This window comes from Sugiyamaella lignohabitans, chromosome A (genome assembly GCF_001640025.1).
Source record: "Sugiyamaella lignohabitans strain CBS 10342 chromosome A, complete sequence".
In the NCBI taxonomy this organism is placed as follows: Eukaryota; Fungi; Ascomycota; class Dipodascomycetes; order Dipodascales; family Trichomonascaceae; genus Sugiyamaella; species Sugiyamaella lignohabitans.
The window spans coordinates 624,778-1,651,031 of record NC_031672.1 but is presented as its reverse complement, the minus strand read 5'-3'; the positions used below and the strand labels follow the sequence as shown (position 1 = coordinate 1,651,031).

Below are 1,026,254 nucleotides of genomic sequence, written 5' to 3'. Positions count from 1 at the left end.
TGGCTGTAGCCAATTGAGCTACTTCTTCCTTCTTTCTCTCTTTCTCTTTTTCCTCCCGGTTCTGCTTTCTGATTTCCGGAATATTGCTTACTACAATACCAACCAGTACAACCGCAAGGATACCAATTTCTATCTTGCCTTTAATTTTGGCCAGTCTTCGCTTCATCTTCGAGGGTTCGGGAGGAGGTGTCCAAGTCTCAGTGGTTTGAACCGGCCAATTGAAGTTCTTCATAACAGGCTCTTCCTTTGGCTCCTCCTTAGCTGGAACCGGCTTCTCATGTTTACCAAAGAGAAACGACATGAAGTAAGAACACCAAACAACAATAGTAAGTACGAGCAAGTCGCCCAAAGGCTTGATCGTGTTCCAGTAACGTTGAAACATAATAAAAACACCGTTAATAATAAGAATCAACAAAGTCAATTCAGATTTAACAGAAAAAACAGATTCTACTTGGAAAAACATTGTAAAATCAATCAGAAAATTGGCGTTTGGTTAGTCTTAAACAATTGTGGTCAGCAGTGAGAAATTTAGAGCAGTGATGTGTAAGAAGAAGAGAGGATGCGGGCCAAGCGACCCATATATATATTGTTGTGTCAAAGATTATGCGGAAGTAAACAAGATTATGCTTAAAATAGGGTTGGGAAACAAGCGCAGGGACAGGACACAGACGCGTGCATTATCGCTCCAGGCACGTGATGACGGGTCTACCGATGGTTATGGAGGATATCAAAGTTGATAGTTATATCATTCTCATATTTATTTTCTCTGATCGGAAGATGTGAATAGATAAATTTGAAATCTATTATCGTCTCGATCTAGTAGACAGGGATTAAAGTTGGCGATCAGCGATCGGCGATCAGCGATGAGGGCCGATCCTGATAGCGATTTCTGACATGCAGACTGCCGATAAGACATGTGAGGAATATAGCCTACAGAATCACGGACTCCGTACCACATCGCAGGTTCTCCTCATTTCAACGAAAATTAGCCAGCATAGTTCAATGAAATCAATTCCTATGGATAATTGAATTTGGTTGAATTTGGAATTTCCAATGCTGGGTTCACGCCCGGGCGTTGATCTAGAAGAACGGGAAACGAAACGAGTTCTTTTCTATTCAGTAGCTACACTGCATTTTTGAGAAACCAATCACTGTAAGTAATAAAACTTAGTTGATAGCCCGACGAATGTTATTTCAAAATCTGCACGATGGATGAAAGTTTTGCAAACAATTCTGGCCATTATCACAGTCTATAGTTTTAGTATGTACATGTGGAGCAGTCAGTCGAAGACGGTTGTAAAATAAAAAGGAAATTTCGAACTTGGAATCAAACTAAAGGTATTTTATATGAACACTTGATAGAGAAGGGTATTCTGGCTAAGAATGAATCTCAGATATATTGATGCGAGAGCTGAGGAAACCAGTATTATCCACTGTTTAGAAGCCGCTATAGGCAGATTCTGGGCAGTTCCTTTGCTTTTAGTTCCCCATTAGAAATAGTTATCGAAGTTCATGTCAGGTCCTTCAATGCGACTTCTGTTTCCAGTATTACCCAGCTTTCAGCTACTGATTTATACTCCGGGTAACCCCTCAATTTAAGATTTGGCAAATTTTTATTATTTTATTCAAATTTATTTTAATTTTCCTTTCTCAAAAAAATTCAGCGATTTGTTAAGAAATATCGAGAGTCTGATACCAAAGGAAATACTGATTGAATTCGACCATCGGGAGATATTAGTCGGGCAAGCCCATGTCGAGTCAACTACAGCCATGCCAGATTATCTGCACGATCAGATATTAGTCGGGTAAGTCCATGTCGAGTCATATACATCCATGCCAGATTCTCTGCACGATCAGCTGGAGATAGCAGTCAGGATACTCGTCCTGAATCCATACCTTCAGCTGGAAATGCCGGTATTAAGGCGTGAACTGGGGGTCGTCACGGGCACCCTGCCAGCAGGAACTGGGTGGTCACCTGCTCCCCGGTTAGAAACCACGATTCCGCGAATGTTCGCCGCTGAGCTGCTACTCTCTGATTTCTACTAATTCCTTTTTGCCCAGGCTATATTAAGTGCCGTACTACCAATCCGACTTCTGTTTTCAGTATTACCCAGCTTTCAACTACTATAATTACGAACTACAATTTTGTCTCATATATTTTTCAAACCAAAAGTGTTACCCGGCGTTGAATTTTATAACCTGAAACGTGCAGAACAGGAGATGTATATAGTTTTTTGGGTTACCCGGATTCTAAAGTTAGAGCTTGGCGGGAAGTGGCAATTGGTGACATTTTTACGCAGTGTCTTCAAAATATAGGTGTGTGGTCGTTAAAAAAAGAACTGATAATTTCATATCATTGCTTAGTTTATGTTTCTAGCCCACGATATCGAATATCACGCTTTGGGTCATGAAGTTTAAGGAAACGACCCACCTCTGCTGGCATTTGCTATATACCGTTTCTGAAGGTCGGGTAACAGGTGATCCTACTGAACAGCATTGGCTAGCTCATGGGTGAACCGTCCAACATGATCTCCCAAAGTGATATGTCCAGCAGATAGAATTCAATTAGTATCTACAATTACTGTTATTTAGGGATATTAATTTCACCCATCAAATCTCTAGCATCTCTCTCACCCCTCGGCTAAGGCTCGAATGCCAGATTTTTTTAACCTAACTCAATTGACCATAGTATTAATTTTCTTTTACTAATGCTGGCAGATTTTCGTCGATATGAGGAGAACGTCTGCTTCAATGTGTACACAGACTCCTTGGTTCTCTATGTGATAGTCCCCGCATGCCTTATCAGTAATATGCATATCCGATATCGCTATCAGGATCACCCCTCATCGCTGATCTCTAACTCTAATCCCTGATGATTAATTAGATCTTTGAGTTTATTTATTGATTCAAATTCCCTGATCAGAGATATATGGATATATCACCCAGATTTGATAACCTCCATAATAATTCTGGGTAGGTTATCACGTGCCTGGGCGATAATGCACGCATCTGCCTCCCGTCCCTGCGCTTATTACCCAGCCCTATTTTAAGCATAATCTTGCTTACTTCTGCATAATCTTTGAGCAACGATATGTATATATATATCTGGGTGGCTTTGCCCGCATTCTCTCTTCTTCTTACTTATCATCTATACAATTTCTCGCTGCTTACCACAATTGTTAAAGACTGACGAAACGCTAATTTCCTGATTTTTTGTTATTGATTTTACAATTTTCTTCCAAGTAGAATCTTTTTTCTTGGCTAGATCCGAATTGATCCTGTTAATTTTACTAATCAGGGATTTTTCACTATGCTTCATTGTAATTGGAACAGGATCAAGTCTTTGGGCAATTTGCTCCTTCCTACTACTTATGTCTCGTTTCTCTTTGGTAAACATGATGAGAAACCGGTTCCAAAGGGGAAGCCTATGGAGCAGCCAAAGAAGGAACGTTTTATGAACGACTACAGATGGTGCTTTCAAACCACTGAGACTTGGACACCCCCTCCTCCACCTCCCTCAAAGATGAAACGGAGACTGGCCAATATCAAAGGGAAGATAGAAATTGCTATGCTCGTGGTCGTACTGTTTGGCATCATAATATGCCCTATTCGAGAAAACAGAAAGGAAACCATGGAGAATGAGAGAGAGAAAAAAGCAGCCCAATTCGCTGCCACCAAAAGATATGTCGGAGACAAGAAGTCAACCGAAACACCATCAACCTCATCCAGGTCCTTCAAACTGAAGGGATCCACCGAATCATTCAATTTGTCTGGAGTTTCAAAAACAACTACCGAGACTCCTACTACTGAGTCACCATACACTCTGGACACAGTAAAGAAAGAAAAGAAACGAGCCACAGTCAAGAAGATGTTCAAGAAACTTTGGGGAAAGAAGACGAAATCCCAGCCTGTCATCGATACACACCCAGTATCTACCAAACCAATTCCGAGTAGTCCCTCACCATCTAAAGAGGATCGGTTCAAAGTACCAAGAAAACCAGTTGGAAGTCCACCATGTCACCCCTCACGGTATCACCTGATTGTCTAGTGAAGCCCCTCATTCAGCTGGATTAAACACTCTTTCCTTCCCACACGGTTAGAGTCATGAGCATTGGCTAGTATCTCTTGCATCTCAGATCTAGGGTAGTCGGTAGCTGCATTTCTTGCGCTTGACATCCTTAACATGAGAAGCTCTAGTATTGGCATCCCGAGTCATACTGGGATATCTAGTCTTGTTCTCTTCTGTCCAATACCACTCACAGACGCATTCCTCCTGGACTCTACTACTACTCCAAATCATTCAGGATTTTTCTTTCTTCTTTTTTTATTATATTATTGCAGCGAGGGAAGCTGCCGGAGCGAGCACAAACTTGCATCGTGCCCTCCAAATTAGCATCATTATTTCAATGGCTCATGGACCAAGGCTGCTGGAGCGAACACAACTTGCATCGTGTCCTCCCCTATTCGCTCCCAGAGGATCTTCCATCAACGAGAGTCTGCATCATCCACTATTCTGCAATATCTCTCAACATCTGTTTGATCCTCTGGTAAGAATTTGTCATTATCGCAGCCACTTTCCGAGCCTTTTTTTTATTAATTGTCTCTAATGTACACTCTAATCTTGTTCTAATATTATCCTAGTTCTATTCTATTAGCTTATACTTCACTGGATCCTCCAGTGTAAGCAAAGAGTCCTTCTTGCTAGACAGAAAGATCTGACTAGGGCCCTGTCTATATACAAGAGCAAAGAAGTCATTCCCCTTGCGCTCATGAATAAGTGGCACATGATTTTTATATTGTACAAGAATAATAGTGAGGATAGGTAAATTGAGTAGGTTGGTTCACAGATGCGTCAAAACTTAAGTAAAAATGGGGGTGTATGGCCAGTAGAGAGCTGGCAGTTTGTGACATTATTTTTTGAGACGGTAGGTGCGGTTGTGTTCACAAACAATCTAAATAGCCGAACGAGTCTCCAGCCTCTACAAGATCAACTCTCTTTCCCAACGGAGAAGCTTAGTTTTGCCCGTAATCTTAGGTATTCGCTAATACATGAGTATATATTTGGCCGCTAATTAACATCACCTAACATCTACTGGAAAACAATCCCAGTCAGAAGAATGATCAAAATAAAAAATAACAAAGCTCCTCTGCTAGTATGACACAAGAGTTGAGCTCTGATCTTGCCTTCCAATACTATTTCTAATAATAATAATGTTACCCCGTCTGTCTTTCATTCTCCTAGTATCTCACTGCCAAAATCATCGGCATACTTATCAGCCTTCTCACTGTTACCACTGGAATATCTATTTTCTCAGCAGTCGGCAGCGGTTCTCTGGTTCTCTGCCCACCAGATACTAGAGAACAACACAAGAAGCAATAAACCACCCAGTAATCCGCATCAGCACAGCTCCTGTGTGGACGGGCTTCGGGGACTTGCCTCCGGCGGCTGGGGCTCCGCCCCAGACCCCGCTGCTCCTCTCGCTACGCTCGAGTCGTTACGTCTACGGACCCGTCAAATAATTTTAATTTTTTGGCTCGACTTCGAGGTTCAACGCTGTAGCTGGTGATGCAGGGTCCACGTCCAGGGGCCCGCAAATCCTGTAATGCATGCACGTCAAACACCCCCCGAAAAAAGAGTAAACGAAGCTCTTGCCCATCCACCACCCGACTCACAGCGACTGGAAGCAAAACACATTCCACAAGAACCAGTCGGGTCTGCTAACAGTTCACGGGCTATGACAGCACAGCAGAAGAGACCCAGACAGCGACAGAACCGAATCCACAGCGCCCAGCAGTTGGGCCCACAACCAAAACGCTCGCGAAGCGAGCACAACGGGGTCTGGGGCAGCGCGCCGGAGGCAAAGGCCCACCACCACGGTACATCGCCGACAAGTTCGGACTTAAATCCGTTATCGCCATCACAATCGTGCATGACTCTTGGAGCGGCTCTAGCCCAGTTGACATGGAGATGGGATCTGGGGAGAAACAGGCCGACAGCCGAGATAGGACATGATCTGATTGACTCATAGGGCAGAGATGCGACGGGCCGATGAAAAAAATGGGGTATATATATAGCAGTGAGCCAGAGGATGTAGAGTCTACAGGTAAATTAAATTTTATCAAAGGAAGAGCAGTACTAAATCTGTTCGAAAATATTATCAACGAATAAAAATCAACCACTGTCAATTTCACAGTATCTCTAGTACTATCTTCACTGTTCATTCTGGATATCACTACTATCTCGAATACTTTGGCCATCAGAACAGGATAAATAACCCCATTTAACCACCCAATCCTGTTAACTGCACTCCAGTACTCCAGTACTCCAGTTTACGCGACTTCTCCCGGTATATACACTAAACCAGTATCTCTCAGCGCTACGTGCACTACACACCCCGCTCCGGTAGACGCAGCATCCTCAGCGTTTTCGGCGATTGGCATTCTCCAAACCGTAAGTATTATGACTATTTGACAGTCCAGACAGTGGTGGCTGGTGGTTATTAGCACGGCTACAGATGCTGTGGCTCAAGGGTCCAATTGCATGAGGCCGATAATAATAAGCTCTGGTGGCATTCGGCGGGCACCGGCCACACAAGGGTACTCAATTTGTTCACAGTCGTTCAAAATTGGTTCCAGAAACAGAACTGAAAGATAAAGAAGGAGCTGTCAGTCTGTTAGCTAAGAGCTGGCAAATCAAGAAAAAAAATCCAGTTGAATTCTTTCAACTGAGAGAGTGATAAAATCGAGATCAGCCACTGAGAGGGGTCCACGTGACGCGCAGCGGCAAGGGTAAACCCACTCTGCTACCGATACCGGAGACATTGAGCCGAAAAACGGTGAAGTGAAAAAAAAGCCTCTGCAGAAAAAGTGTGACTGATATACATTGCGTCTGCGTCTAAATCAACCTCCTGTGGTCCATGATACTTTGGTCTGCAGCGAAATCGGACCTTTGAATTTCTAGCTGGCTAACTCTGTCGTAGTCTTGACTTTCTCTTGTACTTGTATTCTGAACCTATTTTCAGTATTTCTTTGCTTGTATTAACACACTTGCAATAGCACTGATCTGATTTGAAACTTTTCACAACCCGGAGGAAAGATCTGAAACCGAGCTGTTGGTCGTATTTTTGTCGAGTTCATTCATTCTACCGGTATACAACTTTGTAAACCTGTAGCAGTTGACCTGAATACTAACACCCAGACTCGTTACTAGCATCTTTTGAAACACACAAAAAGGAAATATTCCAAGTTCTCTCTTCTGAAGAACCGAATCCCAACTTCCCCAACTGATCCACAGGTGCGATCTAATCCCAGATCACACACTTTTTTCCCCATTTCACGGACAAAAACTTCTTCACAGCAGTCGAACTAGTCAACCTCACCACTCGTCGACACTTTCCAACCACTCCGTCCACTCAACTCACCCACACAACCGTCGCACGATGCTGAGAACCGCCCTTTCCAAACCAGCATCGCGACTCACCACCGCCTCTGCGCGGTACCTGAAACGAGCCCTGCCCTCGCAACTCGCCACAGCCACCACCCAAACCCGGGCTGTCCACTCCACAAAAGACGCCAGTACCGCTGTCGCCACGAAACTGAATGTGTAAGTGCTTACGCTGGATGCCCATGTGCCTCCGGCGGCTGGGGCTCCGCCCCAGACCCTGGTTGCTCCTGCTTCGCAGGAGATTTTGCTTTTCTTTTGCTCAGACCGTCGACGAAACCGACTCGAGCGAAGCGAGAGGAGCCACGGGGTCTGGGGCGGAGCCCCAGCCGCCGGAGGCACACCCCTGAACGTGAACTAACAGTTGTAGAACCCGGCCCACTCCAGCCCCGTCGTTTAATCCTAATGGTCCAGAGACTGGATATAACAGTAACGGCAGCAAGGCCCTGATGGACGATTCGTTTATTGGCCTGTCGGGAGGCCAAATTTTCCACGAGATGATGCTGAGACACAATGTCGAGGCCATTTTTGGCTACTCGGGAGGTGCCATTCTGCCGGTGTTTGACGGTATTTTCAACTCTCCTCATTTCCAGTTTATTATGCCTCGTCATGAACAGGGCGCTGGTCATATGGCCGAGGGTTATGCTCGTGCTACTGGTAAACCAGGTGTTGTTGTTGTAACTTCCGGTCCTGGTGCTACTAATGTCGTTACTCCTATGCAGGACGCTCTTTCTGATGGTACTCCTATGGTCGTTTTCACTGGTCAAGTGCCTACTTCATCTATTGGTACTGATGCTTTCCAAGAGGCTGATGTCGTCGGTATCACCAGAAGTTGCACTAAATGGAACGTTATGGTCAAGTCCATTGAAGAGCTTCCTCGTCGTATCAACGAGGCATTTGAAATCGCTACTTCAGGCCGTCCTGGTCCTGTTCTCGTCGATTTGCCTAAAGATGTCACTGCCGGTATCCTCAGAAACCCCATTCCTACTGAGTCGACTATCCCATCTCGTTCGCTTGCTAATCTCGCTTCTGTTGCTGTTAATGAAATGCAAGAAGCTACCATTCGCCGAGCTGCTGAACTCGTCAACAAGGCCAAGAAACCTCTTATTTATGCCGGTAACGGTATTCTGAACTCTGAAGAGGGTCCTAAACTCCTTAAAGAGCTCGCTGATAAGGCCGATATCCCTGTAGCTACTACTTTACATGCTCTTGGTGCGTTTGATGAGACTGATGACAAGGCCATGCACATGCTGGGTATGCACGGATCCGTGTATGCTAACCATGCTATTCAAAATGCTGATTTGATCATTGCTCTGGGTGCTCGTTTTGATGAGCGTGTTACTGGTACTATCTCCAAATTTGCACCTGCTGCTCGTCTGGCCGCTTTAGAGAAGCGTGGTGGTATCATTCATTTCGAAATCCTGCCCAAAAACATCAACAAGGTTGTCGAGGCTACTGAGGCTATTGAAGGAGATGTGGCTAAAAACCTCGGTCGTTTCCTGCCTTTTGTTCACGAGGCTAAACATCCTGAATGGAGAGCTCAATGTGCTCAATGGAAGGATAAGAACCCCTTCAGGTATGAAGAGGATGTTATTGGCGAGCCCATTCGTCCTCAAACCGTTGTCACTACTCTTTCCAAGGTTTGTGAGCCTATTAAGGACAAAGTTATCATTTCTACCGGAGTTGGCCAGCACCAGATGTGGGCTGCTCAGTTCTTCCGATTCAAGCATCCCCGTACTCTTATCACTTCCGGTGGTTTAGGAACCATGGGATACGGACTTCCAGCTGCTATTGGCGCCAAAGTCGGTCGTCCCGATGCTGTTGTCATTGATATTGACGGAGATGCCTCGTTCAACATGACCCTGACCGAGCTGACGACCGCTGCCCAATTCGGCATCGACGTCAAGATCATTGTGTTCAACAACGAAGAACAAGGTATGGTCACCCAATGGCAATCTCTCTTCTACGAAGACCGGTTCGCCCACACACACCAATGGAACCCAGACTTTATGAAACTCGCCGAAGCCATGGGTGTCAACGGTATCCGCATTTCTAAATTAGAGGACCTCGAGGCCGGTCTGCAACAGATGCTCGACACTAAGGGTCCTACTCTTGTCGAGGTCATTGTCGACCAGAAAGTACCTGTACTGCCACTCGTTCCCGCCGGCAAGGGTCTTGACGAGGGAATTGCATACGATGCCACTGTCGAGGCCGAACGGAAACGTCTCCGAGCCGAAAGACTCGAGAAAATCGCCGCCAAAAACGCCGCTGCCGCTGCTCTTGCTGCTGCCAAAAAGAACTAGTTTCACATAAAATTTTCCTTTCATTCCTGTTAATATACTCGCTTTTTTTTACTTCTCGGGGGGCGTGTGACAGCCTCCGGCGGCTGGGGCTCCGCCCCAGACCCCGCTGCTCCTCTCGCTCCGCTCGAGTCGGTTTCGTCGAAGGTCCGAGCAAAATCTCCTGCGAAGCAGGAGCAACCAGGGTCTGGGGCGGAGCCCCAGCCGCCGGAGGCAGTGGCACACCCGGTTAATTGGTAGATGCACTTTGTTTCATTTATTTTTTACAAACAAGAATTTCATTAGGAAAGGGTCTAGTGGTGCTCCTCGGCGTGCTCGCCAACGACGAACCAGTCCTCCTCGACAGGAGCAGCCTGGCCCTCAACAGGAGCGGCGTGGGTGCTGACCTCAACGGGTTGGCTCTCGTACTCAGCAACTTGGGCAACATCGCCTTCGGTGGAAGGAGCAGCAGGAGCGTGGGGAACAGCCCATGGCTTGACTTGTCCCTCGGCGTCCTTGGCAGTCAAGGGAGTGGGCTTGTAGGACTTGACCTCCTTGAGGTAGAGCTCTTGAACCAAGTCGACTGCGGGTGTGTTAGTATGACATCGATAGAAGAGACATGGAGAACGGGAGATGTGAGGTACAGAGACAGAGAGGTTTTAGAGTGAAATTCGGTAGCTGGAATGAAATATGGTGAAAATGTTGAATGATTAGCAGACTGACTTGTGGACATGTTGGACTCAGTACTCAGTGCTGAATCATTATCGGGTTCATGTAGATTGATTTGGCACTTGGTTTGCCATTTGTCGGTGAAAAATTGTCAAATAGCTGCTCTGTATCAAGTACTTTGTTGTTTTTCTTCTGTTTATTGAATTTGGGTTTGTTCACTGGTCGTCTTATTATGGTAGTCGTGTCGTTGAACATGGAGCCAAGTATTGATGCTGAAATTGTGAGGTAGATATTGCATTTATCGTTTTGTCGTGTTAATATGGCCATGTGCCTGTTGGATCTCGCTATTTATTGCTGCCGTTATTGATACTGATACTACCGATAGTAGTCGTGATATGGACTTGGTGTAATTCTGCAGTCTGGTTGACTGTCTCATTGGTGAATTTATGAAACCTGCTACTGCTGAAAAGTACATAGTCTTCGTATTTTCCTACTCCAATTTAGCCTAGTATTGTATCAAATTGATAATAAAAATTTCGGTTGTCAATAAACTCGTCGGTTCTCTGTCTTCAATACCTCATGCCTCTATTATTGCCATCTCCTAGAATATCCGAATAAAGCTTACCTCTCTTAACAGCAGTGGATTGGAAACCACGAGTAGAAGTTCTGGCCATCAATGGAAGACGACGCTACAACCCAGTTAGTATTTTTGTATATTCGAATTTTGCAATTTCACGACTCCTTGGGCGTTCGGACCGAGACTGATAATTCCATTCAGTCCGAATGATATAATCCAAATGTAGCTGATATTTCAATCAAAAGTCTTGACAATTGTTTTCCTTTCAGCACTTACCGACACAAGACGAGCAATCATTTTTATCTATTTTATTTTTGGAGTGTTGGACTTGTCAATGTAAGCAGGATTCAACCGGTATCAAGCGCACGAATTCCTAAACTGTCAAAGTTCGCGGTGTGAATTTTAAGCCAATCATCGTCTGTATGTGAAAATTGAAATATCCAGCGTCCTAACCCTGAACCAAACAGCGCCTCACACGCCTCACACGCCTCACACGCCGCACACATATTAAGGTGAGAGTTTAGGGAGAGTGAGAGTATCCTATTAAAATGAATTTGTCGTTTATTAAACCTGATATTTTATTTTTGGAAGTTGGCCGCAAGCTTGTACTGACGAATATAACTGGAATATAACTGGCCATGTCGTGTAAAACTGAGATTCAATGCACAAAATCAACTTGAGATAGAGTAGTGGTTGCAGTAGGATAACCGTGAGATGCAAAGCCTATCGGGAGATTATTGTGCCCGAAACAAATCCAAGACCCGGAATAGTTCATAATTCGATATATGATTACGTTTGGATGACGCAAGCCCGGGGTAACAAGTTATATCCATCTTATGGAACAATCTACCAGTTTCGAACAATACAGCACTGTGCCTTATACCCGCGGTGATTAGCTGCAGGAGGATCTGATACGGAGCACCTCGTCGATACTATTGCTACAAAAACAAATCCAATTTGTTTCAGGCAATCGGTTATTCCCGCTGCAAAGCTTTCATGTGTTAAATTTATCATCGGGGTCCCTATTTTGAGCTCTTACGTAATTATCAACAAATAATCGATCTCCGTCAAAGGGACCACTGTAAGCAAGTCGACATCGGCCCTCCAGAACGCACACGCCATCATCTAGAGAACTATATAACTCAGTATATTCCACTTCAAATAAATAAAAAAATAACTACTGTTTTCTCATTTTCTTGGAATTATCTAGCTATATTTCTTCTTTTAAACAGTTATTGTGGTTTCTACTTCTCTCAACATGTCGGATAAGGTTTATTTTGTTTCTGGAGGTTCACGTGGTATCGGTTTTGAGCTTGTCACTCAATTAAGTGCTAGACCGGGCATCAAGGTAATTACTACAGCCACAAACCCTGATAAATCTGCTGACCTTCAAAATCTTGCTAAAGAGCGTGGAAATATTCACATTCTCAAGTACGAGGCAACATCCGAGGCCGATGCCATTGCTGTTGGCGAGCAAGTCGGTAAGTTGGTTGATGGTATCGACGTTTTCATTGCCAATGCTGCTATTGGTGGTGCTAGTGGTACCCTTGTCAAGGTTTCTGCCAAGCTCCTCAGAGATTTATACGAGGTCAACGTCGTCGGTACCATTCTTTTGACCCAGTCTTTGTATCCACACCTGCTTAAAAAGAAAACTCGTACTATCTTGTATGTTTCGAGTATAGCCGGATCCATGGGTCAATTTCTTCCCCTTACTGTCCCTGGATATGGTCAGTCCAAAGCAGCCATCAACTACACGGTTAAAGAGTTGAGCTTCGAACTTTCTTCTGAGAATTTCATTGTCACTGCTATTCATCCCGGAGGTGTCGCCACAGATATGGCCAAGAAATTCTTGTCAGATATTCAACAGAGAAATCCCGAACTTTACGAGAAGATCAAGGACGGCTCTATCGCCCCTGCAGAAAGCGCTTCCAAAGTTCTCGAAGTTCTCGACAGTCTCAAGGCCGAAGACAACGGTACTTTCCGCAACTACACAGGCGAGACCATCCCCTGGTAACCACCCACCAGACAATTTATACACATGTAGTTTCCAGAACAATTCTTATACACTATATATTCTAGCACTTCATTGCACACGAAGATCACCGCAAGATAAGCATAGACCCTGCGTCCCAATCTGCCAACAGATGCATTAGCCTGCCACGAATCCCGCATTCTGCATGCAGCCATCTGCCCCCTCCAGTCTAACCACAGGCTGGCATAATCAAAACCCCGATCTCCGTCCATAACCGACTCGAGCAGAGCGAGAGGAGCCACGGGGTCTGGGGCGGAGCCCCAGCCGCCGGAGGCAAACCCGTCCGGGCCACCCTGCCTCCGGCGGCTGGGGCTCCGCCCCAGACCCCGTGGCTCCTCTCGCTCCGCTCGAGTCGGTTGTACGGTCCCTGTTAATCCATGCTGCTGGGGTGGAAGGGGCCTAGAGCAGGGTGGCCGTTGGGAGGAACACGTTTGCCCCCACATGTGATACGAAAAACCGTTGAGAATTTAGATAGGTTGCCCAGTTGGGAACCGAGAATACGCCGGTCAGATGTTCCATCGGAGCTGGTACGGGGAGCTCCTTATTGTTAGTTCTGAGAAAAAGGTTGTCTGTCTGGTGGTGGTGGCCATTCCAGTGTTATCTTTCTTATCGTCGCCGTATGCTCTGCCAATGCCGGAGTTGCCGTGGCCACTACCCGCTTCTGGCATCTTCGTGTTTAAGCGCTCCGTCATTTAACCGACGTAGATAAGATGGCACGGCTGAATCGACTAATTAGGTAAAGTTAGGCACCAAGTCGATGCGCGCAGTGGGGTAATAGTGGCATGAATAAATACCGGGGTATATGGCACATCAACTGTCTACTTTTTTTTATATAGATTTTTGAACAAAGTGTCTGGATTTTTATTAGACACTTGGATTAACAGTTGAAGAAGCGATAGGATTTATCTTCTATCGGTCGTTGAGGTTGTCAATCATCAAAAAAAAAAAGAATATTCAAATGTCTACTCTAATCCGAGCTGGCAGATTGGCGAACCCTGCTCGCAGGGGTCCCCTGTCAAAAATTACTACCACGTCCAGTGTTAGAATCATTTCGACGCGATTTTCTTCGTCATTCCAGGTCGCTAGAAATCATGACAAAATCCAAAATCCTGGAACTACCAAATTCTATGTCAATAATGAGTTTGTCGAGAGTAAGACATCAAAATGGATTGATGTTCATGATCCTGCAACTAATAATCTGGTTACTCGGGTCCCTCAATCTACCCCTGAGGAATTGACTGCTGCTGTTGATGCTGCTGAAAAAGCTTTCAAGACTTTTAAAAATACCACCATTCTGTCTCGTCAGCAAATTGCTTTTAATTATGTCCGTTTGATTCGTGAACATTGGGATGAGTTGGCCAGCTTAATCACTTTAGAGCAGGGAAAGACATTTGCTGATGCCAAGGGTGATGTTCTTCGTGGCCTTCAAGTAGCTGAAACTGCTACTGCTGTTACTACACAACTGACTGGTGAACTTCTTGAAGTCTCTCGTGATATGGAAACTAAGACTTATCGTGAGCCTTTGGGTGTTATTGGTGCTATCTGCCCCTTCAACTTCCCAGCTATGATCCCTCTTTGGTCGATTCCTCTTGTTATTGCTACTGGTAATACTTTGGTTTTAAAGCCATCTGAGCGTGATCCTGGTGCTACTATGCTTCTTGCCGATTTGGCTCGTCAAGCTGGTGCTCCCCCTGGTGTCATCAATATCGTTCATGGTCAAGCACCCACTGTCGATTTCATTCTTGATGAACCTCGTATTAAAGCCATCTCTTTCGTTGGATCTTCAAAGGCTGGTAAATATATTTATACTCGTGGTACTGCTAATGGCAAGAGAGTACAAGCCAATTTGGCTGCTAAGAACCACGCTGTTGTCTCTCCTGATGCCAACAAGAACCACACAATCAACTCAATTGTCGGAGCTGCTTTTGGTGCTGCTGGTCAAAGATGTATGGCCCTATCTGCTCTTGTCACTGTTGGTGAGACCAAGGAATGGTTGAATGATATTGCTGAGGGTGCTAAGAAACTAAAGGTTTCTGGTGGTTTCGTAGAGGGAACTGATGTTGGCCCTGTTATCACCCCTGAGTCCAAGGCTCGTATTGAAGATATTATCTCTTCTGCTGAAAAGGAAGGTGCCACTATTCTTCTAGACGGTCGTAACTACACTCCTGAGGGATTTCCTAACGGAAACTTTGTTGGACCAACTATCATTACCAACGTTAAGCCTGGCATGAGATGTTACGACGAAGAGATCTTTGGACCTGTTCTTGTTGTCACTCATGTTGAAACTCTTGATGATGCTATTGACTTGGTCAACAGTAATCCTTATGGAAACGGTGCTGCTATCTTCACTAACTCTGGTGCTACTGGCTACAAATTCCAAAAAGAAATTGAAGCTGGTCAAATCGGTATCAATGTTCCTATCCCAGTCCCTCTTCCAATGTTCTCTTTCACTGGTAACAAGGGCTCGTTCCTTGGTGACCTCAACTTCTACGGCAAGGCTGGCCTTCACTTTTTAACTCAACCCAAAACTATCACTGCTCACTGGCGTCACGAGGACGCTGTGGCCATCAAGGCTTCTGTTGACATGCCTACTCAACAGTAAACTATGTATCTAATTGATTATTAATATGAAATTAGCTGGCTTGGAGAGATGGGTTCTGGGTATACCAGGGGCCATTTCATTTGGCCCAGTTCCCCCACAAATCAATGCAAGTTGGTTGATGGAGTTTATTACTATCTATATATAATGACCCGAAAATATGATTCCTATGCTGTTATGAAAGAAGAATTACAAAAATAAGAGGAAGAATTAACAATCCAGTAAGCTCCAATTTTCGTGATGAGTTTTGAGATTCAGTTGCCACTCCACTGTTTGAAGCAGAGGCGAGCGCTGAAGATGCGCGCAAAGTTGAAGTAAAAACTGAGGATATGGCTGACGTTTTTGTGATTGAGCCGGAAGATACAGATGTGATAGTATTTGTGGGTAGAATGGTGACAGTAGGTAATGGTGATGTCGTTGAACCCAACTCTACAGAAGATGTAACAGTAGGCGTAACTGTAGATGTGACTACAGAGGTGAATGTCGTTAACTCGCAATACGTCGAGGTAACATACACCATACCTTCTGAAGTGTAGGTCATCATAGAGAGATACATCTCGGGGTTCGGCGAATTAGCTGTAGACGTTGTCTCGGTTAAAGGGCAGTAAGTAATAGAGACATAAACAGTGCCTTCGGAAGTAAACGTGACGGTTGTCTGGGGAAGTGAGGTTTCAATCGGCGCAGAACCTGAGCTTTCTGAGCTCGAAGAAGTAGTGGGCAGAATATTAGGAGTCGTATTAGGAACTATCAGGGGATTGATGCTGTTGGCTCGTGAGGTCGGATGATTTTTTGTTGCGCTGTGCTCAGGACTAGCTGGAGAAGCGGAATTAGGAGTGGTTCCATCACTTGAGCAGTCTTGCTGTAAATAGGGAGGATTGGCCCCTGCACTTCCTCCATATTCCTTGATGGTCTTGTCAAATGCATTATTGATTTCACTGAAATACTGGGATATTTGCCCAAAGTCGGAACACGGAACTTTCCTGTAGATAGTGCTCTCAAGGTCAAATGTTAATCCCGACAAGCTACTTAAATCTTTTTGAACAGCTTTCTGAGTGCCAACCGATTTCAAGTCACTGGCTTTGTCATTTAGATTTGATAAAAGATCTGAATAAGCATTGGAAACTGATTCTATTGCGTTGTTCAAATTAGACAAGTCACTGTTGTCCAAAGTTCCAAGGCTACTAACTTTCGATGTGACATCTGATATACCCGTTTCAATTGCTTGTGAGGTGAATTCAATTGTCAAAGCACCGTTGTGACCCTGGCTCGTATCAAAACCTTGCACAGATGAGGCAGTTGATTCTAAGTCTTGTTGCAGCTGTTCAAACGATGACACAACAGATCCTATGTCTGCGTAGACAGCCCGGAATAGAAAAGCACAGATAGTAACATATGAAAACCTCATTGCTGTAAATGTGCTGATGCCGGTTTGAAAATTGTCTTGATGTATGTCTTACACTTGCCATATCATCTGGCAAACATGGGCTATTTGAACTCTCAAGGATTACACAAGAGCCAGCCATCTTTCTAGGTCTATTATTTCTATTCTTACTTCTCAACCTCTTTTCTTCGAAAATAAGGTTTACAATTTGGATATGTCGAAGGCAGGTCAACTTGGTGGGACCTTCAAATCTTAAACTCGTCATAACTCATCTAAATCCTTTACGAGGCTGGTCTGTTATTTTCTTGGTTTATAATTTTAACAGAAAACTGCTATTTTTATTTGCACGAGGCGAGACTTGTGAATTGAAGTGTAAAAATACAGCCATCTGGATCTAAACTTCTAAGTTTTTTAGCTAGCATGGATACCGCCATCTCTATTTATGAGTTTTGAGAACAGGCGGCCATAAAGGTTAGCTCAAAGGTGAGCTCTCAAGAAAGCTTCAAACTAACATTTGCAAACATAATACCTCGGACATTCATACTGTTCTCACCTATTAGGTTCCTCCAAGTAAAACTGAAGATATAACTTCAACGGATACGCGTGCCTGACTTTAGTTAAGAACAGAAAAAGAAGAAATCAAAGAAAGACGGCCCTCCTTTTATCCCAAGACTATTGAAGGTATCTGACCTTGAATGTGCTGAACATCCCATGCCATAAGGATCAGATTGGGTTCAAGGTGTAGATATTTGCATCCCCGCCGGAGCTAGAGCAATGATCAGACTCCCTACGCAGGGAATACCAACCTCAGCCAAAGCTCGCGGGAAAGTTCATGGAACTAAATAAACCCACTGGGAACTGTATTTTATAAGGAAATTAGCTAAACCCATAGCATTGGATGCGATCGGCTGAAATATCAGCCTTCACAGCTTCATTACGTGGGTTATCTGTGATTTGGATCTCAACGAGTTCACCAAAGAGAAAAGCGACAACCGGGGTTTTCATCTTATCAGCCTACCAGTATGCAAATCTCCCTGGTATTACTCAACACATTAACTTAGAAACATTTGTTGGTTCCTAAATAACTAGTTAAACATCCTACAAAGATTTTTTTGGACTTCTTTTTGGACTATAAATATGTCACAATATGCAAAGAAATGCATATACTGGCAGATGAACATGCAATGCGTAGATAATATGCAAAGTTGGCATATGCCATCGTCTGTCCTTATATCAGATCATAGTTTTTCGCAGCATGAATCATGTACAGATGTAATCCCGAGAATTGTAATTTGAGTCTATCGTATTCAAAGCCCTTGGTTAACTAGGATTTGGTACGATATCTTCACTGAATTTACCTCATGACTAGAGTTTTAGCAGGATAAAGAGTAATTTCGGCAAAATCTTCCTATAGCCGTTGAGTTTCGGTAGTACAGTGAAATCTCCAAATTTATAGTTATAATAATAATCATTAGAAGCAAATGAGTATCAACAGGGACCAATTCTTGAACATTGAACCAAAGGCGATCAAACTTTCGCTGTCTATCTTTAATGGTACTAGCCCAAGTAGCTACTTTGCATCTAACCATCAATCATCTCAAGCTAAGCTACTATCGAAATATATATCTATATATATATAAGAGATATGGGATTTGCCTAGTCACGCTATCTCCACGCCCAATTGTCAATTATAATTGTCGTTGTTAGCGAAATAAGACCCCTAGAAAATTACCAACCAATCGAAGAAGAGATAGCATCGCCTCAGTGCTATATATGGTGCTGCATAAATATGGCATTCTTTGATTCTATTTGAAGACTTTTGGCCAAAAAAATCAAAATATTGCCAATCCATTTCACATCATTATAGACTTATTTATATAAAAATAATATCGAACATTCGAAAATTCATTCGGACTGCAATTTGGGCATTCTCGCACGATTTTGGGTAGGCTATAGATTTCAGAAATAACTGACCTCCATATAAGGCTGTTACATACTATAGCTTGATAATCAAAAGCACCAATATAATTCCAGCCTCGAAAACTACAAGGAACCTGCTAGAAAATTAGTCACATGAAGTTATAACTTCCCATGTTGACTTTAATTACTACGCGCGGCTGAACACGCACAAACGCGTCACGCTTCTCACATGATAAACAGATTCGAGACTTCCTGACTTAGCACCAAGAAGTAATTAATTACAAACGCACTTTAACAACAGCCATATTCTAAATATTTTCGTCACCACTGGCTATGATATTGTTGGAATGAGAAATGGCTGCTACAGCTCATAGGCGACCCAAGAACAATCTAGATACCCACCTAGATTGGCTCAATAAAGAGATGGCAAATGTTCCTCCGAAAATTGTAAACAAGTTTTCTGAACCTGTGATTACTAGTACTCCTAAAAGTGTTGGTCGGGCCAGTCGTTCTTTGCTGAGTATAGAAAGGTCGTTCACGCCCACAAAAGTTCCCAATATTGGATCAAAGGCTCCTACACCAATAGATGATCCAATTGATCTGACATTTGACGAAAGCTTAGATGATAAGATTGCATCAGTGATAAGTCCCCTGAAATCCATATCAAATAGTAGGTATACTGAGGTCAAAATATTACTAATGTTTTGAAAACAAGGGCCAAAAGAAGTTCGATATTTATACTAACTGTATAGTAGATCGTCAGAATGTCAATCATAGTGGCGAGAATGTCAACAGTGGAACCTCGGGCAATAAGAACGATGGCAAGTCGTTAACAGCAAGTCAGGAGAATGTTCTTTCTCATATTATATCTTCAGATGATGAGGATAACGAGGATATCGAGAATTTTTATGTTCCTTTACCAAAAAAAGCCGAACAGACGTCGTCTGATATTCTGTCTCTTCTTGACGATGATGATTTCAACGACGATGAGTTCGAAGAAATGACTACTCTGGAACGTAGTTCGGATCCCCAAACTCGGTCGCAGGGACTAGCGAGCCCTAATAAAAGTATATCTGAGGCATATAGACCAACAGATGCCTCGTTAACGAAGTCCGCAGCCCAGCATCAAGATAAACAAAATATGGTGAGCCATGCACATGAAGAAACCCCTGGATCTGTGGGTAATGTTGGTTCTTTTGCAGATGTACCAGAGGAAATAGAGTTTGATTCGATTAACGAATCGCATGGTGAATCGATGAATTGTGACGCAGTAGCTGGATCTACTTCTAAATACTTCTCTGCCACAACAAATAATAATGAAGAGAGCATCAAAAGCTCAACGCCAGTCACAAATGGATTTCCCACGACAGGCAATACATCTATTCAAACGTTCAAGACCACAGTCGAAAAATTCAAGTCTACGCCCTCTACTTCGGCTCCTTTCGAAATACTGAAACCATCCAGTACATTCTTATCCACACCTATACAGGATGGAGCTATAGCTCAAGTACCTGGAACCATATCACCAAAAAGACCAGTATCTGGACATAAATTCTCGCAAACCCCAGCTGGGACTGCGTCGAAGAAACTGGCATTTTTAACACCTGATGTGGTTCAAGAAACACCTAATTCAAGTCAAAGTCAAAGCAATCGTCAGACTTCATCTCAGAGCAATACAAAAAGACCAGGGCCCTGGACATTTAGTGGAAGTCAAACCGATACTGTTCAGCTGGAAGCTATTATCGGATACCAGTCTCATATAATAAAAAACTTGACAAACCAACTCAATTTAGCTATGGCACAAGTGGATCGATTATGCGACAAAGATACGGACCTTCATAAATTCAACGAAGAAATTCATGAATTGTCTATGGAATTGGAGGGAACACAAAGCAGGTTACTGAACATTCAGGCTGAGCGCGACAGCCTGCTTCAAATGGCAAACGAATCAATATGTATGTCACCGGAACGAGATAGGAAGAAGCGACGATTGGGCTCAGAAGATGTCGATATGAATGACCAGCATGTGCTGAACAGTCAATATAAAGAGTTCAATGAAGGAAACGACGAGATAATTATGCTCAGCAGCGATGACGATAGTAAAATGGATAACATGACTGATGACCGCCGTGATGATATTGAGACGAGTGATAGTGAATTCATTCGAGACATTGATGCTATTTCGAAAGAGAAACAAGTACAACAGAATTCAGTGATGGACTATTTTGATGCTGATGATGATAGCGATTTCGATATTAGTGAAATTCAAATCCCACCCTCGTCACCTGGTAATAAGATCATGACAAATCTTTCTCAATATCAAAACGACTATGATTCGGCAGATGATGTTGAAATCTTAGAGTATAATCCTTATGCCGTAGTCCAAGCCGAAGCAGATGGCCCCGCAGACCCCTCTCAACCCGCTACTCAGGCAAACAAGAACTTGCCCAAATACCCCTGGAGCAATGATGTGGTCAATACGCTGAAAAGCACATTTCGGTTATCAGGATTTCGTCAAAACCAACTTGAAGCTATTAATGCTACATTGAATGGCAGTGACGTACTGGTGTTGATGCCAACAGGTGGTGGTAAATCGCTGTGCTTCCAGCTGCCTGCACTGGTAAAATCGGGCAAGACAACAGGAGTTTCGGTAGTTGTGTCTCCTTTACTGTCATTGATGCAGGATCAAGTTGAACAATTAAAAGAAAAGGGCGTCAAGGCAGAAATGATTAATAGTCAACTGTCAGCAGATGACAAGCGATTGAACCGGAACTTGCTGTTCGGTAATCAGCTTGACCTTGTATACGTATCACCAGAACTGATTAGATCAGATGGCATGTTGAATGGGCTTAAAAGACTACACAGCAAGGGCCAGATCGCTCGGATAGTGATTGATGAAGCCCACTGTGTTAGTTCGTGGGGACACGACTTTCGACCCCAATATAAAGAGCTCGAGTTCATGAAGGAAGAATTTCCTGACGTACCAATAATTGCACTAACAGCCACAGCAACTTCGTTAGTAAAAGCGGATATTCGTAGATGTTTGCGAAGCAACTGTCTTGAATTCAAACAGACATTCAATCGGCCCAACTTATCGTACCAGATGTGGCGAGCCAAAGAAAAGAATTCTGTTTATAATTCCATGAAAGATATTATGGATAAATACCGAGGTAAGACCGGTATTATCTACTGTCGAACACAGAGTCAGTGTGAGGACCTGGCGAAAAAATTGAAGAAAGATGGGTATCGAGTGGATTATTATCATGGAGGGTTGGATACTGAGTCGCGAATAAGAGTCCAGCAGCAGTGGCAGTCGGGACGGATTCAAGCGGTGTGTGCCACAGTTGCTTTTGGTATGGGTATTGACAAGCCAGATGTGAGATATGTGATCCATGCGTCTATGCCGAGAACAATGGAGGGATATTACCAGGAAACTGGTCGTGCTGGACGAGATGGTAACCCATCGGAATGCATTATGTTTTATTCGTTCCAAGACTTTATGGCATTGATGTGCGCAATAGATCGAGACAAAGACTTGACCTTTCAACGAAGAAACCATCAAAAAGAGCTAGTAAGCAGTATGATGCAATACTGTGAAAATGAAATTGACTGTAGAAGACTCATGATTCTCAGTTATTTTAACGAAACATTGCCCAAAGGCGATATTTGTAAGAAAACCTGTGACAATTGTCGCGATCGTGCTCTGAAGAATATCGTCACTAGTGATATAACTCCTATTGCAAAGGAACTTGTTGCGTTAGTGTCTTATGTACAGGGTGATAAGGTAACTGCTGGCCATATCATCTCGGTTTATCGAGGATCAAGGATAGAAAAGATTGTGAAACTAGGCCATGATCGAGCACCGGCCTTTGGAAATGGAAAGCCGCTACAACAACATGATCTGGAACGCATTATCTCGCACCTTCTACGGAGAGGCATCTTAAAAGACATTCCTAAAGAGACAGCTATGAGAAACGCTATCGCCACTATTCATAAAGGACCGAATGGAGATGCAGTTCTGCGGGGTCAGATCAAAGTTGAAATGCAATTTGTAACCACTTCTGGTCGCAGCGGCTCCACTGCCACCAAGACAAAGTCAAAGTCTACAGCATCAGCTTCTAAATCCAGACAAAGTCCTAATTATGATACTCAGGACGATGTGTAAGTACCCCACCGTGGAACACTTTGATATATACTTTTGTTTACTAACGGAATTACAGTAACATGTTCGAAGACGAAACCCAATCTCGATCGGGCAGAGCTGGTTCTTCATCACGCAATCGGAGACCAACAACCTCAACTAGAACATCGGCATCAGGCAGAGCTGTAAGCAGGTCATCCACTACAAGCAGCCAAAGAAGCTCCAACAGAGCTCCTCGTGCTCCTCGCTCCAGTAAATCAACCACGGGATCCTCTCGCGCATCTGCCGCTTCCACCGGTCGCGCTTCGAATCCACAAATCCGTGCAATGCCGCCATGAACGGTGACGGGACAAACGTCGGCTAAGGTGGTTCTGCCTCCGGCGGCTGGGGCTTCGCCCCAGACCCCGCTGCTCCTCTCGCTTCGCTCGAGTCGGTGCGTGGGGTGTCGACAATAGTACATTAGCTACTGTTTACGTTAGTTAATTATTTATTAATCATTAGTTATTTATTAGATTTTCTTTCTGTTACGGGTAATAGAATAGTTAACTCTCAGATATTGTCATCATGATAGAAGAATCTACATCAATGGTTAGTTAGTTTCCCTGGTTAATAGTCTTGATCTGAATCTGAATCTGAATCTGATTCAACAACTCTCTACTAATAGTTTGCACTGGAGCAGTTACAACAGAAGATTCTAAAGAGTCTGCCATGCTGGAAGAGCCATTAATACTTACTTCGTCAATTTGGGGTTCTTGGGTGCACGCAAAATATACGAACTGTCGTCAGGAGGACGGTAGTTGCGATTGTTATCGGTCAACATAGATTGAATAGACAAGCAAATACTAGCTATAGTTTGAATAGGAGACCAGTTTTCAGACCCCAGTAAATCAAGACAGATATGGCCGTTCGAGTAGATATGTGGATGCATGGGAATGGCATGTTGAGGCGTTTTTACAAACTGCACTTGCGGTGACTCTACAGGGTACGAGGGAGGGAACTTGAAACTGAGTTCAAAAGTCTGGCCATTATAAAGAGCGTTGTCGCCCAGAACCTCGAGATCCACTATACATTCTTCTAAAGTGTCTGCCTTCTTCAAAGAGATTCCTGTTACACACAGTTAGTGGCTGATCCGTCACAAACCTACCTCTGCTAGCTGGAACTCGTCCATACACCACAGAAAAGCCCTAATTTTGAAAATATCAAAAACTCAACAAGAAAAAGCACATGGAAACACAGAAATATACAATCTAGAGAAGAAACTCTGCCAACAACACATGATTGCCACATGAGAGCCAGATGAGCAATAGTGTCCATATCACTTTCCAGCGAGTCTTCTCTCGGTCCACAGCCGCAACATACCTTTCGGGGGATTCATCTCAAGAGCATTTATCTCCTTCATAAGACGTCTACGATAAGCCATGACTAGAAAAAAAGCAGCCCCGAGGACGACGTAAGAAATCAGTCTGTTTACTACGATAATGATTTATGCATATCGCCATGCATAATCAAACGGCGACATGCCTCCGGCGGCTGGGGCTCCGCCCCAGACCCTGGTTGTGCTCCGCTTCGCGGAGCTCCTGGGCTCGTAGACGCACCGACTCGAGCGAAGCGAGAGGAGCCACGGGGTCTGGGGCAGCGCCCCAGCCGCCGGAGGCAGATCTGGCACGGTACAGAACAGGATTAATTGGGATTAGTTGGAGCTTTTGCCGAGATCGGGTTTGTTCAAGGGTCGCGAAAAATGAGTGGATGAGAAAAAAGGTAGTGAAAAAGTATAGAGGCTGGGTCGTAAAGGAGTGTCGTCGTAAGGATCAAAATAATAATAATAATAATAATAAAAAAGCCAAAAAGTGCCGGATAATAAAAACATAGAATAAAAGGTCAGCATGTGCCTCAAGTGTGTGAATGGTCAATGTGAAGTATACGCATTTTGGAACGAAATCAAAAGCAGGAATAACAGAACAGAACAGAACAAGAACAGCTTGTGTTGGTGTGGCGAAAACAATTAAATAAGAAAAGAGCCCATGATTTGAACAAACCACCTGGCTTAGTGGAGCAGACGGTAACTAGTGAGTGAGTGAGTGAGTACAGCTCATTTTAGAGGATGATGCAACAGGAACTGGACTTTTCAGTCGAGCTGACCAGCAAACTGGCCCGGGTGGCCACTTCAAACACGTCGTCAACACCTTCTCCTGTCAATGCAGAACACTCGAGATACCGGCGAGCTCCGATTTCTTTGGCCACAGACTCGGCATATTGAGGGTCGACAAAGTGCGAACTTCGTTTCCTCACATCTTCAATGGCTACTGAATCTGTTCTCAAGTCTTTCTTCAGTCCCACCAGAAGAATGGGAACATTAGGACACAACTCATTGACCTCTTCGGCCCATTTGGTGCGCGCATTGTCCAGCGAATCTGGACTGTCCACCGCGAACCCGATCAGAATAGCATGTGCTTTAGAATATGACAGTGGTCGCAATCGCTGGAGGGGGTGTTAGTCTCGGGAGGGGGGGTGCTGCCTCCGGCGGCTGGGGCTCCGCCCCAGACCCCGTGGCTCCTCTCGCTTCGCTCGAGTCGGGCGTCGGGAGAGGGGTAGCGTCTTTTTCTGTGAGAAAATGATATTGTGGACGGGAAAACTCCACAATTGAACATACCTCGTATTCTTCTTGTCCCCTGAAAATTGTTAGTACTCCGTACAGTCTGACCTCAAAGGGTCTAGTCTGGGTTCACGAGTCTACTTACGCAGTGTCCCATAATGCTAATTGTACTGACTTGCCGTCGACTCGGCAGTCTGTCACGTAATTGTCAAACACCGTGGGGTGCTATCTCTGTTAGTTCTGCCACTGGCTCTGCCAGATTGATCGAGATCCAGCAAGTCATCTCCAGCACCAAATGCAGTGAATTCCAACGCTCAAACTGGCCATTCGCGACGAGCAGCCAATTCACCAGCAATCTACAACAAACATCTGGATCCAGTTCATTTCATTCTCCATCATCCACGGCAGTAAATCCACCCCGCCGTAAGCTCGCGAAGCGAGCACAACGGGGTCTGGGGCAGCGCCCCAGCCGCCGGAGGCACAGTCACACCCCCAAGTAACTCACGTATTCCTGTGTCCAGTTAGTTTCGTGTCAATGAGACAGATCCGGGAGTGGACTTACCTTTGGGAATTCTCCCAGTGTGAATACACAGAGCAGCGATGTCTTTCCACAAGCTCCATCGCCCACTATGACCAGTTTCCTCTTGATTACTTCTCTAGATGACATGCTGATGCTGTTCTTTGTGTGAGTGGTGTGCTAGTTTTCGAGTTATTAATTGATTGACAGTTAGTCTTTTAAAATTTTCCACCTCTGTTTTTGCCAGGTTGTGAATGATGGATGATGTTGCGAGGTTGGTTCGTGTATGTGTGTGAGTGATGCTGTGGGTGGTGCCGTGACCTCTTCGTGAGATTTCTGGTCTTCGGCCAATAATCTAAATTATGCTATTGTATGTCCCACCGCGGCTCGACAGCTTATTATTATGATGAATTCGTATGAGTTGGGTGGATTCCGTGCTCTGAAAATAATGTTGTACTGCGGTGCAGTATCAGGGTCAAGTCGATGTTGATGAACTCCTACCAGCAGCAGGTCAGCCAGCGGGTCAAGTCAAATATAGTGGCTGTGCGACTGGCTAGAACTGAAATAAGCTTGTCTTTCCAGATATTATTAATAGCCCGAAAGTTCGAACGAGAAAGTGGAGATGCTTTTAGTATCAAGTTCCTTTTATGCTGCTGCTTTTGTGGCTCTTCGTTAGACTGATCGTTGAGGGGTTTAGTGTTCGCTGCTAGCTTCTGTTAGCTCTCTCTCTCTCTCTCATGTCACTATTATTGGCAGTTGCAGCAGTTACCACCCTCCACCCCACAGCAACAGGCCGCTGTCGCGCTTCAATCAGCTCCCCATGCTGACCAGCCAACGGCCAATCGAGCCAGACTTCCAGAGCTTTACTCTTCCAATTGGGTCCAAATTTTTATTTTGTTTTTCAATAAATCAAGTCCAAAGTTCTTAGCAGTCTCCGAAATCGAAATATAAACAGAAATTTGACTTTTTAGGGCCATTGTCCATCCACGAAAGAGGTGAACCTGATACATGCCCAAGCCGTGCCAGGTGCCCAGCTAGCCAGCGTCTCTACTCCGAGGTCCACTTCTCCACTCTCTTCCAATCTCTTCTTTCTTCTCCCTCTACACTTCCATTAGCAGTAATTACTACTCGATTCCCATCTCGTTTACCATTAGATATGTTAAATGCCTTTTTTTTTCTTACTTTTTTTTATTTTTCAGACTCTCGAGCCACACCTGAGCTGATCTGCTCACTTCATTACATGAAACCCAAGCAGGGTCCGTATAATCACCACAATCCGAAACCCGGTCAATTGGGGCACTCGGGGATGGGGGTCTGCCTCCGGCGGCTGGGGCTCCGCCCCAGACCCTGGTTGCTCCTCTCGCTGCGCTCGAGTCGTTCCGTCAGGCCCCCTGAGCGTACCCCCTCCAGTCTGCCATTTCCCCGCGAGCTCTCAGCACCATTCCAAGCAGCCCACCCTCCCCACGCAACGACTCGAGCGCAGCGAGAGGAGCAACCAGGGTCTGGGGCGGAGCCCCAGCCGCCGGAGGCAGACCCCCTGAGACCATTAAGGTAGCGAGCGATCCAGGGGGGATGAGAGCGCCGGCGCGGCTACTGACAGGGTTACTGGTCCCAATTCATTCATTCTATTCATGTACGTTTTGAAGCGGTGCAGTGTATAAAATTGTATTGGCAGCGAGAGGTGCATTGGCTAGTCTGTTAACGGGGTCGGTGTGGAGATTTTGGCGACAAGTAGTGAGTTGACGGGCGATATATATCACTGTATACAGCACGAACTTAAACCAGTTCATTTTGCATAGATAATTTGGATCAATACCCACAACCACCTGGCTCCTATCCACGGCTTATGTATGGTAAGCTTATAACTACGACTTCTTAGAGCGCACTGGTAGTGTGTATATTGCGGACCTCGATACTAGTCCTTGCTTGAGTCCTGTTAGATTTGAAAAAGAGCGAAACTCGGCGTTTCCAGCGGCAGTCAACCCGCCTCTGTTTCCAGCCAGCCAGTTAGTTAACAGGGTCTCAACGCCCTGAAACGTCTCTGAACCCCCTTCAAAACACACTTCGTAGCTCTGTCCTGAACACCAGTACCCGTAAGTGACACCCCCTGACATAACCAGCCGCCAAATTGGCCGTCCTTCCTCCTTCTAACAGTTTCAGCAATAGATCACACGAGCATCTACGATACTTCCCGCACCCGGATCACACTCGCGAACCACAATACCCACGACTACGACACTCCAAATCACATCCATTCGCCAGGAGAGGCTCTTTAGGTAAGTTACAGTATCTTCTGGGAGGCGTGTGCCTCCGGCGGCTGGGGCTCCGCCCCAGACCCCGCTGCTCATCTCGCTGCGCTCGATTCGTTCCGTCGACGGTCCCAGCAGAATCTCCTGCGAAGCAGGAGCCACGGGGTCTGGGGCAGAGCCCCAGCCGCCGGAGGCAGGGCCCCAGTGGCTGAGAATTGTGGTCTAACAGTGGAACCAGATGATTACGCCCATTCTGCAGGAGGCAGTGGCCTCGGCGGCCCCGGCGTTCACGAAACCGATTGAACCTGGTGCCAAGGCCATTTACTCGAGAGACGGGTCCAGGGTGATTACAGTGCCGAGAGTTCGCAAAACTTCGAGCTCGTCGGCGACAAATGCGTCACCAGCAGGAAGTCTGCCAGAACGAAATGATAGCAACGAAAATGACGACGAATATTCGGACTTTGATCCTGATGATATCCAGTATGTTGCTGGCGATAATATCGATTTCGAGTATGTTCCAAAAGATGCGAATACTGAAGAAGCGAAATCAGCTGCTACGGCTGGAACGAGCTCGTCCAAGAAGAAGAAAAAGAAGAAGAAAAAGTCGAAGAACTCGTCAGCTGCGAATGCTGACGCTGATGCTATGTCGAATACAAACTCTGTACAGGTTCATAAAGACGGAAATGGAATAACTATCAACAATATCGACTTTTCGTCGCCTCAGTCTATTGTCTCGGCTGCTACAGCGGCTGCCGAGGTCGCTGGTGGAGGCAGTCCGAGCTCAGCAGCTATGATTTCTAACCATGTTCAACAACAATATAAACAGCAGCAGAAACAACAGCAGCAACAGCAACAACAGATGCAGCAATCATCGAAAAAGTCGGCTGGATCTTCTAAAAAGCAGAATAAGGGCGACCGAATCTGGGACACTTCGTCTGAGGAGGAGCGTGAGCGCATTAAAGAGTTCTGGCTGACTTTGTCGGAAGACGAGCGTCGTGATTTGGTCAAGATCGAAAAGGACACTGTTCTGCAGATAATGAAAGACCAGCAACGAAATAGCTGTAGTTGTTCTGTGTGTGGTAGAAAGAGAATTGCTATCGAAGAGGAGTTGGAGGCTTTATATGATGCTTATTATGCTGAATTGGAAATGTACTCGGAAAAAGGAGTGCCTCAGAGCTTTGGCAAGGGTCTGCCATTGGCTAATCCGTATGGTCATGATCATCATGACGACTATGACCATGCACATCTTCATGGCCATGGCCATGGCCACTATGGACATAACCATGGTCACAACCATGCTCATAATCACGGTCATCCACATGGTCATGTTCATAATCACGACCACCATCACAGCCATAACCACAATCAAAGAGCTAACCGCAGTCGTGGTAATAGTCATAGTCATTTCACTGAACACGAGCACGAGCATGGTCCACGAAGGTATAGTAATTCCGTTAGCAATTCTAATGGTGGCTCGAATGCTCATAGTCCTCATAGTACACATAGTCGCAGCTATCCTTCTCATAGTCATGGCCACTTTAATCACGACCATTCCACTGATCAACGTATACAAGAGTTACCAGACAATTATTCTGAAGGTCAGTCGTTATCTGAAGATGAATATATTGAGGAAGAATACGAGTCTGACGAGGTTTATGATGGTGAAGACGATGCACAACAACTGTACGACTATGATAATGCAAAAAAGCAGTATTTGGATGCTGACCAAGATGAGCAAGAGCATGTCATTCATTTAATGGAACATCATCGAGAAGAGCTTGAAGCAGCAGGGGTTGATTTTAAAAGTAAGAAACCTCCCTCCAGAGCAGATTATGTTCTGTTCCAGAGTATTTTAAAGGGTCGTCGGAAACATAATATGGATGGTGGACCTTGTAATACCAAGATATGGCCTCCTGAGGAATCGGATGTAGTTGTCGCTGATGCTATAAGAGCAGCAGCAGCAGCTTCCGCCTCTTCTGGTACTAATACAGATAACTCAGCAGGTAGTGCGAGTACATCTGCAACGACGGCATCATTGAATGGTAACGACGATAATTCTGTTCCAGAAGCAGCTGCTGATGAAGCTATTGCAGAAGGTATTGATGGAACAGGTTCATCGTCTGCTTCTACAGCCTTGGCCAAGGTACCAACAGAAGCATCTGCGTCAGAGCCGACTGGCGGTGATTCTGACCTGTATAACTTTGGTAGCAGTTTGACTATTCAAGGAGGCATTCTGACAGTGGCTGACGACCTTATCAAAAACAATGGGAAGAATTTCATTGATATGATGGAAGAGTTGGCTGGTAGAAGAATGGCTCGTGAAGAGGAAGCTTTAGCTGCTGCCAACGAGTATGAGGAAGAGTATGACGACGAGGAGGGTGAAGATGACGAGCATGATTACTTGGATGAGGAAGAGGAAGAAGAAGATGACGATGTGGATTACATCGACGAATACGACGATGAAATGGACGACGAGTATGACGACGATGAGTATGATGACGAAGAGGATGATCCACCAGTGTCTGAAGAGCAACGCATGGCGGAAGGACGACGAATGCTGCAAATATTCGCGGCTCGGATGTTTGAGCAGCGTGTTCTTAATGCATATCGTGAAAAGGTTGCTCAAGAAAGACAGAAGAAGTTGCTCGAAGAATTGGAAGAAGAGAATAGACTCAAGGAAGAGCGTGAATTGAAAAAGCTAAAGGAAAAAGAAAAGAAAAAAGACAAAAAACGTCAACAAAAGTTAGCTAAAGAAGAAGAAAAAGCTAGAAAGGAGGCAGAAAAAGCTCAAGCTGAAGCTGCTTTAAAAGCTGAACAAGCTAAGAAGCAGGAGTTGGCTCGACAAAAGAAACTGGAACAGAAGAAACTGCAGGAGGAGGAACGAAAAAAGAAGCTTGAAGAAGAACGGAAGCGTGAAGCTGAACGAGAACGGAAGCGACGCGAGAGAGAGGAAAAGGAAAATCAACGTCGACGGGAGAAAGAAGCAAAAGAAGCAGAGGCTCGTAGGCTACGAGCTGAAGAAGAGGCAAGAGTTAAAAAGGCTAAAGAGGAAGAGGCAGAGAAAAAACGATTGGCTAAGGAGGCTGAAGAACTGCGCAAGAAACAAGAAAAAGAAGCTCAAGAAGAAGATGCTAGACGTATTCAATTGGCACAAGAAACAGTCCAAAAGACTGAACTTGCTGCTAAACAACAGCATCAAAAGCAGCTTCTTGCTAGTTTACAGATGCATCAACAATTGGCTAACAGTGAACCAGTTGTTAGCACCTCAACTGCGACTTCTTCAAGTGGATCACCTCAATCTGGTACACCTATTGCACTTCCCACTCTTCCTCATAGTATGACACAGCCAATCCAACAACAGCCATATCCAACTGGTCAAGGACTGCCTCCTCAGCAACAGCAACAGCAACAGCAACATCTTCCTTCGTCGTATGGACAACTGCCATTCCAGCAAGCTCCACCCCAGCAGCAACCGCAGCAGCAACCTGGACTTCATCCAGTTGCTGCCTGGAACTCGTATCTGACATCAGCGTCTCCCGGCCAAGCTCCAATCCCTCAACCACCAGCTATGTCGAATACCCAGTCTCCTATGGCACTTTTAAATGTTCTTGGCTATACAAATGGCTCTTCTGTGACTTCACCGTCTGCTTCTATGGCTCAACCTCTACAGACACAACCGTTACTTCAACAGCTTCAGCAGTCTCAGCAACAACAACAACAGCAGCCTCGACAACAACAACAGCAACAACAACCCCCAATCAAACGTCCTAGTGCAGCATCCAGTAATCAAGACCTGGAAGATGAAAACCCAGTCGACGAGCTTAACCGGATTATTGGTGGTAGCAGCCTGTTAGAAGATGACGAGTCGAACTCGGCTTTCCCTATCAACACTTCTGATGTAATGTCTCCTATTACTAATGCCACTACTGCAAATGTTGCACCGGGTCCTGTTCCTACTGCTACTAATGGTTTTGGCTCGGGACGGTTGTTTTCAGGATCACTTTTCGATACCAAGACAAGTTCATCCTCATCTGACTGGAGTCCTTTTGGACGTAGAACTTCTAGCATCGGATCAAACATGTGGTCAACCTCTGGAACACCGAATTTGAATATGAATTCTATCAATGGGTCAACTCCATGGAATACGATGCTTCCACAGCAACTTTCTCAACAACCAGTGATGCCATCTCACCAGCCACCACCACCTCAACCATCTCTATCTCATTATCCCTCATCCCACATCACCATCTATCGAGCTGCCATGGCTGCCTACCAGACTTTAGCAAAGGATGGATGGACCAATGCCGATGGATATGTCCCAGCTCAAGTTCTATATCATGGCGCTCTCAAGCAACTGGGTGGATCATTGACTTTCACCCAGAATGAGTTTCACAATGCTTGTGCAGGTGTTTATGAAGAATCTACTGGTGCTACTGGCAGGTTTGACTTTTTACGAGACAACCTTGGATTAGTTACACATCTCAAGTACAATCCAATTGCTCGTAGGTCAGTCTCCCAGAGCTCTATAGTGTCTCCAACGGTGTCTGCTGCACCTGGACTCCAAACAGACCAGGCTTCAAACCCAGCATCTACCAATACAAACAACTGGCCAGTACGTCTAGCAAGTGTTCTCTAAATCATAGCTATATATTCTAATGATATTATGACATCTATATTTTATCTGAGTAAAGTGGCTGGACTATTAATCCAGCAATTGCAGATCATTTCCCTACATTCGAGTCTCTTGTGTTCACAATAGCAGCACAGGCACAAAACTACAAAACTATAATAAATAAAATAATATTATTATAGAAAACAAAAACAAAAAATAAAAATTCAAGTCATTTAAACTATCATGATATCTATGCTTTATCTAATCCAGCAGGGTCAAACTTATAGATTGGATTTCTGATTTGTGACCACAAACTGAACACAGCAGTTGGCAATGATTCCCCAGCTGATGAGAAATTAACGTCAGACCAATTCACTTCGACCTCTATCATATCGAAATCTACACCTCGGTCCTGATCAATTTTATCGCCAGTTTATCAGTTGGTATTGACCGCGGGCAATTCGCTGCGGGTTAGGGCCCTCTTATCAGTGCATGTAAAATATATAATAATACAGAAGTTAAAAAAAGCGGGTGATTTGCACTTCAGACACAATAATTAACATGTCATTTCCAAATACTGTATCAATTCTTCCCCAGTCTAACCAACTCCGTGGTTTATACACGTAAGTGATGTTATTACAAGATCATAATTGGAGTCATTGCATTATCTAACAGTTTTTAATAGAATTATTCGTGACAGAGACACTCCTCGGAGTGATTTCATCTTCTACTCGGATCGAATCATTCGACTGCTGGTTGAAGAGGGTCTCAATCAACTCCCAGTGAAGCCAGAAACCGTTTCAACACCTCTTGGAACCTTGTTTGATGGCGTCTCTTTCGAGGGTAAGATTTGTGGAGTGTCCATTATGCGAGCTGGTGAGTCTATGGAACAAGGTTTGAGAGACTGCTGTAGATCGGTGAGAATTGGAAAGATTTTGATCCAAAGAGACGAAGAAACTACTAAACCAAAGCTGTTCTACGATAAGCTTCCAGAAGATATCTCTGAGAGATATGTATTCTTATTAGATCCCATGCTGGCAACAGGTGGGTCTGCTATGATGGCAGTCGACGTTCTCCTGTCTCGAGGAGTAGTCCAAGAGCGCATTGTGTTTTTGAATCTTATAGCTTCTCCTGAGGGAATTAAGAACTTCACTGCCAAGTTCCCCAAGGTTAGAATCGTAACAGGTGTTGTTGATGATGGATTGGACGCCAACAGCTACATCACTCCCGGTCTAGGTGATTTTGGCGACCGTTACTACTGCATTTAATTTGTAAATTACAAGTATTAAACATATGATGTTGAATACACCTCTCATACGAATAGGATTTCGTAAGGAAACAGTTAATAAATAAATGAATAAATTAATAAGAAAGTCAAAGCAAATAAATAATAGTAAGAATAAATAAGCAGCTAGCTATTTGAACAGTAAAATGACTTCTGGTTCGCATAACTACTAGACAATAGGGCCAAGTTCAGTCCAGAGACAGTTCCTCCTACAAATCAATTCTGACAGTTTGTTAGTAAAGCTTCTTGACATAACAATAGCAGCTTTCAGAGTTTCAGAATTACCCAATTTTGGTCATCAGCTCCATGCGCCGGAAATGACAATAATGGTTGGCGCATGAAATATGGTTAAGGATGACTGGTTTTTCATCATTTTGTATCTGAAGCTAGCAGTATTTACTCGACTCGTTTCGACAAGCTTAAACACCCATACGAAGATTGAAAACTTACTTATTGTGAAAGAGGCAGGACTGGATAATAGTGCTGAACTTTGCGCTTACGGCAGACATTGATGAAATTGGCATCACATTCATCGTCCAACCGCTGGATGTACGATTCGTACAAACCAAATACAGCCCTATAACTGCTACTATCATTGGAAATTGGCGTATATGGCTTTGTTTCTTCAACACTAGCCGGCCGAAAAGTTGACGCAAATTCGCTTTCTGAATCTTTGCCAGAGTTACTAGCAGCACCTGATTTAATACCTGTTTTCAGCTGACGAGCAAGCTCTCTCTGTCTCAACTCAGAATCACGAAAGAATTTGATCTCTTCGTCGGTGATAGTTCTCACAGTGCCGTCTTCATAGTACACATCTGGCTGTTCAGCTTCACCAGCACGATTAACACTATCGTCGCCATTCGCGTCCCAAGACACAAGTTCTCGGTCAGGCAGAAACCCGAAATGGGCCTGATGGAATCGGATCAAATCATCCTCAGAAATACTCATAAAAAGACACCTGCTACTCCACGAGTGATCAAAAAAGATGAAGAGAAGAAAAAATGCGATCTGAAAATTTACCTGCATATTTATACTCCTGCACTGCGCGGCACTATATACTCGGTAGGGGTCCACTTTGCCTCCGGCGGCTGGGGCTCCGCCCCAGACCCTGGTTGTGCTCCGCTTCGCGGAGCGACTGGACCGTCGACGGAACGACTCGAGCGTAGCGAGAGGAGCCACAGGGTCTGGGGCAGAGCCCCAGCCGCCGGAGGCTTCAGGACCCCCGGAGCATAAGTGGCTGATTTTGGTTTTCAAAAAAATATGCGTGCCAGATCGACCTGCATGAAGAGCTGAAATTTATTTTTGATCTTTTTCCATTCTCGAAAATATCAGGAACACAGTGAAAAAATGCCCAAATCCAAGAGATCCAAGCTCGGTAAGTTTTTTGTGGGGTTTGCGAGGCAGGCGGAGACCAGACGGGTGGATGTTTGTGTGGATAAAGAGCTCAACTGGTGGCATATGGCGGATTCAGTACTGCATTTGTGTGGCTAGAGCTCTGGCCCTGAAAAATTGTGGTTTTTCCCGTTTGCGATCCTGTTTCTATTAGTAGGAGAGTTGTATATCAAGAGAGTGAGGAAAAATGACTAACAGATAATAGTGAATCTCACGAAAACCGACAAAAAGACCCGTCAGGATAAAGAGCGGATAGGAGATGATATCAAAGAGAACGTAGACAAATACGCCTATACCTGGGTATTCAGAGTCGATAACATGCGTAATACTTTCCTGAAGACCATTAGACAGGACTGGAAGGGAAGCAAGATCCTGTTTGGCCGAACCAGAGTCATGCAAAAGGCTCTTGGTAGAACTCCCGAGGAGGAACACAGAGAGAACCTTGCCCAATTAACTAAGCATATGAGTGGAGACGTTGGTTTGTTAATGACTGACGAGGAACCTCAAGTTGTACGAGACTATTTCGAGTCGTTTGTCAAGTCTGATTTCGCTCGTGCTGGTATTGTTGCTCCCCTAACATTCACAATTCCCGCTGGTATCGTGTACTCCAGAGGTGGTCAGATTCCTGCTGAGGATGATGTTCCTCTGGCACACTCTTTAGAGTCTACTATCAGATCCTTGGGTGTTCCAACTCAACTCAAGGCTGGTAAGGTTGTACTTTCTGGCGACCATACTGTTTGTACAGAGGGCCAGGTTCTTGATGGTAAGCAAACTAGACTGCTCAAGCAGTTCGGTATTGCCTGCTCCGAGTTCAAAATCGTCCTGGTTGCCTACTACGACCGCGAGGCCAGCGAGGTGCAAACTGAATAGACACTTATTACGTATTTTATTATATATTCTAATGTTCGTTTTATTGATCGTCCTCGCTATTTTCGGTCCGGGTTCCGGATCTGAAGGGGGTCTGAATGCCTCCGGCGGCTGGGGCTCTGCCCCAGACCCCGTGGCTCCTCTCGCTTCGCTCGAGTCGTTGCGTTAGGGGAACGGAACGGGTGCAGTTGTGTGTGGGGAGAGGAATTGTGGGTTTATTTGTATTGAATTTGGATTGGTGATGGATTTAAAGTGGATGAAAGAGTTCGGTTATTAGTAGCTTTTGATCCCCGGACTTCGGATATGATCCGGGTTTGATCTGCAGGAGAGTGACTATCCACGTGATTTCTCCGGATATATATCTTGGGGAAGTGAGTCAGACCTGGTTAAATTAATATCCATTTTATCAATCTTCCAAGAATATATTTTAATTTTGTTAGAATGTCTGAATTGTACTCATTGGAAGATCATCTGGCTAAAACTAGCCTTCACGAAGAGTTTGGCGTTAGCACAATTGGTATTCATGGCGACGACGAGCTTGCTCTGACTACTGATGTGGCTCCACCTATTCATGTTTCAACTACCTATCGGTACAATAGCGACCCTTCAAAGCTCCAAACTGCTAGAGAAGTGTCTACTGCTTATGACAGACAGGACCATATCTACTCACGTATTTCTCATAGAAGTGTTTTAAGAGCAGAGAAGATTCTTGGCGAGATTCTTGACGGTCATGCTGTTCTATTCTCCTCAGGACTTTCTGCCTTCCATGCCATGCTTTTGCATTATAATCCTAAGAATGTCTTTATTGGAGACGGTTATCATGGATGCCATTCTTTATTGAAAATTTACCAGAGAAACTTTGGAACCAAGGTTCACCACAATTTGGATACTGATCCTGAGCTTCTTCAGAAAGGTGATATTATCCATCTTGAATCACCAGTCAACCCAACTGGACTGGCTTTTGATATTGAGCATTATGCTAAGATTGCCCATTCCAGAGGTGCATTTCTAGTTTTAGATGCCACTTTTGCTCCGCCTCCTTTGCAAGATCCCTGGAGCTTGGGTGTTGATATGGTCATGCATTCTGGTACTAAGTACTTTGGCGGTCACTCTGATCTGTTGTCTGGAATTCTTGTTTCCAAAGATGAGAAGGTTGCTAGTGCATTGATGTCTGACAGAGACTTTACTGGTGCCAGTCCTGGTTCTTTAGAATCTTGGTTATTACTTCGTTCGCTGCGAACTTATCACTACCGCATTAGACTTCAATATGAGAGTGCTAACAAGATTGTCAAATACTTGGCTGACAACATCAGTAAACTTCCAAAGCTTGAAAAGATCTATCATTCTTCTTTACAAACTGAAGACTTTGTTAAGAAGCAACTGCCATTAGGCGGTCCTCCTGTGTTCTCTATTGAACTGAAAGACAGAGAAACCGCTCGCTACTTCCCGTCCAAGCTAAAATTGTTCCATCATGCTACCTCGCTAGGTGGTGCCGAGAGTCTCATCGAGTGGAGATGTATGACCGACATGAGCGTCAGTGAAAGTCTCCTGCGTGTCTCTATCGGTCTTGAGGATACCAATGACCTCATTGGAGACCTTGTTCGTGCTCTTCAGTAATTTTCTTTATTTAAGTGAAATTATAAAAAAGCACTTCTTTGAATTTAGTTTTGTCTCTTCCCTCCCCAAACCAGCTTGTGTTTCATCTCCCCGAGCAACGACTCGAGCGAAGCGAGAGGAGCCACGGGGTCTGGGGCAGAGCCCCAGCCGCCGGAGGCAGCGAGGATGGAGTCTTCGATTCGAGCGAAGCGGGGAACGATTTTATGTTCGCGTTCAGGACCCCTGAATGAATGGAATTGTGCGATTATGAATAATAATATACAATTAAAATAATAAATACACCATACTTAGCCACATATAATACATTTGATCTCGTCAACATTGCCCAGTCGTTTCAGACATCCTTTGTGGTAAGTGTGTCCACATTTGAACACGATCAAGATCTCATCTTGCTCACGGCTTGTGTCGTTGGAAACTGTCGGCTTCAGATATTTACTTTTGCCTTTATCCTTGCGGACAGTGCCATTGAAGCCAGCGACTGTCTTTTCTTTCTGTCTCTTCTCCCATTGGCTATAGAGCCATTCGGCGTCTACACCAACTCCAACAACTTTCCTTCCACATCCTTCACATTCGCCTGATTTTGAAACCTTCCAACCCTTCAACCTCTCGCTAACCAGGTCGAGTAAACTTAGATAAGTATCTGAGTCTAGGATTTCCTCAACAACACACAACATGGTGTGTTGATAATTATAAGCGGAGAACATGTCATCAAGCAATGGTCGGAGGCTACCAACCGTTCTAGTCTTCGTCGACTCAGGGGCCAATATCGATCTAAATATTCGGACAATAGTTGCATCGTGCTGGAATCCATTAATGTTAGCTGGTGAGCCCAACAAAGCAGAGAGTGCCTGTCGAAGTAGCGAGTGCTTGAACTGCTTTTGGTGTTCTAATGATAATGCTTTTTCTTTGTCATCAGAAAGTGTATCCTTAAGAAGATCAATCAAAGTGTCTATCAATCGAATCCATACTGCCTCTCCAGGGTTCTGGGATTCTCCTTGTGTACCACGGCGCTCATCATCAAGACATAAATTGACTCCAATAGCTGTATATCTCGATAGCTGATCCTCAAGTTTCGTTACCTCAGGAGATAAATGTTCGTTTAAACCAGACTCCGATTCAGTTGGCTTCAGCATGTACTCGTCGTTTAGGAACAGAATGTGATCGAGTAGGTAAATCATCGCTTCGCCTATTCTGCCCTGTCTCTCAAGTAACAGAACTAGCGAGTCAATACTTTTGGATGAAATTAAACTGTCAACAATGCTGGGGAGGTCTACGTCACTAGTTGACGTCAAAATAGTACTTAATAAGCGGTAGATCTCTGCACTGTTATTGTTTTTGGCCAAAAGTGAAATATAAAGCGTGCGTGTGCGTAGAGTTGGAAGGAACTTTTGTCCTTGAGAATCACTCTTCCCGACTGCTTTGAATAAGATATTCAGATAACGCAGTTGTAAGCCTTCGCTATTGAGCTTAAAGACCAAGTCATGAATATGAGCGCAGAATTTACTAACTAACTGCACCAGTCTCTCGCTATCTAGTTCCACTAGCATCTCAAAATGTGATCCCAGTAATCGATCCAAGTTGCCACGCTCTTTCGTTTGACTCATTCCTCTGGTGTTTTGAAGACATTCTTCAATTATGTCAAATAACCGGTCTGCTTCTAACTCATTGACCCTGACCGATTCAAATGCAACCTCCAAAAGCTTAGTGTACTTCTTTTCTGACCGGAAAAGATAAATCAGAATTGAATGGAACTTGACTTCATAAAGAGTTGCCGTTAGATTCTCTAGATCTGGGGGTTTAAATTTTGTCAACAAAGAGTTGACTGCAATCTCTCTCTCTTCTTTTAATGATGCATCGTTCCAATAACATAGTTCGTAAAGAATTTTAGAAAGGACTTTTCCTGGTAGAAGAATGAACTGCAAGTACTTCGGGTAGTTGCGAGCAATAAATATATCCAAAAAGATCCGTTTATCCGGTCCCAATCCATTAGATTCGTCATAAAAAACGTCAAGCAAGATATTGATAATAAGCTGTCTACTAACAGTTGAACCAAAAGCAAGCTCCTCTGGAGGATATATATCACCATCTTCGATTCTATCACTGCCATTCATAAACGTATCCTCAAAACCTTCATTCAACGCTGCAAAGAATGCAGAGCTGTTGTAGTTGATAAGTGCTATGAGATATGGGAACCGAACTTCAGTATCTGACTTCACTTTTCCCGAAAATAACATATAGTAGGTAGCACATTTGCCATAGTATGAGAGACCTTCATCTGTGAACAGAAGTGCTGTGGGGTATATCCTGCCTGTCAAGATGTATGACAGATATGGATAGACCTTGTCGGCCTCATGCACCAATTGCTCTAAATCTACGTTGTCAGTTGCATCTGTGGATTCTCTAGACTTGGTAGATTGCCATTCCAATGTGTCGGATTTCACAACTTGAGAACTTGCCTCACCTATAGATGATACTTGCTCTATCAAGTTTACAAAATCCACTAAAGGAGTCTTGAAATCTCGCAATGCACAATTTGTAATATAGGTTAGTGTATCACGGAGGTGGTATTGTCGACATAAACTGAAAATTAGATCAATATCCAGCGTATCTGTTCTAAGTCTACACGTTAGGTCTTCCAAAACGTCACTTGAGGTCGAATAAAAAAGAACAAGTTCCTTAAAAACCCTGGGTGGGAGTGATTTGATATCTCCATCATAAATGAATGATGAGAGCTGTTCGAAAAAGATTTTACGATAGGCAGTTGGCTCAAATAGCTCAAATATATCTGTCAATAGATCAGTTTCATTCATGGCAACTACTGCTGTAATGCAAGCATCAGTAAGCCCAGCAATGGAGGCCTCATCCGGATGGTCAGATTGAAATGTATAACCAAAAGAAGCAGATATCAGATTGGGGATGCTTCTGAGCACAACAGCATGCCGTTCGCTTTCATCCGCGGGTAATCCCACCGATACAAAGTCTTCTTCACCCAAATAGTAAGCAGTAGCCAGTTTTATGGCCCTTATGTAGCCTCCACTCTCCATAACGTCCAGTAATCTATCAGCCCAATTGGACAAAGAGCCGATCACAAACTCATACTTTCCCATCAGGAACAGCCTACCTTTATATCCCCGGATACTGTTATAGAACGCATCAGCGATTACAGCAGGTTGCGGCAGAGTAGAATCGGATCTCTTTACTAGGAGATTGTGTAGGTTAAACGAGAAATAGTCATGGTGTACCATATGCTTATCCAGCAAGTCCTCGGTTTCTGGAATTGTCATTGTCTTGGTATTGACAATGAGTAACCGCTGGGTAATTGTCACCAGCGACAGAATCTAATTGTTCGTTAGTCTACTGGAAGAAAAAGTTTACAACAGGGAGTATAGCACTAACAAAGCGAATACTCGCCAACTTACCACTGTATCAATCCATTGTATTGCCACAATCGACTCATCGCATACTAGTTTACGGGTCGATGAAAATGCAGCTGTTAGATCATCTGTAAAAGGGTCCCGGACAAGTGAGACATCCACGACGTGTACGACATTCGACCAACTATAGGCGAGCTTTGACATATGGGTAGGTGTAGGAGCAGGGAACCATGCCAGACATGCACTTAATCCCATAGAACTACTAATCTCTTTGCTTCTGGGCAGTTTTAGCTGAGTGCGAATCTGTGGGTGAATAGACACTACTACCAATAGGTAGGGAGTCATTATGGCTACAAGTCCGAGGTCTTCTGGAAGTGGATTATGGCCTGTGGGTCGCGGTGCACATGCAAATATAGTCATAGGCCTGTTTTTTGTATTGGGTTGAGGTCTGTATCTGCCAAGAATTCGTTTGGTGTTTACATGACGCCTTATATTCCGAACTGTATCATGAGCAAATGCCATACCTCTGGAATCAGCAGAAATAAGAGCGCTATGGCGCTTGTTAATGAACGCAAGGTGGATAACAGAAGCACCCTTTATATGGCCCTCCTTATCGTCATTGGGCTTAATGTCGAAATTATTTTCAAGCGGATAAATATGAATATTGGGATTATTTGGCTTGGCAAGTTCCCAAGTAACAATATGTCCTTGTGAGTAACCTACTCCAACAAATGTGTGGTCAAAAGACACAGCCAGAGAAGTGACTTCACCCCATTCAGGGAGCTTGGCTTTCAAACCTAAAACATGTTTAAGATTCTGTTGATAGTCAAAAATAAGGACATGGCCACGACTCATTCCCACCGCTATAAAAGATGCAGGGTAGACGCATGTTGGTTGTCCATACAAGGCGTGAGCCGACTCTGAATAAAGTTGATTTGAGATTTTACGTAATTTGCTCCATCTCACTGGCTCCCATGGAGTATTTTGATATGGAAGGTCACTGAGTAACTCGTCGCTAGCACTCCCAGAAATAGTCTCAATATTGGCATTGACAGGTGTGGTGAGTCCACCGTCTTTCTTTTTTGGAGAAACATTCCCACTAGACCGCCCAAACAAAAGGGAGCTTACAGAATCTAGATGGCGATTAAAAAGATTACCAGACAACCCGCTAGTATTCGAGCTCATCCGAGTGTGGAACCGACCATCTATAGAGTGAATCTGTCTTCCTCTAATTGATTCAGGGGTAGATGGTTGTATAAGAGGAGACCCTGTAGAGGATGATATTAACATGGGCGATTCAGAACCCATAGGAGTGGGATCCACACGTGTCAATTGTACTGGGGAGGAGTCCCTACGAGGAAAATGATATGGTTCTGACGACCTTGATATAGTTGGTTGGTCGATGGCTGGTTCACTGATATCCCGCGTGTTATCAACAGAAATCCCATGATCTTGATCAATAAGCTCGGTTATAGACTCATCTGCTTCGGGAGATTCATTACTAACATCATTCAAGTCATCATCATGGCCGGATTCTGGGCCAGATCCACCAACATCAGAGTCGTTGTGATTATCCATTTCAAGAGGTTCAAACGATGTGACAGCACCAGATCCAGTACCACCACCCTCAAGGATATGATTATTGTTGAAATTATCCTGTACAGGCTGATAAGGTTTACTTGTATCTAGTCGAGAAAATGCCGTTGAGATGGATCGAGTTATTGAAGCAGTCGATGATTTCCGCTCGTAGAATTTCGGGATTGATGTGTCAATCATGAACTGGTTTGGAAAGCCATCGTTTCTGGACGCTGTTGAGATGAACTCGCCGAAATCATCTGCATCCTCAAGATTGTCAGTATTAGGACCCGTACCATAATTGTCGAGCTTGGAATTAAGAAGTGCGGGACTATCGTCGTGAGGGCCAAAAATCTCTTGCTCATCAACTGGCCGTGAAGCAGTTGATGCCACATCATCACCATCAGAAGATCCCGGTGATTTAGAACTTTCTTCCATTATAAGATTTTGATTCCATTAATCGCTAATAAACAGTACCCCAAGGTTGAATTGGATAAATAAATAACAGTTTTGGATGGAATTAGAGATGGTTGGATATGGCTAATGCAGACGATTACATACCTGACTCCACGTTTGGATGATACGGCGCTATCTTATCAGCTGCATATATCCCACCGATATCAGACCATTCTCCGGCTCACCGTTATAAATATAGACAGACTTTTTGAGAGACTAAAAATGTTTTTTTAAAGCGATAAGTTGTACATTTCTCCCTAATTTATGAGTCTGTGCTGGGGGCACAAGTATGTTATAAGAGACTGCTTATATATATTCTCCCTGATTAATGCGACTATGCTATCTGCAGGTCAAGTATTATCAAGTCTGTGTGGTTGATATAAATTTCGGCTTATATCAATGATCAATAATATGTATTAACTCATTTTGCCTGGTGCAAATCAATTGCAAAAATTAGAGGCTAACGTAAGGGCTGCAATGAATATCACATACTGTGTAGGCTTTTGAAAGACTACACCACACTAAGCTTCGAGTTTCCGCTGGAACCTTTGACAAATAAAAAAGTAGACAACCATAGTCTTTTTGAGTACATAACTCGATGATAAAAACAGATGTTATACCAAACTACAATCAAAAAAAAATGGAATCAGGAGGATATCTTTATGATAAGAAGCTGTTGTCTGACCCATGAAAAATCGGTGTGGATCAGCCTGAAAAAATTGCAAAACTCTATACAATAACTAGCTAGCCAAATATAACCATACTCAGGACAAACCACAAGACCACTAAGTATATGACTCAAATCACTCATAAATATGCAGGGAATATAATACTTCAAATGTTTTGTAGATGCAAGTAAGGTTATCTTGCATAAGATTGCAGCTAATGGGGCGGGAAGTGAAACAGCGTAAACCCAGTAGTTCCAAATATTCGTTTGCATATATTCAGATAAGAATATATGACCAAGTGTTACTGAAAAAGGGTACAAATATGTTGTCACTTACCGAGTTCTGTTTTGAACCTCATCCAGTCATCTTCCCTTGCTTGGAGCTATCACCGGCTAAGCTGTTCTTCTGATCAAGGAATTAGTATCGAAGAAGGTTGTCTCAGGAGAACCTGTGGACCACTTTTGGTCTGGTTGCGTAGGGACTCCCGGGTCGACTCAAGTGGCACATCGAACACAGGCGTTTCAGCTGTGTCGTCTTTAGTCCCGGCGTCAACTACATAGGAGATTGTTCATGTCCAGACTAGACTAGCTGTATGAGAACAGGGACACCGTAATATATAAATTAAAAACAAATAAAGAAGGCGTTCAGCAAACGTTTATTTCTTCTTAGATACGAGGTTAGAACTGATGAGAACTATTGCTTGAAAAACAAAGATGTAAACATTTTTATGTCCTCGTAGACTGACCGCCCTGTCAAAACAACTTTCAGCAACGGGGATCCTTTCATTATTCTGGAAAATCTAATGAAGAATAAGCGAGCATAATACAAATAGAGTAATATATTAGATCAATACTAAAGAATACATAAGAGACAATTAATAAGAAGAGGCTTGGAAAGTGGTTGCTATAGTGACAACTTCTTAGCATTTAAAATCGAGTGAGCCCTCTGTGAAATATCACATTTGGCCCTCCTGACTACCATTTTTTGTCGTAAACCAAAGATCATAACGTAAGTTGAGGGTTCCTTTGATCTATTCTGTATGAAATTGGTTGAAACGAGAAATTCTATATTTCCTTTGATGATAAGACGGACTCCGTGATTCGCGATGTGATACCCCCACACGCCTTAACGCAGCAGCCTGCATGCCTGTTATCGTTATCAGGATCGGCCCTCATCGCTGATCGCTAACTCTAACCCCTGTCGACCCGATCAACTCGCTCTGTTAATTCAAAATTTATCAAGCCACGTTCTTTTATATGAGTAATAATGGATATATCTTTTCAGATTTGATAACCTCCATAATAATTCTGGACCGGTTATCACGTGCCTGGGCGATAGTGCACGCATCAGCCTCCCGTCCCTGCGCTTGTTACCCAGCCCTATTTTAAGCATAATCTTGTTTACTTCCGCATAATCTTTGAAGAACAACATATATATGGGTGACTTCGCCCGCATCCGCTCTTTTTCTTACACATCACTTGTTCAAATTTCTCACTGCTGACCACAATTGTTAAAGACTGACCAAACGCCAGTTTTTTTATTGATTTTACAATGCTTTTCGAAGTAGAATCTGTTTTTTCTGTTAAATCTGAATTGACTTTGTTCATTCTTATTATTAACGGTGTTTTTATTATGTTTCAACGTTATTGGAACACGATCAAGTCTTTGGGCGACTTTGTCGTACTTACTATTCTTGTTTGGTGTTCTTACTTCATGTTGTTTCTCTTTGGTAAACATGAGAAGCCGGTTCCACAAAAGGATGAGCCAAAGGAAGAGCCTGTTATGAGCAACTTCAAGTGGCCGGTTCAAACTACTGAGACCTGGACACCTCCTCCCGAACCTTCAAAGATGAAGCGAAGACTGGCCAACATTAAAGGCAAGATAGAAATTGGTATCCTAGTAGTCGTAATGGTTGGTATTGTACTAAGTAATATTCCGGAAATCAGAAAACAGAACCGGGAAGAGAAAGAGAGAAGGAAGAATGAAGCCGCTCAATTGGCTGCCACCAAAAATGGTTCTGTCGGAGAGAAGAACACCACCGAAACAACACCATCCACCTCATCTGGGTCCACCAAACAGAAGCGATCCAAGTCATCCAAGTTCTTCAAAGGCATGAAACGCATGTTTGGAGTTTCAAAGATAACTGCCAATCCTCTCACTACTCAGCCATCATCCACTCTAGACTCAATCAAGAAAGAGAAGAAACGGACTACAGTCAAGAAGATGTTCAAGAAACTTTGGGGAAAGAAGAAGAAATCCCAGCCTGTCATCGATACACCTCCAGTATCCATCAAACCAATTCAGAGTACTCCCCCACCCCTTCCGAATCTTCGATTCAAGGTACCAAGAAAACCTGTTGGAAGTCCACCATGTCACCCTTCAAGGTATCACCTTTAGTGGAATCAGTCATTCAGTTGGACTAAACACTCTTTCCTCCCCACACGGTTAGAGTCATGGGAATTCACTAGTATCTCTTGCATCTCAGAACTAGGGTAGTCGGTAGCTGCATTTCTTGCGCTTGACATCCTTAACATGAGAAGCTCTAGTATTGGCATCCCGAGTCATACTGGGATATCTAGTCTTGTCACCCATTGTCCAACGCCATTCACAGACGCATTCCACCTGGACTTCACTACTACTCCAAATCATTCAGGCTTTTCTTTCTTCTTTTTTGGTTTTTATTATTTATTATTAGCCTTTGGTCAGGCTGGCAGCGAGGGAAGTTGCCGGAGCGAGCACAAATTGCATCGTGCCCTCCAAATTTGCATCATTATTATTTCAATGGCTAATGGACCAAGGCTGCTGGAGTGAACACAAATTGCATCGTGTCCTCCCCTATTCGCTACCAGAGGATCTTCTATCAGCGAGAGTCTGCATCATCTACTATTCTGCAATATCTCTCGACATCTGTTTGACCCTCTGGTAAGAATTGTCATTATCGCAGCCACTTTCCAAGCCTTTTCTTATTAACTGTCTCTAATGTATTCTCTAGTATTGTTTTAATATTACTCTATTTCTATACTATTCACTTTTCCTTCGCTGGATCGTCCAATTTAACAAAAGAATCCTAATTGCTGCACAGAGTGGTTTTGTCTCATCGTTGGTGATATGACCTTTATCGTCAATTTTGACCAATCCTGAAACCTCTGATCAGTGCCTTTATTTTATAATCCTCAACTAATGGTACTATTTTATTATCATATTTGATCTCGACTTCCCATGTCGAAGATGGCTGATAAGATAAGGCACCGTCAGCGACAGCCGTACATAATCAGGCCCTATGATCGGAGTCACTTCACGCTTAGACATATATTGTGACAAGCTCATTAGATATATCTAGGATGGCGGGCACAATTGCCCATGCTCTGGAATGGGACACTGAAGAGAGCCAGTATTTTATCTCACTGAGTCCAGGTCGAGATGATATTGCTCTCTATGAGTCGAAACAGAATGCCAATGGATATGTGACTACGAACATCGCGAGCTGCACTGACTTGGAATCAATTCAGTGTTATTCGTATTCACCACTAGAAGATGGTACGTAAAGAGAGAAAAAGAGAGCTTGAAATGTTTTTGTAGTTATTCATCCTAATTGGATTGCATGAAGGATTTATAGATTCATAGAATGTTTGCTAATTCGCAGGAGCCATATCTTGACCCTACAGCATGATATGCTTACATCTGATTTACTAACAATTAATAGGCATTGTGTGTGCCGGACAAACGACGGGTACGGTGAATATATTTAACCTTCGTAATTTGAATTCTGGATTCGCAAAACTATGGCCACGACAGTCACGTGCAGTAAACTCGATCTCCTTCAGTAGCCAGGGTTACTTGGCAGCTGGGCTGGATAAAGTAAGAAATGACAGCTGTCTCTATATTTGGGATTCAGAGCAGTTCTCACGAACCTCATCTTCTGGAGATATTGGCTCTGCTAATAAAGGCAATGCACCAGTGGCACCATTGCACTCGTACCTTCCTAATGAAGTAGTTTCTTCGGTAACATTTCTACCTAGGTCTCCGACGGTACTTATATCTGGTAGTTATAAATTCATTCGTGAAATCGACATTCGTACGAATATCACCAGTTTTCAATGTGCATCCAAGTGCTCTCAAGGAATCACAATCAACCGACTGAATGAGTGGTATTTTGCCTCTTACTCTGAAGATGGTGCATTCTCAGTATGGGATCGACGACAAATGAAAATAGGAGTAGCAAGTAGCGAGCCTGCTCTCTTAATGAACCGATTGTTTGGCGATACCTCTTCGTCTCGTAAGTCTAATAGTACCAGTTGTTATAGATTCTCGAATGACCGACAGGACGAGTTCACAATACTCCACGATGGAAATATGCTGAGAAGATGGCAAATTGGCGTTGTACCAGGAACAACAGTTGATGGAATTAAAAGTGGACCGGGTCCACATAGTGGGTTTAACTTGGGAAATAACAGTGGATACCCTGGAAATGCCGGAGCTGGATCCACCTCTGACACAAGACAACATTCGTATATCTCTCGAAATGATACTCTGTTTGTTGCTAGTGTTCTCGATTCCAAAACTGAATACGACAAAGTCACTGGATTCGATTATGCGAGTGATTTTGGAGTTCGTCATAGAGTGAGTTTCATGTGCATGCGACAATCTGGACAGGTTTTCCGGATGACGGTACCTGAAAGTCCGGATGCACTTCGCTTCGATCCTTATAATGATCTAGTAGTAACAGAACCGGAAAGAATGACTATCCTCGACAAATCACCATCACATCAATTTGCGTCTGTGGGTCTAAATACAGCCACGACAATGACCACAGACGGCACATCGCCAAAAACTCGTACGAGGAGATTCTCCTCCAAATTGAGTGGAGGAACATTGGATGAGGAAGATGAGTCTGATGACGATAATTATGTCACGAATGAAGGATTACTTCCCTATAACTTTGTGTTGGATGGTGATATTTCGACTGTCATGCGCAGGAGAGCCCTTAATGGCTACTCTAACGATTGCGAGGCTAATATCGAAATGTTAAATAGTTTTGATTCGACAGAGAGAAACGATTATCTAAAATATACATGGAAATGGCTATCACTAGCGAGGAGGTCAGAGAAAAAGTCGGCAATGGCACTCGGGTCTATCGATTTGGCTTTTGAAGGTGTCAGCAGCATCTGGGAAGGATGGCATGGCTTACTGGGCCAGAAGAGATACGATGGCGAGATATCTGAAAAGGAGTTCACCAATACCATCACCAAGTTACTAAGTGATAAAAAACGCATATTTACCTCTCCATCCATTTCTGGAGGGAGTAAAGAAGCTCATAGACAGTTATGCTTGAGAGTCGCTGGCTGGAATTTCGAATTATCTCAGTTGAATGATAAAATCAAGGAGTTGGAAGATCAAGGTAAATATGAGCAAGCTGCAGGCTGGGCTGTGTTTCATGGTGATGTGGAGCGTGCTGTGACGAGTCTAGCTTCTTCTCGTAAAGAGCGACTAAGGCTTATGTCGACTGCCGTAGCAGGTTATCTAGCATATAAGGACAGCGATGTGAACAGTCCTTGGCGAGAGCAATGTCGTAAACTGGCATCTGAGTTGGACAACTCATATCTACGAGCTATATTTGCATATATTGCAGATGGTTCATGGCTTGATGTTCTGGACGAAGGGTCACTGCCTCTGAATGAACGTCTTGGTATAGCTCTTCGTTTTCTTCCTGAAGGTGAGCTGACAGCCTATCTTAACCGCCTTGCCGACCGAGCAGTCCATCACGGCGATTTAGAAGGTATCCTACTGACAGGATTGACCCCTCGAGTGGTTGATTTACTACAATCATATGTTGATAAAACCAGCGATGTGCAAACTGCTGCTCTAATTGCATCTTTCGGCTGTCCTAGATTCTTTACCGACCAAAGGGTTGAGAATTGGATTCAAGAGTACCACCGTCTATTGAATGGATGGCAATTATTTAAAGTGCGCGCTAAGTTTGACGTTGCACGAACCCATCTGTCACGAGATAGTCATGGTGAGATATCAGCTGCTCCAGTTCCTCGACAAATCTATCTTCGTTGCAGCAATTGTAAAAAGACAATCAAGCCCCGGGCCAAAACATCTGGCTCAAATCGGAATAGTAAGCAGCTCACAATCAACACCAACCAAGGAATCACAATGGGAGATATCGGCACCAAGTGCGAAAATTGTAATACCCCATTACCAAGATGTGCAGTATGTCTTGAATCACTGGGATCTTTCTCAGCAGGACAGAAAATTTTATCTGTGCCAGACCCCATCAGCTCACTTGCTGCCCAGTTTGAGGGCTGGCCAACATTCTGCCTGTCTTGCAATCATGGCATGCATGCTGGTCATGCTGAAGAGTGGTTCTCAAAACATGATATATGCCCTGTACCGGATTGTAATTGCTTATGTAATGCTAAATAAATGAATTGATGACATTAATGTCTCTATTGGTTGGTTCGATATTTTCTAGAAGTGAGTCCTGGCTATTTATTTACGACAAATTTGTCGACAGCCAGGGTAGTACCTTCCTCCCAAGACTGCTGAATCCACGATATATCTACAATATGCACCATCTTTGGTCGTGCCATCATCAGGGCTCGAATAGCTGCGATACGATTCTTATCTTCGACATTAACAATGATATGTGTCAGAGATATGTCATGAAGACTTGGTTTCACAGTTGCACCATTAAACTCAGCATACGTCTGAACAAAGTCAAAATCGTCCTCAATATGCTTTTTATCAGTTTGCGCTTGTGCCAACCCATTTTGCATAGCTAGACTTGGCCGATCAAAGTAGAAGTGATATCGAGGGAATAGCAACCCTTTAAATGGCCCCGAACCAATATCTATCAGATCGATTAATAAATCTCTCAGCTCGACATCATCCACTGACGAATTGGTTATTAACGGAATATCTTCCATTACTTGTTTAAGCTGATTTACTGTAATCTCACGAATGTATGAGTCACCATACTCATCTGAATTTGCTGAAATGGTAGCAATGGTCTGTTCCCGGCAATAATAAAAGTCACTCAAGTCAAAAGGAAGTTCTCGCTTTTTCTTAACACTTTCCAGAATCCAATGTGCTTTGATCACATCTGCAGATTTAGCTTTCTTAACACCCACCACTGTTGGTAAATCTCTATCAGCAACAACCAAAACATCTGGTGTGGAGCTTGATTGAGTAATTGTACCACCATTCTCCTTGATGAGAACTTCTAAATCTCTTTTGCTAATAAAGTCTGGAGTAGTGACATCATCCACCACATAAAACGGCTGTTTATGAAACACATCATCTTTTAGAGCTACATTAGCTAGGCTGACCTTTCCAATACTATCTTCAAGTAAGGTCACTTTAGTTCGTTTCACCGCCGCTTTTCTTTTGGGTCTTTCAGAGTTCTTTTCATCGATTTTGTTGACTTCCTTTCGAATACTGCCAAACTCCTTGTAGCTCATTGAATCTTCCCAGGTTTTGTCAGATCGCAGGCCCTTGAAACGAGGGAATCGTAAGGTCTGTGTTGTACGGAACTCGTTACTAGTAATCAGCTGTGTTCCTTTGACCTCAATTACAATCGAATCGGAGGGTTTAATCCAGACATCGGGAAGCTCTTTAGGATGCCCAATATCCATGTATTCATTGGGCAGTCTCTTGGGATCCCAATCATGCCATTTACCATCAGTAAGATGAAGAATCTGCCTGAGATCGCTCGAACTTATACCACCACCAACCTTACAGAACGACCAGAACTTCATAGGCTGTTGTTTGTCATCCATGCGCAAACCACACATAAAGCTCGAGAGCTTGCTACCTTTCTTTCCCTTACCATAGTATCCAGCTATTACACAAACGTCGAGATTCTCACCCATTCCCTCCATGTAATCTGGCTTTACCTTAATCCACGTATCAATTCGTTCATTAACACAATATGGCGACAAAGGACTCTTAATAACCAATCCCTCTGATCTATAATTGTTAGAAACCAACCCCTACGGCGCTCGCGAAGCGAGCACAACGGGTCTGGGCGGAGCCCAGCCGCCGGAGGCACAAACCGACTTACGCCTCTTCGATAATCTTCAAAAAGCGGGTTTCAATGTCTTTTTCTGTCTTCCCGATAGGATACGGAAGCACCATAAAATAGCCCTTCACCGGGGTTACAATGCCGTCTAGCATTTTTTTGCGCTGTGATAGCGGGACATTGACCAGACTACGACCGTTTAAGTGGACAAGGTCGTACGCAATATAGAGCGGATTGCTCTTACTAGCAGTTCCGGCCTTGGCAGCCGTCTTAAGGCTTCCGAAGAGTTCAATCATATCCTCTTCACTGTCCCAGCCAACCATTTCGCCATCAAAAATGCAGTTGCGAACTCTCTTATCGATAACTGTTCGTAGCTTGGGGGCAAGACTGCCAGATGGGTCGTCGAAGTTTGACCCGTACAGATACGTATAATCTTTTCCCTTTCGACTGAAGAATTTCAGCTGGACTTTTTCAACTGTTTGACCGTCTTCTTCACATTGTTTCCTGGTGAAATGGACCTGCATCCGCTCGCCATCTATCTTCTCTTCCATGTAGAACCCGCTGTCAGGCATCACATCGACTATTTTTTTATTCGAGTGTTTTGTAAAAGCAGCGAGCTGCGGTCGAAAGCAAGACATGAGTCGGATCTGACTCTCTTCATTTGGTATTCTATAGTTTGTATCCCACAATTGCCAGCACACACGTTTCATATCCGAAGTTATATTATAAAGAGCAACAGCATCCGGATGATATATTTGGAATATCGTCGTTTCAGTAACACCGATTCTAGAGAATCGTAGAATAATACGAGTCAACCATCGTAACTCTTCAGCATTCATACCAGTAAGGAACTTTCTCAATACACCCTGCTGTTCAGCCGACTTCGACGTACTGAGGGTATCGAGCAAGCTATTGACTTCGTCGACAGTCATATCGCCATATGTCGAATGAGTATCACGTTTGGCCAGGATATCATATACCCGTTCAGAAAAGTTTCCAGCAGTCGAACTAGGACCTCTTTTCCATTCTCGTAAAGCAATTGCATCTGGAGACTTCTTATCCAAATGCAGCACCTTGACCAGTAGTCTACCCAAAGTATTTTCTTTCAAATGATACATCTGTCGTTCACGATCAATCTCCGGGAGTATCAATCTAAACGCAGGATAAATATCATCGCCGACATTCCTCTTCCAATTGGCAATAAAGTTCGCAATGATCTCATGACGAATGGCAGTAATAGTTTTCCGTTTTGCCAGCACCGCTTTCTCCAATTGATGTCGTTGAAGCGGCAGGAAAACGCCAGTCACAATTTTGTTGAAAGGAGGAGACTTGCCAAAATTCTTGGGCTGAACAAGCTCCTCCTCCATGGCAGAAGTATCAACACTAGCAGTCGCATCCGACATTACTCTCCAATATATATAAAATTAACAACACATAAGATCGCCCCACAATGAGCATCAATCATGATAAGATTGCGGCTAGGGGTCTGATGCATATAAACCTGTGAAGCTGATCGCATCAGTCGGAACGACATGCCATCTGTTTGTTTACCTTGATTTGGCAACAATAACAGGACCATCATGACTTCTGTCTTCTCGAAAATCAAAAACCTCGGCGAGCAGGACTTTTCTCTTGCTCTCACAGACAGTCTGTTCAAACTGGACGACGTAGGTGCTATCTTTCGGGGGGTATCAGACAGCCTCCGGCGGCTGGGGCTGCGCCCCAGACCCCGTTGCTCCTGCTTCGCAGGAGATTGCTGGAAAAGTAGACGAAAACGACTCGAGCGGAGCGAGAGGAGCAGCGGGGTCTGGGGCGCCGCCCCAGCCGCCGGAGGCACAACCCACGCGAACACATCTCTAACAAACGCAGCTTGCAAGGTATGGCATGAGCGGTAATGTCACTTGTCTGGGGTTTGATCCGGTCCAGAGTTTGCTGGCAATTGGCACGGGAACTGGTACGGTTCATGTGTTTGGTCAGCACAACGTAGAGGTTGTGTTGGGAGAGATAACTGCAGGCAGTGGCTCTCAGTCGGCTGTGAAATGGGTCAGGTTTATTAAGGGGTATTATCTGGTCAGTGTGGATGTTCAGTCCATTGTAAGAGTGTTTTCGCTCGAGTCAGAGGAATTGGTCTACGAATATGTTTGTCCAGGAATTATTACTGCTGTAGAGTCGGATCCGGCTTTGGATTGGTTGTTTTTGGGCATGGAAAATGGCCAGATTGTGGTGTATGATGCGGACAGAGGTGTTCAGGCCCCTTATAGAATCGGCAATCTCCAGAAATCGGTGAATGCAAAATTCCGTATGTCTCCTATTACAAGCATTGCTATACATCCAAGAGATGTTGGCAGCCTGCTGGTTTGTTATAGAGATACAGCAGTGGTTTTTAATATCGCCAAGAGCGAGATCACACTCAGTTTACGTTATGAGGTACCGGCTGGTGCACCAGGTGGTGACCTTAATCCATCGCAATTCAACCAATTTCGCAATCCGCAGTTTATTAGTGCGATATGGCATCCTAATGGCCATCATATTCTGACGACTCATATCGATGGGTCTTTGGTATTTTGGGATGCTACTGAAGGTACTTTACTACAGGCAAGAACTGTTTTGGACAGTTTTGTTAATATTCCACGAAAACCTCATCAGCCCGATAATGCTGCTCCTTCTGGTGGTTCCCGTGATCCTATCGCCAAGGTCACTTGGAACTGTACCACTAACCCCGAAGACACATCTCTTCTGATTTCTGGTGGTAGTATTGACCTGGGGTTCTCGAAAGGTTTTTCGATGCTTGATTTTGGCCCGACTCCCTCGGTGGCTATTACTTCCTACCAGGCAATGGGCAATCACTATGCCGAACCAAGGAGACACAAGATATACCCATTACCAGACGAAGTAGATGTAGTGGATTTCATTATGCTGTCTAGTACCCAGTCTCCTTACTATGGAGGAAATCAAGCTCCTTCACATGTTGTTGCGCTTCTAAATACAGGAGAACTGCTTACTATTAACTATACAGATGGCATGATTGTCACAGATCCTACACTTCTGCCTCCTTCTTTGGCATGGATAAACCCGTATGTGACGACAATGTCTGCATCTGTTGTGCCTAGAAACCAGTGGGTTGGAATGATGAATGCGACTCCTGGTTCTGAACGCAGTATATTTAACGGGGGAGCTCCTGCTAGAAGGCATCTACGAAGTTACCAGCACCGAACTGCTCTGTGTACAGGCCATCGTGACGGCACTGTGAAATTATGGGATGCATCTCATGGTGAGTTGGAAGATTCACGGGCTATTGAAGTGAGTCTTCAAAACGCCCTTCAGTCATCACAACGGGTATCGGTTACACATATCTCACTGGCGGCAGAAGTGGCAGAACTTGCGGTGGCAGTTGAAAATGGCGAAGTTGTGTTATTCGATTTCAAGAGAAACAAGGGTATTTCTGGTGCGATGTCGAACATGCGAATTCGAGACGACGAATCTCCACTAAAAGATATCAGCAGTCGAGCTCCTCTCAATGTGAAAGAGGGATTCTTGCCTCAAACTCTGGTGTCTAGAATGGACAATTCTCCTGTCTCAGCATTGAACAACTCCAAAATTGGGTTTGTGGCCATTGGTTATAGCAGTGGAAAACTGGTTGTAATTGACCGTCGTGGCCCTGCTATTATATACGAAGCACTTTGTTTCCAACCCACAAGCTCAACTTCTAGCAAAAGACGAACACGCACTTCCTTTACTCCCACTACCCCATCTTCAACATTAGAATATCCTACCGCTATAGAATTCGGATTATATGCAGTAGAAGACGATTCGTACTCATCCATCGTTCTCTCCGTAGGCTCTTCAGCTGGTAATGTCTATACATTCAAGATTGTTCCATCTGCCAACGGATATTTTCTAGATCCTGTTGGACATCTCAGCGTGGGACCTGATCCCATTCTCCACCTCCAACCCATCAATATGGCATACGGTATCTCAGCTGTTGCCGAACCAGAAAACCTCGACAAATTAGCAGCCGGCGTCGTGATCCCCGGGGCCATTATCGCCATAACCAAGTCCGAGGGCAGAGTCTTCCGGCAACCCAGCTCGAAAATCACCCACAAACGGTTCACATTCAACTGCATCTCTGCAGGAACCTCATACCTCCGCGAGAACGACTCGTTCGCACTCGTGTGCATCACCGACAAGTCGCAACTCAAGATCATGGCCATCCCCAGCATGCGCGATATCTGCACACGAGACCTTCCACTCCCATTGGACCCTCATTTGTAAGTGGCCGGACTGCCTCCGGCGGCTGGGGCTGCGCCCCAGACCCCACTGCTCCTCTCGCTTCGCTCGAGTCGGAGCGTCGACGTTCCTAGCAATCTCCTGCGAAGCAGGAGCAACGGGGTCTGGGGCGCAGCCCCAGCCGCCGGAGGCAGCAGCGCAGCCTGTGTGGTAAACTAACGTGTCTAGTGCCAGTCAGTCGATCGTTACCAGGACTGGGGACGTGGTATTGCGGAGCGGGAAGACGAGCGGAGCGCTCGTGCGTATCTGGGGACGAGGCGTGAAGCTCGACGATATCCCGTCAGATGCTCTTTATGATGTGATGAAGACCATGCCTCCTCGACCCACTATTTCGTAAGTTTTGGAGAGGGTGTGTATTAATTCGCTGTACTAACGAGAACCAGAGCTATCCAATGGGTCAAGGGAAAGCAGTACTTGTCTATTGAGGACCTCGATACTCTTATTGGCGGTCCTCGTAGACCAAAGTCTAAGAACATGGTGGAGCAGGAAAGGGCACGTCAGGAGCAGCAGCGACTTGTCAAGATGAAGAAGCAGCCGTCTGCATCGTCCAGGGAACGGTTTGACAACTACGACAATGATGCCCCGAGTGGTGGTGCAATGGGAAGTATCCAGAACACCCTTAATGATCTCGGTCAGAGCGCTTCTGAGTACATGAACGGTCTCGATGACATGGTCAAAGATGCCAAAACCAGTGTTTTTAAGGCCTCGTTCAAGAGCAGGTTCTTTGGCTAGTTGCTGACCCCCAGTACTCGACTCGAGCGAAGCGAGAGGAGCCACGGGGTCTGGGGCAGAGCCCCAGCCGCCGGAGGCATTTGTTTCCTGTATTTATCCAGCAATCTATTGTAATTTTCTCGACTCGAGCTGAGCGAGAGGAGCCACGGGGTCTGGGGCAGAGCCCCAGCCGCCGGAGGCACTTGTCTCAGGGATTCGTCATGCAATATATTCTAATTTTTCTAGCTGTCTGACAGTTGAAGAGATTTTAATTTCAGCACATCCTCTGTATGGTGCACATGCTCGTGATCTGGATTTTCAGTCTCTTCTTCTTCGTCTTCATTCTCATCTTCGCTATCGTCTTCTTCGCTGGCTTCGCTTTCACTTGGCGGTAACTCCCCAGGTCGTTCATATGACGGGTTAAATGCAGGCTCCTCTTCTTCCTCTTCTTCATCATCATCGTCATCGTACTCGTCTGAATCACTGGGAGGCAGTTCTCCAGGCATGCCATGGTCTCTGCGACTTCCCACAGCCCAGCCACCATCGTCGTGCTTCTTCTTCTCCTCCTCACGCTCTTTAGCGTCCTCCTGGATCTTATCCAGCCAAGCCTCTTGAGCAGCTTTTATCGACTCAGCATCTGTACACTGAGAATATAGTTCTAACAACTCCTCATTAATCTCTAAAAATGCATGGCCCCAAGAAAAGTGTTCTAACACCTCCGAAGCCCAGTCTAGGTGTCCAGTGATAGCAAAACATGCTGCTAGAGCCTCTACACAATTCAGTTTCCAAGGACGACCATAATTGACAGGATTAGCAGCAACCAGATACGGCAGGAGTCTTTCATGACGACCACCGATTTTATTAAAAGGAATCTCATTAATTCTGGCCCAAGAACATTCGACAACAGCAGCTCCATGCTGTTCAACGATGTCTCTATCATCGGGACAAACAGGATCTTTTCCATTTGGCGAGACAACCACACCACCGAACTTCTGACCCACTCGCAAAGATTTAATCAGACCTAGTCTGCTCAACTTCTTACCACTACAACGTTTAGGATCACAGTGGTTGAAATCCCACATGGCCATCTTAGCAGGAAACTCTGCACCAACACCCGCGACATGCGACTCCCTCGCCGAAACCTCCTGTCTCCGAGGCTTTCCCCGCGACCCGTGATGTGTTCCTTTACCCATATTTTAACACCAACACTTTCTAAAACCACTTGGCTCTTTCTTGGTCTACACACTCTATTATGTATGTCCGAGGTCGCCAGGGGCGCCGATCCCGAAGCACCACTTGCATACAAATTTTTCGTTATCGCCCGATAGGGGCAAGGGCCATTGACCGTACCAGGAAGAAACAGGGGTCGTGGGGGTGTGCCTCCGGCGGCTGGGGCTCTGCCCCAGACCCCGTGGCTCCTCTCGCTTCGCTCGAGTCGGTTCCGTCGACGGTCCCAGCAGTCTCCTGCGAAGCAGGAGCAACGGGGTCTGGGGCAGCGCCCCAGCCGCCGGAGGCAGGTGCACAGTCAGAGGGGAATTTATACTATCATCACTACCCAACAATGCAAAATATAGAACTAGCGAGCTATAGCAAAAACAAAATTAAACAGAGGAGAAGCGAACAGAAGAGAAACGGGCAGGAGATGAGTAGCACGGTGGGTCGGCCGAGATGAGCAGGGGAGGTTAAAGAGGAAAAAACAAGCAAAAACGAAAAGCCATCTCTGACAAGAGTCGAGAAGCAGCGGACCAAAAGTCTGTTATGGAACGAAATGACCTTTTCATGTAAAACTTGTGACTGATTGAACATGTCACAAGTGGTATGATAGGGTCACACGCATAGAAGCAGGGTGGCAGGCTCGCGAAATCAGGTCTCCGACATTCCGGGCACTGTGATTCGGAGTCGGTGGCTTGATGGCAGCTTGGGAATGACCGAGATCAAGCAGAATACGCAGTTGACAATGAACATAGTGATGTCGTAGTGTGTATAGTGTGTAGAGATCAAGAACAGGCCAATTGGCACTCCGAGCAAGAACTTCTTGGCAGGTGTGTATTGGTCGCCGTCGTCGATTTGCTCCCACATGGTCAGAGAATCGTAAGCACCAGCATTGAACTCAAAAGGAACTCCCGTCACATAGTGGAACATGACATAAGATCCAGTGACATAGGTGATATTTGTCAGAGTCCACGATAATTCCGAAGTCACTCCAGGTATTAAATCGTAGAAGATCAATAATAGGGCAATAATCACTACGTGGACTACCCAGGCGCCTTTATTATTGACCCACGAGGCGTTTAAATTAGGGGAAGACGACTGATCTGACCGTTCTTCAATAGTCTCGGGCTCTAAGTGGCCAATAATCGACGAGGATCTTCTCCTTCTGTCTTTAGGGGGATTTGGTGAAAGTGATGACATCGTTGACAATATTAAATCCAAATAGATGAAGTATTAAGTGTGTGTGTGTGTGCGTGTGCTAGCACGAGAATCTAATAGTGGATTCTAGTTATTCGTTAATCCAAGTAAATTGTCAAATGTTATTGTCAAAGGTGTATATCAGATACCACGATATTCAGGTAACTTGTTGGTTACGCTGGTATGAGGTAGTGCTGACTTGATGACCGACTTGAATGTCAAAAAGTTACAACCGGGAAACGAGATTTACTACGAGTTCGATTGGTTGGTCGATTGATGAGGATAGATTGACTAGTTGGTTCACAGACTGGCTCAATGGCTCGAGAATGATTAACTCGGTGACTGATGGGGGTCTGGCTGACTAGCGATTGACTAGCTGGTGTTTGGTTAGATTAGCGGGATACTGGTTAGCTGGCTAACTGTTTGGCAGGTTAGCTGGTTAATAGGCCAGTAGAAGATTCGTGAGACGATTTGCTAGACGATATACAGATCACTGGCTTAGACAAACACAGGAATCAACTTCACAGGCAATTGTACAGCCCTTTAAAGATGAAATGATAACCGTGTGTTATGGCAGTGAAAAAAATTCGATACCGCACGTTTCGGCGAGTTGAATATTCGGGGTAATTCGGGTCCACTCGGGGCAGTAGAGTTTGTTAGTGGTGGCGAGGGGGGTCTAGCGACAATGTTCGTAGATTGAAGCAATTGCGACTTCTGACAAATTCAGTTCGAAAACGGTGGCTAAGATAAGCTTTTCGGGCAGTGGAAAAATTAAAACGAGCCTATTACTTTTAGTGGCAATAGCGGTCGGTTGACTCGTAATTTTCAAATCAGGATTGGGCAGCAGCAGCAGACGTGCAAACGGAAGGCGGGTTTCTCGATTAAGAAAAAAAATACCGTTTCCAGCTGAGTTTCGAAGTACTTAACTTTCAGCCTGAACAATAAATAGCAAGATTTGGGCCCTTCCGCCGTGCCATGACTCGACTGCCGGTGGATCATAACAGCAAACACACCGCCCCAGACGACGCCGTTCTGGTAACTTTGCCGGCCAGTTGGGAGGAACCGCCTGTGGCCACTTTCCCAGCGAGGCTGTGTACCGGCTGCTGGACTCTCACCGCGTGACGCATGCCTGGAGACGATCTAAACAAACAACTCAAACAACTCCAGGGGGGTTTGCCTCCGGCGGCTGGGGCTCCGCCCCAGACCCAGTGGCTCCTCTCGCTTCGCTCGAGTCGTTCGCATCGACGGTCCCAGCAGTCTCCTGCGGAGCAGGAGCAACGGGGTCTGGGGCAGCGCCCCAGCCGCCGGAGGCCGTGCCCCTGGTCGAAATAAAAGTAGCGAGAGCTTTTGGAGAAAACGGGTGAGTGAGACTGGGGGTAAGGTCAGGTGCTCGTCGGTCGAGGGTCTCAATTTTTAAAAAAAAAAAATTTTACGGAAAAAAAAGGTCAAATTACAAGTTCATCACCGGACCAGTCCGGTCTCAGATGCCAGTTCAGGAGTGATTACAGGCTCGTGTGGCCCTTTTATGGGTCCGTGAGTCTTTAATTCACGTCGTAGCTTGAGGATCTGGAATTTCAGAGTTGCCTGTCTTGCAAATGAAATAGATCTGGCAGACGCAGCGGGCGATCAACGGTCTGCAAGGGCCCTGCATGACGTTCCCCTGATATTGCCTAAACGAACGCGAGGTGAAAACTAGTGGTGATGTCTGCCTCCGGCGGCTGGGGCGCTGCCCCAGACCCTGTTGCTCCAGCTTCGCGGGAGGCTGCTGGGACCGTCGACGAAATCGACTCGAGCGCAGCGAGAGGAGCAGCGGGGTCTGGGGCGGAGCCCCAGCCCCCGGAGGCAGTAGGGGGACGATAAACATTGAGTTCTGTGTAGATCTGTGAAGAGAGAGGTATTATTACTGCTCAGGTTAGTCTGGTTTGCGAGTTTGGTATCACTTAGCGGTGAGCTGGGTTGGGTTGGGTTGACTGCAGGAACTTGGCCTGGTGGTGAGAAACTTGGTACGCTTGAAGGGGCATTTGGTTCGTAGTGAGCTGTTGGTTGTTAAGGCTGTATCTGAGTCGAGCTCTTTCTAAGCATCTGGTAGTTTGTTGTTGTTTTCCGTGGGGAGAGTATTTTTTTTCCTTTCGTCAACCTTGGTCATAGTACTCGTATTTGCAGTTAGCTAACTATCACTTCCAGTGGAGGTTTCAATTCGACGGGAGCTCGTCTTTTCTTTCTTACAAGGGCACCCCGACACCCGACGCCCGACGCCCGACTCGAGCGGAGCGAGAGGAGCCACGGGGTCTGGGGCAGAGCCCCAGCCGCCGGAGGCAGCACCACCCCCGGTCAGATCTGGTATCACATGGCAAGAAATTTTTAAGACGAAGTTGGTCGACCACGTGAAGGCAAGGGTGTGTAGAGTGGCATTTCCTGGGTGGGAAGGCCACGGCGGTCGTTTTGGTGGCAGGTGTGATGCAGAGCACAGAGGGCTGGGTAGTGGTTCGAGGCAGCTGCAGTTGGCCCAATGTGCTAGAACTCAATAATTATTATAGTTGACCGTCATTGCCATTTATATCCTAGTGTCGAGAGGTCTGCGATGAGCCAGGTGCATTGTAATGGTCGCGCAATAGCCACGTTAAATCCGGCATCTCCAGCTGTCATCCGGTCTCCGGGGTCGGCGTGCTATCCAGCGTCTGGTTCAGATGTGTGGTTCTAATCGGTCATAATCTGTTTCTCGGATGCGTCTATGATGCTTGTGCAGTGCAGGTAGTACATCATAGAGGTATCAAGTTGGTGGAGAAGCAATGCTGAAATTCTTCATCCTGACTGAACTTCGAAATTTGAAAATTCAGTTGGCGTTTCTGCCGATTAGTATCGCCGGGATATGGATAAATACTGTTGTGAAAAATTTAATTGGAGTTGAAATATTTTTTTTAAAACGAAAAAGGGCTTACATTGGCATGTAGGAGCATTATCTGCCGGCCAGTATGCGTTGATCACGCAATTAAGCTACTTGGCCATGCATGTCAATGGCATCTCGAGCGCTAAATTATACCGAATAGGAAGGTGTGTTCCAGATCAACTAGTGACTGAATTGAATAGATTCTATGATGCTGCCAAAAAAGACCAGAAATTCGTCTTGATCCTCGACGAAATATTGGATAATCTTCAACATGAATTGTGTGATGATGCCTGGCGGCGAGCACTAGTGACTCTGGTTGAAAGTTCCAAATTATTTTAAATATATAAATGTAGAAAACATGAAGACTTTTTTTGGTAGATAGTTAAACCAGCAAGGATGGATTCAAAAGATCACATTGCAGCATTTTCTACCACCTCGACTAGTGAAGACGGTGCCTCGGTGTATGAGGTCGATCAGGCTCGTGATGTTTCCGGTGATATCTTGGACTCGGGTCTTCGACGTGGATTAAAAGGCAGACAGTTCTTGATGATTGCTCTAGGATCCATTGTTGGACCCGGTTGTTATTATGGTCTGGGATATACTATTAGTTTAGCTGGTCCAGTAGGTAATCTGGTGGGTTTCGCCATCCTGGGTATTTTTGTTTGGATTCTTATGCAATGTGTTGGAGAAATTACTTGTCTGTTCCCCGTAGCTGGTGGATTTATTGAACTCGCAGCTACTCATGTTGACCCAGCTCTCAGTTTTTCCATGTCTTGGTTATATTATATAATGTGGTCGGTATTCTTGGCTGCTGATTGGAATACAGCGACACTGGTGCTTCAATATTGGATTCCAACCGACAAGGTGCCAATGTGGGCCTGGCTCCTGATATTCTGGGCATTTTTCTCTGTTCTGACCACTCTGGGTGTTGGCGTTTACGGAGAGATGGAATACTTCTTCGGCATGGCCAAATTCGCTTCTCTTATTATTTTATTTTTTATTTCAATTCTTGCCAACGTTGGAGCGTTTGGAAATGGCTACGTCGGTTTCAAGTACTGGGAAGCACCAACTGGTAAGTACCTCAAAAGTGTATAGCAGTGAGCCTGAAACATTAATTGGAGTATAAGAAAAAAAACAGAACTAACAAGACAGGACCAATTCTCAACGGTATCAACGGCTTTGGCCAGGTATTTGTGATTGCTGCCTCTTACTATGTCGGCACTGAGATTGTCAGTCTCGCTGCTGGAGAGTCGAAAAATCCGCGAAGAGACGTTCCTAGAGGTGTCAACTCGATTGTGTGGAGAATTCTTTTTGTGTTCATGGGACTTTCATTTTTCCAGGGAATCATTTGTCCCTCGAACTCGCCAGAACTGCTTACTGCTGGGTCGGTCACTGCCAGTTCTCCATTTACTATTGGATTCGTGTTAGCTGGTTGGAAGTCTGCTGGTCAGCTCGTCAACACGCTTACTTTAATTGCATTCATCTCTGCTGGAAACGGAGTTGTCTATGTTCAGTCGAGAACCCTTTATGCTATGGCCCTCAAAGGAAGAGCTCCCAAATTTTTCTCTGCCACCACCACTCGAGGTGTACCCTACCGTGCCATTCTATTCTCCAATTTATTTGGATTTCTGGCTTTGATGAATCTTAAAGTCAGTGCTGGAAGTGTCTTCAACTACCTCTGTACCGTAGGAGGAACGGCCGCCTACATCGCTTGGGCCACTATGGTCTTCACCTTCCTCAGAATCAGAAAAGGTGCTGCCAAACAGGGCATCAGTATTAAAACGTTCCCCTTCAAAGCATGGGGACCTATTGGACTCTATTGGTTTGCATTTGTATTTTTTATCTTCCTTCTTTTTGTGCAAGGGTTTGCATCTTTCTTGCACCCATTTGACTGGAGGCTCTTCATCTCCAGTTACATCACAATTCCTACTTTCCTAATCCTCTTCTTCGGCTTCAAATGGGCTAACAAAACAAAATTCGTCAGAACCGACCAGATGGATTTCAAAAACAGACGTCAATGGATCGAAGACATCGAGGACGTCGCCGACTCGAGGCCCTTCACCCGCAAGCTCGCCGACCTCGTGAAAAGATAATCCTATACTTCTGCATATAATAACTGTTTAATTTGATTTCTGCTAACAAACTCGTCTACAGACAGACATGCCTCCGGCGGCTGGGGCTACGCCCCAGACCCCTGGCTCCTCTCGCTTCGCTCGAGTCGGGCGTCGGGAGTGGACTGACTTTTACAGACTTCAGCATCTACCTACATTGAATTTATGCACTATAGAACATCATAACTCGTAGGAAAAAACTTGGTAACTCGAGAAGAAACCGCACTAGAATCTTTTATTATCACTCTACAGCTATTTAAGATAATAACTTTTTGTCAGACGAGATATTTATAGCTAATATTTACAAGTGGGTTAGGGCATAATTTCGGATAACCATGATCTGGGGAAGTAGCATTTATAGTGGTAGAAGCACATGCAATAGGTAGATAATAACAGGACAGTAGTGACGACGGTAGTTATTACACCACTGAAAACAACTTTGTCCTGTTAGGAACCGCGATCACGGGTCTGAAACCATCAGTTCCGAATGTCGTTATTACAGGATCCGGAGTAAGTCGACACAATATCGGTCTCATGGCAGCATCTCAGTTCACGGACATGCTGGATTGATCGAGATACCCCAGTTCCTACTCCCACCCGACGCTCGACTCGAGCGTAGCGAGAGGATCCTGGGGTCTGGGGCGTAGCCCCAGCCGCCGGAGGCATCGGCCCAACCTCGTCAAAGACCAATTCTAACAGTTCCAGCTACGTGATCAGTCACCTGAGGGCCAGTTACCTCCAGTCGATACGGGATGGAGTTGGCGAGCGGGTTATTCGCCCAAGCCATTTGTATATCACGAAGGATGGTCCAGGGAAGTTGAATTGGGCAGCGTCGACCCTGTTGTCAATGGCCAGTCCGGGGTCACCTCCGATTCCGACGAGTATGCTTGGATCAGGTGGAGATTTGTTCACAGGTGGGAAGTTTGAAGAGAGTCGAAGGGCCCGTGCGAGGAGGAAAGAGCATAGACAACGAGAACGTGAGCGAGAACGTGAACGTGAACGTGAGAATGAGGGAGAAAAGTCGAAAGTAGATGGTAGTACAACGATAGCAGAGGGTGCAGATGCGAAAAAAGACGCTGGAGCAGAGAAGCCCGCTGAGAAACCAACCGGTTCATTGAATAAAAAGAGCAGTTTTGGCAGTTTGCAGTTGAAAGGAAAGAGAAAGAGTAATGGGAGTACTAAGAAACTTCTTGGTAGTGGGGTCATGAGTGGGTTCAGACGTAGAATGCCGGGCATGATGCCTCCACCAGTGGGATCCCGAGACGACTTTAGTAGTGACGACGACAATGATGACGATGTCGACTTAGGAGATTATTATGGAGACGGTGATGAAATTGAGGATGGAGATCTGGGAGAAGACGATGTTGATGAGGATAATGACTCTGAATACTATTATGAGGAGTTTAAAGACCGTGGTTCTCATCCTGGAAAGAGCAGAAATAGCAAGTCCAGGACGAGTAAAGGTCTGTTTGATTTCGGGAAGAGAGATGATGAAGGGGATGATGACGATGATGACGATGACGATGACGACGATGATGACGATGATTATGATGATGACGATTTTAACGACACAACTGCAACTACTTTTTTCCGGAACCTGTCTGAAGACGATACTTTAACTACGGTATATGAAAATGAGTTTGCAGGTATAGATAACAGCGACAGTGATCTGTTAAGTGATTTCGGTCTAAGAGGACAAAACAGGTCCCAGACTGGAATTGCAGGTGGAGCTGGGGCTGGTGCTGGGGCATTGGCTGGAACGGGTATTGGTACAAGAGGAGATAGAACATCGCATAAAAATGGAGGTAGAAGAGGAGGACAGAGTAACAGAAATGGTGGACGTGGAAACAGCTCTAACGACGTTGTACTTGGTGATAGACCAGATAGTACGAATAATGCGTCTGATACAACCGGAAATGGCGATGATGGCGGTAGTGGTAATCAGAGTCAAATCACGAATTCTGGCGGTGCTGGTCATGGCCATAGTGAACTTAACTTGCGAGACCGAGCCGATTCGACTACTAGTGGTGGAATGAGTGGCTCGATTCCTGTAGGAGAACTCACTTCGAGCTTACTTGTCCGAGCAATGAGTGAAGAGGATGACAGTAACATCGAAGAAGAGCTCCAGAATGCCGCGAGACAAATCAAACGAAAAAGTATGGCAGCCACTGATGTAGATTCACTGGTATCAGACAGCCGACCTCCTTCAATTCATAATGTATCTCCACAACCACAGCCGGTTGGATCGGGCCATGGACATCAGACCTCGACTCAAAATCAACCGAGATCTCGAGTGAGGGCGACTACTGTTAGTTCCACTGTATCAACGGGTCATAATCCTCATCAGAATCGCCAAAATATCATGAGACAGCGGTCGCTTGATATCGGTCTAAACACTTTAGCATCAAATATCAGTAGTAACAGACTGGGACTTCAACCACCGAATGTTGGCAGTAGTGTCAGCTCGACGAGTCGTAGAATGAGCAATCCAGCTCCAGTACGAACCTTATCCTCTCGAACACTTAATGGCGGTACTGATCCCAGAGACCCATCGACCACTTCACATATTCCAGCTGTCAGTAGACGCAATACAGATGCGAGCGTGTCGTCTACAAACATCGTTCCGGAAATATTCCCTAGCGATGAAGTACTGGCCAAACAAAATCTGTATTTACAGAGATCCAAATCAGGAAGTACCAGCTCTCTTAATGCCATTAGCAATGGAGCTGGTAGCTCCAACCCCAGTCTGCCAACTCCACCTGCTAAACTATCAAGTCTCATTAAAGCCAAGCAAGCCTCATTCGACAACCCATTAGAACAGTACATTGCTGCTTCTGGAAAAAGTGAGCGCAAACCTTGTCGACTGAAAATGTACATGCCCTCTTGTAGCGAACCCAAAAAGTCCTGGGAAGTTGTTGTTCGAACAGATGCTAATGTCGCCAGTGCCATCGGATTCGCTCTATACTGCTTTCAACAAGCATCAAGACAGCCTGCACTTCCTGAAGACATGCAGGATGCTAATAAATGGAATCTTCGCATTGTTGAAGACGACGGTGAGCCCGACGAAGATTTCCCTGCTCTCGACAGAACCCGACTTATTTCAGCCTACTCTTTCGACGAGTTTGCTCTTGTAGAAGCAACCCCCGACCAGTTTCGCGAAAACGAGAAAATCACCCCCAACTCTCGTAAACCAACAAAAAGTAAAAGCACGACTTCAGTTAGCGGTCCAGCAAATGCATCTTCAGCTGGATCTACTGGACCGGGTGCATCCACCACCTCTGGTAACACTAACGATCCAAGCACTCCAGAACAGGTTACAATCCGAGTTTTCCAGTTCCCTTTCAACGAATTAGTCTCACCAGTGTTTTGGACTGCCAATTTATCAACCACCACCAAAATCGAAGATCTACTCGAAACAATATGCGAAGACAAGGTGCTTGATGTGTCGATGTACGTGCTGAAAATCGCCGGTACCCGTACATTGGCGATGAACTCGCTCGATTTAACGTCTTTAGACGGTCGTCACAACCTCGAACTCACACCTAAACGTACAATTACAGCTGACAACGGTTACGACGTTTCACTACTAACAGCCATGAACCGACGAGCATCGAGTCACACAAACTCGCCCTCAGCCCGACGACGACTGGTCGGTGCTGGTCCATCTACCACGTCATCAACCTCACCATCTAACGTATATTCAGCACTGGAGTACCGAGGAGCTCAAGACATCAAAGCCAGTTCCAGCCATATCCGACTTCCCTCGAGCATTCTCCCAGAAGGCCTCCTAAACGGGTCATCTGCCGGGTACCAAAAGTACATGATCTGGCGACGTCAACCCATGTCCTTTATCAGCAGACACGAGCGAGTACTCGCCATAGACGGAGAGTACGTGCACATTATGCCGTCTGAAGACCGGACCTTCTTCGACTCGCCGAAAACCTCGTCATTCCACATCGGCCAGATCATCAAGTGCAAACAATCAACCAAGGTTCCCACGAACTTCAAAGTGGTCGTCATGAAAACCAGCGGCCCCAAACGATACGACCTCGAAGCGGTCTCAGTAGCGGAGTCGGCCGAAATCGTCGCCAAACTTCGAGCTCTGTCGCAAAAGTACCGCCAGAACTAGGTCTGGGCTATGTGCTTCCGATGTCTGGGGCTGCGCCCCAGACCCCACTGCTCCTCTCGCTGCGCTCGACTCGTTTCCATTGACGGTCCCAGCAATCTCCTGCGAAGCAGGAGCCACGGGGTCTGGGGCGAAGCCCCAGCCGCCGGAGGCAACCGTTCCCAGTCATACGAATGTAGTTCCTATTTACAATTTATACATGGCCAGTTAATCACGGCAGCTTTAATCCTTTTGGATCTTAGCAAGGATCTCAGCGTCGCGGAAGAGCAAGAGGTCCTCTTCGCCGACCTTGATGGTGGAGCCTCCGTAGGGAGGGATCAGGACACGGTCACCAGCTTGGACACTGGGAGTGATACGGGCACCGTCCTTGTCGAAAGCGCCGGGACCAACAGAGAGGACATCGGCTTCATTGAGCTTTTCGACGTTCTTCTCAGGAATGAAGATACCAGAGGCAGTCTTGGCCTCGGCCTTGGCTCTTCTGACGAGAACTCTGTCCAAAAGGGGAACAATGTTCTTGAATGACTTGACAGTGGTAGACTGCTCTTGTTAGTCCCGGTTTCCTGTAACCTCACCATAAAACCTATAAAAACTCCCAAAAATCCTCATTACCATTGAATCGCAGGTCAAATCATGATCATTCATAGCCAGTCGGAATCACACCAACTTCCACAAATAACAGGCCAATAAAACAATGACACTCTCAATTCAACGATCTCTGCTAAACACTCATGCCACGGCGTTGTAAACACTTACCATTTTGAATTTGCGATAGAACTGCGGATGCGACTTCTAGTGGATGTGACCAAAGCTGGGGAAACTTTTCGATTGTCAAATGGTCCTCTTTATGTATCTCGTGAAGAGAGAACTTTCTGGATCCTGCACGTCGCCCCGACAACATCGCACGGCTGAACTCGACGACCGGGCTCTCTCCGAACGACGATCCGTAACCCCTGAGAATCCCCCCTGAGACCGTGCCTCCGGCGGCTGGGGCTCTGCCCCAGACCCCGTGGCTCCTATCGCTGCGCTCGAGTCGTTTGCGTCTGCGGTCCCGGCAGTCTCCTGCGAAGCAGGAGCAACCAGGGTCTGGGGCGGAGCCCCAGCCGCCGGAGGCATGTCCCCCCTGCGAAAGATTCATAGGTCATTAATATACAGTATTCTACAAAATAAGAGAATTAGGTTCGTTAAAGGGGTTTTACATGGTCGCGTTCCATGCTCGTAAGGTGCCGTCCCAGCTGGAGGTGAAGATCAGGCCGTAGCGGTCGGAGATACAGATGGAGCTGACCACATCGGTGTGGCCAACCAGGTGGTTGACCCAGGTTCCTCGTAGAATGTCCATGGATCCACACGAGCCATCTTCGTACCCGATGAGCATGGTGCGGCCTGAAGTAGAGAAACAAATTGACGTTACTGGAGACGGGATATCGTCGCTCTGATGGATTCCTACTTGACAGTCGCTGCGGAGATCGAATATGCGGATGGTGCCGTCTTCAGCACTAGATCCAATGGCATTTCCGTCTGGGAAGAATTGTGCACACTGGACATCGGCTTTGTGACCGAAAAATGTGAATTTGCTGTGACGGTCTCTGACATCCCAGACCTTGACTATTCCATCTGCAGAACCTGTCGCAAACAAGTTATTGTCAAACGGATGTCTTGTTACAGTATTAATACCTCCCTTGTGCTCTGATTTGCTAAACAGTCTAATACAGGTGCTTGTTTCTACATCCCATAGTCCCGATGTAGAATCTCCTGATCCAGTGATTACTCGGTCTTCTGTCAGAAACACCATCTCCGTCACAAACCCTCGATGTCCTTTAAATGACGCAGCAGGAACTCGGGTTCGAAATCGTATTGGTGGTGTACTGGCTGTATCATCATCAAACTCATCGTCTTCATCATACTCTTCTTCCGTCTCGAAAATTTCGCTGTTGGCTCCATTGACCCTGAACACTTCACTGACGTTTTTAAGACCTCCTGTTCCTAACAGTTTTCCAGACGGACTTAATCCAAGTGATAATACAAACCCGTTTTCTAGTTGAATAGCATCTGTTTTATGACCAGACGCCGTGTCCCATATAATGGCAAATTCATCCTGCCCCACTGTAGCCATGTATTTCTTATCATGAGTCATTCTCATCTGATATATTTTGCCGTCATGCCCCATAAAATCTTCTTTAACCATGTATTCCATAGGATCCACAGCCGCTGTTGATGATCCAACATCTTTTACTAGAGCAATTTTGGTCAGTATACAGACAGAATTGAGATATAGTCTCATCAACATCTGTTTATAGCCAGCTCACCACCAGTCTGCGAGTGAGTATAGCAGTCAACCAGATGAAGATGTACACCCCGAGGGGTGGCCAGAGTGAGAATGTGACACAGAATGCCGTGACCTTCTCTGAACATGTCTGGACTTGCAAAATATACTCACTTATCCAGCGGCCTCGATACTTACTGGTCGCATCCATGGCATTTTCTTGGGCGCGGATGATCTGTTGTTGTAAACTTTTGCATTCCTCGTCATAGTAAACGACCTGTGAATCTCTGCCAGATTCCGTGGTAGCTGGCACACATTCCAGACGAGTAAAAAAGTCCGCATAGGGCGACGCATATGTTTCGTCAAATTCTTCATCAGTTAAGTCGTCAAGTGTTATATCTGTAATATCTTGTGAAGTGTCTGGGAAGTCCATTTGTGACCAAGCAACCACGCTCGCTAAACCTAGGTAGTTGCCTTTTGCTACCTCCTTTTTATGATACCAGTACCACTTAACACCCACTTATTTTAATTGTTGATTTGTCTTTGTTGGTAATAATGAAGTAACAAGAAAGCAAATGATCGATATACAGGAGCTGCTGAATACAACTGCGGGATGTTGGGGAACCCAAATGCTGCTCAAATGAAAAAGACACCAGCTGAGGGAGTCTATTTCCCCATTGAGGCATGGATGTAGTCTTTCAGGAGAATATTATATCATGCACAGGCCGTTAAAAGCTGTTACAGCTTGTCAAAGCCGTCACATGGAGATGAGCATGACCGGGATGAGGCACTTTTCGCTGGGGTTCGCTGCCAATCTGCGGTCGACTAGGGGCATACTATGACATCCGTGCAGCCACGGCTCCCGGAGTAATTACAGGCCATTCACACATGCCCATCATCCGGAAATCGGATGCGAATTCGTTGTCGTCGGCCTACCAGCAACATGTCAGTTCACGATCATGCTAGAAGTGTCAGAGTGATCGGCAACCGATAAATTATAGCATGCACACAGATAAGATAACCAGATCAGGTGACCAGATCGAGCCAGGGGTTACCCCTGACCACCCATGCTCTTACCAACTCCTACCTCACTTTGGCAACAAATCTGGGTTGGAAATTGGTCCAATTTACCAATCCTATTTCCCGTAGTTTGTATTTGAGCCGATAGAGCCATAAAAACTCGTGTCTGGCTCCCTGAAGCACGAAACCCAGGCTGCTAAGTACAAAGGCATCTCGCTATCGATGCCTTTTTATAAATTTTGATAAAAGAATAAGCGAGTGAAACGGGATCTACCGTTTATATTGCTTTCCGGGCTGCTGACTCCGGGTGACGGGTGTGCCTCCGGCGGCTGGGGCTCCGCCCCAGACCCTGGCTGCTCCTCTCGCTGCGCTCGAGTCGTTTCCGCCGCCTGTCCCCGCCATCTCCTGCGAAGCAGGAGCAACCAGGGTCTGGGGCGGAGCCCCAGCCGCCGGAGGCACACCGGACTCCGACAGCCGACTTGGCTATGGTGCATGAGATGGTGCAGTATCTTGCATGGTGTGATGTAAGGCGCTATTTTTTCAGGCAATGTCGTTAGATCTGCGGGTTCCGATATCGGTGGACATATAAGATTGAGTGTGTGTCGCTGGTGGCTTTGCGAACCTTTTTCACACGATTTTGTTAGAGTTTCGGCTGTGACTGATGGTGAATTGACAGGTGGTTTGTTTTGGTTCTCGTCTGTGCTGTATTTTCAATCCGCGAACTTCATCGGCTGTTGATTTGGGTCTGACTTCTGAAATCCATCTGTAAGGGCGGACTTGATCTTCATTATAAACGGCATCAATTTGATAGGGCACCAAACCATCTTTCTCTGGTGCGTTATCTTATATTTAGATCAGTTTTATTCTCTTCTGTTTTACTTTCTTTAACTTCTCATTTCTGTAGCTCTGGTATTTGGAATTGATCGGATTCTTGTTAGCTTGAATTACGTCTGATTGCTATCGCCATCGCCACTAGTTATCGAGGAGTTAGCTGGAAGGACTGTGGGAGTTGGACTGACGACATCAGCAAGTTCATCATGGATATCCAGGATAGCTATTTGCCAGTAAAGTCGTTGGCTTCTAGAGTATCCATCTGGAAGCCAAGTTGCTACTACGACAGCAGTACCCAGGAAGGCTACGGTCTCTACGGCTGGCAGATTCTTCTAGGAGATGGCTCTTTGAGTCCCTGTTTTATTGATGCATTTTTAGTCCTGGTTCCGAGCGTGGTTCTCGTGGTAGGTGGGTATTTCTCTCTGAAAAATCTTCGTGAGACTGTAATTAAGCCTACTACTGTACCTTTTCACAGAAATTGGACATTCAAAACTACGATTGTAAGTTGATTCGGAACAAGCCGGATTGGTCTGTTTTGGCCAGAGCTTTCCAAGTGGTAGACTGGCATACTAACATATCGTTTCTAGTCACTGGTATTTCTTTACACATTTTTGTGGATAGCTACGGCAGTTGTGTCGTTCAGATCATTTGGGTATGACTTGAGAACTTTCTCATCAAGCGCCATTGCCGTTGCTTCGTTGGTAGCCATTCGCATTCATATTGAGGAGCGCAAGAAATTTACTGTTCCTTCAGATATACTGCTATTCTACTGGCCCCTAGCAATTGTGACTACTTGGATCAAGGTGTTTTCGCTGAACGAGCATGGCAATTTTCAGACCTCGTTTGTATATTCTTTGCTGGTTCTGTTTAGCGGTATCACTTCTTCTTTGGCATATATTTCGGAATATGTATTACCTAAGCTAGCCAGCAAACAAGTTAAGAGGGCTGACGAGTCGGTGATTGATGAAGATCAGGAGCCAGAATCCGAATCTGGACTCCTGGATCATGCCGATGTTTACTCGAGAATATCTTTGACGTGGATGAATCCTCTAATTCTCTCGGCTTCTAGAGCTAAAATGACCCTGGGCACGCTGCCTGCTATCGATGTGCAATACGATGCAGAGTACAGCAGCAGAGTCTTTCAAAAGAATTGGGCTCTGCGTAAAGATAACAGTATCTGGGCGTTCATTATGGTTCTCATCAAGTCTTTTGGTTCCAGTATTGCACTCTCTGCTAGTTTCGAGTTTGCCTATGATCTTGTAGGGTTTGCGTCCCCTTTCTTTGTAAGATACTTGATTCTTTTTGCTGACTCTTATCTAAACGAAGATCCACTTGTAAAGCCCCAGCCTCTTTCTATTGGTCTGTATATTGCACTTGGTATGTTCACTGTCAACATTGTGAGAACGATTTTTGCCACCAATTTATTCTTATTTCTATTGCGGACTGTCACTTCTCTTCGTGGATCTCTGTACAGTGCCGTGTATAGAAAATCACTTCTCTTGTCGAATAAAGAGCGTCAAGGAAGGTCTACAGGTGAAATCGTCAATATCATGGCTGTCGACCTGGTGACCATCATTAGCATTGTTTGGTCTATCACCAATCTTTGGGAATCACCCATCCAGTTCATTCTCTGTCTCTACAGTTTGAATAAGATTGTTGGCAAGAGTGTGCTATCGGCTGTTGTAGTTTTAGTCGTCTTTTTCCCAATCAACTGGTATCTCACTAAGTATATTAAGCAGATGCGTAAGAAACAGATGCAGTACAAGGATGAAAGAACTCGCTTGACGACTGAAATCTTCACCAATGTTAAAAGTTTAAAGTTATATGGTTGGGAGGGTCCACTGTTGGAACGTTTAGACCATGTGAGAAATGGCCTCCAACTGGCCAATCTTAAGCAGATGATTCTCTTTTCCTGTGTCATTGACTTTGTATGGATATTGATTCCTTACTTTATTTCATGTTCTACATTTGCTTTATATGCTTATTTGGAAGATGTTCCACTTACAGCAGATATTGTATTTCCTTGTATTACTTTGTTCGACATGATGACATCACCTTTGAATGATATCCCCCGAATGATATCGATGATTGTTGACTCGACGGTTTCTTTCGTGCGTGTAAGGGACTTTTTAGTCAGCCAAGAGTTACAAACTGATGCTATCATTCGTCAGCCAGCTGCTGTTGAGTCTGGCGAGGTTTCTATTGATATCAAAGATGCCAGTTTTCTCTGGGATGAAAACGACGAATCGTCGACTATCCTTACAAATGTCAACTTTAGTGCTCACAAGGGCAGTCTTTTTTGCATAGTAGGAAAGGTCGGTGCTGGTAAGACCAGTTTTCTGAAAGCTTTACTGGGAGACCTCTACCGAAAGCAAGGATCTGTTACGGTCAAGGGCTCGATTGCCTATGTGGCCCAGGACCCCTGGCTCGTAAATGGAACTGTCAAGGATAATATTTTGTTTGGTTGCAGATACGATCCCGAGTTCTACCAGAAAACAATCGAAGCTTGTGCACTTGTGTCTGATCTTGAAATCCTTCCCGACGGTGATAATACTGAAATTGGTGAGCGTGGTGTAAGTTTGTCTGGTGGACAAAAAGCCCGTGTTAGTTTGGCAAGGGCTGTGTATGCTCGTGCTGATGTATACCTCCTAGACGATCCATTATCTGCTGTTGATGAACATGTCCGAAAGCATATCACCGACAATGTCATTGCCGCTGGCGGCTTATTAGCCAGTAAGACCATTGTACTTGCAACAAACGCTATTAGTATTCTCTCCAAAGCATACGATATTACACTTCTTGAAAACGGAGCTATTCGTGAACAGAAGTCGTTTACTCAGGTGATGGAAGAACGATCTGGTCTTCTATTCGAGCTTATCGAAGAACATGGTACCAACCAAGAAGAACCTGTCATTGGATCGCCAGCGAACAGTAGTGTTACGGAAATAGTCACTACTGGTACCGAGCCACTAGCAGCCGCTGATTCGGAAACCATTTCATCTATTGCTCCACTCTCTCGGAAATCCAGTGTAACCACTCTCAGAAGAGCCAGTATGGCCAGTTACACCAAGAAAAAGGTTAAATTGCCCAAAGCCGTTGCAAAGAAAACACAGCAAACTCGTGAGGATACTCAAAGCGGTAGAGTCAAGTGGCATGTCTACCGTCGATATGTTGATGCATGTGGTTATGTTGCTTTGGCAGTATCAGGACTTTTGATTCTACTTAGTTCAGTGCAAACTTTAGCGGCTAATTTCTGGCTCAAGGCTTGGGCTGAGCAGAATGCAACTCTCGGCTCGAATGAGAATGTCAAATACTGGATTGGAGGCTATCTTGCACTGGGATTTTTGTCTGCTTTTATCAGTACGGCAAGACGTATTGTGGCACGTATAAATTGCGGTTTGACCGCTTCAAAGATTCTCCACGATAGAATGGCTTATACTGTGATGAGATCACCCATGTCATTCTTCGAAACTACTCCCGTTGGAAGAATCATCAACAGATTCTCAAGTGATGTCAATGAACTAGATGAGGGCCTCCCCGTTGCATTTTTGGACCTCATCCGTACCATTGTCAAGCTGATCGTATCCTTAGGTGTTGTCATATATGGAGCACCAATTGTCCTTGTCATTATGATTCCATTATCTGGATTGTACTATTACTATCAATTCTACTATCAGAGTGCCTCGAGAGAGTTGAAGCGTCTCTTGAGTATTTCAAGAAGTCCTATCTTTGCTCATTTCCAGGAGAGTTTGAATGGTATTAGCACTATTCGTGCATTTGACCAAGGGGACCGGTTCAAGCACTTGAATACTCAAAAGATTGATGGCAATATTAGAGCAATCTTCTTGTTTAGAAGCGCTAACCGATGGCTGTCTTTCCGATTGCAAAGTATTGGCGCTGTTATTGTTCTCACTACTGCCTCGACTATTGTGATTGGTTCATCTCGTGGAATATTCACTCCCGGTCTAATCGGTATTATTATGACTTATACATCGCAAGTGACTGAACTGTTGAGCTGGATTGTGAAGGCTATTGTTAATCTTGAAACTAGCGTTGTTGGTGTTGAAAGAGTTCTTGAGTATTGTGATTTACCGAATGAGGCCCCAGAAGTTATAGAAAACGTGAGACCACCAGCCTACTGGCCCACAGAGGGTAAAGTCTCATACTCGAACTACTCAACTAGATACAGAACCGGTCTTGACTTGGTACTCAAGGGGGTAAACCTTGACATAAATCCTCGGGAAAAGATTGGTATTGTTGGCCGAACGGGAGCTGGTAAAAGTTCTCTAGTCATGTCACTATTCAGAATCATTGAACCAGTTGACGGATCCATCAATATCGATGGTCAGGATATCACTAAAATGGGACTGTTGGACCTAAGATCTAATCTATCGATTATTCCCCAGGACTCTCAAGTGTTTGAAGGAACGCTTAGACAGAACCTTGATCCGGTCGGATTGTATTCGGACGATGAGCTGTGGAGAGTTCTTCAGCTTTCGCATTTGAAGGACCATGTTTTAAGCATGGAAGGTGGCTTAGACGCTTCTATTGCTGAAGGTGGCTCTAACCTCTCATCAGGACAACGTCAATTGATGTGTCTTGGACGTGCTTTGCTTCATAGTTCAAGCGTTTTAGTGCTTGACGAAGCCACTGCTTCAGTTGATGTTCAAACTGATAAAGTTGTACAAGAAACTATTCGCAGCGAGTTCAAAGATAAGACAATTATTACCATAGCCCATCGTATAAATACGATTTTGGACAGTGATCGAATTGCCGTCCTAGAGAAGGGTCTTGTTGCTGAATTCGACACTCCGGAAAATTTGTTAAAAAATGAAGAATCCTTGTTCTACTCTTTATGTAAACAAGGTGGACTTTTAAAGGACGATTCAAGTTCTGAATCCTCCTAGTTATGTGCATTTACTTTTAATATTATGCTTGTTTTAGATTAACCTCTTTTTGTTCATCTGATGCGGAGCGCCAGATAGTTCATCGAGGGCATGCTTGATGACTTTTCATTAACTAACCTCGTAATACATTTATGTTGGCCAATAGCCAATATGGCTGAAAAAAGTCAAGAACATGAAAGTGAATAAATTATTTTCTTAGTCAAACAGAGCAAGAAGTTCTGCTGCACTAAGTTGGTTGCCTCTGGCTGATAACTTACCACCCTCTATAACATCCTTCGACAGCTGTCGTTTCTTTTCTTGCAAGGCAATAATCTTGTCTTCTACCGTGTTTCGGATTATTAACTCGTACACATCAACATCGTGGGTCTGTCCCAAACGGTGGACCCGGTCTATAGCCTGTTCTTCCACCATGGGATTCCACCAGGGATCTGTTAAAATAACCCTATTGGCACAGGTCAAATTGAGACCGTATGCACCGCATTTCAAAGAGCAAAGAAGAACTTTTACAGAAGGATCTTCCTTAATAGAGCTCAATGCCGCTTCGCGATAAAATTTGGTCATACTTCCATCATACCTAACAAACTTGATTCGCTCTTTTCGCATAGGTTTCTCGATTAAGTCCAGCATCGATGTGAATTGACTAAAAATAATAGTCTTTCTCTCTGGTTCGCTTTTGACAATCTCAATAATCTTCTTTATCTTTGTCGAACTTCCATCACTAATTGACTCCGATTCGTCTAACCCTAATTCACTCAACTGTGACGTCGAATCTTTGTCAATGGACATACTACTCAATAAGTCTGACAAATCATCCGTATCAGCCCTTGTCTTGTCCGCTGAAATAATGCTTTCCTTATCATCGTTATCAATTTTTCCACGCGAAAGACGTTTATCATCACAAACTTGTCTTAATCGGAGGAGTAACAATAAAACACCCATATAATTTCTTCCACTCTCGCCTAGCAATCGTTTTACAACATCGCTAACTCTATTATGCAAAGCATCGTAGAAAACCCTCTCATTTTCATCAAAATCCAGATGAACAAAGTGTTTTCTACGAGCTGGCATTTTGATGCCAGACTGTCCTAGAACCGCCTTAGTTCTACGCAGCATTATAGCCGATAGAACAGCCCGAAGTCTATTAATAGCAGCATTTCCTTGGCGGTTGGTAATTGGACGAGCAATTTGATTGTGCCATGTGCTAGCATTATTCAGAGGTGCAATTTGTAAAAATTTGATCAGAGAATATAACTCGTCGATGTTATTCTGAATAGGTGTGCCTGTGAGACACCATCGGTTTTGTGCCTGAAGGCTATATGCGGCAATTGAAGATTTGGCTTTCGGATTTTTAACCATATGAGCTTCATCTAGAATAATTCTCCACCATGTTTTCTGGAATAATGGACCCTTGTTTTGATGCTCAGATGTGGCTGTTTGGTAAGTGGTGATAACCACATCATATGAATTCAAAGAGTTGGGATCTTTGGACCTACTGGGCCCATGGTGGACTTCGACTCTTAACCCGGGTGCTTTGTTGCGAATTTCGTCTGCCCATTGTTCTGCTAATGCAAGAGGAGCAATAACTAAGGTTGCTCGGATATGTCCAGATATAGATTCCGATGGGGTATATGGATTAGATAGAATTAATGCAATAGACTGAACGGTTTTTCCAAGACCCATATCATCACATAATAAACCTCCTTTGGCTGGAAGGTCTTTATCTTCACGCTTTAGCAGGAACTTTAAGCCCTTGATTTGATGGGATAGTAATGACACAGTTAAGCCCTCTACTTTGCTTGCTTGGGTATCTTCCACTTCGTCTTGGTTTATATCTTCGTCATTACTCATATCGGTCAACAAACTTTTCAGAGCTTCAGTAGTTTTAGCTGGGTCGACATATGCATATGAGTCTCCCTTGGTGGCTGCCAGATTTGCTTGTCCGATTATGCTAGGGGCAGTAGTGCCCCATTGTTTGAGAGGGTTTCGAAAGGCGTCTGGAGAAATGTCATCGTCGTCGCCAGGCGGTTTGATTGGCGAAATCGCAGTGACTGGTCTTCCTGATTTAGCCTGAGCAATGTCAATAGGTCGTGACCATTGCGATGATCTGGGTGTCATTGGTTCCATTAGGGTACCATCTGATTTATAATTGCGAATTGGTGATGATAGAAACGGAGCTCGGTCAGAAGGTGGGTTCAGTGATGCAGATGGGTATAATCGACTGTTGGACTGCTTCTCTTGAGCTTTTTTGATTCGATCGAAGAAACTACCACCGGGTACCACAGTATTGTTTTGCTTGGGTAGTTCAGCTTTAGGCTTAACCGGTGACTGTGCTGGTGGATTGACTTTAACAGTATTGGCTGTTTGATGTTGAACTGGTCGGTTTCCAGCCCATGGCTTCAATACAGGATTTGGTTTCACTGGTTTTTTTGATGATTGGGGTTCCTTCCGTTGCACGTCGGCTGTCTTGATCGATAAATCATTAAGTACTTCGGAGATGTCCTGGACTTCTTTGTCAGAGGTGGCTTTACCAGGCTGAGGGGTTCTTTGGTTTGTTGGCTTTGGAGCTGTTTCATTTGCAGCAGCTTTAATTTTATTTTCCGTTCCATTCACTCGGCTAATATTTAAAGACTTTGGGGCAGGAGATGGGGATGGGATTGAGCGACTGACCTTAACTGTATCGACCTCTTCATCACTAGTATCTTCATCAGACTCTGAACTATCTGACTCGATAATTTTCTTCACCCTTTGTTTTCTATAAGTACCCATAACTTGTTGAATACTCTCATTTTCGCTATCGCTGTCACTTTCGTCCTCGCTCTCACTGGAATTGTCAGAGAAGCTCTCAGTCTGGCGGTATGATAATGATTTTTGAGTTGCTTGTGACCCTTTGGTCCCCGCAGCAAGAGGGGCTGTATTGTTCAGAACAGAGAGCTTTGCCATCAATAATAAAGACCCTTTCAACAGCTAGCTCTTCTCTAATTATTTTCTTTCTAATTTCTCCTTCTCGAATAACAGGTTGACAGTCTTAAATACCTCTCAGCAGATCAAGATGCTTCATATTATTAAATTGAAATAGGGTACGGGTAATTGCCGTTTATGGAAATCAACAAACAATTATAATGTAGATCGAGATGGACGACATAAGATGACGAAAATGTGAGTAATGATACTATGACTCGGATCTTAGATAAGTTAATTATCACTCAACCTTTGCATGTTCATCTCACAGTTAGATAAATAAAGTTGAAGGAGTGGATCGGAGCCCGTTAGATGCATAACTTAAGTGAGACGAATCAAACATTACTATTAAGTAAAAACAGAACTACATAAAAAATATCTTAACTTATTGGTGATCAACGTTCTCAATCTCGGCAGTAAGGTCAGCCTTCTCCTTGAGGTCATTAGAGTCGTCGTAGTTGTCCATACCAAGCTCGTGCATAATACGTTGCATACGTTCTCTGTCAGCAGCAGCAAGAGAGTCAGAAGTACCGCCAAAGTAAACATCAAGCTCCTCCAAAGTCTTGTCCTTGGTCTCAGGAACGAACCAGTACATGAAACCAGCACCCATCAAACAGAAAGCACCGAAGAAAATGTAGGTGCCATACTTCATGCTGTTCAACATGTCCTTGGTAGTAAGACCAATGATGAAGTTGAACATCCAGTTAACAGAGGCGACAATACTGACACCACGAGAACGGAAAGATGAAGGGAAAAGCTCTTGAGTCAAGACCCAGGCGACAGGGCCCCAAGAGTATGCAAAGTTAACGGCGAAAAGCCAAATAAATACAATAGCGACCCAGCCACCAGCTCTGTGAGCAGGCCAGTTATTCTCGAAACTACCCTCGACACCAGCGACAACAATGTGACAAATGAACATACCAAGAGCACCGACAATCATGAAAGATCTACGACCAAACTTGTCAAGGAACAAGACAGCAGGAAGGGTACAGAGGACTTGGAGACATCCGGTGACACCAGTTGCCAAAAGATCAATGGTGACAGAAGAGAAACCGAAAGTAGCGAAAATTTGAGGACTGTAGTAAAGAATAGCGTTGATACCAGTGAATTGTTGGAAAATCATGATCCAGACACCGATCATGACACGACGGAAAATGTTAGGGCTGAAAAGTTCCTTCCAGGGAGCGAGCCAGCCATTGTTGGTGACACTCTCAGATCTGACTTCTCTGTCAAACATGACAGTACTCTTGATTTCAAGGAACTCGGCAACGAGAAGAGGATCATCTTCAGGCAGACGACGAAGCTTGGACAAAGAGGCCTTAGCTTCCTCATCTCTGTCCTTCATAACAAGCCATCTAGGAGAGAAGGGCAAGAAGAACATACCGAAGAAAAGAATCCAAGCGGGGATGATTTGGATGGCAAGAGGAACTCTCCAAGAGACGGTCTTCTCACCCTCACAGTGTTGACCACCGTACACATCAGGGTCCCAGTCAGCATCACTAACATTGACACCATTGGGTCTACAGTCTGGGCCACCAATAAAGTGGAAACCGTAATCAAGCCAGAAACTGATACAGGTACCAATAGTGATAGATTGTTGTTGCAAAGAAACCAAAGAACCACGGAGCTCTGGGGGAGCAATTTCAGATTGGTAAAGAGGAATAACCATACTGAACATACCAATACCAATACCACCAATAGTTCTACCGGCAAAAAGGAAACCCTCGTTTTGAGCACCAACTTGGAAACCAGTACCAAGAGTGAAAATAATAACACCAACCATCATAGCGTACTTTCTAGAGATTTTATCAGACAACCAACCACAGAAGAGAGCACCGAACCAGGCACCCAACTCAAGACAAGAAACCAACCAACCTTGAATGTTACTAGAGTTTTTATCAGTGACTCTGGGGAAATGGGCTTGGAAATTTTGCATAACCAAAACGGAACCTGGTGGATTTGTTAGTTTGTGGATTCTTTGCAAATGACCCTGCATACAGGAGATCATCAATGCATGCAACCTAGTCATTAGTCGCGTTTGCAACAAAGCCAAGACTTGTTGATAAATAGAACATACCGAAAACACCTTGGTCATAACCGTACATAATACAACCGAGTGAAGCAAAGGCACAGCACATGAAGACATATGGGTTACGGAGCTATTTGCAGTTAGTATGGGGAGGTTCCAACGATCGGCTTATTGCAGAGAGGAGCACCAACGCGTGGCTATCACTAAAACAATAAAAAACAAAGTCAAGAAGACATTTGAAAATATTTGACAAAAATATCCAACCGGTCATAAAATATTAATTAAATGAATAGCAATTGACCATTTTCCTCTTGATCCAAATACACTTACCATTCCCATAAGACCGTGACTCTTTTGAGCATTGGTACGTCCGACAACGGACTGAGACACAGTAGCGTTCTCAACTTTCTTGAAGAGAGCCATTATGTAAAGTATATCTCGTTGGTCAAAAAAGATAAACTTCTTAGAATTGTTTAAGAAAAGACAAGTAAAAAAAGAGGGAAAAGAAGAATTCCGATGAGCGAATCCCGGATTATTTATAATGAGCCCTGGGGATGGGGACCGGCGAGTGGTGCGTGAGAGACAGTGCAGTGTAGCATTTGACCCCACAATTTGGTCTATTTTTTGACCCCGCTATGGAAAAAGTAATTTTTGGCGGGGTGGTGAGTAAATTCATGGAGGAATCGAGCATTTGAAACCAGCAGTCCACCGCACATTTTTTGTTTTTTCTGAGAAGCGCGTATGCATATGGGTTTGAGCATGGAGGATGTGGAGGAGGAGGGCGAAACAAGCAATCCGGATGGGAAATACCAATGCATATCTCATGCACTGTCTACTGCAATTTTGGTGCCGAATCAAGAATGGTGCATTGATGTGGCGCCAAGCTGTCAAGCCTATAATACAACGGCTATAACAGTCTTTTCTGATCTACCAGTATTTTTAGTTAATCTACGTCACATAAGATCTCCTTCAAGCTAGTCATTGTTAGATGGCAGATAAAACGCATTTCAGTAATAGTTTAATAAAATGTACTAAATAATCTATAAAAATTGGTGATCTGACGGGGACCATATATGCATTTCCCCAGCCTTAGTTGCAGACCGACCGTTTGACGCAGCTATCTGAATTAAGGCGGAGAAGATTTTTTATCCCATCCAAATTCGGAACCGGGCTTGTAACAAAGCCTGCAAAGCTAGGGGGACATGGCTTCAGAGATGTACATGGATCAAGATGTAAGGCATGGTCCGGATTAAAAGCCAACCCAGTACGGAAGCGAGACACAAGCCGGATGCACTGCAAAAGACGGATTTACTAGTCGGAGATGGCGCTTAGCTGCGATGTGAAATAAATGTACAGAGGGTTTATTTATGAAGGTCACGTTCATCTCAACTCGAGCCCAACATTACACAGTCTATCCTTGTCAAAGTGGGCGATGTGGACTATTCACAGGACTCAATAGGACTCGTTAAGTGGAGTTATTACGAAGCTGTGTGAGTACATCAGATGCAAAGTCGGATCTCAGTACGACTGTTAGACGGGCCATAAGTGTCTGCAGAAGTGGGTCAAAAGAGAGTCAAGAAGAGGGGTATACAGTAGAAAAAGTACGTGGCAAGCAAATGGAGAAACCAAGCTGGGAAGAGGGGTAATCTCAAACGGTGGCTTTAATCCCTACAGGCAGTCATTTGTTTTTTTTTTTTTGGTTTCCCTGTAAAGATGCTTCTTGCTTCTTAGAAATGATCTGCAGAGGTAACTGGTGGGATTAAGTACCGTTATGATTTGTATTAAGCTAAATTTTAGATTTTTAACTCTGATATATATTTTTGTAATAGTATGACTGTTTTCCTCCCAGATGATCGAAATTAGGCTTTACCGCATAATATATGTCAAATCTAAAGCTTAAAACTATATCATACATTTTTGACGAACTACTTGTCAAACAAACTCGGCAGCCCGGCTCTCGTCGCTCTGATATCGCAGATCGGGACACGGTCTATGAAATGACCTGACCTCGCGAACAACTGCAAATAAGGGGTTTCCATTAGAAGCCATGCCACCTGCATTTCGGACACCTGCTAGAAGCCGAAGCTGTAAGAGTCGGATCCGTAAGTGCTTTACATGCTGTCGAGCATCCGGCTCCTGCTCGCACTCCCGCTCCCGCTGCCGCAAAACAATTATTAATTACATCTGTGGATTGACACAGTCGAGAGTTTGAGCCTACAGTCCTCTAAGAACTGTAATAGACAAGGGCCAAGCTTTCAATAAAGTGTAAAAATGTGGATGATCCAAGGCAGACGTCATAGACTAGCGAATTTATAGAAATTATAGGGGGAAGCTCAATAATACTGGATATCCAATTTAATTGCTATAACCGTTGTTTTTTTAAAAAGCTATTTTTCCTAACTTGGAACTAATATTTACTTCAGGACGGCTGCCTTTAGGTCAAACGCCTATTCACACTCTCTTTCTTTCTTACCCCTGTCTACAATAGTATAAACTCAAGCACCAGGAGTCAACAAGAAGCAAAAATCATTACCTCAACTAGCAAAAGTGGGGAACCTCTATTAAATTGCCTACCCCGCTCTATTGGACGATCATTCCTTAACAACACCGGTCTGACGATGCTAATTCGGATTGGCGTTGCATTTGTCCCTAGTTCCAAGTCTAGAACTACTGGTTGGGAATGATTGTCGGCAAATCCTCTTCCAATTATAGAACCGAACGTTTATTGCGGCGTCTGTGCACGTCTCGCTGGCTTATTCCCCGCATCATGATTATGTGAAGAAACGGGTGTCCGGCCGATCGGTGCGAATCACGAGTTGACAATCAATACATAGAAACTAGATAAGGTTCGGATTTAGCATAAACCGCGATTTGCGAATGTGAGGCGGGGCCCCCCCCTTGGACTGATTCGAAGCTTGAATTCCGCTCCAATTTTTACTCAATTTCACTTTGTTCACTTGATATTTTATCTTACAAATTGTATATGCTTCTTCCTGTTTGGTCACAGGTCCAGCTATGTTATATGTTAGTTTTTCCATCCTTCCGACACCTCATACATTAATCCGTGTACCCTACCCTACCCAAAATGGCTACCCCCACCGAGGTTATGCATGCTAAGTAAAATTTTTCCGACCTCCTCCCCCTCATTATATTTCACACACCGATACACGGCATCAGAAAAAGAAATGTCAATCTGTCTGAAACGGCCCAAAAAAAGGTCTGATCCAGATGCTTAATATCCCCAAATATGCATGTACATAACGCCCATCTTAAGTGTATAAACACAGGAAAATGAGGGGCAAGTGCTGCGCGTGGTTTAATCCAGCCATTCGCGTCGACGCTGTTCCGTGTGATTGGTCAACCGAGCGGAGTAACTGAATAACGGTACCGGGATTTGCTTCCGAGGGCTTACATTTCGGTCTAAGTCACTTCCAAAAAAAATAAAAATTAAAACTAGTAGAAGTGCGGGCACGCATCCCGTTGGACGACTGGTGGTTATTGAAATTGGGGACTGAGCAGATTGGGCAGATCGATTGTGGGGGTTTCCAACCGCTCGTATAGCTCATGCCAAAACATGTCGGTTGAGTCTAGCCCATGTTGACAGGTTCTTGATTTGCTTATCTTATCTGACCCGCGGCCGACGCTCTTGTGACCGACAAACTGAATGGATTTTTGTAGAACTAGAAATAAAATGAGCTCATTGAGAAAATAATTAAAGAATATTCCATATCAAAATTATATTTCTCGAGTGTAGGCTGTTCAAGTCTTCAAATTGAAGACTCTTGTAGAGTTCATGTATACAGGAACACTAGAATTCCTTGTGCGAGCCCCTAAAAAACAGACCACCCGGATCTTCTGTTGCTCACGATGAGCAAGATTATACTCTGCTGCCGGACCTAGCTCTTTTGGGAATTAACATAGTTTAAGCGCAGATAGATCCAGCGTCTATTTCCCCATCAACTGGGGAAATCTGTAGATGCAACTAGCCGGTTGCGACATGACGTGATATCAATATATCCTAGTCAGTCTGTTGGGTTGTTCCGATTTTGAGGGGCAACTTGATATGAGGGGTAAACATTACAGGGTAAACATGTCTTGGCGTTGTTTAGGTTATTTGGATGTCGGCCTGAACCTTGGGTCGGTCGTATATGTCGTTAACTCGCTTGTGCCATGATATGGCTTATGGGCTCGAGCATTAACCAGTCATCAATCAAATCGACATAATAATAGCTAACCTTGTCTCAGATTGTTCTCCCCTAAAGAAAAATAGATAGTTGATGAGACCCATGTTATACAGTTGACGGACTGTCGTGTGTAGAATATCCTATCTTAATTGCTTATTTGTGTTCACCTGACAAACGAATGAAACAACTTATCATACAACCATCTCTTAGGTCGTCTTGTTGAATTTGAAAGTTTATTGTTATACCCTATTACTTGTCAGAAATCTATTTATTCAAATGGATATATACCAATAGTATGACGCCAATCACCAGACCAATTTGTTGGACTTTTATTCCATTTTATACGGATACAAATAGCAAGCAGCGATTGTGCTGGTCGTTGTATCCACCCCTATACTAACCGCTATAAAGTTATCACATTATCTAGGACAGTTTACAGTTGAGAGATCAGTCGGGTCACTGTATAAAAAAAATCTGACAAACAAAAATCCACACCATTCTCCGATGGAGAATACCAGTTGTCATTCATACTTCCATCAATCCAAATTCGAGTCACGCCGGACTCTTAAATGTTTGAGAACAATCTGGGCTTGGCAGTTGTTGGTACGAAAAATGTTACGTTCTTAGTTTTAAAACATTTGCGACTTTTCCAGAGTGTAACAATGTTGAGAAGTTACTTTATTGTCTCGGGTTGACAGGGTCATTGGCAATTATTAGAACAAAATAATCCAATATAATCTTGTGGCTCAGATCTGATAGCTAAACGTTGGATCTAACCGTCAGATGTTCATCTAGATGCGTTAAGATTAATAACTGAAACATAATTTAATACGTATTACTATAAGTCAAAACGCCTCCAGCTACGATCATGGCAGTGGTGAATGCTCTTTATAATGACTATATATTTTGTTTAACTGTTATAGGTTTCCTTGAGCCTGGGAAATATTATATGAACTATCTCATATATATAATAGGTAAAGTACAATAAAGAACTTGAATCCATGTACCATTTGGCATTACTTTCAATATTCCTGTGGACTGTGAGAGCCGTCTTCTCTGCTTCTGTCCCGATATTCACGCCAATTCCCCCTACTCGGGATAGTTTCTATCAACCGGCCAAAGGGTATGAATCTCAATCACTAGGGGCCATTCTCAAATGGCGCAATATTCCAGGAAGCTTCGGTACTAGTATAAACGGGAAAAACTATCCCGTCAGTATCAAAGCTGCATACCAAATTATGTTTCGGTCGGAAGATGTAAATGGAAATCCAGCTTGTGCTGTTACGACGGTAATTGTCCCATATAATGCTGATCCGACCAAGCTTGTTTCTTATCACATTGAGGAAGACGCTAGTTTTATAGACTGTTCTCCGTCATTCACCCTCCAATTAAATTCTAGATCTGATGGCTCAATATCACAGATAGATTTTCTGGTTTTCGAAGGAGCACTTAACGCTGGATATTATGTTGTAGTTCCGGACTATGAGGTAAGTAACCAATAACAGAACTCTAAAAAATAATGGTGGTGTACTAATATTTAAAGGGACTGAACAGTGCATTTACAGTGGGTAGGTTGGCATATAGAAATGTCCTCAACTCTATCAGGGCAGCCTTGAATTCCAGTTCATTTTCCGGTATCAGCGCCAACGCAGCAATAGTCCTCTGGGGCTACTCTGGTGGCTCAATTGCAACAGTAAGTAAACAATATGATTGTCTAAATTATCTTCTAACATTTCAAGGGATGGTAAGTAGCTCAATTTCCGAAACCAAATCGCCAGAGGATCTATCTCGCTTTTAGAAACATATAGGGCTGCTCAAATGCACCCGACCTACGCTCCCGATTTAAATCTTAAAGGGGCTGCCATGGGTAAGTAGTATAGTACGAGACTGACCAAAGCAAAGCTAACTTTAAAGGTGGTGTGTGTTCCAACGTAACAGCCGTAATGCTCCAAGTGAATGATGGCCCCGACGCAGGCTTGGTCCCCGCAGGAATAACTGGTGAGTATATTTTAATCTTCGAAAAACGGATTTGAAGCTAATATCCTAGGATTTAAAAACACATATCCTGAAGTAGAACAGTTGTTGAATGAAGTGCTGCTCCCACAGTATGTGCCGGCATTCAGCAACGCAAGTAAACAATGTCTAGAATCAGACTTTTCACAGTATGCGGGTTTGAACTTTTTCAACTGGACAAAAAATGGTCAACAATTTCTATATGATAGTCGGGTAGCTCCGTTACTTCTGGAAAACACTATGGGTGTAGGGCCCGAGGTGCCTAAAATGCCACTATATATGTATCAAGGAGTTCAAGACGAGGTGGCACCTTTGTCAGAGGTTGATAAATTGTACAATTCATACTGTTCTCGAGGAGCAACCATTACATATCAAAAGAATGCTGCTGCTGGTCATGTTGGAAACATGATTTTAGGAAGTGGACCCGCTTTAGGGTGGCTAGAAGATAGACTAAACGATAAACCTACGACGACCGGATGCTCAACAACTACTCTACCCCTCGGAGGAGCTCTTCAACCATCAAATTTAAGCATTCTAGGTAGTTTGGCTGTTAACGATATCATGAGTTTATTTGGGAAAAAAATTGGCAGCCTAAAATTTTCGTGAACTATAGTATTTTTTACCTGTAACAGTGTGATATTTATATTTTAAACATATAATGACGATCGTCGCTTTTTATTCCTGATGTAGAGATATCGTGCGTATTTCACCTTTATCTATGCAGTGTTCGGATTGTTCGCAAAAAATGTATATCACTTCACCATTGTCTATACGGTAGGAAGCAATTAAATCAACCAAAGCAATGGAGTTTGAGTTGGAATCGCCACTTCTTGGCGAACGTTACCGATGTCAGCCGTGAGTCATCATCTTTTATCTTATAGGACAAAATTCGAAGAACGCCGTTCAGATTTGATGCCGTTCACCCTTTGATTCGCCACAAAAAGAAATGACCAGTGCAAATGCAAACTCTAATCCCCTGCAGACAGCCCATGCTTATCTCGTCGGGCCCCGAAGTGCTAGACATATATATAGATGAGAGATAACCAGAAGATAAGTCAGTAAGTATTTGATCGGTAGACAGAAGTCATTGTGCTGAAAGTGAGTAGGGATGAAGATGTCAAGCGCTAGATGACGAGATCAAAGTTGAAAGCTAACGAACTTAGATGGCTGCAGAGGATGAAATCACCTCCACGGCTTCAAATGAACTCGGCAGTCAAGAAAACAAAGCTGGAAAAAGTTGGTTCGGCAGAAAGAAGAAAGAAAAGTCTGATGTAACTAAAAAGAAGACTGTAGAAAAGGAAACAGACCCGTTCCAGAATTATTCCGAGGAAGATGCAAAGGTATTGAGAGATCAGGTCCAATTGCCAACTCCTAGCGTTTCATTGAGAACATTGCATAGATATGCTAATAAAAAGGATGTCGTCATATTGACCATTGGTTATATATGTTCCGTCATATCAGGAGCAGCATTGCCCATGTTCACACTGGTATTCGGTAACTTGACGCAGGAGTTCAGTTCGTTCTTTACATCTACAAATGCTGATCCTAACAAGTTCCAAGCGGCCATTAATCATAATGCATTATATTTTCTATACTTGGGAATTGGAATCATTGTGTTCTCTTTTCTCGATACCTATATACATGTTGATAGAGGAGAGGTATTGACAGCACGGATTCGTCAGCAATATTTGAAAGCTATTCTACGACAAAACATTGCATACTTTGACAAACTAGGATCGGGCGAAGTTACTACTCGTATCACAAACAATACCAATTCGATCCAAGAGGGAATCTCCCAAAAGGCTGGCATGATTGTGAGTGGTCTATCCACTTTTATTGCTGCTTTAGTTATTGGATTTGTGAGATCATGGAGATTGGCGGTTATTCTGCTGTCAGTAGTAGCTGCCATTTCCATTTCAATGGCCACTGGGTCTGTGTTTATTGTCAAGTATAGCACAAAATCGAGTGCAGCATATGGCAAGGGAGCTACTGTAGCGGAGGAAGCTATTTCTTCAATCCGTAACACAATTGCTTTTGGAGCCCAGAAGAGACTGGTCGAGAAGTTCGACTCTCATTTGCGAGAAACCATGAAATTCGGTATCTTTAAGGATAGATCATTGACAGCTCTTGTTGCTTGGCTTTGGTCGGTGATATATTTCACGTATGCATTGGCATTCTGGCAGGGATCACGTTTCATTGCCAGTGGTGAGATGAACGTGGGCTCGGTTGTTACAGTCATCATGTCCATGATGATAGGAGCATTCCAACTTGGTCAAATTGCACCATCACTTCAAGCTGTCACTGTGGCACTCTCCTCAGCAAAAACAGTTTTCGAAGCCATTGATAGAGTACCGGTTATTGATAGTGATTCTAATGAGGGCGATATAATTGAAAATATTCAGGGCCATATTGAGCTAAAGGATGTTCGATTTGTATATCCGTCGAGACCAGATGTAGAGGTATTGCATAGTCTCGATCTGGAAGTCAAACCTGGTCAGACTGTAGCATTAGTCGGCATGTCTGGATCTGGTAAGTCGACCATTATCGGTCTATTAGAACGATTCTATCAACCGCTTTCTGGTAGCGTGAAGATTGACGGTAGAGATATAAGCGAACTGAACCTGAAATGGCTTAGACAGCAGATTTCCTTGGTATCCCAGGAACCAACACTTTTTGCGGTTAGCATATATGAAAACATTTGCTACGGATTGATCGGGTCACCTTTTGAAAACGCTCCTGAAGAGAAGAAACGCGAACTTGTAGTTGAAGCATGTAAGTTTTCCAATGCTTGGGAATTCATCCAGAATCTGACTGACGGATTGGATACCAACGTTGGTGACCGTGGTTTTCTGTTATCAGGAGGCCAGAAACAGCGTATTGCTATTGCCCGTGCCATTATCTCGAATCCGAAGATCTTGCTGTTGGATGAGGCGACATCTGCTCTAGACACCAAGTCTGAAGGAGTTGTCCAGGAAGCTCTTGACCGCGCATCCAAAGACAGAACAACTATTGTCATCGCCCATCGTCTATCTACTATCAAAGATGCTGATAAAATCGTCGTTATGTCTCAGGGAGATGTAGTCGAACAGGGCTCACATCAAGAGTTGTTATCCAAGCAAGGCGTTTACTATGAGCTTGTGCAAGCCCAGTCTATCAGCATGCACATTGAGCATCTAGATGAACCTGTCGCCGAACTATTACCGATACCAGTCAAGCAAGAACCAGAGCCGGTAGTGAAAGACTTGGATGACATTGAAATTTCTGAGTCTTTGTCCAGTATTCCTGCAGTGACTGAGGATTCCAATGTCGAGGTTAAGCGCAATGTATTCCAGCTAATTGGCCTGATTCTTCGATTCAATAACGATGAGAAGAAGTTCATGATTTTAGGAGCTGTTGCCGCTATGTTTACTGGCTTTGGCTATCCATCTCTGTCCATATTATTTGCTAAACTTACCCAAGCTCTTATGGTGACTCCCGAACACTACGGTACCATGCGTCATAAAGTCAATGTTTATACTGGTTACTATTTCATGGTCGGAGTTCTGATGTTTTGCCTTTATCTTGTGATGGTAGGCTGTCTATCCTACTCGGCACAGAAACTTGTCCGAACTATTCGGCTGAGAGTTTTCCGTCAATACTTGCGCATGGATGTTGAATTTTTTGATCGGGATGAGAATTCGGCCGGCTCCTTGACTGCAACTTTAGCCAAGGATGCTCAAGCAGTAGAAGGATTTGGCGGTGCCACTCTGGGTCAGATCCTGCAATCCTTTGTAACCCTTTTTGGTGGAATTATCGTTTCTATAGCCTTTAATTGGAGACTGGGCCTTGTTGTAACCGCATGTGTACCCGTGTTGGTGGGATGTGGTTTCACGACAGTGTACGTCATGCTTCAATTGCAAGAGCGAGCAAAGAAAGTTTATGAAAAATCCAGTTCATATGCTTGCGAGAGTATCTCTGCTGTTCGCACGGTTGCTTCATTAACAAGAGAGGATGGTGTCTGGAGGACATACGCGGATAGTGTAGAGGGCCAGGTCAGGCGGTCTCGTGCTGATATAGTGAGGTCGTCTCTTTTGCTTGCTCTTTCTCAAGGGTTGACTCCTTGGGTAATGGGACTGGGCTTTTGGTATGGAACGACTTTGCTGAAAACCTATAGCATCACCTCATTTCAATTCTATGTTTCATTCAGTTCAGTTGTTTTTGGAGCACAGGCAGCAGGTTCTATTTTCTCGTATGCGCCTGATATGGGTAAAGCTCGTCATGCTACCAACAATATCTTTAAAATCTTGGATGTCACACCAAAGATTGACACCTGGTCGTCCGACGGTGAAACTTTAGATGTCGATACTGTAAAGGGAAATGTGGAGTTCCAGAACATATACTTCCGATATCCGACTAGACCACATGTACCTGTTTTACAGGGATTGAATCTCAAAATCGGAACTGGTCAGTATGTCGCTTTGGTTGGTGCATCAGGATGTGGCAAGAGTACTACAATCAATCTCATCGAGAGATTCTATTCTCCATTATCGGGTCGGGTTCTATTAGATGGTCATGATATTTCGAGTTTAAACATTAACGCATATCGAAATCATATTGCCCTTGTACAACAAGAACCAATTCTATACAGCGGCTCGATTAGGGAAAATATCATGCTTGGAATAATGGATGGTCAAAATGCGACCGAGGAAGATATGTATGCTGCTGCCCGCAAAGCCAACATCCACGATTTTATCATGTCACTACCTGATGGGTATGAAACCTTTGCAGGAGCAAAGGGTACGTTATTATCCGGAGGACAAAAGCAACGAATCGCAATTGCTAGAGCACTTATTAGAAATCCAAAAGTGCTGCTATTAGACGAAGCTACATCCGCTCTAGATAGTGAATCTGAAAAGATCGTCCAACAAGCATTGGACGAAGCAGCCAAAGGTCGGACCACAATTGCTGTTGCTCATAGATTGTCAACAATTCAGAAAGCTGATATTATTTACGTGTTTGACGAGGGTAAGATTCTCGAGTCGGGATCCCACCAACAGCTGCTAGCCAATCGCAGTAAGTACTACGAATTGGTGCAAATGCAATCATTACACCAGTGAGTAATCCGCTAAACGCCAATCAATTACTCATTTATTTGGTCATTACTTATTTAAACTGCATATAGATATAATCTCCACTTTGACTTCATACTCTAATCTCAATATAGTATGTGTTTTCACAGACCGAATCGAACCGAAATATAGTCATCCGGTAGTCGGCGGGGAATAAATGGCATATAACGGAGACGCAGGAACTAGCTAACGACATATCACGATTTGACAATGTTAGCTGACTAGGACGATTACGATACCAGGAACCCCTTATTATCGTCATTACATGCCTGCCTTGGAGAAATGTGGAAGTCCGATGACTCGCCGCCAGTAAGAGCATCTTTAAGCGACATCATGCATGGCGGCTGGGGAAAACGTAGATAAGATAAGAACTATGCGTCATACAAACTTTCATGTGCATATAAACACCTCGAGATATTGACATCTCATACCTGGACTCGAGGTATAAATGCTTCTGTCCTAGCCAGCCATTAAACAATTGACAAATTTGACCAACGATTATATTCTCACTCCATAAAGTGAAAGGAGATCCGATAGAACTAAAAATATCATTAGAACAGACATGACTATCATTTACCAAGACCTTACTGAACAGTATGTAGACTCGGCTGTCGACACAGTCGAGTTGGCATTTGAAGGTGATCCTTTGGATGTATGGCTTTATAAAGACTCGGAGAAGAAGTTCCGCCGAGCAATTAGAGAGCTAGGTATTCGTCGAGGATTGAAGCCTGGTAAGAAAGTGCTGATCGCCATTGATACTGATTCTGATGCTGTGGTTGGAATATCCGTTTGGGAGCCCCCAGTGTCTAAAAAGGATGCCGAGTCTCAAACCTGGGGAGAATGGCTCGGTGGCTGGCAAACTTGGACCCAGAGAAAGAGACTTGATTGGCTATATGGACCTGCTCCAGCTGTAAGTATATGTTCCGTGTGATCTCACATTGGATTGCGCGTAGAGCAGCCAGGGGCATGCGAAAGAGCTCTACAGCTGGCTTCAATTGTGTTTGAAACGTTACTAACGACACATACAGACTTTTGAGAAATTCAAAAAGGAACAGATTCAGAATCAGAAGGATCTCATACCCGATGACAAGGGATTCTGGTACTTCCACATACTAGCAGTGCGTCCTGGATACCAAGGAAAAGGAGTCGCGTCTGGTCTGGTAGACACTGTACTGAAAGAGGTGAGTCTCCTAGCAGCGAAGCTTATTTTTACACCTTCAGTTGTCACAATACTGAAAAAACTAACATCCACAGGTCGATAGAGGCGGATACAAGTGTCTACTGGAAAGCACCAAGAAAGTGCCCAACATGATCATCTACGAGAAATGGGGCTTCAAATACGTATCCACACTCAAAGTAGAAGTCGACGGCAAAGCTGGCGAGGTAAGTTTCTCACACTCCCACGACTTCCAACCGCGTTCTAACCTCTCACAGGTCTACTGTATGATCCGCCAACCGGCAGTCTAATCGCAGATCCTCTGGACCCTGCGTCACTCCATACTCTTTCCTGAACTCTTTATTTAATGAACTATGACTGAATGGGCACTGCCTCCGGCGGCTGGGGCTCCGCCCCAGACCCCGCTGCTCCTCTCGCTACGCTCGAGTCGGTTCCGTGGGGATACAGTGACTCCTGCGAAGCAGGAGCAACGGGGTCTGGGGCGGAGCCCCAGCCGCCGGAGGCAGAGAGCCCCCTACAAAAGTTGCTGGACCAGCAGGTTTATCGCTAGCAATAGTCGGGTTTGCGGTTCACGTTCCATGGAACTCCGACGGGATTGTGGGTTGGGTCTGGCTGTATGTGGAAATGATTGCGCCATTTAGTGGACAAATCACCAGAGATGACAAAAGCAAGTACAGCTGCCGCAGGGGCGCTTAGTAAGACTGGATATCTGAAATTAAACTATATAAACAGATCCGGTTTACAGTTGCAATTACTCAATTGGTTCAATTGATACTTAATAAAACAGAAAAAATGTCAGCTGCTCTTCCTGAACTTGTCCTCTATTCTAGTAAGATGTAAGTGAATAACTGGTGTCAGTTCTTTATATGCTGGTTATTGCTGTATGTAGTTCGTTGGCTAACAGTGTCTTAGTTGCCCTTGGGCTAATCGTACGTGGCTTGCGCTTGAAATTGCTGGTGCCAAGTATGAATTGAAAGAGATTGATCTCCAAAACAAACCTGATTGGTTCCTTAAGATCTCCACAAAGGTTCCTGCTGTCACTGTCAATGGCGAGATTTTAGTCGAGTCGGCCATCACCACTCGTTATGTTGCCGAATTGTTCCCAGAGGCTGGTTTGCTTTCTAGTGATCCTTTAATTAATGCTAAGAGTCAGTTGTGGGCCGATAGATTCATTGAGACACTTCCTGCTGCTACTATCTACCCTATTTTTAGAGGTGTAGAACGTACGGACGCTGAGATTGAGAGCTCGTTCTTCGAAGCTTTGGACAAGGCCATTCCTTACTTGCAACCTAACAAGAAAGATGGTGATGGACCTTTTGCTGCTGGTCAGTCGAGAGTTCAACTTGGCGATGTTTTGGTTGCTCCATTTGTTGGCAGAATTAACTTATTGATCGAGAAAGGTATTATCCCCAGCTCTATCAAGACCAAGCTCACCACCGATCCTAAGTACGCTTCTTATGTTGAATATGTCAAGGCCATTCATGATCTTCCTGCTTTCAAGAAGATTTTCAATGTTGATGCCATTTACCAATCGTTTGCAAAGAGGATTCAAGATGCCAAGAAACAGTAAGTAGCAAGCTCTCGTTTGTGTTCTTGACATTAGTTAGCAAGATCGGCTCATAGTTAGTGTCTAATATAATGATAGTTATAAACTTTAAAGTGAACAAAGCAAAGCTCACAAGGACAACACAATCCCTGACTAATTTAGTTTAAATTAATCATGTCATTGATTGAAGCACGAGTTGAGAATTGTCACGACAGGGGGGCATACTAATTGGTTGACAATTGAATAGTATGTGGGTCGTTGGTATAATTGTTTTAGCAGTGTGTCTTTTGAAGGAGACATTGGCTGATTTCCAACCTCGGAATCCTATATTTTTTGACGAAGAGCAGTTGTCGCATCAACGAAGAGCGCAAGGATCTTCGCCTCCGCTGACGCCTATGTTGGCATCGTTGTCGAAGGAAGTACAAAGCGCCTTTAAATTGACCCTGCCATCATTGTTCACGTTTGGAGACGATCTGGTTAGTAGTACTGGGGTCACGATAGACTGTGACTTTTGCCAGTCGGCTTTGGGAATTGTAAGAGGAGCTACTGACTATGGACTGACTGGATTTGAAAACATAGTTACTGAAATTTGTACAATGGCCGGGGTTCCTCGCCCTGAGTGCCAAGGTGTAGTCAGTCAACAGGCTCCTTATGTGTTAGAGGCACTGAGATCCAGCAATCAGCTCAATGGATATACAGGGCAATTGTTCTGTAACTCAGTGTTAAACTCATGTCCAGGGTTTGTTCCGAAAAATGTGTCTTTGTCATTTTCCTCTACACAACACACTAGGAATAACAACCATGGATCAAAACCCCATTCTCCAAAGATACATCAACCCAAATCTAGCGAACCATTGACATTACTGCACATCTCGGATATCCACTACGATCCCACTTACCAACAGGGTTCTGAAGCTAACTGTAGTTATGCCCTGTGTTGTGAAGATCGTACCAATCCAGATGGTAACAAGAGGAACCATCCAGCATCGACCTGGGGTGAATTTAATTGCGACACACCTCATACCCTACTGGAGAGCTTTCTGACAACTTTTCAATCAGTCACTGGTGTTACTCCTGACCTTTCAATCTTCACAGGAGACATCGCTCCTCACAACGTATGGTATGACAACCAGACTACTGTTTTAGACTCCTATAGAATCTTCGAGTATTTAAAGTTACTTCCCAACAATCTGTACTCTACAGTCGGCAATCATGACACGTCTCCATTAAACCTGTTTCAACCATTAGGATTGTTGAAGACAGGGCAGAAACCTCTTAATAATTGGGTGTTTAACAATTTGTCTGATATTTGGTCATACTGGCTAGCACCTAATGCTGCGTCAATGTTGGAGACCGTCCAAGGAGTGTACTCGACAAGACCCTTAATAGGCCTAAAGATAATAAATATGAATACCAACGATTGCTATGCGTTAAACACCTTTCTGTACTATAACGATGCGTCACAAATAGATCCCAATGGTCAGTTGCAATGGATAGCTAACGAGCTCGCAGATAGTGAAGCCAACGGCGAGGCAGTTTGGCTCATGGGCCACCTCCCACCAGGATGTTCAGATTGCATTGTTCCCTGGTCAAATGCATTCCAGCAAATCGTAGAGAGATACTCTAAGACAATAAGAGCGCAATTTTATGGACATACTCATTATGATGAGTTTGCTGTTCAGTACAATCATGACAAGACAGAACCGATTAGTTTCCAGCTGCTTGCTCCGTCGCTCACACCCTATTCAAATCTCAACGCAGGATATCGTATCTACAAGATTGACACCTCCAGCTTTGAAATCCTTGACTCGCTAACCTATTTTGCGAATATATCAGATTCTGGCAAATGGGTCGTTCCCAAGTGGCAGTACGAATACTCTGCGCGAGATTATTACCCCGAATGGCCCACCAATAGCCCTTTAAACGCTACATTTTGGCACACACTCGTAAATTTCTTTGAAAAAGATGACAAAGCATTTCAAAAGTATTACACTCGTAGAAGTAAGAGCTCAACAGCTGATGTTGTGTGCAAAAGTGGGCAATGTAAGACTAAAATTATTAAGAACCTGAGAGCAGGAAATTCCAAAGACAAGTACTACCCACCAGTACTAAAAGGCCCATCTCTGGCATTCATTAACGAGGAGCTGGCCAAGATAGCTCAGCCATCAATCCAGAATAAACGCCATTGCGGCCATTAAATAGACAAATAGGAACTTTTATAAATCTTCGGTGAATCATTCTAGCGATAGACTCGCATTCAGCAGGGTCCATTGATCGGCTGTCTGCATAATACCCCACTCAATCCCACTCCAACTACTGACCTCAAAAACTGGTTTGTGGGATATATTCTGTCAAAATAGGATACTAAATAATAGGAGTGGTTCTTTATTCCACTGAACTTCTTAAACCTTATATTATCATTAATTTTATAAACACATTTCATTATATATAATGTCTCTTATCCGTATCGCGATTATCAGTTTCACACCCCAGACTCTTGCCGATCCATTTTAACCGGCTAATGCATTATATGGAGATCGGTACGTTTCTCCAGGTTTCCCCGATACCCCCACGCAGTCGGTTAAAATGTATGCTCGGACTTCGAATTGGCAAAGTATAAATAGCGAACCTGCTACGAATACCACTCAAAGTAGGTAATTGGTAATTCAATTAGCTTTAAAAGATGACTGCTCAAGGATTTTTAAAAGTCAAAGGAACCAAAATTGTTGACCAGAATGACAAGCCTGTTGTTCTGAAGGGTGCTGCCAATGGTGGTCACCTCAACATGGAGAACTTCATTACTGGTTATCCTGGTACTGAAACTGAACATAAGGAAGCTCTTTTAAAGGTTCTTGGTCAAGAGAAGTTTGATTTTTTCTTTGAAAAGTTCTATGAATACTTCTGGACTGATAAGGATTCTGAGTTTTTCGCTTCATTGAAACTCAACTGTCTTAGAATTCCATTCAACTATCACCACTTTTTGGACGACAATGATCTTACCAAAGTCAAGCCTGAAGGTTTCAGATTACTGGACCGTATCGTCGACAGTTGTGCTAAGTATGGCATTTACACAATTCTAGATTTACACACTGCTCCTGCTGGTCAAAACCAAGGCTGGCACTGTGATGCAGGTCTCCACAAGGCTCTGTTCTGGAACTTTAATAGCCTCCAAGACAGCATCATTGATCTCTGGAAGGTCATTGCTGCTCATTACAAAGATAACACCTGGGTCGCTGGTTACAACCCATTGAACGAGCCTGCTGATTCTAAGCATCACAGATTGATTTCTTTCTACGACAAGTGTGAAAAGGCTATTAGAGAAGTTGATCCTAACCATATCCTCTTTTTGGATGGTAACACTTATTCAATGGACTTTTCCCAATTCCCTCTTGATAGAGTTTACCCTAACACTGTGTATGCTATTCACGATTATGCTATCTACGGATTCCCTAGCTGCAAGGAAAAGTACGTAGGAAGCGATGAGCAATTGGGCAAACTCAAGTCCCAATATGAGAACAAGATCGATTACATTAAGAAGATCCAAGTTCCTGTCTGGAATGGAGAATTTGGACCTGTCTACTCTTCTGAAGTTAGAGGTGATAAAAACATCGAAGAGACCAATCTTGTCAGATACAAGGTACTCAGAGATCAGCTCAAGATCTATGCCAAGGGTGATCCCAGTGGTGATGAGTCCCCAATTTCTTGGTCTATCTGGTTATACAAGGATATTGGATATCAAGGTTTAACTTATGTTTCTCCCAAGTCCAAGTGGTTCCAATTGCTTGGACCTTGGTTGGAGAAGAAGAAGAAGTTGGGTCTTGACGGTTGGGGTAAAGATTCCGATCCTGAGATCGAGAAGAATGTCTATGATCCAGTTAAAAAGCACTTCAAGGAGGTCATTCCTAAGGAGTTCCAAAGCATTGTTTACCCAACTCACAGAAACTTTGAGAACTACATTGACCGTGTTCTTCGAGAAAATCTCTTATCTCAGTACTTAACTTATGAGTTTGCTTCCTACTTCAAGGGCCTCTCCTTTGAGGATTTGGATGAGTTGGCTGCTTGTTTCAAGTTTGAGAACGTTGAAAAGAGAGATGTCCTTAACCAATATCTTGCCGAATACTAAATAGCATTTAAGCATTAATAGATGAAGTTCACCCTTTAATCACATGTACAAGTCTCGTCTGACAAGTGCATCCTACTTAGAAAAGTGAAAATTAGCAATATCTCTTCTATCATTAACAACTCGTCAAATGTAGCTCTAATCATTAATTAACATAAATATAAATATCATTACACATAATCTACTTTATTTGATGGTCAAACATGTATTCACAGACAACTTTCTCTCGACCAAGAGACCGCTCGATACAGTTGATTAGCAGACGTCGACCCTCACGAACTAGCTCACCCTGAACGTCCTTTAGCGAGTCAACAACCATACGCAGCAGACCAACTGTATTCTGCTTGTTTTGTACTTCACTGAGATCAGCTGGCTTATTAGAGGTTATTCGGTAAAGAAAGTCGTATCCATCTTCTTTGCTTTCAATATGGTTCATGCTTTCGAGTATATTGTCAGCAACTTTTTCAGAAGTATTTCCTCCCACATGTGGTACCTTTTGTACCGATGGCGAGTTTGGTGTGGTCTCAGCCCCAACATCACGTACTGAAACTCCCAGGTCAACCAATGTATTTTTGAGAGCGTTTGATTCCACGCCATGTTGACAATGACCAAAAGCCCACACGGCAAGAGCACAAATATAAACAGCATATGGCCTTTTGTCAATGGGATCGTCTCTTGCGAAATAATTACGACGAAGATATCTTCTAACAGGAGAGGATGCTGATTTGCGATGTGTGTTATCAGCAGTTTGGTCATGATCTCGGCTAAAGTTGCTTACCGGGTTCAACAAGAATGGACAGCAACAACCAAAAAGCTCTATATCTACAATGTTCCCGTTGTTGAAGTCTTCTTCGTTGGTACTTCCACGATATATTCCCTTCTCTTTCATAATAATTAGCTCATCATAGGTTGTGAGATACATCTCTCTAAGAAACTCGATTGCGTGCCAATAAGCGATTTTTCCTCCATGATTTCCGTACACCTTGCCATCAATATTACCAAATGCCCAGTCTTTCAAAGCGCGAACACTATTCTCACGATCTCCGGACCTCACAGGTGAACTGATAACATTAGGGAAACCTGAGTACACTAGAATCGACCGGATGGGGATTCTTAAAGTTAGATAGGCAAGATGATAGAATGGAGCAGTACATCCATTAACTTCCAACGAGGTACTGGTACTCGCATTACTCATGGTAGTGCTGATAACACTTCGAGATTCTTCATCGTCATGATGGGCTTTGACAGCGTCGGGAGCTTCTTCTATTTCTTGTACAGGTTCGCCTTTTTGCTGCTCCAGGAAAGTATCATAATCTTGTTTCCAAAAGTCATAAGTTGGTCCTAGAATACCTCGCCATGTCTCTTTGAAAGTCTTCCATCCTATACTGGCAATCTGCAAATCACGCTGTAACATCTGTTGTGATATGCAAAGTAGTCCACCGAGAAGTACCCGACGACCAAAAGAGCCGGTCACCACTGGTTGTTTGTTTAGCGTTCTCTTAAGAGCTTCTAAAAATGGCATGTTGGATCTTGGAGGAATAGCCTTTTTACTAGGGAATTGAGACCAGACAGACTCTGAACATGGAAGGCTCAGTTGGATTTCATGGAGTGAAAGAACCATGGAGTGTCCAAAGAGAGTAGCATCAAACACATCTAAGATAAATGCCATCAAAGCTGCTCTATTATTCGACTCACTCTCGATCCATCGTTGCCAAGGATCATATTGGCGTTGAAGTTCTAAACCCATCAATACCGAGCCTCTTCGAATCAGCTGTAATGTGATGCCATGATATATGTGTCCTCGTTCATGAATCTTACGTGTCGACATAGTCTTTTCAAAGACTTCTAGCAGTACCAATGTTTGAATAACCCAGAGCTTTGCTGGTGGATGGAAATCGGGCGACTGAAGAATATACAAACGAAGTGGCTCTGATATTGAGGCAGCAAACTCACCTGCTTGATCATACGAGGCACCTAGTAAAATTATAGCCCAGAGTAATCCAGAAGGACACATATCAGCAGTGAAGCTTGGCTTGTGAAGAAGTGGATATTGAGGGTGAAAATATGTCCAGAACTTGCCAATATATCTCTGTAAGTAAACCAAACCGCTATACTTGAACGAGGTAGCAATAGGCAATATCGCTAAAAGTTCTTGTCGTTTGTCCTCACTCATTGAAACTGATTCTTGGTGCTCTGGTGGTGTTAACAAGTTTTGTAGAGAGACAGGCGAATGAAAGTATGAGGGAGATAGTAGTGGGTCTTTTACATTTGACAACAGCTCATCGGAAAAGAGCCAGGAAATCAAGTCTGACGAGTTTAGAGGTAGTAAATCTGAAACAACTTCGTTGCTCTCAACTGACCCTGTTAACATGGGGTCGGGATTTTGATTGGTCATGGCCGCGGTTTGGGCAACGGAAGTAGTAGTAATGGTAAGAGCAGTTCCACTACTAGTAGGTGTGTTGCCAGCAATTGGCATGATTCTATCCTGTATTATAATTTGTGACATGGGAGGATCCTCTATAGGTTGCGATAGCTGTTGCTTTATGGGTCTCTCAGTTTGGATAGGAGGACTAGGTGGTTGTTCTGGAGGATAAGAATAGGGATACATCTGTTGTGGAGGAGCCATTTCTGGTCTTGTAGTACTTCGTTCGTTGGAATACAATGCAGTGGCAATACCAGTTGGACCATTTATGGGCCTAAAAGGCTCAAAAGGGTTTGTCATTTTAGTTAATGGAATAGCAGGATTTGCGGTATTGTTAAGAACAGGAAGTGACTCTGAATGAGGCGGTTGCTGGGGATCTTGGCTCATACCCTCCGTATCCTGATCATCTGAATCATCAGTCAACTGGTTTAATTCGCCCATTTTGATACCATCAGCTTCCATATCTTGCTTCATTTGATTATAGCGTAATCTGAGTCTCTTCATTCGAGACTCTTGTCTAGGATTCAAATGTCTGGCAACATGTCGAGACCATAAGTCTTCACGTACAAATGTTCGTGAACAGTCTTCCCAATCACATTTATATATTTTTTTGGGTTGGTCTAAAAGTGTTAGAATAATCATAATAATAATACCAGGAAAGTAGGTATTTGCATTCTACTACCACATCATCCCACACATCTCACATCCCGCGTTGAACATACGATTTAACTGATGTCTATTAAGGTGTTCTCGACGAGTAAACTTCTTTCCACAGTCAGGTTTGTCACATATGTAGCGCTTTTCCACCCTAGCTCGAGATCTTTTGGAAAGACTGCCATTTGGAGTGGTGACTTCACCCCGCGAGTCTGGCGTGACATTATCGTTACTAGGAGGCATAGGCTGTGAGGCTATAATAGATAAATCCATCTTGTTGACATATCGATAGTGAAGAAGCTAAGAAGCTGGATTATTAAACCTTGATCAAGAAAGAACAAATAGGAGCCAACCGACTACAACCGGATTATTATTTTCTATTCAAATAAAATAAAATTATTTGTACAATACTACACATTTTGTTAGTTCAACATTGACCCCCACATAAATTCCAGTAGACCTAAGGATTCAGGGACCCTCTTTAAAAGTTGGGACCTTAGAGATAACTGAATTTGAGCATGGACTTACAAAGAAAACACAAGTCTCGTACCTTTCTGTAAAATGACTCGTTAATTAAATAAATAATTGCAACAAGAAAAAATCGCCGTAGATATATCAAAACTGAACTGGAGAAGTCAAGTTGCAGGTGCCTGTAGATGCACCAAGTGAACAAAGTGGGGTAAGTGCGGGGGGCACTGGACTATTTCAAAGTACCTCAGCATTCATCGGTACTGACAATGTCCAAGAAAACGGCCATATCCCCCTCAAAATTAGCTTGAAAAAACATACATTAGTTTAAAATCCCAATAAAATTAACATAAAAGTATTTTAATCCATATCTTAGAGCCGTTTCGCACAGCCAGACACGGGCAGAGCCCAACGTCCACGGTTAATATAAAGTCATATCGGCTAATAACCCCGATAAGCAGCAGCATGCATGACAGGTGTCTGCGTGGGGGTAGTTAACCCAGGATGAGAGTAGTAGTTTGCTGCCAGCTTTTCAAGAAATAGTTTAATTCTGTTGAGAAAGCGACTTTATATTCCGTGCCACTGACAGGCCACAAACCTCTGTCGCTTTATAGCAAAAGACTGGATAAGATAAGACCTGGGTAATGTTGTGCAACGAAGCTGTCTCCTGATAGACATACAATACATTCCCTGCGGAGTCCGCTATCAAATCGCATCATTCACATTTCCATTCTCACGGATAGCAAGTTGTGGGGATACACGGAACAGAAAGCTCACAGTCTTTCAGATGGACCCCCCACCTTCCTCAGTCAATGATCGGCTCGATTAGATAAGGCTAAGGGTTAGTTACCCCTGAGCACGGGTCAGGCACGGCGATGCCATCTGGCGGGGGTGCCTCGCTGCCTCCGGCGGCTGGGGCTCCGCCCCAGACCCCGTGGCTCTTGCTTCGCAAGAGATTGCTAGGACCGTAAGGAACTGCTGGGGACGCCGACGAAACGACTCGAGCGCAGCGAGAGGAGCCGCGGGGTCTGGGGCGCAGCCCCAGCCGCCGGAGGCAGAGCCCGTAAGAGTGATAAATTACTTTCTATTTTAAATATTCTAGGTCAACAGGGGGGTATATCTAACGATTACAACAAAGAAACAAATGCAGCGAGTCCGAGGACAGAGAGGGTCGAGGCGACGACAGAGGCAGCAGCGCCGGTGGCGACGGGGGCGGTGGTGGACTCGACGGGGGCAACCGACTCGGCAGCAGAGGTGGCAGGAGCAGCCTCAGTGGTGGTAGAGGGAGCAGCAGGAGCCTCACTGGAGACAGGAGCGGCACTGGAGACAGCGGCAGCAGCAGAGCTGGTGGCAGGAGCAGCCTCGGAAGTCGAGGCAGGGCCAGAAGTGGCACTGGACTTGGCCACATCGTCAGCAGAAACAGCAGCAGAAGAGGCGGTAGCAGCAGCAGCAGCAGAGCTCGAGGGGGTAGAGGCGGCAGCAGAGCTGGAAGCAGGGTCGCTAGAAGAGGTAGTGGCCTCGGTAGAAGTGGCAGCAGCACTAGAAGAAGGATCGGCGCTCGAAGAAGAAGAAGTGGCAGCGGCAGAAGAAGAAGAAGAAGAAGAAGACGAAGAAGAACCGGCAGGACAGGTCAAGTCGAACAAAGGAGTAGTGCTCAATTGAGAACCGACCACACCGAAACTGGGGCTGGGGGTAACAGGACTGGCATCTTGCAAAGTGTACCAGAAAGTGTTCATCTTGGTGAAAATGTCACAACCAACCTCGTCCCAGTAGGTCTTGGCATTAGCAAGAGAAGCAACAGCTTGGTTCTCATTAGGACCGCTGACGGGCCAACCGGTCTCAGTGACCCAGATATCTTTACCTTGAGCATTGGCTTGAGTTTGGTCAATAGCATCCCAGAACAAATTCTTGGCAACATCAATCGAGTTGGCCATGGTGTTTTGGAAGTAAGGGTACAAATCCACACTGACAAAGTCGATGCTGGAAACAACATCGGCATTAGATCCGTTGACCCAAGCAGTCCAAGTATCAACATGGGTAATAGGAGTATTAGCCAAAGCAGTACCAGAAATCAGTTGCTTAACTTGCTTAATATAAGACAAGATCACGTCAGGACCAGCACCGATACCAGCATTGGCTTGGATTCCCATGATAGAGTCACGGTACAAATCCTCAGAACCAACAGAGATACCAAGAAGAAGGTCACCCAATTGACTACCATAAGTGTCAATAGCCGACTTCAAGGCAGTCAACTCTTGGTTGAATTGGTCCTGGCCAGCAGAAGCCCACAAACCAAGCAACAACTTGGTGTTTTGAGCAATAGCAGCAGGAATAGCCTCAATAGGAGAGTTGGGAGTACCAGCTTGAATCATGGTATAAAGACGAGCACTGGTGAAACCAGCAGTACCCTTAAGACCCTCGGCGGTCTTGAACAAGTCCTCATATTGAGATTGAGTAATGGGTTGGTTAGAAGAGTCAGTGGAACCGTAGTTGAAACCCTTGACAAGGTCAGCAGCAGCAGTAGAGCTGAGAGCAGCGGCCAAGCCGACAATTTGAGCAGTAGTGAACTTCATTTTTCAGTTTTTTTTTAAAGAATTTGAGTTGTTTTCTTTTGTAAAAGTCGAAATAAAATATTTTTATCGAGTAATACCACAAACAAAAAAGTGAGTTAGATGTTGTTGTAGATAGTCGATGATGTTGTGATCGAGAGTGCCGTAGTAAATACTAGAGATCGAGACGAAATTCTCCGGACTGGATAAACAGAACAGCGAGCGAGAGAGGAACCGGAAACGGTGTTAAATCCAAAAAATAGTGTTATAAAGATTGGAGAGAAACAAGCTAGACAAATTTGTTGTGTTATTATTAATAAACAAACAAATCGAACTAACAAGAAAAAATGAGAATGTGAAAATACAAAAAATCCACAGTCAGCAAAAAACACAGAACAAATAAGGCTCAGCCGGACAAAAACAAGAAGAGATTTACCAGTCCATCTCCGGCACCTGTTTATATATCATTCAGGGCGTGTGCCGATTTTCGCTAGTCCACTGCCAACCGCCGCCCAATCCAGCAACAACCCTCACCCCTTATTTCCAAAAATAGCAACCTTGCATACACCCTGCACCCTCTTTGGGCCGCTGGGGGTCCGGGCTATTGGGGGTGGTGGGTGTGCCTCCGGCGGCTGGGGCTCTGCCCCAGACCCCGTGGCTCCTCTCGCTCCGCTCGAGTCGGTCCGTCCAAGGTCCCAGCAAACTCCTGCGAAGCAGGAGCTACGGGGTCTGGGGCAGCGCCCCAGCCGCCGGAGGCAGTCCGACCCCCCGAAACCCAACCCGTTCGGGGAAAATGGCCCCTGGTGACTGGTGACTGGTGACTGGTGACTGGTCCCCCTGAAGGTTTCTTCCCCTGGTGCCTGATGCCGCCGGTCGGGCTGGTTGCCCCTGGCCGGCAGGGTTTTTTCCGCTAGTGTCTGCCCGGAACCGGTTGGATGGAGGGCATTAGCGGCGGAAACTGTTACTGTCTTGGGAGAGGCGAGGTGCGGTTGCCGCGCCAATGAACTTTATTAGTCAAGCTAAACCAAAAATATTCAGGTTGCAGTGGGGGTATACAAAGTTTGGCTACTGCCGTGCGTGCAGAGAATGTTAGCTGGATCCCACTACAACACAAACAATCGCAGTAAGGCTTATAAATAGAAATATTCTATTATTAGAATGAACGGTGAGATGGGACAAACAGGTCAGTCAGTCGGTCGGCCGGTCAGTCAGCCAGCCGTCTGACAAACCGGTTGTATAGGCTTCACGAGGTTAAAGTCGTGCTAGGGTTCATGCCGGAAATGTCTTTTTGACGAGTCGTTACATGCTATGCTTTTATGCTGTGTTTTTATGCTGTGATTTTATGCTGTGCTTGTATGCCATGCTGAGGCACTGAAAGTCACTAGTTCAGCCCTGAAGTACAGGCAGGAACGAACTTATTTAGTTCTGGCTAGCGACTACGCTCGCTGCAAGCAGCGGCCTGCTTTATCGCTAGCAGCAGGTGGGTACCAGCTGCGTGACGCTAGTACTATGACAACGGTCGACATGCAGATTCCTGTGATACATCTGTAGGGTTAGCTGCAGACCACAGCTGCTGTAAACAAACATCGCTCCAGTAACTGGAGAAGTAGACATTAAAATATTATTTACTGTCCTTGGCGATGGTGTGTGAGGGGGTGGGTGTGCCTCCGGCGGCTGGGGCTCCGCCCCAGACCCTGGTTGCTCCTCTCGCTGCGCTCGAGTCGTTACGAGGAGTCCCCCAAGTTGTCTCCTGCGAAGCAGGAGCTACGGGGTCTGGGGCAGCGCCCCAGCCGCCGGAGGCACACCCTTCCCCCCTGGGAGGTTCTCGAGAGTAGTTCATGGCACGGATGTATAGTAAAATAAAGAATCATAAATTAATCAAGAAAATACATTACAAATGAAAATATTGGTCACAAAATCTAAAGGACCAATAATAAAGAACAGAAAACAACCAAGGAACTGATTGTGATTTTAGATGCACCGGATGTGTTTTCGGCAGGGCCAGTTTGTTCATTACCTGAGCCCGAGCCTGAACCATTACCGGCACCGGCACCGGCGCCATTACCAGCACCAGAGCCAGAGCCAGAGCCAGAGCCAGCACCAGCGCCAGAACCGTTGCCAGCGCCATTGCCAGCTCCAGAACCGTTGCCGTTACCAGCACCAGATCCATTACCAGCTCCAGCACCAGATCCGTTACCAGCTCCATTACCAGCACCAGATCCGTTGCCAGCACCATTGCCAGCACCGTTACCAGCGCCAGATCCACCATTACCAGCACCATTGCCAGAACCGGAGAAGTTGTTTTCAGGGTTGGTCGAGGCAGGACCAGAACCAGAACCGTTACCAGCACCAGAGCCATTACCAGCTCCATTGCCAGCACCAGATCCACCATTACCAGCTCCATTGCCAGCGCCAGAGCCGCCATTACCAGAACCATTACCAGCACCATTGCCAGCACCGGAACCACCGTTACCAGCACCAGATCCACCATTGCCGGGACCGGAACCACCGTTGCCAGCACCAGATCCACCATTACCAGGACCAGAACCACCGTTACCACTGGTTCCACTTGGAGAAGATCCGCTACCAGATCCAGTAGGAGATCCAGAACCACCGTTACCTCCAGCAGGAGAAGTGGCTACAGAAGAGGAAGAAGCAGCGGCAGAACCAGAACCAGCAGCCGAAGAGGCACCTCCGTTAGGACAGTTGACACCTCTGCATCCCAAGGTAGGACCAGCGGGAGAAGTGGTGACTGAAGCAGAAGCAGAGGCCGAAGCAGAAGCGGCACCAGAGGCAGAGGCAGAAGCAGCACCAGAGGCGGAAGCAGAGGCAGAGGCAGCTCCGGAGGTTGAAGCAGAAGCAGAGGCAGAAGCAGAAGCAGAAGCCGAAGCAGAGCCAGAAGCAGCACCGGAAGAAGCAGCAGCAGATGAGGAAGCACCGCCGTTAGGACAGTTGATACCTCTGCATCCCAAGGTAGGACCAGCAGCGGAAGAAGAAGCAGCGGCAGAAGAGGCGGCACCAGACGAAGCAGCAGCAGAGGAGGCAGCAGCAGATGATGCAGCGGCAGAAGAGGCAGCAGCAGATGATGCAGCGGCACTAGTCGAAGCAGCAACACTCGAGGCAGCAGCAGATGAAGCAGCAGCACTAGAAGCAGCAGCAGAGCTGATAGTCGAGTTGGTGAAAGGACCAGCTGAAGAGGCAGCAGCACTAGAAGCGGCAGAAGAGGCAGCAGCAGACGAAGCACCAGATGAAGCAGCAGCTGAGGAGGCTGCGGCAGAAGAAGCGGCAGCTGAGGAAGAACCTGAAGAGGCAGCAGCACTAGAAGCAGCAGCTGAAGAGGCACCGGATGAGGCAGCACTGGAGGCAGCAGAGGAAGCACCAGAAGAAGCAGCAGCTGAAGAGGCGGCAGAAGAAGCAGCAGATGAAGCAGCACTAGAGGAAGCAGCGGATGAAGCAGCACTAGAGGAAGCAGCGGATGAAGCAGCACTAGATGAAGCAGCGATGAAGCAGCACTAGATGAAGCAGCAGAAGAAGCGGCACTAGATGAAGCAGCAGAAGAAGCGGCACTAGATGAAGCAGCAGAAGAAGCGGCACTAGATGAAGCAGCAGAAGAGGCAGCACTAGATGAAGCAGCAGAAGAAGCGGCACTAGATGAAGCAGCAGAAGAGGCAGCACTAGACGAAGCAGCAGAAGAAGCTGCGGAAGAAGCAGCACTAGATGAAGCAGCAGAAGAAGCAGTACAGACTAATCCAGTACTGCTAGCAGAGTTACAGGTAATAGTTGGGCTCTGGATAGTAGAAATTTGACCAGCCAAGAGTCCAAGGGTAGTGTTGTACAGGTCAATCAAAGTGTTAATCACACCAGCGAGAGTCTCCAGGAGAGTTAACAAAAGGTTGCTAAATGTACAGTCAAATCCAAGCTCGGCAACCAACTCCTCCAAAGCATCGTACAAAGTGACAACGGCATCAAGGTCAGAGGCCGAAAGACCCTCTGTAAGAAGATTGGTAAGATCACTGGACAAACCGCCAATCAAGTCAGAAAGGGCTTGCTCGAGAGTAATCTCATCACAAGGAGAGAGGTCACCAAGAGAACCAAGAGTGTTAAGAGCTTGCACAAGTGATTGAGAAGCGTCAGCGAAATCACCGTTGGTCAAAAGTTGACCGACTTCATTGATAGTGGTAACCAAGTTCAACACAACACCGCTGGCGGTACAAGGAACGACAGTAGTGACGGTAGCAGTACCAGAGCAGACGGTTTGAGTAACGCTAATGGAGGCAGAAGGGCCACTGGTAACAGCAGCAGAGGAGGCACCAGAAGAAGCAGCAGATGAAGCACCAGAAGAAGCGGCACTAGAAGCAGCACTGGAAGCGCCAGAAGAAGCGGCACTAGAAGCGGCAGAAGAAGCACCTGAAGAAGCAGCACTGGAGGCAGCAGAAGAAGCAGCACTGGATGCAGCACTAGAGGCAGCACTGGAAGCAGCACTCGAGGCAGCAGAAGAAGCAGCTGAAGAGGCGGCACTGGAAGCAGCAGAAGAAGCAGCACTGGATGCAGCAGATGAAGCGGCGCTGGAAGAAGCAGCACTAGATGAAACAGCACTGGACGAAGCGGTACAAACCAAACCAGTGCTACTAGCAGAGTTACAGGAAATAGTAGGGCTCTGGATAGTAGAAATTTGACCAGCTAAGATTCCAAGAGTGGTGTTGTACAGGTCAATCAAAGTGTTAATAACACCAGCGAGGGTCTCGAGGAGAGTCAATAAGGTATTAGTAAAAGTACAGTCAAATCCAAGCTCGGCAATAAGTTCTTCCAATGCATCGTACAAAGTAACGACGGCATCAAGATCAGAAGCAGAAAGACCCTCAGTAACAAGGTTAGCAAGATCACTGGAAAGGCCACTGATAAGACCAGAAAGAGCTTGTTCAAGAGTGAGCTCATCACAAGGAGAGAGGTCACCAAGAGAACCAAGAGTGTTAAGAGCTTGAACAAGAGATTGAGAAGCATCAGTAAAATCACCGTTGGTCAAAAGTTGACCGACTTCATTGATAGTGGTAACCAAGTTCAACACAACACCGCTGGCGGTACAAGGAACGACAGTCGTGACGGTTGCGGTACCGGAACAGACAGTCTCGGTGACACTGATGGATGCAGAAGGGCCACTGGTAACAGCAGCAGAAGAAGCACCAGAAGAAGCGGCACTAGAAGCAGCAGCAGAAGAAGCAGCACTGGAAGCGGCACTAGAAGCAGCCGAAGAAGCAGCTGAGGAGGCAGCAGATGAAGCGGCAGATGAAGCACCGGAAGAGGCAGCACTAGAAGCAGCAGACGAAGCGGCACTAGAAGCGGCGGATGAAGCAGCAGATGAAGCGGCACTAGAAGCGGCGGATGAAGCAGCAGATGAAGCAGCGCTGGAAGCAGCAGACGAGGCAGCAGAAGAAGAGGCCGCTGAGGAAGCAGCCGATGAACTTGCCGTGCACACTAAACCTGAACTTGATGCTGAATTACATGAAACAGTCGGACTGGTGATAGTAGATATCCTGCCAGCTAGAATACCTATCGTCGTATTGTACAAGTTAATAAGGGTATTAATGACGCTCGCTAGAGTCTCAAGAAGAGTAAGCAGACCATTTGTGAATGTACAACTGAAACCAAGCTCCGAGATAAGTTCTTCAATAGCATCGTATAAAGTAACAATGGCATCAAGATCAGAAGCAGAAAGACCCTCAGTAACAAGGTTGGCAAGATCACTTGAAAGACCACTAATCAGACTGGAAAGAGCTTGTTCGAGAGAAACCTCGTCACAGGGAGAAAGATCACCAAGAGAACCAAGAGTATCAACGGCTTGAACGAGAGATTGAGATGCATCAGTATAATCACCATTGGTCAACAATTGACCAACGTCATTGATAGTTGTGACCAAATTTAACACAGCACCAGTAGCGGTACATGGAACAACAGTAGTAACAGTGTTTGTTCCAGAACAGACAGTCTCAGTAACAGACTGAGCGAACACAGCCTGGAGGACTGTCAACCCCACAAAAGCTATGGTAGATAGCTTCATTATTTTTGTGGAATAAATAAACGAATGAATAAAAACCTAGGCGTTTAACAAGGGTAACGAATGAATTAAACCAAGGTAATTAACACAAGTATATTAATGAAGAAAAGAACAGGAAGAGAAAAAAATTCCAATAAAGCAAGGGGCGGTATCGGGTCTTTTATGTTAGACCCATTAACAGTTCTTATTATCGACAGCGATCTGCCGTGGCATGGAAACGCTGCACACGTTAGTCGACTAGTACGATAAACGGGAATTAAAAAGCCGTCAACATTTCTTCTATTGGTATTCAATACGTGAACATTTGGTCCGAAAAGTGGTTTTGGTGAAATTTGGCCTGCGTGAACTAAATGCAGGGGACTCCGCTCTTAGACCCTTTTTGGTGGGACGCATTGCACATCGATGATCTATTTGGGATTAAACCTGCATAAATTAGTTAATTTGATTTCCCGATCTGAGGCTCTGCATAGCAGTAGTAAAATGCAGGGAATCGAAATTGGACCCGTACTTGACTTGACAGTGGGTTGGAATCTCGAGATCTAAACGGTGCCGTTATAAGTCAAAGGAAGGACCGAGTAGCCGTATAGTAGAATCCCGAGGTATATGCGACCTATAAATTTATTACTATTTGTTTACTAGTGGATTTTTTATTACGAAAAAAAATAGGCATCAACTGATATACTCACATTCCAAACATAATTCGGTTTAGTGGTGGAATACTTGTAGAAACCGAACTAGCGGCCTTCTCGGGGTAATCTACAAGGTTCTAGCAGGGATTGGCTTGGCAATCATAAGAATCAGGAAATTTAATGGTTGAAAATATTATTGGTGGCTGTTCATCATGGTCTATCATATTGTCTATCATGATGGACAATCGAGGAGACTCTCCAAACGATCGTCCCCGCCATTTGGTGGTTATAGGGTGATCGAGGGTTATATGCGATTCAATCGCGACGACTACTCAACAAATGCAGTATAATCTGAATAATAATAATAATAATATTTTCTAGGCATATCCTGTATTGGAACAAGAGGACTGACTGACTGACTTTTTAGAGGTGACAATGATAAGATGCTATTTTTGGCGCCAATAGTTGCCACTACTATAAAGGATTGTGTTATACATTTTGGTTATACAAGGAGACTTGGACCCCGATAGATAATATTATTGGCTATGAGCTCGATTATTGCTCAGTGCTTATACATTGCGCCAAGCAAGTATGTCGTAAAATATCAACAGACATCGAAGAGTAAACAGTTAATTTAAATAGTTTTGTATTGAGAATACCAAACATTGATCAATTGACTATAATTTACAATATTTATACTGATAAAAGGTGATTTTCTGTCTATACATACTTGGAGAACCTCCTAGATTCAACTAATGAGTTATGAGAGGGGGAACGGGAAGGAATCCCCTCAGATCTTGACAAACATTACAAGCCGAAGCTCACGAGCCTACGCGTGAACAGGCTACATAAATGCCAGATGAGGGGTGCTGGACCGTCCTTAATAGGAAACTGCTTAAACGAAAACGCCAATCTGGATCTGCTCTTAGTTTACATTATGCAATGCACGCTTCCGAGGCGGTCTTAGTCTATCTATCAAGTCTCTTGCATGCACTCTCAAAGTGGTACCAGACAAACATCGACGAACAGCTAGCTAGCTAACGTAATCCATAAGCTGCGCCATTCGAACCATCGCGGTCACCATACTAGTCAGGAACTAGCGACGAACCAGCCCACCATAATTCTTACCCCTCTCACTGTTATTAGTACCGAATAGTTACCATTTTCGGATCTTGGCCATTCGTGTGGACCGAAATATCCCCCCCGCATTTTTACCAGCAAATACTGCAATTACTGCAATCTCGGCGTATATGAGGGGGGAAGGTCGTACACAATTAGGGAAAGAAACGATCCGATTGGGTCGTTTACCAGCCTGGTACCCAAGGTCAGCACCCACACACTTAGTTGCTATTACGGGTTGAGGATGTCTTGGTATGATAAACCCGATTGGAGATAGACGGCAACAGATTAACTGTGATGATAGGCAGAGACCGACAGAGACAGAGACAGAGAGTGTGACAGTCAACGACAGACAACGACAGATGATGTTCATGTGATGTTCAGATGTTCACAGGATGGTCACAGGATGTTCACAGGATGTTCAACTTACGGTCAAGATACGGTCAAATTACGGTTAAAGACGGCCAATGATGCTCGGTGATATTCAATGATATTCAATGATGGTCAAATATGCTCAAAAGAAAGACAATGAACGCCAATGATGTTCAAAAGAAGGACAATGACGGCGAATGATGTTCAATTGATGGACGAATGATACCCGAACGATACGATACTCGAACAGTCATGTCAAATGATCTGCCTGTCCAACAGTACCAAAATATTATTACGACACTGTCGATTGCCGCCTTACTCGTGCAACGCTTTCGGCGACTTGTCAAAAATTCAACAAAATAATTAAACGTTCGGTTGGCATGACAAATTAGGTTTGAGTTTCGTGCTTAATTTCAATTGAGTCGGTGATCCTGAGGATCACGCACGTCGGCTCCACTTATAATGTTTTAAACTTTACCCTAGCCACAATCATATTGTATATAGTTTGACAGGGTTAATATTAAAATTAAACTTTACATTAAACTATTAGCTATTGATGCTGATAAGAATGGAATCGAACGTAAAAAATGTTAGCTTGTTCCTAGATCTGTGCTCCGCCAAGATGCCAAAGTGCTTTGTTCACCAGTTTCCGTGATCGTTGACGCGTCATTCTCGCTGTTGCTAATGCCGTTACTGCTATTGCTTCTGCCGCTGATTTCTGCTTCTGCCGCTGCTTCCGCTGCTGCTGCTGCTACTGAATTGTAACCACACGTAACCACAGGACTCACTGCTTCGCATTGCAGGAGCAGCGGCATCACCGCCATCTGACTGGTCCATACGACCCACTTTGACGTACAGGAACCACATGGTACATTGACGAACCCAACGCAGTAACAACTGATGATACCAAAAACCTTACCAACCAAACTGAGAAGTTTGTTATCAATGGTATCCAAATAATATGTATCAGATTTGGCATCGTATGGATAGCCATGTCTCAGACAAAACGGCTGTGATCCGTGTAGCGACAACTAACGACGGCTATCAACCGTCTCTACATGGGGTGACTCAAGTAGATCATTGTCGTTCAGTATCCTGTTCCGGATCTTCGCCAACCACCTCCTCCTCATTCACTCCTCAATCAGTGATCTCAGCCCGCCTGGACATCCGCCCCCCATCCTTATCCCTCACCGCCTTCTTGACCCCCTCCGCCTGTGATCCCCCACCCTCCTACCTACTCTTGGCTATGCTATCTTGGCTTGAAACCCCACTTATGCTACGGTATACCACGAGTATCGTATCGTATTCCTATCTACTCTATCTACTGATAATGGTCTACCAAAAGCGGACAGTGAGACCGTCGAGCGCCAAGTCGGAGATCACACCGACGCCCGACACCGACTGTCAAGTGGATATGTCTAGATCCTTTAATTACATGGCTCATTTATCGCCAATTTCATTGCCAATTGTATATCGTCAGTTGCGTCTTTAATTGCATTGTCAATTGCATCTTCAAATGGCATGGCATGGCATGGCTCTATTAGCATGCCTCAATTCCATCGTACCTTCACTCAACTGGGCTTGGCTCACTGTTTAGTTTAACTGGCTTGGCTAGCTGCCTTGATTCAAATGGCTTTACTCAATCCGGCCAGAATAAACTGGCTTGGCTCAGCTGGGAGTCACACCACTAAGCCAGATCTGAGCTTCGCTTTGATTCTCTTCACTTCTCTCAACGAGGCTTGACTAAACTATGCTCCACACTAATGGATTTGATGCAAAGAATTAGCATCAATTCCCCAACAACATTATCCCAAATAGCTCAAGTACATGGAACCAGCTCTTTAGTCTAATTGTTCCATACGTGAATTAGCGGCTTCCCATCATCATCATCATCATCATCATCATCATGTTCATTGTATTAGTCAAGAAGATTATCGCATTGTTACATTGCTTTTTTTTTCAGGTTCACCATGTCAAACTAGTTTCTTTTTACCACTATGGATTTTCCATTTCAGTCCTATATTTCAACTTGGTCAATGACAAGCAGATCGCGTCTATCGATCATTGTCGTATGTCATTCATGTCATGTATGCAGGCCTCTCACTCTAATAAACAGCCGTTCAGATGGAGAATCTCCACATTCAACCCCAAACTTGAATAACGGAGTGAACGGAGTCAGCCAGTCCAAAACTTCAGTTAACCTGACTGAACCAGATCCGAAAAAATGGAGTAATTCAGTGAATCAAGAGTAAATGTACGGACTACAAGCGGTGCCAATTAGCGGACCCGAGGAATCGTACGTTCCAGGGGACTATTCTACTGAAGACCTGGCCCCACCGCAAACAGTTGTCGCTACCAAAGTATTGGAATAAGTGAAAGCCAACTTTAACAGTGGAGCTGCAGCACCACTTGCAGCGATGTTACGCCTTTGGAGTGGTCATATCTAAACATGTTGAGTACGAATTTTTTGACAAAGAAACGTTCTACCTGTGCTGCCTGTTCCACGACATTGGTGCAAGCCCGGAGAACCAGGCCAAAACAAAGATGAGCTTCGAGTTCTACGGCGGCATTCTGGCGAGAGAATGGCTGATCCAAGCTGATTATCCCGCAGATCAAGTCGATTGCATTGTTGAAGCTATCTTTAGACACAGTCTGCCGGCGATGAGCGGCAAAACTATCTCTATCGGGTGGTTCATAGATGTTACCACAGCCATCGACATCTCCGGTATGTGTGGACACCTAGCCAGCGATAAGGTTGTCGAGATGGCGGTCCAGGCCTATCCCGTGTGCGAATCAACCACTATTTCGGCTACCAAATGGGCCACCAGGTGCAAACAAAGACGTGGTCCCTAACCAGCTGCCGCGAAATTGTCGCTCTCCCGGACAAGATCCGGACCAACAAGATCATGGCCAAATACGATAACTGATACGGGTTATATACGGTTGGGGTCGGGGGACTGCCTCCGGCGGCTGGGGCTCCGCCCCAGACCCTGGTTGCTCCTGCTTCGCAGGAGTTGACCGGGGAACGGGGACGGAACGACTCGAGCGCAGCGAGAGGAGCAACCAGGGTCTGGGGCGGAGCCCCAGCCGCCGGAGGCAAGCGGGGAAGGAAGTTAACACTGTTACAGGATTAAATTAATCGTAGTCGAGGATCTCGTTGTTGAAGTCGTTGGCGGTGGAGTCGCCGGCAAAGGCCTTTTCGTGGGCAGCCCGGATGTATTTCATGGGGTCGATGCGCTCTTGGTTGCGGTCGTTGAACCCCCATTCACCGTCCGAGTTGTCGTAGATGGTCAGGTTTCGCACGTCTCGCGGGTGGATTCCGACGTAGGACCCGCCGCCGGCTCGGTGCAGGACTGCCAGATTGTCCCAGATGACAAAGTCGCCGGGCTCTTCGTAGTTGACTTTGTGCACGTATTTCGGCTGGGTAGCGTGATTAAACAGCTTTTCAATGAGTTTGGTGCTTTCTTCTTGGTCCATGCCTTCAATATGATGCAAATGGCCTGCCAGGTAAAGATCTTTACGTCCGGTCTGAGGTTGGGTCTCAACTACAGGGAACTTGCCGAATGGGAAGTCGTTAGGATCAAGCATTTGGAATGTCTTGAGCCAAGGAGCAGCTTTTCGACGAGACTCGAAAATCGAGTGTGCTCCGACTTTGTCTTGAATGTACTGCTTGGTCTCTTCGTCGAGGTCGTCATAAGCAGTTCTACTGTCAGCAAACTCGGTAGCTCCTCCTGTACCTGCTGGCACGGGAACTGTACATTTCAGAGTGGTGTAACGAACTCTTCTTGGATCATATGATTTGTCAACATGGAAGATACCAGTGGCCTTGCCAATGAAATATTGCAGTTCACCTTTCTGGACAACAGTGCCGTCACGGTGGATGTTGCTAGGATCTCCAATATACTTAGACTTGACTCTGTTGTCAGCCGAAGCGTTGGGACATAGTTCGCCAAAATGTTGGCCAAACTTGACGAAATTCTCGTCAGTCAAACCAGTCTTGCGGAATGTCAAAAGTCCGTACTTGTGTAGGCCGTCTTTGACTTGCTGAACCACTTCTGGTGGCAGCTCCTTGCTAAAATCGACGCCCACGCATTGGGCGCCAAACGTCTTGTGAAGAGGAATGAACTGGAGAGTGTCCTGAGTCATGTTTGATGTGTCTTGGATGTGCTGGGAAGATACTAACTGATGTAGTAGGATCTAGACAATCTGGTATAGAGTATCTGAGATGATAGAATCTGATTCAGTGGGATCTAGATGATAGATCTAGATAATCGGTTCTGACCCGTATAGCAGGATCCAATATGACAAGATCTAGATAGTAAGATCTAAGATGACAAGATCTAGAAAATAAAGAATCTAGATAATGGGATCTAAGAGATCTGATATAATAGGATCTAAGAGATCTGATATAATAGGATCCAAGATGATAGGACCCGAGATGACAAGACCGAGAGATTAGAGATAGCTTTCAGAATAAATTAAACTCGAGCTAGTTATGATATGCGGTGACAGAATAGCGACCCGGTATAATCAGTAGCTTCCTTACAAATTAACTCTGAATAAATAAATAAATAAATAAGACTATGAACCAGGAAGACCCTGTGCATTTTATACTAGCGCCAGGAACAGACCAGCTACCCCAGACACCTTCGTGGGACGAGTGGGGGATTAGGTCTGGCTACCCCACAAAATGCCTGAAAAGCTTATGTTTGTGTAACCCCCACCCCCGAGTCGAAGTTTTGGGTCAGCATGTGCTCGTGTGGTGAACTAAACTACACCCCCAGACCTGCACCCCACAACCGTCGAACCCCCACCTACCATCATCTCCGCCATATCCATCACCGCCAGCCCGTCTACCAGCACGGCACTCCAGACTCTATACGAACCACTAGACAGCAACTAACGAATCCGGGCTACCACTGCTGTATCTTTTGCCCGAACACCATCACTAAACCCAATTACTTTACACACCCAACTCACAAGCGGAGTGAACAGCGGGGATTGACCCACCGCTATCGTGCATACCACATCCACTTATCTTTTAACTTAGCATACACTGCAGAAATACAGTCCACATACGGATTCCAAACCACATCCACATACCCCCGCGGGACTTTCTTGGCACTACCCCCGCCGACACTCACCCCGCGGGCTTCTCTCCACCCGAGTCGGGGTCCGGGTTGTGCCTCCGGCAGCTGGGGCTGCGCCCCAGACCCCCCGGCTCCTCTCGCTTCGCTCGAGTCGTTTCCTCACGGATCGCGACCACTCCTGCGAAGCAGGAGCTACCAGGGTCTGGGGCGGAGCCCCAGCCGCCGGAGGCAGTCCCCCGCGGGGTCGGCACTCGGGTCGCTACGCGGTGCGTCAGGCAGGGGGCTCCGCAGGGGGATGTGTGGCGCGAATCCGTGTTGAGGGGGCCGAAGATCAGGCGAGGATCCGTGTAACGAGGAGGCCAGGAGACGCTGGTGCCGGAGAAAGGTGCCGGCACCACCATGAGTGTCACGTGGCATCTGGTCCCGACAACCCTGTCGGATAAGGGGATGTTTGATGGCGTGTAGAGGCATGCATGTAAGACCCGGGTTGGGGGGCATATCCCGGCGGTGGCGGCACGGGGTATATGATTACACAATTTGCCACTCATGCACGTTTACGATTGCTTAATCCCGACGATCGCCACCGGCGGCCCCACCCTGCGATAGCGGGCTACAAAGCCACCACCGCCAGCCCGGGGCCTACCCACCCACCAATGGCGCTAGGGGCATTTGTCAGGGATGGGTGCTGCCTCTGCCTCCGGCGGCTGGGGCGCTGCCCCAGACCCCGTAGCTCGCTTCGCTCGAAGGTTGGGCGACCCCCCCCCCCCCCCCCGCACGCCACCCCCATCTCCCGACGCACGACTCGAGCGAAGCGAGAGGAGCCACGGGGTCTGGGGCGGAGCCCCAGCCGCCGGAGGCAGAGCCCCCCAGCCCATCCCAGCCAGGCAGCCCGCGTGGGCGGCTGCAGTTGCTCCCAAAGGTCGCCACTGGGCCGCGGGGGGTTGCTGCGGCTGCCAGGTGCTGCTGGGGGGAGGGGGGTCGGTGCCACCTGGTCTCCCAGCCGGATGCGGCCCGCCCCCTCCAAATCTGGTGCCTGGCGTGGGCGGTGGGAGGTAGTGGCCTGGGTGCTTGCTAATTTGTATGCTACTATCGGGGGTTGGGAATGGCGGCCACTGCGAGGATGGGGCGTGGATGGCGGCAACGGGGCAGATGGGTTATTGCTCCGGCGGGGGCAACCAGGCCTGCCGTGGTGTGTAGGAGGTGCATGTTTATAGGTCTTTTTCGCCTCTCATTTCTCTCCCTAAGTCATATTTGGACCAGGACCTTTGTACAACACTTTTTTCCGTTTGGTACCTGTTTCGACCCTGTTTTTAGATTTGCCAGTGATTTTCTGGCTCTTCTCTGTTTAAACTTTGTTGGTTCTGTTTGATTGTCTTGGACCTCGTGGCTGATTAATTCAGGCCCGTTGTACACTGTCCAGGTGTGGTTTTTGTTTGTGTTTTTTTGACTGACTGACAAAAGCTACTGCTTCTGCCACTGCTGCTTCTGCTGCCGTTTGTGGTGCTTACCTTAACGGAATCACCCTCTCGCTTTCTTTCTCAAGTTCTCTGGTTTCTCAACTGGTTTCTTGTATCAGAAGGGAGTTTTGGATCGTGCGATTGTACTCGATTGCTCACTTTTTATTCACTGTATTTCTGGTCTTACGTTGTCGTTGACGCCTCCCTGACTGGTTTTTAGTTCTGGTGGCTATTTTTTCACGATTGGAGTATTGATTCAATTTCTGGGTTAGTTTTGGGTTTGTATTACACACCACTGAACTCTGGCTTTGGTTCGGTTTGTGGCGGTGACACGATGGGGGTTGGTTTTTGCCTCCGGCGGCTGGGGCTCTGCCCCAGACCCCGTGGCTCGCTTCGCTCGTTGCGTTGGGTGATGTGTGCTATACGTTAGGGTGGAGTCGTTTTTGGGGGTTTGATGGCGGTTTGATTGGGTTCATGGGACTAACGTGAGTTTTAGATCGACTGTGAGCGTGGCTTTTTTGAGAGCATTTGGTAGCATTTGTGACTTGAGTTTCTCGTGAAGTACTCGTCACGCATACCTGAACTTCAGCTTTTGTGAGAGTTTGTACGAGTTTGTGCGAGGTTTTTTGAAGGTTTTTTTTAAGTGAATAGTGCGTGGCAAGATCTGGTTCTATCACCTCATTTACGTGCTTTACGTCCTTTGCTTACTGCTTTCTTCACTATACTCTATCCTGGCTTTGAAAAGCAACTTCTGTTCCTTTTAGGTCTGTCTCATTTGTCAGTCGACTCTATTCTGTTCATTCACCCGATTCAATTGATGTCAGATATTGCCACTTTTTGACTCCTTATTTTCCCTTTTTTTGCATCGTCTTTAATATCCAAGCTTAAATGAGAGAGCTAAATTTTAGATCGGTGCCATCTAACAGAGCGGCCGTGTCGATTACTACTACCCTGTACGATCGGAGAGCCCTCGATTGTACTGCTGATAGACCGCTTGTCAATTCGTTGAATCATTTGACTTATTTGGCGTCGTCAAGTGCTCGTGTTCGCGAGACGTTGTGTGTCGATGGCGGTCTGGAACGATTAGTGGCTATTCTGAAAGAGTGTCGAGATGATTTTCATTCGAATCCAGCTGTTAAAGAAGAAAAAACTGATGGCGGTCTTGAGGATGGTGAAAATGATGGTACTAATATGACCTTGTCTCGCATTACAAAAGAGCAAGAAATGCTCACTGCATGGAAATGGACTCTGGCTCTTCAGTGCCTGGTTTTTCTTGGTACTCGTGGAACTGAACAGATTCGTAGTAGAGTCGTGGATGCTGGCTTGATTCCTGTGATTACTACTATTCTCGACAATTATTTATACAATACCACTGAAAAGACAAAGTGGATGCAAAAGGCTCGTGCTAATTTCTTAGGAAAGACTAGTAGTAGTAGTAGTAGTGGTGGCAGTGTTGGTAGCACTGGATCGAGTCATGGGTCTAGTAATGGTGTTCGTAGTATGGGAAGTACCGGTACTGGAAATGCCGTTAGTATGAATCCAAGTAGCACTGAAGGTAGACGATATGTTAGTGGCCATACTACAGCAGCCGCTGCTTTAACTACTGCTGCCTTTGGCGACGACACCCCTGGTCCTGGCTCAGTTGCTGTTGCTTCTACCACTGCTACTAGTGCTGGCACTAGTGTTGCTGGTTTTGCAAATTCTTCTTCAAATTCATCTTCACAATCTTCTACTTCTTCTTCATTCGGTCCTTCATCTACTTTTTCTTCGTCTTCGTTTACACCATTTTCTAATCACCTTCGACCAGTACGATCCAACAATTCCACTGCTGAATCTGTAGCTTCTAGCTCGGCTTCTAGCGTCTTTTCAGTAGCATCCATGTCTTCATCTGTTTCTTCAGTCTCTTCTTTAGAAAGTTTCGATAGTCGCAATGAAATGGCCAGTGCCGCTGCTGTTGCAAACTCACAAAATGTGTCCTATTTCCAACAGCAACAACAGCAAGTCCAACAGGCAATGGCCCAACAACAATTGACTGAACAGTTACAACAACGATCGATGCCCAATGATCGAAGACCAATGTCTACTTCAGCAACTATTAACTCGTCATTTGCACAAAATATGCTAGCAGCTGCTTCAGTGCCTGCTAATTCATTACGCACCAATCAGCCCAACCCTCGATTCCCTCCTCTTCATTCCCAAGCATCGAATGCCGTATTCCACACCCATGCACGAGCTTCACCATCGGCTCATACTCATACCCACGGATCTGCTAGCTCGGTTTCGGGATCTGTAAGTCCAGCTGGACCTTCAGCCGGAAACTTGCTAGGACCCGGAGCTGTGGCTGCTGGAGCTGTGACCGGAATTGTACCTGGATCTGGTGTGATTCCCAATTTTACTCGTCAACAACAACAACACCATCATCATCACCACCACTTTCACGATCACCATCATCACCATCATCGTCTCGACTCTAATGCTTCTAGTGCTACTAGTACTAGTCTTGATAGCATGAGATCAGTCTCTCCTGAGGCACCTCCTGGTTCTGGTTCTACAACTGGTAGTACCCTTGCATTGTCGAGTCTTCCTGATGAAGACAATGAAGAATATGACTCTGCCACTACCATCACCACTAGCACTACAATCCCTGCTACCATGGGTGATGGGTCGATTTCGACTGCTATCGTCGACCCCGAGTCGACCTCGGAAGACGATAATCCACTGTCGACCTGGTCAGACATGATTCTTCGTCCTCAACAGGAACGGCAACAACAGCAAGAACAACAACAGCAACGTCAAGAGATGCAACAACAGCAACAGCAGCAACAACAACAATTACCATTACAATTGCCATTACAACAGCAATTATTAGGAGATAACCTTACTACTGAACAACAGCGATTCCCATTACCTATTCGACCAGCCCAAGGCGCGGTGCAAACTGCGACTTCAGTTGCCAGAAGAGGTGTTGGTACTACTATGGATGGTGCTACTGGTGCTACAAATGCTACAAATGCTGCTGCTAATCAAGCCGATGCCACTACCAGTAGAGGAACTTCTGTTAACTCCAGTGTTGCATCGGCAGTGTCTGCTGTTCCAAGACAATTCCGTGAACATGTGATTGTAGCTCGTGAAGAAGATATCATTTGGGCTCTAGAGATTCTCGCATTCGTGTCGAAATACGCCTATCTCAAACCCAGTCTTCAAAACAGCCATATTGTTCCCCGTTTGTCGGTACGAGAGTCTGCAAAACAATTCCAACAACAACAAGTTAAATCACCAGCATCATCGACATCGCCAAGATCTGCAGAATCTAATGGCGGATATGATGAAATGGACGTTGATGCCGAAGAGTCGGACAACAACCATTATCACCACTATCATCATCACCACCACAACCATAGTCAACTACCATCTACGCCATCATCATCTGCTAGCACTATAACCAGTACCTCAAGTCCCGAAACAAAGTCATGGAATTATGACGAGTACGACTTCGAGGCCGAAAAAGATATCGACAGCGAGTATCTGGGCGAAACCATCAACATCTTTCCACTGGTGGAAAAGTTCACTGTTAAGCAGTTCCCCAAGGAAATCCAATACTGGGCCGGTGTTATCATGCGTAACTCGTGTCGTAGAAACGAGTCTTTGGGAGGTATTCGACAGTGTGCCAACTTCGACTGCGGCAAATGGGAGGAGTATCCTCGCCAGTTTGCAAAATGCAGACGCTGTAAACGAACAAAGTATTGCAGCAAGAACTGTCAATTGCAAGCGTGGAACTTCCACCGTCACTGGTGTGTACAATCTGGTGCTGGCAGCAGTACTAGCAGTGGCAGTAGCTCGTCTCGTCACACTAACAGCTCCACTGCCACCTCTGCTACATCTACCACGACTTCACACACCCACTCGGTCCGCACCACCACTCCTGGCACTGTACCTCCTGCTACTGCTACCCCCAATGGACCCAACCCGGCCCCTGCATCCCGTTCCCTGCCGACCATAGAGTCGACAACTAGTTCCTGACGACTTAATTTATTGCCCCTCCGCCATGTCCATATCAAAAACATTTATTTATTTGCTCACTTCTTCTCCCTTGAAACCTGCCTCCGGCAGCTGGGGCTCTGCCCCAGACCCCGTGGCTCCTCTCGCTTCGCTCGAGTCGATGCTTCTCCTCCCTTAACATGCCTCCGGCGGCTGGGGCTCCGCCCCAGACCCTGGTTGCTCCTCTCGCTTCGCTCGAGTCGGGCTTGGATGCCCCTCCTCTCGTTTCTGGTTTTCAAACCCAGTCGACTTTGCTTTTACAGTTTCCAGGTGATATAATCTGGAAATACAGCTAGCTACCTTCGATCACCGTTTGCTAAGGTTCACGAAGTCTCCTGAGACTGGACTTCATCAAAGTTTTACCGAGAACTTTATTCATTTTTCTAAATTTCGAACCACACTGAGTGTATAGTTTGTTCTTTATCTTCGTCTGACTTGTTTCTCAAAATTGGGCACCAAACCGAGATTAGACCAGATATAATTGTCAGGGAAAGCTCCCTTACTGCGATTTTATTGATGGAGTTAGCTCCACTTGGAAATGTTTTTTGTTCAGTCATCCTGAATGCTCCACAGACTTCACTTGATTCTACTGGCTAGTTTTCAGACCCTATTGTTCTCGAATCGGAGTTGCTCCGTGATTTCCTAGGAGATCATTTGGAAACACAGCTACCACATGGACTTGAACAAAGTCTTAAAAAACTCCAACTTTGCTCGGTATCAAGATCACAATTTTAGTCGATTGAAGCTGATTTCCAGAACACGGGCACTAGGCAAAGACTCAACCGCATAACTTCCAGGGATGAATCCTTTCCAAAAACCCTGTTTGTATTTGTAGCTCCTCATGGAAGTGCTATGCTTGACCTGGCTGTCCTCCACCTCTTTGGAGTTTGTTCCGGAAAGTCCTTTTGTCTCCACTGGCTGTTTTTTCAGACCTGTTGCTTACAAGTTTGGTTCGTTAGAGGAAACATCGTGCTTCAGACAGCTTGAGTCGTGGGGTGTTGTTTTCACTGACAGGCTTTCAGAACCATTTTTGCTCTTGAGTCAAGTTTATTAGAGCGATGATTGTGCTTTGGTAGCTTCACCATTGATATTTCCACCAGCTTCTCAGAATATAATTTCAGAATCACGAATCCCGTTGGACTTCGCACTCCACGCCCGACTCGAGCGAAGCGAGAGGAGCAACCAGGGTCTGGGGCGGAGCCCCAGCCGCCGGAGGCAGTCCCTCCTTAGAACAGGTGAAAAATCGTTCGATACAGGTTCACTTCGAGATTGCCAGATCCTGTTGTATTTGAGCTGAGGTAATTTCCGTAATTCAGTTGGTTCAAACCCGTAGTGAAATTCGCTAGCATCACAGAACCACGAACCTCGCTGGAACTGACACCCCACGCCCGACTCGAGCGAAGCGAGAGCAGCCACCAGGGTCTGGGGCGGAGCCCCAGCCGCCGGAGGCACACCGTCCCGAGAAATGATGAAATGCAAAATCGTCTATAAAGGTACACCTTCGATCTTTTTCATCCAGTACATGGTCTGTTCCATAAAGGTCAGAGTGAGGATGGTATGGGGCCCGATTCTCATGAGATGGGGAATGAACCCCTTATAAAGAGCCAGGGGTCCCTCGATGGTGACGGTTTTGTATGCGCAGTCAAAGGGATTTTTATACAGATTGCCCTTCTGGTTGTACATTCGGGTCATGAGCACATCCCAGGGGTTCATGACAATACACACGCCGAGTCCACTGACAGCACTTGCCAGCAGATGGCGAACAGGCCCATCAGCCGCGAGATTATATTTTTCAATGACAGTCTTACTCCAGTTGTAAATGGGCAGTTGTACACTAGAACCAGCACCGGTTCTTAGAATTGCAGCATCCACACCTCTGTACAAACCTCTGACACCTTCAGTTTTCCAGATGGTAGAAAGACCCTGCAGAGTGCTTGTATAATGAGTTTGAGCACCGATTTTGAATACAGGCGAGTACGACTGCATCCGGATTTTTATCAGGTAAAAAGGAGATCCGGCAATAGCGCCCATAATGCCACTACTAGCACCAGCAGCGATATTAAGTCCGAACTGCTGGTCCGTGTACTCGTAACCAAACAGCGAATTGAGTCCTCTTCTGACCGGTTCATAGAAACCCAATCTACAGCCATTAAGTCCGATCTGATAGATATAAGCGGGAAACAGACCCTTCTGACATCCCCTGATACCCTCGTGCTTATAAATAGTGGCCAGACCCTGAAACAGACCGGTATAAATTCTCTTTCCCTGACCTTTAGCAGCCAGTTCTCCCTGGAGTTGCATTCTATTCTGTTAGTTCTGGGGAGGGGGGACATGCCTCCGGCGGCTGGGGCTCTGCCCCAGACCCTGGTTGCTCCTCTCGCTTCGCTCGAGTCGAACGTCGGGAGTGTGCTCGACAAAAGAAACGACTCGAGCGGAGCGAGAGGAGCCACGGGGTCTGGGGCAGAGCCCCAGCCGCCGGAGGCACAGTGCACAGTGGACCTACCGAGTTTTGATCAGTTCAATGGGGTTTGTGACGGTGACAGCTCCACAGGCCGCGATACCGCCGGCTATGAACCCGCCGAAATGGCTGAGGTGTTTGACCGGTTTCTGGTCCTCGTGCTCAATGGCGTCTGCTACTGCCGCTGACGAAGACGACATTTTTTATGTGGTGATTCTGGCAGTTCGCGGATGTGTGAACAGTGAACTGAGAACGTGGATTCCGTGAAAAATAAAGATTTGGATCCTGATCTGGGTTCGGAGTTAGATCTCGAGTTGGCTGGTGAAATTTCACTGATCCAGTGCAAGTTCGTCAGCTGGAGTGGAAAGTGAATGAATGAATGCAAAGTGCAAGTTGACCTGATTCTGCTGCCGGTTTTTTTATTTGACAGACGGGTTTGATTGAACCACGGGAAAATATCTCCGATACAAAGAAAACCAATTAATTGGCCTTGTCAGTGGAAGTCAAAAAAGCTACTTCGTATACTTCGCAAACTGGTTTAGCTCTTTGGCTCCGACTACGGGGAAGTCCTAATTACACGGCTAACGGAAAAAAGGGTCCGATACCGGTGTGATTCAGTCACCAGCCGATCTCGCTCGCAAATGCAGGGCACCCATGAACTGGCCTGACCGCCCGACCCGCTTACTCTTTCCGGCACCACCACCATCTAGTGTCACTCACTCCAAATCCGCGGTACTTACAAACGCCTAATTCTGGCCCCTGTCACAAAGTTCACGAAACACAAAAAACTCACGAACCAAAAACCGAAATAAAAACACCACCCTCCGTCGTCGGTGACGGAACTACCCCGCACTTGCAATCCCATCTCTCCACCGGCGTTAACCGCCCGTTCTCTGCATGCTGCTCCGCCCATACCCGTGTCGCAGGGCCGGGGTCAGTTCGGGGGGGGGGGGGGGGGGGGGGGGGGGGGGGTGGCACGGTGCCACCGGCGGCCGGGCTCCGCCCGGACCCGTAGCTCGCTTCGCTCGTTCCTGGGATCGTACCCAGCCCAGAGTTTTGGCGCGCTGCAGTTGGAGACGCAGGGTCCTGACCCGGGTCCGCCCGCTCGCAACACGTGAGTCTGGATCCAGAACTATCACTTCAAATAACGTTTTATTTACACCGGGAGATCACAAAACCGAACCCACCAAGACCACAGAAACCACCCCCAACCACACGCGCTCGCGAAGCGAGCACAACGGGGTCTGGGGCAGCGCCCCAGCCGCCGTAGGCACACCCTCCGCACCCCAAGCTCCCCAATTGGCTCAGAAATAAGTCCCCCGCTCCTTGGGGTCGAGTTGAGGTTTACGACGGGTCGAGATACCGTAAAGGCCCGGGGTCTGCCGCGGCACGCCGGTGGGTATGCAGGACCAGTGAAGATTTTGACTGCATATGCACGATTAAGCTGCATCGTGAGTTTAAGATATGCAGTTAGCTGGATATAAGCACTGTTTACGGGCTTTTTTACTGGCGGGCATTAACCGTTGCTCTTTCCTATAAGAATAGCGGGTTTTCTTTCCGGTCTTGAGTCTTGGCTTTTTAAAAATTTTTTTCTCTGTTTTATTTCTGTTTCTATATTTATTCCTGGCTTTTTCTGCTCTATCTGGACCATCGTGAATCGTTATTATTCAATTCCGTTGTTCAAATCAAATCAATCAGATCAAATCATATCACATCTGATTTATTACATTTTATTCATTGAAAAACAAAATGTCTGTCGCAGTAGTGGATATTTCACAGGCCGACTCTAACAAGGCCGCTCAGGAGCTTGTGGATGCTTGTTCGACGCTTGGATTCGTGTTCATTGAAGGATCTGAGTTCACTCAAGCTGACATTGACCAGGCTTTTGATTTGTCGAAAGAGTACTTCAAACTGCCTGTTGAGGAAAAGGCCGAGGTACCTATTACACCTGAGAATCACGGTTACTCGCGTATCAATTTAGAGGTGTTGGATCCTGAGAACCAGCCCAAAGGTGATCCTAAGGAAGCATTCAACTTTGGCCAGTTTTTGCACGGCCGTCCTCAGCACGAACTGCCAAAATTTTTCGAGTCCAAACTTCCTGAACTGACGTATTTGGAGTCCAAATGTCATGCTTTGTGTGTGACTTTATTGAAACTTCTTGCCAAGGGATTAAAGATTGAGGCTGATAAGGGCGGAGACAACTGGTTTGCCGACCGTCACAGACCCAATGAGAAATCCGGCTGTATTTTCCGATTCTTGTACTACCACGCCCAGAATTCTGCTTCTCCTGAAGAGCAGATTCGTGCTGGTGCTCATACCGACTACGGATCTTTGACTCTGTTGTTCCAGAAAGAGGGTGAAGACGGATTAGAAGTGCTTTCTCCCGTCACTAAAGAATGGACCCGTGTCAAGTTTGTTCCCTCGAGCAAACCTGGAGCTGCTCCTCCTATTATTGTCAACGTTGCTGACCTGCTGAGTTTCTGGACCGCCGGAATCCTCAAATCGTCCATCCACAGAGTCCGATTCCTGCCCGAAGCCCAAAAAGCCGGCCGCGACAGATACTCCATCGTCTACTTCTGTCACCCCGAGAACGACGCCCTCCTTGAGCCCGTCCCCAGCCCCATCGTCGCCCAAATCGAGGCCCGTGGTGCCAACAGATCCGACAGAGAAACCATCACCGCCAAACAGCATCTCGACAAACGTCTCGCCGCTACCTACGGCTGGAAGAAATAATTCTACTCAATAAACGACTTACGACCCCTTCCTTCCCCCCTCTGCCTCCGGCGGCTGGGGCTCCGCCCCAGACCCTGGTAGCTCCTCTCGCTCCGCTCGAGTCGGCTGTGGGCCCTGCGTTTGGACCCTGGAGTCACGTGATCGAGGAGGGGGTTCTTGGCCCGATATCGCGTATAAGAATATTTGGATAAAGGTCCTGACTGAATGGTGAAGTTGGCATGTGAGATCGATGCCCGTAGACTCGACCCGTGCAATTGTTACAGTAGAGTAGTTCTAGACATGGCAGGAAGTAAGTAGCAGGTGAATGGGTTTTCTGTCTTCTGGCAGCAATCCCAAGAGATTCTCAATCCTAATATCGGACCCAGTCGGCGAAAACAGCCGTTCGGCACCCCCCACGGGGTCTCACCCGACGCCCGACTCGAGCGAAGCGAGAGGAGCAACCAGGGTCTGGGGCGGAGCCCCAGCCGCCGGAGGCAGGTCAATTGGCCGAGGAGTTCAGACAACCGGTGAATCAGTGCTAACTGGAGGTGAAGTCAACTCGTTTGATGCGTTTGTGACGGAGCAGCGACTGGTGAAGAGTTTGGCGCTGGCTGCGTTGGAGGGCGCAACTCTGGCCGTGGATGGCGAGTATTTTGTGTCGCAGGTTCTCGGTGCGAAAAATAAGGAGGATTCGTCGTTGGCTGGTGGTCAGGGAGTTCGCGAACCGCTCGTTCATGCTGTGGGAGGGTTCCCTTCGTCGTTGGAGGAGAGAGTTTCGAAGTTCGTCAAGCAGCTGGATTCACACAAGATTGAGCCATTGTTCGTTCTTAATGGACTTGATCTGGTTCAAACAAGACCTTCGTTAAGTGGAAAGAAGAAACAAGCTGATCAGAGAACTAATGCATGGAATTTGTACGAAAAGGGTCAAGGAGAACAGGCAGTTTTGCTGTTCGACGAGATTGATCCGTTTGACTTGCATTTATCGGGTTTTGGTTTGAGAAAGTTTATTAATATTTTAATCAGTTTGGGTGTCAAGTTTATTCAGGCTCCTTACACTGCCTCGGCTCAAATTGGTTATTTGTATCAAGAACGATATGTTGATGCGGTTTATGGGACTAGTGAAGCATTCCTGTATCAAAGTATCGAAAAGGTTATCACCAATATCTCCAGTGATGATACTATCCAATATGTTGTTAAAAAGACAGTGATGAACGAGCTGGGATTCTCGACCCATGACCAGTTTGTTGAAGCTGCAATTGGCGTCGGCTGTTCTCTCAGTGGAGGAGTGGCCTTTACTACTATTGAGCAAATAGTGGCAGCCAATCCTCGAACCACTGCTCTTCGAGCTGCTCAAGAGATCACTCAAGCTAATGGATCGATCTACGGACCGGTTTTTGTGACTTCTTCAGCCCCTGATTCCGCTTCTGTTGATAGTACTCCATATTTGGAGAGATTCCAAAAGGCACTTGCCAGTGTGGATTTCCAACCAGTTCTCAAAGATGATGGAAAGGTCGAGCCGTATCAAAATATCGGTAATGTTCCTAATGATGCACATGAATTTGTGGGTCAGAGACTACCTGATGAGATCTTTTTCTATCTGTCAAAGGGACTGATTGGCCCTGAATTGCTTGATGCAGTGACTTCGGGCTCGCTACTAGAGTATGCTCCTTTAGATGGCGGAGACAATAAAGAGTACCGGGAGTTTCTCACTAAAGAACAAAAAGATCTCAAAAACAAGGCATTCAACCTGCTTATAGGCTCTTTGCATAGATACTACCAGTTCAAACCAATAACAACCAAGTACTGGTACGATTCTTCACGAGACAGTAAATTCGAGAGAATCAATCCTCCTCTTTATACGTCCACAGTTCCTCCATGGATTCGAGCTGTTGAAGCGAACAAGCTAGATTCTGCTGCTGCTTCTGTATCCTCTCCAACCTGGAAACTTCTTTTAAACCTGGAAAACACCGATATCACCATCCCAGCCACGGGTTCTAAACAACTTGTACCGCTAACGAAGGATTCCGAGATTTTGAGTGTGTCTATTCTGGCGACATTGCAAACAGCAGGGTTTATTTCTGCCGACCAGAAACTGACCAGTTGGGGTAAAGCACTTGCAAAAGGGTTTTCAGATATCAACCCTGCGCTTTTAGAACCGCTCATTATCGCTACCACTCTGTTCAAAAACGGGTTCCTCAACTCGAAACCGTTTACACCCACTGCACGTAATGCCGCGGCATCGACTATTAACGGCGATGTGCTATTGATTTCACGAGTGGCTGCTCATATCAACCTCAAACACAATCCCATCGGGTACACGGGACCACTGAGTCGAACTCTACTTTCTTACCAATCACTCATCTCGAAACAAACCCAAGATTACCGATTACTGTTTGAATCGATCATCACCGCAATTTTCACCAACGGCCAAGCCGAGCGAATCAACCGTACTGACCAGCAATGGACCGATCTCGTCAAACAATTACCGTTCACCAACATTCCCAACGTCGGAACCGCCATTGCAACCCAATCGTATCTCGAAGAAGTTCTATCGAACGGTGGTGATGTGAACAGCGCCAAAAGCTCGCTCAAACCCATGTTCAAACAGGCCGTCGACGTGGCCACCGACGTCCACAGCGCCTTCGAACTGTGGGACGCGCTCTTCAAAGTGGCCACCGAAGCCAAAAACACCGATCTCGTCAAAGACAAAGACTACGACCCGTTCGATGCCGCCGACAAATGGCTCTCCGCCAACCGGTTCTAACCGCTGGGGTCCTATAACGAATAAAAACCACTACAACCTGCACCAGTGCCTCCGGCGGCTGGGGCTCCGCCCCAGACCCCGTTGCTCCTGCTTCGCAGGAGATGGCTAGGACCGTCGACGGAACGACTCGAGCGGAGCGAGAGGAGCCACGGGGTCTGGGGCGGAGCCCCAGCCGCCAGAGGCAGGTTCACGAGAATACAAACATTAACAAGTTAAATATAGTTTAAACAGTTTTCGATGACGGTGACGTTGGTCACGACCTCGAGGGTGCCGTTGCGGCCGACTTTTCGCGCGTACTGTTGGCGGCGGTCGAGGGGGAGTTTGATATAGCGGCTGATGACGTCGTAGTCGAGGAGCGAGCGGCCGGAGGAGGTCATTTGGAGGTTGGTGACCAGCTCGCTGCCGTGAGCTCGGTGCATTCGCGGGTTCAGACAGGCCGTATGGTCGTCTTTGTCGATGATTTGCTGCTGGATCACGTACAGAGCTCGGTACGACGCTTCAGATAACGGCAGAACTGTCGCGATTGTTCCGTCGTCAGCAGCACAGAGTGGCACTAATGTCACGTCTTTGCGAACGTCGTTGATAGGTGCTGATACCATGGACGAGAAGTGCTTGCCGGTGAAGAACTCGGACCGTCGAATCAGTTTTTGGCCAGAGAGCGAGCTGGGGTCGTCGGGATCGTATTGCAACAGGTGCAGTCTTCTGTCCCGGTCAGCGACAATCGCGTATAGTGAACCATTGCTGTAGATAAACTCCGAGCTGGTGGCTTCCAGCTGGCGGAAGTCTTTACTGATGGTCGACATACGATATGGTTCTTGTCCAAAGCCGGCGATGATGGTGTTTCGCATCGCATCCGTCAACAGAAGCAGGTTTTTCACCTTGGCTACGGAAGAAACGTAGATTCCCAGATCCATGAATGCTACTGGAATAATAGACTTGTCTTCTTGGATGTTTCGGACCACCACTTTCTGTCCTTGTGATACCAACAGATGTCCATTCACTTCACACACAGCCGTCACGGCTCCTTTTGTGGCTTCGTTGCCAACTTCTTTCAATTTGTGATTTGTCTCGGGTCGACCTGGTTCTGGAACAACGTCGATACAATCATAAACATAAAATACACCCTTGGCAGCAAGATCCTCTCCTCTCAAAAATGAAGTTCCAAATGCAATATACTCTTTACTCAGTTTTTGTCTCTCAGAAACTTCTAATTTAACAGCTTTCATAGCCAGGATCACCTCGTTTTCTGCCAGATCAAACTCGTCAATCACAGTCCATGTCAGTGGTGACACCATTTTAACACTGCTTTGGAATGATTTTGCAGCAGGGAAGCCCTCAACTAGACCTTGGAGTGGTACATCGTCGGCATCTAGTGCATTGTATGGAATGGGTTTACAAGTGGATACTACGTAAACTTGAGCTGTTGAGTGGTAACACAGATTAGTCACACTTTGACCAAGAAGAACTCGTTGAACAGGCCATGCATTTTCATAATCAATGGTATCTGACAGGGTCGCAATACGTAGAATGCTCTGGTCATCCACGTAAGCAAATCCATTTTCCACAGATTCGGTGTTAAATAAAGTGAATCCCCAGCATGGCGTTCCAATGAATGGATGTATACGCACAGGGTTATGAGATCCTTTCAGAATCACTTGTGGACTGTCTCCTGTAACAACAATGGCAGAAAGTCCTCTATTACCGAAATTGCCGACTACCTCAAGCGTCACATCCACCACGTCTTCAGCTACTAATGGTGCCGAAAGAGCCTCGACTTTCATGAAATTTAGGTTGTCTCCATCTAGCAATGCTTTATACACCACCAGCTCACCACTTGTCGTGAGTATAACGAGATAATCTTCTCGTTCTACTAATAAGTCTCCCAAGCTGGCAATAGCTGCCTGCTGAATAGATACTTTCTCAGATGGCGATGTTGAATTGGTCGACTCGTCATCTCCTGGAACAGTAGCCTGAATATAGTTGGCGAGTTGTGAAAATTCTGTATAACGCGAATATCCACCCTGTCCATCTAATTTGGAAATCTATATAAAGTTAGTACCAGTTTCTTTGTATATCAAACCAATTCTCAAGAGAAGCCTTAAGTGATTTTACTTACAATAACAGCATCACTATTGTCAACGAACACAGCCAGATGCCGTGAGGTTGAACTTCCTGTGTCTTTGCCCGAAACCGATTCACTGTCGCGCTTGCGCTTCTTTCTTGTCGGTCCCGAGTTAGTCTGGAATTTGATCCCTGTTAACGACGAAGTGCCTACATATCCCGATTTCAGACTCGACGAGAAAAGCTCGGAATGAAGTTCCACCTGTTCAAATGTGACAGCGCCAGATTGGTCTTTTTGGTTCAACTGCAAGACATTTGTACCTTCCGCCGTGATAAGTGTGATATATGGATCACAAAAGGAGCATTTAATAATTGGTGAGCTCTCAATGTTGTAACTGCCGACACGGGCAAAAGTCGAGTCATATGCTGAAATCCCCTGCTCGCGTACTTGGACAACTACAAGCCCATTTAACAAGACACTGGCACCGATTGTTCGACTAAGTACCAATTCTGTATCGTCTGTGATATTGGCAAACTCTTCACCAATTCGATACAGAACAGATGCGTCGTTTGTGGTAGCCAGCACGTAACTATCAAGCACAGTCACTCCCACACCTTCAGCAACCACCCGGCTTCGAGGTGCCAGGGCCCAAACACCAATAAGAGGCGTCTCACCACTGTTAAGATTCAGATCGCTAACGATTTTAGGACGAATGGTCTTCTGGAATACACTTAATCCACCAGTAGGACCAGATCCTGTAGCTGCAACGAGGTCGTATAGATAGTCTGCAGGCTCTGTGTATTTGATGTATTTGTCAGTAGTTGGCTGACCAACGACAATTTCAGTTATTGGTCCATATGTTCGAAGAGTATCATCAATGGAGAGATGAATGGGCGCACTACTACTGGCACGAGCTGACGAAGAAATCTGAACTGCTTTCTTGTGTTTCGTGGCCTGACTGGCTCCACCACCGTAAATATCATCGTATTCATCGTCATACATTTCCTCATCAACATCGTCTTTTGTAGCTGGTTTGTCAGTCGACTCAGCAGCAGGCGCTTGAGCCTTCTGTTCGCTGTCACCACCCTCTTCTTTTTCATCTTCATTATCTTCAGCATAGAGGTCGTCATCGTCGATATCATCCTCAACAGCCACCGATGCAGTTACATTATTCGATGCTGGAACTGCAGTGGTGGTAGAGTGTGTAGATTTCTTGTCAGTGGATCCAGAAGTTCCACTCATACTAACAGTAGTAGCAACTACAGCATCCTCATATGCCTCGTCCTTCTCAGTGTGTTTCCAGGTAAGCAAGGTCGAGTCACCAGTAGCACTGGCAATGAAAATGTGATTTTTATCATACGATGTACCAGCAGTTGGAGTGATGCCGGCAGTCTCCACGCCAGGCTCATCACTCACTACTGGCCTCAATCTCAAAGCCTGCACCTTTCTGCTCTCAAGGAAAAACTTGAGTGAATACTTTGCACCACTCTGTAACACCACTAAAACATCAGTTGACGTCTCAAGGGCGATAACAGTGCATCCTTCTAAAGTCAAATCTTGAAGCTCAGCTGACTGATCGAAAAAGGCCTGACTCATCTTCGTGACAAGTTTAGAAAATTGATTCACAGCAAGACCAGTCACTTTGCCAGATGAGTCGATATGAATCAAGTGGTTAGCACCGACCAGAAGCGATCCTCCAACAGGAGCCGGTAAGGGAATAACCTGATCGATATCATATGGCAAACTATCAATCGAAATAATAGCAGTAGAAGATCTGTTCTGAAGATCTAGAGATAATACCAAGTACTGTACAGTGTCCTTGTGCAAAGGAGCAGTAGGAGCCCACGTTTCAACTGGCTCGTAGATAATAGCCATAGTAGGCTCTCTATATTCATAAAGAAATGCAATGTCAATGATATTGGCGATTTTTTCGTCCAATCTCGAAGCATGTACCAGGAAACTGGGGAAATAAATAGGTGGAAAGTCAGAAGAAGACGACTGAGCAGCCGTTAAAAGGCGGCCATTGGCCGTGGTTCCAGGAACTGCAGCACCAGGAATCACTGCTCCATCTGATCCAGTGTGTTTCCCATTGATTCCATTAGCACTTCTAAAATCGTCTAAATCTTCTTCTTTTGTAAACGGCAGAAAAGCCATTTGATCTTTTTGATATAATAAACATAGACATGACGAAAACGGGTCGACAATAAACGTCGATGGGAAATTAGGGTCCACAAAATGGTAAGCCTGGTGTTCAGGAAGTACAGAACTAGCAGAATCCATAATCGCACTAGCAGCACGAGATGATTGTGAAGTAAATCCGGGTCTCAACCCAGCGGGTCCTTTTTGATTCTGTTCATTTTCAGCCCGATCACCACCGCTTCTCTGGCCTGGAGCAGTACCAAAAGGCAGCTGCTTTTCGTAAAAGTGAACACTAATGGGAGTGAGAGTATGTAACAGACTATCCCATTGTAAAATAACCATCTTGGCATACCTAAAACTGATTACCACAGCATCACATTCTGAAGATGCCACAGTCCGTACTTTATTAATATCAGTGACGAATCCGTCTAAAGGCCATTCTTCTACCAAAACCAGTTTCGACTTGTTTTCTAATTTATCAGACTCACCCTCCGGCTGAAGAGTAGCCACCTCGGTCACAAACGAATCAGGACCAGTCAGCATATTCTCTTCAGCAGCCGATTCAGGATCTTCATCCTCGTTCATACGTGAATCAGTGCCATTGCCATTCTCTTTAATACCCACACCATTAGCATCAATCGTAGCAGATATACAAGAACTACCATCGTCACTCGTCGAAACAACACTCGTCTTATATAATTGCAACAAACTATTGCCTCTTACAACGAGCAACTCATTTCTACCACCGCCAGTGAAAGATCCTGAAACCACATGGCTGACAACCGACGGAGGAACCAGCTGTTTATATACGTGCATCGAGCCTAACTACCACAAAAACACAACAAGCCACTTCCAAACAAACAAACAAACAACCACACACTAGCAACCAGCAATCGAACCAATTCACAAAAAACAAACGGAAAAACCAATCGACCAAAACCAGTGAATCCAACTTTCCAGCATCTCTGCATATCGCTAAATATCAACATGCAGCCGCACCTCTCGCTCGGGGGGGGGGGGGGGGTCTGCCTCCGGCGGCTGGGGCTCCGCCCCAGACCCTAGTTGTGCTCCGCTTCGCGGAGCGGCTGGGACCGTGGAGGAACCGACTCGAGCGAAGCGAGAGGAGCCACGGGGTCTGGGGCGGAGCCCCAGCCGCCGGAGGCAGACCCCCGCCCGCGCGGATACAAGCATACTCCGAGGAGAAACTTGACCCGGAGCAAGGCCCCGGGCTAGGTGTGGAGGCGGATACAGGGATGAGGGCCATGTGCATATTTCACACGAAGAGAGAGGGTCTGGAGAAGAGCATCGATATATGCAAGTGGTCGGAAGAATTTAGGGACCAATCAGGGGATTTTCCAGGGTCCAGAATTGCAATTGACGTTTGATCTGAGAACAGAAGCACCGGTGGACTTGGAATTCAGGTGCTAGGAATCGAACAGACCGCAGAAATGCCTAAATCAAAGACCAATGGCGCTGTTGTCAGTGGCAGCAGTGGATCAGGGTCGCCGGCTGGTAATGGCCGTCAGAGCTCGCCAGTTCCTGGAAAACCAGCAGTTTTAGGGAAATCCGGGTCTTCCGGTAGCAGCAGCAGCAATGGCAAGTCTTCAGCTGCTTCGTTAGCAGCATCCGTGACCTATGCCGTCACTTTATTAGCATATTTCTGGTACACTTTGACCCAGGGAACTCTAGTGACCGATCCAGTACGAACTCTGACTGAGACTACTCTGGCTCTGGTGCTCATTCAAATTGTTTACTGTGCAGCAGGACTCGACGACCAGTCTGGACTCCACTCAACTTCGACCAAATCCAAACAACCCAAGACTGATTCTGGAATCTCCAGTAGAATCTCTGTAAGTGCTCTACTTTCACAACTGGAATCAATTATTTTTACTAACAAATTACAGACGGCCATTTTGGCGACTATTCTCAGTCTGGCGATGTCAGTTCTGGTATTCGGACTCCTGATTCTGTTCGGAGCTCCTGTCACTTCACACATTCCCGAGACGTTTCTGTGTGCCGTTCACATCTCGATCCTGTCAGTGCAACCGCTCGTGTTTGTATATAAACTGGACTCCAAGATCTGGAAAGACATTGTCTCGGTCAAACTACCACTGAATGGCGTCTATGGAGCATCCGTCGGCACGTGGCTCGGAGCGTGGCTCGGCGCTGTCCCCATTCCTCTTGACTGGGACCGACCCTGGCAACGCTGGCCCGTCACCATCGTGGCCGGAGCCTACTTCGGCACCGCCCTCGGCACCCTCATCGGCGCTCTCTACCGCCAGATTAGACACTAGCCACAACCTCCCTGTAAAATACATCTGTAACACTTGAAACGGGTGCTGCCTCCGGCGGCTGGGGCTCCGCCCCAGACCCTGGTTGTGCTCCGCTTCGCGGAGCTGCTGGGACTGTCGCGTGACGACTCGAGCGTAGCGAGAGGAGCTACGGGGTCTGGGGCAGAGTCCCAGCCGCCGGAGGCACGAAGGGGAGAAAGAAATAAATAGTTTAAGAGGTTCGTCCGTACTTGTTTTCGAGACGGCGAAGCAGTTGGAGACGTGCGACGTAGAGTTTCCAGCGGGTGAGTGCGTCTTCGTTGCGAGCAGCGGTTTCTTTTTCGCGTTTGGTTTCTTGGTCCTGACGCCAGGCGTCGAGAAGGATTTCGGCAGAGTTGACGGGGACGATACCTCCGTCGATGTCGGGTTTGGCAAACCGGGACTGGAATTTGAACCCGACAACGGCAGGTACAAAATCAATGCCGAGCTTTTTGGCGATGCGTCCGAGTCCCTGGTACCGAAGATGCACTGTTCCTTTGGGGACCATGTTCGGGGTAAAGATTTCGACCCGGCCGAACTCGTTTCGCGGAATGGGTTGTCCTTCGATCACTTCTGGTGGGACGTATTCCATCGTTTGTTCGTATGAATACAGTCCTTGCTCGACAACTTCAGGGTTATCCCCGTATTTGATGCTCGTTTCTAGTTTTCTCTTGCCGTTTCTTGTAGACGGCTTGGCTTTTTCTATAATCATAGGCTTTTCTCCTGGCTTGATAACTCGGCCCTCTTTATACCAGGCTGCTTGAGGTCGGCAGTTTACAACATCTTTTTGATGATATACAATTTCAGTTCGTGTGCCTTTGGCACTTTTAATGTCGAATTTATGAACGGGTTTTGCTCCAGGTCGTAATGTCTGGCTTTTGTACAGTTTGCTGTGGAGCACTAGCGTCGGATGTGATTTATAAGCTGAGAGAACGTTGGGATAACTGGGTTCAGTTGACTCACTGCCGTTTTCGGTACTCGATTTCGCTGCTATCCATTTTCTCATTTGAGCGTCTTCAGCTCGCAGTTTATCTGATTTCTTGTTCAGAGCTCGAGCCATGAGCCAGACTGAACGCAGATAAAGTAGGTATGCGACGTCTTTAAACGAGGACGCTGCCATGGGTCGTACCAGAGACGTGGCTGTAAGAGTGATGATTTGTGGAACTGTCTTGCTGCTCATATATTTAGGAGTCAGATCACGACAGTTTGAATCGTCTTCGTACGCAACAACATAATACATCTTCTGACTTCCAGCATATGGACCCTGTGGTTCAAACTGTGCAGGCTTCTCAGCAGCATATTTGCCGTTTAACAAATCTTCATAATCCGGAAACGGCAGAATCATTGGATCTATGGCAATATAACTCTGCAGCCGAGGATCGTATATTTCACACCAGAAAATGGGATACGCCAGATTGCTGTCTATGACCCTCTGGTGTTCTCCAACATCGTCTGGCGTCGCACCTCGACTCATGCTTTTTCTACTAGAACCCGTCTTTCTCTTTCTACCGTCTTTATCAGGAACAAATTGTTCTCGTTTATGAAGTGAATACCCCAGCAATGGAGGTGAAAATACCAATCTCGTTTCGACACCCAGACTGCGTAAAATACATGCAAACACCTGTGCCCCGAGATCTCTAGACCCTTTTAAAGTCACAGCTGTATTATAAAAATCTTCAAAATCAGTGAACTGTTCTCGTTCTGAACATTTCAAAATAAATTCTTCTGAATCCAGAGCTCCTGTACTACCATCAGTATTATCTCCCTGCTGATAGTATCCGTGCACAGTCAGTCCTGGTTTCGTAATCTCGAACTGTTTGCGGAAATACAACGCCAGCTTCGTCACCAGCACTGCCAAGTTATCGATAACCTCGTCCGGTTTGCGAATATTCTTACCGCTATCAACGTGTTTAGCATGCTTTCTAAATGCCGACCTCAGCGGTTTTGGAAGTTTCTCTTTTAATGTTTTCTGCAATTTAGAATCGTTTATCCACTCGTTCCTCACTGACCCATGATGCAGCAAAGCCTGAACATGAAGCACATGAGTCGTCAAACGAATAACCTTTTCCCGATTCGCTGCCTCGACTTTTCTCCTCCTTTCTTCTCTCTCTGCTGAAACTGGATCTTCTTCGGGCTGGGGATCAATCTTGGTCGAAATTTCGATCTTCTCAGCCACCTTCAGCTCCGGAACTTCTCCCTGTTGCAGGTCCACATCCGCCCAATCAATATCGTCGTCGCTGTCTTCGTCACTGCTGGAGTCTTCTGGGGGGTCGCCTTTGCCTCCGGCGGCTGGGGCACTGCCCCAGACCCCGTTGTGCTCGCTTCGCGAGCTTTCTGAGGCGGACGAGTTGCCGTCTGAGGACGGGCTCAGCATCCGCTCGAGCGCCTGCTCATTGTCGACGACTGTTGCAGCAGGTGCCGGGCTCTCTGGCTTTATTCGTTTGCTCTTTGTCTCGACAGCCGATACCGTTTGACGTCGTTTGGCCATCTTACATTGAAGAAGTTGAGAATCGAATCTGATTTAGGTCCGCATGATAATTTAGCCATCTGCAGGGATCCAGATGCACGATAAGCCGTGCTCCCCTGAGTTTCCCCTAAAAAGACACACCCCTCGAACCGCCGAAAGTTAATTTTATATTCCATAAAAATTCCACTCGCTCCCCACGCCGCTCGCGAAGCGAGCACAACGGGGTCTGGGGCAGCGCCCCAGCCGCCGGAGGCACAAACACGACCCCTAGCAAAATCAATTATGGTCTCTATCTAGTTTAACGTTGAGGAAGGTGGACAGGATTCCGAGGTCGTACAGCACCTTGAGGGCTCCGCCAATGACGAAACACAGCCATTGCATGTCCATGCCGGTGAGGTGGCCCGTGAAGGTGGGACCGATCATTTGAGCCAGTGTTTTGACGACATTGACCCAGCCCATGACGGCAGTACGCTCGCTCTTGAGCACCACCGAAGACAGAAACGTTTGTCTGGGTGCCACATCCATGGTACAAGTACTGGCTCTAATAATCATGATAAGGAGTGCGCCATGAACAGTATTGGGGTATGGAACGAACATTTGAAGTATTGACGATGGCAAGTGAGTGACTACCATGGTGATCAGAGGACCCAGTCGTTTCGAAATGGACGAGCCGAGAAGCGAACCAACACAGCTGACCAGGCCAGTGGTGAAGAAAATGGATCCTAGGAAACTTTCAGAAATACCGAATTTACGGGAGATGTAGTAACTGGTCCACGAGCTATTAGTCATAGACGAACCCAGTGCATCAACCGCAAACAAACAAGAGAGAAGAAAGACGATCTTCTTCGACTCGTGGGATAAATGTGGCATAAGACGTGACAACAGACCCTGGCTTTTGACCGGAGCAGCGTTTTGAGCTGGCTGGCCAGAACCTTGCAAAAGAGCATCGGTCTCGGCACTACCCACATTAGGAGCTCTATTATCAACAGCTTTAGCAGCAACAACTGCGTCTTGAGCCTTTTTATCGTCAGGATGGAGTTCAACATTTTTAGTCAACAAAACAGTGAACAGCAACTTTAACGCTCCACAGACTGAATAAAACACATAAATACCCTTGTACGACTCAACAGGACTAAACGAGTACTGGTCCTGTAACAGTCTAATCAAATAGCCACCAGAAATAGATCCAATAGCACCACCCAAGCCTCCAAGAACAGTGCTCCAAGCATACACATCAGCACGGCTTTCTAACGAGACCAGTTGAGCCAAACACGATTCTTCAACAGCCCTAAAAGGACCGATTTCACCGCCTGAGGGAGAAATGACACCGATAATAGCAGCTATCAAGAGAACATAGAAATTATTTGATAAAACAAAAACGATTCCTGAAAGGGTCATCATCAAAGCACCACCTGTAAGAACATTCCGACGACCCAATCTATCGGCATATAACGTCAAAACGAACGATAAAAACACATCTCCAAACAGAGTCAACGACATAAAAATACCCACCAACGTTTCAGTGATTCCAATAGATTTGAAATATAAAACCAGAATAATCGAAGTCTGGCCAAACGCAACCAATCGAACGAATCTCATCAACAGCAGCAAATGGACATCGAAGCTGGTATTATACATAGTCGTCAGGCCGAGCTCGTTAGCCAGCGCCTTAAAAGGCCTCACTAAAGGGTGCGAATTATCCCTAGTCATCATAAACGCATACTCTAACCACGAACTCACAGACCGACTGAAATCTCCTGACAAACTATTAAGTCTGTCAACCACCCTCGATAGCACAGCCTCTCTTGCTATCTATTGACGATTTTTTTTCAGCCCGTACCGTGTCGATCTCCGCCGTCAACGGGCTCCGATAATGCACCGGAGATCAGGGTCCACGAACCCCCCATTTCTGCCTCCGGCGGTTGGGGCTCCGCCCCAGACCCCGTGGCTCCTGCTTCGCAGGAGAGGGCGAGGGGAGTGGACTCGCGAAGGGGGTGTTTACAATTTGCGAAAACAACTCCCCGAGCCGCGAACCCCTGAATTTTCCAGATCCCCTGACGCCCGACTCGAGCGAAGCGAGAGGAGCAGCGGGGTCTGGGGCGGAGCCCCAGCCGCCGGAGGCAGGCCGGGAGACCCCAGAAAGTGCGGGAAATGGTCATTTAATGTCCTAGCTAGTGTGGAGTGTACACATGAGAGCAGCGGGAGCAGAGGAGACGCATCTCGGAGCAGATGAATTTGGCGATGAACTCGCCGTAGCCGCAGTTTTCGCAGACGATGCTGTTGGGGTCGTCGGTGGGCGGTTTGGAGGGTGTTGTTTCGGTGCTCAGAGGTGAATGAGAGGGCAGAGGTGGTGATACGGGGATGGGAGCTGCGAGTGTTTCGACGTGGGGCTCGCTGTGAGTGGTGCTGGTGCTGGTGCTGGTGCTGTTCCGGTGCACGTTTGTGGTTCCGGTGTTCAGGTCAGTCAGTTTCTGACGGCTGTTCGAGCTTCGAAGGGTGTGAACGCTGCTGGAACCAGGACTCACCGGTCGCATTCGTGGACTGTTGAGTCCAGAAAGTGCGTTGGCAGACGGTCGTATTAAGTAACTATCGTCTCTTGACGATGACCGACTTTGTATTAACGAACCAGCTCTCGACCGGCCTCTCTCAAAAGCTGATGATGTGTCGCTGTAGCCAACAGTTAGTGGTCGGGGACTGCCGGTAATTGATGAACCGCCGTTAGCAGAACGAGCGGTCTTGGATCTGTACGCAGACAGAGACTCACGCCAAGAATGCGATGGACTGAGTGCTATTCCGCTGTACCGTTTTTTTTGTGCTTGAGTCGCTTCTAACAGAACTCGACGAGGTCCATAAGCACAATCCTGTCTGAAAATCTTGATAATACCATTGCGATCAGCTGTGACCATAATGTTTCCTGCTCGATGTAGAGATTTGCGACTGGTTCGCAGGGGTGGGTATTTATGTTCGCTGAGTGGCACACTGTCGTCATTAGTGGCTGTTGGCGCTTCTTTTGTTGTCGTTTCGTTGGAGTCGTTAGCTTCGTAACTGGGTGTGGATGCTTTTAATTGGACCGGTGGAGGGTCACATATGTCATAGATAGGATCACAGCTGGCAGCGAGGATTTGCCTTGTTAGAGTCGGGGCAAAGATTGCTACTGTGACCATGGATTTGTTGGAATGGAAATATTCGTATTCCTGACGTTCTTTCTTTTTACCGGTTCGTTCGTATAAATCGTTCTCGTCAATCGACCAGATATATGTCCTAGAGTCTTCACTGCCAGTGATTATGTGCCTGCCGTCATCTGAGAAGGTGGCACTGATTTGCGTCTGTTCATTTTCATGGCCCTTGAATTTGATTTCCATCGACCCATCGTGTAAATTATACAGTCGAAGTCGACTGTCATTGGTCGATATCAGCAGTTTAATGTCGTTGTCGAATTGAACGTATCGGCTGGAGTATCGCTTTTGTGGTACAACTTGGAAAACCTCTATACCGGTGATTTTAGATCCTTTAGAGTTGCGTCCTCTGGTACTTCGTACACGGATTTCTCTCTTCTTACGTAGCTTTTCCGTCTCGTAGAATAAACATTGTCCTCCAAAACATCCCACAATAACCGTGTTCCCGTCGGGAGAAAATGCTGTGGCAGTAATATAAGTCGGTGCATCGCGTTCATATGCTATTTCTTTGTCGGGAATAGACCACAGTCTGACTTTACAGTCGAGAGAGCCGGAAATGAAAAAACGATCGTCTTTTGGATGGAATTTGATAGATGTCACAAAATCAGAATGCGAGAATGAACACAAACATTCCTGTTTGTCGATATGCCATAGACGAACTGTCTTATCCATAGATGAAGATAACAAAAAATTATTTTTGCTCCAACTGAGATCCAAAACATCGGCAGTGTGTCCGTAAAACTCCCGGACAGGTTTGGTCTTGAACACTGGAGCATATGCAGCTGTATTGTGACGGCGTTTGAATCCGCCTTTAGACTTGAATGGGGAATTGGTATGCTGGTGGTCTTCCGAGTCGCTAGAGTCGGGATATGTAGCAAAGGTAGCTGCAGACGAGCCAGTAAAACTGCCGGATTTTTCTCTTCCTCCTCGATCATGGTCTCGATCTTGAGGAGTAGAAATCACCTCCCATACTCTCACCACTCTATCTTCACCAGCCACAGCCAGAAATCGTCCGTCATTACTGAATTTCGCTGACCAAATAGCGTTTTTCGACGTTGAACGACGACCGTTGCTCATTTTCTCTGTTCGACAACCACGACTACTTTGACTTCCATTCGTACCCCCACTACCAATATCACCACTGACACTGTTATTCGTGCTAGTATTAGCACTGGCATCGTCGTGATCTTGATCACAGTAAGGAGGCCGTAACTCCTGAGCCAGAAAAACTCGATTAAATTCTCGATTCTTCTTGCGATGTGCTCTTACATGGACATATTTTGGAGGTACTGGTGTGTTGGGAATATACCCGACCACATCGGCCTTCCAGGCTTCATCACGGCCTGCCTGGCCATAATCCAGTTCGTCGTCTGTAGTAGGTCTTCCCGACGATTTTCTCAGCAACGAGAAGAATCCGCCATTCGCACTGCCGCCACTACTAGCGATATTACCGTTATTTGCGACACTGCTAACAGTACTAGCCAGAGTATTCATAGAAACAGACCGAGAGAACCCCTGTCCGGCACTAGTACCTGTACCAGCACCTCCAGAACCACTTCCTCCAGTCCCATTTCCAGTACCAATGACATGGCCATGGAGACCGAAATTGATGCTGTGACTATGAGGAATATGAGATTCGTTCTCAGAGGACCCGTCTGGAACGGCACTGTTGTCCTGATTCGCAGCACCTGTACCACTCTCTCTAGCGTTTCCAGTTCCAGCGGTTGAACCTAGCACAGCAATAAAGCCCGAACCACCGTTATTAGCACCTCCAACTCCACTTCCAACCATTGGACCTGTCGAAGCAGATCCAACTGCCTGAGCACGCTGTAATATCACATCCGTCAACGGATCGAGAGAAGTAGCCGAGCCCGTAGAACCAGCACCAGCACCAGCACCAGCTGTCACAGATCCCGAATTCTCGCTACTAACACGAACCTTGGGTCTGGACGAGCTCTGTCGCAGCGGACCTAGAGTATCACCAGACTCCTGCGATGCCAGCAGGTCCGACGAAGCAGTCTGTCTATGAACGGGACTCTGAGGCCGTGGCACCGGCAAATCCACACCTGAACTCTTCACCAACGGCGTCGAACTCGCAGACAACCCAGTCAACGTAGCCCGCGGCGACACCCTCGGGGTGGCCACAAACGAATCATTCCCTATCGAACTGGTCGACCCTACACCCCACGTTAGTACTCTGACGCCCTGCTGCCTCCGGCGGCTGGGGCTCCGCCCCAGACCCTGGTTGCTCCTGCTTCGCAGGAGATTTTTGGCGGGGACTGGAGCGGAAACGACTCGAGCGAAGCGAGAGGAGCAACCAGGGTCTGGGGCGGAGCCCCAGCCGCCGGAGGCAGTCCCCGGTGAAGACACTTACTTTTCGGCAGAGCGACGACGTCCGGTTCCGGGCTGGCGGTGTCGGTGATGCTGTCGAACAGTTTGAACGACGGCAGCCAGCTGAACACACCCATTTGTCACGGTTTGTGTGAGCAGGACTCCGGTGAATCTGGTGCTGACGAGCGCGCCGCAAATCACCTGGCGGGCGGGCTTATAGTTTAAGGTTTGGTTTGTCTTGGCAGCAGGCGCTGCTGGCGGTGGCTCGTTGGGATGGCGGTCGATTGGCAGTTTGGCCAGTCCGAGAGGCTCTTACGCCCAGATCAGCAACTGCTCCACCGCTCAAAAAACTGTTTTTCAGAAATGTGGGCAGGCCAGAGCCCTTCCAGAACCAGTTCCAGAAACAGCAAACGGGGTTGTTTCACACGAGCCAGTCGACAGTTTTCAGACCCGCCAAAAAATTAATACCAAAACCCAGAAAATATTTAGGTCGCTAACCCCTGATTTTAAAGTGCCAGATCACGCTTCAGCGCTGGCGGGACTAGGGTGGTAGACTTAGGTCTCTGGTAACACTTCCCAGATCAGATCAGATCGGATCAGACCAGGTTCAAATTAGTCGAATGAGGAGTTGAAGAAACACCGTCAATGGCGAACCAGATCCAAAACTACGCCTGGCAGAGATCCGATCCAGGTCTCTAGGTAGTTAGCGAAGCAGACAATGAGATCCAATCGTAGTAGCTGTTTTTATATAATTCCACGAAAATGTCTACTTCTACGTCCACCAGAATCTCAATCTGTAATTTGTAATGTACAGGTCAGTACCTTCAGTTCAGTTCCAAAGTCACTTCAGATCAAACCTGTTCAGTAAGTTCAAATCAGTCCAGTTGTATTATGTCAGTTCTGTCAATTCAATCTGTTCCATTCAGTCAATCAATCATTCAATTCAGTCAATTCAATTCAGTTGTCTGTCTGTCACTTTTATGCCTTCTATAATGCCTGCAATCACTACGTATCAGATGTAATCCACAATAACGACAAGTACGAAAACGACACCAGTTCGCGTTCACGCTAATAATAAATCAATCAGCTATAGTAATAATAATAATAATTATAATTTCCGTGCAGATCGGGCATACAATCGGCAACCACAAATGTGCCGGAGAAGCACCACCGTTATATAGTAATACTTTTTTTTGCCAAGAAACAACGCAAACACTCTTGACAGAAAACAATTACGTCAACTGGAATAACAACTCAACCAGCGTCGTTATTTAAGAGATACCCTTGTAACCTCGTGCTTATCTTAAAACCAACAAAAGTCGAGCAATTGACATGCAATCCCGGGTTTTTTATGTTTCCGGACTACTCCACCAGTCTCGGTATGCCGCCTCCTGTCAACTGGTCTGTAATATTTTGTTTTCTTTTCAGGGACTCACTGCTCTGTTATTATAATGTCCAGCCAGTTTTTTTTATATTTATATGCACAAACCATGCAGTGTTTGGGTCGACCTGCTGCGTCTGGTGCTGCTCCCAAATGCATCCTGCATCGTCGATATTTGACTATTTTTACTAAACCACGCCTCTCCGGCGTGCCTGCTAAGCCCGATGACATAGCGGCCTCATCGACTCAAACGGGTCGAAGGGGTACTGCGTTGGGGACGGAGTTTGCCTCCGGCGGCTGGGGCTCCGCCCCAGACCCTGGTTGTGCTCGCTTCGCGAGCGGTCTTGGAGGTTCGGGGTTCGTGGGGTGGTGGGGCATGGGAGGGGCAGGAGGGGTGGGAGTGGATTGGTGAGGGGCCTAAGGGGAGAGGCGCGAGGAGAGGGAGGGGTATGGTCGACATTCTGGGGGTTTTCAGGGGATATGAAGGAGGTGGGGGTTTGCCATGTCGCTGCTATTTTTTACTCTTTAAATTGGATGTAAATTATTACTTGAAGAGGGCTGTAATAGGATGGACAGGGTTCTAACAAGAAGCGGCTGTGTTTGAGCTTAATTAATCCTTATTCAGTAAGATGAAAATCCAAACCAAAAATAAACATATCTCTGACGGGCAGACTGCATCGATGTCGACGAGCTCGAGCTCGAGCTCGAGCTCGTGCTGCCGGGTCTATCATTGAACCGCTCTCCGGAACATGTGTCCACCGTCACTGCTTACCACCCTTCATAAACGGCGGTCGGACCGATAAGACCACCCGAACCGGACTCAATGTACCCTATAATCCCGTGGATGCACACTCTCACCACCCGCACCATGCAACCATCGCACCCCAGCGAAATCGACTCGAGCGAAGCGAGAGGAGCCACGGGGTCTGGGGCGGAGCCCCAGCCGCCGGAGGCACAACGCGACCCCCTGTGAGTTGAGTGTGAGTCACTGAGAGATGATCTCAGCCGCCTGAGCTGTCACTGCTGCTTGTTGACGGTTGTTAGTTCTGAGTCTAATTTATAGACTATTTGTTTATTTATTAGATCCGCTTATCTAAGCACTACGCCCTGTTCTTCAACTGGCAATGACTGGCAGCGCTAGTGGAGTTGCGACCGGAAACGTCCTCGCCCATCGAGTGGCAACTGCATCATCCAGGGGCGAAAAGTCTGTTTCCACAAACAGACAGCAAATTCGCTGTACAGCGCTGATTCCAGTAAATGTCTATCCTGGCAATGGTAGTGGAGCTGCACCCCAGTCCACTGCGATAAAAATAGGGGTCCAATTCTCTCCCACTATACTTACGACACCAACGGCTGCCTCCGGTGACTGGGGCTCCGCCTCAGACCCTGTGGCTCCTCTCGCTCCGCTCGAGTCGTTACGGCTCCGGGCACTTTCCACCCGAAGGGTTGCTGCCTCCGGCGGCTGGGGCTTTGCCCGAGACCCCGTAGCTCCTCTTGCTTCGCTCAAGTCGTTTCTTCCGCGGTCAGCTCTCGTACAAGGTGATTTGTGCCTCCGGCGGCTGGGGCTCTGCCCCAGACCCCGCAGCTCCTCTCGCTTCGCTCGAGTCGTTACGTCCACAGTCCCAGCAGCTCGCGAAGCGAGCACCACCAGGTCCGGGCAGAGCCCGGCCACCGAAGGCACAAACACCCCCCCCCATTACTAACTCGCTGGCACTGAATATAGAGGGAAGTGTGGGACCGGTCGAGATGTTTTAATTCCGCCTCTGGGGCGTCAGACATATTCAGCAAAATCAGGGGTAGTGGCATGCATGAGGGGCATGAGGGGTCAATGAGGGGGTACTTGGGGGGTGGTCAGGGCGTAGTACCCGAGACATCAGCAGTCACAAAATATCACAGTTTAATGGTATCGGTATTTTATGATAAATTGAGAAGTTGACTTGTGCAATAGGTTCGTAGATAAACCAAGATGAGGGCTTGGAAGCTTGGCAAGCTGTGTGGTGACATCAGCGTCGTAAGACTGTCTAGGCACTCATGCTCCCTCTACATACAGCCTGTGGTAGGAACTGGGAATATATATATAATTTAATGGATATTCGGAGTTTAATTACGGCAGATTCAGGTTTTAAAAGTCTATAGCAGATACGCAACAGTGTCCCAGCTCAGGAACTCAAAGCACGGAACGGCCGAATAAGCCACATCTCTCTCGTTATCCGCTCTACAGCCCGGCCAACGCCCGACTCGAGCGAAGCGAGAGGAGCAGCGGGGTCTGGGGCGGAGCCCCAGCCGCCGGAGGCAGAACCCCAGCCTGCCAAACTCCCGTTCCGCACTGATTCCGCACTCGCTGCAGCGGCACCCAGGGCAGGCCAGTTCGTGATAAGTGTGTATATAAGCAGTCTAGAGCCGCCAAGAGAGTTGGTTGATAGTGGTAGTTTTGGCGCGACCGATTTTTGTAGCAGCTGATTTTAGCGTGAGTGGTAGAAAGTGAGGTGATGTGCAACTTTCACAGACCCTGAGCAGCAGTTACCGAGCTTAACGAGATATACGGCGCACGGTAAGTAGGATGCGAGGTGCCTGGTTGAGCGGGACAGACAGGCCAGTAGCATCTCTCAACAACGGGTGGTGTTGGGGCCAGGTCCGTAGCGAACGAACCGGCAATTGACTGACAGGTGCCAGATATAAGGAGCACAGAGCGCTGCTGACGAGATTATTTATTTGCAGATACCGATTGTTACAAGGAATAGAATACAAAAGGTAAGACAGGTAGCTCTCCCGCAATACTCTAGGGGTACTACAGAAGCGGAAACCGGGGTGTGCCTCCGGCGGCTGGGGCTCCGCCCCAGACCCTGGTTGCTCCTGCTTCGCAGGAGTTTTTTTCTCCTACCGGCCGGTCCGACTCGAGCGGAGCGAGAGGAGCAACCAGGGTCTGGGGCGGAGCCCCAGCCGCCGGAGGCAGTCCCCCCCCCAGCCCCCAGGATGGGTGCCACGACGGGTAAAGAGACCTTGGCAAGTGAAGCTGGGAAGACGGAATTGCGGGGAGCCGCCCACCATCTCATCATCCCACTTTGACTTGATCTGAATGTGGAGAATGCGGGGGCGGGGGATGTGCTGGCTGGCGGCAGGAGGGGCAGAAGGGGCGAGAAACAGAGCCGACATCGCAGCAGCCCGGTTAGGGTTCGAGATCATTCGGACCGAGCGAGCGAGCTGGCAGTTCACACACCCACTGGCGATAGATTCCTAACTGGCTCGACGCACAGGGTGAACTTAAGACCGATCCCCGTACACGAGTGACTGGAAAACCACGACCACGACCACTAACACCACCAGAAGTCGAAATTTTGCCACTTTCGAACCTGACCAACTCCACTGACTGGTTCTCTGGTTTCTGAACAAACGAAAACAATCGCGACCACCGATTTTTCAGGGTACACTTTTCACTTGTGAGTTTCTGACGTGGTCGTTTTGGGGAATGGGGTCTGCCTCCGGCGGCTGGGGCTCCGCCCCAGACCCTGGTTGTGCTCGCTTCGCGAGCTGTTGGAGGGTTCTGGCAGGGCCAGGATTGCGGTGGGGTTGTTTTTTTTCGGCGAATAGGTTTTATGACGGGTTTTGGATGTCGGGACACCCGCGAAGCAGCCTATTCTCCGCGCTCTTGCACCCCCCATGCCCGACTCGAGCGAAGCGAGAGGAGCCACGGGGTCTGGGGCAGAGCCCCAGCCGCCGGAGGCACACCCCCCACCGGAAAATTGCCGCTTCAGCCAGCAATGGTCCCCTGGGTATTAAAAGAGAGTGCTAACAGGAGAAGATAGATAAGAGTCAAAGATGGCGGTTGATTTGCTGGATATCATTGTTTTGAGCGTGATTTTGCTGGGAACGCTGGCGTATTTCACCAAGGGCTCTTTGTGGGCCGTGGAGAGCGAGGACTTCCCGGGATCGGGGTCGAATGCCGGGTTTGGCTCGTCGGCCGGCGATGAAGGCGATAATGATCGCAGTATTATCTATAAACTGGAAAAGAATGACAAGAGTGTAGTCATTTTCTACGGATCTCAGACCGGTACGGCCGAAGATTATGCTTCTCGTCTGGCAAAGGAGGCTTCTTCGAGATTCGGACTGAAAACTATGACTGCCGATGTCGAGGACTATGATTTCGAGAATCTCGACCAGTTTCCTGAGGATAAGGTTATTGGATTCGTCATGGCCAGTTACGGTGAAGGTGAACCTACTGATAACGCGGTGGCTTTCTACGAATTCATTACTAGTGAGGATGTGTCGTTTTCGAATGGAGAGTCTGTCGACGAGAAACCTCTCAGAAACTTGAATTATGTGATTTTCGGTCTTGGTAATAACACTTATGAACATTTCAATGCTGTGTCTAGAAACTTGGAGAAAGTTCTTCAGAAACTTGGTGCTAATAGAATTGGTAGATATGGCGAGGGTGATGACGGCAATGGCACTATGGAAGAGGATTATCTTGAATGGAAAGACGATATTTTCGCTGATTGGAAACAAGCCAAGGGCTTGGATGAACAGGATGCTGTCTATGAACCAGTTCTTAAAGTGACTCCTTTAATTGACGAGGTGGCTGAATCGGATTCTGTTTTTGTTGGTGAGGTTAATAAGAACCATCTTTCTGCTGGTAATGGACCAGCCAAGGGTCCATTTACCGCGTCGAACCCATATCTTGCTAAAGTGGTTAAATCCACTGAACTGTTTAATTCGGATTCTCGTAACTGTATTCATTTAGAACTGGATATCAGCGGATCGGGTCTGCGTTATACTACCGGAGACCATCTTGCTTTCTGGTCACAAAACTCTAATGAAGAAGTTGAACGATTCCTGTCGATTTTCGGACTGACTGAGTCTGCTAATGAGGTGATTGATGTCAAGGCCATTGATCCCACTGCCAAAGTACGATTCCCTGTACCTACTACTTATGACACTGTTGTTCGATACTACCTGGAAATCAATGGACCTGTTTCTCGTCAGTTGTTATCTTCTATTGCGGCCTTTGCCCCTAATGAGACTGCTAAAGAGGATGCTTTGAAGCTCGGATCTAATAAGGAATTGTTCCATTCCAGTGTGACACAACATTATCTGAACACAGCACGTCTTTTGGCACAAATTTCCAGAGGAGCTGTATGGGATAAGGTGCCATTTGCATTCCTCATTGAGAGTTTGCAACATTTACAACCCCGTTACTACTCTATATCGTCGTCGTCTTTAGTCAACAAAGACTTGATTTCCATTACTGCTGCTGTTGAGTCGATTCAACCTGAAGGATCGGACCATGTTCTCAAGGGTGTAGCCACGAACTACATTTTCGATCTCAAGAAGTCGTTCAATAAAGAGATCTCGACCAAGGACGCCAAATATAACATTGCCGGACCCCGTGGCAAGTATATCACCGAGACCGCGACCACCGTGCCTATTCACGTTCGTCACTCGAACTTCAAGTTGCCATCGAGTCCACAAAAACCCATCATCATGATCGGACCCGGTACCGGTGTAGCACCTTTCCGAGGATTCATTCACGAGCGAGCAGCACAGGCTGCTAAAGGCACACCTGTCGGCAAGAGTTTGTTATTTTTCGGATGTCGAAACCGAACTGAAGACAATATCTATGCTGACGAGTGGGTTAAATACACCCACGAGCCCGAGAACAAGAACGGACCATTTAACGAGACGAACTTCCTACAAGTCGAGACCGCTTTCAGTCGAGAATCGGCACAAAAAGTGTACGTCCAGCATCTGCTGGAGCAGAAAGCGGCCTACATCGACGAGCTGCTGAAACAAGGAGCTTTCGTCTACGTCTGTGGCGACGCCCAACGCATGGCCCGTGACGTGCAATCGGCACTGGCCCGCATCATCAGCAGCCAGCGAAACATCTCGCTCGAAAAGGGCGAGGAGACCGTCAAGGCCATGAAGGCCCAAAACATCTACCAAGAGGATGTCTGGTAAATAGCGACGAATACATACCCTGTAGACTACCGTGAGTCGCCCGTGTGCCTCCGGCGGCTGGGGCTCCGCCCCAGACCCTGGTTGCTCCTGCTTCGCAGGAGTTTTTGGCCGGGGACGGAGACGCAACGACTCGAGCGAAGCGAGAGGAGCAACCAGGGTCTGGGGCGGAGCCCCAGCCGCCGGAGGCAGGCTCGTTTAGAGTTAACTTTATACATTTCAACAGGAGAGAAGGTCACTCGTCGCCGAAGAGGTTGGCGATGGACGCTGCGTCGAGACCCTCGGCGTCCATGAGGTCGCCGCCGGTGGTGTTTTTTTTGGTGAGGGCGTGGATTTTGCTGGAGTCGACGCGTTTTTTTTCTGCTTTGGCCCGTTGGGCTTCGCGGCTTGACAGGTCGCCTTGGTCGCTGTTTTCCATGGCTTTGACTAAGGACAGGAACTCTAGGAACACGCCTCGTTGCTGGCGGAGCGATTTGGCGGCTGCTAATCGCATTTCAAACGCCATTAATGACTCGGCTGATACTTCAGGAAGGAGCGATGATAGCGTTTGGAACGGTTGTTGGCTGTGGCCACGTAGGATCGTGTAGATGGTGGTGATGATGTAGCCAGCTTCGCTGTGAACGTCGTCGAGATGTTTATTGCTGAGGATTTCGAGACACGTTTTCATCATCACTTCACAAAGGAACATATCGACTTCGCCGTCTTTTCCTAGAATCTGGGGAAGAATGTTTCGTACAATGAGACAGCAGTTGAAACTGCACCGGTTGTCTCTGAACAGCATCATATGTGAACAGAGGGTCAGAAACGGTGCCAGGATCTCTTTATTTTGAAGTACTGTCGCATGTAGAACCGACTGTTTACTGTTTTCATCGACTTCACCTTCTCCTGAAGCGGGTCGCGCTCCGAGCTGGCCTGCTAGATCTATCATCATTCGAACAACAATGGCAGTCAGCTGTCTTAATAAATGCTCTTCCATCATCTCTTCAGACAGGTCATCTTCAGCTTCGCCGCCAGTCAGCTGTAATCCGCGTTGATACGTCTTTTCCCATTTCTCCACCAGCACCTCGTCCAGCTTGGTCAGCACCATTGGTAGAAATTCCACCATAAACGGCTTGATTAGTTTCACTGGACAGTTTTTAATCAGATTTCGCAGTACCAGCGAGATCATATGTCGCCATGAATGAGACGTGATACCGGCCGAGTCGCCTGCTAGCGCTTGCCAAAGACTCTTGGCGATTCCCGGCACTTCGTACAAAGTCTCCTCGAGCTGGCTGATGGATCCAAGCGTCAAAAACGCATATTCTCTGGTATATCGGATAATGTGACCCACCGAATCAGCAAAATCCCGCAGCGTATGCATAGCTTTGACACTCTCGTCGACAAACTCATCGCGGGTTTGAGTTGACACTCCCACTTGCCAGAATCTCTCGGTACAACTGTACTTTACAAACGCTTGGACTTCAGCGGGTAGGTCGACCCAGTTGTTGGGGTTGTGGTACGCCTCGATTTGCGCAATTAGTTGTAGAATGTGTGGCAGAATCGGTTGGATGCGTGGTTTCCATAGTTTTAATAAATATTGGTATTCAGGCGACTGGTGATCGAGCTTTTCTATAGTGTATTGGATGAAGATCCGGGTCGCCCGAATCGGGAACAGTGCTGACCATTTGTCTTTTAATTCTGCTTTGAGTTTCTTACCAGCTTCGTCCATCTCTGTTGATAGTAAGTCGGTATTGGCATTGACACCGCGTGAGCGAAAGTATTCGGCGATTTTCACGATTCCCACTCGTTCCATAAACCATTGAAGATCCATCAGTCCTTTAATAGTGGCTTCATCGCTCCAAGATTGTAGAATCGGATCTACTATTGCTGAGAATCGCTCTTCTTTATTAGGAACATTGGCTCGCTGCGACACGACGAGAAGGAATGATTTGAATGATACGGTTTCGTGGTCACTGAGTTTGTTGGATGTAATAATGTCACGAATGACCCTTTCTAGTTCGTCATATATTTTCATTAATGCCCCCGGGATCATGTATGCCAGTCTATTAAGTTCAGTAGCACACGACGTACGAAGATCGCGAATCAACTCACGGTCCTCGTCCGTGGCATTCTCAGGATAGTCACATGTACAGGCAGATAACACCTTTTCCAGCACCAAAAGCATTATTGGAAGATCGTCTTTCAGCAACGGAGCGAACTGGACTAATGACTGCACCAACTTTCGTAACAGCAGAGGATCTCTTATAGTCATAGCAGTCAATTCGCGACCCCAGTTTTTGATCGTTTCCGACAACCCAGCTGCTACAATGTCTCTATCAGGAAACTGATACCATATTTTCCATCGTCCAATACCACGCAATGCAGATTCTACAAGAAGGAATTGTGAAAATGCTAGATAGTATGCAGGGTTGCCGTTATACTCGAGTTTAGCAGAATTGAGTGAAACCCATCCGACCTCGGACGTGAAAAATGCACTCATTCTCTGCTGAAGATACGCCATGGCGGACTCAGGAATACGACACACAACCAACCTTAGAATGTCCTCGATGAATCTTCTGTAATTTCCTAAAAACATATGAGTTTCGGGCGGAGAGTCGAAATCCAATTCTAAAAACTGTCGGGAAATATCATCTTCACTGACATCTTCATACTTCAAACACCTATCAGCAGCAAGCTGTAACAGATCCAGTAACAACTTATTAACCTCCGGTTTGGATGCAAGTTTCTCAATTCTCAATACAGAGCACCAGAACTGAAGAGACAACCCGGATATTAATAAACTAGGATGGTTGGTAGTCGCTAACACAAGCCGTAGGTACCCGTCCAGATCCACATGAGCCATTTGCAATTGTGGTTGCTGGGTCTTGGAAACATTCAAATATTCACCCAGTCCAACAATCATTTCCACGAGCTTTTTCCTGAAAATATAGGACTTCTCGTCAAACGTCTCAATATCGAGCTTAACAGAATCATAAACCCTTTGTAAAGTAGCAATACCGGCCGGCAAAAATACTGCACCGACAATGGCTTGGAAATCTTCTTCATCAGTAAACACTCTAGTGAACAGCACATGCAGACAATCAGCGGCCAGAGTCTTAACACGGATGTCGTCTAAAGTCAGCGAAACACTGATAAACTCTAATAAATTACTGGTTCTAATAGTTTTCGGCAACATCCAGTAAAGACAAGTTTTGAGCGTTTCAAGCACTTTAATAGCAAACAACTGCGACTCTTCGAAATTCGTGGACCCTGGCTGTTCACCAGAGCTCATTATTTTTAAACATTCACTGAGCAGCATCGACCATTTACTCAGCCAGCCTTCGGAACTGCCTCGTAGCTTGACTAATGCATTGACTCGTGACTTGTACGTATCTTTCAAATCATCTTCTGAGGTGATTACCTCGATGCATTGAACACTCAGAACACTGGCACGTTTAGCAGCCACTGGGTCCTCGAGAATATAAATATCTTCAAACAGATTTCTCCAAATGCTAAGCGACAGAACTCTCGTGGCGGGAGTCTGGTCCCACATCTGTACCAGCACCGAGTCCATATCCTGCCAACCTATCGACACATTTTCCAGCTCGCCATCATCTTTTGCATTAACAAGCCATTTAACATCGATATCAGTACCAAAACCGTCAGACCCGGTCGTCTGACCACTCAGGACCCCGTTATTATTACCGACAGTTTCGCCATCAGACTTGCCATTCTGAGTGCTGGAATAATCCAGTCCCCACACTCTTTTCGCGACAGCCACCCACAAAAAAGCGATTTTCTCCTTGAGAAAATGCGGGTCCTCGCTCTGAACCGACGTCGCCAGATCAATAATCCAATTCCGTACCGCCAACCTTCGAGACTCGTCATACTCGATAAACCGGTACTGAATGGCATGCTGTAGCAACGTGAGCCCGAAATGCCTCACAATACTATCATTATTATTCTTCGGCGTCGACAGCTGCCATCCCCAAAACGGCGCGTCTTCCTTGTGTTTGACCTGTTCCAGGAACTGCGATTCCGGTTAGTTTTCTGGGAGAGGGGGGTGTGCCTCCGGCGGCTGGGGCGCTGCCCCAGACCCCGTGGCTACTCTCGCTTCGCTCGAGTAGTTTTCGTGTCCGGACCCAGCCAAAAAACTCCTGCGAAGCAGGAGCAACCAGGGTCTGGGGCGGAGCCCCAGCCGCCGGAGGCAGTGGGGGACAACTCACGTTCTGGGCGTCGCGACGCTGTTGGGGCGTGGACGACGACTGATGAATGGCCTCGAGAGCGGCGGTGATTTGAACCACCCCGTCACCCTCCATTGGAGAGATGTGTTTGTGAATCGAGGCTGAGAACCGGGTGCACACAAGGGTGTTCTCTGTTGTCAGACGTCGTTAAACAGATATTTTATCGTTTGGTCTCAGTTGTAGACAATTGCCCGTTGACTGGTGTTGTGGTTTTGGACGCGTGTTGCAGTTTTGTGAACAATGAACCACAGCCTGTTTAAGGTTGGTGAAATTGTTGAAATTGTATTCAGAGAGCCAGGAAGACTGAATCAGACCCATTCAGTCGCGATCCAGAAACCCGCGAATGCGCTGGATGCTGCTATTTTATAGCGTCTGGGAAGTCCAATTGACAGGCAAATGGCAAGAAAATCAGGTGGAAAAGGCACTTGCACCTGCTAGCAACTGGAAATTCAAGCCGATAGTCGAGGATCAGCTGGTTCGTGAGTTTGTCTGCGATGAGATGGATACGCCAAATAGCGGTATTTTTTTTTGTTTTGAAAAGCTCCGGTTGCAGGTGCAGCTGACATACTCGATAAGCAAGGCTGAACGGCGCTGAAAGGGAGAAAGTGAGGGGGCAATCGCCGACAGCTTGCGAGCATTAGTCCTGTTGGGGGGTGGAGCCGTACTGATTGGGGTCTATCTTGCCGCCGATAACGGTTATATGGAGGTTGGGACTTTTGCGCTTACGTAAACTCTAATCTTGCTTTTCTGACAGAAGACAGACCTCCCGAGCCACACTGGTGAATTAATTAATTGGTGTCAAGCTTATCGGAGGCTCAATCTCCGGTTCCTTCTTTTCATTCGCTCTTAAAACTGGATTTTTTTATCAAATTCTTTCAATTGACTTACTTCACATGAACTCCGTGCTCTATAGAAATCATTTTTGGGTTCAGGGCTCGATTTAGTGAGCCTCATTCGACTCTCGATCTGATATCCTCGCTCAAACAAAGACGCGAGAGGCAGTCGGCCGGTCGCTATTTTTCAATCGGAAAAACCCCGATCGCTGATCAATCGACGCTTGCTGCCGATACCGTCGTCTATCGGCCCTCAACTCTCTCCTGGCAATTGACTGGAGCTCTGGTCAAAAATTCTAGTGCAACAATCTTTTTAAATCTGGCCTTTTTGCCATGACTGAACCATAGTCAGCAGCCAACCTCCGTTCTCCTCAGCCAGGCTCTCTGGTCTGGTTTGTGACTTGAAATAACTCAATTCCTGAAAACCAGTGCTAAAACGTCAATCTCGATCGCCGTTCGAGCCCGGAAAACCACCCCCTGCGACAGAACAGCTGTCAGAACCGTGTCTTAAATAAGCTTTTCACGCTCATTGCCGCGAATCTCGCTAGCCGGTGCGTATGCACAACCGTTGCAACGGCGCAGATCTGGTACCTGCGTTGACGGCTCCACCCCTCACCAACCCCCCACCCCTCCCCTCCCCTCCCCATTCCACCCCGAATACTCGCCACTCCCACACCCTCCACACCTTTCTCCCACCCCCGGAAAACCCCACCCCTGGCTCCGCGAACGGGGCTGACGGGCCGGGGAAGGGGTCTGCCTCCGGCGGCTGGGGCTCCGCCCCAGACCCTGGTTGCTCCTGCTTCGCAGGAGACGGCCGGGGGACCGTGGCAAAACGACTCGAGCGCAGCGAGAGGAGCAACCAGGGTCTGGGGCGGAGCCCCAGCCGCCGGAGGCAGACCCCCCACCCCAGCGCGCGGCTGACGGTCGAGACCGAAATTTCAGGTGCATGGTGAAGCTGATGCGGGTGGGTTGGTTAGTAACATCACCCTTTGAGAGTTAGAGGAGAATGTTGCGATTGAAAGATGCTGGTAGGCAGTTGAGGCTGTGGTCGGGTGGCAGGAGACTGTACTCGTCGCAGTCGTTGCGTGTTGGAGATGGTGTTAGCGGGTTTAGGGTCGATAGAGTGGTTGAGGTGCCGAAACTGGACATGACGGCGGTGGAGCTGTCTCATGCTGGGACTGGTGCTCGCCATTTGCATGTTAATAGAAAGGATACGAATAATGTTTTCGCGATTGGGTTTAAGACGCTGCCTCCAGATCACAGCGGTTTGCCTCATATTCTGGAACATACCACTTTGTGTGGATCGAATAAGTTCCCGGTGAGAGACCCCTTTTTCAAGATGCTGACGAGATCTCTGGCCAATTATATGAACGCTTTGACTGGTGTTGATTATACGTTTTATCCGTTTGCTACTACGAATGGCAAGGATTTTGCCAATTTACAGCAGGTTTATTTGGATTCGGTGTATGATCCGCTGTTGAGAGAACTGGATTTCCGCCAGGAGGGCTGGCGTTTAGAGCACGATGTTCCCGAGGATAAAGAGAGTCCTCTTATGTTCAAGGGTGTCGTTTATAATGAGATGAAAGGACAGTTGTCGAATCCGGCTTATCTGTTTTATATCCGCTTTTTCCAAGCCATATATCCTAGTTTACAGTTTAGTGGAGGTGATCCTGCTCATATGACTGCTCTGGAGTATAAGGATTTGGTCAATTTCCATAACACCAGATACCATCCATCGAACTCGTTTTCTTTCTCGTATGGAAGTTTGCCGTTGACTGAGGCTTTAGATCCTGTGGCTAAGGCAATTGAGAAGAGAGCTGAGAAGAGTGGACTGGAGGGTGCTGTTAATAGTGGTAAGGAGTCTATTCCACAGCGTCCTGAACCTATTTCTCTTGATAAGAATACTGAAATAGAAGTCGAGGGACCCATTGATCCTACTGTGGATCCTAATAAGCAGTATAAGGTCTCGTTGTCGTGGATTGTTGGAGATTCGAATGATCTCAAGAGTACTATTGCATGGAAGGTGCTGGGCACTCTGTTGACAGATGGCCATGCTTCGCCATTCTATAAGGCTCTTATTGATTCTGGTATTGGTACTGATTTCTCGGTGAATACCGGGTTAGAAGAAACACCTGCCAAGAACATTTTCACTATTGGTTTGCAGGGACTTACTAAAGAAGCGGTTCCTCAGTTTGAAAAGGCAGTTGCCAATGTCTTTGCCGACATTGCTGAGAACGGAATTCCTAAAGAGCGATTAGAAGCCGTTTTGAACCAAGCTGAGTTGGCTGACCGTGAAGTAGATGCTGGGTTTGGCATGGATCTGGTGTCAAGATTGTTCCCCCGAGTTTTTAACGACCCTCGTAATTACTTGGATCTTCTTGATAACGAGAAGATTCTCAGTTCGTTCAGAACCCAGTATAATGAGAATCCCGCTCTTTTCCAGGATTTGGTGAAATCTAAACTAGTGTCTGGACCATTTTTGAAGTTTTCGATGGTTCCATCTGCCACTTTTGACCAAAACCTTGTCGAGCAAGAAAAGAAACAACTTCAAGATAAAATCGATTCTTTGACTGAAGAAGATAGAGTTCAAATTTTTAATAGCGGTTTAGATCTTCTCGAGAACCAAAAGGCTCAAGAAGATATTTCATCGTTGCCATCGTTGGCCACTGAAGATATTTCTCTTCAAGCCACCAAAATCGACGTCAAGAAAATTGACGATGCTGTTGTTGATTCTGTCCAGAACCCAGTTCGAATTTTCACTCGCGAGACTGGAACTCAAGGATTAACCTACTTGCATCTGTTCAAGAATATTTCCAACAAAGTCCCTAAGGAGCTGTATCCCTATTTGTCGCTGTTTTCCAGTGCCATGAATAATGTCGGCACTAGTGACTACTCCATGTCAGAGCTCGAGAATATTATCAGACTCAACACTGGTGGAGTCTCTTCATCACTTATGATCAGAACTGCTCCTCAAGCACTCCAGGCTAAGAAGTTGGATGATCTCCAATTATTACTTACCTTGGGTGGTTCTAGTTTGGATGAAAAGTCGTCTTACCTTTATGATATCCTACTTCAAATTCTGGTGAAAGCTGATTTCACCAATATTGAAAAGCTACGACCTCTTATTCAGTCCAGTGCTGCCAACGCTCTAAACTCGTTATCCGATAGCGGTCATAGGTTTGCCATGGGACATGCCAGATCGGGTATGTCTGCTAAATCATACCTCGAAGAGCAGTTGAGTGGTATGGAACAGATCAAGTTTATTATCAAGTTATCCAAACTTGACGACAAGGCTCTATTAGAGACAGTTGTGCCCAAACTTCAACAGATTCAAGCCATTGTCGCTCAGTCTAGTGGTCTAGAGGCTGGTTTGACATTCACACCAAGTCAAACAACTCTTAACAACAACATTAGTCATTTGACTAATTTTGTCAAGACGCTGTCTAAGGCAAAATCCAACGACTCGTCCTCTGTATTAACAGGACTTGAGAATAGATCAACTCATCTCAAGACTCAGTTCCAACTTCCATTCCAAGTCAGCTATGTCGGAGCAGCTATCCAAGGAGCAAGCTATTTCGACCAGGACAGTGCAGCTCTTCAAATCCTTAGCAACCTCCTCACTCATAGATATTTGCACACTGAAATCCGTGAAAAGGGTGGTGCCTACGGTGGAGGAGCTTCATACTCGGCTATGGATGGTGTTTTGGCATTCTACTCATACCGTGATCCAAACCCTCTCAACACTATTGAAACTATTGGCAATACTGGAAGATGGGCTGTTGCTAAAGAATGGACTGAAAGAGATCTCCGTGAAGCCAAACTAAGTATATTCCAAGGCATTGATGCACCTATCAGTCCTAGATCAGAGATATCCTATGAACTTTACTACGGTTTGACAAATGAAATGCGTCAAGCTCGTCGCGAGGCGTTACTGGGTGTTTCAGTTAAGGATATTAGTGCAGTTGCTGAGAAGTATTTGTTGAACACTGTTGACAATTTGGGAAGCGACAAGGCCTCTTTGACAGTTCTTGGTCCATCTAGAAGCGAGTTTACAGAGGAGCAAGGATGGAATGTTGTTGACCCAGAGAGTAACTAATCACCACACTGTAAATATTTGTACATAGTAATATTAACTTATTTTAACTCCCAAGTCGAGAGGTAAATGATACTGCTGAATTGTCGAGTTGCACCGACGAGGTTCGTGAAATTGGGCGTATAGTCTAGTTGGTTATGGCGCTCGCTTAGCATGCGAGAGGTCTCCGGTTCAATTCCGGATTCGTCCATCGTTTTTGCAGAATCCGTTGAAATAACGTACTGCTCCTTTTTACTACTCATTCTACTTAATTGCAAACTGTCAACTTGAGGAATGAAGCAGGGAGAGTGTTTTTAAAGGGATTCTTTTAGGGGGTAGAAATGTGGATAACACAAACTTACAAGATGTTTCTGCGGGCTGAGTATATCAGATATAAATAACATTCTTCTCTCTTATGCCGTTCATAGAAGAAGACTTTGTTTCAATAGTAGGCTTGAGATGAAAATAGTTTAATATTGTTAGTGTTAGAAATATCGACAATAGCAAGTAGAAGGGTCAGTTGTCAGGTTGCAAGGTTCGATGCAATGTCAATTCGGTGTGCTAAAAGCTAGACATAAATTTACAAGGCTGACAACCCATTCTGCTGTTAAACACAAAATAAAATTTCAGCTTTACTGCTAGGCTTCTAAAACTAATTAGTTACTATAACATATGCAGGGGGTAATTTTACGTTGCATGCAGCGACACCATTAAGTATGAGCACCATAATCACTCAACTTATAAAACAGAAAAAATGAAATCAAAATAATTTAAGCATAAAAATATAAATCAAAGAGCAGAACTATCTAACCAGCAAATTTTTAATAAAATAAATACAGATACTTAGAAAGCAATAGACAGTGTAGACAGAGCCCTACTACCACCTAATAACTAAACAAATCGAATGAAATTCAAGATAAATATAAATACAGATATGCAGAAAGCTTATAGATAGAACTTTTTCTTTTCCTTGTCCATTTCCGGTCTGTGCTGCCATTCGATCTCGTCACGAATACCCTTTTGAACCCTTCTCAGGCGCAAGGTAAACTGAGGACCCAGTTCTTGCAGACCCACACGCTCCTCGTTTTTGAACAAATATCTATGGCGTCTAAAGAAGATGAAATCTCGCTGGTTATGCAATGTGACAACCTGTCGACCTTCAAATTCAGGACGGTGAGGGAACAAAGACTGGAACAACCGTCCAACAGTCTGACCCAAACGGGTGCTGAAATTATTAAGGATTAACTCGGGAATATGGGCAGTAGCACGTCCATGACCGGAAATTCTCTCGGTCTTAACCAAAGAGCTGACGGAAAAGTAGAATGTAGGACCCTCGGGTAAATGCATAAAAGTAAGTCCATTGACGGCCTTTTTATCCTCGTTAATGACAATCACATCAGTATAATTTCTATTGGCACAGAACTTGGCAATATCCTTCATTTCGAACTGAGGTTTTCTTTTCACGAAATTCGAGTATCCAGGAAGAATCTCCAGCAACAGCTCGCTGAACTCGTATGCCTCCTTATGAGCATTCTTATTAGTAGTGATAAGGACCTTTGGAGGACGGCCGTCAAAGTAGCTCTGAAACTGGTCGTCTCCCTCAACAGGAGCATTCACAGTCTCATCAAACACTCGTTTCGACTCTATAGTTTGTGTGACATTTTCCGCCAGTCTCTCCTCCTTCAATGTGGGATCCTTGAGCTCCTCTTTAGCACGCTCTTTCCGAGTCGTATGCCGGGCTTTATTCTGTTCATGACGGATCGTGGCGAACAGCTTCTGACGCCTCTGCTTATTCTTGACGTTTTTCAAACGTTTCGAGGCCGAATCAGACACCATTTCTCGCAACCTCGACTCCTCAAACTCCAGTGGTACAAACAGTTCTCATTTTTATCACCGCCGATCTAAAATAATTTTCAGCCGCAGAGAGATCTCCACATCCCCTACCGTAACAGGACTCGCCCAATCCGGCGAGGGGAGGTCTGCCTCCGGCGGCTGGGGCTCCGCCCCAGACCCTGGTAGCTCCTCTCGCTGCGCTCGAGTCGTTTCCGCCGACGGTCCCGGTCATCTCCTGCGAAGCAGGAGCAACCAGGGTCTGGGGCGGAGCCCCAGCCGCCGGAGGCAGACCCCCCGATCGGCGTATGTGCCCTAACCGCTATCGATAAGGTTTCCGAAAAGAAGCCGCGGTAGACCCCGCATTCAGTGGATATATATATTGGATGATATCCCTTTTGTTTTCAGTTATTTCAGGGGGGAAATAATGGTTTTTTTGAAGGTAGCCCGTCAATTGGCTCCTGTGAGTGGATTTTCGGCCCGTAGTGCCCGGTTTTTGGCGACAGCTGCGCCGACTTCGGCGATACAGCTGTCTTCTCAGGGACCCTGGAAGTACTTGGACACGATATCTCCGAACCAGTCCCGGAAGCTGGATGCGTCGCTTGCTTCGTATCTTCCCGGGGTGGAATTGGTTCCGCCAACTGGAGGACCGGCTGAATCGCTGCCATTGGGCCAGGTGCTGCCAGCAGGATCACATCTGGTATTTTTCAATCCAGATACTCCCGAAAATCAGCTATCAAGTGATGGTTATGAAGACTTCCAGTCGCCAGGTCCTCGGTTCCCGAATAGAATGTGGTTTGGTGGGTCGGTAGAGTTCTCGAAATCTCCTTTGATTATTGGTACAGAGTCGACTTGTGTGGAATCTGTTAAATCTGTCGACCATTCCGTGAAACCTGGTCTGCCGGATACTGAACGGGTATCAGTGACTCTGGAAAGACTTCTTTATAACAATCGAAACCCAAAGTCGACGGATAATTTCTCGGTTCGCGAGGTTCGTACTCTGATATATTTCACAGAAGAAGCTGGTAAAGATCGCGACAAGATCTTTAGTCGGTTCCTGCAACCGCCAGCCAATCCAGCTTATTCTCACTCTTTCACTCCATCCCCAGTTCTGCTATTCCGGTACTCTGCTCTCACATTCAATAGTCATAGAATCCACTATGACCCTCGTTATTCGAGCGATGTCGAGCAGCTGCCGAACGTGCTTGTTCATGGACCTCTGACTGTCACTTTGCTACTTCGCTGGCTAGAATCGTCGGTTTTAAAAGACACCGGAAAGTCTGTCAAATCCTTCACCTACCGAAGTCTACTTCCTCTCTTCGTCGACGACGAGCTCACTCTGTGTGCCTCACGTATCAACCACGAAACAAACTCGCTCGAAGTCTGGATCCAGGACTACCGAGGCTCTCTCTCTGTTAAGGGTGCTGTTACTCTTCATTAGATACCTAAAATATATTCTAGTTTCTCATTTTTCTGGCGGGAGCTGTGCCTCCGGCGGCTGGGGCTCCGCCCCAGACCCCGTGGCTCCTCTCGCTGCGCTCGAGTCGTTACGTGGGTTGACCCGTATGCTTGCTGGTGGGTTTATTTGTAATATTTCAAAAGTTCTCTTTCGGTTTTGGCCCAGCGGTCTCTCCGTGAAGCCTGCTTCATATCGAGATCTACCAGCTTGGCTCGCACGTAATACTTGTCTCCACCGCGATCAAGCGTCAAATATCCTGATTCTGTTTTCTCGGTATCTTTTCCAGAGTCATTATTGTTATTGGCTGAGCTTTGTGTTTCAGTCATACTGCTGTCGTAATGTGCTATCTCTAAAAGTATCGTGGCATCTCGAAATGTCATGGCCATGAGAAACTCGTCCCCAAGCTCCTCATCTGGGCCATAATCAAGAATCCCTCTTGTATCTCGTGCCTGCACAGTTTTCAGTTGATTCAGAATATCGCATTGGTCAAGAAACTGGGCTGTCAATTCAGTTAAGAGAGCGGCCTCGGCAGTTGTGATTGAAGACACAACTCCTTCACTCCGACTTTCATCTGCTGTAAATGAACCAAAAATGCACTTTATTGCTTGGAACCGCAAATTGTAGTTACTGCTCGTCAAATCAGCTCGACAGAATGCTGGTTCTTTTCCCGTTCTATACAATCCTAAAGCACAATTACGACATCTGACCGCATCACCTGGAGCATTAGGTGACGGAGCAAGCCACTTGGGTTTGAATTCTAAAATATAGTTGGAATAAAGAGTTACTGGATCTCTGGAATCATTCATCTGATAAACAGTTTTATGGAGAACAGCACCCAGTCCACCACCTGCTCCTTCCTGACTATCCGCAGACTTGATAGTCGTAGTAGTAGCAGTGGTAGCTAGAGAAGATGGTCCATTCTCTGTAGAATCATGCCCTACTCTCTCGATTAATAGTCCATACTCCTTATCACTTATAAAATCTGGATAAATTTGTGCGCTAACTTCCTGACCCGCAATTGGCCCTCTCGAGTGCTCTTCGCATATTAGATTGGCATATGCTGCAAACTGACTCTCTAAACGAACCAGTTCTAGTTTGGCCACAAAATTCCCAATTAAAGGAACAACTTTCTGTTCATAAAACTGAAATATTTGTGTAGAAGGTGGACCCTTTTTCTTGAGTCTTAGCAGTTTGCCAGAATATTTGTGAGGAGATTCGAGTAGAATATTGGCATTTCCTTGTGCAAAGAATTTCCAATTGTCCGACACTTTAATGGTCTTCATATCAAAAAGACCCCGCCCTCAGTGTTCTTCTTTCATTTGAATTCGAAAATATCTCCCAACTTCAGGTTACAAAATCCCATCAGATGGCCAGTTACACAGATCAGTTACACAGATCAATTGTAATAATTAAGTAAATATTCAACTTCGACTTTAACTTCGGACATGGATTTTCCTTACCCACGTTCAACTTATAGACCGAGCCATATAACGAGGATCATAGATTTTAAATCTTCTAATCAAAATTCCCGAATAATAGCAATACTGGATAAATATTTGAGACCAGCAGTTTCAAATAATACGAAATTAAGCCCATTGGTCAGCTTTAATGATGGAATTTTCATTACCAGATCATGAAAAGTTAGGCCTAAGTTAGGTCTATTCTGCATTCCACTAGTATCTGCAAAAGTCGAATTAATACAGTCCATTTCCTTTTCTTTTCTTTAGTTTTAAATTTTACTGCTTAATCTAATAGTCTTATAACTGTAGACCAAACAAATCCTAGCAAAAAAGTCTGAAATCAAGAATAAATCGAGAACAAATTCATCAGATCCTCCATATCACGTGATTGAGAAAATACAGATACGGCTGTAGGTGGTGAAGATGATGATGATAGACGATTACGAGATATCGAGTTACACATCCTTGATTTCATTCATCCTCTCAGCACACCTGAACCACTGTACACGAATTACACCTTTCGGACAGGATAATCGCATTATTTTCAGGCAATTGAACCCGATAACAACAATAAAAACCAAAAAAGAAACACGGAACAGACGGAAATCAAGAGCAGTCAGTCATGGTTAACGAAATGGACATCGACCACGACGTCCCCACCGTCCTTGCCACATTGCGCATGGAAGCCGACAGCGAGCTGGCTCCTCTATTCTATACCATGGAAGATCTCTGGGAGCGAAAGTAAGTGATTCACTAGGGGTTGAATTCATGCCTCCGGCGGCTGGGGCTCCGCCCCAGACCCTGGTTGCTCCTGCTTCGCAGGAGATGGCGGGGACCGTCGACGCAACGACTCGAGCGAAGCGAGAGGAGCAGCGGGGTCTGGGGCGGAGCCCCAGCCGCCGGAGGCACCGTGGCCACCCAGAAACATGCTAACAAAGTCCAGGTTATGGCACCAGTTGACAGACGTGTTGAAAGAGTTCTATGGAAGCCCGTTGTCGGCGGATTTGCGGTTGCGGGTGTTTACGCAGTTCGTGTCGTCTTTTCAGACCAAGATTAACCAGTTGAGTCTGGTGTCGTTCGCATTGGCCTCGGCCGCTCAATGTGCTGATAGTGGCGAAGCGTTGCAGTTTGTATCGAATATTGTGGATAAGGTCAACAGCCCCGAGTCGGTGGATGCTTATATCTATGCCCAGATCGAGCTTGCTAGAGTCAAGTTGAGTCTCCAAGATTTAGAAGGTGCCAAGACTTTGCTTGATGAGGCTTCAAAGAGTCTTGATAGCGTGATTGCTAATTCTAATATCATTAATGCTGCGTACTATGCAGTCAGTTCGGAATACTTCAAGCTCAAGGCCGATTTCACCAGCTATTATAGAAACTCGCTGCTTTATCTGGCCTGTATCGAACTTAAAGATCTCAGCCAGCTGCAACAACAACAGAGAGCTTATGATTTAGCAGTGGCTGCGCTGTTAGGAGACAAGATTTATAATTTTGGAGAACTACTTCTTCACCCGATTCTCGAGTCGCTTAAGAACACTGAGTATAAATGGCTGTGTGATTTGCTGTTTGCATTGAATGCTGGAGATATTAAATCATTTGAGCAGTTGAGTGGTCATTTGTCGAAACAGCCCTTGTTACAGAATTCTCTGCCGTTTCTACGACAAAAGATCTGTTTGACAGCGTTGACTGAGGCTGTGTTTCAAAGACCCACGTCGTCGCGTATTCTGAGTTTTGATACGATTGCCAAAGAAACACATCTCGTTCATAACGAGGTCGAGCATCTGATTATGAAGGCACTCAGTCTCGGGTTATTGAAAGGATTCATTGACCAGGTCGCCGAAACCGTCATTATTACCTGGGTGCAACCGCGTGTCATGAACCTCGCCCAAATCGAGAGCATGCGACAACGTCTTGTCAAATGGGACAGCGAGGTCAAGAACCTCGGCGACTGGATCCAGGACGCCGGCGCCGATATCTGGACTAATTAATAAACCCTGTATCTTTTTCTTACTTCTTACCTGTCTGCCTCCGGCGGCTGGGGCGCTGCCCCAGACCCCGTAGTGCTCGCTCCGCGAGCTTTCTGGACAGTGTTCGGATCGTCTCTCACTGGATTCAGAGCTCCCCAGGTGGAACGAGTTCAACCCGTCTAGAATGGGCTTCTTGGACTGTGTTTAGATTATCTGTCATCGAATGAAATGGTCCAGGGACGATATTAATTAATATGTGTCTCGGATTCAGAATCCGACCCGAAGAGAGTTGGCGAAGAGAACGCAACAGGATTGGAAGCCGCCAGTGCAGAGGTGACCATGTCTTCTTACAGGGCTCTTGAGATGGTAATAGATTCTTAACCGTCTCGAATTCATCCAGTGAGCAAGTGAGAGCGTATCATAAATAGTAAATATATTAGTTTTTTTGAAACATAATATATTCGTAATAAATATTTTATATATATACTGATTTGAATAAATTGAGAAAAGTATACGTAAACATTAATATACATTTAGGAATTAAATTTACTCAGATAGTTCCAGGGTAACATCGGAGGTTTTGTTGGATTCTGATCTGAGAGACCAGGAGTTATGAAGCGAGTACGACAGATTCTGGGGGAGCTTCTAGAATTGTGTTCCGGCCTTCTCACATCGGATTCAGAGCTCCTTTGATAGCAGGGATCGATAAGTGTCTCCCATTAAAGAACCCAGGAACCTCTCATCGTTATCTGGAAGAGAAGTCGCAGGATGACAGTGATTTCAGAGCCCGATCTGGCGTGTTGAGAGCTCGCGAAGCGAGCACTACGGGGTCTGGGGCAGCGCCCCAGCCGCCGGAGGCAGACCGTCAGCAGAGGAAGGAAACTATTTATTAGCGATCCTGGTCATGAGCTCAGTTTTAGTGAACAGCTCGTCGAGACTGGTTCCCTCGGTTTGGAGGATGACTCTACGGGGTCCCTTGAGTTTGAGACTGATGTCGTCTCGCCACAGGAGTCGAGTTGTGAGTGTTTTGAGCCACGAGGACGCGGACTTAATCAGTTTATGTCCCTCGAGCCAGTCTGTAACAACAGTAGGAAGCTCGATATAGCTTTTCAAATGAGGCAGTCGAGTAATTGTCCCCTCACCTCCTTCAACAGAGTCGGTATATGCAATTACATTACTGGGATTCAGTAGAACGTCCTCTCCAGCTCCAACATCGATTTGAAACAGATCTCCATCTCCCACCAGCACCAATTGTCCTGTACCGGACACACTGACATTTCCCCAGTGTTTCCACATGGATCCCAGCCCGGTTTTCTTGGCCTCGACTTTAACAAACGCCGAGTTCCATCCCAAAATAGCGTTTCTCTGGCCAACCGTCCACGACCTTGACTCGTCAACATTGATCACAGTATATCTGTTTGCCGAATGCGATCGCGACTTTTTCGACGAATCCGCCACAAGAAGAGTTGCTGGCGACGTCGCCGAAACATGCTGATACAACACTGGTTTTGTGGACGCCAGTTCTTTCAACGGCTGTTTAATAGCCAGGTTCGACGTAATATCCGCCAAAGACCCGTTAACACCAACTATCGAGCCTCGTCTCATAAACACCGATCCCGACGCCGGCAATTTAATATGAACCAAAGCCGCTGGATGGCCAATGACAGTGAATTTGGGTTCTACACTCGAGTTAGTCTCTTTCTGGGAGGTTCTGCCTCCGGCGGCTGGGGCTCCGCCCCAGACCCCGCTGCTCCTCTCGCTTCGCTCGAGTCGGGCATTGGGGTTGCGGCAATCTCCTGCGAAGCAGGAGCTACGGGGTCTGGGGCAGAGCCCCAGCTGCCGAAGGCTGTTCTGACTCACCTTCGACAAACGGACCGGATCCGGTGACCGTGGGCAGGTCCTTCACGGCCTGGGTGATTTCGTTCGGCTCGGTAGTGGCTCCCGACAGCTGGCGAACGACATTGCCTTCGGCTGTCGACAGAGCCCGACTGAGCACTCGCCGGCTCGTGAGTCCGGTCGTTCGGGGGAACATCGCTTGCAACATGCGATCCTTTACATGCGATTCTCGACATGCGATCCTCTTCACCATCTGCTTCGACACTCTATTTCACTAAGCGCGCCCGCGCTACTACCCTCCTCTCCTCACCCTTCTAACCCCAAAACTCAAACTCTGAGTAACTTGGCAACGGGAATCTCACTCTGAAACTCTCTTTGTCCACTTCTGTCTCTTGGTACCTTTTTAACGGGTTTGGTTCTTGTGGGGTGGCGATGCAGGGTCCGGTCCCTGCAGGTGACCCTGCCTCCGGCGGCTGGGGCTCCGCCCCAGACCCCGCTGCTCCTCTCGCTGCGCTCGAGTCGGGCGTGAGGACTCAGATACTGCTGATACGTCGAGAAAACCTGCTCACAGGGGCCCCCCACGCCCGACTCGAGCGTAGCGAGAGGAGCAGCGGGGTCTGGGGCGGAGCCCCGGCCGCCGGAGGCAGCAGGACACGTTAAAAGAGCAATAAATTAGGTATTTAGTGTCGTTTAGACTTTTTGCTGGGTCGGGCGTTCTTTTCGCGACGTTTTTGTTGCAGTTCACGCTGTTTGCGGACCTGGTCGACCGAGTTGAGTCCGTTGGAGATGGGTTTGCCGCGGACTCCTTTGACGTGAAGTCCCTTTTCGACAGCTTCTTTGACCCGCTTTTTACGGACGTGGTAGTCGTCACGAGCTTTGTCGGCAGCTTTGGGTGCTTGTACTTGTGAGTGACGGAACTTTTTGTCGCCGGATCCGCCTCTAGGACCGCTGTTGGGGTTCGAGAGGTTGGCTTCAAGTGCTCCCACTCGTAATCCACCGACCTTGTGTGCACTCTTCCAGCTGTCGAATCGTCCACTTCGGAACGAGGCAGGGATCTTTTGCCCACTCTCACTTCGAATGAACTTCGTGGATTGCCCGTTTTTACCGCCTTCACTGCCGGCATTGACGAACTTGCCGCGCTTCTTGTCCCAGCGCATGCCGTGTTTCTGCTGGAACTCGACTCCTTCACCAGAAATATCGAATGTAGCTCCACGAGCTGCGTCTGCAAAATTTGCGCTTGTTTTACCGTTACCCACTGAGTATCCTCGTTCTTGAACTGCTTCAATGGATGCATAATGCGACATGTAGAAATTAGGATCACGGAACGTCTCTCGCTTTCTTTTCTTGCTGCTGTCTTCAAATGTGTTTTGAATATCGTGTTCGGATGCTGTTGACAGGTCGGCTGTGGTTTTGCTTTTGCCATTAGTTGCACCGTTGGTTTTGTGACTGTCGTCATTGTCTTCGTTGTCGTTGTCGTTGTCTTCGTCATCACTGTCCTCATCAAGACCAAGTTCAACATCGATTCCTTTATTAAGACCAGCAGCACGCTCGTTTTCTTGCATGCGTTTCTTTTCAGCAGCTCTCATTTGAATTGGTGCGATTTGTTGTCTTCTTCTGGCCATGAGTTCAGCTGCTTCGGCAAACTTGGTCTTCTTGAACTCAAACACTGTTTCCTTGACTTTTCTATTAGCCAGCTTATCAAGGAATTTTTGTCGTTCGGTTTCAAGTGATGGTCCTAGTAGTAAATGACGGAAATCCCAGCCACTGGAAACGATTTCTTTACCACGTTTGACACTTTCTTGCGAGGCAGGCTCGCGGGATTTCAAGTACAGCTGTTCACCACGAGAAGCAACTGATTTCAATTGAGCAAGATCATAGTCTCTGCTCAGCTGGGCTTCAACTTCTTCTTGTTGTAATTCAACTGCATCTCGCGACATGGATCCTAGTACAAGTCTCTCACTGTAGTTGACCTTTTTGTGAGCATGGCCATCTCGTGATAACAGCAGCTTTCTTCCTAAAAACACTTCTAGGTCAAGTAGATATGGAACCTCGGCCTCTTTGATAATGGAATAGGCCCAACCACGACGTCCAGCACGGGCAGTACGTCCGACTCTGTGTACAAACACTTTAGGACTCGATGGAAGACTGTAGTTAATGACGTTGGCTAGCACAGGAATATCAATACCTCTGGCAGCGACGTCGGTGACCACGAGAATACTGGTTTTACCAGCTCGGAATCTATAAAGTTGTTCTTTTCTGGCAGACTGATCAAGTGTACCATAAATAAAAGACACTGCATAGCCAAGTGACTGCAACAGAGTGCTAATGTATTCGACATGATGTTTAGTGGGCACAAATACAATAGTCGACTCGGCAGTAGGCAGCTCGTGTGCAGGAGGAAGTCTATCACGTTTGACTGAATGCTTGAACTTTTTCTTGTATTTACTCTTTTTGTCGTCTTTTTTATTGTTTTCGTCGTCCTCATCGTCAGTTAATGCTCTATTATTTTGGTTCTCCAAGTACTTCTTTTGTTCTTCAGTAGCAGATGGCATTTTGATAATAGTTTCCAACACCGACAGAAGAACAGCTTCTCTCTCACCATCCTTGGTAGAAAAGAATGCCATTTCAAGGTCGTCAGAAACCTTAGCTTCGGCATCCAATCTCACCAACACTGGATCGTGCAAACCAGCTTTGGCAAACTCTACCAAAGATTTAGGCAAAGTAGCAGAAAACAGCAGAGTTTGTCTTGAAGATGACAGAGAAGCGATAATCTCATTCAGCTGCTCAGAGAAACCCAATTCGAAAAGTCTGTCTGCTTCATCAAACACAATATACTCCACTGACTTTAAATCCAGCTGCATTTCCACCTTCAAATGCATAAATCTACCAGGAGTAGCAATAATAATATCAGGATTGCTCATCATATATCCAAACTGTTCTTCCAAACTGTCACCACCTACCAACAAGACACATCTCAAATCGGTTCCTTTTGAGAACTCCTTGATCACCTTTAAAGTCTGTAACGCTAATTCTCTACTGGGAGACATAATAACAGCACGAGCACCAACTTTAGCAGAATGCACTTTTAACTTTTCAATCATGGGCAGACAGAAAGCGGCAGTCTTACCACTACCGGTTCTAGCCATACCGACCACATCTCTACCATCAAGGACCAAAGGAATGGTCTTTCGCTGAATAGGAGTGGGTGTTTTAAAACCTTTTCTGGCAATATTATTCAACAGACCCTTGGACAAACCAAGACCGGCAAAAGTACCAGTAGATGCTTTCTTAACTTTAGGAGCTGCGAAATATTCCATCAAATCATCGTCCTTCTTGCGCTTTGTAGACGACTGGTTCTTATTACCATTGCCGTCTTCTTCATCGTCGTCATCACTGTCTAATTCTAAAGATGGAAACGAGGCATTAGCACCAGTAGCAACTTGTCGACCAACTTTCTTAGTATCGACGACCTCTTCCATATCCTCTTCATCAGAAGAAGACAGAATTTCGTCCTGGAGATCCCCAGCTTGATCCAGATCCGAGTCTGTGTCCGAGGCAGACTCGTAATCCGACTCGTCACCATTCAAGGCTAGAGACTTGGTAATGTCAAAATCGTCTTCGCTGTCCGACATATTTTCAACTTGCACAGCCAATAATATTCCGGATGATGTTCAACGAACTCTTTCTTTCAACGAGCTCTTCTTCTGCTATGCACCTGACTCCCTCTCTAAAATATATTTTTCAGTGATCGGCGAAATATATTTTTCAGATCTGCACTGATACGCCGCACGACCCTTCCCAACTGGACCCCTTGACAAACCCACTCCTGCCCCCTTTTCCCATCTAACACCCAAATTTTTCTCTTCAAAGTCCAATCCCACTCTCCATATCTCAGCTCTAACCCCAAAACTCCTCCATATCAAATTTCAGCCCCCGTTACGCCTCTCAATCACCCTGAAACCGCAATTCACCACCCAACCACCTACCACCCAGCCTCCTCTCCCTACAACCCCAAAAAACCTCGAACCCCCTCCTCCTTTCAATAAATCACTCCCCTCGCCCCTCTCCTCACCCCTCTCTCTACAAACCCACACCTACCCTGTCTTAATTTCAACTCCCCCAACGCCATTTATCACTCGAACCACCCTGCATCCTCTCATGCAGGGTCCACATTCCCCGCGTCGATCGATGCATTTATCAGGGGTAACTTCCCGCTCTCAAACTCCAAACCCGCTCTCCCACCTACTTCTCCTCACCCCATCCCGCCCCCACTCTTATCCCACCCCCTCCTTCCACTCTCCACTCACAAAGCTCTCAATCCGCCATCCAACCCCAATCCAACCCCACTCTCCAACTTCAACCCCCTCTCCCTTCTCTCCCTTCTCTCCCCTCTCTCCTGTAGAGCACCCTCCTCTCTCTCGCGCTCCAGTCCCGACGGGCCAACCGGCTCCGCCCCTCCAAACTCTAATCCCCTGGGGGCGAGCACTGCCTCCGGCGACTGGGGCTCCGCCCCAGACCCTGGTAGCTCCTGCTTCGCAGGAGATCAGGGACCGTCAGCGCCCTCCTCGAGCGCAGCGAGAGGAGCCACCCGGGTCTGGGGCGGAGCCCCAGCCGCCGGAGGCAGTGACCCACCCCCTGAATCACATGCCTCACCCTGCATCAGCCGCCTGACGCAGGTGGCTATATAAGAGGTGCTCAGCCCTACTGTTGATGCGGTCACGGTTCATTGTTAGCGACACTGACTTTCCGCTGGGTTGCTATTCGGTGAGTCAATTGTTTCGTTTTTTGTGTGTTTTTGTGCTGGTTAGACCGACTGGCTTTTTTGGATTGTTTGTTCACGGGTTTTTTGGTACTGCAATTGCGATTACACGATTCGCCGCTGCTGGCTTTGTTTGAACGAGGCCTTCCTTCAGCGTGGATATCGCGAGATTCATCTGTCTTTTCAGGTGGTTTTTGACTTTTGAAATTAAAATTATTATTCTTTCTCTTTCTTGGTAGTACAGTAGTGTACTGTGCTTGTACTGTAATTGGGTTATTGTTTTTGTGAGTGGTTCAAGTGAGAATGAGTTCGATTCAAAGCTTCCTCGGAAAGGTGACGGGCCAGCCGTCGTCGTACTCCAAGAAACACAATTATACGTTTGGAAAAGTGCTGGGAGCAGGTACTTTCGGCGTTGTGCGGGTCGCAAGAATAAGTGGGTCGAAAGACGAGGTGGCTGTCAAGATTATTCTCAAGAAAGCGTTGAAGGGTAATGAAGAGATGGTTCTTGAGGAGATTAAGATGCTGCAGAAACTGCATCATGCTCATATTGTTGAGTTCAAGGACTGGTTTGAAAGCAGAGACAAGTTCTATATTGTGACTCAGCTGGCTACTGGTGGTGAACTTTTTGACCGAATCATTGATCGTGGCAGGTTCACTGAAGAAGACGCTTCAAAGTGTATAAGAGACATTGTCGACGCAGTAGCGTATATCCATGGTCAAGACATTGTCCATCGGGATCTCAAACCCGAGAATTTGTTGTATGTGACTAAAGAGAAAGACAGTGATCTTGTTCTGGCTGATTTCGGTATTGCCAAGTTAGTGACTTCACCGGATGAGAAACTGACAACCATGGCCGGTTCGTTTGGATACGCTGCTCCAGAGATCTTTTTAGGAACTGGGCATGGCAAACCGTGTGATATCTGGTCATTGGGTGTTATTTCGTATACAGTATTGTCGGGATACTCACCGTTTCGAGCCGAGACGGTTGACGAGTTCCTGGAAGAAGTGGACGAGAACTACCAAGTGGTGTTCCATACCCGATACTGGAAACATGTTTCTACCGCCGCCAAAGAACTGATTTCAAGAATGATGCAAGTGAATCCCGATAAACGGCCCACTGCCGACGAACTGTTACGAGACCCCTGGATCACCGGAGAGGCTGCCGAAGACACGCACGATTTGTTACCCACGATCCGCACCGGATTCAATGCCCGCACCAAATTCCGACTGGCAATCGAGGCCGTCAAACTGGCCAACCGAATCAAAGCTCTCGAAATGGGCGACGAGGGCAAAGAAGAAGAAGCAGACCCCGACAGCCGCGAGGGTCCCTTACAATACTTCCACCACTCGGCCACCACGGGCTCGACCTCTTCGTCCTCCTCATCCACCACCCAAACAAGCACACACCCGGGCACATCTACCAAAAACGCCGGAGCCAAACTCCACGAAATTGTGCTCGCGGCCCAACGGGCCAAAGAAATCCAGCAGCAGGATCAGCAGCCTGCCTCTTCCACCGGCGAAAACAAGCCTGTCTAACACCTCCTGTAATCTGAATATTCTACGAACCTGTGGCCTGCCTCCGGCGGCTGGGGCTCTGCCCCAGACCCCGTGGCTCCTGCTTCGCAGGAGAGTGCTGGGACCGTCGACGCCCGACTCGAGCGAAGCGAGAGGAGCAACCAGGGTCTGGGGCGGAGCCCCAGCCGCCGGAGGCACACACCCACCACCCGTACTTAAAAAGAAAAAGAGATTAATTGAGAGCCGGTCGGTGTTTGACGAACGATTCGAGGTCGTCGCGCGTGGCCACGCCGAGCACGAACTTGCGGGTGTCGTCGGTGATGACCGCAAACTCTTCGCCGCGTGCAAAGAACCGTTCAAGGTCTTCCAGAGGTGTGTCCGGGGTGATTTTCTCGAAACTGCGGCCTTTGGATTTCGATTTGTCGAACCGGATGTAATAATCGGCGACTTTCTTCTTCTCGGACCCGGCTGTTTGAGGCGCTTTTCCAGCCTCGTTTTCCAGCAGCTCGGCGGTTAAATACCCCAACAACCGTTTCGTTTTCGGCGACACAACCGGCAGGTACGAATACGACCGTTCATACGACAAATCCAGAGCCTCGCTCAGCAGCATATTCGGGTCAATGGTCAGGGCTGGCGGCCGGTCCAGATCCTCGACTGTGGCCTGTTTTTCCTGTTAGTGGCTGGTGTTTCGGGTGAAGGGTCTGCCTCCGGCGGCTGGGGCTCCGCCCCAGACCCTGGTTGCTCCTCTCGCTTCGCTCGAGTCGGGCGTCGACGGTCCCAGCAGTCTCCTGCGAAGCAGGAGCTACGGGGTCTGGGGCAGAGCCCCAGCCGCCGGAGGCACGTCAGGCACCCCAGTTTTCTGGCCCGTGGGTGGGGATAGCACTTACGCCGCGGTAGTCTCGCGTGGTTTGTGACATGGCGTGGTATTTAGGGTGTTGTGGGAGAGATCAGGTGGTGAGACTGGCGGTCGGTGAGTCTCGTTCTTCGCTGGAAAATATCAGGGTCCAAGTCTCATATCGGTTTTGGGATGTTACCCTAACCCTGTAGTACCCCAGGACGTTTACAGGGGGTCGAAAAATGGGGAAATTTGTGATTTGGGGGTTTTTGAGAGTGGTTACGGGGTGAACCTGAGGTGCTGAGAATGAAAATGAGGTTCTTTTGGTTTAATTACTTGTTTTGAGCCTGAAATTGCCAAGTGAGTTTGCCCATAGTAATTATCAGATCCCCGATATAGGAATATTTCAGTGATTCCTGTGGAGTCAGATGCTGTGAAGAGAGTACTTCACGAAGTTGAAGCTGGTAGGATTTCTGATGCTGTTGATTTGCATTTTGTTAGGTCAGCGATAATTGACTGGATCTGACCTTTTTCTTTAAGTTTTTTTGGACTTTTTTTGGGGTTCTGGAGAAACAGCTGAAAACGGAAGATTGTGGCCATGTCATTTTATGGCGAACAGGACAAGCCAAAAGGCAAATGGGACCGAGAAGAGTACGCACGAAGGGGTAGAGAGAGGGAGCAGGCCGAGTATGAACGACGTCAAAGACACGGTCGTGAGCCGACTCCTGAGAATGCAAAAGAAGCGACCCATCGAGCTCAGCGTGTGGATATTTATGAAGGATTGAATCAAGTGACGCTGGTGCCAGCAGGAGCGGCCACCGGTAAACGAGGCAAAGGAGCCGGGTTCTACTGTGAAGCATGTGATCTGACATTCAAAGATTCGATCCAGTACCTTGATCATATCAATTCGAAGCAGCATTTGTATGCCACTGGCCAAGTCGAGTGCACCCGACGAGCTACACTCGAAGAAGTCCGCAACCGGTTGGACTACCTTCGAGCCCTGAAAAAACAGCAAAGCCAGAACCTGGAGTACGATATCACTAAACAAATCGAACTCCGCAAACAACTCGAGCAACAGGAACTCGAACAAAAACGCAAAAAACGAGCCGAACGCAAAGCCAAGTCCAAATCCTCTGTAGCCCCTGCTCCAGTCACGGACATGTCACAACTCATGGGGTTCTCTGGATTCGGGTCGTCGAAACGGTAGCTGGGGGTCGGGGTATGCCTCCGGCGGCCGGGCTCTGCCCGGACCCGTAGTTGCTCGCTTCGCGAGCAAGCGTTGCGGGGTGCCATGGTGGTTCTTGGGGCCTGCGGTGAGTTTTCAGGAAACAAGATTATTTATTCGCTTATTTATTTACTGTTGGTTTGTTTTATAAATACAGGCTGGTTCATAAGATTTTTGATCTCGGTTGCTAGAATGGTCTCCAGCAGCTAACAGACAGCCCGACGCCCGACTCGAGCGAACCGGGAGGAGCCCCAGCGGCCGGAGTCTGAGTCCCACTCCGGAGTGAAGGAGTCGAGGGTGTATTACAGCTTTGGAAAGCAAACTGGTGGTAGAAATCGGGATGCTACATTGAAGTAGAACCCCAGCTTCGAACTGAAGTTAATCTAGATCTGGAGGTTAGAAGTGAGGATAACGATTCGAGCGAAGCTGAAGAGGAGCTACGAACTGAAATTAAGTTAGTATTACAGTTGTAGATGAAGAGTTTACTGTGAGCCGGGAGAAGATTAAGTTGAGCGAAGAGTCGACCTATTTCTCGCTGCCATTTTAAATTGATTTAAGCCATATAAAGCATACAGGTTGTAATAGTTTTTATAGTGACTGTGAGGAGGATATGGTAAAGATCGTGATTTTCCAGAAGCAGAAGCTAATTTGGATCAAGAATTACAGTCGTGGATAAGCTTAGAGAATATGTCCCGTGGACGCCCGATTCAAGAGCGAAGAGAGAGGAGCCATGAAGTGAAGGTAATCAAGTAATAGAGTCACGGGTGAAGAGATTATAGCAAGTCTGGAGAAAACTGAGTCGAGGAAAGAGGTGACTATATCTACAATTGCCAGTACCATTTTATGATGAGTAAAGCGTTATAAAGCATACTGGTTGTAACAGTTCTTACAGCCAAGGATATCGTACAAATCGTGATTCCACAAAAGCAGGACCCCACTCGCGAAGTGAAGTAAGCTGAGATTGGAGGATTGGAGTTGCGGATGAAGAGTATATAGCTAACATGGCCCGTGGACGCCCGACTCGAGCGAAGCGAGAGGAGCAACCAGGGTCTGGGGCGGAGCCCCAGCCGCCGGAGGCAGGACCCAATACGAAGTGAAGATAATCTAAATTAGAGTATTACAGTTGTGGATGAACAGTCTACGAGCATGGTCCGTAGACGCCCGACTCGAGCGAAGCGAGAGGAGCAAGGGGGTCTGGGGCAGAGCCCCAGCCGCCGGAGGCATGTCCAGAACCCCGTTATTTTGAGGGGAGGATGCCACGCTCCTTGAAAGCGGCTTGGACTTCGGCGTAGACAGCGTCGGGGGCGTTGTTACAGGAGACAGAGACCACTTTGCCGACCTTGGAGAAGTAGTCGACAACGGGCATACTAGTGTCGATAAAGGTGCGGAATCGCTTGCGGATACTTTCGATGTTGTCGTCGGTTCTACCACTGCTTTCACCTCTCTTGAGAAGTCGTTTAAGCATGACGTCTTCAGGACATTCAAAGAAAAGCACAAACTTACTCACAGCCACATCCTCCTCAAATTTAATGGCTTGATCCATCTTACGAGGGAACCCGTCAATCAAAAACCTCTTAACACCGTCTTTAGCAATTCGTTCGCGCATAGCCTGTTGCAACAGAGCCAAAGTGATTTCCATAGGAACAATAGTTCCTTCCTTGATATAATTAGCGATCAATTGACCATATTTCGAATCAGGACGAGCTTGCTCGGCACGAAGCAGATCGCCAGCAGACAAATGAGCGAATCCATAGTCACGAACAATATTGGCACATTGAGTACCTTTACCAGCACCAGGACCGCCAAGAACAAACACTACAGCCACATCATCATCACCGGCAAAAGCGGTCTTCTTGTGTTTAAGTTTGTTCTTCGCCTTCTCGGCCTCATACTCTTCATTCGTGATGAAAGTCTTGGGCAGTTTCTTCTCGGTCTTGTTAATAGTATACAAGAAAGCTCCAGTACCAATAAGAGCAATGAGGATAAAGTAACGCAGTTTGGGGGCCTGTTGACGGGCCTGAGGACCCGACGAGTACATTCTAACGGAAGAATTCCAAGACTTCGACGACACAACTCGCGAGTTCAATTGACCCAATTGACCGGCCACTCTGGTCTGTCTAAGCAAAGAACTGGACAATCCACGACCAGAAAGTCCTCGACTAAACAGAGAAACCCTCGCGGTCCGAGCACCCGAGCGACCCAACAAACCCGCGAATCTTCCAGCAGCGAACATTTTTTTCCGTTTTTCCTTCTTTCTTTTGTCTAATACCCCTGGATTCTAAATATTTTTCACACCCAGAAAATCAATCAATTCAATTGCAATAAACCAAATGCGAAAAATTCCAAAATTCCAAAAAAAATCTAAAATTCAGAACCGGACAAGGCCTTTTATAATTTCGACGAAGCCAACCGAACCGAAACCCGCAAATCAAACAAAAAACCGATTTCGCCTTTCTTTTGCAACTGCAACTTTAAAACGCCCACGAAACTCGACCCTCTCCCTCATCAGCACCTGCCCCTTCTCCTGCCGCTTCCTCGAAACCGATGCTCGCGTCTCCCACTCACGTGCCTCCTCCCATTCTCCCAACCGTGCATCCCCGACATTCACCGAGGAGCGGGTCTGCCTCCGGCGGCTGGGGCTCTGCCCCAGACCCCGTGGCTCCTCTCGCTTCGCTCGAGTCGTTTCTCGGGGGGTTCCGACCATTTAATCTCCTGCGAAGCAGGAGCAACCAGGGTCTGGGGCGGAGCCCCAGCCGCCGGAGGCACACCCCCGGACCCTGACCAGCCGCACGGGTACCCCTGAACCCTAAACACCGGATGGAGATCAGAAAATTTCAGTTTCAAGAGTGTACTTCACGAGAAAGTCAGTTGAGAATACCAGGTGCAACAGTGGAGAAAACATGTCGTTAGTGAACCTGGCACATTTTTGCTCGCATTTACAGAACGTGAGCCGGGTCAGCCGGCCGCTGACGTCAGTGCCTATGACCAAATTGCATCTCCAGGTGGCGCTGGGACTGTATAAACAGGGGTTTATCTCGTCGGTGCAGCGAGGCGACCTCCAAAGTCCTGATAAAGAATACACACCAACCACATACGATAACATTGCCACGCGCCGGCTGTGGCTGGGCCTGAAATACCACAACCTCCGACCGGTGCTGAATCAGATGCATCTCGTCAGCCATCCCAATCGCCGGGTGTACGCCGAGCCCAAAGACATCGACGGCCTGATCCAGGGCAGACCGTTCCGGACCGTCAAACCTCTCAAACTGGGAGAAGTGCTCTTCGTGCGTCTGAAAGACGGCCAGGTCATCGAAATCCAGGAGGCCGCCAAAAAACGGGTCGGCGGTGAACTCCTCTGCCGGGCCTCCTAATCTCTCTTGTAAATATTTTTTAATGCATTGAACCTAATTTATGGACGGATGGGGTGCTGCCTCCGGCAGCTGGGGCTCCGCCCCAGACCCTGGTTGCTCCTCTCGCTTCGCTCGAGTCGGGCGTGGGGCCAACTCAAGGGTCGGGGATCTAGTGCTGAGTGAGGGTTTAACCGCGCCCGACTCGAGCGAAGCGAGAGGAGCAACCAGGGTCTGGGGCGGAGCCCCAGCCGCCGGAGGCAGACCCTCCCCGGGTGTGTGTGTCTGTGGGAAATAATAAATAAAAAGTAAGAGAGAAAGAGTGGGGGTGGTTAGAGCACGAACTGGGGCCCGACCCCGAGATTGCGCCATCCGCGCATGTCCACTTGCCAGCCCCGCCATTGCTCCATTTGCTTGCGGATATCGGAGATTTTGGACGCTTCGCCAGAGAGATCGAGGTCGACGAATGAAGTCGCGCGTGGTCGGCCGGTGTGGTCGACGTTGCTGGTCCGGTTACTGCCAATGGGGATATGTGGAGGTGAGTGGAGCAGGTCGCGGTCGTTCTCGGCCAGCTGGTTAAGAAGACTGTTGTTCTTAGTTTGGAGAGTGGAGATCGTCTTTTCAAGAGATTCTATTTTAGAAGTGAGTCTGCTGTTTTCGTTTTTCAGCTCTTGAACTTGTTGTTGCAATTCCAAGACTGTCTGACTGTTGTCGTTAGCAGTCGCTGCAGCTGCAGCTGGTGTCTCAGTCAATGCTGGCTCTTGCTGAAGAGCTTCAGGTTTCTCGTTCTCTGCTATTTCAGCTGAATTTTCAATTGGCTCTTCAATTGACTTTTCAACTGGCTTTTCAATCTTTTCACTGCTTGTCTGTTCAACAGGTTCTGGAGCGGGCTCGTCTTTGGCCTCTTCTTTCACCTCCTCTTTTGGCTCTTCGTTGACCTCTTCTTTCACTTCCTCTTCTGGCTCTTTGACTTTTTCTTTGGTTTCTTCTTTGACCTCTTCTTTGGGTTCTTTTTTCAGTACCTCGTCTGGCTCTTCCCTGACTTCTTCTTTGGGTTCCTCTGCTGGTTCCTCCTTGGGCTCATCCGTCGCTTCGTCCTTGGTTTCTATTTCACCATCGGGCTTCGATTCGACTTCTGGAGTCTGTCTTTCGGAGTCTGCCAAATTCTCGTCTTCAGGAACCTCATCTTTAGCAGCAGCACCTGCCTCAGCAGCTGTCGTGGCATCTTCGTCAGGACTGGCTTTGTCGTCGTTACCAGCACTTTTTGCGCTCTTTTTCTTGCTCTTGGCTTTCTTCTTCTGCTGTTTCTTTAGCTCCTCAAACTACAATCCTTGTTAGTCTCCAATTGAATCCCAACTGACCTTCCATCCTCCACCCTCTCCACTCTTCACCAGCCACGCTCTCAGATCTGAGCCATCTCCAATTGTGTCACACCCACCTTTTTCTTGGCAGCAGCGAGCTTCTCAGCCTTATCAGCGGCCTCCTGCGAATCGATTTCACTCATATCTCAAAAAAAACTTCAGTTTCTCACCGGGTCCTGGTACGACTCCTTGGTACGTATCAGTCTCAACCGACCGATCGCAGTCTGTCGCATCTGGTAATTACAGGGATGGTTTAGGGTTCACATCTCTCAGGGTCGGGGTCTGCCTCCGGCGGCTGGGGCTCCGCCCCAGACCCTGGTTGCTCCTGCTTCGCAGGAGACTGACCGGGACCCCGGTAAAAAACGACTCGAGCGAAGCGAGAGGAGCCACGGGGTCTGGGGCAGAGCCCCAGCCGCCGGAGGCCGACCCCAGAACACGTACGGCGCTAGCAGCGGTCCAGCGGTGATCTGTGATGATTCGCGGATGCATGAATTTTAAGGATATAAGAGGAAGATGCAGGTTTCTTTGGTGTTCTGTGGTGCTGTGTGCTCTGCTTGAAGCTGACGCTGTCGGTATTGGTTTTTATTACAGTTGGTCTGTCCTGCGAATCTTGCTTTGTCTTTTACTGGTTTTTTTTGAACTTTTGTTTGTTGAAGTTGATTTTTGTCGATATTCAAAATGACCAGAGGTAATCAGAGGGAAAAGGCTCGTGAAAAGAACATGAAGAAACTGGCTCAAGAGAAGAAGAAACAGGAGGGCGATCCCAGAAAACGTCTCGAGGCCCAGGCTGATATCATGAGAGCCAAACAGGCTGCCGGTAAGTTTGTCTGCTTGGGGGATGACGAGGGTGAAGGGTGGGGGATGTGCCTCCGGCGGCTGGGGCTCTGCCCCAGACCCCGTGGCTCCTCTCGCTTCGCTCGAGTCGTTGCGTCGGGTACCTGGAGGTCTTGGGTTTGGAGGAGGATAGTTCTGATTTGTTAGGTTCCTGGGGAAAAGCTCGGATTTGTGAGAGACAGGTGGATTTGTGTTCTGCCTGGCTGATCTTGTTTGGGTACTGATTTCGGTCTTATTTGTATTTTTGGGACGTTAACTAACGATAATAGCTATGGAGAGAAAGGCTGCTGAGGCCGCTGCTGGCAAGAAATAATCTGATATGGATTTAAAGGTTTATGGACTTGGCTGCTTCTTACATGGCTATACGTCGATCTGTCGTTTTCATTTATTAATTTTTTTTTTCCTTTCTGATTTTAATGTTTGATTTCGTCATAAATAGTAATAGCCTGTTTAATAGATTCTTATAGTTGTTCAATACCTGCTGTTAGTTAGTATATGTATATAGTAAATTATTTCAATATCAAATTGATAGATTCACTCTGCACGGTGTGAATCTGCAACTTGAGAGATGCAAGGACAGCACCGAACTAAATGGGCAATAGAGGACCATAATGGCTCTTCGTAATGTTGGATCGTTATCTGATTCGTTCATAATTGGATTGAGACGCAAAAAAAGAGTTCGGATGCGTTAACCCGGAATCGAACCGGGGGCTCATCGATGGCAACGATGAATTTTACCACTAAACCATTAACGCTTTTCATGTCTCATGAAGAGTTTTTCCGGAGCCGGTTCGGTGGCTAACATCTCCTGAGAGACTAAAAAAAGCCAGATACCATGGCCAAGTATGTGTCAATATTCATATTTTTGAGCCTTTATCTTCCTGGTACGGTTACTATTAATCTATTGGCTCTTTAAAATGAATATGGTTCATTTCTTTAATGTATGTATCGATTCCATTCGAAAAGACGCAAGCAGAATGACCCAAACGAGTTTCACAAGCTGTCGATAAGCATCTCCATATTTATCTGATACTCATTCTGTTTGTGATAACTCTACCACTTTGAAAGGCATTTTTAGCTGAACTATTCTGCTTTTTATAGTGGCATTTTCCAGCTGGCAGGGAGCTCGTGAAGCCCCCCAGTTCACGCCTTAATATTGGCATTTCCAGCTGGCAGTATGGATCCAGGACAAATATCCAGACTACTATTTCCAGCTGATTGTGCAGAGGATCTGGCATGGAGGAAGTTGACTCGACATGGGCTTGTCCGACTAATATCTGATCGTGCAGAGGATCTGGCATGGATGTTGTTGACTCGACATGGGCTTGCCAGACTAATATCTCCAGATGGTCGAATTCATTCAGTATTCCCTTTGGGATCAGACTCTCGATATCTTAACAAATCGCTGAATTCCTCTGGGAAAGGAAAATCAAAATAAATAAAAATAAAAAATAAAAAAGCTCCCAAATCGTAGCTTTATGCAAGACCCCAGGTTTAGACTCGGTTCACTCTTATCTTGCAGGACCTTGCATTTGACACAACAGATAGTTTGATTATTTGAGACTATGCCCCGAAAGGAATTCTATCCACTTTTATTAGCCATTGAAGATGCATTACAAGTAAATAACTCTTTTTATTTTGTATCCAAAGAATTCTTTAAGAAGTTCCATTCGTGTCGCATATGGCTGGTGGTCTACTTTATTGTTTTGAAGGTTGAGTATGCTGGTTTGAGAACATGAACTCAGTTAATACATCACTACAGGTGATAACTAGTTAGTTTAACTCCAGAAAAAAAAGAGAATCAATTCCAATTAGGCTTCAATGCGTTAACCCGGAATCGAACCGGGGGCTCATCGATGGCAACGATGAATTTTACCACTAAACCATTAACGCTTTTCTTTTTCCGGTTTAAAGAATTCCATATGGGTTGCTAACTAATAAATTATTTTGAAAAAATAGAAGAAGCTAAACTCTTAGAAAATATTAATATCATCTAATTATGGCTCTAAATTTCCTTTTTCTTTTTTTGTTTTAGAAACCTCCGAAGTTTATATGTGTGTGTCCAAATTCGAGAATGCCTATTAGACATGAGCTTCATAAGAAAAGGTGAACTAAGCAGCAAGTTGGTTCAGTTAAGAACGGGTATGGGTGCAATGGGCTCGTTCTTTCAGAGATTTCGAATCAGTAATCGTAGATATGATTGCCGATGTGGAGTTGAAGAAACGGTGGGCATATCCTCCAAGACTGTCCACTTACTGAACAGCATCGACCTCCCGTGAGCTGGATCTACCATCTCTTCTTGACACTCGAAAGGGTCTCAAAGCGGTCACCTCCTTCCTTAAGGCGAATCCGTCACTTTTAAGCTAAGGTAGCACGTTCTCTGAGGAGAATTAGCTAGCAGGGGTTTTCCCCTGACCACTGGGGTAAATACTAAGGTTACTCAAAGGTGGTCAGGTTTTCCATTGCTCGGAAAGGGAGGTTCTGGGGAATCCGGCCTATCTAGCGCACATGTTGAAACTAACACGAAGGTATAGCCTGTAGGAGGCCAATAGTAGAACAGTCCTACTATCATTACGAGAGTATAGTACTATTTTTAATGTTGTTGTATAATTGTGTTAGGACTTTAATATTGATTATTATTATTATTATTATACTATTAAGATTTCATCTTTCAATGGGGACACCGGTGGCTGAAGCCTGAAATATCCAAAACATAACTGTAAATCAAGTAAGTGCGACAGTATTGACTTTGTTTTAAAAAATCTGAATTCCTTGAAGAATAAAACTTTGGAGAAAGACAACTTACACAATAAAATTCAGGTATTACCCGGATGGAAGATGTTGCGGTAAAAAAATCTATAATGCCGGGTAACAGTAAAGTACGGAGAGCAAGAAACTTTGTAGGAATATTGGAAACAAAAGTTTATACCATTCAACACACTACAGCTCTAACTTCCGGGTAACTAGTAGACTTTTTTCAAAAATTATCATTCTTTCCGAAAAAGAATTAATCGATTGTTTAAAAATTGAGTCTAAGAGTTATTAAATGGGAGCTTGAAAATGACCAAGAATTAAAAAATATACCACTAATCTGGCGGCAGTTATAAAGCTGTCAGTAAGCAAAACCTGGAATATATATTGCATTGGCGATCGATCGAGTAATTCCAGGGGCACAATAAAAACTCTACAGAATGGGTCGTGGAATGACTTTTTAGAAGACAATCTCAATTTCATTTCCTAGGCATAGTCTCGTTAAATTTCGCTGTTATTGAGAGCACTCTGAAGTGTACCCAGTGGAATTCTGAATTCTGCTTCTTCTGTATTGAAGATTCTATGCAGGTGAGAAGGAAGTCAAATGTATAAGGCTGCTGTTGAGATGAATTGAAGAAATATCAATAAATAAACAAAAAGACTAGCGAGAATAGCAAAATAAAAAGAATTTGTCAGTTTAACTGACTCCGTTGCGTTAACCCGGAATCGAACCGGGGGCTCATCGATGGCAACGATGAATTTTACCACTAAACCATTAACGCATCTTGTTGATCTGCGAAGTACGAGGGCCGTGCGATGCCGGTTCAACAATTCCACTGATTTTGGATTTAGATGCCCATATCTTGATAAAATATTCAGAATAACAGCTCATTCCTGGGAAAAATATTCGATGTAGAGTTATTAGATTGGATATCTAAGTTGGTAACTAGTTTCGTCTTCACCACCCATCACTATATGGTCACTGTTAAGGAAACACATTATCGTGGTGAAATCATATATCTTTACTACTTAATTATCTTCTGACGGCAAAATATATCAAACTTCACAGTAAATCCACTGAGGCTCACCACGGAACGACTCGAGCGCAGCGAGAGGAGCAGTGGGGTCTGGGGCAAAGCCCCAGCCGCCAAAGACACGACCTACACAGCAGCCTATACCTCTTGCAAAGGCAATCTCACGCCCAACTCCAGCTCATGGCGTCGACCCCAGAAGTAAATAGCGGTGATGAGCGAAGTGATTGGAAGGGCAACACCGAACTCATCAATATACCAAGCAGTGTGTCCCGTGTTGGCCGTCAATGGGGTCAAGAAGACCTGCATGTATAGGTTCTGGCTAGCATGGAGAATGGCACCAGTCCAAAGACTACCAGATTTCAGGCGAATCCACCCGAAGATTACAGAGAGAGAGGTGACATAGACAGTGAAGCATATCAGCTGGTACCAGACTGGTGCAGTGGAGCTATAGAAATCGCTAGTCAAAATCAATGGATAGTGCCATACCGACCAAACCAAACCCACAAAAATCGAGGAGGCCGTGAAGCTGTATGATTTCACCAGTTCGGGGAGTAAGAAACCTCTCCAACCAATTTCTTCACCAAGAGCCGAAGAAATCGCTGGAAACATTCCAAAGGTACCCTCGAGTAGAACATAAATGATAGTCGACGCCAGTGGGGATAACCCAAGACCCAAACGAATAGCAAACTCGTCCATAGTCAGGCGATTAGGGAATTTACCTTTGCCAATAGTCCATACACCAATATAGGAAAGTAGAGTATAGGCAATTGGCAAGAGCCAACTCAACAAAACATAGTAATTGGTAGGCCAATTCCATCTAAGAGAAGCAATGGGTCTTTTATTGTATAACAAAGTGAGGAATGCCGCGAGTCCTGGACACCACATGAGCATTTCTGAATAAAGACTAAAACCAAGAGAGCCATATTTATTTGAGATAGCAGTCAACACCCATGGTACAGAGCTGAAAATGAATGTAGTCAGAATGAATAGTCCCACAGTGGGGCTCAAAGACCTAAAGTCATTTGAATACCCAGTTAAACTGAAACGAGCCATGATTCAGCAAAATGTTAAAAAAATCAATTGCAACAAAGAAACGGAAATCGACCGAGCGACTAGCTTGCCCCCTTTTATATGGCTTTAGTGGGCACTGAACGCCACTTGATGCCGCTTGCTATTGGAACTAGGAAGATCACATGCAGGGGCCAAGATCTTGAAGTGGGGAAAAGGAGTCCGATAATACTAAGATATTAAGGTTCCTGCGCACAATTGCTAATTGGATAGCAACAACTGCGAACCATTAATGGTAAAGGCAGCCAAAACTAGATATGATGCAAACTGATCATCTCAGCAACCTAAAAGAAACCTTAAAAGTTCATGAAAATTCAAAAAATATGCGTTAACACGGAATCGAACCGGGGGCTCATCGATGGCAACGATGAATTTTACCACTAAACCATTAACGCTTTCTTGTGGGAGCATCGCTGCTGCTTTGTCCTTCAGAGAATGGACTGATGGTTTATTTTGGTGTGAATTTGTACCCTAACCCCTGATAATAGGAGGATTTTGCCTGGCAGAGCCCAATTTAAAGCAATAATACTCCGGTGAGTATCATTTTAGAGAAAGGATACATCCCTGCTATTGCCCTGGCTCATATATCACACAAAACAGATCATTAGAAGCGAGAATGTAGGAGCTTCGAATCAGAAGAGAGAATAAATTACAAACTAAGAAGTTTAACAGTACAATAAATATATAGAAACAGTGCCAATCAGAACTCAAAAGTAATCCAACCAGGCCAAGCTAGCTCATCTCGAGCCATGCTACGAATTCGTTCTAGAAGAAACTTTTCGACCTTTCCAACGTTGCGTAGTACAGGGCCATTTGTGTGCTGGTCCCCTATCTCGGACTCGATATGAATATCTCGAATTATATCTATCTTTTCATGTCTTAACAGTCTCATAGTATCTTCAGTATCATCATTATCTTCAATGTCGCAGATGAAGGAAAAATGAATTCGGTTTGACACATAAGCCAATACTGCCAAGGTATGAATTTCCAAGCCGGTTATGGTTATTTTAACAGGCAACGAGACGAAGCTCGGTGATGGATAGTTTAATAAGAGCGTTGCAGTTATACCTAGCTGCATATTGCCTTTATACAGAATTTCAAGAAAGAATTGGATATCATTATCGCGTGGCGAAGGGTTTACAGATGGCTCAGGCTGACATGTAGAACTTCCATCCATTGATAAAGGTGTTCCCAACCGAGGACCATTTCGCTGATTTGAGCTTGGTGATTGATTCTGACCGTCAGAAAAGGCTCTAGATGTATCACCTAAAGGAATCTGACGACTGGGGATAGATATGTCGGGAGATGCACTGGTTCGAATAGGGCTAGTAGCACCTCTATTAGGCGATAGTAAAACTTCAGGGATAGGAGAACGAATTCCTGATCCATACAAGTGCCCTGGACCAGGTGTGTACAAGGGGGAACGCATATTAGAAAGCAAATTGGATGAGAGTGCGGGATGAAAGTAATTCATATTGGCCATAAATGGGTCATGCAAGTGCTGTTGTTGGTCGACGTCTCTTGAGAAAGACGGTCTTCGAGAGGGATCAGGTAACTCTTCATCTGTATGATATGACGGTAAGGAAGATATTGAAGGAGATACATTTCTCAGATCCTCTACCGACCTGGTATTTTCACGTCTCGAGCTTCGCCGACTCCTTCTACCATGAAAATGCAAGCTATCCAGTTCCTCGGTAGTATCAATTGCATCTTCCGAGGGCCAAGATGTATCAAAATCGCTATTGTCCGAGTCTCCGTCTTCTTCGTCCCCACTTCCATCTGAATAGAATTCCGGAAATGGATCTGAAATATGTTTTATAGTGACTTCAGGAACCGCATCGCCGAATTTGAACGACGTAACTGACACCGATTCTATGTACGGTGGCAATGTCAGAGATTCAAATTGAGAATCCAGGAACGATCTTATTTTCTCAGAGAGCTCGGCCTCATCTTCTAATAACCGATTCCAGTCTATTTCAATGGACATGATCCTAGTTATCGCGCACGATAGTAGCAGGGAAATGTTCAATAAGACGAGATGATGCGGTGATCGCTTCACCAGTGCGGCGGGTGTGGCTCAGAAAACCAGGGGTACTTTGTCTCACAAATCCATGGTAAATGGTCGTTTTCCAAGGTAAAAACCTGGTTATCCATTATCAGTTTTTATCGAACTACTGTTCTAACAACTCTGTTCAGTATCCAGTAAAAAGGGAAAGTTCATCAGGGAAAGCTCATTAGTCGGCACCAACTAAATTTGGATGAAGGGACATTAATCCCGCACGTCCTACCAGACGGCTCTGAACTTTAGGACGCCAACCAACATCCGATAATTCTGCATCCGTCAAACCAGTACTCCACGGTCAGGATAACTCCTGCGAAGCAGGAGCAACGGGGTCTGGGGCAGCGCCCCAGCCGCCGGAGGCACGTCAGCCAAGATCCGCCCTCTTCTGTCTACAGCCGAAGAAGCTTAAAAGCACGATAATCACAGAAAGTCCATATGATTCGGAACATGAGATCTCTAAATATAGAGCGAGATTTGGCGGGGGTTGCTATTTAATAAACTATCCGAGAAATGCGGGGGCAGTCATCTGCCCTGCCGAGAATCCTGTGGTTTGCTACTTCTCCACTTTCTGCAACGTTACGTTACAAATGTGCTCACAAATGCCTTTGAATCCGTGAAATTAAATTAGACTTTATTAGGTTTTTGGAAGGATGCCCATTTTGCGACTTTTTGTATCTCCGGAGAACCGTTAATTATTCCCTGTAGCAGCCGAGCGGGAATTATACGAGACATCGATGATGATCAGGACTGTAAAAGCTGCTTTGATTTACGTTCCCAGATACCAAGTGAGGACAGGGCGCTAGGTTATCTCAACAGAATGCTCCCCACATCGCAGATCGCTGCCAGGGCAGACTATAATGCAGGGAACTGATGCTACAATGCTATGCAACGGATGCGGTAAATGATGGATTTAGCCTGGCATCTGAGACGTCATGGCGCAGAAGATTGGTAGATCCTTACATGGCCGGAGATGTCTCTTAAATATGATTTGTGATCGCTAGGACCGATCAACTCGATCTTCGACAATTTTCAGTTGAGCAAGAAGATCCCAACCGATCATCTGATGTATCCACGGCATCACCTTAATTTAGAATTTTTCACAATCGTATACTTAAAATAACAGCTTTTAAGAGCTGTGTCGTTTTGAGAAAATGTATATAAGAAGCGATTCTTCCTGCTTATTTGTCTGTCATTATTCATAGCCAGATCTCTCATCACAGTTTACAATATCCCAAATTACTCATCATCGATAAAAAAATGTTTAGTCAAATTGCGTCTTCAGTTCTGTTCCTCTCAACATTGACCTCTGCCTTGCCAGTCATGAAACGGGCTCCTGTGGAGTTTAATAATTTCCAGCTCAAGGTATACAGTGCAGACCCTGCTGTTGACGGATTATTTGTGACTCCTTATCACGAAGGTGCTGGTTTCAACACAGCCTTTGCGATCAGTTCTAGTACCTCAACATACAATTTGACTGGAGGTGCCCTTCTAGCTAATATCCCTGGCACTCTGGTGTACAATGGAGAAGTGATCCCAACCAACGAAGAGGCTACCCTGAATTCACTTCAATTTAATATTGATGCAGGTGCTACCGGCTTCTCATTCGATGAATCAGGCTTCCTTCAGTATAACCAGAGCCACCACTGGCTCTCGTGCCACAATATTGGTGACCCATACAACTACCCCGAAGCATCCATCGCATTCCAAGTAGGCTCTATTCCAGGAAACTGTGAAGCTGCTTTTATTGTCAAGGTATAATAGCGATTGACTAATTTATACGTTCATTTATACACTCATTTGTTGGCAAATTTATTCTCATGTTATCAGGTCACCAAGTTAGCAGGCCATCCAGTTACTAGAGTACCAGGTTAGCAGATTACCAAATCACTATTTTACTAAATTACTAAATTACTAAATTATTATGATACTATAATATAAATATTATTTTACTACAATGCAGATTAAAAGAATTAAATAAATTATTACCGATATTAGTTATTCTCTCACTCATTACCACACCGTGTGAGATACCTGATATTCACACTCTCTAACTGGTGAGTGTGAACCATTGTTCTTCATTCTTCGTTCTTCGTTCTTCGTCATGCCTTTTGTTCTCCAGTTTCCTCTTCGTCGATAACTTGCAATAGAGACAAACTGTATCTCCCCTCAGAAGAAGATCTATACCCAGAATTAGTCTGATCGTTATCGAAAACACTGGCTAAAGCAGAACGGCCCGTAAAAAAGGATTTTTCCGAGACAGGAGAACTCAATTCACTCGAACTTCCATGGTGTAATTCGGGTCTGATCATATCTAGGGTGAATCTACTGCGATTAACAGCAGCACCATGACTCAACTCAACCACACCAGGACGGCCCATTTCCTGACGAATCCGCATATAATTGTCCTTCTCGGACCTCAAACGTTCAGGGTCCTCTATCAATTCCGTCAGCGTTCGAGCTTTCGATCTAACTAAACAACCGTTAGTTCCAACTTCCTACCACCACCACAATCACCAAAAACCACACCACGTCCCCAAACAACTCCTGCGAAGCAGGAGCCACGGGGTCTGGGGCGGAGCCCCAGCCGCCGGAGGCAAAGCCCCCAAAACACATACTTTGAGCACCCTGGTCGATATTGCGTTTATCGGCATAGCGAAACTCCCGCAGAGTTTTGATCTGGTACACATGGTCACGTAGCCATTGAATGACCACATCTGATCCCTCGTACACGAAATAAAGTAGCATGGACAGCGCCTTCATGATATGGCGCCAACGTTTGTCCTTATCATTGAGCCGTTTCTGGAGAACATTTAAGATCTCATACACATATTTACTATACCCCCGTTAGTCGCTCGTACTACCCCAATAATGATGTGATCTGAAAAAAACAAAAAATACTCACTCGTGAAATGTCAATAAAGCGATTTCATGCTGTTCTTTCGAACTGGGACCCCATAACTCGTTATTGGTAGCTGGAAACACGGTTAGCTGACGACTCCGGCGGTTCCGGCCCAAAAACCCCGTTACTTACCATTGCGGACCTGGATCTCTACAGGAGAATAACCATGAGAAAAGTTCTTAAGAGACCTGACAATCTGCCGTTTAGACATTTCGGCTCCAATACAAAAAAAAAGCTCACCGGCCCGTCGGCCAGCAGCGAAAAATCTAAGGAGGCCGATGTGCGAACTTCGCCAAGGTCCAGTCGGAACTTCTGCAAGCCGAGATCACAAAAAAATTTCAGAACCAAATAACAAAAATCAAATGCCAGCACTGACTCCTGTCAATCAACAGAAGTAATTTCAAACAAAGCACATCCGACCACGCCAGAACTGAAAAATCTAATCCGAAATCCCGTCCTCCAGAAACCTTTGTTTACAATTTGAAACTCTCTCTCTCAAAACCCACCCGTCCATGCAGCCCTTTTCATTGTCTGATCGGCATGCAACCCCCGTTTCCCTATTGGGCCCGGATTAAGGGGCAGACCTAATTGTCCCTGCATACCCAGCCCGTGCCCTAACCCGCAACGGCCCTGCTTCTCAGGGGGTGGATCTGCCTCCGGTGGGTGGGGTTCCTGCTTCGCAGGTGGGTTCTGGGGGGCTGGTGCTGCCTCCGGCGGCTGGGGCTCCGCCCCAGACCCTGGTTGCTCCTGCTTCGCAGGAGATTCGGGTGGGGTGAATACTCTATTTAATGAGAAATATCCAACTTCAAAATGGGTTGTGTTAATATATCTGATCTAACTTTCCTCTATTTTTGTTTTGCATAGCTGAATAATCGCATTCTAGGCCTCATTAGCAAGATCGTTATGTACTCTAGTACAACAAGTTCTCACTTGGAAAGATACTGCACCATCAAATATGAATATTCAGTTCGAGGTTTTAGTTTTAGCTTTTTTTTTCATTTGAATCCGGAAAGACCCCAGTGTCTCCGAAATCTCCTGCGAAGCAGGAGCAACCAGGGTCTGGGGCGGAGCCCCAGCCGCCGGAGGCAGCACCCCCCCTGAAAGAAAGAGATTAAATTAGAGTATGCTAGTTATCGGTCATGCGAGTGCGGTAGGCTCCGGTGGGAGCAGAGGAGGTCTCGGCGCTAGCGTGAGAGCGTTTGAGGGCTTTGGAGATGGCGGTTTTGAGGTTGTCGATGGCCAGGTCCGAGGTTTGGTGGTGGAGAACCAGTCGTTCGCCCCACACTTTGACGCCAGCGTTTTTGGCCTCTTCAGAGAAAATGGCAAGGTCGAGTCCGGACTTAGCAGAGTCGATGAAAAGGAAGTTGGTTTGAATGGGCAGTTGGAAGTGCACGCCAATAGCCTCGAGATCGGATCCGAGTTTAGCAGCTTTGGCATGAGTGGCTTTCATGGTAGGCCAGACCTCGTCAATGGCGATATTGGCAGCAGTGGTCAACCAGCCGGCTTGACGGATTCCTCCTCCCTGCTGCTTTCTTAACCAACGGGCCTTTTTAATCAAATCCTTAGGTCCAACAAGAATACTTCCGACAGGAGCTCCCATACCTTTCGACAAACATAGCGAAATGGTGTCGAAATACTTGCCATACTCTTCAAGAGAAATGTCGGTAGCAGCAGAGGCGTTCCATAGACGGGCTCCGTCGAGATGCATCTTAATATTGTGGGAACGGGCAAACTCCGAGATCCGCTTGATCTCTTCAATAGGCAGAATCGTGCCTCCCAGAGTGTTCTCAAGAGAAATAACTCGGGTAGGAGCAGTGTGTACATCTTCTCCGAGAATCACGCTTCTCTTAACATCCTCCAAAGTCAAATGAACACTGTTCTTGGGATGAACAGGAGTCACCATCGACTGACTGAGAATCGCAAGTCCTGCGGCCTCGGCGGTATAAATATGAGACCGGTAATCACAAAGAACTGAGTGTGGAGGTTGGTATAAATGGCTTCTAATAGCAATCTGGTTGGACATGGTACCGGACACAACGTACATGGCATCTTCCTTTCCAGTCAGTTGGGCTACTCTCTTCTCCAACGAGTTACTGTTATCGTCTTCTCCATAAACCGAATCACCAACGGAAGAGCTCGCTACAGCAGCCACCATGGATGCTGTGGGCGTAGTGAACGTATCACCTGTGATGCCGTTAGTAACTGTTCGGGAACGGTTTTTGGGGGTGGAGGGTGTGCCTCCGGCGGCTGGGGCGCTGCCCCAGACCCCGTTGTGCTCGCTTCGCGAGCGACGTCGGGTTTCTCACTGGGATTTCTGGTTTTCCGGCTTATCTGTTCATGGGTTTCTGATATGAGAGGAGGTTTCTCGGTCTTATCAGGTCTCCTGGGGCGAGAAATGGCTTTAGACCAGATATTTTATGGGGTAGAGCGGGCTTTTATCGCTGAAAAGCTGATTTTAGCCGCCAGAAGTCATTTTTTTATTTTTCAGTGGGAATCGGACTTACTTCGGAAATCGTTGTGAGCTGGAGATAAGGGAATATCGACCTGGACCATGGTGAATTATGAGTGGTAAATGGCTCGTTTTATGAAACTTTTAATGGGGTGTTTATACTGGACGGACGAGCCAAATTCAACAAAGATCGCGATAGCTCAACAGTCTTATATCGCCGTCTTGAAAAAGAAATCTCAACTGCCAGGGCCTGCCCGTCGGGTGAATTTTTTTTGGTTTATTAATATTTTCCGTCAATTGCCGTTTTGGGCATTACTAGCTCGGTGCCGCATCCCGTTGCTGTGCGGCATCAACTGTCAAGCACTCGCCTGCATTCGTCGGATGAGGACTCCGAGACATGTTCTGCTCCCTCTCCACCCGTCTTTCCTCCTCCTTTTCACTCTAATCGGCCGGTCTAATCGGCTCTCAAACCCCACAAATCAACACCATATCCACCACCCAAAATTTTTTTCTACTTAAACCTTTTTTTCCCTCGCTTCTGTTGAAACCTCACCTGAACTTAAACCATCCGTCTCATCCTCTCACGCAATCCCAGCCGTTCCTCCTCATCGCAGATCACTCTCACCATGCACCGATCCGCAAATTTAGACCCTGGCGCCATTTCCATGCACTTAATCTGCTCTCTCTCCCGGTCCAGACCGTCCCTCCCCACGAGCACTTTATACTAATTCCCTCCCACTGTCGGCCAGCTCCCCTGGTGACTCATTCTCCGGGGGTGGAGTGCTGCCTCCGGCGGCTGGGGCTCCGCCCCAGACCCTGGTTGCTCCTGCTTCGCAGGAGAATGACTTGGACCCGTAGCAGAAACGACTCGAGCGAAGCGAGAGGAGCCACCAGGGTCTGGGGCGGAGCCCCAGCCGCCGGAGGCAGCGCCACACCTCGAGCGGCGCACTGAGCCGCACAGTGGTAAATTGTAGTTACGAGAGAGAGATGAGGTGGATGTGAGAGTGTGATGTGCATTTAGGTTCGCGAGGGCCATGTTTTTGGTAGTTATTATAGCCCTTTTGTGGCTTTTGCACAGGGCTACACGGCTGCTGAAGATTCCAGCGCCGGCCCTGATTCATGTGCTGGGGATCGATATTCCCGATACCCCTAAGATTGTTATTGACAGCATCTCCACGAACAGTGTGCTGTTACATTGGCCTCCGCCTGATCGCGGTGCTGTTTTGAAATATATTATCGAAGTCAATGGTAGGAAGATCTGTGAGGTCGATAGAACCGATTATTGCATTACTTTAAAGAATCTGCTTTGCGATACGTGCTATGCTATCAAGATTGTTGCTGTGAATCCAAGCAACTATCGATCGAGAGCTGCAAAGGTACTGGTTCATACTTTGAAAGACGATGACGACACTTTACCGGTCTATCCAGGCCTTCTGGCTTCTAATAGCAGTAGCACGAATCTAGGGTCATTAGCACTGGCAGAGTCGAATGGCAGTTTGAACGGTAATTTAAGTCCAAATGGCGAGTTAGGGGCTGTTACTGCTGGGGCTGGGGCTGTTGTCAATGGTGGCATGGCTGGTGGGGTTGGTAGCTCTATTGCTGAGGATATGACATCGGCTGTTTCTACTTCAGCAGCTGGTGTGTCAAATGTGTCAAGTTCGGCAATTTCGACTGGTCATGGCTCGGGAGCTAGTTCCACTGGAACTACTACGTCGGCCAATAGACTGCGTGCTTCGAGTCGGAATACTCTGACGAACCGAGCTAGCAATAGCTCGTTCAGAAACCAGTCTGAGAAATCAGCTTACTCGATCGAGTCACTGACTCATGAAGTTGAATCGGTTCAAATCGAGATTAATGAGCTGCTGGCACAGGCTGCTCACGGCGAAGAAGAGTTTCAGGCTGCTGAGAAGGAGCTGCTCGATGAGCTTGAACAGTTGAAATCGAGGAAAAAGTCTTTAGATCAACAACGGTCTCATATCAAATCGGAAATGAAATCTATTGAAGACTCGAAACGAAGTTTAGAAGCTCAGAAAGCGAAGGTCGATTCAAGGTATAAGAAGATCCTTGATGAATTCACTAAACGCAATGCAACAAGAGAAAAGTGGGCTGCTGATATTCAACAAGCCCAGTCGAAGCTTGTAACTGTCGAATCGTCACTAGAAATGATTGATGAAAAGGGTCATGAGACTGTAGAGGAGCTGGAAGCTGCTATTCAGGAGAAACAAGAACAACTGACGGCCCTGGAAGAGGAGTTGAAAACTGTTGCTAGTTCGGCTCGTAAATGGGAATTCCGCAAGACGGCAACTGTAGAACAGATTCAAAATATTCAAAAGAAGACTGATTCTGTCACTGGTCTTGTTAAAGAAGATGCGATTGATGAGCTTATGGCGAATCCTGATATCGACGACGATGTCAAGAACCGTCTCAAGGCTGAAATTGACAAGGATAAAGAGCTCGAAGATGATTGGCAGAAGATTCAAAAGAATCTAGAAGTCCGTTATTTAACAGCCAGTGAACAGTATCGTGAAGCTCATGCTTCTCATAACTCTGCTGCCAGTGCTATTCAACAACAACGACAGCTACAAATGCAACAACAGCAACAACAGCCTGGTTTGAATCCTATAAACGGAACCAAAGCTGTTGTCGACAGTGTCAATGCTGCTATTGCACAAAAAGGCAAAAAGAAAAACAGAAGAAAGTCCAACAAGAACCTTCAAGTGCCATTCTCAGTCAATTCCACTGGCGTCACTGCGTCTGGTACCCCTTACGATTTGGTGGGATCAAATACTTCGCCATCTCCATCACTCCATTCATCAACTACAAATGAATTCTACGCACCATCGCTTCAATCTACTGGTATTCCCGGAACTGGTGTGATAACCCAGACTGCTTCTGGTTTAGATGCAACACCATTACTTGCTAATTCATACCTCAACTCGACAGGAACCAACGCTTCTTCTTCCATTACTGCATTTCCTTCAATTCCTCATTCTAGACTGTCGAGTGATCTTACCAACGAGCCTGTTGATGACATTGAGAATCCCATGAGCCCATCGGTCGACATGCTTCTGCCGTCTAATTTGTTTGGCACTGACGATTTAACTGATTCGTTTGCTGCGATAATTAATGACCTGCCACGAACTAACCAACGTCCATCTGCATTAATGCTTGCTGAAGCCTTTGGTACTGGCAACAGACCACCTTCTTTCGACTCGTCGACCTCACCTAAACCATCACTATTATCTTTACAGGAAGGGGCTCCTTCGTCACCTGCAGTGGCGCCAGCATCTCCACAGGACAGTTATGGTGCATTTTCTGCATTTACTGCCCCCAGTCTCGGCATGGCTGGTGGATATAACGGCAGCGTTCATTCGCTAGTCGACGACGATACTCAAAAGAAGCAACCTCAAAACACCGCCAAGAAGTTCAGTAGCATGTTTTTCTTCTCCAAACCAAAGAGGGATGGTGAGCCCGATGAGCTTGATCTCGAAGGTATGGCTAACACGAGTCTCGGTGCCAATAATTCGATACTTTCTGGTACAAGCAGAGATGTGGCTCCTTTCTTGGATGTCGGTCCTATTGGTACGAGACCTCGAGCTGGAAGTTACAACTCGGCTCATAGTCTTGGAATCTCCAGCATTACAGGCAGTACTCAAGGCAGCAGCTTTTTCAACCCCTGGAACGACGTTCCTGGAAATGCTCTATCTCCTACTACCAGCGGGTCAGGAATTATTCCTCAAGTTTCCCAGTCATCCATGCCTGTCACCGTTGCCAGCAACCCACAGTTATCGCCCGATACAATCTCTACTACCCCATCAACCATTGCTACCCCATTATTCTCTGAAACACCTTTCACTCCAACCACGACAAAGTCGAAAGGTTTTGCTGGCAGCAGCATGTGGTCTGTATTCAACCGTGATCGCGAACGGGCTCGTACTAGCAGCGGTCTTAAGAACGACATTTCCATGCTAGACTCTACTACTGCTGAGTCACCAACAATGTCAGCATCACCGTCGTCATCATGGCCCGATATGCCAATGCTATTAGTTAGCAACAGCCACGAATCTGGTCTTGCCAGTGTCGCTAGTCACGTCAGCAATGGAGCTGCCAGTCGTAACAGTGCTGCCTCAACTCACACCAACAACACCGGCGGTCCTCTCAGTTCCAGTGGTGGTAACAAGTTTTCCAAAAGTTTTGCAGAACTGTTTACATCCTCTAACAAAGAACAATCATCGCCACAACAACCTCCTCGGTCTCGTAGCGAATCCAAATCCATCGCTCAATTGTTCGGCGCAAAATCAGATTCTAAATCCGAGCCCAAAACCGACGAACTCGATCAGCAATTGTCTGCAAGTGTCGAATCGAAAGAATCGCTTAGCAAAGAGTCTATTCTCCAAAAGAGCATGCGGACTTTCTCGACATCGCGCAAAGGTTCTGCTTCTTCATCCAAATTTGTCCGTCGTCTCAGCATCTTTGGCAAAAAGGGTGAACCTCGAGACCTGAGCGACAGCGAAGACATCCCCGAACAGACCATTCTTGAAGACTCCGAGGGCGTCACTGAGGACTAGTCTATAATATTTATATTTATTATATTTTTATTTGAAACACGCTGGGTGTCGGATTGCCTCCGGCGGCTGGGGCGCTGCCCCAGACCCTGTTGTGCTCGCTTCGCGAGCCTGCCAGAATCGTGTGAGATGAAAATGCTATATAAATTAATTTTAATCAAAGGTGGTTTTCTTACCACTGGAAGCGACGATGGACACTTTGGCTCGCTGGGCATTGGCAAGGGCAAGACCCGGTGCGGATCGGGCGTTTCTGTGGTCTTTTCGTGGCGCTTTATCCTTATTCCATTCTTTCTTCTTTGCAGCTTTGGGTGCTGATTCGAAATCGGAAGTGGGCTCTGGCTTTTCCTGGGCTGGGGCTTCCGACACTTCTCCGTATTGTTCTTCGTTATTCTGTTTGCGTCCACCTCCAATGCTACTGTTCTGCTTGTCTTGTTTGGTTCTCTTGCTTCTGTCTTCACCGTACTCGAGCTTCAGCAGACGACCATGGAGCTTCTTACAGCGCTTGTCTTCCAATGCCTTGGTAGCACCCTCAACTTCTTTGAAATCAATAAATGCAAAACCCTTACAGTTTCCACTGTCTTCAAAAGTAGCCATACGGATTCTAATAATATCTCCACAGTGTTGGAACTGCATCTGTAAATCGTCTTCTTTAGTGTCGAAAGACAGATTTCCCACGAACAAGATTCTGGTGGGTGGGTTTTCTTTCTTTTCAGGACGTCCTTCAAAGGACTTAGAGTTCTTGATAAGGAGATTACGACCATTCAGATGTGACTCAGATAAAGCAATACAGGCTTGGAGTTGAGCCTCAGTTTCAAAATCGACATAAGCAAAACCTTTGGATTTTGGCATGTGCACACGAGTGATAGACTTTTCAGTGATCTGACTAGCTTCCTCGTTAGAAGCAGTCTTAGCGACCAGGAATCTCCGTAGATCTTCCTTGGTAGTATCATATGACAAGTTTCCGACCCAAACACCGAATTCGGATCTCTTAGATGGCTGTTCTTCCTCAGATTCACTGGGTTTAGATGTGCTCTTCTTATTCTCATCAATTTTACCCTTCTTCAACAGACGAAGCTGCTTCTTCGACAAAGGTTCAGGAGCATCGAGATCGATCTCCAGCTCTGATTCCGAGCCGGATCCGTCATCTTCTTTATCTTCTGAGCTCTTTTTGCTCTTTTTCTCCTTCTTTTCCTTCTTCTCTTTCTTCTCCTTCTTCTCAGACTTTTCCTTCTTCTCCTTCTTTGCTTTCTTTTCTACCTTTTCAACAATATCACCATTCTCAGATTCAGTAACCTCGGCCTTTCGCTTCTTGGCTTCTTTTAACTCGCTACTACCCATCTTGACTATATATCTATGAATAATTAAGTCTCATGAACGACTCTCAACCGACATAAAAAAATCGTCGATCACCAAACGGCTCAAATTTTTTCACGCACATCCTCTGCAGGGCCCAAGACCCTGACATTACATCATGCATCAACCAGTAGCAACCCAGACACCCCACGTCGCTCGCAAGCCCATGTCGAGTCAACTACATCCATGCCAGATCCTCTGCACGATCAGATATTAGTCGGGCAAAGCCCATGTCGAGTCAACTACCTCCATACCAGATCCGCTGCACGATCAGATATTAGTCGGGTAAGCCTATGTCTAGTCAACTACATCCATACCAGATCCTCTGCACAGGGGGCACAACGGGTCCGGGCGGAGCCCGGCCGCCGGAGGCAAAAAAGATACATAAAAAAATAATTTATTTTGGGGGAGCAAAAACTACTGCGTTCGCTCTTTTTGAATGAGCTTGGCGATGGTCTGGAGTTGGATGTTGGTGGTACCCTCGTAGATGGTTCCGATCTTGGAGTCTCTATAAAACTTTTCGAGGATGTCTTCACGGGTGAAACCCACACCACCCATCCAGTCAACGGCAGCAGAAGACACTCGTTGGGCCATTTGAGAGGCATACAGTTTAGCCATGGCAGCTTCCTTAACGAAAGGTTTGCCCTCTTCCTTGAGACGAGCAGCGTTATAAAGTAGCAGTCTCGAGGCCTCGATATCAGTAGCAGCTTGAGCCACTTGGAATTGAACTCCCTGGAACTCGCCAATTAGTTTATTGAACTGCTTACGGTCATTGAAGATGTAATCAGTGGCTCTGTTGAAAGCACCCTGAGCAAGACCGGTCATTTGAGCAGCAATACCAATTCGGCCCTCATTCAGACACTCAATGGCAATCTTATAACCCTTTCCTTCTTCGCCTAACAGGTTCTCCTTAGGAACGACGATATCGTCAAAGTGCAAGACACAGGTCGATGAAGCCTTGATTCCTAGTTTCTTTTCCTTCTTGGCAATTTGAACACCCATGTCTTTTTCAACGACAAATGCAGTGATACCCTTATAACCCTGAGAAGGATCGAGGTTGGCGAGAATGACGAAAATCTCGGCCTCAGCAGAGTTGGTGATCCACATCTTGGATCCTGTAAGAACATAGTCGCCATCGGCGTTCTTAGTAGCCTTAGATTTCAATGCAAATGCATCTGAACCAGACGAAGCTTCGGAAAGACAGAACGAGCCCACTTTACCACTGGCTAATAATGGCAGATACTTCTCCTTCAACGCATCTGAACCGAATGTTCGGATCGTGGTATTGACAAGAGTATTATGAACATCATTAAGAACCGATACTGAAGGATCGACTTTAGCCAGCTCTTCTACAACCAAAATAGCCGAAGTGAACGATGCACCAGCACCGCCAAACTCCTCTGGAGTCTCGATACCCATGAGTCCATTATCGAACATGGCCTGAACAATGGCAGGGTCCATAGCTTCATTTTCGTCCATTTCCCGGACTTTCGGAGCAACCACCTCCTCTGCGAACTTGGAAACACTTTCTCTGAACAAATCCTCTTCTTCAGTGAAAGTATTTAACGAATGGATTCCACGAGAAACCGCTCTACCAGCGACCAAACCGGTCACGGCACCAGCGTGTCTCGTAGCCAAACGAGCTGACACGACCCGACCAGCGGAAAGTGACGACGACGATCTAGCGAATTGCCTCAGCATCTGTTCAATGATAAATATAAAAACGACTTCTTAAACCAATCGATTGTGAAAAAGTGAAATGAAAACAAAAAAAATTCCAATCCAATGAGATCGACCCACGTTATTTATATAATTCTCTGACGAACCAACCCCACACTCCACGACCGGCTGAGCGAGCTGCAATAGGCGGGGTACGGCATGTCATATCAAAACTCGGTCTTTGCTCGGTGCAGCGGGCGGATTATTTCGCTGTTGATCCGGCCCCAGCCTCACCACAACAGCCACATCTCGGCAGTCGACGCCTTTCAAACCGAGCAGTCCCGGGACCGTCTCGGCACTGCGATCGCCCGCTTCACTAATCCTCCGCTAACGGCACCCCGTGTACTACGGGGGTCACTGCCTCCGGGTGCTGGGGCTCCGCCCCGTGACCCCCACAGCTCCTCTCGCTCTGCTTGAGTCGGGTCGTCGAGGGTCCCGAGCTCTTCACCAGGGGGCGGTGCCTCCGGCGGCTGGGGCTGCGCCCCAGACCCCGCGGCTCCTCTCGCTTCGCTCGAGTCGTGGCGTCGAGGGTCCCGGTTCCACTCGTCGAGGGCCCGAGTACGTAACTCCTGCGAAGCAGGAGCAACCAGGGTCTGGGGCGGAGCCCCAGCCGCCGGAGGCACGTCCCGATACCGGAGTGTGTCTAGGTTTACATGTAATGAAAGGAAGCGATAAATATATAAATGCAACAGGGCCGGCCGTTGGCATGTGTGAAGGGAATCTATCGGGCGGTGACGGCCGCCGGGAGTGGGGTTACGGGTTCAAGGAGAGGGCCCTGGTTGGCGGTTTCCGACTGGCGGCGAGACGTTGATCGGAGCAGGTTGTGGTGGTGGTGGTGTGATTGATGACGGTTTTCGGCTTGGTTGGCTCGTCGGTTCAGCTCTTGGCGGTAGTAATTGTGTCGTTGTTGAGACTGGTCCGACGATTCGTGACGGGAACGAGGGGGCGGAGCCGGTCGACGGTGCTGTTCAAGTCCGAAGAATGAGAGAATCAAGTCAGAAGTCGAGCTGCTGCGGGAAAGATCATGAGAACGGCTACGTCGTGGGTGGCTGTGAGTATGTCGACGGGCTGTTTGGGGAGGATTCAATTGCTCTTGCTCATCTTCAGGCTTGGCTACGTAGTAATCAAACTTGCAAAGTGGACAGTAAGCTCGTCGCGTCGTCAGCCAGGGATCAACACAGTCGGGATGGAAGATATGTCCACAGGACAGTCTTCGCACCATCTCCTCGTCGCTCATCGAGTCAATGCAAATAGCACATGTATCATCGGGAATCTCCATGTTCATGGGAATAGAGTCTTCGATTCCATCGGATTCGGAAACGGAATCAGACTCGGATCCCCATTGCGATTCTATATCAGGACCTCGATCGAATGCTCGAAGTGTCTCGGATGTAGAATTGGTCGTATAATTAGTTTGTGTTGTATTCAAACAAGTCGTCTTATCAGCAGTAGTAATGTTTGTACCAGATGGTGCGAGTGTGGAGGCAGTGATAGAGACAGGAATCTCAGCCGATCTAGGAGTTGCTGAATTAGGAGCCGGTGAGTTGGGTGTTCCCGAGATAGAACTTGTTGGTGAGACTGTAAAAACTATAGCTTTATCTTCGGGTGTTGAAGGAACTGATGAGGCAGTGCTGCTAGTGGTGCTATTGCTGATACTGTTGGTAGTAGTGGAAGCTGCCGGTTGGTCAATAACAGACGAGTCTGCAGCGTTTGTGTCGAGTGGATCCACTGCTGAACCTTTTCGTTCTTGTATAGCGGTATTGATATGTTCAGCAGAGGCCTTTTCTTGTACAGATTCCACGTTAGTTGTGGTCTTGTCAATAGCCAGTCGTAATTCATCACTCATTCCACTGTCGACTTCCTTGACCATTTCCAGCTTGTCAGGACCATCAGTTTCTTCGTCTATAGTTAATTTAGCAGCTTTGTAGCTTTGTAAAGGAAACTTTTCGTCAACATCCTCCTGGGACATGAGTCTTGGTTTCTTCTTTTTATTCAGTCTTGCATTGATTCTTGCACGCGCCTGAGCGTGATTCGCTTGTTGTTCTTGCTGTCGTTGTCGACTCTCCTCAGAATGACGTTGTCGGTAACAGTATCTGAAACTCATAAAAGCACTATAAGGAATACAGAACAGCATGACAAGAACACTGGCCACAAATGTTCGTACAGTGTCGGCTAGAATCATAGCGATTGCGCCGACAATTTTACCTAGGATATCCAAACCGCTCTTCATTGTTGCACTTCTGAATTATATGTACGAGTATTTCAAACGGTGTTAACGAAAGGTATGAAAGGAAATAGAGTTGTCGCTCTTGAAAGAAGAATCAATACTCAGAAACAATTTTGTTATTCGAAAAAGTGGACGTGTAGAACGTGTAGAACGACGGTTGGAGAAAAAGAAAGTGAATTAAACAAAGCAAAGCAGCTTGTGGGGATATCTTGTCTTTCTATACTCCAAGATAAGCACCAGAAGAAAAACAAAAATCAACCAACTGGAAGAGATATTTTGCTCGTTGGTCGTATCTCGACAGTGGAGCCTCTTCTAGTTTCTCGTCTCCTCAAGCCTGCAAGTTATGCGATGGCTTTCTTTGTGTATGTCGTCAAGGAGATACTGGGCCTTCCTTTCTGCCTTGTCTCCTATATTATCGCTCTCTACGATATGAGAAAGAAAACCTAGAGTTTAATCGTACCGCCTTGCCAAAAATAGACTGCAGGGGTATAAACTTTGGGAACGGACTGAAATTCGGGAATTTACAAGGAGTTGCAATGGCCAGTATTACTGTAGTATTATAACTAGGAGTTATTGTGGTTACTCAGGATACTAAAGCCAGTAGAACTCAGTGCAGTGGCTTACGCAACACTAAAAGATACCAACTACCAACGAAAATAATTAGGTCAAGTTGATATCTACGACCGTACCGTTTTTCTCTATGAGAATTTGAAAGAGAACTTCAAAATCAGAATCTGAGTCAATATCAGTGATCCTCGTCCACTCGTCAGAACAATTACAATCAGTATTGAGCGAACTCTGGCGTAATACTGCAGATGAAGCTGCTGGGATACTGCACAAAGCACAAGGACAAGCTCAAACAGTTTAAATTCTACGACGAAGCCAAAGTCTGAGTCAAATTTTGATTTGCACTTACAGCGGGCTCACAGACTCTAAAGCAGACGGCTGATGTAATACAACAACCAGACAAAAGAGACGGAACTACACTGACGTCTCTTTCTCTTTCTCTTCTCGGTCACTGAATCAGTTAACTGAGTTGACCTGGAAAAGACTAATCTGAGAATCAAATATCAAAGATCAGAAACTAGAACTGAAAAAAACAAACCCTCAAAGCAAACCAAATCAATTACAGATCCAGGTGTACAAACCTGTGAACTGGCAATCTGAAAAAAAGTGACCTGATACAACTTTCACAGAAATCAATCAGATATCAGAACAAACTAATAAACCTGAGCAGATATCGACAGATCCAAACTCAAAATCAAAGAATCCAACCTGGTCTGATGCCAAATTCAACGTTTTAAAATAAGTTTGAAAATCCAAGAGCCAGCAGTTGATAAAAAACAAGGTCTAGCGGAACCCAAATACAAACCCGAGTCAAAATAAAATCCGGGATAAGCAGGCAAACTCGGTTTGTATCTCGACCCTTTTTTTTTGTCTTGTTCGGCGAAAATGGGTACGATACACAAAAGCAGACGACAACGACGATAACGACAAAGTCGAAAATCAACAGAGAAAAAAACCAACTGGGTTGCGAAAACTGAGCTAAGTGAATGATGAGAGGTTAGTGAAATTGGGTGATCTAATTTTATTCCGATAGTTCCAGCAGAAGCAGCAGCAACAGGTGCTGCTGGAGGTGGAGATTAGCAGACAGGCCCGTTAGCGGCCCTCGATTAGAGCCGCCCCGCCTGATTGCGATTTTTCGGTGGGTAAAGGCTGCATGAGCTTGCTTAAGATAACAGCCCGGACCGGGGGTGGGGGGTGAAAATCGGTGCTGTATACCCCTCTTCGCAGCAGGCCCTTGAGGTTCTGCTAGCTATAATTGGTCTAGCAGGGGGGAAATGGTGAAATTACATGCATATGCAGCCGGCCAACCCGTGCCTTTGTGCATGAAACAGTTCCCGTGCATGAACCGCTCCCTGAGTTTGCTGCCTTGACCCCGGTCCCCTTCACACCCTTAATCCCCCTATCTCGACTCGAGCAAAGCGAGAGGAGCCAACGGGGTCTGGGGCAGAGCCCCAGCCGCCGGAGACAGACCCTGGACCGCCCCCTGGTGGCCTGACAGCCCGGTTTGGCCGCTAGCCTGGGGTCCCTGTCTGAGACAAAGCCCGAGCTAGCCTGCACGAGCTAGCCCCGGACTGGGGGCCTGGGCCCGGGTGTGCCTCCGGCGGCTGGGGCTGCGCCCCAGACCCCACTGCTCCTCTCGCTACGCTCGAGTCGGCGCGTGGGCGGTCCCCGCCAGGACTCCGGGTCTGGTATCCGTGTTTGTTGGGTGGGTGGTGGTGGTGCCGGCTGGCTTGGCGTACAGGGGACCGTTTCTGCTGCGAAGGTAGAGCGGACTTGGCACGACCAGCGGTAGCACCAGCGGCAGCACCAGCAGACGTACCCCAGCGTCAACCGCCATGGGTCCCACTTCAAAGTCGGCGGCTCGAGTTTCGACCACGACTGGCCCGTGTGACGGACCCCGGGCTGATTCTCCGTGTTTGTTTATCGACCGGCAGAACTGGGTCAACGCATCTGGCCGTTGAACAGGCGTTTCCCGTCGCACGCTATCTGACAGCCCACCACCCCCTCCTCCCCCTCCTCCTCCCCCAACTGTCAAACGAGAAAGAGGGGTGCCTGCCTGTCTGCGACAATACCCCACAGCACCAACGGCGGGCCCAATCGGGGTGCTGTCGGCTAGTGTGGGGTGCAGTGTCGAGAGGTGCACGTTAACGTGGGGTCTATTTTACCCACCTGCACCTGCCAATTGACCCGGGAGGTGCTGCCTCCGACGGCTGGGGCTCCGCCCCAGACCCCGTGGCTCCTCTCGCTGCGCTCGAGTCGGGCGTCGAGGACGTGGGCAGGGTGGGGTGTGTCGAAATCAGTTGGTCTGGTGTTTATCGCTGGATGGGTGGTCGCAAGTGCGGGGCTCTTATCTTGCCCCTGTCAATCTAGTGGGGTCGGTCGCTCCTCACCTTCTCCATACGGACAGGCCCCTTATCGCACATCATCAATCTCGGTCCAAACACCCCCCGACTCCTCCCCAAAATCCCATTCCATCAGGGGACCCCCAAGCCCGACTCGAGCGAAGCGAGAGGAGCCGCGGGGTCTGGGGCGGAGCCCCAGCCGCCGGAGGCAGCTCCCCTCCCGGCAGACGGTGTGCAGTGAAGATCTGTGTTTCAGGGGAGGAGGAGGGGGTTGTTTATTATTTGAAACGGGTGTTGTATGAGAAGCAGTTTCAGAGTGAGCGGTGGTTTGACCCGTCTGGCCGGTTCGGAGGGCAGACGAGATCGAGACACGGTCGTTGCATTCCGGAAATCAGGTTCAGGAGCAGCCAGATCGCTGGTGCTGCCGATGATGAGAAGCGATTATTTTTCATGATTTTCGCCTGATGTGCAGCAGCAGCAGGGGCTCTCTGTCGGTCAATTGATTATTTACCGTGCTTAAGGTTTTATATTTAATTTCTATGACTGCCGGCTGATCAGGAATACTTCTGTGGATCTCGGTTCTGAGGGGGTTCTCACAGGAACTCCTGAGATGGCCGGCAGAGCACGTTTGCTAAGCACTGGTGGTCATAGGACTGTTAGAACTGAGTCGGTTGGTCTGTTAAACTGTGAAAGCTGTTAGACTGTCTGTGTAGTTATAGATTGGCACGTTTGTTATTTAAGTTTAATTTTTAGAGACCGTTAGACTCAGCAAAGAGTTCATCTGCATTACGCTGTACTGTTAGAACCGTGAGACTGTACTCTTAAACCCTTTTAGGCTGTATGGTTAGAGATTTTAGACTGTGCTGTTAGACCCCTCGGACGTATTTTACATGTTTTAGAGTGTGTGGTAGACACTTTAGACTGTACTTCTTATACGGTTTAGACGCTACTTCTTATACGATTTAGACTGTGCTGTTAGACACTTAAGGCTGTATTGAAGAGGTTTTTAGACTGTATTGTGTTAGACTCTTTAGGCCGTATGATAGGCCTTTTAGGCTGCTAACCTCTTCCCTCTTGGCCTGGTAACCCGTTAGCAGAACTGGCATAGCTCAATGCTTGCTAAATATGACGGACTGCCTGTCTATCGACTGACTTGATACAGTCAGCTCCTGCAGAGCATGAGCACGCTACAGCACAGCCAGCCTGCACCATTTTGCACTTCCAAGTCCAGCCTTTTCTTTTCCGAACCGACTCCTAACGTGACTGGGTACAGAGATCTAGCGATTAGCAGCGCCCGCTCTGCCAGAGACGCCGCCAGGAGCGGCACATCCCCGTCGATTGATCGTGACGAAGCGCTTCGCCAGCGATGAAGCGAGATCCACCTCTGCAGACCTAAAGCACCTGCACAAATAAATTGAAAGATCGCCGCCTAATATGGTCGGGCACCGATCCCAAAACAGCGTCTAAATTAACAATTAATATATTTACGGTAATTAATAATATGATTAATTAGTCCATAAGACGGTGGGGAGGGCCCTCGTGCCTCCGGCGGCTGGGGCTCCGCCCCAGACCCTGGTTGTGCTCCGCTTCGCGGAGCGCCTGGGACCGTGGACGGACCGACTCGAGCGCAGCGAGAGGAGCCACGAGGTCTGGGGCAGAGCCCCAGCCGCCGGAGGCACGAGGGCCCTCCCCACGGGTGTTTTAGGTTTGTCGCACAGACGTCACCCGTATTTAAGCACTGGATGCAGATGCAGATAGCCTATTTACACGATGCTATTGTTTCGTGTTAGAATAAAAAATTGGATTGTTTTTTTGTGGAGCTCGGATGTGGTTTTTGATGGAGCTCAGGTACCGGCAGATGTGTCCCCTGAAATATATTATTTAGATCACATATGACCCCTGGATCTGGTTAGTTCAATGAGATTGTTCCGATTGCGAGCAGCACGATTAGTTCCCTATTCGGCGCCGATGATAAGCAGGGGTTGATGCATTAGTCTGTACACGGCAAAAATAGTGGAAAAAGCCTGCTATTATTTGTACATGTCGGCAGCTGTAGATGCGTCAATATGTATAATTAAGTCCCAGATGGAAGAGAACCAACTTTAACTTGTTCTCTTACTGCACACTGAAACACTGATGTATTGCATTACCACCGCGTTCACACCCTTTCTCCTGTTTCCTAATCGCGCAGATGCTGCTCCTGCTAATTGATACCGTATCAAACAGACTTTGTTTTTGTATATTAATACCCTCCTTCCGCTGCTTCTCTGAAAATGTAGTTGGTTTAAGCTCTTTATAAGCTACTTTGATTGTGCTTTGTTGGATTAAGCTACATTTGAGTTTGGCTGGTCTGAGCTTGTCACCCACGAACACAGACCATTGTCTTGACCATATAACAATATTGTCGGTGCCAGGTTTTTTGGCTGTTTGGAACTGATTTAGGTCTGTCTACCCGATAGTCACTGGTAATTACTGATAATTACTGAATTGTCGTGCCAGGTTTTGTTTGTTAAGGAGTGATTTAGGAACCACTACAGAAGTACAATTCTGTCATTGGCAATTTTTTTATTTATTAGAGTGTTGGTTCTAGAACTGTCTGTCACAAAGTCGTTGCCAGAGTATCTGTTATCTACAAGGTTGTCAGAGTGATACCAGATCAACAGCAATTGTTACTTGCCAATTATTTGGATCATTCTGAATTTTTCAAATCGCAGCAGACCACCTCACAATTCACAATGATTATCGGATCCATGATCAGTACAGGTCTAATTGAGACGGGGTTTGAAAACCCAAAGTCCAGAAAAGTCGACTCGGGTCCACATAGTACTCACAGGAGCAACAGTGCCAGTGCCAGGCACAAACCTCCACCACCTCCTCTTCTACTGAACGATGGACCACTGCTGTCTCCACCCAGGTCCTCGTTTTCAAGAAAACTCAGAAGACCTTTGTCAATTATGTCTATCTCGTCTGCTACGTCACACGAAACAAAGGTAGCTACCCCCTCGACCCCCAGCTCTACATGGTCAGCAGGAAGTACCTTTTCGGCCCCTCCTTCCGTTAAACTACCAGTACCTCCACCAGTACCTCCATCAGCACCTCCATCAGCACCTCCATCATCATCTTCATCATCATCACAGCAACATGCCAACACGCTGCCTCGATCACCAGTTGCGTCTCATTCATCCTCACACTCAATATCCGCATCAATCACATTTGGTCGTAAGAGAGCATCTGCTTCGGTAAGAAACCTAGTGCATCACCCTGATGCCCAGCAAGACACTGCTGTCTCAGATAATACGCTAGGAAGAAACATGTCGCGAGCTAATTCACGAAGCTCTGTATATTCGTACGACTCTGTTGATACCATTGCCAAGCCGCAGCCCGAGGTAGAAAATAAACCAAATGTCAACAAAAAGCTGCCTCCTGTGCCAGAACTGAACATCAAGCCCACCAGATCGTCTGCTTCGGAGCAAACAAAAACTCTTGGACACCGCAGAAAAGGTTCTCGTCTTGAATCTCTGGTCAAATGGAGACGAAGTGTTTCTGAATCAAGCAACATCGACGACTCTGATCTCGCCCCAGTCCGCAAACAACAGTCCAACTCGTCGAACTCTTCAAGTTCAAGACGGTCCAGTCTCCGAACCGAATCTGACAAATCTCCTACCTCCCGTCGACCATCTAGTCTGTCAATCACCGGAGGGGTATCGCCCATTTCAAGTCCCAGTCCGCTGTTAGACTCAACAGAATATACCACTAAAACATTCGCCGAAACATGCGGCGAGCCTGTGAGTCAATGGATCCTTGCAAACCAGCACCGACTTCACGGAACCGCCCGCAATGCCACCTGTATCTCACCTGGCTACTTCGAGCCCCGCGAAGAACTGAAATATCTTCCTGTCTCGCCACCTTTAGAGCCTCCTCAGATCCCCAAACACTCTGTCAAACGAAAACCCGTTCCCTCCAGTGCCCCGAGCTCGCCACGACCTCTACACTCACCACCTTCACCCCCTTCATCCACCGCCAAATCCCCTGACAGCAGCTATCAAAAGCCGTCTCCTACCACACAGAACATACCACGATTCTCAGCACCCCCGACCTCTGTCGTCGTCTGGATCGGTCACGAACCCATCGAGGCCTCGCAGTACGAAGCCCATCCCATGGTCGATACGAACGGCCACCCCGCCCAAAGCTTCCCCTGCGAAGACTCGTTCAATCCCTTCGACGAAACCGAAGACGACATCGACCTCTCGCACCCCTCCCGGGCCACAGTCCGCACCCAATTCTGGTAACCCCCTCCTGCATTTTCTTTCTAACTTATTTTATTTGCATTTCTGACCCACTCGTGCCCCTCGTGCCTCCGGCGGCTGGGGCTCTGCCCCAGACCCCGTGGCTCCTGCTTCGCAGGAGTTGCTTCAACGGGTTCGCTGCCTCCGGCGGCTGGGGCTCCGCCCCAGACCCCGTAGCTCCTGCTTCGCAGGAGAAGACCGGGACCCCCAAGCCCGACTCGAGCGCAGCGAGAGGAGCCGGGGGGTCTGGGGCGCAGCCCCAGCCGCCGGAGGCACGGGTAACAGGAGAAGAATGCGGAAATATATATATATAAATAAGAAGAAAATTAGGGATCTTCCAGGACCATGGGGGTCATGGGCTCTTCAGCAGGGGTTCCTACTGGATGCAAGGTGGGCGAGTCGGGCGTGGTGATGGTGAGTCCGGAGTCTTGGATGCTGTTGTTGCTGTTGTTGTAGACCGGGATTTGGAGGGGTCGCACGTGGGATGAGGCAGAGGCTCGTTTGGTGGGTGTTACATATAAGTTCGTGATGGGGGTGTCGGGAGGACCTTGGTTGAGAGTAAATGCGGTGGGTGATGAGCCGAGTGACATGGGTGCTAGGAGAGGTGATTCGGGTGGGATGAGCTGGTCGATGCTGTGGATGCTGTTGTTTCGCATCGAAGACGTTGGGTTATTGGTATCGATGGGCTGGGTTCTGGCTCCAGCGACTGACGAACCTGACCCGGGTCCTGCTGACATTACAATTGAGCCGGATCGCGAAAAGTAATGCTTCATTCTCTCTCGGTGGGTGGGTGCTATGATTCTCTGAGATGCATGGAAATTGGGTGAGCTGGGTGAACTCACTGGCTGGGTGTTGGGTGAATCTGGTGCTGACGTGAAGTTTGGAAATGCATATTCAGCTGCTCCTAATGCTTGATTGTTTGAGGCTTGTTGTTGATGTTGTACTTGAAATTGTTGTTGCTGTTGCTGTTGCTGGTCAGAATCGGATCCTGTAAATGACAGAGATAAAAGCGATATTGATGAGGTGCTGGGTAACAGGTTCACAGCTGTCGAAGGAGATGTAGGAACTGTATTGACGTTTCTGTTCGAACTGGCTGCTGACGAGTCGTATGGACCAGCATTATTGTGATTAGCATGAGTCGAGCTTGTCGAGTGACTGTTGCTCTTTAATAGGTGGAACTGATGGAGCTGCTGAGTTTGAGCCTGCTGTGACAGATTCGATGCTGACCCTCGTCTGGAAGGGGAGTTTGAACTCGAGCTGGATCCTGGGTTAGAATCTGACGACCTTCCAGTAATGGTGCCGCCAATAGACAGCGAGTTCAGACTGGCATAGATATCTCGAGGAGAATGAGCTAGAAGTAGCGGCGACGGGAAGGATGAGGGGGTGATGACGGGTGAAATAGGTGACTCCATAGTAAAAAATGCTATACCGAAATAAATGTGAATGAGATGAGATAAGTCAGGTTTTGTTGAGTTAGTTGATTATATCTGATTTGCAGGATCAAAAGTTAGAGATCCAAGAGCTCCTCAAGAGACTTTGGAAGTGTATGGTTTATTAGTCTTCTGTTTAGTACCGACACAGGATTCGTGGATGTCGACTCTATGATGATATATGAGACTGATGTCAGAAGAGACTTTCAAAAAAAAAAAAACTATGCAATAATGCTGATGATAATTTCAAAGGTTCCTTATCACTTTGACCTCCTGAAAGAAAAGTAAAGAATAAACTTGTCAGTCAGCCTCCCAGGAACTTGAGTCACACTCACACCCTAATCAACTCAACAACAGTGTGACAGGATGGTATATAACCACAAAAGTGAAAGCTCAGACTGAAAATACAGTGTCAAAACACAGACCGAGAGCATAAAAAGAGAGTCGTCGACAACTATCGAGCTACTGGAGCTACTGGCCAATATTCAGTTAGGGTCAATAAACGTTGGGTGCGAGTCAAAAACCTTAGTCCTGGTAGTAATAAAAACCACTTGACAGGTTTAATATCTGGCGTAAGTGCGAGCTTGGATTAAGTTTATGGCGTTAGGATGTCTCTGTTGGTACCAAACCGGATCCAGACCTCCTGTTGCGTTCAAGTACGCGCGACCGACGAACCTGTTGCTATGGTGCTACTGGTGCGACCGTCTGGAGATGCTGCTGCTGCTGCTGCTGCTGCTGCTGCCGATGACGCTGCTACCGATGACGCTGCTAATATCGTTGCGGCTCCTGCTGCTGTTGCTGGTGACTTTTAATGACACAAAAAAATTATTCACAGCGAGCTTTAAGCACAAAAGCCACTGTTTCTTACACTACCAGTGCAGGGTGTAATGTAAGTCACACGGACGATATATAATCAACGATCTCGAGGAAGCCGCTTCCCGTAGCGTCACAATTTATCCCCCCTATAAAGAAAATAAATAAATTTATTGCAGCCGTGCGTTCAGAAGTGGAAGCTGAGAAAGCGAGTCAGAAGAAAAAAAACGTTAACAGCGACAGACTCTCACAAAAGCTTCTATTTTTGCCTTTAACGGACTCTCCGGTGAAACCACATCCCCTGTTTGGGTAAATTCATATCCTGAAACTCGAATAAGCTTTTTTTCCTCTGAAACAGGTCGCGGGACTGCCTCCGGCGGCTGGGGCTGCGCCCCAGACCCCGCGGCTCCTCTCGCTTCGCTCGAGTCGTTGCGTCGGGGGGCAGGGCCCCGTATACGGTCCCAGCAATCTCCTGCGAAGCAGGAGCCACGGGGTCTGGGGCAGCGCCCCAGCCGCCGGAGGCACGACCAACCCCGTGCGGGTGAGTAGACCCAGGGGCGGCTCGGTGGAGCTCTTTGCCTAGTTGGGAAGACCCTGCATGAGTGAGATGCAGTTGAGGGTGGTTCGGTGGCCGGTTTTTTAGTGGGAGTGTCAATTCGGGGGTTTAGGAGGTGGTGGTTTTGTGTTTGTGGGCTGGTTTTAGAGGTTGGTGGAGCAGAAGAGGGTAATTGACGGGTTTAGTGGGAAATTAGGTGACCGTAGTATGTGAGTTGGATGCATGAGGGCATGCCAGGGAAGATAATATCTGAGACAGAAAATCCACAGAAAACGGTAGAAAAAAAATGATCAAGAATAATATCAACCGAGCATGGAGAATCAGATGTGGCCAAGACAAGGTTAATTTTCGAAGAGAACCACCCAGATCCACTCGGAGTTCGAGGGCCCGTTATAATTACAGGGCGGCAGGGTTGCATGCCGGATACGGCAAGTTAATTACATGATTATCAATCAGACGTAAGATCACTGATTCAGAATATATCTAGAGTCATATATCCGTCACTCATCTATCAAAAATCAATCTACCATTGAACAGGAACTTTATCCATTGCATTTGATTGACAGCACCCCACACAACCCAGCAGCCAGCTGTAACAACCATACAAAAAATGTTTACAGGAATCGTCGAACACCTCGGAAGTAAGTTCCCCTCTTCACCCCAAGATTCACTCAATCTCCCACTCCAAACCCGGCTCGAACCCCCAAAATCCTAGCAATCTCCTGCGAAGCAGGAGCCACGGGGTCTGGGGCGGAGCCCCAGCCGCCGGAGGCGCACCCCCCGACCTGCCGCTAACCATTCCAGCTGTATCAGAGTACAATAAATTGGACTCGTCCGAGTCAGGAGGAAATGGAGTGTCGCTGACTGTGAGCAATGCCTCGAGTATTTTAGATGATTGCCATTTGGGTGACTCGATTGCAGTTAATGGCGTTTGTTTGACAGTGACGGAGTTTAATAAGGACGAGTTTAAGATCGGAATTGCTCCTGAGACGTTGCGAAGAAGTAATTTAGGCGGGTTGAAGACCGGCGACCAGGTTAATTTAGAACGTGCTGTGGCTGGCCATGTGCGGTTTGGTGGGCATTTTGTGCAAGGACATGTGGACACAGTTGGCGAGATTGTCAGTATTGTTCCTGACGACAATGCTTTGACGTTTACTTTTAGACCCCGAGATCTGGATGTGCTGAAATATGTTGTCGAGAAGGGGTTTATTGCGCTTGACGGTACTTCGTTGACGGTGACGGCTGTTGACGATGTTAAAGGTACCTTCTCGGTCATGCTGATTGCGTATACACAGAGTAAAGTGATTATTGCCAAGAAAAAGGTCGGCGAGCTCGTGAACATCGAGGTCGATTTCATGGGCAAGCTGATCGAGAAACAGGTGTCGTCGCTCGTCGAAAAACAAACTAACACCCACCTCGAGGCCCTCGTCGAGAAAATCGTCGCCGCGAAGCTACAGAAGCTCTCGAACTAAGAAATGCATCTCTCTCTCTTCTTCCCACGCTGCCTCCGGCGGCTGGGGCTCCGCCCCAGACCCTATTTGCTCGCTTCGCTCGTTTCTTGGGGGTTGAGTTGTGCCTCCGGCGGCTGGGGCTTCGCCCCAGACCCCACTGCTCGCTTCGCTCGACTGATCCTTGGAGTCTGATCTCTATTCAATATCAATCCTGGAAATCACTTGTAGCATGAAACAACCAGTTACTTTCGAAGATGCTCCGGAATGTCAATTGAAATTAGCGAGACTTTCCAGATGTTGATTCTCTATAGAGCGAGAAAGCGTACAGAAAAGCCGCTCCCACCTGTCTTTCTGTCAATGGAGACTGGAATAGAGCAAATACTTTTAACATAGTAAACAGTCGAAGTGATAACCGAGTGACCTCTCTGTGTATTGCAGTTAGGTCGATGATATTGAAGTTAACACATGGTTTGAACCTGTTCGTTAATTATATTTCTGGTTTAACAGCAACAGAATGAGCTTGTCAGGCAGAGAAGAAGTCCGAAAAAGGGTTCCAGTCGACAATCGCAGAACGAGCGAAGCGAGCAGTGGGATCTGGGCAAAAGCCCCAGCCGCGGGGGGCATCACCAGTTTCCCCTAAAAAACGAGCGAAGCGAGCAGTGGGGTCTGGGGCGGAGCCCCAGCCGCCGGAGGCATCACCCGGAGGCATCAACCGGAGGCAAAGTGAAAAAGAGGAAATAGAAATACAATTTATTAGTTAGTTAAGAGCTGCTGGGGTCTGGCACCGGCAGGAGCAGCGGCGGGCTTAGGCTCGTCGTTGAATACGAGACAGACGCCCTCGTCGCCAGCAGAGATGATGCGGGCGCCGTTGAGTTGGTGTGCGAAGCCGAGGACACCGGCGTTGTGGCCCTTGGCCTCCCATTTGCTTTCTCCGCTGCGGACGTCCCATTTGTTGATGGAGCCGTCGATGCCACTGGATAATAAATAGGGTGTTCCGGGAACAAACTCGAGTTTCGTGACCGAATCCTCAAGTTTAAGGGTTCGACGAACTCTCCAGGATGCAACATCGTACAACTGGATTTCTCCATTCACGTTTCCAACTGCAAGAACATTGGCAGAATCGGACCACGACATACCCTCAATACTCTTATCAAGCAGATCGAGGTCCTCGGCAGTAGATCCGCTCACGGTGCTAAGAATGTTTCCACGCTCGACACCCAGAATCAACACAGTACCATCAGTAGATCCTACAGCAACCGATCTGCCAGAAGGTGATGGAGTAATAGAAACCCATGGATGTTCACCCTTAAGATCTGTGGGTGTAAGAGTATAATTAGCAGCTGATGTGTATACATTCCAATTGACAATGGTAGCATCGTCAGAAATGGTCATCAACGATAAAGTATCCATATCGTCGGTATTGACGAAAAGCCCGTTATTAGTAGGCATGCTGTGAGAATGCAAAACAGAGATGTTCTCCAAAGTAGGTTCGAGCGAGTAACACCATACAGAACCGTCCGAAGCGCCAGCGGCGAATATATTCTGTTTAGGATGGAATCGGATCCAAACAATCTCCTCGACTTCCTGTACACTGCCGAAAAACTCCCATTTCTGGCCTCTCATAGCAGCTTTCCACACGCGGATCTGGCCCGACATGTCACCAGTAACGAGATAACTGCCGTCGAAAGTGAACCCACCAGCCACTAAAGACTCGGTATGGCCACTGAGATGGGCCACAAGTTTAGGAGGATGGGCATTAGTGGTCCACAAATAACCCATATTATCACCGCCGCCCGAAACAACCATTGGCAACATGGGATGCGATGCAATCAGGTAGACCGAGTCCGAGTGTGAATCAAAATACGTGCTCGAGTTGTTGGACATATCGATCTCAATAGTGTCCTGCTGACTGCCCTCGCCGTACCCTTCTTCTGGATTCTCCTCGTCGTACTGGCCATCATCCTCGTCGTCTTCCGACATGGGCTGGTCGATATCCTCTTCATTGGCAGCAGCCTCTTCTCCGATCTCGTTCGAGTCGATATAGGCCTCGTCCTCCTCTGGCAGCTGGCTGTTGTGCGACATCTCTCCTGCTCTTCTTTTTCTTCTGTTCTCCTGATTCTTCTTCAGTTCTTGGATTCTCCTGACTAAACAGCAGTCTAATAAATAATCAAACAATCAAAACCGACCAAAAGCAAACCAGACAAAATCAAATTTTCTCCACCGCTTAATAATCACCCTCGAAACGCACGATTTTATGTCTGTGCTTATCCCCAGGATCGCCCTGAAAAATATATTTTTCCGTCTCCTCCCCTGAGCCGCCAGCGCGCTCCACCGGACCCTGCCGATCCCCCTGTATCCAGGGGTCGGGGGTCGGTGCCTCCGGCGGCTGGGGCGCTGCCCCAGACCCCGTTGTGCTCGGTCCGCGAGCGGCGAGGGGGGTTCCAGTGCTCTTGGATCGGTCCAGGGAAATTCTGGGCCTATCGGACCCTGCCTCCGGCGGCTGGGGCGCTGCCCCAGACCCCGTTGTGCTCGCTTCGCGAGCGGCGAGGAGGTGCCCAGACGTTCTGGGGTCCTCGAGGGTTGACCTGGGACCCCCCTGACGCTCGCGAAGCGAGCACAACGGGGTCTGGGGCAGCGCCCCAGCCGCCGGAGGCACACCCCCACCCGTATAAACCCGTGACAGATGCATTTGTATAGTTAAGTAAGAGATTAGAAAAGAGTTAGAAGACGATTTCAGCGCCGCCGGTGTTGATGAGTTCGATCTCGGCCTCGGAGACGGGCTGGTAGTGGAAGCGTTTGGGGAGGTCGGATCGCGAGAAGTATTCGCCGGGAGCTGCTGCGATGGTGGTGCCTTTGCCGCCAAGGGGACCGTGGGTCGTGGCGTTCTTACGGTACTCGACAAAGGAAGAGGGAAGTGTATTGACTGGTGATTGAGAGTGGACGTGAGGAGTTCGGTCGGCAGCAGGAGTGTGCGATCTCTTTCCGAGGAAACGGATCAGGGGAGTTCGTAGGAGGTTGCTGGTAGGACGCATTTTTATGTAACTGAGTTGTGTGAGGTGAAGTCAAGCGACTGAGGAATGTCCTGAAACTGTTCTTTAAAAATATGATATCTCAAACCTGGATTCCACAGAATGTGCTATGAGTTAGCTATGAACTGTGAGATAGGATGTAGGAGATTTGAGGTAGGATGTAAGAGATTCGAGATACGATGTAAGAGAGTTGAGATGGAAATACCAGAAAATGGAAATGTTCTGTCTCTTCGAGTGGATGGTACTTGTATTGTGAGGATAGAGAGCCAGTTAATACAAGAATATCAAGGGTGATGATAATAAATTATTATTTTGCCAGCAAAAACTAATTGGAAAACAAGTCCGTTTTATATGACAATTGACTGGATTGATTGTTGAACGGGTTGGTCAAGGAAAAAGCACAAAGTTCACAGAGTTCACAAGCCTGCTGGTGCTGAAAATGTTGTGGGTAAGGAGGATCTAATTTATGTCTGTCGGTGATAATAGCTTGGACGAATAAGCTGTGAATATTGTTAGTACATGTTTCCTCTGTGCCGCCAGCGTCAAAATCCAAACGCCTGTTCTGATAAGCGCATAAATCAACTGCCCCTCCAACTGAACCAGGCGCTTTAACTGCACCAAAAAGCACACAAAATGTACAGCACCGGCAACACGGGTCGGTTGGTCACAGCGGTAATTGGACCGTGCGTATAAAAAAAAAGCATGCACGAGGAAATGTGAATTTGACGTGAGTCTCTCAGAACGGATGGTTGTAATGTGGTCTGTTGCCGAACCGGGCTGACCTGATTTTTTTTTTGGACTACCGGTACCATCCAATCCTACTGGTACGCATCGCATTTTCTGGACTACCAGGCACCATCCTATCTACTGGTACGCATCGCATTTTACCCGGGCACATTATTTTCTGAGACAATCCAGACTCACATTCACAATGCTAAGTGCTGCTGTAAATGCTACGGTAACTGGTGCAGTGTCCATTGCCAGTAGTCAATGGTCAATGTGTATATTGTGCCTGCCATAAATAAATAATTAACTAATTAATTAATTATAATTATCGCGTGCACATCACACCACTGTACTACGGCCCGCTCAATTGCGTCTCCTAACGTCATATGCTCTGTTCTCATGTCCTCATATGCCCTGTTCTTATGCTCTCACATTCTCACGCTCTCATATGCCCTGTGGTCATGTTCTCACTTTCTCTGCTTATTCACTTACTTACTCTGTAGCTTTAAATCTAATTTTATAGCCTGCTAGAAAATTGAATTGCAAAAATTGATATCTTAAAATTAAAATCTGAAAATTCAATATGATAAACTCTCAACCCCGGGGAACCTTCCCATTAAATATATATTTTGGTCCCCTGCTTCACTACCTAATTTGACTACCCAATTCGACTAGCACCGCACCTCTCACCGACTCACTCTTCACTCACTTTCTCTGACTACGTCCTTGGCCACCCAACCCTGACTAATCCAAGTTTGTTTTTACAGATATTTTATTTTCTCATTCTCTGTCTGCCCGCTCGTCATCCTCGCTTATCCCTCCCTCTCTCTCTCTCTTGCCCCTCTAAAAACTCAGGCCACAAGTTTATTTTTTTTGACTTAGCCCAAACCAAGTTTATTTTTCTGCCTCCTGCCGCTGCCAATGTCGCCATTTTCACCGGCAATTTTTGTTTACAAATCCTCTCTTCTGCCCCTCCTCGTGCTACCCCTATTTGGCATGCGCATGGCTAATCGGCCGCTAGTCTAATCTCCGAAATCACCGCGTCAGTCCCCGCAATCGCTGGGGTAGGGGTCTGCCTCCGGCGGCTGGGGCTTTGCCCCAGACCCCGTGGCTCCTCTCGCTGCGCTCAAGTCGGGTTTGGGGGTCGGTGGTCAGTCAGCATTTGCGGAGGGGGGGTATGTGTGTGCGTTTGCGTTTTCTGTTTGTATTGTGTGTGAGGCTTTGTAGTGGGGACGGAGGGAACTGAGGGGTGAGCGAGCGGGGATTAAGCGGGCTGCATCGGCGGTCATCCCACTTGTTGCTGCTTTAGGTCTCTTCATGTGCAAATTTTTCCACCCGCTGTCTTATCAGACCGCCCCTCCCCCTCCTATTGGCCGATAGCGCCAACTTTATGCATGATTAACAACTGCCACCTTTTCTTGCACCACCGCTGCTGCTTCTTCAGCCACAGTTTCGCAGTCCGCTCGGTGTCGGGGGTTTGTGCCTCCGGCGGCTGGGGCTCCGCCCCAGACCCCGTGGCTCCTCTCGCTTCGCTCGAGTCGGTGGTGGGGGGAATCCCCTCGAAAGCTCCGTGAAGCGGAGCACAACGGGGTCTGGGGCAGCGCCCCAGCCGCCGGAGGCACAACTGCCGCCCGTGAGTGTGTGTTTCCTCGGCGGTTAATGTCCTCGGTCAGAACCGTGGCCGGTGGGTGTGGGAAGTTCCGTTTTCACCCGGGTTTGTGGGTGCATCTCTGCGTCGATCGGGCATCTGGCCCTGTTAGGACGGCGGGTTATTGTGGAGAGAATGGAGAAGAGTTTGCTGGGACGGTGCGGGGTATCACTCACCTCACCATCTACCAAAGTCAATCGCGTTTACCCTCACAAAACAGCAAACAGCAAACCACATGAACAAACCCAAAACAGTTGGAAGGCAGGTACTATAGGCGTTTGTATGAAGTATATTCAAGGCGCATAATAATTGAGTCAGTGGATTTACGAGCTGAACTGGTAAACCGGGTTGTCGTGATTCTATATCGTCAGCATATATAGCATAGAAAATATGATAAAGATAGGAGAAAAAAATGAAAGTAAAAGTTCAGACACGGGTCGAGATTACGAGATGTAGCCAAGGGTGTATCCCGTTAGTAGCATGTAGATCATCTCATTTACCCCCTGTGTTTTGGCCTTCCTCTTAATGGTCTGAAAAATTAAAAAGCTTTTATAAACGTTTTAAGGTGTGTGAATTCATTGAAGGATTGACAGTTTTGTAAAGGTGTAAATTGGCACGGTGATGATGGTTTGAAAATCACAATACCCCGATAAAGAAATGATGATCAAGAGGGAAATTTCAGGGGGAGTGACATGAAATTTCAGCGGCAGGGTCCGGATCGAAATGCAGGGGATGGGGTATTTCTTTTCGATGTTGTTTTCAAGCAACTATTCCAGTAGAAAATAGCAGAGTTTGTGTCAGTAGCAGCAGTAGTATTAACAGCAGCGGCATCAGGGGTCGAAATGAAACAGCGGAAAGAGACTGTACCACTTAACCCTCGTGGACCAAGCCGCTCTCTTTGGGGGTTTCGTTTCGCAGGTAATTTTCAGACAGACGAGCGAGTGGTGAAATATTGAGAGCAGCGGAATCAGCAGTGGGTCGGAATAGACAGCAGTAAGAGATTGTGCTCACTGTACCACTTAATCCTCACGGTCCAACCCGCTCGTTTCGGCTGGTTTCTTTCCATGATAGTTTTTAAGCAGACGAGTGAGTAGTGAACTATTCAGAGCAGCAATGGAATTGGCCAGCGGAATTGGAGAGTGGCAAGAGACTGTGCTTATAGTACTCATTAGTAAGCATTTTTTCACATAATCCCCACGGTCCTAGCGCTCGCGGAGCGAGCACAACGGGGTCTGGGGCAGCGCCCCAGCCGCCGGAGGCACAACCCACCTCCCGGAATCATGGAAAATGCTACTGTTTTTGATACTATGTACACGAAAAATATATACAGCCGGAAATAGAGCAGGGAGACGTGTCTATTGGCGGATGGCATGGTATCGCTTGCCTCGGAACCCGAACAGCTGTTGGTTGAACTGGTAGGTCTCCGTGGGGGCCAGGTCGTTGAGCTCCCATTTGGTAGACCCGAAAATATTGGTCGAGGGCTCGAGGAGCACGTCGAGTTTGTCGCCGAATTTATTGTGTAACCAGTCCCAGTCGCGCTGGGAATCAGCTTTGTGGAACCCAGTTACGAAAATAGCACACTTGGTTTCCAGCAATCCGGGCACCGACTTTTCCCACTGGTTCATGGCTTCAGGAGCTCCGAGTCCAGGGTGGAAAAGGAAGAAACAGTCGAGATACGGGTCATAGGGCATGAAATCTTGCATGTCGTTCAGAACATGGAAATAGTCGGTACAAAAGGACAGCGACATTTCCCGGTCGATTCTCTTGGTTATTTTCTTGTGACTTGTCACGTAAAGACGTTTTTGTCGGTCAAATACAGCTTCAGGACCAATGAATACAATCTCGAATTTTGTATCTGGCAAAAGAAATGATAATTGTTTCCAGGCATGAGCAGGCAATTGCGACTCAGCACGAGCTCCTAGAATGAAAAATCTCATGGGCCGGTCTTGCCAGGACCGGGTTCTGTCTTGAGGAAACAGCGTGTATCGTAAAGCAGCCAGGGATTTCAGACCCTCGAGAGTCAAGGGACCCTTGGGTTTCAATGAATAGGGCGAGTATAGGCTGAGAATACTGGCCATTGTGATAGGATAACTCAACATTTTAGTGACAGCAGCCATATGGAACTCTGAGTCCATGGAATAGAAATCTCGTGTATAGAGAAAAGTGTCCCAATTTAAGAAGTTGACTACTGCTTCACTCTGCTGAGTTCCCGGGAAGTCGAATTCTGGGAACTCCCGACCACTTCTCAAATCATGTTCATAAGTATTGACTTTACGAAGGATTTTCCACACCTCGTTCTTATGATAATCAGTATCCATTTTCCACGCCTCTTCGTCGTGATGAGTAGGAATGCCTGATTTAGGGCATGTGAAGTTGATGTTCTTGCCAGTCACTGGACACTTACCACGAGCTTTAATAAACGCGGCTCTAGTTCGAATGTCCTGAGACGGCGACGAATCCCACGGATGAAATCTGTTTTCCGGCGTCGGAAACCCCTCGGGAGGAGGAGGATCAAACCCAAGTGTATCTCGGATAAACCCAAACACCTTCCCACCGACCGAGTATCCCCTGACACCAGCACCACCAACTGCCACTCTGGCACCACAGACACAGGCATTCACCGCGCCCACCCGCCGGGCACTCGCAAGGAATGCTCTTGTCGACGAACCTGGAATCATGTTCTCGTTCTCTCGTCGTCTTTCCACTCTCGAATCAACATCTGCCCACCTCTCTATTTTTTCAGGTTCTCCAATTTCCTAACCCGTGCCGCGAGGCGTGCGGCGGGAGGGCATGTCTTGGGCGGCTGTTGCTCCGCCCCAGACCCTGGTTGCTCCTGCTTCGCAGGAGACTGCGAGGGCCGCGGGGAAGGGGGAGGGGGACCGGGGATGTCCCGACTCGAGCGCAGAGAGAGGAGCCACGGGGTCTGGGGCAGAGCCCCAGCCGCTGGAGGCAGGGACCCGGAACAGTAGGGTCCGGGCAGCTCGCCGGCAGCACGGGGTCGAATCCGGCGATTTCGGGGTGCGTGCTTATCGGAGAAAGCGATTATTATTTCGGGAGCTGGTTCTTATCGTGGCTTGTGGTTTTATCCGCTTTGCAGGTCTGATAGCGCCGGCGATAATGTACTTGCTAGCGGCTGTAGATTTATTACCCACTCCGCAGATGCTCGCTCGCAGTGCATGTTTCAGTTTGGATGGTCGCAGCACGAGGGGTGACGAGGGGGAGGGGTGTATGCATGTCAGCGACAGCTGTGGAGCTAACTGTTTTAGTGCGCGATCGCCCGTTAAATTTAGACGGGTAGATTCTGGACAATCTGTGTTTGGATGTTCGTCGACGACGACGACGAAGAGGCGTCAGGTGTTAAAGTGGTCTTTCTGGGTTGTTTTTTGAACGGTAGGGTCATTATTTGGTGGTTTTTTGTGTAGTTTTTGGTGTTTGTGTTGCTTCTGGCGTGACAATTGGATCTGGCTAATGCGGATTGACGTTTGACAGCGGATCGGCCTGGATCTGTCAGGGGGAGGGCGGTTTTGCGAGTTTACCGACATCTTTTTTTTTCAACGGGGGATGTCAAACAGGTATGAAATTTCAAAAACTTTTGGAATTTGAGGCATCTTTTATCTGGCCGTAAGAAGACGATGGGTAATGGCTGGAGATGGTGCCGTGGACCGCAGATATGGTATGCTACATCCCGGAAGGCCGTGATCCATAGCATGTATTTTCATATTAAGACGGTCGGATCGAGTGTGTTCGTAAAAAAGCCACTACTGGTGTTTCAAGTAGAGAAACTGTCTCAATTTTTGTGCATTAGTGCAGTCTCACCTGTAAGTTGGCATATTCTGCTACAATGTTGCATCCTGTGGTATTCTGGTGCGTCCTGTGGTGTCCTGTGGTGTCCTGTGGTGTCCTGTGGTGTTATTTTGCGTTTGAGGCATCTTTTGGAGTTGCGTTGCGTCTTTTTGGAGTCCTTTTGCGTCGGTAATGGCCAGTCATTTCCTGTTGCTATCCTGGTTGTCGTAAAATGTTTACCAATCGACTGGACGACCGTTGGATGCATATGCAGCTAACGTTAACGTCGTAAATTTTACTCACTGACCATGCATTAGCTATATAGTCTTGGCTAATTTAACGGCAAATGCAACGCAGACCTAGGAATTGTGGAAAATAGGGGTTCAAATTCAAACAGGGGTTCAGATCCTGCGGAGTCTTGATTCTGGAGAAATTACCGTTTGTGTAAAATGTCATTGGCATTAATGGTATTTTCAAATTCATGGATATTTTTGGCTAAAGAAATGACAAAACAATTAAAAGAAAAATTAAAAAATAAAATAAAAAAAGGGCAAAAAAGGCGAAAAAAGGCCAAAAATCATTGAGGGGTATTATTTGACCAGCACCGGACCGGGTCAAAAATATCACCTTACTTCCGGTTGTGAGAAAACCCACTTCTGCAGCCGATTGTGCTCTCCACAACAATTATTTTCAAAAGACTGGGAATTTGTTTTTCAGATCCTGATACCCGTATGCCATACGTATACGCATATGGATTACAAAAGTTATTAACCGTCAATATCAATAGAAAATATGGTGCGGAAATAGATATTCTTTTTAAAAAACCCAACAGACTCACAATATTTTTCAACTGCTGCTTATCTATGGTTGTACTGCACCACTGTCGGTCAATGCTTGTCAACGGTGCCAATCTATTACCATTCCTGATATTATACTGCAGTCTTTACAGCTTATTACATATTAGCTACTGCTCCACTATACCTGTTTAGCTTTGCTGCATACCGTTGGATATGCCCCGCTTGCATTTGCTTTTTCACGGGTCACGTCAAATATTGGTCTCCCTCTTAGTTATGTCTTACCCCTATTTGTGTTTTCTTTTTTAAAATGTGTTATATATATATCTATCTACACTCATTTTGTTGCTGCTTTTTTTTTTTTGTTCTGTCGTTAAAAATGTCAAACGAATCAGGGGACTCCCCTCCTTACGACTACACTGATGACGAGGAAGACAGTATCTATTTTACAGAGAATGGTCTTCCAAGACATATTTGTAGATGTAATGCCCACAATAACCAGACCGAGACTCATATCCCAGATGCTGTTTCTGGTGATGCCAATATTCCTACTCAGTCTGTATATGTGGTTGCTAGTCCTGGGATTCAAGTTCCTATTCATCCATCAGCACCTCCTCCTTCTCAAGTTGCTCCTCCTGCAAATACCAATCAAATTATTTTCAAAGGCAGTTACTATTATTCCATTCCTTTTCACTCTACAAGCGGGTCTGTAAGTGAGATGGACAATTATCAACAGCCTGCTGTTTCTCCTCAAACAGCCCAGAGCGTTCAGCCTGCCTCTCAAATTCACATTCAAAATGGACAAGGTTACCAGCCTCAAGTTTTAGAGCCTGCTGTTTATGCCAATCCTCAAACCTTTTATCAGGTTCCACAGGTTCCACAAGTGCCTCAAGTTCATTCTGATCCCCGTATTGTGCAGCCTGCCCCTGCCACTCCTATTTCAGCTCAACATTCCATGGTCTATGCCACTCAACACCAACAACCTGTATCTCCTTTTGCCTCTGGTCATACAACTGCCCCTGCCATGACTTATATCATGCCATATTACGCTTCCCATGGCCCAGCTCCTGTCACTATTCAGTCAGTTCCTCATGGCCCTGCTCTCGTCACCATTCAGCCAGCTTCTTATGGCCCAGCTCCCGTCACTATTCAGTCAGCTCCTCATGGCCCTGCTCCAGTCACTATTCAGCTAGCCCCTGTCCACACTCAACAACAATCCCCTTCATCTGTTCAGACATCTCCTCCCCCATCTGACAGCCAGCCTCCCCGCCCTGTACTATCTAAAGGGAAGTCTGTTTTTGCATCTATCATCATCAACAGAAATGGAGCCCGTACCGAGTCTGAATCGTCTGTTGAACCTGAAGAGCCTTCTTCTGCCTCTAGTTCTGAATCTCTGTCTTCTGAATCAGCTTCTGATTCTTCATCTGGATCTTCTCAACGTCGACAAAGAGCAGACAGTAGCGACGAGGACTCGGAGCCTGACGATAATTCCCGTCGCAAGAGACTCAGCAGATTTCCTCCTACATTGAATGAATTTATTGGAAGGCTTCCCAAGAACTATGGCAGTGAATTCAACAGCATTCTTTCTGCTCCTACCCGTATTTCTGCCCCTACCAGTACTTACAGGCCTGCGACTCAAACTGCTAAAGAGAAATTCGTAACTATTGTTTACAAAACCGAGGATGGACTGGAAATTCATCAGATGGGTTGTCAACTTCTTGAGAGTGACGAGTATGGATCCGATGACACCGAAAGCAGCATCAATGAGGATGACGAGGAGGAGGAGGAGGAGGAGGAGGAGGGTGAAGAAGAATACGGGGAAGAACCAGGAGAAGGTCTTCGTCAGATGATATATTACGAAGACTCGTCGTCTGAATTGGATTCCGACGCCATTGAAGAGTTCAATGCCGCTGGTTTTGATTACTATAACCCACCAACCAGTGATAGTAATCACCCTATCAGACGTATGACAAGAGAGCAACGCGAGCTGTGTTACCAAAGAATTTTTGAAGGGTCTGAAGACGAGGATCTAATGGTTTCCATTATGGCAGAGAAGTACAGATATCGATTCCTCACTCGACACGCCAATAAGATAGGAGTTTTGGTGGGACGTCTCACTCATTTCACTGCTATTGCTCTAGTTGGTCAAGATTGGGCTGGTGAGGGTATTGTCTATGAGAGGTCTAGGGGTCCATTTGATGGTCGTTTATTCGACCCTGAGACTGTGGACGTTTTTGTGGAAAATATCACCAGTGGATATCTTATGGGAGAAGTTGCGAATGCCATGGATCACGAATTTGGAACTCCCGATCATGATGGAGGTTATCTTGAGGATGAAGCTGAGTATTTTCGAAAATATGGCCCTCACGTCGATTGTCGTTTGTTCAATAGACCTCACAACTTCTTCAGAATGTTCAGGTTCCGCAGAGCCGCCGCTGATGGCAGGGTTCCTATTTTGGCTGTTGGTATCAAGCCCATTAATGACGAAGAAGGCGATTCAGGATTTCCTGAGACTGGTCTAGATGGTATGGGTGGTACTGTTGGTTTGGAGCATCTCGAGGCATTGGCTGATGGTCGGAGAAGCCCGGATAGCACTATGGATATGCCTGTCCGCGTTTCTGCTTATTCTTCCTGGGTCCGTGAAAGCCACCTATCATCTGATGCTGATGCTGCTGCTGCTGCTGCTTCTACTGCTCTTTCTGGCTCTCCTGCTACTTCTCCTATTGGATCTGCTTCCGCTCCTGGTTCTGGTTCTGATGCCGGTTCTGATGCTGACGCCGATGACTTCCTCTTGGAGTTCACTTCTGAGAATGCAATTTTCAAAACTTTGTTGGATGAGCTTCGTGAAACGACCGCAAAAGAGCTTTGTGACGACCCTGAGGTGCGAGCTGCCGAATCTCGCAAAGATTCCAGAATTTACGTCATTGCCAGTGTTCGTGATTATCAGCGCGTGGAAGACGACGACCCGGATTACAACCAGGAAACTGACGACGAAGAGGCCGGCCCGAGTTGCCAACCATCCTCATCCACATCCGATTCTGAAGAGGGAGGCAGAAGATGGGCTGTTCACATCATTGCTGGCATGTTTGATTTGGACCACCCCATTATCAGTCGACGCGAGCGAGTCGTTGACGTTCCTTCCTTCGCAGAGCTAGTGGATTTGGACGGCTACCTCGATCACGTCGACAATTGCATTGTTAGCCAGCGCGATCTTGGTCTTGCATACAACACTTTTGTTCTCGGAGAGACTCCTGACACTAAGGAAGTTTGCCACATTTGTTTGGATGGCTACACCGCTGGCCAAGAGTGTCGTAGGCTCCGCAGATGCAAACACGTCTTCCACAAGACCTGCATTGACAGCTGGCTCCTAGGTTCACGAAACACTTGTCCCTTCTGTCGTGGCCAAGGAGTCAAGCGTGCACCCACATCCTGGTTCAGCAGTGGCTCGTCCGACGAGGAGCTGGAATTCTCCGACGACTAGCCACCACTCCCCATTGTATTACTTTCTTAACCATTTAAATTTTTTAATAAATACATTTAACTTTTGTCTGAAACTTCTTCTTTCCTGGCCCCTGCCTCCGGCGACTGGGGCTCCTGCTTCTCAGGAGTTGGCTGAGACCGCCGACAGTAACGACTCGAGCGGAGCGAGAGGAGCCCCAGCCGGATGAGGACCCTGCATTACTAACCCTAACCGCGGTGTTGATATCCGGGTCGCGGAGATGCAAGTGATTTGTGAGGTGAGAAAGAGGAAGGAGATGCTCGAGGATGAGTGAGAGTGCGAGTGTAGCAGCGGATGGTGGGGTGCCGAGGAAAAGGAGGGCGGATGCCAAGCGGTTTGTGTCGTTTAATGTTTGCGGGATCAAGAATGTTCTGAATTTCCGGCCGTGGAACGAGAAACGCAGTTTTGAGAACATGTTCGAGATACTCGACGGCGATGTTGTTTGTTTTCAGGAGACGAAGATCCAGGCTCGCGATGTCACTGAGTCGATGGCGCTGGTAGGTGGATATAACGCTTTTTTCACGTTTCCAGTCGCGAAAAAGGGGTACAGTGGCGTGGTTATTTACGTGAAAAACGACATCGTTGTATACAAAGCTGAACAGGGTATCACTGGGTGGCTGGCCAGCCAGGATCACGAGTATAAGTCAAGGTTCCAGAGTCAGAACCAGAGTCGGAATCAGAGTTGGAGTGCAACCCAAAGCCCGAGTTGGAATCAGAGCCAGAATCGGAGTCAGGATCAGAGTCTGGATCAGAGTCTGGATCAGAGTCTGGGTCGGAGTCTGAATGCAGCATCTGGCAGTGATAACGGCAGTGGAGGTTTCGAGAAATTGGCATACAGAGACCTGCCGCCAGATGAGTGTATAGGAGGGTATCCGGGTAATATTGACGAGAAAGTGGGACTGGAAATTGACTCGGAAGGCAGATGTGTAGTGCTAGATCTGGGGTATTGTGTGGTGATAGGACTATACTGTCCGGCTGATTCTATGGGTGATAAAACAGAGTTTCGAATTGCGTTTTTTGAGGCCCTTGATATCCGGATCCGAAACCTGCTGAGTCTAGGGAGACGGGTCGTGGTACTGGGAGATCTGAATGTGACACGAGATATCGTCGATTCAGCCAAAGGTCGAGTGGAATTGGCAAAAGAGGGTCGACTGACGTCGGCCAATCCTCAAACGGGAATTCAAACTCCCGAGGAGTTTCTTAAAGCAAATGAAAAAGAAGCCCAACTGTGGAGATCTGCTTCTGACGTACGGATATTATTTCATAAATGGCTAAATAGGGACGGAGATGTTGGACTTCGCGATACTACACGAGATCTACATCCCCACAGATGGGGCATGTACACATGTTGGAATCAGTTGATAGATGCCAGACCGGGAAATTTTGGTTCTAGAATAGATTATGTGCTTACTTCGCCGGGAATTGAGTACATAGAAGCAGACATTCTTCCTCAATTGTATGGATCCGACCACTGTCCTGTGTATGCCGATTTGCTTTGGGAAGTTTCTTCACAGGACTCCTCACAGGGAACATCTCTGGAAGAATCTATAGAAGCATCATCACAGGCAACGCTAGATTCAGCGACGGCAATACCAGATTCAGTAACGACAGACTCAGCAATTCCAAATTCGGCGACAAACTCATCCAAAACACAATTGCAACATCCTGGCCAACCTATACCACCTGCACAACAACCCTACTTACCTCGCATGTGTGCATCCTTCATGCCACAATTTACCACAAAGCAAGCCAATATTAGAGCCCTGTTTTCATCTTATGGTGGTCCCAGCACCGATAATCATAAAAAAACCTCACAACCCCCTGTCAATGCCCGTCGCCCCACTTTGGATGCAGATGAAACTGACCGCTTGCATTTGCAGTTCGTGACTCCTCCTAATGCAGCATTAAAGAGGCCGCCATCCAAACCGATAAAAGCCACTGCATCAAAGTTTCAGAAAACCGGCACCAAGAAACGTGCACAATCGTCTATTTTATCCTTTTGGAACAAACCTGAACCGGCCACCAATAATTCCGCCCTTAATTCTAACCATAGTACATTATCTCCGATAACAACATCAAGCAAAGAAGAAATATCAACACCAGTTTCTGAATCGACTGAATCTATTGCTGATACTGAACCCTATTCAATAACAACCCCAAAAAATTCCAAATCTGGAGAATGGAAAAAACTCTTTGCCGCACCTGAACCTCCTCTTTGCAAAGTACACCAAGAACCATGTAAATTACTGATTTCCAAGAAAAATGGCCCGAATAAGGGTCGTGCATTTTGGATCTGTTCAAGGTAAGTTATAAATCTGTGATCTGCAGACGACGTTTGATCTGCATGTTCCATCCTGTTAAATTGCTGAGAGCAGAAAAGAAATGCAGGTTCAGCATGGCTAACATTTGTAGGCCAACGGGTGCCGATCCCACGAACGGAACTCTAGATAGCTATCGCTGTGACTTTTTCAAGTGGCTTAAATAGAATTCTATTTGGTAATAAATAATAAGCAATAAATAAATAGTAAGCAATTGATCTAGCGATAATAAATTAGAGATGGTCTTTCAAGAGATCATTAGCGGCCAACTCGATAGGTACTTCATCTCAATCTCCAAATTCCTTTGCATCTCCAAGTTCCTCTGCATCTGGAGATATATTGGGTCCTCAGGATCACAAGACACAAGCCAGCGTAATGATTTTATATTTGGATCTTCCTCTGGTGGTAGATGACCTTCGAAAGTTGAGTCGGTAGTAAATTCGGGAGAGCTGAATGGGGAGTCCGTAAAAGAGTCACTTTCCATGGGTAGCTCAAGCGATATTTTCGAGTTCCTCTTTGGCAACCCTTGCTCGTTATTCGAATCCTGTTGTACTGAAGGCCCAAGAATCCGTGTTTTCCAAATAACCGTATGTCTTCTTCTTGGTCGGAATCGATAACCCGGGTATTTATGGTAGTGATAAGTTTTAGCCACCAAACCCAGATAGGTGAAAAAATTATCAAACAATGGATTTAGCCCGGGATACTCCTTCCAAACCTTTATCAAGTTAGATTATGTAGGAATAATAGGACAATAGCCTATACTCACATTCTTAATTACAACAGAGCATTCGATACTCGCCAAATACTGTCTGCCTTGCTTTAGCAGACAAAGCAGGTGCATTCTAGCCAAAAGGAACTTATTCACAGGTCTCGGGTCTTTTTCCTGCTTCTTCTTTCCAAGCATCGCTTTACAGTCTTCAGGTTTTATAAAGAGCCAATCCTGAGCTTTTTTCTTGTATGCAGCAATAAGAAACTCATTTGTAGCACAATTAGGCTCTGGGAGCATTCCTGAGGACCTCTTGGGCAGAGAAACTTCAGACTGATATACCGGGGGCAGTGGGGGCAAAACCCTCATGTTTAATGTTGACAAACTCATAATAATATCATGAATAGAAAAGCGTAGAACAGTATGACTTTCTTAAGTATTCTATTTTTTTTTGAGGCATCTCCATTTCCCCTGAGGCCAAGTCCGTCAAGCTGGGATCGGCATCCATATGCAGAATAGACATACAAAGTTTTTGAGGTGCATTATTTTGCCCAAAAATAGATAGTGTGGAGATGCGCATTGCAGGAATATATAGATAAGCTACTGCTGCCAGCATTTTGACGACACAAACGAAAATGGATAAATCTCAAGATGAATTTCAGGAGATGAAAGATTTGAAATGTTTATACACCGAGGTTTTAGAATTTGCCATTGATTTGGAACCGTCCCTAATTCAAAACATGAAGTATACGAGTCCTCGCTTTACTCATACACCGCGCAGCCCCAGTCTCCGCCAGTTATGGGAAAACATAGACCAAAACTATAGATATCATTTTCATATAGCTGCCAGAGTATGATCGATTAGATGATATCCTAACTATTTACTAACTTTGTTCCAGGTCGCCCCTCAGCTCCAATCAGAACCAGAATCTACCCAAATGGAGCGAGTTCTTCAACATGTACTTCATGATGAAAAAACGGAAATTCTTCGTAACGAGAGAGTTATCCGCCATCACACCCTTCATGGGAAAGTGACAAAAAGAGGATCTCGATTTTCACGTTCAACTACCGCTGTATTAAGAAACTTCTTCAAGATTTGCCCTAAACCATCCTTAAGGCAGCGAACCGCTCTCGCCACGAAGTGTGGCCTGTCACTCCAACAAGTAACAATTTGGGTAAGAAACAAAATAATGAGTCAGAGTCAGCAATCTAACAACTCAGTTTAACAATGAGAGGGCTCGAGCGAAAAAAAATTTTGAATAGCTCTTCTTATTTATATAATATGATTGAAAATACAGACTACTAATCTTCCTCCTCGTTTTGGTAATCAATCTTCCTAATTTCAAACAGCCTGTTTCTTGCAGCGGTAAGCTGTTGTTCGAGTTTGAGAACCTCGACTTGTTGTTCCATAGCTGCAGTTCTAAACTCATGAGGCGTGAGTTTGGAGTAATCGATTTCTTCTGCTTGGGTAGTGGATCTTTGTGCAAGAATATCCTGTACTTTATTAACCAAAGCACGGCATGCACTGCTTACAGATTTACTTGCCAATTCAAGCTTATCTTGTGTCTTGGACATAAACGATGCATTGACTCGTGAAGCAGCTACCAATTGAGCAGTGGATGCCGCTACTTCATTCGAGGCAGCAATCAATTGCTCGGGGCTGCTTTTACCAGCCAATACTCCATCGGCCGATGAGATAAGAATGTTTGTGGCACCAGCAACAACCTTGGCAGCGGAAATAAGACCTTCTGTCCAACGGTTATGCTTTTTATAATAAGCAGTACGTGAAGATGAACCTCTGCCTCGAGCAACAATCTCTTGTTGACATTCTGTAGACGCTTTAATAAGTGCAGCCACGGCAGAAGTTACAGCAATAGCAGCAGCAAGAATTGCTTCGTTAACTTGCACATCGAATGTAGAGAATTTGGGATCTTTTGGTCTGGCAAGAAGCTGGGTGAGTTTGGCAGTAGCAGTAGCAATAGCTTCAGCAACACGGGCCATCTCATTATCGACAATATCACCCAAATCAGTTGATCCATTAGTGGTCACAGATAGTTTAGGTGCCATTTGTTCGGCCAAATGAGACAGGGTTTGTAAATGTTGTTGTACTTCAACGTTGCATGAGATAACCAAATCTGTAGTATCTTCAGGGGTGAGTCCGGTAATCAGATCCGACACGAGACTGGTGAAAAATGCAGTTGCAGCAACAGCTGATTCACGAGATGCTGCAGAGATCTCATCAACTAAATCGTCGTTACGGGCCAGTCTGGTAATACCCTTGGCATTGATAAGCACGTCGGAAATAGCATTGGCAAATGCAGTGGCAGTCCTAATAATCTCCGATGGATCGGATCCTTCCTCACCTTCGGCCAAGTGATTGTTGAATGCAGTCGAGAAATCGGTAGCATTAGTCGATGTTTTCTCAATCACCGATAATAGATAATTTGGAGTCGAGTTTTGGTTACCTGCTTGCATGGGAGACTCAAATTCGAAAAGCGATTCCTGGATTCGTTCTGCTGCCGCGTTCAAAATAGCATCAATAATAGCAGCCAACTTTCTTATTCCGCCAGAACTGGCTTGGTGGTCCAAACTCATTTCTTTCATGGCATTCTCCATACTAGCAATAGTCTCACGCAAAATATCCGCTTCTTCCTCCTTTTCTCGCAACACACTCTCATTAACAGAGCGGCCGTTGCTAATATCATCCAAAGCCCGTTGCTTGGCTTTAAGAGCGTCTTCCAGTTCGGCCAATTCCCGGTTGTGTCGAGAAATAAGCAGCGACAAATCGGCTCCTTTAGCACGCTCAGCGTCGTTGAGCTTATCTTGCATCAATCTCAAATCACGCTCGAGCTTTTCCAATTGATCTTTCGAGCTGCCGCGAGACTTGTCCAAATCATATCGAGCGCGGTCGCGTTCTCTGATCAAATCGGCCAACTCCAAATTCTTGGCTTTAAGATCCCGTTCCAGTCGTTCTCGTTTGTCAATTGCTTCTTGAGCAGAAGCCGCCTTGGCTTGTACTTGCTTGAATTTACTCAATAAATCCAAATGCTCTTGACGCAGTTGCGAGTATAACTTAGCCAGCGATTCGTATTTCGTTTTCCACATAGACACCTGTTCCTGCAATGACTGGATCAAGTCGTTTTTCGATTCTAATTGCAAACTTGTGTTAGTGTTCAGTTGGCCCAGTTCGGTTTCAAGAGCCTTGACACGGCGGTCATACTGCTCTAACAAAAGCTGGTTCTGTTCATATTGTCCTCTTAACTGAAGAATATCTCTTTCCAGCTCGGCAGCTCGTCCTTCAGCTTGTCGTTGCATTTGATCGCGAATCAGCGCTTGTTGAGCCTGTTGCTGCTGTTCTAATTGTAACCGTTGCTGCTCTTCAAACTGACGTTGTTGTTGTTCGGCCAGCTGTTGTTGACGAAGCAGCTCAGCATCTCGTTGTGCTTGCAACTGTCTTTGTTGTTCCTCCAGCTGCTGTTGTTGCAATAACTGAGCATTGGCATTGGCATTGTTACTTCCCCACCAGTCGCCAGCAGACTCTTGTTCTGGCAGCACACTAGGAGTAGGAGTTGGTGTTACATTTGACGACCCAATCGAAGCTTCTCTTTCCAGACCTTGACCAGGTCGTTTGGGCAGAGCAGGAGCCTCGTCCTCTTCACCATACAAATTAGGAGGTTCGGGTCGAAGGTTCGGAATGGTGATTAGACTAGTCAAGTACTTTAAACTAGAGCAGTCATAATAAAAATCAAGCAAGCGACGGTGTTGCGAGTGGTATCTCGAACGCAGTGGTTCTAGAGCTTCTAAATCACCTGCTGTAGAATGCATAGCTCGCAACATACTTGTAGAAAACCTATAAATACCGTAAGATTCAGCCACCATGGGGGTTAAAGACGAGATTTTGCATTCATTCGACCTACCGCTGTGCAACGACGAGAAAACCAGTCGCTGGAAATCGTCTATTGCATCTTGCAAATTCATCAAATCAATAATAATCTCATACCCCTCATTAGGGTCATTAACACTTCGCAGCGAAATATACTCTTCATACTCAAATGTGCCGTTAAACACCGGATGAGACCGATGAAACGATAATTTCTTGAGCAGCAACCTAGCATATTCCTGAATCAGACGAGAATAGCCATGATGGCCGCCTGGACCGCTATTAATTCCATGAGTCAGTGAATTGATCCAGTTGACATGAGCTTGAGCCTCTTTCAAAACCGATGGATGACCCTCCTGAAGCACCTTATGAACGGTAATAAGCGCTTTAAACACCTGGACCTCGTCATTCTGCAACGGCTGGACCTTCAAAGCGTTCCAAAACGCACGTCCCGACCGGTGGTCCCACGAATACACAATACACGCTCTCACATGCTTTCTCTTCGGAGCCGTCTCATCGGGGTTCGTGGCCTTCTTCACATGAGCCCCCAAATCGGCCTCTGCCCGCGACAGCGCTCCCGTATTTGCAGACATTTCCTACTTCTGTACCTGTTAGTCTCTCTCTTGTTTTCACGGGTCGGGGTGTGCCTCCGGCGGCTGGGGTTGCGCCCCAGACCCCCCGGCTCCTCTCGCTGCGCTCGAGTCGGGCGTCGGGCGGTCGGGCTAATTAGGGGATTCGGTTTTGTGAGACGAAACCGTGCGAAATTGGGGTTCCTGGAGTGAACAATGGCAGACTGACCCCCTGTAATCGCACTCGCACCTCCTCCACCTCCATCCCCTCACCTGACACCATCCAAAAACAACAGCAGCAGCAAAAAAAACCGCCATTTTCCAGTCCCCCTCTCCAACCCCAGTCCTCTTTCAACCCTTTCTTTCCCCTCCCAATCCTCGCGAACCAGAGTCCAAACCCCCCAAACCCCCCAAACCCCCAAACTGCCCAATCCCCCCCAAAAAACTCGAGCGAAGCTCGAGCCACGGGGTCTGGGGCGAAGCCCCAGCCGCCGGAGGCACACCTCCCACCGATTTTCCCCTCGTCGAACTCACCCAGCGCTCGATTGACCAATTGCAATTGCCTGAATCCGTGTCACCAATGGCTCTGTTTGTGTCTGTCCACTTTCCAGGCTTATCTGTCTCGTCTCGTACGTAGACAATGCATCTCCAACTAAGCCCCGGGCCGCGCGCGGCTACCCCGGCCAACCAGTCAGGGTCCACCTCCGGCGGTCGGGGGGTTTTGATGTAGGGGGTGTGCCTCCGGCGGCTGGGGCTCCGCCCCAGACCCCGTGGCTCGAGCTTCGCTCGAGGTTTTGGGGGGAATGGGTGGAATGGGGTGGTTTGGTGTGGTTTGGACCCTGGTTCGCGAGGATTGGGAGGGGGAAGTGGGTGTCTCTTTCGAGGGGTTTGCACTGGAGTTCGGTCTGTTTCGAGGGTTTGCACTGGCGTTCGGTGGATGGGTATGGTCCGTGGCGCCCGTTGTGGAAATTCAGGAGGGCCAATTGGGTTTGTCCGGACCGTTCCAGCCCATTTCGCGTCTGTCGGACTCACCTGTTTCCCTGCCGGCCGGTGCCGCTGGATCCCCCCTCCCCCCTGGATCCAGCCCTGCCTGCAACCTGACGCCCGACTCGAGCGAAGCGAGAGGAGCAACCAGGGTCTGGGGCGGAGCCCCAGCCGCCGGAGGCAACACCCCCCGCCCCCCAGAGCCACCGCTGCGGCCGGAGGCGGTTGGGAGGTATCCAGCCGCGGCAGCAAGCAGGGGCAGCAGCGGCGGCGGCGGCAGGGGGAGATGGAGGAGGAGGAGGCTTTTGTTTGTTTTTGCAGGAGAGTGCTTTGCTGCCAGTGGCCTCTTTTCTGCTGTATCTTGCTATTTCATACGTATTATTAGCATACTCCGGTTGCACATTGCGAATTTATTTGTGGGTCAAGGTTTTCAACAACTTTTACACGACTTGCTCTTACTATTTCTACTACGATTATTTATCAATTGAACTCAACTCAATTGAACTGATTTGATCTTTGTACTTTGTACTTTGTATTCTCTCCGTGTGTGCTGTGCTATCGACGCTTATTTTTCGGTGGCCGATTTTTTTTCATCTGATTAAAAATACTAGTTCGGCTCAATTGACATCTGACTTTTTTTTTAGTGGGTGGCAATTCTTTCATATCTCGATTGACTTTTTCTGGTTATTTAATCGAGAAAATTGTCTGCTACGTTATTTGTTTGACGACTGTCTTTCACTACTTTCTCTGAAGTCTTATCTCTGTTGCTGTTGGTTGTTACTGATAGTGATCTTACTGCTAATTGATAGTGATTCTGGTGCTACTGGTACTTGATATTGATACTGTTGTTAGCTGATATTATATTTACAGGCTCTTTTAAGTCATACTAGTACTTTGTTCTGGTATTTCTGTTGCTGACACTGCTACTGTTGCTGCTGTTAGTGTTATTATTCGACAATCGACATTAGTACCGTTACTGGTTCCTGTTGATTCTTCCGATTCCTGATTCTGGATTCTTCTGATTCTCGATTCTTGATTCTTGATTCTTATCGAATTTCCAAATTTTTTTTTCTAGGTGATACTTGATTGTCCTGATATCTCTCTACAATGTCTGGAACTGGTCCTCTTGCTCCTGGCGCTGCCACTCTTGATCACACCAGCAGTTCTGTCCCTGTCTCGACTCCTGTTGCTGGCTCTACTACTGGTGCTCCTGTCACCAAGAACAGTCTTCGTTCGAGACTTCCTCCTGTGTTGACCTGGGAGAACCCTGTTCGATCCGGCACTGTTCTCGCCGAGATCCTGGGTGTTCTTATCGTTCTCCGATACGCCAATCTCGTGCGATTGGCTCTTCGTTTTACTTATATTGCCATTGGTGTCACTGGTGCTGCTGAGTTTGCTACCCGACACTTGTACGGCAGTTCGACCGGATTTGTTTCCTCTTACCGTCCTTCTCGTTTCATCCATCTCAACCAAGCTTCTATTGAAAAGTATGCTTCCTGTGCCACCAAGGCTGTTGTCCACTCTGTCAATGATGCCAAGAGACTTCTCGATGCCGAAGACTTGTCTTTGTCTTTGGGATCTTTCATCACTGTCTTTGTCCTGTATGTTTTGACAGGTTTCTTGTCTATCTCGACTCTTTTGATCATTTCTGCAGTGGCTCTATTTGCCGTTCCTCCTATTTACCTGCAATTCCAGACCGAGATCGATGATTTGCTTGCTCATTTCCACAAACAAGCCCACGAGCACTACAAGAACGCTCATGGTCAAGTCATGAACGCTGCTGGACCCCATCTCGACGTTGCCAAGAAGCACTTCAACAATGTGGCCTCTGCTGTTGGTATTAACCGTGGAGGGTTCCCTGTAGGCTCGACCGGCAGCAAGCAAGACATCCCCACCAAACCCGCCGAGCCCGTCGACGTTCCCGGCGGAGCTGCCATCACTCCCTCGACTCCCATCCCCGAAAAGAAGGCTCCCCGCCTGTCCGAAGACGCCTCGGCCATCCTCAAATCGCACGAAGCCACTCAAAACATCGACTCGGTCCCCACTATTCTCGGCAACGTCTCCCTCGATCCCCACGCCTCGTCCACCCCTCACCACGTTCCTCCCACCACCACTGCCCAAGACTACATCTCCGAAATCGCTGACAACACCACCCAGACCTCCTCTCTCTAACCCCGTGGCCTCTATAGTCTCCTAAAAAACAACTTCTCCCATCCTTCCCCTGCTGCCTCCGGCGGCTGGGGCTCTTCCCCAGACCCGGGTTTTGGGTCTGCCTCCGGCGGCTGGGGCTCCGCCCCAGACCCTGGTTGCTCCTCTCGCTTCGCTCGAGTCGGGCTTAGCGAGCCGGGCAATTCGTAGCCAATTCCGCAGCCACTAACGACCCTTGTCCCACGGGCTCCACGCCCGACTCGAGCGAAGCGAGAGGAGCAACCAGGGTCTGGGGCGGAGCCCCAGCCGCCGGAGGCAGCAGGGGATGTGTGAGGTTGGTGGCAGATTAGTAAGTGGTTGTATATTCGAAATCTACGCTGCGTTTGATATTGGTTCGCAGGAGCACCACGGCCGAGTCGTGGGTGTGGCCTTTGAGGAGCGACCATTGGTTGATAACGTCGGCATCGACTTTGGGCAGCCCGCAGTGGATGGCCCGGTAATAGGCTGCTCCGTATGCCATGGGGTGCTGGTCGTACTCACCGTAGATGATGTAGAGGTAGATGGCGTAGCACCGGTCGAATTTGTATCCCGGTGGGATGAACTCGCTGTGGCATTCAAAAAAATGGATAGGGTCGTCTTCAATCTCTTCCGTTAGTTTGGTACGGTCTCGCAGGTGGTGTGGTGGCCCTGGCGGCCGGATCAAACGCATTTGATCACAGTTAGACATCTTTCACGTGAATAAAAAATGTCAAAAGATACTGGAAAATAAACTGCTCTTAGAGTGTTTGTGATGGTGAGGGTGACTAACGGTTATGTGGCCGTCAACGATAATGAATATGCGAAGATAGTGCAGCATACTCGTCGCATTCTGCGGCAGTGCAGTACCCCTGTGGAATTCGGGTCGACTCGTCGCACATAAGCGTGTCCGTTTGCGGCGTTTTCAGGGGTACCGATCGCTGGTGTCTGCATGGTCTTATGCAGGGTCGTGTCAACCTGTCGGCGGTCATGTCTGTGTTTGGGGGGAGCTGGGGCTTTATCATGATCGGTTCGTTTTTGTGGTTCGAGTGGGAAGTGGGTGAGTTTTTTTGGACTGCCTCCGGCGGCTGGGGCTCCGCCCCAGACCCTGGTTGCTCCTCTCGCTTCGCTCGAGTCGTTTCGTCGGGGAAGAGAAAGAGAATTCTGTGCAGATACAGAGGAGATTCAGTTTTTTGTCTATGTCTTATCATCTGGCGGTTTTTGATTGATGCTAATCGGTGTTAATAAATCTGCTGGTGAGGTTATGAGACAGACCGTTATATGTTCGTGAGGTGGACGGGTTCTGTTGTTCGGTCTTTTCTTTCCAGTACCTATATTACTCCTCTCTGTTATTGTAGGTTCGGTTACTCTCGATCAATCAATGAATTATGTTTAAGTTCAATATTATATATGATTAATAAGATGCAATCAACTACTATAATAATAATAATAATCAATATTAAAGTCCTAACACAATTATACAACAACATTAAAATATTACTATACTCTCATATGATAGTAGGACTATTCTACTATTGGCCCCCTACGGGCGCAATCAACTACTTATATATCAGGGGATCACACTCCGGTAAAGGTGAATAGTTCTGCACCAATAATGATCGTGATTGGCTCTTGTAATATACGTGGGCAATATACTTTGGTCGGTTGAGTCTCGTCGTTTGTATTTAACTGGGATGGCCTTTTTTCTTATCCGGTTGATGGAATTAGTTTTCCAATGGAACAAGTTACCCTATAATAATAATAATAATATAATAATAATAATCAATATTAAAGTCCTAACACAATTATACAACAACATTTAAATATTACTATACTCTCATGTGATAGTAGGACTATTCTACTATTGGCCCCCTACGGGCTATACCTTCGTGTTGGTTTCAACATGTGCGCTAGATAGGCCGGATTCCCCAGAACCTCCCTTTCCGAGCAGTGGAAAACCTGAACACCTTTGAGTAACCTTAGTATTTACTCCAGTGGTCAGGGGAAACCGCTGCTAGCTAATTCTCCTCAGAGAACGTGCTATCTTAGCTTAAAAGTGACGGATTCGCCTTAAGGACAAGTTACCCTATGACGCCTGCATCTACTGCGCATATAGGACCAATAACATCTGGAATCAGCTATCCAGAAGCCCAAAGACTGCAGTTCTAACCGGAAAGATGTTAATGGCAAAACAAAGTCAACAACGGTATTATTGGGCCATGAGCTGAACCGGTTTGACGCCTCGGAGGGTGTTGAAAAGGTTTGGTCACGTACAATTGGAGAAAAAATTGTTCAATAAGTTGCGTTAATGGTTTAGTGGTAAAATTCATCGTTGCCATCGATGAGCCCCCGGTTCGATTCCGGGTTAACGCATACTCCTATCCGCAATAGTTTAATGGCTAGAATCTCCGCCTGTCACGCGGGAGATCTGGGTTCGATTCCCAGTTGCGGAGCACTTCTTTTTTTCTTGCTGAATATTGCTATTTTTTCAGACCCGTCACCTCATTGTTAGTTACAAAGAACGAAGAAGCAATGGAAAAGTACAGAAGGTTTGAGCAAAACTACATACGAGATGCGCTGACGACCATTTCATATATGCCTGTCTGAGACTATGCTTATTACAGATGTCAACCGTTTCATAATTAATAGCAGCTATAAAGGCATAGGGTTCGAGCTAGATGCTTCGTTTCAGAAACTGTTCGACCGGCAGACAGAAAGACAATTACCTATGCTACACAAGGCCAAGGTGTGTACGACGAACAATTTTGGAGTCGAAATAATTTGCTTTTCCACGATGGGGTTTGTTTGTAACTTGAGATATCTTGCATGCTTAGAAGGGCCAAAGAGGCAGCATGCTGCGTGATAAACAGAATAATTGCTATTACTATTACCAGTATTATTATGCCCATAGAAACAATTCAATGCAATGAAACAACTCCATATAATTATATGAATAGGATGAGAATCGAACTCATAACGGCCGTTTGCCATTGTTCATATCTTGTAAAGATGGCAGTGTAAATATCTATTTCGCTGGTTACGGGCCCAAATGAAAGCCCACATTTTGGACTATCGCTCTGTATCCCAATCATAAGACGGCAACACGAATAAAAGACTAGTAGCTGACTCAAAACATCGGCAATAAGAAGGCTATTATACTCACTATGTCTGATTTGATTGTTATATAAACTCAAAATAACTCAACACCAGAGCTTATATAGCAGGCCCTTAAACACAAACCCTTACCCTATACTAAACTGAAAAATCTGAATGGCTACCATATTCTACCTTTCCTTCACGATTGACAATTTAATGTCAAAATCTTATCAAGCTTTAGGAAAAGATACAATATACTAAATCTCAAGATTAAATAGAGAACGTTTTGGTGAGCGTTAAACTAGGAGTGAGGGCCCTTAGAGCTTAGCTGGGATTGGTTTCCAACAAATGCGTTAATGGTTTAGTGGTAAAATTCATCGTTGCCATCGATGAGCCCCCGGTTCGATTCCGGGTTAACGCATACGCTTATCCGCAATAGTTTAATGGCTAGAATCTCCGCCTGTCACGCGGGAGATCTGGGTTCGATTCCCAGTTGCGGAGCACCTCTTTTTTTGCTTTTATTTGATTTGATTGATAGAATACTTAGGGCAAACCGAGACCTGGTGTTCACCCAACTGATTCCGCAATAGTTTAATGGCTAGAATCTCCGCCTGTCACGCGGGAGATCTGGGTTCGATTCCCAGTTGCGGAGCACCTTCTTTTTTTGCTCTTTCTCGTTATATTTTTTAGTCAATCATTTTACTTGGAACCATTTAAAACAGCAGTTGAGTCTCTAACAGCCAGCAATCTCTCACGAAGCTGTAACAACTAGGGCTATAGTGGAGCCCCTCCCCCACGTCTATGATGTAATCCTCATAGCTCACTTCTTTAAATAGCTAGGAAGGCGCTAAATCGTTTAAAGACAAGGTGTGAAGTTGGCCCCAGCCACAAACATTTACCCCGCATATCATTCTGGGACCTGCATATTAATGCAGATAGCAGAGACGTAGCAATCAACTTAAAATCCATTAAATCAATGAAAATATAACGACAACCGACTCATAAAGAAAGAATAATAAAATCAACTATAACAAATTACTAGATCCAGGTTTGGTCGTTGATTGATACAAAGTTCATAGTTTGTTTTGGGATTATCGAGAGTTGCCCCCACGCTTCTGCAGATGTCGATAAGATGATCATCGCAGCCGGAAGTGAATCTCCTGTTGATCTGCTTCATTAATTCAGTTTAAGATCACGAACTACCGCGGAATTAACTAATTAGGATTCCGAATAAGCTTGAACGGTGGAATTGAGTTCAAATCTACTCAAGCGAGACATTGGGGTTGCTGAGAAAGCTGAACCTAAAACCTTTTTAACAATAGTTAGCTCATACTTGCCCAGTTGTCTACATAAATCACCCCCTTCTGAATACAGAGCAATGAGTCTGATGATCCAACAGTGGCCATATTTTTATCGATTTAAGTTGACCCCACTTCCCCGGATTATCCAAAATGGGGTATTTATGACTCTCATCTGACAATCCATAAACAATCTTTATTATATAAAGAGGGGCTGATACTCTCAGATGTAATAAGTCAAGCAGCTACGATGGATAAAGTGAGCGAAGAATTTAATGAGAACCCAGATATCAAACCACCTCCTCAGGACTTGGTGGAAATCGATGCTGGTGTATATTTTGAGGTCAATGAGACCAGAATTAATGACGAGCTCATAGCTCTAGAAGATGAATTAATTACAAGCGGAAAACGACCGTATCTAGCCTCGAAGATTGTTCCCAAACCAAAATATTTTGTATGGCTTTTGGCATCTCTGGCAAGTCTGGGTGGATTTCTATTTGGTCTTGATCAGAGTTTGATTAGTGGTGCGTCTTTATATATCCCACAAGCACTCGGACTATCAGCCTCGGAACTGTCAATGGTAGTCGGATTCACGCCTTTAGGTGCGATATTCGGTGCGTTGATAATTATGCCCACTAACGATGTACTGGGACGAAAATGGGCTATAATTGTTTCTTCAGTTCTGTTTACAGTCGGGGCTATAATGGAAGCGGCAGCACAGTCATTTGGGGTTTTGTTAGCTGGTAGAATGATACTCGGTGCAGCACTTGGTCTGCTCTCGGGAACTGGTAAGTAGAGCGCAGTGAGCTGATCAGGACTTAGTCGAGCTTTTTAGATAAGGGGCAATACAACTAACAAGTTACAGTACCAGCGTATATTTCTGAGAACAGTTTGGTGAAATTCCGAGGTGGTTTGGTATCTCTGTACCAATGTATGGTAGCATTTGGTGTCATGTGTGGTTATGTAGTAGCAGCTATCTTTAATAATGTTAAAGGAAACTGGAGATGGACTCTTGGCAGTTCAGTAGTGTTCTCAGCGCTGTTGTTTTTAGGAATGCTTTCACTGCCAGAGAGTACGAGATGGCTCATGAGGAAGGGCCGCAGGCTGGATTCCTATTTGATATGGAAGCACGCCAGAGGATTTGATTCTTTCGAGGAACGTAGAGAATTTTTCATCATGGAAAGAGTGGTTCTCCACGAACAGGAGCAATCCAGAAATAGATGGGTCTTCCTAGACTTTTTCAAGAAACCACGGTGCTTCCGTGCACTTATAATTGCAGTTATCTTCCAACTAGGGGGCCAACAGGTAAGTAAAAAAAAAAAAACAAAGAAACTCACCACTGCCATAACAACAGTAGAATTAGCAGTAGAAGATTCTAACTAACTTATCACACAGATGTCAGGTATAAACTCAATAGAATATTTCCAGGCCACACTATTCTCTCAGACTGGGCTATCTTCACAGAACGCTGTGTATACAAGTTTGATTGGCGGTGGAGTGATGTTCCTCTCTACCATTCCGGCTGTGATTCTTATAGACAGACTCGGGCGACGAACCCTGACTCTATCATTGATTCCTGGAGTCTGTATCGGTCTGTTCATCACGGGATTCTCGTTTCTAGCCTCTGACCTTGGAGTGAAACTAGGAATCTACCTTCTCGGCATGATTATCTTCACAATCTTTTGGTCGTCAGGACTGGGACCTGGACCATGGGTATTCGCGGCAGAAGTGTATCCCACCTATCTCCGAAGTTACGGGGTCAGCATTGCAGCCCTCTGCGACTGGACGGGCACATTCATTACCACCTACCCGTTCCATCAGATGTCGGAAGCTATGACCTCAACAGGCGTTTTCGCTGGATTCTACTGCGGAATCACCATAGTCGTGGGAATTCTGCTGCTTCTATTCATGCCGGAAACTAAAAACCTGACTCTCGAGGAAATCAACGGCGTCTTCGAAGAATCTCTAACGGATATCATGACCACGAACCTCAAGAACACAAGGAATACCCTGCACTTGCTGGCTCATTTCCGCTTCAAGGAAGTATGGAGCCTCGAAAGACATACTTAATTATATTTTTTGTGCTGAATTTCTGGTATCAGACTGCCTCCGGCGGCTGGGGCGCTGCCCCAGACCCCGTTGTGCTCGCTTCGCGAGCTCACGACCGGTCCCCGACCTGGGATTTTTACATGAACTGAGCAATTCTGAACTCACTAAAACAACCCAACCGGGCTCAGAACCTCACTCCAAGCTCGCGAAGCGAGCACAACGGGGCCTGGGTCAGCGCCCCAGCCGCCGGATGCGGGTCTGACACCCCCGCTTCTTCAGCCTGCATGGACATGGATGCAGCTATTTCGGGATTTTCGCTGCATAGAAACAATCCTCATTCATTTGTCTTATCATCCTGCGTCTGATCAGAGATTTAGTTGAAAACGAGAGAGTGACAGAGAAATGAGAGCAGCAGCAGCAGTGGTGTCACAGGCTTTGGACTATTTTTCAATTAAAGACGGCGATGTCAAATCTTATCAGAGAAGGTTTCTTGCCGTGCTGGTAGCATACATCGCATTCAGTTTTCTCGGTTGGCTGGCATCAGGAAGCGTCGTTCTTAGTCAGATTTCCAGTATTGTTTCAGGACCCTTTTTCTGCTACCTGTGTTTCACTTTTTATCAGTACATTGAAGTCAAGAAGTGGAAATACGGCTGGCAGATATTTTGGCGGGTGCTGGTTTTGTTTATCTGGTTCGTTAGTCTGGGTTTACTAGTTTTTGCTATTTATATGGCAGCCAGCACCGCTGAAATGTGCAAAGATCTTGATCCCAGTAAACTTCCCGGACCAGGCCAAACAGATCCAAAGGATGCCACTAATGGACTAAACGACGGACCAAATGGCGCGAAAATCCCCCCAAGAGACGACTTTAGCGATTTTTACGGTTTTTCCGTCATTGGCAACTCTACGGCGCCTGTTAATGGCGAGGATTTTGCCAAGATGATTGCCTGTGCTTCTTTTGAAGCTCTCCGACAAAGTTGGTTGTTTCTCGGATTTTCGGTTCTCTGGGTGTGTCTGCTATTTGCAGGTAATATCTATGAGCTTGTTAAGTTCATTCAGAGAAGTCACTCGTACAAAGGCATCAATCTCGACGAGGAGGAAGTTTTGGACCTGGCTGAGGATTTTGAACTTGCGGATGCTGAAGAGCTTAACATTAAATAGTGTAGCTTGAAACTTGTATGTCTAGAGCATATCTGTATATTAATGTTAATATATATAGTATATTCTTTTATATTAAATTATATTTACATTAAATATCAAACTATACCCTTTTACCTCGTTTTATACCTTATATCATTGGATATCATTTTGTACCATTTTAAATCTGCCTATCGGTAGAAACTTATATGTGAAACAGGAAGAAACAACTCAATTAACCAGGAATCGCAGTCCTTTTGGAGAAGCGAGAAAAGAATAAATCGGAAATAAAACCCGGAATAGAAAAAACTGGAACGCCGAGGAACGACTCGAGCGAAGCGAGAGGAGCAACCAGGGTCTGGGGCGGAGCCCCAGCCGCCGGAGGCAGACCCCATTCTCGGATCGAGATCCATGCAGCCGAGATTCGCTGCAAGATTGAGAGGAGATTTTGGACTTATCTTGCAGAGAACTCCCAACGGGCTGTGCTTTTTTCGAAAATCGCAACATAATCTGCGGCTGGTAGGGTTTTTGCAACATTAAGGTTCTGGAAAAGACATTCATCGCCACACGTTCACTGCCTTTATCAACAGAAACAAGCAATCAGTCAACTGAACACTCATTTTTTAGTTGTTGGTGGTTTATTTTTAATTAGTGAAAAATGTTTCGCTGTAAATACTCCGAACTATCGGCAGACCCTGCTCATAAATTGAAGGTTGCCAGAATCCATTTCCTGTCTTCTTTGGGAGCCAGTTTTGCTTTAGGCGTTCTTGCCATGAATATTGAATCGCTATGGGTTGCCAGTGCTATTCTCATTCTCAGACAACCTCTGTTCTTGTTCACTTCAATCTCGTTTTTCAAGCTGATTGAAGCCAAGAACTGGAAACTCGGCTGGCACATTTTCTTCAGAGTGCTGGCTCTGTTCATTTGGGTTCCATTTGTGATTGTGAATGCCGTGATTCTGTTCAGTCTGATTGTGACAGTCAAATTTTGTCGAGACTCTCCTAAAGACGTTTCAATGATTCCTCAGGATGGAACTCCTCAAAATGAGGCTCTCAGACAACTTGCTGAGACTTGTAACCAACTGAAGGACCAGATCTCTCTTGAAGATCTCCAAAACAGCCAAGTATTCATGATTATCCAGACCGTCTTGAGTGTACTTATTCTTGTAGGATTTGGTTTCGAGATGTTCAAATTCATCCGCAGAAGACGTGATTACGAGCAACTGCCTACCGACGACGTTGAGTTTGACATCAACATCGAGCCAGCTCCTGCTTACGAGCCTCCTCAAAAGATGTAAACGGGCAGCTAACTAGCAGTAAATCCCACCTATTGTGACGGTCTTTTAAAAGTAGTTGTGAATTAGGCACTACTTTTTCTTACTTATATATTATTCTTGTCATCTCATTATTCAGATTATTTTTCCATTCTCACTATTCGTGTTATTATATATTCAATAAAGGGTACTATCGTTGCACTTTCTCCTTAATGGCAGTCGTCTCTGACGAGCAAATAAACACGACTGGGGCCGTAGACCCCCGACTCGAGCGAAGCGAGAGGAGCAGCGGGGTCTGGGGCGGAGCCCCAGCCGCCGGAGGCAGACTCCCCATTGTCATACGTTAATTCCAATGTAATATAATAATGCTATATAAATAATAAATAAAAAGAAGGTTTATGCGAGGAGGTCTTTCAGGACATCGTCTACCAGAGGCCGTTTGTTTACCAGAGCCTTTTTGCCAATTGTGTTAACCCGTGGTTTTGGCGGACCTGAGCTATTGACTCTTTCCACCAGAGGTTGGCGGGTTTCCTTTGCCGGACTGAGTATCTGAGAAACTGGGTAGTTCGTCGACGGAGGAGGAGGCACTCGGTAGGCCGAGAGACAGTTCGACTGCAGATTATACATCCATCCGTTGGTCTGGATCATGGTAATAAACTCGCGAAGTACGGTAGCAGTTTCGAGGGTTTTTCTCGACCCGACAATGACAAGCTTGCTCTTGGCCCGTGTGAACGACACATTCAACCGTCGCCAGTCCTTTAAAAGATCACCCACATGTGCACGGTCGTTCGACCGCACTAGCGAAATCACTATACACTCCTTGTCTCGCCCTTGAGCACGGTCGGCTGTCAAAATTTCAAGGTCTTTACTGTAAGCAATTGTATCACTCAACACTTTGAGCTGCGATCTGTACACAGAAATGACCCCTATCGACGAATCAGCCACTCCACAGTGCCGTAGAGCTTCGACCGTCTGTCGCACAATCTCGGCCTCCGTCGGGTTCTGAACCCTGTCTCCTACAACGACTTCCTGAGCGGGGACGTTATCGGTGTTTAGAAATAAGACGTTCGAGCTGCTTGGTTAGTTTCGTGGTTGGGCCGGTTTGCCTCCGGCGGCTGGGGCTCCGCCCCAGACCCCGTGGCTCCTGCTTCGCAGGAGGGTTTCGGGGGTGCCAGTGGAATTTACTTACTTTTCGTCTAGCACTCGGTCAAGCCAGTTGTTTTGAACTTCACTGGACTTTCTCCAGGAATCAATGCCATGCTTGTTTGGGATAGTCAGTTTCTGGTTTTTCACTTCATCGGATCCGCATTTGAGTCGCCCGTCGTAGATGAGCTTGTTGGAAAGAACCATGATATCAGAGCACATTCGGTACTGGTGCTCGAGATTGACCATCGCATGCGGATGATTTTCACAGAGATACTTGAACAGACTTATGTCAAGCCCGCCTTCTTGGGCTTCCACATTGCGAACTAGTGGCGATAATTGGTAGTGGTCGCCAACAAGCACAAACTTGTCGGCCAGTCGAATCGGTCCTAAACACGATGGAAGTGTTATTTGTGAAGCTTCGTCCACGATGCAATAGTCGAAGCGTCGCTTGGAGCACAGCCAGTTGTTGATTCCCAGACATGTGATTCCAACAACGGGCGGCTTGAGATAATACTCCTCAATTTCCTGCTCACTTGTTGCCCTTTTTCCCTGCCCCACAACATATGGAACAATATCAGGGTGTACTTTTGTTACTCCACCAAGTCGAAGCATGTCAAACCCTTTATTTCGCAGCTTCAGGAGAATGTTGTCAACTGCACTGTGTGTATGTGATGCAATGAGAACAGTTTTGCCTTGGTCAACCAACATCTTCACAATCGCAGCAATAGTCGTGGTTTTCCCTGTTCCCGGCATACCCAGAATCAGAGCATAATCCTTGGCTTTGATGACTTTTTCCACTGCATTCTTCTGGTCGGGATTAAGATTCATGCTCTCGAGATTACAGCCAGCGGGAACAGTAGCCTCAAATTGAGGTGGTTCTAAGTCAACTACTAGACTCCGTCTTCTGTGATCTCCCTTTTCCACAAACAGCTGAAGAATATTGTTGCGAAGCATTGACATTCCCAGTCCAAACTCATCTCGGTCTATGCGGAAAATTGGTTGCTGTCGCTGTGCCGAAGTAGATTTCTCTCCATACTCAGTTCCAGCAAGCATACTGTAGAATACCTGATTCTTCACTGCATCGAAACCCGGCATTGTTTTCATGGATGATGTGAGACGCCTGTCAACTGCGATCTTGACATGTTTTGAATTAGCATATCTCAAAGTACCTCTAGCAAGACATACATGTCCTGACTCGTCAGACACAACTATCATTTCACCGTTTGCCAAATCATTCAAAGGTATTGGTCCGTCTTCGCCCTTGTTATACCGTTCCAAAATATAAGTATATTCGAGACCGCCGTTGCGTCGATTTTTCCTCTCTTCAGCAAGTTCACTGATCACCATCTTTCCATAACATCTACCGACCTTCTCTCGTCCGCTGCTGGTCATTGTCCAAATCTCTTTCAAATAATGGTTCATATCCGAATGCTCTTTATACAGCAAGCCATCCCATTTATTGAAAAAGTCCATTTGGTGAGGTGTCAGGTGTTCGGTATAGGAGTCGAAAAAATTAACACCACTAGATTCTTGGGTACCTGACTCGCTTGCCTTGTGATACACCATACAAACGTCGTTCTTTGCACAGTTGCGACATTGAATTTCGTCTCTAATGACCGGAGGCAGCTCGGCACTCTTGTCCATATATCGAACGAGCTCGTTTCTTGCAAATATCAGGTTCTTTACTTCATCCCAAATAGACGGAATCCGTATCATTTCACTCATACTGGAATAGTACAATACCCCACAAGATACTTCGATATTGTATCGATCAGACAGTAACAGCATGTAAAGAGTAGTCTGAGCACGATGCGATACAGATTTAGACGATTTCGATGTCTTGAGTTCTAATGGTACAAGGAATTTGCCAATACTAAGCTCTTGCTTGACAGTAGCCTCAACAGTGGCGTCGATTTTTCCTTTCAATCCAAACATTGGCGACCAGATTTCTTCTTCGATTTCGATCACTTTGCTGACAGATAATCGCGTCGACTTTGCCCCTGTGCCTCCACGGTGGGTTTCTACTGTAGAGCTGTCAGAAGGAGTGGGTCGTAGATAAACTCTAGCCCACTCCTTCAACTTAGGGACTACCTCGTTAAGTTCTGACAGTGCTTCCTCTGCTTTCATATTAACCAGAGTCAGTTCCTCCAAATACTTGTCAAATACTAATAAATTCATCTGCTCTGTAATAAACGAAGTCGAAAAGTCGTTTGCCGCTAGACATATTTGAAACAGTTCATGAGTAATGTTGCCCATAATAAAATATCGAGACGAATCGGCTGGTGTTCTTATTCTATCTCGTAGAACAACCTTACGTTTGCACGACAACGAGTCTGCTACGTTTGTACAAGAAACCAGGATGTCTGGTCGTAAAATGAGAAGATTTCGATCATCATCTACTACAATTTTGGAACATGACTTGTTGTACTCGCCGACGATATGAACAATATCATTCGGCTCCACTGGCGAATCACACCAACACCCTTTAAGCACAATAGACACAAATGTGCCGTCGTCAGTGGTTGCTGTGAGAATAGTATGTCGATCAGAATACTTTGCTGCCTCTAGACCAGCCCGAGAAACATGTGTAATTAAATATCGATGTAGAGTAGGCTTCAAAATAGTTATTTTCAGTGACTGTGGCTGGGATTCATCTGATTGCCTGCTACGAACGAGCTTTTCGTTTTTGAAATCATAGCCTGTGGTTTCTTTTTTGACAGCGGGCTTATGCTTTATCAAAGTTTCGATCTCTGCTGTGTCTTCTGTATCACTGCTATCTAGCAGTATGTCTTTAAATATAGTCGGTGGTTCACGAGGTTTCGACGCAACTGGATACAGCAAATTATGATTATGGGGTAGGTTTATCTGTACAGGTCGGGTTTCTTCTCGTGATTCCACTAGCGGCAGTGGTTGTTTAGTACGTGTCACAGCCTCTAAACGCTCTAACTCGGCAAAATCGATATCATCATCGTCATCCGATTGTAGTGTTGTATCCAAACTTTGCTTCTCGGATCCTGCCGACTTGTGTTGTGGAATACGCTGGTGTTTCAACGTCTCTATCTCGGCTAAATCAATGTCATCAGAGTCGTCAGAAAACAACATTGGCCCAATAGTCTCAATTTCAATAGCCGATTCCAATTGCTGTCTTGAGTTGACATTTGCAACCGGCTCAGACACAAATGGAGAGCTCTCTCTAGACAAGTCGTCAGCCAACGAGATTAGTTGAACAACGTTTTTCTGTTCTGTTGTAACAGGAAACAAGTTTGCTCGTAAATCGTCACTTTTATTGGACTCGGATTCCGCTAATTGAGGAGAAGGGTCTTTCTTCAGAGAGCCCGGCCCCTTTACTGACAAACTTCTCTTCAAATACCCAGGTGAGTACAACTGCTGGATATGCTGAGGATTTTTAGCTCTCATCAGATCAGCTCTAAGACCCTTGTTCATCGACTCGTTATTATCATTCGTAATCAAAGCGTCGCCAGTCATCGAATTGAGTCTTGCTGACCCCAATGGCAACACATCCGAGTCTATCCTTCGTAGCAGACGGCTTCGCTTTTGAGCACTACCAACATCTGTTTGAAACGGATAAGTTGCAATTGGCGAGGTTGGCGAATTAGTTCGGTATCTCTCCATTAACTCCTTAGCAGGATCCATATTCACAGGTGTTGAAGTAGGAACAACCGGCCGTAACGAATTGCCACTAGACTCGTCCTTTCTACGCGAATCAACTTGCTTATTATCCCTCGTCTTTTCTTTTCTAGCTATAGGAGTAGTAACAGCATCCTGCTTCAGTCTCGAAGATCTAATAAAATGAGGTGACGACACAGATCGGTCCATTTGTCTTCGAAGCTCAGAATGGCTATTACTCGTAGCACCGGATCCACTTCTTAACGGAGAAGACGAAAGATCTTCCCACGCCACAAATGAATCATCCTCCATTCTTTCGTCATCATCTGACGATATAACTGGCATTGTTCGAAGCGACGAAACGCCTCTGTCCTTTCTTGCTGATGCTGATGACAATAAATCAGGACCTGAATCAGCCGACTCGACCCCTCCTAACAGCCTGTTATAAGTGGAGCTCCACGAAGACAGTTTCTGCCGTTTTGAAGAAGACGACGAAGACAACAAAGAAGACCCTGCCGACGAAGTCGAGTTGACTAGCCCAACCAGTTTATTCCGTGGTGTAACAATCTGGCCCGAGCTAGCAGCTCCTTCGTCATGAACCTCACGCTGGACATTTTTCACGCCCGCAGGAAGCGATCCAAACGAAAACTGAGGAGGCATAACCGTAAAAATATCTACGGACCGCCACTACTTCAGACTAATCTGTTAGCACAAGCACCAAAAAAACCACTTTGCTCTGCTTACGAACCTACCAAATCAGTCTCCTCACAAACAGTGACTGTCGAGATCTGATCATTTGCGACGCGCTTGCATACGCGATCACTTCGTGACATTCAGCCGCATCAGGGTCCAGGGGGGAGGGGGTCAGCCAGGGGGTACGGGTCTGCCTCCGGCGGCTGGGGCTCCGCCCCAGACCCTGGTTGCTCCTCTCGCTGCGCTCGAGTCGGAAGTGGGAGTCCTGTAGCAGCTGGTGATCCTCGACGCCCGACTCGAGCGGAGCGAGAGGAGCCACCAGGGTCTGGGGCGGAGCCCCAGCCGCCGGAGGCAGACCCCCCGTCGAAGAAAGAACGAATTAAATGCATTGGATAAAGAGAGTGTTCGTAGAAGTCATTAGAAGGAGCGACGGTCGGTCTACAACCACTGGTTCTGTGGGGATGTTAGTGGTTTCGTAAGGGATGAGGGAGGAGGGAGGGGGACTTACCTTTTCGAACTGGGGGTCCTGAATGAAATTGCAGAGCACTTTCGAGCCTGTTTGGAGAAGAGGATGGCCTGCGACGCTTGGTAGAGTTAGTAAAGGGCCGTTTTTTTGCAGTTTTTTTTTCAGGGAGGAAAAGGGGTCACTTACATTTGGAGGAATCTCTCGAGACCCTGGCGACGCTGTTCAATGACATCGTCCGAGAACCGGTTGGTAAACACTTTGCCGGGTAGAGGAGGAATGGTCACACGGGTGGACTCGCGCTCGAGAATCTCCCGGAAGTACTCGAAATCGCTGTATCGGCGTCGCACCACCGAATGCTTGAGTTTGAATGCGGGGATATTTGTCTGTACTCAGTTAGCATGCTACGAACCACACACGAAAACACGGGACTACAACTTACTCGACAGACGATCTCGTAGTCAGTATACATCTTACGGGCCACTCCGTGGGTCTGCGGGTTTCGCACCTAGAACGGGGGTTAGTGATCTGGGGAGGGGGTGTGCCTCCGGCGGCTGGGGCTCCGCCCCAGACCCTGGTTGCTCCTGCTTCGCAGGAGTTTTTGTGCGGGGACCGGAGACGTAAACGACTCGAGCGAAGTGAGAGGAGCCGGGGGGTCTGGGGCGCAGCCCCAGCCGCCGGAGGCATGGGGGGGACCACGACGTACTTCGATTTCCAGGAAGTTTTCCGGTGCGCCGTAGATCTCGTCAAAGGTCTGTTGTTTGAATTGTGGTCGCACCTCGAATCGTTTGGGGTCGTTGGATTTGGATGTGTTGCCGGGCGGCATGGCTGTGAACTTTCGGGCTGGCGGAGGCGTTTGCATGGTGCGGTTGTGTGTGGAGTGGTTTGTTTGTCAGTTGTAGCAACACTGGAATGACTTGTTTCAATGGTTGTATTGTGGATTTTACAGCTGTAGAGACACTGATTGAACCGAAATTGCGATGTTAATTATGAAACGGGAGATTATTATCGGCGGAGTGAACTGCGACAGAACGGCCGTGGTACGGAAATAATCGTTTGGGGTCTATTCAGCAGATGGCTGATGAGGTCGTGTGAAGTTCAAAAAATGGAGTTTGTAGGTCAAATAGCGCAAAATCACAGAGTTAGTCACTGATTATTAAGTGGAGGTTGAGTTGATGATAAGTGGAGAAACGGTCAGAGAGCGTCTGATGAGGTTTAAATATAAGAAGCCTGTCGATCACCGGCAGCAGGAACATGAGTCGTGTCAGGTGACTTGGAGATTCTGTCAGGGGGATATGCAGGTAATCAGGTTCTGTAAACACACATTCAAATTATATTTTGTGTGCTCAATCGATAGCAAGAGCAATTGATTAGGTTTGTTTGACAGCGTTCGAGAATTGTGAAGTGTGGTATACTCGAGCTACGACAGTGATTTGTGGAGTGGAGTTCGTGAAGTGGATATCGCGAAGTTGATCTCGAGACTGTTGCGTGGATTGGTTGTGAACGGGATCAATGGTGCTGCAATCATGGGAGGGCACTCAGGTGAGCTACCTGACTGCTAGTAAGGTCGCGATCCTGTGTATTTGTACCATGTATTGTGACCAAATGATAGTTGGCAGTGACAGGGCTCGGATCATGAAGGTGATAGTGGAGTGGATAGATGGAGGGTTTAGAATGGATCCAGATGAAGTTTTGAAGAATAGTTCAGATGGTTTAGAGAGTTCGAATGAGCGAGAAGGTGTAACCAGGTTGTCATGGGGCGATCTGAGAATCTCGGATCTCAAGAAGATACTAGTTGGATCTGGCGGCTCTCTAGGGTCTGATGTCTATAAAACGTTCATTACGAATATATGGACATGGGACTCATATGACGGGCTATTTGACTTTTTCCTTGGTCTTGACAAGTACCTGGTTAGTCCTTTTAAACCGGAAAGCTCGCAGAATGACGGCGACGAAGACAATGGTGATGGTGATGACGATGACGATGAAGATAATTATAATGGCAACGAGAACGACGACGACAATGATAATGAATACGATAGTAACAATAGATCTGGTGTTAACAGGGCCAGAGATAACGCCAAACAGGCCCGAGCACCACGACTGAAATTGGTGTCTAATTCAGTGCTAGGGAACTTTTTCCGCAAGTGCTTCCTAGCGTTTGAAAGGCTCGAGTTCGATAAAATGTTGGGTTTATGGCGCGATTTTGAACAGTTCCGAGAGGAAACTAGAACTATTTGGGAAGAAATCCATCTTAATATATACAAACGAGGCTCAATAAGAGTCAGAAAGGAAAGCACTCCATTGAGTGATAACGATGAACTCGCTTCAAATCCGTCTTTCCTGATTCCTCAGAGTCCGGGTGAAGAAGACCCATCTGAAAAGTGTATCCCTGCACTGGCACACTTAATTAGCGGCGACAATGACAGATTTCGCAGCAGTCCACTTGCCAATAACAAGGATGGCAAGGACAATAGCAATGGTAGCGGTAGTCACTCAAGCCTGATCAATATTAAACTGTCTGATGAAACTATGGAAGCTATTTTCGAAAATCAAGTCGACCAGTTTCAGAAACACGGTTCGATTCTACCCAAGCATGTAGTATCTGTTATGGAAGAACTCGTCCGTATTCAGTCATTAAAAGGGTCATTACCGCCATCAGCATACTTCCTACAGTACCTTGAAGCCTGTAGAAACCGAGACCACGAAAAGGCTTTTGAGAATTTACATAGATTTTACGATTATTCTATGGACAGTCGAGGCAAGAGCCATTATCAATACGCCCTTTTCACACTGGCAACGCTACATGCCGAGTTCAACAACTCTTCAGAGGCCATCCGGGCTGCTCAAGAAGCCATTGCTGTGGCCCATGAGAACATGGATATCGCCTGTTTAACTCAGATCTTGTCCTGGCTCTACAGCTACCTACAAAATAACCCTCACTGCAGTCTACCTGTATCACTAGCATCAAAAGAACAAATCGGCCAGTTCCTGCTCGCCAAATCCTGGGACGTCTCACCCCTACTGGCATCTCTTTCATTTCAGAATGACGTTATCCAGGTGTTAGGCAATGGCCGGTCTGGACCACCTACTAATCTCACCAACATTTTCGAGTCCCTTATAAAAGCATCTTTCATAAACATTACAACCAATTCTCCATTAACCATGGCCAGTCTAAACCTCGTTCAGTCAACCCTCTGGAACAGATTGGGTGTAGACGTTGTATCTGATATGTACCTCGACAACTGTCTCACTCTAACCACACCAGCTAACCCCAGCTCGTCTCTTCACTTGGGTAATTCGTCGGCATACCTCCAAGCAGCCTGTATCAAAGCACACAAACTACTTTTACAGGGTCACGTAACAAAATCATTCGACCTGCTCAACTCTTTAAAACCCCTGGCAGACCGATCAATCGCCTATCAACAGATCTGGCTCCCGAACGCCCTTATTCTCCACATCTGGCACGCTCTCAAAGAAAACCGACTGGCTCAAGTCGATATATACATCCAAAGACTGACCGGACTGTTCATCGCCAGTCCCTACATCACCCACTCGGCCCAACTTGCTGAGATCGAGCTCGACCTTCTCAGCGGAAACACATCCCGAGCCATCGACAAAACCGTCAAGTATGTCGAAACGTCCAACGACCCCAACACCGACATCCTCTTCCAACTCCAGTACATGATCCGGCACATTCGAGCCCTCTGCAAATCAGGACGACCCACTCGAGCCTTCTCCATCACACTCCGCTGCTTCCAAATGGCCCAGAGAAGTGCTCTCGTACCCGCTGTCCTCGAATCTCTCATACTCCTCACCACCATCCTCATCAGCCGTCAAGACCACCGAGACGCTCTGTCCATTCTCGACACGCTGGTGCCAAAAGTAAGTGCTTGCGACGCTGCCTCCGGCGGCTGGGGCTGCACCCCAGACCCCGCTGCTCCTCTCGCTTCGCTCGAGTCGTTGCGTGGGGGGTTCCCTTCTGGAAAACTAACAAGAATACAGGTGCTGGAGTGTGGATATGTGTCACTTGTGAGTGAAGTTTATGAGAATATGGCTGGTGCGACTGTCGGGGTGGCATCAGGCGAGCCTGAAGACGTGGCCAAAGTGCTCTACGAGAGAGCCTTCAGATACACCGTCGAGGCTGCCAAATGTAAGTACTTTCGGTATGAGAGACGCTGGACTTGGCTAACGAAAGACAGACTTGGAGCGCGAGAACAACCTCGTCCGGCTGCTGGAAATCTGCGGCAAGCAGAAGACTCTGGCTCAACTCCTGGAAGACAGAGTCCGATTAGAAAAGATAGAAAGCATCGCAGCCACCCTCGAGGACCAGCTCCACACCAACACCAGCAGAATCCAAACCGACAACATCCATTAATAACCACCTGGGACCCGAAGCAACGACTCGAGCGAAGCGAGAGGAGCAGCGGGGTCTGGGGCGCAGCCCCAGCTGCCGGAGGCACCAGGCCACAGGGAGTATCAGTCATGAAACAATAAATTAAACCTCCAACGCTGGTATATATATATATACTATGTACAGTAGCTCGAGCGGAAGAACGGGCTATAAAATAATAATTAGAGTATCAAGGTCCCGGAGGAACCTTGTTATTTTGAAAAGAAGCGGACAATGAGCTCCCAGGTGCCGAACATGATGATGCTGTTGGGCACGGTACGGAGCAGATGGGGTGTCAGACCTCCGTACATGGACAGGAAGCCCTCTTCTTTGATGATGATGCGGAAACAATTGATGAGTCCCTTATATTTGGGCTTGCCGTCTTGCATTGGAGCCTGTCGGAGTCTTGTTCGAACGACCTCGTGTGGATAAGTCATTAGTGAGGCCATGAACTTGGCAGCACCGGCAGCACCAGACGTGGCACTCCATTCCAGAAACGAGTCCCAACGGGTCGATGGTACACCTTGGTCGATTCTATGCTGTTCTCTTCGACGGATAAATCCCTTCATTTGCTCATACAAAACCCATTGTAGCGAGGATTCTACTACACCTAGATATGAGGCAGATAGACCTCTATATAAGCCAGCGATACCCTCGTGCTTGACGACTTTGACTATACAGTCCCAACTATTTTTGTATTGGCGTTCTCCAGATGCTTTTGTGGCCTTGTCAAGCTGGAGTCTTGTCTTGACAAGCCAGATGGGATTTGTACAGGTCGAGGTGACAATACCAGCAGTGGCAGCTGCTCCCAGATGCACCCAGGTCTCCTCTTTTCCATTGTTAAAAGTGGTCGAAATAAAGTCCTTTCCAAGTCCATAGGTGAAGAAATTAATGGATCTAGCAGGAATCACACCCACTAAATTAGGTCCTAGACCTTTGAATAGAGACCGAGCTCCCTCGACTTGATATACAGATTTGATGATATGAAATGTCTCGTACACATGACGAGATGCTCTTCCTATAGGACCCAGTGACCGTCCTGAAGCTTTTAACCCACCGGATCCATACTGAGATCCGTATAAATCACTCTGAAGACGGGTTTTTACGACATCCAGAGGACTTGTAAATAATGCACCAGCCATACCACCAGCACCACCGGCGAAGAAATGCAGCCATGGACTCACTTTAGCGGTTTCTACCTTCCTGTGTTTTTGTCGGGGAAGTGTTGGCACAACCGGAATAGACGAACTGTTCTCATCGCTCGTCATATCCTCTACTACTGGTGGGGTATTCAGACGGTGAACCGCATTTATCGCACTGGCGGCAGGATGTGCCGAGTGCGAGTCTTTCATGCTCATATTCGCTCTTTTTAAACCTTTTTTCAAACTTTTTTCGTCCTAGTGGTAATACAGCTACCAATCCGATTGAATCTATGGATCTCTTATGATACTAAATCGCACAGATCAGCTCATAAACACCACTACCACTACCACTCTCTTTATCAAAGATTCAGATGAGGTGATCCTAATTACAAAACGAAAGAATAAAACCAAAAACCACACAGCTCGAAAAACAACAAAACGAACAGTCCCTTATCTACCACTGACTTTCCGTTTCCGATATCAAACCCAAAACTTTTGAATAAACTTTTGCGCCTTCAACAGACAAGTCCCAGTACCAAGTGCTCTCAACTGCAGACTTAATCGCTCCACACCTGTATCTTCCAGCAGCTGAGAAAATCTAACTTTAAATCACAGAGTTTCTAAAACCAACTCCGCGAACCAACAGCCTGCCTTTTTCGATTCAAAACTGTTCAAAGACAGGAAAAAATAAATTCTGATCCACTCACAGTTGAAATAAATAATAGCCTGAAATATACCAGTTTGCCTCACTTCCTGATATGCAAGCCACAATTTTTTTTGAAACTTTCCAGCCTCACGCACCACCGTTGCACCATGCAGAGCCCCTGCGCCAGGACCCTGTCCATCGGACCCTTCCTGCCTCCGGCGGCTGGGGCTCCGCCCCAGACCCCGCTGCTCCTCTCGCTTCGCTCGAGTCGGGCGTAGAGGATCCAGTGCTAGCTCGCCAGGAGTTAAACCGTAAAACGTAGAGACCCAGACGCCCGACTCGGGCGAAGCGAGAGGAGCAGCGGGGTCTGGGGCAGAGCCCCAGCCGCCGGAGGCAGACCACAAAACAGAAATCAGAGGTTATCAGTACACATTTTAGGGATATTTTATTTTGATTATAAACATGGAATCGTTTAAATGAAAGTCTCGTAAGCAACAGGAGCGATGGTCTCGGGAGCAGTCAAGCTGATGGTGCGGGCATCTCTTGGCTTGGCGGGTTGTCTCTTGAGCTCAACACGCTCACCCTTCTCTCTGGCCTCGATCTTCTTGGCAGCGTTCTCCTTGACTCTGTTGAGGAACTCTTGTCTGCACTTGGAGTGCTTGACGTGCTCAACACGGAGGTTGACACGCTTCTCAATGTATCTGTTACCAACGACCTTTTGGACAATGACACCGACAGAAGACTTGGTGATGTTGTAGACAATACCGGTCTTACCGTGGTAGAACTTGTGGGGCATACCCTTTTGGATGGCACCATTGGCCTTGATGTCAACGATATCACCGACCTTGTAGGTCTTCAAGTAGATGGAAAGAGGGATAGTTCCGTGCTTCTTGAAGTCACGAGAGAAGGCGTAACGAGTGCCAGATCTGTAACCGCGACTGTTATTTTGTTAGTATGGTGTTGGTGTGTAGGTGGTTTAGACTGGCGAGTAAACTGAATAATGAACGAACAAGAAAAAAAGTTGAGAAAAATGGGAAATAAAACGAGGGATACAAAGTGGTAGAGTGTGGTGAAGTCACTATTGACTTGTCGGATGTCGTATTCTAAGTGCCTATATTGGACACAAATTCTTCAGATTTTCAAATACATTTCTCACTGACGTTGAATGAACCTCGAACATTGTTGAAAAAGAGCTTTAATGTGAGAAACGACGCTCGAATAAACAGAAACCCATTTTCTTTATCGAAATTACTGAATAGTGATTAAGACTATTTTGTCGACCAAACTTTGTACTAGTTCGTGAGGCCTTTGACGTCGAGTATACTTCGTTGACAGACGCTATCGAACCCAAAATTCTCTGATATATTCTTCATTGCCTCGTTCATTACTCAACTCGTGTCCAGTCATCGCGTATGGGCTTACCTTTTACCCATTTTTGATGCTTGATTATTTCGTTAGGTGATGTGAAGTAGAAAATCCAAATCGAAGGTCAACAGTACTATGGCTCAGTTGCAGGCTGTAGCACGGCGGGTGACGATGCAAGAAAAGAGTCGGTTTGAATTTTTCAGTGTAAATATGAGTCCACTCTTTGTACCACTTTCCTATTTAGGTAATTAATCTAGGGCACGCAAATACCCGAACCCTATAGACCCTGAGTGTCCATCAGGGTCCACGGTGCCTCCGGCGGCTGGGGCTTCGCCCCAGACCCCGTGGCTCCTCTCGCTTCGCTCGAGTCGGGCGTCGAGGACCCGGGATGATTGGGTTGGGTGGTTGAGCCAGTTTAGGGTCTGCTAGAATAGATTTTGGCAACTGAAAAATAATATCTGTTAAACGGGGTCGGACAGTTTTCACAAGGACATAACTTCATATATTTCTAACTAATTGAAAATATCGAAAGATTTATTAAAACTATATGGTGATTGGAGTCATTAAAAGTTATTTCTAGGATTATAGCTGTCCGGGAAGGTTGTTTTGACTGGGGTAAATGAAACGATCGACATGACTAAAACGGGGATCACCATCGCTGAAGTTATCCTCGCGATTGTGCCAAAACCTGTGAATAAACTAGAAATACTGGACTTCGTTTCGATATAAATGCAATTGGCTAATTCTATTGATTGACATTCAATTCTAACAGCTCATGGTCCAACAGTTGATTTTATCTTGATTTTCTGGACTTGAACTTCCTATTTTAACATTGCATTTCATCTACCAGCATTGGAATTCTAACATTGCATTTTACCAACATTGCATTCCATTTAATTGTTACCCGGCATTCAACTCACTTCAGAGCCTCCACTACTATTCAATCCAAGCTCCTAAATTTATCAAACTATAGAACTTTGAAATCTATATCTTTTAAATCCCACTTCAATCTAACAGTCATAAACGAATGCTAAGCGGAGCTTGAACTTCCTTGCAAATCAGGGTGATCTCATATATATTTTTTACAGAAAAGACATTTCTACTAAATTATTTTTGTGTTAAGTAAAATGTTTACTCTTCGTCCTCCTCGGCAGCAGCCTCCTCAGAAGCCTTGCCTTGGTTTCTTCTCTTAACACGACCAGGACGGCCACCACCGTAAGGAGAGTTAAGGGCGAAATCGATATGCTTTTGAGAGTCAAGACGGACAAGGAATGAAGGAACGTTGACGATTTGCTTACCAACACGGATGTGTCTTTGAGAAATGAGGACACGAGCGTGGTGGATAGACTTGGCAAGACCAAGCTTGAAAACTTGGGTTTGGAGACGTCTCTCCAAGAAATCTTCGATACGGAGAGCCAAGACGTAATCGAGCTTCATCTTGTCTTCACTGAGGACACCGACACGCACAAGACGTCTGATAAGGGCGTTACCCTCGAAAAGACGCTTGGGGTCCTTCTCATCACGGGTCAAAAGGTCACGGGCGGCACGACGAATCTTAGAAAGTTGAAGAGCAATTCTGTAGATTTCTCTCTTGTTCTTAAGACCGTATTCACCGTCGAGCTTGAGCTCGGCGTCCAAACGGGCGGAGTCGTAAGCTCGCTTAGGGACTGAGTAAGTCTTGGAGTATCTTCTTGGGGCGGCTGCATATTTGTTAGTTTATGTTTTTTTTCACTTTCATGAGTGGGTAACTAGGTTAGTGGATACTTTTCGAATCATCGCGAGCATTAGCATTATCAAAAATAGTTTTATCGTCATAGTCGTCTAGATTTCATAAATTTGCTGAGACAATGTAAACCAACTACTGACCATTGTAGTTGTCTATTCATGTTATCTTTAAAATTCCAATCTGTCGATAGTACGCTTTTGGTCGATATCTGATCCCTCATACAAACTTAACGTTCAAATCGAGATTCAAATCAGTTTTCAGTTTCCAATAAACAAGAAATAAACATCAAGACTCCCATCAGAGTCTCAAACTCTCGTCGTATTTAAAGCTCGACCCACTATTATCGTGTCGTAGCCTGTCGTTCAATATCCATATTTCGGAGCTCGTCCTCGCTATTCGTTGATAAATGATAAAACCATTCTTGCAATGCTGTCTTGATTCCCGTTGTATCCACGTTCTACAAACTCTCACTCTCTCAAATTAATACGTACAAACCATGTTGGACTGGCGAAACTGTGTTTTGTCGAGAGAAGCTTCGAATTCCTACAGGAGAACTTGATATTGTGTATCGTGCTTTTGGTGAAGCGTGAACAATTTGACAATGTGAGTCGGCGCATGTTGCGTGTGCAGCACAGTGACTGTGAAAAGCCCGTACATATTTCCTAAATAGGTAATTATTTCACACCTAACAACCAAACGCTCACGTGACAAACCATACTACCAGGCTCTCCTTTTCACACTCTCCGTAAATAATAAGCCTGACCGTGTCCCTGCGTAACGACTCGAGCGAAGCGAGAGGAGCAGCGGGGTCTGGGGCGGAGCCCCAGCCGCCGGAAGCAGGTCTGGCCCGGTGCGCGTCGCCTCCGGCGGCTGGGGCTCCGCCCCAGACCCCGCTACTCCTCTCGCTTCGCTGGAGTCGTTTTGTGGGGAGGATGAGCAGGATTTTGGGGATTTGGAGGAAGGGTTCAGGGTCTTGGTTTGCATGGCTGATAAGATAAGATAGAGCATGCAGATTGATTAGGGTAAGGGTGGACATTTCAATTTATTAATCGGTACAGATCAGGCTGTGACATTGTAGGTCACAGATGGCTGGTTGATAGTAGTGAAGTGAGTGTGGTTTGCCGGAGGGAAGATGGACCTGGTTGTCAATAACAAAGAGCTGGCGACGCCGAGGATCCAGAAACTGGCTCGCGATGTGGCAGTCAAGTTTTCTTTACAAATCGAGGCTCCGAGCTTCACAAAATGTGTCGTTGAATTGGTGAAGAACAGCCTCGATGCAAGGGCCACAAAAGTTGCTGTCACTCTGGATCCAAAGCTGCTGAATTTCAGTGTTAGTGATAATGGACATGGTATACCTGTACACGATATGATCAATGTGGCCAAACAGAATCGTAAGTGAATTAGTTTTGACTCGGCAGTGCAAATCGGCCGCTGACTTTAGGTTACTACTACACTCTGGTTGTGGCGGTGAGGTTGTATACAAGTTTTTCTGCTTCTGAGACTCAATTCTGAGGATAAAGCCTTATTGAAAGTATACTAACAGATACGGATTAGATACCTCAAAGTATGGAAGCACGAGAGCTGTATTTGGATACAGGGGCTTGGCACTGGCAGCCATAGCCGAGTCGTCGTTGCTCGAGATAGAATCAAAGTGTGCAGGTGCAAGTGCTTATCAGATCATGGTACACAAAAACAAAAAGCGCAATTTCAAAGCTGTAATGGGTAACAAGATTATGAGACTGGCCCGCCATGGCACGTTTGTGTCAGTGTCAGATCTGTTTGATTCTATGCCCGTAAGGAGAAAGGTAATGTTGAGTAATAACTGGAATACTCATGTGCAAGAACTTAAATTTCAGCTTGTGCCACTGCTGGTCCAATTCCCCGACGTCAGTTTCACCGTATATCAACACAACAAGACCAGTTTGACCGAGGTTTTCAACATCGCGAATCCTGCCAATTTAACGTCGATTTTATCAATTACCAGTGTGGTAGAAGGTACTAGTGGCTATATACCTAGAGAAGTAGCTGTTTTGCGAGCCATGCACAACAGTGCTGTTGCTCAATGGGATCGCATTGACTATGTTGACGACTCTGGTGATTTGGCTGTATATGGGATTATTAGTAGACAACTTGTCCCAGCAGCACCAACAACTTTCCAACATATTCTTATAAATGGAAAAAGACTAGAAAGCAGCTCGAAACTGTGTCAAGAAGTAGATACTCTTCTTCAGGCAAGCGATTATTGTTGTGGAGAGCGGTCCAGGAGGGGGAAGCAGAATTCAAAAAGTCCGTTTATCCTGTCAATTAAAGCATTACATTATAACCCAGAAATTGAAGATTTCAATGCTGATGCTAGAAATATTCTGAAAAAAGTATTGGTGACGGCTGTCTCTGAGTGTTTGATTGCAAGAGGATATAAACTGAAAGGCGAGAGGTTACTGACGAAAAGGGCGTCTGAAAATAACCGAAAGATTGATATGAGAGTATCGAAGAAACAGAAAGGTAAACAGAAAGGAGAATCCGGAGAGTCACAGGCGCATGATAAAGAGAATTCTGGAAGCGGCAGCTTTGATTTCAACGAGCATTTACAAGAGTCCGCTGGGATTGAAGCCACAAAAGTCAGTGAACCAGAGATTCCATCACTTTCATCAGAAACCTCAAAATACTTCTCTTCTTTTTCACAAGAATCATCGTCTCAAAAGCTTGTTAAAGAAGATATAGAGAATTGTGAAGTTATTGCACAAGTTGACGACAAATTCATCATGGTGAAAATGAGAGCCACGAGTGAGTATCCAGTCCTCGCTTTAGTTGACCAACATGCCGCGGACGAACGTGTTATACTGGAAAAACTAATGACTAGTACTTTTAAGAGTCAGCATGAAGCAGTGGCTGTGAAGGCTCCTATCAGAATAGAGGGTCTATCAAACGACGACTTGACCCTTCTCGCAGATTACAGACTAATATTTGAGCAATGGGGTGTCAAATACGAGATATCGTCTGCTAGTCGTAGTGTTGCAGTGTCACACTTGCCATTGCTTGTGGAGAGCAAATTTGAAGACGCCAGCTTTGTTTACAAACTTGTAGTTAGTCATGCACGAGATTTGTTCTATGGGAAAGTATCCAAGGCTATATGGATACCGCAAAGCTATAGTACTCACAAAGTTAGTGATATGAATAGTGAATCTGTCGCATGGCCAATACTGTCTAGATGCTGTCCGGTGGTTATTTTTGATTTGTTAAACATGACTGCCTGTCGTTCTGCTGTGAAGTTTGGCGACAAACTTTCACTTTCTGAATGCAAACTCTTGATTCGCGACCTTTCCCTATGCTACTTTCCTTTCCAATGTGCACATGGTAGGCCGACTACCGTTCCTCTGATGTCCATCTAACGAACACGCTAATCAGAGAGGATTTATTTATTTATTACTCTTGTCTATTAATTCAGTAATGGAATATTTATTTATTATTTATTATAGTTTCATAAATTCATTTAACGTCATTAATCATTACCAATTTAAATCTAACAAGCTCATATCTTCTGAGACCACAGCATCGAACTTAGCTATAGCTCTTTTTCTCGAGTAATAAATAGGGCAGTCCCCAGAATCACATCGGACTTCCATGACAGGACTAATACCAGAGCAATTTCTACATATTGCTTCTAGCTCCAAAACTTTTTCCTCACTGTATTTTATTCTTTTTTGAAGTATCAGCATCGAACCAGCAGGATCTTCTCGACACTCACTGCATATACCATCATTAGTTTGCTTGTCCTTGCAGATAATACACGAGGCAGATTTGATATAGTTTCGCAAATTCTCTCCTTTCCCTTTAATAGGCTGGAATCTTATAACTTTAGGCATTTGGTCATACCACGATTGAACATTGGCTCCCAAGATATTAAAAATACGCTCTAACGGAGGGATCAGGTTTTTCTTGATATAATAATCAGAATCAAGATAGTAGTTCGCATTGTTCACCAGTTCATCTGGTGACACACATCGGTCGACTAGTCGAGACCCAGGTGGTCCGCTAATGACGACATAAGGGACTCTCTCACGATATTGAGGTTCTGCTCTTTCATCTTTCTCCATCTTTTTGGCACTAACTGCTGCTCCTGGTGGCAGAGTCCCGCCCTCCTTGTAAGTACCCATTCGTACTTCTTTCGCAAAACAAAAATCTTGAACCGAAATGTTACCAGTCATAATCTTTCGCCATTGCTGATGCAGGAATTCTTTTACTTTTGATAAATCAGATGTCTCAAATAGCAGTCGAAGTGCCTTTTCTTCGATCTTCTGTTCTGCTGGTGTACCGTCTCTTCGGACCGTCTCTATACCTTTAGCATCAAACACAGGTACTTTCTGATCAGGTGTTTCATACATATACCCCACGTATCGTTTCTTCGTCAATAGAACACTCCCCATATACACCTTTTCAAACTTGAGTTTGATGGGAGACGGATTGATACTTGTAATATAATTCGCAATGTCGTTTCCAATCTCAAATGCTTGGTCCTTAGATTTTCCAGGAAGATGAACGAAGATACTATCCGTGTCTCCATATACAACTTCAGCTCCCCATTTGGTAGTCTCACCTATGATCCGAATAGTATTCTCCAGTATTTCTCTCGCACTGAGAACTATACTATCAGCAATCTCCGCACAGGGCATCCGTCCAGAATATGTTGCCGATGTATAACCATATGTTACATTTGCAATCAACTTCAGAGCCAACTGCCGGTTATTCATCATATTCTGAAAACCTGGTTCTTGATCGAGTTTCATTCCGGCTTTGACCATGACTCGTGTGTCCAAAATTTCCGACAGCATTTTGGCCAATAATGACTTTCGACGTATTTCCTTGACAAATATTAATCCGTTCGGAGCAATAGTCAAATCATCTTTCAATACATCTAGAAGCTTAGAATCGACATCCAGATCGATCACACCCAGTTTGTTACGACCTCTCCAAAATTTTACCCTACCAAGACAGGTAGAATAACAATAGTTATAGGCAATCACAATAGATGGATACAAGGACTGGAAATCAAGCACAAGAACCGGGCTTGTATAGTAACCAGACAAAGGTTCCATGACAAGAGGAATATGCTCCAAAGCATTCTGTTGGCCAACCTGTTTCTTGCTAGGTGATATCATAATAAAGTTCTCCTTTTTGGCCAATCTAGTCATAGATGACTCAACCTTGTACTGTGAGCCTCTTGACAGCACAGAGTAAAAATCGATTCCCAAGAGTCTAGCCTGTTCACTATTCCTCGTTATTAGATGTTGGTCATCTATAATCTTGATATCATACTCTACCCTGGAGAGATAATAGTTGACGACAATTTCCAAGTAAGCAATTAGCCCCGATTGAGTCCATTTAGTCAAGTCATCATGGTTGTAATGAGGGATCCTATCATGTAGAGTGTGAAATACAACATTTTCAATTGTATACTGGAGTAGATTCAGCTCGTGACGAATTACTCGCCATATATTCAACATATGACGGCCAGTAACCCTAATTGCCGAAGCTTGCGTATAACCCCATCGGTCGTTGAATTTAGTGTTTGTGTTTGATTGTACTCTTGATAGCTCCACACACAAATCGTAACCAGAGAAATTTTCACGTCCCCGTTCGATTATGTATCCTAAAGATGAGTTGTGGATCTCATAACCACTTAAAATATCCGGGTCATAATACCTAACCAATCTAACGAACGTATTGATCAGCTCTAACTCAGTATCAACAACTTGTACTAGAGCATGTTTAGAGCTGCCAATAGATTCCAATTGGTCATACAAACTGTCATCCCCATAAGCAAGCACGCCAGATGCAGACTTTTTAGGATCTAATTCATCAGCAAAACTGTTTTTAAAGCCCCAAAATATCATACTAACAGGATCATGCTGAGGATTCGGCAGCTTTCCTGGCCTGGTATTAACATGTACTTCAACCACGAGAACTGACATTTCACGGTCACTAATGTGTTTTCTAATCTGGCTTGTCTTCTTCTGGGACGCAAACTTGTATCCGTAAGGGTTCCATTGAGTTGGCCCGTTGATCTGAGAAAGAAATTGGGGTTTATCTGCACCTGGTTTTCTAGCCTTTTCCCTTTTGGCCGTGGAAGTTGGTGATGCTTTTGTCCAGTCTTCAACTTGCTGTCTTGATGGAGGTAGAGGTAAATATTGAACCGTTCTTTTGGGACGGTAGTGGAACTGCTGGTAACTACTCAGGTGATATTCAATCGGACTAAAGGATGTCTGGTCAGAGAAATCGAATTCTGGCAAATCACTCACGTGGTCAGATTTCAGACGAAATTCAACACCAGCATGCACGAATGGGCCCTCAGGTACATCTTCCAGTTTACTGAAATATGGTTCTTTATATATAACTGAAGGTTCACCCAGCTCTTCCATAGTTGAAGCAACTTCTGATCTATTGGGTGCAGATACGCAAAGACCAAGAGCACTCTTTATATGAAATTTCTCCAAAATGGACTCCAATCTTGAAGCTCCATGAGAGCTGACACTAGGGTAGTCGCCTTGCGACAAGAGCACTAATGATGATTTTCTAACAGCAGCATTGAAATCTTCTGAAAAGTAGGAGAACGATGAATCGGTAGTATCTCGTCTCGAGAGCTTAGATTTCTTCTGAGAAAGCGAGAAGCTATTATCTTGAGATAACCTTTTCAATGATAGTTGTGGCACCCTCTCAATTTTTTCCTCATTTGCTAAAGCATTTGGATCCTCAATATCCTCATCTTCGGCTTCATCTGTATCTGATCCCTTATCATCAAGAGTCTGACCGTCAGCTTCATCGATATGATTAGCATTTCCTTCATCTCTTATTACAGGCTCAATATTCACCTGCTTAGGCTTTCTCCTGAACATGTAATCCACAATTTCAAATGCAGTAGGAATATAAGAATCAAACTCAACTTTGTCTACAAATGTTTCCAACTTCGGTACTGGTTTTCCTTTCGTTGCGCTAATTATCCGTTCATCCAGGTCACGTTCCAACTCCTCAAGTCTTGACCAAGCTAGCTCTTCTCCAGTACGTGTAATATCAGGCGGCGGCTTATAGGAGAGATTGCCTGCAGCATGACGTTTTGCGTAGTCCTCTCTCCATAGCTCTCTCATACTAATAAGATGTTTATAATCTTTGGGTAAAGACATTTTTCGTTCGCTTTCAAAATCTGCATGAATATTGTGCTGCATTAAATCATGGCGATTTTCAATAAAATCAGCAGTAATATCAATCTCGAGCTCCGAAAATGAGAATCTTGAAAAATGATTTCTACTGAGCATCCTGCTATTAATGTCGAGTCCTCTACCTTCTGGACTCTGAATAGAGAACTCATCTGGTAATGGTCCTCGAAACCACGCATCCGATATTCTCATCCATCCACACCCATACAAATTGAAATCTGCCAAAAACTGCAATGTGTGTGGGATATGTGATTCATAAGGTTGCATGGGGATGCCCTGAATCGCACCAGTACGTAGCAAATCAGCACATTTTGTAACATGAGACGGATTCAACAAATATATTTTCAAGTATGGTGACCATCCTACATGGTAACCGTAGAACGGTACGCCTTTGCAAAGAACAATATTCGCCACAAACACATTATTAGGGTTGTTAGGATCTCTTCGGTAGGCACTACACATGGCAGAGTTAATTGCCACATATAACCAGGCAATATGTTCTTCCACTAGACCATACGTTAGTAATCGCCACTCTTCCCCGTGGAACTGAGTCTGATTCTATCAACTAGTCCTTATCTGTACTCACCTTGTTCTGGGTTCGTTCCACCCTTGTAGCGAATATAAAAGTACGGGAAAACTCCATGGACATGAACAAGTGTGTTATAACCGGTTGAAGTGGTTCCAAATATCCGTATCACAGGAACCTGCGGTAGCGTTATATCAGATCGCATGTCCGTGTATTTATCCATATCAAGCGAACTGGGTGCTTTCTGATAGCAGTCAATGTTGTTAACTTGAATCGCCATATACGACGTGCTCAGCGAGCTCGTTCCTCTGGAAGACGAGTTTCTATAGCTGCCATTCTCACTGTCGCCAATCGGTCCAGAAGACTCTTTCGACTCTTGTTCCGACCCAGTCACCATTGCTCGCCACTTTTACGTTTATACAGTTCCTCTTCATCATTCAATATAATCACACATGGTTAGAAGTCCAATCCGATAATACCACTTTTAATAATCAGCAATTGCCACTGAAGCTGGATCAAAATCACGATTGGTTACTAACAGGAATTCAGCAGCAATCTTGAACATGCAAGTCCATGATAAAACCACCGCTTATTTCGTGCACTTTACTTCACTTGAAAACAACGAGCTCTAGCCTTGACCAGAAATCCAATTCCATGACAATTGAACAACTGATAATTACTTCTGAAAAAAACACCACAATTATCTTACCAGGACTAAATCTCTAACTATTCGCGATCCATCACGTGACCTTATCTATTAGAATCATGAGAATGCAGCTTCCTGAGACTTAATCCCACTACAAATCACGACATGAGTGGAGAAAGGGGCACCAAATACCCTTCCCCCGCTTCAAAAGGGCTCGACGACAGCCGGCGAGTGGTTGTCTACCTCAGATTCCCCTTCCCAAGAGACGGGTTCGAGGATCCGGGCCCGGTAAGTGATTATTAATGTGCCTCCGGCGGCTGGGGCTCTGCCCCAGACCCCGTTGCTCCTCTCGCTTCGCTCGAGTCGTTACGTCTACGGTTGGGCTGATTTATCTGTGAGCCTCACGAGCTTGAAATATGGCCAGCTTAACTCGAATCTAACGTCAATGGCAGGCGGAATGGAATGCAGCCAAACAGCAGGCTCTGTGGGAACAGCTGTATAGTGCCCCAAACCGGTCGGAGATTGATTGTAAGTGAAAAGTGCCCCTTCTGTGGCTAATTACGAAGGGGACTGGATAAAATAATTCTGAGACATTTGAACTAACAATTGTAGGGGATGGATTGTATGTGTGACGACGAAATCATGCCCTAGCAGCCCGGAGCACCGACTCGAGCGAAGCGAGAGGAGCAGTGGGGTCTGGGGCGCAGCCCCAGCCGCCGGAGGCATTCTGGCAGAAGAATTGTCTAACAAGCTTAGAGCGAGGATGTTTGATGTGAAAGTAGCGTTTATTTTACAGCAGGCTGCATGGCTGTATGAGCTTGAATTGGAGCAGGTCAAGGCCCAAATGCATCGGGTAACGGTTAAAGGAAAGTCAGGTACGTTAAAAAAGCGGACAATTGGGGAGAGGAATGTTCTAGGAGGTTGTTTTTAGGCTAGTACAAATGGAGAAATCTGGATATACGGGGAGATAAGAGCAGGGTGGAGATATTAACTACCGTAGGACCAGATCAGGCACATCGAAAGCCGACAGGAGGTTCAACAGTGACGATAACGGGTCGTCGAGGATCTGAGCAGCGCCGGAATAGTGCTAACGGGACAATTAAACTTGGGAGATCCAGCGGGTATCAGAAGAAGTCACCCCTGATTGGAAGCGGCAGTGGTAGCGGTGCGGGGAGTGGAACAGGCAGTGGAGTTGATCTGGGCATTACAAGTGGTGGAAGTGGTAGTGGCAGTGGAAGCGGAGACAGTCGTAGCCATACAAATACTCAGACTCAGACTCATGGCCATCACCCTGAAATTAGTTCGAATATAAACTCAACTGGACTCGGAGCTATGGCTTATAGACCCGGTGGAGGGGATATGACAAGCAGGACAGGGGTTTCACAAAAACCAAAAAATAATATCCGTCTGCCGTCTGCAGGAACCGATTTGTTTAGTAGATTAAGCTCACCAGAAGTTTCTCCCTCCGATTCTTTCTTGAGTAGTGAACGCAGACTCTTATCAATGTCGCGCAATATCCCTTCTAATTCGCAAGCACCTCCACCACAAATGACTAGCTCGCATTTTTATCGGAAGACCCACGATGATTTTTCCGATGAAGACGATCTTTACGGTTTTGATGCTAAACAAGATAGCGAAGAAGAAGACGACGGAGAAGCATTTCTACCGGTTAATTTACCTACAAAATACTCACCAGCAGTAGATTGGCCAGGAAATGCTAGTTCATCCAGTTTCACAGATCTATCTGAAGCTAGTATCAGCAAATCGGCGCTAGAAGACGCATTGAATGATTTCTCTGAAGACTCTACTCACAGTCGATTACAGCATTGATACTGGGACCCATACTTCATCTCTGTCAGTACTACTTCTATTGCTCCTATGATTACCCATTCTAATTCGAATATAGGGGTATGTACGACAGACTGGTTATGTTTATCTACTAAGCATATTATTTATTTTTGTTAATATTATTCTTCTCATGCAATAAATATGGTAATGACGACAGTCTAGTACCCGTTTAGAACCTGTTAAGCAGCTGTTAAGCACCACCGTTGAAGCTTGTTAAGCTTTGTTAAAAAATAGTAACAATCCAGTGAGCAGGTGCTAAGCTGGCATTTAGCTGCTGTTGGCCAGACTAGGACATGTGAATATTCCGAACTAAGGCAGGCGTGCCAATATCCCACGGATTCCGACCTTTGTCTGAAACTTGTATCTCCATTTTACCCGCTGTATACTAGACTTATTTCGGACATAAGCCATGTTTGGCATGACCTAACTCCTGTTTCCTGTTCCACAAGGGTTTGCAGCATGCGGCATACGGCATGAACATTGGCAGATATGTACATGACATCATTCATTGGGTGGGCTGATCTGTGCACATATGTGAGTTTATATTTGTTCTTCAGCAGAAAACCTTCGGTGCATATTATTCAACCGTCAGCCAAGACTTGAAAAATTGGTATCTTACACTTCTCTTATTCATTGAGATCAGAATAGACAAAAACGTAAAATGGAGAAGCAAGCATCTGGATCACACTAACTGCAAATATTAATTACTGGGTTTTGTTAATGTCGGAATTGACTAACAGATTAGTTAATCGACCAGTATGCGCTACATATGGGATTGGCCCATGGGTTCTAGTTTACGGATCTACGACATGTACCTCTATTTCGGTCATTTAGGGGGCAACCACTATACTTTTAGTGACGAAGTAGCGGAATGCGTCTCCAGGAAAATATTTGGTGGTTGAAGCTAAGAGACATAGAAAGACTAGCGTTCAAAAAGCTCTTTGAGCTAAGAGCAGGACTCCTTTCTCTGTGGTCAAGCATAATCTATACTTCTTATAAATACAGATGAGTTCCTCCAGATGAAGCCAATAATTTCAGATCAATTGACAACGAGTCAGGATAAAAATATAAGAGACATAACCAAAACATCACAGCATTAACACATTCATCATGCATTGGACTAATACCAGCGAGATCTACGTGGCAGAAATTGTCTTCTACTTCTTCTCTTTCATTTTCTCAGCGGTGATCCTCTTTGCCAGAGGAAAGAAAGTGTTTGCTTCATGGATTCCCATGTTGACCTTCTCACTCATGAAGTTAGTTGGAACATGTCTTTTATTGTCAGTTGCTGTCAATGTCAGTAACGGTCATGCACCAAATCTCGGAGTCACAATTGCGGGCAATGTTCTGTCTACAGTAGCACTAGCTCCCTTGCAGATTGCGTGTTTCGGTCTGCTCAAACGAGGGTAAGTACACTGTCACCCATTTTCCATCTGCGATTTCCCTATCACAGGTGCCATAAAGTTTAGAATCTCCTGCGAAGCAGGAGCTACGGGGTCTGGGGGCGGAGCCCCAGCCGCCGGAGGCACCACCCCCGAACCAGAACTAACCACCGATCCAGATACCGCTCAGCTACACCCGATTACAGTGTATCGGTTGGCCGTAAATTCAGCCGACTGGTGCGAATAATTATTATTGTAGCGTCTGTGCTGTCGTCAGTGGGGTTTGCCTACCTTTCCAGCGGAGATTCCAATGCCGCCTATTCACTTATTAAAGCAGCTCCTCTCCTCTACCTTGTTTCTTACATCGGCATTCTACTCTTTGCCTTATGCTGTGTAACTGGCCTGGCTGGAATTGCTTATGACAGTGATTTCAACATTTATCTCTGGACAGTATTCTTGGCCGCACCGTTCTATATTGTCCGAATCAGCTATTCTATTGCAAGTGCGTTCAGTGTGACATCGGATTTCCAGGCGTATCACAAATTCAGTATCTATAATGGAAACTGGAAACTGCATCTTGTCATGTTGGTACTTATGGAGTTCATTATTGTGATCATTTACAGTGTAGCCAGCACATTAGTTGAGTATCTTCATTACGGAACGAAGGCGTCATCGTCGTTCGCTAGTCATCACGAAGTTTTCGACGAAGAGCTCAGCTCGGGCACTAAGTGGAATAATTAGGTATGATATAGATTTAATGAAGCAGTATATTTATTGTATCCCATTAAGGTTTCCAGAGCTCAGCAGCACCCGCCGAATCTGGTATTCAACCAACGTTTCGCTTATAATGCCGTTAAGCTAACTGCAGTCTATCCGAGCCAAGCAAGCCAAGTCAGGATCTTCAGGTACACATCTCTATCGGCAAAGCTTGAATGGCGACAGGGTCACATTCGGAGAACATGCCGATTCCTTAGTAGCCTGAGAGCTCCGCTGGTGGATGTGCCTCCGGCGGCTGGGGCTCTGCCCCAGACCCCGTAGCTCCTGCTTCGCAGGAGATTACAGGGGAAGAGGGACGAACGGTTCGAGCACAGCAAGAGGAGCAGCGGGGGTCTGGAGCGGAGCCCCAGCCGCCGGAGGCCGTGTGGCACCACCTGGTGCTTTCTGGGGTAGGGACCGGGACTGTTGGTTCAAAACGGTCTGTACCCTACCGGGTCTCGAGGTCGAAAACACTGCCCACTTTATGTGCCCTGTGCCTGTACGATCTTGGTGGAAAATCGTAGCGTGGCTCCAAAATACGATGCCAAAGAGGTTTTAAAAGTTTTTTCACAGCAGAATTAATTTTGATTAGGAAACTTATCAGCAGGAAGATACATGACATGCAACTTAAATCTGCATTCCCATTTCCGGATTTGCTTTTTGTGACCAATGTAAAGTGATGTAATGTTTTCGCTTAGGTAATTTTGGCCCCTTTCTTAGTCATCGGGTTTTGGCACTTCTAAAGTAAGCTATGATCTTCACTGTAGAAGATCGCAAGACACAATGTAGATCGATATAGGAGATGCAATTCACGGTGGCCAACTTAAACTAAATCTTTACACAGCCCTCTCTAATTATTTGATATTTAAAGTCGAAACCATGACTGGTTTTTTTTTTTTTTCAAATCATCATCAAATATAATTTTCAACTGATCTAATTTTTATTTACAATGTCCAGTCTTAGCTCTTCGCCGGTCGCCTCGACTACCACTGGCTCTATCTACTCGATCCCAAATAATTGCATTTACCTTGTTGAAATCATTTTTTATGCGATATTCTTGTCATATACTACGTTTCTTCTGTTTCGAAAGGGTAGAAAGAATGCTCACGGATGGGTTTCTTTAACCATTTTTTCTGTAATGAAAATAGCTGGTTCGGCAATGCTATTGTCAGTGGCTGCCACTGAACATAAAGGAGATGTTCCATCAACTGGTCTTATCACTGCAGGTTTGATTTTATCTAGTATTGCATTGGGACCACTTGAAAATGCTGGTTTGGCTTTTATCTCTCAGGGGTAAGTAAATTGTAAAAGCTTTTTGTGTTGTTGTTGCTGTTTTTTTTACTGAACTGATACTAACTATATACAGTTCTAATGACTGGCACGAAAATTTCTCGCTTTCACCTGGATCTCTTACTGGTCGCCCAAGTCGAATAATCCGACTTGTTATTGTCTTGGCTACTGTTTTGTCTATTGTAGGCAATATTCAACTGTCAAATGGTGATAATAATGATAATAGTACTGGCATCACTCTCGTGAAGGTTGCTGCTGTTCTCTTTGCTCTTGGTTTTGTTCTCATTACTGCTCTTGCTGTATATTGCTTAACACAAGTCGGAATCAGATACAGTCCCAGTTACAAACCTTATTTGTTCAGTATCCTTGCAGCTAGTCCATTTTTCTTGGTAAGAGTAGTGTTTACTCTTGCTAGTGGATTCAGCACCACTGGAAGCATTTTGACTTACCACACCTTTAGCAGTTTCAACGGTAACTGGAAAGTTCGACTTGTAATGATGATCTTAATGGAGTTCATTATTAGTATTATCTACGGACTAGGTGGGTTCCAGGCTGAACTACGTACTAAAAATGTCGTGCCCGAGTTTCCTGTGAACACTCAAGAGGAGCCTCAAGGATGGTTGATTAAGGGCTCTCAAGCTGCCTAGTTTCTTGTTGGTTGTATTAAAATCTCACATATAATTTTCCGTTGTACTCTTAATTTATAGATAATCAAAAGCTGGTTGCAGATAAATTTGATACTGGGTCAAATCCGGGGTAATATCCACGAATACGAACGCGAGGTTTGCGTGGGTCGCGCTGGTCACATGTCAGGTAATCGAGACAGGTAATCGAGATCAGGTCAGGTCATCTAGATTACAGAGTTGTCGGGGAGCTACTGAGGTTTTGCGCTTACGTAACTGTTTAGTCATCGCATTCTAACTATTGCGAGAAGCTGCGCCATCTGTTTACATGGTACTGCATACGCTCCTGAAATGCGTTTTTTTTCGGAATGTCTAGCGCTGTTTGATCTGGTCGGTCCAAATAAGATAATGATGCTTTATTATATAAATAAACAGATATTCCTAGCATGTCTCCAGTCGAAATATCAAACGACTCGAGGATTTTGTAATGGAATCCTCGGACTCTATTCCCGACTCTTCGTCTAAGTCGATCTTCAGTGATCCTAGTAACATTATCTATCTCGTCGAGATTATTTACTATGTTATTCTGGGTCTATTTTCTATATTCGTTCTATTCCGACGGGGAAAACAGAATGTCCAGGGATGGGTATCCATAACCATGTTCTCGGTTTTCAAAACTGTAGGTTCAGGAATCCTGCTTTATGTCGCACACCAGGAAGACCAAGGCACGACACCCTCAAGCACTGAGCTTACTGTGGGCCTGATATTATCTTCCATCGCTCTAGGACCACTAGAAAATGCCGGTTTGGCTTTTTTAAATCAGGGGTAAGTAGTTTAAAAACGGGCAAAATACCCTTAGTACAGTCTAACAATCTAAATTAGTGCCGACCACTGGAACAAGATCTCATCCATTTCAACCAGCTCGCTCACTGCAAGATGGAATCGACTCATCAAAATTCTCGTTCTTGTAGCAACTGTGATGTCTATCGTGGGATATATCCAGCTCACTGGCAATGGAAACAAATCAACGGGTGTTTTACTCGTGAAAATATCATCTTTGGCATTTGCCTTTGGCTTTATTCTTATTGTTTTTCTTACCATCGTATGCTATCAGCAGTCGGGCATCAGATTCAGCCCCGAGTATCTCCCCTATGTCTACGGCAACATGATCGCCAGTCCATTCTTCCTGGTCAGAATTGTCTACTCACTGGCATCGGCCTTCACGATGAGTGACGATATCATGCAATACCACACATTCAGCTCTTTCAACGGCAACTGGAAAGTCCGTCTTGTGATGATGATTCTCATGGAATTTGCCATCACCATCATCTACTGTGTCAGCGGGTTCCAGGCCGAAATCAGCGACAAAAACGGACCCGACAGATACGTCATGGACCCGCTCATCTACCCTCCTCAGGAGCAGTGGCAGAAACCGGCGTACGGTTAGGGGACGGGTGCTGCCTCCGGCGGCTGGGGCTCTGCCCCAGACCCCGTGGCTCGCTTCGCTCGAGGCGTCGGGTTGGCACAAATGGTACAACAATCGTATTTTAGAGGTATGCAAATAGTATAATAAATATTGACCTGTTTATAGATGCGATCAGAGCGACAGGCTTTCCAGTTTATCTCTGGTACATGCTGGACATTGACAGTCAAAGTGCCACTGATCGGTCAGGATGCGCTGACGCTCTGGATATGGTAGTTCCTCCATCATGCCATAACTGATGAACAACTGCTCGTCTTGGGCGATGTCACGGATAGTCGTGAAGACGAGTGAGTTGTCAACACGCTGTTTTCTGACCGATGGCTCGCACTCATGGTTGAAAAACGATGCTGCTGGATAAACCGCAGTTCCAAAACACTCACTCTCCATCATCATGGGCAGCTCCCATATGCCAAAAGCATTACCAGCTTCTCTTCCTACTGTATCACGAAGAAGTCTGGGGGTACACAGCAGTCGCAGGTCGTCCTGTAGTACCGTCCGTAAGAATTTGTATACATTGACATGAACAGTTATGAACTCGCGGTACTGTCCGATATGTGATAGCTCGTTCGATTGAAGGAGGTTGAACTTTGTCCACTCGTGGCTTATTTCAGAGGTCGCAGTTCCGTTCTGAACTCGGTGGTTCTGAACCAGAACTAAGGCTACCACCCGTGCAGTGTCATATTCAACACCATCGAGAGGCGGCAGCTTGACCTTCTTTTTCTTGTTCTTCCTAAATCTTGAGCTAGATGTTGATGATAATGCAGAAACTGACGATGATAATGATGCTGAGTCTGATACTGGTGAAGATACTGATTCTAATGCTGATGATTCTGATACTGGCGATGAACATACCGACGATGCTAGTGATGTTGACGTTGAGGTTGTCGTTGATACTGAAAGTACCGAAGAAGGTCGTGAAACGACGTCAGGGTCAGCAAACTCCTTCTCGACTTTATCCCATAGTTCGTCTATATTCGAACTATCATAACCCTCATAGCTTGGTGCCTTGACAGTAGACGCTATTAACTGAATATACGCCAGTTCGATCTCTTCGAGTGTGGCACTGAGAAGTCCGTCATAATCATAGTTCTCGACCCAACAGTCTCTACACTCTTCGCTGCAAAAATACACTCCAGCATAAGCACGTTTTAGGTTTGACACCAACCTAAATTTTCGGTGCTTCCCGTTGTCGTAGGAGAAGCAGTAAGCACACACTTCTTTCTTGAACGACTTGAAAACAACATATGTCAAGGGTTGACGACACGTCAACACTCGTGTATTAGCAGGAATATTTTTCGCAGCAAAATATCCTCTTCCTCCATATTCAGTCTTACGAACTGACAGATATTGATCTGCCGCTGCTGCTGCCACTTTATCCGGTAGCATACTCCCAAACCTGTCTCAGACACTCACTGACTTTCTTGTCAGTCTTCTTCCAATATCTCTCGAAATAAAAAAATATGGATCTCGTAGCGAGAAACAGTGCTTGATATAATAGACAGAGCTATTACCAAGAACCAGCTCGCAAAAACGCAGATGCTGTGCAAATGCAAAATGCAAAATAACGCTCGAAGCAGAGAAATCGATAATCAAAATTAAATACAGTTTTCAGAGGACGGACCGTTGCCGAGTGCATCGCACATCGAAGCTTTTTGCCCAGTGCGGCGTATTCCATGCATCGTGCCATTCTCCCAACCAAGACCCCCAGCCCTGAACCTCCTAGATAGGCATCCATTACATCCGCATCACACGCTGATAAAACCTGGTCTCAACCTGTCAGAAATATTAGAGTTTGAATCACACTTGTTATACATAAACCATGCCAAGAAGTACCACTTTCTGCGCATCCCGCCTGCTACGATCCTCCCATACCACCCACCCGGAACCAACCACCTGAAACAATCCCAGCCGATCGCACATAACACGTTTCTCTCTCCGCCTGCTTAATTATCCGGCCGGTCGACGCGATTTGGGGGGTCGGCTGGGTGGGGGTCTGATGCCTCCGGCGGCTGGGGCTCCGCCCCAGACCCCGCTGCTCCTCTCGCTACGCTCGAGTCGGAGCTCCACGGTTCCAGCCGGTCCGCGAAGCGGACCACAACCAGGGTCTGGGGCGGAGCCCCAGCCGCCGGAGGCATCCGACCCCCACCCCGGAGGTTACTCCCCCCCCCTGGCTGGAGATAACGGACGTACGACGTGGTCCGATACGAGCCCTAACCCGGGTGCGCCAGCTGGCGGTTGTTGAGGTGGGCTGAAAGTTTCAATGCAGACGTAATAATAAGCGTTTGCTGGGAGAGGTTTATATATATATTTTGCTCGACGGAAGAAGGAAGGACTTGCGGTACAGTTTGTGTTGAAATTTGACTTTTGTTTTTTTCTTCGTTTGTGTCTGAGTTCGTGCTTGTGTTTTCTTTTATTGTTTTTGAGTTTAGTTTTTGTTTTTGCTTGGTTTGGCTCGATATTCATTCGCGGGATCTTTTATAGCAGACCGGAACAGTTGAGGTGGACACCTGAACTGACAGAACTGACTTGACAGAACTGAACTCAACAGTTGAAGTAAAGTGAACTGAACAACCGACCCGAACTGAAGAAGTAAAGGAAGCCACAACTGACGAGAAGGCTCGGATTGACTGCTTGTTTGGTGCCGTTCAAGTCAACTGGAATTATTAGATCGCGTCTGGTTTAAAAATAGGATTGGTTCTTGTCTTTGTAAGAACAGGAAAAGTCACAGTAACTGCCCTGCTACGATCTGATTTGTTGTGATTGCGGTATTCTATTTCTCATTGAGATAGATCATTGATATCATTGATATATATACTCATTATCGACCCTTGATTTACATCAGTTGAACTTGAACCTGATTTCATATTCATCCTCATACTCATATTAACATGCATTTTTCCAAAGCTTTGGTAGTAGCTACTGCTACTCTGACTACACTTGCTGCTTCGGCCAGTTTGGATGTATCCAAGGGAACCGATATCATCCCTCCTGATTCAGAAGAAGCTGCTAAGCTCACTAACTCTGACAAGGCCGTCAAGACCGCTCCTAAGGACAATTCATATGTTGACGGACTCGAGTCGGACAATTTCAAGAAACCCGAGCCAAAGAATACTAATGGCGATTTGGACGTACCTGACACTGAATCGCTCAGCGCACTTAAAGAAGTCAAGGTAGCTGCAACTGATGACCATCCTGTAGTGTTGGAAGACTACGATCCTAATAATCTTGGTCTTCCTGCTGATAAAGTCAGTGAAAAAGAGGCATTAAAAGAGGCTGCCAAAGGAAAGGGTGGCAAGGGAAAGAAGGAGGATGCAAAGGATAAAGCTGTAGATACCAAACAGACGACTGGTGATGCCAGTAGCAACAAAAATACTGGTTCCAGTGGAAGCAGATCTGGTAGCAGTGGAAGCGGTTCTGGAAGCAGTTCTGGTAGCGTCAGTGGTAGTGGTAATAGTGGATCTAGTGGCAGCACCAGCGGCAGCAGTGGTAGCAACAGTGACAATGTAGATAAAAGTGGTAGTACTAGTACTACTGCTAGTGGTACTTCTGGTGGTATTGGAGCTGTGGCCGGATCTGAGAAACAGGCTGATTCCAAGGCTGTTAGCGGATCTGGCTCGAGTTCTAGTTCTGGATCCAGTTCCGGGTCCAGTTCCAACACCGATTCCAGTTTGTCCAATGCCAAGTCTGAGTCTAAATCAGAGAGTGGATCTGGAGGAGATTCCCGTAAAACAGTGGGTTCATCGCCATTCCATTCGTTTTCCATGGCTGGTAGTATGATTATTTTCTCTGAAATCGGTGACAAGACCTTCCTGATTGCTGCATTGATGGCCATGAAACACCCCCGAGTGACTGTTTTCACTGCTGCTTTTGCTTCTCTCGTGGTTATGACTGTTCTATCGGCCCTTATGGGTCATGCATTGCCATCCCTGCTTCCTAAGAAGCTGACTAGTCTGCTTGCTGCTGGCTTATTCATTGTATTTGGTATCAAACTCCTTCGCGAGGGTCTTGCCATGGACAGCAGTATTGGAGTAGAAGAAGAACTCGAAGAAGTCGAGACAGAGATCGAAGCAAAGGAATTGTCTCTTCGTAACGACGAGTTGGAAAGTGGTACTCGTAAAGACGGGTCTGATCTCCGTAGATCCACCAGTTCACCCAAGGTTTATGACGATGGTCTTGAAAAGGGTTCATCTGGCATTCCTTTCTACAACGGTCGGGGTCACCACCGACCAGCAGCATCCACCTGGAGCCAATTTGCCGAGGGTGTTGGCAATCTCGCGTCTCTTGTTCTATCTCCTGTTTGGGTCCAAGTGTTTGTCATGACCTTCCTCGGAGAATGGGGCGACCGTTCACAAGTAGCCACTATCGCCATGGCTGCGGGCTCGGACTACTGGTTCGTCATCCTCGGCGCCATTTTCGGCCACGCCATCTGTACTCTGGCTGCCGTTGTCGGCGGCAAACTGCTTGCCTCCAAGATCTCGCTCCGCCACATCACCCTCGCCGGAGCCGTCTCGTTCCTGGTCTTCGCCATTGTTTACTTCCGCGAAGGACTCACTCTCACGTGGTCCGACCAGTAGAACCTATATATTATCTCCAATAGACTGAACTTTTATTATTATTACAATGCCCGGTGTGCCTCCGGCGGCTGGGGCTCCGCCCCAGACCCTGGTTGCTCCTCTCGCTGCGCTCGAGTCGGGCGTCGACGGTCCTGGGAGTCTCCTGTGAAGCAGGAGCTATGGGGTCAGTGGGTCAGTGGCAGAGTCCCAGCTGCCGGAGGCAAAATCCGTTTCGACAAAGTGTGAAAAGAGCAAAAATAAAAAATTATGCGAACTCTGTGGATCGAACACAGGACCTCCAGATATCAAGACCAAAGTACACTTCAGTCTGGCGCTCTCCCAACTGAGCTAAGTCCGCAAGTTACGTGTGTCTCATTTCGGTTCAGCTTTTCACCCATTCTGGTAATGTTCCTTGCCCTGGATAGTTTGGCTTCTTTCCACGTTCTAGTGGGCCATCCACGACGCTATTGGCTTATATTTCAGCTGTACATTGACTGTTTGTCAAATGGTACTTCATTTAGACTCTGTGGCCCACAAAAAAGTGCCAGAGATCGATCTGCCGTTTGGGCTAGATCCTGGCCCTCCGAGAGCACGCTAATTTTCGACACATTTATTGGATTATTCTTATATTTCTCAGTCTTTTGATTGTTACTGCGGTGTTTGGTTTGTATGGCTGGATAATATTTGTGTTTTGGTAAGTATCACTCTCTGTGACCAAAGTTGACAATATGCAACCTATAAATTACCTCTATATGAGAGCTTAGTTATTCACACCAGAAGCAAGAACGTTTGATTGGTTAGCGAGTGGATAGTTTCAACTCAAGTGTCACTCAAACACGTAGAAAGTGTACACTTTACCGAGGATAGATTCGCATCGCAAGCACCACACGACCAGACTACAGCACTATCCCAAGCAGGAGAACAGAAGTATCTCAGACTGCCAACAATTTTGGGCCATCTAACTGGAAAGCTAGATAATGTACAACATTAATAGTAGCGAAATGGCCGTTTGAACTCTTCAGTTCATAAGATGATATGCCAGGGGAAGGAGACCAAAAGTGGTTCGACCCTCTCAATCAGCAGCAGTGGCACCAGCCGCCTTCAATCTTTGATGGACCAATTTAATAATAGCGTCGTTAGTTTTTCGGTCAAGAATAGCCATACTGGGTTCAAGGTCCCTTTTCAAATCCCAGTTAACACTCTTGGGTTGCAAATTCGACAAATCCAGAGCAGAAGATGAACTCTTTGCCTCTAATCTTGCCAGAGTCTCTTTTTGAACATGTTCAGCAACAATCTCGACTGTCTCATCAATGCCGTCTAAGGGGTTCTCGTCATACCCTAACTTTGGAGCTCGGTTTTCGATATCAAAGTTCCTGCCTGAGCCAGTAACAACCGACGGAGATTCTGAGCCAGACGGATCCCTCTCTTCTTTTTCAAGAGTTTCTGGTCTAGTTTCACTTTTACGCTTGAGATTTCTAAGCTGTGCAAGTCTCTCTTTTCTGTTAGCAGCTTGCTGTTCCAGTGAAGTCGACATTGTCTCGATAGCAACTGGATTTATGACGGTGAAGGTGATGAGAAGAGGAAGAACATGTCGATGAACTGGACAGCCGCAGAAAATAAATATATGCGCCGCACCCTGAAACATGTAGAGCTTTATCGATCCACGAACTGTGAACTGAACTGGAACTTCCATTGCCAGACGGATCAAAATGTCACTTCCAGGATTCAATTTGAATCTTGCTGTAAGTTGAAAGATACAAGATACGAGCAGAGTACAGAGAACTAACCAATTGAAAAGACAGAGAACAGCGAGACCGTCAAGGTCACATTAGAAGCAGGTAACGAATGGCGATTTGAGACCGAACCAGGATCCACCCTGAAACTCAAGGTAAGCACCAATGGATTTGCAATCTTCTCATATTTGAGATCCGAGACTCTTCTCAAGTTACGGGACCCTCGATGCCCGACTCGAGCGCAGCGAGAGGAGCCACGGGGTCTGGGGCGGAGCCCCAGCCGCCGGAGGCAGAACCCAAATGAAAAATAGCATCTAACAGTAGTATAGCTAGTAAATGGAACTGCCGAGATTTTTGGAACGGAACTGGCGCTTGGAAAAGAGTATTCTTTTAATGGTCAGAAGGCAGCTGTTTATACTTGGCATGGCTGCGAGTTAGAGTACAGTGGATCGAACGTGACTGAATATACGTCTGATGAGACACCCATGTCGGTGTATGCCAATCTACATTTTGCATTAGAGGGTCTACGACCAGCGGCAACGCTGGGTACTGGAGCTAGCAACAATTCCAACCCAACTTCGAGAGGTCCTTGTGTGCTTGTGTTAGGTCCGAAAGACTCTGGAAAGACTTCATTATGTAAGATTCTCACGAGTTATGCATGCAAACAACAGAGATTTCCTATGCTGGTCAATTTAAATCCCAGTGAGGGTGTATTTACTGTTCCAGGAACACTTTCAGCAGCCCCAGTTTCAGATATCCTGGATGTCGAGCAAGGATGGGGCGAAAGTCAGATCAATGGGCCAGCCCATCTCCATCCTAAACAACCATATGCTCATTTCTACGGTCTCGAATCTCCTCTTACCAATGTAAATTACTATAAACATGTCATTTCCAGACTGGCCCTAGCAGTATCTTCAAGACTCGATAAGGATGAGGTTGTTGCTGGGTCTGGTGTGATTATCGATACACCAAGTACATTAATGGAAAGGGATCCAGGCCATTCTATAGTGTCTAGCATTGTGGCTGATTTTAACGTCACTGCAATTGTAGTTGTGGGCCATGAAAGAGTATATTCAGAGATGGTGAAACGATTCAAGGATAAAAAGACTGTTAGTGTCATTAAAGTAGTTAAATCAGGTGGGTGTGTAGAGCGGGATGCTTCGTATCTCCGGTCTCTTCAGAGCAGATCGATTCATGATTATTTTTATGGCTCGTTTAAACAGAACCTGTCCCCATACACAGTTACTGTCGACTTTAGTGCGGTGAAAGTCTATCGTATCGCTGAAGAGTCGGCACTCCAAAATACGTCAGTGCTGCCTATTGGCGAGGATGAGGTGTCTGCTGTGACGAAAGACCCTGCTTCAGAGTATCTTGTTCCTCTTGAACCATCGACAATTTTGCAAAACTGTGTTATGGCTGTGCTTAATGCCTCTCGAGAGGACTCGATTCCTTCACTAGTTGAGTCCGAGGTTCTTGGGTTTGTTCATGTGTAAGTAGGATTTTAGGTCAGGGCCGATCGATCAGGAAAATACTGTGCTGTATACAGTTACTAACAGGGTTATAGCGTTGAATCAGATGATACTAAGAGGAAATTGAAAGTTCTCATGCCAATTCCAGGTAAGCTACCCGAGCGGCCGTTTGTTATTGGTGACTTTAGATATCACGAATAGGCTAATGATCTGTAAATAATTTATTGTAATAAAAAAATAATAATAATCACATGCTCAGATATTTCATGAAGTGGCTCTTAAGAAACAAGTCGAATATTCTCAAATAGGTCATGCACTTAGCGAATACGATTAACTATATGGATGTGATAACTGGATGTGATAATATAAATAATTTATTGTAATAAAATAATAATAAAATAATAATCATAATAATAATAGTTCTATAATACATAGGGTCATATACTTCATGAAGGCTCTCGCTATCCTCTAAGATTCTGAATAAACGAGTCGAGATTATATTCTTCCTCATATTCCTTTTCATCCCATAGTTCACCAAGCTCACTGACTGCATTAGGTGGAGCCAGACGATTCTTGATCTGTCCCGTCTCATCCAATGCCTCTTCGGGCTTGGAGCCCTGTTCTTCTTCCTTGTTTGTGTCAGATACACTAAACAAATCTAGAATCTGGTCGGTTCCCATCGAGCTGAGACCCGAATTCTGCTGGTTGATGATGGTAGAAGCAATGTTGAGCTTGAATTTCTGCAGACCCATGATCTTTTCTTCCAACGTGTTCTTGGTGATTAGTCTGTACACATTGACAACCTTTTTCTGTCCGATACGATGGGCTCTGTCCATAGCTTGTAAATCGTTCATAGGATTCCAATCGTGCTCAACAAAAATTACAGTGTCTGCACCAGTCAAATTGAGACCAAGACCACCAACATGTGTCGTTAGCAACAGGACATCAATGGATGGGTCACTGTTGAACTTTTGTACAATATCCTGTCTATGTCTAGCATCGGTACTACCATCCAGCCTCATGTAAGAAACCGAAGGCATGTGTTTCTTGAACAGATCATTTTCAACCATATTCAACATATCCTTTAATTGACAGAAAATAAGAGCTCTATGCTGACTTGTGACTCCCTCTGCCAATGTAGCAGCCTGTTGCTGCTGTGTACTGGTAGCCGAAACAGCACCGGTAGCGCCAATACCACAATCAATTAATAGCTCTTGAAGTGCCATGAGCTTGGGTGCATGTGATATATCACGAATGTTCTTTCGTTGAAATGCAAGTTCAGCTGTGATCTTGGCGTATTGAGGGTGTTTCTCATTTACCACAAGAGCAGGGTGGTTACACAACTTACGCATATACTGGAGAGCTTGGAAAATGTGTTGTTTACCTTCCTTGCCTGAATCGCCAGCTTCCGATGCCACCATCTGTCTTTGACTCTTGACAAAGGTGTCATAAAGTTGCTTCTGCAAGTCACTCAAATCACAATAGTAATCTTGAATGATCTTGGGGGGCAGATCTGACAAAACATCTTCTTTAAGACGACGCAGCAAGAATGGAAGCACTTGCTTGTGAAGAGCTTCCAAAGCCAATGCTCCAGCCTCTTGCTCTTTAGAAGAACTCTTGGCATTTCTACTAGCAGAGATAGGTTTGGCAAATCGCTCATTAAACACCTTTTCAGTTCCTAAAAATCCTGGCATCAGGAAATCAAATAACGACCACAATTCAAGCACATTATTCTGAATTGGTGTACCAGACAAAATCAGACGGTGATTAGCATTAAAAGTCTTGACTGCTTTAGTCAGTTTGGAGCTGGCGTTTTTTATAATATGACCTTCGTCAAGAACGCAATAATTCCAATTCTGCTTCGAGATAACTGCCACATCGTTACGTGAAATATCGTAAGACGTGACGACAACATCATGTGCATTAAACTGGTTGCTAATGAAAGATCTGTAACTGGGAGAACCAACATAGATTTGAACTTTGAGGAATGGCGCATACGTATTGATCTCATGTTTCCAGTGACCGGTCAGCGAGGGGGGACAGATGACAAGAGAAGGTAATGAACGACTCTCATCAGATCCAGTTCGTGCATGCTCCTCTGCTCTGAGATGATGATCACTAGCAACAATACAAATAGTTTGTAGTGTCTTTCCAAGACCCATATCGTCACACAAGATACCGTGAAGATGGTACTTATTCAAAAAGGCAAGCCAGTTGACACCGTCCTGTTGGTATTTACGAAGATCGGCTTTGATTGCAACAGGCATATTGAACTTTTGAATCTTACTAACATCCATCATTTGAGAAATGAATTCACGCTCCCTATCTCGTCCTTCCAATAACTTCGCCGACATGCCTGGTGGATCAGGAATACCAGACTCCAGAGGCACCAATTTGATTATCGATGCGAATGTTGTCGTGGCAATCAGTCGAATGTCCTTATCAGCATCACTCATTCTACCCAAAACAGGTACAATCAGGAACACTACATATGGCAAAATATCTACACCCATTGTCGAAGTGAGGTGATAAATACACTCTATAGCACCTTGTCTTGAAAATAGCGATAAAGCATTCGAAACCATTGGCAGAACTGTTTCTACTAAAGCATTGATACCGTCCACAGTAATGACGCTACAAATCGTGGCGAAACATTTGGCGGCTGTATATCGAAGAACAGAAAACTTGGACGATAAAGTATTGAGGATAAGAGGGATATGAGGCAAAAATTCTCCGTGAAGATTCTTATCCAAACTGGGTAAGAGAGCCTTAATAACAGACAAAGAATCAATAATATCCTGGCCCACTGTATTACCGACTTGAGTGATTTCAGCAGGCAAAGAATCGGGTTCTTTGAGATACGACAATGCTCCAAACATGCATTCTTTAAGCTTGGGTACCGACTGGAATAGATTGACACCAAACAATAGTGACAAGTTATGCAAGGCAGTCTTTGCACCCAATCTCTTAATTTTAGCAGCTTTGACTTCTTTTTGGTGAGCAAGCAAGTCAGCAATTTCGGTTTTCGTTTCTTCTTTGATCAGCGATAAGATGGAATCGTCGTACTTGGCATTATGGTGGAATTCAGGCACTTCGGATGTATCTACGCACAAGAATACACATAGGTTCTTGACAACCTTGTCAGCAGCACCTGTCTTACCAACGCGTAAGAACAAGCTGATAAGATCGGAAATAGACTTGGCAGTACGACCTTGCAATAACTCGTCGGCTTCGGATTTAATACTGCCCATCAGACTCTGGATGAATGGATTGAGCTTCTTCGGTAGGGTACCGTTGGAAAGTGCAACAAAAGCCGCAGCACTAGCAGCATTGATACTGATATCACGAGCAGATTTGATATCCTTGGCTTCATCAATCGAGTGAACAAGATTGCGATGAGCATCAGACAGAGCTTGCGAAGCAATGATTCTAGAGCTGGTTGACAATGCCCGTTTGAGCTTTTCAAAAGTTTCACCAGATATTTTCTCTGCCGTGGCAATGTTAAATGCATCAGGACCAGCTTCTGGCTCTCCCTGGACTACTACAGCTACTTGAGGTAGCTTGCTTCTCGATAATCTGGCAGTATCTACAAAGACACTAAATAGCGCTTGACATTGAGTGCGCACTGCTCGTAGATATGGTGTCAGGTCTCTATACATTGGTCCTTCCGAAGACGGAGTACCCAATACAGAAGTGAACTTTTCTCGGAAATACTCACTAAACTCAGGGTCCAACGAGTTTGAAGAACCATTGGTAGTAGAAGCTATACCGTATTCCTCAATAATCAGAGCAGCTACTAACCGCTGTGTAGAAAATGGTGAGTTGATATACTCATCAAAGGTGCCCTTCAATGCTAATAATTGTTGTGAATCCCATAAGGACAGGGCACGTCCAAGAGCTCGACTGGCAGTTACCTTTGTCCGTAAAAATGTAGAATATTCGACGAGAGTAACATCACCCAAAAACATGGGATTGTCGATATTGACATGCAAAGAAGAGTCCTTTTTAATAGGCGACTCAGAGACAGCCGAAGCTTTGCGCTTTCTGCCCCGTTGCTTTGGAGTCTTTTTATCCTCACCATTTGTCTCCTGAGCAATTGGACTATATGATGCTCCTGATGGCTTGATAAATAGTGACGAGTTCATTTTGTAGAAGTGTCTGGCAGTACCAATAGGCGTCATGAGAAGCGTCAGCAGTGGTGAAAAGTGTTCATTAAACAGCTGTGAAAACAGAGTTGGCGATTTCTTCACAATCTCATCCAACAACATATTCCAAACGTCTAACGACAGATTTAGTACATCTTTGTTCTGCTCGACAAGCAAGTTCTGGAAAATCAATCGCAAAATCCTGCCGTCAATCCACTCTTTTGACCCCTCGCCTTCTATAGTCAAAAATGTCTGTAAAGCACGGAGAACAGACTTTCGAACATTGGTGATTGAGTGACGTAAAAATGGATACAGTCTGGGCACAAGTGAGGAGAACGATTGTGATTCCTCTTCTAACCATGAATTGCGAATGGTATCTAAAACCACTGGGAACCCGCATAATTTGGCCAACAGGTCCATTACATTACCGATAGCGGCACTTAAATCGTCTCGCAGCTCAGCAAGACACTCCCAAATCACCTCGAGCAGTTCACTGATCGTTCCAGGTCGTTGAGCTACAAACTCGGATGCAATTGGGAGTAAAGTTGCAGCAGCCATGGCTTGTACATCGTCATCTGATTCCTGTAGTCCATGTAGTACACAGTCGACAATGCCATCAAAATACTTTGTACTATGCTCATTTTCAGGTGCTAATATATCCACTCGAACCGATACAAGATATCTCAGACCGAGCATACCACCATGACAAGCCTCCCACAGTGGGAAAGACAGACCCAGATCTTTCTGAAGAATCAGTTGACATAGAACCAAAAATGTCGAATAGATTATATCGTTAGGCAGGTGCAGTAATAGAGCAGCCAACGCTTGAGCAGCAGACTCCCGTACAGGAGCCACAACCTGGTCTGAAACATAATCACCAAATCTATCTAATGCAAAAATACAACACAACCGACATGAAAGATCCTCCAGCCACTGGCTATTTCTTCGATCATTTTCCTGGCGACTGACACCTTTAACACGTCCAGCACCTTTTCCATGAACTCGGATCACTTCACGAAGCCCTAAAACAGCTCCATGACGCACTTCCCAGCACTCGTCGAACAAATCAACCATCAACAGCTCACACAAGCCTTCAAAGGGCCATACTTTACCAGCTGATTCCTGCTGCATAGAAACCAAAGGCGACACTTTCGGTGCTTTATGCTCTACAACCACCTTGTCATTATGGCCCTGAGCTGTGATTTCAAAGTCACTGCCGTTAATACTGCCATTTCCATTGCCATTATTATCAGCACCGCCATTACTATTGGCCACTGTCTGATCTTTGGCGAGTCTTTTTGCTGCTTGACTAGCAGACAAATCAACGACCCTCACTTTATTAGCAGAATTTTTAGCGTCAAATTTGGCTCTTCGTTTCGCCATGGCTCTTAAACGAGCATTCTGAGCTGCCGAAGCAGCATCTGGAGCTGGTGTCGAAGGAGTTCCTGGAGTACCTGGTGTAGTAGGGGTAGCACTAACAGGTGTCGGTTCGTTTTTTACACCCGTAGCACCATTCCCATTGCCAGCAGGAACCGGTGACGACGATTTAGAAGCAGTATTCCTGCCAGTACCATTTCCAGATGCAGTTGGTTTTATATCACTATCATTCAGAATCTCGTCATCCAGATATTCACCAGCCATGCCGAGTTTCTGCTTCAAATTCTGCTTCTGCCGTTTCAGTCGTTCTACAGGATCTAAATTCTGGGTCGGGTCATCATACTCTTTACCCGCAGACCCTACCAGTTTACCGCCAAACTTTATCACCATTTTAATATCGAGATTCGCGAAACTCAGCAGACCCTCTGCCGAGGTGTCTTCTGACCCACCCTCGCTCTTAACAACGGGCTTTTCGTCCTCCATTTTCACATCTGGCTCACTTTTAATATCTGGCTCCTGTTTAATGACGCTATCTTCTTCGACTTTGATGCCATTATCCACCTCCGAGGACTTTTCCTCCTCTTCTTCTTCTTTTATCTCCTCGATTCGAGGCCCTGTGCCATCCAGATCGAGCTCTACATTCACAGCCGACTCGTCATTCGGATCCCATAGCGCGGCATTAGCCACAATACCGCCAATGGCCCGCGCCGACGAGATCCTCGTGTCCCATTTCTTCGACCTCAAATACGGAAACACTCTCCCGAGCAAGTTCAACAGATCCTCAGGGTGGTTCTTCTGCACATCAGCCAGCTGATCCGCTGCCGTATTGCGCACAAACGCCGACGACCCCGTATCCAACAACCTAAAAAATCTCGTTAGGACCCCTGTGTGCCTCCGGCGGCTGGGGCGCTGCCCCAGACCCCGTTGTGCTCGCTTCGCGAGCGGCGTGGACCGCACTTAGAACTTACAGTACTAATCGGTCAAGTCTGGTGTTTTGTTAGTATCGTGATTATGGCAAGTATAGCAAGAAACCAGCATATTTCACCTGTTTTTCGTTTCTCTCGCGATTGGCTCTCTAGCTTAAAACCGAATCTAATCCGGTTCACAGGCTCACAGTACTTACCTTGACATTTTTTGTGTGTATGCTAATGTTCCATCCCGCGCTGCTGGCGAGTCTGATCCCTGATGCACTGTTAGTATCGCGATTGATTAATACATCAACTACCAACTACAAACTGGCCGACTAATCAGTTGATCGATAATTCAATTCATCGACTGAAAGTATAAATCCACATTTCGCGTTCGACCCAAATCAAATGAAATTTTTTGATCCAGATCCAGACTCAGTCCCCTCGTTCCCGACTCAAACCCAAGTTCCCCGTCCCAACTCTATCACATACCTAAAATGGTGTTTTTGTTTCAGTGTCGGCTAACCAGTACACGTGTGTTCTCTTTTTTTCGAGGTCAACTGTTGATTTTGATTATGTGCAGACCTAAAGCCTAAATTAATAGTCCTGCTGCTGTTGGTGCTACTGCTGCTGCCCACTAAATCAACACCCACTGTCTAACTGACCGAGCCTGTCGAAACCAAAGACTCGTGAATCCGATTGCTCAATTCCAAATACGATTGCAAATTCTACTGCAATTCGGTCCTGCCACTGGCGTGTTGACGTAAAAATATTTTTTTGGCGTACCCGGCACCTGTACGTCTGTGTCGCTATAACACACTCTCGCTCGTCTCAGCCTGTATTATATATGTACGTGCTTCTCACCACACTAAATTTTTTTTATTTTCTTCTCATAAACATGCTGCGATAACCATCCTTATATATTCACCTGCAGAGCCCATTTCTTGAGGGCAGGGGTACACACGCTACGCCTCACGCGCCGCAGGGAGCCAGGGAGGGTGAGGTGCTGCCTCCGGCGGCTGGGGCTCCGCCCCAGACCCTGGTTGTGGTCCGCTTCGCGGACCGGCGGGGACCGTGGGGTGACGACTCGAGCGTAGCGAGAGGAGCAGCGGGGTCTGGGGCGGAGCCCCAGCCGCCGGAGGCTGTACCCTCCGTCGCTGGGGGGTCTAAACAAGTGTGACTAGGGTTGCCAATACTGGGGTTTAAAGAGCGAGCACAGGTGGTAGTAGAGAAAAGAGTTTGTAGAAGGTGGAGGGGGGGATTTGGCTGGTTTGTAAAGGTCCGTCAGGGCTCATGGTGGAGATCGACATGGCATCTGCCGGATAGAGATGCGGACCTAATGAGGTGGATTGGGGCTGAAGTCCGGTGATTCTGTCCTGTGGTTCGTATTTTTCAGACGTTTTTGACGCCCGTCGCTGGTAAAGTGTATATACGGTCCAGAAAGATCAAGTTTTTGTGTGTGGGAAGACTGCTTGGAAGACAGAACTCTCTTCTATCTCAGAATCCCAATTGGGATTCAGGGCCCTTATCGCTATCGCGGTTAGGGTATACCTCCACATCGGGACGAAAACGGCCGAAAACAAGGATTAGGGACAAGCCAGGGCCATTTCCCGGTTCGAAGGCAGATACCGACCCCATTCGCCGAAATCCAGCTCCAAAACTGCCATCCACGAGAAATTGAGTCCGACTCTAGCGACGCCCAAATCCTGTAAAATCAGCTGCTGTTCTGTCCGCGCGGCTACCACCATGCATTTTACCAGAATTGAGCCACCAGCAGCCCTCCTTCCGGTACCGGCGCCCAACCCCCGCCGCTACTCCCACACTCATCCCCCATCTCCCAGACACCCCCCAAACCCGACTCGAGCGAAGCGAGAGGAGCCGCGGGGTCTGGGGCGCAGCCCCAGCCGCCGGAGGCAGCACCCCACCCCGCGAGGTCCGGGGCTAGACCCCGCCAACAGCAGCATTTGTAATGAGAGATCGGGCTGGAACCGTCCTGATTGGCGGGCTGCAGCCACAGTTCGGTGCAGGACGACAGGTACCGAACAATAAAACCACCGCCTGTGAATAAGTCATAGTGCATATTGGGAGCAACCGGATTCCGGTGGGAGATACCGGTGGTAGGGGGCCTGCCTCCGGCGGCTGGGGCTCCGCCCCAGACCCTGGTTGTGCTCCGCTTCGCGGAGCGGCTGGGACCATGGAGCCCGACTCGAGCGAAGCGAGAGGAGCCACGGGGTCTGGGGCGGAGCCCCAGCCGCCGGAGGCAGACCCCCGTTAGCCCCGGTATCTCCCCCCTGGCAGGTGCAGGGAGATCTAGGCCTGGCTGGAGGGTTCTGGTGCGTCGGGGTGCGTTTCAAGCCCAATCAGCCGCTGGGGCTGCCGCCAGGGTTGCTGCTGCTGTTAGCCCGAGGGAGTGGGAGGGGGTTGCAGGTTTTTTTTTCGGGTGTGACTAAGTGCGGTGTGGGTGCTTAAAATTTATTACGCAGGTGCTGGTGCTGCTGGGACCAGCGATCTGAGACCCTTTTGGTCGAATTTTCACCTTTTACTCATCAGAGCGAGTCTTTTTCAAATTTTTATTTTTCGAGGTCATAAATAAATACATCTGCGCTAGTCATAGTTTGCATTTTTTTGGAAATTAATTTTTTGTATTTCTTCTGGCAAAGACTGGTTTTTGGGAATTTTTATTATTTTTCATCAAAGAAATTTAAAATCTACTCAAAACTATTAAAAAAGAAAATTGAATTCTTGATTTAATTTTTTTTATTGTCATTTTATTTATTCCTGGTTTATCGATTTCGATCTTCTTTGTATCGTAATTGACCTGTATTTTTTGTTGACTCAAACCTTCTCTTATTTTCATATTTCATATTTTTATTAGTCATTTTGTCATTTACGACTCGTCATTTATCGACTTAGTACTTCCTTGAACTGAACAACTGAACAATGTCTGCTTCTACTACTACTCCAGCTGCTGCTGCTCCTGCTGCTACTGACGGTCCTAATGAGAAGAACGGTGCTAACCCAGTAGTCACCCAAGTCAACCCCTACGGACCCCATCCTTCGGATTACCTTTCCAATGTCAGTGGATTCCAACTGATCGAGTCTACTCTTCGTGAGGGTGAACAATTTGCCAATGCTTTCTTCGACACTGAGAAGAAGATCGAGATTGCCAAGGCTTTAGATGACTTTGGTGTTGACTACATCGAGTTGACTTCTCCTGCTGCTTCTGAGCAATCCAGAAAGGATTGTGAGGCCATTTGTAAGCTCGGACTCAAGGCCAAGATCCTTACTCACATCAGATGTCACATGGACGATGCCAAGTTGGCTGTTGCTACTGGTGTTGACGGTGTTGATGTCGTTATTGGTACTTCTCAATTCCTTCGTCAATATTCTCATGGTAAGGATATGAACTACATTGCCAAGAGTGCTGTTGAAGTTATTGAGTTTGTTAAGAGTCACGGTATTGAGATCCGATTTTCTTCGGAGGATTCGTTCCGTTCCGATTTGGTCGATTTGCTCAATATCTACAGAACCGTTGACAAGATCGGTGTTAACCGTGTTGGTATTGCTGATACCGTTGGTTGTGCCAACCCTCGTCAAGTTTATGAACTTGTTCGTACTCTTAAGTCGATTGTTTCTTGTGATATCGAGTGTCATTTCCACAACGATACCGGTTGTGCCATTGCCAATGCTTACACTGCTTTGGAGGCTGGTGCCAAGCTCATTGACGTTTCTGTTCTCGGTATTGGTGAGAGAAACGGTATCACTCCTCTTGGAGGTTTGATGGCCCGTATGATTGCTGCTGACCGTGACTACGTTCTTTCTAAGTACAAGCTTCACAAGTTGAGAGAATTAGAAACCTTGGTTGCTGAGGCTGTTCAAGTTAACATTCCTTTCAACAACCCCATCACTGGTTTCTGTGCCTTTACCCACAAGGCCGGTATCCACGCCAAGGCCATTCTTGCCAACCCTTCGACATACGAGATCCTCAACCCCTCGGATTTCGGTCTTACCAGATACATTCACTTTGCCAACCGTCTGACCGGATGGAACGCTATCAAGTCCCGTGTTGACCAATTGAACCTCAACCTGACCGACGACCAATGTAAGGAAGTCACTGCTAAGATCAAGAAGCTCGGTGACGTCCGTTCGCTAAATATCGACGATGTCGACTCCATCATCAGAGACTACCACCAGTCCGTCACCACCCCTGCTCTCAACCCTGTTGACGACGCCGACCTCCCTGCTATCAAGAAGCAAAAGACCGAAGCCGCTACCAACGGCACTAACGGCGCCTCTGCTTAAAACTGATTTTTTTATATAAACATTGTTTTCTGTTCTCTTTCACATCTCCTGCCTGCCTCCGGCGGCTGGGGCTCCGCCCCAGACCCTGGTTGCTCCTCTCGCTTCGCTCGAGTCGGGCTCGGGGTCGCTCACAAACTGGATTAATTCCGTTTATCGTGTCTTCAACTCTAGAAGTAAGCCAATTGGCAAATCTAATGTTCAGCCCAAGACATAAATCACTCAGCTTAATACTCATTGATGAAGTTGTCAACCCATTCGCGAAATTCATCACCGGTTCCCAACTTCAAGCCCTCTAACATCTTACCATAGAGCTGAAAATAACAGTGGTCAAAATTCTAGCTGACAAACAATATAATGGCTAATAAAGCGTCTTCCTAATAAGTTTCCTTAGACTCACACTCTTATTCAATTTGCATGGTGCTGTATTTGCACCGTTATTGAATTCCCAGTAAGAGTGCCTATCTCGAACACATGAACCTTAGAAAAAAAATAACTACAGTTATCAGGTTCTGGGTCCTCCAGCAGCTGACCTTGAAACCCAGCCCTCTATACAATCTACCAGCAAAACACCTCTTCATCGCATGCCTCCGGCGGCTGGGGCTCCGCCCCAGACCCTGGTTGCTCCTCTCGCTGCGCTCGAGTCGGGCTTGCGGAGGTAATTTCTTTCTGTGTCTGACCCTTCTTACTCTAACATAACACACGAAACTAACAGATGATTGGGGGCATGTCAAATACCCAACGCATGATATATGACATTCATAAAGTTGTCGAGGTATTCAAGCCAAATCTGCTAGACGTCTTCTTCACGACAGGTCGCCACGACGAGAATGCAAAGAGATTGTGTACTGATACGTAGGAATAAATTAAGCCTCAAATCTTTAAATAAAGAATTTGGCAGGGAGAACAACAGGAGAACACAGATGGTACAAACGACTTGAATAGAACAAGAATCGTCCAGAACCGAGAATTTCAGGTCGGCAGACCACGAATCTAGAAACCCCAGAGTGTCAAATAAACAGCCTTCTCGAATGTCACCGGTTCACCAATCCTGCCATCTCATGCGAAGCAGGAGCAACCAGGGTCTGGGGCGGAGCCCCAGCCGCCGGAGGCAGGCCCGTCACCCGAGCGGAGCGATAGAGGCCCCCAGCGGCCGGAGGCACGGGGGTAGTGTATGCGAAGTGTATTATTATTATGTATATGAGATTAAACAGATGGTTCTTCGAGGATTGTTTTGAAGGAGAAGGGGGTGTAGGGCTTGCCTTCTCCCTCGAAGAACTTGGACATGGACTCGACCCAGTGCAGACGCAGAGAGTGGAGCATGGCCGAGGTTCCCTCCATGACGACCAGGACGGCGACGGTCAGGGTGAACCACAGGAAGAACAGGAACACGGTCATAAACACACCGACAATGCCCGACATGCCAAAGGCCGATTGAATGGTCATGGACCACAGAACAGACGACAGTTGCGAGTGAGCCAATGACAGGGCCCACAGACGGAGGTACGAGGCGGTGTGGGAAACACAGTTCAAACAGAATTCAATGGTATGAATGACCTGGTGGATCATGATATCACCAAACGCCTCGCTATGGCCCTCGCCTTCCTCGTCGTCGTCATCGTCACCTTGAGCATCAGGATTGCCAGAACTACCCTCGATTTGAGCGTGGCCATTGCCGTTGGCATGACCGTGTCCTTCTTCTTCAGATACAGCTTCATAAGTATGCTGTTGCATCTTGTGACGGAGGTACAAAGGCTTCAAAAGAAGCAGCCAGGGAACACAAATAAGCGCGACAATGACCAGGAAGTTCTGAACCACGGCTTGTCCAGGGTACAACTTCTCCTCGACAGTTCCTGGCGAAAGGAACATACCAATAAGCATGTTCAACAGACCAGGAGGTCGCTCGCCAATAGCCACCCAATCAACTGTCCACTTATACACAATAGACAGAGACAGGTATCCGAAAATGCCCTGCATGAACAGCAGACCGGGAACAAAGTTACCCCAGATATCAATAGCAGACTTGAAGTAAACGGCATTGACAAGCGAAAACATGTAACTGTACGACATGTGCAAGTATCCCATGAGAATGGACAGCTTCATTTTGTACGAATTGGTGAATAGCAGGTTGTTTTCGGTTCCGTGCCAGGCAGGATCCAAACCAAACGGATAAACACCCACAGAATGGGCTTCAATAGCATCGCCCTCGTTCCAAGATTCGGGCCATTGCCAGCCTGACTGGAACAGAGTCATCGACTTCGAAAACAAATCGTTATACATGAAACCTGTATACATCGAGAAAATACCCATCAACAGCAGAATGTATCTTCCACTATAAGCCATATCAAAGATCTCGTCACGGTTCTTCATTTTACCAATCTTGGTTTCGTTCAAAACAAGGGCAAGAGCCGCCAAAAACAGAATAAATCCGTGTCCCAAATCACCAAACATAATGGCAAACATAAACGGGAAAGTAATCACAGTAGGAAGACCGGGATTCACTTCCTGGTACGTAGCAATGGCATATACATCGACAATAGCCTGGAAAGCAGCAGTGAACTTGTTAGTTCGATGGAATGTAGGAGGTGTCTTATTAGTATCAAGAAGATTCAAAATCGATGGAACCTCGACACCAGCACGATCAGAAATATTTCTCAATAAAGATTGTACATTAGCGACTTCATCAGTCGGAATCCAACCTTCACCAATCAACGACTTTCGATTCTGATCGTACAAAAACAGATTCAACGCTTGATAAATGGCCTTTTCCTTAGCAACTACAACCGACCAGTACGAAATCTTGCTAGAAATAATCGACAATTCCGAGTGAAGTGTGCTCTTAGTATTAGCCACAACCGAATTAATATCTTCCAACTGTTTATTGACCTCGGTCAAATGTTCACGACGCAGTTCCGGTGCCTCGTCAATAGGATACAGATCAGCCTCTAAAGCCTCAGAGATCTTCTTGACCTTACTGACCAAATCAATACCATGAGTAAACACAATAAAGTAGCTCTTATCGACCAACCCCTTTGTCTTGGGATCATAAATAGGCTCGTCGATTTCGCCAAATGAAATATACAAATTACCTCTCAAAGCTCTCCAAAGAATTCTAGCCAAAGCAGAAATATTCTTTCTAGCAATAACTCCCGAAACAAAACTGACGTTTCTAGCCGAAAAGCTATTTCTCCTACGAAGAGCATGGCCTGCAGTAGGAGGATGAAGTGCGTCTTGACCAGTACTCAACAAAGGAGAATCCTCGTTATCATTATCCAACAATTCCGCATCATCGTCATGTTGAACCGAGCTCAAAACAGCTTCATTGCTTCTTTCCTGACTGAAAAAATTATTTGAAGCGAAAATAACATGACGCAGTTCTGTCAACTGCATCTGTCTCTTCAACAGCGTTTCTTCCGAATCATTCAATTGTAAAATACGTTCTTCCAAACCATCCAAACGACTCAACAATTCGTCCACATCGCTTGGTTTCGCAGCCACTGGAACATCATCTGGAGCGGGACCAGCTAAAATGCCTTCTTTCTCAAGCTGTTTACTGAAAAGTCTCAACTGTCTCTCAGCATTATCTAGCCTGCGGATCTCCTTGACAAAACTACGCTGAAAAGCACTAACCTTGGCATTCAAATCACGCAATTGCAAAATCCCGACCTCGCCCAACGCAGAAACAACGTCTCTACCAATCTCTGTCCCAATATAAAGCTGAACCAGCGACATATCCGCCGAGCCTAGTTCTCTGTTAGTGTTCAATTCCGGTGTGAGGGGTATGCCTCCGGCGGCTGGGGCTCCGCCCCAGACCCTGGTTGCTCCTCTCGCTTCGCTCGAGTCGTTTCTGGGGGGGAAAAGGCCCGTTAAACTCCTGCGAAGCAGGAGCAACCAGGGTCTGGGGCGGAGCCCCAGCCGCCGGAGGCAGACCCCCCTCCCGGGGAGTCCCACGGATCGGGGAGTGATACGTACGGAAGAAGGCCTCCTGCTTGCCGCTCATTGTGTGCTGGAATCGAGTGAATGTCGCACGAGAGTGGGTGGAAAGTGAGTAGTGAGTGAGTGAGGGTAGGAAGTGAGATTTGTTTTCGATGTTCGTGAACCTCGATAAATGGCTGGGATTGGCGAGGGTCGCAAAGCCCTTGCCCTACACGTGTGCGCAAAATGTGCCGGTTATAAGCACAGGGAGGCGAACTGGGAGCAGATATGGGTCTTAAAAGTCGGAGAAACGAGGTGAATCGTCTCGAGAGGGGAGCTGAAGAGTATTAACAGCATAAAAAGTGTAATTGACCCGTTTTCAGGTTCAAAATTGGCTGCAAATTGCGGACATTGTGAGGGTTTAGAAGCACCGCTGGGAGAAATCGAGGGACAGTGCGGCGGGCGGGGCGAGTGCGGCGTGGTTTTTTAGGGCATGAGGAAGGAGATCGAGGAGGTTCGCGAGATTGACTTTGCATTCACAGCCTGACAGACAGAACAGATCAGAACAGAATGGACTCGTTTCTGTCGCTGCCGGGGTCTGCTGCGGTGTCACGGGCCGCCAGTCCGGTGGGAAGTGTGGTTGGAAACTCGGCATCCCCTACTCCAGTGAGCGAACCGTTTGTGAAGACCGAGAAAGACCCGGATCTCAGCTCACCTGTCAACAGAAGCAGCAGCACTGGACCTGGTCTGACTGGCTCGTTTTCTTCGTCGGTGTCTGCTGGTGCTGCTGCTGGAGGTCCGGGATCTGAAGCCAGTCAAGAACAACGACAACAAACAGCCATTGACAGTTTAAAACAGCTGGATCCACTGGCCATGGTCCTGAATCTCGTAGAAGTCGTGCAATCGGGCAAAACCGCTCCCAAAGACGTGTACAATGCCGCCGGGCCCATCCGACTGAAACTCAGTAAAGCCAAATCCTCTTTACAAGACCTCGAAGGTCTCGACCAAACAATCGACGAACGCAGGTCTACAATCACAGCTCTTGAGCACAAAATCGCCCGCCAAACCGAACTCCTCCGCAAATTCCAAGTCCACATGGGCGTCGACCCTGCCCCTCCTGCTCCTTCAAACGGGTCTCCTACCGCCATGGAAATCGACTCTTGACCCCCTGAATGTTTTATTTATTCTCTCACTCTCTCGACGGGCCGGACTGCCTCCGGCGGCTGGGGCTCCGCCACAGACCCTGGTAGCTCCTCTCGCTCCGCTCGAGTCGGGTTTCTCGGAGGTCCCCTACTGCCTCCGGCGGCTGGGGCTCCGCCCCAGACCCTGGTTGCTCCTCTCGCTCCGCTCGAGTCGTTTTTCAGGGAGTCTCACACCTGCCTCCGGCGGCTGGGGCTCCGCCCCAGACCCCGCTGCTCCTCTCGCTCCGCTCGAGTCGTCCTCCCCCACTCCCCCCGCAACTCCCCAAGCCACTCCTGCGAAGCAGGAGCAACCAGGGTCTGGGGCGGAGCCCCGGCCGCCGGAGGCACATACACCACCCCCTGAACTCGGACCGCCCCGTGTCAAAGCTTCCGTGCAGGAGCGCATGCAGAGGTTAATTGAAAAATGCGGGGTGCTGCAGGGCAGGGACAAGGGGTCGCACCTACCTCTGGCAGCTGGGGCTCTGCCCCAGACCCTGGTTGTTCCTGCTTCGCAGGAGTTGTCCAGGCCTCCCCTCGCCCGACTCGAGCAAAGCGAGAGGAGCAGCGGGGTCTGGGGCGGAGCCCCAGCCGCCGGAGGCAGGCCCCCTTCCCCCGCGGTGCGGCGAAACATGCACCCCTCATTTCGTTCCAGCGGCGGCGAAGGAAAGGGTTGCAGCAGCAGGTGATCCTAATTTAGTGTGCTTTTTTGTTAGTGGGGTGCTATCTCATCACCAACTGCTAGTTTTACAGCGATACCGGCTCGATTCTGTAATTGAAGAAAGTACGGAAAAAAAAAGGACTGGCAGGTTTTTGTTTTTATTCGCGGAAGTGAGCTGGTGGCGCGAACCCGATATTTTTATTTTGTGTGTGTGATTTTTTTTGTTGGCTGATTTTTGTGTTGCACTGACAGCTCATCCCTGCCTCCCGGTCACTGATAAACCGATAAAAGAGTGTGCGATTTTGTGAACTACGGTGTGAAATCCAAGAAGGAAACAGTTACCATAGTCCAGCTGTACTAGTGTGCAAGGGAAGAGGTTATTGCTACCGCATTTGTTTAGGTCTGACGGTGGCTTTTCTTGCTATAATTGCCGTACCTTCGAGAGACCCTAGATCTACAGTGATACGCTTACGTCTGCTCTTTGAATTTATTTCGTTCAACAGGTGACTTTTGCTTCTGCTGCTGCTATTTAATCGTACTGGGTGGTGATATTTGTCAGAGAAAGACTTTTTTGGTAGTGATACTGGTCAATTGAATCGACTTTCGCAGTTGATTATTTGCTATTTTTGTATTGTTATCGCCAATTGGCTAAGCTGATAACCCAACAGATCTGAAGAGGGTTTACAGAGATTTCTCGGATTCTTGAGTGTGGTGCTGGTATACAGACACTATTCATAGTCAGTGTCAGAATTGAATCAGAATTGAATCAGAATTCGACCAGAATCAGGAGCTCGCAGGGTTCAGTACCAGACTCAGTTCTCAGTACTATATTTAGAATCCAGAACTGACTACTGTCTATCTCAATTGAATAATCAGTAACCAGTAATCTTTAGTTCGAATTCCAGTTCCAATTCCAATTCCAGTCTCAGTTTCAAGTCCAATTCAAGCTCAATTCCAATTTTAGTTCCAGAATAAGGCCAGTAGATTACCTTTAGTGTGCCGATATCAATCAGTACCATAGTTTGATTTGATCTTTAAGCTATATCTGATAACAACATTATCGCGTTCTAACTCTCTACTCGGGATCTCAGTATCAGAGTCAAGGTATATTAATTCAGTGCCTGACTGATTCTTCAATTCAGAAACTTCCAGTTTGTTCTCGCTATTTTCCGACTCCCAGTGTCTGGTCTCTATTTCCTCATTCCCTACAGAGTTCCAGAAGAAAGACTCTAGTATCCAGTCTGCAGTCTCTCTCTCAATACCTACTGTCATCAATCACTCATCCTTTACTAACCAACAGTCGGCACCAACTCGAATATGGCTCAGGTAGGATCTATCGCAGGATCTTCGCCTCGTCAAGAAATAAACTCAGCATCTACCAATTCGTCACCTTCGTCGACATCAGGCGTCATTGCTCCAACTCCGGTGTCGTTCAACCTAACTCCTGCTTCAGATGCGTTTCCCGCAGGAAGGTACCTATCGTCTACACGAGCATCGGTAGATTCCGATTCCGACTACCAGGCAGTCGTCAATGCCACAAACAGAGATGGCAATCGAGATCGGGATAATAATCCTGCTTCGGCAACCCCGTCAAGACCAGTTTCTCGTTCATCAACCTTCTCAGGACTCTCGACTACTGCTACGAAAGATGGTGTTGAGGGGAAACGAGTGCACAGAATCCACGACCCCTTAGGTTATGCAACCTGGCTGTTTCCAAGCTCTACGACTGCTACTCCAACAACTACCACCACAGCACCTCCGCCAAATGACAAACGAATTAACAGATTGAGCATAGGCAGTGGTACTGGCAGTCTCAGTAGTATCATGGGTATTAACAGTAGTCGTGGTTCAGGTGCAAATAACCAGTTTCATAGTTCACATTTCCGACACAGTGCCAGTGGTGGTCGGTCTGACGAGACAGGTGATGGTGATGATGAAGCAGAAGACGGGACTAGTACTAGTGATGGTGCTGATTATGATACCGAAAACGTTTCACGAGTGGTGTCAAGTCGATATGAGAACAACTCGAATGATGATGACGACGACTACGACGATGACAACCGCAGTATTGGTGATTTGGATATGGAGCGACGAAGCAATCGAGGGTCTGATGACGGCGGAATCGATATCGATGACGATGAAAATAGTCTTGCCAACGATATCAACATTGACAATGGTGATATTAATGTTGACGATGACGACGATGGCGATGATGATAACATTGCTGGTAGCATTGAACGACGAGCCCGCCAGAATAATTACATTGCACGAAGCAGTGGAGGACCACATTATGGCCGTGATTCAATCAGTATTTCTGAAACCGATTCACGTCACAACCACAGCAACACTGATTTTTATAACGATCAAAGCAACGAAGGAGACGACGAGGCCGACGACGAAAATAACGATCCTGCCGACTACGACGAGCCTGACCATCCACCCAACATCCCCTCTGCACCTCCCGTGACTCTCAACGAAAAGATCCGACTACTGCGAACCGGATCTGTGTCGGGAGTAGCACATCCACACCACAATCACCACCATCACCACCCACACCCCCATCTCTCACACGAACAACCACACCCTGACTCGGTCGACCTCTCGTCCCAAGAACCTCCTCCTGACCAAGATCCCACCAACACCGACAACGAAACACTTCCACTCGTCCCCCCACCGGTCCCCGAAGCACTCCCGACCGACCAAATCCAGCCCAAAGACTTCTACCTTGGCCAACCCCCCTACAAACACGGGTCCTCCTCGACCGGTCCTCTCTAACCGGGTCCATAGCTTATTTATTTACTGATTTTTCTTCCGGGTGGGGGTCTGCCTCCGGCGGCTGGGGCTCCGCCCCAGACCCTGGCTGCTCCTCTCGCTCCGCTCGAGTCGTTCCGTCTACGATCCCAGTAAAACTCCTGCGAAGCAGGAGCCACGGGGTCGGGGGCAGAGCCCCAGCTGCCGGAGGCAGTCTCCTCAGACCCCCAACCCGACTCGAGCGAAGCGAGAGGAGCAGCCAGGGTCTGGGGCGGAGCCCCAGCCGCCGGAGGCACACCCCGACCCCCAAAACTCTCCCGGAATGACCCCCCCTGAGGACCCCCTGAGAAGTTCACAGGGTGAGGGGCGGTTAGGGGGATATATGCAGTGGAAGAGGGGAGGGGTTCAGCCGTGCAGTGGAAGAGGGCCGGTAAATTTTCATTTTCGCATATGGTGTACAGGTTTTGAGACGAACTAACTAGCACCCACTTCGCCATGGCATCACCAATCGCTTCTCTCGGCGATGTTTCCAACCTTCCTCTGGGGTTCAAGGTCCCCAAAACACCCACTGTGTGGGAAACCAACCCCGTTTTGTCTTATTTCAACGACTTTTATAAGGCGGTGGCTGCTCGTAGACAGGCTCTGAATTTGACCAACCCCGGCACTTTGGAGAACATCAACAAAGAAGTTTCCAAAGATGTTTTTCTTAACAACTATTTTTTCACAGGGTTGCGTGCTGATTTGACCAAATCGTTTTCCATGAGCCCGGCTTTCCAGGTATCCCACTCGTTCTCGTTGGGTTCGCCTGTCATGCCTCCATACGCATTTGCCGCTTTCTATGCTACCGACAATGTCTTTTTGCAAGGTAATGTGGACAATGATTTATCGGTTTCTGGAAGATTGCATTACGGTTGGGACAAGTATAACACTACCAAGGCCAATGTTCAAATTGCCAATGCCCAACCTGCTATGTTGCAATTGGAACACGATTTCCAAGCCAGTGATTTCTCTTTGAACTTCAAGACTCTTAACCCTTCGATTCTTGATGGTGGATTTACTGGAGTTGCTGTCGGTTCGATTCTGCAAAGTGTCAGTTCGAAACTTGCTCTTGGTCTTGAGGCTGTTTATTCGTCGCAATCTCCTTTGTATCCTCCTGATGCTGCTGTCAGTTATGTTGCTAGATACGACGCTAAAGACTGGATTGCCTCGGCTCAATTGCAAGCTCAAGGTGCTATTTTAGCTTCTTTCTGGCGTCGTGTCACTGATAAGGTCGAGGCTGGTATTGAGACATCGATTTCGGCTGGCGGTTCGCAACAGGCTATGATGATGGGAGCTCCTCCTTCGGTTGAAGCCAGTACTACTCTTGGTGCTAAGTACGAGTTCCGTCAAAGTGTTTTCCGTGGACAAATCGATTCGGCTGGTAAAGTCAGCTGTCTGCTTGAACGACGTGTGCTACCTGTTGTGTCTGTCATTTTCGCTGGAGAAATTGACCACGCCAAGAGCACCGCCCGTTTGGGTCTCGGCCTGCAATTCGAGGCCGGCGGCGAAGAAACCTTCCAACAACAAGTCGACCCTAATGACCAGCCCCATCCTCCCATGTAATGACCTCAAAACTCAAAACGCTCCCTTTCTGGACGAAATATGTATATATATGTGTTTTAGAGACCTGTTCTTGTTCCTCGTGTTCCTGCTGCCTCCGGCGGCTGGGGCTCCGCCCCAGACCCTGGTTGCTCCTCTCGCTTCGCTCGAGTCGTTTCGAGGGGTTCTCTCTGATGCATTGTTATCTCACTCTGATTGCGATTTGTTTCCTTGAGAGAGCGTCAGAATCTCCTGTGAAGCAGGAAAACTAGGGTGATTGTGTTTTGGCCTCATTACAAACCGGGTATTGTAACTGTTTTGTCAATACCGTCAACAGAATTGGATGCCGTTTCACTTCTGCGAATTAAACTCTGTGCGGAAAATGATATTTCTGGGCTGTTCTTCGCCTGTTTCTTCGGAACTGCTTCGCTTCATATACACCAAGCAAAATGTCTACTGGTCTGGTTTCGTCGAAGTACCAGTATCCACAACTTCTCCTATCGTGGAAGAGGTCTAGTTCGTGCGAACAGGCCTCGGAAAGTATCATTCATTCGGATGATTCCAACGAAAGACGACTCCACATCAGTCTTAGATATTTTGTCAAATATGACACATATTTATCAAAATGAAGGCACTTCATATTCGCGAAGTATGTCTTTACAGTTGCAGGGTATTTTTATTTGAAAAAGGGATTGGTAGAGGTGGATGGAGCCATTGGCAGACATTCCTACAGTTGTCAACAATCAGCCATCGCACAAAATCTCTGACCTAAAATGTCTTGCAATGACAGATGAACTGTCCCTGTAGTCATGAATACAGTTTCTCACACAAGAGGATCTATGAAATATAAACCAGTTTGGGTGCCTTGACGTGTAATGTGTAGTAGGATATAAAAGTGGCTGTCAAATCTTTAAATAAAAGGAACTGGAGCTGTGGAACACAGTTTCAAGTCTTCGCGAGACACGCGAGGCGCTTAGTGGTCCCAAGAGTAAATGGTGTTCACAATATTGGTGTATTGACGTTCATACCAGGTAATGAGGATACAGCGTCGTAGTTAGTTATAGGCTAAGCTGACATATGCCATCGAGCTAATGTTGCAAGACGAAGGAGTTGCAACGAAAGAACTGAGCTAGTATTTATCAAGAATGGCTGAAGATGAAAACCAGGTCTGGGCCAGCAGAGACTCAGTCGCCGGGGGCATAAGGGGTCCCCAGAGCAACGACTCGAGCGAAGCGAGAGGAGCAACCAGGGTCTGGGGCGGAGCCCCAGCCGCCGGAGGCGGGAGGGGGGAAGAGGGCTCCAGGTGAGAGGTGAAGAGTCGTAAAAAGTATATTAGATAGATTATATGCTCGTTAGGGTCGTGTTGTTAGCGTCGTACCCATGGTGGGATGACTCGGTTGAGCAGCTGCCAGCCCATGTAGCCGGATACGATGACTGCTTGTTGGTAGAGGTCGGGTTGTGGGTCGACCTGGTCGGTGTTATTGGTGTCGTGAGTTTGATTAGGAGTTTGTGGACCAGTTGTTGTCTTTTCAAAGACTGTTGTGTTCGAGGTAGAGGTGGGAGATGGGGTGTTGCCTCGAGTGGGGGATGAGAGCTGTGACCGGGGGACCAGACGGGTATCCAAGTCTCTGATGGCGTTTTTGGATGGTAGGGGAGAGGGTGAGTTTCTTCCGGATCTTGTGGCATCGATGACAGTCGTTCTGACGTCTTCTGGTAGCGGTGGGATCGCTGCTTTTATGGGAACAGGACTGTATATCGGATTGATAGAGGCAGTGGTACTGGAATTGGGGTTCGACCCGTCGCGAGAGGTTGGATGAGAACTCGAACTAGCTCGTCTCTTTTCAATTTTTCCTTCGACGTAGTTTGACGACGAGGATACTAGATCGCCTGTAACTTGAGCTACCCAGTTGAGATATCCAAGACCAGGTCGCATGCTGAGAGATGCTTGGTAGTTGACTGGTGGCCGAGTACCAGGTGCAACATCGACTTCTAGCCAGTCATCTTCTAACGATTTGAACTGTAAAGACTGCCGTGGAGATTGGAATCTTGTGTGAAGCTGTCTCGATGATAATTGTTTGTTTGTTGTTAATTGTGGCATGGGCACAAATGGGTGGTTGAGAAACGCTAATGGAAGTGTTGATGGGTTAAATGGGACAGGGGTGCTGTTTTCTTTGTTGTTCAGTCGAGTCGCTGGGTCAATTGACAGCTCTGGTAACTCAACTTCGTTCGTTGTGACAGTGGATATCGACGATGTGCTTGTCATGGGAGTTGGTCGTTGTGTATGTGGTGGCTCTTCGTCACTTTGAAAACTGGCTACATCGCTAGTAGCGTCTTCTGTTTCGTATATTGGATTTAATGGAGTTTCCTGATCTGTTATTTGGTGCTCTTGCTGGTGATCGTTTGTTTTGTTGTTTATTAGGTCGTTGCTGATGGTCACACTAGGAGAATCTCGACCCTGCTCCATGAAAATGGGACCACTGTGCTGATAGGGAGAATCGTCAAAAGCATCGAGAATCTCGTCCAGGGTAGAGGAGGACGATGTCTGGTCGTAATGGATTCCAGTTGTGAATGGTGAGCTTAGGGGTGGGGTCGTTGGGCTTTGTAGTGATGAAAGGAAATGGGCAGATGGCGATTCCGGACCGATTGTTGACAGATCAATTATCCCTTGGATATCATTGGGAAGGTCTAGTGGACTTGATTTGGGTGTAAGAGGTGCCATTGGCGATTCTACGAAAGATTCTGGGTTGGTTTTGGGACGTAATATGAACTCGTCTTCAGCCTGAGAGTCGACCTGTGTTTCAGGTTCTAGTTCTGATTCAGAATGTATCCCTTCTTCCAGTATTGGTTGAGACTCTGGTTCAGAAAGCAACTCCAATTCAGGCTCAACTCGAGACTCCAAACTATTGTCTTGTATCATTACCTCATCGACCTCAATACCTGTCTCTTCTTTCTCTGGTTCTGCAATCAGCATATCGTCACATTGCGTATCTACTAAAGACCCAGCCACCACAGACTCGCCATCACGGTCATTCTGCTCTTCCACTCCAACCTCTTCACTTTCAACCTCATCCTCCACACTAGTCTCCTCTGGTTCATAGACATTTCGATAGAAACAAGCGTCTCCTAATACCTGTTCCAGACTATTCAGATCATTCGCAGACTCCATTATGGTTTCCGATTCATCATTGGTGATACTAGTACTCGGTAAAAGCTCAATTCTCCAGAATTTCCCTGGGTTCGGTTGCGGCAGTACGAACACTTTATCTTCAACTCGCCATAATCGAAGTCGAGGTAAGATCGGGTGAACGAATTTCCCACACTGCAAAAAAGCAGCCTTTTTGCCAAGAATCTGATATATCTGTAACTTTCCTTCCGAAACAATGGATTCTGACACTCTCGTGGTCATATTAGGAGGTGACTCATAGTCCTTGGTCATGTCGTAATTAGGAGATGTAAACTGGGTCATCTTAGCTACCCAGCCTGAAAACAGTACTGACACATCAGAATCAAAACTAGATTCACTATCGTCAGTCAGCTCATTCTTTGAAGACCTTCTTGATAAAAGTGAGGATGACGAGCTCCATGAGCTTGATCGCTGAGATCGCAGACTTGGTGAATCAAGCTGTGCCAGTCGATTTGTGATATGTAGATTAGATGGCTTTTTCATGATCTGAGAGGGGATATTAACTGAACTTGGGTTTACAGTATCATTTGATGAATCAGTAGACCCAGAAATAGGTGCTGAAACACATCTCACTGAAGAGCCAACAGAGTTATCAGCAAACCGTCCAGGCAGCGGCAAAACTTTACCAACTGTCTCCTGCGACCCTGATTCAGATTCAATCTCATTATTAACCTTCTGCGTCTCTTCTCCATTCACTTTAGGTGTAAACTCAAGTCCAACATCCTCATTACTCTCAGATACTTCCCAAGCGTGAACTTCATCACTGTCTGGCGAGATGCTCGATCTGGATCTCCACTGCACACTCTCTGCCCCTTCTACATCCAGTTTATATGAACCACCATCACCAGCCATCTCCTTTTCGCTCATATTGTCGTTCATCTGGTACACAGTACACTGGCTATTATCCTTAAAATCTGATTAAGATCAAATCCAGCTCCAGCTGCATCAAACAACCGCTCAAACACGATAAACGTCGCCCGCTACAAAAACCAAAATTTAATCTCAACAACTTCTTTACAGGCCAAAATTTCGCAAAATTACCAGTATTAACCAACAACCTCACAAAAAAACCACCTCTCAACTGTAAAACCTAAAACTGGCAGCTCTTCCGCCTTATATAGTCACTCTCGTCGCGTCAAAACAGCCTTCACAGCTCCAGCTCTACCAGCAATCAGCTCGTCAGTCTTTCACCAAAAGAAACACTGGCCACTTCCAAATCACAATCTGCTATCTCTGCTGTAACTCTTAATAACAGCAAACTTGGCACCAGCGTAAAATAACCTTAAAATCAACCTCCCTCGCAAGCCTTAATATTTTGGACTGGCATGAGAATACCGCATCAGCTTTGTATACAGATCTGCATCTCTCTCTGACGCGCTGCAACCCTCAATCCCTCAGCCGCACGACAAGGGTCCTGGTGGTGGGTCTGCCTCCGGCGGCTGGGGCTCCGCCCCAGACCCTGGTTGCTCCTCTCGCTTCGCTCGAGTCGGGTGTGGGGGTACCAGTGGTTATAGGGACACTTTGAGGCTCGAATAAGACCAATTGAGGGGATATTTCCTGCCAGAATCATCCATGTGAAACAGCAATTCAGCCGTAAAAAAGGTTTATTTTTCAACGTTAACAGTTGACTGAAAGCAAAATGACGATAGATTATACTTTAAACCAGCTGTGGTTGACTGTAAATGAAGCGTTATCACCTGTCTTCGCCCTCCTGTATCTGTTCTCAGACCCAAGTTAGTTGCCTCACTGATCTATAAATTTGCAATACTAGCACTTCCAAACACTCTTCTGGGTCTCAGTAAAGAATAATTAGAAGTAAAAAGGGTTGAAAGAGCAGATAAGAACCACAGAGGGATACCAGTGAGAATAGTGCTCAGTGACTTTTCTGTAGCAGATGCATATGCAAGCCCCCCTGATTATACTGTTTACAGGAAATTGCATTTTGCAGATTTTGCTGTCTATGGAAATTGTGAATGAATATTTGAATAGAAATTAATAAACTGCCTTTAAATTCCTTAAAAGATGGTGGAGAAACGAAGACATGAAATAATAGTGGTCTTAGAGTTTTCCGACTTGTTTCGCAACCAAAGTAGCCTGTTCTACCTCACAATTAACTCGTGGTCCTCTGGCGCCGAGCTGTGATACAAGTCAGTTTACAGTGATATTTAACATCGAAAGTATTTAATTTTGAGGCTACTGTTGCAATGGATAATCTCAGAAGTCTCAGTAAGAACTCAGCTGGCGAACTCAAGTGCCTCAGCTGGTGGTCCTTGGGGCCTTACCGGTGAAACCTTCAGCTCAACAACTTTTTTCAGTCACTGTACAAAGTAAAGCAGAGGCTCAATTGGAGTTTTAATATCAAAATCAAGGGATTGAATATCCAGAAGAAAAATATATTTTGTGTTTTCTGCAAAAAGGACATGTTCAGGAAGCCTCAGTGCTCCTCTAACATACACCCTCAATCCCCCAGAAACCCACTCTCCAAACACCATCAGCCGACCCCACACTTCCTGGAACCCCCTCGCCCGACTCGAGCGAAGCGAGAGGAGCCACGGGGTCTGGGGCGGAGCCACGGGGTCTGGGGCGGAGCCCCAGCCGCCGGAGGCCGACCCAACCCCCCATAAACCAGATCACGTGATATGCCCTAATACCGCTTGGTAATATTTATCGGGGATGGTTGCTGAGCAAGGGCCGTTATCGCAAGACAAGAGGTGACGAGAATTGATAGATTTTGGATAGAAATGTTGCGAAACCGGGCTGTTTTGAGTGGATTGCGAAGTGGTCGTAGCGGCAGTGTTGCGAGTGCGAGTTTGTGGGCGCGACAGCTGTCGTCGTCGGCGGTTCGTCGAAATGAGGAGGATATTTTGAAGGTTTCATTGAATGATAGTGATCTCAACTCGGTTGATACTAAGAACTTTTTCAAGTATACTTGGGGCAGATGGTTGGTTGACGATGAGAAACAGAGGGCTGCTAGAGAGACCAAATTCTCGTTGCGAGGATTGGCAGACGTTTTGCGCGAGAAAGTCGACTACCTACAGAAATCGCCGTCAAATGCGGAATTGCAAATCAAGACGATTGCTCCGTATCATGAAGGTAAACATAATAAGATCTATCGAGTGGATTTAGTCGATGGACGATCATATGCTCTTCGTATTCCGTACTCAATTGGATTCCCTGAGTATAGAAAGGCCCGTATGCAGAGCGAGGTGGCTACTATGGACTTTCTCAAGAAGAAACACAATGTTCTTATGCCATCGGTCGTTTCATGGTCTCCTACTAAAGATAATCGTCTTCAATCAGAATACCAGATTATGGATTTTGTTAGTGGAGACTCGCTTATGAAACAATGGCATCCCGGATCCAGTGATATCAAGGCCAAGAGCAGTATCATTAAACCAGTTGTTGATCTGTTTGGCCAAATTGCTGAAACTAAGTTCAATAAATACGGCAGTTTGTATTTCACAGAGGATGTTGCTTCTGAATACCAGTCCGATTTACCATATGAAGGAGAAACTGATCCTGATCTCGTTGATAGATACAGAATCGGACCCACTGTTGAGGGTCGGTTCTGGAAAGGCAAGACTGCTGCCAGTGCTGCCGAGTTCCGTGGTCCTTGGACTTCAATTAACGACTATCTCGGTGATTTGGGCAATGCGCAAATTGCATATGTCCAGGAACTTCTTGCCGACCCCAGTACTGCTGAAAACGTCGAGTTCAAGACCGATCTTGAGAAAGCTCTAGCTACTTTTGAGAGATTTGCTCGTACTTCCCAAGTTCTTTTTGACGCTGAAGCTGAAGAATTATCACCTGAAATCACAGCTCCTCGTTTACACGATCCTGATCTCAACCCTATCAATATCATCCACCGAACCGATCCTGTCAAATCGTATTTATTGGATCTCGAAGGAACCTCGATTCGTCCTTTCCTTCTTCATGGAGCACCCACCTTTGTAAAGCATAAAGGACCTAAGATTTTCAAGAAAGAAGATATCCCCGACTATGAGACCTTATCTGACGCAGACAAACGAGCTGTAGACCATTTCATTGTTATGACCCAGAACCAGTTTGCGTTTGAATTCCTTCTCAAACAAACCAAACCCGAATTGTTCCCTGCCTTCTCCCCCACCATCAAACGCCGTCAAGAGCTCGTTCAAACCGCACACAACACACTCGTTCCATCGAAAGATTACATCGATCTCGACTATGACATCCTTCGATTGGCTCAAGAATGGCAATTCCTGACTCTGGACCGTCCTTTCCCCGTGGAGTACACCCAAGCCCAGCTCGACGCCTATGTCCAAGACATGGACGCCTGGAGCAAGCACGTCCTCAACAACCCCTTCCTCGAGACCCGAGGCTGGGTACCCATCAACCTCTTTGAACAGCTCCTCGGCGAAGGTACCCTCGTCCGTAAAGACAACGGCAACTACGAATTCGCTCGTCCCTTCTCCGTCTAACCACCTCTCTCCCCTGTAAATATACTAAAACCTTCTTTTTCTGTGTCTCTCTCCGTTCCTGGGGCTTCTGTCCTGCCTCCGGCGGCTGGGGCGCTGCCCCAGACCCCGTGGCTCCTGCTTCGCAGGAGATCTGTGCCTCCCTATCCCCAAAAACCAACTTACACCACAGAATTCACCACCCATAGAGAGCTTCACCCCCTGAGTGATCGACAGGGTCCAGGTCTACCCTTGCCCTGTTTAATCCAACCTCCACAGAAAACGGGTTCTGGCCCTCTACAAACCTGACTGGGGTTCCGGTGCTGCCCCCGGCGGCTGGGGCTCTGCTCCAGACCCCGTGGCTCCTACGTCGCAGGAGATTGCTATGATCCTGGGGTTTCAGTACTGCTCTCAGTCACCCCAGACCCGGTACCAACCGAGTCGTGTGCCGGGGACCCCCCAGAAACGACTCGAGCACAGCGAGAGGAGCAACCAGGGTCTGGGGCGGAGCCCCAGCCGCCGGAGGCAGACCACCACCCCCTGAGAGATCGACAGGGTCCACCCGGGCAAGGGGACCCGAACCCAGTAAGAGAGCCAATCAGCAGAAAGAACGGGTTGGGGGAGAGATGCAGCGGGAGAGGGGGAGAATGTCGGGTGGATTTTTCACTCGGCACGGCAGAAACAAACAGGCACATGCATATATAACAGCCGGCAGGTGCTGAGGGTTTTCACTTTCTTCTCTTTCTTCTCTTTCTCCACAGTAGCCGAATCACCTGCCAATTGCCAAAATGTCTTTCGTCCGTGCTTTCAGACCCATTCAAAGAAGAGCTTTCTCTTCCACTTCTTACAACGTAAGTCTCTGGTGAATTTTGGAGGGGGGTTTGTGCCTCCGGCGGCTGGGGCGCTGCCCCAGACCCCGTTGTGCTCGCTTCGCGAGCGGTGTCGGGGTGGTGTGAGTTGGGGGTTTCTGGCTCGTGAGGGCTCTGGTGGGGTAGAATTGGTTGGTGGTGTGTGGCTGGAGTGCCATTGACCGGGGGGTTTCTATTTTTTATGGTTTTTCGGTCAAGTTCACCAGGTTTCGGATCGGTGGTTTGGTTGGTGTGGTTTTCAGCTCCAGCTCACACAAATTGCAACTACAGTTCCAATTCCGGTTTACCACCCAATCCACCCTTTCTCTTTTCACCCCGAACTCCCTCAACTCTCCCGACACTACCGTCAATCCCCAAGTCGCTCGCGAAGCGAGCACAACGGGGTCTGGGGCAGCGCCCCAGCCGCCGGAGGCAGAACCCGGTCCCACGTACCCCGACCCCGAAACCCGGACCCGGACCCGGATCTAACAAGTCAGGCCACTAAGGTCGCCGTTCTCGGTGCTGCTGGTGGTATTGGTCAACCATTGTCTCTTTTGCTCAAGTTGAACAAGAATGTCAGTGATCTTTCTTTGTACGATTTGAGAGGAACCCCCGGTGTCGCTGCCGATTTGTCTCACATTAACACCAACTCCACTGTTGCTGGTTACACTCCTGAGAAGGGCGGCATTGAGGAGGCTCTTAAGGGTGCCGAGATTGTCGTTATCCCTGCTGGTGTCCCCAGAAAGCCTGGTATGACTCGTGACGATTTGTTCAACACCAACGCTTCTATTGTCCGTGACTTGGCCAAGGCTATTGGTGATGTTTCTCCCAAGGCTTTTGTCCTTATTATCTCCAACCCTGTTAACTCGACTGTTCCTATTGTCGCCGAGGTGTTGAAGTCCAAGGGTGTTTACGACCCCAAGCGTTTGTTTGGTGTCACTACTTTGGATGTTGTCCGTGCCTCTCGTTTCATCTCCGAGGTCCAAGGTACTTCTCCTGATAACGAGGAGGTCACTGTTGTTGGTGGTCACTCTGGTGTCACCATTGTCCCTCTTATCTCCCAATCCAACCACCCTAACATTTCTGGTGAGGTTCTTGACAAGCTCATTAACCGTATCCAATTCGGTGGTGACGAGGTTGTCAAGGCCAAGGACGGTGCTGGTTCTGCTACTTTGTCCATGGCTCAAGCCGGTGCTAGATTCACTTCTTCCATTCTCCGTGCCATCAAGGGCGAGAAGGACGTTGTCGAGCCTACTTTCGTCGAGTCTCCTCTTTTCAAGGACGAGGGTATCGACTTCTTCTCTTCCAAGGTCACTCTTGGCCCTAACGGTGTCGAGGAGATCCACCCTCTTGGTCCCCTCAACGACCTCGAGGAGAAGCTCGTCGCTGCTGCCAAGGTCGACCTTGTCAAGAACATCAAGAAGGGTAAGGACTTTGTCGCCCAAAACCCTTAAACGACGTCTCTACTGATCCGTAACAAATAAAAGATACTTTACTGGTGCTGTGGTTGCTGCCTCCGGCGGCTGGGGCTCCGCCCCAGACCCTGGTTGCTCCTCTCGCTTCGCTCGAGTCGGGCGTCGGGGTGTCTGTGAAAATATTTCAGGGGGTCTTTGTGCGATTTAGTTTGTGATATCAACCGTTCTGACTGTACTTCCGTAAAATCGGATTCGGTGATATTGGTTTACTCTGATGAATCCAGCCGACTGTATTTAACTGGTATTCCTGGGCAGTTTGCTTGGGTTGACTTGTGAAAATAATTTTCCAGACAAATATCTCTTGCTATCAGATCAACTGGTATTTTATTAAAGATGATGTCCGGTTTCAGCTGCTTTGGCTCACAGCTATTTTCCCGCCGATAGCATCTTCTGACTACTAATATACGTCATGGCTTGAAAATAATTCAGGAATCAAAACTTTTCAGACAATTATTAGTGGACTATTATTTTCACCGCTATAAAATAAACTGATCAATCATTATATGTGGGATATGAAATGCAATGTATATACATAAAATGCAAAGGTCACACAACTCCGGACTTCAGGGGTCGTCTAAACCGGGTAACACCTGGACCAGCAAAAATCCTGCCCGAGTTATTTTGTAGATATTAGCAAATCCAGGTTACCGTATGATTTGAATCATGCACTAAACTGTCCATGATTAACATCTTGACTGATATTTCTGGCTAACTGCGATTGAAAACTTCTCTGCCAAGTGGTATGAAGTTAGCTTTTGTGGTCAATATTTTTCTGACTAATATTTACAGATGGTGTAATTAGGCCTGTAATGAAGTCTCCAAGATGCCAAGACCAAGCCAAAATGTCAAGCAGATCGTGTTTTCAAAGAATTTCCAACCGGTCGTATGAATATCGCTGACTTTCTCTTGAATCAGAAAAAGTGATATTTAAAAAATGATTTTTTACCATGTGTGCATATGAAATTAAATTCCGGGTAACCCTTAACGGACCCAGGTCACATGTTAACATTATCGATTCCTGCCTAAATACAGTAGTTCAGGCCCAGGATCAAAGAGTAATGTCACCAACTAATGGCTCTAATTGGTATTTCCTTCGCGCCAAGCCATGGGCCTGGCTGGGGTGGTTGGTTTGGATTTGGCGCTTGTAGCCAAGAGTGTATGGGCTATCCCGACTAATACCTTCATTCGGTCGAATTCAAAGTAGCATTTCAAGGTAGAACTCATTAATATATCTTTTCAAGATGAGCTGATATAATTAGGGTCTTCAGCCGGTCTCTTTAACTAATATTTACCCGGTCATATGGGCTCTTGGCTCGGTGGAAAATCTGGACTGGCGACAGAAACACCGATGTTAGGGTTCAATTGATAATGCCGGGTAATCTTTTAATTTAGGAAGTTGCAAGATTCTTACCGAAATACTGAGAAAAAGAAGTCTGCTTGCTTGTGTAGATCCTGAAATAACCTAGATGACCTAATCTCAACTGAAAAATAAGAACCAAAAAGGAAATGCTCAGCTACGAGCATTCGCGAGATGGAAGTTGGATAAACACCGGGTAACAAATAGCCCCAGTTGCTCATACTTTATTTTACAACCGCAGCGTGAGATGGTTCATGCAATAACTCTCCAGAAGAATATCCAAACTAATATCTCCACTTAGTTGTGACCTCAGTGAGTATTGTTTTTTCACACAGGTCACAAGAGTAGGTCACAAGAGTTGGGCTCATACACACAAGAGTGAAGAATGAAATTTCCCTCTGGTCGGGAGGGCTTGGTTCATGCAATGGGCGGAATGTCCCGACTATTACTTCCAACCAATCGCGCTATTCTACTATTTTCAGCGGCCGGTAGTAGCTTGACTTGTGTAATTAAGCGCCCTTTGGAAAGACGAATCAAAGGACTTTACCGAGTCTTCTCTGATAGATCACCGCATCGTACGCGGTTTCCTTTACTGCAGATTGTGTACATTTTATATATGAAGTACATACTTATACCAATGTACCCCAAGAATTCCCTTTATTGGTTCAAGCTGGTTAGAATGTTTAATAGCGTTGATGAAGCGACCAGTTCACCACCGCTGTTCCAGGCATTGTATCTCTTTTTCATGAAGCAACTGATTTGCTGTTACCATTTCAATAATACTACAAAGAGCATTTCCCCATTCCAGTATACAATTCAGGAATCATGGCCTGGCCAGTCATCACTTCACTGGTTGGTCTTGAACAATCTCGTTCACACAGGAACTCTCACCCACTATACACAAGTCAAAGCTCTCTTACTCAATACAAGTCCGATGTCATATTTTTGTATTTCTCAGAGTGACACATCACGACCCTACACCTTTTGCTTCATTGGACTTTATTTCCATGGAATTCAACAGATATTGTCCGAACTTACTCCCGCTCTCTTCAGCATGATACTACAGCTGGATACTAAGATTAGTTATCTTATGACGACAAATTAACCAAAAGAGTGGATAAATATGAGCCATCTGCTACTACTATGTGGAGTATCTAATAATTACTTCTACAGGTTACACTCGTTCTTTTTGAGGGTTCCTATTTACTGCGTCTTATTTTGTTGGCGGAAAATGTCTTTCTCCTATAGCCCGATAACCTCACGCACTTGACAAGAAGGCTCCTTCTTCGTTCGTCACGTTAATCGCTGACGACTCGTCCTCGAGTCTCATCCTTCACTTTCCCCAGTTTCAGCGAACCTACTGCCCATGAAGACTGTCCTCACCTCACCACACTATTCTTCATATCGTCCACTGCCTAATTATTCAACACATTTTGCCATCACTATTCCTGTGTTCACATCTTCATTCTCCGCTTGGCCTCCCCAGAGAATGGCACCGGCAGCACATATATCCGCGAGGGGGTAAACTACAACTCTTCTCTGACGGGCCTGCCTCCGGCGGCTGGGGCTGCGCCCCAGACCCCCCTGCTCCTCTCGCTCCGCTCGAGTCGTCACCGTCTACGGCTCCACTCGTCTTGTCCACATACTAGAATCCAGCCAGGAGGGCCCCCCCGACGCCCGACTCGAGCGAAGCGAGAGGAGCCGCGGGGTCTGGGGCGGAGCCCCAGCCGCCGGAGGCAGACAGCCCCAAGACAAGGGTCAGAGAGCGTTGGAGCCCAACGGCGTGGAATCTGATCTGGATCTGGATCTGGAGCGGACCACGAGGACCCGGTGAGGAGGCGGAACATGTCTGGGATGGAGCGGTGCAGGCGATATCCAGGGGAAGCTTCGACATGTGATTTGGCACGACTTGGCACCTCTGCAGAGTCAGATTGGATGTTCGATCCAGGGAAGATTTTCTGTTTCGAGTGATGCAATAAATATAATATTTTTTTTTTTTCATTCACTTTTTATTTTTATTTTATCAGTCACGTTTGTTTTTTAGTATCTTTTTTATTTCACTCGTTTGTTTACCATGACACGTCGTCATCGCGGCTTTCATCCTCGTATGGATTATTATTTCATTTCACTTTTAATTTTACCTCCGATAGGACCAAACTAGTTTATTATTTGCAATGGTATATTTTATTATTATTAATGTTGCTAGCGATGGATTTATTTCACTATTATTAAAATGTTGCTAGCGATGGTATTATTTTATTATTTTATCAAAGTTGCTAGCGATGGATTTATTTTATTATTATTAATGTTGCTAGTGATGGTATTATGAAAGGCTTGATAATAAACCCAGCGCATGGAGCTGATTGCGGTGGATATTTTTGCCGACGACATGATAGCTTATTTTTAAAATTAATAATATTATTATGGTTGGCTGCGGCTAGGTTAGGATGTTTCAGGGGCCCCCTTTTATCGTACCTCGAAATGGGACATGGTGCATACAGATCGGGAAGTAATTACTTGAACCAGCGATCGTGACCGACCTACAGGTCCTGACCCCAAAAACACTCGTAGTCTACTCTGCAACAGCATGACATCGCATGACATAGCATTACATCGCATCATTTCATTCAATTTACCACCAAAAAAGACTCTTACCTACTACCTACTACCTACTACCACTGTTACAACTACGAAAGCACAACAAGAAAAGAAAAAAATAACCATGCCAACAAACCCGATGCCAACTGCCGAAACAGCAAGCGAAACAAAGCCTATCCCGACCATCTGGCACCCACCCCTCTTTCTCTTTCTCGGCCTGGAAACCCAAACAGGCAACTTTTTCGGTCCATTAAATACGGTGGATGGGCTCGAACCCGACGGATTCGGAAGGGATCCTGTGGTCTCCTGGAGGGTTTTCCTGGGGGGTCGGGGTGTGCCTCCGGCGGCTGGGGCTCCGCCCCAGACCCTGGTTGCTCCTCTCGCTGCGCTCGAGTCGGGCGTGGGGATGGCAGCTGGCCCTGGACCCTGAATATACAGCTCACAGGGACCCTGACGCCCGACTCGAGCGCAGCGAGAGGAGCAACCAGGGTCTGGGGAGGAGCCCCAGCCGCCGGAGGCAGACCCCCCCTCCCCTGGTACCTGGACGCAGCCCGCTAGAAACAGGTCGATGCTGCCGAGACCTGTGCCGAAAGATGCAGCAAAATAATATCTGCCAGAGAACAATCAGAAGCGGCAACAGCAGCAGCGGCTATTATTAGATAATAAATGACGATAATAAAAATAATAATAATGGATCTGGGAGAAGTCGATCGAGTCCTATCGCGAGAGCCCGTCTGCAACGCACCGATCGGCGGGACATCTCGATCCAGTGCATGCAGGGTCTGCTACCACAGATAGGACGCGATGGAGCTCCATTAGCTAATCTCAGCAGCAGCAGTAGCGGCAGCAGCATCGCCTGAAGCAGCAACAGTCGTATCTGGCACTTTTGAAGAAAACATGCGTGTTTGTTTGTTTTCCGGACCTGATACCTTTTCGGACCCAGAGCAGCAGCTGCGGCCGAGACGCAGGGGGCCATGTCTTGGCCCCTGTCGATAAATGCGGCCAAGGTTAACGCACATAGGCTTTGTACGCCCCGATAGGCAACTACCGGCCCGCCAGGCCGTGGGAGGCTCACTCGGCGACGGGGGTGTGCCTCCGGCGGCTGGGGCTCCGCCCCAGACCCTGGTAGCTCCTCTCGCTGCGCTCGAGTCGGGTTCGCCCTCGGTTTCCCACCCGGTCCCCACTAGCTACCCCCCTGGGTCCACGCCAACTCCTGCGAAGCAGGAGCAACCAGGGTCTGGGGCGGAGCCCCAGCCGCCGGAGGCATACCCCCACCCCCAGCACCCTGCCAGGTCGCATGTCTGTTACAAAATTAAGGTGGTGGTGGAGGTGGTGGTCTTGTTTCGGACCCGGGTAGCCAACTCGGCCCATTGTCCGCCAGCACCAGCCGAGAAGTGCTAGGCCCGATGTTGATTAAACTGACACCCTTGTTGCACTCTGTTTGTGACAAACAATCGAGACACCAGTTTCTCCGCACCGCCCTGTCCTGGGTTAGATCCGTTTAACGGCTTTTTGCACGCTGGCGGCGGGGGTGTGCCTCCGGCGGCTGGGGCTCCGCCCCAGACCCTGGTTGCTCCTCTCGCTGCGCTCGAGGAGGGAGGGGGGATGACGGACCAACGGAAAGAGCGTCGGAAAACAAAATAGAGTGGGAGACGGGAGATTGACTGTAGGTCCGGATGGTCTTTTGAGTGGCCATTGTTGTTTTTCACGGGTTGCAGGTCGCAGTCGCAGGTCGCATGGCGCACCAGTAGCTCGTTTCCTTGGTTGCTTGCATTGTACGACTGATGCTCGCTGCACTGGTCTGATCCGCTCTAGCTCTGCTGCGACTGGTGAAGAGTTTTTCCCGATAGCTGAAACACCCGATCTCAGCTGCGTCTCTGATGCTGCTGCTCCTTCCAGAGAACCATTCACAGCAGCAGCAGCAGCAGCACCAGCGTCTGAAGTTCCACGGTAGCAGCATCGGAAACAGAAGCTGCAGAAGCAGCAGCAGCAGCAGCAGACTCAGCAGCAGACTCAGGTAGCAGAAACACAAGCAGATTCTGCTTTCAAACCGGAATAGGATCAACCTCAGACCGACGCACTTCGATTCCTCCTTTCCTTTTTCACTCGACGGGCCATTCTCGCGCTCTTTTCTCCAAACCCATCACCACCCCACCACCAGCGGCGCAGGCAGGTTCGTTTCAGCTGTCTCTCGGACATGAAACCACCACCGGTGCCCCTCACTCAGTCGCTCACTCAGTCAATCAATCAGCAAACGGTCTCACGAAAAACCTTCTGCACCTGGCTCGGAAAAGTAAATTAGTTATTGCAGCTCACTTCCGCACTCCCACCGTTCCCACACGGCTGCTCGCGACCGATTCGCGTCGCAGACCCACCCAACCTAAATCCTATCTCCGGTGGCTGGCTCGCCAATCACACGGGTGGGGGGTATGCCTCCGGCGGCTGGGGCTCCGCCCCAGACCCTGGCTGCTCCTCTCGCTCCGCTCGAGTCGTTACGGCGGTCCGTCCCCCTAAAAACTCCTGCGAAGCAGGAGCCACGGGGTCTGGGGCGGAGCCCCAGCCGCCGGAGGCAGGTGGGGGGCCCGGGGCTGTGCCTCCGGCGGCTGGGGCTCCGCCCCAGACCCGGGTTGCTCCTCTCGCTTCGCTCGAGTCGTTGGAGGGGGGAGGTGGAGGGGGAGGGGTTGAAGATTTGTGGGCTGGGGTTGGCGGCGGGGGAGGGAAAAAAAACGCGTTCAGATCGGACGAGGTTCCACGCGAGACGCTAAATTCGCCAGCAGCAGCAGCACTAGCGCGCGCTTGCTCTTGGCTCACCACCCACCCCTCCTCGCACCGCGCTCTACCCCACCCACCGCACCGCTCCTCAGCCAGCAACGAGGGCCACCCCACGCCCGACTCGAGCGCAGCGAGAGGAGCAACCGGGGTCTGGGGCGGAGCCCCAGCCGCCGGAGGCACACCCCCGACACCCCCAAGTGGCCCTCCGCGTTTCATGCAGAGACAAAGGGCCTGGATCGGAGGCCCTGCCAGGGCAACGGCATGCCTGCAGATGCTATGTTTAGCAAATAATAATGGTGCAGCCCACATGCACAGGTGCAGGGCGTCAGGGCAGATGTGAGACAAGAGTGAAACACGGTAACACAGCACGAGGTATGCCAATAATAACAAACCAGCAGCAGCAGCAGCAGCGGCAGTGCCGAGCGGAGCAGAGTGAGCGCGACCAGTTCGTGATGAATTGGCGGCTGCCGCTAGAGGACGACGAGGGGGGCCTGTAAACAAACAAAACAGCCTTAGCTAGCGGAGCAGGCGTCTGACCGGCGACCTCGTGGTCAGCCCGGCTGTCCCAGCAACACCAGAAATCAACAACAACAACAACAAAAACAACAGACGCCAGAGAGCAGAAATCGGCCAGAATTGACGGTGGCAGTAGCAGGACGGGCAAGGCAATGCCATTGGCCTGCCGGATGACCAGTCTACCAGCAGCCGTGGCTCTGAGCTAATCAGCTGTCAATGGCGTCAGCGGCAGAGCACCAGCAGCAGAGCACCAGCAGCAGCACCAGGGGTTAATCAATCGGGGCCCGAAAACTAAGTTAGCCCAGCCAACAGCTGCCAGCAGCCCGTTCGAAAACAAGGTTTAGGCCTGCCGCGCCGTTGGCAAACTCTGTTGCGACACGCCGGCAACCGTCCGAACGGGCCGGGCCTGTTGCTGCTGCTGCTGCCACTACCTCTGCTGGCGCTACTGCTGCTGGCGGCTGGTTTACTGCCTCTGCCGGGGCTGCAGCTGCTAATTAAAATTGCCCAAACCGTAAAATTTTAAATTAATTAACGTGTCTAACTCACGTTCGAATCGGGGCTCGCGTACTCCGAATATTATCGTCACCGCAGCCGCCCACCTCGCTACGCGGTGGGGGGACCTGACCACTACACGGGACGGGGTGTGCCTCCGGCGGCTGGGGCTCCGCCCCAGACCCGGGTTGCTCCTCTCGCTGCGCTCGAGTCGGGCGCGGGGTCCCCTCCTAAACTGGACACTTTTGAGGTAAGTGGGTGAGGGGGGCCCCACACCCGACTCGAGCGCAGCGAGAGGAGCAGCCCGGGTCTGGGGCGGAGCCCCAGCCGCCGGAGGCACACCCCAACCCCCCATGCGGGGCACGCGTCACGTCGATGCGACGCGTGACAAAAAGCAACGGTGTTTGTGTACATTAGTGGGTGCAGAAAAAGCAACGGGCGCGGTTTCAGAGGTAAGAGGTGCCTGTTACCCACCAATCTAGCAGGCCCATCACCCACCGAACCGGTGCCTGACAACCACCCGGTCAGATCTGGTTGATCTGATGGACCGCCGGCCGGTGCTGTTGAGCTGCGACAGTTGCAGCACCAGCGGCAGATAGTGCTGCGGGACGGGTGGTGTCGTACGACGAGTGAGGTGCTGCTTGCTGCTGCTTCTGTGGTGGTTGGGCTGGCGATGAGGGGCTGTCCGCGAGGTGTTTAGTGGAACGGGACTGGTGTCGGTCGCTGCAGTTATTAATTTATATCGGCGCCAGATGCTGCATCACCGGCTGCTGCTGATGTCGGTCGGGGCTGCTGCCAGTGCTTTTTTTGCTTCTTTCGCTTTTTCGCTTGTAAACCTTTATTTCACTAGTGCACTGCAGCTGCTTGCGAAACTACTAATACCGCTTGGATCGCACCTTTTTTTCCCCCCCTCTCCCTCACTCGTTTATCTTATAACAGTTTTTTTTTCTTGTCCTTTTTTTTTTTTGGTTCCCTTTTTTTTGCTCTTTCGTTAGTGGTTCGCTGCAAACGTTAGTTAGCCTACGAACGGATTTGTTTTGGAACGAGTGATATTGCAACTGGCTTGTCTTTAGCACTTCAGCAGCAGTTATCAAAGGACTTTTCACCCAGTTATCAGAGCAGTTGTCAGAGAAGTGAAGAGTCAATTGTTAGATTTAAAAGTCAGAGTTCCGAGTCACGGCAGGAATTGAGTGTTAATTCTTGTTTTTTTGGCTCTTTTTTGGTATCTTTTTGGTACATTTTTCATTTTTCATTTTTCATCATCAGTGTTGTTTCTCTAGTACTAGGGTTACGGCACTTTGTTCTTTTTGCTTACAGTAGAGTATAGTTATAAAGTGCTAGGTCTACTATGTCGTACATGAACTCTCCATCGACTCTGATTTATCAGTCGCCATCTTCGAATTACAGTCCTGGTACTGGTCTGCTCAGTTCGAGCCCGTCGTCGACTTCGTTGTATCAGAGTCATCACCACAATCTTCACAATGCAGGACTCACTGGATCGAGTCCCAGTCAGATGCACCACCAGCAACAGCAGCAACATCATCAGCTCGCTAGCAGTCATTTCCAACAACAACAGCCACTGCATCACCAACAGCAACATCACCATCAGCCAACGACTATGACCTCGTCGATATCTATGCCATCGTTGAGTTCGTATGTTCAGAGCCCGGGCTCATCTGGTTTCTACGAGACTCTTAGTCCTTCAATGCTGATGTTACCTGATCAACAGGTTCCTCACACTCCTGGCCCTTCTTCTGGCACCGGCTCGGGTCAATTGCAATTGGGTCAGTCGCCAATCAAAATGGAGCGTTCTCGAACCTCTGCTGGTGGTGGTTTGTATTTTGAAGATGACCAGCAACAGCAATTGCAGTTGCAATTACAACACCAGCAGCATCTTCATCAGATCCATCAACAACAACAGCAACAACAACACCAACAGCAGCAACAGCAACAACAGCAACAAGCTGCTCTAGCTCATTCAGCTATTCCTGCTAGCTCTTCATCGCTTGCTGGTCCTCCTCTCACCTCTTTGCCAATGGCCAGTCCTAGTACTGGTAATTCAGCATCTGCTTCAGCTGCAGCAGCAGCTGCTGCTGCCGCTGCTATTGCTGCTGGTAATACTGGTATGCCCACTCCATATACCCATCACCAACAAATGCCAGTCAGCACTGTTCCTAGTAGTACTGGTAGTCATCACCAACGCCTTAACAGTAATGACTTTCTTAATCCTGCCAGTCTCATGGCATCAACTCCTTTGTCGTCATCGACCCTCGCATCCAAACGCCATTCTGCACCTTCAGGATTGGCTGTAGAACGAGTTCGATCCAATTCCACCTCGTCTATCTACAACTATGGACAACCCACTTTTCAAACGCCGTTACGAAGAAACAATATTCTCAGCCCGTCATCTACCACTTCCAACAGCAGTTCTGCTGGGTTAATGACTCCTGGATCAGTTACTTCGGCGTCTGCTTGGGCCCTTTATAACACTGCCAATCGTTCGTCCAGCAGCACCACTGGCGGTACTAATCCATTCTACACGTCGTCATCAGCTGCCTCGTCACTCACTGCTACACCGGCCTCGATGTCTGCTTCGTCGTCTGTGGATCCTGGCAGTGTTCAGTCGAATGCTACTACTCCAATGACCCCTACTCGTAGATACACCGATTTTGGCGCTGGCGTCAAGCTCGATTTCTCGTCGAAACTAAATTTCCAATCCACTGCCACTACTCCCAATTCCGGCAGTCTGTCTAATAAAATCACCTCTCCATCCAGTGCCACCAGCTCCACTACCATGGTCAACACTCCTGGTACTTCTGGAGGCATCAACCCTTTTTACAAGCCATCTGCATACATCCAGCAACAGTCTCAAAAATACAGTTCGGGCTCGCCAGTGTCGAAAAAGACCAGTCCTATCAACTCGTCCAGTTTGACACACGACGAAGAAGACGATAACGAGAACAACAACAACCACAACAGCTCCAGACGACGAAAATCGTCATCTGCTTCTTCACCAACATCAGTAATCAACAGCGGACCACCACCTGTTATGGCACCATTATCCGGATCAGTGACTCCTACTGCTGCTAATCCTGCCACTACGGCTAATACAACCGCTGCTGCTGCCGCTGCTGCTGCTGCTGCCGCCTTGGAAGTGCAATCGTATAGCCCTCCACTTTCCGCAGCCCCATCGTTGACATCATCCGAGCCCTCTTCAGTTCCTAACAGCCCTGATTCTCCGATAAACGATTCATATGGCCACGGCGACGAGACTCCCCAGTATTCCCTTCTGGCTGGCCAGCACAGTTTGAGCGGGACTCAGTACCAATTTTTCGACAGCTCGCGAACCATGCTGCCTGACGGGACATTTCTTCCCGCACCCAAAAACCCACCTGGCCGTCCTTTGAAGAACGGAGGAGCTTCAAAACCGCACCGTTGTCACGAGTGTATGAAAACGTTCCGCCGTCTCGAGCACCTCAAAAGACACTCGAAAATCCACACCGAAGAGCGACCTTTCTCGTGCGACATCCCGGGCTGTAACCGCACCTTTTCACGCTCCGACAACCTGCGAGCCCACCGCAAAACACACATGAAACGCGGCGGCCGCAACATCTACATCGAGGGCCTCGCTGCCGACTCGGCCCACTAATCCTCCCTTCTCCGTGCTGGCTCACGAGAAGCTTCCTCTATTTATTATAACAATACATCCATGCATTAAACTTCCGAAAGGGACACACTGCCTCCGGCGGCTGGGGCGCTGCCCCAGACCCCGTAGCTCCTGCTTCGTAGGAGTTTGCTGGGACCGTCGACGAAACGACTCGAGCGTAGCGAGAGGAGCCGGGGGGTCTGGGGCGCAGCCCCAGCCGCCGGAGGCATGCCCTCTGTCACAGTTCGAGCGTCGTTTCGAGGCGGTCGAGGAGCTGGCCCGGGAAGAGCGTGAGTTGGCGCCAGGTGGAGAGGAGTTGGGTCAGTTGGCGAGTGAAGAGGTCGGCTGAGAGCCGGCCTTTGGTGAGTTTGAGGTGGGTGAGGGTGGCGTGGAGGTGGGTGAAGGTGGTGGGGAGGCGGGTGGTGAAGAGAGGGTGGTACTGGCTGGCGATGTCGACGTTGGCTAGGATGTCGCCGATGGTGAAGAGACGGGCGATTCGCGATTGGGTAGTTGCGGACGGGTGTTCGATGGAGGTGCAAATGAGGTCGACGATTTCGGGTGCTGCTGCTTCGTGGTCAATCGCAAATGCCATGACTCGGGCAATGGAGCCTCGTTCGTACGAAACGTAGCGAAGGAGAACTGTTAAATGAAGAGCAGGGATCTCACCGAGAAACGGTCGAGTACGGACTCGACGGTCTCGGTCAGTGGTGGATGTGAGGGATGTGAAAGGTGGTGGACCGAGGGAGGGGGAGGAGGAACGGTCTTGTAACTCGTCGATTTCACGGTCGAGAGTTTCGGGGGGGAAGGGTGGTACAAAATTCATGTTGGGATACAGTTCCATGGGAACAGGAAACCGAACTCCCTGACGTGTTGAGGTCTGCCAATCGTTCAACGAGACGGACGATCGAGAGAGACCAGGAGTGTCGTTTTTCGACAGTCCGAGTGATTTGCCGAGAGAAACCAGTTTCCATCTGTAATAAATGTGTAAAGGGAGATCAAAATTGAAAAGAAATTCGTAGTCTGGATTGTTTTGTTGCTGGTCCATAAGAGCCAGTTCGAATGCCGGGCCATACTGCACCACATTCTCAACTACCATATTCACGAGTCGAAGAGTCCTGATATCGCGAGGATACTCAACAGCAATTCGATTCTCAGCATCCGCTTTAAATGGAACGTACGTTGGAAGCGAACTTTTCAGCGAATCAAGAAACGTTTTCGCTTCCATATCAGTAGCAGCATCAGTAGCCGGTGGTGGTAGCGTTGGTGCTGCTGCAGACACAGACGGTACCATTACTCCAGCTTCCGTCAATGGCACTTTTTCAGTTGACCGATCATCTGAAGCCGTTAACGATTCAGAGCTCTTCTTAGTGTCAAAACCACTACCAGATTCCTGTTGAGAAATTCGCTGGGTTCGAAAAACGAGGCTATTAAAGTCGTTCTGCAGCTGCTGCTCCAGTGTCGTTCGGTCGGAAAACTCCACTGCCAGTCGATGTCCTCGTCCAATATAAAACCCATGCAGTTTATCACGAATCAGCTCGCCAGATCGACGTTCTAAAACCACTATAAACACAGTCTGCCCATTCTCAGCAACCCTGATCTCGCTCACTGTCGGCAGTTCTTCCTCCTCGTCCTCCTTCCCACCTGCCCCCAAAACCGGCGTCACAAGCCCAAAAACAATCCGAGCCGACTCAGTCCTGCTGGCCCTCAACAACCCCGACACCCTCAACACCCAACTATCACTCCCCTCACCCACACCCACCGGCTTCCTCACAAAATGCCGTGGAGGTGCCATTGCTCTAACTCACTCTCACCCTGCCGATCTCCAACATGACAAAACCCAGGGTCCAATCACGTGACTAGGGTGTGCCTCCGGCGGCTGGGGCTCCGCCCCAGACCCTGGTTGCTCCTCTCGCTTCGCTCGAGTCGGGCGTGGGGGGTGCCGCAGTGTTGGGGGAGGGGTGAACCAAATACACCCATGCAGGGTCCAGGTCCCTGCATCCCCACGCCCGACTCGAGCGAAGCGAGAGGAGCAACCAGGGTCTGGGGCGGAGCCCCAGCCGCCGGAGGCACACCCCCGCGAGGAGTAAAGAGAGGGGGGAGTTAATTAAGCGGTTACAAGATCTGTCTAGCGAGTCCCACGCCGCCCAGGGTGGAGCTGCTGGTGAACTCCTGGCCTTTGAGGGCGGCTAATAAATAACAGAGAGAAGCGATGGTCAGGAGGATGGCCACGGCCAGTAGAGATGTGACCATGACGCCACACGAGCCGTACTGGATGGCTGCCATGCTGTGTGAGTGTTAGTATCGGGGGAAGACCAGATGGTGGGAAGAGAGGTCACTTACGCGAAGTAGAATCCGGCTCGGGGAAGGTTCTGATTGAACAGCCGGATAAAGTTACTGAATCGGTCGGTGATAGGACATATTCTCAGCAGGAACGGGATCTCCACAAACACTAGAATAAGACCCTGAACGCTGGTAGGGGAGTTAGTATGCTGGGAGGGGGTAGTGCCTCCGGCGGCTGGGGCTCCGCCCCAGACCCCGTGGTGCTCGCTTCGCGAGCGGCGTGAATTCTGGGGACCGTTTGGGAGGGTGGTGTTGGGGTGGATAATCGTGGAAGTGGTGATACAGTTCTTGGCACAAACTTTCAGTGGGAATCCAGCTGAGTGAACACTGATTGATATTGGTATCACCACAGAAAACAAAAACAAAAACCACAACAGAACCGGAGCCATGACGGCAAACTTACATGCAGATGATGGAGAACAGGATTACTATACTGGCATGGAAGATGTTGGCGATTCCGAGTGCGACACACAGAAAAATACACAGCACGCCAATCCTAAAACAGCCGTTAGTACGGATCGAAGAAACTCGCAACGAAATTTTTTTTATTACACGAGGCGCAGCATTCTCATAATCCTCGTGACATATCACCAGTCACGAATCAGTTGTGATACGGTCAGAAGTCCGTGAAAACACACCAGACCAATTTCAATTGACAACTAAAGCCCCAAAAAAGACTCCAAACCACGTTTTAACCCCTCAAAACACCAGAAACTGGTGGTTTTCACGGACAAGGACCTGAAACATGGTGATACGAATCGCCCCCTCTAGCTACGTACCATTGACCGTATATACTGAAATTACGGGTCCTCAACTCGTCCTGGAAACCCATTTTCGACTAAACTGGCGCTACAAACCAATTGACACACACGCGAGATGCAAAAAACTACAAACACGAACACGCCAACAGCACTAGGTGTCAACCTCAAACGATGAACCTCTCGCCTCTGACCTGGCATCCTCACCAACATCACGTGCTCGCACCGGTCACCTGATCGTAATTTTTTTTTTCATGCTATACGCTATATACACGGGGGAGGGAGTTGTGCCTCCGGCGGCTGGGGCTCTGCCCCAGACCCCGTAGCTCCTGCTTCGCAGGAGTTTGCTAGGACCGTCGACGGAACCGACTCGAGCGCAGCGAGAGGAGCAGCGGGGTCTGGGGCGGAGCCCCAGCCGCCGGAGGCAGGCCGGCCACGCGGAGAACACAGCCTGGATATCGTTAGTGGGTGTTGTAGAAGCCAGGGAATGGAAGCACGGGGCACTGGGTCAGTAGATTCGGTTTCTCTCCATAGCTGAATGCAGATAATGTAGATAAGTTTGGAATTAGGTCATCATTTGAGCGCCCCGTGCTGGGAGTGGGACGGCACTTACCGGTCGAGGAGAACACTATCGGGACATGGGGCGTAGGGAAGTGGAAACAGAAGGTCCCAGCAGAGATCATAGTGGATTTGGAAGCGTGGTTACAGTGGAAGATGCTGATACTGGCTGGAGATATTGGTAGCTACAGCAGCAGCAGCAGCAGCAGCAGCAGCAGCAACAGCAGTGTCAGTATCGTCCATTGTAACCTGCTAGCAGAGAAATCCATTCATGTGATCTGCTTATGTTCGACTGCCAGTTGATAGAAACCCAACTGTGTAAACATCAAATGTGTACAACATCCGTGTGTAGCACCCATGTCCAGGATAGTGTAGTGGAGGAAGTGAAGTTCGAGGATCAGAGGCTGATTCGGTGAATAAATATTTCACTGCACGAGAGTCACGAGGTAGGTAACAAATTATATCATAGTTTGATTATACTGGGAGGCATTTATTGCATTTATGTCCTTTATAAGAATAACAAGACTAAGAATAAGAAAGTAGTAGACGCATGAGCGGTTATATAAATATTGAAATAAGAGACGGAAATTGCACGAGCTACGGATGTTGTATGATACTGGAGACAGACTGACCGACGACCGAAAAACCGACTGATATGCAGTACGGCAGTTCAGTAGAGCTGAAAGACATGAACTAACAAAAACAAAAAAAAAACAGCCGATACTCGTCGATTAGCGAGTGCCACTGCAACTTTATTTGGAGAGCTCATTGACCTTGTCCTTGGCCTCTTGTTCGGCCTTGGCAATCTGCTCGTTCAAAGCCTTGGCATCGACATTGCGAACCTGCGAGAATTCCTTGATATCATCGGCATTCTTAGGAAGGTGGATACCAGGTTGACCTTGGCTGTGTTGCTTGCCCTCGGCATGGTCGTCTTTAGGTAAAACGGTAGTAGCGAAATTGTTGTTAGCCTCAGACATTGTAAATGTGATAGGTCGTCGTTTGACTGGTGGTGGTGCTGCTGCTGCTTGTAAAGATAAAGAAAGTGTTTTAATTGTATGAATTGGAGACAAAAAAAGTCCAAAAATTCAAAAAGAAAACCAAAAAAACCAAAAACCAAAACCAAAAACTGTGTATTTATCAGTCTCAAGTCCAGATATTGCGAATGTCAAGAACAAGAATTTATGTGGCAAGTGAACCTTCTTTATACATTGCCCCAAAGGCGTCAGGGCAAGGGTCTGAAGCAAAGCAAAGTAGGCAGACCCTGTCCACCATTCCCGCTCTCAACCCCCTCATTCTGACCCCAAACCCACCAAAACACCAGTTCAATCCACTCCTCTGGACCTCTAATTCCTCATCTGTGTCAAAAACCCAGCATTTCTCCGTCCCTGGCCCGCCACAGGGGGACCGTGTGACCTCCCAGCAGCAGTCCCCTCGCCGCATGGCCCCACTTGATTATGCACAGATACCCGCGATTGCGTTATCTTATCACAAACCCCAACCCGTCAAAAATTCAGGGGGATTCAGGGGGTGGTGCCTCCGGCGGCTGGGGCTCCGCCCCAGACCCCGCTGCTCCTCTCGCTGCGCTCGAGTCGGGGCGTGGGCGGTGCCAGCAAATTCCTGCGAAGCAGGAGCTACGGGGTCTGGGGCAGAGCCCCAGCCGCCGGAGGCAGATGACCCATCCGATGCGAAGCAGGAGCCACAAGGTATGAGGCAGCGCCTCAGTGTCACGATTCCAGCTTCCCAATAGCTTATCCGTTATCTTCCGACCTCTACCGACTACCTCCGCATGTCAGCCGTCTTCCTGCCTCTTCAACATCACTCCAAATGCATACTTCTGCATCTCATGTCGTCTTCCCCGACTTATCTCTCTATAACTTCTCCTTGATAAGTTTCATGTTGACGCTAATGTCGTCTGCTCCACTTCCTTCGTTCCCAGTTTGTCTTGGCTCGTTTCACACTCGCCTCTCCTTGGTCATTTGACCTATGTTTTGTTTCATCTAATAATTTCGCCTCATTCTCTTTTCTTTATTTTCTTCTCAAAGATTCATTTCTACTTTTTCATCTTGTTCTCAATTATTATATAAAGGGTACTATTTTGCTCTTTCAATTAGTTTTATTCTTTAGATATTAAAACATCTGTTACTAATATTAATCCTTATTCAAACCTCCTTCAAGTGCGAGTACTCCCAGAACTTAACCGACTTTCATACAACTTTACCTTACAGTAAGTGTATATGACTCTTAAGGTTAACCTGGTTATTCTGATAATTCTTATCTTTAGATAACGGTTTCGCATGCCACATGGATAAAGTATTGCGAATATCTCGGACATGAAACAGCCGGCATCTTCGGAAGCCTCACCTGACAATCATGTTTTAATATCGCGCAACCATTATCTTAAGATAAGAATTATCAGAATAACCAGGTTAACCTTTAAGATTCATATACACTTACTGTAAGATAAAGTTGTATGAAAGTCGGCTAAGTTCTGGGAGTAGTCGCACTTGAAAGAGATTGAATAAGGATCAATTAATAACAGTAACAGATTATCAAAAACTTACTCGTTAATTTATCATTCAACATTTTACTTGATTCAAAATCATGATCATTGCACTATATTTGTTGCTGACAGCAATCCCGATATGTTTATGTAACACGTTCAACTATACTGCTCTTGACACCGCATTGGATTGTATCCGAGCCATCGATCACGAATTTTACTTCTTCATGCCTGCTGAGTACAGCTTATTCACTGTTGCCAATGTATCAGGCTATTATTTTAATGAAACCGTTTACCGACAGTTGTACCCGTGTTTGATGAACTTAGCTAATTACATGGTACCAGCAGTTTCATTTGACGGTTATGAAATGCGAGGTAGATTACTAATGTCAGGTGTAATTGACAGAAATCTTACAGCTCATATTCTAGTTAGCGCTGGAATGGACACATGGCCTATTGTTCCTACTACAACAACAAACAGCACCGATCAGGATCACATATCTACATCTACACCTAATCTCGTACGTCAGAACATTAATAACTTGGTTCTTAGAGTGCAGCCGTGGGACACTGATAAACAAATGTAAGCAATAACATGGTAGTTAGTATGCCATGATATTACAGGATGAATACTAATATGATATATTGGGCTAATATAGGCTATTGGTTTCTTAGTCACATATACCGCTCAAACTATTGTTAATACCTGACTTAACAGCGAAGATTTATACACTAACGTATTGGTGATACTTCTATAGTAGAACATATGTTATAACATCAATTTTAGCAGTTTGCATCTTGGCACGCAGCAGACCAAGAGTAAAGTGCCCTAAAGTAACACTGAGACCTCATCCATGTCCTACAAAGACCGAAGAATAGCTGTTTTGCTGACATGAATGATGAGGGTATGGTATCACCGTCATGCCGGTACAGCATTGGTCATTCCCGAATTGAAAGGCATTGTACGCAGAATTAACGTTGTTAAATCCTCCCGTGAGACATGTAATTAGGTCTGAACTCTTACAGTCGCCTGCATCGTTCACATAGGCAGAGTAGTAATTGCGCACAGCTGCATCGATAGTGCCAGCAACAGTAAGAAGATCAGAAGTTACATTATTACCACTACATGACCCTAATGGTTCCACGTTTAAACCACTTGAGATCAACGAGTGAGCAGTAACTGTATCGTCTAGAACGCCTTCCACTCTTAGCTCTAATTCCAATTCATTTCCATTATGAGATACTCCAGGCGTGATATAATCAGGCAAGGGTAAATCTCGTCGTAAACTTCATGATAAAATTCAGGGGGATTCAGGGGGTGGTGCCTCCGGCGGCTGGGGCTCCGCCCCAGACCCCGCTGCTCCTCTCGCTGCGCTCGAGTCGGGGCGTGGGCGGTGCCAGCAAACTCCTGCGAAGCAGGAGCTACGAGGTCTGGGGCAGAGCCCCAGCCGCCGGAGGCAGATGACCCGTCTCGTTTTCTGGTTGCCAAGAGAAACTCCGGTAGGGACAGGGATTGTGACTTTGCTGATGCCAACGAATATAACTATCCAGCATAAGCCCGTGTCCAACCAGTCAATTCCACAGACAAAATGTAGGCATCTATTGTCAACCTGATATTGCTTTCAGATATTGCTATAAATAAATGAGCTCGTTTATAAGTTACCAAAGAAGGTGATACAGGGTTTCAGCAACTCCTGCGAAGCAGGAGCTACGGGGTCTGGGGCAGAGCCCCAGCCGCCGGAGGCAGATGACCCATCCGATGCGAAGCAGGAGCCACAAGGTATTAGGCAGTGCCTCAGCTGCCAGGATGTTTTACCAGACTGGGACGACCCCCAGTATGGACAGGGATTATGGAGAGCTTCAACGAATATAAATATCCAAGTTGGTTCCCATATCCAAGTTGACCCCCCACTTTCAGCATTGTCAAATCATCTGTTCTTCCTATCATATTTGTGGATGACTGCTGCCAGTTATTGCTATAAATAAATGAGCTTCTTAATTATAAATAAAAATGACGGGTGGGACGAGGTCCCACAACTCCTGCGAAGCAGGAGCTACGGGGTCTGGGGCAGAGCCCCAGCCGCCGGAGGCGGACACATCCGGTGTGAAGCAGGAGTCGAGAGGTCGGAGGCTGCAGCCCAGCTGCCGGGGTGTTAATTACCAGACCCTTTTCTCCTGGGCCGGGAGAACCTCCGGTATGAACAGAGATTATGAGACTGCTTCCACGAATAAAAATATCCACCTCACTCCCGTCCTTCCAGCTCATTAATTGGAAGACCCTTCGCATCCCAAGGGTTCGTGATTTATCTCTCACCAATGTCCTTCAAGATTTCTATGAATAAATGAACTTGTAAATATCTTAGAAGCCAGTGGAGCTAAGATGTCCCAGAAACTCCTGCGAAGCAGGAGCACCAGGTCCGGCGGGGGTGTGCCTCCGGCGGCTGGGGCTCCGCCCCAGACCCTGGTTGCTCCTCTCGCTTCGCTCGAGTCGGGCGTGGGGTACCGTGGTTACTGAAAAACAGGAGATGGGTGGGTTCAGGGAAGAATAAGGGAGTTTCAGGGGTCTGGAGCGGACTCCCAGCCGCTGGAGGCTATGTCCCCACTCCATTTGCTGCCGGGAGTGGACGTCGTGAACTAATAGCAGTGTCTGTGACCAAATTTGTGACGAGAAACCAGAGAGGCTGGCTGTTTATTGGGGAAGTTCTTTGCACATCAACAGGCTCCGGACCAGACGTTTCAGACCACTAGTGGACCTGGCTAATCCCTGTTGCAGAACATGAAACAGCGACCAGCTACCGAATTCACGGAAATTTTACGGCCAGCACTGCCTCCCGCGGCTGGGGCTCCGCCCCAGACCCCGCTGCTCCTCTCGCTTCGCTCGAGTCGGGATGGAGACGCTGGGTGGAGGTGTTTGAGGCCCTCCTACCATTGGTCGATTGGCTTACCAGAGATTTGAGGCGTCTGCGAGTTTGGCAGGTGTAAAAACTATTTCAAAAATAGGGACTGTGGGAATGGAGATATATATGAGATCTTTTCGAAAATAGCCACTGATACTGACCCGATGGACCCTGAAATTCCAGGGAGCATTCTCAGTAGTTTTAAGCACAAACTGAACCCACCGTCTACCGAGCCGGTCCAAGAGGCTCGCAAAGCGAGCCACAACGGGGTCTGGGGCAGCGCCCCAGCCGCCGGAGGCACGAAATCGACCCGACAGGTAGTTTGATGGTCGTAACAGGAAAATTCAGGGGGTATATGTATGCAGGACCCTGCACCGGTGTGCATAGTCCGATATGTACATAAATACTCTCTAAGCAAACAGGCTGCAGTTGCCCCCTGATCTCTATCAGGTATCGCAGATAACAGAAACAAGGTCAATCACGACTATACAGCAGGAAGAGACCAGGCTCTGAATCACAATGGGTGGCCAGCTGTCGCTAATTGCGCCTCAGGCCAGCACAGTAGCCATCGATGCGTATGTGGCGGAGCTGGAAGATGTCCAATTTGAGAGTAACATTGGCAACGCCCGGTTTCTGAAGACCGTCAAGGGCCAGCATGCGGACGGGCTCATGGTTGTCAAAGTGTTTATCAGGCCACTTTCTGGCATTGATCTGACTACTCCCTACACAAGATTGAAAAGTATGTGTTATACAGATAAGATATTGGAGATTTTTGGGAGCAAGAGGTGGAAACTAACAGTTTGCAGTCTTGGAAAAGGGACTCGAGAAGGCTACCAATGTCGCACCGTACTGTCGAATCAGAGAGACAGACCGAGCAGGATATCTGGTTCGCCAATATTTTAAATCGAATCTATACGACCGAATCAGGTAAGTCACGAAATCCCAAGTGTTGACGTTTTGTATCACGTTTTCTGGTGCTACTGCCCCCACGCCCGACTCGAGCGAAGCGAGAGGAGCAGCGGGGTCTGGGGCGGAGCCCCAGCCGCCGGAGGCAGTCTGTTACACGAGTAGAAACTAACAGAGTAGTACACGACCGTTTCTGGAGAATATAGAGAAGTTGTGGATCACGTATCAGCTGCTGCGAGGACTGAAGTCGTGCCATGAGAATGGGGTGTTTCATGGGGATGTGAAGTCGGAGAATGTGCTTGTGACGTCGTGGAACTGGGTGTATCTGTCAGATTTTGCGCCTTTTAAACCGGTGTTTTTACCGGAAGACGACCCTTCGCAGTTTTCGTTTTATTTTGATACGTCTCAGCGACGGTCTTGCTATGTGGCTCCGGAACGGTTTATGGCTAATGTGGCCAGTGCCGAGGGGTCGTTGACGCAAGAAATGGATATTTTCTCGTTGGGATGTGTGATTGCAGAGATTTTTCTAGAGGGAGCTTCGATATTTACATTGGCTCAGTTATTTAAGTACAAGAAAGGGGAGTATAAACCGCCTTTGGGGGATATTGAGGATGAGTCGATTAGGAGTCTTGTAATGAGTATGATCAGCTTAGATCCTGCTGAGAGATTGTCAGCAGATGAGTATTTGAACCAGTGGACGGATAAGGCGTTTCCGAAATATTTTGAGTTTTTGCATGAGTATATTGAGAATATATCACGGCCTCTTCAGAGTGTGGGGAATACTGAGAGAGCGAGGCATGTCGAGTCGGATCAGCGTATTGAGATGATTTGGAAGAATTATCGACGGATTTCACGGGAGCTAGGGTTGGTAGTAGACGATAGTGAATTGGATGGACCGGGACATGTTCGTAGTGGGAATGAAGAAAAGGGTGAAAAGAACGGGTATATCAGGGGAGAATATGGCGATGTGGACTTGACGTTTACTTCGACGGTGGGTGGAGATGTGATTCCAGTGTGTTTGGATTTGCCTGGTATGGATAATTGGATCCCGAAGAAGAAGAAAACTTTACCAGGTGACCATGACGACGGTGCGCTGATTGTAGTGGCAGTTGTTTGTTCGGCGATTCGTAATACCCTGAGATCGTCTTCGAAAATTAAAGCATGTGATTTGCTGTTAGCATTAGGAGAGCAAATCCACGATGAAGCGAAATTAGACCGCTGTTTGCCCTATTTGATGTCGCTGTTAGATGATACGTCGGATAATGTTCAAGTTGCTGCATTGAGAAGTTTGACCCAGCTGCTGACACTTGTTGGGGCAATAACGCCAATTAATGACAAGATCTTTCCCGAGTATATATTTCCCCGGTTGACGCTGTTGCTACAGGATAGATCTTCAGTTGTAGTGAGAGCAGCATATGCCGCCTGTTTACCGACACTGGCACAAATTGCATCGAGGTTTCTGGATATGGGCCAGATCCTTCAGACAACAGGAATAATGAGTGAAAAGGATCCGGACATTGAAAATGGAGCGGTGATTACAGAAGACGACCGAAAGAGAGCATATGATGTGATTAAACAGGATCTGTCTTTAGTTATAGAAGAGCATGCTCGATCGCTGTTGACAGATCATAACCCGGATATTCGAAGAGCATTGCTACGACACATTGTTCCACTGTGTTTATTTTTGGGTCGACAAAAGACAAACGATGTGATTTTGAGTCATGCAATCACGTATTTGAACGACAGTGATGCCCAGTTGCGAATGCAGCTGTTTGACAGTGTAGTAGGCATTGCCCCGTATGTCGGGTCAGTCAGCTTGAAGGAGTATGTGACACCATTAATGATGCAAAGTCTGACAGACAGTGAAGAACTGGTGGTTAACAAGGTAGTTCAAGCGTTTACAGCACTTGCAGGGCTTGGGCTGTTGGAGATGTCGTATATCTGGGAATTACTGCGGGCCTGTGCAAAGTTCATGGTGCATCCGAATAACTGGATTCGTAACTCGACATTTTGTTTATTTGCATCTTCCACGCGCTGGATGAGCCCAGCTCAGATCTATTCGATGCTGTGGCCAATTCTACAACCGTTTATGGAAGGAGATATTAATGATTTTTCAGTGGCTAGTCTGAGTATCCACGCCAAACCTCCTCTGCCACGAGAGATATATAATTTGACTGCCACGTGGGCGACAAAAGCCCAGAAATCGATTTTCTGGAAAACAGAAGCATCACATAACAAGTCGACAAAAAGAGACAAGACGATTGATCTTTCTAATGAAAAGAACCGCAGTAGCAAACCCAAGAATTTGAGGGCTACTGCTGAAGATGAACAATGGCTGACGAGACTTCGTGTAATCGGAATGAAAGAGAGCCAACTCTGGATGCTGGCTTTGTATAAAGAATACATTTTCCGAGTATTCAGATCACGATCTCGACGAGTCGATGAACGTCACTCTCCCACTGGAGGTGACAATACAAGCCCCTTTATCAAAATGCAGGATTTAGGTATACTACCGCAAAATGTGTTTTTCGATACAACTCCTATTGACGATGGGTTTAGTGATTTGTTGTCATCGTCAGCCATCAAGGGGCGAATTAATAGCAAGACCTCGTCTCCAGTATTTGTCGATGAGCATTTTGAAGCCACAAGACTGTTAGCAGCTGATGTTGATGAAACTGATAGTGCAGGGGGGTCAGGGAGACTTGGAGGAAGTAACAGTGACTCGAAATGGCGAGAACTGATAATGGCCCATCCAGTAACTGGAACTGTGTTTACCGATGTGTATGGAGAACTGGATTCACAACTGCGTGACTCACAGCTTTTAGATGGTGGTAGCGGTATCACCCCATCTAAGGAGACTCTGAAATATTCGAGTTACACTGGAGATGATCCGTATATCTGGAGAATGCTGGGATCTGTTTATAAAGACAGTGTGACATTTGAATCACCAGAGTTTGGCCCTCGCTGCTCTCCATATACAGGTAGTATGAAACCAGAAAACATCACTAAAAAGCGTAAAGGGAAGATGGGGATTTTGGCAGCGAATTATGAAGAACACGCAGGACCAGTTAATGCTATTGCAGTCGCACCTGACCACAGTTTCTTCGTGACTGGATCTGACGATGGAACAGTGAAAATTTGGGATAGTTTTCGACTCGAAAAGAATGTCATTAACCGAGCAGCCAAGACAGTTCATTTCAAAGCCGAGCAGGAGAAACCAAACCAAGTCAAATGTATCTGTTTTATTGAAAACACTTATTCACTTGCCTGTGGAACTACTGATGGAAGTGTGAATCTCATTCGAGTAGAAACGGTCAACCAAAGCTCCTCGTTGTCTGGACCACGATACAAACCAGTAGTCAAACTGAACGGGTTCAAATTGAACAGCGGTGAATACGCCATAGCTCTTAGTCATGGCCAAACCAGTTCATCATCTTTATTATATGTTCTAACCACTGATTCTCGTATTGTGGTATTTGACTTGATTGCGAAGAAACAAGTGGCTGTTATGGAGAACCCGTCTAGTCATGGCATACCGACGTGTTTCGTGCTGGATAAACACAAAAACTGGGTTCTAGTAGGCACCTCTCGAGGTATCCTTGACCTGTGGGACACCCGATTCCAAGTACACATCCGGTCCTGGGGTATTCCAGGCGGCCAGCCCATAAACTCTCTATCCCTTTACATGAATCCAAAAGCAGAGGGCAAATGGGTATGTGTTTCTGGTGGTACCAAAGAATGCGAGATCACTGTATGGGACATTGAAACCGTCCAGTGTCGAGAAATATATCGAACTACACCTCAACTAAGCTCGCATCGTCACCGTCATGGGGAATCCTCCTCGAGACGAGAACCAACTCCTACTGCCAACTATTCACCAGTTGATGTGGACAAGAGCATGGTCAATGGCAATAATAATGGACCACCAACTTTATCCATTTTACTCTCGCAACTAAAACTACAAACAGACCAGGAAGAGCAGCGACACAACGACGACACCCAGACCGAACGTCCATCGCAACACGACGAACCACCCCGAGCAGATTCTATCCTCTCACTCTCCTCTGGCTACAGTATCGACCATACCGCAACTGGACCCAACCGTCGAGGATACCTTTTATCTGGTGGTACTGACCGAATTGTGCGATTCTGGGATCTCAACGCCCTTGACCACTCAACAATTATCAGCGGAATCAAAGCCGAAGCCACCTACCAACCGTCATACGTCCTCTCATACCCCGAGCCGAACACTCGGCTTGTCACCGAACGGCTCGTATCCTCCGTCTCCTCGTCATCCAGCCAGTCTCACAAATCATCGTCATCCAAAAAACCGTCCAAATCCGACCGACCACCTCGATCCACCATAATCGCATGCGAACAGCTCGACCTTAGCCGGAACCACCAATCCTCGGTCTTGGCCGTCGCTCTTCTCCTCAAACCCTTCGAAATGGTCGTCTCGGCCGACCGACTCGGTACCATCAAAGTATATATTTAGCTACACGAATTCACGACTTATGACCCGGGTGCCACGTTGCCTCCGGCGGCTGGGGCTCCGCCCCAGACCCTGGTTGCTCCTCTCGCTTCGCTCGAGTCGGGCTCGGGGGTTCCTGGCTGAGTGTCCTCTTATAGGGATGCACATGTTCGTGGTGAGCTGATATAAGGAAGTGTGAGAAGAGCTCTGGTACCTTAAACCGAGCAATAAACCACTCGAATTCCTCCATTAACCCCAACTAGTAAACTCCGGGGCCCACAAGCCCGACTCGAGCGAAGCGAGAGGAGCAACCAGGGTCTGGGGCGGAGCCCCAGCCGCCGGAGGCAGAACTCCGTCCGAGCGGCTCGCGCGGCGTCAGGTTTCGGTTATGCCAGAGACCCTGGTGAAGTGGAGTGGTTGGAGAGACATACACCGGGACAGGGTCGTTTGAGTATGGACGCGAGTTATTTGACGGCAGGGACTGGTCAGGGCGCGAATATTTCGCGGCGGCTGTCAATGGCCAAGCCCCGGAGTGCTCGGAAGGAGTCGAATATGGACAGTCTGCTGGAGGAGGTGGGCGTTCACTTTCGGGAGCTGCTTCAGGAGAATGCCAATACTCTGGAGACGGCATTGGCGCTGATGGATACCAGTTCCATTGGTAAAGCCCGGTTTCATGACGAGTTTGACTCAGTTAAAGAGGCATTGCAGAATGCGCTCAAGAGTCACGTTGATGGTAGGTTTTTGTTGAGAGGGAGATTGTGTAGTGGATTGAAGGGGGTTGAGATGAATTGGAGGGATGGGTTCTAACAGGATTATAGCTAATTATCAGGGTTTCAACAGCTCAATTGGTTCGTACCGGACGATTGTACAGAGTGTGACCAATTCGCAGAACAACATCGACTCGACGAAACAGCTGATTCTCAAGGCCAGACAGGATCTTTCTACGAGAAGACCGATATTAAAAGAGTTGCGAGCCAGTTCGTTGAAATACGATCATATGATCAAGATTCTTGATCTGATCGAAGAATTGAGGTCTGTTCCGGATAGACTCGAGCTTGAGATTGCACAGAAACAGTTTCTGTCTGCTCATGACACGCTATCAACTGCACTGAGGACAATTGATAATGAAGATCTGGCTAAAGTTGGCGGTTTACAGCCATTACAAGCATACTTGTCGTCTCAGGAATCGTCGTTATTTAGCATTCTGATTGAAGAGCTGTCAAATCATCTATATTTGAAATCACCATATTGTGACACCAGATGGAGCTCATACTCTCAAGGTGGAGATCAAGTGTCAAGTATTGAGCAGTTAATAGAAGATAAAGTCAAGTTTGATATGAGTGAAGAGTCGTTGTCATTTTCAGGATCGGCTTTATTGGATGAATTTCTCAGTAATTTTGATAGGACGACACAGTTGTCGGCAGAGAACCAGATTAGTGAGGTAGGTTCTTTCAACTATATCCGGTTGGTTGTGGAGACTTTGGGTCGTTTGAATAAACTGCCAAATGCATTTGATTTGCTACATCAACGACTGCCATTAGAATTGAGTAAAGTCATTGATAAGACGGTGTCTGAAGTGCGCCAAGGTGCTCCTAAGAGTCTTATTTTGGAAGATACACCAGAGGGATTTGACGACGACCCTAGGGTTGTGGCCAATGGAGGTACATTACAAACTGGTCAGGTTCTTGTAGGTGCTACTAGAAGTCGAAGTAGTACAACTTCTGGGGCAACTAGTGTGGTGAATGGTTCCAGTGCTGGAGGTGCCAGTAATAGACTCAGTGCAGCCAGCAAAGATGGTTCTGGAACCGTGGTTGGAGGGGCTGCTGAGTTGTTTTCTGAGCTGGAAAACCCTCAAATTGAAGCCCGTCTGGCTGTTCTTAAAGATTTGGCATGGACATTATACTCGAAGTTTATAGCTATTTTACAAGGACACCGTGTTGTGTATGAAGTTGTGGCAGCTATTTCAAGCAGATTATCTGGACAGGGCCAAAGTGCACTGCTCAGTTATGACTATTTTGCAGTTGTTAGCAGCATAGAAACCGAGATCATTCAACTAATGAAGGCATATATCACAACAAAACGAACCATTCGACCGGATACACCTAAAGCACCACCAACTTTCAAAAGACAAATGTCGATTTTCAAGTCACAACAAAAAACCCGATCAGTTTTCAAGTTTGCCAGTTCGGATATTGATAATTTTGAGATCAAAGAGCAATATGATCTTTTGAAAAAGAAACTAGAAAACACCGTTCCTGGCCTTGTTCTTAACGATACTGGAAACAACCTAAGTCTGAAACAAGCCGTTATGCCATATGCTCCTACCGACAAAACCCTGAACCATTCATTACTGATTGCTCCAAATGTGCTAAATGTACGGGCACTGTTAGAACCAACAGTAGTATTCCTTCAAAGGGCAAAGGTAGTCCATCCATATGCTGACAGAAAACAACAGCAAGCGCTGAATAAATCATCCACTCGTCTTTTGGACGATTTCTTGACCAACTCGTATCTTCCCCAGCTTGAAAACTCGCTTCTAAGTTCATTCCAAAACATCATGCTTGACCCCCTGTCAACACAAATCGACCCCCACTGGTCTAAGGTAGCTAAAAGACCGGTATTACAAGGAGCTATTTCATTTATTAGACTGATTAAAATGACCTGTAAACTGCTCAACACAGGATACATGTACAGAGAGAAATATGCTTCACTGATCATTTCTGCGATTGGGTGGTTGACCAATTTCTATACCAGTCGTTATAACGAGTTTGTCGAGGGTCATTATGAAGAAGTGCCAGCCGGAACCAACGTAGTTCCAAAGAAAATGGCTGCTGAGCTAGCTAACGACGCTGTTGCAAGGAATCTGGCGTTGACTATTATGCATTCGGTGCCTCATACCGATGAATCAGAGCAGAGCATTGCCGATGAAATCGGAGTGTTTTTAAGACGGAGAATTAGTCAGACAAGTACTGATGACAGAACAAGGCGTCGGGTGATGCAGAACGACCTACTTGAGATTGAAAGTTATCGATTCCTATCCGTAATGACAACGAGTATTAGATGGATTGTACTAGAGCTGGAAAAAATGCGTAAAGTGACTGATGTTGAGACCGATCCCGAAAACGAAGACGGCGATGGACTGGACTCCAGTGCTACTTTGCAAGCACGGATCAAGAAGAGATGGACTCTACTGGAAGCCAACCACGTTGGTCAGTCGTTTAGTGACGATACCGAGTATCTCACTTTGGCAGGAAAATCAGTTCAAGATTTCGACAACTCCATCTCTGCCCTTGGTACCCTGGCCGAAACATGTGTAGTTACTCTACGGTTTGATCTGCGATTCCGGTCGGTTTACTTCATTGATCGAACGATGGTCGAAGGTGACTATTACCTGGAATCCGATGTCGAAGAACGGGATGCCTTTATTGGCCTTCTCGATACCAGTATTGTCAGCTGCGACGAAGCAATTGGCGAAGCACTCGTACGAAAAGACCGTGATGCCGTTATCAGAGGGCTTGCTAAAACATTGAACGCTCTGCTCATATATGGAGCAGACAGCCTGCGCAAAATCAACAGCAACGGCGTGAACAAGATGTACTGCAACATCCTCGTCCTCCAGCAGATGCTGAAATCAGTGGCTGTCGACCCGAAAGACGTTGATTTCTCGTTGGCCATGGAATTCTACGGCCATCTCAACCAGTCACCAGGCGTTCTCATTGAGCGACTGCGCAAAAACGACACCAACATCGGCTCCGACGAGGCCAAAATCATCTGCCGTCTCCTCCACAATGACATCATTTACAAGCACGAGCAAGCCAGTCGTCGCGAAGCTGCCAGCCAGGCCAAACGACAAATGGACGCCCAAATCAAGGAGATCCACCAGATCTTCTGGGGATCAGACCGCATCGCCGTCAAAGAGTAGCCACCTGGGAATCTTTCTAGTTATTTATTGTATCTTTTCACGACCGCCATCCTCTGCCTCCGGCGGCTGGGGCTCCGCCCCAGACCCCGTGGCTCCTCTCGCTTCGCTCGAGTCGGGCATCGGGGTCCCTGTTTCGCGGGGCTCGCAAAACTCGGATTTCTGGGGATAAAAAAATCCCGACTATTTTTTCATTTGTCTGGCACCCCCGATGCCCGACTCGAGCGAAGCGAGAGGAGCCACGGGGTCTGGGGCAGAGCCCCAGCCGCCGGAGGCAGGGGACCCTGGCGAAGATACAGTCACGTGAACGGTTTGTTTATTTTATTGCATGCTGCAGCTGAAGAAGTTGATTTCGCTGCTCACCCATTTTCCGAGGGTAGTTTTGTGAAGGACGGCAGAGATAAGGATGTCGAGGGCTGTGAGAGCCAGCTCGGAGATTATCGTGATTGAGAGCGATGATGTGGACGGCTCGGTCAGGTGAGTTTTATGGTTACTTCGCTGAATTAGGACTGAGACTAACGGTTGGTAGTGAATCGGTGATCGTTATTGACGACGAATCTTCGCGGGAAGTTAGTGATATTTTGAGTGGCAGTGGTGGTCCTGACGAGTCTCGCGGTGTGTCGGTGCCGGTGAGAATCAATCTTGCTTCGTCTCCTATACTTTCTCGGACGAGATCGCTTAGATCCACTCCACAGAGAGGACCACCGACTTTGCCAGAGGGCAGTCCCGACTATTTTGCTTTGTCGTCGTCTCAACAGTCGAATAATAAAGAGTTTATTAATGGCGAGAATCGAATTAGTGAAAAGGGAGTGAGCAATAGTCCGAATGCTGAGGTGATTAGAAGCAGTCCATCTGTGCATGGGTTAAACACTAGAACCCCACAGAGCGCCAATGTCAGAAGCAGGTTCTTGCCAAGCAGTGATTTTGGTGATGTGTTTGCAGATGGACCGAGCTCTAGTCCGAATTTTGGTTCTGTGAAAGGCAAGAAAGCAGGGAATACGATGAGTTTACCGGTAGGGTTGAAGAAGAGCAATTTTGACGATGTTTTGAGCAGTGGAGGGTTCCAGGATGTGACTGTTGCAAAGGCTCGAAGGCTGTCGATATCTGGTTCGAGCTCGCCAACTGCTGTGGTTCGAAATCAGCGGTATAAGTTTACAGGGGTAAGTGTGTAGGAGTGGATTGCTGTGGGTGCTGAGTTTGTAAGGGTCAATACTGACTGGACAGAATTTCTCAATAGATAGCGATACGGAAGATGACAGCAGTTCTATTATCCGAAAAGGAGCTAGAAATGTAGCTGCTAATGCTACTGCTTCCTCTACAAGCAAATCCAGCAAAGAAAAGACAAAGATGAAGGAGAGTAACTCTGGAGATTGCCTGGGTGAGACCAGGGAATTAGGTACAGAGGAAGAACCTGAACCTAGATCTGCTAAGATGACCAAGTCTGCTGCTGCGAAGCTTCAGAAAAAAGAAGCTGCTGAGCGTAAAAAGGCTGAGAGATTGGCATCTAAGATGGCTGCCGAGGCCGAGAAAAAGAGGAAGAAGGAACTGGACGAGGCCAACAGGAAGAAAAGTTCGCGAAGTTCTTGTGCTAAAGAAATTATTATCAAATTCGGCAAGGACTTTGCCAAGTCAGAACTCGGGTCGGTGATAAAGCAACAGTCAGAAGAGCTTGGTTGTGATATCAAGGAAGTAGACAGGGCGGAAGAAAGCGAAAATGGCATATATTATTCAATTACATTCGACAGAAAAGTGACAAACAGATTTGATCCTGAGCAAGATATGTACGTCCCTATACCATTGGAAATAAAACCCGAGAATGTGGTGGTTATATATATGGAAGGCAAGAAAGCGGTAGACATATTTCTCAATACTGACAAGAAAAAGCAACATCTAGAAACAATAGATGCTGCTTACCGCGAATACCAAGTGCTTTATATCATAGAAGGACTTCATGCTCAGTTGAAAAAGGCGGATCTAGAGTTGGACAAGAAATTTGCCGACCGAGTTCGTCAATTAGTAGCTGGTCAAGCCACCGCAGTCGAGGCAACTACAAATATCATCTCTGATCGGCCAAGCAAAATAGCTTGGGACTCTTTAATTGAATTAGAGATTACGAAAAACTGTAGACTATGTCATACAAAGTCGAGAGAAGAATCGGCAGAAATGATACTTGGATTTGCCATGGATATTGGCAGTCGCCATTACAAGGCAAGGGAACTGCTTGCTAGTGAGACTCTTGATATGATTGGTACAGTTAGATCTGGCACATCTATTCAGGATACCCTCTCGAAATCTCTTGAACAGATCAAGTACGTAACACCAGTCGTTTCTAAATCAGTAGCCAGTGTGTACAACAACATGTTTGGATTGATGGAATCGATTGACAAACGAGGAACCGAGGCATTGGAAGGCCTGCGAAAGGAATCGGGAACACGGTCTACTAAAGTAGTAGGATCATCCTTAGCCAAGTCAATATGTAAAATATTGCAAAGTAAAGACCCTGATCAGTATTTGCAGCTGTGACGGCGTTCAAGACGAGGTCCGTGGCGGGCGAATGATGTCACTATGGGATGATTCGCTCTCATATTTATTATTATTTATTTATTTATGTAACTGTAATAGTAGTTTTTTTGAACACCACCTTCACACCACCTCACATCATGCGATCGAAGATCATATCAGATGGACCCACCTGATATTTCCGATCTGAGGGGGATTTGAACTCCGCTTAGTATGTCTCATCTGAAGGCCGTTGCCGCTAGAGCCGGAGCATCTGAGGCGTCTCCGAAGATGTGTTGATCTGGATGGGAACCATTGCTAGTATTACTGGCTAAATATACAGTATATTAATACTAATAATGGGTTCTTTATTCAGCACCTAGTCAAATTTAGACCACTGCTTCATGGAGCCGTTAGAAGCTTGGACCACCAGGTTTGCTCATACGGTTCTAAACATGGACCAGTTGAGGAAACGACAAGGTTACATTTACGTATTAATAATTTTGCTCAGTCAGTGCTAGTCACTGCCCGGTTTTTTAAATGGAGGGCTGGTACTGGACTTCACGAACTTGTCAACTAATTAGGAAACTAGTAATTTTAGCGAGATCAGATTGTGCATGTATGCATCCCTAACAGACTAATAAGTGCCGATCTCCCCCGGATCAAGTAAAGTGGCAGGTTTAAGCTTCTGCATAAGTACATGCATTTCAACGGTGGCTGGTAGCGAGGTCATTTTTCCTCTCGCTTGAAAGAGTAATGGGGATATACACTTTTTTCTCGCCGTAATTAAACCAAAACTGTAGTACTGTAGTAACCGTAAACAGAGCCTATGTTGCTAATTGGGGTCATTTGCTTTGAAAAACAACGGCTGTTGCCAGCTAATTCTGGTTAGCGTTAACTTTGGTGAACAGAGACCCTTTTAATTAGACTCTGTCAGATGGAACCTTAAGTTGGTTATGGACACAGGCCACATTTCCATTGCTCGGGTACGTACACGGATTTTTTCGAAAATCACGCTTCGCAAACTTCGGCGAGACGCCTTGTACAGGAATGACTCTCATGATGAGATGTGTATGATGAGTATATGTCAACCTGGCTGTCTCAGCTACTATTCAAGCAGAAACTCACCTTATCGGGTACGATTGTCTCCCCGGATCATCCAGGGGTTGTACACAACCCGACATCTTTCAGTGGTCCCCTTACGACCGAAATCCGACTGCTGTGGTATTTTTCATAGTATGTGTGTATAGTTAGGTCTCTGGTGTGCATATTGAATCTCGCTTGCATGCAGGAACATGTGCACATCTTCATGTACGTGAAGGGAGACGAGATGCCAGCCATGCTCGTGGATCTCACCCTGAAGTGGAAAAATTCATTTTAAATACCTGTCGTTAAACAAAGAATACTCCCGCCTGATATGATTGTCGGGATGATGTGCCGAGAAAATCCCTTGCAGTTATTTTGCTCTCCGGATATTCGCAAGCACGTACCCGATGATGATCTCCGGAGATGGCGCAGTCAAGTTTCTTTTGCACGGGTTTTTGTCATTGCCAATGAGTTATATAAATTAGCGACCAACACCCCATCTCAACTTGAATAATCACTAGTAGTCAACAGCTTTAAAGCACCAGTCTTTCGTTTATCGTTCGTTTATCGTTCGTTTGTCATTCATTTGTTCACTTAGCACGGTTCGTTGCTGTTCATTCTTTTTAGTATATAAATAATGCTGTCGGTGCTAATATTATCTACCCTGCTAGCGGCAGTGGCTACAGCCTTTGATGCTGCTGGAAATGATAATGTGGTTGTTTATTGGGGCCAAAATTCCGCTGGTGGCCAGAATACCCAAGAAAGTCTTGCTTACTACTGTCAATATGAAGCTACTGATGTCGTCGTTTTGTCATTCCTTACCACCTTTTTTGGTACTGATGGTCTTCCTGAGGTGAACTTTGCTGGTGCTTGCACTGGTCCTTCTTTCCCTGGTACTGGCTTGTTTCAATGCGACCAAATTGCAACTGATATTAAAACTTGTCAAGGACTCGGCAAGAAAGTGTTGCTATCCTTGGGCGGTGCTTCTGGTTCATATGGATTTACTTCCGATTCTCAGGGTGAAGAATTTGCTGATACTCTGTGGAATGTGTTTGGAGGAGGATCTTCCGACACCAGACCTTTTGGTGACTCTGTTGTTGATGGTTTCGATTTGGATATTGAGAACAATAATCCTGTAGGATATGGTGCATTCGTCACTCAAATGAGATCTCACTACAGTTCTGACACTTCTAAGCAATACTACATCAGTGGTGCTCCTCAATGCCCAATTCCTGATGCTGGACTCAACACTGCTCTTACCACCTCTGACTTTGACTTTGTTTTCGTTCAATTCTACAACAATTTCTGCGGAATGCAAAATTGGCAAGGGTCTACTCCCGGTGCTAATTTCAACTACGACAGCTGGGACACCTTTGTCAAGACTCAATCCTTCAACAAAAATGCCAAGATCTACTTGGGAGTTCCTGCCTCTGCATCTGCTGCTGGCTCCGGATACCAACCTATTGACGTCGTTTCCAGTGCTGCTAAATACCTTCAATCTACCTACAGCACATTCGGTGGTATCATGATGTGGGATGCTTCACAAGCATGGGCTAATGTTGGTAGTGATGGAAATAATTTCGCTCAAGGAGCCAAGGCCGCTCTTCAAGGAGGTGCTAGTGCACCTCCTCCCCCTGCTGTTTCCCCAGCTTCTTCACCCATCTCATCTGCCACCACTTCAACCAGCACAATTGTCTGGTGGACTCCTCCAGCTGTCAGTTCATCAACTCCAATTGCAGTCTCCTCATCAATTGCTGTCTCCTCTTCAGTTCCATTGTCCTCGTCCTCCTCGCTAGAACTCCCTTCGTCAACTCCTGTCGAGGCACCTTCCTCGTCATCTACTTCCTCTTCCTCAACTGTCTGGTGGACCCCTTCAGCCGTCAGCAGCAGCTCTGTGCCAGCATCCACTCCCTCGTCCAGTCCCGTCGAGGCCAGCTCGTCCTTTCTATCGTCTGTGGTCAGCTCTCTGTCAAGCGTGCCACTCTCTTCTGCTGTCACTTCATCTCCTGCTTCCTCCGCTCCTGTTTCTTCTGTGCCTTCGTCGGTTCTAAGCAGCAACAATGCCGAAATCAGCTCTACCCCCATCTCCTCTGCTCTTCCCGTATCCTCCTCTTCTATCGCTCTCGGCTCTGAACAGGAATCGTCGAGTACTCCATCTTCAGCACCAGCTTCTGTCATCGCCAGCACATCCAGCCCGGCTGTTTCCTCAATTCAATCTGCCAGTCCGACTGCCAGTCCCTCATCTGTCGCTGCATTGACCACCTCACCTGCCAACCTCGTGCTGGCTGCTACACCCAGCTCCACCACTACATCGAGCACCGCAATCGTGACACCACAGCCACCGACCTACTTCTCGGCCATTGGCCCTGACGGCTCCCTGGACTCGGTGCCCCACGATGTCACCTACTACCTCACCACCAACGGCGAGGTCATGGAGATCGTTACCCACTACAACCCCAACCAATACAGCACCCTGGTGCAAACCTGGACCACGGGCACCGCCATCGTCACCGTGGCTGCCTAACACTTCACGAACGACCCATTTTCTTATTTATGACATTCTTGCTTTCTGTATATTAATTAATTAATTCACCTTCACACATACACTCTCCGACTGGGTGACTGCCTCCGGCGGCTGGGGCTCCGCCCCAGACCCCGCTGCTCCTCTCGCTACGCTCGAGTCGGGCGTCTACGGGCCCAGCTCGCGTGTTTACTTGCTCGGTCAGGCTACTTTCACGAATCACAATTCAAAAACCCACCGAAACAGTACCATTGTGCAGTACCATTGTGTATTGTATGAGAAAGAGGGACCGTAGACGCCCGACTCGAGCGTAGCGAGAGGAGCAGCGGGGTCTGGGGCGGAGCCCCAGCCGCCGGAGGCAGCACCCCGGTTGCTAGTAACATGTACTATTATAATATATAGGTAGTATGAAGAGGCCGGGGAGACGGCGTGCTCTATAGGTCAGTGTCTATTGAGTGTGGACGGTCTGGTCCTTCTCGATGCCGTCGAGCTCGGGGTGGGAGCTGAGGGCAGAGACATGGTCGCTGGGAAGACTGGCGGTGAAGCCCTTGAACAGGGTGTGCTCGTGCACAATCTTGCCACCAGACGACTTGACTTGCTCAATGGCCTTCTTGAAGTCGCTGTCGGCAATGCCGTCCTTGAATCTAACCTGTTGATGTCGTTAGTACCTAGTCGCATCGTTACATCTACTTTGTAGCCATTTAGCTACATAGCTAGCGTCGTGTATATCATATGATATCATATGATATCATAGCTAGATCGCTTTTATCGCTACAAGCTTATAATCTCCATCAGATCATTCACTTTCACTGCTATAATTCCCACGAAGATCTCAATAATCTATGATGTGATCCACCAGTGGTGGCTCTCTCTGTCGCTTCTAGCACTGGAACTGGTACTCTGACCAGACCCAACTACTACAAATGTGGCGATTCAAATTCACGCAATTGACTTACAATATAAGTATCAAAACCCATTTTGATTTGTTTGTTTGTTTGTATATGAAATAGCCGTGAAACGAGTTTGCTGGTAGTACTAATCGAAGTAATAGTAATAGTGGATACTAATTTACTATGTATAATATAATAAGGTAGTAGTGAGTGATCAAGATAAGATGTAGCTCGGCTACCTAATATAGTAGTAAATGTGGATGGCGGTGGCGCCAGGGCAATCTGAAGTGCGTAATCAGGCACGGCGCCAGCAGCAATCTTATCACGCAGCAGCAGCCCCCGATCCCGCTATCTGACGTCGACCCGCCTGGGAGGGGCTGGCTGGCGGGGGAGGGCATTGTGCCTCCGGCGGCTGGGGCGCTGCCCCAGACCCCGTTGTGCTCGCTTCGCGAGCGACTGGGGGGTACCAGGAGCCTGTTGCTGGTGTCGTGTGTGCTGTGGAAACTGTAATAAAATAAAATAAAAATTTAGGGGTTCTTGAGTACTTAAGGGGTGGTATACGTCTCCTTAATGGTGCTATATGAATATTGACAGGTACCGCTGTGGTAGTAGTAGTAGTAGTAGTAGTAGTAGTAGTAGTAGTAGTAGTAGTAGTAGTAGTAGTAGTAGTAGTAATTAACCAGCCAGTAGGAGCAGATGTAACAGCAGATCCAGCACGGACTTGTGCGGCCAACAGCAGCCATTGCTCCAAATCTATTGCTCCTAATCCATTGCTCCCAATTACCCCACTCAGCTGTAGATTCCGATTGCAGCTGACGAGCCAGCCAACTTTTATGCGGTGTTGCGGTGCGGTTCATTTCCAATGGTCCCATTTACCCAAACAGGTTGCATCCATTGCAAGTAGCTCAATCTGGCGTTAGCTACCAGTTTCAAGGGCTCAAAGCTATCGTTTCGAAGACTCGAGCGGGTGGTTTTTAACCAGATCCCGACCAGATTCCGACCAGATCTAAAATCCACCCCACCAGCTGCCCCCTGACCGGTCTGTGGAGAGCCAAACTACCCCACCGGCTGCTTCCTAACAGTTTGGCAAGCTAACCAGGCCGTGTACGCCCGACTCGAGCGAAGCGAGAGGAGCAACCAGGGTCTGGGGCGGAGCCCCAGCCGCCGGAGGCAGCACCGGTCCCCCACGGCACCGCACGGTCGCACATTCCAAGCAGGGAATTTGAGAAGCAGCAGATGCACGATTTTGAGGAGATGCACGATAAAGCGGTGCACGGACAGCGAGGTTTGGGGGGATTGGTTTGGGAGGATGCACGGTGGTGCAGAGAAAAGTAGGTCAAGCTCGCATATCAGAGGTGGGTTTCTGCAGACCCAATGTTAAAAGGTTGTAAGGAAGCATGCAAGTGGGACTGAGATTGGGAGGTTAAACTCCAGGTGCAGCTGCAAGTGGTCTTTTACAGGTATGGAATATGCCTTAGAAGGAATTATCAGTAGTCGAGCGTCTGTCGGAGCGTCAGGCAGGCAGGCCAAAAAAAAGTATATCATCTGCCGGTTGGGTCGATGCATCCATCCATCGACACAAACTACGCTAACTAAATTTTTTTTCTTAGTTGGTTAGTACTTGGGTTTAGTCTTAGTAGATCTGGTATTGGTCATTCCAGTATAAAAGATCGTTGCGTTGCTTTTGGGGCAAACTGCTAGTGTTACAGTTTTTCAGAGATATATCACAGTGTGTCAGAGTGGGGTGAAATTCAAACTTCGTCGTTGTCTGGGAAAGATCAGAGGTATTAGATCCACGCGTGCCTTCTGTCTGGTGCTAGCGACAAGTGACTCAGGTGAGTTAGGTACTGGGAGAAATATTTGCTTTCTCTGAAGTTTAGTAGTGTGTTTTTTATTGTGGAGTAAGTTTGGTGTTCTGAGATGGTTTATTATTTAAATAGACTAACTGAAGAGGACAGACACTGGTGTCAGACTGGGTTTCAAATTGACTTTCTGACTATCAGACTGAGTATAAAACCGGTACAAGCTGGTAAAGCCAGTAAAACTGGTAACCTGGATTCAGCTCTGTAATCTTAGCTTGTATATTTTGACTTGTTGATTAGATCTGATATTATTCACTGAGATTATAATTTCAACTCCGGACTGGTCCGTCTATTCAAAAATATTTACCGGTTACATCGATCCTATTAGTCCTTTCGCCTTGGTTTGGTGACACTAGCTCTAGCTGAAATATTCTGGTCTAGAGGTCTAGCCTGTTAAATCACTAGTGGATTCAGGTGGTTTATACTACATATTAGACTCTGTTTGAGACCAAGGTTAACTTCAATAACGAAAGAATAATTCGGATTAAGATGTCAGAATACAAGACCACGACTGGCTCAAATGGCCCAAATACTGGTCGGGAAGACCAACTAGAAGCAGAGACTAGTGTACCTATCAACATGAGACCGTCTATTGATGTACAAACGGTACCTAGTTCTACTAGTAGCACTACTGGTAGCACTGGTAGTAGTTCGGTCTACGTTAAAAGCACATCGCCTCTTCGATTAGAAACACCAAGAACACCGCCTTTTCGCAGTAAATCGTCTCCACCATTTTCACCCGGGTCACCAAACTCCAACTCTTCGCCAGGTCCAGAGTCTCCAGTGACCCCAAACTCAAGTTCACATTTCCGAAACCACGACCCAATTCCATTAATACTGTCCAGCCCCTTATATAACGACCATGACGACTTAATACCCCTCCCGTTTTCAAAATCAACTCTGTCTCGAACATCGTCACAACGCTCTTCGCATAATGTACATATCCAGCCCAAAGTGTCTATGGCCGATGTACCAGTAGATTCGGGTTTGTTCAACCTCTCATTGCCATACGAACCTACTGCTCCATTAATCACATACCCTCGAGTACTGGATATCAGTGCGTTTGGAAGCACATATCCAGCACAGGTCAACAATCCTGGTGGGTCTGCTGAAATCAACCTGCTTGGAACCGGAAACTTCTGTAAAACGGTCTTATCTCAACCTGACCCAGTAACTGGCCAAGTTTTTGCTGTGAAAATTCCCAAAAACAATGCTCAAGGCGCTCTAATACGGCACGAGGCAGCCATTCTCTCACTTGTCTATGAAGACACATCCACGTCAATTCCAGGAATCATATCCTTCTACGGAATAGTCGAGACCACACTGGACGATGTGTCTCTCACCGGCATAGCTATGAAAGTATACCAACAAACCTGTCAAACGTTTCTGTCGACCTTCGATCCATTTTCGCCCTCTAATAATATTAATACTTCTAGCGAAGCATCGTCATTCATTTCGTTTACCGATCCGTTTATCGGATTCGCATTATGGAAGAAATGGGCATCACAACTCATCGACGGGCTTCTGTTTCTTCAATCCAAACAGATTGTCCATTGCGACATCAAACCAGACAACATCCTTCTCGACGAGAACCTGAATGCACATATCGGAGACTTTTCATCAGCCCAAACCGACAGCGAACTCAACTCCTCCACCACCACTGCTACCTCGTCAATCCAGACCAGCGACTACAACTCCAACTCCAGTCCAACCACTCATAAAAGCCTTTCATTTGGCGCCTTTGCCATGCAATTCTCAGCGCCCGAACTGCTTCAACCGCCGAACTCACCCGACCTCAGCATGCCCAACTTCTCAACCGATGCCTACTCCCTCGGCCTCACACTCCTCAACTTCGCTACGGGCAGCGAACCATTCAGCAGCGCCGTCAAACACGTCACCCAAAAACTAATGTGGGCTCGCAAAGGCGCTGCCCTCCAAGCCTGTTCCCCCGAAGACAACCTCCGACTCACCACCATCCGACCGACCCTGACCTCCTTCCTCGTTACCCGTGCACCGCTCGCCGAAATCAAGGCCTCGCTCTGCTCTCTGTAAATTATTTATTCTTTCTTCTTTCTTTCTGGGGGAGGCGGACTGCCTCCGGCGGCTGGGGCTCCGCCCCAGACCCCGCTGCTCCTCTCGCTTCGCTCGAGTCGGGCGTGGGGACCCGGGACAGGCTGGATCCAGTGAGTGACCCCTGGGTTTTATTCCCCAAAAGACACAGGCCCCAGTGAGTGACTCCTGAGTGATATTCCCCAATAGACACAAGCCCCCGAGTCTCAATTGCTTGCGAAGCAAGCACAACGGGGTCTGGGGCGGAGCCCCAGCCGCCGGAGGCCACATCCCCATCCCCCAAACCGCTTGCGAAGCAAGCACAGCGGGGTCTGGGGCAGCGCCCCAGCCGCCGGAGGCAGCACCAAACCCCCGAAAACCACCCCCTGAGCCGGAGGCAGGGTCTGTGAACCCTGTTGGACCCTGGTGGGACAGCCGCGTGCGCGTGTGCATAAGTGTGAAAACGGTGGGGCGGAGAAATGCCGGGTTGATAATCATGAAAATATATATCTGAGGAGGATTATATGTGCATATATTGGCAGCGAGGCGGCTCGTTTGAGACGGAAATAAATAGCATCGACGTCCGACGCAGTTGGAGACGGATTGTTTTTGTGGTTCTTTTTGGGACTTTTGGATAAGCTGTGAACCGGTGTGTACTGACTGGATATTACTGGTATAATCACAGGTTCCAGTTGACTCGCGAAATTAATTATTGTGCAGTTTGAAGTGAGCTCACCACTTGATCGAACCACTGTGGAACGCGTTCCATGAAAGTTCACAAAGACACAATCTCAGATATCAAGAGTCCGTATTTCAAGACTGATTTGACTGTCGTACCTGTTTGGTGACAGCCACGGTAATTATTTATATCAGAAACCACCTCTGTTTTTGGCGTTTTGCAACTGTGTTTGTGTTCTGGTTTGTTTAGCAGCAGCAGCACACATTGCTTCGCAGGTTTGCGCTCTCACTGACACACAAAAACTCTTTGGGTTATGAGCACAGCGTCACCAGGCTCGGGATCTCCTCTTCGAGATCCCTCGGACGCTGTGCGGAGTATGAGCCATACCCCTACGGGCTATGAGAATATCAAGCTGGAACATGACGCGTTTGGCATGCTTCCTCCTCCCGGAGCAGCACCAGATGCTGGATCTGGTCACGAGTCGAATCTTACAGGCAATAATATTCTGAACCAAGCGGGCAGTGGTGGCAGTTCTAGTAGTGGGGCGTCGAATATGGATATATTCGCGACACCTAAGAACGATAGAACACTGCCGTCGTCTCTAATAGCGAGTCTGCTCGATCCACTGACCGAGGTTCGAAAACCTACTTTAGAAAGATCTTTAGATGGAAACTCCATGAGTCTGAATAACGGACTGGGAAGTACGTTAATACTGCCAGGACGAGCATCATCCATGCCTCCAGAAACCCCCAGCAGCATCCGAGACCGCGAGGCCGCTGGGTCTGGAGCGTTCTCGACTCTGGGATCTCCATCCTCGTTTCCACTGACATTTGCCAGCAGCCAAGCACAAGTGAAAACCGAATCCGGTTCTAACACCAACCCGAATACGACCTCATCCGAACTATCAGCGGCAAACGCCATTACCACGGGGTCAACGATACATCCTACCGGAGACAATTCAACCAACAACCACAACAATAACGAGCTAGACATCGATGAATCGGCCCGAGTATCGGCCTACGCACGACTCGACTTCGAATCGTTCACATTCTACGTGCAAACACTGCAAGTAATCCTTGGCCGGCGAGCAGAAAACGGCACCGGCATGGTCGATGTCCACCTGGGGCCTGCCAAAGCCATTTCCCGAAAACACGCCAAAATCTTCTACAACTTCGGCACCCAACGCTTCGAACTATCCGTCATGGGCCGCAACGGCGCCTTTGTCGGCGATGTCTTCGTTGAAACCGGGTCTACTGTTCCACTCAGTGACGGGTAAGTTACTTCTGGGGGCATGCCTCCGGCGGCTGGGGCTCCGCCCCAGACCCTGGTTGCTCCTCTCGCTGCGCTCGAGTCGTTCCGTCGACGGTGCCAGGTTCGTATACGCCCGACTCGAGCGAAGCGAGAGGAGCAGCCAGGGTCTGGGGCGGAGCCCCAGCCGCCGGAGGCACACACCCACCGAGCGTGTGTCACTAACAGAAACAGAACCAAGGTCCAGATCGGCCAGATCCCGTTCACGTTTGTGCTACCGTCGGTTTTGGGCATCAGTGGAGAGAGCGCCGAGGGTGACGGTGCAGCGAATGAGGCGGCGAGTGCGACGGAAGCACTGTCTTTGGAAGATGGGGTGAGAGAGACATCGGAGCCGGTGGGCGAGAAAATGGCGGAGTCGGCGAGCAAGTCGGGTGTGGGCTCGCCAGCGACGCCAGTGGCGATGCCACAGACGACGACGGGGCAGGAGATTGATGCCCAGTTGAAGGCCATTGATGAGGCAGCGAGTTTGGACGCGAATATCGACCCGCAGTTTGCTCAGGAACTTATTCAGGCTACCAGTGGAGTCATTGGCGAGGCTGCTGTAGGCAGCTTGCTCGCTGGGGGCGATTTGTTAGGGGAAGTTGGCGGTACTAACGGGTCTGGTTCGACGGGAAAGTCGAAGAAAAAGGTCCGGAGAGAATACTTGCCAGAAGAAATCCCCGAAGAATATCGAGAAAAACCCCAGCACTCATACTCACATTTGATTGCAACAGCTTTGCGGTCAAGAGCTCCTCTGACAGGACTATCGCTGTCGGATATTTATAAAGCGATTCAGGAAATCTTCCCGTACTACGAATACTGTCCTCATGGATGGCAGAACTCGGTGCGTCACAACCTGTCTTCGAATAAGGCGTTTAGAAAAGTGTCGAAAGAAGGCAAGGGATGGCTGTGGGGTATTGATGAAGAGTACTTTTTGGAAAAAGAACGACAGAAAAAGAAGGCTGCTGCTGCCAAGAGCAAAGCAGCCGCTATTCAGGCTGCTCAACAGGCAGCTCGTCAACAGCAACAACAGCTTCAACAGCAACAGCAGCAACAACAGTTACAATTACAACAATTACAGTTGCAACAACAGCAAAATGAAATCAATAATATCCTCAATGCGACTACTGACGAACAATTACAGTTGTTACAGCAGCAGCTACAACAACCGAAAAAACAAAAGTCTATTGCTGAACTGGCGAGAGAAATCGAGATTAATAGAACTGGTGATGGCACGTATCATGCGAATTACTCGGAAATGACTCGAGAATCGCTTGGTATTGGCTCATCTGGCAATGCTGCTGGTGGAAATGGCAATAGACCACTGTCTGGATCTACACGGATTCTACCGGGTGGTACACAAGGTAGACAGGCCAGTTTTACAGAATATACCAGGGCCAGTGGATCAGGAGCACCAGTTTCACCATCTCCAAATAGTATTCAGGCCCAATTGGCTGCTAATCTGCAACGTCAAGCAGCCTTGAGTCGAGGAGGTGCCAACTCCAGTGGTGCTAATAGCTCTACTAGCAGTGGTACCACTACTCCATTAGTACAACCATCTCTAGCAGCTGGTCAGAATACATTCCGAATGGCCAAACCACCTAAACAACAGGGTAATGTCAATATGACCACCCAAGCTCCTGGACAGACTCCATCTCTCAAACAGTCTACATCAGTACCACAAATGAGAGTTCAACCATCGAAATTCTATCAAGCTGGGAATGCTGGTCAGTCCAACTCGACGATATCGTCAACTCCAGTTCCTGCTGGTGGTGCAAATGCTGGTTCGAGTGCTAATAAATCCAATGCTACAGTAGCAGCAGTACAATCAGCAGGTTTATCATTAGCACCTGACACAATCAAGGCATTAGGAGTGTTACAACAAAAGATACAAACACAGATTCAAAGTATGGGTATTGGCACCGGAGCCAACTCGCAACTTCTGACTAATGCCCTGGCTGTAGCAATTGCACAAGCTGTAAAGACAGGAGGAGCCAACAGCATCTCTTCGCTGTTGAATGGAAAGAACCCTGCTCAACTCACTCAGCTTCTACAAACAGCACTGGCAGCTATGGCTAAAAAGAAATCTCCTGCTGCTGGACCCTCGGCACCAGCCACATCTACTGCTACTACTGCTCCAACCAGTTCAGCACCTGTTGCACCAACTGCTACCAGTACTGCTGCAGCTGATACCGTACCTGTAACACCTGTTGCTGTTGCTCCTGTTAGTAACACACAGTTACCTCCAGCTACGAGCACACCAGTTTCTTCTGCAACAATTCCTGCTGTAACTTCAGTCCCGGTTTCTGCTCCTCCACCAACATCTGTGGATCTCACACAGACTCCTTTCGAGTCACCAGCTCCACAGAACACATCTACAGCCCCCTCTGTCAACACTCTATCCAACGGTCTGGCTGAAAATCCAACATCCACGACCCCAGTTCAACCCCCTGTTGCTGCTGCTGCTGCTGCTGCTGTTGCAACACCTGTGTCAGCACCTGCTCCTCCCGTGTCTTCTGCTCCTACAACAGCCACAACGGCATCTGCTGCCCCTGCTAAACCAGCAGCGAAACCGTCTGCTGCGACCATTGCACAACTGCTGGCACAAGCCAGCAAAATCAGCAACCCGTCTCCCAGCATGAAAGCAGCACTCGAGCAGCTCCGAGCACACGCCAGCAAACTCAATGCGACGTCTGCCAGTTCACCATCAACTGCAGCCACCGGCCCCACCACATCCTCGCTCCCCAAACGGCCGTCGGACGAGCCCCTAGAAACACTCGACACCTCGGCCATCAAAGCGCCCAAAAGCGGCTGATACCACCCTATAGTGAAACGAATTTATGACCTATATATTTTTGTCAACGTGCTTCGACACACGACATGTAATTATTATTTTATTTTCTTCCTTCTCCCCGGGTCTGCCTCCGGCGGCTGGGGCTCCGCCCCAGACCCTGGTTGCTCCTCTCGCTCCGCTCGAGTCGGGCGTACACGAACCAGGCACCGTCGACGAAACGACTCGAGCGGAGCGAGAGGAGCAACCAGGGTCTGGGGCGGAGCCCCAGCCGCCGGAGGCAGACCCGGGAAAAAGAATAAAGGATAAGAAATAGATAATCTACGAGGGGATCGAGGTGACGATGTGGTTGAACGACTGCTCGCGGTCTTTGGCGTCCCAGAGCTCGGTACCGACGTCGTAGTTGCCGTGGTACACCCAGCCCTGTTCGGTGACATGGTACAGGTTGACCGAGCCTCCACTGTATGCGTCTCGGTGGGTGGCGGCGAGAATGCTTCGTTTGCCGAGATCCAGCGCCTCTTCAACCGTCAGCTCCCATTTATAGTTCTTGTCGAGAACTCCGTAGGCGAAAGTCTGACCAGATCCAACACAGAATAGATCTCCTTGTAATCGCTCGCCGTCACTGTCAACGTAGAAAATAGCTGGTCCTTCTCGTTTGGTGTATCCACAAATCATGGTACCCATTGATAGACCGGCTCCTTTATAACTGTATGTCAGGTTGGCGAGAATCTTCGACGCAGCCGCCACGCTGATTCTCTCTTTGTTTCGTAGTTCGTGTAATCGACACTGGGTATTCAGCCAGGTCTCCCAGAACTGACAGTCGGCTGCACCACCGGCCATTGTTCCCAGTAAAAACGGGTTGATTTCAATCACTTTCTTGACGGTCTGCGATGCAATCCAGTTACCGGCAGTGGCTCGCGAATCGACGGCAACGACAATTCCTCCTTGAAATCGGAATGCCAGTGTGGTTGTACCGTGAGCAATCTTGATTTTACAGTCGGGATTCGTGGCATCATCCGTATGAGCACGCAGGAACGCTGCTGGCTGGTCCACCTGTTAGTATCTCGTCAACGCCACTAAATCGATCCAATTAACCTCAATTCTGGATTCATTCATATCTGACACTATCAATCCAGTTCTGAATAGATCTAAATCCAATGATTCATGACAAGAAACTCGTGAATTGACTGGATTGACGCTCTTCTGATGTCATTCACTGCCAAGTGGCGACTGGTACTTACATTCGAGATTGGGGGAGCAGCAATTGACGGGGCGAGTGTGTGAGCAGCCGAATTGAGCTCGTCATACGACTCTACACCCGTCTGCGAGTCACCCGGCAGGGCCCGCGAGTATTTACGTGAAATGACATCCATTGTGTTTGTGGCGTTTGTGATTGATGTCGTTCGTTATCTTCGTCCTCTGCTTATTATTATATCACTACTCTCTCCAGCTCGAGCTATCCATGCTTACAGCATGTGCGCCGGGTAATACTGGCTACATGCGCGGCAGCGGGTGAGGGGGGTTACTATGGGGAACGGGGCCTGCCTCCGGCGGCTGGGGCTATGCCCCAGACCCCGTTGTGCTCCGCTTCGCGGAGCTGCTAGGACCGTGGGGTTGTCGATTGAGAGGTGTAGGAGAGGTCCAAATATTTTAGATGAGGTTTTGGGTGCGGAAATCACTGGAATAACGACAGTCAGCCACGCTCTCTGGGTGAAACGAACTTGTGGAAATGGAAATACCCAGCTCGAGTTCACTTGTAAGAAGATGATTCATGATCTGATGAGCAAGGAAACTGAAAAATAACCTCAGAATCTCTTTGTTTTGTTTTTTGATATTGAAATAAAGAGCCTACTGAAAAATGACACTGTAGCTGCAGTACCCCTGAGATTTCCGAAACTAAGCTGCCAGTAAGGTACATGCACATCTGTAATTAACTAGTTCTACACTATTATTTATTCTTGACACAGACTTCTATTTTATTTTGCAGTCTCTATTACATAATTATTTATTCACTCTGTCTGTTTGATAAGTTTATTTTTGCCCTTTTATCTATTTATATATTAGTATTCTCACACTTTATCTCTGTTCTTCTTGAAGTCCTGGTTTGTGGGTCATATCTACTATACATATTGACATAGCAAGCGTCAATACCACACATTGCGAGTCTGAATACAAGAAAATAATCCACAACTGCCTATTTAATCGCTAATATACAACTAACTATCTTATTTCATACATCTGATATCATCTCAGACTTAAAATGACCATTTTCTAGCAATATTAATTACCCATGACTGATGCCATAAACCCAAGCCGCACAAGGACTAGGGTATCACCCCGACAACACAATATTAATGGCAGCTAAGGGGTTAAAAAAACAACGGCAGTGATTTTTTTGCAGTACTGGAACGAAAGGGAAGGAAAACATTACCAACCAACAGTGATACTCTCGTCTCTTGATCTGGTACACTTGCACTGATACATACACCACACATACAACATAAGACATGTCAGAAGAGATTAAGAAGACCGTTGAAGACAAGGTCGAGGCTGTCAAGGAAGCTGTTGCTCCTAAGACTGAGGAGCCTGTTACCAAGACTGAGGAAGACAAGAAGGACGGTGCTGCTCCCGCCTCCATTTTCGGTTCCTCTTTCAAGCCCACTACCACTGGTGCTACCACCAATGTTTTCTCCATGTTCGGTGGAGCCAAGCCTGCTGCCGATGCCGAGTCTAAGACCTCTGCTGACAGCGACAAGAAGAAGGATGAGGAGGACGAGGACGAGGCTCCTGAGTCCCCCGATGTGCACTTCGAGCCTGTAATCAAGATGGAGAAGGTCGAGGTCAAGACCAACGAAGAGGAAGAAGAGGTTGTTTACAAGATGTAAGTTTTCTGGTGGGAGGGGGGTTTTGCCTCCGGCGGCTGGGGCTACGCCCCAGACCCCTTGGCTCCCGCTTCGCGGGAGTTACGTGGGGATTGGGGTCGAGCGCGGTGCCAATTGGAGGGAATTGGATTGTTGTTTGTGTTTTGTTATATCCCTGTCTTGATTCTGATTGAACTCAGGTGAAGAAACTGGATAGATAAGCCCTGTGGATGAGATGGAGTTGGTTCATGAATTCTAGGTGCCGATCGGACGTATACTAACTGTTTTATAGCCGTTCTAAGTTGTTCCGTTTCGACAAGGACACCAAGGAGTGGAAGGAGAGAGGAACTGGTGATGTCAGATTCTTGAAGCACAAGGATACCGGTAAGGTCCGTCTTGTGATGCGTCGTGACAAGACCCTCAAGATCTGTGCCAACCACTACATCCACCCTGAATACAAGCTGTCGCCCAATGTCGGCAGTGACAGAAGTTGGGTGTACAACGTTGCCTCTGATATCAGTGAAGGTGAGCCCGAGGCCCAAACTCTGGCCATCCGTTTTGCCAACGCCGACAACGCCAATGCCTTCAAGGAGGAGTTCGCCAAGGCCCAAGCCCTCAACAAGGAGGCCAGCAAATAAGTTACTCCCACCTCTTCTCCAACATGTAGTTAGTGTACCTTTTAATGAACAATAATAGTCAAAAAAATGATAAGCTGTTGCTGCAGGTTGGACCCTTGCAGTCCTGGTTACGCAGGGACTAAATGCTTTTTCAGTCTTCTGATTTGAACAAGATCGACTGCCGTTGCTGGCTGGTTCCTCTTCTCAAGAGAATGAACAACTTTATATGGCTAAAAAGAAGTAGCTCTGTGGACTGCTTCTACAGTATTTATACTGAACAATAGACCAGATCACGAGTTCCCAGGAGCGTAGCTCGCTAGCTCAAATCTCCTTATCCGGAAGTCTCTGGGGACCCCCGTCGCCTGACTCGAGCGCAGCGAGAGGAGCCACGGGGTCTGGGGCGGAGCCCCAGCCTCCGGAGGCAGCGCACACCCCCTGGATCTGGACCCGAAATGCAGGGACCGAAGTTCATGGCGATCCGAATTCACGTGACATACCCTAACACCGCGAAAGTAGAATGTATTGCCCGAATAGGAAATTGAGTTGGTGGGAGAGAGTGAAAAGTGTGACTGCGAAAAGGGCTGGAGACACTCAGACGCACAGGTTCGCCATACAGACTTGGCTTGATTATTTTGAAGTTCTCGAATACCTCTAGGTTGAACGACAGACGACACAACACACAGCAAAAATGGTATGTTTAGACGACTTTCAGCAGTTGTGATTAGCAATGCGACAGGGAGCAAGTGTACGAGATAGAGATCATTAGATTCAAGTGGGAATTATTCGAACGAGAGGATGTTACGACAAAGTGAAGGGTGTGAAGATACTGTTTCAACTTTTGATTTGAAAGATACGACTATTTCGACAGGATCTATTGAAGTTGATGAATTTTAAACTTATTAGTACTTCTTTACCAGACGACGTGGATTTTATTTTTCTTCTGATACTCCAAGTGGATTAGATTAGAGCGACATTGTTAAAATTTTCATGTTGAATCAGATAGGCGTACACTATGCATTCGCGCCCATTTATTCGACATTTGTATTTCGACTTTTAATACTTCTACCGAAAACTTATTCTCGTACGGATTGCTCCAGTTGACTGCTATTCCCTTAATCCTTGACACAATTCAGAACGTCATACTAACCTCATTACAGACTGACAAGACTGCCAACCCTATGCGCAATCTCAAGATTGAGAAGCTCGTTCTCAACATCTGCGTCGGTGAATCTGGTGATAGATTGACCCGTGCCGCCAAGGTTCTTGAGCAACTTTCCGGTCAAACCCCCGTCTACTCCAAGGCCCGTTACACTGTCAGAACTTTCGGTATCAGAAGAAACGAAAAGATCTCTGTCCACGTCACTGTCAGAGGCCCCAAGGCTGAGGAGATCCTCGAGAGAGGTCTTAAGGTCAAGGAGTACGAGCTCAAGGCCAAGAACTTCTCTGAGACCGGTAACTTCGGTTTCGGTATCAACGAACACATCGACTTGGGTATCAAGTACGACCCCTCTATTGGTATCTACGGTATGGACTTCTACGTTGTTGTCGGCCGTCCTGGATTCCGTGTTGCCCGCAGAAAGAGAGCTCAAGCTCCCATTGGCAAGCACCACAAGATCTCCAAGGAGGACTCCATCAAGTGGTTCAAGCAAAAGTACGACGCCATTGTCCTCGGTTCCGGCTCTGCCTAAAAAAATTTCACGACAACTTATCCATGTTTTTGAAATAATTTAATAAAAAAAGTTAAAAAAATTTCTGAACGGGGTCTGCCTCCGGCGGCTGGGGCTCCGCCCCAGACGCTGGTTGCTCCTCTCGCTTCGCTCGAGTCGGGCGTACAGGACCCTTCGCTGCCGGAAACGTCGAAGAAACGACTCGAGCGCAGCGAGAGGAGCAACCAGGGTCTGGGGCGGAGCCCCAGCCGCCGGAGGCACGTGGAAACGGATGCAAAAAAGTCTATTCTACTACGGTTTCCTCGCTGTCGTTGTCATAATAGTCGGTGGAGGTGTCTTTGTCGCCGACGAAGGTGGTTGAGGGCGAGTCGTAGTCGAGGGTGTCGTCGCCTGTGAGGTTGTAGTCGGAGTCGTCGTTGGCGAGCAGGTTCTCGTTGTATCGGCCATTGCCCTTTTGGAGCCCCCATTTGAGAATGGCTTTGAACATGTGCCAGCAGTTGAAATCGGGCCACAGGATGTTGACAAACTCGATCATGGTGTAATGCTGCGACTCCCACAGCATGAAGTCGCTGAACCGCTCGACTCCGCTGGTTCGTATTAGTATGTCCAAGGGAGGACAGCTGCCTGTGTACATGTTTGATGCAATGGTGTCTTCGTCTATCGAGTCGGGATCAATTAATCCTTTCTCAGCCCTTGTGACTATCCGTCGTATAGAATTCGTCACGTCGTCTCGTGAAGTATATGGAAAACAGATGTTAAGAACTGCTTTAGTATTGTTTCGAGTCAGCTTTTCAGCCTTTTCAGCCACTTCAATGACATCTGGCGGTAGTAACGACCGGTTGCCAATGACTCTAATTCGTAGTCCGTACTGGTCGGCAAGGTCACCATTCTCACACACCTGGATCAGTTTGTCCTTGACGATTTTCATTAATGCATCGACCTCATATGCTGGTCTTTTAAAGTTCTCAATGGAAAATGCAAATACCGTAACTGCCTGTACACCCAGCTCATAACAGAACTCCAGCACACTCGCCAGCGTCTCAAAACCGGCGTTGTGTCCTTCCCATGTCTCCTGATGCCGTTTTTTGGCAAACCGTCTATTGCCATCCATGACTATAGCCACATGACCGGGCACTGGTCCTGTCCTCAGCACATGACACAGAAACGTTTTGGTCCTTTTGACCAGGTACTCGACTCCTGGGAATCCTGATATAATATTCATACTCTCAAAAATCTATTTCTGATCTTTTAAGTTGCTATTGTTTTCTACTGTAATTCAGTTCACTTGGAAGATGACACACGGAACAATAATCTCCTTGAACCACACTTAACTTGTCGTGGGCAAATAAACCTGATTCGTGATATCCCACTTCAAAAACTCTCTGATACGAGTCCAAAATGACTAGCAATTGTGCGAACCCAATAAAAGCACTGCAATTTCTAATCGCACACCTGAAACAGCCACTACTGAAATTTCAGTCACAAGATTAATCCGACAGATCACAACTGCAAAATCAGTTGCAAACGAGTCCAAGCCTGTAATTTACAAATAATTTTCTTATCAGTCCTCAAAACCAGCACTAAACAAAGTCCGTTGCTGCTCGCAAAAATAAATCTACCCCGTACAGGCCTACCGAGATCCGATAAATTGCCTCTCTGGTGGTACTTGCAGTGAAAAGTGATAGATCACGCTCATCGTTCTTCCGAAGGCCACGCTGCTGCTGCACAGGTGCGGCTCGAAATCATGGGCCAGGGGGTGGGTCTGCCTCCGGCGGCTGGGGCTCCGCCCCAGACCCTGGTTGCTCCTCTCGCTTCGCTTGAGTCGGGCGTGGGGGTGTCTGGTCGGCTGGCGTTCGTTTGGAGGGGCGATTTGGAGGGTTTTGCTAGAGGTACAGGGGCAGTTGGTCGGTAGTAGGAGCCCGACAACGGATCAAAACCCGCCATTTTCGCCGAATTCGGTGCTTTTTTCACAGTTTTGAGCCTATCAGGGGCCCCACGCCCGACTCGAGCGAAGCGAGAGGAGCAACCAGGGTCTGGGGCGGAGCCCCAGCCGCCGGAGGCACAGGGCCCACCCCCTGAACTGACCCGTTTGAGCAGAGCAGCGCCGCACCGGTGACGTGCAGGAGCGAGATGGGCTCGGCTGGCTGGGAAATACGAGCAGGAGCAGGAGCAGGAGGAGCTGCGGTGGGAGATGGAGAGCAGGTGGTTTGCTGAAATTTTCAGATCACGGATCAGCTCAAACTGTAACGGTTAAACAGCCACACACAATTGCAACTGATAGGGTACAGCAGGCTCGGGTCGTTCTTGGGAGAATTGATTTATTCAGGACATCAAAAGTTTTTTTGTTTGTTGTTCATTGGAATTCGTTCTTGTTTCACTGCCTCATTGGCTTGGCTTGTTTTTGGATTTTTATAGATAATCGGTTCGTGCTCGTCGGCCAAACCGCAATCTGCGACTGTTTTCTCGACTGCTTCTCGACTGCTGCTGCATACCTCGGGTCTCGCCGTTCTTTGATTTTATCGTCCACTGACTAATTTAATAGCGACATTGAAACTGTTAGAGTTTTAGATTCTGTATTTTTGACTCGTTCTCTCTTTTGAACTGATTGTTTCTTTGGCTCGTTCCCTGTCTTGGACTTTCTCTGTCAGGAACTGTTTATATCTCGTCTTTTTTTTGGACTTTTTATCTGTTCGAAGTGTTTGTCTGTCGTTCGACTATTATCAGTTGACATTGAATTTTAGGTTTTCTCTGTTTTGGTCTGATTCACCTGCCCCTCTCTTTGGCTAATATCGACTTGTTCTACTATCAGTTCACATCAGTGTTAGTATGCTAAGACTACTACATAAAGGAAGTCGTGGATTTCCTGGAGCGACGGCTGTCAGCTCAGCATCCGGCTCGCTCAATTCACTCCGTTTTCATCATAGACGACTGGTCAGCTCGTCGTCCAGCCGTAGCAAATCACTGCTGGCTGAGGCAGTTGCTGCTGCTAGTTCAACATCTTCTTCGGCACCCTCGACTTTTCAAACCACAGTTACCGACGCTGCTAAACTCGTAGAGCCTGATACTCCTGTCAATGACCCCTTCTCCATTGTATCAAAAGAAATGTCGACCTTGGCCAAGAACATCGGATCTCTGCTCGGATCTGGCCACCCTACCCTTAACAAGGTTGCTATGTACTATTTCCAATCAGAAGGCAAGCATGTTCGTCCACTAATTGTACTTTTATTGTCAAAAGCATTATCAGAAATCCCTCTTTCTGAGCGTACTAGAGGAACTATAGACACCGACGACGTGTCGGCTCATAGACCCATGCTGGGTGAGGGCATTGACGACCCATTATCACCTCTGGGAATACTTCATGGGATCAACCCTGAGATCATTCTCAATCCATTGAGCAGGCCACAAGATCCACTTCCTGCCGAATCAAATGGCATTCTACCTAAACAAAGACGATTGGCCGAGATTGTGGAAATGATCCATACTGCATCTCTATTACACGACGATGTTATTGACAATTCGGCTACCAGACGGTCGCAACCGTCTGGAAACATTGCATTTGGAAACAAAATGGCCATTTTGGCTGGTGACTTTCTTCTTGGCCGAGCATCTGTAGCTATTGCCAGAATTCGCAATGCTGAAGTCATTGAATTGCTGTCCACTACCATTGCTAATTTAGTTGAGGGAGAGTTCATGCAACTGAAAAACACTGCTGTTGACACTACTATGGAAGCCAACCGAGCCAGTTTCGAGTATTACATTCACAAGACATATCTCAAGACGGCCAGTCTGATGTCGAAGTCGTGTCGAGCCGCTGCCGTTCTTTCTGGAGCCAATGACCAGGTTGTCGAGGCTGCATACGCTTATGGTCGTAATCTTGGACTGTGTTTCCAGATTGTCGATGACATGCTCGACTATACGATCCCCGAATCAGATCTCGGCAAGCCTGCTGGCGCCGATTTGAAGCTTGGATTGGCCACTGCACCTGTATTATATGCCTGGGAGCAGTTTCCCGAGCTTGGAAACATGATCCGCCGCAAGTTCGACGAGCCCGGTGACGTCGAACTGGCGCGAAAATACGTGGCCGAGGCCAACGGTGTTGAGAAAACACGACTGCTGGCCGTCCAGTACGCCGACGAGGCCCTCCGCCAACTCTCAATCCTGCCCGAGTCCGACTCTCTCGCGGCCCTCAAAAACCTCACCCTCGCCATCCTGAACCGCAAGAAATAACTTCCCCGGCGCCACCACCCCTGTATATATTACGCCAATAATATTAGAGTATGACACACGGGCCACGCTGCCTCCGGCGGCTGGGGCTGCGCCCCAGACCCCGCTGCTCCTCTCGCTTCGCTCGAGTCGGGCTCGAGGGGTCCCTGCAACTGCTCGCGAAGCGAGCACAACCCGGTCTGGGCGGAGCCCAGCCGCCGGAGGCATTTGACCTGCCAGTGTTCCGGGAACCCCAGCAGCTGCTCGCGAAGCGAGCACAACCAGGTCTGGGCGGAGCCCAGCCGCCGGAGGCATCTGGCCCACGGGTTTGGCAGAAAATGAGAAAATTTAGTATCGTTAGAATTCGTGAGGTGCGGGCGTCGGACTCGAGGTCATGAGCGAGTTTCCGAGCGGGGCACTTGGTAAGCAAGGTAATAAATAGCGAAAAAATGGAGCTGACAGCGCGTGGATAACAGTCGATTGGTGTCAGAAGAGAAGAGGTGGTCGTAATGAGGCTCTGCTACGTCTCGGCCTGCTCTTTGGCTATTCTGTGGAGGACTGTTTTGGACAGCGGGTCTGGCAAGTCGCCGTCTTTGATGCCAGAAATGAGGTCGCGGTATTCTTTGGATCTCAGAATCCGTTCTAGCGATTTGTCGACGTACTTAAGGATCTCATCGTGCAGGTGGCTCTTCAGGATCCCATCTACCACCAGCAGACTCTCGACAGACGAATATGACAGGTCGTCACAAAGATATTGTGTTGACTCGTCTTCTTGTTCGTTTTCGTGATTACTGGCCTGATTTCTATCTTCGGTATCCATATGAACTGAATCTCCATCATGGGCATGGCCATTTCCATACAGATGGTCTACAAGGTAAGTTCGGACGTCAATTCCCAACATTTTCTGTTCGTGTTTTGTATTCGGCACCACTAATTCTGGGAATTTCGTCTGATCATCTTGTGCCAGAGCCATTACATCGTTAACAATACCGGAATATAGTGATATCAGCCGGCTGTGGTCTTCTTTCATGATCTCGTTCTCCGTTGTAGGAACTATCTCGCGATCCAGCGAGGTCCAGGCCGCCAATCTTTTTTCTTCTAGAAGTTCTAAAAGCGCCAGTACCGCTTTACACCAAACAGCGCGATTTTCCAGGAAAAACTCATGCTTCACCAGATAACGAAGCTGCGAGGTTATAACCAAGAGCCGGTCTAACTTGGTACTGTCCAGTCTGTTAGACCCTGCCAAATTGGCACAAGCCAAAGCAGTTTCAGTTCCTGACAGTTCGGGATGTGTCATGGCGTACTCCAGTACCCAGCCAAGCGGACTACTTGCTTGTCGACTCATTTATTCGCTTCAACAAGTTTGAAGAAATGACCTGGGGAGCATGTGAAGAGGTGCCTCATGTTGGCTCTTATCTCAGAGATCTGCCTCACAAGCGCGCTTCGCGGGTATCTCAACCTGCAGGGCCATATGCAGGTACCACTCAGGGGGAACTTAAATGCCGGTGAGACACGCATTTGCTGGGACCCTGACGCCCGACTCGAGCGCAGCGAGAGGAGCCGTGGGGTCTGGGGCGAAGCCCCAGCCGCCGGAGGCATACCCCCATCCAAAATGTAAATAAAATAATAAATTCAGCTAGCTATAGAAGATAAAAAAAGGAGACTAGTCTTGGGACCCAAGCTTTAAATCAAAAAGCCGACTTAGAAGTTCTTCTTGTTAGAAGAAGTGGTGTGAGAGTTGGTGTTTCCAGTGAGGGTATCCTTGATACGCTCGCCGGTGGATCTGTTGTCAGTGGTGCTGTATTGAGCAGAAGTGTCATGAGGACCACCGGGAATAGAGTCGTCTAAGCGTTGTCCCGTAGTCGAATGACCGGTGGGTTGAGCACTGGCTTGTTGGGCAGCTTGGTTATAACCGGTGTTAAAGTTGGACGATTGTTGACTTCCGCCAAGAGTCGAGTGGTGTTGAGTGCCAGCGGCACCAGTACCGGTAGTACCAGTAGTACCAGTACCAGATCCAAGAGACGATTGTTGTTGGATACCAGATCCTTGCAATCTTTCGTCGTCAATAGGAACCTCATGGACGTACTTGCCGACCTCTTGGACGTATTCGGGGTGGACATGGTAAGTACCAGCCTCGTTGGTGTTACTGCTTCTGGTGTTTCTTTGAGACATTGTGATAAGTTAATAGATCGATTGAGTTTTTTCTGATTGTTTGTTTGATAGTTTGTTTGGTTGATGGTGAGATTGAAAAATGTGGACAAGTCGACGGGTTTATATAGACTTTTTTCACTGGATATAGACCAAGTTCGTTGCTCAATTAACGTCATGACCCAACGCCCAGCCAGTTACTGCAGCAGCAATTTAGCTCGTTCGAGGCAAGCGACCCCTGATTCCATGCGTACTATCACGCAATAACCCTTATCTTATGCAGGGACCACAGCTCATCGCTTCCTTGCATAGTTAAAAGTGGGGCCCGCATACGTCGACAACCGGCCGATCAGCAAGCAAACCAGTTACCCCTGACACAAATGTCGAATCGACCGACTTTTCAGTTGCCGCAACCATCATTTCACTGCCCCGATCTGATTCGTCCAAATACAATTCCCGGCGGGGCTGACTTTCAACCCCGCGGTTCTGTTCTGGTGGGTGCTGAGGGGCTATTTCCCCGGATTTCTTCACGTGAAGGATGGGTTGGGTCCTGGAATTTGTTCAGACGGGGTTATTGCCTCCGGCGGCTGGGGCTCCGCCCCAGACCCCGCTGCTCCTCTCGCTGCGCTCGAGTCGTTGCTTGGGGAAATGGGCAATGTTGGGGGTTTGGTATCGGAATTGGCTTTGGGGATATAGAGTGGGAATGTGCTGGACTGGTGAATATCGCTCGAATTGAAGATGTTCGACACGAATCTAGGGGTACGGGGTTGCTCAGCTGATGGTCATAGCCCAGTAATCAGCATCAAACTTACTGGATGGGTGGAAACTATGCACTCAGACTTGAGACGTATCGACAGTAGTTCTAACCGAAATCGAAAACAAAACAATAGCAATACGGGAGACTAGCGCAAGCTTGCCGTGACCGTTGCTCACTGAGGTAATGTATGTGACGAGCTTAATATGAGCTTATTCAATCAGTTCCGCGTTGCCTGATTCTGAGCTAACAATGACGCACACCCAATGCGCTTAGCACGCTGAATGCAAATCTCAATAAAACTCCTGAGACTTGATGAATAGAATTCGTCAGTTGTCTCTCTCCTCTTGTCATATGGATGTTCATTGTCATAATAAAATATTGCGCAATTCTCTTGCTAAACATGATGTCGATACAACGTCATAGCTTATTTCATCTGCATTTTTCGACTTTTCGAATATTCGATGAGTGAAATACTAGGACGACCAAATAATTGATTCTTTTTGTTTCTTGTTACCCGAGTTGGTTGCTTTTCAACTATTCTATGTCATAAAAATCCTGGTGTGGCGCAAATTGGCCGGTTTCATGTGAATTACATTGTTCAATTAGAATTAAACGCTAGACCAACTAAAGTAACTAGCCTAATTTACCTTCTTCTGGGCCAAAAGTATGAAATAACCGATAGGTCATAGCTGTTTCTGTCCATATAAACTTGAATATTGTGTATTATTCCACCATGATTCATTGACTTCTAACGGTTTTATTATTTTAAATTTCACAAAATCACAATTGGTAATAGAAATGTTCTGGTCATCAAAAAATGTCTCAGAGTGTGAATGGGGCAGGGGGGCTCATTTATTGAGACCAAATTCAAAAATCCAGATTGAACAATGAATCGATGTTTCCAGAAATATAGCTTAAATTCGAACTTCGAATTTTTTGGAGCTCACTTCATGAATGTGACCTAGAACAGTTGACAAAGTTATGCAGGGACAGTCACATGACAGCTGGCGCGTCTCGACGCGACATGCCTCATATTATGTAGTGGTAAATTATTTATTACAGGTTCACCAAGTAACATACTTCCTCGTTGGTGGCTTATTAAAGAAAAAATAGAATAAAGGTCAAACGAACAATTTTGGATGACAATGGCAACCATACTTCGGGCTCGTCGGTCTGATAGTGAACTTTCAAATACTTTGAATGCTCCAGAGCCATGCCTCACGACGCGACCTCTCAAACGTCCACGACTGACGACGGGAACTCCAGATTTCGCAGCTCATAGTGGCAACTCAAGTGATCAAGGACTCAGTCTATCTCGACGATTAATGCTTCGCGAACTTGGTCATACTTCGACAAATTTAGCATGGCAGTCAAGATGGTTAGATTATAGTCATGAAGCCAAGCTCTTTTGCTCACCCGCTACAAGCAGTCATAAGATACAACTATCTGAATTTTGTCCTGCTAATGCACCATTTTGCATTGAATCGTTTCGTACTCAACCATTAACAGTGGTTGGTTTCGAGGGTGGTGATCTTTGCATGCTAGGCTCTGATACTGGATCTCGCCAGGGATTATTTTTGGGGAATTCTCGAAACCATCATAATAATTCCATTTTTGATCTGAGTATTTCTCATAACGACAGTCATCTGGCATCTACATCTGGTTCACTTGTGAAGATTTATGATTGCGAACGGAACTCTGTGATACATGGAATTGAAGCACATAATGATGGAATGTTCAAGCAGTGCAAATTCCATCCCACCAATTCGTCCCTGTTATTGACCTCCACCAGGTTCGGAACCATTGCATTACACGATTTACGCCTACCAACAAATCACACGGACAGTTTAATAGAGCTTGTTCGCACAAAAACGCATAGCCACAGGCAGAGCTTTTTACTTAGAAAGTGCCATGATGTCAAGTCTGGTGCCACTAAGATCAAACGATCCAATGTCAGTGTGACATCTCTGGCTTGGACAGAACATAATGAGTACACTGCCATTTCCGGTGGCGAAGCAGACTCTCAATTGAAATTTTGGGATCTCAGGAGTCTTGTTTCTCGTAACAGACAGACCCCTACCTGTATTGTAGAACCCCCGCCATCTCCCAGTGGCCGTAAGTTTGGCATCACCTCAATTGTCGCTGATCCTGAAGATAGAAAGATTTGGGCTCTATGCCGAAACGGCGTTATCTATTCGTACCATCTGGCGGCTCCTGAGCTCGGTTTGGTAGACGAACTTGCATCTGAAGACCTCTCTGTTACGTCTTTTTACTGCAAACTGGCAGTTATCAACCCCATTAACAGCAACCGCATCGCCGGCAAGTACCTAGCATGCGGTGGTGAAAGAGGACTCACTCTTTTCTCCAAACCAAACACTGCATCATCAACAAGCCATTCTGTGCTCCTCAAAAACGGCCATTCCAGAGAAACCACCGGCGTTTCGTACCAGCAATGCTCGGACTCGCTCATGAGCATCTCTGACGACATGACTCTCCGCTTCTGGCGGCCTGACGAGACTCTTTACAAACAACTTCGCGATCAAAAACTGGGCCTCGAGTCCAACTCCCCTAACAGCGACGGTGCTGGCTGGACTGAGATTGTATAATTAATTTATTTATATCGGACGACGCTTACGGCGGGGTCTGAGCCATGCCTCCGGCGGCTGGGGCTGCGCCCCAGACCCCCCGGCTCCTCTCGCTTCGCTCGAGTCGGGCTTGGTGGTCGTGGCAGGGCCGAGAACGCTCGCGAAGCGAGCACTACGGGGTCTGGGGCAGAGCCCCAGCCGCCGGAGGCAGTATGGTTCACCGAAAAGTTTCATGATAGGAAAGATTAATAAATAATATCTACGAACTTTTAAGTTTGTAGTTGCCGCCGATGAAATCCAGCTCGCCCTCGTCGACTTTGAGGGTGAGATAACGTTCCAGCTCGTCTTCGGATTTCGTGTAGTTGATTTCGGCGGGAACAAGCACTTTGAGGAACGAGTGGATTCGGGCGATGGGTGTCGCTCCAAGGTTAGTAAGCATACCCATGATATAGGACCAGTACACTTTCATTTCCTCGTTAGCACGCTCCTCAGCAGATTGAACAGATGAGACTGTCACTTCGTCAACTCCAGCTGATTCTTGGTCTCCTTCTAATCTCTCTAGGGCTCTGTACTGGCCATTTTCTTTGACTAAAACTCCCTTGTGAACCCAGAATGAAAGGAGTGATGATGCGAATGATTCCTCCATAATGCCCAGGGCAGCCATAAATTGCTCAATAGTGTGTTGGCCACTTTCAAAAACAGAGATAGCAGCGGCTTGTGATGCCGTTACATCGTAACTTCGTACTCGGTCTTCAAAGTCGAGTTGGATGGTTACTTGACCCAAGTTTCGTAACCATTGAAGGTTTCGGTTTTTCTTGACTTGACTATAAGAACCGGAAAATTGTTTCAATTGCTCTTCGATTGCCGGGGGCAAGTTGATTTCATGTGTCTTGAATGAAGGCCAGAATAATCGTGACAGAATTGTTGCGTGGAACTGTTCATCATCTGCGGTTCCAGTTTCCAGTTCATGTACTGCTGTCTCTATCTTCTGACTCTCCAGCATGTCTCTGATCATGACATCAAGGTTCTGTAATTCTCTATCGCCAAACCTTAACTTCAGCAACTGCACATTAGCTATCACTTCATCCACTGAATTTCTATTAGACAGCATTCGGTCTGCAAAGATGCCAACGATTTCTTTAACAAATACCTCCTTGTTTTCATAGAGGGAAATGAGACTATCCAGCATGTCTGAGTTGGAGTTTCGCATAAAGTCTGGTGGAGCATCTATCGGATCTGGATACCAATCGGCATCTAACAAGTCATCAACTGTCTCCATATCTTTGTCACCCTTATTAGTGTTGGCAAGAATATCTGACAAGAATTCCAGTTCAGAGCCTTCACTGCGCAGCATTCCACCAACCAGCACGCTAATAGTATCATCTCGGTCCTTGAGATACCTTCTAATAGGCCGGGAAACTTTTTCTAGTAAAACTCCTTTTGGATCAAGGACAGAAAACGCTTCAACCGTAGAAATGTATGCTGATATGATGTCTACAGTGTTAACACTGCCCTGAAGTAATCTTTTTTGACATGATTTTTGAAAAGTGCTAACTATCGAGGCTCTTTGAGCTGGCTTTTTCAGACACCCTTTTAAATCGTTTAAAGCTGGTCGAGAGTTTGGAAACTTGACTATGATGTCGAATATCTCCTCGGTTCTCAGCTCACATAATACATCTTCAGTGATAGATATCAAACTAGAGCTTGTGAAATTTAGCAACTCAGGTTCTTGTTCATCTTGTTGTTGTATATCTTTCATCTCATTCTCCCGTCCCTTCAATAGCAGTAGCTTTAGTGAAGGCACGAACCTGTATCTGATGTAGTCCCGAAATGCCTCGAGAACACTCTCCTCCCATTGACCCTGGTAAAGTTCTCGACAACTGAATTTGACTTCTCGCATTGCTGCCTCGGCAAGAATCATTTCCGACTCATCTATTAACCCACATCGCACGAATGTCTCATAGACAGCTTGAGCTACTTCCAACTGATCAACGACGTGGTTTTGCTGGAAAAAATTCAATAGCTTTACTCGTAAAACATGATATGGAATATATTCCCTCACCAATGATTTGAACGTTCTATCGAAAGATTCTCTAGCAAAAGCCGAGAACTGAAGTATGCTAAGTGGATATGAATAGTGAAATTGTGCATCTTTCAAAGTACCCGCTACCCGAGTTATTTCGCGACTGTCTTCTTCAGGTGATGCTGGTGTCGAATTGAGTACCACAAATGACGAATGCTCAGCAAAGTGTTTTCTTATCGAATCCTCATAGTATTCCATAAGCTGTGACTCGAATTCAGGAAGATATTCTGAAGCTGCCAATACCTCCTGCGATGGTTCTTGAAGATCTGGTTTGGGAGTTATCCACTGAGCAAGAATATTCCAAGCAGTAGACACTGCCTCAATAGTATTTGGGAAATATGTATTTTCAACTGGCTTTTCACCAAATACCGAGTCAAAAGCTGATGGGCCAAGTCTACCCGCTGAAATCATCTTTTTTTGAAACCATAAGTGTGAATGATATGTTGTTTTGATTATCTGCATACAGTTCGTGAATATCAACATTTCATGATTTGCAGGTGTATGCGCGCGGACATATTGATTCATATTCTGCAACATGAAATTCTTGGACTTACGTTTTACGTTTATTGTTTAAGCACTATATAGAACATATTTTTTATATATATAATTTTGTGTTATTGATTTCAGTTATGTTCCAAGTTTTTATAAGCTAATGAGGATTTTAAATCCAAGCCGCAATTAGCAGACCGAATCCAAGAGTAAACCCGTTCAAGACCATGGAAGTTGAGCTACTGATTGACGCTCCAACATGAGCACTTTTAGTGTTTGTGTTGCTGTTAACAGTCTCGTTGAGTTTGTTAAAAGTACTGTTACGATCATCCATAACGCTAACTGAGATGAATCTAGTCGAATTGCTGCTTTCTGTACTGTTTGCCATGGCGTAGGCAGCTGCCGAATGGTGTTGAGCAGCACCCGTTCTTCCAGAAACGTTGTTAGTTTTGTTTAAATCACCTCCAATGTATTTGACGAGAGCTTCACAGTCAGGATCATCTTGAGCACAGTGCCAAGAGGGCATCTTTTCTTTGAAGTGAGATAAACCAGGCATGGAATGACCGTTGTTTGAATTATTGTCGTTGCAATCATCAGTTTCACAATCATTGTTGGAATTGGACATACCTCCGATACTAGTAGGTTTGCTTGATGGTTGTACAGCACGGATGAATGAGGAGGACGACGTTATAAGCTTGACGATTTGAGCAGACTTGGGTGGTGTTGGAGGAGCTGTAGCCATAACGAATTTAGATTCCTCTTTTGATACAGAACTGAATTGCTCTTTTGTATGAGAGCTAGGTTGTTCTTTGAGTTGTTCCTTGGGTTGTTCCTTGGGTTGCTCTTTAGGCTGCTCCTTAGGCTGTTCCTGGGGTTGCTCAATGAGTTGTTCATTGGGCTGTTCCTTAGGCTGTTCCTTAGGCTGTTCCTTAGGCTGTTCCTTAGGCTGTTCCTTAGGCTGTTCCTTGGGGTTTTCCTTGGGTTGTTCCTTGGGTTGTTCCTTGGGTTGTTCCTTGGGTTGTTCCTTGGGTTGTTCCTTGGGTTGTTCCTTAGACTGCTCTTTGGGTTGCTCCTTAGATTGGTCCTTTGGCTGCTCTTTGGGTTGTCCCTTAGAATGCTCGTTAGGCTGCTCTGTTACCTGTTCAGCGGGTTGCTGAACAGGCTCTCCAACAACTTCTTCCTTGGATTGGGTTGGCTCCTCCACTTGCTCCCCGACTTGATTCTGTTGAGTCGGAGCCCTATCCTTCGCATCGGGTTGAACTTGTTTTAGAGACTCTCTAGGAGACTCATCGGCTTCCCGAGCCATACAATCTTCATTATCAGGATCACACACGTGAAATTTATCCTTGAGATTAGGGAGCTTATGAAGCATGCCAGCTCTATCTTTACTGAGTCCGCTACCAGTCGTGGCGTCAGAATTATTGTTATTATCATTTTCTTTACAACCATCTTCGTCACAGTCTTCCTCTTCATTGCCATGGAACTTTTCTTTGAAATCAGGCAAGAAATTACAGCCCTCACCGGCAATACAACCACCACCTTGTGCCCGTAGAGCTTGACACTCATAATCACAGTCGTCGTCTTCATGGAGTCTATTTTGGATTCTGTCAGTAATACCGTTTTCTTCAGCCATTTGTTCATTTTTGGCTTTCAGGGCAGCCATACATTCAGCGTCACACTCCTCAGTCATCGACGAGGTTTCTTCTGGTGATATGGTCATCGAATTACTCATTGATGAGGTGGCAACTGGCGAGGAAGTAACGACAACAGAGGCAGGCATAACAGTTGAATGAGCTGTAGATGATGGCAACATAGATATGGTCGAGTACATTGACATTGACATCGATTGCGATTGTCCATTGTTGTCATCCTCAGAAGTAAATTCTTCGATATTCTGTTTCTTTGCTCTAAGCCACTTTCTAAGTCTAGGGAGACCAGGGATGATTCCTTGGACACTGGCAATGCGCTCGTTATCAAAACCATCAATTGCTTGGTCTTCAACTACAGGTTCGGATTCGACACCTGCAATATGAATCGAGTCAATGACATCCTTAATTTCGGCAGGAATAATATCGGCTTGTGTCCAAGGCTCAGACCATGATTCATATTCACTATTGAACTCGTAATAGCCAGTATTGGCCTCATTTGAACTTCCATCGCACTCCTCATCATCTTGTTGCTCCTCATGGCGACCATTGGGGTACTCACGATAGTTTTCATAAGCAGCTTCGCCATAGTAAGGGGCTGAAGGTGGAGGAGGTGGACCATACCGAGCATCACCGTAATATTGCGTTGGTGGAGGTGGTGGGGCGCCATAGTATCCTGGAGGGGGAGGAGGAGGGTATCCTTCATCTGAGGCGTGAGGCATCATATATTCAACTGGGGGATAATGGTAATTTGGAAGTGAAGGAGGTGGTGGTGGAGGAGGAGGCAGTGGAGAAGGTATTGGAGGAGGCTTTGGCTGATGCCATTGAGATCCATCATCACTATCATCTCCATTATCACATTCATCATCGTCATCATCATCGAAATCGTTACTACCATAGTCATAGTACTCGTCTCCAGAGCTTCCACGGGCATCGAAAAACGGGAGTAAATGGCCAAATCCAAGAGTTGCTGCTTTTATATCATTAGGACCACAAAGTTCAGTAACAGCGCTGTTTTCCTTCATTACTTGACCACCAGCACTGGCACATTGTTGGGGGCATCCTGAACTGAGGGCATATAGAAGATTACATTTACAGCCATTGTCTTCAGAGGGGCACTTGTCAAACTGGGCTATAACCATGTTAAAGCATTTCATATACGCAGCATCGGCCTTGAGCTGTTAGTATCTTCCAGTTCTGTCGAACTAGTTCAAAAAACTTTATCGCTACTTACGCAATGTGGATGGATTTCCTTCAGGAGAGACGCATGATCAGTAGCCACGACAGTTGCAACTGCACTAAAGGCAATTGCGACAAATTTGACTAGAGTCATTCTGGAGATCTAGCGAGTGCTTTATTTCGGCTCAGGTATCCTGTATCAATTGTCAATTTTCTTGTCGCTAATGGACACGAAGTAGAAAAAGTGAGAAAAAGGAATATCTGACTTTAAGTATTATATTAGACTTGGTCTTATGATCCTATGTTACATGTTATGGGAACTACAGCTGTTGCTATTACCCTCAGTTTTTGAAGAGAGATAAATTAGCACATAAATGAAATGTGCTGAAAATTCGTGACAAGTTCATCTGCCATAACCGAGATCCGTTAAATCAATCATAGAATGATCTAGTTGATGCTAACGTTCTCAAAGAGAACTTTTGGATTTTTTGGATTTTTGGATTTTTAAGTGGACTCACGAACTACATTGAACTCCGTTAAGCAGAGCCTAGAAAAGTACAGTGCTCACAAATCCACCAGAGACAATTTGTTTCTACCATCGGTCACAGTCTCCATACTTTTCATTCTCTTACCCCCCCATTATGCGGGGAACCCGAATTCGAGACCTTTGGACCCGAATTTCTCATAGAATCAATCGGTGCTTATCGCCTATAAATACCAGAATGAGAAGTGAGCATCAATCTTTGCATGCAGATGCAGATAAGAATCTGACAGTCGAGGCCGTTAAGCGGCTAAATATCATCGGCAGTAAAATTCTGCACTGATCAGCCAGCTGCCGTGCGATGAGCTTCCGAGATATATATATATATATATATATATATTTACATGACAGGACCCCCTAGAATCCGTGGACTGCATCGAATATGACAAAAACGTTTGAAGAGACTACTTCCGCTATCCAGGGAAGTAAAAATGAAAGTCTTATCACAGCAAATCAAGCTGATGATGATAGTAACTACTCGTCGGTAATAATCATCGGATCAGGCATTTCTGGAGTCAAATGTGCAGTTGATCTGACAAATAAGAATATTGATGTACGCATGCTCGAAGCCCAAGATCACGTTGGTGGTCGATTGAAAACCTATAGAGATGATGAGGGTCGTCATTATGATTTAGGTGCTTCGTGGTTACATGATACTTTACAGAACGAGTTATTTGAGCATGCTATTGATCTCGGTTGTAAACTATATTACGACGATGGTGACTGGGGTTGGTATACAAACCAAGGAGAAAGAATTCCAAATTCACTCAAAGCTCAGAGAGTTGTATTTGATGCTGAACATAAGATTCAACTGGCGTATGAGGACTTAACTTTACCTGACAAGTCTCTTAAAGAGTTTACGGAAGAATTTGTCCAGACTCATCCATTGATAACTGAGGAACAAAAGGTACTTGCTCCTCAGATGATGAGATATCTCGAGCTATGGCACGCTATTCCTTGGGACAGAGTATCAGCCAAGTATGGTATTCCTGAGCATTTCGGTCGAGACGCTTTTGTCACCAGTGGCTATGATAAAATCTTCACATCGGTGTACGAGCAAATCGACCGCACCAACCTAAAACTGCATTTAAATAGCGAAGTGATTAATATTTCACGAGCTAATGATAAGGAGAGGCTTTATACCGTGAAAACCAAGTCTGGAGAAACGTATACGTCGAAATACGTTCTTGTCACTATACCAGCAGGTGCCCTGAAGTACACTCACCAGGACTTATTTGCACCCAACCTCCTCCCAAAACCCTTAGAAACCGTTATTCATGAGATGGAACTTGCTGCTTTGGGTAAATTTGTTCTTGAATTCGAATCGGTGTTCTGGCCGGAAGACCTGGATAACATGGTTTCTCTTGGTAACGATGCATTAAAATCACTGACTCCCGGTGCTCATCCGTTGGTTTTCACAAATGGCAAGCCACTTTTTGGAAGGAATTGCCTTCTTGCTCTCACATCTCCTCCATTAACGCATTATCTTGAAGCTAATCCGGATAAGGTCTATGACTTTTTTGAACCTGCTTTGAAGGGGTTCAGAGTTGACAAAAGTAAGCCGCTCCCAAAAATGACGTTTTTGCTAGCCACAGACTGGACACAAAACAAATATTTCCGTGCTTCATATTCAGCTCTTCTTGTTGGGCAAGATTATTATAACAATATCCTGCCGTTTATTGATGGAGCTGACCGCCTCAGATTTGCTGGTGAACATACTACCCATGATGCCAATGGATGCGTTCAAGGTGCCTATGCTACAGGTAGACGAGAAGCCGAGTATATTTTGGCTGATATGAAGGGAGATGCTTTACCATACAAGATACGAGAATCTTTGGAGAATGTTAATTTAAACGGAAAATAGAAAGCATTCTCATGTATATATATATAAAGGATAGCATAATAGTATGGGATTTATTATAAACTATGGCATCTCTGGCGTGATCTGTATTTACTCAGTCACATTCTAATGAGATATGAACTTTATCTCTTTCAGTAACAGAAGAAATGGATAAGAAAGAAAAGAATATTTTCCACACGAAGTATATCAGATATCCGGCCAAATCACGTGACCGATATTTCTGATTCTCGATAATGTATAACATGCATTTGCAGGATGTAAACAATACGATTTGATCCACCATACAACCGAGTATTATGGCGGTCTTGTCTATACCGTCAACAGGATTGGATGCTGTTTCACTTCTGGGAACTAAATTCTGTTTGGAGAATGATAATTCGGGACTGCCGTCTCCTGTTTCTTCAGAGCAACTTCATATAGATAATGACCGAACGAGTGTCTACTGGATTCGTCGAGGTATCATTATCCGCAAGTTCTCCTATCATGGAAAGGGTTTCGTTCGAGCAGCTGGGTTTGCCACGTTCCGCACGAACGAACCGGCCTCAGAAAGTACTGTTCAATCAGATGATTCGAGTGGAAAAGATGATTCGAGATCAGCAGTCATATTTTTGGCAGACACGGTACATATCTATCAGAAAGATGGAATTTCACATTCGCGAAGTATGCCTTTTACGGTCAGCAAGGTATTTCCATTCGAAAGAGGATTGATTCTAGAGAGAGAGATGGAACCATTGACCGGTCTACCATCTTCCAGTTTGTTGACAAGTAGTCGTCAAACCGACCCTTCAGTGCCCAAGTTTTTTGCCATGACAGATCCGATCCTCGATTTTGGTTTGGTCATCTCGTCGTCTATTTCAGCCATTTCTCCAGATGAAGAGTTGATGCATTTTGCGCCTACGTCTAACTCGTCTTCTATTTGTGTCACTTTCATACCGGGTAATGAGCATACGTTGTCGTCATTAATTATATACCACATTCGGCATCTAACCAGGGCTAAGTCAAGATCAGCTATCGGAACTACTTCTGGCACAGTTGCAAGGCGAAGGAGCTCGCTAAAGAGGAAGTCGGCAAGTTTTCACCATGGAATGACTGACGACACAAAACATCCACACAGTGAACAAGATCGACTTCGTGAGTCTATTTCATCTCCCATATCGACAGATAGATCATCAATGTCTCGATTAGAGGTACCGCCAGTTGCAGCTGACAGAAGAACCAGTCTTGATCCCAGCAAACTCGAATCACAAGACTCACAAAGCTATCCACTGGAAGCAACAAACTTACGAAAGGAGATTGTTCTTACCAAAATCACATCCTTTGACATTAACGCACCGAGGAATATGATTAAAATTGAAAATGTATTATACGAAGAAGACAATATTGAGGTTGTGTCTATACTAAACAAAAAAGACTCTAGGGTGGTAAACTACTCTTTTAGGAGATCTAATGGTCCCATCGGCATTCCCAATATTGAAGGCACCAGCGTTCTAGAAGCAAAAGATATTACCACGATAAAATCAGAAACTAACGGCGAGGTGCTGCTTGTAATACTTAGTCCCAAGGACCAGTTATATCTTTACAATCCTCTGCTGAGTATAAAATCCGTACCTCTAATGACTCCTAATCATTGGCCGGATATTAGTCGTTTAGTTTCAAGCAATGGTAATGTGATAAAAGTTCAAACTTTGGATAACGCATATCGCGAGTGTTTCCTTACTTTTGAGCCAAAAGAAGAACTAACAAAGAGATGTCTTAATGGACTGAGTCTTATATTGGATTCCGTTAGCTACTCGTTTTTTCGATTTCTATGGTTGAGCTCATGCTCTTTAAAGACGCTTACAGATGATAATGAATGGTATTCCTTTATGGCAACTGTAATGTGTTGTTTGGTGAATTTCAAATCAGACTATAGACCGGACAGTACTGGTGTGTCTAAATTAGGTGGAGATAAATCTCATATATGGCCACAATTGGCTGGTCTGAGAGATGGCCAAAATCAAAGGCTGTTGGCGTCGGTAATATCAACAGCATATCAGGTGAGAAATTCAGAAACAGGATCTGAGTTTGATTTTTCAGAAGTACGTCCACATATTATATTATGCCTGCATATTATTCGAGAAGAATTTAAACTTGATGTTAACGCGCGAAATCAAGTTGATCGATTAGGGCTGCTAATATCAGCAATAGTAGAATCAGCTGGTTGGTCGTCAGCCTGGGTATCTTATTATGAAACACCTTCGTTTAAAAGCATAACTGGTAAGTTTAGTTTTATTGTTGTCGTTTATTTTGCATATATTCTAACCAACAGACTCGGCGATAACTATTCAAATTCAACAGCCTCTAGATGACCCGCCAAATATCTTTCAAACCCTTTTAGGATATCTGTTCCCACCTGCTATTCAGTTTCTGACTTTCGACGATATAATTGGAAGCAAGTCGAAACAGCATCTGATTATCCCACGAATTAATAAAATGATCGATCTCTTCTCCTCTATGAACGAGCCAGAAGCCACAGTAAGCAGTGTGTTAAAGCATATTCTGGAACTTGGGCTTCGCCACAGCGATCTGGATTCGTATCCAGAAGGTGTTCGGATTCCAATCTTAGAGATCATTGCATGCTTAAAAGATGATATAAACAGTCAGGGAGATGTCAATACGTTTATGCTATTGCAACGAAACGACCTTTTATCAACATTGAATGGGCTAGAAAAACCCGTAAGCTACCACTCTACAAAGGAAACTCAACCACAGGAAATAAAGACTATCACGCAGAATGTTGGTGAACATGAGGGTATTGGAGCGTGGGATGGTCAATCAGAGGCAGATAGAATTGCTATATCTAGACTCATATTTTCTGAAGACAAGAGATTCTATGAAGTGTCTAAATTGCTGCAATCATCCCGAGGTCATACTGCAACATTGGTTCAACCACCTGACTCTAATGAAAATGACTGGCTAGCAAAACAGCAAGCATTATTTAAAGCAACAGCATTAAGAACATATGCTATTCCATTTGGACGGGCAGCGTTGTTCTATTCGTCCCGACGCCCTCTGGCTACAGAAAAGTATCTCATTCCCAGACTAAACTTTAATGTGGTTATTCGTCCTTCAAACGTGACAATACTGACGCCAAAGTCGTTTCTTCAAGAAGAAAATCTTGCATGGGCACATTTTCACAACGGAGTATCAGCAGGATTAAGCATTTCCACCGAATACAATCATATCAGTGGGAGCTGGATTGTATTCAATAGACCACCAAGTCTGAACTCGCAACATGCAGGATTTTTATTGGGACTGGGTCTTAACGGTCATTTAACAAAGTTGAAGGAATGGCATATCTACAATTATTTGGGACCCAAGCATATCCCCACTAGTATTGCCCTACTGATAGGTATGGCTGCCAGTCAAATGGGATCTTGTGATATCAAGCTTACCAAAGTACTTTCTGTCCATGTGGCGGCATTGCTACCAATGGGCTCTAGTGATCTAAATGTTTCTACACTTGTGCAAAGTTCCGGATTAATTGGTGTGGGACTTCTTTATTGCAATAGTCAGCACCGTCGGATGTCTGAGATTCTGCTTTCAGAAGTAGACACTAGTGCTATCACCCAGCAAAGTGTTGAAAAGGATGAGGGTTACTGTCTTGCAGCAGGCATATCTCTTGGATTTATTAATATTGGCAAAGGAAACGATTTGAAGGGCTTGTCGGATGTGCAGGCGGTTGAAAGGCTTTTGGAGATGGCTGTAAAAACCAGCGATATTCAGAGGACCCAAAATTTCGACAGATCAGTTCCAGGTGCACTAATGGCACTGTTGTTCATGTTCCTGAAAACAAATAACAAATCAGTTGCGGAAAAAATAAGCATTCCAGAGACAGAACAGAGATTGACTTATATTCGACCAGATTTCATTCTACTTCGAACCCTTACAAAGAGTCTAATTCTGTGGGACTCAATCGGACAGGATAAAAACTGGGTCGATAGTGCTATACCAAAGATTCTAGTCAAGTCTAATTTGGAAGATATTAGCCATCTCGATGGCGATCAGATGGTCTATTATAATATGATTGCTGGACTGTGTCTTGCGATGGGTCTAAAATACGTATCTACTGCAGATACCCAGGCAAAGGAAACACTCATCTGGTATTTTGACCAGTTCATACGACTGTCTGGGTTATCTGCTCATAGCAAGCATGACGGTCTCGTCACCCGACAGTGTCTGATGAATTGTCAGGGAGTAGTGTCTCTTGCACTGGCATCGGTAATGGCTGGTACAGGAGATCTGGATGTGTTGAGACGATTGCGTAGGCAATATGGCCGTGTTTCAAAAGAAGTCACATTTGGAAGTAATATGGCCAATGAAATGGCAATGGGACTGTTGTTTCTCGGAGGTGGTCAATATTCATTATCCAATTCCAACCTTGCTATCGCATGTTTAGTCGTTTCATTCTATCCATTACTGCCCACTCATCTAGTAGACAGCAGGTCTCACTTGCAAGCACTTCGACATTTCTGGGTGCTAGCAGCTGAACCTAGATGTTTAGTAGTCCGAAACGACACTTCTAAAGCACCCGTGAGCATTGACGTGGTGATCCGGCTCAAAAACCACCAGATTGTTCATCGCAAGGCACCATGTCTTCTCCCTCCTCTTGACGAAATAATGGCCATATCCACCAACAACAGTAAATACTTCCAAGTCAATATCGACCTCACCGATGAAAACAGTCCACTAGCAAAAGCATTCATCAACAGTCGTACTCTATTTGTCCGCGACAAAATGGTCACTAATTCTGGCAATTCGTCGAACTTCTCAGCCACTCTTGAAGCGCTGATTGGAAACCCCCACGGGGTCAAAGCTAGCAAGGGCATGAACCAGCTGCTCAGCAACCTGTCATCAGTGTCCACCTTAGATAAACTTCAGAAGAACGTGCTGGTATCAACCGAACCAATTGATGACAAACTGCGGTCCACAGCAGTCGACCTCAAACTGACACTGGAGTCAATGGCCAAATCACCGCTGTCAGTCGATGACCTGTGGAATCTTCGACTGCTCTTTGCATTTGACGACAAATGGGCTGGCGATTCCGACGTCAAGATCCTCTCAAAGTCGGTTATCGACGACGTCAAACTCCTCCTCTGGAAGACCCGCGAGGCTATATCCACTAAATAGTAACGAATAATGAAATCTTGTAACGAATTAATGTACCCTACTCACTGGAGACCCCCGCCGGGGAGTCTCGGGCCTAGATCTGCCTCCGGCAGCCGGGCTCTGCCCGGACCCGTAGCTCCTCTTGCTGCGCTCGAGTCGGGCGTTGGGCGGTGGGCCGCGAGGGGGGTTTGGTTCCCTTTGCGAGGGAATTGAGCTCACAGCTCGTGAACCAGGTCTCGGAGACTGATTTGAGACTATGGACAAGTGCCCCTCAGAGGAGATACATTTGGACCTCGCTCACCTGTGCGATGCCCTCACCCCCCGAAAACGACTCGAGCGAAGCGAGAGGAGCAACGGGTCCGGGCGGAGCCCGGCCGCCGGAGGCAGAGACCGGATCACGGCCAGGGTTCCTTGTTACCGACAATACCCGATAGCAGCTGAGGGTGCCCCTCTTGGCAAACTTTAATAGTTATTGGGCAGTTACAGAGCACAGAACCGAGTGTCAATGGCCCCGAAATCTTCTAAACTTAGTTCTGTATTAAAGAAAGAGAATTGATAGGATCCGGATAGAGCCCGAGAGGGGGGGATTGACTTAGCCGCGATGAGTGACATGCTTATCAGTGAATCATTTATGACTGTGGACCCCTGCAAACCCCCACATACGCATGAACGTTGTAAAATGCAAGATGCCATGCGCGTCAATCTAATTATGTAAGGGCCTCGTAATGTTACTACAGACAGATCGGAAATTGGGTCCGATCAAGACTTGTATATAAACGGCACGATCTCCGACACTAATGAAGTAGCACCTCGAGCATCTCAGAAAAAGTACTAAAAAGATATTGATAGAGCTAGTAGTGAGGATCATGGGAGTGGTTTGGCCAGATGAGTTGGCAACAGCTGCGGTACCAGCTGGCGAGCAAACTGCAAAAATAGACAGGATCGAGGCTCATAATCACATGCCGGATCAGACTGAAAATTTCGACAACAAGCAACTGGGACGAGAGAGTCAAATGAAAACAGGAGATGAATCGAGATATGAAACGAGATACGAAACTGAAAATGAAAATGAAAATGAAAACGAAAATAGACCAGACGACTGGAACTATCCAAAACGCAATCTGATCAAACTCATTGCTGGATACTATGGATTTATCGTATTTGGCATGGCAGACTCGTCGATAGGAGTGTTACTACCCAGTTTAGAACAGCATTATAAGATAGACTACCTGGTTGTATCAATAGCATTTCTAACTCCGTTCACAGGATACGGAGTGGCAGCACTTTTGAGTGACAAGCTTCACAGAATGTTTGGCAGGTGGGGAGTGTGTACAATGGGCACCATCTGCCAGTTGATTTGTTATATTATAGCCTGTACAGCACCACCGTATCCAGTTTTCGTTATAGCATATGGTATTGGTGGATTTGGCAACGGGTGTTTAGAATCAGCATTAAACTCATGGATGGGTGGGTTGGACCATGCCAACCAGATCCTGGGTCTTCTTCACGGGTTTTACGGTTTAGGAGGTATTATCTGTCCAGCCAGTTTTACAGGAATTATTGGCAGTGGGGTCAAATGGAACTACTGCTATTTCCTAATGATCGGGATGAGTGTGATCTCGGTAGTATTCAGTAGCATAGCATTCTGGGGAGACACTGGTGCCCATTATAGAGAGAAAATTGATAACAGTGATAAGGAACTGGCCAGTATTGAGACCATGACCACCGATAGCATTTTACAAACTGACAAAGCCCAGAATCAATCTGGCAATAATAACGAGCAGGATGCGTCGAAAAATAAATCGACCTCGATGATGAAAGAGGTGTTGACCAACCAACTTGTATGGCTGCTGTCCGCTGTCCTTTTCCTTTACGTAGGAGCCGAGGTCGCATTTGGAGGCTGGATATCCACGTTCATGATCAAGGTGCGTCATGGTATCGAGAAGAAGATGGGATATGTGACGACCGGGTTCTGGGCAGGACTCACCATTGGCCGGATGATTATAGGTTTCCTCATAGGCCATTACGGAGCAGAAGACTATTTCGTGCTCGGGTTTCTTTCGGCCAGTATCGGATTCCTGCTCATCATCTGGCTAGTGCCTGTTCTCGTCCTTTCAGCTGTATTCGCCGGACTCTTTGGGGTTGCCATCGGCCCGCTATTCCCGACAATCGTGGTCGCTGCCATGAAAAAGCTGCCTGTCCGACTCCACGTCAGCGGAGTCGGGTTCTGTGTGGCTATAGGAGGCGCCGGAGCGGCCATTCCGCCCTTCATCAACGGTGTCGTGGCCAACAAATTCGGGCCCCGTGTGCTCGGCCCGTTCGAGGTGGTGCTTCTCGGGCTGATGTTGGCGACCTGGATCGTAGTTATCAGGTTCCATCCGTCGAAGTAGGGTCTGCCTCCGGCGGCTGGGGCTGCGCCCCAGACCCCACTGCTCCTCTCGCTTCGCTCGAGTCGGGCGTCGGGGTTCTGTATTTAATTTAATATCCGATATGGACCAGCAACTCCTGCGAAGCAGGAGCCACGGGGTCTGGGGCGGAGCCCCAGCCGCCGGAGGCAAGTGGTGGTTGGAGTAGAGTTTGTACATTTCAGAGATCTACGATGGCAGGGTGCCGAGAGCTTGGCCGACTTTAACTTTTTGGCCGGCTTTGACGTTGAAGTGGAACGTTTTGGGGGCCTCGAAGACTAGCACGACAGTGCTGCCGAGGTTGAATCCGCCCATTTGTTCGCCCTTACTGATAGGGTATCCGCCAAGGAGACGGCTGGCTTTGCCGTAGGTGGCTTCGTAGCACGTCGCTTTCTTGACTTTCTTGCGTTGTGCGGTTTGTTCGCCGCTGCTGGTGATATCGGGGAGTGAGGAGATGCTGGACGACGACGAGTTGGGCGTGATGTTGGGGTGCTCGTATACGGTGTTTGTTCGCAGGTTCTTATCGAAGTTGATGATGATACTGCCGACGTTGGTCGCGCCAACGGGCGTCATGCTGAAGAACCCGTGCTTCCAGCGACCTAATAATGCCACTCGTTCGTTCAGACAAAACAGATTCTGTAACCGACTCTGGAAATAGGGCGCTACACTGTATAGTTCACCGACAAAGTGACGTCGAATCTCGGCAACCCAGTTGGCGGGCGAGTGGAATCGGTGGTAGTCGCCAGGTGCAAGGTAGATAACCGCGAAAAATAACTCTTTTTCAGACTCGGGAGTGAAATCTGGTGCAAGAACATCTTTACTAACATTCACAAATGAACTTGTGGACGAGTTGACAGACGCAACAGTGGCATCGCCTTCATCTTCGACTTTTTGATCGGTTCGCTTCTCAACATTAGTTTGACTGCCACCACCTCCTATCAGATCGTCTAATGTATAAGAAATGCCATTGACAACAGCGAAATCCTTGTGACGCTCCATAATAGCGTGCTCCTCGTGCAAATCAAAGTCTACTTCGTGCGAAGGAGCTGCAGAGACATAATTCCCTCCGCCAAGTAAAGCGTCTAAAGAGTATGTTATACCTTTGACTTGCTCGACTTTACCTCCATCTATCACTCCTAAATGTAATACTTGACCATCAGCAGGACTGACAAGTACAGCGTCGGGATCAATTGGACGCACACCGGGTTTTAGTTCTCGGAAAAAGAACTCGCCAAGGTTGCGGTATGTAGTTAGATCATCTTCAGCGACTTCGTCGAGGTTCACTCCAAACATGTATGAATATAGTTTGAATCCAGGTTCTCTCATCCACACTGGAAGTGTAATATCATTGACTTTACCCCATAATCGTGACATGGCTTTAAGGGGAAGTGTGCTATAAGCAGCCACTTGCCAGGGTTTAGCAGGTTTATGATCATGTTCCTGTTGACCTAGTAATGGTTGAGTTTCATCGTCTCTCTGCTGTTGTTGTTGCTTCTTACGACGGTAGGCCGTCCAGATGATAATACTGGTTACAGCAGGAACAGCCCACCATTTCCAGGACTGAGCAGCAGCCAAACCAATTGAACCAGGCCCACCTTTCTTGGCCCCGCCTGCAGCCGACGAAGCAAATCTTCGACCATAAGTATTGAATTTGGAAAATGTCTTGTAACTCGGCATGCCATTAGTGTTCGAGACGTTCAGAGTGTCTTGAGCACCACTGCTATTTCTTCTGAATCGCGAGGCAATTGCCGACGACCGACGAACAAATTTACCAGGTTTCGAGTCAGGAATACTACTTAACCCTCTTTTAATAGAGGGCATAGGATTGTAGTAGTAAAACAGGTTCCGACGGGGACGAGGGATCGATGGAAATGGGTATTTATATGTAGGAAATGGTCTTGAGCCTGATCCTGACAGAGGGGTAGCTGCCGACATTGTAGAATGTGACGAGTCGCCAAATGTCGAGGCAACCACATTAGTACTCGTTGAGTAAGACGATCGCAACACTCTAGCAGTGATTGTAGTAGCAGAAACCGATGCGGTTGCTACTGTATTTCTAGCCACTTTGGCTATTAGGTAAGGAGACGGTGTAGACATGGTGCACTGAACGGATCCAATAATCCAGCACTTTTTTTTTGTTTTTTAATTCTGATCAACAAATCAAACCCGTGATTTCTCACAATTCTTTACTCTGAAACTGATTTCAAAGCAGGATCTGATTTCTTGAGCCCAAAAATTTCGACCTTTTATGGTCTCCTTTTCTCTCAATATTCTTTCTCTGCAGCTTTTCAGCTACTTTTTTTTTTCACTTATTTTTCAGCTTAATTTTTTATTCTCTTGCTGAAAAATCTCTTCTGATTATTCGTGAGGACACACTCGAGACTGGATCTATAGACTCGTCTGGCTCCGGCTTCGTGCCAGGATTCGATATCAGTTCTGATATGTAATGTGGGCTCTCGCAGTATCTGCCAGGATGGGCCCTGTCTTATATAGTAACAAGCGAGGCAATTATCGAGACCGGAATTTATGCACCAGCGGCAGCTGCAGTTTCTCGACAGCTCGCTGCTCCTGCTTCCCCCCCGTCACGCAAACCCGAATCTCAAACCCCGAATTTAAACCCAAAACCCCCAATTCCGAGTCAGAACCCACTCACCGAACCAGGACCAGAATCCCACTTTCCCCACTCGATTCTGGTCACCGGTTCGCGTTTCTCGGGAAAAAAATTCCAGGGGGGTCGAAATTATTTCCCAGCCGATCTGGTCAAGGTTTCCTGCCGCTGCGAGCGACAAAACCGATCAACTGGGATACCAGTCGCGTGTTTTGACAGCAGCAGCTCCTGCAGCACCGACCGACAGGGGCTGTCCACGTATCACGGGCAAATCCAGTTTCACATGAAAATCAATCGCCGCGATAACGACAGCTGCATGACCTCCCGGGTGTCAGGGGTCTGCCTCCGGCGGCTGGGGCTCCGCCCCAGACCCCGCTGCTCCTCTCGCTCCGCTCGAGTCGGTTTTTCGACGGTACCAGCCAACTCCTGCGAAGCAGGAGCTACGGGGTCTGGGGCAGAGCCCCAGCCGCCGGAGGCAGCGTATAACCCCAGAAATCTCCTGTGAAGAAGGAACCACGGGGTCTGGGGCGGAGCCCCAGCCGCCAGGGGCAGTGTGGCAGAAAGAAAGAAGAAGAAAGTGTTTATTGAAGAGTTAGACGGCAAGGAGAGGTTTGCCGTAGTCCTGTTCCCCGTACCATTCCGGCTCGGGCTCGGTGCTGGGGATGTATCCGCCGTGAGAGGTCCAGGAGGGTGTTTGGGGGAGCATGAATGCTGAGAAGAATTTGTCGATGTTGTCGATTCCTTGAGTGGTGAGTTCTTGGACATCGGCAACGTGGCCGTCGGGTCGTACGACGACAAATGCTCCGAAGAGGGGGTCGACTCCGTAGTTGTTATAGGCATGGCCGTGACCTTCGTGGTAAGAGTCGTCGTCGGCGAATATCTTCCAGTAATTCATTCGTTCTTTGTGGTCGCGGATCCGGAACGCGGTCGGGAACTCGTCCCATTCGACGGAAACTCGTTCGCTGGCGTGGACGAGAAGAATTTCGATTACAGAGTCGAGTTGCGCGGTAGCTGGCGTGTATCGCTTCACAAATGTATCTTTGCCGTCTAGGTAATTACCGAATTTCAGCATAAAGTCGTAGAGTTTCGTCTGTCGCTTGATATCGCCGGCAAAGTATACTACTCGCCAACGGCCGTCTGATAACATCATGTCGTTCAGGTAGTACGGTCGACAGTCGGATTGCATCACAACTTGCGCTTGGTCGAATCGTCTGCCAATTGGACATCCTTTGGCAAGTGGATTCAGGTACAACTCCTCATGGCCAGAGTTCGAGGCTGAAACGCCCTTGGGTTTGTTGATGAGCATCGACCCGTCGTAGTCGACAATTGTTCCAGATGCAAACTCATTGCCCTTTTCAAAGAACTTCTTAAACTCTTCAAGTGAGACACCCTCGTCAGAGTCTTTGGACTTGGGTTTACCGGAAAACAACCGCGAGAATTTATAGTCAAAATTAATCAGGTCTCGAGCCACTTGTCGTCGTTCTTGTTCGTAAGTAGTCAGAATACTGGGGTCGGCAAGTCCTTTAATTACATGGGCCAGTTTCCATCCCAGGTTGAAAGTGTCGCACATGGAAGTGTTCATTCCCTGACCGGCTTTGGGGGAGTGGGTATGTGTAGCATCTCCTCCGACAAATACTCGGTTGGACTTCTGGAACTGCTTGGCTACTCGCTGGCCAATTTGATATCCTGTATACCACTTGATATCGGTGACTTCCAGAGTATACGGAGCAAAGATCTTCTTGGCGGTGTTGAGAATGAATTCAGGCGTGATCTTGGATCGGTCCATTCGACGAGCTGTAGCGCTTCCATCGCCTTCGTCTCGTGGCGCTTCTTTCAATTGACAATACAATCGCACTAGCCCGTTCTCTCTGGGAATGATCATGATACTTCCAGAATCCTGTGAATGGATACTGCATCTGAGTCTGATATCCGGGAAATTGGTAATTGGGACTGCATCCAACACTCCCCAGATATAATCAGTCGCTTCTCCCTCCAACTCAATACCAATTTGTCGTCTCGTCCAAGAATGCGCTCCGTCGGTACCAACAACGTACTTGGCATGAACTGTCTCAAGCTCGTCATTAGCATCTCCTTTATAATCTCCAGCATCGTCATAAGCCCGGAAAAGACCGTTGGAAATCTTCGATCCAAATTGCTCCGGAAGGGCGTTATCCTTTTTCAGATGACGGAGATTAACACTAACTGGATACGCTTCGGGATCATCTACTTTAGACTCGTCAATAGCCAAAGTCTCTGGAAGCACTGGACGCTCGACCGCGAGTTTACCACTACTCCACTTCTTTATAGCATCAGTAAACCACGCTTCAATACGACCTTGATGAATCACCATTTGCTGGAACCGCGAAATTCCAATAATGGTGTCTGGCATTCTTCCCGAACGATGGATAACCCCGTCCTTATCAGGTTCCCAGAAACAAATCTCCAACATGTGATTAGCCTCCTTCAAAGCACGGTCCGCGAATCCAAACGATTGGAAGATCTCCAGAGTACGACATTGAAGACCGTCTGCCTGACCTGTGAAAATCTCGGTCGACCTTTTGTCGATAATCCGGACATTGGTGACGCCAGTTCTTGCAAGCCAGTTGGCTAGCATGTACCCTGCAGGACCTGCTCCAATAATAAGAACATCCACATTAGACTCTTTAGTAATAACCATTGTGATAATTGACAATTCAATAAGCGAATTTGATAACGAATGATGTGATTGGAAGCTCGCCAACTTCCTTTCTTCTTTTTATATGTGATTCCGTTTCATAGATAAGGTCATGATTAGCGGTCGATGCCTGGGAAGATTCAGGGGTAATCCATTACCCCGCATTTTCAGGCCAACCTCCCGCTCCAACTGCACATATCCGCCATCGATTAAGCACACTCCCTGCAGCTTAAATGGTTCCAATCGACGGATTCTATTATCCGATTAGCCACGATCTAGATCTCGCGACCCGCTAAAACGGTCTTGGCGGGGTAGACTCTGGGCGGGTACCTGTCCACTGTTTCATAGAGTTGGTTCGGAAGTCTGGAGAAGGGGGGATAGGCCTCCGGCGGCTGGGGCTCCGCCCCAGACCCCGTGGCTCCTGCTTCGCAGGAGTTTTTGTGGGGTTGTTTTAAATCATAATTGGTAGATGGTTTGCGGATTCGAGGCTGGGCAACGGAGGTCGGTCCGTTGTCGACTGTCACTGGGAACCTTTGTGGGGTAGTCGGTGTCTTGCCTAAACAATTTGCCGACAACCGCTATTGGTACGGGATTCTGGTACCAAATTTACCCGTCACATGCCTCTCAAAAAAGTCTCGAAATGACACGGGGTTTTCCTGAATGGGAATAGAGTTCCCTGAATTCTAAGAATTTTCGACTGCTTCTTGGCTATATCAACGGCAAATATTCGCGGTCTCTTATTTACTTACATCCACTTATCGCTGCATCGGTACGGTTACAGCAAGGGCTCCAAAGCGGATGATGCCAGACCCCTTCCGACATCTATCATATTTTGACATTGTTTTGAGGCATTTGTTTCATGGAGGGCTTGGATTTTCGTGTTTTGATCATGCTGGTCTCGGATAAATCTCGGGCAAGACATTTCCCACCAGAATCTCCAAAAAATCACTGATAAGATTGCCGATCATGCATCTGCACCTGTAAATTAAAAGTAGCATTGAAACGAAAACTACACGCGTCTGACCGCGATTTCTTCGTACCTCTAACTTAATATCTACCGCTAAAATGCTGATTGGCGTGTCGGGCAACATCTCTTCCGGAAAGAAAACTGTAAGGAAATACTTACAGTTAATGGGATTTGCTTATTTGACCGTGTCTGATAGCTATTCTGATCTTACTAATGGCGTCGATAAATGGTCTCTAGAACGTCCTGCTCCAGTTAAAACTCTGTACAGCTCGGATTTGCCAACTCCCCCTGAATCTGATACCCAACAAGAAACTCAAAAACGGGCTGATGGTGCTCTTGAACAGTTTCAGTCGATGGACCTTCTACTGGAATTCGCTACTGTAAACTGGTCAAACAACTACGTAGTGGAGATCTCTGATCTGAAGTCATTTAATGATCTGTGTAAAAGACCCTTCTTCCTCCATGTAGCAGTCGATGCTCCTGCTCTTCTGAGATGGGAACGGTATCAAGAAAAAACAAAACCTGGTTATCATCATGTGTTGACTTTCCAGGAATTTATAGCTGCTGGAGACAAGTACCTGTATGGCCCTGCTAGTGGAGCCCAACTACACAGTAAAGCTCAAGTCGTCATTGTCAATAATACTGACAGCATCACTGAGTTATACGTTAATATTGGCAAATTGAACCTGACTGATCCAACGAGATTACGGCCTTCTTGGGACGCTTACTTCATGCAATTGGCTGACTTGGCTGCTCTACGAAGTAATTGTATGAAACGAAGAGTCGGCTGTGTCATTGTCAAAGAAAAGAGAATAGTTGCTACTGGCTATAATGGAACTCCAAGAGGACTCGTCAATTGTAACGAAGGCGGGTGCAAACGGTGTAACCAAGCTCTGGGGTCGGGTGCTGGTCTCTCGACTTGTCTATGTTTGCATGCGGAAGAAAACGCTATCCTCGAAGCTGGCAGAGACCGTCTTGGTCTCGAGGCCATTATCTACTGTAACACATGCCCCTGTCTCACTTGTAGCATCAAAATCGTCCAAAGTGGCATCCGCGAAGTTGTCTATTCCCAGTCATACAGCATGGACTCCGAGTCCGCCAAAGTCCTCGAGGCCGGTGGTATCCTCCTCCGACAGTACACTCCTCCTAAACACGGCATTGTCATGAGCTAGCACGAACCATCTAAAAAATAGCATATTCTCTTTACATTGTTAAGGTCGCTACCTGCCTCCGGCGGCTGGGGCTCCGCCCCAGACCCCGTGGCTCCTGCTTCGCAGGAGATTGCTAGGATCGTACTGCGTGTGTCAATGTATACAGGAGTCAGTTTATTTGACAATTGTATTTATGTCTCGTGGTACTCGTAGGGACCAGGCTTCTCCTCGACAGGGAAGTCAAGGACTCCGTCGGGAACAACTTTGCCGTCGACACTCAATTCACCTCGAATGTTGTCTCCGGGAACAATGCTGCCAACACCCTTGGGTGTACCAGTGAGAATAATGTCTCCAGCTTCGAGAGTCATGACCGAGCTGACTGCCGACAGGATACGTGGGATACGGAACAGCATGAGGTTGGTGGAGTCTGATTGGCGCACTTCGCCGTTGACAAGAAGCTTCAAATGGGCATTGTGGGGGTCGGGTATCTGGGATTTAGGAATCAAAGGAGTCAATGGGCAGAATGTGTCGAAACCCTTGGCAATTGACCAGGGAAGACCCTTCTTCTTGGCCTCGTCTTGCACGTTACGAGCAGTCAGGTCTAAAGCCAGAGCGTATCCTTCAATAGCATCAATGGCTTCCTTTTCGCCAAAAGTCTCGGGATTGATGTTCTTGAGAGTCTTGTTGAGCACAACAGCCAATTCTAACTCATAATGGAGCTTGGTTCCCTTGGGACGCAGAATAGGACCCTGACCTGGAAGCAGCACCGAGCTGGTAGGCTTTAAAAAGAAAAAAGGTTGCGAAGGAGCGGAATTGCCGAGTTCCTTGATATGGTCGACGTAGTTCCGACCGATACAGAGGATTTTTCTAGCTCTCTGGATATAAGCAGTTGACATTTTGATAGATGTTATGAGAGATCAAGATGGACGCCGACATCGGCCTGACCTCTCATATTGTCGCAATTCGGACAGCCGCGTGATGCAGGGGTCGACACATCTGACTTGGCACCGGACCCTGCTCTCACTCACCATCACGGACCCCGAAAACTCCTGCGAAGCAGGAGCAACCAGGGTCTGGGGCGGAGCCCCAGCCGCCGGAGGCAGTGGGGACAGATAATAAAAATAATAATTTAGTAGTAATAAGTTAAGTCGGTATAGAAAAGACACTCCAGCCGGTGGAGAGCATGAGGTATCGTTGTCGTCGGTTGAGGGCATTAGTTAAAACCATCTGGGCCGTCGGTTGGTGTTGTCTTTGGTAGGAGTTTGTTTGGCGTTCCACCAGCGGGTAGCGGTTGTTGACGATTGAGATTGGGGTTTGCGGGCGTGTTTCCATTTGAAATCGGTGGATTTGCGGCGGTGGAGTTCAGAGTAGAATGTCTTCCATTTGCAGTGGATGTGCTTTCGTGCGTCGGCAACTCCTTTACTCAGTTTGACTTGATTAATTCGTGTCCTGAGATGACAGCTGTTCTGAGAAAGTGCTTTCAACTGTTGTTTGTTGGCAGAAAGTTTGTGGTTTGACAGTTTCGCATGGAGGTTCTTATAAATAAGCCGGGAGTTCTCAGCGCCAGAGTTAAGTGCTTGTTTCGTGCGAGAACTTACTCTGACAGCGGCTTCTCGTCCGTGTTCTACTAAGTACTTGCTGTTGGATATAATCCTCTGCTTGTAGTGTTCAGTATCGAATTCAGCCAGCCAGCTAGTGGTGATATGCCATGTGTCGGAAACAAACTCGTTGACAGCTTTGTTGGCATTTAATATAGCTTCGGCCGCGACATCTGCTGCATTGGACAGTGAATGTGATAGACTGTCAATGTAGGTAGGAAGCTGGTGGTATTCGATAATCACTGCTTTGCGATATACTTCGTATTGTCTTTGAGCTGCAATGTATGTAGGATCCAGAACGTATTTGTGAAGTCGTTCAGCCTGGGCAGAAACCTGAGAATTGACTGGTTCGAGTAGACTAGATACGTAGTCTGTGACAGCACGGGCATTTCTAGTGACTTTTTGGTTCAAACTGCGAAAGTCAAGTGTATTTCCATGTTTGCTGTGAGAACTTAGTTCCAAAGCGCGTCTTGACATCAGGTCTGCAGCAATATTGTAGCCGGCAGCCAGAGTGCTGACGGCAGTGGAAACTAAAAAATCTACTTCTTCACGTAGGGCAAGAAGGAACGTTTCCAAGGCAGCTATTCCATCCCACACCACCTCATTAAGAGCTTTGAAGGATGAATAGGCATGGCTGATGATAATGTCAGACACAGATGAAGATGAATGGAGTTGGATATCGTTTCTAGTCTTGGGGTGTCCTTCTTCTTGAGCCAATTTCTTCCAGACATTGCGCACCCGTTTGACTCTCTTGAGCGGTTTCTGGACCTGTTCTCTCACCGGTTGTAGCGAATTGCACTGAGCAAAGTATTCAAAGGGGAACGACAGAGCCATGTGGATATTGCGAGATACAATATCTTGACACCGTTCGGCACTAGTACTAAGCTGTGAGCTCATTGCGACTGACTTCGACTGCTGGTCTGTAGTAGTCGTGACCTCTACTACAAGTGGTTGTACTTTCGAAGCACTGGTTACAACGGTAGATGGGACTAGTCCAGTACTCCATTGTAATATCGTCGAACTAGGAGCTAAACTACTGGGTTGGATCTCGGAAATACTATTAGTGGGTAGTATACCACGACTGGCGGTAATATTGCTGTATACCATAAATAAAATCAATAAACCAATAAACCCAATAATTCTCTTCCACATACTCTTGAAAGTGAGGGCGATTTCCTTGATAGGCGGTTCTGTGGTTATCGACTTGAGCAGCTTGGGATACCGTTTGCCTTGAGTGTTTAACATGTGCTGGATATCCAAGACCTCGATAAACCGTAGTGCTCTACTGGGAACAGGTACAGACTTCCATTCCACAGTTGGCGTCGAAGCAGTGGCTTTAGAATCACTGGCTTTTACAGTTGTCAGCACAGGAATAGCACACCGTGGAGCACATTCAGAACCCAGTAAATGCCAATTGGCACTTTCAACTTCAACGGGAGCTAGAATCTCGTCAGACAAACAAATCGTAGGAATATTATGTTCCACGAGCAAATTATAAATGGGGACTGGGTTGAAATTGACATGTGATTCACCACACGAGTAATAGATGACAGCAATACTGTCGAATGAGAAGTCAGGTGAAGACGTATTAGAAGGGTCAAGCGTGGTTCCAAAAGAGTACCGAGGGTCAGCAATATAATTCTTAGTAGTAAATCTCGACTTGAAATCAGAGTTGATATCATGCTCACTCTCATCACTCGAACTAGTTACTTTGGGCTGGCAATAACAGAGATGAAGTCTGGTACCAGAGGCTTCCCACCGCAAACGAGAAGCTAGAATTCGAATGTTGTCCATGACATGGAGCTCATTTGTACCGAATCCAATGATATTCAGATCCGAGCTCTTTGATAGAACTCCAGACGAGGTTAAAGAACTGGCTGTTGAAGACGACGACAGAGACAGCGACGAAGACGAGCGGTCAGGTCGTGATTTAGAAGCTCGACTGAGATACGGGAAACCCACAGAGTTTCGCAGATACGTCCAGAACAGATTATGTTTGCCAATAGTCGAATCGACAGGGAGTATCAGTCTCTCTGTATAGACCGCAGCTACAGGATCAGATATGGCCCTAGCCTTACTGCTATCTTTAACTGTATCTGTAGCAGTATCTGTAGCAGTACCTTTAGTAATCTCCTCGGATATATCAGTTCTATCCCCAGTTTCATCCTCAATACTATCAGATGAGACAGAACCGGACTTTGACGAGAACAACTTACTCGACTTTCTCGCGGCAAGCAACTTACTAGCAAAATCAATCAGATAATTACTAGGCAGTGGCTTCACAATCAGATCTCTTGCAAATGCCAGCTCAGCCAGAGTCGACTTGACCTCGTCATCAGAGCCGCCATCATTGTCGTCATCGTCATCATCACTCGCTTCATCATTATCAACCTTATAATCATTACTCTCATTGCCGTCATTAGCAGTCTTATCAGAACTCGAACTTGTCTTTCTCCCACTATTCTTCATAACTCCCCTAGACACATCTCCAGAATCACAAACCGACATCCACGAAGCTAGTGACCCATCAGGAGTCCTCATCTGAGGCATCTTAAGAGTCGAATTGCTATTAGCAAGCGACATGGACGAAAGAGAAGGGTTCTCCAGAATAGCATGAGATGGATCCGACCCGGTCCTACCAGACAAATCCTTTCCCTCTTCATCGTCATCTCCATGATTACTGCTTGATCCAGACAACATATAATCAGGAGTATGGTTATCAGTGGCAGTATGTCTTCGAGGACCATCACGAGCAAACTCCTCAAACTCGCTCTCCTCCTCTTCATCGTCATCACTGCTTCTAGTAACACTGCTATTAGTAAACCGATCCGAGAACTCGTAGTCATAATCGTCCTCGACAAACGACTCATCGCCAGCATTGCTCGACGTATACTCGTCATCCAGGCTGCTCGAAGCATATGAAGTAGCCGACCCTGGTCCTAGACCGGCAGACGGTCTCTCTCGAGTGGGAGTCTGCAGCAGCGACGAGTCGACCAACCGACTACTGCTGCTGCTCCTACTTCTACTTATACTTCCATTTCCACCATTACTTCCGCCATTGCTGGTCCCACGAAGTTTCCGGCGACGAGACTTGTAACCTCTACCGTCTCCATTACCCTTATTACTCTCATTCTCGCCACCATCAGCATCGGTATCAGTATCGGTCTCCAGTCCATTGTTCGCACCAGAATTCGAACCCGAGGCAGCAGAATCAGGACCACCCGACCCCGACCCCGATCTCGAACCTCCAACCTCGACCCTGCTGCGACTGGCATTTCTCTTCTTCCCTGAATCAGCATCTTCGCTAGCACCACCACCAGCTGCGGCAGCAGCAGCATCAGCGGCATTTGACGGACCCTCACCATCGCCGCCACTGGCAACGCTCGATTCCGACATCGACGACGACATCGAAGACAGCGACGAAAACCCCAGATCGCCACTCAGCTCTTCATCCCCGTCATCCCCCGGCCGACCCACGATATCATACGACTCGTCCAAAGACGCCACTGACGACGTCGACTCTTCCATCTTCTTCTTCTTCTTCTCTCCTTCCACACCGTTAGAACACTTTCACATCCAGGGGGTGTGTGCCTCCGGCGGCTGGGGCGCTGCCCCAGACCCCGTGGCTCCTGCTTCGCAGGAGAAACAAACCACTGGGGACCCCCCTCGCCCGACTCGAGCGAAGCGAGAGGAGCAGCGGGGTCTGGGGCGGAGCCCCAGCCGCCGGAGGCAACACCCCCCCCCCCCCCCCCCCCCCCCACCAGTGGACCGACTTACAAAACAGCCAAATACGAACCGGTTCAATTGTAGTGTGTGATTTGTAGCCCAACAGCGGACAGAGGCAGTTGGTTATGAAGCAGGCAAAGGACGGGCTGAAGAAAGCGTAAATAAAGAGACGACGACGAACGGGGGTGGTAATTACTGATTCAGGCTGGAGCAAGGCTGTTTGCCGGCTGACTGGCTGTCAGGGAGATAGCCACTGATAACAGCAGGGCCTGCAGCGGCCTGCATCCCGCTGCGTCTCACGTTACCGGTTGCACACCGTTTTCGCCGGCCTGCTGCAGTCCTAAATTACATCCTGCGCTGCCTCACCCACAAGTGCTACATAATCCCGTGGCCGTGTCAGCATTAATTTCCGGGCTGGAAACTATGGACGAGGGTGGGGACTGCCTCCGGCGGCTGGGGCTCCGCCCCAGACCCTGGTTGCTCCTGCTTCGCAGGAGTTGGCGTGGGGAGGGGGTATTAGAGGGGGTGGGACGGAGTGTTAGAGGGGTGGGGGGAGTGGGTGAGGTGCGAATTTGGCGTTTTTGGCGGGTTTTGGCTGTTCTCTGGTTTGGTGGTGCTGCTTGGCCTGGAGCCGGCTGCCTGCCGCCAAACGCACCGATTATCCCCCCTCCTTCCTAGACCACGGCCGCCGCTGCTGCGTCGCCGCTTATCGTGCAGTGGCCGCCATCGCGCCCTAACCCGACCCTCCCCCTGACCCCGTTGCAATTGCCCTACTAATTCCGCTGGACCTTCTTTCTCGGGCTGGGGGTGCTGCCTCCGGCGGCTGGGGCGCTGCCCCAGACCCCGTGGCTCCTCTCGCTTCGCTCGAGTCGTTCACGTGGGGCCCCTCTGCCACCGCTCACCCACTCTCCACGGTCCAAGCCCCGACTCGAGCGAAGCGAGAGGAGCAACCAGGGTCTGGGGCGGATCCCCAGCCGCCGGAGGCAGAACCCACCCCTGTAGAGTGATGTCAACGCGAGTCCCGGTTAGGTAACCCGGGTTGCTGCTGGTGATGTACATTGCGGTCGCGCTCGTGACTGGTGGTGGTAGGGGTCTGAGAGGGTCGGGGGTAGAAAAAAAAGAGGAGTGAGAAGGTGGAGGAGGGGGAGGTGAAGGGGGGTTTAGTCGCATTCCAAGGGGCGGGTCGGGCTCATCGCAGGCCGTTAGCGGAGCGTCGTTTTGGGGTAGCTTGCCCCGCTGGATCTGCGGGGTCGGCATGCACCCGCGATTGGTTCATTGCACGATAACGACTGGCTGCTGATGCCCCACCAGACGCACCAGACGCACCAGATGCTCCAGCCGCTCGAACTCGAGCTCGCTATCAGTGTGTCGGAGTTGGGTGGTTCAGTCGGACTTGAACGGAGTTGAATGGGGTCAAATGGGGGTTTTCGGTGGGTATTGGGGGATGTTTGGGTAGGATTCGGGTAAATTGACTGTAAAAAGGGGAATTTGCGGCTGGATCAGGTTTCTTGATCCATCTGACCCCCTCCTGCCTGCTCATCTCTCGCTAATGTTCCATACCGCCCGCGATCGGTGCTGTAGCTGGCGGACGACCTAACCCATGCCGTATATATTATCTGATCTGGCGATCACTGTTTGTTCTATTATCCTACATTTTTCACCCAGATCAGTCCGAGTCTACAAAACTCGATTGCGATTTTTTGTTTTTAGTGTGAATCTCGAATTAGTCACCGATTGTTGAGGGGCAGTTGGTATTTAATTGCGATTGTTTCTCGTTCGTCGTTGCTAGGTTTTTGTTGGTTCTGATTGTATATGTTCAACGTTCGGTAGTCGATATTGGATTGGTACGGTTGATAACAGTGGTCTCGATTTTGTCAATTTTGTTTTAATTTTTTTTCTGGTTGATTGGTAGTGTATCTGCTGTTTGGTTGGATTTTGATACTGCATTCGTTAGTAACGAGTCGTTTGACATTGATCCTGATTTTTGTTGGTATTGGTACATCTGCCTCATCAGTTTAACTAGGTTTAGTCGGTTAGGTGATTAGTTCTCGACAGGTCAGCGATTTTTTGCTAGGTTTTTCGGCTGTTCATTTTGTCGACTTTTTCTTTTGTGACAGGTACCAATTGGCATTGCTGGCAGGTGGTTTCTCTTGTTTTTTTATCAGTTTCAGGTTTCGGCTCGATATTTCTGTTATTTGGTTATCGATAGAGCTGGCACAACTTATTTTCTGGCGATAGTAAATTATTCTTGATAGATCTGTGTGATTGAGGTTGAGAAAGTCTAGAATTGTATTTGTTTTGTCATGTCTGCTTCAGATTCCGTGTCCCCTGACTCTCCTCTGCCTGTGTCTCCGGATTCTGTGTCTCCCGATGATACCGCTTCTTTGAACAGTGGCTCCTCTTCTCAGGGGTCCGGCGGTGACGACCCTCTGCTACCACCTCCTGCCACTGATGATGAACCTATTTTGTGGAGACAACCAAAATTAATTGATAACACTGCTGATTCAGCTGCAAATGGCAATGGGTCGGCGAAATCTGGAAAGCATCACCAACGTCATATTTCGTTTGACAAGTCGGTCAATAAGAATGATGGGCCCTCTTCATCCAATCCTGCTACTGTTGTATTAACATCTGGAGTCAATGCTAAACATCACCGTCGTTCTTCATCATCAGAAATTGATCCTTATTCTACACCGGCTGTTTATTACAACCCCGAATCAGAAAAGAAGTCGATTCGACTGCTGCGGTCTCGTACTCTGTCTACTGTGGACAGAAGCAGTAGCGACCGTAAGAAGTGGCTTCCAAGAAGAAGAGGTTCAAAGGATGAACAATTGGGTCCTAAGAAACTTCTTATTCATGTGGATACTACTTTGAAGAGATTGCTAGAATCCGAAGACACTGATCAAAATGCACAAATTACTATCGAGGATGACGGTCCTAAAGTGCTTGAAGTAGGCACTGCTAATTCCAATGGTTATAACACCACTGAGATCAGAGGTACCTATCAATTGTCGAATCTTTTGCAAGAACTTACGTTGGCCAAAAGGTTTGGTAGAAAATATATCATTTTAGACGAGCAGAGACTCACTGAAAATCCCGTTGCTCGTTTACAAAGACTCATTTCTAAAGAATTCTGGAACGCCCTTACTCGTAAAATCGATTCTTCCACTATTGAAACCATTGCACTCGATCCTAAATCACGCTCGGATGACAAACGTCCAAGAGTATACATTCCATTTTCGGAAAAGAAACAGTTTATTTTCTACTCTGAAATCGCTAAGAAAAATCCCAAGCTTGATTTACAAGTCGAATACTTGCCAGAAAATATCACTGCCGACTATGTCAAGTCTATTAATGACAAACCGGGTCTTCTGGCTTTAGCACTCGACGAAACTGTTGATGAAAACGGTAACGAGTCGTACGTGGGTGTGCCATATGTCGTTCCTGGAGGTCGGTTCAACGAGCTTTACGGCTGGGATTCTTATATGGAATCACTAGGTCTTCTGGTGGATAATCGAGTCGATCTAGCTAAAGGAATGGTTATCAACTTCTGTTACGAAATCAAGCATTACGGTAAGATTCTCAATGCCAATCGTTCATACTATTTGACCCGTTCACAACCACCATTCCTCACTGATATGGCTTTGCGAGTGTATGAAAAAATTAAATACACCAATGGGGCACTTGATTTCTTAGCAGATTCTATGAGAGCTGCTATCAAAGAATACAAAACTGTATGGACAGCCGAACCACGACTCGATCCTGTCACTGGACTTTCCCGCTACCGTCCTGACGGTAAAGGCATTCCTCCAGAGACTGAAGCCAGTCATTTCGAGCATTTATTGTTCCCATTCTGTAAACGGTACCGAATGTCGTTTGAGGAATTCCAACAAAAGTATAACGATGGTGAGATCCACGAGCCCACTTTGGACGAGTACTTCTTACACGACAGAGCTGTCCGTGAATCCGGTCACGACACCACCTACCGATTCGAAGGAATCTGTGCCGACCTCGCCACTATCGATCTCAACAGCTTGCTTTACAAGTACGAGACAGATATTGCTCACACCATTCGGAACATGTTTGATGATAAATTAACCATGGAAGACGGTACAGTTGAAACATCTGCCATTTGGGACCGTCGTGCTCGTAAGAGACGCATCCTCATTGACAAGTACATGTGGGACGAATCACAAGGAATGTATTTCGACTATGACACCAAACTTCGTCGTCGTCACACCTACGAGTCAGCTACAACATTCTGGGCTCTCTGGGCTGGACTCGCTTCGACAAAACAAGCTGTTCGTATGGTCGAAGAGTCACTTCCCAAGTTTGAAGTGTTTGGTGGTCTTGTGTCTGGAACACTGGCCTCTCGAGGAGAAACCGGACTCAACAGACCCAACCGACAATGGGATTATCCGTACGGATGGGCTCCACAACAAATTCTCGCGTGGGTTGGACTCATGCGATACGGATATGAAGAAGAAGCCCAACGACTCATCTACCGATGGCTGTTCATGATCACTAAAGCATTTGTCGACTACAACGGTGTTGTTGTCGAAAAATATAACGTGACCTCTCCTGAAGACCCACACCGTGTCGATGCCGAGTACGGCAACCAGGGCCTGGGTTTCAAGGGAGTGGCCACCGAAGGATTCGGTTGGGTCAATGCCTCATACGTCTACGGTCTCTCACTCCTCTCTAGCCGATTCCGACGTGTCCTAGGAGCACTCACCCCACCCGACGTGTTCTTCTCTGCCCTCCGTCGCGAAGATGACGAAGACGCCGAGACCCTCGACATCGACGGCCTCGACATCGGCTCTGTCGCCAAAGCCATTAACCACTCTTAATAATCTAATCTACTCCTCTTGCTACTATCGGCCCACCTGCCTCCGGCGGCTGGGGCTCCGCCCCAGACCCTGGTAGTGCTCGCTTCGCGAGCTCTCTAAAAGATTTCATAACATAAATTTTGAGTGAAAATTCTACCTTCTGAATTGAACTCCAGAATTATGAATTCCAGCAAAATTTCAACCTGATTTCTTATTTCAATTTAACTTGGAGGGACTTCTATTAGAATGATTTGTGGAAAATTCTTTGTGATTGTATGCTTCAGATCCAACTTCGCGTACAATTTAGATAACAGTTTACAGGAAGTTGCAAACGTACCTAGAAAGCCAAGCTTCCAGATCTTTTCCCAAATTCGAGAGATTGATCGTTCGGAAATCTTCAACACAGTCGCATAGTAAGTGAGCTCTTCAGTTGATTCGACTGGTACAATCAGTAGCTCTTAATCCTTTAAGTTGGCAGACTGGATGATTATAAATTTGACATCAGATATAAATGACATGGCAACTGTTGTGCTCGCTTCCTAAACCGTGTAAAGAAATCTTTGTTTATGAATATAAATTTCGAGCTTGATCTCGTGGACTTCTGGAAGCTGAATACTATTAAGAGAATCCGAACAGAAAACAGAATATTAATGGGGGACTCCACTCGCTTCCAATCCTGGTTCCCGAGTCCTTGGAGCTCGCGAAGCGAGCACAACCAGGGTCTGGGGCGGAGCCCCAGCCGCCGGAGGCAGCACGAGGTAGGGTGGACATGCAAAGTATTTATATTATACATGAGGAGGGGGTCAGGCCATTTTCTGCTGCTCGAGACGGCCGACGTCGTGGTGGAGCTCGGCCACACGGTTGCCGAGACTCATAAATAGTTGGTACTCTTCTTGTAAAGCGGCCACGATATTGTTGACGTTGGCATAGCCGTCGACACTGTCGAGCTCGGCAGCATCGACGCCTTTTTCCACTTCGGTGATAATGGCAGCCAGTTCGTGGAGCCGGTTGCCGAACTCTTCGATCTTGTGGTTGAAGTACGGGGCCAGTTGGTCGACTTTACGGCCTCCCAACTTAGCAGCTCCGGCGGCTGGATTGTTACCGTACGTCGAGTTCGATAAAAGAGACTGACCTCCAGAAAGTCCTCGGATATTGCCGAGAAGTTGGAAACACAGCTCGGCGTCATGAACAGCAGTCTCGGCTAGTTTCTTGATATTGGTGAGAACACGGTCGTCGTATTTCAGAGCTTCTTTAGTTGTCGAGAGTTTTCGGGTCAGCAGCTCAACGTCTCGTGGAATACTGCGAATCATCTCGTCTTGAGAGTCCTGATTGGCTTTAAGCTCTTCACACACTCGTCCTTGCGATGTAATATAATCATTAAGTGCCTCGAGTTCTTTCTGAGCTGCTTCAGGCAAGTCACTAGGTCGTGTTAACAGTGTAATTTCTTGTGTAGGTTGTTGTAATTGTTGTTGTTGCTGCTGCTGCTGTTGTGGTGTTTGGAATGAGCTGCCAAGACCGAAACTGGGGGTTCCAGTAGAAGGCTGAGTCAAACCGCCGCCAAAAAGTGGTCTGGCTGTGGTACTAGTATTAGTAGCACTGCCAAACAATCCAGTACTGGTTGTTGGAGCAGCAGGAGTGTTTAATCCGCCAAACAGTGGTTTCTGAGCAGTAGTAGCAGCCGGTGCTGCTCCAAACAGCGATGTCTGAGGCTGTTGTTGCTGCTGTTGTTGTGGCTGTCCAAACAACGACGTCGTCTGTTGAGGCTGTTGTTGCTGTTGTTGTGTATTAGTTCCAAATAAAGACGTTGTAGCTTGTTGTTGTGGTTGTTGTTGTTGCTGAGGTTGACCGAACAGAGACGTCGTCTGTTGCTGTTGCTGCTGCTGTTGTGGTTGGCCGAAAAGACCAGTTCCAGTGGTAGCTGTATTTGTAGTATTGTTTCCAAACAGGCCAGTACCAGTGGTAGCAGCAGGTTTAGTGCCAAAAAGACCGCCAGTCGATTGAGCCTGAGTGTTTGAACCAAACAACCCAGTACCAGTTCCAGCACCAGCAGCATTATTCGAGCCAAACAGGCCAGTTCCGGTGTTTCCAGTGGCTGTAGAAGTTGGGGCGCCAAAAGGAGACGCCGTCTGTTGAACAGGTTTATTTTGACCAAACAAACCGCCACCAGTGTTCGCACCAGCAGCAGCACCGAATCCAGAGCCCGTGTTAGTATTACCACCCAAACTGAACCCTGTAGACCCGGTTCCAGCGCCGAAACCGCCCGTATTCGTGGCACCTCCGAACCCGGTGTTGGCGCCAAACGCGCCGGTCCCGGCATTATTCGCCGTCTGAGTCGATCCAAACATTTTTCTGCTCTCAAAACCACACTCGAACTCGACCTTTCTCGTTCTCGAGTTTTGTTTACAATCGCAACATGCATCGTGCACCAAATATTTCATGAAGCGGCTCACGCGCCGCACGTCCCACTTGGGGGTTCTCAGGGGGGGTCTGCCTCCGGCGGCTGGGGCAGAGCCCCAGACCCCGTGGCTCCTCTCGCTTCGCTCGAGTCGTTTCGTCGACGGTCCCAGCACCGAGTAATTCCCCCACAGAACGACTCGAGCGCAGCGAGAGGAGCCACGGGGTCTGGGGCGCAGCCACGGGGTCTGGGGCGCAGCCCCAGCCGCCGGAGGCAGCACCCACTCCCCGGAGGGTTCATGGTAGAATACAATTGTTATTTATACAGATGGGGTGGTGTTGAAGAGGGTGGGGAGGTTGGCAAGAGCGAGGTCGCGGTCCGTTGTGGACCGGAAAGCGAGGAAAGTGCTGCCTTTTTGCGATTCAGAGGAGTTGTCGGAGGGTCGAGGGTCGGTCGCGAGTCGGATGTTGAGAGCGGATTCGATGGTTTGGCGGATTTCGGGCATGGCGAGGTCGGTGGGGAGGTGTACGTGTTCTTCGATCCAGGTCGAGGCTGTGATGACGTCAACGTGGTTGGGAATGATGTACAGCCATTGCGAGAAGCTGTCGTCGAAGGTGTCGACAGGGTCGACGAGGTAGACTCGGACTTCTTTGCGGTTATCGATTTTGCGTTCAATGGCAACCACACCGGTCTTTTTCAGCTTTCGGTTGATTCGTGCCTGGAGAATACCGCGGTTTCGGATCTTCTGGTCGTCGCTTCGTCGCACAAGCACGTATGGTGTTCCGGGTGGTGGAGCGTCAAAAGAGGCTCCTGAGTCGGCCACAGGAGATGCTGAGCCCGATTTGTGTCTGTGTTTGCTCTTGTCATCACTGGAATACTCGTTTCCATCCACTTCTATATCGCCAAGTGTATCGTGCTCCTCGTCAAATGAAACCTCACCAGCACCAGTTCTGGTGGATTCATTGCTGTTACCACTGGCCCTGATACTGCGGCTACTACCCCCTTGGATATTAGTATTATTGCTGTTATTACTGTTGTTGTTGCTGTTGCTGCTGTTGCTGCTGTTGCTACTGTTATTAGTTCCACTACTACTGTGACTGGAGTTGCTGCTGCTATTATTATTTCGAGTAGAGCTGTTTTCAGGGCTCCTCGTTTTGTTGATTTGCTGCGACACCGACCGGAGAATGTTCTTGGAGTAGATCTCAAACAGCTTTTCCTGTTCAGTGAGTATCTCTTTGAACTCTCGATCAAGCCCTTTCTTCTGCTGGCTGTCTTCTAGCAAAGACACTCGTCGCGACAGGTGTTCAATCGAGATGTTCTGTTCTTTGATTTGCTGACTGACCTTGTCACAGAAGGCTGTCAGTTGCCGAGTCAGTCTCGTCTCGATATCTTTCAGACTCTGAGGACTGCTTTTATCTTTTTCGCGTTCTCTTTCGCGATCTCGTTCTCGTTCTCTTTCTCTTTCTCTGTCACGATCGCGATCTCTGTCTCGTTCTCGTTCACGGTCACGTTCGCGTTCACGACCAGTTAGACCACCGCGTCGACCTTTCTTTTTCGTGGGTGTGTCAGACTCGACAGCCGGGTCTGTTGCACCTGGCTGAGGAGTTCTTCTGGTAGGAGTTTTCGAGTAACTAGCACTTCGATCGATACCTGCTAATCTAATGATACCAGAAGTTGATGAAGCAGCTGACAGTCTTGGAGCCGAAGCGACTGCAGGAACTGAACCAGACGAAGACGACGAAGACGATAGAAACCCGTTTTCATGACTGACTCGTCGAAGTTCATATTCCGATTCTCTAGCATGGCCATGAACATGAGCATGATGACCAGGTTCAGGACTCGAGCTGGTGGTTGAGCTGGGTCCGCTACTTGCCGACCTGTAGATCCCAATCTGCGGTGCCCTACCTGATCGAGCCTCGACATTCGCAGCTGGAGCCCGTGCAAACGACTGTTCATTGAGACTCATATCAGATAACGAGGTCGACCGCCGTCTCGTTAGCGGCCGAGCGTCTTCTTCATAATATACACCAAACAAATTCATCGTTTCACCAACAAAATTCCGTCCAAAGGGTAAATAGCAGGAAATGAACCTTGTGAACCCAGCAATCGCATACAAAGGCGTAGATCGAGGGTGCCAAGTGGTTGCAGGCGTTCATGCATGTTACGTCTAAAGTCCCCTGAAAATACCCGTTATAGAACTGACAACCGATCCTGAAACATCCGTGGCCCGCACCAAAGCTAATCCTCTTTTTTCACTTCCATCTTCGTTCTAGGGGTGTTTTTGGAGGGGGGTGTGCCTTCGGCGGCTGGGGCTGCGCCCCAGACCCCCCGGCTCCTCTCGCTGCGCTCGAGTCGGCGCGTCGACGGTCCCCAGAACTGACGTGATTCCCCCAGAAACCGACTCGAGCGAAGCAAGAGGAGCAGGGGGGTCTGGGGCGCAGCCCCAGCCGCCGGAGGCAGCGTGCTACCGGGCGGATGTCACTGACTGGATGCGTCTGAGCGCTGGATGGGGCGTCGAGGGTCGTGTTTGAAGTGGATGGGGTCCGCAGTTGAAGTGGGATGGGCCGTGTGGATGGGCTGGCTGTGCTGCTGAAGTGGGACGGTCGCGTTGATTCTCTGTGTGTGAAGTGTTTTTAGAATGTCAGATGCTTGTGGCCTGAGAATATGCCGTTGACAGGGCATTTCAGCTGTGAGTGATCCGCAACTGAAATTAGGTGGTGGCTGTTCGTGGTTCTTTTGTGTTCTGTGGGGTTTGTGGATTTGTTTGTTAATCTGGTACGTAGTTAGTGAGCTGTCAGTAGAAAAGGAATAAAATCAGTTGGGAAAATTTTGGCAGCTTTTGACAGGTCTGGCTGGTGATGCTGGGGTCATGGCACTGGTAATGTAGTACAGGTGAGGTTCTGAAAAGCTCTGCTGTTTTTTGCTGGTTGTGAATATATTTATACCAGAAACTATGGACTGATTATGCCACCTGGAATTGAGTTTGTTTTCACAGAAAAACTGCAAAAAGACGAAAAATTGAGGTTTGTTGTGAGATCAGGAGGTAAGTGGTGATACAGGTATCTCGCTCGGTCGCTCTCAGCTCTGATCTCCACATGACGAACCCCGCAATAGTGATAAACCCTGCATTTCCATAAGTGGCCCATTTTGCTGCAGAAACGAGGCGTGGCTGGCGATGAAATGTCTCTACTTCGACGGTAGTTACTCAGAAACGGTGACTGCGTATACATCACAGTCTCGAGCAGCTGCTACAGAGACATAATTCAATTGCTGAGAACTTGGTTGAGAAAACTCGCTAGGACGTTAGGTGCTAGTCGTTCATTTTGGTTATAGATTGGTTTCTAGTGATTATTCAGTTGAGCTGACTGATCTACTGATTCGTCTGTCTGAGTTCCATAGTCCAGTTTTTTCATTTCGATCTTGTGGACTGCTTTCTGCTGTTAGTAGTATTGCTATTAGTAGTTCAGCTTCGTGATTTTCATTCTCTAGAGCATTTGACAATCTTAAATAGATACAATGGGTCAGTAGAACCGTGATATTACCGTCTCGAGACCTTGCGTCTTCGTCATTCGAGACCGCTTCTCAGTTGTACCGTAACAGAGATATTTGCAACAGTGCTATAATTTCTGGAACTCGCTGGTCAGTTCTGGTCATTACAGTTACTTTCTGATGTCGGTGGTGGTTTTTGAATGAGATCAAGGCTTTTTTTGCGTGGTTTCAGGCCCTGATGGTGAAATCTTGTCATCACGCAGCCCTGATCCAGCCAGCACCAGTTCTAACAGAGTCCAGGTATCCCCAAATTTTTCCGCTACGTCTCGGAGAGATGGCCGCTGATCTCACAGCTCGTCAACGAGAACGAGGTGCCAGAGTAAGTTCGACTGGTCAGATGCCTCCGGCGGCTGGGCTCCGCCCAGACCGGGTTGTGCTCGCTTCGCGAGCGGCGCGGGGATGGGGAGCTTTGATTTGACTCTTACAGGTGTCAGAGTTAGTCAACCCAGAGCTCGTGCGACCCCCACGCCCGACTCGAACGCAGCGAGAGGAGCAGCGGGGTCTGGGGCGGAGCCCCAGCCGCCGGAGGCACAGTCCCTCACCAGAGAAGAGACTAACAGAGCAGGTTCGATAACTTGTATTTGGATATGAACTCGATTTTGCATACGTGTACGCATAAGGACTCGGATGTGACGCATCATTTGACCGAGGAGCAGATGTTTCTGGCGATTTTTAATTATATCGAGCATTTGTTCACGCTGATCCATCCCCAGAAACTGTTTTATATGGCGGTGGATGGCGTGGCTCCGAGAGCCAAGATGAATCAGCAACGGTCGAGACGTTTTAGAAGTGCGCTCGATGCTGAAAGAGCGAGGCGAAAAGCTATTGAGTCAGGTGTCGAGCTGCCGAGTAATGATCCGTTCGACTCGAACGCTATTACTCCCGGTACTGAGTTTATGGCCAAGTTGACTAAACAGCTGAAATATTTCATCAATAAAAAGGTGTCTGAAGACACGGCTTGGCAGGGCATTGAGATCATTCTCTCTGGTCACGAGGTGCCCGGTGAAGGTGAACACAAGATCATGGAGCATATTCGAAATGCCAAGGCTCAAGAGGGCTACCCGTCGAATGTCCGTCATTGTTTGTATGGTTTGGACGCCGATTTGATTATGTTGGGTCTGTTGAGTCACGAACCGCATTTTGCTCTGTTGAGAGAAGAGGTAACGTTTGGTAGAAGCTCGAAAAAATCGACCGAGTTGACTGACCAGCGGTTTTTCTTGCTGCATTTGTCGCTGGTGAGAGAGTATTTGGAGATCGAATTCGACGATGTGAGAGATGATACGGCATTCCCATTTGATTTCGAAAGGGTTTTGGATGATTTTATTCTGATTAACTTTTTTATTGGTAATGATTTCTTGCCAGAACTGCCCACTTTGCTCATTAATGAAGGTGCGTTACCTACTGTTTTGCAAACCTATAAGCATGTATTGAAGACCGCTGACGGGTATATTAGTGATGCCGGTGTTATTAATTTTGAACGACTGGGGATTTGGCTCGATGAGATGTCGAAGTTTGAGTACAAGAAGTTTGAAGATTCGTCAATTGACGTTGAATGGTTTAATGAGGATTTGCAGACTGTCAGTGTGACTGGTGAGGAGAAAGAAAAGGCATCTGCAAAGTTGAGTTTGACTGCTAAACAGAAGGAGTTGGTCAGGCTGGTGAAGCCGTTTATTCTCACTGCTAACAGTACTGGTAAACCCAGTGCAAGTACTGCGACCAGCGCTGATGCTAGTGCTGCAGTCAGCACCAGTGCTAGTGCTAGTGCTAGTTCTACGAGTTTAAATGTTCCACCCACACCTGTTTCACCAGCTGTTCCCGAGTTTACTCTTCCTGCTGATATTAATCCAGATGATATCCACTTTTTGCAGCGTGTTGGTGAGAGAACTTATACGAGGGTTGTTGAAGACAAGGGTCGTTATTCGTTGGTTCTTGATGTGGATGGTTTGCCGGACTCTGAGGACGAGGACGAAGAGACCCACCGTATTCTCTCTCTTCACAGAGTGTTGAAAAAGTATGAAAATGCCGAGGTCAAGAAGGAAGATGTAGAGGAACACAAAAAAGAAGTATACTCTGCTAAATTCGATCAATGGAGAAACAATTATTACAAATCCAAGTTTGGGATTACTCTTAAAGACGAAGACAAGATCCGTGATATGGCTTCCAATTATTTGGAGGGTTTGCAATGGGTATTGTACTATTATTATAAAGGATGTGCTTCTTGGGGCTGGTATTTCAGATACCACTATGCTCCTCGTATCACCGATATGAAAAAGGGATTAAAAAGCAAATTTGAGTTTGAAAAGGGTAAACCATTTAGACCGTTTGAGCAGTTGATGGGTGTGCTTCCTGACCGAAGTAAGAACCTTGTACCTCCTGCTTATAGACCATTGATGAGTGATGAGTTGTCTCCTATTATTGATTTCTATCCTCGTGAGTTTGATCTCGATATGAATGGTAAGAAGAATGACTGGGAAGCTGTTGTCAAGATTCCTTTTGTCGATGAGAAACGTCTGTTAGCTGCTTTGGAGTCGAAAGAGTCTCAATTGACAGCGGACGAAAAAGCCCGAAACGGCTTTGGAACCAATATTCAGTTTGTGTTTAATCCTCAAACAGATTATTTGTATCCTTCGTCGCTGCCAGGAACCTTTTTGGACATTCCTCATTGTCATTCCATCGAGGTTATTCTTGATCCTCCTACCAACAATGGTAGACAGTATGTGAATGGTCTTTGTGAGGGTGTCAAACTTGGCAAAAATTCGTTGGCTGGATTCCCTAGTTTGAAAACTCTTGAATACGAGACTCGTCTTGAAGCTGCTGGTGTCAAGGTTTTCCAACAACCCAGTAGGAACGAGTCTATTATGGTGTATTTGAAGAATTCGTATGCTAATGATACTCCTGCCACAGTTGCTGAAAAATTACTTGGCGATTCTGTTTATGTAGGATGGCCATATCTTCGTGAAGCAAAGCTTGTAGCTGTTAGTGACGAGCTTTTCCGATATGAAAAAGTCGACGGCCAGGTATCCAACTACCCTCATTCTCAGCACACGCTGGGTTCATGGGGTAAGACTAATGCTCGTACCATCGAACAGTACGGTAATATGGGTACTAAGATTGGTAAAGTATCGATTGTTGCACATGTTCAAAAGATTCAAGGTCTTCGTAGAACCTCGGATGGTGCTTATCTCAAGGAGTTTGCCAACGACGAGTCGACTGAAGAGACTTTCCCAATCCAGACTATTGTAGAGGATGTCACCGAACATGATCAGAGATATGTGGAAAGACCATCTTTGCCCGTTGAGACTGAGTTTCCTACTGGATCGCAAGCGATTTATCTCGGTCCTCTTGGATATGGTAATCCTGTCACTGTCAACGGTCATGGTCATAATACAGTAGAAGTTCTACTCAAGAAATTGCAAAGAGGAGAGCCTGGCATTGGAACCCGAGCTGCTGATTTCGAAAAGCAAAATATCCGCTATTTGGCTTCGTATGAAGTAAGCAGATCATTGAGTATCCACCCTCTCTTCCTCAGTAAAATCACCTCCAAGTATCTCGTCGAGTATGAGAACAAAAAGTACGATTTGGGTCTTATGCTGAAGATGGAGGCAAGACGTGAGAAGGTATTGGGATATTCCCGCAAGTCTCAACGAGGATGGGAGTACTCATATGCTGCTGTTAATCTGATCAAAGATTACAGAACAGCATATCCATTTGTTTTGAGCTCACTTCAGGCTCTGACTGGTTCTTCCATTCCAGATATGGGTCGTGTTCTTAAAATGCCCAAGGAACAGATCAAACCTTTACTAGAAGAAATGGTCAAATGGATCAAAGTTCACACTATTGAAAAGCCTGATTTCACCCGAGTGGCTCTCGAATCAGATGCTCTTAGCACCATTTCCGTCAAGAAAATTGAGGCCTATATTCGAAAATACTTCCAGCAAGAGGATCCCGTAAAGGATGTTTTGATTAAAGCCACACCACGAGGTGCTTTACTAGCTCCTTCACAGGCATACCATCAACTAAGAAACCAGCGATTCAATCTTGGAGACCGAGTTGTGTCTGCCTTGAGTCATGGTAAAGTCAAGCTTTACAGTCGTGGTACCGTTATCGGCATCAACAGCAGTACACTAAAAGTCACGCTTGATGTTTTGTTTGACGACGATTTCGATGCGGGTTCGAACTTGGGTGGTAAATTGGATAGCAACAGAGGTCTTACTGTTGAAGCTGGATCGGTTGTCAATCTCACCAACAGACAACTGTTGTTTGAACCCAAGGGTTCTAAAGCTTCAAAGCAGCAACAACAACAGCAACAGCAGCAATCCAAGTCAGCTGGAAAACAGGCTGCCAAACCTTCTAAACCAGTTCCTTCTGCTTGGAGCCAGGGTCAGAAACCACTCACTATTGGCAGCCAGTCTCAACCAAGTCCTGCTACCAAAGGCAAAAAGCCTCCTGTTGCTCCTGTTGCTCCTGCTGCTACTGCTGCTACTGCTCCTGCTGCTGCCAAAGCTGCTGCCACCGCTCAAAAACCATCTTCCTCTCCAGCTCCCAAGAAGATTCTTCAAAAACCTCAGCCAACTCCTTCTGCAGCTCCTTCTGCTCCTGCTGCACCTGCTGCTGCTGCCCCTGCTGACTCGGAGAAACAAATGAGTAAAGACCTCCTCTCACTCATCCAAAACAGCGCTCCAAAAGCCACTCCCAAATCCAACAACGAAGTTCTAGATAACATCAAAGCCACTTCCAAGAGTCAGAAAAAGTCTCAACTCAATCTCATGAACACTCTTGTTGGCCACTATGGAAGCACTTTACCACCTCCTCCCCCTCAAGGCCAGATGCCCCCTCCTCCTCCCTTTGGATTCCCTCCTGTACCACCTCCTGGTGTATTTGGTGGAATGCCTCCTGTTCCTCCACCTCAATTCTACCCTCCTCCTCCTTCTATGATCCCACATCCGTTTGCTGGACACGGCCCAATTCCTGGTCAACCTGCTCCTTCTCAGGATCCTAACGGAAACGTTCCTCAACCAGCCACTTTCGACGAGCAAGCCTCGGCCGACCTCATGTCGACCCTGTCAATTGGCTCTAAACCAAACGGTTCTAACTCCACTCGAGGTGGAAGGGGTCGTGGCGGTCGTGGTGGCCGTGGTGGCCGTGGATCCAGGGGTCGTGGTGCTAAGTCGTCAGCTTAATCGCCTGTTTGTATTATATATTCCATATAATGAGTCTTTATTATTTCTCGTAGAACCGGCTCTGCCTCCGGCGGCTGGGGCTCCGCCCCAGACCCCGTGGCTCCTCTCGCTGCGCTCGAGTCGTTCCGTCTACGATCCTGGCTCAGGAGCCTGGCGGTTGTAAGTTGGTGGTATCTTCGTTACATTCATTAATCATCAATGGCCATGCTGTAAGAAAGGGCCTTCTTTTCTCTACGTTCGTTCTGCTTCTTCAAATATAGAGCTTCAAACCCGTTCGATCGATCCACCCCGTCCCATTTCACACCGGGCGGGATATTGAATCGGTTGGGGTTATATGGACCTCTGTAGTTGGGCAGTCCGGTGGCAGAGGTACGTGTTTGACCGTGTGATTGCTCTTTTTGCTGTTTCACTGACCTACTGAACCTTGCGGCAGGATCGTTGAATCTGTATTGCGATTTCTGTTCCTCGTTGAGTTCTCTATCATCGGCATGGATATTGATGGACGAGGTACCGGCCTCAGACAGCTGCTGTCGATGCGCTTCCTGGTTCAACTTTTGTACTGCTCCAAGCTGTCTTTCGCGTTGGCGAGCTTCTTTTTTGACTTTTTCTAGTGCTTCTTGTTTCGCTTTTTCATTATTTTGAGCTGCCAGGTCAATGACTCGACCGGAAGCATCTCGGTATATTGTCTTCGCATTCTGTCGAGAAAGAGCGTCATCATCGTTAAGAAATCTCGCCAGTTCGGCCTGTTGTCGTTTCTCCATGGCTTCTCTGACTTGTTCTGCTGTTTGAAGACCTGCTCGAGCTCCGTTTGACATCATCGTCGATGGGTCTTCACTGTCTTCCTCTCGCCCTTGTTCAACTCCACTCCTCCGTGATCCGACATCGAGTTCGGGTTCCTTCTGTATTTTTGCTTGACTTAAACTCGTATAATCGCCGGATTTACCCCCCAGCCTTTTCCATCTGGGTTCTTTGGCCTCTTTCCCAGTCGTCTGGGGCAGACCTAGGTCTTCATCGTCGTCCTCCTGCTCGAAAGAAGCTCCAACTGGCGTGCCTTCCCAGCCAAGCACGTCCTCATTTTCGAGAACCACGGCGCTTTCTGCGTGACTCGCGGTTTTCTCGCTCTTCTTCTTTTTCTTCTTGGGTTTCTTGTCCGCCGAAAGATAATTCTTGGCCAGATAATCCGCCAGCGACATCGTCCCAAAAGTGAATGTTCGAATGTGAAATCAGATCTAAGCCGTATCTCACATTAAATTAATTTCGGTTCTGCAACGCCGATCAGGGGGTCTCAGGGTGTGGACCCTGCCTCCGGCGGCTGGGGCTCCGCCCCAGACCCTGGTTGCTCCTGCTTCGCAGGAGACGGCCGGGACTGTTCGCGGAAACGACTCGAGCGCAGCGAGAGGAGCTACCAGGGTCTGGGGCGGAGCCCCAGCCGCCGGAGGCACGAAGGGGGTCGGTGAAGTATAAATATGCTACAGAGGGGCCTAATTGGCCTCTACTTTGACGACGGCTGGTCGACCGCGTTTGAGGATGTTGGGGGAGGTGGTTTTGAGTCGTTTGGGATGCGGTTGGTCGTCGGTGAGGATTTTGTGTTCTTGTTTCACGGGTTTCCCTTCAGCTGGAGGAGGAGTCGGGGTAGTGGTGGTGTTGACTCCGTTGTTGAGGTCTCGGAGATCGGCCGTGAAAAGGACGGAATGTGCCCAACCGGCGTACGGACCCCAGAGGTCGCGAAAGAAGATGCGGATGTCGTCGTAAGCTACTTTGTTGAGGGTTTTGTACTTGCGTCCATATTTGTAATCGCGCTGAGCTATCTGCCAGACGTGGGTGTCAACGGGGACGCAGTCGTGTTTGTCGAGACTCATGAGACAGACACAGTCGGCGACTTTGGGACCTACTCCTGAAAATTTCAGCAGTTCTTCATGAGCTTCCTCGTAGGATAGGTTTCGTAGGTTGAATAGAGCTGGAAGACCGTCCGATGAAGAGTCGGTTGGTGTTGAGACCATGACTGCGGTTTTATAGATGTACTTGGCCCGGTATCCGAATCCTAGAGACCGAAGTTTGGCTTCGACAGAGGGATCGTTTAATTGGTGGGGTTTTGGAAAGTCGTAATATGCAACTCCTTCGTGTGTAGCAATATAGTCCCCAAAATGAATACAGAGGTTATCAACCATCTGAGATATTCTTTTGATGTTGTTGTTGGTGCTACAGATGAAACTACACACATTCTCCCATGGATCTTGGCGAAGAATTCTGATTCCAGGGAATTCACCAGACTTTTTACTGAAATGAGAATCGCATTTGGCCCAGTCTGAATACAAGGAGCTCAGTTTGACGTCCAGGTTGAAGTAATCGTTTATAAGTGCTAGAGTGGATGTCGCGCTTGAAAATAGTTCTGGTGAGGTGTCTGTGGCTGTAGATGCTGCTGTTGTAGTAGATTTCGTAGTTGAAGATTTCCCAGTTGAAGAGTCAAGTTCAGGTTCAGTTTTACCTTTTGGAAAAAGAGATGAATAGTATAATTTATCTTGTTCCTGTCTGAGGAATATAACTCGACCTTTATAAGCCATTGACCAGATATTATCGATCTGTTTCCAACGAAAAGACTGTCCACACCTTAGAATTGTGGAGAGATGTGCTTCTTTGATATCTAACGAGATAGACTTCCAAACGAGTGACATGTTTAAAAAGTTCCTTGACTAAATTGTGAAAAATGTGATAACCCAGAATTCCAACTGGTTGTTAATAGATAAGAGAATGAGTTGGGTATCGGATGCTGAAATTAATTAAAACTTGCATCATGCAGTTTACTCGCGTCTCACACGCGGTTCACTTACTACCTGTCAAAATATTCTTTAAAAAGCGTGTATATATTCAATAACGCGAGAAGGCCCTTACAGATGGACATGAATGAGGCGAGTTTGTAAATAAATAACTTTGGTGAAATTTCAAGAAAAAAAGAGAGATATCCTATATTACGGGTATTTGAATTTCATTGGAGGAGGCTCGAGTTGGATTTGGAGCTGGAAGCTGTTAATTTGGCTTCTTTATTTTGCATCTTCGAGAAGTAGGTGCCTAGACCTGGAAAGTATATGAAATAACGAGCTGATAGGACGGATCGAAGAGTATTTGATCCTGATAGAGGTCCAAATCAGTTTTATTCATTGCTTTATTTATAGATATAGAATATTTTGCTTTCTCCAGGAATCTGGGGATAGAATAGGGTGAGTTGTTGTAAGATGGAGTACACTTATACCGCATGTTTAATGTTGAATACTAACGAAAGTCACAGTCACATTGTGGAAATTCGCCTGTCGCAAAGGACACCAACAGCTTCTTTTCTTGTTGAAGTGGAATCCAAGCAGACTGCGACAGTGGAAATGTCCGCGAAATTATAGTTTGAAAGTAAACGGAAAAGAGCTGTTGGTCATGTCCAAGCACAATAATGTCGAATTGCCCCAAGATGATGGGCAGTTTGTTGATTCTAGAACCGGATTTGCTATTTCATTAAGAGATTTAGAAAGCTCTTCTCCTATATCATCTGATATAAGAGGCGTTTTTGGGAATGATGAGTTTTCAGCAAAGGAGAATATAGAGAATGCTTACGACAAAAATGGTTCTATTACACATGTGTTCGAGGCTGATGCTGCTAGTCCTACTCGTAAGGCTCCTTTTGATCTAGGGATTCATTCCAGTGATTTCTCATCCGATGATGTGCTGGATTTAGAAAGTTTTGCAAAGTCAGAGTTGAGTCCTGTTCGGACTAATGTGAATACTTTACCAAAGGAAAAAAGTGAATTTCCTAGTATATACCCGCCTCGTATGAGCAGAGATGCCACAAGTCCTTTAAAGGAACGAATCCAAAGCTCGCCATTGTCTAAAGGAGCAATATTACGAGAATCTCGAAAATCACAGGAATCATCAGTTGATATGTTCAAGCTGGAATTAGATGTGGGATTGCATCACTTTAGTCAGACAAGTAAGCCTGACACGATAGAAATTAAAGAAAACATCGAAGGAAGTAAGGTAATAAGCTACTCTATAGACAATAATCGTGGGCCTTTGTTATCTTCGCCAACAAAACCTTCGCAGATGCCACAACCACCCCAACCATCACAGCCACTGCAACCACTAAAACATGAACAACCTCTACAACCATTACCACAACAGCTATCTCAGATATCACAACCATCACAACCGCTGCAACCACTAAAAAACCCACAGTTTTCGCAAATATCACAACTCCACTCAACACCTGTTGCATGGTCTTCGTCACCAGACTATCACAAAACAGAGACCTTGGCCACGTTGCACGCAAAAAATGCAGAAAAACGTGATGAATCAACGAGGTCAACAGGAATTGTCACGAATGAAAATAATGAACCAAAACCAGTAATGGAAATAGTAACCATAGAAAATGGCACCACTGAGTATAACGATACAGATAATCTTCTTGGTCCACCTCGAGCTCCGTTATCAACACCAGCGAAAAAACAGATATGGAACCAGCCAGTGGCTATTACTAGAGCTGCCAGAGCCGAGCTGAGAAAAGCGAATATGCAACAAAAACGCAACGTCAGCTCGGTCAGAGAAGAATATGTCCCAGAAGAAATTGAAAATGCACCGTCTATCGAGGAACCACATAAAAGACCATCGAGAATATCATTGCCTCATCTCAAGAAGAGAAAAGTAGACAAGTTCTTCCTCAGTCAAGAGCAGAAGCAAATCCTTGATATGGTAGTGCACCAGGAACACAACATGTTTTTCACTGGTGCTGCTGGTACTGGTAAGTCTGTTCTTTTGGAAAGGATTATTACAGATTTACGACGAAAGTATTCTCCTGGAGCAGTGGCCGTGACTGCCTCGACCGGTCTCGCAGCCTGTCATATCGGAGGTGTTACATTACACAACTTTTCTGGTATTGGTCTTGGTAGAGAGGATGTGGATACTCTGGTTAAAAAGATCCGTCGCAACAGAAAGTGCTTCAAACGGTGGAAAGAAACTCGGGTGCTTGTTATTGATGAGATCTCAATGATTGACGGTGACTTGTTTGATAAACTAGAACAGATTGCTAGGAGACTACGTACTGGAGCAGATAAACATAAACCGTTTGGTGGGATCCAGGTTGTCATCACAGGAGACTTTTTTCAGTTGCCTCCTGTGCCGGACCGTAAAACTTCAGGTGAACAAAAAGAGTTTAAATTCTGTTTTGAAGCAGAGTACTGGCCAGAAGTCATCACTCAAAACTACGTGCTCAAACAAGTGTTCCGTCAAAAGGATAATACCTTTTCAACCATGTTGAACGAAATGCGACGAGGAGACATGAGCGACCACACCATCCGAACATTTGAATCGTTATCCAGACCATTAAAAGATATTCCAGCGGGCCTAACTCCTACTGAATTGTTTCCTATGCGACATCAAGTAGAACGAGCCAACCGGTCAAGATCCGACCTTCTCTCTGGAATCTCACACATTTTCGAGGCTACTGATAAACAAAAGGAACCCAGTATGGAGCATGTATTTAATTTAAACAATCTCATGGCAGTGGAGAAGCTTGAACTGAAAATCGGGTCACAGGTGATGATGATTAAAAACGTTGACGAAACGCTTGTCAATGGCTCTTTGGGAACAGTCATTGGGTTTATGGACGACCATCATTTCATGCTGTATGGAGAAAACAAAGGTATTGACTTATCGACACAAGAAATCAGAGATGCTCATGCTGGAAAACTAGATCTTAAAGGCGACACACCACCTCCAACGACAGCAACTACCAATGAATTTGACGATGATGATGTGTTTGGCATTCCCAGCGACGAAGAAGTAGAACGAGACAGTCTGTCTGTCAACTGGAAACGCAAAAAAGCTAAACTACGGTTACTTCAATACACAGATCCGTCGACCGGGAAACAGTCTGGCAAGTTATGGCCTCTTGTGCGATTCAAGCTGACCGACGGAACAACTCGTGACGTTCTCGTGCAAGAAGAGACATGGACCCTGGAGAACCAAGAAGGGATTGTAATGGCGTCACGAGCTCAAGTGCCCTTGATTCTCGCATGGGCTCTTTCTATCCATAAAGCACAAGGCCAAACTCTCGAGTACGTTAAAATCGATCTCCGCAAAGCCTTTGAAAAGGGGCAAGCCTATGTTGCCATCAGTCGAGCCACCCGTCTCGACGGACTCCAAGTGTCAGGTTTCTCTCGAGACAAAGTCATGGTTCACCGTAAAGTGGTTGATTTCTACGACTCCCTAGCATCCCTGTCAAACGAAGAAAACGACGACAACTTTGCCAACCAAACCACAACCACTCACGATCCCGAACCCACCACCACCACCAAACACAAACGCTCGCTCCTCAAACAAGACTACACCTACGTCCCACCCAAACAACAACTACGCTTCGACGACTTCAAACCACAGCCCACGCCCGAAGTCATCACCAGAGTGGGCTCAGCAAACGCTGCCTCCCGGTCCTCACGCATCTGATCTTTTAATATTTATTTTCCCACTTCGCTGTTCCCGGACCTGCCTCCGGCGGCTGGGGCTGTGCCCCAGACCCCCCGGCTCCTCTCGCTCCGCTCGAGTCGAGCTTCTGGGACCCCCTCACAGCTCGCGAAGCGAGCACAACCCGGTCTGGGCGGAGCCCAGCCGCCGGAGGCATGTTTCCTCCCTCCCCCTGGATCCACCCCCTGAGATTTGATAAGGGTTGGGGTTCGGCCGGGGTATATATATCGATGGAGTTCTACAGGTTAGAGCTTCACAGCCACCAGTGAACATGTCGACAACGGTACCCGAGGGTTTGACCGGTTCGCAGCAGGAAGCGTTTCAGGCGTTTGTGGATATCACGAACTGGAGCCAGGATCCGCAACTGGCAGTTGTCCTACTGCGGTCGTGTGAATGGAATGTGGAGCAGGCGGTCACAGCCCACTTCGACGGGACGATTATGGACGAAGATGACACGCCAGACACTGGTTCACAAGCTGGCGATGTTGGAAGCTTGAATAGTGGCATTAGCAATGGCGGATCATTAAGATCTCAACAGAGATCAGATCATCAACAGCCAACTTCGATAATGCAAGAACTGGATGAACAAGAACTGTATGAAAGCACGAATATAGCACCACGGGTCAATCCTACTCCGCCAATATACGCCGCTAGAACAGGAGTTAATGGTGGTGGGGTGTCGATTATTCAGACAGTTTTGCTGTTTCCGTTTAATGTCGGTTATAAAGCACTCAACACTCTGTTATATTTCTTGTCTTGGTTGTTCCCGTTTTTGCCTCGTCTGACTGGTTATTATCCAGCCAACAGGGCTGCTAGACATACTGGATCAGAGACGGGAGATTACGCCAAAAACGCAGCTGCTCGGTTTATTCGTTCTTTTGAAGAGAATTATGGAACCGGTCGTGCTGTTAGTTCAACTTCTGGTACTGGTTCTTCTTCTACTGGTGCTTCTGGTACTGGTGGTGCTGGAGCTGGTGATAGTACTATTTCAGATGCCAATGCTGGTGAGTCAAGTAGCAGCAGTGGTGGTATTGATAACAATTCAATTGATAACAATGAAGATTCGTCTGTATCGGGATCTATTCTGCCATTTTTCCTGGGTGGATATACAGAAGCACTGGAAAAAGCCAAGACTGATCTTAAATATCTGGTGGTGGTTCTTCAATCGGAAGAGCATGATCTGACAGCGGATTTCAATCGGAATGTGCTGTTATCACCACAAGTGATTGATCTGTTGAAAAGAGAAGATATTATATTCTGGGCAGGTAATGTTAAAGAGTCGGAAGCATATCAAGTAGCCAGTGGTCTCGAGGTGACCAAATTCCCATTCTGTGCTCTGATTGCACCCAGTCCAAGAACACCGACGTCGTCAGTTCTTGTTATGACGGTGCTATGTAAACTACAGGGAGCTACAATGGACTCGAATGAGTTTGTTTCTGAGATTGAAGAGCGAATGGAAGCTCATTCCCCGAAAATATTAGCATTGGTGCTGGACAAACAAGAGCGAGATACGTCGAGACGACTGCGAGAAGAGCAGGATTCCGCGTATGAACGAAGTTTACAAGCCGATAGAGAACGATTACGGAAACAAGAAGAAGAGCGGAAGAAAGCCGACGAAGAAAGAGAGCGTCAAGAACGAGAAGCTCGTGAGGCACAAGAAAAAGAAGATCTGTTACAAAGAAACCAAACTCAATGGAGACAATGGCGAGCCCAGCAGCTACGAAAGAAACTCGATCTCGTTTCTCCATCGTCTGGAGCCAACACCCCATCTCTTTCGAGTTCACCATCCTCGACTACTAACGCTGCTGTTGCCGGAGCACGACCTGCCCGGATCAGCTTACGGCTTCTGTCTGGCGAGCGAGTGGTACAACTTTTCTCGCCAACCGACACACTCGAAGACCTGTATGCATTTGTGGAATGCCACGAGCTCCTCAAAGAGCCAGCACCCACCACCGAAACCACTGCCCCACCCGACTTCACATTCACATACAACTTCCAACTGTCGACCCCCATGCCCCGCAAAGTGCTCGAACCCTCAACCGATATCCACATCGCAGACGAACGCTCGGTGTACCCCTCAGGAAGCGTTCTTGTAGAAACAGCCGACCCTGACGACGACGAAGATAACGAATAAACACCCCCTCTCTCTCCGAACCCGGTGCGCCTCCGGCGGCTGGGGCTGCGCCCCAGACCCCCCGGCTCCTCTCGCTACGCTCGAGTCGAGCTTCTGGGACCCCCTCACAGCTCGCGAAGCGAGCACAACCAGGTCTGGGCGGAGCCCAGCCGCCGGAGGCAGACCCCTCCTCTCCGAACCCGGACTGCCTCCGGCGGCTGGGGCGCTGCCCCAGAGCCCATGGCTCCTCTCGCTATGCTCGAGTCGTGCTTCTGGGGCCCCCTCACGGCTCGCGAAGCGAGCACAACCAGGTCTGGGCGGAGCCCAGCCGCCGGAGGCAGATGCCCCCACCCCAGGTCCAGCGACCCCGGTAATGCAATATTTCAGGGGAGCTGGAAAATTTCAGGTTCACGACATTTGCAGATCTGATGCTGCTGATTTCATGCCAGTCAACGTCCACATCACCATCATACAACAGAAAAAGAGCGACCATGTCCGATAACCGACTGTCAAATACGGAGTTTCTGAGCCAGCTGGCGTCGCTATTTGCGTCTGCTCAACAGAAAGGCTCTGTTTTCTTGCACCAGAAGCGATGTAAGTGTGCTGTTCGGGCCCGGGTATGGGGCCGGGTCCTGGGGCGTGGACATGCCTCCGGCGGCTGGGCTCCGCCCAGACCTGGTTGTGCTCGCTTCGCGAGCCATGCGGGGGTCCCCCAGATCCGACTCGAGCGCAGCGAGAGGAGCCACGGGGTCTGGGGCAGCGCCCCAGCCGCCGGAGGCAGGCTCACCACCACCTCGCACGTACTAACCCAGAGAATTAGTGAGTCATGAATCAGATACAAAAGTGACAGCTTCGTCGGACGAGGGCAAGTCGTACTCGGTGCTGTTCCGGGCGACAGACGGAAACAGTGACAAAAAGGCCCGGGTCAAGATCTCGACTGAGGTGTCGGTAGACGCTCTGGACAGGTTCTGGACCGCGTACACAGACACAGTCAAGACGGGAATGGGTGGACTGCGGAAGAAAGATAAGAAGAAGAAGAAGGCCGCCAAAACCAAGAAAACAAAAGCTTGAATGTTCCCGGCCGCCATCCTGTATATACGACACGAACGCTAATAATTGATCTGTGGTTTCACCTTTTGGGGGGTGAGCATGCCTCCGGCGGCTGGGCTCCGCCCAGACCGGGTTTTGCTCGCTTCGCGAGCGGTTTGGACCCTGTTGAGGTGGTCTGGCGGAGGATTTCGTCTGTTAGGGGCGTGTATGCAGGGTCTGACTACTCAGGGTCCACAGAGTGACTGAGTATTTAAATTTAAAAACGAATGTAGATCTCTTTGTATTTTAATAGACTGGCATCTGGTTTTCAGTCTTTGACCTGGTAAAAATATCACTGCTCTTCGCGTGAAGTGTATTCTGATGCTGCCTGACGAGCATGCTATAGGTTATTGCGAGAAAGTATAAATATAATAATACACGACGAAACTACTTAATTTAGTAGTTGAACTGTCTTGAAAGAGCCCATATGAGTTTGAATTTTTTATCTCATTGGTTCATATGACAGTCCCTGCTTTGGTATCGCCTCACTTGTTCTCAGTGAATACCAATAATAAGCGTGTTCTCCCGGTGGAATTGAGTGTTTGTTCAGATGCTAGTTGATTTTTCTTTATCTTGGATGAACACTGGACTGATTTTTTGGCTGTTAACTACAGAGATTTGTTATTGCTAGCAAGGGTACTGGCTGGTATCTACCGGTGAGTCTCATTAGCAGACTGAAAGACCTGTCTTCTTTCTTGACATTTTTTATACATTTACTGCAAAGAAAAGCAATTGGCCTTGGATTGATTCATTTGAGAAGAAATTTTCTCTCTTTTGCTGTGTTTTTCCTGATGAAATTTGGGTAACAGACAGGCCCGTTTTCAGATTTGAAGTTCCTGTGAATCACTCGAAATGTATCGTGGCACCCCGAGCAACGACTCGAGCGAAGCGAGAGGAGCAACCAGGGTCTGGGGCGGAGCCCCAGCCGCCGGAGGCAGACCCCCAATAAGAACGTTCTTGGATAAACTCCGTAAACGGTTTCCGGATTGATAATTGTTCCTGTCGATAGCTGCAAGCTGCAGTTTAAGCTCTAGCTGCATGCAGCGGTTAATTAGGACCTGCATTAACACCCGTGTCCTCTCTGCCAACCACACTCTTTGATTATTATTCTTTCTATCAGAAGGGCCCACTGTCTCCTGGAGACTGTTTTGAGGGTGCCGGATCGCGTCGGGGGGACGATATGCCTCCGGCGGCTGGGGCTCTGCCCCAGACCCCGTGGCTCCTGCTTCGCAGGAGACTGCTGGGACCGTCGACGGAACGACTCGAGCGCAGCGAGAGGAGCAACCAGGGTCTGGGGCGGAGCCCCAGCCGCCGGAGGCTGGTGGCCCACTGCCGTCGGACCCCGATGACGCGTAACGTAACGTGCTCTTGCGTGGGGCGTGGGGGTTTATCTACCCTAAACGCGGTAGATAACGAACTCGAAGTGACTGGCGGCAGCAGGGAGTGAGATTAGAGATAGCTAGCTCGTCAGTGGTTGTTCTTTTCGATTTCTTGAACGAACCTTTTTCAGACGGTTCGTGGCTTGCACTTTTGTGAGCGTGTGTGCGGTTCTGCCTGAGGAAACAGAAACTGAGTTGTGCCAGTTGAGGCAACGATCGGGGTTGGACTGAATTCTGAAGTGGTATTTAAACCCGGTTTCTTCCTGTGATATTTGATATTGATTTTTTTGTTTTTTTGATTTGTTTCGTTTGTTGCGTTTGTTTCGTTTGTTTTTAGTTTGGTTTTGTGATTCTGTTTTGGATCTGGAGAGAGACTCGAACTCGATTGGTTGTTAGTTCAAGTTCATCGCTTGAAATTGTTCTTTTGACGGTGCTGCTAATCGACATTTTCCAGCATGAAATCGTTTTCAGAGACGTCTCCTACTACACGCAAGAAGCTGATAGCGCTTGTGGCAGCGTTCTTTGCTAGTCTGGCATGCGGTACTAATTATGTGTACTCGACGTATTCGACTCAATTGGCCGATCGAATCGGTATGACGGCGACCCAGTCGTCGATTCTCGGTATGGCTGGCCAGATTGGCTTGTCGTTATTTGGGCCTGTTACGGGTCTTATAATTGATAGGTATCCTCCTATGTTTCCTATTGTAATGGGCGGGATCTTTATTTCTACTGGTTATCGCACCATGTATACTTCATATGTCGATGCCAATGACAATTTCACTCTGTTGGTCCTCGCTTATGGATTAGCTGGTCTTGGAAATACTCTTGTTTTTAACACCTCGGTGCGGACCAGTGCTATTAATTGGCCAAATAGAAGAGGTACTGCCACTTCTTTGCCAATGTCAGCGTTTGGTTTGTCTGCATTATTCTTTTCCAGTGTAGCGGGAATCATTTTTCCGGGTGACACCCAGGGATTCTTGGAACTTCTTAGTATGCTAACTGGAGGGCTTGTTCTTCTTTGTTTCCCGTTTATTCGTGTGCATAGAAAGAGAAAACCTCCTGCTGCTGCTACTGTTTCAAGAGGTCGTCATGGATATACAGAGATTGGAGATGGTCATGGTAGTACGGGCCATGGTGGTGAGGATGATGGTCCTTCGCATTTTAGTATAGCACAGCCGTCTTCTCCTATTCAATCTGATGAGGATGACGACGAGTTTGACGATGGTTATGTTGATGAGAGCATTATTGAAGGTGATGAAGAGAGCCAGGGTCGAGAGTTACAAGAAGAGTATCGTCATAGCTCTGAATCGACTGTTGGTAAAGACGGTGTATTAACCAGTACTAACCAGTCTACTTCTTTACTAAGTGATGACTCGCTGTCTGGAAATAGCACTGATTATGCTTCCCACAGGAATAGCGATGTCGATGGTGCTGGTACTACTACTGCTAGCGATGCTGGCACCAAAAATGGTGCTGCGAGCTCGTCTGCTGGTAGCACTACTGCTCATGTTCACGGTCATTATCATACCCATGAACAACCTGGACGCATTCCTGGCTCACCAGCTATCCCACCGCATGTTTTCAGCTCGGATCTGCGACCAACCACGTCTCCTTTCAACCGGTCTTCGTCACCGAATTTCGGCAGCCGGTTACGTCCTACCAACTCATCTCAAACTGCATTTAGTACCAATATCTTTCCAACTGTATCTTCTACTTCTCGCATTCACCATCATGGCCATGGCAAACATCCTCACCAGGACGTGGGTATCAAACTACTGTTCCGACGGGATTTCTGGGAGTACTTTTTCCTTCTCGGATTTGTGTCAGGAGTGGGCCAAATGTACATTTACTCATGTGGCTACTGTGTACGAGCTCTAGTCCATTACAGCAATCCTGAATTTTCTCCTGGAAAAGTCCAGTCTTTGCAAGCGTTACAAGTTGCACTCATCTCGTCCATGAACTTTTTGGGTCGTATTACTTCTGGATCCGCTTCTGACTGGTTAGTACACAAACTGAATGTCCAACGATTGTGGGTGCTAGTGGTCGCACTCACTATCGGATTGTTTGGCCATATTCTTGCCATTTACCTGACCAACCCCATGCTGATGTGGATCGTGTCGCTCTCAATTGGCCTGTCATACGGTCTCGTGTTCGGCGTGTATCCATCTATTGTCAGCGAGTCGTTTGGTCTCAAGCATTTCTCACAAAATTGGGGCTACGTGGCCAGCTCGCCTGTCTTCTCCTCCTACTTCCTGAACCTCATGTTTGGCAAGATCTTCGACGCCAACAGCTCAACTAAAGTAGAAGGCAGTGCGGCCCACATTTGTCTCAAAGGACCCGGCTGCTATTCACTCGCCTTTACCATCACCTCATGTGTGTCGGTCGTCGGCATCGCTCTTGCATTGTTCATGATTTACACCCGAAAGGACTCCAAACCCCACGAACTCGGTGAGGAGGAGCACTTCTAATCTCGCTCTTTTAGCATCCTTTGTACTGCAATTTATAGACTATAGACGCTTACTTATTCTCCTGTGTATCTGCCTCCGGCGGCTGGGGCTCCGCCCCAGACCCCGCTGCTCCTCTCGCTTCGCTCGAGTCGGGCATGGGGAAGCAGCATCTACTAGAAACCGTCGAGGATATCGACCTGGGAGAACTACCAAGAAAGGGAACCTCTTTTTCTGTTTGGTATTTTATAGCTGCCCTGCGACTCGCGTCAACAATGAGCTTCAGTAAACTGTAAACCCAGATTCAACTTCGAAACTGCACTCAACAAATATAATGCTTTTCTTCAACCATCAGTAAACCGCAATTTTGCAGCTGGGATCCATGTTTGACAGCTTATTCCTTTCCCTCCAATTAGTCGTGTTAGAACAGAATTCAAAGAAACTGTGATTAAACACCCAACTCCAAGTTTGACAGTCTGAACTGTAATCACATACCTGAGTTCATATTCAACATTTTATTCATCGAACACTGAGCTTGTCTCAAGTCCTGTCAATACTGAATCCTAGGAAACTATAATTACACACTTGGGTCAACAGTATATCGTTACCACATTCGATAGTTTATTCGATTAACGCTAAGATTGTTGTCCTTCCAACTTGTTTCAGAAGTGAATTTCAGCAAACTAGACTCTCACGTTCAAGTTCGACAGTTCATTCAACCAATATTAAGATTGGTCTTCAACTCATGGCAAATCTGAATTTCAGGTCACCTGGTTCCACATACGACAGATGATTCACTCGACACAAGATTATTTCTCGAATACTGTCAGAACACCAATTCCGCGAACTGCAATTACACACTCAGGTTCAAGCTCGATATCTATTCACTTAAAACTAACTCGTGTCAGAACAGAATTTCAGCAATCTATAACTACACACCAGATTCACGTTCGACAGTTTATTCACTCAACACAAGACTGTTGTTCAACTCTTGTCAGAACTGAATTCAGGAACCTGTAATTACACACTTGAATATACCAGCATCTAAAGCTTGCCATGTTCTCTTGACAATATTTTGCTTCCTACACTCTTATTATGGATTTTTAAACCAACTTAACAGCGACCTGAGAGAATACAGGCCCAGAAACAAGGTTAACATCGAATTCGCAGCACAATTACAGCTCCAGAATAGCCCTCAAACGGCCAACAATCGAGATACCAACCGGCAAAACACCTCGCCAACCACGTTCGCCAGAACAGAGCATGTCCCCCACGCCCGACTCGAGCGCAGCGAGAGGAGCAGCGGGGTCTGGGGCGGAGCCCCAGCCGCCGGAGGCACAACCGACCCCTAGAATCGCTAGTGTGTTAGTAGCAGTACTTACCAGGCCAAGGGAGGTCCAATAGGGATACCAGGCAACGGAATCGGGTGAAACCAAACCAAACCAGCCAATCCAATATTACTAGAATTAACTACACCTGAATATCAACGTATCCAATAACGATAACTAAAATTACACAAACTCAAAACTCAGACAGCACGGCATGACAAGCGACTAAGCATCTCTCCATCAATCGGGTCTGGACTATCATTCGAAGAACAAAAACGGGACAACGGTAGCGAAGAAAACACAAATAATAATAAACAAGAGCCCGCGCCAATTTCTTTTTTTGTTGTTTTAATACACAGGTTCATATAACGCTTTCAGGCAAAATGGCAATGTCAGTTTACCAGGTACCCTCAGCGTCGTCGTGAGCAGGCTCGGCATCGTGAACAGGCACGTCGTCATCACGCTCACGGGCTCCATTAGCATAACGAGGAGGCGATTGAGATCGTTGTCTGGTATATGTCTCATCATCATCACGTCCACCACGGCTTTCACGACGATCAGAACCACGGTCCCGACGTTCATAATCACGGCCACCACGGTCACGACGCTCAAAATCACGGCCACCTCTGTCACGACGGTCAAAATCACGACCTCCTCTGTCACGACGGTCATAATCGCGGTCACCGCCTCTGTCACGACGATCGAAATCACGGTCACCACCTCTATCACGACGGTCGAAATCACGGTCTCCACCACGACGGTCATAACGGTCACCACGATCATATCCACGGTCTCCACCACGACGGTCATAACGGTCATAACCACGGTCACCACCACGACGGTCGTAATCACGGTCACCACCACGTCTATCGCCATATCTTCCACCACGGTCACCACGACCATAACTATCTCTAAAACGAGGAGGTCCTGAAGGAAGAGGAGGAGGATTGGGGTCTTCAGAAGCAGAAATGGTCGAGCCCTTAAACTCAAGACCGTCTAATTTACTCAAACCATCTTCCAAATCGGCCTGAGAAACAAAGTCAATGACACCAGTACCGTCTCTAGCACGAGAAACATCGGCATAATTGACTCCCTGAATATTATTATCTCTAGCGAAATCCTTCAAATCCTGCCATGAAGCGTCCTCGCCAAGGTTACTGACAAGAACTCTATAACGCTTACCACCGCCAAATTTGGCACTGTTGTACTCGTCACGTTCACGGGGAGTTGGCTTAGGCTTGGCATACTCGATTTGGAAGTTCTGGCCATGGAAATCTGTTTCATTAAGTCCGTCACGAGCGGCCTTGGCCTCTTCCTCGTTACCAAACTCCACAAAAGCGTATCCACGCATAAGCTTCACCTCAGAAACTTCTCCATAAGCTCTAAAAACATCTTCCAACTCCTCCTTAGACACGTCGGGACCAACTGGTCGGACAAACAATCTCGCGAGATCCAGTTCACTCATTTTTTTTTTCCTTCTTCTTTCAATCACTCGAAATATGTGAGAACGAACGAACAACTGAAAAACTCACACACGCCCTCGAACCAGAAAACCCTATCTCCCGATCAACCCCTACCCTGACGATCACGGGGAACTGCAGCAGGGTCCTCTGCCTCCGGCGGCTGGGGCTCCGCCCCAGACCCTGGTAGCTCCTGCTTCGCAGGAGAGGGTGGGGGACTCCCGGAGAAACGACTCGAGCGGAGCGAGAGGAGCAGCCAGGGTCTGGGGCGGAGCCCCAGCCGCCGGAGGCAGTGGCAGTGGATGTATCGCACCAGTGCGGCGCGCGCCGCAGGAGCACCCCCTGCGTGGATCGGCGTGAAATTTCAGAGTGAGTGGTGAAGTAGAAAATATACAGGGGGACAAGAGTGACCGAGAAGAGAGTCGGTTTTGTGATTGGAGAGTGAGAGAATGCCTGTGATTGCGATATCGCGGCCAGAGACCGTTTACGGCGGTGTTAGTGGCGGAAATAGGAAATTGAAGAGGGCCAATGGTGGAGATGAGGAGGATGTGGATGGAGTGGATGAGTTAGAGTATGAAGACGCTGATTCGGGGTCAGATGCTGAAATGAGAGATCTGGATGATGACGATGGAGATGCAAATGATAACGACAAAAGATCGGGATTTGGATCCTCGACGAAAGGAAGTAGTCTGGTGACGCCAGGAGAACTGATTACTGAAGATACAATGTGGATGCGAGGCCATGGCACATTTTCTCAAGACGAGAAGACGTTTTCGTCGGTGGCAGGAACTATAACTCGAGTGAATAAACTGCTGAGTGTGACGCCGTTACGAGGAAGATATCAGCCTGTTATTGGAGACCATGTCATTGGCAGGATCACCGAGGTCGGCAACAAGCGATGGAAGGTCGATATTGGCGGCAATCAGGACGCTGCTCTGTTACTAGGATCCGTTAATTTGCCAGGAGGTGTGTTACGAAGAAAGTCCGAAAGCGACGAATTACAAATGAGACAGTTTTTAAAAGAAGGAGATCTATTGAATGCCGAGGTTCAGGCGTTATTTTCAGACGGAGGTGCTTCTCTTCATACCCGTTCGCTACGGTACGGAAAACTGCGAAATGGAATGCTCGTACAAGTGCCATCGTCGCTGATTATCAGACTCAGAACTCAATTGTACCGATTGCCAGGAGGTGTTGATATGATTCTGGGGATTAATGGGTATATTTGGCTGAGTAAGAGCAGTAAAGTAGCTGCTGATGTTTCCATCACCCGACTCGAAGAGACCTCGGGTCTGGAAATCTACTCAGACACCAACGAGGAAATCAACACCTCGACACGTGAAAATATTGCCCGATACGCCAACTGTATTCGAGCCCTGGCATTTAAAGAAGTAGGGGTCAACGAAACCCGGCTCATCGCGGCCTATGAAGCCAGTCTGGCGTACGCCAGTGCCGGTGACCTCATCGAAGACGAGGTCAAAGCCATCCTGGCTGCCGAGGCCCTGGCCGCTGACCGCTCTGACGAGTAAGTAACCACCTCCTCCGTATTTAATATTATTTGTGCATTTTCCTTCCTTCTGGGGCACGAGGGGGGGTAGACGTGCCTCCGGCGGCTGGGCTCCGCCCAGACCTGGTTGTGCTCGCTTCGCGAGCGAACGGGAGGGTCCAAAATACTGTGAATTCGCGATCTGGACGGCCCGTAGCCCGACTCGAGCGAAGCGAGAGGAGCAACCAGGGTCTGGGGCGGAGCCCCAGCCGCCGGAGGCAGACCCCGATCGTGTGAAATGGAGGGGGAATGCAAAAAAAGTTATGTACAGAGATGAGAGGGAGGAGCGTTAAGCGGCCTTGAGGATGTAGAAGTAGGTGGAGCCAAAATGGTAGCGGCCCTCGTCGACGATTTGGAGACCGCTGGATTTGACGATGTGGTCGATGTCGAGGTTCCAGCGACAGCCCCATTCTTGAGCTCGTTTTTCGGCGGTACGGTCCATTCGCTCGTTGACAGATGCGTAGGTTGACCGACCGTGCTCGAGGAGAACGATTCGTCCGTTGGGTTTTAACAGTTGTCGGAAGTTTTGGAGAGCTTTGGCAGGATCTTCGTGTGAACAGAGTCCAAATGACTCGAAAATGGTGTTGAACTTTTGTCCAGATTTGGCAGCAATGGCTACGAGATCTTCAGCTCGTCCTTTCACATATTGCACGTTTTTATAGTTCGGGAATCGCTTTTCGAATTTTTCTTTGGTCACTTCGAGCATAGCTGGAGACGAGTCGAGGTATGTGATTGAATTGACTTTTTTGGGGTCCAGGTACTTGATATTGCGGCCTGTTCCACACGAGACTTCAAGTGCGTCTCCTTCAACAGCTCGCATTAGACGACGGCGGGTCCACCAGATGTACGAAGTCAGCTCTTCAAGCCAAATTTTGTCGTCGTACTCTTTAGCTAGTGACTCGTAGACATCTGTAGTATCACGAGGCTCGACAATCCCAGGTGCCGACTCAGTTCCAGCTGCTTTTGTAGTTGAATCAGCACTGCTACCGTCCATGGGCTTGTAAGGGTTGGCCTCACCAGTGGCTCGGTATTTGGTATCTTGAAGATACTGAAATCCAAAGAATCCTGTAATCATATAAAATGCTATGACAGCCATGGCAAATCGTTTACGAGCGACTGGGTCATCGTCCATCTTTCTCCATCTCAATTTTAGTTTCTTGATCCAGGTAGGATTATTCGTTACTTTGGCTGGCCGAATAGGACCACGTGCTGACGAGGCATATCTTGCTAAGAGTGGTGTTTGTGTAATTGGGGATATAACAGGTGTATTGAGTGTCGTATATGATAATTGTGAGGAGAGAGATAAAATTCTGGATGAATTCATGTGGATATGTCGTGAAGTGGACGGTACCACCAGCCTGCCTGACCAGCTCATCATCTCTCGTAAGCTACAGTTATTTCGAGATAACATATCAAAATACCCAACCTTCGGTATCAGTCGAGATAGTTATTCAGTCCCAATCCAGATCTAGGACAATAAATGAGTTCTTCCTCGAGAATGACAGACGGTTATCTGTTGACAGAGGTCATGAACCTGCAGCATCCTTATCAATTTTTCAGAACGGCTGTTCAAAAGATAAGACCAATGTCGCAAAACACCCTGCCGATCTTGAAAAATTAGACTATGTATATGTAAGAGGAGATAAGACTGGCAGGTGTTGCAGATGGATATTTGACTCTGACAGTCATTGAATATTTGATCTGACTTTGTTGAGTTTGTTTTTCGATTTGATTTTTTCAGCATTGAATCACTTTTGTCGTTGCTTTCATTTTATCCTGGTTTGTGGATTAATTTTTCAGTTGTGATCTGAGTCTGCTCTCACACTCTTCTCGGCCTGATATCAGTCTGCTTACAACTAGGTCTCCGTCTGTTCACAGCTGATTTTCACTTTGTTTTTAATCTCTTCTCTAGTGGATCTCAGTTCGTTCCCAGTTTCTCAGGTAGTTCTCAGTCTGTTCTCACACCACTGATCCCATACCACTGATCTCACACCACTGGTATCAGCTAGTCTCATTCCAAACGTTGCTAATTCTCAGTCCATTCTGTCAAATCTTAGCTGATTTTCAGTCAGTTGGCAATTATCAATCTATCTGCTAGCTGCTAGATTGATCATTCACTCTTTTTATGAACCGGTTGTTGCCTTTTCTCAAAAACCAGCCCAAACATCTCACTCTACCTGTTTCCTATATCAGTCAACTATTTAGAATGTCAGCATCTGAGTCGGTCGCCAAAAAACAAAAAACTGACCGACGAGAATGGGTGCGTGATTTCCATCCTCCTGTTCATAGAGGCATGATGGAACTCGACAAATCAGCCTTTACAGTCAAAGTACCACTTGTCGCAGCACTTCTAAAAGACCAGTCTTTCTTTGCATCTCTAGTAAAAAACTCGCGATCTGACCTGCTACAATTACAAGGAATATCACGGATTGTCGAATGGGAAAACAATCAAAAAGCCATTCTGTTACGCCATGATATCAATTCTCCTGATAAAGTTCCTCAAGCAGTAACCCCAACTACTCTCGATGTTCTAACGAAAGCTGAAGCCACTTATCACCCATACACCCTGAATCTAGACTACGACTATTGGCGTGCTGAAGACATTCTGGAATCAGTATTGCCTGAAGACCTGTTAAACGAGGTTCCTACTGGATTCACCGTAGTCGGTCACATTGCTCATATGAATATCCGGGAAGAGTACATGCCATATCGATTCCTCATTGGGCAAGTCATTCTCGATAAGAACCCGCTTGTCGAGACTGTTGTAAATAAACTGGACTCAATCCACGCTGTATACCGTACTTTTGATATGGAAGTTCTTGCTGGTAAGGAAGAGTTCGAAGTCGAACAGAGCGAATCGGGCTGTCGATTCAGATTCAATTTCAAAGCTGTGTACTGGAATTCTCGTCTGCACACTGAGCATGCTCGTCTGATATCGCAGTTCAACAAAGGTGAAGCTGTATGCGATGTGTTCGCCGGCGTTGGTCCATTTGCTGTTCCAGCTGGTAAAAAGGGCGTTATTGTGTTTGCTAACGATCTGAACCCCCACAGCTACGAGTCCATGGTCGGCAATATCAAACTCAACAAAGTCGATAGAACCGTGTTCCCCACAAACGAAGACGGCCGTGAGTATATCAAGAAATCGTCACAAATGCTCGTCGACTTTGCTGCCAAAAACCCCGTCATTGAGATCCCACCCAAACGGGTCTCTCGCTCAAAACCCGAGACTTCTATCCCCGAAAAAATCCCGGTTCCCACCCACTTCAAACACTACGTTATGAACTTGCCAGACTCGGCCATCGAATTCCTTGACGGATTCATCGGTCTCTACCGCGACCTATCTCTCCGTCAAGCAGCTTTCGGCACCGACACACCCACTTCACAACAAATGCCCATTATCAACGTGCACTGTTTCCACAAACACGAGCCCGACGAGCCCGAACCCGAGCCCGCCCAAATCCACGAAGACCTGCGAGCCCGTGTCAGCAAAAACCTGTCCTTCCAAATCGCGCTCTCCGAACTCTCCTTCCACAAAGTTCGCAAAGTCGCACCCACCAAAACCATGTACTGCATCTCCTTCCGTCTGCCACTACCCGTGGCGCTAGCTTAATAGACTCTCTACGAATTCCCCCGCTGCCTCCGGCGGCTGGGGCTCCGCCCCAGACCCTGGCAGCTCCTCTCGCTGCGCTCGAGTCGTTCCGTCGACGGTGCCCTCAGTCTCCTGCGAAGCAGGAGCAACCAGGGTCTGGGGCGGAGCCCCAGCCGCCGGAGGCAGCATGACTCGTTACAAAGTCATTCATTAGTTTTCTAAGTGTCCGTGTGCCAGTTTAGTAGAAGGTGGTGCCCACTTCCATGTGTTTGTGGGGGCTCTTGATGGCCTCGTCGAGGTCATCTGAGGAGAAGCTTCGTTTGGCGGCGATGGGTGTGGACGTCAGGGTCGGGATGCGACTGAAGTCGGTGATGACCTCGTCGAGGTCGTCGTCTGGTCGGTGTGGGGTCGTTGGCGACTCGAGTGAACCGGTTTTGAATTCTTGGCTCTTCCAGCCGTGAGAGCTCAGGATTCGGCTGTCTGACGGACCGGCTGAGAAATCGTTTCGTTCGATGTAGAACGAGTCGTCTTTCGGCGACTCGCTTGAGGATGTCGTGTTATATGTATCGTTGTTGTTGTTATTGTGGTTATTAATGTCTTCGTTGTCTTCTTCTGTTTTCGTTTCGTAACCGTTTTCGTTCGTTTCTTGAAGGTGACTTGGTGAGTCGAGATTGTTAATTTCTCCGTCGTCGTACGGTTGTCGGTCCTTCTTTTTAATAGTACCGACATCGTCGTTTTCGGCCTCATCATCGTCGTCGTCGTCTTCATTGTCGCCTGGATCGTTGTCTTCTGAGTTGTCTGCCACAGAATTATGGCTCTGCGGCAGAATCGAGTTGCTGGGTAAAATGCTAAATATCTGTTTAGGAGTCTTGTGGCTCGATGTGCCAGATGCTGTACTGGGTCGTTTAAACGTGCTGCCGCTCTTATCGTCTCTATATCCATGACCGCTAGCAGCGTTGCTAGATCCATTTGTACTGCCGCTGCCGGCTATTAACCCGTATAGTCCAGAAATGCCACCGGATTTACTGCTGCTACTACTAATAGTATTCGAGCCGTTAATTGGGTCATCGTCGTCATTGTCAACAGTAAATGGATCAGGACAGGTTGATATGAGGTCTTCGAGACCACCTCCTGACCATCCTTTTCGTGCAATTCCTTCATAGATCTCGACTTCGGCTCTCACGACGGACGCTGCTAGTTGTAGCATCTCGTTGGATGTTGTTTCAGCAACGTCATATGCAGATTGGAAATATGAGTACTTGAGTCGGTCAATATCATCGACTAGCGAAGTCAGTTCTAGCAGAGAGTTTCTGTAGTCAGCGAGATTTCGTACCCTTCGACGGGCCATTTTCTCAGTTTCTGCTTCTCTTCTTTTCAGATTGCGAGTTTTTTCTTTCAACTCGGCTTTAAATTTGAGCTCGTTTTCCTTGGCTACTTGAGTGAACGAGTCGAGCTGTTTCTTGACTGGTACTTCAAATGCTGATGTTATACTTTTGGCGAGAATCTGCTGGTGATTCGACACAAGATAGTGTAATCCTCCAGCTGCTTGTAGTCCATCGGATGAACTACCTGCTCCTTTACATCTAGAACATGCCTCTAAAGCCTGACCAAAGTCTGCTGCTGCTCGAGACATTGTTAGAATGGATTCTCGGTATCGAGCTGCTGAATCCAGCAGGCTTTGGTACGTTTTGGCTGTATTTTCAATCTCACTCGAGGTGATTAATGCTGGCAGATCCGGATGATTATTACCAATATTCGAAAAAGAAGCACTCATAGTCGAATCTGCCGTCTGAAAAGATGCTATTGACGGTTTACGAAACAGACCGAATCCCCATGGCGAACTGCTAGTTCCTGGACCTCCAGGTGGACCAGCAGGTCCCGAAGCCGAACCTGGTCGACCAGAAGCTAAACCGGATCCAGGTCTCGAACCGGGTCCTATTCCATATGCAGACATTGAAGAAGATCCATGAACTGGAGTCCCAGAACCAGTATTGCGATTGATGAATCCAGCAGCACCAGCTGCCACACCAGCAGAACCTGCTACATGATCATCTGTGGACGCTGAAGAATTGTTTCTTGAATGGTTATACCCATAACCAGCAGCAGCAGCATTGTTTCTATTATTATGTCCATGACCCCCTGACATGAATCCTCTCGAACCATGACCCGTGTCACCACCGTCAATATCTCTGTCTCGAGACACTCCACTAAAAGCAGGACTGGGAAGACCCGGGTTGACAAACGAGTAGAACTCGGATAAATGCTGAGGAGGAACGGGCGAATTTGAATGCGACGACGACGTCCCAAGAGGTGGTCTTCCAGTTGTAGAACGAGACTGTACGGGCGACGAAGACGCGTCTTCACCCGACATAGTCCCAAAAATCACCACAGATCGATCCACTCCACACACTCCACTGACCTCCCGTAGGTTTAACGGCCTATTTAAACTCGGCCACAACCCGTGCAACTGCACGAATTAAATCCCAAAATCAATCAGCCAGTCTCCTGACTTCCACTTTCGTTTCTTCCAAAACACACGAACAAAACCAGACACGCTCCTGCCAGTCACTGCTCCTCTTTTGGCGAGTTATCTCAGCTCCCAATACTAATCTCAATCTCAATCTGAACGTGGTCCGCTACTTCACCATCTGCACTCTTAATTTTTCAGCCCCACCATCTCCCCCCTTTCACATGCCACGCTCCCGTCTCCAGTGATATCTGCTCCTACCGGGGTCATTACTGGGGGGTGGGTTTCGCCTCCGGCGGCTGGGGCTCTGCCCCAGACCCCGTGGCTCCTCTCGCTACGCTCGAGTCGGTGCGTGGGTGTTGTGGCCGAACTCGGGAGTTGGAGGTAGCACCGCCATGCAGGGTCCAAGTCCGTCCCGGCACCGGACCCCAATCAGCCACACACGTACACGGTCCCAGCCCGCTCCGCGAAGCGGAGCACAACGGGGTCTGGGGCAGCGCCCCAGCCGCCGGAGGCACACCCCCGCCAATAACCGGTGTTGTACAGGTGTGCCTCCGGCGGCTTGGACGCTGCCCCAGACCCAGTAGTTCCTGCTTCGCAGGAGTGGCCGGGACCGTGTAAGCCCCGACTCGAGCGTAGCGAGAGGAGCCACGGGGTCTGGGGCAGAGCCCCAGCCGCCGGAGGCCACGTCCCCCTGCCCCAAGTGGGGTGTGACGACCCGAGCGGTGGTCGTGGGTGAGATGGCCTGACTCACCATTAACTCTTATTAGACTAACAGGGACTATGCCCGAACCGATTGGGCTGCACGGTTCTTTCTGGCTGCTTCGGTGCCGTTAGGTTTGCGAATTGCTTTTTCCGAGGACGGTTAGTGCCGTATGGGCAAGGGTTGTGCTGGTAAGGATGACTACAGGTATGTGCCGACTGGCCAGCGGGCTTGCTAGCGGCGGGGTTGTTGCTAGTTTGGGCTTGCAGTTGTGTCCAGAGTACTACTACCAGGGTGGGGTTTAAGTGGTTGCTCGGTTCCCGTGATGGGTGTTTCTGGGTTGTTTTTGCACGGGTTGCTGTGGAACTGTTGGCGGGGAGGGTGCGATGAGGAGCATGGGCGGGGGGTTTTGTAGGTCGTGGTAAGGGTTGGACGTGGTTTGGGTGTGGTGCCTAGGTGGTCGGTGGTGACGCAAACCTGCCTCATACTGGTCAACGTTCTGTACATCCAGGACTAAGCTGTAAAGTTTAGATTAGGTCGATGGAGAGAACCTAGTCATAATACATGCACCGGATATCAAAAAATATTCTACTCGACATGGACCGGGATGCGGGTGTCCTGGATATTATTATTGTTATCATTGGGTCTTGGGGCTCGTCGGTTCAGCCGAAATATCCTAATTTGTTCTTTTAGGATGTCATCCTGTGGGCGGTTCTGATTGTTTTTTTTTTGTTTTTTGTTTTTGTTAGTTCTTCTTCAATTACGTTATATTTTTATAGCTGTGTTTGTTCTATTTGTTTTACACTGGTTTTTGTTCAGTTTATTTTCGATGTTTTTTGTTTTTGTTGTAGATTTATATTGGCCGTTTGTTCAACTTTTTTTATGTATTTGCTCTAAGTATTTCTATTTACTTCTATGTATTTATCTATCTATTATATCTTATTCTATATCTTATTCTATGTATTATTCTACGTATTATTTTTATTTATTTCCGAGTGTATTATCCGTTTTTTATTTGGGATTATTTGGTTTGTTTGACTTTGAGATCTCTTGGCTTGATAAGTCCATTGTCGGTGCCGTCCGTGCTAAAGTAGATGCATCGATCGAGCGAGTATTCTTGTATTGATTTTATTGTATTTGGTGTGCTGACTACCAGTTGACTGACTGTCTGACTGTCTGACTGACAGACTAATTTTGTGTTGGCAGCTGCATTGCACCAGCTGGCTGCATCCGCACCTTGCCAGGGCGCTCTTTGAACCAAAGTACTTTTTTTTCTGTTCTTAGGTTTTTATTTAATAACCACCCTGGAAGTACTTCGCTGTCCTATAGTTGGATTTTTGTCACTTGAACTGACTCAACTACTGCCAGCGCTTGTTACTCACCGGATTGGCTGTTATATTTATTGTCATCTTTTTTGTTGTTTTGAGACCTCTTGGATAATTTCCGTCCCCATCTTGGTTTTTTGTACGGTTCGATTGACGCGGCACTTTGTTAAAAACGACATCCGATTACATCAGTTTTGTGATTTTTTGACCGTGTTTTTCGTCCTTGTCGACTCCGTGTCTTGTTTCTTTTGATTTGATTTTATTTTCAACATATTTCAGTTGTGTTAATTTTTTTTTTTTTTGTATTTTGAAGTGACCTAGTAGGAGAGAGTAATCAAAATGACTTACTTTTAAGTCATTTCCCGCACGCCCCTACTAAGAGAAAAAATCAACAGAGAACAGACAGCAACTTGCCAATTGGTTTATTTGATTCTTGGATTAAATAAATTAATGAATCAATTGTTTGTTCTTTAGTTCGACTTCATTACGTCCTACACTCTCAACACTGTCTAATACTTCTTAAGTTATCATCATCGAATTGACTTGGTAGCCAGTCAACCCTCAACGGTATTATTGGTTATATTTCATCAACTTCTTCTATTCAAGTCAGCATTCAACTACAAATAAGTTACAAGTAAATTACAACTACAAATTCATCGAGATAAACTTTTGGCGACTCATCTCAACATCTTTTTACTTTATCGTCCATTGTTTACACTCTAGAGATCTTGGTTGACTATTACACTGCTGTTTAATCACGTTATCAACAGTGTCTATTTCTCATTATAGTGAGTCCTGCAATTAACACACCTAGTTTTTGTTTCCCAGCTATTTACTAGGTACCGCACCACCACTATCAATTCTTTGAGTCATCAAAACTCCCAACCAATCCAACCACCCTTACCCTGAACCTGAAAATAACGCCACGGACTTGTACGCCCGTAGTCTCGCAGTTTGTCGCATATTTTACCTCAGTTGCCGTGCTCCGGCAGCCGCGCCTTCCTGTATCAAAGACTCATACTGCGTAGTTCCTCCGAACACGGCGGCTTAATATTGCTTAATCTAGCCTAATCCAGCTACAGATTTGGTCACCGAAGCTCATCGCCCACCAGCATCACTGTTGGTAGTGTGACCTATAATTACTGAGGCTTCTGTCATTGCCAAGTTTGATTTTTCCTTAGGATTGGATTTATATTTAATCCTTGGTAGGGTTGAACGAAGCAATAGCATTTGTTATTTCTCTCCTGGTTATTTAGGTCTCTCATCTGACTTGGTTGTTTTGCCTCTTGACTGGTTTAGTAATCTGCCTGTGCTATTAACTTCTCCAACATCTATCATCCATTTTTCCCATATTAATCTCGGATCCATTCCTAGAATAATATTTGCCACCACCTTTTTATTTTTTTTCCTCATTATTTTTAACGACCTCCCACTCACGACTCTATTTATTGTTGTTTGATTTTATTATTTTTATTATTTTTCGGAAACTGTCTGGTGTATTTTAACGAATATTTCAGAGTGATTATTATCTTATTTTTGGTTGGTATTGTGGAAATCTATTAATGATCTTGGATTTCCTCTATTAATTCGACAGACTAATTCTTACTCTGATTTTTTATTTGGTTTTTTGGAATTCTTTTTTTATTATTCTGTGGTTAGTAATTTGTATTTCCTGATTACTCACCATAGATAAAGCTCTTTCTCCTGTCTTCACACTATTCATAATGTTAACGATAATTCCTGTGCATGATTTAACTGCTGATGAGCCTTTGGATCTTAGCTCTCCATCCCACTCGCTGGTATCCTCATCGTCATCAACTGGTTCGTCGGCTAGCATTTTCAGCTCGGCCACTGTTGGTGACTATGAATCAGCTACTTCTTCAGTTGAATCATCCACATCCCCAGAAATCACTATTTTAAATGAAAGGAAAGCGCCGACGCCAACGGCCAAGCCAACTGTGTCGAAATTATTAAAGCATGAAAATACAAAGACTGTGTTTGTCGAGGCTTTGGTTGGTTCCGCTGTTCTCTTGGTAGATGCCATTTGGAAGAACCCTGGCGGCTCTTCCAAGAAATCAATGCCTCTACGGCGGTTTATCCAAGAGACGCTCAAACGCTCACGAACCTCGTACAGCACTTTTCAAGTGTCTCTGTATTATTTAATTCTCGTCAAGCCGTTTATTTTCGAACAGGCTCGTCAGAAGAGACTAGCAAAGTCTCCTCTGAGCTGTGCGAGACGCACTTTCCTAGCCAGTCTAATGCTGGCATCCAAATGTCTTCAAGACAGGAACTACAGCATCAGTGCTTGGTCCAAAATCTCTGGCCTTTCTGTCAAAGAGCTTGGCAATAATGAGATTGAATTTCTCAAGGCTGCTGACTGGAAACTCCATGTTCCTCAGGAAGTTTACAATCGATGGAGCACTCTTCTTTTGAGCAGTGGCTCTGTCAAGCCTGAGACTTGGAAGAACCGCATTAAGACCATTGGTCCCGATATCAAATTCGACGAGTGTTCGTATGCCACTGTATGGGGTGATTTCATCGATCTTACTGCAACTGGCGAAGACGTCACTTCCGGATACAACTGTAGCACCGGCACCTCTGACTCATGCGATGTCACCATTGCCAAGGTCTCTGACACATCCCCAGTCGAGGTCGAGTGTGACATGCCACTCACACCCGAACCCACTAAAACACAATTCACACCACCTCAAACAGGCGCTTATTACATGACCAACCGCGACGAATGGCGATACATCCGATCTAGTCTGGCCATCAAACAGAAGCTCCAAACCAACATGAAAGCTCTTCAAGCCAAACAACGCTCTGTCGAAGCCGTGGTTCTAGCCACACCGGCGCCCTCCGAAGTGCGCTTGACCGCCGAAAGAAAACGCAGCTTCACCGCCGAAGACGACGAAGCCATCAGCATCGTCAATGTCCGCTCCGTCAAGCGCCGTGTCATCCACGTAGATGGCATTATTTAAGTAAACTATAACCAACAAAAAGATTAAGAAACGCTCTCCCAGTCTGCCTCCGGCGGCTGGGGCTCCGCCCCAGACCCTGGTTGCTCCTCTCGCTTCGCTCAAGTCGTTCCGTCGACGGTCCTGGCCATCTCCTGCGAAGCAGGAGCAACCAGGGTCTGGGGCGGAGCCCCAGCCGCCGGAGGCACGCCATCAGGTTCGTTATTTACACTTCAGATTAACTATTAGCTTATAAATAGGTATTATTACTCATAACGGTCGTGTCGAAACATTTTCTAGGTGGCTACTCTACAAGGTCAGATATTTGCAAGCGTCGTTTCGGTTGCTTCTGGTGGTCCTCTTTCTGTTCGGGTCGAGTCTCGGCTGACGTGGTCGTAGTGGGATTGGTGGTGGATGAGGTTATAGGGGGGTTGGTCTGCTCTAAGAGGGGGGGTGGAGTCGTCAGTGGGGTTTGGCCGGCGTGAGACACCGGTGGTCTCAGGGCCGGCACCGAGAGTCGTCGCATGGGTGGAGCTGCCACTCGCTGCTGGCTGTCTATAGAGGCACTTGGGAGTATAGGTCGTGCTGGTTGCGGTGGCGGCGGTGGCGGAGGAGGTGGTGCTTGCGGTTGTACATGTGAACGTGCTGTCGAATAGCTGAGTGGTTGCATTGTAAATAGTGGCTGTTGTACAGGCGAGAATGCTGGAGTTGGCTCGGTGGTCGGTGGCGTTGGAGGTGGTGCTTGCCGACTTGAATAATAATATTGCTCACTTTGTGAATGCTGGCGTTGATACAGTTCTTCTTCTGGGCCGACAGGTGCCTGTGGAAGTGCGTATAGATACGGCGAACCTGAAGGCGATTGGGTTTGGTGTCCCAGTTGGTGTGGCGGTTGATTAAGACCATAGTTTATCGACTGTGAAGGTGGGAAATTAGCTTGTGATTGTGGCAATGGAAGTGGATATCCATACATCTGTTGATTAGGAGGGGTGTGATATGAGGGGATAGAAGTCGGAATCGCCAAGGTGTGCATCGCAGCTGAACTCACTGGTGTGAAGAGACATTGTTGGTTGTATCGAATACAATTAGAGCACTTTGAATTTTCTACAGCTGGGTCGAACCCCGAACATCGGATCTGGAAGTTAAGTTAGTTGTTGTTTTGCAATGACAGTGAATAGAAGTTAGATCACTTACCTTTCTTCGTCGACAATATTGACAGGCAATAGCAGATCTCTGTCTCTGATGAGGAGTAGGTCCAGGACCGTTTCCTCCAGAAGACATGACACCAGCACCAGTCGACCGGTTTCTAGATCTCACTGGCTCCCTAGGGATCGATAGTGAAACAGATCTTCCTGCGGAGGCCAATGAAGGAGCGCTAGAATACTGCTGTGAGCTCGAGCTTGAGATGGAGCTACCACTTCCGCTGCCAGTGGACCCCTCGCTAAAACTGGTACTGGTGCCAATTCTAGTACCTATACTGGATGTCGACGATAAGGATAACGAAGGAGTAGCGCTTGTAATTGCACTCGACATGGGGGCTTCTTCTCTACCCAGGTATATAGGGGATAAAGTTAATGACAAGTCGGCCTCTGATTTGTATCTCTTGATAACTCTTGGCAGTTCAGGAGATGTAGGATGGACCACTGCTTCGCTGAATGTGGGTAGTGGTTGTTGCGTTCTGTATATATCTGGCAAGGGTCGTGGTCTGGACAAAGGAGAAACAACCTCTGGTTCTCTGCTGTGAGCAGAATGTGATGATTCGTCTTGTAGCGATGTATCTTGGGGAGATATAGGATGATCCCATTCATATTTTTTCTTTCTTTGTCGTTTTCGGTGATCTTCTTCAGTCTCAGAACTTTCCATTGGTAATATAGCACAAATGAAAGAGACGATGACCAGATATTGCAGAGCTCAATTGTTTAAACGTTCATTAGGCGGTTAATCATGCAAATAATCAAATGCAGAACTGGTGATTGTTTCTTGAAATAATATTTTGGGTCCAATATCTAAGGCAGTCGTTAGTTTTATTTTGTTTTTTTTTGCTTTTGAAATCTAAAATCACATTCTGAATGCACACACCCCCTGGTTATTTTCTGACATCCATATCCATCAGAGAGTAAGAACGATGTTAAGAATGATACAAAAGAGAGGGGTAAGAAATAGAGAAAGTGAATGGGTATTGCGGATATTTTCTAGATACCTTTTTTTTGATTCCCACTTAATAATTTAGTCAAGGTTGGATAATTGCACACCTTTTTGGATCCACGACGGTCGACCTGTATGTCAATAAATAAATAATAATAATAACAAAACACAAGCAAGTCAATAAAAAGAAAGGAACAGAACGAAGAATGAAAAGAAGGAAAGAAAACACTGGTGATGCCAGTGGTAAACCAGATCAAAATACCCAGTAGTGAATGGATAGATGGCAAAGGGACTAATAAACAAAACAGTGAAGTCCCGTCCCCTACCTCACTGGTCAAACCAGTACTTTAGCTTGGCTTGATTTACAGTTTGGCCTGGTTTGAATATTTGTCAGGGAAAAACTGTGGTTTAAATCCAATTTGGCTAGTCAGGTTTCCGGGGACGATTTTCGCACCGAGCTCAACTACTGATCTAGGACCCTGCCTAAATAATAAAGCTAATGTGGTTTATGCAGACAAGTCCAAAAGGCAGGAGAAATATGGTAAAATAAAAATTGACTTGACATTCATGTCCAAGTAAAGATCATCCTGGAGTCGAGTCTAAAAATAATCATGTCCTACATGGACCCGAGAGACACGCTCTAATATATATACAAGTCGGGGATGTCTCAGAAGTACAAAGTACCATAAACCAAATCATAGCCAGTTAGTGAGCAAAAAGCAACATCGATCCGAGCCAGAAGCACAGTGGAACCATCAGCAGCATGCAAGCGGTAGGAACTGGTAGGCTAAACCCAGAATGGAAAGCAAGCCGCATATGCCATGCATAGAACAATATATTATGCTCGGTAAGAGTTATACCTTTGTCTGTCGGTGCAGCAGAAAAATGCATGGATATCAGGTATCATATCAGGATTAACTTGAAAGCTATGCTTTTGAAATGCCAAGTTACGGATATCGAGCCCGCTAGGGTCAGGGATGCCACCTCACAGTAGGTCTAATTTGTAAACTGGAGGGAGGAATCAGAGAATCGAGTGGCCGATGTTCAAGATGAAATGTAGGGCGGTTGGCCCTAAATGTTGATGAGGACCCAAAAATAAAAATAAAGAATTCAATCTCCATAATTGCTACTGCTAATGACTGAGAGACGACGCCAACAGGCGGCAGTTTTCCGATTTTCCGATTGTCTCACAAACCCGGCTGTTTTGGTTGGTTTAATTGATCAACCCAACCCGCCTACCACCTGACGACTAGTAATCGACACTGTAGCACCTGACCAAAGAACCGGATTAATCTATCACTCATCAGAATCATCACTTTTCTCCTATGATATTCGGCTTATTCCGGTGGTAATAATTCAGATGCAAAGTTGGTTTCCGTTTTCGTCCTTCTTTCCTGTCTGTACCCACCTCTTCTTGGCATTTTATTTTCGTGTTGTTTTTTTCGTCTTCATCTGTTGACTTTTGGCCAAACTCCTCTTTCAATTCGCTTTTTCACCTCGCTTTTTCACCTCGCTTTTTCACCTTGCTTCAACCCCTCTCCGGTCTCGCTCAAGTCCCTGTTGCTGTTCCCCACTTCGTTTATCCCCCGCCCTTCTTAAGCACCCCCTCAATTTTTTTTTTTTTTTTGCTTTTGCTTTTTGATAATGTGCATTTTTTGGTTTCTCTATCTGACCAATTTTATAGTTTAGTATAAGATCAAAAGAAAAAAAGAAAACTAAGAAAATAAACTTGTTCGTGTCTCCTTTTTTTTCAAAACTCTGGTAAAAACTAGTGCAAAACAGTACGGGTGAACCGAGCGCTACACGAGCCACTGGATTTTGTTTAACCGGAAACTTAAACTGGTTATGTCAATATTATGCACGTCAACATTTGGATAGTATCATGTCAATTCCGGGTATCTTTCTATCAGTGGTATCTAGTTTTTTTATTTTAAAAAAATTTCCTTCCCCCTTTCTTTTCGCTGCCGTTCTCAATAGTCACCTTGATACCGAGCCATTTGGTGATAGACTGGCCTTTGGCAAACTCCGTGATCGTCATAGTGAAATAATTGGAATAATAGGTCTGCTGCAGCTATAATTGCTTTTGAACAGGATCTTGGACAATGTTGATTGCTTTTTCTTGTTAAACTGTGCTTACCTGGAGACAGTTGGGAATGACGTTGTTGACAGATGTTGGCATAGGAGCATTAGCAAAAGGCTTTCGGAATAAAAATCAAACTGGTTTGTCCTTCCCATTGGAAAAGTTCCGATAAGTCCCCGACCCAATCCCAGTAAAAAATATTTGTCTCAGGTATATACGACGAAAAGTCACATAGGGTATATTCTCTGACAATAGAAAAAAAGGCAAAAAAATTTTTTCTTATAAAAAGAAAGAAAGTGGTCAGATTTGATATGATAACTTAAAATCCAAAGAGAGCCAGTAATTTTCAAAATACACTGATATCGATGCACATCAAAAGCGGATATCGATTTGCTGTTAATGGCTGAAATCGGTAGATTCACAGTGCACTTTACGCGGTTGTCTCATATCAGCTGTCTCATACCGGAAATGGATGCCGGACTTGATATTTGGTGTTCTCCACAAATAGCTGCTTACACAAGTGAGACTTGCGTTCGGTATCTTTTATAGTAATGCAATAATCTGAGACATCATAGAAAGCAAACTGTTAACATTTATCTGGCTCGGTTCCACGAGTGTCAAATGGTATTATTAGTGTTTGAACCGATTGGTAACCTCGCCGATGATTGTTATACTATTCAGAGCTCGTTGCGGTCGTAGCTTGAAACTCTGTCAATGAATTTGACCTTTCGTGGCGCTGCTGCTTATGCTTCTGGTTCTGCTTCTGGTTCTGCTGCCGCTGCTGCTGCTGCTGCTGCTGTCAGTTGTTCGGCATTTTCATAAATCTGATCAAACAGGTAACTGTCTGCAGTGGTCGGGTATTGCCTTTTTTTGGCTTTTGATCCACGAATTATTGTAAACGCAATATTTCCTGTATCAAAAAGTCTAGACCCCTAGATGGGTTTGCCGACAGTAAACTAATGAATTCTGTTGAGGGTTGTTGATATTGCCTGTGATAATTGGTGGATAATTGGTGCTATCTTGTTGAAGTTTTACTGGTCGGTGATGCTCAATGGCACAACATTGGTATTATAATCCACGAAATCAATGAATCATCCATCCGCAACTGCAATGTCAAGCCAATATCAATACCAATAACCAATATCAATATCAATCGTAGAATTAATAGCTGACAATAATGTCAATTGCGTGTAATTGGGTATCCGTACCATCCTAACTGAAGTACTTGTCGAATTATCGCCTACTTCACCGCGTATCTCTCGTCTCACCCATATCTTTCTCCCATATCATATCTGTAATCTTAACATTGATTCGATCCAAATTCATTGCTCAATTCTCTAGCACAATTATCTTCATCTCTCAACCCATCTATGTTTGAGCTTTCCTCATTCTCACTTCTTTTACTACACCCCTGACTAAACCGAACTGGAAAAGCCAACATACTTACAAAATGTGCACTTGCTGTTTATATCTGAACTGAGATAAAATCTCTGATTCCATGTTCTGGAATACTAGTGGATAAAATTTCCAACTCGAGCAAGGAACGTGATTCCGAAGATATAAAAAAAAAACAAAAATGAATGAAAGAATAACAATTCTGTAAAACTTTAGTGATAACTCAAATGATATAAGAAATCTTGCAACAAAAGTCAACTGCAATAGCTTGCAATACGGCCAAGTAATATAGTTAACACTCCAGTTTATAAGCAATTTTTTCTACTTGATGTATGCCCAAATCTATCTATAATGTCTTTAGTTTAACCGGGGGTGTTTTCTTCTTTTCAGCTATGTTCCGTTTAGCTTGCTTTTTAGTCTGGACCACGTTTAGAATTTAAGTTTATAAATCCAACTAGTCTCAGACATAATAAGCAACTTCCTCAGAGTATGTTTTTTTCTCGTGGTCGACTGAGGTGACTCTTGTATAATCCTTTCGAACTGAATGCTAAGTGTAATGAATAATTGTTCAATGGCGACAAACAAGCACTAGCTTGACACCTGTTTAAAAATACTCAATCTAAGAGACCCAAACCAGATCCGGGCTTGTAAGCAAAACTTGGCTATACCAGAAACTGGTAAATAGTGTATATTTATTTTTTGACATATATGTCAAGATACATATCTCTCAGCTATTAGACCCGTATATAATCAAGTGAAATTTGTTTTTCTTTTTCCCAACCTATTGTTCATGTCTTGGTTTACATCTACTCATATTCTTGATTTGTTCTTTGTTTTTTTTTTTTCTGTTCAATGATTAGTTCATTTTCTTTTGGGGGCAGCATCAAGGTCATGTACCTGATGGGTATCACTGTAGTTCTTTCTTGTTCTTGCTTTTTTTTTCCCTGATCTGTTGAGAATAACTCTCTCTCTTAATCTATGTAGATCAAAAAAATATAGTGTTGGTATTAGTTTAGTACCGCCGTGATTTCATTTTAAAGTAGGGCAGTCAGTGGTGGGGAGGGGCAGCATACGGATGTGCATTATCAACAGATGGTATGGCTTTATAGTTCACGTTTGAGAATGTTTTGTTAAAAGAGCCGTAAAAACGGTCGATTTTAATAATGCAATTGTCGGTGAATTTCTCATATAATTTCTTTGTTACTTAGATAATTGATATTGGTCAGAAATACTCTTTTGAAGTATGTGACCTGTTAATAGCCAACCTTTTTCGATATCTTGTAAAATCATGTTTTTCAAACAGCCTTTTTCAAAACGCCAACTTTTTTTTGTTTTTCTATTTGGTGTGTCTTTGTGGTTCGTTTTTTTCCTGTTTTCTGTTTCGATCCCCTGTAGACGCGGCTTTATATATTTTATATATTATATAATGCTGCTGCGTGAGAAGAAGAAAAAACAAAAGATTACCGTATGCTGTCGGAGTAATTCCGGTAGTGTCAGTGATTCATAGTGCCAAAACTAAAAAAAATTGAGAAACAGGCATAAAGGTAAATAATGGCCTGGATCTATTTATCGAACCACTCAGCAAGTGGGTATTTTTATTTGTGTACTGTAAGACACCGCTGATTACGTAACTGAAGAGTGGATAAATAGCTATGCATGTCTCGAATTGACTTATAATCAAGAATACGAGTCCTACAAGTACGGGCGCCGAGCAAAAAAAGCTGAGGGGGAACTCGGAGAAAGAGGGGAAATACGCGGGGTGGTTGAGAGTTATCCCGATGGAAATTGCCTGGAAAGAGTGGGGTCAGCAGCCTTGCATAATAAACTGAGTTACGCTCCAAAACTATTACCCGATCGTATGTGGCCGACAGAATATATCAACATCAAGTTTACAAATTTCTTATGACTTTATCTTCTGTTTACGGTGGATTTGATATGTTAAACGGGTTCATACTTTTCTTGTCAGTTTACGGGTAGCTTTTAATCTCTTTTGGGGTATTCATAACTATTAATCGATAATGCTCCTCTTTTGAGCCTTTTGCGTAGTTAACCCGATCGTCCAGATAGGCATGGTGTCATTAATCGCAGTGCATGAGCTGCAATTGCAGGGGATCTAGGAATCAGGGAGAGGGTGGTGTAAAGGGTAAAATGGTGGTGAAATTCCAGGATGAATTCTTTTGAGTGGAGGGAGGTTACCCTGTTATATTGATATGCTACGCTACTACATTGTTATATTACTACGCTGATAAGATGTCTAGAACGAATATTATTCTACTATACAGCGACGCTATAATGTCCTACTGTGATTACCACCAATTTGATATTATTCTACTATGATATGCCAATACAGACCCATAATACGCTATGAGATACTCTATGAGATACTCTATGAGATACTCTATGAAATTCTTTATGATACAGTCTAAATTATTATAGAAACTCGACAACACGAAAATGAGGCGGCCATATGCAGCACGGAACCCACGTTTGTTCGCTACATTTCAGGCATTTACAGTTGGCAGCTCAACCGGATTGCTTATTATTACTGACATTGTTCGAATTTTATTATACTTATTTTGTTTGAATGACAGCTGCCCTGATTGGTAGGTTTTGTGGCTTTTCCGACGGCAACCCGTTGTCATTTGAAACTGGATTATAGAAAGTGGGCTATAGAGTTGAGTTGTAGGGCTCAGCTCTATAGAGTTGAGTTTATGGAGCTGGAACTGGAACTGGAACTCAGTTACCCAGTTATTCAGTTACTCAGTTACTCAGTTACTCAGTTACTCAATTACTCAGTTACTCAGTTACTCACTTCCACAACTCAGTTGTCCTGCAACAGATCGTGCTCTTATTGTACATAACAGTTACTATTCATAGCCAGTATATGCATCTGCTCTGAAGATCTCTTGGATCTCGACTGTAGATTCGCATACAATGAATAAGTTTCATAATTCATCTTTCTTGAGAAATGGGGTCCAATAATACTGTCCAAAGGAAGGTGCGCTATTTTCGCTACTCTTTCCGAATCAAATAACATGCCTGTTGCGGTCCTTGCATTATGATACACATGTTCATCATGTTGTCACAGGCACTTGGACATGATGTCTCTGACATTCATGTCTCGGTTGACATTCGTATCCAATCCTCATAAGCTATCTTGAGCTGTTTAAATTCGCCTAAAATATACAAGTTCCCCTCATTCCTTGCATAGATATTGCATAGATTTCTTCCCTTCCAAGTTCTGGAACTTTTTGAAACTGGTAGGAAGCAACTGCTGACACAACCGATCCAGTCGACAACTAAGGGAGCCGGCTAATCACACAAAAGTGTTTCAAATTTAAATCCACTTAGACCCCTGATCAGTGCAACTTGCTGCTACAAATGTCTTGCATGTGACCTGGCTAGTATATTAGGCATGTTGCAAAGGCAAAGGGTCCTGTGCGGTCGTTAGATAAAATTAAGCTTCTTCGGATATAGGTTTAAACTTTGCAACTCCTGGATCGACACTTGACCATACTGATAAATGTGTTTCAAGACACATGGTTTGACTGTGCAAATAACCTAAGTGCCACTAGACCCTCATGGCGTTTGCGTATCGCTTGCCGCATCCGAGAGAGTCCAAAAAAGCTCATATAATGGACCGTTTTCCAGTAGGTTCTAGGCCCTGGAAATAGGTGCACTTGGCTTTTGTTTACCTCTGCTTCACGATCCTTGAACTACTATTTGTCATGAGAAAAATCCACCTGTCTATAAAGGTATAGAAAGATGACAGCGAAACTATTGATTACACTCTAGTAAATTGCATTGATTGGTTCTTAACAACCGATTTGTACACTAAAAATATTGATTGGTGATACCTATTACAGCTTTACCTCATCAACCATGGTTCTTCTAGTACTAACAAGCTAGTTATTCGAATAAAGTATTAGTAATTTGCTCAGATTTAGCGGGGTAAAACCAAAGTGCAAGTTTGAGTTATCTAAACTATAACAACAGAATTGGCCAGTATTTCTTTTTCTTTTTATATTACGTGAACTAATTTTACCTGTAAACAGAGAAACGGGGTAGTTGCAATAAAGGCAGCAGCACTTTTCTCATAACACCTTCAATACGCCATGGATGTAAATACAAGAGGTGGAGCCTGTAGTTCGACATTTGTTTTCCACTTTTACCTTCTGGAATGAGATGCCGAACTGTACTTCTTGAGACATTTGCAGAGTGTACCCTCCCCGGGGCTAACTTTAAATCCACAGGTGCATCTTTACAGTGCTATTTACAGTGCAATTTAGCCTGCTCTGGTGCTTCAAGCGTCGTCGTTAAGCTTTGAACTTCCCTGGCATTGCGATTAAGCTTTGAACTTCCCTGGCATTGCGATGCTTCCATCCCATTTCTGCAAAGGTGTTCTCGATAAATCAAGTACAAATAACGGGCATGGAGTCCAGACTGAGTCTGGAACGTAATCCTCTTTTGTCGTTAATGGTCGGTCACCTGTCAGTTCACACTCGTTTATCAGAATGTTCCTTAACAACCAGAAAGTAACAACCAAAGTAACAACCAAAGTAACAACGGAAACATAGATACACACATCACGTTAATTTCACACCGAACGACTGCCAAGAAATGTTTATAACACATGCATTGGCATTTGGCATTGCCAGGGCGAGCAGCATCAGCGGTCAGATATGGCGAAAATTACTACATTGACGCCCCTGCCGTTGCAGGTAATGTAGTATCTACTAGCGAAAAATATCAGACATGACGAAACTCTATAACCAGCCCTCATTCTCGCTCGTATAGCGACTGCAAACTCACACCTCGTGGCAGCATGGCTGCGGGCCATTTAAAGTTGGCTCTTATTATATCTCTCGGGTAGCTGTTCTATTCCGGCAGTAGTTGATGAGTAAAAATAGCATAAGCTCATCTGTTTCATATTAAAAATAGCAGCTAACACCCAACCAAACTTCTGTCTCAACCCTCAGCAACCTCACCGGGCCACCTCCAGAACGTGGGCAGAAACTCTGTGCCCACAGCACGCCACGGCCCTTCTGTCGTCTTACAGCGAACCGAGTCAAACCTTGTTAATATAGCTCGCCTAACTATAGTTCTTGCCAAGACACGCTCTGGCAGGTGACGTGCCTCGAGTGAAACACGGGCCCACACGGGAGGGGGGCGCTGCCTCCGGCGGCTGGGGCTCCGCCCCAGACCCCGTGGCTCCTCTCGCTGCGCTCGAGTCGTTGCGTGGGCGTCCCCTGCATGTGTTTTGTTTCGGGAGTTCAGTTTCTCAGTTGAAGAGAACGTGGATTGTGTCGTCAGGGATCCCTGAAAAATGCCGATCCTTGCCCGAATTGTTAATTTCAGGGGTAACTTCACAACTTCCCCCCTCTCAGCAGCGACCCCCGACGGCCGACTCGAGCGCAGCGAGAGGAGCCACGGGGTCTGGGGCGGAGCCCCAGCCGCCGGAGGCAGTCTGACACAAAAAAAACCAGTTTATTTAGTACAATTTAACACTTGGTACCGTGAGAGTGGCCGCTTCGGGTGCCGGTCTCCTCCTGGAAGTCCCAGTATTGAGGGTGTTCCGAGTCGAGTGGATTCGACGTGGTAAGGGCCAGCAGGGTCTTGTAGAGCTTGTCGGACTCGGTTTCGGCGGTGTAGTGGTCCTTGACCGACGAGGTGAGTTTTTGCACGGTGGCCACGATGTGTTCCATGAGCATATCGAGGATGTCGACCGAGAGCGAGGCTCGAACCACCACTCGGAGCACTTCGATGTCCTCGAGGTCGGCTGGCATGGGGTAGTTGGGGATGATGTAGCCTCGAACACGCAGAAGAGTCGAGACAGCTTGTTGGGGGATCATGGGATACTGTTCTCTGAAACTCTTGGAGAAACGGAATGACACAACGGGAAGACCGGGATTGTAGAATTCGGGGTCCTGGTTGGTGATATCCGAGGGCTTTCCAGTGTAACTGTGTACACCCTTGGGTCTGTGGATATCACTCAAAACCTCAAAGTATCCAGTGGCCTCAAGGAAAGTGGCAAACAAACGGGCGTTGGCGAGCGAAGCACTGTGCAGGTTTCTGTAGCCCTCGAGTCCGAGACTGACAAAGTTGTAGTACTGGTGAATGACGGGGAAACCAGGTCTCGAGAAGTTAAGAGTGTAGGTGTCTTCACTTCCTCCCAAATAGTGGAGAGTAAACAAGAGCTCTTCAGGGAGGTACTTACGATCTCTCCAGATGATCCAGCCCAATCCTACAGTGACAAGACCGAACTTGTGGCCACTGGTATTGATGGACTTGACACGATCAATACGGAAATCGAACTTGAGACTGGGAGTCACAAAAGGAGCAACAAGAGCACCACTGGCACCATCGACATGTATATCAACAGAAATACCAGTCTCCTTCTCAATCTCATCAAGAACATCAGAAACAGCTTCGACGTCTTGGTAGTGTCCAGTATAAGTAGAACCGGCAATCACAAAAACACCAATGGTATTTTCATCAACAGTTTTTTTCAAGTCCTGAGGATTGAATCCGTACGAGTTTTCAGCATCAACTGGTAACAATCTGGCAGTGACGTCAAAGTAACGGGCAAACTTCTCCAAAGCAACTTGGGCATTGGATCCCATGATGATGTTAGGAGTGACGCCTTTAATATCTCTTCCTTTAGCCCTTTGAGCAGCTTCCCAACGTCTCTTCATGGCCAAACCTCCCAAGTGAATAGCTTCAGAAGAACCAGTAGTGGCAGTACCAACACCCAATTCGCCCTTGGGGACGTTCCAGAGGTTGGACAAGATAGCAACACATCTTTGGTGAATGGTTTGCAAAGCAGGGTACTCGTCACCATCAGCCAAGTTCTTGCCAATATTGTCAGCGAGCAAACTCAAAGCAGGCTCTTCAATGAAGGTGTTGACAAAGGAAGCCAAGTTGAGTGAAGGGATACCGTCCAAATCAAGTTCAGAACGGATGACAGACGCAACAATGCGCTTGTCAATTGCAGCCTCTTGCATACGGAACTTGGGAATGGGCTCATGGATATAACGAGCCAAGTCGTGTGAACCTTCGGTGGTGTTCTGGTTTCCAGCACGCAGACCAACGGCCGAATCAGGAGTGGTTTTCTGAAGCTTGGCCAGCAAGGTTTCAGCGTTGACGTCGTCAGAGAGAGACATTTTTGAGATACTTAAGTAGGTGAGTTAAGTAAGTATGTCGATTGAAGTATCCGTCAAGAATCAATCAATTTCAGTTTAATGTAATGTTGAATATGAAGCCAACACTAACAAGTCGATCTAATATCTAATTTCCAGTTATCAAGTCAGTTGAAAAAAACCAATTGAAATACAATCACAAGTCAATTGAAAGCCAATTTCAAGTCAATTACAACTCAATTGCGATAAACACCGGTTCTAGCGTATCTCAACAAGTAGACGATCTGTTTATTTTTATTAGTTTCCGATCTTGTCAATTTCCAATTCCTCTCCCAGCTCCTTTCTCAATTCCTTTTCCAATTCCTCTGACAGTTCCTCTGTCAATTCCTCTCCCACCTCTTATCCCAACTCATAACCCCGGTATCTCCGCCCCGCACGTCCGTAACATCCATCCGGTGCATCGGTGCACTGTAGCTGACATGTCTATAAAACATGTACCTCATCGCACTTATCACCCACCAACCACTACCTCACACCCTGCTTGCTACCTTCAACCAATCCATATTCCTCATATTCCTCTTCACTTACACACACACACACACAAAAATTATTTCTTAGTAGTATGATAATAACTACTAATAAAAAAATTCCTATCTAAAATCGATAAACAATTGACAGTAACGGTCCTAGGTTGACATATTTATATATACTGAGCAGCCGCCCTAGGAGCGAGCGACCGCTCCGGCCACAGACGCCCCTAAACCACTCAGTTCGCATGTTAAGGTTTGCTACCAAAACCTGCCCCAACGTAGAGTTCACAGGCAGGGGTGTCTGGCTGGCCTCCCAAACCAATTGCTAGTAATTTCGTCATACTATGCGAGCCTGTGCGAGCCTATGCAAGCCTGCCTGCCAAGTTGCCAGCCTAATGCCCGGATCGTCCCTTATTACCCCGTAAACAAAGTGGTTGCATGAACAAAGTGCCGCAGTACGGTTCAGAGCCTCACCGGCCCGACTGTCAATAACTACCCGAGAGGAGCTGAAAGTACCGGTTTTTTGAACTGTTTTTGGTATATCTAAGTTTACTCCCACTCGTGATAATTTGTAGAAAAAGTATCACCGGTCTACCGATTCCACCGATTCCACCGATTGTACCGATTCATTACAACATTACAACTGAGTTCACATCCACATCCACGTTCCCATTGTGTTCTCATTTCGACTCTCTAAATCTGAGACACTCGTGCTCATAACCCCTATAACCCCTCTGTAGTTCGTTATCTATAAACCCCTTGTACCCCTCTCGATCAGTCTGTGATCCCCTCTATGATCCCTCTGCAACCCTCTAACCCCTCTAACCCCTCTCAACCCCTCAATTAACAGTGGGTCGCTGTGCCTCCCCGTCCTGTATCGTGTGTAGCCCCTCAATTGTTATTAGCTAAACAACGCACAAGCTCCACGCTAAGACCACGCTAAGACGCTCTCACTCACTAGCAAACCTGCCGGCCGATCCGGTCCCCTGTCGTGTCTGCTCCATGCCTAAACCATGCCTGAACCATGCCGCTGCTATTCACTCCTTTGCTGCTCCGCCCATCATATGCAGGCCAAGCATTTCCGCAACTGCTGCTGCTGCCGCTGCTCCTGTCAAAACAGCCCCTCCATCGGCGCCCCTATGACACGGGCGTCTCACTACCGCCAGTCCCGGCGAGGGAGGGGTCCACTGGGACCGGGGTCTGCCTCCGGCGGCTGGGGCTCCGCCCCAGACCCTGGTTGCTCCTGCTTCGCAGGAGATGGCGGGAGAAGGGTGGACGTGGAGGGGAGAGGACCAGGGGGGCGTGTGGGGAGCTGGTCGATCTGTTAGATAACCCCCATCGGCAGCTTATCATGAAAGGTCATGACATCAGCACAGCAGGCCATCAGGTCATCACAGCACCAACACAGTGGTTCTGGCCCCCATGAACCGCCTCTCCCTTGCGTGTCTCACCTGCCACCCTCTGCCCTCAATTACTAATTGGACACGAGCCCGTCTGTCACCACGCCGTTACTCCTCCCATCGGGGCCCCACCACGGTCCGCAATTGTCGGAGGGGCACATGCCTCCGGCGGCTGGGGCTCCGCCCCAGACCCTGGTTGCTCCTGCTTCGCAGGAGATGGCGGGGGGACCCCTCCACGCAGCGGGGTGCTCCGCAGGAGATGGCAGAGGGCCCTCGACGCATCGACTCGAGCGCAGCGAGAGGAGCAGCGGGGTCTGGGGCGGAGCCCCAGCCGCCGGAGGCAGAACCCCACCCCCCAGCGACGGGGACCCCTCCACGCAACGACTCGAGCGCAGCGAGAGGAGCAGCGGGGTCTGGGGCAGAGCCCCAGCCGCCGGAGGCAGGTGCGTGCCCCCACCGTGAGTCCGGGGCCGGAACCGAGATGAGGGTTTCGCGAGGCAGCGGCAGGCTGCTCTTTTCGTACACAAGATATATATATACAGATATTATCTTAACAGGTAGCTCTCGAGGGTTGCAGTTTTTTTCACTTCGTTATTCGTAGAGTGGGGCACGACATGGTCGCGGTGGTGGTAGAAGTGGGGAAGTGGGGTGGTGCTCGTGAGAAGAGAGGGGGACGAGGGGGGAGTGTTTAGTCGACACGGTCCTCGAAGTTCTCGCCCTCGACGAGCTCGGGAATATCGTCGTCCTCGGCCTCCTTAGCACCGGTACCGGCCTTGAGTTGCTCGGTGAGTTGACGCAATTGCTCCAAAGACTCAGGACCCATGGAAGAAAGGACCTCGGGAAGCATCTCGCTCATGGTCTTCTCAACGGGGTTACCGGTGATGGCAAATGTGTTGGAAGGAACAGAGGCTTGAACAGAGGCACGGGGGAAGTGCAGAACAGTGCCGTCGTCCTTGAACATGTTAACCGACTCAATACCGGTGATGGGTTGAACTTGGACCTTTTGAAGAGCGGCTTGGAGCTTCTTGTCATCGCCCTCGGTGTTCTTGGCGGTTCTCTTGACCTTACGACGAGGAGTACCCTTACCGCCGATTCTGACGGACTTCTGAAGACGAGCTAACTTATCGGCGTCCATAATGAATCTGTAACTGTTAGTCTACGGCTCTAAGGGGGAGGGGCGGGGGGGCCCGCCTCCGGCGGCTGGGGCTCCGCCCCAGACCCCGTGGCTCCTCTCGCTACGCTCGAGTCGGTGCGTGGGGTGAGGGGCAGCGTTGGGGAGGGGCGGTGCGGGGAGAGGCGAGGGAGGGGGATGGTGGAGACATGCGGGGTGGAGGGGACATGGTGAGCAGATCAGGGGGAGGGGGGTGTCGAGGGGGTTGGTTCATGGAAAGAGGCCCTGTCGAGGCTCTCTGTTGTCGAAAAGAACCATAATCACAGAAAATTACTCCATTGAACCAATGGTTCTCGAGTCTGGATCGGTTCTGGTGCTGCTGATTCCGATGCCAGTGCTGATGCCGGACACCTTGTTCCTGACGACGACCGTCCTTCAACAAACGGGGGACCCCCACGCCCGACTCGAGCGAAGCGAGAGGAGCAGCGGGGTCTGGGGCGGAGCCCCAGCCGCCGGAGGCACGGCACCCAGTCCCGTGTCCAGCGGACCGTGTGAGACAGCAGTCGTTGCAGGACCCTGATCCAAGCTCCGGGTCGTGGTCGGTGGTGGGTGTTGGAGTTCGAGGTGAGAGTTGTTAGAGGAGTCGATTCGCCAGGGTCGTGGTCGCCAGTCGGTCTGTCCCGCCTGTCCTCCGTCAGTGATCCATTGACTGTGTCACCAACGCTGATTGAGGGTTGATGAAGAGCTGATGAAGAATGGTGGGGTGGTCGTGGTCGTGGTCGTGGTCGTGGTCGTGGACGTGGACGTGGACGTGGGGTCGAATGTGTTTTTCGTTGTTTTTCGTTGTTGGTGAAACCTAAATTTTGTCATTGACTGTTTCGTTTGTCCATATTCGGGAGGAGTCGATAGTGTCGTGTGTCGAATGATCCAGATTCAGCTCCGCACTGAGTCGAGAGTAGTCGCCGTTCCATGTCCCAAGTTCGCGATCCCGCAATCGCTCGTGGCCAGCCAATCCCTGTTCGTTTTTTTCGAATCCCCTATGTAAAATCCCAGGTGGTCGCGCCCATTGTGCCTGCTACGTACATTGTGTGCGTGTGCAATTGGTTCTGATCTAATAACTCACAACTGGTGTAGGTTGGCGGTCGGTGAAAATGCCAGTGAAATTTTCGGGAAGAGTCAAATCAAGTGTGCTTTGTTGGCTGCTAATATCCTGCGTAGTCTGTGGCACAGCAAGCGTATTTTGCAGACCTCGCGTTGTTTTCTCCCAAATAAGCTGCTCCCTCACCGCCGAAGCGACTGGAACTTTTTGTGGAGAAGCGTCTTGTCACGTGAACTCCAAACGTCTCTCAGGGGTGGTTTCAGGGGGGGATGGGGGTCTGCCTCCGGCGGCTGGGGCTCTGCCCCAGACCCCGTGGCTCGCTTCGCTCGGTCTAATACTCGGGGCTCGGGAGTGGGTTTGTGGTATCAGTTGTGTTTGGTCGTAGACTCTTTTTGTTTTTGTTTTGCAAGTTCTACATTGCGGGGTCGCCGGCCGGTAAGCTCTTGACCAGTGATTCAATGCTAGACATGAATTTTCTCGTGAACCAGTTGTCTTATTTTGCAGTAAAAAATAATAGATCTTTTTATTTGTAACAACTTTGGTCGATAAAATTGCCCTGTCGCCTCAGACATGAGAGTGGCTCTTAATTTTCATTAGTGATCCAGTTGCACTCAGCTCTGGTTAAAGTAGCCTCCTCATTGGCTAGAAACTGACCGTCGAATGAAGAGAATCGTTTCTATTTGAAGTAAGTAGGTCATCTTCGTTTCTGAAATAAGTTGGCACAGTCCTCTCATCTCGACCACTGCACTATAACAAGCAAGACTAGTCAAATATCTTCCAACCATTATTAATGAGCAGTGAGTGATCCACTGTCACACACCCTCTCTATCTCAGAGTACGAGACATATACCTGTTAATCCGAATCGCTGAACTGACCAGACCAAATGATAAAGCAATTAAATATACATTAAAGTAGTCTTTTGTTACAGTTGCTTGCAATTACTATGACGGTAATTACAATAATCATAAATATTATAAACAATTGTTCGAAGTGACCTCTGACCTTCTACTCTACATAGGCTCCCTGGTACATGCTGGACAGATAACTGACTTATACCGACAAGTTGGTCTTCTCATGCTGCCAAAAAAAAAAAATACGGAGACTCCACCAGCCGCAAAAGAACAAACACCAAACACAATAAAAGCAGTAAATCAACATTCTCACAAACCATTGAACTCAGTTATCCAACTGATATCATCACCCTGATATTGACCTCATACCATATCCGGCAGCGATCGGTGAGTTTCACCACTCACCACCAGCCTTCTATTGCATGAGATAGAGCATAAACTGGCTCTACTCCAGTCTTTAACACCCACTGGCCTCACCAATTGCTCCCGTAACCAGGGTCCAGAGGCTGTGGCGCTGCCTCCGGCGGCTGGGGCTCCGCCCCAGACCCTGGTTGCTCCTCTCGCTTCGCTCGAGTCGTTGCGTGGGCCTGCCACTCAATTTGCGAAACGGGTCAAAGCCATGAACTGGACTCACTGTCACATCACCCGCAACCCCACCCCCTGAACTCCCCCGCTCCCCCACGCCCGACTCGAGCGAAGCGAGAGGAGCAACCAGGGTCTGGGGCGGAGCCCCAGCCGCCGGAGGCAGCCCTCCCCCCACCAGAGCACCGAACAGCAGAATGCAGACCGCCACTAATGGGGCTTGTGGGATGGACGAGCAGAGATGGGGAGGGGCAAGTGAGTTCGGTTGGGCAGGTCCGTCAGGTGGTGCCAGTTTGAGTTTGAGCGGGTCCTAACGCAGGAGGAGGTGGGAAGATGGGCTCCTGAACAGGCATGGTTCGAGGGGCAGATGTGCTAAAGGGGGGCTCGTACATGGCTTCCGCCAGTCGCAAAACAGCAACGATCGATTTCTAGCTTGAAACACCGGGGGCTATCAAGCACACTGATCGGCCTCGATAGGCACCCGCTCTGCACAACCCACCAGCCATTTACGTAACTGCGCAGGGAGGGGGGCTTGCCTCCGGCGGCTGGGGCTCCGCCCCAGACCCTGGTTGCTCCTCTCGCTGCGCTCGAGTCGGGCGAGGGGCGTTCCCCGCCGGGCGGAGGGGTAGCGCAGAAGTCCACGCACAGCCCCCTCTTTGGCACCCCCTCGCCCGACTCGAGCGCAGCGAGAGGAGCAACCAGGGTCTGGGGCGGAGCCCCAGCCGCCGGAGGCAAACCCCCCCCTCGGAAATGCAGCGGGGTTTCAGGTGTGGTCGAGATGCCGCCCTGGTTTCTGGTGCAGTCGGGCCTGGATCTTCCGGCATCGTTAAACGTCAGAGGAGAATGTCGGCTGACAGGGCCGGAATTCGAGTGTGAGTTAGTGTGAGTTAAGCTTCGGGCTTTAATTCTATTGTGTCTGTAGCGTCGTTGCTGGTTCGTGAGTTTTTGTGTGGGAGAGTCTATTTTGTTTTGTATCTGTAGTTACTGGCGGTTTCTCCGTGGTTTCTCCTGGTTACTGCGTGTTTACTGCGGATCAGTCTGTCGTTGCTGCTGTGTCTTGAGCTGTGTATGCTATCTGCTGTGTATGCTTTTGCTGTGTGTGCTTCTGTTACCGTATCTGCTGTGGTATGTAGCGTGTATTCTGCCTGCTGTCTGACGTACTCAGTCGGCTGTGTTTGATGTTGGATGTACCACTATACTTACCACAATACTCTATCTGCTGTGTTTTATCTGTTTCCGTTTCATCTCTCTTATCTGTTCTGTTTTATCTGTTTTGTCTGTTTTGTCGTCTGCTGTGTCTATCGTTTTGTCTGTTTAATCTGTTATCTGCTTGTTTATTTTATTTTTTTTATTTTATTTTATTTATTTTTCATCCTGTTTCACTTAGTTAAATGTTACTAATTATTCCCAGCGGTGGAGGTATCGCGGATTTAATGGTATTGCCGGCAGTGCAGTGCCTGGAGACCGGGTATTAAATTATCAAGCATATGAAAATGTAGTAACAAAGTAGTAACAAAGTATCTCCAGGCCGGAGAATAGGGTGTTCCGGTAACGCCGGCAAGGGGACAATGTTTGTTTTGCTTTCAGACGACTGGAACACCGGTCTCGCTTGGCTGTCAGGTCGTCGTTAGCACTGACACACGCCCGCCTGCCAGCCTGTCCGCCTTTCGACCGGTCGGTCTGCAAAAAAAAAAAGTGACCTGGCTGGCCCACTCGAGACCTAATTTTATTACTAGGATAATTATTATCTTTCCACATGTACAAGCCTCTTACATAGTACATAGTACATAGTACATAGTACATGAACTGCCCTCAAACGCACCTCTTCAGCACGGCTAGGGTCCATGTATAGAGTAGCAGGTTGGCTTGCAGAGTGTGTGCAGTTCCAAGTAAAAAGAAAAAAACTTTAGTTAGCGACAGCAGTTACCAATAATAATATTTTCCCTTTCGTCTTTCCTCGGGCACCGATATTCTCATTCAGCGGCCTTCATTCTCCTGTCCCCGACACTCTTACACTCTTTTTTCCCGGTGCTATCGCCTGATTTCCCCGTGTCCTCGCACCAATATAACCACTATCGCTACCGGCTCTAGGGCCTCTATTGTATCATGTCGAGATTGCGAGTATTGTCCAGTAAGTACCATTCTACGTCTCCTGACTCCTGACGACTGGTTTCTAGGTCCAACTGGACCGGGAGCTCGTTTTCTGGGGTGTTTTGGGGGGAGGGGACTGCCTCCGGCGGCTGGGGCTCCGCCCCAGACCCTGGTTGCTCCTGCTTCGCAGGAGTTTTTTTTCGTAGGGGGTCGTCGACGCCCGACTCGAGCGAAGCGAGAGGAGCTGAGGGGTCTGGGGCGTAGCCCCAGCCGCCGGAGGCACACCCACGAACAGAAACTAACAGGGGTAGTCGGGTCGAGCGCCTCGGCGGTGTTTTTGTCGTGGAGGCTGGCGGCGTCTCAGTCTTGTTCTGTGTCTGTGGCATGGCCGAATTTGTCGTCTAAGAAGTCCGGTGTTTTGATTTCGTCCGAGTCGTTTGGCGTGTCTGGTACGTTTACTCCTGATCATGTTTTGGATTATAATACACTGGATCCAGTTGGAAATGCGAGTGGGAATGCGAATGAAGACGATGTTTCTCCTTCGTCGACAAGCGTCTCTTTGCCGAATAATAATAATGATACGAGTATATTGGGGTTTGATATAGTGCTATTGTCGTTGGCCTCGCTGCGTCAATTGAACAGAATTCTCAAACCGCTGCAAAAACTCATTATTTCTGGCCATACACTTATTCTTCTCGACACTTCGCGATCTCCTCCACTACAAAATTACGTTCGCCAGAAATTCCCAAAAAACCCTGTATCTTGTGTTATTAGCGACTCAAACGTCTACAAAATCCCTCCAGAATCGGGCTGCAAATACGTCCATTTTTCCGGGTCTAATGGGTCTAACAGAGTGTATTTCGAACCGGCCGCTCCTGACCCGTTTGAACTGCGTGCTTCGTCCATGATTAGAGACCTCGTTTTGTTCTTACAAACCTCGGGCTTGGATGCGTCAATTGTTTCTAGTCCAGGTGCTTTTTTGAAACACCAGTGGCAGAGAGCCATTCCGTTAATAGCTTTTGAACCGCTGTCTATTATGCTCGATATCAGTGATCCGGCTAAACTGGCGTCTAGTGTTGTTGCCAGACCCATTTATGAGGGCATTATTAATGAATTATTACTAATTGCAAAGCGCCAAGGTGGTCCTGAATGCGAAAGTTTGGGTTCGCTCGACGATTTTGTACACCCTATGCTTATTCAGTCTGTAACCCCGAAAATCCTCACCTCGACATCTCCTGTTTTCCCTCATTCTTCGTCTGTTTACATGTATTACGAGTACTTTTACCGGTTCAACATTCCTGTCGACATTATTTTGCTTCATCCCATTCTCTTGTCTGATGAGTTAGGACTGTCTGCTTCTACCCCTTATTTAGAATGTGTTTTTGCGTTTATGACCCAGTTAGCCAAGCTCAACGACCATGAAGATGCATCGACTTTGTGGCATAGAAAGAATATCACCGTTTCAGGTGCCGGTTCTTTACTCGCTCCTCCTGCTACTACCTCTACAGCATCTTCTCCAGCCAGTAGCAACACTGGCAGCAGCAATAGTCTGCTGTCGACCTCGGTAGTCGATTCGAAACCTGCGTCGGCTGCATCTCTTGCTGCTTTAAAAGCTCGTGAAGATGCTCTGTATAAACGGGAACAAGCGCTGCTAGCTCGCGAACAGCATGTTTACAGTCTCGAAACCAATCAGCACCCTCCTCCAAACCGAAGAGGATCTTATCAGCAACAACAACAGCAGCAGCCATTGCAACAACCACAGTATCAACAGCAACATCAACAGCAGCATCAACAACAACATCAAAAGCAACCATCGCAACAATATTACTATCCATCACAGCAACAACTGCAGCAACAGCAAAGACCACCAGTTCCCCAAGGACAAGCTCCTCAAGGACAGGTTCCTAACAGACCACCATCACGCCAACAACAACAACACAACCTTGCTGCACCACCACCTCTGTCCAGACCATCGATTAGAACATCACCTAAACGATACACTGAACCTGTTCTGAACTTCAGTTCGCCACAACCTGTCAAAAACAAAGAAATCGACATGATGAACATTACTGCTAGACGGTCGAGACGGTCGGTGGGCGGTCCTGGATCCCACAACTCAGAGCTTCATTTGAACAGAATTGGGTCTTCTGCCGGTTACCACCGCATGTCGTCTCCTACCTTGTCGACATTAGCAGGAAATGCCGGAGGACCCCAGCCTTTTTCTCAACAGTTTGACTTGAATGACATTGTATCTGGAACTGACCGATACAGCATGGTTGCAAACAAACCAGCTGCCACTGTTAAAAGACTGTCGTCGACGATATTCCGCACTGGTGGCGGAGCTTCGCAATCGAGATCAAACTCTATCAGCTCTCAAGCAGCCTCGGCCTATGCTTTTACCAACCAGATCCCTTGTTCACAAATGAACGGATACTCATCACAGAACAGCTCCTCGTCAAATGGAAGTAACTCATCAAATACCTATGTCAACGGAAGCGGAGGAGCAAGCCCCTATACCAATGGTGTCGCTAACTCCAACGGCATGATAAACGGGACAACAAACGGAACCTTGCACGTACACGGAAAGTAAACCACCGCGCCTCGATATCCTCGTCTATCTCGCCAGTCTTTGTAATATTCTTTTTCGATCTATGAAACGGCCACACCCGCCGCCATCCCGTGGGTGCTGGAGCCGAGCGATGAAACAAGTCTCGAATATTTGTCATACTAAAAAACCGTGTAATTCTTTTTCTGCTGCTAGAATCCTAATTTATTATCTAATAACCACGAGCTGAGGATTTTGGTCTATTTATTTATTCTCTCAAGTAATATGATCTCTATACATATAACCCCAATAACATAATTTACTCGTTCTGCTAGCAACATAGCCGGGTCTGTATTATTAGATCGCCATCATGGTCGCAAACCATAGGCCACATCTGGCATTTAAGCTCTGGTGCCTCTGGAACCCGCTCTAGCTTCGCGAACCGGTAGTGGGGTCTGCCTCCGGCGGCTGGGCTCCGCCCAGACCTGGTTGTGCTCGCTTCGCGAGCGACTGGGGACCGCTAGCGAACGAGCGAAGCGAGATACGGGGTCTGGGGCAGCGTCCCAGCCGTCAGAGGCATGTCTGGAGTGGCTCTGAAGTGTGCCTCCGGCGGCTGGGCTCGCTGCGACTGGAGACCCCTAGCTAACGAGCGAAGCGAGCCACGGGGTCTGGGGCAGCGCCCCAGCCGCCGGAGGCACGTCTGGACCGACTCAGGGGACCCGTATCAAACGAGCGAAGCGAGCTACGGGGTCTGGGGCAGTGCCCCAGCCGCCGGAGGCAGGCAGGAATCAGGCGAAAAATGGATGTATTATTAGATTAGAAATAAAAAATTAAACGTACAGTCGTAAATCATAGTCTATAGTGTCATGGTCAGCCAGTCCCACTGGCCGGTGCGTCTTTCGGGGGATGTTGTGGGGGTGTCTTCGATGGCCGAGGTGACGGTAACGGAGGGCTCTTGTTTGACTTTGGTGGTCTGTCGGGGCTGTTTCTCGGTTGCGGGAAGTTGCTCGGCTACTACGGTTGGGGTGACCTTGGGTCGTGCTTTGGTCATCGATTGACGTCGTGATCCAGGTGCACTGCCAGATCCTCGCTCAGAAACCATGGATCCGCGACGGGAGCTGGATTTCCGTGGTTTGTTGCCGCTAGTAGTGGTGGTTTCTTCTTCTCCATTACCCCGGTTTCGTTTCTTGATCACGTCGGTCTTCAGGGAAAGTGGTCTTACGACTCCGTGGAGTTTTAAGAACAGTCCACAGGCGTTACAGAGCGGTTGACCCTCGGTGTTACGTCTCCACAGTGGTGTTGTCTGGGTAAGACAGTTGGTACAGGACATGGGAGTTGAAGTCGAGGATGAGCTAACAGCAGGTTTGGTTTCTTTAGCAGGTTTGGAGGTTGTTTGTTTGCTGGCGGCAGATGGTGAATCTGTTCTGGACTCGGATGCTCCTGGAGTTGCTGTTCCTGAAGGCGTGGATGTCGGTGAACTGTATTCACTCTCGGGTGTCGCAACTGCTGTCGAAGCGATAGCAGCACTAGCAGCAGCAGCTAAAGATGGAGCTACTCCCGTTGCACCACCAGCAACTGTCGATTTCCGACTGTTAGCCAGACGTTGTGATAGGACAGATGTGGTAGTAGCGGAGTTGGTCTTGGTGAGCTTGGGTTTCCAACCTTGAGGTTGGTTGAACTGAACCTCGTCCATCTCATCGTGTGTATCCAAAGAGAAGAAAGTAGAAGACTTGTTTGGCAAACTTCCAATTTGGAATAATTCGCTTTGAAGAGATGGGGACCCGTTGTGAAGTTGCGATGGATGGATATGCTGGAACGAAGATGGGTTGTTAGAGTTTGGATTGTTTGCACCAGACGAATCGGCCATGGGATTGTTGTTGATGTCTAGAGACATGGCAGACTCATGACGAGCATTTTGGAGCTGGCGCTGTTGAAACATGCTGCTACTAAGACTCGTGTTGCTTGCGTTTTGACTGTGTTCACCTCCATGCCATGATCCTGGAAGAGTATTGTTGACATCAGAATATGACCGTGGATGTGGTACCGAGTCTTGCCAACCATTGCCAACTGGAGACGATGCCATGCCAACTGAAAATCGTGCTCGTCGGTCATCTCTTGGTTTAGCAATAGAGTCGAAAAAGATCGATTCTCGTCCATTGGCAACTGAAAAGGTCGGAGTAGTGGCTCCACTGGAAATAGCTGAAGATGGGATTGATGAAGGAAGTTGGTACATGTCAGAAATAGAAGCAGTGGATGATGAATGGGAATGTGTGAGAATGTCTCGTGGGTTGGCAGTAGAATGGAATGAGTAGGAAGATGAGTTGAATTGTTGAATGCTATTGGATGAAGAGGAATGATGTCTTTGTTGGTGATGATGCTGATGCTGGCTGTTGAGAACCGAAGGTGATGCAGTGGTCAAACTGTGGGCATTAGACGATGGTTTTGGAGATACCGGTCGAGACGGGCCAAATAGTCCTCCATCCAAACCTTCAATAACCAACGGATCCAGTGAGAATCTAAACCGGTTATCCTCTTCTTCGGGAGTAGCAAATCCAAACACCAATCCGTCCTCATTTTGCATATCATGGTTGCTGCTAGTAGCAGCGGGAGAAACACCCTCGGCAGCCAGTGCTAGTGGGGAGTTTGCCTGTCTCTTACGGGAGAACGAAGTTCCTCGTGATAATGGTGGAGCATGTTCTCTTTGATGTATAGTGTTGTTCAACTTCTTGATATGAGCAGCATAGTCGAAAGAACCAGGACCACTTTGACTTGCGGATGGACTTGGCGACAGAGCAGCAAAAGACGGACTTCCATGGGGTTTCTGGGGTTGTAAAGATGACAGATCAGCTGCTGTTGGCTGATATTGAAGTCGTGATGGTTGTTGAGCTTGGCTATGAAGGTTGCTATTTGATTGCGACCGATATGATAGCTGTTGCTGTTGTTGTTGTTGCTGCTGAAGTTGTTGTTGATGTTGTTGATGCTGCTGCTGTTGCTGTTGTTGGTGATGGTGTTGTTGTTGTAGTTGCTGTTGTTGATGCTGATGCTGAAGATGGGATTGCTGGTTGTCGTTTACACTGAACTGACCCATTTGACCCTGGCCATTTGCAGGTTGAAAGGGTCGCTGTGACGTGTCAATCGACTGGCTGCGACGATGCTGGTTATAAGCGCTCCATTCGTTTGAATCGGGTGCACCTGACGTGTTCATGTTTGGCACCTGGTGATTTGTAGGCATGTTTCTGATAGAACTGGAAACTGAGTTGAATTGCGGATATCCGTCAGCAAGCTGGTATCCAGACTGTAAATTATCGACACCGGATGACATGGATATAGGATGAGCCGATGCTAGTGTAAGATTGTTATTAGCTCTAGCATTCACAATATCCATGGACATCATTCTCCAAGTGAGATTTTCAATACGACTTCGATTGGGAAGCATTGAAAACCTCGCTTTAGAGTACATTTTCCAAATATCCGATGTAGAGGAAGAAGACGATGATGAACCTTGACCCGACACCGAGGTAGATGATGACGATACTGCAGCAGTGGCTGCATTTGAAGCAGTATTTTCATCAGTGATGTTCATATCGTCGTCGGTCATCTCACCGTTTCCAAAATATAGAGCACTCGGTAGTTGAAAAGTGTCTTCGGCAGATTCTTTCTTTACTAATGGATCAGTGGTATTACTGCCGATAAAGTCTAAAGCAGCGCGAATGTGACCATGGTGCATATTGTTCGGAAGAGGTGACGATGAGCTGGTGTCGTCGCCGCCAAAAGATGGGCCTATGTCATCCATTATCATCATTTTAAGCAGACCAGGCAGCATAAAAGTGGATGAGATGTGTTATTATATAGATTGTAGGGCGTAATTTGTGGCAAGACTAGAGTCGACTGCAGTGTGAAGGGCAAAAAAAGGCAGAATTACTAAAGAATTGAAAAGTGGGTTTGCTGATTGCTATGCTATGATGCTATGTATCGAACAGCAGCTCAGCAAGGGAAATGTCAATTGAATCGATACAGGTCGCACTATGTGCCAGCGAAAAGTGCCAACGGAAACGCCAGTCAGAAGGTGTATTGGTAGTCGAAAGTAGAAACAGTCGATAGTAGAAGTTAGAACTGGCACTTGGCAGTAGGAATTGTTGGTAGTGACTGTCGGCAGTAGTGGCAGTCGGTAATACTGGTATTTGGTGATAGTAATTTACAAGATTCCAAGTTGGTAGTTGGTAGTTGATAGTTTGTGCTCGGTGTCGTTACTGGAAGTGGTACTATCAAACTGACTGATGTCGATTAATAAATCCCTCGGCCAACTCCAATTTATAATCAATTTAAACAACCAACAACCTCAATGACAAGTATTTATCGCGTTGAAAGTAGTGGTAACAATATTCAGACAGTGGTCTGCAGTGAATTTCAATACTCAAAAGTTAGTAACAAGTCAAATCAAAGACAACAAGTAAATACAGAACAAATCATCTAAAGATCTCACACACAATTACCAGCGGGCCGGCAAGCAAGTGCATATAACCCGGTAATAACAGTGAACTCACCACTAATCCATAGTGATACTTACAGTAGTAACAGAGCTCCCCCTCTAAGCACAAATCGGTGCAGATGTGGTGCTAGATCAAAAAATAGTGTAACAAAAATGATAAAGAGATGAACAGTAAAACAGAAAAACAAAAAAAAAAAAAAATAGTTAAATCGTTTCGTATACCAGTGTCAGCTAGTAACTGGATAAACAGGTAATCCAAAGGAGGCAAGTAATTATCTCTTAACTAACTAACTAACGTACTTCTAAACTTAATCCCGTTATGTATTATGCTCGCTGTTGTTTACCCTTTTTACGGTTTAACCCATTGGTCTATTAAATATCGGATAGGAGATGATCTCAGTGTACCTGTAGTCGAATTAGATGGCGATGGGGCGGGCTAAATCGGTCGGTACCTATTATGTTATGTCTCGGAGCATAAACTGTGAGAAAAAGAAAAACAGGTGACGAACGAGTCAGTAATTATTACTGGGATTTTACCCGTGTAAACTAAACGGACGGCAATCGTGCGCAACTAAGACGGGGTTGGTGGTGCATTTCTCGGATTCTGAGGTAATTCCTTTACCCATAGCCGATTTTACTGTCAAAACTCTACCGTTGGCAAACGGACTAGTGTTGACCCTTACAGGTGGACACGGACTTATGCGTGTTCAAACCGTAGATCGTCACCGCCGATCTATGTATGATATTCCTGTCTCACAGGGGACCCAACATTGTTCTGCCGCAACCAACACTCTATTTTCCGGTCTAGGTCACACAATTTCTCAGAGTTTTCTACCCAGATCTCTAAACCATAACACCCCCTATCCAACGATACCCATATCATCTCAATAATTCTAGTTTGACGTGACATTTTTGCAACGCCAATAGCCGGCCAGTTCATCGCTGAATATTAGTGGAGCCGATCAGTGCCAAATGCAGATAACGTCTCTTATCTATGCAGCCTTCTATTGGCTGGATAAGAGCCAATCTATCAAACGCGATCGACGACCCAAACAACACCTGCACAGTTTCCACTCTCCGCTCCGCCCATTGGAGGATAAGCGAGCACAGTCGGGCCATTCCGGGCTCGCATCCGAGTCATCACCCTCATCCGATTCCATCCCAGCCGCCCCCACATCCCCCACCGCCCAACTCTCCCCCAGCGTGGGAGGGAGCACCCACATTCGGACCGGCGAAAGCCCGTCAAATCCCACCTGTCAAAAACCCAGCTGCCTCCGACCTACTCATACTCTCCTGCGAAGCAGGAGCCACGGGGTCTGGGGCGGAGCCCCATCCGCCGGAGGCACAACCCCACTACCAGCACCTGCCTCCGGCGGCTGGGGCTCCGCCCCAGACCCCGTGGCTCCTGCTTCGCAGGAGATTGCAGAGGGGATTGGGTTTGTTCTGGGAGGAGGATGGTGGTGTGTGCGTTGAATCCGTAGTCGGAGCTGTGATTACGCAAGATAAGGACCGGTTGGTGATAGCATGCACTCTGCGGGGTACGTTCCCCTGAGTTGGCGGGGCATCCAGGGGGGTGTGAACCAACGGCCGGTGAAAAAACTTGTAACCATCCTCCAGAAAATGCTATCTGCCACTCCCGACGCCCGACTCGAGCGTAGCGAGAGGAGCAACCAGGGTCTGGGGCGGAGCCCCAGCCGCCGGAGGCACAACCCCACTACCAGTACCTGCCTCCGGCAGCTGGGGCTCCGCCCCAGACCCCGTGGCTCCTGCTTCGCAGGAGATTGCGAGGGGATTGGGTTTGTTCTGGGAGGAGGGTGGTAGTATATGCGCTGACTCCGTAGTCGGAGCTGTGATTACGCAAGATAAGGAACGGTTGGTGATAGCATGCACTCTGCGGGGTACGTTCCCCTGAGTTGGCGGGGCATCCAGGGGGGTGTGAACCAACAGCCGGTGAAAAACTTGCAACCATCCTCCAGAAAATGCTATTCTGTCATTCCCGAAGCCCGACTCGAGCGCAGCGAGAGGAGCAACCAGGGTCTGGGGCGCAGCCCCAGCCGCCGGAGGCAGAACTCCCTCCCTCGAGTATAGTTCGCGCGAAAATATTTATTAATAACTTATATAACATGAAGAGGCAGCCTCAGGGGCCTGAGCGAACCTGTTCACACGTCATGCCAGTGAACCAGTTTATTTGGTGGTACCGGTAGAGCCGGTGGTGGTGGTGGAGTCACCGGTGCCACGGATGTAGTCAGCAGCTTGGTGGGCATAGTCGGCAGCAGTGTCGACAATGCCCTTCAAGCCCTCGGAGGCAGAGCTAGAGGTCTCAGAGGATTGCTTGGAGGTGGCAGAAGAGAGGTCGTTCTTGGCACCGGTGAACTCGTCACCGGCCTTTTGGGAGACAGACTTCTGAGAGTCAGGAGTGAGGTTGGCAGCGGCCTTGTCATAGGCATCAGTGGCAGTCTCCTTGACAGAGTCGTAGGTAGTCTTTTGGGAGTCAGGGGTCAAGCTCTCACTGACCTTGTCACCAAAGTTCTTTCTTCCAGCGTCAGACATTGTAGTAGTAGTTTAGTGTAGTTTGAGTTGAGATGTGAATGCGAAGTAGTATTTAATTGTAGTAACAGACAAATGAGTTAATACAATCAGAGAAGATGATGATGATGAATTAAAAATAAAGACAAGACGGGAAATCAATCACCTTATATACTAATGAAAAGACGAGTATTAAACACTAAACACATGGACAGAAGGGCTTAGCGTCTCCAGTAACTGCCAGAGAAGGCAACGATTTGATTGCTATTGCCACCACCTCCTGGCATTCTCTAACCTATTCGGAACGGGGTATGATGAATAAAGTTCATTATAGCAAACAAATTAGTCTCCATCTCGTCATAACCGCACACATACAGACACCGATGTGCACCAGACTTGCCATGCATAGCAATCCACGCTTGTCTCCATGCGACACCAAACGCCGATGCCGATTTTAAAGTTGGGGAACCTGCGTCGCTAGAACCCACTGGAAACAATCCTCACGGCTCGGGTTCTGGGGGTGGTGTTGCCTCCGGCGGCTGGGGCTCCGCCCCAGACCCCGCTGCTCCTCTCGCTGCGCTCGAGTCGAGCGAGGGGACGGTGTAAAGCTGGGTTTTTCGGGAGATGGAGATTCGAGGGGTTGTAATGGGGTCTATTTTCCAAGGATGGAAAACGGCGCCGCATGCCCCTCGCCCGACTCGAGCGAAGCGAGAGGAGCTGCGGGGTCTGGGGCGGAGCCCCAGCCGCCGGAGGCTGCCACCCCACCATTAGCGATTTCTATTTTTGTAAAGAATAAAGAAGAAGACTGTTTACTTAGAAAGGGCGTTGGTAAACACAGATTGGCGGGTTCACTGATCGGCAGATGGATTGGCTGCACTTTTGCCCTTCTCTGGCCTATTGTTTCAACTGTAATATCCCCCTTTCGTTTCCATTGTATTCTGACCAGCTGGTAAACGACCCAACTCTTGATTCTTTAGTTACCGAATGGCTCTTTCTCATAAGTCCCGAATAGAACTGGCATCAGAGCCAGCTGCCGCGGTACCACCCGCTCGGTTTCATGTTCAGATTGTTCTGCAGGGTCGCTGCTGGTAGCTTGCTATCACATGCTTCAACGTGCTGGAGACACTGCACACCCAACCAACTCTAACTAAAATTAAGTTAAGTGGCCTTACTTTGTTACCTGTGAAAAAACTATTGGTCCAAGCCGGCTCGGTCGGCATTCCACCGGCAAAACTCTTTGCCCGGCGTTTGCCTCCGGCGGCTGGGGCTCCGCCCCAGACCCCGCTGCTCCTCTCGCTTCGCTCGAGTCGTTTTCGTCTGGGGACTCTGAAATCTCCTGCGAAGCAGGAGCAACCAGGGTCTGGGGCGGAGCCCCAGCCGCCGGAGGCAATATGTGCCCCCTGGCTTTTACCCCCTGAGCTGTACATGCTATGAGCGAGATGACGAGATCACGAACCTCGCTTGCCTATGCACCAAGCACTATGACGCCAGTGCATCGCCATCTCGCTCTCAGTCGCTTGTCGGAGCTTGTGATCTGGTGGCTTCCTTGCTACGGAATGACTTGGCCGTTTGAGAGAGTCTCTGCCGTGGTCAATGTAAAGTGTCCAGAGGGTCAATTGGGTGTTAATGTCTGGCTAGATTCCCAGGGAAATAAAATCAGAGCCAGACAATGTGACTATATAATGCGAATAAGGGGTGTAAGAATGGATGGTGATATAATTACAGAGTGTTCATATACTCTATCTAAATCGTTATGATAATTGGTAGCAGGGACAACTGTTGGGAGACCGTATGTTACCCGGCGCTCAGGAATCGTACGAGCTCTCTTCTGAGAGGATAAGAGGTCCATGTTACCCGGCCTAGATGTTCAATCTAGGTGTATACTTCTAACGGGGTATCATCATTTTCGTACCACTCTCATCGCAAATAAAGACACTCAATTATAACAGTGGTAGCTTCAATTTTATCAGTATATGACCTAGTTTAAAGCAATCCAGTTTTTGGACAGCTGAGATTTCGGGAATGTTGTTTTCACTGGGGTAAATGAAAAGATCTGCATTGTTATAACCGAGAACAACTTGAAACCGAAGTCTAGAGCCTGGGTGATACCAGTGGTCTGGCCATTAATTTTATTTAGTATCAAGAGTAATGACTTGACTGGACTGTATTTGAAATACGTCAGTGGAAACCTCAATTGCCACTCCAAAATTACTGAGTTAGTAGCACCCTCTGTCTTTGGCACTCAAAACAATGACCCTGATTGTTGGTTTATTTACACCAAAATCACATTTACAGTTTGTAAATATGCACCATACAAAGCACATCATCCACAAGCACTATTCCACACAAGGCCCCCACGCAACGACTCGAGCGCAGCGAGAGGAGCCGCGGGGTCTGGGGCGGAGCCCCAGCCGCCGGAGGCACACCGGCAGGACCCGGAGAGAGCCCGGGGACCACTCGCCCGACGCAATAGTATCGGGTCAGCGAGAGGTGCATCCGGGTAAGGACAGGAAAATATTTTTCTAGGTTAGGGCAAAAAGCCCGAGTTAGTAGGTGACTGAAAATTGTGTGGATGTTAGGGTAATAGTTAGGATTAGTCGGGGTTGAATTGGCGCTGGGAAAGGGCTTTAGAAGCTAGGGTATTTGTCTTGATTCGTTTGGCGGTAGAAGCACAGTGCAAAATTTTTTCAACAAAAGAAATAAGTGGCAAGGCAATAGAGCCGGGCAGCTGGTCTGGTTTGAGCAAGCGAAGATGGTGGCGAGATTTTATGAAGCAATTGCTGGTTCAGAAATTGCCGACATGGGTGATGCGGAGTGGGCTCCAGGGGGGGAAACAGATAAGAGCAGGGTGGGGATGACTGTGTGGATTAAGCTTCGGGAGTTGAAACTTTATCGGCGAAATGAGTTCGCTATTGGGAGTTTGGACTTGGCCACGGCGCTATCACGGTATGTCTGAGATGGGTGGTCTGAGATGTGGTTGCCTAGGAAGGAAGGCTGCAGCAGAAAGAGGCGCCAGACGTCCCGCTGGGCCCGGCGGCCTGCTTGCCTGCTGGCGGAGCGGTTCCCGAAGCTGTTACTGGTTATCCTTACTACCCTGGCACTCGCCGTAGCTGCATCCTGATCTACTACTTCTACGGCACTTTTACTATGAGTGGGGGGGGGGGGGGGGGGAGGGGGGACTTGTGAGGGTACTGCTAGGAGGACTTCTGCAAGTATTTCTGCAAGCACTTCTGCAAGCACTTCGAAGGCACTTCAAAGGCACTTCACAAGCACTTCACAAGTACGGCAGTTCTGATTTTTACAAACTGTAAGAACTGCTTTTACTTTTACCTCAAAACTATAACTATAACTAGATTTATATCTGCACTGGTCTGATATCGCACCAGTACCAGTACATAAACTAAACAATTAACACAGCCTGACTTCTACTGTTATTTTTTCTGGTAATATTGCGGTTTCGACTGCGGCTAATTACCCTGCTACTACTACAAATAATTTTCTGGTTTCCTCGAGCCTGTGGGTCTGTGTCAAGCAGATGGTTGCCTAGGTCACCTCCCAGTCTTGGAAATGACTCGTTCGGAGACCAGTTTAGGGCAATGCTAGACATTGGGCTTTGGGCAACTGAGCTACCCAATAGAATCGGGGGCCGTCTTGATTTAGAGATTGAATTTCCCCATTAAGCAGGCTCTAGCGGCTCACAGCGACCCTAATATCAGGTCGAATAGCCTACTGTACATACATAGGCTTGAGAGAAGCAGGCCTCACAAAATTTCAATTTAATTGCGCATTGCATATGTATCCTCAATTGGGCCAGGTCCTACTGGTGTTGTTATATGGAAAAGATTTTCAGGATCTACGGTGATTGATCGCTCGAGGAAGATGTATGCGACATATGGTGAAGATATTTTCAACTGACAAATTCATGGCAATTTGCGAAGTATTCTCCAAATTCCAATGACAAAATTAAAACTGAAAGAATTTTTGTTATTTGAATGTGTTCGTTGTAGTAGATAAGGTATAACATGTGGAGTTGACAGCGGCATAGACTGCAATGCGAAAGGTTATCTGGGATGTCAAAGGTACCTATCGAACGTTGAACAGTGCATGGACTGCTACCTTAAACGGCAATAATGGTGACAATTTAATTGTCAATTTGCACATTTGAGTGGGAGCCAGCTTTCGGATAGCGAAATAGAGTAGTGTTGTAGTGCATTGCATGAAAATCTTAAACAAGAAAAACCAGTGAAAAGAAAAAAAAAAAGCGGATTTGTTCAGTGTGTAGTCCTTAATTGAGATTTTGCCCGGGGGAAGAAGAAGACAGAAAGCGAAATGGCCATCCCACACCTGAAATTATATAAGAAACAGACACTGCACTAAAAAAAGTGAAAACTTTTTCGAAAATCAACCAGGTTCACCAAAAGTCTTACAGACGTCCATTCTTTTACTTCACAACTCTTTAAAAACCAACAATCTTTTAAAAATGCAATTCAAGACCGTCGCTCTCTCAGCCGCCGCTGTTGCCTCTGTTATGGCCCAATCTGCCACCACCACCTTGACCAGCACCATTGTTGTCACCCACGTTCTCTCTACCAACGTTGTCAGCACCATTGCTGCTGCCACCACCACTTCTGAGGAGTCCTCTTCTTCTTCTGTTGAGGCCACCACCTCCTCTTCCTCTTCCTCCTCTTCTTCCTCTTCTTCATCTTCCTCCCCCTCTTCTTCTGCTGTGACCACCACCACCACCTCCTCCAGCGCCGCCTCTTCTTCTACTGAGGTCACCTCGGCCACCATTGCCCCTACCCCCAACGACATTGTCGCCATCGTCAACTCCACTTTGGCTGCCTCTGCCACCGCCGCTGCCACCACCAGCGCCGTCTCCAACTCCACCACCAATGCCACTGCCACCGACAACACCACCATCGTGCAACCCACCAACGTCGAGCAGTCCAACGGAGCCTCGTACCTGCAAGCCGGTCTCCTGGTGCCCGTCCTCGCTGCCGCCGCCGTTTTGCTGTAAACCACCAAACCAAGCATCACGGTAACCTCTCCTAGACACCGACCGACCCACTGCCGGCAGGACCACCAGCAGACCGGGCTCGGTGTCTGTGTATTTTTATTATATATTACGCTCTCGTCGTGCAGGCACACTTCGAGCAGCTGGTCGGGTTTTACATAGATAGATTTTTTAATAGACTGGGTATTTTCTGGGATACAGGGTCTGCCTCCGGCGGCTGGGGCTGCGCCCCAGACCCCCGGCTCCTCTCGCTTCGCTCGAGTCGTTGCGAGGGGGGTGCCAGCGGTTTGGGGCTCAGGGGTTTGCTGAGTCGAGGGGTCCCCCCACGCAAACGACTCGAGCGAAGCGAGAGGAGCAGGGGGGTCTGGGGCGCAGCCCCAGCCGCCGGAGGCAGACCCCCGTCCCCCTAGCTAAAACCGCATCGGAAGAGGACGGGCCTTTGTTGAGGAAGTGGTGGCAGAGTCTATCCAATCCCTGTCTTCATCGACGGTGATTTAGGTGCGTCGACCGGTTTGGATAGGGTGTAAATCCCTGCTGGATTCGGCCGATGCAGCCCGACCTCGAATAGGAAATATCGTTGAAAGGGCGCCGTCTGGTTGTGGCTAGAAGATTTCCTTCCTGGTAAAAATGAAATTTCATCTTGTGAGGCAGTAAAATAGAGCCGCTGGATAGGTGAGTTGAATCTGCAGGTTGATTCTGAGATTTGAGTGAGTGAGATTTGCTGTGAGTACAGCAAATAATAAATCAGAGGAGAAGTCGCGAGATCAGTGGATTGCACAGGTAGCACAAGCACGAGCACGAGCAGGAACTACCACCGCACAGACGGATATCCATAGACACAATTGCAAAAATATTACCAAAACCACAGCAAAACAGCCGGTCACTTCACGATCTGACTGATACCACATGCAGACCCAGCTCCCCTACGATCGGGCCCCAAATCCCTCTTCCCTCCTCTCTACTCCCCCAAAACCACCTCCAACTCACCATCCCAGACACTGCTGGACCCCCCAAACCCGACTCGAGCGCAGCGAGAGGAGCCACGGGGTCTGGGGCAGAGTCCCAGCCGCCGGAGGCAGGCCCACACCCCGTCTCACACCCGGCACCACAGTCCTAGGACCGGTCTGCCAGGGAAATAATATGGTAATATTATTTGATGCAGACCTGATAGACCAGGTGTAAGCATGTCTGATAATACAGGACCTGCTTGAGGACTGAGGTTCCGCAGGTCGGTTAGCAAGGGCTGGGGCCGCGACACGGATAGCTGCATGTATCATGCGTGTCTGTAATAATTAGCGACAATCCAAGTATGTTGGAGACATGGTATCAAGTCTGCCAATCGCGCTACCGCAGACGGTGTATGTCCAATGGAAACACACACTTGGCACTTGGTTGCAAGCAGATCCGGCCGTCAATTGCAGTTCATTTGTCAATCAGCAGCAGGAGCAGGAGCAGGAGCAGCAGCACCTCCAGAAGCAGCCATGAGAAGGTGAACTTGCCGAGGATATATTCTGGCAGCAGCAGCAGGAGCAGGAGCAGGAGCAGAGGCAGCAGTAGTAGGAGCAGGAGCAGCAGGAGCAGCAGAGCAGCAGAGCAGCAGAAGTGCAATTGTCGATACATGCGATCAATGAATGTATCTGTCGGTCTGTCGGTCGGTCGGTGAGTGGACGAACTCACGGGTAATATGAATCAGGTTGCTGTAGAGAAACAAACAAAAAAAACGGCAGTGAGTAAACAAATGGGGTGATTATTTTTTTTTTGCGGGATAATTCACTTTGTCATGCACCGGGTCCAATTGCTCGAATTACTTCCGCAACTCGACTATCTCGGACACAGGTGAAACCGGACCATTGTGTGGGAAACTCTAACATTCGGCGGCCGGAGATATTTGAGTTTTCAATCAGTCCTGATAAGGCGACGCTGCGCAGAAACCCACTGGCAATGCACTTTAGAGATAGCTCATGTCCATGTAGGAAAACGCCTTGACCCCAACTTTTCCAGCCAGCAGTCGGGACTAATGCTGGCGGGGCCAATGATCATTGCAGCTCCGATGGGTCTATTTACCGCACATTGATCAAACCACCCACTATCAAAACGTGCCCATCCCGTCCGTCCCCCACTACCGCTACCTCTACCAGCCACATCCGATACATGAACCGACTGCTGGCAGCTGGCGAGCAAGGGGGTGATAATATTTTAAAGTTGATCAGCAGTTCTGCTGTCAGCAGGCCGCGAACGTTTGATGCATTTAGCGTTTCGACTGTCAGGGGTAGCAACAGACCAAGAATGAATGTGAGACATGGCAACCAGCCCGTCGTTCAATTCGTGCTGGTGCCGAGGTCTAACCAGCACATGGCGGGGATGGACCACTGGGGAGGGGGTGGGTGTGTGCCTCCGGCGGCTGGGGCTCCGCCCCAGACCCTGGTTGCTCCTGCTTCGCAGGAGTTTTTTCGCTGACTGGACCCCTCGACGAGACGACTCGAGCGAAGCGAGAGGAGCAACCAGGGTCTGGGGCGGAGCCCCAGCCGCCGGAGGCATGTCCGGGGACTTTAAAGTTAAGATTGGATGAGCACCCGGAGGTCGGTCCGTGTCTAAAACATGCATTGGTCCGTCCCGCGTGTCGGCTGGGTCCTGTTTGTTTGTTGTGGTCGGCAGCAGCAGCAGCAGCAGCAGCAAAAGCGAGCGAGAATAGACCTGATATGAATGAAACATTGGTCCCAGTGCCGTGTTGGAGGTGCTGGCCCGTGGTGGTGGGAATGGTGGACGTCCTTGTTTGTGTGTGTATGCAACCTTGTTTCAGGATAAGCGATCGCTCGCTGCCAATGCACAGCGCCCGGCCCAATGTGGTTAATAAGTTACCGGATTCCACAACAAATACTGCCGCGATCGGCGCTGATATTACAGGAGAAGCATGTGAGTTTACAACGGCATCCATGCTTTGTCTATCGTTTATGACCATCACTGCTGCAACCTGCATATCTGTTACAATCATACATTGCAGCACACCTGTCAATCCCTTGTGCTGTACCTCGAGGAGGTTGGTCGTTTATTACACGGAATGTCTGGGGGATGTCAGGGGCCCGGGGGGTGTGGTCTGCCTCCGGCGGCTGGGGCTCCGCCCCAGACCCTGGTTGCTCCTCGAGCTCTGCTCGAGGAGTTTGTGTGGGGGTCTCTGGTTGGGTTTAGTGGTCTTGGATTTGTTAGTGTGGTTTTGTGTGGTGAGACGAATGTTTGATCTCAGCCGGAAGTTCCCTAGAGATAAGCAGCAATAAGGCACCAGGTACGAACTGATGCGGATATGTACAGGGATAGGCTTGTTTGTCCTGTATCTGCATGCTTTTGGAATTCCCCCTTCCATCTCGTCGCACATTGTGCTACATTTTTGGTTCCTGAAAGACTCGTTGGTCAATTACCTGCTATGGACGCTTGCCTCCAGCTTGTTTCTGTCGCGCCGCTTTTGCAGTATGGATTCTGCTAATCTTCCCGCTAGTTAGGCAAGAGTCAACCCTGCTATTAGCCAGTCATGTTAGTCAGCCTCTTTGGAAATCGTGCGGCTGGACGGGATAATAATAATTATTTGATTTTGAATTTAACGGTTGGCTGCAGCGACAGCATGGATTCTCCCAGACTAAGAAGGATCCAAATAATAAGGAGGGTGTCGAATATCAATGCCACTAATCTATTTTTGTTTTCCTCGAATCAATTGGTCCGTAAATTAAATGCAATAGTTCTATAGCTCACTAACAAAAGTTCGCCGAATATTGTCCATGCAAGTCTAAGGCAAAAAACAATTAGTTGCATACTAGTCAGCCATGTCTTCACTTGTTAGCAGTGTCTATCTGTTTGCTCATTTCCTGAAATATTCTTGTTCGCTAGTTCCTGTGTTTCACATAAAATTCGCTACCAGCCATCTGGTGCTTTGCTTTGCTCATAGCGCTCATACCTCACTGACCAACGGTCCCATTTCTTTTCTGCGATACTCTTTTCTATAACTGGTCATGGAGATCTACAACAAGGCTAAATCCAGCATGTCATCTCTTACTTAATTAGTATATTTGCAACCGTTTTCTATCGACAATCCCCCATCAGCTAACAAACTTAGATCGCCCATGTATGCACCACCACTATAACTCTGTTACTGTTTGGCTTTCCTATTTGGTGTGGTGTATGCATGAGCGAGAATTTGAAATGAATTTATAGTTGAATGATAGGCACCAAGACCCACCGACCGTTTAGCCAAGAAAACTCGGGGAAATGAATTTGCAAACGCTCTTTTTTTTTTTTTTTTTAGTTTTACTGGACGTGCGAACTTATAGTTCTTGGTTCGCGGTTCGCGGTTCTTTGTTCTTGTATATTTCTTTCCGCTTGCTAATTAATTGTGAATAAGAAATGAATAAGCAATGTAATTTTCGCTGCTACGAAAAAACTAGACTATTTTAAAAACTGGCTTGGTTGTCGTTCATTTTCGAAGCGGCTCGGTCTTGTCCCAGTTGGTACTGAACTATTCCTCGACGGGAGACACCTATAAAAATGACGTTAGGAAGATCGTGAGGTTGGTCAGTTGTAAACAGAGGTGATCGTTGCATGCCAGTGCAGACTTGAAACAAACCCACATTACCGGAACCATATGCAGCCAACTCGAGTTGGATATTGTTCATTTGGAACTTTGCCAATGTCCAAACATGGCAGGAACTTATTAAATAAGGGTCTTAGTGTATAAACACAAGTACGCTTTGACTTGACTAATTGAGAATCTGTTGTATGAAATTTAATTAATCACCGCCACAACTATCTTTGATTGGCTCTCTGTAATGCTTATGCCGGGGAACAGGGGTAGGTGAGGTACCATCAAAGAACCACAAACGGTTCCTGGAACCGTTGAATACACATACACTGACAGCATGTGACAGATATGAGGAATTGACAGGCTCGTCCTAACAGGCTCGTTCTGAGAGAGTGTATAGGTATAGGAGTAGAGTATCTTGGCAGGCAACTGCCGAAACAATTCTCGTCTACCCCCTCGTCTACCTTGCCTATGCTATGTCTAGGCTACAAACGCTAGCTGCAAAGTTACTTCCTATTAGCATTCATTTCCTCATAGCTCTTTTTTCATAGCTCTTTTTTTTTTTTTTTTTTCGTAGCTCGTTTCTTATACCTTGAGCTTATTCTAATTTCTAATTTTTAATTTCGATTTTTAATTTCCTAGACTGGCCTGAGGAATGACCGAATGATTTTGCTATAGCTATTGACTAGTAGTACTACTAATAGCCCTATTTTGCTTGCCTATCTCTGTTGTTTTGAATACTTTGAGACTTGACTAAATGGGCTGGCTCCTCTTAGAGTAATCTGCACTTAGGTAGGTACCCATCATCCCCTGATCTACCGACCAACCGCTACAAATAACGACTTACAAGCAATTGACAAATAATAAATGTATATAGCGAGCCAACTGCCTAACTAGGTGGGGTTAGCAAGCTTGGTTATCGGGAAGGGCTGCTCATATTGTCCACTTTCTTAGCTTTTGATAACTTTATTTCATCTATATCCCTGCCTATCTAAATGCTGGATATGTTCATAGTTTTTCATACTATGAAACTTTGATCACACTTGCATTTCTATTATACACCCCCCAATTGTACTACCTCCATAGCTGTTTGTTGTCGTTCCTATACGAAGCTTTCATTCATTTACGCTTCTTTGGTAAGATAGAAATAACTTCCTGTGATTCAAGCGTAAAAAGAAACCATCCTGGCTGCTAGAAAAGCAATGCTGCTGCGCTGCTCTGTTGTTGCATATTCACTACTAGTTAAGATATTCCGTCTAAATTTGGCGAGAAACCCCACTAATCGATAAGTGAATATACTAATGCTGATAGAGAATAGTCACTGGAATATCAGTGAGTATCAGTCTAAGTAAACGAGTGTGAATTTATAAAAATAGAGTATTATTATTCTAATTATTTTGTTTGTTAAGTTTGTTAAGTTTGTTATGTCGTTATTGTCGTAGATAGCGGGTTCAATGGCTCGACTTTCAGCTCGTTGGACTGATCAAGTGACCAAGTGACCAGATAAGAAGCATGACGGTCCCAGTCGACACTCTGAACCAATAAAGTTTGTATGAACAATGTTTATACCAAGCAGAATGAAATTGTTTTAGCCTTCAAACTCAGCTTATCGAGACGAGACACTAGGCGTACCTTATTATATTAAGCGATAGGGGAAATTGAGTTGTCTCTGGCACACTGCCAGCTGTGTACTCTACCAAACCCCGCTAGAGAATATGGCGAACTGCTATAGAATATGACCGTACTATAGTATATGGCCATGCTGCTAGAAAATATAGGGTACAGGTACAGAATATAATGGTGCTACTACAAAACATAGCGGTATAATTAGGACTCCGAGGTTCTTAGTATGGCCACCACTGACACAGCATAGCATAGCATGACATGGCCAAGGTAGAGCACATAACAGTATTATCGACAGACCAAGTCGAAAGTCAAAGTGAGAAGTGAGACTCACCTACAAAGTGTAAACAGCTGCATAATAGTAGTACAGACAGACGGGTCTAGTCACTTACCCTATACTAACAAGCTTCTATCTACAGGTGGTCTAGCTAGCTACCAATACAGGTTGCGGGCAAGTCAAAGTGGGTACATCTGATGCCGTCATTACCTGAAATTTACCCTACTGTGGATATAAAGAGAGAGAGAGCAAGTACCGTTTCAGATTTCTTAGACAAGGTCACCGTCAAAAGTTGATACCTGTCCCAGCCACCTCAATTGCTAATAGACGTTGTTAACTTGATCAAAACGGTTTCTAAACGGTCGGTGCCTATCACTTGTGTTGACGACAATCTTCGAACCAGCCAGTTCCATCTTCAAGCCAATATAATATTCCATTGACCACCCGCCGCCAGACGGTACTATCGCATTTCTTTTTCTTTTTCTTCCAACCAGGTCCCCCTTGAGGTTATGCTTTTTTTTTTGTTATCGTTACTTTTTCAATAGAGTCAATTTTATACCCCAAGTTTATAGCCCCTCCTTCCCCTCGTCTCCCTCATTGCTTTTACCCATTTTGATAGTCAGTGCATAAAATTGCAGGTTAACCCGTTGGGTTAGCCTTGAAAGCGTAACAAGCGATTATCCTTGCAATTTGCATACTGCAAAAAGCAAATCCTTTTAAAATAAATTATACACAGAATAAAAAGCAATTTTACGCATACATAAACATACTTCACACATTTACAACTTCGTACACCCTTTTCGTTAATATTTATAAACTTCATATAATTCTTGTTGGTGAACTTTTATATAAGTACCTGATTATCCACCACTGGAGAATGTAAAGTTTGTCTACTTGTGATCCATCTTGCATATTCTTATTGATATTTTGGATTAGTTACCAGGTTCATTACAACTGTCATATCAATCAATTCATATCAGTTGTCCATTTGATCCCGTTTGAATTTTAATTATCCCTTTTGACTTTTTCCTTCCATTACTTTGTATTATAGGTTTTTTTTTTATTCCATTTTTTGTTTTATTCTAAGCTGCTGGTCGGCGACTCTTCAGCATTCCTTTTTGTTATATCTTTTGGTTGACTCTTGTACATATCAGTCCGTTTGCTACACATTCTCTATCCATGCCAATCTCATACTGTTCAATAGTCACCAGTTGAATTCATATTGTTGGATAGTTCTGATATTAACCTCTGACTTATTGGACTCAATAATAAATGAATGCTGGTTCTTCTACCACCAAACAAGAGTCTTCTGGTAGTGGTTCAGCAACTGCATCTGATACGGCGAGCAGGCAACAAGTGAATATGGCTCCATCTGTAGGTGCTGTTGCTCTTCAACCTCCGTTGAATAGAAGTAGAACTGGTTCAGTACCTGTACCATTATCAGGACCTAGTTCAGCATCTCACTCGTCTAATGTTGCAGGATTACCACCAATTCTACCTGCAGGTTATGACCAGCAGCCTCCTCCACCCGAGGCTTTTGAGAACAATCAATTATATCAAATATACCGGTTACGACATGCTGTTCAACAACGTCGAGAACAATCCTTTCCTGCTCCACCTCCTTTGACATCATTTTCCACTCCTCCTAGTCCTCCAAGTGCTACATCTCCGAGTGTTCGAGGCCCGCCTCAGCCAGATTTACGGTCTCGGGATATTAGGGACCGCGACCCTCATGGTCAAGTTGTTGGTCCAGGACATGGTCCAGGACATGGTCCAGGACATTCTACTGTTATATCAGTTCCCGAGTCTCCTGCTGAGTCCATGAAAGATATTTTCAGCTCCACCAGTAGCAGTACCAGAAAAGAGTCGACCTCGTCTTTGGGATCTCCTCTAAGTGGTCCATCTACAAATGTTTCTCCTACTTCGACTCATCCAGCACAAAATCCAACCCAAAAAACCGTTCTTCCATCTGTACAAAGTCTCCTTGCATCCATCTCTCCACCTCCTAGACGACGGGTGTCGCATGAATATCCTACTTCACAGCGGGAAAAGTTAAGAGAAAACAGACGTAGTGTACCTAGTCCTCTACCTCCAGCTACACGAGACAGACCAAGAAGTCTCTATAGCTCATTTACTATCCCCGAGTCGTCACGACAACAACAAACTTCTGCATTACAGAGCTCTCCCTTGGAACCCCGGAGAACCTTTTATTATACACCTTCGATACCAGAAGCTCCATCCAAACCACTTGAACACCAGCCACCAGTTCATTTTGCGCCGGGATTTCAACCAGTGTATCCAGAGCATCCACAACAACATCCTCCACCTCCACCACCGCGTCCTGTTCACTCTCAGCAACTTCCACCACCACCTACCCAACCGTCACAATTGCAACCTTCGCAACTGGGTCCACCCCATCGTCAACAAGTTCCACCACCACCTCCACCTCCAGCTCATGTTCAACAATCAACCACTCTCCAACATCCTTTGCATCCACGTCAGCAACAGGTTCCCGTACGACAACCTCCTTTGCAACACGAGCAAGCTCCAACTCCAGCTCCAGCTCCACTTCAAGCTCCACCGCAACTGCAACCAGCGTACCCTATCCAGAGTTCGCAGCCACAACCCCATAGCTATCCTCAGTCTCCCAATACTTACTACACATATGGTAAAGCATCTTCTCCATACACCAGTCCTATCATTCATGGTACAGGATCAGGCTCGTCTCAAATCAATCCTTCCAGAGGTTCAGTGTCAGGTTCGCAATACTCGCCCATTCGTCGACAATCGTATCCCCGGTCTCCTCCTCCTCCTCCTCAACACGCACCACCTCATCTTTCCCATAACCATCCCGGTCCACCACCTGCTCCATCTCAGGTACCACCACCACCACCACCTCCTCCTCATCCATCTCAAAGACGGATTCCTCCATCTCATTCCGTTCAACCATTTGGTGTGTCCCCCGTAATCCCACCACCACCTCCACCGTCCGGACCACTAGGACAAGTGTCGCCGAGAATGAGACCCCAGCTCCAAATAGGAATTCCTCGTGAAAGCCAGTATCACCAGCCACCTCTCGTCCATCCTCAGCCACAGTATCAAGTTCAAGTGAAAGAACAACCTCCACAGTCTCATCCTCAGTTAGTTCCTTCTCAGCGGTTCCAACATCATATTCCTCCCGAACCATTAGGATCCCGAGGAAAGATGCCCGTCAAACCACCAAAAAGCAGCCCACTCAAGTTTCGACCACCTCTCCAACCTCAGGGACTTCGTCACACTCCAAGAATGCCCATTCGAGAACCGATTGCTGGACCCTCATCCCGAACACTTCCTCAACCATTACAACCTCGCCCACCACATCTCAAAGGACAGAGACCAACACGAGCTGTTAAACCCAAGAGAAAAAGAGCTACTTCATATCAAGTGACGAGACTGAACGAGGTGTTCCAACAGACGTTTTTCCCATCGTCCGAGTTGCGACTCCACCTTGCCATGGAACTAGGAATGACGCCACGAACCGTTCAAATCTGGTTTCAGAACCGACGTCAAGGCTGGAGATCAGAAAACAACCGTACAATTCCCCGCGAAGGTGTTAACCCATGGTCAGAAGAAGGTATTGACGTTCCTGGCAAACCGTCTTCCAGTGCCAGTCGACGACCCATTGCCGGTACCGGAGTCATTGACTTTTCAAAGCCATACCCCCCTTCAACCCGAGGAGATTACATGCAAGAAGACGAAGAAGACGAAGAGGAAGAAGAAGACGACGACGACGGAGACGAAGATGACGATGACGACAGCGAGGAACCCGACGAAGACTACGGAGACATGTCGGACGACGAACCCCCACGACCCCCTGGCGACGCTCCCCCACACCGCCCCTAAAGTGTGGCCCGTGTACTATCAAAATTATTTATTTCTTCTCCGTGACCGAGCAGAAAGCACACCCTGCAACTGTCATTTGTAACGATATATTTAAATTATTGCATTTCCCCTTACTTCACGGGTCCCCCGCTGCCTCCGACGGCTGGGGCTCCGCCCCAGACCCCGCTGCTCCTCTCGCTCCGCTCGAGTCGTTTCGTCGACGGTCCCAGTCAACTCCTGCGAAGCAGGAGCAACCAGGGTCTGGGGCGGAGCCCCAGCCGCCGGAGGCAGTGGGGAATGGTGGTGGTGGCCCTAATAAGTTAACACATTTTGGTATATATACAATATATCTAGGCGACGAGGGCACAGAGGGCGGCACCGACGCCGGAGCCATCTTTGGCGATGCCGATGGCGACGCGCTTCTCGTCGTCGCCGATGACGGTCTTGCGGAGAGCGTCGTGGATGTACTCTTGAAAGTGTGGGTAGAACTCGACGACCGAGCCGTCGGCGCCAATATCGATTTTGTCGAACTTCTCCAATGCTTTGGTGTGGATGATGAGTCCGGCGAGTGGGATGGCAGACAGGTATCCGGATCGTTTGCCAATGGCTCGGGCCACTCTTTGGATCTGCTTGCGCTCTTCAAGAGTCGTTTCATAGCCAAATGCTTCTTTAATGGTGTTGCCAGCAAGAGAAAGGTCGCTCGAAGAGTCGCCGTCAATGAGAGCAGGAACCGACGAGTCGGCCGACCAGGCAACACTCAATTTACCATTACCAGAGCCAGACGTGAAAAGCAGTTTCTTGGACTGCAATTCGGTAAGAACAAGACGAAGTAGCTCGCCAAGGAACATGCCACTGATTCTCTTTTCAAACATGTGGAATCCCTTGTTAGGAGTGTTCTCATTTACCTGTTTGTCGAATCGGGTGTTGGGAATGACCTTCAAATCGTTGTCAAAAGAACCCCATTCGGTGTTAATAACCATGATCTTCTCAGTGACTTCAGGGTGGGCTTGAGCATCGAACTTGGGGATCTTCTTGATTCTCTCGGAATAAGCTCCATTAGTACCAGTACCAAAGATACATCCAATCAAAGTACGGCCGTCTGAGGGCTTGGTATAAGCTCTGGACATCAGGGTGCCAACAGTGTCATTAACAAGAGCAGCCACATGAACAGGCAGGTTTCTTGCGTCAATGGCATTCTGCAACTCAAGACAGATATCCTTGCCAACAGCGTCCTTAATATCAAAACCCTTTGTCCAACGAATCAGTTTACCCCGGTTAAGAGCAGTCTGATCAACAGGGAACGAGAAAGTGAACCCCATCTTAAACAGTACAGGCTTGCCAGCACCTTCTTCTTCGAAAGCACAGCTAATAGTCTCGGAATGATGAGTTTCTAAGAATTGTTGGATTCTGTCTGCCAAATGACCGAAAAAGTCACTGCAATTGCCGACCATCAATTCTTGAGGAATGGGCGCCTTGTCTTGAACCATGTCATAAGTAGAATCTCCATTGAGTTTCAAAGAACACACTCTGAAGTTAGTACCACCCAAATCAACAGCCAAAAAGGTTCCCTTTTCTTCACCAGTAGGAACCGAAGTGACGAAAGTGGGGATCATGGGTAAACCACGAGCGGAAGAGTCGGCAGTTTCAGCCAAACCGTGAACAGACTGTTCAACAAAGTAATTGACACTGTCATTAAGAACCTTGTCAGAAACGGCGAATTCCTCGACAAGGTCGTTGACTGCAGTAACAAGAGAAGTAGAAGTCATTACGATAAATCGGTTGATCTTAGTCGAACGTCAAAAAAGCTGATCAGTCAAAAAAAAAAGACAATAACAATAATAATAACAAAAACGCAATGTCCCTATGTCGTTAATAGTTGATAATAACAAGAACGAGTACAAGAACGAAAAAAGACAAGTAAAAGTGAAAAGCTAAATACGATTCACAAGTATCAGTACAACAACCAATCAGCAGAAAACAACTGACAATTAATTCAATTCAATTCGTTTGATTCGTTTAATTCGGTTTTTTTTTAATAATTCAATAAGTTCAATTCAATTCAATCTCAATTTTTGTTCAATGTAGTGAAAACACAAGAACAAAATCCAAACCGAAATCTCACAGAACTAATAAAGAACAAGAAACCAATAAAGAACACTCCCACTTTAAAGACAAAAACAATAAACTTCAAAGAAAAAAAAAAGAGTGAACTTTACAATGCAAAAATAATAATCAATTGAAGAGTTTAACCACTTCAAAACACTTCAACAACACTTTATCACACTAATAAAAAAATGAGATATGATAGGATTGAAGAAGAAGAACAACAACAACAAAAAGCCGAGACTCAGTACTAAAGCTACCAAAAAATGACACTAGCAAAAAGTCCAATTTATCAGTCGCACAGCGGAAAAAAAGACGTTGTTCCTACTCTTAATTGGGATTGTCTCATCTTTTATGCATGAACAAAGTCCCTCCCCCATGGCAGTTTTCGTGCAAGATCTCCCTAAACCATCTGATCAGCCGGGCTGACTAGCCGGGCGCTATGAGCTACCCCGATTTATAGAATCCAAGCTTACAACGTCAGCCAATGTAACATTCGGGCTGAAACGTGCTCTTCGATTGATTCACTAGCGAAAAGTCACCTGTCTTTTCCACCCCCACCACCACCACCAAAACTGTCTGTTGTGTTCCTGCCATTCACACCGGTCTACCGTTCGTCCTAATCTACGTCATTCTCCTTGCCCTTGCCTGCACTCACAGCAAACTCTGTGTGAGCCCACCTCAGCGAGGGAGGGGGGGGGGTCTGCCTCCGGCGGCTGGGGCTCCGCCCCAGACCCCGCTGCTCCTCTCGCTGCGCTCGAGTCGGTTTTGTCGACGGTCCCCCAGCCAACTCCTGCGAAGCAGGAGCCACGGGGTCTGGGGCAGAGCCCCAGCCGCCGGAGGCAGCAGTCACCCCATGCCTCGTGTGACTGTAGATGCCGTCACCCGGCGCGGGGGGCCTCTCCGCACCTCCCCGACTGCATATGTAACATATCTGCTTGGTTCGGGAAAACTGCCGGAAAAACATGCACGAGTTTCTCCGGCCCAACAGGTGGCTGGCGGGGGTGGTGGATGTGCCTCCGGCGGCTGGGGCTCTGCCCCAGACCCCGTGGCTCCTGCTTCGCAGGAGTTGGCTGGGACCGTGGAGGGGGTGGGTGGTGATACGGGGGTGTCGCGGGTGTGGCTGGGGGTTCGGGGCCGTCAGTCCTGCTTTCTGGTGCCTGGTGACGACCCGTAAGCGCGGGAAACCAGCTCCTCAGCAGCCGAATTAGGACCTCGTTTTTTTTGGCTAGAAAACACGCCTGTTACAACATACCACCAACTGCACCCGAGAAATTCTCGCGCTGTCTCGGAGGTAAGGGTAGCGCCGTCCGCGGCTCACAATGCAATCTCCTGCGAAGCAGGAGCCGCGGGGTCTGGGGCGCAGCCCCAGCCGCCGGAGGCAGCAAGGGACCCAGCCATCTCCCACGGGGGTCTGGGGCGGAGCCACAGCCGCCTGAGGCACACCCCAGCCGTGCGAGCAGCGGATAAATAAGCCATGTCAGCGGTGCAAAGAAGAGAGAGGAGGTGGCGAGAGTGGAGGTTAAACAGAGGAGAACTGAGTCAGGAAGGTTTGTCAGACCGCGGACTACGCGGCCCATGATTTGGAATTGTGGGCCGTGCTTGGCGAAGGTTGGCGGGAGAAAGTCAAGTTCATGTCCGTCCCGGCAGAATAGGAAATTCCGGTTTTATTAAGCCGAGTTTTTCTTTGCAGCCGAGCATCGCGAGACGCATGTTCATTCCCTTTTCAGGATGTGTTTGTGCAGAATTTTCACGGCGAGAAGGTTTTTCCAGGCGGTCGTTGACTCGTTAATGGAATTCTGAGTATCAGGTGAGGAGGTGGTGAGTGGTGTAAGGTGACAAGCAAGGTTGCTGAAAAGTATGAAAATTAGCGGGTTTTGAGTGTTTTTGGGTATTCCTAGGGGTATAGTGTGGATATTAAGCGAAGGAATGGTGAAATTTGTGGGTTTTGGGGTGGTTTGTGAGGGGTGTACTGTGGCTGGATCTGTTGCTGGTAGGCGTGACACTGACACTCTCCCCTGGTAATGGAATAAATGCTATATCTGCAGTCGAGCGTTTCATGGACATCCAACGGTGCTACCTAACCACGTTATTCCGAAGACCATTATTAATTGGCTTATCTAATACACCGCCTATTCCGGGACTCTGGCTCCTACAGGCTTGCTGTTATCAATTACCCAATAGTGGGTTCTTGGTAGGTGACCTCGGTGGATAAGATAAACAAACCATCGGGATCCGTCTATATATATGAGAGATGCTGCAATGTGTTGCTGTGATATATATTCTGTTAATTTATTTAAATTAATTGCAACTGATTAAACTGATATTTACTGTTTAATCAACCCATTCAATTGATTTAAGACTCTATTTATTAAACCCGGATCAAATTTCAAATTTAAACACCGTACAAAATGGTCTATCCCGATACTTTCAGAGGTTACGCCCACACCAAAGAGGGCACTAAGAACGTGGTTCCAGTTCTCAAGGAGATTGAGTTCAAGCCCAAGGTTTTCGCCGAGCACGACGTTGATATCAAGGTTGTTGCCTGTGGTGTTTGTGGATCGGATGTCCACTCTGTTTGTGGAGAGTGGGGATCCACCGACTACCCCTTGATTCCCGGTCACGAAATCGTCGGCCATGTCGTCAGAGTCGGTTCGAAAGTCACTACTGTCAAGGTTGGTGACAGAGTTGGAGTTGGTGCTCAAAGTTTCTCTTGTTTAGAATGTCCCGACTGTTTGGCCGATAACGAGCCCTACTGTTTGAACTCGGTTGGTACTTATGGTGGAAAGTACGAAAACGGTGACAAGAGTTACGGTGGTTACTCTGACTATGCTCGTGTTCACGAACACTTTGTTTTCACTATTCCCGATAATCTTTCTTTCGAGGGAGCTGCTCCTCTTTTGTGTGCTGGTATCACTACTTACTCTCCTTTGGTTAGACACGGAGCTGGTCCTGGTAAGACTGTTGGTATTGTTGGTATCGGTGGTCTTGGCCATTTCGGTCTTATGTGGGCCAAGGCTCTTGGAGCTGAAGTTTATGCTCTTTCTCGATCCGAGTCGAAGAAAGCCGATGCTATCAAGCTTGGAGCCGACCACTACGTCGCTACTGGAGTTGACGGATGGCACAAGACTGTTGAGAGAAAGTTTGATTTCATTCTCTGTTGTGCCAACTCTGCTGACAATTTCGATCTTAACTCGTACCTCAAGACCTTGAAGGTCGGTGGACATTTCATCAACGTCGGTCTCCCCGAGGACAATTACACTGTCCACCCCACCAGTTTCCTCAAGAACGCCAGTTTCCTCGGTTCCTCCTTACTCGGCAGCAGAAAAGAGATCCAAGACATGCTCAAACTGGCCTCTGAACAGAAACTCGAGGCCTGGCACTCGACCATCCCCGTCAACGAGGAGGGTGTCTACAAAGCCCTCGACGGCTGCAAAAGGGGCACTCCCAAGTACAGATACGTCCTCACCAACTACGAGCAGGGCTTCACTCTCTAAACACACCCCCTCTCTATAGACTCAATATACTAATTCCCTGACTTCTGGGTACTCTGCTGCCTCCGGCGGCTGGGGCTCTGCCCCAGACCCCGTGGCTCCTCTCGCTTCGCTCGAGTCGACTTTGTCTTCGGGGACGCGGTGTGCCTCCGGCGGCTGGGGCGCTGCCCCAGACCCCGTTGTGCTCGCTTCGCGAGCCATCTGCGATCTGCCGACCAAACTGGACACCCGGACGCCCGACTCGAGCGTAGCGAGAGGAGCCACGGGGTCTGGGGCAGGGCCCCAGCCGCCGGAGGCAGTACTCCCCGAAAAATCTGAGGATCGGCAGGGGGTGATGTCCCCCCTGAGCGGCAGTCGGCATTAGTAAGAAGCGACGCCGGCTGCAGGGAAGCTTTATTAGTGCATTTGGGTGGTGTGTGCCCATGTTTTCGGCGGGACTAGACATCGCAGTTTTGCCGTGCCGACACCTTAGCGGCTCGATATGACATGTTATCAGGGGAAAAAGTAATATGGAACATCGGCGCCGTTGGGATGTCGAGATCCTGCCCATAATTTTTGCATCGCAGGCGTTATCTGTCATGGCTCGCTTATTAATTTTATTAATTAGCTCGCAGTTGGCTGTTTTAGGGCGTTCAATGGTGTCAAAGTCTGTTTATCTACGGCCGTGCTTGCAGAAAGACAAGGAATTACGGACATTGGGCTTTCCTCCGAGGGAGATTACGGAGATACTGGCCAAATCCTGACCGCTGGGGCCGGGTCAGGTGCCTCCGGCGGCTGGGGCTTCGCCCCAGACCCCGTGGCTCCTGCTTCGCAGGAGGCTGCTGGGACCGTCGACGTTGGATCGGAGCTATGATTTCGGGGGTTGTCCGAAAGGAGAAATAAATGTCAACTGGACAGGATTGTATCTCCCAAACGGCCGTTGGTCCGTCCGCAAAATGATTCAGGAACGGGAATCAATCGCAAATTGCCCGACCTGGCGTGTCGCAGTTGTAGTTCAATTACAAAGCACAAGTCATCCGTCAAAAACCACCAGTAACAGAACATAAACCGCACATCACAAGTCACAGGTCACAAGTCGCCAATCTTCACCACCACGAAAACGACTCGAGCGAAGCGAGAGGAGCCACGGGGTCTGGGGCAGAGCCCCAGCCGCCGGAGGCACACCCCCCTTCCCCGAACTAACGCTACCCAGATTTCATTTTTTTTTGATTTGTGATGATGAGTTTTAGAGTCCGGAAGATGAATCACCCAGGAATAGCCCCTCTTTTGAACGGCCACGGAAAAGTACGGACTTGTAACTTTAATGTGGGGATTGGAGACGCAATTCCGAGATTCGTGCTGGTTTTGATATGCATGCACGTTTGCAGGTGATGATGGACTGGATCGCTTGCTCGGCGGCAAAGGTGGGGTAAACAGGAGTATATTCAGGCCGTGGGTGCGGAGCTTATTCATCTGAAGGGTCCGAAGAGTAGTCAGCAAAGCGGTTCGATCGGCTGCCGGTCTATTTTAGGTTCCGCACTTGTGGTTTGGGGGTGGTTCCGATTTCTATTTAAACAGGTCTGTGGGGTAGTCATTGAGTCGATATTTCTCAACAAACAGTTTATTTATTCCATTGATTTGAAGGTCACTCAACTCACTCGATTCACTTGATTCACCCAGTTCACTTGTTTCATTAATTCACTCAGTTCACTTGATTCATTAGTTCACTCAATTCACTTGATTTACTCAGTTCACTCAGACACAATTCATTAGCCTAACATGTCCGCCGACAAGAGAGAAGTCTACCAAACCATCAACCCAGCCACTGGCGAGGTCGTCAAGACCTTCCCTACTGCTACTGACGAGGAGATCCAAAAGGCACTTGCAGTGGCTGACGAGGTTTTCCAGAAGGACTGGAGATTCCGTTCTGTCAAGGAAAGAGCTGACATTGTTCGCAAAGCTGCTGATATCCTCGAAAGCAAGTCGGAAGAGTACGCTAAATTAGTCACTTTGGAGATGGGCAAGCTTCTTACTCAGGCTCGTATGGAAGTCACTTTGTCAGTTCGAATCCTCAAGTACTATGCTGACAACGGTGAGAGACTACTTGCACCAAGTCCTATTGCTGGTAGTAATGGCGCCATCCAAGTCAATAACGAACCTATTGGTATAATCTTCGCTATTGAGCCATGGAACTTCCCATATTACCAATTGGCCAGAGTTGCTGGTCCTCAATTGGTTACTGGTAATGTGATGCTAGCCAAACATGCCCCTTCAGTTCCTCAATGTGCGCTTGCTTTTGCCAGATTGTTCGAGGAAGCAGGTGCTCCTGCCGGGGTATACACTAATGTGTTTGCTTCTATTACCCAGTCTGGAACTATTATTGACGACTTTAGAGTGCGAGGTGTGACCTTGACCGGATCCGAGCGGGCTGGTGCTGCTGTTGCTGAACGCGCTGGTAAGAACTTGAAGAAGGTTGTTCTTGAACTTGGCGGTTCGGATCCTTTGATTGTATTCCCCGATGCTGATTTTGAGCCTACTCTGAACCTGGCTCTTATTGGCCGTTTGATGAACACCGGTCAAGCCTGTGTTGCTTCTAAGAGAATTATTGTTATTGGCAAGGAGAGAGGTGACGAGTTTATCAAGCGATACACCGAAGCTATCAAGAGTCTCAGCAAAGCCGTTGGTGATCCCAATGACGAGAAGACCTCTATTGGCCCACTTGTCAGTGAACAAGCTCTAAATGGGTTGTTGAGCCAGATCGAGAGTGCTAAGAAGCACGGAGCCACTATTCTTGCTGGCGGCAAGCGAATTAACCGACCTGGCTGGTACCTCGAGCCCACTGTCATCACCAACATCAAGCCCGACAACCCACTTTACCGCGAAGAGACCTTTGGTCCCGTTGCCAGTTTTTACATTGTCGACACTGAGGAAGAAGCCATCCGACTTGCCAACGACACCTCGTACGGACTCGGCGCATCCATCTTCAGCAAAGACATTGCCAAAGCCCAAGAGGTCGCTAAGCAAATTGACAGTGGCATGGTCTTCATCAACCAACCCGCGCAATCGTTGCCCCACGTCCCATTCGGCGGTGTCAAAAACAGCGGGTTCGGCCGTGAGCTCGGCGAGCTGGGCATGACCGAGTTCGTCAACAAGAAAGTTATCTCTGCCAAGTCTCTCCTCTAGGTCTTCTTTATATATAACCAAATCGCATTATTTTTTATGTTTCCTGACGCGTTCTTCCTGAGGGAGCTCCTGTCTGAGGGGTTCTTGCCTCCGGCGGCTGGGGCTCCGCCCCAGACCCCGTTGCTCCTGCTTCGCAGGAGTTGACTGGGGCCCCTGACGAAACGACTGAGGCGGAGCCAAGGTCTGGGCAGTCTGTTTCCCGTGTTTCTGACCCCGGAGGAGAGTTTCTGGCGGGGGACTGTGCCTCCGGCGACTGGGGCTCTGCCCCAGACCCCGTGTCTCCTGCCAATCAACATCTACTAAACGTAATTAATTGTCCAACTTCTAATAAATCACCGGGTACAATATATGATTCTAATTGTACAGTTTCACCACTAAACGTTCTTAAACCTAATCCAGAAATATCACTAATGGTGAATATATTCCTACATATGATCTAATTTCAAATTTATCTTCTTCATAATGATAAAGATAAGAAAATAATACCGAAGTAGGAGATTTCTGGGGTCCCCGACGAAACGACTCGAGCGGAGCGAGAGGAGCAGCCAGGGTCTGGGGCGGAGCCCCAGCCGCCGGAGGCAGTCCGACCCCCAGTCCACACCCCAGACTCCGTAGAAACCTCCCATGACCCGAGAAGAAACGACTCGAGCGGAGCGAGAGGAGCTACCAGGGTCTGGGGCGGAGCCCCAGCCGCCGGAGGCCGTCTGTTTATTCAGGGGTAATTGAAATATCAGGGGGTGAGGCGCGGGCGCGGGTGGGGTTGGGGGTGTTGGTATGGCAACGCGTTGTAAACAAAAGGGAGAAAAACGCGTACAGTTAGGGATAAAAGCCGCCAACCCTAAGCTTAGCCGACTCCTGAACTTTTTTGACAAATCATCACTAGAACCACAACAAACAAACAGCGAGTGTAGGTATGAAACGGGTGGACCACGGTGGTTTTGGTCGGGAAAACGCAGTTGGATGCTGAATTGGACTCGGATTCGGTAGGAGATTGCGTTTTTTCGGGTGTTTTGTATGGGTTTACTTCGTGGCAAGTTCTGTTTATACTGCCGCGGTTGGTGCTGGTGCTGGTGGTCAAAGGAGGTGGTTGTGATTGTTTGTTGGAAAACAGCGTTTTAACATGTTCTTTTAGTGCTTTCGAGTGTGTCATTGTGAATACCGCGTAGTCTGATTGATTCGGTCGATTGTTTGTATACGTTTTTTTCATTGTTGATTGATTGGTTGGTTGTGGCATCACTTGATTTGTCGTAACTCGAGTTGATTAGTGATTTGATTTGATTTGATTTGATTCGTTTTTCGTGTTCGTTTCGGTTCGTTCGTATTCTATTGTTATTTCATACCCCTAAAACTATTTCAACGGACTAAATTATTGCAAAATGAGAGAAGTTATCAGTATCAACGTTGGACAAGCTGGTTGCCAAATTGGTAACTCGTGCTGGGAACTGTACTGTTTGGAACACGGAATCCAACCTGATGGATTCCTTTCTGCTGACAAGAAAGATGGTCCTAGAGACGAGGGTTTTTCGACCTTTTTTTCCGAGACTGGATCGGGAAAATATGTGCCCCGTACTATTTATGTTGATTTAGAGCCCAATGTGGTTGACGAGGTCCGTACCGGTACTTATCGTAACTTGTTCCATCCCGAGCAATTGATTACTGGAAAAGAAGATGCTGCTAATAACTATGCTCGTGGTCATTATACCATTGGTAAGGAGTTGATTGATCAGGTCATGGACCGTGTGAGGCGCGTGGCTGATAACTGTAATGGTTTGCAAGGATTCTTGTTCACCCATTCGTTTGGTGGTGGTACTGGTTCCGGATTCGGCGCTCTTCTTTTGGAGCGTTTGTCGGTTGACTATGGCAAGAAATCGAAGCTCGAATTCGCCGTTTACCCAGCTCCTCAAAATTCGACTTCGGTTGTCGAGCCTTATAACTCGGTTCTTACTACCCACACCACTCTTGAGCACTCGGACTGTACTTTTATGGTCGATAACGAGGCTATTTACGATATGTGTCGCCGTAGTTTGGACATTGCCCGTCCTTCTTACGACAATTTGAACCGATTGATTGCTCAAGTCGTTTCTTCAGTTACTGCTTCGTTGCGTTTTGACGGATCTTTGAACGTCGATTTGAACGAGTTCCAAACCAACTTGGTTCCTTATCCCCGTATCCATTTCCCTCTTGTGACCTATGCCCCAGTTAGTTCTGCTGCCAAGGCCAACCACGAGGCCAATACTGTTCAAGAAATCACAAACGCCTGTTTCGAGCCATCGCATCAAATGGTCAAGTGTGACCTGCGTAACGGTAAATACATGGCCACTTGTCTTCTTTACAGAGGAGATGTTGTTAACAAGGACGTGCAGCAGGCTGTTGCTACCATTAAGGCCAAGAAATCCATCCAATTGGTCGACTGGTGTCCCACCGGATTCAAGATCGGAATCTGCTACCAACCTCCCCAATACGTTCCCGGAGGAGACCTTGCCAAGGTCGACCGTGCCGTGTGTATGTTGTCCAACACCACTGCCATTGCCGACGCCTGGAGCAGACTCGACCACAAGTTCGACCTCATGTTCTCCAAACGTGCTTTTGTCCACTGGTACGTTGGCGAGGGCATGGAAGAAGGCGAGTTCTCCGAGGCCCGTGAAGACCTCGCGGCCCTCGAGCGCGACTACGAAGAAGTCGGCGCCGACTCCACCTACGACGAGGAAGAAGCCGAATACTAAACAATACCTCCTGCTGCTGCCGCTTTTTTGCCTAATTAATGTGATGTAATACCTGTGTTTTGGTGCTGCTGCTGCCTCCGGCGGCTGGGGCTCCGCCCCAGACCCTGGTTGCTCCTCTCGCTTCGCTCCAGTCGAGCAGCGGGAAAACCCCTAGCACATGTTGGACCCCCACGCCCGACTCGAGCGAAGCGAGAGGAGCAACCAGGGTCTGGGGCGGAGCCCCAGCCGCCGGAGGCACGAGGACTGTCAACGAGAGTGTGTGGATTAAGTGATTACAGGTGTTTTAGGGGGTCGGGGAACGAGTCCGGGTAGCGTGATTTGGCGCGGATATACCAGCCCTCGACTTGGTCGCGGACTCCGTTGACTTGACCGTCGGCGTCGGGCGTTTTGTGAAGTTTATCGCACGGGATGGCCTTTCGCATGGCGATGGCTCGGTCGAGGTACCAGCCAGATATCATTTGATGGGAGTCTTGTTTGGTGTCGCGTGGTGGACAGTTGATTTCGAGACCGCGACATCGGTCGTGATACCCGTCGTCATCATATTTGATTACGGGACGACCGAGTGCTATGGTTGATGAGCTGAGTCCACAGTAGCGAGAGTACGGGTCGTAGCGATACATGATACAGTCGGTTTTGGCCTCGCATTCGCGTTTACACAGGTCGAAGGATGCGTACGGTTCAGACGAAGCATCTTGTGGAAGTGGCAGTTGTTTACTGCCTTCAGATTGAGCTTTATCGTACTCGATTGCCCAAGAGTATTCGACGTCTTTGGCTCCGTTGTCCCAGTTCTTTTGGGGGTCTTTGGACAGGTACGGTTTGGCAAAGTCGTTGTAGATATCCCGGTATAGAATGGGTCCTTTATTGCCAGACGATTTGCGCACTCGTTCGTACTCCCAAAGAAGCTCGAAATCCGCTGGTCCTTGGTGGTGTAGTGTGATTATTTCCTGGCACCAGTTGTTGGCACTACATGGAACTGCCCAGATAGGTTCTCCTTGAAACCGACCACCGGAAGCTGAAAAGTCTAGAGATATATCGGCCGTCTCTTTAAGATACATGGCAACCATGTAATCACCACAGCATTCATTCTCTGCTTTCAGGGTATACTGTTCTACCCAGTCTTCTGAGGATGGACTGCCAAATGCCTTTTTCATAGCACCCTGTGACAGGACGATACCAGACCCACCATGGGCAAATATATGTTTCAGACCAGCAACTGCACTGCCAAGATAGTATTCCTTGCGAGGGTCTAACGTACGGAGGTATTTAGACAGATTGTCTGCGAGAATAATAGTGTCATCATCTATCATGACATACCATTCCATATCTGGTGCTTCTTTATAGGCATGATAGAACATTCTGATGTTTTTGAATTTGTCCAATTCCCAGCCTCCAGGAATGTCGTCGACATCGCTAGTTCTGAGATAGTTATGCTTGGATCGTAGTTGCCGGTAGGATCTATATACAGAAAATTGATCGCTTTCCAGGAGCAGCGACTGTGATACATTGGCAAGAATGTCGACCACTTCGTAGCCAGCTATCGAATCAGCTGCGTCTGAATATAATGCAAAATTTGGGAACCTCGTAAGGGTGGTGAAAAAGTGCACTGGCACACGGTCCCATAGAGTTTTGGATCCAGTTTTAAGAAGCAACAGTATCTTATTAGCATTGACAGTATGATCTGCTGTGAGGCGCTGTTGAAGATTAATCTTGCCAAACTGACCATCTTTGTTGTCATCATACTTGACCACTTGCGGGCCAAACGACTGTGGTGGTCTCCATGTGTCCCCAGATATGTATCTATTGTTATCTGGATAAGTATGGAAGAACGTCTGGTCCGGTCGAAGTGTGAATATCTTCTGGGTATTAGTTCCATCACCATCCTGGCGACGGTGCTCAAGGTTCGGATCCTGGCTCTGGATTATTCTTTTCTCATGACGATAGTGCGGTCGAAAGAAGATCAGACCCGCAATACCGGTAGCCAGAGCTATAATTATAACATCTTTGATCTGACTGGTGACCCTTCTCCTACTGCGAAAAGAGACCGGTAGTAATCTCATAGGGTGGATGTTGAAGTGACACAGAAGACCGAGCGAGACCGTTCGTTTACAGCCCGATGATGTTTTGTTTATAAATGCTCGTCCGAGATTATAAAATTGTAACAGTATGGAATGCAAAATGTGAATGCGAAATGCGAAATGCTTTTACGAGTTAGAAAAGTCGTCTGCTATCTAAGCTTCTGATCTATCTCATCCACTTGAATAGCGTTACAGGAGTAGCTTATTGTCTTTTATCTCTTCCAGTTGGATGAATTGCAGGACTAATTTTGAATGTATCACAGCACTAGCTTCTGATCTCTCTCTTCCACTTGATCTTGTCTATCTATTCCAGGTGGATATATTACTAGCTTCCGGTTTAACTTCTAGTTGAATAAACCACACGAGTACTCTCTCACTGGATGAAAATTACTGAACTGTACCACTATACTCTATCACTTCCAGTTGAAATGGTGACAAGACTAGCTTCTGGTCTATCTCTTTCACTTCAATGTTACACGACTACTTTCTGTTCCAGTTGGTAGGTCACAAATGTTCTTACAGCACAGGGTCACACAGGGTCACTACTCTATCCTCCAGTTCCTGGTCTATACTCAACTGAATAAAAAATAGTAGACAACTCTACAACAAACACAGATCATGTCGTATTCTTTCCTCTGAACTCTATTAAACCGGGCAGTCCTTTTTTAACATTCATCCAAATGCCACGGGAATAATATATGAATAATATACATGCAAGTTCCAGCCAATGTTTCAACTTGAAGAACTCGACAACTTTTTTTCGCAGCTGCTTCCTAAACAGTCAGATACTATATTTATAAATATCAACGGTTATAGGCAAGATCCATAGTAGATCTCCCCTAGGGACGACGTATCCGTGAAGACGTTTTCCAGCTAGTCATGTTTTCAGGTATTGCTATTTGCGGGAATCGGAAGGTCAAATACCTTCTATTTTAAACTTTGTCTCAAAACCTGTTAAGCGTTAAGCCAATGTTTGGAAAAGACTTGCTGTATCGACGATCTCTATTTAAGGTTTGATCCCTGAGGCAGATCATGCACGTTAGCGCGGTACCCCTGCACCTCACCACATGTAATTAGGTCCGACTAAAGAGAGCTAACGAGCAGAAAAAGTGCTACTTCATGAAAAACAGCGTCGCAGTTGTTTTTTTCTAGCTGTCATAATATATTCTTATAGATTGTACTATCGACGTGTAAATCGACAGGATCAGACGTGGGTCTGATAAATCTATCTTTAGCAAGAATCAATTGCGGTTATTTACCCGCCATTGACAGGCTGCATTTGCTCTTTTGTAGGTTATTTTATTTTATTTTATTCGATCTCGAACCTACATCCGTCAAGAAACAAAAAAAAAAATAACCGCTTGTGATACATTGTGTAACCAAACCTTAACCACGAATTAGAAAAATACTTTGTATACAAACCACACTGCAATTATTCACAAACCTAAAAACAGTCACCATGGCCAGCACCACCGCTAACACCAGCTCCTCCACGAGCACCACGAGCTCCTCCACACCAGCACACGCTCACATCCAGATCAAAGCCTGTCTGTTTGATATGGACGGGCTCCTGATTAACTCTGAGGATATTTATACCGAAATCACCAATGAGATTCTTCACGAGCACGGCAAACCCAGTCTTCCCTGGGAAGTCAAAGTTCAATTACAAGGCCGACCAGGACCGGATGCGTCGAGAAAACTTCTCGAATGGGCACAATTGCCATACACGCCCGAGGAATACTTCAAAATGACGAGCGAGCGACAAAAGACCCGTTGGAACAAAACAACGTTTATGCCCGGAGCATTAGAGTTGCTGCAGCACCTGGAAGATATCAAAGTTCCGTTTGCACTGGCCACATCATCCCACCATGCCAATTATCTTCTCAAGACCAAACACCTGCGACACGGGTTTGATCTGTTTGGCGACCACGTCGTAGTCGGCGACGACAAACGAATCCCACCCGGTCGTGGCAAACCACACCCCGACATCTGGCACGTGGCTCTCGAATCACTAAATTCCGTGCAACGGGCCAAAAACCTGCCAGAAATCAAGCCCGAAGAATGTCTCGTTTTCGAAGACGGTGTCCCTGGCGTCATCGCTGGCAAAGCAGCCGGATGCCGTGTGATCTGGGTGCCCGACTCACGAGCTCTCGAAGTTCTCGACCAAAACGAGGTGGTCGACCTCGTTGGTGACCACGAACTCCTCGAAAGTCTCCACCACTTCGACAAAGCCAAATACGGGCTCGAGAAACCGACGCTGACGGGTCTGTAAAGGGGTGGCACTGCCTCCGGCGGCTGGGGCTCCGCCCCAGACCCTGGTTGCTCCTCTCGCTTCGCTCGAGTCGTTGCGTGACGGACCCAGTAGCAAAAAAACTCCTGCGAAGCAGGAGCAACCAGGGTCTGGGGCGGAGCCCCAGCCGCCGGAGGCAACCCCCCCCATCCCAAAATAAAATAATATATAACTCGTTAAACAGGTGCGTTGCGGAACAGGTACGACACGGACTCACCGTTGTGGAGCCGTCTTATACTCTCGGCCAGCACCGGGCTGACGTCGAGAAGTTGGAGCCGGTCGCACACCAGCTCTTTGCCTTCGAGGGGAACAGTGTTTGTGCACACGACTCGGTGCAGTTTGCTTTTGTTGATGATTTCGGTGGCTTTGCCAGACAGAATTCCGTGCGTGACAATGGCAATCACCGACTGCGCTCCGTGGCCCAAAAGTGTATCGGCGGCTTTGGCAAGTGTTCCACAAGTATCGGCCATGTCGTCGACAAGAATACACACTTTGTCCGAAACATCACCCACAAGCACCATTCGCGACACTTCATTAGCACGAGCTCGTTCCTTATGAATCAGGGCAAAGTTCAGGTCTAATCTATCAGCCAAAGAAGCAGCTCGTTTAGCACCTCCTGCGTCGGGTGACACGATAATAGCGTTCTTATAATCCACATTGTTCTTGATATAATTGACAACACTGGGTTCTGCGTATAAATTATCGACAGGAACGTCGAAAAAGCCCTGGATCTGGGATGCATGGAGGTCCATAGTAATCACATGGTTACACCCAGCAGTCTCCAGCATGTTGGCCATGAGTTTGGCGGTAATAGGAGCCCGCGACTTGTCTTTACGGTCCTGACGAGCATACGGGAAATTGGGGATCACCGCCGTGATCCGTCTGGCCGACGCTGTTTTACATGCATTTATCATAATCAGAAGCTCCAAAATACGGTCGTTGACGTCTCCTGACCCAATCTGTGTCAAAATATACACATCCTCGTCTCGCACCGACTCGCCAATCGTCAGCGAGATCTCTCTATTCGAATCTCGCGAGATATTCACCTTCGACAGCGGGATTCCAAGCCTGCCAACACCGTTAGTACCACACTCCTGGGTCGGGGTCTGCCTCCGGCGGCTGGGGCTCCGCCCCAGACCCTGGTTGCTCCTGCTTCGCAGGAGTTTTCTGCCTGGGTCCGTCGACACAACGACTCGAGCGAAGCGAGAGGAGCAACCAGGGTCTGGGGCGGAGCCCCAGCCGCCGGAGGCAGACCCCCCTGCAAGTATTGCGGGCAAATTACTTCGCCAGCAAATGAAACCACCAGCCAGTCCACCAGATCAAGCCAGAAACCGCTTCGTCTGCTCGGTTCTCGTCTCCTGGTCTTCCTCTGTTGAAGACATGAAACAACCGCAGTTCCACTTACGTTTTGCTGACCAGAACAGCCAGGTCCCTGTGGACATCGCCCGCCAACAGCTTAATCGAGTTCATTGACATTTTTGTCCCTGTTTGTTCAGATAAAACGGCCCAAATGAACGACTCGAGCTCGACCAATGATCTGACCTGCAAACTCGCTCCCTCCCCTCGCTCCTGCAAGTCATAATAAAAAAAAATTGGCTATCGACGCCCCACGTGCGCCGCACCCTGACGCAGGGTCCGAGCCAGGGTCCTGGATTCGCTGCCTCCGGCGGCTGGGGCTCCGCCCCAGACCCTGGTTGCTCCTGCTTCGCAGGAGTTTTCTGCTGGGTCCGTCGACGTAACGACTCGAGCGAAGCGAGAGGAGCAGCCAGGGTCTGGGGCGGAGCCCCAGCCGCCGGAGGCACAACCCCCGCCCGAAAGTACAACGACTCGAGCGAAGCGAGAGGAGCAACCAGGGTCTGGGGCGGAGCCCCAGCCGCCGGAGGCACACCCCCGCCCCGTGGATTAGTGTGAGTGGAGAGTGCTATTTTTTGGGTTTGCGTTTGGGTTTCTTTTTGGAGGGTGCGGGGGCCACTGAGACGGTTCCTTGTTGCACGTCTTCGTCAGCGTTGGCGAGTTTTTCTTTGGCGTCCAGGAAGAACATGAGATCGCGGATCTGGTCGTTCAGGTCGTTGATTTCCTGGTCTTTTTGTTTGATTGTTTCAACGAGACTGTCCACTTTGGTCACTAAACCGAGGCTGAACGCTTTTTCTTCTTCGATTTGCCGATTGGCTTGGGTCACGGATTCAGAGATCGTTTTCACTTTTTCAAGTAATCGAGCATGGTCGGTCTGGAACTTGGCCTCATTTTCTTGCTTAATACGATCAATTCGGTCGTCGAGTGTCCTGTATTGCAGTAATGCACCCTCGGCTTCGGCAAGTAAGCTTTCATAGTACTCTCGTTGTGACTCAAGTTGTGAAGTTAATAAATACGTGTACTGTAGGGACAAGTCGTTTTCAATGTCCTTTTTACCGTCTGCTGTAGACGAAGACCCCGATGGAAGCTCGACGAGCTTGCCGTCAGACTGGTTTTGAATCAGTCGGTGGACATAGCCGTCCGACGAGTAATCCCATACTCTTTGAGTAGTGATATCCATGGAGAAACAGTGTCCTGTAGCCACATAATGGTCGTAAGCATGGGCTTTGTCGTACCGACCACAGCCTACATGACCACAAATAAGACATGCCCATAGATTGGATCCTGCTTCGCAAACATAGCACTTACTGGACAGAGCAGGCAGAGCACTGCTGCTGTCGGCTTGCTCGTATGTTCCGTATGAATCAGCGTTTGTATGACGACACACGGGACACGACGAGTCGCCCCATTTCTGTAGACATTGGCAGTGAAACGTGTGTTGACATAGAATAGTCAGCAGTCCGGTGATGGTCGCATCCATTCTTTCCAAACACACTGGGCAGGTGGGGAGTTCTTGTAGCGACGACAGTTTATTATGTTGAATGGCTGATGATGTTGATGCAGAATTTGATACTAGAGATGATGATACTGCCGTTGCTGATGACTCGGTTGCCGTTTTGTCGTCTGTTTCGGCTCCTATTCCTATTCCGGTAAACGGATCTTTGATCAAATAAGGGATTTCGTCGCCGTCTCCTCGTCGTGGAGGAGACCGGAATTGCACGCTCTTAACATAAACAACGTGACAAGTCTCTGCTTCCATAGAGTTAAACACTTTTCCGTTATAATTAAGATAAAAGTCGGTTGCAAATTTAGCATCCAGAAACTTAATCAACACCATATATCTATTAGGCACACCGTTGCTGGTGACCAGTCGGATATGTGAACTGCGTTTCCTGGTATCTTCTCCCAGATATTCCAGTAAATCGCCTGTACTCATATATCCTGGAACAGCCAGTATAGCTACAACAGTGGCATCATCAGTATCAGCAGTCTCCTCCTCTCCTTCGTCCTGTTCTCTGTATAGTCTGACCACTCCATATCCCATGAAGGTGGATTTCAGAGTAGCAGTCGTCTTAGCTTCTGGAACTGGAACTAAATCATCGTTAACACTGCTCGACCCTGCCACTTGTGCCACTTGTGCCACTTCTGCCACTGTGGTACTAGTGACACTCGCACTGGCCATTTCGTTGTCAAACCCCTGAATCTCTACTCGGCCAAATCTATAATCCCGTGAGGTATGGATACTATAGTACTCCTTCGACCCTGGTTTCGGACCGCTTTGATCTTTTCTTGTTCTTGCAATATGGATAGCTGGATCCACAGGTCTGGCTTCTCCAGAAAGTGTACTTCTACGTCTCCTGCTCAAAAAGTTCCCAGGCCCCAAACTGATTCCACTGGCGGGGTTGGCGTTACCGGCACTCTCACCAGTCACTAGCTGCTGCTGTGAGAGGCTCGTCGCTCGTAATCGTCCCTCTCCCGGTCTGCTAATTCGGCCTTCACTGACCTTACTAGCAACTTCGCTAAATCTCCGTTCCTTCTCCTTCTGACCTCCCAAACTCGAATCTCGTTCCCAGTTCTCCACCGGTAGAAATATGTCTCCTACACTCTTCGCAGCGCTTGACCAGCTGCAATATTTGACGCCAAACCCCGAACTCTCGGTCTGAAAACTCTCTTCGATACGACCACTATTCTTTTCTTTGTCGACACTGCTATCCGTTTCCACGATTATGTGATACCTCACCATTCCTCGCTGTGGACACACGTCTCTCAGTCCACTTGCTCCTTTCACACTTCATCTCATTTCTCTCTCTCGCATGTTCACCTTATCTAATCAGCCACCATCTGGGCAAGGGCCCGCACGTGACCCCCCTGACATTTCCTCATCCGTCCGAGCACCCATCCAGGGGCCAAACCTGCCTCCGGCGGCTGGGGCTGCGCCCCAGACCCCCCTGCTCCTCTCGCTCCGCTCGAGTCGTTCACCCCCCTTCCCCCCACCTACCAACTCCTGCGAAGCAGGAGCAACCAGGGTCTGGGGCGGAGCCCCAGCCGCCGGAGGCACACTCCGTCCCCATGCACCCTTGTCCTACGAATTAGCTTGAAATCCGTGGTGCGAGAACGTCAGTTGACCGGCCGCGATGCCGTGGGATGATGCAACAGACGGGCACTAACAAAAACTAGCGTCGCTGCTGGCCAAAGGCCGATAATGCAGCCGGCATTGAACCATGCAGTATCAGATCCAGTTCTTTGATTCAGTTACACTCTGCGTGTTTCGAGTGATGCATGCTATACGGGAGCCTGAAACGGGGAGAGAGGGAGGGGTGTGCCTCTGGCGACTGGTTCTCCGCCTCAAACCCCAGATGGCTCCTCTCGCTTCGCTTGAGTGGTTGGGTCGGGGCCCCGGCCGAAATCTCCTGCGAAGCAGGAGCAACCAGGGTCTGGGGCGGAGCCCCAGCCGCCGGAGGCACACCCCGTGACCCCGGACGACAGGACAAGGAGAGTGCGAGCAATTCCAGCGAGAAAAATAATAATTCGTGCGGAAACTGTGGTGGCTGGCGGCACCGACGCTAGTTCCATGCAGCAGCAACCGATCGGTGATCGGTTCAGGGGGATTACAACGGCGAAATCAGCGATAACCACCATACCTTATCGCCCTCCTCAATTGGGTCTGACAGCTACCCCTCCTCTCCATGACGGGCTGCAGGTGTTGGCGGGGGTCCACGGGGTGGGGCCACGTGCCTCCGGCGGCTGGGCTCCGCCCAGACCGGGTTGTGCTCGCTTCGCGAGCGGCCGCGACCGTCGATGGACCGACTCGAGCGCAGCGAGAGGAGCTACCAGGGTCTGGGGCGGAGCCCCAGCCGCCGGAGGCAGAACCCCTCCCCGGTGAGCAGATCTGTATCATCGACCCCGCAATTGCCGTCACCAGCGATCTGGTGGGGCCAGCGAAGTAGAGAGACGAGCCCGGAGTAGAAAGTGCTGCACGGGCCAATTGGCAGTCCTTCAGGCACGCTGCGATCAGGCCAGCCCGCGCGTGTATCAGCGGTGACGTCATGAGCGACCCTGTGCAGCTGAAACGACCCCGGTGAAACAGGTCCCAAGGCCCCTGCAAGTTTGTATGGAAAGCATGTACAGAGATATACAGGCACCACAGCCAATCCGGGGGGGGGTCTGCGATCGGGCCCACTGCTGGCTGGGGGGTGGGTGTCTGCCTCCGGCGGCTGGGGCTCCGCCCCAGACCCTGGTTGCTCCTCTCGCTGCGCTCGAGTCGGGCGTGGGGGGTGACCCTGTTGAGCCGTGTTTTGGTTGGTGGAGGGCGTTGTTTGGAATTCGGTTCTGGAGGAATGGGCTTGGCCCCGATCTTCTGCTGCACCACTGTTCGGTGCGCTGAGTGCTCGGCGCACTGCTGCTCCTTGTGCGATAGGTCACAGCCAGCGAGTAATGAGCATGGGCAGCAGCGTCCGGTTGTGACAGACAGGCAGCAAGCACGAGCCAGCAAAAACACGCCATCGAGTGAGCGGACCCAGCAAGCAAGCCAAGTCCCCCCAAAGGAACAAAAAAGGGCCACAGCAAGGAACGAAACAAAAAACTGCCCACTCACGGGCTCCCGGAATCCGTTTAGGCCAACGGCCAGGCCACAAAGGACCTCGAGCCAGCAACATTCAGAACCCCCAATCAGGCCAGCCTTTTTCAGGCCTGGCCGTTCATGGCCAGGTGCTTGCAGCAGCTGCTGCTGCTGCTGGTTGCTGACTTTGCTGCCGCTGGTGCTGGTGCTGCTGGCACTGAGAGCTGATGGGGGGGGGGGCCAAGCCCGACTCGAGCGAAGCGAGAGGAGCAACCCGGGTCTGGGGCGGAGCCCCAGCCGCCGGAGGCACACCTACCACCCACTCGGAACCGCTTGGCCGGACCCAGGCGGCGGCCGATGAATGGATCGCCCGAAAGATTGCGAGGTTTGCTTTTTTCGGAGCCAGCGAGAAAGCGAGTTTGGGAGCGCGGCCGATTGTTTGTGCTGTTTACTACCCTCCTGTACGCTAACCTTAATACGAACTAAGCCTGGGTTCGACGCTGCATTCGGGCTAGTCCCGCCTGGACTGACCAGTGGCCCTGTGTCACATGCCGCTGTCACCACCACCGCTGCCCTGTCACCCAGTCAAGGGCCCCGGGCAACCTCGCCGGACTGCCCGGGGGCCCCACACTCGACTCGAGCGAAGCGAGAGGAGCAACCAGGGTCTGGGGCGGAGCCCCAGCCGCCGGAGGCATACCCCCGGCCCCACTTTGCCTCCGGCGGCTGGGGCTCCGCCCCAGACCCTGGTTGCTCCTCTCGCTTCGCTCGAGTCGGGCGTGGGGAGTGTAGCAGTGGCTGCCGTGTGCTATAATCTGTGACATGGGCCCGATGCTTGGCTCAGTTGGGAGAGGCTAATCGCGTTTGGGCGTCCTACGTCGGTTGCGGTGGTGCCAGCTTGTCATTCCTGGGTGGGCTACCCCCAGGACGGTAATCCTGGCTGGCCCGGGCTGGCAGGCCGTAGCGTGCACGGTGGGCATATATGTGGGGTGCCAGTTGTGACTGATTGCTTGACTGCCAGCAGGGAAGCAGAAGCAGGGCAGGCAGCGTGCAAGGGAAGGATGGCCGCCTGGGCAGACCTGGCCTGATTTGCCAAGCACAATCAGGTTTGTTTGACTCGGAGCAGACGCCTTTGAAAACGGACCTGAAACGGACTCAGGTGGTTTTGGAGCGGAGTAAAAGCGGAGTCGTGCGGCCTCAAAGAGGAGTAGCCCAACTGGCCGTGGCAGTAGCAGTAGTGGTAGCAGCAGCTGTAGCAGCAGCAAAGCAAAGTGGAATCGACTCCTGTTCAGTGATCGGGCCGCTGATGTTGCTGGTGCTGGTGCTCTGAACTGAGTAATAGTGGATAGGTGGAGATGTTTCAGGTCCGTGCTTAGCTCAACTCGGAATGACTCGATATCGGGGTGCGGTGTTAAACCGTTTGGATATTAGCTCGGGTTCGCCATTTGCTAAGTCTTGTTTCGGGTCAGTTGTCGTTTATTTTGGCGCTTCGTACTACCCATCTTTGCTCTCTGTCTCGAGGCACCTACTGACCCAGGCCATCCCGAAAACGGACATGTCTCCACCTTCTCTCGCTATCGATCTAGTGAGTTAGTTCGCTACCACCCTACCACCCTACCCTACCCTTATAGGTAGTCCCTGGCCCTGGCCCTGGTCTTCGTTAGTCCCAGTCTCGTAGTTCCTAGTCCTAGTCGTGGCCGCCTCTTGCGAAATGCGTGTTGTTACTAGGCTATTTTGTGACATGCCACTAGTCACTTTTATCCTGCCTGTGTGTTTCATGACCTCCTAACCCCTTCTCCTGTTTCGTTTATATTTCTTTTGTTGTACTTTGTCTTGCATTGCTGCCCCTGAAGGTCTCTGGGTTTTTTTTATTTTTTTCCCACCAGATACCACAATCCGCAAAAAGAAACGGTAATTTTTCCCCGTCAAACGCGTGTCACTGTGAGACAATCCCTCGTCGCCGGCGCCTTTTGCTCAAGGTGGGGTGCCTGCATAGTGTCACTGGGTCTTGCTTTTGGATCATATAAATATTAGATCATATCTCTTTTATGTTTTTTTTTATATTTGGTTTTTTTTTTGTCTTTACCTGGCATTTATATTTTCTCGTGTGATAATAATTTTTTTTCTCACCCTTTTATCTCTATTAATTAATTCTTGGTGACTTCTTGCTTGGTTGCTTTTACATCTCTCTATCTACTTTTTTAACGGGTTGGCCGCTATTTTTTAACCGTTTGCGCTACAAAGAAGATCCATCGTATTATTCCCCGATCTCTTTTACTACTGCTATTATTCCCGATCTCTTTTTACTACTGCTAGTACTGCTACTACTAAGTCTTGCTATTTTCTGGTTGTATATTAGCTTAACTTAGTACTCGATTTCAGGTATTCAGACTGTCATATATTCGATTTTAAATTTTCGATTCTTCTGAATATTCTGGATATTTGTTGTTATTATTTTTGGTTTTAATATCTTCATTGCGATCTAGTCTGATAATATATTGGTTCCAGTGTATTAGAGGCTACCACATAAACGCTCGACTGACAGCTACTGTCTAGATTCTACAGCTGCTGTCTCTACTATCCCTTTGGTCACATTGACCTCTGTCACTGTCCTAGTAGTAGTCGCCCTCTAGCACACTACAGACATTACTGACTCTCTGACTCTCTGACTTTCTAAGCATCTGACACTACTGACTTCACTCTCTCTACTGATTGTCACTGTCTCTTGTCACTACTGTCACTAGTCTCCTCTTATTAGCCTTAGCAGCAGCAGCTCGATAATCTACAATCTACCGTTTGACTGGCTACTGACTACCGCTACTAACCTACTGACTATTGTACCTGATCGACTCCCGATCTCATACTTGCATTTACATTTCACATACCCCGGTACCGCTGAATTAATTGTTTTATTATTTTTTCTCGCACACGCACACGCACTGAATATACAATGGGATCAAGCTGGGCTGGCCACTCTTCATGCGTCGTTTGCGAATGGTCTGAAAGTCATCGCAAAAACACGACGTTTCCCCGAGCCGAAATGTATAATCATTTCCGCACTGCCCGACATCTGAACAACTGGAAACTATGGTGTTCATACCTGCGAGAACAGAAACTGTCCGACGATTACATTGAAGACTGGTTGCAACAACACCAATTATTAGCATTACACAGGAACGCAGTGGCTGAGGCAGGTGGACCCATGTCATCTGGCGCCCGAAGAATGTGAATGAGCATGTGGAATTTTTTTTTTAAACACTGCCCCTCGTCCACTTGCTAGACTCGCCCCGACCGACACTAGACTTTAGAGACGCCGCCGCCCCCAAATGTGTCTCATGCATCAAGCGACCTGTGTGTCTGCTACACACACACACACGCTCGACGGATGCCTGAGCATGTTTTATGTTAATGATTGTACGATTTTATGTGTATACGGATGGATATTTCTATTATGACTAGACCCGCCCGCCTCCTACCGGAAGGCCCCGACGTGGTTACAGGTGCCGGTACATTTGTAGCCGCCGGCCTGTAATAGATAGGACTTTTTTAATTTATTTATTTTGCTTTCAAATTCTTTTGGGGGGTCTGCCTCCGGCGGCTGGGGCTGCGCCCCAGACCCCGTTGCTCCTGCTTCGCAGGAGTTGGCTGGGACCGTACACGAACCGACTCGAGCGCAGCGAGAGGAGCAGCGGGGTCTGGGGCGGAGCCCCAGCCGCCGGAGGCAGTGGGGGGGGTGGCGTCTACCAACCGACTCGAGCGCCAGCACCACCCCACCCCGTACCTGACAGGTTCTATTTTTATGTGGCCTGCTGACCAGGCTGGTGCTGCTGCTGTAAGGGCCCGGGGCCTTTTTCCGGCCGGACCTGCGACCTACCAATTTATGCTTCTTTCCAGGTTGGTTTGTGTGCGTTTTGGCAGTCTGGTTACCTAAACCGATCGCAGAAATGACTACGGCTTATTCCCAAACTGGTCGCTGCTTGCTAGTTTATTTTTACCTTGCTTCTTGTTTCGGGCCTCCCGTCGCCGCCAGAGTTCCTTGGCCCTCATTCTTGTTGTGTATTTTTTTTAATTGTTTATTTTATGCGGTAATTTATTTCTATTAAAAATTCGTCCCTGTGCATGGCGCGCATTCGTCACGGCTTTGGATTTATTTTTACTTTAATTTATATTTTTCACGTGTTTTTATTTTATTTTATTTTTGTTTTTTTATTGTAGTTTGTCATTTAGTGCTCCTTGGCCGCGCCAATGGGGGTGTGGTTCTTTGTATAATGCGATTTCCCCGCAAAACCCGCTGCTTATCTGGCATTGGTTAACTGGTTTTATTTTAGTACACTAAACTAATTATAGAAATCTCCTGACAGGGATGACACGCTAATTGCGAATTGGCGCGGAATTATGTCGATGTGTGCTTGTCTAAGTCGTTGTTTTTACTGGTAGGAGGAGAGATTGTAGAGGTGGCAGCCGTTGGAGGACAAGATATCACTATCTGTGCGTGCAGTTCGTATCCCAGTCGTTCATTGTTTAATTTTAGTGTTAAGTCGTTGTTTTAGTCGTTATCTTTGTTGTAATCTTTAGTCGTTATCGCTAGTCGTTGTTAACTTTAGTCGTTATCATCGTTATTATCGTTATCATCGGTGTTATCTTTGGTGCTGAGCCGGGTATTAGTCGTTATCTTTCCTCGTAATTCATTCTTGTTTCGTAAATCGTTATCCAATTCCCATCGTGATCTTATCATATAATCACTGTGTAATTTCGTATAATATAATAAAGTAGAGTTGTATGGTCGTCGTAGTAGGGTCGCAGTAGTATGGTGGAAGTAGCATAGTATAGTGCTTGATAGTAGTGGTCATAATTTAATAGTAGTACAAGTTCTAGCACACCCTACACCCTAGATCCTCACTATAGACCACTGTTTATTCACCTGCCAGTCTCGTTCCATCTGGTCGATAGCTGCCTTGGCCTTCTTGGTTGAAAACCATCCAGCTTTTCCCATGAACAGACGCCGTTGTCTCTTTTGCTGACCCTCGGCAATCTTGGCCTTTACTTCGGCCACTGTGAAACTCGTCTGCTGGGGACCAATCAGGATAAATCCCGGAACTTCTCCTGCTTTAAACATGGATTTGGCCAGCATTGTCATGGCCGATTCTGTCGGTATGACACTAGTCTGCGGTCTGAGAAGTGCCTCGTGTTTACGAGCATCTTCTTCTCGAACAAATCTCACTGATGACACTGTAGGCTCTCTATCTCTTGCAAGGTTTCGGTTTAAATCCTCTCGCTGATCAGTTTTGTCGAACGTTCTCTTCAAACTATGGCGTCTATCTGGCTTAGCTTGGTATCCCACATACACCATAGCAAGTTTAGAACCTTGATCTGTACCTCTAATCCTGGCTCTATTTTGATTATTCGGCTTACTAGCTTGATTAGTAACTAGCCGTAACCTGTTTAGTCGAATCTTAAAAGGGCTGGTGCCAATGCTAACCGGAGGTGTGATAGGTTCCTCGTTCTCCTTTTTAAATTGGACACCATATTTATCTCCGGTGATATAGCGAGGTGAGCTAACTTGACTGCCTCTTGATTTCGTGGTAAATAAACGGTCTTTGCCCTTGCTACTGGTCAAAAATGATGTATTGACATCTGCTAGGATCTTGTTTCCCACAGAAGTACCTCTTTCCGCAGATTCTTTACTTTGTTCCTTTTGGTTGTTCGGCAGCTGCTGAGTGGTATCTTCAGGATTTATACCATCTACCTCGCCTGTTTCCCTATTTCCATTCTTGGAACTATCTTCGACATTCCTACCAACATCTACTTTTCCTTGATGTAAGGACATGTTAACCTGGCCAATGCTGATATCATCGTCAGCATCGTCATCATTGAGTTTATGATCCTCTATTTGAGCTTTGGTTGTATTCTCGTTGCTGTTTGTAGCTGAGTCACCATGTTTAGTAGCTGATTTAGACCTTTCCTGATTCAAGGTCTGCTTGATCGTTGCTCGCCATTTCTCTCTTCCTTCTTTAGTTCCCAGGTCAAACTGCCCATTTGTAGTCTTGATTATTGTTGAATTTTGAGAACTGGATATCGGATATGGCCAGCTAGATGCCGCTTTTAACTGATCGTTAACACTCTCAGGGCGTTTGTTCAATTTCTTGACAATCTCACGAATCGAATCCTTCTGCTCCATCAAGTCGCTTTTTAGGCAATCAGCCTCTTCCTCCAACGCTTGAATAGAATCAGCTATAGAGACATTGAAATGAAGCTGCTCATTCTTGATGTCAGCAATGTTGGTGGCCAGTATATTATCGTTGATCAGAGTACTTCGTTTCAGTTCTTTGACATCTCTTTCTATAGCTAGAATGGTTTCGTTCATATAAGAAATCATTTCCTGAAGGCTCGACAATGTGTTGTCAACATCTGGACTCTTTTTATCACCACTACCAACAATATCAGTACTCATAACAATGAGTATTACAAAGCAGATTCCACAGATGAGACCTAGAACCAAGACATAATAATCAGACTCTCTCTGAACAACTCTTGAAGTATTCTCGAAGATAGTCTTTGCAGTCTTGTCGCCAGCATATTTTAGCTGTTTGGATGCCCAGTCAAACTGTGACTTTAAACTTTCTAATTCTAATCTATCGTTAGTTAGTAACTTGTTCTTCTGTTTATACTTTGTGCATCAAAAAGAAAAAGCTCGGCCTGGCGTAGAAGGCAAGGAATCAGTTATCCTGAGCATAGTTCCACAAACCGTAATAGTCTCAGTTCGTCACCTGGCGTTTCACCAAGAGACTTGTTATAACCAATAAACTGGTTGAATCTAGTAAATCCAAAGATATCTAGTAAGAATCCCACAATCACCCATACTATAGAAGCCACTATTGACCCAGCAATGGTCGAATAGATAAAAGTATAGCCTCTGTATTCAGTTTGCTGGCCCTGATGTTGGCCATGATTTCGGTTCTGAGAGGTATAAGGCATCGCAATAATTATCGAAGTAGACGTAGATGTTGATGTCTCGCCTGAAACGACAAGACTTGTTTCAGATTCGCCTCGATTATCGTTGTTCGAAACAACTACTTCAGATTCCGTATCTTCGTCTGAATCTGGCAGTAGCTGTGGATGGAAATCAACGGTGGGAACAAGACCTGAGTCATTAACAGATCTGTGATATGGGAAACCGTCGGAATTATGTAGCATTTCCACACGGGTTCCTGGTGAAGTCTCGATTTCATGTTCCATTTGCTCTGAGCTCACCTCGAATTCTCCTGGAACAGGTGCAGATAGAGTATATTCACAAGGCAATTTGGGAAGTAAACCCATAGTCTCTAAATTAACAGCAGGAAATGGGATCGCATTATCATCAGAATGGTATGGTTTACGATGAGAAAAGCTAGTTTCTCCTGTAGATATCACAGGTTGGTATTCATGTTCATGTTCATTCTCCGCCTCAATATCAGTTCCTGAACCAGACAACTGTCTATTCAAGTCACGGCAACGACCAGATGTTCGAATTGTTTCCGAACTTAGAGGGTCATCAAACATTAGCTGTGGTGAACCACTCTGATATGATGATAGAGTACTTGGACCGGGATTCATCTCCATCATCTCATACAACTTAGGATTCTGAAAACCACCTTCTGAACATCCTTTAGAATGAGTAACCAAATCGTTATCACCAATATCATCCTGAATATCTTCGCTATAACCACCATCTGATCTAAGATTAGGACTGAACTCCATTACAATTGGACTGTCATGATACTCAGGGGGACTCTGTATACAATGACCACCATGAGCTGGTTCACAATTTGTGTTTGAGACACGAGCTTTCATTTTGCGGTCAACCATTGTTGAGAGTATGACTTTCAACAGAAGATTAAGTGTGCAGAGAAACAGAGATAAATAATCGTAATAAGCACGAAAAGTAAAGAGAGGTGAACAACAGAGGTAAACAACAGAAGTAAACAAATCCCACTATTAACCTAGAGTCAGCCTCAGCATCAGCCTCAGCGTGAACCCCTGAATCGGCCCCCTGAATCGGTCCCCAGAATCAACCCCAGAAGCACTGCAGCCATGCATTAACCTACAGGGACCACCCCAACCCGAGTCAACATTCGAGATCGAAGTCAGCCATATCCCACCACCAAAAATTAAAACCACAGCGGGGGATCCGACTCGAGCGGAGCGAGAGGAGCAGCGGGGTCTGGGGCGGAGCCCCAGCCGCCGGAGGCAAATCCCCCTTACAGCAGCCAGACCTTTCCCCGCCTCGGGCCCCACCCCCTGCATGTCTAAGAGGTCGCTAGTTTTTAGGAGAAGATAGACATTTGGCTGGAAGCGGCAGTCGACTCAGGAATAAGTGACATTCATTGGTTATTCGGAAGATTATTTGCAGGATAAAATAAAATAAAATAAAATGAGCTGATGTGACTGCGGGGCTTGGCACGGTCTTGAGTAAGACATTATTGGACCAAAGCGGGGTACATATTTGGGGCAGTGGGAGGAAAAAATGTCTACGTCACGACGGCTGCCGCTCGTGTGCTGTATATTTCTGTGCTCGCTCTTTCAGTTAATTAGGGCATGACGTATTATTTCTAGAATTGCCAGTAATTCCACGGTTCATATAGTATCTTATAGGAGTGTTGGTTAGTGTGTGCTTTCAGTTGTCACCACCGGTGATGTTAACGCCTTTTATTAATTATTTTTATTTTCATTCTGCTTTTATTTATTTTTATTTGTTCTATTTATTAGTTTCTAATTTAACTATTGTTTGGGCCGGATGGTACCTGCCTATTACGTCCACATTTTGAATAGTCAGTAGGTTAATCAGTAGCTAGCTAACAAGCTAGGTAGTTAGTTAGCTACTTAAATAGGTAGTTAGTTTGTGATAGTTATTCCTGGCGAATTTTATTGAGAAATGATTTTCCATATTCCGATTCCCTTTGCCGTGCATGCACCGAAAATTTAATAAAGTTTCGACGTACGATTTAGGTCACGTCAACTCCAGACAGCATTTCCCTCCCCCACTGCCAGTGTGGTATGTTCGACGTCATCGACAATGCGTTTCTGCATATGGATCTAATTAATCCCGCCTGTAACGATGTTTTAAGTGTATATTAGCAAATATCACCGAGCATCAAATAGGATAAATAGAGACACGATTGTCGTGTGCGAGGATTTTAAAAAAAAGGATTCGACCTGGTGTAAATTCATACGAAAACGCATAAATCAATCCAAGGATTTTTAAACCGAGCTTTTTAATATACTCTCGGATCATAAAGCGACGCTGCACCGACCGAGGACCGAGATCAACTACTGATACTGGTTTACCGACTTCGACTTGTTTGACTCGACCGACTTGTTTCCAACTTTTTCACATCGCCAATTTATAATATTATAAAATAATATTTTTGCGTGTATAAAGTTTTTTATATTAATATTGATTGGTAATTTAAAATTGGTTCAAAGGTTGTTTCACTAATATTTCAGCAGACAGTCCACCTAATGATTCAGAATAGTCGTACGAATACACACCAGAGATAATCAGAATTTTAAACGAACAGTCAAGGAACTTGGCTATAGTCATTCACATCCATACATTACAAATCCACACGTCCAATCTTGGACTTCCATTTCCATTTCCACTTCCACTTTCACTTCCACATCTACACAGTTACACCAGTTGCATTATTGGTTTTTTTTTGTTATTGGCAAATTCTGAAGATTCTTCTATTACAGTTTTCACAGCTTCATACCACCTTTCCTAGCATCGTTTTCTGTTTTTAATTAGCATTCATAGGCATTTCGGTCTAGCTGTCACACAATTTGGTACAATTTAAAATGATAGCATCTGAAGAGAAGAGTGTCGGCGTGACTACGGCGATAGACCAGGGTCCGTCTGGTTCCCAGTTAGAAGAAACATTACCCGGGTACCCCGAGTCCATCAGCAGTGAGACTCCTCCCCCAAGCTACCATTCGACGCATAGAAAATTAAAATCCAGGCATATCCAACTGATTGGCATTGGTGGTACTATTGGTACAGTCCTTTTTGTTCAACTTGGTTCTGCTTTGTCAAAAGGAGGTCCAGGTTCATTATTTTTGGCATTCTTCATTTGGTGTTTCCCCATATTATGTATCACGAACTCAACGGCCGAGATGGTCACCTATCTCCCCCTGCCATCACCGTTCATCAGACTGGCAGGTCGATGCGTGGATCCTGCATTGGAGGTCATGGCAGGATGGAACTTTTTCATTCTTGAAGCTACTTTAGTCCCTTTTGAAATCACTGCTGTAAACATCATTATCCATTTCTGGGCCGATGGGTTTAGTCCTGCTATTCCTATTGTAGTCCAGATTTTTTTGTATGTTCTCATCAACTTCTTTGCAGTACGGTATTATGGAGAGTCTGAATTCTGGCTTTCTTTCGGTAAAGTACTGCTGGCAGTAGGACTCATCGTCTTTACTTTCGTCACCATGGTTGGTGGAAATCCAAAACATGATGCCTATGGATTCAGATACTGGCAGAACCCCGGTGCATTTGCCGAGTACCAAGAGACCGGGTCTCTAGGTCGGTTCCTAGGGTTCTTCACCTGTCTTGTTCAAGCCTGTTACACCATTTCTGGTCCTGAATACGTGTCTATGGCAGCTGGAGAAGCAGAAAATCCTCGGGGAGTCATGCCTCGAGCATATAGAGGTGTGATTGTACGACTTGTGTGTTTCTTTGTATTTGGCGCCTTGTCAATGGGAATTGTATGCCCATACAACGACCCCGAGCTTCTGACTGCTATCAACACTGGAGCTCCCGGTGCTGCTGCTTCTCCATATATCATTGCCATGCAACGACTGGGTATCCCTGTGCTTCCACACATTGTCAATGTACTTGTTCTGACGGCCAGTTTCTCTGCTGGTAACTCGTATGTTTACTGTGCCTCGAGATCACTCTACGGCATGGCTCTTGACGGCCACGCACCCAAGATCTTTAGCAAATGTACCAAGAACGGAGTGCCCATCTACGCCGTGACAGTAGTTCTCGCTTTTGGTCTTCTGTCGTTTCTGCAGCTGGGAAACACCGCTGAAACCGTGCTCAATTGGATTGTAAACATATCAACTGCATCGGAACTCATCAACTTCGCCATCATGTCGCTCACGTATCTTCGTTTTTACTACGCCATGAAAGCGCAAAACATGTCGCGAGACAACCTGCCATACAAGGGACCATTCCAACCATACTGTGGATACATCGGGCTCATTTGTGCCGGAGTCATGACCTTCCTGTCGGGCTACTCAGTATTCGTCCACGGCTACTGGAGTCTCAGCACCTTCATCTGCTCGTACATCATGATCGCAGTCGACCTCGTCATCTACGTGTCCTGGAAGTTGGTCAAACGCACCAAAATCCGCTCAGCAACCGAGATCGATCTGCTCTCCGACGTAAAAGAGATCGAGGACTACACCTCGAGCTTCGTCGACGAGCCGCCAAAAACCCTCCTCGGCCGCATATCCCGCGCTCTCATCGGCTAATTTTTTTGCTTCTGTAAATTATACACTGTTTTCTTTCCACGATCTGGGGTCGAACTGCCTCCGGCGGCTGGGGCTCCGCCCCAGACCCTGGTTGCTCCTCTCGCTGCGCTCGAGTCGGTGCATGGGGTGCCCTCGTTACCGGGATCAAAAAACGAGCCTGTATATTGGACCACTGGCGAACCCCGAAAACCGAGCGAAGCGAGCCACGGGGTCTGGGGCAGAGCCCCAGCCGCCGGAGGCAGACCCCCCGGAAGTGAGTAAGAAATAGTATTTAAATTAAGCCAGTGGGCGGTATATGCATAAAGGAAGAGAATAAATAATATCTGTACAGAGTGGGGAGCAATAAAAAGGGTGTTTAGAGCCTGTCGCCGCTGACCATTTGGCGGGCCTTGCCGGACCATAGACTTCGTTTGTTGAGGCCAACGGCAGCAATGACCGCCTGCTGGTAGTAGGCGGCCATGGGGGTGGGAGGCAGTTTCTGAACGGGAGTGGAGATGGTAGAAAGAGCTGCTAACAGCTTGGATTGGTTGGGGGCCACGAACACGGGCAGGTTGTCATTGCAATTACGGTCTCGGTAGCCGCAAATGGGGATGCTGTGGTACTTGTCAGTCCACAGGGTTCGCGAGGCAGACAGAGATGTAGAGGGCATGGTGGGTGACACTGGAGAATCGGCAGGTGAACTGGCAGAAGATGAGTCACTGTCACCGTCGTCGTCAGTGAGTCCAGAAGCAGACTCGTAGTCTAGGAACTCCTCGATAGAAGTCTCGGAATTGCTGGAGGCGTGGTTGGCAGAGATGCGATCTGAACCGTCGGTTTCGTTGTGTCTTACAAGGTTGTTGGTGACAGTGACTCGGTCACGGTTAACGAGGATAGAGAAAGTCGACGAATCGTCGTGCTCGTCAATAGGCCATCTCCTTTGAGCAATGGTCTCAACTTGTGCTTCGGTATCCTGGACAAATCTCTCAAACGAAAGATGTGATTCATCTTCAACAGTAGTCAAATCAACCAAGGGAATATCAGTGCTGAGAGACTCCATGTCAAAAGGATTCGACTCTTTGTCTTGATTAGCTGACTCACTGTCAGCATACTTGGATTCGTATTGGAAATTAGGCAGCTCATCATATGAAAAGTATTCAGACTCAGAGTCGGAGCCGGCATCTGATTCGGAATCCGAGTTGGAATCAGTATCTGAAATGTCAGAAGCAATATCGTCTTCGTCAGATAAATTGTCGTTGTCTTCATCATTCATAGGAGGTCGAGAGTCTTCCCGTTTAATTCGAATTTTCAGAGACGACGACGATGACGACGATGATTCTTGCTGGTTGGGATGAATGGTTGATTGGGGTTGAGGTTGGCATCGTGAGAGTCTGGTAGATGCCCGGGTTACAGTGTGAGAAGGTTTAGGAGGGAATTCCATGACCCGAGCCCGTTTCGTGGCGTTGGGTTTTGAGTTTTTGCTGTTTGTACGATTATTAAACGACGAGGTAGTAGAAGACTCGTCATCGTCTTCTCTCGACCGTTTAGGTGCTGATGGAGCGTCTTCAGAATCGTGGTCAATGACAATAGCAGGACCACCGGACTGGCGTCTTGCTGACGAGCGAGTGACCATTGAAGATGAGGGAAGAGGAAGAGAAGGTTTCTTGAGCCTTGTACCGGAAACAGAGACTCGTCTAGTAATTGCCATGATGACTAGTTTCTAATTAGTTTGAACTTGAACAATGACGATGCAAAATGAAATTTGAGTCGACAGAGAATCTTATATTATAAGGACTTGGACTTGTAGAGACACTGCTGATAAGGTGACAAACAACTCTATAAACCAGAGAGTGAGTAGACAATGAGCAATGAAACAACTGACAATGACAGTATTGACCAAATCAACAAACAATGGACAACGGAGATTGATAATCGACGGACTGGTGAAATACAGATGGCCGACAGATAAAAGTAGATAGGACAAAAGGGACTCGGAAAAAAACGAAAAAAATAAAACCAAGCCAGATATAGTTAAGCACGCCCCTGAGAAGAGATATTTAAGAAGCCACAGATCACAGTACTAAAACAAAGCGCAATCTTGAACAGAAGTGAGATGTGTTCAAAGAAAATAAAATACCAATTTAAAAAAATAAAAAATATAATAACAACAAGTGAGTAAGCGAATAAATAAATTTCGATTATGGAATTAGAAATGGCAGCTGCTTTCTGTGGTCAGCGAAGCGACCTGCCTGGGATGAAAAAAAATTACTTTTTTCTCCTGAATTTTTTTTTGTTTTCTTTTTTTTTATTTTTTTTCCATATGTATTTTTTCAGCAGACCACTTTCTTTTTCCTTACCCACTACCAGCAGGACCTAGTCCTGCAAACGTTATCTTTTAACGGTAAATAGCGGTTGGGACTAGGGTTTGGAGGCCTGCTTTCACGGTGGACGGGACGGAGTGTGCCTCCGGCGGCTAGGGCTCTGCCCCAGACCCGGGTTGCTCCTCTCGCTTCGCTCGAGTCGTTGCGTGGGCGGTGCCAGATGTCTCCTGCGAAGCAGGAGCTAACGGGGTCTGGGGCAGAGCCCCAGCCGCCGGAGGCAGGCCCCGAGCCCGCTGCATGCGACTGTTACAGATGCTACGATATTTACCGATACCAGTGGTTCGGCAGCTGCTGCTGAAGATGATGCTGGACTGCTGTGATTGCTGATAGAATGGCAATTCGCAGCTACCGATGCCACCGATGCCGCGCTGATATCATCGGTGAATAATAAAATAAAGCGGTCTGGCGAGAAAATATCGCTGGCAGACGCCTGTCTGCTGCGCTCCTGCTGCAGTTGCAGTGCAGTTGTCATGGATCAGAAGCTAAATCGCAAAATATTAATTAAGCAGCTTCGTAACGTAGCCAAGTAACCAACAAAATTATCGAGTAAATAAATAAACGAGTAAACAATAAACTTATAATTTATAAACGAATAACAATAATCGAATATATAAATTAATAAATAATCGGATAACCAAATAAAATTATACACGACTATATAAATAAATGTATATAAATATCTACGTATCAGAGAGATTAAGTGAGTCAATTATAGAAACAAAAATCTTGGAATTGAGTAAGCTGTCGCCCAATAAGAACCACTCGGCGTAAGAAATAAATTTAGAATTAAAACAAACAACCGCAAACGGCCGCAAGCCACGAAGCAGCATCCAGTCAAGGTTTGGACAAATCAGAGCGCACATAAATTGCTGCTACAACGCTGCTATGCTAAATAGAAAAAATGGACAAACCCGAGTCGGATCAGCAATTAGAAATGCAATCAACTGGATAGGAACATAGGACAGCATATACCGCTCAAGACTATCTGCGGCTCTGCTCCAGACTTCCCATTCTGCGATGCTGCCATGCTGCCATGCTCCCATGCTCCCATGCTATTTTCTGGAAGTTATATTCTAAATTAATTTGATATGCCGACTCGACTACTATAATGGATTTTTTTTCCATCATTTTTTTTCACGATCGGCACCCTATGACTGCATATGCATTTGCATGTTTCTTTTATTTTCTTTTTTTCCCTCTGCTTGTTTGTTCTATTCCCTGAATTGTACCTGGAGATGAGACAAAGCCTCTCTCCCTCTCTCCGGCCAGGGCACGGGTCTGCCCATCGGGCCTGTGCAGAACAAGGTCCCTCTGGGGGAGGGGGTCTGCCTCCGGCGGCTGGGGCTCTGCCCCAGACCCCGTGGCTCCTCTCGCTTCGCTCGAGTCGGGCTTGGGGGGGTGGTTAAACTCCCAACATGCTGGGAGGGGAGAGGGGAGTTGTGATGCTGCCTCCGGCGGCAGGGGCGCTGCTCCACACCCCGTGGCTGCTGCTTCGCAGGAGACTACTGGGACCGTCGACGGAACGACTCGAGCGAAGCGAGAGGAGCAACCAGGGTCTGGGGCGGAGCCCCAGCCGCCGGAGGCAGCACCCGTCCGACCGGCCTGGCTGCATCGCTGAACTGTTTGGGTTAAGATAAGATCCATCCCGATCATGGGGTAACAAAAAAGTAATAATACAATATAAACCCACCAGACGGTAATTGAGGTAATTGAGATAACAGGGGCGTGTCGATTGCGCCGGCTGTTAGTGGAGGCTGGGGCGTCTCAGCTAGCAACTGGAGTAGCAATGAAAGGGTCTGTCAGGTGCCAGACCCTCTTCTATGTCCTATTTGTGAGTTCTGTGTCTTTTGTGATTGCTGTGTATTGAGAGAACTCAGTATAGAAGAGGTAGCAGCAATAGCAGTTGTAGCAGTCGCAGCGGCAGTGGTGTGTTATCAGATCGATGTAGAGGGGGATGGGGGGTTAAACGTTATCAGTATCTATAGCAGCAGGGGCAGCGGGCCAAGCTACCAAGCCTATCGGCTGGCTTGGCCAGGCCGGTTGTTCATCCGGCAGCCGCCTATCCTGCCAAGAGATAAGGGCAGTGAGCCTGGTGGTGATATGCTCCTAACGGGGTTTTGTAGATTTCAATTGGTCACTGCTGGAAATGAGGAGGAGCAATTGACTCAGTGTTAAGGTTTTTGTAATTTGATACAGAAGTCAGTTGGAATTGAGTTAAAACTAGAATCATTGAGGAGCTGGAAGGCAGTTTTAACTGGGGTAAATGAAATGATCTGCATTTTTATACCGGGATTTTGGTCCTGAATTTCAGCCCAGGGCTTGGCTTCTGGGCGGGCCGGACGCGTTAATTTACTCTTTCGAGGGAGAAAGCCACACCTGACCCGAGCAATGCGATAGGAGTAGCGGGGACTGGGGGCGCAGTGCCAGCCGCTGCCGGTGGCATATCCTGGCCCGGCAGGGGAAGCTGGGAGAGAGTGCATGGAGAATCATTGGCAGCAGCCTGGGTGAGCAGCAGAAGCCAGGTTGCCAGCGGGACCACTTCCAGTGAGACAGAGCATGCATGCCAGACCACAGTCCAGCCGGCTGAGTTCATTCTCGCCAGGGGAGAATGCGTGAATCCGAGACACGCTCACACTGACCTGAAACACACAAAAAATCACATTTCAGGGTTCACTCACCACCCAGCACCCCCCTTCCCCCCCCACCGATAGAGATTCTTTAGTCCGGAGTGAAACGGTTCGCGAAGCGAACCACAACGGGTCCGGGCAGAGCCCGGCCGCCGGAGGCAGACCCTCTTCCCAGTGAGCCCGTCAGCCAGTGGAGGATGAGAAGTCTGTGCAGGGAAGTTGCATCTCCGTCCATCTCCCAACGGCTCGGGACTGCCCGTTCAGGCAAGCTCGTTGGGCCAGGAAGGACCTGGTGCAGGGGCCCGATGTACTTCTTTGCAGCTGACGGTTGCCGCTGCCGCCTGGCCTTACCCATCCACGGCGTCAGATCGACTAGCAGACCTGACCCAGTCGGTTTCCGGTCGCCGGTCCCGGGCCAAACCGTGACATCAGACCCGGGCTCAGGGGGTTGATAAGCTACTATGTCCGACCGAGTTAATCCGATTCTTACTCCCTTATCTCTCTCTTCATGGGAATCGGACCCAAAACGGGTCGACACTGTACAAGGGCTAAACAGGTTCTTTATGGGGGAAGGGGGTCTGCCTCCGGCGGCTGGGGCTCCGCCCCAGACCCTGGTTGCTCCTCTCGCTGCGCTCGAGTCGGGCGTCGGGAGGCCCTCGTAATGGACCATCCTTCTGAGAAATCACCTCTCTTTAAGTTGAAGGTGGCTCTCTTGAAAGTGACCAAGTTCTTTCACACAAAGGAATTGTGAAGGATAGACTACCCTGGGAGGCTCGAAATGTGGTGGTGGACCTAGGTGACCAACTGCCCAGCTTCAATTACCGTACGGTAGTTGGAACTAAACAAGGGGTTAAACATGTCACGCAATATCTATCAGCCTGACTGAGGATCAAAGACAATGCACGGTCGAGTTGAAGAGTAATTATTTGGTGTTGATCTTTACTGAATCTCAGACGTTTACTAACTCCCAAAGTGCGAGTTCTCGGGAAAATTCATTCAATTCAACAGTAAGCAAATGATAATATTAATGAATATGATAGTAAAAATGTAATAATGTCGCTAGTTTAAGCCTACATAACAGAATAAATGAATATCAATCGAGGTCCTCGTTTACTGGTATTTAGAAAAAAAAACAAGAGTGTTTATATAAAGGGGCAGGCAGGGAAGAAGCAAAAACAATAATGACAACTACGAGGTTCGAACTCGCGAGGACTTTCGTCCAGCAGATGGCTTCAGAACTCGGTTCTTAAGTCTGCCGCCTTAACCACTCGGCCAAATTGTCCAATCTTGGTGTTGAGCTCGACCAGAGTCACCTAAGAGCCCATGTGCGCGGGAAGGGGGGTCGGCCTCCGAAAGCTGGGGCTCTGCCCCAGACCCCGTGGTGCTCGCTTCGCGAGCGCCCGTAGACCGTGTTTCGAGCCTAGTCCGCCCCCACGCCCGACTCGAGCGAAGCGAGAGGAGCAACCAGGGTCTGGGGCGGAGCCCCAGCCGCCGGAGGCAGGCGCCCAGACCAGTGAGCAAGCGGGATTCGTGTATTTACAGCTACGGCAGGAGATGGGTATAGAGGAGGTCTGAGGTTCGTTAGTAACAGGAAAACACGGGAGTTGTGTGGCTGTGTGTGGACACAGAAGTGGCTGACGTTTGCAGAAATCAGAGTCATTAAATCAGTATTTTTTGTAGTAGTCAATGGGTCTCCCCTCGTACAGTGTGAATATAAAAAATCATCATCAAAGCAAATGTCTGGTGACTGTGCTCGCGAGCGGCCGCGGACGAAGCGCCACAGGCTTTCTGTTGGGTGTAGACTTACCATTCAAAGGGGTATACTCTTGGAAGTTGGATCTAAGGGTATAATGACCAGTAGCCAAGTAGTAGTATCATCAGTAGTGAGATCAGTGGTGAGACCAGCTCACACTTCAACACCACAGGAAGACAAGAGAATGAGACCAGCTCCACAGACAGATCAATCCGGTCTGTAGACGTATACACGCGTCAGTGAAGACACTTTTTCAGGTTAGAAACAAGACCACTAGCGATAAATAAAAAAAAAAACAAGGCGTGGATCCAAAACTAGAGTCAGCCCCCCTTGCGAGGGGAATAACGACCTTTCATCAATTCCCAGCCGCCGACGGCCGATTGTACGGTCGACCGTCTTTTACCAGGTCGCCCTGGTGGCAGCCGGTCTAATATGTCCGCCCGGTCGACAAAAATCCTCATTCAAAAGCATCGGCACCAAAAACGCGCCATGGCCACTTACCTGTTAGTGTTGTTAGTATATCTTCAACAAAAATATTTAAAAATATGGTTGACTGATTAACCACCAGCACTTGTCACAAATCTCATATGGGATTGAAACGTATAAATAATTGTTATCTTCAGAATATTCTCTCAGTAGGAACAATTGGTAAAGTTATTAATCATAGTGACACTGGTGGCAAATCCTCATTCTCATCCTCATTCTCTTTCACTTACATTTTAACTCTGCCATCTCTCCGAAGAGAGATGGTCAAGAAACTCACTCCTACTAAATTTTTTTTCACTTAAATATTTGATTTCCAGGCCGGGTAACTACACGCATCTCAACCCTAACGACCTTTCTATAGTGGGTGACCTCTGCCTCCGGCGGCTGGGGCTCTGCCCCAGACCCCGTGGCTCCTCTCGCTCCGCTCGAGTCGTTCTCTCGGGCTGCCTGGGGGATACGGGGATACGGGGGTTGGAGCTGGGGTCGGAATTTGGACCGGTTTTGGGGCGGGGGAGGCTGCCTCCGGCAGCTGGGGCTCCGCCCCAGACCCCGTGGCTCCTCTCGCTTCGCTCGAGTCGTTTCGTGGGGGTGACAGGAGTTAGGGGGAGTTGGGAGTTGAAGCTGGATCAAGAAACTGGGTGGTTTTTGGGCCCTGGTCGGGTGGATCCGCTCCCATTAGAGATTGAAAGTGGTCGGAAAAATCTGAGAAAACCGTCTAAAGATTCGACCTCAAAGTGGTAAAAGGAGCCCGGAAAACCAAATCTGGAAGCCCCCTGTTAATTGAACTCCCGGGAAAGTCTCTGAAACCCCCTTAATCCCCTGATACCCCTGAAATTTCCTGATTCTCCCACATCGCCCTCCCAAACTCTACTTACATCCAAACCCCGTATCCCCCCGGCAGCCCAACGCAACGACTCGAGCGAAGCGAGAGGAGCCACGGGGTCTGGGGCAGAACCCACCACCCCCTGAGTATGCAGGGGCTGCCCTGCTTGCATCGGTTTTAAGCTCACGTGCACCCCAGACGATGCGACGAGGAGCGGCTGGTTGGGTGAGTGGGAGCAGGAGGTGAAGACCTAAGGGTTGCTGTGGTTTAAAGTAAATAATATTCCCCGATTGAACTTTATTGGCAAATAACTTTGATTAGATTAATTAATTGACTGGCTTTGGCAGTGGGGTTTTTCAATTGACACGAGTGTGATAGAGAGAGAAGAAGGTTGTGGTTTTGTGGCCTATTCGTGAGGTGAGTAGTGAGACGGGATGAGACGGGATGAGCTAGTGCTTGGTGGGTGGTGGCGGGTGCTGGTGTTGCTGCTGGCAGTTTATGACAGCGGATATTAGACAGGGGTGATATGAGAATTGGCCGGAATTTCCACGTATGTTGAAGAATTGGATTTGGTTTGGTTCAATTATTCAATTGTGGCAAGTACCAATTGGAATTGAGCGGTCACTAACAGTAACAGGAGTATCAGCATTCTTTCACAATATTTATTTAGAAAGCCTCCTCGATATTGGACTCGTTCGAAATTGGACTGAATTGGATCAACTGTTGAGAATCTGGTGTTGGCGAATTAGTCAGTTCAGTCTTCAACCAGATAACCTGGTAATAGCCAACAGCCAACCAGTTGATCGGCTAACAACTACCAGCTTGGAGTCATATCCATAGAAGAATCGCACGAACTCTCCTGAACATACTACTTTTTGACTACTTGAGATTGTTTTCTGTGGCTGGATTCAACTCCCATATCGCATCTTGTTTCGCCTCTATTTTTGAAATCCAGTGCTGTTGACACTTGGTACCTGTTGCCAGTGCTACTAGCAATACAATTACTACTGACATTAGGATTGCGGTGTCCCGTGACGTGATTATATTCTCTTGTTTCCTGCCGATTCCGTATCAACTGTAGACGTAGGATTTACCAGTTTGTGACAGGGTCGAGCTGCCATGTCCGCTTATCTGGTGCTGGCATTTCTGCTGGTGTTCCTACTGGGTCTGATCACATCTCCTCTTGGCGCACTCTGGTACCTTGGCATCGCATCACCATGGTCGGTTTTCCTCAAACTACTAGAAATATTGGGAGTTAGAAAACCGCCAGCTGAAGATGTCCAATACGAAGAGCCAGCCAATGAACGATTAAAAAGTTCGACAAATACGGGTTCGAGCACTCCTCCACCACCAGCATATTCTAAAAATTACCCTGACACCACTGGGGAAAACAGTTCTGGGGTCATTGATGGCGGCTATGGGCCAACACCCCGGTCTCCATTAACAACAGACCCATCCGAATATCCATCTGTGGATACACCCACTTCTGCATCGAGTCCGACCACTCAACCCGAGTTCCGAGCCGGCTGGGTCACTGTATCCACCGAATATTTCATCTACCCATCCGGCGGACCAAAAGACACACTCAAACCACCCGACCAGTCGACCAACGACCAGTCCATGCAACAATCAACTGGCTCAGCATATTCATCCCTCTACAAACACCTCATCAGCAACACCAAAAGAGGTCCCAAATCACCTAACCTATCAGCCACCCTCGACTCACAAACCATATTCTCCTCGACCACACGATCCACCGAAGACTCGTCCGCCTCGGGGAGCCGCAAATCTCGTTCATCCTCCTCTCGGCTCAACAAACTCAACGCCGTCATCAGGTAAGTACCCTGGGGCACAGCCTCCGGCGGCTGGGGCTCCGCCCCAGACCCCGCTGCTCCTCTCGCTGCGCTCGAGTCGTTTTCGTCGACGGTCCCGGCCATCTCCTGCGAAGCAGGAGCAACCAGGGTCTGGGGCGGAGCCCCAGCCGCCGGAGGCAGACCCACCAGACCACGAACTAACCCTGCAAGGGGCGGAAAGCTGCTGCTGTTTAGCACCGAGGATACGGATAGTGCTTATAAGTATCTGATCGAGTTGAAGGATTATGTGGTGACTTTGTGGCCACAGAAGGTGCCGGATGGAGAGCTGTTTTTGAAACGGTCGGCCATCTGTTTGGTCAAGATTAATGGGGCAGTGGGTCTGGACAGCGTGTTTCAGGACTCGGTGGACCCGCCAAAGGAGGCGTTGTATCTGTACACGGATAGACCGTCTGCTAAAGAGGACTTTTATTTCAAGCTCATTGAGACGTCGAAACTGGTCGGCACGTTTTCTCCGGATATGCGCCTGTATGACCCATCGGTCATGGCAGTTCCGTTTAAGTTGAATAATGACGGATTTTCCAAGGTGTTTTTCAATTCAGATATCCCCGGTGATTCCAGTGCTCAGTGGTTTAATGCGCTGACGGGAAGACTGTTTTTGGCGATTAAAGATACCGCCAGATTGGAAACGTATTTCCGCAATAAAATTATTAATAAACTGGCCAGGGTAAAGAAACCCGGGTTTCTCAGCGAGATCGATGTACAAAAGATCGATTGCGGCAACTCTGTGCCATTTATTTCCAATCCGAAATTGGGAACGTTTAATCAGGAAGGAGAAGTCAGTATGACTGCTAACGTAAAATATAACGGTGGGTTCTCAATTATTATTGGCACCAAAGCCAATTTAAATGTCATGAAGATCAAACAGAGCTTTTCATTGGTTCTTGGCCTTAAAGTCACAAAACTAGAAGGCTCCATTAAACTACTTATTAAACCGCCTCCTTCCAATCGTATTTGGTATGGATTTGAGTCGGTGCCTCAGCTTGAATTTGAAACCGAGCCTCAACTTCGTTTCAGGAATAAAAATTTCGCCTATAACTATGTCGCTAGTATTATTGAAAGTAAAATCAGAGACTTGATCAAAGAATCGTTGGTTTTACCGGCCATGGATGATATGACGTTTTTCCCGTCTGAAGACGACTTTTATAGAGGTGGTATCTGGGACTATTCGAAGCTGAAGGATATTTCTGCAAATGATAAGCAGCAAACAGACGAGTCAGCGGGTCAGGAAGTTGAAGATGATCTCGATAGTAGAGAGAGAGTAAGCGGGTTGGGTAGATCTAAGACTGTACCGGTATTGTCAGTCTCTTCAGCTACTGAACTTATTGAAGGAGAAGAGAATCTACGTCATAGAACAGCTCGTTCTCATACCGCAGTTGCCGGTACTACTGCTTCGTCGATAGATGACAGCGATGTAGTTAGTGAGCTGGATCTGGATACAGGTGTTTTAAGAGGCCGGGCTAATTCTCTGAATCCTTCTATCAGTTCGACCGATAGCGAATATAACCCGGCTGAACACATTGGAGAATTAAAGGGGTTTGGATACTCGCCAGATGGAAAGATTCAACCTCAGGCTATGTTGTCTTCTGCTGCTTCTACTAATACGGCAGGTAGCTCTCAAAAGGATACATTAGGAGGAGCTGGTTTGGCGACTAAGAAGTTTCTTACCAAAACTTGGAACTCGTGGTATTCGAAAGACAAGCAAGGAACAACCAGTACTGGTTCTACAAGCAATGGGACTGGTATTGGTAGCAATGGCGATGTTATTGGATCCAATGGCAGTGATAATAGTCTTGGTAAAAACTCACCCAAGCCACAGGTGATTAAACAAGCTCCAGCACCACACGAGTTTCCTAGAGAGTTTCTTTCTTCAATTGAAAATAATAATTCATCTAACCCGTATGGACCAGCTCCTGAAATGAGACTGCCAGCAACATATCCCGTTCCACAAGCTCAAATGCGAGCTGACTATCAAGAACTGGCTAAAAAGACTCCAAAGAGAAAGCCAGTAGGTGGTTCCAGTAGTAAAGATTCAGCATCAGAAAATGGAAAGGCCACGACAGATGAGAAAGAAACGGAAGCAGGAACTGACGAAATGGGTCAAGAAGAAGGACAACAAAGTGAAAGAAGTAGAAGAGATAGTTTTGGACGACGACTTAGTCTGCGAATTTCTCGTAGTCGAAGCCGTTCTCGCAGTCGGTCTCGAAGTCGCTCTAGATCTGAGTCTAAAGAATCAATTAGCTTTGGCAATGACTATGATCATGACGATTCATTCGACAATGAAGACCATAGCGGTTCACATTCTAGCGACAAGCCAAGAAAGTCTCTCAGTGACAGCATCTCTACCTTGAAAGATATAAACACGAGCAGAAATAGCAACTACAGCAACAACAACAACAGCAGCAGCAGCGACATTAATAGACCGGTACAATCACCAACATTCGGACCCAGATCCCCTACCACGCCATTTAGCTATCCGTCGTCACCACGAGTTGTTGTGTCGTCAGCATCATCATTGCAACGAACTGGGTCTGCTGTGTCAGTAACTTCAAGTTCATCTGATATGTCCACAGGTACCGGCTACAGTGAATCCATGTCATCACGCAGAATGTCTTCAGTAGCGGTAAAACTAAACGAAAACAGACCAAATGTCAATTCAGGAACCAATGGAGCAGCCTCATCGTTACCTGGTCCTGGAGATGCCATTACTTTCCATCCCAGTCCTCCTACCACTACCACTACAACTGTGTCAGCTATCACCTCGAACTCGTCTACCACCTCATCTCCTCACATGGGTTCTTCATCTCCAAGACTCCAGGACTATTCAATGCCCATTCTTCAGCCCACTGCTATCATGACCACTGGTACCACTACCGCAACCAGTACTTCATCAGCTACCAGCACTTCTACTTCCACTTCTACGTCAACAGCCGGAAATATTTCAACTTCCACATCCACCTCAACTACTGATAACACTACCGGTACCAATACTGCTACCACAACATCAGCTGGACTCATCAACAGCAATGGATCATCGTCATTCGACACCATCAGTGACAGTCGGCCGTCCAGTCCAGCTCGACGAAGCAATACTGTCAAACGAAAAGCAGTTGGTTCAGGTACCAGTTCCACTACTGCCACCAGCAACAACTCTGTTCCTCCTCTCCCCTCGTCTGCCATTCCTCCACTCCCACCTCGCACCCTTCCTACTACAGCTACTACCAACACCACCACAACAGCCATGCCTCCACTTCCTCCACGAGACCTTACATTAACCACAGCTGTCTCCTCGTCCGCACCACCACCACCACCTCTGCCACCACGAACCGACTCGGCCCAATCGACCTCGTCCACCGCCTCGTCATCCTCGTCCGACGAAGTGACTCTCACCGTCCTCAAATCCGAGTCCCTCCCGACATAAATCGCATACTTTATTTATTTTTTTCTCTCTCTACCGCTGTACTGCCTCCGGCGGCTGGGGCTCTGCCCCAGACCCCGTAGCTCGCTTCGCTCGTTCGTCGACGGGTTCCCAGCCAACTGGCAGTAGAATCAGCAGTCGGTCAAGTTCCCATTCAGTCAACTGACAAAACAGAATCAGCAGCCAAACCCAACGCAACGAGCGAAGCGAGCCACGGGGTCTGGGGCAGAGCCCCAGCCGCCAGAGGCAGGATGGGAACCCGTCGACGAACGAGCGAAGCGAGCTACGGGGTCTGGGGCAGAGCCCCAGCCGCCGGAGGCAACAAGGCAAAAGGCCGTTTCCATATAATCCTATTCCTATAAAGTAATAGCGGAGACATGCTAGACATTAGAGATGCTCGCAATTTGCAACAAATAAATAGAAGAGAAATAAAGTAGGTTTAAAATGAACGAAAGAGCGGTAGATTTGGCCAGATCACCCAATCACAGCTAGCACAGTGAGGGGCGTGGAAAAAAAACACAACACCGTGTGATAACAAGCACAGTTTGCTTAGAAACCGTGGACTTGGATGGTCTTCTTGTCGATTTGAAGAGCAGAGGTCAAGAATTCCATAACCTTGCCACGTTGGTCGCCTTGAAGTTGAAGAATGTCACCTAATTCTTCGTCCTTGTTGATGTGACCGTTACAGCCAAAATCTTTCTTGAGGGTCTTGAGGATACGCTTCAGATCATACTCAGCAGGAACTCCCTGGACGGTGGTTATAGTCTTACGACCATTACGCTGTTGACAACGAATATGAATATAGTTAGTCGACTGTGTATCGTCGTCACCAGTATCGGCGAAAGGATCAAAAGACTTGAGGTTTTCAATGGATGTAGACATAAACTATTTGCAGTAGCGCCACGGAACTTGTTGTTTCCGATAAAGACTGGGAGGTCGAGAGGGGTTTAAAAAACTTGGTTGATTTAAGAGTTTGGTAGACTCTGATTTGATAAAGAAAAGACGAGAAAATAAAACTTGTGCTGACTAAATTCAAAGATCCGACTTTATTTATATGAATGATTCGATATAAATAAAAATCCGTAAAACTTTGAAGTTCGCGTTGACTTGTAGTTTAAGGGTTGTTGTAGTAGTAAGTTTGTTGTTCCTAACACACAGAAGCAAGAAGAAAAAAAGAACCAAACAGAAACTCTGGATTCTGCTTTACTTTTAAGTGATTGTGGGTTAGGCCCCACCAGCGTGACACCTTTCTCTCCTCGTACGGCTATTACATAAACTGTCTTGGTTTGTCCTGCCAGGCGCCAGGGTTCACTACTGTATCCGGGAATTAGTCCCAAAGAAGCAGGCACCGAAAAATGACGCACCATCAGCCGGCCTGACTCAGCCTGCCTGCTTGCTTGCCGGCCCTAAGCCTGCTTTCGGTTGCGGTTTGCCCCTCGCTCGCCGACTGTTGCCCTGCCGCCGCCGCCCCTTATCAGACAGCAACCCCGCCGGGAGAACCGCCGAGAAGCCTGCGGCTAATCTCCGGATCAGCTCATCTCGGATTAATTCCCCCTGACATCTCCGTTAACGGGGTTCAACCTGTCTGGGGGTGGGTCTGCCTCCGGCGGCTGGGGCTCCGCCCCAGACCCTGGTTGCTCCTCTCGCTTCGCTCGAGTCGGGCGGGGAGGGGGGATCTGGAGAGTGGCTTTTGGATGGGGTTCGGGGAGTTACGGGGTTGGTGAGGTGAGAGTTCTCTATCTTTGATAAGTTATCTTAGCTGTAATGTGTATCTTATACTCAATATTGACACTTGATAGGAATCTTCGACATATAAAATCACCTCAGAATGATATTTGTCTTTGAACGTGCTCCCGGTCAGCAATTACGGCTGGATCTATTGCAATACCCTCTGTTAGAAAAACGGAGTCTGTGGTAAAGTGACCGGGATTCTGAGTGGAAACGGTTCCCGAGCTACCAGAGAGCTGGTTTGTGAGTGTTTACCTCAGGAATTGGACGAAGAGGAGCTCAGATGACCGTATTGTGGACTCTGACACCTGAAACATGCGCGAGTTCAGCTGCCATAATCACTTAATCTATCAACTGTAGCTTCTCATAACCATTTAAAGGGACCAAGTGACTGGGTCAATTGACACAAATGAGGGTCATGGGTACGGGTTTACCCCTGAAATGCAGGGTCCACACAGGGTCCAACCCCCGCTGCCGGGACCCCCTCGCCCGACTCGAGCGAAGCGAGAGGAGCAGGGGGGTCTGGGGCGGAGCCCCAGCCGCCGGAGGCACAACCCACCTCAGGAAAATGTCACCGACGGATGGATTTGTAGTAGTTGGTGAGCTCGAGAGTGGCTCGGTCGGCCATGTTGACGCCAGTAAGGTAGATATTGCCGTCGGTGCCTTGGGTGAGTTTTTCGTATACTACCCAGGGAGAGGTGAGTGGTTTAGTGAGGTCACTGTAGACACAGAATGTATCGGGTAGGGCCGTAGAGGAGGAGTTGGAGTGGGGACCGACGAGCTCGTAGGTGTTGTGGGAGATGCGTTTGGCAACTTGGAGGAAGAATGCTTGAGTGATGCAGTTCGAGATGGTGTTAGCGAGTTCTGAAGGGTTCGAAGGTGCTGAAGATGTTGATTTGCCAGTGGTATCCAGTTGTCTGAGTCCAGTTCGATTGACTGCCGTTTGTAGTTGAGACCGAATATTTCGAGCTCCTTCTAGAACGTCGCCATGGATTCCGTGATTCTTGGCCCATTTGTTAATGAACGAGACACCGTCTCGTTTTCTTGTAGAGATGTACAGTGCGTAAATGTTGAGTAAAGTGAGATAGTCACCCTCGACTGTGTAGAACTGTTTATGATCAGCCATGGCCTGCTCTGATTTCATCAACACTGCTGACAGCCCGCCAACAGCTACCATAGCTGCAATAGTAATCATTTCAGATAAACAGCCAGTTTGAGCAGCAAGGTAGACAGCTCGACCAAGACGAATATCCAGAGGTAGTAGTGCTAGTTTCTCGCCCATAGCGGTTAGTTTGCCATAGTCGTCAATAATCTTATGCCACCAGAGTAAACTCAGTGTCCGTGAAATGACGTCTACCGATGGGGCAGTGAGAAAAGGAAACGATCTGGCTATGTTGTCGATACCTAATGCTTTAAGGCGTAAGATGATTTCCGGCAGTTGGGAACTTCCTTGGATCTGTGGGATATATCCATCAGTAAGAACATTAAAAGCAGCAGCTTCTGTATAAAGACGAAAACATTTGCCAGGTCCGTCAGCGTGAGATGCCAGTAATTTCCGTAACTCGGCTTGCGATTTGGCCACCGGAAAATTCACTGTATCATTAATATCGGCATTCCCTCTACCGTCGCTAGCTCCTTGAAACCACTTATAGCCGCGGTAACCACAGTCGACAACAAACTGAACTGTTCCACAAGAAAGCATTTTGAAGTTGGTTTCAGCACCATTTTCACACGTCAACACAATAAGACCACCTTGCGACAAATCTTTCATATCCAGCGTCTCGACTTCTGTGGCTATACCGATTCCCTGAGGCAGACCCGAATGGTACTTCAGCAGCTGTGAAGCTCGACTGACATCACCTTTCGACGCCAAAAACACTACCACCGTAGCTGTTTCGACTAGTCTTCTCGACTCACCACTGTAGAGACTCGTGACTGTATCTACAGCTGCCTTGACATAATCTCCATACGACTGAGTCGAGTACAGCACATCGACATGATTCACTAAAGACGACTTTTCCTCTCCTTCTTTCACCTGAACCACAAATGGTCTCGTCTTCTCGTCTTCACCTGGCGAGAAAAATCGCCGTAACAATTCGACAACATCGTCTGTTACCGAGTGAACCACAACTCTCAAATCATCTGGTCTCACCTTGAGAACCTTCTTGGTCACTCCCAGCAGAATATCAGTCCACGCTGCCCGTTCATGGAAATCCTCAACATACACAATCCCATATGACCTCAGCAGCGGGTCCACGAGAGCCTCTCTCAACAACATCTCTGCCGTGACATACTTCACCCTCGTTTGAGCTCCAACAAAGTCGCTGAACAAACTGGTATACCCTACTGATCCAGCCTCCAGCTGGGTGGGCTGCCTGCCTCCGGCGGCTGGGGCTGCGCCCCAGACCCCCCGGCTCCTCTCGCTTCGCTCGAGTCGAGCGTCTGGGGTGACCGAGTGCGATTCGGTCGCAATGGCGGATACGAGTCGGTTGGCGCTGCGTTCGGGGTCCTCGACTACAACTGCCAGGATTTTGCCATCTGTGAGCTCTTGGTAGAGATACTGGGGAACTTCTGTGTAAACGCCAGACAATGACGACGCAACCACGATAGACACATGGCTCGGTGACACCGCCGAGCTCTTGCGAATCACCTGTTCTACCTCCGTTAGTATCGACCCCCCTCCTTCCCCACAATCCAAGCAAATCCTCCTGCGAAGCAGGAGCAACGGGGTCTGGGGCAGCGCCCCAGCCGCCGGAGGCACACCCCGACTCACCATATGTCGAGATTGTGTGATTTTTCATGACATTTCTCGCACCAGTCACTTCGTCGAGGTGGTTCAGATGTTGATAGTATGCGGCGTGATCTGTACATGAAGAAGTGGATCACTGAGTTCATGTTGCAGAGATGTCGACCAGTTAGCACGGTATTTTTTATTTATAACATTCGTTTTCGGAGTTCAGTTGTTGATTTTTCTGTTCTTGTGTTTCTCTTAATTGTGCATAGTTTCTGGTCAAGTTATAATTGGACATGCTCTAGAAAGTCATTTCGACGTTTACAGCGCCGTACTTTAAGGATTAATTAAGGATAAGGAGTGGTTGGTAGCTATAGTTTTACGAAAAAAAGTCCATCATGGCAGAGAAGCTGGTATTCAGCGGACAAAGTCTGGATCTATTCCTCGAACTGTTCGCACAAAATGAAGGCAAAAGTGCTAAAAATGACAGGGAAAAGTGTCAACTGTTTCTCGAGCGATGTTCTCCGTCAATTCGGGTGCTGCTAGCGCTGGAGACTGAGTTTAAAAATGGCGATTGGCCGGGAAGTGTTAGAAAACTAAAGAAGTTGTTCGTGGAAGAAGACGATCCAGAAAATGTATTACGTGACATTGACTACCAGTACTTCATAACGATAGGGACTTTATATGGCATGGCTAGACTGTATAAAGACAATGAGAGCTCGCGGCCACTTGGCGTTGATTCTATCATGAGACTATGTTCATTTACGGATACATTTTTCCTGTTTGCCAGAAGACTGTATAATAGAGGAGAAGTGACATGGAATGATGCGATTCTCTTGTATTTAGGCTCTCTCGCCGACTATACTAGAATGGCTATTCTCGAAGGGTTATATGTAACTTGTTGGGAAAACGAGAAGTTCGACCATGAGGGCTCTATATGCTCATGTATCAATAATAGGGAAACGATAACTTCCTATCAAGCGACGACATTTCACGACAGTGCCACTCAAACATTCAAATGGGCATATCATTGCACGCTTTCACTCATAAATGCCACATTCAACCAAGTACCACATGAACAGTACGAACTTCTAGCTTCGAGTTGGAGACGCAATTCGAAAAACCAGGCTTTCGACGTTTCTACATTCTATGATATTTGGGCCGAAGCTACATTCAAGGCCATTGAATTGAAACAAATCTCTATCGAATATGGCTTTTTAACACTGGTCCAATGTCTGCCTCAACGGTTTGGTGAATACATATTATTTCTGCTTGTACTGGAGTTTGGAGATATTCCTTACAAACAAATCGATTTTTGCAGGAACCCTGCTCTGATACAAAAGATGCCTACATTTACCAACATTCTCAGCGTGCTGTACTCCAAACATACAGAACCCGATTTCCGAGACTTTTTACAAGACAGCGTCAAAAAACTGTTTATATCGCCGCTAGACTTGGCACAAACGCTGCGGAAATTCCAGAACCGAAAAAAGCCTTATCAATACGAGCTGTGGTCGTCCTTCGCGTTTCTTACCAATTGTTACATGTCAGTAGATCCCGAGCCCGATATGAAAGACCTGGTAGACAAGAATTTCCCTGAATTCCACAAAGAAGGCGTTGTATCGGTAGACTGTTTGCATTATAATACAGAGAATGGCCACGATGTCAGAGACGGCTATGTCATGTGCAATAATGCGACCAACAGAATAAGGATAAATGACGATAAGAAACCGAATCCATTCTACAGCGTATTCCCCATTGGCACCAAAATGTCGTACGAACAAATCCTCGAATATAAACGAGGTGTATACGCTCTATTAGATCAGGAGTTCTTCCGAGCAGATGGTAGAGACCAGATGCGACTAATAAAACACAGCTGGCTGCAACTAACCACCACTCTCATCCACCAGCGATACATGAATCCCCATGAGCAATACTTGTTAAGACTAGGAACTCTACCAAGCATTTTACGAGAGTACTTTCTAACCACAGTTCACAGAACAGTTGTTCTCGCGCTGGCCAGTCGGAGCCACGATCTAATTATTCTTGACGATATCGCGGTACCAGTAAAAGACATCCGGGATTTTAATGAAACCATGCACACAGTGCTTACTGGCTGTTACGTGTCGCCCGATCGAATGAGCCAAGTGGTACAAAAGTTCGAGCTCCTCTGGTGGAAAGAAGGATCACCCAAGAACTTCCGATCCAAAATGTACGGAACCAGCAATGAGCCACATGCGCCAGTATCGCGACGAATCCAACTTCGCTGTAAATTCTGCGACGACTACTCCCACCAAATCAAAGACTGTCCTTCATACAAAGATTACTCTGCCGTGTACAACCTAAGCATTCAAAACCCGAGCCGGCCCAACGAAGTCGTCACACATCCCAAAACGAACCAGCAATTCAAACCCGGCAACCCAGGCGAAGGAGGGATCATGCGAAGCCAATCGTTCATCAACCTCATCAAAGTCGAAGAAGACCTCATCCGAAGCACCCATGTAGTTTAACAGACCCTGTAGCCAATTTTGGGGAGGGGGGATTGCCTCCGGCGGCTGGGGCTCCGCCCCAGACCCTGGTTGCTCCTGCTTCGCAGGAGATCTGGCAGGCGACGCCCGACGAAACGACTCGAGCGAAGCGAGAGGAGCAGCCAGGGTCTGGGGCGGAGCCCCAGCCGCCGGAGGCAGGCCCCCCCTGGTAATTTCAGGGGGATCGGCGCGCCCGTGCCCTTATCGCGCGTTATCTTTTGAAAAATCTGAGAATGTAATTGCAAGGTGCTTATTGGTTAGGGTAACGGGATATGAGTCAAAGAGAGTTTGCAAGTGAGACTCAGATCTGAGTGCGATCAGGAACTGAGTAATTTTTAGGGTCAAAGTCAAACGAAAAATGCTCAGATTAGCCCAGTCGTTGAACGGGAAGACCCAGTCCCGCAACTGGGGCCGTCTTTTTTCCACGTCGAGGTTCGTCAGTGCTCAGACTCTGACAGAGAAAATCGTACAAAAGTATGCAGTGGGCATTGCTCCTGGTAAGGAGGTTCGTAGTGGAGACTATGTCTCGATCCGTCCTTCTCACTGTATGTCACACGACAATTCGTGGCCTGTGGCTTTGAAATTTAAGGGTCTTGGTGCTTCGAAAGTCGCTGATAATAGACAGGTCGTGTGTACTCTGGATCACGATGTTCAGAACAAGTCCGATAAGAATCTCGAGAAGTATCGCAATATTGAGAACTTTGCTAAGGAACAGGGTGTTGATTTCTATCCTGCTGGTAGAGGTATCGGTCATCAGATCCTCGTTGAAGAGGGTTATGCATTTCCTTATAATTTGACAGTGGCTTCCGATTCGCATTCTAATACCTATGGTGGTGTAGGATGTCTGGGTACTCCCATTGTTCGTACCGATGCTGCATCTATTTGGGCTACTGGAATGACCTGGTGGCAGATTCCTCCAGTTGCTAGAGTCGAGTTGAAAGGTCAACTTCAACCTGGTGTTACTGGTAAGGATGTCATTGTTGCATTGTGTGGTGTGTTCAACAACGATGAGGTGTTGAATCATGCTATTGAATTTGTTGGTGAAGGTGTTGACAAGCTTTCTGTTGACGAGAGATTGACTATTGCTAATATGACTACCGAATGGGGTGCTTTATCGGGATTGTTCCCTGTGGACCAAGTGCTTATTGATTGGTACGAAGACAGACTCAAGAACTATATTAAGAAGGACAACCATCCTCGTATCAGCCGAGCTTCTATTGATAATGTTAAGAACAATGTGATTACTGCTGATGGCGATGCTAAATTTGCCAAGTACTTGACTTTGGACTTGAGCACTTTGTCGCCCTATGTCAGTGGACCTAACTCTGTCAAGGTAGCCACTCCTTTGTCTGAACTGTCTAGCCAAGATATTAAGATTAACAAGGCGTATCTTGTTTCTTGTACCAACTCGCGATTATCGGATATTGTCGCTGCTGCCAAGGTTATCAAGGGCAGAAAGGTCAAGGAAGGAGTCGAGTTCTACGTAGCAGCTGCTTCTAGTATTGTTCAAAAGGATGCTGAACAGATTGGTGCTTGGAACGACCTGCTTGAAGCCGGTGCCAAACCTCTTCCTGCTGGATGTGGCCCTTGTATCGGTCTTGGAACCGGTCTTTTGAAGGACGGTGAGGTGGGTATTTCCGCTACTAATCGTAACTTCAAGGGTCGTATGGGATCCAGAGACGCTCTTGCATACCTTGCCTCACCGGAAGTGGTTGCTGCTTCTGCTGTTCTTGGTAAAATCGGGTTCCCTGAAGAGATGGATGGTAAGACTCCCCAGGCTGCTCAAGGAATTAAGAGCACTATTTCTGATCCCAGCGAGGTCGGTGAGACTACTGATGGAGGAGCTGCTGGTGTTGAAGCCACTGGATCCACTGCAACCGTATCTATTTTGCCAGGATTCCCCGAGTCGATTCAGGGAGAGCTTGTTCTGTGTGATGCTGATAATATCAACACCGATGCCATCTATCCCGGAAAGTACACATACCAGGACGACGTGCCTCGAGAGAAAATGGCCGAAGTTTGTATGGAGAACTACGACAGCGATTTTGGGTCCAAGACCAAGGCTGGTGATATTATTGTCAGCGGATTCAACTTCGGCACTGGTTCGTCTCGTGAACAGGCTGCTACTGCCATTCTCGCCCGTGATATCAAACTTGTCATTGCAGGTTCTTTCGGTAACATTTTCAGTCGTAACTCGATCAACAACGCCCTTCTGACTCTTGAAATCCCTGCTCTCATCAAGCTTTTGCGCGAGCGTTTTGCCGAGCAAAAGCAGTCCGAACTGACCATCCGTACCGGACTCTTCGCCCAATGGGACGTCAAAACCGCTACCGTCACCGTCCGCGACGGCTCGACCACCGGTCCCGTCCTCCTCACCTCCAAAGTTGGCGAACTCGGAGAAAGCATGCAAGAAATCATCGTCAAGGGCGGCCTCGAGGGCTGGGTCAGGTCCAAAATCGCAAACTAATCCCCCCATTCTCTGTATAATTTAATGACACTACCGTACTCGGACTGGGACCTGCCTTCGGCGGCTGGGGCTCCGCCCCAGACCCCGTGGCTCCTGCTTCGCAGGAGATTGCCTGGACCCTCCTGAGGACCAGGTCTGGCTCGGAGGGCCCAATCACGAATCACCAGATCGTTTAAACGGGGCTTTAATCACGTGACTACAACTTTTACCCCAAAATTTCCCTATTTACCGTCTGAAATTTCGATTTCTTCGTTCATTTTTAACTAGAAAAGCATGGCAAAAAAACCTAAATAGCAACTCGGAATCTCGCTACAATCACTGGAAGGGCGAAATGACCCCCCCTAGGCAGCTTTTTTGCAGTACTGTAACGGGGATCCCCCTGAAGATACCCAGTCTGGAAATACCTCTAATGACTGAAAAATCCACCCCTCGACCCTCTTCCTCTTCAAAAACCACTCTCCAGGACCCTATAAAGCACATGTGACCCCCCACGCCCGACTCGAGCGCAGCGAGAGGAGCAACCAGGGTCTGGGGCGGAGCCCCAGCCGCCGGAGGCACACCCACACCACCAGAGAAAACAGAATAAATCATAACAAAATATACAAATATAGAGAAGAAGGGACAGGATTAGATAGCAGGGATCTCCTTGACGATCTCGTCGAAACCGTCTTTGTACTCGTCGGTCTTGCTCTTGTCGTCCTTCTTCTTGCCTCCACCGGGCACGATCATGACACAGGAAGTGGGTCTTTTAGTAGCGCCGGCCGAGCCAAGGTCCTCTTTGGATGGAATAAATACGTATGGAACTTTGCTGTCTTCACACAGAACGGGGATGTGCGAGATCACGTCGCCGGGACTGATATCACCGGCAATGATCACAAGACCCTTCTCGCCCTTTCTCAGCGATTTAACCACCTCCTTGACTCCACGTTTAACGTGCTTGGCTTTAGATGCTACGGTCGGGGTTAGTTTCTGGGGGAAGGGGGGTCTGCCTCCGGCGGCTGGGGCTCCGCCCCAGACCCTGGTTGCTCCTCTCGCTTCGCTCGAGTCGTTGCGTCGGCGGTGCCTGTATGTTACAGGGAAGCAGTAGCAAGGTCTGGGGGAGTGGAAACCAGCTGGTGGACGTACCTTTCTTCACGGTCTTGAGGACCTTCTTGTTGAGCTTCTTGGGTGCTAATGGCGAGGCAAATGGCAGCAGGGCCGACAATCTCTTCTCGTAGTTATCGACGGTCTCCTCGTCTTTGCTCATGGACACATCGCCCTTGGATTCTTTCTTCGATTTGGCCATTGTATCTGGGTCTGTATATACTGCTAGGTATCTCTCAGTTCAGCATCTAAAAAATATTTCAGCGATCGCCATCTGAAATTTCATGCCTGCATCCTGCCAGCCGCACGCGCCAGCCGCTCCAGGGTCTGGGCCTGCCTCCGGCGGCTGGGGCTCCGCTCCAGACCCTGGTAGCTCCTCTCGCTTCGCTCGAGTCGTTCTCACCAATGGTCCCAGCCAACTCCTGCGAAGCAGGAGCTACCAGGGTCTGGGGCGGAGCCCCAGCCGCCGGAGGCACACCCCCTATCTTCCCGAGATATCACGTGACACCGAGATAGTAGATCACGTCGAGAGGTGAAAGCGATGTTGGTAACGACAAGAGGGTGAAGATGGCGAAACGAGCTTCTGGATCTGAGGCTGGCGGTAGGAGGAAGAAGCAGGCCACAGAGAGGAGGGTAGAGAACGGGTCGGCTGGCCAGATTGGCGAGAGGAAAGGAGAGGGTGAGGTGGAGAGCGTGTCTGAGGAGAGTAAGAATGTTCATGTTGAGGTGCGATTGGTGATAAATCAGAGCTGGGCTGCTAGTATAGAGGATGCCAGTGAACAGACTGTGGATCGTATGGAAGAAGAAACAGATCAAGAAAGAACAGAAAAAGAACAAGATGAAAAGGATAAGAAACAGGTGTCGGCTCTGGAACAGATCAAGCAGGAGTCTAAAGTCAAACAACTGTCAATTGACGAACCAGTAGAAGGAGCTATTGAACGAGTGGTGACGATATCAGGCACCGCGACAGAGATTTCAGATGCTGTAGACAGAATTTTGACACTGTCAGTTCCAGAGTTTACAGACCGACCGGCTTCAGAACCGACTTCAGAGTCCACCTCAGAGCCGTCGAAGTCCGAGCCTGATTCAGGCACAGAAGAACCAGTGAGGATTAAACTGCTGTTTCCTCACCTGTTACTGGTTCTTATAAACAGAACCAATTTCAAACTGCCATCATCAGCTGCCAAACCAATTGCACCCTCACTCACAAAGTCAGAATCGGGGTCGTTGAGTCTGTATGACAATCCAGCGACACAAGCCGTGATTCTGAAGAATGGAGTTGCTGTAACTCTGGCACTGGAACCTCCTGAACAGCCTTTATATCCGACCTACACACTTTCCAAGAGTTTTCTGCCGTTTTCCAGCGATAAATCGTTTACAATTGCGTCAAATGACAGAAACCAGCTGTTGTCTGCAATTAAAAATGTGCTCACAACTCTGCAAAATGTATATCACACATTCACACCCCAAACAATCGGTGAGCTCATCTCTACGACGTCGACACCGTTTAAACCACAACCGTTAATTGGCACCCACGGCCATCCCGACATGTTCAAACGGCAGTCAATCAACGAGCTCCCTGCACCTTCCAACCCATATATCAACCCCTCTATCATTGGAACATCGGTCCCCACATCCGACCCTCAACCCGAAACAGACCCCTCAGTCTCACTCCCACGAGGACCAGCGTCCATGCGTAACACCTCCGACGACCGCGACGACACTGACCTCTACGAACCAACCCCACGCTCCAATAACCACCGCTCCGGGTCCACAGACCGACGCTACTGAATAAAACATCCTTGAACCCATGCTGCCTCCGGCGGCTGGGGCTCTGCCCCAGACCCCGTAGCTCCTGCTCCGCAGGAGACCTCGCCCGTCTCCCAACCACGCTCTGGACACCCCCAACGCCCGACTCGAGCGAAGCGAGAGGAGCCACGGGGTCTGGGGCGGAGCCCCAGCCGCCGGAGGCACACCCTCCATCCGCAAAAAATATCAAAAATAAATAAATTACAGAAACCCTAGCGGGAAGAATCGTGGAAAGAGTTGGTGATCCACCGGAACCCGCCGACACTGTCGTGGACTGCAAACACTTTGCCCTTGATTAGTGCCAGGGGAAGCGGTCCGTACGACCGCGAGTCGAGACTTTGTGATAAGTTTTCGCCCGTGACCCAACAATGGCCTTTCGGGACTTTGATATACCGGTCGAAATGGCCTGCCGACGGGTCCACTTGTACAATATCTCCAGGCATGCCCGTGATCCGTTTACAAACACGCTGACCGGGATCTGTCGGTTTCACGGCCACAATCATATCACCCACTTCACAGCCTCTTCCTCTTCGAGACAGTTTGTTCACATGTACAAAATCCCCCGAAAAGTTCAGAACCGGCAACATCGACTCGCCATAAGTCTCGGTCAACTCATACAGATCGCTGTGCACCAGATGCACCACACACGCGATCCTCAGAGCCCACGAGCTCGTCGTCCACACCGTAGACACTATCGCCGACATCGCTCTCACTGGGCTCCCTCCTGCTTCTTCTCGGGTTTCTTGTACTTCACGGGTCACGTGACTTCTCAGGGGTGGGTGTGCCTCCGGCGGCTGGGGCTCTGCCCCAGACCCCGTGGCTCCTCTCGCTTCGCTCGAGTCGGGGTTGGGGTATCCAGAGTGCCGGGATTGGGGGTTGGAGGGGGGAAATGGCGGAGCTGGCGGGGTTTGGATTCGGGCGGATGGCGGCCCAGAACCGCAATTTCACGCACTCACCGCCCCCCAAACGCTTCTCCCCACTCCCCACGCCCGACTCGAGCGAAGCGAGAGGAGCAACCAGGGTCTGGGGCGGAGCTCCAGCCGCCGGAGGCAGGCCCCCCGACCCCGGAGATTGACCCCCAGAGTCGGGTGCACGGCTGGAGGGGGGAGGTGCAGGAGGAGAACGTAGATCCTGAACCAGCCTCGACTGATGCTTGAACCTCTACAACAAGGTCCGGTGGGTAAGAGACAGCGTCGATTGCACATTATATTTGGAGAAACCGAGTTTTACAAAGTGTGAGGACCGTTTGGTTGTTCGATAAAAGAGCCTGTTTGGCAGGTAAAAGAGTGTTTCGAGCTCGGAATTCGGTTATCGGTTGAGGCGGACTGCGTATATGTGTGTCAGTTGAACCGGGTCGGTTGTGTTTCAGACTTGATTGGATTTCGCGGTTTCAGGTGTTCCGGTGTGCACGGGATTCGGTCTGATATCAGCTTGTGTGAGAACAGAGTGCGAGAAGAAGCTATTGAAAAGGTTTTTTCGGCGGATTTATAGCCATCGGTCGAGCAGCAGTCGTCAAGGAGCTTTAGTAGAGTATCGGTAGAGACGAGGAGACCAAAAGTCGAAGTTTGGACGGGATCTTTTATTTGTAGGAGTGTCTGTTGAGCTCGAAATCAGGTCGCTGTTACTGTTACGGGTGGTTGACGTTTTGCTGATACGTTTTCTCTGTTGTATGACGATAGAGAGCCTGAAAGGAGCGTGCAGAGTCAGTGCTCTATCAGAGTGTTTTAGCAGGAAGTGTACTCTAGAGTTATCACTAATTGACAGGAATACTTGGTGTATTGAAGTATATCGAGGCAAAGAGTTGATACAGGATTTTCAGTATCATTATTCAGAATAGAGAACTTGGCAGTGAATCGGCAACTGACAGTAGGTACGTCTTCAACAGCCAGTCAAAGCCGACTTTGCTAGGTTATAACAACAATCGTTGTATCTATAAACTGTTAGAACTTTTGAGGCTGTTGAGTTCGTTACAAGTGTTCAGAACTGTGGTAATTAAGAAAAAGCTACTGTGTTAAGAGAGCAGTAAGATGAATGGTTATTTTAACGGCAAGCGGATATCGCTAGGGCCGCCGGAAGATGCACATTCTGGTGACGGCGATAGCAGTAGTCCTGGTATCAGTCCAGTCCCCAGTCCTGTGCCTGGAAATATGAATTCTAGTATACCAGGAGCATTTCCCATGGGACGATCGATACCTCCTATTCCACCACCACACGCAGGACCACCTAAGAGAAAGCCCGTGAGGAGGATTCCAGTGTCGGTAGATTCGCATCCTGGAGGTGTTGCAGCTGGTTCAGGCACTGGTCCTATCACTGCTACCCAGAGAAATAGCATGTATGAAGGACTAGCTCCGTCAAGGAGCTCAGGCAGTAATAACTCATCCAACAGTGCATATCAAACAAGTTTCACTGCTGCCTCGACAAGACCGTTGAGTGGACCTCCAGGATCGGTACCATTACCGCCAGGTCCAATTCCATATCTCGATCAAGGTGTTTCCGATAATATCTCACCTAAAACATCATCGTCAAATCTATCGAATGCTCCATCTCCTGCGTTTAGAAGCTACAGTCCATCTCCGTCATTCTACAATTCAGAAGAGAATAACTATTCAAACGAAAGGATATCTGGGACAGTAGCAAGTGCAAGTGCGTCGACAACTGGACCTGCTACTGCTACCACTACAGCAGGAACTGTACATCGATACCAGGCTCAACCACAGGTACTCGAGGGAAGTGCTACTGCTTTATACCAGTCACCCTCACAAATGTACGCACAAACTCAAGCTAGGTTACAGTCGCAGCAGAACCAGAATCAGAGTCAAAATCAACATCCACAACAACAGTACCATCAACAGCAACAACCCGGTCAAGGATTCAACCAGGGCCAGGCTATCTACCAATCACACCCAACGTCACAAAGTCAAGATTATCAAGCTTATCAGACTCAGTCACCATCCAATTTACAGTATAATTACACTAATCCCGACCACAGTTCCGGCCCATCGTCACCAGAATATGTCCAAGCAACCGCTGAATCGGTGCCACAACCACCAATCCCACATTCAAGTGCCAATGCATACCCATATTCATATCCATATCCCAGTCAATCACAATCCAAACCATCGCTGACACAACAGCTTCCACCTGTGCTCGTACCCACTAATAACGCATACGACTCTGACAACACGAGTCCTGTTTCTAGATCGTCACAGCAGTTTTCACATCGTCGCAGTGGAAGTACTCACAGTGCTAGCAGTGGTGCCTCGTTCAGTCAACCTTTATACATTTCCGCATCGTCGAATTCAGCAGCTGCTGCAGCTGCTGCTGTTGTAGCTGCTAATCAAGGAACGGGAGGAATGTTACGAAACAATGCTGCCAATTTTGCCAATCCATACTCCAGTCAGACATCGTTACAGCAATCGATTTCTAATCACAGTCGAGGCAACAGCATCTCCTCTCGAGTCAGTAATAACGGTACCAGTACTGGCACTTCCAACACCACCAATACAATCTCACCAGCTGTCTCGTCAGCCACTCGATCAGCCACCACTGCATCATCCACAAGTGGAGGAGGAGCATCAGCAGCATCAGCAGCTCCTGTGAAACAAGAAATCCCTGGATTGGGCGTTGTATCGGCGTATGTTCGACAACTGCGAGTGAACTCTGCATCTGCTTGGAGCGATAAACCCGCCAGTGTATGGGGATTACCTATTGGCATTTCGACCAATGCCAACGGATCTGCTCTCTATAAACCAACACCCACATATGCGAAATCGCTTCTTCGACGAACAGTGGATCCACGACATTCACATCTGACACCACGACTTCTTGCCAGCGAAATCGACGACGAAGACGACGACATGCCCATGGTGCGATCTCAAGCCTCTTCACAGACACTGGGACACAGTCCCCAGCCATCTAATGCCACTAGCGACAGTATTTTAACAGCCACTGGTACCAGCACAACCCCTTCATCAGGTTCTGGCTCAGGTCCTGCGTCAAGTTCGTATAAATACAACCCGTCACTGGCACAACAACATGAAGAATCGGCCAGTATCAAATCGTCAGACGCCAACACCCCCTACGGCGGCCTGTCACGAGCCCAAAGCGTGTCCAGCACCAAAAGCGTCGAAGAAGACATCGGCAAAATCCGGCTCTTCGTCGCCAATCCCGACGACTCCTAACCACCCCGTAATAATAGACATTTGCACTTTTTGTGACGCTGCCTCCGGCGGCTGGGGCTGTGCCCCAGACCCCCTGGCTCCTCTCGCTTCGCTCGAGTCGGGCTTCGGGAGGACCAGAACCTTGTGGGGTGTGAACTGGCTTGGTTTCAGAGCAGAAATGGACTCCCCAAGCCCGACTCGAGCGGAGCGAGAGGAGCCACGGAGTCTGGGGCAGAGCCCCAGCCGCCGGAGGCAGGTCGGGAAAAAGGTAGAAAAAGTGATTTTTAGTTAAATTGGCCGTTGAGACGACGTTCGCGGACCTCGCGAAGGGCTCGTGAGCCGGTGAAGATGGCGACTGGGGCGATGAAGGCGACGGCAAAGAGGGTGTCGAAGATGCTGGTGCCCTGAAAGTAGCGAACAAACACGAGCTCAAAAGCTAGCAGTGATGACAGAAGTCCGATATGGCCAAGAGGAGCCTTTGAAACAGCCGAGCCAAGAGCAGCAAGGTCGGCAGTACCGAGCCAGAACCCGAGCAGAATCACTAAAAGACTGGTGACAATACCTACAAAAGCGAGAGCAATGGGTTTGGCAACTGTCTTTGGAGGAGCACGGAAAGTGTGATGCAGTTCAGGAAGTGCTTTTAAACGGGCAGGTTCAGTTAATTGCTGAGTTTGGGCCACAATAAACGAGTCGGTGACCTCGACAGCCACGGGTTTATCCGACCCAAACGAGCCCACTAACACCGTCAGTTTCAGCTTTTTCCCCTGAAGAGCTAGTGGCACGGATTTGTGTGCAATTGAAATATCGGCCTTGCCATTCGGTCTAACAGATCCAGTGAACATAAACGCCAGATCCTCATTTTCAACATCCTTCAACTGAACCACGGTCTGATGAGCTCGGGCACCTGATCCGTCTCTCAGGGTCTGAAATTTGACCTTGGCAATAGCCCCTTCACTCAATTCAATTGGACTACTGAGTTCTGAGAACCTGGATTCGTTGTTAGCAGGTATTTTTGGGAGGGGGGCATGCCTCCGGCGGCTGGGGCTGTGCCCCAGACCCCCCGGCTCCTCTCGCTTCGCTCGAGTCGTTGCGTCGACGGTGGCAGCAACTCCTGCGAAGCAGGAGCTACAGGGTCTGGGGCAGCGCCCCAGCCGCCGGAGGCAGTTCCCGGAGAACTTACGGTCTGCTGGTAGCAGAGCCCCGTCCGGTGATAGAGAGGGCTCCGTCTTGGATGGACCAGTCGGCAGAGACAGCTGATGCCAGCATCAGCAGCGTGGCTGCGATGGAAGAGCGGCTGGGCCACTTCATTTTGGATCTTTTGTGGTGGCGACAGAGACGGGTTCCAGTGATGGCAATTGTAAATTGACTTGTCTCGCAACCGAGTCAATTGTTTAGTTTTTGGAGTGAGGAAGTGGTCTGTGGATGTTGAAGAAGTCGGTCTCGAAGTCGAGTTTCGAGGTCCAGCGTGTCCTGCCGCACCTGCTCCTGCAGAGTGATAAACCCCGGTATTGCGTCTACACGTGTGACCAGCACCCGTCTTGACCTGCCAAAAATTCCAATTTCAACTTTTAAGTTTTACATCACTGTTTATTTATGGAATTTTAAACAGTATTAGCAAGTTCCAGATTGAAATTCCAGCGGAAATGGTGCAATTGAGCAGCTATCCTGAAGCCTGGGTACCCAGTAGACACCCGTTATAAGCATATAATATTCCACTATGAGCCCATCCCGGACTTCTTTAGCTCTTACTCAATCAAAAACGACTGGGAAAACCCATATCCCGACTCGAGCGCAGCGAGAGGAGCAGTGGGGTCTGGGGCGAAGCCCCAGCCGCCGGAGGCAGTCCCCAGTCCTCGCCGCATGAGCCTCGCGAGCCGCACTGGTGGTAATATAATTTGCATAGAGCACGAGAGAGGGACAGATTGAGGTGTAGAGTATAGCGATGGCGGCAGAACAGCGGAAATTGCTGGAGCAGTTGATGGGGCGAGATGCCCTTGATTCGCGACGGCCGGTGCGAGCAGAGAGGATTGATTTGTATGACCCGAAGATATGTAAATCGTTTTTGTTGGGAGGGTGTTTCTACGACTTTTTCCCAGGAGTGAAGCAGATTGGCAGGTGTCCCCGGATGCACGCCGAGAAGTATCGATTGGAGTACTTGAACCAGGTGAAGAATGGAGTCAAGTTTCCAGATTTTGATTTAGAGCATGAACGAACACTGGAACATCATATTAACGAGCTGCAACAACGAATCGATGTGGCTAATAAACGACTGGATAAGACGCCAGAAGATATGGAGAAAATCAACCAGGCGACTCGAGATCTCGAGACGCTGACTACAGCTATTACCATGTCATTACAAGAAATCGAGTTGTTGGCAGAGCAAGGACATATCACAAAAGCATTACAAGAACTGAATAATTTAGAACGACTGCGAATGGAGAAAAACAATATCAACACGGAGATCAAAGCGCTGTCGGACGTGAGTGGGTTCTCGGGGTTCCAGAAACTACAAGTGTGTGAAATCTGCAGCGCATATCTCAGTCGACTGGATAACGACAAGCGATTAGCAGACCATTTCCTCGGCAAAACCCATCGAGGGTATGCACTTCTGCTTGATACCTACAACGAATACAAAACCAAAAACGCGCCATTACACGCCTCATCCCGTAAACGAGGATACTCCCACTACTGACGAGCACCTCGTCCTGATCCTGCTGTAGAATATTTATTTTATTTTATTTATTAACTTCACACGACCGTCAACCGTCCCAGCCAGCCACTCCTGCGAAGCAGGAGCAACCAGGGTCTGGGGCGGAGCCCCAGCCGCCGGAGGCACACCGCTACCCCCTTACAGCTGGTCCAAAAAAGCCTTAAGTTTATCCAATGCCAGTTTGCGGTGACTGATAGTGCTCTTGAAGTCGATGGCCATTTCGCCGTAAGTCTGATCGTAGCCATTGGGCTGGAAAATGGGGTCCCAGCCGAAATCGCGCGATCCACGAGGAGATACAATTGTTCCCTCATTGACTCCCTGGAACAGTTTTACCTCTTCACCGGGTCCAGCACAGTACGCGAACGTGCAAATGGCCTTGGCACCCTTATCGAACTTTGCCAGCATATTATACAGCCCCTCAGGCCCGACTGCCGACAGGAACCATTTGATATACGGGCCAGGCAGGTCGTTCATGGCCGTGAACGCCAGAGACGTATCCTCGACAATCACGGGTCCACCGATCTACAGGGGTTAGTTTCGGGGGTGGGGGACCGCCTCCGGCGGCTGGGGCTCCGCCCCAGACCCTGGTTGCTCCTCTCGCTTCGCTCGAGTCGGGCGTGGGGAGGGGGGTGGACTTACGAGTTTGGCAGCCGTTTGCGCTTTGTGGATCGAAACTTCGTCAATGGTGCCCTGGATTTCCTCCAGATCCAGGGCTTTGTTATCCAGTCGGTCGGCTCCCAGGATATGGTTGACCTCCTTGAGTTTGTTCTTGTTACCTGACATTCAGTTAGAAACGTCCGTCCCCCATCCCCGCGCTCCTGGCACCCCCAACCCCGACTCGAGCGAAGCGAGAGGAGCCAGGGGGTCTGGGGCGCAGCCCCAGCCGCCGGAGGCACACCCCGCACCCACCACTTACCAGTTACAAAAATAATAGCCATTGTCGCGATTACTGATAAGACCTTGTAAACCCGTGAAGTTGACCCCTAACAGGTGCGCGCGGCTGAATTTTTCACCCCCTGAGTTTTGCCAAAATGTGCCGGTTATTTCCTGAAGAGGGTCCGGTGAGAAACGCAATTTACGGGCTCGAGACAGCTCAAGAATACTCTCAATGCTTTTAAAATGGGTATATAAATTGACTAGCAGCGTCAGAAAGCTCGAATTCGGCCAGCTCGCGAGACCACGACCACCCCTCAGGGTGTTATAGGGTTAGGGTGTACCATGTGATTTGTGAACAACTCAAGCGCGACAAAAGGCTCGACATCCAACTTCACGACACGCACGTTTGTGAGACCACGGAAACAACGACAATGGCGGACGCGACATCGTACACTCTCGTTTACGAGGTAAGTCAGTGACTGGGGGCCGTGCCTCCGGCGGCTGGGGCTGTGCCCCAGACCCCCAGGCTCCTCTCGCTTCGCTCGAGTCGGGTTTGGGGGGCCGGTGGATCTGAGGGGATCGTGGTCGGTTTGGGGCAGATGGGATTGGTTGGGCGCAATTGGCCATTGGATCCTGAATTTTTTGAGCTGGATAGCATCCCCTGTCCCCCGCTGGACAGCGAACCCGAAAAAACCAGCACAAACGCACGGCCCCACGCCCTCCGCGAAGCGGAGCAACGGGGTCTGGGGCAGCGCCCCAGCCGCCGGAGGCACAACCCATCCCCAAAAACAACCAGTCGCTAACAAAGATTGCAGAGCAACACCGCGGAGAAGCCGTCGGTGCAGGATTTTATGAACCTGCTGGAGAAGGGCTCGGACGAGAAGAAGATCGATGCCATGAAGCGCATTTTGACGATTATGTTGAATGGCGACCCCATGCCTCAGTTGTTGATGCAGATTATCCGGTTTGTGATGCCGTCGCGGAACAAGCAGCTCAAGAAGCTGCTGCATTTTTACTGGGAAATCTGTCCCAAGTTGGGTGCTGATGGTAAGCTCAAGCAGGAGATGATTCTTGTTTGTAATGCCATTCGAAACGACTTGCAACATCCCAATGAATACATTCGAGGTGCTACTTTGCGGTTCTTGTGCAAATTACGCGAACCCGATTTGCTAGAACCTCTTATTCCCAGTATTCGCGCTTGTTTGGACCATCGTCATGCTTATGTGCGAAAGAATGCCGTGTTCACTGTGTACTCAATTGCTAGTCATTCGGCAGATCACTTGATTCCTGATGCTACTGAATTGATTAAGATTTTCCTGGATAACGAGACAGATGCTACTTGTAAGAGAAATGCGTTTATTGCACTCAGCAATTTGAGCAGAGACGATGCTTTTGAGTTTGTCCAGAAGAATCATACCAATATCAGTGGACTCGAGGAATTGCTGCAATTGGCATTTATTGAATTCATTCGTAAGGACGCACAGACCCATCCAGAACTCAAGAACAGTTATATCAAGATTATTGGCGAGATTCTTGAATCTTCGTCCAATACGGTTGTATATGACGCAGCTAACGCACTTACCAGTTTGACTAGTAATGCTTCAGCTATTAAAACGGCTGCTAGTAAGTTTATTGATCTGGCTGTTAAGGAGTCGGATAACAATATCAAGCTGATTGTGTTGAGTATTGTCGATAAATTGAGAATTAAGAACCCAGGTGTTTTGAACGACCTGACTATGGACATTTTGCTTGTATTGTCGAGTCCAGATCTGGATGTGCGAAGAAAGGCACTTGAATTGGCTCTCAGTATGGTTACAAGTAAGAATGTGGATGATGTTGTGAGGTTGTTCAAGAAAGATTTGGCCAAGACTGTCAATAACAGTGGTGACTTTGATAAGAATACCGAGTATAGACAGTTGTTGATCCAGTCAATTCACACATGTGCTGTTAAGTTTGGCGAAGTGGCTACTAGTGTGGTTGATTTGCTGCTTGATTTTATTGGCGATTTCAACTCGTCTTCTGCTGTTGATGTCATTGCATTTGTCAAGGAAGTGGTCGAGTTGTATCCCAAGCTTCGTAAATCCATTGTCAAGCGTCTTTTGACCACTCTTAACAGTGACGAGGTTCGCAGTGGCAGTGTTTATAGAGGCGCGTTGTGGATTCTTGGTGAGTATTGTTTAGAAGAAACAGATATTCATGACTCGTGGGTCCATATTCGTAAGAGTTTGGGCGAGATTCCTATTCTGTCTACCGAACGTAACAAGTTAAATGGTGGAAACGATGGTGAAGAGGCTGCTGACAATGCCGAGTCCGGTGCTACTACAAATGGAGGAACCACTCATAAGAAAGGACCTAAAGTTTTGGCTGATGGTACTTATGCTTCAGAAAGCGCTTTTACAGCCACTGATGCCAAGAACCTGGAAAAAGTCAAGTCATCTCGACCACCATTACGAGCACTTATTCTCGACGGCAACTATTTTGTGGCAGCAGTTTTGGCAGTCACCATCACTAAATTGGTGCTGAGATTCAATAAAGTGTCCAACAACGACTCACACAAGAACGCGCTTCGTGCCGAGGCCCTGCTTATCCTGACATCGATTCTACGAGTTGGCGAGTCGGAAATCGTCAGTCAGAAGATCGATGAGGATTCTGCTGACAGAGTGTATTCGTGTATCCAGGCACTTCTGGACACTAATGACGCCATTGACCTGGCGTTTTTGCAGGATTCTCACTCTGCTTTTAAGGTTCTTATTGATAAACAGAAGAAGAAACAAGACGAAAAGAATGCTAATGAACGTGAGAAGACAGCTACACGTGTTGACAGCCCCGTCAAGTTCCGACAATTTGCGCGTCTCGAGGCTAATAACGTTTCTTCGGAGAATGCCGATGCTAGTGACGAAGCAGCACTTTCAGCTGCCAACGATGCATCCAGCGATAAGATTGCATCTCGATTGAACCGCATTGTTCAACTGACCGGATTCTCAGACCCTGTGTATGCCGAAGCGTATGTGATTGTGCACCAGTTCGATATTGTACTGGATGTTCTGTTGTTCAACCAGACCACCGAGACTCTACAGAACCTGTCTGTGGAGTTTGCGACTTTGGGAGACCTGAAGGTTGTAGAGCGACCCACCACACAGAATGTCGGGCCACAATCGTTCCACAGCGTTCAGACCACGATCAAGGTGTCATCAGCCGATGCTGGCGTTATTTTCGGTAACATTATCTACGAAGGACACACTGGCAGCGTGAACAACGTGGTCATCATCAACGATATCCACGTGGATATCATGGACTACATTAAACCCGGTCACTGTTCTGAGACCGAGTTCCGGACCATGTGGAGCGAGTTCGAGTGGGAAAACAAAGTCAACATCTCAGTTACGTACCCCAGTCTAAGAGGGTTCCTGGCATACCTGCTCAAGAACACGAACATGACGTGTCTGACCACCGGTGCCCTTTCTGACGAAACAGATGCCGACGGTAACTACAAAGACGAGTGCCAGTTCCTATCGGCCAACCTGCATGCCCGCTCCTCGTTCGGAGAAGACGCTCTTGCCAACCTCAGCATCGAAAAGGACGCCTCTGGCAAGGTCACCGGCCACGTCCGCATCCGGTCCAAGGGCCAGGGCCTGGCCCTCTCCCTCGGCGACCGGGTCGCTGAGCTCCAACGCAAAATCAAACCCTCGCCGCTATCTAAATAATTTTATTGTGTTTTACTATTCCACCTAGGGGGACTGCCTCCGGCAGCTGGAGCAGAGCCCCAGCCGCCAGATGCTGTCCCCCTGGAAGAAATAAGGACTATGTACAGTGGATTATTTACATTCGCGACGGGAACTTCTCTTCACCCTTGAAGAGGAACCCGTAGGCCGAGAGGAGGGTGCGGGCGTCGGGGTCGACTTGGGCTGTGGTGTGGATGGTGATGTCGAAACCGAAGGTGGTAGCCCATTGTTCGATGTTACCTTCGATTTCGGGGAACGAGCGGGCGTCGTCGGCACTGATACCGACAGTGATGTTGCCTGTGGTGTCACCAGCACTGTTAGAGACTCCAGTAAACGTTTTGGATCGCGGGAGAACGATTTCGGTCAGTGTATACAAGAATTGGTTCATGGGTCGTCCCACAAGATGCACTTTAGCGCCCATGGCCATACCGGGACGTAGTCTCCAGGTGGGCACGTTGGATCGTGAGTAGACGGTGCGGGCTTTAACACCTGTGATTTGTTGTAGTTGCAGTTTGGCAGCAACCGCGATATCTGACACTTCTTTGGCTTCAGGGACAAAACAGTTGAGTGATACTCCGACGATTTCCGGCACATTCGACCAATCTCGTACTTTAATGTCTTTAGTGGCTCTAGATCGGCCACGAGGAGGTCGCGGCGCTCTGTTGAGATGATATGGCGACGAGCCATCCCATTCTCGCATTTTAATACCCTTTTTATCCTCGGCTCCATGCATATAGTTAATCAGTAACAGATCTGATTGAATCGTGTTATAATGGTGGTCGCGAACTCGGTCGGGCGACACTACTAGCGGTCGGAATCCGGCCGACAGAATCGACGACTTGGGTGTTAATAGTTCTCTGTATCTCTCTGATACTTGGGCTTTTTTGAACTTCACTGTGTGATGCACCGGGTGGACAATGCTCACACCGGGTTTTCCTGCCGTGGGCACCGTCGTGTGAAAGGCTCTCTTGAACATGCTCATGTCGAGGTTTGTGTGATGATGTCTATAGTGGATCTGGTGTTTCTGAAAAAGAAGACAGGTTCGACGCCAATGAATTCTCTAACTTCGTTTACGAGTCGCTAGCAAGTCAGATACCACAAATGGAAATTTATTCTGGCGACAAATTCACTGCGAGACCGTCTCAATCACACCTGGTCTGTCGGATTCTTTTCACGCTGATCCAGGTTCACTCTCCCGAACTTGAAATTTTCAGAAACGAGATTCGGTGCGGCTGTGGGTGATTCGAGGTTCATTCTTGTACCGGGGATGTTCAGGGGGTGGGCATGTGCCTCCGGCGGCTGGGGCTCCGCCCCAGACCCCGTGGCTCCTCTCGCTGCGCTGGAGTCGGGCGTGAGGAGCCCCCAGAAGCTGGGTACTCTGAATTGAGGATACTTTGAAGTTTTCAATTGAGTTTCAGAGGACCATAAACCGGATCACTAGCCCGGTTCTGTCGCTCGAAGGTTGGTTGTATTCAACTCACCTGGACCTTTTTTGCCTGCTAGCTTAAACGTCCTTAACGCAAATCTTATTTAATTAAAACTGTTGACAGAGAATTAAAAAACTTTCGGAAGCCATCAGTCGTCAGTAACTTCTCACCCCCTGAGAAGTCATGTGATATTACTATACAGGGACTGACAATTGAGTGCCGATGCATGTTGATATTTCACCTAGTTCGTGAATCGTGAGAGAGCTCGACACTCGGTCGAAGAATCAGAATTCCGGAATTGTTCTCTTTTGGAAACGATTGGTAACTGAGACACAGGTGTGTAGTTACTAGACACTGGATACTGCTAGATTGGCGGGTTGATACAACAAAAGTGCTGGTCACTAGTGTCAAATCAACATGCGTTTTACTCCTCATAGATCAAGCTCTTACAGCGACTCGGATGTCGACTCGCTGTGGTCGCAGGATTCTGAAGAAGAAGAGTTTCCAGTCGGTCCTCGAGACGGTGATAGTGAAGATGACGACGAGTTTATAGAAGTGACCTATGAGGATGCTCTTGGACAAGAAGCAGGCGGCGAGGACGCGACGAGTGATTGGTCTGAAGATGAGAGTTTCCGTCTGTTTACCGAACAAAGATCTGAACTGCTGAAAGATCTGGAAAAGAGTAGTCTTCCGACTGGTGTTAGTGGTCTGCACGACCAAAAAAAACTAAATACTGCAACTTTTACTAGTAGTAGTCCAGGAGACAGCTTTTTGAATAGAAGTGCGACTGGAAGTATGAGTATGAACATTCCGTTGAAAACACAAACACAACAACCATCACAGCTGTCTTTTCAAAGGAATACAAGTACTCCACTGAAAACACCGGGACAGAATCAGCGTTCCACGACGCCGGCGGCCACTAAATCATTTCCTCATGTGGGAAGTGTGACTAGCGATAGTGGTAACAGAAGCTTCTCTAATAAAGGAGCTATTTCTTCGCCTGTTAATGGAAGTGCCAGTGCATCGAGATATCAGACAACAGTGTTAGATAGTGATCGATCTTTTGGATCCGAGGTGAACATTTCACCATCACTAAGAAGAACCAGTCGTATCATGAACCAGATGCAAGTGACTGCCGATATCAACAAATTAGATGCCATGGTCAACAAATGGAGTATATCAAATATAGAAAAGTACGCTGATCTCGTCAAAGACGATGAGCAGACGATACAGGACAAGCTGGATCAACTGACAGACCAGTTCAATCTTCAGATCATTTCGACAAATGAGAATGCCAATAATATCGTCGCTCGACGTAAAAAGAGAGTCTCAGATTTGATCAACGAGCGAATTCGGTACGAAGAAGAGATCAAAGAACAAAAACGTCGTGAAGCAGAGGCTGAAAAAGAACGGCTGCGGAAACAACAGGAGGAACAAGCTAGAATCCAACGGGAATTAGAAGAAGCTAGAAAGAAACAAGAGGAAGAAAGAAAGAAACAGGAAGCTATAGATGTTGCTAATGCAGAAGCCAGAAAAGAAGCTGAAAAGAAAGCAGCTGAAGAAGCCAAAGCCAAAGCTGCTGCTGAAGCGGCCGCTGCAAAGGCAGCAGCCGAAGAAGCAGCCAAATCTCGGCAGTATACAGACTGGACTAAAGTAGATAAAGAGTTTGCTCAACGAAAAGCCAAGATTGTGGAAATCAAGGAGAAAATCCTCGCGCCTGTCAGTGCTGATGCCAATCTTCGCAAATACTGTTTTCAGAACAAACGTCATATTAAAGTCAAATTAGGTCAATTGACCGACTCACGAGGCCAATTACAAACGATTCTACGAGAACTATTCGATGTATTTGAACAAGCTAAGAAGTTCAATCATCTCACTTATTTATGGCTACTGAACTTTTTCGCCAAAGGAGTAGTTGCACAAGCCGAGACCGAGACCATTGTAGCAGTCCAATCTGCCGTGCCACTAGGAACATTGGCCACTTTCTGTATGGCTCAGTTCCCGGAATTGGTCGATTTGCTATTAGCACGATTCGTGAAAAAGTGTCCTCAAGTGATAGGTTACTCATGCAACATTGACACTGAAGAGGGCCGGATCCGTATGGGATACAAACGAAAGAACGAGAAATGGGAAGACGATGCTGTCTACTCAGAACGAGTGTCTGGAATGTGTTCTGTATGGACAGTTATCACCATGACCGAACAACTCAAAGGAACACCGTTCAACCACCCATACCCGTTCTCAAACACCTGGCGATTCCTTGCTCGCCAGCTCAATAAAGACCCCGAACTCGTTCAAAACGGCGACTTTGCCGCCGTGGCTGCCTGGTGGGACATTGCCTCAGAACGGTTTGTCCAAGTGTACGGCCGCCAGGCCATCAAAGCCCTTCAACTGGCATCTGGACCCTGGGCCATGCTGAAACCCGACCAGCGGTTCCCAGCAGCTCTCCGTCTGCAACTCCTCGGCGAGGAATGGCGCAAAAAGGGCAAACTCTCGGTGGTCGTTAAGCCCATGCTCCCTTAAATACTAATAAACACTTTGCATTTTATGGTCGCGACGTGCCTCCGGCGGTTGGGGCTCTGCCCCAGACCCCGTGGCTCGCTTCGCTCGTTACGTCGGGGGATAACAAGCAGCTGGGGATGCCCGTAGAACGAGCGAAGCGAGCTACGGGGTCTGGGGCAGCGCCCCAGCCGCCGGAGGCACACCACGTCCGCAGAAAAATCTACCGTCTCGAGAGAAGAAAACGCACCGCCCGTGCTACCAGGTACATGGAGACGACGGTGCGGAGAGCCAGTGCCGTGACAATAGCCTGGCGAGGATAGCGGAAGTAGCCGTCGAGCAGGCGGTTGACGAGGTTCATAGCCCCTGGGACTGGGCCGGGACCGTTGAGGATGCGGTCGATTTCCGCTCGTCGTTTGTGCAGGTAGCGGTAGCTGAAGAGCCAGATGAAGAATCGCATGTCCCAGAACTGGAGAACTGGCAGTTTGATATCGTTGGCGCGGATCCGTTGTGGTGGAGGTGGATCGATCACCGAGATCAAATCTATCATCACTGAATACGTGACGCCCCACAGTTTATATGGCGGGTCTGCTAAATCAGCATTGGTTTCCGAGTGAAGAAGTTCGTTTGGTGACGGGAAAAGGTCAATGGCTGAAAAATTCAGTTTGCCGACATTAGCGTAGATGAACTTGTGAAGAGCCGAGGGAATCAGTTTATACTTTTCCAGACTCAATCGTCCGTCGACACCTACTGTTTCTATCGACCGTTTTGACGGGTCTAGAATCTTAGAAAGAGGATACCAGAATGCCGTGGCCACTTCAGATGGCTGGATTTCGACTTGGGCTTCGAGGTTCGTCAGAATAAACACAAATGGACATAGAGTCATGATGGCTCGCGTTCCCCAGGAAACTTTCAGGAGTCGTTGATCTAATGGACCGACGTAAACACCGTCTTTTGTGAGATCCAATCCCACTTCTTCATACGCTTCTCTCACAGCAGCCTCGAGATCTGTCTCGTCTTTCTCGCATTTCCCGCCGGGAACCGCGATATGCGACGACCACCTATCCCGTTCGCTGGTCGCTCGCTTTATAAACAGAATTTCCGGGTCTACCAGTTCCGGCAGATTATTCAGCACCTCAGTTACTGTGCTTCCAATACATTTCACGCCGGGAAACCGAAGAATAATCGCGACCGAGCTTCGTCGGTTTCCGTTCTCACACTCTAAATAGTACTGCGGAAACGTATGTATCTTTCGCAGGCCCTCAATCAGTTTCACTGATCCTTGAACTGTAGCCATTTCTACTCCTCTTCGCAATTATTCCCAGTTCAAAACTCCTCTTCTTGGTATGGTCCAGTCCAGTCAAACTAAATCCACTGGTCAATCAGTCACTGGATCTTCCCGTCATCTCTTATCCGTATCTTATCTTTATCTGGGATCTCCATCACGTGATTTTTACCCCTGAGTTTACTGTACTTGGTTCTACAAATTTCACTCTTCATTCTCCCACTTTCGGGGCTCTTTCCCTGGGGTGGTGCTGCCTCCGGCGGCTGGGGCTCCACCCCAGACCCCGCTGCTCCTCTCGCTTCGCTCGAGTTGGGCGTCGGGGATTGGGCATCGCATCAAAAGGGCAGTTTCTCACCCAAAACAGCCATCTGGAATTCTTACACGCCATGGAATTTCGGTTCAAAAGCTGAATCTCATGATATTCCAGAACTTATAAATATACTTGCAGACCCATATAATTCTTTTAGAATTATTATTAACACTATTGCAAATGACTGTGTCCTATATAGCATCTATAAGCTCTTTAACAGACCAACCTACTATACATTGCCATAAAAGTGCCACACCACCCTCAATTAACTGCAAAATTCGATTTTAGTCTTCTCTTGTATCTGATTTTCTTCAAAATGAGTTTTAATGACAACAAGAGCTCACGATCAATCCTCAGAAAACCATCTTCCTATATCAATGGGTTAGGGCCCGATAATCAATGTTGAAGTGATAGCTGCCATAAACGGCATCACTGACTGATAGCTTATCTGTGAAACTGTCACGGAGCTTAATATCTCAGCAACCACACTGGATTTGAGTTTGTTTTCAACTGAGATCACTTCTTTTTTGGCGTCGGTTTAATATTTCTGACTTCCGAGTGCGAATATTTACGTGGATCATTGTACTATCACTACATCAACCGAGATCCTGATATCTAGAGCCAGGGGTAGATACAAAAGTAGACCCAAGCCATGACCACGTCCACTGCTACTGCCATGTCTCGAGAAAATAGACCACAGGTTGTAGGCCCCGAGTCGCCAGAACCTCCATATCCTCTACGAGTAAATACAAGAGTGATTGCAGGCTATGGTCGAGGTTCGTCAGACCTTGGAATCCCCACTGCCAACATCCCTCAAGATGCATTTGACGCTCTTGATATTGGCGATACTGGTATTTATTACGGATGGGCCAGTGTTCATAAATCGAGCCAGCACCCGCACACGATAGAAACATGTCCTGAAGGCACCGACGGCACTCGAAAAGTGGAATTCTCTTACGGCGAGACCCTGGAATGCGGCAAAGACAGCGACGTGGTGTTCCCCATGGTCATGAGCGTTGGCTGGAACCCATTCTACGGCAACAAAAAACGGTCAGCCGAGATCCATATCATCCACAAATTCTCCGACGCTTTCTACGGAGCGGCCATCAAGTTCATGATCCTCGGCTACATCCGACCCGAACTCAACTACGTATCCAAAGAAGCACTCATCGCCGACATCAACACCGACATCCAGGTCGCCCTCAACTCTCTCAACCGCCCTGGCTACGCCAGTTACAGAACTGACGCTTTCTTTTCTCAATAGACTTTAATTCTCTGTTAAGGCGACGCTGCCTCCGGCGGCTGGGGCTCCGCCCCAGACCCCGCTGCTCCTCTCGCTTCGCTCGAGTCGGGCGTCGGGCGGGCCTCGCTGGCTGGTTTTCAGATCACGGATCAAGCCCTGCTGGGAACCCCCACGCCCGACTCGAGCGAAGCGAGAGGAGCAGCGGGGTCTGGGGCGGAGCCCCAGCCGCCGGAGGCAGCACCACTCGCAGAATAAAAAAGTGTCTATTACTGATTCTTCTTGGTAGGGCCGGCCGCCGAGAACTTGCGACGGGCGATGGTGATCATCTTAGAGAACCAGAACACGTTGAGAGTGTCGAGTGTGAGGTTGGACACCAGGATGGAGATGGGGACCCAGGTGGGTAGGGCGAGCGAGGAGTAGGCTTTGTAGAAGTTGTATCCGAAGTGTCCAGCGTAGAAGAATCCCCAGACGATGCGGACTGAGAAGAAGGTGATGAGCAGGAAGATGCCGTTGATGGTCTGGATCCAGTTGGGGATTGTGCCGGCTGGTAAGTGGCTCGAGAACCAGTGGACGTTCAGAAATGGCGTCGATAGCTCGAATAATAGGAAAATTGGCGAGTAGTAAAGAGCAAACGGTCTTAATGATTGGCCATATACCAGCAGAGCACAGACTCCATGCACTAGGAACCCAGGTCCGAACAGATGGACGTATCTCGTGCACACGTACGTGTCCCACGCAAAGTAGCCAATGGCCATGGCCGAGATGAACCCGGCATAGGGTGTATATGAATTGAAGATGTCGAGTCTCAGGACAGGGTCGTTGAACAGTGGGTACGAGATGATGCAGATAAGAATGCATTGTACCATGGACACCACGTGGATGTCGAAATTGATCTGGTTTCTGCGACTCAGCGTCTTGTAGCTGGAAACCAGTCGCGGACTGAATGCTGCTGACAGCCTGTGAATGGCTTCATAGAACAGAAATGCCGCTACACACTCGTCGATGTGTGCTGGCAAGACCTTGAATCCCGACCATTGCGCGAATTCAATCACGGCAGGTTGTCTTCCTAGAAACGTGCCGATATACGGCCTGACTGGGTCTCCATACATGTTCTGTTGTGTCAGTGGAACCGTATTCAGAAATTATCAGTTATATCACTAGTAGTACTAGTGGGATCAGAAGTCAGTAGTATCAGTTAGATCACTAGTAGTGCCGAGAATATCAATTGCGCTCTGTAATATGACCAGTAGAACCAGTCGTATCAGAACTTATAATGGCACCAGTTGTATGACTTGTATCAATACTACTGCCAGTAGTATCTGAAGTTATCAGTAGTAGTACAGGTGTATCACTAGTAGTATAGTTGTATTACTAGTAGCACCAGTACTATCAATTGTTATTAGAAGTTACTAATTGTATCACTCGTTTCACTAGTAGCGCGGGAAATCAAAAGCCAGTAGTACCGGAATATCACTAGCCAGTATCAGCTGACCGAATCGCCTATCAATAGCTAATGGACCGCTAATGACAGAACCAGTGTAGCAATGAGCAATTGACCGAGCAATAGACAAGCAACAGTCAAAAATAAAAAAATCAGTAGCGACCAATCAATAACGACAATGACTTGTAACTAACACAAACACTCTTTTATCCAGAAATCAAACCAGTTTCAGAGGAGAACCCGGAAAGTAGCGAGAAATAGCAGAACAAATGTCCCAATTGCAGAAACCGCGATCCGTCTATTATTTATGCATCTCTAGCAAGCGAGTACTGCAGGTAACTTAACAGCTCTCTTCAACCTGGATATCTCCGTCAATTGCGTCGAATCACGCCCGTTTTCACTGTTTTCCTTCTCAAAAACCTCTCTCTGAGCCCCTAAGACCACGCCAAACCCCCTTTTATACCCCATCGACGCCACCGCGCCACAAACCCGTCACCTGGTCCTCTCCGCGGTCACGCCAGCCGATGCAGGGACCAATCCCAACAAAAATACTCGATCCCCAAACCTCGGTATCATCCCATACCGTCCTCGCATGCACGCTCGTGGTCAGGATGTGCCTCCGGCGGCTGGGGCTCCGCCCCAGACCCTGGTTGCTCCTCTCGCTTCGCTCGAGTCGTTTCGGGGGGATCCCGGGTTTGTTGGGGGCCGGGTCTGGGTGTTGACGGGTGGGTTTTTTTACGGGTTCTATGGTTCAGGTCCAGCCCGACTCGCTCGTTCGCTGGCTCCACGGTCCTAGCAATCTCCTGCGAAGCAGGAGCCACGGGGTCTGGGGCGGAGCCACGGGGTCTGGGGCGGAGCCCCAGCCGCCGGAGGCACAGCGGCCCCGCCCCCGCCGGTAGGAGCCATGCAGGGTCGGTGGTGCCTGAAAATCGCCGGTGAGGTGCAGGGGTGACAGATGCAGGGGGCCGGCCCTGCATGACCGATAAGGTGGTTCTGCAGGGACAGCTGTTTTGGGTGGTAGACTGTCGGTCTGTTTACAAGAATGGGGAGTTGACGGAGTGGGTTAGAGTTCTACGGGAGATGGATTGGTTATTTATATCAGTAAAGGAGTGTATCGAGTGTATCGAGTGTGTCGAGTATGTCGAGTGAATTGAGCACTTCGACTTCTGCTGCTGCTAATATCTTATATTCAGGCTATTGAGACTGCTGAGGCTATTGGTAGTAGGGTGAGAGTTGGTGGTGGTTTTTGTTGAGGGTCAGTGGCCACGGAGAAGAAAAGAGAATTGTGTTTGGGAAGCGGCTGGGACAAAAGAAATCAGTTGATCTGGTGAAACCCTGAGACGGTCACAGGTCACATGCAGACTTGTCAAGTGAGAGGAGATAGTCCCACAAAGGAAGTGCGAGTTTGGTGGTGGTGCGATCGGCCAATTGCGAACGGCAGAATGGCGTGGTTAGTTTGGGTTTTGTTCAGTTAAGGAGATATTCGATTGGACCCGACTTTTTTTTTAAAATTCCAATATCACTGACTCTAGAAATTTTCGACCGAATATATCCAGTATGAGACCCCGGATCGATGCCGTGCTGACGGTGAGGACCCCTACCCTGACGAAATTATCGAGGCAGGGGTTAATGACAGGTGAATTTTCACTTTCACGTGCAATTTTTCGTGGTGCCAGTATACATATAAATATCAACAACAGACGGCAGGATCTAGTACATTCATCATCGTTTGTGTCCTTATACAAAGTTTCGAATTATTCAACATTAACAGCCAAAATGACTTTTGATCTTCTTGCTCTTGGAAACCCTCTTCTTGATCTTCAAGCTGATGTTGATGCCGAGTACTTGGCCAAGTACGACCTCAAGGCCAATGATGCTATTCTCATTGAAGATAAGCACAAGCCTATTTTCGACGAGGTCATGGCTCAACCTAAGGTTCATATTTTGGCCGGAGGTGCTGCTCAAAATGCTGCTCGTGGTGCTCAATACTTGTTGCCTGCCAATTCGGTTATCTACTTCGGATCGGTCGGTCAAGATAAATACGCTGAGTTGTTGACTAAAGCCAATGACGAGGCTGGTGTTTACTCTAACTACATGGTTCAAAAGGACATTCCTACTGGTAAATGTGCTGCTCTTATTACTGGCAACGACCGTTCTCTTGTCACTGACTTGGCTGCTGCTAACCACTATAAATTGGACCATCTCAAGGCTCCTGAGAACTGGAAGTATGTCGAGGAGGCTAAGGCTTTCTATGTTGGAGGTTTCCACTTGACTGTTTGTCCTCCTGCTATTAATGCTCTTGGTGAACATGCTGCTGAAACCAACAAGATCTTCAGCATCAACTTGTCTGCTCCTTTCTTGCCTCAATTCTTCAAGGAGCCTCTTGATGCTTCTTCTCCATACTGGGACTACCTTATTGGTAACGAGAGCGAGGCTCTTGCTTATGCCGAGTCTCACGGTTTAGACACAAAGGACATTACCGAGATTGCTAAACACATTGCTCTGCTTCCCAAGAAGAATACCAAGAGAGACCGTGTTGTTGTTATCACTCAAGGTCTTGACGATACTATCGTTGTTATTGGTGATGTTAACAACAAGACCACTACTGTCCACACCTTCCCAGTTCACCCCATCTCCAGTGAAGACATTGTCGATTCTAACGGTGCTGGTGACGCCTTTGCCGGTGGTTTCCTCGCCGGTCTTGTCAGCGGCAAGCCTCTTGCCGAGTCGGTCGATATGGGCCAATGGCTCGCTGCCCAATCTCTGCGTGAAATCGGCCCTTCTTTCCCCTCTCCCAAGAAGGCCTACACCAGTGCCTAAACTCATCACCTCATAAAACTATTTTTTATTCCATTGACCTCTCAACGAGATTATGACCACCACTAACGAAGATTCAACTCAGCATTAGCTCTTTATGTATATGTAATAATTCTTACTCATCACTAGATCCTCTCCTCTGGGGCCCTTTTCGACCGCGGGTCTGCCTCCGGCGGCTGGGGCTACGCCCCAGACCCCTTTGCTCCTCTCGCTGCGCTCGAGTCGGGGCGTACACGTGCCCAGCAGTTCGGGAATGGGGGGTTGATTTTGGTCGTCGCTTCGTGGGTCGCATTTGAGTCGATTTTTTCGTTCGGCCCGACTTTATCTCCATCAGCAGATCTCATTAGTCGCTGTCTGAGTCACTATAGTTTCCAAGAAGCCCACCTGCCTTTTTGGGTGGTGTTGGTTCTTTCGTCTCTTTCGTTTCAACAGTGCTCTTCTCAACTTCTACCGATTCTGATTTACTGTAATCACTACTACTCCCCTCAACTGCCTTTTTCTTGATGCCAATTACACCACTGCCTCTTTTAGCAGTCCTCTTCACCACTTTACTCGGTCTCACAGCAACAGCTGGTCCGGACACAGGCTCGACAACCTTGGTTCCCGTCTCCTTCACATTTCTATTCCCAGGTTAGCAAATTCGCACTCTCAATGTAGCTACCAACCCGTAGAAGATGCCCCGATCCCCACGCAACGACTTGAGCGAAGCAAGAGGAGCCACGGGTTCTGGGACGGAGCCCCAGCTGCTAGAGCCATGGACAGATACCTACTTCCTGAACTTGTTGAGCTGGTTGTTCACTTCACGCTCGATCTCTCGTTCTTTCTCGTATTCTCGACGTGCCAAGTCGTCCAGATATTTTGCTTCGTCATCGTTTAATCGGTGGGTAGTTACTGTCTTTTCAATGTACTTCTTCTGATACTCTTCTTCTTTACGGGCTGTAAGTTCGGTTAGTGGTCTGTCTTACAGTCAGTTCAAGGCTTTGATTTATGACTTTCTCAGAATCACTCACCCTTATTCTCTTGAAGCGTCTCATACAAGCTTTTCGATGGCTGGCCTTCGGCCGGGCCCTCTTGGAAACTCATTTGTTTACGTTGATCTCGAGAATTCAGCAGCTGCTGTAAAGTACTCAGATTGTGCGGCTGCAGAAGACCCTGATCAGGCGTTTTCAGGGGGGATCTGGTTAGTCAACCTTTATTTTGGCGTAAAAGAACTACCAAAAGAGTAAAGAGTATATATCACGCCGTATTTTGTGATACTGTATCATATTCAAATTGCTTGAGAGTCCCTCGTGAGAAGATCAAATCCACTCTCTGATTGACTGCAGTCCATTTGGTTTATAGAAAAGATCCTTCTTAAGTGTCAATGATGATTCTTATTGGAAGATATGTCCTTTTGTGAAGCTTGTACACTTGCCAATGGTACCTCCTTAAATCTCTCATAGCGTTTTTTGGGAAGCCGAGGAGGGAGATTTGCACTCACTGACCCTGCGAAAGCCTTGATTATATTCGCCAAGTTCCCCCTATAAATATCAAGTTAAGCGTATAGATCCAAATCAAAGAGTTCCGATATTCAACGTAGAAGTATACCTATTGGCAAATTTCGACTTCGAGATCATTTTTCTACAAATCAGTCCCCTTACTATCTGTATTGAATTAGATTCTGCAGTCTGAATTATTTTACCTAAATTAGTCCGTGATGACCCCCAGTGGCACTGATCAAATACCATTGATTGGAGATTCAAGAGTTGGTAAATTATAGCTCCTTTCTTAAATTTTTGATGGCCAATTCATACCTTCGTTTGTCACGACCACCATATATTGGCGTACGAAATGCAATAATTGTCTACAAAAAAATACAATAGTTGTATTTTAAGTGCAATCTCGGCATGAAATGCAAAGTTGGAAGATAAAAATGCCATGCAATTTTAGTGGTGAAAAATTCGAGGTTGGAATACCCTCATTAATGACAATGATAGATCTCGTTGGAGGACATATCCTCTAGTGAATGGTTTATTCTTTCTTAGAGCTCCTCTTTAGATCATTCTTTGTCAGTCCTTGGGATACCGACTTACGATATTTGATATGTATTATTGATTTCCTTTGAAAAAATCAGAGTCCTTGATCACAAGCATCACCTCAAAACCCCACGCAACGACTCGAGCGAAGCGAGAGGAGCAACCAGGGTCTGGGGCGGAGCCCCAGCCGCCGGAGGCAGAACCAATTTAAAGACGTCGGTGATAGTTTTTATTTTAGATAATGAGGCTATAGAGCAAACAAAATATTAGAAAACAGACACTTTTGATAGATAATACACTGCAGTCGTTGTACTTTGGTGCGCCAATTTTATTACTACAACACTTATTTCTTGCCAGTAGGGGCGGATCTGCCTCTTCTGCCGGTGGTCTTGGTGTGTTGACCACGGACACGGAGACCCCAGTAGTGTCTGAGACCTCTGTGGGCTCTCATTCTCTTGAGACGCTCCAAGTCCTCACGGAGCTTGTTGTCAAGTTGGTTGACGAGGAGGTGCGAGTCCTTACCGTCAACAACGTCTCTTTGTCTGTTAAGGAACCAAGCGGGGACCTTGTATTGAGTGGGGTTTTGGATGATGGTGACGATTCTCTCGAGCTCTTCAACGGTCAACTCACCAGCACGCTTGCTGAGGTCAACATCGGCCTTCTTACAGATAAGATTGGCGTAACGACGACCAACACCACGGATGGTGGTCAAGGCGTACATGATCTTGATCTTACCATCGACGTTGGTAGACAAAAGACTGGAATTTGTTAGTAAATTTGTTGGTTAGAGGGTCAATAGTGATATGGAGAGGTGGTCGTACTAGCAAATCAATAGAGAAGCAAGCTATTAAAACAGTGGTACTAATAATGACAAATAACAGATGACATGGCTTTTGTTTTAATCGTATGGCGACATTTTCACTAGCTATGAAATTTGCAGCTGCAGCCTTCTACCGATGAAATTTTTCAGCAGGCCAGAACATCATACAAAAAATAAGCTTATTTTAGAGACGAGCACCAATCGAAAAAGTAGTTCGAAAGTCGATTAACTTTGTTTTGTTTCTTATTGAAAAAACAATACTCAATACTATGGTAGTCGATTTTATTTAGTCGGTGAAATTTCAAATGTCGAATATATTTTGCTTGACAAATCAAATATCTAGCAGTCGAAGAGACGACTCTCTCTCTCTCTACAGGTATCGTAAACCTAGCACGCATTACAATTATTCACAATTTTGTCATATCCCATGTCATTTGTATCGATCATAGTACCACTATTTCTCACTTGCGAACTCTAGAAAAGCACCTCGCTACCCGACGAATCATCCAATCCATATCATATCAAAACTATCGTTGCAGAACATACCGAAGAATGTGTTGGAAGTTTCCCTTCTCAGTGACGACGAGCGACATTTTTGCTGTGTTTTGTTGTATGGGTTGTCGGTAACAGAGAATCTGTGAAGCAGCTGGTAATTCACACTGGTGATGAGACTCGACTGGCGCCAGGTGCGACCGACTCTCGCGAATCCTGAGTCCGGCCCAAATAGGAAATAATCCTAAAATTTTCCAGTGACTGCAACTACCGTTTTCGGAACACCCTGTTCTAATCTCCCAAAGATGCACTTCTAACGCTGACGCCCACCCTTGACCTTATCTTCATACCTAAGCTTCAGAAGATAGCGGTAAGGTAAAATCACAGGTGCCAAAATTATCGCGAACTGACCTCGAGTCCATCCATACTCATCTGACGACTACAACTTCTGTCCAAACAATGAAAGTAAGTGGAGATTTCCGGGCACGTGGCTCATAGGGGTATATTCCAGATGCCTCCGGCGGCTGGGGCTGCGCCCCAGACCCCCTGGCTCCTCTCGCTTCGCTCGAGTCGTGCGTCCACGATCCCAGCAGCTCCGCGAAGCGGAGCACAACGGGGTCTGGGGCAGCGCCCCAGCCGCCGGAGGCAGTTACCGTCTCCCCCTATTCTTCAGTGGTGTATAAGTACTGACAGAAGCAAAGATTGAAGCTGAGAGAGACAAGCTGCTGACGAATCTGGAGGTGCTGCTGCACCTTAACGATGTTTCGGCTAAGAAGAAAACTGCTGGGTCGGAGAATTTAGAGACCATTGTCGTCGAGTTACAGGCGTATTTACAAGACAGACCTGCGGGAAACCCTGAGTCTCCTCAGACAGTTGAGAACATGACCAAATTCATTCGTCAGCTCAGCGAGAATAGTATAGCTCTTGAGAAGGCAGAGCGATTGCAGCTTATTAACAGTGCTCCTCGAACCATGCCTGTCCTTTATACCCTTGTTGAAGAGTGTGAAGAGCGTTTCAATCCTGAACAACTCGAGTATTTGCTGGAGCTTTCAAATCAGCATCTCGGTTTTGAACCTCTTCCTGTCGCAGCCCCTGCCAGGGAAGAGTAGATCGACTGGTGTCAGTATAGCATATCTCATGTGATGTATTTATTTATTTAGTTATTTATTTTTGTCCTTTTGAATCTGTTTTGCTGTTTTTGAAGAGGGCCCACAAGGTACTTTGCCATCTCTATTTATCACCCTCTTCCTGTTCCTTTTTAGATTCCCTACATTCTTTGACAAATTAAATCTACTCAGGGTAGCTCCTAAATAGGCTTCAGTGATTGGGCGTGTGCTTGATAGTATTGGTTCAGCCAACTCCAAATGTGCTATTTACTCTGTCAGATATTGGTTGATACTTCTGGATCATAGCCACTCTGTTGGTTATAGGGTCATATCATGGTCAATTTATAGGCTTATGTGTCTGCCACAGGGCCTCGTCGTAGATTGTTAAATGAGCTAGGTATTGCCGGGCTGTTTAGTCGACTTATCTTCACGCAGTATAATCAACAAAAACGAAGTGATCTAGGAACAATTTTGTAAAAACAAAAAGAAGAATTCTGTGCGCTTTCAGAAATCGTTTCTATAAAGAATTCGACTCACGGAATGACACTGGAAGATGAAAATATTGACTATCCAATCGATTAGAGAGCACTAATAGAATTGTATGAAGTCTTTGAAATTTAATATTCATAGTTTCGTGCTATCATCTGAATCGATTTCAAATTTGCATCTTCACAGTGGCTTTTGCTCATTCTGGAAGGGGTGGGGCCGGTTCTACGGCACCAATGGTCTTTTACGAACAGATATACCACTTAACACATTGCTTATACGATTAAAAAAAATATAAGTATGAGATTGCTCGTGAATAACTTGGAGAAACCACCTTTAATGGCGCCGTGCCAGTGGGGAAAGGTTCTTAGACACTTACGACCGGTCCACCGAGTCCAAAGATGCACAACTTACATCAATGACTGTGGTGGGAGTTGCAGATATCCAGCTGATATCTGGTAGAGCATTTATAAGGTGAAAAACTTCAATCAAGCCATTTTTTGGACGGGAGAAGCTGAGACAAGTGTTCGTCTGACAGAGGAGTGCTAAATTTTTTGTTCATGTAAGGTAGTTTTCCTCTATTACAATAATAGTTCCCGAAAGGTACAGTCGTCAATGCTACCAGAGTCTGGTCCTGTTAGCTCTAGGATAGTTGAAGAATAATATCCAAGCTAAAGGACCAGAAGTTGGAGAGCTGCAGGATAAGCTATATATATGTGGAGATCTAGTCATGTGACTTCGTTGAACTAGGTAACCTCGTTACTGTCTTGGTTACCATCCAAGGATGCTGAGAGTCCTTACAGTACCCCCCCTTATGAACCGCCTTCCAGGTGGTTCAGGAATTTATCGAGGTGAGGAGGCTTAGGATCCGTAGGTGATCTGTTGTGTAGAAGCCAGACAAGATCTTTGTAATCCTTGAGCTGTTCCAAGGTGAAGTATTGTGACTCCGTTGCGTACTTGGTGCGGACTGAAGCGAGATATTTGATCTGCTTGCCGAAATGCTCAGTTCGAATGAGATCGGTGATGCCGAGGGGATTATTGTCATAATAATCGATATCTTCTTCGATGTGCGGGTCATATTTCTTCCGATGCACCAAGTTTTCCTGATATAGTTCCAACTGGTCTACGTTAAACACGGGGTTATTGCGCCAAGACTTGGGTAGCAATAGACGGTAAGCATTGTCATTGACTTTTGCCGCAATCGTGAAGGGTCCAATCCATTTCCTATCGAATTTACGTTTTGGACCTCGGTCATGGTTAAGCTTGTCCGTGGAAAGTAACACTCGATCCGTCAGTTTGAAAACCTTGTGAACTCGATGTTTGTTGTGATATTTAGCTTGCTGCTGTTGGCTGTGTCGAATTATGTCCTTAGTGCTGTTGTGGAGGTCCGCCTGGTGTGCTAACTTGGCTTCCATTGTTGGGTAAGCTTCCGCGGCTTCAAAATTGAAATGAATATTGGGTTCGAACCCAAACACTACCTTATAAGGGCTGTTCTTAATAGATTCATTATAAGTGGTGTTGATGGCAAAGGTGGCTTCTGACAATAATTCCGACCAATTGTTGTGTTGAGGGTTGATATATTTCGCGATATGGCGTATGACTTCCCTGTTCATGCGTTCTGTCTGACCATCCGTCTGAGGATGGTAGGCCGTGGAGAACTGAAGTTTAATATCTCGACTGGCGGTGAATGATCGCCAAAAGTTTGATGTAAATTGCGTGCCCCTATCTGAGATGATGGTGTCAGGAGGACCAAAACGGTCGAAGTAATCTTTCATACATGTTGCGAGTTCTATGGCGTTTGTATTGGTGGAGCATGGGTAACACTGGACGTATTTGCTGAAACGATCGACTATCACTAGAATTTGGGTTGACTTCCGGGGACCAGATTCCGGTAAGGTCGTTACAAAATCTAATGATATGGATTGGAAGGGGCGATCGGGGATCGGTAACGGCTTTAGTAGGCCGTATGGTGCGTGGTTTCGTATTCGGAATTTCTGGCATGTCAAGCAGCTTTTTACGTATTTTTCCACATATTCGCTGATGTTGGGCCATGTGAAAACTTTAGTTAAGGCTCGTCTCGTGCGACGAATTCCGTGATGACCGCCAATCCAATGATCGTGGAAAAGTTTAATCAAATCCTCATGTAACTCTTCATCCACTCCTACGACAATTTTTCCCAGATAACGCAAAATTTCATTTTTATAAGAATAACGAAGTTTTTCCTTCTTGTCGCCTGGGAATGGGCTGTGTTGGGGATTACGGAAGTGTTGAAGAATTTTTGAGTACTTAGGATCTTTCTCCAGAGATTGGTTTATCCTTTTGAGCATCTCTGTGTCGCGTGAAAAGGTCACAGATTGTACTGACTCCTGAGAAGTAGCTGTCGGTTCCACCGGTCGTATGGTGGGCAATGATTGCGAGGATGATGGTACCAGAGGACCCCTTTCTTTAGGAGTTTTGTACTCGTCCATTGGTCTGGAGAGGAGATCCGCCAGATTATTTTGTGTGCCTTGCACGTATTCGATGCGAATATCGAGTTCACTAATGAACGAATACCATCGTGAATGTCTAGCTGATCGGTCTCGCGCTCGGTTGAAATACGTGAGGTTTTTGTGGTCTGTAAAAACCGTAAACGGACCAGGTATGGCTTGTATGTAATGTTTCCATCGCTTGCAGGCTTGAATGATTGCAAACATTTCTTTATCCCTTACGTCCCAGTTGAGTTCGGCGTTATGGAGCGTTTTGCCGAAGAATTCGACTGGGTGCCAGAATTTTGTCTGCTGATTGTATTGCACTAGAACTGCCCCAATGGCCTGGTTGGACGCGTCTGTATATATGCGTGTGAGGGCGTCTGGATTAAACATTTGTAGTACGGGAGCCGTTGTAAACGCGTGTTTAATCTGTTCCACTGCTGTGTCATGTACTAGGGTCCATTTGAAACTGGCATTTTTCTTCAGGAGTGTGAGTAGTGGCGATATGAGATTTGAAAAATTTTGGATGAATCTCGAATAGTATTGAATTGACCCAAGGAACCGTTGTAGCCCTTTTCGGTTCGTGGGTTTCGGTAGGTCTAAAATAGCCTGTACTTTGTCTTTTTGCATACCAATAGTGCTATTGCCTATGGTGTGTCCGAGAAAGAAGGTCTCCGGTACTCCCCATTGGCACTTTTCCTGCTTGATATATAGTTGGTTTTCCTGTAGTAATTTTAAAATGGTAATAACGTGCTGTTCATGTTCCTCCTCTGATTGTGAAAACACCAGGATGTCGTCTAGGTAGGCGTAAACGAATGTTCCCCAGTGTTCTCTGAACACGTGTTGCATCAGTTGTTGGAAAGCGGCGGGTGCTCCTTTTAATCCAAAAGGCATGACCAGAGATTCATATTGGCCGACGGGTGTGATGAAGGCGGTTTTCCATACATCCTCTTTCACTACCCGTACTTGGTTATATGCTTGTTTCAGATCTAGTTTGGTAAAGATCTTGGCCCCTTGAATGTTATTTAGCATCTCGTTGATTATAGGTATAGCCGAAGGGGCTGGTTGTGTTATCTCGTTGATACCGGAATAGTCAGCCACTGGTCTCAATTCGTCCGTGTCTTTTTTCTTGATGAAGAAAAGGGGACTTGCCACCTGAGAGCGCGATGGGCGAATGAATCCTTTATCCAGTTGTTCTTTGAGATATTTCTTGAGTGCGTCGAGGTGTTTGCGGGGCATTGGATACAGCTTTGTTTTTGGTAGAGTGTAATTTGGTACGAAAGGAATTTTCAGGTCGAACGAACGGTGGGGAGGAAGTTTCGACTCGTTACCTTTGTTCGTTAGGAACTCCTTGTACTTGTTCGGTATACTGTTAATTCGATTTACTTGGGGAATCCCCATTGCGTGTGGGTGATTTGGTCGTGAATATATGCCAATTGTATGGCTGTGGGTGGATTCGTTTATTTCAAAAACGTTCTCTGACATCCAGTCGGTTCCAATAATCGCTTCGCAACTTTTGAGCGACATTGGAACAACGGCAAAGTTAATCTGGAACAATTTATTATTTAGACGAAATTTACCTGTCACGTATCCTGACGATTTGACTTTCGTGTCTCCGAAAAGAATCTCGAAAGATTGAACTTTATTTATAACAGTTCGCGGGACTAGTGATGCCGCAATAACACTGATTTTAGCACCTGTATCAAAAAGTACTGGCATAGTTCTGCGGTCATCATTGGAGAACTGCATATTTATTTGTGTTCTAAAGAGCTCTCGATCAGGGGTGATAGGAATTTTGGTTGAAACAGTACCCGCGTGTTTCAACCGCTGTAGTTTTTTGCTTCATCATCGGAAGAAGTGAAACCTTCTTCTCCATTTGTGATTCGTTTCACGGAGTGTGGGGTTCGAGTATTTTGACGTTTATTCGTCTGTCTACTGCAGTCCTTTGTGTTGTGTCCGCGACTCTTGTGAATTGAGCACCATTTCTTCGATGTATATTTGTGCTGTGATTCTGCTAGGATTTCATTTACACGCAATTGGCTTCTTTCTGCAAAATCTTCTAAAGATAGATGCGGGTTGTCGCCATGTAGAGTGGTTAGTGTCGTTCGGAGGCGAACACTCGGAGCCGCGTTTATCAAAGTGGTGATAATATTTCTATCCGGAATAGTGGTATTTGTAGCTTCTAGAATCGCTTTTTCTACAAATGCGGGGTAGTCAGCCACTTTGTCGCATTTCATTGCATTGAAGGTCGCATACGCTTTCGTTTCCAAACGTGCGTGTTGTTGTTTCAGGAGGTTCCACAATTCGTCCCAAGGGTACGGCTGGTCCTCGCTGTACCATTGGAGGGCTCTGTTTTTATATGTCGATGTGGGTAAGAGTCCCATAATGGTATTGAACAGCTGTTCATATCCCAAAGTCATCTGATTGGCTGTAATCCATCTTTTTGCAGAAGTGATAAAACTAGGAGCCGATGCCACTGTAAAAGGGGCAGGTAACGGGTATTTACTCGTGTTTTGGTTTTGTGTGACATCAGGAAATGATGGTTTCAGAAATGGGCGGATTGTTTCGAATTCTTCTTTCAATTCCGCAGGGAGTTGGTTCATGAATTTTTGTACCGCCTCCTCTTGGGATTCAATAGGGGCAATTCGCGACTCCCTTGACATTTTTGCTTTCCTGGTGTCTTTCGTTTCCTTCCTGCGACGATTGAATTCTGTTGTTAATTTATTAATGTCTTGGACTTCAGGAAATGTTGGTTCTTGTTTTGCTCTCGTGTGATTTGCCATATAATCAAACACGAAGATGCTTCCAAAAAAATTTATTTAGCTTGGATATTCTGTAAGGTAGTTTTCCTCTATTACAATAATAGTTCCCGAAAGGTACAGTCGTCAATGCTACCAGAGTCTGGTCCTGTTAGCTCTAGGATAGTTGAAGAATAATATCCAAGCTAAAGGACCAGAAGTTGGAGAGCTGCAGGATAAGCTATATATATGTGGAGATCTAGTCATGTGACTTCGTTGAACTAGGTAACCTCGTTACTGTCTTGGTTACCATCCAAGGATGCTGAGAGTCCTTACAGTTCAATAAGAAGCGTTAATGGTTTAGTGGTAAAATTCATCGTTGCCATCGATGAGCCCCCGGTTCGATTCCGGGTTAACGCATACTTTTTGCTCTTTCAAGTGTTTAACTATCCGTAGGGATGTGCCCTATGTTATTTTTTGTTTTTAAGGCTGACGAAATGAGTGATATAGCGTGAAGAGGTCACTAGAGTACCGTGTTGACCTGAAAATTTTGAACGCTTGTATGACTTTGCTTACTCGACTTCTTAGTAAGCGGAACTAAATACCCTGAGTGCAATGTGTTTCATTAATTCAAGAAATTACTTAAACTGTTAGTGACAGGTACGTGCTCTCACAATATGGGCTAGACCACCTCGGAATTAGTTGTCCCGGGTATGAAGACTAACCAGTGATGTAGGGGGAAGATAAGATTAGAATGGCGCTCGACATGCGGGGAATCGCTTTCTCTCTTAGGATTTTTTTTTAAATCGTAACATTCACATGACTGTTACATTACCAGGTATCCCTGGTATCCCTGGTTAATGGTCCAGAGCTCACTTGGTCTTGTAAACAATAGGTCAGTTGGTAGAGTCATACTCGCCATATTCGGCTCGTTTCTCCGGAATATGCAAGCCACTTCATGTCGCAGCTGTTGAAAGCTTATCTGTCGATCATATTAGCCACATTTCTTATCAGTGGGTCAAAGTGTGCTTATTTAAAAAATAGCTACAAGTTCACGCAGAGAATTTATTAGCAAAATATATAATAATTTAGACCGATAATCAGCAATGTATAATTAGATCAATATTCGGTGTAATTTTAATTGGAACATGGAAAATTTTGTTTTTTCCGTCACTGATAAGTGCAAATTCACTGCATCACGTTTCAGCCACAATACGAATATGTCTGGGCATTCGGAAATGGATGGACGTAGAATATGCCATGCACTATTGTCTGAAAGCTATTTTGCGATAAATTACTACTCCGAACTTACGTATTTCGGACTCGGTGAAATCTCACTACCCATTATTTTACTTGGACGAAGAACGTTTTATCTACGGTAGCTATAAGTAGTTAACTGGAACTGGTAATCAATGATTCACAGAGTTATTCTCCTTGATTCTTGTTTTATCGACCAATTGAATACCCATGTTAAATCGTAATATCGGAACGATTCTTGCCGGTGAGGGGTAAGCATACTCAATATACCTAATTCCGATAAACAGATAGCTCCTTTCGTGTTCAAAACAGGGAAACCAGGATCCAAACGGCACCACTATCACGCGCTACTCGGATCGAATATTGCCGCTGTGGGGCTAAAAAATGTGGCGCCGAATGGTCTTTGTTTGAGTATTTTACCCTAACTGATAAAATTTTGTGGTGGTGCATGTGCATATTTGTGGCTGTAGCCAATCATGTTCAATAATATTTGTGGCGGTGCGTCACAAATGGGCAGCCACAACCCCGCTCCTTTAGCCTTCCCCAAAACTATATAAAGAGCAAGTTCTGCCCTGTGGCGGTGTTCTTGATTTGTGGCTGTACATTCAATCATTATCTCACCAATTTATACTGCCAAATAATTATTGGCTACTCAAATATTAATGTTTGGCCGAGTGAACAGTAACGCTAGCAGTGAAACAGTTGTTAATCATTTGACAATGACTGCTGGTATTAAAAGTTATCTACTCGCACGAGTAAATTACTTCACCCCTGCATGGTTTGCTGCCGTCATGGGTGTTGGTATCTCGTCAATCATATTATACACTTTCCCATTTAATGCCAGATGGCTGAGAATCCTGGGTGTTATTATCTGGGGTTTTAATATGGGCTTGTTTGGAATTGCAAATATTTTATTTGTTAGCAGATTCCTTCTTCATCCTGCTGCTTTTGCACAGCTTCTTCGTGATCCTACCCAAAGTGTCTTTTTGGGTTGCTGGCCCATGGGCTTTGCCACTATTATCAACATGACTGATCTTCAGTTTGGCAGAGATGCATGGAAAGCTACTTATGCCATGTGGTGGATTGACGTGTTCGTCTCTTTATTTACTGCTTGGTATGTTGTTTTCTGTATGTACTCCAAGCATGATCGCAAGTCAACTGAATCTATTAATGCTACTATTCTTCTTCCTGTCGTTGCAGTAGTAGTTGCTTCATCAACTGGAGCTCTTATCACTGCCAATCTTCCTAAGCAGCTGCAAGAGAGTACTATCATTATCACTGCTCTGTTGTGGGGTAATGGTGAACTCCTCGGTTTCACCTGTACTGCTATCTATATTCACAGATTGTTAAGGAGTAACCTTCCTCCTAGCCAATTGGCCATTTCTAATTTTCTTCCTGTGGGTCCTTTGGGTCAAGGTAGCTTTGGTATCATTATTATCACTTCTAATTTAGCAACTCTTCTTGCTGAAAGACAAGTTCTCACAGTACCAGAGTCTGCTCTAGTTCGTTATGCCGGTATTGGAATTGCCATGGCCATGATGGGTTACGCCTGCTTCTGGGTGTCCATTGCATTTTTAGCCATCCTCACTGACCCTCCAAAATCGTTCAACCCTGGATGGTGGGGTCTTACTTTCCCTCTCGGAACATTTGTTCTTGGGTGGTACCGACTGGCTGATGAGACTGGCCTCTTAGCATTTAAGGTACTAGGCGCTATATTTGGAGGCATTGAAGTGCTTCTCGCTCTTACCTGTACCATTCAATCCATAAACCATGCCGTTATCCACGACACCCTCTTCCGAGCACCTACTGTAGCACCAGCACCTAATTCACAAACTGTCGACAAAGAGACGGTTTAGATCTATTTATTGCATATATCTAATTAATTTATTCTGCATTTTCTAAAACTGCCTCGAGCCTGCCTGCCTCCGGCGGCTGGGGCTGCGCCCCAGACCCCACTGCTCCTCTCGCTGCGCTCGAGTCGTCCTCTTATCGTCCCTTTCAATTTGATTTTGAATGAAATTCGAAGATTTCGAATGGACCAGCTTGGTTAGCGGTTGGAAGCTGCAATAGGGTATATGTGTACATGTGAGATGCTACAAAACTCAATTAAAATAAATATACAAGAACAAGCAGTTAGTCAGGGTTTAAACCTCACATGCAGGGATCCAGATCCAGTAAAATAAAATCTCCAGCATATTTCCTTTGCTACTTCGTTCATAGAATAGCTTGCACAGCAATTGTTCCTGCATATGCAATGATAATGCATAGAATGTTGAACTATGCATTGGAAGTCCAATTATGCAACGAAGTACCAATATGGCTTTTGATAAGGAAGTCCAGCCAATTGCCTGGGTAGTTTTGTTTTAGTTTCGGCCCACCATACTCGTCTTTGGATCACTTCTTTGAATGGAATTTTATATCCAAGTTTCCTACGGAGGGATCGATTGTTTCACTCAGGGGTAAATATTGTGGCAGGTCATCTGTTGGCTACTCTCTCTCTATATATATTTGGTTTCACGAACTCTGTTACCACTGCAGCTAAACTCCCTGTTGATATGGATCAATATTTTTCGAGGTTATATTGTTCCTAATTTGTCGCAACCGAAACTGTCTTCGTTGAGTGTGCAAACATGAGGCCCGTATGAACCCGACTCGAGCGAAGCGAGAGGAGCCACGGGGTCTGGGGCGGAGCCCCAGCCGCCGGCGGCACAGCTGATTTTCAAGGATATTATCTGTATCACTATAAACAAAGACGGGGTATGATAAAAGCTTACTCCTGGGAAGCAGGGACGTCTTCAGGGCCCTGGAGTCTGCCAGTCTTTTCGCCCTGTTTGCGGACACCACTGACAATGTCGTCGACTCTTAGGAGCAGACAGGCACTCTCGATGGCGGTTTTGATTGACTGTAGCTTGATGGCCTCGGGTTCCCAGATGCCATACTCGTTCATGTCGACGACCTTGCCGTTTTCGCCGTCGATACCGTATGTATAGAGACCCTCGGCGTGCTTGGCACGCAGTTGAGTCAAAACTCGGATGGGGTTGCCACCACAGTTTTGGATAAGAGTACGAGGAATGACCTCCAAAGCATCGGCAACAGCCTTGTAAGGCCATTGCGAGACACCCTCAATGGCCTTGGCCCTTTCGGCCAGTCGCACGGAAAGAGCCATTTCAGTGGCACCTCCACCGGGCGATAGTCTGGGTTCAAAGCATACGTTACGGGCAACAGACATGGCATCTTGTAAGTTACGGTCGATCTCAGACAAGATATCCTTAGAAGGACCACGTAACAGAATAGTACAGGCACCAGGATCCTCGCATTCAGTCAAGAATGTAAAGTACTCGTCACCAATGAGCTCGATATTGAACAAGCCACACTGGGTACCGATGTCCGATTCACGGATATCTTCGACTCGGTTCACAATAGTGGCACCAGTAGCTCTGGCAATACGATTATTGTCACCCTTACGGACTCTTCGTAGGGCAGAGATATTGGCCTTTAACAGATAATGTTGAGCCAAGTCTGAAACACCCTTCTCGGTGATGACAAGGTCGGGCTTGAAAGAAGCAATGATCTCGCACATGGCCTTGATTTGCTCTTCCTCGATCTGCAGAACCCGGTTCCATTCCTCTTCCTTTGTGATTTCGATGTTGGTTTGCGACTCACCCTTCTTATACTCTAAAGGACAGTCCAATAACAGCACTCGAGGGTTTTCTATTCTACGTCTCATTTTAGGGTGGGTGATGTCCTTATTAAGCATGACACCATCCAACACTCTGGAATCCTCGATTTCTCCACCAGGGATCTTCTCGATTCTTGCATATCTCTTGATGTCGATTTCTTTTCTGCCATTAGTGTCGGTTCTCATGACAGTCTTGACGGCTTGTAATGCCAGTTTGCACATCAAAGTACTCCATCTAGCAACAAATTTGGTTCCGATACTGGCACTGATAAGTTTGACCATGGCAGCATCGTTCTCAACATCGATAGGTCTTGAAATCTCGTGGATGACTTCAAGAGCATCTTTTAATGCTTCTTTAAGAGCAGAGATGATAACTACTGGGTGGATATTACGCTCTAAAGGACCGTATGCCTGAGCGAGAATCTCACCTGCCAGAATAATCACCGTCGTAGTACCATCACCAACCTCTTCGTCCTGAGTGCGACTCAACTCAATCATACTCTTAGCAGCAGGATGTGTGACCTCGATCTCTCGCAAAATAGCATGTCCGTCATTAGTCAACACAATTCCACCCATGGGATCTAACAGCATTTTCAACATGGCCTTGGGTCCAAGACATGTTCTCACTATATCAGCCACTCTGCACATATCAGTTAGAATCTGGATTATCATTGGAGGGGAGACCATGCCTCCGGCGGCTGGGGCTCCGCCCCAGACCCCGTGGCTCCTCTCGCTTCGCTCGAGTCGGGTGCTGGGGTCCCTAGAAATTCTTTTGCGGGTTTGAATTTCGGAGACGGGGTACAATCATATCATCGGATGTAAAAACCACAAGGAGGAAGAATGGTCATTGGGTTTACTTACGCTTTGGCAGCTGTGATATTGGAGGTCTGAGCTTTACGGCCGGTCTGGCGCTCTCCGCCGGCATCTGGATCTGTTAGTATTCGGTTGTACTTGAATTTCCCAGTTATAGACCATTGGACTCATGACTTACTCATTACAACTACTGGAGCCTGCATTTTCCTGGTCGTTTAATGGGAATTGCTGATGCCAGTGGGTTTGTCAGTGCTGAGAGTTTGTATGTGTTCTTCGTGGTTCTGTGGAAAATCTAAAAACGCGAACTGCTCCTGTTAGCCCTCGCCCTGATCCAGATTCTCCTAACCCAGTCCCTGGCATGAGTCGCTATTTGTCGGCTCCTGGAAATGAATAGTGTAATAAAATGAGCCCTTGGATGACTATTTTCCTTTCAGTTGATTTGGACTGGTCAGTCTTTTAAAATTTGGAGAGTGGTTGGTAGTTTTGACTCCGATTATAGCAGTTATCTCCCTATATATGTCCTATTTCTCAAGCATGCTTGGGTCAATTTGACTGAAAAATAAACGATTCTGTGATATTTGAAAAAAACACCCAAAGCTCTCTGGTAGTATCAACTTAGAACATGTATCAGACAAATAAGGTAAGAAGCCTGTACAGAGTCAATTCGTCGAAAACGAAATTCTTTAGCCCGAAAATGGGCTTACGGTTAAAATTAGAAGGATCAGCTTCATGACCAAAAGGAGGTAGAAATGGGCTGATTTCAATGGGACAGACAATTTCATCAATAAAAATCGAGTTGAATGGGTTATACTAACTAATTGTGAAAAATCCATCCGCTAAAGAGCAATATTGGGTAATATTGGAAATGATGCCTCATCCGCGAGTGAAAACTAATTTTGGCAAAATCTGACACTATTGGCCTAATGGTAAGGCGTCTGTCTCCTAAACAGAAGACTGCGGGTTCGAGTCCCGTGTAGTGTGTTCTATCTATTATTTTGTTTCGGCTATCTAAGTTTTTTTTTTTGCCCCAAAGCAAGAAAACTGGACATACCAGAGCCTATTATTTATATAAACCTCGTAAAAAGGATGAAACAGAACTTGTCTAATAAGAATATACAATTGTTCAATATCTGAAATGTTTCACATAGCGGCATGAGGATAGACACATAACTGTGTTCTGGTAATCTAACACGCAAAACGCTTCATATCCATCCTAAAATCACATCCAACCAACCACCCAGCTGCCATTGCTTGGACCAGGAATCGTATAGGTCAGCTACAAGACTCGCAATAGAACTAGAACTATATCACCAATACCTGTCAAAACAGAGCAACCCCGCTATTGGAATATTTCAATGAGCTCCACAAATACTCGAAAAAGCGTGAAGTCTGAGATCACTTTCATGTTCCAGACATAAATCTCGGTCAAAAGTCAACAAAAAACGCCATGACAGCGTCCGGAGCCGAGTCAATTGTCCAAGGCAAAGTCCCACTGCAGTACCAAGGAAGCGATTTTTCGCCTGTACTAGAGTAAGTGGGCACTGGTCAGCCTCCGGCGGCTGGGGCTCCGGCCCAGACCCCGTAGCTCCTGCTTCGCAGGAGTAACTGGGACCGTCGAAGCAACGACTCGAGCGAAGCGAGAGGAGCAGCGGGGTCTGGGGCGGAGCCCCAGCCGCCGGAGGCACACCCCCCGAACCGGTGAAGTCTAACAAAAAGTAGATTTCAACTGCCACATCGCATCCTGTCACTGAGTTGGGACAACGATGTTCTGATATTAGGAAACGCGCTGGGAGTCACAGTTCTGTCGCCAGTACTCACATCAGAGATTGGAGTCGAAGAAGAAGAAGAAGATACAGAGTTAGAGAGAGCGAATGATTTGGCCCGGCTAACGGCGTTTGGGATCACGTTCCAGCATCTGGGCCAGCCGTCACTGCATGCTCGAGCCAAGAACGGGTTCCTGGCAGCAGCACATCCAGATTTCTCAATTTCGGTGGTGAACCTTCAAAATAATGAAATCAGTAGATACGAGGGAAGCAGGGGTCACGATTCGTTTATAAACAGTATAGATATCGCTGGCAATGGCATTGTAGCGTCGGTTGGCGACGACAGGACGCTGCTGGTATGGGAGAATGGAGTGCCACGAACATTTGTGTTAGGTGGATCTGGTCAAATTGTCAGATTCTGGGATGCTATTGACAGTGACAGGTTAATTGTGTTAGAGGCAGGAAACAAAATCAGAGTATTAGACTGGCGGAAGGGCCAATGGCTTCTGACCATATACGTTGGAGGAAAGGGCAATGGAACTTCTGCTGTGAAAGATATTGGTGTTTATGACGGAGACATTGTGGCTGTAGGAAACGGCTGGTGGAAATCATACAATATCCAATCGTTGACTGGAGGTGGTGGATACACACAACCTACCGATGAGGGTCGACTGGTCGGCAGCATCAACGGTTGCGGGATCAAACTGAACGACCCTACTAGCAGCGGTTCGGCCAGTTCCAGTCCCAAAGCATCCTGTATCACAGCCTCTGGCGTGGGTGTTCACGATCTCAGCAATGCTGGCGAGCACGGGTCGACTATCGACTATAATATGGGGATCTCGGACTCGGGTCGCGCGTCTATCATGGGGGTTTCTCAATTGGGCCCTGTCGGAATCAGTCCCCGAGGTGACTCAGTAGCACTGACCTCGGGACGACTGCTTGCTCTGTGTAGAATCTGATTAATTTATTTGTTGCCCATTCTGCCTCCGGCGGCTGGGGCTGCGCCCCAGACCCCGCTGCTCCTCTCGCTACGCTCGAGTCGGGCGTCGATGGTCCCAGCAACCTCCTGCGAAGCAGGAGCCACGGGGTCGGGGGCAGAGCCCCACCGCCAGAGGCAAGAGTGGCTGTAATCGGGCTGTGGTTATTGGCGGGTGATATGGTGGGATTGACATGCTGTATGGTGATTAAGGTTAGTGTTATCGTGCATGAGAAATATTTACCCCTGATTACACCATATCTGCACAGCGGACTCCGAAGTGTGTCATTTCTGCTCATTTGTGCTTACGATGATGATAGTTGAGTCCGGAGTTGGTGACAGATTGTGTGGCTATGTCTTCAACATAGAGGTATAAATAATTCAGGTTTTGCTCGTTTATTTTATGTCCTCACTTCGTCAGAAAAAGTGAAATAAGACATTAACTGAGATATTATGACTGCTACTACAACCGTCAGTTTGGAAGAACACCCCAAATACGTCATCTTGGACGAGTCCAAGTGGACTCTCAAGGCCGAAAGCACCCACAAGGGCCCCTCTCCATGGGCTACTACTCCCAACGAGGGTGCGTCTGTTCAGAGAACTGAGGCTCCATTGAAACCATCCGGGGCACTTGACCAGTACAAGTACACCGATTTGACCCCTGTCATTGGAAGAGAGTATCACGATATTCAGTTAGCAGAGATTCTTGACGATGATGACAAGATCCGCGATCTCGCCATTAATATTGCTTACCGAGGCGTGGCCTTCTTCCGGGGCCAGAAAATCACTGTAGAGCAACAGAAGGTTCTTGCTCAAAAGCTCACCAGTCTCACTTTCCAACCCAAGACCTCGTCTCTCCACATCCATCCCATCACCCCTGGAGGAGGTTTCTTGAGACCAGACGGGTCCATCGACCCCGAGGTCACACTCATCTCTTCCGAGTATGGCAAGAAAGTCTACCACAAAGACTACAAAGAAAACAAAGCGCTTGCGAGCAAGGGGATCCACCAGGACTTTGCCTTTGAGACCATTCCCAGCGCATTCTCCATTCTGAAAATCATCGAGCCTCTTGAAACTGGTGGTGACACCCTATGGTGGTCAGGTGCCGGTTTGTACGACAAGCTCTCAGACCCTTTTAAAAGATACCTCGAAACACTTACCGGAACCTTCTCCGGAAACCAAATCGGCACGTGGCAAGAGAAGTTCAAGCTGTTCAACGGACCCAGGTAAGTGCCCTCTGCCTCCGGCGGCTGGGGCTGCGCCCCAGACCCCGCTGCTCCTCTCGCTGCGCTCGAGTCGTTTCCGCCGACGGTCCCAGCAATCTCCTGCGAAGCAGGAGCTACGGGGTCTGGGGCGGAGCCCCAGCCGCCGGAGGCATGTCCCCAAGAACAGTGTTACTAACACCGATTTTAGAGGAGCTCCCGAGAACGTGGGCGACGAGTTGACGGCGGTGCATCCGGCTGTTAGGACTGATCCGATTACTCATTGGAATTCGGTATATACGGCAGGGTCGCAGTTTAAGCAGTTTAATGAGGTTACTGAGGACGAGAGCGAGGCTCTGAAGAAGTATCTACAAAAGCTGCTGGTGGGCAGCCACGATTTGCAGGTCCGTTTCAGGTGGGAGGAGGACAGTATTGCTATTTGGAACAATGCTGCGGTTTTCCACTCAGCAACTAACGATTATTTTAACACTGGAGTCGAGAGAACTGGAGTTAGAGTCGTGAGTGTCCGAGAGAGACCTTATTTTGACGCCAAGGGCAAGAGCAGGGCCGATGATTTGAGCTCTGGTTTAGAGACCGCTCAGTAAGATAAGACCAAATCTAGGTTCTAAGAATATTCTACTAGTTTATTTGTTTGCCTTTTAGTGTAGCTGAATTGGATATAGTTTATAGGATGCTTATAATACCAGTGACAATCGCGTTCTGCAGGGGGAACGTTGATCGACAGCATGTCTTGCATTAGGTCTGCAGAATCTTGAACATCCAAGCAGGGGTATCTATCGTACTTTTTTCAGTGCTCGCATGAATGAATTCTGTCAATGAGTGCGTTTCGAGCAAAGTTCATTTAATTTTTCGAGCAGGGGCAGCTTCCAGTCGACTCCACATCAGAATAAGCGCTTGGCTGAAATAAGGTTTCGCGGGATTCGTGCCTGGTTCTTGGCGAAAAGCCGTTTCCCGCGCAATATGGTGCCGCATGTTTTATCAGATGGATCTGATTCATCAGTGCATATTTTAGATTACCTTTTCCTTGGATTTAAGACAAAAGAGTTCAATAATAAACTTAACCACTTAATCTTTTAAAGTGTTAACTGACACAGGATCCAAGGATTGGAAAAAATAATAAAAAAGAGAACAAAAAATGGCACAATATGAGACGCCGCGGTGGATAAGATGGAGGAGGGAGTTTGACAAATTCCGAGGGTCCACTTCATTCATCGTGTTCACTATATCACTGGCAATTTTCACTGATACTTTTCTATATGGGGTTATTGTACCGGTGATGCCCTTTGCATTTCAGACACGCCTGGGCATTGCAGAAGACCAGGTTCAGACGTGGGTGTCAACGTCACTGGCTATATATGCTGCTGGAGTGATAGTGGGGTCTCTCGTAGTTGGAGCCATTTCAGATAAGTTGGGACAACGACGAGCTTTCATGATATCAGGGTTTGTAGTCATGGAAGGTGCTACTTGTATGCTCTGTTTTCCCAAGTCATTGGCTTTGTATATGGTAGGACGTACTCTACAGGGCGTGTCGGCAGCCATTGCCTGGGGCATTGGGTTTGCCATCATCAGCGACTCTGCTGAGCCCGATCAAGTGGCTCTACTTATGAGTTATCCTTCTATGGGTCTTAGTTTAGGAATATTCTTGGGTCCTCTTTTAGGAGGTGTGATGTACGATCGAGCGGGTTACTACTCGGTGTTCTACCTCTGCTTCGGAGTGTTCGGACTTGACATTTTAGTCAGATTTTTGATGACAGAAAAGAGTACTTTAGAACAGAAACTGAAAAAGTACGAATTATACGAAAAGAAACGACAAGAAGCATTTGGTGAAATTATGATGACTACGACAAGCCATAGCGGAAGCATAAATCCAGGCCATGCATCACAATCCGAATCAACTATGTCTTCAGACTCAACAATAGAACAATCTGAAGAAGAGGAACGACAAAATTTTTCGTTGCGTCATTCATTCCGCAAAATGACGCTGATTCAACTGCTGCAGTCACCTCGAGTTCTAAATAACCTGTTCCTGACATTTATCCTAGTGTGGTTTTCGGGTAATTTGGATGCCACTATGACGATCCATCTTGCCGATATATTCAATTTCAACTCGCTTTACTCGGGTCTGATGTTTCTGGCCATTGTAGCTCCCATGGTTCTCGAGCCAGTATGTGGATATGTCAGTGACAAGTACGGAGGCCGGTATCTAGTGACGGCGGGATTTATTTGGATTTGTCCATCTTTGATGCTCATGTGGATTCCACACGAGAACACCACAGGCCATATTGTCATGTTCATAGCATTTTTGGTCATGGTAGGAATCGGGTTCACTCTAGTATTCACGCCATTAATGGCCGAGATGACTAACGCCGTCAACGAGATCGACCGAGCCAATCCCGGCACCCTCGGTGGAGGAAAGGGATTCGCTCAAGCGTACGGACTCGTCAACATCGCCTCATCCCTCGGACAAATCGTCGGACCCTACCAAGGAGGAGCCGTCATGAGTCGCTATGGCTGGGGCATCAACGTGCTAATCATGGGTCTCCTTGCGCTAGTAGCTGCCGTCCCCGGGTTCCTCCTTACCGGCGGCAAAGAGCCACCCTCCCACAGCTCTAATTCACTAACTCCAGAAAACTCCGACCCCCAAATCCCACTCCAATCAGAATCTATAGACGACTGAGCTCACTTAAATATACTACAACTAACACTGCCTCCGGCGGCTGGGGCTGCGCCCCAGACCCCACTGCTCCTCTCGCTGCGCTCGAGTCGTTTGCGCCGACGGTCCCAGCCAACTCCTGCGAAGCAGTAGCCATGGGGTCTGGGGCAGAGCCCCAGCCGCCGGAGGCAGTGTCAGGGTCCACAAATGCAGGGGGTGAAAGATTTGCGCAACGGCTTCCGATTCAGGCAGCACGCACGGCGGTTTTTCAGCACCCCTAATATATTAACAAGGAGATTGGCTAGTATCGGGAGTCGGACCATATTTTGAATTTTTGGCAATTTTTGGTTTTAGCAAAAGTTTGACAATGGTTTCTAAAGAAGAAAACGACGCTGCCAACGATAACTCGTAAGTTCCGAATCAATTGAGACTGGCGAACCTAGGTCCGCAGCGTCACAAACAGCAGACACTAACACCTCCCAGAGCGGCCTTCAAGGCCCTTGGCCATATCATGAAGAAGCAAGAAGACGCCGAATTCGAAGTCTGTAAGTAACCAGCCCACCATCCTCTAACTCCAGTATCACAATTGACCCCCAAAAACCCCATCCTGATCGGTTCTCGACGCTTCGACTCGAGCGAAGCGAGAGGAGCAGCGGGGTCTGGGGCAGAGCCCCAGCCGCCGGAGGCACACACGGGGCCGTGGCTCCTGCTTCGCAGGAGATTTAGAAAGTGGAGAGTGCTAACGTGGATGGCAGTTAAGTATAGTACCAAGGTTTTGAAGCCCGTTTATGAGGAACGTCGCGAGGCAACCAGGAACGTTCCTAAGTTTTGGCCTACTGTTTTGGACTCGAGCGAGCTTTTGGCCGAGTATATTACTTATGAAGATACAGAGGTGTTGGACCATTTGGTGGATTTGTACGTCGAATGGGACGAGGACAATGTCAAGAACTTCACTATCCACTGGGAGTTTTCCGAAAACGATTTCCTCGAGACTAACAAGGTGTCGAAACGTTTTGAGCTTGTTGAGGCCGAGAAGTCTGGAGAAGGTGATGACGAGGACGACGAAGATGCTGAAGACAGTTATACATCAACACCGGTGGCTCTTAAGTGGAAGAAGGGCAAGAACCTGACTAAACCCAAAGACGGCCGTGACACCAGTTTCTTCAACTGGTTCAGCTTCTCTGGCGAGGGTCCTGGCGACTATAAAGGCGGTGAGAACATTGCTGTGATCATTGCCGAAGAACTGTTCCCACACGCCCTCAAATTCTTCGCCGACGCATTCAGCGAGGGCGACCTTGCCGAGTACGAGCTCGACGACGAAGAAGACGACGACGAGGACGACGAAGTCGAGGGCGACGCCGAGCACGAGGACGCTCCTCCCCGCAAGAAGAGCAAGAACTAGCTTTATATAAACCGGTAACTGTATACTTTTGGGGACCGGGGTGTGCCTCCGGCGGCTGGGGCTCCGCCCCAGACCCTGGCAGTGCTCGCTTCGCGAGCATCTCGCTCTTTGGGGTCCGGCTTTCGTCCTCCTGAAGCTCGCGAAGCGAGCACAACCAGGGTCTGGGGCGGAGCCCCAGCCGCCGGAGGCAGACCCCCAGAAAGTTCGAGAGGTGTGTATTAAGTCTATGTGAGTCTGGTGGGGAATCCGGCGGTCTGGAGACACTTCTTGACGTCCGATACGGTGTACTCGTCGCGGTGGAACATGCCGGCGCCGAGGGCTGCGTCGGTAGTGGTTTTGGTGAACACTTCTTCGAAGTGCTCGGGGCGACCTGCTCCGGAAGAGGCGATGACGGGGATCTTGACGGCCGATTTAATGTCGTTGATGAGCTCGAGATCGAATCCCGAGTTCGTGCCGTCTTTGTCAATACAGTTGAGGAGGAGTTCGCCAGCTCCGAGTGCTTCGCTGGCTTGCGCTAGTTCATAGGCCCCCAGATCACGGGTTTCTCGTCCTCCTTTGACGGTGGTTTGATACCAGACATACTCTTCTCCGTTAGGACCAGGATACTTGGTCTTGAATGTGTGATGTTTGACGTCAGAGGGTGATTGAACATAGACTCGTTTGGGATCAATAGATACCACTACGGCTTGCACTCCGTATGGTTTGGAAATGGTTTCCAATGGCGAAGTGCCGTCTCCTTTACGGCCATTGGCATAATACTTCTCAGCAGCATCCACAGCATCACTGCCAATAGACACTTTATCGGCACCAGAACGGAAATACATGTCAGCTACTTCCAGAGCAGGAACAACTTTACCAGTAGCAGGGTCGACAGTGTCTCGAATTCCTCCTCCGATAGTAAGAGGCACAAATACAGTCTTGGATGTGAGTCGCAGAATCTCCAGCATAGGAAGATCTTTTAATGGCGAGTTTCGAAATGATGTGATGTTGAGGAAAGTGACTTCGTCGGCTCCTTGTTTATAATATTTCTCAGCCACTTGTACAGGTTTACCGAGATTTCGTACTGCGGACCCTTCTTTCTCACGCACGTCGTACTGGTCTCCCTTTGTCACGACAATGTCGCCAGCATCGTTGGTCCGTACATCCAAACAAGCAATCACTCGTTTGGTCAAACCAGGAGCGGTTTTGTGAGATGCAAGTTCCGTGCTGATTCGCGCATGTTTGTTGCCCTTGAGGAACGAGTCAATGACAAACAGACCGGCCTCTCCACTCTTTTCGGGGTGGAATTGTGTTAAAAAGACATTGTCTTTCGCAACAGCAGCAACAAATTTCTCTGATCCATATTGTGCTTGCGCATATTCCCATCCTTGAAGAGCCTGGATCTGGGTCTCATTGCTCAACACCGCAGCAAATGAGTGTACAAAGTAGTACTTCTGCGAGGGATCAATGCCATATAACGAAGGTGTTGACTTGGTAATATCATCGCCCTCTTGACCCTTTAAAACTGTGCCATTCCAGCCGATATGAGGCACAGACTTTTCAGAATCATCGAATCTACTGAGTCGAATATCAATCAACCCAAGACCCTGGGCTGTAGGTGACTCAACTGAGCCCTTGAAGATAGACTGTAATCCGACACAGATTCCCATCAACGGTTTACCAGACTTAATATACTCCAGTACCGTATCAGCCAGACCTCTACCATGCAATTCATCCATGAAATGACCAAAATTGCCCACACCAGGCAGAATCATTCTCTGGGCCTTGTCGACCGCTTCCAGACCCTGTTCACGGTTCTTGACCCACTTGACTCGATAACCGAGCTTCTCCACAGCATTTTGCAGCGACTGCAAATTGCCGCTCTCGACATCGATCACGTAAACCAAATCAGACATGTTTTTCGCTTTGCAAACAAACGATACCAAACCAGAATCAATCGCACGATCTCCAGTCTGACTCCTCGAGACCCTGTATGACGCATCCCGATACCGCTCACCTGCAGCACATCCCAAAACTTTTCAGTCACGTGATTTCTCAGGGGTAAGTTCACCGTTCCCCCTGAGGCCTCCAGCGGCTGGGGCTGCACCCCAGACCCCTTAGCTCCTGCTTCGCAGGAGATTGCTAGGACCGTCGACGCCCGACTCGAGCGGAGCGAGAGGAGCAGCGGGGTCTGGGGCGGAGCCCCAGCCGCCGGAGGCAACGGCTCCCCGTCAGCGAAGCAAATGTATTAGGTCTAGTCGGTTTGCTCGTCGTCGTAGTAGTAGTAGTCGTCCGAGTCGGGTTCGACCCATGTGTGGAATTCTTCGTCCTCGACGGCGCTGTCGAGATTGCCGGAGTAGTCGGTTGAGGGGTCTTCGGTCGGTTCGGCGTCCTCAAGCGAGTAGGATCCGTCCTGGGTCCAGTCTTGGACTGAGTCGTAGCCTCCGCCGAGATCGTTGATTCGTTCTTTGAGAGAGTTGATTTCACGAGCGTGTGCTTCATTTAGAGCTTCTCGTTGGCCAACATAGTAAGCTATGAGCTGTGATTCGCGTCTTTGTTGAGCTTTGACAAGATCTGATTTCTCTTTGGCAAAGTCGTTGACCTGCTCCGACTCGCGAACCCGGTGCTCTTCAATGAGCCCAGCAATAATCAGGTCAGATGAGGCCTTTAACTGCTCCATTTCTTTGTTATTTTTGTATTTGTCTTGACTCATGGTCCGGTTATAGAGCTCGGCAGTGGAGTTGGTACGTCTGGTAGGAATCACTCCGCCAACACAAGCCACAGGCCCGATTTTCTCCGCAGGTTTGCAATTAGGATGGTAATAAGTCCACACAATCCCCGACGACTAAACAAGCAGTTAGTACTTTTCTTAATTCTAGAAAAGACAGACTGGTACCTACTAGAGCCAGAAGGACTATAAAAATAGCTACCGAGATAGTCACCGAGAAATGGTCCCAGCTTTTTGAGAAGCAGTCAGGTCTCGCCAGCGACCGTTTCCGCGCGTGACGGGGAAACTTGCGGTTCTCCATTTCTGAGCCCATATACGGAGGCGGTTGCACGTAGTTGCTAGGTTGTGGACAGTCGTAACGCAAAAACTCGTGCTCTGACAGCGGATATTCGCGATTCATATCGGCCAGCTCGATACCATCTCCACCCTGTGCACACACCTCCTGATATAAACTAAACCACGGGCCCACCATAATCGATCGCTAGCTTATGGTGCACCTTATCTGGACTCCATAACCCCTGGGACCCTGATCCGGTTGGGGCCAGATCGTGCCTCCGGCGGCTGGGGCTCCGCCCCAGACCCCGTGGCTCCTCTCGCTGCGCTCGAGTCGGGCGTGGGGTCCCCTGCTCGGGTTTTATCGTTCGCTCCAGTAGTCCTAAAAAGAGCTAAATATTATAATAAGTACAAGATAATGATAGATCTAACAAATAAATATTAAATCAACAGGAAGTACAAGAGATAGTAATAACCACCCATTTACTAAAGCAGGTATCCTAAAAAATAAATATTATAGTAGTAGAAGGATAATAACTGTTAACTGTTCTTATTAAGTGGTCAATATCTGTCAAGTATGCGGTTGCCAGTGACCAGAGTATTATTTTCAGATGATGGAATATATTGGATTCATCAATACAGCCGTCCAGAGTGAAATAGTTCTTCTGGAAGATTCATTCGTCACTGTTAATTATCGTATGTCCAGGCTGCGATCATGGTGTGCAGGATCCGACGCAGGGACGAATTAGGGTCCCATCAATCCCCCAACGCCCGACTCGAGCGAAGCGAGAGGAGCAGCGGGGTCTGGGGCGGAGCCCCAGCCGCCGGAGGCAAGCCGGCCCCACAGAAGTGCAAGAGAAAAGTGTATTATATTACAGGGGAAGTTAGTTTTTAAGAGCTCTTCTGGCCTTGACGGCGTCGGCGAGTTCGCGGAGCATGACCTCGGTGGTTTCCCAGTTGACACAGGCGTCGGTGATGGAGACGCCGTATTTGAGACCGGCTTTACCCTCGGGACCGACCGATTGCTTGCCCTCGTTGATGTGGGACTCGATCATGACACCCACAAGGGTGTCTTCACCGTTGGCGATTTGGCGAGCGACTTCACTGTTGACCTTGGGTTGGTTGCGGTAGTCTTTGTTAGAGTTGCCGTGAGAACAGTCGACCATGATAGTAGTCGACGAACCAGCCAGCTTCTCCTTAATAGCCTTGACAGAAGCCTCGTCGTAGTTAGTACCCTTGGTACCACCACGGAGGATGATGAAACAGTTCTCGTTACCCTTAGTAGTGGTGATGGCAGCAAGACCTTGCTTGGTGACACCCATAAAATGGTGCGAGACCGAGGCAGCCTTGACAGCATCAATGGCTACGCCAGCAGAGCCATCAGTACCATTCTTGAAACCAATAGGGAAAGACAGACCCGAGGCAAGCTCACGGTGCAATTGCGACTCGGTGGTACGAGCTCCAATGGCTCCAAGAGAAAGCTGGTCAGCCAAGAATTGAGGAGAAATGGTATCGAGCATCTCACTGGCAATTGGAACACCCAAATCAGTCAAATCAACAAACAATTTTCTGGCTACTCGTAGACCCTTGTTGATGTTGAAAGACTCGTTCACATCAGGATCGTTAATCAGACCCTTCCAACCAACAGTGGTACGGGGCTTCTCCAAGTAAGCACGCATGATAACTACAAGCTCACCATCGAGCTCGTCTGAAAGCTTCTTCAGTCTGCTGGCATACTCTAAAGCGGCTTCAGGATCGTGGATCGAACAGGGTCCAACAATACAAACAAGCTTGTCAGAAGCACGATTCAACACCTTAATAGCCTCCTTACGACCTTTAGAAACAGTAGCAACACTCTTAGCCGAGGCGGGAATCTCGTTTTGCAACAGAGCTGGGGCAATCAGAGGATCGTAGCCGAGAATTCGAACATCCTCAGACTGTTCGACAGGAGATCCCGATCGTGACACTCCATCAGGTCCAAACATAGGAGAGTTTGTGGCAGACATTATTGAAAAAAAGAATCAGGTGAAAATAACCAATGAAATAAATATAAATAAACAACCAGAATAACAAACGAGTTTGCGAACTGGAACCGGTGGTCTAGAATCCGGAATCTGACTGTCGGTAGTAAAGTGGTGAAAAGGGTCGAAAAGGAGATGTACTAGAATCGACTTTTCGCAAATGAAAACTTTTTCAGCTGTTGTTGTTCGTTATGAACTCTTTGTACAGTAATGATAACTTGTTTAGAAAGACAAAGTCAAGAAAGAAGAAGCAAAATCTATCGCTTGATAATCTTCACAAGTCCAACGGGTTTCGGAAAAATATGACTGAATGGCTGCACTACAAACGTAAGAAGAACTTTTTATGTCTTTCTTTTCAGGTGGCACGTTTTCTTTTTCTTGCTGCTGACTCTGCGTCACAATGCACTACACACACCACTGTTCTAGAATACAACCTCTCAATTAGAAATAGAAGGTCTACCAGACAATCTCGACACTTTTCTCTATGACACATTGAAAAGTTTCACCCCCTGTCCCAAAACGGCAATCGACCCTCCATGCGGCCGGATCACGTGGCTTAGCCACGTTTTCAAGGGGGGTAGGGCGCTGCCTCCGGCGGCTGGGGCTCTGCCCCAGACCCCGTGGCTCCTCTCGCTCCGCTCGAGTCGGGCGCGGGGGGTCCCCTGTGGTTGGGGGTTGTGGGTTTTGGGGGTTGAGAGGGGGGATGGGCCCGGAAAAACTCTGCTCTTCAAAATAACCAGGGTTAGGGCTATGCCGACTCCGGGCTCCGGGCGGTGGACCCAGGCCAAGAAAACCGAACCCCGATCCACGTTCTGCCCCAGCAACGGGCCCCACTCCCCTGACCGATCGCCGCTGCCCTCTCGCCCATCGTGTTAGGGTTTATCACCTGACCCTGGACCCTGAAATTTTTCAGGGGGTGACCCATCGGCCTCCGGCGGCTGGGGCGCTGCCCCAGACCCCGTAGCTCCTGCTCCGCAGGAGTACCTGGACCCCCCAACGCCCGACTCGAGCGCAGCGAGAGGAGCCACAGGGTCTGGGGCGGAGCCCCAGCCGCCGGAGGCACACCCCCGAAAACGCAGGGTCTGGACCCTGCCTCCGGCAGCTGGGGCTTCGCCCCAGACCCCGTGGCTCCTGCTTCGCAGGAGTATCTGACACCGCCACGCCCGACTCGAGCGCAGCGAGAGGAGCCACGGGGTCTGGGGCAGAGACCCAGCCGCCGGAGGCAGTGGCCCCCAACCAGGAACAGAAGGGTTTTAGTATATTTACAGAAAGGGTTGCTATGCAGAGGAGTCGGTGTTGTCGTCTGGAGAGGGCCACCAGTAGGGTTGGAAGCCGTGGACGCGGATGTTGCCGGCGGGGGTTTGGATGGCGAACTGGGCGGTTGACGAACCGAAGTGTTCGAGACGGACCAGTGCCAGTCCGACGTTGCCAATGGCCGACAGAAGGGTTCCAGAAGGTCGAAGGGATGGTGAAGAGGATGAGGATGAACTTGGTTTGGACTTTTTGGACACGCCAAAGGGGGATGGGTTGTCGGTGACTCGGGCCAGACGTGACGAGTCTCCTAAACTGGCAGAAATGTCGAGAATCGAGCTGCCAGCCAGCGATGCTGAGTTGATGGATGTGGCCACTGGAGACGAGGGATTGTACTCAAGAGCTGGTTCCGACTCGAGTTCGTATTCCTGCTGAACCAGCTCGTCAGATGACTTGTTAGATGGCTGTGAAGAAGACTCAGATTGATCCAAAGAGTGAGTTGCGGGGTCAGGATTCGAGTCAGAAGTCAATGGAGGGGATAGAACCACGGGAATGATGCGTTTGCGGACAATGCCGTGGTGGTGAGACCGGATGGTCAGCTCCTGGCCCTGGTAGCACCCTTTATTGAAGTCGACTCCTCCCATATAATCCATACAGGAATCGAGAGGAAGTGAGCTGTTGGGTGGCAGTTCACTAGCTCCTTCAGGAATACCATACACCAGTCGTCGAATGTGATAGGCATCTGGTGAACATTCAGGGAACTCGTCAGCTGAGACAAATGCTTCTGAGAGAACGTCTAATGGAGTCTGATTACCAGGAAGAACGAGTCTGAGCCCGAATCCTGGCGCTCGTGAGTCACTGGCTCCTACTAAAGAAGGACAGTATGGAACCAGAATGGACTGGTTAGTGATATCCAAAGGAAGTGAGTCGGTGACGGTCGAATCGTCCCATACTTGCCACACTTTCGGACTGGACCCAGTATCCTCGACAAGCGAGATTTCCACTCGAGATCGAAGTTTATGTAATTTCAGCATCGATACCAGCGAACTAGCTAACGACGAATCGCATTCTACGAGGTATCCAGGAACTTCGCTGCTACTGGACCCATCTCCAGTCGTACTTCGACTGCCAACACCAACAGCATTTGCTGTATCAGACATCAACGTCGAGTAATGGGTGGGATAAATAAAACTGTCGGAGATGATTCTTCCTTTAGAATTCAGAAAAGCGGCATAGAAACCAAACGCTCCATGGTCGTCTGGTCCTGTTAAGTGGTTGGTGATGAGTCCATTCAGAAATTTGGGGGCATCCTGGCCTCTTACATACACCAGACGTCGATTCAGTTTTGTATACCCCCTCAACGGAGGCTCTGGAGGTGGCGACTGAGGTGTATAATACGACAACCCCCTCATCAAACCAGGTGTTATCGACCCAGCCACTGTCCTCACCCCCTGACTACTTCGAACATGACCCCCAACCATCGACGACCCCCGAGCCACAAACCCACAATTTCTCAACGCCACTCCACAATGCAACCTCCGCACTCCCACACCACGCCCCCAACACCCCACTGGCCACACACCTCCCCTCACAACTATCGTGCCAATTCTCCCTCTCATCAGATCCAGGTTTCTTGTCAATCACAAATCTCTGCTCCGCTCCTCTGCATATAAATCCGTGCACGGCTGACACACTGCGCCGGGTCCGGTCCGGGGACGGGGGGGTTTGGGGGTGCTGCCTCCGGCGGCTGGGGCTCCGCCCCAGACCCCGTGGCTCCTCTCGCTTCGCTCGAGTCGGGCGTGGGGGTGTGTCGCAGCGCTGGGGCAGAGGGGCTGTTTTGACTCTCGGGGCCGCCAGTAGCCACGGATTCGGGCCAGCCGCCCCCAGCCGGCGCCCCCCATCAACCACAGCAGGCGGGTCCCGCCACGCCGCTCGCGAAGCGAGCACAACCAGGGTCTGGGGCGGAGCCCCAGCCGCCGGAGGCAGACCCCCCTCCCCCCAGTGCCTAGGGATCGACAGGGGAACCCCCGTTACAGTGCTGCGCAAAAGTCGCCTAGGGGGGGTTATTTCGGCCTTGCAAAAGCAAAAACGAAAATTTGAAAACCGGGTTCAATCGAATGTGGTCAGGTTACTGAGTACAAGTAAAATCAAAACCCCGGATTTGTGAGTGCAAAACCAAGTAATTTCAGGCCTAAGAGCACATCACGTGACTATAACCCCGGTAAAACGATGGGGGTGTGTACGAGCCGGCCGACGCAAGGGGATGGAATGGGGGCTCGGCAGCGCCACTGATTCGTACATCCGGACGGGCAGGCGCCCCACCGAAACGAGCATCCAGTAAACGAGCTCCTTTTGGCGCTTACACTCGTGCTTACAGTGGGATGACCCCCAAACCATAGCAACGGGCAGGGCCCGCAGGGCGCTCCCCAGTAACGGCAGCGACCACCAGGGGTTACCAGTGCCGGCGCCGGGGGTTTCAGGCCCAGCGGCTCGATCAAAAGCGCCACAGTCGGCCCAGAGTCGAAACGGCTGGTGCCAACTGGCTCGATAACAGGGTAAACGGGGTGAACAGGCAGCGCCAACAGCAGCAGCAGCAGGCCAAGCCCATGCAACAACCAACCCACGCAAACGGGCAGCTGGCACAAAACCCACACCCTGGCCAACCCAATCGCAGCTCGTGGTTTTATTAGCAGTGAATTTCTTCCCTTTTCACAAAATACACACCTCACCACACTCCCCTTATTCTTCTTCAACACCAACAATCAACACTGATTCTGGACGGGCCGCACCGGAGACCGACGGTAGGACTAACAAATCAGCTCTGTTTGATCAGAAGAAAAACAAAAACGAAAAAAAATCTCAAAAAACCAAAAAAAAATATCATCCATCTCCAACCACACTACTGGACCCTCTTCTGACCATCATTCTTTGATTTTTCACTCTGTAAGTACGGCAGTGGGGGTGGCGCTCGGGGGGATGGGGGTGTGCCTCCGGCGGCTGGGGCTCCGCCCCAGACCCTGGTTGTGCTCGCTTCGCGAGCGGTGTTGGGGGTCGCTTCGCTGGGGGCTCTTCGGGGTTGGTGGTGCTGCTGCTGCTTCTACTACGGGTCTGGGGCGGAGCCCCAGCCGCCGGAGGCACAACCCCCACAACCACGTATCCCTGTTTCGAACACAGGAAAACTAACAGGATCAGCAGTCGATGGCAGAGTCGTCTTTGTTTGGTAGGAGCGCTATGTACCAGCAGCAGCATCAGCAGCACCAGTCGTCGCAGTTGAGCGGGACTGGTGGTGGTGATTCGTTTCTGAAGGCCAGTCCGGGCCCGGGGTCGTTGCTAGGTTCGGGGTCGGGGTCGAGTTCCGGGCCTGGGTCCGCTGGTTCGCCGGGATCGGGACCTCCTGGTGCCAGTTCGTCGTCAGCCAATTCGGCTTCAGCTTCCGCCGTGAGAAGAATCCAGTCTCGGCATTTTGATTTTTTGGCTGGTGCCTCTGGAAGTGCTACTGGCAGTGGTGCTGGAAGTGGCACTGGATCAGGTTCGTCTGGATCTAGTGGCAATAACAATAACAACAACAGCGGAAGCGGTAATAGTGGCAGCGGATCGGAATTGCCCGGTTTTGAAGGACTGGGTCATGCTCATGGAGTTCATGGTCATGGATCTGGCGGCTCTGCTGCTGCTGGATGGGGGACTAACGGCCAACAGACTCAGTTGACTGCTCAGTTGAATGGTGGATCTGGGTTACCAGGACAGTTGTCGGGTCAGATGCCACCTCCAGGACAGTTTCACGGTCAGTTGCCTGGTCATTTGTCGGGCCAGTTGCCTGTTCAACTCCCAGGTCAGGGATTAGGTCCTGGACTTGGTCAGGGTTTGAGCCAACTCCCGGGTCAAGGATTGAATCAGGGATTGAATCAGGGGCTTGGTCAGAGTTTGAACCAGGGATTGAATCAGGGACTTGGTCAAGGACTTGGTCAAGGACTCAGTCAGGGTTTGAACCAGGGATTGAATCAAGGATTGGGTCAAGGACTGGGCCAAGGAATGAGTCAGGCACTGGGCCAGCGGTCAAATGCTGCGTCGCTGTCGCCTTTGCCAAGGGCTACTTCTCCTTTGCCGCCATTTCCTGGCCAGTCTGTATGGCTTGATCAGTCGTCTGCGTCTCTTCGAAGCATTTCTCCACACCCCAAACCAGCCAGCTCGAATAGCAGTATTAACGAAGTTCAACTGCAACAGCAGGCTCCTTTACAGCCACTTCAACCAAATGGAAGTGGTGGTAATGGCGGTAATGGTGGCCCGGTTAATGTTGGACTGATCCCTCCTCCTTCGACATCACCATCTGCTGTATCGGTGTCTTCTTCGTCGAACCTTGTTGGAGACGATGAACTCATTCCAACCGCTATTGTGATTAAAAATATCCCCTTTGCTATTAAAAAAGAACAATTGTTGGATGTAATGACATCCATGGGACTACCTTTGCCATATGCTTTTAATTATCACTTTGATAGCGGCGTTTTTAGAGGTCTTGCTTTTGCCAACTTTACCAGTCCTGAAGAGACAGGTGCGGTTATTTCCAATCTCAATGGACGGGAAATTGGCGGTCGTAAGCTGAGAGTCGAGTATAAGAAAATGCTTCCCTTGGTAGAAAGAGAACGTATTGAGCGGGAAAAGCGAGAAAGAAGAGGCCAGCTCGAAGAGCAACACCGTAGTAGTTCCGGTCCAAAGGGATTGAATAATAGTGGACTGGGTGGTAATTCAGGTGGTAATGGCAATTCTGGCGGTAATGCTGGTGGAAATGGTGGTGCTGGTAATGGCGGCGGTAATGGTGCTGGTAATAGTGGATCCATGGGTAGTGGAAATGGTGGTGGTGGTTCTGGCAGTGGAAATGGTGGTGGAAGTGGTCATCATCATGGTCATAACCATCATCATAACCATCATGGCGGTAATAACCATCAGCAAATGAACCATGTTGGTAATAGCCATCACCACGGCGGTAATCAGCATCACGGACCATCGAACCATTCACCTAAAATGGTTGATTTGAACGATCCAGAGACGTTAGACTTTTATTCACAGATTTTGTTGTTTAGAGACGATAAAAACCGGTCTGAGTTGATCTTCCCAGCCACTTTGTTGCCTCATCAGAGGAAGATTGTCGCTGTTTTGAGCGGACAATTGGGTTTAATGTTTAGTGGAGACCGTGTGAATGGTGGTCCAGTGGCAGTTTTGAAACCTCAACAACAACCACAGTTGCAACAACAACAGCAGCAGCAGCATCAGCAGCAGCATCAGCAACATCCACAACACCCTCAGCAGCATCAACAGCAGCTTCACCAACAGCAACAACAGCAACACCATTTGCAACAACCACCAATGCCTCAATTCCAAGGTCAACAGTCGTTTCAGCAACAACCTCAGCAGAATCAGCCACAACCCCCACAACAACAGCCACAACAGTACCAGCAGCCACCCCCTCCTGGTCTGTTTGACTATAACGGAAGTTCGTCTGGTCAAATTCACCACCCCCAACCCCAGTACGTAGGTGGAGTTGGGGGCATGGGGGTTGGAATTGGGAGTGGCGCCGCTGGATCAGGACAATTTTCCAGTCAAGGACCGCCTCCACCACAACAAGGACTTTTTCAACCTCAACCACAACAACCAGTTCCTCCACTTGTTCAGCAACAATCTGGAGGATCAGGTTCAGGCGGGCAATTAAGAGGAACCAAGTCTTTTGCCGATATTCGAGCCCCTGCCAGCTACCCGTACAACATCTCTGCTCCCGGCACCCCTTCTGGATCGCCTTTTTTCCCTTCTCAAACACCACCTCCAGGTTCTAAACAACAACAGCAGCAACAGCAGCAACAACAACAACAACAACCCCAAGGGCATCAACAACAGCCCCCACAACAGTTCCTCCCACTCATGTCGTTGCAACAACAACAGCGTGGATACCCCTACCTTGGCCAAACCGGCCAACCTCAGATTGGATTCCCTTCCCAACAACAGCAGCAGCAGTCGCAAGGTCAATCACAAGCTCAGTCTCAAACCGCTGGTAAACACCAGTCGAGCCAGAGCTTTGATCTTAGCAACAGCGTTGGTTCACTGAGCGATTCGTTCTCCAGCGCTTTGAGCCTCTCTGGAAGCAGTTCTGGTCGCCAGCACGCTGCTGTTGGAAGTGTGGGAAGTGCTAGCCCTACCGCTAGCATTAACAGCATCCATGACTCGGTCGCCTCATCATCGGGCGGTAACAGCTCGGCTGGTGTGATCGGGTCGAAATCTGGGGTTCATGACGATAATTGATAACACTTTTTAACGATTGTTGACGATTCTAACGAGCCAGAATGAAAAAAAGACTAAAATGCATAGGCAGCTCCGTCGTCGTCGCGACTGGCTGTTTCATGTGATATGAATGGTTTATGAAAGAGATGATTTATTGCGTGCCCTCGATGCACAACATGACACCCTATGACAATAACTAAATAAACGAATGATAACGTATACACTTTTCTTCTCCTCTCGCCACGCTGCCTCCGGCGGCTGGGGCTCCGCCCCAGACCCCGCTGCTCCTCTTGCTTCGCTCGAGTCGGGCTTGGGGGTGTCCAGATAACTGGAGGCTTGCAACGGGCTCCTGTTCGAATGTCTGCTGAAAGTCATTCACTATGTGACATCAGAAATGTAACAGACTGGATTTGAGAGCATCCAGCTGTTAGTTTGGTATCTTCTGAAGGTACAAACTTGGAGATTTCATGGCACGAACTAGATTACTTCTTGAAAAGGTAGCAGAATTCACGATTGTGAAATCAGCATTGATCAGAAGACGACGCAACACATCCCATTTAGAAGAACAGATCTCCGGCAGTTTTGAATGTCTGTCATTCAAGTACTTCAACTTTGACACTAGCAACAGAAGGATTCGTGACTACACTATAATCAGACTACAGTGTTCCAGAATCCACAGCATTGGGGCCTTATGATCCTTCCAGTAACGAAATCCAAGACGGTAATGGTTCCGTCTAAAGAAAACGACAGCTATTTCAAACAGAGAACAGAGATGCTTTAATTGTTGCGAACCGGAACCAACTTCGCTGTAATTTTTAACGACAACAACAGCTCTTAAGATGATTGCAAATTCATGCTACTGTCGGTTCCAGAGAGTTTTGTGAATAAAAAAGATGATCAAAGGAGGGGGACCCCAAACGCCCGACTCGAGCGAAGCGAGAGGAGCAGCGGAGTCTAGGGCGGAGCCCCAGCCGCCGGAGGCAGGAACGTCGCAAAGTAACAGTCTATGTACAGATAAATAGAGGGCTCAAGCCGGGGAGTAGGTTTGGAGCATGTGGTGAGCAGTGGGGCCGAGGTCGTCGAGAGAGACGAGGGTTGGTGGGTGGGATTTGGCGGGTTTGTTGCGGAGTTGGATCTCGAGTTGGCCGGTTTGGGTGTAGGATCTGCCAGCGATTATGGCGAGAGGGAAGCCAGTAGCTCGGGCGTTGGCAAGAAGAACTCCGAATTGTGTGGACCGGTCGTCCCATACGGCACGAATGTTGTGAGTTGACAGGTGTTGGTGGATTTTGAGAGCATCGGCTTCAGAGTTGGCGACGATGACGGCGTCAAAAGGTGTCACAGATTTCGGCCATGCCAGCCCGTCGCTGTCTCGAGTTTTCTCAGCAATGGCAGAGATGAGTCGAGACACTCCGATTCCGTAGCAGCCCATGTATAATGGCTCCATTTTGCCAGTTGATTGGGTGGTGATGCGAGCATTGAGTGGTTCTGAATACTTGGTTCCCAAGTAAAAAGTGTGACCGACCTCAATTGCCGGCACAATTTTAAGAGGTGCTGAATGGCATGAGGGACATGTCTCACCAGTTTGAACTTCTACAATTGGCGCTTGAACGGCTTCTACAACAGAATATTTCGAGTGGTTGGAATTATCAGGTTCAATAAGAGATGTGATTATGGTGGTGAGTTGTTCACGGTTCTTTGACAGTTCATACTCTACACGTGTGTCTATAAGCGGGAGAATAGTAGCTGACATTTTGGAGACAGAATCAGCACTGATTTCAGCCAATTCTGACCCTTGGACTGCAGAATGGCCCTTCAGCAAATGTGGATTAATACTTCTGCCAGCTGGGAATATAGCAGCATAGACTGTAAGTGACTTCTCTGATTTCGACGGCAAAGTCTCATCCAGAGCATAAAACTTGACAGCGGCATCAGCCAAACCTATTTTTACACTGGTATCGGCAGCAGTCGACACAGCTCGTTCTGTATTGGCTGTGTAATCACAGCTGGAACTGGTGCACTTGACTACCAGATCTTCACCAGCATCTGATTCGTAATGGTACTCATGAGATAAAGAACCTCCAATTGAACCAGAATCGGCCTCGGCGACTTCGAAATCAATTCCAATATCTTCAAATATCCGGTTATAAGCGCCTTGAATGTCCCGATAAGTAGTCATGGCATCGTTCATAGTCTCATCAAATGAATATAAATCCTTCATGGTAAACTCTCGTCCCCTTAATAAACCTCCACGAGGTCGTTTCTCGTTTCGATATTTACGAGAAATCTGATACAGTCTCAAAGGGACCTGTTTATAACTGGACAATTCTGCCACCATTGAAGTCACTTCCTCCTCATTAGTAGGGGCCAATAGATACTTGCCATCTTCGAGCATGAAAAACTCGGTGCCTGTCTGCAATCTTCCCGACGCTTTCCAAATCTTGGTCGATGCTAAAGTACACAAGCTAGTCTCGGCACAATCGACCTCGTCCAAACGGTTCCTGATAATCGACTCAATTCTCGACTGAACCAGGTTCCCCAGAGGCAGCATATTATACACACCGGACGACGACTGGCGCAAATAGCCGTAATTCGTCAGTAACTCTGACGAGCTTGTCTCGGCATTCGGCTTGAACTTCCGCAGCGGGGCGAAAAACCTCGACAACCGCTTCAAACCACTCGCCATGGCCGTCCTCTTGCTCTCTTCTTCGTCAACGCTCAATCTAACCCCCTCGTGCAGGGTCTGATCTGATCTCAAATTTCACGCCGCATCCCACGCGGCTCGCTACCCCCAACTCCTCTAACCTTCCAAGAACCCTCCTAAGCTCACTCCCGTCTTTTCTCTGGACCACAAAATCAGCACCAGGGCTCATATCCTTCGACCACCACCGGCCCACGACCCCCTCATGCCCTGCGTCGGGTTCTCCATGACGGGGGGCGGGGTGTGCCTCCGGCGGCTGGGCTCCGCCCAGACCTGGTTGTGCTCCGCTTCGCGGAGCGGCTGGGACCGTCGAAGAACCGACTCGAGCGAAGCGAGAGGAGCCACGGGGTCTGGGGCAGCGCCCCAGCCGCCGGAGGCAGTACCCCATCCCCCAAACCCCGCCCCCACAACCCCGCCACCGCCACAGTCCGCCCCCCATTGACCCCCAACGGCAGATCGTGGACAGAGGGCCGTTATCGTGCATATGGGACGAGTCTAATGCGAGCAGATAGCAGCGTTCCTGCTGATCGGGAGGACCCTGAGAGCGCACGGCTGAATGCCCCCAAATAATGGAAGACGCGTCTCATGCAACAAAGTTGAGAAACCCGAGAGATAGAGGAGGGAGAGCGAGAGAAGGAGGTTTGGAGCACGCAACAACTTTTGAAGTTTACAGAAAACGAACGGCAGGACTTCAGGCATGGCCCTGGCTTGTGTGCTGACATTCAATCGCATCGGGGTTTTGGCTGACAGTGAAGCAGACGGTTCAAAAGGAAAGAGAATGAATGGTCATTCGAGACGAGGGCGCGGTCCACTGCAGACCGCTATCCACAGTCCTCCAGACACCGACGACGAGGGCGACGACGAGCCCGAATCTCGGGCCTCGCACCGCGAAAACACTTCCCGAACTCGACGAAGAACAACCGAATCAAACAACCCCCAACCATCAACCACAAAACCCCCACAACCACGACCCACGAACCAGGTTCGGTCCAGATCACACCGCGAGGCTGACTCAGGGTCCCCTGAACGACGACGACCGACACGAGAGGTGAGTGTGGATGTGCCTCCGGCGGCTGGGGCGCTGCCCCAGACCCCGTGGCTCCTGCTTCGCAGGAGTTTCTGGTGGGACCGTCGACGGAAAACGACTCGAGCGAAGCGAGAGGAGCCACGGGGTCTGGGGCAGAGCCCCAGCCGCCGGAGGCAGTCCCCCATGCCCCCTGTGAACAGGAGAACTAACGCGGTACAGGCTGCTCCAAAGGGTTCATTGATAGACCCTCTGAAAGATCGGAAGTACTGGACAACGCTGTTGCGAGAGGGCGGTTTGGATGAGCGTCGAAGCCCAACGAACTCGCCGAAGAAGGCGGTGAAGAACGAAATTCAGGGTCTGAAACGAGCTCGTGGAACGGATACGCCCCCACGGTCGCCAAATGGGGGTCACAAATCGCCTGTGACTAAACAGGGTAGGACGGCCAATGGCCAGTTTGCCCCAAAAGAACGGCCATTGTTGGCTGGGGGCGAGCTGTGGCCTGTAAGCAGAGCTGGATCCAGGTCCAGTCGACCTGCTCGGGATCGTGAGGTCGAAAAAGCTAGGAAACCAGAGAGGAGAAATCGGCCAGTGGAAAGGGCTTCACGGCCGTCAGGTCTCGAGAAAGTTCCAGTAATAGCACCAGAATTGGTTGTAGACACACCCGAAACAACAGTTCCAACTCCAGCGAGCAGAAATAGAGCTCGTAGGAGTCGTACGGTCATAGACGACGAAGATGTCGACGAGGATGACGATTTGATTCGTCCTGTCGGCCGTCTGAGACAGCGAAAAGCAGCTGAAAAAGAAACAAAACTGGTGACGACGCTGAGACGAGGACTGCTTGTTATCCGGCTGCCGGAGTGGAAACTACGGCCGCTGAAACAGACCAGCAGACTTAAGAAACTCATTCCAGCGAGAGAAGTTCTTGCTGCCAGTAGTCTCTACGACCACAACAACAACAGTAGCAGCAGAAGCATTAACAATCACAGCAGAAGCATTAATAATAACAATAGCAGTAAAAGCAGAATCAAGGATAACAGTAGTCACAAAAAACTGAAAATCCGGTTTCATTTATCATCACCAGCAGGTGGAGGCTCACCTGTTGGTATCACTAATGGCACACTGACTAGAACTGACGGATTGTCTTCAGCAACAGGTTCAACTCCTTTTTTCTTTGAGGAAGAGGAGTATGTCGACGACAGCGATGTTCAGCCATATCGCGGAGTGATTACTGGTGATGACGCTGATACTTCGTTGACTTATCCTACTGATCAGGACAGGGAATGGTTTGAAGATGCGCTTGCTATGGTAGAAACAAAACAGTCTTGGCTAAATAACGATGATGTTGAGAATTACGGAAATGAAATAGAATATACCGACGATGGTGGTGTGACAAGCCGGAAGAAGAAAAGACGTACTGACTCGGTACCACCACCAACGACCACTTCTACCATGGGCATCACTAGAGTCTCGAATATCCGCAAAATCCACATGGCCAACTACGAGATCGATACCTGGTATATCTCGCCATATCCAGAAGAGTACTCGCGACACAGGATCCTCTGTATATGTGAATTCTGTCTCAAATACATGAGCTCCGACTACGTTGCTCAGCGACATGCTTTGAAATGCCAATATAGACATCCTCCGGGAACCGAGATATATCGACACGAAGGAAACAGCATTTTCGAAGTCGACGGGGCAAAATCACCTCTGTACTGCCAGAATCTGTGTCTCATGGCGAAACTTTTTTTGGATTCAAAGACCCTGTACTACGATGTGGAACCGTTCATGTTCTACGTTCTCACTGAAAACGACGACAAGGGATGTCATTTTGTTGGCTACTTTTCCAAGCAAAAAGTAGCCAGTGCGACCACTCCGCCGGTCGCTCCTGCCATTACCGATTCTCCAGGCTCTTCTACGAGCCACGAGACCATTTCCACTACTGACCCAATTACAAATGGCAGTGCTCATGACGGCACAAATGGCACAGCGACAACTGCTACCAGCTCTTCTGCACCAGCAGAGCCTATACCTGCAGTTCGAAACAACGTCTCCTGTATCGTGACTCTGCCAACTGCCCAACGTAAGGGATACGGAAACTTTTTGATCGATTTCTCATACCTTCTCACCCGCTGCGAAAAGACTGTAGGTACTCCTGAAAAACCACTATCAGATCTCGGACTCGCTTCGTACACAAACTACTGGAAACACACGCTGTGCTACGAACTTCGCAAACTTCGCAATTCCGCCGACCCTGCCACTGAAATCAGCATTGACACCATCTCACAAACCACTGGCATGACTCTCGACGACGTGGTATTTGGACTCGAAACACTAGGCTTCCTCGTGCAAACGCCCCAAAAGTCATACACCCTCCAAATCGACGACCGAGTCCTAGACGACATCATCGCCAAATGGGAGTCCAAAAACTACCGTCGCGTGCACCCCGAAAAACTGCTCTGGGTCCCTCTCACCCTGTGACCGGCCCACCAGCACTCTATTTATTAATTGTAGACTTAATTTATGATTCACGTCCCTCTCCTCCCACTACTATTGCCTCCGGCGGCCGGGCTCTGCCCGGACCCGTTGTGCTCGCTTTGCGAGAGTTCCGGGTGCCACAGAGCTCTGCAAACTGCGGATCTGTCACTTCTCGAACCCGGGATCATGCCTCCGGCGGCCGGGCTTCGCCCGGACCCGTAGTGCTCGCTTCGCGAGCGGTTCGGGGGTGGAATCTCATTGAACTGTTCATGTACCACTACTTAAAATAAATGTTCGTGACTCGAACCCTCTCACTTCCCAGGCGCCGTCACACTGAAACTGAAATGAGCATCGATGAAGCTGAGGAAGCATCGTCAGACTGCTCGTGATCCATCGCTTGAGATACCGGCGGTTTACATGACTCAGGAAGTAGAATGAACGTCTGAAAATCTGACGGCGAGTTACCAGACCGTTCGACACAGCAGTATGCTCATGTTCCGGGTGCTATGAAAGACTGGGACTAAAATGAGCATCAGGGAATCTGAGAAAGTATCGTCAGACGGTTTGTGGCTCCTTTTATCATCCAGGTTTGACAGTGGAAGTGAAATAAGCGTCAGGGAGCCTGACTGTTCGTGGCTCTACTATCTTCGCGCCCTGACACTGGAAGTAAAATGAGAATTAAGGAATCTAGGCCAGGGCCATCAATCTTTTCGCGACTCCAGCATCTTTGGGTTCGACAACAGAATTGAAATAAATATGGGGGACTCGAGACAGCGCTATCAGACAGTTCGTGACCCCAGGATCCAGGATACTGGATCTCAAGTCTTGTCAGGTTCCGGGTGCCATGCAATGGGAAGTGAAACGAGCATCAGAAGCATGAGACAGTTCGTGACTCCAGTATATCACAGACCCGAAGCGAATACCCCGAGAGCAGTGACACCCCAAGTAGCTCGCGAAGCGAGCACAACGGGTCCGGGCGGAGCCCGGCCGCCGGAGGCAAGACTCCGGACCCCGTAGGGAGTGTGGTTAAAGTAAAAGCAAATCTATACTCCATTATCATAAAATACATATAAGATATACAAAACAAAGGGGATTTCGTAAGGCGGAGGGGCATGAGGGTCGTCAGAGAGGGGTCGTAGCGGTGTGGGGAGGTTATGATTGGGCCGTGAAGTAGCTGCCGGCAGGGGTCACGGGGGTCGTGGGGGTGGGAGTAGCAGCAGAGCTTGGGTTGGCAGGGGCGGTGGAAGAGGCAGCAGGACTAGCTTCAGAGAATGAAGGTGGTCGTTGCAGAATAGGAACAGGAAGCTTGAGACTGTTGAAATGAGATCCCGACATCTTACGAGGTAACAATGGTCGAGGGTGTGAACCAGATCTGTTACGACCGACAAGGGTTCGGGGGACTCCGTCTTCAGCACCGCTATCACCATCAATATCATGCTCGACAATAGTGACATTATCAGGATGCTCGCTGATGGGCTCGGAAGTGGGGGTCGACAGTTGGTAATTGGCCAGGGACTTAGCTACAACCGAGTCAGCAGCAGTGACACTGGATGGAGTGGTGGTGCCAGTGGTGGTAGGGGTAGTCGATTTAATGTCGAGTTGGCTCAAACGGGTTTTAATGTCTTGTTCAGAAACACCCAACAACAGACTGAGCTCATCAGGACGCAAGTCCTGTCTTGAACGGACAAGGTCGTCTTGTTCTTTCGTCCAGTTTACAGAAGATTGAGTCGAACTGGTGATTTGAGCAGGAGCAGCATTGACTTGGCCTTGAGAAGGCTGTCTGTACTGAAATGATGGCAAAGTGGGTTGTGAGTGATGATGTCCATGGATATGAGGGTGTTGTAACTGCTGTTGCTCGTAAGAAGCTTGATATGTTTGTAATGCATTTGTAGGGTTGGATAGAGTACTACTGATAGACGAGCTTCTTCGATTGAGATCAGATGAAGCATCAGGCATGCCATTATCAGAATGAGTAGGGCTGGTACTGCCACCAGGAGATAAAGGACCACCTCCATTAGGAGTAGCAACACCACCAGTCGATGATCTTAAAGTTCCTGATACCAAACGACGCCAACGGAATTGACAAGCATTGGTGGTTCTGTTAGGGAAATAAGCGGCAATCTCCTTCCAACCGAGTTTCAACTGTTCTTTCAAATGACGCAATAGCAAATCGTCATGAGGGTCCCACGAACTGGGGGTCTTACGACGACCTTCACCCTGCGGACTGTAAATAGGAGTGACTTGACCATGGTGGCCAGCGTGACCATGATGTTGACCATGTGAATGAATAGGACCGCCAACACCAAGTGAAGGATCAGTATTGTGACTGACAGCTGCACCATAAGGATGGTGAAGATGATGTTGCTGTTGTTGATGGTGATGTTGTTGAAGCTGTGGATGTTGAGGATGTTGAGGATGTTGAGGATGTTGATGATGCTGGTGGGGGTGAGGGTGTTGTTGGAGCTGGTGGTGTGGTAGTGGATGCTGCTGAAGCTGCTGATGCTGTTGGTGATAAGTCTGAGGAGCAGTCATTTGCTGATGGTATGGACTGGTAGCAATGTGAGGTTGTTGCGAGTGTTCATAAGAGTGATGATGTTGAAGTTGGGGGTGAACTTGAGGTAGTAGTTGCGATTGCGAGTGGCTAAGCGGGGGTTGAGGCAGAGATTGGGGGTGATGTTGAGAGTAGGAATGAGTACCACTAACACCTGAACTAGAACCACTATTAGTAGTAACAGTTGAAGTAGCAGTAACAGTAGAAGTAGGAGTACCAGTATTGCCAGAAGAATGGGTTGTACTAGTATTAGTACTAATAGAACTGGAACTAGAATTACCAGGAGTAGTAGCAGTAGCAGTTGCAGTAGCAGAACCAGCAGACCCAGCAGCAGAACCACTAGTATTAGTAGTTAAAGCACCCGGGGTAGTACCACTAGTAATAGAAGCATGGGGGGCATGTGCATGATGCGGCTGGGACGACATATAAGGGTTTGGGGGGCTTTAGCGATGAGGTTAGTAAAAAAAAAAAAAAAAAAGGATTTCAGGCTAAAACAAAGCGGGGCTTGCGTGGGGTGATACCCGAAGGGCACCGGGTGGTCATGCCCACGCATCGGTCGCATCTCGCAAATCTTGTACCCCTCTCAAACAGTGCACCAACGTGCAGTGCAGAGTACATTGCAGAGTACATTGCAGGAAACAGGACAGGCGGTTGAAATAGGCAGGAGTACTGTATGGGTACGAGGAGGGAGCAGATTGGGGGGAGGGTGGAAATTGGAGGGGATGCTGGAGAGGTAGGAGGTGCATTAGCAGATAGAGGAGGGGCAATTTGAGCATGAGATGATGCAAGCCATACCGGAGATAGAGTCAGAAAAAAATTTTGGTGGTGGTAGCAGCAGCAGCAGAAAATGCAGTTTCAGTTGCAGTAGTAACATTAACAGCAGGGGGGAGCAGTATCAGATGTAGCATCAGAGGTGCTAGTAATACAAGCTGTAGGAGGTGAAATACCAGTAGTAATAGTAGTACTAATAGTGAATGTAGTACTAATAGTACTGGTAGTACTAGTGGGAGCAGCTGAAATACCAGTAGTAATCGTAGTACTAGTACTAATAGTAGTACTAGCGAGAACAGTACTGCCAATGGCGGAACCAATGGCAGTACCAATGACAAATAACAATGGCACACAAACGTCACCATCAATGTCATAACCGCAACTACCGCATAATACTAACTCGTAACAGCAGCTCTGAATCAATCACTGCTACAGACCCGGCTTGGCAATGGTCTTAGCTCGGAACAAAAAAGGTACAGCAAAGTTTGAACAATAAATGGCTAGACTGTAGTATAACTGATACACAGTTCGGAAGCAGAATCCGAGCAATGGATCTAATACCTACAGCCCACACAACTGAACTAACTAAGCTGGTGAACCTGAATTGACAACCGATCTAGGAACATACATGACTAGTAATCACAACCCGAACCCGAACTAGTACTAGGACTAGAGCAGACAGACAGACCAAGCCAGATCTGAAACGAGTAGGTACCCCAACCAATCCAACCAAACAAAGTTGATACGGACTGCGACTGCGACTGCGACTGGTAATTAAATTTGACTCGATCCACCAGACAGTTCTCACTCCGATTGAGGAATTCCACTACCATAAAGTCCGCAAATTCCGCAAATTCCCTAGTCCCTCCACCAACTCACTAGCTCTACTCGACCAATTCCCTAATTTGACCAATTCGACAATACTAATGCCCGAGTCCCAACAACCTGTCACTGCGACAAACAGACTAGTAACTAGCCCCTAACTCCATAATACCCGGTAACAAGTAACACAACACACCACTAATACTCCACACAAGCCACAAATCATAACCAAAACCAAAGCCACTGGCCTGACCCAACAACAATTTTACTTACCCTTGAAACTGGCCCGATGAAATAGGCGGCAATCGAGGTTTGGAATAGGACCCCGAGAAGAACGCCGATGGGCCTGCCGCGATTGGAGACGATGCTGCTGACATTCTGCGATGAGATGAGACGATAACGACAACTAACACTGAAGTTGGATAGATCTGTTGTAGAGGCAGCAATCACTCAGGTATAATTCTGTCCTACCGTGATTTCCGTAGTACTGTAGTCCTGTAGTCCTGTAATTCAGAGTTGTCAAACTGGACTGAGAACCTGCTAAAATAATGTCCAATAAACTGTCGACTGTCGAACTTATCGAACTTATCAGTCGTAATACGATAATTCACTGGATATTCACTGGATATTCACTGGATATCTAACCAAACTGTCGAGAACCAAATGTCAAAACCAATGGAGAAGTGCCGTTCTTGAGTCACAGTCACAAGTCACAAGTCACAAGCTTATCAGTAGCAGAACACAACTGAGCGAAAAGCGACTGAGGAGATAACGAAAGAGCCGGGATATACGCGGCAAAACAGTTTCCAAAAAGTCAAACAAAAAATATAACCAAAACAAAAAATAAAAACTGCACAAAAAAATAAGCGACGCAACGAAGTAGGAGAACGACGAGGGGGGGGCACTTTACATATATAACCGAGCGACGACTGGTGTGTACAGGGAACGGAGTACTGATATGTGGGTATGTGGGTAGTCTAAGGTAATATCGCATGTGTATTGATAGACAATATTTGGCATTGGCAATCCGTACTAATCAGAAGCTAGTTAAACCGTTTAGGCAACGACCGACCATTGGCAGGTGCACCTTGCTTTTTGTACATCTATTTTTCCAGATATACCCTACCGGCTTGAATCGTCGCACAAAAAGCAACGACCACCCTCGTCACATTTATTTTTTTAAAAATCAACGGTGCATGGCCCCGCGATGGGGGCCCCCCTCTGCCTCCGGCGGCTGGGGCTCCGCCCCAGACCCTGGTTGCTCCTGCTTCGCAGGAGAATGGGTATGGGGGAGGGGGGAGAACCGACTCGAGCGCAGCGAGAGGAGCAACCAGGGTCTGGGGCGGAGCCCCAGCCGCCGGAGGCAGAGGGGGGGCCCCATCGCTGCCCCGGGCCACATCTGCTGCTGATCGCATCATCCACGGCGACTGCCCCCAAACGCAGCGGCAGAAGCAGCAGCAGCAGCTGGTGTGCATGCGACGGTGCAGCGCTGGATTGGTCGCTCGCTCGTGCGCCCGGCCGCCGCTGGTCGCTAGCTCCAGCTCCAGTTCCAGCGGTGATGGCATGGTGGGGGCGATAGACATGTGTGATAGGAAACGGGTAGCTTAATCCAGAAGGTTAAATAAATTATTAGTAATCGCTAGCGTTGTGCGTCCCCCCCTCCCCCTCGCCAGCCTGGGTCTGCCTCCGGCGGCTGGGGCTCCGCCCCAGACCCTGGTTGCTCCTGCTTCGCAGGAGTGATTGGGGGCAACTCCCGGGCATGAAAAAACCGACTCGAGCGAAGCGGGAGGAGCTACCAGGGTCTGGGGCGGAGCCCCAGCCGCCGGAGGCAGACCCCCCTCCCCAGGACGGTTTTTACCCCGAGAAGCTTATCTTTGGTACCGGCGGCACTCCGACTGGGATGTCGTCACGAGGGTTTTAGCTTTTTTTCAAGACCAAATCTCCAGCCCATGTGAACACATCCCCTGAAGCACAGGTCCAACGGCACGCCAAACACAGCAAAAAAATTCCAAGGCCACCGTAACTAGCCAGCTGCACCAACCTAAACACCCGTTATCAGGCCTGCTGCAGCAGCTCAATCCGGCTCGCGGCGCCATCTCAGCGGTGGCATCGCGCCCATCACCCACCTGCCTCCGGCGGCTGGGGCTCTGCCCCAGGCCCTGGTGGCTCCTCTCGCTGCGCTCGAGTCGGTCGGCCCCCACTAACATCCCCAACTCCCCTTTTCCCCACGACCCCGCTACGGCCCCCTCTCTCTCCTGCGAAGCAGGAGCAACCAGGGTCTGGGGCGGAGCCCCAGCCGCCGGAGGCATGGCCCCCCCAGGAGCAAACGGCACCAGCGTCGGGTCGCTTCTTGAGATAACAGCGTCGTCGTTGCAAATCACGACCTGGCCGGCACCAGGCTGGTGTCACCCTGGCTGCCGTATTGTTGCCCCCATTGCTTTTTCGCGCATATGGGGCCCGCCTCGAGTGCTATCGCACCATCGCATGGCCTGTATGCCGTAAGATGCCAAACTCTAACTGGCGCTCGTGATTGGCGGATACCGGCCAATGTCTCAGGCCATGCGTCGCGGCCATTGCATGGACGGCGCGGCCTCACACGCGGGGTCCGACGAGGTTGGGTTCGGGGATGGGGGGGTCTGCCTCCGGCGGCTGGGGCTCCGCCCCAGACCCTGGTTGCTCCTGCTTCGCAGGAGAGGGTGGGGCATCGTCAACGTAACCGACTCGAGCGAAGCGAGAGGAGCAGCGGGGTCTGGGGCAGCGCCCCAGCCGCCGGAGGCAGCCTGGCTCCCCCCTTGGAACCCCCCCACGGTCCCGCGGCTACTGCCGTTGGATCGGCCTGCACTGGCCGTACATCTCATCGGCGTGGAGCGTTTGAACTAAATTGGCTACTCACAGCGCAGGTGCAGTCGGTGTGGTAAGACTTGGCTGCCGGCCTGTCTGACACAATCAATCCCACCCCCAATGCTGGCACCAAAAAAAAATAATAATAATACCCGCAACACCACAATTGCGACGCCTCGATCTGGCCCCCAGCCCATCTCTTCCCCACCACCGCCAGCCCAGACCAACCTGGTTCGTCTAGTTCACTTCACGACCACAACCGTTCTACCACTCACTCCCAGTTGCAACAACCACCCCCAAACCAGGTCCAACTGAACCCATAGCCCCCTACAGCCAGGCCAATTATTACAATCACCCCGTCTCTCCTGCTGACTCACTCGCACCTGAGACCCTCCCACGCCAAGACCCCCCGGCACCCATGTCTCGGATGCTCTGGCGAATGTTTACCCGGGGAGGGGGGGCCTGCCTCCGGCGGCTGGGGCTCTGCCCCAGACCCCGATGCTCCTCTCGCTGCGCTCGAGTCGATTCTGCCAGGCGTGCCCCCAACTCTCCTGCGAAGCAGGAGCAACCAGGGTCTGGGGCGGAGCCCCAGCCGCCGGAGGCAGGCCCAGGCCCCCAGGTCGTGCGTTATCTCACGAACCAGCAGCCAGTCAGTGAGCGAAGGGGGGGCTTTAATCGACAGTGCGTCACCTGATATGGCGTAGCGGCACCCCTCGCAGCAGCAGCGGCAGCTGTGGTAGTAGAGACCGCCGATCGTGGTGGAAAAAAGCAAAACGTAAAAAAAAATGCTATTTTCTTTTTGTGCTATCTGCTGCATCCCCGTGGTCGTCGTCTGCCTGTGTCATGAGTATCGCATCTCAGGGATCGCCGACGCACAAGCTGTATCGCTCCCTATCTTGCGTCTCCGCCGGTAGCGGAGTCTGTGCACATGGGACCCCCGAAACCGGAAGGGGAGCCTGCCTCCGGCGGCTGGGGCTCCGCCCCAGACCCTGGTGGCTCCTGCTTCGAGGAGTTGGCTGGAACAGTGGGGTTAAACGACTCGAGCGCAGCGAGAGGAGCAACCAGGATCTGGGGCGGAGCCCCAGCCGCCGGAGGCAGGCCCGACCCCCCTCCCGTCCCGTCGGACCCCACCCATCACCCATCGCATAAGTCCGATCTGCTGTCCGATAGTTACCACTAACTCCCCGATACCACGCGTGCATACCCCTCCTCGCTGATAGCCCCTCGCCCTCGCAGACCGCCCCACCGCACTCGCTAGTCGCTGCTGCCCTAACCGGTTTTTACGGCGATCTCAACGCTGCATCTCGCTCGCTAGTTTATCCAACCTATCAGCGCTGCTGGGGGGTAGTCTGCCTCCGGCGGCTGGGGCTCCGCCCCAGACCCTGGCTGCTCCTCTCGCTTCGCTCGAGTCGGTTACCCCGACGGTCCCTGCCAACTCCTGCGAAGCAGGAGCAACCAGGGTCTGGGGCGGAGCCCCAGCCGCCGGAGGCAGGCCCCCCTCCCCGTTGTAACGGGCACGCTAGCGGGAGGGGGATGTGGGTTATACGTTGGATACGTGCGTGCATGATGTGGGTAGCGGGGTTTCTGGATTGAGATGGTGGTGGTGGTAATCAACGACAGATGAGTTGAGACAGTGGGATTATGCACCAGTAAAAATAGATCAGTTCGAAGATAAACCCCCTCATTGGAACAGATTAGGCAGTTGGGTGTTGACAATAACGCATCGCTAGCGGACCTGCACGACCTAACCGCACCACAACTGCAGCTGTGCATTGTGCGCTAGCGCCTGCCTGCCGGACTCCTGTAATGGGGGGAGTGGGGTTGGCTAATGCTCATTCGTGTGTCGGTCGACGCAGTGGACTGGGGTGCAGCTCCAACTACCACTACCAGGATAGACATTTACTGGAATCAGCGCTGTACAGCAGCGGGTCTTTTTACTCGAACGAGCTAGGCCCACGCTAGTCAAGCCTGACCATGAGCGGGGAGCGGGGGACTGCCTCCGGCGGCTGGGGCTCCGCCCCAGACCCTGGTTGCTCCTCTCGCTTCGCTCGAGTCGGGACGGGGGGATTGGGCTACGAGGGGGTGGAGTCGGGCCAGGTGGGGCACGCCCCACGCTCGACTCGAGCGAAGCGAGAGGAGCAACCAGGGTCTGGGGCGGAGCCCCAGCCGCCGGAGGCACACCCCCAGTCGTACGTTAGTCTTTGTTGGGGTCAGGGGCTGAGGGTCCGAGCGGTGGCTGTGATTGGCTTGCATGGGGGTTTATCTGGCGTCACCCAACCACGCACCCCACATTGTTTATTCTGATGTCTGTTGTGCGGGCTGGTGCCTCCTGTCTGTCTTGTTTGCTGGCTGGCGGTCGCATTCCGGGTGGTCTGGTGACGTCGCTGTCGTTCCCCGCTCCTCATCGCAGAGGCTGCAATGGCGGCTATCAGACAGGCTGCTTCCCGCCGGTCATCGATCCGCAATTGACTGGTGTGCTATTTTCTTACTGGCAATTGACAAGCCCAGAACCGCTGGAATCTCTGGACTTTACCCTGTGACATCCGCACTTCCCCACTGCCGTGCTCGTAAAAATTAGAGTTTGGACCCCTGTGACTCTGTTTCACAGTCTGCGACCTTAAAGCTTAAAACCCATCCCAGCTCTTCTCCACCCCCACGCACATGCGTCCTTTTTTTTTGTGCCAAATCCAGACTCCACCGTTCATCCCCGCGCTATTTCCCCATCCAGCCTGGTCTGTCTAAACAGCCGTTGGCCCGGGCTTAGCTCCTCGCTGGTAGTGGGGTGATGCCTCCGGCGGCTGGGGCTCCGCCCCAGACCCCGTAGCTCCTGCTTCGCAGGAGTTTTTAGGGGGTTGCCAGCGGCGATCCACCCGCTCGGAGACCGCCAGAAGTTTCGACTCGAGCGCAGCGAGAGGGAGCTGTGGGGTCTGGGGCAGAGCCCCAGCAGCCGGAGGCAGTGGCCCCCCTTTCGGTTACGCTTATGCGAGATAATAAAGTGGACAGCAGAGATCGGCCCGATAAGGCAGGGATGACATGGGCTGTTCGGAGGGTGGGAGGCGGTTTTTCGGGTGGTTTGTTGGGCGGTTTGAGTGCTCATGGGGATTTTGTACGTGGATAGGAGAATGGGTTTCTTGTCATGTGGTGGGGTGTTGTTTGGGGGTTTTTGTAGGGAGGTGGAGTTGTAGAAGGGATGCAGGGTCCTGATGCTGTGTGTTGATCGATGCACAGTTGGTTATGTGTGACAAAACAGAGTTCTATCGTTGTAAAATATTGATGGTAGGTTGGAAGGGTACAGAAAGCAACTACACGGTCCTAGCAGCTCCGCGAAGCGGAGCACAACGGGGTCTGGGGCAGCGCCCCAGCCGCCGGAGGCAGAGAGGGGAGTCACAGATCCCTGGAAAGAGCCCAGAAATCAAGAACCAAGAAGAAGAGAGAGTAGAATAGTATTGAGTATTCTTGAATTCCAGGTTTGAGTTCTCTCCCGGGAAAGATTGTCAACGTGTGGCCTGCAGCAGTTCGAAATCTCTGACGTGTTACAAATACCTGGACGGGATCTAAAAGTATTGATTACAGACTTTGAGGTGTCGAAGCTTGAATGCTGTTTTAATGGGTCCTGATTGTGGACGTAGATCATAATTACAAAACTAACTCGTTCCATTAGTAGTGATGAAACGTCGATATTTAAAAGTAAGACAAAAAAACATTCTTGGAAAAATGGTGGATTCGATTTCTTCGTAACTTAAGATATGTTAGACTAGGGCAAATGTTTCGAGGGTCGTCATGCTGCAACTATTTCAAAAGTTTGTTGTTCAGGGGCGTGTAGAGAATCTCAATGCCTTTTAAGTTTAACTTTGAGAGTCCAATTCGAGAGAGTAAAGCCTGTGCTTCCTTGAATTATAGCAGTATAGTATGACATACCACTGGCTCACACTCTCTTTGCTTTTCATCGGATGAACGTGTTCAGACCGGAAAAATTGGCGGTCACCGGTATGAGCCTTCTGAGAGTGATGCATTCCTGGCCAGTTATACACAAGACCTTAGGATTTATCTGACAAAGTTACTTCCATTCTGTCTATGGTCAGTGGTTTAAATCGTCTTAGCTTCACTTCAAATTATCTGGTCATTGGTCCAGGATTCAAATCATAGATACCGACAAATTGATGATTATGGTCTTTTGACGATTTTTATTTTAAAGCGAACAACTGTATTCACCACTTCATTGGTCAGCATATTAACGAGATGTCACCAACTGCTGGCGCAATATCAATTCTAGTCAATACTTAGTTATATAGAGTGCTTGAGAATTTCATCTCATCAATCAAACTATCGCTTGAATCACAATCGGGTACCCAAGATGATAGTATATTGCCATTCTATTTACTGGTAGGTCAATCCTTTCGTTCTTGGCTATTTATGCTACCAAGTATGAGAACCATCATGTTACTATGTACTATTCTCCGGCTCAAGATCGATTCCAGTCAGCCTAATCACTGGTTGTTTATTTTGAGTAACTCAAATGAGTAGAGAGAGATCAAATACATCATCAGAGACAGGGAATTATTCACAATTTAACCTGAGCCTGTACCGGATCCAAGTTAAAGGCTTCCTCTCGACGAACACGTGAAGATATATCGATATCCCCGGTCTCCTGCTTATGCCCTACTTGTGTCCTTGGAGGTTGTCCACCTTACTGAGTAGACGAGGAAACTGAAAGTTCCGGGTAGAGCCATTCAAACCGTGTTTGATGCCAGACCCAACTTATTCTGATAATTTTGCCTCGCAAGTGTGGAGTCTGAAATCCCGAACTATCATAATAGGGGACTAAGCTTGCAAACTCAAAAATCGCACTTGTGCGCCCTGGTTATGGCAGAATTATCAGAGCAAGTCAGTTTATTGAGGTAACAAAGCGTTATGTATCGGAGACAGCAAGCGCAAGCGCTACAGTGAACATTAATGTCCTTGGTCTAAGTTCTATGGAGAGTCTGAGGGGAATTAAAATAGAACGCCAGGGCCCTTAATTCAAGACTGGAGGAGAGAATATGTGTCAGTAACAGCAACTATTCCTAGAACTAAAAGATAAACGAAATACGAGAAGTCAATTGATATGGGAGTCGGTGGTATAGTAAATGGAAACACATATCGATAGGCAAAGGGGATATATGTTCAGTGGGTCCCACCATTTCTGAACTATTAGTTTGTGATTTTATGTCGGTAATTATATTGAATGTTCAGGCTATAGCCTAGTATTAGATTTTCTTGCAATCACCCAGGTAGCCATGCTGTCACAGTTCCTCAGTAGTTCCAATAGCAAACCACTTACATCTGTTCAAAATATTTTTCTTCACGTGCTCCGATCCAGTCACGTCTTTGGCCTTGACTTAACCAACATACAGCCCAAGTTTGGTTTAACAATGTGCCATTGTATTTTGACTGGAATATGAAAACTGGCCAAGTCAATCGAATCTGATTAATCTCTGTAAAGCTTATTATGTGATTCAGTCAAACACTCGAGCCGTAAGATTTTGGGGCCACTCCAGTTCATGGGCCCATATTTCCGACCGACGGCACAAGCTTGAACCCATGCAATGAACTGTCCAGACAGTCAAGTCTGGTAGCTACTCGGTAATCTTACTATCAACTCAATACAATCCTCTCCCCTGTAACTGTAGACTAAAGACGACATGCTGAAAAAGATAACGCTAGCCAATACTTGAATATCATTGCAAAGAAATTGGCTATACAAGAGCCATGCATTCTGCGGAAGTTTGCTAACCGGAATATTTTTCAGGAAGCTCTCTGGTCGTGCCAAGTCAGTTTGAAATATATGTCTTTAATTTGAGCCAGACAAGATTTGTGAGAGAAGACAGATCAAGGAGAACAAACATCATGCATCCAGGATGCGAGATGATACACAACTCAGCGCTATTTGTGCGGTCTTATAAGACGTTTTCAATGCTAGATCGAAAAGAAAGAAAAGACGGTGTTAATGGTATCTCTTCCCTACAGCCTTTATTTACAAGCTATAAATGATAATTATCTAGATCCACCTTGAAAGTAGGGTCTTAATCCCGGTTGTCCTTCTATATGATGGCAGTTGTCTAAGACGTACTTGCAAATACTCTTTAAATAGAAACATTGAGATTGAATATATGGGGATGTTCACTGGAGCCACTCTCTTATAGGTTCTAATATGAGTAATAGCATAATTATATGAATCCTCGTATTTGAAGCTTTGGCTTAAAAATTACTGGGATCTCTAGACTATAGAGTTATCGGAACCAGTGCTCAGAGCGACGGTACTTCCAGCATCTCGAAATACATTTTCCCTTCTGTACTTTCCCAAGGGATCGAGCAAGAGCAACAGACCCGCAACAGACCCCTGGAATTCAGCAGTCTATTGTAAATACTAGGAACCGAACGGGTTTAGAACCAGGGGTAGCATTTCTAACTGGGAGGGAAAGCAAACAAATCAGATTAGATCATCAGTAAACATTTGAGTGGTTCTTCTTTCTTTTCTTTGGTTTCCCCTCTCCCTTCAACGGATAATCCGAGGTAAAATTATAGTTCAGAGATTTATTGATACATACAGAACTACGAAACTAGATATCCCGCTATCTCGCTCACTTACTCCCTAGCGTCCACGCAGTTCACGAATTCAGCAAAGAATCCTTCAACCGACCGTACTCCTCCCACCACTCCCAAAAAACACACCCCGTCCCCGGTCCCAGCAAAACTCCTGCGAAGCAGGAGCCACGGTGTCTGGGGCAGAGCCCCAGCCGCCGGAGGCAGAAACCACATGTCAAAGATCGGCACCGGTATCTGCACGGCCCCAAAAGATAACGAAGATAAGCAGCAGATAAACAAAATAGTGATCCAAGCGCGGACAGGACACGATAGCGACATGATCCGACGACTGGATCACTGGAGCAGCAGATAAGCACCGGCGGTGTCAGACGGACCAATGCTACGCTGCTAATGCATCCACTGGCCGTGACATGGCACTGACCTTGATTGATTGATAGATAAACAAATAGGATAAATTGATAGCCGCCGCTAGAAACAAAGTTTGTTTCAAACCCTCTAACTGAGAGGGGTGTGCATACTAACAACCTGCGTACTGATAAGAGTCAGGCCACTTCACGGGGGGGAGGGGGCCTGCCTCCGGCGGCTGGGGCTCTGCCCCAGACCCCGTGGCTCCTGCTTCGCAGGAGATTTCGCTGGGACCCCCGACGAAAACGACTCGAGCGGAGCGAGAGGAGCAGCGGGGTCTGGGGCGGAGCCCCAGCCGCCGGAGGCAGACCCCCCCCCTCGTTCTCGAACTGCACGCAGAGTTAGAATTATTAAATGATGCAACGCCATAGGCTGGTGATAAGGCATGTGTTTGTGATCGGTTGGTGGGAGGTTGAAAGCACGGTGCAGCAGCAGCAGCAGATGCAACCGGCAGCAGACAGGTTCGTGAAACTGCGGCCTGGATAGCGTGTATCGCTATAACGAGGCGAGATTCTGCTGCTGGAAGCTCATCGCAGCGACCGACGTCTCGTGAGAGCGAAGCAGCGCGATAAGAGGACAAGCTTAACGCACACAGATAAGACGTGAGGTCCACCGTCACCGTCGCTGCTACCGGTCTCATAGACTCATGACCCTATATCCGCCAGAAAAAACCCAACAGCCCGCCACCACCACATACCACACGACGCCACGAGCTCCCCCATCCCCGTCTCAGCCTCCACTGCCCTTACTGGGGGTTGTAATCGCATCGGTCCGCTGTCGGCGGACAGGCGTGTTCTGTGCCGAAATTAACCTCAGTTCCACCCAGCGATGAGGGGGCATCTCCCCGAAGAGGTGATATCGTCTGTGATGTTGTTGCCGAAACGAGTCCCCAGCGTTATCGTGCTTCCGACACCGGCGGGTGCCGAGGTGGGGGAGGGGGGTCAGCCTGCCTCCGGCGGCTGGGGCTCCGCCCCAGACCCCGCTGCTCCTCTCGCTTCGCTCGAGTCGTTTTCGTCGGGGATGGCCAGCAAAATCTCCTGCGAAGCAGGAGCTACGGGGTCTGGGGCAGCGCCCCAGCCGCCGGAGGCAGGTCCAGATCCCTAGGTACATTTCGTTACATTTGGTTACATTCGCGGTTCGACAGTAATGGTCTCAGATTTGGCGTCGAACTGCGGTAGCGGATGCCAGTCTGAGCAGAAACCATAACCCCCACACCCTGATCTGCCGGCTTGCGTGAGCGGTTTCTCGAAACGGCAGGCGCCGAAAGAAGGTCGTTTGGGCCCAAAGACCTGGCTGGCTGCTGGCTGATCTGGGCCGGACTCTGGCCAAAGCCAGCGAGCCCCTGCGGGCCAGGCTGCGGGCTGACCTCATCGCAGCAACAACTACCGAAAGCCAGCAGCGAAATTAACAAAACCCCATAGCAATCAGCCACAGTTCACATGACTCTCGCAAGCAAATGGCAATGGCAACGCAATGAAAGCTTGTCAGGAGAGCAAAATCTCCCGGTCCGGCTGGCACCCCCAAACCCGACTCGAGCGAAGCGAGAGGAGCCACGGGGTCTGGGGCGAAGCCCCAGCCGCCGGAGGCAAGCCCCCAAGCCACCAGCCCCAGACACCCGTAAGGGCAGTTGGCTGCAGCCAGGGCCACAGTAGCAGTCGTCGCTGGCCAAGCCCCCAAAGTGGCTGTCTGAACAGTCGGTGGTCGTGGTAATGGGAGAGGATTATTTTTAGTAACATTTCTTTTTGTGGGGAGCCTGGCAGGGCAGGGTATGGTCTAAGTGGGCCCTAACCCTTGGGAATAGAGGCAGCAGTTTTGGGGGCAGGACGGGCCAATCATGAGCTGAGCCTCGATAAAACCCCTCCAGGACGAGCGGCCGGTTAATAAAAAAAAGCAAATAAAAGGTAGTTTTAAGACTCATTTTCAGCATCGGTATAGGAATAATTCCCGTGGCCAGACCAAGTGTAGCGGCCCCAACCCCCCAACGTCGGCTTATCACTATAGGCAAACGGGCAGCAGACGACACACGAGAAAGCAGATAGTGGCAGATGAGTTTGCTGATAAAAGCATGACGATTTTCCTATTTTTTTTGACTCTTCTTCTTTTCTTCTTTACAGGCTTTCTAGCGTGCACCCCAAAAACAAACCCCCACACACTCTTTTTTAGAGATTGATATTATCTGACATCTGAACGGATTTCGTTTCTTGTATTCAGATATTTATTTTCTTCTAAAAACAGAACCCAAACAAACAAACAAACCTCCCAGTCTTTTTTAACAGGTTTTAAAAAAAACCTCTATCTTTGACTGCCGGAATAATTTTTTAGTTGATCTTGTCTATCAGCGAAAAAAACAACAAATTCAATTTTTTGTCTTTTTCTTTTTGGTTTTATTCAAATCATTCTTTGTTTTCACATCAGCATTTTCTAACATCATAAAAAATGTCGTCGGCTGTTGTTTCTAACACTGCTACTTTGCAGAAGTATTTGGACCTCCCTCAAAACGGAGCTGTCTTGGCTGAATACATCTGGATCGATGGTACTAATGGTATCCGATCCAAGTGTAAGACTCTTAGCAAGTCTCCCGAGTCGATTGATGACCTTCCTGAATGGAACTTCGACGGTTCTTCTACCGAACAAGCTCCTGGTCATGACTCGGATATTTATTTGCGTCCTGCCGCTATTTTCAAGGACCCTTTTAGAAAGGGTGATAACATCATTGTTCTTGCCGAGTGTTGGAACAACGATGGTACTCCTAACAAGACAAACTACCGTCACGAGTGTGCTAAGCTCATGGAGGCCCACAAGGATTCCAAGATCTGGTTTGGTATTGAACAAGAGTACACTCTTTTCGACCAATACGACAATGTCTATGGCTGGCCCAAGGGTGGTTTCCCCGGTCCTCAAGGTCCTTACTACTGTGGTGTTGGTACTGGTAAGGTTTTCTGCCGTGACATTGTCGAGGCTCATTACCGTGCCTGTTTGTATGCCGGTGTTGACATCTCCGGTATCAATGCCGAGGTCATGCCTTCTCAATGGGAGTTCCAAGTCGGTCCTTGTGAGGGAATCAAGATGGGTGATGAGTTGACTGTTGCCAGATACTTGCTGACCCGTGTTGCCGAGGACTTTGGTGTCAAGATCTCGTTCCACCCCAAGCCTCTTCAAGGAGACTGGAACGGTGCTGGTTGTCACACCAACGTTTCCACCGAGCAAATGAGAAACCCCGGTGGTATGAAGTACATTGAGGAGGCTATTGAGAAGCTTTCCAAGCGTCACAAGGAGCACATTGCCGTGTACGGTGAAGACAACGATCTTCGTCTGACCGGTCGTCACGAGACTGCTTCTGTTGCCAACTTCTCGTCCGGTGTTGCCAACAGAGGTGCCTCTGTGCGTATTCCCCGTTCCGTTGCCAAGGAGGGATTCGGTTACTTCGAGGACCGTCGTCCCGCCTCCAACATCGACCCCTACCTCGTCACCGGTATTATTGCCGAGACCATTCTCGGTTCCATCCCCGAGGCTGACATTGTCAAGCAAGTCCAAAAGGAGTAAGCCCCAGGCTCTCCTGACCTCATCCGCTTTGTCCATTAGATCTCTGTTTTCTGTTTTCTATATAACTTATTAAAGGCATACAGATCCCCCTGTTTTCTATCTATTTTATGTTAATGAACCTCTCTTCGCACACCTCTCTGTTCCCCGCTCTGCCTCCGGCGGCTGGGGCTCCGCCCCAGACCCCGCTGCTCCTCTCGCTTCGCTCGAGTCGGGTGTGGGTGTCCCAGACTGGTGGATTCAGGGGGGTCCAGGTGGTCAGAGAGCTCGCTTCGCGAGCACAACGGGGTCTGGGGCAGCGCCCCAGCCGCCGGAGGCCACGCCCGAACCCCCGTACCCCTCCCCCATGGGGTATATGAGCTCGCGGAGCGAGCACAGCGGGGTCTGGGGCAGCGCCCCAGCCGCCGGAGGCAGGAACACCCCTACGTCGAACTGCAGGGGTAGCGATGCGAGATAGCGAGGACGATGGAGCGTTGATGCGAGCGGTCCGTGGGTTGGCCGGCGGGCTCGTGAACCTCGGTATGGCGATATTTTGAAGTGCGTGGGGTGATATGGCAGTTGGGACTGGGGCTGGGTCTGCCGATCGGTTGATGATCTGATCTGAGGATTGTTAATTCCATGTCGCTTGATCTGGGTGAAAAATCAGCCTATTTTTTTTTGACAACGCTGTTTTCTTGACTGGTTATAGAGGTCGAGGACTGGTGTTTCTGTGGCTGTTGTATCAGGGGTTAGAATGTTGAGGAGCTGGTCGTCAGCGAGAAAGACCCTCCCCCGCTGGTCCGGTGGTTTGGGACACGGGGAGAGTGTGCTCGTCAGACGGATCTCGGGTCTGACAGGGCCTGTGGGTCCTGTGGGTCCTGTGGGGGTCGTAGAGACTCGTTTGGAGGCTCGAAGTGGAAAACCATTTTTGAATGGCGGGTTTGTATTGGGAAATCGACTAAGAAGAGTGGACGGAAGTCGTCAACTGACGACGAAGTCGACGACGGGTTTGGAGAACAGCACTGATCAGAGCATCCGAGATGTGTTTGATTCGGTCGAGTTCTGGAAAAAAGATTTTGCACCTGGCCATACAAATGCTCTTGAACCCACTGGTTTGTTTGAGAACAGATATCTTACCACGCCACAGGGAATGGTAGAGTTCACACAGGAGTCGCTGCGACAGGCTCAGGAACTGACTCTGAAGATTATAAATGCTGGAGACGACCCAGAAGCGCTTCATAATGCGATCCGCAATTTCGATATCTTGAGCGATATCATCTGTAAAGTTATCGATATGGTTGCATTTGTGCGTATTTCGCATCCTAATAAAGAGTTCATCAACGTGGCTCAGGAGTGCCATGAACTCATGTATGATTATATGAATATGCTGAATACCAGCGTGGAGTTACATGATATTCTAGACAAGGTTCTTGGCAATAATGACATTAGAAACGGTCTTTCTAGTGAAGAGATAACTGTGGGAGAAATCCTGCTGGCCGATTTCAAGAAATCAGGAGTCAATTTGGCCCCTCATGATCGAGAAAAGTTTGTTCGGTTATCAAGTAAAGTATCGATTCTTGGCCAGCAGTTTTTGAATAATATTGGCCCTGCAAAGCATCATTTAACATTTTCTAAATCTCAAGTTTGGGGTCTTGATCCTGTCTTGGCTAATAGACTGAGGTCGTTTGGCGGCAGGTTCAAAATCCCTACCTACGGTCCCGTAGCTGATATGGCATTACAAACAATTTCCAATGAAAACACCCGACGGGATATCTGGCTTGCTCAGAGGTCTGCTACTGATGAACAGGTGGGTTTACTTGGCGACTTTCTCACTGCACGAGCTGAACTGGCTAGGATGATGGGCTGTAATAGCTTTGCTGAGTACGAACTTAAAGATAAAATGGCCAAGACACCTGTCAATGTACAACGTTTTTTAGACGAACTAGCTCAACAAACAAATCCTCGAGCTGCCAAGGAACTATTGGATCTCAAAAAACTCAAGAGTGATGAGAAAGCTACTCCGTTGGCTGAAACGTTACTGAAAGCATGGGACAGAGACTACTATGCTGCCAAACACACGCATTCTAAACGGTCCAAGAGTAAATCGTCTGATTTTATATCTGCATATTTCTCATTGGGTACTGTCATGCAGGGACTGTCTCGACTGTTCACGAGAATATACGGCATCTCGTTTGTACCTATTGAGACCAAACCCGGTGAGGTATGGGATGACGAAGTTCGTCGTCTGGATGTGGTTTCTGAAACCGAAGGTAAAATCGGCGTTATCTACTGTGATTTGTTCCAGAGAGATGGAAAATCGCCTCACCCGGCTCATTTCACTGTGCAGTGTTCTCGCGAGATCACTCCTGGCGAGCCTTCATATTACCATCAAGGCAGTTCTGTTATCCGAGACAGCACCAACCGATGCTATCAACTGCCCATTATTGCACTTGTCTGTGATTTTGTCAAGGATCCTGCTCTGTCCAAGTGTCTATTATCGTACAGTGAAGTTCAGACTCTATTTCACGAAATGGGTCATGCCATTCACTCAATGCTCGGTAGGACTAGTTTGCACAATGTATCAGGTACACGGTGTGCCACTGACTTTGTCGAGTTACCATCAGTGTTAATGGAACGGTTTGCTGCCTCACCTGAAGTCATGAAACTGTTTGCACGACACCATCTAACCGACGAGCCACTGCCACTATCAGTATTCAACTGTCAGCTAAGCCTTCAATCACTGTACGATCAAACCGAAACATACCATCAAATCCTCATTTCAATGCTCGACCAACAAGTGCATTCTGAACTAGCAAACACTCCGACATTCGATCCCAACGCCATTTACTATGAACTTGAAAAGTCCCGAGGTCTTTTCGAAGCGCATCCCGACTCGCGATGGCCAGCCCAGTTCGGCCACCTGTTTAGCTACGGAGCAAACTACTACTGCTACCTGTTCGACCGGGCCATTGCCGACCGTATCTGGCAAAAACTGTTCGTCAACGACCCCACCTCCCGCGAAGCCGGCGAACATTTCCGACGCGAAGTCCTCTCCTGGGGCGGAAGCAGAGACCCCTGGCAGTGCGTCTCAGCGGTCCTCCGCGAACCGAGTCTCGCCAACGGCGACGAAACCGCCATGCTCGAGATCGGTCGCTCACTAAAAGCTTAAAAACTCAATTGCATGTTCTACTTTTCTTCACTCATGCCTCCGGCGGCTGGGGCTCCGCCCCAGACCCCCGCTGCTCCTCTCGCTTCGCTCGAGTCGATTTCTGGGGGTGTCAGGCGTTGTGCCTCCGGCGGCTGGGGCTTCGCCCCAGACCCCGCTGCTCCTCTCGCTACGCTCGAGTCGATTTCTGGGGTCCCAGCATCAGCTTCAACGAGAACTGAATCGTTTTCGGGGAGCGAGTCCCAGACACAGATACTCTTCTCGCCATCCCCGATTCGGTTTCTGGAATCTCACTCAGCATCAGCTGCAATGATTCTTGAGACGAGTTCGGGGGTCGCAGAATCAGCTTCAATGAGCTCTGAATCGTTTTCGGGGGGTCAGGAGCATCAGTTTCACCGCCGGGCGCTCGCGAAGCGAGCACAACGGGGTCTGGGGCAGCGCCCCAGCCGCCGGAGGCACAACCCCTGGACCCCCAGCAACCTGTTCAGTGTCTGGGGCGGAGCCCCAGTGGCCGGAGGCACGGGACTCAGGGTACACATGGCAGAGACCTTCTTGTTATTTTACGATTAAAAACAAAACATTATTTTTTTTGTCCAGTTGGGGAGCCCTCTAGCTGGATTGCATGACTTGCCAGACACGGATGACGTTATCGGTGTAACCGGCGAACAAGTTCTGACCATCGGCAGACCATGCAAGGGAGATGACCTCGGGCTCCTTGGACTTGGGTCCGGCAAGGGCAAAGTCGGGCTTGAGCTCGTCAATGAGGTCTCTCTTCTCAAGGTCGTAGATCTTGATGGAAGAAGAGGTGGCAGCACAGAGCCAGTATCTGTTGGGGGAGAAGGTAAGAGCGTGAACCTCGTCACCGGAGGGGAGAGAGTAGAGGTGGGCAGAGCTGTTAAGATCCCAGAGGATGATAGAACCATCCTTGCCACCAGAGGCACACAAAGATCCATCAGGAGAGATGGTGATGGTGGAAACGTAACCGGTGTGACCAACGTTGTCAGCCTTAAGAGAGGTGGTTTGGAGATCCCAGACCTAGATTTCTTGTTAGTTGTTGTTTTTTCCTCCGGCGGCTGGGGCGCTGCCCCAGACCCCATTGTGCTTGCTTCGCGAGCGTTGAAGAACTGTGGATTGGCTTATTTGAACAGACATTGAGGAGAATTGCTGATTATGTCGAATTCTGAGATCTTGGCCAGGTGCAAACTTCAAACTTCTTCTGTTGGTAATGGGATCAGAGATCTTGGTGATATATGTTTATGTCTCATTCGGGATGTGACTCCCGTCTGAAGTAGCAAATATATTTCTAACATCATATCCATACCGTCAGAAAAAGTAATCGTTCGTTCGAATTTCGTGCCATCCTGTATCCAATATCCAATTGTATTTCAAGATCTCTCTGAGCTCTTCATTTTATAACCATTCCGATTGAGTGGTTCATGCTCAAATTCGCCATAATCAACTTCTTTTCCACATAATAAGTTCAGACAATATAATTGGAATCATCTAAAGCCGAGCCTGGTCTTGAACATGTAAATGCGAAAAACATGGTCAAAACCAAAATCAGCTAACGATCCAATACCGAATCCACAGTTCAAAAAATACAATATCTAAATATTGTCGAAATGTTAAAACTTACCTTGACAAGCTTGTCCCAACCAGCAGAGATGATGGTGTGAGACTTGTCGTCAGTAGCAGGAGAGAATCTGACGGTAGAGACCCAGTCGGAGTGAGACTTTTGGCCGTCGTAAGTGTATTTACAGTCACCAATGGTGTTCCAGACCTTGATGGTTCTGTCACGACCAGCAGAAACAATTTGTCTGTTGTCAGGAGAGAAAGAGACCGACAAAACATCACCAGTGTGGCCGACAAATCTTCTGAGGGTGGTTCCGTCATTCAAGTCCCAAAGACGGAGAGTCTTATCCCAAGAAGCAGAGATGGCGTAAGAACCGTCTTGAGAGATGGTGACATCTTGGACAATGTGAGCGTGTCCGTGAAGAGATCTCTTGGGAACACCGTAAGCTTGTTCGTCTCTGGTAAGGTTCCAGATGATAAGGCTCTTATCACGAGAAGCGGAAAGGAGAATATCGGGGTTGCTAGCAGAAGTAGCAAGGGCGGTGACCCAACCGTTGTGGCCCTCAAGGGTTCCACGAAGGACTAAAACTTCGTTTTGACTCATGTTGGATGTGACTATGTGGTGAGAATTGACTTCCTTGGTGAAGAGAAATTCGACTTGAATGTCGGTGTATGCTACTGACTGTTCTCGACTGAAAGAGTGGTTCTTCCTGCCGGGCCCCATGAGTCCAGCTCCACGCGTGAATATCCTGGCATGCCTCCCAGCGTTCATTGCCTTTTTAGGCAATCTGACCCTTTATTCCTGTGACTGTGTCTGGCTGCAGGGACTGGGCCTGGCCAAAATGTTCCTGTTATACATCTCAGGGGGTCGGCTGGGGTTCTGCCCCAGGCCCCGTGGCTCCTCTCGCTGCGCTCGAGTCGTTTCGTCGACGGTCCCAGCCGTTCTTGTGAAGTTGAGGAAGTTCGAGATACATTTTCTGGAGCACGGCCCTGCTTTTGACGTGCGGACTTGATCCCTGGAAGGTTGCTTGTTCTATGATGGGTTCCTGAATCTCAGATTACCGTACCTAATTGCGGAAAGAAAAACAAAATAAACGCTATTAATTTCTTGATTGATCTCAATGAGTGAGAAGAGCTTAAATACCGCCATTCTTAACCTTGACGCAGGGACGCTGATCTTTACGTGTTTGTCACGTGATCTCGCTGAAATAGTGGCTATTGGCTCCTTGGTTTTCGTATAATTTTCATAATTCTGGCTGTGGATTATGTCTAAACTCTTGGTTCTATTGATGCTGTGCCTATTTAATGATGTCGAAGTGAGCTATGTTTTATTATGTGCAATATACGTCGTATATATGTTGGATAGAAGCTCTCACTTCACACATTGTAACATTGTTTGGTTCTCTTATCACAAAAATGCAAAAGTTTTAATCTTCCTACTGACTTCGAACTAGAATTAAGGCATTTCGAGTTCTTCGAGAACAATTGAAGTAAGTCTTGGCTGTCAGGTTTTATAGATTTCGAAGTATCGTAGCCGGTGAGTAAGAAGGGGTTGGAAGTCGGTTCTTGCCTAATTCACAACTCCATACCGGACTTCTGACCCCCAAAAGTAGCAGACCCATTCCCCGCGCCCGACTCGAGCGAAGCGAGAGGAGCCACGGGGTCTGGGGCGGAGCCCCAGCCGCCGGAGGCCGACCCCGACCCCCTGATCGACACAGTAGCGCGCTGGCGCGTAGAGATTAAATAGAGGGAGAGAGGATTACCCGGCGTAGATGTTCACCACCGTGTTACAAAACAAACCGGGGCGAGCTAGATGATGCGAGAACTAGCACGGACCCTTATGGAACGAAGTGGACGAGACTGATAAATCTGGACAAACAGCATAGAAAACTAAGTTCGCCACGAGGTAATTGCTCTAGCAACAGATCACGACCAGAGCAGTGGTTCGAAATAGTGTTAATAACGGAAAAAGGAGGAGAAGAGTGACAAAGATAGTAAACAGCCGCTATACAATAACAACAAACAATGTCATTAGAAAAGCGACTTCGTAAGGTGTTCCAGACTCCACGTAAGGGAGAGACATTTGAACTGCGATCAGGACTCGTGTCGCAATATGCTCACGAAAGAAAAGATGCCATTCAACGTACAATTGCTGCTATGACGCTAGGTAAGGACGTGTCGTCTCTATTTCCCGACATTTTGAAGAATTTGGCCACGCATGATTTGGATCAGAAGAAACTTGTTTATTTATATCTTATGAACTATGCCAAATCACACCCTGAGCTGTGTATTTTGGCTGTCAACACATTTGTGCAAGATTCAGAGGACCCCAATCCTCTTGTTCGGGCGCTGGCTATCCGTACTATGGGCTGCATCCGAGTCGATAAAATGGTCGATTACTTAAGCATCCCTCTACGTAAGACTTTACGCGATGATAATCCATATGTTCGTAAAACAGCTGCTATTTGTGTAGCCAAGTTATTTGATTTGAATCCGAATATGGCTATTGAAGAAGGGTTCTTGACGGATCTCCAGTCTTTGGTGGATGATTCAAATCCAATGGTGGTTGCTAATGCAGTATCTGCTCTGTCAGAAATCCAAGAGTCTGCTCCTGAAGTCAAGACTTTTGAAATCAGTCCTGTTACACTAAACAAATTACTGGTAGCCTTAAACGAATGCACAGAATGGGGCCGTATCGCGATTCTTACTGCATTGTCTCAATATGAGACGAGCGATGTAAAGGAAGCTGAACATATTTGTGAAAGAGTTGTTCCTCAATTTCAACATGCCAACCCTAGTGTTGTATTAGCATCTATTAAGGCCGTCATCACTCATTTACCAATCCAATCAACCAACGCACAAAACGTTCTTTTACGCAAAATGAGCTCTCCATTGGTGACGCTCGTGTCTTGTGCACCTGAAGTACAATACGTGGCTTTACGTAATATTCGCATTATCCTGCAAAAGTATCCTCAAATTCTCAGTCGCGAACTTCGGGTGTTTTTCTGCCGTTATAACGACCCCTTATACTTGAAGTTTGAGAAGCTTGAAATTATGGTCAGTTTAGCCAACTCACAAAACGTTGATCAACTGTTGGCTGAATTGAAGGAATATTCTATGGAGGTTGATATGGAGTTTGTTCGACGCGCTATTAAAGCCATTGGTCAATGTGCTGTTAAGATTGAGTCAGCCGCTGAAAAGGCTGTTAATGTTCTGTTAGACCTGTTGGACGATAATAACAAGACCAATAACTACGTCATTCAAGAGGTTGTTATAGAAATCCGAGATATCCTACGTCGATACAAGAATGCATTTGAAGGAGCTATTCCTGTGTTGTGTCAGAACATCGATGATATTGAAGAACCAGAAGCTAGAGCCGCCATGATTTGGATTCTCGGTGAATACGCTCATAAAATCGACAATGCTGGCACGATATTAGAAAATTATGTTAGCACATTCTTAGAAGAAGCGACTCAAGTTCAGCTTCAACTACTCACTGCTTGTGTCAAACTTTACATTAAAAAGCCCAACAGCGGCAATAACTTGATCCATTCAATTCTACAAGATGCAACAACAAAGTCAGATAATGCTGATATTCGTGACAGAGCCTATATTTACTGGAGACTTCTATCCAGTGACGCTTCAGTGTCCAAGGACGTTGTGCTTGCCGATAAACCACCAATCAAAACTACCATTGAAACTATTCCTCCCACCATATTAGATGAGCTGCTAGCAGAACTATCTACATTAGCATCAGTATACCATAAGCCAGCTAGTAGTTTTATGGGTACTGGACAGTTTGGATCTGACGAGGTTCAGAAGAGAGCTATTGAAGAGCAAAGACAACTGGCTAAGGAAGATGCTATTAGCAATATCGACAGCCAAACTGTTGTCAACGGTGAGAACCTGCTTGATCTTGACTTTGATGCTCCTGCATCGGACGCTGCTAGTACCGGTTCTGGTGCTAACAGCGGAGCTCTTGGCGACCTGGGTGATATTTTCTCTAATTCACCATCCCCAACAATATCATCACCAGCCATTGGTGCTACTGCTACCAAGACCAATGGAAACCAAGATATTCTATCATTATTTGGCAGCACCAGCACCCCAGTGCCAGCTGCTCCAGCATCAAGTTCTCTTAATCAGTTGACTGACGGATTCGGAGGACTGAACCTTCAATCACAAACCCAGTCCCAGCCAACGACGCAAGCTTCAAGCCAGACCCAATCCAAGTCTACAAATGAAGATTTGTTAGGATTGTTTTAAGCATTTACCAATACTCACTTCATTAGTTTATTAATCATATATAAAAAGATAGTTTAAAAATATAGAGCTCTCCCCCTACCACGATCAGAAACAGTGATATTAGAACATAAAAACAGAATTACTACCTAAGGTGCAAGATAAGTATTATTAGGATAAAAGGTTGGCGGTGGGTAAATTTGCGTTGAAGATACATCCAGACGAAGCTGGAAACTAGAATTGATTTAGGAACGGGTGGAGCTAGGATCGGGAGATTCGTTGACAGCAGTTATCTCGGGGTCGGGCAAGATAGGAATTGGATCAGCATGATTAACTGTGGTTGAATGACGAATTGAAGAAAAGCCTTCATCGGTACTAGTGACGTCGGTGTCATTAGTCTCCTGACCAGTTTTCCCTCTCATTACAGTATAGGGCTTCAACAAAGCAGGTTTGACATGGACCTTGACCCTGTTCCAGAACGAAGATATCTTTGTCTTAGGCAACGATGACTGAGAAGTATCGATATTGTTGTCTCCAACGTTGACAATAGGATCATTTTGAGAACGATCAGTGGCGACGAAACTGTCACTCAAAACTCCAACTTCTGCTCCGTTGCGTTGATCAGTCTCGTCCATAGAACCACCCGAGCCAGTTACCAGATTTGACTGAGCGCCCGCTTGATTGACTTCTCCTCCAGTATCGACAGAATCGGCAGCAGTTACACCCTCTAAGTTGGTGGAATCATCAACAGGAGGCACGGTGCGAGTGTTATTACTCCAAGCTTTAGAGATAACTGTGACCACACGAGGTGCGAAAACGCCAGAAGTTCTTCTTGATTCGACCATTGAAATGGGGGTCAATTTAAATGCCACAAACAGCACTCACAAAATGACGGTGAAACGAGTGAATAAATGTACTGTTGAGATTGACAGGGATAATAACAGTTGTTACCCCACCACACAACATCCCACCTGTCAGATAAACTTCAATATGTAGTTCCTAATCAGGATATGCCATGTATCACACAAATAGGGTAGTTTCAGGGGTATGCATTAATGCCCCACCATGACGCGATATCTCCTGCGAAGCAGGAGCAACGGGGTCTGGGGCAGAGCCCCAGCCGCCGGAGGCAAACTGGAAATAGCAAAACAAAATTCAATTCAAGTTAAAACAAGAAAACAAAAGAACTAAACAACAAAAAAAAAAGAAAACCACGTTGATTAAACCTCCTGGAAAGATTCGACGCTGGCGGATTGTTTTTCCTGGTGTACTTCGAGCTCATTTCCAGTGCCTTTAATGGGCATATCCGGGATATAGAATCTGAGGTCGACTCTTCCAAGGAGCAGAATAACATTAGCAATGGCTTCAAAAGCTCCGTACCAGATGTAATAAACATAGTTGTGGTAGATCCAAGAGTTCAGTGGGCCAGGGAATCCGCCACGGGGTTTGAGGATGAAAGTGCTAGCAGTTCGGAAAACGATGTTCATTGTCATAATTGCGGAAACAACGATAACGATGAGGACAGCAGTTCTAATGGAGGGCACTCGATTGTTGGGAGAAGACGAATCGTTGCTATAAGGACGACATAGTCCACCTGCAGGAGTCTCTCTCGAAGGGATAATTCGAATAGCCTTGCCCGTGGGACCGTCACGATACAGTGGGATCTGTTCGCCTTTACGTGGGTAATAGGTTAAAGCAGCACTTCTTATCCAAGTGGGTTGGACCACAGGAGGAAGATGTGGCACAAGCTTTGCCTTGGGCATTCTTAACATTCGGTGATCAATAGTACCAGGCTTGAAAAAGTATGCCAACTGGACCAAGAATATACCGGAAGTTGCATAGGAAAGATTCAGAACAGCAGCTGCTTGAGTTACTTGATGACAGATACGAAGATGTTTCTCAGTAAGGAAATAAATATTGGGGATTACTTGTCCCACAATAGCCATTGCAACAAGTGGAGCGGAAAAAATGTAGATCAGGATAATGGCGACATTGAAATATTTGGAATTGCCAGTTTCCGGGTGTCTCCAAGTAAATATACGGTGACCAAGAATCATACATAGCACGTTCAAGTATAATGGAGGGAGTTGGCTAAACGTCACAGATGCAATACCCATATTGAAATTTAACAGATCGCTTATCCAGCGCACTCGAAGTGCGAATCCAATCATTCTGAATAGACAATACCACATCAAACCAAACGACATGTAGAAGTTGTGGCCTCTAGATTTATTTTTCACGAAAATGAACAGATGAGCCAGTGCTAATATAGAGTAAACTGCTATGAAAATACCACATGGTGCTTTATCGCTAGGCTGAGGGTAGTCGCCAAAAATACCGGGCATGGCAGAGACTGAAGCATCGATAAGTTGTGGAGTAAGGGCATCAGCCCCGAATTCTTCCTCTGCAAGGGCAATAACCTGTTTCAGACCAGTTCCAGGAACTGCCCATGAAGGAGTAAACAAACTTAATACACTCTCCATTTTGATAGATATAAACGAACTAACTGGTTTTTGACCGTATGTGAAGTCGTAGGAGACAAGATCACACAGGGTTGAAGCGAGACCATTATATAGTCCATTGTCACGAACAATGGGTAGATACAATAGAGAAGCAGAAAGTGACCTGCCCCGCACTGTTACTCGCTTAATGTACCGAAACAGTGAGAGAAGGACCGTTGAACGATGTTCTAAGGCATGTTTAACGCATCAAGTGTGGGGTAACCAGGGGGTTAGATACCCCAAATGGACAACTGGGCGGTATCGTACATATTGCGGGGTAGCCGATTCGGGATTGTAAGCGAACATCTCCTCGGGACATTTACAGAAAATGTATGGGCAAAGAAAGACACAGAGTAGATATCCAAACGGTTTACCTAACGCAAGAGATCGAAATCGAACGATAAAAAAACGGAAGGTGATAACAATGACAGGTTGCTTGACGATCTTACACTATTCCAAGAGCCCGCTTCTGCTAAAGAGGTCAACGGATATTTTATTTCCCAGCTATTATGGGCTATCAGAGGATGAAATCAGCCGATAAGTATTTACTAGACCACTTTAAACCATTAGAAACTACCAGTAAATATATGATATGCAGTGAGCATCTGGGCTTTGTGGCCGTGGGTGGTGGTTAGCGTATTCAGCTCTTCTTTTTGAGATTGAGCGGACGCCAATGTTATTTGTACGAGATCCATCTTCAAACATTCTTTGTCGATGTTATTTAATATATGTAAGATGTGGTACTTGGCCGGCTGACAGACTATGAGCATAGACTAGTAGTATAGAGTTTGCTTATATATAGCCTTGGAAATAAACTTTAATTAAAGTATCATGATGAGATATTGAAAGCATATATGAGTTTAAAAACACCAGTGTCTCAGAGACAGATACGAAGATATCAGATATAAAAGAGTGGGTATGTAGAGTAATAGAGATGATAAATATACGGACTGGAAATGATGAAGACAAGCGTGCTGATATCGTTTATAGTCTGTTGTACGCTTTCGCAAGCTCTTCTGAACAAGCCATTGTTATGGAAGTTGAACTCTAAGGTGATCGATGCCAATCCGGTTAAACTAGTTGCTCGTCAAAACAATCCGTTTGCAGCGCTTATCCAGGGAATTAACAACTTCTTTAGCGGACTGGGGTTCGGTGGTAGCAGTAGTAGCTCTTCTAGTAGCAGCAATGGTTCAAGCACAACGTCGGGATCGGACTACTCGACAGTACCAGCTGGTAACCCCGCATCGCTCGGTGTAGATAGTGTCAAGCAATATTCTGGGTATATTAATGTTGGACCTAGCAATGAAGACCATATGTTTTACTGGTTTTTCGAATCGCGAAACAAACCTCAAACAGATCCCGTGGTGCTATGGTTAACAGGTGGGCCAGGTTGCTCGTCATTGGAAGCATTGTTCTTCGAAAATGGACCTTGTAAGTTGACAAATGTTTAACTATGCTTTAATGCACTTGAATTGGGTCAATCACATTAAAATTGTGGACAATGGAACAGGATGTGCAATGTCCAACTCTATAGACTGAAAACGGGTTCAGCAGCTGGGAATAGCAATGATAACTAACCAGTAGCTCTACTGAACAATGGTCAACTTGTGCACAACCCGTATGCATGGAATAATAATGCTAGTGTAATCTTTCTAGACCAGCCGGTGAACACCGGATTCTCATACTCCCAAGTGGATAGAGATTCCACTCCAGGAAGCGCCCCAGATGTGTATGACTTTTTAGTAGGATTTTTCGAGAAATACCCCCAATATGCTCACTTGGATTTCCATATTGCGGGTGAGTCGTATGCTGGCCATTACATTCCTGGATACACCTCATATATCTTGAATCAAAATAATCCAAATTTGACAGTGAGTTCTGTTTTAATTGGAAATGGATTGGTCGATGCATATACTCAGATGCAATACTACGAGCCCATGGCCTGTGGCCAAGGAGGATACCAGGCAGTTTTGAGTAACTCTGTCTGTAGTGCAATGAAGAGCGAAATACCATCATGTTTGAGCTCTATCTCGCAATGCTATTCCAGTAATAGCCAACTACAATGTGTACAAGCTACAAACCAATGTAATGAAGACGAGTACGAACCATTGGCAGAAACCGGATTGAACGTTTATGATCTCAGAACCCAGTGTCAAGGAGAGCTCTGTTATGCTGGACTAAATGACGTATCGACCTATTTGAACCAAGCCAGCGTTAAACAAGCATTGGGGGCCAACCCTCAAATTACGTTCCAGGATTGTAACGATGATATCAATGAAGCATTCTCAACAGCCGGTGATTATATCCACTCATTTGCACCAGATGTTGCACAGATTCTGGAAGCCAACATCCCCATACTCATCTACGCTGGAGACAAAGATTTCATTTGTAACTGGCTCGGATGTCGAGCCTGGACGAGAGCACTAGAATGGCCAGGCCAAAGCGAGTACAACAATGCTTCATCAGTTCCCTGGATGTCAGGTCAAACTCACGCTGGAGACGTTACCAATTACCAACATTTCACTTTCCTGAGAATCTACAACGCCGGTCATATGGTACCCCATGACCAGCCCCAAGCTGCACTCACAATGCTTAACCAGTGGCTACAAGGAGATTACAGTCTCCAAGGATAAGCCAGAAGTGAACATAAAAATAACACTAATAGACGTTAAGGCTATTGCAAGGGACCAGGACGCAACGACTCGAGCGCAGCGAGAGGAGCCAGGGGGTCTGGGGCGCAGCCCCAGCCGCCGGAGGCAGGTAACAATAATGTGTATCATGAGTTTACTGGATGAAAAAAAGTGTACAAATAATTAAGCAATTCCGGCATCAGTGTCGCTGGCGTAATCAGTATCGCGGTCGAGGTATGGTTTGCCAGTGATTATGGTGCGATCTTCCCGACGGAGCCAGCCCTCGGTTCTATCAATACCGGTTTTATAAACAGCGTCAGATGACTTATATGCGACGTCACACTCGGTTCTGTTGCGCATTTGCTGGATACGTTCGATCATCCAGCCCGAAACCATACCTTGGTTTGAATCCTTGATGGCGGATTTTTGGAAGTCGTGAGCAGGTTTGCCGAGCTTGACCAGGGGTGCGACAGCGCATTGTTGCTTCTTTTTGTGGTACGAGTACATCAAACAGTCAGGCAGTCCCTCGCAGAATTTCAGACATGCATCAAGCGACTCGTAAGGACGCACTTCATCACCTCCTTCAGTACTGGGTAGGATGTTGTTCTGTCTGTCTTTGGCGAGAGTGACAATAGTTGTCCAAGACTCGTTATCCCAGTCTTCAATCTGGTGGTCGATATATGGCATGACGAAATCACGGTACATGTCAGCAAATAGAATCTGCTTTCCTTGCAATCGCTTGATTCTTTCGTACTCCCATAGTACCTCGATGTCATGGGGAAATAGGTGATGGAATGAAACAGGCGGTTTACACCATAGCGATTCTTTCAGTTCCATAGAATAGTAAGGCTCACCCTTGAAGGAAGGATTTGGGGTGATTAGAGTGTTTGCTCTGTCTACAACCATATAGGCAACCATCAAATCACCACAACATTCTTTAAAAGTACGGTCTTCGTAGTCTTTTGGTACTTGTATAGGGTCGACACCGACGGTATCTTGCATGGTTCTATGAGACAAAACAACACCACTACCACCATGAGCAAAAGTATATCTACCAGCCCCGGCAGGAGAGCCCATATAAAGTGGCTGATTAGGATCGAAATGACTGAGAACTTCGACCAGATTGTCGATAAAGTAGAAAGAGTCGGCATCCATAAATACATACCAGTCCGAGTCTGGTGATACAGTCCATGCATGAGCAAGCATAGGAATGTTCTTGAACTTGTCCAAAACCCAGCCATCTTTTCCCATGACGTCGGTCAATGGCATGTTTCCGTGAGTATCGTGAAGAGTTCGCTGGTCACGGTACATTTTAAACTCGTTACGAAGACGGGACTTGGCAGTCATGTTAGCGAGCACATCAATAACCTCGTAACCACCGACTGATCCAGGAGCATCAGAGTAGATAGCAAAATTAGGTACTCGAGTTAGAGTGGTGAATAAATGCACGGGTAAACGATCCCATAGTACGGAAGCACCAGTCTTGATCATCAAAAAGATCTTGTCAGCATTTGGAGGGTAGTCGGCGACAAGAGGAATCTTGAGATACTCGCCAGTGGATCCGTATGAAGCAGGATCGGGGTTCTTGGGTCTACCATGAACATTGTCAAAATGCATCGAAGATTTATGTCTAGAATTGGGATTATCGTCATAAGCATGACTGAAGGACTCGGGGGATCTCCATACATCTACCGACTCATACAGATCATACGAGTCGAGCGAAGGGATATATCCACCTTTATCCATTTGTTCTTTAAATTCAGTGACGTATTGAGGGGTTTTAGGGGTTTTCGAGAAAGGGGATGATATTTTGCTCCAAGCAGGATCCACTTCGTTTCGGTTGTAAATGATAAATAGTTCATAGCCGACGAACAAGAGAATGCAAGCGGTCAGGACAATGCCTTGGGGTCGATTTAAAGTGACGCGAGGCATTATTATGATGGTTTTACTGGTATCAGTAGGATTCGAAACAAGACAAACAAATCAAAAAAAAATGCAAATTAGCAGGAATCAGGAATGAGTGAAAGATTTAGATTTAGATTTAGATTAAAATCCAGATCCAAATCAATAAGGAGTAGGGAGATCGATCAGTAGTTATCCAGTAGCTAGATAACTGATTTTTCTATAGATCCGATCAAACGACAAAAAATATCAGACGGCACCAATGTCAGTGCACGCTAATGTCAGTGCACGTTAGTTGAGTTGGGACCAGTTAGGCTCAATGAAAGCTCTCAGTTATAAAAATACGTGGTATGACGTCTATATCATACGATACAGGCAACCCCACCAGACGTTCGAGTGCAAGAGAGCGCAGAGCGATAAATGTGTGATATGATTCACACTTGAAAGTAATAAATTTACCCGAGAATCCAGCGAGTCACCAGTAGCAAACGAGAGAAGAGAAATGAAGAAACCCAAGTCACGTAAGTTCCAGAAAAAAGCTAATTACCAATTATCAAACACTAATGCAGATGACGTATGACAGGTGATAAAGAATAAGCGAGTCGAATCAAACCCAGTCAAATCGAGTAAAACCCCAGTCAAACCCGGTCAAATCAAGTCAAATCCAGTCAAATGAAGTCGAATCAGTCAAATCAGTCAAATCAAGTCAAATGAAGTCGAGTCAATCCAAGTCGAGTCTCTTAATCCAGTCAAACCAACCAAAAATAACAGACAGAATTAAACAAGAACTAGCACGTTAATAAACAATCTCGAGAAAGGCAGTAGCACCCAGAAGAAGCAGCCTCAACAACAGTAGCACCAGTAGCACCAGTAGCACCAGTAGCACCTCGTACTACATCCCAATACATACCAATATCCCCGAACCTTATCAGTTTTTGGTTAGCCTAAGTTCAAAATATTTTATATAAAACCAGATAAGGCCTGAAATCGAATAAGAAGCAGACACGGCCCGAAAAAATTAAAATTTCACCCTTGCTTGATCGCGCTATCACCGACTGGAATCGTACATACACGTCAGGGTCGTGCTACTTTGGTCGTGCTACCCTGGCTTAAGCGTAAGCGATATCACCCGTCCAATCCATGTTGGGCTATATCCGTTAGCAGCCTGCTTGAGAGACTAAACCTGGATCGGTCCACGTGCGTTCAACGATGAAGCAGTGTGGATATTTTCAACATGCAACACATTTGCCTGTTTCAGGCACATCCTGCGGTCTATCACCGCAAAGATCTGGCGCTATGAAGGCTAAATTTAGAATAAGAGTGACATATGCCCACCAGTAAGGCTGGATGTCAGTAACTGCCGATGTGGATTTTTCAGATGAGCCAGCATACAGCAGACTTTCAGCCCTCTCTTTTCACCTCTCTTTTCACCTCTCTTATCATTAGACTTATCAGATTACCACTGACAGAACAAAGGCAGATGGTTGATACCGACTGAAAAAGCGCCAATCAAAGTCGATCGAGTTCAGGAGTCTCAATACCACACATTTTTTATTAACCTTGTACGCCCTTTTATGAGATCATTTTTTTTTGTATATAAACTTAAAATACTTGTCATGCGTCGCGCGTCGCATATAACATACGCCCCTACACCGAAAGCGACGATTACTGCATCGTTCACGCAGACCAACGTCACCCCCCATCGAGCTACATCTCGATACCGGCCGTTCCGTCCCCGCTCTCTTCTCCCTGCCCCTCCCTCACAGCTACAAACAACCCCTGCTGCATTCCTACCTGGATCACACGACACACCAACCACACCCCTCCCTCGAAGCCCACAGCGCATGCAGATTTCGCTCCCCTCCCTGCGGGACGCTTAGAGTTTATCCGATGCCACGAAGCCAAGTCACCCCAGTGCATCACGGACCGGTTCCGGCAGGGGGTCCCGGGCGGTTTCTGGGGGCAAGTTTGCCTCCGGCGGCTGGGGCTCCGCCCCAGACCCCGCTGCTCCTCTCGCTTCGCTCGAGTCGTTTTCGTCAACGGTCCCGGCAACCTCCCTGCCCGTCCCCCACAGCCACGAACAACCTCTGCACTCCTATCAGGGTCACGCGACACACCTCCCACGCTCCTCCCTCGAAGTCCACAGGGCATGCAGATCCCTCACCCTTCCCTGCGGGGCGTTTTAAAGTTTATCCGATGCCACGAAGCCAAGTCACCTCGGTGCATCACGGACCGGTTCTGGCAGGGGGCCCCTGCTTCCCGGGGGTTCCCGGGGGGTAGGTTTGCCTCCGGCAGCTGGGGCTCCGCCCCAGACCCCGCTGCTCCTCTCGCTTCGCTCGAGTCGTTTTCGTCGACGGTCCCGACAAACTCCTGCGAAGCAGGAGCTACGGGGTCTGGGGCGGAGCCCCAGCCGCCGGAGGCAAGAACCCCTCCGTCGACGGTCCAGGCCATCTCCTGCGAAGCAGGAGCCACGGGGTCTGGGGCGGAGCCCCAGCCGCCGGAGGCATTGACCCCCCTCCAGAGAGCCCCAGAAAAAGTGGTCAAAGTTCATTCATTCCCATAAGTACAGTTTGCCGCTGGCGGAGCCGCCGACGAGCCAGTTTTGGGAGGGGTGGAACTGGACGACGGCGGGGACGGCGGACATGAGTTCGTGGCCGAGATGGGCCAGTTGCTGGCCGTCGGCAGAGTAAATGTCGAGGTACCGTTTCATGTTGGCGATGACGAATTTCTGGACAGAGTCGGCAGGTCGTGGTTGCCAGCGGGATTTCAGAATCGACACCCAGCGTCCGGTTTGACAGTTGTGTTTGAGTCGAACTGAGGGCACAATGTCGTGAGTTTCGGACTTGGTCCATGACTTGCTCGTTGAAAGATCAAACACGTTAATGGTATCGTCGTACCCGTTACACACAATCTGTCCTGCTGAATTCCAGTCGGTCGCACTGATACTCAGTCGGCTCTGATACTCGCCATACATGTGAGGTGCCTTTTCATTATCCTCGGACTCGGCAATTACGGACGTGGCTCGAAGATCCCATACTTTTAACGTCCTGTCTAACGATCCAGTGGCTATTTGATGAATAGCATTCGGATTAAACGAGAACCCACCAATTTTCTTATCATGTAATCTCAACAACTGTGATTTAGGTTTGCGTTGGTTCTCTCGAAGATCATGAATCCCAAACTCTCCTTCTAATGTCGTATAATATAGCGTGTTGGCATCTGGCATTGCACAGTCGCTCACTCCTACCGGGTTTCTGGGATCACTATCATATACAAATGCTTCTGTAGAAGTTCCTGAGCCCAGGTCTAAACATCGTACTGATCCGTCATATGATGCTGTATATGCCTTGTCCGGTGCAAATTGAGGCATCAGAATCGTGGCAATGGCCCGTGTGTGTACCTTAAACGATAGAATATTGGGTGTTTCATATTCATAATCACCTTCATCTTTGATTTTATTGGTAGAATCGATATCCCATAAACCCAACTCGCCCATTTTATCACCCGCAAGAACAATTCTCTTGGTTTCTGAGGGATGGAATGCCACACTGAATATCCGTTCCGACGTGACTTTGATATCATTTGGACTGATTTTCGTATGAAGAGACAGGTTCGACAGTTCTTTGCGAGCAGATACCAATTCTTTCTTTTTACCTGAACTTAAACCGCTATTGTCGCTGTCTCGTGTACCACCATCATTTTCTTCTTGTTCTTCTTCTTTCTTGATCTTCTCGAAATAATCACCCTGAGACACTTTTCCCAAAGACGAAAGCAGTCCCAGAGCCTGGTCCCACTCGCCATTCTTGATCACATCAGCCAGTTTGAGTTCGCCCTCTTTTCGAGCCTTGTCTTCCTGAGCAGCCTGTTTCTCGATAACCAGCAATCTTTCGGCCGTCTCTCGTTCGATATCGAACTCGGCTTTTTTGCCTTCCAAACGCCGAGACTTTCGTCGTGGCCCCAGATCCACCTCCTGTTTAACTCGAGGAGCCCTTCTGGTCCTGCTGCTGCTGTTGCTGCTGCTTCTGGCGGTCTTCGCCGACTTCTGTCGCACGTCCGAAAACATCTGATCTCCAGCCCCCGCCAGTTCCAGCTCTTTCAACAACTGCTGGTTCCTGGCGATATTCGCCAGCCGCTGTTTCTCCAGCTCGCTCATGGCCGCCATTTTCTCTCCTTGTTTTCTCTTCTCTTCACTTTTCACCCACTCTACGGTCAATCGCGAACCTTACTCGTGCCACTTGCTCCTCACGCGTTTTTCAATTAACTCGTGCATATCACTTCTCCCGGGGTTCCTGCAGGGTTCGACCCTGGGGTCGGGGGTGCTGCCTCCGTGTATCGCTATAACGGACACTGCCTCCGGCGGCTGGGGCTCTGCCCCAGACCCCGTGCTCCTGCTTCGCAGGAGATTGTTTGGACCGTTGGCGGAGAAGATTCGTGTGAACCGGTAATGGCCAAGTTTCCGCTTATCGGTTGTTTGCTCAATTCATTTTTCTAGGCCATGGAAGCTCATGCTCTGAAATGTGCAGGATGTGACTCCCGGCTGATTTCTCGAGTTGGTCGTAGTTGATTAATGTTTGTGGTTTGGCTCCATTTTCAGGAAGGAAATTTCATAATCACCTGTCTTTGTCAATCGGATCTACGGTTAAGTGAATTGTTTAATACTCGCTATTTAAGTATGAGGAAATTATTCTCGCCAGATTTGGTAGCAAAAAGTGGTTGTAGATACACAACCTCACACACAAACGAGATAGACACCTATTTATCAGACATCTGATATAGTCTGGATGTCCAATTCGATTTTATACCGGGATAATATCTGGGGTGTTAAGGGGGATGCAGATTATTTGTCACGTGATGGGAGATTTCAATATTCAGGGCTTAAGCGCAGGCAGGTACTTCGTGAGTATTTCTTAGGAACATTGGAAGGATAAATTCGATGGATTGTTCTTACGAAATCTCATTCTAAATTCAAACATCAGAGGCTCTCCGAGAATTATTAAAGGTGGACTTACCAATAATTCTAAAACCAATTTTTCTCATGTTTTCCGTTATAGACCGAAAACGAGTAAATTGATAAACTATCTTTTCCTTCTAATTGTAACTCCAAAAATGTTTAAGAGGCTTTTCTCATTTCTCTGACAGTGTTTTTAGTAGATGTACAATATTGAAATCATCCTGACGCAACAGTCAGAGGCACTTCATATTCCACATCAAAGTGTCTCAGGAGCAGTGTATTATCTTTGTGCTTATTTAAGACATTCTATTTCTAATTTTAGTGGTGTCGGTAGTGACTCGATTGTGTTGCATTCATCTTGAAATTTATCGATCACAATGTTGAGTCCAGCTTGTAGTAGTTTCTTGTCAGCTTCATATTTATCATCCAAAAGTGAGTTCATTAGCATATAAGGTTTGTCAATATGGCTTGGACTCATTGCTCCACATCTGATTAGCTCATGAGGGTCTGAAGTAGCGTGGTATCATGAGTAACAATCTGGCCCATTTTTCGATGAGCCCTGTGGAATTTTGACGGATCACTGACTTTGGTTAGTTTTCTTTTTTTCAGGGGGAACATAGTAAAGAATTCTTCATTTTGGTGACAATGGTGTTTTCTGTACTGATATGAGAAGGTTTCTTGCTCCTGCGTGTGAAACTTCGGGTTCGCTTTGAGCGGCTGCTCGTTTAACTGGCTCTCTGAGTAGTTTTGGATCGTAACCTGGAGCAGGTGAGTAAGTATCTATACTTGTATACTGATTTTGCTGGTTAAAAATTACGTTTGTTGACTAGTCTAGTCTATGGTCTATAGTTCTGATGTTTAAAGTTCAAACATAATACTTGTTATGAATGTAATAGACAAGACTCAGAAACAGAACGGCATAAAAATAAATTATAAAGTTGTGGGACATCATAGTATTTACCTGCCATGTAGCAATTTCATTGAAAGTTTAATGCACTACTCGCATCTCGCCCTGTGCCCATAAACAACAGTTAGTACTTCACAATTATGAACTTTGCAACAATCTAATGACTGACAAAAATCCCTCTCGTCCCCCGGTTACACGCCGAATATATGATTGTGTTGACGGTGAGTACAAAGATGTGCCGATTCTCAGCGAGGCCTTCTTGACTCCCTTCCAGCTTGAGTATCAATATGATTTGCAGCTTTACAAAGTAAAAGCTGATGATGACAGTCTTTTGGCTCAATCTGGGCGCATCCAGGCCGAACTCAAGTCTGATCTCCGTACTCTGCAATTTACCCGTTATACATGGAAGCCATCGACCGAAGAATACATTGACGGCTCAATTTATCCCCAATTGGATAATTGTATTGACCCTGTAGCGGTATGGGAGGAGGAACAGGAGAAGGGTAAAAAAAAGGTTATAAGTCAAATCACTGACAGTAACCCAGTTTTACAGCAATTAAGACGTGACTTTCACACTCAGTGGGCTACTGCTAAGCATGTCTATGATGTAAAGTATGCGAGAATGGGTGAGCGATATCTGCTTGAGAGTCGCGCTGCTTCGGACTATCAAAAGTTCATAAATCAGGGCCCATACAAAGACTTTGACCGATTCCTCAACCCAGAGAAATTACTATGTACTGGACAAGACTGGAAGGGTGGTCGCTGGTCTTCACATGCAGTCAAAGTCTATCTTCAGCTACCTCTAGAAGATGTTATTCACAATTGGCACCGTAATGGTTTGGTTCGAATTGAGACGGTTGGTGGCTACGGATATAATGCAAGGGAAGTAAGCAGAGATGAATTTAAGAGCTTGTTTATTGATAGTTTTAATTCTCGGTTGAACAGAGTCAGTGAAGAAATCTACGAGGAAGATCTTAGCTCAGATTATGCCGAAAATGGCCTGGACGAGAGAGACTCCTCAGTTCCGTCAGAGTTCAAATCTTATGACACAGATGAATTACTCCCATGTTTATTTTTGGCCATCTGCAACTTGGTTTTAACACCATTGTTATCTGCTGAAGGTAGTAATGTCAAACTCGGTTATGATGTGTCGTTCCAGGTCGACAAATATCGGCATATCGACAAAGGGGCTGAATATTTTTTCGTTGATGTAATCTTGATTGATTCCATCCACTCAATGAAGAACATAGAGTCATTGGATGATCAGGATCAGACAATAGTGGGATTAATTTATTTTCAGTCTAGCTCCGATTTAAATTTATGCTATGGTAGTCCACATTGGTATTTGGTAATGGATGAGCTTCGCTTCCATCTAATAAAATCCAATCTTATTCATTACATAGTATCCAGTTTTTATGAAACATTCTTCATTGATATCACTGGATACAAGGATGGTCGGCTGAATTACGATATATTCCGCCTTAATTACGACTCTACGGAACCAACTGTCAGACACGCGATAGCTGCTTATTTAGCATACTGGTCAAACGAAAAAGATCCCGTCAAACGAGGTAAGTCCATTGCAATGGAAATAAAGATGGAGCCGAATCCGTATTCAATTCTTCCAGCCGCCAATGCCATGGAGTTTTCCCTGGTTAATATCACTCGTCACACTGAGTTCTTTATACCTGATGAACACGATAAGGAGAGACGACTGCCTCCAATCAACTTGAATTTGCAAAGGCTGGAGCGTGTGGTTAGACCAAAGCCTGATCAAGGGCGCTTTCAATTCCCCGCTGATTGGGATCAATTGATGATCAAAGTGATGAAAAGTTATTTGCCTATTATTCAGGAGTTCGCCACAGTGAATGGAACTTTTGCCACGCTTAGATGTTACCCGAAGTGTGTGGAACATCTTTTCTCTGCCGAAAAATTGGCATTTGAGAAGCTAGCCAGTGTTCAAGGAAGTATTATTCCCCATATTTACGAGGTATTAAAAGAAGGCGAAATCAATATCATTGTAACCGAAAGTATGAATGAATACATTCCTATCATCGATTTTATGGAAAGATTGGCAAGTGAGCTCAAGCGTCCAGATATCTCAGTTGAAGAAGAGGTCAAAGTTCGTCGAGATCTGCAACTTTTGTATAAAACGGTCAAAGAGAACTACCAACAAATACATGAACTGGGCGTATTCCATAAGTATGGTAAAAAGAATGGTATTATGGTTCGTTCTGGTAATGATGTTGTTCTCGCGAATTTCCAGTATAGTTTTACAGAAGTTAGTAAAGATGTTGACTTTTCAGTTGACTGGAAAAAGTTGAAAGTGCTGTTTAAGGAATTTGAGAACTGCCCGAAGGAAAAGCGTCGAAAAAAGAGAAGAAGATATTTTTATTAAGAGCGTTGAGTATGATTGTTTTTAAGAATCAGTATATTGTGGTGGATCATTAATTTCTGAGGAATGGCGGCGAACGTGAATTGAGTTTCTTATTCGGAGTTTGTCAATAGATCTGAGCTAGTTAGATAGATAGGAAGCTTCTCTCCGGCGGGCTCTGTGGCTTTGCCCCATACCCCGTGGACCCTCGCGCTTCGCTCGAGTCCAGAGTAGGATGAACGGAAGTTTTAATGTCCATTTTAAAATCATTGGTATATAATCAGCTTTATAGTTTGGATTAATATATTAGAGGATGAAATTATGTCACGTGACAAAGATTTCAGTATTTGAGGCTGTAATGCAGGTACTACGTGAGTATAACTTAAGACCATTAGAAGGATGAGCTCGATGTCAAACAGGTAAGCTGGCTGATGGATCGGGGAGACTCAGATGCTGTGATATTTACTCTGGTTGCTCGTCATGGGTTGATTACGAAATCTCAGTCCATAGATGGTTGAATAGATATAATTTGGACATTTCAATTATAGGCGGAACAATGCATTAAGTTTTACCTTTTTAGAGAAGGATTTCATATTGGAGTCATGTCATTTCCACGTCGAAAATGTTGGTCAAGCCTGTCATCTTATATTGACGGCATCCAGCACGGTGCATCTTACGAATTCTCCGTATCATATCAGGGTCTTCCTTCATCATCGCGAATATATACGCGATTAATTTCCATCGCACTGAATGCACACCTGCCTTTTGCAGTTTTGAAAAATGTGCGTTGATGGTAACGTTATAGTCTTGCGCTACGTCGTAGCTTATAAAACCCCATTCTCCCAATGTAGTCAGGACTGTCTGACCACTACAGTATCCATACATGTACTTGGATAACTGGGAGAGTAGGTGACGGGAGTTTGCTGTGTTTTCCTTAAACACTGCTTTTAGGCTAAGGGCCGATCTTCTTTTACACTCCACAACCGTGACAGTTTCGCCCCTGCTGATATAAATATCAGCCTTGGGTTTACGATTAGTGGGTGCCGGCTCTAAGGTAGCTCGGAGATCGGCGTTCTGTCTCTTGATATCAAACAGTCCGTTGGAATCGCAACGAACTAGTTGAGCGGGTATATCTTTGAGATGGCTGAGTAGATCCACTAATTTCTTGATCATGTTTTTTGTCTGTTTGACTAAGGGACGGCGGCCACTAACCCGTCTATTACTTTGATAGCTTTGAATGGCGTCCTGAAAAAATGCTTTAGTGATGACTTTCATGTTTCTGACAGTTTTTTTGAGTAGCTTTGCTACATTGTCGAAATCTGTGGTAGTGCCTATGATGGTGGTGGATGCTCTAGTTAGCAGCACTTTATAATTCATTGCAAATCTTTCCAGCATATATTTAAGAATGCCTTGGTGTTTTTCCAGCTTAAGCTGTACTTTCACTTTTGAACTCGGGAGTCTTTTGATCGCGTTTTGTAAATGTCGAAGGCTTTTTTTAAATCTCTCTTGAAATTCAGAAATCACGGTTTTGAGTTCATCTTTTAGAAGTTTCTTGACAGGGTCATATTCATCATCCAAGAGCGGATTAATCATCGCATCTATCAGGTTTCTCAGGATGGCTTGGATCCATTCCTCCACCTCTGATTCGCTCCTGAAGCTTTTAGGGAGTGACGTATCGTTTGACAAATTGTGGCCACTTCTCAGCTTGTGGAATCTTGACGGTTTACGACTACTGATTAGTTCCCTTATTTGTTTAATTGGGAACATATCGAAGAATTCTTTGTTGTTTTTGAAAATGATATTTCCATTGTACTCGTAAAAGCGATTGATGATGCTGCTCTGTGCGGAAATTTCAGTGCCTTCTTCAGGTGTAGGTGGTTTAATTGACTCGCCGAGTAGGCCTATGATGTAACTGGTTGTTACCGGGGGCAGGTTAGCAATGATATCTGCTGAGCTCTGTTAGATTACTCCTCCAGTTTGCTGTACTGTCTCTACTTACGAGATTCACTGCTACTCATCGTCACGAGAGGGAATATCAGCTTGTATGTAGAAGACAAGAGTGTTGCAGGTAACTACTTCCTTGTAGCAGCAGAGAGACGAGAAAAACATTGTTGTGCATGTAACTTTCCGGGGTATGCAGGGATGTGATACTTGCATGTTCACGTCGCTAGATCATGCGACATTATTAAGTCGTGGCTAGCCGTCTAACCTCCAAGGCCCCCTAGTAGCCCTTGAAGCACTTTGCTTTTGAACGTTTAAAGAGCTATGACCCGCTTAAGAATAACAGGCGCTTGGGCCTCACAATCTTCTCTATGATAGCATTCTCTGTGCTACACTTAATATTTGTTTGGTGGGTTCGAGACGAGCTTATTTCCTATTTAGAGGCTATGGCTATAAGTAACTCATTTTGGAAGCGTACTCATTGGTATATGTTTAACTCGGTCTACGGTCATTAGTTCCTGATCAATGTTCAATGCTCAAACCTTCGGTTTATTAAAAGAAACATTGCATGATCCAGGAACGAAAAGGAATATAGATTAAAGGTGCGCGACAAGGCAAAATTGACCTGTCAAGCGAGCAGTACCTCATTTTGAAAGTTATATGCATAATACCACCCATCGCCGCATGTTATGTATATCAGGAGCATCCATAAAAGAACAGGGATTTCACACTAATGAACATTTTAACAAGTCAATGACTGAAAAAAACCCCTCTCGTCCCCCGGTTACACGCCGAATATATGATTGTGTTGACGGTGAGTACAAAGTTGTGCCGATTCTCAGCGAGGCCTTCTTGACTCCCTTCCAGCTTGAGTATCAATATGATTTGCAGCTTTACAAAGTAAAAGCTGATGATGACAGTCTTTTGGCTCAATCTGGGCGCATCCAGGCCGAACTCAAGTCTGATCTCCGTACTCTGCAATTTACCCGTTATACATGGAAGCCATCGACCGAAGAATACATTGACGGCTCAATTTATCCCCAATTGGATAATTGTATTGACCCTGTAGCGGTATGGGAGGAGGAACAGGAGAAGGGTAAAAAAAAGGTTATAAGTCAAATCACTGACAGTAACCCAGTTTTACAGCAATTAAGACGTGACTTTCACACTCAGTGGGCTACTGCTAAGCATGTCTATGATGTAAAGTATGCGAGAATGGGTGAGCGATATCTGCTTGAGAGTCGCGCTGCTTCGGACTATCAAAAGTTCATAAATCAGGGCCCATACAAAGACTTTGACCGATTCCTCAACCCAGAGAAATTACTATGTACTGGACAAGACTGGAAGGGTGGTCGCTGGTCTTCACATGCAGTCAAAGTCTATCTTCAGCTACCTCTAGAAGATGTTATTCACAATTGGCACCGTAATGGTTTGGTTCGAATTGAGACGGTTGGTGGCTACGGATATAATGCAAGGGAAGTAAGCAGAGATGAATTTAAGAGCTTGTTTATTGATAGTTTTAATTCTCGGTTGAACAGAGTCAGTGAAGAAATCTACGAGGAAGATCTTAGCTCAGATTATGCCGAAAATGGCCTGGACGAGAGAGACTCCTCAGTTCCGTCAGAGTTCAAATCTTATGACACAGATGAATTACTCCCATGTTTATTTTTGGCCATCTGCAACTTGGTTTTAACACCATTGTTATCTGCTGAAGGTAGTAATGTCAAACTCGGTTATGATGTGTCGTTCCAGGTCGACAAATATCGGCATATCGACAAAGGGGCTGAATATTTTTTCGTTGATGTAATCTTGATTGATTCCATCCACTCAATGAAGAACATAGAGTCATTGGATGATCAGGATCAGACAATAGTGGGATTAATTTATTTTCAGTCTAGCTCCGATTTAAATTTATGCTATGGTAGTCCACATTGGTATTTGGTAATGGATGAGCTTCGCTTCCATCTAATAAAATCCAATCTTATTCATTACATAGTATCCAGTTTTTATGAAACATTCTTCATTGATATCACTGGATACAAGGATGGTCGGCTGAATTACGATATATTCCGCCTTAATTACGACTCTACGGAACCAACTGTCAGACACGCGATAGCTGCTTATTTAGCATACTGGTCAAACGAAAAAGATCCCGTCAAACGAGGTAAGTCCATTGCAATGGAAATAAAGATGGAGCCGAATCCGTTTTCAATTCTTCCAACCCCCGATGCTATGGAATTTTCGCCGGTTAACATCATTCGTCACACTGAGTTCTTTACAGCTGACAGGCACGCTGAAGATGAGCGGTTGCCCGCAATCAACTTGAATTTGCAAAGGCTGGAGCGGGTGGTTAGACCAAAGTCTGATCAAGGGCGCTTTCAATTCCACGCTGATTGGGATCAATTGATGATTAAAGTGATGACAAGTTATATGCCTATTATTCAGGAGTTCGCCACAGTGAATGGAACTTTTGCCACGCTTAGATGTTACCCGAAGTGTGTGGAACATCTTTTCTCTGCCGAAAAATTGGCATTTGAGAAGCTAGCCAGTGTTCAAGGAAGTATTATTCCCCATATTTACGAGGTATTAAAAGAAGGCGAAATCAATATCATTGTAACCGAAAGTATGAATGAATACATTCCTATCATCGATTTTATGGAAAGATTGGCAAGTGAGCTCAAGCGTCCAGATATCTCAGTTGAAGAAGAGGTCAAAGTTCGTCGAGATCTGCAACTTTTGTATAAAACGGTCAAAGAGAACTACCAACAAATACATGAACTGGGCGTATTCCATAAGTATGGTAAAAAGAATGGTATTATGGTTCGTTCTGGTAATGATGTTGTTCTCGCGAATTTCCAGTATAGTTTTACAGAAGTTAGTAAAGATGTTGACTTTTCAGTTGACTGGAAAAAGTTGAAAGTGCTGTTTAAGGAATTTGAGAACTGCCCGAAGGAAAAGCGTCGAAAAAAGAGAAGAAGATATTTTTATTAAAGAGTGTTGGATTATTATTATTATTATTATTATTATTATTATTATTATTATTATTATTATTATTATTAGTTTTCAGAATCAGTATATTGGTGGGTCATTAATTTCTGAGGAATGGCGAGGAACGTGAATTGAGTTGTTTAATAGATCTGAGCTAGTTAGATACATAAGAAGCCTCAGGCGGTCTGCGGCTTTGCCCCAGACCCCGTGGTCCCTCGCGGTTCGCCAGAGTGGGATGAAGGTTAATTTCTAACCCCATTGTATGCAGATATTTCAGATCTGTAGTGTGGATTAATATCGATATTATTTAGTTTCTAAAGAGGTGCTTCTTCGTGCATAGCTTAATTAGGGCCAGCCGCAGCTGTCAGGCTTGTTGAATCTAGTAAATTAAAAGTCATCAGATATAAAGAAATAACTGATAATGACCATATATATCGCAATTAGGTTTACTTATATTTTATGATATATTAAGGCCTTAGTACTAGTACCCCCTGGAATCTCAGGTGTCCCAAGCTTCTCGTGAGGTGACTTGTGGCATAGCCGAGCGTCGTTTTGACATCTGTGAAGCTCAGCTAGTCAGATATTATTTGGGCAGTAGTAGTTATTAAGATAGTCGCTTTGCCAATTAAGCTAAACGCGCGACTTTGTTCTTCTTGTTTCTTCATAGGGGTTGGGCGGTTGATGCGTTTACATGCAAGATACAGAGTAGCTAATTGTTATCCTAACTGTATCTGCAGCGGCATTGTGTTGATCTGTACGTCATGTACAAAATACGTTGACATAGTTTCAGATTAGATAATATATCCACGATGTTAATTCACAGGCAAAATATTTGGCAGAAATACTTAGCAAAAAAATTGATCATCAACTTCAATTTTGATAAATTATAACTTTATTACTTAGGTCTGTTACATAGACAATATATACATGTATATAAATTATAATACTGCAATGAGATTATTTCTTCTTCTTAGATTCAAGTCTCTTTTTAACAGTGGAGTTTGTCTCTGTTCCCAAGAAATAATCCCACCATCTAAACGATGATGCGTAGTTGCCAGTGAAATAGCGATGGTGGTCATCATGGTGGTCGGCACCAGACCACACTGGTAAGAAATGATCCAGGGACCAAGGGAACTCATATCCAGAATGGGAATCAATTGCTTGAAATAAGCGAAGTACAATCCATGTAAGAACAGTAATTAAGTGTAAATTTCCAAAAACATATGCCCATAGTAGTGGACTGCCTACTGTACCAGTTCCAGTAAAAGCTACTTCAACTGGATGTGCATACTCAGCCGTTAAGCCAAATGGAGCGGCATACTTGTGATGCTGTTTGTGGATTCTCTTATACAGATACTTAGTGTGTAAAAGACGATGTCCCCAGTAATGCCAAGTGCCTTCTAAAAACAAAAAAAGTCGCTGTCTGAATGGCCCAGTCCTTCCAGCTAGGAAATGGCACTCCAATGCTGATGTTGAAATACTCGCAAACTGGATAAAATCCAAAAATAGGAATGGCTTCTACAAACAAGTGAGATAGTAGAACTGATTTCAGACACTCTCAGTATTCCTTGGTAGTTGGTATTTTAGTGTCTTGGATTTTATATTTGCGGAAGTATGGGATCATATCAATAATGGCCCACGGTATGGAGCGTCCAAAGTATACCAGCTCATGCGATATTAAGAGTAATAGTCCTGTAGCAATTAGCGGGCTATCAAACGAGCTGAAGTAGCGAGCCCATGCCCTTTCAAAGTAGTTCAAACTTTGGAAAGAAGGGAGTGTATCCAACTGAGTGAGAGTGATATTACTAGTCCTGTTTTCATGTTAGTACCACTGTCGACTCTACTACTATAAATAAAATGTACATACTCCATTATTCAGAAATCTCTCTTGTTCCTCAGTAGCTTTATATCCGGTCTTCTCGGTTCTTAAAAGACGTTTCTCGCTGCTCATAAAATCTTGAAAACATTTTGCTATTTATATTTCAGTGTTGATTCGATCTGCATACTAACTCAGTGGTCAGATCTTATCTGTACACGAGCTGTCGGGTTCGTCGTTTCGCATCGCCGATCATCTGTCAGATCTCATGCAGGGACCCCTTAACATGTTGCTGAGCCAGACCTGCTCTCCGGCGGCTGGGACTTCGCCCCAGACTCCACTGCTCGTATCGCTTCGCTCGAGTCGGGTGTGGGTTCCCTTCCCATTTATTTTTTTTCTCTCGGTACCGCTCTGGCTAAGCCTGGAATACCCGGCTCTAGACTTAAATTCTGCACTGACCCCCCTCGTCCGACTCGAGTGAAGCGAGAGCAGCAGTGGGGTCTGGGGCGAAGCCCCCGCCGCCGCTGGAGGCAGGCCTGGCTTGGAGAATAGGTCGCTCCAGGTGCATATCGGCCACCTGCACAGCTGTCGCTTATCTCGTTCCTGTCGTATCTGATAGGAAGTCTAAAAGAACATGTCTTTTCTGTGGTGAATTCAAACGAAGTTATAATAATAAAAGAAAAAGGCTGTCAATGCCTATGACGATGAGCGGTGGTTAAACTCGTCAATATAAACTTTATTATTTCTGGCTCACGACATTCCATGCCATTTTCTATAGAGAGAGCATTCAATGCATTCCCGGGTAACACTAAAAGTTTTGAAAGCAGGAGACATTGTCATAGTACTGGAAAAAAAAGCTGCTATAGTGGGTATATCAAGTAAAATAAACTTGGATAAGTACATTCGAAAAGGAAAAAACGAAAAACAGAGGAACTATCTCAGCGGTGAACATTCACGGTATGGTGGTCTCTCAACACCGGGTAACACTCGACGGTCCCCAGTCCACCGTTCATATTAGCAAATCCAGGGAACAGCACAGTGTGTTCACAGAATAAAATGTCCAGGGTGAATATACAAACCAATATCTCCAGCCAATTGTAGTTAACTAATATTTCTAGAGTCACCAAGGTTGACTCATGTGGCCTTATGTACAGAATGGGCCATCTCTCGACCAATACCTCCAGATAGTCCAACTCAGATGGTACTCCAGGATCAGCACATGGAATGGTCTCTAAGCGACAGAATTATTATCAAACTAGAGTCTCCAGCTGATTACATTCAACTAGTATTAGTCTGGTCTCATGGATTTTGGTTCATGGATCCAATGGAGAAAGTAGAGGGCTAGGGTATGACTGTCAATTCCGGGTAACATTATTAGAGCAAGAATATTTATCGGACTACGGAAAACAAAGCCAGTTTACTTTACTGTAGCACATAACTCGGATAATTTATACCGCAATTACATCGATCATCACATGAGATACAGAGTGCCATTCGCCCCCGGCGGCTGGGGCTACGCCCCAGACCCCACTGCTCCTCTCGCTACGCTCGAGTCGTTTCTTCTGCGATCCCAGTAACTCCTGCGAAGCAGGAGCAACGGGGTCTGGGGCAGAGCCCCAGCCGCCGGAAACATTGGGCCCAGTATGTCGCTTTGCAAGCAATTCCCGGCCCCCGGCCTGATATATCCAATCAATTGGGCCTGACACAGGTAGTGATCCGTCCAAAGATGAAATGCCTAGAAAACTATTTTCCAGTCGACTTTATAAACAGCAGTCGATTTAGGTCATATCCAGGCCTCTATTCAGCTCCTCCCAGCTACTTTGCTATAGATTTTGTTGGGTATCCCCATTTTATTCCCTTCAGAACGCTTTTCTCGCTAGTTTAACCCATGCAGTAGACCGTATAACAGGGGTCGGGATCAGTGCCTCCGGCGGCTGGGGCGCTGTCCCAGACCCCGTAGCTCCTGCTTGGCAGGAGACTGCCCAAACCGTGGACGAAATCGACTCGAGCGAAGCGAGAGGAGCCACGGGGTCTGGGGCAGAGCCCCAGCCGCCGGAGGCATGCCACCCCCTGAATATCGCTATAACGGAGTCGAATACTTCACTGTCATTTTGGAAGGTGATCTGATCTGATGATATCTTCACCAACCACATTCACACTACAATGTCGAACATTCTGGACGTGTTCAACCCGAAAACGCCACCAAACGGCCAGCAGCCACAAGAACCGTGCTTTCCCTGTCTGCTGACGTCGGCTGCTGTCATGATTGCCGGAGGTGGTTACATGGCATCTGGAGCAGTGTTCATGGCCAAAGAGGGCCAGCCACTCCCCCAGGCCGCCACTCCAGCCTGGCGGGCCACGGTCCGTCTGGGCGGTGTCGGCGTGCTCGCACTCGGACTCTACCGAGCCTACGACACTCTCATGCTCTCCAAAGAGGCCGACTCAAAACTCCACTGACTTCTGTACATATTCAACTCTGTTATCTTTTTAAAGGGGGGCGTGTGCCTCCGGCGGCTGGGGCTCCGCCCCAGACCCCGCTGCTCCTCTCGCTTCGCTCGAGTCGTTTTTGTGGGGGATCGCAGCAGTTCTCCTGCGAAGCAGGAGCCACGGGGTCTGGGGCAGCGCCCCAGCCGCCGGAGGCACAACCGACTCCGCGAACGAGGGCGGAGCCGGAGGCAGGTGGGAATTTGCTAGATTATTAGTCGATACAGAGGTCGCAGGCCCAGTTTTCGACGGAGATGGCCGAGTGTTTGGCGGTGAGGATGAATGCGTCGTGGTCGAGGAGTTCGTGGGGGGTGGGGCGTTGAGGCTCTTTGTAGAGACATTTGTCGACGAATTTGCGGAACTGGGGACTAAATTGGCCGTTGTCGGGAAGTGCAGGTGGGTCTTCGTTGACAATGCGTTGTAGAAGATCGAGAATACTGCCAGGGTTACCTCCATTGTTAGATGAGAACGGGAATTTACCAATTGCCAGCTCGAGAACGGTCAGTCCAAGCGACCATACATCGCCTTTGACAGAGTATGCTGCTCCTTGGATGCGTTCTGGTGACATGTACGTCGAGGTTCCTACAAAAGTTTCGGCAAGCGAGTTAATAAGCTCGCCAGATACACCGAAATCGCATAATTTGACCTGGCCTCGTGAGTTGACGAGTACATTCGATGGTTTGACGTCTCGGTGAACAATCCGGTGCTCGTCGTACAAATAAGTCAACCCTTGGACAACAGCGTAGGTAATCTTGGATATGATTCCTTCATTGATAGACCCTTTAAGTTTGGAGATGCGGTCTAGAGAACCACAGTCCATGTATTCCATGCAAATAATGACACTACTTTCAGTGACAAACCCGCCATAGTATCCGACAATGTAGTCGGACTCGCATTCGTGCATAATATGAAGCTCGCGAGCAATCTGTTTACGAACAGCGGGTTTAGTTTCCAGATGAATGACCTTCTTAGCCATGACTGTTTTTGTAGGCACATGCACTACTTTGCTGACAGTGCCTCCATTTCCATGGCCGAGATCTGTGATGTTTTCGAAATCTTCTTCTCGAAGATCCAATTTGAACTCGACTCCCAGTTCAAGAGATGCAAGCTGGGTCACAATGTTACCGCCTCCTGTGTAAGTCGAAACACCAATGCTGTTACTGGAATAGTTATTTATAGATGAGTCCACAGGACCGCTGGCTCCATATGATGTGTCATAAGAACCGTTGCTACCGTTGTTGCTGCTATTACTGCTGATATTGCTATTGATATTATCGTTAGAGTTGCTGTTGTTACTATTATTATTGAAGTTGTTGATGCTATTGCTGTTATTGTTGATGCTACTATTACTATTATTTGGGTTACCGTTGTTGTTATTGCTGTTATTGTTTCCATTGATGCTGCCCAGAGGTACTGGTGCAACTCTCTGGGTTGATTGTCTGGCACTAGCAGCCGTTGAAGGGGCCAGCAGACTAGGAACATGACCGCCATTGGAGCCTGCTGACATAAAATCATTCGACGTACCATTGCCATTGCCGTTGCCATTACCTACTCCATTGCCAAGTCCATTGCCAAGTCCATTTGTGTTGATGTTTCCAGATCCTGGAGATGATACTGGCAAGGAAAGAGCCTTGAAATTCTTCCTCTTCAGCGTCTTTACAGGAAGTATTCTTGGCACATCGTCAACAGAAGACGAATTGACAGAATTAAACGAGCTATTTGGACTGGCTGTAGCAGTATCAGCAGTGTTAGCAGTCAACGGACTGGAACTAGCACTGGAAATTGTGCTGCGAACCGGACTATGAACCGAGTCTTGACTATCTGGAAGAGCAATAGCGATACCACCGACTGATCCAACACCAGTACTAATCCCAGCACCAAATACTGAACTGGCAGTATCAATTGGACTTGCAAAATTGTCAGTCACAGGTCGACTGTCAGCAGCAGCAGGTGCAGTGCTTACAATATCAGCAATGGCAGAAACTGCTGTGGTAGCAGTGGCACCAGCAGCGGTAGTTACAGCAGCTGGAACAGTTCCAGCACCTAAATCTGTATCCAGTGTATTAGAACCAGAACCAGAACCGGATCCAAGTCCATTATTAACAATAGAACTGCCATTACCAATACCGACCTGAATAGAGGCTCGTGAGCTGGTATCACTGTCGTCCCCGAGGGACAACTTCTGTCTTGTGAACTCAGCAGAACCTGACATTTTTCATTCGAAATAGCCCACAGACCAATAGCACACCTGTGCTAGAAGTACTTAAATTGGCTATAAGCAAGCCAATGGCCTCAAAAGCCCAAAATCCAAAAAAACCGACTCTCGAATCTAGACCGTGAGCAGTAGCAGCAGCAGCACCACCAGCATAAACCAGACCTCCAGACTTCCTCGTAGTACCAAAAATAAAATAAGACACTCCAAACAAATCCAATGCTTTAACCAATGCAAAATATAAAACCTGTCTTTCTTCTTTCTCTTCCAAGTTCCAGTCCAGTCTTCTCAATCTCAAACACTTTCACTTCTCAATAGACCCGGCAGTCTGACTCCCTGATCCGCCAGCTGATTACATCCACACCAGCTCACTTAACCCGCTGGCTGCCTGATCTGCCGTTCCCCTGAAACACCCCACCCTAACCCACATACCCGCGATTGCGGCACATACCCCTACCCGACTACCCCCGACGTCTCGACTCGAGCGAAGCGAGAGGAGCCGGGGGGTCTGGGGCGCAGCCCCAGCCGCCGGAGGCATGAGCGGACCCCCGGGGTGATTGACTGCCTCCGGCGGCTGGGGCTCCGCCCCAGACCCCGTAGCTCCTGCTTCGCAGGAGAGCGTGCCGCGGGCGCGGGTGAAAAGTTAAAAGAAGCCGCAACCCTGGTGTGCGGCTGAGTGGAAGCAGCGAGTAAAAATTAGAGCCACTGAATGGCCGACCCCAGCAGTTTCGGATGGGTGTGGAGGAGCCGACCGGCGGCAAGGTAATATTTTGTCGCAGAAATGTTCCGTGTGTTCTTCCTCACTCACTCACATACACACAACATCATCTCATCACCAACCGGCGTCTGTATTCCACTTATTTCGACCGAACTCGGAGTTTTTTATTTTCGGCCAGTTTATTTATTAGACAATTTTCCTGTCCGCTTGAAGAACTGCCATTGTTTTTTTCACTACCGCTTCTGTGACTTGTTATTTATATCACGCCTCTTGCACTTCCAGTATTGTGGTTCTTTTTCATATTATTTTTATTACACTGGGTTTCTTGACCGTTTTATTTAGTGTTTTTCAAGTGTAATTGTTGTTGCCTCTGGATCACTTTTTCACATTTGTCATATCTGTTATATCAATCAGTCACATCTTTCGCACTGTTATTTTCACAGTTCCAGCTTGACCAGTAAAAGCATCAGCGAACATCATCGAACATCAGCGAATTAATTATTCACGGGTTTACTCTAAGCTACTGGCTTTGGCTGTTGTTTTAAAAATCTAAACAGTTTCACGGTTATATTTGAAAGAAAGTACACCAAGACCTCGGACTCGACCCCGCTCGACTCACAAATTGTAAGAAAGCCCATTGGTCCACCATATCCTCATTACATCTACCTACATTTACAGCTACTTTATAGCTCGAGTTGACTTTACTCTACACGTTTGATCATATCTACATCCTGTCACATTAATTCGCAATGTCCGACGCTTGGAAATCTCAATTAAATATTCCTGAAAAGGACCACCGTCCTCAGACTGAAGACGTGACCGCTACAAAAGGTAACGGCTTTGAAGACTTCTATCTCAAGAGAGAGCTTCTAATGGGCATTTTTGAAGCCGGCTTTGAAAAACCCTCACCTATTCAAGAAGAAGCCATTCCCATTGCCCTGGCAGGCAGAGACATTCTTGCTAGAGCCAAGAATGGTACTGGTAAGACTGCTGCTTTCACCATTCCAGCGTTACAACAAGTCAACCCTAAACTAGGCAAGATCCAGGCTTTGATTCTAGTGCCAACAAGAGAATTAGCATTGCAAACATCCCAAGTATGTCGTACTTTGGGCAAGCACTTAGGTATTAATGTCATGGTCACTACCGGTGGTACCACTCTAAAGGACGATATTATTCGTTTGAATGAGAGTGTTCATGTATTAGTGGGTACTCCTGGTAGAGTTCTTGATTTGGCTGGTAAGAACGTTGTGGATTTCTCGGAATGTCCTATGTTTATCATGGACGAAGCCGATAAGCTGCTATCACCGGATTTCACTCCTATTATCGAACAATTGTTGGCCCATTTCCCTCCTGACAGACAGATCCTATTATTTTCAGCCACTTTCCCATTGCTCGTCAAGAGTTTTATGGATAAACATCTTAACAAGCCATATGAAATTAATTTAATGGACGAGCTCACTTTGAGAGGTATTACCCAATATTACGCGTTTGTTGAGGAGAAGCAGAAACTACACTGTTTGAACACGCTATTTTCCAAACTGTCTATTAACCAATCGATTATTTTCTGTAACTCGACGAACCGTGTTGAATTATTGGCTAGAAAAATCACTGAGCTCGGCTATTCATGCTACTACAGTCACGCAAAGATGATCCAAGCCCACCGTAACCGAGTTTTCCACGAGTTCCGTAACGGAACCTGTCGTAACCTGGTGTGCTCAGATTTGCTTACTCGTGGTATCGATATTCAAGCTGTCAACGTGGTTATCAACTTTGACTTCCCCAAAAACGCCGAAACATATCTGCATAGAATCGGTAGATCTGGTAGATTCGGTCACTTGGGTCTGGCCATCAACCTTATCAACTGGAACGACCGTTTCAACTTGTACCAAATAGAACAGGAGTTGGGTACTGAAATCAAGCCCATTCCTTCGCATATCGACAGGTCTTTGTATGTTGCCCAAAACACTGACGCTATTCCCAAGCCTTTCCCTCTGAAAGAGTTGCCCAAATCCAACCAACGTAGCCACGAAAAGTACCAACAACAAACTGACTTGAACTTCCAACCAAGACCCCAGCATCACAACCAACACCATCACCACCAGCAACAACAGGGTCAACAACATCTACAACAAAATCAGAATCAAAACCCAAACCAGATTCCCACCCAAAACCAGCACCCTAGCCAGGCCTTCTCTGGTCAACCGCAACCTCCTCAAGGAGTTCCTCCACAAGGATATCCTCAATTTCCTCAAGGATACCCCCCACAACCTGGCTATCCACCTCAGGGATTCCCTCAACAGCCACCTGTGCCACCCAACGGCCAGTTTTATGCCCAACCCCCTCCAGCTCTCCCCCAGTAAACACAGCATGCTAACGTTCCCCATGTGATACGATTTATGTTCTGTTTTACTAGTATTCTACCTTTGCTTTTTGATTGTTTGCCGTTTATTCTTTGCTTTCACCTGTTCCGTTTCTGCGTGTACCCGCTGCTGTCTGTTTCTGTTGTTACGTATGAGCTATTTATTGACGTCCTCTACCCTTAAATCCACCTCCTCCACCTAATAGCTTCACCACATCACACGAGCTTTCGACGGGTTTTTTTTCGCATGTTCCTGACCAGGAACCTGTGTTTTTTTTGGCTCGTCGCTAGTGTATACTCTAACATGCTTTATAAATATGAACTGTCTGATGTGCCTCCGGCGGCTGGGGCGCTGCCCCAGACCCCGTAGCTCCTGCTTCGCAGGAGATGGCTGGGACCCTCGACGCAAACGACTCGAGCGGAGCGAGAGGAGCCACGGGGTCTGGGGCAGAGCCCCAGCCGCCGGAGGCAGGCCACCAATAGAAATCGCGTCCTTTAACGTGGTGCTCAGGTGGTGGGCTCGACAGGGTCCAGCTCGTATTTGTGGTCCAGACCCTGGACTCGTCGTTGTTTTGTGGATCTTCTGAAACTCCTTTACAGGGCCAAGAAATATGGGTATTGACGTATACTATAAATTAAACTACAATGTTGAGTGTAGCGGCAGATACATGAAAATGTCTCAGCTTGCTGCGCAAGTAGCCCATAAAAGCAGGTACTCCTCTCCCAAATACACAGTTATGTTAATTCTAGCATCGCATGCCAAGCGAATATATCGCTGCCAAGTGATTAACATTTACTCTTGATACAGGCGCACTTGTCCAGAAGAAAATGAATTATTCATCATCATCAACAACTATTGACTGTGAAGTACAGTCCAGACTCAATGTTCACTGTAATTGTCTCATGAACATCGGAGAGGCCAGTGATCAGGCCATATCAAGGCCAATTCTTGAAACAGGACATCTAAGCTAGTGATATAGAGAATTCATAAGTACATAAAGAGACGTTTGTCCAAGATAATCTACTTCTTCTCATCACTCATCTCTCTATCTCTTTCTAGTCTCTCAGATTCAATCATTTCTACCAGCAACTCAGCTAATCTTTTCTTTAAGAATAACAGTCACCACTTGCAAAAATGTACTCCAAGTTCATCGTTTTGACTGCCGCCATCGTCTTGGCCACCTTCTCTCAAGCTGCTCCTGTAGCTCAGTCTACTCCTGCAGCCCCAGCTCCTTCTGGCCAACTATCCAATGACCAGTTGATCAGTGGCCTTCAAAGTGCTTCTCCAGCCGACATCTCAGCTCTTTCGGCTGTGTTGACTAGTGGAATTAATGGAGTCATCGCTCTTTCCAAGCAATCGAGCCAGGACCAAACTCAAAACTTGCAAAGCTATCTTTCATCGGTCACCAATAGTGTCAACGCAATTAAGCAGGCTAAGGGCCCTTCTGCTGTTCCTTCTCAACTTGATAGTGCTGTTCAAACTCTCAATAGCTATGTCTCTACTTACAAGAGCCCTGGCTCTGCTACTCTCCAGGCACGCCAAAATGCCACTCCTTCTCAAAACCAAGCGTCTCCATCGGACGACGGTTTGCGAACAGACCAAACTGGCATGTTTGGAAACTCCGAAGGTGCTCAAATGGCTGCTCCCCTTGCTAACAACATCAACGGTTTGTTGCAAAGTAATAGTGCCGCCGGAAGCGTTTACAAAGGACTCGATGCTGTTGACCATATGGCCGACTCGATTACAGGAGCTGCTGGTCCAGCACTTGCTCCCATTACCGGAGGTCTTTCTGAAGATGTCTCCAACTTTTTGAATGGCCCAATTTTCCAGACTCTCAGTCACGGTACTTGGGACACTCTTGCTCACCTTGTTGGCACTCCCATCGACGCTCTTACCGGTACCTCTGAAAATGCACCAGCTCCAGCTTCCGGCAACACCCAATCAGGCGGTTCCCAGCAATAAACGTTCTGAGTGAGCAACCGTTCCTATCTAGGTTTTTTTTCTCTAGTTTTTCTTTCTTTAAGTACCTCAATTTTTTTAAATAAACAATCTACATCTTCATATCCCATTTAGAAGCACGATTTTTAAAGACTTGACTATTTCCTAGTTATATCATTATCTTCCGTAGTTCAACTCCATTCATCCATAGACAATAAATGACTGTCATTCTAAATGTATGAGCGATGCACCCTTGAAACAATTGATAATAAATTGAAAGTAGTATGGTATACTTTGACTTCGTGCTGAAAAAAAATTTCTAAAAACGTCCAATTGACTGAAAGGTGAAAATGTCTTTTCTCCGGAAATGAAGAATAAGTAATTTGGAGAGTACAAAAATTTTCCACCAATGGATGGCTTAGGAATTGCGTCAAATCAGTGAATTTCTTCACAACTACCTTGACATGTATGTGAAGTGTCTCATTATTAAGCTGGTCCGAATTTCAGCATCAATTTGAAACGCCGTTTTCCATGTGAATAGCTAAATATTATACCATTTTTGAGGCAATCAGGATGGGTGGTCGTCAGTCTTCATTATCTCAGGTTCCGTGGAAAGAATTTGGCATATGCTATTAATAGCAAGGGACAGTGGTCTGTTCAGTTACGGTTCAGCAGTTCGAGTAACTATATCCTGTACAGCCTGACTTGCCGGTTCGTTTCAAGAGAATATCCCTTTCAAATGGTCGTCAAATGATAGCAGCTCATTCAGTTCCTTGTTTTCAGCATTTAACACTCCTTATAGGATAAAATAAAGCTAGCAACCGGTAGACAAAACGACTCGAGCGAAGCGAGAGGAGCAGTGGGGTCTGGGGCGCAGCCCCAGCCGCCGGAGGCGAGCAGGTTCCCACAGAGTCTAGAGTAGTTTATTAATAAAATAATGTACCATATATTGCGGGTTTAGTACCAGTTGGAGGTATTCTTGAGAACACACTTTTGTTCACCAGAGACGATGGAACCGATGCTATAGGCCTTCTCACCGGCCTCGTTAAGCTGGCTAAGCACAGAAGCGGCGTCTTCCTTTTTGACAATGACGACCATACCAATACCCATGTTCAGGGTCTTGGAGATGTCCGAGACAGGAACGTTACCAGCCTTTCCAAGCCATTGGAAGACAGCAGGAATTTCCCAAGAAGAACCATCGATCTCGGCATTCAAGTGTTTAGGGAGAACTCGGGGCACGTTCTCAACGAGACCACCACCAGTGATGTGAGCCAAAGCAATGATCTTCTTTTGCTTGATGATGGGTAGTAGAGATTTAACGTAGATGCGGGTGGGGGTCAACAAACTCTTGCCGACAGTGGTAGAGGGGTCCCAAGGAGCCTTGTCGGTGTACTGGAGTTTGGAAACCTCGAGAATCTTTCTGATAAGCGAGAATCCATTCGAGTGAGGACCGTGAGAAGCGATACCAAGAACAACATCACCAACAGCGAGGTCATCCAAACGGGGAAGAATAGCATCACGCTCAACAGCACCGATAGAAGTACCGTTAACGTCATAATCGTCTCCGTGGTAAAGACCAGGCATCTCGGCAGTCTCACCACCAACAAGAGCACAACCGGCTTGAATACATCCCTCGGCAACACCACTGACAAAAGCAGCAGCAGTCTCAATGTTGAGCTTTCCACTGGCAAAGTAGTCCAAGAAGATCAAAGGTTCGGCTCCTTGAACAACCAAATCATTGACGTTCATACCGACAAGATCAATACCAACGGTATCGTGGATACCCAAGGTTTGAGCGATTTTGAGCTTGGTACCAACACCATCAGTGGCTCCTACCAATAGAGGGTCACGGAACCCAGTGGCCTTAAGGTCGAATAAACCGCCGAATCCACCAATATCAGCATCAGCACCAGGACGACGAGTAGACTTCACCTTGGCTTTGATCTCTTCAACAAACTTGTTTCCTTGGTCAACAGACACACCAGCTTGTTCATAAGTGATACTGGTAGAATTAGCAGCAGAAGATTTGCTGGCATCGCGGAAAGCACGATGAGCAATATCACGACGGAAGTATCTGTTCTTAAATTGGATCTTTTCAACACCTTCATAAGCCTTTTGTACAGCTTCTTTCAAGGTAGGAGCAACAGCAGACGAGGCAATTACTCTTCCTCCAGAAGTAACAATCTTACCATCCTTGGTAGAAGTACCAGCATGGAAAACAAAAGTATCTTTCGCAACCTCGCCAACAGTGATTTCATCACCCTTTTCATAGCTAGATGGATATCCACCAGCAGAAAGAACAACAGTAGTGGCAAATCCAGGATTAACCTTTAAAGTGACCGAGTCAAGTCGGTGTTCAGCACAGGCAAGGAATACCTCTGCCAAATCAGTATCTTCAGAAAGTAATGGTAACACAGTTTGAGTCTCTGGATCACCGAATCGAACATTATACTCAAGAACCTTGGGTCCTGTCTTGGTAAGCATGATACCAGTGAACAACATACCCACAAATGGGATGCCATCTCTTCTCATGCCGGTGACGGTAGGTTTAAGAATGGTCTCTCTGATCTCGTCAATAAGCTCTGGAGTAGCAATTGGAGTGGGCGAGTAAGCACCCATACCTCCAGTGTTTAAACCAGTATCGGCCTCACCAATTCGCTTGTGATCTTGAGCAGCTGGTAAATCAATAACTGTATATCCATCACTGAATGCCAAAATGGACAACTCGTCTCCTTCCAGACATTCCTCAACAACAACTTCATCACCAGCATCGCCAAATTCCTTGTCCTTCATGACTTGTTCAAGAGCCTTATAAGCCTCTTCTTTTGTAGTGGGCATAAGAACACCCTTACCAGCAGCAAGACCTGAAGCCTTGATAACGACATTGTGGTTAACAGACTCAACATATGCCTTGGCTTTGTCGAAATCAGTGAAATTCTCGAACTCAGCAGTAGGAATCTTGTGTTTAGCCATAAAATCCTTGGAGAACGTCTTAGAACCTTCCATACGAGCAGCCTTTTCAGAAGGACCAAATACAGGAATACCCACTTTACGGAAGTAACCCTCAATACCTTCAACCAAAGGCTGTTCAGGACCAGGAACCACGAGGTTCACGTCATTCTTCACAGCAAACTCAACCAGCTTCTCGAAATCCTGTTTACTCGATCCAATGGCAATGTTCTCGACCTTAGAAAGCTGGCCATTACCAGTACCACCATTTCCTGGAGCAACATAGATCTTGTTGACAAGCTTGGATTGGTTGAGTTTCCATGCCAGAGCATGTTCTCTGCCACCATTACCGATGAGAAGAATATTCAAAGAAGCCATGGTTCACTGTCAAAGACGTAACAAGGCCACTGATGTACACACAAGTGCTGATTCCTTGGATCTCAAGAAATAAACTGAACGGGGGGGGGTCTTACAGACTTGATTCGGATCGAGTCATATCTCTCTCTCTCCACGATCACTGCTTCTACTATTATCACCGCACGGCTGACTTTTTTTTTTCTTTTCCACAATTTTTTTTGCACATACACCCCTGCCCTTATCTCCTCGATAATGCATGCACCTCGGACGATCTCTGATTTGGATATGCCAGTGGCCCGGCGGATTGCCTCCGGCGGCTGGGGCGCTGCCCCAGACCCCGTTGTGCTTGCTTCGCAAGCGGCCTGGGGGGTTCCAGAGGCTCCAGAGGGATTGGGGAGGGTTGGTTGGTGAATTTGGAGTTGTTAGAGGGGTTGGAGGTCCGTGTTTGGGTCTGTGTTGGGTCCAGAATTGAGTCCAGCACCAACCTGCTCGAGAAAAATAATTTTATTAGGCCATTTATATTGGGCTGGAAACGCTTCGTAGTTGAATTAGCGGGTGTTCTAACAGGTAGTTATTTACTGAGTGTGTGTTCTTGATTCATTGATGGGGTGGAAAAGTTTATATTGAGCTTGACGAAGTGCATGTTTGAAAAATCGGCACCAGTAGAGAAGTTTATGTCGAAATTCAGTCAGGGAATCATCGCTTGAATCCATATGCGAAACTGGCTGACTTGATCTCGGATGGTTGGGAGTTCTATAGTTTGAGTTACTTGAAGAACTCGAAAAAATTAAAGAGCTTTCGGCAGATGGATTTATTTGGACGTAAGTAGGACGTCGGGTTGGTGTATTGAACAATGGTAAATTAAACAGAGCTGCTTTGAACCAATGGGTTCTTTTGGCCTGAAATATAGGACTAATATCCGGTAGAGACAAGGGTTCGGGGCTTTGAAATGAAAGCTCTTGTAAGGAAATAAAATCATACTCCTCTTCGACTGGTCGAGAGGAATAATAGGAGAACCCGTCGTACTCGGTGGTGCAATAAGGACGTTCTGATTTACAAGGAGAACGAGAGAAGGGGTCGTGTACAAACATTGGCATCTTGGATGGTGCGGGTTAAACGATCTGAATAATTGCAGTTGTTCTTTATTGAGAGTAGAAAAGGGAGTAAACAAATCAGCCTTGCAGCAGCATGACAGTATGCACCGACCCTGCATACTCATCGCTTATCATTACATGAAGATTTACAGGATCAATAGCAGATTTTCAGTCATCCAAAGGAATTGTTCATTATACAGACTCATATAAATAATAACCATATTAACATTAATGGCCTATAAATGAACTAAAGAATAAATAGTGAAGTATGAACAACAAACAATAAGGTGATAGATAACTCACTATTAGTAAAGCTCAATATAATTTCAGAATCATTCATCCATAGGAAATATATAAATATCAGTAAGCCGGTCTACACTCTATAGTCTAAACTTATCTAGTAATAGTTTGTCTGAATATAGTGTTTAAATCTTAAATCATAAACATCACGATATATTAATATTATGTACAAAGCAACATCCAGGAGTAGCATCGAATTCTATTATTCCCAGGAGAATGGGTTTTCCTGCATGGCTCTCATGACCAAACTGTTGGCAAACTCATATACTCCAAACACGATACCACCACTGAATGTAACCTTGACGAACCGTGGCAACATACCTGCCCACAGATGTTTGGGCCCTTCATGAACAAATATCTTGTAAGAGCACATCAAACTCGATCCATACAATTTGATACCATTAACAGTCTGCATTCGAGTCTTGACCACATCAATAGGCTGAGTAGCCAACACCTCGACAGCTCCAGCAACACAACCAATTCCGAACGCCATAAGCCCTGGCATCGGTTCGTTGTCGTGAGGATGGAAGAACTGTTTAAGAAAGTTGAAAGTTGTGAATCTCACAGTGGAATTCATCACCTGGCGAAATATAGTAGGCATGAATCCCTGAACAAATGCTCGTGGCCCTCTTACCACATACATATCTTTAATATTACCAAAAAAGCCATGAACAGCCGGATTCACCTCATAAAGCATATTAGCATAAGGTCTAGGATTCACAGCAGCAGATGGTGAAGCTTTTGGTCTAATAACTCTTTTCTTTGCTTCACCAGTTGCACCAGAGCCAGAACCAGAAGCAGCACCAGCACCAGCACCGGCACCAGATCCTGAGGTCGTGACTTCAGGGATCTGACCCGGTTTGTGATGAGCCAAATGTTTAGGCAACAACGAGCTTGCAGACGATGAAGAAACCGAAGTAGCAGCACTCGAAGGAAGGGCACTTCGCTCAATCATTGTCGTTTTAATATCTAAAAGTTAGACACCCATCCAAATCACATCCTCAAACCCGTCATCCCAGGGACCCCCAAGCAACGACTCGAGCGAAGCGAGAGGAGCCGGGGGGTCTGGGGCGCAGCCCCAGCCGCCGGAGGCAGCAGCAGCACCCCTTCACTTACTCTCAAAAGGGACTATAAGCAGCGACTCGCAAAGGCCCGTGAACATTCCAGCAACGATAATCTGTGGAGCCGAGGACTCGCCGCTACTGTCGGCCATGAATTTAGTGGCCCAATTATACACCGAGAACCGCAACAGTGATTTGGTGGCATTGCCAGCTATCAGGGCCGAACAACCCTTGAACATGACCCGGGTGAAGTCGGGGATAATCAGCTGTTTACCACTACCAGCAGCCGGGATATACAACTGCTGGCGCACCTTTAAATACTCCAATGGATACGTGAGAACCGAGTCAACGACGGCCGCGGACACCCCGGCTACCGAGGCGCTCAGCAGGGTCTGGTCTGGTTAGCCCTTGACTTGAAAAGTGGTGAACTTGCAGTCTTACCTCGTTGGGTTTCTGGGATGTTAGTACGGTGGTCTTGTGCCTCCGGCGGCTGGGGCGCTGCCCCAGACCCCGTTGTGCTCCGCTTCGCGGAGCTTCCATGGGGAATGGGTCTGACGCAGGGGACGAGTGCTGGATCGCAGTTTGGGGGAAGAGAAGTGCCAACTGCGGGAGCCGGCCGCTTTTATAGAGAACCTACCACAGCAGAAACGGAGTTTCCAGACATTTTCACCAACAATTGCCGAGATTTAGCCGGTTGGATTGGGTTGCTGAGAGTTCCGTCGACATCGGAACCGGATCTGGTGAAGTGCAAAATCCGACACTTATAGGCTCTACCGTAAACTCGTGAACCTCAGAACCGCGAATTGAATCCGTTGAAGGCGCAACGAGCGAAGCGAGCCACGGGGTCTGGGGCAGAGCCCCAGCCGCCGGAGGCAAACCCCTCTCGGAGAAGTGAACTTCAGACCCCGTCGAAGACGAAACGAGCGAAGCGAGCCAGCCACGGGGTCTGGGGCGGAGCCCCAGCCGCCGGAGGCACAGGCCTCACGGCGAAGTGAACAAGAGAGCTCATTAGTACATACAATAACATCTATTGAATGTTCGTGATACGAAGATGGCAATGAGGAGATGAGAATGAGAAAATATGATGATGGTGGTGGTGGTGGTGGTTAGTCTAGCACGCCGGTGTTGGCAGTGGTCATGGGACTGGGGACATACTCGCTGTCGGACATGTGGTCTTCACTGTGGACTCGGAGGGGTCCTTGTAGCTCGAAGTAGCCGTTGTGATACGCGAGCCAAGAGTTGCTATCTGCGAGTGACAGAGCCAGTTCAATGGCACGCACTTCACGAATGGGTCGAAGTACTTCTTTGCCAGGAGGTCCAGGGAACGGCTCGTCAGTGGTGCTGGATTCGTATTCGTTATATAGCTCGGTTTTGGCTGTTTTGTATGACCAGACGAATCCAAGTAACAACAGTTCTTCAGGCAATGGTCGTTCTCGTAGCATGGGGAAATGACCTCGTTCTTCCGGGTTCGGCAGTTTCGAACTGATAAGTTCAATACTGTCTTCGGCAGCAGGACTTCTGCTGTTGTAACTCTTTTTCCAGCTGGCAATACGGTCAATTAACGATTCGCTTTCAGTACATTGTTGACATTGTAACGAAGGAGATCCGGGTGGTGAAAATGTATTGTCAGACTTGTTAGATCCCGAAGTACCACTACTAGTACCAACAGGGGGAGCAGCCCCTGATCCGGAGACAGAGCCTGATGCTGCTGACCCGTGTATACTGTGGAAACTGCCGACACTGTTGGATTTATTAGTAGCATTGCCAGAAGCAGTATTGCTGGTGGAATTGCTAGTGGTACTGGTCCAGTGTTGTTTCGAGGTGTTTGTGTCTTTCAGAATCAGGTCGACTGTTTTGAGTCCTTCATTGAGGAATCTTACCAGTTTGCTGGCAGGGAAAAAGTCGCTGAGCAGTAGATGGTGACACACGTCTGGATTGTCAGTAAGAGCATTGAAGAAATGGAGCCATACAATGACGTGAAGGAGTGCAATGTGTCTCGGAAGAGTCAAAAACTGTTTCAACATCTCAAAAGAGATTTGTTGAGCCATGAAAAGAGACCCGGCAGATGCAGTTACACTGGATGTTGTGGGGTTCGAGCTCGAATTGGCGCTGGTGCTGTGGTTACCGCTGCCAGCGGTGTTATTATTGCCAGACCCGTTATTACCACTGGCATTTGAGCCGGTAGTGGACCCGGTAGTGGAACCAGTGGTATTACCAGTGGTGTTGGTGGTGTTGGCGGTGTTGGCAGTGTTGGCAGTGTTAGTAGTGGAACTGGCAGCACCAAGAGCAGCTCCAGCACCGCTTCGTTCCTTAGCAAGCTCGTAGAAAAAAGCCGAGGCAGGGTTCTTTAACGACCCATAACCAAGCAGCGAAGTGATGTTACAATATGCTAAAATGGCGCCTCTGTTTTTGAGATCGAGGTCGTTATAATCGCGGTCACGGGCCATTATTGATGAAGTGACATCCGACAGGATTTTAGGAAAGTCCGAGATGTTTGTTTGGGTGAAGTTTACTTGATGCAATTTTATAAATAGGGCAATAGGTGTATTAGCCTCTCCTTCTTGGTTGGATTCAAATAATGACAAAATAGTTTCTCGTGAGGGTTCGAATTGTTGTGTTGTGGTGAGACTTTTACAAAAGTAAAACAGCGAGTCCAGTCGGTATATACATACAACTGCACAATGGTGAAACAGTCGACCCACACCTGGCGACCGATTAGCAGCTCGACTATACCAGTACTGAGACACGCCTCTCCATTCGCCATGAGATATATTTCCCAAAGCCATGGAAAAACGAGCCAAGTCGCCCAATGCTTCTAACCACATATACCGAGACTCATAAGGAGGATCCACCAACATTGTCAGCAGCGAGAAACAGTGGTAGATAAATTTGGTAATAAGATCCTGGGATTTCGGCATATGAGCACGCAGAATGTCGAGAAACTTGAAAATGCCCTTATTCCACATGCGAATCGGAATCTTGTACTTTTTCACCAGGCCTCTCGTAACACTATTTCCACAGGGATGATATGCAAGGAACATGAAATCAAAATACTTGTCAATCAAATTGGCCTGATTCTGGTATAATTCGAGAAAGTACGATTCGGCCCAATATTCGGGCGGGATTTTAGACGAGTCAAAGGAACCGGTTGACGAGGGGTTCGACAGGTCGATGCCGAGGTTTCGAAGTCTTGATGAAGTCGGGTTATCACCGTAATTGCCATTAGACCCTGTTAAATTCGACTGTTGAATAATATGCTGATTGTCTTCAATCTGTTTGCTGAGCATCAGACACTTGACTTCTAATCGCGAGATATCGAAATATGCCGACTGGATTTCACCAATCAGCTTCTCCACAGTAGGAAGATTGACTCCCAGCTCATACGCAGTCTGTACATGGTGTCGAGAAGAGGAAGATGGGGGCTGAGACTGGTGGTAATGCTGTTGTTGAGGAGGCATATTCTGCTGCTGACCACCTCGTGAACTGGTTTCTCTAGTAGAACTACCAGCTCCTGAACCAACAGCAGCATTTTCCATGCCACCTCCTCCAGCTGTGTTAGTACGAGCAGGTTCAGTTCCAGCACCACCAGACTTTTGTTGTTGTTGCGACTGCTGTCCCTGTCCTTGTCCTTGTCCTTGCTGCTGTTGTTGCTGTTGCTGTTGTTGTTGCTGTTGGAGAAGCAGCTGGTGTTGCTGCTGATGCTGCTGCTGATACTGTTGTTGCTGCTGTTGCTGCTGCTGTAACTGGGCCTGCTGTTGATGAAGCATTTGCATGTGATGCTGTTGATGTTGCTGATTATTCTGCTGATTCTGCTGATTCTGGTCCTGATACTGTCGCGAATCAGACTCTGTTCCCACACGATCCTTATGATACGGGGACCCATCGCCAGCTATGCTGCCAGCCACTCCGTACGTCGTCGGATTTGGCGACGATTCGAGCCCGCCAGCACCTGAACTGGTGGCACTGCCAGAACCAACAAACCCCCTACTGCGGCCACTGATCCGGGCATTAAACAGTCTTAGATTCTTCTCATTATTCGAAATAGGACCACGGTCGAAATCCGGATCAGGGTTACTTCCACGCGCGCGCCGGGTTGATCCTATCCTCAGCGGAGACTCTCCAGCTCCGGGATCCATCAAAAACTCGCGGTGCCAGCAGTCTGACCAATAAAACACGCCACGAGAAACCTGTCTTCAGTTCCTCTATGAAAAACCAACTGAAAATAAAAAAAACCAAATTAAAAACAACCGGAAAATGACACTTCTCGAGCCGCGTTTTCTACAACCAAACAATCAACCAATCAATGAATCAACTGACTGCCCTGCACCTTCACAGCTTAAGAATGTCTTCTCCGAACCGGTCACTCTCTTATCATTTACGAATAAACCCCTGAATCCCTGTTAGTTCCCGAATCAACTCAACCATGGGCTCTGTGGGCTCTGCCTCCGGCGGCTGGGGCTCCGCCCCAGACCCCGTTGCTCCTCTCGCTCCGCTCGAGTCGTTTTCCGTCGGCGGTCCCAGCAAACTCCTGCGAAGCAGGAGCCACGGGGTCTGGGGCGAAGCCCCAGCCGCCGGAGGCACACCCTCCCCGACAATTGCCTCCGGCGGCTGGGGCTCTGCCCCAGACCCCGTTGCTCCTCTCGCTCCGCTCGAGTCGTTTTCCCATCAACAGTTCCAAAACCCTCCTGCGAAGCAGGAGCTACGGGGTCTGGAGCGAAGCCCCAGCCGCCGGAGGCACAGCGCCCAACCAACTCACAACTGCAATGGCCAGTTGACCTTGTCAACGACGACGAAGAATGAATGAAATGTCTGTGTTCGCTGCTTGCTCGCTCGCTCACTCGTCTTTGGGGAACGGGCGTGAGTCTGATGCTGTCTCTGGTGGTGGTATCACTGACGCAGATTCCGTGTCTGGTGTCCTGGGTTCTATCGCGTGTGAATCCACTGATTCGAGTCCCTGGTCCGTTGACAAAGTCCGTCGCTGCTGATGCTGATGCTGATGCTGAGGCTGCTGTGGTAAATTACCTTACCTTGGTTCACCTGCCTGCCTGCCTGCCTGCCTGACTCGCTCCGTCTGCCACGGCTGAATGGTCCGCTTGCTCTAACGCCAGCCGCTGCCGCGCGCCGTGCACACCCGGTGCCGGGGAGTGCCTCCGGCGGCTGGGGCTCTGCCCCAGACCCCGTGGCTCCTCTCGCTCCGCTCGAGTCGGTTTCCCCATCCTCCCCCGCCAATCCACGGTCCTAGCAAACTCCTGCGAAGCAGGAGCTACGGGGTCTGGGGCAGAGCCCCAGCCGCCGGAGGCACTCCCCGGCACCGGCGGGGTAGTGGGGGAGGCTCGGTTGGCGATCCCGATCGGACTTTATTGTATCGCCGACCCCCTGAATGGCGTAGTGGCTTGTTATCCCCGCAGCGGCCTGGCCGTTGAAACTCTCCGATATTGCTCGCTGTATGTGCTACATCTGCACTCAATAACCGCTCCAGGGGTATAAAAGACCGCTGCTGGCCTCTGTCTCGGGCTGGGGCTTGGGCTGTGGCTCGGGCTGTGGCTCGGGGTATGGGGGTTAAAAATTACAGGTGACTGATCTGGACTCGGCCCAGTCTGTCAGTGTTGAAGTTGAAGCTAGGATGGATTTTGGCCACGAAAGCTGGTCAATTGAACTCTGGTGATCTGCTATTCAACAAAATAAAATCTCCCTCGTCTTTAAACCCTATTTCTCGAAAACTAATGCGTTAAGTCCGCCTTCCGAAGCACTGTCTTTTTGTTGCACCCGACACCTTACCCCCGTATGCCCGCTCCGCACAATAACAATGGGCCAATGCCCGTCCCAGACTGTCTTCAGATTTGGTTTTCATGGTCCGAAAATGGCCTGATGTGGCGGTCGGGATCTTGCCTCCGGCGGCTGGGGCGGTGCCCCAGACCCCCTGGCTCCTCGAGCTTCGCTCGATGAGTTGCGTCTACAGTCCCGTCTACTGCGATTGATAAATTTGGCATGTGCTTTCTGAGTTATTTGTTTGTTTGTGGGCCAGCGACTGGTGGTCGTGGTGGAGCTCTGACCCCTGAGTTATGTACCAATGAAGACATTATTCAGGGGTAGTGGGGCCATGGTGTGGGGTTGTGGAGGGGTCATGGAGGGGTCGAAGTGGCATGACCGCGGGGTCGAGAGGGGCTGCTGAGGGGTGTTGGGCGGAAATGGCCTCCGGTGGGCCAAACTCAAAAAAAAACATTTTGGCTACGAATACTTTTTGCTTGTTTTAATTATCAGCTGTCAAAAGGCACCTGATCCCAACGTCGGGTTGTGATAGCAAGCGGTTATTATTTCCCTCAACAAATCATCAATCTGTAATGCATTCGGACTATTAGGGTCTCACAGTTATAAACCTGGGCATAAATAGACTGATTAATTGGAACCTGAAAAAAATTAGACTCTTTAGCCATTGGTTTTAATTACTACTGAGATATTATGTACAGACTGTGCCTCGAGCGCATGTAGTTGAATCTGTGAATTACTTCGTGTGACCCTGTAGATCTCTGCATGTTTACATTGCTCCATCTTGAGCAGAGCTAATTATCTACTCCAGACTCAAGAGCATTTCAAATACACAATCTATGGATTGTTTTTAATGAGTAACTTGTATAACTTCAAATGAATAAATGTATATGTATAGATATTATATGTTCGTATTATATTTGTGGGTGTATTGGTCTGGCTTCTGTAAAACGAGTAGATATAAATACAAGAGCACGAAACATATTTTTTTTACAGCCTTAAAGTCAATTCTATAAAATTGACGTAGGAAGTCTCCGTACGACTGTTGAATCCAATAATATCTCATATCTCATTTCTCATTTGGACAACTACTGTGACCTGCGGACTCTGCCTCCGGCGGCTGGGGCTCTGCCCCAGACCCCGTTGCTCCTCTCGCTACGCTCGAGTCGTTTCGTCTACGGTCCCAGCAATCTCCTGCGAAGCAGGAGCCACGGGGTCTGGGGCAGAGCCCCAGCCGCCGAAGGCACACCCCCTCCGGACGGACCCTGGATCAGACATGGGTTAGGGCAGATCAATAAAGTTGGCGGAGGTGAAATTTTTGAGTCACTTGAAGCCAGCAGACGCGTTTCATCTCATACGAGCATCACAGAAATCAGATACAATGCTTGATATTATTCAATTCCTGGAAGAAAAGGGCGGGAATCCCGAGGAGATCCGAAAGTCTCAACTTGCTCGTGGTGATCCTGTTGAAATTGTCGACGAGATTATTGCCGATTACAAGGAATGGACCAAGATCCGATTCCGAGTGGATGAGTTGAACAAGGAACAGAACAAGCTTCAAAAGGCCATTGGCTTGAAATTCAAGGCCAAGGAAGATGCCAGTGAACTTGTCAAGGAAAAGGATGCCATTGTTGCCAAGAAACAGAGCTTGATTGCTGAAGAAGAAGAGGCCGACAAGGCATTGCGTGCCAAGGTCAACCTTGTAGGTAACATTGTCCACCCTTCAGTTCCTGTCAGTCAAGACGAGGCCAACAACGAATTAATTAGAACCTGGGCTCCTGAAGGTGTTGTTGTTGATGCTTCTGTCAAGGCCAAATTGTCTCATCACGAGGTTCTTCTTCGTTTGGACGGTTATGATCCCGACAGAGGTGTCAAGGTTTCTGGTCACCGTGGATACTTTTTACGTGGTAACGGTCTTTTTCTTAATCAAGCTTTGATTAACTACGGTCTGGATTTCTTGGCCAAGCGTGAATACACTCCTTTGCAAGCTCCTGTTATGATGAACAAGGATGTCATGGCCAAGACTGCCCAATTGTCGCAATTCGACGAGGAGCTTTATAAGATCATTGACGGTACTGATGAGAAGTATTTGATTGCCACCTCTGAGCAACCTATTTCTGCTTACCACTCTGGTGAATGGTTTGAACAGCCTTCTGAACAGCTCCCCAAGAGATACGCTGGTTATTCCAACTGTTTCCGTCGTGAGGCCGGTTCTCATGGTAAGGACGCATGGGGTATCTTCCGTATCCATCAATTCGATAAGATCGAGCAATTCTGTCTCACCGAGCCCGAGAAGTCCTGGGAGGAGTTTGAGAGAATGGCTGGTGCTGCCGAAGACTTCTACAAGTCTTTGAACATCCCCTACCGATTGGTTGCCATTGTTTCTGGAGAGCTCAACAACGCTGCTGCCAAGAAGTACGATCTGGAGGCGTGGTTCCCATTCCAAAGCGAATACAAGGAGCTAGTGTCATGTTCCAACTGTACCGACTACCAATCCCGAAACCTCGAGATCAGATGCGGAATCAAGAAACTCAACGACCGTGAAAAGAAATACGTCCACTGTCTCAACTCCACTCTGTGTGCCACCCAACGTGCCCTCTGCTGTGTCCTCGAGAACTACCAAACCGACGACGGCCTGCGCGTGCCCGAAGTGCTCCGTAAATTCATCCCCGGCGAGCCCGAGTTCCTCCCCTACGTCAAGGACCTCCCCAAGGACTCTACCTCCAACAAGAGAAAATAGACTCCTCTTCCCCTCCATATATTGCTATACTAATGACCATGTACTACTGCGACGGGGGTTTCTTGCCTCCGGCGGCTGGGGCTCCGCCCCAGACCCCGTAGCTCCTGCTTCGCAGGAGTTTGCTGGGACCGTCGACGAAACGACTCGAGCGGAGCGAGAGGAGCAGCGGGGTCTGGGGCGGAGCCCCAGCCGCCGGAGGCAGTCTGGACCCCTTTTGGCGAACTAGCGGGGAAGCGTGCATATGCAGTGCCCCTCTAATTGACCCCCCACCAGGCGACCCCACTCTTACCCCACACCTCGAATTGCCCAGGGATGTCATGCCATGTGCGTTAGGTGAAATTGTTAGGTTTTGAGAGTGTGTGAACCGGTTGTTGAGTGAAGCCAAATGTCTGATAGTCGTCTGAAACAATGAAACGGCAGAGGAGCGAAGATTCGACAAGTCAGAATGGCGATCAACAATGGGACGATGGCCCGGAGAATATCGACGACGATGGCGTCGATGGCGAAGTAGGATCGTAAGTCAGGGCTGGTCTGGGCTGGTCTGGTTTGTGTGGATAATTTTTTTTGGTCGTTGCTAACTAATTGTGAAGATGCGAATTGTGTAAGAAGAGAAAGGTGCGCTGTGATCGCACCAGACCCAGTTGTGGTTGGTGCTCCAAGCATGGTAAGTCTTCTGTTTGAAAGTGGTGATGATTGTGTAGCTAACTTGTTTGCCCAGGATCAGAATGTGTATATCGTGCAAAGAGGAAGCCTGGTTTGAAACAGGGCTATGGGAAGAGCATGTCGGAGAGGCTGTCGAAAGTCGAAGCTGATCTGTCAAAGTTAAATCAGTTAGAGTTACATTCGTCGACACAGCCAGATCGCTTGAATAAACTGGAATCAGAAATATCGTCCCAGTCGAGTGCTATCATGGAACTTTCTCGCGAACTGGATTATCTGCGGCATCAATTAATGTCTCAGTCACCGATGAGCCCTCGCAACCATATTCGATCCAGTCCTAATTCTAATCTGATGGGTCATAATGCTATGAGTATAGGTAATCCTGCAGTCAGTAAATCGTCTCCTGGTACTGGGGCTGGTGAAATCGTGCGACGTGCGAGTGCGACAATTAGTAATAGCAATGGCAATGCTAATTCTGCTTCGAGTTTACATCCTCAGGGGAATAATACTGTTTCAAGACCAGCAGCTGGTTCGTTAAGCAATTCGGTGGCTGGTGAGTTGTCCTTAATAGAGGGTGTATCTGATTCAAGTGGTAGCAGAAGTGCTTCGAGTCTTAGCGATATCAAGGTTACGCTGCTTCCACCTAAAGCGCTTTTGCGGGAGCTGGTTGATCTGTTTTTTCAAAGAATTCATCCCTGTTATCCATTTCTCCACCCCGTAAAGGCTAGTGGAGCTCTTCATGACATTATCAGTCAAAACTTAACTGATTCGCCAAACCCTCATAGTACTCCCTTGAGTGACAAACGTAAAGAATATCCACTTGTTTTGTACTCTATAGTGGTAGTGACACTTCGGTTTGTTCCCCAGTTCAAGTTGAATGACCGCGATAAAGAACGATACTATCGCTCTTGTAAAGAGACTGTCATGTTAAGGTCTTTTGCAATTACAGATCTCGATTGTCTTCAAGCATTGGTAATTCTTGCTATTGATTTGGTGGGTATTTCAAATGGCCCTGAGACTTGGAGTATTATCCCTCTGATTTGCTCTGCTGCTACACATTTGGGATTGAGTAGAGAGCCCGCTTTGTTCCTTAGTAATTCTGACGTTGCATCCGATTCGAATAATGAATCAATCTCTGCCCAATCAGCTGATATACTGCCTGCTGCTGAGAATTGGCAAGATCTAGAATCCCGTCGCAGACTTTTTTGGGTCATATACTCTCTTGACAGATTTTCGTCTGTCGCCACTGCTTTCTCCTTTAAAATTAATAGTCTCGAAATCGACCGACTATTACCAGTTCGAGCTGATCTCTGGACTGATGACTCTTTGCTTCATAGTCATGTTGATACCCGTACAAGGTGGCTGAAGACGATCATTCGTAAAGATTATTCGATAAATTTTCCTTCCAACATCGACACTTTTGGATACATGGTTGAAAATTTACAAATTCTCAGTTCTATACATGTGTTTCTGAAGAAGCCTATTAGCATATACTCGCTGCAAGATGTTCTTGATTGGCAAGTACAGTTTCGACAACTCGATATCGAGCTAGACAACTGGTATAAATCGCTACCTCCACATTTGTCGTCTGAAGTAATCAATGATGATCTCAAAGACCAACTGGATCCTATGGTTCTTATGCTACAAGCCACTTACCAAACAACTGTTATCAGACTTAATTCTGCTGCTGGCTACTCTTGCCTGAAATCTGAGTTTTTCACAAATTCACCCAGTGCTGCCAAGAGATGTTTGCTAGCTGTTTCCAATGTTGTTGCTTTGGCAAAACATGTTATAATATTTGGTCTTGGTAAATATGTAGGGCCACACTATGCTTGGGCATTGTGGGTGTCTGCGAGACTTTTAGTCGTTGATTGTGTGACAAACTACAAATCGTTCCCAGAGGATTTAGAGATTCTTCTCACAGGATTAAAAAAGCTTGGTAGGGTCTGGAAAGTAGCCGCTCGTTACTATGGGCTTTTGACAATGGTCATCGATGAAGAACTTTCGCTGAGAAGTACGGCCAGGGGTTCTAACGCGTTGTCGAGAGGAGATGACGATTCACCGATTGATTCAATGACTGGCGAGCATAAACGAAATGGATCAAGTGCCCAAATTATGTCCGATATGAGAAGAAATGCATATGCTCTAGATTTCTTGTTGTCAAAACAGAAAAAAGAACAAAAGAAAGAAAAACCTACAAGTGGTGAAGGACCGGTTCTCAAGTCGAGTCCAGCTAATGACAACGAAAGCATAAAATCTGATGAAATGGATCAGGAGTCTATAATATCATCATTTGAACTGTCTGAACTAATGGATGGATCCAATATGAATGACATATTTGACTGGTTCAATTGGCCACGCCAGAGCGGCAAAATGGGTCAAAAGACTCCTGTTCAACACTCTGTAGGTGAGTACAAGAATATCTTGTCAAGAGAAGAGCAAATTGGTTTGTACCAGGGAGAAAGTAGTAACACAAATGACCGTCCTGATTGGATGTCAATGTAATATATAATGTAATGTAATAAATGATTTATGAATTGGATTTTACTCTATATTATATGCGTTCAAGCAGTTTTCATAGAAGATGTGGTCAATGGCACGATCTTCTATCTCTAGGATATCAAGTACTTTTTCACATACATCAACCCATAGGGGAATTGCTGAGCTCTTTCCTCCTATCTTACAGACCGGCCAGTCACTTCCCCATAAAATACGCTCTGTTCCCCACAGATCTAGAATTACCTGAAACCAGGGAAGTATATATTCGGCACAAGTCTGAACATCTTGATATGTATCGGGGGGAAGTTCTGAAAACGCTCCTGATAGTTTAACATATGACTTTGAAGATACAAACAGTTGTTTCATAAGTTCTTTCCACCTCTTAAACTCGTCACTGGATTCGATTAAATCCGGTCTTGTACGAAGATTTGGCTTCGTCAAGTGATCTACACAGTTAGTTCCGCACCTACACCAAAGAAAAACATCACTCACCTATAATTATGACCGTATTAGGGATCTTCTTTACCAAAGAAATCGCCTCTTCAAGCTGCCATAGCCCTCCGGAACGTATGTCAATTCCCAATTCAAATATATATCCCTCCTCTCCCAAATAATTAACTCCTTCAATAAACCCCTCTTCCAGCATCACGCCGTTTGGCTTGTCCTGTACCAGGTAGCGGAAACCTTTGACACTGGTAGAACTTTGCGCACCAGCTTTCTTTAGCTCAGATATGTATTTCTCGAGAACTTTACGCCCGGATGGCACAGGTGCCCATGGGATCACTGCCTTCACGGGTATACTTGGCAAAGGTGCGGAATTTTCGCTAGATAGGAGCTCATTTCTCCGAATCCGATCCACATATTTATATTCGTCTAGAACAAAGTCCCAGCCACTAGGATCGTCAATTGGCTTCAATACTTTTCTGTCAGCTTCAATAAATATCAAGCCCGTAATTGAATAATTCAGATTTCGCGGCTTCTTATCATGACATTCTTCGCCATATCGCACCAAATCATTCCCTTCATTCAATGGACTGTCTGCTGTCATCCATGCCAACTTGTCAAGATGTGATCGATCGAATAAATGAACATGGCTATCAATAACTCTCCTAGTCCTTCTCGTCATTTTGTTACCAACAACTCTATATTGTGTGGTGAAGTTCAGGGATCTCATCTGTACATTTTACCCCTCCCCCTGAAAATGTGGGGTAAGTGGGGGGATCAAACTGTGCATATACGCTCGGGATATCTTTAACCAGATGTATTTCTGTATTTTTTCCCTTCATTTTATTAATTCCCCTTTCAAAAACGTTTAACTAGGTCATGCAAAATATCTATTCGTGAATAGCGCTTCATACTTGTATATATGTTTAAGTTTGAAATTATAGACTTGTTACTTGGCATGTCCATTGATGACTGCTGCATTTCCATTGAGCTCAATGTGTGCCAACTCAGCGGATTTTCCGTTTGTAATGGACTTTTGAACATGTCCATTAGTTCCATTTGAAAGTGGCTTGGCAGGAGCAGGAGTTAAAATGAAATCAGCAGGAATTAGATTAGCGGCAGGGTTCAGTTCCAAACCGAAACCTGGCTTGTCAAGAGCGCTGATATCCATGTACCCTCCATGTGGCATTGGTTCATTAACAAACAGGTTTCCAAAGACAGGCAAAATAGTCTTTGAATCTGGCGAACTAGCAAGGTATTCTTGGAATGGAGTGTTCGGTTGAGAAAACATGAAATGATAAGAATATGGTCCAGATGCATGAGGAACCACAGGAATGTCATAAGCTTGAGCCTGAGCATTGACTCTCAGAAGCTCAGTTAATCCACCTACCCACATGACATCCGGTTGAAGAATATCAACATTTCGTCCTTCAATCAGCTTTCTGAAGCCATACTTTGTATATTCATGTTCACCAGTAGTCAGTTTAATAAATGGCAGAGCTCGTTTAAGCTGAGCATATCCATCATAGTCATCAGGGTGAAGAGTTTCTTCCCACCAGTTGATATTGAGATCTCTAGTAGCATTAACCAGATCAATCAAGTAAGGCACATTAAGCGACATCCAACAGTCCACCATAAGCGGGAAATCTGGTCCTACTGCCTCTCTGTGCTTGCGGAGAAATTCAACATTGAGCTTCAATCCTTCATGACCCTCATCAGGTCCATAGGGAAGAGGGACTTTACCACCCCAGAAACCAAGCTCCTTTGCAGCAGCTGGATCACATCCAGTACAGTAAAATTTAAGTTTATCCAAGACACAACCTCCAATCATTTGATAAACTGGCTCATTTCTGATCTTTCCTAATAAATCCCACAATGCAAGATCAATAACAGAGATCACAGCAACTGGAAGACCCTTTCTACCATAATACATGCTCGATTTGAACATTTGATCCCATAGTTTATTGGTATTTCTAGGGTCTGCTCCGATAAGAAATCGTTCAAAATGATTTTTCACCAACCAACAAGCTGGAGGACCACCAAATCCAGTTGCAAATCCAACTGTTCCATCATCAGCCTCAATCTCCACAAAAAATGATCCCAATACATTGATACCCCAATCAACCCGAGATTTCCTGTAATCAGGGTACTTTGACATTGGTGTGGAAAATTTATCGTCAATTAGCCAGTGTCCTCTCTCGACATCGTGGTAATCACCCATACCAGGTCCTGACGGAATAAAGGTACGAATTTCCTTGATTCTAGGGAATCGCCTGACTGATTTTGTGTCGTCTACCATATTGAAATCAAACTTCCTCACTTTTTTGTTAATATGAATTACTTTATTCAATACGAGGGACCTGTAGAATATATATATACTCTACTCAACTGACTAGTCTGTTCCGATAAACCTTAACGAGTACTAAGTGGGGTCTCTACCCCAGATAGTACCCAGGCAGTCCATCAGCAGGTGGGGGTAGCATGATTCTATCATTTGGCCGAACCGGATCTGTTAAGTCGCCTCTGGATAACCTGCTCGGCTTGGAGCATTGATCCACGAATCTGCTCCGGTCTGTCAATCTACCGAACTTGACTGTCAAAGTTTATCTGCAGGATGCAATGCAAATACCCCTCTACGCAACGGGCATTGTACGTTAAACTTTGCGGAGATCACTTCCGGCTAATACTAATTCGCGATAATCATCACTGCCGCATGAGCGTGGGGCAATATATGATCTCATTATCCCCCACTACGTTTTATTATGAATTCAATCTGACTGAATAAAAGACGGCCTGGATCTTGAAACCAGGGGTCATTGAACTAAAAATTGGAATCAATTGAAAATGGCTATTGATCGACTTTCGCTGGTTCGGAGACACAATCCTACGAGAACTAGTAGCAACCCTATATCACCCCTTCAGGTGGGTAATGGCCATCTGGCGTTCGGCGCTGATATAACTGGGTTGCAAACGTTTGTACCATTCTCCATTATGTCTGATTGGGGTTATAAGAGTGACCCACTTCCATCTGAAAAATTGTCTGATTTCACTGGTCAGACATGGTCTACTCATGGAAGAGATGTGAAATATCTCATGCCTAATGAGCAAAAGGAATTATCTCAATGGTTGATCTCAAACCCTAACAGGATGAATTTGGGCAGAATTGGTCTTTATTTTGGAGAAGCCACGGTATCAGAGTCCGATTTACGAGATTGTCATCAAGAACTTGATCTCTGGACAGGATCTGTCAGAAGCAGCTTTGAATATAAAGGCGAAAAAGTCCAAATACAGACAATTTGCGACCCTGAGAACGATACAGTGTCTTTTTCTATCCAATCTACTTTAATTGAGAAGAAGAAGCTTTCTATATTTCTTGACTTTCCGTATAATTGTGGAAAGTCCAAGTTTCAAGCTCCTTATGTAGGAGACTGGGACAATCCTTCAGCACATACTACCAAAGTCTCGGAGTCCAGTGCATCTAATGTGAGTTTGGTGAGAGATATTGACGGTACGAAATATTTTGTCACTGCTAATTGGAACTCATCTGGTAAACTGGTTAGATTAAAGGATCATCGGTTTGCTCTGGAGCTGGACGAAGGCTCGTCTGTTCTTGAAGTCGGTGTTACATTCAGTGAGAGTAATGCCAAAAATGAGTGGTCGTTTCAGAGCTCACTCGCAAAAGCAGAGTCACATTGGGAGTCATTTTGGAAAGAGGGTGGTGCAATCGATTTGTCTCGATCTAAAGATCCACGCTGGAAGGAGCTAGAAAGAAGGTTTGTTGTTGGCCAATACGCAATGGCTATAAATGCTACAGGTAAAGAGCCTCCTCAGGAGAGTGGACTAGTTAATACAGGATGGTATGGCAAATTTCACACCGAAATGGTCTGGTGGCACTTGGGGTACCTTGCTCTGTTGAACAAATGGTCAGTATTAAGACGTCCATTATCCGTATACGATAAACTACTGCCTGAGGCACTCAAACTGGCAAGTTCTCAGGGTTACAAAGGAGCCCGTTGGCCAAAGATGGTAGATCCTTCAGGAAGGCCATCTCCTGGCGAAATTAATGCTTTGTTGATATGGCAGAATCCCCATGTGATGTTATTCGCCGAACTCGATTATAGGGCACATCCTACATCAGAAACTTTAGAGAAATGGAAGAAAGCTGTTTTCGAGACTGCAGAGTTCTTAGAAGATTATGCCCACTGGAACCCAGAGACCCAAACCTATGACCTAGGTTCTCCGGTACACGTTGTGTCTGAAAATACAGATGCCAGAGAAACATATAACCCATCATTAGAGTTGCAATACTGGAGATTTGGTCTGTCAGTGGCTCAACAATGGCGTAAAAGACTGGGAATTGCACCAAATGAGCAATGGGAAAGGGTCTTGACCAATCTCGCCACCCCTCACATTGAAGACGGTCTCTACGTGATATGGCCTGGTATCAAAGACATGTGGACAAAATATACATGGGAGCATCCTGCATTAGTAGGAATGTATGGTTGGCTGCCATCTAATGATGCACTTGATATCAACACCATGAAAGCGACTTCGAAGAAAATTTGGGAGACATGGCATTTTGATGAATGCTGGGGATGGGATTTTGGAATGCTGGCAATGAACGCTGCAAGATTGGGAGAGCCGGAGAAAGCTATAGATTTTCTTTTAGATCCTAATATGCCGTTCGACGATGCTGGCCTAGCTCCAGGTGGTACCCAAGTCCCCTTTCCTTATCTTCCTGCTACGGGTAGTCTTCTTCTTGCTGTTGCATTTATGGCAGCCGGTTGGGACGATGACAATGGAAAGCCCTCTCCCGGATTTCCTACCGGATGGGAAGTGAGTTGTGAGGGATTGCATAAAGCCATATAGATCATATAGATCATATACATTTTATAGAATTTATAGAATTTATAATTTAAGATTTTGAATTCCTTCCGTTTTTGGAAATACCAGGGGTATATTTCCCTAATGTGGAAGCTACTGTTGGGAATTGGTGCAGATCACTGATCACTTCAAGACTTTTATTCTCTAAACTTTAAGACTCGTTCGCCGAATAAAGTGAGTAAAAATTCTATTTATGGTAATATATGATTATGTTTTTGTTTACATATTACTTTCTAGCTCCTCTGAAATCTACCAAATCCATGACTTGCACTGGCAAACCGGTTCTAATAGACTTGTTACAAGCGATACCCGTCAAGATAGAGAGGGCTCCATCGACATGGGAAGCAGCACGATTAAAGCGATCGGGAACGGGAACACCAAAGATATCGTTCAAGAGAACTGGATCACCACCACCATGGCCACCTTCCTTGAAGTCAATGTCCACATTGTACGACTTGCCGAACATGGGATATACAGTGATCTCTAACTTCTCAATAGCACCCTCCTTCGCTTGCTCACCACCCGAGTTAACATATGAACATTCAATAACATTAAGTTCAATGCGACCCTTGGAACCATTGAACACAACACGGAAACCTTCTAATGGCGAATAGGCGTGCAATGCATAGGACAAGACCGCACCGTTGGCATACTTGACAGTAGCAGCCATGGTATCCTCGATACTAATGCCATCACCGAAAACACTTTGATCACGGAAATAGTCATCTTCATGCTCAGCATCAAGATACATCTCTTTCAATTGTTCGTTTTCTTCAAGATGCAAGGCAAATGGATCATCCTTGGCGACCTTGCTGCCATGTGCACGAGAATAAAACTGAGTGACACCTCTCTTCTCAGCATTCTCTTTACCGTAGAATCTAAGATCACCAAATGCAAATGCAGTTACAGGATTAGTATTCATCCAGAAGTTCACCAAGTCAAAGTGATGAGTAGACTTGTGAACAAGCAGGCCACCACTGTTGTTCTTGTTTCTGTGCCATCTGCGGAAATAATCGGCACCATGCTTGGTATTTAAGAACCATTCAAAATGAACTGCATTTACTTGACCAATTGTATCGTCAGCAATGAGTTCACGAATCTTGGTATTGTGAGGGGCATAGCGGTAGTTAAAAGTGACCCGGAGCTTTCTTCCAGTTCTTTCAACAGCATCCAAAATTTCTTGACATTTTACTTCATCAACGGTCATTGGCTTCTCAGAAATGACATCAACGCCAAGTTCCATTGCACGAATAATGTACTTATGATGAGTTCGATCCATGGTAGTCACAATCAAATGATCGGGCTTGACCTCTGCAATCATTTTCTCGAAATCATGAGCCAAGTAGGTAGGAACAGCTTTTCCGCCAAGTTCCTCTACCTTCTTGTTAGCATAGTTCATACGAGTCTGATTAGTGTCACAAAAGGCCACCAATTCTGAAGTTTGACTATAATCCCTGACAAGAGACACATAGAAAAACATGGCACGACCACCGGTGCCAATCAAAGCATAACGAGTTTTGTTCTGTGAAGGCATTTTAAAAACGAATCAAATTGAGTTTTAGTAATAATAAACTTGAACTTCAGATTACACCCGATCTACTCATATAAACTACGAAACAAGCTTGGCTACCTCTGTCTATATATATACTTCACTATCTGGGGGTCACAAAGTCCCCTGAATAACGCATAGTGGGGGTAACCAGACTTAGGTGGGGGCACCTGAACGGTATTTGGCAGTATACCTCACATTTACAGCTTAATATCTTATCCCACCCGCCGATATCAGTGTCTCAGATATAAACGTGGGTGGGGTGTAGCCAAGAATCCATCAACACTTTTTATTCGTCAGATGGATCGAATTTGTCTACATAGCCAAGTTAGTTGTATCTTGGGTTATTAAGTGGGAGTTGGCCTGATGAAATATCTTGTAAAGGGATATGCAGTGCACCTTGGTTTTGAAGAATAATATCCTTAGAACTCCCGAGTGGGGTCCGGCTGAAAATATGCGGACGGAGATGTGGTCAACGGTAGAACCACATGGCCAGACTTCAACATTTGAACGAGACCCGAAGTTGCTGTTATAAAATTGACCCGAAGTTTTATACGAAGCGCGATCAGACAGACAGCCACCCTTAATCAAGGAGGCTTAAAACCCCACAACCCCACATGACGCACCGCCCCTCTTCCGCGCTACTCCACATATTCTCCACAATGTGCATATGCACAAAATAAGGTCTAGATGCTCGGTGTTTCATTACCGCACACTCTAACTGTAAAACCACCTGCAGATGGCCGCGAGATCATCCGTCCGATGGCTGGCGGCAGGAAAAGATTAACCAAACACCCTCTGTAAATGACCGCGGACGATCATTAGGCCTGGGTATATATGCACCCAAGGTGGATCATTCCTGCTTAGCGTTAAAGTCGTTAACCATGATTTTACCCACACGTCAAAATGCACGAAGATCCTATCTCAGAACATTGACTCTTCCCCACAGTTTTTCTGGAGTTTACTGAGCTTAGCCTCGCAACTGATCTGGATCAACATGTATATATATTGCATTGATTTCTGGGGTTCACAAGTATTTTATTATTCGTATCATTCTTACTAAAGACAATAGAGATCTGATAAGATCTAACAGTCAGATTCAAACTTTAATCCGTATATTTTATTTTGGTTTACACACATTTGGTTTTCCTGACATAGATTGACAAGTTATTTTTTCAGGGGTGATTCACATTAGGTAACCATGTCGAAAGAAGGTGAATTTCAAGATGAAGTTGAAGTTCCAGGTGTGACAGCCACCGAGGCTGAGATCAATGCTCGTGCTGCTCAAATGGCTGCTCACAAAGATGGATATAGAGCTGCTTTCAAACGGTATCCCAAGATCTTTTTTTGGATCGGTGTCATGTTATGGATGTTGATTCTCATGGGTTTTGATAATTCGGCCGGTGGTCAGGTATTAAGTATTCCAAAATTCAGAGAAAACTTCGGTGGTGGTCTTTTTGTCGACGGCAACTTTTTGTTATCTGCTTCGTGGCAATCAGCCATTCAAGCTGGTCCTACTGCTATGAATGTCGTTGGACTTTATGTTGGCTCGTATACTGCCGACCACTTAGGAAAGAGGATCGTTTTGTTTGCTGCTATCTGTATTTCATTTGCTGCCATTGGTGTTGAATATTCTTGTAAAACCATTGAGACTTTCTTTGCTGGTAAGATGGTAAATGGTTTTGCTCTTGGTATCATGTCTGCTCTCTGTGTCTCATATGTCGCCGAGATTTCTCCACTCTCAATCCGTGGTATTGCTACTGGTTGTTGTAACTTGTCTCAAACTATCGGTCCCTTCATTGGTAGTATTCTTGGCAACTATGTTGGTACCAAGAACAACGATTGGAGTTACAAGAGTTTGTTTGTTGCTCAATGGTTGTTTGGAGGTATTGCCATTCTTGTTCAACCATGGATGCCTGAATCCCCTGCCTTTTATCTTAAGAAAGGTAAAGAAGATAAAGCAAGAAAGCAACTTCGACGACTTTGTTCTAATGAAGAAGACGCCGAAGACCAGCTTAACGTTTTGAAGATCACCCTTTATGAAGCCGAGCAATTATACAACGGTGGCAGTTATATCCAGTGTTTCAAGGGAACCAATCTCCGTCGTACTTTACTTGCTGGTTTGGTCTTTTTCACTCACCCTATGTCTGGAGTTTCATTCAACTCATCGTATGGACCATTTATTTACCAACTCATTGGAATTAGTGCTCAAGAAAGTTTCAGAATCGGTATCGGTGCTCAGGTTCTCTCCATGGGTGGTACTATCGCATCCTTCTTCATCATCGACAGATTTGGTAGACGTCCTCTGATTCTTTGCGGTCTTACTGCTCTGATGATCAATCTTCTTTGTACTGGTATCACCGGTACTCAGTCTCAACATTCAGCTGCTGCTCGTACCGCCTGTGTAGCATTCCTAACCATGTTCAACTTCTGGTACAATGGAGGTATCGGCGCCATTGCTTATGCTATTGCCTCAGAAATCCCCACGTCAGTGTTGCGAACCAAGACTGTAGCCATTGCATTGTCGGTGAATCAGGGTTTTGGAACCATGTGGACATTTGTTCTTCCCTTCATTATCAACCCCAACGAGGGCAACCTTGGTCCCAAGGTCGGTTTCATCTTCTTTGCCCTGTCGATGATTAATCTCGTTCTGCTGTACCTGTTCCTTCCCGAGATTGCTCACAGAACCTTCGAAGAGCTGGACGAGCTCTTTGCCAACCACGTTCCTGCCAGAGAGTTCAAGAAGTACATCACCGCTGCCGAAGTCAAGGCCGAGCAGGCATTCAACCAAAAGGGAATTGCCGACGGAACGATTAACGAAAAACAACAAGACATTGAAATGGTCGAGCATGCTTAACATAATAGTTTTGATTTTATTTAGTGCAATTTGATGAAAAATTAGTTTTACCACTTTCTGGGGACGCTGCCTCCGGCGGCTGGGGCTCTGCCCCAGACCCCGTAGCTCCTGCTTCGCAGGAGATGGCTGCGACCGTGGACTGACGACTCTTCTCTAGGGTGTTGCCTCCGGCGACTGGGGCTCTGCCCTAGACCCCGTAGCTCCTGCTTCGCAGGAGATGGCTGGGACCGTAGACGAAACGACTCGAGCGTAGCGAGAGGAGCCGCGGGGTCTGGGGCGGAGCCCCAGCCGCCGGAGGCAAACCCCCGAGAATAGATATGGAGAGAATAATTTATAATATAATAGGTAGGTAGTATCTAACGGCCGCCAGCACGCTTTCTTTTGGCTACTTCTGGTAGTCGTAGTGGAGCTTTGAGGACGGCAATCTTGAGACCGGCGTTGTTGTTTGACTTGGAGGCACCGACGACCTTGATGTTACATCCCAGGGCTTTGAAGAGGTCAGCAAGTTTGGATGGTTTGAGCGACAGTTCGTGGACAAGAGGAGGAATCTCGACTGAGAAGTTGTCTAAATGAAGAGCCAGGACTAGGAAGTAACAGAGAAGTTTGTTCTCACAAGCAGGGTCGATGGCGAAGCTCATGTCCTTGGATCTGCCGAAACGACCAGCCTTGGAAACAGTGAATTTATTGATAACGCCTTGAACGAGGATTTCTGGAGGGTTGCCAAGCTTGGCGAGAAGCGCCGTCTTGCTGGAAATACGTCTGTTCTCGTAAACAGCTATCAATAAGGATGCATAATAAAGAAGTTTGATTTTGTGGATTTTGTCAACCGAAGAGATCTCGGACAGAATAGTGTTCTGAACTCGGGTGTGGATATATGTCGAGGTCTTTTGTGGGAACATGGCAATGCGTTTAGCATCGTCCTTCTCTTTGAGAATAATAGAAGCCACTTTCATGGCATCGTACTCTTGCTTGCTGAATACACCGTCGATAAGTGGATAAATAAGAGAAGTGTCAGTAGCTTCCAAGTTGTATGGTGGGATTGGACGTTCTGAGGAAAGAGCCTCTTGGATCTTTTCGTGCGATGGCAGATTCTCGGTAGATGTCTTAACAGTGTCCACAATAGCGGTTTCGAGGTCTTGCAATAAATCAGCGTCGATTTTGTTTCTTTCCAAGTCGGTAATGGCCTTCTTGGCTTTCTTAGTACCGAAAGCTTCACCAAGAGCCGTTCTTTGAATGCTGTTTCTAACATTGGATTGTTTAATATCAGGGCCTCTAACTCTCTTCTTAGATTTGACAATGGTCGACAAAGCCACTAATGGAGTTGGTACCAGCTGTAGCGATTTTGTTTGAGGATCATAAACAGCAACACAATATTTATTGCCGTCTTTTCCTTCTGAAACGCCGTCATATTCTAACTTGTCAGATTGGCCATGAACCAGGGCTTTGCCTGACTTGGACTTATATAGCTCGAAAGAAGCGGTCTCTGAAACATTGATGCCGGGAAATTGGCCCAGAATAGCCGATGACTCGCGTTCATCATCAATCAGTAGCTTCGTCTGAAGCTTAACAACTTCAGTAGCCTTTGTAGATGCCATGACGTCTACTTATTAGCCACTGTCTTGAGTTTAGAGATTAAAAAATTAGGAATCCTTCGAGGAGTACTAAAAGAATAAGCTGCATTTTTCATGGCGATCATCGATATTTCAATTTTTTTTTCAGCCGCTTATCAGTCCCTGCGTCTGTTCACGCATGAACCTCCAGGAGCCTGAACTTTACTTGGATTTACTTACAATTTTTTTTATCTTATGTGGTTGCTGAAAAACCCCAATATATTTTTATTGCTGCCACCCCTGTGATCGAATTACATTTGACGAACCATAGAAGTGCCAATGAGATATTGATTCTCCTGAGAGTAGAGAAGTAAGTGCTCTTCCATTCAAGTCCAGTCTCCTGGTCCTATTAATTTTTTAACATTCGGTAACTCAATCGACGGCTCAATTTTCAATTTTCATCGAATTATAAACTCGAAATTTGAATTTAATAATCAAAGTTCAATCATTGAAATTCGCTACTCGCAATCCTTGCACTCTCAGGGCCTACCCCGGCTGTGCTCCACTTCAAGAATCAAGTAGGGACCGTAAACGGAAACGACTCGAGCGAAGCGAGAGGAGCCAGGGGGTCTGGGGCACCGCCCCAGCCGCCGGAGGCATGTCCCACCCGGAAGTAAAGACCCTGGAGGCAGGGTCCAGCACACGGCTAAACATGCAAAGAAAAGATGCAGATTCCCCCTGAGTTTTCAAATCTCCAATTATGTCATCCGGACTGAACCTGTATGAAATCCTGGGAATCCGACAATGGCACGGACGCGAAAACGAGATTTCCGATGACGAAATCAAGCAAGCATACCGGGAGGCACTTCTCGAATCGCATCCTGACAAACGTCAGCAGAGAAACGAGGATCACAGCACAATCTCCATAGAAGAGATCCGAAAAGCATATACCATATTATCAGATCCCGTGGCACGAAAAGAGTATCTAATTCGTCTTCAGAGCGGAAGCCATGGCACAGCACCCTCTGGAAGAGGATTCGTGCAACTTGGAGACGCTGTAGACCTCGACGATATGACGATACACGAAGACATTCTCAACAGCAGCGGAGAAACGACCACAAAATGGACCAAAGCCTGCCGTTGCGGCCACTCTCAAGGCTACGTTGTCTGGGAATCTGACCTGCTCAACAACGGGTCTGCCGACGAGATCAAAGTGCCCTGTGTCGGCTGTAGCCTGTGGATCACGGTCCAGTACTCTGTCGAGGAGTAGCCCCCTGTATTTATATTAATTTTCATGACATATACCGGTCGGTGCTGCCTCCGGCGGCTGGTGCTGCCTCCGGCGGCTGGGGCTGCGCCCCAGACCCCCCGGCTTCTCTCGCTGCGCTCGAGTCGGTTCTGTTGACGGTCCCAGCCATCTCTTGCGAAGGAGCTACGGGGTCTGGAGCGGAGCCCCAGTCGCCGGAGGCAGAACGGTCGTAACTTCGTTTGTTTATTTAATAGGTAGTGGCCTGAACAGGCATCGTCGAAGCGTGTTGCGCTCCGGATCGGTGCTTTGTGGTGGAGTTTGTTTTGTTTCGGAGAGCCTCTTCTTCGAGGATGCCAGCGAGCGCTCGGCCGACACCGTCGATATCGGTGAGTAATGTGACGTGGCTGGCGTCAGACGGGACTTTGACGACCACAGGGAATCCGTAGTAGTCGGGCATGAGAGTTTTGCGGTAAACGACTCCATCGCCAGCTCCGAAAAAGAGGTGGTCGTAGTCTCCTTCTTTAATACCTTCGGGTCCATCAACACGGGCTCCTCGAAGGGTTGGGAGGGTACATCCGTAAATAACAGCCAGGGGTGGGTATGATTTGTCGGGGTGAACTTCAGTTAGCTCGTTGATGAATTTCTTGGTTCGTTTGAGGGTTCTGTCGAGATACTCTTTTGCCTCGTCGAACGGAATCGGCATGTCGGGGCTGTTGGTCAACGACGGGAACGTCGTTTTGGCAGCTGCTCGCAGCTTATCTTGAATCCTATCTTGAATCACACTTGTACTCGATGGAGTAGTCGATGATGATGGTTGTAATTGTCGACATGCACTTGCTCTTACCTCGGCTATAGGCGACACACAGGGACTTAGTCCGTACTCAACCCAGGTGTTCACGTCGAAGAAATCGAGATCATATCTTTTCGTTTTGTCATGTTTATCCACGAAACACCGTCCATTCAATGGCAGAAACACATAGCTGCTGCGCATCAGAAAGTTGACTTTGGCAGTTAGGATCCGTGAACTGAGAAGAACTGAATCTCCATATCTCAGTGGACCCAGAATATTGGGACATGAACTGGGGACTCCAGCATATAACAAGCCGCGAAACAACTCAGGCTCGTTCTGCATCGCATGGTGTGCAATAAGACCGCCCATTGAATGTGCAATAACTATGGCGGGTTTGTGGTTTTTACTTTTTTGCTTGATCTTTTTCAGAAATTGTCGAAGTCGTTGTGAGTTAATATCGGATGATAATCTCCAATCATAACCGAATTCGTGAACTCGACAGCCTGGTTGTTCGGTCATTTTACGAATCAGCCTCCGGGATATATCTATTGGCCCAATGTGAGTGAGCATGCCATCTGGATAGATGTGTTCGGTTGGCATGTCGTATTCATCTTGGTCAGTAATTCCCACCGTCAGGTCGATTTTTCTCATATTCAATCCTGCCTTTATAGGGATCCAGATTCGTTTCTTAGTCTTGCTATCTCGTAGAATGCTACCTCTATAACCACCCATAATAACTACATCACCTTGAATATCGGGAAATGTGTCTTGTCGGGCTGGTGACAAGGGTAATGAAAAGTTCCTTGAAAGGGTATGTCTCACTGCCCTCACACGAGTATTATCTTGACGCTTGATTGCACTGTATTTGAGATCTTCTTCATCGGAATCAAGGTCAGCGTATTCCGACAGACTGTCTTTATGAATATCGGAACCACTGTCTGCATTGGAATTGAATATCATCGAACGGAAATTAATAGTTGGAAGATCTAGTGATGAGGTAAATGATGGCATTTCAAGATTGGCCAGCGGGTTATTAAATGGGAGTGAAAATGAAAACACCTTTTGTTGCTTGATATGACTGATATACTTGCTTGATGAGAAAGACCGTGCTCGCGCTCTATATGCCTCTTGAAAAGTACCTGACCTACTTCGACCCTTATTAACGCCATATCCGGTTCCAAAGCTGCCCCGTTCCGCTTGAGATGCTGACTTTGGAGCAGCTCGGGCTTTGGTAGTTGAATTAGCAGCTGCTGTATCAATACCCAGATTACTACGTGGACCAGCTCGGGCCCCAGAACCAACCCCAGAACCAACCCCAGAACCAACCCCAGCAACTAGTACACTATCATGCCTTGCTTCTTTATTGATTGATCCGTCTCCCTCCACACTGGTAGAAGCAAACGTAACATTAGAATCATTGTTGCTACTGCCAACATCCACGGATCTACTGCCTTCACTGTACGATCTACGAAGCCCTTTCTCTTCTCTTTCTCTCTGTCGAGTCTCTTCAGCATCTACCATATCATCTTCAAGCACATCCTCAATAGGCCCATCATCCTCCTCTTCCTCTACAGCCTCCTCAATCAATGCTTCATCATCAATAGGCAGCAATTCTTCATCACTATCAATTCTACTACCACCGCCAATAGAATGACCACCAATAATCGAATCAGCATCATTAATTGTAAAATGCCTCGACTGTTTCGAACTGATACTTGTAGACGGCTTGATTCTTAAATCTTGTAGATCCTCTGTCAGATCGTCTTCATCTTCATCCTCTTCTTCGGTTGAAAAACTAGACTCGTCATCATCGTCATCCACATCCGCCTCCACATCCTCTTGCACTGACAACGGTCTTCTTTGGTCAAGTCCGTCTTTTGAACTTGGTTCACGAGATGGTCCGGGACTCAAACTCCTAGCAGTATTCCCCACAAATGTTCGTAATCTACTGGGAATTCGCGACTTCATCGCATCAGCCTCGATGCAGTCAATTTCTCAGACACCACAAAACTTCGCCGATTGCTAACAAGTATGCCAAGTGCCAATTTCCAATACCAAAGCCAATACCAATTGCTAGTCACGGTATCTGATACACTAATGCAAATCAAGCTTTAAATTACCTTCAATGGTCTCTACAACGAGTTAGACTGGATTCGGAGTTTAAATCTCCCAATCATGGGCATTACCGGCCAAGACCGCACTACTATTCTCATTTTCGTTGGAATCGTCCCTCCACAGACCCACAAACGCGCCAAGAAGGATCAACCAAAAATAGATCATCTGCTAGTTCTACTTCGTTGACCGTCAATCCGGAAAACCGTTGACACAGGTCAATTCGAGAATGATTCTCCCTGGGGGTCTGCCTCCGGCGGCTGGGGCTCCGCCCCAGACCCTGGTTGCTCCTCTCGCTTCGCTCGAGTCGGTGCTGGGGGCCAGCATAAAGTTTCATAGAGTCCATGTGTACTTGTTATCCTTAAAACCCATGAGCTCTATGAACTTTCTCTTATCAGGTCCCCCTGATTTACATTCAATTCAGCATACATCACCTTTGATTCTCAATCAATTGAATCGATTCCAATCTATTAACAAGTTCAATTCCGAAACTAACAAACAAACAGAAACAAACAACCGGTTTCTGTAATATGAGAACAACCTTTGATTGATTTATGGGTCTGGTTTGTTCGTCTCGTGTCACATGCGAAGATGTTGTGATCCAGAGCCGACCGGACGCATCGGATCAGGGTGGCTACATGCAGGGCCGTCCCTTTTCATGCAACGTCGACCCCACAATTTTTATCGGCTGATATCGATTCATTGCTGATTTTCTCCTCATCTCTCTCTGTACAACAGAACAAAAATTGTCATTCTTGAATGATGTTTGGCACCGAGAGTTCATCAATCATCATGTATGGATCTATGGTTCGAAGAAACGGTGGTATCTGACTGTCATTCAATCATTCAATCATTCATTAATTCAGTCAACTGGCCTAAGTAATCGTGCTATTTCATGAAGAACACTGGTTGCGAGCGACAAGCATTGGCTATTATCTTAAGCTGGTATCAGATTTAGGTATGCCAGAAGCAGTATCTTGCGCTTGATATCCTTGAATTGAGCCAGTAGTATGTCATCCCAAGTCATACTCAGATAGCTAGTCATGTGGTCAACACTAGTTATAACCCTTCTATAGGTGAGATGTGATATTAAACACGAACTTGGACCCTCATTAAACAAAAAAACATCAGTTCTTGGTATTATCATTCATTCTTGTTGTTATTTGGAATCACTGGTGGATAGGAAATCCATTGCATTGTGTCACCACTAATTTTTTTAGGGAGCATTGTCGGATCAACACAACATGCAACGTGCCTCCAAATCAGCATCCGTTCTATTAATCATTCCAAGTATTGATTTCATCAATTGATTTTTTTAACCCCCCGTTAATTGAAAAGACGACATTCGACTCAAATATCACGATCTAACATCGTTCAACACGGACCCAGCCTGGTTGTTTCCGACTCGAGCGGAGCGAGAGGAGCCGGGGGGTCTGGGGCGCAGCCCCAGCCGCCGGAGGCAGTCCTCCATTCCGTCTGTATCTGACCATTGCGGTGAGCAACAGATGTATTTCTGATCCCTTTATAGTCATCGGCCTAATATATTATTGGCAATGGATGAACTAGTTAAAAGCTGGAGCTCCAAACCTCTAGAAAAGGCTGCCAGGTAGTAGAAGCGTGTGGCATGTACATAGATAATTGCAGCAGTGTACTATTCATACCCAGAAGCTGGCCACTTCCAGTCACTAGTCACTAGACACTACTAGCAGCATCAGACTTTCAGTCCAAGGAAATTGAGAATTTATTAGGCTTAATTTATAAAATCGAGCCAGAACACACACTTACAGGTTCAGTAGTTTGATAGCGAGCAGACGAACTTGCTACATATACAGTAACCCATGAAGTAGACACTTTTCACTTTTAGTAAAATAAAGCCAGTTCATTGTGAATTCACTCTATTTGTTAATAATAAATCCAATTCTATTGTGAATCCACCTACAAAAGCCGGCTCATAACTTTGACTGAGGTGCTCTCTTACGTCACGTGTGGAGCTAACGAAGCTCGAGATCTTCGTGAACAGTGCCTTTTTGGGAAATAAGTAAATATGCAGACGGACGATCCAAATTACGGTGCCAAATACTTTTATAATCATTTCACGATCACACTTACTACGTCACATACAAACATCACTCGACACCAACAGAAAAGATTCGCAGTATTCGAGCTCGAACAGCCAAAATATACCCCATTTGTTTCGCATTTTTTCAGCTGATACAGTCAGGCCCACAGTCAGTTCACGACTTCAACGGTGAAACATCCAACTCCAACTGACACTGAAAAGTTGACCTATACAGTCAAATCCAAGAGCGAGCAAATCAAGTCACTCACTGGCTACCTATCATTTCACGACAGTGAAATATCCGAGATAACTGAACCACGAACCTGGACCAATCTCTTGTGGTTCAATTCTAACGCGTTCGCACGTACGACTCCAACGCACGGAAAACCACAACACCCGTCTAAAGTAAGTACCCACTCCATCCAACTCTCTACCAACCAGTACCCAGTCCGAGAAGAAACCCGTTTTTGGACTTTTTGGACCTCTCCTGTCTCTACAGCAAACTCACTGGTGGGTGATACCCAGGACCTTGGGGGACCGGGGGCCGGCCTCCGGCGGCTGGGGCGCTGCCCCAGACCCCGTGGCTCCTGCTTCGCAGGAGATTTTACTGGGACACCCGACAAAAACGACTCGAGCGAAGCGAGAGGAGCCAGCGGGGTCTGGGGCGGAGCCCCAGCCGCCGGAGGCAGGTCCCCGGTCCGCTCAGCCGTGCGGGAGCTGACCCTTACCCGGGAACTCTCGAACACGCGTGGAGGTGATTTTTACGCGACAGCAGCTTAGAAAACCTCATACACAAACCTGCACTGGACTTGGAAGTTGGAAGTTGGAAGTTGTTCGATAGGAAAAGAAAATTGAAGCTGACGTTATAGGAAACCGATACTGAGAATAAACCCGCGACCGGAAGGACAGGCTTTTTCGAGGTTATTTTTTTTCTTGTCGAGGCACTGGCTCTACTCAGTAGACAAAGGTATACCTGACATCCACGGTCCGATCGCAGAGGCAGTTGCAATTGCAACGAGGATTCTGAATACAAATAACCAACCAGTGATAGCATGTCGCGCCAGCTCCGCAATCGTACCCGTATTGGGAATGAGAACGATGAGAATAACAACGTTGGTTTGGTAGCTCGAGCCCGTGCTAAGGCAGTTGAACTGGATTCTAATAGCAATGGTATCAATCGATTGGATAAGAAACCTCTTGGCAATCTTTCAGCCAATAATAATGTTAATGGAAATATCGCAGTTGGTGGTGTTCAGGACAACGTCACGAGAATGACGACTCGTCGTAGAGCGGCATTGGGTGATGTTAGTAATGTCAGCAAAAAGACCGACCCAGCTGCTGCTGGTGCTGCTACCAAGGGTGGTCTCGGTATCCGAGCAGGTTCTACTGTAACCAATCCTACAAGGGCTTCTCTTTTGAGATCCAGAAACAATGGAGTCACTAGTAATTCATCAGCTACTGCTGCTGGTGTTGCGTCGACTACGGGTAATATCAACACTAATGGAACAGCCAGACCCGGTTTAACCAAGACTGGTGCTGATGGAGGTGTTGCTACAAGAACCGCTCTCCGCACTACAAGTTGGACTTCGGCGGGTGCTGGTACCGGTGCCGGTAACCATGCCAGACACGCGTTGAACAATGGCTTGAATAATTCCAATATCCACAGCAATGGAGCCAGCAATGGAGCCAGCAATGCAGCAGCATATAGATCTGCTTCAGTCGGAGCTGCGTCTAATACTGTTGCCAATACTGCTAGCAATGCTGGTGAAGTCGACCAAATCACCACCAAAAACATTCACTTGCTCGACGAATCGTCTAATTCAAGAGCATCCAAACGTCCCAAGACTAGTGCTATGAGCGGTTTAGTATCTTCTTCGTCTTCGTCTTTGTCAAATGACAGTACTACTAACAGTTCGAGACTTGCTCGTAATAACACCGACACAGCTGCTAGCACCAGTACCAGCACCAGCACCGGCTCGTCCACAAACACGTTGTCATCTAGAAACCACTCGCGTCCTCTAGCAGAGATCCCATTGCTGGAGGTGCCAGTACCATCGAGAAACTCCATGGCTCGTCCTTCGGTGCTCGGAAAAGTAGCTCAAACTTCAACTTCTCGTTTATCAGTTGCCTCGTCAGCCAGCTCATCAAAACAAGAATCGGAAACCATCACTAGTACCCATGGCACTGCTGAAGCCAGCTCTAATTCTTTGGTAGCAACTACAACCACAAGTCCCGTACAAGACTGGGATGATCTGGATGCTGAGGACTTTGACGACCCACTGATGGTGTCGGAATATGTGGTTGAGATCTTTGAGTTCTTGTACAAGAGCCAGTATACATACATGCCCGACGCCGATTACGTGCGAAACCAGACTTATTTCACATGGAGCATGCGAGACATTCTCGTTGACTGGCTAGGAGAAGTCCACACCCGGTTCAGACTGCTTCCAGAGACACTGTTCCTGGCAGTCAACATCTTTGACCGATACATGTCATCAGTGGATGTGCCAGGAGACGAGATTCAGACGATTGGCATTACAAGCATGTTCATAGCCGCGAAATACGAGGAAGTGTTCACCCCGTCAGTGGCCAACTTTGCATACATGGTGGACAACTTGGCAGAAGAGGACATTCTCGAGGCCGAGCGAGGCATTCTGCGAGTGCTGGAGTTCCGCAATTCATACCCCAATCCCATGAACTTTCTCCGCCGCATTTCGAAAGCCGACGACTACGACATCAACACCCGTACCATTGGTAAATATTTATTAGAGATCTCGCTTTTCGAGCACCGACTCCTGAAATACACGCCTGCCGAACACTCTGCTGCCGCCATGTTTCTGGCCCGTCGCATGCTGAAACGGCCCTCATGGGACGCCAACATGAAACACTACTCCGGAGGCTACGACGAAGAGTCGCTAAAACCCATTCTCGCCATCATCGTCGACTACCTCGTATCCGCAGTCACCCACGAAGCATTCTTCCGCAAATACGCCCATAAACGGTTCCTCAAAGCGTCCATCATCGCCCGCACATGGGCCAAAGAAAACAGACTCCACTACCAACTCCCCTCCTCATAACCCACCGGCATCACGCTTCTTTTTTTTTCTAATTATTCTCTAACTTATTCTCGCTCTGTTTTAATGTTCTATGTACAATTGTAATACCTTTCACGACACACACGTCCACGCAGCCTCCGGCGGCTGGGGCTTCGCCCCAGACCCCGTGGCTCCTGCTTCGCAGGAGACTGCTGGGACCGTCGACGGAACCGACTCGAGCGCAGCGAGAGGAGCAGCGGGGTCTGGGGCGGAGCCCCAGCCGCCGGAGGCAGTATGCCCCTCCTCAAAGTTTCGGGGACGACAGGGCAGTTCGTAGTTGGGGGACGAGAGTAGCGGCCCATGAGTCGTCGAGGTCTTGGCGGGTTCCACGGCCGAAGATGAGGGAGGAGTAGGCCATTTTGGTTTTGAAGTCGAGAGAGTCGTAGGAGGGGGCTGAGAGGAGTGTTTTCATCAGGTCGGCGGATTTGGGTAGAGTGGAGGGCGGGTTGGTCTGTTGTTTGCGGATGACGACGTGGAAGTGGACATGGGGAACCACTTGGCCAGCAGCGGAGCCGTTGTTTTGCACGATGTTGAATGCCTCGGCACCGAACTGGGTCTTGAGGGCTTTGGATACTTTGGCAAGTGCTATTCCGAGAGCAGCTGAAGTGTCGGGATCAGATGCAAGCTCGTCCAGTGTTTTGTAGTGTTTGCGACTGGTGACGAGGACATGGGCTGCTGAGGAAACCAGCGGTTGGATGTCGAGAAATGCCAGCACATGCTCGGTGGAGTAGAAGACGGTGGACGTCGATTCCAGCGAGCCAGGACGGTTACTGGCAGCAATGTCGCAGAATGGACATTCTTCGGAAAACATTGTATGCAACGAGAAGATGATGGGGCAGGTATCGGATGAGTACTCAGTACAGAATAATATGTTACAGTAGGAGTTGAGGCAGATGACGATGTGAAGATATGAATGGGATGATAGCGTGCTAGTGGTCGCAATGGGAAGATTATCAGGAGTGAAATCTGGGTGCAGTACTCTCTAGTGGTAGTACACTATTAACAATCGAGTAGAGACTGTATACTAGTGATCAGATACTAGTTACCCTTAGTTGTAGCAGTATACTATTCACAGTCTGCAGTATGCTGTTGATAGTCTAGAGATAGAATACCAGAAGTAGTATACTGTATATACTAGACTGAAGATGTTAATATCACTGATGAGCTTCTAGTGGCAGTGACAGTGACTGTGGATAGCCAATAGATAATATACTGTTGATAATAGGGCAGAGGCTGTACTGATAGTATACTAGAGATAATAGCTCCGGTTATGGTAGACTGCTGGTCGTATACTAGAGATAGGAGACTAATGTCAGTAGACTGAAGATAGTATACTAATGATGAGATACTGGTAACGGTGCTCTAACTCTAGTGATAGTATGCTGTTGATAAGTCCAGTGATGGAGTAATGGTAATGGTGCGTCGTTGATAGTAGACTGGCGATTGTATACCAGTGACAGTATACTAGTGATAGGTGGTCTTGACCCTGTAGACTAGTGATAGTATCCAGTAGGCTGTGACAGTATTCTTCTGATACGCTAGAGATTGTAAGCTCCTGATAGTACACTACAGATTCAATACTAGGGAAGAGATTCTGGTTACCGTGCTTTAGTTGTACTAGTATAGCTGTGATCGTTCTATGGAGTGCTGACAGTACTCTAGAGAGTGTATACTGTTGATTGTAGACTAGTGATACTCTTCTAGTGCTAGCAGCTTGAGATGGGTGGTACAGACAGTATACTTTCGACTAATAGCTCTAGTGAGGGCAGACTAGAGACTGTATTCTACTGATAGTATCTTTCCTTCTGATAGTACTCTAGAGAGTGTATACTGTTGATGTAGACTAGTGATACTATTCTAGTGATAGTACTTGAGATAGTATCCCTGTCAGAGTTCCAGTGATAACTGACTAGAGGCCGGTATGCAACTGACAGTATACTTTTGATAGGATACTAGTGATTGGATACTATGGATGAGAGGCTAGCAGCAGTATACTAGTGATAGTAGACTAGAGATGATAATTCCAGTGTGATTTCTAGTGAGCTTTCTAGTGAGCTTTCTAGTAAGCTTTCTAGAGTGAGCTTTCTCGTGAGCTTTCTAGAATGAGCTTTCTCGTTATGGAACCCTGGCAATTGAATGCCAGTGATAGTACACTAGAGATTATTCTAGTAAGTATCCAGTGACAGTTCTAGGATAAAAGTACTAGAGGTAATAATGCTTAAATCAGGGGGGCCCAGCGCTCTGACAGATGTAATGGCACTAGCTGCAACAGCAAATGCAGTGATAACAACGGCGCAATGGATATCAAAGTCAATTCCAGTGATAATCCTGTAGAGCTAACGGTAATAATGTTGTAGCTTTCAGTAGTGGTAACGACAAGCCGAATCACTACCGGTACATGCAGTCGTAATTAAGTTGCATCGCGCTTATGTACTCAGATTTCGGAATGATAAAGCATGTAAACCGGCATCGGCGCTGTAAGCGATGCGCGATTTCGGCATGACGGACTTAGTGAAAATTAGTGCACTGACTGCTGCCTTTCCAAACTGTTATTAGCAGAGTAGAGACACTTTTACTGGCTGGATTTCTATTTTCGCATTGGATGATGGTAATTAGTATAATCGGATGTTGGATATTTGGATACTAGGGGACTAGGGGATATGCTCAGTGGGGGATAGAATCTTAAAAAGCCTAAGTATCACTGGGACGAACCAGGAGATCGCTATATTGCAACGGTTCTTGTCGGAGTTTATGCACGTCAGATGAACCAGTTCGGTTTGATGCGCACTGATCTGCCAGTATAAATCTGGCTAACAGGCCACTAACCTCCTTATTTTTTTCTCACATCTCTTATTCTTGATATCGTCGTTTAATCATCCTAATTATTATATTAGGTCTGGTTGTTCTGGCTATTGTGAGATATCCAGTCAATTGTCACTGACAGGATCACTACTTTTCTAAATCCAACTACCAGCCGATTGTCGATTGCTGATAGCTCTTATCACTAATTAATTGTACAAGCCGAATACCAGAAATATACACAGATTTCAGCCAAAATGCACGTGTTCGTGGAAAAGATATTTGGATTTGTCCTTCCAAAAATATTCACACCTCCTACCGAGGATATGCTGTTGAAGAACAAACCATCTCTGGCCAAGATCCCTACCGAATTGGTCGTCACCAGCAGTGCTTTTGAAGACGGTCAGCACATGCCATGGAAGTACGGTGGTGAAGGAGTTGGCGAAGACACTTCTCCACCATTAACAGTGGAAAACATTCCCAGCGACACTGGAAGCCTGGTTTTTGTTCTCCAAGACCTCGATGTGCCTCTTCCTAAACCCATTACCCACACAGTCGCCTATAACCTTCCCGTTCAAAAAGAGTTCCCCGAAGGCTACTTCGACTCCAAAGAGTCGTCCGACAAACTGACCTGTGGCAAGGCTTTCCGAGGACACACGGGCTACCTAGGACCGCGACCCATCATCAACCACGGCCCCCACCGCTACTACTTCACCATCTACGCCATCAAACAAGAAGCACCCCGTCTCAACCCACTCGTCGAAGAGCCCGAGCTCATCGCCTACCTCGAGAAATGGGCCGTCTCCACAGGCACCGTCATCGGCACTTTCGAGCGTACCGACGCTAAACACTAGTAATAAACGATCACTTTCTTTGGACGGAGAGTTGTGCCTCCGGCGGCTGGGGCTCCACCCCAGACCCCGCTGCTCCTCTCGCTTCGCTCGAGTCGGGCGTCGGGCAGCCACATTATATATAAAATTTACAGACCTGACGACCTCCCGACGCCCGACTCGAGCGAAGCGAGAGGAGCAGCGGGGTCTGGGGCGGAGCCCCAGCCGCCGGAGGCAGTGCCGGAGAAAACAAGTGTATTCAGGAGATTAGTACTGGTCGACGGCCTCGAGGGCAGCAGGGTACTTGAAATCGTTGACTTCGCGGACCTTGTCCATGGCCTCGGCGATGATGATGCTCTCGTCGAGGGGCATGAGCGAGGACTCGAGTTTGCCGTCGCGGAGACATCTGGCGACCTCGTCGGCCTCCCAATGCATGCCGTGGCCGCCGGGAATGGGGTACGATTTGTGCTCGGTTTTCAAGTTCTTGCCGCTGCCTTTGATGCCGTCTTGGTAGAGGTTGATGGTGAATCCTTCGGGACGGTAAGTGGGGAAGTCGACCTTGATGTATCCCTTCTCACCTTGGATGAGACACACGTTGTCGTGCTCAGACAATCCCGTCATGGACGTGGTAGCAACAGCAGAAACGTGTGATTCGGGGAAAATCAGGTTGACAGTCGTGTGCTCGTCAACTTTGGTGTCTTTGGTGAACAGAATGCTACCATTGACTTTAGGAGCCTGTCTCTTGTTCTCGGGTTCAGCAAACGCAGTGATGAAAATCCATGTAAGAGAGTAGATACCCAGATCCAGCAGAGCACCACCACCGAGCTCGGGGTTCTTCATACGGTGTTTAGGATCAAAGTCGTTGGGAATGTTGAATGGAACTGCCAGATCAGAACTGACTCGTAGGATCTTGCCGATTATTCTGTCCTTGAAAAGAAGCTTTTGAAGTTCCAGTGTCATTGGGAAGTATCTGGTCCAAACAGCCTCCATCAAAAACAGTTTCTTTTCTCTAGCAATCTTAACCAAATGCTTTAATTGCTTGGCATTGATGGTGAAGGGCTTCTCACAGAGCACGTTTTTGCCGGCCTCAAGAGCGAGTTTGGCATTTTGGTAGTGGTGACTGTGAGGAGTAGCCACGTAAATGACATCGACGTTCTTATCAGCAACCAATTGCTCGTAGTTGCCATAAGCAGCGGCAGAAGGCGCACCCACTTCCTCAGCAAACTTCTTGGCCCGTTCAGCAGACGACGACGAGGCCACTGCTACAATCTCGTGCTTGACATCCGACACATTACGAAGACCAGGGTCAGCCAGAATGTCCTTGGCAAAGGTGGTAGCAATGCCACCAGTGGCCAAAATACCCCATTTCAGTGTGTAAACCATGTTGAGCGTCAGTATACGGTCGGTGTGAGTAAACCTACAGTCTGTGAATAATAGAGTAGAATACAAGTGTATCGAGAATCAAATGAACAATTCAGTCAATTGAACCAAATGGAATATCACCAAAAGAATTGACAATGACAATGACAATGGCAATGACAAGTGAGAAGTGACAAAAATATTCTGATGTTGCGATTGATGTCTCACCCCACTATATATATATATATATATATCTATATGTATTCGGTCGGGAGCCCAAGAGAGTGAGTGTGTTACATGACACCTGCGTGGGGGTCAACGCAACTAACTCACAGCGACGGTTGGCTGAGTGTGGAGAAATATGCGCTTGGATTTCCGCTGCATTCTGCGGCCAAGCCTGGCACTCGCTACTCCCGCTACATCCAATAAACTCATTTCTCTCCAGTCAGCTCACTCAGTCACTCACTCAGTCACTCACTCAGTCACTCACTCAGTCACTCACTCAGTCACTCAGCCACTCACCAGCCACTCTCTCTGCCCCTCCAAAATCCCAGGTGACTACCCCTCCCTGTGGTCCAGGTGGGGCATTCAACGGTCGTGCTCCGGAGCCACATAAGGAGAAACCTGCCGACCAGCCGCGCATCAGCACCGTTAGAAACATGTCTCGCCAGCCGATTTCTGCACCAAACCCGACCAATTCTCTGGGGGAACAACAGGCGTCCCTGTTGATCACAACCCTGTCACATTTTCGCCACCAACCGACACTCATCAACCGGATTATTTGTAAGCACGCACCGGACCAACCCCACCCGCCAGCCGGGGCCACTTCCCGACTCGGCCACATCCTAGCCCTACTGTAGTATAACCTTAAATCATGGACCCTAACGGCCATCGGCAGGGCCAAGGTGGGTGCGGGAGCTGCCTCCGGCGGCTGGGGCTCCGCCCCAGACCCCGCTGCTCCTCTCGCTTCGCTCGAGTCGGGCGTCGGCGGACCAGCAACGGCGGGTTTCCCCTGGTTTCGAGCCCATTCGGCACCGAATTCCGCCCCTTTTCTCCCAAAACCCCAGCACCAGCCCGTCCCCCAACGCCCGACTCGAGCGAAGCGAGAGGAGCAGCGGGGTCTGGGGCGGAGCCCCAGCCGCCGGAGGCAGCACCCCACCCCCTGAGACGCAGGGACCACCGGCCCCACAGGGTGCGGCTGGGAGTCTCGTGATAAGCGGACCTAATTAGCGATGTTCGGGTGATAGAGTTTAGGAGAGAGTATTGCACCAATGTCGGACAGATTGGAGTCCGTGTCGCCAGGATTGAGGCCGTTGAATCAGGAAGATTACAGGTGCTGGATCTGTTTGGGTACGGCGGACGAGCCGCCTCCTCATAATCAGAAAGACCACCATTGGTGCCGGCCGTGTCGGTGTAATCTGGTATCGCATCAGACCTGTCTGTTAGAATGGGCAGCAGAGGTCGCTTCAACTAATCCGCGGTCGTTGCTGTATAATTCGGGGCCGAAAACTCCCCAGTGTCCTCAGTGCAAATCCGCTATTCATATCGCCAAGTCCAAGTCGTTATTTATTCAGCTTCGTGACCGGATTGAAGCGGCCAATGCTAGTGGGTTCCAGCTGTTTTTTGTCACTGTGATTGGCGGTTCTATCGCAAGTGCCGTGTATACTTCTTTGTATGCCCTTGGTGCTGCTTCCATACGATGTATATGTCCTAGAGACATGGCCCTGCCGTTATTGGGCATTTCAGTCACTGACCAGTTTGTCCAGATTCAACCACTGTCGGTACGACGAATGCTGCTGGTCCCGTCGATTCCAATAGTATTGCTATTATCAGGAAGTCGGTCGACTTTTGCTGATGTGGTTACGTTATTAATGCCTCTGACATTGTCTGATGGCGACCATTTACCGTGGAAATTGACTGGCCCAAGACTCACAATGGCATTGCTACCTCTGGCGAGAATCGGATATCATGTTCTTTATGACTCGTTAGTCGAGCCTATTATCCAGTTATGTGCCGCGAGGATTCGTCCTTCATTTAGTCAAGGTCTGACTGGTCGTGGCGATGGTGAAGGTGCTGGTGTGGAATTGGCTTTTGACGATGACGATAATAACGGCGGTCCGTTGCGTGCGCTGGGTGTAAATTTTGAAATTGTGTTACATGATGAAAATGCTGGTGGTGCTGGTGATGATCCAGCTGGCAATATTGGTGACGGAATTGCGGATGAAGATGGAAATAACGATAATATGAATGGACTAGCTGGTGCGGGTCCAGATCAAGCCGGACGAAGAGGAGGACGGGTTGGTCAGAGACGGAATATATTGACACTTCTTTTAGGAAGACTCGGAGTTCTAGTTGCCAATGCGTTAGATCGAGCTGTTTTGCCAGCAGCAGCTGTCGATAATGCCATCCCACCTGTTATCCAGGATGACGACGCAATCCCGCCTGTTGGCCAGGATCAAGTGAATGGCAATCTCGACGACCCCTTGGCCGGTCAGTTAAACAATGCCAATCAAGACAACAACAATAACAACAACAACAATATAGCAAACGGCCAAGCCGAAAACAACAATGGAGGACCTGCTGATGCGAGGTTGGTGCGACGACAACGGGCCGCCGACTGGGTTTTCAGTTCTCAGGGCTGGTCGCTGCGGGCTGGAAACACCCTTCTCCTGCCACTTTTCAGCGGCATCATGGGCTCAGGGCTCAGTCTGATCCCTGCTTTCCGCCGCCTCGTCCCCGACAAGTTCAATCGCAACATTATCGGCGGCATGCTCATTATTGTGCTGCGAGACCTCGTCAACATCGCCACTGCTCTACTCAGAGTTCGCCAGGAAAACAGTCGCCGTGTCCTCGACTACGTCGAGCTCGCTGCTAGGGGACTGGATTAGAATGTTTTGGCTACGGTGATGCCTCCGGCGGCTGGGGCTTCGCCCCAGACCCCACTGCTCCTCTCGCTTCGCTCGAGTCGGGCGTCGACGGTCCCGCTCTATTTGTGAAGCTGGCGCTTGGGTTCCAGTAGCTGGTTTTTTTATTATGTGGGAAGTTGATACAGACTGAAAATATGATTTATTGAGAGAATATAATATTAATACAAAGATTATTAATACTAGAGAGATGAGACCAGACCGGCGGGCCAGATTAGTGGATAATGGCCATGTTGATCGGTATTGATCACTGCTTATGGGTGGGGTCAGTGATCTCTCCAGTCGTGATTCCATGTGGAAAGATAATAAATAGTAGCTCGGATGACACGATGCAAGGGGTGTTGATCCGGCAGTGACTCCTCAGAGTGATAATAAAAACAATAATGAGTGGTGACACGATGCAATTGGTGTCCTGACCACTGGTGTTGCTCACTTGGACTGATAATAAATTGAATGGATACTGGTTTTGGAGACACGATGCAAGTTGTGCTTTGTTCCAAAGGTGGTCCAAGTGGAATAGTAATAAATAAAAAAAGAGGATGATGAGTTCGGATGACACGATGCACGTGGTGTTCTATCCGCCAGTGATTCCAATAATAATAATAGTGAATGTGGTACGAAGGGTCGGTGTGATTTGTAATGGTGGTTCTGGTCTGTGTAAAAAGTCGGCTAGAGGTATTGACCACTGGTGTCGAAGATGGTTAAGGCTGGGACTCCACATGACTAGCTATCCCAGTATGACTCGGGATGACATACTACTGGTTCAACTTAAGGATATCAAGCGCAAGGTGCAGCTTCCGGCTATCCTAATTCTGATACCAGCGTAAGATAGTAGCCAATGCCTGTCGCAACCAGTGTTCTTCATGAATACCAGGATTAACTTGGGCCAGATGACTGAATTAATGAATGGTTGAATGACTTTGAGACACGACCGTTTGTTCGAACCACAGGGCCATGCATGGTAATTGATGAACTCTCCGTACCAGTAATGATGACAATCTGTATGGGATTTGGGATCACAGATGCGCCCACCATTCCAATGACTTAATTGCCAGTGGGGTTGTTCTCCTTGACAACGATTTTCCAGAATAATTTCCGGCCCGTGGTCCACTTCTTTTCCAGTACACCAGGAATAGGCTCACGTTGTACGCGCCATGGGCGTATGGGTTCTGGAACCTCTGGTTTAACATGTTTTAGAGCCCTTCTTATATTGGCTCGTACAACTCTTGGAGGTGGTGTGACTATGGATGCCACACAAATACCCCGGACGACCTTGTTGGCAACTTTTCCAAATAATGACATCTTGGGTTTCTGAATGACTACGATTGTGTCTTTTTCTTGGGACTCCTGTACCACCTGGATCTCAATTTCTTTAATGTCCTTCTTGATTTCATTGACTTTCTCTTCTTTCTTCATCATCTCAGTCACTTCTTCTCTCTTCTCCCCTTGGACTTCCTTAACTGTCTCAACTTGAGGAACCACGACCTCCTGATTACCAATAATAAACAAACGTCTTCTTGTGTCATCAATGACCTTGTAACCAGAAATAACCCAGATAATAAAGAGGGCAACACACAAAATAGTCTTAACATTGGAGAGACCACAAATAATCTCAGTCATTGTTACTCAATTAACAACGACAATAATAATAAAACAATAATAGCAGTGACAATCACAATCACACAAGCACAATGATCTCAGAAAGGTTGGAAATCGACGATAACAAAACTTTATCAGCGATTCAAACGACGTATCAAAGATAAAGAGGAGAAAGAAAGAAGACAAGAACAGATGTGGGCGGCAGGCCCTATTTATGCTCCCATCTCCAAAACTTATGCTGGAGCACACACATAAGTTATGTGCACAGTAGGGCTGACCATGCACGTGATTGGACCCTTACAGATGTTCATGGAATTCGTTTACACCCAATATTGATCATCACTGCTTTAAGTTGATCGGCGATGAAGGGAGATCAGGGGTATCTCTATCGTACATATATCATGCAGATAGCACAATGAAACAATACCGATCCCAGTGCTCCCTCAGGTACTTGGCAAATCTCAATGTCATCTTTTTCTTAGCTCTCCACTGCTGCCCACTCCCGATTCTTCACTCAGATTCGTATCCGAAGACTACGAGAGACCCGGGATCAGCTGACAGTCGTGCATGCAGGGGTACTGCGATAAGATAAGTCAATACCAGGGTCCCTACACCCAATAACTGTTCTCTATAGAATAAAAAAATGGCCCTATCTTTCTTTCCAACCACAGATCTGACCAATGAGATGAAAATCTTGGTACTCACCGTGCCACTCGAGGTGCACGGGGGACCTGGCCTCCGGCCGGGCTGGGGCTCCGCCCCAGACCCCGTAGCTCCTGCTTCGCAGGAGATTGCCAGGACCGTCGACGAACGACTCGAGCGAAGCGAGAGGAGCTACGGGGTCTGGGGCGGAGCCCCAGCCCGGCCGGAGGCCAGGCCCACCCGCCAAGTGATGTAGTCACGTGACGGGTGATCGAGATGTTGTGACGGTTGCGCCATAAATGGCTCGTGAGTAGATGCCAACGCAGTTTTGCCGGATCAGGTCGAGATTCAGGGGGCTTGAAAAGATAAGATAGAGGATATGAAGGCGCACAAGAGGCAGCGTCAGGACTCGGGTGATGCCACGAATGTGCTGGATGTGACTGGGTTGCTGGAGGGCGGTGTTGCTGGTCTGCTGGCTGACAAGAACGAGAATGGCCAGCAGGGCGGTATTATCAGCGGAAAGGTGATTGATCCGGCTCTTTCAGGTGCTCTGGAGACCGGAAACCATCGACATCAGACGGGAAATACTGAGAAAGATCTTGGTGGTCTTGAGTCGGATGCTAATAGTAGACATGGCAGGGACATGGAGAATCACGACGACGAAGCAAGATTGAGAATCGCCCTGGAACAACATAATGCTGTGGCAGCTTCTGTTGGTGTTGGAGTTGGTGCTGATGTTGATGTGGTCGACACTACGGGCTCGGATCCAGCTTCGAGAATTCTGTCTTCTTCTCATGGTACAGGTGTTCTTGGCGTTCCGAGAACTGCAGCTCTGGCAGTAGCCAACGCCATTAATGGGACGAATCCGGCAGTTGGTTCACGATCTAACTCTGGAGGTAGCTCGATCAGAACCAATCTGGACCACCCACAAGTGGCTGATCAGTCTGTTGGTCAACGGAGTGAAGAAGCACAAACCAGTGATCAGAATTCCCAGAATGAGCTCATGGTGGACTTTTCATTTGGGCCTAATGGCGAACCTATAGACCCGAAAAAGGTTTGTCAGTTCTGTGGACGCATGTTCTCGCATCCAGGGTCTCTAGGTCGACATTTGGATTTGAAAAGAGGCAACAGGCTTCATCCTGCAGCACTAGTTGACAGGATTCGTGGAGATGTCAAAAGGAGAGGTGATCCTGTAGAGGTGAAAAACCGCCGTGCCCAACGAGCCAGGCTTTATAATTCTCGAGAAGATGTCAAACAACGAGCCAAACTTCGTCGTAAAGAACGAGAAAAAACCGAATCTGCTCGTGCTGTGGCCCGTCTAAATTTCATCCAGAGACTGGGGTTCCCACCACAAGCAGGTGATGATGGTGCTAAAGTCCTGGATCCTACCATGATTGACACTCACGATAGCAGTTCTGTTCTGGCTGCTGGTAATGGCACTGGAACTGGTTCTGGTTCTGGCAGCAGCGGTACTGGTGGCTTGGTAGTTGATCGTACTGATTCAAACTCTCTTATAGGATCTGTGGACATTTTGTCGAAGAAATATCGTTCGTCGTTTGCATATTTCACCCTCTTCTTTCTACAGTCTAATGCCTGGCCGTATGGCAATGACCTGCCTTCGGAAGAACACTATAATCAAGTCTCTACTGTGCTTGCTACTGTAGTTGAGCCTCTGGATCCTGAAACCGCTGCTATCTACCGAGTAAAGCTGGATGTCGCATATCAAGAATGGGCAAAACTGGGTGATGCTGACAAACGGGCTATCTGGACCTTGTGTCTTCGTCGCATCCTCGAGTCTACTCTTGGATCGTTTTCTCCTTATAACATTGCTACAAGAGACACCTGGCTTGCTCTTGAAGAAGACAGGATTCTCGACCTCTCTTCTGCCGCCGACTCTCCCTCTGCTACCGCTGTCACCCCGACCACTCAGCACGACCCATCCGACGCATCGCCCCAAGATATGGCTGTTGCGTTCGCCAGTGCTGCCGTCACCAGCGGCTCACCCTTATGACACTCTCGGTCTATTTATTTTATTTATTATTTCAATATCTGCTGTACCTGACCTGCCTCCGGCGGCTGGGGCTCCGCCCCAGACCCCGTGGCTCCTGCTTCGCAGGAGATTCTAACACGCTGAGACATGTTATAGCATACAAGAACAAGACAGCTTCCTAAGTTTAGATTATTGTGTGTATTGTTTCTATCTTATCTTTCCGTGGACATACAAAACCTTATTAACATCAGTCTCCAAGCACCACTCTACAGGAACTATCCAAATCTCATAACTATTTAAACCAACAGTTATATATCTCTCCAACTAACAATCAACTGTTATCAGATTCTAACTGACAAACCGTTATATAGTTTCTTGATACTTGATAGTAGTAATAATACATAGGACCTGCTGTTGGGTTAGAGTGAGATGCTGTTCCAAGTTGGACTGTGATCCACCATCTCAAGAACTAGACACCAAAATCAGCTCACAAGACTCAATATAATTGCCATTACAAGTCTACAAAATCACTTAATCAATTATATCCTAACAATTAGCATTAGAGAGCCATTCAGGCGTCATAGAAGGTAATAGCATGGATAATTGATAACTGCGTACTGGGTCTGATCTTCATCGACTTTAGGTATACTTCGTTTAGTCATTATCACATGATACTTCTACCAGCATGAAACAAAACCAGAGCCATCAAAACTGCTATTTTTCATATAAGTACTGATTCTCTCAGATCAGAGGAGCAATAGGTGCATTTGATATAGGGTGCCTGGTCATGCCTGATACCATGTCCATATACTGCTATGCGCATCAATTTCCCCATGCGGCTATGCTGGATCATCATGAAAAAAAATATATGTTTAGAAATATATTCCGTGTGTCACTTGTGCGTCTACTAGGATAGTATACTTTCTTGATTTTTGATTTAAAGTCGACCTTTTTTCTCCTTTTTGTTGCATTTTCAGTACCAAGCTTTTAACCGCAAGAATCCTATTATGTCCATTCGTACTCAGTTTGAAAATTCCAACGAGTAAGTATTGAACAGGCGGCGTTTATAAGCGGCCGCCTCTAAAATTGGCTCATTTGCTATATATTCTCCAAGAATTTTGTTAAAATTCTTGTTCTGGTTCACTCATTACTTTGTGCTGTTGTATCTACTTCGTTTCTGCTATTAGTGAAAAGTTCTGATATTTTTGATTATTTTCATGATAGTTTGAGTAGCAAGGAGATAGTGAACGAGACAACTCTGGATGAGAGGGTAGTAGATAATAAGACAAATACTAACGCAAACAGAGTTGGAGTCTTCTCTAAGCTTACCAACTCCTACTGTCTCAGTACCGTAGGAGGATCTCAAAACTTCTACAGTGCCTTTGAAAGTAGGCTGGGAGATGTGATCCCCATGTGCCAGACCACTATTGCTGGTACCCGTATCGTAGGAAGAATGACTGCTGGTAACAGAAGAGGCCTTCTTGTGCCTATCCAGACCACAGATCAAGAGCTCCAACACTTGAGAAATACCCTTCCCGATACCGTCAGAATCCAAAGAGTCGAAGAGAGACTATCGGCTCTTGGTAACGTCATCTGCTGCAACGATTACGTTGCCCTTGTGCATCCCGATATCGAGCGTGAGACCGAAGAGCTCATTGCCGATGTCCTTGGCGTCGAAGTTTTCCGTCAAACTGTTGCCGGAAACGTTCTTGTTGGAAGTTACGCTAGCATCACAAACCAGGGAGGCCTTGTCCACCCACAAACTTCTGTCCAAGACCAAGAAGAGCTCTCATCCTTGCTACAAATCCCCCTTGTCGCCGGTACCGTCAACCGCGGTTCGGCTGTCATCGGAGGTGGCATGGTTGCCAACGACTGGCTCGCCGTGGTCGGTCTCGACACCACTGCCCCAGAGCTCCACGTCGTCGAGAGCATATTCGGTCTCAACAACGAGACCCCCGAGAAGGACATGCTCATCGAGCACTACTACTAGAGGCAAAAGTTTTTGTACGTTATTTATTGTAATATACGTTATGTGATAGCACACGGGACCGGGGTCTGCCTCCGGCGGCTGGGGCTCCGCCCCAGACCCTGGTTGCTCTTGCTTCGCAAGAGTTTTCTGGGACCGTGGACGCAACGACTCGAGCGGAGCGAGAGGAGCAGTGGGGTCTGGGCGCAGCCCCAGCCGCCGGAGGCACGAGGGGATCACGAGTTTTTAATTATTGTTTATTAGCAATTATATAAATAGAGAGGTTTAGTCGAGAGCAGGGATGTCGTCCATGTCGGAGTCGGAGTCGACTTCCATGTACTCCTCGTCGGTGGTGGCAGGCTCGTGGTTGGGGATGAGTTCCAGGCCGCGGTCGCCAAGGGTGATTTTGACGGTCTCATTGTCCTGGACTTGTCCTCTAAGCATGAGGAGTGCCAGTTTGTTGAGGATCTCGTTTTGGATGAGACGGTTGAGAGGACGAGCTCCAAGATCTTTGGAGTAACCATTCTCGACAAGGTAGTCGTAGCAGGCATCGTCAAGATCGAGGTGGATGTTCTTGTTGCTGGAAACAAACCGTTTCTCGATCTCACTGATTCGGAGCTCCACAATCTTGCGAATGGCTTTCTTGGATAGTCGGTTGAAGATGATCATGGACGAGATTCTGTTGAGGAACTCGGGCCTGAAATGAGCACGAACTGCTTCCATGACTTGGTCTCGGGTGATAGGGTCGATCTTGGACGAGCTGCTGCGGTTGATAGATTCTGCTCCAAGGTTGGATGTCATGATGATAATACAGTTGGCAGCATTGACGACCTTGCCAGAACTGCTTCGTACTCTACCATCGTCGAGAATTTGAAGGAGAATAGTGAGCACCTCAGGAGCAGCCTTTTCCAGTTCGTCAAAAAGAACAACTGAATAGGGCTTACGAGCAAGTGCTTCAGTGAGAATGCCTCCTTCTTCATATCCAACATAACCAGGAGCAGCACCAAGAAGCTTACTTGCGGACCATTTGTCGGCAAGCTCGGAACAGTCGATACGAATCATGGCCTTCTCATCGGCAAAGAGGAAACCAGCCACTTTCTTAGCCAATTCGGTCTTACCAGAACCACTAAGACCCATGAACAGGAAACTAGCAGGGGCATTAGGGTTGCTAAGACCGGATCGTGACAGACGAATGGCATTAGAAACTGCCTTGACTGCCTCGGTCTGACCCACCACTTGTTTAGACAGTGTCTTTTCCATATTAATGAGCTTGGAGTTCTCAGCTTGGGTCAGTTTAGATACTGGAATGCCCGAAAGACGAGCTGCTGTCTCCGCCACCTTGTCCGAGTCGACTATATCCTCCAATAAAGTAGAATCAGATTTATCATCAATAGTCCTTTCGATCTCGTCGATTCTTCGCTTGATATCGGGAATAGCAAAGTATCTCAAATCGGCAGAGGCTCCAGTATCTCTTCGACGTTCGGCATCTTGAGCTTTTGTCTCCAGCTCATCGAGTTTCTTCTTGAGTGAAGACAACTCCTCATGACCCTTACGTTCCTCCTGGAATCGTTCTCTAAGAGGAGCAAGCTGCTCTTCAAGACTGGCTGCCTTTTGACGAGCGGCAGACAGACGGTCTCCAGTAGTAGCATCAGTACCAGAGTCACGCTCCAAAGCCTTGATTTCTACTTGTAGAAGCTGAAGCTGCCTCTCAAGAGTGTCGAGTTCTTCAGGCTTGGAATCTCTTGCAACAGCAACACTGGCAGCGGTCTCATCAATCAAATCGACTGCAGAGTCGGGCAGTTTGCGGTATGTTAAGTATCTAGATGCCAATTGAGCAGCCGTGACAAGTGCACTATCAAGAATACGAACTCCATGGTGAAGTTCGTACTTGCCTTGAAGACCTCTTAAAATAGCAATTGTCTCAGGAATAGTAGGTTCGGGAACATCGATTTTCTGGAATCGTCGTTCAAAAGCACCATCTTTCTCAATATACTTGCGGTACTCCTCAACAGTCGTAGCACCAATACAATGCAAAGCGCCACGAGCCAGCATGGGCTTGAGTAAATTAGCAGCGTCAGACTTACCGTCGCCCATTAACATGTGGATTTCGTCAATAAACAGTACAATCATGTCTTTTGACTCTTCAATCTCAGTAAGAACTCCTTTGACTCGTTCTTCAAAGTCACCCTGGTACTTGGCACCTGCCTTAAGAGCGCCCAAATCAAGCGAAAATAATCGAGTATTGGCAAGAACATTAGGAACATCGCCATCAATGATTCTTTGAGCGACGCCCTCAACAATACTGGTCTTACCAACACCAGGATCACCAATAAGACAGGGGTTGGACTTGGTTCGACGGGCCAGGACTCGAATACATCGTCGAATCTCCTCCTCACGACCAATAACCGGGTCAATTTTACCTTCGCGAGCCATTGTAGTCAAGTCGAGTGCATATTTTGACAGAAACTCGAATTGCTCTGAAGAATCGGCCATACGAGAATCTATCCGTCGGTTGCCACGAATAGCCTGAACCTGTGATTGTAATGCTTTGATGTCGATGGAAACCTCTTTAAAGATGGCTTGAATAGAAGTATCATCCAGGAGCGCTAGTAGAATATGGTCCTGTGCTGTGAATGTGTCTTTTTGCTTGGCCCTGATATTGGCAGCGCTCTGAATGATGTTGGCGGATTGTGAGGTCAATTCTGGCTTTGGTGGAGCCGGCGACTGACTGGGAATGCGAACTAAATGTTTATTAATGATTCTCTCTAAAGGCTTCCAATCATACCGCGCCTTTTCTGTGACTGTACGAAGATATGAAGGAGTACCATCTTGGTCGTCAGGAGTCATGGCCGCCAGGAAATGAACTGGTGATACAAAAGCATGACCATGGTCGGATGCGATCTGAACCGCATCAGTAATGATCTTAATTGCTCTATCAGTGAATTCAGATTGATCCATTGTGAGTAATGTGTTGTGAAGTTTGTAGATGAATTATCAACTTTTGCAATTGGTTCAACTTGTTTCAACTCAACATTGCTCACCCTCTCCTTTTATAATAATTGCATAAGGCTCTTGCCTGCCGATCACTGCTAACACCTGCGTCTATCTCGCAGATGCTAGTACATACTAGAAACTTCTGATCCACTCGAGATCTCTCTAGCAGCTTCGACACCCCTATATAAGCATCACGTGATGATCTTGGGTGGTGTGATTTCTGAACGCCAATAAACCTGTTTCTGACCCAACTAACCTAAGCTGGTTTAGATTTAGCTCTGAAACAGCTTAAACAAGAAAACTCGTGCGGTGAAATCCGAGATGAAAGCATCTGACTTTTGGGGGGACGGATGCCTCCGGCGGCTGGGGCTGCGCCCCAGACCCCCCGGCTCCTCTCGCTGCGCTCGAGTCGGGCGTCTACGGTCCCGGGAATTCGCTGGAACAAGTGGAACTGCTGATTTGGAGCCACTTGTGGTCAGAGGTCACCTTAGAGGGTTATCACTCTTCGAGGCTGTGTCTGGTGCGAAAATCTGCAGGCTCCACAGCGTCACCTTCAACAGTGGGTAGTAACACTATGCCTTATATCTATCTAATATAGCATTTGACGACCTTTTTTGTAAGAGAAAGTGTAGTACTTATCTCGCGAGTCATTCAAGATCACTAACCCATGACATGCAGCAGTCCCAGATAAGCTTGTCTCTCTGTACCACTCCTGCTGCATCTACCACTCTAATCTCGCATCAGACCCTGCGTCTCTGATCTAGCTGTTTCGGTCTGCATTTTTGCGATTATCGATCTGGAGTCAGCTCTACTCACTTTCCGTCACTATCTTGTTGTAGATGAGATCATTTGTTTAATCATGACAGTCAAAGTTCAGGGATTTTGTACTGCCATTCATGCCTCAATCTGAGCCCTCTAAAGGCATTTGGCTGCAATTGTGACACTCAGTCCATCGAGCAATGGGTGCATTTTGATTGTAAGTAATAGAATTATTCTGCTGCGAGCTTTCGCAAGTCAAAGAGCAAGTATGTCGCAATTCATATCGGATATTGGCTTACGAATCTACACCGTTTAACACAGCATCTGACAATAGCGATTAGTAGGAGAATCCACTTTTGAGCCAGCTTGTCAATCAGAGTCGAATAGCATATACGAGAAATAAAAGCTGCTATATTCTTAATCTCACTAATTAAACCTCACTGCCGCAGCCCCTTTGAGCCAGCTTGTCAATCAGAGTCGAATAGCATATACGAGAAATAAAAGCTGCTATATTTTTAATCTCACTAATTAAACCTCACTGCCGCAGCCCCGGTACCGACTCGAGCGTAGCGAGAGGAGCAACCAGGGTCTGGGGCGGAGCCCCAGCCGCCGGAGGCAGACCCGTCAAAAACAACTGCGATAATGTTGGAATTTCACCCTCCTTCACCAAAACCTCAAAGCCACAACCCCCAGCACCGACTCGAGCGCAGCGAGAGGAGCAACCAGGGTCTGGGGCGGAGCCCCAGCCGCCGGAGGCAGACCCGCCAACAAAAGATTACCTGAATGATGGAAGTTTTATTTTATTTTTAAATAAGCAGATACAAATGGTTCATTAAAAAATGCTTATTTCTTGGAAGCAGACTTGGACTTCTTCTTGGGCTTCTCAGCAGCCTTCTCCTTCTCGGCGGTGTCCTTGAGGACTCTCTTAACGATCTTTTGCTCCTCGATCAAGAAAGCACGGACAACTCTGTCCTTGACACAGGTGGCACAGAGAGAACCACCGTAGGCACGTTGAACGGTCTTCTTGGGTCTAGAGATGGTGGCGTATTCACGAGGACGAAGGGCGGGGATACCGGGGAGAGCAGTACCGCACTCACCGCAGTTGGGTCTGGTACCGTTCTTCTTGACGTGAAGGTATCTGAGGTTTCCACCGGGGGTCTTGATGACCTTGACCTTGTTAGATCTGGTGTTGTCTAGGAGAGTTAGTATTATGAAGGGAGTAATTGGTTGTGGTTGAGACAATCATGAATATGGTTTAGAATACAGACGGGTCGGCTGTTCGAAATAGTGTGCTAATTTAATTGTCGAAAAAGTCGCTGACGAGATATAGCTCAAGCATCGTGTCCGTTGTTGTAGTATCGATAGAGTCCCATTTCTTGATCATAAAGAGGTCGAGTTGTGATATTCAGAAGGCCGTCTTGCTATGTCGGTCAAGTCTTAACTCAGTCGTGAAAAAATAACTAAAATTTCCGAAGAAAACCTCTTTGCTAACTTCACTCGATAAAAAATATTTAGATCATGCTCCTCATAGCTTCGTCAAACTCCTCATAAACTCTGTCGCCTCAGTTGTATCGCTCGTTCTGCTGTTATTTGGTCGATGTCATTTCAATAAAACGTCGTCTCTCTCGATCTTGCCAGCAACAATCAATATTCTAAACCAGTATTCGTGTCTCTCGTTCAATACATACATGGATTTCTTCTTCTGTAAGTAAGTCTTTGAGCCATTTTTGGTGGTGTTCTGCGATCCGTCGATGGGTGAGATGGTCGTCTTCGGTAGTATCGAAAAATCGTATATCAAATCGCCTATGGCGAACCTGCGTGAAAAGTATGAGTCGCTGCAACTGTAACTTTCACATTACCCAAATAGGAAATAAAGCGTCACAACCACAACTTCTCCCCGGTCAGTGCTTACCCCAACCCTGGAGGGGAGTTGGCGGGAACAGGGTCTGCCTCCGGCGGCTGGGGCTCCGCCCCAGACCCTGGTTGCTCCTCTCGCTTCGCTCGAGTCGGGAAGGGGGTCCTTGCTCTTGAAGAATTAGAGTCGGAAACTCATATTTTGTTGTCACGTGACTGGGTTCCTTATGGGCGAATTTTAGAGCTAGTGAGCTGGCTGTCAGTATACGAAAGATTCAGGCGCTGGTTTGAGCTTGTGGTCGTGTTATTTGTAACCGAGTGTATTGAAAGATGGGGATTTTCTATCACTGGACCCTGCATGAGTTCATGCTGCTGAGTGAGTGGACCCTGCAGACACCCCGCTCGCGACGCCCAGCCGAAAACGACTCGAGCGAAGCGAGAGGAGCAACCAGGGTCTGGGGCGGAGCCCCAGCCGCCGGAGGCAGACTCCGATATACAAATAAATATCCGTTTGCGGGGGGTCATACATGCTATTTACAGGGTGGACAGCCATTGCTCGAGGGATGGCCGTGGGTTCAGAGGAGAAATCAGGTACTGCTGGGAGTGTCGGTGTCCTCTTTCGGTCCATCGGATACCGTTTGTACTTTAGAGTACTGGTCACGCAACGATTTCTGTAGCTCGTACTCGGCAGCACGCAGTTTCTGTGCCCTTGTCATTTCGACGGGCTGGCCAACTGCGGCCTGAGCAGCGCTGGCTGCCGCCTCACGTTTCAGTCTCATTCGCTCCTGGTCTTTGATGGGTCCTTGGTGAAGTGCCTGTAGGGGTTAGCTTTCTGGGGTTGGACAGATGCCTCCGGCGGCTGGGGCTCCGCCCCAGACCCTGGTTGCTCCTGCTTCGCAGGAGATTCTCACGGCCACGGAAAGAATTGGTCTGAGAAGTGGCCAGGGGAACGGGGAAATGGGCTGTTACAAACTTACCTCTCTTTCATTGGCTTGCATGTTGTGGACGAACACAACGGTCCCTATGCTCGCTAGGAGCGTCGTTCCAAAGGTGATTTTGGATGCTGTGGACATGGCGGCAGGATCCTGATCTGACAAATAAGTCTGAATGTGCTAGAAAGTCGACTTGATTATAACTAAGACTGAAACTGAGTTTGGATATCGTGCTACCTTCGTCGCATGTTTCGAAGGCTCACTGAGCAAATTAGCCAGTTGTAGCCGCCGCTGCGCCAGATCGTCGGCTCTGCATGTTTAAAAAGGGAAGTGTCAGGGGTAATTTTTTTGCCCATTTGTATACACATCTGAGCAGCTGGTTCCCCAGTTCTACGACAATCTATTTTACAATAGTTTTCACATAGATGGTAACCAACAAGCCATAGCCCTCGAGTTCTTCAAAATAGCTGTCCAGAATGGCAGATCAAAAACTACTGTGTTGACTGTATATACAAGCAATATTCACGTGAGATACTCGCAACATATGGATCCTGAAGTGAACTTCATTTTTTTCAAATCAACGAGTGACTCGTTGCCTCCGGCGGCTGGGGCTCTGCCCCAGACCCCGTTGCTCCTGCTTCGCAGGAGTTTCCCACACAATGCTGTTATCTTAACAGGATACAGCAGTACGAAGGGAGAACAAGCTCTCATTACCGAAAGAAAATATTCAATTCTCACGTTCGCTACAAACCATCCCGGTAAAAAGACTACCACCCGTAGATTCAGCGGGCTTGAGTACAGACTCGAAATCTTAATCACACAATTTCTCAGACCATAATCTATGTCCACTATAGAAGCAACCGTAAGCCCGCCAGATTAGCGGTAACTAAAAAGCTCGACATGTCACTTAACATTGAAATGATAGCTGGTGGCTAGTCTAATGAAATATATGAGCACAATTAATTTAGACTTATTTGTTTGTTTTTGTGCTCCTCGCTTGGCTGGATCAGCCTTGGTTCTAAGGTCCATGCAGGTGCTACAGCTACTATCAGACTGACCTATTATTTTATATCAACTGAGTTAATGGAAGATAGCTAAATTCTTGTAAACCCGTCCTTAATAAATCAAAACATCCATCTCTTTTCACTTTGTCGGTAGTGTCTGAAACTGTTCTATTTAATACATACTCACATCCATTCTGCTACTCGCTACTCGGTGTGGGGTTCAATGAGATTCTAGCTAGCTAGCTAGCTATATGCAGGTCCGCAAGCAACTCCCCTGTGGATCACTGACATCGAGCCAATACAAATAATTCCGATAATCAGTCTTATAGAATTACCCAGTAATATATATAATATTGTAGCCCAAGAACCAGATTTGACACCTGCTAGCTAAGTTATAATGTGATCTGTGATGGAAATGTAGTGGCTCTCATTGTTGAAGCTTGACAACCGACAGAGAAAGCACAGAGCACAGCGACTGACGACACTCGACACAGATGACTATCTACAACAAACATACCACTAACAACTCTCAACTATCAACTACCAATTACCAAAACTAAAATCGAGACCATTTTTGATTCAGCACCAACAAAATATAATAGCAATATATATATATAAAAAAACCTCTTTTACAGTGATACTTGGTACTCGGTTCTGGATTTGTATCCAGATCACAGTCGTCGAAGATCCGAGACGCAGGAACTACCTATTGCCGTACTCTCTTATCATCCAGGATCCATCCACTAAGAAACCACAGGGCCACCCAAAATCACCAAAAAAAATAAAAAAATAAAAAAATAAAAAGTCGGACCATACCACGGACATAAATTGGATAAACTCTGAGCCGGTCCTGGCAAAGCTGTTACCACGAAATGGCACAGGCGGCATAGGCTAACGAGGTAACCAGCTGCTGGAAGCAGGGACTCAGACCCCTACCCCAGGCCCATTCTCCCATTCTCTCTCTCTCCTCTATCGCTCTACCACTCCAGGGTCCCAGCAAACTCCTGCGAAGCAGGAGCCACGGGGTCTGGGGCGGAGCCCCAGCCGCCGGAGGCAGTTCCCTCATCCCCTGGCTCCCCTATTAACGGTCGCCGACCCGGCGGCTTAAAAAATATGCGCCAATGCTAAGCCGTATATTAACGGACCAGCAGCAGCGGGAGCTGCAGCGGGAGCATGTAGCATTGATCCGTCCCGTCAGGAGCGTGGGTACCCGCAGCTGCATTTGTATACATTCAAGCGAGCGAGACGAATAAGGGCAGTTTTGGGCTTGACCATCGATCGTGCCGAATTTCACAATTCCCCATCTCTGTTGGCCATAGACATAGAAGACTACGCACACCGGCGTATTTCCAGCAGCAGAAACTCATCACAGAAATCCAGTGGTCCGTCAAAATACCACCCACTGAAATCACCGCGAACCACCAGTGTCTATTCACACGTGCCAGAGGCCCAACCCGCGAATCAGGCCGTTCCTCGCAGTAGAACCTCGTTTATCAGACCAACCCAGATTCGCGCCTCAACAACACCACGACCCCATTCTCACCCATTCTCACTCTATAAACCCCGTGATCCCAATCTCAATTGGTTCATCAACCTCTCACAACCGCCATTGACCCGCCGAACAAATCACAACCGATTTACACGCGATAGCGACTTAATCCCCCTCAACACCCACTTCTCCGGTTCACACCTCGTCAACCCGCCCGTTTCTGGCTGTCTCACTTAAACTACATGTCACACATCAGTCCCGGGAAATGGTAAGTTCACTTTTTAGGGGGGGCATTGCCTCCGGCGGCTGGGGCTCCGCCCCAGACCCCGCTGCTCCTCTCGCTTCGCTCGAGTCGGGCGTCGACGGTCCCAGCAGTCTCCTGCGAAGCAGGAGCCACGGGGTCTGGGGCAGAGCCCCAGCCGCCGGAGGCAGCGTGGCACCGGGAAACACAGCTAACAGGTTTAGAATACAAGCTCGACGATGGACGAAGATCCGCACCAGCCTGAGATCACCGTCATTGAAGGCACCGCGATAGACCATGGACTGCCGTCGGGGTCGAGTTCTGGCAGTGGTAGTGGCAGTGGCAGCGTGGGGTCTGGTGCTGCTGCGTACCAGTACCAATATCTCCAGCAGCAGCAGCTCGCTCAACAGGCGTTTGCCAGACAGCTCCAGAACATGCAACATGCGCGGCCCGTGGGTATTCCGGGGTCTGGTGACTCGTCGTCGGTCCCGCGAGATGGTTTGAATATGGTGGATGTCGATACTGGAGTTCAGGGTCTTGGTCAGTCTTCTGTTTCAGAATCTCCTGCTACTCAGAACACTCAGAATCAGGACCAGCAGACCCAAGGCCAAGTCCAATCCCAGAATTCACAGCTCCAGAGCCAACCGCAGGTCCAGGTTCAGTCGCAATCCCAGTTTTCGAACCAGATCCAGGGCCAGACCCAGTATCTGGCCCAGTCACATTCGGCTATTGACCGCGAACGCCATCTCCACCAGCTCCAATCTCTACAGAAACAACAACCTTTACCAATGGGCAGTTCTGGCAGTGGAATTGGAATCGGTTTGAATCAGTTTGGCCAGCAACAACAACAGCAACAACAGCAGCAGCAACAACCGGGTATTGGACCAGGATCGTCTTCATCGTTTGTAGGCTCATTTGGCCAGAATTACCCCCTGGGGCCTTCGTCTAGACACAACAGTACCAGCAACTTGGTACAGGCACATGCTTTACAAGGAGGAGCTCATTCGTTTCGCGATGACCCGTCTGTCACCTCAATAGCGGCTGGCCTGGTACCGGGCAGTATTGGCACTTCGCCAGGTACTGCTGCGACATCTGCATTTTTCTCTCCTTCTTCGGGCTCTCGACTCGCTCCTCATACTAATCTACCTTCTTCGGTATCTTCTTCCTACAAATCAGCTCAGCCTTCTAACAGCTTCTCTTCATATTCTTCATATCCATATAATGGAGGTGCTGCTAGTATAGGTGCCAGTAGTGTCGGAGGAGGAGGAGGTGGCGGAGGTGTTGTTGGGAGTAGCGCTTTTAATACTAATTTCACGTCGTTTGCTACTGCCAATAGCTCTTTGAATGATAGAACTGGAATATACGCATCTTCACCAATCACAGGCGATTCTGCCAGTGAGAATGCTAATCCAGCAGTTAATTCGTCGTCGTCGTTTGCTGGTAAACTCGTTCAACCAGGAAACGTGGTGCGGACATCTCTGCTGACATCGAAACTGGCTGCCAGTAGTAATAGTGGCAGCAGTAACAACTCAACTGCTAATAACACTCCTAATAATGCATCACCGTCTAGAGCCACTGTCTCACGACAATCGTCATTCTCTGCTTCTGGTAACCAACAGCTGACAACATCAACCTCTAACTTTCCGTATCCTAATCCCCGTACAAACAGTCGCCATAATAGTTTAGTTGCCAGTGGACAACCTGGTCCTTTCCAACAACAACAACAACCATACAGCTCAGATCCTGTCAACTTTTCCAGTTCTGGACCTGCTAGTTCGGGATTCTCAAGGTTCACAAACATCACCAATAATAGTGGACCTGGAAGTTATACTCCATCATCAGCTACTGGAGTATCATCAACGCCCGGAGTACCTGGTCAGGTACCTGGTCAGGTACCTGCAGGCAATAATTCGTCTGGACAACAGAACTTTCTGCCTCATCCCTCGTCAACCACAACTAACATTTCCCGAGAACAAGTGTCTGCTGCCTCGTCTGCCGATACCAGTGCTGATTTCGGCGCTGTGACCACCCACAACCCGTCGTCTTCTCCAATGGACACTGCTACTGACGAATTCAACACCCCAGCCGACTCATTCCAACCGAGCTACCAGTCGCCATCAACCACATCTTCAGCAGTTTTCGGTAACCAACAGCAACAGCAACAGACTGGATCCTCGATACATGGACATACAACTGGACAAACTAACGAACTGCCTCCGATTACAAACCAAGGAATAACCTCTCAACGAGGCACACCTGGTACTACTGACGATGGTTCTGGTGTGAATATAGCACCAGGAACCGGTTCTGCCACAGGAGATGAGTTTAACCGACAATACTCAGCAGCCCATCCTGGTCCACACCTCGATATTGCCAATCACCCTGTCCCTGACGTGCTGGTCATGTTAACAGTATTACTACAGAAGATTATAGATGCCAACGACGCTCTACATCCCCACAACTACCAAGCTTCGGAGATAGCTGATACCTCTGACAGGTTCACCGCCAACGTTCTCGCATTCCATGGTCGCAACATCCCGGCCATCAGTCTCCATGCGTACCTGTCCCGTATTCTCAAATACTGTCCCACCACCAACGAGGTGTTTATCTCGCTTCTAGTGTATTTCGACCGAATAGCCCAGCGAGCCAATTCTGGCGAGCTGTCTCCTTCTGGTGTCATGGCAGGTTCTGCCTCGGGAACTACGAACCACCCTGGTGGATCCACCGACCCTGACCACCCTGACCAGCCTCAATTATTCGTCATGGACAGTTACAACATTCACAGACTGATCATAGCCGGCGTCACTGTAGCCAGCAAATTCTTCTCGGACATCTTTTACAAGAACTCTCGTTACGCCAAAGTCGGTGGTCTGCCAGTGGACGAACTCAACCACCTGGAGCTCCAGTTCCTACTCCTCACCGACTTCCGACTCATGATCTCGCTCGAAGAGCTCCAGCGCTACGCCGACCTGCTCCTCCGGTTCTGGCAAAAAGAAGCCGTCCACAGCTCGCCACACCCCATGTCCACCATTTAGCATTCTTCCCGCTATCTCACACTATTTATCCTAATAATTAATTCATAATCTCCCTAGACACCGTGCCTCCGGCGGCTGGGGCTCCGCCCCAGACCCTGGTTGCTCCTGCTTCGCAGGAGATCCCTGGCATCCTAGAGAAACGACTCGAGCGCAGCGAGAGGAGCAACCAGGGTCTGGGGCGGAGCCCCAGCCGCCGGAGGCAGAAGGGCATCGTGGAGTTTAGTGCCAGATAAAATAATCAATTCATCTCAACAATTTCTAATTACAGAAACAACATACAAGTTAACGGTCGTATTCCAGGACAGGCCCTGAAACTTTTTAATATAAAGCTTTTATTTTGTTGATAATGCGATTCGATTTGTTTATCGGAGACGACGGGCCTCACGCTCAGACTCCATCAAGCAGAGGATGTCGTCCTCACGGACGGGACCCTTGACGTTTCTGACAATGGATCTGGATTCGTCGTCGATGAACTCGACACGGACTTGGGTGACACCACCACGAGAACCGGTTCTACCGAGGACCTTGATGACCTTAGCGAGCTTAACAGGAGTTTTGGTATCCTAAGTGTGTTAGTAGGTATTCATAGTCGGTTTCTTAAACATGAGGTTGGTGAACTTTTCAGAGTAATAGTGTACGAGAATGTGTTTCAAACAATATCAGTAAGCCGGCGTCAGTGAAGGTTGTAGACTGGTCAAACAGTTGTGAGCAGAACTGAAAAACTAGACAAAAAACTAGAAGCATATATGCCATGGCGAAAGCCGGGTTGATAATTCGAATGTGTTGTGGCAAGTGTCGTTTGTTTAAAAATTGTCGTGATATCGTTATAAAAGTCCTCAGAAGCTCTGGAAATGTCGAGTATTCTTAGATACCAAAGTCGTAGTATATTCTGTTCTTTCTAACTGACCACAGTCGTCTTATCATTCGGCCGATGAAAAATTCGCTGCTCCTGGTTGCACCTGGCTGATTCGCTTGAAACACATATTTCGATACACTCTCTACTCCTCTTTTTGATCACCTGAACCATATTTCGCTCCATTTAAACATACCATTGTGTGTTTGTTGTTGTATGATCTGACCTTTACAGTTGAAGATTAAACAATTCGTGCAAGTCAAGTGCCTGTTCAGCTTCGTGTATATCCTTCGCTAGTGGTTTGCAACTGTGAGTCGCTCGAGCTGCAAGTTAGGTGTTTATTTCCTATTTAGGAAATCGATGTTGAAAACTTTTCGCAGTCACACTCTTGATCACGTGATTTGTTGACCGTGTCAGAATGGGCTATCAGCGCGCGAATAGGGGCCAATAAACGACCAGTAGTGCGAAATTATTGTACAAGTTCCTCAAGGCGTCACGTTCCATTAGAAGTTTGTTAAAAAGATGGTGGTGCCCTAAAGCTGGGTCTACAATTAGCTAATAGCAATACCTCGGATCAATCTCGAGGAAATTTTTTTCAACAAAAAGCGGATTTAGCTCAGTTGGGAGAGCGCCAGACTGAAGAGATGACTTCAGTCCTGATATCTGGAGGTCCTGCGTTCGATCCGCAGAATTCGCATCCAAACTTTCTTTTTGCACCTTTTTTTGCCTTGTGGGGTCTTAGTGGGACCCAAGAGGCCATCTAGGAGACCTAGTAATTTCACATCGCAAGCTATTAGGATTCAAAAGGTGCTATTTTTTTACCTTTGTAAATATGATCCATCAACAGTAGAATGACTATCTTCACTGCTTAATATGGTATTCACTTCTTGGATAGGTGTAGCGTAGTGTAGAACATAGATAGCTCACAAGATCAAGACAAGTCGCTGTTAGCTATTAGGTTAGTTGTCTATCAGCTGTGTTGGTCAAAGCCCGTTACTTTTTTCGGGTCGCTGCTCAATTGTTGGAGGGTAAACGCTCCAATTCTGGGATAAACTTGGATGACATGCTTCCCCAGAAACGCTGAACACAACAAAAAGACGGAGCAAAAAAGAATGAAGCCCTACGTGGGGGTCGAACCCACAACCTTGTGATGACTTTTATCTCATGAACATGAGTTATTAAGAGTCACACGCTCTACCGATTGAGCTAGCAAGGCAACTTCGACGACTCGCAGTCTCTACAGAATTCTGAACCGTGGTATTGTCTTCTAGACTCTCGTAAAGAAGTCGTGGTAGGTCGAGATTCATTCCAATTATTCGTAGTAACATGACGTGATATCAACCAAAATCAGCCACAGTATAGCATCTCGTATCTACAGTGGTTTTATTTCTCCGATATCGCTAGCAGATCGGATATGCACTGATTTCATCAGAACAACGGTGAATTTGCAACTTTATTTTGCAAGCAAATCGGCGAGAAGGACATGGAAGGTACTAATTTTTTGAACATTGTGGCTAAAACTGGATTTTTCGCGCGGGGGTGGCTTGAAACTGCCGTCAGTTATGCACCTATGGCAGAATCCATGCTTGATGGATATGCAAACCGGAAATACTTACCCTTGAATAAAGCCATCTTCAGCTCACTAGCCACAATTTCACGGCCACGATTCCTGCATGTACTATATCGGTGACGTTACATTCAACCAATAAACCTCTAGCTCATGTATCAGAGTTTCTTTTTTGCAATGATATCCGATCTTCGTTAGAAAACTTACAGCATTATTAGCATATTTCACGTGATATGATGATATACACGCCTGGTGAATGCAGGTATGTGGATTCAACAAAATAATTTCGTGGTCCGTGAACTTTCAGCGGGTGACTAGACGAGCAAATTCGGGAGCGACCACGGGAGCTTGATTGTAAATAAAAGTGGGTAGAGTTCTTAAAAGGAAAGAATGACTTGTGAAAATAGCAATTGCTAGGAGGATCGTCGGTTAATCAGACTCTCAAACTCTGTGGTAAAAAATCGAGGAGATTGAAGAATAGTTTGAAAATCAACAGACTCGTCGCGTACTGAAGTGAATGATTAGCAGCAGCTAAACTGTGGCTGATGGTGCAGGAAACCCTCACTCACTTACTTACCCATGCCTGGCTGCCTGTACTGGAAGTTACCTGTAGGTATGTTTATAGCAGCGAAAGTTTACCGTAACTTAGTTATTAATAAAAATTGCCATAACAAACCCAATGGCCTTTTTCAATTTTATATCCAGGTTTGACTGAAAGCCATTCTAATGTCAAATCTTACCAATTAACCAATAGGTTTTTGAACTATTAACCAATGGTTTAAACAGTGGCTTTGGTTCCGGTTCTCCATATAGCCGTGCAGATAAAAGTGTCAATAAAAAGAAACGTGCGAGGTTTGCAAGACAGAAATCACGTTTCTATTCATCATCTCTAGCATGAGTTGCCACAACTTTAGTCAGGGAATAAAAAGAAATACTCACATTTTAGCCACTTTTTTTTCAAAATGGAATGCCAATCTTGGCTGAATAATTGCTGCTCCTACTGCCCATACCTGTAGGGTACGTGCTGAAACTGGAGTATACTGTGTATGGTTACTGCAACTTCTGTTATGCTTTTGGCCGGCCGGCGTTGACAAGCTCACCCAACTATAAAGACCCCCCATCTCCCCATGTAAGATCTTCTATTTCTCTTCTTTTTTTTTTTCTGTTGTTTTCTTCTTTACTTCAATTGAGATCCGATATTTATTGTCAAACCCACCCACACAAAAATTAATTAATAATGTCTGCCCCTCCCGCTGGTACTCTCCGTCTCGGCTCTACTGCCCCTAACTTCCAAGCCGATACTTCTAACGGCCCAATTGACTTCCACGAGTACTTGGGTAACTCTTGGGGTATCCTTTTCTCTCACCCTGATGATTTCACTCCTGTCTGTACCACTGAGTTGGGTGCTTTCGCCAAGCTCGAGCCTGAGTTTGCCAAGCGTGATGTCAAGTTGATTGGTCTCTCCGCCAACTCTACTGATTCTCACAAGGAATGGATCAAGGATATTGATGAGGTTTCTGGCTCTAAGCTCAGTTTCCCTATCATTGCCGACCCTACCAGAAAGATCTCTCACCTTTACGATATGGTTGACTACCAAGACACCACCAACGTCGACTCCAAGGGCGTTGCTTTCACCATCAGATCCGTCTTCATCATTGACCCCAAGAAGACCATCCGTTTGATTCTTTCTTACCCCGCCTCCACTGGTCGTAACACCGCCGAGGTTCTCCGTGTCATCGACTCTCTCCAAACTGGTGACAAGCACAGAATCACTACCCCAATCAACTGGACCCCTGGTGATGATGTCATTGTCCACCCCTCTGTCTCCAACGACGAGGCCAAGACCTTGTTCCCCAAGTTCAAGATCATCAAGCCTTACCTCCGTTTGACTCCTCTTGAGGTCAACAACAACTAATGTTGTTCTCCTGTTATGATTAATAAATTAATGACCTTTTTTTGACTTCCGTGTTCTGCCTCCGGCGGCTGGGGCTCCGCCCCAGACCCCGTGGCTCCTGCTTCGCAGGAGATTATTTGGGGATTTGATGTTAGTAAAGTTGCCAACCGGTCCACTGGTCGAGCCATGTCATGCTTGTTACAAACTTTTGGGTAATGTTTAGACTTTTGAGACACAGCTACAAGGGATATGGGTTCTGATAGGTGTGGAACCTAGTTGAGGAGTTAATATTTGTGTAATGATTGTAATTATTCGGGTGGTGAATAGCAGCTCTAGTATGTGATTCACAACAATAGTGATGATATATGTCCCTCTTATAGCATGTCCACAAGAACCGAGATAAGGGTTAGGAGTCTCTTATCAGTGCATCAACCACCAATGGAAAAAACACAGTTTAAATGCTCCTTTAACCCAGTAACTTTCTCCAGAAAACTGGTACCACTTTTGCGGCTGCAAATTGCTCTCACAGGGTCGAAGCTGGAGGCTGGCGACCGAGTAGCTCCGCGAAGCGGAGCACAACGGGGTCTGGGGCAGCGCCCCAGCCGCCGGAGGCTGACCCTCACCCCGCTTGTCCTAACGAGCCCAAAAACCCATTAGACCCTTTTGAAACCGTCAATTCAGAGCTTGTTGAGATTTTTTCTGAGCAGTTATCGTGGAAGGAGAAGTTCCCCTGAGTGATCTTCAGACGCGCGGCCGAACGCGATATTGTGATATGCTAATTTAATTAAACATGCACGACTGGGATCACATCGAAGAGCCTCAAAAAGTTACCTACCAGCTGAATCAGGCTGTCTGAGCTACTGCCGGCAGGTGAAAGATTTCTCCATATTTACTGTCAGCGCTGGCAAAATTCGAAGTAGACTCACTGGTGACTTGTATTGGCTTAGTGTTGTTACAGGCAGAATTCGATAACTGGTGGCTTGATATCCTTATAATATAGGAAGGCTCATATCCAGTAGGCTGTTTTCTACCAGACGGATTTCGAACTTGGAAATACATCCAATTTTTTATGTCAAATGGTCAATATCGTGATAGATTTTGTTAGTGATATTCGTTTAAAGATTTGATTGAAGGTATTAGGGTGCTGTCATCTTTACTATGGCACCCACACCCACTGAAATTGCCCAGCAGGCTTATGAGGAAGCACTCAAGCTGAATCAGGACTGGGTAGAAAACACCTCTATTCAGCATCTGTTTTTAGCCAGTGTTTCTTCAGCAAAAGCTCTATTAGCACAGACAAAGCTTGCAGAGCAGTCGCATGTTGAATGGTGTCATTGGTTCTGTGATGAGAAATGGCGTCCTTTAGCAGCTAATGCACTGTTTGTGCTTTCAATGGATGGATCGAAACAGGCCATCGGTCTCTATGATAAACTCGGTCTAGTGGTTTCCAAATGTGCTTCTTGTGGTGCTTTTTATCATTTGGAATTTGAAAAGACCAGGATCATGCTCAAGCAAAGACTGCACATTGGCGATGACAAAATCAGTATTTTTGAGCGCGCTGTCCAGGCTCAAGACAAGGATCGTCTATTGTCAGTTTTTCAGGACCTTTCAGACTGGAAAAAGACGTTTGAACAGGAGAATGTTGGCGTTTCTATTCCTATAGAAAAACGTGCTAGCTTCTTCGTGCCCATGGTAGAATGTCTTTACTGTCCATGGTTATTCTCCCCATTAAACCTGGCATGTACCAGTGGGGATGACGACAAGTTATATACGCTATTCAAAGAAGCGTTTACACTTTTTGAAGATGCAAAGGTATATGATCCAGTTATTATCAAGACGCGCCATTCATTCTGTTTAGGTGCAGAGGTCCTTTTTTTTAGTATGGAGCCGAAAATTCATCAGCTTGCAAAGTCTGTTATTATGAGGTTCACCTGCATTTCAGTTAATTCTGATAAAAGCCCTGAAGTTTGTGTTCTTTATCCAAATTTAACATCCAACATGGTGGGTTTGATTAATGATACTGCATTACAAGTTATGGAATATATGGGGCCCATCAAACCTGGGTTGGCAGAAAACCCATTTTCTCAACTCATTAACGTGAACAATCCTTCGGTATTATATCTTCTAAATGCATCTTATTTTGTGGGCATGTTATATTTTTGCCGCAATAAAAACTACTTGAAGATAGAATTAAAGGATGTTCTAGATCCATCGGATAATTTCTTGAATTTGCTTCGTAATTGTCTATCTTACACTCCCAGTGATGAATCCACTGGAAGATTTAGCATGGCCCTGTCCGCTCTTAATACTTTACTATTATGGAAACCCGTTGATCTGATGTATCTGACAACCAAACTGGCACCTCTAACTTTCAAAGATATAGCCCAGAGCATGCTTACCCAGTCCAATCAACTTTTCAGCAGTGGTAAGGCTCGACTGATCAGTAACCTGTCGTCGGTGGCTATATTTCCAAGCTATGATGTAACCTATGAGTTTGGTATCAGCGACTGGTATAATTGGTTGAATGCTATATTCAAAGCTGACCTGCCGGGACATGGTCCAAGGAGCCAGGGTCAGAATGGAAGTCAAGAAAATTCTCAAGGTCGGAGCACCAGTCCAGTTACGGCATCAGAAAGTGCTACCGGCGATTCATCGCTTGCTTCTCAACCTTCACAACCTAGCTCGGCTTTGGCGGTAGATGAGAATACTAAGCTCAACATCTGTAATATCATACTAAACGTGTTGGACCGTCATATCACGTCATTACCTGTCCAGACAGAAGCCGCGAAACGTTCATCTCTTATCAGAAGATTTCTGATAGTTGCAATTAGTGGTTTAGATTTTCCAAAATCGGTTGAGAATGGTCTGCCCAAAATTTCTGATGTATCGCGCTTGATGAGAGCAACAATTAGAGGTATTGTAGACAAGGGTTCAAGGTATATCCTGGACTCCAGGTCTAGTCGGGACTTGCTACCGCTGGTGTATCAACTTATCCGACAGTGTTTGGAATTTGATATTATATCATCTATTGGAGCTGCTGTCACAAAGGCCTCGACCCCGAATGTCGGAGACAAAAGTGCTAGTAATTCAGCGAGGCCGTCAAATGGCCTCTGGCAGGCTATTAATAGAATGCCTCGACTTTTTGACGTGGATTTCACAACAAATATTCTTAAAGGTTTAAAACTTGCTGCATTTACTTTCGAGTCGCCCACCCTTGCTAATAACTCACCAATTCAACCCGACGTATTAAATCAAGCCGCAGATTCATTACGAATCATCAGTGAACTCGATCCTGTTGTGATTAGAAAAGTTTTCAAAGATAGAGATGCTCTAGTATCAGTGTTTCTGTCAAGTTTCTCTGGTTCGATTGAACTAAGTGATCTTGCCATTGACGTTATCTGCCAGACTCTCGACGAAACGAGTAGTCGTTCTGAAGCATTTAAACAGTTGTTGAGAGATGATCCTAAGCTGGTAGTGCGGTCTTTCAACGAAGCTGTTGATCTAGTTCGAAGTGTTGGCATGTTTTCTCCATGTGCCAAGCTGATCAAGGTTAGCCAGGACTTTGTTGATGCTCTGTACTCTCCTCACGGTGGTGTAGTTGATGGTCGCTTCAAAGCCGATCTGACAAAAGATATTGAGGAAAATGAACTGCTGCAATACTGGCTCAAAACTTGGAGTTTCCTACAGTTTACTTTCAAAAATACCCGTAACTGGGGTGAGACTTATATCATGTCGACGATGAAAGATTTTTTTCGTGAAGAGGCACATTACTGTCAGACTTTGTTGGACCAGTTCAGACTGTTTGAGGTCGATTTACCATTTGAGGCAGATCCAAATATTTCACATGGTGAACGACTGGCGTTACCAGTTGCGAGTACTATAGAGTTGATGTGCGATTTGCTACGTCTGAGGGACACTCAGCTGCTAGACGCTTGTTTCAGAAACATTATCTCAATTATAGAACTAATGAAGTCTTTTAACGTCAAACTTCCGGAAAGCTTAGTCGAAGTTTTCAAGCGATGTTCTTCAGGCAAGATCACCAACAAGCTTTCACAGGATAATATTGCCCAACTTTTGGCTGCTCTAAACAGTATGGGAGTATTGTCTGAGGCAGAAATTGAGACTATTCAGATGGAGTCTCAGATGAGGAAGAAAAAATCTGGATCAGTTTCCGTTACCCCTGCACACACACAATCACCACCTCCAGGTAGCGGTCTTACCTTGGCAAACTTGCCACTTCGATCTGGCAGTACAGTCAAGGCACCTGCTATCTCCATTAAAGGTGTTAGTAGCCGTCAAAGAACGCTGTTGGATATGTACCAGAAAACTCCCGATGGAAGACCGCCTCCTGTTGTGATACCTCCTCATAGCAGTTCCGTTCAGCCAAGTGCTCCCCCTCGTACTAGTGCAATGGACTTGTTAAGAGAATCCGTCAAACAAAACCGCATGTCCTCTACAGGAGCTGCCATGTTGGCTGCCACTTCGTCAAAGCCTCCTGCTAAGGAAATACATCCTCCTCGTCCACCAGGCTTTAATTCTAGGAGAACCGTTCTTCCTTCCTCCAGTGCGTCGTCTACACCAGCTCCGTCTAGTCTTAATAGTTCCGATGTCTCGGATCAAAGTGACGACGAATCTGACGACGGCCTTTTCACGGAAAAGAAAGCCGCTGATACTGGTCCTAAAATGCGTAATATTAACAGGCCAGGATTTAGAATCAATACCGCCAATATGACTCGAAAAGGAACGCCGACAGTTGCTCAGAAGCAATTGGAAAAGAGGCTCATGCAACAGCGTCTGAATATTGACATGGGGCCTTTGCACAAGGAAGTGTTGTCCTGGGATTACTTTGCTAGGAATGATTATTTCCAAAAGTCTAAAGGACAATTAAAGCCCGTGCAATCGGAATTCAAGTCTGTTGAAGATTATCAGTCCACTTTTACCCCTCTGTTAATGTTAGAGTGTTGGGAGGGTATACAGAAAGTTAAAGAGGAAAATGTGGGACGCGTACCGTTCAAGATTCAGGTCGGTAAACGGGTCAAGTGTGATGATTTTTATGATGTGTATGCCTCGGTTTCTATGAAAGAATTTCAAATTATAAAACTTGGCGAATCAGATCTTATCGTGCTGTCGTATCATACCAACTTGGAAGTCAAGGCATTAATGCCCCAACATAATGTGCCCCATTGCTATGCTAGAATACAACAGATTAATTTGCATCAGGATTACGCAGATCTAATTTTGAGAACCTATGAACCTGGTAAAATGATTGGATATTTGAGCCAAAATTGTGTGATATGCGGATTGAAAGCTTCAAGGTATGAATAATAAAACAGTGCATTCCTTGAGACTATTTTCCTTCCTGTGAGATACTAACAATATGCGCAGTTTAATAACGGTAGAAAGAGAATATGCAGCTCTAATGGCACTACAGTTTTATGATCTGAAGTCACCTATTATTCAAGGCGTTCCAGGAGAGTTGCCCAGTATTCGGTCGGAAACTATAAGGGATTCAATAAAAATATACTCACTTAATGAGTCGCAAGCAAGAGCGGTTGCTGGTACAATCGAGGCGCCACAAGGATTCTCTCTCATTCAAGGGTAGGTGTGAATTATTTACATTTTTTTAGGGCTCCAGCCCCAGAGCTCCAGCTCACTAACAATTCATTAGTCCCCCAGGTACTGGTAAAACTAAAACTATTTTAGCAATTGCCGGAGCATACCTTACATCAGCGATACCAGCATTATCTCAGTTTGATGATGATGTGCCCAATACCCGTAGGATATTGGTGTGTGCACCGTCAAACGCCGCAGTTGATGAACTTGTGCTGCGTTTTAAGTCGGGAATCATAGGATCACATGGTAAGGTATTCGAGCCGTCAGTGGTCAGATTAGGTAGAAGTGATGCTGTCAATATTCAAGTTCGTGACGTTACTTTGGAAGAATTGTTGGATAAAATGGTAGAAAAGAATAGCGACGAAAATGGTCGACAAGATGATAACTCAGTTCGAGAGAAGCAACAAGCGATTATCAAGGAGAGGAATGAATTAAGACGTAAGATAGATAATACGCAGGATATAAGTGGTGAAGAATATTCTAAATTGTCGGAAGAGATTAGAGTTTTGAGCAAACAAATCAAAGACCTCTCGAGACAATTAGATGTTCAAAGGGAACAACGGACTACTGCGGCAAGAATGAGAGAAGCTCAACGCCGCAAGTTCCAAGACCAGATACTACGAGATGCTCAAGTTATTTGTTGTACCCTTTCTGGTAGTTCTCATAAGGTGTTGTCATCGTTAAAAATGAGGTTTGATACTGTTATCATTGATGAAGCAGCCCAAAGTGTTGAGCTGTCTGCATTGATACCTTTGCGTTATGGGTGCACTCGATGTATTATGGTGGGTGATCCCAATCAATTGCCACCCACAGTTCTTTCCCAAGCAGCTTCTAATTTGAAGTATGAGCAAAGTTTGTTCGTTAGAATGTTTGAAAAGTTTCCCGAACGAGTATATCTGTTGGATACACAATTTCGTATGCATCCCGATATTTCTGAGTTTGCAAGTAGGGAGTTTTATGGCGGTCGTCTTTATAATGGAGATGGTATGGCTTCGTTAACGGCTAGGGCTTGGCATAGTAATCCAATGTTAGCCCCTTACAAGTTTTTCGATGTTGTTGGTTCTCAAAAGAAGTCAATCGACACCAAATCCATGTATAACACAGAGGAAGCAGAAGCTGCTTATGCTCTTTATGAAATGCTGTTCAAAACATGCAGTGAGAACGGAATACATGATTTGGCCGGTAAAGTGGGCATTATTTCACCCTACAAGCGTCAAGTGAAGGAGCTTAGATTCGTATTCAGAGCTCACCTTGGTGAGGCAGCATCGAATCAAATCGATTTTAATACAATTGATGGATTCCAAGGTCAAGAAAAAGATGTTATTATTCTCTCATGTGTAAGAGCTCAACCAGATGCTCAAGGCGTAGGTTTCTTAGGCGATACACGACGTATGAATGTAGCAATTACTCGTGCGAAAAGTTCGATGTGGATTCTAGGCAATGAAAATAATTTGGTTAAAAATCCTGTTTGGAAAAGATTGATTGGTGATGCTCGTCAGAGAAATATGTTTGTAAAGCTAAGGGCCGATGTGCAAGAAAGTTTGCAAGAACAGATAATTGCAAGGGCGACTCAACAAGCGAGGGCTCAAATTGAACAGAGAACACCCGACGTACAGGCTCAAAGTGTAGCTAGGGAAGCACATGCTGATAACCTCGCTAAACGTCTAGCAGAAGATCAAATTATCAAGGAGGAGGGAGATAAGAAATTGAAAATTGATGCTGCCCCTGCTGTGACAGAAGAACCTGTCCTCAGCAAGAAAGAAAGGAAGCGACTTAAGAATGCCGAGAAAAAAGCAAGAAAGTTGAAGGAATTGGAGCTGAGACAAATGAACGCGCGTGATCCGAGGTTCAGACTGTATAATGTTTCAGATTCAAGTTCACCATCAGACACAAGCCGATTTAGCAGCCCAAGCAGTTTAGGTGATGTTGATAAACATCCGCCGCAGCGTAATAGCGGACCGCCTGTAGATGGTAATATCTTTAATGGCACTGAAAAAGAATCAACAAAGGAGCCTAAAACTAGTGATTCTAGTAAAGAAGAACTATCGACTCCGAATTCGATTCCAAATACTCCGTCATCTCGAGATGAATTTGCCAATAAAGAGTTTGATGCTCCTCCGAAGACCCTTTCAAATAATATCAGAAGCGGTATCAATGATAAGACTTCCAATTCTAAAAGTGTCGATAGTGATGGCTTGCATTCTTCTGATTCCATGGCTCTTGCTAGGGACCAAGTTGTGAACTCTAAGATGGATATGTCAGATCGATCAGATGATGTTTCTAACGTCAAGGGGCCATATATTGCCCGTCTACGAGTGGATACTGATTCGTCGACTTCAGATTACGGTAGAAATCAAGAGCTTTCGAATGGTGGTGCATCTTCTCGCCAGGGCCAACTTCCGCCAAATAACGAACCGGAGTGGCTTCGGCCTAATGTAGCTGAACGACCATACCGACCCCAAACTGCAGACGAGGAATCTCGGTCACGTCCTAGTGATGACGATAGAGATCCACGGCAACCGAGGTCTCGCGACAATAACGAATCTACTAGGGCTTGCCCTAGTGATGATAAACAACCCTATCGACCCCACTCTAGTGATAATAGAGATTCGTACCGACCTCGTCCGAATGATGACCGCGAACCATATCGTTCGCGTTCTCGTGATGAGAGAGATTCATATCGTCCACACTCCAGTGAGGACTACGAACATAGTAGGTCACGACCACGTGACGATAGAAGCTACAATGTACAACGTTCTCAAGCGGATAGAGACTATCGACAGGGTCACCAAAATGAAAGAGACTACTGGTCTCGTAATTCTGACGATAGGGGGTCGTATCGTTCTCATCCTGAAGATGATAGAGGGCCACATCGACCTCGTCATTTGGACGACAGGGAGCCGAATCAGCCTCGTCCGGGAAATGATAGAGAAACCTATAGACCACGTCCTTCGTTCCGTCCAGCTCCTGAAAGAGAGCCATACAATCCCGATTCACGTAAAAGATTCCCGACAGTACCCCGTAAAAGGAACCCACCTGGGGATCCGTTTGTCAGGCCGAGAAAGAAGGGGCCTCCTCCCCCGAAGTGAAGAACGCCTGCGTGAGAGGTTTGTAAAACTAAAAAAGCTATAAATGCTAACTGTATATATTAGAATTAATGTGATTCATATAATAATTAGAGTGTGCTAGGTTCTATCTGTCTCACCAACACGATAGCCTCTGGCGATTCCTCCCCTTCCTTCTTTGACAGTAGCTCCCTCAGAAGAGTCTACAGATTCATCAAAATCACTACCCAAGCCATTCCAAGTTGTCTTATTATGAAGATACTCGGCCGCAGTAGATACAGTTCCTCTAATGGCTAACTGGGATGATAATCTTGTAGCTAATGCGTTCGTGCTATTGCTTGTGTCAGACGGTGCATTAACAGTGTCAGAGCTATCGCGCTCAATATCAATGTGAGCTCTACGTCTGAGCGGCTTTGATGTCGAAACGTACTTTCCACTGATGGGATCAAACACTGGAGCATCATCGTCATCACTGCTTATATCACTGCTCACTTGGTCTTCCTCCCCTGACGACATTTTAAGAACAGCTTCAAAGTCAATCAACCACTGGCCAGTCCATGCAACCTCGCTCTGAAGAGCTAAATTAAGTTCATATGGTGTGATAATAGGCTTGTAGAACTTATCACAATCCACTATAATACCGCCCATTGAACATCCTAAGACTACCCAGATATCTACGACATCAAAATTAGCCAACTTTGGAACGTTGGGTTTGCCGACGACAAATGTATAATGCTTTTTCCCGGCTTGAGTAATCCAGGTTTTGAGTCTTGCAAGCACTTCGTTAACGTTTCGAAGTGAGAGAGTGTTAATAAGAAGGCCGATGGTGGATGCAGACCGAGCGACGTTCATATATCTATAACGTTTCTGTAATGTAGTCCTTGGCGTGGATAACTTGAGAGTGTCAACATCCAATAAAGTAACAGACGATACTAGAGTTGATAAATGCAAAACAAATGAAGATGAGGGTGAAGGAGAGGTAATAAAAAAGGCTTTATAGTCGGACAAGTCCGTTTTCAGTGAAGGATGACGGCGAGTAGGAAGAAATGTGGATTCCGTATGCAAAGCAGGTATATCAAGAGTTGGAATAAAATACACAGATGGTGAAGTTTTGGTATCAGATGGCTTGTCGCTACAGCTATGACAGTTGGATTTGTCTTTTGATCCATTTCCTGTTGCATTACAACATGAGGAGCCGTTGCTACCACTGCAACTCTGACAGGAAGCAGTTGGAGCTGAAGTCGTTTCATCACTTTGAGTATCATCATGCAACGCATTGACAGAACTCGGGAGACAGTTAGGGAACTTAGCTTTCACCCTCTCATAAAGGTCATTTAATATAATAGAATAGTTTGTCTCGGCCACCAATAGAATATGTTGGTTGGGATCCTCCTCAAAAGCCTCGACGAACTTGGTTTCAACCAAGTCCATATCCACATTGACAGTAGAGTCAAACACATAGATGACAGGAAAACTTCTCACTGGATTGAGACAAGCATTGCCAAAGTGGACCACTACATCGGCATTAACGTGTTTAGCAGCCACTTCGTCGATACAACATGGCGAGTAACTGGTATCGGCCAAAATATACACATTGCGAGTTTGCTGACCCTCGAGTTTCAGGAATTGCTGTGACAGAAATCTGGAAATATACGTCGAATCCTGGATCAAGTCGTCTGGAAACTGCAAAGCAATGCTCTTATAATCATTTTCAACAATTTTGTTCACTAGCTGATCCAGGTTATACACTTTGATGAGGTCATCCTCGCTGGGGGATGGTCTCGATCGTGCTGCCAACGCAACCTTATCAAACTCGGACTCCGTCGACAACACCGGCGCCGCTATCGAAATCTCCGACATTATTTTAAACTACGACCCTCTCTCAGATCCACCCGAAACACTCTACTGATAGCGTAATCAAATCTACAGGGTCCCGAAATATTTAAAATCCTGCATGCCACCCTTGCCCTTATCTCAAAAGATAAGCTTCACCACCCACCAGGGGATGGTACCCTCGCTGCCTCCGGCGGCTGGGGCTTCGCCCCAGACCCCGTAGCTCCTGCTTCGCAGGAGTTGCTGGGACCGTCGAGAAACGACTCGAGCGCAGCGAGAGGAGCAGCGGGGTCTGGGGCGGAGCCCCAGCCGCCGGAGGCAGGCAGGCAGGCAGTCATAAAAAATATCGTGCATTTTGAGAAAAATAAATAATAAATAACGGGAATGAAGAAATTCTAAACGGTGGTTGCGGTCTTGTTTTTGAGGAACTCGGAGAAACGCGAGGTTTCGTGGATGCCGCATTCGGTCTTCTTCTTGCCCTTCCAACGTCCAGCACGCTCGTCTTCTCCGTCCTTGACAGGGACAGTCGAGTGATAGTCGCCGACCGATCTGTATCCCTGATCTAGCAATGCATTGTATGGAACGTCGTTCTTTTTGATGTATTCGTTGACTTGGTCGAAGCTCCAGTTCGCTAGGGGGTTGATTTTAATGAGCCCGTTTTCAACGACCTCGATAATGGGAATGCTTCCTCTTTGACCACCTTGGGTCTTTCTTCTGCCGGTGAATACAGCCGAGATGTTGAGCTCGCTATAGGCTCTTTGAACAGGCTCGACCTTGACGAGGTAGTCATAAAAGGTATCATTGGTCTCCCAGAGCTCGGGACCGAACTCTTTAGTGAAATCTTCTCTGGTCTCACATCCGTCGGGCTTATAAATATGAAGCTTAACATTAGGATATCTCACCTTGATACGCTCAATCAAATCTAAAGTTTCTTGAAAATGATGCAGAGTGTCGACGAAAACAAGGTCGATGGGATGGGTGTCAGGAAACAGCTTGGAAATGATATCCAAAGTAACAAGACCAGTCAAACCAAACGCAGTAGTTTGGTAGAGACCTGGGATGGTCATAATAGACCATCTAATAATCTCCTCGGCAGACATGTTTTCGGCAAACTTGTTAATATGTTCTAACTGTTTGGCAGTGAAAGTGACTTTAGGCACTGTCTGGGTCTCCGACACCTGACCCCCTGTGTTCTGAGCGGGAATTGAGGCTACAACTGAAGGTGACATGACGATGGTATTATAGGATGGATATTAATGACATGCAAAAATGTCAGACTAAAAAAACATAAAAAAAAAGTACAACACGCGGGATTGTGCGACTGATATATATCTAACTCGGGAACACAGGCACCACAGGCACAACCGCCAGGTCTTAGTCAGGCAGAGGACCCATTATCAGCAACCAGAACCTCTCAAGCCAATAATTTAATATGTCTCATGCGAGGATTCACGCCTTTTTTCTGTTTTTTTCAGTCCCGCTGCATATTATCTGCTTTTTTGTGCATAATTATGCACCTTCTCGACGATTCGTAATGAAATCTCAATATGATATCAAATCACGTGTCAGTTACACCCCAACCCTCTGCCACGCCGGAACCGGCCTGTGGCAGGGGGGCCTCCGGCGGCTGGGGCTCCGCCCCAGACCCGGGTTGCTCCTCTCGCTGCGCTCGAGTCGTGACGTCGACGGTCCGGGCATCTCCTGCGAAGCAGGAGCAACCCGGGTCTGGGGCGGAGCCCCAGCCGCCGGAGGCATGTACCCCTGAAAAAGACCGATTAGTTAAATTAGCGTGTAAAGAGATTAGAAGTTCTTGTTGACGTACTCGCGGACGATTCGCCAGTCGTTTGTTTTGGCGTAGTCGAGCACGAGGATACCGCTGCCCTTACCGAAGGTCTCGTCGATTTTGTCCTGGTCGAGACCCTCTGCGATCTTTTGGGGCCAGCATTCGTGGTCGAAGAAGTTGGAACCCGAGCAGAAGTTGACAAACAGCTTTTGGGAGTCGGTGTTGGTGGAGTTGTAGTCGACAGCACGTTTGATGTGCTCTTTGACATAGTTGGCTTTGGTGCCAATGTCCTCGGGTTTGTTGATTTCACACCAGTCTTGCACTTGCAGGTTGCCGCGGTCGTCGTTGCTGGTGTTATAAGTCCACCACGAGGCCTCGAAACCAAACTGGCTCTTACGTTGCTGGTCCTTGACTCCGAATCGACGGAACAAAACCGCCTTTCCTCGAGTGTCTCCGACCTTGGGGATATCAGTTCCAAGGTACCACTTGTCCTTGTTCTTGTTGACGTATCTGTCCCAAATGCAGTTTCCAAACTCGTCATGATCGTTGTCCCAGGTACCAGAACCCTCTTGCTTGATGGATACAATGACAGTCTCGGATCGGTGAGAGTCCAGGAATTTGTACACCTCGTCCAGAGCCTCGGAAAGCTCGACATTGCCCAGCAACTTGATAGGGAACTTGCCGTGACAAACAACCAAATTGTACTGCTGGTCATCGCTGTGAAGAATGTTCTTGGACACTCGAATGTCCAAGAAACGAACTCCGTTCTCTAATTGCTCGGTGATCGAGGCATCCTGACACTGGACAGAGGGCAGAGCCATATGGTAGGCAGCACTGTTATGAGTGCCGGGGATCGAGAGTGTCGACAGTTTAGTGTCGTCGCTGACATCGCGGAGCCAATTGCTGTAGTCGACCATTGTTTGTATTCTTTCTTGTGTTTGTTCTGAGTCTGTATCTGTTATCGCTGATTGAGTGGTGAACAGGAGATAGTTCAATTGACGGGCACCTGAGATCTGTTTTGATACAAAGTGTGATCTGAGTTCGGTACTGTGTGATCTGTGACGCGAAGCAATGCTTGTTTCTCGGATCGATAACTGAACAGTCTTAATTCGAGGCGAATGAAATAATTATATACGAACGGACGAACGAGACTTGACAACGAACCCTCCGCCCGAAAACTGCGGCGCGACCATTTCAACGAGCACCGCCCTAAAGTAAGGTGGCCCGTTTCAACATCGATCAGGCTTGGCACGCCAATCACATTGCCAATCACCCTGCGTTTCATGCACACAATCCATTAACCGTTCTCGGCCTCGTTCCTGCCAATTGCATATCAAACGCCAAAACCACCAACAAGCGAGTTCTTATAAAATTAATCTCCCGAACTGTATTTTGGGGGAGGGGTGTGCCTCCGGCGGCTGGGGCGCTGCCCGAGACCCCGTGGTGCTCCGCTTCGCGGAGCGGCTTGGACCCTGGAGAGGGGACTGCTCGAGCGGAGTGAGCTACCGGGTCTGAGGCGGAGCCCCAGCCGCCGGAGGCCGCCGGAGGCAGGCCAGGGACCATGTTTTGTTGTTCAGATCCGGTTTCTGGGTTGTAATTTTTGCGGTGGAAAGGTCTTCAGAGGGTGATACGAGACAATTTAATGATAAGAACGGACCCAAGGGAGTTGGTGGTGGTCCCCCAAACACCGACTCGAGCGCAGCGAGAGGAGCAGCGGGGTCTGGGGCGGAGCCCCAGCCGCCGGAGGCAACAGGACCCCACCGCTGACGTCAGGGTCCAGTTAAATTGGGTCCTGCATGGGCGTCGGTCGTTGCCCGGATGGGACAATGGACGCAGATGCATGCCTGTACTGGAAATACATAAACATAGCGAACAAGAGAATGCCAGCCGCAGGGTGTAAATATACCTCAGCTGGGCCGTCGTCAAGTTAGCTTTTTATTGTTAACTTTGGTTAAGTGAAGTCGTCGTTTTGTGACTGGTGTTTTTTTTATTTTGTTATTTATTTTTTTACGACTTCTGTGTTTTTCTGAAATTCATAGCTGTTATCTACCCGGCTTTGGCTTTTGACTGCTGAAACAGGTGCGTCGTGGTCGTCAGTCTCACGTTTCTCTAGTAACAGAATCAACAACTGCTGCTGCTGCAAATCTTTTTGTGTTCGCTTATCTACGTCTGCTGCTACCGGTCCTGATAGTAGTTGATACTGGCGATAGAGGTACCAATTATCAATTGTTTTATTTTGTGCTAGCATCTGAAGAGGTCGCTTGATTTTGGAGAAAAATGCTGTCTCGAACTCTGCGATCGGTGTCGTCAGCACCCAATCTCCGGCAACGAGCAGCTGGTTCTGCTCTGTCGGCTGTTTCCACACCTCCTCCCCCAGTTCCTAAACTGCCATCAACTTATATTAGAACTGCTCATTTGCATCAATCGGCCAAAGCCACCAAACCGTCCAACCTGCTCACCAACAACTCGAAATACATGTCGTTATCAGTGGCCGCGTTAAGGGCTGAATGTAAGAAACGCGGTGTCAAGGTCGGTGGTCGTAAAGCTGAACTCGTCGATAGACTCATGTCTGTAGATGCTTCGCAACGAGTACAAACTATTTCTACTACTGCCAAGAAACAGGCTAAAGGTGACGATTCCAGTATAGACTATTACAAGGTTCCACATCCCGAGCCAGAGAAGTATAAACCAGCATTTAAAGTGCCGGTGTTGCCCGATTCTGCTGGAGCCTCGTCAAAGGAGGTTCCTCAGCCCGAATTCAACACCAGTGCGCCCGATCACGGTGTAGCTGACCACGTTGAGGGTAAAGTGTCGGGCACAAAGGACGCTCCTAAAGTGCACGTACCAGGATCGACTGAAGAAGGAATTGGCGAGGACGAATCGCCTCTAGAAAGCTCCTCTGGTGGCACCTCGTCCGGTAGTGGCGAGTTCTCTTCTGGTGACAAGACTTTCCTGGTCGGGTTTGCCGTCGCCGTCACCGCCTGGTGGTTCCTCCCTTTCGGCTCTAAGAAAAAGAAGAAGCCGACTCCCGAGTAAGCGGCTTGTTTTTTATTCGTATTTTTATCTATATCTATATATATATATAGCTTCATGCTCTGTATTTTTTATCTTTAATATATCTATTCACGGTGAGACTCTGTTGGGACGGGGTCGCCTCCGGCGGCTGGGGCGCTGCCCCAGACCCCGTTGTGCTCCGCTTCGCGGAGCTTGCGGGGGGTGTATCTTCTTATTGTTATTTTGACCTGCCGTCTGGGTCTGGATTTTCTCCGGAGATGTCAGAAGTATCTGTTCGATGGAGGTGCCATGTGACTGGCCACACGTGTTGCCTGTGCTTATACAGTCTATATTTCGTATCCACACATTGTCTTTTATGGTCAGTAAGGAACATTTGGGAAAAAAAAAATATATAAAAAATTTTTAAAAAATAAAAAGAAAAAGGGATAAAGAAGAAGGAAAAAAAAACTATCCTGCTAACAGAACTGGATATACAACAAGTCTGATCTAAACAACCAGGAAAAATATCATCGATTCCACGCTTGATTAAGCCTCACATCAACAAAATCTCGTGGACTTTAGCAGCCTCAAATCACCTGGGACTGGTGAATAATTCATTATATATAAATGGGTGATAGCGCATCAGCTGCTGCATGGCAATCCCGGTAAGTATGGAAAGTTGAGAATTATAAACGGCCGGTAAGCCGGCCCCCCCTGAAAGAGCTGTTTTGAAAGCATGCGTGAAGATCAGTCTATCTGCTTGCCTAATCGTGAGTTTTAGCAGCCTATCACTTCACCGCTGAAAACGTGACATTGATCCCATGCGTTAAGCGCCATCGCGCCTTAATATCCATAATGAGCTGCTTGGGCAAGCTATCAGACGCCAGAGTCTGATAAGGGATGACAAGACAAACCGCATCCACCAGAACCACCGGACCGAATTAGAATTCCTGAGTTTAAAATCAAATTAACCCTTATACTGCAAAACTTATAGTTGTACTTCTGGGCCTTTTAAGACATTGTCTTGGCTATAATTCAACCCCTTTTTGCTTGGCGTCTCACTACTATTCCGGGTATTTGGATGCCCTCTGATCACCTTTTGTGGTAGCTTTCACAGTATTTCAGGCAAATTGTCAAAATAATATCATATTGTCAATCGTAACAGATCCGTTAGCATCGTGGTAATCAGCTCAGGGGGTTTGGCAGTAACTATTTGCATTTCATGAGTAGTCCTAGCGACACTCGTGGTCGGCATCGACACAAGGTAGGTAGAAATTGGGATGCTGTCATTATCTCTAAAGTTACCAATTCTGTGCTTTCCGAGTCGTTATTTGAATCATGAACTCCGCAATTGCCGGATAGGAGGAATTGATAAGAGCAACAGAATCGGGAGATTTTCATTGAGCCTGCGATGGGTGCTTATGTAGATACCAATAATGAGAGGCGGCTTTGCGATTTCCCCTTGAGGCCTGACTAACCTGCTAAAGCTTGTCAAGACATTTTTTGGCGACAAAGATAAATCCAGCCAGACTCCTTCAATTACACCTGTAGTCGACAATGGCGAGCCCTTTGACATGACAAAGGTGACAGAGCAGCTCACTGCTTTAGGAACTACTGAAGAGATTGTACAGCCAGATAATATCAAGCTTGTACTGCATAATAACTATGCCAATGGTAGTGACGTCAAAGCCAAAGAGCTGCTACTATTTTTCAGAGATGCAGTAGAGGGCTTATTGGTGCCTATTACCCATCCATCTAAAACTCTGGCCACTTCTGGCTCTGTTATGAACTATGATCAAATCGCTGGTGCTGATAACTTGCATGGTGTTACCTGTTATTTGGATTCGCTAATGTTTGCCATGTTTGCACGATTAGAAAATTTCGAACCAATATTGTATAAAACGTTTGAGAGTGATGAGAAACGGGAAAATTTGGCAATATTTCTACGACTATATGTTAATCTACTAAGAAGCGGCAAGCTGATTACTACTGATGTCACCAAATGTCTGCTTGACACAATATTCAATGCTGGATGGACACCATCGAGTAAACGGTATGAGCAACAAGATGCGGCCGAATTGTTTAATTTTATAACTGAAAAGCTCAGCATGCCACTGTTAACGTTACGGGTTGATATAGCACACGCTGGTAAAGAGGTTGCTGAGGATGATCATAAGCTGGTGAATGAGAGACTATTGTTAGTTCCAATTCCCGGTGAGAGAACAGATCCACCTGTGACTTTAGAAGAGTGTTTAGAGAGGTATTTTGCCAACTCAGTAGAAGTTTCAAGACAGTTAGAACGATTTGGAAGTGATTTTTCTGATCTTGCTAGAAGGAGCCCCAGTGCAAACCACAGTGGGGTGAGAAAAGGAGCGTCGTCTCCAAATTTGGCTAAACCAGTGCGAAAATTCTCATTAGAAACAGTCGAGATCCCTCGATTTTTGAAAGAGATTGAAAGGAAAGCAACGGAGAACCAATCTGACGCAGGATCTGGTACTGGTAGAAGTAGTCCTGCTATCGCATCGACTGAAGAAGGCAACGATGAAAACGACTATCCAGATCATATGGTCAAGAAATTACGCACCAGAGCGTCTACATCACACTCACTTCCTCCATCATACGACTCCTTATACAAAGACCGACCCCCACCGACTCTACCGCCGCAGAAGGTGGTAGATCTGTGGAACCAGAAAAACGAAATTACATTACCAGCATGGATGTTTCTACAGTTGCTTCCATTCTACAGTGATATGAGATCCCAGCAACAGAAGAAGCATGATAAAAAGGTCCTTAGAAACCAATTTTTAAATGGAAATGGCACTGCTAATGAAGATAAAAAAGACGATGATGATGAAAACGATGAGGTGGATGCTCCTGTTGAAGAACATTTTGCGAATGCACGACCCGTTCTTGGTATCTGTTTGAAACGGTACTCATGGACTCCAGAAGGACAGTCAATCAGAAATGACCGACAGGTAATTGTTCCGCAAACTATCCATTTACCGTCATTTGTAGCCGATGACTCTGAAGAAGGATCTCTTTTTGGTAATTTCAAGCTTGTTCTTGAAAGTGCTATATTCCATCGCGGCACAAGCATAAATTCAGGTCACTTTGTTGCCATTGCTGCTGAAGACGCAGCAATTGACTATAGTGCAGAAGAGGTATTGCCTAGTAACAATAACAGTACAGGCAGTTTCTTCAACAGTCGACGACGTCATCACCGCCGTCATCATACCCATAACGACCGAGATGTATTACCAGTACCTAAGTCACCCTTGTCACAGCCTGTTAGTGGAAGGAACAGCGAATCTGGACCACGTCCTAAACGATGGGTGTTTTTTGATGACCTACAACCAGTGGGAAAAAAGACTCAAATAGTAGACTTTGACGAAGTATTTGCCAGGGAGTGCCCATATCTCTTGTTCTATCGTATGGTATCAGCCAATGACGACGAGGCTCTATCTACTAAATCCCGTGGTGACATTCAACCACTACCGTATGTTAGTTCACTAGATCTAAGTCATTCATCTAGCATTGAGAGTGACACATTGGACAGCGTAACTGATACATTTGTCAACGTGCCTCCTTTCGAATCACAAACAACAATACAAACAATGTCGACAGTAGCAGATCAGCTAAGCACAACTGGAGATAGAGGCCGGGGAGGGAATGCTGACACAAGTAGTATTGATATGAACGAATTCAAAAACGAGACAAAAGGCGAACGTCGGAGTAAACTGTTCCGACTTACAAGGGGTAAGTCAGCTCAAGATATCAATTCCAGATCAAGATCTGCACCGCCAGACAAACGTAATCTTTCAACGCCAAGAATGTTTGAGCAGGGTCTTGATCCCAGTCTGCCTTCACTGGACGTTGTTCCCAATCCTGTATACCCAGGAGCCACACATAGACAACAACCACTGGCATCTGGAGTCGATGCGTCGAGAATGTCATCACGGTCACTTCGTCGCCGGGCGAACGAAACCCAATACAACGTTGATGAAAAGTGTGTCCTCATGTAGCCAAGAATAAGCATATATTACGAATATACAAGCACAACGAACATTAATAGAATACGTCCATACGCCGATACGCGCCCATCACAGCATGGCCACAAGCAGTTCAAGCACAAGCACAAAACTTAAACTTAAATAAAAGCTGAATCTGAAGCTCACATTCAACCAACCAGAAGCATATATGAATCCAGCGACCGACGATAGTTTATAAAAAGTTATGAATATAAATTTAAATGTGGAGAAGATACCCGACGCGAGAACGCATCATACGATACATGCATAACGGCCGAACTATTTCCAGTGAGGCGAGCTGTACCCCAGAAACCCGTTTAACGGTTCAATCAACGACCATTTCCAATCATCCCAGCAACCCCACTCTCTGCCACAACCCCCTAGCAACGAGCGAAGCGAGCAGTGGGGTCTGGGGCAACGCCCCAGCCGCCGGAGGCACACCGACCCCCAGAAACCGGGTCCGATTCCGCTCTTGGATCAAAGCATGGCGCCTTTCTAGGAATAGCTTATCAATGATACAGTTTGGATTTGCGGAAATGCCCCGCTCTATTACAGAGCTCCGCAGCGGGTTGCGACCAGACGCTGAAAGCGGCATCGATATGTCTGTCGATCGGTACATGGGCAAGCAAACTTTGGCAGGGAAACAGGTCACCCCCACTGTCGATTGCTGCAGGGGAATGGACTAGACCAGGTACCAGTCCTAAAACAGAACGAGCTTCTAGATCTGGCAAAAAAAACCACTATAAAACTCTATTTCATGGCGGGGGTATTACTATTAGTAGACGGTCAGACGGAGATCTAATACATGCCACCTTACAGGAGGGAGAGGCAATCCAATAGACGGAAAGGATAATCGGATTATTTTCTGGACCCGTTTTAGATAAGGTCAGATGTGGTTTTCCCATATATATCATTGATCTTCCTAATGATAAGCCCAACCGTTTTTTCCTCCACAATAATCCATTTGTTAAGCTCAGAGTTTCGCGTATTCTGGTGACCGAACACCGAGATTATCTGATTATCCCTTAAAATGTATATTGATCAATCACCGCCCGATCTATCGTGGCAGAGTATCAAACGCTATGCCTCGACGAGAATTTCGTCTCTCTATCCACGTCCTATAGAGGGCGTGGATAAACCGAATCTCAATCCGATTCCCGGTTTGCGAATGATGACTGCCAAACAGTGGAATTTCTTCGCTGTGGCATTTCTAGGTTGGACTTGGGATGCTGTTGATTTCTTCACTGTATCGCTTACTGCTACCGATATCGCTAAAACGTTTGATAAAGAGGTGTCTGAGATCACATGGGGAATCACTCTGGTGCTCATGTTAAGATCTGTTGGCGCCCTCATTTTTGGTCTTGCCGGTGATAAATGGGGCCGTAAATGGCCGTTCATTGCCAATCTGTTTTTGTTCATTGTCTTGGAAATCGGCACGGGATTCGCCCAAACCTACAGCGGATTCCTGGCATGTCGAGCGCTCTTCGGCATCGCCATGGGCGGTCTGTATGGTAACGCTGCGTAAGTATTGTGCCTCCGGCGGCTGGGGCTCCGCCCCAGACCCCGTTGCTCCTCTCGCTGCGCTCGAGTCGTTTCGTTGACGGTCCCAGCATCTCCTGCGAAGCAGGTGCCACGGGGTCTGGGGCAGAGCCCCAGCCGCCGGAGGCATGTCCTCTCCGTGAAGCTTTTAAACTAACCGTTCAGTGCTACTGCTTTTGAAGACGCGCCAGTCGAGGCGAGATCATTTTTGTCCGGTTTATTCCAGGAAGGTTATGCTTTTGGATACTTGCTTGCGGTTATTTTTAATCGTGCACTTACGGATACTACTCCTCAGGGATGGAGGTCGCTGTTCTGGTTCACTGCGGGTCCTCCTGTACTGATCATTATTTACAGATTGTGTCTTCCGGAGACAGATGCTTTTCTTGCTCAGAAAAATATTGAACGTGAGTCTCTTGGTAAACAGTTTATCCAACAGGGCAAGGTCGCTTTGAAACAGTACTGGCTGCTGCTTATTTATATGGTCATTCTCATGGCTTTGATGAATTTCAATAGTCATGGAAGTCAGGATCTTTATCCCACTTTCCTCACTGCCCAGCTTGGCTTTAGTAAGAATGCGTCTACCGTGACCAACTGTGTTGCCAATATTGGTGCGTTGGTTGGTGGTGTGGTTGCTGGTCATTTGAGTCATGTTATCGGTAGAAGACTTATGATTCTTATTTGTTGTGTTTTGGGTGGTGCTATGGTGTATCCATGGGCATTTTCTACTAATAATGCTTCGGTGAATGCCGCTGTTTTCTTTATGCAGGCTTTGGGTGTCCAGTCCAGTTGGGGAGTGATCCCTATCCATTTGTCAGAACTGTCGCCTCCTCGATTCCGTGCCTTCATTGTCGGTATCAGTTATCAATTGGGTAATCTTGCTTCCTCGGCATCCAGTACTATTGAGTCGACTATCGGTGAAAGATTCCCTCTTACTGGTCCTAATGGAGAACATGTTCCTGGAAAGTATAATTACGGCAAAGTCATGGCTATTTTCATGGGCTGTGTATTCGGTGTGTTGTTCATTGTTATTCTCGTGGGTCCTGAAAACCGTGGTGCCAATCTCTTGACTCGCGATCCCGACGAGGAGATTGCTGCTGCTCAACAGGCATACTTCCAGGAAAAGAATGACCACCAACACATCGAGGGTGATGCTCAGCCTTAAGGATATTTAGTTGCTTCGTTCTTTAGTTAATTACTATGTTTGTTTCCTTTGATTCATGGTTAGGTGGACTTGCCTCCGGCGGCTGGGGCTCTGCCCCAGACCCCGTGGCTCGCTTCGCTCGAACGTCGGGTTGTTGCTGTTCATAAATCATTATCTATACATAAATAAATTACATTTGTGGCCCTGCCATCTGCTGTTGCTGCTGCATCCATTGCTGCTGTTGCAACTGTGACCATTGTTGTTGCTCGATTCCCTCCATGAGCGGTTCCACGAAACCAAGACCTTCAGTGCCCTCCATTAGGAAATCAAAGTCGACATTCAGCATCGTAGCCAGATTAATCGAGTCGTCGTCTGGAATATCAAAGTCGGGAATCGATTGTGGGACTTGATTGAACTGCTGGAATTGCTGTGGTGCCTGTTGTTGCTGTTGCTGCTGCTGCTGCTGCTGCTGTTGTTGCTGCTGCTCTTGTAGCTGGTACAACGACCGGCCTTGTACAGGATCAAATTCCGGTGCTGGGATTTGATCTCCAGTCTCTGCCTCAGCTTTATATCCTTGTACGGGTTCCACATTGTTAGGATATTGGCTGGGTTGATTATACCCAATATTAGAGCTGGGAGCAGGTGTGGTCGTAGGAGATGCATTCGACGACTCACCACTGTTTTGGGCACTGGTATCAATTTTACGCTGTTTGGGACCTCGTCTTCGTGTGGTCTTGTTATTTGTATCCAACTTGGCTGACAGCTGATTGCCCAAAAATCCCAATATGGTTCCGTATCGGGAGGCAAGATGGATCTCATCTGGAGATGCCTCGAGAAGAACTACAGAAATCCGTTTGATCAGAGTGATAGTTCGCTTTTGAGAATCCAATGATACCAACGATGTACTCAGCATAAGCGTTTTGACAAGGAAAACGGTAGCATGCACGATACGCACAACCCATCGAATAGGTGCTCTTCGTAACAGTCCGAGACCATGAACTCGAATTGCCACGGCCAATAGCTCCTTAGCAGCATCAGTTGCCAATGCTACGTACCTTGCAGAAGGAATGATTTCCGCTACTGCCAGAGTGCTGGTGTTTTCAGCATTTGTCTGCAGCGCAAGTGAATAAATATAGAGACGAATATAGTGGAAATCAAACAATAGCGACTCTCTGTCAAGAGTTTTACGATTATCCATGACAGGAGGTGCTGCTGGTGACGATGCAGATGGTGTCTTGTTAGCAGGATCCTGTAGAATCTCCCTATACTTCTGATCCCAGCTATCAAGATGCGGTGAGAACAACCCCAGAAAGTTCAAGAATTTACCATCTTTTAATAGTTCTCTTGTAGTATTGCGTGACGAGTACAATGTTTCATGAGCCAGTGACATGATTTGTAAAAGCTCCAGTCGAGCCTGCTCGAAAGTACTAAAATTGAGCTCGGGGATCGGGTCGTTCAAAAACTGTCCCAACATCGATCTTCGTCCCATTCTCAAAGCAAGCACAATTTCTGACAAATGTGTTGCTAAATACACTTTTGGGTCGGTGTCCATTAATCCTAGATCCTGGGCGAGACGGATACCCAACCCAATTAGCATCCAAGCCATACGATCAGACCGTCGAGCTGCTCCTAAACCTACTGTACTATCGCTACCTGCACTAGCTACATTGGCCCGTTCTTTTTCGGTAGGATTGTTAGCGTAATCTTTCCATCGTTGGTGAATGGCTCTGGGATTCCATTCGGAAAATAGTAAAAATGCAAACACTGTACCAATAGATCTGGTACTGGCTTCTGCCCATACCGACGAAGAGATGAGCTTCTGAGTATATTCCCATAATCTAGCATGAATAGCATAACACTGTTCTTCGACTTCTTTTGTTGTCTGATGGGGCTCAATTTCTGGCACATAGTACCGAGATGCCAATGTTGTTACTGCTGCTAGTAACAATGGCATATCAGCAATTTCATCAGGAGAGTGTAAATCGTCAGGAATAAACGGATAGAATGGATGAAGCGCGTTGAAAAAATAATCCACAAGTACTCGAACTTCATCCTCTGTTACAATTTTCTCTACTGCTATCAGATCACTATCTTTAAGTAGAGTCTTTGGAGGCTGAGGTGCTGAAGATGCCGACTGGCCACCGTTGCCAGCACCATTATTGGCACCTAAATTCCCGTTCTTTGTGATATTAATACCAATACCACTACCAGCCAGTCCTGGAGCAAGTGCTGTTGGAGGAAATCGTCCTTGTGGACTGGCAGTACCCGAGTTTCCTGAACCACCAGCACCACCGATCTTAGGGAAACTTCGTGCTGCATGTGCCAAAATCTCTAGAGCATCCGATGTATTATGAAGCTCTCGTTTCGAAATAACGTCTGTACCGGCATTTGAACCAGACTTTTGACCAGGTCCAATACCACCAGCATCATTTAATCCACCAAATCCACCATTTGCAGAACCCACCACACCACCGCCGATTCTACCTCCAACCCCGCCATAAACACCACTTCCTAAACCTGCACCACCAACAGATGTACTCGAACCCATAGATCCACTAACTTCATTGATCTCATTACCACCATTAACACCACCATCAGCACCAGAACCACTGCCAGAACTTAAAGTCAAAGCGGCAGCCTCAGCAGCTCGACGTTCACGACCGGCCAAAATATTTCGAATTCCACCTCTCCTGCTCTGAACAAGCTGACATTCTCTTCCCTCTCGTCTACATCTTGCACATGGAGGTTTATTTGGGTTGGCAAGGTCGCCGAAATCGCATTTGACTTTCCGAATCCGACAGTTCAAACATGCTTTATAAGTCCTTCTGAAAGTCTGTTGTTGTTGGTTACTGTGATTTGCCCCACCTGAGGATTGTAGAGGAGGCGATGGTGAACGCGATGAGCCTCCTGTAATACTACTTTCAAGCGGAGAACTCGTTTGTTGTCTGTCTCGAATACCAGGCTGACCTGTAACGATACCCCCAGGTCCAACTCCAGCACCAGGAGCACCACCGGGACCCACCACTTGGTTACTGTTGACTGAGGTGAACCCACCAGCCTGGTCCTGTAAATTACTGGCCATATTAAAACTTTGTCCCGTGATTCGACCTAGCACGTTTCCAGCACCGTTCTTTTTCCAGTCGTCTTTGCAGTCTACGATTTTTTCCGTGGACCCTGGATTTGCAAAAAAAACAGTCTTCGGCTTTCTTCTTGAGCACATGAATTTTTCCTTCAATAGCCGCGGATACCCCCCGCAGTTCCGGAGGTTAGGGCACGACTCAGGGGGGCCATGTGCCTCCGGCGGCTGGGGCTTTGCCCCAGACCCCGTGGCTCCTCTCGCTTCGCTCGAGTCGGGTTTGGGAGGGTCCCAGGAGTACTGTGGACGGGTTTCAACCGGGAACGGGACATTCCCTGGCTGTCCGGGAAGATACCCTGTCGACCCTAACCCGATGCCAGGGTCCACCTGGTCCACCTGCCTCCGGCGGCTGGGGCTCTGCCCCAGACCCTGTTGTGCTCCGCGAAGCGGAGCTCCTGGGACCCCCGAAACCCGACTCGAGCGAAGCGAGAGGAGCCACGGGGTCTGGGGCAGCGCCCCAGCCGCCGGAGGCATGTGGACCCTGGACGCACGGCGCGGTCCTGGCAGAATATATTTTGTTAAACTCTTTTTTTAATATTTGATAATTACAAACAAAAGAGGACTAAAGACAAATACACAAAATGGTTCGTAATAAAAGATTTGGGTTACATGACTAGTGAAGGCATTGTGTGAGATTGCTTCCTATTCACATTTTTGGGTGGATGGGTTTGGGGGGAGATGTTCGGAGGACTCATTTAGAACTTGAGGAGGTGAGGTCTGTCACCCTTCTTTAAGCTGAAAGAAGAGGCAAGGTATTGCTTGAGAAGAGGAGTCTTCTTGATCTCGGCAAGGAGAGCCTTGTCAACGACCTTTTGGTCAGCAACACGCTCAGCCTTGATCTCCTTCTTCTCGGCCTTGTCACCGAAGAACTCCTCCTCAGAGGCAGACTTCTTACCCTTGGACTCACGGGCAAAGTAGGCAACGTTGTACTTGGCAACGTCGACAGACTCAATGCTGACACGGGTAGAGGTGGCAATGACGTAACGAGCATTGACTCTTCTGAGAGGAACACCGTTGACCTTGAAAGGACCAGAAACAAGGAGGGTGTTGTCCTCAAGAGACTTGAGGAAAACAACACGCTTTCCACGGAAACGGCCGGCAAGGATGATCAAGACGGTACCAGGGACAAGAGAAGCACGCAGCTTTTGTGGTCTGGCAGTCTTACGGGCAACCTTGGGGGTAGGAGCAGGTTGGGCAGGGTACCACTTTTGGGCCTTGGTTTGGGAAACAAGACGGGTAGAACCGTTCTTGGCCTGTTTAGATAGTTAGTATTTTGGTTTGACTAGTGGTGGTTATTGTTTAGTTCAGAGATGTATGAAGAGTGAGTAGGTGACTAAATGAGAATAGTAGGTTGGGGCGTATCGAACAAGTGCTTATAATATCAAATGAAAAATCACAATATATCGAATGTATGAATGAACAGATAAATGTGATGAACTGAATTAAAACGATAAACAATTATAGTCGAAAACTTTGGTCAAGTAGATTTTCTCACTCAGTCTGTAAGCGATAGAACAATAGAATCAGTTCGTAATATCGTACGTTATAACAATTTGGATTCATTTACTGTGGTGCTGTTTCTCGAGTCATTGGTTTTGTTCAGTTGGTTTCGTCTACAGCCGAATCAATAGCGACTCTCTCCATCTCTTTATCAGGTCGTATGATGGTAATAGCATCTCTCTCTATTCAATCGGCGGGCTCCTCATCTCGTTCATAATATCTCTGGACACACAACTCGGTTTGGCTGTCTAACTTACGCCTCCAACAGTCTTGGACAAGGTGCTCATTTTTATTGTTGAATATCGACTTCGGAAATTTGTCAAAGTTAATGGTCAAACTATTCTAGTGTATGATACCGCTAACTCACTTTCATGCACCACACTCAGCGTCTGAAATTTTGAGTCGCTCGAGTCGAGTTCGCACCTGCGTGTGACGGCATATTTCCTATTCAGGTAACCGCCCAGCCGTGTGCACTCTGGATGTTAGGGTCATGTGACTCTGCCTCCGGCGGCTGGGGCGCTGCCCCAGACCCCGTTGTGCTCGCTTCGCGAGCGGTTTGGGGGATGGGAAGAGGATGGTGAAATACTGGTGAAGCTGGTGGTTTGTGGTCTACAGACTGGTGGATTTCTGGCAGCGAATTTGGCACCGGACTTCACGAACAGGCGCGGCTAACGAGTTACCCCCCAGCGAACACCCTCAGAACCGGCACAAACACAGCACTCACCCACTTCAAAACACCCCTCGTAGGGACCCCCCAAACCGCTCGCGAAGCGAGCACCACGGGGTCTGGGGCAGCGCCCCAGCCGCCGGAGGCACACCCCATCCCCATCACGTGATCGGAGTCTAAAAAAACCCTGTAGGTCGTTTCGTCATCGCGAGAGCGAGGCAACAGGATACGGCGCTGTGGTGGGGGTCATCGAGGGGTTGAGGAAGGAGGGAGTTCGGGGAGTTGTTGAGCCCGGTGACCCCGCAGTTTCGAGATTCTGAAAAGTATGGCGGTCGGTGTTAGTCGGAGATGCGGTGAGGGGTAAAAAAGTGGGCCGGGGAATTATTTGGTTACGTTTACGAGCCGTAGGGGAGAGGATCCAGATCTCAGGGGCCTGTCCGTTCACGATCCGGAGATCTTGTTATCACCGACAGTCTGCCTGTTTTGCCACTCTCCCGTTATCTCCGAGCAGGCAAAAGGCATTACAGGGATCGCCGGTGATGAACAACGGATCGTCGTAAAAATGGCCGATCGATACATAGATACTCAGCCTCGACAGCCCTATTAGTATTGACTAACCAATAGACAGGTTATAAGTGGGCACCAAAGCAAGGTTTCGGACAGTTTCAAAGTCCGAGAAGCTTCGTGCTCCTCAGCTGTTTTTTTTTTTTTTTTTTTTTTTTTGAACTTTGTCCTACTTGGGGTTACTAGCCCATGGCTTTGTCTTGGGTGGGTTACGTTAGATGACGCAGTTAGTGTTGTATCTTTGTATAGCCCAAGCTTACTTGTTGAGGCAGAATAATATAGTACACAAGTCAAGTAATCAGTAGTTACATGGGCCTGGCTATTATCTAGTGTCTGGGGTACGAATACGAACTAGCTATCTACAGCGTTTTATTCCGATGATGACATTGATTGTGACCTTATGAGGCTGCTCGTAAAAATAGTACGACAGGATAAAAATATTACAAAACCGGATATAGAAGCTCACATACGCACATATTCACGCTGAATAGTACAGCACGTTTTAACAGGGCACTAGTGGTAAAATTGACGCTAGCGAGTAACAACTGCGACTGCCCATCCAACCTCAGTCAGTTTGATGACTCGTTCTTTTCTAACTTGCTAGTAGCCTGCTAGTAACTTGCTAGTAATTTGTAAAATAGTCCTTGTCGGGTGGTAAGATAGCCCCGGTCCGAACTATATACGTTCTGACAACCGATAAGTGATCAGGCCCTTCACCATATTCAGCGTTCGTAGTAATTATTCATAGCAATTATTCATAGCAATTATTCATGGCAATTATTCATAGTAATTATTCACAGTAATCACAATAACATTCTCAGTAATTATTATAATTCCGCTGTCCAGGAACTCTCTTCCGCACTTAATCGCCAGTCAGATCGTTGATTACCAGTTCGGATCGTGTTGAAAACAACTTGAAAACTGTCTATCATCCAACGTTCATTTTATCCAAAGCCTTTCTACTTGCAGATTTTGTATCGACTAATTCTCCGAACCTACATGAACTGTGCATAGCCCTTCCGAAAAAGGTTGTTCTTCTGCATGTTTTCATGGAGGTGCACCTTCGGCCAAAATTTCTCCGGCCATAATAGCTAACTATCCGAAGCCCGTCAAGCCAAGTAAACAATGTGGACATACTTTTAGCTTTTATATTTATATATATAGCTAGTATCCATACCCTGACTATCTTATAAGACGGACTTTTTCGTGACAAATTTAATTCAAAGCTTGGTTTATTTTTCGAGCTATCATTCGCCCAGATTCTTGTTGTCGACTTCTTCGGTTTCCGCCCACCCGAGACTCTATTGTTGGTAATTGTCGTGGCTCTTGACTGACATTTGAACCGTTCTGGATATTCACCTGAAAGCTTGCTTGCTGTACCCCTACTGCCTAACCTCACAAGATACTAGTTAGGAAACTGTTTTTTCCGGCTTGTCGTATTTGCGTTTATCTTAGATAGATTAAGATACTGTACCGTACTGGAACTCTTAGAATACTTATTGACCTAGGGTATATTGGCTCTATTGGCTCTATTACAACCTACACACTTTAGAAGTCAACAATCACAACATCTCGTCATGTCCTCAACAGTTCCTTCTTCAGTTGCCTCTGCTGTGGCATCAGCAGCTATAGCCTCTGCATCTGCCACTGGTGGCGGGGATCAATCCCTCTACGGAGGTCTAATTCCCAGCCACTCTGCCAACTTGGCTGGTGTCATTCTGTTTGCCATTGTATGGGCATACCATACCATCACGGGCGTGTACTTCAGACAATACTGGTTCAGTACCGCCTTCTTCATAGGCGCCGGTCTTGAAACCGCTGGTTATATCGGCCGTTTCTCGTCCTCAACCGATATCGACAACGAAAACGACTTCCTCGTCCAGATCATCTGTCTGACCCTGGCCCCGGCCTTCTTCATGGGCGGTGTCTACTACCTTCTCGCCAAACTCGTCACCATTTACGGCCAACAATACTCCATGCTGAAACCCATGCACTATTCGCTCGTGTTCATTCTGTGTGATCTGTGCTCCATCGTCATCCAGGCTGTGGGTAAGTTTTAATCATGGACATGCCTCCGGCGGCTGGGGCTCTGCCCCAGACCCCGTGGCTCCTCTCGCTGCGCTCGAGTCGTTTCGTCGACGATCCCAGCCAGCTCCGCGAAGCGGAGCACAACGGGGTCTGGGGCAGCGCCCCAGCCGCCGGAGGCACACCCCCCGTTCCCGTACTAACTTGAGTGTAGGTGGTGGTATGGCTGCTGTGGCTGTTAATAGCAACAATTCTACGACTACCGGTACCGATATCATGGTTGCCGGTATTGCGTTCCAGGTCGCCAGTATGCTGGTGTTTATCTTCTTTTTTTCGCACTTCATGTATAAGATCTGGTTCAGAATGGGCTCATTCAACCCGAAGTACGAGGAGCTTCGTAAGTCCAGGATGCTCAAATTGCTGCCTTATGCTATTACCTGGTGTGTGATTTGCATTTTTATCCGTTGTGTATACAGAGTAGTCGAGCTCTCTGAAGGCTGGACAGGTTTCCTGATTGTTCATGAGCGATACTTCCTCGTTCTCGACGGTCTGTTTGTTCTTTTGGGTGTTATCGGTCTATCGGTCGTGCACCCTGGATTTGCACTTGGCCGCGATCCCATTCCTGTCGAGGGTCTTCACACCAAGAAGTACAGACAAGACGAGTCTGAACCCGAAAACAACATCAACCTCGAGGACCAGGACTCGGAGTCGTCGCTTGTTTCCGAACGCAAGCAACGCGAGGTCTAACCCGGATATTTATCTAGCTCTTGTTTTATTTATAGATTGTTTATTTGTGTCTATGGCGGTCGTGCCTCCGGCGGCTGGGGCGCTGCCCCAGACCCCGTGGCTCCTCTCGCTGCGCTCGAGTCGGGCGTCGACGGTCCCAGCCAGCTCCGCGAAGCGGAGCACAACGGGGTCTGGGGCAGCGCCCCAGCCGCCGGAGGCAGCCACTGTTCGTGCTTGATTCCAGAAAGAGAGATAATAATATTAGTACAGACCATGAACCTTGGAGACTGAAGGGAGGAGACTAGCAACGGGCCAGAGTAGTAGATAATGGCCATGTTTTGATCGGTATTGATCAATGCTGGTGGGTGGGGTCTATGATCTCTCCAGTCGTGATTCCCTGTGGAATGATAATAAATAGTGGCTCAGATGACACGATGCAAGTGGTGTTGATCCGGCAGTGACTCCTCAGAGTCATAATAAAATATTAATGTGTGGTGACACAATGCAATTGGTGTCCTGACCACTAGTGTTCCTCACTTGATGATGGTTTTGGAGGCACGATGCAAGTTGTGCTTTGTTCCGAAGATGGTTTAAGTGGAGGAGTAGTAAATAAAAAATGAGGATGGTGGGCTCCGATGACACGATGCAAGTGGTGTTCTATCCGCCCGTGATTCCAATAACAATGACAACAGTGAATGGTGGTACGAAGAGTCGGTGTGTTCTGTAATGGTAGTTCCAGCGAGTGTCCAAAGTCTGCTGGATGTAGTGGCCACTGGCGTTGAAGATGGTAAGGTTGGGACTCCACATGACTAGCTATCCCAGTATGACTCGGGATGACATACTACTGGTTCAACTTAAGGATATCAAGCGCAAGGTGCAGCTTCCGGCTATCCTAATTCTGATTCCAGCGTAAGATAGTAGCCAATGCTTGTCGCAGCCAATGTTCTTCATGAGATACCAGGATTGACTGGAGCCAGATGACTGAATTAATGGATGATTGAATGACTTTGACACACCACCGTTTGTTCGAACCATAGGTCCATGCATTGAAGTTGATGAACCCTCCGTAACAGTGAATGATGACAAGTTTGTGTTGGGTGTTTCTGTGGAATCACCTGCACCCACCATTCCAATAACTTAATTGCCTGTGGGGTTGTTCTCCTTGACAACGATTTTCCAGAATAATTTCCGGCCCGTGGTCCACTTCTTTTCCGGTACTCCTGGAATAGGCTCACGTTGTACGCGCCATGGGCGTGCTGGTTCTGGGACCTCTGGTTTAACATGTTTTAGAGCCCTTCTTATCTTGGCTCTTACAACTCTTGGAGGTGGTGTGAGTATGGACGTCACACAAATACCACGGACAACCTTGTTGGCAACCTTTCCAAACAATGATAACTTGGGTTTCTGAACGACTACGATTGGATCATCTTCTTGGGTGTCCTGAGACTCCTGGGATTCCTGGGCCTGTACCTCTTTAATTTCTTTGATTTCCTTCTTGATTTCGTTTACTTTCTCTTGTTCCTTCATCATAACGGCCACTTCTTCTCTCTTATCCCCCGGGACTTCTTGTTCTGTCACAACTTCAGGAACCACGATTCCCTGTTTACCAATAATATTCAAACGTCTTCTCAGGTCATCAATCACCTTATAACCAGAAATAACCCAGATAATAAAGAAGGAAACACAACACACAGTCTGAAAATTGGAGAGACCACAAATAATCTCAGTCATTGTTACTCAATTAACACAAGAATAACAACGACAATAATAAAAAAATAATGATAATAGTGACAATCACAATCGCTCAAGCGCAATGATCTCAGAAAGGTTGGAAATCGACGATAACAAAACTTTATCAGCGATTCAAACGACGTATCAAAGATAAAGAGGAGAAAGAAAGAAGACAAGAACAGATGTGGGCGGCAGGCCCTATTTATGTTTCCATTTTCAAAAGTTATGCGCAGCTCAGACCAAAGTTATGCTCGAGCACTTACATAAGTTATGGGCACACTAGGGCTGACCATTGTGCACGTGACAATACCCTTAGGATCTCGACTGCTCCCAATAACCGTAAGTTTGATAGATTTTTTTTGATATGTTTTACCAGAAAAATAGCGGTTTTGTTTCTTCTCTTCATCGAGTGTCCGAAGTTGATCGGCAGTGAGAAAGGAGATCTGGGTCCAAGGCGTCGTTATCGCACATATCTCATGCAGCGAGTTGGCAAAAGGTGTGAAATGAGAACTGCAATACTGCCAGTCCTGCCTATCTCACCGCCATATAAATCAAGAAAATCTTCTTCTTTGATCTCCTCTTATTCCTGTACACTACATATAACTCAGCTTTTTGTCCCAGTCACTGTTTAGAAGTCTAAGAAGTCCCAGGTCAGGTGATGTACATGCATTTTCAGGGGTAAAGTGCGATAAGAAACCAGCTCTTCTAGCCAACGCAGCTTACAATCTTGACCACCAGCCATCCATCAATTTCAAACGAGCCTATTGACAACTGGATACCAGCTCCTGATCCCGTAATTACTGTCTCCAACCCAAAAATCTTTTTCTCTGGCTACTGCCTCCGGCGGCTGGGGCTCCGCCCCAGACCCCGTGGCTCCTCTCGCTGCGCTCGAGTCGAACATGGGGGTAACGGCACCAGAATATTTCTCGCTCCTGTCAGACTTATCCATCATCAAACTAAACATCGATTTAACACGAAACCACTCTGTATCATCCCGAAGTCATCATTGTACATACTGGTATGATGCATACCACGTTCTTATTTATAACACTAGACTGTTCCATTAGATTCTGAACTTCCAGGCTGATTGCTACTAGTTGTGGGTATTCACTAGCTTAAATTCTGGTTCCAACCCCGCATTTCACTTAATTGACACTTATCTTCTGACAGCATTCACAAGCTGGCGGTTACCATGCAGCGAGCCTGCAACTACAATTTTTCTGCAATACTGTCGACATATCGAGGAAAGAACATGGTATTAAGTACTGGGCTCTCAATATTCTTTAAGAACTCTAACGATGATAACGAAATAGAGCTCTCGACCGATTTTCGGAAAGACGTGGTGAATCAGATACCCACCATTATCTCCGTCCGGGTGAAATCTTCTAACAGAATTCAGATATTGGCGTGAAAGTTGAGGGTTCGCAACAACAGTCTTGATCTCCTGCGAAGCAGGAGCAACCAGGGTCTGGGGCGGAGCCCCAGCCGCCGGAGGCAGTCCGAGCCCCATAAAAGAATCCTCCAAAGTGGCAGCATCACCCCCTGAGAACACACGTGATCTCGGGATGTCATTAACCCCCACACGCTTGACTGTAAGATAAATCAGTGAGCACGGGTTGGTCGAGTGGTACTCGCAATTGCTCGTAGCATGGCATGGCACCGCAGCAAACGCTCGCTCGACATACGTAATATCATCAGTCAGCCAGTGAGGTCCTTCTGTAGAGTTCCCCACTGTCCGTGGGGGTGGCATCCGATGCTGTCGGACAGCGTGGAGCGTGGTAAGCAGGTGCTGCAGGTAGGGGGTTACTTTTGGGGGAGGGATGGCTCCCCCACGTTGTTGGGACCCCCACGACTTACCCCTGCTAAATTCAAAGGGTAAGTTTCAGAGTACGCCATATAAATATACTTGAACTCGGCACCTCAGGTTTGAATTGTAATTTCTTACTTACATCTACACACAGTTGGACAATTCATCTGACAAAAAACAAAATACATCATACAAAATGACTTCTTTAGATATTAAGTTGAACAACGGCGTTACCATTCCTGCTCTTGGTCTTGGAACTTGGCAATCTCCCAAGGGAGCTGTCGAGTCTGCTGTTGAATACGCTCTTACTGAGGCTGGCCTCAGACACATCGATGCTGCTTTTGCCTACTTGAATGAAGAGGAGGTTGGTAATGGTATTAAGAAGGCCATTGCCTCTGGCAAAGTCAAGAGAGAAGATATTTTCATCACCACTAAGGTTTTCCCCACTTTCCACAACCGTGTTGAAGAGAGTTTGAACCGTTCTCTTAAGAACCTTCAATTGGAATATATCGACCTTTTGCTTGTTCACTGGCCTGTTGGTTTGAACCCTAACGGTAACCACTTGTTGGTTCCTACCAAGGCTGATGGTACTAGAGATGTCGACCCTACTTTCGACTTGTCTGCTACTTGGAAACAATTCGAGAAGGTTTATGAGTCTGGTAAGGTCAAGGCTATTGGTGTTTCCAACTGCTCTGTTCCAGTTCTTACTGATCTTCTTAAGACTGTTAAGGTTGTTCCTGCTGTCAACCAGATCGAAAACCACCCTTTGCTTCCTCAAACCGAGATTCGTGATTTCTGTAAGGAAAAGGGTATTGTCATTGAGGCCTACTCTCCTTTCGGATCCACTGGTGGCCCTCTTTTCTCTAACAAGACCGTCTTGGCTATTGCTGAGAAGCACAAGACTACTCCTGGTACCGTGCTCGTTTCTTACCACATCTCGTCTGGCAGAGTCGTTCTCCCCAAGACCACTACTCCCTCTCGTATTGTCGAGAACACCAAGACTGTCGAGCTGACTCCCGAGGAGATCAAGGAGCTCGACAATGTCCATGTTACCGAAGGTAAGAAGAGATTCGCCGCTCCTCCATGGGGTGTCGACTTGAAGTTCCCTGACTGGAACGCTTCTACCCCCAAGCCATAAACTGTTACGACTTAGACTGAATAAATTACTTTTTTCTGAATATATTTTAGGGGGGTCGATGTGCCTCCGGCGGCTGGGGCTCCGCCCCAGACCCTGGTTGCTCCTGCTTCGCAGGAGATGGCGGGGACCTGTACGTGGGTCTTCTTTTGGTTTGGTCAGGGGGAGTTGGGGTGGGAGAGCTACCCCCACGCCTGGCTTATCTAAATACCCTTGCCGCTATCTTCTGATGACCGGAGAATAGCACCAGCAATAAAACACTGAGATTAATCTCCAGGCTGCTCAACAAGTCATAAACAAACAAATATTGTTCCAATGTCGTTGATAAACGCAAAAATTTCTATATAATCACTTCTCTTCTCAGTCACCTGACTCTCTCATTAACAAACAATTGCTGCATGTGAAATTTCATGTCGATCTACATCACCACTTTCGCAACTTCACCACTCTCACGACTGTCAACATCGCTCACTAACTCAAACCCACCTCCCCTATCAAACATTGACCACATCCAAAATGAAGAATCTGCTGGTCGTCGGAGGCACTGGCTTTCTTGGGAAACACATCTGCACCGCAGGTCTTCAGTCCGGCTGGCGAGTCACCTCTCTCTCGTAAGTACCCCCTGAGCCTCCGGCGGCTGGGGCTCTGCCCCAGACCCCGTTGCTCCTCTCGCTTCGCTCGAGTCGTTTCCGATCCCGATCCCGGCCATCTCCTGCGAAGCAGGAGCAACCAGGGTCTGGGGCGGAGCCCCAGCCGCCGGAGGCACACACCCCCTTCCAGAGCTAACAGTCGTAGACGGTCTGGTTTGACCAGTTTAGACGGCATCGCGCCTGCGGTGGTGTCACAGATTCAGTGGAAGAAGGCCGATGTGTTCGATGTCGAGTCGTATAAAGAAGAGCTTGCTGCCGCAGATGCGGTTGTTCACAGTATGGGAATTATATTTGCGTCGCCCGAGTACAAAAAGATAATCAATGGCAAGTCTGCTCCTTCGTTGTGTAACGTAGTCAATGTCGGGTTGTCGGCTCTCCGCGGTGCTAATCCGCTGGAAAATGGCAGACCGGCCAGTAATGCTTTTGACAGAATCAATAGAGAGAGCGCCGTCACGCTGGCAAAGGCGTTTGCTTCACAACAGCAAACTGAGACGACGAATCCGGCTCCTTTTGTTTATATTTCAGCTCATGACTGGAATCCTCTAGCACCTCGTGGATATATCCAATCCAAACGAGCTGCTGAAACCGAAATCAGTGTCATTCCCCATCTCCGAAGCGTGTTCCTCCAACCCGGATTCATGTACGACTCATCCTCCTCATCCACCGTACGAGATTCCTTATCCAAACTGCTCCGCACTGGCGAGTTCATTTCTAATGCCACTGGACTCTCCAGTCTCAACCTACTCCCCAACAACCCCTCGATCTCAGTCCAAGTCGTCGCCCGAGCCACCATCGAAGCTCTGGACGACCAGTCAGTCTCCGGAGTCGTCTCGCTCGAAGCACTCCAAAAGTTCGCCCACTTCCAGAGCGACCCCAAACCAGTCTAAACCCACTAACTCTACTTATCTAATGAACTCGATACGGCACTTTTCCGGCGGGAAGGTCTGCCTCCGGCGGCTGGGGCTCCGCCCCAGACCCTGGTTGCTCCTGCTTCGCAGGAGATTATGGAACCCTCGAGAATTGTCTGGAATCCCCAAGTAACGACTCGAGCCACGGGGTCTGGGTCAGAGCCCCAGCCGCCGGAGGCGGATCCTACCCCCCGGTAGTGCGCCGATCGGCAGGGTCCAGTCGGGTCAGGTGCCGATTGTGTAGCCCCTGCGATCGTTTAAATATGAAAGGATCTGTTTAAGTTAAGATCTGGTTCGCGAAACGGGTTAAACTCAAGGCGTGTCAGGAGGTGTTTCTCCGCATTCTGCAGGGGGTGCGATCGTGCAGATCGAACCCCTGACCGAGCTTCGTGCTTCACCGGCCAACTTAATTTTTTTGGGCTGGTTATTTTACGGGATGCGGGGTGTACCTCCAGCGGCTGGGGCTCCGCCCCAGACCCCGCTGCTCCTCTCGCTTCGCTCGAGTCGTTACTTCGGGACCCACAGTTCCTGTAACTCTGGACGATGCCCGTAATCTCCTGCGAAGCAGGAGCAACCAGGGTCTGGGGCGGAGCCCCAGCCGCCGGAGGCATCTGGTTGGTGGCGGTCATGCGAAATTGTCTATTGAATTAAATAAAATTTGTGTTAGGGGGTCTAGCGTCTTTTGAAGCTCTTGAGAGGGTCTCTCTTTTTCGAGGACTTCTTGGATTTGTGGACTCTGTGTTTGTTGTTGGTTTTGTTGAATGGCACATGGCCCGTGAAGGCAGCGGGCTTTTGACCGGTTTTGGGGAGAAGGTAGTCGGGCACGCGTTTGAGATGGCCCTGGACTCGTGCGGGATGCAGTTCTTTGTCGTGTCGCAGGTTGGCCAGGTCCTCGGGGTTCTCTTCGAAATGTCGTTTCAGTTTATCACTGGCAAGCAGTTCTTGTCGGATCTCTTTTACTCGGGCTTCTCGAATAGCCACTTTGGTGACCGCACGGAATGCGTCTTCCATTCTGTATCGGAACGACTCGACTTGTTTCATGTCGAAAGAATATGGTTTGAGCTCGTTATCTTGCTTGCCTTGGGTCTTGATAATTCGGTTCAGCACTTTCTCATCTCTCTTAGCACTGGCTAACATGGATGGCTTGTGTTTTCCCCATGATTCTTTGCTAACGACAAACGATAATGCCATTCCGGTCTTCGATGCTCGTGCAGTACGTCCAATACGGTGTGTATATGATTTAGTGCTGGTGGGAAGGTCGAAGTTTAGGACACATGCTACGTTCTGGAAATCAACTCCTCGACTGACTCCATAGTCTTTTGACTTGTTATTGTTGTTGTTTTTCTTTTGTGTTTCTTGTGTTTCTTGTGTATTTTCGGTGGGTTGTGAATCAGTTTGTTTTTCTTGGTCATTTCCATTACTGTTGGCAGTGGCATCGTCTTTATCATCTTCGTCATCTTCGATTTTTTCATTGCTCTCGTCAGTAGCAATTAATAAATTATATACGTTTTTGTTGAACTCATCCACAATATGAAGACGGGACGACACTGGCAGTTCCGAGTTCAGTACACAACTCTTGATGCCGAACTGCTCAAAAAATAGCTTGAGTCGGTAACAACGGTCGATATCGTTGACAAACACAATCGTCTTTCCCTTAACCAGCTTGAGTTTAAAAATAACATATGCCAATAAAAACTTATCGAGTTCATTACACTTGACGTAGTACTGCAGCAGCTGTTCGGATGACACTGTATCTTGTAGCTTGAGAACTGCCACATTACGACAGAATTTGCCTTTAATGGCATCAATCTCGTCGCTGAGTGTAGCACTCATGAGCCATGTTTGCATAGATTTAGGCAGCAGTTCAGCCAATTCGTTCAAATCGTCTTCATGACCATACGACAGAATAAGGTCTGCCTCGTCAATCACAAAGTATGCTAATGATTTTGTATCCAAGGACTTTCTCTTGATATGAGCCAGAGCCCTAGCTGGAGTAGCTACCACAATTGCCGGATTCTCCGACAAAAGCGAAGTCTGTACTTGCTCACTGGTAGCTTGAGAAATATTCACCACCTGGATCAACTTGGTGCAGTACGTAGTAAGCATAGTCGTCATTTTAACAACTTGATCCGCCAATTCTTTACTCGGCACCAAAATCAAAGTACTAATAACTCCTGTACCAGCATTACCAGACCCAGCCGCCTGTAACAGCGACTCAATAATCGGAATCAAATAAGCTGCTGTCTTACCAGAACCCGTCCTGGCCCTGGCAACGATATCCTTCTTCTCGCTCAACGCCAGTGGAATGGCATTCTCCTGGATCAAAGTGGGCTCGCTAAACCCGGCTTGCACCAGCGCCTGCTGTAACCGCGGGTCCAAATTAAATGACTCAAAACCGTTCTTTCCAGCCATCTCTCCATTCGACGACGACATCTTGCCTGAAAATAACGTCCTTCTACAGCTCAATAAAATAAATATTTCTTCGCGATCGGCCCTCTGAAATTTATTTCTTCCTAACCCATAACATCCTAACCCTATACGCAGGGTCCGGGACCTGCCTCCGGCGGCTGGGGCTCCGCCCCAGACCCTGGTTGCTCCTGCTTCGCAGGAGACTGCGGGGACCGTCGAAAGAACGACTCGAGCGGAGCGAGAGGAGCAAAGGGTCTGGAGCGGAGCCCGAGTGTCAGGACTCAGGACTCTCATTACATTCAAGCCTCATAATCCGCAAGCTCTCCCTATATCAAGCTTCCACCTTTTCCCAGCCTTTCACGTTCCTTACTATTCTTCTGATCTAAATTATCATCATAATAATAATATTATTATTATGGCACCACGTTGTGACAATCTAGACGAATCGTATCTCCATTTGACCACACCTTCTCTTTAACCAAAGTAGCTCCTCATTACGGATACAATCATACTTCCTCCAGCGCAAACTCTTAGAAACGCACGATCTTTTCCCTTTTTTCCTCGATCTGCCGATACCTATATAAATAGGCTTTCTCGCCGTCGATTCATGGAGTTTTTCGACCTTCCTTAATTTGATTTGATATCTGTTTATACGATTATAAGTTTAACTTATAAGGATTATTCTCGTAAACCTTAATAAATCAAATCGTGGTTACTCCCATTACTCAGTTTCAATTCCAATACCACTTACTTACGTAAGTAGCTGGAATTATCAGCTGACCTGGCTAATAATGATGATTCTTACTATTAGATAATGGTTCCACGAAACCACACGGATAAGTATACCGAATTCCTCGGACATGTATTTAGCCGTACAATTTCGGAAACATACCTGACACCCAGCCGCCGGAGCCAGACCCCAGGGTACGGGTAACGCAGGGTCGGCTGCATAGATTGTCACGGTGCAGGAGACATGGCCAGCCCATTGTGGACTGATTTAAAAAAGGCACGTCGGAGCGCTCGATCCGAGGACGGGGTGCGTGGGGTCCTGGCTAGCTCGTTCTGGGGTGAAGTTAGTAGACTGCCTGTTTGGTCGAGACGGAGATTGGCCGCAAGAAGCAATTCGCGCCATTGTTCCATTGTTCAGCGAGATCGTGCAAGATAATGGCCAGGGTCCAGACTACATCTGCTTTTTATGTCGTCATAATCCGGGGGCAGTGTGGAGTCACAAGAGGAAACCGGAGAAAGAAGCGAATAAAAAAGCCAAAAAAGAAAAACAAACAAACAAAAGAAAAAAAAATAAATTAAATAACGTAAAAATAAAAATAAAAATAAAAATGAAAGTGAGACAGAGATTAGTGGGGTTCTGTCAAAATTGCGAGATCTGGTTGCTCGACCTGTCAGGGATTATCCCTCTTCGTCTCCTGGAAATCATCATCTCCGAGACATCCAATATTGCTCCTAAGTAATAATAAAAAAAATATAAAAAATAAATAAGCTCATGTGTGACATCTGACATTCCACTCCGATGAGTGAGATCAATCCACGATTGCTCCTGACCGACATTATTATTTCCCCGAACACGATCCTTGCTCACGTTAAAAATTTAAATCCTAATTTTAATTGTTCCTTAAGAAATCCTTTTTGTAAATTCTAAGAAAATAATATCCACTTTCTTACCTTCTAAACCTTGACGAGGTTACGTCGACGTTTTTTTCTTTTAACAAAACTCTCAGTTGTAAAAACCTTGGCGGCGACGTCAGACCCAAACAAAAGAAACTCTCACTCACAAACAAAACCCGCTCCCACAACCCAATGGGCACAATCTAGTGCGAGATCCGATCCGATCCACTCCCCCCGGAAACCTTAGCGGGTGGGTGCTGCCTCCGGCGGCTGGGGCTCTGTCCCAGACCCCGTGGCTCTGCCCCAGACCCCGTGGCTCCTGCTTCGCAGGAGACTGCTGGCACCGTCGATGGAACGACTCGAGCGAAGCGAGAGGAGCAACCAGGGTCTGGGGCGGAGCCCCAGCCGCCGGAGGCACGAGGGCGAGCGAGGATGAAGCGATAATTATGATAATATTGTAAACCCATATAATAAATACAAAGCAGATGCAAACGAAAAAAATCCTATGCAAGCCAAAAATGACGAAGTAATAATAATAACAGAAGTAGCAGAGTAGCAGTAGTAATAGTAGTAATAGTAAGTGTGTAAGAAAAGAGGTCGTAGAAGTCGTGTCAGAGTGTGTGAAGAGAATTTTTTTCGTGAGAAGAATGCTTTTAGCTAGAGAGCGAGTGTGCGAAGTGGATTGTTTACACTTCAACTGAGTGCCATATTTTGCGTGGTTCCGACACGTCTAACAGAGTGTCAGAGGAGGACTCGCCAGGAGATCCTGGTGTGTCGGTTGGCGAGGGTGAGAAGCTTCCTGAGGGCGTGGACGACGACGACTCAGGAGGCGAATTAAGTGCCAGTGTAGCGGCGGCGGCTGCTAGCAGTGGTGAGGAAGATGCATTTTGTGCCGAGTACACACTGGTCGACTGCGGCACAATAGGGGGTGTAAATGACTGGGGAATCAGTGCGGGTGATGTCGTCATGGGTGAAGGAATGTAACTGCCAGCAGGTCGTGGGTGGCTTTGATGATGATGTGGCAGCATGCTGTGTGAATGGTGGTGATGATTGTGTACCATGGTTGAAGACTTTTTACCAGTTTGACCAGTAGCAGCAGCAGTGTTCTTGTTGCTAGCAGCAGATGTTCCGGTAGGAGTAATGGAGCTGGAGTTGCTGACCGGTGTGTCTTGGAAGAAACAGTACTTGTTGATGATGTCTTTATACGACAAGGAATCCCAAGCAGGCCGTGAAGATTCGTCAGTGACATCGGTGGATGAATGGGGTCGTATAAGCATCGAATTGCGAGGATTGGTTTTGGGGAAAATAAATGATCGCAATTGAGGGGTGCTGAGGTTCGAACTATCAACAGGAGTAGTATCAGTTGACTCGTCATCCGAAGTAGACTCGGATGTAGTAACTTCTTCATCAGCTTCTCCATCAACATCATAAGAAGACCGACGGCCTGTCATGTTGTTACGAGCAAGGGCTGCATTCAACGAGGCACCAAACGAGTATCGCGAAGTCAAACCATTCGACTTTTTAGTAGGTGAAAAGTTAGAAGCGCCTCCAAAGCTGTTGCTAATACTTGGTTTGTTGTTGCTGGAACCAAACGAGTTGCCGCTGTTACCAAAACTGCCAGTGCCACTGCTGTTATAAGAACCAGTCTTGGAAACATTGCCAGTGGCCCTAGTGGCATCCTGTTTTGGACCCACAGTCAGTCCGTCAAACAGGTCGGCGGTATCCTCTACCGAATGATGATGGTCGAAATCGTTGTCGTACAGGAAATCAGGCGATGGGTCTGTCTTGTTACGACGGTGGTGATGCTTCAGACCGCCATTTCGGCCATGATGAGGTGCTGCGTTGGTGGCAGCTGGTTGGTTGGGTTGGTACATAAAGTACGAAGATGCTTGACGAGGTGCTGATTTGAACGTCGTCTTGTCAATCTCATCCATATCATCATCAAGCATTGTTGGCTGTTGTTTAGTATGAGTCTTGGCAGGCTTGACAGTACCAGAACTAGTATGGTCAGCAGCGTGCTTAGGTACTCTGGTCAGCAAAACTTCATAGTTCAATGAATTATTATTATCCCAGAAATCACCGTCATCTGACTGGTAACGAACACAGAAGAACATGGAATTGGAAGTCAAGGCAGCCTGAGGAAGGTCAGCAAGACGAATGGAAAATGTGAATCGGTCATATCCCGAACGAAGAGTTTTACGACGAACATCTCCATTATAATCGGCAACAACATCAGTAACCGATTTCCAGAAATCTACCGTGTATCGAACAGACACGTTCTTGCGGTACGATACGTTCTTTACACAGATATGACCAATCAGATTGTTGTTATCGGAAGAAAGGAATACCGAGTCGAGATAAACCATTTTATCCGATTGGTTCGAGTTTTCCGAGTTGAAATTGGGCAATGCAATCTGCCAGATCTTTTTCTGGTGGTGACGAAGGTGTTTCTTTGGAGCACCACTGATACTACCAGCAATTGACCGGCGATGAGATGCCACTGCTCCGCGAATAGTCTCGATATCGTCGTCTTCCGAAGCATCACCATCCAACCCGTCATCTTCTTCCTCGCTATCGCTACTATAATCGCTGTCGGTCTCGCTATCACTAGTACTACTTCCACTAGCCCATTGGAATGACACTTTTTCCTTGACTGGGGTAGTTGAACCAGAAGAAACAGCAGTAGGACGTTCACGACGGAAAAACTTTCTAACATGTTCTAATTTAGAGTCGAAATGGACCATTTTAATGGGCATACTCTGAGTTCTAAGCAGCGAGGGCAGTTTTAGCGACGATTTAACGAGCTCACCGGATTTCTTGCGAATCATCTTTTGTTGACGACGTTGGTTAGCTTCTGGCGAATCGTCGTCGTCATCTTCCGAAGTGCTAGGAGATGCCTTGATAGTGATATTGTCAGAGTCATTGCTGTCATTAACAGGCGAGAATCCAGGCGAGCTCGAAGTCACATAGTCGGGAACCAATTGCATAAATGGTTTAGAATTGATAGATGCAAGTTGTGAAGTGGGTGAAATTGGAGAAGCAGGAGCGGCAACAGAACCAACTGGGCCAGAAGTTGTAGCACCAGTAGTAACACCAGTAGTAGTAACAGAAGGAGCAGAAGTCGAGGTAGCGGCGGCTGGTGAACCTAATGGGCTGGTGATAGAGCCAGTTGGAGAACTGATAGATGCAGAAGTGGTAATTGAATTTGGTGAAGTAGGCGGAGACGTCGAGTGTGTCGATGACGCCAGTGGCCGGTCGATAGCAATCACATCACCATGCTTGCGAACGTTTCCACCTCGTTTTTGTTTATGCAGAAAGGCAGTTGATAGCTCACTATGCTGACCAGGGGTATACACAGGGATATGATGATGATGGTGGTTATTATGCTGTTCAATCAAACTGGATAATGCACTTCCAGATTGAGATTTTTGTAGAGGGCTTTGACTTTGGGATCGAAGTTTAGATATTTCAGATCGAGGATTAGCCGACGCCGTTGAAGATGCAGAACCAGATTGTTGTGAAGAAGAAGCAGGAGATGGCGACGTCGAGGGCGAACCCGAAGCCGGAGAATCCACTGGGCTTGGTCGAGAAAGCATAATCATTTTCTATTCTTTAACCAAGTAATTTTTGTTCTTTTGTTTGGGACCAGTGTTCACGAAACAAATCTTTATCAAGAACCAGAACCTAGTGCTTTGTCAGTCGTCGTATTACAAAGTCCGTCTAATCCGAAAGAACAGATTGTGTGATAATGTCAAATCAAATCAAACTCACAAATAAACTGAAAAGAAAAAAGAACCCAATACTTTGAAATAATATTTTTGTTTCAGTTTGTCCAGCTGATAACAACAAAAATACTGCTAAAACTTTATTTTATACCAGCTGCGAATGAGTTCTATTTATTTGGTATAATTGCACCTTGCTGCTGACTTTTTATCTTTGTAGATTGATACTCACACACACACACCACTGTATATGCAAAGAAGAATAGAACAATAGAAAAAAAAGGAAAAATAAAAAATATTGAACGATGACTTTGAAAAGGAAAAAAAATACAACTCACAACTGGGTTAAAACAACAAAAAACTGGCAAATAAAAAACAAGACCCTGAGTGACAATAATATAATTCCAAAGTCAAAAGAAAAAAAAAAATTATCGTCAATATTTTTCAGAACCTTAAAACTTGGCAGGCAAATTAAAAAAGCAAATCAACTAATGCGACGACTCTCGTTCCCACTAATATAAAAGAAAAAAAAAAGTGCGACTGAGGGATCAAGGGTAAGGGCTAAGCAAGATAGTTGATCAGGTTGGGTGATAATGGATGCACAGTCCGAGATGATTAATCCAAGCCAAGGATAGTCAGAGGGGCTAAGAAAAAGTAATTACCGGGAAAAAAAAAGTAATTAAGAGCTGCAGCAGATTACACGTTCAAGACGGAAGCTAATACGGGTTAGTAAAGGGTTGGGAAAGATGGTTGGGAGAGGGACCAAGAGCCAGAGGCCAGCAGAGGGGGGGGGGGGACCAACAGGCAGCAGAAACACCAGCTGAGAGGTACTAGCAGGGCACCAGCGGAAGCCGCTGCTAACCCAAATGACTGAGATAAAGGAGGTAAAGAACGGATTAAATCGGAGCCGGAGCTAGCAGAAAAGAGAAGATTGAGCGCGAGCAGTGGGTAAAAAATAATCTCCAAACATAACTGATAAAGTACGAAAAGCCTCCGATAAAGTACGATATAGGTTGGTTCGGAGAAAAGGTATTTTCCAGCCGCCGGTCCGAAAGGGACAATTACAGTCCGGCCGGCAGATTCATCAGTCAGCTGTCAGTCAGCCAGAGAATCTCATCCCAGTATAGCCAACAGACTCTAAACACAGACACACCACAGCAGACACCACAGCAGATTTCAAAGCAGACTCCACAGCAGACTCTCAACTCAGCATTAACACGGCCAGCTGGACAATTGCAACCCAAACTAGGCATATGCGCATGGGTATAGGACGGGTATCATACAGGACAGAGCGCCCTAAAACAAAAAGGGCGGTCAAGAACATGCCATTCCGGGCCATGCCTGACCGGGTCTAATTTACAAGCGAAGTCCGGGGTATAATCAACGATCGTGGTCAGTCGAGTGGTCAGTCAGTCGACAGTCGAGTAGATTCGGTCAAATCTCGACTTGCAAAATCCACCCTCAGTCTACCAACATTGCTACTTTGTCAGTATCAACCTTGCTACTTTGCCAGCAGCAATCAGCTGACACTCAAACAACGGTAACACCAACGGCAGTCCGGCAATTTCAACCCACTGACCATCAAAAGCTCTTTTTTTATTTTTCAAGTTCAATGGGACCCGGGTATCAAGTGGGGCGGGTAGACACGGGACATTGAACATGGGGTATGATCACGGCGTCATGCTAGGACCGCCGGCCTCATGGTTTGGCCGTTTCTAAAACTTTAAATTGAAAATTCCGGGGTCGTTAAGTCGTTGTCATCTCGAGGGTATCATCAGGTGAGATTCTTGACGTCGACATAAATGGAAAGGTGCATCGGGTAACCCGAAACCCGGCCACCAGTCTACTAATCCATTACCGTGCATTAAGTAGTTTCGCTTGTCTACTGACTGGTACAGGGTACGATCAGTCTCGTGTAGCGCCATTGCCGTGCTTGAGCTGCCAGCTCGTCGTCAGCACCACCCCTGCTGCTGATGCTGCTGATGCTGCTTCTGCTGCCGCTGCTGCCGCTGCTGCCGCTGTTGCTTCTGCTGCTACACATGTAACAGCGATGGCAGCACCACTAGCATGGATTCAAGAGTCTATGCACGGTACAGGTCGCTCACGAGGGGTATCAATCGACCTCCACCCCTCCACCCCTCCACCGCCTCCTTCCTCTCAACAACTGCCCCACTACAACCCTCCCTCTCCTCCTCTTCTCTTCTTCTTCCCCCCCTCCCCTTCCCTCCCCTCCTCCCTCGATCAAACACGAGCCATCTCCTAAACGCGAGGGCAAGGGTGGGTAACATACAGGCGGAAAAAATCCCCCCACAAAAAGCAAATCCTGCCCACCACACACCCCCTGGCAGCAGCCAAACGGAGCTAAAAATTTGCTCCCAAAATGCAACAAAGGCAGAAATGAGCAGCGACTGACCCGACAATCAAAGCCTGATAACGCGTGGCCAGCAGCACCAAGGCGGTAACCGAGGAGGGCAATAATTAATTAAATTACCACTCCGGTGCTAAGCGTTGTCTCGCCGCAGAGGAGCCCACTTTACCCCACCACGCTCGACCCTCGACTCGTCTTGTCAACCTGTCCGGGTAAAAGAGAAACAAACCTGGTACCTACCTCAGGGCCGGGCCTGATCTGATCTGTCGCTCACTCTCACAAAATGGGTATGCTACATCAGCCAGTCCTCTCGGGGTCTCGGGGCCTGACTATCACCACTCTAATCACTAAACCGGCCTGCTATTGCTCGCCTCGCCATTCCACCGCCCACCCTCTTAGCTCCATCGTACAATCCAATATCATCGTACAATCCAGACCCTGTCCGATGCTTGCTATCCATCCTCACCTCTCTCCTCGCTGTGGCTCGCATGTCGCTAGTGTTGCTGCTGCTGCTGCTGCCAGATGAGATGCCATGCGACCAGCCTCTGCGACCACCACCACACGAACTTCTCATCCAGCCAGATCGCGACCGCATCTCTAATAGCAATCTCTGACGCCATGTCACAGCAAGCGTCGAGGCTCAATGCATCGGATCTCGACAATATTTTTTTTTCACCCTCCACCCCCTCCAGCAGCAGCAGCAACAGCCCCGCTGCTGGTAGATCAGATCAGATCAGATCTAGCCCGCCTGGCCGATCATCGCTCGCTAGCTAGCTGGGTTCGTGGGCCGCCCTGACTGCCTCCGGCGGCTGGGGCTTCGCCCCAGACCCCGTTGCTCCTGCTTCGCAGGAGTTTTCGCGGGGTATCCCCTTGGGTATCGTATTTGTTAGTCTCGCAATGCTAGCTGCTTCTTCTGGTGGGTGGAGCTCGATGCTAGTGGCTCGCTAGTGCCGCTAGCTCCCCTCTAACACCCGAAACAAAAGCTGGGGTATTCTTATCGCCATTGCTATCTCCACGGTATTATCATCCATCCCGTGTTTATCTGGTATCTTCGTTTATTTAGTCCTCTAACCACCTCGTTTCACCACCAGTAGTAATAGCACCAGTAATAGCACCAGTAACAGCACCAGTAGCAGCTGCAGCAACTGCTTCACCATCACCACCACTGTCACTAGTACTGTTACTACCACTGCTCTACTGCTACCATAAGCATCTGTTGACCTCGTAAACTGGTAACAACTGTCGTCGGCAGCTCGCCAATAGCATCGCCAATAGCATCGCTAATAGCATCGCTAGGTGATCCTGTCGAATTGATGTCACTGTGGGTATCATCAGTCTAAATTTAATCTCAATCTGAATCTCAATCTCAATCTCAATCTCATATCAGCCGTTATAATTAATAAACAGGTTATAAAAAATAAACAGCTAATAAAATTATTATTACCACCAACAATGCTGCCAGATACACGGGTTGCAGCAGCACTGCTATAGCAGCGTATATTATCAGATCACACCACTCAATCTATAGATCGAATGTGATAAATAATAATTCACGCACTCTCACAACGGTGGTATCTTATCTGGTATTTAATAATCTAATTTCTCCTCTTTTTTATCTTATCTTCTTTTCCACCTCTTCAACTTCGGTCATTAATTATCCTCCTCATTCTTTCATTTCTCTTCTCCTTCCTTCTGTTGATTTTGTCTGTTGTTTTGTTCTTATCACCTTTATCTCCTTCTCTCTTCTCTCCTCTCTAATCACACCCCATCTCCTTCATTTCCTGTACCTGCTGTATCTCTGCTGTCACCTGTCACTGAATCACCAGTGTCAGCGACTCTTGACACATGCTCCTCATGCTCCTCATTTCAAATACTCACCTGGTCTGTATCAATAATAATAACAACAACAAAAAAAACCGAGTCGTCAAATGTCGTCTGGTTAGGTTGTTTTTTTTTCTGGTTAAAATCGTAATTGGGCTTCGACTGTCTATTTAAACAATCGTTTACTTCCTGGTCGAGGAGGGGTGGACATTTGTTTTTTTATTTTTTTGGCTGCCTGCTTGCTCTCCTACTCCTCCCCCTCCCCCTCCTCTCTTCCCACTCTACTTGATTATCGCTTTCGTTGCTTTTGCTACCCACCAGAACCTCACCTCGCACCTGCCGCTGGCTGCACCTGCAGCTGAGCAGGAAAAATAATGAGGCCACTGTTTAAACCGCTCGTTGCTTTTGTCCCACCACCCCACAAAAAGAAATTTAACATGGTACTGCAGCGACAATCCTCAAGAGGCTAAAAATTGCCCATCCTCAACTGGAAAGGGCTGGAAAAAACTGTGCCTGCCTGGCACAGCCATCGTGGCCCGGGGGGCTGCCTCCGGCGGCTGGGGCTCCGCCCCAGACCCTGGTTGCTCCTCTCGCTTCGCTCGAGTCGGCGTGAACACGGTCCAGGCCCTGCTAACTCTTGCGAAGCAAGAGCAACCAGGGTCTGGGGCGGAGCCCCAGCCGCCGGAGGCACGCCCGTCTCGTCCCGTTTACCCCTGCCTGTCTGTACATTCACTGCCTGCAACGGCAACGCTTTCCAAACTCTAACTCTGTAGTCCTCACCGGCCGGCCTGTTGTCGTCATACCGGCCCACGCTGCATGCCGTCCCGTATCTCTAATCTTATCAGGGCCGCTGCAGCCGTGTTGGGGGATGGGGTGTGCCTCCGGCGGCTGGGGCTCCGCCCCAGACCCTGGTTGCTCTTGCTTCGCAAGAGGTTGTCGGGGAGGTGGTAGGTCGAGGGGGGGAAGGGAGAGGGTGGTGGGTTGGTGGGGGTGGTGGGGTCGTTTTACGACCGGGCTGCACTGGACCGATGTCGCTGCCGCTGGGCTTGGCTGGGTTTCAGCCGGCCCTGGCCAAAGCCCATTCTCATGCGTCGATCGGCGGTGGGTCCCGGCCGCCAACAATAGCCCTGCTGCTGCCTCCTCCCCCTCCAGACCCACTCCCCACGCCCGACTCGAGCGAAGCGAGAGGAGCAACCAGGGTCTGGGGCGGAGCCCCAGCCGCCGGAGGCAGACCCCGACCCCGGATTGTGCCTCCGGCGGCTGGGGCTCCGCCCCAGACCCTGGTTGTGCTCGCTTCGCGAGCGGTTGGGGGGGAGGAGGGGGGGTTGCTATGAGCGGCGGTGTGCATTACAGACGTGTCGATTACCCCTCATCTTGAATTGACTTGTGAAATGAGGGGCACGCAGCCATTAGTGTTCAAAGGCGACCTGCCCTGTCGCAGATCGCAGATCGCCTGGCTAGAAATTCCGGATTTGTCCGTGCTGCTGTCTCGGACGCTGTCCCTCCTCGTACCTCTCTGCCTGCTGTGTCTGCTGCTGCTGTCTAAGAATATAACCTAACCAGACCCAGGGTCGCGGACGCCGTCTCACCCCCTCCTCGCCCTTTCAATTAAGCTCCCCCTCCCATACCAGCCCTGCCGTTCCTGGCACCCCCAGCTCCCTCTTGCGAAGCAAGAGCAACCAGGGTCTGGGGCGGAGCCCCAGCCGCCGGAGGCACATACAGGGGACGGGGTCGGCCTCCGGAGGCTGGGGCTCCGCCCCAGACCCTGGTTGCTCTTGCTTCGCAAGAGGGAGCTGGGTCCGTCTACGCCCCGACTCGAGCGGAGCGAGAGGAGCTACCCGGGTCTGGGGCAGAGCCCCAGCCGCCGGAGGCAGCGTGGCCACCTTCTCTGACAGGAACCGTTGTAACAGTCGTAGCGGTCGCTGTCACCCATCGGTGGTGTCACTGTCTCAGGTGGTGGTGTAGTAAGGTTGCTTCGCGAGTGTCTTACTTGTTTTATGTTTACCGTCGACCGCTGCTGGGGCTGCTGGACCTGGCGACTACGGCTTTTTCACCGCCAACACCGATGCTGCTACTGACGCAGTGAAAAGAAAACAAATAAAAACAAAATAAAACCTGCCGATCTATTTCCTGTACCTGTTGCTTCCAGGTCTAGTTAATCCGGCGCGATCGACGGAGGGGCTCGCATGGCACATCTTGTTGATGTGCACACTAGCTACCTACGCAGTGCTGCCGATTCTCATTTCAGACTAGCCCGCATCTCTCTCTATCACCAACAAAAAATCTCACTTCAGGTGAGGGGGGTGTGCCTCCGGCGGCTGGGGCTCCGCCCCAGACCCTGGTTGCTCCTCTCGCTTCGCTCGAGTCGTTTCGTCGAGGGTCCCGGTCAACTCTTGCGAAGCAAGAGCAACCAGGGTCTGGGGCGGAGCCCCAGCCGCCGGAGGCATGGCCACCCCCCCCCCCCACCTTGTGCCGGGCCGGAGGACGCTAGACACGCTAGGCTAGAGTAGTCCCGGAATAAGCTTTTTAGATCCAGTTTCCCCGCTGGTGGGGTTGATGGGTAGATGTACGTGTGTTTGTTTGGCGAAGTGGTTCCTCAACAATCGACAGAGACCCCTCACCCCCCTCCTTTGGACCGTTTTGGGAGCCAGGCGGTCCGCTCCGAAGCGGTGTGTCTGTGTCTGAACGGAAAAATCGTCATACAACTGAATCTTCTGAAAATAGAACTGACGGACCTGGATAAAAAAGGGTGGAATCAGGGTTAGAGGAGGAGGGGGAAGAGTGTCGTGATTTGACCTGGGTCTGGAAAAAAAAGCGTCATTCGGACGTGCATTGTGGACAAATCCGCCTGACAGGAGCATCCCGGTTCTTGGCGTTATCGCATAGGCCATGGTGCAATATCAGTATCCGTAGCACCGGCGGCAGTCTGGCTGGTTGGCAGTCTGGCTGCCATTCAACCGACACTAACTAGTCATGACTGTTTCCGTCTACTCTGTTTAGTTAGAGACAGGTGTTCATCAGTCCGTGTCATATCAGGTCTGGGCCTATACTCACCTGCTGTTATCGTACCTATCATTTCCATATGCTACTTAATATTTCCAAATAGGCTCTATCGTCTGTGTTGGGTTCCTATCATCTCCATCGGTAGCTGTACTGTTCGTACGATAACTGTTATCTCGGCGTTGTATCCATATCAGTCTCTATGTGGTGTCTATCTGGACTCTGTATCGCTGATATGATATGATATCAGTACCATATGATAAGCCATATGCCAGATGTGATAAGTGAGTGACTATCGCAATCTACGTCGCATGGCAGGACCGTATCTCTTTATATCATATTATATCACACACGCCAGTATATATACAATTATCGGGACCCAGGCTGCCATGAAAGGGTCAGACTGACCCGGACCCAGTCGCTAGCAGACACCCGACGCCCGACTCGAGCGGAGCGAGAGGAGCAACCAGGGTCTGGGGCGGAGCCCCAGCCGCCGGAGGCAGACCCCCCCTCCCCCCTGCCCCTCCAGAGAACAGTTAACCCGGTTAGCCAGGGCCCCACCTGCCAGATCTCGCCGGCTATTTTTGGATCTGGGTAATGAGAGACACCCACCGGCTATGACACCCGGTATGAGAGAGGTCGGTCGGCTGGGTGGTAGTGAGACATGTATTGATTGCCCACCCGAACGGTAGAAATAATAAATAAGAAAATTTTTATGGTTTATTTTATTTTATCCTGAACTGGACCGTGCGTTTGTGTGTGTCTCAAATGTCTCATGTTTACTCGAAATAAACCACCACCACCAGCCAGGGCTGGGTGCGGTGGTGGTGGTGGTGCGCCGGAATCGGGCTTATCATATCTCCCTCCCACTCAAGGTTGCAGCAGGCTGTAAACGGTAAAATAAGCACTGGCACTTGCGTGAGGGTAGTTTTTTTTTGACGCACCAGTCGCCGAGCACCACCAGCTGGCGCTCCGGTGTGGTCCATCGAGATAGGGTGCATGGGCAGATAAAAATAACCATAAAAATAAAAGTGGGCCTGCGTTCGGGTCATCCAGGCCGGGTCGCCCAGGCCCGACAGTGCACCACCACCCACTTCCACCCCACCACTACCCAACTTCCATCCCACTTTCAGCACCACCCAACTTCCATCCCAATACCACCTCTCACCACCCCACTACCACCCACTTCCCCCACTAGTGTTCTTCTGTTTCTGCGTGTCTACTGCCAGTCCCGTCGCGACTGGCTTGCGACCGCGCCACCTGTTCGGTCATGGCTGGCTGAGTGACATCTGCGCCTGGCGGCGGATTCCGCGACTGGGATAAACATTCGAGCGACTACAACGATTGATTGCATTTGCTCTCTGACAGTTACCCAGCATCGACCCAGGCGGGCCATTTTCCCCCTCATCCCACTTGCATGCGCCTAACCCAGGAAAAACTTTCGTCGACGGTCTCTGATCTGTCTCTAGTCTGAGTCTGTCTGTGTCTCTGCCTGTGCGTATGTATGTACAGTGCGGGGTAGGTGATCGGTGAAACATCCACGGAGGGGCATGCATGGAGGAGCTCCTGCAAAAAGCAACGAGCTCACCACTTTTATCACGCAGCTCACGACAACCTTGTTTTCTCAACATTGGTGGGGGGTCGGAGGGGGTAAAACAAAAACCGTGAACCTAAAAAGTGGGGGACCAATCTCACCAATACCACCACCCGGCAAAATAGATTTTCACCAATTATAGCCAAGACTGAAACAAGCTCCCGCTCCCACTTCTTGGCGTCCGCCAACCACCACCACTAACTCCAACACCACGGAGCATTCCTGTCAAGATCTGATAGCTGGCATGCATTATCGCTACTAGTGATAGTCCGCTACTTCACGACACTGCGCTAGGGCCGATGCCGAAAATGTGGCCCTAGCTCGCCAACTGGGTGCTGCCTCCGGCGGCTGGGGCTCCGCCCCAGACCCTGGTTGCTCCTCTCGCTCCGCTCGAGTCGTTCCGTCGACGTTTGCGGGCACTTTCTGGGATGCTGCTGCTGCCTCCGGCGGCTGGGGCTCCGCCCCAGACCCTGGTGGCTCCTCTCGCTTCGCTCGAGTCGTTACGTCGAAGGTCTCTGCCAACTCTTGCGAAGCAAGAGCAACCAGGGTCTGGGGCGGAGCCCCAGCCGCCGGAGGCACTGAAATTCTTGTAGAGTTGGTGTGAGAGGTTAATGATTCCGTCTGTCGAACTGTCATATCACTTTCGTGAACTGGAGTGTGAGCTTGAGAGATTCTTTCAGAATTGTGAGTTTGTGCCAGAACTGGACTGAACCGAGAGTATCTCGTCCGAATTGCGAAATCGAGCCTGACTGAACTGAGTTCAAGAGAATCTCGTCAGGATTGCGAGTTTGTCCCAGGACTAAACCGGTCTCAAGCAATTGGACTGAGCTCGAGCTAATCTCGTCAGAATTTCGAGTTAGTACCAATCTGGACTGAACTCGAGCATCTAACTAGCATATGCGAACTTGTGCCAGAAAAGCCGACTGAAAGTTCGACAAGTCGAACATGTAGAATCCGGCTTTTCACTAGAAGAAGAAGAAGAATCTGACACAGGTCATGTCCATCTTCACGAGCAGAAACCGAGCCGTTTGAATTAACTTTGCAGAAGAGAGTATGGATATTGTCTATTTTGACAGACTATCCACTAGGATTGATTTGGTAGCCAGCCAGCAGTCTTTAGAATGAAACATATCTTCTTAGAAACCAGGCCACAACAGTACAATCACCGAAATTATTCTCTCTCAAAGCGTACAATTGACCCCAACATGACAATGAAGATGAAGGTCAGAACGAATCAGACTAAACAGAGCCGCAGCTTCGACCCTTGACTATTCAACCACAATCAGACATGATCCAAGTAGAAATCCGAGTCAGCTTCAATCCTGACCACGAATTACTTTGGTCAAAAGATATGATCCATTCTCTTGCACTGCTCATGACCGGATCACCCGTAGCGAGAACTCACACGACCCCTCGTGCCTCCGGCGGCTGGGGCTCCGCCCCAGACCCTGGTTGCTCCTGCTTCGCAGGAGTTTCCCCTGATCCCGGCGATACTGGACCCCCCGACGCAACGACTCGAGCGCAGCGAGAGGAGCAGTGGGGTCTGGGGCGAAGCCCCAGCCGCCGGAGGCAGCACCCCGCCCCTGGCGAGCCAAAAAGAAAAACGTGCTCCTTCCGGTTAACACCGGCGCTAGCAGGGTCGGTGAAGCAGACACCCCGCGTTCTGAGATAAGAGGTTCCTGTTATCGGATGCCCGTGATAGCGTGGGGAAGTGCACTCGCTTATCTTTGGCCCGAATGGTGGGTTAGCGGCCGATTGTGAATGAGGAGCAAGGGGGTTTTGGGCGCTTAAATTGCCCACTTGGCTGGTTTGGTTATCAGCAGCAGCAGCAGCAGCAGCAGCAGCAGGAATCGTCAACAAAGACTTTGACGTCTTTCTTGGCAACTGATAAGCTAGCCAACAGCAGGAGGGCGGCTGCATTGTGGGACGGGCGCGACCAGCTCAATCAGGACCCCGCAGGTTCACGACATGCTCCGATACATCCCCACATTTGACATGTAATAAAATAATATTTTGACACACGCACGTCGGTCAATCCACCAGATCCCCAAGCTAGCACCAGCAGCAGCAGCACCGGAAGCAGCTAAGCACCAACAGCAGCCAAGCAACCAATGCAGCTGCAAACAAACACACTAGTACCTTGTGTGGATTGACACCGTGTGGATTGACAGCGGGGATCTCCTGATAAACGAAAGTCCTTGTGAACTGAGCCTGAAGCAGCAGCAGCAGCAGTGTGCTCCGATCCAACCAAAACAAAACAAACTAACGAAACGCACTTCGAATGACGCAAACAGCCCACTAAAACGCAGCAGCCGCTATCCCTGCCAAACAGATCACACTAACCCGCTTCATCCCCTGTCCACTTCACCACCTGACCTGGCGACCGTTACTTTTTCCCCGGACTGCCTCCGGCGGCTGGGGCTCCGCCCCAGACCCCGCTGCTCCTCTCGCTGCGCTCGAGTCGGTTGCGTCGGGGGTCCAGTGTCGCCGGGATCAGGGGTAACTCCTGCGAAGCAGGAGCAACCAGGGTCTGGGGCGGAGCCCCAGCCGCCGGAGGCAGTCCGGGGACACGTTCGTGAACTGGTCATTAGAATAATAATTAATTAATTAAATAATAATATATAAATAAGGAGGAGGAGGGGGGGGGAATTAGGGTTGGTTGGCCTCGATGTCGTCGAAACAGTAGATGCGGACGACGCCATCGTCGCCGCCGCTCGCGAACCGGGTGTCGCTGAGCCCGACACAGCACACGGGGCGTGAATGGCCTGAGAAGGTGTGCCAGCACTTGCCGGATTGCAGGTCCCAGATTTTGACGAGCTTGTCATGGGCTCCGCTGACGATGCGGAAGGTGTCGGCCGCGATACACCACACGCCCTCGGCGTGGCCAAACAGCGTTCGAACACACTCGCCGGTCTCAATGTCCCATAGTTTGATGGTATTGTCGAGTGACGAGGTCAGGAGATGGGTCGGACGGTTTTTGATGTTGGTTTGACTGTCGTTAGCAGAGAAGCCTGTGTTGCTGTTGGTAAGTGATGTGGTGAGAAGTCGGCCAGGAATGGCGGTTGTCACGGTATTGTTGGTGGAAAACGACGAACTTCGGTTTGTTCCTGCGACTGTTGTAGCACCAGTGGCATCAGCACGGTCGTCACCAGCATTTTCATCAGTGTTGTTGCCGTGAACTTGGTTATCAATAGCAGAAGTAGAAGAAACATTGGTGTTGACGTTGATGGGAGCAGTACCAGCGGGGTTGGTACTGGATCCCACAGTGTCGTTACTGTTATTGCTGTTGCTGCTGGTGACAACGCTTCGTCTGCGTTCGGGTTGACCCTCGAGATGGTCCAAGGTAAGAGGAATCACCTGCTGGATCTGGGCTACATGGCCAATGGGCGTGTTGTCAGGCCCTCCAAACACTTTGAGACACTGTTTGGTGGTCAGATCCCACATTCTCACCGTGATATCTTCTGATGAACTGTAAAGGGTACTTGATGCAGAGTGAATCTTGACTGAATGAACCCACTCTTTATGACCTCGTAGCGTGAAACACGACTTTTCCTCGAAATTCCACACTTTGACATTACAGTCGGCCGATCCTGAAGCGATCCATTTGTCATGGAAATCAATACACAAAACCTGCTGCTCGTGGCCTCGGAATGTACTCACACACTCGCCAGTTCGGTAGTTCCATACACGGACTGTACGGTCCCAACTACCACTAATGAGCTTTGTTTGGTCAAACTTTAGACCACTGACTGCTTGTAAATGACCAGACAAAGTGCGAATCAGGTCTCCCGACTCTACATCCCATACTTTGATGTCTCCATCATAAGTACCAGTCATCAAGTACTGGTCATCAAACTGAAGCGAAAGAACTGCCGAAGTGTCTTTGTACTCTTTGAGCTGGTATCGATTGTCTCTCCAGTTGCGCTCAATCTTGTATCGTTCGGAATAGACGTCTTTCCAAGGTCTTGTTTTGCGCTTTTTACTGGGTACTACACTTAGTCCATTTGATGATGAATTAGGAGCTGGACTGGCTGACGGAGTACGTGAATCATCACTTTCCAAAGGCCTTTTATTAGATGTAGTCAAGACAGGAGTCAAGCTTCCAGTACCGCTGGTGCTCGAATCTTTGCTTCTGCCAGCTGCTCTAGCTTGAATAGCCCTTTTGGCATCCTGGAGCCTCTTTTTCTCAAGCAATGGTAAACCCCATCCACACTTTGTACATTTTTTGTCAATGTGTTGTTCACACATTCGATGCCACACCACATCGTCATCAGCCAGAGTTTTCCAGTGTTTAGACACCGCAGCTGCTCTACATAAAGAGGCAGAATCAAGATATGACAAGATCTGAAACGACAACTCCGTAGGAAGTGCTGATAAAAAGTCGATTCTAATGAGATCTTTAACGAGTTGTGACACTGTCGACAACTGTGGAAAGCAGCATTGAGCGAGAATTCCCTGTAGAATCAGCATTCGCTGTCGTGAAGGAGCGGCACTAAATGTGGCCCAGATCTGGTTGATGGCTTCTTTCTCAGTAGGATCCTGTATCCTGTCCATTTCCTCCTGTAGTTCTTGCATCTTCTTTTCATCTGCTTGTCGATTACAGGTGACATCTGGGTGATGTCTATAACAGTAGTTTTTGTGTTCAGATGAGGATCTTGCCACTGCTGTTGGAAGTAGTGATTTAATATTTGAATTTGACGTCGTTGATGGGGTCGATTCCCGTGATGATACAGATGATACAGGTGCTAGTAGTCCAGCATCTGGACTAGATGACGAGCCAGATGAAGATATACTGTTTTGTTTGGCGTTATTGTTCGGGGTAGAAATATTGCTTGTTGTATTAGTGACATCGGTAGTTGGAGGTCTGGAGTTTTCGCTTTCTGGCGTGGCTGGCGGAGAACTTGGAGTTGGCGCACTGTCAAACGCAGATACTGACGACAGAGTCTGTGGTTTTGTGTAGAGTTGTTGTTGTATGCTTGCGGGACCAGCAGTAGAACAACTCGCTTTGGATGTACTCGTACTAGGAGATGACAAAGTCGTGGCACCAGTCATATTCAAACTTGTATTGGATGACACAACATCCAAAGGAGAAGTTCCAGCTGCCGGAGTAGGAACCGAACCAATAGACATGCGGACACTAGATTCCGTAACTGATACTGTCGCTCTGATACTACTAGGTGACCTAGGTGAAAGAGGCGAACTGCTGATATAGAACTGCTGATATTAGTAAACAGTCTCTTCGGTTTGAATAAGTCAGTTAACTTTTAATCAGCAAAAAATAAATAGTTTGCGAGTCAGATCCTGACAAATAAAAGTAAATCTAGTCAAGTCAAGTTCAGGAGAAGTAAAGTAAAGTCAAACTTTACTAACAAATTAAGACACTAGTTCACAAGTCACTTGACCGACCACTCAAAAAAAAATGAGGTTGTGACTGATACCTGACTAATAAATAAATATACAACCACCACACTCAAAAACCAACGCTCTATATCCACGTCTGCTGTTGTTCACTGATATCAGACTCGAGTAACTAATTTTTTGACTCTTGGTTTTTTGGTTTGGTTTTCGAGTATTCTTATCAACGTAATTTGAGAGTCAGCAATGAGTAAACCGTCAGTCGCACTTCAGTTGATAACTTTTTTTTTAAAAAAAAAACCCAAAAACAAGAAGAGAAATGCGACAAATAAATAAGATCGAAAAATAAAATACAAACACAATAAAATCAGACCGGAATGTCAGCGGATTTATCGCTTGATCGATTTAAAAAATCAAAATGTTCGCTTACTGGGCGTATGTATGATGTGTGACCTCTTTTACACACGGCTTGGATTTGGACGCATATATATATTATATTTTTTAGAGGTCTCGGATTCAGTGGGGCAGCATGTCTGATGGGAGTTTCTGTACGGCTCAGCCCAGTCCGGCATGGTTTCTCGGAATATATGCAGGTGTCTGCAGCTCTGTCAGCAGATGCGATCAAAAGTACCAGTAGGGTAGATCAGGATCAGGATCAGGGCTTTGCACATGCATCCAAAAATTAATAATTAACCCGTTTCTATTAATGTTAATAGTTGGCAAGTCCAGGAGTAGTTAATCTGTCGATAGACCGGAGTTTCAATAGTCGATCTATCCAACTTTTAATTTATAAGCTGTCAACTTTGACTCTCAACTTTGACATTAACTTTCAATACTCAACGGTCAACTGACTGACTGTGCACTGCAATATTAAATCTGTCAAACCGAGTATTCACTTTCGCTGTACTTTCACTGCGTTTTCACTTCCACTTTTACTTCAGCAGACTACGAATTACACTCTCGCAACAACTGTCAACAGACAGACTACGACTCTTAACTCCTATTCTCCAATACTGCTTACTCTCTCACTCTAACCCTGCCATCTGCTACTACGACAGGTGCTTCTACAACAACTATCAGGGGTGCTATTTTTGTATAATTGCTATTGAAACTATAATCCGACTAAACTAATCCAGTTTGGAACCCACATTCCAACTTAGCAGGAGCTCGACCAGCCAAACATGGATTTACAGAGCTAGCCACCAACTGCAACTGCTGCTCTTGCTATGGCATGGAATCACGGCGCGATGATGCCATGTTCAAATACCACACACCACATCACTAAAGCAGTCTAGTATTGCGGCATTTCCCCCTGAAACAGCCAGATCCCCGGCCTACCGGGGTCGGGGTGTGCCTCCGGCGGCTGGGGCTTCGCCCCAGACCCCGTGGCTCCTGCTTCGCAGGAGTTTGCTAGGACCGTGAACGGCGGGGGAAACGGGAAGACGACTCGAGCGGAGCGAGAGGAGCCACGGGGTCTGGGGCAGAGCCCCAGCCGCCGGAGGCAGACCACCAACAATCAGCACACATTCGATGCCCGTGCATCACAAGGCACCACAAGGCATCACAAGGCACTACAAAGCACTTTCTAAAGACGCTCCGGTCCGTCCAGCCCCTTTCTGGTATTTTCTCGGTGGTTCTCTTGTGCTTCTTCGCCCGTTCGATGCATATCATAAATAGTATCTTGGACTATCACTAGCCGATCACCCCGATACAGAGAATCTTGTTTATCCGATAGGAGCGACTGCCATACTACCCACCCCGATAGGGCCAATTTCGTGATACATTACGATATTGCGTAAGATGGCATCGAGCTTGCAACTTGCTTGGTTCCACGCATCTGCCTTTCGCGGACTCCGGTTCATCAACTGATAAGAAAAAAAACAAAAAAACAAAAAATAGGGGTATCTGCACTCCACAGAGGCTGGCCACGTACATGCCAATCGAGTAACATCATTCCCCATTCGACCTCAGCCTGCGATCCGCTCGCAGCCCCTCCACAGGAACGAGGTTCGCTCCCCTGCCTGCACTCATCCTAACCTTCATCACCCCCCTCCTCTTTCAACCCCCCTAGACACTTTTTGCCACCCCAATCCTCCCTCCTCCACCTCTTTCATCTCCTAACCGGATTCACCCCCAGTCGCACACTCTCGCTCGCTGACACCATCGCCCTCCCCAATTGCGTAATATTTCACCCCCTGGCGGCACGCCGCGGCTACCCCCTGAAATGCCCCAACTGGGCCGGCCGCCAGCGCCAGACCTTGCTGCTCCTTTCGCTCCAGCTCGAGTGGGCTCGTCCACGGTCCCAGCAAACTCCTGCGAAGCAGGAGCCACGGGGTCTGGGGCGCAGCCCCAGCCGCCGGAGGCACACGGGGCCCGCGACTCGCCTCCGGCGGCTGGGGCTCCGCCCCAGACCCCGCTGCTCCTCTCGCTCCGCTCGAGTCGGTCCGTCGACGGTCCTAGCAAACTCCTGCGAAGCAGGAGCTACGGGGTCTGGGGCGGAGCCCCAGCCGCCGGAGGCAGGACCCCCGTAAACAGTGTGGATAGGTTTAGTTTGGCCCGTCTGAGGGAGTTATGGGTGACAGAGGTGAGTTGGGAAGCACGTTGTAGAGGCTGGGGTGTGATTTGTATCCCTCGGAGAATTGGGTGAAGGTGAGGTGATTTTTGTGCTGGGTGTCGACCAGAAGGAAAAACTTGTCGACGTATTTTTGCGGGGTGTCTTCGTCTGGCGGGTAGGTTGTGTCTGGTCCGTTAAGGGTGTACACTCCGGTGAAGTACGCGAGCAGGTCGTCGCGGCTGATGGTCCCGTCGCCGTCAATGTCGCAGAGTGAAAAGTCCCATCGCAGTCGTTCTTCTATAGATCCCCTAGTGGTGATACTGAGAAAAGTAACGAACTCTGAAAAGCCAATAACCCCTCGACTATAAATGTCAATAGCACGAAACAGGTTATCAGTAAACGCTCTTGGTGTGAGAGGATGCATCTCTGTCCAGTACTCGTGCAACTGGTCTCTCGTCATCCTCCCCGAAGGACATCTCCTGAAAAATATCTTCTGCCACGACCTCAGTTCGCGTCGGCTGAAATACGTCGTCCGCACCAGCTCGTCCCAATACACATCCGACCGGCTCTCTTGACCGCCCATCTTTACCCTCAAACTCCTCCTCACCCGCTGGCGAACTGCAAATGCGACGTGTTCATTATGGGCCGGACCCTAATGCCTCCGGCGGCTGGGGCTCCGCCCCAGACCCCGCTGCTCCTCTCGCTTCGCTCGGGTCGGTCCGTCGACGGTCCTAGCAAACTCCTGCGAAGCAGGAGCTACGGGGTCTGGGGCGGAGCCCCAGCCGCCGGAGGCAGAATGACCTCCCAGAGTTGCGGCACGGACCCCAGAAAATTGCCGGGGAACCTCGACGGACCGACTCGAGCGAAGCGAGAGGAGCCGTGGGGTCTGGGGCGGAGCCCCAGCCGCCGGAGGCAGCATTTCCCTCGGCAAGGAGTGAAGCAAAAGTGGTTGTATTAGTAGCAAGGTTTGTATAGGGGGATTAGTTGTTCTTGGCGGTGTCCTCTTTGAGGGTGACGATGCGGTTGAGGACGATGCTGTCGGGGGTGGAGTCTTTGTCGAGACAGAAGTACCCGACGCGGAGTGCTTGGAAACGGACGGCTTCGGGAGCGCCCTTCTTGTCGTGGCCAGCGAGGATATCTTTTTCTTCGCCGGGTTTGGTGATGGTCCAGGGAGACCGTTCTTTGACTTCGAAGAAACCGGTCTCGATGATGGAGTTGCGGAGAATGATTTCCGAGTCGGGGTTGATGTCGGCTAGGTACCCGTCGGGGTTAGAATCAGGGTTCTCGGACTTGAACAGTTGGTTAAACAGTCTGGTTTCTGCAATACGTACTGGCGAGTTGTGTGCAGGGGCGTGGGCTACCCATTGGATGAAAGTCTTGGGCTTTTTAAATGGAATGTCGTTTTCATAATGGGCATGGATCTCAGTCACCAGTCCGTTATCGTCTTTCTTGAACGATGTCACTCGGATATTATGAGGCACCTTCAAAAGTCCAACAGACTGACCAGGTGCTAATCGGAAATAGTCTTTCGATGCCTCTTCACGGAAATCGCTACGGTCGACATACACAGTTCGTGTAAATGGCACCGTGTGCTCGCCAAAGTCGGGGTTACCAGGCTTGAATGGCACCGACACAAACTCCAAATGGTCCTCAGGAAGGTTGTCGAGAATCACAGGAACTGGGTCAGGAATCATCATCAATCGTGGTGTACTGTCTTCAAGGTACTTTCTCACGGAATTCTCGAATCTCGACGCTTGAATAGTACTGTTGGTGGTGGTAACACCGAGCTCGGCAATAAACGACAAAACAGCACCAGGAGGAACTCCGCGACGACGAATGGCCACAAGGGTGAACAATCGAGGGTCGTCCCAGCCACGAACAATCTTGTCATTAACCAACTTGAGAATCTTTCTCTTGCTCATAATAGTACCGGTAACATTGAGTCTGCCCGACTCGCGTTGCTGCGGTCTGTACACGCAAAGGGCATTACACAACCAATCGTACGACTCTCTGGAAAGATAGAATTCCAATGTACACAGCGAGTGCGAGATGTTTTCTATAGAATCCACCAGACAGTGGGTGAAATCATAGGTAGGATAGATCTTCCACTTATCGCCTGTTCGGTGGTGAGTTGCGTTCAACACCCGGTATGCCACCAGATCCCACATTTGGGGATTGGGGTTCTCGAGATCCTGTTTCATTCGCAACGTAGCTTCTCCCTTGGCATATTTACCATCTCTCATTTCTCTAAACAGCTTCAAGTTCTCCTCAGTCGATTGTGATCGGTGTTTACAAGGAGTACGTTTACCGCCTCTAGTACCGTCTTCAGAAATACCTCGATGAGCCTTCATTTCTTCAGCTGTACAGAAACAAACATAGGCCAAATCTTTCAAAATGAGCTGCTCCGCCAGTTCATACAATTGATCAAAATAATCAGAAGAGTAGGTAATAGCCCATGGCTTGAAACCGAGCCATTCGACAATCTCCTTAATAGATGTAAAGTACTGCTCCTCCTCAGCCTCGGGGTTTGTATCGTCAAAACGAAGATAACATTTGCCATTGTAATATTGAGCAAATCCAAAATTAATAGCAATGGCTTTGGAATGTCCAATGTGCAGGTATCCATTGGGTTCAGGGGGGAATCGGGTCATGACATGACCGCCCGTGAACTTGAGATGCTCTTTCATCCGCTCGGGATATATTTGAGCATTCTCACCTGGTTTGTGTAAACTGCCCAAAAATCCTTCCGTAAACATGGATCGAGCTGATCCAGCACCAGCTCCAGCTCCAGCACCGGAATCAGATTTGGCATCTGATCCAGTACCAGCAGCACCAGGTTTTGTATCAGCCTTCTTCTTTTTCTCCTTCTTAACCACATCACGTTCATCTTTGGGACCCAATAAAGCCAGAATCTGCTCATCAATAATAGGTTTGAAAGCAGCTGGATTGGCCCATTTGAGTTCTGGCAGTTGCTTAACACCCACAATCACAGTAGGTGCCAGTTTATATCTCTTCTCCACGAGCTCTGCCTCGTGTTCTTTAATATACTTTGCCACCGATTCCTTGATCTGGTCATCAGTAACCACAATACCAACACCGGACTCCTTTTCCAATTCTTCTCTATCAACAGATTTGCCATCTTTGACTACTCGGACAATGTAATCCCAACCACCGTTCAATTGAACATTGGTCTTGATCTGTCCTCCACTATTAGCAATCAAGTCAGACAAACTCTTTCTTCCCTTTTTCAATTGCTCGTCAGCATCTTTCGACAATTGAGCCAATGAATGAAGCAAAGTAGCCACCGATGCGTCCTCTACAGGATGTGCCTCATCCACCCCAGCCTCGGCCAGGATCTCGTCCAACGACCCTGACACCTTCGTGTTCTTCAGAATCTCCTTGACCTTGGTCTCCTTAAACCCAAGCGTCTTCTCGAACTTGACTGCCAGTTCGTCTACCTCACTCATGCTAAAATACCGCCGATATCAATGGTCTTTCTCAGCCGATGAGTCAAATTTCTGTTATCTAATGATATGATAATCACTTTCCCATCATCTCCCTGCCGCTCTATATAATTTTCCATTGCACGAAACCCTAACATCACTGGTCCCTGCTTCTGGGGGGTTCTGCCTCCGGCGGCTGGGGCTCCGCCCCAGACCCCGTGGCTCCTCTCGCTCCGCTCGAGTCGGAACGGGCAGGGGTGTTATTTTTGGGGTCGCGGGTGGGTTGTGGATTTTGGAGGTGGTTCGGAGTCAGAGTTGAGGGGTATTGACGGCAATTGGCGGGGGTGAGGCATCAGAACCATAGGAGATGAGACTCATCACTCACCTAGCTGACCTATTTTTTTCTTGTTTTTCTTGTTTTCTACAGTTTACCAGGCTTATTCACTCTCAGATCAAGCAATTACTACCCAAAAACCCTCTCAATTGATTATTTTTAGCTTATATGACTGGTAACAAGAACACACAATAACCTCTCCTCTTCCTGCCATATCACTTTCTAACAAGAATCAAATGGAGCTCTATCTAGCGATGCAAACGCCATCTGGACCAATTTACTCGCTTAAAAGACTCTAGAATATCCACCATGTTCAACCATATTCTTGAATAAACTTTGAGGCACTAATTACGCTGTCAACTTTATTCAATTAACAGCTGCAGGGGATCAACACTCAGGGGTGCTTCTCAGGGGTACTTGTCTGGGGTACGGAACGATGAGCTTACTCGCTTTCTAAAAGTAACTTTATCAGATAACCCACCGAAAACTGATTATAAAGGTAATGGAGATAACATCAAAATATAAAAATAACCTCCATTCTACTCACACCACCGAAAAACCGAACAAGTTCCTTTTATCCGATATACACATCAGCGAGTCCTTGATAGCTCCGCGAAGCGGAGCACCACGGGGTCTGGGGCGGAGCCCCAGCCGCCGGAGGCAATAAGGGACCAGTTCGTACCAACCTATCAGCCTCGTGCGATAAGAAATAAACGGTTGCTGCAGGTCATGGGTCCCTTGCATCATAGCTGTTGCGGCTCCATCGATAGTCCCCCAGATAATGCATCATGCACGAGATCCACATATCGCTCGCTTGTCATGCTTGCGATCAGATCAGACATACAGATTCAACTAAGAGGTGATTTAGACGGCCAAGGGAGCTTTTATCGACCAACAATTATTATTAATAGTCAGATTTATTGACTGGCTATGGCACTCAAAACCGACTCTGACCAACCGGAGCCAGCGTCTCATCGAAAACATAGGCATCTGCTTCCAGTTCGCCTGTTTCCACAAGGATCGCGACAAGCATCAGATCACGAGCCTTTGAATAATATTTCAGACCAGCAGTTTCATGGTGATAATATAACAGGATCTATTATCAATGGAAAAGGAGAACAAACACATGGTCATAAGAATGATATCAAAACGACGATATCTAATACCACCAGTCTCCAGAGTACCTATAGTAACAGCAACAGCAACAGCAATACTACCGCTAACACGAGTACTACAGGTACCATTGGATCCATAGGTGCTGTAGGTACCAGTAATGAGAGTCTGGATAACTCAGGATCTGGTCCTACTAGTATAAGAGCCACGAGCTCGAGAAGAACTGCTGATAGCAGCATGGCTCCTGTTGGGTCTGGAGTTCATCCTGGAGGTACCAGTGGTGAACCTGCCAATACAGCAGCAGCATCATCATCATCATCATCCACTACTACTGGTGGTAGTAATCCAGCTGATCCAGGTGGTATCTCTAGATCTCCTGGTACTTCTGGTACTTTTGGTACCAGTGATAGAGCTAGAGAGTCACGAGATAAAAAGAGTAGAGCAGAAGTCAACAGAGGCAATGATACTGGTGAAACATTAGTAGCGGAAGTCAACGAAACAAGTCAGTCGTCCGATCCTGGCGAAACACCGCGAACAGTTGCTGATGGAGAAGAAGCTTCATCGACTCTAGTCAACACCGCGACCTCGTCACAACGAAGTGTACAGAAATCCGTGTTCGGACAACCGCGACTCAAACTGTTCAGCACCCTCATGGAAGGACTCCACGTCGCAAAAACCGAGCCCATTCTCCAGTGTAAGTAAAAATTCCCGCGAAGCGGGAACAACCAGGTCCGGGCGGAGCCCGGCCGCCGGAGGCACAACTAACCCCCCAAGACTACGATGTGACTGTATACCGCAACGATCTGGATAATCTGAAAGACTACGAGTGGTTCACTGATAACAACATAGCATTTTTGTACGAATACATCGAGCGGACGACTCTGACCGAGACCATGTCCACCGACTCGATCGTTCTTCTCCGGCCGTCCATGGCGTTCCTGCTCCAGCACACCGAAGACGACCCAGCGTCGCTACGAGAAGTACTTCCCCCGATCCAGAAATCACGATTTGTATTTCTACCCATCAACGACAACAGCGACGTCACTGCCATAGAAGGAGGATATCATTGGTCACTCCTGGTAGTCAGCGTCGTCGACCGAACCGCATTATATTATGACACTCTCAAAGGATCGAGTTACAGCGCACTCAACCGGACGGTGTCTAAACTAGCCAGGTTCTTTCAATTCGATCTGAGTCTGATTGCCGTCGAAACACCCCAGCAGAAAAACAGTTCTGATTGTGGAGTATACGTGTGCGAACTGACACGAATTCTCGTCGACCGACTGGTGGCCGTAGACGCGGGCCACGATATCAATCTCGGGCTGCGAGGAGTCGAGGTGTCGCCTCACCAGGGTCGCAAGTACATTCTCAAAACGATTCTCCGGCTCATAGCCGAGCGCGACCAGGAGGAAAAACCCGACGGAAGTCTCAAAAGGCTCGTGTACCACCGCAAACGCGATGCCAAGGGTACGTGTTCTGGGGGGTCTGCCTCCGGCGGCTGGGGCTCCGCCCCAGACCCTGGTTGCTCCTTTCGCTTCGCTCAAGTCGAGCGTCCACGGTCCTAGCAGTCTCCTGCGAAGCAGGAGCCACGGGGCCTGGGGCAGAGCCCCAGCCGCCGGAGGCACAGGCCGGTTCAGTGTACTAACACCGGTTTTAGGGAGTGATGGTGAGAGTGGAGGGAGTCGAAGGGCATCGATGGAGAGCAGTGATGGGGCTGGAGGGAGTACGGGAAGCAGCCGGAAGACTCATTCGGTTGGACAGGAGATAGAGCCTGCAGACGAGATTCACGGTCAGAAACTGGTTGATGAGGATGACGACGACCAAGACTTGGAAATCACCACGTACACACCGCGAAGTCTTAGAGTGCTGAAGGGAGTTGCCGACCGACTACGCAGCAAGTCGCCACTTCGCCGCAGCAAAATGCCTCGCGAAGCTCCTCCTGATGACGGCCATGTTCTGTAGATAAATCATGTTATGTTTTTTCTGGGGGTGTGCCTCCGGCGGCTGGGGCTCTGCCCCAGACCCCGTGGCTCCTGCTTCGCAGGAGAAACTGAGGGGAAAACGCTAGTTCTTTATGGTAGAGATGGCCTGCTTTTTTGCTGTAAGCATTGAAGGTTTACCACCTGGTTGCTGGACCGTTTCCCCTGTACTGGTTGAAATGTCAAACCTGTTCTTGGTATTCTAATGTGGATTCCATTGGTTTCAAGAAAAATACCCACAGTGAACAGCCTGAAATCCGGTAAAGACCAGTGTGGTCGTCCTGGTGATATATGAATGATGGGATTTGTTGATTATCTTTATTATTTATAGTATGTTATTTCAACTATGTTTTATTTATCTGTTTATTGGTTATTTGAGGAAGAGGAATCGTCTGACTATAGAGATAAGATTCGAATCAGATTTCAAAGAAAATTTGCGAAACTCACAGACAGAGTCAGTTGACGACTGAGAATGTTCACAACAGACCAGATGTCGTACTCCGGACAGGAACTTTGCTGCTATGACGGCAAATGGATCCGAGATGTAGTGGCTATGAACCACCCTCGAATCTTGCTGGGACCCTCTACGCTCGACTCGAGCGAAGCGAGAGGAGCAACCAGGGTCTGGGGCGGAGCCCCAGCCGCCGGAGGCAGACCCCCCAGAAAAGTGAAAAAGTCATTAAAGTCTATTCTATACACGGCAATTAGAGATCTGGAATACGAGAATGTCTTCGGCGCCGCCAGCTGTGAGCTGGTCCATGACCTCGGCGATGCTGTTGCGCTCGACCATGGAACTGACGGCCACCCAGCCTTCGGTTTCGAGGGCCGAGACGGTGGCAGCGCGTCGGCCGGGGGTGATTTTCAGCAGGTCTTCCAGTTTGCTACGAGGAGCATTGTAGTTACACAGAATGTACTGCTTAGCAGCGAGAACTCCCGAGATACGAGAGGTGATGAGCTCGGCCACTTCAGGGTGGGTAGGGTGTGAGGATCCAATGAGGTGGGCAGATGTGCTGAGAACAGTGTCAATGGGCTTGAGTCCAGCGGCTCTCATGGTCTCACCACTCTCTACAAGATCGACAATGGCATCAGCAACTCCAAGAGCAACAGCAGCCTCGACACTGCCTCCAACATACTTGATCTGGGTCTTTAAGGGCTCGCCGGCCTCCTTGCCTTCCAGTTTGCCGAAATATTCAGTAGCAAGATTAGTAAATGAAGTGACAATAGTCTTACCAATCAACTGTTTCGGATCATCAATCGCACCATCAGCAGGAACTTGTACTTGCAGTTTGCACTTACCAAAGTTCAGATCTAACAGGTTCTTACAGCCGTGAACTTTAGACTCGGCCACCTGGTCGATACCGGTGATTCCCAGCGAACAACGACCCTCTCCGACGAAACGAGGAATGTCGGCAGCTGGTAGGAACACTAGTGCTACTGGAAGACTGGTGGATATAGCGATGTCCAATCGGTTGGATCGGTGGAATTGGATATCTGCTCCAATCAGCAGTTCCAAGGCTTTTTCATAGAGTCGTCCTTCTAATGTTTGTGTTAGTTATTGTTTCTATATTCATAAATCTCGCCCTTTCTACCCTTTCTACCTATCTGATGGCTGAAAAAAACAAAAATTGGTTGTTTTGTTTGTCACCACACAGAAATTGTATCACATCAGATCCACCTCTTGTCATTCATGATCTTCCTCAAAACTCCATTCCGTCATCCGAGCCACTTTCTACAAAAATAGTTGAATCCACGTTCATAAATCAAATGACGTGTCAACGAAAGCCATATAATCCATGTCCAAAAGCCAATGGTCTACAGATATTCCTTCACACTTACTCTTAGGAACTGCAAATAGTAGCTTGTCAGTAAGGTGGTTGACGAGATCCATGTCGAACAATTACTGGTATATATGTATCGGTATTTCTTTTTCTTTTGTAGCGAGTCAGTCAGAATCAAATTCTCAACCAAAAAATCCTATGAACAACAACAAAAAATACACCAGAAACTCCCGTTTAAGTACAATTTGCGTTCTCTTCCCAAACTCTCGTCGAAGTAACAATTGATTCGATCCGATTCAGTCATCCTCTGATCAACGTGCTTAATCTCCAGGGCAAGGAATTTCACTCCTGAAACGGCTTAGATAAGCATCCTCTCAACGGGCCATGCAACCTCCCATCCAATTAAACTGACTCCTGTAATTCCGTTTTTTAAACTATTAACTCTCTAAACACACCTGAAGTGGGTCAATGGCGTGAACTCTACCGCCAATTCACAACCCACTCGACTCCTCAGACTGGACCCCCTTCTTCAGCCACCGGCCCACAGTGCGCCACATGCGTCCACGCAGGGCACATGCGCCACACAGCAGCCACGTTTGTGGGTTAGGCGTGCAGCAGCGATATCGGGGTCCTGCCTCCGGCGGCTGGGGCTCCGCCCCAGACCCTGGTTGCTCCTCTCGCTGCGCTCGAGTCGTGGTTCGAGGCACGGGAGTCTGATCCGGGGGTCGGTTGGTTGCTGGATGTCGTCTTTTGGGTCCAGTGGTCAGGGGCCCACTTTGCTGGAGCTGTGGGGACGCTGCAGGGGTAACAGGGTCCATATGCGAGGGACATGGGCTCTTCAACACCTGATTCTATTTCAGTTTATTAATTTATACATGCGTGCTGCTGTGAGATAAGTCTGGCTGACTTGATTGGGTTCTGAACATAGGTTATATATTTAATACCCGCTACACGGTTGAATCACGGGCCCACTCGGCAGAGGTCCAAGTCTCCTGCGAAGCAGGAGCAACCAGGGTCTGGGGCGGAGCCCCAGCCGCCGGAGGCAGACCCCCCTCCCGAGGTCCTAGCCGGTACCAATGAATTATGTGTACAGTCGGAGGTGGTGAAATTTGCCAGGCTGTCGCATTGGTGTTGGTTCGTTATGCGTTGACGGCATAATGATGAAGTGCTGCTGAGTTTTCATTTGGGTGATGATATGATGTCGTTGATTTACAGTTGAGATATCAGGAGACAGTTACGATACCATACAGGTTCAAGGATAGGGAGAAGTATGGCGTCGTGGCGTCCGTTTCTATTCAGAGTTCAGACAGACCCGTTATTCGAAAGTTGTCTGCTGGATGCAGTCCAGCACGCTGTGGGCGTTCGTTTCCAGCAGGAATCACCAAAACCAGCCAGTTCGAATTTGGTCAGCAATATACAGGTAGTGGTGGCCAATTCCGACAAGACTGCTCAAGAAAGAGTATTGGATGCTTTGAGACACAAAAAGAGACCATGGGTGATAGCGGTTACTGTCGAATATCGGGATCTTGACCTGCTCTATTCGTTCCGACTGTATGAGCCTTTGGGGACGGTTGCTGGTAAAATGTACTGGCTAGCTCGAGCACTGCCCTGGCCCCGTCGGACCGTCGATGTTACAATTTCTGATCTTCATCTGAAAGATTTCCCGAAAATCACCATTCATTTCAAGTTTTTCAAATTCAAAACGTTAGCTCTTGGCGAGCCTGAAGAAGTTCGCGTGATTTTGACGGAAAACGACATCTGCAACGCTATCCAGAGCGCCATTCATAACGCTCTACATCTGATTGGCGACAGCTCAACCCGATTGAAAAAGTCCAATAATGTGTAGTTTTAAATAAAAAAATTTCATTGAACTGATCAAGTCAGACAACCGTATTTTGTCTCCGCGATGCCTCCGGCGGCTGGGGCTCCGCCCCAGACCCTGGTTGCTTCTGCTTCGCAGGAGATGGCTGAGACATGAAATGGGACGACGGAAGAAAAAAGGCAGGAGCAAATATTGGAGTTATTTAGCTTCTGTTATACACATTGGGTGTCCAGGGATAAATTCTTTCCCGTCTCTTCACACAGCTGTTACCCGGCTTATTTGAATTAATTTATGAGATTTAAAGCCGGGTAACAGAATTTCACCCGAGTTTCATTGCGTATGGAATGGCTATAGTAAATTGATATAGATCACTTGTTCAGCCAATCCCTTCGTAGTATTGTAGGTGCAACTTCATTCAATCCATCAAGTTTTGTTTTATATTTCCGGTCCACCAGATTAATGTCATGTTCTGTCTGTGACACCGCAACATCTTTCATTTTTTTTAAAAGCTGTGAATTCCGGGTAACACTAGAAGTTTGAAAGTAGACGATCGAATTCAACTAGCATTTCGAAGTCCAGCCCATGCAATAAACTCTCCCAAATATGTATCAATATCGATCAACATGGCCATTATCCACTATTCTGGTCCGCTGCTCTGGTCTCCTTTCTCCAGTCTCCAAGGTTCTTATTCTGTATTATTAGTATTATCTATTTTCTCGAATCAAACACGAACATTGGCCACGCTGCCTCCGGCGGCTGGGGCGCTGCCCCAGACCCCGTTGTGCTCCGCTTCGCGGAGCAGCACAGGCCGTTGACGGATGATATACTCTAATAACAAGCAAAGGAAGCAAGTTGATAACTGGGATATTTCAGAATCCACTGCATTCAACGGTTCCCAGTTATGACTCGGGTGATTGCGTATGATTGATCCCTGATCAACCAGTTAGTTTTTCCCTTCTCCACAAACTCAAAAGTTCGCCGACAAATACTCCCTCGAGTGTTTAAGGAATCAATTAATCACTGTTCATCTTGAGCTTCTTTGGTTTCAATAGTTATTGCAAGATTAGTATAACATGAGACTGATATATACAAAAAGTTCTAGCCAGTTAGCCAAGAGCCATACTGGATATTTGAGACATTAAAAGTAAAGCTGAAAACTATCAATTACTATGAAAACTGGCTGCGAGTTGCATAAAATTTTACAAAGCCTTGATATGATGCGACTTGAGTTTTGTGAAAAAGGTGAAACCAAAGGGACCAAGAGACACTCCACGACCACTATTCTTGAATCCAGTCCAAGCAAGGTGTGGATCGGGGTAATCAGAGCGGTTGACAAAGACAGTTCCGGCCTCAAGTTGATTGCCCAATTCCTCACCAACTTCTAAATCAGAGGTCCACACGGAAGCAGTCAGACCCAAATCAGAGTCGTTCATTTTAGCAATTGCCTCTTCATCTGAACTGACTTTAATAATAGGGATAACAGGACCAAAAGTCTCTGTACACACAACATCTGGTCAAGTGGTTAGTGATATTCATTGTCACAGTATCGCCTAGATAGATGGTCCGGAGTAGCGCCCCAACCAACTGTATTTCAAATACTTACGACTAGTCTCATCAAGATTCACAAGGATTTGAGGAGCTACAAAAGTGGGATTCAATTTCTCAGCTTGAGCAAAAGTTTCTGATGGGATCAATTTCTTAGCACCGCGATCCACTGCATCTTTGATCTGAGCACGGATTCCACGAGCAGCTTTTTCGGAAATGACAGGACCAATCTGAGTGGACTCATCAAATGGATCACCGAGTTTGTATCCCTTGACAATTTCAACTGCAGCATCAACAAACTGATCATACACTTTCTCGTCCACATAGACTCTCTCGATGGAGCAACAGCTTTGGCCCGAGTTGAATATAGCACCGTCAACAATGTCTTCGGCAGTAGCCTTAATGTCCTTTACATCTGACCGGACATAAGCAGGATCATTTCCACCAAGCTCCAAAGCAATTGGAATAGTACGACCAGCAGCAGCCTTTTGGACAGCTAGACCACCCTCGACCGAGCCTGTGAAAACCACTCCAGCAACAGCTTTACGTTGAACGAGACCCTCCAGAACTTGGACATCACCAGAATGAACGACCTGGAGTACACCATCGGGGAGACCAGCAGTCTTGAACAGCTTGGCAACCTCATTGGCTACATTGGGTGTCTGAGGAGACGGTTTAATAAGAACAGAATTTCCAGCAAGAAGAGCAGGAATCAGACCATTAGTAAGACAGAGATAGGGATAATTCCAAGGAAAGATGATAAGAATGACTCCAAGAGGATCTTTTGTAAGATATTTTTTAAATGAAGGACGAGTCGACTCATCAACATTGACGGGAGCCAAAGCTTCATCAGCGTAACCAAGAAGAACTTCTGCTCTCAATGCTGCTGTGGATATTTCTCCCTTGGTATAACGGACAGGACGACCCATTTGTTTGGTGATGTCTTTACCAAGACGAGTAGCAGTTTCGTCATCCTTCAGAAGTTCAATATACTTGGCCACAATAGCCTTTCGTTCAGCTAATGAAGTAGAAGCCCATTTCTTTTGTGCCGAAACAGCAGTAGGCAAAATTTTGTTGTCAATGTCCTCAATTGAGGTAGCAGGTGTGGTAATAATAGCCGACGAGGTGATAGGAGAGATAGTTGTGAGCACAGACATGGTGAAAATATCACTGGTACGATACTAAACAGAAGTCACAGTAGATCTATAACCTTCGTCAATTAACTTGAATTCTTTCGCTTAGTTGCTTAACCCGTGCCAATTTTAGTGATAGTGCAAAAGTGAGAAACACTACCTTTTAAATATTAAAGTGAGATAATAATAGAGATAAGCCAGATCTGACGGTACCGAGTAATAATAAACAGATGTATAACCTGCAAACTGTAAATGATCAATAATTACACAGATAAGCGCACGCCGAGACCGGGTGATGCGATCTAGGTTTCAGACCCGTGTATACACAGTATCATTAGTGGCCTGGGTTGCATGCATGCAGTAGCTTTCCTGATAAGTAGATTTTGACGTATATGCCCATGCCCACTAAACGGACTGACCCGAGTTGAGCACGATGCAGGGTCTGTCCCTGTCAGTTGTGGGGTCAATAGCCACGGCCATTTTAGGGATAGTTGGGCTCCACTTCCGACCCCACTAATCCTCTGAATTCGGACGGGCCGAGCTTCCCTGGGCCAAAAAACAGTCCCGAGTACATTGGGTCCCCTCAGCAACAATACGAAGCGCCGGGAATGGCAGTCCCCTGAAATGCCCTATTTGGGTTGAACTATATCCCAGGATAAATCATTTACACGGAAACCAGTACCCGGGTCGACGAAGCAGATAAGAGAAGAACGAAAAGTCAGATAATAATTAGGGTCCTTCAGTGTCTACCATGAAGCACCCTGTCGGTCACGCGACAGCCTCGAGGTGCCAGCAGGATCCTAACCCAAAAGTCCCAGAAGCAGGCGGGAAATTGCGTTCTCGAGACTGTGAACCGAACAAAGCGAGCCAGCCTGCCAGATTGCATTGCGACCACATCAGCACTGGCCTGTCAGTTATCAACTCAAGGGCATTCACAACAGGCAAACAAGACAAAGATGAGGTAGGTCCAAACTCCACAAGTGCAATTGCCTCGATATACACCACAAAACGGCCATTACTGCGCATCTATGACGGCTCTTCGTGAGCTCTGACGACCCCATGTCCACGAGGTGCCAATTGGGCACTGATGCCTCCGGCGGCTGGGGCGCTGCCCCAGACCCCGTTGTGCTCGCGTCGCGAGCTGCTTTAACCCCCCGCTGTCGACACGAGCGTAGCGAGAGGAGCTACGGGTCCGGGCAGAGCCCGGCCGCCGGAGGCATGTCGACCCCCCAGACAGAACTAACTCGGACAGTAAATCGTTTGTGAGAAGTTCCAAGTTCAGACACGTTTATGGCCAGCCGGTGAAGAAGGAGCTGTGCTTCGACAATGTCCGGTTGACCAAGAATGCGTGGGACTCGAATTTGGTTAAGGTCAACACCAAGTTTATTTCAGTTAATTGGGACGCTTCTGGCGGTGGAGCGTTTGCAGTTATTCCCATGTCAGAGGTCGGAAAGTTGCCTGATAAGATTCCTCTTTTCAGAGGACACACGGCAGCTGTTTTGGACACTGATTGGAACCCTTTTGACGAGACAATGGTGGCATCTGCGAGTGATGACGGCAAAATCGGTATCTGGAAGGTTCCTGAGGGATTCACTTTAAGGCCCGTGGGTGAAGATGTCGATGATATCAAGGACGTCGAGCCTGTTAAGTTCTTGACTGGCCATTCCAAGAAAGTGGGTCATATCCAATTCCATCCTGTAGCCGAGAATATCCTTGCAAGTTCGTCTGGTGATTATACAGTCAGGATTTGGGACATTGAACAAGGCAAGGCTCTTTATACTCTGCCCCATAAGGATTTGATCACGTCGTTTGCATTCAATCACGACGGTTCATTGCTGGCTACGGCCAGTAGAGACAAGAAACTGCGTGTTTGGGACATTCGTCAGGAAAAGATCATTAGTGAAGGTGCTGGTCATGCTGGTGCCAAGGCAAGTAGAGTTGTTTGGTTAGGTGATTCCGACCGTTTGGCTACTACTGGTTTCAGCAGAATGAGTGACCGTCAATTGGGTGTTTGGAATGCTACTGATCTGGCCAGTGGACCTATTGGCAGCTTTATTGTTTTAGACTCTTCAGCTGGTATTTGCATGCCCTTTTATGATGAAGGTACTAAATGTTTGTACTTGGCTGGTAAGGGTGATGGTAACATTCGTTACTTTGAGTTTGTTAATGACGAGTTCATCGCTTTATCTGAATACCAGTCTATCGAGCCTCAACGAGGCATGGGTGTTTTACCAAGAAGAGCTTTAGATGTCAAGCAACATGAAGTAGTCCGATTCTACAAAATGGTTAATGACTCGTTGATTGAACCTGTTCAGTTCTTTGTTCCCAGAAGAGCAGATACTTTCCAGGATGATATCTACCCTGAAGCCAGAGCCGGTGAGCATGCTCTGACGGCAGAGGAATGGGCTTCGGGCAAGAACAGTGCACCCAAGGTTATTTCATTGGCTGATGTGTTTGATGGCAAGACCGGTTCCAGCTTCATTCCCGAGAAGAAACCTGAACAGCCAGCTCCTAAATCTGAGCCCAAATCTGAGCCCAAATCTGAGGCCAAGGAGGCACCCAAGGAGGAGCCTAAAGAGGAGCCCAAGCCTGCTGCTGTCAAAGAAGAACCCAAGACAGAGACTAAAGAGGTGTCTACCCCAGCCACCCCATCTACACCACGTTCTATCAAGCAAGATGACACGGACATTTTTGCATCCAAGGATGTGCAAAAGTTCCTTGCTAAAGACGCGGAGAAAGAAGACGAGGGTGAAAAGGAGGACGAAGACAGTGCATGGAAAGACGAAGACGACATTGTCATTGTCAAGGACGACAAAATTCCTTCCTCTTCTACCAAGTCTAATGCTGTAGCTGAGGAGACTAAACCCGAACCCGCCACACCTACCAGCTCGACCCCTGTCGATGACGAACCCAAACCTACTGAGACCAAGGAACCCGAGACCAAGGAGCCCGAGACCAAGAAACCCGAACCAACTGAGGCCACCACCAACGGCAATGTTCACACACCTCTTCTTCCCAAGAGTCTCCACGAGACTCTTTCCCAGCACGGAGTGGACAAGACTGTTGAAGTTCTCGTCGACCACGTTACGAAGCTGACCACCACAGTCCAATCGCTGCTCGCCGATGTGGAAAAGAAACACTCGCACATACAATCCCTCGAGGCCAAGCTCGAACAGGCCCTTAAGAAATAGACCTCTTCGTGACGTGTTCTCTATTTAACATATATTGTGTTTATGTATATTTACAAGTAGAAAAAGGATAAAAAGTATTGCCAACTTTGAGAGGGAGGTGGTGACATGCCTCCGGCGGCTGGGGCTACGCCCCAGACCCCATGGCTCCTCTCGCTTCGCTCGAGTCGGGACGGAGGGTGTCAGGATCAGTGCCGATTGGACATGAGAACCAGTTTCTTTCGTCCTCCACGACCTTTGCGTTGTTCGGCCTCGCTGAGTAGTTCATCGATGATCCGGCCGTCTTGCTCTGCTTTCGAGATAGATGCAGCTTGGGCAAACGAGGTCTTGCTTCCCCATGGCGACGACGAGCCATCGTTGCTATCGCTGCTACCAAGTATAGGGGACACGGGGAGAGTTGGAACTGGTGCAAGCACTGGGTCGGCGGAATCGTCGTATGCGTTCATGGGAGGTGATCCTAATGAACCGACTGGATATGAAAATGGCGAGTTTGACTCTTGCAGAAGGTCTCTTCTGAACTGTTCCTCTTGCTCTTTCTGAATACGCTTCTGATCTCGATCTTCCCTCTTTTCTTTATCCTGTTTCCTCTTCTTCCTAAGTTGCAGTTCTTTGCTGAAAGATCTCAGAACTTCACCTGGAACAACGTCTCGCCAATCACATTCCAAGAACGCGACTGGTGTTTGTGTCGGCAGGTGGCCCAGATACTTCATTCGCTTCTTCAGTTGATCGTTTACTGATGTCCCGTTCAAAATGTTCTCCACTTTGACGACAATAATTGCCGGAAACTCACTGTAACTACCAAACGCCTTCTTCAATATGCGAATATCCAACGGAGCCAAAAAGTACTTTGTTGAAGATTCCAAGCTTCCCGTTTGATAGAAGAAGAATGCACTTTCGTCGTTGTATCGACCATAAAACTTCTCAGATTGAGCATTCGCCAACTGGATGTCTTTAACAGGCTCTTCATTCAGAGATAGCGAGCTCAACTGGTTCTTCACCGACTCTTCTATAATCGGCTCAGAAATAGACTCTTCTACCTCTTCTTTAACATCTGAATCAAAAGATCCCATAGGAACATCGCCTTCTATCTGCCACTCACCAATTTGATGGATTTGAGGAGTGCTTTGACCAGAATGAATTGCACTGGCAGCGGTTGATGGCTGTGAAGGGCCTGAAATTGGCGAGTTGGCTGACGAAGTCGGGGCAGTAGTGCCTGCACTACCAGTAATACCGTCTTTATCGTTGATTTCCAGTCCACTTTCCGAGCTATATATGCGAATCATCTCCTGGATCATCTTGATAGCCTCGGTATGCCAGTACCCATCATCCTGATACATAAGTCGATTTTCCTCGCGGGATTTCTTAAGCTCAGCAATCTCACGTTGGAACTCGGAAATTGCATATTCCACTGATCCCCTGACAAGTCGAGAACATTGACTGATGTCTTTCTCAGATACCAAAGGCAGGTCGTAAAAATCGGATTTCTTGGCTCCCACAGTATCTCGAGGAATGGATAAAAGACTGTCATTAGGTCGGAACATGAGTCGCAATATCGCTTCCCCATCGACCTTGGGAGCATCAAACCTGTCATCACCAACATCAGCTAGGGTCACCGGTTTCACTTTCTCGATTCGAATGCGGTCAAAACAAAGTGGACACTCCTTGTTTTTCCTGCCACTACTACCAGTAGTGCTAGCAGCACCGGCTGATGGTCTCGGTGGAGATGGATTTACTTCAAACTTATCGGCGTCCAAATAACGGAACAAGCAGGGATAACAGATCAAATGACCACATTCAAGCATTCGCGGTGCTTCAGGAATAGCTTCCAAGCATATAGGACATGTAGCAGGTTGGCAAATCACTCGAAGTACCCGTTCCATGGGAACATGTGAATCTGGGTCATTCAAGAGAAACTTATACTCGAGTCGAGGATCCAGCACAAATCGACAAGTCATGTTGATATAGGAGACCTTGTCCAAATATGAGTTCGAATGTGAGTAGTACGAGTCAGAGTAATATGAAGAAGAGTAAGTTGATCCAGCTCCAGGCACTCTTCTACGTCCAGACTGGCTCTGTCTATGTTCAGGACCAGGACTGAGATCAACCAAATGAGAAATAGAAATCTCACCACGCTTGTTCCGGTTCTCACTCTGTAGGATATCAGACAGAGAGAGATCGTTACCACCCCGTCTTGACTCTTTGCGACTACCACCTCCACCACCATTTGGCTTGGATTTACGATTCGCTCCTCCCTTGTCGTTACTGTTATTATTGTTGTTGTTATTACCACGACCGTTATTACGAGAAGTTCTATGCTGATTGGCATTCATATTCCCAGTTTTCAGACCGTGGCCAGTGTCATTACCATTGTTGCTGTTTCTACGACTGCCATTTCGTTTGCCAGTTGGAGTATCAGCACCGTCACTGGACTTTGTACGAGAAGCATTCAACGTAGCAACTTTAAGGTTACTAGAATCAGGACTCGATCCAGGTCCCGTGCCAGGAGATTTCACTACCTGAGTACTTCCTGGAACAAATGAGTTGGCGTTGAAGTTGTATCCTTGAGACATTGTAAGATTGATCCTGTTGATTGATCTACTACTACTTCCAAGTGTAGTAACTGTAACTGCTGAGTCAGTGAGTCAGCAAGACAGATAACGAGTGAGTCGGCAACAAACTCGATATCGAAAACAATCAGTATCAATCAGATTCGATAGCTGATAAAACTACCAGTAGAGTTCGCCAGTAAAATCGGCGATATCGAAATATGGTGATTACCAACGTATATCCACACAGATAGTCGATGTACCAATTTAAAACCAATTTAAAAGACAGTTGGCATATGATCCATAAAACAATACCAAACCTGAGATTTCTTTCAGTCGATAGTTCGAAATATCCAAAGAAAAACAGAAAGAAAAATGAGAAGAAAATAGGTTATTAGCAGTCAATAGTATCAGAGTGCGTTCTGTTAGATGCTGATGATGGCAATAGAATGAGATGCGAAATGATGGCGCGTTTCAGCTGCTCCGACTTGTAGGAGGACTATGTATCACACTACAACTGTGTGTGATCTCTCCTGTAACACAAATCCAAAACAACCAACGCAGCAGCTCTATTACACCTGCAAAACCACCATATGAACCAGCTTGTCTAAACAGGTGCTGTTGAGATTCAAAACGAGCGACACGCAATGCTGACTCGCTTGCTCCAACAGTCAACCACCGGCAAACCGCACACGAAAACCGCCAAACTTTCAAAAAAGAACCTCTTAATTGGATTTGTACTCAACAAAACCCAACTAAAACGACCAAAAAAACGTGTTTCGAACCTGTGTCAATTCAGAATCACTTCCCTCAGAGAAGCAGTTCTGTATTGATCTCAGGACCAATCCCGCTCCACACCCTCTCCTTCCCACTTTGTTCTTGCAGTCAGCCTCAGTCCTCAGCAATTGCCCGTGCACGTGATACCCAACCCTCCTCCCTCCCAACAGGCGCGATCGCGGCACCCACCACACTTCACCAGCTTCACCGAAATCAGGGACACGCGAAACACCGCCAGATCACCACATCCAGCTCCGACGACGTCCACTCTACCTAACCACAACGGGGCCACCAGATTCACTACACACTCAATTCACAATGAGCAGCCAGGAAAGCCGAATCAATTTATAGTAAGTCGGGTTTTGGGGGGTATTTGCCTCCGGCGGCTGGGGCTCTGCCCCAGACCCCGTGGCTCCTGCTTCGCGGGAGACTGCTGGGACCGTCGACGAAACGACTCGAGCGAAGCGAGAGGAGCCACGGGGTCTGGGGCAGAGCCCCAGCCGCCGGAGGCACACCCCCACCCACCCCTTCTACAGAAAACTAACAGGAAAATCAGTTCGACCACCGAGCTTAAGAACACGTCGGACGACCATCTGGCCAAGGTAAGTAGCCAGGAGGGTTGTAGAGATCATTGTCTGATATGAGCGATGGACAAATGTTAACGCACTATACAGGTGTTGTCGGGTTTGGGATATGTTCAGGATTTCAGCAAGGAGAATGTGCGACTGACGCTGGGGTTCGCGAGCATCGCCATGACGGGACTGGTGTTCTATCTCGAACGAACCAAGGGTTTTTATGCTGCTTATAATGAGATGGCAGCTGGTGTAGCTGTTTATTTCGTGCTGGCTCTGGCATACCAATTCTGGATCTCTAAAGTCGAGAAAAACGCAAAGTATCTTGGCCAACACCCGTCGACCGGATCCCGTATCGCTATTATCACCTCGTCACCCAAAGCCACTTCTGAATACAATGTCACAGTCTATATCAGCGACAAATCCGACAAAGTCGTTGAAACCCAAGAACTCAAAGGCAATTTCACCGACTGGTTCAACGTCAACGGGTTCATTGTCTATGACAAGTTCGCAACGGCTATAGCCTCAGTAGTCCCCACCGTGCCCAAAAAGGATCTGTAATCTCTAAAATTCCTATTTATTCTTCTGTCCCCACAATCCACTGACCTCCCCCTAGCAACGACTCGAGCGAAGCGAGAGGAGCAGCGGGGTCTGGGGCGCTGCCCCAGACCCCGTTGTGCTGGCTTCGCGAGCGTTAGCTGGTCGGACTGGCGTTGTATGTGTCCATGGCTCGGTCCATGCCGTAGACGGATCGCACGAACTCGCCGATTCCCGCGGGTAGCACCCGTATCCACGGTGTCAATTGGGCGTAAAGTGGTAGAGACAGTTCTCCACATCGGCCCTTTTCGATTGCACTGACAATTGCCGAGGCTGCGTCGACAACCGGCACGACTGGCGCAAGAAACTCGCTCGGAGTTCGTACTCCTCGAAACAGGCCTGTGTTCATTTGACCTATCGTCACCAGCAGGGACCGCACACCTGTTCCTCGAATTTCGTGCGCTACTGAGTCGTGCATCGCTATCAGAGCACCTTTGGAGGCGGTGTAGGCAGCTGGATTGTTAGTAGGGGGTTCAGGTCTGCCTCCGGCGGCTGGGGCTCCGCCCCGGACCCTGGTTGCTCCTCTCGCTGCGCTCGAGTCGGGCGTCGAGCGGCCCTGTTATGTGGTATTTAGCACCTGGGAGACTTACAGAGCTTGGCTGGTCCAATATATCCAAGAACGGAGGATACGGTGATGATATATCCTCGTCGGTTGGCAAGCATGGCCGGCAGAAAGTTCTTGATGGTCCAGAAATGCGAGAATGTGTTCACATCCAGTGTTCTGGCACTTTGTTAGTACAGAATTGGTGAGATCAGAGGTGCGTAATAGTTGGAGATGGTAGGTACTTGCCTTCTTATCTCGGTTTCTGAGAGATCTAAGACTGTCTTGTTAGAGGTTATTCCGGCGTTGTTGATGAGCACCGTGACTGGTCCGAGATCTTCTTCGATTCGTTGGCGCACTTTGGTCACTGAGTCCATTCTTGAAACGTCACAGGAGTAGAATTTGACATTCGGGAGATCAAACTCGGGCTTTTTAATGTCTAGCGCTGCTACTCGGAGCCCCTTGACTCCCAGCATGGCTGATATCGTTCTTCCCAGTCCAGAACTCGCTCCGGTTATGACTACCACATCTTCTTTAGCATTCAACTCGCGCCAGGACCAGCCTGCCAAGTACAATTGGTTAACATAAACCAGAGCATGGATCACGTCAATAAGTCCACAGACACCAACCAGTAAGAGCACCTGGTTTGATATCACAATATTGTTGTATCTACAATGTTAGTACCGATCCAGCTCGTTTTTAGACCATTCTGTAGCTCTATTTCAGCCTCAAATTTCCAAATTCAGAGTATCCTATGGCACTCAAGTCATCAAATATTCAACTCTTCGAGTGTTTGGACCCCAGGTCGTTTTTGATGATGAAGATAACTCACGCCAAGAATATGACTGGAACCGACCAACAAAACAGTGGGTGACCAATTGTCTGCAGGAAGATTTCGACCAACCCGTCAAGAGTCAGCATTGGCCCCTCGACATAATCCTCATCTAAGAAGGAATCAGACTCCATGACAGTAACTGGCAATCAGAAATCAAACTTCACGAGAATGCCGATCTATTTATTACAACGTGAGCCCTAACCGCTATCAAACACATCAACCGCTCTTATCTCCCCGAGTCAGATGCCCTCTCCCCCGAGCCTCGACTCGAGCGAAGCGAGAGGAGCAGTGGGGTCTGGGGCGAAGCCCCAGCCGCCGGAGGCAGTGAAACCATCCCGTAATTCATGTGACATTAAAAATAAATAAAGTGGTTAGTACCCGGACAGGGTGCTGGTGTCGTCCATAACCGCGAACTCGTTTTCCACGAGCTCGACCACCAGTTGTTTTGTGCGAATGAGGGGGTGGACCATAGCTGCTTTGATTTGGCCGTCTCGAGAGTCGATGCAGCGAATGTGTTTGCCTGTGATGACCTGTCTCAGCTGACCAGACCTATCAACGCGACGCACCTCGATAATCTCGTCGCCGAAGATAATCAGATGGGGCATTTGGAAAGATACTTTTTTGGCTTTGCTGAGGTACGAGAACACTGCATTCCGATCGTTGAGATTACCATCGTTGTCTGTGTAAAGAGCAAATTCTGCATAACACAGGATAATAGACTCGGAAGTGACTCGGAACATACCCAATGGTTTCGACGACTCAATTTTCTTCTTGAAACTATCGACACTAGAGAACTTGAATCCCCTTGATATTCGAAGCACGTTCTGAAGTGCTTGAGGAGCAATCAATGGCAAACTCAAAGGAGTTGACTTTGTATCAAACGACAAGAGCTCGAATCCTTTTGTAGTGTGAACAGCAAACGTTGATTTGAAAAGACTGATTCCATAACTCTCAGTGGGAATGTAGAATTTATCCACATCTCTGAAGTACTCTGTAGACGATAATGTCTCATCACGCGAGAAAAGAACTTTAGACCGTTTCTGTTGCGAACCCTTTTCCCGAACAGGCTCGAGAACCTTGAACACCGAACTGAGTCCATCTGTCTTTTTATAAAATAATAGAATACGATCACGCATGATACCCGTAGCAAAGAATCCGACGTTCTTTTCCGATAATTTATATCCTTTAGGAACAACCGTCGACTTTTGAGTATCGGGTTTCGTGGCTTGGTTAATCAGAACATCCAAATGATAATAAGCCAGAGTCTTACCAGCAAGAATAATAGCCACATTCATATCCTGGATAACAGCAATCTGAGTGACATGGGTCAATGTCAAACATCGTTTCCAAACGGATCCCACTCTTTTATCATGAAGATATACACCATAGTCGAGTCCTAGCATACAATATTCGTTGCGATCCGCATATACAAAGCTGACACCACAATTGACTGGCGAATTAATGAGTGAATTAACCACTTGTCTCGGCCCATCACCAGCTCCACCGTCTACTAAAGTCGACACTGACGTAGCACTAGTTGAATCGTTGCTCCTTGTCAACGACACTGGCGTTCTTGACTCGGCCTCACGAACCGCTCTATCCAAAGCAGTTCCAGCAGTATGTACCGGAATTTGAGGAGCCGACGAACTATCATATCCAAACGCCTGATCAGCCAGCACCCTTAATCTGAACGGTTCCGACTTCAAAGTCGTCGCGGCCGAGCTGTATTCGCGTTTGGCATTCATAATCGCGTCTCTCCACAACTCTCTGTCCCTCCTGGCCTTTTCTGGAGTCGAGAACGTATACAGAGTCAAATTGGCTCCTAAACCAGCATGGGTGATTCTGAATGGGAACAAAATATCCCTATCTTTATCGACATCATTCAACATCGTCACCGAAGCAGACCCTGCCGACGTCAATGATGTAGGACTCATACCAGGTTTCGTTGGCGACGTCTGTCCTGACCCGCCAATAAACCTCCTACTCACAGCAATCTTCCTATGATCCGTAGCAGGAGTCACGTTCGATCCCAACAACTTTGCCGAGCTCGACTTCACCACAGGCTCGTCGTCTGCCGACTCCAGCACCAGCAAATCCATCGGAATGGGCTACAGGGTTAGTTCTCCTCGCTCGGACGGGTTGTGCCTCCGGCGGCTGGGGCTCCGCCCCAGACCCCGCTGCTCCTCTCGCTTCGCTCGAGTCGGGACGTCGACGGTCCGGGGCGGAGCCCCAGCCGCCGGAGGCAGCGTGGGGAGAATACTTACTTTCATGAGGAGATGCAGGTTGTTGTCAGGCCGGCGTTTGGCGATGAGGAGGTAGTTGTCGAGCAGAATCAGGTGGTTGGGAACCCAGTCGACGCTGTGGCCCTCTTTGCGGAGAACCTCTCCTCGTCGGATGATTCGCCGTTTGCCGTCTTTTAGTCGCAGTTCGAGCTTCATGCTTTTGTTCTCCCACCTGAGCTGCTCGTCCAGATCCAGCAGGTCCATGGATTTCTGGATTTCGCCCAGTCGCTGGTTGTAATCGCGGCCTAGTGTCTTGCATTCCTCGATACATCTTTCAAGGAGCTGATACTCAGGACTCGAGGTTAGTGTGTGGTCTTTAATAGCGCTGAGGAGGATTGTGTACCGCAGGAATCGTGGAATCACTCGTTGGAAATAGAACGAGTGTGGAACACCTTTTGTTCGCACATCGCGACTAGTTCGGTCCAACCAATCAGAGAATGGGATATTGGTCTCCTTCTCTTTACGAATCCGTCTATCCACTTGTGGATAACTGTTGACATAGCTAATGTATGGCTCTTTTGCGTGTTTGACCCATTCCAGAACTATATCGGCGACTCCAGTAATGAAAGGGCTTTCTTGAGCTTGTCGTTCTCGCAGTCCTCGTAACAGGTACTGACTATTACAGTTCATGACGCCCTTAACCAGTCCAAACGCTGCTGCACAGAATTCGGCTTGGTCGTCTATTATTGTAGGGACAATTCGCGATAGCGACTCCCCGTAAACTGACAACAGAATGTTCAAATCGCTGACATACGACTCTTCACCAGCAATTAGCTCGTGGATAGCTGATTGTCTGCTCACTTCACGCTTGCCAATCTCCAGTTGTTGAGCTTTATCTATACTGTAACAAGTTGCCCAATCTTTATTAGCTGCACTGTCGACGTTGGCAATATCAATCGTTGGCAATGCAGCTCGAACTGGTATTGTTCGCGAGCATTTCGGCGAGTAACACCGGTATGGTTGTACCTGGTCTCTTTTTATTTCGTGCGAATATTTAGAATAGCAACCACCTCCTGTTAAGATCGGGAATACTCCGCTAACACTGACAGAACTGTTTATTTGGACACATGGAGACGACCCTGTTTTCAACCCGGTTATAGTAGGTTTGGGTACTGATGCTGGCACGGTCCGATTTTCTTGATTGGTTTTTGTATTTTCTTCTTCCTTGATGGTGATGAATCCAGAAGCCCGCAGTGTTCTGATAAAATCATCAGCCATGACTTCGGCATGTAGCCAATTCAATGTAGGAATATAATGTGTAAATAATCCCACTAAAGCACGATTCACTTCTTTCACGGTCACCTGTAAGTCGTTTCTAAAAAGAGATGCTATCCATTGGGACACACTGCTAAGAGACCAAATCTCTTTACACCGTTCGTAATCTCGACTTGACAACCGGCTGGCGTCAAAAACTGGAACGGTATCAGGAATAACAGGAAGTCCCATTTTAATCATCAGATCGTTATCAGTAGATCGTGTCGAGCTTAACAATGACGAGCTCATGTCGGTCTGGGCGCTGTATACGGATGCAGAAGACGGTGCAAGTGTTGACACAGGAGGTACATCAGATGTTGTTAGACTGCGATTAAACTCCGGTATAGCTTGATTTCCGTATGAAGGGATGCGATCAGAACTGCCTACAGGAACACGATTGGCCGTTTGTTGCTGAGTCCATTGCCTCAGTTGTGGTGATGGGTTTGATTGTGACGACTGTGGAACAGTTCCATAACTCGGTCCTTGAGACACGTCTGATGTTGACCGGAACATATCAGAGCCAGCATTTACAGCAGTACTGACATTATTGTCGAATTGTGTGTTAGAAACACCAGCGACAATGTTCGACAGTCGTCGGTTTTGCCTGTCACTTTCTTGATATAGAACATTGGACTGACTGGGTAAACTTAGTCTCTTTGGAACGAGATCAGACTGGTTTTGTCGATGGTTCGTATATTGCTGCTGATTTTGGTAGTCTGGTTCATAGTGAGGTTGATATTCAGACCTTGGATCAGGCTGTACCTGAGCTTGGTAATCTTGTCCATACGAATATCGATCAATTGTAGGACTAGTGGATTGATATGTGTACTGTTGTGGTGTTATACTAGTATCTCTTCCTGCAGTCTGGCCATAGGGGGAGCTGGGATAGAGCGAGTTGAGCTCTTCTCTTATCCCGCTAACAAACGAAGACGAATCTTCTTCATACTCTTCTTCATCACTATAATCAGATACTGGAGCTTGTCGAGTCAGATTATCATTACCGAACCTCGGAGCCTCTGCATTTATAGGTGATAAACGAGGTACTTGAACAGGTTGCTCGTCCCAGTTAGAACGCTGATTATTATATTGATCCGGTACAAACGGTAGTGGTGAATACGACTGGTGTGATGGTTGTTGAGGATGAACATAGCCTTGAGATGGAGGAGTTTGTTGAGGATGAGAATAGTGTTGTGATGGAGGTGTTGATGGCTGTGGATCCAAGTGCAATCGTGGTCTTATCGATCCAGTACCCCCTACTATATCGTATCTGGATGGCGTGCTCAGATCAAATGTGTTTGTAGGGTTGCTGTGTCGAAACTCTGTTGTTGGCGCTTGAAGTACTGGTACTGGTGGTACTAGTGGTGGTACTTGAGATGGCACTTGTGGTGCTAGTGGCTGTGAATATCCATAAGTAGCAGCAGTACTACCGTCCGTTTGGGTGCTATACAGATTTCCAGGGGTTGTCTGGTACGAGTTTCTCGTTGGAGAGCCTGTTCGTGGAGGGGATCTGGGTCCTGAAGGATGGAAAGTCGGTCTTCTATCCGCAAATTCTGTCACCGCTGAGAATCCATTAGCACTACCACTGCCTCCATATTCATCAGAATAACTTTTACCACGCCCGATATTACTACTACCACTATCGGTATTGCTATTATTACTAGTGTAATCGTTGTAGTTGCCAAAGCCCTGACCAGTCGTCGGTTGCCGTGGTCCTACCAGCCTGACTCCGCTCATGGCCTGATTTAACCGAACGAGACCATCATCATTGGCCTGATATGGTTTTGGCGGAAGAGGTGGTCCATTTCCGATACCATTACCATTTACAGCTGCCTCTTTCTCACCTCTATATCCATATCTTTGACCGCCATATCCCGGACTCTGAGACTGTAGCTCTGGATGCCTCTGTCCCGGCAGAGGCAGTGGTTGTTGGTATCTATCAGACACATTTGGCTGTTGATACTGATACTCTTGCTGATACTCTTGCTGATACCCTTCTTGATACTCCTGTTGATACTGCTGCTGATACTCCTGTGGATACCTCTGTTGATACCCCTGTTGATACCCCTGTTGATACCCCTGCTGTGGATGCTCCTGCTGTGGATGCTGCTGCGAATGCTGCTGTCCGTACATGGTGATTCTCGCTATTCATGTTAGTAAGCCCGGCATCTCATTACCTTCCGGTTCCCAGTTCCAGATTCAAAGCTGCCAGCACACTTGATAATACTCCATCGGCCCACAAACCGAGAAATATCCCCGTTACCTGCTAATCTACAACCCACAATCGGACCGAAATGCTATCCAAGAAGCGGTCTGATCGCTCGATCTTTCGACACACTTTTCAAGCCACTAAAAATTCACTTACAATTGATTCAGCAGACAACGAGGCAAACAACTAACAACCGATTCCACACCCTCTGTCAACGCTACTGTTTCTGGTGCTGCAATTACTAACCAGATCCACGCGTACTCTCTGTATTCTAACTCTAATCCCAGCTGCGTCTGTCTGAAATACCGTCTGCGGCGGTGAACTTATCCTTCTCGCTTGAACGCTATACCGGGGCAAACTGCGACCCGGTTTTTTTCCGGGCCGTTTCTGGATTTTTGGGCTTCCGAGGGGATATTTCGGGAGGAGGTGTGCCTCCGGCGGCTGGGGCTCCGCCCCAGACCCTGGTTGCTCCTCTCGCTGCGCTCGAGTCGGGGCGTCAGGGTCCTGGCGTGCCTGACGATCAGGCACATCGCTGCATCTCAGATCGCTGCCCGAAACGGCCGTCAGGAACACCTTCCGCGGAAAAAAAATAGTAGATTCCCTTAACAGGACCAGTTTTCTGACGGACCCATCTGATAACTGCTTGTTATTCCGCTAATAATCCACTGCCAGGGGGGAGCCCGACGCCCGACTCGAGCGCAGCGAGAGGAGCAACCAGGGTCTGGGGCGGAGCCCCATCCGCCGGAGGCAGACCGTTCACACGAAATTGACTGTATTTAAAAGATAGCTACTGCATTAGGAGGTGTAGATACCGCACCGACAGCGTTGAGTGGGACCGAGGCCACGAAGAAGGAGTAGCGGTTGAGTTTCTTGCAGAGCTCCGCGAGCGGTTCGAGGTTAAAAATTTCACCAATGGTGACTCCCCAGCCCGCTAGGAGGTGTTGGTGCATGGGTAGACCGTTGGGATAGCCACCTTTGGGAAGTACTTCGAGTGCAATGGCATCTGAGGCCACGGCAGGGAAGTGATTGTCCCAGATCCAGCTCAGGTTGTCCTGGCTGGGCTCCAGACCCATGAACTCAGGAGGTCGCTCCTGAATGGCTTTCTTCTCTTCATCCGAGTACTTATCCCATTCTCTAGGAAGGCCAATACGGATGAAAACGATATCTGCTGGTTGAATGTCCACATTGAATCGTTTAATAGCTCCTTGCAAGTCCGCATGGGTGATGATATTGGGCTCGAAGCATGAATACTTAATCCCTTTTTCTTCAGCATAAGTAGCATAGTCAATAAGGACTCCTCGGCCAACAATACCCTGCTGGGCCCAATGGTGTACACCAATCCGAGTTGACCCTTTTTCAGTAATCTCAGATCTACTGGCACCTCCAAACCATAGTCCATCGACTTTCCCCTTTTGCTTGTCTTCATCAGCGCCAGAGAATGCAACTGGCTGCTGATAGTGCCTGAATCCGTCCCATTGAGACGATTGTTGTGGATTGAACTCATAAATGTCGTCAAGTGAGAATTCAGAACGAGCATCAATCTTCAAGTCGAAGTGCTTTCTGCCAAACGCAGGATACTCGAGTTTATGCATTTCCCATCCCAGTCCAATTCTATCTCCAGTTTTGATTTCGGATTTGGCACTTTTAGCCACATGTTCAGGTGTCAACAGGTTTTGTTTACCCAGACCTTCTTCGTGAGAACCAGGTGGCCCCCACTCCCAAAATCTCTGTTTGTTTGGAAGCTGGTTGTAAGACGGGAGGTCTTCTAATGTCTTGACTTGACCCATTTCTACAGTATTATTTGTCCCTAGTATTCAATTCTTCTAATTGAGTTAGGTGCAACGACTACGAAGCTCAATATTTAAAATGAAAACCTGGAAGATAAAAAAAAGGTTCCCAAGGCGGTCTCATAGAGCTTTTATATTTGAAACTTCTGCCGCCGATGTGGGGTTATAATGAAATGCATGCACCCCACACGATCGTGCTCGTGCTGTGACGTCGCTTTTTTTCGAGGATTGAATCACAACCTCTGATTTTGGTTTTTAATCTGATATACTCAATCAGAATGCGCATTTATTCCACTCATATTTTACCAAGATTTTTTGCCTATCCCATGATTGTGCTCTGTTGAGTGAGTTATCATTCAGGTTGTGTCGAGAAAACAACAGGTGACAATTATGCACGATAACAATATTTTTACGGGTTAGGTCATTAAATGGGGGTAAGACTTTTGCCGAGTTTCACCTTGGTTCGGGTTGAAAAGTATTAAATCTAATATTGGTTGTTCTTTTTAATGCTTCGTAAATACTGATAAAGAGTTTTTGAGGTAATTGTACTTTGTTCACCGAGGATGTCCTTCTATAGGTGAAGGAAGGAGATTTAGTACTACATTTTTTCAGTTTCAGTAACCAGTTAGCGGCGACCACCAGCCTATCAATCAATTCAAAACTTGAATTCGACCGTCAGGAAGTATTGATCGGGATCAGTCATCATATGAAACTATATTTTCGCAACCTTTGACACGCTGTGTAGGCCTTCTCAATACAGTGTAAATCCACTTCTACCGTTTCATCATCTTCATAAACCTCTCGACTTTCCTTATCAATGTATAAAACAATGCTATAATGAGATGTCATTTCCGGTCTATTAGCTAATTAAATTTTCATTTCAGATGGTCTGAGACCCAGGATTTCCAGTCTATGACCTTTAATACCATCTCTCAGAATACTACGATCGATATCGGACGTATAACCGGCATAAACTCTTCATATTAAGCTTGTCTATTATCCGGGTAACGCACAATCAAAAGGATGATTTAGAAGACTAATTCTTCAAGGCCGGGTAATTTTACGTTTCTCCGGGAGAATTCTATTTTTCCAAATATCCATTTTTATTTTCTTTTCTTAAACGAATCCAGCAATTTCCTAAGAGACTATTGAATTTCTAATACCAAAGAATAAAATGAAAACTTAGAATACTAAATGAAAAAGAGAACAATGAAGTAGTTCTATATTTGAATTATGACAATGAAATACTGTGGTAACACTAAAACCTCTAGGATGAAAAGCAATCTGGAATACTGAAATAGAACTCGGCTTATTGATATTTTATTGTACTTTACATAAACTTGGATAAATACATCGAGAAGTACATAGAGAATCGGAAAATAGATCAACTGGCAACATTCGCGAATGGGTGGTTTCCTAAACACCGGGTAATGCCTGACAGTGGGTGCCGAGTAAATTATTTGACTCATTCCTAGTATTTTTGGTCTTTGGCACCCGATGCTATGATATTATTTTCAATCAATTTAGTGTCCTATATTTACTATGGTTTCGAAGAGTATTAGAATTGACCAAATAGTCAAGATATACTATAAGTTTGGTTCAGGATATTGGCTGTCTGCAGAACGGGTTGTATACACACTAGTCAACAAAACCAGCTCTAACGAAGAAGGACTATCAAATTTGTAGATTAGGAACCGAAACTTCAAAACTTATCAAAATCCGACCAAAACGAGGAACAACAAATAGCACAAACAGTTGAACTAGCAGTCTAATTTCGTCCCACAATGGGTTTTAACGAACAACTGGAGTACGTAAATCAGTCCATATCCAAGCTCTCTGCCAGAAACAACCATTGGTCGCGATGTTGCCGGTTTCCATCTAGCGCTGATGGTATCATTCAAAAATGCCTTGAAAGGTCTAAGAGGACTAGCGTACTACTTCCAGTAATTATGCAGGGTCCACTCAAGGGGTGAGCATTAGTGCGGAACCACATGCACCTATCTCAGAAAAGCCAGCAGCAAATATCATTTAATAAAAAGCTTATAACCACTGGAACGGAATCGCAATTGCCAAAGAATTCAAGCCAAGTGCAGTCCAGAAAATAAATCCGCCAAACGCCGCTAAACAGAAGTTCACAGAAGAAACGGCTTTATCATACACGAGTCGCATGAACTGTAGAATCATCTGTCGTCAACCGAAGCAAACACACCCCGCGGCTTCGCAGAGGTTCCCCGCCAACTCCTGCGAAGCAGGAGCTACGGGGTCTGGGGCGGAGCCCCAGCCGCCGGAGGCACCAAACACACCACCCATTCGTTGACAGCTTGGTTGGACCAATCAAATTACCAACCCCACAATAAACGTCATACTGCAGATGTCCCCTAGCCAGCGAACGACACTCAAGCAACAGTTGACAATTGAGCCGTGGACCCTGTCTCTAAACAAAAGCGGACTCGGTCAGGTGTGGTCCGGGCTGCGTGGGGACCATGCCTCCGGCGGCTGGGGCTCTGCCCCAGACCCCGTTGCTCCTGCTTCGCAGGAGATGGCTACGACCGTACACGGACCGACTCGAGCGTAGCGAGAGGAGCAACGGGGTCTGGGGCAGAGCCCCAGCCGCCGGAGGCACAGGCCCCTCCAGCCCAAACGACCCGAGCAACGTGCCCCACACGCACGGGGCTCACGTGAAAGCAAGTGACGCCCGAATAGTCTGACTAAGAAATGCCCCCATACCCCGGTCTAGTCCCAGCAGCCCCACCGCTGCCAGTTCGAGCGCGCAACCTAACGCATGGCGGGCACGGTCCCCAGCGTCTTATGCTCCCAGGCAGCGAGGCCGGCTGGAGCATTGCTGCTAACGCCGGTTTTTTGGCTGCTGCCGCCGGTGATAACAGCAGGGCTCGGCTGGATACCCGTGCAGACCAGCCAATCCTGTCTAAATATAAATAAACCCTAGGTCCCCCCGCACCAGCGAACAACGAAAACTCTTTTCATCCGAAATCCGATTTTTCTACCCCGTTTCACACTCAATTCTACTCAATTGCAAAAATGGTCAAGGCTGGTAAGTGACGGGTTTTGCGGTGAGGGGCCTTTTTGCCTCCGGCGGCTGGGGCGCTGCCCCAGACCCCGTTGTGCTCGCTTCGCGAGCGACGAGGGGGGGTCGGTTCTGGGGTTGGACGGGTCAATTGCGGGGTTTTGGTGGTGATTGTGGGCTGGTTCGTCTCTGGCGAGTCAATTGACACCCGGGTCATGTTTTTTGGATCATTTCGGGTCTTTTGGGCATGCTCGGTGTCAAATGGCTTTGTCTGCCATCGAGCAACCGCCTCGAACACCCCGCGGAAACCCCCGCGGACTGGACTGCCCGACACGTCGACTCGAGCGAAGCGAGAGGAGCCACGAGGTCTGGGGCAGCGCCCCAGCCGCCGGAGGCACACCCCCTTCAAGAATTGAATGCTAACAGAGCAGTCGCTGTTCTCCGTGGAGATTCTGATGTCAAGGGAGTTGTTCACTTTGAACAAACTTCTGAGGACGAATACGCCACTGTTTCGTGGGAAATCACTGGTAACGATAAGAATGCCCTTCGTGGATTCCACATCCACCAATTCGGTGACAACACCAACGGTTGTACCTCTGCTGGTCCTCACTTCAACCCCTTGAAGAAGGAGCACGGTGCTCCCGAGGACGAGAACCGTCACGTTGGTGACTTGGGTAACATCACCACTGATGCCAATGGTGTTTCCAAGGGTTCTAAGAAGGACCTCCTCATTAAGTTGTTTGGTGAGAACTCCATTATTGGCAGAACCGTTGTTGTTCACGCCGGTACTGATGACCTTGGAAAGGGTGGTCACGCCGACTCTCTCACTACTGGTAACGCTGGTGGCAGAAACGCTTGTGGTGTCATTGGTGTTTCCAACTGACTAGCCCCCGGCGCTGGTTCTGCTCCTGGCTCCAGCAAGATTTAAAATGCTGTTCGTAGTTGTAGGTAAAATTCGATAAATAAATATCATGTGGTAATTTTTTTTCTGTAGTTGTTGTTTGATACCTTGCTTGGCAGTATTCCTCGCTAGAGGGTTGGTGTGTATTGAACGAATATTGCTGAGAGATACTGAGTGGGTATGGATAGTTACTGGTATTGAAGTATCAGCTGGTTCTAAGTTTTAAAAGTATCGACCACCTCCAGATAACGATTTATAGCAGGGTGGTTGTATGGGGTTGTATGACTGTATATCAATAAGTCTCAACAGCCTCAATTGACATCTTGAAAACTTTGATTATTGTCTTGTATGTAGACTCGATTAACTCAATTGTTTCACTTCTTGATTGTCTGTACTCTGTTAGACTGACAGACTACTACCAAGTCGGCACAAAAACCATTGGGTATTAAAGAGCAGCCAGCACTGTCGGCAACACTGGCAATGGCTGTGGTCTACATCGGTAGTGTCGATAATATCCACTGACAGTAGATACTACTCCCAAAGAACTATCTAACAGCGACAAAGAGCCTGTCTGTTGATAATCTGTGAACTATTTTCACGGCACAGGGTATCTGGTGCTGGTGGGTATTATAGCTATGATTACGGCGTGTACTCTCACAGTACAGCTGCTAATTATATTCTTCAGCTAGCTCAATTGTCTTCATTTTCCGACCCCTCTTCACAAACAATTTAAATTAATCGCTCAATTGACTCAATTGCACTCCATTTGTGGTCTACCAGGTCGAATTTATGGTATATCGACTACTTCTTATATAGTCAGCCAATGTGTCGCTGACGCCATACCTCGCCGGTTACCTTAGTGGTCGGAAGTTTGTCACCAGCAAACAACAAATCGCTAACGAAAAGCTAACGAAAAACGCTAACAGTACTGGTACTAATGACCGATATTTAAACTTATTAGACGATAATCTACCCAAGAGCAATATTAATTTAAATAGGTAATGGGCATGAGCACTATTCTCACTCGCTGCTGCGATTAGCCTTTCACGGCCCCTATGAGCAAATTACGTCAATCGACACCAGACTGCCGCACCAGCCAAGACACTTCTTCTCGACCTCGTTTGGGAGGGGGGTTCTGCCTCCGGCGGCTGGGGCGCTGCCCCAGACCCCGTTGTGCTCGCTTCGTGAGCAGCGTCGTTTTCCCAGGGGGAATCTCGGGGTTGATGAAGCGACGCATCTGTTTTGCTGGGTGATATTAGGATCCGAATTGGTCTGATGCGGTCTTAAAGTGTCTAAACCAAATACAGGTTATCAATTGAGCAATCCTGCAGTCAAAAGATGGTCAAATCGAGTTTTTTATAAACACGAGCCAGGGAATGTGGGTTGCAAACCACTGAGTTTGCTGACATATTGGTTCTAAATCTAAGTCCTTATTCTTATTATCACATTAGCTATTTTTGACTCCTGCAAAAGGTATCACATATCCCCTCAGTCAACTGTTATTTTAAGGTTATTAGGTATTTTGTTGTGGTATTATTCAGTGATTAAAATGCTTTAGGGGTCGAGTGCCTGCCAGATTCCTTTCTCGGTGGTAATTTAACCTTGCAGGGGGCATGCATAAATGTGCATATTGCAAGCATCACAGGACCCTGAAAAATGAGAGTGCGAAATCACCCATTAAAACACACATTTTTTAATATAAAAAAATTAACAGAAAATAAATTAATTTCTTACCCGCTGCAACGAATGCTGATAGAATCAGCAGACAAAATCAGTTCCAAAATTTCCAGCTCCTCAACCCCCAATCAACGACCCAATTAGACCCAGCTGCCCACTCCACAGGAACCCAGCCTGCGTGTCTCCGACTCGAGCGGAGCGAGAGGAGCCAGGGGGTCTGGGGCGCAGCCCCAGCCGCCGGAGGCAACTCTCCACCCCAAAAAACACCAGAAAACCCCCGTCAATAACCCCCCTCCGACCAGACCCTGGCTCCGTGAAAAATGCGCCGCACAGGCTGCAGGTCGGACAAACTATTTCACGAAGAGCGATGATTTCATGCTGGAAAGTGACCCGACCCCCTGTGAATGAGTGGCAGCATAGAATGCTTTGTGATCTCAATGTAGTGTGGCCAAAAGATGGTGGCGTAGATGCGGCCACAGGGGCTCCTGGGTCGGTGGCGAGAACACTGGCTATTTTAGAAGACCTCGGGTACACTACCGTCGCCCTTAATTGTATCATCACTGGCAAGATCCCGAACGGATACACATGCCCTATCGACATTAGCACGATCCAGGAATTGTTTCCCGGACTCCAGCTGTTAACACGAGTGACAGTAGTACTGGATGATTCGTCTCAACACCAGAACTTTTCTAGTTTACAGTCGCAATTTGATCTTATTGCCGTCAGACCTATGAGCGAGAAATCACTACAATCGGCGTGCTCGTCGTTAGAAATCGATCTAATCTCATTAGACTTCACACGCCGTCTGCCGTATTTCCTTCGTCACAAAACCGTGTGTTCAGCAGTAGAACGAGGCGTGAAATTCGAGATATGCTACGGCCCCTCGACCGGGTCGTCAGACGCTACCCAGCGCCAGCACGTAATCACCAATGCCTGTGCACTAATTCGGGCGTCTCGCAGTCGCGGAATCGTCATCAGCAGCGAGGCCAAAACCCCTGTAGCCTGTCGAGGCCCCTACGACGTCACGAACCTGGCCACCCTATGGGGTCTTGACCACATGCGAGCCCGCGACAGCGTCGGAGCCACTGCCAAAGCCGTCGTCGACAACTCGTTTCTCCGCAACCACAGTTACAAACAAGTGGTAGCGATCCCGCAATCACGCACCGCCAGTGTGTCGTCCAAAAAACGCGACTCTCTTCCCCACGACCCGGAACGACCCGTAAAAAAGAAGAAAAATTAACCTAAAACCACCCCCTACCTGCCTCCGGCGGCTGGGGCTTCGCCCCAGACCCCACTGCTCCTCTCGCTTCGCTCGAGTCGTTGACGCTGGGGTCACGGGTATCTCCTGCGAAGCAGGAGCAACCAGGGTCTGGGGCGGAGCCCCAGCCGCCGGAGGCAGATCCCACGGTAGAGGAGCCAGGGGGTCTGGGGCAGAGCCCCAGCCGCCGGAGGCATGGTCCACAAAATAGGAGAGTGAGAACGGGGTTCTATAGTAACTTATGCTCGGTGGGTTTGACTGTGAAACAGGGGATGTCGAGGAAGTCGCAGAGGGTGTTGATGACCAGTTGCGAGAACCGGGCGAAGTAGACGATGGCGAAGATGAAGTAGCCCCAGAGGTAGATTAGTTCTGCCTGGTCTGAGAGTTGGAAAATGCCCATGTGTGGAGCGATACCAAACAGAAGTGCTCCGACAAGAAGTGGGATCATGGGAAGTGACCAGAATGGGAACGGTTGTTTGGTCAGGTGGGCCAGGATAATGGCAGTGGTCACTCGGCCAAATACAAAAGATACAGTCAATGCAAATAGTACAAGGTGGTTTTGACTCAGAATCGTCGAGTAGGGACTGCATGTCCACGCGTAAATACTGAAGGTCAATACAAATAGTGGCATCAGTTCCGTTAGAGGCTCAGTGATCGATTGGCCTCTTTGACGACGGGCCTGGATCACATTATAAATGCAAAATGGAACGTGGCAAACCACTACCGAAATAAACAGAATAATAGTCCATAGATCCTTCAACAGCCAGTTCTCTAAAAACTGAATTCCGAACAACGCACTGGTTCCAGGTCCCATCAGGTCTCCTACTGTCTTTTGCCATAATTCAGGACTTCCATATACTCCAGTGGCTACCATGACCAAACACGCCACAATAATCCCTTCGGTGGGTCCATTCAAATACCCCAGATACAGCACATGGGTGTGATAGGTTTCCCAGGTCGAAAAGTACATGGCGATACAGGTGGAAAACGTGGTGAACGCACCGGCTCGACTGGTACCAAGACCCATGCAAGCGGTCTCAACAAGACCTCCTAAACAGCAATTGAGTGAGTCAATGCCATGATCGAATAGTTCTCCTAAAGGAGACGACATTCCTGTGCGTCTGGCCTGTTTACCGTCGATATTGTCCATGGTCTGGTAAAAAAACAGGCCTAATGCAAAAGAGTAGTATACCCATTGAGGAGCTGCACTGACCAGGTCGGGGATATACCATTCCACACAGAAAATATTGATATAAATAGCCAAAATTCCCAATAAAGTGATGACATTAGGAGCCAGCCAACGAGGCATGAACTTAGCGGCCCATGTCCAGTATGGGTTCAGAACATAGTACGACAGGTACGACTTGTCCACGGACTGGTATTTATAGGATTTGAGATTGGTCAACGACGATTTGGCCAGAGCATTGATATTCTCGCCTAAAATCAGCTGCTCCACCTGAAACGCCAGCGTCGACCGCGTCCAGTCGGCCTGCTTTCGTCTGTTGTGAACCGACATCCGTCCGTCTGTCGTCAGTCGTCAGTCTTCCGAGAGCACTCGTTCGCGAGGTCAAAAAATTTCAGCAGATGGCCACAACTTCACAGTCGCAATTCTGAGATCCCGAAGCCGAAAAACAAGTCAAACTGAAAAAAAGAACAATAAAAACGGCACTCACGTTCACAACATTTTCCAGGGGCACCTCCCGTGCATTAGTCCCGTCGCGGTCTCGGCTGGCGCCAGCCGCGCATCAACGGGGCATGTGAAAAATGCAATTTCAAATGAAACAAACAGGGGCCGGTCTGCCTCCGGCGGCTGGGGCTCCGCCCCAGACCCTGGTTGCTCCTCTCGCTTCGCTCGAGTCGTTGCGTGGGCCGGTCCTGGCCATCTCCTGCGAAGCAGGAGCTACCAGGGTCTGGGGCGGAGCCCCAGCCGCCGGAGGCACGACCCCCGCCAGACGGATCACGGTTTGAGTAGTTTCAGGGGTGACTAGCAGTTTGTGGTTGTTTCAGGGGTATGCAGGGTGATGCAGGGTCTCAGGAGTGCAGATCAAGGTTGGTGTGTAGAGGGTTCGAGATTGGGAAGGAGGGTAGGATGAGACAGGTAGTTTAGAAGGAAGGGTGGGTTGTGAGAGTCTGGGAGTCTGTTGTATGGATCAGGATGGGCTGGTTCTTGATCCAGGATCCTCTGGAGCTGGTTGTGAGGACTGATACAGGCAGATAAACAAGATACGGATTTTTTTTTCTTTTTTCTTGTTTTCTTTGGTCTGACTTACGAACCAGTCTGATTTATGCTTAAAATAACAGTTCATAAGGACCAGAGGGGTCTGTTGAAGCTGGCAGAATGGGCCTGGACACTGAGTTGGGCGAAAAACTGGGTTAGGTCGATCTGCAGTAGATGTGAAGGGTAGTTTTCTTTTTGTGAAAAATTGAGAAGGACCCTTGATCAACGTCTCGGAATCAACAGACTCAACAGTTGACTAGCATTTGCACCAGCCACGGGATATCTTTTCGCACCAGCCAGATTACATCAGAGAGTAATCGTTACGATGATTCCTGGCATAGTGGAAAATATTTCCGACGACGGGCGGTTTATCCAGATCAAGAGCTTGGATGACCACCGACCGCTGATTTTGGGTAAGTCGAAGCTCCTGTGATATCTGTGCTACTGCTGATATTTCTGATACCAATTATGTTGTGTCACTATTGGTTTCTGGATCTATTTCAGTACATAAGTTTGAAGTTAGAAGAGAATCACTGTTACTAACCGCGGGACTAGTGGACATTTGGACGTGTGTGATTGAAGCTACATCGTCGGCCAAATTGCTGGCTCATTTAAAAGACTCTCTACCTAAAGAGCCACTGAATTTGACGCATATTCGACGGTTGTTCAAGCTCGAGGACTTTGATATTGAAAAGTACAAGTCAGAGAAGAAACCCCATGAAAAGGACGATGTCAACGGTTCATCTGAGACAGCAAACGTCACTGAAGCCTCAGAAGTCCCTGAGACTCATATCAAGAGACGACATGCTACATATCTTCGGATATGTCTCTGTAGTGTAGACTGCGTACCTTCAGAGGAACAGATCAAAGCTATTGTGCATCCGGTGACTGGACCTGATGTGATAATAGAGAAACGACAGTGTTCGAAATACCAAGCATATACAAAAGAACAGGCTGCTGAGTGGTCGATCAAGTCAGGATGGCCTATTATGTGGCGTGGAAATCCCAATGCCATCAGAAACGAAATCACTTCCAACGAAGTAGAAGCCATGAGAAAGCATTTAAAGTCATTAGTCCAACTGTCCAAACAGCATGCTCCAGGCGAGCTTCCAATATCAACACTCATAGTCGATCCAGAAACAGACACAGTTGTTGTGTCGAACTCTGATGCCAGGCATTCCAATGGCAATCCCATCAACCACAGTATAATGGTAGCTCTGTACGATGCCGCTATTCTAGAGGCCGAAAGAAGAAGACAGTTGTCTGCCGAGAGAAGTTCTCGCAGCTCGTCACTACGGCCCGACGAGGTCAACAGTCGAGCCAGTACACCATCTTTGAATGTCAATAACATCAACAACAGCCAGTCTTTAAACGGTACCACTACTATTTCATGTGCTACTACCACTACAGTTACGTCAACTACGATCGACAACCTCCACAATACAGACTTGTCACCACCTGGTCTGATGACAGCCTCGTCAGCGTCTGTATCATCAGCATCCACCTTAAACACACTCGACCAGCTATCTCCCGACGACAAAAACTACCTCTGTCTGAACATGCACGTCTACACGACCCACGAACCATGCCCCATGTGCGCCATGGCATTGGTCCACTCCCGCATTGCTCGACTCATTTACATCAAACCGAGCCCCAAAACCGGTGCCATCGAGCCCACCAGCGGTGCCTCTTACGGAGTCCACTGGAACAAACTGCTCAACTGGAAATACGAAGCCTGGCGCTGGCAAGCCGACGGCTACCTCGCAACCGACGACGATAAACTCATCTCCTCTGTCGAGGACATCTCCCCCGACATTAACGGCTAACGAATCTAATGACTTTCACGACGGTATTTCCTGGCGGGGGGACTGCCTCCGGCGGCTGGGGCTCCGCCCCAGACCCTGGTTGCTCCTCTCGCTTCGCTCGAGTCGTTTCGTCGACGATCCCGGTCCGCTGGTGGGAACCGGATCTAACGCCAGCCCGCTCGGACCCCGGTAGTTTCACCAACCCGGCCATCTCCTGCGAAGCAGGAGCAACCAGGGTCTGGGGCGGAGCCCCAGCCGCCGGAGGCAGTCCCCACTCCCCCGTTTGACCCCGGAGTGTACGGAGAGGGAGGTTTCAGGGGGGTGGTCCCTGCATATGCAGAGGGCCGAAAAGCGCTATTTACAAATAAACAAACGCCGATCATGCAGCAGATGCGTTTGACATTTTCCGGTTTGCCGGTTGTTTGGTGGTGGGTAGAGTTTTGTGTCGTGGTTTGTGTGGTGGTTGGATGAGTGGGATTTCGGTACTGGACAGGTTTTGAACTAACAGTGGAGCTAGCATTGTTTTTAAAGCCACCAGAGTTTGCCAGGAGATTTGTGGTGAGATCGTACGATATTTTGTTAGGCGTGGACCCCGAACAAAGCTGTAATTGACTGTGGCGAGAGGTTCAATTGTTCTCGAACATTGTTGTGGTCGAATTGGGAAATCTCCTGGAACCGTCTTGGCTTTTAAACGGTCCGATACCGTCGATAAGCCCCGGTTGTCTGGAATGTGCGTCCTTACCCAGTTGTTGATCACATGCCGGAATAGGAAAAATATTGCCAATGCGTAAATATCAGCCAACTCATTTGGCGTCTCACTGTAATGTGGATACTAGGAGTTATAATAATAATACTACTCATAATAATAGTATACAGTTTAGTGTTGGCAGAATAGACTGGATCGAACTCGCCTGTACTGAGACTATTGACTAGAGAAGCGTAAACTGGCTGGTAAGTGTTTTATGACAGTTCGGAGGGATATAGATTTGTGTGGTGAATCTGATCTAAAACTTTGGTCTTAGGGTCTCCTGTGGACATAAGTTCGGACATACGATTTGACCGGCTTGTTCAGAAGACTTGGAGGTGGTTTTAATATGTTCGGTTTGGGCTGATGGTAGCCGGTGATTCGGACTTTTGTGATCGGGTATCTGGTGAAAATTATTTTGGATAGTTATTGGAAGTGCTTGACTAACTCCGCTCTCGTAGATACCCAGGACTGGAATACCTGACACTAAGCTAGGTGTGGATCATTTCATGGTTGTTCCGGGTGTAATCCGAATCTCTCCTTGATTATTTGCATCTCAGTCGGTTTCACATTAATCGCTGTCATTTTTTAGTTGTGTCCTGTTGCGGGATCGAGAACTGTAACCTGAACATAGTTTATGTTGACAACTTTAACTCTATTCTTGTCTCGTCAAATTATTCGATACAGACTTAATATCTTCTTTTTCAGTGCTCCATTTGATAAATGATTTCATGGTCTAAAATAAACAGCTGGTTTGTTTATTAAGATGGCCTCGCATTCTACCACTTCCACTGCCTGTTGTACGATTACTACACAACCTCCCGAATCTCATTCTACGCATCATACAATCCGCATTTCGACCGACGTGCCAATTGATTTTCGGGCCTCCACTAGTGGCACTGAAGAAGAATCAATTGCCCCAGATGAAAACTGTTTTGTCAGTCAGAATCCTTCTCCTGATAAAGATTCTCGTCCTGTTATAGACCGTCGTCCAACAAGTCCGTCTAACAAATCTGACTCGCCTTCTAAGCTATCGCATCAAACGCATTCAAAATCAGTATCTTGGCATGTGTCTTACCGAAATACACCACGCTCTAACACCTCGCGATCCCGTAATAGTCTGCCTCCCATTTCTTCTACCGGTGCATCTGAGGAAGATATTTTCGCTGTTGTTAACGCTGCTCTTCGTGCAAGTGCTAGAAACTCTGTATCTAATAATCTCGACACTCTAGTAATGAATTCTGTGAGTTCAGGTTCGGGAACTGGTACCGCCAAATCTGCTACCAACTCTAATGTATCCTCTGGTCTACAGTCATATTCTGGAGTAAATACTAGCATAACGAATGTCGTTAATCCAAGCTCTGGCCCTATGTTGGCTTCAACATCTACTGCTACAGCCACCTCATTAGAAAGCACTGATACGTTTCCATCAACTCCTCATTCTAATCCCACCTCTCAACATAGATCTACTTCACCATCGAAACGCTATCGTAGAACGAAGATTAACCCTGCTCCAATAGCCACTAATCGAGACTCGGAGTTCAAATTTCCTCATCAAAAGCATTCATCCACTGTTTCGGAGTCTCATACTTTGCATTCACATTCTCATTCATATTCGTTCTCATCTGATGTCGACGATTCTGTGACACTAGTGGGAAATATCACCTCGCCGCTATCTGATATCAGCAATGCCACAAATTTTGAATCTCCATATATCATCTCTTCAAGACCGAACTTGCAGGAAATATTCATCTGTCTCGCACATAAAGAAAGACGGGTGTTAGAGGCTCGTGAGCATCTAGCGAACTCTGAGAAGGAGCTGGCCCTGTTCAAGAGCAGATGGAGTTCCATTTTACACATTCCCGATAATTTTGCATCTCTTGTCGACAAAAAAACTGATACAAGTTCTAGTATAGATAGCGACACTCGGGGTTCCTCGCTCGACTATGACAAACTTAGAAAGACTTCCATCACGCCAAGTCCAGTACTGTCATGTTCGACTTCGACTTCTGCTGATCCGTCGTCAGACATCGGCACCGTCAATTTACCTCTTTCGCCCATTTCACCGCCAACACATCCCATTAGGATCACAAAGAGAATCATCACTCCTCTTTCTGCCCAGCATGGTCTCGGCATCAATGTGGTTACCTACACGCCCGATGATAGCCTGTCAGAAGATCTCGATATCAACTCTTTTCTTTTAGACGACGATCTGGATAATGGTTACATTGCCGGTCACGGTGCCACTGCAGTCCTTCCCAGGAAACCCATTTCTGTAACCCGGAGAGCTGTGTCCAGAGCACGTCGTCCTTCTTACTGTACGGATATTCGCATCGACCCAACCTTCTCGGGCCCCACCATTCTTCGACTCCTCAAGAAGATTCTCGAAAGCATTTTCCGGGCTCTTTTCGGGAACATCAGCATCTCTCGCACTCAATCTGTGGAATACCCATCCAATCGTCCATCTCCTAGCTCACAAGAACTGGACCATGCGAATAAAGCCTCAGGATCCTGTCTTGTTCGACCACGCTACCCTTCCATCACTGAGTGTTACTACGGCACGAGCCCTGAATTGTAGCCTAATCTACCTGTCATCGGTCATCTCCCTCACCCACTTTATAATGATTCTGCTGAGGTTTATTTTTAATTTATTACATTTACATCATCTTACTGACGACCCCCCCCCTTGCCTCCGGCGGCTGGGGCTCCGCCCCAGACCCTGGTTGTTCTCGCTTCGCGAGAATTGGCGGCCGGAGAGTGTTCTAAATCTAGGTAGCGGTATAAGCAGCGGGTTTAGTGTGTAGTACCTGTTTGTGAAGCTCTGACTGAAAGACACTAATCGATTATAGTTCGGATTCTAGTTGGTTGATTCGACTGGAGAGTTTACCGAGCGAGTCCTTCATTTCCAGAACAATTGACTCGTCTTCTATGTCGTTAATTGACTTTAATTGGCTGACAACGCCCTCCAGCTCAGATAGATTCGATTCAACGCTGCGATTGAGGTCAGGAATCAATTTATTCTCAATGATTTGGGCAAGTGAGTCTGCTAAGTTGGCTATCTGAAGTGCATTTGCTTCACTGGCAGGAGCCACGTCTGCAGCGTGCTTCTCCTCATCGGCGTCTTGATCATCTTCATTGGCAGCATCCAACGAAGTCAGAACCGTATCAATGAAATTCGAAAGGTTTTGTGAAACCTGGGATTGCCGCTCCGAGTCGCGTTGTACTAGAGTTCTGTACCTGCTGCGGAGCGATTCTGTGTCTCCGCGAACATTAGCAGGGAACAGACTCACAAAATCGTCAAAACTGAGAAAATCACGAATTGACGTCTGTGCGAGCAGATACTGCTCGAGAATTTCCCTCTCATCCATGAACCTGTGATTCCATCCGTGAATCGAAAATGCAAGTCCACTTCGCGTCGCGATGTCTATGGATATAGATGCATCAAAATGTGTAGATTATGTGCAACATGAAGTGAAACTCCCCGATCAACGTGGATTCGTGGCCCTAGAATCCCGTACTACCGGTCACTTCCCCAAATCTACGGCCTCCAACCGAACAACCTCGCGAAGCGAGCACAACCAGGGTCTGGGGCGGAGCCCCAGCCGCCGGAGGCAGGTAGGAAGAAAGTAAGATCAATACATTCGTGAATAAATAAATAAAAATCCCAGCTGGCAAGCTGCCAGACTATCTCAGAATGACATTGGCATTTCTGAGACTGAGGTACTGCTGGTCGGCACCGGGAGCCATTTCGTCAATGGCTTTAAAAATTTCGACATTGTAGAAGCGGAGTCCATGTCTGGCAGATTTGTATCGGCCCGGTAATCCGGTAATATCGCACCAATGCTTTTGTGGTCGTAGAGATGGAGGTGCCTCAATACTGAAATATGTGGCTTTATCGTCAGATGGAGGCAGACTTGCCAGTCTCTTTTGTTCGTCAGTTACAAGTGCTTTCAGATTCTTATATCGCTTGTTGGACTGTTTCCATGATTCGCTTTTAAACGGTTTAGGAACGGTGCTGAAGTCGGCTTGCTCGATGAGCGACGGAGATTCTGATGCCGATGACATGAGAACTGTGTGGTTTGACACTTTAGTTAAGAGCTTGGTTATGGATTGTATGGGTGATCTAATTGTCGTGAAGTATCTTAGTTATTGCGTTTCGGTTCTGTTGCATTTCAGAGGATCACGGACAAACTGCCGGGTAATAGAAGTCATCTGCATAGTATGGCTAATGTCGGTGATCTGACATACAATGTTCAGCTATGAACATATATCTAGCAATTGGGATATCTTTGATTTACATAGAGCGCGGTATGTAATATATGGTTATTAGATCCTATTGTATTATATTGGTTCAGGGCGTCAAGTTGACCACGCTGTAATGCAGTAATAGACAACCACTTTTCCTCTGCCTTCTCGTTGTCATGGCTGGCCTACTCCCAACTACTAGGCTCTTCTTTACCGGAAAGAATAGGCTCAGCCAAGAGGCTCAACCAGCTTTTAATAGCTTCAGGACCGAGACACGGATCTAAATAGATAGCACCAACATAAGCTTCAAAAGCATCTTGGAGAGGGCTGATATCTTCGTCCTGTGGTTTTGAGTACCATGTGTTACCACTAGGGTCAGCTTCGTAGTCAGGTGCTTGCCATTCCATTTGGCCTAGTTTAAATTCGTGGTCAACGTCAACATAGTGATGGAATTCATATATTCTGGACCATTTTTCAATTTGACGCTGATTCAAAAGCTTCTTTTTGAAGATTCTCATTTCAGTCGAAGTGGCTTTTTGAAATCGTTCAAAAATAAGAGCGCTCATTGTGAAATCAAGAATAGATTTACCCAGATATTTTAAGCGACGATTATTTTTGTAGAACATAGATGACACCACAAGACTCTGGAACTCATTGCTATCAGGAAGCGGTTTCTGTGCATACACCTGACGTTCGACGCGCTCTTGCGATAAGAGAGGAAGACGAGGCGGCCATTTCCATTCAGGACTAGCTGGACTCTCGGGAACATTAGTATGGCTAGTCACAATATGATATCCATCATAATCCATAGTTTTAGGCTCATTTGAAGAATTCGAAGATATACCATGCTCCAATACTTCTAGAGGGGTAGTGACCATGGAAGGTAAATCACTGACACGAGACGGTCTTAAAGATAAATTCCCAGTAGGTGTGGACTCGTTGTTTGTGGATTTTGATCGAGATTGAGTTGAATAATTCATACCGTTGTCTACGATCTCCTCAAGCTCCTTGGCTCTTTCATGGACATCATTCGCATCATATACCCCATCTGACTTTTCTAACCCACACAATCTTATTTTCTCACTTTGACCCCTTCTTCGAATTGTTTTGGATTGATTCGTTTTCTTGTCGAATACTTCCAGTCTGTCATTTTTGTCTCGCTTGGACTTTATCTTAAGTGCCTCATAAGTCTCACCTGCCTCATCTGCCTTCCGTGCCCCATTTACGTTCTTTAAACCATCATGGTCACTAGAATCTCCAAATAAACCATTAACTTCACTCCCATTAGTTACTAATTCAGATTCACGTTCGTACTCTTCTTCTTCTTTCAATGGATAAGCGGAAGTCAAGGGCGGCCAGTACAGCATCTCCTCCGCTGAGTTCTCAGGAAGTTTAAGCACTATTTCTAACGCAATTGACGTAAAAAAATTCTTGGTTGAAAACTCCCTTGACATCTTGGAACTGATTTAAAGATCTTTTTAAAAGTTTTGAATTTTTTTTTTTTTTGGAAAGACAGAGGAGAGGATTGAATGATGGTAAAAGTCAAGTTAAGCATGCATGGATTAATCAGATGCATACAGAGTAGTTAAGCAGCTGCACATCTGCAGGGACGAATTTGTCATATGTTACAGGTAACACTTATCAGCTGGTTCAATATGGAGAATCAAGCTCGGTCTTCTTTGGCCGCCGCTACTGATAAGCTAAGTTTTAAGTGATGAAGTCGCCTCCTGGTTTTCTTCAACTTATGGTCTTCATACCTTAGATAATATAATGAAATCTTCATGACATAACGAAACTTTAAATAGAATATGAATTTGATAAACCTAAGCTATTGTGTTTATTTTCAGACAGGGTCAGTATTTCCAACCAGACCATTATTTTGAACCATATAACACCACTTCTAAAAGTCCGGGTAACCCTAATCTAGGAAGCCATTTTCTTCTTGTTTAATATTTCTGCAGTAGACCCTTGGACACTAAAATTCAATATTTCTTAATAAATTCTTGATTTCCTTTGGGAAGGAAAAATAAAAATAAAATAAAAATAAAAACTTGGGAAAAAACATCTTCCCAATCGTAAAATTTAAAGCGTTATCCAGAACGTAGAGAAACTTAGAGCATAGCGCTGACGGATTAGAAAATTGAGATAGGACACTTATTTAACCAACTACGATTTATGGTTGGAGCTTTTTAAAATCATCAATTCTTGCTTTATATCAACGCCATATTGTTCAAAGCGCTGTTTTTTAATAGAACTTGCAATGCATAGTGACATTTCAATATAAGGCAAGCTAATTCCAACACCGGGTAACACGTATAAATCTAGCAATTCCTTTGACATAGTGAGATTTATCACGCTATTAACTGTCCAGGATAAACATCTAAACCAATAGTTTCCAAACACAAATAAAACAAATATAATAAGTGTATCCTCGTTAGATTCTCATACTCGGCGACTAAAGGATTCATATTGTTACATGTTTCGTCAGCCGGGTAAGCGCATATGTGTTTAAGGTCCTTTACATATACATTTTTCTTGTCCGTTTTAGGTTCCTAATTAATATTCCCAAGTTTCAATTCAATTCATTGGAATTGAATTATTTTGAAGATATCTGAAAATCTTTTCAAAAATCGTTGAATTAGTCTAAAGAAATAAAAATAAGATGTTGAACATAAATCAATGGAAAAATGAATAACAGTTACCCCAAATTGGTAAATATAGCTCTGTCGGAGAATCGCCATGAATAACCAATGCCTTCGTAATCATGCATAAAGCGGTTTTATATAATAATGGGATTTGAAATTATTTGAATTATATTAATCATGTATTGTACAGGACTTCAACTATGATTTAGTTAAATCGGCGTCGGCATAATAATAATAATAATAATTAATCAATATTAAAGTCCTAACCCTTTATACAACAACATTAAAACTATTACTATACTCTCATAATGGTAGTAGGACTGTTCTACTATTGGCCCCCTACAGGCTATACCTTCGTGTTGGTTTCAACATGTGCGCTAGATAGGCCGGATTCCCCAGAACCTTCCTTTCCGAGCAGTGGAAAACCTGAACATATTTGGGTAACCTTAGTATTTACTCCAGTGCTCAGGAGAGAACCTCTGCTAGCTAATTCTCCTCAGCGAACGTGCTATCTTAGGTTAAAAGTGACGGATTCGCCTTAAGGAAGGAGGCGATCGGCGTCGGCTCTGGCGTGCATGTGTGAGTGCAAGCGTCATTTTCCTCACCGTATTTTTCAAACTGACCTAACCTCACCTTCAAAATATAAATATCTTTCATTCCACTAAAACCAGAAAGTCAGTTTCGGAAATTTTTTGTCTCCTTGAATAAAATAAATTGGACTAGAAAATATGAAAACCAATTCTTAAGAGCGAGTGCTATTTTTTTTGACAAAATAGGCACTATGGCCGAGCGGTTAAGGCGAAAGATTAGAAATCTTTTGGGATTTTCCCGCGCAGGTTCGAGTCCTGCTGGTGTCGTCATTTTTTTTTCTAAATAACCTGTTTATTAGCGAGTTATTTTATTTCTTTTTTTTGTAACTTGTTTTTCTTTCGTTACAGGTCTTGTATATATCTCTATGGTCATAGCGGATTCCAATCTAGTGTATCTATAAAACTCACAGTCTCAACCGGTAATGTCAACGATGGGTTGAATTCACAGAAGCCGAGCTCCGGAGAAATCATAGCCAACGCTGCAAGACCCAAATATGAATGCAACGGGTCAGCGTAGCTACCTTTTACTTTAACCATACCTCCTAAGACTGGATCCATGCAATTTTCGAGCAAAAACGTCCTAGCAGCTGGCGAACTAACAAAATTAGCCGAATTTAAGACCGTTAGAGATGCACAAGTCCAGTAGGCATAACATGTATCAGCCGGTTTATTAAGCCTTCCATTGAAACCACCTGCCTCCCAGCTATTCCAACAACAGAATGAAGAGGCCCCATGTCTAGTATCATTATCGCGGGAATGCTGATCATAGTCACCATCAGCTGTAATCGAGTAACTGTGATCTATAGTAAATTCAGAAAGCTGTCTTTTGGAAAGCCAAACAGCAGTGTCAACCCAGTCTTTACAATTGAGGGTATTCATAAGGTCAAGAGCAGCGATACCACAAAACACCAAGCCTGCGTGCGATTCTGATCCTTGCTTATCACCCAGTCCACCATCATACGATTTAGTAGATTTGATAAAATCCGAAGCTTTTTTAACGTTGAAATCAACCTCTGCTTTGAGAGTCTCGTGCAATTGATCTCCTTTCAGGATCCTTCGTATTGCGGCAGCTACGTATGTATATCTGGGATCATTGTCGCCTACAGGTCCAATTGAAGGATGTGACAAACCACTAAATTGGCCCGTCGATCTTTGACAAGACTTGACATATCTTAGAATTTTGACTCTGTCCAGTCTCGTGGTCATTGACCGATCTTGAAGAATGGCTAAAATAGACAGACAGAAGAATGTAGACGCCAGATGAGCTGGATCATTAATATTGTCTCCATCCAGAGTCGTCGACTGCTGTAAATCATGGGATAGAGAACCTCTAAAACCGTTTCCAGATGGGGTTAGATGCAGATAAACCCATTCTATCCAGTTGCTTCGGTCAGTCTCGTTAGGAATGACTTCGGTCAGTGCGTTGAGTAATTTTAAACCAGCTATGCAAAAATATACAAGAGAAACATGTGAAGAGTCATAGGACGTATATGCCGATGGCATAAGCGTTAAATTTCGCTTAAAGTACTTTATCAGCCGAGTTCTATCCATGAGTGGCCATTATATACCGACAGTCTTCCCCTGAGCTGAAATGTCAAGGTTATCCACTGTTAAATAGCCGCGACGGCGGATAGATGTAATTGATGCTCGAGCTCCAGAACTTCACCATAGACATTGCAAAACAAAAAACATTAAATAAATGATAAAATGATACCGGGCCTTTGTTCAAGAATCAGACGACTCCTATCAGAGAAGGTGATAACATATAGTCATAGTATTTGTGGACAATAGATTATGTGTTTGTATTCTCATGGCCATGGCCCTTATTTTATATTTATAAGAGAAAAAATGACGCTAATTTATTCAAACTTGGACATTAAAGTTCTCAACTCCTTGCTATCTGGAAAGATGGCAAGCCCAACTAGAACATTTCTCACTCTATGAGAAAGTAAAAGCTTGCTATCACAACATTATCTACAGCATATACAACATTCTATTCAACCTCGCATTTTCACAGTATCACTCCACAGATGTGCATTTGCTGGTATCAGGAAAATTGTCATTCCAGCGAATGGGTCAAGAATGATAATATCAATACTGTGAGATTTGGACTTTCAATAAGGGTTCCAAGGATCAATTCCATTTTATTCCATCTTTAAGACCATCGAATCAGATTACATGTCAGCTTCGTAGAGGGAACTTATAACGACGATGATGGAATTCGATTCACTCCGCACTTTCCATACCACTTCACTGTTCCCAAGATCATGAATACTTGCAGCAGTCTACGCAGAGGTCTATGAAACATTGCAATAGATCAAGAGGCTATCTAATTATTTCGCACTCATCCGCCCGGGTTTACCATATTAGGCTAAAGTAGCTGGAACATGATCTGCGGATGTCAGACATCCGCGTCTGTCGGGTAGCTGCCAGGTCAACATATTGGCTATAGAGTCGATTGCGGGGTCGATTAGAGAAAAAAAGGGGCTATCCTGCAATGATTTAACTCAACAAGGTATTACAATCTGAGAAGAAAAGGGATTATACCGTCGGAAAGTGCAGGTTCTGGGGTGATTACTGTGAATGGAACATGTTTGATGGTCTATGCAAGATAGTGATGCAGTGACTTGACTAGAGTCTCAGGCAGAGTCTTCCGACGATTATAGAACGAGGGGTAACAATTGCGGGGTATGCCTTATCTTTATCCTCCATAGAGCCTAGTTGACAAGATATCGAAGATCTTGCTAATGTGAATCCATGTCATCACGGACTGCACATCCGACAGCCGATTATCCTACATCCGAAGCCAGAGCTCATAAAAATGACACTCCAGCTCTTCAAGTTCTAGCTGAAATCAAAAACTAAATATCAAAACATTAAGCAGATATGTTAAGAGACGTTGATCTAGAACATCAATTGGAAGAGGATGTCCAAAATGAACTGCACATCGATTTACCACCAGGTACTGAGTTGATGCACGATGTTGGCCATATTCATTTTGCAAAGAAAGGCAATACAGTTCTGATTCCTCAGCCTGATAATAACCCAAATGATCCATTAAACTGGTCCAAACCTTGGAAGTATTCTATTCTCATTGGATCAAGTCTTTTATCATTCATTCATCAAATAGGTGGTCTCTCAATTGCACCTCAAGTACCATTCTATGTCGAAGAGTTCAACCGCTCAGCAGATGATGTGCTTCTCCTGACAGGTGTTTATATTCTACTCATGGGTCTTAGTACCTGGTTTTGGATTCCAATAAGTGAAAAATATGGACGACGAATAGTCATTCTTAGTGTGAGTCAAAACATTTTCGACATCCTTTGAGATTGTTTTGTCACTTTTGAAAACCATTCACTAACTCTTTGTAGTCCAGTCTCTTAGGTGTCGCTGTGACAATTTGGAGGGCTGAGGCAAAATCATATAATTCTTCAATTGCCGCGGCAGCCATTCATGGAATCTCGTCTGGTCCTTCGCAGACTCTACCAGCGACGTTGATCGCCGACGTGGAATTCCTCCACGTTCGAGGTTTCTGGATGAATGTCTTTGCCTGTTCTATTTTCATTTCCATGACATGCGGCTCGGTTATAGCTGGCACTATGAGTGAAAAGTATGGATGGAGAAGTTTTTGGTGGTTGGATTGTGCACTGTACTGTTTCATTTTTGTTTTTGCTATTTTCCTCATGCCTGAAACTAAATGGGAAAGAGGTAGAAAGGCAGACGTAATTCAAGTTTCCAATGAGAAAGAAACCACATCGACTATAGAAGACAGTTCTAGTGTCAGCAAGCCCGGGGCCGAAGTATCTGATAATCAAGCCGGCACCTACATGCTAGATGATTTTCTTTACAAGGGAAGACCACACCGTCGCCAATTTGGATTATTATTCCACAACAAGGAAGAGAGTATTTTCAGTATTTTGAAACTGTTTTGGATCCCTGTTAAGCTCTGTTCTTATCCTATCATTGTATGGGCTTCAATTGTATACTCTGGATGTGCCAGTTTGTTTTTGATGATTAATATGACGCAGTCGGCCAACTTTGCTGCTCCTCCCTATAATTTTTCACCTTCTGCCGTCGGCTATACAAACTTTGCTGTTCTCGGTGGCCTTGTTATAGGGTTATTTACAGCTGGGCCCTTTTCCGACTGGATTTGCAAGTTCTCAACTAAGAGAAATGGTAATGTACGTGAGCCCGAAATGCGATTACCAGCGCTAATTCCTTTTGCTATTATTGCCACGGTTGGTACTGTAATCATTACAGTGGGATACACTCAGAAATGGGACTGGCCAGTCATTGTGATCTTGGGCTACGGATGCATTGGTCTACAAACATCTTCAATCATGGGTATAGTTTCTACTTATGCTGTTGATGGCTATGTTAATGCTTCTGGTAGTATTTTCGTGCTTGCTTCAATTTTTAAAGATGTATATGGCTATGGTGTATCGAAATACTTGCCACCAATGATTCCCGAAAAAGGATATACTACATCTATAATGGTTGTCTATGCTGTTGCCATTGGGCCTCTTGCTTTGGCAGTGGTCATGTACTTTATTGGTAAGCCTTTGAGACGTCTCTCGAGAAACAGTTCTGTTCATCATATGTAAACACACTCTCTGTTATAGTATACAAAATAAATAAATAATACACTCTTTGAGTCCTCTACTGTACTGTTATTCGTCCATACTACTAATTTTAAAGCTTACTAGTGCGCATCACTTTGTTCCTACTCTCTAGGGCCTCTATATCTACAGCAGTAGCTTCACCAGCAGCCAATCCGACAGTTTGCTGTAGTGACCTTTGTATGAATGAGACAATCCCGTTGAACAGTTTGTTCTGATCATAGTTCTTTGCTGACAATACAGAACAATGAAAACCACCGATATCTCCGTATCTATGCTCTATGGATGCAATTCTGGCAAATTTAATAATATCATCTCTCATAATCTCATTTTGACCAAAAGTCACCAAGGTCTTTTCGGGAAATACTCCTTCCCAGAATTCCGGTTTGGATCGGGCTGGATTCACAAAGGGACTCTGTTGAAGTTTATTATCTGGGCAGTAAAGTTTCGAAACCTCTTTTAGAAAGCTTCCACCTAAAACATCTGAATCCTTGTTGGAAACATAAGACCCTTGCAAGACAGGGTCCAATTCCACCCAGGGTGAGATCAGTACCTCTGCAATAGGCTGAACATACCTGCTCGGCACAGACAAGTCTTCATAATGATGTTTTAAATGTGCACTTAGTACAATGCAAAGGTTACCTCCAGCCGAATCTCCTGAAAGAATGATGTTGTTGCAGCCGTCGTGATCGACAAGCTCTGAATAAACAGTTGCGATCTCGGTTAAAGCAGCGGGAAATACAACTTCAGGTGCCAAGCTATAATCAATTGCCAAGATAGAAAGTCGAGGATTATTAATCGCCCTATACAGACTGATAAGGTATTTGATATGTAGTCTCATAGATGGGAAAATGTAACCGCCGCCATGAGCATATAACAGAACGGGATCATTAGTTTTGCGGTCTTCTGCCTCGACAATCCAAAATGCCTTGGTATCTCTATATTGTTTATTGTAGTTATTCAATCCTTCGGCCTTTGATTCAAGTTTCCTCAGGAGTCTACTGATCGGTACTACGGGAAGGAAATGTCTAGCAATGGTTAGATCTTGCACTGGCTTTCACAAAAAAGAAACATACCTTTGCTGTTCAACTGTCAATGTAGAAGCCACTAATCGGGCCATAGTTAAAAGTAAAACATTTGACAATGGTCCTTCATATCCCACACCAACTGTATAGTACTTGACAACCGCTGTTAACAGGGCTGGAGCTATATTTGGTTAGAGATGGCCATCGACCGCCTTATTACGGGCTGTAACATACTAGATTTTAACAAAATATATACAGACAGCACTCGTTTTTCGAATGATAAAGCCATGCTCACTGATTAGTTGAGATTTCTATTGTAAGTTGGTAAGTTGGTAACTAATGTTATCGTTGCACCGATTATGTTTGCCTCGGCAGATGCTGCCCCATATGCACGGATTTGTTCCATGCAGAGAAGCATTGAAGCGAATCCTCAGAGGCCCCGAGGCCCGCTGACCCTACATCGTGGGCAAACAGGGTCTGAGAAGGAGTTAACAGTAAAACGTCAGTAAAATAATTTAAAAAAGTAGTTAAAAATGAATGTATTCAAAATATATAATTTAAGCTTCATCATTAGTTCGGTCAAAGAACGGTCTCATAAGGGAGTCATAATAGGGCGGTCTAATTTCCTCGGGAGGGTTTCTTCTGGTAACCTTTTCAAAGTAGCTTTTGTAAAAGTCGCCATTATAATTTCCAATTGCAGAGTTGATATAATAGTCGCTCAAATTAAAAGCATCAGTAAGACCAATTGCATTCACACGAACCTTCCTACAGTACTCATTGACAAGCTCAGTAATGGTATCGAGATCATCCGGAGTGAAAAAGTTATATTTGAGGAAAATACCGCTTTCATTTTCAATCGACCACAAAGCAAATAATAGAGCAACATCCAAAACAGCTTTCTTCAAGGGACCGTCTTGCGTTTTTTCAACACGCTCAAAAAAAGATCGAATAACATATAATCTTGTATGAATTCGAGCAATTTGGAACCGCTGAAGAGACAGCTGTTCAAATGCCTGTGTCAAACTCAGGTTTTCCTTCTGAGTTAGTTCCAAAAATTTGTCCACTGTACTGTTGATGGCTTGGGAGCAAATAGATTCCCAGGATTTTATTATAGTAGCAGGGTCACGAAGCGCACTATCGTGATTAGATCCTAAGCCGGCGTTTTTCAATTCCTCACTACGACTCAGGTACTCAACGGGACCGCCCAATCTCTTTCCCTTACGGAGGGCAACGCCACTTTGAACCAGCGCTCGTCCTGCAGATAATGTCAAGACGTTATTATCTCCTTCCCAAATAGTGTTGACTATCCAATCAGCATAGCCAGGACCAAACGCATTATAACTACTATAGCCATGGCCACCACAACTCTGACGTGCTTCATCAATAATATGACCACAACCCCATGTAGAAAATGCCTTGAGTCCAGCCGATAATGAAAACAGCTCCTTAATGTCTTCAATGGCCGATTGTAAACCTTGTTTATCAGAAACATTGGTATTAGCCAATTTCTCCGTGGCGTTATAATACATATCGTATAGTCCATCAGCAGCTGTACGCATAGCGTATGTGTAAGCCAGTAAGGGAAGAAGACGTCGCTGATGATAGGTATAGTCCAATAATTTAGTTTCTGGCTGTCCGTCTTCTGATGAAAACTGACGACGAGCTGCTCCATATCTGACTGCAATAGTAATAAATTTCTTTGCAACTTGAAACGAATCAGCTGCCATGGATACTCTTCCACCAATTAAAGCGCCATAAGCGAGCTGGGCTAAAGGAGGTTGTGTTACGTTTCCATTCTTATCGACTCTGGCAAACCTCATCATCATGAAAGTTCTGGGAATACGGACATTGGAGAATGTGATCCACCCATTGTCGACACCATCACGGCCCATCTTTTTACCAATATCGCCAACTGCAATACCTGGTTTTAAAGAGTGGTCATGAATGTTTCTCAATGGCACCACAAAATTCTTGACTCCATAATCCTTGCCTTTGACAATCAGTCTTGCAAAGCACAAAGTGTGAGTGGCTGTATGAGCAGCTCCACCAATCCACCACTATAACGTTAGAATCTATAATGGGGGCAGATCATACCTAGGACTCCAGTTCCTAATGAAATCATGATATAAACTCACCTTTGCAGCAGCCTGATTAGGCGTGTTAATGACAAACTCATCAGTTGCTTCATCAAATACAGCAGTTGTCTCAAGACCAGCTACATTGGAACCATGACCTGCTTCAGTCATAGCGAAACATCCATAGAATTTATGGCCGGTAACAGCACCCCGACTGGCCCAATATTTCAGTTGAGCATCAGTTCCTGAGCCCTGAACTCCACTGAGAAATAAATTGAAATGAACAAACATACGAGTGTTTACACTTGGATCAGCTAAACCAATTACCAGTAGTAAATCAGCCCTTTCTTTAGTAGTCTTGTACTTGTCCATGTATTTAAAAGCTTGAGCGACACGGGCCATAGTGAGCTCTCTCTTCTTGTCCAGAGTCAGATCATAGAAAGCATCATTTGAGAACAGTGGATCACGTTCAATCTGATTCATAAAATCCTCGAATCTTTCGGTAACTTCTTTACTGCCATCAATGAAATAGGACATGTCCCTGACATTGAAAGTTACGTTCTTCCGTTCCTCAGCCAGAGCTCTGGGTGGCTCGGTAGTTGTGTCGTAATGAATGCCACCAATGACCACATTAGAAGTGGCATTGGGGAGAACAGCAGAATTCAGTGCCATTATGGCGATAATTAATGACCGGTATTAGTGACCAGACAATAGTCCTCAGAGTCCGGCCTTTATAGTTTGTCGGATGATTTTTACCCCACATCGCACCGACGGTTCAATCTCGGTACCTACAGCCGAAATGCCGGATGGAACGCAACCCGAGTCTAGGCCTGTAGTTGCCAGTGAGCAGTTATCGAGGATTGACATGCAACAAAAAAGAAACAAGACCAGACAAATTCAACCGAAGACGAACATCTGAAGACTCCACCCCGGAACTTAGTGGTAATTAACGACGAATAAAGCAAAAAAGAAAAACTTGATTCGACCCAGGATCGAACTGGGGACGTTCTGCGTGTTAAGCAGATGCCATAACCAACTAGACCATCGAACCATTTTTATGTTTTGTGAACCCCTTGGATCCATCATCAGACTTACAAAAGCACAAATGCCGTCGCCTATTAGCACCTATATAACAGCCCCATACAGTCTACAGAATCACTAAATACGCCTCTAGATATGTAAGTAGCCTACTACTTCAAAGTTTATTGCTTCCCTCGCGTATCAGCTCGCGAAGCGAGCACAACGGGGTCTGGGGCAGCGCCCCAGCCGCCGGAGGCCGTCGCCAATCCCTGAAATTCAATCCACAATCCATATTAACAATAGCTATAACATTCTGTAGCATCCACAATTACAACTTGGCAGTCTTGCTGTTGAGTTCAGTGATTTTGGTGGGATACATGGCCGAGGACGCGGTGACGGATCCGGTTTGCCAGCTTCCACCGTCAACCACAGTGACAGTACCGGTGATATAACTAGAAGCGTCCGAAAATAGGTAGACAGTGGCATCAGCAATCTCGGTGGTAGTTCCGTATCTTTGAAGAGGAATTCTATTGAATCTGTTTGGGTCGTTCTTTCCGCTCAAACGGTCCATTCCTTCAGTTCCAGCAATTGGGCCAGGGGCAATAGCATTCGAACGGATTCCAAGAGGACCCAACTCGACAGCCAAAGTTCGCATTAATGAGTCCACGCCGGCCTTGGCAGCAGAAGCATGCACTTGCATTGGCAAGCCGGTATAATGTAAAGTAGCAGAAATAAAGATGATATGACCCTTGTTCTTGCGCAATTCGTCAAAAGTGGCCTTGAAAGTATTGTAGGAACCGAGCAGATCAATGTCAACAACTGTCTTAAAAGCATTGGCTGATAGATTAGCAACGTTAGCCAGGAAGTTACCAGCAGCTCCAGCAATGACAAAATCGATTCTGCCAAGTTGACCGACAGTAGTATCAACAGCACTTGCCAAAGATTTCACGTCTCTCACATCCACACCGCCAATACCAATGACTTTGGCGCCAGGTCGGAGTTGACCAATCTCCTCTGCTGCCTTTTCAGTCACATCCTTACGTCGACCAATAATAGCAGCATTGGCTCCAAGAAGTACCAGAGCCTCGACTTCTACACGACAGATACTTCCAGCACCACCTGTGACAAAGACAACTTTGCCGTCGAAAAGATTCTTCTTCCAAGGTGAAGTTTGAAGGTAAGATTGACCGAGAGTATTAGGCATTTTAAATAATTTCAAAAACTGTGTAGAACAAACGTGAGTCTAAAATGTGTGAATAAGAAATTCCTTAACCAAAGAAACCCCAAACCAAAAAATCAAAAAATGAGTTAAATCCAAGTTTTAATTGACACAGATACTGTGGAATATAACTGGTATATATAGAGAACAAGAACAACTCCTATCTCTCCGGATCGGTTTGTAGATATATATGAATATGCACATGTCGGAGCATATTTATTTCCCCACAAAAGTTCGGTACTTTTTCCGGAGAGGATCAATGCAGTTACCGAGGCCGCTATGGTACGGGCGGCCGTACGGCCAATAACAGAGTTTCTCATATCCGTCCAAACGGCCAACAAATGACCCAATTGTTTTCTCACACCCTTTTCTAACACCTTTGCTAATTATTTTATCTTTTCCATTGCCTCCCGACCCGGTATCTCTTCCGCTTAACTGCCACGGCACGGACAACCGGTGGGCCGACCGGGTTCGAAGATGCTCCGGAGCGGAGATCAACGGAGACTCGGACATAAAAAAGCGAGCGGAAACTGTTGGGGAATCACATGTGCCTCCGGCGGCTGGGCGCTGCCCCAGACCCCGTTGTGCTCGCTTCGCGAGCATCGTAGGACCGGGTCTCTCTCGGAGATAAGGAGCTGGGGCCGGTGAACTAACGGCTTTTCGGCAGGGAAATTCCCGTAAATTTTGAGCGCGGTTGAAGCAATCAAGGAGAGGATATCAGGTGCTAAAGAATTATCCGGCAAAATGAAGAACTCCGCGGATGTCGAAGATTACAGACCCTGGTGGGGTCAGGTGCCATGGAAGCAAATACTGAAATAAAACCTTGCCGTAAAACAAGAACGTATCGGGAGGCTGTCTGGATAAGAACCAGTTTTTTTATATTGATGACATCGTTGGACGGAGAAAGTGATCTCTGGATTGCCGATGCATGCAGATCACGACGCAGGGTCCTTCTCAGGGGTAGAACTCGGTCCAGGACTAGAGATGCCTTTCAGTCAATAAAATTCCTTGGAAAATTTGTAGACAGCACCGGAATCTTGGAACTACAACGTGATCCGACGATAGCAGCAGAAGTTCGAGAGACTCTACTGACCTGGGACCTGGGCTGGTAGTTCTCGCCAACGTCAATCGTTTGGTCTGCAATCCTCGCAATCTCCTGCGAAGCAGGAGCTACGGGGTCTGGGGCGGAGCCCCAGCCGCCGGAGGCAGCCTGACGACGTTTAATAATCAGGTTTGGAGCTGAAGACCGAAACATGGATCCGATGTCAGGAGTTTGGGCTATGAGAACTGTGTATTTGGCGCAGGTTATTTGGTAATAGAAGGTGTCTAGTTACTCTTAAGGGGACTTAGAAGCTGATTAGTGAAGCAGTTTGATAGTGAAAATTACAGAGCAAGGGCACACCAGTGTCAGTCGAGTCCTGATGCAGGGTCGCCAGGGGTGCAGATAATTGCATATTCGCCGAATGCCACAGATTCGCCAGGAGTTCCTATTAGCACTCACTAAGCATCTGTTTCAAGTAACATCTGTTTCAAGCAATTGAGTCGATTACTCGCTTATAATGTGAAATTTCCAATTTAAATAGATTCACTTGTGGATTAAGGTGAACCGGATAGTCGACCCCTCTGTCAATAAGCGGTGTATTTTGCAATAATATGCGTTAGGGTAAAAGACTCATTTGAGCATACTGAAATTTTTGATATTTGAAGCAGCTTCACCACTATACAGATATCTCGACCCGACTGAATCAACAGCAACTGGACCCGAACAGAACAGACCAGATAACACACCAGACAGCAAAATGGATCAACTCAACGCCCGTGAACAACAAGAATTCCAGCAACTCGTCGAGAGAAAGCAAATGAAGGATTTCATGAGACTGTACTCGTCGCTTGTCGAGAGATGTTTCGGCGACTGTGTCAACGACTTCACATCCAAGACCCTGACTTCCAAGGAAGAGACCTGTATCATGAGATGTGCCGAGAAGTTCCTCAAGCACAGCGAAAGAGTCGGCCAGCGATTCCAAGAACAAAAGTAAGTGGCAATCCGATCCGGCCCTGCTTGCCTCCGGCGGCTGGGGCTCCGCCCCAGACCCCGCTGCTCCTCTCGCTACGCTCGAGTCGTTGCGTGGACGGTCCCAGGAACTCCTGCGAAGCAGGAGCTACGGGGTCTGGGGCGGAGCCCCAGCCGCCGGAGGCAGAACCCCCCTTCCCGGAGCGAATCTAACGGTTTCCAGCGCTGCGTTGATGCAAAAGCAGTAATGTAATTTAAGAGCCAAACTGTAAATTTTGTACATATTTTTTGAATAAGCGACATGAACTTAAGCGTGACATGCCTCCGGCGGCTGGGGCTCCGCCCCAGACCCCGTAGCTCCTGCTTCGCAGGAGTTCCTGGGACCGTTCACGCAACGACTCGAGCGTAGCGAGAGGAGCAGCGGGGTCTGGGGCGGAGCCCCAGCCTCCGGAGGTGACAGGACCCCGCCAGAGAGGTCTAAAAATCATTTTTATTATGAATATAATCAACAGATCATGCTAAGAGTTTTGGAGGAGGGGGAGGGTTTAGTTATTGAATGCGACCGAGCTCTTGGCCATGGTTGGCGAGCTCCTGGAGATGGCGTCTGTGAAGTAGAAGTTGTCGATGACTTTGGTCAGTGGGGCACCAGTGGCAGTGGCGGAGTGGTTGTTGTCCACCAGTTGGACTTTGACACCGACCTCGGCTAGTGACGAGGGCTCAACAACGTCGTAGTATACAAGGTTGGGAGCGATGTCGGCCACACGAGACCGGATTTGCTCGATGTCGTCGTAGGGCAGTTCCACGTCTAGCACGTCGGCAACGGCACGAATGATCTTCCAGTCTTCACGAGCAGCGCCGGGTGGAGCAACGGCGGCACGAGTGGTCTGGGCACGACCCTCGGTGTTGACATAAGTGGCCGATTTCTCGGTGTATGCGGCACCTGGCAGGATAACGTCGGCAAACGAAGCTCCAACATCTCCGTGGTGTCCTTGGTAGATGACAAATGCATCTTTAGGAATATCTTGAGCTTGCACCTCATCGGCTCCTAGCAGGTATACAACCTTGGGAGTGACTTTGGCGATTTCGGCAGAAGGAGGAGCGAATCCAACTTCATAAGCTCCGGCACGAGAAGCAGCACGGTGCAATAAATTGTATCCGTTCCAGTTTTCAGTCAAGAAGTTGTTCTTGTGCTTGACGACGAAGTCACCAATGGTCTTGAAAATAGCACTGGCATCACTGTTCTCAACAACACCACTACCAGTGATGATAAGAGGGTTCTTGGCGTTGGCAAGCTTCTTTCCAAACTCACCTTCAAGAGCCTTGACAAGCGAAGCATGATCGTTACCGAAATTCTCCACCCAGAAGGTCGAATCGAACTCCTCACCAATAAGACCGATTTCAACCTCCGAGTTAAGGAACTGCTTTCTAATACGGGCATTAAGAACAGCGGCTTCATGACGAGGATTGGTACCAACTAACAGAATAACATCGGCTTGGTCAATACCACGGATGCTTGAGTTGAACAGGTAGTTACTTCGGATATCGACACCGTGAGCAGGTGGTAAGTTACCGCCCTTGTGGTCAAGAGCAAGGTTTTCAGAACCCAGTTTGTTGGTAAGATCCTTAAGAGCCACTAAAGACTCGACATCAACAAGATCACCAGCAATGGCCTTGAACTCGTCTCCCTTGATATTAAGAGCCTTGACCTTTTCTTGGATAGTCACCAAAACATCTTCCCAAGTAGCATCTTGGAAAGCATCACCAACCTTTATCAGAGGCTTGGTCAATCTCTGAGTGTTAAGACCATCGACAGCAAATCTCGTCTTATCACTGATCCATTCTTCATTAATATCATCATTCAATCGAGGGAGAACTCTCATGACAGCAGTACCTCTGGAGTCGACCCGAATATTACTTCCAAGAGCATCAAACACATCAATGGTCTCAGTCTTCTTCAATTCCCAAGGTCTAGCCTTGAAAGCATATGGTTTTGAAGTCAAAGCTCCAACAGGACACAAGTCAATGACATTACCAGACAACTCGGACTTCAAATTCTGTTCGATATAAGTACCGATTTGCATCTCATTACCACGACCCGATGAACCAAGTTCGGGAGCTCCTGCAACATCGTTGGCAAATCTGATACATCTGGTACATTGAATACATCTGTTCATAGAAGTCTTGACCAAAGGACCGATATCCTTGTCTTCAGTAGCACGTTTACCAGCAATCTCCTTGAATCTACCACGGTCTGAACCGTATCTAAGAGATTGATCTTGTAAATCACATTCACCACCTTGGTCACATACAGGACAATCCAAAGGATGGTTGGCCAAAATCATCTCTGTAACACCTTCTCTAGCCTTCTTAACTCGTTCAGTATCGGTACGAACAACCATACCAGGAGCTACTGGGAAAGCACACGAAGCCACGGGCTTAGGAGCTCTTTCAACATCGACCAAACACATTCTACAGTTACCAGCAATAGCAAGCTTTTCATGGTAACAATAACGAGGAACTGTAACACCAGCCTTTTCACAGGCCTGAATAAGAGCAGACCCAGCCTCAATCGACACTTTTTTACCGTCAATCGTTAACTCAACCTGAGCTCTTCTAACAGCAGTCGAAGACAACAGTCTTCTAGCACCAGCACCAGCAATGCCGCTGCTAGAAACACCGGTGCGACCACCCAACAGTCTTACTCTCGACAGCATCTTTTGCTCTGAAAAACTGACAAAAAAACAAAATCCGTTAGAGTCTGCCTGTACGCCAGTCCGTCTGTCTGGTTCGTTCTTTCTGGCGCGCGGTCAAGCGAACTTTTACTTTTATCAAATCCCGCTTCGACTACACACGGCGATCCAATTTCTGTATTTTGTCAATGGTTCCACTCTGATTGGCCCATCCCCCGCTGCTCGCTAATACTCGAATTTTTCACCGCCAGCCGTGCATCAGTCACGTGCATATCACGTGCGTTTCCAATGTCCTTGGGTCCTGGGGTCCTGGGGTCTATTCTCGTAGCCAGAGAAGCAATAAATGACAGATATTGTTTTACTGGGTTTGGTGGATTAGTTTCGCGGTGGCGGGGAGTGTGCCTCCGGCGGCTGGGGCTCCGCCCCAGACCCCGCTGCTCCTCTCGCTACGCTCGAGTCGGCCGTCGACGGTCCCAGTCACTCCGCGAAGCGGAGTGCAACCAGGGTCTGGGGCGGAGCCCCAGCCGCCGGAGGCACACCCCCAGGAGAAGGACCCGGACAACCCTCTTCCCCTGAATTCGCCCTATTGAGCTATGCATGGTTGGTGGTGCGGCGTTGGGGAGCCGCGCTGAAAAATATCGAGTATAAAAGGAGGGACAGAGCCAGTGCTTTTGATCTTTTTTTCTCTTTTTTTTTTCTTTAAATTGTTTCTATGTCAGGCCATTATTGTAGGCGCGTTCTGAGTTTCTACAGGGCACGCTCTCTACAGACCTGTCTAGACGGATAACGGCTCTAGCTGGAGCGGCGGACCGTAAGGCATTACCGCTAGTTCCTTACCGAGAGCCGGACACTTGTTCCTGTTTGGCCTTTTTTTAGCTGTTTATATAATTGGAGCTGTAAGTAATGTGCTCATTCGTTGTATCGCGGATTAATAAAACTGATTGCTATTGATAATATCTGGCTGTGTGTAAAAAAGGGTGTGGGTCTGGTTGACGGTCAGAGGGCTGTTGGTTCCGCAGTATCTGGTTGGTGCGGGCTTGTCCAGCCATATTCGGTGGGGCCAGTATCTATCCAATGGGCAAAGGGATACGTAGGAATCGTTCGTACGGGATCTGATTCCTTTATAATTCCCATGTCAATTTGTCTTTGAATGAGACTCTCCAAATATGGACCGAGATACGGCTCCAGTACGTTGTATAGCTTATATGGAAGGATCTTTTCGGGACCGTCTTTGATAATATTGCGAAGAATCGAGGGGATCATTGGCTCGTCCTTCATTTCCTCGAAAGTGTAAAATATCGGGTGGTTTGTGAAGATGATAGCCTGTGTCTTTGGCAGTCTGCGAAGTGCTTGACGTTCTACTCTCACGCCAAATTTACTATGCGGAACATGATCAAACGATTGATGACTGTATCGATTTCCGGGATCATGTTCGTGCATTTTCGTGGTATATAGACCCTTGTCATAAGCTATAATGAATGAAGCTCGTTCCACTGGTTCATTAACTTTGAGCTTGCCAAAGAAACGCTCCATAGACGGTTGTAACTTAGTTTGGTAGTAGGGAACTGAGGTATGGATTTGATCTAGGTGCTTGCCAATGTTCTCCTCATTTGCAAAGAAACCTCCTGGGAATGCGACTAGCATGGCTGTGAGGTAGTGTCGTCCATCTGGCCGTCTTTGCACGATGTAGAAATCCTCTTTAGCAATTCTCCCCGCAACCTCTAGTGGATGAAGCTTTTCATCTTTAAGATCCAACACCTCACCTGTGATAAGATTATGAAACCGATTTGGGTTTTCTGTGTCTAGTTTGAACAGCTTAGGATACCGTGCCAGCATATGAGCCACTACTGTCTCGAGCAACTCTCTACTGGCCGCTTCACTTTCTGGCAGATATCCAAACACTTTTTCTTTATATTTACTGAGAATATCCTTGCGCTCTTTAATATACCTTACATACCATTTATCCATATCGAGCCAATGGTTGATATCGAGCTTGCGAATACTCATTGTTTGATGGTATGGCCATCGAAACGGTCTCCAGGGCCTGTCATTATAAAATGGCAGCTTTTCAGGAGTCAGCCCAATTGGACTTGGTACTAAGTTGCATACATCATCTGGCTTCTCTTCCGTTTCCACTTGTTTCGATTTGATTTTTGGTTTGATGGTATGCCTCAATCCATTGTATATAAAGTAAAACAGAACAATTACGATCCCAGCTGGTAATACCAAGTCGAGCATCGCGTGGAGCTTTCCTTATCAAACCATCCGATAATTAGATTTATGAACTGCTGTTAAAGGGAAATAAAATGCAACCATAGCAAAGCACAAAACCTTTTGATACTCATTATCGGCGGTAAAATGATAAGCATCACACGACTGCTCAAGATGCAGCTTATCCTATCTTTGTGCATGATGTGAGATGGGGGTACGCTTGATAAAGAGATGGACTTTTTATTAATAGCTAACTAAATTTTCAATTCTTCCTGATAGCAGTATTTCCTATGTCTAGGTGTGTTCAGACTGATCATTTAATTAGTGCGTCTCTCTCGGTCTTAAATAAGTTAGCGAGATTTTTATGCTTGGAAGGTCTTCGGTTAAAGATATAGGAGATATGAACAGGTTCTATAAGTATTATATACAATATTATTCTAACCCCACTTTACAACACTTAGCATGGTGGGACTATTACTCCACATTTTTATCAAACGAGAAAAGAGGAGAGTAGAAACCCCAATATCGAGACAAATAATTTTTTAGAGATCACTCTTACTAATGTTACATTTGAGGGTCTTACGCGAATGGAAAAGGTGATATCGGTAAACACACAATTGTAGGTGATCCGAGGCAATCTGACTTTGCAAAATATTTATAAATATGATAATACCATATTCAAAATATTTAGTAGATGCCACAGGCGGTACTAAAACTACGACGAGGAACCTGCTAGTCTGATATGGACTCTTATCACGACTACAGCATCTGAGCAATTTAATTCTTTTGAATAAATAACATCATTTCCCCTCTAAATAAACTCATGCATAGTCAGCCAGGCCATCAATCAGATAGTGTGCCACAAGACTTGACATATCATATAAGACCAATGAAATTAAACTACTCGTAGCCACAAGGACATGCATGTGCGCCACAATTATCAAAGTCCCACATATGCCAGAACTTGTGGCGTTGATGCAATAGTCTCGGGGCGGTGCTCCCCCAAGACTCAATGGGGCTGGCATCTGCAGAATTGCAGCCACAATCATATGGGATCGTCGTACCGGAAATCCTTTACCGACACAAACCTATAAACCAAAAATTATATTTTACCGTAATATATTAATCAAATATATATATTTATAGATCCTCTGAGATCTAAAATAATTGACAATTTTCTTGAATCCGTGTAGTATTCTAGCAAAAATATCTGTGGCTTGTGTTTCTGAGACTCTATGTCCCCCACTCTGACTCTTTTGCCCATGCCGAATTCGGAGAGATCGACCAAAATTTAATCATGTTTTCAACCAATAACGTCTGATGCGATACTAACCAGACATACATTTTCTCACCAAAATCACGTGAACTGATGAAAGATGAGATGTCGGACACACAAGCCACGCATGAGAAGAAATTGTGGCATTGAATCCCGAACCAAGAAAAATGGTATAAGTAGAAGAGCCGATCCCAATCTGGGTTCAATTGGTCAAGTCTGAGAAATAAAAGCTACCGTCGTTATCTGGATCTAAGATCTTGGCACTTTTAAATTGTTTGAAAACTGGACATTAAGAAAGGTTCACGGACATTAACAATTATTGACCTTGATCTGCTTAGCCGTACTGATCTATTTTGATATTGCGGAGACTCTAGACTAACGACTAATTGTGTGTTATTAGTGTCTTTCTATCTGACTTGTAATTAGCATACATTTTCCATATAATGGTTACTTCGTATGAATCTGGTAAGTGAAATGAAACCAATTGGGAAAACTACAGTTTTGATTACGGAAGCTAGGATCTCTGATTAGAAACTAACAAATTTGTAGTTGCCAATGTGCTTAGCAGCACTGGCAGCAAGGTTTTTGCTATTCAACCAGCATTGGCAGTCAAATCCAAATTCAGTGAAGATCTAGAAAAGAAGGTATCTGATTTGACTGTTTTAAGAGTTAATAATGACCCGTTTCAGACTGTTGTTGATTACTTAGAAAGCCAACAGAGTTCAGATGTGGTCTCTGTCACTTCTTCATTGACCGGTTTATTCAAGTCCTTACCACATTTGACCACTTTAAAGAAGTCTCCAGTTACAGTTCACGTGGATGTCAGCACAGAATCTGATTATGGACTCATTGCTGCATTAAGGCATTCCGGTTTTGTGTTCTTACAATCCTTTGGACCAGCTGAAGCACAACAGACTGCATTGATCTCACATCTCATCGCTCAAAAGCTGAGTTTACCTGTTGTTCACTTCTTCTACTCTAACGATGATGAAGAAAAGGTTCGTTTATTGACTGGTGCCGAAATTCAAAAGGCCAGTAGTAACACCTCGTTCCAACCCACCCAACAAGAACAAGCTGAGGAGACCACTGAAACTGATGAGAACTCTGCTGCCCCCACTGCCATTACTCAAGCTGATATCTCCTCCACTATTGAAGAAGCATTTAAATTCACAAAAACCTCTTACAAACCATTTGAATATATTGGTAGTAGCAAAGCAACTTCTGCCATTGTTCTGTTCGCTGCTAATGCTGATCCATTTGTTCAAGCTATCAATCAAGATGCTAACCTCGGTGTTGTATTGATCAGAGTTTACAGACCATGGTCTTCTGAGGATCTTATTGGTACCCTGCCATCTTCTGTCAAGAGAGTGGGTTTGGTCGAGCAAATTCAAAAGCAAACAACTGCTTGGAGCCCTCTCTTCCAGGACTTTGTCTCTGACGGAGTTGAAAAGCTTTCTAGATTCGACCATTTGGTTTCTTTCCAATTGGGAGGTGTCAACTATGATAACGTCCGTACCGTTCTGAAGTCGATTTCTAGTAACCTCAATGCTGAGGTCCCCATTCAAAAATTATTTGTCGGATCCAAGCCAGAGAGTAATGATATAACATATGATGCCGAACTTAAAGAGGCTCAAACTGCTGCCAAGAAACTTGAGGAGGCTTATACTAATGTTCTTCATCAACTCTTCCCCTCTAGTCTTGATATTATCAATGCTTCTGATAAGCCTAATGCTGGTTTAGAAGCTAACCCTGAATATGGTTTCGGTGCTTATCTTGCTAAAGTCCAACAAAAGGAAGAGTTGGTCTCAAAGGCTCGGGCTGCTATCAAATCTAACGATTTCACCTCGCCTCTTAAGCAAGAACTCCAAACTTTGTTATCGCAGTGGATTGTCGCTAATACTTCTGGTAAATCTAACCAATCAGTTGACGCTGACAAGCTCATTGAGCTTCTTTCCAAAGATGGTTCGAGCGCTGCTAAGCAACTTTTGGAAAGTAAGCAATATTTCAAGGAATCAAGCTCCTGGCTCATTGGATCTGATGCTTGGTCATATGATTTGGGCAGTTCTGGTGTTCATCATGTCATCTCTTCTGGCAAGAACATCAACATGCTTGTTATTGACTCCCAGCCATTTTCTGAGGTTAAGGCCAATGCTCTTCGTAAGAAGGATATCGGTTTGTATGCCATGAACTTTGGTAATGTGTACGTTGCTTCTGTTGCCGTCTATGCCTCTTACACTCAACTTCTACAAGCATTGATTGAAGCTGAGAAGTTTGATGGTCCCTCTGTTGTGGTTGCCTACCTTCCCTACTATTCTGAGCACGAGAATGCTTTGCAGGTCTTGCAAGAAACGAAAAAGGCTGTTGAGACTGGTTATTGGCCCCTTTACAGATACGATCCTACCCTTGAGTCAGAGTCATTTAAACTCGACTCTTTCCAAATCAGAAAGAGCCTTCAAGATTTCTTGGACAGAGAAAACAAGCTTACTTTGTTGAGTAAACGTCACCCTACTTTTGCACGATCTCTCCAATCTTCTTATGGAGCTGATATCAAAGCCAGCCAAAAGAAGCGTGCTCAAGCTGCTCTCGCCAGTCTCTTGGAGGGTTTGAGTGGCCCTCCTTTGACCGTTCTGTTTGCTTCTGATGGTGGTGTTGCTGAGAGCGTTGCCAAGCGATTACAAAGACGTGCAAAGGGTCGTGGTCTCAAATCAATTGTGATGTCGTTTGATGACTACCCAGTAGAAGAAATTAGTAACGAGGAGAATGTCGTATTTGTTACCTCCACTGCTGGACAGGGTGAACTTCCACAAAATGGTAGAGCTTTCTGGGACGCTGTCAAGAATGCCACTGATATTGATCTTGCAAATGTGAACTTTGGTGTATTTGGTTTGGGTGACAGCCACTACTGGCCGCGTAAGGAAGACAAGATTTATTACAACAAACCAGCCAAGGATCTTTACAACCGTTTAACTATTTTGGGTGGTAAAGAACTTGTTCCTTTGGGACTAGGAGATGACCAAGATGCTGATGGTTATTCTACTGCTTATAACGAATGGGAGCCTTTGCTTTGGAAGGCGCTTGGTGTTGACGGTGTTGCTGGCGCTGATGAACCTCCACCAATCACCAATGAAGATATCAAGATTGGTTCAAACTTCTTGCGTGGTACTATTGCCGAGGGTCTTCAGGATAAGAGTACTGGAGCTATTGCTGCCAATGACCAACAATTGACCAAGTTCCACGGTATTTACATGCAAGATGACCGTGACATTCGTGACGAGAGAAAAGCCGCTGGTCTCGAGCCTGCATTTTCTTTCATGGTGCGTGTTCGTTTGCCAGGATGTGTGGCATCTCCTGCTCAATGGCTCAAGATTGATGAGCTTTCGGATAAGAGAGGTAATGGCACTTTTAAGATCACAACTCGTGGTACATTCCAATTGCACGGTGTTATCAAGGAGAATCTGAAACCTGCTATTCGTGGTATTAACTCTTCTCTGATTGATACTGTTGCTGCTTGTGGTGATGTTAACCGTAACGTTGTTACTGCCGCCCTCCCTGGTAATGCTAAGATTCACGACGAAATCGTCAAGATTGGTACTGAAATCAGTGAGCACTTGCTTCCTGAAACTACTGCTTATCATGAAATCTGGCTCGAGGGTGAAGATGAGGGTGATGGTTCTGACTACACCAAGACTTTTGCTGAGAGAAAAACTGGTCCCAAAAAGAAGAAGACTCTAGTTTCTGCCGGAACTTTGGTCGATTATGAGCCACTTTACGGACCCACTTACTTGCCAAGAAAGTTCAAGATCAATATCGCAGTTCCTCCTTATAACGATGTTGATGTATATGGCCATGATATCGGCCTCATTGCCATTGTTGAAGATAATGAGGTGGTTGGTTTCAACGTTCTTGCCGGTGGTGGTATGGGTGTCACCCACAACAATAAGAAGACTTATCCTAGAACTGGTAGTTTGCTTGGTTACGTTGAGAAGGCGAACATTGTTAATGTTTGTGAAAAGGTTATGCTTGTTCAAAGAGACAATGGTGACAGAGGTAACAGAAAGCATGCTCGTCTCAAGTACACTGTTGATGACTTGGGTGTTGATACTTTCCGATCCAAGGTTGAGAAGTTGCTTGGATATAAGTTTGAGCCCGGCAGAGATATTCATTTCGACTCTAATACCGATACTTTCGGTTGGGTTACTGACGAAACTGGCAAGCACCATTTCACCACTTTTGTTGAGAACGGACGTGTCGAGGATACTCCCGAGCTTCAATTCAAGACTGGTTTGCGTGAAGTTGCCAAGATCATGAAGGGTGATAATGAGTTCAGACTCACTGCCAATCAACACATTCTTATCAGCAATATTTCTGATGATCAGCTTGATCAGTTTAAGGAGTTATTGGCCAAGTACAAGCTTGATAACGTCACTTTCTCTGGACTTCGTTTGTCGTCTGCTGCTTGTGTCGCCTTCCCTACATGTGGTCTTGCAATGGCTGAATCTGAGAGATACTTGCCAGTTCTTGTCACCAAACTTGAGGAAGCTTTGGAGGAGTATGGTCTGCGTCACGATAGCATTGTTCTTCGTATGACTGGTTGTCCTAATGGATGTGCTAGACCATGGTTGGCTGAAGTTGCTCTCGTTGGTAAGGCCTACGATACTTATAACTTGCTGCTCGGAGGTGGTTTCCACGGCCAGAGAATCAATAAACTTTACCGAAGTTCTATCAAGGAGGACGAGATTCTTGCAATTCTGAAGCCTTTGTTCAAGAGATGGGCTCTTGAGAGGAACGATGGTGAGCACTTTGGTGACTTTTTAATAAGAGTAGGTGTTATTGCCGAGACCACTGAAGGAAAGAATTTCTGGGATAATGTCCCTGAAGAGGCTTGAGGCTTAGACAATTATATGTATATTTTAGATTTAATGAATTTTGTTTGATTTTTAGCACTACAACTTTTAATTAGCTCATTGAGCATTTGCCTCCAGCAAACGCAGCTCTGACGAGAATTTTGGCGTCTTGTTCGAGTTGAACTCTCTGGTGCAGACTTGCAATTTGAATGTATTCTCAAGTCCACCCAGATTAAATCTCCCAAAAGTCTTTATATGTGTTAAAACTGTATAGAATATTTGCTGCTAGCATATTTCACATTTTAAAATGCACGTCGATAAATATATACATTACCCGGTTATAAAGCATGCGTCAAAATCGGATGTTTATTGTCGAAAATTTCACTTCACGGGATATACTCGAAATACCACAGATCACTAGACTAGGTTGAACTTGTTTTATAAACCAGATTTGGGCCTTTAATTGTGTTCGCAATGTCGCAATTTGTAGGAAGAGTGAGTAATAACCGATAAAAGTGGAAAACATAGATTACTGGAGATTTTTGGACGGGAAAACTAACAAATTAGACTGGACTTGCTTTCGCAAGGACCTGGCACCATGTGGACATGGCCAAGGACCCTAGAACTCTTGGTCGTCTTGCAAGTGCCATTGCCGTCACTCTTATGGGCAAGCACAAACCTGTATACCATCCTTCCGACGATTGTGGAGACTATGTTGTGGTAACAAACTGCAAGTATTTAAATGTCACAGGAGAGAAGATGACCCAGAAGTTGTACAGAAAGCATAGTGGAAAGCCTGGTCATTTAAAAGAATGGACCATGGCTGACCTTCAGAATAGAAAGGGTGGAAGTGAAATCCTTAGAAAGGCAGTATCAGGTATGCTACCGAAAAATAGTCTACGGAAGTATCGTTTGGCCCGACTAAAAACGGTTGAAGATTCTCAGAACCCATACGCAGATAATATCGTTGCTACCTGGGAGGAGGGCGTGAAAATTGTCGAGAACGCTAAAAAGACCACCAGCTGACAGTCATGTTAACTAAATTATTGTTTTGGGCATATTTGTAAATAGCATAATAAATTGTAAAATATTAGATCATTCGAACATGTTAATAAATTAAAACATGGACAGGTATACATATAATGCGCACAGCAATCGTTCATTGTAGGGAATATTAGACTGGAGCATGGTTTATAAATAGGATGAGTTCAGGCTATAGTAATAGCTCTTAGGTTTAAGCACTAAGCTTTTGCTTGTGCTGCTCGACTACGAAGGTTTCGACGGGGAGCCGGTGTAGACGGTGGCACAGAGGTATCTACGGTTGATATGTTTACTTTACGGCCCCTCGTGGCAGCAGTCGACTTTGTGAGCGTTGATGAAACCTGTTTGTGACTTGTCACGCTGCTATTTGTGACGGCTGTAGAATTAGATGACACGCTTGAATCCGATATAGATGAACTGTTGCTGACAGATCTAGATAAAGCTGGTGTGCTTAATGTTACAGTGGGTGCTTTTGTGACAGGTTTGGAGACAGGCATCGGCTTTGAACCTGAAACGATCCGTTTACTAACTGCACGTGCAGACTTTAGGGGAGACTTCATAAACGATCGAATAGGAGATGCGGTACTCTTGTTGACTGGAGGTACAGTGAGCTTGGTCTTGGCTGAAGATGGTACAGTTCTGGTACTCTCAGGAGATATCATAAATCTCGGTTTGGCTGGCGACGTCACTGGTCTAGTCTTAGCAGGTGATGTGAGTGGTCTTACTGGAGATTGTCGAGAGGAGATTTTGACAACAGACGAACTAACTTTTGAATCGATTCCTTTCAACTGTGGTTCTGTTGGCTTTAAATTGTCTGGTCTAAGTTTGGGTACCACTAGTGGTGCATTTTTATGTGCCTGAGCAGCCGCTTTAATATTGAGTCTCGATAGTGCGCTATAATTAGTTAGTTAGTTACTGTGCTCAAGATTGTAAAATTCCACTAAAATAGTCCATCTAACTATGATATTATCAATACTCACGCTTTCTTCACAGGGGACAGAGTGAAGTTCTTTGCTCCACTACTACTTGATCTCTGTTCCAGAAGCTCACGGAACGTCACATTCCAAAGACGTTTTGGAATTCTATTAATTCTCAGTTGTATTTTTGATTTCAATGAGTTCGCAGCAAATTGATACTGAGTTCGTAGCTTTAACACTCTTGCGTCCACTAGAAATATATGTTAGGCCTTGGTTCTCTCCATCTGTGTTTGTTGAACATGATAAACATTATACTCACATTCAAGCTTTAGATTTCGCACCAGTGCATCTCTCTGAGCCACAGTAAGAGGTCTATTGATTTGTGCTGTCATCTCCAATAGTCCTGCTCTTACTCAAATCGCGCAATGAATTGTAGAAAGATTCTAGAGTATATGAACAAGATATAATCTGAGCTTTGATATGAAAATGAGGATCATCTGTTTACAAGTTCCCATTTAAGATACACAGCCGCCTGCGCGCCTAATATTTAAATGCCCTTCTTTATCTAAGAAGTCAGTTAAGTCATATTCTACTTAAACAAATATAAATAAGATTTCAAGAGAGTAATAATTCCGAATAACAGTCTTCAGTCTTATCCTAGAGGAAAAAACTTGAAGAAAGACAAACAATTCCACATCTAGCGTGTCTCAAGCCACGCTTCTGCCTTGTGAATCATTATAGTAATACCTTTGAAATATATTGCAATAACCGATATGGTATTTACCCTGTTGCCACTGTAGAGCAGCAGCGGTTCTCATGTTCTACTTGCAGCATATATTGTGGCATCGGATCCAGAATTCCTCACACAAGCATCGCATTACGAGTCACGAGAAAGGCCAAAGGTTACAGTATTCAGTCTCGATCTAATATTAAAAGAAGGAGTCATCAGTCAATTGACATAGCAAACGAAATATTTATTGCTCAAGGCTTGAAAAGTTAAACATTCCATCACCGCCCACAATGGTTCTCGAAGCGACTATGATAGTGTAAGCAAACAATTGATAACAGAAGTCTGGTATGAATTGTACCAACAACAGTTTGGACTGACTAGACTATGTCAATGATACTCTCAGATACTTAATTCCTCGTTAGATGACTTGAGTATTGTACTGGATTCGTTCTTGACACATGGCTAGTTGGTTCTGCCAGACTTGGAGACAATTGGGGAGCTGGAGACAAAGTGTTTGGAGCGATTTCAGTGTGTAGCAATACAATCTGATCTATTCCTCTAGCAACTAAAACTCTACTCAGAGGATATGGCTCGAATATGACTCTTTTCTCTAAAATCTGGTTGTCATATGGTAATTACAGTACTAACAATGAAACAGAGTTGACAACTCGGAGTATGTCCGAAACGGAGATTACACGCCGACTCGATTCGAAGCTCAAGTTGACGCAGTCGGCCTTTTATTCTCAGCAAAGACACAATCGAACCCGGAAAACACAGTTGGACTCATGACTTTGGGTGGTAATGGCCCAGAAGTCAAGGTCACTTTGTGCAGTGAGTTTGGTAAGATCTTGGCAGGAATTCACGATACAACAGTCCATGGTACAAACCATTTGGCCACGAGTATACAAGTAGCAGCATTGGCATTAAAACATCGACAGAACAAGATCCAGCGTCAACGGGTCGTGGTGTTCGTTGGCTCGCCTATCAAAGAAGATAGCAAGGAACTGATTAAACTGGCAAAGAAAATGAAGAAGAATAATGTTGCTGTGGATTTTGTCAATTTCGGTGAAGAGGCCGAAAACACTGAGAAGTTGGAGTCTTTTATTGAACAAGTCAATTCGAGCGATAACAGCCATTTAGTTACTATTCCTCCTGGGCCCCATCTCTTGTCAGATGTACTTGCCTCTTCTCCAATTATCAATGAAGATAGCGTGGGCGGCGGTATTCCAGGTGGATTGGGTGCAGGATCTGGAGGTGCTGGTGCCGGTTCGAGCTCGGAATTGTTTGAATTTGGTGTTGATCCTAGTGTCGACCCTGAGCTCGCTCTTGCGCTGAGAATGTCTCTTGAAGATGAGAAAGCAAGACAAGAAAAAGAGAAAGAAAAGGCTGCTGCATCTTCGTCTGCTGCTGCCACTATTCCTGAAGAAACTGCTTCTGAGGTAGCGACCGCTGAAGCGAGCTCCAGTGCATCTGCTGCTCCTGCTGCTAATACAGAAGCAACAAATGCTTCTGAGGAGGCTAAAGAGTCCGAGGAGAATAAGCCAAGCCAGATGGATACTTCCAATGATTAGATTTAGATAATAATGTATAAGATCAATGTTTGTTTAGTGACCTGCTCCAAGGTTATATTATATACTGAGCTTTTCTAGATAATATCTGCCACCATAAATGTGCCATAGCTGTTTGTCTAGAAGAAGGTAAAAATGAATGGGTGACTCCTTGACTTCTTGTGACTGTTTTGAAGACTGATAAGAACACGAAAAGACAAGCTTCTTAATCTGTAATGCTCAGTTACATGTCCACCGAGGCAAACAGACGGAAGTCATGATGGAGCGCAAATTAGTATTTACATTTGTGGATCTATTATTAATTAATTATACAGTATAATCAAAGAGATTAAACTCTCTCAATGACAATGGCAGAGGCACCACCACCACCGTTACAGATGGCAGCAACACCAATTTTTCCGTTTTCTTGGGCAAGAACCGAGGTCAAGGTTACAAGGATTCTTGCACCAGAGGCACCAAGAGGGTGGCCAATGGCAACGGCACCACCGTAAATGTTAACCTTGGAAGGATCAAGTTGAAGGATCTTGGAGTTGGCAACACCCACAACAGAGAAAGCCTCGTTGAACTCGAAGAAATCAACGTCCTCAATAGCAACATTAGCATGCTTCAAGGCCTTGGGCACAGCAAGAGATGGCGAAGTGGGGAACTTAATAGGAGCTTGAGCAGCATCACCCCAACCAAGGATCTTGGCAATGGGCTTGAGGTTCAACTCCTTGACCTTTTGTTCAGAAACAAGGATAACAGCAGCGGCACCATCATTGATAGGGGAAGAGTTAGGAGCAGTAAGAGAACCATCAGACTTGAAAACAGGTCTAGCAGACTTGAGTCTGCCTTCATCAAGACGGGCAACCTCTTCGTCAACAGAAACAGTCACACCGGGCTTACCACGAGCACCAGGAAGCTCAACAGGGCTGATCTCAGCCTTGAATTTGCCATCAGCATGAGCCTTTTGAGCTCTCTTGTACGAATTAATAGCATACTCGTCTTGCTCCTCACGAGAAATCTTGTGCTCAGCAGCAGTATCTTCACCAGCCATACCCATGGCTTGACCATCATAAGCATCTTGAAGACCATCTCTTTGAAGACCATCAACAATGGTAGCACCACCAAACTTAGTACCAGTTCTACCACTGGGAAGATAGTGAGGGACATTACTCATAGACTCGGCACCACCAGCAACCACAATATCAGCAGTACCAGTGAGAATGGTCTGAGCACCAATAATAACAGCCTTGAGTCCGGAAGCACAGACCTTGTTGATAGTAGTGGCAACAGTAGCCTCACTCAAACCAGCCTTGAGAGCAACTTGACGAGCAGGAGCTTGACCGACATTAGCAGAGTAAACATTACCGAAAACGATCTCCTCGACGGCAGAGGGTTCAATCTCAGGGACCTTAGCCAAAGCTGACTTCACAGCATGAGCACCCAAATCAACATAAGTCTGAGAAGCCAATGATCCAAGGAGACTTCCAATTGGAGTTCTTGAGGCAGCAACAATATATACAGCAGGTCTAGACATTATGACTGAGCCAAAATGGTTTTATCTTTTTAGATTTTATGTTTGATTTTGCACAGATCAAACGAGTGTGTGAGTACGAAGACGTGTAATGTATACCTGTTTAGCGCGTGATACGAGATTAACTGGTCGATTTTGAGACTGGATTTTTCACTGCAGCTTTAAACGGCGTTGAATTATTAGAACCCCTGATAATGCAACAATTTACAATTTAGTATATAAACAGTTATAGAATGATCCTTCCAAGTCGTATTTAAATAATTTATTGAAAAATCGAATAATTAGTACTCATGCTGTCATAGGGCCATGATCCAGGGCCCCTCAGCCCCGATTCCTCCGTCTCCTGCTGGAGGTTATAATCTAATTTAGGAATTCGGTTAAGGGCGAGTATCCGTTTTCGGAAATACTAGCTCAACAAAACCGGCTACTCCACTAACGCCGTTAACGGCGGGATTTCCGTCAGGGGGCAGTGATGCAGAAGTATACTCACTATAGCACTCTACGGGTACGAGTATACCAGCTACGAAGGGTACCAATGGAGTGGCATGACGATCTGGACTGACTGGATTGTCAATTGCCAAGGTTTCAGACCCAACTGATACTCCTCGAAGCGTAATAATGACTTCGCTGACCACGAAGCGACTTTCTGCAGGGCACTACTGCTAAATAATACCAAAAAATATAATTAAGGGCCCTCGTTGCCTGCCTCCGGCGGCTGGGGCTCCGCCCCAGACCCCGTAGCTCCTGCTTCGCAGGAGACTGCTGGGACCGTGAAGAGTGGCTGAAGGTAGCCCTTCCCATATGCTGCTGTCACCTGGGAGCACTGAAATATGAGCATCCGTTACATCGTTGAAGTACCTGTGGCTCCTCTGGCTTCGCTCCAGTTATTCTGCCGACGCTCCTAGCAACCTCCTGCGAAGCAGGAGCTACGGGGTCTGGGGCGGAGCCCCAGCCGCCGGAGGCACATCCCCAATTAGAAGTAAAGTTGGCATTGATCGGATATTTGAGGAGCTCGGAAGATCCCCTGATACCTCACCTGATGAATAGGCAGCATGCGCCGATTTATTTGCACTGGCGGAGCAGGTATGTTTGTAGAATGTAGAGAGTATGGGGAAATAATAATATTTATTAGAGAGGAATACAAAAAGTAGTACAAGTAAAAGTGGGTCTGGTGTGGGCCTGTTCCCAGTTCCTTAGTCATGTCCAGAGTGGTTCCCAGTTCTCAAGTGTGGTTGATGGTCAATGTTACCATTTCGTGTCAAGTGTGCATGGCTCGGGGTGCCAATGCTGTGGTCAGGCTCTAAAATCAGCTGCTTCCAGAGATCTTTCGGAATCAGACCTCAGCGAAGCAAGATCGCGAGATACGTCTGTCAAAAAGAAACCTGCAAGCAGCCGATAGTCGAAAAAGCCATTCCTATTGTGTGTCTGCCAAGGAGGTGCCAGCACAATAGAAATACCATAAAGTGAAACAGTAGAGTCGAAGTGGAGGAGTGGCCGCCGCCGGGCGCCTGGTCCAAGTGGTTTCGAATGAGATGACCAACCATAATTGAGTAGAATGGGGGGAACATGATTTGGAATCCGGATAATTGTACCATGATGTTGTGATGGCATGAGGAATCCAGGAACAAAGTGTGATAGGTTACCGTTGATTAAAGAAGAAATCGAAGTTCATCATTGTAGGTGTGGTATTGTCTTCTGGCATTATTTCCAAGAGCTCTTCTTCTCTCTCTCTTTCTAGTTGGGGTGGTGTCGTATCTCAACCAATCATAAACTTTGATAGTAAGTTTATCGTGATACAGGGCAGCTCCAATTCGATAGTTAACCGATTTGATTGCAGACAGAAACTTCAGATCTTCAATGACTTGATGATAGAGTCTGTTTTCAAACTCCTTGTCGTCAGTAGTGGGGAAAATTTCGCAAAGCTGGTTTCCAAGGCGGTTGAAGCCTTCTAGCCATCTGACCATGTTGTTGCCGATGTGAACGTTACACTTGTACTCATGTTGAGTCTCATCTTTCTTCGTGTACTCAATGGCAAAAAACTCGCCTCCAACTCGGTAGAGTCCAACATAGGCGGCAAGGTGGGTGGTTCGGTAGCACCACTTGTCTCTCAGATGCTTGCCAAACTTTCTCGCATAATTGTTTAGTGCGAAAGCCCTGTCGACAGTGAGAGGATGGAGTAAGAATTGATGATCACGAGAGATGAAGAGTCCGGTGGTGTCCAGTCCGTCAGTTCTCATCCAGTTGTTACAAGCCTCCATGAAGTCGTGGTCCGACACTCTGAACATCTTTCGAATGAAAGTGAAGTCTGTTTTGTTGAAGGCCTCGAAAGTGTTGTTGTTGACGTTATCGATAGACAGTTTCTTAAAGAAGTCAAGAGAGTAAGTCATCGAAGTACCGAAAGATTTATGATGAGAGTTCCATCGGAGTTTGTACTTGAGTTTGGAATAAAAAGTCTTTTGTTCTTCAATGGTGGCTCTTACACCTTCTGAAAGAAATTTCAATCTGGAGATCCACGTGTCGCTGAATTCTAACTGGGATTCATTCTTGGGAGCCAATTCCAAGGCATTAGGAGTGGAGATGTTCTCAGGTACATTGGATGAGGAAGTAGTAGTGGTGGTGGTAGTAGTAGTACTGGAAGAAGTGGAAGAAGTACTAGACTTCTTAAAACAATTGAAAAAACTTCTCATGCCCTTGAAATGAGAGCGAGAACCATTATTTATCTCCTGAGAGTCATCCGGGATAATTTCTTCTTTCTCTGACTCGAAAGACATTTGAATGCCAATGACCAATTCAATCACTTTTGTTCTAATAAAAGTGAAGTGGAAGAACATTGTTTCTGATTACGATGATAAACCACTATTAATTGATGATGGTGGAGTTTAACAACACAATACAAGTGATGTTGATGAGTTTAACCGAAAAGATGACCCAAGACAAGGTCAAATAAAGCTGTGAATGAAAATAGAGCACAACCAAAGTACTCGGTAACCACAAATTTCAGACGGTGGTCAAATAAAAATAGAATGCCAGTCAGATCCTTAACAACAACTAAAAGAATCTAATGGGCAACTAGTACTGCAATTACTGGAAAAAAGACACTTCCAGTACAAAATCAAGCTTTAAAAATAAAGGCTAATTGAACAAAATAACAGTCAATCAGCTAGAATCTCGAAATAGTAGTCAGAGGCAATAAAAAAATATTCAAAACGGTCAAAAACTCGCAATTCAATCTCAACTGGCAAAAATGTGGTGTAGAAAAGATAAAGAGAAGAAGAAGAGATCTTTAGAGCGGGATGCAGCCCTTATATATACCGCGGGCCCATGGCCCCATAACTCACCAGGTCCCCATAATTTGATGCTCCTAGTCACGCGCACTACCCCCATAACTTCACAACTCTCTCGAGGCAGCCGCGCGGCGTCACCGCTGGCCAACTCTTCGGGTACGGTCAAACCCTGCATTATCTCGCATATGCAGGGTGTATGCAGGGATGATAGGCGATAAGACACGGCCATCAATGAAACTACTGAAGTTGGGGCTGTACCACCGGTGGCTGGGGCTCTGTCCCAGACCCCGTTGCTCCTGCTTCGCAGGAGATACCTGGATGTTGGTCACGGGGGTTTCTTTGACATGTCTCCGTGTACAAATTTTCAGGAATAAACCAGGATCCAACATGGCTGACGGATTTCATGAGACACTATTACAACTGCATGTAATATAGAAAATCAAGTTTCAAGAAGAAAGGTAAATTCGAGAAGAGCTAAGAATGTCCATGCAGTTGCTACCGAGAGTTGACTATAAAATTAGCGAAAAGAGTATCCAATCTCTTAGAGATAACCAGTAAAAAACGCGGACGACAGCAAATCTCCTGCGAAGCAGGAGCAACGGGGTCTGGGGCAGAGCCCCAGCCGCCGGAGGCGAAAACCGGTCACTTTTATGAGCCGGTGGGGCCAAGAAAATTTAAAAATTACAGAAGGAGTACAAATGTCATATAGAATGAAGTGCAGTTATGTGGAAGAAGCGTTGGTATATGCTATCAAAAGTTGGTATCTGCAATGAATTGGTGCCACGCAATAAGGTCATCTGTCGAATTTGCCGATTTAAAATGGCGTAGCAAAAATATAAATTGGCGCGGAGCATGTTCGAATCTGGATCTAGATCTGAATGCTAGAAACCTGATGACCGATATCCAATGTGGGGACTAAGCGACAGGCAGGTTATCCCCGATAAAGATATTCATATGCATATCATTTACAAATTACTAATTGGCCCAGCAAATTGAATTATGGAGAATTTTGGGTTTCCGGAACCTGCCTGAGTATTACTCGCTTGTCAGTTGGATTTCCTGCCGAGGATGCTGCACATTAATTTCAGAAGCTTGAAGATCGCTGCATAATCTGCGGTCAAAAATACTGTCTCTCGGCGGAGTCCCCCCCCCCCCCATTATTATATATCATATAAATGTAATAAGACAAGGACTTTTTCAACTTTACTTCAATATCTTCTCGCAGTTGAGTTAATCTGATCAGTATGAAGATATCTGAGGTTGCAAGAGTTCAAACTGAATTCAGTGATGTGGAAAGTGGCCTTGCATATGCTGATGCGAGAGGGGAAGCAGAAAACAAGCCGGGAGAACTGCCCGGAGAGTTGAGAGTTAGTCATAGTCATAGAGATAACATTTTCGAGAGTTTCTCTGGTGATCATTCAGAAGAAAATAATAATACTAAGAGCGAATTTGATGTCGAAACATTCAGTACGGCGCCAGCCGAAGTTACATCAGAGAGTAGTACCGCCGAACCAACTCTATTAACTGCATTTGAGAGAGGCGACCCTGATGACCCTCACAACTATCCGATATGGAGAAAGGTTTGCCATTCTCTGGTACTAGTATGTATGTGTTTTATCACTGCAATGTCTTCTGCTATGTATACTCCAGCATTGGTGGATATTGAGACAAAATATAATATCTCAAGAGAGCTTGCCCTGTTATCCACTGGTATGGTGCTCGTAGGGTACAGCTTTGGACCGATCATTTGGAGTGGGGTGAATGAAGCGTTTGGAAGATGGTACGCATGGACGGTGGGTTTTGCTATTTTTCTTTTATTCCAGATCCCGACTGGACTGGATCCGAATTTCCAGACCCTACTAATAGGACGGTTTTTCCAGGGCTTTTTTGGAGTTAGCACGCTGGTGACATTTGGAGGTGCCATGAGCGATGTATGGGACTACTCCACTAGAAGCTATGCGGCAGCTGCTGCTGTGTTTGCTATATTTGCTGCTCCTGCTTTGGGTCCTGTCATTTCAAGTTTCTTTATTAAATGGGTAAGTTTTGGCTGGATCTCCTGGATAATAATTATTCTGGGTGGTGTGGTCTTGACCCTTGACATACTTTTCATAAAAGAAACATTTCCTCCTGTCTTGTTACGGAACAAGGCTGTGAAACTTCGAAAAGAGGGCCACAATGTCTGTGCTCCACTTGAGGCAATCCCGCCAACTTTAAAAAATTTAACAACAAAATACGCAATTAGACCGTTTATCATGTTAGTAGAAGACAAAGCTCTGGGGTTCCTATGTGTGTATGCCGGAATCTCTTACGGACTCTTATATACAGTGTTAGCAGCCCTTCCTGTTACTTTTTCGACCTACAGGAAATTCTCATTCATTCCAACCTATCTACCTAGTATATCTCTTTTAGTGGGCGTAGCAATGACGTCCACCTTCATAAGTGCCACCAACAGAAACTACGTGCGGGCACTAAAAATGTCTGGTGCAATGGTTCTGCCCGATCAACGACTAAAGCCCATGATGTTGGCTGCTCCACTTCTACCAGTGGGTTTATTTATTTTTGCATGGACTGCTCCGTTCCGACATGTTCATTGGATCGCACCCGTAATAGGGTCTGCCATTGTAGGCTTCTCGACCTCTACTATTTTCATTTCCTCCATCTCATATATGATAGAATCCTACAAACAGTATGCAACTTCTGCCTTTGCACTGAATGCTATTATCCGGTCTCTAGTTGCTGTTCTGTTGCTGTTGGTTTTCTCCCGCATGGTAGAGGCTATGACCCTCCAAGGAACCTTCTCTTTCTTTGGGGGCGTGGCGATTCTTATTGCTCCAGGGCCATTCATCTTGCATAGAAATGGAGACAAATGGAGAAAAGCCTCTAAATGGGCATAATGTTTTGTTTTTGATTTCAATTGATTGTTTCTTGTAGTCTACTGGTGTTGCCTCCGGCGGCCGGGCTCCGCCCGGACCGGTTGGTGCTCGCTTCGCGAGCAGCATTACGGAAATGACAGGGTTATCTCGCCGTATGCTTGTTTCATTATTTAGTGAAGTGAAAAATAGAGCAACCGTGTGACTGTACCCTGGCTGCCGTAAATGGCGAATTCAGGGGGTACGAAGTTCACTATGTAATATTATGTCACGTGATTTTGATATCTGCAGCCGTTTGAAAATATATTTCATGTTGAACAGTTAGCTCCTACTGCACTTCATTCAACGCAAAAACTGTACTTTGGCAGGACCGATTGAGCTATGCCGAAACGAAAAGACATTTCCCTGAATGAGCGCCAGTTCATATTGAGTCTGCTGAAAGATTCTCAGAGACTGGATGGACGTGCCATTGACCAGTTCCGAAAAGTGGATCTAAAATTTGGCGATAGTCTGGGTCACGCAGAGGTTCAACTGGGTAAAACTCGTTTGGTCGTGCGAGTATCCGCTGAAGTCAGTAAACCATATGAAGACCGTCCTTATGAAGGTACATTTATAATCACAACCGATGTGTCTTCTATGGCATCTCCTCTGTTCGAAAACAACCGGTCATCTGATGATGAGATGCTCATGACAAGACTTATTGAAAAAGCTATTCGAAGATCCAATGCTCTTGATCTGGAAAGTTTATGTATTGTTGCTGGTAAATCCTGCTGGATGATTCGTGCTGATGTTCACTACTTGAGTTATGACGGCGGTTTAGTAGATGCTTCTTGTATTGGAGTCATTGCTGCACTGATGCATTTCCGACGTCCAGATACCTCTATCGATGGAGATCAAACCATCATCCACTCAGTTGAAGAAAGGGTCCCTGTGCCACTATCTATTTTGCATGTCCCAATCTGTGTCACGTTCTCGTTTTTCAAAGTCGACGAAGTACCATCTTCTACAGAGAACCCTGTAGCCGCTATTCCAGGATCTGGTCAGTCTGCCAATGGCGTACCAACTGCTGATGACAGTGCAATCCTGGTAATCGATGCCACTGCTCAAGAAGAAGCTCTCCGTCATTCCGAGCTGACGATTACCATCAACAAAAACCGCGACATTTGCCAGATCGCCAAGCCTGGTGGATACTCTGTTGAAGCGCTGACGATTTTGGAATGTGCCAACAAAGCATACAAGATTGCCACCAACATCACTGACCTGATCTACCGTCGTTTGAAAGAGGACGAATCTAAGCGAAACGCTGGTAATCTCGTGCCTCTCACTGCCGAGAACGAACGTTAGGCTTGCATCGACACCTGAATCAACTCCCTAGAGTTTCCATGCTGGTCTGGAACACACTACATCCTCACCTCTTTCCCTGGATCGATATGTCTTACTCCCAGCAATGAGTTGGCGTTTTTGTACTGTATATTTATTTATTCTCTCTCTGCAGCCCCACGCTACTCCAGTGAAGCTGGAGCCACAGGGTCTGGGGCGAAGCCCCAGCCACTGGAGGCAAACTGGCACCAACAGACATTTGCCTCCGGTAGCTGGGGCTTCGCCCCAGACCCCGTGGCTCCTCTTGCTTCGCTCGAGTCGATATCGAGGGTCTGATGGTAAAGATTGGTATCACGTGTTTGATGTGCGCCAGCGCGCTTACGTCGGCAGGTCCATCGTAGCACTTCGCATTTGATAGCGATGCCAAGCACCCCTGAAATGAATCAAGGTTCGGTTGACGGGTTTACAGATTTCGGATCCTAGTTATTATTATTACACATTTGTTCTGGAAGCGTGGTTATCGGATAGTCAAGGCTCCAGGACGGCATCAAGCAAATGCCCAGTTCACGGTCTAATATTAGGGTGGAGGTCACCTTTAAGAACCCCGTAGTCTTTGCTGGTGAGTCTCTGAATGCCATAGTCACGTTCAGGAATATATCTGTTGGTGAATCTGGTCTTGAAGAAGGTGGTAGCTCTGGTTACAGGGGCAATAATGGTCAGCAGGGAGGTGGCCATCAGCGATATAAGTCGACAATCGATGCCAGTTTATCACAGAAGCCTCGCCCCCACAGGAAATTGGGCCGAAGTGCTGACTTGTCAAATGGAAAAGATCCTATATTAGAGGCCGATTCTGACAACAACCACTTAAATGGCAACGGGACTAAAAATGGTCTGGAAACAGATCGTGAAGCTGTCAGTGGAAGTGCCCATGGAAGCGATGGCGTCCCCACTGAAGCATCGTCTGGTATAGACTCGTCGGTGGATTCTCCAGTTAGAGAGAACAGTAGAGCTGCTCTTGCAGATGATGATGACGACTCCTCGTGGCTTTCTGGTCGTCGATTATCTATGCAATTGGCCAATTCGTTTCGAGAGTTCTACAATGGCGGTAATAACAGTTCGACTGCTATCACAAGGTCGTCTACAGGACTGGGGCGCTCGGCTTCAACTGCTACGCGAGGTGGTTCAAAATTAACCAGATCTTCGACTGGTGCAGGTGGCAGATCCGGTATAAATGCTTCTGGTGACAATGGTGCTATCAGCTATCAATCCAGTCTCGCCGCCAGTCGCAATAATCTTGCATTGGCAGGCTCTCAAGGACTCCCGCCAGTAAATCTCTTGATGGGATTTGCTCAATTGCAAGGATACTTTCAAGTCGATGACACGATAGTGTCGGCGGAGGTATTTGAACATGTAAAGACACAGGGAATTGTCGTTGGTCATAATGGATTAGAGTATAAGAGTGGTCGTGGTGACACTGGTCTTCTAAGAGGACTGACCTCTGGACTAGGTTCCTTTGGTGGGTTTGGTTCCTTTTTTAAATCTGACGATAATCCGAATAGTAATCCCACGGCTCGCCATGGTGTTTCTAATTCTGGGTCGGGTGCCAATAACGGCCCCTCTGATATCCCCATCTTTTCGACCCCGCAGTCGCTACTGTTTGTTGATTTGAAACTGGCTCCTGGTGAGTCAAAGTCTTTTAGCTATCAACTCAATATTCCAAAGACACTGCCACCGTCTTGTAGAGCGAAAGCCATCAGCATTTACTATAACCTTGTTATTGGAACCCAGAAGCTCAGTTCGCGTGGAACTCCCGAACCAAAAATTATTCTGGTACCATTCCGAGTGTTTCCCTTTGTCGATAGTTCTGGTAACCAGCCCAGCCACAACCTTCATGATCCAATTGTATTAAAGAAAGATGAGGCCGTCATTACTCAGCTTAACGAAAGACGACCAAGTGTCAAAAGTTTTGAGGCTCTGGAGCAAAAACAACGATCGCCTAATACTAATCAGGATAGTCCTGCATTCAAGAAATGTAAAGAAGATTTTACTAATTATCTTGATGACCTCTTAACAAACACTGAACCTCTTTCAGGGGATACATCTCTGAGCGATATAAAACTAGGCCAAGAATCGTCTCGTCTCTTACGGCATCGGTCATCGCTCCCTGTAGTGGGTGGACAAGAAGAATATACAGCACGAGAGAATATCGATTTTTTTATTAAGTACTATCAACAGATACAAGCTCAACAGTCACAAGCATCTCCCCAACTGGCCCTCGAAATGCCCAATTCCGATTCGCAGTTTGATCCACCTTCAATATCACCCCCACAGTTGCAACCACAATTAGCACCCGAACTAAAAACATCATCGATGCCCCAGCTAACGTCTCATAAAGTCAGCTTCGACATTAACCTCCATGGTCATCGTATTGCATTTATTTACCTATCAAGACCGATTTATAGAATAGGAGAAGATATTATTCTCGTGTTTGATTTCACCAGTTCTGTTCTAAACTGTCATCATATCACTGCCACATTAGAGACTACTGAGAAGTTAGGTGCCGATATTTCATTGAAATCGCCACAAGAAGTCGTGTCCATAACTCGAAGGATATTCTCACACACTGCTATTTCAACATTTGCCTCATCCAGAACATGTCTTCAGTTTACAATTCCATCCACCGGCACGCCACAATTCAGTACATCAGACATTTCGCTGGGATGGTCAATCAGAATCGACTTTATCACCAGCTCACATCGCTTGCCAGATGACCAGCAGTCACTACTCAAGCATGCATCACCTCCATCAGCCTCTTCTACGGTCCTTCGAGCAAAATCGGCCCTTGCTAGTGAGACTTTTAGTTGTCGTATCCCTATTCAGGTGTACCCAACAAATCAAGATATCCGGGCTCTTTTGGACCATCATTCCGGTATGATGAGTAGACGTTGGGTTATTTAACCAGTGTTAGCTATTTATATACGGTCCGAGCTTTTCAAATGGCGGACCGAACCATGCCAGCATATTTGGCTTGCCCCTCATCATTAACAGGATGGAACCATTTGTATTTATAGTATATATAATTTATGCATTTCTATCATTAGTACTCTGGTTGGTAGTACCAGTTTCCAGGGAAGGATCTGAAGTAGTAGCAGTGGCATCAGTTGGAGTTGAAACACTCTCATCCTCAGCTGTAGACTGTTCTTCAACTATGCTCTCAGCACGTTCATTTGGTTGTGGTGAAGTTACCTTTTGCCTACGTCTTGCCGCCCATCTTGCTAATCCAGCGAAATATCCTTCCTGACTGGGCTGTTCGGCCGTAGAAGACACTGTACTGCTCATTGACTTTTGCGACTTATGGCTGGTTGTCTCTACTGATTCAGCTAGCGACTTGGAGTCACTACCATCTGATGTTTCACCTGTAATGGACGTATTGTCCTCGTTTTTAGGGGTTGGGCTACGAGATGCTTGAGTTGTGCCCGTAGGACTTGTTCCCCACAAATTGCCAAACACTTTAGAAACACTCTTCGCTATTCCTTCACGCGCATTGGCTCCATTGGACGACAAGGATTCCCCAAGATGTTTGGGTTCAATAATATCGAATAATTCCTCGTCTGTAAACTTGTTGAAAATTCTGTAATTGTTCGACATCTTCCACTCCTTTGCCCAGTTATTGTTGTACAAAGTAAGCGGATTTCCGGTAATGTCACGAGCGAGCATTGGAGCTGGCTTTGAACCGATCTTGGTCAAATATGTGTCGTACTTTACAGATGCAAGTAAATGCATAATATAGTCCTCAAACTGAACCCTGATAAAATCTTCGCTACCATGGAACAGCAACCCCAGACTCTTGGTAGGATCCTCACTGTTCCAGGTATCTTTCACAGCTTGATTAATATTCTCAATCCATTTTTTGTCAGCTGATGAAAGAGCCAAAGCAGATTCAAGGGACTTGTTTAAAATTTGGACGCTGTCATTATCCATCTACAAAGTTAGTACAACTTATTCATTTACTGACCATCCTCAGAGCGCTCCGCATGATACTTACGTTGACAATAATATCAGCAATGGTGTTCTGTTGCGAGAGAACAAGTGAGTTGGTGCTGCCGACCAAGAAATACTTTGTCTCATCAGCATGAAGCTCAGAAAGTTGTTGCAAAGGCACATAAGGACTGAAAATTCCTCCTCCTGCAAACAGTTGAAGAGGTAGACCCATGAATGCCAATAGGGAGCTTCTATCGCTGGTTCTAAGACTTGTTGGCTTCTTTAAATTAGTTTCATAACTGCTTAATAAGGGAGATCCGCAGTCTTCTAGATTGTTGATAAGATTCGGAACCAACGAAACAATCGAAAATTGTGAAGCACATAGTAACTCTGTATTGGAAGCAAAAAAAAGCACTCGCTTCTCAAGCATAAGAGCTTTGAGAATAACCAGCACTTTAGGACCAAGTCGGTAGATGAGTTCTCTAAGAGGCATCCCAATGTTCATGGATGCATCATCTAATTTGTAGGTGAATATCTGGGTGAGATTTTCATACAAATTATCAATTAATTGGCGATCTTCAAAATCACCCTGGATGAAGTATGCTCGCGTGACCACTGCCAATTTCTCCTTGATAGGACCGAAGATAGGTTTCCGTGCGACCACGACAACAGATTTTTGCACTGTAGAACGTGTTATATCATCAGTGACGTGCTTGAGTTCTTCCGTTTTAATCTGTCGATTACAAGATATACCAAAGAGTGTAGTGACATTCTTGAAATCGGACTGTTCGATAATATGACCGTCTTTGTCACGTTTAGGAGTAGTATTGACAGCGATTTTCTTCTCGTCATCATATAGCAGAGTGAAGTAACAAAAGTTTTCATCACGCACATGACTTCCGTCAGGCAAACTCTGGAACGCAAGGTATGGCCAAACTGATGACTTGTCACCATCGGGCCCAACCCAGTATTCGACCTCGGGCCCTCTGGCGTGATGGAAACCGACAACACATACTCCAAAGATCAAGTTTTCTTCTGACGACGACTCTTCCTTTACTGCCTCTATAGGTTTGAGCTGGAATGAGGTGATCCTCTTCGGCTTAGGAATGGGTTGTAAATTAGGTACTGGAGGACCAACAGGCTCATCATGCTCCAATTCCACTTGGGTTGGCTTATCATTGTTCACACTAGCCGATTGTGAAATAGTTTCAGATTCTTTCGTGGCCGACTGATCAGAAGGCTCAGCTGATGGAGGAGATGAATTGGCAGCCAATGCAGATGGTCCAAGAGCAGTTGCTCCACTTAGGATACTCCTCGACTCCTCTTTTACATCTGCTGGAAACGAGCCCGATATGGGAGAAACAATGGTCTTTAGCTTGGCCTTGCTAAAAGTCCGCCTTTCTACTTTTGGTGTTTCAGTAGCAGAATCCATTTGGCTCTCGAAATTACTCACCAGTCTTGAAACGAGTCTATCTTGGGGTCCCTTGGAATAGGAGCCATAATCTATTGTTCCAGCGGCTTTTTTACCAGGAGTTGAGTTTTCTTCGGAAAAGCTGAATGACGACTCTGATGCAATTGACCGCTGTGGAGATGTCCTCTCTGGCGATTGTAAGACATTACCATCTTGTTTATCAGCCTTAAGCTCGCGTCGATCTTTGTATGGATCAGAAATCTGAGTCGAACTCACTTCTATAATCTCTGCTTCCTCTTCGTCATCATCATAACCGTCGTCATCTTCATCTCCATTTTCATCTCCATTTTCTTCCCCATTTTCTTCCCCATTTTCAACGGTCATTTCGTTACCATTATCCTGGACGTTGCCGTTGGTGTCCTGAACATCTTCGTGGCCATCAATCTTGCCATTCGTCTCGTTATGCCTGTTGTTTTCTTCTTCTGGCTCATACGTTGCATTACTATTGCTCTCATCAGCAGCATTGACATCCTTTCGGTCTTTTTCACTCAGAGGACTACCTGTGAGATCTATCGTTTCGTGGTCATCTGTAAAGGTACTATGGTCCTCGCTTCCTGCTTCTTCAATAATCAGAGTTGAGTCCTGCTCTTCTGACTGGCTGGTCGCAGTGTGTGATTCTTCTTCATCTTTAGGCAAAGGAAATCCACCTGGGATGACGTCTGGAGGACTTCCATCGTCTCCAGAGGGTGGAGTTTGAAAATCCTGGCGTGAGTTTGGAGTTGACGGTGCTGTATCGATATTTTCTACATTAGATAAGGGGCTGTTGTCGTTTTCTCTCTTATTACTACGAGAAGGCGTCTGTGGAACAGGAATAGAATTCCTTTTGGACGGATCATCATGGCTATCGCTTTGAATGTCGGCGTCGTCTGTGTTGTCTTCACTATTGTCACCGTCGTTATCGACGCCATCCGTGGTGTCGAGACTCCCGTTATTCTCTACATCTTTTTCTTCTGGTTCGACGTCATTTTCTGGTAGCTCTTCACTTTTGCTGTGTTCTTGATCTTCTTCTGGCTGTTCGTTGATGTCTTCATCAGCGTTTGTATTTTTCTCCTCGATGGTCGTTGGTCTCTGAGGATGGTTTTCGGAGTCCATTTCCTCTTCAGTTCTAGTTGGTTCAACTTGATTTGATCCAGTTATTTCTAAATCACCCTCATTATCAGGGTGATCTTCCTCAATTCGCTCATGCGCGTGATCCATAACTACTCAAACCAACCAGTAATCAATATATCTTGTCTTCCTATATTCGATCTCGGAGATATTTGTTATACTCTTCAGCTTGTTCCAGGTATTAAGTACTGTTGATTGATTGTCTGACCCACGTCAAAATCTCAGCAAACTGAAATCAATAGTACCTCTTGATATGTACTATTTCGTTTAGAGGCTGGCAGTTTCGTCTACACAAGGTTAAATTTCCAGTTATCTAACTCTAAACAAAAAAACAGCCGTCTCTATGTTTTGAAAGTTTATTCGCAAAAATGGCTAAGCTTTTCAAGGCTCAGTTTGGTTGACATCCACACAAATTGGCTTTAAAGTTTCCTATGAAAATAATAACAAAGCAGCGGGACGAATAATTTCCAGGGTTGAAGAATTGTAATAATAGTAATTACAAATATAATTGACTGGTTAATTGTTAAAAGTGATTTGATCGGCGATTTTTTTTCGTATGATCCCCACGTCACTTTTTAAAGATGTGTGTAATGAATATCGCGTACAGAAAAGTAACGCCAAAAAGAATAGTAAGAAAATCGCTATCTGGGTGGTAAGATACACGCTTCCTCACTGTCAGTAGTATGCTGTAATTATGCACATTGAAGTGTAAAAAAGCGACGCACATCTATCACGTGAAGTTCATCTAATTAACGAAAATGGCGCTCAGGGGTAGACGCGGTTCTGGCAATTTTCAAGCGCGCATCAACGGCTAGCATGACAAAATGTACTCTGAGCGAGATTCAAAATCTACGGTATTGACTTTTTATTTACGGACTTTATATATAACTGATAATATAACGATAGTGTGCCATCGATTGTGCTATTTAGGATGATCAAAATACTACGACCCAAAAACTTTGCTATTATTTTGGTGGTGGTGCCGCACTGTGTGTCCTGAGGATGTGCGTGTCTCACACAATCCTTGAACGGGCGTGGCTGTATCTTAGATTGTGAGATGTGGCTATCATAGGATGGATCTAAAATAGTGCCATCTCATCTATGATGATGGACTCTGTTTAAAAAAAACTCTAGGTTTCTTAGAGTTTTTTTTTTGAGGTCTCTGTTGTTATTCGCTTGGTTCTATGGATCAGGATAGAATTGATGTATGCATGAATGTTTGATGCCTTCACCCCTCAAAGCAAGGTTCATGCATTGAAAAAATCAATACCAGTGGCTATGGCGTACCGTTTTGATCTGGTGATGCTGTTATCAGTTAGCAGCCGGATGACAAGGAGCTATAGATAACATAGGGGATTTAGAGGGGTAAAAAGCGGGTTCATTCTCCCTACAAGAGGAGGATCCGTAAGCCCACCCATTCGTTACAGTCCATCCAAGCTCAAATATCAAAGGCCTGTCTCGTCCCCTTCTCGGACAACGGGCAAACTACCCGTAACGCAAAAAAGAATGAGTCGCTAGCGACACCAGGTTTCGATCCTGGAACCTCAGGGTTATGAGCCCTGCGCGCTTCCATTGCGCCATGTCGCTGTAGATAAAAATTTTGGATCCCTTACGAAATTCATGCCAGTATCCCCCTGTTCGCAGTCACAAAAAAAAGATATCTAGCGACACCAGGTTTCGATCCTGGAACCTCAGGGTTATGAGCCCTGCGCGCTTCCATTGCGCCATGTCGCTTGTAATTTGTTTAATTTATTTTGAAAAAGATGTGAGTATTAAATATATGTTTTCCAGTGAAACGGTTGTTAGGGTGAAATACTGAATAAATTCTTATTTTAAGTCCTGCTAGTGGTATTTCAGCATCTTTAATGACGTACCCCGACTGAACGATCACGTATGTAACTTCTGTGACAATTCTGCGTTGAGTCGGCATAGTATGCATGTTAATTAAATGTTGCATGCCGAGCTTAATCCAGCTATAGGGTAAATACAGGTTGAATAAAATTGCAATGAAATCATTAAGCACAAACCAGATTATTCAATCTCAAGGAAGCCGACATATCAGCCTAGCAATCTAACCAGCTAAAGTTTAGTTAGACTAGCGATCCGGCTAGAACACTGTAAACGGACGAGCTGCAAGTGCACATGCAGCCGCAGGATCAAAGCGTCCTCGAGATCACGATCCAACCGATATCGGCACTAACGTCTCATTCATGTGATTCTCACGTAAACAAACAACAATGACCAAGTCAGCAGAAGAAGTTCCTGTAAAAAGGAAAAAGGGTCCTTATAGTAAATCAGGCTGCAAAGAATGCCGTCGGCGAAAGGTCAAGGTAAGAAAATGACACTCACAGCAGCCACAATTATAAGGAGACGAACTAACCGAGTCTACTAGTGTGATGAATCTAAACCGACGTGTTGGCAATGCGACCGGCTCCAAAAGGTATGTGTATATGAGATTAGAAAAACCACATCCAGTAAACTAAAAAGAGGAGACGCACCAAAACAACCTCCACCCATGAGATCAACATATCACAACCCACCGACTCACACTCTGGCCGCAGAGGTCCCACCAGAAGTAGAACCTGAGAGAAATAGAGAATTTACAGGGCCAAACTCAATCAATGATAGTATAGCCATTTCAGGGGGCGAAGACCTGCATTCTCGGTTGACATCTGTTTTGGGAGCTTTGAGCGACCTTCGGTCCGGCACAGACACTACGCCCACATCATCAAATACCTCACCCACAAAGCCAGGAGATTCAATGACTATTACCGAGCCACCACCATTCTTCGATGAAGCTCTGCTACATGACGAAGACTGGATCTCACACGCGGGACTACTTGCAACCAACCTCAATGATCTAGTAAGCATGCGACTGGGAGAGATGTCTATAGACTTTTCCAATTCGCAAAATACTATTCCGCCAACAGAACTTTTCATGACAGAGTTTGTCCAGGACAAATCAGATATCCACCACAATGTACCTGTAGACTACATCAAAGTGAGTCCAAAACACCAACCATATCTGAACGAGTTCTATCATTGGTTCGCCAAAGTCATTCTACCCTTCTCAGCACATTTCAATGGCGTTGACCTCAACCCAGTGCGAGACGTCCTATTAACATATGCTGCTCGCGAGAGATATCTCCTACTGGCATTATTAGCATGTGGTGCCACGTCATCACATAAAAAGACGTCACTCGCAGCAGATGAATTAGCCTATGGAGAGTATTTGACAACATGCATCCAATCGCTAGAACCGATATTTAATGTTGAAACTACACTAGTATCAAAGATCGAGTCAATTCTACTGACAGTGCTGGTTCTAACGTCAGACCACGCATCGAGCAGCAATCAGAACTGGCGAGCTCATCTTCAAGGAGCAAAGGAGCTACTACTAAAATACACATCCCAATCGAAGCAGTCACATGTCTTATTTCTGTGCAAAAGCTGGTACTCTTCAATTGAGCTTCTTGCAGCATTAGGAGCGCCGAACGGAGGGACCCTGAGATCAGATCGAGAGCTGGAGTTGCTAATCTCACCTGACAACCCAGTCGAAATGAAATCTCTGACACAACTTCATCTCTACGGTCCTAACGGGTTTAGTCTGTTACATGGATATTCCAAGCAATTAGTGACTCTAATTCGTGACATGGTAAAGCTTCTACATAAAACGAGACCCTGGAACGATGATAGAAAAAGTTTGCCATCAGGGGCCGATAACCGGAGCATGGATCTTATATCGTACAAGGAAGTATTGAGGGTCTTATCAGGGTTGTATCAGCAACTAGACTACACAGTTGGCGACCCATCACCACTCAACGGCCTGTCAAGTGAGGCCGTGGAAATAGTCAAACAGAACAACAAGCAAGTCTCGATTTGCTGGTATGACGTTTCCAACAAATCATATACCCTTGCAGCACTAATAACCATGTTTACGAGTGTACAGGGCTTGTCGAAGCATTCACCTATCGTTCAGGGTGCAGTTAAAGAGCTCCTGTCACTAGTAAATTTCCTAGACGGCCGAGTAGAATCGTATGGAACGTTCATGCTCCAGCTACCAATGTTTGTTGCAGGCTATAATGTCATCGATGATTCGGATGCTGCGAAAATAGAAAGGTTTTTCAAGCTGTTAGACGAGCTCGGCGCTGGGTCTGCCAACCATGTCCTCAAGAAAATGAAAAAGGTATGGGGCGGTGCATACTCCAGCGAAGCAGCCACTAGCGGCGACGACGAAAAAGATATCCTAGCTTACTAGTATAAGTAATTATTTATTTAATGACGTATTTATTCTCAAAAAAATGAAATTCTCAAAAAAATATGACGACACCAGCAGGACTCGAACCTGCGCGGGAAAATCCCAAAAGATTTCTAATCTTTCGCCTTAACCGCTCGGCCATAGTGCCTAATATATTATAAAAAGACCCCGCGGCCACTGTCGAGACCTATCTACATAGAGCTGAGAAGGCCAACAAGCACGAAAAATAGGGACTACAAAACGGACTTCTTTGGCTATTTCATCACAAAAAGCGGCAGGAAACGATCGCTGATCAGCCTTGCATCTTCGGGGTGGGAGAGCCCGCCTCCGGCAGGTGGGGCTGCGCCCCAGACCCCGCTGTTCCCCCCGCTGTTCCTCTCGCTGCGCTCGAGTCGAGGTGTCGGCAGTGGGTGTTAATTAGAAATTAAGAAAGAGCGTCACCTTTATTCTATTGATTCACCTCCTGGCAGTTCGAGAGCCAAATCAAGGGCAAAAAACTCCCTATAACTACCCTATACCGACCCATAACGCTGCTGTCCCCTCCACCGACACACGACTCGAGCGCAGCGAGAGGAGCCACGGGGTCTGGGGCGGAGCCCCAGCCGCCGGAGGCAGGCCCCCTCCCCGAGATATTGCTGCAATTGGGAAGTGTCAGGGGTAGACGGCTGTCGGCGGAGCACATGTCATGTTAGCCGCATGCAGCGAGCATGAAATATATTTCATGCCCGAGCTACGGGATACTCTGACTCAAACAAGTCAGTCAGCAATGGGTGCCGGAAAAGAATTTCGAGTGGACGTAGTGGGCCCTGAGAGGCTAATAGCGAGTGAGGGAGCCAAATCGGCAGCAAAGCTTAGAACGCTTTCGAGCGACCAGGCCGGGTCAGACCGACCAACTGGTCTGACAGCAGTCCACCCATCAGGTTCAGCAGTAGATGATGGAAAGGCCGAATGGTCACCGACTTCGTGGCAGTCGCATCCTATTAAACAGGATGTGGTTTATGATGATTATAGCAAGGTCGAGAAGGCTTTAGAAAAGCTTGAAAGTTTACCACCATTGGTTCATCCCAAGGAGATCGAGGATTTGAAATCAAAACTGAGAGATGCTGCCGAGGGTCGAGCTTTTGTCTTGCAAGGTGGTGATTGTGCTGAATTGTTCGATTACTGTAATCAGGATAGAATTGAAGCTAAACTCAAAGTGTTGCTACAGATGTCACTGGTTCTTATTTGGGGGACAAAATTGCCTATTGTTCGCATTGGTAGAATCGCTGGTCAGTACGCCAAACCTCGATCCAAGCAGACTGAGGTTGTCGAGGGCTATGGCGAAATCCCCTCCTTCCGTGGAGACAATATCAATGGATACGATCCCAGCGACCGTACACCTGATCCTTCCAGATTGGTCAGTTCTTACTTCCACTCGGCAGCGACGCTGAATTTCATCCGTTCAACTTTGGCTTCTGGATTTGCTGATTTACACCATCCTTTCGAATGGGATTTGAGCCACGTTCGTAAGGACTCAATCCGTAACAGATACCAACAAGTTGTTGACAATATTTCTGAAGGGTTACAATTCATGTCGACAGTCGGTGGGGACAATCCTGCCTGGCAGTCAATTGACTTGTTCACGTCACACGAAGCTTTACTACTAGAATATGAGCAATCGTTCACCAGACTTCTAAGAGATCCCACTGTGAAAAGCACTAACGGTACTACTGATACTAATAGCAACAGCACCAGAAGTAGCAGTGCTAATAGCGCCAAGAAGTACTATAATACGTCGGCACATTTTGTGTGGATAGGTGACCGAACACGCCAGTTGGACGGTGCACATGTCGAGTTCTTCAGAGGAGTAGCCAACCCAATTGGTATTAAAGTAGGACCCAGCACCGAAACAGACGAGCTGGTGGCTGTCCTAGACCGAGTCGACCCCGACTTCGTTCCTGGCAGAGTCACTTTGATCACTCGTTACGGTGCCGATAAGATCAAAGACAAGCTTGGCGAGCAGATTCGTGCTGTCAAGAAGTCGGGTCACAAGGTGGTATGGATCTCCGACCCCTGTCACGGTAATACCAAGACGTCTCCTGTTAGCAAACTCAAGACCCGATACTTTGACGACATCATCTCGGAAATCCGTCTTGCCCTCGAGATCCACAAGGACAACGACTCTACACTCAACGGATTACATTTAGAACTCACGGGTGACCCTGTCACCGAGTGCATTGGTGGCTCACAAGACCTCGAGGACGAAGACCTCGTCGTCCGCTACGAGACTTTCTGCGACCCCCGTCTCAGTCTCTCACAATGTAAGTACCACAACCTGTCTCCTGTTCCTCACACTACAACCAAACTCCTACTAACGCATCACAGCACTGGACGTCGCATTCCTGATCGCCGACTACTACCGCCAGGGTATCCTGAAGGACGTCTAAACAAGGTTTTTGATAAATGGTATACTGTAAATAAACACAACTTTGTACGGCCACTCTGCCTCCGGCGGCTGGGGTCCGCCCCAGACCCAGGCTGCTCCTCTCGCTCCGCTCGAGTCATTACCAGCCACTTACTCCTGCGAGACAACTGTGAATGGCCACTATGCCTCCGGCGGCTGGGGCTCCGCCCCAGACCCTGGCTGCTCCGCCCCAGACCCTGGCTGCTCCTCTCGCTTCGCTCGAGTCGTCACGCGGGTTCTAAAACTAAGACCCCTGCCCCTCCTGCGAAGCAGGAGCAACCAGAGTGTGAGGCGGAGCCCCAGTCGCCGGAGGCAACACCCGCCAGTGAAAGCATTGGTAGTGAACAGAACAGGAACTATGTAAACAGTAGATCGACGCACCGCGGTCCACAGTGACTAGCTCGAAAGGGTATGAGTGAAACAGTGTCTTAGCTGGGAAATGGTGCAGGTGTTTTTTTTAATTATTATCAGGCTATTTTTTAACGGTAACTTCAATACGGGCTGCGGTCGGTTCTCGGATGGGCGGTGTGCCTCTGGCGGCTGGGGCTCCGCCCCAGACCCTGGTTACTCCTGCTTCGCAGGAGTGGTGGGGGGATTGGGTGTATTGAAGTTATTGGAAGAGGGTCTTGGCGAGGTTGGGCGTGGCGGCTGGTGGTGATACGGTCTCGATGATTTTGGATTGATGGGGGTGGCTGCATTGGTGGTGAATAAGGTTGGTGAATAAATCAGAGGTTGACCAGCTGGTGGGCAGAGAATGGTTTGCGTACAGGCAGCATCTCACGATGAGGCGGCTGGCCTTCGGCTCCCTGATTCTTGGTGGTATACAATGGCCATATCACATCACAGTTGTTTGTTGAGCAGAAGCCTCTCTCTTCACTCAAATGCACTTCCGCCCGCTAGAGGTACTGCATGGTGATTCGACGAACTGAACTCGACTCCCTCAAGGCTGCAATGAATTGAGATTGTTACTACAAATTTTTATAGAAAATAAATAAAGCAATTCTCAGTTGATCGAAATTTCAGTCAGATCATAATCTGGTATTTCTTATAATACTCTGAGCCACTTTCTCGGTCTTCATGCCAAAGATTATAAATTCGTTTCCTGTAATTAACAGCCGACTTCCGACAGACTGCTGAAAATTGACTGATTGTGTGTTTTAGTGGTCTTTACCGTACAGCCTTCTGGTGGTATGTGGTTTCGCTAACTGGCTATTATTTAGGCTCGACGTGTCTCTTTTCATCACCACCATCTGAATTCAGTCCATTCATGCACCAATCTGCACTGCCGTAAGGTACAGATCGCCTTCCATGCACGCTACCCAGATTGACTACTGAGAGCCGAGCATTCGGCTCAATGTGCAAGGCAGGCGTTTGATGCCTGACGGGTGATGACTGTCTGTCTGATATCCGATGTCCGCCCTGATTCCCCATGCTTGTAGTTCAGTGTCTAGACTGAGTCCTCATAAACTAACCAAGCAAGCACACTGTGGGGTCACAATTTTGAAATTGAAGGTGTAGCCCAGGAGTTGTAGCAGGAATAGGAGGCGAAATAGCAGTCAATGTATGAGACGCTAACCGCAACAGAACATAAAAATAAGCTACATAAATCATCATTAAATAAAAAAATATAAATAAAAAAATGAAAAATAATAATAAAATTGGTTAGATCTTGATCCTATAGAAGTGGATAGAAATCTGACAGTGTCCACAGTCCACCATCTTTCAGACGGCACATCTGTGTTTTACAATACAATGACTTGGCAACTGTGGCATGGCACTATGACAACATCTAACACCTCGCCGTCGTCTGCATCATCATCGTAGCTAAGACTTGTGACTTGCGGTCAATTAGGGTTTCACGCCAATCCATGTGAGGCAGTTATTGCTATGAGCGGTTAGTGATGAAATAGGACTCGAACAATGGAGCCAGAAACGGCAATTGAGGAGCCTCAATAATCTATAATTGTACAATGGCGAAAATGGATGAATTCGTACTAGGCAATTTCCCAGCTGCAACAACTAATTTAATTAATTGGGTTAGAACACTTGCTGGCCAGGGGTACTTTATTGATCTGCCAGACACCTACTAAACCATCAAATTTCACCTTAACAGACAGGCCACACCGGTTGCTAGCTGGCAAAAACCACAACAGTAACTGAGTTATCGAATTGATAGTCATGATCGCTGCTATCACAGAGGCTCAGCAAGTACATGAGAAGGCAGGAGAAGGCAGGAGAAGCTTGGAGGAGGCTGTAGCTGGCAACATGAAACACATCCGATACAACTGGGGCAGTGAATTGAGGCTGATCTCCCGGCCCAATTGAGCTAACTCGACCTCGTTTTACCAACTATATCCCTGTCTGTGCCAATTGAGTGAGTAAGTTACAGACTCCCTTTTCCCTCACATCAACTCATACGGTTACTGGCCACAGCAGACACAGTCGCAAAAGTCACCAGCTGCAAGTAACAGATGCTAGGCACAGTTTCAGGCCACCAACCGGCGGAGAACAATAACCTCAGCCTGCAGCCAGCAGCATCGCCGCGACAAAACTGTCCACGTCTCACGAGGCGTCTCCCTCCACCCACGACCCACGATCGAGCCACAGCCAAACCGCAATTCCCTCGATACACTCAACTCCCACGCCCATGGTTTTAAACTTACACGGCGATTGAGTTTAAACCGCGCCTGCTGGCGGGTCCACTGGTGACACGGGGATGGTGACACTGCCTCCGGCGGCTGGGGCTCCGCCCCAGACCCTGGTTGCTCCTGCTTCGCAGGAGATTCCAGATCGTTCAAGACCGCCAGACGCAACGACTCGAGCGCAGCGAGAGGAGCAACCAGGGTCTGGGGCGGAGCCCCAGCCGCCGGAGGCAGTGTCCTACCCGTGCCACGACCCGTCCCCACACCGAAAACAAAGCCCCGCCGGTTCGCGGTGCCTTGCCAAGGCATTGGTGCGGGCTAAGCATGCGTCTGCTGCAAGCGCAAACCGACATCGGGCGGTTTCATGACGCAACGTTTCTAATCTGCCGGGGTTAGGACCTAACCAATCGAGCACTCCACACTCTCGAGCTGGCCGATCAGCAGCTGCCCTATTCCATCCGTGTTCTAGTGGTTGGCGGTGAGGGAAAAGTATATAAAGCCTAGTGATTCCCGGTTACGATTAGCTTTTCTTCTTCTTTTTCTTTCTTCTTTACGCTTAATTGTCTCTAATTACAGCTCAATTCCTCTACTAAACCAAAAAATTAAACATGTTCGGACTTTTTGAAGACAGCCACAACCAGGTCTACAACGGCCAACAACACGAGAGCAAGTTCTCTCACGAGCTCGTTGCCGGTGCTGCCTCTTTCGCTGCTGCCAAGATCTTCGAGGACAAGCAACGTAAGGAGGGCAAGCCCGTCTCTCACCAATTCGCTAAGGAGGCTCTTGCTGGTATTGCCGGTGCTGAGGTCGACAAGCTCTTCGAGTCCAAGGGTCTTAACTACCTTGACAAGGAGAAGGTCAAGCACCAAGCCCAACAAAACGTCCAACAAGGATACGATGACCACTACGGCAGCCAAGCCCAATGGGACCCCAACCACCCTCCTTCCGTTTAAACTGGCTTTAAACGACGTATTCGGACATCCTCTAGCTAGTCTGTCGGGATCGTCTTGTATATGAAATGGATTCTTTTATTACTGTAATTGTTTGTAAACGAGGTCTGCCTCCGGCGGCTGGGGCTCCGCCCCAGACCCTGGTTGCTCCTCTCGCTGCGCTCGAGGAGGGCGTGTGGGCGGTGGGTGGTTTTGTTGGAGGTGTGTAGGGATTAGATCGGGTGTTTGTTTGTTGATTGAGTTGAAGGAGGGTGTCTTTGTGCCAGGTGTTCGAGTGCTGGTGTGTTTGGTGAGTGGAGTTTGATAATGCACAGATTGGCCGTTTAGGCTTATCTTCTGCCGATGCGTGCATGGTGTAAACAATGCCAATGCTGCTCGGACCAGAGTATTCTCACTATTTAAACAAGATGCATCTCTAAAATACATATTTTTAGTATAAAAACACTCAAAATAACGTCGAATTCTATTGCTCACCTGAGATTTACTTGTAAATAGTACTAAGTGCTGTATTGACCCTGTTACTTAGGGCAATCCTCAGATTGTCTGCAGCTTACAGCCTGTGGCTTATTAGCATGAATCCTAGACTGGTTTAACGCAGTCTGAACTATAAATCATAATCAAGAGAGTTTGCACAGAGAGTACCTTAACTATTCAAACACCTTTTTAGCAAAACTACATCATCAGCTTTCTGTCTTTATTAATTTTGTAGACGACGAACATTCCCCTCTGTAATCTTCCTCAACCCCGTAGTCTAGATTATAATGCCAAAAAATTGGATAGTAAGGATAAATATTTGACAGATGTGTTACGAATGACACAGAACTGCTTATTTTCATCGCTTTTTAGATGACCTAAATTCTTGCAATAGCTGTTAGAATTATGGTCAGCTGATTATAAGAAGTGTGCCCGTGAATGGACAAATGAACAGACCCGAACGACCTGGCTCTTATCAGAGGTTTTACAATTGTTAGTACTTCTCCGTACAGATGGAGGCGTTCTTCTTGTTTTTGTTTTTTTTGTTTTTTGATGTTTTTTGATGTTTTTTGATGTTTTTTTTTCTAATTTTTAATTTGGAAAAGCGGGAAAAGACATGCAAACTACCAGATCACAGGGAACCAGCAACCCTTCTAACAGAACCTCAGCTTCACGGTCCAAGCCGCTCGCGAAGCGAGCACAACGGGGTCCGGGGCAACGCCCCGGCCGCCGGAGGCACAACCCTCCAAAGCAAAACCGCTCAGTTTTTTCATAAACACCAGGAACGAGCACAGTGGGGTCCGGGGCTGCGCCCCGGCCGCCGGAGGCAGAGCTCCCCACGAAGAAGATTGCAGTTGAGACATAAATTACAGGGAGAAAATAATGCTGCACGCTGGAAAAGAGAATGAGTGGGCAGACGAGTGTGTGTTAGTTGCCGAGCGAGGTGATGGAGAGCTCTCTCATTTCGAGGAGTACCTGTTCGACGCGGCTGTCAAGTTGGCCATTGGCGTACTCCTCTCTGGTGCTGGCGTCGAGATACTGTTGTACTTGGGCCAGACGGGTGTACGATTCGGTACAGAAACGCAGCTGGATCTTGACTAATGCTTCAAAGGATGGATCGAGATACGGCACTCGCAAATCGATGAGTTGTGGCAGCTCGTTGATGAGCTGTTGGTTTAATTGGTCGTAGATTTCTTTGGCCATAGACAGTTCTTTCTCTAGACGAGGCAGTTTCGACACGTCGTCAGATGGCTTTTCAGTCAGTCTTTTAACCTTTGCCCTTAACGAGTCGTAATCTAATAGCTTGTGATTGCGCTTTTTAACGGCTTCATTGATATCGGTAAAGTAAGCGCAGAATCTGCTGACTGGTTCCAGCACAGTTTCTCTAAATGGTCCATCCAGGGCCTTGACGGTCTCCGAATCTAGTTCTTGCACGGCAGTCAAGTAATATTTCGAAACACCGTCTCTTGTTCCGGCATCGCCATAGAAAGCATCAATGGTCTCGGCAATTCTTGTCTGAGATGCAGTCATGGCACGTAACGAATCAAGATACCCCTTGGCTTCTTTCTGTAACGACATACACGCCGTTTCCATAGTACGGTAACGACGTTCTTCGACCTCGAACTCTTTATCCACGGTCTTCTCGACATGACCGGTCTTCATCATGACCGAGGTGCCGGCTCGGCTGACGGCTTTCTTAAATCCGTTCCAACTCATTATGAATTTGAACGCGTGTTACTTCTTATCGTTGTAGGTTTTCTGCTCTTGTGATTATGGCCCGTATACCTCTTTGTACCTCTAACGGGCTGATACTTTAAATACCTCTGACTTCTGTCTTCCAATACAGTGATATCCTCAGTACCTTGATCGTCTGACACCTGACAGTCTGACAAGTCAAGAGTTTGCTACGCGCGAATATAGATCCTCGAGTGACTGCTACAACAATACGCCACAGTCTAATGGTTTACTGGAATGACGAGTTCTCAGCCACTCTCTTCGTGAAGATAACAGCAGGTGAATCCAGCAACAGGCAACACCTACAAATCAATCAATTCAGCAGTAAAAGTTGCTTTCAAACGCCAATCGAGCTGGAAGCCGTAATATTTTAGAACAGAGACCTGGTCAGACTAAGTTCGACAGCGCAAATGCTAATTGCCTCTTTAACTGGAGTTGGTGATCGTGCTGATGGTGGGTCGGAGCGGACGGGTCTGGCAGCTAAAACAGCGGCAACAGCAGACAATTCTTGGTCGACACTGATTTCGTTCGACGGGAGGTAAAAATCGGTGAGTTCCGAATACAGTTCAGGTGCCACAAACGGGAATTGACAGGACTCGGGTCGCAGGGCCTTGTCTGAGCGGTATGTGCTGGTAGTGAGTTAGTGATGCAATGTCAGCGGTGCTTGAGCCAAAAAGTCTCCGCTATCAGTGAGACCGCCGCCGGACGACGACGGCACCACGGCCGGCCAGCCCTGCCCTGCACATGACTAGCTCCACTAAGCCCCGTTCGAGCTTAATTAGCAGCCCCTTGCCGCGCTGCGGTGCCGCGCATGTGCTCCTCAGGGATGGACTGTCAGGGGGGTCAGGTGTTGGCGAGTGTGATTTTGTGCCTCCGGCGGCTGGGGCGCTGCCCCAGACCCCGTTGTGCTCGCTTCGCGAGCTCGCGAGCTTGCGAGCCATTAGGTGACTGGCTGAGGCTGGAAATCTGCCGGTTTGACCCCCAATTACACTCACTCTTTTAACGGACCCCCCACGATATGCGTGAGCGTCTCGGGCTGGCCCCCCTGGCTGACCGGGACAGACCTGCCTCCGGCGGCTGGGGCTCCGCCCCAGACCCTGGTTGCTCCTCTCGCTTCGCTCGAGTCGTTGTGTCGACAGTGCCACGAGAAACTCCTGCGTAGCAGGAGCAACCAGGGTCTGGGGCGGAGCCCCAGCCGCCGGAGGCAGGTCTGTCCCCCAACGAACCCGCCACAACCCCTGGCAATGGTAAAATGAGTTATACAGGGCAATACGGGTTACGCCCGGTGTGCGGAAGTGAGTACGGTGGCCGCGGCACAGACGCGATTACTTTTTTCGGGCAGTCTGTGCGCCACGGAATTCGGTCATGGAGATATTTGGCAGAAAGTGCTAGTTGGATGGTGGGTGCCGAGAATCACCAGGGGTTATTTGTATGTCGAGTTCCGCGAACAGCCAGGGATGCATGGATCGGCGGCAGGCTGCAGGCCACTAGTAGGTTTGTAAAGAGCGTGCGACGGAAGTATAACCCAAATAGTTCAGGTTCTGTGCGTGCTGCCAGGGCAGACGCACCGAGCGGGGTAGGTTTAGATGTTTCTGTACATGTTTCTGTACATGTACCTGTAGATGTACCTGTAGATGTACCTGTAGATGAGCTCTGGCTGATCAAAAGGTCCGTCTGGATATGGCCAGTAAAATAGGCTGTTATTAATGTTGTCTTGCATGGAAGCATCTGCACAGTGCCTAGACCCGGGGACCAGCTGCTTGATGGCCGTGGCTATCAGGGGTATCTGATGATCTGGTCGGCAAGTCGTCTGCACCTGGCTCCTTTTATCACCGAGACCGCCAATGAAGTTATGTCCATCGACTGAGACACCTCAAAAATGAACTATTTTTAAAAAATTGCTATCGCGTAATTGTCAATAGACTTCATGCTATCGGACTTCGCCCCGATTCAACTGAGACTTATTAAAATATCCGGACATTTTTTTTGCAAGCTTTTTCTACCGCCGGTTGGTATCCATGTAACATGGTTGGTTAGTTGGTTGGTTAGTTGGTTACTGCTTGTGTCACTGCTTGTGTTAGTGTCAGTTTAGTGTTGCTGCTGGTGTTGTTACTGTTGGTCTGGGTTATCATGATTATTATTACAGGTGCCTTAAATAATCCCGCTACCGTCGATACAAGTGACATTAAGATCCCGGTACCAATGCCTTGAACATACCACACCTGTCAATGTCATGCTAATTTCTGTTGGCAATACCACCGCCACCTGCTACCGTCAGTTTGTTCCAATAATAGACTGTATCCCTCCCGGATCTATCAAATTGTTTTTAATTTTCGACTTTTATTTCCTCGTATAGTCGGTCTTTACTTGTTCTGTTACATATAACCAACCTCCCCCTTCCATTTGAATTCCCCAATTAGACTCCGATGATTGGCAAGGCACAGCGTATAATATCTTAAAACCTAAAACTTTAATCTTACATATAGACGTATAACCAGAGACCGGCTATGAATGTCTACAGCCCTTCTCGATTGTCTCACTTGTGCTTCCCCCTCACTCTGTTGTCTCTCGAAAGAAGAGGGGTGCACCATAGAAACCGGATAAACACCGTTGAAGGCCAGTTGCTTTTTTGGATCTCTGGAAAAATCTTGTTCCTACCGTTGGCATGGTATTTTAAAATTTACTTTATTCAAGACCTAGACCGAGGTCTTACCATATTTGAAAAAAGTGCATTGGAATTCTTTCTGATTTCTTTCTTAACAATAATGGACGGGCCAATTGATAGTATTATTAAAAAATTTCCGCAATAAAGGTGCATCTTGAATTCCTGAACCCCACAAGTAATTATTTCATAGCACATAATATTATGGAAATTAATATTTTTATTCCTAATGTATTTTCATAAACCCCTAATTTTAAGCTCACGTCCAATTGACCAATCTCAGCTCAACTCACGTTAGCCCTTGCACGCCAACTCAAAAATTAAACGCTTATCTAGACAAACATATGCGAATGATTAATGCACTAGCGCTGGCAGTTACTCCCCGGTCCAGTAAGGTGACTAAAACATTGCATCCTAGGGTTTACGCTGCAACGATCTCTAACATTCGTGCCTAGTCCAGCGTCCCATCTGCAATTGTTCCTACTCTCCTCTTCCAATTATGAGGATCCTACCGTATCGTCGTACAGGGTTGATCGCGTCTAAGTTGATTTAAGTTCCTAATCAAGGGCTTACTATTGTCTACGGTCTGCTGCAAAAGGTTTACCGTAATTTGTGTGAATGCATATCCCATGTGGACCATCCCCCTCGCTCCTGCCCCCTCCTCTCTTGGTGTTCTTTTTATATATAAGACCAACCCCCTAGTCCACAATGTTGGACTCAACCGACTTCTTCCTTCAATGACTTTCCTTCCTTCTCAACCGTACTTTGCATATCCTTTCAACTGGATTTATAATAAAGTAAAAAAGCATAATTATAATCCTAATCTCGATGAGTCGGTATTTTATTTTGACAATATGGGAAATCTGCCTCGTCCTGTCGACTCCCCGCCAAACAACACTAACACCAATAACCATAACTATACGCAAAAGTCCCTGTCGGATTATGACTACATACCTATACCTCCCCCTGTGAACTCACAAGGTGATAGCAATGTTCAATCTCTGAGTTATGACCGTCTTTTAAGCCCGTCGGAAAATTTTTTCGTAGCGCCTGGTCACAACTTATTTGTCGACATGACCACTGCATGGCCTCAGTCTCCGCGAGATAATAATTTCCCTCCTTCTGGAAGCACTTCACCATTCTATGGTTCAGCAATTAGCGATGCCAGACCAATTCCTGATCTAGACGCGCACTTTGCTCCTACCATCAAACGAGACCGTCTGACCAATGTCCTCTATCCATTGCATTATAACATAGATCCTGACTGTGTCAATTCTGCCAAAGAAGAAGAAGAAGAACAGATATCCCAGCTGTCGGATTCTTTCGACCAGTTCCCAAACTCGCTGCTACCTCCAATGCCAGCCGAGTCCAGCTCCTGCTCCACCACCCCCCTGAAGTCGCCAATTGACAATATTCACACACCACCAACCACATATCGCGACAGTCCAACTCCATACAACAATTACGACAACTTTCCTAATTTTCTGGACACCTCACTTCGGAGCCCTGCCTCGGTTTCCAACTTGCATTCCCCCATTCACATCCCCGTACACTCGGTACGAGCGACCCGGTCGCTCAACTCTATCCGAACGTCTACCAACCAGACCTCTATCACACAGATGCCGGCCCGAATAACGAAAAAAGTCCGACGCTGTACTTCCAAGAACAAACTGGTCACGAGCCCGCTCACAAAGCTCGACTCACGACTGCCTGACGACGCCGGTTTCGTCAACTTCGACGCCCTCGACGCTCCAATAATCATGTCTGCCGTCGCCAAAAGCGGCAGCTCCAAACACAAAGAGCGGAGACACCAGTCCACCCAATAAACTAATATTGTACGACCGGAAGTCTGCCTCCGGCGGCTGGGGCGCTGCCCCAGACCCCGTTGTGCTCGCTTCGCGAGCATCCTAAACTCTCCCGGAACCAACACGCGCTCGCGAAGCGAGCACAATGGGGTCTGGGGCAACGCCCCAGCCGCCGGAGGCAGAATCACCCGCCCGACACAGACTCTCATAGAGAATGAAATATTTTATTTACATGGTTTATAAGCCCAGGTCGCCGGCCTGGCACACGTGGATCTCTCTGCCCCACTCGCTGTTGAGGATCTGCTTGCCAGTGATACGTCGGCTGGGAACAGGGTCGAGAATTGAATAAATAACGTTGCGGCACCTTGCTCGTTTGAGGCTCTCGATGGGCTCGTAGCCGTGCTCGTCTTTGCGGCCCTCGAGGTATTTGGCGTAGAACTCGTCTTCCGACGCCTTGGCCATTCTCCACAGGTGTCGTCCTGTTCGCATGGCCATGTATATCACGCCCACAGCCCAGATATCGAGCGCTCGTGGGTCAAATTCCGGCTCGGTGAACTCCTCTGGTGCAATGTAAGGAGCGGACCCACACACTCCGTTCGATAGGTGAATCACTTTTTCCCACGCCATCCGGAAACACTCGCCGTTGCCAAAATCAGTAATCTTGACTGCTCCGTTGGACGTGAGAAGAATGTTTTCGGGCTTCAGATCTCGATGGGCAACTCCCATCTCATGCATGTAATTGACGCCACGAATAATCTGTTTGAAAAAACAATCGGCTTCTAGGTACTCGAGTTTACCCACCACCAGAATCAAAGAGTATAAGTCGCCGCCGGCACAGTACTCCATGACTTCACAGTACTCGCCCTTGGCATCTTGTAGCAAGTCAAGTGTTTGAATGATATTCGGGTGATGGAGTGAAGATGAAATGCAAAATTCAGATGTCAGTCGTTTGGAATATTTTTGTTCTGATTCCTGTGGCCGCTTTTTAAACTCTTTGACTGCAAATAGCAGGTCTCGCTGGTTCTTTGGATCTGTTTTATGTGCTACTCGCACCACGCCAAATGCTCCTTTTCCTATAACTTCGTGGCATTTACCGTATTTCTCGACAAACGAGCTTTGGGATGGCACGACTCCTGTCTTAAACAGGGACTCAACGTCCTGGTCGCCTTTTTTGATCTGGTGAACAAATCCTGCCATCAGACTCGGAGGTTGATTTCCAGGTACTTGAGCAGCGGCGTTGGATGCATTGCCACCGCTGTTCAAAATGGCGGAAACGGCAGAAACTGCTTCGTCTCGAAGTTTCTTACCACCCAAAAACTCTTTAATCATGCCACTCAGTTTCTCCTGCCGTTTGGCCGTCTTGAGGTGATGAGAATGTGTACTACCATCTTCAGACACAGCGAACCGTGGTAGACCCGCTGCTGATGACGACGATGATTTAGATATCGAGCCCGACCGACCAACCGATGCAGATGATGAGTTTGGTGTGGTGTTTCCGGTTTGTGCGGGTTGAGGAGTTGAAGCAGGTGAACTTGTTTCATGAAGTGATGGAATAGACACCGTAGATGAAGACGGTGATTGCGTGCCGATACTTCCATTGGCACTTCCTCCACCATTAGCAGGGCTACTAGTACCACCAGAGCTAATTTTGGGTCCTCCTGATCGTCCAATACCAGCTTCTGGAATATGCAATGTTGATTCAGTATGTGAACCTATTGTAGACGGTGTAACGCTCGTATGTAATGTATTAGCAGGAGTAGCGGTACCAGATTGAGCAGTTGATCCTAACGGCGTATGACCCGGCGTCACCCCAGGTCTTTCTTTTTCGCCCGAAAATAAGAAACTTCGTAGTTTTGTCATTGTACCTGATATCTTTGAATTGGATCTCGGTCGGAGTGGAGGTGTTGGTGCCGGTGCAGGAGCAGGTGTTGCCTGGGAAAATCCAGATCCAGATCCAAAGCCGGAACTAAATCCAGAACCTCCAGAACCTCCAGAACTAGTTGAATGTAAAACTGAATTCGACCTTGGTCTTGACGTACCAGATCGGTTTGTAACGACAGCAGCAGATGCCGACTTTTGACCTGGGGGACCCGAAAGTCCAGTTACAACGCTGAGTTTGGGAGGACTGGTTGACGAAGTGGAATACGACCGGGATTTCGTTTGTACGGTTCGTTCACCCAGAGCTGGTACAATATCGTTTTCTTTACCAATACCAGCTTCAGCTTCAGCTCCACGTTCAGATGCTGCGGAATTTAGCTCAAGACTAGGAATGTTCTCTGTCACGCCAGTCAAACTCACGACATTCTTGACCCCATCTGTCCTATTTGTAATCAGCGGAGATATCGGAGGCGAAATACTAAGATTGTTATTCGAAACAGGTGTTGTTGTAGAAGAAGTCAAGTTTAGTTCTTCTTTGCCCGTCCTAGAAATTATCGCTTTAGGAGATGGAGGGCTGGTGGGGGTTGATGAATTAGTCTCCCTATCGCTCAGCGGGGAAGGGTTAGGGCCCGTGTTGGGACTGCATTGCTGGAGATCAAACGCTACTGACATGTTGCTAGGACTGCGTTAGCTTGGGAGCAAAGGAAAAAGTCTCTGCCAGAAGGAACTAGAAAATTCCGCCCACGGCAAAATCATAACCCCGGCTATATCAGGCCGGCCGCAGAACTACTGGATGGGCTACTGTTATCTCTACCGGCTGAGTGCTGCCTCCGGCGGCTGGGGCTCCGCCCCAGACCCCGTTGCTCCTGCTTCGCAGGAGTTACGTGGGGGATTGGGGCTAGAACCGGGTATGAATTGGGTGATGGGTGAGATGGGACACGGAAGGTCGGGTGTGGAACACGCGGGTATGGAAACGCCGACCGGATATTGTCTCGCCGATATGATATCGATCATGCATAATAGTACAGCGTCCTACAGGGACTGGCTGCTACTAGCGGCATAATCAGCTGCACCGTCTGCTCGGGAAGTACCGCCGGAATCAGTGTGATATCATCGGTACAAACGGCCCAAGATTTTTCCATCTGTTCATACACAACGCGGCTTAATTGACCGCCTTTTTCTGGCATCTTGCAGTCGTTATTGGCCCAATAAGCCCAGTTGGTAGCTTAATTGAGCCCACCGGCTGTCAAGTCAAACGGGATTCTTCCCAACACAGGCCACTCACACTCATTTTCACCAAAAAAGTCAACTTCCCTACCCATTTTCCCCTTCTCAATACTAACCTTTAAACTCCAATGTCAAAAAGAATCCTACCTGAATATAAGAATATTGCACCTGGGTTTTGTTGCTTGACCCAGTAGTGAAGAAATAGCAGTATCCAGTTGCTGATTTGCAATGAAACTTGGCTGACCAATTATATAGACTGGATGCTCAGATTAACTAAACCGCTATCAAACGATTCCGCCAGTTAATTTATGACTCGACAATTGAGTTTATCAGCTGGACGCGAATATGCAATTATTGACCTAGTCAATTAGCAATTAGCCAATTATCAAAAACCTAGTAGCCAAATCACCACTTAACCAGTAGCTAAATTAACCAGCTAATTAGCTTGGTTAGTTATAGTCTCGATCCACTGTACGTCGTTGTTAGTATTAACATTTGATGAAACGCACAACCGTTTAGGACCCGGTCAGATGCAGGAAGCGGGGTAAGAAAAATAATAGTAAAAGGAAAATCAAAAACATATGCTGCTGGTGGTCAAATGTGGGGTGATGTATGGTATCTTGCATCAGAAATAATCCCTCAAAATAAAATGCATAGTCCTTTTCTTCACCACATGAACTGCCGGTATATTCAGCGGCTGATCGAGCTGTTGAAACAAAACTACAAAAATAAGAATGCTTACCTTGTTTAAAGTCAGTTGTTACGGACCAATTGATCTGACACTGATATGACGTGGTTCCAGAACAAGTATACTGCGTTTGTCGTGTAGCTATGGTGGTAATAGCTGATGTGCTAGTTGTAGTAGTACCAGGTGTTTTGTAAAATCGCTATAGCTGTAGTTGTGGTTCTAGCAATAGTCGTAGCAATAGTTGTAACTGCAGTTTCAATCGTTCTAATACTGTTTTAACAGAATTGGCTGCAATTCCCACAGTCGTAATGGTGTGTGACTTTAGCTGCTGGCAGCGTTAGTAGCCTATAATTGCACCAAGTTCACTCTGCTACAGCAGTTACAGTTACAGGAGCAGAAAAGACAAATCCAACCAGGGTTCTCCAAATCGAATTATAACTAGTAGAGCGTCACTATTGTCTGCAGACCTAATTATCTCTCAGACAGTGGTATTATTGCCGACCAAAACAACCCGTCTACACGGTCACCTTCAAATTACCACAACCAAATAAAACGTAGTACCTTTCGACAGTGGTTCACAGAGCCAAGTCGTCTTTTTTATTTTATTTTATTCTTTTGGCAATATTAAAAATAAAAAAGCGACAGCTACCAACCCAAGCTCTTTTCTCGACTTTCAACCAGTCGTATTTGTAACCTGTGCCGCGTAACAAGTGACCTGACCAACAGTAAGAAACAAACACACCCACAGAGAGACTACTTCACACACAAATCAAACACAATAATAGCAAAAGCAGGACTTGAATTCGCTGGCTAACTGCTAAGCAGCAAATGACCTGCTAAACAGCTAAGGGTCCAAAATACAGATCAAGTCAGTCAAAAGTAGAACAGAGTCAGAAACCAGGATTCACTATTCGATCTCTGAGGGGTATTATATCCCTATTCTTATGTACCAGTACCCTACTGCTTATAGAGGGGTAGAGGGGGGGCATGCATTTGCCAGCGTGCTCACACCAACCTGCAAGTGCACGTACGAAATGCACCCTGAAATAACTCACTGCACCTGGTATTAACTGATTTAGATGAGATCAGATTAGACCGGTAAATTAACACGTACTTCTGTAATGTTTGGTTTTTGAACCTTACTGTACTGCTTGCCTACCGTGCACACTTGACTGCTTGCCGACTCGCCTGCGGTACACACGCTTGACAGCTTGTCTGCTTGCCTGCTTGCCTGCTTGTTACTAGTCAAATCACTCGCCAACAAAGGCTAATAAAAATATAAAATGAAAAAAAAAAAAAAAATAGAAAGATGCAAGCGGGATAGAGAGAAGACGAGACCGAAATAGTGTACAGACCAGTAGAAAGTGAAGAGAGAATAAAATTTAGAAAATCAATAAAATCGACGAATAGGATAGAGAGCAGGGATAGACCGTAATAAGAGAGCAGAAGTAGTAACAGAAATAGAACCAAAAAAAATAAAAATAAAAAAAAAAGAAAAAAAATAATAGTTCAGAAGATTGACGTTGACTGGCTGGAAAAGATGATGACGTTGTTTTAGCTAATATAGCTTGGTAGCTAGCGGTTTGTACAGTTCACTTAGAGAGACAGAGAGAGAGAATGACTCTGAGGGTACGCTACACCGGTATGGGATGCAGAACTCAATGGGGTAAAAGTTTAATCAGTAGACAGCATGCAGTAGTGGGTGATGCTGGTCAGGTCAACTGTCGGTTATATTTGGTATGTCACGTAATTGGTCTAGTTAGTCAGTATTATGGGTGTTGAGGATTACGTATGACTTCCTTTCACAATAGCAATTAGGCGCATGAACATTACCTAGTAATAGTATCAAACATACGTGCTTAACAAAATATACTCTCCAGAACTAACCTTGGTCCGTAATACTCTCTTCTACCTACTGGTGGGTAATAGTTTGATTTGCAAATGGTAATCACTCCACCACTGATTTACTATTATCCGCCGCTCATTCACTACTATTCCAGTATATGAGTATGATATTCATAGCTCGAATCACCAGCCTAAAAACAGAATCAGTCCATCTCTCCATCAGTCAATCAATCAATCACAATGCTAGACCGGTTCACTGTCCCGAGCTTGGTCGGCACGTCTATCCCCCCTATATCGGTCACCATGGCTATCGATTAGGCTACTCTGGCATGCTTCTGCACGGACCTGCGAGTTATTTTAAACATCAAACATGGATCTGCGTCACCTACAGGCTGGTCATGCACATGTAAAGGGTTAACTATCGGCATGGAAAGCCCTAAAATCAAGAGAATGAGTTCAAGCTCTAAGCCAAGATTCAAGGCGGTGCGTGCAGAGCCATCGTCATCCATGCCAGCTGCCCGTCTGATCCTTAGATTAACCCCTAAATTGGCTAGTGGGTATCGATAACATTGACGGTACTGACAGACAAGCTAGCTTTTCTTCGCTTACTACTGCTAAACAAAGCCCTTAGCTTCTGCTGCTGATGCTGCTGCTACTCCTACTACTACCACAGATGCTGCTGCTGATGCTGATACTGATGCGGATGCCACAGCTACTGCTACTGCTGCATACCCGCTCTGCACCTGTATCCGCCATAGTCCCATCCCATCCCCTGCAATCCATTCTCCGACTTTTCCCATTGCCGTTTCGCAGCTCCATACTCTACCCTCACCTGCTCGCCCGCCTGTCGATTGGTTGGTCCAAACTCTGTATCCAAACACACTCGCATTCCCACTCACACCCACACTCATCCACAGCGGACACCCACAGCTCCAACACTCTCCAGCCTGCTACAACTCCGCTCGCTACCCCTGTTCGGAACAAGTCTGCATCTGGCCCTGCACGGCACGTCCAATAATCCTTCGTCCCCTTCCCACCATAACCACTCTATCCCGCATTTCGCTGTTTCACCATTGTACCTCTAACCCCCTTTCTGTACTCCTGAACTCCTCTTGCCTAAAACTCACCTCAGAATCAGTCTGCCTGTCAAGCTCGCTAGACTGTTAGCGCGTTTAACTATCGGGGGCTCTTCTGCCTCCGGCGGCTGGGGCGCTGCCCCAGACCCCGTTGTGCTCGCTTCGCGAGCAGCCTGAACCATCCAGGGACGATTGAGACTGGTTGGTGCTAGGTCTAGAACCACTGGCATGCAACTTTTCACTTACGGCACTGTATCAATGTCAAAAAAAAACTTGGCGACAAACGACGACCCCTGTGGTGCCATCGGAACTGCTGTTCTTTATATGGACCGGCCCTGCCAACCTTAATTGGCACCCACCCCTGTTTATTTTGGCACCTCTGTATCTGCGGCATCACTGCCAACCGATAGGCACATATGACGTCGTCCATGCCAGGTACAGCGCTTATCATGCCTTGCCCGCCGATCTCCCCCCTGGCGGGGTAGGGGGACCTGCCTCCGGCGGCTGGGGCGCTGCCCCAGACCCGTGGCTCCTGCTTCGCAGGAGTTTTGCTGGAACCGTGGAAGAGACGACTCGAGCGCAGCGAGAGGAGCCGCGGGGTCTGGGGCGGAGCCCCAGCCGCCGGAGGCAGTGTGACTGGTGGGGTTATGCCTTGGAAATGGTGGGATCTGCTGTTCTTGTTTCTCAGGAGGTGAATTGGTTCGTTTATAAACACCTCAATCGTTAAAATCGCCGTTGGAATGAACTTGAGATGTTCTTGTAGTCGGTGTTCGGTAGCGCGATAGAAGTTTTTTGATCAGAATCGGTGCCGTTTGCTCTCCTGCTATAACGGAAAAAAACATTCAAAAGAATTTAGCTGGTTAGGAGTTTTTCGACGGTCAAGTTGTGCTCTCAGCAGCATCACACTTCTGCGATCGATTGTGCCTGACGATCAGTGACGGTCGTCCATTTTCTGCCACTACTCTGTATAAGAGTGCAGATCGTTGCCCTGATAACTTATCTGGTTTAAAATGCCCCTGGAACCTGTGTTGTGCTGTACTAACACTATCTTTATAGTACTTTTCTTATTACATATACGGGTACTATAGATCGTTAATCATTTTTCACAAATTTGATTTTATGGAACTCCTCTACTATCAAAGTCACTATCTGCAAGACTCACATACCCAATGCTCTCATATCACACTATCTAAGGTACAGTGGTCGTGGAGACTTTAGTTTGGCAGCATCAGTCCCAAACACCCTAACTGCTGCTTCACAGAAAACCCTGTCGACAGTAGACGCTCCGACTCGAGCGCAGCGAGAGGAGCAACCAGGGTCTGGGGCGGAGCCCCAGCCGCCGGAGGCAATACCCCCCGCTAAGGATTCCACGGGGCAAGTCGGGCGGCGGATCTGGAGACAGAGTCTGGTAGCGGAGTGAGTTGGGTGATGGATACAATTGTGTATTATATTCGTCTTGCTGGTGCAACGTTCGGCCAGCGGTGCATAGAACTGCATGTTACCGAGCATTTGGAGGGCCGGCAGCAGATGGCCGATGGCAGTGGAAAAAAAAAGTGGCGAGTGGAACATCACCAGAAAGGACTAAACTCGGCCGACTTCGAACTCCAGTCACCCCACCAAGCTCGCGAAGCGAGCACAACCAGGTCTGGGCGGAGCCCAGCCGCCGGAGGCATGTCCTCACGAGACTCTTATCTCAAGATGAAATAACATGTCTCTTTTTGGTACATTCCCAACGGGCAGTTGCAAACGCATGCACGTGAGTGGCTTCCTGTTTAGGCAGTAAACCCTGGATTATGCTGCGGCTGGATCCTAATTGGTGAATAGTCGGCAGTATGATCTCTCTCTCGGGTGTTTTTATTTGTATGATGATAAGACTGAGACATATCTAGGGTTGTTGATTGTTGCAATATATACAGACAATCTGGATTCCCGAGTTTTTTCTTTCCTTAACGATTGTTCTTTTGTTGGTAATACCTTTTTTTGAAGGATCTTACGGTTTAAGAGACTGGTACTGAGACAGTCTTCCCACTCCCGAGTAGGATTTATTATATTAGTACCCGTTGATTCATTAGAGTTTGTAGCTCTATCTGGAGAAGGTTAGGTGCCCACGGTGATCACTGTAATTTGTTTCACGGACCGTCTGTGTCGTGGTATCAGTTTTTACGGGAGTTGTGGCACTTTTTCAAGTGTTTGTAGATACAGTTGGCTGTGATCTGGATAAGAGCAGCTTTTTGGTTGGTAGCTTGATCTCAGAAGTTGGAAAAAAAGACTGAGATCAGGGTTGGTTGATCTACAATTTAAGTTCATTTAGAGTGTTGCTGCTATTGATCTGGGTAGCAATTGAGCTGTGTAAAGACTCTTCTTATTTAAACAGACTTATCTTTTTACACTCAGTTAGTTTATCTGCCTGGTTGGATTCTACTTGCTGTTAGTGATTTGGAAGTTATTTGTTCAAGATGAAGCTGTCGGGTCTGTTTCAGAGCTCTAAACCCCTGGTGACCGCGCTGTATATTCTGCTGGTGACTATTGGACCAACCTCGGCAGGGGATGTCGACCCATCTCCATCGACTACTATTATCGATATCTTATCAGCATCGCCAGAATATTCGATTCTACTGCATTATTTACAGAAACATGGGTTGGTCAATCTGATAAACCAGTCACGAAACTCGACTCTGCTGGCTCCAGTGAATAGTGCTTTCTACCAGCTGGAAGAAGACGGTGCTACTGTCACCAAGGACCTGCTGCTATATCATTTCCTGAATGGAACGGTGGTTTCTGACAATGTGACATCAGATGTGGTTCTTCAGAGCCATCTGAGTAAACGACTGTATGAAGCGTGGGATGACGATGAGGACGAGCATGACAGGGAAGGTGAGGAAGAGTTGAAAGATGGTATTCCCGTTGTCATTTCTCCTGATTCCAGTCATGATTCTGACGACGATGGTATTGGTCTCAAAGTAAACGGCCAGGCCACTGTCGTTGAGTTGGATCAGATGGCCGGTTATCATCGAGGCGTAGTTCAAGGTGTTGACAGCTTACTTTCGATCCCGCCCACTCTGTGTGAAGTCATTGAAGCGAAATCTAGGAAACATAGCTTTTTCAGTGAACTTTTCTCATTAGAATACAACTGTGATTCTTCTCGGAAAAAGCAGACTAAGCTAAGAAAGAATCTTGTCACATTACTAGTGCCCAATGACAATGCCTTTGACAAGTTTATCGACGTCGAAAAGGACTATCTATTATCCGCCAGTGCCAAAGCCGACCGAGAAATCCTGATTAATCGACACACTATCGATCATTTATTAAAGCCTCAAGCTATACAGACCTCTATCGAGCCTCGACACCGCTCGGAAAGAAGTTCTGGAGAAATGACTGCCGTCACTGCTGATGGGACTGTCCTTAAATTTGATCGCGACTATATCATCAACTCGACTTTCAACCCCGACGAAGTAAACATATTGACCCGTGATGGCATCATCTATACCTACGATTCTTTGCTGTCCACTCGTCAAGATGCATCTTCAAAGGTGGTTGAATTCAACCCTGAAAAGTACTTGCATGGCCTTGGTGCAGACCTGTTTGTCGAGGAAACGTATCTGCGAGGACTTCAGTCTCTTATTGACGGAACTGAAACCGAACCTCAATCCATTTTTGTGTATCCCATCGGCACCAGTGAAACTAATAGTCACCCCAATATCAAATACCATATTGTCAAAGGAGCTAATGCCCTCGAAGATCTCGACACCCGTGGAACATATCTGCTAACGTCAAAACTATCATCTCATCGAATGGGGGACTACTACCAGAAAATCAAGGCAATAGTATCTTCTGAAGGCACCATTAGCCTGAATTCTCAACTGGTGCTCACTTCAGATTATAATGTTGGTAACACTTCGATCTACCTGTTAGAGGGCGATCTAGACGTGCCTCCATCTCTTGCCTTTGCATTAGGACCCTTTTTTCAGTCCTCATTTTCAGTAGCTTTTCTCGAGTCGACAGGACTGATCTCTCCACCCAAGAACGATCCCCCAAGAACGTACCTCGTCCCCTCACGTCGAGCTTGGGAAAACCAGATTCTGCTAAAACTTTATCTTCAATCCAACCATACTGCTCTCAGAGCTGTTTTTGAGTCGCTTATTTTTGAGACTCCTGTGTACAGTAACGAAAAACCAAGAGTCGTTGAGTCTTTGGACGGCACCAAGTCCAAGCTCAGCGTATTTAGTGGTGGTGAGGGTCGCCATAACGGCCCATACATCGCACGTGTCAATAACACTTCCTATGACATTGATGCTGAAGACATTCTATTCAACTCGGGTGTTGCCCACTCTATCGACCAATTGTCCATTCCAAAGCACGTCGAGGTTTCTCCACATGATCTCATTATTGCTGGTGACAGAAAAGACTTTGTAGACCTATTAAAAGCAAGAAACATGTCCCACATTCTGGATCGCAATGAAAGTTATACTATCCTGGTCCCGAACATGGACCAACTCGCTGATAACGGCTACTATGCCAACTCCAGCAAAACTGACAGACTACTATCTCTCCATATCCTCCCCGACAACCCCATCAATACCCTGTTTGCTGGAGAAGCTATTCCAACTTTGGATGAGGATGTCCAACTTTCTGGTCGCAATGTCACTGAGAACTTCCATATCCTCTCTATCGTGGACGGTACTGGTCAAGAGACATATGTTGTAAGCCGTGGCGATGCTCAAAACCACGAATTTGGAAAACACTCGACTGTGTTGTTCCTTGACAGATATATCTCGCCTGACTGGGTTCACACACCACTTATCCGACCTCCATACAGACTCAAGACCCACGTTGCAATTCTCATTGGCGCTGCTTTAGGACTAATTCTGGCTGCTACCAGTATCGTCACTTGTCTGTACGCATTTGTTGGCACCCGTAAAGCCACGGATCCCGAGAATGACGAACATCGGCCTCTTCTACGCGATCGTACTACCTCTCCTTCAGGACGGAGTACTCGTAGTGCTCGCAGTAACCGCAGTCGCCGTGACAGCAACAACGGTGCCAGCGATGTTGACGGTACTTCTCCTAATTCCACCTCCAACAATTTCTACTCCACTATAAGTAGCAATAGCAGCATCAACCCCATCGCAACAGGGCATGTCAACGAGCATCGTGAGTTTGGCCGCCACCTCAACCTCCCGAGCCCATAACACCTGCCTGTCATGAACAATACCTTCCATTTTTAATTGAAATTATTTTGCATTGAATATAGCCCCATTCTGCCTCCGGCGGCTGGGGCTCCGCCCCAGACCCCGCTGCTCCTCTCGCTGCGCTCGAGTCGTTACGTCGAGGGTCTCTGAATCCGCGAAATAGCAGCAGCAGTTTTTCTTATTTACTATCCCAATGTAGCCCAACTGGTAGGTTAGCAGTATTAGATCTGGCAATAAATGATCCAAATCACAATCCCGCTGGCATATTGTCCGCGAAGAGAGCTTAATGGCCACATTTTCGCATTGATAACTCTATCCTGTCATTCATGGGATAATGCTTTACATTATTTGTTTCTCTATTATGCAACCAAGATCAACAGAATGGCTAGACTCACGACTTCATAAAATGAAAAATAGGACCGCAAAAGTCTAGAGTTGATAACGGAGCTATGTACCCCTGAAAATTAACGCAAGATAGCGGTTAGGGTGTAACCCAAGTGAACAAAATTGATCAGTCAGAAACAAGCATCAAATGGAATTTTTCACTCCCATTTATAACTAAAGAACAAGTTATTTTGCTCGAAATTGTTAAAATTGTATCAATTGGGACTGGAGGCCATTAAAAATGTCCGGAGGAAACAGTCTTATCGAGTAAATGCGGGGTTGAACCCTAACCTCCGGGATTATCAGTAAGATATCGGCTCGGCTCGATCTACAGAAGTCAGTTATAATATCCACAGGAATCAAAATCATGGAGATAAACCGTTTGAAATCATTCCAAACAGATGAGTCTGACCATTTATGGACGTCAGTGCCTTATAACAAGCGAGCAGCTGTGTTAATAATACTTTATAGAAATGCTGCTGGCAAGTTACTGACGGTACTGACAGTACGATCGTTCAACATGAGGACATATCCAGGGCAAGCAGCGTTTCCTGGTGGAAGAAGCGACCATCCAAATGAGAATCCATGGAGTACAGCGCTTCGGGAAGCACAAGAAGAGATTGGGTTTGATCCAGCTAGTTATAAATTTCACCAACTTTGCAGTCTTCCATGTTATTTAAGTCGGAACTTTCTAGTCGTGCGTCCATGTGTCTGCTATATCGAACCACTTCACGAAACCTCACCTCCAGTCAGTATAGAACAGATTGTGGCCAAAATGAATGGGGCCGAGGTTCAAATTGCATACGGGCTTGAACTGGAGACGTTCTTCCTGAACGATCCATCCACTCTGAAAGCCAGCGACCCCACTGAATGGGCTGGCCAGCCCTGGGTATACTACGAATACGAAGCACACAGAAACGAGAACTCTGAATGGGTATTCGAAGACCCTACCTCGCGGCTGGCCGAATCCTATGCCAGCAACAGCGTAACAGGACTCACGGCCCAAATCGCCCTCGACTGTGCTCGCGTCGCCTACGGCAGAGACCCCGAGGGTTTCCCCATCATCCCCTCCATTGGCTACGACCTAGCAGTAGCCGACTGTATCAAACTGGGGACGTTCAACAGGAAGCGGATGTGATCTGCTGCCTCCGGCGGCTGGGGCTTTGCCCCAGACCCCCGGCTCCTCTCGCTTCGCTCGAGTCGGGCGCAGGGGATCAGCATTTTCTGATATTTATCTCAATAATCTAACAGATTCTCTGTTAACTTAACGGAGGGGACCGTACGCCCGACTCGAGCGAAGCGAGAGGAGCCAGGGGGTCTGGGGCGCAGCCCCAGCCGCCGGAGGCAGGGCCAGGTCGGTAGAAAAAAATAGAATTACACTGCTAGGACGGGACTATTGTCTCTCGTCTTTCTTGTCATAGGAACGGTCGATGGAGCCTACTAGAATCTTGACCAGCCAGAGAGAGGGCGAGAGGTCAACGCCGATTCTGGCCATTTCGTCTTGCTCGACTTCGAAGTTACTCGTACAGTCGATCATGGGACCCACTTCTCTGTCGTTGTCGAGAGATGCTAGGAAAGCACGGGCTTTGAGATCGTTGCCAACTTGTCCGAATTGCAGGGCAAGTGCACCGGGTCCGTATCTGGTGGATTGCAATTGGTGCTTGGCATTTTTGATAGCATGTTTCAGGGTGCTGGAAGACTCGCCAGCAGGCTCACCATCAGTGATGGTGATAATGAGAACTGGCTTCTGCAGTTGACCTGCAGAAGCTGGTCCGACAACTAATGGATCGAGGACCTTCTTACGCAGATTGGTTCCTAGAGGCGTGAGGCCCTGGAATTTGACATTTTGCATCATCTGACCCACCTGCTGTTCAGAACGAATACCATTTCCTTGGTAGTTGTTGTTCATGAACCGCACCTCAATTCCATTTGTATCAAATAACGAGGCCGCAAAAGATACTCTGTGGAGGATCAGTTTCAGATCGTCAATACGTTCACCTTTCTCTTCGAATGCCATTGAACCCGAATCATCAACATATAGCACGATATCATACAGAGCTAATCGGACAAGGTCACGGGCAATCTCCATGGGAATGTCCCAGGTTTGAGCCAATTGTTGAACTTGGCCTGAAACACTGGCAGCGACTTGTTGCAGCCTTTGAGGAGGGTAGAAGGCTTCAAGACGGTTTTCTCGAACAGCAGCTTCAAGAATTGAGTAATAACCACCAGCCTGTCCGGCCGGACCGCCGCCATAGCTGGCAGCCCCGTATCCAGCAGCGGCTCCAAGAGCAGCTCCAGCAGCAGCCGCTCCATATCCACCGGGTCCAGGTTGACCATAACCAGGTTGTTGTTGACTAGGATATCCAGGTTGTTGTTGACTAGGATATCCAGGATGTTGTTGACTAGGAGGATATCCATGACTGGGCTGTTGTTGACTGGGAGGATATCCATGACCGGGCTGTTGTTGGCTAGGAGGATATCCATGACCGGGCTGTTGTTGACCGGGTGGTGGATAACCGCCAGGTCCAGATTGTTGACTATAACCTTGATTATAGCCTTGAGGCTGACCATAGCCACCAGGAGCAGGAGGACGACCGTAACCGCCTGGTCCACCCGGAGCTCCGCCAGACATGTTAGAAACAGCAGCAGCAACTCCGGCAGCAGCTAATTTACTTGCTAGACCCATTGAATCGAAGTATTCAAAATGAGAGTATCAAAAGAACGGTGGTTTTATTGAGGTTGATGATATCCGTGACAAACAACCCAAGTATGAATAGATTTGACACTGTCAAGACAAGAGCTAATCAGGACAAAATTTCACAAATGCAATTGTGGAACTGGATTTCTACTCAATTGAGTGGCCTTCGGCCCTGCTATATAAGCATCTTAACACAGTAACGCGAACGTTGAAGCCAAGTCACCTCCTGAGATTCTTGGCGCAGCAGAGTCAGAAGGTTCGGGCGCTGCTGCGGAGATCTCCCCCGACATGTGCACCGCCCTTTTATGCTTGTTTAGTCGACAGCTACGATTGTTAGCCCCGATAAAACTTTAGATTCACACCTTATTTACATGCAGGTCGAAATATGCAAGGCATCTTAGATGGAAATCGGCTGTGAACCTTACAGCCTTCAAGCACATGGGAACAGCACTTTAATTTTGTAATACTCGATCTAGAATCCAAGCCAAGGGTTGGTGTACGTTGGGGTGTGAATGCTGCATTTGATTGCCACTTTCGAGAAGACAATGTCTTGTCATTCTAGATAAGGGCTTTCAACTTGCAAATGGCTGGATATTGGTTTGAAAGTAGCTCGGAACTGGCTGAATGCTGGTTTAAAATTGGCTAGGAAATGGTTTGCAATTGTCTTGACATGGTCTTGGGAATTCTCGAGATTTTGTTAACACCATACTCCTCTTTCGGAAACTCCTTCGGCAAAGCTTCTTTTGGTGATAATGATGACTCCATCCGCCACACAAACGTTCACCTGCATTCATCCTTATAGAATGATATAACCGTATAATACTCCAGTAGATCATGCGATAATCCAAAAATTATTAGCGAGGAGTAATGTTTATTTAACATATAGAATATTTAACATGCTCATTTCAGAAATTAAACAATTGCACGGCATGTAAATGTTACCCGGGCTACCCTGGCTATGAGAATTAACCCAAGTAGGGTAACCGGGAAGTTTTATCCGCGAACTCAGAATGCTTTTCTAAAATGAATATTCGAATAAATATAAAAAAGAGTATGCAGTGAGCCATCAGTAGGATGAACTGGGACTGGATCCATTGGCAATTAGAATATCTACAGAGTCTTGTCTAGTAACTATTGTGCACTTGCTCACTTGCCCATTTGTCCATTTGCCAGCTTGCCCACTTGTCTATAACGGCTGCTTCTCTTCTCTCTACACTCCAATTACTGCGTCGACAGTCCTCCTGAATGCTTTCCTCAGGAATAAAATAGTAAACGGGTGTTGGGGTTCAGGGGGGATGTCAGTCGCCGTTTGACATATGCGGCTCATAACGATGTTCGCTAGCTTCACGCAACCTCGGAACATATCGAGCTGCATCTGCATAAAATGGTCTTCTCCACCTTTCAGCTTGATCCTCCTTAAATCAGTATTTTGCTTTAGTACTGATTATTCTGGAAGTGAGCGATTTTGTTTGTAGCTCATGGTATTGTGAACTTCTTCTTACAGGACTTTGGAGCAGAAATATCAAATACCGGAAATTGATTGAACCTTTATTTTGAAACACGGACAGAACGCGTCATTGCCAATAAGTCCAGCGTTTGGAAATCACAATTGGGGTTGTGAGCAAGAGAGCTTGATCATCCTGTCAATTACACTTGTCACCGTTATATAGAAATAAGGGTATATTATCAACCAAACCCAATCATGTTTCAATCAGCATCGAATCTCGTGAAAAGACACAAACGCAAGATCTTGGTGGCCACCGGACTAGTAGCTGGTGGATACTTTGTCATCGATTATGTTAAGAATAAGTTTTTTGAGCTTCAGGATCGACTGGCTACGGAACGCCAGGCTAGAGAGAACCTGAAAAGACGATTTGAGCAGAATCAAGAAGATGCTACATTCACAATCATGGCTCTGTTGCCTAGCCTGGCATCTCAGATCATGGAGAAATATCCAGTAGAAAAAATTACCCAAGAATTGCAAGCAAAGAGAACGGAAAGGATAGCCACTACAGCAGCCATTGCTAACGAGGCTGTCACTAATGGCACACCTAGTCTCAATGATTCTGTACAAACCCTACCTTCTGAAACATCGGGCAACACACCGATACCAGCGAACAGCAGTTCACCAGCTGTTGCTAATGAAGGAAATACAACTAATGCCAGTACTGGGCCATCAGCACCAGCTTCTCTCACTGGATCATGGTCGGTCACTGAAGATGCCGCTCCTGTAGTGAAGAAGACCAAGACCGAATTATGGAGAGATCTTAAAATCAGAAGTATAGCACGTGCCATGACTCTGGTATACTGCAGTGCTTTATTGGTCTTCTTCACGCGCCTTCAGTTAAATATCCTGGGTCGCAAGAATTACGTTGCTTCTGTTATTCACATGGCTGAGTCTAGAACCAAGCAACAGAAACTCGAACAAGAAGAAAATGCCTATGGCGCATATATTTCAGAACCAACTGAAGAGGACTTGGTGAAACTGGCACTCGAAGAGGAAGAAGTCAACATCAACAGAATGTATCTCACATTCAGTTGGTGGCTGTTAAATAAAGGCTGGGCTGCTCTCAGCGAGAGAATCGAAGATGCTGTTACTGATGTCTTTGACTCTGTGAACCCACGTACAGATCTCAGCTTGGCAGAAATTTCTGATCTGATTGGCCAAGTGCAATTTAAAATCGACCACCCTATTAGTGTTCTGGAATCCAACAATTTCATTAATAACTTACTGCCTCCCACTGAACTGGAGTCATATGTACTATCACAAGCTCCTGTCAATCCTGACAACTTGAGTACCCTCAGATCAGCAGATAATGATGAGAATCTCGTGACACCGCCATTGCGTCGCCTTCTCGATGAGACATACGATTTCATCGAATCGCCGAATGCCATTGATGTTATTCAGCGACTTGTTCACAGTGGGCTGACAGTATTTGTGGAGTCCATTTCTACCATATACCCACCAGGTGGTGCCGATGCCGAGCCCAGCAAAGTCAAACTGGCGAGCATTCTTGCCAACGTAACTCGTCAAGGACATGCCCTAGCAGCAGGCAAGCCACTTGATCCTAACGAATACATTCTAGCTATGATCAACGTTCCCGAACTAGATGGCTTCAGCGCCCTCGTGTACTCTAATTTCGGTACATCCAGTGAATAAATAATATTTACACCTATATGCCACGTCCCGACGATAAGCTCCTGCGAAGCAGGAGCCACGGGGTCTGGGGCAGCGCCCCAGCCGCCGGAGGAAAACACAAAACACAACGCACATTAATTATTAGTTTACACGAGATGCATGAAGGCTAGCATTTCTCAAGAGCAAAGCCTTTAATTAGAAATCTGGCAGACAAGATGCAGACGAAGGAGATGGTTGCGGCAATGCCCGCAAACAGCTGAGCATCCAAATAGTCCCCGTTGTCTCTGGTGATAAGAGCTCCGCCAATAGGTCCACCTCCTAGCGTGCCAAATGAAGATATGAAAAAGCTCATTCCCATTCTGGTGCCCATAATAGCCAGATTGGGAGTGAGAGATGCGACACAGCTCGGTGGGATAGACACGTTTGACCCAGAGAAGAACCCAAAGAACAAACAAAATGCAATAATACCACCTATATTATGAACACCTATCCATGCAAATGACAGGACTGCCACTCCGAACGAACAGGGTACCAGTGTGTTAAACGGGCCAATGCGGTCTGCCACTAGATTGGGCAGCAAACGGCCTGCAATAGATGCTGCATTGATAACTGAAGACATATACAAACCAGTAGACTGGCTGTAGCCCAAATGGATCGTGTACGATGGAATGTAGAATAACGGGACATAAATGGACAGGAATCCGAAGAAACAACCAAACGAAAACAGCAGGAATGGAGCGTCTCGCAGCGAGGGAATGTCTATCCATGGCCCGGATCTTCGAGGGGGCAGCCGAGGAATCACGAATGCACATGTCACAATACTGGTACCGAATACTTACAACGTTAGTTTTTGGTAACTGAAAAATGCTAAGTCTGAGATACAGATAACTTACCAGTAAATCCAAGGATTCGCGACGCCCATGGATATCCCACTTCACCTATGAGCTTGTTCACCATAATTGGGTATATAACACCTCCCAGCGAGCTGGATTATTTGTTAGATTTACTGGTTGTAGGTGTGCCTCCGGCGGCTGGGGCTCTGCCCCAGACCCCGTAGCTCCTCTCGCTGCGCTCGAGTCGTTCCGTGAGGGGAGGACAGTGTGAAATGCTTACCTTCCACTGGCGGTGATGCCAATGGCCATAGAACGCTTGGTGGAAAAGTACTGTGCTACTATGGCCACCGTGACCTGGAATAGCAAATTCGCACCAATTCCGATGCAAAATCCTTGTGCTAGAAGCACCTGGTAATAGGTGGTGGCCAGACTTGTCATCATATAGCCAAAGGATACCATGAATGATCCCGCAAAGATCATGTACCTGCCATATCCACTATCTGTCAATCGTCCGCTCTAAATCTTGTTAGTCATATTCCGAAATTATGGTTCATTATTCTTCGTCAGTAATGAAAATCAGAAGACACCAACTCGAGGAACGCCTGTACCATTTGCACTTACAATAATACCAGTTGAAACAATAATAAAACCTTGGATAGCTCCGATCCACGAAATTGCCGAGTCACTCTCATTTTTCAGCAGATTCGTACTATAATAAGCTTGGAATGATCCAAATGCATTTACTACTCCCCATGAATTGAACAATGCGAAAAATCCTCCGGCCACAACTAGCCATGCTTTGAGTCCGCCATTAGGAGGAGGTCCTACCAATGGAGGGGCTGTTACTGGAGCCGAAATTTGTTCATCCTTTGACTCAGCTTGATCTGGTTGTACCACTTCACTCGATTCAAATGGCGGCTTCGCAGATTCAAAGGTCTTCCCTTTATCGAAATTCCTCTCCGACGCTTCGATGTCAGAAATATCGTTCTCACTTGTACCAGTTCCAGATCCAGCTAAGCCAGACTCCAAGCCTCCTAACCCATCCATATCTGTTTCTTTCTTTTCACTACCACCCCATGTTGAAGTTTTCATTTTCTCGACTTCTTCCGATACGGGCTTAGCTGTCATTGATTAAGGAATGTGTTTATTATTAACAGATTTGTATTCTAGTACCATTCATTAGCCTGAAAACGTGATAACTTGTCTGACTTTGGACAGTCAATTCAAAAAACAATTTTCAGAGAAAAGAACAATTCTTCGAAATGAAAATTCGAATCAAATCCAATATCTAAATATTTTGAAACACAGTTACCTCAATCAGTCATAAATCAAGCAGCGACCTAAAGCACCAGCCAGGGTCTTATTTATATGCAGAATAAGCTATTCAGGATATGCACGGTTGTTAAGGTTTGATACCGGTAATATTATCTCCGCGGGGATCACTCAAGTTGACTATGATAATAGCAAGTGCAAGAGTACAAAGGGCTCAGATAATGACTAAGATAAATATTTAAGATCAGGATTTAGGACTCATCACTAAGGTCTGCTTCTTTTGTTATAACTCCGGCTGATTTGTAATGCCCCTTGCTAGTTCCATTCATCTGACCCCTTTCTGTAGGCGACCGTTACGATGCTCCACAATCAGATGGTTTAGGGTTATCGGATGCTCGATCCGAATTAGGATACCCCACTTTCTCACGCCCCCACTATAAAACTGTTTATCCGTCAACATATCTGATGAAGATCTATCTCGTTCTCGTGTGTCGGTGTCCCGATGACAGAAAATCATAAATACATTCGGTTATAAACATTAACATTACCCGGTACATTTTGCCAATTAGATATATTTACGTGCCACTGAGGCAAGGTGGTGCTCTATTATCGGTTCCAGAATCGCAGAATGTGCACCCTTGGTTAGCCGGAATCACGACGACTCAAGCGCAGCGAGAGGAGCTACGGGGTCTGGGGCGGAGCCCCAGCTGTCGGAGGCAGGGTATTCTTGACACCAGGTAGTCACGTGCATGCCGCTGCATTTGTTCCCCTGATATTACCGTATGTAGCAGGCGTGCTAGAGGCTCAATAATAGCCAGTAACAGTAATATTTTTAAAATTTTTCCCGAACTTCTTTTTAAAATCACCCTTCAATAGTGCCCACTCTTGCATAGCAAATGGGATCCTAATGTTGCAAGTTTCCTGTCAACACTCGGTCATTGTATTGCTTTGGCATCTACGTCTCAAGCTTCAGATTTTTCCCTAACACGATTGCTACTATCTCAAAGTAATAGGACCGATCCGAGTTTGTCGTTGATCCTACCTCAGCACTAGGACAAAATGTAAGATGCTCTCCCATGGGTCCAGTAGCAGGAGTAACTATTAAAAGTAACTTAAATAGATTAAATTAAATTAAATAAAAAATAAATAAATAAAATGCGGGCATGGCATGCAATACCGTTAGCTATTCTCTGGCACTTGCAGCAGCCTCGGCAGCGGCTTCTTTAGCAGCCTTCTTCTTGGCTCTCACTACTGCCTTTTTGTTGCTTTTCTTTTTTGGAGGAGCTTCTGAGCTGCTCTTAGCAGCCCTTTTCTTGGGAGCTGTGGTATCGACATCTCTTTCCTCAGCTTTCCCTTCTTTGTCGTCTTCTTTGTCCTTTGTTTCATCTCCATCGAGTCTGGTATGCTTTCCAGAGAACACCACCTCGGTCTTATCATTGCTGTCACTGAGAGCATTCTGAATAAACCGATTAGCGGCCTCTTTGTCCACCACCCGCGCTCGCTGGGGTTTCTTAACGGGTTCTCCAGTCTGTTCCTTGACCTTGTTCATATAAGACTTGACTCTCTCGAGCTCATTCATAATAGGGTGGCCAGCGGTATTGGTTCCAGTCGACTTCAAATGTGCTATCCGCGTTAGAAGAGATTCCGGGGTTGTCACGTTGCCTCCGGCGGCTGGGGCTCCGCCCCAGACCCCGTGGCTCCTGCTTCGCAGGAGATTGCGGGACCGTCGACGGACCGACTCGAGCGCAGCGAGAGGAGCAGCGGGGTCTGGGGCGGAGCAGCGGGGTCTGGGGCGGAGCCCCAGCCGCCGGAGGCACCGAGGGCAACAGAAACGGACTTACAGAACAACAGAGCGTCCAAAGTATAGGCCAGCAGGACGTAGAGGTTTGCTTGCTCAGCGTGGCCGGGCAGGGAGGCCGCCAGTTGGGTGAGATCCTGGTCCAGCAGCGGACTGAGAATCTCCTCTAAACCATCGATGCTTTCCGATAATGCGCCTACAAGCGACTGCAGTACTGGTACTGTTTCCATTTGTATGTGTGTACTGGAAAGAGACGATTGAAACAGTTCGTTGTACTGGTGGTGCAGTTGATATTTAATGTCGTCTATAGATTAAAGTGGTGAAGAGAAAAAAGTTCACTGGTGCACAGCCGTGCGATATTCGATATCGGCCTGCAGCTGGCTCAACGGGTGGTGGGATTTGCAGTGAGGGAGAGCCGAGTATGGGGTTTGATCACACCAGGGTTATCTCAAGTTCTAGGAAAGTTAAGACTAAAGAAAGGTCGTACTTCTGTTATTATTGACAGTTTTTAGGGGTTTTTGGGTGGTGTATAAGGGTAAGGTTGGGATGCTCAATTTACCCCTGAGATGGTTCGTTTATCTCTAAATAGCCGCAGCTCGGGCTGATAGGCAACATTGCATGACGCAAATAATGGATTGGCATCATCATCGAGGCAAAAATAAAAAGTAACCAAACATAACTCAAACGGCAGGAAGGTTATTGCTACAAGACAAACACTTGGCGTGAGTCAGAGACAAAGTTGACTGTTAATCGACACAACCGAGATTTTGAGTAGAAATTTGCTGAATGATATTCATCGCTGAATCAAAATAAAGTAGAAAGTAACTGGACTGAGTGACTGGTAGTGTGATTATTGGATTATTGAATTCAGTTGGAAGAGGACTCTGATGCAGCTGAACATTTAGAACATATTTCACTTTGCAACAACAAACTGGGTTGCCTGTAGAATACAATTGAAGGAACAGGTTGATCAGGTTGTCAATTAATCTTCTTGACAGAAAATACAGAGTAAACAGACAAGCCGTTTGTTAGGTAATTTTGCTGATAGTACTGATTAGTACCAATTAGCGACAGAGAGTTGTTATAAGCGATATTCCTCATAGATTCAGTTCAGCAATCAAGCTGATCAGATAAAAATAAACAAAAAAAAAACGAGGAAAGTAACGAGTGGAATAGGAAAAGGAGAAAGATTTTACCCACGGATATAGCTGTTAGACTTAGCGCTATAAACTAGCAATTGCGTATATCAGCATTAGAATTTGAGTAGTGTATCGACAGGAAACGGTGCGGGAACGGCGCTAAAAAATATTGACTTTGGTATCTATCACCACGCAGTTATGTAAGTATAAAATGATTCATGGTTGTTTAAAGGAAAATAGCATGAGATTTATTGGCCGGCTATAGGCTATTCTATATACAATAGTAAGCAGTTTGTGGTGCAGCAGTAGCCACGCGGACTTCCGTCAGAAAATCAGTCCGTGTCTATCAGGCTTTATTTGCTGGTCAGGAATTCTCAGCACGTGAGCACAATTAATATAGCATTGACTACAAATACTGGCTATCTATAAAGGTCTACGAATTCGTAAGCAGAGTCCATGTCAGAAACATTTGTGAAATCACAGCCAAAGTCAACAACCTAAGTCAACAGCCAAATCAACAGCCAAAAAATCAATAGCCCCATTAGACAAGATGAGCCAGCAGATGAGCCACAGCAACAGCAGCAGCAGACGGAACCGCTGGCTCGAGGGGTGCATTGAGTCTGCAGCGACACGGCCTGCATTTTTTCGCCCTTACCTTGAATGAAACATTGACCTACCTCGTCACCTACCTAAACCGAACAATACGTTGTTTTTAACTTCTTAGTATGAAAATCAAAAGCTAACTAACATAATTAAGCACACATACAGAGAATTCGTCCAGACAGAGTAGACTACGCACTTACAATGTCGAACAGTGGGTCTATGGACATGGATGTGGATAGTCATTTGGAAATGAAGTCGAATGGCGTTGGAAGTGCCGCACATATCTCGCCCAATAATGAGTCGGGTACAGTTGGGTCTGCCGATACCGCTGGAACCGGTTCAGGAAATAGTAGCGGGGACAGTGCCAGAAACGTTCAGTCGGAAAATGCAAGTGACAAGATTAATATTTTCACCAAGACGTTAAATAATTCTTCGACAAGCGATTTGGTCAATGTCAATAGTGATGGTCTAGAGGGGGCTGCTAGATTAATTGTCAAGCAGGAACCATATGCGAGTCAAGCATCTACCGACCGAACTACAGATGCGACAACTGAGATGGCGAAACCAAGCACAGTCAAAAAGAATTCAACACAAATACAATTAGTACTTCCTGACCAGTTTGGGTTTCATCAATCGTCTAAGGACGAAGCAACAATCTATCAACTAAATCGTCTCGAAGTACAGCTAGTCAAGCAGGAAGCTGTATCTGCAGACAGCAAGCTCAATGGACAATCGACAAAGACTTCAACAGATAAAACTGCTATGCAGGAAGCACTAGCTTTAAAGGAGACTCTATTAAGTGAGCCAATATCAGAAGGTATGTATGGGATGAACAGGTGGAGAGCAAGTGAGATCTTACGAGAAAGACAACACAGAGAATAGACTCGTGGTATTAAAGAGTGTAAGATTGAGATGGACTTGAGGGATGTGATAGGATTATTAGATTATGATACCAATGCGATGTGAGATGAGAAATGTGATGAATCACATTAGGATCGTGTGCAGGATGCGATACCAGCGGAGTGTAAAATGGCTCGACTTGAGGAGTAGCAATTAATAACCCGTTTGCTACGAAAAAAAATACCCAAGAGTTTGTCACTAGTTGATTCTCGGAGAAACGATGTTGTAATTCAGATTCGGACTCAAATTACATCTTGGCAACGACAATTAGTTGAAACTACAACGGTAACCAGTTTTCGCCTGATCTTGATAGAGTTGCACACTATATAGCAGGTAAGATCATTAGTGCTGTTCTACGAGTGATACTACGGGTGTCAATAACACCTCTGATTGCACTATTATCTGCTGAATCCAATAGCTGGACCCAATTACAACAATATCTACCGAAGTAATAATCCGACACAGTGACAACAGAAAGCAAAATCATATTACAATTACACCATTTACAATATCTCATGATTCGCTACACTACATTACCTAAACTGATTACAACCCGGTTACAAACTTCTAAAAATTGAATAACTTTCCAGCCCTAAAATCATGACAGCTGTCACAATTGCTTTCAATACCACCTATCACTATTACAATAATAGTGTATCTGCCTATTGCCATTTTCAACGGTTCACATTGCCCCACTAAAGCAGAGATAAAAATTTGCCCCACTTTTTCTGCATGTCACCGGGTCCGCTTGGGTATACTGTTGTCCTGGTTGGGACAACTGGATAATATCATTTGGGCAATATCTCGATTAAACTTGATAACCTAGCGGCAGCTGTAACTGTTATTAGTTGCTGACATTGCTATTGTCGTTTTATACCCCTTTGTTTCATTTGATACCATTCGGCAAAAAGTTAATTTTTTGCTTGTAATTAGCGTTTTGATTTACCCATCTAGATTCTCCGATTATCTTGACACACAATCAGTATATATGCATATCATTAGCAGCAGGCAGCGACATACTACCGGCATATCAGCGGCATCGAATCAGCACCGAACATTCTGCCACTGATAAAGCCGTACCTACCCCGCTTACCCTTTATGCAATCAGCAGCCTTCTTGGGTCACTGGCTAGTTCTTTCATCAATTTAAGGTTAGATAACCTGATTGATCACTCTGTTACGGGTAAAGAGCAGCAGGACCGCGCATATCTTGTTTTTATTTTTTTGTTCTTAGTCTCATGAAGTTCACATGGCAATCAACGGAAATGAACATGAGTGTCAATGGTATATTGCTGGCTGATAAGGAGGATGCTGAGTTGTCAGGTACGTAGCACTTTTAAATACCCACACTGTTGCATAACACAAGTAAGGGTGTCATCAACAATTCTATTTATTGTCGGAGCTTTTGGCAAGGAATGCCGCCACCAAAGTGTTTATGGTTTTTTTACCAAGCTATTATTGATATTATCTACGGGTTAATGGGAAGGAGCCGGATATTTGATGCCTCAAAACACAATTTTCAATATATATTTTAGCGGCATTCTCTTTGCAAAGTTTGTCTTATGTACATTTGCATAACTAACACATTACTAGATCCAAATGTTCTTAAGATGGAGCAGGATAAGCTGGCCCTAAAATTCCGGGAGATCGCAAAACTGCTGGCAGATGCCCGGTCTGACCGTGCTGCACACATGCTTCATGCTCTGAAAACTGACCAAGGATTGGCTCTCTTTGATAAGCTAATTGAGCGACAGACTAAAGCTTTTGACAAAATGCGACATGATGCCGAAGTGGCTTTTCTTTATCAAACGACAATGATTCGTCGGGTCACTAAAGGTGAAGCTCGTAATGTTTGGCTGAATTATTTTAAGAAAAAGAGTAACCTTCAACAAGAGTGTATAAGCAGAGTGAACGAAGAGTTATGCCTGTTGGACAGAGAATATCACCGGTCTCTGTTAAAGAGCTCTTCTGTATCGAAAGTTGTCCGCCGTAACTTAAGAACTGCTCGTAAACTACCAACTTATCCTGGTATCACTGCACTGGATAAACGGGAACAAGATCGTGACTTGAAAATTCTTAGATCAGGACGCGATACCTCATATGATGAGGAAGATGTAGAGGAAGAGGAAGAAAAGCATCAAACTCCTCTGAATATGGACAGAGAGTGGCATATTGAAGTTTTCGAATTACCGCCACGGGAAGACTTTGAACAGCCTGCTCCTGTAAATGTCGTTGAAGCTAATGCTCAGCAGAATCTGCCACAACAATTACAGCCTGCATTCGAAGCTCAATACCCTACAAACTTGGATCTCGGTCCAGATAACCAACAAGAAAGAACATATTCTGCTCCTACTAGAGGCCGGCCAAGAATTATTAAAGGATCGAAACGTGCCCGTGATGATGAGCCTCAATCAAATGTTCCTATTAGTTCGGCCGCTGCAAAGAGGTCTAGAAAGTCTGGAACTAAGAGTAATGATAAAAACAAGCCATTACAAGCAGTTCCACAGAATGAACCACAGCAAGTAAAACAGCCAGTAAAAACAAAGCAGCATTCAAGACAATCATCTCAGTCACAAGTTCCCATCCAAGTCCCAGGCGAGTTACAATCGCAACCCCTATCTGTACCTCAACCAATTCCCTCACAGCCACAACAGCATCCACCAGCTGGCCAACAATCAATGCCTAGTCCTCCACAGCAAATCAAGCAATCCACAAATACACCCTCTTCACAACCATATAGCCTGCAGGTGGGGCCTTCTGACGGATCTAATGCCATGGGTCAACCAGCTCCGTCTCAATCCCCACAACAATTACCACCACATCAACACCCGCAACTCTCACACCCTCAAGAGTCGCAATCACAGCCCCAAGGACCACAGCTATCGCAGCCTTCGCATATTTCCACAGCTGAGCAACAACAGCAGCATCAGCAGCAGCAACAACATCAACATCAGCATCAACAGCAGCAACAACATCAACATCAGCAGCAGCAACAACAACAACAGCAACAACAAGAACAACAACAGCAACAACAGCAACAACAGCAACAACAGCAACAACAGCAACAACAGCAACAACAGCAACAACAGCAACAACAGCAGCAACAGCAACAGCAACAACAGCAGCAACAGCAGCAACAGCAACAGCAACAGCAGCAGCAACAACAACAACAACCGCAACAGCTTCAAATGACCCAAAATTATGGCCCACCAGAAATGGTTCATGTAGGAGGGGGTGCTCCCCCTCAACATCAAAGACTACCATCTGTACCACATGTTGCTCAACAACCTATGCCTCCACTTAATGAGAATCAATTCTACGGATACCCTCCACCCCATCAACCTCAACAGCAACAGCAGCTGCCCCCTCCACAACAATACCGATATCCGTATTACTCAGGTTATTATGGTCAGCAGCAACAACAACAACAGCCACCTCCTCCACCTCCTCATCAACAGCAACAACAGCAAGTACCTCCACAACAGTACGCTGCGTATAATGTTCCAGTTTTGCCCTCTCTGCAACCGGGCCAACAGCCGCCAATGCAACCAGCTCCTCCAAATAGGTATGATGGTTTTTACCAGGAGCAGCAACGTTATCAAGGCTATGGTCAATATCCAAACCAAGGTTATTATGAACAACAGCCACCTCCACATTCCATGGACATGTCTCAGCAACCTCCCCCGCAACAACAGCCCCCAGTGCAGTATGCTGGAGCATATGAGGGCCAGCCAAATCAGGCTCAGCCTCCTTATCAAGTTCGTTAACTTTTTTTATTTATCGTCCTGCGCACGAAATTGTAATGTTTCTAATGTTATGAATGTGTATATTAGACAGACCATAATTAATGATACTAAAATGTTACTTTTTATTATTAGGATTAATGACTATGATTTAAATATGCTTAACCTGGATCAGTGGCATTTCATGAAATAGCATGATTTTCCTTAATTTTAATTTGACTGTCTGGACTTAATAGTTGAGCAAGGGTCTGAATTACGGGATCATCTATTCCTGTAAAAGAAGCTTGCAACTGTTCATAGAGTTGTGTAAAAACTCTGAGCTCTGGGGCACCTGTATGATCAAGTGTGTATCCATAACTAAGCAGCTCCCACAGTGCCTTCCTCGCATGAGTTCCCATTAAACTTCGTTTATAAATAATATCAAGGTGCATTCGATGAGCATCTATAAGCTCTTGAAAACTGAGCCATGGTGAATCCAATTTTGACAACAAGTGATTGGATTCTTTTCGGAGAACAGACTCCTGCAAATACACCATATATGCATTGAGAAAGTTAATAAATAAGAATTTGACCGGCAATCCTCTCATCCTGGAAAGACGATAATAGATTCGTCGGCAATGCAATTGTAGCTCCCATATCGACTGATACACCGCCAAGGTGTCGTGTGTGATTATCTCTTTAAATACGGTGGTTGATAAAGGTACGTCAATCTTTATTGAAAAATCCAGTGCGTCCTGGGCAATTACTGCGGTAATATTGAATAACGGGTACAACTTATCGCAACTCCAAGTCTCTTCCAAAATATCAGCAACGGAATATCTATCAATAGGATATCGGTCGTCTATTCGTTCGAACAACCGTTCCAAAAATAAAGCGCTGGAAACTCCATCAAACATAAAGTAGATCCCAAATTGATGTATAAGGTTTTGTTTCAAATGATAATCAGAAATAATACGCCTATATAGCAACTCATTATTTCGCTGCTCAATGTTACCAAAGTAGGCATGTAGCATTTGATCTAGAGAGTCTGCAAAATTTCCCGCTGATTTACCTCCTAGACCTGAAATAGTTTCAGAGAATCCGAGCTTTGACGGTATTGATATGCCATCTGATATAATACTGTCTGGAGAGGCTAAGATTTTGAGAATATAGGCTGCCTTTCCCGCGCTCAAAACCAGTTTAGAGCAACCATTAAAACACTCAGCTATGTTTGCTTTCACCAATCTAAATTGGCCAGAGCTTGTCGGAAGTCTATTATCAGGTACCGCCTCGACAACAAATGACCGTGTTTGAGGGACTATCCCGCTCTCCAACCATGGACGTAGTTGTTCTATATAGTCCTGAAGAACCCGGCAGAAGATGTCATATAATAGGTCGTAATAATCGTCGCCTGAAATGTCGCTGGTACATAGTCTATCATATAATGTGTCCAGCAATGACACTACTGTGACTTTCTTATAACTCTCTGCACAAACAGTTTTGATGATGGACACTACTGCGGTATAGGGAAGTAACAATTGACGGCAATATGTCTCAAAAGATAGAAGTGAAACTGTAGAATTTTTATCATTTTGAAGTTCATCTTGAAATTCCAGTATACTCGTTTCTATCTTACGACAATTTTCGTCTAGAATAGCTAGAATATTCTTGTAATCAAATGATTGAAAGTGCTCCATAACGAAATAAATTAAAGAAAATTGTCGTAGTTGCGCTATTATTGAAGCAAAGTTAGCGAATTCCCTTAGTATTGACAAGAGGGCTTCGGTAGAGAGATGTGGAAGGTTGAAGAAAGAAACAGCAGCTTCATCGACAACTACTATATTAAAATTGTCAATGGTAGTTCTTGTGAACACGCTACTTGGCAGACCTAACAATGCAAAGACAATCTCCCGCAGAATATCAGCTGTGGATATAACTGGAGGAGTACTGATACCATCATCCTTCACCATCCAATATGGTAAATGCGATTGGCCATATGAAGGTAGACGAATAGCCTCAAGGGCAGAGTAGGGATCTGGATATATAAATGCCTGCGGAGCTGGATTCCGAGCAGCACTTGGTCTTCTCGCAGGCTGTGTCACTGGCCTGCTCGGATCTGGTACACTATTTTCTGCCCCATTATCATCACTTTCAGTTTCCAGACCGGACAAAGTCTCTTCTTCAGATACTTCTTCCCAGTGTGGCCCTTCAAGCGGTTCACTGTCAACTATATCCTTCCAAGTCAGAGGTACCGCACCTGCAGCTCTGGGTAGGTCAGCCCTTGCCTTTAAATCCACCAGTGGGTATCGCCATGGGTCAACAGAAAGATCTTTGATTAAAGCTAGACATTGCGCGCTCGAGTATCCATCTTTGTTATCTACCATGGGCGTCAACTCCTCGATGCGGTCTTGCAACGCACTGGATAAATCCGATCTTCCCAAAACGTCAAATTTTTCAATAAGGCCATCATATGCGTTCAATACAGCATCCTTGTCGATAGAAATATGGTCGGCAGTTGCTTGTTTCTTTGTCCAAGTGAGAATCCTCTCGAACCTCTTGCTAGAGGTCTGCACAACGATAGACCGTACGAGCTGTTCAATTTTTTCCGACCGCCGTCTCGAATGGTCAGACATATTTACAAGCGGCAATCACACTTCCATATTGGAATTCTCTTCAAACTAATACTAGCAAGTAAATTTAGCTAGCGCAATTCTCAGGAAAGAGCTTTCCACTGGTAACTTAGACGACACGGTCAGAACGCGAACATGAATGACCTGATCTGCATTTCGGCACGTGATGTTGTTGGTAATATGTGGTTGACTACAATCTCAAGCTGGACACCCTAGTTTCCAACACAAGGTTCTACCTTTCCTGACTCCATTGAAGTCTGTCTCGCTATATGGAGAAGGATATCAATTGTTTATTTCAGGAAACAAATACCCATTTTCAGACAAATACGAGCCATGTAGACTAAATCGTAACACATATTTATTTTGTATAAACTAAACTAATGAACAAAGCGGAAGTCCAGTCTGTTGTTTGCCTTATCCTTTGTATTTAGGATGTAATACGTTTGTTCTTCCTTGGACATAGCATTCCATACCTTGTCTCTTCGTTTATTCTGAATAACATAATATGCCTTGGCCACCAAGCACATCCCGATAGCACCTATAGCAATTAGTAGCAGTTGTAGATTACCTCTATGATACTTCGGGGCATCATCCGCTCTATAGATTTGGGTACTAATGATACCAGCTGTTTGACTGAAAATATTGACCAGGGCTGCGCTTACAGTTCTTGTAGAGACTGTGGAACTATTGCTAGCCGCCCACGAAATAGTCAGCACCGAAGCAACAGGACGAGAGAGAGCCAAAATCAGAACTGCATATGTCTTCCAGATCTCTATTTGAGCACCGGGCCAAAACCGTAACACTGCCAAAAATGGAACACACCATAACGGCGTTAAGAGAAGAGCGAATGCCCTCTGATTAAAAAATTCAGATCCGTATGTTACTATCAGCATTGTGGCGATACTGATAAATGAGCTAGGAATCACCAATAAGGTTGTGTTTAAGGTAGAGAAACCAAGCTTACGAAGTGTGAGGGTCATGTAGTTACTCACGGGAGAGACATTAATATCGCAAAGCAATCTCACAAAATAGATGGGCCATAAGTGGTAATCTGAAATACATTTGTAAAGAAGCTTGGGGCCAATAGCTTCACGGTTATGCATATCACCTTTGGATGGATCGTCTCTTAAAATTCTGTTCACTTGGATCTTTTCTTCTCTTTCAGTATACCAACCTTTAGGTCTGAACCAAGTTTTCGTTTGAACAACGGAAGGAGGCATCAAAAAGAATCCAATGGCACCGATGACAAAAGTACACAGCCCTTCTAGAAGAAACATCCATCTCCATCCAGCAATACCATTTCGTCCATCCATGTGAAAAATTCCATAAGCCATCAGAGAGCTAATAGCAGAAGTCAAAGGGTTCGCAATATAAAAGTATGAAAGGCGGATAGGCAATTCATTATTTTTGTAAAAATATGATAGCCATAAACACACATCAGGTATGAACTGTCACTAGGTTAGATAACTTGTGCTGAAAGCATGACTTGCTTGAATAACTTACGCCTCCTTGAAGTGCTCCCAATAAAGCTCTGGTCGCAAAGAAACCAGCACGGTTTTGAATTGCCATTTGAGACATAGCAATAGCAGAAAACAAAACCATTTGGAGAGGAATCCAAACATCTGGACCCAATTTCTTGGATATAAGCTGTGAAGGAAGTTCAGATGACAAGAAACAAACAAGATTAATTGTGCTTCCCAAATTATAATCGTTGGTAGTAAGCTTCAAATCTGTCAACATATTATCTCCAAGAGCTGATGAGATATTTCCACGATCAATATCTAAATTGAAGAAGAACAAGAATGCAACAAAACAACATCTCCATTCTGTCTTCCATACGAGCTTTCTTTCTTCTTGTGGTGTCCACTCGAAGTCAGGGTCAAGCAGATGCCTGCACTCATAATTGGCCTCTTCGTAAACCTTTTTGTAATGCTCATAGATAGCAGGGTCTTTGAATATATTATCCTGCCCAACAGCGAGGTCTTCATTTTCAATACTTAAAGAACTTGATGATAACTCATCAACTCGATAAGCACCGACACTCTTCTCGTTAGGACTTTTAGGACTGGTCATAGTTATTATGAGTACAGTTTGTCTGGACAGATTTGTACGAGGTTGTTGCTCACATTTTATAGTTCTCTTCAGCCTCAGTTCCCGTAATCACCGCCGCTTTTCTCCACCTTTACGGCATTTCTATGGTGGCTACTGGGCTGAATGCTGACGCCATTTCGTTCAATTATCTCGTTGACAAGTGGCTGCTGAGATCTAATCATCCCGACCGTTGCACTAAGATCAGATTGTAAAAAGCAATTCTTATGCACCTTATCATTTAAGATTACGACATTTCAACCCTTTAAGGTTGCATAAACAGACAGACATGCATGCCGCTTATCACGACAGGCGAGATGGCGTGCTAGTAACTATGAATTATGATGGACTTAATATGGATGTGGCCGCCCACAATAAAGAATTTTTGAGTTTGAATAAAATATTTTTAGGACGGACGCCACGCTTCGTGGAGAAAGGGGCTGTTAGCTAAGATTTAAAGCCTCTTTCGTTTGGAGGAGCCACTGAATCTCGGCTAAAACATTTGAACTAGTCCAGATTTTGCCCAGTGCTGTACCTACATGCATAATCCAATAGCGGAGTACTAGTTCCGTCAATTGGTTGGTATCTCTGATAGTTCATCTGACATTTCATCCCACTCAATTGTCAATTGTCATTTGTACATAAACAACACTCGTGGAGCGTAGATAACAATTCGATTTTAGTTAAATTTAATATCCCACTATTCCAAGGATTTGCGAACGAGTAAATTATAGAACCATACCAATCCAATCAAACAGACTGTACTTGTTAGCTTTAAGCTATCGGCTAACGCTTCTCCGGGTATCTTGGCATCGAACTCTTCAAGAAAATGTTGCAAGCCCTGCCTTTAATGACTACATTACATGCAAGGAGAGAACTAAAGTTTACAAAGCAATACGCTAAATAAACCGTCGTTCATACTGAATACCCTAGCGCAAAATAATTTTTCGGCCAAGAAATCGCCATGGCTTAGTGCCGAATTTGAGAAAAATGCATTAAATGATTCACCATTTGCATTATATTCATATATTCAAAATAATTTAGCAAGCCCTCTGATTTCCTAGTACAGAAGCAAAGAAATCATTTTCAAGTGACTCTATATCAGAAGGTAGATTTTCAGGTTTCCAAGAAATCCCGTCCTGAACTACCTCTGGGGTTATACAATAAAAGTGACTGTTGTCAGCAGAACTTTGATCATCCATATCAACGGCGTTTGGACCCAGTAGATTGGATAGCACTAAATGTGCTTTAGCAGCTGCACATCCTGCGTGTCGTCTAATATTGTAGTATAGTTGGGCTGATCCTTGGACCAGCCGAAGTTCCCAATCTGACCTGTTAAAATCTTTTTGTAAGCTTAATATGACTGCCGCCTGAAATGCGTGGGAAAATACATAATTCCAACGAAACTTGTTAAATCCCATTATATCCTGGTTGTTGTTAACTGCAAATTGATTTTCTAACATTGCCCGTGCTGATGAAAGACATTTCGCTTGAAACGATGCCATGGTTGGATTTATACTACCTCGATAACGTAAGAACGGTCTGAATAAGACAAATCTTGCTTTGTGTATCAGGGTATCTACTATGTATCTTTGAAAAAAAAATTTTGAAGGAACGGGGGGATGCTCAAGTTTTAGTGCGATTTCAAGCTTTATACTTGAATCTCCTGTAATTCCATCCCGTAATGCCAAAGATGTTCCAGATAAATTTTCCCATAGAGAGTTGATTTTAGCTTCCATGTCCTCTACTGCTTGTGTATATTCTTTTTGGTGCCATATGTGAGGATTGTCTGAGGAATAAAAGGCATATGTAGCTTCCAAGGACTTGCTTAGAGTCTTTGCAATATCATATTTAGCCAAAATAAATTCCCCATCGTTCAATTGTTTCATGACTTTCCGCTCCGTTTTAATAGTGCACAATGACTCTCGTACCACTATGGGCATCTGGCCTAGGTCTACCGAATAAAGTGCATTCATTGTGATGAAAGCGCAGTATAGATTTCTACGATGGTTTGACTTTCGTTCCTGTTCGAGAAAATCACTATCTGTCGAAGACAGTGCACTAAGGGAGCTAGGGTCCTGGAATAGGCCCAGCCTTTGTGCTGCGTTAGATGCCATGCCTAAAAGTGTCCAGGAAGCCCAATTTCTCTCACTGCCATCGTGTAAGTAAGAAATATACAACATAAGCACCGTGAGAGAGTCGATGTTTTTAACCGATTTGAAAATTTGGGCATGAGTAAGACAATTTTCCGCACAATAAAGGAAGAATTCACACGGATCGGCTACAAACCTCGCTTCCTGTTGTAGCGTGGAGCTTACCGTTCCCATGAGTGTTCCTGAAGACAACTCAGATTGTAATCTCTCGATTGTCCAATCTGATGGTAACAAAGATCGGCTGGAGTAGCTTAGCATAAGCCAAAGAGATGCTGAAAATATAGGCCGGTCGCAACAGTCTATTAAGGTAGGATCAGTGTTGTATCGATCAAACTTATCCCAAAACGAATTTGGGTCCAATATACTTTCAATTGGGTTGATAAATTGCCAGTATGTGTTAAGCAGGTGTTGGACTAATAGCTCGTCAATTCCGCAAAGGAAGGGGTCTATATAGGTAGTTGCATTTGTTCCTTTGTCGTATTGCTGCCAGGGTCTCATACAGTCTAAAGATTTCTGATTTTTCCGCTTTTCAAAGTCGTCCAGTATCACGCGTACCCCTGGCTCCTTGTGAGCAGCTGCAACATCGGCATGCCAAGGGCCTAGATAATTGGTGGTGCCACTTGAGACTTCTCCATATAATACCAGCCTTTGATCAGGAGGGACTTTTTCCATATCTTTTGTGTGATCCCCATCTCCTGTCTCATTGTCGCTATTGGCGGTACCCTCAGACGTCGTCGTCAGCACATCTTGCGAATTGTTTATACCATTGCTACGTTCAAATTTACAAAGATGTGGCCTTTTCTTGCTTCTGCATGTGCCGCAAGGAAATTCAAGATCACATTTGATTTTTTGTTTCTTACACAGAGTACAGGAGTAAGAGACCCTTTTTCTCCGCTCAAAATCTTTGGTGACCTTGCCATCAGGTTTTGAGTATAAGATGAATTTTTCACCCTTCATTATTCACAGTCTTAGCATTAGATAAGAAGGCAAATCTTGTTTTACATCTTTAGTGCCTATACAAATTACTTCACGACAATTATAAATCTGATCCATAGTGGTAAGGAGATGATTTAGCACGGCCCAACGGGCCTGACGTGAGCTGGCCGCGTAATGATGCAATTATACGGCTGAGAAAGTTCCTTGAATTTATTCCGGCTCTATTCTGTTGATGGCAAACAAGCATTGCAAAACTCTTGGTCCCAATAAGCATATGTATTACTTCTTTTTTGGTTTTATTCTTTTAAGCTAATAAATATTGCCAGGTGTCTCCGTTCAAGATAAGGGATTTTACAGAGCCATCTATGATCCTTATTGATCTGCATGCATTACAGCTTCATGACATTCACTAGGCTGATGCAGGGCGGGCTTGCAGATCTCAGATGCAGGGAGTATTCTATTAAAAATGCAACTTTGTATATTATTTACGTGGGAACAATAGCACCTTTGGGTACTGCTTGTGCTGCTTTGGCAACCATTGGAGAGTAATGTTTTTCTAAGAGTACAGTCTCCCAGATAGTTGCTGCTCCTGGATTCGAGTGCTCAGGATCATCGACTTCCATATTATAAACGCCGTTTGCAACACGGTCTTCGGTAGAATAGAGGGCAGGCATACTATTGAACTTCTTGGTCATTTTATCAAGAATTCTTAGAGAGGCAGCGCACGACTTTTCGGGCATATGTAGAGTCGAAATTGCTAGTCGTTTAGCAAATGATTGAACCCTATTGGGTCCTATGGATCTTTGGCGGAAAAAGATAAATTCAAATGCTCTGATCATCATCTCAGTTTCCGTCGAAATGTTAACCTTGTACTTATTGGGTGTTATAGATGCTGCCTTTAATGGATCATCGAGTCGAAGGGTCTTGTGGGAGAATTCGATATCGGCATTTAATGATAAAGAATAAAGACTCGAGTAAAAATGGTTAACAAAAAAGGTCAAGTCAAGGTTCATAGACTCACCAACACCAGCCTGAGCCGACAGGAGTGCAAAAGCTGTTACGATGCATAAAAGCGACTCTCGGGTAGCGGACTCCTTGAATTCGTACTCGCCGCCTACTATGCGTTTTTGTCTTTCCAAGATAAGCTCACGCAAAACCTCCAATAGATCACCAAAAAGATCCGCATTGATCAAGTGTGCAAATTTTGCCAAGCCTTCTAATGTTACGCCAATAAGCTTTTCTGATCGCTCCTTAAGAATATTGAAGTAAAGAATAAATACAAGTTTTAGAGTTTCTCCTTGGAGTCTCTCTCTTTCTTCTGCTGAGACGGCTGTTTCAGCCCTCATCATTTCTTCGGTAATAGCTTTGCGCTCTTTTCGTGCTTTCCTTTCCTTTTTACTAAGGTGGACTCTATCTTTCTTCTTTTTGGGTCCCTCATCTTCGACAAACCTCTGTACCTTCTCCAAATCAGCTCTAGCTGCAAGTTCGGTTAAGAGTCTCAGATGAAGCAAGCTGTTAATGACCTTTTCATCAACTTTATATTTTCGGGCCTTGATCATCTTGGATAGCAGCCTCACTAAATCAAAACTGATTTGTCCCTCCTCATCGGCCTTGAATATAGTCTCCAGTGTCTGAATAGATTTATAAAACGTTTCATCGTTTTTTTTGGTGCTTAATTTGTCAACGATGATTTGAACTAGTTCGCTTCTAAAATTAAAATAGGGAACTGATTCAAGGAGCTCACATGCCGCCAGGATAGAGACGCTGGCAAGGGAGTATTTAACTGTTCCAACCTGCGAACTTTTCCCTTTCCTTGAAAACGTTTGCAGAGTAGAGATATATGCTTTGTAATTCAATAATAGACTCTCTTCAAAGTTTCGTAATTTTCTGACCTCTTTCGATACTTTTTCCTTCTGTTCACTTTCTGTAAGAGGGCGGATACGATAACCGGGTATGAGACTTTGGAATATCTGAACCAACGACAATATTATAAGTTGCTTAGCTTTAAAGTGCTTCGAAGATGCGATCAATTCCCGTAACTCTCTCAACTTGCTAATATGTTCCTCTGGATCCTCGTTTAGCTTCTCTGCTGTCTCTGCAATGATCTCCTTCAGCTCCAAAAGCTTCTGGTTGAGAGAAACTGGGTCGTTATCTTCGGGCTCAGAATCACTATCATCTTCACCGTCTCCAGAAGCCTTTTGTTCTGTAGTGACTTCCTCGCTTTTGGAAGATTCGTCTTCCTCTGATTCAGACTCGTCCTCTTTATCTTCTTCAACTTCCTTTTGGATTTTCTTCTCCTTTTTTCCCATTACTCGTTTAACTTCTCCCTCTAAGGTCTTAACTGGCAATCGTTCAACCCGTTCGTCATCAGCAACTTGAAATTTCCTTGGTCTACTGTCATAGTCCTGTTCTTGATCACTGTCTGGGTAATTGGGGTCTTCATCTACCTCACCCAAAGCAGACCATGAAGACGAACTAAGAGCTGAGTCTGCAGTGTGCCTGTCTTTAGACCGCTTTGCAAGCTTCTCAGCCACCTTTCCTCTGGGTCTTTTGGCCATTGTATATAATAAATAAGTAGTTTGTTACTGAACTACAACTGTGCCAAAATATTTATTTTTGACATGCATAAAAAATTCAGATCTGATCTGTATGGACAGCCGTGTGATCAAAGCCCTGAGAAAGAGCTTGAACAAGGTGCACAATTCGATATTATTTCACAAGAGTAAAATAAGTCCTCTACTATTGGATCTTTTAAATACTCAGCTAATGATATATTTTAATCTCGACCCTTTCTATTCGGTCAATTGTTGTCTTAATTGTGATAATTTGTATCAAATTGCAAATTTCGCTCTGCAACCTCAGTTATAGAATAACATTCTCATAAAAAAAATTCGCCCATCAATCGTAAACTATGCTGAAATAATTTGAACATTTCAGAATTAATTTATTTATTCTCTAGAACTATTGAAAAGATGCCAAGAAAGAGGGCACGTAATCCTTTGAAGCGGAAGCAAGTGGATTTTGACACTGCCCCCAGTGTTCTAATTAACCCGAAAAAAGTCAGCAAGAAGAACAAAGCAGCTTCTAAGCCTACCCAAAATGGAGACGATATGGAGGATGATATGCCCAAAGAGTTTAAACGACTCATGAACTGGTCAAATAAGAAGCAAGGGAAAGTAGCAAAAGGAACAGAAGGCGAAGAAAGAGGTCGCTCTCGAACAAGAGAGAGTACGTCGTCAGTTGCGTCGATTTCGAATACTACCCCAGCGGCTGATTTAAAAATTTTGCCTGGTGAAAGAATGTCAGACTTCTCTCGTAGAGTAAACGAGGCTTTACCACTTGTGAAAGCTCGTAAGGGGTCTCCTTCGAGAGCTGATAAAAGGAAAGCCAGAAAGCGTGCCAAAGATGAGGCTAACAGTAGGAAAAAGAAGGATGATGATGACGATGACGACAATGATGAAGACGATGAAGACCAGAAACCAAAGAAAGGTAAAAGAGAGCCATCACCTGATCCTTGGGCTCATCTCGAATCTAAAAAGCCCAAATTCGGAGACGTAGCTGATCGACCACCTGAACTCAATTTGCCTACAAAATTGCTACGAAACGTCCCTAAATCTGCCGGTTCTCTGGCAAGACGAGTGATTCTGGAGGAAGAGCGTGATAGAGTGATTCAAAGTTATAGAGCGCTAATGGAGCAAAAGAGGGGTGGTGATGTATTATGATAACCTGCATGATTATTTTTTTTATTTATCAAGATCAATTTATTATTAGCGAGACTGCCTCCATTTGTTGGATTTCTTGACTTCCTTCTTAGCTCTCCTCTCAACTGTCCAGATGTAATCTTACTCGAGGATCCCTTATGAGCTTCTGTTTATGTATGCCTAAAAGAAGGCAGGACGACTGGTTCCAGCCAACAATGTCTTAAACATTTTTCGGCTCACAGCCGAATAATACAGAACGGGGGTAATGCCTTGTCAGATCCGAGGTTGTGAATGATGTCCGCCACGGAAACGCCTTGGAACGAAATCATTGTATGGCGTTCAGGAAGGTTCAAGCCCGTGAGTATCGCTGAAATATAATTATTGCATACTGACTAGGAAATTTTCCAGCCTTGCATAGGTTTGTGCCTCTTTCAACTACCAGATTTGTATACCTTATTTAATATCCAAGTTAAAAATGCAGTTGAGGTTCTAAGCTTGCCTATGTTGAAATCATAAACAAACCAGATAAGAATATTGAAGGAAATGAGTACTTCCTAGTGCATATGCTTGCCTTGAAACACCAAGATCGTCGCTAGATTATAGAACTGGAAAAAATGGAACATCCTTTAAACAAGCCAGGTGGTGGGGTATAATTTTGATCTGACTGCAGAAACTCGTGATCTTCGCGGATCTACCCATAACTAGCGGTTGAATCACCTTAAGACCCTGTACATCACAGCAGAGCATCCAGATGGGATCGACAGAGCCGTATTAATATGGTTACAACCACCTCTGGAACTTTATATCTTATGGGATGGATACAGGTGAAATATAAAAGTGTTGATTATTCAGGAATTTTGTTTCCTTTGTAACACAACACGTATACGTTGACTGAACAGTGTCCAGTCGTCAATTTTGCAACTAACCCGGTAACTGAGTTAGGAATCTGCGATGCTTTCTGCTAGCTCGCAAACACCCCCCTCTTTCCTTTATGGAAAGACCACTATCAGGGAAACATATCTTTACTTCATCAATCGTGCTAGAGAAAAAACCCATACCAGCGTAATGAGCCTTTGGCGCCAAAGTGCTCCTAGAAAAGCCAAAAGCAGAGCAGAGAGTAGCCGCAGTTGCAACAAAGTGGATATGAAAAGAAGTGAGCAGAAAATTAAAGGTTCTTGTTCGATTAAATCATACTCAAGGTCTATGAGTTCTGAGAGGAACAGAAATTGTTTAAGAAGTGACGACGAAGACACAATTTTAGAGCATTCGCCAATCAAAGGACCAGCAGCAAAACGGTCCAACTCCAGTCAGAGTGATTCCACTCTGCCAAGTGAATGTCAATCTAAGCCTGAAGTGAAGTTAAAGACACTATCAGATAGCTCAACAACCAACTCTATACAAACCTCGACAGGCATTCCTATCCATTTGTTTGGATCAAAGAAAACATCAGTGACGGATGAATGGTGTAACGACAGCGGAAGTGAGGGCAGTTACTTCACGGATTCATTTGATGAAGAGCAATTGGAGCAGTCCCTGAACAAAGTACTAGTCCTGAGGTCAATTAACGAAAGACCAGAGTTTGTTGAAGTATTGCATAGCCATCTCAAGATGGTTCTGGCTGGAGTCCAATTACTTTATTCTCCTGGGTGGTGTTTAGAGTACCTCAAGCCCCTCATGATACCTGTGAAAGATAGACAGTTCAGGCTATTACCAAACTACATACAATGCTTTGATGAAACCTGTGGATTGCTTAACCGCATTGCTGGGTTTCCTAATGTCGACTCGGACGTGAGCAAATTCCTCGAAGAAGCCACCAACAACTTGATCGAGGTGTGTAAAACACCTGACGATTACGGTCAAATAGCATATGAGACGGTTTTGTTTTTAATGGCTGAAAGCTCAAATCTTGAGAAGACCCTTGAGCGTGTTATTTCAACCAGGACTTGCTTTAGTAACGGATTTCATGATACCGCGAACGTTCAATTCCGTACATGGAGAGCAGACTTTTTAAAAGTTTTGTTTGGCAGACTAGTAAGATCGGCTAAACCAGAGACTCTCTTGATACAGTCATGCATTGAAGAGCTTAGAATAAGCTACACAGAAGAACCCTGCGACTGCGTTCAGACACGGTACCGGATGATATTCGAAGAATTCGGCCGAAAGGTCCCTTGTCTAAGTGAAGATTTTGGTGATAAATATTCCAAGTCAGCAGTACCACAGCTCTGCAGGGGGAGATGGGAAGAGACGACACTGCATATTAAGAAAATATTGAATAAGACGCTGGTCGACTGAAGACATGGAAAAGAAGACCCGTCCAAAAGCTCCCATTATTCTTCAAAAGACTTCAGAATTTTCTTTTCTAGGCTTAGACTTCAACACATTTTTCCTTAGTTCACCTTATAATAAGCATATGCTTCAACTAATTAGTAATAAAAGAAAAGGGCTTGATTCGTTAAATGAAGATGGCATTTCTGCTTAATCTAACGTTTCTGCAGTATTGTCTTGAAGATCGACACTGGCTGATCTCAACTTTAAAATACGTCTGCAGCTGGCGGCAAAAAGAGCTTAATTTATAAGCAAGATCGGCGGAGCCGTGAAAAGTCACGGCACCAGCTTTGCAGCTGGATCAGACGTACTACCTATCAGAGTGATTAGAGGTATTCTGACAGATAAGCCATACCTCCGCCCCGCATATATCATCAGGCCGATATATATTGAATCAAACGACCCAGAAAATTAATAAATCTCCTGACTTTTAATCCAACAACTCTGCTTAATCTAGATTTCCTACAGAGCAAAATGTCAGAACTACCGGATATTTCCCATGTTGCCGGGGTTGTTGTTTCCTTCTTGAAAGGCGAGGGCTTCCTAGGTGAAGGCTATGAGAACATTGAGAAACTGATTGTTGGAATGTTTGCAGTTTTGATGAGTTATCTTGCTCGTCGTCTTTACAAAAATTATAATCCTTTTGGTAAGGATAGTCAGCATCAAGTACGACAGGGAAGATATATTGCAGGAAGATATCCGTCTGCTATTGTTCCTGTTTCAAGAAGTTTTGACTGGGAAAATGAAAATCCCAGAAAATACCGCCCTTATAAACCAGGGCCATATTTTATGACTATGGGCCTCAGAGCACTGGATCCTAATGACTGGCTGTTACTAGAGAATACATATAAGGACATCACAAAAGCTAGGGCCGAAATCGTAGAGAACCACCGTGATAATACGGTATTGACTAATCCTTTGGCTATTGAGGCTGTTGACGAAACATACGATATGTTTGTCAATTACATCACCAAGAAGTTTCCTAAATACTTCTACACCACCAGAAGACGACCTGGATACATCTATAATGCTATCAAGAAAGATTATATCCCAAGCACTTCTGAACAGTATGACAAAGATTTCGAAGAGTCTATTCCTGATAAGAAGGAACGCATGGATAGTAAGATCCGTCTGTTGGCTAAACACTTTGAGGAGGATTTCCTGATATTGATCTATGACGAGAAGACCCAGCAGTACTATCTTCGTGCTGGATCTTTTGCATTCCCCTCGGGATTTAATCCAGCTGAGAAGTTGAATCTCGCTTTGAAAGATATCCATGGACCGGTTCCTCTTTATAAAGAGAAGATTGAGAACGCCATGGATAGGTTTTTCCACAAGATTGAGGTTGGAAAGTGGGTCCAACGATATAACTGGTCTATCCAGGGACATACTAATCTGTATGCTCCCACTCTCAACCATGCCAAGAAAGGTGCCAAGCTCAAGGCCATTAATCCTGACGAGCTCGACTTCGACAAGGTATTCCTCCGAGTCGAAAGACAGGTCTTGACCCGTTTACCCAATACCAAGCATCTCCTCTTCACCATCCGCACATACGTCACACCGCTATCTCAAATCCGCGAAGAAGACCGTGCGTTAGAACTTGTCGAGGCTATAGACAACCTCCCTGACAACGTTGCCCACTATAAGAAGAGAGACGAGTGGGGACCCGCTGTTAAGGCTTATCTCCAACGTGAATCTGACGGTATCAAGAAAAAGTAGCATTTTAGTTTTCATATATATTTTGTTTCTGTTTAATAGTGTGGACGGGCCAATCTGCCTCCGGCTCTGGGGCTCTGCCCCAGAGCCCGTTTGCTCCTCTCGCTGTACTCGAGTCGTTTGCTTCTGACCGGTATTGTTTCTTCGTATTGCGAAATTTAATATCAGTGGTGAAAATCTCAGTCAGAATCTGGAAATTTCACTGATTGTGTCTCTCGTAACGAAATTTCGTTCCCGGACTTATCAGTCCTAATCTGGCAGGGATCAGAGTCCTGTGTGATTTTGCAATATTTATAAATATGCAGTCGGGGATGCCGACAGCTCGAGGTTCCAGACCAAAAACTGGCTTTTATAAATACTTGATTACGAAAGGAAACAAAGAACCAGATACCTTGTGAATCCTGCCATGACTGCTTCTGTGAGACCCAAGATTCTGCTCCTCGGAGTTGTCCATTTTATTGACAAGGACATTCTTAAGCGATATGAGTCTGAGTTTGAACTCATCAACTACGATATTACAACCAAGGAGGACTTGATCTCGAAGCTTGAGACCGAGTTTAATGACATTGTTGCTATTGCCACAGTTTGGTTCTCCTTTGTGCCTGTTGGTGGTTTACATGATGAGAAGTTATTGAATGCCCTGCCGAAGACACTTAAAGTTATCGCTACCCCCACCGTGGGTGTGGATCTGTACAATCTCGACGCTCTTACTAAAAGAGGCATTGTTCTTGCCAACTCAGCTGGTATTACATCCGATGATGTAGCTGATATTGCGTTGCACCTATCTTTATCTGCGTATAGATTTACTTCACTTTTCGAAAACTCGCTAAGAACTCATAGAAATACTTTATCTGCCAGGTATGTTGTGGAAGACCAGTTTGATAAGGCAGCTGGACGGGCCAGCTCCGAAGATGTTTCGGCCAAAAGAAAGATGGTGTATGGACATTTAGTTGGCAATTATAAAGTCGATAGTCCAAAAGGACAGGTCGCTGGTATTGTTGGTTTCGGCTCTATTGGACGTGCCATTGCCAAAAGACTCGCTGTTCTAGGTATGAAGATCCATTATCTCAAGAGAAGTCCTTTGACTGAGAGTGAAATCGAAGAGTTAGGTGGTACAGGCTCAACTCCTCCGTTTGAAATCACACGTCATGAAACTTTTGATTCTCTTGCCAAGGTGTCGAATCTTCTGGTACTTGTGGTTCCCTTGACTTCAGACACCCGACACATCTTGAATGAGAGGACAATTGCACTACTTCCTGATGCTGCCAGAGTTGTAAATGTAGGACGTGGACCCCTTATTGATCAAAAGGCCCTTATCAAGGCACTGGAGTCTGGAAAGCTCTCCTCAGCAGGTCTTGATGTATATGAGCAAGAACCACTTATCGAGCCTGCTCTAGCTGAAAGACACGATGTGACGTTGCTACCTCATATTGGATCGTGCACCGATGAGTCTGCACAGGCTGCTCTTGAGAACTGTTTTGTGAACATCAAGGATGTCGTTCTCGGCTCTGGGAAGGCACGAAACAGTGTTAATTAATAGTCATGAGTTGTTTCTATTAGATTAGGCTTATTCCTGACCTTACAGCGATTCCAGTGCTGGACTCTTTAATTTTCGTGTAAGGGCGGGAGTCGGCCGACTCTTCTGAGAGGCATAGCTTTTCGTGTTTTGTATAGATTTTTGGGCTATAGATTTAATTCCACGTTTTAATGAACTTCTTAGAAAATTTACTTGAATGTCGAAAGGTACTAAGGGCTAATGATAACACACCCCTGGAAAAGATAAGTATCACGTGCATGTTTTACCAAAGATAAGGATCACCAATGCATCACATGTCATCACAGCTTTCGACCATTTATTAATACTCAAGATTACAGGAGTTCTCAGTAACCATAGTGGAATTGCCAGTTAAAATGGATGGGTCGCCTTTGGATACTGTATGTATTAGTAAACTGCAATCTGATCTGAGATCATTTAATAGAAGTTTCTTGCTAACATTGCAATAGGCATACTCTCTTTTGAAAAAGGCTGACCAGGCCACCCAGAATGGCGACTATGTCAAAGCTTCTGCTCTTCATCTGGAGGCTGCGAAATCTTTCTCAGAAGCACAACTACTGACAAATAGTCCAGAAGTAAGTTTAAAGAACCGAATCTTGCAAAGTAGTGTCTAACTCTGCTATAGGCTCAGTGGATGATACATGCAATGGCCAAGCAACAGGCATCGAGATCCAAATTTCTCCGAGATGTTAAAGCCAACGAGAAAGCCATACAGCAACAACAGCAATTACAACAACAACTCCAACAGCAGCAGTATCAGCAGCAGCAACTTCAACAGCATAAACAGAGATCGCATCAGGTTCAACCACAAAGACATTTCGCACAGCATGAGGAACTGACGGCATCCCTCGCTTCTGCACGAGGAATTGCTCCTACTACTGGATCCAATACATCAAAAGCTACTGGTACTGCCCATTTAGCATCTGGTGCCAAGAAAAAATTGTCGGAAGAAGATCCTTTTTACAAGTTTTACTCGTCTATTAACAGTGTGTTCACCAAGACGTTCAATGCTTCAATTGAGAAAGCAAAGGAAGAGCGATTGCATCAGGTACAGAACCATAGTTCGGCATTACACAAGAACGGAATGTCCAGTTCAGGTGGTGCAAGCGAGTCCGAAGCTAACTCGGCTATAACCAGTCTAATGCTCCCTATAAAGTTTGATAACGAGAGCTTTTATGTTGTTCCAAACACGAATAAATCATCAATAGAAGAGTTGGCCACTGAAAATGCCAATTTACGGCAGATGATTAATCGTACCAGCATTCAGTTACATGCTTACGAAACAGCAACGAAGAAACAGAAGGATGCACTGAAAAACAATTTGATGCTGTTAAGAAATGAGTTTAATAGCCGTGAATCTGCACGTAACAGACAGCATGAAGAAGAAATAGAGGCTCTTACCAGCGAAATTGATAAGCTCAAAATTCAAATAGGACGAATGAAGAGCAGGTGGGATGACCTTAAAGAGAGTGCACGGAAACGCAGAGAAGAGAGCGTCACTGATGACGAAGATAAGTGACCTTGATCTTTTTAAGTAGGTTTTACTAGTTTCACTAGTTTCACATTATTTATTATTTATTTAACTATTGTTCTACTACAATATATAATCAACCGGCCAATGTTCCACTACATAACATAAAAGGAACCCAGAGCAAGAGATAGAACGAGCAATGACACATGCATACAAGAAGAAACTCCGGCAGAAGAACCAGATTTTGATTCTGAAGCAGCTGCTGAGGAACTAGCCGAAGCAGAAGAGGCTGCTGCTGCTGCTGAAGTAGCTTCTGTTGAAGTGGTTTCTGCAGAAGTGGTCTCAGATGCTGTGGTGGTTTCGGCTGCCGATGTGGACAATGTAGTACCAGGAGATGTCTCAGCGGCAGAAGCGGCGCTAGAAACCTCAGCGCTGGAGGCCTGTGCAGCAGAAGTCATAGGGGAAGAAGCAACAGAGGCAATAGAAGAAGTTGTATGGAAACTCTCAACCGCTGAGCTAGGTAAAACGTTTACTACTGAGCCGCCCTCCGAGGCAGATGCTCCAAAAGCCCCATTGGAACTGTTAGAATCTGAGGATGTGCCACTGCCAGCTGAACCAGCACCATTGGAACCGGATGAAGAACCACCAGAGCCAGATCCTGAATCTGAACCTGATCCCGAACCGGACCCGGATGTTGATCCCGAGCCGGAGGTGGACCCAGATCCAGACCCAGATCCAGAAGAGCCTGAACCAGAGGATGAACTACTTCCTGAGCCGCAATAGCTCGAATCTCCACACACGAATGATTTAGGAGCAGCACTTGAAAGACTGGCGCATCCACCATTAGGATCTGATTCTTCCTGGACCTTAACGGCGACCAAAGCAGTCAAGTCATTTGAATTGACCCCCTGCGAAAGGCAGTTGAAAAATGTTTGATAGTCTGTATTAATTCCGCCAATAATGACATCAGTGTCTGAAACCGCACCATTATTATCACATATAAGTCCTAGATTGCAACTGGATAAGATCTTTGGCATAATAGTATCAACTTCTGATAATTGAGGAATAGTCTCAGAAATACTAGTCTCCAGTCTGACCTGGACATAGTTCTGATAAGTGGTAGCAGAAGCGACTCCTGCCAATAACAAAGTCCATTTAAAAAACATTTGTACGGTTGATTGATTCAGTGATAAATAGAAAGTGAAAAGTTTCTTAGCTGCCAAGTGAAGTAGTAAGAAAGTGAAAGTGCCAAACTCATCCTTTTATAGTTATTCTGGACATTGGCCCATGTATATTTCATTCCTTCCTTGCAGCGCTGCTAATTGGCCGTTAGATTCGAAATTGCATGCCCCCTCTAAGTCTGGTCAAGCTGCATCATCCACACTTACACCTGCCATGCACCTAGTTATATCTGGTTTAAAAAACGGGCTAGCCTGATTAGAACAGATGACAGTCAGTTGAGCATGCAGCGTGGGCTATGTTTGTGGCTTAGATAACATGTTGTTTGGGCCTTTAGTCCTATACCCAGACAATCTTGGCTTTTACCAACCGAGAAGGTAGATCCAAATTAGAGCTTGTCTTAAGCTTTTGTCGCATTGATCTACACCATTAAATAGTAGCTATATAGCTTAATCTAGAGCTTCACCGATAATGGATATGATTTTCAGTGGGGAACCGTGGCTGATATGCAGTCAGTCATATCTGTCGTGCAGCACTTCCCGTGGGCAGCCCCCTATCTGAAGATATTTTTAGTAAATTTGGATATTATTTCTCACGTTTTCACAATTTTTTTGGAACGCGTCTTTAATCAGACTGACCAAGTGATGACCACAAGTTGAGACTTGCTCAAAACGAATCAGGCGGTGCAGGCTGAGCCAGAAAACTGGGCATGGGTCGCTGGTGCACCTTAAAGTTGTATCCATATTCCTGAATAGTACAATGAGGAGATAGGTAATACTGGCTCCAATCATGCAAGTGCGGAGCAACTTGGAGTTAGAGAGCGAACCTACTCAGTCCGATTCTATCCCCACATCTCTTATGTCGCAAGTTACAAAAAGACCAAGTAAGGGGAATCTAATCGTATACATTTAGCCATCAAAAAAAGTCCAAAATTTTGTTAATCTTGAATCTGTCATTTTTTCAACGACTCGAGTTTAGAGAATTTCGATGTACATTGGACCAACTCTTATTTTCTTTTGTTATTTTTTTGTTGGCGTCTTTTGCATATGCTTAACCCGATTTATACTAGACATACTCAGTAGCATGTCCAATAAAAACATCATGTGAGCGCTTCACCATTCGCACTTGCAACGATCGACGACGATTACCGTACTTAATATTAATAGTCTTTCCCGCTTCGCTAGAACTGTAGTGATAAACGGTCGATCAACGGACATGCAAGCATAAAGTGGTATAACAACATGTATGCACTGGATATCTGATAAAGACTTTTAAATCCAAGAATCACTTGAAATATGCTTTTTTTTTTGGGTATGGCTGACTATACTGATTATTCCCACAATATTGTTTATAAAAAAAATCAAAATTAGCTAATCTCTCTCCCCTCAGATTAGTCGGTTGAGAAACACGATCGGCATATCTCTTCCTTCAACTAGTCAATGCAAAGAAACCTAATTGTCACATGTGCATATGTTAACTGACTGATTGATTAGCTCTATGTTTATATATTTTACCGAATAGGATAAACTAAGGGATCTCTAGTAAGGAGACTAACGCTAGTACGCGTAGAGAACCATCCCACTTTTTCCGATAGCACAAGGAGGTGTTTCGGACACTAAGCCACTGATGGCCTGACTAGCCATTCAAGTGTCTCATGATACTGCGGTTGACCACTACTTAGGTTTGTTAGCTAGAGAATAGGATCCATTTTCATTCTCTCCAAATTTCAAATCCGACTTGTGGCTCCTGGTGGGTTTTTTTGTTGGTTTTTCGAACTCTTTTCATTATGATTTTTGAATGGCCCATTCACTCTCCATAAGCTCTGGATCTTGAGTTATGTAACTATGTATATGTTACAGTACTACGCCAGAGCTAGTTCTTGATTCCCTCCGACAAAAAGAGGGTATTGCTTTCTGTTAGATCAGTATGGACAAATTCTCCCCTAATAATCTGCCATATAATGATCCTAAAACTTCGCGCAAAGTAGCAATTGTCACAGGAGGAAACACTGGGCTTGGATACTATATCACGCTCCACCTATACACACATGGTTGGGTTGTATACATTGCTTGTAGAAGTATGGATAGAGCTCACTGGGCCATAAGAGATATTCAGATCGATGCTATACTAAGGAAACCTAAATTGCCTGATAGATGTGAATTTGGTGAGCTGAAATTCTTGCGGCTTGATTTGACATCACTTCAGATGGTGATGCAATCTGTGCAAAATTTCAAGAAACAGGAATCATCTTTGGATTTATTAATAAACAATGCAGGGGTAATGGGACTACCCTATGCTGAAACTGAAGACGGCTTTGAAATCCAAACTCAAACTGATCATATAGGACCATTTTTGTTTACCATCAAGTTAATATCTACTCTTCGTAAGTCAAAGTATGAGCCACGGATCGTCTTTGTGTCTTCTATAGGACATTATATGGCGACAAGAAAGGTTGATTTATCAAGAAGCCATAATCACAGGCCAAATATACTATGGACGTGGCCCCGCTATGGCAATGCAAAGACAGCCAATATACATACCACAATCATTCTTAGCGAGCTGTATCCAGACATTCTTTCTTTGGTTGTTCATCCAGGATTTTCGTTACAGACTGGAATTCTAAGTTACTGGAAAGATCTCCCCTATGTTGGAGCTGCTTTTAGTCAAGGGTTCACACTATTTAACAAGGTATTTGGAGTAACTCCAGAGCAAGCCTCTTATTCGGCTCTGCAAGCGGCAATATCTGATCGATTCAGTCTCCAAAAGGGTGACAGTGGGAAATATCTAGTGACATATGGGGCGGAGGGTGTAGCAAGTAGAAGAGCCTGTAGTTATACTATGGCAAGACAGACTTGGCAATGGACAGCAAACGAACTCAAGTCGCGAAACTTTTTATAAATCTTAGCGATTGTTCTATAAATATAATGCCTATTCTAACCTGTTAACAAATCTTGCTTGCATCCAAATTCTATACATTTTCAATTTTCGTAACCTGTTGACCAGTAATCTTCTATCAGCAGCAATCTTGGCAACTTCAAACTCCTTGCCAAATATTTGCTCGAGCTCTTCTTCGGTGAAGAAGTAAACTCTTGTGCCATCACCTCGAATATAGAAGTTATCATCCAGCAATCTTCCTCCTTTGAATCTCAACTGTGTTAAATCGTATCTACCGTAATCTCTGAAAAGAATTTCACCATCTGGTTTCAGGAGCTTTTTAAGATTGCGAACGGCTTGCTCCCACTGGTCAGGTGCCAGAGCACTAAATACAAAAATCATAACAACAATATCAACTGAATGCTCCTCGATACCTTCTGGTAGAGCTCCACTTGGCTCAGCAAGATCCCAGACAGCAGCATGAGCGTGCTTGGGATCAAACGATTTAGATTCCTTGACAAGCTTAACTGCCTGGTTGGAGAAATCAACTCCAGTGATCATTAAATCCGGGTTCTCATTTGCCTCTAAAACAGGAAACATAGTATTTCCAGCACCACATCCAACCTCGAGAATGACCCGTTTACCAGCATCATGTCTAGTGGCTTCGTATAACGAGGGAAACTCGACTCTTAGCCACTTCCTATCTTTGAAGAAGTTTTCTCTATTGTTCCTATAAAACTGATTCCAATATTTGGCTGGATCTGACATGAACAGCTTTTTGTCAAAGGGCTTGACAGGTGCCTCTCTCTGTTTAACAAGCTTCTCTTCGGCTTCTGTGATTTGTTCTTCACCCCATTCTACGTTGTCCCATGCATTATGATTCCACACTTGTTCTTCGTCTACCAAATTTCTCTGTCCAAATGTGAAAGGTGTGTCTCCTCTTTCTAGCCTGCTGACCGATGTATCCACTGGACCAGGTACTTCTGGCTGTGTCTCTGGCATCTCTACCATTTCTGCTGTTGTGATGAAGCTGAGAATATTGATCTTCCGTTATCTTTTAAGATCACACGAATTTTTTCACCCTTCATGCATAGATTAAGTATACGCCCTAACATCACGACAAGATAAGGATCAAACCAACAAGTTCGATTCTAGTCCATTTTTGGACCATGCCCTAGAGTACCAACTGTAAATTTTTCAATGAATAGATCCAAAAATTTTGACTAACCTTGAAACTTATTGAATCATGATCAGTATCAAAAAATTTTGACACGTACAGGACTCGAACCAATGACCTTCGGATTTGGAATCCGACGCTCTACCAACTGAGCTAACGCGTCTTTCACGCACTCCTTACTTGACAGTAATCTTACGAGCCAAACCTGTCATAACAGTCGTTTGGTCCTCTTCAAGGTAAATAAATCGTTCATTATCGTCTCATCCATGCCAATAGCCCCGAAATATAGCTCTTGTTGTTCAACCTTTTTATTTCCTGTTGATAGGCATTATGAGGGCCCCTATATGCAGCTAACTTACATCTCACTTGCTTAGACCATACGGCCGAGCCTCGGAACCGTTCTATTTAAATCCCAATCCGAAAAAAAACCAGAAAAACGGCTCGGAGTCTTTCTTGGCAACCTCAGAACGAAAAAAATCCAGTTCAAATACGAAACTGTAAAGCATAAAAACGTAGCCGATGGCACGCCCCCCGACCTTCCCCGCAAAAACTGAGCGAAGATCAGACGGTTAAGTTACCCCAGACAACGTGATGCGAGCTGTTGTAAACACCGACACTCCCCGAACCTCCTCATATATTAAAACCAGGGTAGGTTCATCCAAGATGATCACTCGAACCTCGTAATTACTATCCCATATATAAATACACACTACAAGGAGGTTTGTAGGAGTCTCATGAAGTATCGTCATATGTATAAGACTATATATAGGAGCTGTTTGATACCCTCTCTCTGCCTTCTGCTGTAGATTACTGCTATAGACATTCTAACATGGCAGAGAAGATTAATGCTGAAGAAGCCAGACAGAAGTCGGCTGGAGAGCTCGATTATCAGGAAAACAAACAGAATAACACAGAGACTCTAACTTTATCAGTACCTCCGTCCGACCCCGAAGATCATCTATATGACTGGAACTATCCTATTCGAAACATCTTCAGGGTTGCAGCAGGCTACTACAGCTTTATTATCTGTGGTATGAACGATTCATCAATTGGAGTTCTCATACCGACGTTAGAACCCTACTATGGATTAGACTATCTTCTTGTATCGCTTGCTTTCCTCGCACCGTTCATTGGCTACAGTATAGCAGCACTAATCTCGGATAAGATTCATAGGTTAATTGGAAGGTGTGGTGTGGGTATCATGGGCGCAAGTTGTCAAGTGATCTGCTATATAGTAGTGTGTACAGCACCACCTTTTCCTGTATTTGTTATCATGTACGGAATCGCGGGATTCGGCAATGGCTCCATCGACTCGACAGTCAATTCCTGGGTTGGAGGTCTAAAACATTCGAACGAGGCTCTCGGACTACTCCATGGGTGCTATGGTCTAGGAGGCACAATATGTCCAGCAATATTCACAGCAATGATAGGCCATGGTATAAGGTGGAACCACTGCTACTTTTTACTTATTGGCATGGGTGCAACATCAATTTTGGCATTTGCAAGTGCATTCTGGGGAGAAACGGCAGTAAAATACAAACAGGAAGTTGAAAAAGATGTCACTAATAGCATGACAGAAGAAAGGAGAGGAGATATAGAGAACTCTTCTCATGACGTTGATACTACAGTAGGTGAAGCATCGAATGACAATAAAATAATGCTGAGAGTAGTGAGCGACAGACTTGTATGGATGCTCTCTATAACTCTATTTGTATATTTGGGAGCATCAGTTTCATTTGGGGGTTGGATTTCGACATTTATGATCCAAGTACGCCACGGAGCCAAAGACAAGATGGGCTATGTCACAACAGGGTTCTGGGCAGGACTGACTGTCGGTCGCATGACACTGGGCTTTCTAGTTGGACATTTCCAAGCTGAAGATTACTTTGTGATTTTTTTCATACTAGTCTCTCTTGCCTCAGTGCTAATTGTCTGGTTGGTACCGGTGCTAGGGGTCTCAGTTGCTTTCACGATTGTTTTTGGCATCATTTCGGGTCCAGTATTTCCTACAATAATTGCATCCGCCTTAAGAAAGCTACCAAAATATCTGCACGTCGCAGGTGTTGGGTTTTGTGTTGCTGTAGGCGGCGGTGGAGCAGCACTTCCACCATTCATAAACGGCGTTATAGCTAACAAATTCGGCCCACGAGTTTTGGGCCCTTATACTGTCATCTTATTATCGCTGATGTTAGTCATGTGGCTGTTAATTCTGAAGCTTCATCCTCAGCGAAATTAATCGAAATTAGTCGCTTCAAGGTAAACGATTTGATAGAATATCTACCTGCACGTCTGTGACGGAGAAGCTATGGCGACATTTGTTAAGACGAAACAGCACATAAAGTTTATCTAGACACACGTGATACTGCTCCTATGTTAAATCACGGATCATATAAAAAAAGAATATTAATGTTAAAAAATCCGAGACTATTATCATGTCAGTTTCCAAACTCTGGTTATATCAACTTCATCTGATCTAGAAGCAATATATTTAATTTATTAACAATTTATATCCCTATAAAATAGCTTGCGAATTATGAACACTGCAATCGCCCGAAACGCAACGCATCACGTTTCAGCGGAAACAGCATTAAAGTTTATTCACAACTTCATGGTTTTCAGGTGGTCCACAATTTAATGCCACTGTTTCGTCCCTGCTGATCTAGGCTGCACAACTGCATACACCCCAGCCCTAATGCGAGTGCACACTTGCAGTAGTATTTGAAATGTTCATCTCTATAACATCATCTATAACAGGTCCTATAAGCATTTATCGTAGTTCCTCACAAATGGTTACCGAGTCCAAATATTTCTGAACTTTTCTGGCTTTTCGAATTAGGTGGCTGGGTGACAGTCCCCATTCGTCATTTTCACCTGCCCCCATATTTTGGATGCGATGCGCTTATCACGATAACGCATGCATCGCCCGTTACCAGCCCCCTGAATATGCATGATCCAGCCATCTATGCATAGAATAGCAGGCGTTTTAGGTTTTATGGCTAGGACTAGGACCAATGGCTTTGGCCAGTATTGCCAGAAGGGAGTATTGCATGGGAGTCACTCTTCCAGGGACTGGTTGTACAACTTTTTGTGGAAGGAAATAAGTCGGTTGGCTGTGTTGAACGCATGTTGGCGAAGCAAAGATCAGCTGGGGACACTAGTACATAAGCAGGTTAATGCCGATATATAAGTTGGCAAAGCAAGTGGATGCTAACTGGAGATAAAAGTCGAATTATATATTAAGATTGGAGAGAGCGAAAATATTTTTAAAGAAAACCAAGGGTATAAAATAAGTGGGGCGTCCAAGTTCAAAGAAAATTAAGATTCAAATCATTAATATTAGGTACAGCTGAGACAGAAACATTTGATACAAGCGAATTAAACCGTCAAAGTGGATCAGAAATAATATAATATATATCTATCAGAAAATGGCGGTCGGTGCCATAGCTGCGGTTGCTGCTTCTGATAGCATACAACTTCGCAAATATTTACATCGAGATATTTTCACTACTTACACTCGTGACCCCAACCAGCCAGAGGATTTTATATTTCGAGAAAGTTATCTCTTACAGCGAGACGAGACCAAACCAAGATTTATCAAGGGCCATAAACCAAAAGCAATGTCAGTTTCCCAATTGTCTACTATCGATAATTTCCCGCAGGAGAATCATGAACTGGGTTATGCATTAAGAAGGATCAGTGGGCCACGACCAGGGTCGCCTGCTGATAACGAGAGCTCAATTTCGTCTGATGGCGGTAGTTCATTCTCCCCACCAACTTCGGTTTCTTCTTGGTCACCCAAAGATTCAACTAGTGATGAGGAGTTTGCCAGCCGTCGATGGTCGAAAGAGCATCTGCCTAGTATCATGAAAAATGCGCCTCGGTACCGGGTCAGCCAAGACGACCTTCCTCGTATGGTGGAAGCAGTAGATATAAGGCCACATACTGCTCAAGTCAGTGAAAAGACAAGCGTAGTAATCCGACCATCATCGCAGACAGCTGATTTTGACTTTCTGGTGGCAGCACCCAAGACTAATAATAGCACACATCAGAAAGTGTACTCAGCCCCAGCTTCGGAGGTAAACCAGAATTCAAATAATGGACATCAGAGGCGATCTCAGCCTCAAGCAGTTTCTTCTCCAAAAGAGCAATCTGGGAATATCATGGACAGACTGCATCAAACACAACCTAAGAAGAAGCCCAGTTTTGAGTACCGTCAATACACAGGCCGTCATACAAGACAATATTACGAAGAAAGTAAGATGAGCGATGCTCAAGAACAGCAAGGAATATATGCAGGAATTCCGCCAAAGGTGCCCCCCCACCGCATTCTCTCGTCACCTTCCAGAAGCCCTCCAAAATCAGGAGCCGAATGGATGCATGTACCGTCTGCTGTTGAGAAGAAGCCGACAATAGACAGCAGCAGCGATATCTATACCAGAAAGTGTTCGCAAGTGAAGCGACGAAGCACCTTCGTCAATGAAGACGGCCAGGTGCTTTCTGTACCTAAACAACGAGACACCAAACCTGCCGAATCCAGAGCACCAACCCATTCAACAGCACAAACACAAGCACAATCACAGATTCATGAACCTCGATCCAACTCAGACTCGTCGACATTGACAGTGCCACCATCATCCAAGTTTGCACTTCCCGGTTATGAAGACAATACAAGACTGACTGTGGTCAATGCTAGCAGAACCGGCAGCACGACTACAGTCGACACACTTACCGAAGAGTCTCCCGCAGGATCACCAACACAGCAAAGACGAATAAGGTTCCAGGAGCCCGACGTCCAACAGTTCGACGATTTCGGCAGCAACAGCGAGAACAGTAGTTCCGACACCGACACCGACAGTCTCGGACGCAGTCCCACCAAGGGCCGTCGCTGCTACAGCACACCGACTGCCAACCTCCGAAAGACCAGAACCGTCTCAATATACGAAATGGCCGAAAAAACCGACCCCTACCAACAATACTTCTACGGACTGGGAGTAGCCGAAGTCCCAGCCGTCGAAGACATCTGGGCCAAGCGCGACGAAGAGTTCAAAAGGGTCCTCAGCAAGCGGTGAATCAATCTCAACTACAGGCACATATATTTATTTCGCATTTACATAGATCATACGATGTTCACATCGGGAGATGAATCAGGGGACGGGGGTCTGCCTCCGGCGGCTGGGGCTCCGCCCCAGACCCCGCTGCTCCTCTCGCTGCGCTCGAGTCGGTTTCGTCGAGGGTCCAGGATCTCCTGCGAAGCAGGAGCCACGGGGTCTGGGGCGGAGCCCCAGCCGCCGGAGGCAGGACCTCTGTGGAGAGTAGTGTCCAAATATAGCATCCCGTACGTGCGTGCATCTGCAGAATGGGATTGCTCATAGCTGATTCCAACCAAGGACCTACGCAGGGGGCGGGAAACGGTGCAATTGACTGTAGGGTGACAGATGAGGGTCGCTGAGACCCTGTTCTGGCAGCTATGGATCTGGTTACAGTCGGGTTGCGAGTTCGTGAACTAGCGATTCCTGGTGCTCGAGCGATGGAAGCCGTATCTGCAATGCACCACCGTAACTATACCCAGTAAACTGGCAGCGAATGACGGGCGATCAAACACTTAAGCAGCGATCGCCGATTCGCTTCGGTGACGATAGCGGGTCTCGGTGATCCAACCTTAAATTTCTCCGCTTGTAGACAGGACGAGACGTCACCTCGTGGCTTCTTCCTTGCATCGGCATCCCTGATGCCGACTTCAGTGTAACAGTCGGACTCATTACAATCAAGGAATCTGGTGGTATTGATTTCTACTGTTCAGTTATCTTGTTTATAGATCTTGTTCACAAATAGGATTACAGATAGCATTTATAAATAATATTCATAGATACAATCATGGCAATAAGCACGCTGTTTCAGCTGGAAGGATAGCTCTCTGACTGCAGGGGAAGTGCATACTTGGCCGACGGCCAATGGATTGACTTTAAATAGATTTCTGATGATATTATTGAGGTAATGGGCTTAGAAGCACGAGACGATCAGGTTTAGCTAGAATTTCAAAAATGTATAAACAAACTGATTAACCGTTTTCCCATTAAAGAGTGCCGTTACAATGACAGACGGAGCGATGTCAGCCGATGTTCCATTGGCATTCATAGAACTCTGGGGTTGTAAAACAGTTTTATGGATGACTGGGGACTGAGAAATCGATCACAGGCGTGGTTCACATTGTTTTTCTATTGGGATTTCGTACCGATATCCGGAGATAACCACTGGAAAAACCAAGGAACTTGTTTGTTCTCTGGAGAGAGATGCAGGTCGATGCAGCTTTCAATTTCCCAATCGAGTACTAATCAAACAAACACCGCCGCAGCAGGCTTGGAAAAGATGCTAAACTTAGCTCACATGCACCCACTCTACCGCTCACAGGCCCTATCTGGCTATGATTTGGCGTGTTTGTACCGTGCCTCAGCCCCTACCCTCTTGTTTTATGCTAGCCCCGACCAAACTGGAGTGATCCGAATATAAATAAATAAAACGAGCACCAGCCGCCCCGGTTTGATTTTTTTTCCTTTACTGTGCTCTACATTGATCCTAGTTGACCAACACCATTGAATAATTTGAATTTGTTTGTAAATTTGGAATTGAAAAAGTGAAGTGCAACTGAGAAATCATGTGGTAAGTAGATTTCTGATAAATACTTTGCTGAGATCAGGCAAAGAAAGTCGATGTGGCATTTTCAGCAGGTAATTTTCACTGGTTTGGACCGTGACATTATTAGTAAACTGGGCATAATCGTGGACAATTTTACTATAACCTGCTTAAAAATAGTTGTTCAGGCTGAGTTATGGAGTTGTTCAAATAAAGTTGTTCAATAGGGTTGTTTAGTCGAGTTTTAGGCTAGAGATCACATTTCTATGGGCAGAGGCAAGCAGTGACAAATAGTGAAATTCCAGTGAAAATTACTTTGAAAATTAATCTGAAATTCCGAAATGGCGACATAAACAGAACTAACAGAAAATAGTGGAATTTTTGGTTATATTAATTATCTCGTTCCCAAGACCCGAGGAGAGATCCTCAAGACACTGATCGAGGGTCTGCAGCGTCAAGAGTACCGTGGTTATGACTCAGCTGGTTTGGCTGTTGACGGTGACAAGGCTGGTGAGGTCGAGATCTTCCGCTCTGTCGGTAAGGTCAAGGCTTTGGCTGAGGTCATTAACAATGCCAAGATCAATACTGAAAAGGTATTTGACTGCCACGCTGGTATTGCTCACACCAGATGGGCTACTCACGGTCAACCCAAGACTGTCAACTGTCACCCTCAAAGATCAGATCCCAACAGTGAATTCACTGTTGTACACAACGGTATTATTACCAATTACAGAGAAATCCGTGAATTGTTGACTTCCAAGGGCTTCAAATTCGAGTCTGAGACCGATACTGAAGTCATTGCCAAGTTCTTCAAATATATTTATGATTCCAATAAGCAACACAACCTTGATTTCAGCCAGCTGGCCAAGTTGGTTATTATTGAGCTCGAGGGTGCTTATGGTTTGTTGATTAAGTCTATTCACTATCAAGACGAGGTTGTTGCTACCAGAAAGGGATCTCCTTTGTTGGTTGGTGTTAAGACTGAGAAGAAGCTCAAGACCGATTTCGTCGATGTCGAGTTCCCTGATACTTTAGAGGAGCTTAGCAGCGTGCCTGCTGATGCTAACAGCAACATTAACGGTACCGCCAACGGACTTCTCATTCCTAAGGATAACTTACGTCACTCTGTTTCCAGAGCATTCATGTCTGACGAAGGAATCCCCATGGCTGCTGAATTCTTCCTTGCATCTGATCCTGCTGCTGTCGTTGAGCACACCAAGAAAGTCTTGTTCCTTGAGGACGACGATATTGCTCACATTTACGATGGTCAATTGCACATTCACCGTAGCAGCAACGAGGTTGGTGCTTCGACTATCAGATCTATCCAGACTCTTGAAATGGAACTGGCCGAGATTATGAAGGGTTCTTTTGACCACTTCATGCAAAAGGAGATCTTCGAGCAACCAGAGTCTGTCATTAACACAATGAGAGGTAGAGTTGATTTTGAGACAAACACCATCACTCTGGGTGGTCTACGATCTTACCTGACTACAATCCGCAGATGCAGAAGACTGATTATGATTGCCTGTGGTACCTCATACCACTCGTGTTTGGCTACCAGAGCCATTTTCGAGGAGTTGACCGAGATTCCTGTCTCTGTTGAGCTGGCATCTGATTTCCTTGACCGCAGATCGCCTGTTTTCCGTGACGATACTGTTGTGTTTGTTTCACAATCTGGTGAGACTGCTGATACCATTCTTGCTCTCCAATACTGTTTGGACCGCGGTGCTCTTACTGTGGGTATTGTTAACAGTGTCGGTTCGTCCATTTCTCGTCAAACTCACTGTGGTGTCCACATCAACGCCGGTCCTGAAATCGGTGTAGCTTCTACTAAGGCATACACTTCACAATACATTGCTCTCGTTATGATGGCCTTGTCACTATCTGACGACAGTCTTTCTAAGAGTGCCCGTCGTCTTGAGATCATCGAGGGTTTGAAGAACATTTCCGAGCAGATTTCTAAGGTTCTTGAGCTCAACGACTCGATTAAGACCATGTGTGATGAGACTCTTTCCGACCAGAAGTCGCTTCTTTTGCTTGGAAGAGGTTACCAACATGCCACTGCCTTGGAAGGTGCTCTTAAGATCAAGGAAATCTCATACATGCACTCTGAGGGTGTTCTTGCTGGAGAACTTAAGCACGGTGTTCTTGCACTAGTCGACGAGAACCTTCCTATTATCGTCATGGCCACTAGAGACTCGCTGTTCCCCAAGGTCATGAGTGCCGTCCAACAAGTGGTGGCCCGTTCTGGTAACCCCATCATCATCTGCAACCCTGGCGACAAGTTCGACCCCAAGTACAAGACCCTCGAGGTGCCAGCCACTGTCGACTGTTTGCAGGGACTGCTGAACGTGATCCCACTGCAGCTCATGAGCTACTGGCTCGCTGTCCGCAAGGGCATCGACGTCGATTTCCCCCGAAACCTGGCCAAGTCGGTCACCGTCGAGTAAATTGCCGGGTCCACTCGCCCGTCGCTTAATGTAGTAGTAATAGGTCCTGTAACGATTTTGTTTAATTTCATGTAATTAGTTGTTATTTATATCTCAAACCACACTCACCGGTCCCCCTCGTGCCTCCGGCGGCTGGGGCTCCGCCCCAGACCCTGGTTGTGCTCGCTTTGCGAGCTGCTCGGACGCACTGACTCGATTTGAATTTTATTGTATCTCAAAGCTGATACACAGGGAGTCCTCGTGCCTCTGGCGGCTAGGGCTCCGCCCCAGACCTGGTTGAGCTGTCTTCGCAGCATGCTCGGACCCTCTGACTCAACTAATTTTTGGTTTTTACACCTCCAACACAACAGCCCTCCTCGAGCTGCTGGGACCCCCCGCAACGACTCGAGCGCAGCGAGAGGAGCCACGGGGTCTGGGGCGGAGCCCCAGCCGCCGGAGGCACGACGACAGAAGGACGGATGCATGAATTCTATAAATACAGGGGAGATTACTTTTTGCTGAAGGCAGCAGAGTTGATTTGGAGCTTCTTGTCCTGGCCGGCGCTGGCGATGCCGACGGTGGTGTCCCAGTCGACGCCGTAGACGGCGGTGGGCGATTCGCCGGACTCGCGAGAGATGACATAGACAGACTTTTGGGCCCGTACGTCCCAGATACGGGTGGTGCCGTCGTGCGAGCCGGAGCAGAACATGTAGTGGTTGTCGGGGGAAGGAGCCAGTGAGACTACGAAGTTCGTGTGGCCGATGAGTTGTGCCTGCGAGGTGGTAGTGGTGGTTCTGGGGTCTATAAGAGTGATGTGACGTGCTGACGAGCCACATGCCAGAAGTCCAGTATGTGGACCCAAGCTGGCGATGGACAGCAGTGGGAACGATGTGGTCTTGGTATCGACAAGGGACTCAGTGGCAGTATCCCAGGTTCTCACAGTATGATCTTGAGAAACAGAGTATACCACATGGTTGTCCGTATGGTGATATACTACACCAGTGACTGGTGCAGAGTGGCCTGTCAGAGTCGACAGAGCTCCTCGGGTACGAGAAGATGTCAGAGACGCAGCTGCGACTCGACGACGTTTTTGAGATGCTGTGGATGATGACTTGGCAAGTGTCTCGGCAGCAGGAAGTTCTTTATAGTTGGAAGACCACACTTTCAAGGTGCTATCAGCAGAGGCAGACACGATTTGCTTGGTGGATTTGTTATAAGCCAGATCGTCTACAGAAGCAGTGTGGCCCTGTAGAACTGCTACAATTGATCCTTTCTTTCCAGAAGCAGCGTCTTCATCGTCTTCATCATCATTATCATGCGTTTCTTCATTGCTGTTATTGTTTGCGAATTTCCATAGGTACAGGATTCTATCTGAACCTCCTGACACTAATCGACTGGCATCAGTCCATTGAACAGCCTTGACAGCAGCATTGTGGCCAACCAGCTGGTGGGTTACAGAACCCGAGTGGTTCCATAGCCTTACTACACCGTCATATGAACCAGTTGCAATCTTTTGAGTGGCTTTGTTTCTGCTAATGGACACAGCAGACACCCAGTCTTGATGGGCAAATGACGCAAGAAACGAAGGGGGGAGAATGGATCGCGCGTATTCTAAAGTGATGGTAGTTTCGTTACTGAGACCGTTGGCAATCAAATATCCATCTAAAGAAGATCTGAGAAGTTTACCATCGATCAAGAAATCAAATGGAATGGGAGTATCTTGGTCCAGTAGCTGGTTGACAACCTCTGAAAGACCGTATCTCTTCAAACTGACAGGAACATATAAAGGAGCATCGGGAACCTGAAGCTCTGTATCCCGTGTGACCAGGCGGATTTGCACCTGTCTTGTATTAGCACCCTCGGACATGTCTGAACTGCTATTATACACACCTCTTGACGAAGAATTGTGATATCCAGCGCTGATTCCAGACATATATTTTTTGTGCACTTCTTCGCACGGCTAAATTTTTTTTTCGAAATTTCACTCTCCTAACCCACCACGATCTCTAGGACCCTGCAGTGTACACCACACACGGAAGGGGAGTGTCAGACTGCCTCCGGCGGCTGGGGCGCTGCCCCAGACCCCGTTGTGGTCGCTTCGCGACCGGCGTGGGGTGGCGAAGAAAAGTTGATATTTGATTTTATTCGGAATTACAGCTCTGACAACCTTTACCACTGAGGAATACGAGCCGCTGGAGGCGAGGCTTGGGTGAGGCTCATATTCCTATTTGGGATCCAAACTTCACGAGAACTGCATCAGTTGTACTTGTAACTGTAACATTGGTCGAGCTGAAGTCATGTCGTCCGACGTCAGAGACGTGTTGAATTTGCCCAGCCGACCGGCACCCAAGCCGCCGGTGGCCAAACGACAGAAAACAGAGTCTGCCATGAAAAAAATGGGTAAGTATTGGCCTTCTCGCGAGCCAGTCCCGCCCGTACTAACCCTCCAGACGGAATGCAGCGTGAACTATACAGCCTCTTGGGCGAAAACACGCCTCCTATCGCCATTACACAAAACAAGTTCAAGGACAGACCTACCTGGAGACAGAAAACGACGCCATGGTAAGTCCACCACCGCGGGTACGAGCCTCCGGCGGCTGGGGCTCCGCCCCAGACGCTGTTGCTCCTGCTTCGCAGGAGACCTGGACCCTCGACGAAACGACTCGAGCGTAGCGAGAGGAGCAGCGGGGTCTGGGGCGGAGCCCCAGCCGCCGGAGGCAGATCCACAACAGCAGCTAACAAGAACAGGGTGTGGTCGGGGTTCAAGAACCAAGCCAGAGAGGACGGTCTGGTGTTGCACCACTGGGTGCGTGGAGCAGCTCATCAGGAGGATGAGGAGTATCCGTTTGCGAAATATAGCCAGTCGATTCGCGTGCCGAGATTTGATAGACAGGATTATGACGAGGCGTTCGCGGACGACAGCTGGAGCTATGATGAGACGTGCTATTTATTCGGGTTGTGTAAAGAGTATGATTTGAGGTGGGTAGTTATCCACGACAGGTACGATTTTGCTAAGGATAGCAGTAATGACAACGAGAAGAAAGATGGCCAGAACGAAAAGGCTGAAGGTGAAGATTCTGATGAGAAGAAAGCTGAGAAAGAGCAGGGAAGCGACGTTGATAGCTCGGACGAGGCAGATAAAAACGAATCAAAAGAAGATGCCGATGCTGATGCTATGGACGTCGATGAAGAAGAGCCTGAGAATGCAGATGTTAAGAGTTCAGACGACAAGGAGTCATCTGGGAAGGACGATGACGACAGCAGCAAAGATGCTGCAGCAGATAAATCAAATGACGAGAAGAAAATTGAGAAGACTGCTGAAGAGAACCAAGAGAAGACGGGAGCAGTAGCAGCGCCAGATACACAAGCATCTCGTACAATTGAAGACCTGAAATTGCGGTTTTACGGGGTGTGCAGGGCACTGCTTAAACTCCAGCAGACTCGGTCGGGTATTGCTCTGAGTCCTGCTGAAGAGGATCTTTATAAACAAATGAAGTTTTCGAAATCGAATGAATTACAGCGTAAGGCGCATTTAGAGAATCTGCTGAAACGGAGTCCTGCAGAGATTGCTGAAGAGGAAGCACTTGTGATTGAATCACGTAAACTTGAAGCTGCAGCCGAGAGAATGTTGATGGAACGAGCCGAGCTATTGAAACTGCTGGATGCTCCACAGGCATCAGGATCAATTGCTCAGTATCAATCCAGTCAGGGTCTGGCGCAATTAACAAGTACACTGCTTACCACCGACAAAACGAGGAAACGCAAAGACGCTACCTCGTCTGTTCCTGGTAGTCCTTCACATGAGTCGGCTGAACAGTCTCCTGTAGTCGATGGATCAGTCTCATCAGTCTCAGCATCAGCGTCAACCGGACCTGGTGCCTCTAATAAGAGTTCACACGATACGCCAACTAAGACGAAATCCGATGAAAAGAATAAAGGCAAGCCATCTGATGGCAGTACTGATAAGACCGGACAACGAGTTAAGAACGAGAAAGATTCGGAAAAAGCAGCATCTGCAACACCATCTGGTGGAGCTGATAAAGACAAGAAGACTGGGGCAGCTGCTGTAGCACAACTTATTCAGAAGAAACTGACTGCTAAAGAGGAAGCGGCCTATGGTATCTCGTACCACGACAAACTGAGTCCCGGCGTGAGTTTACGATCAAGTAAAATCACCACTCTCAAAGCGACAGTTCAAGCCAAAGTCTCTGGTGTGCTTAACGAACTGGGACTGCCTTCACGACCCACAATGCCGACGGCCAAAGTCACTGCCAAATTCGAGTCTCTCCAACAATCCATCAGCGTGCTCCTCGAAGCCAAAAAACAGCTCGACAAACTCGACACCGAGGTCCGCATCCTCAAAACTCAGCGAGAAACCGCCAAATAACACCCTTTCAAAATCTACATTATTTATTGCTTTAAACACACACCTGTTTCCAGACCTGCCTCCGGCGGCTGGGGCTCCGCCCCAGACCCCGTAGCTCCTGCTTCGCAGGAGATTTCTGGGACTTTTGAGGAGGTTGGACTCGAGAAAGGTCGAATCTCGGACCCTGGGTCAACCCCCTACCGCCGCCAAAAAACTCTACTGGGTCCGTAGACGCCCGACTCGAGCGAAGCGAGAGGAGCAGCGGGGTCTGGGGCGCAGCCCCAGTCGCCGGAGGCAGCAACCAGCCCCCGAAGCCAGTTGCCACCGGCTGGCGAAGAGGGCGTTGGAGAACGGGGTCTCGGGCGATCCTCGCAGCGGAAGTAGGGAGTATTTTATTTCGGAAGGTTCAGGGGGTTGGAAATGCAGGGGCCAGAAGGTTCCATGCTGGGTCGGACAGGCGTAGTCGCGGCTGGCGGTTGTTGGGTATCAGGGATCGAATTCCGGGTGGCACGGGAATTGGGCGGCGTGATCTGTTTCAGGCAGTTGCATTGATCCCAAAAAAGCGTAGCCAAGGTGCCGGTGGTGGTTAGACTTTTTTTTTAACGCTACCGCCGCCGCCCCCCCGCAATTATGCTTTTCTCAGGTCCTTTGTAGCAATCGGCAACACTCAATGGCATTCTGCAGGGTGGATTGCCTAATATGACGTCAACCCTTGCCGCAAATGCATATGAAGATTGCTAGCAAACTCTTTGTGGCCGGGGGTTGGCGAGTATAAATATAACCTTAAGTGTCGCTAGTGGTACGATTCTATAACATCGATTTTTCTTTACTATTTACCAGATTATCTCGAGTTTTTTTCCAGTGCACGAACCAATTCTCAATTAACAATGTCTATTCTCACTGCTTCTTACCCTTATGTCACCCCTGCGTAAGTACCATACATACAATATGCATTGTTGAATCTAAGACCGCTACTGCTCCACAGCTGCTCTCTACCAGTTCTTGTTGATTCCAGCTGTCAAGTTAAGAGTTTTGGGCAGTAGTTGGTGCTACTGTGGGTCCATATGGAATTGCCTGTACACAAAACACAATCTTTTTTTGGGTTATTTGTACTGCACAATTGCATAACCACGGTTCCTAGCTAGCTTTGCATCATATGTCCACGTCCAATACTCAGTTCCGCTCTGTCGTATTCTCCTGCGAAGCAGGAGCCACGGGGTCTGGGGCAGAGCCCCAGCCGCCGGAGGAAGTCCGTTAAATAGAAAGTAGAGACCAAGTACTAACGACGACCCCAGCTCGATTGCCTTGGGTACCGCCTACACTCACGCTACCAGCTTTATTGTGTCGCAACCAGTTTTCGGCACTGCTTTCCAAAGAGCAAAGCGTTCCATCACTAATGAGGAGTTCTTGAAGAGCAAGGAGGCAGCCAGCGCTGCTCAAGTTCTGGGCGCCAACTTCGTCGGATCTGCATTCCAATCTTACGCTGTTTCTGCTCTTTTGCAATTGACTGCCACTGTCAGTTATAAGGGTGCTGCTATTCTTGGTTCTCTCTTGTTTGCTGTCAACTCTGGTCCTGCTATTGTGTCTGGTCTCTTTATTGAAAACAAGACTTTCGACGTTCTGGCCGCTCAAACCGTTGTGTCGCTGCTCGACACTGTTGGTCTCGCCCTTGTCCTCACCTGGTGGGGCGACAACACCATTCTTCCCAAGTAAGCTTCCTGTTGCCGCACTAATATCTTGATTTATATAAATAAATAAATTTTATCGCGTGAATGTTTGTGGGGAGGACGTGCCTCCGGCGGCTGGGGCTCTGCCCCAGACCCCGTGGCTCCTCTCGCTGCGCTCGAGTCGTTACGTCGAGAGCCTGACTGGTTGTTGATCGCGGAGGTTCGTGGGGTCCAGATCACAATCGTCTGAGAATAGTTACTCGAACCTAGACTTCTTATAATGATCCCAGAGCCGTCTCCATCCTTGAACTGTCATCTCTGAAACTCGAGTAGTTAGATTGAGTACTGGACTGTTTTGTTCTCGAGGAATGTGAAGTCGAGATAGTCGTCTCATATGGCTGTCACATCACGTCAGAATAAATTACTCGAAGAACGAGGGTTGTTCATATGATTGTACAATTGAATTATTCAGCCACTTCTGACGCTCATGTCTGAAAGTCTTGGAAAATCTGCTTCTCAATTGCTAATATTCCACCCACGTATTAGAGCTCGCGAAGCGAGCACAACGGGGTCTGGGGCAGCGCCCCAGCCGCCGGAGGCAGAGTCACACCCACTATCGCAGAGAGGAAAATAAATATGTACATACAGTGAAAAATGACTGTGTCTAACGAGTCAGTCTAGAGTAAAGAGAGCTGAGGGTGTTGAACAGTCTGCCGTGCCATAGGGCAGTGCCTGCGAGGAGAGAGGTGCCGACGGAGGCTCGAATGACCCAGGTGAGGATGTCGTTTTGCCATTGGCGTTCTTGGACAGCTCGTGAGTAGGGGATGTCTGCTCGGAACGAGACCATCGTGTAGAGTGGCAGCCAGAAATCGCCCATGACTCGCGACAGGAATCCATCTACAGACTTGCGGAGCAAATATGCAGTACTGGTAACGTCGTGGCGCATTTCTTGATAGTTTCGCATCGAGAGGTCGACAATGGCACCCAGATCCTTGCGGCGGGTCTCGGTATACTCGTTGAAACCGGTTTCAAAGTCAAATTCGTGCTTCTTGAGAATAGCCATGAGCGTGCGAACGTCTTCAAATCCACAGTTCATACCTTGACCATAAAATGGTACCATTGAATGGGCTGCATCGCCAATAATAATAGCTTTACCTCCGACATTATAAGGAGAGCATTTGACACATACCAACGATCCGCGAGGGTTCTTTCTGAACGACTCCAATAGCAGATCATCTCCCATGAGCTCTATAGCACTGGGAAAATTAGTCCTAAAGAAAGAAACTACATCAGCATCCGACGCTGAAATAGCCAGTTCCTTGTCGAACAGGCTCTTGGGAGCGAAAAGGGTACATGTGAAAGAGCCGTCTGAATTGGCAAGTGCAATTAACATGTACTCATGACGAGGCCATATATGAAGATGATTAGGATTCAGAGCGAATTTGGCTTCCGTTCCTACTTCGACAGCCTCAGGACAGGTCGAATCAAAGTGGCTCGACTTGGCTGTCTCGTTCTTAGCAGGAATACGTAGTTCGAGATAGTAGTGGTCAATGTATTCTTGAGAAAAGTTCATTTGTAAAGCTCTCTGAATTTGAGAACGTACTTGAGAGTATGAACCATCTGCTCCTATCCAGACATTGACATTTTCTACTGTCAAAGATTCATTTGTCTTGGTACCCACAAAGTGTCCACGGACTACTTCACTATTAGCAGCATTTTCGAGATTATCAGAAGATGAACGTTTCAGATTGTCTAAACGAATAAGCTTGTGATTAAAGGTGACTTTGACATTATCGAGTTTATCTAGCTCATCTAATAATGAACGATTGAGAAGAGATCGATTGATCGAGTTGATACACTCTCCATAGAGCCCATACTTCTGGCAAATCTGCTTTCCATTGAGATCATGAACCATTCTACCATGCATAGGAACGAGGTCCTTGAGGACTCTGTCGGCCATCTCCTCATCAACAGATCTCAGAGCAGTGATTCCACGAGCAGAAACCGCCAAATTAATAGATCTCAATTGCGAAAGGACCTGCTGATCTGGGTCCCGGAGATCAGGCCGCGACTCAAACAGCTCAACCTTGAATCCCTCATTAGCAAACGCCAGAGCAGCCAAACAGCCTACCAGCCCAGCACCCACAATGCCAACAGTATGTGACTCGTTAGAAGACATTCTCACTGATGCCGTGAAATCAGCTTTGCCAAGCGCCTTTTATCTTCTGACTGACATTTGTCAGAGGTTAGGGACATCACCGTCTATAGCCAGTGGATCACCTGATACCTGGAGGGGTCCTGCCTCCGGCGGCTGGGGCTCTGCCCCAGACCCCGTGGCTCCTGCTACGCAGGAGTTATCACGGGCCCGTAGACGAAACGACTCGAGCAAAGCGAGAGGAGCAACGGGGTCTGGGGCAGAGCCCCAGCCGCCGGAGGCAGCACCCCCCTCCCCGAATCACCCCCGCCAGGGTCCAGCGACGCCGCACGGCCGCACGACGGGACGCGTCTCTGCAGCAGGTTATTAACTGGGTGAGACCTTCGCTGGTCCGCGATTGATCTAGCTACAGGACGAAGTTAGTCGATAGTATTGGTAGCAATGACGAAGGGTCCGAACGTGCTGGCGGCAGGCACTAAATGTTTGGCGTTCCATGGCCCGCTTTTGTACGAAGCCAAGATTATCAAGTCATATAATCCGGCAGTGAAACAGGCTATGTCCAGGGCGCCGCCAAGTGAGGGTGGAGAGAAGAAAGCCGATATTTCAGACCTTCCTTCGGAATTCAAGGAGAAGGTCGCTTATTTTGTACATTATAAAGGATGGAAATCCACGTGGGACGAGTGGATTGCTGCGGATCGTGTTCTACAATGGAATGAAGAGAATCTTCGTACTCAGAAGGAACTCAAACAGGCGGCTCTGGCAGCCGTTAATCAGAACAAAACTAAGAAGACAGCTGCTTCTTCGTCTTCTACAGCAGGTGCCGCCACAAATGGTGTGTCGGGGTCCTTGGCTGGTGAAACTAGTTCAAAACGTAAAGATGCCCCAAAAGAAGAGTCGGGCTTATCGTTCTCAAGGAGTCATAAACGATCCCGTCCCTCGGGTCAAGACGATTTAGAGCGTGAGGAAGACTTTATTAAACGATTGGAAATAAATATCATGGTACCTGATTCTTTGAAATCACTTTTGGTCGATGACTGGGAATATATCACTAAAGAGCACCAACTGCTAAGCCTGCCTCAAAAACCGAATGTAGTGGAAATTCTCAAAAAATACAGAGATTCTAAACCCAAGATGCGTGTTGGAAGCAGTGAAGCTGAAATCCTCGATGAAGTCATTTCTGGATTGAAGCTCTATTTTGATCGTTCCCTCGGAAATATGCTGCTGTACAGGTTCGAGCGACAACAGTATCTGGAGATTCGGAAAGCCCATCCTGATAAAGAGATGAGTGAATTGTATGGAGCTCAACATCTTTTGCGACTATTTGTATCACTACCAAACCTAATCGCCTTGACCAATATGGATCCTCAGGGCGTATCGGTTCTCAAAGACCATTTAGAGGACTGTCTGCAATTCTTGGCCAAGAATCGAGATCAGCTATTTACCAAAGCCTATGAAAACACTTCTCAGCGTTACGAAGCATTTGCAAAGGGTGTTTAGACAACAGGACTATGTAGTCGTAGATTTGTTTAATTTATTATTTAACGTGTCTTAATGTGTAACGCTCATTATGAAGCATTTAAAGAAGGTGTACAGAGAACAGGACCAAGTAGTCGTAGATTTGTTTATTTGTGTAACTGTTTCAATTGCTCATTAGCGCTCATTATGAAGCATTTACAAGGGTGTTGAGAGGGCAGGAGTTTGCAGTCGTATTTTTCTAATTATTATTTTCATTCCAGCGCTACGAAGATTACAATTGTTATTTATTCGTATTTTTAATTTATTATTTGTTGTCTCATTGTGCCTGAAAGCACACTCATGAAATACACTTCTCAACGTTACTAAAAATTTATTAACGTGTTTATTAATTCTTACATCAAGTCGTTACAATGCGTATTGGTCCAAACAGCGAAGTCGGCTTGGCTCAGGAAGAGCCAATGACTGGGGTATTTTCTACTGTTCAAACTGTTGGGACTGAATATGAACTACCAATGTCACTATCACTGGAATCCATGCTATCGCTATATCCAAAGCTGCCTCTACGACTACCTGCATTAGAATTTTCCTTGACATGCAATCCAAAGAACCCATCGTTATCAATCGATAGGATACTTTGATCACCATGTCTAGTGTTGGGAAATGATGCCAGCGATAAGAATTGCTTGGATTCAGAAAATATCGTCGTGGACGACAAGGTACCTCCTTGACTTGGATCAACGAAATATCCAAGAGAGAATGATTCATTATATCTTGACAGTCTTTGGCGATATAACTTCCAAGGTTTTGTCGGTACCCATTTAGCATCCTTCTCGTTGTTTCGTACCGACTGGACTGAATTACTAATACTGTCCACTTGTCGCTGTTGTTCTTGACTCTCATCTATATCCCACATTCTAATAGTATTGTCATCTGAGGCTGACCAGAGCTGATTAGAGTCAGTGTTAGACCAATTTATCGAGTTGATAATATCCGAGTGTCCATGATAAGTGAGCATTGGAGCATTGGCTCGCACATCCCATACTTTTAAAGTATTTCCATCATGTACTGCGGCTACTATGTTTGCATCAAATGGAGACCATTTGACTTGTGTAACCTTCTTGTCGTTGCCAGTTGGTGGAGATAACCCATGTGATCCCTTTGCCCTCACATCTCGTATGGATATACCTTTAGAACTACCCACCGATATCACGCCATCATGAAGCGTAGATATATCAAAGCACGAGACGCCTCGAATCTTTTTCTTCATGATAGGCATATCACTCCGACTGGGATCCCACAGGAAAAGATGCTCATTAAACAGTGACATGATAGAAGTTGGCGCTGAACACGTCCAGGAGCCACTGGTGAGTCCTAATTGACTTATCCTCGTACTAGTGGCGCCTTCTACATGTCGGTTATGATTAAAGCGTTTCATTATCTCCGCTGGATCACTGCTTCTGTAAGGATCCGGTAATAAAATCATATGTACCATGCCAGTGTTGTGACCAGTGAATATGACATTGCCCTGTTGTCCCAGAGGATCATTGGGGGACGCCCATGCAAGAGAGTGAATTTCTGCCAGAGTTATAGTCTGGTGATGAGTTAAAATAGACTTTGACGCATCCAGTTCATTTTTGTCAAGCTCATATATGAATAGGTTGGATTCTCTAGATCCACTAGCAATGGCCACCAAGGGATCAGTCTCATGTGTTGCAATGGCCGTCAAGTACTGACGCTTATCAGGAATCTTCCAGTAGTGTGATGAAACAGAAACTTCTCCAGTAGGTTCCTGAGGTTGAAAGTAGTCATTGACATCATTAACATGTCTTAGCTGCTGCTTGGCAGCAGGAACCTCGAATTCCTGCCTTATTTTAAGCCCGTCTAAGCGACTGTTGTAATCATCTGAATTGTAAAACCCAGGGTCTACTTGGCCATCTCCAAGTACCCTTATTGGACCATCCATCGTTCAAGAACTAAATTAAATTTCTTCAAGAAAAAAAATTAAGCCGGGGTGGAAGAGCTGAACTGAGCCTATCTTAGATTTTGCAAGACAAACACAAGGTTATATAAGTTTGGTAATAAATCCGAGCCAAGCCTTTGTAGCTAGTCAGCAAATAATTATTTTCTTTACTGTCCAACGAACAAGAGAATATTATTTCAACAGCACAAAAAATTGCGAACCTTATTCAAAGCTGATGATGCCGAGCTGAATGGTTTTATATGATCCTATGGCGGTGAGAACAATCATGCCCGCCAGGCCTTATCCAGATTAAGGACGTTTCTGAGCGCCAATCCACATTTTCGCTTAAGACCCTTTTCAATTCATTATCCGACCAGCCATTTCGTCTATCAATGGAGATGTACAGTAGATGACCTGACTTTTAATTTTTCGTACGGTACTAATCGTCAATTTGAAGCAGCTGGATATCCAGCCCACACAATTATGAATAGGTCTGCAGCGGTCAGCCACCTGCATAGAACCAAGTCGACACTGCATGCACGTGACTTACAGAGGTCGATCAATTTTTGCAATTATCCAGTCGTTTTCTTATATCTCACAAGTTAATTCTAATTCTAAATTACAAAAGCAAATTCTAATCGGTTCCATTAGTCAAAAGCTCAATTTTCATTTTGTAATCGTGAGAACGGCGAAAAGTTAAGGATTGTGGCCTAAAATATAATAAAACGAAAATCTGATGGCTGCATTGCATGTGAACTCACTTGCGCATGATAGCTGCACGGTTCAGGCACCGATAAAAAGCGCCTCTCTTAGAATTTCGACTTTTACCCTTTGACAGAGCATCAGCGTCCAAGGCGGTCCAGACATGCGGGGATGTTAATTGTAGATGGCCGGCCATATGTCTACTTAAAAGATCTACTCAGTACACGGAAAAGCGGAATAAACTCGAATTGGCAATATTCAACTGTCACTTCCTATTTGGGAAGTTGTTCATAAAAAAAATGGCGAACCTCTTAACCTCTGGTCATAACTCGGTTTTAAATCTAAACGAAGGATTTGTTAGTATTCCCAATTGCTGGACCAATGATCTTAAAATACCACACTGACCATTTATCTTGTACGTTAACTCTAGAGAAATAAACTTTAGACCACTTTAAGCTCTATATTTTTTAAGTTGGTGCGACCAGACCACGGCGTGATGTAAGCACAGAAGATTTTTGCATTTCATGTAGAGAGCACCAAGATTTCATAGATTCAGCTGTGGAGAGCAAAAAGAAATTCACGCTCGGCCCGACGAAATCATGCTAGTGATTAGTTACACCAGACATCATCTTGCCGTCAGCTAAACAGGCCAACCAAGCAAGCAATTCATCACGAAATGTAGCATCTCAAATGAAGTGCCGAAATCCGGGTGGATCTGGATCTGTGACACTATATCTGCTAATCCATAATTGTGACTAGTCCCTTCCCCGTTAAATGGGGCCCCATCTAACGTTTTTCACACTGCTGAACTGAGTTAGGGCGAGACTCTAGTCTGATAATCTTTTGTGAGAAGTCACTATTTTTAGGACGAAATGTTATTTGGCTCTTATCAAAGTCTAGCATCTTTAGCATCGCATTGCTGCCAAATCTATGAGAGGCTATTATAATAATTTATTATCGTACATCATAAGTGCATCTTACACAGGTCAACTTTCCACAGGCAGCAGAGGTGCATTGGCAGCATCAGGGCCCCGCATGTGGAGCAGAAGCAGTAGCTTGGCCAAGAAAATAAAGCCATCTAAATAATTTTGTGGTGGCTACCAGAATGCAGGAGAACCACCTTGAGAAGGCGAGTCATATCTTCGTCGCTTGCTTCGGCCTCCAAATAGACCGCCAATGTCCGTAATATCGCCCATCCGGGCCGACTCACGTTTCAGACGACGAATATTTCTTTCTCTTTCAATTTCGCGTCTTTCAATCTCTTCTTGGGACAGTTTCTCTAAAGTAGGTGCCCATTCAGCACCAAGAAGTTCCTGGTCAACTCTCCAACCGGCCTCTGCACCAAAAGCAGCGAGGTTGTCAACTTCTTGAGGCAGGTGACCCTCAACAGCCTCTTTTTTCATACGAATTAGAACATCATGTAAAGCATGAGCTATAGCAGGATAGAACTCTCCTGATATGCCAAGGTCCTTTACAACACTTTGAGCAAACATCTCAGGCGTTAGATCACAGCCCAAGTCCCACTCAAACTTATCCTCATATAATTCTTTATCAAGGTTCACCGATAAGTGGATAATGACGTGAATTCCACAGTCACGTGGCAGCTGTATATTTGCCACTGAGCTATACTCTGCCAATTGTGATTTGATTGATGATGATATAGTGTTTGTATAACCCACTGGTAATTCCAGGTCATTACATGTAATGATGGCAAACGATTCTGGCGTCAGAACTTGTTCATTTAAATTCCACATCAAAAAGTCTGTTATTCTATAAGTATCAAATTCCAGCGCAAGTTTAATTGGTACTAGAATCTCTTCTCTTTGGGCAATATCCACCAGTTGTTGTTCCGTATAGAGAGGATGCCTAGTTCGCACCGCTGGTCGTTTGACTTCTACTTTTTTTGGTTCTGCAGGTTCTTGAGATTGTGATTGTTGATGGCTCGTTGGAGCAGGAGTGCTGCCATACCCAGTACTGCCATCGGGACCAAACGAAGGGTCCTCATCATCGTCATCGTAATCCTCTTCAATCTCAGCATAGCTAATCAAATTGGCAGTTGCACGTTTCGTGGCGCGTACTACAGGCTGAGTAGAAATAAATAATGAAGTCTGTTCCAGCCGTAGACGTGACGAGAACCCAGTCTGTACGGCCTGAGGAAGTTTTGCAGCAGCCATCGCGTGTATTGTCGAGGAATGATATCTCTAGTCTTGAGAATTGTTAGTTCATTACTGGCATGGTTTCTATGCAGATTAAGTTCACGACCTGTGTGCGGCGCATCATTCACTGCGGCTTGGATATAGAGTGCCCAGTCGATACGCGCGACTTTCGTGACAAAACCGAGTGAGAGCTTTGATGTTGTTGCTAATTGTCAGCTGCTTGGCTGTATGAACAATTTGAGATATGAGTTCGGGTGAACTCACAGCCCTATCGCAGGTTTACAAATCAGTAACACCTCTGGATCAATTCTTGGAAACGTTTTTGGACCCAGGTCAAATTGACGAACTTTATAAACCCACCATTGGCAATTGTGACTTTCGAAAGTTTCTCGAATCAGTTTATGTTGGGGTCGACTTTGAACTAAATGCAGATAGTCCTCCAAGCTATCCAACATCGATTCATGCACAAAGATTTCGCGAACGATATCTTTCATACAAGGAGCTGATATCCTTCGCTACAAGAAATGCGTATCAACAATCTCTCCAATATACTAGAACCTTGGACATATCCGAGAGTTGGAAGGGAACTTTTTCCAATGTTCTGAGCCATGGTGTTACTTCGACGTTAAAGCTTAGCTACGACTATCCCAATGCTACTGCGATGATGTTCATGCAACACGAGTGGAGACTATTGTATTCACGACTGGATTCTGCTTGGCTATACTATCTTTTAACTCAGTGCTCTTTATTTTACTATCTAGAACACTGCGAGTCGTATATTCAATTAACGGGTGTTAATGTTATATACAAACTGCGCGATACTTTGCGCAGTGATGGTGTGGGCAAGCGGTCCTCTGATGGGGATGTAGGTGCTCAGCGACCCAAGAAGAAAGCAAAGACTGCCGGCGAATCTATCTCACTAGTATCCAACCCTCTTCAATCTATAAGCACTGCACATGTCTTGAAACAAGGCAGCAGTAGAAAAAAACCTATCAGAACAATGCTTACTAAAGCATCAAAAGTATTCATATCGAAAGAAAGTTGTTTGTACGGTCCAACTCCAAAAAACGATGTTTGTTTTGGATTCAAGAGGAACTTTTGTCTTAATCGTGTTCCATTTCGTGAACCCGGGCTAGATACCCAAAGCCCTGTGAAGTCATCATCTGATCGCTCGCTTTCTTTTCACGTTCGTTATCTACTTGCTTTAATATTTCCCTCTCAGTATGGATTGGAAGGCATTTCAAAACTAACGGGTCCTTCAGAGACTAACAAATGGCAAAAGCTAAATTGGAAAGCAGAGACACTCCGGATAAACAATCTTGTTCAAACCCACCTGGAATCCAAAAAACGGCATAAAACTAGACTGTTGAAGACGAATGCTACGGGGAAGCCGGTAACTCCATCAATTGCTCATATTCTTCAGTCGTCCTTGTCCAGACACCGCCACCTTCCATATGCTGTGTTTATGGATGAATCATTTCGCATTGAACATCTGAAAACGGCCGGTACTATAGACGCTACTAAAGTAGAAATCGAAGGCTCGAACAGCTCAGCATTGTCAGTTCCATATCACCGAGTATCCAAGTTCATAATTCTTGTTATCAATTACCTATTCCCAAAAGAGACTTTTGGTTCAGACTACAACTGGTCACTGCTGTATAAGAAAATAGGGCAATACGTCCGGCAAAGAACTTCTGAGAAGCTATCACTTTTAGTTTATTTTGAAGGGTTCCGAATCAAAGATATCCCTTGGTTAGCGCCCGCAAATGGCACAGGTGCGACAAGTTTAGCGAGGCCTGATTTTGAAAAGAGGCAGGATCTCTTTCTGGAGTTTCTGTTATGGACATTCGATTCATTGATACCTAATCTCGTCAAAGCAAATTTCTACGTATCCGAGATTAGTGGCCAAACTTCGGTCTCCTACTACAGGCAGGATGTATGGAAGATCATATATCATAAGACTGTCACAAGGTACATCCAGGAGAAACTCCATTGTGCTCCGAGTGACGCTCATATTCAGGTTGCTCACAGACCATATACTGGGTATTCTGGCTTGAGAATTGTCCCAAAACCAACGGGATTTCGTGTGATAATCACCCTTGGCAAAGCTCCTACGGAAGGTACGGCGGTTCTTAAAAGTGTCAATAGCTATCTATCTATTCTCAAAAAGGTCCTTGATTCCTCAAGGATTCTTTATCATAAGACCCTTCCCAGCCACTTGTCAAATCCAAATGAGATGTTTGAAAGATTAGCGTCTTTTTACAAGAACTGCGAGAGTCCCATGAAGGATAATAGCTCATTCTACTTTGTCAAAGCTGATATCACCAGATGCTTCGATACTATTCCTGTAAGCAAAGCCTTTGAAATCGCTAAGAGCATTATTAAAGGAGAACATTTTTGGCTCCAAAAGGTCCAATCTTACAACCTTCGCATCAAAGGAAGATACAAATACAGAGAAGAACTGATTGCAAGAGATCTAAGTGCCCCAATGTCTTTTCAAGCAAATGTTTCTAACGCATATTGCCGTAAGAGTAGTGCTAGAAGCCGCATTTTAGTAGATCGTGGCGGCGATGAGACTGTACCAGGTCAAAAGATGGTTGATTTACTCGAACAGCATCTTAATAGATGTGTCGTTAGACTTGAGGAGAATAATTACTGGTTACGTGAGGGCATTCCTCAAGGATCGTGTATTTCATCACTTCTTTGCGACCTGGTCTATGATGCTTTTGTACAGAAATGCCTTCCATATAATGAGAAGACTAGCATCATGTTCAGATATGTTGATGATTTCTTATTTGTTTCTAGAGCGAAAGGCGAAGCAGAACGATTTCTTGGCTTAATGGTGAAAGGTTTCTCTGAGTTCGGTGTCAGTATTAATCCTAGGAAAACTATAACCAACTTTGAATCGGCTTTACCTACAGAAGTAATGCGAACCGGACATTTTCCATTTCTGTCACACCAAATTGACTGTTATACGTTGCGCCCTGTAAACAAACGGGACTTCATCAGACAGACATTAGTCAAAACTCCTCTTTATCGTATGCCGAAAAGTAATATCTCGGTTCTTACTGAAAAGATCATGCGCATCATAAATTTCAGGGTGAATGCTAAGATTATCAAGGAGCTTCAAATATCTCGGCTGTTACGCAAGTACATAAGCAATGTTTGTAGCAATATTGCGAGTACAGTTCTCACCTATGATCGTATTTGCCTACAGCGTCTTTCGGCTAAACAAAGCTCAAAACCGATTGCTAGTCTGTTGCTCGATGTTGTCGTACGCATATCATCTGTAGTCGGGGAGAGTGCTTCAAGTGAAAATAGGCATGGAAAGAACTTTACAGAGCTGGAGATTCTGAAGTCCTGTCTTCAAGGCTTCAACAAAGTTTTCAGAAACAAGCCGAGATACGCAAGTATCCTCGACGATCTCTACCGTACTCTCAAAATCTAGTCATTTTTGATGCCTTTTATTTATTCGTTATTTATTGACTTTTATTCATGTATTAATAGGATCATTACTATCTTACTGTAGTCAACACTGGAAACCAACCCGGAAAAAGAGATAAACAGATATGGGTGACGAATTCAACGGAGCCCCAGCCACCGGTGTGAATTCAAACTAATAATCATATGAAGTCGTTTGTTTCTTGTTGACTTAACGATACGAAGGAAACCATATATTTGGAGGACACATAAAAAACGAATGTTGCGCTGTCTAAAATAAAGCAAAAGGCATTCGTCAATCTAAACTTTCTACGGAAGCCTCAACGGGTTCTGACGCATGTTCTGCAGTCGCATTGGTAACGACCTCATGCTCTTCAGGAGGGGTTGTGTTGACTTCAGGCTCAACAACTGGATTGGCAGTGTCGACTGCATCCAGAGGAACATCATCTTCAGGAATCGGCTCTCGTTTACCACGCTCTTTCTGTCTTTCCAACTTTCGGCGCTCGCGTTCTTGGTCACGAATTAACTTAGCTTCCGCATCATTCTTTCGCTGTTCTTCGAGCATTTTCTGCTCTCGCAGCTTTAATCTGCGTTCAGTCTCTTCAACACCTCCACTTTTCTTAAGCTTGTTTTCTCCAACAAACTCTTCAAGTTCCTCTTCAAACTCGCCTCCTTTGCTTCTCAACTCAAGTTCTTTTCTGCGCATCTTTTCAGCCCTTTCAATAGCCTCAACACGTTGTTCATGATTGGGTTGAAGGGCAGACACCTCGGAAAGAACAGCATCTTTCACATGAACAATTCCATCAACAGGGGCAGATAATATAGTGGGCTGAGTGGGTCTTCTACCGCCTGATACTTTTGACTGCTCCTGAGAGCACATTTCGACTAGCTTGAATGTTTCTTCGGCCTTACTGAGATCATCTCTCAAATCAGCCACAAGCTCCTCCTGTAATTTAAAGAACTGTTGTTCTTCACAGACTACGTCCAACTCCCGTTCCCAAATCTTCTTCCAGCTAGGGCGCTCATTGGTAATGTACTCGGTCATTTTCTCCAAATCTTCTTTGGCAACAGCAAGTTCCTTAGCAACTGTTTCAAGTTGACGAGGAGTGTGTCGTACACCTCGCTGAGCCACATCCTTCCGAAGCGCTTCAATAACATCCTGCAGATCATCCACGTTTGTTAAAAGGCTGTCAGACTCAGCTGACAGCTTCTTGTGGCATTGCTCCATGAATGCTCTACTTGAACCAGATTGCTGAATAAGAAACGAAGTATTCTGTAATGCTTTGGCTTTTGTTAAGATACCGGCAAGCTCATCCTTCAAACCGCCAAGAGAACTTGCTGATACTTGCCTCAGGACAGCCACATCCTTTCTAATAGCTTCTACTTGTTTGAGACTAATCTTAGAAGTTGGTCTCGTCGACATGGGAGTTTCAGATCTGGATTGTGTTTGAGAAGATGTTGTGGCAATAGAGTTTACTTTAGTCTCTTTGAGTTGATTTATAGCGCTTGTGTTATCATCAATTTTCGAATGCAAGTTGTTCACGGTTTCTGCCAACTTCGCCAAACCCTCACTGAAATGCTTCTTGACCTCATCCATCTCTTTAATGTTGAGCGATACTAAAACACTTCCTTTCTTTACCTCATCCAAAGAAGTTTCGTCAAGTTCATATCTAATACCTGATTTAGGATCTTGGATATAGATATCAGGGAATGCTTCAGAACCTGGAGAATATGCAAATTTCTCAATAAATTGGAGACGTAGCGAAGCGATAGTTATGTCAGATGGATCGACCATTGCTTTTTTCACTTTGTGACCAATTTGGAGAAATACTGGGATGGTACCGGGGAATTGTTCCTGAGATCCATTCACTTGTGGACTGGAAGAAATTCTAGACTGAGTTGATGGTGATTCCTTTTGTGCCGCCAATTCTCCAGATGGAGTAGTATCCTTGATTGTTGCTGCCAAATGTTGCTGATCATTGGTTTTATCGACTACGCTGGTTGAAAGAGTGTAATCGGCCATAGAACTCGAGTGAGATGAAGTTGTAGGCAGTAGAGAAGATCGTTTATCAGATGGTAAAGGAGGCATTTCAGGGACAGCCTCTCTAGCTGCTTGGGGTCCGTTGGTTAATTTTGCAAATTGATAAGCCGAAAACCGTCTGGATGCACGTCTTTCAAGGGCTTCACTCCGTTGAAGGGTTGCCAAAGGGTTGCTAGATTCTTTACGAGGCGATGACGAAGGGGGCCCACGCTGATAATCCGATCTCGGTGCGTTAGACGCAGTGATTGAAATATTAGACAAGTTTGACCTCGAGTTGTTTTTCTTGATATGAATCCCCCCGGGACCCGGGACTGGCCCGGGACCATTAGGTCCATTGGGACCACCAGGAGGAGGTGGAGGAGGTCGAGCCTGAAAACCAGGTACACCACCTCCCAACTTTACAGAATCAGGAGCACTACTTGTTCGAGGACCAGCTCCGCTATGACCTCCTACACTATTATGTCTAGGAGGGAGCATAGTGGAAGCCAAAGGAGAGGCTGGGCTCGACAAAGACTCCGATCGAGTGGGATATTTCATAGGAGCAGAAATTTGCGACATTTGCCCTTGCATTTGCAACCTTGGTGAAGGTGGTGGACCTGGGTTTGCATGCTGGTGCGAATGGGGCTGCGATTGTTGCTGAGGTTGAGGGCCCGGTCCCTGATGCGTTTGTTGGTATCTCCCATGAGTCGGGGGTTGAGGATGCGAAGTAGAGTTATGGTGATACGTTGGCAATGGAATTGATGGAGCAGAACCTACACTAGAGCCAGAAGCACGAATTAGAGCCTGCTTTTGTTTAAGTTTCTGCAACAAAGTGACAATGATCTCTCTGATATCGGGGAGATACTTGTCAAGGTTCTCATGTGAAGCATCATCAGACAGAGCTTTTTCTAAGATCACCCGTAGCATCTGAGGAACATCACCGAAATCATCCACCCTTACACGGGCGTTCATAAACGCCCGACAAGCAACGTTAAATTCGTTACCCAATCGAACATAGATATCAGAAACATCCTGTTCTGTAGCATCTCCTCGTGCCCATTGAGTAAGAACTTCCAGAAGTTGTTTGGTGGCTACTAGCAGTTTAGTCACAGTTGATTCAATAGTGCTGCTCATCTAAAGTTTAAGTTAGTTATCTTGAATGGGGCTTCATTTATATCTTGCGATGTTTTTACAACCACACATCTTTATATATGACTTACTGAGGAGGAGCCTCTAACATGAGTAGGACGAAAACCAGTAGACGATGTCAATGTGCTTTCATTTCCATGGCTTGATACTGATCCCAAACTCGAAGTAGATGCTGAAGCCGAACCATAGCCTGAGCTATACCCCCCAGCACCAGATTGTCCATTGGCAGGGACAGTAGCACCAGGGCCACCTCCTGCTTGACTACCCTTCCACTGATGACCACTCATGTTGTTATGAGAAAGCCTACAATTGAGATCAAGTACAACTTAATCAGCTAACGCTAGCAATTGCTGTCAATTCAATTCACCTGAGATGAGATATGATGAAGACACGGTAGTTGCTGCTCCTATTTCTCGTGTTCTACTCAGTAGTGAAACTAGACTGTGCTAGAATGACCCAATCAAAATCTACTGGGGTACTTTTATTAGCCGATAGAAATTAGCACCTCTCAGACGGTGATTCGATCTCAGAAATTAACTTTAAAAAAGACAGCTAAGGTAATTAGTGTCTCAATTTATTTATAAATGCAGAACTGTACATGAGGAGTTATAATTATTTTGATCACGTGATACACAGTGGGGGATATTATATAGAGTAGGGCCAAGCAACGAACTACTAGTAGGAATGATTTAACAAATATAGATTGTAAGAAATCAATTTATAACAAATTGACTATTGGGTAATCGATCTTCAAAAATGGTTCTTACTGTTTGAGGAGTCTAAACATGAGTAACCTGAATGTTAAGCGGCAAAGTCTGGCTGAACTTTCTACTGTTTTTCTTTATCAGATCAATTAACTACTAGGGCCAAAAACGTGGGACCCCCTTTATAACCTTCACATATCTCCATAAAACTGTTGCGAGCGTCAATAGTGTTGAATTCAAGCGAAGACTAGAAGACCCTAATGGTGAAATAACCTAGCTACTTATAAATGATTATAGTGCTATAGAATTTCAGTAGAATGAGAGATTGAGACCAGCGCTCGGTTCTTCTATTTTCAAATTGGTTGCTCAAATTGGAACCTGTTTAATCGGCAGTCCTGCATGTAACTTTATCCTTATCTTGCCGAATAGATATACTATGTTATCTTTTCCATCATGTGATCTCTATGAGACATCAAGCAGGAGTCCGTAAATGAAGAAACTAGCCGAAGTCAGTCTGGGACATCTCGAATCAAGGATAGTCTGACTGAATAGTCTAAATACTAAACAGGACGACCGAAGTCTTCCAGCAGATCCTTTGGATGACGTGCTAGAAGCGTATTGATACCCATGCCGATCGGCGAAACACGGGTGAAGCGAGATCTGATCTCGTCATTTCCATCAAGTCGTTACAATAGTTCCCTTTCTAAAAACAGTAGTATAATGCAAAAATGCTTATCAGTAGTATAAATAGGATGAATTGGTAGACTGCTGTTTATTTGTTTTAGTTCCTGGCAGACGATGGCTAAAAGAGTTGAAGCATTGGATGAGGTGGTTGATGGGGTCTTGAACCCTCCTCCAGACAGGAATAAGCGAAAGATAATCCTCAATGCGTTTGTGATGAATACGCCTACTCATCACAACTTTGGCCAATGGAGAAATCCAGCTGATAAGACCCCTCTCTCTGATCAGGACTGGAATACTATTGATTATTGGGTTAATATCGCCAAAGTCTGTGAAAAGGGTAAATTCCACGCTCTCTTTATTGCTGACACTTTAGGTGCTTATGATATATACAATGGACCAGACAATTTCAAGCCTTCGGTACGTAGTGGTGCTCAATTCCCCGTAAATGACCCGCTACTACTTGTTCCAGCACTTTCATACGCTACGGAAAGCATTGGCTTCGGAGTCACTGCTTCTACAACCTATGATCATCCGTACGAATTAGCCCGACGGTTTTCCACAGCGGATCACCTTTCAAATGGTAGAGTTGGTTGGAATATTGTTACATCTTATCTTGAAAGCGCTGCTAAAAACCACGGCCTTCATACTCAAGTTGAACATGACGAGAGGTATCAAATTGCCGACGAGTACCTAGAAGTGGTATACAAGCTATGGGAAGGATCCTGGCATGATAAGGCAGTAACCAAAGATGTTGAGAGAAATGTGTATGCTGACCCTGAAAAAGTAAGAGCCATAAATCATAAGGGTAAGTACTTTAAGGTGCCAGGACCACACATTACAGCGCCCTCGAAACAGCGGACCCCATTCCTATTTCAAGCTGGGTTATCTGTTGCTGGAAAGAATTTTGGTGCTAAGCATGCAGAGGGAATATTTGTTACTGGAGATACTCCTGCCCTGGTGAGGAAGTCTGTAGATGACTTGAGGAAAAAGGCCCAGGCGTTGGGAAGAGATCCATACTCCTTGAAGACAATCCTTGGAATTACTGTAATAACTGCAGCTACGGATGAAGAGGCGCAGGCAAAAGCAGACGAATACACTAAATATATTGATAAAGAAGCTATCCTTGTTTTCATCTCTGGTGGAAGTGGGTTTGACTTGGGCCCCTATTCGGATGATTTTGATTTACGCGACTCTGAAAACTTGGGCTTGGCTAATTATATTAAGAAGAAGGCAATCGGTTTAAACCAAGAAAATGAAAAGTGGACCAAATGGAAGCTAGCTGAGAGTTACGGCTTGGGTAATGGATCCCCCGTTATTATTGGTGGGCCTGAAACTGTCACTGACAAGCTACTCGACTGGGTAGATGAAGGAGATGTGGACGGGTTCAATCTCAAGAACCTGTTGCTACCTGGATCATACGAAGACTTTATTGAATATGTTGTACCTGAATTACAGAAGAGAAACAGGTTCTGGACGGATTATGATGTACCAAAAGGAAGCATCAGAGAGAATGTGTACGGTACTCCTGGAAACAGTAAACTTAGACACGATCACCCAGCTTATGTCAAGTATAACTGGGAGACTGGCACTGCTTTTCATGCCAACGGAACTGAATTGACACACAAATCCGAGGGGGGTGATCTCAAGCGTAAATATGAGGATGTAGAAGAATAGAAATTCTTGATCTGAAGCTGATTCTGGTCGAGCTATAACTGTCTTGAATTATAAAACTTTAAACGTTGACTTAAGGTAGCCTGAGTGAGAGCTCCACAACCATGCTTCCAAGTTCAGTCTGACATAAGCATTCACTCTGACTAGCGGAAGATATGGATTCGACGATGTATGGCCTGCAGAGTCGAGTATTCCGTTATGTATCTCTGTACCAAAGATATATTTCAATTTTTGAATCCAAATCTCGATTGTCACGAATGCCAGTGTCAAGTGTTGGTGATCATATCCGTAAGAAGAAAGTGACAGATAGCTTCCTAATATGGATAATGCTTGTTTTCGTTTATAAGCTTATCTGGCATATCATGCAAGGTGAGCGTTTAAGAGCGATATACTGAAGTGACAAATTTTGGTCTTTGTGGTCAATGTCATAGGCTGGTCTTAAGCTATAGGCTAGTTGGCTATGTGTTTCTCAAAATTGATCCGTTATTATCTCTCGCAGGCTGGTGAACCAAGTACGTCCTTACTATAGTTTCCTCCAGAAGCAACAAGTCTAAGACAGAGTTAATGAGGTCGTAATCAGTATTTCTCAGAGGGATATATCCTGGGAATTGATTCCACTCTAAATACTGACTTGAGTATATTGGCATGCCCAAATTCACTAAAAGGAGATCAGCAGTTTGGTGAAATAGGATTGAAAACTGCTCAAATTCACTCAAGTTTAAGTGGCATCCTTCACGTGCCGAATCAACTCACCCAGGGCTCTAAACCCAATAAACTTCACAGAAGCTTGTTAGATGGTTCTAAGACCCATTGAATAAAATAATGGCTGGCTGTATCTCGATCAACGTTTGTCCTCTAATCTTGCGATTTGCATAGAACCATGGTGATAACCATGCTCAAAGCGTGATCTATACACAGTAGTCAATTCCGCTCTTCAGATTCTTGTAGCCTGCAGCGATATTCTATCCTGCTATTACATGCGACTATCTAATCTTAAGTTTGATAAGTCTGTTTATACTTACCTTTTACCATTATATCAAAATCACGTTAAATATTTGTTTGGTAGCGAGTTAGCAGTTTGATGTTGGTGGACCGTCGCCTCAAACTCTCAAGTTAATTTGCACTACGATCTCGCATACGATGCATGCCGAAATGGATTAGCTTTCTTTAAACTCAGTCGACCTAGCTGGTTTGGGCAAGCTGTTAATGAGATCAAAATGATCAGTCGGAAAATCTGTAATCGAGATATTATTTCAGATACATAGCATATGTTATAGAAGTCATGTGGTAATGGAATGGTAGGTGACACCAAGAGAAAGTACATCTGTGTTTTAAAATTGTTTTTGAAACCATGGTGATGACCGACTATAAATGTATGTGTAACAGGACCAATAGTCTGTTAATATTTGACGAGTCTGGTCGTTGATATCGTCGCGAAATCATAAAGAAACATCATATTTTGGCTCAGCACATGTTGTTATTGTGTTTCTTTCATAGTGGGACCAGCTGCTGTAACTCGTGCTTTGCTGCATATCAAGGGGTTACTGATAGCTGCAGTATAGTCCATATTAAGTAAAGAACACCCCCTGCATTCCTTTGAGAATCTTGCGGGTTCACTAAACACGCGTCAAGCTTTCGAAATTAGATGAGGGACTTCAAGGTATATTTAGATAATTTTGCCATGACAACAGGCCCTGGCTTCGACGACAATTTTTATTAAGTTATTCAGTGGTTTTGAAGTTCGACACTTTGTTAACGAAGTGCGCGTTTTGCCGACACAACCGACTCTGAACTAGGTACGTGAAGAATCATTTATAGAGGAATCCGGAATGAAAAACTGAACTGGGAGAAGTTTGATGAGAACTGAAGTAATTTACCAATGATATTGGTTACTCTAAATGTTGGAGCCTGGTGTTTGGGAGTACCGGGATGCCAGGACTAATTTCATTGGCGTCTTTTCACAGAATTAGATTAATATTGTCGAGAATTGATGAGAGAATGGACTGTCTGACCCGTAATTCATGGATCTGAATGTTGAGGAACTTTTCCATGTTGTCAACTCGTGATCTGTACTGTATGGTCTTATGATAGTTGAGGAGTTGGTAAATTGAGTTTTTATCAGCTATGAAGAGTCTATATTCAACAATGTCGAGTACATTCTGCGACTTTCCCTGGCTCATATTCTACGGTCTAAAAATTCACAGCATATGTTTACAATCCGCAGCCTCATTCTTCATTGATTCTGGAACTTGTGTATCAAGTCTGCCAGATTCCACAATGGTGCTTACAGTTCAGTCTCTAAATCAACAGTTCAGTCAATTCACCCTCCCGTTTCTCTTATCTACTAAACTACCCATTATTTTCCTGGACAATCACTAACATTCACAGATGAGCGAAGACGAAGACCCGTATTCTTCGTCGCCAATAGTAGCGAGCCGGCGGCATGGGTCGCGGGATCTAGTCGATGGAGGAAATGCCATGTCCCCGTTGCAAACTCCCAAGAAGACTCCGAACAAGCGCTCGTCAGACAATGAGACGGGATATCTAGCATCGCCGTTTAGTGTCCGTAATCATGCAACTGGCAATTACCGGTCTGGTGAGAACCACGGTAAAAGTAGCAATATTGAACTTCCATTTGTTTTTGACAAGTTTCCTATGCATATGTTTGACGACATTTCTTTTATACCTGGACGAGATGACGCTCGAATCTCACGGTTCAATGAGACAACAAAGTCTCTCGTATCTGCGACTATTCCTAGATTGGTGGTTCAATTGACCAGCCATGATGTTCTTGATTATAATTTCATGTCAGATTTCTTCTTGTCGTACCGAATATTTATGTCCAGTGACGAGCTGCTGGAATGCCTCTTTACCCGTTTGATATGGGCTATTAATTTGCATACAACCAAAACTACATCATCGACAGCATCTGACAAACAGGATAGCGAGATTGGCAGAGACGTATCAGTTCGAGTGTTCGTTGTTCTTCGACATTGGATCTTGAACTTTTTCCCAGATGACTTTCTCGTTAGCTTTAGACTGCGGTCCAAGTTCTCATCGACATTAAACAAGCTGTATAGCTGGAACACAGTTCAGGAAGAAGTTCAGTTTAAAAGAATCGTCGAACAGCTTAAGAAAGCCTGGATCAGGGTATGCTGCATGTATTGGCAGCTTGGAAGTCCTTTGAATAATAGTAATTTCGATGTTTCACTTCCAATATTCCCAGGTGGCACCTATGGTCAAATCAATGCATCAAGAAAACATTCTACTTCTACTCACCAAGATAAATCCACTGCTATAAGAAGGTCGACTTTATTAAGTTTCTACAAGGGCCCTATCAGACCGGCTATCAGCAACAGTGACTTGAAAGGAGCTGATGGCATTTCTAGTGATCAAACAGCCCAAGACACAATGTCTGCAATGTTAAATATCGACAAAACACTACGTAATGGAGCTCTAGTCAATGGAGGCATTATATTATCGGCCGATGTTGAAGTCAAGTCGATCAAGCCACCTACTCCAGTTAGAGTGGTTCAAAAGAACCATGAGGAACGCGGGAACGAGGGTGATTGCGAGCGAAAACCAGCCAATCTCACAATTCCACCTCCAAATTATAAACCTACTTTGAAATCTGTTATGGACTCCTGGAGAGTTAAATATAAAAGCAGCAACAGGGTCTTGTCATTGTTTTCAAATATTATGGCACCTAGAAAACCTGCTGTTGTCGAGGCAGACAGTCGTGAATCGTCTAAATCATTTTCCGATATCCGCATTGATATTCTTAGTGCTAGAGTCATTGAAGAGCTGGACTATTTTTTGAAGATTAAATCTGAAAAGCAACTGGGTCACGGACTCGGTTTAATGCGAAACACTCGTCTTGCTGCTAAGCAATCAGTTACTAATCAAGGTGAGCAAGTGACGTCGCCAAGTAAAGTGCATAGGCTGTCGTCTAGCTCCGAGTCACCGACCAAACGCCAGCGTGTACACGACCGGGAGTCAGTTGATCTGTACTCTGTTTCAGATACCCAGGATGACGAGCGTGATCAAAGTAGTGGTATTCTCGGTGATCGATTTCCAATTGATAAGTTTGTTAATCAGAGCCTCAGTTCAAAGAGAACGTCAATGATTGACAGTTTGAGGATTCAGGACCGCTTAGGAAACACATCATCAAGCAGTATTGCCTTATCAGACCATTTTCAAGAGACGGATGAGCCGTTTGAATTTAGCGACTCGCTCAGTAGCTTGACATCGTCGGGTGGAGAAGGGTCACTCTTGTCTTTTGATTCGTACGATTCGGCTCTTAGCAATCAAACAGTAATGGCCACAGACAAGAGTGCAGCCGAACTTGACGAGAACCAACTGGGGCTGAGAAGATTGCGCAGATGGCGTAACCACGAGAATTTACGAGACATCACCAATTTCCGTACCGATGGTCGCACCAGCATGATATCAGGCAGTGCTAACATTTCAGGAAGAGTAACAGCCCTCAGATCAAGAAATACTAGCCATGCTAGCCATGGCAGCAAAACAAGCGATAAAAGTGAAAAAATGATGCTTCCGTACTCAGGAGTAGACTCGGAAGTAGCAGCTCGATTAGCAGCTATTCCTGATGACACACCCGATGAGGACGCAATCAACGCTGCGTTGTTGAAACTTGAAGGCAAGTACGTGAGAAAACGGAAGAATCTATCTCCAGAAGACGACATCTTCAACTTTGAACGTACCACCGCAAAAACTAATGGTCTGATTGAAACGACACCTTCTAATACAAACACAAACAGACACACAAATACAAATTCCCAAATATTGCATGCCCCTATTATAACCCATTCAGAATCCGAGTTTGGCAATAAAATCACCATCCAGTACACAGAAAGCCACAATTCCAACCTATTTAAAGCAGCATTCGAGTCCAAGGCCGACATTGCAGCGCTGGCGTCGTCGCCATCGCCAAGCACCCAATCACCTGTCTTTTCAACCCCTACAAGACATCAGCCATTTGCAAACTCCACACCTAAAGAACGCATTAGCAGGGACCAGAGCCAGACACAAACGCAACAAGACAGGTCGACGGTATTCTCAATTCCATATTCCCCAGAACACCCTTTGTCAGTGTCAAACATCGTCACTCAGGGCAACCACACACCGTTTATTCTCAATTTCGGGTCAGATGAACTGTGTGCTCAATTCACGCTGATTGAACGCGATGCACTGGCCGAAATCGACTGGAAAGATCTAATTGAAATGAGATGGACGCGAACAGTCGTGCCCATTCAGAGCTGGTTAGAATTCCTAGTGGAGCGAGATTCACGAGGTGTGGAGCTGGTCATTGCTCGGTTTAACCTGATGGTTAACTGGATCAAGTCGGAGATCCTACTGACTCGGCAGCTGGACGAGCGGGCACAAACGATCTCGAGATTTATTCATATTGGCCATCAAGCTCGCACGCTGCAGAACTTTGCAACCGTGATGCAAATCGTGCTAGCACTACAATCAGCAGTGATCTCGAAACTAAAAACCACCTGGGAACATGTGACGGAGAACGACCGTGAGCTGCTAAGACAGATGACGGAGCTTACGTCTCCCCTCAAGAACTTTTCCAAACTGCGTTCTCAACTCAACCAGCTCGAGCCCACCAAAGGCTGTGTGCCATTTGTAGGCATGTACCTCTCCGACCTGACATTCAATGCCGAGCGACCATCGTTCGTCGACACCGACGCCGACCATGGCACTGACAACAGCACCAAACTCGTCAACTTCGACAAGTTCCAAACAGCGTCGTCGGTAGTCAAATCGCTCCTCCAGTGCATCGAATGGTCCACCAACTACAAACTGCACCCGGACCACGACCTGGTTGCCAAATGTCTCTACATCCAATCACTCACGGTCGAAGAAATGGACATGTGCCTCGACCACCTCATCGACCCCTGACCCGCTCCACCACTTTTATTATTTATAACTCTTGCATTAATACCACTTCATTCATCTACGAGTAGTCAGGCTGCCTCCGGCGGCTGGGGCTCCGCCCCAGACCCTGGTTGCTCCTGCTTCGCAGGAGAGTTTACACGTCTCCGGGACGGCCCGACGCAACGACTCGAGCGTAGCGAGAGGAGCAACCAGGGTCTGGGGCGGAGCCCCAGCCGCCGGAGGCAGTCCCCGTCCCCGACAGCTCGTGAAGCGCAGTCCGCAGCGTCAGCCAGGGGGTTATCGGTAGCTCCCGTTTGGGCGAGATAAGAGCCACACGGGCCCTAACCGCTGTTATCTCGCCGACAGGCGGGTGGTGGGGCATGCACGGTTTGGCGTCGACAGGCCGGGCGGGGCTGCCAAGACCGGCAAGGGGGGGGGGGTGGTCAGCCTGCCTCCGGCGGCTGGGGCTCTGCCCCAGACCCCGTGGCTCCTCTCGCTACGCTCGAGTCGGTCCGTCGACGGTCCCACGACCACGGAACTCTCCTGCGAAGCAGGAGCAACCAGGGTCTGGGGCGGAGCCCCAGCCGCCGGAGGCAGTCAGACACCCGTGTTAATGAAATCGGCAGACAAGAATCTCGCCTGTCGATTCCTGGATCGCTGACGTGGGTGCTCACTCGCTCGCTCCCTGAACGGGAAATGGAGGTCGGTCGTACAGCGTGGACCACAAACGAGAGCCTCGATATAGGATTACGTCGTTCGCAGCACGGGGTAGTTAGCTGCGTGTGCACCTCGCCCAAGGGCTGGCTGGCCAGTGTTGCATGGCCGCTCTGTACTCTAAGACGCAGCGCTCTACCCGGTTACACAGACACAGGACCTCCACTGCTGCTGCTGCTGCTGCTGCTGCATACAGCTACAATATAGTTAGAATGCAGCTACAGGTTAAAGCTTCAATACAGCTGCAGTCGATAGCCACAGGTTAAAACAACAAGAAAGCTGCAGCTATAGCTACTACAGCTACGGTTACAGCTACAGCTACCTTCCTGCCGATGCATGGAGGTGGTCCTGCTTACCCCGTTTAAGACCTATTTGGACCGCCGTGCTTGTTATCGTTTATAGAGGTCGTGAGTAGAGACCAAGCCTGACTGACACACGGACCAACACCAGCAAATCTGACTGACCAACAACCGACCTGGATATTCTCTAGTGACTCGACCAGGCTACAACAGCGAGTGTGCCAATAAAAGGCATCTGCTCAGAATTCGGTGTAATCGGTCTTTTCCAAAACTAATACATCCATAATCCCACAGTTTCTGATTTAAAAGCGGTCGAGCATTCGTGCTCGAGATCCACATCTGTCACTATAAAAGTCACTAGTTGGGGTTCCCATTACAATTGACAAAATCGACCCTAGTATCTCGATACTAGTTAATTTAAAAGAACGTGGACAATCGAATTAGTGATTTCGATTCGATTTATTTGTTTTTGTTGTCTGACTGATTGCTGATTTCAATTAATTAGCGTTTGTTGAATCAGTCACTCACTCGATCGCATCCTACACAACAGACAGACATTAGTCCAAACATTGGTACGACATTGAATAAGTGACATTATTCGAAATTGTTTCAATCAGTTCCCACTAAAATATCATATCACAGCCAACCAAAGAGACGAACGGAACGCGATTGCATTCACACTACTGAACACTGTCGTTGGTACATCTCAGACTACATTGGGTTACTCTGGATTACTACTGGAATTATATCTAGAACTACTACTGAAGTCACAACTAATACTGATATTTAGCTTACTATTGAGGTCACCAGTGAGATTGCTACTGAGAATACAAGTTATAACGGGGACTGCCATCCAGCCCATTCACGATCAGAATCACAATCACGATCACAATCGCGACCATATTGGACTTTTCTAAAAGCTAATCAGCAACCAAAATTTTGGACACACACAAAAGAACAAAAAACTCACTACTGTCAATTTATATCTGAGTCTCGATAGCTCTGCTCGCAACTGTTGTGCTAATACTATTATACTGCATTGCAACCATTACCATTACACCCAGACTGTCATCACAACTGGCTCTTCACAACGACACTTGATTTGTTGTAGAACCTGAATCTTTGATACTCAGAGACACTCAGACCGACCTACCCTGTTCATCCCGCACGGGACTCGCTGAATGCTAGCCAAAATGCAACAACAAGCCTGGGCCACGACAACGTCACCCGGACCCACTTCCACACCCTCACCACTGCACCAGTCCGCCAAATCCAAACAGCAGCAACAACAATCGCGACACCTCTCATCGTCTCCCTCGTCCAAACTCTCACTGGGTCTCCGCCAATCGACCACGGGCACCTCGTCCCCCTCAAACGGCAACGGCAACGGCAAATCCGCCAACTCGCCCTCCGGATCGGGCTCTTTAACTCCCACCAAAAGTAAGTACGGGGTGGGTGAGTGCCTCCGGCGGCTGGGGCGCTGCCCCAGACCCCGTTGCTCCTGCTTCGCAGGAGAGGCTCGGTGTGTCCCCGAATATTACACCCCCACGGTCCTAGCAACTCCTGCGAAGCAGGAGCCACGGGGTCTGGGGCAGCGCCCCAGCCGCCGGAGGCACAGCTCCCTCCCCAAAGAATATCACTAACAGGAGCCAGATTTGTCGCATGTGCCATGTAAATTCTACAGACAGGGGGCGTGCCAGGCCGGCAATGCGTGCCCGTTCTCGCACTCAATGGATATTGTGGACCAGGCGCCCTGTAAATATTTCCAGAAGGGAAATTGCAAGTTCGGGTTGAAGTGTGCCTTAGCTCATATCACGCCAGACGGCCGCAGGGTCAATCGTCCCAGTCAGAACCAGCATTCGCACCAGCACCAGAACCAGAATCAGAACCAGAATCACTCGCAAAACCAAAACCAGGGCCAAAATCATAACCAAAACCAGAATCAGAGCCAGAATCTGGGCCAGAATCAAAGCCACGGTCAAAACCAGGCCGTCAATGGCTCTCTGGCATCGAACGGCTCGGTCCATGGCCAGCACCATCAGCAACACCAGCAGACTCAGCATCAGCAATCGCAGCCACTGGCCCTCTCTCAGACCCAACAGCAGCAGCAACAACAGCAACAGCAGCAGCAGTTGCTCCAGAACAGCGTTCATACACAGTCCCCTCTATCACAGGCTGTGTCTTCTTCGCCAGGAGCAGCGGCTTTTGGCTCTTCCGCCTCGTCTTCTTTCCATAACCGTACTTGGTCGTACAGCCATTCGAACTCGGGAACCTCGATTCCCACTACCAGTGGTCTTAGTTTGGCCCTGGGATCTCACAATTCGACAAACAACAGCAGCAGCACTGGTTTGGCCAGCGGTTTGGCCAGCGGTCTCAACAGCAGCTTGAATAGCGGACTGAACAGCGGACTCAGCAGCGGACTGGGTAGTGGCAGTTTGGGTAATGGAAGTGCTGGCAACAACAGCTACAGTTTTGGACTTGCTACTGGCAGTCTGATTTCGGCTGCTTCGTCAGCTATCCCACCTAGCTCGCCATACTCAAAATCAGCCAATCCATTTTCGACTACTTTAGGAACAAGTTCAGGTGGTGGTGGTGCCATTCCTGGGGGTGGCATGGCTGCTGCTAGCTATTCAAATCATATTAACAGCATGCTGGGTAATAATACACCCAACAGTAATATCAACAGTGCCACCAATAACAGCCTCAGATCTATGTCGGCCTCTTCTACTACTCTATGGACAGATAGGCCGTTTATTCGATCTCTCAGAACGTCGTCTTTTTTGTTTGCTGATAACGATTCGGCTATTGCCGATGACTTCGAAGACCATCCAGCATATAGAAATATCCATGGCAACTCTGTATCAGCTATTGACGATGACGACGAAGAAGAAGACGACAACGAAGGACAAAAAGCAGGAAAAAAAGACAATGATGCTAACGATGTTAACGAAAAAGCAGAAGATGATGATGATGAAGATGCTCGTACCATCTATGATAGAAGGTATAGCAACAATCATGACGACGACGAAGCCATTGCTGACGATGATCCATTTGAAGAAGAATTCGTGCCTTCATCTCTAAAAGACCTATTAACTCCTCGAGAAAGAAAAAGACGTGGATCACGAGTGGCCTCGTCATCCGGAAGTGCTATTGCCAGTGCAGCTCCTGGAACTCCTAGTTCTACCGGTATTACAGGAACCACTAGTACTACTAGTAATGTCCTATTAACGCCCACAGGAACATCTGCATCAATAGCAGCGACCCAGCCTATCGCCTCGTCGCTGTCACAATCACACAAAGCCATTGACATTTGGGCATCTCCAAGATATCCTCGTCAGTCATTCTCAGAGTCGACCGGCTCACCATTAAAAGTACTCCAACCAATTGGCACTCCAGAACGAACCTCGCACTTCCAGACCCCGCTTGGTAGCGTTTCATCCAGCATTGGCGACGTAGCATCTGCCTCACTGTCAAGATCACTTCATCAAAGCTACCAATCGCACATGCTGAGTCCTCCTCCACCTCGAAGAGACCACACTCCAGTGCTGACGGGATTGGCTGGTCTTCCTAACCAATCCAACAACCCTGGCTACCCATCCTCATCTTCAACATCGACGGCAACAGCTGGTCCCGCAACCGCAGGTTCGTCCAGCCTCTTCGACGACGACCTCGAAGACACCCAGTTCGTCATGGAACAGGAGGACGAGCGTCTCGACCACCACAGCACCCGTCTCCAGAACCTTCGACTCATGGACCCATAAAAGACCCCCTCTTTGTTTTTGATATAAATAAAAGTATCTGCTCTTTCTCTGTCATGCCTCCGGCGGCTGGGCTCCGCCCAGACCCGTAGTGCTCGCTTCGCGAGCGGCTGGGACCGTGTCCGAGAGTTCACATGTTCTGAATCACGAACCGGTTCCCCAGTTTACGGGTCAAAACCACGGTCCCGGTCGCTCGCGAAGCGAGCACAACGGGTCTGGGCGGAGCCCAGCCGCCGGAGGCACAACCGTCAAAACAGAATCAATCTGGCGTATATTAATCTACAGAAAAAGGGCGAGCAGCAGACAATCAGATACTAGTCAAGGTTAAATTCATCGAGGCCGAGGGTATCGGCCCCTAGCATTAGAGATGCCAGAAAAACATATAAAATTTGGATCATCATTTTGTCTTAAGGAAAAAAAAAAAAAAAAAAGGAAGAAACGCACCGGTGGTCCTGTATTTATATAAAACTTTTTGGTTACCCACCTGTCAACGCAGCCGCAGGAGAGGGTGCCTCCGGCGGCTGGAACTGCGCCCCAGACCTCGCGGCTCCTCTCGCTCCGCTCGAGTCGATTTCGGCGACGCTGCCCCCAATCTCCTGCGAAGCAGGAGCAACCAGGGTCTGGGGCGGAGCCCCAGCCGCCGGAGGCAGACTTGACGGAAAGAAATACACGGTCATTAGATATATTAAGGGATAGAATCGAGAGTAGAAACTGTTTATTTGAAGACCTTACCGTCGGCAATCTCCCTCTTCTCGCCGTTGATGACCAAAGGCTTGTCCCAGGCCCACAAGTCACCGAGGAGCTCCTTGTCCTCGGGCTTGGAGATGTCGAGCTTAGTGTACTCGTAAGACTCCCAATCAGGAGCAACGTCGAAAGCAGGGGCGTAGTCTTGGCCTCTGACAAGGAAGGCACCGACGATACCGTTGTTGTTGTTCTCTCCGTACACGACGGCAGCACCGAAAAGGTACTTAGTCGAGGCAGAAAGACGGTTGAAGAAACCGCCAATCAAGTTGTTGGACATGAAAGTAAGAGTGAGCTCGTCGTTGTACTTGTAAGCGACCTTCCACAAAGAGTAGTCGGCAGCGTCGTAGTTCTCAAAGAACCAGGGAAGAGCCTTCTCACGGGTATCCTCGTTAGAGTAGACACGCTTCCAGTTGTCAATAGGGACCTTAGGATTGCCAAGAGCGGCCAAAGGATGGGCAGCCTTCTTCTCCTTAGGAGCCTCATCCTCCTCGTCGTCAGCAGCGGCCTTAGGCTTGGCCTCCTCCTTCTTCTTCTCTTGCTTGGGCTTCTCCTCCTTCTTAGGGGGAGTGTACTTAACAGGCTCAGCAATGAACTCGAAGTTAGCGTAGTCCTTGGCGTAGTAAGGAGTGTGCAACAAGGTAGTGAACCAACGGGTGATAGCAGGGTGGGACTTTCTCCACTCAGCACCGAAAAGGTTCTTGAAAGCGGAAACAATGCCACCAGCAGCGTAGATATCGGCAACAGTGACTCTCTCACCAACAAGGTAAGTGTTCTTGACAAGGTGCGACTCCAAAATAGCAGTGAAAGAAGCAAGGTTCTCAAGAGCAGTGTCGACGTTCTTCTTGTTATAAGGATCGATTCCGAGAAGAGGACGGAAAGCGGCGGCAGCGCTGACAATGATGTGGGCATTGACAAACGACATCCATTGCAAAACAGAGGCCTTCTCCTCGTCAGTCTGACCAGTAAGACCGGTCTTCTTGGCAAGAGCAACCACTAAAAATCCGTTAGTTCCCTGTTTCCAGGAGTCGGGTGCTGCCTCCGGCCCACCCCCAAATGCCACTCACTGTCCGGTTCCAAAAAAGGGCTGCTGCGTGTCATGGATCAGATTATACTTCTCAACACAAGTCTATTAAGACAGGGATAACTGTTTTTTTTTGTGGATTGATCATCATTATGAACACGGCGTGGGAAACATGTCCTGGTGCGGTGGGCATGACATCAGCAGCAGCTCTGGAAATGGAATGGCAAACAAAAATGGCAGTGAGTAGTGGGAGATTTATGTGTGTGTGTTCGTCACAACTTACAGTAGAGGTTGATGGCAATGGACTCAGAGAGCTTGAAACCGTCAGCACCAATGAAGACGGGGACCTTCTTCAAGGGGAAGCTCTTGATGGCAACCTCGTCGAGGAGCTTGATCTCAACATCGAGGTTGAGGCCCTTGACAAGAGCTTCGGCAGAACGAGTTCTCGACTTGTTCTATTTCCTGTTAGTATATTTTCTTGGGGATAGGGGTCCTGCCTCCGGCGGCTGGGGCGAAGCCCCAGACCCCACTGCTCCTCTCGCTGCGCTCGAGTCGGGCAGGGGGACACTGCACACAGAGATTTCGTCGAAGTCAGTTCAGGTTTCATTGCCAGATCAGATCAGATCAAATGTCAATTGATTTCTGAACTTTACCAACTGTCGCAGTTGATGTTCTTCTTCTTCTGTTGTTGCAATCCATCCTGCTGAAAAATATGACCACGGGGCACAAACGAAAACAACCACATCCGGCAATTCCACGGGACAAAAACTAAAATGTAACAAAAACCAACCGCCAATGACACTGAAAACGTCTCAAGAACCATCTGACCAGAAAAAAGTCCTGTTCAGTACCTGATCGGTTCATAAATGGCCATTCAAATACTAAGAATACCACCATTGGCAGTTCGTGTTTTAGCAGTTGCTCTCAGTCATTGCTGTCAGTGGTTCCCAATGATTGTTTTCCCGGGCCATTATCAATGGCATTCTACCTGAATTCACATACCTCGAGAGTGTAAAGAGTTCCGAGAGACATTTTTTATTTTGTGACTTTCAAAAAGTTACTGAAAAAAAAGGGAAAAGAAAAGAGAAGGAAGCAGAAAGTTTTTTTCCTATTTGTATGTGACCACTAGCAAAAATTTCACCGGCGGTAGGGCTCCATGCAGATTGTGCGGCTGTTCCTGTCTCCTCTCCAACAAACACGTAATCCCTGCAACCAATTGGGGGACCCCCTGGGCACGGGTATATCACGTTTTCTCTCAGGGGTAATGTCCCTGCCCGATCGGGTCTCAGGGGGTCAGGGCCTGCTTCCGGCGGCTCGGGCTCTGCCCCAGACCCCGTGGCTCCTCTCGCTTCGCTCGGGTCGGGTTTTGGGGATGGAGAGCCTGCCTCCGGCGGCTGGGGCTCCGCCCCAGACCCCGTGGCTCCTCTCGCTTCGCTCGAGTCGTGTTTGGGGGTTGGGTCTGAGTTGGGGGTCTAGTCGCTATTGGGGGTTCTCCCGTCCGAGCGAAGCGAGCTACAGGGTCTGGGGCGGAGCCCCAGCCGCCGGAGGCAGGCTCTCCACCCCCAAATACGACTCGAGCGAAGCGAGAGGAACCACGGGGTCTGGGGCGGAGCCCCAGCCGCCGGAGGCAGACCCCACCCCACGGACGGGAGTGCGAGAGTGAAGTGCGAAGTAAAAATCATGTTCATTAAATAGATGTAAAACTCGTCTCATCATCGTTCATTAAAAACGTTACTATTTTTGGGTCATTCAGTGGCTACTGTGGCATGGGTGTTGTGGGGGTTTGGGGGTCATCCGTGTAGAGTTGGGTGGTGTTGTGAAGGAGACGTGAAAGGTGGATGTGGGGTTGGATGTGAATGTGGTAGGAGGCGAAGAAGAAGTGTGGTGTTGCATGTGGCGCCTGGCGGGTTAGATTCGTATGTACAGGGATGGGCAGGCGCGATCACACGTTGGCTTCGACTTTTCTCACGGGGACCACTCGGTTTGGAGTTGGGGTGGCTGATGCAGTGGAGCTCGATGGGCTGTTGGTGGATGGCGAGCGAGGAGGTGGTGTGGGTGCCGATTTGGCCTGCTGAGCTTGTGCTTGGGCTTGGATTTGTGCTTGTGTACGCTGTTGAGCTGCTAGCTTAGCTGCCTGTTGTTGCTTCAATAACGCAATATTAGCCTGTTGCTGTTGCTGTGGAGTCAATTGTTGACCTCCAGCTTGTGTTGTAGGTGGCAGTTTTGGAACTCCATTAACTCCCATGGTAGCAGACGGTGGTGGTCGTATTAAAGGTGTAGTCCTTCCAGCAGCTGCTGCAGCAGCTGCTAATTGAGCTTGACTAGCTTGAAATTGAGCTTGTGATTGTGGTTGTCCAGTTGCTTGACTGGCTCCATTAGCAGAAGCTCCTGTCACTGCTCCGCCTCCATTCAACTGCTGCTGTTGCATTTGTTGTTGCATTTGCTGCAATTGACGTTGTCGCAATTGAATTTGCTCAGGAGTCAGATTCGCTCCTTGCTGCTGTTGTTGCTGCTGTTGTGCTTGTTGTTGAGCTTGCTGGGCCTGTTGTTGTTGGAGTCGTTGTTGCTGACGTTGCTGAATCTGCTGCTGTCTCTGTTGTTGCTGCTGTTGTAATTGCAACTGCTGCTGTTGAATCAACTTCTGCTGCAGATTCAGTAACTGTTGCTGACGCTGTTGATACGCTTCCCGATACGTTTCATACGCTTTGGATAACAGCATGCCTCCAAATCTAATCGACTGGGTGGCATCTGAGATTCCGTTCAGACGACATGGATCGCTACAGGCAAACTCCATGTTATCAGCGTGGTTCTCAGAATCGTATTTATACCGGTCAACCAACCGCTGGCCCTCGACATCGTCTGTATTCTTATCAAGAACATCATCGTTTAACGACACTGGTCTGGCTACAAGTCCCCGTCGATCAACCATGATACGACCACCTCTGCCAATCCGTTTTCGAAGCGATGTTGACGAGAATCGAGGCACTTGGAAACTACCACTGGCATTCATATCTTTCTCACCAGCCTTGGCAATCAATTCCAAATCGCCTGTCTCAGGATTTAATGCTGTACGCATAACAACAGGACTCACCTCGACACGACTACTATAACTAGATCCCAAACTTGCTGCTAATGGTAATTTTAACAGCATGTCTGTAGATGGTGGGTAGGAAGATGCAATTGATGAATATGCAGAATGTTTGGCGTCCATGATACGTCCATGCTCCGACATTTGTCGTTCCAGTCCAGGATCGAAATAGTCACAATACGGCACAAATGGGTTATCAGTATAATTAACCCATTCGCGGTCTTGTTGAGCACGTGTCTTGAGTTTACTCTTGACTGCATTACGAATAGCCATTTCCTTCTCACGAAGAACCTGTTCAATAGACAACAAGTCCATATCGGGGATCTTGGATGCTGGAAGTCGTACATTTGGTGGAACCACTTGGTTGACTCCATTTGGCGCGGTAGATGTAATAACACCATCTGGTCCAATAATTACAGTCGCTGGAGCAGAGCTTGAACCAGTACCAGAACCAGCTTTTGATGAACCAGTGGTACCAGCTCCTGATCCAGTACTAGCATTGGCGGCCGCAACAGCTGCTGCTGATGAACCCTTTTCACCGCCGAGTCCTGTACCAGTGGATTTACGAAGAGGTTTGCCATCTTTGCCAACTTTCTTCTCTTCCACCTTCTTCTTCTTATGAGCCACCAGATCCTCATCATCACCCTTAATACCAAGCGTTCTCTTCAAAGTCTTGACCTTGACACGGTGCTCAAAGATATTCAGCTCCGACATCAAAGCTTCCTTTCGAAGTTGTTCACGCTTGACAACCAATTCGACAAGTTCTCGAGCAGCTTCCATTTCTGCCTGCAGTCTACGAAGTCTTTCGGAACTTTGCATGTCGGTACGACGGGTTTTTCGTACTTGACGAACCTCTCTTCTTCTAAAACAGACATATGGATCAGAATCGTCTTTTTCTGAATTGTCTTCAAATTTTAGAGTTGGAAAGACCGATTTTCCTCCTCGCGCAATCTTGCGCTCTCTATAATGAGGATATATTTTAGCTGAAAACAGCTGAAAGCTTTTAACCAGTGGTCGTGGGCCCTTTCGATACAATGGTGTATACATTCCAGCACCTGGACTAGCAAGTGCTGATGCTGACATGTTTCGTAGTAAAAACTCGGGAGATGATGGATCATTCTCTGCCTGGGTAATCTGTTCTATAATTGTTTCAGACAATTCTTCCAGTGATAATAATGAATTAGGTGCCGTCGATAAAAAAGGCTGTTTTTCACTCACTACAGACTCGAATTTATGACATATCATTTCAAACTCGTCTGGAGTACAGATATTAGGCGAAGATGCTTTAGAATCGGATCCTGTTGATGATGCTTTTTTACTTTCTGCAATAGCTTCTTCATTCATCTTTTGCAAAAACGCATCATCCTCTTCATCCATAGAATACGGACATCCTTCTGTATCTTCTACAGTAGCTGATGTTCGAATATACACAGCTGGTGGGGTAAACTTGCCCTTGTAGAATTTGGCGAATTCACTCCATTTTTTCGATGCATCAGGGGTGGGAATGTAGACTTGAGCAACCTTTGCACCACTTGTTGCAGCGGCATGAGCATTCATAACCTCCTTCAAGTGGTGTTCCGATTCCTCGGCCTTTTCCACACCCGTTTCAATCTGTTGAAGCTCTCGTTGTTGTTCATCTTCCAGATCGGGGATATCTGTTTGTTTGACTACTGCCAAAGTTTGTTTGACTGAGATTTTCCGTTGTCGGAATCTAGCCGCGGGAGTAGAAGTTGGCATGCTTGCTGATGATTTTCTCTTCACCACCGACTACGAAGAAGAAAAAAACCCCGGCCAAAGTCCTATCCCGACTTTTTCAAATGAAAAATGACCTCTTTTTTGCCTCTGTCGGTCCGCTAAACCACGCGTATGAGGACTTTAAACCTGTCGAAATCTCGACTTATCTTGTACTACTAATCAAACGGGTATCCGGTGAAACTTTTCACTTGGCGGCGCAGATGCGGCGTACGAGGCGCTGCACCAAAGGTATCTACTGGCGGGGATATTGAATGAGCTTCTAGAATGTTAGTGATCGACCTTTTCTGTATGTATCTATCTGTATGAGCTGGGGGTAGCGCTGGGGCTGACGTTCGGGCCACAGAGGGTAGCTAGGGGTAGCTTTGGCTCGACAAGGGTAAGGTTGGGAGTAAGGCCATGTAGGCCATGCTGAGCGTGGCTTCCAGTTGGGAGGAATGATTTGGGGGTAAACTAGCCTCCGGGTATTGCTAGCCCTCACGCCCTCACCCCACAACCAGCCCCAGTCGTCCAGCGGGACTCCCAACCAGCCTGCCTCCCAGCTGGCCCACACAGTAGCGAACGCCGCCACCACCAGCAAGTTCCCAGCAAGCCCCCATTCCCAGCCAAAAAAACACATCCCAACAAAAACGCCATTAAATTTTACCCAAACCAAAGGGCAAAAAATCTTCAAATAACTCTTGTACCCCATTAACCACCCCACTTGGAACCACTTCCAACCCCCTTTGACCCGCTTTTCCCATCTAAACAGCTCCTTATTCACACCCACCTCGGATGCTCAATACTTACTAAAAAACTTCTCGCGTGCGGCTAAAAATAACCCCCTCCTATTGGCTGGTTCCCCACCCCTTGTCTCTCTACAACGCGTGGCAACCAGCCTGGCAATAACAAACAACACCTGTCAGTGGGGGCAAAATGACGACTAAAAACAGAGACAAAGACGCGAATATTTCAAATCCAAACCAACCAAAGGATATTAAAATATTGCTGAATGGTCAAGTCTCGTTAAGCTGGTCTATTCAAAGTGGAGAAAATTTAAAAAAAATCCCTGCTTAGAATTCGAACCGTCTTTTCAAGTTTCTTTGTTGTGTGTTGCTGTTGTCCTGT

General features: G+C 46.9%; 304 protein-coding genes and 22 non-coding genes across 326 annotated transcripts; 170 read left to right on the top strand and 156 right to left on the bottom strand.

Moving 5' to 3' along the window:
• Positions 1–7,890: 7,890 nt before the first annotated feature.
• Positions 7,891–9,744, top strand: ILV2 (acetolactate synthase catalytic subunit; the record flags this gene model as incomplete). The annotated part of the gene is made up of 1 exon (XM_018882305.1): positions 7,891–9,744. The coding sequence occupies one exon, from the start codon at positions 7,891–7,893 to the stop codon at positions 9,742–9,744; it is 1,854 nt and encodes a 617-aa protein (XP_018734746.1).
• On the bottom strand, positions 8,205–8,504 carry AWJ20_519 (uncharacterized protein; the record flags this gene model as incomplete). Its single annotated transcript, XM_018882316.1, has 1 exon — positions 8,205–8,504. The coding sequence occupies one exon, from the start codon at positions 8,502–8,504 to the stop codon at positions 8,205–8,207; it is 300 nt and encodes a 99-aa protein (XP_018734747.1).
• A 2,480-nt stretch (positions 9,745–12,224) lies between the features above and the next one.
• Positions 12,225–12,980, top strand: AWJ20_517 (uncharacterized protein; the record flags this gene model as incomplete). The annotated part of the gene is made up of 1 exon (XM_018882294.1): positions 12,225–12,980. The coding sequence occupies one exon, from the start codon at positions 12,225–12,227 to the stop codon at positions 12,978–12,980; it is 756 nt and encodes a 251-aa protein (XP_018734745.1).
• Positions 12,981–13,956: 976 nt separating this feature from the next.
• On the top strand, positions 13,957–15,600 carry ALD4 (aldehyde dehydrogenase (NADP(+)) ALD4; the record flags this gene model as incomplete). Its single annotated transcript, XM_018882283.1, has 1 exon — positions 13,957–15,600. One exon carries the CDS (start codon positions 13,957–13,959, stop codon positions 15,598–15,600), a length of 1,644 nt encoding a protein of 547 aa, XP_018734744.1.
• Positions 15,601–19,898: 4,298 nt separating this feature from the next.
• Positions 19,899–23,063, top strand: SGS1 (ATP-dependent DNA helicase SGS1; the record flags this gene model as incomplete). Its single annotated transcript, XM_018882274.1, has 1 exon — positions 19,899–23,063. One exon carries the CDS (start codon positions 19,899–19,901, stop codon positions 23,061–23,063), a length of 3,165 nt encoding a protein of 1,054 aa, XP_018734743.1.
• Positions 23,064–28,636: 5,573 nt separating this feature from the next.
• On the top strand, positions 28,637–33,034 carry NST1 (Nst1p; the record flags this gene model as incomplete). The annotated part of the gene is made up of 1 exon (XM_018882263.1): positions 28,637–33,034. The coding sequence occupies one exon, from the start codon at positions 28,637–28,639 to the stop codon at positions 33,032–33,034; it is 4,398 nt and encodes a 1,465-aa protein (XP_018734742.1).
• An 842-nt stretch (positions 33,035–33,876) lies between these two features.
• Positions 33,877–34,278, top strand: FUR1 (uracil phosphoribosyltransferase; the record flags this gene model as incomplete). The annotated part of the gene is made up of 1 exon (XM_018882252.1): positions 33,877–34,278. One exon carries the CDS (start codon positions 33,877–33,879, stop codon positions 34,276–34,278), a length of 402 nt encoding a protein of 133 aa, XP_018734741.1.
• A 467-nt stretch (positions 34,279–34,745) lies between these two features.
• Positions 34,746–35,243, bottom strand: AWJ20_512 (uncharacterized protein; the record flags this gene model as incomplete). Its single annotated transcript, XM_018882241.1, has 1 exon — positions 34,746–35,243. One exon carries the CDS (start codon positions 35,241–35,243, stop codon positions 34,746–34,748), a length of 498 nt encoding a protein of 165 aa, XP_018734740.1.
• A 762-nt stretch (positions 35,244–36,005) lies between these two features.
• Positions 36,006–36,557, top strand: MRT4 (Mrt4p; the record flags this gene model as incomplete). The annotated part of the gene is made up of 1 exon (XM_018882230.1): positions 36,006–36,557. The coding sequence occupies one exon, from the start codon at positions 36,006–36,008 to the stop codon at positions 36,555–36,557; it is 552 nt and encodes a 183-aa protein (XP_018734739.1).
• Positions 36,558–36,995: 438 nt separating this feature from the next.
• AWJ20_510 (putative cystathionine beta-lyase) lies at positions 36,996–38,171 on the top strand (the record flags this gene model as incomplete). Its single annotated transcript, XM_018882220.1, has 1 exon — positions 36,996–38,171. The coding sequence occupies one exon, from the start codon at positions 36,996–36,998 to the stop codon at positions 38,169–38,171; it is 1,176 nt and encodes a 391-aa protein (XP_018734738.1).
• A 287-nt stretch (positions 38,172–38,458) lies between these two features.
• On the bottom strand, positions 38,459–41,455 carry VPS8 (CORVET complex membrane-binding subunit VPS8; the record flags this gene model as incomplete). The annotated part of the gene is made up of 1 exon (XM_018882208.1): positions 38,459–41,455. The coding sequence occupies one exon, from the start codon at positions 41,453–41,455 to the stop codon at positions 38,459–38,461; it is 2,997 nt and encodes a 998-aa protein (XP_018734737.1).
• An 87-nt stretch (positions 41,456–41,542) lies between these two features.
• Positions 41,543–43,558, bottom strand: AWJ20_508 (uncharacterized protein; the record flags this gene model as incomplete). The annotated part of the gene is made up of 1 exon (XM_018882197.1): positions 41,543–43,558. One exon carries the CDS (start codon positions 43,556–43,558, stop codon positions 41,543–41,545), a length of 2,016 nt encoding a protein of 671 aa, XP_018734736.1.
• Positions 43,559–48,447: 4,889 nt separating this feature from the next.
• On the top strand, positions 48,448–50,673 carry SEA4 (Sea4p; the record flags this gene model as incomplete). The annotated part of the gene is made up of 1 exon (XM_018882186.1): positions 48,448–50,673. The coding sequence occupies one exon, from the start codon at positions 48,448–48,450 to the stop codon at positions 50,671–50,673; it is 2,226 nt and encodes a 741-aa protein (XP_018734735.1).
• A 62-nt stretch (positions 50,674–50,735) lies between these two features.
• DNL4 (DNA ligase (ATP) DNL4) lies at positions 50,736–52,028 on the bottom strand (the record flags this gene model as incomplete). Its single annotated transcript, XM_018882176.1, has 1 exon — positions 50,736–52,028. The coding sequence occupies one exon, from the start codon at positions 52,026–52,028 to the stop codon at positions 50,736–50,738; it is 1,293 nt and encodes a 430-aa protein (XP_018734734.1).
• A 280-nt stretch (positions 52,029–52,308) lies between these two features.
• Positions 52,309–53,673, bottom strand: DNL4 (DNA ligase (ATP) DNL4; the record flags this gene model as incomplete). The annotated part of the gene is made up of 1 exon (XM_018882165.1): positions 52,309–53,673. The coding sequence occupies one exon, from the start codon at positions 53,671–53,673 to the stop codon at positions 52,309–52,311; it is 1,365 nt and encodes a 454-aa protein (XP_018734733.1).
• A 481-nt stretch (positions 53,674–54,154) lies between these two features.
• On the top strand, positions 54,155–56,542 carry SRO7 (Sro7p; the record flags this gene model as incomplete). The annotated part of the gene is made up of 1 exon (XM_018882155.1): positions 54,155–56,542. The coding sequence occupies one exon, from the start codon at positions 54,155–54,157 to the stop codon at positions 56,540–56,542; it is 2,388 nt and encodes a 795-aa protein (XP_018734732.1).
• Positions 56,543–57,510: 968 nt separating this feature from the next.
• Positions 57,511–58,461, bottom strand: TSR3 (Tsr3p; the record flags this gene model as incomplete). Its single annotated transcript, XM_018882144.1, has 1 exon — positions 57,511–58,461. One exon carries the CDS (start codon positions 58,459–58,461, stop codon positions 57,511–57,513), a length of 951 nt encoding a protein of 316 aa, XP_018734731.1.
• Positions 58,462–59,131: 670 nt separating this feature from the next.
• ORM1 (Orm1p) lies at positions 59,132–59,680 on the bottom strand (the record flags this gene model as incomplete). The annotated part of the gene is made up of 1 exon (XM_018882133.1): positions 59,132–59,680. The coding sequence occupies one exon, from the start codon at positions 59,678–59,680 to the stop codon at positions 59,132–59,134; it is 549 nt and encodes a 182-aa protein (XP_018734730.1).
• A 3,280-nt stretch (positions 59,681–62,960) lies between these two features.
• On the top strand, positions 62,961–63,659 carry AGP3 (Agp3p; the record flags this gene model as incomplete). The annotated part of the gene is made up of 1 exon (XM_018882122.1): positions 62,961–63,659. One exon carries the CDS (start codon positions 62,961–62,963, stop codon positions 63,657–63,659), a length of 699 nt encoding a protein of 232 aa, XP_018734729.1.
• A 224-nt stretch (positions 63,660–63,883) lies between these two features.
• AGP3 (Agp3p) lies at positions 63,884–64,657 on the top strand (the record flags this gene model as incomplete). Its single annotated transcript, XM_018882111.1, has 1 exon — positions 63,884–64,657. The coding sequence occupies one exon, from the start codon at positions 63,884–63,886 to the stop codon at positions 64,655–64,657; it is 774 nt and encodes a 257-aa protein (XP_018734728.1).
• Positions 64,658–65,522: 865 nt separating this feature from the next.
• Positions 65,523–68,804, top strand: AVO1 (Avo1p; the record flags this gene model as incomplete). Its single annotated transcript, XM_018882098.1, has 1 exon — positions 65,523–68,804. The coding sequence occupies one exon, from the start codon at positions 65,523–65,525 to the stop codon at positions 68,802–68,804; it is 3,282 nt and encodes a 1,093-aa protein (XP_018734727.1).
• Positions 68,805–69,993: 1,189 nt separating this feature from the next.
• Positions 69,994–71,085, bottom strand: STE4 (Ste4p; the record flags this gene model as incomplete). The annotated part of the gene is made up of 1 exon (XM_018882087.1): positions 69,994–71,085. One exon carries the CDS (start codon positions 71,083–71,085, stop codon positions 69,994–69,996), a length of 1,092 nt encoding a protein of 363 aa, XP_018734726.1.
• Positions 71,086–74,651: 3,566 nt separating this feature from the next.
• On the top strand, positions 74,652–77,819 carry YCF1 (ATP-binding cassette glutathione S-conjugate transporter YCF1; the record flags this gene model as incomplete). Its single annotated transcript, XM_018882077.1, has 1 exon — positions 74,652–77,819. One exon carries the CDS (start codon positions 74,652–74,654, stop codon positions 77,817–77,819), a length of 3,168 nt encoding a protein of 1,055 aa, XP_018734725.1.
• A 195-nt stretch (positions 77,820–78,014) lies between these two features.
• On the bottom strand, positions 78,015–80,759 carry RAD16 (DNA repair protein RAD16; the record flags this gene model as incomplete). Its single annotated transcript, XM_018882067.1, has 1 exon — positions 78,015–80,759. One exon carries the CDS (start codon positions 80,757–80,759, stop codon positions 78,015–78,017), a length of 2,745 nt encoding a protein of 914 aa, XP_018734724.1.
• A 403-nt stretch (positions 80,760–81,162) lies between these two features.
• Positions 81,163–82,923, bottom strand: SNF3 (Snf3p; the record flags this gene model as incomplete). Its single annotated transcript, XM_018882056.1, has 1 exon — positions 81,163–82,923. One exon carries the CDS (start codon positions 82,921–82,923, stop codon positions 81,163–81,165), a length of 1,761 nt encoding a protein of 586 aa, XP_018734723.1.
• A 6,320-nt stretch (positions 82,924–89,243) lies between these two features.
• On the top strand, positions 89,244–89,609 carry AWJ20_494 (uncharacterized protein; the record flags this gene model as incomplete). Its single annotated transcript, XM_018882046.1, has 1 exon — positions 89,244–89,609. The coding sequence occupies one exon, from the start codon at positions 89,244–89,246 to the stop codon at positions 89,607–89,609; it is 366 nt and encodes a 121-aa protein (XP_018734722.1).
• A 557-nt stretch (positions 89,610–90,166) lies between these two features.
• On the top strand, positions 90,167–94,099 carry STE6 (ATP-binding cassette alpha-factor transporter STE6; the record flags this gene model as incomplete). The annotated part of the gene is made up of 1 exon (XM_018882035.1): positions 90,167–94,099. The coding sequence occupies one exon, from the start codon at positions 90,167–90,169 to the stop codon at positions 94,097–94,099; it is 3,933 nt and encodes a 1,310-aa protein (XP_018734721.1).
• A 574-nt stretch (positions 94,100–94,673) lies between these two features.
• AWJ20_492 (gnat family) lies at positions 94,674–95,042 on the top strand (the record flags this gene model as incomplete). The annotated part of the gene is made up of 1 exon (XM_018882024.1): positions 94,674–95,042. One exon carries the CDS (start codon positions 94,674–94,676, stop codon positions 95,040–95,042), a length of 369 nt encoding a protein of 122 aa, XP_018734720.1.
• A 607-nt stretch (positions 95,043–95,649) lies between these two features.
• AWJ20_491 (uncharacterized protein) lies at positions 95,650–96,858 on the top strand (the record flags this gene model as incomplete). Its single annotated transcript, XM_018882013.1, has 2 exons — positions 95,650–95,762; positions 96,201–96,858. The coding sequence occupies 2 exons, from the start codon at positions 95,650–95,652 to the stop codon at positions 96,856–96,858; spliced, it is 771 nt and encodes a 256-aa protein (XP_018734719.1).
• Positions 96,859–97,082: 224 nt separating this feature from the next.
• On the top strand, positions 97,083–99,032 carry PPN1 (Ppn1p; the record flags this gene model as incomplete). Its single annotated transcript, XM_018882003.1, has 1 exon — positions 97,083–99,032. One exon carries the CDS (start codon positions 97,083–97,085, stop codon positions 99,030–99,032), a length of 1,950 nt encoding a protein of 649 aa, XP_018734718.1.
• Positions 99,033–99,517: 485 nt separating this feature from the next.
• Positions 99,518–100,957, top strand: AWJ20_489 (uncharacterized protein; the record flags this gene model as incomplete). Its single annotated transcript, XM_018881991.1, has 1 exon — positions 99,518–100,957. The coding sequence occupies one exon, from the start codon at positions 99,518–99,520 to the stop codon at positions 100,955–100,957; it is 1,440 nt and encodes a 479-aa protein (XP_018734717.1).
• Positions 100,958–101,135: 178 nt separating this feature from the next.
• Positions 101,136–104,018, bottom strand: AWJ20_488 (uncharacterized protein; the record flags this gene model as incomplete). The annotated part of the gene is made up of 1 exon (XM_018881981.1): positions 101,136–104,018. One exon carries the CDS (start codon positions 104,016–104,018, stop codon positions 101,136–101,138), a length of 2,883 nt encoding a protein of 960 aa, XP_018734716.1.
• A 1,607-nt stretch (positions 104,019–105,625) lies between these two features.
• BGL2 (Bgl2p) lies at positions 105,626–107,071 on the bottom strand (the record flags this gene model as incomplete). Its single annotated transcript, XM_018881970.1, has 1 exon — positions 105,626–107,071. The coding sequence occupies one exon, from the start codon at positions 107,069–107,071 to the stop codon at positions 105,626–105,628; it is 1,446 nt and encodes a 481-aa protein (XP_018734715.1).
• A 1,895-nt stretch (positions 107,072–108,966) lies between these two features.
• On the bottom strand, positions 108,967–113,102 carry HKR1 (Hkr1p; the record flags this gene model as incomplete). Its single annotated transcript, XM_018881937.1, has 2 exons — positions 108,967–110,441; positions 110,561–113,102. 2 exons carry the CDS (start codon positions 113,100–113,102, stop codon positions 108,967–108,969), a joined length of 4,017 nt encoding a protein of 1,338 aa, XP_018734712.1.
• Positions 111,316–111,723, top strand: AWJ20_486 (putative MAP7 domain-containing protein 3; the record flags this gene model as incomplete). Its single annotated transcript, XM_018881959.1, has 1 exon — positions 111,316–111,723. One exon carries the CDS (start codon positions 111,316–111,318, stop codon positions 111,721–111,723), a length of 408 nt encoding a protein of 135 aa, XP_018734714.1.
• Positions 112,186–112,887, top strand: AWJ20_485 (uncharacterized protein; the record flags this gene model as incomplete). Its single annotated transcript, XM_018881948.1, has 1 exon — positions 112,186–112,887. One exon carries the CDS (start codon positions 112,186–112,188, stop codon positions 112,885–112,887), a length of 702 nt encoding a protein of 233 aa, XP_018734713.1.
• A 5,252-nt stretch (positions 113,103–118,354) lies between the features above and the next one.
• On the bottom strand, positions 118,355–119,365 carry AWJ20_483 (uncharacterized protein; the record flags this gene model as incomplete). The annotated part of the gene is made up of 1 exon (XM_018881926.1): positions 118,355–119,365. The coding sequence occupies one exon, from the start codon at positions 119,363–119,365 to the stop codon at positions 118,355–118,357; it is 1,011 nt and encodes a 336-aa protein (XP_018734711.1).
• Positions 119,366–122,654: 3,289 nt separating this feature from the next.
• On the top strand, positions 122,655–125,786 carry MUB1 (Mub1p; the record flags this gene model as incomplete). Its single annotated transcript, XM_018881915.1, has 1 exon — positions 122,655–125,786. The coding sequence occupies one exon, from the start codon at positions 122,655–122,657 to the stop codon at positions 125,784–125,786; it is 3,132 nt and encodes a 1,043-aa protein (XP_018734710.1).
• Positions 125,787–127,289: 1,503 nt separating this feature from the next.
• OAC1 (Oac1p) lies at positions 127,290–128,105 on the bottom strand (the record flags this gene model as incomplete). The annotated part of the gene is made up of 1 exon (XM_018881904.1): positions 127,290–128,105. The coding sequence occupies one exon, from the start codon at positions 128,103–128,105 to the stop codon at positions 127,290–127,292; it is 816 nt and encodes a 271-aa protein (XP_018734709.1).
• A 1,906-nt stretch (positions 128,106–130,011) lies between these two features.
• On the top strand, positions 130,012–130,995 carry AWJ20_480 (putative dioxygenase; the record flags this gene model as incomplete). The annotated part of the gene is made up of 1 exon (XM_018881895.1): positions 130,012–130,995. The coding sequence occupies one exon, from the start codon at positions 130,012–130,014 to the stop codon at positions 130,993–130,995; it is 984 nt and encodes a 327-aa protein (XP_018734708.1).
• Positions 130,996–131,299: 304 nt separating this feature from the next.
• On the top strand, positions 131,300–133,738 carry MKT1 (Mkt1p; the record flags this gene model as incomplete). The annotated part of the gene is made up of 1 exon (XM_018881885.1): positions 131,300–133,738. The coding sequence occupies one exon, from the start codon at positions 131,300–131,302 to the stop codon at positions 133,736–133,738; it is 2,439 nt and encodes an 812-aa protein (XP_018734707.1).
• A 212-nt stretch (positions 133,739–133,950) lies between these two features.
• CFT1 (Cft1p) lies at positions 133,951–135,519 on the bottom strand (the record flags this gene model as incomplete). Its single annotated transcript, XM_018881874.1, has 1 exon — positions 133,951–135,519. One exon carries the CDS (start codon positions 135,517–135,519, stop codon positions 133,951–133,953), a length of 1,569 nt encoding a protein of 522 aa, XP_018734706.1.
• Positions 135,520–135,836: 317 nt separating this feature from the next.
• On the bottom strand, positions 135,837–138,755 carry CFT1 (Cft1p; the record flags this gene model as incomplete). Its single annotated transcript, XM_018881863.1, has 1 exon — positions 135,837–138,755. The coding sequence occupies one exon, from the start codon at positions 138,753–138,755 to the stop codon at positions 135,837–135,839; it is 2,919 nt and encodes a 972-aa protein (XP_018734705.1).
• A 632-nt stretch (positions 138,756–139,387) lies between these two features.
• Positions 139,388–140,233, top strand: GPI11 (Gpi11p; the record flags this gene model as incomplete). The annotated part of the gene is made up of 1 exon (XM_018881852.1): positions 139,388–140,233. One exon carries the CDS (start codon positions 139,388–139,390, stop codon positions 140,231–140,233), a length of 846 nt encoding a protein of 281 aa, XP_018734704.1.
• Positions 140,234–140,441: 208 nt separating this feature from the next.
• On the bottom strand, positions 140,442–142,736 carry RAD4 (Rad4p; the record flags this gene model as incomplete). Its single annotated transcript, XM_018881841.1, has 1 exon — positions 140,442–142,736. One exon carries the CDS (start codon positions 142,734–142,736, stop codon positions 140,442–140,444), a length of 2,295 nt encoding a protein of 764 aa, XP_018734703.1.
• A 255-nt stretch (positions 142,737–142,991) lies between these two features.
• On the bottom strand, positions 142,992–144,314 carry AWJ20_474 (uncharacterized protein; the record flags this gene model as incomplete). The annotated part of the gene is made up of 1 exon (XM_018881830.1): positions 142,992–144,314. One exon carries the CDS (start codon positions 144,312–144,314, stop codon positions 142,992–142,994), a length of 1,323 nt encoding a protein of 440 aa, XP_018734702.1.
• A 572-nt stretch (positions 144,315–144,886) lies between these two features.
• Positions 144,887–148,359, bottom strand: AWJ20_473 (uncharacterized protein; the record flags this gene model as incomplete). The annotated part of the gene is made up of 2 exons (XM_018881819.1): positions 144,887–148,068; positions 148,266–148,359. The coding sequence occupies 2 exons, from the start codon at positions 148,357–148,359 to the stop codon at positions 144,887–144,889; spliced, it is 3,276 nt and encodes a 1,091-aa protein (XP_018734701.1).
• A 5,060-nt stretch (positions 148,360–153,419) lies between these two features.
• On the top strand, positions 153,420–155,555 carry NCP1 (Ncp1p; the record flags this gene model as incomplete). Its single annotated transcript, XM_018881809.1, has 1 exon — positions 153,420–155,555. One exon carries the CDS (start codon positions 153,420–153,422, stop codon positions 155,553–155,555), a length of 2,136 nt encoding a protein of 711 aa, XP_018734700.1.
• Positions 155,556–155,787: 232 nt separating this feature from the next.
• On the bottom strand, positions 155,788–159,084 carry MSN5 (Msn5p; the record flags this gene model as incomplete). The annotated part of the gene is made up of 1 exon (XM_018881798.1): positions 155,788–159,084. The coding sequence occupies one exon, from the start codon at positions 159,082–159,084 to the stop codon at positions 155,788–155,790; it is 3,297 nt and encodes a 1,098-aa protein (XP_018734699.1).
• Positions 159,085–161,614: 2,530 nt separating this feature from the next.
• On the top strand, positions 161,615–164,704 carry CYM1 (Cym1p; the record flags this gene model as incomplete). The annotated part of the gene is made up of 1 exon (XM_018881789.1): positions 161,615–164,704. One exon carries the CDS (start codon positions 161,615–161,617, stop codon positions 164,702–164,704), a length of 3,090 nt encoding a protein of 1,029 aa, XP_018734698.1.
• A 113-nt stretch (positions 164,705–164,817) lies between these two features.
• On the top strand, positions 164,818–164,891 carry AWJ20_469 (the record flags this gene model as incomplete). The annotated part of the gene is made up of 1 exon: positions 164,818–164,891. It is a non-coding gene; the product is annotated as a tRNA-Ala (tRNA).
• Positions 164,892–165,625: 734 nt separating this feature from the next.
• On the bottom strand, positions 165,626–166,516 carry RPF1 (Rpf1p; the record flags this gene model as incomplete). Its single annotated transcript, XM_018881767.1, has 1 exon — positions 165,626–166,516. One exon carries the CDS (start codon positions 166,514–166,516, stop codon positions 165,626–165,628), a length of 891 nt encoding a protein of 296 aa, XP_018734697.1.
• A 421-nt stretch (positions 166,517–166,937) lies between these two features.
• Positions 166,938–167,951, top strand: HTD2 (hydroxyacyl-thioester dehydratase HTD2; the record flags this gene model as incomplete). Its single annotated transcript, XM_018881756.1, has 1 exon — positions 166,938–167,951. The coding sequence occupies one exon, from the start codon at positions 166,938–166,940 to the stop codon at positions 167,949–167,951; it is 1,014 nt and encodes a 337-aa protein (XP_018734696.1).
• A 140-nt stretch (positions 167,952–168,091) lies between these two features.
• Positions 168,092–169,252, bottom strand: AWJ20_466 (uncharacterized protein; the record flags this gene model as incomplete). Its single annotated transcript, XM_018881746.1, has 1 exon — positions 168,092–169,252. One exon carries the CDS (start codon positions 169,250–169,252, stop codon positions 168,092–168,094), a length of 1,161 nt encoding a protein of 386 aa, XP_018734695.1.
• A 1,103-nt stretch (positions 169,253–170,355) lies between these two features.
• RPN9 (proteasome regulatory particle lid subunit RPN9) lies at positions 170,356–171,414 on the top strand (the record flags this gene model as incomplete). Its single annotated transcript, XM_018881735.1, has 1 exon — positions 170,356–171,414. The coding sequence occupies one exon, from the start codon at positions 170,356–170,358 to the stop codon at positions 171,412–171,414; it is 1,059 nt and encodes a 352-aa protein (XP_018734694.1).
• Positions 171,415–172,275: 861 nt separating this feature from the next.
• On the bottom strand, positions 172,276–172,998 carry AWJ20_464 (uncharacterized protein; the record flags this gene model as incomplete). Its single annotated transcript, XM_018881724.1, has 1 exon — positions 172,276–172,998. One exon carries the CDS (start codon positions 172,996–172,998, stop codon positions 172,276–172,278), a length of 723 nt encoding a protein of 240 aa, XP_018734693.1.
• Positions 172,999–173,909: 911 nt separating this feature from the next.
• On the bottom strand, positions 173,910–176,861 carry DBP10 (Dbp10p; the record flags this gene model as incomplete). The annotated part of the gene is made up of 1 exon (XM_018881713.1): positions 173,910–176,861. One exon carries the CDS (start codon positions 176,859–176,861, stop codon positions 173,910–173,912), a length of 2,952 nt encoding a protein of 983 aa, XP_018734692.1.
• A 1,430-nt stretch (positions 176,862–178,291) lies between these two features.
• Positions 178,292–179,524, top strand: CMK2 (calmodulin-dependent protein kinase CMK2; the record flags this gene model as incomplete). The annotated part of the gene is made up of 1 exon (XM_018881702.1): positions 178,292–179,524. One exon carries the CDS (start codon positions 178,292–178,294, stop codon positions 179,522–179,524), a length of 1,233 nt encoding a protein of 410 aa, XP_018734691.1.
• Positions 179,525–180,936: 1,412 nt separating this feature from the next.
• On the top strand, positions 180,937–181,545 carry SNU23 (Snu23p; the record flags this gene model as incomplete). The annotated part of the gene is made up of 1 exon (XM_018881691.1): positions 180,937–181,545. One exon carries the CDS (start codon positions 180,937–180,939, stop codon positions 181,543–181,545), a length of 609 nt encoding a protein of 202 aa, XP_018734690.1.
• A 1,255-nt stretch (positions 181,546–182,800) lies between these two features.
• URA6 (bifunctional uridylate/adenylate kinase) lies at positions 182,801–183,796 on the bottom strand (the record flags this gene model as incomplete). Its single annotated transcript, XM_018881682.1, has 1 exon — positions 182,801–183,796. One exon carries the CDS (start codon positions 183,794–183,796, stop codon positions 182,801–182,803), a length of 996 nt encoding a protein of 331 aa, XP_018734689.1.
• A 1,446-nt stretch (positions 183,797–185,242) lies between these two features.
• AWJ20_459 (uncharacterized protein) lies at positions 185,243–186,760 on the bottom strand (the record flags this gene model as incomplete). Its single annotated transcript, XM_018881670.1, has 2 exons — positions 185,243–186,223; positions 186,617–186,760. 2 exons carry the CDS (start codon positions 186,758–186,760, stop codon positions 185,243–185,245), a joined length of 1,125 nt encoding a protein of 374 aa, XP_018734688.1.
• Positions 186,761–187,789: 1,029 nt separating this feature from the next.
• AWJ20_458 lies at positions 187,790–187,860 on the bottom strand (the record flags this gene model as incomplete). The annotated part of the gene is made up of 1 exon: positions 187,790–187,860. It is a non-coding gene; the product is annotated as a tRNA-Gly (tRNA).
• Positions 187,861–188,927: 1,067 nt separating this feature from the next.
• On the bottom strand, positions 188,928–188,998 carry AWJ20_457 (the record flags this gene model as incomplete). Its single annotated transcript has 1 exon — positions 188,928–188,998. It is a non-coding gene; the product is annotated as a tRNA-Gly (tRNA).
• A 1,569-nt stretch (positions 188,999–190,567) lies between these two features.
• On the bottom strand, positions 190,568–190,638 carry AWJ20_456 (the record flags this gene model as incomplete). Its single annotated transcript has 1 exon — positions 190,568–190,638. It is a non-coding gene; the product is annotated as a tRNA-Gly (tRNA).
• A 390-nt stretch (positions 190,639–191,028) lies between these two features.
• On the bottom strand, positions 191,029–191,943 carry AWJ20_455 (uncharacterized protein; the record flags this gene model as incomplete). Its single annotated transcript, XM_018881630.1, has 1 exon — positions 191,029–191,943. One exon carries the CDS (start codon positions 191,941–191,943, stop codon positions 191,029–191,031), a length of 915 nt encoding a protein of 304 aa, XP_018734687.1.
• A 339-nt stretch (positions 191,944–192,282) lies between these two features.
• On the bottom strand, positions 192,283–192,353 carry AWJ20_454 (the record flags this gene model as incomplete). Its single annotated transcript has 1 exon — positions 192,283–192,353. It is a non-coding gene; the product is annotated as a tRNA-Gly (tRNA).
• Positions 192,354–192,658: 305 nt separating this feature from the next.
• Positions 192,659–193,945, bottom strand: MDM12 (ERMES complex subunit MDM12; the record flags this gene model as incomplete). Its single annotated transcript, XM_018881609.1, has 1 exon — positions 192,659–193,945. The coding sequence occupies one exon, from the start codon at positions 193,943–193,945 to the stop codon at positions 192,659–192,661; it is 1,287 nt and encodes a 428-aa protein (XP_018734686.1).
• A 1,332-nt stretch (positions 193,946–195,277) lies between these two features.
• On the top strand, positions 195,278–195,778 carry AWJ20_452 (uncharacterized protein; the record flags this gene model as incomplete). Its single annotated transcript, XM_018881598.1, has 1 exon — positions 195,278–195,778. The coding sequence occupies one exon, from the start codon at positions 195,278–195,280 to the stop codon at positions 195,776–195,778; it is 501 nt and encodes a 166-aa protein (XP_018734685.1).
• Positions 195,779–198,045: 2,267 nt separating this feature from the next.
• On the bottom strand, positions 198,046–199,074 carry GLY1 (threonine aldolase GLY1; the record flags this gene model as incomplete). Its single annotated transcript, XM_018881587.1, has 1 exon — positions 198,046–199,074. One exon carries the CDS (start codon positions 199,072–199,074, stop codon positions 198,046–198,048), a length of 1,029 nt encoding a protein of 342 aa, XP_018734684.1.
• A 1,328-nt stretch (positions 199,075–200,402) lies between these two features.
• AWJ20_450 (uncharacterized protein) lies at positions 200,403–203,936 on the top strand (the record flags this gene model as incomplete). The annotated part of the gene is made up of 1 exon (XM_018881576.1): positions 200,403–203,936. The coding sequence occupies one exon, from the start codon at positions 200,403–200,405 to the stop codon at positions 203,934–203,936; it is 3,534 nt and encodes a 1,177-aa protein (XP_018734683.1).
• A 150-nt stretch (positions 203,937–204,086) lies between these two features.
• NOP13 (Nop13p) lies at positions 204,087–205,271 on the bottom strand (the record flags this gene model as incomplete). The annotated part of the gene is made up of 1 exon (XM_018881564.1): positions 204,087–205,271. The coding sequence occupies one exon, from the start codon at positions 205,269–205,271 to the stop codon at positions 204,087–204,089; it is 1,185 nt and encodes a 394-aa protein (XP_018734682.1).
• Positions 205,272–205,703: 432 nt separating this feature from the next.
• AWJ20_448 (acyl-CoA dehydrogenase, mitochondrial precursor) lies at positions 205,704–206,987 on the bottom strand (the record flags this gene model as incomplete). The annotated part of the gene is made up of 1 exon (XM_018881553.1): positions 205,704–206,987. The coding sequence occupies one exon, from the start codon at positions 206,985–206,987 to the stop codon at positions 205,704–205,706; it is 1,284 nt and encodes a 427-aa protein (XP_018734681.1).
• A 739-nt stretch (positions 206,988–207,726) lies between these two features.
• Positions 207,727–209,235, bottom strand: AWJ20_447 (uncharacterized protein; the record flags this gene model as incomplete). The annotated part of the gene is made up of 1 exon (XM_018881542.1): positions 207,727–209,235. The coding sequence occupies one exon, from the start codon at positions 209,233–209,235 to the stop codon at positions 207,727–207,729; it is 1,509 nt and encodes a 502-aa protein (XP_018734680.1).
• A 9,305-nt stretch (positions 209,236–218,540) lies between these two features.
• RIB5 (riboflavin synthase) lies at positions 218,541–220,698 on the top strand (the record flags this gene model as incomplete). The annotated part of the gene is made up of 2 exons (XM_018881520.1): positions 218,541–218,658; positions 219,998–220,698. 2 exons carry the CDS (start codon positions 218,541–218,543, stop codon positions 220,696–220,698), a joined length of 819 nt encoding a protein of 272 aa, XP_018734678.1.
• AWJ20_446 (uncharacterized protein) lies at positions 219,894–220,502 on the bottom strand (the record flags this gene model as incomplete). Its single annotated transcript, XM_018881531.1, has 1 exon — positions 219,894–220,502. One exon carries the CDS (start codon positions 220,500–220,502, stop codon positions 219,894–219,896), a length of 609 nt encoding a protein of 202 aa, XP_018734679.1.
• Positions 220,699–221,430: 732 nt separating the features above from the next.
• On the bottom strand, positions 221,431–222,759 carry SQT1 (Sqt1p; the record flags this gene model as incomplete). The annotated part of the gene is made up of 1 exon (XM_018881509.1): positions 221,431–222,759. The coding sequence occupies one exon, from the start codon at positions 222,757–222,759 to the stop codon at positions 221,431–221,433; it is 1,329 nt and encodes a 442-aa protein (XP_018734677.1).
• A 4,676-nt stretch (positions 222,760–227,435) lies between these two features.
• On the bottom strand, positions 227,436–228,758 carry MSS51 (Mss51p; the record flags this gene model as incomplete). Its single annotated transcript, XM_018881498.1, has 1 exon — positions 227,436–228,758. The coding sequence occupies one exon, from the start codon at positions 228,756–228,758 to the stop codon at positions 227,436–227,438; it is 1,323 nt and encodes a 440-aa protein (XP_018734676.1).
• A 2,278-nt stretch (positions 228,759–231,036) lies between these two features.
• pep3 (ubiquitin-protein ligase E3 (predicted)) lies at positions 231,037–234,138 on the top strand (the record flags this gene model as incomplete). Its single annotated transcript, XM_018881487.1, has 1 exon — positions 231,037–234,138. One exon carries the CDS (start codon positions 231,037–231,039, stop codon positions 234,136–234,138), a length of 3,102 nt encoding a protein of 1,033 aa, XP_018734675.1.
• A 431-nt stretch (positions 234,139–234,569) lies between these two features.
• Positions 234,570–236,462, top strand: APN2 (DNA-(apurinic or apyrimidinic site) lyase APN2; the record flags this gene model as incomplete). Its single annotated transcript, XM_018881477.1, has 1 exon — positions 234,570–236,462. The coding sequence occupies one exon, from the start codon at positions 234,570–234,572 to the stop codon at positions 236,460–236,462; it is 1,893 nt and encodes a 630-aa protein (XP_018734674.1).
• Positions 236,463–238,482: 2,020 nt separating this feature from the next.
• SLA2 (Sla2p) lies at positions 238,483–241,653 on the bottom strand (the record flags this gene model as incomplete). The annotated part of the gene is made up of 1 exon (XM_018881466.1): positions 238,483–241,653. One exon carries the CDS (start codon positions 241,651–241,653, stop codon positions 238,483–238,485), a length of 3,171 nt encoding a protein of 1,056 aa, XP_018734673.1.
• A 2,067-nt stretch (positions 241,654–243,720) lies between these two features.
• RTN1 (Rtn1p) lies at positions 243,721–244,785 on the top strand (the record flags this gene model as incomplete). The annotated part of the gene is made up of 1 exon (XM_018881454.1): positions 243,721–244,785. One exon carries the CDS (start codon positions 243,721–243,723, stop codon positions 244,783–244,785), a length of 1,065 nt encoding a protein of 354 aa, XP_018734672.1.
• A 2,293-nt stretch (positions 244,786–247,078) lies between these two features.
• Positions 247,079–247,149, top strand: AWJ20_438 (the record flags this gene model as incomplete). The annotated part of the gene is made up of 1 exon: positions 247,079–247,149. It is a non-coding gene; the product is annotated as a tRNA-Gly (tRNA).
• Positions 247,150–247,157: 8 nt separating this feature from the next.
• On the top strand, positions 247,158–247,229 carry AWJ20_437 (the record flags this gene model as incomplete). Its single annotated transcript has 1 exon — positions 247,158–247,229. It is a non-coding gene; the product is annotated as a tRNA-Asp (tRNA).
• A 993-nt stretch (positions 247,230–248,222) lies between these two features.
• Positions 248,223–248,293, top strand: AWJ20_436 (the record flags this gene model as incomplete). The annotated part of the gene is made up of 1 exon: positions 248,223–248,293. It is a non-coding gene; the product is annotated as a tRNA-Gly (tRNA).
• Positions 248,294–248,301: 8 nt separating this feature from the next.
• On the top strand, positions 248,302–248,373 carry AWJ20_435 (the record flags this gene model as incomplete). Its single annotated transcript has 1 exon — positions 248,302–248,373. It is a non-coding gene; the product is annotated as a tRNA-Asp (tRNA).
• Positions 248,374–248,452: 79 nt separating this feature from the next.
• AWJ20_434 lies at positions 248,453–248,524 on the top strand (the record flags this gene model as incomplete). Its single annotated transcript has 1 exon — positions 248,453–248,524. It is a non-coding gene; the product is annotated as a tRNA-Asp (tRNA).
• Positions 248,525–249,420: 896 nt separating this feature from the next.
• ITR1 (myo-inositol transporter ITR1) lies at positions 249,421–249,966 on the top strand (the record flags this gene model as incomplete). Its single annotated transcript, XM_018881396.1, has 1 exon — positions 249,421–249,966. The coding sequence occupies one exon, from the start codon at positions 249,421–249,423 to the stop codon at positions 249,964–249,966; it is 546 nt and encodes a 181-aa protein (XP_018734671.1).
• A 4,845-nt stretch (positions 249,967–254,811) lies between these two features.
• Positions 254,812–259,059, bottom strand: DNA2 (bifunctional ATP-dependent DNA helicase/ssDNA endodeoxyribonuclease DNA2; the record flags this gene model as incomplete). Its single annotated transcript, XM_018881387.1, has 1 exon — positions 254,812–259,059. One exon carries the CDS (start codon positions 259,057–259,059, stop codon positions 254,812–254,814), a length of 4,248 nt encoding a protein of 1,415 aa, XP_018734670.1.
• A 2,131-nt stretch (positions 259,060–261,190) lies between these two features.
• Positions 261,191–264,052, top strand: APC5 (anaphase promoting complex subunit 5; the record flags this gene model as incomplete). Its single annotated transcript, XM_018881376.1, has 1 exon — positions 261,191–264,052. One exon carries the CDS (start codon positions 261,191–261,193, stop codon positions 264,050–264,052), a length of 2,862 nt encoding a protein of 953 aa, XP_018734669.1.
• Positions 264,053–264,160: 108 nt separating this feature from the next.
• Positions 264,161–265,306, bottom strand: RIM2 (Rim2p; the record flags this gene model as incomplete). Its single annotated transcript, XM_018881368.1, has 1 exon — positions 264,161–265,306. One exon carries the CDS (start codon positions 265,304–265,306, stop codon positions 264,161–264,163), a length of 1,146 nt encoding a protein of 381 aa, XP_018734668.1.
• Positions 265,307–266,208: 902 nt separating this feature from the next.
• RPL21B (ribosomal 60S subunit protein L21B) lies at positions 266,209–266,532 on the bottom strand (the record flags this gene model as incomplete). Its single annotated transcript, XM_018881356.1, has 1 exon — positions 266,209–266,532. The coding sequence occupies one exon, from the start codon at positions 266,530–266,532 to the stop codon at positions 266,209–266,211; it is 324 nt and encodes a 107-aa protein (XP_018734667.1).
• A 3,974-nt stretch (positions 266,533–270,506) lies between these two features.
• MLH3 (mismatch repair protein MLH3) lies at positions 270,507–272,216 on the top strand (the record flags this gene model as incomplete). The annotated part of the gene is made up of 1 exon (XM_018881345.1): positions 270,507–272,216. The coding sequence occupies one exon, from the start codon at positions 270,507–270,509 to the stop codon at positions 272,214–272,216; it is 1,710 nt and encodes a 569-aa protein (XP_018734666.1).
• A 117-nt stretch (positions 272,217–272,333) lies between these two features.
• REV3 (Rev3p) lies at positions 272,334–276,497 on the bottom strand (the record flags this gene model as incomplete). The annotated part of the gene is made up of 1 exon (XM_018881334.1): positions 272,334–276,497. One exon carries the CDS (start codon positions 276,495–276,497, stop codon positions 272,334–272,336), a length of 4,164 nt encoding a protein of 1,387 aa, XP_018734665.1.
• A 110-nt stretch (positions 276,498–276,607) lies between these two features.
• Positions 276,608–276,958, bottom strand: REV3 (Rev3p; the record flags this gene model as incomplete). Its single annotated transcript, XM_018881324.1, has 1 exon — positions 276,608–276,958. The coding sequence occupies one exon, from the start codon at positions 276,956–276,958 to the stop codon at positions 276,608–276,610; it is 351 nt and encodes a 116-aa protein (XP_018734664.1).
• Positions 276,959–282,142: 5,184 nt separating this feature from the next.
• On the top strand, positions 282,143–282,490 carry AWJ20_425 (uncharacterized protein; the record flags this gene model as incomplete). Its single annotated transcript, XM_018881314.1, has 1 exon — positions 282,143–282,490. One exon carries the CDS (start codon positions 282,143–282,145, stop codon positions 282,488–282,490), a length of 348 nt encoding a protein of 115 aa, XP_018734663.1.
• Positions 282,491–284,703: 2,213 nt separating this feature from the next.
• SET6 (Set6p) lies at positions 284,704–285,975 on the bottom strand (the record flags this gene model as incomplete). Its single annotated transcript, XM_018881303.1, has 1 exon — positions 284,704–285,975. One exon carries the CDS (start codon positions 285,973–285,975, stop codon positions 284,704–284,706), a length of 1,272 nt encoding a protein of 423 aa, XP_018734662.1.
• Positions 285,976–287,477: 1,502 nt separating this feature from the next.
• Positions 287,478–289,163, top strand: GDT1 (Gdt1p; the record flags this gene model as incomplete). Its single annotated transcript, XM_018881292.1, has 1 exon — positions 287,478–289,163. The coding sequence occupies one exon, from the start codon at positions 287,478–287,480 to the stop codon at positions 289,161–289,163; it is 1,686 nt and encodes a 561-aa protein (XP_018734661.1).
• Positions 289,164–289,410: 247 nt separating this feature from the next.
• On the bottom strand, positions 289,411–289,500 carry AWJ20_422 (the record flags this gene model as incomplete). Its single annotated transcript has 1 exon — positions 289,411–289,500. It is a non-coding gene; the product is annotated as a tRNA-Phe (tRNA).
• A 714-nt stretch (positions 289,501–290,214) lies between these two features.
• On the bottom strand, positions 290,215–290,676 carry AWJ20_421 (uncharacterized protein; the record flags this gene model as incomplete). Its single annotated transcript, XM_018881272.1, has 1 exon — positions 290,215–290,676. One exon carries the CDS (start codon positions 290,674–290,676, stop codon positions 290,215–290,217), a length of 462 nt encoding a protein of 153 aa, XP_018734660.1.
• A 684-nt stretch (positions 290,677–291,360) lies between these two features.
• CLP1 (Clp1p) lies at positions 291,361–292,368 on the top strand (the record flags this gene model as incomplete). The annotated part of the gene is made up of 1 exon (XM_018881261.1): positions 291,361–292,368. The coding sequence occupies one exon, from the start codon at positions 291,361–291,363 to the stop codon at positions 292,366–292,368; it is 1,008 nt and encodes a 335-aa protein (XP_018734659.1).
• A 437-nt stretch (positions 292,369–292,805) lies between these two features.
• On the bottom strand, positions 292,806–298,349 carry MOT1 (Mot1p; the record flags this gene model as incomplete). Its single annotated transcript, XM_018881249.1, has 1 exon — positions 292,806–298,349. The coding sequence occupies one exon, from the start codon at positions 298,347–298,349 to the stop codon at positions 292,806–292,808; it is 5,544 nt and encodes a 1,847-aa protein (XP_018734658.1).
• Positions 298,350–301,714: 3,365 nt separating this feature from the next.
• LYS21 (homocitrate synthase LYS21) lies at positions 301,715–303,076 on the top strand (the record flags this gene model as incomplete). Its single annotated transcript, XM_018881240.1, has 1 exon — positions 301,715–303,076. One exon carries the CDS (start codon positions 301,715–301,717, stop codon positions 303,074–303,076), a length of 1,362 nt encoding a protein of 453 aa, XP_018734657.1.
• A 1,203-nt stretch (positions 303,077–304,279) lies between these two features.
• On the bottom strand, positions 304,280–306,805 carry VPH1 (H(+)-transporting V0 sector ATPase subunit a; the record flags this gene model as incomplete). The annotated part of the gene is made up of 1 exon (XM_018881230.1): positions 304,280–306,805. One exon carries the CDS (start codon positions 306,803–306,805, stop codon positions 304,280–304,282), a length of 2,526 nt encoding a protein of 841 aa, XP_018734656.1.
• A 753-nt stretch (positions 306,806–307,558) lies between these two features.
• On the top strand, positions 307,559–308,152 carry AWJ20_416 (uncharacterized protein; the record flags this gene model as incomplete). Its single annotated transcript, XM_018881219.1, has 1 exon — positions 307,559–308,152. One exon carries the CDS (start codon positions 307,559–307,561, stop codon positions 308,150–308,152), a length of 594 nt encoding a protein of 197 aa, XP_018734655.1.
• A 1,992-nt stretch (positions 308,153–310,144) lies between these two features.
• AWJ20_415 (uncharacterized protein) lies at positions 310,145–311,602 on the top strand (the record flags this gene model as incomplete). The annotated part of the gene is made up of 1 exon (XM_018881208.1): positions 310,145–311,602. The coding sequence occupies one exon, from the start codon at positions 310,145–310,147 to the stop codon at positions 311,600–311,602; it is 1,458 nt and encodes a 485-aa protein (XP_018734654.1).
• Positions 311,603–312,073: 471 nt separating this feature from the next.
• On the top strand, positions 312,074–313,180 carry TOM40 (Tom40p; the record flags this gene model as incomplete). The annotated part of the gene is made up of 1 exon (XM_018881198.1): positions 312,074–313,180. One exon carries the CDS (start codon positions 312,074–312,076, stop codon positions 313,178–313,180), a length of 1,107 nt encoding a protein of 368 aa, XP_018734653.1.
• A 1,342-nt stretch (positions 313,181–314,522) lies between these two features.
• On the bottom strand, positions 314,523–317,219 carry INP1 (Inp1p; the record flags this gene model as incomplete). Its single annotated transcript, XM_018881188.1, has 1 exon — positions 314,523–317,219. One exon carries the CDS (start codon positions 317,217–317,219, stop codon positions 314,523–314,525), a length of 2,697 nt encoding a protein of 898 aa, XP_018734652.1.
• Positions 317,220–319,081: 1,862 nt separating this feature from the next.
• Positions 319,082–320,797, top strand: AIM9 (Aim9p; the record flags this gene model as incomplete). The annotated part of the gene is made up of 1 exon (XM_018881177.1): positions 319,082–320,797. The coding sequence occupies one exon, from the start codon at positions 319,082–319,084 to the stop codon at positions 320,795–320,797; it is 1,716 nt and encodes a 571-aa protein (XP_018734651.1).
• Positions 320,798–322,373: 1,576 nt separating this feature from the next.
• On the top strand, positions 322,374–323,075 carry MDH1 (malate dehydrogenase MDH1; the record flags this gene model as incomplete). The annotated part of the gene is made up of 1 exon (XM_018881166.1): positions 322,374–323,075. The coding sequence occupies one exon, from the start codon at positions 322,374–322,376 to the stop codon at positions 323,073–323,075; it is 702 nt and encodes a 233-aa protein (XP_018734650.1).
• Positions 323,076–332,179: 9,104 nt separating this feature from the next.
• MSN4 (stress-responsive transcriptional activator MSN4) lies at positions 332,180–334,480 on the top strand (the record flags this gene model as incomplete). Its single annotated transcript, XM_018881155.1, has 1 exon — positions 332,180–334,480. The coding sequence occupies one exon, from the start codon at positions 332,180–332,182 to the stop codon at positions 334,478–334,480; it is 2,301 nt and encodes a 766-aa protein (XP_018734649.1).
• Positions 333,700–336,269, bottom strand: AWJ20_409 (uncharacterized protein; the record flags this gene model as incomplete). The annotated part of the gene is made up of 2 exons (XM_018881143.1): positions 333,700–334,052; positions 334,967–336,269. The coding sequence occupies 2 exons, from the start codon at positions 336,267–336,269 to the stop codon at positions 333,700–333,702; spliced, it is 1,656 nt and encodes a 551-aa protein (XP_018734648.1).
• Positions 336,270–338,885: 2,616 nt separating this feature from the next.
• Positions 338,886–339,110, bottom strand: AWJ20_408 (GTP-binding protein; the record flags this gene model as incomplete). The annotated part of the gene is made up of 1 exon (XM_018881133.1): positions 338,886–339,110. One exon carries the CDS (start codon positions 339,108–339,110, stop codon positions 338,886–338,888), a length of 225 nt encoding a protein of 74 aa, XP_018734647.1.
• A 5,768-nt stretch (positions 339,111–344,878) lies between these two features.
• On the top strand, positions 344,879–348,931 carry VPS15 (ubiquitin-binding serine/threonine protein kinase VPS15; the record flags this gene model as incomplete). The annotated part of the gene is made up of 1 exon (XM_018881122.1): positions 344,879–348,931. One exon carries the CDS (start codon positions 344,879–344,881, stop codon positions 348,929–348,931), a length of 4,053 nt encoding a protein of 1,350 aa, XP_018734646.1.
• Positions 348,932–349,703: 772 nt separating this feature from the next.
• On the top strand, positions 349,704–352,829 carry SEC8 (Sec8p; the record flags this gene model as incomplete). Its single annotated transcript, XM_018881111.1, has 1 exon — positions 349,704–352,829. The coding sequence occupies one exon, from the start codon at positions 349,704–349,706 to the stop codon at positions 352,827–352,829; it is 3,126 nt and encodes a 1,041-aa protein (XP_018734645.1).
• A 1,344-nt stretch (positions 352,830–354,173) lies between these two features.
• On the top strand, positions 354,174–355,349 carry AWJ20_405 (uncharacterized protein; the record flags this gene model as incomplete). Its single annotated transcript, XM_018881100.1, has 1 exon — positions 354,174–355,349. The coding sequence occupies one exon, from the start codon at positions 354,174–354,176 to the stop codon at positions 355,347–355,349; it is 1,176 nt and encodes a 391-aa protein (XP_018734644.1).
• A 1,699-nt stretch (positions 355,350–357,048) lies between these two features.
• Positions 357,049–358,935, top strand: CTS1 (Cts1p; the record flags this gene model as incomplete). Its single annotated transcript, XM_018881089.1, has 1 exon — positions 357,049–358,935. One exon carries the CDS (start codon positions 357,049–357,051, stop codon positions 358,933–358,935), a length of 1,887 nt encoding a protein of 628 aa, XP_018734643.1.
• Positions 358,936–362,173: 3,238 nt separating this feature from the next.
• PKH3 (protein kinase PKH3) lies at positions 362,174–363,736 on the top strand (the record flags this gene model as incomplete). Its single annotated transcript, XM_018881079.1, has 1 exon — positions 362,174–363,736. The coding sequence occupies one exon, from the start codon at positions 362,174–362,176 to the stop codon at positions 363,734–363,736; it is 1,563 nt and encodes a 520-aa protein (XP_018734642.1).
• A 989-nt stretch (positions 363,737–364,725) lies between these two features.
• FHL1 (Fhl1p) lies at positions 364,726–365,688 on the top strand (the record flags this gene model as incomplete). Its single annotated transcript, XM_018881068.1, has 1 exon — positions 364,726–365,688. One exon carries the CDS (start codon positions 364,726–364,728, stop codon positions 365,686–365,688), a length of 963 nt encoding a protein of 320 aa, XP_018734641.1.
• A 378-nt stretch (positions 365,689–366,066) lies between these two features.
• Positions 366,067–368,514, top strand: FHL1 (Fhl1p; the record flags this gene model as incomplete). The annotated part of the gene is made up of 1 exon (XM_018881057.1): positions 366,067–368,514. One exon carries the CDS (start codon positions 366,067–366,069, stop codon positions 368,512–368,514), a length of 2,448 nt encoding a protein of 815 aa, XP_018734640.1.
• Positions 368,515–368,811: 297 nt separating this feature from the next.
• Positions 368,812–369,330, bottom strand: PRE2 (proteasome core particle subunit beta 5; the record flags this gene model as incomplete). Its single annotated transcript, XM_018881046.1, has 1 exon — positions 368,812–369,330. One exon carries the CDS (start codon positions 369,328–369,330, stop codon positions 368,812–368,814), a length of 519 nt encoding a protein of 172 aa, XP_018734639.1.
• Positions 369,331–370,997: 1,667 nt separating this feature from the next.
• Positions 370,998–371,375, top strand: YRB1 (Yrb1p; the record flags this gene model as incomplete). The annotated part of the gene is made up of 1 exon (XM_018881033.1): positions 370,998–371,375. One exon carries the CDS (start codon positions 370,998–371,000, stop codon positions 371,373–371,375), a length of 378 nt encoding a protein of 125 aa, XP_018734638.1.
• Positions 371,376–371,752: 377 nt separating this feature from the next.
• On the top strand, positions 371,753–371,989 carry YRB1 (Yrb1p; the record flags this gene model as incomplete). The annotated part of the gene is made up of 1 exon (XM_018881022.1): positions 371,753–371,989. The coding sequence occupies one exon, from the start codon at positions 371,753–371,755 to the stop codon at positions 371,987–371,989; it is 237 nt and encodes a 78-aa protein (XP_018734637.1).
• Positions 371,990–373,146: 1,157 nt separating this feature from the next.
• On the top strand, positions 373,147–373,656 carry RPL11B (ribosomal 60S subunit protein L11B; the record flags this gene model as incomplete). Its single annotated transcript, XM_018881011.1, has 1 exon — positions 373,147–373,656. One exon carries the CDS (start codon positions 373,147–373,149, stop codon positions 373,654–373,656), a length of 510 nt encoding a protein of 169 aa, XP_018734636.1.
• Positions 373,657–373,918: 262 nt separating this feature from the next.
• On the bottom strand, positions 373,919–374,857 carry RER2 (Rer2p; the record flags this gene model as incomplete). The annotated part of the gene is made up of 1 exon (XM_018880991.1): positions 373,919–374,857. The coding sequence occupies one exon, from the start codon at positions 374,855–374,857 to the stop codon at positions 373,919–373,921; it is 939 nt and encodes a 312-aa protein (XP_018734634.1).
• AWJ20_396 (uncharacterized protein) lies at positions 374,196–374,648 on the top strand (the record flags this gene model as incomplete). The annotated part of the gene is made up of 1 exon (XM_018881001.1): positions 374,196–374,648. The coding sequence occupies one exon, from the start codon at positions 374,196–374,198 to the stop codon at positions 374,646–374,648; it is 453 nt and encodes a 150-aa protein (XP_018734635.1).
• A 1,604-nt stretch (positions 374,858–376,461) lies between the features above and the next one.
• On the top strand, positions 376,462–377,862 carry COQ1 (trans-hexaprenyltranstransferase; the record flags this gene model as incomplete). Its single annotated transcript, XM_018880981.1, has 1 exon — positions 376,462–377,862. One exon carries the CDS (start codon positions 376,462–376,464, stop codon positions 377,860–377,862), a length of 1,401 nt encoding a protein of 466 aa, XP_018734633.1.
• Positions 377,863–381,888: 4,026 nt separating this feature from the next.
• Positions 381,889–383,349, top strand: cdt2 (WD repeat protein Cdt2; the record flags this gene model as incomplete). The annotated part of the gene is made up of 1 exon (XM_018880970.1): positions 381,889–383,349. One exon carries the CDS (start codon positions 381,889–381,891, stop codon positions 383,347–383,349), a length of 1,461 nt encoding a protein of 486 aa, XP_018734632.1.
• A 238-nt stretch (positions 383,350–383,587) lies between these two features.
• APC2 (anaphase promoting complex subunit 2) lies at positions 383,588–385,822 on the bottom strand (the record flags this gene model as incomplete). The annotated part of the gene is made up of 1 exon (XM_018880960.1): positions 383,588–385,822. One exon carries the CDS (start codon positions 385,820–385,822, stop codon positions 383,588–383,590), a length of 2,235 nt encoding a protein of 744 aa, XP_018734631.1.
• Positions 385,823–386,072: 250 nt separating this feature from the next.
• AWJ20_391 (Uncharacterized protein C2orf16) lies at positions 386,073–388,688 on the bottom strand (the record flags this gene model as incomplete). Its single annotated transcript, XM_018880949.1, has 1 exon — positions 386,073–388,688. One exon carries the CDS (start codon positions 388,686–388,688, stop codon positions 386,073–386,075), a length of 2,616 nt encoding a protein of 871 aa, XP_018734630.1.
• Positions 388,689–389,648: 960 nt separating this feature from the next.
• Positions 389,649–391,130, top strand: FMS1 (polyamine oxidase; the record flags this gene model as incomplete). The annotated part of the gene is made up of 1 exon (XM_018880939.1): positions 389,649–391,130. One exon carries the CDS (start codon positions 389,649–389,651, stop codon positions 391,128–391,130), a length of 1,482 nt encoding a protein of 493 aa, XP_018734629.1.
• A 293-nt stretch (positions 391,131–391,423) lies between these two features.
• APC1 (Anaphase-promoting complex subunit 1) lies at positions 391,424–393,475 on the top strand (the record flags this gene model as incomplete). Its single annotated transcript, XM_018880927.1, has 1 exon — positions 391,424–393,475. The coding sequence occupies one exon, from the start codon at positions 391,424–391,426 to the stop codon at positions 393,473–393,475; it is 2,052 nt and encodes a 683-aa protein (XP_018734628.1).
• A 124-nt stretch (positions 393,476–393,599) lies between these two features.
• Positions 393,600–396,296, top strand: APC1 (anaphase promoting complex subunit 1; the record flags this gene model as incomplete). Its single annotated transcript, XM_018880917.1, has 1 exon — positions 393,600–396,296. One exon carries the CDS (start codon positions 393,600–393,602, stop codon positions 396,294–396,296), a length of 2,697 nt encoding a protein of 898 aa, XP_018734627.1.
• Positions 396,297–397,234: 938 nt separating this feature from the next.
• BSC6 (Bsc6p) lies at positions 397,235–398,665 on the top strand (the record flags this gene model as incomplete). The annotated part of the gene is made up of 1 exon (XM_018880906.1): positions 397,235–398,665. The coding sequence occupies one exon, from the start codon at positions 397,235–397,237 to the stop codon at positions 398,663–398,665; it is 1,431 nt and encodes a 476-aa protein (XP_018734626.1).
• Positions 398,666–398,869: 204 nt separating this feature from the next.
• On the bottom strand, positions 398,870–400,777 carry PSD1 (phosphatidylserine decarboxylase 1; the record flags this gene model as incomplete). Its single annotated transcript, XM_018880895.1, has 1 exon — positions 398,870–400,777. One exon carries the CDS (start codon positions 400,775–400,777, stop codon positions 398,870–398,872), a length of 1,908 nt encoding a protein of 635 aa, XP_018734625.1.
• A 1,103-nt stretch (positions 400,778–401,880) lies between these two features.
• AWJ20_385 (uncharacterized protein) lies at positions 401,881–403,965 on the bottom strand (the record flags this gene model as incomplete). Its single annotated transcript, XM_018880884.1, has 1 exon — positions 401,881–403,965. One exon carries the CDS (start codon positions 403,963–403,965, stop codon positions 401,881–401,883), a length of 2,085 nt encoding a protein of 694 aa, XP_018734624.1.
• A 1,062-nt stretch (positions 403,966–405,027) lies between these two features.
• DCD1 (Dcd1p) lies at positions 405,028–406,101 on the top strand (the record flags this gene model as incomplete). Its single annotated transcript, XM_018880873.1, has 1 exon — positions 405,028–406,101. One exon carries the CDS (start codon positions 405,028–405,030, stop codon positions 406,099–406,101), a length of 1,074 nt encoding a protein of 357 aa, XP_018734623.1.
• A 170-nt stretch (positions 406,102–406,271) lies between these two features.
• Positions 406,272–406,976, bottom strand: FMP41 (Fmp41p; the record flags this gene model as incomplete). Its single annotated transcript, XM_018880862.1, has 1 exon — positions 406,272–406,976. The coding sequence occupies one exon, from the start codon at positions 406,974–406,976 to the stop codon at positions 406,272–406,274; it is 705 nt and encodes a 234-aa protein (XP_018734622.1).
• A 6,731-nt stretch (positions 406,977–413,707) lies between these two features.
• NTH1 (alpha,alpha-trehalase NTH1) lies at positions 413,708–416,254 on the top strand (the record flags this gene model as incomplete). Its single annotated transcript, XM_018880851.1, has 1 exon — positions 413,708–416,254. The coding sequence occupies one exon, from the start codon at positions 413,708–413,710 to the stop codon at positions 416,252–416,254; it is 2,547 nt and encodes an 848-aa protein (XP_018734621.1).
• Positions 416,255–417,036: 782 nt separating this feature from the next.
• Positions 417,037–418,578, bottom strand: NUP49 (FG-nucleoporin NUP49; the record flags this gene model as incomplete). Its single annotated transcript, XM_018880841.1, has 1 exon — positions 417,037–418,578. The coding sequence occupies one exon, from the start codon at positions 418,576–418,578 to the stop codon at positions 417,037–417,039; it is 1,542 nt and encodes a 513-aa protein (XP_018734620.1).
• A 369-nt stretch (positions 418,579–418,947) lies between these two features.
• On the bottom strand, positions 418,948–420,594 carry AWJ20_380 (uncharacterized protein; the record flags this gene model as incomplete). The annotated part of the gene is made up of 1 exon (XM_018880831.1): positions 418,948–420,594. The coding sequence occupies one exon, from the start codon at positions 420,592–420,594 to the stop codon at positions 418,948–418,950; it is 1,647 nt and encodes a 548-aa protein (XP_018734619.1).
• A 2,308-nt stretch (positions 420,595–422,902) lies between these two features.
• Positions 422,903–427,357, top strand: XRN1 (chromatin-binding exonuclease XRN1; the record flags this gene model as incomplete). Its single annotated transcript, XM_018880820.1, has 1 exon — positions 422,903–427,357. One exon carries the CDS (start codon positions 422,903–422,905, stop codon positions 427,355–427,357), a length of 4,455 nt encoding a protein of 1,484 aa, XP_018734618.1.
• Positions 427,358–427,545: 188 nt separating this feature from the next.
• Positions 427,546–428,550, bottom strand: BUD13 (Bud13p; the record flags this gene model as incomplete). The annotated part of the gene is made up of 1 exon (XM_018880809.1): positions 427,546–428,550. The coding sequence occupies one exon, from the start codon at positions 428,548–428,550 to the stop codon at positions 427,546–427,548; it is 1,005 nt and encodes a 334-aa protein (XP_018734617.1).
• Positions 428,551–428,838: 288 nt separating this feature from the next.
• On the bottom strand, positions 428,839–429,918 carry OGG1 (8-oxoguanine glycosylase OGG1; the record flags this gene model as incomplete). The annotated part of the gene is made up of 1 exon (XM_018880798.1): positions 428,839–429,918. The coding sequence occupies one exon, from the start codon at positions 429,916–429,918 to the stop codon at positions 428,839–428,841; it is 1,080 nt and encodes a 359-aa protein (XP_018734616.1).
• Positions 429,919–430,777: 859 nt separating this feature from the next.
• On the top strand, positions 430,778–433,837 carry PIF1 (DNA helicase PIF1; the record flags this gene model as incomplete). Its single annotated transcript, XM_018880787.1, has 1 exon — positions 430,778–433,837. One exon carries the CDS (start codon positions 430,778–430,780, stop codon positions 433,835–433,837), a length of 3,060 nt encoding a protein of 1,019 aa, XP_018734615.1.
• Positions 433,838–434,126: 289 nt separating this feature from the next.
• UBX3 (Ubx3p) lies at positions 434,127–435,989 on the top strand (the record flags this gene model as incomplete). The annotated part of the gene is made up of 1 exon (XM_018880776.1): positions 434,127–435,989. The coding sequence occupies one exon, from the start codon at positions 434,127–434,129 to the stop codon at positions 435,987–435,989; it is 1,863 nt and encodes a 620-aa protein (XP_018734614.1).
• A 2,902-nt stretch (positions 435,990–438,891) lies between these two features.
• AWJ20_374 (uncharacterized protein) lies at positions 438,892–440,904 on the top strand (the record flags this gene model as incomplete). Its single annotated transcript, XM_018880765.1, has 1 exon — positions 438,892–440,904. The coding sequence occupies one exon, from the start codon at positions 438,892–438,894 to the stop codon at positions 440,902–440,904; it is 2,013 nt and encodes a 670-aa protein (XP_018734613.1).
• Positions 440,905–442,605: 1,701 nt separating this feature from the next.
• Positions 442,606–443,673, bottom strand: NPL3 (mRNA-binding protein NPL3; the record flags this gene model as incomplete). The annotated part of the gene is made up of 1 exon (XM_018880754.1): positions 442,606–443,673. One exon carries the CDS (start codon positions 443,671–443,673, stop codon positions 442,606–442,608), a length of 1,068 nt encoding a protein of 355 aa, XP_018734612.1.
• A 444-nt stretch (positions 443,674–444,117) lies between these two features.
• Positions 444,118–445,194, top strand: RRP4 (Rrp4p; the record flags this gene model as incomplete). Its single annotated transcript, XM_018880743.1, has 1 exon — positions 444,118–445,194. The coding sequence occupies one exon, from the start codon at positions 444,118–444,120 to the stop codon at positions 445,192–445,194; it is 1,077 nt and encodes a 358-aa protein (XP_018734611.1).
• Positions 445,195–445,500: 306 nt separating this feature from the next.
• OMS1 (Oms1p) lies at positions 445,501–446,535 on the bottom strand (the record flags this gene model as incomplete). Its single annotated transcript, XM_018880732.1, has 1 exon — positions 445,501–446,535. The coding sequence occupies one exon, from the start codon at positions 446,533–446,535 to the stop codon at positions 445,501–445,503; it is 1,035 nt and encodes a 344-aa protein (XP_018734610.1).
• Positions 446,536–447,417: 882 nt separating this feature from the next.
• TRM5 (Trm5p) lies at positions 447,418–448,821 on the top strand (the record flags this gene model as incomplete). Its single annotated transcript, XM_018880728.1, has 1 exon — positions 447,418–448,821. One exon carries the CDS (start codon positions 447,418–447,420, stop codon positions 448,819–448,821), a length of 1,404 nt encoding a protein of 467 aa, XP_018734609.1.
• A 217-nt stretch (positions 448,822–449,038) lies between these two features.
• On the bottom strand, positions 449,039–451,171 carry IVY1 (Ivy1p; the record flags this gene model as incomplete). Its single annotated transcript, XM_018880724.1, has 1 exon — positions 449,039–451,171. The coding sequence occupies one exon, from the start codon at positions 451,169–451,171 to the stop codon at positions 449,039–449,041; it is 2,133 nt and encodes a 710-aa protein (XP_018734608.1).
• Positions 451,172–455,019: 3,848 nt separating this feature from the next.
• Positions 455,020–456,276, top strand: PCL5 (Pcl5p; the record flags this gene model as incomplete). The annotated part of the gene is made up of 1 exon (XM_018880713.1): positions 455,020–456,276. One exon carries the CDS (start codon positions 455,020–455,022, stop codon positions 456,274–456,276), a length of 1,257 nt encoding a protein of 418 aa, XP_018734607.1.
• Positions 456,277–467,370: 11,094 nt separating this feature from the next.
• On the bottom strand, positions 467,371–469,032 carry GAD1 (glutamate decarboxylase GAD1; the record flags this gene model as incomplete). The annotated part of the gene is made up of 1 exon (XM_018880702.1): positions 467,371–469,032. One exon carries the CDS (start codon positions 469,030–469,032, stop codon positions 467,371–467,373), a length of 1,662 nt encoding a protein of 553 aa, XP_018734606.1.
• Positions 469,033–471,626: 2,594 nt separating this feature from the next.
• On the bottom strand, positions 471,627–472,073 carry EGD1 (Egd1p; the record flags this gene model as incomplete). Its single annotated transcript, XM_018880692.1, has 1 exon — positions 471,627–472,073. The coding sequence occupies one exon, from the start codon at positions 472,071–472,073 to the stop codon at positions 471,627–471,629; it is 447 nt and encodes a 148-aa protein (XP_018734605.1).
• A 5,504-nt stretch (positions 472,074–477,577) lies between these two features.
• SVL3 (Svl3p) lies at positions 477,578–479,263 on the top strand (the record flags this gene model as incomplete). The annotated part of the gene is made up of 1 exon (XM_018880681.1): positions 477,578–479,263. One exon carries the CDS (start codon positions 477,578–477,580, stop codon positions 479,261–479,263), a length of 1,686 nt encoding a protein of 561 aa, XP_018734604.1.
• Positions 479,264–480,074: 811 nt separating this feature from the next.
• On the bottom strand, positions 480,075–483,041 carry GAT1 (Gat1p; the record flags this gene model as incomplete). The annotated part of the gene is made up of 1 exon (XM_018880670.1): positions 480,075–483,041. The coding sequence occupies one exon, from the start codon at positions 483,039–483,041 to the stop codon at positions 480,075–480,077; it is 2,967 nt and encodes a 988-aa protein (XP_018734603.1).
• Positions 483,042–485,891: 2,850 nt separating this feature from the next.
• On the bottom strand, positions 485,892–486,257 carry HSP12 (lipid-binding protein HSP12; the record flags this gene model as incomplete). Its single annotated transcript, XM_018880660.1, has 1 exon — positions 485,892–486,257. One exon carries the CDS (start codon positions 486,255–486,257, stop codon positions 485,892–485,894), a length of 366 nt encoding a protein of 121 aa, XP_018734602.1.
• Positions 486,258–498,983: 12,726 nt separating this feature from the next.
• Positions 498,984–501,593, top strand: YOX1 (Yox1p; the record flags this gene model as incomplete). Its single annotated transcript, XM_018880649.1, has 1 exon — positions 498,984–501,593. One exon carries the CDS (start codon positions 498,984–498,986, stop codon positions 501,591–501,593), a length of 2,610 nt encoding a protein of 869 aa, XP_018734601.1.
• Positions 501,594–501,922: 329 nt separating this feature from the next.
• On the bottom strand, positions 501,923–503,338 carry GLK1 (glucokinase; the record flags this gene model as incomplete). Its single annotated transcript, XM_018880638.1, has 1 exon — positions 501,923–503,338. One exon carries the CDS (start codon positions 503,336–503,338, stop codon positions 501,923–501,925), a length of 1,416 nt encoding a protein of 471 aa, XP_018734600.1.
• A 2,748-nt stretch (positions 503,339–506,086) lies between these two features.
• Positions 506,087–507,172, top strand: ADH6 (Adh6p; the record flags this gene model as incomplete). Its single annotated transcript, XM_018880628.1, has 1 exon — positions 506,087–507,172. One exon carries the CDS (start codon positions 506,087–506,089, stop codon positions 507,170–507,172), a length of 1,086 nt encoding a protein of 361 aa, XP_018734599.1.
• Positions 507,173–508,927: 1,755 nt separating this feature from the next.
• ALD5 (aldehyde dehydrogenase (NAD(P)(+)) ALD5) lies at positions 508,928–510,331 on the top strand (the record flags this gene model as incomplete). The annotated part of the gene is made up of 1 exon (XM_018880618.1): positions 508,928–510,331. One exon carries the CDS (start codon positions 508,928–508,930, stop codon positions 510,329–510,331), a length of 1,404 nt encoding a protein of 467 aa, XP_018734598.1.
• A 1,376-nt stretch (positions 510,332–511,707) lies between these two features.
• Positions 511,708–513,054, top strand: TUB1 (alpha-tubulin TUB1; the record flags this gene model as incomplete). Its single annotated transcript, XM_018880609.1, has 1 exon — positions 511,708–513,054. The coding sequence occupies one exon, from the start codon at positions 511,708–511,710 to the stop codon at positions 513,052–513,054; it is 1,347 nt and encodes a 448-aa protein (XP_018734597.1).
• Positions 513,055–513,326: 272 nt separating this feature from the next.
• On the bottom strand, positions 513,327–515,111 carry AWJ20_357 (uncharacterized protein; the record flags this gene model as incomplete). Its single annotated transcript, XM_018880598.1, has 1 exon — positions 513,327–515,111. One exon carries the CDS (start codon positions 515,109–515,111, stop codon positions 513,327–513,329), a length of 1,785 nt encoding a protein of 594 aa, XP_018734596.1.
• A 1,477-nt stretch (positions 515,112–516,588) lies between these two features.
• AWJ20_356 (uncharacterized protein) lies at positions 516,589–517,401 on the top strand (the record flags this gene model as incomplete). Its single annotated transcript, XM_018880587.1, has 1 exon — positions 516,589–517,401. One exon carries the CDS (start codon positions 516,589–516,591, stop codon positions 517,399–517,401), a length of 813 nt encoding a protein of 270 aa, XP_018734595.1.
• Positions 517,402–517,595: 194 nt separating this feature from the next.
• Positions 517,596–518,333, bottom strand: PRS3 (ribose phosphate diphosphokinase subunit PRS3; the record flags this gene model as incomplete). Its single annotated transcript, XM_018880576.1, has 1 exon — positions 517,596–518,333. One exon carries the CDS (start codon positions 518,331–518,333, stop codon positions 517,596–517,598), a length of 738 nt encoding a protein of 245 aa, XP_018734594.1.
• A 1,007-nt stretch (positions 518,334–519,340) lies between these two features.
• Positions 519,341–521,515, bottom strand: ETP1 (Etp1p; the record flags this gene model as incomplete). The annotated part of the gene is made up of 1 exon (XM_018880565.1): positions 519,341–521,515. The coding sequence occupies one exon, from the start codon at positions 521,513–521,515 to the stop codon at positions 519,341–519,343; it is 2,175 nt and encodes a 724-aa protein (XP_018734593.1).
• An 11,646-nt stretch (positions 521,516–533,161) lies between these two features.
• Positions 533,162–534,841, top strand: AGP2 (Agp2p; the record flags this gene model as incomplete). The annotated part of the gene is made up of 1 exon (XM_018880554.1): positions 533,162–534,841. The coding sequence occupies one exon, from the start codon at positions 533,162–533,164 to the stop codon at positions 534,839–534,841; it is 1,680 nt and encodes a 559-aa protein (XP_018734592.1).
• A 6,166-nt stretch (positions 534,842–541,007) lies between these two features.
• On the bottom strand, positions 541,008–541,107 carry AWJ20_352 (the record flags this gene model as incomplete). The annotated part of the gene is made up of 1 exon: positions 541,008–541,107. It is a non-coding gene; the product is annotated as a tRNA-Leu (tRNA).
• A 4,111-nt stretch (positions 541,108–545,218) lies between these two features.
• On the top strand, positions 545,219–548,179 carry NVJ2 (Nvj2p; the record flags this gene model as incomplete). The annotated part of the gene is made up of 1 exon (XM_018880533.1): positions 545,219–548,179. The coding sequence occupies one exon, from the start codon at positions 545,219–545,221 to the stop codon at positions 548,177–548,179; it is 2,961 nt and encodes a 986-aa protein (XP_018734591.1).
• A 546-nt stretch (positions 548,180–548,725) lies between these two features.
• SUI1 (translation initiation factor eIF1) lies at positions 548,726–549,058 on the bottom strand (the record flags this gene model as incomplete). The annotated part of the gene is made up of 1 exon (XM_018880522.1): positions 548,726–549,058. The coding sequence occupies one exon, from the start codon at positions 549,056–549,058 to the stop codon at positions 548,726–548,728; it is 333 nt and encodes a 110-aa protein (XP_018734590.1).
• Positions 549,059–550,475: 1,417 nt separating this feature from the next.
• Positions 550,476–552,680, bottom strand: PRP22 (DEAH-box ATP-dependent RNA helicase PRP22; the record flags this gene model as incomplete). The annotated part of the gene is made up of 1 exon (XM_018880510.1): positions 550,476–552,680. One exon carries the CDS (start codon positions 552,678–552,680, stop codon positions 550,476–550,478), a length of 2,205 nt encoding a protein of 734 aa, XP_018734589.1.
• Positions 552,681–555,521: 2,841 nt separating this feature from the next.
• LYS4 (homoaconitate hydratase LYS4) lies at positions 555,522–557,630 on the top strand (the record flags this gene model as incomplete). The annotated part of the gene is made up of 1 exon (XM_018880499.1): positions 555,522–557,630. One exon carries the CDS (start codon positions 555,522–555,524, stop codon positions 557,628–557,630), a length of 2,109 nt encoding a protein of 702 aa, XP_018734588.1.
• Positions 557,631–562,549: 4,919 nt separating this feature from the next.
• Positions 562,550–564,703, top strand: AWJ20_347 (uncharacterized protein; the record flags this gene model as incomplete). Its single annotated transcript, XM_018880488.1, has 1 exon — positions 562,550–564,703. The coding sequence occupies one exon, from the start codon at positions 562,550–562,552 to the stop codon at positions 564,701–564,703; it is 2,154 nt and encodes a 717-aa protein (XP_018734587.1).
• Positions 564,704–564,966: 263 nt separating this feature from the next.
• Positions 564,967–565,524, bottom strand: SWP1 (Swp1p; the record flags this gene model as incomplete). Its single annotated transcript, XM_018880477.1, has 1 exon — positions 564,967–565,524. One exon carries the CDS (start codon positions 565,522–565,524, stop codon positions 564,967–564,969), a length of 558 nt encoding a protein of 185 aa, XP_018734586.1.
• Positions 565,525–566,624: 1,100 nt separating this feature from the next.
• Positions 566,625–567,374, top strand: LUC7 (Luc7p; the record flags this gene model as incomplete). Its single annotated transcript, XM_018880466.1, has 1 exon — positions 566,625–567,374. One exon carries the CDS (start codon positions 566,625–566,627, stop codon positions 567,372–567,374), a length of 750 nt encoding a protein of 249 aa, XP_018734585.1.
• A 1,745-nt stretch (positions 567,375–569,119) lies between these two features.
• SEC26 (Sec26p) lies at positions 569,120–571,972 on the top strand (the record flags this gene model as incomplete). Its single annotated transcript, XM_018880455.1, has 1 exon — positions 569,120–571,972. The coding sequence occupies one exon, from the start codon at positions 569,120–569,122 to the stop codon at positions 571,970–571,972; it is 2,853 nt and encodes a 950-aa protein (XP_018734584.1).
• Positions 571,973–572,087: 115 nt separating this feature from the next.
• On the bottom strand, positions 572,088–572,966 carry MRPL7 (mitochondrial 54S ribosomal protein YmL7/YmL5; the record flags this gene model as incomplete). The annotated part of the gene is made up of 1 exon (XM_018880444.1): positions 572,088–572,966. The coding sequence occupies one exon, from the start codon at positions 572,964–572,966 to the stop codon at positions 572,088–572,090; it is 879 nt and encodes a 292-aa protein (XP_018734583.1).
• An 868-nt stretch (positions 572,967–573,834) lies between these two features.
• GLE1 (nucleoporin GLE1) lies at positions 573,835–575,940 on the top strand (the record flags this gene model as incomplete). The annotated part of the gene is made up of 1 exon (XM_018880433.1): positions 573,835–575,940. One exon carries the CDS (start codon positions 573,835–573,837, stop codon positions 575,938–575,940), a length of 2,106 nt encoding a protein of 701 aa, XP_018734582.1.
• Positions 575,941–578,163: 2,223 nt separating this feature from the next.
• FMN1 (riboflavin kinase) lies at positions 578,164–578,775 on the top strand (the record flags this gene model as incomplete). The annotated part of the gene is made up of 1 exon (XM_018880422.1): positions 578,164–578,775. The coding sequence occupies one exon, from the start codon at positions 578,164–578,166 to the stop codon at positions 578,773–578,775; it is 612 nt and encodes a 203-aa protein (XP_018734581.1).
• A 3,196-nt stretch (positions 578,776–581,971) lies between these two features.
• Positions 581,972–583,015, top strand: ADO1 (adenosine kinase; the record flags this gene model as incomplete). Its single annotated transcript, XM_018880411.1, has 1 exon — positions 581,972–583,015. One exon carries the CDS (start codon positions 581,972–581,974, stop codon positions 583,013–583,015), a length of 1,044 nt encoding a protein of 347 aa, XP_018734580.1.
• Positions 583,016–585,370: 2,355 nt separating this feature from the next.
• On the bottom strand, positions 585,371–585,748 carry RPS18B (ribosomal 40S subunit protein S18B; the record flags this gene model as incomplete). The annotated part of the gene is made up of 1 exon (XM_018880399.1): positions 585,371–585,748. One exon carries the CDS (start codon positions 585,746–585,748, stop codon positions 585,371–585,373), a length of 378 nt encoding a protein of 125 aa, XP_018734579.1.
• A 2,995-nt stretch (positions 585,749–588,743) lies between these two features.
• Positions 588,744–590,399, bottom strand: AWJ20_338 (gag-pol fusion protein; the record flags this gene model as incomplete). Its single annotated transcript, XM_018880391.1, has 1 exon — positions 588,744–590,399. One exon carries the CDS (start codon positions 590,397–590,399, stop codon positions 588,744–588,746), a length of 1,656 nt encoding a protein of 551 aa, XP_018734578.1.
• Positions 590,400–593,486: 3,087 nt separating this feature from the next.
• On the top strand, positions 593,487–593,557 carry AWJ20_337 (the record flags this gene model as incomplete). Its single annotated transcript has 1 exon — positions 593,487–593,557. It is a non-coding gene; the product is annotated as a tRNA-Gly (tRNA).
• Positions 593,558–595,056: 1,499 nt separating this feature from the next.
• On the top strand, positions 595,057–596,250 carry SSU1 (Ssu1p; the record flags this gene model as incomplete). Its single annotated transcript, XM_018880371.1, has 1 exon — positions 595,057–596,250. One exon carries the CDS (start codon positions 595,057–595,059, stop codon positions 596,248–596,250), a length of 1,194 nt encoding a protein of 397 aa, XP_018734577.1.
• Positions 596,251–597,164: 914 nt separating this feature from the next.
• Positions 597,165–598,721, bottom strand: CCT3 (Cct3p; the record flags this gene model as incomplete). Its single annotated transcript, XM_018880350.1, has 1 exon — positions 597,165–598,721. One exon carries the CDS (start codon positions 598,719–598,721, stop codon positions 597,165–597,167), a length of 1,557 nt encoding a protein of 518 aa, XP_018734575.1.
• AWJ20_335 (uncharacterized protein) lies at positions 597,520–597,900 on the top strand (the record flags this gene model as incomplete). The annotated part of the gene is made up of 1 exon (XM_018880361.1): positions 597,520–597,900. The coding sequence occupies one exon, from the start codon at positions 597,520–597,522 to the stop codon at positions 597,898–597,900; it is 381 nt and encodes a 126-aa protein (XP_018734576.1).
• A 1,074-nt stretch (positions 598,722–599,795) lies between the features above and the next one.
• AWJ20_333 lies at positions 599,796–599,867 on the top strand (the record flags this gene model as incomplete). The annotated part of the gene is made up of 1 exon: positions 599,796–599,867. It is a non-coding gene; the product is annotated as a tRNA-Arg (tRNA).
• A 2,211-nt stretch (positions 599,868–602,078) lies between these two features.
• On the top strand, positions 602,079–602,855 carry AWJ20_332 (uncharacterized protein; the record flags this gene model as incomplete). The annotated part of the gene is made up of 1 exon (XM_018880330.1): positions 602,079–602,855. One exon carries the CDS (start codon positions 602,079–602,081, stop codon positions 602,853–602,855), a length of 777 nt encoding a protein of 258 aa, XP_018734574.1.
• Positions 602,856–604,124: 1,269 nt separating this feature from the next.
• AWJ20_331 (membrane transporter) lies at positions 604,125–605,525 on the top strand (the record flags this gene model as incomplete). The annotated part of the gene is made up of 1 exon (XM_018880319.1): positions 604,125–605,525. One exon carries the CDS (start codon positions 604,125–604,127, stop codon positions 605,523–605,525), a length of 1,401 nt encoding a protein of 466 aa, XP_018734573.1.
• Positions 605,526–606,249: 724 nt separating this feature from the next.
• VPS75 (Vps75p) lies at positions 606,250–606,903 on the top strand (the record flags this gene model as incomplete). Its single annotated transcript, XM_018880308.1, has 1 exon — positions 606,250–606,903. One exon carries the CDS (start codon positions 606,250–606,252, stop codon positions 606,901–606,903), a length of 654 nt encoding a protein of 217 aa, XP_018734572.1.
• A 224-nt stretch (positions 606,904–607,127) lies between these two features.
• On the bottom strand, positions 607,128–608,798 carry HIS7 (imidazoleglycerol-phosphate synthase; the record flags this gene model as incomplete). The annotated part of the gene is made up of 1 exon (XM_018880296.1): positions 607,128–608,798. One exon carries the CDS (start codon positions 608,796–608,798, stop codon positions 607,128–607,130), a length of 1,671 nt encoding a protein of 556 aa, XP_018734571.1.
• A 1,969-nt stretch (positions 608,799–610,767) lies between these two features.
• On the bottom strand, positions 610,768–611,889 carry ARO4 (3-deoxy-7-phosphoheptulonate synthase ARO4; the record flags this gene model as incomplete). The annotated part of the gene is made up of 1 exon (XM_018880286.1): positions 610,768–611,889. One exon carries the CDS (start codon positions 611,887–611,889, stop codon positions 610,768–610,770), a length of 1,122 nt encoding a protein of 373 aa, XP_018734570.1.
• A 1,292-nt stretch (positions 611,890–613,181) lies between these two features.
• On the bottom strand, positions 613,182–614,636 carry IBA57 (Iba57p; the record flags this gene model as incomplete). The annotated part of the gene is made up of 1 exon (XM_018880275.1): positions 613,182–614,636. The coding sequence occupies one exon, from the start codon at positions 614,634–614,636 to the stop codon at positions 613,182–613,184; it is 1,455 nt and encodes a 484-aa protein (XP_018734569.1).
• Positions 614,637–616,353: 1,717 nt separating this feature from the next.
• Positions 616,354–619,440, top strand: PIN4 (Pin4p; the record flags this gene model as incomplete). The annotated part of the gene is made up of 1 exon (XM_018880264.1): positions 616,354–619,440. The coding sequence occupies one exon, from the start codon at positions 616,354–616,356 to the stop codon at positions 619,438–619,440; it is 3,087 nt and encodes a 1,028-aa protein (XP_018734568.1).
• A 1,006-nt stretch (positions 619,441–620,446) lies between these two features.
• On the bottom strand, positions 620,447–622,102 carry AIM10 (putative proline--tRNA ligase AIM10; the record flags this gene model as incomplete). Its single annotated transcript, XM_018880253.1, has 1 exon — positions 620,447–622,102. One exon carries the CDS (start codon positions 622,100–622,102, stop codon positions 620,447–620,449), a length of 1,656 nt encoding a protein of 551 aa, XP_018734567.1.
• Positions 622,103–623,327: 1,225 nt separating this feature from the next.
• Positions 623,328–625,625, top strand: SAS3 (Sas3p; the record flags this gene model as incomplete). Its single annotated transcript, XM_018880244.1, has 1 exon — positions 623,328–625,625. The coding sequence occupies one exon, from the start codon at positions 623,328–623,330 to the stop codon at positions 625,623–625,625; it is 2,298 nt and encodes a 765-aa protein (XP_018734566.1).
• A 1,149-nt stretch (positions 625,626–626,774) lies between these two features.
• On the bottom strand, positions 626,775–628,598 carry TOD6 (Tod6p; the record flags this gene model as incomplete). Its single annotated transcript, XM_018880235.1, has 1 exon — positions 626,775–628,598. One exon carries the CDS (start codon positions 628,596–628,598, stop codon positions 626,775–626,777), a length of 1,824 nt encoding a protein of 607 aa, XP_018734565.1.
• Positions 628,599–642,033: 13,435 nt separating this feature from the next.
• Positions 642,034–643,140, top strand: GLN1 (glutamate--ammonia ligase; the record flags this gene model as incomplete). The annotated part of the gene is made up of 1 exon (XM_018880228.1): positions 642,034–643,140. One exon carries the CDS (start codon positions 642,034–642,036, stop codon positions 643,138–643,140), a length of 1,107 nt encoding a protein of 368 aa, XP_018734564.1.
• A 730-nt stretch (positions 643,141–643,870) lies between these two features.
• On the top strand, positions 643,871–646,285 carry OCT1 (Oct1p; the record flags this gene model as incomplete). Its single annotated transcript, XM_018880218.1, has 1 exon — positions 643,871–646,285. One exon carries the CDS (start codon positions 643,871–643,873, stop codon positions 646,283–646,285), a length of 2,415 nt encoding a protein of 804 aa, XP_018734563.1.
• Positions 646,286–647,873: 1,588 nt separating this feature from the next.
• ASC1 (guanine nucleotide-binding protein subunit beta) lies at positions 647,874–648,458 on the bottom strand (the record flags this gene model as incomplete). Its single annotated transcript, XM_018880207.1, has 1 exon — positions 647,874–648,458. One exon carries the CDS (start codon positions 648,456–648,458, stop codon positions 647,874–647,876), a length of 585 nt encoding a protein of 194 aa, XP_018734562.1.
• A 1,421-nt stretch (positions 648,459–649,879) lies between these two features.
• On the top strand, positions 649,880–652,120 carry APL2 (Apl2p; the record flags this gene model as incomplete). Its single annotated transcript, XM_018880195.1, has 1 exon — positions 649,880–652,120. The coding sequence occupies one exon, from the start codon at positions 649,880–649,882 to the stop codon at positions 652,118–652,120; it is 2,241 nt and encodes a 746-aa protein (XP_018734561.1).
• Positions 652,121–653,316: 1,196 nt separating this feature from the next.
• On the bottom strand, positions 653,317–654,579 carry AWJ20_318 (uncharacterized protein; the record flags this gene model as incomplete). The annotated part of the gene is made up of 1 exon (XM_018880184.1): positions 653,317–654,579. One exon carries the CDS (start codon positions 654,577–654,579, stop codon positions 653,317–653,319), a length of 1,263 nt encoding a protein of 420 aa, XP_018734560.1.
• Positions 654,580–655,556: 977 nt separating this feature from the next.
• Positions 655,557–656,048, top strand: AWJ20_317 (carboxypeptidase C; the record flags this gene model as incomplete). Its single annotated transcript, XM_018880173.1, has 1 exon — positions 655,557–656,048. One exon carries the CDS (start codon positions 655,557–655,559, stop codon positions 656,046–656,048), a length of 492 nt encoding a protein of 163 aa, XP_018734559.1.
• A 486-nt stretch (positions 656,049–656,534) lies between these two features.
• PRC1 (carboxypeptidase C PRC1) lies at positions 656,535–657,230 on the top strand (the record flags this gene model as incomplete). Its single annotated transcript, XM_018880162.1, has 1 exon — positions 656,535–657,230. The coding sequence occupies one exon, from the start codon at positions 656,535–656,537 to the stop codon at positions 657,228–657,230; it is 696 nt and encodes a 231-aa protein (XP_018734558.1).
• A 180-nt stretch (positions 657,231–657,410) lies between these two features.
• AWJ20_315 (uncharacterized protein) lies at positions 657,411–659,159 on the bottom strand (the record flags this gene model as incomplete). The annotated part of the gene is made up of 1 exon (XM_018880151.1): positions 657,411–659,159. One exon carries the CDS (start codon positions 659,157–659,159, stop codon positions 657,411–657,413), a length of 1,749 nt encoding a protein of 582 aa, XP_018734557.1.
• A 2,521-nt stretch (positions 659,160–661,680) lies between these two features.
• Positions 661,681–663,192, bottom strand: CMR1 (Cmr1p; the record flags this gene model as incomplete). The annotated part of the gene is made up of 1 exon (XM_018880140.1): positions 661,681–663,192. One exon carries the CDS (start codon positions 663,190–663,192, stop codon positions 661,681–661,683), a length of 1,512 nt encoding a protein of 503 aa, XP_018734556.1.
• A 13,077-nt stretch (positions 663,193–676,269) lies between these two features.
• AWJ20_313 (uncharacterized protein) lies at positions 676,270–676,563 on the top strand (the record flags this gene model as incomplete). The annotated part of the gene is made up of 1 exon (XM_018880129.1): positions 676,270–676,563. The coding sequence occupies one exon, from the start codon at positions 676,270–676,272 to the stop codon at positions 676,561–676,563; it is 294 nt and encodes a 97-aa protein (XP_018734555.1).
• A 241-nt stretch (positions 676,564–676,804) lies between these two features.
• On the bottom strand, positions 676,805–678,802 carry STE7 (mitogen-activated protein kinase kinase STE7; the record flags this gene model as incomplete). Its single annotated transcript, XM_018880118.1, has 1 exon — positions 676,805–678,802. The coding sequence occupies one exon, from the start codon at positions 678,800–678,802 to the stop codon at positions 676,805–676,807; it is 1,998 nt and encodes a 665-aa protein (XP_018734554.1).
• Positions 678,803–680,269: 1,467 nt separating this feature from the next.
• Positions 680,270–681,880, top strand: DHH1 (DExD/H-box ATP-dependent RNA helicase DHH1; the record flags this gene model as incomplete). Its single annotated transcript, XM_018880107.1, has 1 exon — positions 680,270–681,880. The coding sequence occupies one exon, from the start codon at positions 680,270–680,272 to the stop codon at positions 681,878–681,880; it is 1,611 nt and encodes a 536-aa protein (XP_018734553.1).
• A 2,895-nt stretch (positions 681,881–684,775) lies between these two features.
• ADE5,7 (bifunctional aminoimidazole ribotide synthase/glycinamide ribotide synthase) lies at positions 684,776–687,145 on the bottom strand (the record flags this gene model as incomplete). The annotated part of the gene is made up of 1 exon (XM_018880096.1): positions 684,776–687,145. The coding sequence occupies one exon, from the start codon at positions 687,143–687,145 to the stop codon at positions 684,776–684,778; it is 2,370 nt and encodes a 789-aa protein (XP_018734552.1).
• A 1,575-nt stretch (positions 687,146–688,720) lies between these two features.
• On the bottom strand, positions 688,721–689,473 carry AWJ20_309 (uncharacterized protein; the record flags this gene model as incomplete). Its single annotated transcript, XM_018880085.1, has 1 exon — positions 688,721–689,473. The coding sequence occupies one exon, from the start codon at positions 689,471–689,473 to the stop codon at positions 688,721–688,723; it is 753 nt and encodes a 250-aa protein (XP_018734551.1).
• Positions 689,474–690,685: 1,212 nt separating this feature from the next.
• On the bottom strand, positions 690,686–693,715 carry ESL1 (Esl1p; the record flags this gene model as incomplete). The annotated part of the gene is made up of 1 exon (XM_018880074.1): positions 690,686–693,715. The coding sequence occupies one exon, from the start codon at positions 693,713–693,715 to the stop codon at positions 690,686–690,688; it is 3,030 nt and encodes a 1,009-aa protein (XP_018734550.1).
• A 3,011-nt stretch (positions 693,716–696,726) lies between these two features.
• SES1 (serine--tRNA ligase SES1) lies at positions 696,727–698,085 on the top strand (the record flags this gene model as incomplete). The annotated part of the gene is made up of 1 exon (XM_018880063.1): positions 696,727–698,085. One exon carries the CDS (start codon positions 696,727–696,729, stop codon positions 698,083–698,085), a length of 1,359 nt encoding a protein of 452 aa, XP_018734549.1.
• Positions 698,086–698,865: 780 nt separating this feature from the next.
• AWJ20_306 (uncharacterized protein) lies at positions 698,866–701,250 on the top strand (the record flags this gene model as incomplete). Its single annotated transcript, XM_018880053.1, has 1 exon — positions 698,866–701,250. One exon carries the CDS (start codon positions 698,866–698,868, stop codon positions 701,248–701,250), a length of 2,385 nt encoding a protein of 794 aa, XP_018734548.1.
• Positions 701,251–701,728: 478 nt separating this feature from the next.
• Positions 701,729–702,370, bottom strand: AWJ20_305 (uncharacterized protein; the record flags this gene model as incomplete). The annotated part of the gene is made up of 1 exon (XM_018880042.1): positions 701,729–702,370. One exon carries the CDS (start codon positions 702,368–702,370, stop codon positions 701,729–701,731), a length of 642 nt encoding a protein of 213 aa, XP_018734547.1.
• Positions 702,371–702,637: 267 nt separating this feature from the next.
• AWJ20_304 (uncharacterized protein) lies at positions 702,638–703,987 on the bottom strand (the record flags this gene model as incomplete). Its single annotated transcript, XM_018880031.1, has 1 exon — positions 702,638–703,987. One exon carries the CDS (start codon positions 703,985–703,987, stop codon positions 702,638–702,640), a length of 1,350 nt encoding a protein of 449 aa, XP_018734546.1.
• Positions 703,988–704,532: 545 nt separating this feature from the next.
• On the top strand, positions 704,533–706,557 carry AWJ20_303 (uncharacterized protein; the record flags this gene model as incomplete). The annotated part of the gene is made up of 1 exon (XM_018880020.1): positions 704,533–706,557. The coding sequence occupies one exon, from the start codon at positions 704,533–704,535 to the stop codon at positions 706,555–706,557; it is 2,025 nt and encodes a 674-aa protein (XP_018734545.1).
• A 241-nt stretch (positions 706,558–706,798) lies between these two features.
• AWJ20_302 (uncharacterized protein) lies at positions 706,799–708,106 on the bottom strand (the record flags this gene model as incomplete). Its single annotated transcript, XM_018880009.1, has 1 exon — positions 706,799–708,106. The coding sequence occupies one exon, from the start codon at positions 708,104–708,106 to the stop codon at positions 706,799–706,801; it is 1,308 nt and encodes a 435-aa protein (XP_018734544.1).
• A 1,216-nt stretch (positions 708,107–709,322) lies between these two features.
• MAL11 (Mal11p) lies at positions 709,323–710,978 on the top strand (the record flags this gene model as incomplete). The annotated part of the gene is made up of 1 exon (XM_018879998.1): positions 709,323–710,978. One exon carries the CDS (start codon positions 709,323–709,325, stop codon positions 710,976–710,978), a length of 1,656 nt encoding a protein of 551 aa, XP_018734543.1.
• Positions 710,979–711,334: 356 nt separating this feature from the next.
• On the bottom strand, positions 711,335–712,573 carry RPA49 (DNA-directed RNA polymerase I subunit RPA49; the record flags this gene model as incomplete). The annotated part of the gene is made up of 1 exon (XM_018879987.1): positions 711,335–712,573. The coding sequence occupies one exon, from the start codon at positions 712,571–712,573 to the stop codon at positions 711,335–711,337; it is 1,239 nt and encodes a 412-aa protein (XP_018734542.1).
• Positions 712,574–713,288: 715 nt separating this feature from the next.
• JJJ3 (Jjj3p) lies at positions 713,289–713,798 on the top strand (the record flags this gene model as incomplete). Its single annotated transcript, XM_018879974.1, has 1 exon — positions 713,289–713,798. The coding sequence occupies one exon, from the start codon at positions 713,289–713,291 to the stop codon at positions 713,796–713,798; it is 510 nt and encodes a 169-aa protein (XP_018734541.1).
• Positions 713,799–714,024: 226 nt separating this feature from the next.
• AWJ20_298 (uncharacterized protein) lies at positions 714,025–716,535 on the bottom strand (the record flags this gene model as incomplete). The annotated part of the gene is made up of 1 exon (XM_018879963.1): positions 714,025–716,535. The coding sequence occupies one exon, from the start codon at positions 716,533–716,535 to the stop codon at positions 714,025–714,027; it is 2,511 nt and encodes an 836-aa protein (XP_018734540.1).
• Positions 716,536–719,790: 3,255 nt separating this feature from the next.
• On the top strand, positions 719,791–721,815 carry CLB2 (B-type cyclin CLB2; the record flags this gene model as incomplete). The annotated part of the gene is made up of 1 exon (XM_018879952.1): positions 719,791–721,815. The coding sequence occupies one exon, from the start codon at positions 719,791–719,793 to the stop codon at positions 721,813–721,815; it is 2,025 nt and encodes a 674-aa protein (XP_018734539.1).
• Positions 721,816–722,077: 262 nt separating this feature from the next.
• Positions 722,078–722,644, bottom strand: HNT1 (Hnt1p; the record flags this gene model as incomplete). The annotated part of the gene is made up of 1 exon (XM_018879941.1): positions 722,078–722,644. One exon carries the CDS (start codon positions 722,642–722,644, stop codon positions 722,078–722,080), a length of 567 nt encoding a protein of 188 aa, XP_018734538.1.
• Positions 722,645–724,889: 2,245 nt separating this feature from the next.
• AWJ20_295 (uncharacterized protein) lies at positions 724,890–725,486 on the top strand (the record flags this gene model as incomplete). The annotated part of the gene is made up of 1 exon (XM_018879930.1): positions 724,890–725,486. One exon carries the CDS (start codon positions 724,890–724,892, stop codon positions 725,484–725,486), a length of 597 nt encoding a protein of 198 aa, XP_018734537.1.
• Positions 725,487–725,729: 243 nt separating this feature from the next.
• Positions 725,730–726,845, bottom strand: AWJ20_294 (uncharacterized protein; the record flags this gene model as incomplete). Its single annotated transcript, XM_018879919.1, has 1 exon — positions 725,730–726,845. One exon carries the CDS (start codon positions 726,843–726,845, stop codon positions 725,730–725,732), a length of 1,116 nt encoding a protein of 371 aa, XP_018734536.1.
• A 1,247-nt stretch (positions 726,846–728,092) lies between these two features.
• Positions 728,093–729,709, top strand: AWJ20_293 (E3 ubiquitin-protein ligase MARCH5; the record flags this gene model as incomplete). The annotated part of the gene is made up of 1 exon (XM_018879908.1): positions 728,093–729,709. The coding sequence occupies one exon, from the start codon at positions 728,093–728,095 to the stop codon at positions 729,707–729,709; it is 1,617 nt and encodes a 538-aa protein (XP_018734535.1).
• A 2,656-nt stretch (positions 729,710–732,365) lies between these two features.
• AWJ20_292 (uncharacterized protein) lies at positions 732,366–733,997 on the top strand (the record flags this gene model as incomplete). Its single annotated transcript, XM_018879897.1, has 1 exon — positions 732,366–733,997. One exon carries the CDS (start codon positions 732,366–732,368, stop codon positions 733,995–733,997), a length of 1,632 nt encoding a protein of 543 aa, XP_018734534.1.
• Positions 733,998–735,387: 1,390 nt separating this feature from the next.
• On the top strand, positions 735,388–735,966 carry TIF6 (translation initiation factor 6; the record flags this gene model as incomplete). Its single annotated transcript, XM_018879887.1, has 1 exon — positions 735,388–735,966. The coding sequence occupies one exon, from the start codon at positions 735,388–735,390 to the stop codon at positions 735,964–735,966; it is 579 nt and encodes a 192-aa protein (XP_018734533.1).
• Positions 735,967–736,227: 261 nt separating this feature from the next.
• On the bottom strand, positions 736,228–738,900 carry HSP104 (chaperone ATPase HSP104; the record flags this gene model as incomplete). Its single annotated transcript, XM_018879864.1, has 1 exon — positions 736,228–738,900. One exon carries the CDS (start codon positions 738,898–738,900, stop codon positions 736,228–736,230), a length of 2,673 nt encoding a protein of 890 aa, XP_018734531.1.
• On the top strand, positions 737,207–737,434 carry AWJ20_290 (uncharacterized protein; the record flags this gene model as incomplete). Its single annotated transcript, XM_018879876.1, has 1 exon — positions 737,207–737,434. The coding sequence occupies one exon, from the start codon at positions 737,207–737,209 to the stop codon at positions 737,432–737,434; it is 228 nt and encodes a 75-aa protein (XP_018734532.1).
• A 6,554-nt stretch (positions 738,901–745,454) lies between the features above and the next one.
• PCL6 (Pcl6p) lies at positions 745,455–748,250 on the top strand (the record flags this gene model as incomplete). The annotated part of the gene is made up of 1 exon (XM_018879853.1): positions 745,455–748,250. The coding sequence occupies one exon, from the start codon at positions 745,455–745,457 to the stop codon at positions 748,248–748,250; it is 2,796 nt and encodes a 931-aa protein (XP_018734530.1).
• Positions 748,251–749,708: 1,458 nt separating this feature from the next.
• AWJ20_287 lies at positions 749,709–749,800 on the top strand (the record flags this gene model as incomplete). The annotated part of the gene is made up of 1 exon: positions 749,709–749,800. It is a non-coding gene; the product is annotated as a tRNA-Phe (tRNA).
• A 419-nt stretch (positions 749,801–750,219) lies between these two features.
• AWJ20_286 lies at positions 750,220–750,319 on the bottom strand (the record flags this gene model as incomplete). Its single annotated transcript has 1 exon — positions 750,220–750,319. It is a non-coding gene; the product is annotated as a tRNA-Lys (tRNA).
• Positions 750,320–751,907: 1,588 nt separating this feature from the next.
• On the top strand, positions 751,908–752,585 carry PRX1 (Prx1p; the record flags this gene model as incomplete). Its single annotated transcript, XM_018879823.1, has 1 exon — positions 751,908–752,585. The coding sequence occupies one exon, from the start codon at positions 751,908–751,910 to the stop codon at positions 752,583–752,585; it is 678 nt and encodes a 225-aa protein (XP_018734529.1).
• Positions 752,586–753,722: 1,137 nt separating this feature from the next.
• SEN1 (putative DNA/RNA helicase SEN1) lies at positions 753,723–761,266 on the top strand (the record flags this gene model as incomplete). The annotated part of the gene is made up of 2 exons (XM_018879812.1): positions 753,723–757,879; positions 758,233–761,266. 2 exons carry the CDS (start codon positions 753,723–753,725, stop codon positions 761,264–761,266), a joined length of 7,191 nt encoding a protein of 2,396 aa, XP_018734528.1.
• Positions 761,267–761,362: 96 nt separating this feature from the next.
• DPH2 (Dph2p) lies at positions 761,363–763,102 on the bottom strand (the record flags this gene model as incomplete). The annotated part of the gene is made up of 1 exon (XM_018879802.1): positions 761,363–763,102. The coding sequence occupies one exon, from the start codon at positions 763,100–763,102 to the stop codon at positions 761,363–761,365; it is 1,740 nt and encodes a 579-aa protein (XP_018734527.1).
• Positions 763,103–763,470: 368 nt separating this feature from the next.
• MET16 (phosphoadenylyl-sulfate reductase (thioredoxin)) lies at positions 763,471–764,304 on the bottom strand (the record flags this gene model as incomplete). The annotated part of the gene is made up of 1 exon (XM_018879791.1): positions 763,471–764,304. The coding sequence occupies one exon, from the start codon at positions 764,302–764,304 to the stop codon at positions 763,471–763,473; it is 834 nt and encodes a 277-aa protein (XP_018734526.1).
• Positions 764,305–764,875: 571 nt separating this feature from the next.
• PLC2 (1-phosphatidylinositol phosphodiesterase) lies at positions 764,876–765,775 on the bottom strand (the record flags this gene model as incomplete). Its single annotated transcript, XM_018879780.1, has 1 exon — positions 764,876–765,775. The coding sequence occupies one exon, from the start codon at positions 765,773–765,775 to the stop codon at positions 764,876–764,878; it is 900 nt and encodes a 299-aa protein (XP_018734525.1).
• Positions 765,776–767,135: 1,360 nt separating this feature from the next.
• Positions 767,136–767,894, top strand: AWJ20_280 (uncharacterized protein; the record flags this gene model as incomplete). Its single annotated transcript, XM_018879769.1, has 1 exon — positions 767,136–767,894. One exon carries the CDS (start codon positions 767,136–767,138, stop codon positions 767,892–767,894), a length of 759 nt encoding a protein of 252 aa, XP_018734524.1.
• Positions 767,895–769,426: 1,532 nt separating this feature from the next.
• AWJ20_279 (uncharacterized protein) lies at positions 769,427–771,874 on the top strand (the record flags this gene model as incomplete). The annotated part of the gene is made up of 1 exon (XM_018879757.1): positions 769,427–771,874. The coding sequence occupies one exon, from the start codon at positions 769,427–769,429 to the stop codon at positions 771,872–771,874; it is 2,448 nt and encodes an 815-aa protein (XP_018734523.1).
• A 1,174-nt stretch (positions 771,875–773,048) lies between these two features.
• Positions 773,049–773,405, top strand: JEN1 (Jen1p; the record flags this gene model as incomplete). Its single annotated transcript, XM_018879746.1, has 1 exon — positions 773,049–773,405. The coding sequence occupies one exon, from the start codon at positions 773,049–773,051 to the stop codon at positions 773,403–773,405; it is 357 nt and encodes a 118-aa protein (XP_018734522.1).
• AWJ20_277 (uncharacterized protein) lies at positions 773,211–773,549 on the bottom strand (the record flags this gene model as incomplete). The annotated part of the gene is made up of 1 exon (XM_018879737.1): positions 773,211–773,549. One exon carries the CDS (start codon positions 773,547–773,549, stop codon positions 773,211–773,213), a length of 339 nt encoding a protein of 112 aa, XP_018734521.1.
• Positions 773,550–773,909: 360 nt separating this feature from the next.
• JEN1 (Jen1p) lies at positions 773,910–774,581 on the top strand (the record flags this gene model as incomplete). Its single annotated transcript, XM_018879726.1, has 1 exon — positions 773,910–774,581. One exon carries the CDS (start codon positions 773,910–773,912, stop codon positions 774,579–774,581), a length of 672 nt encoding a protein of 223 aa, XP_018734520.1.
• Positions 774,582–774,750: 169 nt separating this feature from the next.
• Positions 774,751–778,170, bottom strand: ARO80 (Aro80p; the record flags this gene model as incomplete). Its single annotated transcript, XM_018879716.1, has 1 exon — positions 774,751–778,170. The coding sequence occupies one exon, from the start codon at positions 778,168–778,170 to the stop codon at positions 774,751–774,753; it is 3,420 nt and encodes a 1,139-aa protein (XP_018734519.1).
• Positions 778,171–782,004: 3,834 nt separating this feature from the next.
• RSB1 (phospholipid-translocating ATPase RSB1) lies at positions 782,005–782,487 on the top strand (the record flags this gene model as incomplete). Its single annotated transcript, XM_018879705.1, has 1 exon — positions 782,005–782,487. One exon carries the CDS (start codon positions 782,005–782,007, stop codon positions 782,485–782,487), a length of 483 nt encoding a protein of 160 aa, XP_018734518.1.
• A 4,425-nt stretch (positions 782,488–786,912) lies between these two features.
• GCY1 (glycerol 2-dehydrogenase (NADP(+)) GCY1) lies at positions 786,913–787,854 on the top strand (the record flags this gene model as incomplete). The annotated part of the gene is made up of 1 exon (XM_018879695.1): positions 786,913–787,854. The coding sequence occupies one exon, from the start codon at positions 786,913–786,915 to the stop codon at positions 787,852–787,854; it is 942 nt and encodes a 313-aa protein (XP_018734517.1).
• Positions 787,855–788,779: 925 nt separating this feature from the next.
• On the top strand, positions 788,780–789,388 carry AWJ20_272 (uncharacterized protein; the record flags this gene model as incomplete). The annotated part of the gene is made up of 1 exon (XM_018879684.1): positions 788,780–789,388. The coding sequence occupies one exon, from the start codon at positions 788,780–788,782 to the stop codon at positions 789,386–789,388; it is 609 nt and encodes a 202-aa protein (XP_018734516.1).
• Positions 789,389–790,081: 693 nt separating this feature from the next.
• Positions 790,082–791,842, bottom strand: DBP9 (Dbp9p; the record flags this gene model as incomplete). The annotated part of the gene is made up of 1 exon (XM_018879673.1): positions 790,082–791,842. One exon carries the CDS (start codon positions 791,840–791,842, stop codon positions 790,082–790,084), a length of 1,761 nt encoding a protein of 586 aa, XP_018734515.1.
• A 2,285-nt stretch (positions 791,843–794,127) lies between these two features.
• On the bottom strand, positions 794,128–797,043 carry GAC1 (protein phosphatase regulator GAC1; the record flags this gene model as incomplete). The annotated part of the gene is made up of 1 exon (XM_018879662.1): positions 794,128–797,043. One exon carries the CDS (start codon positions 797,041–797,043, stop codon positions 794,128–794,130), a length of 2,916 nt encoding a protein of 971 aa, XP_018734514.1.
• Positions 797,044–808,595: 11,552 nt separating this feature from the next.
• On the bottom strand, positions 808,596–811,076 carry MET30 (Met30p; the record flags this gene model as incomplete). Its single annotated transcript, XM_018879650.1, has 1 exon — positions 808,596–811,076. The coding sequence occupies one exon, from the start codon at positions 811,074–811,076 to the stop codon at positions 808,596–808,598; it is 2,481 nt and encodes an 826-aa protein (XP_018734513.1).
• A 3,759-nt stretch (positions 811,077–814,835) lies between these two features.
• GLN4 (glutamine--tRNA ligase) lies at positions 814,836–817,322 on the bottom strand (the record flags this gene model as incomplete). Its single annotated transcript, XM_018879639.1, has 1 exon — positions 814,836–817,322. One exon carries the CDS (start codon positions 817,320–817,322, stop codon positions 814,836–814,838), a length of 2,487 nt encoding a protein of 828 aa, XP_018734512.1.
• Positions 817,323–825,523: 8,201 nt separating this feature from the next.
• AWJ20_267 (uncharacterized protein) lies at positions 825,524–825,757 on the bottom strand (the record flags this gene model as incomplete). Its single annotated transcript, XM_018879628.1, has 1 exon — positions 825,524–825,757. The coding sequence occupies one exon, from the start codon at positions 825,755–825,757 to the stop codon at positions 825,524–825,526; it is 234 nt and encodes a 77-aa protein (XP_018734511.1).
• A 117-nt stretch (positions 825,758–825,874) lies between these two features.
• On the bottom strand, positions 825,875–827,026 carry ALD4 (aldehyde dehydrogenase (NADP(+)) ALD4; the record flags this gene model as incomplete). Its single annotated transcript, XM_018879617.1, has 1 exon — positions 825,875–827,026. The coding sequence occupies one exon, from the start codon at positions 827,024–827,026 to the stop codon at positions 825,875–825,877; it is 1,152 nt and encodes a 383-aa protein (XP_018734510.1).
• Positions 827,027–828,438: 1,412 nt separating this feature from the next.
• On the top strand, positions 828,439–830,193 carry CRN1 (Crn1p; the record flags this gene model as incomplete). The annotated part of the gene is made up of 1 exon (XM_018879606.1): positions 828,439–830,193. The coding sequence occupies one exon, from the start codon at positions 828,439–828,441 to the stop codon at positions 830,191–830,193; it is 1,755 nt and encodes a 584-aa protein (XP_018734509.1).
• A 185-nt stretch (positions 830,194–830,378) lies between these two features.
• MAG2 (Mag2p) lies at positions 830,379–832,760 on the bottom strand (the record flags this gene model as incomplete). The annotated part of the gene is made up of 1 exon (XM_018879595.1): positions 830,379–832,760. One exon carries the CDS (start codon positions 832,758–832,760, stop codon positions 830,379–830,381), a length of 2,382 nt encoding a protein of 793 aa, XP_018734508.1.
• Positions 832,761–834,265: 1,505 nt separating this feature from the next.
• AWJ20_263 (uncharacterized protein) lies at positions 834,266–834,646 on the top strand (the record flags this gene model as incomplete). Its single annotated transcript, XM_018879585.1, has 1 exon — positions 834,266–834,646. The coding sequence occupies one exon, from the start codon at positions 834,266–834,268 to the stop codon at positions 834,644–834,646; it is 381 nt and encodes a 126-aa protein (XP_018734507.1).
• Positions 834,647–836,429: 1,783 nt separating this feature from the next.
• ROM2 (Rho family guanine nucleotide exchange factor ROM2) lies at positions 836,430–838,157 on the bottom strand (the record flags this gene model as incomplete). Its single annotated transcript, XM_018879574.1, has 1 exon — positions 836,430–838,157. The coding sequence occupies one exon, from the start codon at positions 838,155–838,157 to the stop codon at positions 836,430–836,432; it is 1,728 nt and encodes a 575-aa protein (XP_018734506.1).
• Positions 838,158–838,347: 190 nt separating this feature from the next.
• TUS1 (Rho family guanine nucleotide exchange factor TUS1) lies at positions 838,348–841,724 on the bottom strand (the record flags this gene model as incomplete). The annotated part of the gene is made up of 2 exons (XM_018879563.1): positions 838,348–838,585; positions 838,684–841,724. The coding sequence occupies 2 exons, from the start codon at positions 841,722–841,724 to the stop codon at positions 838,348–838,350; spliced, it is 3,279 nt and encodes a 1,092-aa protein (XP_018734505.1).
• AWJ20_260 (uncharacterized protein) lies at positions 841,370–841,729 on the top strand (the record flags this gene model as incomplete). The annotated part of the gene is made up of 1 exon (XM_018879552.1): positions 841,370–841,729. The coding sequence occupies one exon, from the start codon at positions 841,370–841,372 to the stop codon at positions 841,727–841,729; it is 360 nt and encodes a 119-aa protein (XP_018734504.1).
• Positions 841,730–842,576: 847 nt separating this feature from the next.
• Positions 842,577–843,587, bottom strand: AWJ20_259 (Pc12g14970; the record flags this gene model as incomplete). Its single annotated transcript, XM_018879540.1, has 1 exon — positions 842,577–843,587. The coding sequence occupies one exon, from the start codon at positions 843,585–843,587 to the stop codon at positions 842,577–842,579; it is 1,011 nt and encodes a 336-aa protein (XP_018734503.1).
• Positions 843,588–846,859: 3,272 nt separating this feature from the next.
• On the top strand, positions 846,860–847,495 carry SOD1 (superoxide dismutase SOD1; the record flags this gene model as incomplete). The annotated part of the gene is made up of 1 exon (XM_018879529.1): positions 846,860–847,495. One exon carries the CDS (start codon positions 846,860–846,862, stop codon positions 847,493–847,495), a length of 636 nt encoding a protein of 211 aa, XP_018734502.1.
• A 6,160-nt stretch (positions 847,496–853,655) lies between these two features.
• On the top strand, positions 853,656–854,492 carry TAD3 (Tad3p; the record flags this gene model as incomplete). Its single annotated transcript, XM_018879520.1, has 1 exon — positions 853,656–854,492. The coding sequence occupies one exon, from the start codon at positions 853,656–853,658 to the stop codon at positions 854,490–854,492; it is 837 nt and encodes a 278-aa protein (XP_018734501.1).
• A 4,408-nt stretch (positions 854,493–858,900) lies between these two features.
• IES6 (Ies6p) lies at positions 858,901–859,281 on the bottom strand (the record flags this gene model as incomplete). Its single annotated transcript, XM_018879509.1, has 1 exon — positions 858,901–859,281. One exon carries the CDS (start codon positions 859,279–859,281, stop codon positions 858,901–858,903), a length of 381 nt encoding a protein of 126 aa, XP_018734500.1.
• A 365-nt stretch (positions 859,282–859,646) lies between these two features.
• RNT1 (Rnt1p) lies at positions 859,647–860,915 on the bottom strand (the record flags this gene model as incomplete). Its single annotated transcript, XM_018879498.1, has 1 exon — positions 859,647–860,915. The coding sequence occupies one exon, from the start codon at positions 860,913–860,915 to the stop codon at positions 859,647–859,649; it is 1,269 nt and encodes a 422-aa protein (XP_018734499.1).
• Positions 860,916–862,881: 1,966 nt separating this feature from the next.
• Positions 862,882–862,963, top strand: AWJ20_254 (the record flags this gene model as incomplete). The annotated part of the gene is made up of 1 exon: positions 862,882–862,963. It is a non-coding gene; the product is annotated as a tRNA-Ser (tRNA).
• A 102-nt stretch (positions 862,964–863,065) lies between these two features.
• Positions 863,066–864,199, bottom strand: CDC43 (protein geranylgeranyltransferase type I subunit CDC43; the record flags this gene model as incomplete). The annotated part of the gene is made up of 1 exon (XM_018879479.1): positions 863,066–864,199. The coding sequence occupies one exon, from the start codon at positions 864,197–864,199 to the stop codon at positions 863,066–863,068; it is 1,134 nt and encodes a 377-aa protein (XP_018734498.1).
• Positions 864,200–865,582: 1,383 nt separating this feature from the next.
• AWJ20_252 (uncharacterized protein) lies at positions 865,583–866,023 on the top strand (the record flags this gene model as incomplete). Its single annotated transcript, XM_018879468.1, has 1 exon — positions 865,583–866,023. One exon carries the CDS (start codon positions 865,583–865,585, stop codon positions 866,021–866,023), a length of 441 nt encoding a protein of 146 aa, XP_018734497.1.
• A 356-nt stretch (positions 866,024–866,379) lies between these two features.
• On the top strand, positions 866,380–867,300 carry HOL1 (Hol1p; the record flags this gene model as incomplete). Its single annotated transcript, XM_018879458.1, has 1 exon — positions 866,380–867,300. The coding sequence occupies one exon, from the start codon at positions 866,380–866,382 to the stop codon at positions 867,298–867,300; it is 921 nt and encodes a 306-aa protein (XP_018734496.1).
• An 88-nt stretch (positions 867,301–867,388) lies between these two features.
• On the bottom strand, positions 867,389–868,156 carry AWJ20_250 (uncharacterized protein; the record flags this gene model as incomplete). Its single annotated transcript, XM_018879448.1, has 1 exon — positions 867,389–868,156. The coding sequence occupies one exon, from the start codon at positions 868,154–868,156 to the stop codon at positions 867,389–867,391; it is 768 nt and encodes a 255-aa protein (XP_018734495.1).
• Positions 868,157–868,897: 741 nt separating this feature from the next.
• Positions 868,898–870,232, bottom strand: POX1 (acyl-CoA oxidase; the record flags this gene model as incomplete). Its single annotated transcript, XM_018879436.1, has 1 exon — positions 868,898–870,232. The coding sequence occupies one exon, from the start codon at positions 870,230–870,232 to the stop codon at positions 868,898–868,900; it is 1,335 nt and encodes a 444-aa protein (XP_018734494.1).
• A 180-nt stretch (positions 870,233–870,412) lies between these two features.
• Positions 870,413–871,087, bottom strand: POX1 (acyl-CoA oxidase; the record flags this gene model as incomplete). The annotated part of the gene is made up of 1 exon (XM_018879425.1): positions 870,413–871,087. The coding sequence occupies one exon, from the start codon at positions 871,085–871,087 to the stop codon at positions 870,413–870,415; it is 675 nt and encodes a 224-aa protein (XP_018734493.1).
• A 305-nt stretch (positions 871,088–871,392) lies between these two features.
• On the bottom strand, positions 871,393–871,466 carry AWJ20_247 (the record flags this gene model as incomplete). Its single annotated transcript has 1 exon — positions 871,393–871,466. It is a non-coding gene; the product is annotated as a tRNA-Val (tRNA).
• Positions 871,467–871,763: 297 nt separating this feature from the next.
• Positions 871,764–872,639, bottom strand: SPS19 (Sps19p; the record flags this gene model as incomplete). Its single annotated transcript, XM_018879404.1, has 1 exon — positions 871,764–872,639. The coding sequence occupies one exon, from the start codon at positions 872,637–872,639 to the stop codon at positions 871,764–871,766; it is 876 nt and encodes a 291-aa protein (XP_018734492.1).
• A 2,571-nt stretch (positions 872,640–875,210) lies between these two features.
• On the bottom strand, positions 875,211–877,379 carry AWJ20_245 (NADH:ubiquinone oxidoreductase 78kD subunit; the record flags this gene model as incomplete). Its single annotated transcript, XM_018879393.1, has 1 exon — positions 875,211–877,379. One exon carries the CDS (start codon positions 877,377–877,379, stop codon positions 875,211–875,213), a length of 2,169 nt encoding a protein of 722 aa, XP_018734491.1.
• A 972-nt stretch (positions 877,380–878,351) lies between these two features.
• Positions 878,352–879,593, bottom strand: AWJ20_244 (uncharacterized protein; the record flags this gene model as incomplete). The annotated part of the gene is made up of 1 exon (XM_018879383.1): positions 878,352–879,593. The coding sequence occupies one exon, from the start codon at positions 879,591–879,593 to the stop codon at positions 878,352–878,354; it is 1,242 nt and encodes a 413-aa protein (XP_018734490.1).
• A 1,692-nt stretch (positions 879,594–881,285) lies between these two features.
• MET5 (sulfite reductase (NADPH) subunit beta) lies at positions 881,286–885,728 on the top strand (the record flags this gene model as incomplete). Its single annotated transcript, XM_018879372.1, has 2 exons — positions 881,286–881,307; positions 881,374–885,728. The coding sequence occupies 2 exons, from the start codon at positions 881,286–881,288 to the stop codon at positions 885,726–885,728; spliced, it is 4,377 nt and encodes a 1,458-aa protein (XP_018734489.1).
• Positions 885,729–886,292: 564 nt separating this feature from the next.
• Positions 886,293–886,712, top strand: MRPL23 (mitochondrial 54S ribosomal protein YmL23; the record flags this gene model as incomplete). The annotated part of the gene is made up of 1 exon (XM_018879362.1): positions 886,293–886,712. The coding sequence occupies one exon, from the start codon at positions 886,293–886,295 to the stop codon at positions 886,710–886,712; it is 420 nt and encodes a 139-aa protein (XP_018734488.1).
• A 2,447-nt stretch (positions 886,713–889,159) lies between these two features.
• On the top strand, positions 889,160–889,945 carry RPN10 (proteasome regulatory particle base subunit RPN10; the record flags this gene model as incomplete). The annotated part of the gene is made up of 1 exon (XM_018879351.1): positions 889,160–889,945. The coding sequence occupies one exon, from the start codon at positions 889,160–889,162 to the stop codon at positions 889,943–889,945; it is 786 nt and encodes a 261-aa protein (XP_018734487.1).
• Positions 889,946–890,270: 325 nt separating this feature from the next.
• Positions 890,271–891,461, bottom strand: ERG10 (acetyl-CoA C-acetyltransferase; the record flags this gene model as incomplete). Its single annotated transcript, XM_018879332.1, has 1 exon — positions 890,271–891,461. The coding sequence occupies one exon, from the start codon at positions 891,459–891,461 to the stop codon at positions 890,271–890,273; it is 1,191 nt and encodes a 396-aa protein (XP_018734485.1).
• On the top strand, positions 890,635–890,886 carry AWJ20_240 (uncharacterized protein; the record flags this gene model as incomplete). Its single annotated transcript, XM_018879344.1, has 1 exon — positions 890,635–890,886. One exon carries the CDS (start codon positions 890,635–890,637, stop codon positions 890,884–890,886), a length of 252 nt encoding a protein of 83 aa, XP_018734486.1.
• Positions 891,462–895,986: 4,525 nt separating the features above from the next.
• TPO1 (Tpo1p) lies at positions 895,987–897,636 on the top strand (the record flags this gene model as incomplete). The annotated part of the gene is made up of 1 exon (XM_018879321.1): positions 895,987–897,636. The coding sequence occupies one exon, from the start codon at positions 895,987–895,989 to the stop codon at positions 897,634–897,636; it is 1,650 nt and encodes a 549-aa protein (XP_018734484.1).
• A 357-nt stretch (positions 897,637–897,993) lies between these two features.
• RRP45 (exosome non-catalytic core subunit RRP45) lies at positions 897,994–898,956 on the top strand (the record flags this gene model as incomplete). Its single annotated transcript, XM_018879310.1, has 1 exon — positions 897,994–898,956. One exon carries the CDS (start codon positions 897,994–897,996, stop codon positions 898,954–898,956), a length of 963 nt encoding a protein of 320 aa, XP_018734483.1.
• Positions 898,957–899,487: 531 nt separating this feature from the next.
• RGP1 (Rgp1p) lies at positions 899,488–901,890 on the top strand (the record flags this gene model as incomplete). Its single annotated transcript, XM_018879299.1, has 1 exon — positions 899,488–901,890. One exon carries the CDS (start codon positions 899,488–899,490, stop codon positions 901,888–901,890), a length of 2,403 nt encoding a protein of 800 aa, XP_018734482.1.
• A 123-nt stretch (positions 901,891–902,013) lies between these two features.
• On the bottom strand, positions 902,014–902,715 carry AVL9 (Avl9p; the record flags this gene model as incomplete). The annotated part of the gene is made up of 1 exon (XM_018879288.1): positions 902,014–902,715. The coding sequence occupies one exon, from the start codon at positions 902,713–902,715 to the stop codon at positions 902,014–902,016; it is 702 nt and encodes a 233-aa protein (XP_018734481.1).
• A 220-nt stretch (positions 902,716–902,935) lies between these two features.
• Positions 902,936–905,581, bottom strand: AVL9 (Avl9p; the record flags this gene model as incomplete). The annotated part of the gene is made up of 1 exon (XM_018879277.1): positions 902,936–905,581. One exon carries the CDS (start codon positions 905,579–905,581, stop codon positions 902,936–902,938), a length of 2,646 nt encoding a protein of 881 aa, XP_018734480.1.
• Positions 905,582–907,006: 1,425 nt separating this feature from the next.
• On the bottom strand, positions 907,007–907,078 carry AWJ20_233 (the record flags this gene model as incomplete). The annotated part of the gene is made up of 1 exon: positions 907,007–907,078. It is a non-coding gene; the product is annotated as a tRNA-Met (tRNA).
• A 75-nt stretch (positions 907,079–907,153) lies between these two features.
• AWJ20_232 lies at positions 907,154–907,225 on the bottom strand (the record flags this gene model as incomplete). The annotated part of the gene is made up of 1 exon: positions 907,154–907,225. It is a non-coding gene; the product is annotated as a tRNA-Met (tRNA).
• A 1,027-nt stretch (positions 907,226–908,252) lies between these two features.
• On the top strand, positions 908,253–909,749 carry LYS14 (Lys14p; the record flags this gene model as incomplete). The annotated part of the gene is made up of 1 exon (XM_018879248.1): positions 908,253–909,749. One exon carries the CDS (start codon positions 908,253–908,255, stop codon positions 909,747–909,749), a length of 1,497 nt encoding a protein of 498 aa, XP_018734479.1.
• Positions 909,750–909,815: 66 nt separating this feature from the next.
• AWJ20_230 lies at positions 909,816–909,897 on the bottom strand (the record flags this gene model as incomplete). The annotated part of the gene is made up of 1 exon: positions 909,816–909,897. It is a non-coding gene; the product is annotated as a tRNA-Ser (tRNA).
• Positions 909,898–910,515: 618 nt separating this feature from the next.
• AWJ20_229 (uncharacterized protein) lies at positions 910,516–912,588 on the top strand (the record flags this gene model as incomplete). Its single annotated transcript, XM_018879226.1, has 1 exon — positions 910,516–912,588. One exon carries the CDS (start codon positions 910,516–910,518, stop codon positions 912,586–912,588), a length of 2,073 nt encoding a protein of 690 aa, XP_018734478.1.
• A 2,854-nt stretch (positions 912,589–915,442) lies between these two features.
• Positions 915,443–915,787, top strand: AWJ20_228 (uncharacterized protein; the record flags this gene model as incomplete). Its single annotated transcript, XM_018879215.1, has 1 exon — positions 915,443–915,787. The coding sequence occupies one exon, from the start codon at positions 915,443–915,445 to the stop codon at positions 915,785–915,787; it is 345 nt and encodes a 114-aa protein (XP_018734477.1).
• Positions 915,788–917,185: 1,398 nt separating this feature from the next.
• RVS161 (amphiphysin-like protein RVS161) lies at positions 917,186–917,974 on the bottom strand (the record flags this gene model as incomplete). Its single annotated transcript, XM_018879204.1, has 1 exon — positions 917,186–917,974. One exon carries the CDS (start codon positions 917,972–917,974, stop codon positions 917,186–917,188), a length of 789 nt encoding a protein of 262 aa, XP_018734476.1.
• Positions 917,975–922,696: 4,722 nt separating this feature from the next.
• SAT4 (serine/threonine protein kinase SAT4) lies at positions 922,697–925,009 on the bottom strand (the record flags this gene model as incomplete). Its single annotated transcript, XM_018879193.1, has 1 exon — positions 922,697–925,009. One exon carries the CDS (start codon positions 925,007–925,009, stop codon positions 922,697–922,699), a length of 2,313 nt encoding a protein of 770 aa, XP_018734475.1.
• Positions 925,010–931,629: 6,620 nt separating this feature from the next.
• Positions 931,630–934,362, top strand: AWJ20_225 (uncharacterized protein; the record flags this gene model as incomplete). The annotated part of the gene is made up of 1 exon (XM_018879182.1): positions 931,630–934,362. The coding sequence occupies one exon, from the start codon at positions 931,630–931,632 to the stop codon at positions 934,360–934,362; it is 2,733 nt and encodes a 910-aa protein (XP_018734474.1).
• A 751-nt stretch (positions 934,363–935,113) lies between these two features.
• PCD1 (Pcd1p) lies at positions 935,114–935,884 on the top strand (the record flags this gene model as incomplete). Its single annotated transcript, XM_018879171.1, has 1 exon — positions 935,114–935,884. The coding sequence occupies one exon, from the start codon at positions 935,114–935,116 to the stop codon at positions 935,882–935,884; it is 771 nt and encodes a 256-aa protein (XP_018734473.1).
• A 255-nt stretch (positions 935,885–936,139) lies between these two features.
• AWJ20_223 (uncharacterized protein) lies at positions 936,140–937,432 on the bottom strand (the record flags this gene model as incomplete). The annotated part of the gene is made up of 1 exon (XM_018879160.1): positions 936,140–937,432. One exon carries the CDS (start codon positions 937,430–937,432, stop codon positions 936,140–936,142), a length of 1,293 nt encoding a protein of 430 aa, XP_018734472.1.
• Positions 937,433–939,146: 1,714 nt separating this feature from the next.
• Positions 939,147–940,604, top strand: PEX3 (Pex3p; the record flags this gene model as incomplete). The annotated part of the gene is made up of 1 exon (XM_018879149.1): positions 939,147–940,604. One exon carries the CDS (start codon positions 939,147–939,149, stop codon positions 940,602–940,604), a length of 1,458 nt encoding a protein of 485 aa, XP_018734471.1.
• Positions 940,605–941,992: 1,388 nt separating this feature from the next.
• AWJ20_221 (uncharacterized protein) lies at positions 941,993–942,544 on the bottom strand (the record flags this gene model as incomplete). The annotated part of the gene is made up of 1 exon (XM_018879138.1): positions 941,993–942,544. One exon carries the CDS (start codon positions 942,542–942,544, stop codon positions 941,993–941,995), a length of 552 nt encoding a protein of 183 aa, XP_018734470.1.
• Positions 942,545–943,871: 1,327 nt separating this feature from the next.
• On the bottom strand, positions 943,872–944,267 carry AWJ20_220 (DNA-binding protein C1D; the record flags this gene model as incomplete). The annotated part of the gene is made up of 1 exon (XM_018879128.1): positions 943,872–944,267. The coding sequence occupies one exon, from the start codon at positions 944,265–944,267 to the stop codon at positions 943,872–943,874; it is 396 nt and encodes a 131-aa protein (XP_018734469.1).
• A 6,785-nt stretch (positions 944,268–951,052) lies between these two features.
• AWJ20_219 (uncharacterized protein) lies at positions 951,053–953,482 on the bottom strand (the record flags this gene model as incomplete). The annotated part of the gene is made up of 1 exon (XM_018879119.1): positions 951,053–953,482. The coding sequence occupies one exon, from the start codon at positions 953,480–953,482 to the stop codon at positions 951,053–951,055; it is 2,430 nt and encodes an 809-aa protein (XP_018734468.1).
• Positions 953,483–953,856: 374 nt separating this feature from the next.
• AWJ20_218 (uncharacterized protein) lies at positions 953,857–954,699 on the bottom strand (the record flags this gene model as incomplete). Its single annotated transcript, XM_018879109.1, has 1 exon — positions 953,857–954,699. One exon carries the CDS (start codon positions 954,697–954,699, stop codon positions 953,857–953,859), a length of 843 nt encoding a protein of 280 aa, XP_018734467.1.
• A 217-nt stretch (positions 954,700–954,916) lies between these two features.
• On the bottom strand, positions 954,917–955,552 carry AWJ20_217 (uncharacterized protein; the record flags this gene model as incomplete). Its single annotated transcript, XM_018879098.1, has 1 exon — positions 954,917–955,552. One exon carries the CDS (start codon positions 955,550–955,552, stop codon positions 954,917–954,919), a length of 636 nt encoding a protein of 211 aa, XP_018734466.1.
• Positions 955,553–959,141: 3,589 nt separating this feature from the next.
• On the bottom strand, positions 959,142–961,214 carry NOC3 (Noc3p; the record flags this gene model as incomplete). The annotated part of the gene is made up of 1 exon (XM_018879089.1): positions 959,142–961,214. The coding sequence occupies one exon, from the start codon at positions 961,212–961,214 to the stop codon at positions 959,142–959,144; it is 2,073 nt and encodes a 690-aa protein (XP_018734465.1).
• A 414-nt stretch (positions 961,215–961,628) lies between these two features.
• tam14 (uncharacterized protein) lies at positions 961,629–962,378 on the top strand (the record flags this gene model as incomplete). Its single annotated transcript, XM_018879079.1, has 1 exon — positions 961,629–962,378. The coding sequence occupies one exon, from the start codon at positions 961,629–961,631 to the stop codon at positions 962,376–962,378; it is 750 nt and encodes a 249-aa protein (XP_018734464.1).
• A 2,778-nt stretch (positions 962,379–965,156) lies between these two features.
• AWJ20_214 (uncharacterized protein) lies at positions 965,157–966,401 on the top strand (the record flags this gene model as incomplete). The annotated part of the gene is made up of 1 exon (XM_018879068.1): positions 965,157–966,401. One exon carries the CDS (start codon positions 965,157–965,159, stop codon positions 966,399–966,401), a length of 1,245 nt encoding a protein of 414 aa, XP_018734463.1.
• A 403-nt stretch (positions 966,402–966,804) lies between these two features.
• Positions 966,805–967,935, top strand: AWJ20_213 (glyoxylate reductase; the record flags this gene model as incomplete). The annotated part of the gene is made up of 1 exon (XM_018879058.1): positions 966,805–967,935. The coding sequence occupies one exon, from the start codon at positions 966,805–966,807 to the stop codon at positions 967,933–967,935; it is 1,131 nt and encodes a 376-aa protein (XP_018734462.1).
• Positions 967,936–968,587: 652 nt separating this feature from the next.
• On the top strand, positions 968,588–970,207 carry AWJ20_212 (Kinesin-like protein; the record flags this gene model as incomplete). Its single annotated transcript, XM_018879048.1, has 2 exons — positions 968,588–969,468; positions 969,616–970,207. 2 exons carry the CDS (start codon positions 968,588–968,590, stop codon positions 970,205–970,207), a joined length of 1,473 nt encoding a protein of 490 aa, XP_018734461.1.
• Positions 970,208–972,682: 2,475 nt separating this feature from the next.
• ENV9 (Env9p) lies at positions 972,683–973,501 on the top strand (the record flags this gene model as incomplete). The annotated part of the gene is made up of 1 exon (XM_018879037.1): positions 972,683–973,501. The coding sequence occupies one exon, from the start codon at positions 972,683–972,685 to the stop codon at positions 973,499–973,501; it is 819 nt and encodes a 272-aa protein (XP_018734460.1).
• A 30-nt stretch (positions 973,502–973,531) lies between these two features.
• Positions 973,532–974,488, bottom strand: ABP140 (Abp140p; the record flags this gene model as incomplete). Its single annotated transcript, XM_018879027.1, has 1 exon — positions 973,532–974,488. One exon carries the CDS (start codon positions 974,486–974,488, stop codon positions 973,532–973,534), a length of 957 nt encoding a protein of 318 aa, XP_018734459.1.
• Positions 974,489–974,744: 256 nt separating this feature from the next.
• AWJ20_209 lies at positions 974,745–974,817 on the bottom strand (the record flags this gene model as incomplete). Its single annotated transcript has 1 exon — positions 974,745–974,817. It is a non-coding gene; the product is annotated as a tRNA-Trp (tRNA).
• Positions 974,818–975,483: 666 nt separating this feature from the next.
• BSC6 (Bsc6p) lies at positions 975,484–976,890 on the top strand (the record flags this gene model as incomplete). Its single annotated transcript, XM_018879007.1, has 1 exon — positions 975,484–976,890. One exon carries the CDS (start codon positions 975,484–975,486, stop codon positions 976,888–976,890), a length of 1,407 nt encoding a protein of 468 aa, XP_018734458.1.
• A 3,231-nt stretch (positions 976,891–980,121) lies between these two features.
• GFA1 (glutamine--fructose-6-phosphate transaminase (isomerizing) GFA1) lies at positions 980,122–983,734 on the top strand (the record flags this gene model as incomplete). The annotated part of the gene is made up of 2 exons (XM_018878997.1): positions 980,122–980,190; positions 981,728–983,734. 2 exons carry the CDS (start codon positions 980,122–980,124, stop codon positions 983,732–983,734), a joined length of 2,076 nt encoding a protein of 691 aa, XP_018734457.1.
• Positions 983,735–984,221: 487 nt separating this feature from the next.
• On the bottom strand, positions 984,222–985,580 carry YTM1 (Ytm1p; the record flags this gene model as incomplete). The annotated part of the gene is made up of 1 exon (XM_018878987.1): positions 984,222–985,580. One exon carries the CDS (start codon positions 985,578–985,580, stop codon positions 984,222–984,224), a length of 1,359 nt encoding a protein of 452 aa, XP_018734456.1.
• Positions 985,581–986,010: 430 nt separating this feature from the next.
• Positions 986,011–988,100, top strand: SWC4 (Swc4p; the record flags this gene model as incomplete). The annotated part of the gene is made up of 2 exons (XM_018878977.1): positions 986,011–986,113; positions 986,431–988,100. 2 exons carry the CDS (start codon positions 986,011–986,013, stop codon positions 988,098–988,100), a joined length of 1,773 nt encoding a protein of 590 aa, XP_018734455.1.
• Positions 988,101–990,410: 2,310 nt separating this feature from the next.
• BNA4 (kynurenine 3-monooxygenase) lies at positions 990,411–991,925 on the bottom strand (the record flags this gene model as incomplete). The annotated part of the gene is made up of 1 exon (XM_018878966.1): positions 990,411–991,925. The coding sequence occupies one exon, from the start codon at positions 991,923–991,925 to the stop codon at positions 990,411–990,413; it is 1,515 nt and encodes a 504-aa protein (XP_018734454.1).
• Positions 991,926–992,342: 417 nt separating this feature from the next.
• Positions 992,343–993,398, top strand: EAF3 (Eaf3p; the record flags this gene model as incomplete). The annotated part of the gene is made up of 1 exon (XM_018878955.1): positions 992,343–993,398. The coding sequence occupies one exon, from the start codon at positions 992,343–992,345 to the stop codon at positions 993,396–993,398; it is 1,056 nt and encodes a 351-aa protein (XP_018734453.1).
• Positions 993,399–993,858: 460 nt separating this feature from the next.
• Positions 993,859–995,340, bottom strand: DSE1 (Dse1p; the record flags this gene model as incomplete). The annotated part of the gene is made up of 1 exon (XM_018878946.1): positions 993,859–995,340. One exon carries the CDS (start codon positions 995,338–995,340, stop codon positions 993,859–993,861), a length of 1,482 nt encoding a protein of 493 aa, XP_018734452.1.
• Positions 995,341–997,136: 1,796 nt separating this feature from the next.
• Positions 997,137–998,213, bottom strand: SFH1 (Sfh1p; the record flags this gene model as incomplete). The annotated part of the gene is made up of 1 exon (XM_018878935.1): positions 997,137–998,213. One exon carries the CDS (start codon positions 998,211–998,213, stop codon positions 997,137–997,139), a length of 1,077 nt encoding a protein of 358 aa, XP_018734451.1.
• Positions 998,214–998,439: 226 nt separating this feature from the next.
• On the top strand, positions 998,440–1,001,643 carry EST2 (Est2p; the record flags this gene model as incomplete). Its single annotated transcript, XM_018878924.1, has 1 exon — positions 998,440–1,001,643. The coding sequence occupies one exon, from the start codon at positions 998,440–998,442 to the stop codon at positions 1,001,641–1,001,643; it is 3,204 nt and encodes a 1,067-aa protein (XP_018734450.1).
• Positions 1,001,644–1,001,931: 288 nt separating this feature from the next.
• On the bottom strand, positions 1,001,932–1,004,583 carry BUD6 (Bud6p; the record flags this gene model as incomplete). The annotated part of the gene is made up of 1 exon (XM_018878911.1): positions 1,001,932–1,004,583. One exon carries the CDS (start codon positions 1,004,581–1,004,583, stop codon positions 1,001,932–1,001,934), a length of 2,652 nt encoding a protein of 883 aa, XP_018734449.1.
• A 1,724-nt stretch (positions 1,004,584–1,006,307) lies between these two features.
• AWJ20_198 (uncharacterized protein) lies at positions 1,006,308–1,007,867 on the top strand (the record flags this gene model as incomplete). Its single annotated transcript, XM_018878900.1, has 1 exon — positions 1,006,308–1,007,867. One exon carries the CDS (start codon positions 1,006,308–1,006,310, stop codon positions 1,007,865–1,007,867), a length of 1,560 nt encoding a protein of 519 aa, XP_018734448.1.
• Positions 1,007,868–1,010,252: 2,385 nt separating this feature from the next.
• Positions 1,010,253–1,013,795, top strand: LTE1 (mitotic regulator LTE1; the record flags this gene model as incomplete). The annotated part of the gene is made up of 1 exon (XM_018878889.1): positions 1,010,253–1,013,795. One exon carries the CDS (start codon positions 1,010,253–1,010,255, stop codon positions 1,013,793–1,013,795), a length of 3,543 nt encoding a protein of 1,180 aa, XP_018734447.1.
• Positions 1,013,796–1,016,514: 2,719 nt separating this feature from the next.
• Positions 1,016,515–1,018,545, top strand: AWJ20_196 (uncharacterized protein; the record flags this gene model as incomplete). The annotated part of the gene is made up of 1 exon (XM_018878878.1): positions 1,016,515–1,018,545. One exon carries the CDS (start codon positions 1,016,515–1,016,517, stop codon positions 1,018,543–1,018,545), a length of 2,031 nt encoding a protein of 676 aa, XP_018734446.1.
• A 712-nt stretch (positions 1,018,546–1,019,257) lies between these two features.
• CAM1 (Cam1p) lies at positions 1,019,258–1,020,208 on the bottom strand (the record flags this gene model as incomplete). Its single annotated transcript, XM_018878867.1, has 1 exon — positions 1,019,258–1,020,208. One exon carries the CDS (start codon positions 1,020,206–1,020,208, stop codon positions 1,019,258–1,019,260), a length of 951 nt encoding a protein of 316 aa, XP_018734445.1.
• Positions 1,020,209–1,022,249: 2,041 nt separating this feature from the next.
• On the bottom strand, positions 1,022,250–1,025,132 carry EPL1 (Epl1p; the record flags this gene model as incomplete). The annotated part of the gene is made up of 1 exon (XM_018878856.1): positions 1,022,250–1,025,132. One exon carries the CDS (start codon positions 1,025,130–1,025,132, stop codon positions 1,022,250–1,022,252), a length of 2,883 nt encoding a protein of 960 aa, XP_018734444.1.
• Positions 1,025,133–1,026,254: the final 1,122 nt, after the last annotated feature.